We start from the raw sequence: 1,153,433 nt of genomic DNA on the forward strand, positions 1-1,153,433 counted from the left end.
GACTTTCAGGATCCGTTTTCATAAGGTGAGAAAGTCATGGCAGGGAACCATCTGTGGGGTCTTTATGAGCTTGAAAAAAGAAAATGCGACTCTATGTGTGAGGCTTGTTCTACCCTGGGCACGTGAAGTGCTTTATATGACACAAAAAATCCAAAGAAAACAGAATTGTTTGGAGCACACATGGTCACAGATGTATTTTAAATTGCTTTGGGAATGATGGATATTCATTTAAATGCAAATTCAAGAGCACATTTAAATTTAGTTTGAAATAGTGTCTCCACATTATTGTGAAAGCCCCCCTTTCACACTCATTTCATAGTTACCTTGCTAGAAAATTGTAGATTTTGACCTAATTTTTACTAACTCTTATTTCTGGAAAATAATCAAATATTACTCCTAATGTATACTATTTGACTGAAGGTATTCCTTCTAAACCACGAAAGTGAAAGTTCTGGGTTTTCTCATGTTCAGCCCCTACCCTCCCATCTGGGCTTCATTTAATAAATTCCAGATTCCCCAGTGTTGCAAGTTCAATAGGGGTCAATGGATTCTCATGTCACTGGTTTGTTTACTTTCTATCTCCACTTATCCTGGATTAAAAAGTCAAGATATTTGGCAGGAGTAATTGTTTGAAAAGGAACTGTAATGTTATGGGGATGGTTAAAATGGATCTGAAAATTCTGTCTATGAAGAGAGCTTGAGTTGAAGTCCAAATGATTAGTTTTTTCAATCACAGTTTTACCGTGTGGCTTCAATGGTGAAAAGGAAACAGATCTATAAGGGCTATGTTTCTTCCTACTCTGTGAATCACCGGCAATGTCAGTAACTGATTGTTTTGGTCTTACAGACCTGGCTAATGTTTTGGGTGCGACCTGACATAATATGCCATGTTGAAAAGCTGTAGAGATACATGTATCATACTTAAAGACAATTTTGGTTGTGATTTGTAGCAGAGAAGAAAAATGAGTAAAATCAAGAACATGTTTTAATTTCCTCCTTTTGTTCCGAAGGCTATCATTATCCCTTGAGTCAGAATTGTGAACAAATCAACGTGCTTCCTGGTGAAAAAAGCAAAACCTGTTAACCTTAAGCACATTAAAAAATGCAATCTGATTTTCACTTTCTAAAGTATTGGTGTCAAGATAGACTTCACACAACAATCAACCTTAGGAATGAATCTGATAACAGAAACTGATAGCAACTGATCAACTTGAGATCTCTGAGTTACACTTAGATATTCAATAGCATATACATAAAACCCTTCTATACTGAGTTTTATTTATGATGATTTATCTGAGGTAAGCACATGGCACGTTTTTGGTTTGTGATTACAAGCAGGTTAAAAAATACTCTTTAATTGTATTAAAAGTATAATTTAATGCAGGTGGTTTGTAGCATCTGTCTTCTTCATATGATAGCACGAGTATACTTTGATATAATAAAAAAAATTACCCCTAAAAAAATCCTTCATGCTCTAGTTAAAATTTCAAGTTTAATTTGAGAAATGTAAACACAATTATCCCTCAGATAACACAGAATCAGGGTTTTTCAACCTTAGCACTATTGACTTTTTGGGTCAGATAACTTGCTTTGGGAGCTGTCCTGGACACTTTGTTTAATAATGTCCCTGGTTTTTACCCGTAAAGATGCTGCTAGAACCACCAGTCTCTCCCCCTTCCCCATTTGTGACAACCAACAAAAGTCTTCAGATATTGCCCAGCAACTCAGGGGCAAGGGAAGGGGCAAACCACCTCTAGTAGAGAACGAGTACACTCATGATCCTCATGGGGTTTGTACCTAACTTCAGTATTACAAATTAAAAGCAAAATTTACCTATGTAGAATATTTGAAAGATAAATAATCTTTGCTAGGAAGGATTTTTTTTTTTAAAAAGGAACTGTATCATATATCTGGTAGACAATGGCAGAAAAAAGGGTCGTCTTGTGATCTTTCCGTGCTATGATTTAGTGATACGCTTAGAGAAATAGTGATTACAAGACCTTTGTGTTTTCAAGCCCACAGAATTCAATGGCATGTTTTAAAAATTATGGATAAAGTAACTGAAGTGTAAATTGTGTAATCCTCATATTGACTTCATTTCAAAAAAGAAAATAACATTTAGATTTAGAGAGAAACAAGTTGTCAACAGCTTTGGGAAATCTCTAGGTATGCCTAACTATGCCAACAACCATGGGAATATAGTTATGCGTTTTCTCAGTAACGCTACTAGGGAGAACAGTATTTTCATCCTTTGTCCACAAGATTTTCTTATTTACAGTATCCAAGTATAGGATTGAGAGTATTGGTATTTTTAATATGTTTCTGTCAACAAATCTTCATGTATAAGATTTTGTTTTTCCTTTTGTGTTTTAGTAAGTTTATTTATATTTCTCTAGAGTTAAATAAAAATAGATTCACAATATATTCGCTTTAGGATTTACAACAGTTGGCCTTACGATTGGAGTTTATTGCGTATATGAGAGTATGTGTGCCTTGTTCTTGGGAGGACACCCATTTGCCTTCATCTTTATGCTGACTTATACCCTGTCTACAAGCCTCTCCCTCACTGTGTCATCCACTTAGAGCAGGTACATTGTTTATTGCAAAGCAAAGGTTTTTTCCAAGATCTGCCCCGTTTAAAGTACATGTTAGAAATCAGAATATGTCCAAATTAAAATAGGCTACTTATCTTCCTTTCTCCTTTCAGTCTGGGGCCTAGGGTCAGCTGTAAATGCAGGGGTTTGCCTTGCTCTGGGACTGTGCGGGCCCAGCAAGACACTCATTTACTCTTCCAGCTGCTGATCTGCTGGGGGGCTCCTCACTGAGCTGCCCCACATGCAGTCTGGACATCCTCACAGACTCCCTATTCAATATGCTAGGTTGTACAGTTAATTTTCTCCCATCACTCTTACATCGCCCCCTTCTTAGTGTTAAAGACAATTCAAATTTTTCAAAGCTTAAAGGAAATAAAAAACACTCTGTAAGAATCTTGCATCCCACTGTTATCTCCCATCTGGTCATTTTCTATCTTCCCCCAGTCACTGTTAACCACTGTTGTCAATTTCTTATGTGTCCTTCAAGAATTTTAAAAAAAAATGTGCGCGCACACACACACACACACATAAGCAAAGTGTACTTTCTTCTATTTCTTACACAGAGAGGATATTGTATTTATTTTTATTTAACTATTTAACCATTCCTCTGTAGATGGATGTTTGAGGTTGTTCCATTCTTTGACTGTCTTAAGTAGTCAGCAATGAAAAACAATTAGTTATTATTTTTCCACAAAGTGAATCCACAAGTGAAATTGCAGGGCTAAGGAGAATCTGCATTTTTTTTTCTTTGAGAGATAGAGAGAAAGGGTACATGTGCATGCACCTGAACATGGAGGTGGGGGTTAGGGAATAGAGGGCAGAAAGAGAGATAGAGAGAGAGAGTGGGGGAGGGATGGGGGGAAAGAGAGAGAGTGAATCTTAAACAGCTTTCACATTCAGCTTAGAGCCTGAGTTGGGGCTCAATCTCAAGACCCTGAGATCATGACCTGAGCTGAAAGCAAGAGTCTGATGCTTAACCAACTGAGCCATCCAGGTGCCCCAGATTATCTAAAGTTCTAATTTTGATAGATACTGGAATACTCCTTCCATGTAGGTAATCTTAATAACAAAATAGGACTGTGTTTCTTTCCTCACAATGTGGTCAATGAGTGTTATCACAATGTGAATTTCTAATAATTATGGTAGGTAAAATTGTGTAGTTTTAGTTCTCATTTCTCTTTTTATGAATGAAGTTGAGATGTATCATTCAATCCTAATTGAGTCTTTTGAATTCCTGTTAGATTATGCCCCTTGAACTCTCATAATTTTAGGCAATATGAAGTCATCTGGAGGCTGTTCAGAAGATAAGACCCCATGTAGGACCTTCCAGCTACCAGTCATTGTGTCTGGATGTCGGAGTTGACACAGCTCACGTCATGTGTTTCTCTACTTTGAGCTCAATACTTATCTGTCAAATGACAATTTCATAATTACTAATTTGTGTTTTATCAGATAAGTTATATATTCCAAGACTACCAGTTTTATCAACTCATTTGTCTTCATTTATGATGCCACTTTCTCTTTCCTGTGTAAGTTCTTTGGAATTATGACTAAAGGATATATATATATATTTTTTTTTATGGCAAATTCTCCCCCCCGTTTCCATCAGAGAAAGAACAACAAAAAAAAATGAAGGGTTTTCTTGTCAAAAATTGTCTTCTGAATATCATCTTTTACATAGCATTCTCTTTTATATAGATGGATGTAGATGTCAACGGGTGACTGTATCCATATAGGCATTCAACATTCATCCAGTATCCACTGAGTGTCTACTATGTGCCAGGGACTGTTCTAGAACTTACCATTCTCTATTGCAACCCAGCAAAGATGGCCTTTGAGCATTCATCAGTCTTACCTACAATGTGTGTGGATAGAAAGGACTATGCAGGGACTCTACATACTGTACCATCTATCAAAAGATCAAGACTGGCAATTGGAACACTGAGTTCTATTCTTGGACTTGCCCTTATCTTGCTGTGAGTATTGAGCAAGTTCTTTCATCTCTATGGCCCTCAGCTTTCTCATCTGTGAAAAATGTGATGTTGACTAGAATAGATGATATTTACATCCCTTCTAGTTTTGACATTCTAAGATCATAATGCCCATATGCTACTTCTACAATTTAAAAAAAATACCCAAGAATCCACATTTATACACTAACAAAAATAATTGTCGCCCCCTTCCTTTTATGGATACCTCTCTAAGGATTCAAATTCTTTCTTTTTCCATCTGAAAGTAGCAGGACATGTATTTTCCACAGTGATATATTAGAATTTGTCATTATATGTTAACATTTGTATTTAAAAAATCCCCTAGGACATTAAATATTCAACATTTATGGGCTATTTTTGTTGAAGTATCTGTAAGTGAATAAAATATCACAAAATATAAATCTCAGCAGTAATCTTTAATAATAGACAGGTTCTGGAGAAGCCAAAAGTACCTGGGGAATGACAGAGCAGACATTGTGATTTCTTTAAGAATACTGAGGCCCTCGCTGTGGATGGATCAGCATCCTTCAGATGGAAGATACTAGAGTCTAACTCTTTTTCTGGAATGAGGCTACCTGCCTATGAACCTGGAGGCAGTGATTTGTTTTTTGAAAGATGCTTATGGACATCACACAATCTCATTTTACCAAGGCACTTGTACAGGTGCGTTCTCCAACTCCTCTTCTGATTTCTGCTACAATGACCCTGGGTTATCCTTTAGGTTAAGCAATTTCTTGTGCCATGGCAGCAGGTCAAATTGTAAACTCAGTTTTGAAAAAACTCAGTCAGAGAAAGATAAATGTCATGTGATTTCACTCATAAGCAGAATTTAAGAAACAAAACAAACACAGAAAAAAGAAAAACCACACTGTTAACTGTAGAGATCACACTGATGGTTACTAGAGGAGAGGTGGGGTGGGGAGTGGGTGAAATAGGTGATGGGAATTAAGGAGGGCACTTGTGATAAGCAGTGAGTGATATGTGGAATTGTTAAGTCAGTCTATTATACACCTGAAACTAATGTAACACTATGTTAATCTGAATGGAATTAAAAAAATAGAAAATTATAAACTTGGTTTAAAAATTTATCCTATTTCAATGACTTTCAATCAGATTTTGAATAAGTCAAATAATTTTATTAGTTATCTTTAGTGTAAAGTATTTAGATTAATGATACTAACTTATCACTTGTCACTCTGGATAAATAATGAATATCTCTATTATTTTCAAATTAACATGATTTAGTGGAAAAGAGTGTGTTTTTGGAGTCTTGTTTTAAATACCAGTTTCATCAATTGCCAGTTGTAACTCGCCATCCTTATGTTTATCTGAGTTTCAGCTTATTTCTCCGATGATGATGCTAATAACTGTCAAATTGCTGTGAGGTTAGAAATCATGTATGAATATATAAAACTATCTCAACACAGTAAGACCCAATAAATGTTAGTTGATTTTTCATTATCATTGTTACAATGCACGATCCAATAAAATAGCCACTAGCGACTTTTCCTCTGATCTTTTCAGGTAAGGCAAAGATTAGGAAATGAGGTGTTGTTTGTTTACTTTTTAATTACTTATGGGTGTTTGAGAAATATGTATTTCTTACCGCTATTTGAAAACATCCAGCAACTTATACAGTGAACATGCAAATATTGGATGAATTCAAAGAGGAATGAATCACACTGCTCGCACACTCTCCTAATTGATCACTTTGTATAGAAAGTAGCGCACATACTCGTATGCCAACCACCGAGCGCTTTAATGAGATAGTTTTCCCATGATTGCTGTTCTCAAATTCATTATCATGCAAAAACAACATCATATTTTATTTAGCACAATTGGCCTTTGTTAGTGTGAAGCTTGAAGACTTCTGAAGAAAGCAATTTTCTTTTTAAAGGTGGGGAGGAAAGAAGACCCAAATCTCGGAAGAGGGTAGTCTCAAAGAGGCACACGAGGGTGCATTTCGGAGCTCCGTCAGCCTGGCGGCGGGCCGCCGCGGCATCGCGGGCCGCAGAGCCTCTAGGTGGCGGAAGAGCACCGCTCTGGGACGGCCGCGGCCCCGCCGGCGGAAGTAGCCTCCCCGCCTGGCACGTTTGACCGCCGCGCTCCGAGTTAAGGCGGCAACACACACCCATTCGCCCAAGTGATTATGCGCTCCACCTACATGTCTAATTTATCCTTTTAGGCCAATGTGTACTCCTTAAAAATGCTTACTTAAATATAGGAGGGCAGGATGTGTAATATGGCACATCAATCTTGATAAAGAAAAACATTCTTGGGAGATTGGCCTTGCAGTATTTTAAAAGCAATAACTTTTTCTTGCCCGTGAAGAGACCTTCATTCAGAAGGAGGCCAGAGAGCAGAGCGGATAAGGTTCAGATTCAGAACTCGGAGTGGTCTGGATCCGAAAGCCTGCTCCCACACTTGCTGTGTGTCCTTGGGTAAGGTAGGTACACTCTCTGAGCTTCGGTTTGTAGTCTGGGCGGAATCCCGGCGCCTGTGTCGTCAGGCGGTTGTAGAGGTGCAAGGCGCCAATGAGGTAAAGCCCTGGGCACCGAGCTTGACACCGAGTAAGTGAGTGCTCCCTAATCGGCAGAAGGCGAGCCTGAGGCACTAATACAAATTCGATTGGTTTATTCAGGTTGGACAGCGCGTCATAGGAGCGTGTCATGTTCCTGGACCCTGGGGCAGTGGCCAGGCATCCTAACAACTTTTCATACGTTCTGTTTATATGATAGAATGTGTCTGATCTCCATTTCTCCCAGACAAAATGCGTTGGGGGAGGGACTGGTGGTCACAAAGTTCTGACAGATGGGAAACTCAGGGGGCACGTAGAAGCACATGGCTCTGACGTAACTTCTCAGTAGGAGAATTCTGGTACTTTCTTAAAAATGAGCACAAACGATCCTGTCAACAGTAGGGTTTCAAAGAGGAGAGGGAAGGGGGGTGTGCTTTCCCTGGTACCTGGCCGGAGCCTTATGATACCAGATTCTAGCGAACTTTGGTGCCCTAAAGAAGCACCTACCACAGGAATCACAGGGAAGTCACAGAAAGTGATATTTTGAATAATTTTTCTGGAACAAATTGAAAGAAAAGGTGTTATAGTTATGTAAATGGAGGCCTCTTGGAAGAACATGACAAGTTAAACCCGTATAATTGCAGCAAGGGGTGAGGGGCAAATCTTTATTTAAATCCCACTTGCCTCATTTCTATATTTTGGCCTAATTTTTTTCATTTCCAGTGAAATTTCACCCATGAATTACTTGGGAAGCACATGCATAGTGATATTAGGAAACAAAAGAGGTAGAGCTGTGAGTACTTTCCTAGATACCCACAAATATAGCTACTTGAAAATGAATGGGGAAAAAAAAATTTGGTTTTTACTTAGAAACAGCAACAGATCTAAATGCCGGTATTTAACTTACATCCTGTTCTCCATGCCCTGGGGAGTGATGGGGTGTGGAAATGTGGGCTTTCTTCTGTGCTCATCCCCCATATGGCCGAGTTAGCAGGCATCTTTGGGGGGTTGGGGAGCCTTTCTAGGACAGGAACGTTTTGTCTCACAGATCTGCTTTCCATGGCAGCCATGCTTGGTTGGCTGCTTGTCCATCTTTTTCCTCTCTGTGCTGCACTGCTAAGCTGGCCGGCATCTCTCCCTCCCCACCTCCATGATGAAAAGGTGGGGGTTCCCCGTGGACCTGAAGCAGGGACCACCACTCTGTGTGAAGCAAAAGTTGTACTTGTTGCCCAATCCAGTGAGGGCTTCTCAGTGCTCTTTGGCAAATTACTCATAAGGGAAATAGTCCCTTATGTACTTAGTGTACTTTGGTTTTGAAACTTCTGGAAATATTGCATGGGCTTCAGTAGATACTACTTCAAATAGTGGCTTTAGTTCATTCATTCAAATTGCAGTTATTTTGTGCCTATTACATGCCAGGCACTGTACTGCATAGTATTCGATACGAAATAGAGTCAAACATGGTGCCTGCCCTAGGATGTTCATGGAGGAGAGGTGTGCAAAGACAAAAGAGGTGATTACATTGCTCACACACCTGGTATATGGTTAGCCTGCTGTTTTCCTGGAGTCATTCTCTTTGAGAACTGTGGTGGTTGGTAATGAATTATGAAGGTAGGGTGCTGAGGTGAGGGAAGAAATAGGAAGAAAACTCAACTTCATACTTTTTTTCAAGATTATGGCAGTGTTACATAACCCAGAACAGTCTCTCCAGGTAAAAATGTAGGCAGTTGGGGGGTGCCTGGGTGGTTCAGTGGGTTAAGCCTCTGCCTTTGGCTCAGGTCATCGTCCCAGGGTCCTGGGATGGAGCCCTGCATGGGGGTGGAGGGTGTCTCTGCTCAGCAGGGAACCTGCTTCCCCCTCTCTCTCTGCCTGCCTCTCTGCCTACTTGTGACCTGTCAAATAAATAAAAATAAAATCTTAAAAAAAATGTAGGCAGTTGGACCCTGTATATTATAATCCACTTGATCAGGAAATTACAGGGGTATAGGGGGCAATCCGTGGTATCCATGATGGCTCAGAAAGACCACTTTTTCTTTGTCAATTGCTGTGTCTCTGTGTTGGGAACGTCCATTACTATGTTTACAGTGTACTCTTTGAACTCTGAGACAAGACCTTTAGGAAAGATACAAATTTTACTTTTAAAATTCAACTGGAAGGAGGAAGAAGGGAATTGGTTAGGATGTGGGGGTTTTAGGTCTCCTGAGTTAATTGTATGAAAACTTTTATATGTGATTATGGACAGAACTCTGGGATAGTTTGAATTTATAGTCTTGGAAGTAGCAGATATATGAATAGGTTTAATTGTCTTATAAAAGTGCAATCTTAAGATAAAGGTCAACATTGATACAATTCTTGGGAAATAGTCTTTTGGGACAATGACATTTTCAAATGTGAGTTGTTTGTGTTTTTGGTTTTTTTTTTGCCATCCCCTCTCTTATAGGTAATCATAATTTACTGTACATGTCCCTATTATTACAGTATGTTATTAATATTTTGAATGAGATATTAAATACCAGCAAGGTTCAAGCTACCATCTAGAACATACGGGAGAAATAGAATCATTAGGTTATCATAAGCACATGAATAAATGGGGCCAACCATCCTTCTTAGAGAAATTTGAGTGTTGACTCTTTGGATGTTGAAAACAGCTGAATGTAACTAATTGTGTGTGTATTTCTATAAGCCAAAATTTAAAATGTGCTTCTGTTATCTTTATTAAAAGTCTTTAAAATGTAAAAATATGAAGAAACATATTTATCTGAAGCATGAAACAACCCCATAGGTAAAGCTTTCAAAACTTCATTTTCACCCTAACACTCAGGAAGTGTCAAGTCATTCATCATGTATAATTAATACATCCCTTTTTCCCCTTTGCTCCCCAAACACAGGGACTGCAAAATGAGTCATGCAGTTTTTGTAGTAAATAACACTGTTTTCAACAATTTGTTTCCATGTCTGGACAGATGTATCACTTAATTTGTCAATTCTGAAAATTTATTCTGCTCAGTTTTTGTTCTTTAATGCAAACATACACATAACTGATACTGCAAATATGGAAGGAAAGTCTTCATTTTGTAATATTTAAAAAAGCATTGTTTGCTTACAGACCTTTAATTTCAGTATGACAGCACAATTTCTCAAAAGCATCACAGTATTTAAGGGAGGAGAGATACTTTTATGAAATACAGTAATGTCTTCTAATTGAAGAGAGGTCATGGAACTAATTATAAGCATTTAGTCTATTTAATTGTGTATTTGTTCAAGGCTAATCATCAACTGCCCTCCTCCAGAATGGTTTTTGAATTAGAAATAAACTTCAGTATACGTTGTGTTAGACTATCACGTAAAATATGTGCTCAATTAATACATGGTTATTTAAAGTCAATTTTGGATTGTCTTGCTTTAGTGAAAGTAACATTTGTGTAGGTAGCCCACTAGTATTTGTTCTAGCATCTTAGTGTGTGTTTAGCTTATTTATCAGTGATTTTACTGAAATGCATGTGAAACCAAAACTTCATATACAGTAAATCCAGTCATCTAAATGAAAACTAACTCAGTTGGTTTTTGGACTTCCCAATCCGTTTTGGAATTAGGGAGAGTCATTTAAGTCACCAATATAAAGTAAATAGCCTTTATCCCTTTCACTGGAAGGATAGGTGATAAAATATTTTGGTTTAAAGTGATAAGCAAAAGAACACAAATGCATATATGGCAGAAGAGTAATTGGCAAATGCTTTTCTTAATTTCTGTATTTAAGTGTGGCAACGAAAGTCTGAAACTAAAACAGATCCTCCTATTGTTAACATTTTTTTCCATGAACAGTTAACAGATAGCTCTATTAGTTTTAAAGCTCTTCCCAATCTTTTAGGGTAAATGGACAATAAAAGATAGTAGGTAACTGAAGCATTTATTTGAATTACTATCTTGAAAATTTGAACCAGTTATGTATGTGCTACATAATTGAAGCCAAGACAGGTATTTTAACCGAAATAGATCAATGATTCCTTTGGTTTGCTAGTATGATTCACATTTGTCTGCATCTGAAAAAGTGTTCTCTTTTTCAGTGTCGTATTTTCTGTGAACTTCAGAAGGAGCTCTCTTGTTTTTAGAGGAAAAAAATGTAAATTAAATTCAGGGTCTTTTTTTTATCCTTAAAACACATCTGTAGGCCATCTAGGTGACAAGCATTGTCAACTACGTGTTGCTGAAAGATGAAATTGGATTTTACAAGTTGCCTTGGAAATTTTGACATGTTGAGTTACTTGCAGTAGTGGAATGCTCAGCTCTCACACTACGGGGTTGAATGGATGTTTATTTCATCTGTTTGATGAGTAACTCCTTTCCCTTGAAACTCTTTTTGGTGTTCCAGAAATTACAAATCATGGGAGAGTTCTGTATGTGGCAGGTGAAGAGCTATATGGTAGAAGGCGCTAAATGAAATTCCTTTATACTCTTCACTGTTCTCTAGAATCCTCCATGCAGGGGAATTGCTCATACTCCCAGGATTCTACTGACACTTCCTATTAAATTCTTAGTTGAGGACAAAGATAAAGATGCAGAAGTCTCCTGGAATATACAGAAATTATGTTGGCATGCATCAAAACCGTACATATGATGGTACATAATTACTCAAAGGATGACGTTTTTGTCTCCGACCTGAATAGTCCTGCCCAGTCCTATACCCCTTGATGGAGAAGCCCTCTTCTCTTCCCTTTCTCATGGCCATGTTAGATTTTTCTGCAAGTAGAAAAATGCCACTTGTGTTCTGATTGGACATCTCAGTGGTTTATAAGACACTGGTTTTCTGACAATGAGTAAAGGAATGCGTGCAGTCTGGGTTTCCTCTTTTGAATTCATTACATTTGGAGGTTTTGCTTAGAGATTGCTTACTATTAATTTCAGCCGTGGCACTATGTAGAGCTCCTGGCCTGCAATGCCCATCAGGATTCCTTGCCCTTCGCACACGAAGAACCCCAGTTCGGCGATGATTTTTCCCTCTTCCCCCCTTTTGAATGTACACATGCTTCAATGTCCAAGTGTCCGCTCCGACATTTTCATAACTTCTGAACGAAAATATAGAGGATACAGGCCTGGCATGTCTCTGTGGCCCCAATTTACTTGTAGGTATTCTGTACTCATAATTTACTGATGAGAAAGAAAATAATGCTATGACTTGATAGCTCACTGCATTTAGGAATCTCAGATATATGGAAGAGCTAAGGTCCTAAGGAAAAGTTGCATAAACTGGAGTCATAAAAAAAGCATACTGCTGAGACTGTCTTTGAAAATATGTAGCTTGGAATAAAGGGGCTGATTTTGCCATGGTGGTAAAATTGCAGTAGGTCAGCTCCTGCAGCTCTGATTGCTGCTTAGAATTTCAGAATTCAGACGTTATGAAAATGCAGGAGCGGTCCACGTGTGCATTCAAAAGATATGTAGTTTAAAAGGCAAAAGCAAAAAAAAAAGTTCAGATTACCATGGAATATCTACTGGTAGAAAATGCAATAGTTTCTTATTTATTTATTTATATCTTAAGCCAGGTTTTCTAGAACCTTGGCACATAAGAAATTGAAAGGCCTGGAAATTGCATAATTTAATTAGGAAACTTTTTTACTTGCCAAGAATAGGAACAATTCTTATTAAACAGGACAGCTAAATATTACATTATATAATACCATAATTCACACAATAAACCAATTTCAACTTAAGGAATTAGTTTTGCTTAAGCTGGGCTATTAGTATCAGCTGCCAGGGGACTGACGTGTTCATTAGTTTTATTCTCCCTTGTTGGGGTTTTGCCGTAGTGGCATTTCTGTCTGTAAGTTCTTGAGAGAGTAGGTAAAACAGTAAAGGGCTGAACAGATTTCTTCAAGTGGTTCAAGACTCGCAGAATTCCACCTTGACCCAGTGGAATGCTCAGAGATCTTGTTGTTTCTCTGACAGTATAATGGGGGAACCAACATAGTTCCTCCCACACCAAAGGCAACTGCCGAAAAATCAGGAACTTTCCATGCTGAAAAATACATGGGAGGGAAATCAAAAGAAAACAAGCAGCTTATTTATCTTTAATGCTCCCCCTGGAGAATGGCTGCTTTAAAAAAAAAAAAATTGTGTGTCCAACAGTGGGGAATGACTTAGTAGTAATCTGATTCTTGACTGGGCTTTACTTATTTTGCTCACTATTTCATGTAAAACAAGCTTTTAATTTGCTGTTTTTTTTTTTTTTTTTTTAACTAATGTTATCTGGCGATGTTACCATGGCAACCAGGCCTTGGCAACCAACCACGGATGCTGCCCAAATAGTACTCAAAAATCAGAGAGCACAACAGTAATAACACAGTGAAACTGTCCTCATTCCCACCCATGGAAGTTCCAGACAGCTAGCTAGGAATGAAAAGGTGGAAAAGAGGAAGAAATGGAGGGCATAATCTGGAGTAGAGGCAGCTGAAAGGAAGAGGGATTTAAAAAATTATGGCCACTGTGGGTTCTTTTCTTTAAAGTTGTCATGGCATTTTTATTTTTATTTTATTTTTATTTATTTATTTATTTTTTTAAAAAGATTTTATTTATTTATTTGAGAGAGACAGTGAGAGAGAGCATGAGCGAGGAGAAGGTCAGAGAGCGAAGCAGACTCCCCATGGAGCTGGGAGCCTGATGTGGGACTCGATCCCGGGACTCCAGGATCACGCCCTGAGCCGAAGGCAGTCGTCCAACCAACTGCGCCACCCAGGCGTCCCTGTCATGGCATTTTTAAAAGTTAAACGGGAAGTAATCAAAATCAGTGTTTGACGTGGCAGGCAGAGCCAGCTGAGAAGCAAGTCCAGTAGACCACGTAAGCACTGGTTTGGTGAGGGACCAGGGAGGCTCAGGAAGAAAGAGAATGCCCAGACTGTGGTGTAGACAGACACCTCGCCCAACTCACTTTTAAGGCCATATTCTAATCTGGCGTGTGTGCATGTGTGTGTGTTGGGGGGAGGGGTGTGGTTTGTTTCTCTAGTTGAGTCAAAACTGGGCTTCAAAATCTGGTTGTGTTTGACAGAGGGTATCCCCTTTCCCTTCAAGCATGTATTTATATGTGAGTGTAACTGCGGGGTGAGTGACATTTAAAAAAAGATTTTAAACAGTTTTTTCAGTGCAGGGACTCCTGAGAGAAGGTTATGGGCATCTGGTTGTTGCTTCCTACATAGACTTCTCTAGCAGAAGGCTTGGTTCTTCTGCCTCTGTCTGTGCAACCCTTGAACTCATTTTCTCCTCTCTGTTCCCACTGACAGTGCTTTGTGGCTTTGGTTCTTATCACCTTTCTCCTGACGGCAGTTGCTCTTGAGTATTTTCTCCTTAGAATTTGTTCTTCTCTTACTTTGTGGGCAAAGTGATTGTACTATAATGCTCGATTGATCATTTCATTGTCTTAAGATTTTATAATGATGGGGCGCCTGGGTGGCTCAGTGGGTTAAAGCCTCTGCCTTTCGGGTCAGGTCATGATCTCAGGGTCCTGGGATTAAGCCCCCTGCATCGGGCTCTCTGCTCAGCAGGGAGTTAGCTTCCCCCTTTCTCTCTGCCTGCCTCTCTGCCTATTTGTGATTTCTGTCTGTCAAATAAATAAATAAAATCTTAAAAAAAAAAATCTTATAATGAATTTTGATCACCTTTTGGAACAAGGCCTCACTTCGTCCTTCCTGGTAAGTCCCTGCTGACTTCTGGCCTCATAGGTTGGTTGATCCCTTCTCATAATTTATCCCCCACCATTAACAGATGATATTCAAGTTCCTGAATCTCTCGGATTTCATGCCTCCCCTTCTCTGTGGGCCTGGAATCCTGTCTTTTTACCTCCCCCTCCATCCCATGCTTCTTTTCAACTCAAAAGTGGAGAGCTGTTAAGAAAGGGAACCATTTAGCTGGTTGGCTTTATAACCCGGAGTTTTTGTCACTTGCTGAAATGGCAACCTGTCAAAAAACCTTTTCTGACTCATTTCTAAGTTTATACAAAGAGCATTATGCCCTTTCTCAGTTTTGTTGGGAAAATCAGTTCCATTTATTAAAGTACATTGAAAAGCACCTGGGTGGCTCAGTGGGTTAAGCTGCTGCCTTCAGGGCTCGGGTCATGATCTCAGGGTCCTGGGATCGAGTCCCGCGTTGGGCTCTTGCTCAGCAGGGAGCCTGCTTCCCTCTCTCTCTGCCTGCCTCTCTGCCTACTTGTGACCTCTCTCTGTCAAATAAATAAATAAAATCTAAAAAAAAAAGTATATTGAAATTTATTGATGAAAATGTATTCTTCTAGTAATGCCAATATTATTTGCCTGAAGCAATGTAAATGACAATAATACACATATGATTTTCTCATACTTTAAAAAATCTGGTCAAACTTGGAAACTCAGGCAGGTTTCACTAGTTGGCAGCACCAGTAGCAATGCTAATCCTCATCTTGTGGTTCTGGCAGAAGCATCCACAGGGAGGTAGCTGGGAGGAAGATACCCGAGGGAGAATGACTGAATTGTCTCAGAGTTATTTGGTGAAATTCATATCATAAGAGAGGGTAGTCTGGATAATATCTCGATCTCCATTCCTTATGAATCTTGAGAAAACCAGATGGCTCTCAAACTTGAGTGTGCAACAGAATTACCCAAAGGGCTTAAACAATTGTTAGGTCCTCATTTCCAGAGTTTCTGAGTTCGTAGGTTTGGGATGGGGGCCTGAAAATGTGCATTTCTAACAAATTCTCAGCGAGGGCTGATGCTGCTGACCTGGGGCTAGACTTTGAGAATTATTGGGGTAAAGACTCTAAAATTGCCTGCATTCAACTTCATGAATTTAGGGGGTAATTATAAACATGGCACTGCCCTGAGTTATATGGTGACTTTTGTAAGATGTAAGTAGGAGATGGTTCTAACACACAATAGAAACAAGAGAACTAACATTTTTTGTTAGTTTCTTTTTTTTTTTTTTCAAGATTTTATTTATTTGACCCAGAGCATGCACAAGCACACATGGGGGAGTGGGGGAGGGGGAAACAGGATCCCCTCTGAACAAGGATCCTGATGGGGGAGATCCTATCTGAGGACCCTGGGATCATGACCTGAGCCAAAGGCAGCCGCTTAACCGACTGAGCCATCCAAGCATCCCTGTTTTTTAGTTTCAACATTGTTTAATAACTTTTCCTTAAAAAAAAAAAACAACAACAACAAAAAAACCCAGAAGGGTAAAACAAGAGACAGTTGTATCAAAAATCCCATTAAGACTTGAGTTTAGGTGGCACATGTGAGTTAGTTTAAAAATACAAATGCAGGGGTGCCTGGGTGGCTCAGTGGGTTAAAGCCTCTGCCTTCGGCTCAGGTCATGATCCCGGGGTCCTGGGATTGAGCCCCGCATTGGGCTCTCTGCTCAGCGGGGAGCCTGCTTCCTCCTCTCTCTCTGCCTGCTTCTCTGTCTACTTGTGATCTCCGTCTGTCAAATAAATAAATAAAATCTTAAAAAAAAAATACAAATGCATACACATACACCACTCTTTAACCTAGTATATTGCTTCTTCTTAATTGTCTGATAAATCAGCAATAATATGCTTAAGTGATATCAGAATGATATCAGAATTATGGTAGGGATTGTTGTATGATTTTCAAAATAGCTGAGAATTACATTTAATAATAGTTATAGAAAAGAAAGATTACTTTTCTTTGTGGTGGGAAATAAAAATATGGGAATTAAAATATCATATTCGTTTTTATCATCCTCAGTTATTCATCATGCAGTAACACTAGCAAGAATCAAGCTCATTTTCTTTTTGTAAATCATTTTTTCATAATGATAAGTGGTAATAGAATGAATCAACATTAGCATTTTTTTCAGAAGCAATTGTTAGGCTATGCCCAGAGATGAGTGCACATTCAGCTCAATTTTGTGCTGTCACTTCCATTTGCAGTATTGTAGAAATATTTTTTAATTTCCATGTGATCATCCTTTGTATTATCCATCCTCACACAAAGATTAAAATATTATTCATTAAGGCAAGAACATCTAACAGTATATTCTGTAAATGTTTTCAACTCTAAGGATAAGATGGTAAGGCTTTTCTAGGTAAGTCACAACTATCTAGAAAATATAATTAATAGGAGTAGCTCATTCTCTGAGATTTTAGTACCCATAAGGTACCTCATATATGAAATTTCCAAATCTGATAATAGATAATGTTGATTTACCGAAAGCAGGCGATGTTCAGTGAGCAAAATAACATGTGGATGAAATCCGTAAACATAGCTTTATTAGTCTAGTTTTCTAACCAACAGGTAATTATGTATATTGTAAATTCTGGAAAGAAGTATCATTTTTACAGGAAGTGAGTTAAAAAGTAAAGAAATTATTTTTATTATTCTACCTAGTAACATGTAGAATTCATATATTATATGGTCATGTAGAAATTAAACCAACTGTACCTCAAATAATAACAGCAATAAAAAGAATGTATTCAGTAGAATTTGAATCCTTTTTATCATCCTGAACCATTCTTAGATTTGTAAGAGTAACTGTGTCTTCATCACAGTGTATGACTTAAATCATTTAAGTTGTTGGAAATAATTTTAGCTAGAGGGTTCACTTCAGCTTCTTGCAAACATGTAATTTATAGGAACTAAATGAAAGCATTTATTTTAGCTCAGAACATATTAACTTATTAGCCTAGAAATTCTGTTAAACCTCCTGACTAATCAAAAATATGTATTAGAGTGAGTTGCTGTTGTGAATTCAGCCTTTTGGAACTTTCCACCTCTTTTCAATTTCAGTTTTAGACTGTTCTGTTGCTTAATTCCCATCATAATTAATTAATTTATAAATAATTTATGCCCCATCTCCTCCCAAGAAAGGATTTAAGGAGGCTGCATTTAACTAGGAAACTACCATAAATATATAATGAGGGGGATTTCAGTATTCTTTCTTTGGTGTCTGGAAGGTCACTCCTCCTCGACTAGGCAAATAATACCACACAGCCACCTTGGCCAGAAGCCCTCTTCCTCCTGCCTGGCTCACTTTGGGGGTGTTGGTGCTGAGATTTTGTCCTAGTCATTAGGGACACAGGCCACGTTCAAATTCTCTTTCTTTCACATACTAGCTTTGTGAGCTGGGGCAAGGTACTTAATCTCTCCCAACCCATGTTCTCTCTCTCTCTTTTTTTTTTTTTTTTTGAGAGGTAGGGGAGGGGCAGAGAGAGATGGAGGGAGAGACTCTTAACCAGGCTCCACGAGGCGGGGCTCAATCTCAAAAGCATGAGACTGAGATCCGGACCTAAGCCGAAATTAAAAGTCAGACTTGTCAGCCCATTGAGCCAACCAGGTGCCCCCCTCCCTGCCCCTGCAGTGTTTTATCTTTAATACAGGGATGATAATTATGCTTATCTCATGGGGTTGTTTGGAAGATTAAATGAGTGGGTTTTATATAGAATCTTAGAAAAATGCCTGGCAGGTAGTAAGCAATACTCAAATGCTAGCCATTGTTATTATATATCCTTCTGTTCTCAATTAAAATGTCATTTCCCCAAAATGTCTCACTGCGATACTATCTTAGACCAATTTACCACTATCCTAGGAGGCTGCACTTTCTCTTCATGATGTTTATCCCCGTTTGCCGGAGGTATTTACGGTGCTTAATCTTTCTCTCCCATAAAGCTGTAAGCTCAAGGAGGACCAGACTCTGTCTGTCTGGCTCAGCAGTCTGATATTTAGTACAGTGCCCAGCACAAAGCAGTCACTCTGTGACTGTTGAGTGAATGCATCCAGAGAGATCTGACTGTAAACAGGCTATCTGAGATGGGATTACACGTAACTATTTTGCTAGTTTTGCAAATTTTTATTTTTAAGCTTTTTTTTTTTTAAGATTTTATTTATTTGAGAGAGAGAGAGAGCACACATGTGCATGAATCAAGTGGAGGGGCACAGAGGCAGACTCCCCATTGAGCAGAGAGCCCCCGTGTGGGATTCGATCCCTGGACCCTGGGATCATAACCTGAGCCAAATGCAGATGCTTAACTGACTGAGCCACCCAGGCGCCCCTATTTTTAAACTTTCAACAGTTAATATGTGTTGTCTTTTTTTTTTTTTTAAGATTTTATTTCTTTATCAGAGAGTGCACGCACACACAAGCAGGCAGAGTGTCAGGCAGAGGCGGAGAGAGAAGCAGAACGGTTCCCCACTGAGCAAGGAGCCCAATGTGGGACTCGATCCCAGCACCCTGGGATCATGACCTGAGCTGAAGGCAGCGGCTTAACTGACTGAGCCACCCAGGCTTCCCAATACATGTTGTCTTTACACTATAAGAAAAGGAGGTAAAATCTTGTTATATCATCTTTATGTACTATTGTGGAGTCACTTTAGTGAGGCAACAATGGGGCCATAGAATGGAACTCATTTTAATTTTTTTGCACCATTGGAATAGATTAATGGTTCTCAACTGGGGGTAATTTTGTAGACCAGAAGCCATTTGGAAATGTTTGCAGACTTTTTTTTTTTTTTTTTTTTTGGTTGTTGCAACTGGGAAGTTGCTACTGGCATCAGGTGTGCAGAGGTCAGGGATGATAAATATTTTCTAATGCCCAGTCCTGTCCCCTCTCTCAACAGAACTCATCCAGCCTGCAGTACTGATAGTGTCAAGGTTAAAGAGCCCTAGTATAGATGGATGGAAACTTGTGAAAAATAGAAAGTTAATGCAATTGACAAAATTGATTTGTCAAATTTGTCAAATTGATTTGTTAAATAATAAGACATCAGAATTTTGAAAATCGGTAAAATTCACTCTGATTTAAAAAATTGCATTTGATGGTTTGTATTTGCTTTGTGGTATGGTTTGCTGGTAGTAAAGTAAAAATGAATGTTAAATGTAGTATATTGAACAAGATGATGGGTCAGTAGAGAACTTTGTAGTGTGCCATAGGTTGCTTCCCTTTATGACCAATGGGACTGGTTTTAACTGACTGCTTCTGGGATCAGGACCTTAGTCAAAGGCATACACGTAACCATCTGAGCCACCCAGGTGTCCCGGAAAATTTTTTCTAAGAACAGTTTATGAGTCAGTTTAACCAAAACTGTTAGGCAAGGAATACAAATATCCACACTGCTTATAGATTATTGATTTATAGCTCTAGAGTAATAAAACTGAAATACGGTTGGGCTATTTAATATTTAGGGGGTTCGGTCTGTTTGAATTTGAGTGCAACATGTGGGAGAGGAAGAGCTGGTACAAGTTAAGTGATCTACAGTAACAATACTTTTGTGGTTTAACTCAACAAAGCTTCTTGTTTTCTTCGGATTCCATGGTGCATCCAAGTGACTATCCCAGACAATTGCTTGTGTGTGACGATTCAGCCTTTGAGGCTGAGGAAGGAGCCATTGCCTCCTAGCAGCACCATGTGGATCTAAGGCCGTGTTAGATGGCATGGCAAGGAAGAGAGGACCTGGGAAATTAACTCCTTAATGCTTTCACCTGCAGGTGACATAGATGAATTCCAGTAACATTTCATTGGCCCAGCAAATTACATGGCCAAAGTGCATGTGTGAAGGGGACTGGCACGTTGCATAGGAGAAACAGAAATATTCCTGAGCATTAGCATTTTTTATCATAACTGGCTTCCGTGTTTGTGCACCTCTGTTTGTGGTCATTCGGGATAGTTATTAAGAAGGTAGCTGCTGGGGCACCTGGGTGGCTCAGTGGGTTAAGCCTCTGCCTTTGGCTCAGGTCATGATCTCAGGGTCCTGGGATCGAGCCAACATCTGGCTCTCTGCTCAGCGGGGAGCCTGCTTCCTCCTCTCTCTCTGCTTGCCTCTCTGCCTACTTGTGATCTCTCTCTCTCTGTCAAAGAAATAAATAAAATATTAAAAAAAAAAGAAGGTAGTTGCCAAGTGTGCAGATGCCATAGCTCACCCCAAAATATCCTAATTGCATTATATTTCTTTGGGTCTATATTTATATCTCCCTAAATGATTGGCCTTCAAAATGAGAATCTTTTTTTTTTTTTAAGATTTTATTTATTTATTTGACAGAGAGAGATTACAAGTAGGCAGAGAGGCAGGCAGAGAGAGAGAGAGAGAGGAGGAAGCAGGCTCCCTGCTGAGCAGAGAGCCAGATGCGGGACTCGATCCCAGGACCCTGAGATCATGACCTGAGCCAAAGGCAGCGGCTCAACCCACTGAGCCACCCAGGCGCCCTCAAAATGAGAATCTTTACCAGATGCTGTGGTCTCTGGTTTCTCAAAGGGGCTACCATATTCCACAGGGTACTGAATGCTAAGGGATAAGAATGGTGGCCTTTTACATTTTACATGATGGTAAATCATCGTAATATGATTTTTGTGGTAAAAGAAAAGCATGCCTCAGAATACAAAAAAAAAAAAAGAAAGAAAAAAGAAAATTGGTGAATTCTTAAAACATGAGCCCTAATTGAGTTTTGCCCTGAAGCTGGCTGTTTTTAGCTATGTGCCAGAAAGTATTTACTTTCCTCTGCTTACCAAGGTTAAACGTAACTGGATGGAGTTGAGAAGTACCTAATTTTTTATTCAATTTTGATTTGGGTATTACCTTAGTTGTTTTTGTTGTGGTGGAAAGGATCATGCCATCGTGGTTTTGAAGCAGGCACTCCCTCAGGGATCTGCTATTACTACATCACGAACATGGTGGTGAATTTTACAAAGAAGAATTCAGAATTTCTATTCTGTATCCACTAGCAGCTTGATACAGGAGAAACTAGATAATAAAATTGATCATTGGGTTCAGTATTCTGGCCCACCACGTGGAAGTGAGAGGATACAGACTAATCCCACTTTTCCCATGTTCCCATGTGATTCTGCATATTTGTGGTTCCTAGTATTTAGAGCTATTTGAGTCTGTATGCATTCATTCAGAAGACAGCTTCTGAGCCCCTACCTTGTGTGAGTGGCCTTATGTTAGGTGCTGGGAATTAGGACAAGATGAGAAAAGACAGCTCTTCATCTCAAGGACATTCTGTGTAGTAGATGATGGCCCACAGGGGTTGTAAAATCTGTCATTCATTTCACATGTATTTATTGAGCACTGATATGTGACAGGCACCCAGCGATGCTGCAATGAACAAGAGGCAGTAGAGGGTTGTGTTTTAAGAGTGGAGTCTTGGCAGCCAGGCAGTCTGGAATCATTGCATTTGGGGCTTCATGGAGCTCTTTGACCATCTCTTGCCATAGTTTCCTTGTATGGGAAATCAGGATGATGCAGGATTCATTCATGTTATGGGATTCATGGGAGAATCCTAAGAGTATATGTAAAGCACTATGTGGGTCACTTGGGTGGCTCAGTTGGATAAGCATCTGCCTTTGGCTCAGGTCATGATCTGGGGGTCCTGGGATTGAGCCCCGTGTCCGGCTCCCTGCTCAGTGGGAAGCCTGCTTCTCCATCTCCCTCCCCACTCATGTTCTCTCTCACTATCTCTGTCTCTCTCTCTCAAATAAATACAATCTTAAAAAAAAATAAAGCATTGTTTAAGTTTTAGCTCCTACTGTTATTCCTTATTTTGTTCTCATGCTGTACTCCCTCCTCAAATCTACATTGTTTCTCATCTCCCCTTTTTATCCTCTTAGACCGGAGCAGTCCCAGTAATCAATCATTAATTTGAATATTGTAGTTTATCCATAGCCTGTTAAAAGGACAACCTTGAGAAAACCCACTGGAAAAAAATAGAGCTCTATCATGTTCTGCCTTTTATGTAACCTTTTGTTTTGTTTTTGGGTTTTTGTATTTTCGCAGTCCTGGAGAAAAGCCATTGCAAATTACATTTTGCAAGGCACTTAATCAGGGAAGACACTTGATTCAAGGGCAAGACAAGCCCAATCAGAAGTCGTGCTTTGCAGGAGCCGCCTCCACTTCCCCAGGCTTGGAAATTCTGAAACGTCTCCTGTCCACCTCCATTACCAGGGCCTTATGCTTGCTTCACCAGCGGGCATTCATTGAGGGCACACACATGGTCCACAGCCTGCAGGGCTGAGCAGCACGTACCTGCTATGAAAGACTTTCCTTCTGCCCTGATGAAGGGCTTCACCGGTGCGATTTAACTTTGCGAAGGAAGACGTGTAAGGGGAACTCAGTGGAGACTCATTCTTTGGCAATATTTGCATTTTATAGGAAGCGTACATATAAATTTCCCATTTCTATAGTAATGTGGCTTTAATCTTAATGAATGCCATTTTGGTGGTGCTCTTCAGAGAGTGGAATTCACATTTACATGTGAACTGGAAATGGGAAAGTGTTATTAGTCTCATGAGGCTTTTGCCTCTGGCTGTGCAGCTTTAGTGATTTCATCACAGTGGAGGTATAGCAAAATACCACCATTTCTGCTTGTTAGAATGAAACTCTCCAAGGTTTCTGTCTACTTCTGACCAAGGTTTGATTTTTCAAAAGCAGGGAAGAAATGTTTTTTCCTGGACCCTGAATATAACCCCATGTCAAAAATCAATTGGAAAGCCAGCAAAAATTGGTCACACGTGCTGTTAGAAAGCTTTTTTGTAACAGGTTTCTTGTCATTCCTAACAAATTTCTTAATTAAACTGCCTAAGTTATTAATATGGTTCTGTGCAGTTTTAGAAATTCTGTTCATTTATATAGTGATTTACATCTTGTTTGGCTCCACGAAGAGTTTAAATTGACAACCCCCTTTTTAAGTTGGCAACTTCGTTCTCTAAGAATGGAAAGGTGAGAACTTGGATTGAAGAGTCATGTAGAATAATCCTAGATTTGAGAATGCTGTTGGCTTTCTTGCCTTTGCTGCCCATCTTTTCTCTCAAATATGGAGCCCTTCTTTCTTTTTTTTTCTTGTTAAATATTTTATTTATTTATTTGACAGACAGAGATCCCAAGTAGGCAGAGAGGCAGGCAGAGAGAGGAGGAAGCAGGCTCCCTGCTGAGCAGAGAGCCTGATGCGGGGCTCCATCCCAGGACCCTGAGATCAGGACCCTAGATGAAGGCAGAGGCTTTACCCACTGAGCCACCCAGGCGCCCCAGCAGCCCTTCTTTTTTAGTTACTCTCCAGGTCATGATCATATTATCTTACATAGAGATTCTTGGTTGCTAAATAAAAATGTGGATAGCACCCCAGGTTTTGGTTATAACAGTAATTGGTACGGGGGTGTGAAACTTTCAGCTTTTTAAAGTGTAATTTCACTTAAACACAAGTACACACATATCCGCCTTTCACTTGTAAAAGTTATTTGGTAGAATCTGGGTTTTCATCTTGCATATTTTCCTACTTAAACACAAAGTATAACATTCCAAATCCTAGGGTGATGATCTGTCATAACAAAGATAGTCTTCTCACTAAAAGAATATGTATTGGGGCCCTTACTTGGTTTATAACTTGCCACTTGTCCTTCCAAGGGCTATGCAAGGTAGATGTTGTTATGCCCACACAGGGTCTGAGCTGTTAAAGGATGTGGCCAGTGTCATGGCTTTCGAGTGGTAAATAGCTTTCAAGTGGTAAATCAGGGATTGGTTCAGTGTGGGCCTTGGATTGCTTGCTTCTGGATCTCCTTGGGAGTGTGTGAAAATGCAGGATTGTGGGCCTCAGTTTAAATGGGACCTGAATCTACATTTTCAGATAATCAGGTGACTTTTATCCACATGAAAATTTGAAGAGGGATGTATGGTTCTTCAAAAAATAGTTTCAGCCAGTGTAATACAAGACACTGAAAAAAAATTTCACTTGTGATACTTTTCATCTATGGGCCTTTATGATTTTTACCTAATTACAAGTTAGATTATAGTTCATTATCCTTCAGCTGTTCTGCTCCTGCACCTGGCTTTGAGCTAGTCTAACAGGGATTATGTGTCGTGCTGGCTTCTGTGACATTTCTTAGTGATCTGTTTTGTGGTATTATTGTTAGTTAAAATGGCCTTGTGGCTATAAAACAAGAAAAATTGATTCTGTCCTAACTGCTTGATCTTTCCACGTATCCAGGTAATTTTATTGTCACATTCCCCTCCAGACTTACCTTCGCTTGTTTAATTCTTTAAAAAATTTTGGCTTTTTCATTGTCCACTCCTTCAAACCATTAGAAGTGACTTACCATGATAAACTCCATTTAAAACAAGCAAGCTTTATCTTACATAGAAAAATGGGAAAATTATAGAAACCAGTTTAATAAGGAGAAACATGTTTCTGCCTTGCATATGAAATGATTAGTTGCTGCAGTTGAAAAGTGAATTTAATTCTCATCTTTTGGGCAGTGAAGTCAAACAGGGAAGTGTTAAGAAGCTGTTGAGTTCTCAAAGTAGGATGAAAACGATCATTCATGCTCATCTGGAGAGAAACACAATTTCCTGCTACTGAATACTAAGAGGACTGTATTGGTATCTCTTTGTATGAAAGTTCATAAGGCAACATAATATATAATGTCATATTTTGGAAAAGAAAAATGCAAAAAAAAAAGGAAATGCATTTAAAAATATACCTTTCTTAGGTTAGTTTTCAAAAAATTGCAAGGTCACAAAATTTAGATTTTGTGAAATGATTTTGGGGAGAGAATGAAAATAATATGATGGCAGTGTATTGTTTCTTAATGATCAAACAGCTAAATACAGGGATAACAGTTTGAGAGCCTTATTTAAATCTGCAATTTAATATGTCCCTTGGACCTGAGCCTCCGTCTTGTATTAGGTTTATCTGAAGTGGGCTTTTTGGCAAGTGTTAGGTCTCAATAGGTTTGAATTTTCAGAAGTGGGTAAGGTAGTACAATGTTGTACTGTTGGTTCATGGAGGCTTAGGTTGCCAGGCATGTTGCCATCCCATTGTGAAAAGCGTTGTTCACTTCTTCGTGGAAACTCTCATTGTTGCAGACCTCTTCCGATGAGATAATGGAAGAGGCTGTTTTCTGAGTGTATAGCTGAGTCTTAAACCCTGTAATGAAAGAAGCAAATCTCAAATATCTTTCCCAGAATTTTTATGGATGATTATTAAAGATGATGGCTACATAGTTGTATGTGTGTGTATATTTATTTATATATAATTCTTCCCCCTAAAAGCAGATTTTATAAATAAAAAAAACTCGTTGACCATGTTGAAGGTCATTCAGCATTAAACACTTTGAGGGTGTTTTGTTCCAGTTTCTTTATTAATGTGGAATAATTGTCAAATAAAGCATGGTCTCAAATCTCAAGGTATTTGAGACTGGTAAGGGAATAAAACCCTCCTAATTATTATTTAATTAGAAATAATGTTTTATAAGTTTATATTCTGAATAAGGGTACAACCCTAAGAAACTTGATGTTTTACCAAGAATCACTGGGACATGCTTGTTAAAAATGCAGAAAAATAATTCACCGGAGTACCGAAATCTCCATTTTAACAAAATCCCTGGGGGATTCAAAAGTAGGAGTCTTTGGTAGACACTCAGAGAGATAATGGATGACAATGATAACCTTATATTTAATGGACTGACTGGTCATTCTCACTGCATGGAGACCCAGTTAAAGTGTAATGACTAAGGTCATCTGTAAAGACTAATCTTAATAATCACCTTACAGTTTTACTTGATGCAAGCTATCCATGTTAATCTCCAGGCATGAAATGTAATGATCTGTTTTATTATTGTTAATTTATGCTCAAGCTTCCTTTTGCTCTTCTTTTTAACCAACATAACAATTATACAGGCTAACTATTTGCCTCAGGGAGATGCTGTAATAGGACTAATTAAATATTTAATATTTTAAAGGACTTAAACAACCTTGTAAGTAATATGTTAAGAGGAGATAAAATCATGATGTTCTCTTTAGTAGGGAATTTTAATGAAGCACTGGGATCAAGCATCCCTTTAATGCCCATATCCTTTGTCTGTCCAGAAGCAGAATAGCATAATGGTTAAATTTGTGGTTTTGGCGACCTATGGGCATTCTCCCACTTCTTAGCTGTGGGGCCTAGAACAAATGTCTTAGTCTTTCTAGTCCAGTTTCCCTTTTGTCACCTATAGGGTGGGGATACGAGGACCACCTACCTTTCTGAATTGTTGTGATACCATATAATATATGTATCTAATAAAGGAAAGTGGTTTTTATTAAAATGAGCTAATTGCATAGACTACAGATGTTACTGACTTTGTGACTTGTAGATTTTTCTTTTTAAACTAGAAATGTAGTTAAGATTTTGAAAATGCATAGGCACTTTCAGAACTAATCTCAGATCTGGAAAGAAGGAAGAGTAACAGGAGGAGAAAAAGAAGGTGGAGGAGAGTAGGAGAAAAATGCCTCCAAATGTCAGCCTACATGGGCTTGGGACAAAGAATAAGCAATTTCTGTTCAGAGGATGGAAACTTATTGTAGATATATACAATCAGTTTGTAAAAATGGCCTCACTGACGTGTACGAATCACAGGATCATCAGATGTCAGAGCATAGAGATCATATGGGAAATGCTTCATTTTCTAAGTGAGTGGCTAGTGAATGAATCTGAATTAGCCTAATGTTTTCACCATTTTTTAAAATGACATCTTATTTTATCAAAGTTCACATAGAATAAGGAACCAGACTAACAAAGATTCAGAAAAGTTGTTCCTTTGGCAACTGAGTCAGAATTAATTGAAGAAGCATTTTAAATACATAAACAGGTGTACACTGACAATATTTTTCAAAACTTGTCTTTCTATCTCCTAGGTGTTTTTTTTTTTTGAAGGTTTTTCCTTTATAAGTAAAGATACTTAAAAATTCCTTTCTAATATATAATCTATTTTTTTTTAATTTTTTATTTTTTATACACATATATTTTAATCCCCAGGGGTACAGGTCTGTGAATCGCCAGGTTTACACACTTCACAGTACTCACCAAAGCACATACCCTCCCCAATGTCCATAACCCCACTCCCCTTCTCCCAACCCCCCTTCCCCCCAGCAACCCTCAGTTTGTTTTTTGAGATTAAGAGTCACTTATGGTTTGTCTCCCTCCCAATCCCATCTTGTTTCATTTATTCTTCTCCTACCCACTTAAGCCCCCATGTTGCATCACCACTTCCTCATATCAGGGAGCTCATATGATAGTTGTCTTTCTCCGCTTGACTTATTTCGCTAAGCATGATACCCTCTAGTTCCATCCATGTTGTCCCAATTGGCAAGATTTCATTTCTTTTGATGGCTGCATAGTATTCCATTGTGTATATATACCACATCTTCTTGATCCATTTATCTGTTGATGGACATCTAGGTTCTTTCCATAGTTTGGCTATTGTGGACATTGCTGCTATAAACATTCGGGTGCACGTGCCCCTTTGGATCACTACGTTTGTATCTTTAGGGTAGATACCCAGTAGTGCAATTGCTGGGTCATAGGGCATTTTCAACATTTTGAGGAACCTCCATGCTGTTTTCCAGAGTGGTTGCACCAGCTTGCATTCTCACCAACAGTGTAGGAGGGTTTCCCCTTTCTCCGCATCCTTGCCAGCATCTGTCATTTCCTGACTTGTTGATTTTAGCCATTCTGACTGGTGTGAGGTGGTATCTCATTGTGGTTTTGATTTGTATTTCCCTGATGCCGAGTGATATGGAGTACTTTTTATGTGTCTGTTGGCCATCTGGATGTCTTCTTTGCAGAAATGTCTGTTCATGTCCTCTGCCCATTTCTTGATTGGATTATTTGTTCTTTGGGTGTTGAGTTTGCTAAGTTCTTTATAGATTCACATGTTTTTTCTGAAGACATGAACTACAAATTTTGGGGAGATCCAAGTAATGCAATTTTATTGTGCATTCCTAGTCCACCAGGCTGGCTATTGGCAAAGGAAACCATTTCTCAACTCCATTTGTTCAGCAAGTACTTAAGGATTGTTACTGTGTGCTGGGCCATTAGAAAAGAGAATCAGGTTTAAATTTTCTCAGAAGTTGTATATTTTTTCTTGTTTCCTTAATGTGCCATCACTAAAGTATTCTTGATTAGTTCTTAAAATTTATTAGGTATGTATTGGTTTTGAGAATTTACTAGAAAATCAGGGTGAGGTTCTACTTTTCTTTCAGGTATAGCTGATCCATATTATTTAGGGATTGCACTCTTGAGTTCTCCTACTCATTAGAATGTATGCATAACCCTCCCTAAAATCAATCCTCATGCCCCTGTTGAGGTCATTTATAGATCTTTGGGTGAAAAATTTGAGTCGGCCCATGTACATGTTTGGGAGATCAAGCAAGGCTGATACTTCAACTTCTTGACTTAGTTTTTATATTGTGACCACGGGTCCTTTACCTTGTCTGTTTAGAGCTGAATGTTTTGCATTTTTGTGGGTGATTTAAAAGTAACCTAAGCATAGTGCTGGATGGCTGCCTTGTGTTCCTATGCACAAGATGGCTATAATGAGCCTTATGGAGAGCATGTATGTGGTAAACTTCATTCAAGCATGTTGGCTGTGATTTCTACATTACTGAATCATTAATACATATTTGAAAAATATGTATTTTTTAATACATATTTAAACCACTGGGTGGCTACATTACTGAATCATTAATACATATTTAAAAAATATGTATTTTTTAATACATATTTAAACCACTGGGTGGCTCAGTGGGTTAAGCCTCTGCCTTCGGCTCAGGTCATGATCTCAGGGTCCTGGGATCAAGCCCCGCATCGGCTCTTTGCTCAGCAGAGAGATTTTAAAGAGAGATTTAAAATAAAATCTTAAAAAAATAAAAAAGCATTTTAAAACTGAAACATACATAAAATAACGTTATGTATTGATTGGCTGATGAAAATATGATCAGTGGGTTGCAAGACTCTATCCCTGTATTTTCCCAAGGAACATTCCATACTTTAGTATTCCCCGTGACTTTAAAGATTTTTTTTTTTTTAATTTATTTATTTGACAGACGGAGATCTCTAGACAGAGAGGCAGGCAGCGACAGAGGGAGAAGCAGGCTCCCCACTAAGCAGAGAGCCCGATGCGGGGCTCGATCCCAGGACCCCGAGATCACAACCTGAGCCAAAGGCAGAGTCTTTAACCCACTGAGCCATCCAGATGCTCCTCCTAGTGATTTTAGAGACGTAACTACCATGAATAAAGATAATCAATTGCATTTGCATTTTTGAGAAGTTTGCTAAATTCTTATTGCTTATTCTTGGTTATAGAGATTCTTTGGTAGGACTATTGTGTGGCAATGCCCGGGGAGTCATTCCTGCTCCTCTGATCCTTCCAACAATGTTGTAAGGCCCTGATTCTCAACATTACATCTGCTTCTAGATGGAATGGTGCTGGAATGTTTTCTGTAATCTGAGGTTGAGTCCTGGCTAAGGTGACTGCTTCTACCTCTTTTAGAATGTTCTCTCCATCCTCATAAGCTAGTAGATTTTAGATAATTTTGGTGTAAGTAGTTATTATCCTCAAAAAGGAGTCATGTACTAAAAATGACAGAAGTTTCCCTTTTGCTTTGGATCTACTCAAGATAGGAACAAATAAACTGCTCTCCTGAGGAAACAAACAAAAATTCACAGTATTGGAAGCCTTGGAGTTTAATTTCATAAATGCTTTCTCTTTTCCTAGCCCTCTGTGTTAAACCTGTGATATGTGTGTTTATGGCTGAACTCAAGTAATTTTGTAATGCCTTCTATTGGTTAGCAAAAATAAACAAAAGACTTTCATTTCTCATTAGATCATCAGCATTAAGTTACTAAAGAAACAGAGTAAAATATTTTAACTTCTTTAATGGGCTCAGGAATTATCTGGGTAGTTTAATAGAAGTGATTTTAAAAATTATTGGTTAGGGCGCCTGAGTGGCTCAGTCAGTTAAGCGGCTACCTTTGGCTCAGGTACTGATCCCAGGGTCGTGGGATCGAGTCTCACATCAGATTGGGTGCCGTACTCAGTGAGGGGGAGTCTGCTTCTCCCTCTCCCTCTGACCCTCTGCCCCTTCCACCCCCACTCATGCACATACTCTCTATCTCTCAAACAAATAAATGTATTAAAAAATTATTATTTAGCATATTATTGTGGAATTTTGACTGGTTAGTACCTGCCAAACAGTATAAAGAAATGTTTATGCTATTATTAATCCCTATATATCATATATAAACCTATTTTGATCAATTTCTCTTCTTTTAATATTCAAATGAACTAAAATATACAGAGTGACCATAAGAGGGCTAATAGTGTTGATGACACTTAGGGTCCCATTATTGTTAGACTCAAATACATTTATTATCTTAGTGTCAAAGATAACAAAAAATTCCATCTAAATTTGTACAGATACTGGGAATTATAGTAACATTATATCAGTTGAAAATTGGCTTCTAGCTCCATTGTTATACTTCAACACATCAATTGGTTGGGAAAAAAAAAAAAGAATCAACATCCTTTTTACATAGATCTCTGGTAACATTTAGCCGTGAGCATTTGCACCCTTATTATGTCTGCTCCCTAAATGCCTTCCTCTCAGCAACTGAGAGGTATTGCTTTATACAGCTCGAAGTTGAATTGTTGTCTTAGAAGGGAAATTCAGTAATGAGTTGATTGTGGATTATAGCTTCTAAGCAATCTCATTTTAGTTTTTCAGTTTGAATTTCCTTTTTCAACTCTCTAGAATTTCTTTACTTAGGTAGGGAATCAAAGGTAAGGACATCTTTATAATCTTCAGGGTAATGTGACTCATTTATTCATCTTTTTGCTTCTTCCTTCCATTCTGTCATCAGTGATTAGAAATTTTCTTTTTCATACATCAACATTTTTATATCCTATCTATCCTAGACTTCCTGAAGCCATTTTGGAATGTTTCAAATTTATTTCATTGGGTAATTTATATTTCTTATCAGGACACCCAAACCCTCCTTGGCTCTGTCCATTTTATACCCTCAGTCTCCCCAAGGACAACTCAATATTAAACCTATACTCACATTTTGTTGTTGTTTAAACATGGTCTATATACCATGCAACAGGTAACATTTAATCAGGCTTGCACATTCTCCTATTTTGGGGCATGTGGAATGTCTCCAATTTTTCACTACTACGGATAGCTGTAAGAAGTCTTAATTTGTCTTGTAGGTTAATTCTTTTGTCCGTATTCCCCAAAGTGGAATTAACAAGGCAATGGGCAGGAACCATTTTAGTCACTAATTCTTTTATCAAATATTTATTCATTTCCTGATATATATCAGAACTTGTGCTAGCTGCTGGGCATATGATGGTGATTATTTAAAATAAAAGAGATGTGGTTTCTGTCTTTAATTTTATAGGTCTCATCTCATGTGCCAAATTGCTCTTCAGAAAGAGAGAATAATTTTCAGAACCCCCAAACTTTTTCATTCCCTCTGTCCTTCCAGTGTTCTTAAATTTTGTTTTCCTTTTGCTAGCTTAATAACTATGTAATGGCATCTTAAAATTATTTTGATTTGTGTTTGTTTAGTTGTAAGTGAAGATGTGCATTTCTCCCAAAATGAGCAATTTATTCATCTTTTCACTTTGTTTATTTTAATGGGATAATTGGTAAATTATGTCCCCTTTTATTAAATAGGAATTCCTATTTTTCTCCATTTTCCTGGAATACTATTTTAAATTTGAATTGATAGTAATTAGACACAGAAGAATGATGTTTAGTAATTCTAATAAATGCTTATCTTGGAATAGAACATCTAATGAATTTAAAGATCATTAAAGTAATCCTAATACAATGGCTTAAATGATTTAAAAAATACCCATGAGATCAAATAGCATTTTTGCTTATCCATAAATATATTAACACTAATTATATGACACTATAGCTAGAAGAAAAAGAGGAAAATATGATAATTAATGAGTCCTTTAGGAAACAAAGCTAAACTAAACACATTTTAATTTATTAAAAAAACTCAAGGCAAAAATTACCTTTATCAAAGAATTGTTGAATAGTCTTCTTCAGGAGCCTACATACATTTTGAATTAAAAATCCTTAGTCTTATAGTAACTCATACAGGTTTTCTGACCCATTAACAGCCATTTCACAGTCACAGCATTCACCCAGCCACCAAAGAATTTTAACCCCTGTTCAGCAGAGACAGTCTGGCTTTGGACTATGTCTACCCTGGCTGGCTCTATGCTAATTCTGTGCCTTCCCTTTCTAGAGCTCCCACATCCTTCCTAGGCTTTCTCCCCACCAGAGTTTTGGACCCTAGACCTCCTCCTTCATGAATTCTCCTCACTAGGTTTTGACTTGTATCCTAAGGGAAAAGGCTGAATATGGAAATGTTTTGGGGGAGCAAAACTACACGTCAAAACAAGCAATAACAATAACACAGCTCAGGAAACAGACCATCACAGAAGTTCATCTGTTGGTTTAAAAAAAAAAGAATCAAAGTAGTATTTGGGCAGATCACTTACTTCATTTCATCTGGGAGTTTCTCTCTTTGCTAAGTCTGAGGTTTTCTCATCCAGTCTCCTGATCCCTAGGACACACACATACTCAGACACACCCCACAGCTGGTGTGATGGGTCCGAAACTGATAAAAATCTTAAAAAAGAAGTTCTTAGTTGAACCACATGGGATTCCTGTTATTTGATCATTGTCTAACCCAAAACAAAGGCCAACTGTGTATCTTCCTTCAGAAAGTTTCCTTAGGAAAATTCATAAGTATATAAATGCTAATGGGGACAGCAAAGCAAGGTGATAAGATCGAACAAAATCTATTGTTTGTCACCACCCAGGTTGATAGTATGAAACACACAAAAAGTCAAACTAATTAAAATGTATTATAAGGCAGCCTTTCTCAGTTGTACATTGTCCATGAGTAGGAGCAATATTTTTCCTTCAGGTTACTAGAATTCTGGGCTCAGAGTAGTGAATAGGTCCCTTTGTTCTGTTTGTTCATCCATTATTTCAGAAGCATGACTGCTGGTCCCAGATTCTGCTAGGATCTGTGAGGAATACAAAAGATATCACGATTTCTCTCTGCCCATGACATTCTAGTTGAGGAGCACAAGACAGAAAACCCTGGAGTGATTTGAGAACAAGTCCAAGGCAAGGACATGATAGTAAAGAGTGGGGTGAGTTCCTAAGGCGCAGTGGGAATTCAAAGCAAGAGAAAGTTCACCGTGAGTGTGTTTGATCCAGCCTGGGAAGACTTCTTGGGGAAGAAGAGCTTTAAGCTGGGAAGCTATGCCAGGTGTCATACACATGTTAGGAATTGTCTTAGAAAAGATAGCTTTATTTAGGATTGTCAAAAAGGGTGAGTCTACCCTTTAGTTAGTACAGTGACATTTCCATTTGTTGCCCAGTAGCCTAGATACTTTAACTGAATCCAGAACGCTTCCCTAGATGGCTGGCTTTTGACCTTAGGGGAGTTTAGGTATCCTGAGAAACTGGCTCACTAAATTCTTCCTGAAAATTGATCTGCTTAGTGTTGTCAATTTTTTTTTTTTTTTTTGTGGGTAAAGGACCAAAAAAAAAAAAAAAAAAAAAAGTTAATTGTATTTTTTAGGCCTTGTGCTATATTTTTCAGAATGTGTAGAAAAAAAGAATAGCTGAAACCGTAAATGTTTTCTTGACGCAGGCACTATTCATGGTTCTCCCAAAAGGAGACTGTTTTTTCTCATCTCAGCTATCCAGGAGAGAAATTATATGGCCTAGTCATTCAACCTTTGGGTAAGAGACTAACTCACAGAATATAATAAAATACCATTATAAATCAAGGAGATTTTTAGGGCTCTGCTTTGCATTGAAGAGAGAATACAAATAAGAAGAAGCAAGATTCTCCTTCTTTAGACTTAAAAAAGAAATGAGTAACTAGACTTCCTTATAGTTTGACATGAATACAAATTGGGTCAGAAGAGGGGAAAAGTAAGTATGTCATTCAAATTTTAGTATTGTCTTCTGAAGTATATGACCTGTCAGGATAGGAGAGAGCAAACTCCTTAATCAGCATTTCCGCAAAATGGGCGTACTATTGTTTTCTGATGTGTAAAACACCTCTAAATATTTATGGAAAGAGGAAAGAGATAATGATCCTTAGAAGTTTTTAAAAAATGGAATAGACTCATTTACCAGGATGATTAGGGGCAGTCAAGTAAGAAGCCCAAGTTTATTGCCTGCTGTCCCTGCCCCACATCCTTCCAGCTCTAGCATGCTTCCTTCTGAGCCCATGTATGAAGAATGCATTTTCACTTATGGTCTCCAACAGGGAAGGAATGGAAAGTTTTTAATCCAGGATCTGTGTATTACTTGCAAATCATTTGGTATGCTGACCAAAGATTCGCAGTCGGTGGGGGATAAAAGTTCCCAGAATTAGGATCACTCCTCTATACCCGACTCCAAGTCAGCCTCAATTCCTCCTGCCTTAAGCAGGCAACACACTCTTAACCTTGAAGCCGCTGATAGTTCAAGGAGGCCTATTTACAGATGTAGGCCCCCCTGAAAGAGCCACGTATTGCATAAATTGGCACTTGATATGCTCTCTTTTCTGTCCTTTTCAAAGGGTTTCGTGCATATTAATAGCCCCTCCAGAATGCAAGGCTTCTGGGGGCAGAGACTTTGTCTACATTTCTTTTTACTTACCTTCCCTCCTTGCCCCATCCTGTGGCCTTTGCTTCTCCCACCCTGCACCATAAAGACCTTCCTAGTTCAGAAGATGCAGATCGTTCCTAATATTTACTGCTAAATTCTTGGCAAATTTAATTCGAAATGACACAACTATAGAGAGACAAATCTTGGCCAAGACATTCACCAGTATGTCTGCACTCTGCTTTATTCATTGCGCATTTACATTTTGTGGACCTTCCCCCCACCCCCTTCAGGGGGGGAGAAAAACTACCTGCAGAAGGAGAAAGCTAAGGAATATTAGGACTTGTAGCTGTAGGCTGCCCTAAACCTTTGTGTGAAAGATTTTGTGGGAGAAGCCAGACAGGAACCTGAGGGAGCAATTTCGAGGCAGAGAGAGGCAAAATGAATCCTATTCAGGTGAAGAGAGAAACATTTATTCATTAAGACGTTAAGTTGAGGGGAAGAGGAAGCGAAAGGGGCTGTAGACCTCTGTAGGAAAGAAATAGTTATGGAGTCCTGGGAAGAGAGATGGTTGGAAATTTTGAAGTCTAAAGTACCAGCCGAGGGCATTGTATTGCTTTCTCTTGGGAACAAGAGGCCTCAGGGTTCAATTCATTTGTTTTGGACTAAAAGAAAAAAAAAAAAAAAAAAAAGCTCCCAGCTCTACCCTATGATTTTAAATATGAACAAAAAATATCCATGGAGGGAAAGCAGGCTACAGTATATGACCACCATTGTACCAAAGAACATGAAATTACAAATCAATGAGTGACTTGAAAGAAGATTAAAATTTATGTTTGTTAGTCTATTTTTAAGCCTTTCTTTCGTAAGGCTAGGAAAGAAGGTTATATAAAGTTTAGCCAGCTTTTTGTAAGATAATCTAAATGCACCTTTTCCACCTTCTGTTCTCAGATTTGGCAGCAAAAAAATTTGTTCTGATCACAGTTTCTTGAAGTATAATTACTTTGTCAAAAGAAAATATAATTAGAACTGATATTTTAAAATGCACCGTAATTGTATTTAAAGATTTGATAATTTGCTCACGTACGAAATGTTCTGTTAATTTAGCAACAACCAATAGCGCCGGAGTCAGGAAATGATCTGCTGGTTTTTCTCTTTCCTGTTTTAAAAATACCATCTATTTTGGCCTTTTGTCTATTCCAAGAGATATAGTCAATTTCAGCGGTAGATTGAATTAAACGCTTGGTGCAGCTTTATGAGCGTCAGGCCCATTTATTTGCTCTGTTGTACTGCACTTCTTCACACGTCTCATACCATTACTGCAGCCGTGTCACAACAAAAGTAACTCAGGATTGCAACAAGCCCTCTGAGGTCTCTTTGTTTATAATCTCGATCAGCATAAATCTGTTTCTTGTTCCTTATCCTTGCCCTGAAAACTCCGGAAATCCCCTCCTTCCTTCTACTAGTCTCAATTATCACTTAAAAAAAAAAAAAACTCTCCCATGTAGCAGCAGTTAGATCGATTGAATTTCCCCACGAATGGCAAGCTCTTGTCCTGTTGTCCACATGCAGATTTGGATCAATAAGTCACAGATTTTTGGAATAAAATATTTCTTATGAATAAAGGGGGATCTTTTTTCAGAAATCGTAGAACTGCACAGAACCCTGGGTTTCAGAAAGACCCATAGCCATCAAGTTCTAGATAGAAAACAAATTAAGTCAATTAATCTCGGTTCACCTCCTCTAAGGCTCACATTGTCAAAGTCCAAACAAGTGGAGGACATTCTCTTTTTCTGCAAAGGGCGTTTGCTGCTTTAGTTTCTGGGATGTTGGCATTGAGCTGCGGGGCAGGATCTAAATACGTGCTATTAGAAGTGATTGAAAGAGTGGACTTTGTGGAGGCAGGTGCTTTGACCATGAATCTCAGTTCTCCCATAGAACCCTTGGCAAGCTATTTAGCCTCTCTGAAGTTGTCCCCTTATGCGGAAATGCAAGAGTAGTAATAGTACATACCTTTTTCGGTTCTGTGAGGCATTTAGAGTGATTAGTTATTACTATTATCATGCTGGATTAAATACTGTCTAGACAACTATTTCAAACGAATTATGAGCTACGATGGCTCATTTAAGCCTGGAATATTTTCTCTAAGATTAATTGACAGTGATTCATATAATCACATACATTTCTAGTTAAAAATATTTTTTCTTCTCTCCCTTCAACCAATTTCTAATTGAAGTGAATACTGTAGTGCTCATTTTCCAGTTTCACATTTGAAGTGAAAATGTGTGTGGGAATTATATGGATAAAATATAATTTTCTCATTACTGAATTTTGTTGTGTGGTGTGAATTACTAGTTGAAGTTAGAGTTAATTGGAAGGGCACAAAAATATATTTGAAGGAATGTAAGTTTCCATCTCTCATTCTGTCTAGAACTTTTTTGTTTGTTTTTTTCACCATGATCTGATATTGATTTGCAGAAGTGGAATGGATGGAGAAAAGAATGTTAATCAATTTAGGTCATTAAAATAATTGAACAGAAGAAAGAAATTCAATGTTTGCTTCAGTCACAATGCAGTAATGAATTCTCGTTTGTGACATACATTGTTTAGGTGACATTGATAAAGATCAGGGCTTTCTTCTTATAGTAATGTTTTATTTTATCTGAAACATTGGCATTTTAGCCACTTATAGTGGTCATGTTCCTTATGTTCTTCAGGTTAAAACATTTTGATTGCAAAGTAAGTTTGTTTTATACCAAATTATAATGATGAAGTAAATGTATATATATCTAGTATCTGTTTAGCATTATTGGATGATACCAGATCTTTGACAGTCATTTGAATTGTTTTCATTTGCTGTTCTTCATATGAGCAATCTAACCAGGTAGAACTGTAGAAACTGGACTTTGGTTTCTTAAGTGAACACAGTACACTGACCTGGAGTTGAAATATGGGTTCTTGGAGACTCTATGAAGATGTTTTTTCTATAAAACTGTGTTAGTTTCAAAATAATAAAGGCCATTAAATTAGTCACGGAGATGTCTTTGAAATAGAACAGAGTAAAGGTGAATGTTTGGATGTAATCTTTTTTTTTTTTTTTTAAAGTTAAGGAATATTCTTAATTTTCTTTTCTTGGAAAAGTTAAAGAATGTTCACAGAAGTGGTTTGAACTAGCATCCTTAGTTTTGGCTCAAGAGACAGTTATAGGGTATGTAGGCTAGAATCATTAAGAGTTAAAAAAAAAAAAAAAAAAAGCCAAAGAAGCAAAGGATGGCTTCTCACTTGACCATTCTGGCCATCAACAGAGCTGTGATTGACTCTCTGATTGTCAGTTTTATGGGACCAGGTAAATATTTATTGTTGACTTAAGGGAAGTGACGCATCAGTAAATATTCCAGGACCAAAGGGTTATTAATAATGTTGACTTGGTTTGAATTCCTAGGGGGAGCATGGAACTGGTTTTCTTTATTTGAATCTGCAGCCTGAAGCTGAAAAGATGTGGCCGGCTGCAGTGTACGTGTTATTAAATGCTATATCTTGCCTCAGACCACAGTGTGACTATTGTTAAAAGCTAACTATATGCTACATCTCACTGGGAGAAGGAGTTGTGTAATTCCTTGAGTCTCTAAAAGCAGCATGTTGTGTATAGTGTATCGTGTAGATGTCTCGCTAATTGTATTGAACAGTAGCAATATTTACTAACACATCCTGTACTTTCGTCAAACACTGGGGGCAGATACTTTTTTTTTTTTCCTCCAGTAAGCAAGGATGCAAATGGGGGAGGGGCGGAGGGGGAAAGAGAGAAAATCTCAAGCAGGCTCCCTGCTCAGCGTGGAGCCTGACACAGGGCTCGATCTCAGGACCATGAGATCATGACCTGAGAAGAAATCAAGAGTCAGGTGCTTAACTGACTAAGCCACCAGGGCACCCTGGGGGGCATATACTTTTAAAAATGTTTGTCTTCTCTAACAGCATCTGCTCAATGACCTGAAAAATCTTTGTCTTAGTAATTCAGAATATTCCTTTCAGTTTGATTCAAAATCAGCAAACGTTTACTGTGTCCTGACACTGTGCCAAGAACTTTGCTAGGCACCTGAGGTTGTAAAGCTGAATATGACTGACTCTGCCCAGTCCCACAGGAGCTAATAACATATGGATAACATGTTCTCCTAAAGAACAAAAGCAATCAAACAAAATCAGCCCCCAAACTGGTAAGTGTAACTGGAATTACTGAAGGGTGCCTTCAGTAAGGAGACTTCACTTCAGTTGGGATTCATTTTGTCGAGAGAGAGAAGGGAAGGGGGATTCCTAGCTGAGGAATTTATCAACGAATAGGGGCATGACCATTCATATAGCTATTAGGAAACTGTAAGGTCCAGTGTGTGGTAAATTATAACATAGCTTGTTTATCACTTTTGATGAACTCCAAGGGCTTGGCCATCTTTTTTTTTTTTTTTTTTTAAAGATTTTATTTATTTATTTGACAGAGAGAGATCACAAGTAGGCAGAGAGGCAGGCAGAGAGAGAGGGGGAAGCAGGCTTCCAGCCGAGCAAAGAGCCCGATGTGGGGCTTGATCCCAGGACCCTTGGATCATGACCTGAGCTGAAGGCAGAGGCTTAACCCACTGAGCCACCCAGGTGCCCCTTGGCCATCTTCTTTAACTGCCGTTTCTACTTTCTCTCTTGAGTCTTGCAGTGTACCACTTACACCACTCCCTGAGTATCTGTTCACTATATCTAATCATAATCTAATATCTGAATAATTGGAGTATCTAATCATAATATCTAACCTGAATATCTAATCATAATCACTCAATAATGAATTAAAAATTGATCTATGGGGTCACCCAATTTTTTTTTAAGATTTTATTTATTTATTTGACAGACAGAGATCACAAGTAGGCAGAGAGGCGGGGTGGGGGAAGGAAGCAGGCTCCTTGCTGAGCAGAGAGCCCAACGCGGGGCATGATCCACTTGATCCCAGGACCCCAAGATCATGACCCGAGCTGAAGGCAGAGGCTTTATAACCCACTGAGCCACCCCGGTGCCCCATCACCCATTTTTTTTTTTTTTTTCTACTGGAATGCACCATTTGAGTTTATAACTGGCATAACATTCATTGAAGATCTTGGAGTCGGTTGTGCTGTTTATTATTATACAATCAAAGAACTTCACTTGAGGTTGGGTTAGAGATTAAGTCAGAGCTTTCCTTTGAAACGCATACTGGAAAGTGGATCTAATAGTCCTCTCGGATGGTTTCAGAGGCCAGACTTTTCCCCATACCTTTCGAAGACTGGTTCTCAGATCACAAATATACCCATACTATATTTTTCAGAGAGTAGATTTCAACAATGTTTGTGGAAATAATGAAGGGGCTTGCGGGATGCTCTATCTGCACTGGAACAGGTGAAGTCATTAATCTCTGCTTAGACTGTTTACATTTTACCCTGGAGATAGGTGTCACGCTTGTTAGGGTCCCTATTCCAGAATAATTAAATGACCTCCCTGGCAGAATGCAAAACCCAGTGCTAAACTCTGGTCTAGGGTGTGGGGTAGAGAGAGTTAATTGGTTAGAGAAGAAAGTTTCAAGAGTTGTTAGAATTAGTGTGTGGTGCAGTCCAAGAATTGTTGATTATAGAAGTCACCAGCTTTTAGTTCCTGCCTGTGGTTTTAATTAGTTTTAATGAATGTGAATCATGTGGTCCTCTACTGACCTGCTGGAGTTCATTACTCACTAGGTTGTCTGCAGCTGGTTGTTTCAGGATTAACTGTTATGCTTAGGGAGACGAGCTCTTGTCACTCACACAGTCTCAAGCAAGTGTGATTTTCTTCCCTGGGAATGAAATTCAGTCCATGCAGAGCGTTTGGCTTCAGTGCTCAGTCTGTGCTCAGTGACCCCTTGGGTTGTTTGAGAGGAAGACTCATGGATGCCAGGTGGGCGTAGACTCTGGATTTCATATACAAAGTGAAACCCCAGAAATGCCTAATCTGATTTTTGCCTTATTAGCATAATATGCCAATGTACAGTTACTGATTATAGTAATGACATTTGATCTTATTAAAAATGAGGGTGGGTAGATGAGTGCTTAAAGAGTAGATTTACTGCTTAAACTCAATGTAACATATTGTGGGACCATTTTCTAGGTGAGAGAAGGTCCCTTGAGTTGCGTGATTCTCAAGTCTGGCTATACTTTTGAATCACCTGGACAGCTTTAAAAAACTCCACATACAGGCCTCACCCCAAATCAATTAGGTAAGAACTCCTAGGGTTACTAATTCTATAGGCCTGGGATTGGGCTCTCTCCTTTTAACTTTTTGTATTGAAGTAATTTAAATCTTACAGAAAGGTTACAAAAACTCAATTATACTTTTTTATCTACATTCAACAATTTTTTACATTTTACAACATTTGCTTTCTCTTATCTACTGATGTTTGTTCTGAAATATTTAAAAGTATGTATTTTTTGTTTTTGACAATTTTTATTTTTAAAAAATTTCTATTTTCCTAGGTTTATTGATATATTCATTTTTTAAAAAGATTTTTATTTATTTTAGAGAAAGAGTAAGAGAGAGAGAGAGAGAGAGAGCGTGCACAGCAGGGAGGGGCAGGGAGAGAGGAAAAAGCAGACTCTTTGCTGAGCGGAGATCCCAATGTGGGGCTCCATCCTGGGACCCTGGGATCCTGGCCTGAACCAAAGGCAAATGCTTAAATGACTAAGCAACCCACATGCTCCTTTACTGATATATTCTTGACATGTTACATTTAAGGTGTACAATTTGATATATGCATATCTCAAATTTGATAGTTTGGTATATATATATTGTGAAATGATTACTACAATAAGGCTTTTTTAACACCTCCGTCCATTGACATAATTACCATTTTTTTGCTGTTGTGGTCATCATATTTAAGATCTACTCTCTTAACAACATTCAAATATGCACTGTAGTATTATTAATTATAATAATTACATTGTATATTAGATCCTATAACTTATTAATCTTATAGCTGGAAGACTATTTTTGGTGGAGTACTGCATATGAATTGCTTTTCCTTCTCACATTAAAAAAAAAAAACCACCTTAGCAGGTGATGTTACTTTTGATCACTTAGTTAAGGTGTTGCCTGTCTCCCCACTCTCCTCTTAATATAATTTTTTTTTCTTTTAAAGAAAAGTAGGTACTTTGTGGGATATTACTCTGAGACCATGTAAATACCCTCTTCCTTTTACATTTTTTTAAAGTATTTTTTTAAAAAGATTTTATTTATTTATTTGACAGACAGAGATCACAAGTAGGCAGAGAGGCAGACAGAGAGAGAGAGGAGGAAGCAGGCTCCCTGCTGAGCAGAGAGCCTGATGTGGGGCTCGATCCCAGGACCCTGGGATCATGACCTGAGCTGAAGACAGAGGCTTTAACCCACTGAGCCACCCAGGCGCCCCATTCCTTTTACATTTTTTTGCCAGCAGATTTGGTACCCATTGATGATTCTTGCCTGAGTCAGTTTTTATTAAGCTGGTTGTTAAAGTGGTGATTTTTTGAACTCTCTTCTTGCTTCTTTACTGGTTGGCATTTTACTGTAAGAAAAAGCTTCTGTTTCTGTTGTTTGTTTATTCCTTTGTTTATTATAAACAAGGGCCCACTGATTCTTATTGAATTCAATGGGTTATAATGTATTAGTCTCTGTATTTTTATTTTGAAATATTTTTTAAGGAGCTGTTTCCGGATAACAGAAACATTGAGAGGAAGGTACAGAGATACCCAAAATATTCCCTCTGCCCCAGAAAGCCCCCCATTATCAAAATCACTCCCCAGAGTGGGACACTTATTATAATTGATGGGCCTGCATTGACACATCATAATGACCCAGATTCCGTAGCTTACATTGGGGCTCACTCTTGATGATGTACATTCTATGGGTTTGGACAAATGTATGATGACATGTTTCTATTATGGTATTCTACAGAATATTTCCACTGCCCTAAAAATTCTCTCCACCTATTTATTCCTCCCTGCCCTCCAACCCCTGGCAACCACTGATCTTTTTGTTGTCTCCATAGTTAAGTTTTTTCCCAGAATGTCATAGAGTTGGAATCATATAGTGTGTAGCCTTTTTCTTTTGTTTTTCTTTTACTTAGTAATATGCACTTAAGGCTCTTTCATGTCTTTTCACGGCTCGAGTACTCATTTTTTTTAAAGCACTGAATGATACTGTATTGTCTGGATGGATCACGGTTTATTTATCCATTCACCCAATGAAAGACATCTTGGTTCCTTCCAAGTTTTGCCAGTTATGAATAAAGCTGCTCTAAACACATATGTGCTGGTTTTTGGTGTATTTATCTTGATGATAAAATCACTCTCGATTTTAACTATGAGAGTCTCATCAGACTGGCTTCTGTGTCTTGTGGTTCTTCCCTCATGGTTTTGGGAGTGCTTTACTTTTTTCTGGCACGAGATATTCTGAATGCATTTTGAATTCTAGTTGAGAGATTCAGCTGTTTCTGCAAGGATCTCTGTTTCTTTTTAGTTAAGAAAAGGTATTGGGAAAGCAAGATCTGGGTGACATTATATCCTCTTGGTAAAGTCAAGTATTACAATGAGCATGGTGATGTATGATTATGAGAAGAGATATTCCAAAAACTAGACTACCTCGGAGTACAGTTTGTTTACAGTTGCTGAATGCAAGAAGGAAAAATACATTTAATGAAGAAGATAAACAATTAAATCCTTTTTAAAAAATATTTAATTTATTTATTTGACAGACAGAGATCACAAGTAGGCAGAGAGAGAGCAGAAGCAGGCTCCCTGCTGAGCAGAAAACCCAATGCGGGGCTCTATCCCAGGACCCTGAGATTGTGACCTGAGCCGAAGGCAGAGGCTTAACCCACTGAGCCACCCAGGCGCCCCAACAATTGAATCTTATAGCTGATTTTTAGTTAAAGAAAAAGCATCCTTAGACTCAAGGAAGGGAAACTGCATTTCATAATCTGTGATTTTCTTACCAGGAAGCAGTGTTAGTTTTGTTACAAGAAACTGTCACAGCCCTGTACTTCTGCAAAATGAATGATACCATTTTGGTCTAAATCAGTTGCACAATGACCAAATTTTGGCTGTGACAAAATAGACTTGACATGTCACTATATTGCAGATAAATAGTTGAGGAATGGAATATTGATGCAGTTGATGAGTGGAAGAGATCGCAGTTACCTCAGAATAGACGGCATGAAAAATGGGCCGCTCAGCTCTGTGCTGTAGGTGGGTCTTAAGCAAGTAGCAAAATATTGCACCTCAAAGGAGGAAGAAACTTAAAGAGTTAGCCACCAAGGAGTGAAATGTAGAAATGAAAGCTCTGTCCAGAAAAATTCAGAAATAGTCTATTGAAATTTACAAAGAACCAAAAAGTTAAAACAAAAAACAACAAACAACAATAACAACAGTGACAAAAAACTCCCCAAAAGTTGCTCAACTACATGCAAAACCCTGCTGTTCATAGTCTAAGAATGAAATTATTCACCAGTTCTTAACAAATTATTTTCTTTGAGCTTAAGAACACATGTTATCATATTATGAAATATGAATATATATTAACATATATATGTTCTATATATATATAAATGAAACCTCACTGAGCCCTGTGAGGCCTGTTGGCAGATGTGGGGTGGGGCAGGGTGTTGTGGGCTGAGGGTTGATGAATGGGAAGACTCAGGCACTGCATTTCATCATGAGGAAGAAAGCATTTCAGTTTTGACATCAAACAGGAAGTAACATTTCCTGCAAAAAGGGTAAAAATACTTTGGTACTGTCAAAATATGAAGAAGGCTGATGCTGATCACAGCAGCAAGAACAAAGACCCAACGTACTGAGGCTGGTTGGAGAAAACAAAGTCACTGACACACGCAGCCTTTTCTTTTGGCTGGTAGAGGAAGAAGCCAGTGTTTTACAGAGCCCGTTAGTGGAAGGCCAAGTGGAAGTCCATGGATCATACCTGGTGCTCCCTGATTGTACCGTAAGCAGTGGGTCAGCATCGCAACAGTGAAACACTGTGTGTCATTTGCTAGCTAACTTAGCCTCAGACTTGCGCAGGGCACACAGAAAAGATCACCAGGACAGAAAGGAGAGTGTAGATCCAGACAGAGTGCCGTCTGCTCCGATCGCTGTGGCTCAGGGGCTACTTCAGCTCCTTCTCAAATGGAAGTTAGAAAAGGCCTTCAGAACTTTTTATGTCCCATTGGGATTTCTTCTTAAGGAAGTGTGTTTAAGTCATGTTATGTAGGGGGACCAAAGCTCTCTGCCATCCAACAGGTGGATTTCACCTATGATTGTTACCTGTTTGGAGACTGAAGAGTCAGTACCAGGGGGGGGTGGTACTGACCCACCTAGTACTGACTCTTCAGGTAGTGAACACTAGGGTTTTGCTAACACTGTGAAGCCAGAGATGTGCTTTTTGCCAGGTGAATGATTGGGCCTTGAGGTAGACTCACATTATGTGTTCAGTGCTGGTTAGAACGTAGATGCCTGTGTGGTAGTTTGCGCCAAGATTAATTAAAAAAAAAATTTTTTTTTTAAAGATTTTATTTATTTGTTTGACAGAGATCACAAGTAGGCAGAGAGGCAGGCAGAGAGAGAGGAAGGGAAGCAGGCGGCCCACTAAACAGAGAGCCCGATGCGGGGCTCGATTCCAGGACCCTAGGATCACGACACAAGCCAAAGGCAGAGGCTGTAACCCACTGAGACACCCAGTCACCCTTTTTAAAAATTTATTAAAGATTTATTCATTTTAGAGAGAGTGCACGCCTGTGAGAGTGCACCTGCAAGTGAAGGAAGGGGCAAAGGGAGAGAAACCCAAGCAGACTCCATGCTGAGCACAGAGCCCGAAGTGGGGCTTGATCTCAGGACCCTGAGATCATGATCTGACCTGAAACCAAGAGGCAGATGCTTAACTGACTGAGTCACCCAGGCACCCCCGTACTGAGACTATTATGGTCATGTGGGACACCCACATTTCTCCCTGATAGGGACTGAACTCTATTCACCTAAAATTTGTATGTTGAAGCCCTACCCCCACCGTGAAGGGGAGGAGATGGGCCTTGGGGAGGTATTTAGAGTTAGATTTGGTCTTGAGGGTGAGGCCCTCCTGATGGGATTAGTGGCTTGATTATCAAAAGGAGAGACGAGAGCTCTTTCTTGCTTACCCTGTGAGGACACAGAGTGGACACCGACTTCCCATAAACTGGGAGGAGACCTCTCATCAGGAACTGAATTGACCTTGATCTTGGACTTTTCTAGCCTCCAGGCCTGTGAGAAATAATACCTTCAAGCCACTCAATCTGTGGTATTTTATTATGGCAACCCAAGCAGATGAATAAAACACTCCTGCAATCACATATGGGAAGCACTCCTATTCGGAAACTGCTTTATTCATTTATTATAAAGTATCTTAGCAGAGGGACTAGGGGTAATTGAAGTCCTTGTACTTGATGAATTCTCCCTCTAACAGAAGTGTGGGGAAAATCAGTTGTTAATCAGCAAGTGATTGGATAACCATGGAATTAGCACGAGGGCCAGTAGACAAGTTGAATGTTAAATGGATGGCCTGCTGCTGGTGGTAAAAATCCAAGGGGTGCTTTTTTTCTCCCTCAGTTTTCAACTCAGTTGGTCATTTCCTTTCCTTCTTGAACCAGACCTCACTCTGCTCCGAAAACACCACACTCCCTGTTTTCTTCCCACCGCTTCACCGGCTTCCAGACTGCCTCCAGTCCCCTTGGCTTGCTGTCTTCCAGTGGCCTCAATATCCTGTTCCAAGCAAACGTGTGTATTCACTGGGATAGGTCTCTCCTGCCTTTTCCCTTTTCTCATACTTCTCTTTTTCTTTCTCAAATGTTCACCTTCTTCTCTTCCATTCAGGCAGATCAGCTCTTTTTAAAGAATCAGCTCAAGATATGCTTCCCTGGTAGAGTCTCTACAAAGGGGTTAACTTGTATTTAAATCTCTCATACTTTACTTTTCAGACTGGGGAAAGGTTATGGGAAGTCAGTAGATTGAATGTGTTACAAATACATGCAACAGTGTGGATGAAACTTGGAAATAAGTTGGAATGGAAAAGGAAAGAGAAGCATACACGCATTTTCTAAAGCTCAGAAATGTGTTTAAATGCTATGAAGTTTGTAAGCCTGATGATTCATAGACCTGTACCCCTGGGGCAAATAATACATTATATGTTAATTTTAAAAAGTGTGTGGTTACATGTAGATGTGTACACACATACACACATACCACAATATAAAAGATAGGAATTGTAAGCACAAAATTTGGCATAGTGATTTTTTCTATGTTGTGGAAATCAGGGTCCCCAAACACGGGACTAGAATCTAGACAGAGAACACAGGTGGGTATAGTGACGAGGATTGTGTTGTAGTTAAGCAGGGGTGATTCTGATTATAACTTATAATGCTAAATACATTTTTGTAAGTTTCAACTACTACTGAGAAAGCATGAGAAAAAGTTTTATTTATCTTGTGTCAGTTGTAACATTTACTCAAAATCTAATAAATTACTTCTTATTAAAAAAGATTCTACACAACTTAAGGGGGTGGCACTTGAATGGACTATCTAGAGGCCCAGATAAGGGCTGCCAAGGCACATGTCACTTTACCAGCTGCTTCGGGTGGGGCTGGAGGACACAGGATGGAGATCCACAGTGCCACTCTGTGTCATAAGCAAGCTATGTTGTCATAAGCAAGTTCCTCATTTTCCCCCATCTGTAAAATGGGGGTAATACTAAATCCTACTGTCTAGGGTGGTTGTGAGGGTAAAACATATTAATGTATATAAATTGCTTAGAGAATGTCTGGCATGTAGTAAGAAGGGGTTAAATCATAGCTATTTTTATTTGTGGAGGAAGTTATAGGGGTATGGTCTTCAGCTTCGAAATAGGAACAGAAATCAGAGTATCATTTTTTAAAATTAAATTTTACTTAGTTAACATACAGTGCAATATCGGTTTCAGGAGTAGAATTCGATGATTCATCACTTACATACAACACCCTGTGCTCATTACACAAGTGCTGTCCCTTAATGCCCATCACCACCCACCTAGCCCATCACCCATCCACCTCCTTCCAGCAACCTCCAGTTTGTTCTCTGTCGTTAAGAGTCTCTTATGGTTTGTTTCCCTCCCTCCTTTTTTTCCCCCTCCCTTCCCATATGTTCATCTGTTTTCTTTGTTAAATTCCACATATGAGTGAGATCATCTGGTACAAAATCAGAGTTTCATGATAAGAGACATAAATTAACCAAACTTGCATGAGAAGAATATAGACCCTATGGCTAACTTATTAGTACCCAAAGGGTGGTAACTTTTTCCAGTGATAGAATGCTTGTGTCTGTTATCCAGAGCATCTATTTCCCTGGTATTGAGGGACCTAGAAAATTCAATTCAATTTTATTGTCAAAATAAATGTTTGAGATCATGAACTCAGTGGGGGAAAAAAAAGAGAGAAAATATTTATTCTAGACCACTGTGAAGCTTGTCGAATTAGATTCCACTACCCAGATAAGCTCTTTTTAGTCACATTCAGTGTCCTCACCTGGAAAGTGCTGGAAAACTGTCACCTTAGGGTCTTGCGGTTTCTTCAGGTTTCATTGTTCTTCCATATTTATGTGACTAGCTGTCCTTTTTCCTGATAGGTCAGGGTGCAGTTGGTTAACATCAGTTTAGTGAAGCACGATTGCAGACTTCTTTTTCCCTGAGAGGATAACTACTTCTCTTTGAGTTTATGTTTCTGGTGTCTGCAGTTACACATTCACAGACATTCTTTTTAGAATTCTTCGAACTCTAGACAAAGCAAGGCTAACATGTTTTGTGGAAGGGGCACATATGTGGAGGTCTTGGGCCTGAGCACATATTCCGTGAAGGTCATGGTTGTCCCTCTCAGTCCCAGAAATCTGTTTCCCATCCAGCCTTTTCCAGAAGTTCTTTCTGAAAGCTGACATGAAGAAAGTAGAAGCTGTTGCAGAGAAGGAAGAGAAAAGATAGGTGATAATTAGATGACTTCAGAGAAGCAGGGCAGTGAGTAAGGTATAAATCCCTTTTGGAGGGATTTCAGGGAGGAAAAAAAAAAGATACTCTTCTTCTGAATTTGTTTTGTTTTGTTTTTCGATAACATTTTCCAAATAGTTATATTTGCTATAAATTCCCTCTGTTCCTCTGGGAAAAAGAATGAGTATGCATCCCTTGTCCCCAAGCCATTTCTGATGCTACTTTATGAAAACAGCAGCAATGAGTTATTACTTGTGAATTTTACTGGCTGACTCCTGGCAGTAATTTTATTAACAGGTTTTCAGGATCTTCCTCACTATTTCTTCATGAAGAGCTTAGAAGGATCATGGGATGAAAATAATAAAGAGACCCTTGGGATAAAGAGATGGGGGCCACCATCTTAGGGCCTCTCCCAAAGTGCTCCTGGAGAGTCATCAAGGCCTGAGAACCTTTGTCCTTCTGTTGGCTGATCAAGTAGTCTCCCCTGGGAGAAGGGAGACTGACAAGCAGTTTATGGTGTGACTAGGAGGTGCTAAAAGGACTTTCAGAAAATATCACCCTCACTGGCTTGACATGAAGCTGTCATTAGAATGATTCTAATGATGGTTTCCAGAAAAACCTTTAATCAAAATAAATGTTGCCTTTGAGGCTAGAGCACAGGAGCGAGTGCCTGCTTGATTATAATATGTCCAGTGGGGGGAGCTGTAAGTTGGAAGGGACTAGGGCATGGACCAAGAATGAGGTCAGTCTATTTTGTCAGAACGTCTAGGAAAAGAAGCGAAGTGCGAGAGGAGCGGAGTGGCTTTGCCATTGCCCTCCCCGGCGGAGGACTGTCCATCTGAGTGGCGGATGAAGGACGAGGTGGGAGAGCTGTGAACAGAAGGCCAGTCTTGTCTCTGTTGGATGGGGTGACTCTTTACTCTAAAACCATTGATTTTGCCTATATTAAAATGATATTGCAAATGAACTAGCCAAACCCTTCATATTTGTGCAAAGACCATCACTGAATTTCAAAGGGGGGAAAAGTGTTTTTTTTTGTTGTTGTTGTTTGTTTTGTTTTGTTTAAGTTTTCATATTTGTGCAAAGACCATCACTGAATTTCAAAGGGGGGAAAAGTGTTTTTTGTTTGTTTGTTTGTTTTGTTTAAGTTTTCTAAATCCTACTTGGCTTTTGTTTTCATCTCCTGGTAAGAAAACATGTTCTATAGCATGGCTACATTAAACTAACGCCTCTTGGGTGTCATTCCAGTCAATTAGGACACTTCGTTTCAACAAGCCCTTTCTCCAGTTCAAAGTTGTTTTCACATAGTCCAGTTTATGTATTTTTCTGATCCATGGCTTCCCATATCCTGAGTATTTCTCACTAGTTTCAGGAAAGGCAGGAGAGAATCTCATGAAGTCATCATAACAATCTGAGTGGTCTTCTGGTCTGCAATCTTTTTTAATTAAAATGGAACAAACCTATTCACAATGAACCATAGGTTTTTCAATCTCCTTTGGAAGAAATATCTTTCTTTTACTTAACATTGATAATTTTATGAGTATGTGCATTATTTAAGATTTTGTAAGTTCGTAGGAGTTTTTTGTTTGTTCGTTCATTTGTTTTTTAAGCAGCATAAAATCTGGCCATTACCAGGTGAACTGTTAATAATTTCATTTTCTATAATTCTGAGATTTAGTTCCTGTGGGAATGTTAGTATTATTTTTATAGTGTTACGCTACATACCGAAAAGTAATATATCTCCACATGACTTAAGGGACTTGATATTTGACATAAAATTATACTCATGTACAGCTCTGAAGCTGTGTACAAAAAAGATGAAACTGAATCATGTCATTGAATACAGTACATTTTCTCCCAAATAAATTGATTTTAGATGAATTCCCTTCATCTCTTCCACCCTGCTGGGCCTGGCTGCTTGCTGTGAGACACAGCTAAGTAGGAAGGAGGCTGTTGTTATTTGATGGCAAATTAATTCAACAATTTCAACAAACATTTATCGAATGTATACTATATGCCAAATATAATACTACATGCTAGGCATACAAAGAGGAATCAGGTATAGTCTTTGCTTCAAGAAGTTCACTACTGAATGAGGCTGAGAGATGTTTATAATGAACTACGATGTGATATCGTAAATGCTCTATTAGTGAAGATGCAAAAGGAACAAATAGAAGGAAGTGATCTGTTTTGTTGAGTGACATCTGCCCTGGTCTTTGGCTCTTAACAGGTGGGTATCACAGAAAGGATGCTTTAGGCAGAAAGCAACTAATAAGAGCAGCATTTTATAGACTTTGGGATAACTGCTGGGTTTCTGGCTACCTAGTCAGGTATCTGGGAAACCTAATCTGGGTTAGGAACAGAGATTGTGCTTTAAACCTTCATGTAAATTTGTAAAAATTAAATTTATATAATGTTTTATAATAGACACAATGCTTTCCCATGAATTTTATTATTTGTGCCTCACCAAAACTCTGTAGATAAAAGAATCACAGGAATTCCTCTGCTTACCAACTTTTAATTATAAACCTTCCCTAATCCAAACAGAGCTCCTCTGGAGAATAGAAGCATTTCAGTTCTGATTTCCACCACCAGATGGCGATGGTAGGTTTGCACGGTGTGGCTCTGCGGGTCCTCTGTAGTTGCTCAAAGTCAGACCTGGATGAGGTCTTTGTGCTGTTTTGAGTATATCACAAGTATGATTAACTAACTGCGTCATGTGCAGTAAGTACAGAGGCGGAGAGAATGGGCCAGATGCCTGTCAGATAAGTGTAGCAGATGCCTTTGGTGTCCCTGTCATGTCCCCACAGTCCAATTCCTGTTCCCACTGCAGCCATAGTGGACGGTTCAGTGCAGACATGGACTCCCCTCACATGCTAGTGTCACGCTCAAGGATGCCATGTGTTCTATCCCAGAGCTTCCCTGGACTGGCGGGAGCTTGCTAGGCAACACCCAAGTGCAGCCCCAAGTGCAAGGAAGTTCATATCTGGAAGACAACTCTCGCCTAATGGTGGAAAGGAGCCTGTGGTTAACCGGTCCAGCCGCCTGTCTTTCTAGTGGACAGTTAGGGGATGCATTCCTAATGGTCCTGGCAGAATGGAGCCCCCTCTTCTCCAGCAACTACTTCAGTAGTACATCCTTTTGTTGATTTTTCTTTGTTTTCTATCTTACTTGGTTGCACGAGAGCACATCTATTTAGAGACTGTCTTCTTTAGAATATAAACTCCATGAAGTCAGGAATCTTGCTTGGAGCTTCAGAGAGTCTGGCAAAGAGTAGGCAAAGAAGGAACTGTGGACTGAACGAATAAATTAACACATGCATGGCAGCATGGAGGAAAAGAATGTATTTGGAGGGGATTGTGTATAGTTGGCTCTGAAGGTACAAACTAACGGTCTTATGTTGTAGAAATGCTGCTCTTATTAGTTGCTTTCTGCCTAAAGCATCCTGGGGCCTGCAAAAGCAAATCTCCTTCTGGCCACTGTGAACTATGAGCAAGTGAACTTGGAGCCTAACTTGGTGAGCTGGGCCAAGTGACTTTTGTGAGATATGGGAGACTGGCCCAGGGTGCATAAATTCAATAATGCTCACCAAAGATACCAAGCCCTAGTTGCTGGAACTTCAAATGTTATCTTATTTGTAAAAAGTGTCCTTGTAGATGTCATTACCCTGAGGATCTTAAGATAACTCTGGAGCGTCTAGGGGGTCCTAAATGCCATTGCGTGTGTCTTTATGAGAGAGAAGCAGCAAAGAGAGAAGACACACAGATGCGCAGGGAAGGGAATGTGAGGTTGGAGCTTGGGGAGATGAGGCCACAGCCAAGGACTGACACAGATGCCAGAAGTGAGAAAAAACAGGGAGGGCTGCCCTGCTGACACATAGATTTTAGATTTCTAATCTCCAGAACTGCGAAAAAAGTAAGTATTTGTTGTTTTAAGGCATTTGGTGTGGGGTAATTTGTTTCAGCAGCCCTAGGAATTAGACGCAGAGGCCCAGGGAATTGACCATCACCTATTCTAAAGAGTCAGGAAAGGAAAAATGCCACATGGGTCAGCAGACAACCTTGTTCGCACCTTCAGATCCTTGGCAAAATTTATTCATGGAAAACTAACTCTTATTCCTTCTCAAATAGCCTTCCTGAAAGACCACAGGCAGGGTAGAGGTGACTGTCTCAGGAGGGCATCAGGGGTGATCACCCAACGATACCATGTTAGGACTTGGCGCCCTAAGCTTTCAGGTTAGCCTCCATCCGTGGCTGCTCTCCTGAGCCACCACTAGTAAAACTTTTAAAACAAAAGACTTCTGGGTTTACTGAAGTAAATTAAAGGTCAGAGAATTACTCAAGGAGTCGAATTTGGGGGGAAAACTCCACATTTAGAATAACTAGAAATATTCCTTTTTCTCTCTCACTCTCCTTCTAACCTATACATGACCCAAGACACTGCATTTCACACACTATCCCAAAACACCCCCTACACACACACATCCCTCACTTCACTACAACACACACATGCGTGTACACACAGGTGTAGTGAGAACACTGACCAGCGTGCCACTACAGAATATCTAACAACCAAAATGTCTATCGGCAGGTGAATGGCTAAACAAATTGTGGCATACTGTGTAACAGCTATCACTAGGCAATGAAAGAGAGTGAAGTACCAATTTGTGCAACAATATGGGTGAATCTCAACAGTATTATGTTGAGTAAAAGTAACCAGGCATAGAGCATACATGCCACATGACTCCACTTACATGGAGTTCTTGAGTAGGTGAAACCGATCTGTAGCAATAGTGGATTAGTGGTAGCCTGGGGCTGGGGGGTGAGGGCTCCAGTGCCAAGAAGTATAAGGGGCATTTGGTACGATGGAAATGTTCCATATCTGGACAGTGGTGTTGATTAACTGATCACACGGTCATACACAAGTATCAAAACACATGGGACTTGCACACATAATACAGTTGCATTTTATTTTATGTAAATTATAGGTTAATAAAGTTAATCTAAGAAATAAAGCAAAAATATCTTTTGTGCCACTTTTGGCACAGATGTTCTGGCAAAATTATATTGTATGAAAGCTCAGATATGTTTTTATGAAGTCCGATTTCCTTACATATTTTATGTTATCACCTATTCTAAAGAGTCAGGAAAGGAAAAATGCCACATGGGTCAGCAGACAACCTTGTTCGCACCTTTATGTTATTAGGATAATAACATAAAATGTCAGACTACAGTAACAATGGGCTTAACACTGCTCCCAAATTAGAAACATTTATACATGTAAATTCTGTTTGAATTGTAGATAAATTTTGAATATAGCACCTATTTTTATTCTCAAAGTAAAGTTTGTCATAGGCTTAAAAACATCCATGATTCTGGGAATATAAGTAAGTAGCCCACTCTTGATATTTTTAAGGCATTTCTAGTTATTTTGCCTGCAGGAGATACATACACAAATTCCCCATGTTTTTCATACGTTTTAACTTTTAATGTTGTTTGTTGTCATTAGGGGAAGGACAGTGGTTCTCAAACTATCCATTTCTCTGGGTACCATTATATTTTTAATAGCAAGTTAAATGAGTACAGATAATTCCCAAACAAAAGAGATTCATAAATTAGGCACAGGATGAACCTTCTATTATGTATAAAATTATCAGCTCAATTCAAGTAAGCATGAGGTATAAAATGGGACACACCATAAAAAAAAACAACCACCCAAATCCAGGCGCTCACTCATTATTTTTGTTTCAGATAGATTCCAGGATCGTGAAATAAATGTAAAACTGGATGAGTGCAAACCTTTTCTCAACTAAGCCCAATAAAAAATGTAATTAGTTAAGTGTATTGTATCCCTGGGGAGTGTGCCTGGGGAACTGAACGAGTTGTTTGGAAAGTTATAAAAGAAGTTGAAGACTCAGTTCCTTCTTGGGCCGTGGTTTAAAGATGAGGTTGAAAATAGAAGATGCTTGACATTTGTAATTTAGCATTATGGCTGGTGCTGGAAATCAGAGTGTAAGTGAGGGTGCTGATAAAGGCCATTTGCAGTGGGCGCTAGAGATCTGGCAGGCAGGATGAAAAGGACAGAGCTGGCCAAACAGCAGGAACAAGGGCTCCGCACATTCCACTGCTGCCTGTATTCTTCCCAGAGCCTGAGATGTGGGCTGGGGTTGTGGGTCCGTTCCTCACCCCCTGTCTTCTTCCTTTTCCTCCCCAGCCTTGCTGCCATGACAGCTGGTAGATTGGTGGCATTTCTAAGTGCCCTTAGAGCAAGTCAAGGTCTCTTGTTTACCTTTGTGTCTTCAGTGACAAGAAAAGTATCTGACCTGAAACAGCTGTGAAATATACATAGATGTTTAACAACTCAATGGTGAGAGCTACAGATAAGCAAAGGCTTCTGCTTCTGGATAATGATACATGAAAGGATCATGGCTGTGCTGTAGCTCATGCCGTGGGAAATAGGCTGCATGCGCAGGTGGGCAGTGGCAGAGATGAGGGCCATGTGGGGAACCTGGGGAGCCTCAGCTAGATATAAGACAGACTCTAATAGAGCTAAAGGTGGGCAATAGATGGGATGATTTCTAAAATTCTAAAATTTTATTTATTCATTAAAAATTTTTTTTACAGGATTGTTTTAAATTTATTCATTTGAGACAGGGAGAGCGTGAGCATACCAGCAGGGGGAGGGTCAGAGGGAGAGGGAGAAGCAGGCTTCCTGGTGAGCAGGGAGCCCAATGCGGGGCTCGATTCCAGGACCCTGGGATCATGATCCGAGCCAAAGGCAGACGCTTAACCAACTTAGTCATCCAGATGCCCCTTATTTTATTTTTTTAAAGACTATTTATTTGAGAGAGCGAGAGAGAGAATGAATGAGCAGGGCGGGGGAGTGGAAGGGTCAGAGAGAGAGAATCTTAAGCAGACTTCCCACTGAGTATGGAGCCTAGTGTGGGGCTCGATCTCATGACCCTGAGATCATGACCTGAGCTGAAAGTAAGAGTCAGACTTAACCAACTGAGCCATCCAGGTACCCTTAAAATTCTAAAATTTTAAACTTCTACCATAGAGAGAATAAATGATATTTAGACATATCTGTTCTGTTCTCTCACCATGTTCATACTTCACTTATAGAAGAGTTTTGCTTCATTTTTTAGGGAAGCATAGGTTAGAGGATTCAAATACTGGTTAGCAGAGTATCCTGATGTCCACTTCTATGAAGTATATAAAATATTTTTGTTTCATGATTTATCACCAAAATTTCTAAGTAAAAGTCTACATTTAAACAATGTTAGTTATACTGACAAGCTAATGTGAGGAAAGGTAACTATAATTCTTTAGATTACCTTCAACTATGTCCATGTATTTAATAATAAGTTCATTGTCGAATGCACAGTATTGGATAGAAAATTGGTGAGTTAAATCCCATCCATTCTGTAAATCTTTGTTCTCATAGAACTTCCATGTAGCAGACTCTGGTCAGTGACCATGGTGGAAAGGTGTGGTTCGATATGTACACATACCGAGCGTGCAGACATGCTCATCTGTTCTTGGCTCAATTTAAGTTGATCTGACATCAAGGAGATTCAAATCCATAGACTTGATATACCCATTTTGGTATGCATACATTTTCTTTAAATATAGAAATAGAGATTAGGTATACTTTCACTAGTGTTGTGCCCAACTGATACCAGTAACTTATTTTGAAATTATGTGATGAGAACCACACAGTTATAGAAACATAGCTATGTTTTAAAATCGAACAGCTGCCTGCAAATTAGAGACAGTGTTTCAGAAATAACTCACTGAAACTGAAGACATCGTATGCTTAATTATATGGTACATTGTGCACCTATCAATTGACAATTCAGCCAACTAGTACATTATATAGGACACAAGTACTGCATTTAGGAGAGATAATAATGAAGCAGAAGCCTTATAAAATATGGTATGCTTTCATTAATGTTTAAAATGAAACAGCCTTTCTAATAGGCTCACTGAAATCACACAAAAAATACTCACTGCAATCAATACAAAAAAGTTTTTCCCTTTGAACTAGTATGTTTAAGAATATTTTGTATTTGTAATTTTAATATTTCCTAAGAATCCAACTGTATAATAACCAATAGGATAGATCTGATGACTAATCACACGACTATTAAACAAACTTAGATAAATGATTCAGTGGCCTCAAAATGTTTTATTTCCTTCTGGAATATCCTTTTGTCCAGTAGTCAGACCCTTTCTTCTCCATGTGTTCTGTTATGAATTCACTTTACTGACATCAACACATTCTTGTCGATGACCAGCAAAATGACTAGTTTCTCTTAGAGGCGAATTGTAAGAAATCAAACTTGCCAATGTCCTTATCTTTCAGTTCTCTGGTTTTTCTCATTTTCTTCTTTGCTATTTATTAAATGCCTTCAGCAATCTATTTTTTGTATGGAATTTCTCTTTCAGAATGAGGGTTTTGTACTTGAAATCCTAGAATATTTTTTTAGATTACATTTAATACAGTACACACACACACACACACACGCACACAAACTCTTTCTTCCTTGAATTCTAGTGTCGGAATAACTAGAAATTGATTAAATATGTATGAATGTTAGAAAACTATAAGATGGTGCTAGGAAGATATATGTGTTAGAAGGCTGCGAACTAAAAAGCCCTAGACTCAAAATAAACTTGGATCTATTCTTAACTCACCTAAGTTCTTTCACCCATTAAAAGTAGCCCAGTGGACTGCAGGTAGCAGAGAAAAGAGGAGCATCAGGTATTTGATGAACCTGGCTAGCTCATCTACGTTGGAGAGTCAGCCCTTTCAGAGCCTGGATAAATCAGAATCTTCAAAGAACAGAGGCAATAGCATTTTATAGGTGCTAGGATCAAAAGCTTTCTCCTCCAGGGAAAAATTGCTCTATTATTTTCCATTTCTAGCCTTGGGGCTAGAATTCAGATTGATTCTCCCATGAGCATCGTCTGGCCAGAGCCTTCTGCAAAAAGGATTTCACTCACCTGATTCCTTTATGTAACTGGACCTCCAGTGGTGGCTTCAGATTTTAAGACCCTGGTCGAGCAATTGCAGAAGCATCCCTGGGATGTACTGTCTCTTAGAGTATTTTAGTTTTCAAATCCTTGTACATAGAGATTTATGGGCTGTTATGGAAAAATTTTTTAAATGAAAAGTGTGTGTGTGTGTGTGTGTGAGAGAGAGAGAGAGAAAGAGAGAGAGAGAGAAATATTGGTAAATAATTTTCTAGTTTGTTGATGAGATATGAAAAGATAAGTATTCACCATATATTGATTTATTTTAAAATATTTTATTTATTTCCTTGACAGACAGAGACCACAAGTAGACAGAGAGGCAGGCAGAGAGAGGAAGGTAAGCAGGCTCCCTGCCAAGCAGAGAGCCTGATGGGGGGCTCGATCCCAGGACCCTGAGATCATGACCTGAGTGGAAGGCAGAGGCTTTAACCCACTGAGCCACCCCCTAAGTATTCACCATTTAATTCTACAAGTGTCTATGTCTCCTTTTACCTGGAGTCAATCAGCAAAATTATGATTGAATTGATTTGCTATTAGATCCATATATCTTTACTCAGGAGAGACAAAGTGCATTTGCTACCTATCACATACCTTTGTGATTGTGACTTCATGTATGTCTTCTTATAATTAGCAAAATATGAACATAGTGATTGTCTCTTTGCCAAGGTCATGCTGTTAAATATTAGGCTCCTGTGTAAAAACTTGCAAGGGATTTTTTTTTCTCCTTCTCTCAATGACAAGCTATCAGACTCCAGAAAGGGAATTTCTTCATTTTAGAGTCTTCTGAACATACAATCCAGGGGATGATGAAATAGAGCTTTTTACTTGAGTATTCAGAGGAGGGTCCTGCAATTAACACAATTTGAATTTATTTATAATGGATGAGGAACTTGAAAAATGATGATTACTCATCTCAAGGTTTCAAAGTGGCAACATATTCTATAGCTCAGAAATGAAGGAATTGACTGGGTAAAAATGCTGGATGAGATCAAAATATATCTGGTAGGTATGTAGGAAGATGCCATTAATTTAGTTTTTTCCTCAAGCAGCAGGCTCTGTGCTATATCCTACAAAATAGCTATTGTGACCTCCATTTTATAGTGAAGGGAAGAGTCCTGGAGGTCTCAAGTGATCTGTCCAGCAATCACTAGCTCATAAATGACAGAGAAGTGGGTTTCAGTCTTGGTTTGCATGATTCCAGACTTGTGCTTAGTAAGTGCTTTACTCCAACAGACCATTATAGTTTCAAAGTTTGGCAGTAGCTTGCCGATGCAGAAATATCCCCCCTCTCTGAAAAAAATGACTCAGTTCTGTTAGGACCAAAGCAAGAATAGTGCTCATGAATAATCTATGTGGTTATTTTCATGGGCTTTATAATAATTTTGGATTAACCATATTATAGTTGCTTTAATTAATCAACTCCCTTGAGGAATCGGGAAATCAGCCTTTCAAGTAGGTTTCTTAGGAATTTATAAAATTTAAACCTAAAAAGAAGACCTTAAAGATTCTCTGAGTAGATCCTCCCATTTTATAGATTCAAAGCTTTAGGGGTTTCTGTTTGATCCTAACATAGGCGGCACTGCCTAACAGTCTGCTGCTGCGTGTTTGTCTATGTTGGAGGTGAAAAGGAGATCATTACATTCATTAGGAGAAAATACATAAAACTGTGTTGCATCTGAGAGACTCCCATCAAAAGGAAATGAAAACAGTCTGTGAGGGAATTAAGATGAGTCTGCTTCTCCACTTACTCTGAGTCTGTCAAATCAGAACTGAATTAGTTTTCTGTAAATTTCCTATGCATACTTACTAGGGTCGGTATATTCTCAGTCTCTATCACACATCTCTATATGTGAATTTAATTTCATTGTCTTTTTTAGATTTATTAGAGAGAGAGAGAGAGAAATTGAGCATGTATGATTGGGAGGAGGGGCAGAGGGAGAAAGAGAATCTCAAGCAGACTCCCCACTGAGTGCAGAGCCTGACATGGGGCTCGATCTCACAACCCTGAGATCATGACCTGAGCTGAAATCAAGAGTTGGAGGTCTTAACCAACTGATCTACCAGGCACGCCTAAATTTCATGGTCTTATTTTGGCTCACTAATTATGCAAGTTCTTAGAGTATAATAATCTTTTTCTAAAAAAATCAAAACATTCCTAGAATTCTCATAAGATAGTAGTGTTTTCAGCATTCACTAATTGAAGAAATAGAAAATTTCAGAAAGTTATTCCTAATTCAATAAATCTTTTAAATAAATTTGTGTTTCTTGAGTATCAAAAGCATCTCCAGACATTTGAATAACAGTAGCACAGTAAGAGAAATCTTCAGGATGTAGACAATGTCTGATGTACAATGGATTCTTTTAGGCTCTTAATCATTCATTCATTCATCACATTAAATTTTCACTTAATGTGTATTGACACAGCATGTGCTAAATGCCAGACCTTGTAAAGCAGCGGGTGTAGAGAGGAGGCTAACCAGGTTGGTTTCTGGCTTCTTGGAGCACCAAGTATGCATGTGCAATTGAGCAAGTTTATACGGTATAAGAACAGCCCGAGTCCTCGCACTTGACCTTCATTTAGGGTTCAGAGAATGCTTCTTGAATCAGTGACCCAGCTGAGATCTGGAAGATTTCAGGTTTTACGGAAGTTGTAGGAGAATGGGTGCAGTGCTAAGGGACCTATTGGCTACAGACCTAACTCTCCTCCAGAGCCATTTTCTATGGAGTAATAAAAACATATGCTGTAATGTCATTGTTCTCCATAGAATAGAGGGAATCATTGAAACCAGGTTAAATAGTTTAGCTAGGCCCCAGTGAGGGCAAGGGACTATCAGCATATAGAATTTACACTTCAGAAATTCTTAAAATGGGTTGCCCAGTGTAGACGCACTTCAGTCTATGAGTCCAAAACCCAAGGAATGTGCTTTTTCCAAATAGAAAAGGTCCTGCTGAGTCCCTCCCATGGGTTAAAAACTAGCCTTTGCTCCAGACACCTGGTAGAACTCTCATGTAGTCATTTGTTTAATCAACAGATACTTGATAAGTTCCTTCTACGTGCTAAGAAGTCTTCTAGGCACTGAGGATATATAAAACTCCTTGTGCTCAAGGTTTACATTCTAGTGGGTAGGAAGAAAGAGATAAATATGAAACATATAAACTGGTACTAAGTGTCATGAAGACAAGGTATATTAAGCAGAGGAAAGGTTGAGGGCATCATGGGAAGGGATGCTGTTGGGTATAAAGTGGGCCAGTGAGGTGTCTCTGACCAAATGGCATTTCCCCTGATGCCTGGAGTGAGCAAGAAAGTTCCATTGCTACATTGTGTTGGGGGTGGGTGGGGAGTCCACATTTCCCACATCCCGTTAAGTCAGAGAGAATAATATGACCGCCTGTTTCTATTCTAAGGCCTACTCTCTAAGGTCACATTTTCTTCCCATGATTTGCTGCTTCCTGGGATGACCAACAGTGTTAATATTTATTGCATTCAAGAGAAATCTGAAGGGAGGAACTAGTTTGTGAAGGTCTTTCGAACTTATCTAGCTTCTAACAAATCTCTCGGCCTGGTACACCAGTTGCAAATGTTTGCTGACACCTATAATAAATTCTTATAACCTTTGCTACTTTAAGGACAATTTTTTGACCTCACAGTGTGGTTTTATTTTATTTTTTTCAACGTTATGTTCCCCTAAGAAAAACATGGAGCAAATAGAACAGACAAGTTAGTCATTAGGGTCGTCTGCTCAAAAATGAAATTTCTCTCACTGTGTATTGTTTTTCTCTGCCTGCTTGAACTTAGCCTTGGTCCCGTGACTTCTTTTGGATACTAAAATGTGAGCAGAATGACTGATGTTTGCTGCTGCCGTATAGAAGTTTAAGGGCCATTTATAATTCACCATGTTTTTTTCCTGCCTCTGAGATCACAGAAAACACATGTTGAGAAAGAATCTTCTCTTAGCTGGGTTCCTGAGTGCTAACACTGAGCAGAGTTCCTTGGCTTATAGGTGATAGAGTGGGCAAGAAATAAACTTTGCTGTTTTAAAGCCATGGAAATTTTAGTGTTTGCGTTCACATCCTTTGACTTAGCTCATCCTGGCGGATTCAGCAGGGGAGGGAGTATTCTGGTCCCGTGCACAAGGCTTGAGTGCACAAGGCTGACCTGACCATAAGCATTTACCTGTAAAAGATTGCAACTGAGCTCGGAACAATATTTTCCCTGAAAGGAGGAACGACGAAAGTATGCCTGGGAAAGAACTGGAGGCCTAGGCCAGGAGTAACCAGATCTTACACCAAGCTAATGAGAATGAAATGATATCAGTGGTTTTTACTGCAAAGATGGAGAAAAAATGGGGTGACTATTAGGATGCCAGTAAGGTCCCTTAAGAAACACTAGGCACATGGCAGAGTATTTCTTTTCTATGTTATCTGATATAGCCTGCTAGGATTAGGGTGGTAACTAATACCGCTGCTGGGCGATGGACAAGTCCATTCCTTTCTAATGCACCCCATTCCCCAGTATGGGATACTTTGCTGAATATTTTATGTTTGCTGTACCAGAAGCGCTCTGTGTCCTTGTCTGTGCTACTTTCTGCACAGGGAATCTGACCTGTGTGGGTTGCCTTGATCTCTGGCATCTGATGAGCTTTGGGCAGTGGGAGGTGCCATCAGATGGTCAGTAACGACAGGAGAAGCTACAGCTGTACTTGGTCCAGTGTCTCTAAATCAATGGCAAGTTGTTGTGGGCTGGTTATAACCTTCTACCCAAAGCCACAGCCCCTGAATGTTGATCCCTTCCAGATGGCCATTTTCTTAGGGTGCTGGTAACTGCTCCGTCTTGTCCTGCATCTGGCTGAAGTGTCGTAGTAACACCGTGCTGTTGCTGGCCTCGACACTGCACCATTTCCTGTTGGTTTTCCTAAGCCTTGCCCACACTTTGGTAAACGATCGCTTTAACGAACTGTCCTTAATTACTCCATTTGATTGTGCCCTTTGTTCCCTACCAGGAGACTGACTGGTAGAGGCACCTGTTTTTGGATTCTCTTCTACTGCTTTCTTTTCCTCTACCTTCCCTAATGCAGTTGTCATTGTCCTTGACTTCATGCTTGAGAGACTCGAGATTACCCTAAATCAGAGTCATCATTTATTCGGTGGACTTTCGTGGTCTTCATGCACAAAGGACTCCCTATGTTCTACCAGGATATCAGAGTTTTTGAGGTGGGAATGCCAATTAGGCCCTTACTGGCATCCTTGCTGTTTTTTAAATTTCCATTTATAGTTTTAAAGGCCTAAATAAAAAATAGTCATTGTAGAAAAAATTTATAATTTTTCTACAGATGATCATAGCTAGTCATTGCCAACATTTGTGGGTAGCACTTGTTATATATTGGGTCCTATTTTAGGTGTTGTACATATATTAACTAAAAAAATCTGAAACACTGTGTACAGAGGCACAAGGCATTTTGTTGTACGTCTTTTGATTTTACTTACGCAGTATCACAGTTATTTTTAACAAAAATGAGATCCCATTACATATATGATTTTATAATCTGTTTTCACTTAAAATTTGTGTGAATGTTTCTGCAGGCTAATAAGATCTACATAATTACTTTTAATAGAAATAAAACATTGCATTTTCTACTGTTTTTATACATCCTGCTCTTGTTGGGAGTATTATTTCCAGCTTATTGCTGTTTTGAGCAAAGTGGTGATAACCATCCTTGTATATAAATCTTTGTCACATTTCTTATTATTTCTTAAGGATAAATGGCAATGCCTGGAATTATTGAGTGAAAGGGTATGAACATTCTAAGACTTATAAGTGTTGCTAAAGAACTCTGCTGAGAGCCACATCAATTTCTACTTGTATCAGTAGTGTAATAGTGTTTCTGTATACCCTATGCAAAGTGGCTATTTTCGATGTTGCTCTTTTTTAATATACTCATATGAAAAGTATCTTGTAGCATTTCTTCAATTGCTAGTGAGACTGAGAACATTTAAGAACGTTAGTGTTATTTATATGTTAGCTCTTATTTCGTGAAATGTCTCAATTTCCTTTACCTATCTTTCTGCTAGGATGTTTGTCTTCTTACTGAATTTTAATGTATTTTTAATCAAAGGTACATATGCACATAGTTTAAGGAGTCACTAAATGAATAGATGAATAGTTTGTTGAAGACCTTAGTATCCATTCTTCCTGTCCCTCCACTTCCTCTTCCTCAGAGGCAACCACTTTCAATACTTAGAGCTGATTTTTCTGGCATTTATTTCTGCATCTCTAAAACATACTAGCCAATTGATTTTCCGCTATAGAATACAAAGATGCAGCTCTTTCCCCCCATCATTTCCCCAGCACACATCTGCTCATCCCTCCATTCTCATACTGTATTTATACCATCATTTTGGTTAAATCAGTATTCACTGTTTGTGTTATGATTATGCATTTGATGTCAAACTATGATTAATTTCCTTTCTTGCACAATTTTTTATTTCTCTTGGTTGACATTTTTTCCCCCAAACTTGCCTTTATTCCTGATTTGCTTAGTTATCTATGTCTTTATCAATAACTCAACTTCAAATTGTTTTCCAGGTTTCTAATCTAATCTCATTCATATACTGTATTCTATCAAATTCATCTTCCCTTTTTTTTTTTTTTTTTTAACAGAGAGTTGTAACACCTCCAGTGTGGACTGATAGGTAGCCTTTATGCCTGGAGCACAGATGGTATCCTAGGATCTCATTTTGTTCTTATCTATGTGATTTCTATTCCCTTTGGTGTTGCCTTTCCAGTACCTGTACCTCAAATATTCCTCTTTTTAAATTTATTATCTCTTTACTTCTAATGAAGTACATCCTTGGCACTTTCCAGGGTACATAAAGTTAAAATCTTAGATTTTACAAGTTTGAGAATGTCTTTATTTCTGCCTACATCCTTGACTGGGTTTTTGGCTAGATAGCGAATTCTAGGTTGGAAAGAACTTCTCCTCTAGAATTTTGTAACATTGCTTCCAGTTACTCATCTGAAACTATTCTCCCTCCTATCATTTGAATGTGGTCTGTTTTTTTTGTTTTTTGCTTTTTTTTCACCCCTGTCTGGACATTTGGAGGATTTCTTCTTTGTTTCCAGTGTCAAAACTTGGCAATGCTATGTGTTGGTGGAAATCTATTTTCATGTAGTGCTGAGAACTTGATGGTCCCTTCTGATTAGGACATACCGTCTTTGGTTCTCAGCACTTCTTGAACACTTTCTTTAATGTTTTTTTCTTTTTCTGTTCTTTGCTTTTGATTCTCCTGTAATTTGATTCTTGGACTCTCTGTACTTCATCATTTTTGTGTTTGTTTTTTGTTTCCCATTTTCTATTCCTATGTCTTTTTCTTTTTTGTGAAAATCTCTTCTGGTTGTTTTTTTCAATTTATCTTCCTATTCTTCTGATAAATTTTTTAAGGAAAATCTGTTATTATGTTTGAAATTTAAAGATCTCTCTCTTTTGTTCTCTAAATTTTTTCTTTCTTTCTTTCTTTTTTTTTTTTAAGTTTTTACTTACTTATTTGATAGAGAGCAAGAAAGAGAGCAAGAAAGAGAGAGAGAGCACCAGCAGGAGGAGCAGTGGGCAGAGAGAGAGGGAGAAGCAGACTTCCTGCTTAGCAGGGACCCTGATGTGGGGCTCTATCCCAGCAATATCCCAGGACCTCGAGATCATGACCTGAGCTGGAGGCAGACGCTTAACTGACTGAACTACCTAGGAGTCCCTTCCTTAATTTGTTTATGTTGATAGCATCCTATTCTCATTTATGGCCCTAGTGATTGATTATCAGAGTAATATGGTTACTGGTTATTGCTAGAGAGACTTGGGTTTTCTTTGGGTGTTTGGATCCCCCAGAGACTTTGTAGGCTTCTAGTCTAGCCAATTCCAGTAGATTTAAGTGCAAGGAGCTAGAGTAAATTTGTTTACGTTTGAGGCTTGAGAATTTTGGGCTTCTAGTTTCTGTGTTTTGGACCCCCTCATTAGCTTAATGGCTGCTGCTTTGTAACAATTTGAAATAATATTTTCTTGGGTGGAATGACCACCTTTACTGTAGGCTTACTCTGCCCCCCTCCCCGCCCTTTTTCCTGCCAGAGAACTTTTAATGGAATGTGCTTAGTAAGCCCAGGGTCACCAACCTCATTTTCTGTCAAGGCTGCACTTCACAACTTGTAAGAGTTTCATTATGGGGTACAGAAGCAATTGGCCTTTTCACCCTGCAAGAATCCTAACTGGGGCCTCTTAGTCAGTCTAGATTGTTTGCCGACGGAAGAGTGTATCTCAGTAATGCTGTATTACTTTCCATTTTTGTGAGCTGAATGGCTTGCTCTAGTCTGAGTTTGCCCTTTTGTTGTTGCTGTGGGACTTGGCTGAAAATTGCAGGGACTAACCATCATGGTCTGAAATGTCCCTGCCATTTTTAAACTACATCCTGTGTTGAAATCTAGGGCTGTGTTCCAAAATTAGTCAAGATACTGTTTGGCCCCATGTTCTACCCCCACGTAACAGCATCCTCTACGCTGTAGCCTGGGTTTCTAGCATCCTTTAATACCCCCTCTCAGGCACTTCTCTATGTTAGGGTCTGTTACTTGCCGTACCCTGCTTTTGAACACCAACTTCTGTTGGTATCAGCTATTAATTCATTCAGCTGTTGAGTAACAGAGAAACAAACTAATACTGGCTTAAACAGGTCCAAGTTTTGTTTGTTTTTGGTGTCTGGTAATACATAGTCCAAGGGCTGAGGCAGCTGCTCAGAGATACTCTCAGTAATCTGGGCTCTGCCTGTCTTCATGATTTGCCATTCTTAACAGGTGCTTTTCACTTACATGGTGGTAAGATGGCTTTGGGGTTTTTTTTTTACTTTTAAGGGAGAAAGAGAAAGACAATGTACATACCATCTGCTTCTTTCCCTTTGAGAAAACTTTTCTGAAAGCCCTACCCAGCAACTTCTGCTTCTTGCTTACTGACTTGTCACATGATCACCACGAGCCTGGTGCCTGGGTAGGATAGAAGTTGAGTTAGTCACCCAGCAGTGTCAGCATGGACACTGTGCCCGAGGTACTGGGACATTTGTCCTGACCCTCAGCTTATCCATGCTGACCTTTTATTTCAGCTCTCTTGGAAGTGATCTCTCTCCTGATCAAGACCTAGTCTTATCCTCTATAGATTAGTGGGCTTTTCAGACCTTCAGTTCACTCGTGCAGAGCTGCCTGGCTCTCTCCCTACTGTGGGTGTGCTGCTACTCCCTCCTGTCCTGAATCAGCCTCATTTTCTCTCCACCCATTCTCTTCCTTCTCTGTTTTGTTCAGTCAGACCCTATTTATAGGGAATTTCTTATTCAGTGCTTTAAACTACAGTGCATTCATTTAAATGAACCCTGGAGATTTTACGGCTTGGTGAAGCTTTCTAACCTAAAGCAAAATATTCAATGTAAATTTTAAGTGCATTTAAAAATGTTTCAGAGCATGGAAGTAGATCTATATTTAATTTCTGGATCTATGAGAGGGAACATGGAGGATAAGAAAATCTCTTGCCAATTTTACCTAATCATATATACATTTGGCTTTCATAAGAACGTGACCTTCTCTATTTTCACTTTATTATTGTCATTTGCATATAGATCCTTCCTTATCTTCTAAATTCTGCATCTATTGGAGCTCAGAGTCAACTGGACACAGAATTCAGAACTTCTCCGGCTTTCTCTCAGTTATAAGAAATGCACAATTAAGCAAAGTAGATTTTACTGAAGGAGGAAAGAAGGAGAGGGTTTATGTCTCGCACCCCACAGAACGCAATTTAAAATCCATTTTAAACAAAGCATGTTCTTAGTAGTTCTGCCCATAGGAGTGACTCTTTCGCCATTTTCAAGTCAGTGCTGTGCCTCGCTGTTGCTGGAAACTGCCTTCTGCCATCCTCCTGCTGGCACCTTTTCCCTCTTCTAGAGAGTGGTTCAGTTTTGGCCTGACTCCCACATGTCAAGTTGTAGACCCAGGCTCAGAAAGGTGCTTATTAAAACAAAGCTTTGTACTCTCTCAGATGGCTTAGCAAGTTGTTTGTGGGAAAAATGGAAGTTTTCTGTTAACAATATACTTTCATAGTTCTCAGACTAGGCAGCAATCAAGAGAACTAAATATACATGTATTTTGTGGAATTGATTACTTCACAATTGGACTGTTGTATTTTTGAGAGACAACCTTGTTTATAGATCATTTTGGCTAGATAGTTTTTGCAGGCCATGATTTTTTTCAGATGGACCATAGTGGTAGGGGAGAAAGGTGATACTTTTAAAAGGTAGCTCTGTTTCTTTTTTTAAGATAAGTTATTATTTTTTATTTAAATATAGTTGATACAAAACAAAGTTACATTAGTTGGAAGTGTACAACACAGTGATTCAATATCTCTATACATTGTACCATGCTCATCACAAGCGTAGCTACTGTCTGTCATCATACAATGCTAGTATAATATCATTGACTATATCTGTATGCTGTACCTTTTATTTCTGTGATTTATGCATTTCCTAACTGGAAGTCTGTGTCTGCCACTCCCTTCATGCATTTTGCCCACCTGCTCTCCCTGCCCCTTAACAACCATCAGTTTGTTTTATGTATTTATAGCCTGAGTCTGATTTTTGTGTATTCATTTCTTTTGGTTTTTAGGTTCCACATATTAGTTACATCATATGGCATATGTGTTTTTCAGTTCAACTTATTTCATTTAGTAGAATACTCTTTAGGTTCATCCGTGTTGCTGCAAGGAGACCTCATCCTTTTTTATGGCTGCGTAGTATTCCTGTGTGTGCCCGCACACATGCACACCACTTACCACTTCTTCATCCATTTGTGTATCAACAGACACTTAGGTTGCTTCCATTATCTTCACTATTGTAAGTAATGGTACAACAAAAATAGGGATGCACATATCTTTCTGAATTAGTATTCTCATTTTTTAAAGGTAAATATCTAGTAGTATGATTATTGGATCATTCAGTTAATTCTTTCCTTAATTTTTTTAAGACCTCCAAAGTGTTTTCTACAGTGACTATACCAATTTACTTTCCAACCAACAGTGCATGAGGCTTTCCTTTCCTCCACATCCTTGCCAGTAATTGGTGTTTCTTGGGTTTTTTGCTTTTAGCCATTCTGACATGTGTGAGGTAATATTTCATCATAGTTTTGATTTGCATTTTTTCTGATGATGAGTGAGGGTGAGCATGTTTTCATGTGTCAATAGACTGTCTGTATGTCCTCTTTAGAAAAATGTGTATTCACGTCCTCTGCCCATTTTTTTGATTGGATTTTTTTTTTTTTTTTTTTTTTGGTGTGGAGTTACATGAGTTCTTTATATATTTTGGATATTAACCCCTTTTCAGCTGTATCATTTGCATATATCTTTTCCCATTCACTAGGATGCCCTTTTGTTTTCTTGATGGTTTCCTTTGCCTTGCAAAACCTTTTTATTTTGCTATAGTCTCAGTAGTTTATTTTTTATTTTGTTTCTCTTGCATTTGGGGACATAGCTAGAAAAATGTTGCTACAGCTAATGTCAGAGCTACGTTTGCTTCTAGGATTTTTATGGCCTTATGTCTTTAATTCATTTTGAGTTAATTTTTTTTTAAAAGATTTTTTTTTTTTTTAATTTATTTGAGAGAGAGACAGTGAGAGAGAGCATGAGCAAGGAGAAGGTCAGAGGGAGAAGCAGACTCCCCGTGGAGCTGGGAGCCCGATGCGGGACTCGATCCCGGGACTCCGGGATCATGACCTGAGCCGAAGGCAGTTGTCCAACCAACTGAGCCACCCAGGCGTCCTTTTTGTGTGCGGTGTAAGAAAGTGGCCCAGTTTCACTCTTTTGCATATGACTGTCTGGTTTTCCTAGCACTGTCTATTGAAGAGACTGTCTTTTCCCTATTGTATATCTTTGCCTTCTTTGTCATAGATTAATTGACCATACACATGTGGGTTTATTTCTCGATTCTCTATTCTGCTCCACTTATGTGTGTGTCTGTTTTGTGCCAGTACCATACTGTTTCAATTATGACAACTTTGAAGTGTAACCTAAAGTCCAGAATTGTGACACCTTTAGCTTTATTCTTTCTCAAGATTGTGTTGGCTATTGGGGTTTTGGGGGTTCCATACAAATTATACTATTATTTATTCTAGTTCTATGAAAAATGCTATGGTATTTTGATAAGTATAACATTAGGTCTATAGATTGCTTTGAACAATATAGACATTTTAACCATGCTAATTGTTCTAATCCATAAATGTAGAATATCTTTCCATTTGGTTGTGTCATCTTCAATTTCTTTCTTCATTGTTTTATAGTTTTCAGAATATAGGTCTTTTACCTTTTTGGTTAAATGTATTCCTGGGTATTATATATATATATTTTGTAATTGTAAGTGGAATTGTTTTCTTAATCTCTCTTTCTGCTACTTTGTTATTAGTATATAGAAATGCTACTGATTTCTGGGTATTAATTTTGTATCTTGCAATTTGTTTATTAGTTCAAATAGATTTTTGGTGGGGTTTTTAGGCTTTACTATATATAGTATTATGTCATCTGCAAATAGTGAGTTTTACTTCTTCCTTACCAATGGGAATGCCTTTTTATTTATTTATTTATTTATTTATTTATTTATTTTACTTTCCTGATTACTGTGGCTAGGACTGTAGTACTATGTTGAATAAAGTGGTGAGAATGGATACCCTTCTTTCCTTCCTGATCTTAGAGGAAAAGTCCTTAGTTTTCACCCTTGAGCATGATGTTAGCTGTGGTTTTGTCATATTTGGCCTTTATTATGTTAAGGTATGTTCCCTCCAAATACACTTTGTTGAGAGTTTTTATGATGAAGAAATGTTGAATTTTGTCAGATGCTTTTTCTGTATCTGTCGAGATGATCATGTGATTTTTATTCTTCATTTTCTTGATTTGTGAATATTGAACCATCTTTTCATTCCTGGAATATAGCCCACTTGATCATGGCAGATAGTCTTTTTAATGTATTTTTGATTGAAGTTTGCTTGTATTTTTTGAGGATTTTTGCATCTATATTCATCAGACTTATTGGTCTATAACTTTGGTTTCAATATCAGGGTAATTATAGCCTCATAGAATGTGTTTGGAAGCTTTCCTTCCTCCTGTATTTTTAAATATAGTTTAAGGAGAAAAGGTATAACTCTTTTTAAAATGTTTGGTAAATTTCACCTGTCAATCTGGTTCTGGACTTTTTATTTCTGGTTCAGTACTTTTTTGACTACTGATTCAATTTTGTTACTTGTAACTGGTCTCTTTGTATTTTTTTTTCTTTTTAATTAATAATTAAAGTTTTAATTTAAATTCTAGTTAGTTAACATACAGTATAATGTTGGTTTCAGGAATAGAATTTAGTGATTCATCACTTACATATAATACCCTGGGTTTTCTGTTTCCTTCCGATTCAGTTTTGGAAGATTGTGTGTTTCTAGCAATTTATCCATTTATTCTAGATTGTTCAATTTGTTGGCATTCAATTTTTGGTAGTATTCTCTTATAACTCTTCATATTTGTGGTGTCAGTTGTTATTTCTTTCTCATTTATGATTTTATTTATTTGGGTCATTTCTTTTTTTATCTTGGTGAGTCTGGCTAAGGATGTATTACTTTTGTTTGTCTTTTCAAAGAGCCAGTTCTTGGTTTCATTGATTTTTTTTCTCCATTGTTTTTTAGTCTTTATGTCATTTATTATTGCTCTGGTCATTATTATCTCCTTGCTTCTACACACCTTGAACTCACTTTTATTTTTTTCTCTAGTTCTGTTAAGTGTAAGTTTACTTTGGTTATTTGAGCTTTATTTTGTTGTATTTTGAGGAGGGCCTGTAAAACTATGTATTTTCCTCTTAGAACTGTTTTCATTGCATCCCAAAGATTTGGAGCACTATTTCCATTTTCATTTGTCTCCATGTATTTTTTTTTTACTTCTTTGTTGACTCATTGGCTGTTTTGTAGTATGTTGCTTAGCCTCCATGTATTAATGTTTTTTTCTAATTTGTTTTCTTGTGATTGATTTCTAGTTTTATATCATGTTGTCGGAAAGGATGTGTGGTATGATTTCAGTCTTCTTAAATTTATTGATACTTGTTCTGTGACCTAACATGCAATCTGATCTGCAGAATTTACCTTTGAAAAGAATGTATATTCAGTTGTTTATGGATGGAATGATCTGCATATATCTGTTATGTCCATCTTATCTAAAGTGTCTTTTAAGGACATTGTTTCCTTATTATTCCTGCTGTTTTTCTTCCTGAATGATCTATCCATTGATATAGTGGGGTGTTAAAGTTCCCTCCTTTTATTGTACTACTATCAGTTTCCTCTCTTTATGTTTGCTAATATTTGCTTTATGTATTTAGGTGCTCCAATGTTGGGTGCATTGATATTTACAACTGTTATATCTTGTGAATTGATCTCTTTATCATTATGCAGTACCCTTTGTCTTTGTTTTTAAGTCTGTTTTGTCTGATATAAGTATTGCCATCCTGGATTTTTTTTTTTTTGCTCCCATCTGTATGGCAAATGTTTTCCGTTTCTTCATTTTCAGTCTATGTGTCTTCAGATTTGAAGTGAGTCTTGTAGGCAGCATATGGAGGGATGTGCTTTTTGTTTTTGTCTTTTTAATTCATCCTGCATCCCTCTGTCTTTTGATTGAAACATTTAGACCATTTACATTTAAAATAATTATGGATATGTACTTATTGCCATTGTGTTAATTGTTTTCTTGTTGTTCGTGTAGTTATTCTCTGTTGCTTTTTTCTTGTGGTTGATGAATTTCTATAGTGTTATATTTGGCTTCCTTTCTCCTTATTTTTTTGTGTATCCATTATAGGTTTTGGGTTTGTGGTTACATATATATACCTGAGTTTTATATATAACTTTCTAAGTAATTAACAGTCTATATTAAATTGATGGTCATTTAAATTCCAACACATTCTAAATCAACTTCTTTTATGTATTTATTTTTACTCCCTCTTCCATGTTTTTTGTATATGCTGTCATATTTTACATCTTTTTATCCATAATTTTTTTAGTCTAATTATGGTCTTTTCTTTTATACTTCAAGAAGCCCTCTTAACATTTCTTCTAAGGCTGGTTTAGTGGTGATATATTCCTTTAACTTTTGTTTGTTGGGAAGCTCTTTTATCTCTTCTTCAGTTGTAAATGATTATCTTGCCAGGTGTAGTATTCGTCATTATAGGTTTTTTCCTTATGCACTTTGCATATATCATGCTACATTCTTCTGGTCTGCAAAGTTTCTGCTGAAAAATCTGCTCATAATCTTATGGTTGTTCCCTTGTACATAGAAAATTGTTTTTCTCTTGCTGCTTTTAGGGTTTTTTCCTTTGTTTTTAAGTTTTGACATTTTAATTTTAATGTGTCTTGGTATGGGTCTCTTTGAGTTCATTTTATTTGGAATTATTTGGGCTCTTTGGATCTGAATGTCTACTTTCATCCCCAGGTTAGAGAGATTTTTCAGCCATTATTTCTTTAAATCCATTTTCTGTCCTTTTCTCTCTCTTCTTCTTCTTTTCCTCCTCCTCCTCCTCCTCCTCCTCCTCCTCCTCCTCCTTCTTCTTCTTCTTCTTTTAGGACCCCTGTGATGTGAAGTTTTGTTCTCTTGATGTCCAAGAAATTCCTTTACCTATCCTCATTTTAAAAAATCCTTTCACACAGCATGGAGGTTCCTCAAAAAAGTTGAAAATAGAGCTATCCTACAACCCAGGAATCGCAGTACTGGGTATTTACCCTAAAGATACAAATGTAGTGATCTGAAGGGGAACGTGCACCTGAATGTTTATAGCCGCAATGTCCACAGTAGCCAAACTATGGAAAGAACCTAGATGTCCTTCAACAGATGAATGGATAAAGAAGATGTGGTGTGTGTGTGTGTGTGTGTGTGTGTGTATGAATACTATGCAGCCATTAAAAGAAACAAAATGTTGCCATTTGTAACAATGTGGATGGAACTAGAGGGTATTATGATGAATGAAATAAGTCAATCAGAGAAAAAATTATCATATGATCTCTCTGATATGAGAATTTGTGAGGCAGGGCAGGGGACTTGGGGGGTAGGGAAGGAAAAAATGAAACAAGATGGGATTGGGAGGGAGACAAACCTTAAGAGACTCTAGATCTCACACAAAGAACTGAGGGTTGCTGGGGGTTGGGGGTAGGGAGAGGGTGATTGGGTTATGGACATTGGAGAGGGTATGTGCTATGGTGAGTGCTGTGAAATGTGTAAATCTGATGATTCACAGACCTGTACCCCTGGGGCAAATAATACATTATATGTTAATAAAAATAATTAAAAAAATTCTTTTCTCTATCTCCTGTTCAGCTTGCATGCTTTCCCTTACCATGTCTTCCAGACTGATGATATGTTCTACTGCATCTGCTAATTTACTGTTGATTCCCTGTAGTTGTCATTTCATTTATTGTATTCTTCTACCCTGCCTGTTTTTCCCCCTATATTTTCTATTTCTTTCTTGAAGTTCTCACTGAATTCTTCCACTCTCCTCTCTCTGTCCTGATGAACATTTTTATCATCATTACTTTATATTTTTTATCACGCAGGTTGCTTATCTCCCTAACATTTAATTATTTTTCTGAGGTTTTATCTTATTCTTTCTTTTGGAGCATATTCTTTGGTCTCCCCAGTTTGCTTGACTTTCTGTGTTTGTTTCTATGGGTTAGGTGAAACAGCCACTTATCCTAAACTTGAAGGAATGGTCTTGTGTCTGGTTATCCCCTATGTAGACTGGGTGCTTGGTGACTTGCTGGCTGACTAAAGCTGTAGCTGGCATGGGCTAGGGGTCCCAGGGCTCTCCATGCCATGGGTGACTTGGCAGGACAGCTAAAGTTGAAGTGTGCCAAGATTGGTGTGTTCTCTGGATTCTCCCTGCATCAGGTACCCTACCAAGACAGAGAAAACTGAAGTGCATGTTAAGCTGGGATGTCTGGGATACTTCTGGTAGGTGCTCTGGCAAGATAGCTGAAGCTGAGGCTGTGTGTGCAGGCCAGGAGGTCCCTGGGCTTTCCCTGCAGTGGATGCCCTGGCAGGATAAATGAGGCTGAAATGGGGCAAGCTGGGGTAGCCTTGGGGTGCTTGGTGTAGGGGGTGTCCTGATCAAGTGACTGGAGCCAAGGTGTCATGGGTGGAGGTTCTAGGATACTCCATGTAGAGTGCCCTGGCAGAGTGGCTGAAACCAAAGCGGGCATGGGCTGAGGTTTCTAGGGTGCTGGATCTGAAGCAGGTGTCACCTGGGAGGCCCAGAGAGCTGTTTGCAGAGGTGCCCTTGCTAACTATCAGAAGCTGAAGTGCTATGGGCCAGGAGTGTTCTCGGGTGATCTGTACCTGTTACCTCGGTGGGACGTCTGGAGCTGTGGTGAGTGCTCCCCAGCCCTGTGGCCTCCTTAGTGGGATAATGAGAGCTGGTATAGGCGGGGTCCTGGAGCTCACTAAGGCTGAAGGCTGGTTAGGGTGGTGGACCCTGCTCTGGTCTGACTCTTGAAGGTGGGGGTAGGGGGGAGTGAAAGCCATATGGCTCGCCAGACTCTCTGACCCAGAGAGATTTGTAGATTTGCCTATACTCTTTGGCAGAGTTTTAGGGCTGGATCTTTTCTGCACTGGTGGTTCCTTTAAATGTGGCTTTTTTTTTTTTTTTTCCTGTGCCCAGGGACAGAGGAATGTGCTGCTGTTCCCTCAGTACTCTTTCCCCTGTAGTTTATAGCACTGGATAGTGGTATATAGTAGTTTATTCCCACTGTTACAGAGTCTCCTTCTTTCTTGCTGTTCTCTTTTGCTGCTCCATCTTTTGTTGTGTAGAAGCTGTTCAGTCAACCCACAGTTCTTCTTCAGAAGGAATCATGCTATAAATAAACGTAATTTGTTGGGTTTTGTGGAGAAGGTGAGTTCAGGGTCTTCCTAAGTTGCCTTCTTACACTGCAACCTTGTCAACATTTCTTCTCCTCTGTTTCTTTGTGTATGTGTCGATACATCTTTATGCATTGTGGCTGAGTATCTTGGATGTCTTCTTTCATAACAGAATCTCTGATTATCCCTTGTAGCTAGGTGTAGACTTTACAAGTAATTTCTCTCAAATGGGTTGTTGTCAGAGTATGGTGGGAAACTTATGAAAATTGTCTTCCTTTGTTCATTTCTCTGCACTGCTGATTGGAATTTAGTTGTGATGTCTGGGGCCCAAGCATCCATCTTGGACCTTGAAGGGAAGCATGTGTGGGAATGGAAGAGGAGCAAGACAGAAGATTGGCATCATGGAGGGCCAAGTTAGCTCTTGGCTACTTCAGACTTTGTTTATGTGAGAGGCTAATGAACTGTCTTATTTCAGCCACTCTATTTTGTGCATTTTGTAACATGCAGCAGAATCCATTTCTGATGACACTTGATTTATTCTAAAGATTTGATATGTATTCAAAGAGCTGTTACTTTGTAGCTGACCTCTAAAACTGTGGTTTCCAAAATGAATAAGCATATACCACAGTATGTGTAAGACACTTTGGGATATAGGAAGAAAATATTAGAACATTTCTTTTAGAAATTCTAATAATAATATAATAAGATAGAAGTTAAGATTTACTCACCTTTAATTAATGAATTGACTATGGTACCTTGTCTCTGTATGTTGAACTATCATGGTATCCTAAGGAAAATTTGACAGACCTTCCACTAATGGAAGGATTAGTGGTCACACCCTCCATTCTTGGCTTGTTTTTAGCATATTGCAACAATGAGTATATTGTTTGTGTTGGTTACAAAGAATTACACATTATGGTTTTAGCTAAACTAAACTTTGCAAGATGGCTAAATGACTTAATAATGTTTTAGGGAAGCAATTATGAAGTGAAGATAATCCCAACACAGAAGAAAAGCAAAAAAAAACAGAGCAGACACTTACCCTAGTCTGTGATTTGACTTGCCTTTAACCATGAAGTGATTACACCATTCTTATTTTACCTCACTAAAATGTTATTATTATTTTTAGTGTGAGGGAAGCAGTTTGGTACTATTAATAGATAAAAAATATTGTGTAGTCCATATTAATCTTTTCATTTACAATTTCTACTTTTGTATCTGTGGATAGTATACATAATATGAATAATTAACATATAATTTAGTAATAAATGTATTTATATATGTGGGATGAGGGATTATTTTTTTTTAAGTTGTTTTTTTTTTGTTTTTTTTTTTTTTGTTTTTTTTTTTTAAGTTTGGAGAAGTTGAAAAGGTAAAAAGTGGTATTTCCAAGCCCTCCTGGCCTGAGATTGGAAAAGATGAAGTGAGGGTTAGGCCTCCTTCCTGCAGTTAAGTTAGGCTACTGCTGAACTAAAATTGTGATAACTCCATGCCCAGCTTGAAAAGAGATTATGATAAACAAGTTTTGTTACTCCTCTCTTATAGTTTCCCAGCAGGTCTGGCCTGAGGCCCAGATGGAAGGAAATACAGAAACTAGGGATAATAGTGGTAATATCCAGTGTTATCCACTGAAACTCACCATAATTCATGAACATCTTTCCTGCGTCAAGCTTACACGCTGACTTCAAGCAGTTAAGTCAGCTCATTTTAACTCATTGGATATGTGGAATCACTGTTGGAACAGTATTTCCTGATATTAAAATAGAAAAAATTAGGTCCAGTGCCCTAAACTATCTAAAAGTGCAGCTATTCTTTTACAATAGCTAAGATTATAGGCAATACATCTTTTATTTTTGCTACTGTGACAATAATTTCTTGGTGTAAATTTCTTCTAGTTTAAGTCTAAGAATACTCATCTATAGAATTTCAGAAGATTTGGATCTGACCAGGATAAATGCCAAAAGTATCTGTTGTTATACTGAAATGTGGTAAATAATCATTTTCCAGAAGGGCTGAACACTCATTGTTTCTTTTCCACTGAGGATAAGATACAAAGTAGAATGCCAGGTATAAGAGTGATGTATAGTCAAACCAATATAATGGATGAATTTTCCATCACCCTTTTCATCCTTCCCATGTCGTTTCTGGTATTGACTAAATGGGATGATTACATTGGTTACTTCATGTTTTGGGATTTGTGTGCCACTCACTTCTGTAGGTCTGATCATCAGAAACAATAGTTTCAATGTATTTCAAACCCGAGTTTAATTATAGAGGGGAGGGAGCTGTGAGTATAATTAAATCACAGGCATATGGAAGAGAGGACAGTGAGGGGTGACATGTGGGCATGGTAAGGGGCTGGATGAGAGGATGTTGTCGTCTTTTAGTTTAAGGAGTATAAGGGACAACTAGGATTGTGTGTGGTGTGTTTGTTTCAAATTTCAGATGTCCTATATAATAGGTAACAGAAATACCCCAGAATTATGAGAAAACTAGAAGGTAGAGATGAATGATGTTGCAGAAACTTTCTCTGTTCTGGGCACTACTCTTTGAAGTAGTTGAAAATTACTCAGCAAGTGAAGAAAAAGATAAATGGAGAATCCAGTGGTGTTTTGTAAAAATGACCAGCAACCACAATTTATATAGGCTGTCATAGGTTAAAAATTATGCTGACCTCTATTTTTTAATAGCTTTATTAAGATATACTACACATTCCATATAACTCACCCATCTGAAGTGTAAAGTTCGATGACTTTTATTATATTCTCAGAGTTGTGTATGCATCAACACAAAACAATTTTAGAATATTTTCATTACCTCAGAAAGAGACCTCGTACCCCTTAACTATTCCCCATAATCCCTCCATTCCCATCAGTACCAGGCAACTACTAATCTGCTTTTTTTCTATATAGATTTGTTATTCTAGATCTCCACATAAATGGATCAAACAATATGTGGTCCTTTGTGACTGGCTTCTTTCACTTAATGTAATATTGCAGGGTTCATCTATGTTGTAGTATGTATTAGTATGTGTCAGTGCTTGATTTCTTCTTATTGCTGAGTGCTATTCTATTGTAAGGATATGCATTTGAGTTGTTTCTATCTTTTGGCTGTTACAAATAACGCTGCTATGAATATTGATGCACGTGTTTTTTGGTGGACATACGTTTTCATTTCTCTTGTACCCTTCCTAGGAGTGGATTGCTGGATCATATAGTAAATCTGCTTTTAAACTTTGAAGAGCTTCTAGACTATTTGCCCATGTGGTTGTGACATTTTATATTCCTATCGGCAGTGTCTGAGCATTCTGACTTCTCATCCTCATCAGTACTTAATTATTTGACTTTTTGATTATAGCCATTCTAATGGATATGAAATAGTATCTCATTGTGGACTTGATTTGCATTTTCCTGATGATTAATGATGTTAAGCATCCTTTCATTTGCTTCTTGACCATCTGTGTATCTTCTTTGGAAAGATGTCTAGGAGTTTTTTTTTTTTTACTTTATTTTTATCATTGTTATAAGAGTTCTTTGTATACTCTAAATACAAATCTGTCACCAGATCTATAATTCATAAAAATTTTCTCCCATTCTTTGGGTTAACTTTTCATTTTCTTGATGGAGTCCTTTGAAGGATAATTTCTATGTAAGAGCAGATTTTGGAGGGCATTCGAGCCTGGGCTTTCTTGAAAGCGAAGCCAGAGACAAAGCTTATGTACAGGTAATTTGTTTGGAAGTAATCTCAGGGAGCAAGAGTGAGGGACAGGGAGATGGGACAAGGATGGAAAGACAAAAGCCTGACCTGTAGTTGAGTTAGCCACTGGCCTGGGTGACTGGCACTTGATCGTTGCTGGGACTTTCTGAAGCACTTTATAGAATGTGTTCCAAGAGCTGTTCATCTGTGGGACAAAAGGGGGCAGTATTTAACTATCGGTTCCCAATCACCTGCTTGTTAAGATGGTCCCAAGGGTATTAACTTCTGGGATGTGCATGTGAGTGCCACGCTGGTTTCTGATGGCATCCCAGGGTGTGTATTGGAGGCGGTGGGAAACCGGAGGTGTGTCCCACAGATCCCAGGCGAAGAGCTCTCAGGTGGTACCTGTGCTAAGCTGCTGAAACCGCCATTGAACTTTCCCTGCAGGAGGGGCTGGGGCAAAAGGTAGACCAAGAGAATCCAAACTGGTGTGCAAGCAACATCTGTCCTACTAGGTAACAATACTGAGATTTACAAAGAAAGCCCACAGTCATCTGGTGAAGAAAGTATTCCTAAAAACCCATTATGATTGAGAGGAGTTAAACTAGCATTGTGGATCATTTCTGGTGATAATACGGTTCATTTGAATAGTAATTAGCACTTAAGTGTTTTTTTGAAAACAACTCACTTAACTCACAACTCGAGAAGTAGGTATTATTAGTTCCTTTCTTAGGATGAAGGAATGGAGGCCCAGAGACAATTAAATCACTTGCTCAAAGCCACATGGTGAATTTTGTTGCCGTTTGATACTTCCTAGAAGCTTGGTGAGCGAAATATTGAGGCCGCACTATCTGAGTGTGAATATACTCTACTCCCTCCTCCAGGTGAGGAGTTTCATATTCAGGTGAGTTCTGGGGGCCCAGGAGGCAGAGTTGATGACTGAGGGGGTCAGGGAGGGGATCGTGAGTGTGAGACAGATGCCCTCCATTTTCTGGGGACCCTCAGGTGGGGTTGAGGCTTGGCGGGGCAGATCTGCTACGTAAAATCAAGCATGCACTGGAGGCAGATCTTCCTTGGAGTTTTCAGTTTAAAGTGGGACCCATGAAGATCGCTGTGTGCGCAAGTTGTGGCCTATTTTCTGCCCGTCCGTGACTTCCACTCCAGGTGCTTGAAGCTGCCAGCGGGGAACTGTACCTAACACATCATTTAGTCTCTTGTGTAGAACTGGTTTTATAGCATTGTGCTTTTGGAACATTGTACTTTGGTTCACATCAAGGCACATGAGGTATGTGATAAGAAACTCATTCTTGTGTTTATTCTGAAGCTGTCTGGAGGACAATGTTCACTGCATTAGTCCTCATTATAAAAACCCAATGGGAGAAATTTCTCTCTGGATTCAGTGACAGTAATAGTTGCACTCCTAATGAAAAACTTTGTTTTAGTCTTATGGACGCTGTAAATTATGTGACTGGGCATGCATTTTTGCTTATCTGGCCTTCCAGAAGGTTCAGAACCAAAGTTGTGACCTATAATAACAAAATAATAAGGTAGTAATGACATTATTTGAGGGTTGATCTAACAGTGATTTTTCCCCCCCCCATTTTCTGTTCTTATTTGATCTTTGGTCCATTTCACTTATTATTGAAAATAATCTTGCACTGAATGCATTTTAAAGCTGCTGCACACAGGTAGTAGGGTACAAATGATACAGCTAGTGAAGGTAACAATCTGAATTTAAACTCAGAGCTTCCATTCTAAGTCCAGTCTCCTCTCCTTGATGATGCAATTTACTCAGGCTTTCAGTCTCTGAAACTAAAAGTAGCTGGGTTGGGAGGGACAGGTGATTGGCTGTTTTGGTCCACTGCAGTTACTTTTGTTTTTCAAAAAAATGTGTTTCTTAGTGTGCATGCGCGCGCGCGCGCGCGTTTGTGTGTGTACATGTGCACACATGGATGTCATAAAGTTTAGAAAGGAGCCAGAAGGTCCTTGAAACAAATCATCCCTTTATACAGTCACAGCAGGGCAGCAAAAAATTTGACTCTGAGCTTAATGAAAATGAACATCTTCCTTCTTTCAATTTTAGGCTCAGGCCAGGACAGGCTGTGCAGCTGGAAGGGAACACAGCTCATGTTCTGCCCACCTGCTTTCTCAGAGGGTCCCTCGAGAAGTTTCAGCTACCACCCTGGCTCTCACACAATTCTTTGGTCCTGAAATTTTTGAAAACTCAAAGGAGCACCAGAATTGTCCCTGACCTAGCCCATTATTGTATTATTAACTTATTGTCCCCAAACCTATTCAGTTTCATATTCTCCTTTACCTTTGGGCATTTAATTTTTATCTCCAACCTTAAAGGGCTATGAAAGCTTTTGGAGGTCTGGAGACTTCTGTTACTAAGCAAGACTGCCTTTTTCAGCATTTCCAGAACAGTAGATTTTATAACCTCCTTTGGAAACGCCTTTTCGCATTTAATCAGTTCTTGCCTTACACTTAGCCCTCATCCCTCCGGCTGTATCTTGAGCACAGTTCTTTCTGAGTGAGAAAAAAAAAAAAATCAATGATCTATACCAGCGTTTCTGAAACATTGTATTGGAATAACCCAGGGTACTTGCTAAAAAGCAGATTCTCAGGGCATTGGCATCAGAGGGATAGATGAGAAGAATCTTGGGTAGGATCAAAGAATCTGTAATGTTTTCAAGCACTGGAGGTGTACTGCTTTTCCCTATTTCAAGAAGCACTATTCTATACTTTTGACCCATGAGCCTCAGACTTTGGAATGGAGTTTGTTAATTTTAAATATATTGCCTACCCAGCTTTCTGGAGTACAGATTTTATAGATCAGATATTGGACCTTAGAATTCATAGAAACACTGTTGCTAATGTTCACCAATGTTTTTGAGATATGGAGCATTAGATCCTCTCTACTCCTCCAAGTTATTTGGTTTCCAAATTCTAAATTCCAAGTTATTTGGTTTCTCTTTGCTTGATTATACTTAAATGTGTTAAATGTTGTATTTAATATTTTGGAGCTATCTACACAATATTAAATAAGGTATAAACATGCATATATCATAGTTCTTGTCCTCCTAGAGTAAAATTTCTTACTGTATATACTAAAAAAGCTATGTTGTTCACTTGCATGGGTAAGTTTGAGTAATAGATTAGTACAGGGATGTAGGGAGAATAACATAACAAATACCCAGATACCTATTACTTGAATTTAACGAGTGTTGCCATGTTACAGTATTTAATTCATATTTCTTTTATTTTTAATATAATGTTATAGATAAAATTGAATTTTCATTTGGATCCTAACCTCTCCAATTTCCATTTCCCTTCTTGTGTTCACAGAAGCAAATCTTAATCTGTGTGCATATTTTTTCCCCGTTAGGTAAATTTCTAGAACCCTACTTGATGAGTAAAAAAGCATAAAGATTTAAAATCTAGGGACGCCTGGGTGGCTCAGTCATTAAGCATCTGCCTTTAGCTCAGGTCATGATTTCAGGGTCCTAGAATCTAGCCTCACATTGGGCTCCCTGCCGATCAGGGAGCCTGCTTTTCCCTCTCCTTCTCCCTCTGTATTGTTCCCTCTCTCGCTGTCTCTCTCTGTCAAATAAATATCCTAAAAAAACCAAATCTTGCCAAAACTGCTCCAAAGTATATCAGTTTGTATTATTGCCACTGTATATGAGCTGGCTCTTTTCTCTTAGGCCAATGCCAACAGAAATTAAGGATTTGTCATTAACAATAATTCCAGATTTTATAGGTATTGGTAGTGTATCACTGTTGGAATTTTAATTTTATTATCATTATTGAGTTTAAACATATTTTGAATACAGTAATACATTTACATTGTTCAAAAACCAGAAAGTATTAAAGACATTTTAATTATTTTAAAAGAAAATCACCTCCTGCATCCTTGAATTCCAGCCCCCTCAAATGTGACCACTATTTTAATGAATTTCTCTGCCTGGTATTTCTGTATGTATATTTGACTATCATACTAGTATTTCACTAGATTTCTATCCCTCCTTCCCTGACACACCAGTGTTAGCATATTTGTTCACTATTCCATACTTAGATTTTTTTCCACATAGCAGTATAGCTCAGAGATACTTTTATAATCTCTTTATAATTTTATCATATTTTTATGAAAGTTCCCTTTTTCTTTTCTTTGCTACGTAGTATTCCATGATACACCTGCACCATACTTTCTGTAACCAGTTCCAGCTGGCAGATACTTGGATTGTTTCCTTACTCTTGCTAAAATACCTGGTGTTGAGCCCTTTAAAATGTGTGGCAGTGAATTTTCTGGGTCAGAAAGTATATTCATTTATAATTTTGATAAATATTGTCAGATTGTCCTTTTTAGGTGCTGTACCAGCTTATTGAAGAGATACATGGAGTGTCTTGTTTCCCCCCAGTCTTACTAACTGAAGTTTGATCAGCCTTTTGAGAATTTGTCAGTCTGACAAGTAAAAAAGTTTCTAAGTGTATTTCTATCCTAATTTTCTGTTACTTGAAGAGAGTGGAGCATCTTTTCATATGTTTGAGAGTCATTATATTTATGTGAACTTCCTGTTCCTATCTTTTGGCCATTCATATATTGAATTTTTCTTTTCCTTATCAATTTCTAAGAACCTTTTGTGTATTAGGGATATTTGAGTCTATTTCCAGATTTCCTTTTCTTCGCTGCTGGTTTATTGATGTACCACTACAACACTGAGTTGATTAATGATATTGAATAACATGTTTTACTATCTGGTAGTAGTAATCCCCTCTTTGGTCTCTTTTTTCTTTTAGCTCTTTCCTCCTGACTACTCTATTTGATTATTTTTCTTTAACCCACTAAGCCACCCAGGTGTCCCTGATTATTTTTCTGTATGAAATTTAAGATTAACTCATCTAGTTAAGAAAATTAAATCTGGGGGCATTGTGTTAAGTTTACACATTTCTTTAGGGAGAAATAAAATTATGATATTGAGTTTTTCTTCTTAAGAACATGGTTTGTCTTTTCATTTGTTCCTGTTTTCTTCTGTGTCATTTAGTAGTGTTTCAAAGTTTTGCTCATCAGGGTTTTTTTGCAGTTTTTACATTTAATTGTAGGTATTTCATCTTTCTCAATGCTGTCATGTAGGACATCTCTTACTCTGGTCTTCTTTCCACCTTGCTGTTATATGTTTTCCTAATCTGTGATGCTTACAATCATCTATTGACTTTTCAATGATAATAACTCCATTTTTACGTTCACAGGAGTCCTCTTTCCTTATTAAAACTCAGCTGGAGCTGTTTTCTCTAGTGTTCTGGTCTTTCATCATCGTTTATTCTTTTGGCTCCTTAATATTTCTAAAAAGCTTATTTTATTGTCTTTTTCAGCTCTGAGGGCTCAACTTCACCTGTTTTTGGAGTCTAGTCTGTCCTTCATGGCACTTTCTTTCCTTAGGTGATTTCAAATTTTTGCCGTGAGGGCCTCTTCAGTGGGGCGAGTTTGCCCCCAGAGGAGTCTCTTAGGACCCTGGTTGTGAAAATATTCCCAGAGCAGATTATGGATACTTCTTGCAGATCCTTAACATTTTCAGTGGTTGTGGGGAGGGCTGTATCTTAACTTCTTGTCTTCAGGATGCCTTACCTTATCATTAGTGTAGACAGACACCCCACATTCCTGGGGTTTGATGTCTCATGAGTTTATTTTTATCCTCCCTTAGAGCCCTGGACAGATGGCAGACTTCTTGCTCTTCCCTCAGGCTTCTCGAATTCTTTTTACGCGGAAGTGACAGCTCTTCACCATTGTGTGTTACGCAGAGGGCTCCATTTCAGTTTCTCTGCTTACTGCAAGCGGAGCCCAATCTTCCATCCCTAGGGGGGTGTGAACATCCTGTGCTGTCATGTATCTTGGGCCCATGTCTTCTCTAAGGAGTCTTAGAATTGATAAGGCAACGTTGTCCAAACAAAAATGAAAATGAATAAGACTGTAACGCTGGGAAATACCCGAAAAGAATAATCATGTGGATGTGGAGAAATTTCTTCCCATTCTTGTAGGAAAACAATGGAGAGACAGACTACAGTGATTTTTTTCCTAAATGAATCCTCCAGGGTTTTTTTTGTTTTGTTTTCTGGGTTTTTTGTTTTTTGTTTTATTGGGGTTTTTTTTTTTTTTTTTGGTCAGTTTGTGCCCTTGCTTTAAGTAAAAGTTGGTAAGGTCTGCGTCGTCTTCTCTCACCTTCATTTCTTTTTATGTCAGGAGTTAATTATCCAGTTGGCGTAATTATTACCGGCACCTAGAGTCTCTGGGCCTGCAAGAAGTTTAGGATTACACATAGGCTTTTAGCAATTTACACAGTACAGGCTTTGAGCCAATTTGAGAAACAATGAAAGCCATTATCATCTATCTGTAAAATACCTTGCCCTGTGTTTGCTGCCCCCAGAACAGTGGGTTACAAGAAAGCTACAAAACATGGGTGAAATAATTGGGTGTGCAGTTCTGGCATTTTGTAAGCCCCCACACTCTGGCGGCTCATCCATCGTGGGCTTATTGGCTTTTTCTTTGGAAAAGTCAGGCAGGTTTTTCTGGAGAATCACCATCCTATTCCAGCTGCCCGTTGTCTTCAGAATATTTCTTTGCCATAATCCAGTCTTCTCTGAATATGATTTGATTTTAAGTCCATGAATGCCACATCCTTATTGGCTAAGACAATCATTTCTCTGTGATATTAAGGTATTTTTTCCCCCTTTTCTTATCTTTGAGTCCAGGAAATAAGGGGCTAGATTTTGTTCAACAGTTGACTTTCTTCAGCGTCCTTTCTCTACTATGATCTCAGCATTTTCCTCTTTCTTTTCAGTAGGTATGTTACACCAGGAGTTCAGCCACAACTATGGAAATACTTTTTCTTAAAAAAAAAAGAAAAATAATGAATGAATGAATGAATGAATTATTTCAGTAGTTTTTGGTAGCATGTTTCCATCTTTTATGTGAACTACTGTTTGGTTTTGAAGAAAAGTCTTTTAAATTATTGAAGTCTCTTGGTAGTGATGTAAGATTACTCTGTATCATCCGTTCACTAGGTAAAGAACAACTGCCCTGTGCCTTCTTAGAAAACAAACAGTGTCACACACAGCAGTCAACAGAACACCACAGGAAAGCTTCAGCTCACGAGTGTCCAGCATAATGAGCGGGGGCTGGGGTTTTGCTGTATGCCCAGACCTCATCGTTCTCCACTGCACGCCACGGCACCATCAGCTCTAGGTCCTGGGAATACCATACACCTGTGTGGGGGCGTGGACAGGAACGTGCGTAAACCTCAGGGACGCTCTGCTTGGAGCACCTGAGCCAGTTCTGTGGCCAGACCTGGCATGTGAACTGGGTCTTGCCCCTGGACCCAGAAAACAGCCTCTGCTGTTCTTTTTTTTTTTTTTTTAAAGATTTTATTTATTTATTTGACAGAGAGATCACAAGTAGCCAGAGAGGCAGGCAGAGAGAGAGAGAGAAGGAAGCAGGCTCCCTGCTGAGCAGAGAGCCCGATGCGGGACTCGATCCCAGGACCCTGAGATCATGACCTGAGCCGAAGGCAGTGGCTTAACCCACTGAGCCACCCAGGCGCCCAGCCTCTGCTGTTCTTATGTTTGACACTGTTTTCCTCTCGAGATAATAGACGTTCCACAGAGAATGGGACCTCAGATGCAGAGGAACTGGTAAGAGATGAGAACATCCTCCTCTTTAATGACAGGGACTCCACTGGCACAGCACACTGAATGCAGTAGCACTTTTGTGGGGCTCTCATACCTCACTAGGGATATATTTGGGGGAGAATGTGATGAGGATGGCAAAGCGATGCCTCGTGGCTCCCTGGGCTGCCTGCACTGATGTGCTGAGTTAATTCAAGGATGTGCTGAAAAGACACTTGTCGGCTTGGAGCACGAATTCCGGAGAGAAGCACCCTTGCATTTAATAAGAATGAGGAGACGGTGGTTTTGAACCCTGTGTTTATTCCTCACTGCGGGTTTTCTTAAGGGTTGATAATTATGCCAATGTGGTTGGGCTTAAAGCTGGGCTCTCTCTTTCCGGGCCGGCTGGGTAAAACGGTCTAGTTGGGCGATGTGAACTTTGCAAGTGGGTGTTTGCTGACAAAGCCAGTCCCCGTGCTATTCCCGGAGAGGCGGGCGCCATGTCTGGCCTGTGGGGTTGTGGGTATTTGTCTACATGGAGGGGCAGTGAAGCAACCACATAGTTTCAGCTCCCGCCTGGCCCGTCCCTTCCCCCCTGCAGAGAACTGTGGGATAATTTGCTCCACAGGACCTTTGAACAAAGAAGCCAAATAGATTCTCTTGGGAAAGAAAAAGACTGTAGTAAAGCCATGATTTTATGATTTTATATAGTACCTTTCCCAAGGAAATTCTCATTTTATAAAATGAATGTAACTGGAGCAACCTGGGAGTCCAAATCCTTTTAATTCTTCTCTTACCTTAATGCCCCAATAAGAAGCACTCAGACTGCTTTGGCTTTGTTCTGGGTTGGGTCTTCTGCTTCATTCAAAGAGAATCGACTTCTAAATCACTTTGTTATGAAGATAAATGCTGTATTTCTAGGGCAAAATATTTAGAAATTGACAGATACATGAAAGATGTATGACTGCTTTTGCTAGGGAGAGCTTGTTGCTTCAGGAAAGGAGTTTTGGTTTTCAAGCATTAGACACACTATTAAAGTACTTGTAAATTACTATGAAATACTATGCTGGGCTAAGCTACGTGATTGCCAGCCTCGCTTGGTTCAGCGAGGTTTCTCCCAGCTCTAAACACTTGACAATTTGGCTGCAGCTCTTCCGGAAACTGCTGGCCCTGAGCGTGGCATCTCCAGCCCCCCTTATTTACTAGTCTAGGATGCAGAGCCCTTGCCTTCAAGGACGTAAAGCATCCTTCAGAGACAACAGTTGAAAACAAAATCAAAATGGAATTCAGTTTGTGAAACATCCCAAATCACTGTCACAGGCTGAACCCATGTTTCCATTCACTTTTCACCAGTGTGACCAGTACATCCCCTCATGGAACAGATCCTTACTAAGCATGCAGTGCTAAGCGCTGGCCAGAGTCTAGACCTTTACCAGAATCTAGGTTTACTTCCCTGAGTGCGGCCCGACCGCCCTGAAATCCTCCAGTTTTCCATACTACTACTGGTCAGTACTTTTGTGAATTTCTTCCTGTGAGTATTTCCCTTTATTCTCATTTACAGGGAACCCTCTTCCTCTGTGATGAGGATATGGGTGGTACAGCCGGGTAGGGATGGGAGGAGAAAGAGACCATCAGAATTCATTCTGTGTGGGAACTTAATTTAAGCCTCCCTGAGTAGTATAGTAAGGGTTCTTCTGAATTCTCTGTTTCTGCATTTTGGGGGTGTTCTTTGTAAAGTGGAGCCACATTAACTTTAATCCATTTGATACATTATGAGTTGTATTGAAATAGGATGACATGAAAAGGTATGTAATTTGGAACCATGTATTACTACTGTTCAAATCTGGGCTCACTGCTTACAGTCTATGTGTCTTTGGACAAATTACTCTTTCTGAGCTTAGTTTTCTCAATGTAAAATGAGGCTGATAATAACAGTAAACCCAGTGCCATGGTTTGAACTTGAAAATGAATATTAAATGTGTACCTCACTTTTACTACTATTTCCCTTTTTTTGTTTTTTAATATAATAAATCTGGCAGGAAACTACTATGTTCTGACTTGATTCTTGGCTTCTCAGCATCAGCAAGATGTTAAATTGGCAAAAATGAAAGAAGTTTAAAGGAAAAGCGCTTGAAACAATTGATGTCAGTAGTAAGATTTATGTATACAAATAATAAAGATAAAGCATTTTTGTATAAACTGTGGAAACCATACTTTTGCAAAGAATGCAAATATAAAAGCATTTTGATTTAATTTAATTTCTCATAAAACTTATGCTTTCACTCAAGGATTGGAGTCTTTATGCATGTTTTCATTAAGTTCTCAGTACTCCATGAGGAAGGCATTATTTCTAATCGTAGACGGGAGGAACAGAGATGCATGGAGATAATGTGATTGGGGCAAAACTGCATAGTGGGTGAGAAGCAAGCTTGTGTGGGCTCAGTCCAGGCCTTCAGGGCTTTGGTCCCAGAGCGTAAAGGTACAGGGTCCCCAGTAACTACTCAGGAGTGTAACACATGGCCTCTTGGGTTTCCTTCTCAGAACCTGTTAATTAACCAGTGATCTGCTCCTTTGACTTGTCCCATGTCTAGCTGAACTTCATGTTCAGTAGCTGTCACCTCCCTTTTGTCCTGTCCCTTCATTTTACTCACTTCTCCAAACCAGGACTCTGGTTAAATTCAGCTCTGACTTTCTCCAGGCCAGCACCCAGATAGCTTAGGAAGAATACACAATCATGCTGACTAGTCTGTCTTTAAATTCATGACCTTGAATGTCCTATTCTCTCCTTGCCAAGTTTCATCACGTTCCTCCCCTCCTTCATTTTCAGAGAGACATTTGGAGTGTTGGAAGAGGATTGTTACAGCCTCTCACGACACCACTTTTCAAAGCCTTCCAGCATGCGTACGTGCACATTCTGTCATCCTAGCGGTGACTGGGGGTTAGTCTGTACCCTGAGCGGAGCCCCCAGGTCCCATCTTCTCTCACCTACTCACAGACATTCGTCCACAGCTTCTCTCGTCCTTCTCTGACATTTTTAGTTTGTTGTCATTGTTGTTTTACTGGTCTCTTGGGTCATTACCATCAGTGTTCAAACACATGGGCTTTTTTACCACATTAAATCCCAAATCCAAATCCAAACAAAAACAAGCAAAAAACAAAAAAAAAAACCAACAAAAACAGAAATTAAAAAACAAAACAAAACAAAACCCCTCTTCTTTTACTTTGCTTCTTCCAGCACCGATTGCCCATTTTCCTTGCAACAAAACTCTGACCCAGAGTTGTCTAAACTCAGCTTCCAATTTCTTTCCTCCCATCTCTTTTCATTCTGGCCTTTATCTTCGCTGCTGTCCCCCAACTGCCCTCGTCTGCGTTACCAATGTCTGCCTTGTTAAATACAGCTGTCAGCTCTCATATTAGTTCTGAAGCAGTTGACTCATTGATTCTTTCTTGTGAATAAACTTTCTTCTCTTGGCTCTAGGATACTGTGTTCTCTGTTCTCTTACTCTACCTCATGTCCTCTCCATTCCAGCGACATGGGTCTCCCTGCCTCTTCAGATACGTCAGGCATGCTTATGTCCTTTTGTACATCTCTTAGGAAGTCTCTTCCCCTGGGAGGTGCCCATGGCTAACCACTTCACTTAAGACTTTGCTCAAATATCAACTTCTCAATGGTTTCTACTTTGACTGTCCTATTTAAAATTGTGCTATTTAAAATTATAAACTATGCCACCCCTACATTCCCAAATCCTCTTGTAATACTGGATATTTCTCCCTGGCCCTTATCACTTTCTGATATATGATGCATAATATGTTTCTTTTTTGTATTTTATTGTTTCTTGTCTCTATCTTTTTTTTTTAATTTTTAAAATTTTTAATAAACATATAAGGTATTATTAGCCCCAGGGGTACAGGTCTACGAATCGCCAGGTTTACACACTTCACAGCACTCACCATAGCACATACCCTCCCCAATGTCCATAACCCCACCACCCTCTCCCAACCCCTCTCCCCCCGGCCCCCTCAGTTTGTTTTGTGACATTAAGAGTCTCTTATGGTTTGTCTCCCTCCTGATCCCATCTTGTTTCATTTATTCTTTTCCCAAACCCCCTCAGCCCTCCCAGGTTGCATCTCCACTTCCTCATATCAGGGAGATCATATGATAGTTGTCTTTTTCTGATTGTCTTGTCTCTATCTTGCCAGAGGTAAGCTCCTCCAGGGCTAGAATCTTCTTTTGCTTGGTTCGCTGACAGAATATCCAGAGTGACTACCATTGAACCAGGCATAAAGTGGATGCTCAAATGTTGAATGAATAAATGATTCTAGGAAACTTGTTGCCCTAGCTGTGCAGTTATAGACTTGGATGATATTGGGGCACTTGGGATTTGAGCCTACCTATTCCTGGTCTGAACTGATTCTTTGATGGAGAGAGTCATCAGATACTGTGGAGGGACTTTTAAGGATCCCTGGTCCATCATTTTTCATTTGGAAGACTGCAAGGTATTTTTTCAGAGATTTTACAAAAGTATACCACACTGTTAGCACCCTATCTGGTGTGTTAACAAATGAATAGAAAAAGTTCCAGACTTTATCTACACCTCGCATTCATGCAAAGCAACATGAGTTCTAGAATGTACTTATTAGGGAATGGGGGAACCACCTGGGTCTCCTTTGTGGCCAGATCTTTGGAACCTCATGGTCACATGGCCTAGACCGTGGCAATGGGAATCTATTGGGTTATGCAATGATTGCTAAATAGTCCATGTTGAGGTAGACAGACTATAGCCTGAAGTCAGATAGAGGAAGGATCAGGGCGGATCCTGGACTTAACACCTCCTGGCTTTCCTTTCTCTCCACTGTAAGTCGCTGTGGGGCTCCGTAGGAAATGTAAAATTGCCAGCCCAAGGTAGGTACAGAGCAGGACCACTAAGGGCGAACTTTCCTTCCCTGAGGAGGAACTCTCTGCATTACCCCTATTATATTATTTCCTGGGTATCACAAAGGAATTTAACTTGGCTGAATATCTGAACACACACTAAAGAGATTAATTTATGAACCAGAAGAAATGGAACAAAGAACTTCTTGCTTCTCTTTTATGAACTCTGAATGCCTCAGATTTACAGTAGAAATTACAAGACTGTAGCAACTTTCCAGGGAATATACATGAAAAGACTGCAAATCGTCAATTTTGGAGATGAAAAGAACTCAGTAGCCATTTAAATTTCCTCTCAGAATATGTGATTGTGCATATTTATTGAAAACCTACTGTGAGCAGGCTTGAGGTGATTTGTGGCATTGAGCATAGGAAAGATGGGACTTGTGGATTCCAGAAACACGAATGTGCTTTCATTGCACTGGGCAAAATATTTCTAGCAGGGTGACTGAAGAACTTCTAAGGGACTTTCTAAGAGATTGTTAGGGGCACTTCAGAGGATGCTGTTAGGAAGCTTTTAGGGAGTTGTGCAAATGCATAGTCAGTTTAAAGCCATTAAACACATTAATTAATGCCAAATATTCTCGTGTGGTGGCTATAGGTGCAATTGGGAATGACTGCACTTCATCTGTTTCCTTCAGGCACAACTTTAGTCTTCATTTGAGTGTGTAGGACATCTAGGATTAAAAACAAAGTAAAACAAAACACACAACCCTTAGCAGTGTCAAGAAAATCAATTCCTAGATAGTCCTATAAAGGTCACTTGTCATTTAGTGCTGTAATTAATTCACCTGTGAAGTAGAAATAGTAGCAATGAAATAAGACTTATTTTTCTGGAACTTCTAATGGAGTTTCCTCGCAATAGAAGTGGGTTGAAATTGGCTATGGAAATTATCGTGCAGCTGATGACTGAGGAAGCCCAATTTCATGGGAAGGGGAAGTAAGGACTGAGCCAGTGCTCATTCCTGTTTCTCTGACATGGCTCGCATGGAGAGTGTTTGTACCAAGCGTGACTAAGGCTGCGTTTGAGTTGAATTCACCTAGTTTTCCAAATTGAGTTAATTTCAGCTCTTCAGAAAAATAGACACATGCCATACTTCTAATGATGCAAAACCAGTTTAGACTATAGGAAAGATTTTTATTTATTTTCAAATAATTAGAACTAACAACGGCTTATTTTTAAGTATTAATTGGGCTGACATAAATGACTTTAAGATTCACTTTAAATATGCAGCAATAATTAAGTTATGTGAATGATTTGGTAGGTCCTCATCAACAGCTAAGTGAAAAACCAGAACAGAAAATTAAAAATAAAATATGATTTCAGTTAGGCAAACATATTTACATACTTCACATTTTCCTCACATATGTGAATAGGAAAATAGTGGAAGTAAACATAGCAAACATTAGCAGTGGTCATCTTTAGGAGATGGGATTATTGGTGCTCTTTTTCTGTTTTCTTTTCTGTATTTTCAATGCTTCTGAGGTTCCAGTGAAAGTCTGTTAGTCTTATAGTAATAGACCAAAGCCATTAAAATTGTGCTTAAAGGTACTTTGCACAGGGCAGGAACATAATACAGCAAATGCTGAGAGAATGAATGGGTCCATCAGGAAAGCTGACAAGCTTTACCAACTTTCTGGCAGCTTTGTCCATCTTTCTTGTAGGCTGATAGTAACATGTCACATCATGAAGGTTTCGTTATAAAATAAATGATAGCATATTATAAATCACTACCATAAATAATAAGCACAGACAAATCAAGTCCCTTTGTGATGAGACAGCTCTAATTGCTTTTAATTTCATGCTTTCACTTACTGTACTTGCTAAATCTTAAAGTTGTAATCTCCAGTGTTCTTTCAGTCATTAGTATAAATTAGCAATGTTGTACTATATGCAAATCAGTTGGCTGAAAAAGTCAGTTATGTGGAAAATACTGTAAATAACCTTTTTCAACTCAATTAAACAATTTCCGTGTGATGCCCCAGGCTTTGAGGAACAAGTAATTGACTAAAGCTGTTAAAAACCTCTGGGTCCAATTCAGAAAGCCTTACACAGACAAAATTCTTACTTTCTTCAGCACTAATGTTGTACGCCCAAGAGTATTGGGATAAGGCCAGGGATGAAATCCTAGGTGGACAAAAGAAGAAAGATAGGAGCTAATATTTACTGAATGCTACATGTACTATTGTCATTCTTTGTCCCAAAGTGAAAATGACAGTGAAATATAAAATGCAGTCAAAGATACACCCTTAAGTGTTTTCCAGGCTGTGTTCTGCTGGTATGTGCTCTCCCAAGATGCGTTGTTGTGTACAAAGGGAGGTTCATGGGGAACCTGGGTGGCTCAGTTGGTTAAGCGGTTGCCTTCAGCTCAGGTCATGATCCCAGAGTCCTGGGATTGAGTCCCGCATCAGGCTCCATGCTCTACTGGGAGTCTGCTTCTCCCTCTGATCTTCTCCCTTCCCATGCACTCTCTCACTGTCTCGCTCTCAAATAAATAAAAAACAACAACAACAACAACAAAGGGAGGTTCATGAGAAAATGATTTGGGGAATTTTTACATAACGTGTATTGCTTTTGAAGGGTCAAAAACAATGTTGAGATGCTAAAGGTCTGGAAACGTGTGCAGTAAAGAAATATGTTTAAATTGGTGAAAATAAATAAATTGAAAAAAAAAAAAAGAAATATGTTTAAATTGGTTTAATCCAATGGTTAATTCCATGGGAAAATAAAACTGTTTTATTTATTTTATCTACCTAATATCTGCTAACATCCCTTAGAACTATCATTCTGCGCTCAAAGACCAAAAAGCATTCAAGCAATATTCTATACACTGGACTTGTTGAATATGGTACATATGTAATTAGGAGGTAAATTCTATGGCTGCAACATCCCCTTTTGGTCTAGTAAGTAGTGTTACAAATAAATGCTACCACACACTGTCTGTTTTACCTGGGAAAAGCCATGTAGTGACCTGATGGCTGCTGGGAACCACTTAGGTCCAGGCCCATCTGATAAAACACCTGCTTAGATTTCTTGATTTTTAAAAAATAAAACGAGACACTTAAAAACAATTCAGTTGCACAGTATATATAAAGTGTCTTTTGCAGTTTGAAGACTGTTCCTCTTACCTTCCCACCTTTATTTCCACCTGCCACACTGCTAACCATTGTTCTGAGCCATAAATGTGAATATATTTTGACTATCAAACCCATATCCCTGGACTGTGAGTTAGGTGGGGTCCAAAGCCCAAGGCCCATTGAGGTCTGTGGATCCTTTCTTCTTATCCTTCCTCAAGGTTCTGACACATTTCTTCTGCATACTGCTCCCTCTTCTACTCTACCACTCTTTTTGGGCCTTGTGGCCAATCTGTATATACAGGGGGAAAAAATTAAAATTTGTCTCCCAAGTTCTCCTCTTTAAAATTCACCACATTACGTTTAGAGGTACACATCAAGTCTCTAGAGCATCTCTTGACACTTGGTTTCGGTATGTTTGCTGGACATTTCTATGTGGCTTGAATATGTTCATTTACACTGAGCAGACCAAAGAAATAATAGAAAATAGAGCAAACTATGAAATAGGAGTGCTCTGGAGTAAAGAAAAAAAGAGGTATGATTGGAAAGATATTGAATTAGAAATGGGATTCGTATTATAGCAGTTACCTATAGCATAATATGTATGCTAAGACCAGAACATAATGACAAACCTTATTAGTTCCTTCAACTGAACAAAATCAGAAGTTTGTGCTAGGAAGGATACAGTGATGGAGAGAAAATCTTGCTTGCCACTCAGTGGCTTGTGTGCTGTTGGAATGACTTTTGGTGTCCTTTTTAACCATAATCTTTTTAATCCTTGAAGTTAAATTTAATATTAAATGAACAACATTTATGTACACTCTAAAGAAGAAATACTTGCACACTGCATTACTCTAGGGCAGTTTATTTGGAGTTTTTTATGTGTTTAGTAGTGTCTACCCCAAAGACTTATGGTTACATTTGATTTATTTTTTTTAAGAGTTTTGTGTATGAACTATTGCATTATATTTGCTTTTTGTGTCAGTGTGCCTTATTTCTCTCCTAAACATTTAACCTGCCTTTGATATTCTTTCATTCTGGGATTTATTATTATTATTTTTTAAAATTTTTATTTATTTATTTGTCAGAGAGAGAGCAAGCGAGCGCACGAGCGCAAGCACAAGCAGGGGGAGCAGCAGCTTCCCCCTGGGCAAGGAGCCTGATGTAGGACTTGATTCCAGGACCCTGGGATCATGACCTGAGCTGAAGGCAGACACTTAACTGACTGAGCCATTCAGGTGTCCCTCTGGGACTTTTTTTAAAGTATGTGAATTCTCTTTTGTCATGATTGTGTTGAGCATCATTTTCCTGCTTCAGGGTAACTCCGGAATCTATTCTATAGTGATTACTCTAGGTTGGGTAAAATATTTGAATTTGAAAGCACCTTAAGGAATACACCTCAATCATATCCAAATATGAGATTTAGGGAAAGATCGTATGTCATAGAATGAGTAGCAAAAGGTTGCTTTGTATCCTCTGTAGCCTAATAAATCAGGCCTGAGACATCAATCTTTCTTTCTTAGTCTGAAAAATTTGTGCCATCTCCCCACCTGACCTTTAAGTAAAAGGATTATTTACAGTTACCAAATAGATTTTTAGAAAAATAAAAATTAGAGCAAGGTAAACCTCCTCACTTTAAAATAATTAGAAAAATTTGCATTCAGAGATTAAAAAAAGTTATTCTTATGTGATCCGTCTGGATCAGTGGTTCTCAATGGGCAGGTTTCCCCCTATGGGACATTTGACAATGTTTGGAGACATTTTGACTATCACGTGTGTGGGGGTTTCTACTAACAACTAGTGGGTAAAGACCAGAGATGCTGGTGAACATCCTTCAATGCACAGGACAGTCCCCCACAACAAGACTTATCTGGACCCCAAATGTCAGTAACGCTGAGACTGAGAAACCCTGATGTAGGTCAGTGGTTCTTTTTTTTTTTTTTTAAAGATTTTATTTATTTATTTGACAGAGAGAGATTACAAGTAGCCAGAGAGGCAGGCAGAGAGAGAGAGAGAGGAGGAAGCAGGCTCCCTGCAGAGCAGAGAGCCCGATGCGGGACTCGATCCCAGGACCCTGAGATCATGACCTGAGCCGAAGGCAGCGGCTTAACCCACTGAGCCACCCAGGCGCCCTAGGTCAGTGGTTCTCACAGAGTGTGGCTTTCAGACCAGTGGCTTCAGCATCACCTGGAAAATTGTTAGGTATGTGCACCCTTGAGCCTCCTCTTGGGCCTCCTAATAGTGGGGCCCAGAGATTCTGATGCATGTTCGTGTTTGAGAACCACTGAATGCATAGTCCAGTCTTCTTGTTTCTCAGTCACTTTGAAGGATATGGATTCTCGCTCTCCACTCAACCTTTCCCTTTAATCAGTACCTAAAGTTTAAAATCCAGACCTTTCACAAACTCCAATTTCTTCTCTCCTCAAGAACCTTTTTGTGTGGTGGCCTCTCTCCAGTTCTCTGTCCCAAAGAAATCCACTTGCCAGGAGCAAGCTGTGTCTTCTTTCCCTTTGTATCTTTCTAAAATATTGGCAGTAGCCAATATTTACTTTGGTTTACCACAACTGGTCTACCCCACACATTTGTGTCAGGCTGTGCCCTACTGAGTCAACGCTGGTGATGGATGTGCTCAGCATGCTGAACAGGATGCTGTTGCTCAGCATGTTTCATCAAAGAGCTTTCAAGATTAGCACTCGGAATTCTCTTTAGCTATGAACCTGTTAGGTCCATTTTGTTCTGGAGTTCGGGAAGTATCCCTTGTTCTCATCCTGTCATCTCCTAATTGATGAATCGCTTCCATTTGGGATGTCACTCAAACTAGAATCCATATCATAAAATGACTCAGTGCCTATTTCAAGTGATGGCAAGATAACATAGTTTCTGTATTCTTTGGGCAAATAGCTGGTAGTGGAATTGTTAGATCATAGGGTAGCTCTATTTTTAGTTTTTTGAGGACCCTCCATACTGTCTTCCACAGTGGCTGCACCAGTTAGTTTGCTTTTTCACCAACAGTGCATGAAGGTTCCTTTCTCTCCACAACCTGTCAATATTTGTTGTTTCTTGTGTTTTTGATTTTACCCATTCTGACATGTATGAGGTGATATCTCATTGTGATTTTGATTTCCCTGATGATGAGTAATGTTGAGCGTCTTTTCATGTGGGCTGTCTGGGTATGTTCTTTGGAGAAAAGTCTGTTCATGTCTTCTGTGCACATTTTAATTGGATTATTTGGTTTTTTGGTGTTGAGTTGTGTAAGTTCTTTATATATTTTGGATACTAACCCTTTATGGAATATGTCATTGGAAAATATCCTCTCCCATTCAATTGTTTGTCTTTTAGTTTTGTTGATTGTGTCCTTTGCTGTACAGAAGCTTTTTATTTTGGTGTAGTTCTCATAGTTTATTTTTGCTTTTGTTTCCTTGCCTCAGGTCACATATCTAGAAAAATGTTGCTGTGGCTGATATCAGAGACATTATTGCCTGTGCTCTCTTCTAGGATTTTTATGGTTTCCACTCTCAAATTTTTAAGTCCTTAATCCATTTTGAATTTATTTTTGTGTATGGTGTAAGAAAGTGGTCCAGTTTCATTCTTTCACATATAGCTGTCTGGTTTTCTCAACACCATTTGTTGAAGAGGCTGTTTTTTCCCCATTGCATATTCTTGCCTCCTTTGTTGAAGATTATTTGACCATATAATTGTGGGTTTATTTCTGAGTTTTCTAGTATGTTGATCTATGTGTTGATTTTTGTGCCCCAAACATATTGTTGTGGATACTACAGCTTTGCTGTATATCTTAAAATCTTGGGTTGTGATACCTCTACTTTTTTGTTCTTTTTCAAGACTACTTTGGCTATTTGGGTTGTTTCCTATTTCCAGGCAAACTTTTGGATTATTTGTTCTAAATTTATGAAAAAGGCTGTTGGTGTTTTGATAGGAATTGCATCAGATCTTTGGAAAGTGTGGACATGTTAACAATACTTGTTCTTCCAGTCCATCAGCATGGAATATCTTTCCATTTGTTTGTGTTATCTTCAGTTTCTTTCTTCGATGTTTTATAGTTTTCAGAGTACAGGTCTTTCACCTCCTTGGTAAGTTTATTCCTGGGTATTTTACTATTTTTGGTACAATTATAAGTGGGGCTGTTTTCTTAGTTTCTCTTTCTGCTACTAATTATTGGTGAATAAAAATGCAATGACTTGCTGTATATTGATTTTTGTATCCTGGGACCTCACTGAATTCATTCATTAGTTCTAGTAGGTTTTTGGTGGAGTCTGTAGTGTTTTCTTTCTTTTTTTTTTTTTTTTTACATTTTTTTCTTTTATTTATTTTCAGCATAACAGTATTCATTATTTTTGCACCACACCCAGTGCTCCATGCAATCCATGCCCTCTCTAATACCCACCACCTGGTTCCCCCAGCCTCCCATCCCCCGCCACTTCTATATAGAGTATCATGTAATATGCAAATAGTGGAAATTTTACTTCTTCCTTACCATTTTGGATGCTTTTTATTTCTTTTTGTTGTTAGAGCTGACAGGTTTTCCCCATTGAGTATGAGGTTAGCTGTAAGTTTCATATATGTTCCCTCAAAACCTGATTTGTTGAAGGTGAGTGGATATCGTACTTCATCACATCCTTTTTCGGCATCTTGAGATGATCATATGGTTGTTGCTCTTTCTCTTTTTGATGCAATATATCCTGTTAACTGATTTGCAAATACTGAACAAACGTTGCATCCCAGGAATAAACCTCACTTGATCTTCGTGAATGATGTTTTTGAATGTATTGTTCTGTTTGGTTTGCTAGTATTTTAATGAGGATTTTTATATCTATGTTCATCAGAGGGATTGGCCTACAGTGCTCTTTCTTTTTTTTTTGTCATAGTGTCTTTATGTAGTTTTGGTATCAGGGTAATGCTGGCCTTGTAAAATGATTTTGGAAGCTTTTTTCCCCTCTTCTATCTTTTTTAGAGGAGTTTGACAAGAATAGTTATTAACTCTTTAAATGTTTGGTGGAATTCACCTGAGAAGCCAGGGACTTTTTGTTGGGAGTTTTTTGATTAGTGGTTCAATTTTATTGCTGGTAATCAGTATTTTCAGATTTTCTATTTGTTTCTGACTCAGTTTTGGGAAGTTATATGTTTCTAGGAATTTATACTTTTCTTCTAGGTTGTACAATTTGTTGGCATATAATTTTTCACAATATTCTCTTACAATCTTTTGTATTTCTGTGGTGTTGGTTGTTTTTTCTCCCTCTTTCATTTCTGATTTTGTTTATTTGCATTGCCTTTCTCTTTTTGATGAATTTGGCTAAAAATTGATCAGGTTTTTTTTTTTTTTTTTTAAAGATCTTATTTATTTATTTGTCAGAGAGAGAGAGCACAGGCAAACAGAGAGGCAGGCAGAGGCAGAGGGAGAAGCAGGCTCCCTGCCGAGCAAGGAGCCCGATGTGGGACTCGATCCCAGGACGCTGGGATCATGACCTGAGCCGAAGGCAGCTGCTTAACCAACTGAGCCACCCAGGCGTCCCCAAATTGATCAGTTTTGTGGAACTTTTCAAAGAACCAGCACCCGGCTTCGTTGCATCTTTTTTTTTTTTTTTTTAATTTCCTATTTTGTTTATTTCCACTCTAATGTTTATTAGTTCCTTCCTTCTACTGGATTTGGGCTTATTTGTTGTTCTTTCTCTAGCTCCTTTAGGGTAAGGTTAAGTTGTTTATATGAGATTTTTCTTGCTTCTTCAGGGAGGCTGGTGTTGCCGTATACTTTCCTCTTAGAGCCACTTTTGCCGCATCACAGAGATGTTGGAGGAGTCAGGTGTGTGAGAGGAGGCTGAGGCTGGGCACAGGTGGTTAGCAAGGTTTGCACAGTTGTGCAGTGGGAGAGGAGCTGAGGTCTGGCTAGAGGGGGGCATGTCTGCTGGAGAATGTGTGGTGGGGTGTGCTGTTAGCAAGTTAAGTAGTGAAGGTTGGCCCTGTCCTGGTTCCTGAAGGTGCGTCCATGTGTCCAGGCTGGGGGCTGGGAGAGGGAAATGGCACCCGCCAGCTCTTTTGTTCCTGGAGAACTTTCCCAGGGATCCCTGCCCCTCCAGCACAGACTCTGAGATTGGTAAACAAATCTCCTTTTGAGGCACCTCAGGCATTTTTCAAACCGCTGCTTGTCTGCAGGACTGCCTTTTTAAGGGCAAGGACTCAGTTTCCTGTCACTCTCCTGGCTTTCCCAGAACCAAACCTGCTGATTTATAAAGTTCCAGGTGTGTAGACCTGCTGACTGTAAGAACTCTTGAAGTTATGCCCCACGGGTTTTCAAAGCCAAATGTAGAGATTCCCCATGCCTTGCATACGTGGCATTAATGTCTGTTTCTTTTCTTTCTTGACTCCTGTGGTGTCCCTCCCTCCCATGGATGATCCCACAGGTCCCTTTATGTCCTGACCTTGTTTGCCCTTCCTACCTTCTTGGATGTGGCCTCTTCTCTCCATTTAGCTGCAGAGAGTCTGTTCTGGTAGTCTTTGGGTTCTTTTCTGGGTTATTTATACTGATGTGGCTGTTATCTAGTTGAATCAAAGGGACACGGTGAGCTTAGGGTCCTCCTACTCCATCATCTTCCAACATGGGTTTCTTCATATACTAAAAAAAAAAAAAAGTATACCACATTTTCTTTCCTGCCCATAGTGCAAAAAATGAAATGTCTAGAATTGTGAGACCAGGAGCTGAATTTTATTACTGATCATTTTGGTAACTTAAGATGGACCTCTAGACCTTAAATTCTAGCTAGGAAATCTTTAGCTTTGACAACCTCATCCCTTCCCCATCATGCATTCAAATCCTCATTTCATTAAAGGAAAAAACGGCTTTTGTATGAGCCTTTATGATGGAGTGGAGGAATGCAAATCTTATAATTAAGAACTCAGTCTTCATTATTAGCCTGCAAATCATACAATAAAATAAACCTGGCAGACATGGCCAACTGTTCATACTCAATTAATTTGGAAATATATTATTCATCTGTTGTGGCCTTCTATTGCAGCTGACAGTTTTGCTTCTCTTCAGCTTTATTAAGGATTTCTGGCAAGTGGCAGTGCCAAAGGGGTTGAAAGCCTAAACACAAAGCAATTGTTGTAAATCTGGAGGAGAGGTGAACCGTGTAACCACCTATAGCTTTCTTCCTGAATTGCCTCCTTCATTTCCATGAGGGATGGAGAGAATCTAATGAGTTGATATAAAAAACAGTTTACATTGTCATTTCGGAAAGTGATCCCTGATCGTGAAGCTTTCCGACCAAGTAAGGGTCACAGAGCTGCGGTGAAGACAACGTCCACATCCATCCCAGATTAAAGATAAACTAATGTTCTGACTTGCCAAATGGTCTCTTCACATTTCATTTTGTGTCGTCCTTCCAGGCTAGGGAGGTAATTGTGCTCTTCGTGGCCCTAGACTCCTTTCCTTTTCTTGATATCAAAGAAAGGAGGGTAGGCTGCCTGGGTGGCTCAGGAGGTTAAGCGTCTACCTTTGACTCAGGTCACGATCAAGGGATCATGGGATCATGGCATTAAGGTCTATTTTGTGGGTTCCTGTTCAACGGGGAGTCTGCTTCTCCCTCTCTCTCTGCCACCCTTCCTGCTTGTCCTCTCTCTCTTTTAAAAAAGGTAATCTGAGTTTCATTTCTCTGTTTTTATCTAGTTTAAATGTAACCTTGGATGGTGTCTCCCTTTTTAAAAGGTATGCAATGTGGTTTTTTTTCCCCTTAAAAATAGCCCTCATGTGGCCTTTTATAATTTGCAAAATTAGGACCTATTTCTGTTCCTGAAAAAGTAGCTAAATTCTGTAGGTTCCTGGGCTCCTTTAAGATGATCAATAAAATACAGACAGACCGTTTCCTTCAGAACAATTACCACCCATCAAAACAGGCAATTTTGTGATGATGTGAATTCAGCAGACTAGTTTTGTGTGTGTATGTGAGGAGAAAAGAGTTTTTCATTTTCTAAATCTACGTTTTTTAGGGAAAGGGTGAGGATGGATGGTGACAGTTCTTGTTTGAAGGTGTGTGTGTGTGTGTGTGTGTGTGTGTGTGTCCATCCATCCCTGGGGGGCAGTAGACTGTCTTAGGATGGCATGGAATCATGGAAGGAATAGATGTTTTAGAATAACAAAGAATGGATCTGTGAGGTAAAATCTTTCAGGCATTTATCAAATGCTTTAAAAGTCAGGCTTCCTTTTTTGGAACCCCTGCCTTAAACATTTTATTGTCCTTAGTCATCAATCATTTCTCAATTCAAATGCTAATCACTTTCCAAATAGACCCTCTCCAGAAGAGCTGCCTATCTGTACTCTGCCACCATCATGCTTATCAGAATTCAAGGTTCTGTTTCATGGGTACAGGCAAATAAAAGATACATGAATGTACCAGCATAAAATATAGTTTCCACTCCTAAAACCTCTAGAAAGAAATAGAAGGGATATGGGGCACATCTCTTGCTTTGTTAATATGATTTTGCATTTTGCCTGTCACATTGCAAGTGCGCAGTCATTTGTATCCTAAACAAATGAGTACATAAGCAAACATGAATTCGGGTTCTATAAGAAATGTGACAGTAGAAACAGAACCAGTAGAAACAGAAGGTGCTTTTACTGGTCATTTAAACTATTTCTTTCTCTTAAAATGAAATTATACATAATGCACTTCAGGTATGATATGAAAAGAAAATGTTACAGTTGTCTTGTTCAGCTGAGTTAGTCACCCCAAACAGGACAGTTTAGCTCAAAACAAAGCATTGTGTCTCTGCTTCCCTGTAATAGGCCTTTGTCAAATTACACAAGCTTTAGATCACCCTTCCTCGAGACTGTTGCTTTAGCAGCACGAGGGCAGTTCCCCAGGTTAGGTGCTGAGATGATGTGTGGATTATTATGCTGGACAAATGTCAGCTTGGTGTCGGGGTCAAGGGAGAAGGGAGAGTACCTGCTACATCCTGACCCCCTGAGCGCTGATATAGGAGGGGATTAATGGCCTCCTACCAATGAAATTCTGGATTGCTACATTTATAGCTCTCTTCTGGGACTTCCTCTCCCCTTAGGTTCATCTCTTCATTAGAGCTTTATAAAGATGATTTGGCAAAATAAGAGATGGGTGTTCTCCAAAGGTCTGACAGATCAGTTCACCAGAACCTTCTAACTCCTTACCTTGCTGAACCTCAGGCTTATTGCCACCTCAGAGGTAGAGGTGCTAACATGTACTGCTTAAATATTACTGGAGTCTGGATCCTGGTTCCATCATCTTTTGGCTGGGGTCCCTTAGGCACGTCGCTCAACTCTTCTGTGCCTCAGTGTGTCCATTTTCTAAAATGAGATTTAATAATCGCACTGATGTCAGTGGATAATTATGTTAGGTGAGTCAATATGTATAACAGTCTTAGAACAGTCCCTTGCATATGGTAAGTACTCGAAAAGTGTCAGCTACTTTTTATTGTCCTTGTGTCTGTCTCCCAGGAGCATTAGATGGTTTCAGTCAGAGGGAAGTGTGGCTACTTGTGTTATCCATGATGACCTCTCCATGGCATTGTAGATTGCTAATGGAGTAGGAGAGGATCAGGGCTTAGACAAATCCCCTAGGAGGTAATTGCAAGGGACAGAAACCCTACTTGACACTTTCTACTTCTTTTCCCGTTTCCATATGGTGACTGACAGATTTCTAGGGAAATTTAAAAAAAAATAATCAGTGCACTTTGGGTACCTTTATTTTATCTAATCCATTTTTAAGAATGGGTGAACGTTAGAAGATGCCTAATAGGTAGGGTTTATTTTTCTCACAGCATGGGGAGTCTGGAATATTGATTATTGGTCTAGTGACTGGGGGGGGGGGTGTTACTGTGGTGGCTCTGAAATTCTTGTGGCCTTTTCTTCATATGTGTTACTTCATTCATGCCCCTCTCCATCTGAGAAAACCAAAGCTTTCCCAGACCTATCCCATCCTTCATCCGGGCACTTTTTAGTAAGCTCTCATTGGCTAGAATTGGAATGGACACCTGACAAGCCCTACTGCAAGGGGGGCTAGGAAAGTGGGGCACAAGGGTGTCAAATTGGATTTAAACAGATCATGACCTATTGCTTAGAATTAGACGGTGACCAAATATTCTCAGGAATCTGGCAAGAGGGTGGTGGCAGTGATTGGCATTGGCTAGGCCATTAGCGATATCTTCCAAATAAGCATCCATATTTACTGCTCTTGCCTATTTCAGTGGTAAGCACTTTCACTTGGACTATATCTTGGTTATTCATCCAAACAAATTCATAAATAGGTATCTCATTTTACAATTGAGATAAATGAGGCCGCTACTAAGTGGCGGGGACAGGATTCAAATTCAGGTCATCTGATGTCATGCTGGTGCTCTAACCCACTTTCCCATAGTGATTATATTAGAGCCGGAGGCAAAATGATTACCTGGCACCTCCTTGAGAAAATGAAATGTGATTTGTCAGGCTCATTATTAGAGAGAAGAATCTCTGGGGTCTCCTATTGTGAGTCCTGAGTTGAGAATTACTTGTCACAGCAAGTGACCCAGAATTTCCGTGAAGCTCAGCCTTTCTTCTGAGCCCCTGGACACTTTCATATCTGTACCCATTTCAGGAATTGTGTCTTGATCTCTTGTATTCTTCTGCCTGGGATTCTTTTTCTTCTGTCAATTTATGGCAAGGCCCAGTGAAGTAGAACTCATACAAGGTGCATGACCCTGGACATTTCTTGACTTGTGATTACCCTGATGTAATGACATCTTTTCAAGAAACACTCACACATAACTGGTGTGCCTCCTTTCGGTGTAGGGAGGAGTTCACAGTTCACCAAGGATGCTGTGGTGTATTTTCCACCCTGATTGCACTTACATCTGGTTTGAAGCCCAATTATGCCCATCAGCTCTGGCCTGCATGTCTAGCTGTGAGGCTGCGGGGAAAGTTGGTGCTGTGTTCACTTAAAGGGGACTTAGCAGGATTCTCATAAGGGAGATCTAGTAGCCCCTGGTTTAGATCAGGGAAAAGGGAGGGCTCCTTTTTTTTTTTCCCATTCCTTTTTAGACAGTGGGGGGCTTGGATACACTGAAGGAAGTGCAGTAATATGATGATGCTCTAGCACCTGTCGATATTGGGGAAGAAGACACTTTTCCCTTTTATTCCCTCCAACACCACTTTTTAACAGTTGTTTTTCTCCTTTCAGGTCTCAATCACAGTTATGAAAAACCTTCCCACAGATCTGAAAGTTGTTAGCACGCCAGTGTAAGTACTATGTGGTTGTTTCGTAAATTCTCAGAATGCTTTGAGACCTTAGCGCGTCTGTCTAGAGCAGGAGTTAGCAAACTTTTTCTATAAAGGACAAGATAATAAATATTTTAGACTTTGCTGGTCATCTCATCTCTGTTGCACACACTTAATTCTGTCACTGTAGCATGAAGACAGCCATCTGTAATATGTAAATGAATGTGCATGGCTCTGTTTCAATAAAACTGCTTGTGAACTCTGATATTTGAATTTCACATAATTTTCACATGTCTGAAAATATTCTTATAAAATTTTTTTTAACCATTTTAAAATTAAAAAAAACCCTTCTTATCTCATGGTTTATACAAAAAGATTTGGTCTGTGAGATGGTCTTTGTTGAGTCTTCTTCTAGAGTAAATCTGTCTAATAGAATTGTCTGTGATGGAGATGGCCTATAATACTGAGCACTTGAAATGTGGTTAACGCAACTAAGGAAATGAATTCTTGATTTTAATTAATTGCAATTGAATTTTAATTTTAAGTAACAACTTGCAGCTAGTGGCTCCTATATTGGACAGAAGTAGAACTCCACTGTTTATCTTACAATATTCAGAACTCTCAGGTTTTTTAACTTTTGGATTAGAAATTTAAGTACCTGGAAGAAGCCTGACTGGCCTAGTTAGGGCAAAATCACATAGACAGTTAGCTTCAGGAGCCCCATTATTGGTGGGGTCAAGTTGGGGGTGGATTTCTTGCCCAAGAGAGCCTGAATACATAACCCAGTGGGGATTTGCTACAATCTCCTGAAGTTCTTGCCTTTTAGGAAGAGCTCCCTAATGAAAAAGGAAAGGAATGACTTCAAAATGACTTACTCTTGGTAGCAGTGGAGTGGGAGAGAGATTCTGTCGCTGTACCTCATTTCCGCAGTCCTCAATTCATACCACAGTGTTGACTTGTATAACCTGTCAGAGAATGTCATTGTCATTTTTAAATATGCTGCATGTGTAATCAGTCAGCAAGTATTATTAAGCATTTTCTGTGTCCTTATTAGCACAGGGCAAGGTGTCTTCGCAAATCGTTTCAGATTTCTTCTTCATCTCCTGCAAGTTCTCATATAGAGTGCTGTTTTGCAAACAATTAAAATGAAACCAAATGGCCTCTTCATGAAAATAGTATGGATTATCATTCTGTTACAGAAGGCACTTCAGAACTATATCATTCAAAAGCTAAGACTTTAACTTTATATCAACTTCTGAAACTCTGAAAAAGTTTAACTTTCAGAGCTTTGGCCCTACAAATAATGGCCTGTTTATCTGCTTAGGCTGCTAGCCATTCTTTTTTTTTTTAAGATTTTATTTTATTTATTTGAGAGAGAGCATGAGCGAGGAGAAGGTCAGAGGGAGAAGCAGACTCCCCATGGAGCTGGGAGCCTGATGTGGGACTCGATCCCGGGACTCCAGGATCACGCCCTGAGCCAGAGGCAGTCGTTTAACCAACTGCGCCACCCAGGCGTCCCAGCTGCTAGCTATTCTTGCCTCCTACTTGGGAACCACCTGGAAACTTCCTTGTTTGTGTGGTGTGTGTGCAGAGATAGGGATACTCATTCTGAATGATAAATCAGGTAAGGCACCATTGACATTTCATATGAGGCTGAAACTGTAGGATGGTGCAAGTCAGGAAAATTTTGGAGCAGAGATTTCTAGAAACAGCAGCTGCAGGCACTCTAGAGCAAGAATGAAATTTCTTTGTTAAAGGAAAGAAAAGTGTCTACAGAGATTTGGAGCATAACACAGTAGGAAGGCACTGAGGGGTGGATTCTGGAGATGGTCTATGATCAGATCATATAATGAGGTGTGTTAAGCACTCAGCACAGATCTGGAAAGTGCTTCATTTTAACACACTGTACACAAAAATTGCATCACTGACTGTGGAGGCAGGACTGTTAATTTATGGCTAAGTTGAAGGTAAAGAATCAGTCAATGAACATGCATCCAGTTGAGAAAATAAGTTGGTAAAATTATGGTCCTAGTTTCCCTCAAGATATTGTAGACCAAGTAGTTCAGAAGGAAATGCCTAATGTTGAGCTGAGCAGAGGGATGTAATCCAGAAACCTCTAATAACGGATGAGTTGGATCTCTTTTGGTCCTTTTGGGATTAAAAAAAAAAAAAGCCTCAAAATGCTGATAAATTGCAGGGCTCAGACAACCAAGAGAAACTAGTATATTAAATCATAGAAGATGTAGAGCTAAGATATCTAACAAAAATCCGTGGGCGCCTGGGTGGCTCAGTGGGTTAAGCCGCTGCCATCGGCTCAGGATCTCAGGGTCCTGGGATCAAGTCCCGCATCGGGCTCTCTGCTCAGCAGGGAGCCTGCTTCCTCCTCTCTTTCTCTGCCTGCCTCTCTGCCTATTTGTGATCTCTCTCTGTCAAATAAATAAATAAAATCTTTAAAAAAAAAAAAACAACCGTTTGCTCTGAGCAGAAATCAACAAAAAGTCCATAGAACTAGAAGGTAAAACAGCAACAAAACAAATCAGAACAAATTATCAAAATTATTAAATCCATGGAGCCCCAGAAAACCTGTATATGCGATATATATTAACATATTTATTTATTTATTTGTCAGGGGAGGGGCTGACGGGTAGAGGGAGAAGCAGGCTCCTGCTGAGCAAAGAGCCCTGATGCGGGGCTTGATCCCAGGCTCTGGGATCATGACCTGAGCCGAAAGCAGATGCTTAACCGACTGAACCACCCAGGTGTCCCTGTATATGCATCATCGCCTGTAGTCTGAATGCTTGATTGCTAGATCTTGGCATGGCTGCCAAGGTTTCAAGTCAAACTTGTAGAAGAGGTGCTGCAACGACAGTATTTTAAATGTCTATGAATAAAGGTAAAAGCAGGATTCTCTGAGAGAGATCATTCATTTACCTTGATAATAATGTTTGGAAATATACCTATGAACAGGGACTTTGCAAAGTAGTATACTCCATGGTTGATTTCAAAACCATTTTGAACACACTTTTTTTTTTTTTTTAAGATTTTATTTATTTATTTGACAGACAGAGATCACAAGTAGGCAGAGAGGCAGGCGGAGAGAGAACAGGAAGCAGGCTCCCTGCTGAGCAGAGAGCCTGATTCAGGGCTCGATCCCAGGACCCTGGGATCATGACCTGAGTTGAAGGCAGAGGCTTTAACCCACTGAGCTATCCAGGCGACCCTTCTTCTTCTTCTTCTTCTTTTTTTTTTAATTAACTTAAAAATTTTTTATTTATTTATGTGACACAGAGAGAGCACACAAGTAGGCAGAAAGGCAGGCAGAGAGAAGGGGGGAAGCAGGCTCTCTGTTGAGCAGAGAGCCCAATATGGGGCTTGATCCCAGGACCCTGAGATCGTGACCTGAGCCTAAGGCAGAGCCGTCAACCCACTGAACCACCCAGGTGCCCCATTTTGAACACATTTCTTTACGATGGTAAAGTGGGGAGGGCAATTGCTATGACAAATGCAGGTTGCGTTGCTGGTACAGGTAGAACGAAACTCTGATGATCCTCTTCAGAGCACCACCAGTCACACAGGCCATTGGCTTGAGGTCTTCACCCAGCTTTTGAGCATGTGCACCAAGGGGTTGGGATACCATTATCAGGTGTAATTTATTTCATTACAGGTATCAGTTTCTAGAAATCAAACATGACTGTGGGGAGTAAGGACTTGCTGTTATGAAAATATTTTTTATGGAAATGCAAAATTTCCATTGCTACCAATAGCAGTGGCTTAATAGTATGCAATACTGGTGTTAGGGTACGGAGTCGACCACCCCTCAATCAGACAGAGAACGCTTTCGGTAATGCAAGTCACATAGCGAGGTTTATTTCCAGCTAGCTGGGGTCCAAGTATCTGCCCGGCGCAGCGGGTTTCAACAAGGACCCCAAGTTCTCAGAGCTAAGGGTTTATATAGCATTTTCAAGGCACTTTTTCATAGCTACCTATATATCTTGCGCTACACTTTGACAGTTTAATTTTGTTTAACTTTTTGCCCCCCCCCACCCCCGGCGTCACCCTGGTGCCATTCTGGCGGTTAAGTGAGATTTAGGTTTAGAAGAAATTTAACTTTATTTACATTTCCTTCTGCCTCAGCCTCCTTCAGTTTTATGGTGGGGAAGGCGACACCAGGCCTCAAGGAACTGAGTCATTTGTCCCTGGAAACTGAGCTATTGAGAAGACAGCTTCTTTGTTGTAAATCACTAGGACATTTGGAAACCAAGGGAGACTCCTGTCTTGCAGGATTGTGATCTCTGCAAGTTAACCATTTGTTTTTCTTTAACATCTGGTCCCTGTGGCACCACCACCTAACTGCCCTGGTGGTATATGATTAAGTTGTTTTTTCAAGTTTTAGCTAGTTCCTCTTATTTCAAGTCACGCACCCAGTGTCGGCCGGTTAGGGACGCTCAGTAAAATGGCTCCCCGGCCTTCAGGATGGCCATTCTTATGCTAACCCACTCTTACAGTGCAAGGTGCCAGCTTTTGCTCTGCCAAGATGGCTGTACTTATGTCAGGGCTAGACTTGAGGTGGATACAGCCTTGTTTTTCTTGGCCTCCACACCTGGAGCTGGTTTCTGGGTCTTGTTTTTAAGTCCTCTGGGGAAAGGGGAGCAGGGACAGTTTAAGGGTTAAACAACAAAGTTATTGTTTAACCTCAATGGAAGCCTCTGGCTAAAATAAAAATATAAAATAGGTCCTTACAACTGGAAAGTGTTATAATTCCCAGAAAATGTTATCAGGATTTTAAGATTTCTTATGGTTATTCAAGGAAAGGTAAGCTAATAAACGTGTGTTTGCCAAGAACACGGGGTAGATATAAAGCCTAGAAGCACCAGGTTTCGAGTTGTTCACGAGGGTCTAAGGTAGCTAGTTTTTGTATCTTGATTCATTGCAACTATTCCGTTTTATTTTTAACCATTGAAGAGGCTCCTTGACAGCACTGAGAGCACAGCAGGAAGGAGTTGTGGCTGTGAATGCACACTGAGGTGTGGGTATGGGGGGGGCATCCATGTTGCACAGCCTTTTGTATCTTTCTATTTCAGTTACAGAATCAGAAATAAACAAATAAGCCACCACACTTACCTCAAGCACCAAGGAGGACTGCGGCCAAAGAACAATATGTGATTTGTGTGAACAGTAGTTATCATTTTCTTTCTAGTGCAACTATTTTACTGTACCTGCTTGGCTTTCTAATTTCTTGGAAGCTTCCACATAAAACAGACAAAAAAATCTGTGTCTCTTGATAGCCAAGTGGTTGGTTCTCACCCACTTTAGTTTCTGCTGCTTCTGATGAACCTCTATCTCCATGCTTTACAGCTGACTCGTCTCCAGCTCATCCCTCCTTCTTGAGGGGGTGTCACTGTCCAGGCTTACTTTTCCTGGCATTGCAACTTGATCAGCCTTAATGACTTCATGGCAGATACACTTGGCCTTTTTAACCTGAAGGGGCAAACCCAATTCTTAAGTACCTTTGAACTAGAGGGTACTATGCTAAGCGAAATAAGTAAATCAGAGAAAGTCAATTATCATATGATCTTGCTGCTATGAGGAATTTGAGAAACAAAACAGAGGATCATAGGGAAAGGGAGGGACAAGTGAAACAAGATGAAACCAGAGAGGGACATAAGCCATAAAAGACTCTTAATCTCAGGAAACAAACTGAGGGTTGCTGGAGGGGAAGGGGGAAGAGAGATGGGGTAACTGAGGGATAGACACTGGGAGGGTATGTGCTATGGTGAGCGCTGTGATTTGTGTAACACTGATGATTCACAGACCTGTACCCCTGAAACAAGTAATACATTATATGTTAATGAAACAAAACAAAACAAACAAACAAATCAAATACCTGTGAATCCCAACGGCAGTCCAGGGCTAAAAAAAAAAAAAAAAATCCTTTACTGCAATATGGAAAGATGAAGCTCTGAATAGAAATACCTATCCTTAATGTTAAAAAAAAATTCCATATTTGACCCTAAAATAATTCGATTTTAGAAAATGCTCTTCTCTGTCGGGTGGTTTAGTCAGTTAAGCATCTGCCTTCGGTTCAGCTCGTGACCCGCTCCTGCATGGAGCTCCTTGCTCAGCGAGGCGCCTGCTTCTCCCTCTGCCTGCTGCTCCCCCTGCTTGCGTGCTCTCTCTGACAAATCAATAAATAAGATCTTTAAAAAAAAGAGAGAGAGAAGAAAATGCTCTTCTCGTTTTCACACAATTTTAGCCACTTTCTTTTAACACCATGCACATAAAGCTAGAAGTAAAGTATTAAGGTTGAGGACACCACCTGAGAGATGAATTATGGTGAAAATAACTGTTCAAGGAGAAAGAAGGTAGTTTGAAGTCCACACATTTATAATCCTCTATTTCCTGCCAAAGGAGGATTCTGCCAGGAATATCGTATGATATAAACAGGGGAAGGAAGGCTTTCCATGGACCACTGAGCAGTCATTTTCTGGTAACCAGTTCCTGTCCTCTGCTATTCCTGTAATCTTTTTTTGACAAATCAGAACAAGTTTTTTTCACTTTTTCGACATCAGAGAAATTTGATGCCCCCAATATTGACTTTTTGATGTAATTGCAGTTTTATTTGATGGGATTTCAAAGAATCAGGAATAATAGTTCTGTATGTCAATTCAAATGTATGCCCGTTAATAGACGTGGGGATGCATATACACGTACACATGCACAAATACTATTTTGGAATGGAATGAAGTGATTCTGATGGTTTTAGATTTCATCTTTAGAAAGATCATCAATTATTTAAGTTTGGAATGCAGCCCTCCAGGAGACAATCTAATCTATAAGTGGCTGAGATTTTCATTTATACCTGGTAATTTGTCAAATGTTCACTTCACTTAGCATTAGTGTTTATTGATAATTTTTATAATCTCTAGGTTACTCTGTCTGATCCTTTTGATCCCATTTTTCTTTTAATATTTATACCTTTAAATATAATTAGAGATTGTTCATCAATTTAAAAGCTATTTAATAGCCTTTAAATATTCATTTTTAAATGCCCTTGGCTGACTTGAATGTCTGTGTGTGTGTGTGTGTGTGAAATTCTTCCTAAATAGCCACAATACAAGAGTAAAGCATTTAATACTGACTTAAATACACAAGCTATTCAATTCAAACCTATGTAAATCATCTTGGGTTCAATTATGTTTATTCCATCTGTTTTTATCATCTGCTGTTAGGATAATTTATCATTTCTACATGGTATTAAAATGTAAATGAATCAAGAGAGGAAACACATCTGTGGACTGTTAGTTAATAAAAGTACATTGGGCAAGTGAGCTAAGTCATAATAATTAATTAAATTTCACTGCCCATATATGCTTGTAATTGTATATTTAGTGTACATTTGCATAATCACGTAATGGGATCTATATGATTCATGCTTTGCTGAGCGTAAGCTGGATGCACAAATTACTAGTTCAAAATGAGAGTTACTTATAAAGGTATCACAGAGATATTTTACTTTTATCAAGAAATGATATATAGGAAGTAAATTAAAAAAAAATTTAACAAGAGAACAAGTCTACCCCTCTATTTATTTACTTTTCAGTAAGTTTAAATCCTTGAGGGGTACAACATCACATGGATTCTGTGACCAGTGGCTCTAGCTGGAAGGTTTCTTTGGAATTCGGCATGAACCATGCCGGAATTCACCATTTCCATGAGCATGAGTTCTTTTCCCCCAGTTTACTCTAGCTCTGTTCTGTTGCCACCAGGAGTCACTGTGTTGTTCTTTACTTTGTACACATAAGCACATCTCTTGCCTAGATAGAATTCAGTTTCATCTAGAGCATAAACCCCTTCGGTCTTGCAAAGAGTTGTGTGCTCCTCTGGTTCCAGACACCCTGTTTATAACTAGCAAAAATGGCCTTGGACCACAGCCTTCCAGACACAGTTGTCTTTACAGGAGTCCTGTTCCCAGCAGGCCTCCACAGGTTCCACGATGGTGGAAAGAGAAAGGCCAAAAAAAGGGGGGTAAAAAATCTTCGAATGTGAGTTACACATTCTTTTTCTTTTTCTTTTTTTAAAGAGATTTATTTATTTATTTATTGAGAGAGAGAAAGAGAGTGCAAGTGGTGGGGAGGGGCAGAGGGAGAGAGAGAATCTCAAACAGACTCCCTGCCTCGTGTGGCACCCAGTGCAGGGCTCAGTGTCTCAACCCATGAATCATGACCTGAGCCAAAATCAAGAGTCGGATCCTCAACTGACTGAGCCACCCAGGCGCCCTTGTCAGTAATGCATTATTAAAGTTTAGAAAAGTAACTGATTGAAAAGATGTCAGCCCTGGCTTGGACAAATTCTGGCTTTGTTCTTTGAAAGCCTGCTTTTTAAGGTACGATGGTAGTATATTTAGTAGCTTTCTATCAGGGAAGGGTTTACTTTTTTGAAGACCTGGTGTGAGCTGGTCGGATTAGGTATTGTCCTGAGCTAGCTTGTATGTCTAGGGCCCCTCACTCATAATATTTTGTGATTGAATCACATTCCGATCAGTCTAATCCCCAAATTTATTTAATTAAAAAAATTGAAGCCTTGTTTTAGGACCATATCCTGGGGCAACATTGTGCATACTGGCCTTAAACTCATAGATACATACGACTTCTAGCATTTGTTCCAGGTGACTGGGGACAATTTCCGCAGTGATGTGCTGTAGACAGCAGTCCCTAGACAAAATCTATTCTTGGTACTGTCCATCTCCACCTCCTTAAAACCTAGTCCTCTCCAGCTGCCCGCTGATTAGCAGATCAAAATAGCTCACTGCAAGTTTGAGTGACAGAGACTTAACTTCTAAAGTATATTTGCATATTGAAAAGAACCTTGTCATTTTGAATAAATTTTGAAAATGCCAGTCTGTCCAAACCAGTCCCCTACCTGATGTCCTTTCCTGGCTCCTCAGTGCATCAAGTTCAAGTCTAAATTCCTCAAGGCATTTAGCATTGTCTCCTGACTTTTTTATCTAGAGGTCACCTCTGCTTTCTTGTTCTGCCTTCCTTGTAACTCACCAGTGATCCTTCTTCAGCTTAAGAATTGGATTGCCAAGAAACCTCAAGTGAACACAGTTGAGCATTGCATTATTTAAAAAAAAATAATGGACAAGTGGTGTCAGGCACTACACTATCTCAGTCTCATAATTAGATTCCTTCTTCACTAATGCTAAATTAAAGAGCAGTTCAGTTGGGTGGCTATTCCAGATACCAGTCATTTGAAGATGCTAAAATGTGATTAGAATAAATTGGAAATAGAGAACCAGTTAATTCAGGTATCTAAGTGTAATTCCTTTTGTAAGTGGGCAAAAACTGAAAAAAAAAAAAGTCTCTCCTTCTGCCAAAAGAGATGGTACATTCTTGTGAAAATAAAAGTATAACAGAGCACCAGTACTACACACTGGTTCATCTGCTGAGCACTTTATCATGGGTAGAGCAGGTTCAAGTTGCAAGTTGAAGGGATAGGGCTGATTGCCAGCCTAGAGAACAATCAGACAAGCAGTTAGTGAAAATAGAGCAAACTGAAAAAAAAAATTATAAAAGCGAAAAGAATACAAGTTCCTTATGAATTCATTAAGAATGAGTGAATTTGTTTTGTTATATAAATTTTATTCTTTTTGGAAAATGAATGCCCCTGTCAAAAATAATTCTCCTCAAAAGTTTAAGAAAAACCTGCATACAGAACTGAATCTATAGAGAAGATGTTTCCCTGGTAATAAGAGAATAAACCAAATAAGTAAAAGAAAAAACAAAGAAATACTTGAAATAGTATTTTGAGTAGGCCTGATTGGGAAAAGAAAAGTCTATAATTCAAGACAATTTCAAATAAGTTAAAATGCTATATTACATCCGTGTGTTTAATAATTACTTATTTTGAACATAAAGAAGGTATGCAGTTTTGATCAATATAACACATTTCTCCCTGAATCTGTTAAACATTGAATTCTATTTTCTCCTGAGTCTTCTTGTTGGCAGGAACAGCTCTTCTTCTCCTACCTAGCTTTCTTTACTTTTAAACTTTTTATTCCTAATTAATTTCAGACCTACTGAAGATTACAAAAATAGTTCAAAGAGTTCCTTGTGCATGTCATCCAGCCTCTCTGTGAAAAATGCTTCTGACAGTGTACCATTGGTAGACTCATGGAATGACTTATTCAGAATAAAGTTATCCCACACAATTGTGTATGGGACCAAGGAAATAATTCATAGCAGAAGTGAGCCAGAGGACCACAGTATCCTCTTGTCATACATTTACCTTGTCACCTAGAAAAAGTTGTCTTCATAGAACTATGAACTGGCCTATTGAAAACCCAGTGTGTCTCCAGGTGCCTATGATACACCATGTGTTGGTGAGGCTTTCCTATAAGATGCTATACGTGCTTTGAATTGATTGCTAATATCCAGTGCTCTTTCTCCCATAACCAAAGAGGGAGGTATAGGAATGGTTCCTTTCACTATTAAATCTAAGAACTACTCCCTCCCTCACAGTTTTTGTTTCTAGTGACTTTTGCTCTCATTTCCACAACCTGAGTTTTAGATGTCTCAGAGGATTTTGTTACCAAGAGAGTAGGCTTCTACTGGAGCTGTGGGAAGTGGTGTGAAGATGGTTTCCTTGAGTTGAAATGGAGTTGAGACTAACATCTGGCCACTTGGGGCTCCTCATACCACTGAACCAATACAGTACATAGAGAAAGAGGTTGCTAACCTGGGTGAGATGACTTAGTCCATTTGATGAGGAAAAGTTGGATTGCTTTTGCAATGGAGACAAATGGATCTTAGAGGATTCACTGGGGACTTAGGATGTTAACATACAATAGTGGGGTTAATGGGAGATTAGGACAAGCCAATAAAGGCTGGACTGTCAAAGGCAGTCAAAGGCTTACCTTTGTGTGGGTCACTGTACCAGGTAGAGAATCTCTACTGTCAAAGTGGTAGCTAAGGTCAAGAGGAACAAACATGGAATGTGTGTTAGAAGACGGATGTACATCCCTGAGCTGAATGGGAAGCTCACTGGCATGGCCTTCCGTGTCCCCACCCCCAATGTGTCTGTTGTGGATCTGACCTGCCGCCTGGAGAAAGCTGCCAAATACGATGACATCAAGAAGGTGGTGAAGCAGGCATCAGAGGGCCCCCTTAAGGGCATCCTGGGGTATACTGAGGACCAGGTTGTCTCCTGCGACTTCAACAGTGACACCCACTCCTCTACCTTCGATGCTGGGGCTGGCATTGCTCTCAATGACCACTTTGTCAAGCTCATTTCCTGGCATGACAATGAATTTGGCTACAGCAACCGGGTGGTGGAACTTATGGTCCACATGGCCTCCAAGGAATAAGAGCCCCCTGAACCACCAGCCCCAGCCAGAGCAAGAGGAAGAAAGAGGCCCTCAGCTGCTGGGGAATCCCTGCCCCAACTTATCCCCTAAAACACTGAGAATCTCCCAACCTCCACTGTTTCCATCCCAGACCCCCTGAAGAAGGGGAGGGGCTTGGGGAGCCCTACCTTGTCATGTACCATCAATAAAGTATACTGTACCCAGCCAAAAAAAAAAAAAAAAAAAAAAAAATTAATTACTTCTCATGACCACATACAGAAAAGAGATGCATATTATATGTATTTGGTATAAATATATATATATATATTTATATATATCTTTAAAAATATGAATATAAGTTTTGTGTATATTGAGAAAGGAAAAAAGTAGCTTCTGATGTCTGGTAATTGGTTTGATACTCACAGTGAAGCCATGTTGTTCTCTTGTTGGATATAATCTCACAGAAAGTTTATGTCAGATTATGGTCACTCTGAGACCATAATCAATGAAACAAAAGCAAGGACAGTCATCAGGCCACAAACCACCACACAGCCCTCTCTCCCAGATAAGAGTGACTACTATGCTTTTTCTGTTACAGATTTATCCTCCTCCTAGTTTGTTCTCCCTATAGATACTATTCATTGAGACACCTGGTCATGGAGTTGCCCCTGTTTTCGAACAGCACTCCACCTAAGTTAAATCCCTGTTTCCTCCGACCCTCCCCAAATTACCCAGTAAAAACCCAAATCCTGTTTGATGATGGGTTTTTTTTAAACATCTTCTTGACTCAGGCATCTCTTGGTTCCCTATACTTCGTGTTCTCCCTCAATGAAGGGAGTAATAAACCCAACTTGTTTAACTTGTTTTGCTGGTGCTGTTTGGCTGAAGGACATGGACAATATTAACCATTCATTTCTTTTTTCCTCTTTTCCCTTCTTCTATTTCACGCAAGGAGTGCTGCCCTTGGGGCGCCTGATGAACGCTGATGGAGACCTTCTCCCTTTCTGGAGAGGGTGAGCGTATTTTCGTTTGTATGAAGGGTGATTGCACCATGATAGGCAGCAATGAGCAGCTGCTGTTGTAGGAAACAGGAAACCTCAGTACAAGTGCGAGGATGGTTGCTGCAGAGCAGACAGGATACAAGGTGCTAAACATTTGCCTGTCACTCTCGGATCCATTCCCCTTTCTTCCTCTACCTACACTGCTCTGGTTCACAGGGGAGCCTGATTTCTGGAAACCACACTGCCCACTGCTTTCCGATTAGGTTTGGCCAAAGGGAGGAACTGCCAGAACTTTGGCAGGTGGTGTTGGGAAGAAGCCTGAGGTGCTTCTCGTGGTGCTTCAGACCAAGGCTTCACCTCATCCGATGTTCTAGATCCAGTCACAAAGTCACTCCCTCCTAGTTGCTTCTGCCTGGTTCCTGCTCACATGTGCAGGCTTTCTCTCCCTGCCTTCTATAATACCATGTGCTCTCTTTGCTCACCTGCCCAAAAATGATAGCAACTCCCTGTTTTCTGGTTGCCTTAATTTTTCTTGTCTTCAGCTCTTCCCACATCTCTGTAAGTGCTTACCCTTTCTTGGGCTTTCCTCATCTTAACCTAATGATATACTGGATCAGCCTAATTTGTAGATGCCCTTTAAACACCTTTATAGAATATATAAGTCTTGTCACTGGTTATTTTGATAAAATTTTATTTTCCAAAATGGAACAGCTTAATGGTAAGAAAATCCTCTGGAGTCACAAATCACAAAAAGTTGGTGCGAACCCATCATTTTCTCCATATTCTTGCCTTTCTCTCCCTAGGTACATGCAGTTTCACCAATGCTTATAAATATTTGAAGCAATTAAGTGAAAAAAATTCTAAACAGTCATTTTCTAATGATTGGAGATTTAAAAATAGACTTGACAAGACAAGAGTAGGGGGCTAGGCGGAAGCATAAATCTTAATGTTTGTTCAGCCCCCGGAAACTAGTTGAAGGACATGATCTTCTCATTTTGATTCAGATTTGCCCTGGCTTTAGCAGGAGTTATGCACAAATCCAGCTGGAGAAGAGGATCTTAATTTTTTAGCCTCTCAGTGGGTACTTGTCTGGATCTGCTTTCTCAAGGCTAAATGATACTCCAAGGTGCTTTCAAAATCAGAATTGAATAAGTCTGTAAACCCTTGACATGTCTGTAGGAGGCCTTTGGGGCAGGTCGTCGTCTTTGCAAACTGCCTCATATTTAAACAAGGCAAAATAAAAATCTATGTGTAGGAACAATACAATTAACCAAAAATTGATATCTCTAAGCTTCAAACACAGTTGAAATTGAAATTGTTGTGTTGATTCATCTTTATTGTCAATGTTTTTGAAACATTGTTTTTGAAAGGCTGCTACGGTTATAGCTGGAAGTTTTTCTTACACAAGATTTAAATAGTGAAGAAATGATTTCAGAATAAGAGTGTCAGTCATTGATGGACATGCTCCTTGGGTTTTCTAAAACCAAAAGGCAAAATTCTACTTCCTCTGTGCTAATCAGCATGCTGGAGGGAGCGTGATGTGGCCCAAAGGCCCAGGGAAGAGTTCTCACCTATTGTTGGGGCACAGCGGAATTTTGTTTCCCTTTTGCTTTTTCACTATATACTCAGTAAATGGGCCCCTTGTGGCCTGAAAGAATTCACGTGCCTCCTTAACCACCCAAATTACCTCTAGGGAATGATTTAGAACTGTGGAAAGTCTGGCTCCCTGTCTTTGAAGAGCTTTGAACAAGTTGGGTGAAAGCAATTGCCAAGAAGCAAATAGAAATATATGCTATTTATGGAGTTGTTGAGTATGTTTATTAGATGAGCCTATTAGCTGCAGCGGATGTTTAAACTTTTCAGCAAATAAGCATTTGAACCAGATTATTTTTGAGGGTCCATCTCTCTTCACATAGTCCATGAACACACACACACGGGTCATTTACAGGGTGCATCTTCTCTTAATTCAAGAAAGGTTTCTTCTGTCCCTTTTCTTTTGTTAGGAAGGCAAGAAGGTGGGTAGAATTAGAGAGCGCAGTAATGTTGAAGAATCAGTGTTAAGCATGAAGTAATGGTGAGTTGCACAGGGTATAGAATCACGAGTCTGGGACTTGACACACAGCAAACCCAAGCCATTATAGACTTGGAATAAAAATTAAAAATAGGAACTCGTACTGTGTTTTGATTCACACCCATTTTCCTACTTTGTGGCCATTTTCCTTTTTTTTTTTTTTTTTTCCTCTGCAAATCTAAATATTACCTACTTCTGAATACTCAGTTTGAATCTCTCCCTGGAGTTTTCTATGACAGATGCACATTTGGACATCTCTTTCCTCTGAAATCTCATTGTTCCTAAGGTCTGTAACACTCTGAGACAAAGAATTAGGTATTCAGTTACACTCAATCAATGCTGGCGGAAAAATCAAGCAGAAATGTAATCTTTTGTCACCTTGCATTGTGTTCGAAAAGCACATCATTGTGTGTCATTTGATTTTCTCTGTTTAAGCCTTATTTCCCTTTCCAGACTATAAACTCATTGAAAGCAAGAATTAGGTTTTATAGCCCTTGAGCATTATTCATGAGACCTTCATTCTGCAGTCCCTCAGCATATGTATACAAACACCTTTATATTGGTTATCGATGATTCTTGTTACAATACATCAACTCATGGTTGGCCTGGGACATTTTAAGACAATTCACTTTTCTTTGCTAGGATTGGCCCTCCATCAGGTACCAAGTGATTCAACACCGAGAAGCCTGGGTGATTACCTTGTTAATTTTCCGTGAACAAGACTCACTGCTCAGCATTGCTTTGATCTGCATTTCTTCAGATATTATGTTGCTCCTTTGAGTTTGGTGGGTCATAATTTGCCATTATGTTGTCACTTTGAAGGATGTAGTATCTTAGAAATTCCATTCTTGGTAAAAACGTTTTGTTTCAGTATGATTTTTTGCCCCATAGAGCAGAGCTTCAAAGTGATTTAAAGCAGGCTCACAACCTTTATCTGAAGAAGCATTTGTATTTCTCTCCTTGTATCTGCCCTTAGAAATTATGAAAGTCCGGAAGGGGAAATAGGTTTGTGTGATTTGGTCAGAGGCCGCCGGTAGGCTTGCTATTGGGAGTTTCTGGAAATTTAAGTAAGGGAAGATCGTTCTAATATTTTCAGAAGAGGTTCTTTGTTCAATGGCTCAGTATTGATAAAGGGCTTTCATCAATTACAGAACAACAGGGCTCAGAGTTCTTTTGTGACTTGGAAGCGGACAGAAGTTTCCTTTGTATCTAGCCAATCAAGCAGACCCATGATGGAGTGCCAGGTTCTGGGGTAAATACAAGTCAGGCAGGGGCTCTGCCTACAAGAAGCTCAGAATCTAATGCAGGAGAAGGAATATACTCATGAGCATGGGAAAAGTGCAATAAGGAGGACATCTAGAGCAAACAAAGTTCCACAGAGCAGAGAATGATGATTTCTCCTCTGAGATTCCAGAAGGGTAGGTGACAGTAAAGCCCTTTTGGAAGAAGGCAGCTCTTAAATTGGATTTTGAAATTGGAGAAGGAATGATCCACACAGAACACAGGTGTGTGCAGGAGGGTGGCTTGGGGCAAGAGTAAGAACAGGGGAGCACTCCTGGAGAGGGGACCTGATTTGTAAATGACAGGAGCTGCTGGATCATGTGGACCTGTAAACAGTACGGTACGCTTGAGATGCGCTAAGCTGCTCTAAATTGCTTGCGCAGGAAGTATGGGAAAGGAGGAGCAGAGCTAAGTTTGGAAAAATCAGTGCATCTGTCTGTGTCGTAGTGGGGACCGTGTGTAAGGCTGAAGGATTTGGATTTTAGTTTGCAGGGGATTGAAATCCAGGGACATACTTGAAATAGGAGAGACGTGATCAGACTATCATTTTAGACATTTTACCTGTGTGGCTAAGAGGTTTGTCAAGGGACACAAATAAGGGCCGGGAGCCTGTAAGAGGACTCTGCAGAAGTTTATGCCAGACGGTAGCACCACTGCCCCTCCAGTTGGAGAAAATTAAGAACTGTTTATTGGTTTTAGTGACATTCTTTTTGGTAGAAATGCATGTTTTCTGGGATGGAGGATAAAGTAATTTATCTTGGTTGCAAATGTTTCTTCATTCTCAAATCTATCTTACTAATTGTCATGTAGATTGGGCGCCTGGGTGGCTCAGATCTTGAGCATCTGCCTTTGGCTCAGGTCATGATCCCAGGGTCCTGGGATCGATTTCCACATCTGCCTCCCTGCTCAACCTGGAAGCCTACTTCTCCCACTCCTACTCCCCCTGCTTGTGTTCCTTCTCTCTCTCTGTCAAAAAATAAATAAAATCTTAAAAAAAACCCAACTAATTGTTATGTAGATATCCTTCTTTACCCTGTCTATAGACTTTAGTTTTAAGATCAACCTTACAAATTCATATAGAAGACAAGTTGTGGTAATAGCAAAAATATTTTTTAGTCGGTAAAAATAAAATTCTTTTTTTTTTTCCCCTGAAAATACTGAACCTTTCTTCTTGTATGTATGGCTATAGGAATCTCTAATGCTCCAGGACTATTATTATTATTTTTTAAAGATTTTACTTATTAATTTGACAGAGATCACAAGTAGGTAGAGAGGCAGGCAGAGAGAGGGGGAGAAGCAGGCTCCCAGCTGAGCAGGGAACCTGATGCAGGGCTCCATTCCAGGATGCTGGGATCATGACCTAAGGCTAAGGCAGAGGCTTTTTTTTTTTTTTTTAAATTAAATTAAATTAAATTTTTGAAGGCAGAGGCTTTAACTCGCTGAGCCACCCAGGCACCCCACTCTAGGATTATTTTTCTTAGGTTGGAGTAGCATTTCAAAATAACTTGAGCAGGCCTTATTTAAAATTATCAAACATTCAGAAACTTCTGAGAAATAATACTTTTCTGTCAATGGAAAACTATTTATTTATTTATTTATTTATTTTTAGATTTTATTTGTCTATTTGACAGACAGAGATCACAAGTAGACAGAGAAGCAGGCAGAGAGAGAGAGAGAGAGGGAAGCAGGCTCCCTGCTGAGCAGAGAGCCCGATGCGGGACTCGATCCCAGGACCCTGAGATCATGACCTGAGCCGAAGGCAGTGGCTTAACCCACTGAGCCACCCAGGCACCCAATGGAAAACTATTTAAAAACAAGGTCTGTGAATGACATTTTAGGACTTCAGTAAAGGATGAAACCTTTTACCTGGAACCACAGATGTTACATCCATTTAGGATTCTTACAGGAGTTTCTTATGTGTAATAGCCCAAAGATGACTTTATTTTTGGGGGGTAAGTTACCTAAAATTTATAAGAATCTTGCTTCTCACTTCTCTTACACATTTTTAGTGCCTTTTAAAAGCATAAGTAGCCTAGGTAATCGTTTGAAAATCTTCATCCTTTTTTCAATGCCTGTTATCAAATAGTTCATTGTATCACTCATAAAAATATTCACCAGCACATGTGAAGTAGGGTACAATGAATGAATGGTTTTCTATGACTTTCTATTTTAAAACACATCAAGGGCTTAATTGAGCATTGTGGGCATTTTTCTTCCAACCCATAGCAGCATGAGAAAACAAATGCAGCAAATAATAGCAAGCACTTATATTAAAGGACTAACTAGGTGCTGGCACATTTCCAGTCTTTACCAATATTGATTCATTTGAATCAACTGATGTATTATACTATAAATTATGTGATCGTGTATAGAATTCGTGTCCCAGTAGTTGTGAAAGCCAATAATTATAGTCAAGGATAGTGTCAGTCGTGTCCAAAAAATAATACTGAGGACTCCTGCATAGTCCTGAAGAGTCGAAATTATGTGTATGATCCGTGCTTCTCAAACTTATGAAACAAATACTGTCACTCCTCTTATTGTCACAGTGCTTCATTGACCCTTGACCTTTCTACTAGCTGGGTGTCTAGCACTGGCGTCAGGGCACACTCTCCTTTGCCATATTGTTCCAGGAAATTGAGAACTCACTTCGTCACAGTGTTACCATTGATGATAAGTTTCTGTGGTCCCATGGACACAGGTCCGGGTGTGGTTTTTTCTATGGGGAAAGCTTGAACTCCACCTGGGCCCTCCACCTGGACTCCCTCTCCCCCACACATGCTAAGCACTGCTTAAGGGACTTGTCACTCATTCCCCTAGGACCACAGTTCTTCAGTTTACTCACCATGTTTAGCCATTTTTCCTCATTGTTCCCTGTCACCGCGGCAGGCTGTTTGGCCCCTAAAGGTTTTCTAGCATTAGAGATGCACTGCTCAGAAGTCAGCTCTTCCCCTGTAATCTTAGTATGAAGGCAGTGTCACCAGCCTCCTGAAAAAACTGCCCTGCTTTAAAATTTTGAAGAGTAGGCATTAGGTTTTAAATACTTTTTAATTCTAAGGGGCGCCTGGGTGGCTCAGTGGGTTAAATACTTTTTAATTCTAAAAGATTCTTGGGTCCCACAGATTGGCCTTATTTTGCCTTATTGGTGATCTCTGAGTACATTGTACAGGTAGTAACATCCCTCAGGTACATCCTAATTCAGAGAAATGGATGTGTGTTTATTCTAAATTTGTATATAAACTCCTTCAGTGACCATTCCCAAGAAAAAGAATAAATCTCTTATTAAACATTATACAGTGTCACACCTGATGTAGGGAAATGTCAGGGTTTAGAGCTGACAGCCAATAAAGAATTCTTGAGACACCTTTGGTGCAAAAAGGTGGTTTTTTTTAAAAGGCAGAGGACCCTTGGTCAGAAAGAGTGGCACTGGGGTTGTGACAGGTGACTGATTATACACTTTCCGGTTGGGAAGGGCTTAGGAATAACATAAATCTCTAAGGAACTTTGGAAACAAGGTTTCTAGGATCCTGAAAGGGCTATCTATTGTTAGGAGAAGGTCGTTCATTACTGCCTAATAAAACCCTAGTCATGATACCCTTCAGATGTATATCAGTAAGCCCTATGCTTGAGGGATGATCGCCAACATAGATCTCTGGGGGTGGGGGTAGAGATAAAGAAAGTTTCCAAAGGACTCTTTATATGTTAAAAAAGACTTACAGGCACCTGGTGGTCTTGCTAAGATTGCCTCTCGTTCTTAGCAAAGCATAAACATTGAGGCTACTGTGTTCCTAGAGGAAGGTCACTCTGTTTGTTTCAAGGACTTGTCACTGGGTTGTAAGCAGTAAGGAGATTTGATTTTTTTCTTTTGCCTTTGTTTCCCGCATCAAACCAAAATAAAACCACAGACAGAAACTAAACAAAACATCCCAAACTCTATCAAAGTATCTACTTATAAGCAAGGTAGATGATTTCTTGGGTTGCTCATCTCTTTTAACTTAAAGATATTGTATGTCCTCCTGAACTGGATTTGAATTCAAAATCCATAATCCCAAATAGGGCATACAGTTTCCTTTCTAAATGATCCTTGGCTCCTCTACTACTTGGGAATGAAGATTCAGCCTCTTTAAACACCTTTAAGCCCTATAATATCTTCCTTCCATTCTTCTTTTTATAGAGAAGGGTAGTGAAAATAGGAAGGGGAAGGGCAAGATACCTGTGTGTGTTTTTCTTAATCTTGGGCTCAAAGGCTGCTGAAACTACAAAAATTGGAGAACAAATCTGAGATGGAAGGAGGCAGGTAAAAATGTCTCAAAACCATCTCACCGAGTTGAATCGCTTATGGTTTTTATATCCTGTGATATTGTGATTTATAATTAGAATTATATATCTGTTCTTTGTTCCCATTTCTGGCACAGGGTTTCTAAAACTCTATTGATGAGAGCAATAAAGCCTTGTGCTGGGTGAATGAGGTGATTTTTAGAATGCTCCTAGGAATGGGGCTGGTAGCCAGTGATTAGAAGGTTGGACTTCAGACCCACCCTGGACCTATAGGGAGTGGAGAGGGGCTGGAAGCTGGAAGCTGAGTTCTGTGTTCAATGGACAATGATTTAATCAATCAGACCTAGGTAATGGAGAACCCATCAGAACCCAAAAAGGCAGGTTTCAGAGAGCATCTGGGTGGCAAATAATAGTATAAATAAATAAATATATATATAAATATAAATAAATATATATAACATGTAACATATGTTCCTTAACATACACATATGTGTTATATATATAAATATTTTATAAATATTTAAGTATTATATAAATCAAATATTTTATATAAAAAGGTTTTCATATAAATATATATTTTATATAAAATTATATAATTATAAATATTTTGATTTATATATAAATATTACAAAATATTTATAAAGTATTTATGTATCTACAAATATATTTATATATAATATATATTATTAAATAACATTTTTATCATAGTATAATACTTTAGCAAATGCCTTAATATTTTAACCTTCTATTTTCATTAATGCTTTTCTATTCTCCACATCCTAGAAAGGAGAATTTATAGAAAGGAAAACTTATAGTATAGGTAAAACATGTATGTTTTGACTTACGTAGGCAATATCTGATTATAAATTTTCACATGCCCACTGCAGTCTACAGTCTGTTAAAGAACAGAAATTCAAATGAGTACATTTGAAGATCTAATTGTCTTTGATAAGTGATTCGCAAATTGGGCAGCATCTCATCTAGCAGTTAGAGAGATGCTCCAGTTGTGTCACATAAAATGGAAGGTGTTCATGGGAAAGAAGGTGGGGCAAGGAGGTTTTAAAAGAAAAGGATTCTTTTAAAAGAAAAGGATTTCTTTAAAAGAAAAGGATTGTTGCAGACCAGAAATTTTTTTGGCTAAGGGAAAGGCAGGGTTTTCCTCATGCAGATTCTCTCATTAGTGCTATCCCAACATTGCTGAAAGGTCTTCAGACAACTAAATGAAAGTGCTCCCTCCTGAGATGTATTTTGAATTTTAACTGATGTGGTTTCTTGATTAAGAAAAGTCGATCAGGAATGGATTTCTATCAAACCTCATATTTATTATCTTGACATAACATTTTAATTATGATGTATTAGTTATATAATTAGGTCTCAAAAGATAATACTGACTAAAAAAAATTATAGTTGACCCCTTTTGAATAATCTACTGTTAACTGAAAGCCTTACTGATAACATTAATAGCACATACTTTGTCTGTTACATGTGTTATATACTCTATTTTTACAATAAAGTAAGAGAAAAGAAATTTTATTAAGAAAATGATAAGAAAAAGAAAATATATATACTTATAGTACATATGGAAAAAATCAGGGTTTATTTTATTATAATTTTTTAAAAGATTTTATTTATTTGACAGAGAGAGAGATGAAGGAAGCATAAATAGAGGAGATCTGCAGGCAGAGGAAGGGGAGAAGCGGGCTCCCCACTGAGCAGAGGGCCTGATGTGGGGCTCAATCCCAGGACCCTGGGATCATGACCCAGTTTAAGCAACTAGGCAGGCAGGTGCCCCCAAAATCCGGCTTTAAGTGGACCTGTGCAGCTCAAACATGTATTCAAAGGTCAACCGTATTGTAATTTCAGTGTCTCAGATATTAGTGTATAGAAATCCTGGTTCAGTAGCTCAGTCACTTACTATGAAAAACTGCTTTGCTCTATGAAGTAATGGAAATGTGAGAGGAAATGAACAGGCAATCTTGAAGTTCAATATATTGAGTAAAGATTTTTAAAAGGTGCTTTGACTTGTAGCTGAGAAGTTAGAAAATCCTGTTCCAAAAAGGTCAGAGAAACACAAGTATTTTGCCTTGATGAGGAGACTCTTAATCTCACGAAGCAAACTGAGGGTTGGTGGGTGGTGTGGGGGCGGTTGGGGATGGGGTGGCTGGATGATGGACATTGGGGAGGGTATGTGCTATGGTGAGTGCTGTGAAATGTGTAAGCCTGATGATTCACAGACCTGTACCCCTGAAACAAAGAGTACATTATATGTTAATAAAAAATACATCGAATAAACACTTATTTATAAGAGGACAAAAAAAAAGTATATGGCTTTTGAGGGATAGGAAGTTCTAGAAATAAAATCCTGATTGGACAATCTTTGTTCATTCCAATGAGAAAAAAAAAAAAAAGGAGGATATTCTTAACAGTGTTTTCTTTTCTTTTCTTTTTTTTAAAGATCTTATTTATTTATTTGGCAGACAGAGATCACAAGTAGGCAAAGAGGCAGGGAAGGGCAGGGGTGCGGAGGAGGCTCCCTGCTGAGCAGAGAGCCTGATGCAGGACTTGATCCCAGGACCCTGAGATCGTGACCTGAGCCGAAAGCAGAGGCTTTAACGCACTGAGCCACCCAGGTGCCCCTTAAAAGTGTTTTCTGACGATCAAAGAAATTTGGAAATATGGAAACTATAGAGAATTATATAGAAAAGTAAAAAATGGTACTCAGTATCTTACCAAATGAAAGTAGAATACTTCTTAGATTTCTTTGTGGGCTCCCTTTTTTTTCCCTATGTGAATTTGTTTGTTAAATACATGAGAACATACTAAAATTTTGTTTTCAGCCTTTTTAAAAGGCATATCTTATAGAAAGCACATTTCGCCATATTATTAAAGTTGATAAAAATGCCATTTTGGGATAGCATATGAAGTTACCAAATTAAGGTGTCACTTTTAATTTTATTATTATTATATTAAGATACTATTTATTTATTTGAAAGAGAGTGAGAGAGAGCTAGAGAGCACAAGCAAGGGGAACAGCAGAGAGAAAGGGAGAAGCAGGCTCTCCCACTAAGTGGGGAGCCTAATGTGGGGGTGGGGGGACTCGATCCCAAAACCGTGGGAACATGACCTGAACTGAAGGCAGATACTTAACTGAATGAGCCACCCAGGCACCCTTTTGATTTTATTATTTAAAAACAAACAAACAAACAAAACTTGAAATGGTTGTTTTCCAACAAACATAGAAATAGAGGAAGCAGTATAACAAATGCGTAAATTTTGATACTAATCATAATATATATCAGATAAATGTTTTTTATGTAATTAAAATACCATTATCATATCTAAAAAAGGTAGCAGTAATTTCTTAATTTATGCAATACTCAGTTTATATTCTAATATCTCCAACTGTCTCAATAAATATCTTTTTTACAGTTGGTTTGTTAAAATAGAAGCCAACACTACATTTGGTTGTTACTTGTTAAATGTCATTTTATTTCTAACAAGCTCCCAACCCACCACTTCTTATGTCATTTACTTGGAAAGAGGTTATTTGTCCCATAGTGTGTTCCACATTCTTGATCTAACTGATTCATCATGATTTGTTTTTCTTCCTCTCATCCCCATATTTACTGTAAACTAATAGATTACTAAAAACTTGATTGGAATCAGGTTCAATTTCTTTTTATCAAGATTATGTCATAGTTCGTGGTGTTTCCTCTTTACTGCATTGCAGCCAGAAGCCCAGACCATCTGGTTGCCCACGTTTAGTGATATTAAGATAGATCAGGTGTTGGCAGCCCAATAGAGCTGCCCTTGATCTTTCTTTTTTAATCCTTTTAACATCCATTGATGAGGGTTAGCTAGATCTGTAACTTCATTAAGGGTTGCAAAATGTTAATTTTCTACGTCTACTTTCCCTTCTGCATTGGTGACCCACCAAAACTTTCCCTCACTAATAGTTTGGTTTCTCCAGACAATAGTTCATACAGATGAGATCTGATTCTTTCCCTTTATTTCTCACTTTTTCTGATGAGTTAATGCCTGAGTAATCTCTAATGGAGACCAAAGAGATATTTTGCTTTTTCTAATTTCACTATGGATGACTGTATTTTCATTCTACAATTTATAGTCTTTTTGATAATCCAGTTGCCTATCTTTGCTCAGTGATGTTCCTTTAAGTTAGCTCCCCTGTGTCTTTGCCATGACCCTGTTTATACTGGATGTCTTCCAGAAGGACCTTTGTGAACATTTCTCTGGAATTTTTGACTGTTGTATTTGCTGTAGTTACTTTAACTAAATAGAACCATAGAATTTATTTCTAAAAGGAATACAATAGGTTTTCTGTATACCTACATCTTCATCAACACTTGGTGTTCTAATTTTTCCAGGCTAAAATATGTATTGTCTCATTGATTTAATTTGCATTTATCTGAATATCAATGATTTTTAGCATCTTATGATATGCTTGCTAGCTTTTTGTATGCATGTGTGCATTTTTAATTACCTATTCATATCTATCAGAGTTTTTTGGACGATGCTTGTTATTTTCCCAATTATTCTCCAGCCCTATCTCAATCAATTTTGGGGGCATTATTTACATACTCTCTTTTCCTGTTCTTTGATCTTAGCTTTAAAAACATAGCAGTCGATTTATCAAGATATTGAAACTCTAATTTTCATACTTTTTGCAGCCTCTGTTGGATTTACTTATTTTTATATGTGTTTTGTTTGAATACTTTCTGCAAAAATATTTTCAGAGTGGGCTTTTAGTAGTCTGAGGGCATACACCTGAACTCATTTTTATTTTGCTCATACTGTTTTTTTTAAACCCTTGCATGTAAATGATATAATACATATAGAATTATAGATTTAAATTTCTCTTAATATTTAATAATTTATTTCTCAGTTGTATTCTTGCATCCAGAAAAGGTGGTTAAGAAGTCTGATGGCAAGGTGAATCTTGTTTCTTTGTAAAAGATATGCCCTTTCTGGAAGGGCTTAGAGTTGCCGCATTGACTTTGATATGTCTTTGTAAGCACTTTTGCTTCTCTCTCCCGGAGGGCCTTTCAATCCACGGTCTTTTATTTAAATTTGGGTGACTCTTTCTTTAGCTTCTCAATACATGTTCAAACTTATTTTAAGTTTTTGGCCTACTTTTTTGAAAAAGAAAGTAGTTGGCATATTTTATCAAGTTAAAAAAAAAATTCATTGAGATACTTATACTTCTTCCTTTGACCTGAGACTCCATCATCCCTTGGAAGATGAGTTATTATGTTTAGTAATATGAATTAAGAAAGGGCTGAAGACCGGCTTCCAGTGTTTGCTGGTTTGGTGAACTTGAGGAGGGTATGGGGGATGAACCCCAGGGCAGAGAACCTCAGTCACAGCATACCCAGTTGTGATGACTCCTGATTACTCCCATTTGCCTCCTGCAAAGCCTCAAGGAGAAACAGCGATAGGAGGCTGCCCCCTTCATTTGTAACTCATCTGCTCTGGGGGATCGGGCAGGGAAGGGGTCAAAGTGAATGTCTGGGGGTAGATAGCCACTTTGTGGCCTTTGTGGGTAACTGTTTTTGTGTGAGCACTTGCAATCTTTTTTTTTTTTTTTTTAAAGATTTTATTCATTTTACAGAGAGAGGCAGAGAGAGCACAAGTAGGCAGAGTGGCAGGCAGAGGGAGAGGGAGAAGCAGGCTCTCCGCTGAGCAGGGACCCCAATGCGGGGCTCGATCCCAGTACCCTGGGATCATGACCTGAACTGAAGACAGCTGCTTAACCAACTGAGCCACCCAGGCACCTGAGCATTTGCAATCTTGTGATAGATAATACCTTGGAACATGGGTACCAACATCTGAAAGATTGCTAATGATTTTTATGGTGCAGACATAGGAAGTGAGTATCCCAAACACAGCCCAGGAAAGGCCAAAGTAGTGCTTAGAGAGTTGTATTCTAACACACTCTCCCACGTCTCCTTCAGCTGTCCTCTGTCCGAAGCTGTAGACAGCTACTTCCCCTCAACACATCACTGAAATTAGCTTAGTATCACTATGGAAAGGTTAGTTTCTGAAATACACTTCTTACTCTTTCTTCTATAGTTATTCCAGGGTTAATTTTACAGAGGGAGCCAGAAGCCCCATGTTAAGTTGCCATATGGGCAGGAACCAGAAGTTCCTACTATGTTGAGTAAATATTTTTTTCACAAACCGATGTCCTATTTTATGAGGCATCTGTTCTTTCTTTTGCCCATTTATCCCGTGTGGTCTTTGTGTTTTTTAAATTGATTTTATGAGTTATTTGTCTTTTATGGATAATTCCATGTTTCCTGCTATATTAATGTAAATATTAAAATAAGGCTATTTTTCTTCTTGCTTTTCACATGTTATTAGTAAATAAAATAATTCTTTCTTTCAGTGTAGATAATTATATCTACCATTTCAATTTGATGTCTCTGTTACCTTTAAGCACAGAAAGTTCTAGGGTCAGGGCAGGTCATGGACAAGAAGAATTTAAATCACTTAAATATATAAGATATATATATGTATAGTGAGCCTTCTGATAAACAGAAAGTAAAGGTGTGCCTGGGTGGCTTAGTTGGTTAAGTGTCTAACTCTTGATTTTGGCTCAGGTCATTATCTGAGGGTCATGTGATCAAGTCCTGTTTTAGGCTTTGTTGTGGGTATGGAGTCTACTTAAGATTCTTTCTTTCCCTCTCCCTCTGTCCCTTCCGCCACTCCACTCTCTCTCTCACTCTGTCTCTCTCCTTCTCTCTCTCAAAAAACAAACAAAAAACCAGAAAGTAAAGAAAAATCATGTTCAATAAATGTAAAAGACCTATCCATCAATGACTAGTAATATGGGGGAAAATGATCAGACTGAACTGAGTCTCATACAAATTGTTTAAAATATATTTAAAAAAAAAATCTTCTAAGGCATGCTTTGGAATAAGGAAAACTTAGAATCCAGGAACCAGGATCCAAGAGTCTTGTTTTGAACACATTTGAACTTTTCTAAGGGATGAGCTTAGATATAATTTAGCTTCTCTGTGTCTCAATTAAAAAAAATCTGTTAAATGATGGTGATAATTGAAAGTACATAGTTTTAACATTTTAAACATACTAAATTTAATAAGAACTTTATATCAATAGTAATAATACTCATAATAATAGTAACAAGAAAGGAAATGACCAACTGCTCGGAGAAAGAGAGTTAGTGGACTGTTAAATGATTTTGCGTTCTTCTAAAGAATTGTGTAGCATCTAGAAAGAATATAAAAGCCCCTAAAATGATCTGGCCTCACTAATATGAGAAAATGATAGAATAAAACTCATTGTTCAGTGAGTTCAGGCTAGGACATTGTATTTAAATCCTTGTAAGTGGCTTTCTGTTGCACCATCCAGGACTGATAAAATCTGCACACACAAGACTGCCATGAATGCTTAATAACATTGATGAAACTCTTGGTTGGTTAAAAAAGTCAATGAGAAAGCGCAGGCATGAGAGGGGGTGGGGGGGGCGGGGCACCAGAGAGGGAGAAGCAGGCTCCTTGAGGACCCTGATGTGTGACTTCATCTCAGGACATTGGGATCATTACCTGAGCCTAAAGCAAAGGCTTTACTGTCTGAGCCACGCAGGCATCAAGGAGAGGTCAATGCTATTGTGCTGGTAAGACATGAGTTCACCTGCGGGTAACAGAGACTCAAATAGTGCTCAAAAGGAAAGAACTTCATTTCCTCAGACATGGAACAGGTTTTAGGTTTGGATGGCAGAGAGTGCAGCCTGATTACTGAGACCTACACTCCTAACATCTTTTAAGGTTATTTTTGTTTTGTTTTGTTCTTTTTTTTTAACTGAGTTATAATTATGTACATTCCTAAATTGAAGGTATATAATGTATTGATGTGATACATTTATATTTTACAATATAATCACCACCAAAGCATTAGCTAATACTTCTGTCCCCCGGCATAATTATCATTTCTTTTTTGTGGTTAGAACATTTATGTTCTAGTCTCTTAGCAACTTTGAAGTACATAATACAGTATTGTTGACTCTGATCACAGAGCTGTGTATTAGCTGTCCAGAGCTTGTTCATCTTCTCACTGCAAGTCTGTGCCCTTTGACCAACATCTCCCCACTTTCCCCACCCCCGGCCCTTCTTCCATCCTGTGTCCCTCCCTCCTTTCTTCTCTGTCTCCTCCTTCCACCCCCTTTCCCCTCTTCCCTGCTTCTTTCTTTCCTTCCCTCCTTTTTGTTCTTTTTTTAATATAATTTTTTAAGATTTATATACTTGTCTCAGAGAGAAAGAGAGAGAGAGAGAGAGTGCACAAGTAGGCAGAGAGGCAGGCAGAAGCAGAGAGAGAAGCAGACTCCCTGCGATCAAGAAGGCCGATGCGGGACTCGATCCTAGAACCCTGGGATCATGACCTGAGCTGAAGACCGTGGCTTAACCAACTGAGCCTCGCAGGTGTCCCCCTTTTTGTCTTTATAAAGAGTGTGCTTAATGTCTGCTTTTTATTTTTTTTAAACTGGGTCACCTCACTGTTCTGAAGATAGCTGGGTTCCCATGCCAGGTTTTGTGAATAGCCCATGTGCAAGTTAACATGTCCCACATAGATTTTTACAGAACTTGAATAAGGTTACCAGTAAGAGCTGGTCTGAAATTTACACATGAGGAATTCTTTGCCCCTTAGGTTTCCTTTCTTTCCCCTCACTGATTCTGACTTGTGTGTTAGCCGCTGTTAACAACAATGGAGAAAAACCTAGGTCTTGTCTCTGAACATGTTTGAGTCTCTTAAAGTTTAAAACTTAGCCTGTCTTTAATGAATTCAGTCTCTTGTGTCAATGATCTGTTTCTCAGCATCTTCCCCTTTGGCCTTTTTAAATCCCTCCCTCTACTTCCGGCCTGTGTCTTAAGCACCACCACCACCGCCACCAGAGCCCCATCTCATTCAGAATCTGGAGGAAGCTTATAGAACATGACAGCGATGGGGAGTGGGGCTCTCTGGCTCCTGCTGACCTCTGACCTCTTGTCAGCTCTCTGGACATGGCTCTCTGTCCTTGCTGCCTTTGGTGCTGACCTACTGAAGGTTGCTTTGACCTGTACTGTCCTCCCTTAGCACAGACAGTCACAGTGACTGCTCCTGGATAGACCAGCCACCACTTCTCCCTGATGCTGCACGCTCCCAGAGCTCTCCCTTTCAATTTCTGCTTTGGGGATCTGACCATGTGGGTCAAAGCATGGGGATCTGACCTTCTGCTAGACGGTCACAGCTTTTATGGTGAACTTGCGGCTCAGCTGTCTTCTGAATCCACCAGTAGGTCACAGAGGGATTTCTGGACCCCCTAAAAGCCATGCGTGGGCCCAGAGGAAGCACGAGTTATTTCAGGCCCATTTACCCAGCCCCTCCCCTCAGTCATTTCTGCTTTTATCATTCAGGCACCCTGTTCCATACGGTGGCCCCACGACAACTCAGCATTCCCTGAAAGGCATGTGTCTTCCGAGGCTGTGTCAGGGTATGCACACAAACCCCCTTATTCTAGAATTCTATTGAACTATTTGCATATTTCACAACCAGAACTTTTTCTCCCTCCTCCTTACCTCACCCCTATCTCCCCATTTGACTCTGGGGTTGTGTAGGGTTTTGCCTCTTCCCCTCAGACTTCTCTTTTCATTTTCCCTTCTTGTTAGGCAGGGATGATCCTAAATCATTTCCCTCTGATTCCCAGGAAGATATTTGCCCTCCGCTCCCAATAGAAACACATACTAAAATCATATTTGTCCTAATAACAGAAGCTGAAAAGAAAAATTCAAATTGTAGACAAGGAAAAATGCCATCAGGGAATATTTAAAAATATATCATGTTGCTACAGAGTGGAGGGGCAGACATTGCAGGCAGCTGGCACAGCATGTAGAGTCCCTGACGTGGGAAGGAGCGAGGCCAGAGTGGTGGCAGTGGAGAAGGGGACAGTGAGATTCCCAAGAGATTGGGCTGGAGCTGAAGCCGACCAGATGATGAATCCCCCTAGACCATGTGAAGGGGATTTTGTTGAAAATGTCTTCCATGTCCAGGTAAGGAATAAGGCTGTGCCTTCTTCTGGTTCCTCAAAATATACAAACAGTAACAAAAAACATCCTCCTCGGGCATCTGGGTGGCTCAGTGGGTTAAGCCCCTGACTTCGGCTCAGGTTATGATCTCAGGGTCCTGGGATCCAGCCCTATGTACGGCTCTCTGCTCAGCAGGGAGCCTGCCCCCCCCTCCCCGCCTGCCTCTCTGCCTACTTGTGATCTCTGTCTCTCTGTCAAATACATAAGTAAAATCTTAAAAACAAAAAACATCCTCCTCTCTTGGGCATCCTTTTGTACTTTATTTCATCCTGAGAGCTGATACCATTCAGGTTTCTATGCAGCAATCACAGAATGAATGCTGACATGGGAGCCCGTGCATGCTCAACCTGGGTGGACGCGAGGGAATTTATGGGGTGAGGGTTACTGGGTTAGAGATATGCTTACTCTTTTCTATTCGGTGTCACTGTAGCTAAGGGTGGCACATAGAATGGGGCAGTAGATCCCAGGTCCAGATTGCACAAAGGGCCTTTAGGCCTGCCAGTCATTTTTAGACAGTTTTAAGAACTGATGATGGTCTTCGTAGACAGCAGAAAGGAGAAGACTGAACACGTGAGGGTAAGATGTCAGCACGTGCCCTCTGAGCTGTGGGCCACTTCCTTCGTGTCAGCATGGCCGTGGCCTACCGCACCTCTCATAAGATAGCTCACTGTGATCGTCCAGGTAAGAGAAAGGACCAAGGCTTGGATAAAGACATTTGTTCACATGGGTTTGCATCATTTGTTTCTCGTCTGCAAAAGACAAATATTGAAATTGGTTTTCTGTCTCCTGTGAGCCTCTTGATCTTTTCGGAATAACAGACCACCTCAGACTAAACTCAAACATTTTTTATATGGAGTGTCAGAGAGTTCTTTATCTTTCTTAATGAAAGGAAATGTTTGGGAGCAGTCTAATGAGATTGTTCGTCAATAGTTTTTATCTTCTGAGTTTTAAAAGTGTGAATTTAGAAAGCAGATTAAAATTGTTTCAAATTGCTAGAGAAAGCATTCTGACGTTTAATGAGAACAATCAAGAAAGAAAGGAAAAAGAAAAAGGGAACATTTTGAGTTTTGAGTGTACTTTTTTTCTGAAAGCTTGTGTGTGGTAATTTCCATAATTCTATGAGTTGAGGCATATATGTGACTTGAGTTTAGGTTCAATCCTTTGATATGCTAGTGGCTCAGCTTTCAGAAATTAAAAAAAAAAGGGCTTGAATAACTGAGATGTCTTATTTTCTTCCTATGTCTTATCATGCTGTAATGGTTAATTTTATTTGTCAACTTGACTGGGCCATGGACTGGCCAGACATTTGGTCAGACATTATCCTGGGTAGGGTATTTTTGGATGATAGTAACATCTGAATCAGTAGACTGAGTAAAGAAGATTGCTCTCCCTAGTGTGGTGGGCCTCATCCAATCAGGTGAAGGCCAGGCTAGAACCAAAAAACCTGATTCTCCTACAATTAAGAAGGAATTTCCTTCTCCTGTCTTTATTGAGCTGGAACTCCCCCCTCCGCCACCACCTCTGGACTTGGACTAAACCAATGGCTCTTCCTGAGTCTCAAGTTTGCAGGTCAATGGAAAGGAACTCCATTATTGGCTCTCCTGGGTCTCCAGCTTGCTGACTGCACATCTTGAGACTTGTCAGCCTCCACAATTGTGTGGACCAATTCTTTATAATAAAGCTCTTTATGCATATGCATGTATATGTGTACCACTCTGTTTCTCTAGAGAACTCTAACTAATTTTCTGTTTCTCTGGAGAACTCTGATGATTTTTTAACAGCCATTTTGGAAAATGAAGGCAAACTCTTCTGGCACCATGGGTCTATTCCTATAAACCAGTTTTATGTTTGCTTCTCAGAATGAGTACCTTTCCATTTTGAGAGGAAAGGACGTTGAAGCGATGAAGAAAACTCATTGAGTTTTGCTGCATAACACACATTTCTCATTCCCTTGGACCACTTCTGAACATAAATACAACAAACACAATCAAAGGACCAGATTTTCATAATTAACAAGTCTTTGGTATAAAATCAGGGATCAAATATTATGTTTTCCCTTAATCTTCTGTCATTTTACTGCATTTTATTTATTTGCCATTCATGGTTCCTGCCTCTGGGCTATTCCTGGATGACTCAGCCTCATCTCAGGAAGAAACCACTCATCTGGAATCTGGCCAGCACCCAGCTTGGGCTCCAAAGCCTCCTTCATCTTTCCAGGAAGCTGCCAGCCCGTGTCTCAGTTTGTCTTTCTGAAGAACATCAGTAGGAATGTGGGTCTAAGTGTTCAGAAGATGTTGGGGAGTATATAATACGCTTTGGTGCTAAAATTATAAGGGAAAATATACCAGCATTATTTATTAAGATTCAGTTTTCTAAGGAAATTCTTCCAGATTTTAAATTCTGTACTAGTTTCTTAATGCCTAGTTAATAATTGAACATTTTTCTCTAAACAAGGTGTCACGTTATTAAAATATAACAATGTAAAATAAACCTCTTGTTTAATTGGACAACTTAGCTAATTTTTCCTTCTGAAATTCTAAAATTGAGGCTTTTCATTTTTACCTTTTGCTTAAAAATCTAAAAAATACACATAAATAATGAGAATTTTGTCTGTGATGTTTCATGAAAAGTCATATGAAATGATCTTACAGATATGGGGCAGGTCTGTGTTAGCAATGAAAACAAAGATTTGAAGCAATTAATTATCCAGAGTGTGCATTTTTTGTTTTGTTTAAGTATTTCTTCAAGACCCTTCTAGCACTTATATGCTATCCACTCCCTTTCCTTTTTTGAGTTTTACTAATTGATTTAGAACTATACCTTTCTTTGTTAGCATAGACCTGAATATAGACTCTTTACTTGATGCTGATATTTTTAATATAATTGAGATGGTATTACCATAGTCATAACACACTGGTGTTTTTGCAAATAAGTTTGCACAATTATTTAGAAAAGTGCTTGATCAGAAAAATAATGCAGTGTTCACTGATAGTAAAAAAACTAAAAAATGGAAGATCCTCATATTTGAAAATCTAAACCCAGAGGTGAGAAGCCTCAGAGCAAAGCTATGTCTCACTGCAAAGATAGGTGAATTACAGGCTCTTTCTTATAATTCATTTATAGGAGCCAGAAGCCATTTGGGACTGAGCATGTTGAAAATTAAAATGTTTTACATTAGGTTGTGATAAGAGAAATCCAAAGGAGTTTGTTGTTAGGATACATATTATCTTTCTAAAATATTGTTTGTCATTTTCCTTTTTAACACCTTAAAAAGCACGAAGTCCCTATACTTCTCTTTGGTGAAGTTAGTGCTTGGGAAAGACAATGAACACCATGACCAATTTTTTTTTTCTGACTTTTTTTTTTCCTATGGAATGCTGTGTAACTTTTGGCAAGTCACTTAACTTCTCTGTAGCTCAGGTCCTTATTTATAAAATGGGGATCATAGTGGTACTTACCTAATAGGGTGGTGGTGTAGATTAAAATAATAAACACAAGCTCTAGAACCAGATAGTGCCTCCCAAATACTTCTTATTTACTATTGAATTTTTTAAAAAGAGTCATCAGTAGCTTTAAAAACATATACACTACGTATTAAAGTAGACTTTTTAGCTGTAAAGTGAATCTAACATCTATGGGTGAGAAAATTGGAAAATGAGGAAATCAGTGATACTGCCAGCTCAGTTCCTGGCTTAAGATAGTTCAACACCAGTCACTACTCAACACAGTGATTCAGTGAATATGAAGAAGGAAAGGGGTATATATGTGTGTGTGCGTGTGTGTGTGTATCTATAATATGTGTGTTTTATACTATGCATTAAAGAGAGAGGGGGAAGGAGAGAAAGAAGGAGAAGGAGGGGAAGAGAAAAAGCACAGAATGTAGAATAAATATCCTCCTGTTGGGCTAACCTTTCTAGAAAAGTCCTTCCCAGAAACATGTGTTTCAGGTGAGAATGGGGCTATCTTTCCATTTGTCAGTGTAGTCATGATTATTTTTCCTCTTTGATGCCAATCAACTACATTTCCCTTCATTTGCAGATTATCTCAGGAAATCGATACTGCTAGCAAATTGAGTGTGATAGAGTCTTAGGTTCAGAATTGTCTATCCTCCAATGAACATATCATTGTCAGATGTCGCCTGGCTGGTGAATAGGGAAGACATGAATCACACTATGGGACTGTTATTGTACGTCGCTTTTCTGGTCTCATGCATTTAATCAACTCTTTTGTTCATTCCATAATTAACAATTCAATGCAGTGCTGCCAAGACTTTAATGATATTTTCCAACAATACAAACACACCAAGAAGCTAGGTTTCTTTTGTTTTAATTCTTTTTCTCTGCATATCAGCAACTACTTAAGCTTCAAGATGCAGACCAGGGTGGTGTTCTCTGGGGAACCTCCCTTGGTAACCTCCGCTGTTCTGTCCTGTCTCTTGTGCTTCCTTTTAAGATAGTAAGTATTTTATTATAATCATCATTTAAATTTTCTATGTGCCTGACTAGATTTTCAACAGGTCAGGACTTGTTGGTTCTCGTCTCGAAATGTTCAGTATATAAGTAAGGATTCATAAATATCTGCTGGGTGAATAAATCGTTGGGCAAATTTCTATAAATTTTCCCATCTATAGGTCCATTAGATTTCATTGCAGGAATTCACCAGGTAGACAAAGATGAGATATTTCTCATAAAGCACACAGTATGGGCCAAGAGAAAATAGGGTGAAGCATATGGTGTATTTTGGGGATTGTGAAGGGTTTAATAGGGGCATAGCACTGTATGCTCCAATGGTGGCAGAGAACTCAGTCTGTTTTAAAGCACAAAGTTCAAATATTGTCTCTTTGGGAAAGATCTAGCAGACCTTTATACTTTTCCTTTACCCCAAGCACGATTTACTACCCTATTTTTGCTATTACTTATATTGTACACATTTCCATTATACTATAAATTCTTTGTTACTAGTGTTTACTTTCCTATCTTCTCTCCTGAAACTCTTGGCAGTCTGGTGGAGACAGCTCGGAATTTGCAGTTTGACAGATCTTGGTTGAAATACTTTGCTACTTAAGTGGGTAATTACTAATAAACAAGCAGTTTCCTTAAACCTTAGTTTATTAGTAAAATGGGGAAAATAGTATGAACTTCACAACCGTGTTGCGATCATATACCTTGGGCCCATGACAGATGCTCAATAAATTATAGTTCCCTTTCTCTTTCACCTTCTCAGAAGACAAAAATCATGTTAATTTATTCCTAGCAAGTAATACTTCCTCTGACACCTAGGAGATATTTGGTAGTTGTTTATTGAATGAAGAAAGTATGTGTTTATCTAAATGTCTTATGTAAATGTGTGTGTGTGTGTGTGTGTGTATAAGTACATATTCAGAAAATTTATTTGGAAATATAACATTGCTAAATTTAGTATATCAGGGTCACTGTTGCAATAATTCCCATATGGCTTAATCTACTTTACTGTTCTTGCCAAATTTCAGGCTAGCCTGGATGCATATGAGTAAGATGGGAAGAACATTCTAGGCATTCCCCCTGCTTAGGGCGTTTCTGCCGGAATAGCTGAGGAAATAATGATGCACAACTTAACACAGCCTTCCAAGTAAGTACAAATCATTTATCAGCCTACCAAAATTTATAAGTCTTCCTCTCCCTGAGGAGGTGCACAGACAGTTAAACAAATTGAATTGGTGTTGTGTGTTACTGGTCTATTATAAATCATTGAGCCGAGTGCATGTTATTAGCTAGGTTGCTTTAACATACCCTCCTCTTTACGTTCCTGAGCATAATTGCTGATTAGAGATTGCTTCCGGGAGACTCAGTTTTGCCTCTTGGCAACCTACAAATGGGAACTCTATATATGTTAACCATAGCAAAGCTGGATAATGTACAAATCAAAGTCTGGGCATGACTCCATCGCTTTCAACATGTCATTTTGCTCTGGGTGTTTGGAGTTGACTGGCCTTACCTTTTCTCTCCTCTTCCTTCTGTTCCTCTCTTTATCTCCCACTCCATTTTCCTTTTCCATTTTCTACTGGCCCAATAGCTGGGTTGGTGAAACAAACAGCAAGACCACGTGTTTCCGTCAAGGACGTGACTGAGGCTGGTAAACTTTTATCTGGAAATCCCCTTTTGGCTGATTATTACCTGTCAGTAAAGGTGGCTTCTCCTGTTCCTCATTTGGGGAGTCCAATAACTTTGAAAAGCTTCAGTGCTTTAGTGAAAGGAAGTAGAGAGATGAGATAATATGGTTATGAGGGGCTGACTCTTCTCCTAAATAATTGATCTGTTTTGCTAATTGAGTTCTCAATACTCAATTATTATTCGGAGATATGTAGCCTGGTTGAATTTTCTCACTCGGTACAGTTGAATTTATAGGAGTAGCTTTTATTGCCGCACACTGTTCATTCCAGCTGAGCTTTATCTTAGGTCAGTTAATGTTATTCTTCCATTTTTTCACTTGAATGTAGAGTGATTTTACTTACGTGGGAAATGGATCAGATTAAGACCTTCCTACTTTTTAAAAAAGATTCTTGATGGATGTTCAAGTTTTTAAAAGGCCTACCATCAAGATATCATCTTTACACTTGCCTTTTTAAATTTGCTTTGTGCTGAATTTTCTTTTGTTGTTGTTGTGATTGTATGCCACATTCTCTTTTGACATTAATAAACAAGAGTAACATATTTTGTGATTTCTCCTTGTCCTCTGTGATATCCTGGCATTTGTTTTTCAGTTGTTCTTCAAAATATAGTACTAAATAGAGTCAAGGTATAATTTAAAGAAAGCTGTGAATTAAAAACTTAATTTTGATTAAATAATGGAAGAGTTTAAAGGTTGTATTGAAGATCTCTTTTCTCACATTCAGGTTAGAAGGATACCCCCCATCCCCTCCACTGACTTAATGCCTGGTCTTTACTAAAATACAAAGAACATTTATGAGATTCACAGGAATGTATTCATATATTAAAATAGTTTCTCTAGATGCACTGCAAAGCTGATAAGCATAAAGAAAAAGTCAAGTGCTTAAAGTGTTCATGAGTTTCAGGGATGAGGTATTTTTCTGGGCTCCTTGCCCTTCCCATTTGGAAGGCAGGCTTTACTTCAGCTGAGCTTGTCAAAGCCGATAGCCTGGCACTCTGCCTCTGGCACCGAACTTGAGTCAACGTTTTAAGAGAAACATGAAAAACATCAACATTCTGTGTTTACACTTTGCCAGTTGTTGTACATAAAAAAATCCTTTTTGATGCTTTATATTTAAGCAATGTATTTACATAGGCATTTTCTTTCCACTAATCAACAAAGAGGAGGAAGAGAGGAAGAGGGAGAGAGAATCTCAAGCAGACTCCCCACCAACTTGGAGACTGATCCAGGGCTCGATCCCAGGACCCTGAGATCATGGCCTGAGCCAAAATCAAGTTAGACACTCAACTGACTGAGCCACCCAACCACCTCTAACATTATTTCTTATAAGTGTCATTCTTCCTACCTAAGCTTGTTTAAGTAATATATGGATCTAAAGAATGGAAAATATTTGTTTCCTCTTTGTAATGGTTTTATTTGTGTGCCCCCCCATTCATATGTTAAAGTCTTAACTCCCAGTACTCAGAATGTGAGTATATTTAGAAATAGGGTCTTTAGAAAGGAGATGAAGGTTAAGTGAGGTCCTAGGAGTGGGTTCTAATTTAATATGATTAATGTCCTTCTAAGAAAGGGGAGAGACATGGGATGCATGCGGAAAGGGAAGGCCACATTTCTCTAAGGTCCAATGAGAAGATGTCATCTACAAGGCAAGGAGAGAGGCCTCAGAAGAAAACAAATCTGCCAACACCTTGGATTTCTTGGTTTTTTTATTTCTAGCCTTCAGAACAGTGAGAAAATGGATTTCTGATTGAAGCTATTGAGTCTGTGATTTTTTGGTTAGAGTAGTCTGAGCCAACAAATGCACTTTGTTTTATTCCTTTAACCAAACCATATGATATTCATTCCTTTTGAAAAATGGGGCTGGGAGTGTGGGGGAGAAAGAATGAAGGACAAGCGTGAAGAGGAGGAGGACAAGGAAGAAGAGGAGGAGCAGCAACAAGGAGAGGATAGAAGAAACCGTGATGAGGGCGCCTGGATGGCTCCTTTGGCTAAACGTCTCACTCTTAATTTGGGCTCAGGTCATCATCTTAAGGTCATGAGATTGAGCCCCAAATCAGGCTCAGTGCTCAGGGGCAGGGTTTTTTGGGGGAAGGTCTGCTTGAGATTCAATTCCTTTCCCTTTGCCCCTTCTCTGGTTCACGTATTCTCTCTCTCTCTCTTTCTCTCTCTCTCCCCCTCAATAAATGAATGCATGAATAAATAAATAAATACATAAAATCTTTAAAAAAAGAATAAGAAAACATGATGAGATGGTTCACTGAAGCCATGTGCAGGGTATGTTCCAGTATTACTCTTAGGACGAAGAGGAAAACATAGTAATGAACAGTGATAAGAGTTTAAAATGTGGGGGGGGGGGGGCGCCTGGGTGGCTCAGTGGGTTAAAGCCTCTGCCTTCGGCTCAGATCATGATCCCAGGGTCCTGGGATCGAGCCCCACATCGGGCTCTCTGCTCAGGAGGGAGCCTGCTTCCTTCTCTCTCTGACTGCCTCTCTGCCTACTTGTAATCTCTGTCTGTCAAATAAATAAATAAAATCTTAAAAATAAATAAATAAATAAATAAATAAAAAAATATGTGAGTGTCTTTGCTCAACACTATACATGACTACCTCATATAGTCCTCACAGAAGTCCTATGAAAAAGACATTATCATGAACTGTATTAGCCTTATTTTATAGATAAAGAAACTGGGGGCTTATTGAAATTTAATCACTTTTTCAGGGTTGCTTACACAGGCAAAAGAGGTGCGATTTGTGGCTAGGTCCTTCTGATGCTGTATCTGATACCCCTAAATGCTATACACTATCTTTTCTTTCCATGGGATAAAAGCCGTCAGCAGGGTGGGATTGTGGTTCTTCCATTTTCTAGCCCAAGCACTGAGCTGGTCTTTTCTAGTCTGTTAAAATTGGCACAATTCAATCTAGCAAATGTTCTTTAAGTATCTAAATGGGAATGAAGATATTTTTGCTTGAAGCAAGAATCTAATAGAAGTAGAATGGTTGGTGAGTGCAGTATTACAAGAATGTTGAAGGTGGAGAGGACAGATGACAGTTTCTGAGGTTGGTGGTGGGTGTGGTATTACTGATGACAGTACGATGATTTGCCATTTTAGTTTTGCTTCCTTAAATATTTTCATGTTCTGTTATAGTCCCTGATATCCTCTTTTGTGCGGAAACAATACTGATGGACCCAGAATTAAAATTCCTTTAGGGACTTTGCATTTAAGCAGTACATTAATATTGTCCTTACTTCATTGGTGGTTTGATTGAACAATTATTTAATTTTCTAGATATGTTAGGTTCTCTCTGAATTCATTCAGTGATTTGGGTACCTTCTTTAGGATTTATATTAATGCTAATAATTTATTTATTTATTATTTATTATTTATTATTTTTTAAATTTTTATTTATTTTTAAAAATATTTTATTTATTTATTTGACAGAGAGAGATCACAAGTAGGCAGAGAGGCAGGCAGAGAGAGAGAGGAGGAAGCAGGCTCCCTGCTGAGCAGAGAGCCCGATGTGTGGCTCGATCCCAGGACCCTGGAATCGTGACCTAAGCCGAAAGCAGAGGGTTTAACCCACTGAGCCACCCAGGCGCCCCTTAATGCTGATATTTTAAAAAATCACATGGCCAATATAGACATTTTTTGTCTACGGGTATGAATGGCTCTCAGCAGTTTCTCAAATCTCACTTAGTTCTCTGTGGCTCTCAAGTTATCAGTTCCTCCTTGTCTTTCCTGTATCACCACGGTGTCCAATATCACCATCTCCCTATCCCTTCTAAACAGTCCCTATCAGATTTCTGCCTCCATAGCTGTCCTATACCGACCTCTGCCCCATCAGAGGTCACCAGTGACTCCTAGTTACCACTCACATCACCTTTTCTCATTCTCCCCTTCTTTGTTTGGTCTCTGCTCAACACAAGACCTTTCTCAAAATGTTCTACTCCTGCATTCCATGACACCATACTTGCTTGGTTTCCCCGATTTTCTAAACGGGTCTCAGAATCTTTCATGACTTCATTTACGATTCACTCTTTAGTGGTAAGTTCTTTTCAGTTCTTTTTCCTTGAGGATTTCACTCATGCCTGGGACTTGAACCTCTCCAAGGTTGACTTCCAATGTTTATCTCTGCCACTTCCAGTGTATACTCTTCTTAAATCACTCTCTTACACTTAAGTCTTACATTTCTTTTTTTTTTTTAAATTAAAGATTTATTTCTTTATCTTAGAGAGAGCATGAGCACGGGAAGGGGCAGAGGTGAGAGAGAGAGAAACAGATGCCCTGCTGAGCACAGAGCCTGCCATGGGTGTCAGTCTCACAACCCTAAAATCACGACCCAAGTTACGATCAAGAGTCTGACACTTAACTGACCGAGCCACCCAGGCGCCCCAACTCTTATGTTTCTTAGCGCTTGCCTTTCTCCCTTGATCTCACACCAGCATGTAAAACTATACATATCTCAAATACTCTTTTAAGGACAATGCTATTTTCATTTTTAAAGAGATACTCTTTTTCCAGTCGTCCAGATTTGAACCTTTTATCATGCTTTTGAATCCTCCTCTTTCAACTCCCATAGAAGTAGCTAGTTCTGTCTGTGGACTGTATTCCATGGAGTTTCTCAAATCCATCAGTCTGGAAATTAGACTTCAGAGCCAGAATGCCAGGTTTGAATCCTGGGTCCTCCAATGAATCTCTGTCATTTTTGGCAGTCACTTTATTTCTTGTGATTATATTCCCCCTTCTATAAAATAGAGCAATAACAGCATCTACCTGTTGGGTTGTGATGAGAATGAAAAGTGTTAACATGTAACACATTTCAAATAGTGCCCAGTGATCACTGCTATCATCATCTTCAGTGTCATCTTCAGTGTCCTTTCTGTTTGCATGCATATCCTATTTCAGGGTCTCATTATGTCTTGTTTAGAGGCTGACAGATCTCTCTAACTGGTTTCTCCCATTCTCAGTCTCTCTCTATTCTACCTCATTCCATTATATGTTCTAGAAATAACATTCCAGTAACAGAACCAGATCATATGGCCTTGTACTAAAAAATGGTCAGTGGTTCCACTATTAATAATTTGTGTGAAGTCAGCCAGATCCCTTTCTGACTTTAGTTGTCCTCATCTCCATCACAAGGGGTAGGGCTGAAAGCTCCCAGCGAAGAGATTGATTCTAGCTTTGATTTCCTGGTGCCTGTACAGTGTAATACATATGCCTAAGCATGACATTCAAAGATTTTGCTGCTTTGCTTCCAAACTGCCTTCCCAGCATTATCTCATTCTTTTCTTGCTGCTAACCAGCCAGAAGGAAATATGGTATTTCTTATTCTCTGGAAACATCTGGTGCTGTCTTACCTCCACGAATCTAATTATGACATTCTGTTTGCCGGGAATGTCCTTCTTCATTTATTTAGCAAAATTCTGCCCTTTCTCTCATGTTCAGTTCAGTGCGGCTTTCATAACTCTTCCCCACAAATAAATCCCCACAAATTAATACAATACTTTCTCCTCTATAATCCCATAATGAATAGCTTGTATTACATAATTGTTTATCTGTCTCTCCCCTTTTAAATGTAACTCCCTTAGGATTTCGGCATTTCGGGTCTCACTTTTACTCCCGTTGCATCCCCTGTCCTCAGACCTGGCATATGCACTATGCTTTGCACATAGTTTCTCCATGGATATTTATAAAATGACTATGTGGAGAATCTCGTGTTAGCAGCACTGTATGTGGCTTGGAAGAAACATATTAAAATCACAGAGGACACAGTATCAATATTCAAGTATCCTATAATGTAATAGGTATCTTCAGTGCAATTTTGCCATGGAGAGCCCCAAGTTGTAGCATGACCCCATGGAAGGGGGGACCATACAGAGAGACCTTTTTATCAATGGTAGTGATTAGTGAGCCTACTTTGATTTAACTGTTTCAGATTATTTCATATCAGTCTACACTCAGCTATTAGACTAGCCTCTTCATGGCACTTCCCTGAGGGCAAGTACTGTCTTAAATAATACATAAGAAACTATTGAAGCGTGAGCTCCTTATTGACTATGGCGTCTCTAGGGCCTGGCGAATGGTAGGTTCTTAATTTGCATTTGGGTAGGGAGCCATAAGATCATGCCCTTATGAGTGGGGCTCATTCACACCAAGGCTGGGGACCTGGAGTCAGTAGAAACAGGGTCATTCCGAAAGACAGACTGCATAGTGTCTCTGAGTAAAGAACAACAAGGTAAGTAACTCTGAAGTCTAGTGTATTTTGAGATTTCCCAAAATATATAAATTTCAAACAAGTGTCTGGTATTTGTTTCTGGCCACATAATTTCCAGTGACTTTTTAATCTATCAGAATTAAAATAGTGCTTTCTTTTCATTTAACCTCTGTGTATTATTTAGGGCAGTCTGGTGTTATTTGTAATCTAATGCCATGTGTCTTTTGAAAGTTACTTGTTCTTCCTTATACTAACGCAAAATCTCCATACACAAAGATAGGGACATTGGATTATCTAGGATTAAAATTCCACTTATTAACCCAAATTCTCTTGCTGACCACATAATACTAGCTCACAGCGTAATTGCCAATTTTCTGTTTGGTGGAGAAAGAGCCAAAGTGAAAGGAACTTAAATAACTTGGCCAAGTTATATAGCAAACTAAGTACAAAGACGGAAATAGATGTTGAACAATGAGTGATTTTTACAAAATCCTGTTTCCTTTGACACCCTTAAACATCTCTTAAGGCCATGAGTAACTTTACTTCTGCTATTTTTGTGTTTGACAAAAATAAAATAATACATAAAGGTTTTGGCTCTCAAATTTACCATCTCAGTTGCATTCAAAATTCTGTTGTTTTAGTCTCATACCATGTCGGATTACTATATTTAAATTATAAGCAAATAATGAAGGAATTATGCTGTCATTATTAATTAGTATATGTATTTGGACATATGAGTTTCCTTACAAAATTTAGGGGATATAATTGGTATATAGACATATGAGTAGTCCTCAAAGCCAAATGCATTAACATGGAAGGAGGTTCTGAAGGTCTTTGGCTCAGGTCATTATGTAAGCAACACTTATTAACTATTTTACATGTTATTTTGAACTATACAACCAGAAAAAAAGTGCTCTCAATAATAGCTTTTTTCTTGGAATACTTTAAATGCTATTCTTCCTAGTGTGGAGAACCCTTCTATGTAAAATGTCTCAAATTTATGAGACTATATGATTTAGAAATACTTATTAACTGGGTGAATGTGTTTTTTCATATTGCTTCTCTAAGGACATGTCTCACATGTCCTTAGAGAAGCATTGATAGATAATTCTAGATAATTGATTATAAGAAGTACTTTGGCTGTATCTATGCTCTATAGGAAAATCTAGTTTCAGGTTGGAACTTGAAGTTTTCTTTTACAACACCAGGAAGTGCCTTAATATCTAGAATTTTTCCAAAGAATCTGGTTTGCATTTTTGTATCTAAAAAAGTCCCATGTGCAAACCTAATTTGTTACCTACTTGTACAGACGTGGTCCTCTCCTAAAATTTCCCCTGTAAACACTCCCAAACTAGAAAATGTGTGAGAGAGTTCAGCAGAAAAACACAACTATTAATAGAAAGATACAATTATTAATAGAAATATACAATGAATGAACGGTGGTAAAGTCCAGATGGCAGCACCCATCAATCATACCCACCAACAATGCCATGTTCTTCCTCCAGTAAGATGGATGGGGGTTTGTTCCAATCAGCCCAACATTCATCCAGTGTATGGATGCTGCTGCTGGAGGAATATAGTGCTTGCTGAGTATTAAGTACTCTAGGTATCTGGTAAGGTTGTCTGATCCTGTCACATCACCTTCCATGGTCCCTTATCATTTGTTCCTAAATAACGGCCCTGGTTTTAACCCTTTTGGCCAGCTACCTCATTCCAATATGATGTTTCACTCTTTCATAACTATATTCTCTTTCTCGTTACTTTTTCATTAGATGGTTTCCTCCTCTTTTTCACATTCTTGGCTTTCAGTTTCCTCTTCAGATGTTCAAAATTTATTGAAAGGTCATTTCTGCCAGGAAAGCAACCCCCAAGTCACCTTATAAAGTCAGAACTGATATTGGGTGAAATTCTCCAACAGATACAGCTGTGTGGAATCTTTTGAGAGATAATTCATTCGGCAACTATGCATTGAGCATATAACTATGCTTTGAGTATATGAAATATGCTGAAACTGTGCTCATTTCCATGGGGAATATGAATTTTCTAAGGCCTCCACTTTTAAATATTTCCATAATGAAGGGTGATAAGTATTCGGAGAGAAAACAAAAAATACATACTTATTTAGAAGACTGAAAAGGAGGAGTATTCCTGTAATATTTTCCTTGGCATTTACTCCCAAATACCTAAATATGGCTAATGACAACCAGAATGACAAGGAGTGAGGTATTAAAAAAAAAAAAATGAAATTCCTTTCCATTGATACTGAATTTACTAGTCACAAAGGAATGGATGCTTAAAAAATTTTGTTGTTGTGTCAGCCACCACAAAAAAAAAAAAAAAAAATCTTGCCATTTGCAACGACGTGGGTAGAACTAGAGGGTATTATGCCAAGTGAAATAAGTCAGTTAGAGAAAGACAAATACTAAATGATTTTACTCATATGTGGAATTTAGGAAACAAAACAGGTGAACATAGGCGGAGGGAAGGAAAAATAAAAGAAGACAAAATCAGAAAAGGAGGCGAACATAAGAGGACCTTAACTTTAGGAAACAAACTGAGGGCTGCTGGAAGGGAGGTAGGTGGGGGATGGGGTAACTGGGTGATGGTCATTAAGGAGGGCACTTGACGTAATGAGCACTTGGGTGTTGTATGCAACTGATGAATCACTGAATTCTACCCCTGAAACTAATAAGACAGTATACGTTAATTAAGTTGAATTTAAATAAAAAATTTTAAAAAAATTGTTGTGTTTTTCAGTATTTAAATTTAAAATACACTTTACCCCATACCAACAAATGAGATGAATGAAATAGGAGAAGAAATTAATGAAAATAACAAAATCAGGTAAAGAAATATTGTGCCAAGGAAAATAGTAAGAGCATAACCTTTTTTTTTTTTTTTAAGATTTTATTTATTTATTTGACAGAGAGAAAACACAAGTAGATGGAGAGGCAGGCGAGGCAGGCAGAGAGAGAGAGAGGGAAGCAGGCCCCCTGCTGAGCAGAGAGCCCGATGCGGGACTCGATCCCAGGACCCTGAGATCATGACCTGAGCCGAAGGCAGCGGCTTAACCCACTGAGCCACCCAGGCGCCCGAGCATAACCTTTTCTTAAGCTATCAAAGATGCAAATGATCACTGAAATCACAAGAGAGTTGTTTCCTGTCTCTAAATTCTAAAAAAAAAAAAACAATACAAATACCTGGAAGATGGAAGTAGACATTAGTAAATTTTTAAAAATCACGCATTATTTGCACAAAAGGGTGGTTGAGGGGAGGGAGTCTTTAAGTACATTACTAACATTTAAAAAATTTTTTTATTTCTACTACTTTATTTCTGAACATTTGAGGAAGATAAGGCAAGTAAATGTTCATTTATATTTGATTTTTTCTCAAAACTTGAAACACTAAAAACTTTTCAGTGGAAAGGTGATGCTTGCTTGTTAGTGCTTTAACTGAATTGTTAGGGTTTATAATACAGTATGGACAGTGGCTTTCTTGCACATCTTTTCATGCCAGCCCCCTGAATCATCACAATAGCTTCATGATCTGGTGAGGGGTTTGGATGTGGTTCTATTATATCAGAACAACTTCTTTCATTTTGTTTGAACTGTGACTTTGCCAGTTTCTATTCTGAAGAACTATAGAGAACGGAAGTGATTTCGTAAATATGACATACTTTTGTTAAAGATTCTCCAGTGAATCCAAGTTTAACCCTGAGATGTTAGCCAAAGGTGGTTCTTTCAGGTGACAGGGGGTTGAAACCTAAGAAATTGTTCATGGTTGGCCATTTTTGACTTGAAAAAGGCAAGTTTATATGGTTCAACTTACCAGTAGCCAGTAGGTACCAAGTGCCTACTCCTGTCAGACTCTTCTATGCATGTTATCTGTTATCTCTCATCTTCTTTATAACATCACCTGAAGGTAGATACTTACTGTTCTCCATTTCATAGATGAGAAAACGACACAGAGAGGTTAAGCAACTTGCCCAGGGTTCTCAGTGGTGAGGAGGGCAGGCATGAGAGTCATCCTCATATCTGCGAAGCAAAAGAACAAATTAATAACTGGAGAGCCTGTTGACTGGATTTTAGTAAAGTCACTTTTGTTTTTACAGTCTAGCATCTGACAGACATCTCTGTACCTCAGTTGTCCTTTTTATCATGGAAATAATATTATCCATGCCTCATATGTGTTAGCGAGTATTTTCCTGCCCTGCTGTTTCTTTCTGTATGAGCTCTGTTACGTGCCTATAGGCCATACTCTCACCCATTGGCCCTATCAACAGCAAAGGTAGTATTTGGATCACCCATCTCTCTTACTGTTCATTTTGCTTCATAACTTAGGCGTGGAAAAGGTTTTTCTTTCCCTTCAAGTCCCCTGACAAGTAGTGTTGCTAAGAAGGCTAAACAAGAAAAATGCATTTGGAAAGATTATAATATAGACTTTGGTAAATATGAAACACATCATATTTACTATTATTGCTTAAAAGTAATCCCTCTAGCAAATTCATACTTTAAAATTCCTCTAAGATTTGTAAGTCACAAACTGCCATTAGGGCTAGTTAAAAGTAATAAAACTGTGTTTTAAAAACACTCTACCATTCAGATTTTTTGCTTTCACTAATTCGAAATGATATTTATTACACTAGGAAATAGTGAGATGTAACCATATCATATTTCATCTAATCCAAAATGCCAACGGTAGTAGCATACACATTTATTTTATATGCCATTAAGAGAGAAAAATGTTTCTAATTAATTCTGAGATGCTATAAATTAAAGACACATCACAATTTCAGGAGGTTAAATATGTAAAAATGTCTTAGAATTGATGAAATATGGTAATAAAATCGATGAGTCTGATTTTTTCCTTCACCCATGAGTTGGGATAGTTTGAGATTAAACCAGAAAGGCAGCAGGCAAGACCATCCATATTTCTGAGCTGTATTAATGATTTCCCAGACCTACTTGGCAGTACCAATAGGCTTCTGCTTCAAATCAGCCAAATCTGGAAAATTAGTATGGACTGTATATTCCACACAAATGTTCCTTGATCAGGGACATGTACTATATCCTGAAACTAAACCAATATAGTACTGAATTTCAATCCAAATTCAGATTCTGATGTTTTTCTAAGGAACCAGCAGTCAGAACTGAACTTTTTTTTTTTAAATATTCAAAACATGTGCTCATGGGTAAGTATACACGATTGTTTACTGAATTGGCTTCAAACAGAACATGAAGTTTATAGAAACTACTTAATTAATTTAAAGCTAAAATATTAAAATAAGCTCTGCAAAACACTTCAAATGGCTCAGTATTTCCTTTGATTTGAGCCAGTGTTTATAAGAATAAGAGATTGAAGGGAACCAAAATGAATAGATACAATTTATGCAAAACATCACACAGGAATATTTACTATTTTGGTAATGTGTCATATCTTTCTGCTTTCAATTTTCAAAACCATTAAAGAGAAGAAGATTGAATATAAATTCTCGTAAGCAGAGATATTTTTTCTTCTTCAACTACTGTTTCCTTTTCTTTTAACAGTAGTCTCCTGCCACATGGACATGTTTATTCATGTGTCTCGTTGATTCATGTGCTTACTGTACTTGTTTATATCTGGTGCACAGCTGGTATTGTGAAATATGGGCTCATGGAGTGCGACTCTTGATTTGAAATAGCTGGCCCATAAAACTAGGCTATTAGATTAACAAGTCAGCGCATTAAAGCGAGGAATCAACACAAGGTTGATTTTTAGTCTGTTTATCACTTCCACACCAGATGAGAGAAAAGAATGACTTGACGTTTGCATAGTTCTTTAGTCTGTCTGGAAAGATTTGTGTACTTTACTAACACTGTGTTGGCAACAGCTCAATCTTATAGTCTTCTGCCAGATCCATTCCATGTCCTTTAAATATTTTCTAGGCTATTTGTGATGAGGCTGACTTAGAATGGCAGTAAACAAGTGTAGATTGGTAGCAATCCGTGGAGTACTTTAGTTTTCTCATAACTTCCATCCTTCAAGGTCAACAACCAAGGTACAGGGTATTATCTGCTTCTGCATGCAAAATGTATTCTGGACCTAGGTTGCCTAAGGGTCATAGTTTTCTGGAGCCACATAGGTGACACAGTATTTCAGGGTATTTAGGACAAAGCAGTATTGTGGAGTCATTGTCAAAGTGTGGCCTATGTTTAAAAGGACACCATTTAGTGGACTCTTTTACATTGGGGCTATAAAAAACAATGTCACTGATTGAAGCTGATGAGGAGAGAGCTCAGACCTGGTCCGTATTATCCCACCTCTTGGGCCGTACCATGGACCAACCACGGATTTGGAATATAACTCATTCCCTTATGTCTTTTGATTATTCAGAGCCTTCATTTTCTGTATAACTTGCCTACTGACAGCCTCGTAGCAAGGGTCCTGATTTTGATTTTGGTTTTTGTTTTACCTCCTTTGCTGCACTTACTATGAGCTGCCAGCGAGCCATCTGGAACGGGGTTGAGACTCAGAATTGTAAATGGTAGTTGTTGGCTTAAACCTAGGCACCATGGGTTCTATTTGTGAGAACCAGCACTTAACACTGCTGTTTCTAAAGCACATTTCTCACCAGTTCTCTGTGCTGAGGATCGCAGGGCATGCTGAGGGCGTGCTAAAGTAGCTGGCAACCTTGGTGGGCACCTGCTAAAGCTCGGATTATACCACAGTCCATCCACTTCCTCTTCCTGATTCAGAGACCTTGGTTTTGACTCTCTCACTCTTCACTTACGTTTGCACAGCCAGCCCGTACTGAGCTAAGGCTTCTGAAGTTTGCTGCTAACCTACTGCTTTGACTGAATGAACACTTCAACATGGAAGAAAAACTTCCCTGAAACAAATATTTTGCTATGAATCTCTTGTTAGAGAAACAAATATCTGGACCAAATGTGAACATTTTTTGTATAATTGTCCACCTCTTAAAAAAAAAAGAGAGAGAGAAAAATGACTTAAGTCATAGGCTCACTCAAATCCAAACAAATGATTAAAGTATTTTAACCATGCTGTAAGTTTAGCACACTTTGAGTTATGACCTATCAGACACATAAACTGCTCCCCAGATGGATTGTTTCAGAATTCATAAGAAAGAATACCTGCTTTGGAATCATTCCAATGTGGATTTAAGCCCCAGCTCTGCCCCTTGTTTGCTGTGTGAAATTGGGTAAATTCCAACCCATCTCTGAACTTCAGGTTTCTCTTTTATAAGACTGGCATCCATCTTATTACCTTGGAGGGCTGTGGTGAGGGAAAAGTAACATCCTGTTGAACACTCAGAGTTGTTCCTGGGACATAATGGGTATATCGGGAATTCTCTTCTGCCCTGACTCCCTATGGATGTGTACAAGGTCCTGAGAATTTCCTTGCTGAGGGTATATTCACATGAGGCAGGCAGGTGTTTCTTACTGTGTTGTACTCTTTCCCCATTCCCTATCATTTTCTTCCACTGTTCTCTTTTTTGAACAGCCTTAGTTAGCTTCATGGCTCAGATGAGCATATCTGTGCAGAAGATCCTTGATTATCTGTCTTCAGCTCTGATCTTTCTCTAGAGCTCTGGGACCTCATTCCTAATTGCCTGTGGCTGTCTTACTTCTGAGAGACTGTCACTATTTCTAAATAGGAGTGCCAAACTGAAGTCATAACTTTTCCTTCCTGACCTATGCCACTTTCTCCTTGGTTTTATGTCAGTTTAACCAACTATCCTGGGAAGCTTGGGATTCTGTCTGAATCTTCTGTCTACTCCTGGCCTTGATAGTCCATCAGTCATAAAGTCACAGGGAGCTCACTACTGGAAATTTCTCGCTTCTGTTCTTCCCTCTCAATTCCCTCTGCCCTCTCTCCATGCCTCACATTGTCACCTTTTTTCATGACTGTGCTGGTGGCTTTGGTCACTTATTTCCCTGACCCTCATCTTTCCCCTTTTCAATACATTCTTCACTCAGCTGTGAGAGAGATCAGAGTCCCAAGACTGTCATTTCCTTCTAAGAAAACTTCAGTGATTACCTCTTTTAGACCACAGTCTAAATCATCAGTGCAGTGTTAACATTTTGGTTCCAATTTAGCAAATAAAAGTTTTCTAAAATTTAATATAAAACATTTTAAACATATAGACAGGTACAAAGATTATATAACAGAAACCAATATGCCACCTATTTAGAAGTAGCATTTGTTAATGTTTTCCATATTTGCTTCATATCTTTATTTTATGTACATATTTTTAAGTAAAACCTAATGTCCTACTCCCTCATCTCCTTTCTGCTGTCCTTGGTATCCATCAATCTTTTTTTCCCTATTATTTCTCATATTTTATGTTCCTGAAGATTATAATATAAAAGAGGGATGATACTTAGGGATGAGAGAAGATCTTTTTTTTTTTTTTTAAGAAAATCTCTTTCTAAAGTGGGTTTCTAAGGCAACAATCTGTGGAGATGTGACTCCTCTCAGGAAGATAAAAGTCCTCCATATTATGTCACTGATCATAGTGATTACATCACCAATGTGTGAGGAGTTGGCAATATAACAAAATGATTTTTTTCTTTTTTTAAGTATTTATTTATTTATTTATTTTAAAGATTTTATTCATTTATTTGACACAGAGAGATTACAAGCAGGTAGAGAGGCAGGGAGAGAGAGAGAGAGAGGAGGAAGCAGGCTCCCTGCTGAGCAGAGAACCCGATGCGGGACTCGATCCCGGGACCCTGAGATCATGACCTGAGCCGAAGGCAGCGGCTTAACCCACTGAGCCACCCAGGTGCTCTATTTATTTGTTTTTTTAAGAGATGGAGAGAGAAGGAGGGATGGGGCAGTGGGAGAGAGGGGGAGAGAGAGAGAGTGAAAAAAAGAGGAAGAGAGAGAGGGGGAGAGAGAGAGAGAGAGAGAATGAATCTTAGGTAGGCTCCACGCCCAGCATGGAGTCCGACACAGTACTCAGTCTCACAACCCTGAGATCATGACCTGAGCCTAAATCAAGAGGCAGATGTTTAAACTGAATGAACCACCCAGGCACCCTACAAAGTGGTTTCTGATCTTGGCTCTGACACTTACAAGCAAGGTACTCAACTCTACAAAACTGATTTTTCTTACACATAGAGTGAGTATCATAGTACCTACCTCAAATATTTTTGTATTACTTGAGATAATGTATGTGAAGTGCCCAGATCAGAGCCTGGTGTTGATACATCGGTTGAGGAATCGAAGTGGATCATAATGGACTAAACAATACAGTGTTTGCTTTCTTGGTGGGATACTGTATCATGAATGTACAAGAGCAGTAAATGTGGCCCCAGGGATTTTTAGGGGAGTATCATGAAATGTGGCTTGTTTGGATTTGGTTTGAACTTGAACTTGGTTTGAACTTGGACAAGCACCACAGTTACCACCCCCCCATTTTGTCCCCTCCCATCTCCACCAGCATCCCTGTTACCATTAGGAGTTAAAGTACATAACCCCATGTTAGAGTATTCATTGACAGTACTTGCCCCCAGGGAAACCATGATGTCGCTGCTTCATTAAAGACTTTACCACCTGCTACAAAAGACATCTTACATGCCCCATTTCACTCAGCGTGTTTTTTGTACTTGGGCTAAGAAATAGTTAAATATGTTTCTTACTTATACCTTTGACTTCAAACATGTTTAAGTGACTTCCTGAAATAAAAATTCAATGTTACATCTGCCACAGAGGGAGAAAAAGAAACCCTACACATATGAAGGATTATAATCCTTGGCCAGGACATGAATCCCCCAGTCCTCCAGAAAAGACAATAAATCCATGCAATATCCCTGACTCGTGCATTTTACATTCGGGTCTTAGAGTTATGGAAAGATATGTAAAATTAGAGGCAGGCAGAAAGTGGGTTGACTATACATCTGGGAAAGTTCTTATGCATTGCTTATTCCTGGCTGTTCATCTTCTGCTCATGAAGTCTGCCACGGTCAGACTCCTACCTGATGCCACGGAACTGAATAACTTGTGTACGGTCTCTTAAGAAACCTCTCATCTTTTGACTCTTGGTTAAAACCCTTCATAGAGGACATGATACTTGATTTGTATGGGAATTAGGAACCATCCCTTTCTTGTTCTGATATTGACATTTTTTTTTATGAAGGGAGATAGAACTTTGCCAAACATCAAAAAAATGTTTACATTTAAAGAAGGACTGATGTAGGTTTTTCTCACAACTTAGGAAATTATGAAAAATGTGTTATCAAGGCCAACTCCCAAATCACATTATACTAACTCTGAAAAGTCAGATGGCAGAGAGCTTAGGAAAGGGCAGAAATCGTGGCAGGATTCTCCATATTTGACTAGGACTGAGACTAATTTAGGTTGAAGAAATACATTTCATAATTCAAATATATTAATGATGAATAAATTCAATTAAATCACTTTCATTGCGGATGTAGGCTCATAAAATTTGGGTTGGAAAGTTTGGGTTGAATTAACCATTGCATGTCCTGAAGGGCAGAAAGGTGGTAGCATAGGCTGAAGGCAGTGAGAGGCTGAGACAGTTTAGTCCTATACCAACAGTACATTAAACAGATTATCCACCATGACCAGGTGGGATTTATCCTTGGGATGATAGGGTGGTTCAACATTCGCAAATCAATCAGTGTGATAGAACAAATCAGTAAGAGGAGAAGAACGAAATGGTCCTTTCAGTTGATGCAGAAAAAGCATTTGACAAGATACGGCATCCATTCCTAATTAAATGACTCAAAGTGTAGGGATAGAGGGAACATTCCTCAACTTCTTAAAACCTATGTATGAAAACCCACAGTGAATATCATCCTCAATGGGGAAAAGCTAACAGTCTTCCCTTTGAGATCAGGAACATGACAAGGATGCCCACCCTCACCACTCTTGTTCAGCATAGTACTAGAAGTCCTAGCAACAGCAATCAGACAACAAAAAGAAATAAAAAGTATTCAAATTGGCAGTGAAGACGTCAAACTCTCTCTCTTCACAGATGACATGATAATTTATATGGAAAACCCAAAAGACTCCACCCCCAGACTACTAGAACTCATATAGCATTTCAGTAATGTGGCAGGCTACAAAATAAATGTAAAGAAATCAGTTTATTTCTTTTTTTTTTTTTAAAGATTTTATTTATTTATTTGACAGAGAGAAATCACAAGTAGATGGAGAGGCAGGCAGAGAGAGAGAGGGAAGCAGGCTCCCTGCTGAGCAGAGAGCCCGATGCGGGACTCGATCCCAGGACCCTGAGATCATGACCTGAGCCGAAGGCAGCGGCTTAACCCACTGAGCCACCCATAAAGTGTACTTCTATACATCATTTTTGTCATCTCCATGTTGGTAATTTCTGTAGATTGTTTTGATCCTTGCCTTTTGTGGTAGGGACATTTATTAAATCTGGTTTTGCTTACCAGTTGTATTCATATTGTTTGTTTGTTTGTTTGTTTGTTTGTTTTTAATAAAAATATAATGTATTTTTATCCCCAGGGGTACAGGACTATGAATTTCCAGGTTTACACACTTCACAGCACTCACCATAGCACATACCCTCCCCAATGTCCATAACCCCATCCCCGTCTCCCAATCCCCCTACCCCCAGCAACCCTCAGTTTGTTTTGTGAGATTAAAAGTCACTTATGGTTTATCTCCCTCCCAATCCCATCTTGTTTCATTTATTCTTCTCCTACCCCTCCTTAACCCCCCATGTTGCATCTCCACTTCCTCATATCAGGGAGATCATATGATAGTTGTCTTTCTCCAATTGACTTATTTCGCTAAGCGTGATACCCTCTAGTTCCATCCACGTCGTTGCAAATGGCAAGATTTCATTTCTTTTGATGGCTGCATAGTATTCCATTGTGTATATATACTACCTCTTCTTTATCCATTCATCTGTTGATGGACATCTAGGTACTTTCAATAGTTTGGCTATTGTAGACATTGCTGCTATAAACATCCAGGTGCATGTGCCCCTTCAGATCACTACCTTTGTATCTTTAGGGTAAATACCCAGTAGTGCAATTGCTGGGTCATAGGGTCGTTCTATTTTCAACATTTTGAGGAACCTTCATGCTGTTTTCCAGAGTGGTTGCACTAGCTTGCATTCCCACCAACAGTGTAGGAAGGTTCCCCTTTCTTCGCATCCTTGCCAGCATCTGTCATTTCCTGACTTGTTAATTATAGCCATTCTGACTGGTGTGAGGTGGTATCTCATTGTGGTTTTGATTTGTATTTCCCTGATGCCGAGTGATGTGGAGCACTTTTTCATGTGTCTATTGGCCATCTGGATGTCTTCTTTGCAGAGATGTCTGTTCATGTCTTCTGCCCATTTCTTGATTGGATTATTTGTTCTTTGGGTGTTGAGTTTGCTAAGTTCTTTATAGATTTTGGACACTAGCCCTTTATCTGATATGTCATTTGCAAATATCTTCTCCCATTCTGTCAGTTGTCTTTTGGTTTTGTTAACTGTTTCCTTTGCTGTGCAAAAGCTTTTGATCTTGATGAAGTCCCAAAAGTTCATATTTGCTTTTGCTTCCCTTGCCTTTGGCTATGTTCCTAGGAAGATGTTACTGCGGCTGAGGCCGAAGAGGTTGCTGCCTGTGTTCTCCTCAGGGATTTTGATGGCTTCCTTTCTCACTTTGAGGTCCTTCATCCATTTTGAATCTATTTTTGTGTGTGGTGTAAGGAAATGGTCCAATTTCATTTTTATGCATGTGGCTGTCCAATTTTCTCAACACCATTTATTGAAGAGGCTGTCTTTTTTATATTGAACATTATTTCTTGCTTTGTCAAAGATTAGTTGACCATAGAGTTGAGGGTCTATTTCTGGACTCTCTATTCTGTTCCATTGATCTATGTGTCTGTTTTTGTGCCAGTACCGCGCTGTCTTGATGATGACAGCCTTGTAATAGAGCTTGAAGTCTGGAATTGTGATGCCACCAACTTGGCTTTCTTTTTCAATATTCCTTTGGCTATTCGAGGTCTTTTCTGGTTCCATATAAATTTTAGGATTATTTGTTCCATTGCTTTGAAAAAAATGGATGGGATTTTGATAGGAATTGCATTAAATGTGTAGATTGCTTTAGGTAGCATAGACATTTTCACAATATTTATTCTTCCAATCCAGGAGCATGAAATATTTTTCCATTTCTTTGTGTCTTCCTCAGTGTCTTTCATGAGTACTTTATAGTTTTTTGAGTATAGATTCTTAGCCTCTTTGGTTAGGTTTATTCCTAGGTATCTTATGGTTTTGGGTGCAACTGTAAATGTGATTGACTCCTTAATTTCTCTTTCTTCTGTCTTGTTGTTGGTGTAGAGAAATGCAACTGATTTCTGTGCATTCACTTTATATCCTGACACTTTACTGAATTCCTGTACAAGTTCTAGCAGCTTTGGAGTGGAGTCTTTTGGGTTTTCCACATATAGTATCATATCATCTGCAAAGAGTGATAGTTTGACTTCTTCTTTGCAGATTTGGATGACTTTAATTTCCTTTTTTGTCTGATTGTTGAGGCTAGGTCTTCTAGTACTATGTTGAATAGCAGTGGTGATAATGGACATCCCTGCCGTGTTCCTGACCTTAGCGGAAAAGCTTTCAGTTTTTCTCCATGGAGAATGATATTTGCGGTGGGTTTTTCATAGATGGCTTTGATAATATTGAGGTATGTGCCCTCTATTCCTACACTTTGAAGAGTTTTGATCAGGAATGGATGCTCTACTTTGTCAAATGCTTTTTCAGCATCTATTGAGAGTATCATATGGTTCTTGTTCTTTCTTTTATTAATGTGTTGTATCACATTGACTGATTTGCGGATGTTGAACCAACCTTGCAGCTCTGGAATAAATCCCACTTGGTCGTGGTGTATAATCCTTTTAATGTACTGTTGAATCCTATTGGCTAGTATTTTGGTGAGAATTTTCTCATCTGTGTTCATCAAGGATATTGGTCTGTAGTTCTCTTTTTTTTTTTAATTTTTTAAATTTATTTTCAGCGTAACAGTATTCATTGTTTTTGCACCACACCCAGTGCTCCGTGCAATCCGTGCCCTCTCTAATACCCACCACCTGGTTCCCCCAACCTCCCACCCCCTGCCCCTTCAAAACCCTCCGATTGTTTTTCAGAGTCCATAGTCTCTCATGGTTCACCTCTCCTTCCAATTTCCCTCAAGTCCCTTCTCCTCTATAACTCCCCTTGTAGTTCTCTTTTTTGATGGGATCCTTCTCTGGTTTTGGGATCAAGGTGATGCAGGCCTCATAAAATGAGTTTGGAAGTTTTCCTTCCATTTCTATTTTTTGGAACAGTTTCAGGAGAATAGGAATTAGTTCTTCTTTAAATGTTTGGTAGAATTCCCCCAGGAAGCTGTCTGGCCCTGGGCTTTTGTTTGTTTGGAGATTTTGGATGACTGTTTCAATCTCCTTACTGGTTATGGGTCTATTCAGGTTTTCTATTTCTTCCTGGTTCAGTTGTGGTAGTTTATATGTCTCTAGGAATGCATCCATTTCTTCCAGATTGTCAAATTTGTTGGCATAGAGTTGCTCATAGTATGTTCTTATAATTGTCTGTATTTCTTTGATGTTAGTTGTGATCTCTCCTCTTTCATTCATGATTTTATTTATTTGGGTCCTTTCTCTTTTTTTTTGATAAGTCTGGCCAGGTGTTTATCAATCTTATTAATTCTTTCAAAGAACCAGCTCCTAGTTTCGTTTATTTGTTCTTTTTTTTTTTTTTTTGGTTTCTATTTCATTGATTTCTGCTCTGATCTTTATGATTTCTCTTCTCCTGCTGGGTTTAGGGTTTCTTTTTTATTCTTTTTCCAGCTCTTTTAGGTGTAGGGTTAGGTTGTATACTTGAGACCTCTCTTATTTCTTGAGAAAGGCTTGTACCGCTGTATATTTTCCTCTCAGGACTGCCTTTGTTGTGTCCCACAGATTTTGAACCATTGTGTTTTCATTATCACTTGTTTCCATGAATTTTTTCAATTCTTCTTTAATTTCCTGGTTGACCCATTCATTCTTTAGAAGGATGTTGTTTAGTCTCCATATATTTTGGTTCTTTTCAAATTTCCTCTTGTGATTGAGTTCTAGCTTCAGAGCATTGCAGTCTGAAAATATGCAGGGAATGATCCCAATCTTTTGACACCAGTTGAGACCTGATTTAGGACCCAGGATGTGATCTTTCATGTGCATTAGAGAAGAATGTGTATTCTGTTGCTTTGGGTTGAAATGTTCTGAATATATCTGTGATATCCATTTGGTCCAGTGTGTCATTTAAGGCCTTTATTTCCTTGTTGATCTTTTGCTTGGATGATCTGTCCATTTCAGTGAGGGGAGTGTTAAACTCCCCTACTATTATTGTATTATTGTTGATGTGTTTCTTTGATTTTGTTATTAATTGGTTTATATAGTTGGCTGCTCCCATGTTAGGGGCATAGATATTTAAAATTGTTAGATCTTCTTGTTGGGCAGACCCTTTGAGTATTATGTAGTGTCCTTCCTCATCTCTTATTATAGTCTTTGGCTTAAAATCTAATTGATCTGATATAAGGATTGCCACCCCTGCTTTCTTCTGATGCCCATTAGCGTTGTAGATTGTTTTCCACCCCCTGACATTAAATCTGGAGGTGTCTTCGGGTCTAAAATGAGTTTCTTATAGGCAACATATAGATGGGTTTTGTTTTTTTATCCATTCTGATACCCTGTGTCTTTTGATTGGGGGCATTTAGCCCATTAACATTCAGGGTAACTATTGAGAGATATGAATTTAGTGCCATTGTATTGCCTGTAAGGTGACTGTTACTGTATATTGTCTCTGTTCCTTTCTGATCTACTACTTTTAGGCTCTCTCTTTGCTTAGAGGACCCCTTTCAATATTTCCGGTAGAGCTGGTTTGGTGTTTGCAGATTCTTTCAGTTTTGGTTTGTCCTGGAAGCTTTTTATCTCTCTTTCTATTTTCAATGATAGCCTAGCTGGATATAGTATTCTTGGCTACATGTTTTTCTCATTTAGTGCTGTGAATGTATCATGCCAGCTCTTTCTGGCATGCCAGGTCTCTGTGGATAAGTCTGCTGCCAATCTAATATTTTAACCATTGTATGCTACAGACTTCTTTTCCCGGGCTGCTTTCAGGATTTTCTCTTTGTCACTAAGACTTGTAAATTTTACTATTAGGTGATGGGGTGTGGACCTATTCTTGTTGATTTTGAGGGAGGGTTCTCTGCACCTCCTGGATTTTGATGCTTGTTCCCTTTTCCATATTAGGGAAATTCTCTCCAATAATTCTCTCCAATATACCTTCTGCTCCCCTCTTTCTTCTTCTTCTGGAATCCCAATTATTCTAATGTTGTTTCATCTTATGGTGTCACTTATCTCTCAAATTCTCCCCTCGTGGTTCAGTAGTTGTTTGTCTCTCTTTTGCTCAGCTTCTTTATTCTCTGTCATTTGGTCTTCTATATCATTAATTCTTTCTTCTGCCTCATTTATCCTAGCAGTGAGAGCCTCCATTTTTGATTGCACCTCATTAATAGCTTTTTTGATTTCAACTTGGTTAGATTTTAGTTCTTTTATTTCTCCAGAAAGGGCTTTTATATCTCCTGAAAGAGTTTCTCTAATATCTTCCATGCCCTTTTTGAGCCCAGCTAGAACCTTGAGAATCGTCATTCTGAACTCTAGATCTGACATATTACCATTATCTGTGTTGATTAGGTCCCTAGCCTTTGGTACTGCCTCTTGTTTTTTTTTGTTTGTTTGTTTGTTTTTGTTTTTTTGTGGTGAATTTTTCCGCCTTTTCATTTTGTCCAGATAAGAGTATATGAAGGAGCAAATAAAATACTAAAAGGGTGGCAACGTTCCCAGGAAAATGTGCTTTAACCAAATCAGAAGAGACTCCAAATCAAGGGGTGGAGAAAGGGGATAAAAAGAGGTTTAGAGGGGCGCCTGGGTGGCTCAGTAGGTTGGGCCTCTGCCTTCGGCTCAGGTCATGATCCCAGGGTCTTGGGATCGAGCCCCGCATCGGGCTTTCTGCTCTGCGGGGAGCCTGCTTCCGCCTCTCTCTCTGCCTGCCTCTCTGCCTACTTGTGATCTCTGTCAGATAAATAAAGAAAAAATCTTTAAAAAAAAAAGAGGTTTAGAAAAAAAAAAGAAACAATTAAAAAAAGATAACAAATAAAGAAAAATATATATATTAGATAAACTAGTTAAAAAAACATTAAAAAAGAAAAGTGTAAAAGTTAAAAGAAATTTAGCGGAAGAAGAAAAAAAAATTAAATTAACTGCAAGACTAAAGAATCATGGGGAGAAAGCCATGAGTTCTGTGCTTTGCTTTCTCCTCTTCTGGAATTCCACTGCTCTCCTTGGTATTGAACCTGCAATCCTTGGTAGGTGAACTTGGTCCTGGTTGGATTTCTTGTTGATTTTCTGGGGGAGGGGCCTGTTGTAGTGATTCTCAAGTGTCTTTGCCCCAGGCAGAATTGCACCACCCTTACCAGGGGCTGGGCTGAGTAATTGGCTCAGGTTTGCTTTTGGGAGTTTTTGTTCCCTGAACGCTTTCCATAGAGTTCCGGAGGAAGGGAATGAAAATGGCGGCCTCTCAGTCTCCAGCCTAGACGGTCCGAGAGCTCGGGGCCCCACTCCTCAGTGCGCCCTCAGAGAACAGCGCCTAATTACTCCTGTCTCCCTGGCCTTCAACTGCGCTCCGAGCTCACCAAGCCTGTGATCAGTTCAAGGTAACCCCGAGCTGAGAGCTCACTCCTCAGCTCTGTCTCTGTAGCCGGCTTTCCTGCTCTAATACCTGCAAGCTCTGTGACACTCTGATACTCCCGATCCTTCTGTGACCCTGTGGGACCTGGGGCCACGCTGACCCCCTGTGGGCTTCACCCTGGTTAAGCCTCTGGAGCGATGTCCCTCAGCGGAACAGACTTTTAAAGTCCCGATTTTGTTCTCCATTGCTCCGCTGCTTGCCGGGAGCCAGCCCCTCCCCCCGCAGTCCATCTTCCCGTTGCTTTGGATTCACTTCTCCTCCAGTCCTACCTTTCAGAAAGTGGTTGATTTTCTGTTTCTAGAATTGCTGTTCTTCTTCTCTTTGATCTCCTGTTGGATTTGTAGGTGTTTGCAATGTTTAGATAAGCTATCTAGCTGATCTCCTGCTACCTGAGGTAGTCTCAGCCTGCTACTTCTCTGCCATCTTGACTCCTCCCCTCTGTATTCATATTTAATAGTGGGATATTATTAAAAAAATTCGTAGCTCTGTTCTCATGGATGGGACTTGGCAATCATGGAATTCTCTATAGGATAATTTTAAAAAATTAATTAATTTAAATAATTATTATTTAAATTAATTAAATTTTAAAAATTGAAAAAAAAAATTAAAGAAATTCTTGCTTTCAGTGTCTTTGTGTGTCTATGTCTAGAGCTTTTTGGATTCTCTTGATGATTTTCCAAACTCTTGCCTGAAGGGTTTGGTATGCAAATTGGAGAAGAAATACCTTAATTATTCAGGGTATTAATCTTTCCTTAATTCTTATGTTTAGTGTAAAGTGCTACATGCTTTTAAGTGAGACTCTGTGATCTCCATAAACCCCTAGTCTGCTGGGCTGAGGAATGGTCACCAGGCACCAGGGAGAGGGAGGACTGGATCTGGCAGTCTAATAGCTTCTTTCACAAATTTGTCCATTTTTCTCCCTAGTTTTGGTCATCTTTACATCTACATTTCAAGATTCTGCTATGCCAATTTTTTTTTCATTTATTCAACTGGCAGCTCATAATTCAGTTTTCTTAACTTTCCTAAATGAGTAACCATTCTTCCTCTAGTTTTTCAGCATATATATCTTGTTAGATTGATTACAGCATATAGTCCTGGTTCCAACAGGGATTGGATGAGATACTCAAATTAGGATATTTTGAATAGAGTTTAATAAAGGGCTGTTTTCTCTATTTTAAAAGATTTATTTATTTATCTTAGAGCACACAGCTTCAAGTGAGGGGAGTGGCAGAGGGCAAGGAGAGAGAGAATCTCAGGCAGACTCCCTGCTCAGCAGGGCTGGTCAAGGGGCTTGATCCCATAACCATAAGATCATAACCTGAGCTGAAATTTGGAGTTGGAAACTGAAGTGACTGAGCCACCCAGGTGCCTCATAAAAGCTATTTTCAAAATATGGAAGGGATGTAGGTACACCACAAGGATGAGGACAGCATGCTGGAGCTAGGAACAAGAAGAATCTTTAGTAATCCTAGACCTGCAAGTGTGTAGAGAGGGTATGAATACCAGCACCTGGAAAGAAAGATAGTTGTACATGTGTGGAGGGAGCTGCTTGACTGCAACTGGGTTTTTGTTGGACAGACACTGCCAGCCCTTGGCAACTGTGTTGGAGGGAACTAGGGGGATAAGTACTGCAACTGGTTCCACTGCCATCTCCTGATGGTGCCTAATGTTGCCCAAGTCCATGAGAAGATGCTAACGCAGCAATTCAGGGCAGTGACCTCTCTTCCAAACCTCTACCTGCACAAGCAGAGTGAAAATGAATAGACAGTGAATCTGGAGAGGAAGATGAAACTTAAAATATTTACTCCGTGTTTATGTTGTCAACCTTATTTATTTTAAGAAAAGGTAAATTTGAAAGCATTTAAATCCTATACAATTGAACAGCAAAGAATAAGGAAAATTATTCAAGACACTTTGAAAAACATAAAATGAAGTAGGTAATAGGTTTAAATATATACGTTACCTCTCTGTGACCTCACAAAAATGAAGTATTTGATTAACCAAATTATATACATATATTTATGTGATTTAATTCTTACTGCCTCTGGATGAAATTATTGCCAGTTTGAGGTGACCCCAATATCTTTCATGTTTGTGTTTGACAAGGATGACTTACAATTACTGTCCCTTAAATGACACCTGTAGAATATATGCTATTTCATAGACTTTTCCATTTTAGAGTAATTTGGTAGAACTTTTCCCATTTGAAAACTCTAGTGAATATAGCAATTAATCCCGCAGTTTTATTTTAAAACTAATCAGAAGCAGTCTTCCTGATTTCAAATTCAGCTACAAAGCCAAAGCAATGATCTTTTCAAGTAATCCGAGTTTTAGTGCAAGTGTTTCCCTGGGATCTAATTAGTAGAATATTTCCTTCGTTGTGTTTCTCCTTTTTTTTCCTAATACTGGAAGAGGCCACACAAATTTTGAACATAATATTAATTACACACAAAGGAGTTCAAAAGTGATTTTATAAGATTAAGTTTAAAAAATTGGAGGGAAAAGTTCTCCTGGAAGATATTCAGTACATCAAAATAGAAATAAAATTTTTTTTCCCAATATGATTGGTCACTGAAACCATGTCTACACAACTAGAATAAATTAGACAATATTATTAGAGATGCCATCTCAATACTAGTACAGAGATTCACATGTTATGAAGCAGAGATTAGATAAAGAACTAAGTAAAGAAATTAAACAGCCAAGTATGTACTTCTGAAGAATTTTCTCTGCAGTAAAGTCAATATCAATAAAAAGGGAATATACTTTGGTCTGTGTTCATGATGTTCTTCTATATTAATGTGCTGTTTTCTAGAGAAGCTACTCTAATAGTTTATAGATCTGGCATGAAGGCCTTGTAATTTTTAAAACCCTGAACAGCCCTGTGAGATTATGAAGTCTGTGACAGCATCAGCTATGACAGGGAAACAGGGCATTTCTCAGCAGAGATGGCCTGTAGTTTTCGTACATGAATAGAGGAGTGAACACCTGATGTCTATGTGTGTGAGACTGTGGAGAATTAGACATTTTTTGTATGCAAGACGTCAGATCTCTCTCAGCATCACTTAAGAATTTGAATACTTTTCCCTGAGTCTAGTCCTAACCCTTCTCTTTGCTTTTAACTGGTGCAGTTAAAGGGTACCAGTGTATGTGCACCAACAAAGCATTGTGGGAGACTCGTTATTTTTGTAATGTGGGAATGCTAGAAGGAGTAAAATGTTTATACGTGGCTCCTGCCCCGTCAAAAATACAGGGAATAGGATGCCACAGATTATCTGCTGTCAGAATAGGTTAGTTGCTACATGTTGGATAATGAGCAAAATAAGTTCTGGTACATCACGAGGCCAGTATCTTGCTGTTCTAGGTTCAAATGTGACCCCCCCCCCCAACTTCATATGTTGAAGTCCTAACTACTGGTTTTTTATTTATTTATCTTAATGATCTCTTTATTTATTATTTGAGGAAGGGAGAAGCAGAAGGTGAGGAAGAGATAGAATCTCAAGCAGACTCCCCGCTGAGCATGGAGCCCGACTTGGGGCCTCATTCCATGATCCTGAGGTCATGATCCGTACCAAAATCAAGAGTTGGGCGCTTAATGGACTGAACCACTCAGGTGCCCCTAACTCTCAGGTTTTTAGAATGTGATCTTGCTTGGGAATAGGATCATTGCCAGTAAACTAAGGTGCTTCCTCAGCTGGGATCCCAGAGTCTACTAGATAAACAGACCCAATGAAAAGAAACCTTTATTACCCATCACATCTTTTGTTCACATTTTAAGGAATTCTAAAGGTGGAATCTTATTGGGCAGGTATGTGTGAAAATGAGCCTGCTCTGTACCTGAACCCTATCTGTTATCTTGTCTTATTTTTCAAAACTTTGCGCTATCTCAGAGGGATTTAGATGGGAACATAAATAGAGCCCCCATCTTTCAGCTTTTAACTCTAAAACAGCTGGACATCTGATTTTTGAATTCTCAGCATCCATCCGTCTTATTTTGCTAATAGCATGCCAATTGTCCCCTGAAAAAGGATCACCTGCACCCCCTGACTCCCATCTCATCCTGCTTGGTCTTGATAGGACAGTCAGTGGAGGAGGCATACTCCATTCCCTGATCAGAGTTTGTGCATGTGATTGAGGCTAGAAGAATTAGATTTTTCCTTGTAAGAATCTTGACCTTGTCACAAAGAAGCAAACATTTTGAACTAATTCATTCACAAACTCCTTTTGTTATTGGCTAGAAGCACCCCAGACCACCAGTTCTTGTTTTTCCTGAGACCTTAACTTGTCCTTGGGATTCTGTGAGATACTCTGTATCTTTACAATGCATTCAGTTTGCTTAAGTTAACAAGGGTTGTTTTCTGTTATATTCAGTCACAGATCCTTAACTGATTCAGCCTGCCATCCTTTATACTTTTCTAGCATTCTGACATTGGTATAACTGGGGATGATTATTGTAGGAGGGAGTATAAATTACTTACTTGTTAATTACTGTTTTGTAGATTTTTTTCTCTCTCAAGTATCTGAACAGGTACTTTGTCAGTTGATCCTAGGTCAGTAAGTGGTGAGATTTTTCAGGGCAATCACCATTCAGGGGTTCAGGTTTTGTGTATGGATATATTTGAATTGAAATGATTTCTCAATGATGGTCATTGCTCCCCAGTCAATTTGTATAATGTTCTTGAAGAATAAGATGAAAACTAGAGGAAATGTTTTAAGTTGCCTAAACATAGAAATTGCTGGTGGAAAAAGGAAGGACATTCATGGTAGCCTATGCAGCACAATACTAATGATATTTAATTAGCATTCTTGAAAAATACTTTTTATTGTTCAAGAGAAAGATTAGTTTGCTTATATACTATTTATTACAGTTAATGAGTAAGAAAATCATAATGAATTTCAGCAACAGAAATGCAAATTCTAAGATTATGTATTAAAACCAGAAAGTATATTTTAGTTCATAATCCATATAATACTCACTTTAATAATTATAAATCTATAAATTTTTTTATTCTGGTAATAATTCTAAAAGATGCAAGCAATGTTGACAAGAATATATAATTATAATGTATCTACTGAAAGTATCTGAAGATAGCTTAATTAGAAATCAAGTTTATTTTTCAAACAAACAAAAAAATCTTTTTTTTTAAACTCAAGAGAGTTGGTATTTACCCACAGTTCTAAAATTTCAGTCTTTTTTGTAAATTAAAATTGTAAACAATTTTAAGTTTAAAAAGCCCACCACCTGGTACCCCAACCTCCCACCCCCCCGCCACTTCAAACCCCTCAGATTGTTTTTCAGAGTCCATAGTCTCTCATGGTTCACCTCCCCTTCCAATTTAGCCAAATTCCCTACTCCTCTCTGGCGCCCCTTGTCCTCCATGCTGTTTGTTATGCTCCACAGATAAGTGAAACCATATGATGATTGACTCTCTCTGCTTGGAAAGTCTTCCTTTTTAACAACACCCTTTTAAAAGAAAAACAAAAAGGGCAGCAAGTAAGAAAAATAAAATGAGGAATCAATGATTTGAAGTTTCTGGCTTCTGGTATGAGAAAATGTGATTTTCCATAATAGAGAAGGCTAGTAAGAAAGTAGATTCTTTGAGGTGGAAGAGAGAGTTTGGTTTTGAACATCTTAACTTTGAGATAACATGTAGGTAAAGACATCAAATAATGGGATGTTTCAATATGGAGCTTAAAAGAGATAGTACAAATTTTGTGCATCAGATCTATAGCCTGGAAATGATCACCAGTAATGGCAAATTCATAGATAAGTTTGTAAAATTATATTTTATTAATTTCTCTAAAAGCTGTTCTTCTTTAAAACAAAAATTATAGGGGCACCTGGGTGGCTCAGTGGGTTAAGCCTCTGCCTTTGGCTCAGGTCATGATCCCAGGGTCCTGGAATGGAGTCCCGTATCGGGCTCTCTGCTTGGCAGGGAGCCTGCTTCCTCCTCTCTCTCTCTCTGCCTGCTTGTGATCTCTCTCTGTCAAATAAATAAAGAAAATCTAAAAAAAATAAATAAATAAAAATAAATTTATAAGTTTTCACTGAAGAAGACTAAAATTAAACAATATTTTAATGTAATTATTCTAGAATTTATTATTTTGATTACTTTTTAAAAAAGATTTTATTTATTTGAGAGAGAGAGGAGGAGATAGAGGCAGAGATACTGAGAGAGAGCATGAACAGGGAGGAGAGGGAGAAGCAGGTTCCCAGTTGTTCAGGGAGCCTGACTTGGGGCTGAGATCCTGAGATCATGATGGGAGCCAAAGTTAGAGGCTTAATGACTGAGCCTCCCAGGTGCCCCGATTACTTCTATCTTATCTTACATCTGTTCTAAAAGTATATACACGAGTGTTTATATATGTAACACACACACACATACACACATACACAATTATGTTCAATTAAATAAATACATTAAACATTTTTTCCCTTAAAACTGGTATACAAATGCCTTACCTACATTTATAGGTAATGAATTCTATTTGTGCTTGTAATGAATTCTATTTCTGTTAATTACTACGCTTCTAGCTATTAACTAATGCAATTAAAAAATGTCCCTTGGTTTCTCTGCAACTCGGTTTTGTTGTTTATTACATGTGGAGACCAGTGATTGTTTTGTGTGCCTGGATCAGTCAGATAGTGCATGTTTTGTTGTGCCAAGAAATGACCTACAAATCTCAGTAGCTTTTGAGAACCTTTTTAAAATTTTTGCTCACCTAAGCAACATGTTCTTTAAAGACTGGCAGGAGAGGATGGGATTGTTTTTGTCATAATCACTCAGGGACCCGAGCTGACAGAGCACATGGAATGCTACCTGTTTCTCTGCCAGAAGAAAAAAAGAGGGTTCAGGAATCTTGCATTGTGAACTAAGTGCTCTAGTGTGGAGATGACAAATGTCACTTGTGTACTCAACTCATTGGCCCATCATATGGTCCCACCCAACACAGTGGTTGCCACGATATGCAATTCTATTATAAATATAGGAGAGAGAAATACCTTACCAACAATACTAATGGCTATGCTTCTCACTTCATAAGATTCTTGGGCTTTGTATATAAAAATGCTTTGTAAACTATGAAGTAATATTTATACTCAAGTCTTTAGACTCAAAGACCCTTTTTTATCCATGATGTCAGATTGCTATTCAACCTTATTGTCATCATTTTGTTCTTCCATTTAATTAGCACTTATATTTGTTGAGTGCTTATAAAATGCTAATCACTGAGCTAAGGTGCAAATGTGAATAGGGATGTCTTTGTCCTCAAGGCATCCAAAATTCAGTAGAAAAAAAGAACAGACAACTCTACTGTGATGAGATTAGTTCTATGCTTGTGACAGAAGATAGGGCTGGGATAGAATGAAAATGGCACATATGAAATGGGCTGTAGATCATGAGAATTTTGGAGTTCTAAAGTCATTGGTTTTTTAATCACAAAATCTTTGCCTCATTCACTTAACAGGTAACACCAATGTCAGCCATTAAAAAAAGAAGAAATGAAAGAAGGCTATGTGTTGATTCTCTTAAGGGAAAGAAATTGTTTTGCTGTGCAATTAGAGTTATGGGATTTTTTTTTAAAGATTTTATTTATTTGACAGTAAGAGAGATCACAAGTAGGCAGAGAGGCAGGCAGAGAGAGAGGGGGAAGCAGGCTCCCTGCTGAGCAGAGGGCCCAATGCGGGGCTCAATTTCGGGACCCTGAGATCATGACCTGAGCCGAAGGCAGAGGCCTAACCCACTGAGCCACCCAGGTGCCCCTATGGGATTCTTTAAAACCAAGTTTAGATCATTTATTTTGAAGGTGCTTTTTCTTAAGAACAGACCTTTGTTTCAAATAGAGAAGCATGTCGCTGTTCTTAGAAAGTCATCTATTTACCGTTAGCAGTACTTGAATTAAAACAGGTACATTTAAAAAAATTGTTTCACCTCCATGTGTTAAAAAAAAAACAAAACACAAACAAACAAACAAACAAAACTAGTCCTGAGCTTTTTACAAAAGGAATGTATTGCTTCTTCTAGGTCATTTTTGCTGGAACAGGAAGGACCAGTAGATAATAAAATCTGAGAATGGTATATTCTAGAAAAACTAAAAGTGTGGAGGAAACTACTTTTGTCTGTGGCATTTAATTCAGTTCACCAAATATTTATTGATTGTTGTATGTAAGCCATCAAGAGATTTTCTAAATGGTGGGGGAGACAGACAAAAAGATCTATATTATAAGCTAGAGTGAAAACAAGTGGCACAAATAAGTGTAGTTTAAAAAAAAGTAGCTGGGGCACAGAAGAAGGAGGGCTCATTCTGACTGGGAGGCCGGATGATGCTTCACTAGCCCTACCATAAGCTAGACCCAGAACAATGGGTATGGTTTCACAAGCTGGAGAGGAAGAGAGGGGAAGGCGGGGCTGGGGAAAGAGTATTTGGGATTGAAATAAAAATATGAAAAGAAGGATAGTGACAAGAAAATCTATGAACTATTTGGGCCATGGTAAACAGTCCAGAATGATAGGGCATCGCAATGTGTGTGTGTGTGTGTGTGTGTGTGTGTGTGTGTGTGTGTGTAAAATAGGAGATGAGTATAGCAGAGGAGATTGAGGCTACATGATGGAGAGCCCTGAATGTCATGCTTAGGTGTTTAGATTTTTTTTCTCCAAAATAAATGCCTCCAAAAGTTGTCAAATTGGAGAGTTGCAGATGGTATGTTCAGACTTGTGCTTTAAGAGTATAGCTCTTTTATTTTTTTTTAGTAAAATTGTATATATGTATGGTGTACATGATGTTTTGATATACATAGTGAAATGGCTACTACAGTCAAGCTGATCATCATTTCTTTTTTTTTTTTTTAAGATTTTATTTATTTATTTGAGAGAGAGAGAAAGATTAAGACCTGGAGATCATGACCTGAGCTGTGGGCGGAAGCTTAACTGACTGAGCCACCCAGGTGCCTCACTAATTAGCATTTCATTTGCTCACATTTTTGAGTGTGTGTGGTGAGAGCACCTGAAATCTACTCTATTAGCAAATTTCCAGTGCAATCCGTATTATATGCTGTAGTCATCATACTGTATATTAGATCTCTAGACTTACTCATCCTACATAACGGCAACTTTGGATACTTTGACTGGCATTTTCCCATTTCCTCTGTCTCCCAGCCTTCCTGGTAACCATATTTCTACTCTTTTGAATCTGACTCAAGAATGACTGTGGTTAGAGCCTATGGAAGAGAGAACAGCTTGGAGATCCAGGAATGAGAACTTGAGAAGTGAAATGAGCATAGTGGAAATGGAGGGAAGTGGTTGTCGAATATTGGGGGAGGTAGATTTGATTGGTGGGTGATACAGATGGAGTGTGAGGGGGAGACTGGGCGATTTAACTTGGGTGATGTCTAAATCTTTGCATTTTAAGGTTACACTCACTCATCTAGTAGTTGTTCAGTGACCCCCATAAATACAGGGAGTGACCCTGATCCCTTCTTTAGTTTTCTCCTTGCAAATGCATCCGTATTGTTAGACTGACTGGTGCTGGATACTTCAGGTAAATCTAGATTTTCTCTCACTGTCCATACCTCAGAACTGATTTATGTGCAGAAACTGTGATCATAAAAGTAACCCCACTAAATGACTGTCCCACTGATCTTTTTTATTGTTCAGTAGGGATAGCATTTTCCCTGTTTCTGGATACAAACATGGACAGATAGCATAACTTCTCTGTTCATTCTTAGGTAAGAGGAAACAATTATAGTTCCTTTAAATAATTTGTCTCAATTCAATATGGAGCATGTGCAATAAAATGATGATGAAACTCAGAAAATTATTTACAGTGAAAACCTCCCACTATCCCTTGCCAAGCTGGGGGCCTGCTTTGCAATGGCTGCTGGTAGCTTCACCCCTGGCTTTTCTTTCCCTTCCTTTAATTTGTTAAGACCCATGGAGAGGGAGGTGATATAAGGGAGATGCAAAAGTTGTTGCTTCTTGCTACCATTATAATATGACTCTGCCTTTTCAGCCTGTCAGATGATTAAGGTTGATTCTCTTGTAAACACTTTTGTGGGGTCTTTGGAGACTATTGCGTGTCTTGGAGTGTCTCACCTATAATTCCTCTTATGCAGATGCAAGTTTCCCTATTCCAGCTAGCGACTTCCTTTGTCTACAACTCTTAGCAATTCCTTGGTGCATCTTGAGCATGTGTCTGCTGAGAGCTCATCACAGGAAGTCTTTACAGGACATGCTGTACTAGAGCTGGCTGACCTTCATCTGGTCACTGGGAAGCATGAACCCATTCTTGGCCCAGAAAGGCTCTGGGAGAACAAATTTATCCTAACTCAGCAGTGTGCTGCTTCTAAAACTGCTGTCCAGCCCATTTCAGCCTCTTGATTGCCCAAGTAGGAGTCAAAGAGTAAGCTCCTGCTTCTCCACAAATGCAGAAGACAGATTGAACTCTAAGTGATCCCTGTGAACTCCCTTCTCACCATTGGATTTGAACCCACCTTCACTTGCTCCTCAAGAGTGGGACCCAGGTACAAACGTAGCACCCTAAGGTATCTTCCACACCAAAATGCTATTTTCACTCTCGTGCTTATTTTTAACCTTCAGAATGGCTGAGATATTTTGAAAGAATCATGGGATCAATAATTAACTCAATTTTTGGAAAAACGTAGTATGGTCTAGCATCCCGTTTCCAATGCAGCATTTATTAGATGTTGCTATTTCAAATGAACTTTCCAACTTAACCCTGCTTTCAGTTACCGTCGGCTCCATATTTGAGCCCAGCTTCAACTTAGAGACCATCCTGCTGTCTTCAGGCCCCTTTTTGCCCCATGACCTCCAGCTGCTTCAGTTTCAAATTCAGCTATGAGGCTCCTGGTGGCTGCATCTGTGCCAGAGCCACGGGTCGACTTGCTTGGCTGGAGGGAAGATGGACAAGTGATGGAAATAGAGCAGTATGTCTCAACTTAAGCTCTATTAACATTCGGGGCCAGAAAGTCCTTTTCGTGGGTGCTGTCCTCTGCATTGTAAGGTGCTAATGTAGTAATGCCAGTGACCCTATCCACTAGATGCAAGTAGAACCCCTTCCCCAGTTGTGACAACCAAAAAATGTCTCCGGACATCTGTAAATGGTTCTTAGAGGGGAAAAATCACCTGTGGCTGTGAACTAGTAAAACAGGGAGAGGAGCAATTTTAAGTGTTGTTGTTTGCTGGGGAAAATAATGAGTTGGGTTTTGCATGTTAGAGGGGAGCTAGCAAAACATCCATCTGGAGTTATTTCATAGTCTGTAGGAACTAAGGCTTTGCAGTCATGAGCAAAGTCAAGGTTAGACTTGTGATCTGAGGGTCACTTGTATATAGCTGATACCTGCACACTTGAGTATGGAAGTTCTCATCCTGTGAGATGAGGTGAAAAAGCTAAGGAGAAATCACCATGAAAGACTTTTGTTTAGAGCATGGACAATTATAATTTGTGACAGGAGTAGAACCAGGCGGGTAATCATAAAGGGAGAGAATGTTTCAAAATGGAGAGACTGGCAAAAAGTATTCAGAGCTGCTGAGAGGTGTTCCTTTACTGATCTGAGCCACTCAGGCCAGGTTCCAAGTAGAGCATATGGATGGTCTAGGGTCATCCTTAGCCCCTATTGGACCTGTGGAAGACCCAGTATGGTCTGATATGCTGAGGGTCTACAATTATAATTTTAATAGATTTTATCACCTTACACAATAGCAACATGAAAAATATCAGGCATCAAGAAGTTTAGCAATAAAGTTTAATCAATTTCTCTTAATAAGTTCCCAGACTTCCATGATGTTGTGGTATGTTCCAGATAAAACATGTCGTGGTTCAGAAGAGATTCTGTCAAGTCTGTCTGTGGAATAGCACCATCTGATGATGTATTGTAACCTCAGATGGAGTTACTGACTGAGACTAATTTGTCCGTTCAGAAGGAGGAATCAGAAGACTTTGTACTGTCTTAGATTTTGTAAGGTAACAGACAACAACAACAAAAAAACAGGCAACACACCAGGGATGATCATAGTCAATAAGCTAAACTCAGAGAATATAAAGAGTAAGGAATTAGAATAGGACAACTGATGGATGCTTTATGGGTACTTTAGATCAGTGGTTCTCAGACCCCCTTTAGCAATTATTAAAGATCTCAAAGAGTTTTTATTTATAATATCTATCTATGTTTGCTGTATTATAATGGAAACAAAATTTCACATATATTTATATGTTCATTGATTTAATATTTATTTATTTATTTATTTATTTATTTATGAGAAAGAGAGAGAGAAAGAGTGAGGGAGCATGCTAGCAGGGGGAGATAGGCATAGAGGGAGAGGTAGAGAATGAATCTTAAGCAGGCTCCATGCCCAGCATGGAACATGATGTGGGCTCAATCTCACAACCCTGAGATCTTGACCTGAGCCAAAATCAAGAGTTGGATCCTGAACTGACTAAACCACCCAGGAGCCCCTGTTTATTAATTTTACAATGATATATATTCATTGCTTGTTAATGTCAATAACATTTTTATTAAAAAGAAATATAGCATTCAAAACAATAAACAGTCGTAATAGAGGTATTGTTTTAGATTTTTGTAGCTCTGCTTAATGTCTCTGGCTAACAGAAGATAGTTGAATTTTCACATTACCTTCTGCACTAGTTTGTCGTGGTAACACACATTGTGTCGCCCTCTGGAAAACTCCATTATACACTTGGAAGAAAATGAGAATGAAAAATGCAAAACATGTTTTAGTATTATGTTGAAAATAGTTTTGAGCTCTCAGACCACCATATATAGTCATGGGATTCTCAAGGGCATACTTTGAGAGTTGGTGTTTTAGATGATGGCTGTGAGGTTTAGAAGGGCTATTGTTAATTTCAGCAATGGCAGCAGAGTTTTGAAAAAGGACTCTAAGAAATAGAACAAAATTTCAGTTGTTCTAGTAGGTTCTTAAAGAAATTTGAGGCATTGTAAGAGCGAGAAAAAACTCACATTGACTAACATTTCTATTTGCAATATTAATTTCAGTCAGGGGAACAATACATGGAACAAAACATCTTTGGATGTCTTGGCAACTCAGTGTATGAGATAGAAATTTATAAATAAATTTAAAGGCCTGGAAGTCATGTTTGTCTGTTTGTCTATCTGTCTATCATATAACTCATTCATTCTATATATTCTTCATTTGGCTGTTGAATTGCTCTTAGAATAATATATTGATTAACAGCATGGGCTTTGAGATTCCTGCAAATTTTCAAAAGAATTTTGAGATTTCTTGTGTTCAAATTTTAAACCATTTTTGTGCCATTTGATTCAGTTGCCTTATCTGCAAAATTAGTATTGTACTTGTATCAATTCATATGGTTCTTATAGGATTTCAAAGATGCAGTTACAGCTAAAGCTCATAGCATAGTGCTGGAAACAGAATAAATATTCTTTACATTTTTTTAAAGTTGTGGTTAAGAATTTGTATGCACTGGGTGTGGTGCATAAACAATGAATTTTGGAACACTGAAAAAATTAAATTTAAAAAATAAAGAGAAATGATCTATCAAATTAGAAAAAGACATGGAGGAAACATAAATGAATATTACAAAGTGAAAGGAGCCAGTATGAAAAGGCTACATATTATATGATGCCAAATGTATGACATTCTAGAAAAAGCAAAGCCATGGAGATGGTAAAAACAAAAACAAAAAAACAGTGACCGCCAAGAGTTACAAGGGAGGGAGGCATGAATAGGCAGAGCACAGAAAAATTTTAGGGAAATGAAAATATTCTGTATGGTACAATTATGGTAGATACATACCATTTTATATTTGCCCAAATCTATTGAATGTACAACACTAAGTGTAGACCCTAATATAAATTATGGGTTGGGCCAAATTATGTTTACAAGTCATAACAAATGTCCTATTTTGGTGGGACATATTGATAATAGGAGGCAGTGTGGGATAGTGCATGTGTGGGAGCAGAGAGTATATGAGAAATTTCTGTACATTGCTCAATATTGCCGTGTGTCCCAAGTGACTTTAAAAATAAAGCCCATTAAAAAAAAAGAGAATTTGTATGAACTGTATGTATGTTAGTTGATGGATTTGAGACTTAAAAATAATTTGTTTAGGCATGTGTGAAATAATAAGAAATGGGTGTACATGGTGATCCTTGCCCCTGGTTCCTGACACAGAACTCCTACATCCCTTGGAATTTCCTGGGTGATAGCAATGTCTTTTGTTCTGATGAGGAAACTTTTGGTGGGTTCCTGGATGTGAGTTCATCCCCAGAAAGACCAAATTTCCTGGGTGATAGCAATGTCTTTTGCTCTGATGAGGAAACTTTTGGTGGGTTCCTGGTTGTCAGTTCATCTCTAGAAAGACCAAATTTCCTGGGTGATAGCAGTGTCTTTTGTTCTAATGAGGTAACTTTTGGTGGGCTCCTGGATGTGAGTTCATCCCTGGAAAGACGGAGCCAAATCAGAAGCTGTCACAGAGAATGGGGGTGAAAACCCCACGCATCTGGTGTCAGAAGTGTTTTGAGTGTGTTCATAGTTTGAAAAAAAAAGAGCAACACATAGGAGAAGTAAAATGTTTTCTACTCAGCATGAAAAATACTTTCTTAAAATTAGATCACTTAAAAAGTAGAATTTTTTAATACCATGCACTGAGAAAGTTCTTCTAGAATTCTTGATCTGTAAATGATTTGATGGTAGATGCTGAATGAAACTCATGAAATAGACTACTGTAAAAAGACTATAATTGTGGCTTTTAAAATTATTTTATTTCATATTTTTCCGTTCCTTTTTTTTTTTTAAAGATTTTATTTATTTGTCAAAGAGAGAGAGAGCGAGAGAGAGAGAGCACAGGCAGACAGAATTGCAGGCAGAGGCAGAGGGAGTAGCAGGCTCCCTGCTACTGTGGGCTGAGCAAGGAGCCTGATGTGGGACTCGATCCCAGGACACTGGGATCATGACCTGAGCCAAAAGCAGCTGCTTAACCAACTGAGCCACCCAGACGTCCCTCATATTTTTCTTATTACAGTTCAGAATTTCTTGCTCAGTTAAATTGATGACTGATGATTCTAGAGGACCCCAGCAGCATCTGGATTGCTTCTTGCTTCCATTATCCCTTATTTCTCCATGCCCACAACACTAAAGGCTCTGGGATAGTAGGTTTATAATATTTAGTGCCTTTAGTCCATGCACAGGGGTTGATCAAAGCAGGATAATTTGACCCCAGTGTTTTAGCTGCAAGGGGCTTTTGGCTATGAGATGACAATCTATGGAGACGACATTCTATTGAGATGACATTCTATCAACATCAAAGAAAATTAGAAGTTGACGTCAAGTCATTGGAAATACACAGAAACATTGGTTTAGATATTCCAGACGCTTAGGCATTCAGTAGTCATTGTTGTGGGTAACGTATTGAATAAGTCAAACATATATAAGAAACTATTCAGTGAATGTGGAAGCCATTTTTTTAAGGATAAGGAATTTTTAATGATTTCTTTGGATCCAGTAATGGAAAACAGATTATTCTGGCAGTGTCTATTGTCTCTCCAGAGCCTGAGGCTAAGAGGTTACATACAAACAACTTACTGTTACATGTAACGTACGTAACATATAAATGACGATTGTTGTGTAAGGATTGACCAGAACCACTGTCTTCACACACAACCTAGTTAACTTCTCTTATGAATAAAAGAAGAGTTGTTAATTTCTTTTTAATTTTATATTTAAAAGAAAAGTACTTCATTTTATATTTATTAATAAAGTGGATTGTTTTCATGCCCAACTCAGTATATTTTCCACTTAGATATTAATTGGTGTTCTCTTTGCACACTGATGTTATGCATTATTGGAAATGGGTGATTCTTTTGTAATTCCCATTTGCAAATATAAATACTTTCTCTTTAAAAAAATAATTTATTATATATTTATGTTTTTATTTATTTTTAGACAGAATCAGGGGAGGTGCAGAGGGAGAGATATAATCTCAAGCAGACTCCACGCTGAATGCAGAGTTGAGCATGGAGCTGAACTTAGGTCTTGATCTCACGAACCTGAGATCATGACCCGAGCTGAACTCAAGAGTCAGATGCTTAACCCAGATGCCCCTAAAAATAATTTCTTCATTTTTTTTTTTGGTAGCATAAATGTAAATACATTCAGTGTCCATGCTGGAGTATCACAGTCTAATGTGGAAGTGTGCATGTATAGACAATAGTATGAATGATTTAAATGGCATAAAAAGAATGATGAGATAATATATAATTTTAGAAAAATTATACTGAGTAAACATCAGTAAATGATGAAGTTTGTGAGGAGAGGTTTCTATGGTTTCAGTTACTCTGCATCCCATAGGACAGAATAAATAGTAATAGTATCAAATGCTAAGTCAGAGCTATTTTGTGGGAGAAGAAACGGTGCTGGTGCTGTCATACTTGAACTCTGGCTCCCCTTTTTGCTAGCTGTGTAACTTCGGTGGAGTTATATAGATTATATAATCCCTCAGCTTTAAATTCTATAGAGATGGGGTTATTGTGAATATTAGAAGGGATAATGAATATAAAATGTCTAGAATAATATCTAAACCATTCTAGATGCCCAATAAATAGTCTCCATTATGAGAAAGATGAACACAGTATCCTTAAAACAATTTATTAGTGATACAGCAACAACTCAGCCTCAGTCTTTTCCTTTAAGGAGCTTATAATTCATTAGGTATGGATAGGCTTAAAAATGTTTGAAAAATATAAGAAACTGCAAAAAAGAACGGCTAGTTTTTCTTGAGGGTTTGGGGAAGAGGAAGCATTCCTCAACATGGTGATGCTTAAACCGATTGTTGAAAGATATGTTGTCTCACACAGGCTGTAGAGCTAAGGGAAGATATGATCGTGGCCATCCAGGTAGAAGGAACAAGTTCAAAGAACTGTAGTTTCATCTTCTGGATCATGAGTTATGAGAGGATGGCTTGGTGAAAGCTAAGGATGACAAGCTGGTTGGAGGCCGGATCGCATATGATCTGACATTTTGCGTTGGGAAGTATGGACTTCATCCTGCGGGTACCAGGAAGTCAGTGGAACACTTCAGTTGGAGAAGTGACATGATCCTATTTCATTGGAAAAATATTGTGTTCGTGGCAGTATGAAGTATATATTAGAGAGGGACAGGCAGGGAGACGAGTGAGAAGTTGAAAGTAGCTGTCCAACTGAGATACTATGACTGCCTGAACTAACCTCTTAGAATACGGTGTGTAAGAGGAATAGTCAGTGGTGGCATTGGCAGATTTTGGTCAGTGTTTGAAATGTGGGGCTAAAAGCAAGAAGGAGTTTAAGAGTTTAAAATCAATTCCATTGAATAAGAGAAGTGAGTGTGGCGAGAAAAGAGAAGGAATCAATTGTGTCAGGTGTTAAGAAGATGGTAGATAAAATGAGACCCAAAAAGAATTAAAATTTTTAACCAGGTTATGCATGCCTACATATACATGTATTCTTTATAGATGAAGGTCTAGGTGGCTTAGTGGCAGCTATAATAAGGGCTGTTTTGGGGAGGTAAGAGTATGGAAAGGCTTTTACTTCCAGCATTTATGAATTGTAATTATTACTGAAAAAAAACCCAGAAAAATGAAGAATTCAAAAAAGGAGAAAATAAACCAGTATGTTTTGTTTGCTTTGTGTTTGAAACATTGGTGTTATGAGTGACTGACTGTCTCTTATGGTAAAACTAATGTGGCCCAAATTTGGGTCAACTTAGACCCCAACTTCTCTTAAACACATGGAAATGGACTTACTGCATTCTCACTGGATAACATTTTAAGAGACGTTTTATAAGGACCCCCTGAAAATGAAATTTTCAGTTAGAAATTATTTCATGAGAACCTAAAAGTAGTATAACTAAACCTAAGAATTAAAAATGCAGGGGATTGGGGCACCTGGGTGGCTCAGTGGGTTAAAGCCTCTGCCTTCAGCTCAGGTCATGATCCCAGGGTCCTGGGTTCGAGCCCCACATCGGGCTCTCTGCTCAGTGGGAAGCCTCTTCCTCCTCTCTCTGCCTGCCTCTCTGCATACTTGTGATCTCTGTCTGTCAAATAAATAAATAAAATCTTTAAAAAAATGCAGGAGATTATGTTAACAGTTTTCCTTGAACATAGCTATGAAATTACACATTTAATGTAGTGGAGGAAAGGTTCTTGGAGATATTTACCCAAGGTGTTTCCATGCAATGGTGGGCCTGGACTGTGGGGGTTTGGTGAGGGAATGGGAGGTGAGCATGTGGACAGAAGGTTGAATGTTCTGAGGGACTGGATGTGAAAGCTACGTGAGGTAAGAGAGGAGCTAGAGGCCAACACCAGGTGGAGAGGATCCGGGTTCATGAATTTGTTTACAACCTGAGAGAGAGCCAGGTGTGTTTATAGACTGTGCAGAAGGAGCAGGGAAAGAGGGGACACTTGCAAATACAGAAGACAGGGTAAGAAAGATGGAACAAAGTTCTCCTTCCAGATGAGATGGGGTGGGAAAGGTGGGTGGGTGGAGGTCCCAGGGAAACAAGGCAAAGGAACATTTCAGCTTCTTTCAGCTTCTGATACTTGAAAGGAGGAGTGAGCAGTAGATCCTGAGGTTGAAGGCTCTTGCTCCTGACACCTTTAGTTTCTCTGTGAAATAGCAATTAAGGTTATCAGCAGAGAGGAAAGCTGGAGGGAAGGAGAGGGTTGGTTAGCACTTGAGAAAGGTGAAGAACTCAGTTAGCTTTTATGAGGACAGGAAGAAGGATCTGCTGGGGTGGGCCCCCATGGTGGATGAAGGGTTGAGGGGTTGGGATAGAGTAAAAGGTTTTTCCTTGTCGTACTTGTGGTGGGGGTAGGGCAAGGGCGGTTTCCTCATCCCAGTCAGCCATCGGGGCTGAGTGCAGAAATTCTTTTGAAAGGACGGGGAGAAAAATCTGGCTTGACAGAAATGGAGGCTTCTGCAGTCTTCTGACATAGATGGAATATAGACCCAGATTTTAGTCTTTCTTTTTGTATACATTTTAACTACTGAGGTACATTTTAACGACCAAGCATGAAAAATTTGAATTAGCTCATTTAAAAAGGATTCTTTAATTGCCATCTTGACTGAAGGTTTTAGGTTTTAGGTGACTGATGTTATCTTTCTGACTTGTCTGTTTCTGAATGTGTCTGGTGCTTAAAATAAGTGTCCTTTTGTCTCTCTCATTATCTTATAAATGACATAATTCCTGCTAGTTCACTGGATACCGGAATTCTTCCTTTCATTTTTACTACTTCATTGCTCTTTGCCTTGTTCATCTGTCACAACTCTGAGGTTTAAATGGCTCTGAGGTTCTGCATATCTTCCCCCCAAACCCTGCAACAACACGCATGTTTGGGTGAGTCTCATTGTATTCAGAATCACAACTCCCTTGTCTTTCAAAATCTCACTATTTATAAGGAGACTGCAAAAGTTATTTAAAATAGGGGCCAGCCAACTCTAGCCCGTGTGCTAACTCCAGACTGCTGCCTGGCTTGTGTATACAGGGCCCATGAGCTGAGGATGAATTTTCCATGACTTAATGGTGGAAAAAAAAAAATCAAAAGTAGGAGAATATTTCATGACCTGTGGAAGTTTTATGAAATTCAAATTTTAGTGTCCATAAATAAAATTTTATTGTGGCATACCGTCTCGTTAATTTATGTATTGTTCCTTGCTGGCTTCTCCTTACAGTGTCAGAATTGAGTGCTACAGAGATCTGTATTGCCAGCAAACCTGTAGCACTTACTCTTTGGCCTTTTGTGGAAAAAGTTTGCCAGCCCCTGGTCTAGAGGTGGTCCCTGGGTATATTATGTTAGTATATGTTTAGCTGCCTTCTTCTTGCTTGTTAGTGGAGTTAAGTTGTTTAAGGGAATGAAGGTTTGACACTTTACATGTTATTATGGTCCAGATATTACCTCTGTCATTTATGTGTTCAGTTGGTTGTTCTTGAATCCTTACTAGGCTTGTTGTCAGATGCTGTGAATCTAGTGATGGGAATGAATAAGGATAGTATACTCTCATGTAGTATATTATTCAGCTCTGGAGTCAGACAGCCTCATTTCAAAGTCTGCCTCTATTACTTTCTCGCTTTATAAACTTAGACAAGCTCTTTTGGTTTCTTCATCTGTAAAATGAGATGTTACCCATATTTCGCTCAGAGCTCTGTTGTGACCCTCTAGTGAGAGAATTCATGTCAAGTATCTGGCACATTGTAAGTATTTCATGTTGTTGTTGTTGTTAGATTGTAATACTTTCTGTGATGAGGAAGAACTTCCTTCTATAAAAACCATGAGACAAGACCCAGCATCTTGGGATGCTTCACCTTGTACCCATGCAGTTGATTGGAGACACTATGCTTTGATTGGAGACACTATACTTCTTTGAACACTATCAGAATACTGGTTTCCTGGCCACCACCTTGGGGTCCAACTCTTTAGCCGGGTCACAGTTCTTTCTGTTTTGAATCTGGCTTCCTCCTTCAACACCTCAGCATTCTTTGTGATTAAAGCTTCCCAGAGCTCAGTGACAATCATATAGCAATCTCTGTGGTTGATAGAAATCCTTAAGAAGGATTTTTGTCTTTCTGGTATAAATTCTTACTCTTCCAAACCTGTGTTGTTAGTAAGAACTGGGTCTTTAATTTATGGGCCCACATGCAGGTGAGATTTGTACTGCCAAACAAAATGACTACCTGCTTCTTTCTGTCATTCCGTTACTTTCAACTAATAACCACATGATGGGAAAAATTAGTCCCACTTTAAATATGCTTTCAAAACTGCAATTCTTTGTTGCTATTCCAACTGACTCTGGCTTCATAAACATTAAAATGAGAAAGAAATAGATGAGAAAAGTACCAAGGAAGATACTACTAGGAAGTTGAATAAATGGGAGATTTGGATGGAATTCAGATAGGATCAGTGGGAGAATTCAGTTAGAGGATCTGACAGCCTCATGGTAATGACATTGTCAATACAAACGGAGAGCCTCTCTGTATTTTGAAAATACCAAACTAGTTGATTTGAAACAGTTCCCAAGTTCAAGGCTGATTTTGCTTGGATTGTGGCACCTTCAATTATGCAGAGACTCAAAATCTCTTAATTAGTGGGGAACTTTTTGGTCTAAATCATTCTAATAACAGCACAGTCATACATTTTATTTTGAGTAAACAAGTCTTTCATTAGCTGTTTTTGAAATATTTGTATTTTGACAATGAAATTAACATAATGTCTAAAGGTAAGCAGTTGGGAAAGAAAACTTGTTGGAATCTTGACTTCATATAGGTTGTGTGATCTTGGCAAGCCTTTTGTTTTGTTTTGTTTTGTTTTGTTGTGGTTATAAGGGAGGATAATGAGACCCATCTCATAGAATATTGTGTGGGATATATGAGTAAATATATATGAAGTTCCTGATATATATGTAGCATTACCTGAATTATAACCATTATAATATTATAAATGAGAGTTCTCTTTGTCTGTTTGCAAAGATGCAATCACTCCATCAACCTCTTTTATTCAGAATAATTTATCTTGGGAAAATTTTCTCTAACCTATCATTGCAAATTACCACTTAACTGTGAGTTAAAATAGATCTTTGACAATAACATTATATCACAAAATTTGCTTTTCAGATGAAAAAGGTATTATGTTCTTATTAAACATTAATCTACAGAATGAGAAATACCATTTAAATGAATAAGAAACAGATCCCCCTGACTTAGCTGATAGTTGGTAGAAGTTTAATTAGTTAATTTTTAAAGATTATAACCTTGAAGAATAGCAGTGGGTTTCTAGGTGATGGCTTAGTTACTTGGAGTACAACCATATCAGGTTGAAAAATGATGTTACTGACAAGTAAGGAACCCAAAAGAACCCAAAAGAATCAATGGTCATTAATAATAAAGTATGTGGCTGTTATCGTTTTTCTTTACTGTATGAAAACATGTATTTCACAAGACAGGAATGGGAAGCTGGTTGTAATTACACATTTATATAGATTTATTTTAATGCCCATCTCCATGGATGACCCTAGCAATGTAAATTGTGGCAGAAGACTATAATAAGGAACACCTTTGAGAATGAGAAGTTGTCCACAAAATCTATGACCACAGTCTGAAATGAAAAGCTTAATAAAAATTTGTGAGTGATTTTGAGTAAAATGTAATAAAATGTATCTCTAAATTCTAAAATACCTTTACCCCTAAAGTTTGTGTAATTGTCATTCTTTAGGGTAATGGTAAAATTATGTTTATCACATTTTTTTCCTGAAGCAAACAAGATTTATCACTAAAAATACAGCAAATACTAATAAAGTACTTAGTGTATGTCAAGGACTATTCTGGTGAGCAAAACAGACAGTGAAAAAGCAGACAGAAATCTCTTATCTTAAGGACTTTACATTCTCATGGACAGAGGCAGACAATATTGATGTATGTGTCTCTATGTGTGTTGTAAGGGAGCAAAATCTGCTACCCCAAAATGTCCCTCTTTGGCTTGTGGCTTATTTGGGGCTGATTATTTTTAAGAAACAGAAGACTCAAGAATTTTTTTTTTTTTTGGTACCTTCCACCTAACTGCCTAAAAGTATTTACGCAGGAGCTCACCATAGATTACAACAGTACAATGTGATCTAGTTGTGATAGATAGGAAGGAATGCGGCAAGACCTGTTTGATCAAAGTCCTGTGTTCCCTTGTTTCTGGATGACCCAATGAACATTTTTCTCCCCAAATGTTTACTTTCATCTTCCTGTGAATTTCCTTTCTTCTCTTTGAAGCCCCAGACCCCCACCCTGTACCCCTTAGTCCAGAATAACATACATACCTCATTTTGCATGTCTTTGAAATTTCTCCTGTTTATGTGGATTCCCCATTTGTATGTAATTAAATGTGATTTTCTCCAGTTAATCTGTCTTGTATCAGTTTAAGTTTTATTCCAGACAAAAGAACCTGCAAGGGTAAAGAAAATTATTTCTCCCCAACAGTGTTTATACATATATATGCACACAAGTGTGTGGGTTTATATGTGTGTGTGCATGTTTAAATAGTGATAAGAACTATTAAGAAAAAGCAAATACGAAAGGATCATATGGGCGGGTTTTGCAGTTTTAAATAGGGTTTGTGAAGGCATCACCAAGAAGAGGACACTTGAGCAAAGATTAGAAGACAATAAGGAAATGCCCACACAGAGTTCTGAAGGGTGAGTTTCAGGCAGTTTAACTGTAGAATGCAAAGACTATGAGGTGGCAGTAACCCTGGAGTGTGTGGTAAATGTCAGGTTGACCACTGTGGCTGGAATTATGTAATAGAACATGAAGTCAGGGAGGTCACAGTTGGGAAGAGTAGATATTATAGATATCATAGTTTCTTATACCTCACTGTAATGAGTTTGACTTATTCTTAGTGAGAGTGGAAACCATTGATCTCATAAGTAAAATGATTTAACATATTGTAAAAAGATTGCTCTGGTTGTAGAATGGATCATAGAATGTAAAGAGAAATAAAGGAAACAATGGAGGCATTTAAGAGGCTTTTGCTGTATATCAAATGATATATAATAATGGCTTGGACCTGGGTGGTAGTAGCAGAGGTGACAAGAGAAGGTTAAATTCTGGATATATTTAAAAAATAGAACCTATACTGGAGTCCCTGGGTGGCTCAGTCAGTTAAGCCTTTAACTCTTGATTTCAGCTCTGGTCATGGTCTCAGGGTTGTGAGATCAAGCTATGTGTTGGGCACTGTGCTGGGCATGGAACCTGCTTAAGATTTAAGATTCTCTCTCTGTGCCCTCTCTCTTACTTCCTCTCTCCCTAAAAAAAAAAACAAAACAAAACAAAACAAAAGAACCTGCAGGTACACATATTTTCCCCCTTGAGTATTTGAAGGGTGGGATTGTTGATTATTGAGAGGAGGAAAATGGAGGAACAATTGGAGGTGAAGTCAAGAGCACAGTTTTAAAATGCTTATTTAGAATGGTATTCAATTGAGTTGGTAGCTGAGTATAGGAGTCTGGATTTCAAGGGAGAAATCCATGTTGGATATAGATGTATAGAATATGAGTTTTAGGCACCTATGTGGTTCTTGAAGTAGTGAGATCACCAAAGGAATAATGGTTGATAGAGAAAAGAGAAGGCTCAGGGGCCATTCCTTGGCACAGTCCTAAATTTCAGGTAGTGTTTCTCACTTTGGCTGCAAGTAGAATTACCGAGAAACCTTAAAAAGAAGTATTCATGCCTGGGTCCCACCCTTAAAGGTTCAGGTTTAACTGTGCCAGTCAAGGTTCAGCCTGGGTGTCATGGAAGTGATATCATATCACTTTGCTGTATTCTGTTCATTAGTAGCAAATCACTAGGTCCAATCCATACTCAGGAGGAGGGGATTATACAAGGGCTTGAACGTCAGGAGCTAGGGATCAATGAGGGCCATCTTTTTTTTTTTTTTTTCTGTTTTTGAAGATTTTATTTATTTATTTGACAGAGAGAGAGAGAGTGATCACAAGTAGGAAGAGAGGCAGACATAGAGGGGAGGAAGCAGGCTTCCCACTAGCAGAGAGCCCGATGTGGGGCTCGATCCATGGACCCTGAGATCATGACCTGAGCCGAAGACAGAGCCACCCAGGCTCCCCAGGGCCATCTTTAAAGGCAGTCTAACACAAGTAGGTATAAATTTATTTTAGTACTTATTTGAAAAAAACTCATGTTTTCATTTAAGCTATAGTGATATAATTTTCTTTATAAATAAATATATTGAACTAGATATCTTAAGTCAAAGAAACATTAATAAGAAAGGTATACATGAATATTGCAAAAAAACAAGACAATGGTATAAATTATATACACTTGGAAAATAATGAGTCTGTATCGATGATGCTGTGTGTGTTAACATTATGTCCTGTTTTCCACTACTGGTATTAATGCTCTCTTGGCTGTTACAGAAAAGAGAATCATAAACCACCAGGTTCTGCCTGTTAACAACTTCTTAAAAGTATAATTCAAAAATATTCTCTAGATACCATCAAAAGGGACATTTGAAAACTAAGAGACAATGATCTATGTATTGAATCTTTATTTTGCTGAAAATCAGGAATAGTAAACTGCTGTAGCAGCAATTATAACAGCTGTCGAATTATAGAGTAAAATCATCCTTCCTTCCACAGCAGCTGGAAAGTTTGAATATTAATTATCATATTATGCATGGCCCAAATAAAGGATGTAGTAAGAGAATGGAATTGAAGAAAAATGTTCATGAGGAATTTTATGGAGAAATTCTAAAATAGAAACTTAGGGCTTTTGGCAGTATTATCATTATTGTGAGATTTTTCCTATTTTTTTGAGTCTCAGAGGGCCAACCTTCTTATTCCTCTTGCATATTCCTCAACAGAACATCATCCCATGAAAACAGATTTGAGATTATGAACTGACGTCTGAAACATGTAGGCTGAGGTGTGTGGAAAAAAATGCAAGCATCAATAAGTGCCTGTTGTTAGTGAAATTTTAATCCCGTTTCTTTCATGACAGGCTGGGAGTGAGGTTATGTCAGATTCAAAGAACGTACTCAGCACGAGAGGATGGCTGAGGTGTAGAGAGAATCTAGATTGAGATCAGGAACCATGTGTCTAGGGTTCTGATCATGGATCTTTGACATGTATATGTGATCTGTACTTATCTGTATAATCATGTCTATAGATAGAGCAGAAAGGACGAAGACACCTTTTCTTTCTTATTTCATAAGTCCCCTTACTGCTCTATTCCTGCAGATTTTTGTGCAAGTTTATTTTCTCATAAGACCTGCTGTTCTCTCACTGTGAAGGACCAGTATTTGTATTAGATGCAAATTTTTAACTATGAAATTGAAAAGTAGGTCTATACTAAATGCTCTTGTCCCTTTACCAAATACTCTTGGCCAACTATGAATCACACTACATCAGCCTTTTATAAAAGTAAGAAACCCACGGGTCTTCCTCCCATTTTTCTCTTGCTATATTATAGCCATCTGTAACTGAAATCTGTAGAATTATTTTTCCTGAATATCTTTCAAATTACTCTTCTCCATCTTCCCTATAAACAATCGGTTTTGAACTACTATTACTTATTTGCTTGGGTCATTGCCATAAGGAAGTGATTTATACAGTTTCTTTTTTAAAAGATTTTATTTATTTATTTGAGAGAGAAAGAGAGAACAAGCAGGGGGAGGGAGAGGGACAAGCTTAGTGTGGAGCTTTACATGAGGTTTGATCCCATGACCCTGAGGTTATGACCTGAGCTGAAATCAAGAATTAGAAGCTTAATTGATGGAGCCACCCATGTGCCCTGAATTATGAAACTTCTTAAGTAATGTTTTTATGGGCATCAGAGAAGGACTTGAAATTAGACATGGTAGGCAAAGATTGCCATGGAATAAGAAATCTTCTAAGCCATCTCGTCGAGTCCATCACTTAAACATTAGAAAACTGGGGCCCCAGTGGAAAAGTCTTATTGTTTATTTAAATATTTAGTGTCAAAGCAACAGAGAGCTGTTCTTTGGAATCCCAGCTGGAGGTTGGAGAGCAGGATATCATATTGATTAGTAATATGTGCTGTGGAATTGAGAGACCTGGCCTTGACCCTTGGTTCTCCCGCTTCCTAATTATATGGTCTTGGATGATTTTCTAAATATCTTTGTTCTATTTTGTTCTTCAGCATCTTATCCTTTGGTATGCCATTCCCCCTCAGCTTCTTCACAGGGCTAATTTAAACATCAAATGCTGCAGCATAAGAAAATACTTACATAGTGTTTGGTCACACTGAGCATTCAGTATGTCCTAAAGTTATATTTACTTTTTTTGTTGTTTAGGATTCAAAAGGCTTTTTTCAAATTGTGATCCAAATATTATACTGTTTCACAGCTGGGAAGGTCTTAACGCCAGCCTCTTAATTCTACAAATAAGGGAACTGAGGTCTAGAGACATGAGGTGATATGTTCATGGTTATATAGTTAGTTGATGCTGTGATGTATACAGGAGAGGAGCCCCAGCTCCTACTAAGATTCCTTAGGAGGAGACACACCCATGTTTCCTTCCTTCATCTATCAATCTTATCAGTGACACAGCATGCACAATCCAAATTTATTTTGAACTCTGCCAGAGGAATCCTTTTGCATGATGCAGATAACACACATCTTTGCAGCAACTGGACAAAGTATAAAAGGCTTATAATAAACTCTCACTATGTAATAGCTCAACAAACTTAGAAATGTTATCTAGCTTTTGCAGGGAGTTAAATGAGATTTCCTTCAGTCCATTTCATCTTTGACACATCGTGACTATTTATTTCACCACATATATAAAATAAGACTAAGTACAAAGTAAATTGGGGACTAAAACTTAAGAACCAGAGATGATGGTTTCCCATTCTTTAAACAGATTTCATATCATATTTGAAAGCATAAATGAAAATTCATATTGAACATGAAATAGACATTTATGTAATAATATAAGTATGATAGATGGGAAAAATTACCTGGGAATCTGGGCAATATGCCTAGACCAGAGAAACCACTTTTTGAAAGAAGAGTAACAGAATTTCTGTGAACTCAAAGCTTCTGCATAAAACGTCATCCGAATTGGATTGATTCTCTCTAAGAGGTAATAAGCCCGTGAGTCAACAGTGGGGTTACTAGAAAGGTAGCTACACAAAATACTTTCGGCTATAATTTAATTATAATCACATTCAACTTAAAAAAGTCCCCTTTCTAAAAAAAAAAAAAAAAAAAAGGCCCCTTCTCATAAGACACGTTTTGTTTTGGTTTTTTTTTCCCTAATGAATCACTTCTCAGTATAAATCTCTGCTTTCTAAAGAAGGCGTCTGAAATTTACAATTCACAGAACAAAAGGAACAAACCAGGACAAACCCAGACAAACCGTGGAATATGGTAACCCCATCTCTGCTGTGGAAATAACCAGTTAGAATAATGTGTAACTGGTGAATGGGTGACGTAGATTTTTGATGCCTTTCTCTTTTCCTGTTTATGGTCTTGAGACCTTTTCTGATGTTTTCTTTCTCATTGTTCTCCCAGCTCTCCGGACACTCCATCTGGTCCTGCCATCTCCAGGCAGGGCTTCACGTTCCAATATTGTTTTCTTTTCAGAGGAAGGCTGCTCTTGTCCTCAGGGCTCATTTTCAGCAACGTATCTAGAAACTGCTCTAGTAAACCAGTTTACACTATATAGCTCCTGACTCGGTGTAGAGGAAAACCATTCAGTATTTGACCTGCAGTTCCCTACGCTAGCTCATAAGCTCTCTAAACTACAATTTCTTTGTAAATTTTTGTGTGAAACCTGTTTATGGGCTTATGGTGGAAGAGGGTAAACCCTTCTAGAGACCCAGCTTGGAGAGCTCTGAACTTCAGGATCTATCCTCTACCCCAGGTTTAATAGCTTAAGCCAAGAATGTGACATTTTACCTCCCAAACCAATTTGTTTTTTCCACAGAACATCACTTCTTCCATTCCCTTTTCTCCTTTGCTTGGAGCCAGTTGTGATTCTCCAGTGTCTAAGTTTGGGACAGTGGAAAGACATTGTACAATTGCAGTTCTTGTATCTTAAAGATCAGTACCTGACTTGACTAGGGTCATCAAGCACCAAGATGTTGGCTTAAATGTTATACACTGCCGAGGCTCATCAAAAGGCAGAAAATTTTCTCCTACTATGTTCCCTATCAAAGAGAAGGGATTGATCATGATGGAAAGATGGGGGAGGTGTTTTACTCTTTTTAAAATGGTTCTTTAGAATGTCTGTTTGGGAGATTTTTAATTTTTTTTTTTTTTTTGCCTCCATTGCCCCCAAAGCCATCAAGACATTAATAAAATCTAGAGTGCTGTGTGAAACACTAATTTCTGGGTTTTTTTAAGTGACTGTAGAACTTAAGTGGCTATTGTCACAAAAAAACATGATCTTGGCACCCAAAACAATACCTAATTTAAGTTCTCTCAAGAATTAAATGAGATATTGCCAGTACCAGTTATATGAATAGTTGTTTAATTGTGGGGTTTTTTCTTCTCAGTATTTTTTTTTTTTAACATCCCATTTGAGTTTTCACTTCAAGATCTGGGAAAATGATCTAACAAGTCTTATAGTACTTAATGGGGGCCATTTCAGAGGAACTGACAGAATTTTGGGGAGATACATTTGGACTCAGAGAGGAAAAAACTATTTTTCTCCCAACAAACATTTTATTAGGAAAAAATTCAAACATACAGAAGGGTTGAAAGGATTGTATGGTGAATACCCATAGTTCTCATTGATGTTATGATTGATATTTTCTATATTTGCTTAATGATATTATCTATCCATCTGTACCTATCTCTGTCTTGCCATCAGTCTATCTCAGTTTTTGAATGAAATTTCAAAGGGAGATATTTGTATACTTAATTCTAGACACTTCAACATGCATATAATTAAAGGGTTTTGTAGTTGTTCTGTTTCTATTTTTAAGGTACATTTTGTACACAGGGAAATGCATACATTTCAAGCATACCATTTGATGAGGTTTGACAAATGCATACACATGTGTGATCCAAACTCCTGTGAAGATATTGAATATTACCGTGATTCCAGAGAGTTCTGTTCTAAGTCAGTACCTACTTCTACCCCTTACATTCAGGATGTACTCATTATGGTGATATGTTTCACTACTGAGATCAGTTTTGTTTCTGTTTTTGTTTTTGTTTTTTGGGTAGATCTTCATATAAATGAATTCAGTCTATGTATGCTCTTTTGTGTCTCCTTCCTTCATTGATGTAATGTTTCTGAAATTCATCCGTGTTATTGTATCAGTAGTTCATTCTTTATTGCCAATACTAAAGAATTGCCTTTTGAAAGCCCCTGTAATTCTTTCTCTGCTCAAGAACAAAGCCAACAATTTAAGAAACAAAACAAAAAAGGAAAGGGGAAAAAAAAAGAGAGCCAACTCAAGAATTGTAGAGAATAAACTGATGGTTCCCAGAGGGAGGTGGGGCAGGTGATGGGATTTAAGGAGGGCCCTTGTTGTGATGAGCAGTGGGTGATATATGGAATTTTTGAATCACTATATTGCACAGCTGGACTAACATTATACTGTATGTTAACTAACTGGAATTAAAACAAAAACTTGAAAAAATACATAAAAAATAAAAAACAGAAATAGGTCGTAAAACAGGAAAAAAAATGTAAAGCCAACCTAGAGCATGTTTTAGACAAAGTGGGAAAAAATTATAGGTAGATTTTTTTCCCCTGAGTTTTCATCTATTAGGATCTGCTGTCTCAGGGTGTTTTTCTTAGTTGTTCTTCAGAAGCTTAATTTCTGCTTGTCCTCTCTACAACGGGAATTTGCTCATTAGGTAAAGAACTTGATTATTTCATGGGGTGGAAAATATTTAGCTTTCCCTACTTGTTGTTTTTCTTTGCTCCCTGAATATGCTGACCACGTCCAGACAGCTGCAGCAATACACACAATGGAGAAGAGGCGGGAACAACATGTATGACTGTCTGCCTCTGTCATGAAGCCGATGTGATCATGGTGGGAGGATGGTCCCTTGACTGTAAGACATTTTCCATTAGTTCCAATGCTAATCCACAGAAAGCCTATGAAAAGAAAGCTTGACAAAGAGCAGCCATATTTTGGAACTGACACTCACTGAGTAGGGATAAATCTATGGCAGGAGTGAAAAAGAGAGATAAGCAACCAATTACCTACTGTAATACCAAGGATATGAAATTGGCTCTAGTTAAGTCTGAAACTTCTATTAGAAATATGTGGCTGTGTGAAAAAAATTAAGGGGAAGTTGTTGAGATTATTAACAAATGAAATAAAATGAAAAAAAAAATCTGCTTTATTGAAGCTGATGGAAGCAATATATTTGACCCAGTCAAATCAATGCCAGAGCAAGTTGCCCATACTCTAAAGGAAATCAGGGACTTGAGAGGAGGAAATTTAAAAAAAAAAAAAAAAAAAGCCTCCAAGAAGTTGTCTTAACCTCTGTGGCAGAATTTTTGTCAAAAAAAATTTCCTTTACAGGGGCACCTGGGTGGCTCCATCTGTTGAGCATCTACCTTTGACTTGAGTCATGATCCTACGGTCCTGGGATCCAGTCTCGCATCAGGCTCCCTGCTCAGTGGGGAGTCTACTTCTCCCTCTGCCTACAGCGTTCCCTGCTTGTGCTCACTCTTTCTCTCTCTCTGTCAAATAAATAAATAAAACATTTTTGAAAAAGAAAGATACTAGTCATTGCAGGTAGTGGCAGAGGAAATAAGCATTATCTTATGTTAAAAAAATAATTTCCCTTACAAATTAAAGGAAACAAAGCCAAAACTCCATTATCTCAGTTACTCTTTTTGTTTCTTTACTGTTTTTCTGTTTGTTTTCTAACTTCGGTGAAGGTGTGTCCTTTCTCTTCATTTTCTTTATTTTTAATTTCTGTATGTTTCAGAGAGATACTTTTGTAAAATAAATTAATAGAAAAATGAAATGTACAAAATAAATAATACAAATCCATAGATTTTATTAGGTTAAACAGATATAAAGTTACTCTCCCAAATAACTTTAGAAACTTAGAAACACATCATCTCAGTTCCTCTTCTATCCTTTTATGGACCTGTAGCTCTTAGTCATGGGCAGTGGGGGGGGGGAGTGCTGACTTATACCAACTTTTAATGTGTTTTGAAAGTTTGTGTCCCAGAAGAGAAAGATAATTTTGAACAAATTCATTCTTCTTCTTCTTCTTCCTTTTTTTTTTTTTTTAAAAGGTTGTATTTATTTGTTAGAGAGGGAAAGAGAGAGATCATGAGCAGGGGAGTAGGTCAGTGGGAGAAACAGACTCCCCACTGAGCAGGGAGCCCAACTTGGGGCTCCATGCCAGGACCCTGAAATCATGACCTGAGCCAAAGGCAGACACTCAACCAACTGAGCCACGCAGGTACCCCCAAATTCATTCTTTAGAATGACATTTACTCTCCCATTTCCAACTCCTAAATAGTTAATTGGTTATTGGTAGCTTCTCTATCATAAATCAGTAACATGCTTAATTTTATAGTCAGGATAAATTTACAGTTAACATTTTATGACAAGTTCATATTTTCAGTAAAGCAGAGTTCTTAGTACAGAATTATAATCTGAAAAATTGTTGCCCTTCGTGCTAGAACTATAAAAAGTACCATAATCAATGAATCTTTTAAATAGACATTGTCTTACATGTATGGTTATTTTGATTTCCCTAAATATGTCATCTATTTGGAAAAGATAAATGGAGGACATGTCATCTCCCTTCTGCTCCCTCCTTGCCCTACTCTCTGTTTCTCAACTCAATAGACATTGTCCAGTTCCTCTTTTTTCAGGCTTCAGCTGCCATAACTCCATGCCTTTCATGAAATATCAAAGCAGTAACGGCCTTCATAATATTTTCACTACTACCTGACAGAAATAAATCTCTTTATTGTTCTTAAAAGACACTCATCAGAGAGATAAAGTGCAAATACTTCCAAAGCACGTTCACTTGTCTCTAAATCTGTGAAGACTTATCTTCACACCAGACGTGTTAAAATAGACAGGAGCTCCATCACTTCAAAAAAAGCCAAATTAGAAATTTAACTTTGGAGTTCAGAGCTTAGAGCCTTCACCCCCACCAAATTTATTTGCAGAGCCCAATAAAGTTTTTTTAACTTTCCTTCCTAACAAAGTTGTTTCAAAAATAGGTGTTATTTTTTTACATCTTGAATGTATGATTTTTTGTATTTAACTAGCTATATAATGAGATCTGGCATGAAGATTGACTAGCATATTACTAGGTCAAGCAGTATCATAAAAGGTTAAAGAGTGAAAAACTGTGGGCACCTGGGTGGCTCAGTGGGTTAAAGCCTCTGCCTTTGGCTCGGGTCATGATCCCAGGGTTCTGGGTTTGAGCCCTGCATCGGGCTCTCTGATCAGTGGGGAGCCTGCTTCCTCCTCTCTCTGCCTGCCTCTCTGCCTACTTGTGATCTCTGTCTGTAAAATAAAAAAAATAATAATATCTTTAAAAAAAATAAAAGAGTGAAAAACTGAAAACCCGAACTGTCAATTAAAAGACTTGAACAGGGGCGCCTGGGTGGCTCAGTCGGTTGAGCGACTGCCTTTGGCTCAGGTCATGATCGTGGAGTCCCAGGACTCAGTCCTTTGTTGGGTTCCCTGCTCAGTAGGGAGTCTGCTTTTCCCTCTGACCCTCCCCCGCCATATTCTCTCTTTCTCATTCTCTCCCTCTCTCAAATAAATAAATAAAATCTTAAAAAAAAGACTTGAACAGTGAAGTGGTTGAGGGAAGAGCTGCTGTGTTTATTATGTTTTCTCAGTCTGTGTTTATGTTAGTGTTGGATGACATAAACATTTCATAAATAATGTACGACCCCAGCTTTTTTCTTCTTAAAATGTAATAAACAGTGGTTCTTTTCCAGTCACTGCATCTCTGTGTTTAATGGGCCTTGCTGGGGGTAGTAATGTTTTTAGCAGAAACTCATTAAATTGCAGGCATTGGATTGGAGGTAGTAGTCCATTGGATTGGAAGTAGTAGCAAAGGAAACCCTTGGAGTGGAGATAACCAGCAAGAAAGAAAAGTAGCAGAGAAATGACTAGAAACAAGATTCCAACCAGCCAAAAGTCAGTTGACACCACAATCTTTGTGGCCTCAAAGAACAATGTGGTTGAAACAGGCTAATATTGAGCCTGAAAGGGGGCTATTATTTATTTTGTTTATTGGCTGTCTCTCTGCACTGGGATATAAAAGTCCATGGACATGAATTTTTGTCTTTTATTTTTTTATCACTCCTGAGTCCACAGTGTTTGGCATTAGTACTTTTTTAGTACATACTTGTTGGATGAGTGAATGAATGCCTTGTCTTTCTGAATGGGTGAGTGGGTGGCAGCACGTCCTTTCTATATGAGGGCCTGCTTTGACCACTATGAAATACTGGAAAGGGACTTGGCTCTGGTAACTTTTTACATTATATTCTCTTTCAGATCAAACCAAAGGAGATTTAATGTTCTTAGTTAATGTAGGAAATATCGTTTCGGTCAGGGATTTACCAGGAAGGACCTGGTAAGTAACCAGTGGATCCACTTGAGTCTTTCTGTATATGAGGGGAAGATGTTTGGGTGAATAACATTCCCATTTTATTTGTTTGTCTTTTTCTTTCTTCCTTCCTTCCTTCCTTCTTTTCTTTCTTTCTTTTTTTTTTTTTTTTTTGTAAACAAATCCACACCTCACTTCTTCAAGATAAAAAGTGACTAGTGAGAGCACACTGACATATTCTTCTTCAGAACACATGACTGTGGACTACTGAGGTGGAACAAGTTAGGTAGCCTCCCCCAGTGGCTCTAGACCAAGCGGACAATGGGTGGAGATTTGGAGGTAGAACAAAAGCACTTGACAATAGGAACATTGATACCAGGCAGGGCTTCAGCATTTTATTTTGTTACACAGGACTTCTGATCTTCTGATATTCTCCAGTCACAGGAGTTGGTAAAGGAACCTGTTAGGATCAGGGGAGTAAAAAACAAGTCTTGTTCTGGATATCCACTGAATAGAATACTCTGTATTGGCCAACAATTTGATGATAGTTCCCTGAGTGTTCTCAGCTTTATTTATTTTTTCTCTAATTTCCAACCCTCATCAAATCTCCATCAGTAATGACATTGTGTCTGGAGTATAACCTGATAATTAGACGGGAGACTCTGTAAAATGAGTTTTAACAATCTTAGATCCTATCTTCTCATCTGTTCAGACTCCTAATAGCAGGACAAAGGAACATAAAAAAACTAAGAATAATCTAACCTTCTAGTTTCTGAACTAGATGGAGGATACAATGGAATCTGTCCATGAATAAGTGACCATGTTTAATGCTTGACAGGTTGGAAGATAAGCTAAAAGTTAACATGATTTCCTTAGTGGGATTTCAGATTTGAAATATGAACACTTCTTTGGGTAGAAATGTGGATGCTGTGACTCTACCACGAACTTAGACACTTTTTTCTGTTTAATTACTCATGTTTAATATCAAGCATATTAACCTAAGTATCTATAAATTATCTATAGGCCAATTTCAAATCATTTCCAGAACACACACACAAACACACACCCACACACACAACACACCCCCACACACACACACCGCTCCTTCCCCACATAAAAGATAAATAGGTTCAATCAAATTAATTAAATCTAACACTAAATTTAACACTAAATTCCTATTGTTAAGTAAGGAGGGATATGGCTACAAATCTTAGTCCAGATTCATCTTGGAGTATAAATAAAGCTACCTTAAAATACTCAGTCTCTCCACCCAAAAATAATGAATGTTTTTATTTATTCAATTCTTCCATTATACATCTGAAATAGTGTTTATTGTTTTTTTTTTTTAGAGATTTATTGAACACTACATCTGAAACTAAGGATGTACTGTATATTGGCTAATTGAATTTAAATTTAAAAAGATTTCTTTTTTTATTTGAGAGAGAGAGATATAATGTGCATGAGTTGGGGGGTTCAGAGAGAGAAAGGGAACCCTCATGGTGACTCCCCACTGAGCATGGAGCCCTACGCAGGGCTCAATTCCAGGACCCTGAAATCATGACCTAAACCAAAATCAAGAGTTGAATGCTTAACTGACTGAACCACTCAGGTACCCCTATAGTTTTCTTCATAAGGGTCTATATTTTGTTTTTCCCTTTTAAGTGTTAGATGTCTTTGGCATTGCGGTTTTCTTTGTTTTTGTGTAAGGGAGACATTGAGTTTTTGCGTATATGTCTGTGCCTAATTGCTTTGTGGATATCTCCCTTGAGTTCAAATTATTTTTAATATATTCTCTTGGGATTTTATAAAAACAATGATATGTGCCCCACATCATATATTTGACTAATCTTCCATGCTAAGTAACTTTCCCTTGCCCCGTGGTTTTGAGTTGTGGACGTGTGAGTCAGCCATGACTAACTGTGTGTTCTTGCTTCGAACTTTAAATCTTGTGGAAATAAAGCAAAGGGAAAGACCAGGGAGAGAGAGCATTTGCTGTGATTGCAGAAGACTGGAGGGCCCAGTGGTGTAATGATGATTGATAACGTTGAGGGTCTCCCCAACAGATCATTCCTATGAAATAATCTTGGGTTCTTTCTTTCTCTCCCTCCATCCCTCCCTCCCTCCTTCCCCCCATCCCTTCCTTCCTTGGATTAACCGTGTTTATTACTTGGAGGAAACAAGCACCTTCTCAGTCTTGATTATTAGCTCGTACCAGTCTACTCTTTCAGTGTTAAAAGGGGGCCATGCAGATCATGACTCCAGGCATGATACCAAGTAGGCAGATCAGCTTAGGGGCAATTTGTATCCAGTCACAAATTCATCTCACATTAGCAGTGAAGATTCTGGCATCACCTCAAATTGTTATTTTCCTTGCTCATAAGTTTAAGACATAGATTTCTTCCTTTCTCAATTTCCTTCCACATAGAGTTCTCTGGCTTTCCAGGTGATTATGTGAACTCTCTACTATCCCTTCAGTTAGTTCCTTTACTGTGTGAATTAATCAAATTCACAGTTTCATTGAAAATAAAGATTGAAAAAGAGTCTGTGGGTGGAGAGTGGAGGAAAGGCTGGAGGTACAAAAAGGCCAGAACTCAGAAAGCAGTGATTAGATCTGGAGCAGCACAGGACTTCTGGATTGGCTTAGTTGTAGGGAATAGATTAGAATGCCCAGTCAGAGAAGATTAGAGAGAGCTTTAATTTAAGAATCTTAGCCTAAGGAAAATAGCCTTATGGGCCTTGTGAGCATATGATGACTTTTCATAGAAGTGTGAGTTAAAAACATTGTTGTTTTTTTTTTTTTATATTATTTATTTATTTATTTGAAAGAGAGAGAGTGAGAGCGAGCACAAGCAGGTAGAAGAGCAGAGGGAGAGGGAGAAGCAAACTCCCTGCTGAGCAGAGAGCCCAACGTGGGGCTCGACCCCAGGACCCTGGGATCACGATTCGAGCCGAAGGCAGATGCTTAACCGACTGAACCACCCAGGCGTCCCGAAAACATTAGTTTTAACAGTAAAAGAATTCTTCTTACGAAATTTCAGTAGAAATTGAGAATAATAGGGGTTGAATATGTACGTTGAATCCTGTAGGACTATGGAAAGCATGCTAGCAGATTGGAAAACTTTGGTTTTAGTGTCGTTAATGCTCACTTCTATCCTAAATGCATGGGGGGTGAACAGATCAGAGGGAGCTTCTCTGGACAGGGGCACCTTTAGGTCTATATCGCCCTTGCAGGGGATCACTATGGACCGTGTCCTGATAACTGCAGTCAGCAGTCCTAAGAGACACACTTTGGAAAGCCCACGAAAATGCTCCCCAAATGAGGGGTGCCTGGGTGGCTCTGTCAGCTAAGTGTCAGACTCTTGATTTAGGCTCAGGTCATGATTTCAGGGTTGTGAGAGCGAGCCCTGCATTGAGATCCATGCAGGACGTGAAGCCTGCTTAAGATTCTTTCTCGCCTTCTCCCTTTGTCCCTTGCTGCTTGCATGCTCTGTCTTAGGAAAAAAAAAAAGTGCTCCCCAGATGAGAATGAATGGAAATGAAACAGTATTTGAGCCTTCATCACATCTGGAAGGATGAATGCCTTTAGTTAACCACCTGTCACAACTCTGTTTATCTCTCATCACCTTTTTCCTGTGTCCTGGCTCTTGAGGTGTCTGTTAGAACAGCCAATAGTGGAGGAGAACGTGACAGAGGAACAGAGGAGAAATAAAATAAGTCCCCACTGTTCATTGCAGGCTTACATCTGATACAGACTCTGTCAGGGCTAGTAGGGAGGTTGGAGAAGGGAGGGGAAGACTTTTAAATTGTTTTGGACCAGATTGAGACTGTGACCAAAAGGGCCTAGAAAATTTGCTTTCTTTTTCCAGTTTTTATTTAAATTCTAGTTAGTTAGTATATAGTGTAATATTAGTTTCAGGAGTAGAATTTGGTGATTTATCACTTACAGACAACACCCAGTGCTCATCACAAGTGCCCCTCTTAATACCCATCCCCCATGTAAACCCCCCACCTTACCTCCATCACCCTCGGTTCTCTATAGTTAAGAGTCTGGTTTATGGTCTGCCTCTCTCTCTCTTTTTTCCCCCTATGTTCATTTGTTTCATAAATTCCACGTATGAGTGAAGTCATTTGGTATTTGTCTTTCTCTGACTGACTTATTTTGCTTGGAATAATATACTCTAGCTCCATCCACATTGTTGCAAATGGAAAGATTTTGTTCTTTCATTCCATTGTATATCTGCCTGTGACTCGTGGCAGATGCAGGGAGAGAATTAGTGCACGAGCACGTTTGAATATAGAAGAAAGAATAATGCTGTTTACCACTTGCATCCTATTGAGTCCCACTCGCTGAATACAGTACTTACATATTGTTGTGCAAAGGGGAAGGCTTACTATGAGGAGACATGGGGAATCAAATCAGATGCGATGTAATAACAGCTAGCTAGCTATGATCTCCTAAAACCTTAAAGCTGGTGATGATGATGGAAAGAAATGGACAGATGTGAGCGAGAATTAAAGGACACATTTCTTCTTCTTCTTCTTCTCCTTCTCCTTCTTCTTCTTCTTTTTTCCAGATGATAGCTAATTGAATTGAATAAGAAGATAGAAGATTGAAAGATTAGTTTGAGGTTTTAAGCCTGGAATAATGGTGATACTATTTACAGAAACAGAGTAATCAAAGAGGTTTCCATGATTGGGAAAATAAGAGATCAAGGAAAAAAAGGAAAGTGTTTTTGGAAAGGAAAACTAAATAATGAATAAGGAACTATTCAGAGGTCTTTGGAAATCAGATCAAAGGAAGAGCTGGTAGGTCTTCATTGAAAGGAGAGAAAGGGGAAATAGTTTACAACTTGTATCATCTCTAACACTATCTGAGAGTGCCAAATGATGATGATAACAATACTAGTAATAAGTTATATCATTGATGCTTTGGGGAATAATAATGGACTTACTGAGGGCTTACTGTATGCCAGACAAAATGGAATATTTTAAATGACCCTATAACAGCATTATTATGTTCATGGAACTAAACTTTCTTCAAGAGAAGGGATAGGAGACTTATTGCTGAAGTCATTTATTTATGATCAGCTAGATATCCTGGTACCAATGGTTTCTTAAAAGAATGATCACATATGGAAACGGCCACTTTCCCAAAGAAATAAACAGACAGAGTATGACCGCTCACATATGTGGCTAGCATTTCCTACCCGGGTGTTCTATTTGCTTTTGTCAAGTGTTGTGTTGTTCAAAATTTGAAAATGCCAATTTCGTAACTGGATTTGCTTTTCTTACCTACCTCATTGTTTTTTTAAGAACAGAAACAACTATTTTAAAATGAAAATTGAAAATGTCTTCTTTCATTTCTTATTTTTAAAAATGCATCTTGTGATTTTGGTTCCCATGTTCTGATTTATTGTTTTCTCTTAGGTTCATTTTCCTATATCCTTTTTTTTAAAATATAAATTTTGTATTTTAGAAAACATTTTTTAAAAGAAAAGCTTTTAGGTCTTCATTCTGCTTCACAGACATCTTAACTTATATTCAAGTTAGCTATGTGCTTCTGGTTTCACTTTTAATATTTTATCAATTACTATTTTGTTTCAAGCATATGGGTTTTTAAAAGCATGAATTTATGGTGCCTTGTTGACTGCAAGTTTTTGTGTCATATCCACAGCAGAGGAACTAAGCAGAGTTTCAACTGTTTTTCACAAGTCAGCTATTAGTGTTTGAAAATTAATTATTGTATCATGTCATAGTAGAGTGATAATCCAAAGATATATTTTTTTTCTGCTAGGTTATTTCCCTCTGCACTCAATGGCCTCAAGTCAGGTTCACTAAATACTACTTATTTTACTTCCTTTGTAATTCTCAAATTTATGTTCCTTTCTCCCTATGTACCATTTCTGCCTCATTCACAGCATTGCAAAAAGTTCCTAATTTGTCTCCCTACTTTCAGCTCTGCCTCCAAAAATGCATGCTGTTGCAGATCTGATGATATTACTCACCATAACCCCCAGGTAGAGTTCCCGGTCCTAAGCTCGGCACGTGAGCCTGGCACAGTTGGATCTGGTCCCATCTCTAGTCTTATCCTTTGCCCTTCCAAATTATCTGTTGGTTCGCCATACATCTCATGCCTTTCCTCCTACCTATAATTCTGGCCAACATTTCCTTTTCCTGCCAGGCCTTTAGAATCGATCTCAGGTACTCTCATTAAACTCTAGTGTGGATGAGGAGCTCTGTGGCTCCGATGCACCATTGAGCCTTGGGAATTTTTTGTTGTTGTTGTTAAATCATTTAGTGTTAGAATGGAGTTGTTCTCTTTACTATAATATCTTTCCCATTATGCTCTACTGCAGGATAAGAATCTTGTCTTACTCATTTTTAAATTTTTTATTTTGAAATAATGTTAGATTTACAGAAAAGTTGCAGACAACATAGATAATCCCTGTAAAGTTCCCAAGCTCCCACCCATTTTAGTCACCCTAATGGTACCATCTTCCATTACTACAGTGTATTTGTCAGAGCTAAGAAACCAACAATGATGCATTACTGTGAACTAAACTTCAAACTTCATTCAGATTTCGCCAATTTTCCCATGAATTTCCTTCTGTTCCAGAATCCAACCCAAGATACCACATTGCATTTAGTTCTTTGTCTCCTTAGTCTCTGCTGAGCTGGGACAAGTTACCAGTTTTCCTTATGCAGTTTTGTGACCCAGCAACTAAATGCACTACATTTGACATAGCTTAGAAATTAGGCAATGAATTAATCGGGCTTTGATAGTTCTGATCCCACACTTTGCTATTTTCCCAGCTGGATGTTCTAATTGTTGCTAAAACTTTGTTTCCTTGCAGAGCACTGTTATCGGCCACTAATCCCAACTAGCTTTCACTTTGGACTTCATGTTAGCTACTTCTGGCTCATAGGCTTTTTGCATTTCTCTTGGATCCATAAAAATTAACTAGATGGTTAAGATGGAAAGGTTCCAGACATATGATTAAAGGTTACAGAACTAAGGAACTGAAATGTTCCATACTCACTGACTGCTCAACCTAACACCAAGAAGTCAGGTGAGATTCCAAAATTCTTTGGCGCTGTGGCATTGTGAATAGAGTAGGACTTCATCTTCACAAGAGCAGAGGAGGTCAGACCCTCCTTAGCATTTTGTACTGTCAGCTCCTTTCAGCCACAGAAGGGCATAGCAGTGCTCAGGAGAACCCATTATATAAGACAGACTTCTCTTTGGAGTCAAGCCCTGTGTAGGGACTGCTGCCTTGGTTGCATCAGGCAGCCATGAGAATGTGCTCCTGTAGTAGGTATATGGCACTGAGACCAGTAACTCACTCCTACATCTGAAGGAGCAGTACAAAGTGGGCAAGAGGAAGAATTCTGGAAATATCTGTGTACAGTTTTGTAGCTTTGGGCTCAGGTAGCTCACTCATCTGAAGACTATGTTTGAGCTTCATAAATGATGAACTTGTCCTAACAGACATGGTTTTAGACAAAGAATCTTTAGTTTGGGTGCTTAACTTTTATTCCCTTGACGTCTTCGATGATACATAAGCCTGCCCTAAAAGCAGCGAGTGAAAAAATTACTTGCTCTAACTGGATACAGAAAGTAATTTTATAAATTTACTAACAATATCCCAATAGACTTTTCACATTATCCCCTTTATAACCCTTTCACAAAAATACAATTTAGATAAATCACAGCTTTGGAAGTACCTGCAGCTGAGAAACACAATAACAAAGATTATAGGGTTTTTCATGAATGTCATCCCCAAAGAGTTACAGCCAAATTATTTAGAACCTATGGGGGGAAATAAAAGTCAGGGTGCATTTATATGTAATTTTATTTGTCCTGAGGCCAGCCTGACTATGAGAAACAAAGGTTGATGTAGGGCACAAAGTTTTCTCTCAAGATAGATGTTGGACTTTCGGACTATACCTGTCAACACAGTAATTGGTACATGCATGATACCCTAAAAATTATATGCATAATTATATAGGGCACAAATTAAAAGCCAAACCTGGAAACCTTGGGTCTTAACACCAGGCCAGTAAGTCACTTCTGGCTCTGAAAGGCAATCGTTTAATTGTCATTCATCTTGCTAAATATATTGGTAATCCCAGGTGTATGTGTGGAGCTCCCTGTATCTTGGTGACTAATCAAGAGCCTTGCACCGACTTAGAAGGTGATCAAAAGATACTTGTTGCTTGAATACATGGTAGCAAATATAATTAATATGGTGAAGCTTATGTAGTATTCCTCTGCCTTTCTGGACTCTGAGAACAGTCTTAATCTTGAGACTGAACTTGAAGGAGAGAAATCGTTATGCTTCATAAGACTACAGTGGGCTTTTGGAGGCCAAATAATTTTCAGCTTCTGTTTTTGGAGTAAGGGAATACCATCACAGATGAGCCAACAGTACTTACTCATTCATTCTTCTCCATTCCCACACAATTTATTCAGCCGTCTCTTAATAACTCTCATTATCACTATTACAGATACCTCCTTGTGGAAGTCCTAACCTAAGCCTTTCTTTCATCTTAGAGAATGTTGCCTTATAGTCAACCTTTCGAAGTGCAACTCAGATCCCTTCAGAGCTGCACAAGGAACATTTTTAACAGCTTTGTAAATTGTAATTGATAAACAACACACTAAACATACTTGAAGTGTGAGATTTGATGAGTTTTGACATATGTATACTTCTGCAAATTCTTCTAGAATGTGGACAATGAACATAACCACTACCTCCAATAACCCTTGGACAAAGCATTCCCCTATGTCCCCCCTTATCATCACTTATTCTAGCCCTTCTTACCCCAGTGCACACCACCCCCATTCCCAGGCAACCACTGCTCTGCTTCCTAGATTAGTTGGTATTCCATAGAGTTTTATACAAATTGAATCATACAGTATATAGTCTTTTTTTTTTTTTAAAGATTCTATTTATTTGACAGAGAGAAATCACAAGTAGGCAGAGAGGCAGGCAGAGAGAGAGAGGGGAGAAAGCAGGCTCCCTGCGGAGCAGAGAGCCCGACGCGGGGCTCGATCCCAGAACCCTGGGACCATGACCCGAGCCGAAGGCAGAGGCTTTAACCCACTGAGCCACCCAGGCGCCCCAGTATATAGTCTTTTTTATTCTGACTTCTTTCACTCACAGTAATTTTATCAAGATTCATCTAGGTGTCTATTCTTTATTATCGCTGAGTAATATTCCATTCTATGAATATACCCAGTTTTGTTTATCCATTGACCTGCTGATGGACATTTGGGATGTTTTAAGTTTTGACTTAACAAAACTTCTCTGAATGAGAAGATACTAATCTTTGTTTTTTCTTTTTACCTTTATTAAATTTAAAAAATTTTTTAATAAAAATATAATGCATTTTTATCCCCAGGGGTACAGGTCTGTGAATCATTAGGTTTACACACTTCACAGCACTCACCATAGCACATACCCTACCAAATGTCCATAACCCCACCCCCCCTCCCGACCCCCCTCCCCCCAGCAACCCTCAGTCTGTTTTGTGAGATTAAGAGTCACTTATGGTTTGTCTCCCTCCTGATCCCATCTTGTTTCATTTATTCTTTTCCTACCCCCTAACCCCCCCATGTTGCATCTCCCTTCCTCATATCAGGGAGATTATATGACAGTTGTCTTTCTCCGATTGACTTATTTTGCTCAGCATAATACCCTCTAGTCTCATCCACATCGTCGCAAATGGCAAGATTTCATTTCTTTTGATAGCTGCATAGTATTCCATTGTATATATATATATATGTATATATATATATACACACACCACATCATCTTTATCCATTCATCTGTTGATGGACATCTAGGTTCGTTCTGTAGTTTGGCTATTGTGGACATTGCTGCTTTAAACATTTGGGTGCGCATGCCCCTTCAGATCACTACATTTGAAAAGATACAAATCTTTATATGAACATTTTTTTTTAATTTCTCTTAGGTGATACAAGGACTGGAATAGCTAAGTCATGTGGTGTGTGTATATATTTAATGGTTTAAAAAACTAACTGTTTTCAAAAGTGTTTGTGACATTTTACATCCTCACCAGCAGCCTATGAGAGTTCTAGTTACTCCTCTAGTTACTATACAGCCTCACTGTTACTTTATAGAGTGGGAATTTTTAATTTAAGATATTCTAGTAAGTATATAGTGTTGTTTCATGGCTTTGGAGTATTTATTTATGTGCTTATTTTGCCTGTGTGTATGTACATATATCCACACACAGATGGATATATATATATATATAAAAAAAATCATATATAACAACATATATATAACAACATATATATATATGGTTATATATGTGTGTGTATGTATATATGATGCACTTTCCATTTAAACCTGTGTATTTTCTTTAGTACACTGTCTGTTCAAACCATTCCCTCATTTTTTCTTATGTTTTCAGAATCCCTTATATATTCAAGATACAAGTCTTACATTAGATTTGCAAATACTTTCTCTCAGTTGGCAGCCTGTCTATTAATCCCCTTAACTGTCTCTGAAAGAGTCAAAGTACATAATTTTGATGGAATTCAATGATCAATTTTTTGTTTTATGGATCATACTTTTAGTGTTGTATCTAAGAAATATTTTCTTAATTCTTGGTCACAAAGATTTTCTGTTATGCTTTCCCTCTAGAAGTTTTGTAGTTCAATTTTTTTATTGTGGTAAAAAACACATGAGATCTCACCTCTCAAATCTTTGAATGTCCAATACAGTATTGTTAACTATGAGCACAGTGTTATATAGCTAGTGTCTAGAGATTTTCCATCTTGCTTGACTAAAAATCCATACCTATTTAACAACACCTTGTTTCTCCTCCCTTTAGTCTCTGATGACCATCATTCTGCTCTGCTTCTATGAATTTGACTCTTACAGATAACTTGTATAAGTGGAGTCATACAGTATTTGTCCTCCTTTGACTAATTTATTTCACTTAGCATAATGTCCTGAAGGTTCTTCCATGTTTACGCATATGATAGGGTTTCCTTCTTTTTTAGGGCTTGATAATATTTCATTGTTTGTGTTCACCGCATTTTTATCATCCACTCATCTGTTGATGGATATTTAGGTTATTTACATTTTGGCTATTGTGAATAACGCCTCACTGAGCATGGGAGTGCAAATATCTCTTCAAAGTCCTATTTTCAATTCTTTTAGCTCTCTATTCAGAAGTGGGATTGCTAGATAATGTGGTAGTTAAGTTCTGTTGTTAAGTTTTGGAGGAAACTTCATACTGTTTTCCATAGTACCTGCACCATTTCACATTCCTATTAACAGTGCATATATTTCCATTTCTCCCATCCTTACCAATACTTGCAATTTTCTGCCTTTTGGGGGTAGTAGAAGTCATAACGGGTGTGAGGTGATATTTCATTGTGGTTTTGACTTGTATTTCCCTATGGATGTTTTCTTGTTTTTTCCCCAGATTATTTATTGTTAGTGTAGAGAAATACAACTAATTTTTATATTGATTTTGTATCCTATGACTTAGTGCTGAATTTATTAGTTTAAAACTATTTTAAAATTATAAGAGAGCAAATAGAATCAAGAGGAAACCTTTTTTTCCTTGCTTGGAATCTTGAGAAAAACATAAAATGGGAGTGTTCGTGTTGGGGTATTGAATAATATAATGGGCGGTGTCTTTAGTAGCAGTTTTATCAAAACTACAGAGAATTTCTTCATAGAGCCCTTTATTATATCAGCCCTCAATAAAAACTGAGGACATAATCCTAAATCATAGTGCTATAAAGATATTTCTATGATGGATTGATTTCTTTTTTTTTCCAATTTATTTATTTTCAGAAAAACAGTATTCATTATTTTTTCACCACACCCAGTGCTCCATGCAAGCCGTGCCCTCTATAATACCCACCACCTGGTACCCCAACCTCCCACCCCCCCCGCCACTTCAAACCCCTCAGACTGTTTTTCAGAGTCCATAATCTCTCATGGTTCACCTCCCCTTCCAATTGATGGATTGATTTCTAATTATGGCATGAATCTGAGGAAAACAGAATAGCGCAACTTCCATGTGTCAAGACTAATAGGCTTATTTCAGAAGGGCATACCACAGGGAAAGAAAAACCAGAAAAGAATGGCTTTAAATATATTAAGTTGTGAGATTATAGTCCTACATAAAAAATAACTGCCGTTCTCATTTTCTATCACAGAAAACTAAATATAATTGCTTTATTAACCTGTAAGAAGAAACCATAGTAACCTATAATATGAAACAGTTGGTTGACTTAACATGGATTATGAGGAACTTTATGTGCAAGTTCACCTCAGTTAACAGAGAAGCTCCTAATATTAAAAAAATTAATTATAACCACAAGAAAGCAAAAATCTTTAAACTACTTCCCATTTTGTAAACTCTGGTAACTTTAAATTGGGAAACTCATTGTTTCTACTTTATATAGTTTTAAAAGAAGACCTGATTAGGAATCTTTATATAGAACACTTTAGACAAAACTTCTTAATGGAGATGTAAACAGAAAAGTAACCAGAAAGGTAAACTGTCATTGCAATAAGAAAACAAAATGTGTGTAAATGTGTGTGTTAATAAGAACAAAACAGGCTTCTACAACTCCCAGGAGAGACATGGGGACTTATAGATAGTCTCTTTCTTTTTTAAGTAAGTGAAGAGGAGAATGGAATGTAGGATAATCAAAATGACTGAAGCACAGCTCTTTAAAAATAGGTTTTCAATTTGCACGACTGAAGGAATAACATTATTTTCTCTAAAGGCTCATGAGGAAACACAAGTAATGAAGCAGCAGGCAAAACAAAATAGAAAATGTGAATGGGACAGAAAGGTTTGTGTTTGGGGGTCCTAAAATCAACTAGCTTGATTTAATAAATTATTGTGGGGAAAACAGAACTTGAAATGAACAGTATTATTTGAAAAGATGGTCCATTTTCAAACTGAAAACCCAAATATTCAGGTAGCAGATTTTCCCTAACTCTGTATTACTGACCCAATCTGAATAAATAATAAACTTAAATGAAAGAGGGTAGGAACGCTGATGCTTTTAAGGGGAAATTTAAAAATGATAATGATTAGCAATGATTATTTGTCCCAGTTTTAAGCATGACTCATAATCATATGTGATTGGATGCACATATGTGGTCTGCAGTCTACAATATTTACTCCCTGGTTCTTATGGAAAAGGTTTTCCTCACTCTTAGACTGACAGATAGCATTTGAATTATCTTCCCATTAGTTGTTCCATCTGCAAGAGCAATGGAATAAAAACCATTAGAAGGAATGACTGTAAAGCACTTGACAATATTGGAGTCCAATATACACTTGTCATGACAGCAAAAAGCTCAGTTGTAGGAAAATTCCTTCTCCACTGGCTGGTTGCTACCGGAGTGTAGATTCTTCTTATTTTATAGTTTGGGTTCCAAAGTTCAATGTAGAGTAATAGTATTTTATTCTCTCCTTTTCCAGGGATCTCAAAAGCATTTTCAAGCATTAACTAAACCTCATGGCAAATATTATCTCCATTTTACAAATGCAAAAATTAAAGCAGTGAGAATTTAAGTGACTTCTTTAGGGTCGTGTGGTAAAATGATCGAGGAATGGGGAATGAAACTATTCTCATGAGTCAGTACATTATCCCTTTGGATGTTCTCCAACTCCAGCATACAGTTAAAATGCTTTTAGAATTGTTTCCATTTATTCTTTTGCCTTTTGGGATAAGAATAGGAAGGATACTTACTCAGGAAGTTGGGACTTATTTCAGCCATTGCAATCAATCAAATCTGCAAAGGAAAACTTGACCAACATCTCATTCACATTCTTGATCATCCCTACGATGTGAAAGTCAGGTTTAGGAGAAGATTTCAGGGGAAATTGAAATCATTTGAAATGGAACAAAGAAGGAATTTAATAAGGCTTAAAATGTGTTAAAATTATTCTTTCATTCCTTTCTGAAATGTCAGGAAGGCAAGAAAATATCATTGTTGAGTTGTTGGATGAAGAGAGATGGAGTCATCATTTTCATTCCATTCTGCAAGAGTAGAGTGAGGCCACCAAATCACTAAAATGAGAGAAGGATAAGTCTGAAGGATTATGCCTCCTTTTGAGATAGAAACACATTATCCTTCAATACCTGAAATTCTCCTCCTTTGTCGAAGCTCAGTACAAAGGCTAAGCTCTCTCGGCACCTAGGTGGTTCAGTCAGTTAAGAACTGGACTCTCAGTCTGGGCTCACATTGTGATCTCAGGGTCATGATCCCAAGGCTGTGAAACTGAGCCCGGAGTCCGGCTCTGCCCTCAGTGCAGAGTTTGCCTGAGATTCTCTCCCTTTTTCTTCTGTCCATCCCCGCACCCCACAAGCACAAGCATGTGCATGTGCACGCACTCTCTTCTCGCAAATAAATAAATAAGTATTGAAAACAAAAACAAAGGCTAAGCTCTCCATGAAATTTTTCCCCCTGCTTTGTAAGACTTACTACATCTTTCTCTGTGCTCTCAGAATTCTGCTGAAGCTCAGTCACAGTGGTTCTCAGAGTGTGGTCACTACACCAGCAACATCAGCATCACCTGGAATTTTGTTAGAAATGCAAATACTCACACCCCTCCCAGGCCTTCTGAACCAGAGAATCAGAAACTCAGGGGGGTGGTGTCCAAGACTCTACTTGGTAATATGTTCTCCCGGGGGTTCCAGTGCCCACTGAAGTTTGAGAACTGTGGCTCTCACTACTTGTATTTGATTTGCAGCTTGTTGTAAGTTGCAATGATTCCATCGAGGGCTTTCTAAGACTGCAGGTGTGTCTGTTCTTCCTATTTTTAAATTCCTGAATTCTGGGATGCTTGGCTGGCTCAGTCGGTTAGGTGTCTGCCTTCAGCTCAGGTCATGATCCCAGGGTCCTGGGATCTAGTCTGGCTTCGGGCTCTCTGCTCATCCAGGAGCCTGCTTCTCCCTCTCCCTCTGCCTGTTACTCCCCCTGCTTATGTTCTCTCCCTCTTCCCAGCAGATGAATAAATAAAAGCTTTTAAAAAATCCTGAATTCCTTGCACGGCTAAGACCACAGAGTTCAGAGTATTTTGCAGTCAATACTAACTCATTGAATGTTTGCTGTTAAATGGGTATCATGCTTGTATTTGTTCTCTGTGTTAGTATATCATAGTAATTGTGTTTGTAAAATATATACCCTTTGATAATTTTCCTGGAACGATAGTATAATACTTGAGAAAACAGTATTGTGTAGTATTTTTAGATCAAATGAACCCTAAAAAAGTCATGCAGGTTTTTTTTTTTTTTAAGATTTTATTTATTTATTTGACAAACAGAGATCACAAGTAGACAGAGAGGCAGGCAGAGAGAGAGCAAGGAGGCAGCAGGCTCCCCACTGAGCAGAGAGCCCGACGCGGGGCTTAATCTCAGGCCCCTGAGATCATGACCTGAGCTGAAGGCAGAGGCTTTAACCCACTGAGCCATCCAGGCACCCCAGTCACACAGGTTTTTGATGTCTGGTTTGTCTTGTACCTTCCTCTGATAAAGGTTCCTTAATGATTCTGCTGTGTGCTTCTTGTCCTCTTGGCAAAAGTGTAATTTGCGTGCATGCTTTGAGGCCAGATTGATAGGAATTGTATCCCAGGGGTTCCACTCTTTCTCTGGGTTTGTTCTCATTTCTTAACATTTTTATACCTGAGTTTCTATTTGAAAAATAGGGATTGGAGCACCTGGGTGGCTCAGTGGGTTAAAGCCTCTGCCTTCAGCTCAGGTCATGATCTCAGGGTCCTGGGATTGAGCCCCACATCTGGCTCTCTGCTCAGCAGGGAGCCTGCTTCCCTTCCCCTCTCTCTGCCTGCTTCTCTGCCTACTTGTGATCTCTGTCTGTCAAACAAATAAATAAAGTCTTAAAAAAAAATAGGGGTTAATGTTCATTTTGTTAAGTTGGTATGAGATTTAAGAAAAAGATTGTCACATGTCAGGTAATCAATAATTGTTGGCTTCTATTAAATTATTAGCTTTATTAATAACTTGAAGAGCAAAGAGTCTTCCACCGTGAATAATCTTAGCATGCTCAACTGATTCTTCTAAAAGTATCACATAATTGCTCTACTATGAAATAATATATTTCTACACCAGCAAAAAACATCTGGACCACCATTAATTTTCTAAATTGATCACTGAAATAAAATGACTTTATTCTAAAGAATTTAGTTGTTATGGAGACTCTTAAAAAGAGACCAGATGCTGTTGGAGAGATGATGGTAGACCTGAAATCCGAAAGCCCGGCTTAGAGTCCTTGTTCACTTCTATGGATGGTTAGGATTTGAGTTCCAGTGATAAATCAAGGTTTCAAGTTACTTAGCAAATCAGAACTTCAGTTTTCTGCCTAAAACAAAGTGGTGATACCTTGTAAATTAGTTCATTTCACAAAGTTGTTAAAAGAGATGAACAGTAGGGGCACCTGGGTGGCTCAGTGGGTTAAAGCCTCTGCCTTTGGCTCAGGTCATGTTCCCCCAGTGTCCAGGGATAGAGCCCCGCATTGTGCTCTCTGCTCAGCAGGGAGCCTGCTTCCTCCTCTCTCTCTCTGCCTGCCTCTCTGCCTACTTGTAATCTCTGTCTGTCAAATAAATAAATAAAACCTTAAAAAAAAAAAGAGTTGAATGGTAAACATAAAAGTGCTTTGTGAAATGTACAGTGCTATCCAAATACCAGGTGTTCGTGTTGCTGTTGCTGTGATAATTATTATAAAGTCGAGCTGCTCTGATACCTGTTATGTGCTCGTGTGTTCTCTTGTGTTGCATGGACATGGTTTATCACTGGAGGTAGCAGTTGGGAGCAAACTGAGTAATACGCTTGATAATGTAGTCATATCCCCTAAGAAAGAGGTTCAGAACTTTGAAACCTCTCACATGGGCTAATAAAATGCTATTAGGCACAAGTGACTTTTGCTTTGACAAATGACCTTGCTTGGATTTCACTTGGTGTCCCTGAGGTGTGTGGCATCGCGCTGTGTCATGCAGGCCATCAAGTGCTCTGCATTTGAAGGGAAAACGTATTTTCTAGCTTACTATCACCATGCTCCTAGTTAATCAGCTCCCTGGTGCTTCTCTTTATGATTCCAGGCTGCGCAGTACTTCTGCAGTAAAACTACATGCTCACAGGGCTTTTGATTGTATTTGAAGTTTTCATGCTTTTGCCTGAGTTTTCAATTTCTTCCTATTCATGAATGGCACCACAAAGCAATGACTTCTAGAATCAACTGAAAAATTCCCCAGGAGCTCTGATTTGGCTCTTTGTTTGTTAGTTTGTTTTCCCTTTAAAGAACAACTACTACCAAGTCCTTCCATTTGCTTACTCTGGAGTTTCCTTGAATATAACTATAAGATACATGCGTAAAGTTTGGAGATGCTTTTGCTTTTCTGAGGGAGATGTAGAGATACATCTGGTGTGGCCGCTGGGTGCTTGATGTGATTCAGACCTCAGGGGAAGGTTCTCGAGAAAGGCAGGCAGAAACATGTGCTTGGCCTTCTGAGTAGGAGACCTTGATGATGAAAGAATGATCTAAATATTGAGAAGCCAGCTTAGGGATGAACTAAATTCCAAAATGCAAAAGGGATGAAGTGTCCTGACCAGGATACTAATGAATAAAGAGAACATAGGTCTCCCACAGGAATAATACAGGAAGTAAAATACAGAAAAGCAAGAGAGGAAAATGAACAAAATATTAATAGAAGCTTGTAGTGTAGCACATTTCTTCTGTTTGTTTTTCTGTATTTGTCAAATTTTTTATGGTGAACATGTACTATTTGTGGCAACAGGAAAATTAAATGTTCATGTGCTGTGGGACATCCAAGGAAACAGGGTAACTTCTTACAGGATTTTTTTCTTCCCCATCCCCGTATCTCCAGAGGCCAGAATAACGTTTGGAATATTGTAGGCATTCAACAAATACTTGCTGAATGGATGAATTAATTAATCTGAAAAACCACTGAAGAGCAATATGTATCATAGGACCATGACTATAAAAAGAAAAAAATACAACTAAGTGGTTAACATTTCTACAAGTATGAAGTCATCGGATGATATGGCCATATGAGCGATAGAACTTGAATTACATTGTACAGAAAGATCCCTTTGGCTACTGTGCAGAAGTGACCTTTGGGAACAAAAGCAGAAAAGCTCGACCAGTTAGAAAGTTATTCTAGATGAAAATGATGATAAATGGAACTTAAGTGGTAGGTAAGGAGCAGCTGCTGTTAGACCATATTTTGCATAACTACACAGTTCTTGCTTGCAAATTGGACTTAGGCTTTGAGGAAAAGAAGATTGTAAAGAATGACTCCAGGTTTTTTAATGTGAATCCCAGGAACATTGGCAGTACCATCTTCTGACAAGAAGAAATAGTAATGGGGAGGATGTCTGGGGAGAAGTGGAGAATACATAATTCTTTTTTGGTTATAATACTTGAGAGTTGCCCATTGTATACAAAAGATGCTTAGTTAATGCAGTTAATATGACTCTTCCTTATTTTAGATAACTCTGTGTAGCTGAGGAGAGAAATCAGAGCTGGAGAAAAGAAATTGTGTAATTGTGTTTTGTATCCTCATTGAATAGACACACTGAAACCATGGGCTGGGTAATACAGAGATGGAGAAAGAGAGAAGGATGATGACAGAGGAGAAGTCAAATGCTGCAGCAAAGTCCTGGAATGAAAGAGGGAAGATAGGTGAGCCTGGGGCGGGTGATGCGTGTTTGGACTTACACAAGATGAATGACAGTAAGTTTTATTAGAATCAGAAAGGAGAGCGTTTGCATACACCTGCAGAGAGGCCCAGGGGGAGAATCTGATGGGAAGATGGTTTTATGTTTTTGTTTTGTTTTGTTTTGTTTTTGAGAGAGAAAGAGAGAGCGAGAGAGCGTGAGCTGGGGCAAGAGGGAGAGGAAGACTCCCTGCCGAGCAGAGATCCCAATGCGGGGCTCCATCCCAGGACCATGAGATCGTGACCTGAGCCGAAGGCAGACACTTAACAGACTTAGCCCTGGAAAGATGGCTTTAATTGAGAGGGAGGAAGGAATGGGGAGGGAATATTGGCAATTGGGATAACGAAATCTGAAGTAACATCTGGTTTGTAGGAAAACCAAATGACTGGAGACACGTTGAGGGTTTACTTGAGATTTGTGCTTAAAAATATTAGAGGAAATCTGTCAGCTGGGTTGAATGCTTCTTATTAGCAATTCTCTGATGCCCTGGGACAGGCATGGGTTAGTGGACAGGTGGATGTAAGCAGAGCTAACATCATGTTAAGTGGGTGTGACAGAGAATAAGAGAGTAGAGGGGGCATGAAAAGGAGTGATTAGCAATTACAGTGAACATTTTACTTTCTTGTGTAATGTGAAAATGTGGATGTCAATCAATATTCTTACACGACACAGTTCGTAATATATCCAAAGTATCCCATCAATGCATAATCATTTTTTGATGTGTATTGAAATCAGTGATGTCTCCTTTTCCTGGTTAAATGCATCCCACCTGCAAACGTATAAAATATGCTGTGAAGAATTGAGGGTTGCTTTTTCTGTGCTTCTTCCAGTTAAGTTTATGGACTATCTTAACTAGGTATCAGGAGACTCTTCTCTGCAATTTGACCAATGATTTTAGAAATTTGTTCTCGCTTTGTTCTTGAGCAGAAAGGTAATTCTCCCTCTTCTTCAGGCCAGAATTTGGCCCTGCCGACAATCTAGAAGGCATGCACGGAGAGGGAACACATGGAGGAAAATGTCTTTTGTGCCTTAGTAAGGATGACGGGTGTCCCATTGGACTCACCAGTGTTCCCTTTGCTTTCTGGCTGGTAGGTGGGCCTGCCTCCCAGCCTTCCCTTTTCAGCTGCATTGAATGCTCCCTCACAGCTGCCACAGGAAAGTGCATTTTACTAGAGGAAATCAAATCCTTAACAATAGACGAGAAGATTCACGTCCCTGGCAATTGACGACAGAATAATGTGTGGCTGACTTCATAACATGGTTGCATTCAGGCAGAATGTGCCAACTGCTCTGAAATGAAATGTCCCAAACCAACTACAGAAATAGATTTTGAACGCCACAATGTGAGGAGAAACAAGAAGCCAAGAAGGGAAAGTGGCAGAATCATTCAAAAGCTACACATTTGAGCTTTCATTAGACTTGGCTGACGATGGAGATACACTTGATGTTAGCTGGATGAACCGTTTAAGGACTGTTCAAGTTGACTTGGTTTTATTTAGATGCCCCTTCCCCCCCCACCCTTTTACCAGTATTGCATTGTAAATAAGGATTCTGACATTTTAGAAATGACTTTTTCCTTTATAGCCAGACTCTAAATCCTCTTAGTGTTGGTCTGAAGCTTTGGAAAGTACACTAAACCTTTTAGGCCACTGAACAAACATTTAATTAATTAACACTGTTGAGGTGGAGCGAAACAGCCATGGATATGTGTTGAATGGAGGGAGGAGGAAGGGCTACCGGGTTTTAGGATACCTCTAACATGGCCAGAGGTGCGGACAACTCATGCTTGTTTAACATTCATCCTGGACAACCAAGATGGCCCTGTTGGGACAAGTCAGCATTCTCTTTGCCTAATGCTGACACGTGATATTTCATGCTCTGAAGGAGGAGGAAAACCCTCCTGCATAAAGAAGGCAATGAACAGCCAAGGAATTAGGGGGCTCTCCTTAACTTCCCCCTGGCAGCCCCCGGGAAAGTGAATTGTAAAATCCTGACTTGGAGCCACTGTTTGAATATAAGACAAGGCCCCAATGTTCTTAATTCACTCCTAGGGAGCACTCAATCCAGCTGACTGTAACATAAGGAATTTAATAAAGTAAAAGCGAGTTATCTAGTCAAACCTCCTGCTGCTTTTTTATAATATCAAAATGAAAATAGGCTTAATTTGGTGGTAATGTAATCGAATTTATGGCAGGATCCAAACATGCTTTATGTTTCCCCCCCCCTTGGATAGTCTATTGCCACTGATTGTATGGATGAGAAGGGGGTAGAACGGCTCTCTTGTTGAATGCAGATTATCTCCTTCTCAGTGCTGAGATATCCTTGGCTGAACGTCACAGCTGGAAATATATAAAATGGCCATTTCAAATGGAAATATGGCTAACCTTAGTTATTATATATTGTTTATTTAAGAAAGAGAGTTTGCTGGATAATTTTACATGTGACCTTGTTATAAATCTAATATAAAGAGTTGTTTATCCATGAACTCACTGTAAGTACAAAGGGTTAAGTTTGTAACTATCAAATAATTACTGTGCGCCCTGGCCTGCTGGTTGCTGTCCAGGCGTACCCAGATGATAGATGCCTGCTCTCTGTCCATGAGGCTGGTAAATGAGACAAAGTAAGTACACAAGGAACTGAGCCTTGTGTCAAGAGAGTTCAGAGGTTGATTTCAAGCTCTACCCTAATACCTAATACCTGTTTTAGAGAACTTCAGTTTGCCTGCTTTCTCCATACTATACAACTATATAAAGCTACTCTAGCTTTGTAGTATATCTTGAAATCTGGGATTGTGATTCTTCTAGCTTTGTTTATCTTTCTCAAGATTACCTTGGCTATTCAGGGTCTTTGGTAGTTCCATACAAATTTAGGATCATTTGTTCTAGTTCTTTGAAAAATTGCTTTGGTTTGTACGGACCTTTTAACAGTATTTCTTCCTTCAACTCATGAGGACGGAATATTTTTCTATTTTTGTGTGTCATCTTCAACTTCTTTCATCACTGTTTTATGGTTTTCAGAGTACATGTCTTTCACGTCTTTGGTTAAATTTATTCCTAGGTTTTTATTATTTTTGGTGCAATTGTAAATGACACTGTTTTCTTAATTTCTCTTTCTGCCACCTTATTAGTGAATAGAAATGCAACAGATTTCTGTGGATTGATTTTGTATCCTGCAACCATATTGAATTCATTTAATAGTTCTTGTAGTTTTTGGTAGAATCATTGGGGTTTTTTGTCTATAGGATCATGTCATCTGCAAATAGTAAAAGCTTTACATCTGCCTTACCAATTCGGTTGCTTTTTATTTCTTTTTTTTCTTTTCTGATTGCTATGGCTAAAAGTGGTGAGAGTGGACATCTTTGTCTTTTTCCTGATTTTGGAGGAAAAACTCTCAGTTTTTCACCTTTGAGTATGATGCTCACTCACCTTTGAGTATATATGACTTTTATTATATTTATTTTCTTGAAACAAACTTTGTTGAGAGTTTTTGTTATGAATGGATATTGTGTTTTTTTTCTTAAAGATTTATTCATTTATTTGTCAGAGGGAGAGAGTGAGAGATACCATGAACCAGGAGAGCAGCAGGCAGAGGGAGAAGCAGACTCCCTGCTGAGCAGGGAGCCCAGTGCAGGACCTGATCCCAGGACCCTGAGAGCATGACCTGAGCTGAAGGCAGATGTTTAATTGACTGAGCCACCCAGGTGTTCCAGAATGGATATTGTATTTTTGTCAAAAGCTTTTTATCTATCTCTTGAGATGATCATATGTTTTCTATCTTTTTTCTTGTTACTGTCACATATTATATTATTTTGCAAAGACTGAACCACACTTGCATCCCAGGAATTAATCTCGTTTGATCCTCGTGAATGATATTTTAAAATGTGTTAGATTCCGTTTGCTAATAATTTGTTGAGGATTTTTGCATCTGTGTTCAACGGAGGAATTGGCTTGCAGATTTATTTGTAGTGTCTTTGTATCAAGGTAATGCTGTTCTTATAGAATGAATTTGGAAGCTTCCTTTCCTCTCTGTTTTTTGGAGTAGTTTGAGAAGAACAGGTACTAATTCCTCTTTATAGAATTCACTTGCAAAGCCATCTGGTCTGGGACTTTAGTTGGTTGGGAATCTTTTGATTACTGATTCAATTCCATTGCTAATAATTCATCCATTCAAAGTCCCTGTTTCTTCCTGATTCAGTTTGGGAGAGTTATGTTATTAGGAATTGATCCATTTCTTCTAGGTTGTCCAATTTGCTGACATAATGTTCTCTTATAATCTGTTGTATTTGTGGTGTTGTTATCTCCTCTCCTTTGTTTCTGATTTTAAGTCCTTTCTCTGTTTTTTTGATGATGAGTCTGATTGGAAGTTTATCACTTTTGTTTATCTTTTCAAAGAATGAGCTCTTGGTTTCATTGATCTCTCCTATTTTTTTTTTTTAGTCACTATTTTATTTTTTTCAGCTGTAGTCTTTATTATTTCATTTCTTCTACAAGCTTTAGAACAAAGCTTGAAGCTTTGTTTATTTGTTTTTCCTAGCTCCTTGAGGTATAAGTTTAGGTTGAACAACTTTGACATTTTTCTTGTTTCTTGAAGTAAGCCTTAATTGCTATAATCTTCCCTCTTAAAACTGCCTTTGCTGCATTCCAAAGACTTTGGACCATTGTGTTTTCATTTATCTCCCTATAATTTTTGATTTTCCCTTTGATTTCTTCACTCACCAATTCATTGCTAAGTAGCATGTTATTTATCCTTCATGTATTTGTGTCATAGGCTGATACAAATTAAAAGAACAATAAGATATCACTTGCACTTGGCAGAATGGCTAAAACAAAATTTTTTTAAAAACCACAAGAAGTAACAAGTGTTGGTGAGGATGTGGAGAAAAAGGAACTCTTATGCTTTCTTCTGAGAATGTAAATTGGTGTAGCCACTGTAGAAAATAGTATGGAGTTTCCTCAAAAAAATTAAAAATACGATTACCATATAATCCTGTAATTCTACTACTGGGTATTTACCCAATGAAAATGAAAACACTAAGTTGAAAAGATATATGCATCCCTATGTTTATTGCTGCATTATTTACAATAGCTAAGACACGGAAGCAACCCAAATGTCTGTCCATAGATGAATGGGTAAAGAAGATGTGGTGTGTTTGTGTTTGTATATGTATGTGTATGTGTATATGTATATGCATGTATATACACACATACGTAGGTACATGTATATATGTACATATATGTGCACGTGTATAGGTATACATGCATGTATGTATATATACATGTATATGCATGTATAACGGAAAATATTTATAATGGAATCTTGCCATTTGCAAAACTATGGATAGACCTGGAGGCTAATGTTAAATGAAATATCAGTCAGGGAAAGGGAGAGTGACCATATAATGTCACTCAAATGTGCAATTTAAGAAACAAAACAAATGAACAAACAAAGGAAAAGACAAGAAAGGGTTCATAAATACGGAGAACAAACTGGTGGTTATGGAAGAGGAGGTGGGTGGGGGAGATGGATGAAATAGATGAAAGGGATTAAGAGTATACTATTTTGATGAACACTGAGTAATGTATGGAATTGTTGAATCACTATATTGTATACCTGAAATTAATATAACGCTGTCTGTTAATTATATGTTATTGGAAAAAATAGCCCACCAGCTTTAGCAGCTCTAGGAGCATCCCCAAAGAGGACTTTACCCCAGTACTTGAGGTGGGAGATGTGAAGGATGCTGACAACTCCAAAATGGAGGAGAAGCACGGATCCTAGTCAGTTTGGAATTCTGTCAGGAGAGTTCTGAACTTCTGTGGTCAGCTGTCTGGGGGCCATAGGTTGTTGATTGTTTGGATTTACCATATTGTGTGTATGTGTGTGTGTTGGGAGTTAGGATGGACCATCTTTCCTCTGAGCCACGAATTATAAAACAATAGATGATATATCTTCTCTCTCTCCTTATAGCCTCTGTGTTGTGTTGGGGTATTGTTGTTCTGCTCAACAGGGTGTGATGCATTCCTTTTAGAGGGGCCCATCTTTGCCTTTGCTCTTGGCATTTAAGTAGTTTTTGGATAAAATTATTAGCTATTTATCCAAAATGGAATTTTTTGGCTTTTACAAATTTTTAAAATTATGTTCAATTAGCCAGTATATAGACAGCATTAGTTTTTGAGGTAGTGTTCAATGATTCATTAGTTGTGTATAACACCCAGTGCTCATCACAACACATGCCCTCCTTAATACCCATCACCCAGTTGCCCCACACCTCACACCCACCTCCCTTCTGTAACCCTCAGTTTGGTTCCTGGAGTCCAGAATCTCTCATGGTTTGTGTTCCTCTCTGATTTCTTCGCATTAAATTTTCCCTCCCTTCCCCTGTGGTGCCTGAGTGCTGCAAAAAAAAAAATTTAAAAATTCAAACCCTGCTGCCGATTTTAGGATTTGGAGAAAAAAGTGACCACAGAATTGATCCAAGGAGAGTGGAGGCGTCTCTCAGACAAGATAAAATTGGCCAAGTTATCAGCAACCCATAAGCTGAGTATGAAATAGAAATAACATATACTTTCCTTTACCCTCAGAGCAATGCTATCCACCTGTGAACCACAGCACACTGAAGGAAGGGATTGCTGGCAGAGTAGCCTCAAAAGCTCTATGGGAACATTTATTCAGTAGCTCCTAAGAAGAATAACAGTAACAACTTACATCTCAATGGAACTTTAAAATTTAAAGTGAGCTTCCATATATATTATTTAATTTGATGGTTAACACATCTCTTGAGCTGTGAAGTAAATATATATGGTAAGAAAAGTACACCTACTACTTATGGCCTGGTTACCCAAAACAGCACTTTATTAGCATGAGATGATACCAGTCCCTATTATATTGGATGTCAGTCACTCATCTTTTGCCTTTGTACATCAGGACCAGTATCGGCAGCACTGTATTTTATGTTAGATAAGAAATTCTACATGCATACTCTTCTAGAAAACCAAGCAGTTAGAAAGTGAGCTAAAATTAAATCTCAAAATTCTTTCTTTTATTCTAATAGTGATAAAGAAGATGGTCTCTTCTAATTTTATATTACAGAGGAAGTCTGAGCTTCTATATATAAGTGGTGGCCACATCTTTCTCAATTCAATATTTAACTACACATTAGCATACGATACTTAATTTGAAATTATCATTAACTTCCCATTCGGTATGTGGCATTCCTCTTTCTAACTTTAAACCATTTCATTCTGAAAGTATAAAAAAAGGCCCAAGGCAGCAGCAAGATTGAACTGGACGCATTTTCAACTCAATGATGCATTCGATTTTAACATTTTTGTCTTATAATCAAAACTCTGTACCGGCACTTTAAATGTAAAGATATTAGATGAATGGCATAGAAAAGATAAATTGTCCTCAGACGCCCTTTGTGGTATTACAAAGGAGTTATTTTAGAAAGAACTTTTTATATCAGAGCTCTTTCAAAGAGCTAGTTCGGGGGAAACATTTGGTATTTACAATAACTAGTATTTCTAAAACTGCAAAGCTCACATTCTATTAAAAAAATTCTCACTTCTCAGAAATTTAAAGAACCCCTAGATGCTAAATGCAAAGCTATTTTAAATAGAGGAAACAGACCAACAGTGAAAGAAAGCTGCAGCGTGATTCACTGGAAGCAGCCATCTGAAGTTCTGGCTCTGTTAAGTTGTGTGAACTTGAGAAGGGAGCAATGTCTCCACACCCCAGTTCCCTCAGCTGAAGTCAGATGGGGCTGGACTACGTGACAGGTAAATCCTGTTGCAGCTCTCAAAACCTGGTCATAAACCTGTATTTTTTTACTTTACTTGGATTTGACTCCTTCACCAGCCTCACCAGATGAGGTTGTTTTAGCATTTCTACCCAGATTTCACTGAACATATTTCTTCTGCTTTTCCATAACAGATCTCAGCTCTTTGAAGATTTTACCCATGTATTTCTGGAAGTTCCTGGGTCTTCCCCATGACCAGAGCTCCTCACCACACCTCTCTCACAGACACTCAGCTGTACCATATGCAACAGAGTTTTTGCTATTGCTGATGACCAGCTGCCTCCCCCCACCTACTGTCTCCTGCAACTCCAGAGCTCCCAAGCTGTAGACCTTTGATATGCAAAAATTGTGCTGTGTTTCCTGCAAGTTCCTGCATCAGAACTAGTTTATAAATGCCTTTTCCTCCTGAGACTTCAGACTCAGTCCATGGGACTGAACTCTGGATAGAGGCTGGGATGCCGTCTCCATTTCCCTTTTTTCTTCTCTGGACACAGAACCTGTGCAGTAACCTTCTCACTGATCCTTTTTCCTCTTAAGCAAATTGTTAGTGTTTCTGGATTCCTGAGAGGTGGTGGACTTCACAAAAACAATCTTAGCTTGGGCCCCAGTACACAGGCTTCTATTTGACTGTACTTTCACAAATACTTGTTGGTGGGACTTGGTATTTTAAAGCAGTGCATAGTACATCCTACAACAATTAGCTTTGGTCCTCTTGAATAAACAGAAGAGACAGCTAACATGAAAAAGGATGCCTTTGGATTAGAAGCATTTTTTTTTTTTAAAGATTTTATTTATTTATTTGACAGACAGAGATCACAAGTAGGCAGAGAAGCAGGCAGACAGAGAGGAAGGGAAGCAGGCCCCCTGCTGAGCAGAGAGCCCGATGTGGGACTCGATCCCAGGACCCTGAGATCATGACCTGAGCCGAAAGCAGCGGCTTAACCCACTGAGCCACCCAGGCGCCCCAGATTAGAAGCATCTTGATCTTAGGTCACATTGATTTTCCTGTTAGAGGTTCATTCTTGCAAGATCTACTCTTAGGTCATTCTGAATTTTCTAATCATGATCTGTGTGATATCAACCATCAAGTAGGTGTTTATAAGTATGACTTCAACTTAAAAAAGAGATAAACTAACAAATGTGATACATCAGAAGGGACTCTTCCATATGATTAGTTTCTTCTTGATTATCACTATGTCTTAGTATACAGGAAGCACAAAATGTTACTGTGTGTTCCGGTTAAAGTGAATTGTTTACCCCTCTGGTTTTTATCTCATTGAGAAAATAGGGACTAACTCCAAGTGATTTTTAAAGTCCTCCTGAGCTCTAAAACTCATGATTCTATAATTTTGAGATGTTTAATTCACTAATTAAATGATAATACCTTTTCTCTTTGATATCTGTCAAATTTACTTTAGAAACTATTATCACACTTCATTTATTTTCTAATAAATTTCTGACAGCACGAATTAAACATTCAAGGATCCCACTGATTATGTTAGATTAAGCCTACATCATGCTAAGTGGGGTCTGAAGAAAGAAAATGTATTATGGTTATCTCACATATTACTTAATAGGGGAATTGTAGGAGGTTTCTAGGTGCTATTTATTTTTAGTGGGAGGTGATAATTAGCATTATTATACCTATCAGGCCACCCTCTATATGTTGTTTCTTCATCTATTTTCATAGCTTTATATATTTAGATGTGAACTGACACTAAAATCAGTCACTTTCTATGTGTGCCATTTGGGTTTAGTTGTGCCAGAAGAGTTTAATTTTGGAAAGAAAAAGGTGATAAAACAACTTTGACAGCACAAGTTTAATAGATAGACATTTTTGTGGACTAGAGCCATAATTCACCCCCCTTGGAAACCTGTACTTGCTGTAAAACAAGCTAATGTTACGATCTTTCACTCCATTTGAACATGTTGGGGAAAATTAATTTCATCACTGTATTCCATTATTATATGAATAAATAATTTTGGAGTATCTTATACTCTCTGTTTACAAGAGAAAATGTTTAATTTTTGTTTAGGACCTTTTTTTTTCCCCCTCTAACTTTCTATTCTCTTTTAAAAACATAGTCTTCATACCCCTGTGGATTCTTTATGTTCTTTTCAGAGTTGATTGCTTTTAATGTTTTTTAGTTTCACCAATTTTTCTGAACTCCATGCTTGCTTTTGATTTTTCTGTTCAGAAACCAAGACCCATGGACTTCCCTTAAAATGTTACTTTCCTTTCTTAGTAATATCTTTAAATCCTTAACTATGTACATTTACATAAAGCCACTGATACCCAAGATTGAGGAATTGGTAATATGAACAATTAAAAAAAAGTTACAATTGCTTCAGTAACCCTTTATAGTTTATATGAGTTAAAATGATTAAAGTGGCCATAATGATCCCAACATTTCTCTAAACTGTTGAGACCTAGCATTTTGGCCACTTAATTGTCACCTTGACACATTTGCAAAGGACACTCACTTTGCACTTGAATATTCTTGAATATTGCTATTTTTTTTTTTACCAATAGATGGTTTTTTAGTACAAGTGTCTGTCACATGGTTTCTAGTGTCTCAGTGTATATAGTGTCAGTCAAAGTCATGATAAAGACTCCTGCCAATATTCCTATTGCAGATTTGAAATATGTCATCTCACTTATAAAAATTGGGCAGTAATCCCGTGTTTGCTTTTCGTCATCTAAATGCAAGAGATCATTGTTTAAAACATACATTTTCAAGTTTTCATTAAAGAATGAAATGAAATAATTTATTAAAGAGGAGAAATAATAAAAATGATGTAATTTTGATTAAAGAAAATGACAAAAATAAAAAAATAAAAAATAAAAGTTATCCCTAGCTTTCCTTCCCTGGGGAGCCACTAGTAGTATTTACACTAAGCAATGTAACAAAGTGATTTGTTAGCTTTTAATTAGTGAGGTCCTTTCTTCTCTTATTCTGGGGTAAATTGTTTAAAGCATTATGTGTGCTTTATGGCATTTCTCAATAACAAATTTCTAGACAGGCAAGAGTTAATCTTTGCCTAAATTTCATGTAAGAATCTGAGACTGAATCATAATCACTGGAATTTAAAATGATTGACAGCAATGTAACAGAATTTTATCTTGTAAAATTATGTAAAAGAAAAAGTATTATAGTATAAAAGCTTGAAACAGCTGATAATATTCTGACATTTGGGAGACATTCAAATCCCAGAATTTTATAACTCTTTCAAAGATGCATATTGACCTATTCAGAAAAAAGATGTCCTGATCCACAACCCAAATACCATAAATTCCATTTTCATGTCCTCAAGCACTAAAGAAGAGTAGTGCTCATGTTAATATATATTTCTTAGCCGTCTCCTAAACTTTATGACTATTCTATCCTTGACCTAATTATACAAGACAAACAGAAATTGTTTCCCCTGTGGTTATATTTATCCCCTAGTGTTGAACAGAGGGAATGAGCAATCATAAATGTAAGAATGGAGACTAGAAGTTCTATAAAAGAAACAGATTGGAGAGTAGTTAGTTAATTGGCTTCATAAAAACATTAATTTAATTTTGAAAAGCCCTTATTTTCTTTAACATACATGATTAAATTTAATCATAGGCATTTTTAAGAACTAATATATTAAATGGTATATATTGTTTGGAATTATAGTGCAATTCCTTTATAATCTATCTGGTAATTTACTCAGGTTTTACTCAAGAAAATTTATTGAGTGCATCTTTCATAATATACCTTTTGAGCAAATACACTTCTTCTATTTGGAGAGGCATAATTTAATACTAACCGTATCAACATTATTGACAAGGAGTTGTGGTGAGACTTGTTTTAACAATTGTTCAGAATGGTTTTCTTAGGGTGTGGGATTAAGCACTGATTCAAGAATCGTCTGGATGCCAAATTTATACTATTTTCCAGAAGGTATTAAGATTCTATCCACAGCTGAAGAAATTATCTAGGAAAGTAATGGTATCTAATATGTGTAGGGAAAATAATATTTCTGTGTATTTTGTTTTTGATAATCCTACTCTGGGGGTTACAGAGAAAAAGTTGACAGTGATTAGCCTGTGTAAGGCATTTCTTTCTGAAAGATAAGAAGGTAGAAGATAGAAAGGCAAGACAGAAGAAAAGATATTAACATTTAAGTAATAAGAATACCTTGACTAAATGTGTTCAGAAACTAAATATAGCTGTGCTGTTTCAAAAGATCGCAGCTGGAAGAATGTTCCCATTTTTTTTTTTTTTTTCCAAATCTGCCTCTCAGAGTCACTGATAAAGTTTTTGAACCAATAGATCTTAAAAGGAAATGCTTTAAAAAGTAATAAGCATCTCAGCTGCTACTTCTGGGGTAACTATTCGGTCAAGAGGCTGGTTGAGATTCTACTTTTTTTTTTAAAAAAAAAGATTTTATTTATTTGACAAAGAGAGATCACAAGTAGGCAGAGAGGCAGGCAGAGAGAGAGGAGGAAGCCGGCTGCCTGCTGAGCAGAGAGCCCGATGCAAGGCTCGATCTCAGGACCCTGAGATCATGACCCGAGCCGAAGGCAGAGGCTTTAACCCACTGAGCCACCCAGGCGCCCTGAGATTCTACTTTTATGTGTAAGAATTCTGAGGGGTCCTAAGAAAAGTCAGCTGCCTTTGGCATTACAAGTATTCCATTACGGTGATACTTCATGAAAGAACTTTACTTTCTTCACAGTTAGGAAGGTGGGTCCTTGCACCAAGAATGAGCCACTGAAGTCACTTCCACTCGTAGTTAGTTTTTCCTCAGAGAGCATGCTCAGGCTCATTAGAGACCAAGGATGAAAGAGGGTGAAATGGAGTTATGGGGGAAAAGCAAGTACTGAGGAATTGATGTGGTACCATTTCTTTCTTTCTCTTTTCATGCACATACCCAGTTAATGGACCTCTAAGTCTCCATTAAAAAAAATGCTTAGATAACTTGAACCCTGTAGATTGGTTATAAAGAGCTAAACAAGACAATGAATCATCAAAATAGGTCAAGACGTCATTCTGCAACAGCCAGGTGCCCCATAGGGCAAAGTAAAGTAAGATGCAAGCCCTTGACATAAGTCCTTGGATAGTTTAGTTCTGCAAAGGAGGACCACCCCCGCAACCCCACGCCAAAAATCAACTATTATGGTACTACATAGTACAAGTGGTATGATACATAAGACTGTTTGAAACCATAGACAGAATCCTTCTGTAGATGAAGTAAGTGGTGCATCAGGGACTTTTGAAGAAAGAAAGACCTTTGGGAAAAGAAAGACCTTTGGGAAAAGGTGACTCTGGTAAAGGGATGAGAATGACTTAGCTATATTAATAAGGGAGAAGTTTAGAATTTTTCGAATGTCCTAGAACATTTATCAGTACTCATCATGCACACTTGAAGGTATAAATAATACACCAAAGCAGGTACCCTAAGTGACTGTGGGAGAATATTGGAAGCTGCAACTAAGAGAGGTCAGTGGCTCAGTGGGTTGAGGCCTCTGCCTTTGGCTCGGGTCATGGTCCCGGGGTCCTGGGATCGAGCCCGCCTCGGGCTCTCTGCTCGGCGGGGAGCCTGCTTCCTCCTCTCTCTCTGCCTGCCTCTCTGCCTACTTGTGATCTCTGTCTGTCAAATAGATAAATAAACAAAATCTTAAAAAAAAAAAAAAAAAAAGAAGACCAAATCTTGGAGGGGTATTAGTTATAAGGATTACACAATTTATCTTGAAGGCTATAGGGAGACAGTGAATTCCTTTTTAGACCTCATCAAGTAAAGAGATAACCTCTCTTCTGTTCTGTAATAGTTGGTGTGCCTAGGAAATTACTATATTCCTTGCCTTAAATATGAAAAGTATCCTAAATGAAGAGACAAATTTTAGCTTTGTTAAGAATAAAACTTGAAAGTTAAAAGAGCAGACTGCTCCTTTTGGAGCTCTTGTTCAGAACTGATGAAGATAGCCAGGGTATTCATGAATATTTTCTGCATACTTTTATCTAATTGAGTTATGTCATTAAGTTGCTTTCTCTTAATGCTCTTAGTTTATGTGGTGGAAAATAACAAAATAGCACTTCAGAGGCAAGCATGCAAAACACTGTATATTATAGTGAATTTAAAATATGAAAGTTTACAGACCATAATGGACATATAGATTGCTGTGAATTTACACACACATGTACTTACCCATGTATATATAATATTGTATACATGTACATATAATATTAAATGTGTTCTTTCTTAAGACTTTGTTAATTTTCTCCTAACATGTGTTGCCTATAGTTTGTTTGAACTCTCAGTAATTTATTCAGCTGCATTTGATAAATGACTCATGAAATTACTCACTTTTTTTTTTTTTTTTACCATTTTGATACAGCAGTACAATACTGCCTTAGGTTAATTTACTATATCCAGTAATTTCAAGTAGAACAATGATTCCTGCCTAACAAATATTTTCGGCTGATTTCCATTTCTATGTAACCTGCTCTACCTTTGAATAGTCATTATATAAGAGATATATAATACACTAATCTCAGTGAAGAAAATGGAAAAAGTGCAATAAAAACATGATGAGTTTACAAAGTTTGTTTGATTTGAAAAGCTGTTGTACCCAGTGTTTTACAGAGCTTTTTAGTTTATTTTAAAGTATTTTAAGTAAAAAAAAACTTTGAATTTATTCAGTGTTGGAGTCCCTCATGCACCACTTACTAGCCAAATGGGTTTTGGGGAGAAACTTTTAATATCTGTATGTTGCAATTCTAGCATCTGCACAAAAGGGGTAATTATAACTAGAGCTTCACAGATTTCATGATTCATGCATGTAAATACCTTTAAAACAATCACTGGCAGGTAAAGAGCACTTAGTATTTATTAACCAGTATTATTATTGTTATGATTTTACATTGAGATTAAGTGCCTAGGTTCCTGTATTTTAGGGCAAAATTAGTTGCATCTGATTCCAAATCCATGAAAGTGTGATCTATAGTATCCTTTTTATTTTTCTCCAAGCTGTAATATTATGACCCTTTCCCTTTGCTTCACTGGTTTTAAATATCCTGCTGAGCTTTCAAGGATTAGTTCAATCTTATATATCTTGTTAATATTTGTCTAAAGACTTCATCCTACAGCGCTCCTTCTTTGTTAGAATCTTATCTTTCTGACATATCTTCTCAATAATATTGTATTAATGTCAGAGAGATTTGTAACTTACCCAGTGCCTTGCAGAGTACGTGCTTGGTTAATAATTCTTTCTCATTCCTTCTCTTCATCATCATTCCATAAATGAAAAACTGGATTACTTTGATCACAGTAGACTGGGTGAGTTATTATTCAAATTTTCAAACTCTTTCCAATGTGTCAGTTTGTTAGCTATAACTTACTCCTTCTCTGGGCTTATACAATCACCCCTTTTTATAACTTTTTTTTTTTAGACCCTTTGTGTACATTTACAGCTAAAGTTATATTGAGAAGACGACTGAAATAACATAATTTTTTTAAGTGCTACAAATGATACGCATTGGTCTTTTCCTAAATCACCTACTTGTTCTAGAAAAATTCAAATTTGATTGGCACAATTTTTCTCTCCAAGAAAAAGCAGCTTTCAGCTAGGGAAAGTGAAAGCTTCATCTACTGAGTGTCATTACAGAACTATGCCCCAGAACAGAAGCTTCCAAATTCTAAGAAAGCTTAATTGGATGTTCTACTCGACAATGATAATATGGTTCATTTCATGATCAGATGAGATCGAGAGAGTTGAGTCTTTTCTCATATTCAGAGTTACTTGGTTGTTTCCCTTTAATTTAGCATTTTGATAAAGCAAGATTTATACTTCAAGATCACTTCATACACTGAGACAAAGACTTTGATTCATAGATCAAAATATAAGAAAAAAAATTCATTTTATTTTGTTATTATCATTATTAGTGATGTTTTAGTATTAGATTATTCGTATTTCAAAAAATGATCTTGCTGAATAGAATTAGGTGATTCATTCTTCTATCTATTGTGGGGTATAAGTTTGGATTATGTAAAAGCAGTGCAGGCAGTAACAGAATAAAAAAATTTGCCTTTCACATATGTAGAATCTGCCTGCTTCTGTGAATGGTTTGTGACCCTCCAAACGGGCAATACCAAAATAACACAGTTTGGAGTGGCCATTCCCCACAGAATGTGCTGGAAGCCACATGGAGGGACATCATTTGTGTTTTGATAAAAGAATCTTTATGTCAACTTCTTCACTTTAAGGTCTGTTCAGAATAAGGAAGCTGAAAGCAATAATCCAAGAATTTTGAAAAATAACATGACTTTTATCCAATTGGGATGTGTAAGAAAATAATCCCTTCAGCTTCTCCTTGTCCTGTCTATACCTATCTGTATATCTCCATGGCAGTTGTCCATTTTTAAATCTCAATTTTATAGCCTTATAAAAGGCAGAATTATCTGCCTTTTATAATAATGATACCTATGTTCTAGGACTTATATTCTGACTTGGCAACTATAGATGGACTATCCACGAACAAATATTTTGATCTCTCCAGGATTGCATTTCTTAATCTCTAAATGAAGCTGCTGGATTAGATAACATCAGAAGCTTTTAAGGTTTAAATGATTCTATCACCTTAGATCTTCTTTTTACACTTTTCCCTCTCTTTTCCCTTTCTTTATACTTTGCTCCTCCCTTTTGATGCCAGAAACTATTCTTGGAACAAAACATACAACACCTCTGCCTTTATGGGGCTTATGTTATATTGATCATCAGCTGAAGCATATAGGTATATGGTTACATAACGGGGATGGAGAATAAGATCAGGACAATACTCCCAGAGTAGTGCGTGGTCTGACGAAAGATGTCTGCTGCAGTCAGTCAGTCATATGGTCAAAGGAAATAAAATTGACTATCCCTACTTGATTAAATTAATTAAGCTCTACTGGATTTTCAGAAAAACCCTTAAGAATTACAGTCTGACAGAGAGATCTGAGACTCAACCAGATACTCCTATATCACCTACGTTTCTGAACAGAGCAACCCCCTTCTTAAAGAAGAGGAAGATTAAGAAAATGATGCTATTATAACAGTAAATGTATATACTATGAAAATCATTCCAATATTTCTTCAAATGGAGTGGGTTAATTTAGTAAATATTATAGGGAAGGAAAGATAAAAAAGTTTGGGGGAGACTCTTGGATCCTGGCTTGATACTTGCACTAATTCCTGTTGTTACAGAACCTCAGTGAATTCTACCTGTGAGGGAGATTTTGACGGTAAGGGGGTAAATGAAAATGAGCTAAATATACCTAAGACAAGAATCAATAGGATATCAAACTCCAGGATCTCCTCAATTCCTGATTGTAAAGTTATAGAGGTGTGCTGGACCCATTTTGTATTTCCTTACAGAGTTGATGGTGTACATCCCTTTCTGCAGTTCAGTGACTTGGCTTTGGTAGCTCGGAGGTGGCCACGGTGGAAGTGTTTATGGAAATCAACAAACACTACAAATCAAGATATATTTTCCCCCAGAGCACTGTTGTTAATAATCTACCAGCCCAAGGAAAATGACAAATGCCTATACTGGCTCCCTTTAGTTTTTAGTACAAGTTATTACACTGGGAAGGTAAAGTGAAAGTTTTGGGTAAAGAATTCTGGTTGGGTTGCACGATGTAACTCGAAATTGTTCTCTGGTGGGAAGGAAGTACATATGCATGGGACAGTTTAAATCTTATTAGGTGGGGACATTTTTGGATTAAGGGAACAAGGGTGTGTGTGGGGGGGTGTTAAGAATCAAGTAAAGAGGGGCACCTGGGTGGCTCAGTGGGTTGGGCCGCTGCCTTCGGCTCAGGTCATGATCTCAGGGTCCTGGGATCGAGTCGTGCATTGGGCTCCCTGCTTGGGGGGAGCCTGCTTCCTCCTCTCTCTCTCTGCCTGCCTCTCTGCCTACTTGTGATCTCGGTCTGTCAAATAAATGAATAAAATCTTTAAAAAAAAAAAGAATCAAGTAAAGAAGAACAAAATAGATCAAAGTACAGTGATCCATCATGTTCAAAGTGATGCCCCAGTGACTGTAATCAAGCCCTGTTGCTAGCCATGACTGAATGATAAATTCTCAGGCAGATACAAGGGCCACATTTGAATAATCAAATTTACTGTCACTGGGATTTAATTTGAGCTGAGACATCTGGAAGATTGGAGGTCATAGGATCAGTGCAATATTATGGCAGGTGATATTTTGTTTCTGGAGGGAAATAACACAGACTTAGGCCTGCTGGGCATGGCTTATTTCATCCCTCATGAGACATGGATCACAGTTTTATTCTATCCTCGTTCCCTAGAATTCTCAGCACAGTAAAGCACTTTTCAGAGAAACTAGACTTCCATCATTAGTTATTTCCTAATTGGAAAGAATGGTTAAGAGTTGTCTGGACCCTGGCAATGAAAGTAGGGAGGAGATACGTGGGTGAAAAGTATAGGACGGATATAATCTAACATTACTTTCTCCTATAGTCTTTGACTTTCTTCTTTTATATCAGGGTTCTGACTTTTTGATATTACTTAGCATAAGTCACATTTTGATCTAGGTCTGCTTTGACTAAACCAATAAATTGTTAGAATTACAGTTAGTTATCTTCAAGCTGTTGAATTCCAAATTGTTGTGTGTTCACCTGTAGCAAAGACTTAAGCCTGATCCAAAATCACATTCTGCTCTTCATGATTGAGTGTTTGCAAAGTAATCCTCTACAGATTCTCATTTTTTATAATAAAAGCTTTTAAATCTACAAAATTTACTTTGGGTGTAGTGCTTTTATTCTTTATTCTGATTTTGTACTCCACTAATTGGAGCAGTTGAGAGGCTATAAATGTTATTGAATTGGGTAAATTTTTAGATCTGTACAGCAAGAAAGACACAGCAGAAACATTACAGAGTAGTTTGAGGAATTGGGAGGCTCCAGATCCTTTGAATGCTCCTGGATACCCTTATTTTAATGATCAGGGTTCCTTAATTTCCTCTCAGTATATCTTCCATATAAAAGAATTAGTGAGGTTGTGAATTTAACTGGTATTTTAGTTAAGCTCCCCTAGAATCAATTTCTTTTTTTTCTTTTTAAGATTTTATTTATTTATTTGGCAGACAGAGATCACAAGTAGGCAGAGAGGCAAGCAGAGAGAGAGCAGGGGGGTAGTAGGCTCCCTACTGAGCAGAGAGTCTGATGTGGGCTGGATTCAGTCCTGGGATCATGACCTGAGCCAAAGGCAGAAGCTTAACCCACTCAGCCACCCAGGCGCCCCCCCCCCAGAATCAATTTCTATATTTGATATTTAGTTAGCTTCAGCTATGTGGTGATGAAAGATAAGATTCTTTGTTTCAGCTTGGTAACATGTAGGAACTGAGGATCACATCTAAATCTTGTGGTAGGCTAGGGTTGTTTTTAGGGTTGTCTTACTTTAAATTACTCTGTACCATTAGATATAGTAAAGATACTGTCATATTCCTGGAATTTTTCATCCTTTGTGGTTTTTCTAGTAAATAAAATCAGTAACTTGATTGACTAATTCACTGTTCTGTACCATCATAAGCTAGAACTATTCTGTCCTTGGAAGATGGGAAAGTATCCTACTACTTTTGTTGCATGTTAACCATGTAACACATTGAAAAAAAGATAAATTTCTCTAAGGATCTGTGGCCCTTGCCCTACTCCTATTATTTAATTCTGTGTTTTTTAAGGTGTCTATGGATGAAAGCAGTTGACACAGTTCTGATGGTACCTGACTAGACCTTCTGATGCTACATTCCCACACACTGGCCATTATGAGGTGGCTCTGCTGTATATAATGTAAACAAAATAATATGCATTTTAGGGCCCCTGGGTGGCTCAGTGGGTTAAGCTGCTGCCTTCGGCTCAGGTCATGATCTCAGGGTCCTGGGATCAAGTCCTGCATCGGGCTCTCTGCTCGGCAGGGAGCCTGCTTCCTCCTCTCTCTCTCTGCCTGCCTCTCTGCCTACTTGTGATCTCTCTCTGTCAAATAAATAAATAAAATCTTTAAAAAAAATATGCATTTTAATTATTTTATAATCTGCAGACAGTGGCATAATTAAAAATTGTATATGAAACATAGGTGTTAGATACAGGTGACCTGCCTTGCTAAGTGACTTCACAATCATAAAATATTATTATGCTATAATTTCAGAGACATAAAGTTGATGGTATAAAAGGCTAGGAAGGCTAGAAAGCCTTCCTATTGGGATCTAGGGCCCGAGTACAAGAATACAATCTCTACCAATTTAAGTATATTGTCCACAAGAACCTGGAGACTCTTGAAACGCAGGACTTGCTCCAAATCCTTGACCCTTGTGCCTCCCAGTCCATTCTCTTGAGAGTGTACTTCTGTGTATTTCAGGATAGTTTGTACCTTCTATGAGAACAATATATCACAATTCTTTCCTTCTCTAAAACTCCTGCCTACTCTTTTAGAAGATTGAGTCACAAACTTCGGTTAAAAAAATTTTTTTTCGTTAAAAAAAAAAAATGAAGGAAAAATAGGAATGTTTCTTGAAAGGAAAATGAGATTATTTACAAAGTTAAATAGCTAGATAATTAGGTCTCAGGAAGGATAAATTCCAACTCAAACTGCTGTAAACCAAGAGGAAACTCATTGACTAATATGGCTGCTACAGTGTTGGTTTGATCCAGCACCTCAAAACTTTCGCTAAGAAATTAGCTTCTTTCTGTTTTTCTCCTGCCTTTGCACTACTCTAAAGTTGACTCCTTCTGTTGTGTCATAGGACTGCAGCCATGGGCTTCTGAGGTTCATTCTTCCTGGCTTATATTAAGAGTGTGTGTGTGTGTGTGTGTGTGTTTGAGGGAGGGAGGGAGGGAGGCAGAGAGAGAGAGAGGGAGAGAGAGATACTTGTCTATTTTAATCACTGAATAAAAGTCCCAAGCTTCCCTGTGATTGGACTAATTTTAGCACTTGTTCATTCATGGAAAATCATACACTAACTACTTGGCTTAGGCATTGGTTTGCTGCTAAATGATTAAAATCAGCTCTCTGAAAACATATAACCATGTATCTATGTACATAAGATCATTATGAATTTTGCTCATGGAAAAGATGTCTGGCCCACAATTCACAAATAAGAAAATACACAGCACTCTTCAATGTAAATTCCATATGACCAATTAATTCTCAGAATTACTAACTTTTGCCAAACTCTCATATCTGTAGCCAACCTATGGGTGCAATCCAGTAATGATTTGAAAACATCCTAGCTGTTGGGAAACCTCACCAATTCATTCATTGGTGATGGGAGTGAATTACTTGCTCATTTGGACAATAGTTTTACAGTGTTGGAAAAATATATATTATTTAGCTATCAGCATGATGTCGCTGACCAGAGTTGAGAAAAGGTATGTAGTAGCACAACATTACATAGAATTCCCACCATACAGATTCAATAAATGTCAAAATCTGAAGAACATCAATTCTAATAAAGTACAATAAGGTAATATAAAGTGATTAGGAATTGGTGTATTTTAAGTATTTTCATATAACTTATGTATGAGTTCATAATTTAGTTTTTAATAATGACTCAACTCTCTGTATTAGTCCTGACTACTAACTTGCAGACTTTGAAGAAATTTAGCAGTTGGCTCCAGAGAGTTGCTGTGAGCTGGGTCTAGCCCACCTAGCCTGGGGTCTAGGTTACATACCCACCCCTAATTCTGAAACTGTGCATGGAGATGAATTATGTTGTTGGCTTCAGCAAATTAGGACACGTCTTGAACTGGAGATTGGATAATACCATCCCAGTTATATAAATGGGGCATTAAGATACTGTTAGCACTTGGGAAGGGAAGATGAATCTAGAAAGGCTACTAAAAATTTCTGCTGCCAGCAGGAGCATGAGTATCCTGGGATCTTAGCAGCAGGATCTTGGGGTCATTTGCTGCAGTGCTGACCTGGCATGACTCAGCTACCACTTTCTAACTTTGTGCACCTTTGCTCAGCCTTCTGGTTGCTGGGAAAAGACTGATTGATCCAGCTTAGATCACCAGGAGTCAATATTTCTTCCAAATAAAATTGCTAAATGCCACTGAAATAGGCAAAATACATTTAATGTATACTAAATAAAATGCAAAGTAATCTCATTTTAATTCAAAGGTTGATAATATATTCCATGTTTAAAACAAATGGAATCTTGGGGCACCTGGCTTGCTCAGTGGATTAAAGCCTCTGCCTTTGGCTCAGGTCATGATCCCAGGGTCCTGGGATTGAGCCCCGCGTTGGACTCTATGCTCAGCGGGGAACCTGCTTCCTCCTCTCTCTCTGCCTGTCTCTCTGCCTACTTGTGATCTCTCTGTCAAATAAATAAATAAAACCTTAAAAAAAAATAAAACAAATGGAATCTTAAAATACAGTGGACCTTGAATAACATGTATTTGAACTGCATGGGACCACTGATACGTGGTTTTTGTTTGTTTGTTTGTTTGTTTGTTTGTTTTAGGTAAATTCAGTATAGTCTTCTAAATGTATGTTCTCTTCCTTAAGATTTTCTGTATTTTATTGTAAGAACACAGTAAAAAATGCATTTAACTCAGAAGATTTGTGTTAATTGACTCTATGTTATGGTAAGGCTTCCAATCAACACTAGGCTATTTTGGAAGGGTCAGAAAGTTCTATGCAGATTTTTCAACTGTGCAAGGAATTGGCACCTTGAATCTCCACATTTTTTAAGGGTCAACTGTCTTATATTTTGGGATTTTGTATAGTAACTGCATCATGAGTAAGAATCTAGGGGACTTTTTAGTCTCTCTTGATCTTAGATTTACAAAGCTCTAAGTAAAATAAAATAATCTGATTGATTATGAATTGAATGTGCGTTAATTGAATTAGGTTTGATTACAAGTAGCAGAAGGTCCCACAGAGCCTTGGTTTTCTTTTTTCTTTTTTAATTTTCTTTTTTTAATTTAAATTCAATTAGCCCACATATAGTCGATCCTTAGTTTCAGATGTAGTGTTCAATGATTCCTCAGTTGCTTCTAACAACCAGTGCTCATCACATCACGTGCCCTCCTTAAATAGCCTGGGTTTATTTTTATTTTTTTTATTTCTGAATTTTTATTTATTTATTTGACAGAATAAGAGGGAGAGCGCACAAGCAGGCAGAACAGCAGATAAAGGGAGAGGGAGAAGCAGGCCGCTTACTGAGTAAGGAGCCTAGGACTCTGGGATCTTGACCTAAGCCAAAGGCAGTCACTCAACCAACTGAGCCACCCAGGTGCCCCATAGCCTTGGTTTTAATAAGAATAAGAAATTTCTTTCTTTCTTGAAGTCTGGAATTAGTCACTTGAAACACTATGATACTCCACAGAATCTGAAAACCACATGAAAACCTCAATTCCCAGAATAATCTCATGGAAGGAGATGATTGCTCCAGTTCTAATACTGAATCCCCATTTCATCCAGCAGAAAGGGCATGTTCTAGAAACTTTACACTTGATTCTGTTCACATTCCATTGACCAGAAGGCACAAGGCTACTTTGGTATTTCTGTAAGATAGCTATGTGCAAGTATGTGCAAGGGGAACAAAACACACCCAAAGATTTCTGGAATTTTAATAATATACCAATAATACAATTATAGTTAGCCAACAAGGAAATATTTGCTTATAAATTATGATTAGAGCTGTGAAGAAAATAAACATAACACTACAAGGGGGGAAAATGATCAGTAAAATGATTGGTAGAAATTAATTCCCCCTAAGAGGCGAAAGAAAGAAATATGGGAAAGCTTCATGGAGAGGCTTTTGATAAGCGGATATAATTTGCAAAGATTTGGGCTGGAGATAAGCTTAGAAAGGGAATTTAAATACAGGGAAAACATAAGCATCACAGACATCCAAAAATGTGGGCTTTGTTCAGAGGCCATCATGCAGTTTTGTTTGTTGAAATTAAGTGTGTATGAGCAGTAAAATGAATAATCTAACACTTAGACAAAATTTATTCTGTGCCAAGCACTGTTTTAAGTACTTGCCTTTACTCATTTACTCTCCACAATCACAATCTCAGGAACATTGTGTTGTTTTTCCCATTTTCAAATGAGGAATTTGAGGCATGGAAAGGATAGATAACTTGCTTAAATTCACAAAGCTCTGATTTTAGGCAGTGTAACTCTGAGTCTGCTCTTAACAGTTGGACTATATTGCTTTAAAACAAGGAGATCTCTAACGGAGGGCCAATGATGTTGTACTCAAAAATTTGGACTTAATTCTATAGACAGTGGGGAGCTACTAAAGTCTTTGGAGTAGAGGTAGATGATATATTTGAATTTGTGTTTTGGGGATATTGGTTTAATATTTGTGGGATGGACATAATTAAATAGACTAAGAATGGGGTGTCATTTGGGAGATGCTAGAAATGACCCAACAAGAATCAACATAAACCTTTACTGAATAATGAATGAAGTGTTGGGGAGACTTTCTGAGACAATTTTTTCTAATCTGTAGTGCCTATTTAAGGTAGAATAAAATTGAAAGAAATATTGGCAATCCTTTGATATGAGGGGTAAATATTAATTATTGATCCTCTCTGCAATGGCAAGGTTAACTCAGAAGGAAGGTGGTAACGTTTATGAAGCATCTAGTTTGTGCCTAGAGCTAACATGGGCTCGTTTCATTTTTAATTCTCACAACAGAAGTAGGGGAAGTAGAGCTTCTCACTGGATTCTATTCATTCTCAGATGAAGGCAGCATGACTAATTTTTTACCAGTTTTGTCAGCAAATGACAGAACTGGAATTGGGTTTCAAGTCTTCTGTCCCTTACACTACACAGCACCGGTAGCAGTGCCCGTTACCAGTTCACAAGGTAAGTTGGACAGTCACAAAGCCTCAGAATATGTGGCCACATGCACAACTTGAGACCTGTTTTGAAATAAACATTCCTTTTATTTTTTTTTAAGATTTTACTTATTTAATTGACAGAGAGAGAGAGAGAGATCACAAGTAGGTAGAGAGATAGGCAGAGAGAGAGGAGGAAGCAGGCTCCCTGCTGAGTAGAGAGCCTGATGTGGGGCTTGATCCCAGGATCCTGAGATCATGATCTGGATCCTGAGATCATGATCTGAGTCAAAGGCAGAGGGTTAACCCACCGAGCCACCCAGGCGCTCCTAAATACTCCTGTGAAATGCAGTCTTCTCTGAGATTACCTTGACGTTAGCTCTAAAATAAGACAGATGAGCGTGAGTAGAAAAATCTTTATTGATTTCTGTCTTATTCACATCATTAAGTGATATGTACAAGACCTCTTTATTACAGAGGAATAAGATATTAAACGTTTTCTGAGATTCCCAGACTTTCTTGTTTCCTGGGGTCCTTCATCCTCACTCATGTTGTCACAGTCCTCAGACCAAAAGAAATACTTAAAAGTTCCATTTATTACACAGAGAAATCCAAATAACTCAGTCAGTACTTATGTCCTAACAACTTATTAGATGTCTGAAGAAAATAATATGAATAAATTACTTAAAAATCAGTTAGTTTTTATGTAAGCACAGTTACCAATGGGATTTGAGTATGGCACACCTCCAAGATATTAGCACTGCCTGAGACATCACTGGGACCCCCATTTCACCTGTATTGCACATCGGGTTTTCTGCTTAGTACTTGGTTTTCTTCTGATCGGTCACTGAAAATCCAGCTATGCTGGACCAAGAGATGCCATTGAAAGGATTTTAGCACAATGTACTTCCGAAACTCAACTACTTCAAACTAGTAGTTTGCGGCAATCTGATAATCACTGTGTTTCTCTTAAAAATTTAAGGTATTCCCTAGTGCCTGGTGACTAGTTTGGGAAACATGCATATACATTATTTGACACATACCAAGAGTTTTGACCTAGACACATTACAATTTGCATCCAAGCATATTTAATTTAAAACATATTTTTCAACTCTGATGTTTTTATTCCAAATACAGATGATTTTATAGATGCATCCTGATGCTGATTTGAAGTCATGTTTAAATCCTTGTTTCATTATTCACTGGCAATTGGTCTCTGGGCAAGTTACCCAACATCTGTGAGCCTTAGAGTCTTCCTGTTTTTTAATCTGTTCCATGGAAATAGTCATAAGCACTTCTCATGGTGCCTGTCAGAATTAGTGTAAATATTGTATTGGAACTACCTAGGACAACAGTTGGTGCCTTTGGGGCTTCATCTAATATTGGTGGTTTTTTTTTTTTTTTCCTCTTTCCTCTCTGAAGAGAGACTATCTCATGGAATTGACTGTGCTTTTTTTCTGAATAACACATACTTGAAATGAGAGAGCCTTCTGTAAAGGCTGTGAAGGGCAATGACTTTTAAATTAGCAGAAGGAGGCTAATGCAGTTGAGATGAGATGTTTAATTCTGGAGAATTTATGTCGCCAGAACCATTAACAATCTCCTTTCCAGGAGCAATTATCTCAGCAGCAAAGTAAGCACTGAGGGACACACACGCAAGAAGTAGACAAGCAAAAGACAGATGAATTTAGAAAATACAAACTAAGGGGCGTTCTGTAGTAGAGTATATCCCGTGGGCTCCTAAAAAAATAAATTCTAGGGAATATTATTCTTTATAGGTTTTTTTTTTTTTCCTATATATTATGAGGGTTACCGATCAGGATTCTCACAAAGATGAATAATTCCTAATTATTTTCAGCGTGTGGGTCATGTGTGACTGGATGGCTGAGAGAAATTGAACCGCTGATTCCATGACCCCTTCTGTTCCTCTCTCTCCAGGTCAGCCATACGCAGTTGGGAAAATTATGCCTACTGGAGAACAATTTCTCACTCATTCAGCATTCCCTCAGAGCTACATCAGATCATTAACAAGGATTTTCTCAATTAACTACTAAATCAGCAATTAAGGCTTAAGAGATATCTACTGCAAATAAAGGGGTTATTGATTTTAATTCAGTCATATCTTATAATTATGGATATTAATCACACATAGTCCTTAATGGCAAACTAGGACTCTCTGTAGCAGTCAGACATGACAGAAGGAGGCAAAGTTAAATGACTTTCAAGTGGACAAACTGCCATTACTTCGTAATGAGATTGAACAGTATGGCACTAATTTAAAAAACAGGATAGATGCTTTACAGGGTAATTTAAAAATGACTTGAGATTTATATTTAGGCTTGCTTAAAACTCATCAGCCATGTAATACATGAATACATTCATTGAAGGATCATCTACAATTGCCTTAATGGAAAGGCAACATGCTACAAGAAACAGTTACAGCTACACTCTGTGCTCACACAGACCAGTGCATATGCCAAATCATGTCTTCATTAACATATCACATGGAAATGTAACTTGTTAAAAATAGTAATGGAAGAGTGGTGAGAGCGTAGTAACCTAATGAAGTCCTTCATATTTAAATTTATTAAAATAAAAAAATAAGCTTTTTTTTTTTTTTCTATCTGGATATGCTCATTTTGGTCTAGCAAAATATGTAAAGTCTCATAAAAAAAAAATAGAAAAAGACTGCAGCCCACCACCTTTCTCTCTTTTACCAGATGGCAACATTTTCTTTAGCATTCTTTCATGTTTGCCAAAGCCCCAGCTATCAACCATGTGTTGAATGAGTTTCGGCAATCTGGAATACACAGTTGTATTAGACAGTGTTGTAATTTTGCACAAAAATTTTCCTTGCCCAAGACCAATTATCTTTAGACCTTGTTTAAATGTATTGATTCCAAGCTTTGTGCAAATTCCTATGACTGACAGCAACCTTTTCATAAAGTAGAGTTTGTTTACATTATATCTTTATCAAGTGCTACCATTCCTGGTCTGCTGTTTCCGTGATTGCAAATTGCAAGTCTTTCTTTTCTGTCCTAAACAGGTTCCTGAGTGTCGAAGCAAAAACTGCCTCTGACGAAGTTAAAGAGGTAAGGAAGTTTTTATTCAAGGTTTTATTTATTGTAGTCAAGAGGGAGATCAGACTAAACTCTGAACTCATTTCCTCTGAAACAAAGGGTAAGGAGATTTGTAAGCACTGGGGTGAGAGAAAACACAGGCCATCTGTGTTTGCTAATTTGCTTTTTCCAAAAGAAAAGTAAATTTTCTCCAGTTTTTGTGATGGGAGGTAATTTTACAAGCTGGAGTAAAATTTACACTGAAGTTCGGCTCCTGTCCTCGCACAGAGATTGGGAGATAGGACAACTCTCTTCCTTGATGTTGAAATGTCAAGAGGGATGGCTGTCAGATCCCCTAGACAGGTAGTCCTGGTTTGTAACACTGACAGTAGCTTTTTTTTTTTTTTTTTGTAAATTTACATTTCAAAGGGGGCAGAGAAGGAATTTGCAGTTTCAAAGTTTTTAAAGTAAATGCTCCAAGAAAAGGAAGATCTTAGCTAGGTATTAGGGTCAGGAATAAGCCTGTCTAAAGTTGAATTAAGCTGAGAACTTTAAGGCTGTGTTCACCACCTGAATTACTAGGACTCTGTGGTGAGAACTGATAAGAATAATGAGAACCTCATAATAATGGCAGATGGTTGGGATACATTTCAGAATTTAGCAGCCAAGGTGTCCCAGTGTTTGTTCCCAGAGTCAGTTATGGTTATGATAGACTCATTAACTACACTTGAGAAGTCATAACAAAACCCAGAAGGTGAAAATTTATTTTGTGCCTGTATATCTTAAGTCATACTTCTCAATGGTTCCCACCCCTCTTACAGAAATGTTTGAGATTAAAGGTGTCTCCAAAACCTGCCATTATTTCTCCCAAAGCCATTGCCTTTCTGTGGATTTAACTGTTCTTAAATCTGAATATACCCATATACCATCTACATGGTAGTGTTTCTACATTTCCAAAGTACACTTATTTTTCATTTGATCCATACAACAGCATCTTGAAGCAGAAAAGGACAGAAACTATGATTCTCTTTTTACAAGACAAGAAAATTGAGGTTCCTGGGATCTACGCAACTTGCCCACGGTCACATAGATAGCAAATAGTAGTACTAACTTCTAATACATCCAGACTTTGATATAAAGTTTTCCCAAGTAGTACTACTTGTAATTTAGCCAAAGTGTGATTTTTGAAGCACATGGATTGTTTTTGTTTTTTGAGGGCCTTTGAGAAAAATCTGTCGTATTATTGAAGTAATACTGTCCAAGTAAGTGAGCCAGCATTAGCCTTCTTCCTCTCTTTTGGATGTTCCTCCCAATTGCTTGTGTACTTGGCTTTTCAAATCCCTGTCAAGTGTTAAGATAATTAAAGGGATATTTGATCTCTTTATGTATTTTTATAATCTGTAAATGGATAGACAATCTTATATTTCTTTATATTCTTATACATCCATATGTGTAAATTTATTCTTATCAATAGACTTTTATGTTTCCCAAATTGCTTCTCTCTTTTTAAAAAAGATCTATTTATTTATTTGGGGGAGGGGGAGAAAGTATGAACAAGTGGCAGGAGGGGCAGAGGACAAGAATCTTTAAGCAGACTCCCCACTGAGCTTGGAGCCCACCAGGGCTCAATCTCAGTATCATGACATGAGCTAAAAGTAAGAGTCAGATACAACTGACTGAACCACCTGGGCATCCTTTCCTCCTCTATTTCTAGAGTTTACAAAATAATATTCATCATTAACATTTCAATATTAACATTTTTGTTTTATGTTAGACTTAGACTCTTATTTTAGAGCCAAACCTATGATTTCCAAAATGTGGACTTTTACTGCAAATAAAATATAAAAATACATATTAATGAATGAGGGTCAGTCAGGGGTGGGGGGGTGCAAAGAATGTGCATTTAAAGTGTTAGCTCCCCCAATAATGGGTCTGTGATTAAAGGAGCGAGACTGATACAAAGCGAAGGTCAAGCAAAGCTTTATTTCACGCCAAGCATCAAGAAACAAACTGAACATTTGGGGCCACGCCTCTTACAGAGAGGGTGACCTCTCTCTGCTTCACAGATTAGCTTTTAAGGGCAAAGGCCATGTGGTTGGGCCTGGCCATGCACAGGTGGCCAATGAAATTGTAACACACAGAGAAAGTCGCACAGTCATGCTAGGTCACACATAAGTGACCAACTGAATTACAATTTACCCTAGTAGATATTTGAACTAGCCTATCACTTTGGTCAGAATTGGTGCCCAAAAGGCTCCCAAAGGGTGGGGCCCATACTCCTTGGTAACTAGGGAGACAGTATGCACCCCCCCCCCCGCCCCCACTGATTGGATGTCTCCACTAGGCCTGACCCACCCTTGTATTTGGGCTTTGTTACCTGAGACTGGTTTCTGGGACTTGTTTTTAAGTAAGTCCCCTGGGGGAAGAGGGGCAGGGACAGTTTAAGGGTTAAACAACAAAGTTATTGTTTAACCAGATGGAAGCCTCTGGCTAAATAGGTCCTTACAAAAGAAGGTCCCCAATAATTCTGTGTACTTTATGATCTAAGATGCACTGGTCCTAGGTTTTTTTTTTTTTTTTTTTTTTTTTTTTTTTCCCAATTTATTTATTTTCAGAAAAACAGTATTCATTATTTTTTCACCACACCCAGTGCTCCATGCATTCTGTGCCCTCTATAATACCCACCACCTGGTACCCCAACCTCCCACCCCCCCGCCACTTCAAACCCCTCAGACTGTTTTTCAGAGTCCATAGTCTCTCATGGTTCACCTCCCCTTCCAATTTACCCAAATTCCCTACTACTCTCTAACGCCCCTTGTCCTCCATGCTATTGGTTATGCTCCACAAATGAGTGAAACCATATGATAATTGACTCTCTCTGCTTGACTGATTTCACTCAGCATAATCTCTTCCAGTCCCGTCCATGTTGCTACAAAAGTTGGATATTCGTCCTTTCTGATGGAGGCATAATACTCCATAGTGTATATGGACCACATCTTCCTTATCCATTCATCCGTTGAAGGGCATCTTGGTTCTTTCCATAGTTTGGCGACTGTGGCCATTGCTGCTATAAACATTGGGGTACAGATGGCCCTTCTTTTCACGACATCTGTATCTTTGGGGTAAATACCCAGGAGTGCAATTGCAGGGTCGTAGGGAAGCTCTATTTTTAATTTCTTGAGGAATCTCCACACTGTTCTCCAAAGAGGCTGCACCAACTTGCATTCCCACCAACAGTGTAAGAGGGTTCCCCTTTCTCCACATCCTCTCCAACACATGTTGTTTCCTGTTTTGTTAATTTTGGCCATTCTAACTGGTGTAAGGTGATATCTCAATGTGGTTTTAATTTGAATCTCCCTGAGGGCTAATGATGATGAGCATTTTTTCATGTGTCTGATAGCCATTTGTATGTCTTGATTGGAGAAGTGTCTGTTCATATCTTCTGCCCATTTTTTGATGTGTTTGTCTGTTTGTGTGGGTTGAGTTTGAGGAGTTCATTATAGATCCTGGATATCAACCTTTTGTCTGTACTGTCATTTGCAAATATCTTCTCCCATTCCGTGGGTTGCCTCTTTGTTTTTTTGACTGTTTCCTTTGCTGTGCAGAAGCTTTTGATTTTGATGAAGTCCCAGAAGTCTATTTTCGCTTTTGTTTCCTTTGCCTTTGGAGACGTATCTTGAAAGAAGTTGCTGTGGCTGATATCGAAGAGATTACTGCCTATGTTCTCCTCTAAGATTCTGATAGATTCCTGTCTCACGTTGAGGTCTTTTATCCATTTTGAGTTGATCTTTGTGTACGGTGTAAGAGAATGGTCGAGTTTCATTCTTCTACATATAGCTGTCCAGTTTTCCCAGCACCATTTATTGAAGAGACTGTCTTTTTTCCACTGTATATTTTTTCCTGTTTTGTCGAAGATTAATTGACCATAGAGTTGAGGGTCCATATCAGGGCTCTCTACTCTGTTCCACTGGTCTATGTGTCTGTTTTTATGCCAGTACCATGCTGTCTTGGTGATCACAGCTTTGTAATAAAGCTTGAAATCAGGTAAGGTGATGCCGCCAGCTTTATTTTTGTTTTTCAACGTTTCCTTAGCGATTCGGGGTCTCTTCTGATTCCATACAAATTTTTGGATTATTTGCTCCAGCTCTTTGAAGAATGCCGGTGGAATTTTGATCGGAATGGCATTAAAAGTATAGATTGCTCTAGGCAGTATAGACATTTTAACGATGTTTATTCTTCCGATCCAAGAGCATGGAATGGTCTTCCATCTTTTTGTGTCTTCTTCAATTTCTTTCATGAGTGTTCTATAGTTCCTCAAGTATAGATCCTTTACCTCTTTAGTTAGGTTTATTCCCAGGTATCTTATGGTTCTTGGTGCTATAGTAAATGGAATCGATTCTCTAATTTCCCTTTCTGTATTTTCCTTGTTAGTGTATAAGAAAGCCACTGATTTCTGCACATTGACTTTGTATCCTGCCACGCTGCTGAATTGCTGTATGAGTTCTAGTAGTTTGGGGGTGGAGTCTTTTGGGTTTTCCATATAAAGAATCATGTCATCTGCGAAGAGAGAGAGTTTGACTTCTTCATTACCAATTTGGATACCTTTTATTTCTCTCTGTTGTCTGATTGCTGTTGCTAGGACTTCTAATACTATGTTGAACAAGAGTGGTGAAAGTGGGCATCCTTGTCTTGTTCCTGATCTCAACGGGAAGGCTGCAAGCTTTTTCCCATTGAGGATGATATTTGCTGTGGGTCTTTCATAGATAGATTGGATGAGGTTCAGGAATGTTCCCTCTATCCCTATACTTTGAAGCGTTTTAATCAGGAACGGATGTTGGATTTTGTCAAATGCTTTTTCTGCATCAATTGAGAGGACCATGTGGTTCTTCTCTCTTCTCCTATTAATTTGTTGTATCACATTGATTGATTTACGAATGTTGAACCATCCTTGTAGCCCAGGGATGAATCCCACCTGATCATGGTGGATAATCTTTTTAATGTGTTGTTGGATCCTGTTGGCTAGGATCTTGTTGAGAATCTTAGCATCCATATTCATCAGTGATATTGGTCTGAAATTCTCCTTTTTGGTATGGTCCTTGCCTGGTTTGGGGATCAGGGTAATGCTGGCTTCATAGAAAGAGTCTGGAAGTTTTCCTTCTGCTTCAATTTTTTGAAACAGCTTCAGGAGAATAGGTGTTATTTCTTCTTGGAAGGTTTGGTAGAATTCCCCAGGGAATCCGTCAGGTCCTGGGCTCTTGTTTTTTGGGAGATTTTTGATCACTGCTTCAATCTCGTTATTAGATGTCGGTCTATTCAGGTTGTCGATTTCTTCCTGGTTCAATTTTGGTAGTTTATATTTTTCCAGGAATGCATCCATTTCATCAAGGTTGCTAAGCTTATTGGCATATAACTGTTCGTAGTAACTTCTGATGATTGTTTCTACTTCCTTGGTGTTAGTTGTGATCTCTCCCCTTTCATTCATAATTTTATGAATTTGGGATTTCTCTCTTTTCTTTTGGATTAGTGTAGCCAGTGGCTTATCGATCTTATTGATTCTTTCAAAAAACCAGCTTCTAGTTTCATTGATACGTTCTACTGTATCTCTGGTTTCTCCCTCATTGATCTCAGCTCTAATCTTGATGATTTCCCTTCTTATGTGTGGAGTTGGTTTGATTTGTTGTTGATCCTCCAGTTCTTTAAGGTGTAGAGACAGCTGGTGTGTTCTGGATTTTTCAATTTTTTTGAGCAAGGCTTGGATGGCTATATATTTTCCCCTTAGGACCGCCTTTGCTGTATCCCATAGGTTTTGGACCGAAGTGTCTTCATTCTCATTGGTTTCCATGAATTGTTTCAGTTCTTCTTTGATCTCCTGGTTGATCCAAGCATTCTTAAGCAAGGTGGTCTTTAGCTTCCAGGTGTTTGAGTTCCTTCGGAACTTTTCCTTGTGATTGAGCTCCAGTTTCAAAGCATTGTGATCTGAGAATATGCAGGGAATAATCTCAGTCTTTTGGTATCGGCTGAGTCCTGATTTGTGACCCAGTATGTGGTCTATTCTGGAGAAGGTTCCGTGTGCACTTGAGAAGAATGAGTATTCTGCTGTTTTAGGGTGGAATGTTCTGTATATATCTATGAGGTCCATCTGGTCCAATGTGTCGTTCAATGCTCTTGTTTCTTTATTGATTTTCTGCTTCGATGATCTGTCTAATTCTGAAAGAGGCGTGTTAAGATCACCTACGATTAGTGTATTCATATCAATATGACTCTTTATCTTGATTAACAGTTTTCTTAAGTAATTGGCTGCTCCCATATTGGGAGCATAGATATTTACAATTGTTAGATCATCTTGGTGGATAGTCCCTTTAAGGATGATGTAGTGTCCTTCTGTATCTCTGACTACAGTCTTTAGTTTGAAGTCTAATTTATCTGATATGAGAATCGCTACCCCAGCCTTCTTTTGAGTCCCATTGGCATGAAAGATGCTTCTCCACCCCTTCACTTTCAGTCTGCGTGTATCTTTAGGTTCAAAATGGGTCTCTTGTAGACAGCATATGGATGGGTCCTGTCGTTTTATCCAATCTGCAACCCTGTGCCGTTTTATGGGTGCATTGAGGCCATTCACATTGAGAGTGATTATTGATAGATACGTTTTTATTGACATCGAGTTACCTTTGAAGTTTTTCTTTCTGTAGACTGTCTCTATATTTCTGTTCAATGCTATTCTTGGGATTTTTCCTCTTTTATAGAACCCCCCTTAATATTTCCTGCAGTATCGGCTTGGTGGTTGCATAGTCTTTTAAGTCTTGCCGGTCTTGGAAACTCTTTATCTCTCCATCCATTTTGAATGTCAGTCTTGCTGGATAAAGTATTCTTGGCTGCATGTTCTTCTCATTTAGTGCCCTGAATATATCTTGCCAGCCTCTTCTGGCTTGCCAGGTCTCTGTGGACAGGTCTGACGTTATTCTGATGGGCTTCCCTCTGTAAGTAAGGAGCCTCTTTGCCCTGGCAGCTTTCAAGAGATTATACCTACAATTATAATTTCTCAATTTGACTATCAGGTGTCGTGATGTTTTTTTGGAGTGTATAATCTTGGGTGGAGACCGTTCAGCCTCTAGTACATGAACGCTGGTTTCATTCGCGAGATTCGGAAAGTTTTCATGAAGGACTTGTTCCACGACATCTTCTAGACTTCTTTCTTTCTCCTCCCCTTCGGGAATTCCAATAATTCTGACGTTGGAACGCTTCATGGCATCACTTATTTCCCTAATTCTGCTTTCGTGGGATCTAAGCTGTTTGTTCCAGGCTTCCTCCTGATCCTTTCTCTCTATCTGTTTGTCTTCCAGATCACTAATTCTATCTTCTGTCTCAGTTACCCTAGCTTTGAGAGAGTTTAGATTGGATTGGAACTCATTGAGAGCATTGTGGACCTCCTCCCTGGTAGCTTTAAGCTCCGCCCTAACATTGTGAACATCCTGTCTGGTCGCTTTCAGTTCGGCTCTAATCAATTCTGTTTGGTCATCCATGGCTTTCTCCAACCTAGCTATTGCCTGGATAATTGTTAGCCTGAATTCTCTTTCCGACATATTGTCTATGTTGATAGCCGTTAGCTCTGTTGCGGAAGGTCCATCCTCTGTATTTTTCTTCTGTTGGGCATTCCTCCTCCTAGTCATTTTGGTGGGAGAGGACTGAACAGATGTAGCTGGATGTATCAACTCTGGTGCAGTCAAGGTGCACCCTGGAACACTTCCTGATCTCCGTCTCAGAAGCCTCAGTCTGGGTGCAGAAGCTGAATAAATTCCCCCTTGGATGCTGGCAGTGCAGGTTCCAAGTTAAAGACCCTGGGGGCGCAGGATCTTTTGCTCGTCCCCAAAGCCAAGGCAGTGGCGGCTGTCTGGGAGCTCCTGACCGCCAGAGAGGTTCCAAGCAGCGATCGCACACTGAGATTTTGCCGCTGGCCGGGGCTGGGAGTGCCCGGCTTGCGCGCACCTCTTTTCAGAGGCGGCTGTGGGTCTGGCGCGCGTCTGGGGCGCTGAGAACGGGGCGCTGGTCCGTAAGCCGCAGGCTGGGCTTTTGCGCGCCTCTGTCCGGGGAAGAGTTTCGCGGGCGCGAGGCTTAGACTTTGAAACAATGGCCCGGGTCTAGAAGCGCCCCAGGGCCTTAGAAACCCAGGAGAGCTGGAGCGACGTGCACGCGCATCTCAAGCTTTGTGGTAGGGCGAGCGCGCGTTCTGCAGACCGGCTCCCATCCCCTCACAGGAGCCGGAACCCCGCGCTCTGGGGCACGCTGGCGGCTTAGGGACCAGGAGCCGGTTTCTCCGCCGCACTCTCTCTGCCTCCGCGCCGGGGAGGCCGTCTGGGACCGGGGACTCAAGCCCCTGTCCCTAGCCGCCCCGATTCCCACAGTTTGCCCCCCGCGATCCTTTGCTCTTTTGGAGTGCTTTCAACCAGTCTCCGAGTTAATGCTGGTCCCCAGACGCAGGGCACTCTCGCTCGTATCGGGGTATTACTTTCCCACCGGTCGCCTCTGGTGGCTCCCTCCCCCTTTTGTTTATCTTCCGATCTCAGTCCGCTGTTCCCATTCCGCTTTACCTGCTCACTGGCGTCTTCTGCCCCTGTAGAGATCCAGATGTGTATAATTCTGATCTCAGGCTGATTTCATGGGTGATCAGAGTTCTTTGGTAGGTAATCAGCTCACTTTGGGGTACCAGCTGAAAAGACGCCTCTTCCTACTACCCCGCCATCTTGTCCCCCCCCTGGTCCTAGGTTTTTTATTCTTCCAACCCCTCATCTTGATTAATGCATTTCCTATTCCTGAAAATCTTCATTTTAAAAAGCAAAGCCATCACTGCCACTACCACTATAACTTAGTGAATAACAATGTCATTGGTTTTATAGTACCTATTTTCAAAATAATTTTAATTTTCTCAAATTCATGTAATAGTATGGTGTGAAGGAAGAGAAAATCTTCCTCAGAAAACTTTGTAAATGAAAATTAAAGTCAAAACAGAATTATAGACACAGAAGAAATTTTATCCATTGAATGTGTTTTCATACTCTTTAATGGGTTAATCTATCATGAAATGGACCGTATTTGTATCCCCAGTCCTCAGAACCCATCATTTTCATGGTGGACTTTTAGGCCTCTTAGTAGATCTATATGACACTCCATTTCAGCCTTCAGGTTAATTCTTTGAATTACTACTGCCACCTGATAGAGCTGAACCAGAATTTAAAGAGAGAAACATTAGGAGAAAACTATGGATAGTTTATAATTTTGCCAAAAAGACTTTTCTAACATTTAGAAAATTCCAAAGGTAGAATTGACTGACTTAGGAGGTAGAGAATTACTTAGAAGGTAGGAAGTGAATTTGTATGTAAGATATAATGGAAGAAATGAATGTACTTGTGTAAAACAAAAACAGACTATTTGATCTCTGAGGTCCTTTTTAATTCTCTTCTTAATCTCAGAGTATTTAGATTTGCCATCTGTCCAACCAAAGTTATTAGAGCTTTCCCACTCAGTTATTATTCCTTGAATGCTAGTTATAATTCATTTGAATTTCTCATTTTTATAGAACAAAATCTGTGAGAGAATATTAAATGAAGTATTATGCCTTGAATTTCCTTGTCCAGAGCACATGCAAAACAAAAATAAGAATTCTTCTATTCACCCAAATAATAAACAGTTTAATGAAATCTCTTAAATGTCAGGTAATGTAAAACCGTGGGAACTTTGAAGGACCTTAGGTTCCTCAAGAAAATTTAATTTAATTTAAAGATTTTGTTTATTTACTTGACAGAGAGAGAGCACATAGCAAAGGGAGAGGGAGAAGCAGACTCTGGGCTGAGCAGGGAGCAGTCCACCCAGGTGCCCCGGTACATTGTTTTTCTAATGAAAAAGACTCTGGAGTTCCCATTCATATAAGTACACATTTCATTTTCCCATATAATTGGACAGCACGAAAACCTCTCATTTAAGGGATTATGTGGGGGGCACCTGGGTAGCTCAGTAGGTTAAGCCTCTGCCTTTGGCTCAGGTCATGATCTCAAGGTCCTGGGATCCAGCCCCGCATCGGGCTCTCTGCTCATCACAGACCCTGCTTTCCCCTCTCTCTCTGCCTGCCTCTCTGCCTACTTGAGATATCTCTCTCTGTCAAATAAATAAATAAAATCTTAAAAAAAAATAAAATAAAGGATTATGTGGAATAGGTCTTCTCACCTCCAACAGAAATTATTCTTTCCCTTTACTAGCCATTTTTGACAGATAAAAATCATTTGGCGTATTTTTATGATGCTTGCTATCATAGACATAGCCATGTCCCCTTGAGAAGCTTTTTAAAGAGAGCATTTGACAGCTACTTAAAAAAAAGATTGAATGATATCCTCAAAATTTGTCTATTGCCCACTTTATGTTTTTGCCTAACAAAGAAGTGCACTGTAGATAGGCTAACTTACAATTCAAAATAAAATCTAACAAAAACACTTACTCCGACACAAGAATTAATTTTCACTTTCTGAATTAATTGATTTGGGAATCAGCAAACTGGAACTGTAATTCTAAAATCTAAGAACTAAGGTGCCTCCGTAGCACAGTAGGCAGCGCATTAGTCTCATAAAATCTAAGAACTAATGCACATTTATTACACAGAGAATCTTGTCCTGAACCTTGTAATTAATAAAGTAAAATATTAAAAAGAATGCAGCTTTGGAAAATGTTTTAAGGGTACTATTATGTTCCAGTTCTTTTTGAAATAAATGTTATTACCTGTTGGGCTGAGGAGGATTTGTTTGATTTTGGAAATGTCACTCTGATAGAATAAAACTGCCTGGTATAGAGGAGATTGTCAAGGGCAAGCAAGTACTAAGGCACTAGGTAGTTCTAAATGCAGAGTATATGTATTATATATGAAGTTGTGTAAAAATTTCCATAGGATTTAAGTAAATACTCTTCATGACTCATAGAAATGTGTAACTGGTAAGTGATTTTTACTGTTACATTATACACAATTTATTCCTGATTTGTCATAAAGTTTGCAGTAAATTTCCAGATCAGGTATTTAGAACTCAGAATCAGATTTTCCAAAGGAATTACATTATATGTGGTGGTTGGGTCTTTAGGCCAGTTAACATTGTGTCTGTCAAATCTGTATCATTCAACCAAGTATAAAAAACAAAAACAAAAACAAAAAACTAACCTTCATCTACTATACTCTTTTAAGGGCAATGATTTTGAGTTTTGACTTAGACTTATAGAAGTATATCTGGCTTTTGAAGTAGGATCCTGGGTGGTTCTTGTGTTCTGTTTTCCAATTTAAAACAAGAAAATGGGATAGCAAGGTGGCCAGAGATGCACTAGAAGGAATTAGGTGAGATGCAATAATCAAAGGTATGAAATGGAAGGAAAGGAAAATATTTTGGGAGGAGTGAGATTATCTAAATAACTAAATACTGATCATCTGATCAGGTAATAGTGGCTTGGATTCTATTCCATTCATTGGGGCACCTGGGTGGCGCAGTGGGTTGAGCCTCTGCCTTCGGCTTGGGTCATGATCCCAGAGTCCTGGGATTGACCCCGTGTTGGGCTCTCTGCTTGGCAGAGAGCTCGGCAGGGAGCCTGCTTCCACCTCTCTCTCTGCCTGCCTTTTTGTCTACTTGTGATCTGTCAAATAAATAAATAAAATCTTAAAAAAAAAAAAAAAAAGATTCTCTCTATTCCATTCATTGTTCATGGCATGGAAGGCTCAAAACTATTGGAACAGGAAGATGTGTGCTCTAGAGCTATGCTGTCCATTGAGGTAACCCCCAGACAGATATGGCTCTAATGACATTTCAAGTATTCATCAGCTCTATGAGTTTTGTGACTACCATATTGGGAGAGCAAACATATAGAGCATAACCACCATCACAGGAAGTTTTATTAGACACTGTTGTTCAAAAGGAAGGGTTGGAAACTTTTTTCATAGGGCCACATAGTAAATATTCAAGGCTTAGTGGACCATGTGCGGTCTATGTCTTAAACTCTCTTCCTCTCCCTCCTCCCCTCCTTTTCCTCTTACTGTTTTTTTTTTTTTCCTTAGTTTTACAAACTTTTAAAAAGGTAAAAGCATTCTTAGCTCATGCATTCTTATACAGTAATAGGCTACGGGCTGGACATAATTGGTTTTCCTCTACTCTCACTGATCTAGAGTATCTCATTCCTTTTTTTCTGATGAATGGCAAGACTGGAGGTTAGAATTAGTTTAAGGGTAAAATTTTTTGTTTGGTTCTAAAATAGGTACTTATGTCTCATGTTGAAACTTCAGGAAGAACAATGAGTGGCATGGTCTTCTTCTGCTTCTACTAAAGAATGTGATTTGGTCTGTAGAGTTTCCTCTACAGTGCACTGGTGAGCAGTGCCATATCCTTTATTTCAGTGATGGCAGAAATTGAGAAAAAATGTATTATAATATAATATGACTGCTCTGTAAGCATCTATTTTTTCATCCATAACATTTATCAATATATTACTGAAAATATGTATGAATGAAGTTTCTATGCTCTGTTACAGTCTCACTGTAATTAATCTAAAGAGTCATCCTCAACATCTTTGATGTGGTAAAGTAGAATCAATTATAGGGTCTTTATGTTCCTTTAAAAAATGTATCTTATTTGATGTTTAACAGTGACAGTTGAAATTCATGTACATAGTTTGCTTTATGAAAATGTGATCATCTCTTTCTTTAATATAATTGATTTTTTATTTCTCTTTTGGCCATCTCCATTTATAATAGTAATAGTTAATTTTTAAATCTCAACTTCCTCTAAAAACAGGAAAATAAAATTTAAGAGTATTATTTATAATATTTATGCATTCAATTTAACAAGATTTGTTGAGTCTCATCTATGTGCCAAGAACTATGCTAAGCACTGTGGATACAAAAATTGTTTATGTAATTCCTGATATCAAGGAACTCATGTGTAACAGGAAGATAGGCACATAAACCTGTAAAGCAGAGTATTAAATGCTATATTGTTCAAGAAAAAATTTAGCAAAAGAGCAAAGAGCTGTATTAGAGTAATGTCTATTAAATCTTTAGGAAAGAAGAGACATCTCTTTCAGGCTTTTATAGATGAATGGGATTATTTTATTTATTTATTTATTTATGAAGATATATTTCTTTATTTTAGAGAAGGAGGGGAGGGTCAGAGAGACAGGGAGAGAGAGTCTTAAGCAGACTCTGTACTGAGCTCAGGGCTTGGCATGAGGCTTGATCCCATGATGCTGAGTTCACAACTTGAGCTGAAATCAAGAGTTGGAAGCTGAACCAATTCCATGACCCAGGTGCCCCTGAATAGGCTATTTTAAAAGCGAGAGAGAAAGCAAAGCCATGCTGTATAAAATAAGTAGCATGAATATATATATGGAGTATATACTAGGAATGAGAAAGTTGGATATTATAGTTTGGTTTGAGTAGAAGGTATGAAGGTAAGAAGATAAGTGGCTATATATTTGGCCAGGCTATGTAGCTTGCTAAAGCTGTTGAATGCTATAATTAAAATAGATGATGAGATGACCTATTAAATTAATATACTACTGAAGTATAGTCTTGACCTTAGTCAGAAATATAATTCTGGCAGCAGTGTATAATACCGGTTGAGTGAAAAAATGAAAGTAGTGAGATGCCCTAGGTAGCTCTTTCCATAGTTAAGGGAAACAGTGTGGAGAATTAAAATTTAATTAAATCAAAATAGATGAAGCAAATTAATTAAAACAAATGGCACCACAATAGAGGATATGAGTAGGGTTCTAGAAAATTGGGGAAGAAACTAAGGCAGGATTTCCTCAATTGGTTTTGAGTAAAGGAAAAATAAAGAAAGTAACTATGAAGTTACTTTCTTTATAGATTGATGTCTAGGTCAGCTTATAAACTTTTAAAAGAGAATGGTAATATGGAAGAAAAAGGTATCAAGGTTTTAGGAATGGAAATAGAGATTTAACTTTAGAAAAGACAGATTCTGAAGAACTAATCCATCATCTAAGCAGAAATGTCTAATAGTATAGATACTGATTTAGAGCACAAAAGAATTAAATTGTGACATTACAATCACCTTAAAACACATTTATGTGAGGCATTTAAGTACTTTAAGTGTTTATCATTCATCACATGTTTATTCCTCATAAAAAAACTCATGAGATGGATATTATTGTTATTATACTCATTTTAGAATTAAGATAAATTTTCTTATTTATGTTGGGATTATCTTTTCTCCTCTTATGTGATTCAACAAAATGTGACAATATATGTGAAAATACTTAATAATACCTTGTTCATGATAGAAAGTTGAGTTAAAACTCAACCCATATTTGCAAACAACATATCAGATAAAGGGCTAGTATCCAAAATCTATAAAGAGTTTAGCAAACTCAACACCCAAAGAACAAATAATCCAATCAAGAAATGGGGAGAGGATGTGAACAGACATTTCTGCAAAGAAGACATCCAGATGGCCAACAGACACATGAAAAAATGCTCCACATCACACGGCATCAGGGAAATACAAATCAAAACCACAATGAGATACCACCTCACACCAGTCAGCATGGCTAAAATTAACAAATCAGGAAATGACAGATGCTGGCTAGGATGCGGAGAAAGGGGAACCCTCCTACACTGTTGGTGGGAATGCAAGCTGGTGCAACCACTCTGGAAAACAGCATGGAAGTTCCTCAAAAAGTTGAAAATAGAGCTACCCTATGACCCAGCAATTGAACTACTGGGTATTTACCCTACAGATACAAACACAGTGATCTGAAGGGGCACGTGCACCCGAATGTTTATAGCAGCAATGTCCACAATGGGCAAACTATGGAAAGAACCTAGATACCCATCAACAGATGAATGGATAAAGAAGATGTGGTATATATATAGAATGGAATACTATGCAGTCATCAAAAGAAATGAAATCTTGCCATTTGCAATGATGTGGATGGAACTAGAGGGTATTATGCTTAGCAAAATAAGTCAAGCGGAGAAAGACAACTATCATATGATTTCCCTGATATGAGGAAGTGGAGATGCAACGTGGGGGATTTGGGAAAATAATAAATGAAACAAGATGGGATCAGGAGGGAGACAAACCATAAGAGACTCTTAATCTTACAAAACAAACTGAGGGGGTTCGGGAGGAGGGGAGAAGGGAGAGGGTGGTGAGGTTATAGATATTGAGGAGGGTATGTGCTATGGTGAGTGCTGTGAAGTGTGTAAACCTGGCGATTCACAGAACTGTACCCCTAGGACTAAAAATACATTATATGTTTACAAAAAATAAAAAATAAAAAAACTCAACCCATTCAGATGGTATAGTACTTAAATTTGAATTGATTAAAATTAAATGCAATTAAAATCCATTTCCTTAGTGGGATAGTAGAATATAGTAGCAGCCCCATTTACGCGTAGAATATAGTAGTTAAAACCATGGATTCTGAAATCAGATTATGATTTTAAGATACACTTCAGTACCAAAACCAAACAAACATATTAAAAGGGAGGAACACTCTAGACCAATATGTTTTATGAACTTTATGTGCAAATATTCTGAACAAAATATTAGCAAATTAAACCCAATAATGTATAAAAAGAATTATCTAACATGATCAAGTGGGATTTATCATAGGTATACAAAATTCCAAAATTGATTAATATTAACTTACAATAAGCTAGAAGAGAAAAATCATATATCAATAGATGCAGAGAAAGTATTTGAAAAATATAACATCACTTTATGATGAAACCTGAGAAAACTAGGAAGATAGAGGAAATTTTTCAACTTGATAAACAACATCTCAAAAAAACCTATAGCTAGCACCACATTTAATGACTAGAAACTAGAAACTTCCCCAAGAATAGGAAAAGGCAAAATGTTTCCTCTCACTACTCCTATTCAACATTAACTAGGAAGTTTTAGTTAATGCAATAAGACAAGAAAATGAAATAAAAAGTATACAGATTGGGAGAGAGGAAATAAAATTATCTTTGTTCATAGATGACATAATTGGTTATGTATAAAATCCCAGAGAATCAAAAAAACAACCCCTAGACATAATAAGTGATTAAAGTTGCAGGACACAAGGTTAATATAAAAAAGTCATTTGCTTTCCTGTATATCAGCAATGAACAAACTGTATTTGAAATTAAAAAGAAAAAAATTGTTTATATGGAAATGAAAAATAAACACTAATTGTAGTTCAAAAATGAGATACTTAGATATAAATCTAACAAAATTCATACCAGATTTATAAGAGAAAAACTAGAAAACTCTGTTATAGAATATCAAAGATCTAAGGAAATGTAAAGATACTCTATGTTCATAGGTAGAAAATTCAGTACTGTTGTCAGTTCTTCCTAACTTTATGTATAGATTCAATACAATCCCAATTAAAACCCCAGCAAATTATTTTATGGATATTGACAAATTGATTTGAAATTTAGTATGTAAATGTAAAAACCTAGAATAGCCAGACAATATTGAAGAAGAATTAAGTCAAAGAGACTGACACTACCCGACTTCAAGACTTATTGTAGAGCCATTGTCAATGAAGTCATATGGTACTGGTGGAAGAACAAATAGAATAATGAAACAGAATAGACAGCCACAGAAATTAGTCAACTTATTTTTGACAGAGGAACTAAGACAATGAACTAAGACAATTCATGACAAAAATTTGATGGAGAAATATTAGTCTTTAGTAATTGGTGCTGGAACTACTGGACATTCTCATGTAAGCAAGCACAGCAGAATCTTAAACTTTCATAAAGTTTACTAAAAATTAATCATAAACCTAGATATACAATGCAAACTATAACACTTAAAGAAAATACAAAGAAAGTGACCTTGGATTTAGTAATGCCTTTTTATATACAAACCAAAGTCAAGAAAGAAAAAAATGGTAAGTTGGAGTTCATTAAAATTAAAATCTTCTCCTCTGTGAAAGACCCTTTTAAGAAAATGAGAATATAAGCCACAGATGTGGAGAAAATCTTCACAATACTCATATGTAATAAAGGAGTTGTCTCCAAAGTATATCAGAAACACTTAAAAACTCAATATTAAGAAAATGAACAACCCAAAATAAAAACTGGCAAACCACGTGAACAGACACTTCAGCAAAGAAGATATACAGATGGCAAATAGGCTTATAAAGAGATGGTCAAGGGGTCCCTGGGTGGCTCAGTTGTTTAAGCGTCTGCCTTCAGCTCAGGTCATGATTCCAGGGTTCTGGGATTGAGCCCCACATCAGGCTCCCTGCTCGGCAGGGGAGTCTGCTTCTCCCTGTCCCTCTGCCCCTGATCCTTAACTCTCTGTCTTGCTCCCTCTGTCTCTCAAATAAATGAATAAAATCTTTTGAGAGACAGAGTGAGCAAGACAGAGAGTTAAGGATCAGGGGCAGAGGGACAGGGAGAAGCAGACTCCCCTGAGGTGCTCAACTTCATATTTCATTGGGAAATTGAAAATTAAAACAGCAATAAGATTCTATGATACACCTAATAGAATGAATGAAATCTAAGACAACACCAAATGCTGGTGAGTATGTGGAACAAAAGAACCTCTAATTCTTTGCTAGTAGGAATAAAAAATGGTACAGCCATTTTTTAAATAGTTTTTATTTAAATTCCAGTTAGTTAACACACATTGTAATATTAGTTTCATGTACAATATAGTGATTCATTACTTCCATATGACATCCAGTGCTCATCACAAGTGCACTCCTTAATCCCCATCATCTATTTAACCCACTCTCCCCTCCGCTCTGGTAATCAGTTTGTTTTCTTTGCTTAAGAATCAGTTTCCTGCCTTTAAAAGTAAAAAAAAAAAAAAAAAAGAATCAGTTTCCTGGTTTGCTTCTCTCTCTCTCTTTTTTCACTTTACTCATCTGTTTTGTGTCTTAAATTCCACATATGAGTGAAATCATGTTTATCTTTTTCTGTCTGACTTATTACACTTTGCGTAACCTCATGTACCCTCAGGTTCCATCCATGTGATAGCAAATGACAGGACTCCATCTTTTTTTATGGCTGAGTTGTTTTCCATTATATATATATATAATCATATATATAATCTTTATTTTCCATTATACATGTATATATGATACACACACACATATCTCACATCTTTATCCATTCATCCATTTATGGACAATTACATTGTTTCCATATCTTATATATTGTAAATAATGTTACAATGAAAATAGGAGTGCCAATCTTTTTGAATTCGTGTTTTCAATTTCTTTGGATAAATATCCAGAAGTAGAATTGCTGGATCATATGGTAGTGCTATTTTTAATTTTTGAAGTAATCCATACTGTTTTTCATAGTGTGCACCAATTTACATTCCCACCCATAGTGCATGAAGTTTCCCCTTTCTCCACATCCTCACAAACACTTGTTATAGCTTCTCTTCTTTTTTTTTTCCAATTTATTTATTTTCAGAAAAACAGTATTCATTATTTTTTCACCACACCCAGTGCTCCATGCTATATCTTCTCTTCTTAATGATAGACATTTTAGTAGATGTGGGATAGAACCTCATTGTGCTTTAATTTATATTTTTCTGGTAATAATTAGTGAAACTGAGATTTTTTGTTGTCATCTGTATGGTTTCTTTGGAAAAATGTCTATTCAGATCCTCTGGCCATTTAAAATAGAGATTGTTTTGGTGTTGAGTTGTATGAGTTCTTTATATATTTTGGATATTAACCCTTCATCAGATATATGATTTGCAAATATTTTCTCCCATTCAAGTAGGTTGCTTTTTAACTTTAGTGATGGCTTACTTTGTTTTGTAGAAAGTTTTAGTTTGATGTAGTCCCATTTGTTCATTTTTGCTTTGATTGTCTTTAATTTTGGAGTCAGATTATTAAAAAATTGCCAATATTGATGTCAAGAAACTTACTGCTTATGTTTTCTTTTAGGATTCTTTCAGTTTCAGGTCTTAAATTCAAGTTGTGATCCATTTTGAGTTAATTTTTGTGTGTGGTGTAAGATGTTAGTCTAATTTTATTCTTTTGCATGTGGCTGCCCAGTTTTTAAAATACTGTTTTTTTAAAAAAATACTGTTTTGTTTGTTTGTTTGTTTTTAAATACTGATTATTAAAGAAACTGCCCTTTCCCCATTATATATTCTTGGCTACCATGTTGTAAATTAATTGGCCATTATATATTCTTGGCTACCATGTTGTATATATATTCTTGGCTACCATGTTGTAAATTAATTGGCCATATATGGATTTACCTCTAGGCTCTAGGCTCTCTATTCTGTCCCATAGATCTTGTGTGTGTGTGTGTGTGTGTGTGTGTGCCATATTGTTTTGATACCAATATGCCAATACCATATTGTTTTGATTACTATAGGTTTATAATACAGTTTGAAATCAAGGAGCATGCTGCTTTCAGCTTTTGTTCTTACTCAGAATTGCTTTGGCTATTTGAGATCTTTTTGGCTCCATACAAATTTTATGGTTGTTGTATTTCTGTAAAAAATGTCTTTGGGATTTTGATAGAGATTGCATTTAATCTGAATATCGTTTTGGGTAATATGAATATTTTAACAATATGAATTCTTCCAGTCAATGAGCACAGAATATATTTCCATTTATTTCTTTCATCAGTGTCTTACAGTTTTCAGTGTATAGGTCTTTCAACTTTATGGTTAAATTTATTCCAAGGTATTTTATTCTTTTTGATGCATTTGTAAACAGAATTTTTTTCTTAATTTCTCTTTGTGATAGTTTGTTGCTAGTGTATAGAAATGCAACAGATTATTGCATGTTGATCTTATACTCTGTAGTTTTACCTAATTTGTTTCTTCATTTGAACAGGTTTTTGGCAGTCTTGAGGCTTTTTTACATATAAAATCATGTTGTCCACAAACAGTTTATAAATTTGGATGACTTCTATTTATTTTTCTTACCTAATTGCCCTGGCTAATACTTACAGTACTTTGTTGAATAAAAGTAGCAAGAGTGGGTATCCTTGTCTTTTTCCTTTTTTTAAGAGTAAAATGTTTCAGCTTTTCACCTTTGAGTATGATGTTAGCTGTGGGCTTGTCATATATTGCCTTTATTTTGTTGAGGTACATTTACCCACTTTGTTGAGAGTTTTAAATCATAAATGTTGTTAACTTTATCAAATTCTTTTTCTGCATCTATCGAGATGATCATATAATTTTTATCCTTCATTTGTTAATGTGGTAAATCAGTAGACAGATTAACAGAAGTGAATTCATCTTTATATCACTATAGTAAATTCCCATTTACTATCATTGTATGTTACTTTAATGTATGATTAAATTGGTTTGCTAATATTTTGTTGGGGATATTTGCATCTATGTTCACGAGGGGTATTGGCCTATAAATTTTTTTTTTCTTCTGTGATGTCCTTGTCTGGTTTTTGTATTAGGGTAATGTTGACCTCATAAAATGAGTTTAGAAGTATTCTCTCCTCTCATTTTCTGGGAGATTTGGAGAAAATGAGTATATTAAGTCATCTTTAAATCCTTAGTAGAAATCACTAGTAAAACTGTCTGGTCTGGGAGTTTCATTTTTTGTTGGGAGGCTTTGATTACTGATTCAATCTCCTTAATAATAATCAGTTTATTCAGATTTTCTACTTCTTCATAATTCAGTCTTGGAAGATTTTATGTTTTAGGTATTTGTCCATTTCTTCTAGGTTTTCCAATTTGTTGGTATAACTGTTCATATTAATCTTATAATGCTTTGTATTTCTTGTTTTTAAGATTTATTTTATTTTTTTATTTTAGAGAGATTGAGCATGCACGGAGGGGAGGGGCAGAGGGAGAGGGAGAGAGTCCCAAGCAGACTCTGAAGTGAATGTGGAGTCTGATGCAAGGCTTGATCTTACCACCCTGAGATCATGACTTGAGCCAAAATCAAGAGTTGGACTCTCAACAGACTGCACCCCTCAGGGACCCCTAATCCTTTGTATTTCTGTAGTATTAGTTGTAACTTGTCTTCCATTTCTGATTTATTTATTAAAGTTTTCTTTCTTTTTTTGTGGTGAGTGTAGATGAAAGTTTGTCAATTTTGCTTAAATTTTCAAAGAAGCAGTTCTTTGTTTCACTGATTTTTCTATTGTCTTTTTGGCCTCATTTTCATTTATTTCTGCTCTGATATTTATTACTTTTTTCCTTCTAAAAATTTTGGACTTCATTTGTTCTTTTGATTGTCCTTTAGATTGCTTATTGAGATGGTTCTTGTCCCCTGAGATAAGCCTATATTGCTATGGACTTCTGTATTAGCACTGCTTTTGCTACATCTCATAGATTCTGGTAAGTTGTATTTCCATTTTCATTTATCTCAGAGTATTTCTCTTGATCTCCCCTTTAATTTTTTTTGACCCATTGGTTGTTCAGTAGCATGCAGTTTAATCTCTACATAATTTTAATTTTTCCTGTATTTCTTATAATTGATTTCTAGCTTCATGCCATTGTGGTCAGAAAAGATGCTTTATTTCATTCTTAAATTTATTGAAACTTAACTTAGTGGCCTAATATATGATCTATCTTGAATAATGTTCCATGTGCACTTGAGAGAAATGTATATTCTGCTGCTTTTAGAGGAAGTGTTTTGTATATACCTATCAAGTTCATCTGGTCTTATGTGTCATTTAATTTGATATTTCCTTATTGATTTTCTGTATGGATACTCTAGCCTTTGATGTAAGTGGTATATTAAAGTCCCCTAATATTACTGTATTGCTTTCAATTTCTCTGTTTATGTCTCTTAATGTTTGCTTTATATTTCAGGTGCTTCTTTTTTGGGTGCATAATTATTTATAAATACAAGCTTTTGTTGGATTGATACCCTTATCATTATTAATGCTTTTCTTTTTTTTTTTTTGTCTCTTATCACAGTCTTTGTTTCAGAGTCTGTTTTGTATGATGTATGTTTAGCCACCCCAGCACTCCTTTGGTTTCCATTTGTGTGGAATATCTTTCTCTATTCCTTCATTTTTAGTTTCTATGTGTCCTTATGTCTGAAATTAGTTTCTTTCGGGCATTACATAGATGAATCTTATTGTTGTTGCTGTTGTTTAATCCATTAAGCCATTCTGTATCTTTTGAGAAATCGGTTCTTTTACATTTAAAATAATTGTTAATAGTTATGTACTTGTTACCATTTGTTAATTGTTTTCTGGCTGTTTTTCAGTTTCTGTGTTCCTTATTTTCTTGCTCTCTCCCTTTGTGATATGATGGCTTTCTTTAGTGTTCTGCTTAGATTACTTTCTTACTATCTTTTGTTTAGTTATTATAGGTTTTTGCCATGTAAATATAATGAAGCTCGCATGTATATATATGAATAAAACAGTCTTTTTAAAGTTGATAGCAACTTAAGTTTGAACACATTCTAAACTCAGCATTTTTACTCCTGCTCCATCTGTTTTTGACGTCATATTTTACATTTTTAAAAAAATTTTGGATTTTTTTTAACTGAGTATTATAGTTACATTTGTTTTTACTTTTGACTTTTAACCTTTATCCTAGCCTTATAAGTTCTTATCTACTACCTTTACTTTTTTGACCAGTGAGATCTACACTTAATATGTTTATTATTAATTAATGCCTTTTCAACCCAAAGAAGGTCCTTTAATATTTCTTGTAAGGCTAGTTTAGAGGTGATGAACAGCTTTAGTTTTTGCTTGTCTGGAGAATTCTATTTCTCTTTCAATTCTGAATGGTAACTTGCTAGGTATAGTATTCTTAGTTGGAACTTTTGTTTTGTTTTGTTTTGTTTTTTCTTTCAGCACTTTGAATATATCATTCCACTCCCTTCTGGCCTGCAAAGTTTCTTCTAAAAACTCTCTTCACTGTCTTATGGTGTTTTCTCATAGGTAACACATTGTTTTTCTCTTGTTACTTTAAAAATTCTCTTTGTTTTTAACTTTTGACATTTTAATTCTAATGTGTCATGGTGTGGCTCACTCTTAGGTTCATTTTATTTGGAACTCCCTGAAATTCTTGGATCTGGGTATCTGTTTCCTTCCCCAAATTAGAGAAGTTTTCAGGCAGTATTTTGTTGTTGTTGTTGTTTTTTAAAGATTTTGTTTATTTATTTGATGGACAGAGATCACAAGTAGGCAGAGGTAGGCAGAGAGAGAGGGGAAAGCAGGCTCCCTGCTGAGCAGAGAGCCCGATGCAGGGCCTGATCCCAGGACCCTGGGATCATGACCTGAGCCGAAGGCAGAGGCTTTAACCCACTGAGCCACCCAGGCACCCCGGCAGTATTCTTTTTAAATAAGTTTCTTTTCTCCTTTTCTCTCTGTTCTCCTTGCATGATCCCTATAATGCAAGTATTATTCTTCTTCTGTCCCATAAGTCCTTTAAACTACCTTTACAAATTTAATTCTTTTTTCTTTTTGCTACTCTGTTTGGGTAAGGTTCACTGCCTTGTATTCTAGGTCACTGATCCTTTTTTCTACTTTATCTAGTCTGCTGTTGAACTCCCCTCCCCCTTTTTTCCAATTCAGTTCAGTTACTATACTCTTAAGGTCTGTAACTTTCTTAGATTTTTTAGCTCTTCATTGAAGTTCCCACTATGTTCATCCATTCTTCTCCAAAGTTCTGTAAGCATCTTCATAACAATTACTTTGAACTCTTTATCAGGTAAGTTACTTACCTCTGTTTCTTTGAGGTTTTTTTCTGAGGTTTTATCTTGTTCTTTTGTTTGGGATGTATTCCTTGGTTTTTTCATTTTGCTTGACTCTGTGTGTTTCTATATATTGGGCAAAATAGCTTTCTCTCCTAGTCTTGAAGGAGTGGCCTTGTGTCGGAGATGAGCCTTATCTTTTACCTTTTCTGTAGTTCTTGGTTGTCACTCAAACCTTTGTGATTATCTAGGCATTCTGATTTATTCTGGACAGGTCCCAGTTGTTGATAGTGTGCTGAGATCTGTCAGTGTTACAAAAGGAGGTTCTCAGTCAGTTCCTAATTTTAGGCTGATTGGAAAGCAGACCCTCAAGCAGCAGCTTTTAAAGTATGCAAATATATATGTTCCTGTGGGACCATGTCATAACCCAGGTGTTATCTGGGGGTACCACTGGGTGATATAGCAATAATTAGAGCTTTGAAAGAGAGTATAAGCTCCTTTCTGGGAGGTACTAGTGAGCTACAGTGGGACTGAGAGAGTACAAAGATAATGTCTCCCTCTCTGTATTCCATGAGAGTTTCTCTTTAGATGTGTGACAGATGTGAAATGTGACCGTCAGGCTGAAGATCTAGGAAAAAAGTAAATGGGCCTTTCTTTTCCACTGAAAAAACAGGATGTGTTTTATTCTGTTGTTTGTGCATTGCCTTGTTGGAGATTGACTACCAATAACTGTCTGTAATTGTTATAGCCCTGGGGGACCCAGGAATTCAAGTCCTTCTGTTCATTAAAGCCAGATTATTAAGGAGCATCTTCTGTGCAGATTGCATATGGCTGCTGGTTTTAGCAAAGTAGTGGAAGAGCATAGGCCTGAGGTGTGCCTGCCAGCTTTAATGTGTCAGTGTAGAGCTCAGACAGGGCCAGTATGTTCCCACCAGCACCATCAAGGTAGGGCAAGAATGCAGAAATGATTCTCACCCCCACATCCATCTCTACAATCTCTCAACAAATCCCTGCTCTTTCCCCTCCACAGGTGCTTTGAGGTTAGCAAATGAATCTCCACATAGAATCTGGGTGCCTTTTTTTTTTTTCCTCAAATATTTTATTTATTTATTTGAGAGATAGGGAGCATGAGAAGGGAGGGGTTAGAGTGAGAAGCAGATTCCCTTCTGAGCAGGGAGCCTGATGTGGGACTTGATCGCAGGACTCCAGGATCATGACTTAGGCCAAGGCAGTCGTTTAACCAACTGAGCCACCCAGGTGCCCCAGAATCTAGATACTTTAAAGCTGTTGCTTTTGTGCTGGTCCTTGGGGCAAGTGCATTTGTATATAAGATCTTCAAGAGAAGTGTCTCAGTTTCTTACAGCCTTTTGGGTTTCCTGGTTGTGATCCCCATTGGTTTTCAAAACCAGACATTTTGGGGACTCATCTCTCTGATATAGGTCCTAAAGGTTGGGTAGGTCCCTGATATGGGACACAACCCCTTATTCTTCAGGGAGAAGCTCCAGATTTGTGAGATTCCTCCTTGATTAGAGTTACCATGCCAGGAATTGGATTTTTGGTGAGACCATACCAAAAGTCTCCTAGTCCTTTTGATATGGGCCTTTTACTATTTATTGTGAAGGAGCTGTTCAACTACTTTTTAGGTCTATTTTAGAGAAAGTTATTTCATGAGTATCTATGGAATTGATATGTCTGTGGTAGGAGATGAGTTCAGGATCTTCCTATGCTGTCATCTTGAACTATTTTTCTGCATTTGTTTTTGAAATGAAAGTTTTTGATGTAGCTAGATCCTAGCCTGCTGGAAATTTGATATTATTTTTAATTATATTTTACACCGGGCTTGTAACTAATATATACTGCTGAACCAACATTTTAGATGAGAGAGTCTTTTGGTAATATGTGTAAAAGACCTTATGTAAGTCCTTGACTTTATGCAGCAGATGTAAACATTATGTGAAATTCACCATGTGGAATTACTCTGACAGATAACTGTGGACACATCTTAAATGCCTTATCCCTAGTGCTCTATTAAAACAATCCTGTTCAGACAAATGAGAGTTTAGAACCATATTAGTGCACATATGGTATCTTTTAGGGACAATTAATAGTGGCTTATCTCTTCTTATTTTATTAGATATCTTGCCTTTACTAGCAGGTGAGGTTGAAAATCAGTTTTATGTTGTCTAACTCAATTTTCAAAACCCAGCAACATAAAGCTCATAGGCTTATGGCAGTATTTGTAAATTAAAGATTACTTTAATCTTCAGTGACAGAGATTTATGAAATATTGCTTTAAATTTGTGCTTCATGTGGTAAAGCAAATTGAGTTTATTTTATAGACAAAAGCAATTTGAAGAGACCCATAGATTACTCTGGCCACTGAAGGGTATAAATTATCTCTAACTAAATTTTGTCAGTACTGTATGTTGAGCTATTTAGATAAAACATGTTTTTGACATTTATTGCAAAATGATACCTTCTAGACTTCTGCATTCTCTGGAGTTGAGTATAGAATGAATCATTAAGGGAATTAGTAATCCTTTTCTTGACACAAATCGCATTATCCAAGAATGTGAAAATTTGAATGTATTTTTCTAAGTAAATTATTGTGAAAAGGTATCCAAACCTATTATGATGAATTTGAGGCATACCAAAACATTATACAACCCACATGCATAATTTCTAGGCAAATTTGCTGCCATTATTTAGGATTTTAAATGCATATTTATTCCCACAGGGTATAGTCCCATGTAGAGGCAAGGTAAGTAAATCATTGTGGTGGTGATACTTGCTCATAAAAGTAAGGCAATTTTTACAGAACATGAAGCTTTCTAGTGGACACCCACCACAAATGTTAGTTTTGCTCTTATTACTCACCTCTAGAAGCAGCAAAAAGGCATCCATTACAAACAAAGCTCTGCACTAGAAAGGAAAAAAAAACACAACAGTGTACGTTTTATGACTCCAAGAAATATAACATATAATGGGTAAAAGAGGCTAATGTGTAGATGTTGATAAACATTAAAACACAGACAGCCAACCACATGGCTTAACAACTGGTGAGGTATAAAAGATAAAGAATGGGTGGATGGTTTAAAGAAAAAACAAACACTATAACTGGATTCAGGAAATTATTATTTTGCTAAGATTTCTAATCAAATTAGTACAACACTCAAATATAGAAGTAACTGCCATTAAATAGCATTTCTATTTAATAATTTAATTATGAATTATATTGACTGCCACTAATTGGGAAGGATATAATGAGCCTTTGATTAATGATTCTCCTCTTCCTCCCTTCCTCTCCTCTTCTTCTTTTACTTCCCAAAAATGTTTTTCTAGGCAAACCTAACTTTGGACATTGCAGCTTATATTTGTTATTTATATTTAACCCTAATAGCAATGACATGAACAGCACATAGCCTCCCTCCTAGCTGATATAATTTAAATGAATGTCATGTCTCTGTTTTAAGATCTCCTGGTAGAGATGTCACAAAAGAATAGATTTCATTAATTCAATTACCAAATAATTTTCTACTCTACTGATTTTTGTTCTTTCATAACTAGTATTAGTTCATTTATATTCATCTTTATTATAGTCATACCACATTTCATTGTGCTTGGCAGATACTGTGTTTTTTTACAGATTGAAGGTTGTGGCAACCCTGTGTCATGCAACTCTGCCAGCGCTGTTTTTCCAACAGCATTTGCTCACTTCATGTGTATGCCACATTTTAAAATTCTTGGACTATTTCAAATGCCTTTATTTTATTTGTAATGGTCATATGTCAACTGTGATTATGACATGAAAGCTCAAATGCTGGTTAGCATTTTTTTAGCAATAGCTTTTTTGACAAAATACTATTGCATACTTAATAGATAACAGTATAATGTAAACGTAACTTTTATATGCTCAGAGAAACCAAAGAAATCATTTGACTTTGTTTATTGCAATATTAGCTTTTATTATGGTGGTTTGGAACTGAACTAACAGTATCTCCAAGGGATGACTATACTTACATACATGGACTTATATCTACCATGTTTTTTTTTCTTGTTTACCATGCTCTCTTAAGTTGTTTTCATCTTTCCTAAATTCTGTTACGTGAATCTAGTGATCTTTTTCTTATTTAAACTCTTTGTTTCCTCTGCTGGTTTAGAAGCTATAGATTGTATTTTTTGGTAGCCATCCTTACATTCTTTTAACACTCAGATTTAAAAATAATTTCTTCTCTTAAGTTCTTCATTTGCCTAATATCACCATTCCCCCCAAGAAAATGAGAATTTATATATACTTTAATTTTTCAGTAAGCCATTTCCTTTTTCTTATTTATTTCTAAAATATTAGCCCTACTTCCATTTAGTACAATTTTACAGTCAAATAGTTATTTGATTTAACAAAAAGTTATTTGTTCCTTATTTTGTTTTTTAAATTTCATTCCTTAGTGGGCCAATAGCAAGTATTTGATACCACTGTATCTCACAGGAATAATTATAAAGCCCACTCCTATGTGTCCTGCGTATCAATGGAATTATAGATTCCTGCCAACAATATTGTAACTCAGGAACACATATGGAGACAGATTTTAATAGTCTTATACAAAGACTAATGAGTATAAAACATGTACTTGTATCTGAAAGGGCTTCCTTTATATATTTTAGAGGACCAAGTCCCAGAGATTAGTGAAATAGAAATATTGGAGTACACATATTTGTATACAACTTGTTCAGTCATTCCCTAACTACATATCTGGGAAGGTCTGGCAGACATGCCCTTCACTAAGGAATTAAAAAATATATTGGTGAATGGAGCACCATACTCCTTGAAATATTTTGTACTGATTACTCACCACAGGGGGTAAATAAAAATATGGTGAAACATACTACCATGAATTGAGTTCCTGATTTCAGTAGGGATAATGGGCTTAATACTTGAAAGATGCAGATATGGTCAATTTTAAAACATCTGTATTTATGTCTGTTTGGTTGTTGAAAAACCACATATGTCCTATAGAATGTCTGTATTTTATCGATCCAGTGGTGACTCCAATCACAATTATAGTTTCTTATATTTATTGTATCAAATTAATACAGCCCAAGGCAGATTTACGCAAAGATTACCTTAGTAAAACAAGAGTCCCATTTTGAACCTAAAGATACACGCAGACTGAAAGTGAAGGGGTGGAGAAGCATCTTTCATGCCAATGGGACTCAAAAGAAGGCTGGGGTAGCGATTCTCATATCAGATAAATTAGACTTCAAACTAAAGACTGTAGTCAGAGATACAGAAGGACACTACATAATCCTTAGAGGGACTATCCACCAAGATGATCTAACAATTGTAAATATCTATGCTCCCAATATGGGAGCAGCCAATTACTTAAGAAAACTGTTAATCAAGATAAAGAGTCATATTGATATGAATACACTAATCGTAGGAGATCTTAACACGCCTCTTTCAGAATTAGACAGATCATCGAAGCAGAAAATCAATAAAGAAACAAGAGCATTGAATGACACATTGGACCAGATGGACCTCATAGATATATACAGAACATTCCACCCTAAAACAGCAGAATACTCATTCTTCTCAAGTGCACACGGAACCTTCTCCAGAATAGACCACATACTGGGTCACAAATCAGGACTCAGCCAATACCAAAAGACTGAGATTATTCCCGCATATTCTCAGATCACAATGCTTTGAAACTGGAGCTCAATCACAAGGAAAAGTTCCGAAGGAACTCAAACACCTGGAAGCTAAAGACCACCTTGCTTAAGAATGCTTGGATCAACCAGGAGATCAAAGAAGAACTGAAACAATTCATGGAAACCAATGAGAATGAAGACACTTTGGCCCAAAACCTATGGGATACAGCAAAGGCGGTCCTAAGGGGAAAATATATAGCCATCCAAGCCTTGCTCAAAAAAATTGAAAAATCCAGAACACACCAGCTGTCTCTACACCTTAAAGAACTGGAGGATCAATAACAAATCAAACCAACTCCACACATAAGCAGGGAAATCATCAAGATTAGAGCTGAAATCAATGAGGGAGAAACCAGAGATACAGTAGAACGTATCAATGAAACTAGAAGCTGGTTTTTTAAAAGAATCAATAAGATCGATAAGCCACTGGCTACACTAATCCGAAAGAAAAGAGAGAAATCCCAAATTCATAAAATTATGAATGAAAAGGGAGAGATCACAACTAACGCCAAGGAAGTAGAAACAATCATCAGAAGTTATTACGAACAGTTATATGCCAATAAGCTTAGCAACCTAGATGAAATGGATGCATTCCTGGAAAAATATAAACTACCAAAATTGAACCAGGAAGAAATCGACAACCTGAATAGACCGATATCTAATAACGAGATTGAAGCAGAGATCAAAAACCTCCCAAAAAACAAGAGCCCAAGACCTGACGGATTCCCTGGGGAATTCTACCAAACCTTCAAAGAAGAAATAACACCTATTTTCTTGAAGCTGTTTCAAAAAATTGAAGCAGAAGGAAATCTTCCAGACTCTTTCTATGAAGCCAGCATTACCCTGATCCCCAAACCAGGCAAGGACCCTACCAAAAAGGAGAATTTCAGACCAATATCACTGATGAATATGGATGCTAAGATTCTCAACAAGATCCTAGCCAACAGGATCCAACAGCACATTAAAAAGATTATCCACCATGATCAGGTGGGATTCATCCCTGGGCTACAAGGATGGTTCAACATTCGCAAATCAATCAATGTGATACAACAAATTAATATGAGAAGAGAGAAGAACCACATGGTCCTCTCAATTGATGCAGAAAAAGAATTTGACAAAATCCAACATCTGTTCCTGATTAAAACGCTTCAAAGTATAGGGATAGAGGGAACATTCCTGAACCTCATCAAATCTATCTATGAAAGACCCACAGCAAATATCATCCTCAATGGGAAAAAGCTTGCAGCCTTCCCATTGAGATCAGGAACAAGACAAGGATGCCCACTTTCACCACTCTTGTTCAACATAGTATTAGAAGTCCTAGCAACAGCAATCAGACAACAGAGAGAAATAAAAGGTATCCAAATTGGTAATGAAGAAGTCAAACTCTCTCTCTTTGCAGATGACATGATTCTTTATATGGAAAACCCAAAAGACTCCACCCCCAAACTACTAGAACTCATACAGCAATTCAGCAGCGTGGCAGGATACAAAGTCAATGTGCAGAAATCAGTGGCTTTCTTATACACTAACAATGAAAATACAGAAAAGGAAATTAGAGAATCCATTCCATTTACTATAGCACCAAGAACCATAAGATACCTGGGAATAAACCTAACTAAAGAGGTAAAGGATCTATACTTGAGGAACTATAGAACACTCATGAAAGAAATTGAAGAAGACACAAAAAGATGGAAGACCATTCCATGCTCTTGGATCGGAAGAATAAACATTGTTAAAATGTCTATACTGCCTAGAGCAATCTATACTTTTAATGCCATTCAGATCAAAATTCCACCGGCATTCTTCAAAGAGCTGGCGCAAATAATCCTAAAATTTGTATGGAATCAGAAGAGACCCCGAATCGCTAAGGAAATGTTGAAAAACAAAAATAAAGCTGGCAGCATCATCTTACCTGATTTCAAGCTTTATTACAAAGCTGTGATCACCAAGACAGCATGGTACTGGCATAAGAACAGACACATAGACCAGTGGAACAGAGTAGAGAGCCCTGATATGGACCCTCAACTCTATGGTCAATTAATCTTCGACAAAACAGGAAAAAATATACAGTGGAAAAAAGACAGTCTCTTCAATAAATGGTGCTGGGAAAACTGGACAGTTATATGTAGAAGAATGAAACTCGACCATTCTCTTACACCATACACAAAGATAAACTCAAAATGGATAAAAGACCTCAACGTGAGACAGGAATCCATCAGAATCTTAGAGGAGAACATAGGCAGTACTCTCTTTGATATCAGCCACAGCAACTTCTTTCAAGAAGTTCTCCTTTAGAAGTTCCTTTCTCCAAAGGCAAAGGAAACAAAAGCGAAAATAAACTTCTGGGACTTCATCAAAATCAAAAGCTTCTGCACAGCAAAGGAAACAGTCAAAAAAACAAAGAGGCAACCCACGGAATGGGAGAAGATATTTGCAAATGACAGTACAGACAAAAGGTTGATATCCAGGATCTATAATGAACTCCTCAAACTCAACCCACACAAAACAGACAATCATATCAAAAAATGGGCAGAAGATATGAACAGACACTTCTCCAATCAAGACATACAAATGGGTATCAGACACATGAAAAAATGCTCATCATCATTAGCCCTCAGGGAGATTCAAATTAAAACCACATTGAGATATCACCTTACACCAGTTAGAATGGCCAAAATTAACAAAACAGGAAACAACATGTGTTGGAGAGGATGTGGAGAAAGGGGAACCCTCTTACACTGTTGGTGGGAATGCAAGTTGGTGCAGCCTCTTTGGAGAACAGTGTGGAGATTCCTCAAGAAATTAAAAATAGAGCTTCCCTACGACCCTGCAATTGCACTCCTGGGTATTTACCTCAAAGACACAGATGTCGTGAAAAGAAGGGCCATCTGTACCCCAATGTTTATAGCAGCAATGGCCACAGTCGCCAAACTATGGAAAGAACCAAGATGCCCTTCAACGGATGAATGGATAAGGAAGATGTGGTCCCTATACACTATGGAGTATTATGCCTCCATCAGAAAGGATGAATACCCAACTTTTGTAGCAACATGGACGGGACTGGAAGAGATTATGCTGAGTGAAATAAGTCAAGCAGAGAGAGTCAATTATCATATGGTTTCACTTATTTGTGGAGCATAACCAATAGCATGGAGGACAAGGGGCGTTAGAGAGGAGTAGGGAATTTGGATAAATTGGAAGGGGAGGTGAACCATGAGAGACTATGGACTCTGAAAAACAGTCTGAGGGGTTTGAAGTGGCGGGGGTGGGTGGGAGGTTGGGGTACCAGGTGGTGGGTATTATAGAGGGCACGGCTTGCATGGAGCACTGGGTGTGGTGAAAAAATAATGAATACTGTTTTTCTGAAAATAAATAAATTGGAAAAAAAAAAGATTACCTTAGTAAAAAAAAAAATTTTTTTTTTTTTTTTTTTTTTGCTGTTTCATACCAACTAGTGAGGATAATCAGGAACAATTTGCTTTTGTCAACCTAAATCAATAGTATACATTTATTATTTTGGCCCCAAGTAACCACTGCTCCTAATTTTGGTCATAATATAATCATAAAGGGACCTTAATCATCCTTTAGATCTTCACTATGGTCCATTACATGTATGACATTATGCCAATGGGATTTGGTGACCAGGAAATGAACAAGTACTTAGATGTCTCAGTAAGAAATATCTAAGCCAGAGGATGGGAAATAAAACTGCAGAGGCAGCCACATTGGTAAAGTCTGTGAGCATTGAATGGTCTCAGAAATGTCAGGATAGTTCCTTAAGTGAAAAAGGTTGTTCTACCCAGTAGTTCTCCATAAAAAGAAAGAATTACAGTTGGTGCACTTCCTTGAATATCAGAGTCAGCGTACTTCATATTTGGAGATGCTCTTTCTTTCTTTCTTTCTTTTTTTTTTTTTAAAGATTTTATTTATTTACTTGACAGAGATCACCAGCAGGCAGAGAGAGAGGAGGAAGAGGCTCCCCGCAGAGCAGAGAGCCCGATGTGGGGCCCGATCCCAGGACCCTGGGATCACGACCTGAGTCGAAGGCAGAGGCTTTAACCCACTGAGCCACCCAGGCGCCCCTGGAGATGCTCTTTCAATTCATTTACTGTGTAAATTGCAGATTTTGGAAGGGGCCTAGAATAAGGGAACTGCAATGGGTCGAGGCTTCAGAGCTTTGACTGAGTAGATCCAACAGCACTTAAAGGGTAGAAGGGAATGCTGCATGGAGCCTCTCTTTAATCCCAAAGAGAACATAATACAGACTTCTAGGATTTTGGAGTAAGTTCCTCCTTTGTGCTGCACTCTGACTAAAACAGAGCATGATACTAGATCCCGTGCTAGAACTAGACTCTTCTGTTTCCTGGTCATTGAAGAGGGTTTTGTTGTTTGTTTGGATGATATCAGGCTAGGCCAATGTTAAATAGAACAGTATCTCAAGTGCTTGAACTATATGGGTGTATCCACAGTTGGACAGGCAATGCTTTTACAGATCAGAGGCCCTGACTAGTGACTTCAGGCGACACTCTGTTGGACCAATCATTGTGTAAGCTTAATCTCATAGAGAGAAGCTACAGTTTTTTGTAGTCTCTTTTGTCTCCATTTTTGGGAGGTTTTGAGTCCTCTCTTTAGATATCCTGCATCTAAGGGGTTAAGCCGTTAGTGGAGTTCCAACAGTTCTCTTGTCAGTTGCAGGAAGCCTCTATTCTCACCTCCCATTATTTAATTTTATGTAAAATCCTGATGTTGGGAACATCAAACATCAGTCTCATTATATTTTGTTTCTTGATCTGAAAGTTATTTTATACCTTTACAACTGGGAGACTCCTTAAGAAAGTGTATCTAGAGACTCTGTCAGGTTTACTTGGTACCTTTGGGTAGTACCTATTTTTCAAGTGAGAGAGATATGCAGGCTATGTGTGTTAGGCCTTTTAAATTTTCATTTCTACTTATACAGAACATGTAGTGCCTGAGCAGTACTATCCTGTCTTGGACTAATGTACTTAGTTTTAGAAGAAAACGAAGGATGAAATCAGAAGAGATCATTTCTCCCAGTGGATTAGCAAATTGTATCTCTAATCTCTCTCTCCCCTTCATAGAGCTTCTTCCTTTCTTGGAAAATCCCTTCAAGATTATTAATAATAACAAAAGAATGTTATTTTTTTTTCCAATTTATTTATTTTCAGAAAAACAGTATTCATTATTTTTTCACCACACCCAGTGCTCCATGCAAGCTGTGCCCTCTATAATACCCACCACCTGGTACCCCAACCTCCCACCCCCCCGCCACTTCAAACCCCTCAGATTTTTTTTCAGAGTCCATAGTCTCTCATGGTTCACCTCCCCTTCCAATTTACCCCAAAGCACATACCCTCCCCAATGTCCATAACCCTACCCCCCTTCTCCCAACCCCCCTCCCCCCAGAATGTTATCTTTGATCCCTGGTTTGTGATACAGTCAGTACAAGAGATAAGTACCAAATTAGTAACCTGCAATTCAAATCCCTTTCATTGATGGACTCCATTATCCCTAGAACTCTACTTTCTTACCCTTCCTTGGGTATGTTCTTGATCTCTAATGATTTCTAGCTTTCTGCACCAGGTTGTCAAACAAATGAGGATAAATGACCCAATAGCATACACATCAGACCTGGATGATGTTTATAGACAGAAACTTCTGATATAGGAGGCTTAGTAGATTTGCAGTTTCTCTTGGAAGGGTGCTCTAGAGAAGCCCACAGGAATATAAGACAGCTAGATACCAGGCTCTAAGTGCTAGCCCCCTAGCAGAAGAAGCACCATCACATGAGCTAGACTGTGGGCAAGTACTGTAATCACAATTTGATGATGTGATAGAACTTTAGCCATCAGCGCTGATTTGCTATAGTATATTTATTTAGGAGAGTATAAGCCTCTCTGCTATGATCAGGAACATGGGTCCAGGCCTTGCCCTTGTAGATCTGTGACCGAACAAATCCTTGTCTTCCAATCTTGCTCCACTACTGACTTAGCATTCTTACAGAATTAAATATCTTAGTACTTGTTTCTGTCTCTTTTCTGTGGAGTGGTTTACATTTCCAATCTGTCCCTCTGTTGGCAGCCACCACCCTGTCAGAAAGCCCAGTCTGGAGTAGATCAGCCTTGAAAAAGTTAACTCTTCTTACCTCTCATTTAGACTCTCCTAAGAGAAATGCTGAGAAACATTAAGTGATTTGAAAGAAAGAACAAAACAAACTTCGGAGATGGCATATTCACACAGGAGATGAACCCTTTGTATAAAATAAAATCATATTGAAACACAGTAGAGGTTTATATATTGATGGTGTTGCAGCAATGATAGGAAGGTGTAAAAGCTTCGCACATTAAGTTCAATTTGAAAACTCTGAAATTGAAGTAATACATTTTTCTATTCACACAGAATCTCTTATATGTAAAGGTTTACGTGGCGTTCTGGAATCCACATTAATAATGTTGTCAAAATGATAAATCTATTAAAATTCAAGCTTCAATATTTCAATTCTATTTTCGGCATTATTTAAAGAAATGAGATCAGAACACCATACTCTATTGTTTCCTACTGAAATATTGCTGATTATAAAAAAGAAAGAAATTAAAAAAAAAAAAGAAATTCATCAAGAGTTTGTAAATTAGAAGAAGAACTGTTGTGAGTGTGTGTTGGGGGGCAGGGAGCAAATGTATCTATGTGATTCTGACTTTAAGAGGTGTTAGTGAAAGAGATCTATTGGCTTCTAAAAATGACTGACCTAATGGAAATTTAGGAACATCCAACTTAACAGAAAAGTGCAAACAGTGTGTATGTGTGTGTGTGTGTACAAACACACACACACACACACATACTGAAAAGGTTTGTGTTTTCATAGCCAAAATTAAACTATAGAAAAATGAAGTTAAAATGATTTCTAATAATATTTGAGTTGGAATTTGAATCCTGAAGACTAATTATGAAAATTTATAGGAAAAAAAAAACCTATGTAAGCTACATGGAAAGTTTCAGTATTGTCTGCATTTTATTAATACCTTTTTACTGACATAGAATTGTGTAAATGTAAGGTGTGTGATGTGTTGATTGCAGTGTGATTGCCACCATTGCATTAGCTTACACCTCGATCATGTCACATAAATATCACTTGTTTTTTGTGATTAGAACATTTAGATCTGTTAGCAAATTTGAAGTAAATAATACAGTATTATTGACTATAATCACTGTGCTTGCTATGCCTTAGCTCTCTAGAACTGATTCATTTACTACTTGCAAGTTTAAAATCTTGGACCAACATCTTCTCAATTCCTTATTCCCCCAGTCCCTGGTAACCACCATTCTAATCTCAGTTTCTATGAGCTCAGATTTTTTCGATTCCTCATGTAAGTGATTTTGTACAGTATTTGTCTTTCTCTGTCTGACTTATTTTACTGAGCATAACGCCCTCAAGATCCACCTCTGTTATTACAGATGGTAGGATTTACTTCTTTTTCATGTGATATACCTGTGTATCACAATATACATCACAATATCATGCATCTTCTTGATGTATGCACTTGTTGATGGATAATTAGGTTGTTTCCATATCCTGCCTATTGCAAGTATGTTGCAGTGAACATGGGAGAGCAGGTTTTTTTTTAATAATTCAGTTTTTATTTCTTTTGAATATATACCAGAAACAAGATTCTGACATCAATGGTGTTTTTTTTTCCCCCATTAAGCCTTATTTTAAAATAGGATTGCTTCTACGAGCTTTCTTAGTATCAGAGAGTGATTATTGCCTCATATGGAATGATTTTAAACTGTGTATAGATTATAGTCTAAGCCATTGGCAGTAATCAACTTAATTAACAGAATTAAAAGAGGGATTACTCATAAAAATAATAATATTCCTATTCTCAATTTCTGAGGGGTAGAGAGTTGTATTCATTCATGAACTATGTTTAGAGGAGATAACAGAGAACTTGATAGATGATTTCTTCAAATTCAGAGAAAAATAGTTGAGCTTTTCCCTCTGATCATGACCATCACCCTGTCTGTAATCCATAAAAAGAAAAGGAAGTGACCAAAGAAATGTCTGTGAACCAGAAAGTGACCTTCACTGAACATATCAGTCTGCAGGCACCTTGATCTTTGACTTTTCAACCTCCAGAACACGTCATTCATGTAGGTTTTGAATCTTTGTTTGTAATGTTTCTGATCCATTTAATGTCCTCCCACTTGATACACCTGGGAGATCTGTACATGTGCTTTTGTTTTGGATTCTCTCATTTTGTAAGCTGCATTGTTAGCACTAATATTTCTTGCTGAGAGGGATGGCCAATACCAAGCATGGGACAAGACTCACATGCTTCTATTCAACACCAATGAAGTAGCTGCTGTTCTAGACTTAAGTTAGAAACTGAGAGAGTTGAGAAACACATTTAAAACACAGGGACCGGTTGAGGTTTGGTACTTAGGCCATTGTTCCCTCCAAACCATATGAAATCTTGAAAGCCTTCAATATGAAGGGTTTCATACCATGAAACCAGGCTTTCAAACCATGAAAGCCTTCAATAGTTCCATTTAAAATTTTTTGAGAAACCTACATACTGTCTTCCTTAGTGGCTACATCAATTTGCATTCCCATCAGAAGTGCATGAGGGTTTCCTATTTCCACATTCTTTTTTTTTTTTTTAAAGGTGTCTTTTTTTTTTTTTCTTTTTTAAGATTTTATTTATTTATTTGACAGACGGAGATCACAAGTAGGCAGAGAGGCAGGCAGAGAGAGAGGAAGGGAAGCAGGCTCCCTGCCGAGCAGAGAGCCTGATGTGATGCTGGGCTGGATCCCAGGACCCTGGGATCATGACCCGAGTTTAGGCAGAGGCCTTAACCCACTGAGCCACCCAGGCACCCCCTATTTCCACATTCTTTTTTTTTTTTAAGATTTTATTTATTTATTTGACAAAGATCACAAGTAGGCAGAGAGGCAGACAGAGAGAGAGAGGAGGAAGCAAGCTCCCTGCTGGCAGAGAGCCCGATGTGGGGCTTGATCCCAGGACTCTGAGATCATGACCTGAGCCGAAGGCAGAAGCTTTGACCCACTGAGCCACCCAGGTGCCCCCTATTTCTACATTCTTGCCAACATTTGTTATCTTTTGTCTTCTTGATGATAGCCATTCTAACAGGTATGACATGGTATTGTGGTTTTGATCTGTGTTTCCCTGATTAGTAATGTGGAGCAGCTTTTCATATATCTGCTGGGCATTTGAATATATTCTTTGAAAAATATCTATTCACTTCCTCTATTCACTTTATAATCACATTGTTATTTTTTTATTATTGAGTTGCATGAAATCTTTTTTTTTTTTTTTAAGATTTTATTTATTGATTTGACAGAGATCACAAGTAGGCAGAGAGTCAGGCAGAGAAAGAGGAGGAAGCAGGCTCCCCGCTGAGCAGAGAGCCCGATGCGGGACTTGATCCCAGGGTCCTGCATGAAATCTTTTTATGACTTAAATATATGACCTTATACTGTAAAACTCCTAGAAGAAAACATAGGGAAGAAACTCCTTGATATTTGTCTTGGCAATGATTTTTTTGGATATGACACCAAGAGCACAAGCAACGAAGGCAAAAATCAGCAAGTGGCATTACATTAAACTGAGAATCTTCTACACAGAAAGAAAAACCAGTCAACAAAAAACCAAAACAAAAAAAGGCAGTGTATGGAATGGGAGAAAATATTTGCAAATCATAAATTGAGTAAGAGCTTAATCTTAAATCTAAAATATATTAATACTTTATAAATTTTAAAAGAGCTATAGATTTATAGAAAACTTGTTAAATAGCATAGAGAATTCTCATATACCTCATACCTGGTTCCTCTGTTAATAACATCTTTAATTAGTATGGTATATTTACCACAGTTAATGAACCAGGATTGTCCCTTATTATTTTTTAGAAATTCATTAATTTTTGTTGTACATTCATATGTGTTTTTCTATTTTAAATATATTTGAGTTTTTTTATTGAAATATAGTTGGCATACATTGTTACACTAGTTTTAGATGTACAACATAGAGATTTGACAATTTTGTATATTACGCTATGCTCACCACAATAAATGTAGTTACCATCTGTCACCATATTGTACATTATTATTGACTAAAGTCGACATTTATTCACATTTCCTTACCTTTTATTTCATATCCTCTTTCTGTTCCAGGATCTCAGCCAGAATACCACATTATATTGGGTTATGTCTCCTTAGTGCCTTTTGGCTGCGACAATTTCTTAAGCTTGACTTATTTTTGAAGACCTTGACAGTTCTAAGGATTACTAGTCAGTTCTAAGGATTCTAAAAATTTAAGAAAGTTTGTAGAAACTTTCTTAATCAACATCGATTAGACTGGGGTATGGGTTTTTAGGAGGAAGACCACAGAGGTAAAGCGCTGTTGCCATTACATCATTTCAAGGATACATACAATCATGATGATTTTTTACTCTTAGTGTTACCTTTGATCACCCCGTTGAGGTGGTGATTGTCAAATTTCTCTGCAGTAAATTTTCCCTCCTTTTTCATACTTCAGTCTTTGGAAAGAAGTCACTGTACCACCCACACTTAAGGTTAAGGATTAGGAAGTTAAGCTCCAGCTTCTTGGATATAACACAAGTTATTTGGATTTATCTATAGAAACTATTCTTTCCTTTTTTTTTTTTTTTTTTAGATTTTATTTATTTATTTGACAGAGAGTGAGAGAGTACAAGCAGGGGCAGCAGCAGGCAGAAGGAGAAGCACCTTATTCTTCCCATTTTAGTTCTTTAGTCAATAGTTTATTTTTATTAGTATGGGTTTATAGATACTTATTTTATAGTTAAGAGTTACAATTTAACAGTATGAATATCACATTATTTATTTGAGCAAAAAATGTTCCCTTGGGGTGCCCGGGTGGCTCAGTTAGTTAAGCATCTGCCTTCTGTTCAGGTCATGATCCCAGGGTCTTGGGATCGAGCCCCGCATGCTCCCTGCTCAGCAGGAAGCCTGCTTTTCTCTCTCCCACTCCCCTGATTGTATTCCCTCTCTCTCTTTCTCTCTCTCTCTGTCAGAAAAAAAAAAAAAGAAATATTCCCTCTTTGGATATGAGGAGCTCTTTTACTTGGCTCCCATGTACATTGACTTGCCTTCATTGTATTTTTCTTCCTAGCCCATGTATTTACATTATTGTATTGTATTGTATTTTTCTTCCTAGCCCATGTATTTACAAGTATCTACATTTCTGTATTTCTATGTGTATCTTATCTGTATCTTTATGAAGTTAGACATGAGTTTTACTGATGTCTCCAACTCTAATCCATTATAACTTGGATCATTCTAGTCTTCATTCTTGCTTATTTGTAATGGTCCATTTCAGCCTTGAGAAACCTGTCTCCCACCACCTGACATCTATTTACATTATTATTAAAGTGAAGTATATATTTATAGTAGTTTTAAAATTGTTACTCTATATTCCTGTGGAGGGAAAAAAAAAACTATCAATTATAGCACAATACTTATGTACTATCTCTTTTGACTTTAGTCTTTCAGTCTTCACTCATTTCCAGAATTACTTCAGTGGACATCCTTTTTTGCCATCAACTTCAGGGACATTATTTCACACACTTGTGATACAGTTAGATTATTTTGTCAGCAGATGCATTCCATCCCGATATCCCTTTTAAATGACTTTTAAAAAGATATATACTTGTTAGGGGTCAGTCTTCAGACTGTGAAATTCTATGAGTTTGACGAATCCATAGTGTAGCTACTACTAAAAAAACACAGAAGAGGTTCATCATCCTAAAAGATCTCCTGTGTTCCACCTATTCAGCATCCCTGTCCACTAAACCTTTGTAAACAGTGATTTACCAATGCTATTGTTTTATCTTTTTCAGAACATTGTGTAAATGAAATCTTACAGAGTATAGCCTTTTCAGACTGGTTTTTTGTACTAGAAATATGCAGATAAGTTTCATCCTTGTTATTTACATTGCTTGAGAGTTCATTTATTTTAACACTGACTAATATTCCATTATATGGATGTAACAGTTTATTTATCCATTCATCTATTGAAGAATATCTTGACTGTTCCTAATTTTTGACAACTGTGAATAAAGCGGTTATAAATATTCTAGTACAGATTTTTATGTGGAAAAAACTTTTCAAACTATTTGGGTAAATAAGTAGGAGCACAACTGCTTGATTGTATGGTAAACAGTATATTTAATTTGATAGGAAGCTCTTAAATAGTCTTACAAAGTAGCTGTACCATTTTGCATTCCACCAACAAGGAATGAGAGTTCTTGTTTCTCTACATTCTCTTCAGCAATTGGTATTGTCAAAATACATATTTTAGCTAGTTGAATAGTTAGTTGTTCAGTGACCTCTTGCTATTTTGGTTTGCATTTCTTTAATGACAAATGATCTTTTGTTGTTTGTGTTTCTTCTTTGATGATGTGTCTGTTCAGATCTGTGGCTTTTTTTTTAATTGAGTAGCTTGCTTTCTTATTGTCGAGTTTTAGGCGTTCTTTTGTATTTTGCATAAAAGTCTTTTATCAAATATGTGTTTTGCAGGTATTTTCTCTGTGAGTTGCTTTTTCTTTTCTTTTTTTTTGTTATGCTAAGTTAGTTACCATAGAGTACATCGTTAGTTTTTGATGTAGTGTTCCATGATTCATTGTTTGTATAAAACACCCAGTGCTCCATGCAATCTGTGCCCTCCTTAATACCCATCACCAGGCTAACCCATCCGCCCCCTAATCCTTCCCTTCTGAAACCCTCAGTTTGTTTCCTGGAGTCCACAGTCTCTCATGGCTTGTCTCTCCCTCCAATTTCCTCCCCTTCATTTTTCCCTTCCTTCTAATGTCCTCCCCTCCCCACTATTCCTTATATTCCACAAATAAGTGAAACCATATGATAATTGCCTTTCTTTGCTTGACATATTTCACTTAGTATAATCCCATCCAGTTCCATCCATGTTGATGCAGTATTCATCTTTTCCGATGTCTGAGTAATATTCTCTTGTGTATATGGACCACATCTGCTTTATGCATTTGTCTGTTGAAGGGCATCTTGGCCCCTTTCATAGTTTGGCGACTGTGGCCATTGCAGCTATGAACATTGGGGTGCATGTGGCCTTTCTTTTCACTACATCTGTATCTTTGGGGTAAATACCCAGTAGTATATATGCTGGGTCATAGGGTATCTCTATTTTTAACTTGTTGACTCTATGAATTTCTCTTTCATTCTCTGACTAGTGTCTTTCATAGTTCAGATACTTTAGTTTTAATAAAGTCCAGCTTATCAAGTTTTACTTAATTGGATTGTGCTTTTGGTATTTTATCTACAAACCCACTACCATGGCACCTGGATTGCTCAGTCGGTTAAGCATCTGTCTTTGGCTCGGGATCTGATCCCAGGGTCTTGGGATTGAGTCCTGCATTTGGCTCTCTGGTCAGTGGGGGAGTCTGCTTCTCTGTCTACTCCTACCCCCACTTGTGACCTCTCTCTCTCACTCTTTCTCAAATAAATCAATAAAATCTTAAAAAAAATTTACTATCAAACCTGAGGTAATAGATTTTCTCTTATGTTTCTTCTAGAATTTTTATAATTTTGGTTTGACTTTTAGGTTTTTTTTTTTTTGACTTTTAGTTTTTGTTTTTTTTTTTTTAAAGATTTTATTCATTTATTTGACAGACAGAGATCACAAGTAGGCAGAGAGGCAGGCAGAGAGAGAGAGAGAGAGGAGGAAGCAGACTCCCCGCCAAGCAGGGAGCCCGATGCAGGGCTCGATCCCAGGACCCCGAGATCATGACCTGAGCCGAAGGCAGCGGCTTAACCCACTGAGCCACCCAGGCACCCCGACTTTTAGTTTTAAAAGTTATTTTGAGTTACTGTTTGTGTGTGTGTGTGTGTGTGTGTGTGTGTGTGTGTGTGTGTTTGTATAAGATGTAAGGTCTAGGTCTAGGGATTTATACAATCTTAAAAATTATTTGTTTATTTATGAATGTCCAACTGTTCCAGCAACTTTGTTAGAGAGACTGTCTTTTCTCTATTGAATTGCTGTTTTATTTCTGGGCTTCTCTTCTCTTCCATTGATGTATATCTATTGTTTCTCCAGTTATGTTCTATCTTGATTCCTATAGCTTTATAGTAAGTATTGAAATCAAGTAGTGTAAGTTTTCCAACCGTGTTCTTCATTTTTGTGTTGGTTATTCTAGACCTTTCAATTTCTTAAGTTTTTTTTTTTTGTTGTTGTTGTTTTGTTTTATTCTATTTGTTTTAGTTTCCTCTATATATCCTGTATATACGATATTAGATTTATACTGAAGTACTTCAGTTTTTGGATGCTATCATAAAACGGATTACTCTTCAACTTAATCCTGATATATAGGAAAGCAACTGATTTATGTATTTTGACTTTGTATTCTTTGCATTCTTGCTTATTAGTTCCACGAGTTTCTTTGGGGATTTTTGGGATGTTCTACATAAAGTATCACAGTGTCTTTGAATAAAAATGGGTTTATTTCTTCATTTCCAAACTAAAATTTTATTTTAGTTTTTACTGTTATCTTAATGGACAAACTAGGATAATGAACAAACGAGGACTATTTGGCCTCTAGCGAGTCATCAAAATTATTGAGATAAGTCTCCAGAGGCTTCTGCTTGATTTAAACAGATGTAGTTTGTGGCTCTGAGTGTTTATATCTCTTGACATGATGGGGTATTTGTTTGTATTGTGATTTTCAGTTTGTCCAGCTTTTTCTTATTAAGGATGAGAGTGATAACTTCTAATCTCTTTGCATGTCATAGCTGATCCTCTTCATTGTTGTTTTAAATATTTAATATAGAAAACTTCTTTTGAAATTTAAGTCCTTTTAATTGTCTCAAGGTTTTTTTTTAACATTTATAAATAAATAAAAAAAAAAAGAAAGAACTCCTTTTCTCCCCCCATTTTATTTTTTATTTTTTTATTTTTTCAGTGTTTCAGCATTCTTTGTCTATGCATCACACCCAGTGCTCCATGCAATACGTGCCCTCCATAATACCGACCACCAGGCTCACACAACCTCTCACCCCTCTCCCCTCTAAAACCCTCAGTTTGTTTCTCAGAGTCCACAATCTCTCATGGTTCATCTCCCCCTCCAATTTCCCCCAACTCACTTCTCTTCTCCATCTCCCAATGTCTTCCGTTATTCCTTATGCTCCACAAGTAAGTGAAACCATAGGATAATTGACTCTCTCTGCTTAACTTATTTCACTCAGCATAATCTCCTCGAGTTCCATCCATGTTGATACAAAAGTTGGGTAGTCATCCTTCCTGATGGATGCATAGTATTCCATTGTATATATGGACCATATCTTTTTTTAACCATTCGTCCATTGAAGGGCATCTTGGTTCTTTCAGTTTGGCGACTGTGGCCATTGCTGCTATAAACATTGGGGTACAGATGGCCCTTCTTTTCACTACATCAGTATCTTTTGGATAAATACCCAGTGGTGAAATTGCAGGGTCATAGGGAAGCTCTACCTTAATTTCTTAAGGAATCTCCAGACTGTTTTCCAAAGGGGCTGCACCAACTTGCATTCCCACCAACAGTGTAAGAGGGTTTCTCTTTCTCCACATCCTCTCCAACACATGATGTTTACTGTCTTGTTAATTTTGGCCATTCTAATTGGTGTAATGTGGTGTCTCAATGTAGTTTTGATTTGAATCTCCCTGGTGGCTAGTGATGATGAACATTTTTTCATGTGTCTGATAGCCATTTGTATGTCTTCATTGGAGAAGTGTCTGTTCATGTCTTCTGCCCATTTTTTGACATGATTATCTGTTTTGTGTGTGTTGAGTTTGAGGAGTTCTTTACAGATCTTAGATACCAGCCCTTCGTCTGTACTGTCATTTGCAAGTATCTTCTCCCATTCTGTGGGTTGCCTCTTTGTTTTGTTGACTGTTTCCTTTGCTGTGCAGAAGCTTTTGATCTTGATGAAGTCCCAAAAGTTCATTTTTGTTTTTGTTTCCTTTGCCTTTGGAGACATATCTTGAAAGAATTTGCCAGGGCCAATGTCAAAGAGGTTACTGCCTATGTTCTCCTCTAGGATTCTGATGGATTCCCGCCTCACGTTGAGGTCTTTTATCCATTTTGAGTTTATCTTTGTGTATGGTGTAAGAGAATGGTTGAGTTTCATTCTTCTACATATAGCTGTCCAATTTTTCCCAGCACCATTTATTGAAGAGACTGTCTTTTCTCCATTGTATATTTTTTCCTGCTTTGTCGAAGATTAGTTGACCATAGAATTGAGGGTCCAGGGGCGCCTGGGCGGCTCAGTGGGTGAAACCTCTGCCTTCAGCTCAGGTCATGTTCTCAGGGTCCTGGGATCGAGCCCCGCATCGGGCTCTCTGCTCAGCAGGAAGCCTGCTTCCCCGCCCCCGCCTGCCTCTCTGCCTACTTGTGATCTCTCTCTATATATCAAATAAAAAAAAAAAAAAAAAAGAATTGAGGGTCCATATCTGGGCTCTCTACTCTGTTCTACTGGTCTATGTGTCTGTTTTTGTACCAGTACCATGCTGTCCTGGTGATCACAGCTTTGTAGTAAAGTTTGAAATCAGGCAATGTGATGCCCCCAGTTTTGTTTATCTTTTTCAACATTTCCTTAGCAATTCGGGGTCTCTTCTGGCTGCATATAAATTTTAGGATTGTTTGTTCCTGCTCTTTGAAAAATGCCAGTGGAATTTTGATCAGGATGGCATTGAAAGTATAGATGACTTCAGGCAGTACAGACATTTTAACAATGTTTATTCTTACAATCCATGACCATGGAATGCTCTTCCACCTTTTAGGCTCTTCTTCAATTTCTTCCATGAGTGTTCTGTAGTTCTGTGAGTACAGATCCTTTACCTGTTTGGTTAGGTTTATTCCCAGGTATCTTATCATTCTTGGTGCTATAGTAAATGGAATTGATTCTCTAATTTCCCTTTCTATATTTTCATTGTTAGTGTATAAGAAATCAACTGATTTCTGTACATTGATTGCCACATTACTAAGTTGCTAATGAGTTCGAGTATTTTGGGGGTGGAGTCTTTTGGGTTTTCCATGTAAAGTATCATGTCATCTGCAAAGAGAGAGAGTCTGACTTCTTCTTTCCCAATTTGAATATTTTTATTTCTTTTTGTTGTCTGATTGCTGTTGCTAGGACTTCTAGTACTATGTTGAACAACAGTCATGAGAGTGGACATCCTTGTTGTGTTCCTGACCTTAAAGGAAAAGCTCTCAGTTTTTCTCCATTGAGAATGATATTTGCTGTGGGTTTTTCATAGATAGATTTTATGAAGTTGAGGAATGTTCCCTCTATCCCTATACTTTGAATCATTTTAATCAGGAACGGATGTTATATCTTTTGAAAGGCTTTTTCTGCATCAATCAAGAGGACCATGTGTTTCTTCTCTCTTCTCTTATTAATTTGTTCTATCACATTGATTGATTTGCAAATGTTGAACCATCCTTGCATCCCAAGGATAAATCCCACCTGGTCATGGTGGATAGTCTTTTTTTTTTTTTAAAGATTTTTTTATTTTATTTATTTGACAGAGAGAAATCACAAGTAGACAGAGAGGCAAGAAGAGAGAGAGAGAGGGAAGCAGACTCCCCGCCGAGCAGAGAGCCTGATGCGGGACTCGATCCCAGGACCCCGAGATCATGACCTGAGCCGAAGGCAGCAGCTTAACCCACTGAGCCACCCAGGCGCCCCGTGGATAGTCTTTTTAATGTACATTGGATACTGTTGGATCCTATTAGCTAGGATCTTGTTGAGAATCTTAGCATCCATATTCATCAAGGATATTGGTCTGAAATTCTTTTCGGTGGGATCTTTGCCTGGTTTGGGAATCAGGATGATGCTGACTTCATAAAAAGAGTCTGGAAGTTTCCCTTATGTTTCTATTTTTTTAAAAGAGCTTCAGGAGAATAGATATTTCTTCTTTGAATGTTTGGTAGAATTTTCCAGGGAATCCATCAGGTCCTGGGCTCTTGTTTTTTGGGAGGTTTTTGATCACTGCTTCAATCTCATTACTAGATATTGGTCTATTCATGTTGTCAGTTTCCTCCTGATTCAGTTTTGGAAGTGTATAGGTTTCCAGGAATGCATACATTTCATCTAGGTTGCTTAACCTATTGGCATATAACTGTTGATAATAATTTCTGATGATTGTTTCTATTTCCTTTGTGTTAGTCGTGATCTCCCCCTTTTCATTCATAACTTTATTAATTTGGGTCCTCTTTTTTAAATTTTGGATTAGTTTGGCCAATGGTTTATCCATTTTATTGATTCTTTAAAAAAACCAATTTATATTTTTATTGACGTGTTCTACTCTATCTCTAGTTTCTATTTCATTGATCTCTGCTCTAATCTTGATTATTTCCCTTCTTGTGTGCGGGGTTGGCCTAATTTGTTGTTGATTCTCCCATTCTTTAAGGTGTAAAGAGAGCTGCTGTTTCCTGGATTTTTCAATTTTTTGAGGGAGACTTGGATGGCTATGCATTTCCCCCTTAGGACCGCCTTTGCCGTATCTCATAGGTTTTGAACCGAAGTATCTTCATTCTCACTGATTTCCATGAGTTGTTTAAGTTTTTCTTTGATTTCCTGGTTAATCCAAACATTACTTAGCAGGGTGGTCTTTAGTTTTCAAGTGTTTGAATTCCTTCCAAACTTTTTCTTGTGGTTGAGTTCCAGTTTCAAAGCATTGTGGTCTGAGAATATGCAGGGAATAATCTCAATCTTTTGGTATCAGTTGAGCCCTGATTTGTGACCCAGTATGTGGTCTGTTCTGGAGGAAATTCCATGTGTGCGCGAGAAGAATGAGTATTCTGTTATTTTAGGGTGGAATGTTCTGTATATATCTATGAGGTCCATCTGGTCCAAAGTGTCATTCAATGCTCTTGGTTTTCTTTTTTTTTTTTTGATTTTCTGTTTGGATGATCTGTCTGTTACTGAGAGTGGTGTGTTAAGATCCCCTACTATTAATGTATTCATATCAATATAACTCTTTATCTTGATTAACAGTTGTATTATGTAGTTGGTGATCCCATATTGGGGACATAAATATTTACAATTGTTAGATCTTCTTAGTGGATAGACCATTTAAGAATGATGTAGTGTCCTTTTTTTTTAATTATTTTTTTTTATTTATTTCTTTTTAGCATAACAGAATTCATTGTTTATGCACCATACCCAGTGCTCCATGCAATACGTGCCCTCCATAATACCCACCACCTGACTCCTCCAACCTCCCACCCCCCATTCCTTCAAAACCCTCAGATTGTTTTTCAGAGTCCATAGTCTTTCATGGTTCATCTCCCCTTCCAGTTTCCTTCAACTCCCTTCTCCTCTCCATCTCCCTATGTCCTCCATGTTATTTTTTATGCTCCATAAATAAGTGAAACCATATGATAATTGACTCTCTCTGCTTGACTGATTTCACTCAGCATAATCTCTTCCAGTCCCATCTATGTTGATACAAAAGTTGGGTATTTATCCTTTCTGATGGAGGCATAATACTCCATAGTTTATATGGACCATATCTTCCTTATCCATTTATCCATTGAAGGGCATCTTGGTTTTTTCCACAGTTTGGCGACCATGGCCATTGCTGCTATAAACATTGGGGTACAGATGGCCCTTCTTTTCATTACATCTGTATCTTTGGGGTAAATACCCAGTAGTGCAATTGCAGGGTCATAGGGAAGCTCTATTTTTAATTTCTTAAGGAATCTCCAGACTGTTTTCCAAAGGGGCTGCACCAACTTGCATTCCCACCAACAGTGTAAGAGAGTTCCCCTTTCTCCACATCCCCTCCAACACATGTTGTTTCCTGTCTTGCTAATTTTGGCCGTTCTAATTGGTGTAAGGTGGTATCTCAATGTGGTTTTGATTTGAATCTCCCTGATGGCTAATGATGATGAACATTTTTTCATGTGTCTGATAGCCATTTGTATGTCTTCATTGGAGAAGTGTCTGTTCATGTCTTCTGCCCATTTTTTGACATGATTATCTGTTTTGTGTGTGTTGAGTTTGAGGAGTTCTTTACAGATCTTGGATACCAGCTCTTCATCTGTACTGTCATTTGCAGGTATCTTCTCCCATTCTGTGGGTTGCCTCTTTGTTTTGTTGACTGTTTCCTTTGCTGTGCAGAAGCTTTTGATCTTGATTAAGTCCCAAAAGTTCATTTTTGCTCTTGTTTCCTTTGCCTTTGGAGACATATCTTGAAAGAAGTTGCTGTGGCTGATATTGAAGAGGTTACTGCCTATGTTCTCCTCTAGGATTCTGATGGATTCCTGCCTCATGTTGAGTCTATTATCCATTTCAAGTTTATCAATAATCACTCTCAATGTGAATGGCCTAAATGCGCCCATAAAACGACACAGGGTTGCAGATTGGATAAAACGACAGGACCCATGCTATGTTGTCTACAAGAGACCCATTTTGAACCTAAGGATACACCCAGACTGAAAGTGAAGGGATGGAGAAGCATCTGTCATGCCAATGGACCTCAAAAGAAGGCCGGGGTAGCAAATCTCATATCAGATAAATTAGATTTTAAACTAAAGACTGTAGTCAGAGATACAGAAGGACACTACATAATTCTTAAAGGGACTATCCACCAAGATGATCTAACAATTGTAAATATCTATGCACCCAATATTGGAGGAGCCAATTATATAAGAAAACTATTAATCAAGATAAAGAGTCATATTGATATGAATACATTAATAGCAGGAGATCTTAACACACCCCTCTCAGTAATAGACAGATCATCCAAGCAGAAAATCAATAAAGAAACAAGAGCATTGAATGACACTTTGGACCAAATGGGCCTCATAGATATATACAGAACATTCCACCCTAAAACAACAGAATACTCATTCTTCTCAAGTGCATATGGAACCTTCTCCAGAATAGACCACATACTAGGTCACAAATGATGGCTCAACTGATACCAAAAGACTGAGATTATTCCCTGTAGTGTTCTTCTTTATCTCTGACTACAGTCTTTAGATTAAAGTCTAATTCATGGGTGGCTCAGTGGGTTAAATCCTCTGCCTTCAGTTCAGGTCATGATCTCAGGGTCCTGGGATTGAGCCCCATATCAGGCTCTCTGCTCAGCAGGGAGCCTGCTTCCCCGTCTTTCTCTGCCTGCCTCTCTGCCTACTTGTGTCCTCTCTCTTTCTCTGTCAAAGAAATAAATAAAATCTTAAAAAAATAAAGTCCAATTTATCTGATATGAGAATCACTACCCTAGCTTTCTTTTGAGTCCCATTGGCATGAAAGATGCTTCTCTATCCCTTCACTTTCAGTCTGGATGTATCCTTAGGTTCAAATGTGTCTTGTGTAGATGGGTCCTGTGGTTTTATCCAATCTGCAACCCTGTGCCATTTTATGGGAGCATTTAGGCCATTCATGTTGAGAGTGATTATTGAAAGAAACGTTTTTATTGACATCATGTTTCCTGTGAAGTCCTTGTTTCTATAGATTGTCTCTGTAAATTTCTGTTCTATGACACTTTGGGGTTCTATAACTTCACCCCCCCCCCCCCCCCCCGCTTAGTATTTCTTTTAGTGCCAGCTTGGTGGTAACATACTTTTTTAAACCTTGCTGGTCATGGGCGCCTGGGAGGCTCAGTTGGTTGAGCGACTGCCTTCAGCTCAGGTCATGATCCTGGACTTCCAGGATCAAGTACCGCATCAGGCTCCCAGCTCCTTGGGGAGTCTGCTTCTCCCTTTGACCTTCTCCTCTCTCATGCTCTCACTCATTCTCTCTCAAATAAATAAATAAAATCTTAAAAAAAAAAAAAAAAACCTTGCCGGTCTTGGAAGCTCTTTAACTCTCCACCCATTTTGAAAGTCAGCCTTGCTGGATAAAGTATTCTTGGCTGTATTTTCTTCTCATTTAGTGCCCTGAAAATGTCTTGTCAGCCCTTTCTGGCTTGCCAGCTTTCTGTGGACAGGTCTGACATTATTCTGATGGACCTTCCTCTTTATGTCAGGAATCTCTTCCCCCAGCTGCTCTCAAAAGCTCTTGTCTAAAATTATGATTCTTCAGTCTTACAATCAACTGCCTTAAGGTCTTTCTAGATTTTTTGATTTGGGGGAGGTGTTCTTTCTACCTCTAGGACACAAACCTTGGTTCTATTCCCTGGATTGGGAAAATTTTCATGGAGAATTTGTTCAGCTATATCTTCTAGTCTTCTTTCTTCCTCCTCCCCCTCAGGGATGCTAATAATTCTGACTTTGGAACATTTCATTCATTTATTTCCCTAATTTCCTAATGGCTTCTAAGCTATTTGTTCCAGGCCTTCTCCTGATTCTTTTTCTCTATCAGTTTGTCCTCTAGATCACTATTTCTGTCTTCTGTCTCAGTTACCCTAGCTCTTAGAGTATTTAGATTAAGTTGGATCTCATTGATAGCATTTTTAGATTCTTCCCTGGGCGGCTTTCACTTCTGCCCTAATTGATCCCATGTCGTCACTAATGGTTTTCTCCAATCTAGGCATTGCCTGGAAAATTGTTATGCTGAATTCTCTTTCCAACATACTGTTTATGTCCATATCCATAGCTCTGATGGATAGCTTTATGTATGTTTCCAACATACTGTTTATGTCCACATCCATAGCTCTGATGGAGAGGGCACAGTCTCTGAATTTTTCCTCTGTTGAGTGTTCCTCCTCTTAGTCATTTTGGTGAGAGGTGGTTGAGGGGATGTGTAGCTGAATATATCAACCGTGATCCAGGCAAGGTGCACCCTGGAATGCTTCTAAGCAATCAGAAGTCACCAGCAAAAAGAATGAAAAAAGAAAAAAAAACAGAGAGAAAGGGATAGGAAAGAAAGAGAAGACCCAGCCATAATGGGCCTCAAAGGTAAGATTTATAAGGTGTACAAACAAAAATGGACAAACAAAAAGACTGACAAAAGTAAATGACAAAAAAAAAAAAAGTAAAAAAAAAAAAAAGTAAAAAAAAAAAAAAAAAGAACCCAGCCAAAATGAACTCCAAGGATAAGATTTATATACTACAAAAACAAAAACAAATACACAGAAACACTGACAGAAGAAAAAGATGGGAGGGTGGTTATAAATCCTTAGTGTGGGCGAGGCAGGTTATTTTGATTCTTCCTGGGTGTATCTTGATATCTTTGTTAAAGGACTCAACTTTCTGGAGATAAAGGGAGATTAAGACTGGTATATATAGGGGTAGTATTGATTAGGGAAAGAGGATTACCTTGAAGCTTATATCTATATGTATGTTAAAAAAATAGAAAAGAAAAAATACAGGCATATGTATGGAAAAAAATCAAGTTAAAAGGTAATTATGGAATATGTTGTATTAAACCTCTAGTTGTAATGGTAAGTAGGTTAAAAATGATTAAAAATAGGGACGCTTGGGTGGCTCAGTTGGCTAAGCTGCTGCCTTCGGCTCAGGTCATGATCCCAGCGTCCTGGGATCGAGTCCCACATTGGGCTCCTTGCTCAGCAGGGAGCCTGCTTCTCCCTCTGCCTGCCATTCTGTCTGCCTGTGCTCACTCTCTCTCCCTCTCTCTCTCTCATAAATAAATAAAATCTTTAAAAAAAATGATTAAAAATAACAAGAATAGTGAGAATGAATTAAAAATAAAAGTTGTATCTATGAAATATATAGGTTTTAGGCCAATATTAGGAGCTTAATATATTGCTTTCCCCTGATAATGGGGTTTTACATTTTTATGGGAATCCTGGGGTGGTTGTCTTCTCATTCTTTTGCCTGGCTTTCTGGGGGAGGAGCCTGCTGCAGTGTTTTTCAGACAGTCTTGCTTGAATTGCTTGCAGAAGTCCTCCTGCCCCCTATCAAGGGGCTGGGCTCTGTGGAAACTGGTTTCTCAAGCTTTTGTTCTCTGGGAGTTTTTGTTCTTTGGTGGCTTTTTGCAACTTTTTGGAGATTTAGTGGGAAGCAAACTGCACCCAGACCTCCATCTCAGAGAGAAGCCTCAGTCTGCTTCTCTCTGGGTGGTCCAGAGCACACAGACTCTGCAAAATCTGCTGAGACTCCCACAGGCAGTGTGCGCCCCCAGCCACCAACTCAGAGGTCGCACAAAGCACCTCCAACTGTCTCTGTACCCTGTGCTACTAAAACCGGGAGCGACGTTTTTCCAGGGAGCCCGCCTCTGGTGGCTGCCTTTGCTGGGACTACGGTAGACCAGAGCTAGTGCGCTGAAATTTTCAAGCTGGAGCTGGGAGTGTTCAGACTCTCAGTCCGTCCTAGTGCCTACCTGCTAGAGCCCACACAGAGCACTCTCAGGCGCTGGCAGGGAGCAGGCATGGTTCAGTCCCAGGTTGTGCAGTGCACGTGGAGAGTGCAAAAGGCTGTGGTTCTAGAGAGCGCCGGCTGGCCCACACATCAGACTCCCTTATGTGTGGAGGGCGCCTGACCCAGCGCTGGTGCAAGCAGCAGAAAGCCGGCTGCTCAGGGACCAGGTCCTGGACACTTTGCCGCACTCTCTCTGGCATGGGTGATCTCCGGCGGTGGCTGTCCTGGGTCCGTGTGCTTAAACCCATGCCTGTGACTACCCGATTCCACCAGTTACCCCTTAAGCTCTTTTGCTCTTTTTGAGAGCTTTTAACCAGACTGCAAGTTAATGCTGGTCCCTTATCACAGGGCCCTCTCGTATTGGGGTAGTGCTTTCCAATGGGTCATTTCTGGTGGCTCCCTCTCCCTTCTGTTTATCCTACTATATCAGTCCAATTCCGACTTGCTTTACCTCTCAACTGGCATCTTCTGCCCCCGTAGAGATCCAGAAGTGTATAATCGTACATCTCAGGCTGATTTCATGGGTGTGCAGCGCATTCTGGTAGATAAGTAGCTCACTTTAGGGGACCGGTTGAAACAGGGTCTCCTACTTATCCACCATCTTGCGCTTAGTCCCAAAAGGAAGAACTCTTAAAGTTGGAAGAATGGTCATACTCTAAAGTAAAATAAGAATTGGGATTATCCAAAATCATGTTAATGGAAAAAAAAGAAGTATACAGCAACAAAACAGTAAAGCAATAAATATACTTCTGCAGTTTGTATCATGTATGCAAAAAAGTTTCTCACCAGTCCTTACTACCAAGAACTTAAAGGTATTGTTATTAAAATATTTAATTAGGAATTGCATGTAGGCATTCCAAGCATTAAAATAGTTATTAACATGAAAACAACCTCACATTTCTCATTAAATTTGAATTTAAAATTTTCTTTGCAAGTTTTATATTAATTCAAAGCTTAACTTCTTTGTTAATTCCTTATAATGTATTTTTGTTATAATTATATAATATAAAGAAAATATAATTATTTTCTTACACCAAGCTCCCTCTACTTATTCCAAAATTTATTCCAGTTTGGTCTAGTGTATACTGTATTATGTATATGTATTATGATTTTCTCTGTGTGTCACAAAGCAAAATTGTTTGTGGTTGTTATATATTGTAGTATGCATAGACTGAAAAGTTCATAACCTCTTGGTGTTTTTTTTTTTTTAAGGATTTTTATTTATTTGTGAGAAAGAGAGAGTATGAGCAGGAGGAGGGGCAGAGGGAGAAGCCAACTTCCTGCTGAGCAGGGAGTCCTACCCGGAGCTCAATGCCAGGAACCTGGGATTATGACCTGACCTGGAGGCAGACACTTAACCGACTAACCTACCCTGGTGCCCTAACCTCTTGGCATTCTGAAAAACTGTTTTTCTTTATGAGAGACCAATATCAAGAAATAACTTTTGGGGAGGTCATTAAAGCAGTGCATCATTGTTGGAACTGAGGATCCTGAGCACTGTGTGTGTTTGTGTGTGTGTGTGTGTGTGTATGTTTGTTTTAACTGGGATAGGAAAGTTATGGATATGCATTTTTAAGTTCCTGTGGTGAGAGTCATTCTTGATCTCATTGGCCATGAGTCCCCTTCCCATCATTTCATCGTATTGGCTTGACAGTAGTGTTTAGGAAGGAAAGCAAGGCTTATGACTAATGTTAGCAGTGTAGACATCCATGATATCTTGAGTACCTTAAAGCCACCTCCTGTGCCAGGAGATAAGAGCTCTACTGTTACATAGAAAATTGGATGTTCTCTTCCCAATCCTGACCTAGCCCATTAACATGAAAAGTGGAATGGAGCTGTGTTCCTTCCACCAGCAAGTCTATCTCTGTAGTCCAAGCACCTCTGTCTAAGGAATATGAGTGAAGGACAGGGGATCCTTGTGTGTGGTCTTGAGTTGGTAGTGAATTTTTTGACAGCTAACCCTATGTGTTGTTAGTAATATATGTATTAGTTAACAAGTTAAGACTGTTAAACCTCTAGAGAGTCATCAGAATTACTGACATATGGCTCCAGAGGCTTCTGCTTAAATTAAGCAGATTTAGCATGTGTCTTTAGGTGTATATATCTCTTTAGAAGATGGGGTTTTAGTTTATATTGTGATATGAGTTCTCTGATGGGTCCAAAATAAGTCATTGATTTTCACTTTGCCCAGCTTTATCTTGTTAAGGATGAGTGTGATAACTTTTAACCTCTTTGCATGTCATAGCTGGTCCTGGAAGTCTCTTCATCATTGTTTTAAATATTTAATATGGAAAACATGTTAAAGAAACTGTGTATCTTCCACATTTCTGAACCACAGCAGCACTGATGAGGTTAATTAAAAAGATTCTCTTGAAAGGTCTGATTTCCTCTTTCTCTTTTCTCACTTGGATTTCTAATATAGTAAAGTGAAAAAGATTCTGTGAATGATGCTCTCTTACATTCCTTATTTTTGTTACCCTGATGATTAGCACCACTAAAACAATCAATCATATTCAGAATCCTAGAAAGCCTTGATGACAAATCAGAACATGCAAAAGATAACAGATACTCAGATGTAAGGTACTTAAATTTGGAATATTCCTTGGTGAGAGATAATTTAGTATCTGTAGAAGCTCTCCTGATGACCAGTCCTTCATAGGTTGGGCATGGTTAATAATTTAAATACATTTCTCCTGGGAAAATGGAATACTTGATTGATTATAGCCTGTGGACATGATTGATATGTAAGAGCCTTACTTGAAGTTCACTCCAAGCCTTCCCAATATTCTCACATTGTAGCTATGATATGATTGTACTTGGAAGGGACACAGGATTGGAAGTCTCCACAACCTTGAAAGACTTTGATCTTTTACTCCTAGCCATTTGACACATTTGCTAATGTCCCAGTTTTCCATCATAACTTGCTATGGACCCTTTGAATATAATGCAGCAATATTACAGACCTCCCTCTGTTGTCTATAGACTTCATCATCTGATGATTAAATGTGGTACAATGCTATGGCAGTTTCTTTATTTTGTAGGGAGTTTTGAATGACAGGTGTTTCTCTGAGTTGACTATTGAGACTCTGTATTCCTGATTAGCAAGTTAGATGTTAGCATTGGTTTATATAGTATATGCTTATTTTCTAAAACTAAATCTCTGTTTTTCCCTAATCAGATGATGTTATGTTGAATTAAACAAAAAATATAGCCCAAGAAGATTTTAACAAAGTAAAGTCCTTTATTGTTACAACATTTCTTTTGGACAAATTGGTCACAAACCTTTGCAAATAAACAAGTGAAACTAACCAACCGAACATTAATGCCTATCAACATGCTTAAATCTACTGAAAACATTAAGGACATTTTGCCACAAAATAAAAACTAGCGTTAGGTTGGCTTTTATACTTCAAAAGTCATGCAGGAGCCAGGCTTATCTTACTATAGCCACACTGACCAGGAAAGACTGGCCAAAAATAAATCGAAAAGGATAAAGTGATTTGGATGCCAGTATCTCACTGAGGTCTCCATTGTGATCCCAAAACATTGTAACCTTCGTCCTAGCATCTGTCCTTCTGTGTACCCTAAGAAAGGCTGTACCTCCTTCCAAGTGGAGGGGCCTCAAACAGTTACTCGCAGCCATCTAGTCTGACAGCAGAAGGCAGGCAATGGAAGGCTTTTTAATTGATTGATTGAGATTGATGGATGGATTAATCCATTCAGTCATTCGTTTATCTGTTTCTAATAACTGAAGGACTAGAAATGAGATCTGCATAGTCATTTTGAAATGAGGTCAAACACTGCACTTAAACTTCATTTAGTCTCAGATGCTCAAGCTCGTTAAAAATATGAGGGCCAGTGAACAGCAGCAGGCCTACATAACTCTTGAAAGCCTCTGTTCTTTTCAGTGTTAATGAGAGTGTGAGCTTTAGAAACAACAGCAGGGAAACAAGCCCAAATGGTTAGAAACAAAGATTAGAATTTCAAAAAATGCTTCGGTTGACACTGTGACATTTCTAATTGTTCTATTTATTGTGTTATACATTAGCCAGCTTATTTGAGTGGGCATATTAGTAACAGGCTCATGCACAATCACATTGAGTATAGGAAGCTATTCGCGTTACACAGGTATCTACATACAGCAAATGTTGCAGGAGGTTCTCACACATTGCTTTTTTTTTTTTTTAAATATTTTTATTGTAAAATTAAATACAGACATAGGAAACCAAACCAAACAAATATGTGGCTTAGTGAATTATTATACAGTGAACACCCTTATAACTGCCACCAAAATCAAGAAATAGAATTGCCAGCCAGCCCTATAACCCTTCCACATGCCTCATCCTAACACAATCCTTTTCTACCTCCTAAGGCTCACCATTGTGACATTTATAATAACCACTTCTGTGCATTTATTTATGGTTTTATCACTCACCTGTGTACCCCTAAACCCCATAGTTTAGTCCTGCCCATATGGATTTTTAAAAGTTGTTTAATTTTTTAATAAACATATAATGTATTATTAGCCCCGGGGGTACAGGTCTGTGAATCGCCAGGTTTACACACTTCACAGCACTCACCATAGCACATACCCTCCCCAATGTCCATAACCCCATCACCCTCTCCCTACCCTCCTCCTCCCAGCAACCCTCAGTTTGTTTTGTGAGATTAAGAGTCTCTTATGGTTTCACACATTGCTTTGTACCTTTATGAAAAGTTCTCTGTGAAGGAAATATTTAGCCCTCCTTGGACAGACAAAAGAAAACTCTGCCAATGCAATTTTTGTCCGTACTAGCCACTCAACTCACCTTCATTTATTTATTCTATAAATACTGACATAAAATGTAGAATAATCTCAAGGACATAGAATTTAATTTTGAGATGATGTATATATATAGGTGTGTATGTGTGTGTGTGTGTGTGTATCATACATATAAACTTAATATGAAAGAATATTATAAAAGAGTAAATATAGATGAATTTTTTAATAAATCATATTGAGAAAATTTACTCCATAGAAACTTTAAGGTAAATTCTCACATTCTACCATACACTAAGTTCCAGATAAATTAAAGAGCTAAATATAAGATTTTGTCATGAAATATTTCTTTATTTATAGAAGCATAAATACAAATTTAAAGCATTGGGACATCTGGGTGACTCAGTTGGTTAAGCCACTGCCTTCAACTCAGGTCATGATCCCAGGGTCCTGGGATTGAGTCCCACATCAGGCTTCTTGCTCAGTGGGGAGCCTGCTTCTCTCTCTGCCTCTGCCTGCCACTCTGCCTCCTTGTATGCTCTCTCTCTCTCACAAATAAATAAATAAAATCTTTTAAAAAAATTTAAAGCATAAACTGATAGGCTTGACAATATAAATGAAAGATTTTCTATACATTACAAATATAATGCACAATATTAATGAACCAGTGATAAAACTCATTAGAGGGATATTTTCAGTAAATATGTAAAGACAATCTCAATATGTAGATAGCCCTTACAAATGAATAAATTATGAGAAAAGGACAAGTAGATGAATTACAAAAAGAAAGAAAATGGCCAAGAAGTCAAAAATTAGTCAATATATTTGTAATCAAATATACATGGGATATTATCACTTTTCCCTAACATTTAAAATGTTAATATACAATATTGAATTTTTCTTTCTTCACATTGCTGCTAACATTCATATATGCTAAGTATTTGATAGATAACTCTTTTAATCTCTTTGCATATGTTTATTCAACTTAATTCTCATGATAAACCTATGAGCTTGGTATCATTGTTATCTCCTCTTTATAGATAGGAAAACTGTGACAATGAGAGGTGATACAGGTTTCCCAAAGTCACAGAGCTAGCAAATGGTGAAGCTGGTATTGGAACTTGGGTAGTCTGGCTTTGTTTTTTGTTTTTTATTTTTTTCCCAGATTTTATTTACTTAACTGTAGAGGAAGAGGTGGGGAGGGGCAGAGGGAGAGAAAGAATCTCAAGCAGACTTCACATTAAGCATGGACTCCAAGGTGGGGCTCCATCCTGGTACTCTGAGATTGTGACCTGTGCCAGAATCAAGAGTTGGGTCCTCAACTGACTGAGTCACCCAGATTCCCCTGGCTTTTGAGTTCTCACCCTTGCTATTGCATTTCCTCTGAGTTCTCCAGCTGGGTAAGGAGAGATAGACATCAAGCGTGCTCATTGAGGTGTATACTTATACATCCTTTTTGGAGAGCAATTTGTTTGTAAACACACATATCATAGTTTCAAAGAACTTTAATTGCTTAACACTATGAAAAACCTAAATATCAGATAATGAAAATCAGAGCATAAAATTGTCCATTCCATATGAGACCCACATGAAGATGTCAGTCATGGGTAACACAGGGAAATGAGTTTCTAGGTGATTTTTTTTTAAAGCATAATTTTCTATTTTTAAAAATTTCCTAAAATGACTTGTATAACCTTTTAGTCCCAAATCTCTGTAAAATCCTATCTAAATGTTAAAATAAAAAAAAAAATAGTAACCTCTGGACTCCTTAAACCTTACAGGGGTTATAGGTTAAAGATTCACTGACTATAAAAGAGGGTTAGCCCTTCAATACTTATCCTTCATTTATTTGGCCACTTAAGTAGTCTGAAAATAGGAAAAAGCCCTAAGCCATGTCAGTTACATCTGACTCACTAATTCAACAAATATTGTCTGTGGGTATTCTTTGTGCTATACGTTACTTTAGGGATACTGCAGCAAACAAAAATATATCAACTATTCTGCTTGTGGCGTTTTCATTTCACCAGGGAGGGATGAAAAATAAATACGTGATAAACAAGAAGAATGAAACAGTAATAGTACTAAAGATTTATGGAAGATGCTACATTAAGTGGTATTTATGCAAAGACAAAAAGAAGTACAAGAAGTTATCTAAGGAAGAGCATTTTGTGCAGAGGGAATAGTTAGCATTAGAGGCTGGGAGTGCACTTGGTTTGCTGGAGAGCAGCAAAGAGGCCATATAACACATGGGAAGTAGAGCTGGAGAATGGGGAGGAGGTTGAAGACAAATGCAATCTGTGTGGGGCTCTATGGGGGCACTGTTGGAAGTTTGCATTATACTCTAAATGAATGTAGGTTTAACCAATGGAGTGACATGATCTGACTTAACTTCAAAAGGCTCACTGTGAATGTTGTGGGAAGAGATGCTAGGCGCCAAGATAGAGGCACGAAGACCAATGAGAAGACTACGGCAGTCATCCACATGTGAGATAACTGGAACCTGAACTAGTTGGGTACATAGCAGTGGATTGTATGTGGAACAATCAAACTTGGGATATGTTGTGAAGGTAGACCTAATAAAATTTGCCAATGGATTAGATGTTGAGTATAAAGAAAGAGGGACTCTTTCAAGAATGACCTTAGGAGGAAAAAATAAAGACTCTTCAAGTAAAAGACAAAAGCTAATTTCACTTAAAAGATGCAACACTTCTTGCCCTTCCACAGCAGTCCTGCCCATTTTTAGTCCTGTCATTTTCTGAGGTGACATGGGAAACGGCCACCCCTTTGTGATTCCCCAACAACCTGAGTTATTTTTTTGGCCAATCTGTGAGACTCTTGGGGAAGGATATTATCCTACTATTATTTCTATTTCCAATACCTAGTATGGTGCCTGGCATGTTGAAGGTGCTCCATGTATATTTGTTGAATGGATAGATTATTTGCTTAATTGAATGATTAATTAAATGAGTAAATAATTATTGGATTTTCTGTGTAGTCATGACAATTTACTCTCTTTCCTTTTCAGGGTAGAATAAAATTAATAAATTAAATGTGTTTATGTATGTAATAAGGTTTCTTTTATTCCAGACAGTCTTGGGTTTCATTTTTCAAGTTGTTTTCATAAATTATATATTCTAATCAACATGTAATTATTAAGCTGGTCACCAGATCCTCTGGCAAGTGTCCCAGAACCACCAGCTGGGCCCTAATCAAAAATACTACTTCAGTTCAGAGGGGCAGGGAGCCTGTTCAGTGGGAATGACCAAGATGTTATATATCCTGAGTGTTGGGAGCTTCATAAGTATTTCTGATAACTGGATCGGAAAACCTGAACACTATTTTTTAACTTTTTGTTCTTTTTTTTTTTTTTTACTAGCCATGACACCTGATAATTCTTCCCTATAGATAAGTAGGCCACCACTTTGCATTTCTTCATTCTCGTGTGTCTAAGCAATTATAACCTCAAGCCCAGATTTCTGTGGTTTCCTTCTAACTGATAATCTTATCAGCCATGAGAGGCTCCTGCCCTTCTTCCTCTTTCCATCTTATTTATGACTTTGATGATTCTTCCTAAGGATTCATTATGTCATTCTTCTTAGAAAGAACTTAAGAAATCTCCCCTTTAGCCAAAAGCTACTGCCCAGATTCCTCAGCCCCATTTGCCAGGTGTCTTCCATTCTGACTGGTATTTATGGAATGGCCCCCTGTGCGAGACATGACACTATATCACCTTGCCTTTGTTCTCCCATTGTATTGCTCACACTCCCCTCCCTAGGTAATGAATTCTCTGTGCTATTTCCTGCAGTTGCACTGCAACTCTTTATATAATTCTCATTTCTGCCTTTCACTTGATGATGAGCAAACCTTGTAACTCCTTATTGTCCATGGGAAAGCTGCATGACCCACCCATCCCTACCTGAGAACTGCCTCCTGCACGCCACGTCAGCTCCAGCTGTTCCCTGCTGAACGCTCTCTTCTGAAGTAACACTATACTGCATGTTTTTCAAGTCTTTCTTTAAGAAGTCTTCTTGTAAAATTCTTCACATTTGCATATGAATTTTATATTTCCAGCTAGACTGTAATGCCCTTGTAGGCAGAGAGTGTATATATCTTCTTTTCTTTATATCTCTAATTTTTCAGTTATCTGTGAACTGTTACTAAGTGCATATTGCCTTGATATAAGAAGTATCATGGTGGATGTTAAACATATTTTTAAATGAATTTTAAAATATTTTTTAAAAGATTTTATTTGAGAGAGAACAGAGTGGGGGGATGGGCTGAGGTGGAAAGAGAAGCAGACTCCCCATTGAACAGGGATCCTGATGCAATGCCGGGCTTAATCCTGGGACCTGATCCTTGATCATGACTTGAGTCAAAGGCGGACGCTTACCCGACTGAGTCACCCAGGTGCCCCATACATCTTTTATAACAAATTCTACATAACACTCGGGAGCCACTTTGTGATGTGACTTCCAGGGTTGGGGACTCTCAGCCACTACATATGCATTCACCTGTGCCTACAATGTCTACTTCATTGAGCTGCTTGTCCTTAATGCCCTTGATTAGCCTGCAATGTAAACTTGATAAATTATATAAAAATGCCTTTGTGATATCTATTGTCCATTTGTGACGTCTTTTATGTTGCTTTGCCGAGTTGGTATAACATGGTAATGGGAAAACAGAGAACTCGGAATCAGTCAGACTGGAAGTAAAATCCCAGACTGACATTTTTTTCACTTTAGGAATGGACAGTATCATTTCTCTAGTCCTTTGTTTTCTTTTCAGTACAATAGTGCAGATCATACTAATGCTTTGTAAGATTGTAATGAGACATGTATATAAGGCATTTAAAATAGTACTTGAAAATAAGTCCTTGATAAGTATTAGAAATTATTATTATTACTAGCATTGTCATCATCATCATCTTCATTATTGTTACTAAGGTACAATAAGGCCTCATTTATTCAAAGACTTCATAATAATACCAGTCATATTAAAAATGTAAGCAAGAGAGGAAAAATTGAGGGCTAGGATCTGCAACAAAGTACCTGTCAAAAACTTTTTTTTAAAAATACTTCATGCCTTTGTAAAGTAGAACCACTCTAGCTGTCCGTATTGTGTGTAAAAGAAGTAGAATAGAAATTATTATTTCATCCTGTCAATACTGAGATACAAAGATTGGTTGAAAATAAACCAGAGAATTATAGAATAAAAGTATAAAACCTAAGAAAAAATAGAAAAATTTGGGACTACTTAATTTAAGTGGTCTCATATATTACAAAATACAATCTTGAGGATCTCATTTATTGTGCCAAAATCATATACTTGATAAATCACATTGCCAGAAATTAGCAGAAAAGGTAACATTATTTATCATTAACCTTGTTTAAGAAAATAAAAAAAAAGAATAGATATTTCTGTATAAGAACATTTTATTAATTTCAAGAACCTATAGCTTGTCCTATTGAAACTAACATTTTGCACACAATTGCATATCACCGCATCCTAAAGCAGTGGCAGTAATACAATGGCAGTAATAAAATGGCAGTAATACAACTTTTAAAATGGTGTGAGGTGGTACATGGACAAAGAATTTGGAGAGGAGAGAGGAGAAAGTATTAAAAGCTTATTAACTGGAAAGCAGATAAAGTGGCAAATGACGCAGCAGATGCAAGAATGCTGAATTCTATTTCAGCAGTGATGAAGTCACTAACTTAAAACTAAAGTTTTTCAAGAGGCTCAGACTTTGGTTATTTCTTGTTACTGATAGAGTTGGAGATAAAGGAGGAGCTAAAATGATTAGTGGAAAGATTCTGTAACAGTTGGGTGCACAAGATCCCTTCTCCCATTCCACTGACGGGCTCACTACTCCTCTCCCATTCTGGGAGAACGGAGTAGTTTTAGTCTCTTGAGATAGTCAAACAAAGAAATTCTGCATTGTCTGAGACCTGTAGTTTTCTTCTTCTATTCTAGTCCAGAACATTGGCAGACAGACTTAGCCTTCCAGGTAAAAGAGGGTCCATACTCCAGTGCTGGCGTGGGTCACAAAAAATAACCACTTACAAAATAACCAACCTGGTTACCTTACAGAAAATTTAGTGAACAACAAAGAGAAGGACCCAGTCAGCTTTCCAGTGCTTCAAAATTGCATATGAAAGAGAGAGAAAGTAAAAAACAGTAGCTTTAAGCAAGCAATAACAGGGAGGAAAATAAACCATTCTGCCCCCATTCTTATTTCATGCAATGATTAAAAGATGACATGGAGCCCATAAATAAGACATTTCTTCATGAAGAAATAAAGAAGGATAATTCAGGGAGTGAAAAGAGCTCTAGAAATTTTAAATATGCAGTAAAAACTAAAACTTCAATGAAGGAATTGGAAAAGTTGAAGAATTCTCCAGAATGTAATTTTTTTTAAAGATATGAAAAATAGAAGAGCACTGTAAAGAGAACTGTAAAGAAACTAGAAGACTATTCCAGGAAGCCCACCATTTGTGAGACTGGGTTTCTAGAAAGGGGGAAAAAGAAATGGAAGAAAGGAAATCATTAACAAATGCAAGTAAATTTTCTAGAATAGGAGTATGGGATTGCAGAATATCCTATTAGTTTACTAATTGAATGAATGACAGCCACAACCACATAACTGACATTCCAGCACCTTGAGGGGGAAAAATAAGAAAAGGAAGAGCCAGCAACTTACCAGAGAGCAAAATAAATTTAACACAATAACTAATATAAAGTATTCAATGTGTTGGTAGCGTGATTTGAAGCCAGAAAACTCTGGAGAATGTCTTCAAAATTCTCAGGAAAATACTTTCTTAGGAGAAGATTGAAGGACAAAAAAAGAGGGTAAGAGAAAGAGAAGGATCCATAGAGCTGGAATGCCAACCCAAGGGAAAGGAGGAGAAAATTGCCAGGATGGTAAAGGGATATCCTGTTTTATATTGGGTTCCCTCAGAATAAGAATTTGGTAATGGTTTTTTCCCTTCCTTCTTGTAATGTCCTCCATGCTAGTCCTTATGTTCCACAAATAAGTGAAACCATATGATAATTGTTTTTCTCTGCTTGACTTATTTCACTTAGCATAATCTCCTCCAATTCTATCCATGTTAATATAAATGGTAGGTATTCATATTTTCTGATGGTTGATAATATTCCATTGTATGTATGGACCACATTTTCTTTATCCATTCATTCTTCTGTTGAAGGGCATCTCAGCTCTTTCCACAATTTGGCTATTGTGGACATTGTTGCTATGGATACCTGAGTGCATATGGCTCTTCTTTTCACTACATCTGTATCTTTGGGGTAAAAGCCCAGTAGGGCAGTTGCTGGGAACAATGGAAATCAATACACTATAAAGAGAGAGAATGTCTCTTCGTCCCCCCACCCAGGCTCATTTGTTTTTTATACCCCTAAGTCTACTTTAAGGAGCCATCTGCTCCCATTCAAAGGTTAATAAAACCTTTCTTATCTTCCCTGGAATCAGTACTTATACTTGAGAGTAGATGCCTTCCTTTATTCCTCTAAGAAAGGCTTCTTGTCTCTATCTCTGTCTTAGTGCAGGGGAGAGGGACAGATGTCACAGCAACTGTATTATCTCCCAATTTCATAATTTCTGAAATGAGAAATACAGACCCCTTGCATGTGAAGTGAAGGATACCATGTTTTATACTAGGTTTCCTCAAAACAGCCTACAACAAAAACTTGGGAAATGATTGGTCTATAGATAAAATGGAGCATGGAGAACTGAGGCAGGGTATTCTGTGAGCAAACAGATAAAGAAACCTGCCTCTGATAAAGAAACCTAATGTTACCGTTAAGATAAAACAAATGCAAAAAGATATAAAACCTTACCAGATTATATACTAATGAATCATCTGAAAAAAAATTATTTTGGTTATTCCAAGATTGGGTTGGAGTCAAGCAGGAACCTGTTTTTCTTAAAAGCAGGCTTAGATAATCTGTTTGGCTCTTGAAACTATGTGCATGTGTAAGGTTGATATTGGTAAACTTTGAATTAAAATTTTAAATGATCACCTGTAAATGCCATTATCTCACAAGAAGGGAAACTATATTGCATTATCTAAATAATTATACTGACCTTAAAACTTGCATTAGTACAGGATCTTTACATAACAGTTTCATTTTCATTTCCTTAATTGTTTGCTATACTCAAGTAAAAGATGTATTAACCTATGTTACACACCTGTGGTTCGACTCACTAATTCGAGAGGTACATGGTTAAAAAGCCTAGGCTCATACTGTAATTATTTAAGTATGGCTACAAATGGCCTTCAAAGAGTGCCTTGGGATTTTTTTCATTTTCCCTGGGTCAATACCTTTCCTCTCCAGGACCTTTTGCTACAAATGTAATTGCAGTTTATCAGAGCAGTTAGTCATGCACAAAGGATTTCTGAGATGCCAGTTGGAGAAGGTCTGCACAGTATTTTTCTATCTGCTATCAGCTATAAAACTTGGTGACACAAAGGTTTTATCCTCATCCTACATTTTTTCTTCTTAACCTTGAACAGTACTTCTTTGTGTATTACAGTTATCTCAACAGCTTTTGTTGAAATATAGATGAAAATGGTCTAAGGAACTGTTCCTACATTTTGATATTAGCAGGATATTTGCCATTTCAAAGAGGGAAAATGTTAAGTAAGAATTGGCCATTTCAAAGAGGGAGAATGTTAAGTAATGTGAATTTCCTGTACGTGGTACAGGGTTGAATTTACCTAAACAGAACATATTGCTTCTTGTATGAATGATTTTTTTCTATAATCAGGAATTTGTTAGACTTTATTTAAGGGGTCATAGAAACTAAAATTTTGGATATTTTTTTTTAGTGATATATTATCTTTTCTGCATAATTTAATAGTGTCTTTATATATTTATAATTTATATTCCTATTTGGTAGCTTACTTGCCATTAAAATTCTTCTGAGAAAAGTTCATTTTTTTAAAATTAAATTTATTTATTTTCAGCATAACAGTATTCATTATTTTTTCACCACACCCAGTGCTCCATGCAATCTGTGCCCTCTATAATACGCACCACCTGGTACCCCAACCTCCCATCCTCCCGCCACTTCAAACCCCTCAGATTGTTTTTCAGAGTCCATAGTCTCTCATGATTCACCTCCCCTTCCAATTTCCCCCAACTCCCTTCTCCTCTCTAACTCCCCATGACCTCCATGCTATTTGTTGTGCTCCACAAATAAGTGAAACCATATGATAATTGACTCTCTCTGCTTGACTTATTTCACTCAGCATAATCTCTTCCAGTCCCGTCCATGTTGCTACAAAAGTTGGGTATTCATCCTTTCTGATGGAGGCATAATACTCCATAGTGTATATGGACCACAACTTCCTATCCATTCGTCCATTGAAGGGCATCTTGGTTCTTTCCATAGTTTGGCGACCGTGACCATTGCTGCTATAAACATTGGGGTACAGATGGCCCTTCTTTTCACGACATCTATATCATTGGGGTAAATACCCAGGAGTGCAATGGCAGGATGATAGGGAAGTTCTATTTTTAATTTCTTGAGGAATCTCCACACTGTTCTCCAAAGAGGCTGCACCAACTTACATTCCCACCAACCGTGTAGGAGGGTTCCCCTTTCTCCACATCCTCTCCAACACATGTTGTTTCCTGTCTTGCTAATTTTGGCCATTCTAACTGGTGTAAGGTGATATCTTAATGTAGTTTTAATTTGAATCTCCCTGATGGCTAGTGATGATGAACATTTTTTCATGTGTCTGATAGCCGTTTGTATGTCTTTATTGGAGAAGTGTCTGTCCATATCTTCTGCCCATTTTTTGATATGATTGTCTGTTTAGTGTGTGTTGAGTTTGAGGAGTTCATTATAGATCTTGGATATCAACCTTTTGTCTGTACTGTCATTTGAAAATATCTTCTCCCATTCCATGGGTTGCCTCTTTGTTTTGTTGACTGTTTCCTTTGCTGTGCAGAAGCTTTTGATTTTGATGAAGTCCCAAAAGTTTATTTTCGCTTTTGTTTCCTTTGCCTTTGGAGACATATCTTGAAAGAAGTTGCTGTGGCTGATATCAAAGAGATTACTGCCTATGTTCTCCTCTAGGATTCTGATGGGTTCCTGTCTCACGTTGAGGTCTTTTATCCATTTTGAGTTTATCTTTGTGTATGGTGTAAGAGAATGGTCGAGTTTCATTCTTCTACATATAGCTGCCCAGTTTTCCCAGCACCATTTATTGAAGAGACTGTCTTTTTTCCACTGTATATTTTTTCCTGTTTTGTCGAAGATTATTTGACCATAGAGTTGAGGGTCCATATCTGGGCTACTCTGTTCCACTGGTCTATGTGTCTGTTCTTATGCCAGTACCATGCTGTTTGGTGATCACAGCTTTGTAGTAAAGCTTGAAATCAGGTAAGGTGATTCCGCCAGCTTTATTTTTGTTTTTCAACATTTCATTAGCGATTCGGGGTCTCTTCTGATTCCATACAAATTTTAGGATTATTTGCTCCAGCTCTTTGAAGAATACTGGTGGAATTTTGATCGGAATAGCTTTAAAGGTATAGATTGCTCTAGGCAGTATAGACATTATAACAATGAATATGGATGCTAAGATTCTCAACAAGATCCTAGCAAACAGGATCCAACAGCACATTAAAAAGATTATCCACCATGACCAGGTGGGATTCATCCCTGGGCTACAAGGATGGTTCAACATTTGCAAGTCAATCAATGTGATAGAACAAATTAATAAGAGAAGAGAGAAGAACCACATGGTCCTCTCAATTGATGCAGAAAAAGCATTTGACAAAATCCAGCATCCGTTCCTGATTAAAACGCTTCAAAGTATAAGGATAGAGGGAACATTCCTGAACTTCATCAAATCTATCTATGAAAGACCCACAGCAAATATCATCCTCAATGGGAAAAAGCTTGCAGCCTTCCCATTGAGATCAGGAACACGACAAGGATGCCCACTCTCACCACTCTTGTTCAACATAATATTACAAGTCCTAGCAACAACAATTAGACAACAAAGGGAAATAAAAGGTATCCAAATTGGTAATGAAGAAGTCAAACTCTCTCTCTTTGCAGATGACATTATTCTTTATATGGAAAGGAAAACCCAAAAGACTCCACCTTCAAACTACTAGAACTCATACAACAATTCAGCAACATGGCAGGATACAAAGTCAATGTACAGAAATCAATGGCTTTCTTATACAATAACAATGAAAATACAGAAAGGGAAATTAGAGAATCGATTCCATTTACTATAGCACCAAGAACCATAAGATACCTGGGAATAAACCTAACCAAAGAGGTAAAGGATCTGTACTCGAGGAACTACAGAACACTCATGAAAGAAATTGAAGAAGATACAAAAAGATGGAGGACCATTCCATGCTCTTGGATCGGAAGAGAAAAGTTCATTTTAAAACATAATATTATCATCATCATTTGACAAATATATGACAAATATATTTGTCAGAGGAAGAGGGAGGATAATGGCTAGCAAGGAAGTTGGGATAAAGTAACTTTTAAAAATAAACTTCTTCTTTGGGGATAATTTAAGATTTATAGAGAGTCGTTAAAAACCGTCACCTAGTTTCAGCTTCCCCCAGTGTTATCAGCTTTCATTGTCACCTGTATTTGTCAAAACTAAGAAACTAGCATTGGGACATTATTTTTAATTAAATATTTCACTTTATTTGGATTTTACCAGTTTTTTGATGAATGCCTTTTTTTCTCTTCCACAATTTAATCTAATCTGTCATATCCCATTTAGTCATCTTATCTCTTCTCATCTTGTCAAATATCATGTGATCTTTAATAGTTTTTCAGCTTTTTCTTGTATTCAATGACCCTGACAGTTTTGACAGTGCCAGTCAAGTATTTTGTGAGTTTCCTTCAATGTGAGTTTGTATGATATATTTTTCACCATTAGACTGGGATTATGACCTTTTAGAAAATATACAGATGATGTGCCTTTTTCATCACTTTAGCTCCCTGCTGAGCAGAGAGCCCGATGCGGGACTCGATCCCAGGACCCTGAGATCATGTCCTGAGCCGAAGGCAGCGGCTTAACCCACTGAGCCACCCAGGCGCCCCCATCTTGACATTCTTAATTTTATCATGTATTTGTGATTTTTAAGAGAATGATGGGAGCATGCACACAAGATAATATCTGTGCAGGGTTCCTTGCTTCTCCATTCTCATATAGTGTTCACTATGCCCCATGAATACATAATTGCAATGGATAAATGATTCATGGGAGTTCAGTAAGACTCAGAGTACATGCAAGTGTGTTTCTTTGGCAATTAAGTGGGGTTGCTTATAACTGGAGAGGCCACATGTTCTGTTTATACCAGGACTTGCTTCATAGATAGCAGAAGCATAATAAAATGACTAAAAGACCCCACTCTATCCTTCCTTACTTCTGTTACTTCCATATAATAATCAACCACTTCAACTGAAGGAACCTCAGAACCAACGCTTACACACATATGTAACTTTTGAGACAGCAAGAGGGTATTTTGGAGAAAGTGAAATATATAATGATCATAAGGTAATTAATTTGCACCCTGAATCTTCACCTACACTAGAAACAGTGGCCTGGAGAAATATATATTACAGAGAACTAAGACAGAATATTATATTTCATGACAGATGTTGACTCTTCCTTGACAGAGGAATGCATTTTGGACATTTCTACCTACATTTTTCATCAATCACTTGGAGAAACCTCAGCTAATCCTATTGATTCCCAGACCCCCCTCTCTATTTATGGGCAATATAGAGTTGTATAAATATTTCTAATATTAATTTATAACCTGTTAATTAGTATTTAAGTACTTACCAAAAATTTAAATTAATTTGATTTAATTGTATGTACAATGATTTGCTTAATGTTTATATAAAATTCATTTTTATATTTCAATTAATTTAAATGTATTTAATATAATTTATTTAATATTTATTTTTAACTCTGGATGCCTGGTCAGTTATTATGCATATTGTTTCTTAGGCTATACTTTAGGCAAAACTTCCTTAAGCTTTATATCAGTATCTCCGAGGTCATGAGTACAAATCAACATTGCATTATGAAGTTAATGATCAGCTTCATCATTTAATTTAGGATTTGACTATTTTTGGGAAAAAAAAAGATAGCAGACTGCATCTCAAGATGAAATTGGTGCTTAATAAAGAACTAAATCAGCTCCTCAAATTTATAGCCATCACTTAGCAATCACCCTGAAAGTAATATATTTGGTAAAACTTCAAAAAATGGACTGCATCTGAAACAAAAGATTCCGCCATCATTTGTTCAGTGGTGCCTCCTCCCCCACACCTCAGTTCATAGGTTGAAGTCGTAACCCTCCATACCTCAGAATGTGAACTTCTTTGAAAATGAAGACTTTGCAGATATAACTACTTAAGTTAGGATGAGGGCATAGTGAAGTAAGGTAGGACCTTACATGATTTCTGTGTGTTTTGTTTTTGGAAAAAACAGATGGCCTCATTCTAATCATGAGAAAATATTACATAAAATTGAGATGAATTTTACAAAATAAGTGGTCAGTACTTTGCAATAGGGTCAGTGTCACACAGAAAAAAGAAAAGCTAAGCAAGGCCACAATTGACAAATAATGAAGCAGCATTTAACTGAAATCTAGATCCTGAATTGAATCCTATGCCACAAAAAAGAACATTAGTAAGAAAAATGAAAGAGCTGTGTAGTTAGTTTGTGTGTTAGTTTAGTCTAACATTAATTTCTTGTTCTTTCATAAAGATTCTATGGTTTTACATAGTATTAACATTATGGATGGGGAAAGAAACTGTACTCTTTTTACATTTGTTTCCTGTAAATCTGAAAATATTTCAAAATAAAAATTTTTGAAAGGTATGAAAAAGATGTACTATGCAAACTCTAATAAAAAGAAAGCTGGGGGCTGTATTTATATAAGACTAAGTACACTTCAGAATAAGGAATATTACTAGAGATAAAGGGGGAATAATTCACCAAGTGGACTAATTCACCAAAAACACATAATAACATTACATATGTTTGTACCTAACAATAATGCTTCAAACTATATGAAGCAACAACTGATAGCACTGCCCAGAGAAAACAAATCCACAATTATACTTGGAGGATGTATTATTTCTTTACCTGTAACCAGTAGACCAAATAGACAGAAAATCACTAAGAATGTAGAAAAATACTATGAATCAACTTAACCTAGTCATTATTTATAGAATAACAAGTATCAACAGAACAGAGACACTTTTCAAATACATGATGGAATCTTAAACAAGATGGACCATATTATGAACTGCTAAAAATAGTTATGAAGGGATTATAATCCCACAAAATATGACCTGTGACCATAATGGAATTATCCTGGGAGAAAAGGAGCTTTTTCAACCCGAGAAAGAGCCTCTACAAAAGGCTTATAGCTAACATCATATTTGGTTGTGGGTGTTTTACACTCAAGATTGAGAATAAAGCAGAAAGATCTTCTTTCACAATTTCTATTCAGATCCCATAGTGCTCTTAGCAGTGTCATAAAGCAAGAAGGAGAAACAAAGGACATACCAATTGGAAAGGAAGAAATCAAACTATCTTTGCAGACAATGTGATCATTGAGTAAGAAAACTCCAAAGGATGTTGAAAAAGATGCTACAACTAGTTAGTGATTTGGGCAGGGTCACAGGATAAAAGCACAATATGCAAAAATCAGATCTATACACTAGCAATGAACAATGAAAAAATGAAATAGAAAGTACCAAGTGTAAGTCAATCAGAGAAAGACAATTATATGATCTCACTGATATGAGGAATTTGAGAGGTAGGGAGGGGGAGGTCATGGGGGAAGGGAGGGAAAAATGAAACAAGATGAAAGGGATACAAGATGAGAGGGATACAAGCCATAAGAGACTCTTAATGTCAGGAAACAAAACTGAGGGTTGCTGGAGGGGAAGAGAGTGGTATGGATGGGATGGCGGGGGATGGACATTGGGGAGGGTATGTGCTATGGTGGGTTCTGTGATTTGTGTAAGACTGATGAGTCACAGACCTGTACCCCTGAAACAAATAATATACTACATGTTAATTTTTCAAAACGTACAATTTATAACTGCACCAAAAACATAAAGTAGGGATAAATCTGTCAAAATATGTGAAATATTTTATACTAATAGATATAAAGCTTTGATCATAGCTATTAAAGAAAACTTGAATAAATGAACACATTATTGTGCTCCTGAATTCAAAAATTCATTATTATTAATATATCAATTGTCCCCAAACTGATCTGTAGATTCAATGTAATCCCAATCCCAAAGAAGAACAAATTTGGAGGATGCAAACCGCTTGATTTCACTACTTGGTAGAAAACAACAGTAATCAAGAGAATGTGATATTAGTGAAAAGATAGACACAATGGAAGAGATTAGAGTATCCAGAAATAGACTCACACAAATATGGTCAATTACCTTTGGCAGATTTCTAAGACAATTCTGTGGAGAAGGAATGGTCTTTTTAATAAGTTGTGTTGGAGCAACCTGACATCCATATGCAAAAAAATCGAACCTTGACCTATGCTTCACACCCATACACAAAAAGTAATTCAAAATGAATCAAAAACTATGTGTAAACATTAAGATATAAAATTTCCAGAAGAAAATATGAGAAAATCTTTGTGATTTTAGATTTGGCAAAGAGTTTTTAGATAGAACACACATACGCAAAACCATAAAATAAAATGACAAACTGGACACCAAAATTAAAAACATCTACTGTTCTAATTTCTTTTTTAAGAAATTAAGACAAGCCACAGACTGGATGAAAATATTTTCAAAACACACATCTAAGATCTGATACCTGAAATACATGAAGAACTCTCACAATTCTATATAAAGTAAATGACACAGGACCTCAAATTTGAACATATATTTACCAGAGAAGAATTACAGATGGCCAATCAGTACATGAAAAGATCAGCAACATTATTAATCAATAGGAAATGCCAATTAAAGCCATCATTCAATAACACCATACACCCATTTCTATAATAACACTATTCACCTATTGTGAAAGGAAGGGAAGGAGGAAAGGGCAAGGAAGGGAAATAAAGAAAAGCAAAGAAAAAGAGGGAAAAAATACAACTGAGAGCAGCTGAAACTCTGATACATTGCTAATAAGAATGCAAAGTAATGCAGTGACTCTACAAAACAGTCTGGCAGTTTCTCTACAACTGAATATACACTTACCATATGATCCAGCTATTTCACTCCTGGGTAATTACTAAAGGAAAATGAAGATATTAACACAAAAACTTTTGTGTGAGTATTTATAGGAGCTTTATTCACTATTTGCCCAATTATGGAAACAGCACAAATGTCCTTCCACTGGTGAATGTATATGCCATAAAACAGATAACAACACCAGAAATGAATGAACTCGTGATCCATATAACAACATGGATGGGCTTCAAAAGCTTTATGAGATATTATAGAATCAAGGGTAAAGCTAAGTGAAATAAGTCAGTCATAGAAAGATACATACCATATGATTTCACTCATATGTGGAATTTAAGAAGCAAAACAAATGGGTATAAAGGTGGGAAAAAGAGAGAGAGGCAGAAGCAAAGCAAGAAACAGAGTCTTAACTCTTGAGAACAAACTGATGGTTACCATGGGGGAGGTGGGTCGGGGGTTGGGTGCGGTAGGTGATGGGGATTCAGAACTGCACTTGCTGTGATGAGCACAGGGTGATGTGTGGAAGTGTTGAATCTCTATATTATACTCCTGGAACTAATGTAACACTGTATGTTAACTAACATACTAACTAACCGGAATTTAAATAAAAACCAAAAAAAAAAAAAAAACGTTAAAGAAAATTTGGTAGGGGTAAAATCAGGTCGGTAATGGGCAGAAGATGGAGGTTGGTTAATAATTAACTAAAAACAGCAACTTTTTGTGGTGATAGAACTATTTTATGTTTGCATTATGGTGGTAGCAACACGACTATTTATGGTTGTCCAAATTCATAGAACTGTACACCTAAAAGGATGGATTTTACTCTATGTAAATTATCTTTCAGCAAACCTTAAAAATTATAATAGATGGGCAAAGATATACTAGGTGAATACAAATCAAAAGAAAGCAGAACTCACGATCTCATACTTTTTGAGGCAGAAGTCAAACCAAAATCATCAGAGATAGATAAATGCATTTTATAATCTTAAAGGTTATAGATCACAATAAATTTAAGAGTTATTAATATTTATATGTACACTAACACAGCAATAACTCAAAAAGCATAGAATGCAAGAGATTCAAAGAAAAATATACAGGGACACACTTATAAAACAAAAGACTAATGGCAAAAAATAACCCATCCAGAAAATGAAAACCAAGTAGGTGTTTCAACTTTGAAAGGAAAGGAAAAAGAATGTGAAGAAACTTCTGGGTCAAATTTAAAAAATAAAATTACAAACTTTTTCACAGAGATGGACTATAACATACAAAAATCTATGGGACAACAGTAGAGTAACTGTCGAAGAAAAAAGTAGAGTACAAATGCCTATATAAATAAACTGAAAAGGAAATAGATTAAACTCAGCTCAATAAACTAGAAAAAGAGTAAACTAAAAGAAAGTAGAATTAACAAAGATAAAACAGAAGTTAATGAGTTGAAAAACATAAAAACAATGGAACTAATGAATAAAGGTAAAAGCTAATTTCCTTGGGAGAAAAATATACAAAATAAACCACTAGCTAATCCGGGGGTGGGGGGGGTGGGGAAGACACCAAGGGAAGGCAAGCATTAAAATTCATACTGTGGTAAAATTTTTAAGACCACTCCATTTCTAAATTTTTTAAAAAATGAGTTTCAAGGAAAAAAATGAAAAAACAGGATGGGGTGACTGGAGATCTAATGGGACATATTAACCATTTAAAAACACATGGACTTTGCTTGAATGATGCTTTAAGCAACTAACCAGACAAACAAATGAGAAAAATGGGGAAAATGAGAAAATTGGATGAATGCTAACCAAAAAAATGAGGAAGAAATTATTTTAGGTATGATAATAGTATTTAAACTAAATATTAAAATGAGTCCTGGCTTTCCAAGTTGTACATTTCAATGTTTATAGATGAAGTGATACTGGGTATATTGTGAATTGAAGAGGGGGAGCAAGTGGAATTGCAGAAGAAACAAGAATTTCTAGGGACACCTGGGTGGTACAGTTGATACCACCATCTCTAGGTTTCATCAGCTCAGGTTGCGAGATTAAGCCCTGCATGCAGCCCCCAGTGCAGCTCAGCGCTCAGCATGGAGTTTGTATAAGACTTTCTCAGCTGCTTCCTCTGACCTTCCTCCTCCATGCTCTTTTTCTCTCTCTCAAATAAATAAATAAATCTTAAAAAAAAAAAAAAAAAAAAAATTCTTGAGTTGATGAAGTGGTTGACACTAGATGATTGCTACATGTGGGTTCATTTTGTTCTATTTTTGTATATGCTTTATAATGTAAGTCAACAGTTTCACAGAATTTAAAACTATTACTACGGGTTTAAGAATTCTATGTGAACATGGCAGGTTAGGAATGTCCACCAACTGGGAGGCAGAATATACAGATTTGTCCACATCTAGTCTCATGCCTAAAAGGTGGGTTGGCCTTATTCAATGACATGGATAGATCTCATAAACCTAATATGGAGCAAAGTAAATGACACACAAGAACATATAATCTGCAATAACATTTATATAAACTTCAAAACAGCAAAATCTATGGTTTAAAAGTTTGAGGAGTGGTTCTTCTTTTGGGGGGAGTAGTGACCAGAACAGTAATTCACAAGAGGCTATTTATTGCACAGGCAGATTAAATTTATGACATTTCTTTGATATACTAATAATTTGTGTATTTCTCTGTATACATGTTATATTTCAATAAAAACGTAAAAAAAAATGCCTGAGGTGGGAGCAGATGTTGTAAGATCTTTCATGGCTTCCCTTGACATTGATTTCATCTGACCATAGTTTTATTATAATTACATAATTTTATTACTTCATTTGAAGCAGGTTCAATGGACAGGTCCTCCTCTGCTCTTTAATCACAGCATTTAAAAGCATCCTAATGCCATTTGTGGCAAATTGTTTCTAAGTAGAACTTTGCAAGCTTATTAAAAAATGCAAAATTTATTTTTTTTGAGGAATTTATGCAAACTGGTAAATATACTTGAGAAAGTAATTAACACAATGAATTTATTATTTCTATTTTTTCAAGATAGAGGGAAGGAATGGATGCATTCCAGATATTAAGGGGACTTGAAGTCCTAGACGGGAAATTGACCAAGAATCTTATTGAATTGAAATGTATGGTACATAGGGGAAAATTGTGAGCCATGAAATTCCTGTCCTCAATGGGTGAAGCTGTCATCAGATGAGAAAAAAGAAGCTTCAGAATTACCTATTTAGAAAGCAAAATCTTGGCATTAAATTAGTAAAATCAACGTATTTTTAGAAGAAACCTATATAAAACAAACTCAGACAGCAATAGTTTCTCTTGAAAAACAAAAGCACATATTCAGGCCAAATTAGATATTTGCCTTCTCCAAACTTTAAGATTAGTAAAGTGAGCCTGTGCCTGATATCATCTCAGATTTGAAGCCAGGTAGCACCACAAAAACACACTGACTTACTCCAGTTAAAAATTTCTCTTTATCAAATGATGGCAATGATCACACACTGAAAAGTAAAAGACACAAAGGAGTATTATCAGAAAATATTATTGGCCCAGAAGCAGTCATTCAAGAAACTAGACAGTGGGTCAACTTCCCTGAGTTTCCAACACATTTTCAGATTCATTGCTATTATTCAACTAAATGTAATTTTCACTTTTTGATATCTGATTAATTTCTATTCTTTGTTTTTTCCCCCTGAGAAAAACCTTGCAATTTATTACAAATCTGAGCCAATTACATTATTAAAAATTTCAAAAATAGATCATGAATTTATTCCCAATTTTTTTGTCCTTTAACTTAGAAACATTTTTGATCACACTCTGTGATGATGTACTTTTCCTATAACTGAATACAATCCTGTTTGTTTACATAATTTAAAAATTCATTTGGATCCATGTTTTTCCCCACTTGTATGTTTGTCATTGCTATTGTTTTTTCATTGAGCAGAAGAAATTCTAACACTTGCTTTTCATGTATTCCCTGATTTTACAGCTTGCAATACCACAGGGAACTTGCTCTTAATATTTTTCCTATGTCTGTTACCTTTCATATTTGTGACTAAAGTTGAAAATCATAAGTAAGTTTATGTCCTTATATACTGCTGACTGTCCACCTCTGCCCAACACAATGACATCCCTGTTGTCTCACATTTCACCTGAAAGCCATTTCTAGAAACAAGGATATCTGGGAGGAGTGGCTTCTGGACAGCAGAGAACAATTTTTATTGAGTGTCTATGTGTCAGATGATATGATGATCATTTTGTACCTGGCATCTCATTTTATCTACATGGCCTCTTTATTTTACAGAAGAGAAACTCTGTATCTCGGAGAGGTTAAATAAACTGTCCAAGATCAAACTCAAACTTATCTCACACCCAAGCCAAGAGGTACAAAGATCTTGAATGAGAAAACTTAAGCGATTTCTAGATGTTCTTATAAATGATTTCTGAATCTGGTCAACCCAGGGTTTCCTATCCTTATCTTCATTGACATCTGGTGCTTTGGGAAAATATGGAGGCTTGCAGGCAGGTAGGTATAGAATTATCAGTTCCATTTGGGGAACCACAATATAAGGAAATGACTCATTATGAAGTAGGGAAGGAAGAGTCTTTCTGAACACACCTCCTTCAGAAATATGGTCTCCTAACTGCATTGAGTTCTTCTTTCCTAAACATTTTTAGCAGCTACTGTCTAAACTAAAAATCTTAGCACTGGTCTAGTTCAAGTGTGTATTTGTCTTGTCTCACAAGAAAAAAAGTCAGTTCTTTGAAGGAAGCCATCTTGAAAAATATCTTTTTTTAGTATCTTCAAATTCCCAAGAGGAGAGTTAACTAAATAGAAATGAGTTTTGTTGAACTAAATTGTTTTAGGCTGCAACTGCTGTTTTGATTTTCACCTGTCTCCACATTCTCTGTTGTGAGCTGAAGCGACCTTTTATAACATCACTGAAATGATGTTATGCCGGAAGCAGTCGTAATGTCTGTGGGGATAAGGCACCACTTTCCTACAGTTTTTGGAAGGTGTTCCCTGCAGTTCAAAAGGAAGCATTTTAAAATTAAAACTTTTGGCTTGCCAGTGAATGCTCTTCATGATCTGACTTTGTTTTGCACAAAAAAACTATGAAGGTTCTGAGATATTCTCCCTTGTGTGTGTGTCTACATGAGTACTGCATATCTGTGTATATGTGTGTGTGTGTGTAGACATATATACATGTATGCATGTGGATATATATGTTATTACAGAAACACAAGGCCTCTGGGTGAGGGAAGAGAGTTCTGTATTGATACTCTCAACCAGATCAAAAGCAACATTGTGACATTGCTTCCCCTCGGCTAGACTGTAGGCAACTTAAGCTCCTCTGGACACTTTACAAGGCAAGTGATGTTTCACGCTCTAGAGGAGACTAGAGAAAAATGGATTTATTCTGGGGAAAGACAGCTTCTCCTTACCCCTTTCTGAAAGGAGGGGAAAACAAGCAAACAAACCCTTCTTCTTCTTTTTTTTTTTTTTTGAACAACTGAAGATTATTTTATTCAATAATTTTATACTTCTTGGACCCTTAACTAGACTGGTAGAAACTGCAATGGAAAGGAAATAATTAAATGAAAGAAAAATACATTTCAAGTTATTATGGAATTACCTGTCCATTTATATGTTTATTTATTGTACTTTTTGCTTACTTGTACTTTTTGCTTATTGTACTTTGCTTACATATCCATTTATATGTTTATTTATTGTACTTTTGCTTACTTGTTTTCACATATCTTGAGGAAGGTATTATATGCTTCCACAGTTTGAATTTGTGTCAAGGATGTCGTTTGTTGGTTGACTTGGAGTTCTCTTTTTTTCTTCCTTTCTTTTTTTAAAAAATTTAAAAAATTTCAGTGTAACAGAAATCATTGCTTATGTACCACACCCAGAGCTCCATACAATACATGCCCTCCATAATACCCACCAACAGACTCCCCCACCCCTTCAAAACCCTCAGATTGTTTTTCAGACTCCATAGTCTTTCATGGTTCATCTCCCCCTCCAATTTCCCTCAACTCCCTTCACCTCTCCATCTCCCCATGAATGAAACTCGACCATTCTCTTACACCATACACAAAGATAAACTTGAAATAGATAAAAGACCTCAACATGAGGCAGGAATCCATCAGAATCCTAGAGAGGAATATAGGCAGTAACCTCTTCGATATCAGCCACAGCAACTTCTTTCAAGATATGTCTCCAAAGGCAAAGGAAACAAAACGAAAATGAACTTTTGGGACTTCATCAAGATCAAAAGCTTCTGGACAGCCAAGGAAGGAGTCAACAAAACAAAGAGGCAACCCACAGAATGGGAGAAGATACTTGCAAATGACAGTATAGACAGAAGGCTGATATCCAGGATCTATAAAGAACTTCTCAAACTCAATACACACAAAACAGATAATCACGTCAAAAAATGGGCAGAAGACATGAACAGACACTTCTCCAACGAAGACATACAAACAGTTAACAGACACATGAAAAAATGTTCATCATCACTAGCCATCAGGGAGATTCAAATTAAAACCACATTGAGATACCACATTACACCAGTTAGAATGGCCAAAATTAGCAAGACAGGAAACAACGTGTGTTGGAGGGGATGTGGAGAAAGGGGAAACCTCTTACACTGTTGGTGGGAATGCAAGTTGGTGCAGCCACTTGGAAGAACAGTGTGGAGATTTCTTAAGAAATTAAAAATAGAGCTTCCCTATGACCCTGCAATTGCCCTACTAGGTATTTACCCCAAAGATACCCCCAAAGATGTAGTGAAAAGAAGGGCCATCTGTACCCCAATGTTTATAGCAGCAATGGCCACGGTTGCCAAACTGTGGAAAGAACCAAGATGCTCTTCAGCGGATGAATGGATGAGGAAGATGTGGTCCATATACACTATGGAGTATTATACCTCCATCAGAAAGGATGAATACCCAACTTTTGTAGCAACATGGACGGGACTGGAAGAGATTATGCTGAGTGAAATCAGTCAAGCAAAGAGAGTCAATTATCATATCGTTTCACTTATTCATGGAGCATAACAAATAACAAACCCTTATTCTTTATATAGGATGGAAAGTATTCTGGATTGTCACAACCTTTTAGAAACCAAATACATCTTTCTAAGGAAACCAAATACATCTTTTCTAAGGAAATACATCTTTCTAAGCTGGACTCCACAGCTTTTATGACCTAAAGATGTATGCAATTCTGAACTTCATCCCTTTTGAATTATAAATTCCTAGGGAAGCAGTCTTCTTGATACCTCGATTATTTAATGTAGGGTCCTAATCCACAGTGTTACCATTTGACTCTCTAGGGGAGATAAGGGAAGTTCTATCATAATTATGGATCAGAGCAATTAACTGTACAAATAACTGCTGATATAATCTTAATGGTATATGGAATGTAGCATGTTTCTAGGGAAAGTGAAAACAAACTTTTTTTTTTTTTAATTTCTATGTCTTAGGAGGGTAGGCTTTTTATAGAAACACTGATAAATCAGGGAAATTTTATTTTCCTAGATGTTCTCACTATTTCCCTACTATTTTTAGTCTTATTTCCCCTTTATAAATAGCATGTTTTGCCAATAGAACACTTCTCTGGACCTGGATCTCAGAATTTCTCACTTCTGCAGCTTTGCTTACAGCATCCCCTGTATGTAGGACTCCCTCAGCCCAGTGGATCCTAACCCTCCTGAAGACTTCAACATATACCCAGATACTTTCTCTCCATGCAATATGACACATTTCCCAACTGGATACCTTCGCTCCCTTCTTTGAACTACCATCTCATACTCTGGTCCACTTTTATGGCATTTAATCATGTTCTAGCTTGTATTATAGGTTTTTAGATACCAGTCATTTACCCTGGTGAACTGTACAGTCATTTAAAGCAATACCTATGATTCTGATTTCAGGTATATGGAATATTAGCTTTTTCCCTTTTTCAAACTGAAATGTCTCATTTTTTAAGTTATTTTTTCCTGTGACTTATTATGTTTGTCCTTCAAATCATAAGAACCTAATAGAAATTGGAAAATAAATTGTTCAATTTGGGAAGATACATTAAGTTAGGTAACTAATGCTGATGTTTTCACAGGCTAAGAATTAATCTTTGTTAAGTACGTAGCATCTGCACTCATGATGTCAGAACCATGAACACCATTGTGTGTGTACTTCTTATTTTTTAAATTTTTTTAAGAAAGGGAGAGAAAAGGGGAGAGGGGCAGAAGGAGAGGGAGAGAGAGAATTCCAAGCAGACTCCATGCCAAGCATGTAGCCTGACCTGGGGCTCCATCTCACAACCCTGAGATCATGATCTGAGCCGAAATCAAGAGTCAGTCGCTTAACCAACTGAGGCACCCAGGCACCTCTCATGTGTGTATTTCTAACTAGTTTTTTATGTTAATAGCTTCTCGAAACCACATTAGGACTTATTTATGCACCAGACTTAATGTAATATATTAATTAATATACTTCTATTTATATACTTAATATATTCTTAACACATTGAAATATGGTTTAATAAATATTGAGTTAATAAAAAACAAAGTTTGGTTTATTATTATTACTGCTTCCTGACTCTTGTAAGAATATTATCAGTCCCTTTTGAGGGAACTCAGCATTTTGTGGGGTCTAATTAAGTGTGAGATTGTAAGACTAAGGATTTGAAAGAAATTATTTTCTTTGCATTCTTTTGATTAGCTCCTCATTTTGAGTATTGCTAATGTTAGGTGGCTGATATTAGCATCCACTACTTAATGTCTTCATAGAACTCGAACGTTCCACTTTCTTGTCACTGCTAGAGACTTAATTGGTCCCTGCTTTTGAGGGAGAAATAGTGGTGGAAATACTCTTGTCGGTGTTTCCTTTGGGTTCTCTGCTCTAATTCTGTTCTGTCCTTGCTGCACTTGTACTCCTAAATTGCTGGATTATAAAATACTCAGAAAATATGAAACTGGATTTCTAAATATGTGACAGTGAGAGAACAACATCCTTTGGCAAAACTGTGAGGGGGATGAAAGTGGGACAGTGTGAATGTCAAGCCTGATCATTTTGAGGATTGTAGCAATACTTTCATGCCATCCAACTAAATGTGTGGTATCAGACAACCTGCTTTTCTGTTAGAAGTTCCACAGAGAAAATTTCAAAGTTCAACCCTATAACTATTTGGGGGTTTTTGGAAAGGCTTTTGTCCCCCTCTGAGTTAAAAGTAAAGAATCTGCTCTAATGAGACCAATTAGTATTCAAAAATTTGAGCTAGGGTTAATTGCATCAGAAACATGATTACATTTTTTTAAATAAATGAATTTGAAGAGTATAGAACAATGCTTTTAAGAACTGTTTTGTGATATACCAAAAACCATCAAATATTTTTTAAAAACCACTGTAATTTCTTTATAAATTCTAAAACACTCAATCCTATTAATGATAATACTTCTTTTTACTAAATATAAAAATTATTCCTGCTGCACAATTTCCATAGCTGTCAAGTTTGAAGAAATGTCAACTAATTTCTGACCAATCTGAAGAATTCAACACCTCTCTGCTAAGGAGAGACATACTTTGCTTATATAAAGAAGCCTTATAATGACTTTACTTTCTTTCAGTTCTTTTTATTCCTTTGTTGGTTTGTGCATCAGCAGTTTTGATGATACAGCATCAATAAGCACTAAATGTGGGCATGTTAGAAGAGAAAACCCTTGGGGCGCCTGGGTGGCTCAATGGGTTAAAACCTCTGTCTTCAGCTCAGGTCATGATCCCAGAGTCCTGGGATCATGCCCCACATAGGGCTCTCTGTTCATCAGGGAGTCTGCTTCCCGCCCCCACCCCACCTGCCTCTCTGCCTACTTGTGATCTCTGTCTGTCAAATAAATAAATAAAAATCTTCAAAAAAAAAGAAGAGAAAATCCTTTGTGATTTGCCATTTTGTATAGGTTAAATTATATTTTTCTATTGTATTATATTCAAGAGAAGAGAGTGTTTGGAAGTGTCTGGTATGAGTACAGATCAGAATAGTGGAACAATGGTCTTAGATGAAGCTTATTTACATCGGGACTCTCAAATGCGAAGGTACACACATCTACCTTTACTTTTAGAAGTCCTCTTAGAGACAGTGTGACTCTTCAGTGTCTGATGAATATTTACTTTTGGTTATGATTAAACTTCTCTTCTGCTTAAAAAAAGCAAACAACAACAGCAACAACTTTTGTTTTGTTTGTTTTGTTTTGATTTGTTATTGTTCTCCTCCCAGAATCCTTGGAATGAAAAATCTTGTGGGATTCACATGAAATTTTTTTCCCACTAGAATGTATCTTATACACAGTCTGAGGAAACTGAACCAACACATTTCTGAGGAGAGTATTCACCGTTGGATCACGATAATAAAGCTTGTGCATAGTTCCCCTGTCCTGTGACTTTTATCTTGAAATGTTTTTAGCATCTTTTTTCTCCATTTCAACTCCACCTATTCTAGATTGTTCTTCATGCCCTCCAGCTAGATTCCCACTCCTGACTTATTTCACTGAATCCATGGTTCCTTTCACTTACTCTATACTTTCTAATTCAGACTCCTCATCTATTTCATTTACTCAAGTATTTGCTCTTTATTTGTTTAATCATTCACTAATATTTCATGCTTTTAATGAATGTCTTCTAAATGCATAACTTCTACTGGAGAACTGAAATAATAATTCAGTGGCTACTTTCATGATGCTTAGTTAATTCATTTTTCTCCTCGACTCTTAAGTAATTACTCAGTTTTCCTGATGCATCATCAATCCAAATGCTCTGTTTCTATCACAGCTTCTCTAAATGACAGCCCCTTGGCTCTACTAAATCATTCAGGCAGCCCTAAGGCATGTGTGTTTTAAACAACTATGACATTCAAGGTATTGTGCTTTTTGATGTCCTTTTCCATGTCACTCAGTATGTTTCCTTTAGGGTTCCTGATAAAAAATACAAGATGCCCAGTTAGTTGGAATTTCAGGTAAACGACAAGCAAATGGTTTTAAGAGTGTCCCTGCAATATTTGGGACATGCTTATTCTAAAAATAGTCATTATTTTATGACAATAAATTTTCACTGGGCATCCAGTATTTTTATTTGCTGTATCCAACAATGAACATTTTGGAGCTCTTCCCTCCTTTAGTGAGATGAGGTTCTTCACTCTGGATTTCTTGGTAATGAAATATTCTTAGCACTTTGCACATTTTAACTTACGTAATTCTGAGGCTATACCCAGTGATGAAAGAATTAGTATTATTCCCGTTTTAGATATGAAGGTGTTGGGAAGCGGTGGTCAAGGAATTTGCCCAAAGCCACCCAGTAGTAAGTATCATTTCTGACGCTGCACCAGCAGTTTCTGAGCAAGAGCCTGGAGTGTTAACCATTACGTATTACAGCATCTGTGTAAGACCACCATGTTGCTGGTGCCTAAGGTTACTCCGGAAAATAGCACTTGACGGTGACACCTGCAGTGACACTTTCATAATTGTGCATTCTTAGAAACATAAGTATATTTTAAAAGTCTTGGCATACTCTAAATGCCTTGGGCATTTCTAGACACTGAGAGCATGGACACCACAAATGCCGTTTGGCACCCTCTTCTCTGTTGCCTGGTGGCTCTGAAAGAAAGCAATGCTGGCCTTTAAGAAGGAGATGGCTTGTTCCAATGATCATCTCTCCAGACACTGAGGTATGAGGACATGTTCTCATTCTGTGCCCTGCAGTTACACCTACTGAGACCTTATGAGGGAAATTCCATTCCTCCTTCCTCGTAGAATGGGACTAAATCTCCTAAGATCCATACACACAATGTCAGTGTTCTTTTTCTTACTTTAGGTGTGTGCCACATTCTTTGACAATGGTCAGAGACTTTCCCCATATCTCCCTTATGCTTTCTTTTCCACTGGGGTTCTTTGATAAGGCAATAATAATGCTTGTTGTGCATAAGCCATCTCTGCGAAGCTGTTCTACCTTGCAAAGGAATTATGGTCTGAATTTTGTCCTCCCCACATTCATGTATTGAAGACCTTTCCCCTAGTATCTCAGAATGTAACCATATTTGAAGGTAAATTCTTTCAAGAGGTGATTAGATTTCAGTGAGGTCTTGAGGGTGAGCCATAATCCAATACTCCTTATAAGAAGAAATTTGGACACACAGAGACATCAGAAGCATGCATGCACAGAGAGACAACCAAGAGGCCTCAGAAGAAATCAAATCAAAACTTTGACTCCCAGTCCCCAGAACTGCGACAAAGTAGATTTCTATTGTTTAAACCACTCAGTCTCTGGTATTTTGTTATGGTGGCCCTAAAAAGGAATACAGAAGGCTCTTTCAGGAAAATAAAAATCTGATACTAGCTCTTCCTCTGAAAATCGACATCATACTAATGCACATTAATCTTCCATGAGCATGTCAGTAGAATTCGAACCCACAGGCTTAAACTATTCAAAATTTAACTGCCCATTATTACAGGTACCCCCATTACCCATAGCACTAGCTACTATTTCCTAAGCTCCTGTTATGTACTAGACAATGCTGTAGTGACTTTCCTATAGTAACTCTACTGATCCTCATAACAAGTTATGATATTACTACAGATAAGGAACTTGAATCCAAAACCACCAAGTAGAAAAACTATTATTCATCCAAATAATACTCACTGTTCCATAGGAAGAGTTTTGGTATTCAGTTAAATTGCAGGTAAATTAAGATCAGGTTCAATATCCTGGATTACCTACAGAATGAGTATATTTTTGGTGCTTAATACATGCTGCTGATTGATTGCCTGATTGGAAAAGGAGTCAGAAAAGAGTAGCACATCATCCTTTGTGGATGGTGTGGATCAGTTCCCACATCATCCCCTCCTGTGGAACTTTGTGTTGTGTTGATGGAGAGGCTGTACATCTGTGCACTCATGTAAGTGGTACCACAGTGACCAATATCTAGATCATTTTTGTAGATTTCATTCATTTATTTGTCAGAGAAAGAGAGAGCACAAGCAGGGGGAATGGCAGGCAGAGGGAGAAGAAGGCTCCCTGCAGAGCAAGGACTCTATCCCAGGACTGGAATCATGACCTGAGCTGAAGGCAGACGCTTAACCGACTGACCCACCCAAGCATCCCACCAACTAGATCATCTAAGTTTGACCCAGGAAAGAACCTTTTAAAGCTTTGATTTAAAATCCAGCATGTGCATAAGAACTTTGGATAGTAGAACATTTGACGAGAAGCTATACATTCTGGTTTCTAGTACTGGTTTATATCCATAATAAAAGAAAACTATGAAACCAGTGTAATGTCTCCAACTCTTGGGTCTTCAGAGTTCCAATGAGGAACTCTGCTTGCTTTGCTTGCTTCACAGAAGTGATGAAAGAAGAAATTAAAGCAACATGGATATGCTTTGAAAGACTTGCTTCCTTAAATCTAGAACAATGTGGGTTCTCTTCCTTTGTTCCTTTCCAAATTTTGCTGTTTTTCCCACTGTTTCCATAACATTGTAGTGATTCCTGGATAATATGTTAGGCTAGCTTGATTATTAATGATCTGTTGTACATACTAGATAATTTTTAATTTTTTCATTATAAAACAATTTTTTTGTAAAAAATAGTTAAAGATTTGTTGGTGATCTAAAGGTCACTGTACTTTGGCAGCCGCTGATATATCTTAGAATTCGTTATCAGTGTTCAACTTTTTCTAGCAATAGGGCACAGTAATATTGGCAATAATGGCTAACACCTATTAAACAATTAGGAACTAGGAACTAACCTGAGACCTTTACATACATTACATCACTTAATCCTTTCAGCAACTATAAGAAGTAAATATAATATGGATGAAGTAGATAGAATTATTACCCATTTTTTAAATACAAAAAAATTGCAGACTTAGAGGTTATGGAAGTTGCTCAAAATCACATAACTAGTAACTGTGGAACAAGGCTTTGAATGCTGGTGGTCTGAATCCATGCTTTTAATGACCACTTTATGTTGGAAGAATAAAAATTTGCCAGATAATCAAACCATAAAGTATTTCAGGCAGAAGGGAGAGAGTGAAAAATGAGATGCTTTTCAAGCATTGCTCCTTCTACCGCACCAACATTATTATATCCTCAACACCAGCACCTGATATACAGCCTGGCCCAGAGTAGCTATTTAATAAGTACTCATGGATTTAATGATTGAGAAGCCGAGATCTGTAGTGTGTAGGAGCTGCAAGGAGATTGACATACCTAGAACTCAGAATGTCATGAGTAACATAGCAAGAAGTCAGTATATGCTAATAGTTGTATAATGATTTCTGGATGAAATATTATATGAAGCAAGTCCATTCATTCTTTCACTCATGCTTTAAAAATTTATTGGTCATCTGCCTTATATGAAATATTTAGGAATCAGATACATAAATAATGGAGCTACAATCTTTGCCTTGCAGAGAGAGACACTGCAAAAAAGGATTTACTATCATTTGGTGGTAAAGCTACATACATACATATGAATTAATAGATTTCATAACTGAAATGTGTTTTTTGTTCAATCAGAAATAATATCTTGTCATGAGGAAAAGTATTGATGAAATTAAAGTGCATAATAGAAAGGAAATGCACAGTAATAAAAAAAACTAGTGATATTTACAGTGTATCCAAAGTAATACTCCAGTTTTATATTTGGGGTTAGATATTAGGTAAAAAGTAGTCCATCCTTGACAAAAATACAAAAGAGAACAAAGTGAAATAAAACAAAGAGAAACTTATTAAAGTGAAGGCAAATTCTGTTGTCACAAATAATCTGTTTTACTGGTTAATTATTCATTTGTTGTACAATACAGTGAATAAGCCATCACTGGTAGCCTGCTGGTATTTAAAGTTGTATTTATCAATATAATACCTCTACCAAATGGTTGTCATAGAGATGGGTTTCCTGGGAAGCAGGTTCTGAGACAGGGGTAGTGTATAGATTATCACTGAACCCCGTTGGGATTAATCCTTGTGGAAGGGAATGAAGGGAAGCAGAAACATGTAGAAGCGAAGGCCCAATGACAGTATCCCTGACTCTCAGGGGCTAGAGAGGCTCTGAATTGTTATCAGTTCCAAGCTGGGATGAGATGGCCAAGCCAAACTTCAGCATCAGTCGGTCATTGAGTATGGCTATCTGGGAAGCTGTATTACTCTGGGAAGATTGGCTTTTTGCAGCTGAGACAGTTGCTGAAGGGGCTGATGGCAGAAGGCAGTCTGTGAGCAGCACTCCCAGCAGTCAGGGCACACATCTGTCACTGAAGGGGCCACATGGCAGTTTCAGACACAGTAGCCTCTTAGATGGTATACAGAGCATTTCGGGGAAAGAAAAAGCCTCCTTCTCCACACACCCCCCACCTCAGTTGTTAATACCGTGACCCATAGTCAACTTCATTCTACTACGCTTGTTTTGGTATTTCTTAATGGTTACTTCTGTAGCCCTAGTTTTACCTCCATTTCTTCAGTCATGGTCACAGTCCCTTTTCCTGCTCCTGTGTGCATTACTGTGTCCTCAGCACCTGGCCTACTGCCTGACACAGAATGGTATTTTTTTCAAGTTTATTTTTAGTAGTTTCTACACCCAACATGGGGCTCAAACTCAATGAACCCCAAGATCAGGAGTCATATGCTCTTTTTTTAAATTTTAAGATTTTATTTATTTGACGGAGAGAGAGAGAGTGCACAAGTAAGCAGAGTGGCAGGCAGAGGGAGAGGAAGCGTAGGCTCTCTGCCAAACATGGAGCCCGATATGGGGCTTGGTCCCAGGACCTTGAGATCATGACCTGAGCTGAAGGTAGCTGCTTAACCAACTGAGCTACCCAAGTGCCCCAAGAGTCATATGCTCTTTTGACTGAGTCCTCCAGAAGCCCCACAGAGTAGGTATTTAATATGCATCTGTTGACACCTTTTCTGAAAAATGAGGATTTGGCTCACATTTTGTCCTCTTCCTTTCAAATATTTATAGTTTAATTATTTTAAATTCTTCTGTTGATCTTTTCTGCAATTCTAAAGCTATGTTTATGCTTGCATTTTTTTGTGTGTATGCTCTCAACTTACCAACAGCATCTCCTGGCTTTCCACTCACAAGACAAGGACACCAGTGTTCCTACCCTTTCTTTCACCTTTCCCAGCTTCTATCTTCCATGATCAATCAAATATAGGCTTACTTTTATTTTGTTCAATGTGTTGATAATCACATTTTTTTTTTCTGGAACCACAACCATATTTTCTATGCTTTTCCTCCCTCACCTTGCTTTCTGGATCAAACATAGTAATGGCTACAAAATTCTGAAATAAAACTTCAAAAAACTTTTGGCTAAAGACCACCATTTTGAAGGTTCTCTTGGCTGATGGCTATAATGGTTGCTGGCTGGGACCTGGGACCCAGAATCATCCCCTATGTGTGTTTCATTTGGCCCATGTGTATACTATTTTTATACATCTGAGGGGACATTTAAAAACTGGGTAATTTGGGGTTGACTCTTAAAGTGAGGTATCAGTGAGGAACATTTATATTGTTGTTTATTGTTGAATAGTATGCTGGGATGAGATTTCTATTTCTATAGGAACAATGTTACTAAAATCGTATTGCTCTTAGAGGTGTTTCTAGCTTCTCTAGTTTTACATTATACTATCTAGCACGAGGAGTTCTCCTTTTCCAGAATTTTCTCCTCCCAAAGACAGTCTATCATCTTGCTATATAGTCTGGCCTAGATGCTTTCTGGGTAGGTTACATTTGAGGGTGTTCTCTAATTCTGGAACCCCTCCTTAGAGGCTGTATCTTTCGGATTGGCCTTTTATTTACCTCTTTTCTTTTATATTTTTTGTCCATATTTTCCTCTGTACACTTTAAAATATTTTCTGTTTACTTTTAGCAGTTTTGACATAAATCTCTAAGAATGGGTTCATGTTCTCTGCTTCACACTTTTCTCAAGAATTTTAGCTTTAGTTGATCTCCCTGATCGTGCTAGAGCTGTTTCATTCTTCCTGACTGATGTTAAATTTCCTATTTTCTTATTTTGGTCATCATTCTCTTTTACAGTGTTGGTTCTCCTCTTAGGTCTCATGAACTTTGGTTGTCCTGAACGCTGATTCCATGAAGGAAGGGGTAGGTGTTGGGGGGTTTCTTTAGCATTGTGTTAGTAGGTGTGGTTTCCTTTCACTTCTCTGCTGTGATTGATATTATGACTGGGAGCTCACGGTGGGATAAGGCATGGAGTGCCAATGTTCACAAGTTCTTCCTGGGGGTGAGTTTAGGGGATATGGTCTAGTTGCACCTTCTTCTAGTGAGTCTTAGTTCTGGAAAACAAGAAACTGTCTCTTCCCTGAGACTCCCCAGTAGCCAGGATTCTGAGAGCAAAGTTGGTTCTGCACATTAGATAAAAAACCTTCCTGCTGTTTTTAGCTATTTTCTGCAGGCAGTAGAGGTGCTGGAGGAGCACCTCTGCAGGAATGGTCCAGGCTCTCATCTGCAGCTTTTTGGAGTTTGTCGGAATAGGCAGCAGCTCTTTCCTGATTCCTGCTTCCTTCCTCCCTCCCTCCCCTTCCTTCTTTCTTTCCTACTTTCCTTCCTTCTCTCCTTCCTTCCTTCTTCTTGAAGATTTTATTTATTCATTTGACAGAGAGACAGTGAGAGAGGGAATAGAAGCAGGGGGAGTGGGAGAGGGAGAAGCAGGCTTCCCGCTGAGCAGGGAGCTGGTTGTGGGGCTCTGTCCCAGGACCTTGGGATTGTGACCTGAGCTGAAGGCAGACACTTAACCACTCCCAAGGTGCCCCCTGATTTCTCTTTTCTGATCTGTACATTGAGAGGCTCAATAGTTTTCATAGTTCTGCTTTTTGAGGAGGAGCAGCTGTTCTTATATATCAGTTCTGCACTGTTCTGAGAGTTCGATTTGAAAACCGATTGTGGATCTTGCTCCTCCATCACTTCCATAGATTTTATAATCACCAAATTTCCTTTATTGACTCCCCCCTCCCAAAGAAAAGCCAATCCAGAATGCTTTCTGTTTCCTATACTGACTCCAGACAGACAGAATGAACAAGTGACAGGCTTTAGGCTCTTAGATGTCAGAATGTGGAGAATATTATTCTAGGGAGCTGACACATACATTAGCTTTTATGATCATTTCTTTAATGAGGAGCCATTTAGGATTAGGATAAGACAGGAATAAATGTCAGATGCTTGTGTGTTGAGTTGAGATAGAGGAGAAGGATGAGGGGATATCTGTCCCAGCTGTTCTGTGCATATACCTTCACTTGATTTCACTGTTTTCAGACCCGTATCTCTCCCCACCCATCCACTGCCTGTGGTCACTATATAGTGTATTCTAGCTCCTGTTTTTATCTAGAGAAATGTTTCAGTGTGCTTTCTATCTTCCAGAAAAGTGTTAAATTTCTTGACTTACTGGTGATACCCCATAGCCATATTCCTGATTACTATATCCATACTTACATTTCATTAGAATCTCTGGAGAAGATGCTTGTTCTCCATCTGGATCTTTAGCCAGGGTCTTATCTGAATTACCTGGTTCACCAGTTTTAGAAGCAGAAGTTGAAACAAATGCATTCTATCACAAAAGTGATATATCTGGCCATTTAATATTATTAAGGACCTTTCTACACTTTAACAATAGTTTAAAGTTTTTCAAGCTATTTTTAAATCTTTCACCTTTTTTCCCATTAGAGGGAGAGTGTCTTGAATATTTGAACTCTCTATTAGTGAAAGCCAAGGAAACATCATCATACTCCATTTAAATCTACTCATCAAAACTGGAAAAGCATAAGAATTTGAGTTAAAAGAAAACTTGCATGCAAATTTTAGTGTTTACCACTTATAACTTTGGAATGTGGGTCATGTTACCTAATCTCCCTGAGCTTCAGTTTTTTGAATTTGTCAAAATGTGAATAAAAATATTTGCTGTGCGGTAGTCAAGTGAGAACTAAATATTATGAGTTGGACAAATGAAGATGACTTCTCTTGTATGCCAACTGTGTATTATTTGTTCAACTTAAAAAAAAAGAAAAAAGCTCTTCTTTCTTCGGATAATTAGAAAAACTCCCCAGATTAGTTCCTTTACTGTTACATCATGAACATAAAGACTGCAGTGAAGCATAAAGAAAACCAAGTATATAGAAAGTTCTGCAAAACAGTGTGAAGCGAGCAAGGTTCGTTGTCTTGCTTCCAAGATCGACATGATAATATGTACAGAAGATAAAATGGTTTAATATCTTTAAATTATGCTAAATAGTCAAAACACTGGATTAAGAGTTCTGAGGTATGTATCTCAGACCTCTCATCTTGAATTTTTAAAAAGAATATTGTCAATAAAGCAAATGAAACATATTGACTCTCAAAGGCATGCCTGGTTTATCTTCTGATTCATTATCCTGAACATTGATTTATTTTTTGCAGTTTCTGAAACCATGTAAGAAATCCATAAGTTTGGAAATAAAATGGAGAAAAGGCTAACATAAACTAATATCCTGGGCCTTCATCTAGGTGTTATTCTTTATAATTACTCTATGTATGTGTTTTTTAAAATCTTTTTGATAATATATAATGATATGTAACAACTTTGTACGGTAACAGATGGTAGCTAGATTTATCATGGGGATCACTTCATAATGTTTATAAATGTTGAATCACCATGTTGTACATTTGAAACTAATATAATATTGTATGTCAGTGACTCTTCAATGAAACATAATGTGCAAAGTGAAAGAAAAATCTTTCTGAATGTTTCTCTGTGAGAAAAGGGGCCCTGCAAGTCTTCATCAGCGTATGGTTATTAGAGTGATTTAGAGATTATTTTTAGTTGGTCACCATGACCTGGCCACTGAAATAAAATGTTGACTTTCTGTGTTATTAAGCTTTGTGCTTCTAAGCACAGTGAAATGCTCATTACTCCCGAAATAGACCTCTGTTCCTCTGATTGGATTTTAGGATTAAATAAGCCAATGAGTTTGAAGCCCTAAAGTAACAACCTAGTGGGGGTTTTCCTGCCCCATGCAGAATAGTCCCTGGTTTTGATGGTGAGAATTGGGACAAATACTAGTTAGAGCCTTAGCCAGGATGTGTTCCTTCTGAGATCATTTCTTTTTTGATTTAGGAGATATTTAAGACATGAATTAACTCCTTTGTCTTCTCCCTTTAAGTACACAAGCAATTTGAGAGAGCCAAAACAGATAAATCATAGGCTAGAGAGACAACTGATCACAATATGCTTTTTGTTTTTTCTGTTCAAGGGAAAGCACCTGATCCATGAAGAGAACTGTACAAATTTTCAGAGAGAGAAAGAATATGTGTTTCCTTAAGAGTTTAAGGAGCTGAGTGGTATTAGACTTCTCCACAATGCTGGAAGCTAGAAGACGGTCTTGGAAATTTACAATAAAAATTATTTCCAAGCTAGAATTCTATATTATCAATCAGATGTAAAGATAAAATAGGACATTTCAGACATACAAGATATGTTAAAAAATATCTTACATTCATCCTTTTCTAGAAAACTACTGAAGTATGTGCTCAGCCTCAAGCAGGGAGTAAACTAAGGAAAAGAAAATATGCAGGACCCAGTAAATGGGGGACCTAAGTAAAGGAAAAGTGAAGGGAATCTCAGGATGGGAGAGAAGAAATATATGAGGAGAAAAACTGCCAAGCATCTTACCAATTGGAGCAAGTCAGTGGTGTCTGGCAGAGATGACTCCATGAAGACGGGAGTGTTAGGATTCCTGATGTATTTAGATATATTGGGTAAAGATTTATAAAACTGAGCATTGTTTAGGAATTAAGGGTGATAAGTACATAGATTATTAGGCCAAAAAATAATATATTGTGCAAGAAAGGAAAAAATAGGTATACTATGTAGATCAGTCATGAATAGCATTTACCTAATTTGAAATGAAATAAATACCAAATGACTCAAGAAATGATGATATACATTGAACTGTCAGATTTTGATTTCTTAGTAGGTCTAACTTTACTACTAATGGTTTGCAAAGTGCTAATCATATGTCCATCATCTTTGTGTGTAAAATAATGTCTTCATCAATAATTATTTGCTGTTTATTTTTCAAGATTTAAACATAATTCGTAGAGATATCAAGTATAGGACAAATTTTTCAAGAATCTGGGTTACCAATACAAAAAAAAAAAAGAATCTGGGTTACATGTTCAACCTGGAAATTATAATTACAAATATAGATATATAATAAATAATTCCTGATAATTGTGAAAACCTATTTTAAGTGGCTAGTCAGAAATTTTAAAAAACTAATGCATGCTTATATTAAGTCCCTTTATCAAAATGATTTTCTTTGAAAACAGTCAGTTGATTTCCATTTTGCATATATATAAATGTAGTTCTTTGCTCCATCAGGTAGGACAAAAAGTTGGAAATAATTTTCATTAAGGTACTAGTTTAAGGAAGAAGTAGTATAATAGGATGCTTTACTGGCTAGTAAATTAAAGAATAGCAACTATTTTATATATATTTATAGTTTATATATATATATAAATAATGAATATGTAATGTTTATAGTTTAGATGGAAGGTAAAGGTTATAAAGTCTCATTTTTATGCCTAAAATCATCTACTCACTAAACACAATGCTGCTAGTATAATAAGAAAGTTGCTTTTTCCCTTTCTTTTCTTTCTTTCTTTTTTTTTTAAGATTTTTTATTTATTTAACAGAGAGAGAAGTCACAAGTAGGCAGAGAGGCAGACAGGGTGGGGGGGAGAAGCAGGCTCCCTGCTGAGCAAAGACCCGGATGTGGAGCTCCATCCCAGGATCCTGAGATCATGACCTGAGGCGTAACCCACTGAACCACCCAGGCACCTGTTTCCCTTTATTTTCTAACTATATTTCTTTTGTCTACTCTACCAATTTTTTAAAAAGATTTTATTTATTTATTTGACAGACATAGATCACAAGTAGGCAAAAAGGCAGGCAGAGAGAGAGAGAAGAGCAAGCAGGCTCTCCACTGAGCAAAGAGCCCAATGCAGGGCTCCATCCCAGGACCCTGAGATCATGACCTGAGTTGAAGGCAGAGGCTTAACCCACTGAGCCCCTCAGGTGCCCCAACTCTACCAAATTTTAAAATGTAGTGAATTAAAGCAACATAAAAAATGAGTTCAGGGGCGCCTGGGTGGCTCAGTTGGTTGGACGACTGCTTTTGGCTCAGGTCATGATCCTGGAGTCCTGGGATCGAGTCCCGCATCGGGCTCCCAGCTCCATAGGGAGTCTTCTTCTCCCTCTGACCTTCTCCTTGCTCATGTTCTCTCTCACTGTCTCTCACTCAAATAAATAAATAAAATCTTAAAAAAAATGAGTTCAGAGTGTCAGAGTACCATAATTCAGTTCTAAATCTAAGTAATTTTCCCACTGCCGTTGTAGGTAAAAGACTATTAGTTGACTTCTTAAAAACAAACAAACAAACAAAAAAAACTTTCATTTTTGAAATATGAATGCTACATGGATGCTACATAGATTTTTTTCAGGAAGATTTTAAGAGAACATTTCCTGGAATATGTGCAAAAACAAGAATTATGTACCTAATGCTAATTGAACTAAAATATCGAAGGAAAATTTGTGCATTTCCTTCATTTAAGGGTTTGTCTATGATAAAATGTAGAGCTTTAGCAAAACAAAAACAGTGGGAACATGGAAGAAAAGTAGCACATTTATTGCTAAAATAAATATTTCCAATGATTATGCCTTAAGAAAATCCAAAGGTGATCATACATTTGCTGGAGGTTTGTGAGATGTTTTGTTTTGTTTTGCTTTTTTAATTTTTTTTTTAAGATTTTATTTATTTATTTGTCATAGAGAGAGAAGCGAGAGCAAGCACAGAGTGGCAGGCAGAGGCAGAGGGAGAAGCAGGCTCCCTGCCAAGCAAGGAGCCCGATGTGGGACTTGATCCCAGGACGCTGGGATCATGATCTGAGCCAAAGGCAGCCGCTTAACCAACTGAGCCACCCAGGCATCCCTGCTTTTTTAATTTTTATTTATTTTTTACTCTCCTATGGTAAAGAACCAATAGTAGCTCAGCAAGAAGCAACAACTTATCTAGTTGTTATGTACTTACATGTATATATGTTATATAACTTACATGCCACATCAGATATATTTTAGGTGTTTGAAAGCTGTAAATTTTCTCTCCTGTTGGCTAGATTCAACTTCATAACTGCCTTGCTCTGTGAAATTGGACAGTCATTTATTTCTTGTTGACCTTATTCCTCCATGTTGTAAATGGCAGTTATAAAACTCTATAGCATTTTAACTATGCATACACTCTGCTAGGCCATATGGAAATACCCCTGTTGTTGATACTTCCTGCAGGTTGGCCTAAAGTGTTCAGTAAGTTATGTTATCACCTAGCACATTGCTTACCGACTCTCACTCGCACCTGTGGAGTTCCTACTAACATGCTACTGATTCTGCTCCTTAGGTTGCCTGATATTTAGACTCAAACAGAACCACCATGTCTGTGGTTCTTATTTGCCAGTATGCTCTATTAGTACCACTTTTACAAAATGTCTAGCAACCATGTTAATGAGATTGGATGATTCATTTGTGGGCTTTAGGCTCAAGGAAAAATACAAATTTTCTTTGTTGGCTGCATTTAGGATATCCTCTTTAGTTCATCACTCAGCAGGTGAGTGCCATCATATTACGTTCCTTTTGTCTTACCTTAATATCTCTAAAGGATTTTGTAATTTTGGATCTATATCTGATTTAGAAAATCACAGTGGCCTATGTGTGTATTAGACAGAAATACACTATTTTCAGACAATTTTAAATTTACTGACATATAGAAGATACACAATACCAACATGAATGACAGAATTACGTGGTTCACTATTCACTTAAAGCATGTTTTTCTTAACTACCAGGAAACGAATCATTAATATTAATATATACTGTATATAAATTATTATGGCAGAATTATAATTTTCCCATTGAATTAGTAACTCAGATTCATGAAAAAGTTGTCATGGGCTTGATTTCCTATAAAGTCATAGGTAGAGCCAGAGTTATTACTGAAGCTAATGTTATTTTACACTTATATATCAAGTGGTAATATGCTCAGCACTTGTCAAGCCATTGGGAGTGAAATTTGACCTATCAAGAAATCATAGTAAGACAGGTTGATGTATGTGTTTTTTTCCCCAAGGTCTTTCAGAGGTTACATCTATGTCAGGTAATTATCTTTTCCACAGAAAAGTAGAGATTGCCTTATAACAACTTTTAAGTTTCTAGAAACACTAGGAACATTTGGTTAATGCGTAAGCCTTAGTGTCTTGTCGTGAATGCTGAATTTTCATCATTTACCAGTATAGGAACTATCCCACATGACTGTGGAACAGGAATATACTATCTTGTGTTAAAAAGATCCTTTTAGGGGGAAATTCATGTGTAGTACCCCCAGAAAAAGCAAGCACTGTGAAAATACTCTGATCACTCTGAGCATCAGACTTCTACCTACTGTTTTCAGGTAGCGGGTTTTCCAGATACATCAATAATAGACTCAGTTATCTATCTTGGGAAGTTATTTATTTTTTACTTTTTTTAAATTTCAAAGCAACATACAAGGTATTATTTGTTTCAGAGTTACAGGTCTGTAAATCATCAGTCTTACACAATCCACAGCACTCACCATAGCACATATCCTCCCAATGTTCATAACCCAGCCACCCTATCCTTCTTCCCACCAACTCCCCAGCAACCCTCAGTTTGTATCCTGAGATACAATGAGCCTGAGAGTCTCATAGTTTATCTCCCTCCCTGGTCCCATTTGTTTCATTTATTCCCCTTCCTTTTCCCTCATGACCCCCTGTCCTGCCTCTCAAAGTCCCCATATCAGAAAGATCATATGATAATTGTCTTTCTCTGATTGATTTATTTCACTTAGCATAATACCCTCTAGTTTCGTCTACATCATTGCAAGTGGCAAGATTTCAGGGTTTTTTTTAATGGCTGCATAGTATTCCATTGTGTATGTCTTGGGAATTTATTTAGAAAACAAAAACAGTGGTTGAGAGTGAACATGTATTTAGGAATAAACCCATGTAATCTTTCATTTCATTGATATATATGAAAACATATGCAATAAACTGAAAATATGAGGCACTTTCTGACATCAGTACCCATGTATCCTCTTAGCTTTTAAATACGTTACTGCTAGAGTGGCAAGTTTTTTTTTTTTAACTTTATTTTTTTAAGTGGCATTTCTCGTTGTGAAATTCTGTCTTTGCCTTCCACTTATATGTGTCCCATGTCATTCTTGTACTCCATTTCGATGCTGTGATTGTCATTATTTATAGTTAGTTATCAAAAATTCTCATTTTTTATTAACAAGAACTCAAAATTGACTCCAAATACTATAACTTTGATAAATTCTAAAGTGATTTTGGTTCCTGATAATATGCTCTAGAAAAGGCTGGCTGCTGGTTTATTAACCCCCTTGTTTGTTTATTAACCTCCTAACTGTCTTCTGTCAGGCCCTGCAGCTTTCACTTTATTTGAAATGTGCACTCTTTTGTTAGCTTCTGACAGACAGATGTGACAAGGAAAATCTTTTCTTGGGAAAAGTCCCTTTCAGGTCAGGATAGCTGAGAAATAGGTCCTGTTGCATCCACAATAATACTATTAAAGCCCATTATCTCTCTACCCTGGAAAAAGTGTTTCAGCAGTGTTACTGTTTAATATGTTACTAACTCCTTATTCATTCTTCATTTCTTACCTTGATTAAGGCAGTGGTGTGGATAGAAAATAATTCTGATTCTGATTCAAGACATGTGATAAGCATTTCGTAGTTTCCAGTTGATTGCCGGATGCTATCCTAGGTCATTCACTTACATTATTTTTAAACCCCCAAACAAATCTTGAGGATAGGTGTTATTATTATCTCTAAGATAATTAAACAATGTCTCAGAGAAATAATATGAATTGCCCAAGGTCGGTCACCTAATACATGGCTAAATTCTGGTGTCTTGACTGTTTAATGGTACCTTATTTCGCAAAACATGAGATTTGTTTTTTGGCTTTTTCATCATGTATTTTGAAGCTTTGTTTTTAGGCCCATACATATTTTTGATTGTTATGTCTTCACAATGAGTTATCTTTCTATTGTTATGAAATGTGATTCTGTGTCTGGTAATACTATTGTGGTTTATTTTGTCTGATATTAATATAGCTGCATCAGCTTTCTTATGTTTATTTTTTACACTCTATGTCTTTTCTACCTATTTATCTTCATCTTATCTATGTTTTTATATTAAAGTGGATCTCTTAGAGATAATGAATACTTTAGTCTTGCTCTTCTAAAAAATTTATTCTGCTACCTGTCTTTTAATGGCGTATTTAGTCCATTTATTTCTTTTTTTGTCCCTCACTTTTTTGTTTCTCTATTCTGTTTCCTGACTTCTCTTAGATTATTTGGACAATTTTTGCATACTATTTTAATTTGACTATTGACTTTTTAGCTATCCTTCTTGCATTATTTTTCTGAAGTCTCTCTAGAGGTTAACATACACATTTTTTTGGGTAAATAATGTATTATTTAATGTCAAATGTAGTGAACTTGTAACTGTGTAGGTCTCCCTTTCCTATCCATCAACTGTGCTATTATCTATTACATGTATTACATTTACACTCATGATAACCCCACAAGATAAGGTGATATTTGCTTTATACCATCCTTTGGATTTTAATGAAATTAAGAGGAAATACAGCCTTTTATGTTTGCTTCCTTTGCTTTTTCTTAAAATTCAAGGTTTTACATTCCTTCTCAAAGATCTGAGTTTTCATATAGTGTTGTTTTCATTCAGTCTGAAGGAATCTCTTTAATATTTCTGAGAGCAGTGAATTTCTCTTGGCAATGAATTATCTTAGTTTTATTTTATCTTTGATTATTTTTATTGTACTTTTATATTCTTGAAGAATATTTTTACTGAACATAGAATTCTGGGTTGGTAGTTCACTCTTTCAGTACTTTTTAAGGTTTTTTTGCCTCAATGGTTTCTGATGAATTATTGGCCATTCTGAGTTGTTGATCTTCTGTAAGTTTTTTCTGACTGCTTTTAAGCCTTTCTCTTTCAGAAGTTTGGCTATGAGGTGCTTGGGCATGGTTCTCTTCATATTTATGCTACTTATGCTTCACTGAAATTTTTGAAGCTGTAAATTTATCTTTTACTAAATTTGGGAAATTGTTAGCAAATATTTCTTTAAATATTGCTTCATTTTTTATCACCTTTTCTTCTAGGATTCAATTACATGTATGGTTTACCTTTAGCTTTTGTCCCAGAATTGGACAATTGAATATGAGAGGCACGGTGGGGGTGGGGGGAGGGGAAGCAAGGGGAAACAAGATGGGACTGGGGAGGGAGACAAACCATAAGAGTCTCTTAATCTCAGGAAACAAACTGAGGGTTGCTATAGGGGAGGGGAGTAGGAGGGATGGGGGCTGGGTTATGGACATTAGGGAGGGTATGTGCTATGGTGAGTGCTGTGAATTGTGTAAGACTGATGAGTCACAGACCTGTACTCCTGAAACAAATAATACATTATATGTTAATACATCTTTTAAAAAGTTCCCTAAGTTACTGTTAATTTTTAAAAATACTTTTTATTTCTGTTCTTCACATTTGATAGTTAGATCATAATCACTGATGTAGCTTGTCTATAAGTTCAGTGATTTTTATGTCCTTTCTACTCTGCTTTTAGGCAAATCCAGTTCTTAAGAAAATCTCAGATGTTGTACTTCTCAGTTCTAGAATTTTCATTTGATTCTTTAATTTTTTTTTTTTTTTGGTATGGTACAATATACCTAACATGAAATCTATCATCATAATCATTTTTAAGTGTATATTAATACATTCATAATGTTGGGCAAGAGTCACCAACAATCACCATCCATCTACAGCTCTTTTTATCTGGTAAAAGTGAAACTCTGTACCCATTAAATAATACTTTACCATTCCCTTCTGCTACTTGTTCCTGGCAACTACAGTTCTACTTTCTATCTCTGTGATTTTAACTACTCTAAGAAATTCGTATGAATGGAATCATATATTTGTCTTTTTATGACTGGCTTATTTCACTCAGCATTATTTTCTCAAGGTTCATCCATGTTACAACATGCCAGAATTTTTAAGGCTGAAAGATATTGCATTGTATGTATATACTGCACTTACTTATTTTTATCTGTCAGTGACATCTGGGTTACTTCCATGTTTAGCTGTTATGAATAATGCGGCTATGAACATGAGTGTACAAATATATCTTTGAGACCCTGCTTTCATTTCTTTTGAATATATGTCCTGAAGTGGAATTGCTGCATCATATGGCAATTCTATTTTTACTTTTTTGAGGAATTACTATATTATTTTCCACAACATCTGTATCATTTTACATTCCTACCAACAGGGGATCTAATTGCCAACATTTGTTATTTTAGGAATTTTTGTTTGTTTGTTTATTTTGATAATAGCCATCCTAACTGGTATGAGGTGGTACTTCATTGTAATTCAGATTTGCATTTCCTGAATGATTAGTGTATTCAATGGCCCATTTGTGTATCTTTTAAGAAATGTCTATTCAGTTCCTTTCCCTATATTTGAATTGGGTTTTTTGTTGTCATTGTTATTGAGTTTTAGGAATTATCTATATATTCTGGATATTAATCCTTTATCAGGCATATGATTTGCAAATAATTTCTCCCATTCTGTGGATTGTCAAAATTTACTTTGTTGATCATGTCTTTGGATGTACAAATTTCAAAAGTTTGGGGGCACCTGGGTGGCTTGGTTAATCATCTGCCTTCAACTCAGGTCATGATCTTAGGGTCCTGGGACTGAGCCCTGCATCAGGCTCCCTGCTCAGCAAGGAGTCTGCTTCTCCCTCTCCCTCTGCCCCTCTGCCCACCACTCATGTGTTTGCTTTTTCTTTCTCAAATAAATATAAAATCTTAAAAAAAAAAAGAAAGTTTACACGAAGTCCAATTTGCTTGTTTTTTCTTTTGTTGCCTGTGCCTTTGGTGTCATACCCAAAACAAATCGGTGCCAAATCCAGTGTTATGAAGATTTTTGCCCAGTTTTCTCCTAGGAATTTTATAGTTTTAGGTCTTATATTTAAGTCTGATCCATTTTTAGTCAATTTTTGTATGTGGTATTAGATAAGGGTCCACTTTCTTTATTTTGCATGTAGATTTCTAGTTTTTCCAGCACCATTTTTGAAAAGACTATGTTTCTTTACTGACTGGGCTTGGCAAACTTGACAAAAATCATTTGAACATATATGTGGTTTATTTCTGGGTTCTCTGTTCTATTTCATTAGTATATTTATCTGTCTTTATGCCACTACCACACTCTTGATTACTACAGCCTTGTAGTAAGATCTTAAATCAGAAAATATGAGTCACCCAGCTTTGTTTGTCTTTTCCAAAATTGTTTTGCCTATTTGGGATCCCTTGAGATTCCATATGAATTTTAGGATGGGTTTTTCTATTTCTGCAAAAGATGTCATTGGGATTTTGATAGCAGTTGCACTGAATCTGTAGATTGCTGTGGGTGGTATGCACATCTTAATATGCAATGCAATATCTAATATTGTCTTCCAATCCATGAATGTGGAGTATATTTTCATTTATTTATGTCTTCTTTAATTTCTTTAATCAGTGTTTTATAGTTTTCATTGTAAAAGTCTTTCACCTCCTTGATTAATTACTAAGCATTTTACTCTTTTTGATGCTATATAAATGGAATTGTTTTTGTAATCTCCTTTTCAGATTTTTTATTGTTAGTGCATAGAAATGCAACTGATATTTTTGTGTTAACTTGTATCCTGCGACTTTGCTGAATTTATTTATTCTAACAGTTTTTGTTTATGTATGGAATTTTTAGGGTTTTCTGCATATAAGATCATATTATCTGTGAATAGAGGTAATTTTATCTCTTCCTTTTCAATTTAGATGCCTTTTCTTTCTCTTTCTTGCCTAATTATTTGGGCCAGAACTTCCAGTGCTATGTTGAATAGAAGTGATAAAATTGGGCATTCTTGCCTTTTCCTGATATTAGAGGTAAAGTTTCAGTCTTTCACCATTTAGTATGATGTTTGCTGTGGATTTTAAATATATTGCTTTTTATGTAGGAATAGTTCCTTTCTTTCTTTGGGTCGTTGAGTGTTTCTATCATGAAAAGGGATTGAATTTTGTCAAATTCTTTTCCTGCATCAGATGATTATGTGTTGTCTCACCTTCATCCTGTTAATGTGGTATATTACACTGATAGATTTTCATTTGTTGAACCATTCTTAACATTCCAGAACACAGTCCACTTGATTGTTGTGTATAATCTTTTTATTATGCTGCTGAATTTGGTTTTCCATACTATATTGTTTAAGATTTTCATATCCATGTTCAGAAGGAATATTGGTCTGTAGTTTTCTTGGATTGTCTTTATCTGGCTTTGATATCAGAGTAATGCTAGCCCTCACAGAATGAGTTAGAAAGTGTTCCCTCATTTTCAGTTTTTGGAAAAAGTTTTAAAAGAACTGGTATTATTATTATTATTATTATTATTTTAAAGTTTGATAGAATTCACCAGTGCAGCTATCTAGCTGAGGGCTTTTCTTGGTCAGATTTCAATTGCTGATTAAGCTCCTTGCTAATTATAGGTCTATTCATATTTTCTATTTCCCCATGATTTGGTCTTGATAAGTTTTATATTCCTAAGAATTTGTCTATTACATCACATTTATCTAATTTTTTGGCATATATGTGTTCATAATACTCTCTCATAATTCTTTTCATTTCTGTAGAATCAGTAAAAATATACACTTTCAATTCTGATTTTAGTTATTTGAATCTTCTCTCTTCTTTTTCCCTTGGTCTATCTAGCTAAAGGTTTGTCAATTTTACTGATCTTTTTAAAGATAAAACTTCTTGTTCCATTGATTTTCCCTATATTTCTATTCTCTATTTTGTTTAATTCTGCTTTAGTTCTTATTATTTCCTTAATTATGATAGCTTTGGGTTTAGTTTTTTCTTCTTTACCTAGTTTCTTAAGTTGTAAAGTCAGGTTGTTGATTTGAGATCTTTCTTGTTTTGTAATGTCTACCTTTTTTCAAATTTTTTGAGATCAACTCACATACAAAATTATATTACTTTGGGTATACAACATAATAACTTGATATTTGTATATATTGTTAATTTTGTATTCTTCTACCTTTGTTTGTTGGGAAGTTTTTGATTAATAAAATTCATTTATTTATCTTAGAGAGAGAGAGAAGGAGAGGGGGAGAGAGAATTTATCCATTTCTTCTAGGTCGTTCAGTTTGCTGATCTATAACTGTTTATATTAGTCTTTTATGATACTTTGTATTTCTGTACTTTTAGTTGTAACAATTCCTTTTTTATTTCTGATTTGATTGGTTAATGTCCTCTTTCTTTCTTTCTTTATCTCTTTCTGTCTTTCTTTTTTGATGAATCTAATTAAAGTTTGTAATTTTGTTTATCTTTTAAAAATCAGCTCTTGGTTTTATCGGTCTTTTCTATTGTCTTTGTAGTCTTTATTTCGTTTATTTCTGCTATGATTTTTGTTATTTCTTTACTCCTACTAACTTTGGGATTCACTTCTCTTCTTCTTTTTCTATTATCTGATAGTGCAAAGTTAGGTTTTTATTTGAGATTTTGTTTTGTTTTGTTTTGTGTTTTCTTGAGATAGACATTTATCACTATGAACTTTCCTCTTAGAACTGCTTTTGATGCATCCCATGACTTTTGGTATGTTTTATTTTTATTCTCATTGTCTGATGGTATTTTTTGATTTCTGGTTTGGATTTGTCAACCTTTTGGTTGTTTAGTCGCATGTTGTTTAATCTCTACCTACTTGTGATTTTTTTCCATTTTCTTTTTTAAATTGACTTCTAGTTTCATACCTTTATGGTCAGAAAAGATGCTGAAATGATTTCTTCTGTCTGAAGTGAGTCTCTTGTAGGCAGCATGTAGATGTGTCTTATTTTTTTTTTTAATCTATTCAGCTACTCTATGTCTTTTGATTGGATAATTTAGTTCATTTACATTTAAAGTAATTTTTAACAGGTATGTACTGATTGCCATTTTGTTAATTGTTTTCTTGCTCTTTTGTATTCTCCTGTTTCTCTTTTCTTTTTTATATTTATCTTGCTCACTTTTGTGGTTTGATGGGTTTCTTTAGTGGTATGCTTAGATTCCTTTCTTGTTATCTTTCATGTAACTACTATAGATTTTTGCTTTGTGGTTACCATGAGGCTTACATATAATAACTTATATTTATGGTAGTTTATTTTAGTTGATAACAGCTTAAGTTTGCACACATTCTAAAGCTCTACATTTTTACCCTCTTCCTGTGTTTTATGTTTTTTATATCACATTTTGGATAACTTTACCTTGAACATCCTTCAATTTTGTAGTTACAGTTATTTTTTTTATCACTTCTATCTTTAAATTTCAGAATTGATTTGTAGGTGACTAATCCACTAACTTTAATATATATATACATATATATATATATATTTCTCTACCAATCAGATTTATACTTTCACATATTTTCTTGTTACTAATTATCACCCTTATTTGTCAGCCTGAGAAGTCCCTTTAGCCTTTCTTATGGGGCTCTCCATGAACTCCTTTAGCTTTTGCTTGTCTGGAAAACTTTCTCGTCTTTCAAGTCTGAATGATAACTTTGGTAGATAGAAATATTCTTGATTGGAAGTTTTTCTTTTCAGCACTTTAACTATATCATGCCACTGTGTTCGGCCTGCAAATTTCTCCTTTGATGCTTTCCTTCCCTAACTTAGGAAAAGTTTTGGCCATTTTTTCCTCAAATAAATTTTGTTACCCTTTTGCTCTCTTTTTTCTTTTTGGGATTCTTATAATGTGAATGTTATTCCCCTTGATGTTGTGCTACAAGTCCCTTAAAATAGCTTCACTGTTTTCATTCTTTTTTGTTTTTCTTGCTCTGATTGGTTGAGTTCTTCTGCCTTGTCTTTGCGTTCACTGATTCTTTATTCTGCTTCATCTAGTCTGCTGCTGAAATGCTCTAGTGTGTTTTTCAGTTCATTTGTTGTATTCAGCTCTGTTACTTCTGTTTGATACTTACTTATATTTTATATCTCTTTGTTGACATTCTCACTATGTTCACCTATTCTTCTGAGTTTGGTGAGCATCTTTATGACCATATTTTGAACACTTTAATAGGTAAATAACTCATCTCTGTTTCATTAAGATTTTTTTTTCCCTGAGCTTTTGTTTTTTTCTTTCATTTGGAATGTATTCCTCTGTTTTCATCATTTTTCTTGATTCTCGTTGGTTTCTATGTATTAGATGAAGCACCCGTCTCTGAGTCTTGATGGTATGGCCTCATGTAGGAGATGAAACTTATTGTTCAACCCTGTCTTGGATCTTGATTGCCTTTCTAACCTTTTTGATTGTCCAGGCAGCCTGTTTTATTTTTAATAGCTCCCAGTAGCTGAGGGTGTGCAAGGCCAGTCATTGTTCCAAAGTGGTAGATTTCTGCCAGCACCTAGATGCAGGTTGATTGGAGGCCAAACTTGGCAAGAGCTTTTAAAGAATGATAATAGGGGCACCTGGGTGGCTCAGTCATTAAGCGTCTGCCTTCAGCTCAGGTCATGATCCTGGGGTCCTGGGATGGAGCCCTGTATTGGGCTCTCTGCTTGGGGGAAAGCCTGCTTTTCCCTCTCCCACTCCTCCTGCTTGTGTTCCATCTCTCCCTATGTCTTTCTCTGTCAAATAAATAAATAATCTAAAGAATGATAATATATTTTGTCCTGTGAGATCACAGTGTAAGCCCCACCAGACATCAGAGCGAAGCAATCTCGAAGTATCCCCTGAACACCAGTTGCAAAATCAGAACTCCAGATGAGTGCATAAGCTTTTCTGTGGGAGATACTTGTAGCAAAAGAGATGCAAAGGGAGAGTACAATGATGGCATTCCTTAACCTTTGGTCCCTTAGAGCACCTCCATAACCCCTAATGTGTTCCATCCCTGAAGCCTGTCTCTGTAGCTAAAGCTCTAGGACTATCAGGTAGATGGCTTTTATAGAAAGACTGAAGATATGTTTCAGTCTGCTGTCTGTGCCATACCCTGAGGTTGGTAGTCTGTGACAACTCTTTCTAATTGTTATAATTCCATGGGTTCCAGCAACACAAACCCTTTTGGCCACCAGATCCAGGTGATCAAAAGGTATCTCTTGGGTGGCAACTTCAAAATTCAAGGCACCAGATGTAAAGACTGGTGCACCAGACATCTGTAAGAGGTGTCTTCCAAGAGATGCTGGTGTTCTGTAGTGCACTGGAGGGAAAAGGCAAAATAGCACTTGCCCTCTGAGGTCTCAGGAAGGATTTACAGTCAGTTCTTAGATGTATATTTAATTAGAAGCCTGCCCCTCAGGTGGTAGCTATGATGATAAGCTAATATGCCTCTTTTACATAAAGACTGAGCTCCAGGATCTGTTGCTTTTTGCTGTGTCCTTGGGGTTATAGCTGTTCAAAAGATCTTTTTTCATTGGTTGCATTACTGTGGGACCAGTGAGTGTAAGCCCTGTTTTCCACCAGAACCAGGCAATGGAGATGCATCTCCTGGATGCAGCCATAAAAATCATGGCATGAGTTAAGAGTATAAGCTCCTCTCTGGAAGATACCAGTGAGTTGGAAAAAGGCAGAGGAACAATAAAAATATAGTGTGGGCCACCTTCATTCCCTGAGAGCACCTCCATTAGCCCCTGTAAGTGTGCCAAAGCAGAATTCTGCCCCTCAGAAGCTAAAGCTTCTGCACAAGAAAATAGATCCTTTTCCCAGAAAGACAGGGGTATGTTTCAGTCTGCTTTCTGTGCAATGCCTGGAACCTGCAGTCTTCCAAGAACTACCTCTGCAATTGTTATAGTCCCATGGGACCTGGAAACACAGGTCCCCCACCTTGTCTTTGGAACCAGACAATTAAGAGGTATCCCCTGAATGGAATCCACAAATACTGGCTTTATGTTACCAGACATAAAAATAGAAAGTCAGGCATGTGTAGAAGCTCCCCGCACCCCCACCAGGAGATACTGGCAATCTAGGATGTGACAGAGGGAGGATGTGAGGGTGGTATCCACTGGCTGGAGTAAGGCAGAAGGGGAATACAAAGATGATGCTGCCCCAAAAAATAAAAATAAAAATGTAATAATAATAATAATAATAATAAAGAAATAAAATGAAAGGGAAAAAAGATGGGGCCCCTGCTGGCTTTAGCAAGCTGAGAACAGGAATATAGTGTCCACCAGCCTCTGTCCCTGGAGAGTATCCCAGCAGGCCTCTTCCCCTCAGGCCCACGTTTTAAAATTAGCAAATGAGCCTTTCCTGTTAAGTCTGGGCAGTTTTCAAAAGCTGCTTATGTGCTGGGCTCTAAGGTGCTGAACCTGTGGACGAGTCCTTCAAGAGGTATTTCTCAGTTTACCATAGTCCTCCATGTCTCATGAGTGTGGGTTCCATTGGTCCTCAAAAGCTATTGTTTTGGGGCTTGTCTCTCATATGCTGGTCTTATAAGTTGGGGTGCCCAGTGTGGGGTATGAATCCTTCACTCCTCAGGGAGAAGCTCTAGGCTTTGTGTTCTCTCCTGATTGTGAGCTGCTGCACTGTGAGTAGGGTTTCTGGTGAGATTGTGTCTTAGCTTTTCCTACTCACTTTGATGTGGTTTCTTTTTTGTTTGTTTGATATAAAGGGGTTTCTTCACAAGCTTTTAGTTTAGTCCCCCCCCCCCCAGCAGAAGCTGTTGCATATATAACTGTAGATGCTGTATGTCCATGTGAAGAGGAACTTTCAGGATCTTCCTATATTAACATCTTAACCTGGAACTCTCTTAATGTCTGCATTTAAAGCTTTAAACGTCTCCCTTACACCATTTTCACTACATCCCTTGTGTTTTGGTATGTTGTGTTTTCATTTTCATTTTTCTCTAAGTATTTTCTAATTTCTCTTGTGATTTCTTCTTTGATCCACTGGTTGTTTAATAGTATGCCATTTAATTTCTAGAATTTGTGTATTTTCCAGTTTTACTTTTGTTACTAATTTCTAAATTCATCCCACTATATTCAGAGGAGATAGTTTCTATGATATATATCTTTTAAAATCTATTGAGATTTAATTTGTGGCCTAACATATGGGCTGTCCTGGAAAATGTCCCATGTGTACTTGGGAAGAATGTGTATGCGGTTGTTGTTTGGTAGAGTTCACTATCGTCTATTAGATCTAGTTGTCTTATTGTATTTTTAAGTCCTCTGTTTCCTGTGTTATGTCTGGTTGTTATACCCATTTTTGAGATTAAGTTATTGACATCTCCAATTATCCTCATAAAATTTTCTAATTCTTCCTTCTGTTCTGTCCATTTTTGCTTTATATATTTTGTTGGCCTGTTAATAGGTGTGTAAATGTTTATAACTGTTATAACTTTTTGTTATATTTAACATTTTATTAGTATATAATGTCTTCTTTGTCTCTTGTAAACTTTTTTTATTTAAAGTCTATTTGTCTGATATTAGTATGACTACCCCATTCCCCTTTGGTTATTATTTTCATGCAATACCATTTTCCATTTTTCTACTTTCAATCTATTTGTGTCTTTAGATGTAGAGTGATAGCATATAGTTGTATCATGATTTTATCCATTCTGCCAGTCTCTTTTTTTTGACTGGAGAGTATACTCCATTTCATTTAAAGTAATTACTGATATGGAGAGATATATGCCATTTTTCTAGTTGGCTTTTATATGCCTCATATTTTTGTTCCTCATTTCTTGTATTACTGTATTTTTGTGTGTTTAGTTTATTTTTTCTGTGGTTGAATGTTTAAATAACTTTCTCATTTCCTTTTGTGTATATTCTATAGCTGTTCTCTTTGCGATTATCGTGGGAATTACATTTAGCAGTCTAAAGTTTTAACATCTTAAATTGAATTATACCATCTAGATTTCAATAACATACAAAACCTCTCTTCCTTTCCAGCTCTATCCCTACCTCTTGCAGTTGTTTATGTCACAAAATTGCATCTTTATATATTGCGTGTCCCAAAACAAAACTAATAATTCCTTTAAGTGCATTAGTCTTAGAAACTACATGTGGAATTGCAAACCAAAGTTAACAATAATACTACCTTTTCAAACTTAGTAATTAAAAATATTTTCATCTCTTAAATCATGTAGAAAACAAAAAGTAGAGCTACAAACCATTGTTATAATAATACTGGCTTATATAATTGCCTGCTTACTTGCTTTTGTTTATATCTTTATTTTTTTATATAACTTTGAGTTACTGTCCTTTCATGTCACCCTGGAGGACTTCCTTGAATATTTCTTGTAGGTCAGATTTACTGATAATGGATTCCCTCGGCTTTTGTTTATCTGGGAATGTCTTAATGTCTCCCTCTCTCTTGAAGGACGGTTTTGTTGGATATAGAATTCTTGGTTGCCTTTTTTTTTTTTCTTTTAGCAATTTAATTGTCCAGTGCTTTCAGTCTCCAAAGTTGCTGATGAGAAATCTGGTGATAAACTCACTAAAGATCCCATGTATATACTCACTCTGGATCCTACAAGCTGTGTGCTGGCTGCTTTAGGAACATGTGTTCCTTCCATGGGGCTAAGGGTGTGGAATGGGTACCTACTATTGTTCAAAGAACTAAAACCAATTGAAATTTAGTATTCTAGCCTTTTGAAAGTTACAACCTCTAGAGTTCCTAAGTAGTAATATTAGACAGATTCTGCCAGTTTAAGTATTGTCTAATTGGGGAAGACATATTCCTGGTACTTCCTGTCTAACCTTCTTTGCAGAATCTTGTCCCACTTAGTTCTCTTTTATAGGTTTTTATTTCATCTTCAAGATGTGATTTCTTTTTTTCATTGTGATCATATTTTTATTGAGTATAATTATAACAGCTATTTTAAAATCCTTTCTGATAATTTCAAGACCAGGTACTTTTTTGAGTTGAGTCTCAGGTGATTTTGTTTGCTTTTGGGTTCCTGATTCTTTATGAGTCAAGTAAGTTTTAATTTTGTCCTGAGCATCATGAATTTCATGTTACAGAATCTCTAGATTTTGTTATATTTCTCAGAAGTGTGTGGATGACTTGTTTTTAGCAGATCATTAATTTGGTTGGAGTCAAGTTGCAAAGTCTGCCTCTTGGCTGGCAGTTTAGTTCATTTGTATTAAGCACACCTCTTTGAGTTTTCCCAGTACATGTGTAGTTCAGGGGGTCAGCAAAACATAAGGACAAGGTATATGAGAAGATTCTATGGCTCATATCTCTGGCTTCCTTATTTACTTGATTTCATCTTCACTTTTAAATATCTGTGGTTTCCTTGAACTTTCTCTGATCTCCTAGTGTAGAAAGACTGTGGGTTTTCTCTTGATATTTTAGTACTTTTATGATGCCATCTCCAGTCTGCACTCAGAAAAAAAGCCATAATAAATGAAAATTTACTCCTTTCTAGTCCCTTCTGGTTCTGTAGAAACTTAGCCACTCTGGAAGCCTTATTTTAATGTGTGATCTAAAATTTGCAGAACTTTAAAAATATTTTAATATCATAGTTCAGAATTTTATAATATCATTTCATTTTGTATTCAAATGCTGAGTATTTAATGATGATTAAGTCTTTCCAAAGACTCCTTCAAACACTTTCCAAAATTGGATTTTTCCAAATTATATTCAGATACTGTTAGAGTGATTTTACAACTACCAAAATAGAAAGTGTTTCACTTTGGGCATTTAAATTAACTAACTTTATGATTAACCTCTATTATGATGCTAAATATTATAAAGAAAACTAAAATTTTATGAAGCAGGTATATCACTATTCAGAAGACCTCAATGGGAATTTTGTCTTTGTAAAGACCAAAGATTTGTGATCGATGCTGGTGGTGACCTTAGAAGAAAAATCAAGGGAATAAATTATTGTGTCAAAATTACCTTTATAGGCAATGTTTTTGCTGTCATAGGGCAATCTATGCTTCCCTTTCTTCTTATAATTGTATCAGTTCCTCATTGTTAAAGAATTCCTCATCCCAAGCTACTCTATTATTTCTGGAATTTGTAGAAAGGTCAGTGAGTCTCAGGAGTTGTGATTACTTTTTCTAGCTGACATTTATTGATCTCATTACCTTCATGCTCATATTTCAAAAACTTTTTTTCATTCTGTTACCATTTCAAAGATGACAGAAATGCTGCAGTGCTCACTGTATTAGAACTGTATGTAATTAAAATTTGTACTCTGTGTTTCATCACAGTCTTACTGTCAGAATCACAATATGTATTGTTTATAAATCAGATTGCTATAATTAGAACACATCATGTGCATAAAATCAAGTCTGAATATATATTCTAACATGTATTTTACTTATTTTCATAGAAATGAATGCTGTAAAATCTTTGGGCATAAACCTTTGCTTGTACTGAATGGTTCGCTTGACTCTTTCGATTTCCAGTGCTTAGTTTTAAATGACTGCTTTCAAAAAAGTTTTATATTTTTGCATAAGCAGTTAGTTCTCATAAAAATACTAAAGACAAAGAATAATAAAGAGATGTATTCATGAATAAAAGTGATTAAATAAAATTAGACATAAGCAGAGTATAAATCTCCTTACTAAGATTGAATCATAATTAATCAGATTCATCAAGGAAATATGTATCTGTTTCCAAATATTTAACTCCACAGTCCTAGGACAATTTTACTTGTCTACATTAAAGAAAAACTTCAGGAGGATGGTGGAAATTATTTTTTATTAAAGTTCTGTTTGTGTGGGGGTAGCTATAGGGATAGTCTTCTTTTGTCTTTTGTCTGTTTAAGCCATAATTGTACTTAGAAATCTTTTATTTCTATTTGCCAAAAGTTTATTTAACCAGAAGTATTTAAGGATTCTAAGAAAATCAAAAACAGACCCAGGCATGCAGTTGTCATATTGAATCAGAAATCTAATGTATGAACCACTTTACAGAGGATATGTTTTAGCTTGATTGATTTACCAAGGGCCCTAATTTACAGAAGCTAATACATTAGAGTTGATTGTTATGACCAAAATCACTATTGGATAAATCTCCCAGTTTATGTATATGATTTTAGTCTTTTTTGCCACAGATTTGACTCCTACTAATTCATTCCTCAGGGTTACTAATTTCTTTATTCTTCTTCCTAACATGAGAGATAAGGTATAAGGAAACATGTGGTCTGTCTCTCGTTGCCATTCTTGGGTTGGAAAGACCTACTGAAACCCTTAATTTAAAATTTTAGCCATGGGGCGCCTGGGTGGCTCAGTGGGTTAAGCCGCTGCCTTCGGCTCAGGTCATGATCTCAGGGTCCTGGGATCGAGGCCCACATCGGGCTTTCTGCTCAGCAGGGAGCCTGCTTCCACCTCTCTCTCTCTGCCTGCCTCTCTGCCTACTTGTAATCTCTCTCTCTGTCAAATAAATAAATAAAATCTTTAAAAAAAATAAATAAAATAAAATAAAATTTTAGCCATGTTTCTGAAATTTGCAATATCTTGCTTTACTCATATCTGTTTAAAGATCACTGATACACTCTATTTATCAGACAAACCACAGTCTTATAATTTGTGAAATACAAAGAAACATTGATCATTTTCATTTCCCCATTAGACACACAAAAAAATATTCTGCATTGAAATCTCTGGTAGCTATAATAGAATATACTAACCTGAGGGAATAAGAGTTTTCGTGGACCATTTTTTTAATGAAAAGTCTAGTATTTCCTGAAGAAAACATCATTATTTCTTTCCTAGAAAATATGAGTTTTTATTATTTTTAATGATAAGCATATTTGATAGTTTATGGATACTATGTATAAAGTTGAAAGATTCTCTTTATCATATTTGAATTCATCTCGGTGGTACATAATCTAGTAAAAAACAGAAAAGACAGTCTCTTCAATAAATGGTGCTGGGAAAACTGGACAGCTATATGTAGAAGAATGAAACTCGACCATTCTCTTACACCGTACACAAAGATCAACTTAAAATGGATAAAAGACCTCAACGTGAGACAGGAATCCATCAGAATCCTAGAGGAGAACATAGGCAGTAATCTCTTTGATATCAGCCACAGCAACTTCTTTCAAGATATGTCTCCAAAGGCAAAGGAAACAAAAGCGAAAATAAACTTCTGGGACTTCATCAAAATCAAAAGCTTCTGCACAGCAAAGGAAACAGTCAAAAAAACAAAGAGGCAACCCACGGAATGGGAGAAGATATTTGCAAATGACAGTACAGACGAAAGGTTGATATCCAGGATCTATAATGAACTCCTCAAACTCAACACACATGAAACAGGCAAACATATCAAAAAATGGGAAGAAGCTATGAACAGACACTTCTCCAATGAAGACATACAAATGGCTATCAGACACATGAAAAAATGTTCATCATCACTAGCCCTCAAGGAGATTCAAATTAAAACCACAATGAGATAGCACCTTACACCAGTTAGAATGGCCAAAATTAACAAAACAGGAAACAACATGTGTTGGAGAGGATGTGGAGAAAGGGGAACCCTCCTACACTGTTGGTGGGAATGCAAGTTGGTGCAGCCTCTTTGGAGAACAGTGTGGAGATTCCTCAAGAAATTAAAAAAATAGAACTTCCCTATCACCCTGCCATTGCACTCCTGGGTATTTACCCCAAAGATACAGATGTAGTGAAAAGAAGGGCCATCTGTATGTACCCCATTGTTTATAGCAGCAATGGTCACGGTCGCCAAACTATGGAAAGAACCAAGATGCCCTTCAATGGACGAATGGATAAGGAAGATGTGGTCCATATATACTATGGAGTATTATGCCTCCATCAGAAAGGACGAATACCCAACTTTTGTAGCAACATGGATGGGACTGGAAGAGATTATGCTGAGTGTAATCAGTCAAGCAGAGAGAGTCAATTATCATATAGTTTCACTTATTTGTGGAGCATAACAAATATCATGGAGGACAAGGGGTGTTAGAGAGGAGAAGGGAGTTGGGGTAAATTGGAAGGGGAGGTGAATCATGAGAGACTATGGACTCTGAAAAACAATCTGAGGGGTTTGAAGTGGCAGGGGGGTGGGAGGTTGGGGTACCAGGTGGTGGGTATTATAGAGGGCACGGATTGCATGGAGCACTGGGTGTGGTGAAAAAATAATGAATACTGTTTTTCTGAAAATAAATAAATTAATAAAAAAAAACAGAAAAGCAGAAAATCTAGTTGATCAATCTAGTTAAAAACAGAAGAAGTCTGGTTTTGTTTGTTTTTCCAATTTATTTATTTTCAGAAAAACAGTATTCATTATTTTTTCACCACACCCAGTGCTCCATGCAAGCCATGCCCTCTATAATACCCACCACCTGGTACCCCAACCTCCCACCCCCCCCGCCATTTCAAACCCCTCAGATTGTTTTTCAGAGTCCATAGTCTCTCATGGTTCACCTCCCCTTCCAATTTACCCAAAAGCACATACCCTCCCCAATGTCCATAACCCTACCTCCCTTCTCCCAACCCCCCTCCCCCCAGCAACCCAAAGTTTGTTTCGTGAGATTAAGAGTCACTTATGGTTTGTCTCCCTCCCTATCCCATCTTGTTTCAAGGATTCTTCTCCTACCCACTTAAGCCCCCATGTTGCATCACCACTTCCTCATATCAGGGAGATCATACGATAATTGTCTTTCTCCGCTTGACTTATTTCGCTAAGCATGATATGCTCTAGTTCCATCCATGTTGTCGCAAATGGCAAGATTTCGTTTCTTTTGATGGCTGCATAGTATTCCATTGTGTATATATACCACATCTTCTTTATCCATTCATCTGTTGATGGGCATCTAGGTTCTTTCCATAGTTTGGCTATTGTGGACATTGCTGCTATAAACATTCGGGTGCACGTGCCCCTTTGGATCATTACGTTTGTATCTTTAGGGTAAATACCCAGTAGAGCAATTGCTGGGTCATAGGGCAGTTCTATTTTCAACATTTTGAGGAAACTCCATGCTGTTTTCCAGAGTGGTTGCACCAGCTTGCCTTCCCACCAACAGTGTAGGAGGGTTCCCCTTTCTCCGCATCCTTGCCAGCATCTGTCATTTCCTGACTTGTTGATTTTAGCCATTCTGACTGGTGTGAGGTGATATCTCATTGTGGTTTTGATTTGTATTTCCCTGATACCGAGTGATATGGAGCACTTTTTCATGTGTCTGTTGGCCATCTGGATGTCTTCTTTGCAGAAATGTCTGTTCATGTCCTCTGCCCATTTCTTGATAGGGTTATTTGTTCTTTGGGTGTTGAGTTTGTTAAGTTATTTATAGATTTTGGACACTACTCCTTTATCTGATATGTTGTTTGCAAATATCTTCTCCCATTCTGTCAGTTGTCTTTTGATTTTGTTAACTGTTTCCTTTGCTGTGCAAAAGCTTTTGATCTTGATGAAATCCCAATAGTTCATTTTTGCCTTTGCTTCCCTTGCCTTTGGCAATGTTCCTAGGAAGATGTTGCTGCGGCTGAGGTCGAAGAGGTTGCTGCCTGTGTTCTCCTCAAGGATTTTGATGGATTCCTTTCTCACATTGAGGTCCTTAATCCATTTTGAATCTATTTTTGTGTGTGGTGTAAGGAAATGGTCCAATTTCATTTTTCTGCACGTGGCTGTCCAATTTTCCCAACACCATTTATTAAAGAGACTGTCTTTTTTCCATTGGACATTCTTTCCTGCTTTGTCAAAGATTAGTTGACCATAGAGTTGAGAGTCTATTTCTGGGCTCTCTATTCTGTTCCATTGGTCTATGTGTCTGTTTTTGTGCCAGTACCATGCTGTCTTGATGATGACAGCTTTGTAATAAAGCTTGAAGTCCGGAATTGTGATGCCACCAACTTTGGCTTTCTTTTTCAATATCCCTTTGGCTATTCGAGGTCTTTTCTGGTTCCATATAAATTTTAGGATTATTTGTTCCATTTCTTTGAAAAATATGGATGGTACACTGATAGGAATTGCATTAAATGTATAGATTGCTTTAGGTAGCATAGACATTTTCACAACATTTATTCTTCCAATCCAGGACCATGGAACATTTTTCCATTGCTTTGTGTCTTCCTCAATTTCTTTCATGAGTACTTTATAGTTTTCTGAGTATAGATTCTGTGCCTCTTTGGTTAGGTTTATTCCTAGGTATCTTATGGTTTGGGGTGCAATTGTAAATGGGATTGACTCCTTAATTTCTCTTTCTTCTGTCTTGTAGTTGGTGTAGAGAAATGCAACTGATTTCTGTGCATTGATTTTATATCCTGAAACTTTACTGAATTCCTGTACAAGTTCTAGCAGTTTTGGAGTGGAGTCTTTTGGGTTTTCCACATATAGTATCATATCATCTGCGAAGAGTGATAGTTTGACTTCTTCTTTGCCGATTTGGATGCCTTTAATTTCCTTTTGTTGTCTGATTGCTGAGGCTAGGACTTCTAGTACTATGTTGAGTAGCAGTGGTGATAATGGACATCCTTGCTGTGTTCCTGACCTTAGCGGAAAAGCTTTCAGTTTTTCTCCCTTGAGAATGATATTTGCGGTGGGTTTTTCATAGATGGCTTTGATGATATTGAGGTATGTGCCCTCTATCCCTACACTTTGAAGAGTTTTGATCAGGAAGGGATGCTGTACTTTGTCAAATGCTTTTTCAGCATCTATTGAGAGTATCATATGGTTCTTGTTCTTTCTTTTATTGATGTGTTGTATCACATTGACAGATTTGCAGATGTTGAACCAACCTTGCAGCCCTGGGATAAATCCCACTTGGTCGTGGTGACTAATCCTTTTAATGTACTGTTGAATCCTATTGGCTAGTATTTTGGTGAGAATTTTCACATCTGTGTTCATCAAGGATATTGGTCTATAGCTCTCTTTTTTGATGGGATCCTTGTCTGGTTTTGGGATCAAGGTGATGTTGGCCTCATAAAATGAGTTTGGAAGTTTTCCTCCCATTTCTATTTTTTGGAATAGTTTCAGGAGAATTGGAATTAGTTCTTCTTTAAATGTTTGGTAGAATTCCCCCAGGAAGCTGTCTGGCCCTGGGCTTTTGTTTGTTTAGGGATTTTTAATGACTCTTTCAATCTCCTTACTGGTTATGGTTCTGTTCAGGCTTTCTATTTCTTCCTGGTTCAATTTTGGTAGTTTATATGTTTCTAGGAATGCATCCATTAGAAGAAGTCTGTTTTAATGGCACCCATCTCTTCAACTGTTGGTCAGAGACCAGAGTTCTTTTTATCACAGGAAGCTTTCTCTATGGATATTGTTGTGGCTAAAAGTGATTATTTGAAATTAAATCAACACATTTGCTGAATAGTATCATAGGTTAGATACCATATTATCTGTAGTGGAAGATATGAGGGAGGTACTGGTACTGAGTTAGTCAGTTATAAATATAATTTTATTTATTACCAGCAGTATTGAAAGGGATATTAATCCTTTTTTTATTACTGATGAAAACAGACTCCTGATTAGAAAGCAGTACAAAAAATTATTATATCCCAGGAATGACCAAATCCAAAATCTCTTGCTCTGTGGTAATGCTTTCAAACTTCTTTGCTCTATTCTTTTTACTGAATTGTGAAAAATATGCTCCTTATCATTCATGTTTAAGCTGATAACTAATTTCTTTTGATAGCTAAAATTTTTAGTCAAAATTTTAAATAGTCATAGAGATGTAATTTGACATACTACAAATGTTTTCATTAAATAATTAATATTCCATAACTCTTAAAAATGCTCAGTAGAACCTAAAGATCACAGTGATTTGATGCTCACAATCATTTATTTTTTAAAAAGTACTTAGACATTCTTGTTATGTTTAGGAATTGTATATAACACATTTTTTATCCTAGATCTCTGAGCTTTACTATACAACTTTTGTAAAATTTTATCTTATTATAGTATTTTTATATTTGATATCTTTTATTGATCACCCTATTATAGTTCTCTACAACAAATGTGTATATAATTCATAATTAATTTTTGTATTTCCTAGAAAAATGTTCTAAGTACTAGGGCATATCTTCATAATTAATTTGTCAATGCAATTTTTATTCTTATGTGATCAGAACAATATAAATATGTTAAGAGGCTGATAAATAATCATTAAATATGACAAAATTGATCAATCTTACATTTCTAAATAAGATATTAAACTTTAATTCATCTCTGGGTAAATAATAAGAATTGTTAGAGAATTAGAGTTCAGTCAAGTCTCTTGGGTTTTGTTTTCATGAATGTAAAATTCTTGCCACATTTTTAAGTGCATGGGAATGGGAGTATTAGTATTACTCAATTTCCCTGAAGTTTTTACAGAAATATGCCAAAAAATCACAAAAATTATTTCTAATAATATGTTCTTAATTTTATTTGGTATTCCATCAATTTATTGAAAACAAAGAATTTAAATCCAGCTGACTTTCAAAACAAGTTTAAACAGTCACTAAAGTCCTTCCTGTTTTCAACATCCACACCACTGTTTCTATCAAACTGAGTCTTCACTGATGCCTGAGATAGTTTTACTGGCTAGGGACACACTGCATAGCATGATTCTGGATAATGTGAGAGAATAATTTCCTGTGTGAAGTAGGCCAAAGGGTTATGAAAGGGGAGTTGGGAATAAAGAATCAGCAAAACCTATTCTTTCTCAGATAAGTGTTAGAAAAGAAGCCACATAGAAGTTAAGGGTCTAGAAAGCAGCAGTGTCTTTTGGAAACTTTAACCCTTTGGAACGTCTTTGTGTACTCTCTGCTGTATTTATACTCAGCCTAGTGTGGAGATCACAGCTCCACGCCACACTGTGGAATTTGAAGTCCAGTTAAAATGAGTTAACAGGTGAGGTACTTAACTTCAGGACAAGAATACAAATTTTAATAAAAGTAGATCAAGTCCAAAATAAACCAAGTGTCACAAGACCATTTCGTATTAATAGTGATCACACTGTATGTATTTTTCTTTCAATATTTTGTCAGTCATGTTTTTCCTCCAAACACTGACAAAGCTGTATGTTAGCCAGGAAGAGTATACAATTAAGTCAAAGAAATGTAAGATTCTGAATATAGTTTAAACAAGTTTTTCAATATATTTTAACTAGACATGGGGAAAAGATCAAGAAGTTGGTGTCCCTTCAGGCTCTCACCCCAAGGTTGGCCTTAAATGAAGGGCATGACTGTAATTAAGCAAAAATTATCAGCAGTAATCCCTACCCATGCTGCTTCTCATCTGTTCTTACTGCCACCAACCTCCATGATCCTTTAAGCACAGAAATTCTATGAACCTTGTCTGAGCTTGACAAAGAAGTATTGAAAACTCTCTCAAACATCTTTCTGTCAAATTCATCTTGTACTTCTCGTGCTTCATTTTGGTATTTTACGTAGCAAATACTTTGAAGTATATGGCTGTTATAATTATTAATGGAGATTATAACCCTTTGGTCAATATAAACAGTCCTATTAACTCTGGATTTTTTTTCTATTATTCTGTTAATGTTGGCACTTTTTAATTATTTCTTTAATTTGGGACATTTTTATTTTTTGTTTTATTTTAAAAATTTTTATAGCATTTTGTTTTAGATTTATTTCTTTGAAGCAAAAATATATTTCCTTTTTTTCTTTTCTTTTTTTTTAATTTAAATTCTATTAGCCAACATATAGTACATCATTAGTTTCAAATGTAGTGTTCAATAATTCATCAGTTGTGTATAACATCTAGCGCTCATCATATCACTTGCCCTCTTTATTTCTTTAAACCGAATTGGAGAAATTAGTTTCTTTTTCTGATTGAATTTGAATGAATTATATTCACTGATATAACTGAGATGCCTGTTGTGTTAGTTTTCTATTGAGATACTGCAAACATGATGGCTTCAAATAATACCAATATATGATCTTGCAATTCTGTAGGTCATAAATCTAAGCACAGAGAGCCTAGGCTCTCCCTTGTGCTTTCATCTGAAGCTCAGAGTTCGCCTCCAAGATGATTCAAGTTGTTGGCAGAATTCAGGTCCTTGGTAGAAACCTGCTGGAGGGTCAGTCTCATACTCTCAGGCCCATGCCATGTAATCCTCTCCATCTTCAAAACCACAATGGAAAACTTCCTACACATCAAGTCTGTGTTCTAGAATTTGAATCTCATTTCTAGCGAGAGGGCTCACCTGACTTATTCTCACTTATGCTCAGGCCCATTGAGGATCATCTTTCTTTCTTAAGGTCATCTCTGCATCTTTCTTTCTTAGGTCATCTCTGCATCTAGCATTACCCAGTCCTGGGAGTGACTATCTCATCATATTCACAAAGTTTCCCTACCCTCAACAGAGAGGGTTCTGCAGAAGTGTAAATCGAGGGGCAGTGATCTTGGTGCTGTATTAGATTTATGTCTATCATACTTTTTTTTTTTTTACTTTTGTAATCTTATTTTACAATCTATTTAGGCTTTTTAACTTTTTTTTCTAAAGAATTTCTAAAAAAGTTATTTTAGAGCAGTTTGAGATTTGCAGCAAAATTGAGGGGAAGGTACAGTGACTTCTCATAAAACTCCTACCCCCACACAAGTATGGCCTCCCTTATTATAACATCACTCTTCTGGATGGTACTTTTTAATTTGTTTGTTTGTTTGACCAAGGATGCACCTAAGGAATTTTACTTTGTAAATAAACCTGAAATTATGGAAGAGGTTTGGAAAATGGCTGAGACTGTGGTGGTGAAGGGCTAGTTCTGAAGGTACCACTTAGAACCCAAAGCTCCTGTTCTATGTGCTCAACTATGTGATTTGGGACAAGTTACTTCTTTCTGCTGTGTCTCATCTGTAAAATGGAAATAATATTACCCATTCTCCAGGGTAGTTTTAATGATTAAGTGATTTGATATGCATAATGAACACGATGCTGCAAAGAAGAGCATTCAGTAAGTGTTAAGTATTAATATTTCTCTCACTGTTACATGGTAGATATTTATTCTGTTTTAAATCTTCTTGATTTCAATCATACGTTGAAACTATATTTCTCTAGTTATATATAACATCTGATTCCATAGAATATCTAGTGATGGATTTAGCAAGCATTTAGTATTATGCATGGTCTAGTCTTTATTAATGTTCTATTTTTATATCAGACCCCTATGATAAATTAACAGAAAATTGAAGAAAGTAAGGTAACCTGCATTGTTGATCTACGTGGAAAGGAGATTCACAGGTGAAGGGAACATAGGCTCTTAGCACAAGTGAGGACCAGATATGTTCTAGAAAATAGAAATATTCCAATGTGAACAGAAGCAAACAAGGTAGAGAATGGCAAGAAATGAGATTGGAGAGAGAGTTTATTGGTCTAGATCACATAGGGCCTTGTAAACTATGGCAAGGACTTTGGCTTTTACTCCAAGGAGGCTGGAAAGCCAGGGGATATTCCTAAGGAAGGAATGTCATGTCCTGTCTGTGGCTACTGTGTGAAGAACAGACTGCATGGAAACAAAGGTAGAAGGATAGAGTTTATATAGTTGAAGTGAACCGCAAAAGTGGTTTCAACTAGAGTTGTAGCCATGGCAATAATGAGAATTACATTTCCAGAATTATTAGATATGGATATATTTTGAAGAAAAAGTTGAGACTATTTGTTGTTGGTTATATGTACTTACAAGGAAAAGGGAAAACTCAGTTGTGCCTTCAGTGTTTTGATCTGAGCACGTAGGAACAATGGAATTGCCATTTTCAGTGATGTGGAACCATGAGAGGGAAAGATAAATGGGAGGTCAAAAGCTCGGTTTTAAAATATGTTAAAGTGCCTCTTCGTTATGTGGCTGGAGATGTTAAGTAAGCAACCTGAATATATTTAGAGTTTAGGAGTGTGGTTTGGCTTTGAGACATAAGTAAGGAATCTTTCAAGAGGTTAAGAGAATTTGAAGTCATGAGTTTGTATGAAAACATTTAGGGCTCGGATGTAGATCATCATGCCGAGATTATAAGGGCAGAGCCCTGGGCATGGTAACATTGCTTACAGTGATACAATCGGGAGAGAAAGAGAATGACTACAGAAGTTATTTTTTTGAGTAGACAACAGTAACTGGCCTCCAGGGAAAGTGTGCAACACCTGATTTTAGGTAAGAGCATGGACAGTTCACTCATTCTAACAAGAGAGAAGACAGAGTATAATATTTGGGTGTAAGAGGTTTGCCTGAGTTGGTATAATATGGACAGAGAACTTTTTTCTAGTGTAAAATAATATCTTTTTATGCATATAATAATTAGGAAAATAATAGGCCCCTATTTTTTGACAGAAATAGGGAGGAAATACAAAGCTTTCTCTTTGAGTGGAGAGGGCTGAGCCCTGGCTAGAATCTAAGGGGGAGGGTCATGGGGGAAGAAACCGGGGCGAGAGCTGTACCACTGCCCAAAAGTAGGAAGGTAGTTTAGGTAGTATTTTAAAATTTAAAAACAGCTCAACACTCTCCCCATGAAAGTCAAATGTCTAAAAGGGTTTCAAGATTATCGTATATTTGTTGAAGGTTGTCATTTCCTAATAAACTATACACCTATGAAATTAGATTAGAAATTTTCTATCTTATTATTAAGCCTTATGGATGGTCATGCATGGGTCTACCCTATCCTCATTCATAAGTCAAAGAAAAGAAGTATGGCTTCCTGGAAAGGACACATGTCTTTGGAAAATTTCATATCCATATTAGAGTAAAATGACTGACATTACAAGCCAAACAAAAATATTTTTTCTAAACAAAAATATTGATGAGTATTTCTTATTGACAAGAATAGAAATAATTTATTGAGAAGCCTGTGAAAGATTTTAAATGTAACAAGACAGAAATGTCCAAACACATTTAAATAATGAGGCTAAATAATCAGTCTTAGCAAGACTGACCCAATTCAGCAAGCTGTGCCATTTTAACACACTCTACTTGAATATATTAAACTTTATTTGTGTTTATAAGACTATCTTTATGAGCAGTCCCTTTAACTGAACATGAATTACACAGCATTATATACTGAAGAGCATTTTCAGAGAAAAAAAATTTTAAAAATGCTTGATAATTTATGAAGTAATACAATTTGAAATAAAACGAGATATCACATTTGTGTTAAAAATTGGCAGAAATTACAAACACTGATTTTATTCTGTATTGGAGAGGGTATGGATTTATTCATAGTATTCCACTATTCTTGGATAAAGTTTAAATTGACAGAATTTTTGAAGAGTGATGTGACAATTATGTTAAAATTTTAAATGTGTCATTAACTTACTTGCTGGGAATTTATTCAAACCAAACACTCTCACAAGTGTGCAAAGATGAGTGTTCAGATATATGCAGTGAAACATTATTTGTACCAGGGAACATTGGAAATAGCTTAAATATGTATCAATATAGGCTTTATTAAGTAAGTTATGATGCATCCTATTACCTCAAGACAAGAGTTAAGGAATATTTATTAATTCAGAAAGAAGTCCAACATATGCAGTTGTATTTTTCATTTAAGATACAGAAGAACACCGGGTATGGTGGCAGCAGACTGCCTCCAGTACAGGCAACATGGATAGTAAAAATGATAGAGAATTTCAGTGCAATAGTAAAATCAACTAAGAAACTCTTACCTATAGGAAACAAACCAAGGGTTGCTAGAGGGGAGGTGGGGGGATGGGGTAATTGGGTGATGAGCATTAAGGAGAGCACATCATGTAATGAACAGTGGGTGTTCTATGCAAATGATAAATCACTGAACTCTACCTCTGAAACTAATAATACACTATATGTTAATTAATTGAATTTAAATAAAATGAATTTAAGAAATAAGATCAACTAACAGTCTGCTTTTTATTATTACCATGGGCTGGCTGTTTAAACAATAGCAATCAAAAAATATCCTACCCTTCGAGTAAGGAGGTACAAAGGGAGAAACCTTTGTACACCATGACCCCTGCCCTTGATTAACTACAGCAGAAGGCGAAGGGAATGAAAACTAAGAAAGGGGGAAGGAACAGGAAGAGGAAGAGAGAATATGAACAAGTAGTATATTTGGCAGTGACCCCATGTGTTTCAAATGTGGAATCTTAGTATAAGTTTTTGCTCTATTTTGAAGAATCTTATATGCCAGATTATGGAATTTGGGCACATAGTGATATATTGGCCAAATCTGGACTGTCGATTGCCTTTGTAGATAAAGTTTTATTGGAAACGCGGCTACACTCATTCTTTTATGCATGGCTGTGGCTGTTTTCACCTGACAAGGACAGAGTTAACAACAGAACATATAAGATGCAAAAAGCCTAAAATATTACCTATCTAATCATTTATAGAAAAAGTTTATGGACTTCTGCTGTAAGTATTAGAATATTTTAATTATATTTGAGAACAATTATTTCCTATTGGGTTGAATTACCTTACTCAATTGTTGAATTATACTAATGGTTATTTTGGTCACTAGCATTTTCTCTCATATTTAATGAAAGTCATTGATCAATTCTTAGTTCTCATATTATAGCATTTTTGTGTGATTTGCAAGAAACCCATGGGAAAGTTATCAGCCTTTCAACTAAGGAGTTGAGATTTTTCTATTCAGTAAGTTGACCTTGTTTACAAAGCCATGTTTGAGTGCTTGGGGCTTTCATCTCCTGATTCTCTAGAAGTAATATAAGATGTAAAAAAGTAAGATAAAAAGTATTTTGCTGCTGCCCATTTCTATAAATATACATAGAATTCATGGTGACCAGGTTGCTTTCCTAGTTTTGGAGAAGGTCTTACCTGTCTCTGCAATAGAGTGCTCATTTAAGTTCTAGAAATAGAACTACCGAGTTTACTAAAAAAATACATGACTTAATTGAAATTATAGAATCGTCCTGTGAAAGAGGCCCAAGTGATTTACAGAAGACCACATGTGTAACACATAGTTTAGGTTGTGCACTTGCTTTAAAAGTCTATTATTTTTATGAATTGTTCCCCCTCCAGCCACAATAGTTCAAAGGCATATCACACATATTTCTTAACAGAAAGTCTGTCAGAAATAGGCATTTTATAAACTTTAATTAATTTAATTGAGTGTTTTCTTGTGATCTCACATTGAAGTGTTTGGTGAATAGACTGACAGGAAACCAAAGCTCCCTGACTACAAGGAAAAGGAGATTGTTGTTGCTTGGTAGCATATTCACAGAGAAGACCAAGCCTCTGGAGTTTTACCAAACCTGCCTTGGAGTTAGGCTTGTTGAATCCCGGTCTACTTTATCCATTAGTGATACATTTTATTATTGGATCTTAAAAATGGTATATTACAGAACTGTTCTTTTTTCCCCCTTTAAAAATGATGATCATCTTCCTCTAATTCATTTATTTTACCATTAACTACTAAACATTTAGCATGTCTGAGGCTCATTTCTAACCACAGAGGAATAGTAAATTAGACAAAATCTTTGTCTTCAGAGAAGCTTATGTTCTACATTCCAATGTAGATATTTTTGTCAGTTTTCTCTCTCCCTTCCTTCTTGCCTCCCCTGTTCATATCTTCAAATATTACAATGAATAAGCTTAACTAGGGGATTCTGAGCAAAATGGCAGGCTGAATGTTCTTCAGTTCTCCACCTCTCAGTTGTTTCTTTGTTGGAAGAGACAGCAAGGATGCTCTGTCACTAGGAGGGTCTCAGCCTTATAGACAAGTGAATTAATTCCCCAGAGGGAAGGTAGAGTCCTGGGAGGGTTGGCTGTGTCTTGCTGACCTTTAGGACTTGAAGAAAACTTGAACGATGAGAGAGAGCTGCCTCTTAAACTGAAGAACACTTGGACAGATGCTCAGTAGTTGTTATCTGGTCTGTAGTTTTGTTGTACACACCTTTTTAGTATTGTTTCAAAATTATATACCCCAGTAGAATATGTGTGGAGAAAAAAGAAACAAGAATAGCAGCACCATGGAATAAAGTATGGAGTCTTATGAAGCAGCAGCTATATGGCCTCAAAAAGTACATGTAAAGAAATAAACTAACTCATGCGAGGTGTTGTCGAGGGGACCTTTCTTGTGGTAATCAGGCATATATACGATTAGAGAAGGCACATCGGAAAAGAACTGAATGTGAATGAGATTTAGAGAGATTGGTTTAATGAGGAATTGTGTGTAGCTGAACAGACCTTAAACAGATAATAATTTGAATGGAGCTATACTAAATTTCATGAGAAAAGTTTGTGTGTTTTATACAGGTATCTCGAACTTGGACAGAATTGTGGTATCAGCATTTACCAGAAACTTTCTGACTTCAGACTCAGAATTAAAATAATTTCAACATATTTTCTTCATTTTAAATCCTTGATTCAAATTGTGTTCTGCATACTTTTTATAATATAAATCCACAGAAGCAGATTTTACTCTTATAAATCACATATGCATATATATATATTATATGTGTGTGTGTATATATATATATATATATATAATAATGATTTCGCTTCAAGTACAAACAAAAATCAAATTTTCCTGCATACTCAAAAAACAGGGAGAATTGATCATTGTCTTGGAAATGTCCACCAAATAATAGAGTTTTCTCTGGGGACTTTAGAAATAGGTCAATCTAATGAAAAAGAAAAGACACATTGAAATGCAGAACATGTTCTTCTTGAAAAGATTGATGTATTAAATATTTATGCAAACACATTAAATTGGCAAGTGTATGAAAACATTATTACATATTTATCACCTTCACATCTCATCATTTTGAAAAGAACTTCTTTCCTATAAAACTAAAATGGATGACTATAAGTTTTCCAAAGTCACATTTTTCAAACTTTATAACATGGAATAGTTTGTTTTTCAGAGTTTATATTAATTCTCATAAATAACAAAATTAATGCTGAAACTAGAAAAGACTAATAATTTATTCAAGATAGGAGCAGCCAAGTCCTGTTTCATCATTAGCCTTCCTCCCCAAACCTGAGCTGGAACTTCCTAATATGAAAGATGCTCCCTAAGAGTGAATATTCACTGTGAGAAATAAATGAGCTCTTTTAGGTCACAGAGTCATTTAGCCAGCAACTGGTTCTGTGGCAAAAGCCAAATGTCGTAAGGGAATTAATGCATTTCTAAAGTACCTAACTTCTCCTACAGGGTAATAAATCCTGATGGAGTCCAAAATTTTATGGTCTTTGGAAAGTGTTATTTAAATTAAAATTTAAATTGACTACACCTCTCATTAAAAGCCAGAAAGTTGAAATGATTTTATATAAGCTCTAAAAATATTCCTGTTTAATATAAACTGCCTTATTATGATGATATGGTGTTCTGTATTCAAAGCTCTCTTTCTGCTTCTTCACTTCTACTTCTTATTCCTGCTGAGCTCCTTTCCCTGTCTCTTATGACTTTTCCTTACCTCATTGTTGGTTTGATTTTTACCACACTTCTATTTACTGTTTTACTCCTAAATCCTACTACTTTTTCATCCCTTCGCCCATTTCCAGAAGCTCCTGTTACTTAACTGTTCTCTTCTGCTTGCCTGTTTTTCGTTTTTCATGTTTTCCTCCTCTCTTTGCTGTTTTGAAGACCACCATTTCAACTCATTACTCTTCCTCATGTGGAGTCCTCACAGTCTCTCTGTGCTTTGTTCACGGTATCAGTCCATGGTGGGGAAGCACATCTTTGCTGTTGATTCTATTGAATTGAACCTGACTATTCCTACCATACACCATAGTAAGAAAAATCTGTATCATAACATGGGAAGAGACGGAGGAGGAAGAGAGAGAAAGAAAAGGTTAGATCTGGGGCTGCCAAGTGGTTGGTTTTGAAAGAAACTTGGAAATGAACTCTGGCTGAAACTGACCTCGACCTTGCCTTCTGTCTATATGTGGCTGTTCTGTACTCCTCCAGCTCCCAGCAGTTCCGCGGTCATTTCTACTTGACTGTCTAAATACACTCCCTGGATCCAGTGCCTTGCTATGAAAGGTCCCCTGCCTCCTCGAGGTCCCCGCAGGTTGTCGAGTTTTTGTGTCCCAGCGCACGACTCATTATCACCTCAGGCTGCTGCTGAATTCTGGGGTCCTTCTTTGTTTCTCCCCTTCCTTGCACTGGTCTCTCCTCACCCTGCCTCTCCATGGCCTACAAGACAAGCCCTGCTCGCTCAGTCCCCAAAGCACCATTCTTTTAAGAGAACACTTTCACTGAAGAAGGAGAGATGATGAAGGATAGAGATTAAGCTAGAGAACAGCACAGTATAGATAATAACATCACAGTGAAATGAAATTCTTTAGTTTGACAGCTTCGTGGTCGTACCCACCTCAGTCCTGCTGGCTGCTTTGTGCCAGATTATTTTCTATCTGGAGATTTTCTCCCATATTTCCCCATATTCTCCTCGTCTCCCCACCCAGGGACCCCCAAGTTCTCCCAGGATCAGGAGAATATTCTATGTTCTTGCTACTTTATTACCCAGAGTGGTTGATTTCATTTTGTCTAACTCTGGATTAGTTCCCCATCGCTGCTTTAATAATGCCATAAACTGTGTGGCTTGAAGCAACAGAAATTTGTTCTCTCACGGGTCTTGAGACCCGTAGTCTGAAATCAGGGTGTCAGCAAGGCCCCCCTCCCTCCAAGGTGCCAGGGGAAATTCCTCTCCTTGCCTCTCCCGGGCTTCTGATGGTTCTGGATATTTCTTGGTTTGTGCTGCAGCACTGCAATCTCTGCCTCCTCCGTCACGCAGCCGTCTCTTCTCTGCATCTTCTGTCTCTTATAAGGAGTCTGTCATGGGATATAGGACTCACTAGGTGATCCGGGATGATGACCTCATCTCAAGATTCTTAACTTAATTACATCTGCAGAGATGCTTCCAAAAAGGAACATTCAGAGCTTCCAGGAATTAAGATACAGTCTTATTATTATTATTATTGTTATTGTTATTATTATTTTGCAGGGGTGGGTCTGTCATTCACCCAGATGCACAGGCTCTATCTAAGCAAACTCCTGGTTTTCTTTACTTTCACAGTGAGAAACAATGAAAGTATTTTCCCAGTTTAGTTTAAAAGACAAAAGTGATTCTGTCCCCCTAAATTAATTCTGTAGTACTTCTAGGGCCTTTAGAGCAAACAGATAGAGATCACAAGTAGGCAGAGAGGCAGGCAGAGAGATTGTGGGGAGCAGGCTCCCTGCTGAGCAGAGAGCCCAATGGGGTACTGGATACCGGGTCCCTGAGATCATGACCTGAGCCAAAGGCAGAGACTTAACCCACTGAGCCACGCAGACACCCCTAATAGTTGGTTTTTAAGTGATATTTTTCTTCTTATTAAGAGACCCAACCTATTAAAAATGGTTAAAATAACGTAACATTTTAAATATGGGAAAATTAGGGGCATCTGGGTGACTCAATCGGTCAAATTTCTGACTTTGGCTCACGTCCTGATCTCAGGTCCTGGGATACAGCTCCCTGCTCAGTGGAGAGTCCACTTCTCCCTCTGCCTCTGTGCCCCTGCCCCCTTGCTCTCTCTCTCAAATAAATAAATACAATATTTAAAAATAAATAAATATATCAATAAATAAAATATAAATAAATAAAGGAAAATTATAACAGAAATTTAAATTAAAACTTGTATCTACTTATATGAATGCCTTTATGTCTTGGTGTATATAGGTGACTATGTAAAAATACATACTTATAATCATGATGGATTTACAACTGTCTATACTGTGCTTAGTCTTTGTTTTTTTAAAGATTTTATTTATTTATTTGTCAGAGAGAGAGAGCGAGCGAGAGCGAGCACAGGCAGGCAGAATGGCGGGCAGAGGCAGGGGGAGAAGCAGGCTCCCTGCCGAGCAAGGAGCCCGATGTGGGATTCGATCCCAGGATGTTGGGATCATGACCTGAACCAAAGGCAGCCACTTAACCAACTGAACCACCCAGGTGTCCCTATACTGTGCTTAGTCTTAACATCTAATAAACCTGTTTAATTTTATAGCATAGTTTTTAAATTTATAATTTTTTGGTTTTTATTTTAATTATTTAAGAAATGCTTCATTATTGTAGAAACACAAACTTTTTTTTACAAAAAGAAAAATTAATTGCCCGATTTTACAGACCAAAAAAAAAAAAAAAACCAGTTTGAGGACACATTCTTCTTTTTCTCATGTGACTGTCTATCTATATCTTTGAATCCATATTCCTGTAACTACATCCACATTTATTTCTAGTTTTGATTATAATAAATCTCGAGCCGTACATACTGCTCTATACTTGACTTTTTCATTTCTCTAATTAATATTATGTTGCACTTGTCATTTTCCATTACTTTATACTAGAGTCATTATTGTATATATACTACATGTGTCTAGTCCATCATTGTTTTGATGGTCTATAAATTATTACTGGAGATTATTTTCACTATTAAAATGAGTACTGCTAATGAACATACTTTGTCATCCATCATTATAAATGTGTGTATCATTATTTCTTCAGGATTAATTCTCAAGGGGGAATTTGCAGGCTTATGAAATGTATATGCTGTGGCAGAGACTGCCAGTCATTGCCTAGATCTCTGTTCCCTGTGCCCTAGGATCCAGGAAGCTCATTTCCCAGCCTCACCTGCTGCCGCATGTGGCCATGGAACTGAGCTCTAGAAGTGGCATAGAAGAGTGTGACTCATTTGTGCCATCTCTGGGATAAGATCTGTAACAGGCAAATCTAAGTCATCCAGATCCTCTTTCCTCTGGGCTCCCAGAGAGGAGGAGGTCTGGAGGACAGAGGAAACGGATGCCCCTTAGCCACCCTGTCCATTGACTGGACCAGGAATGATCATCTCAGGCATTAGTAGAGGGGAAAATACTGGTTTTGAGCAATGATGTATTTTAGGGTCTTTTAATAAATGCAGTTTTATGCTAAGTAATACACTTGTTTTTAGAAGCATTGATACATACTGTTAAAGCACATTTCTCAGAGTCTAAGCAATGAGGTTATTCCTGATGCTTTCTTTCTCTTTTGTTTTTAGAGAACATTTTTTATTTGAGTGTAGTTGACATACAATGTTACATTAGTTTCAGGTGTATAGCATCGTGATTTGACAAGTTTTTGCATTATGCTATGCTCACCACAAATGTAGCTACTATCTGTCACCATGAGACCCTATTACGGTATCATTGATTGTGTTCCTTACGCTGGGCCTTTTATCCCCATGACTTATTCATTCTATTACGGGAAGCCTGTATCTCCCACTGCCCTTCACCCATGTTGTCCACCACACACCTCTTCCTGGCAACCATTTGTTTGTACTTACAGGACTGATTCTGCTTTTTGTGTGTTTGTTTATTTGTGAGTTCTTGTTTGTTTTAGAGTCCACATATGCTTTCTAAACAAAACTATACTCAAATGTTTACAGTCAGTTTTGATATTTACTAGAAAATACTTCCCAGAGATTCTCCTACATGACCATTTCAATCATGTTGCCGATTTTCCTAAAAAGTTTTAAGGGAGATGGTTAAGGCTGCAGCATTCTTTCATCATTAAACCTTATGTATACTTCTCATTATGTATCTGTTTTATGTTGCTGTTATAAACTGTTTTGTACATTGAGATTTCCTAAGTTAAATTATTTTCTTACAGGAATTTCTTGGAAATGTGGGAATTCAGAGGAATAAATCTACAGTTGTTCTTACAGACTATAGTTTGCTTCTTGTAAAGAATTTGTATTCATCTCATCAGAATAAGCCAGTTTCACCCCAAAGTCACTATCATTATTTTTTTATTAACATTAGTTTTTTCATTAGTTTGATATTAACATTAGTTTTTTTCGTTATAAAGAAAATAAGATCTTACCTTAATTTTAATTTAATTGCACTTCTTCTGTATCAGAATTGAAGTTTATATGAGCATCTAAGTGGTTTCAAATTCCTTTAATGTAAATTATTTATTATCTTTGTTCACTTATCTGTCAGGGTCTTGATTTGAATAAATTGTATATATTATAGGCAGATCATCTTTCTAGTGATCTGTACTTAATTAAATTTTTCAAGATTTGTTTTTACTTAATTCAACAATCCATCAGGAGCGAGATTGATGTAGACTGTGTGAGCTGTGTATCTAGATAATTTTTCCACAAATTCTAATTATTCTCACTTATTTATTAATGAATATTCTCTTCTCTGTAATTTCCAGATGTTGCCTATGTCAAATACAAATGTTTGTTAAAGCTTTTTTCAGACATTTTCACTATGTTCTGTTTATCTTCATATTTATTTTTGTTCTAGTAGCATGTTGTTTTGATTATGACTGTTTTAAAATGTGACTTGGTACTTGATGGGGTTGGCAGTTCTGCCTCACAGTTTTTCTACTAGAAATATTTTTGATACTCTCTCTTTTTTTTTCATTTAAAAAAAGTTTTGTTAAATGGCAAGAAAACAATCGGGTACTATTTTATTTAGTGAGCATTGTACCAACTCCACAGAAAAACTTCTGTAAAAGCACTTTTTAAAAAATATTAGTCAATAGATCCACTATTTCCATTATAAAGGACTCCATTAAAAGGAAATTATATTTCCAAATTATTCAAGGAATATTTTGCTTAAAAACAGTATTTTTTACTGACATATAATTGACATGACATTATATGTTTCAGATGTACAACCCAATGATTTTATATTCGTACATATTGCAAAATGATCCCAGTAAGTCCAGTTAATATCCATCAACATACATAGTTAAAAATTATTTTTTTGTCATGAGAACTTCCAAGATCTGCTCCCCTTACTACTTTCAAATATGCAATATAGTATTATTAACTATAGTCCCTCCGCATAGCTTATTTTAGAACTGAAAATTTGTACTTTTGACCCCCTTCTCCCATTTTGCCCACCCTTCCATCCTCCACTTCAAGCAAACACCATTTTGTTCTCTGTACCCATGAGCTTGATATTCTTTGTTTTGTTTTTGAAAAATAGGTATTTTTTTTAAGATTTTATTTATTTATTTGACAGAGAGAGATCACAAGTAGACGGAGAGAGAGGCAGTCAGAGAGAGAGAGAGAGAGGGAAGCAGGCTCCCTGCTGAGCAGAGAGCCCGATGAGGGACTCGATCCCAGGACCCTGAGATCATGACCTGAGCCGAAGGCAGCGGCTTAACCCACTGAGCCACCCAGGTGCCCCTGAAAAATAGGTATTTTTTTTAAAAAACCAAGAAACATGATTATTTATTGCTTTAAATAAAATTAAAATAAATAGTACTATAGGAAAGGCTCTCCTTTATTTTTAAATTCAAATATACACTCTTACTTGAAATATCACCAGATATGTGCCCATTATCCCTGATAACTGCATTTTCTTATATTCTGCAGTTCCTTTAATATGGAAGTCCAGAAACCTTCAAAATTTGATACAATGTCTTACAAAGCTCAAGGGTTAACGTGAAATGTTTGATATTGTAAGAAGTCAGGAAATGCAGCTTTTTTTTTGGAGGAGTGAAACTATATTTATATCTGGAAGTTAATTAGATATTATGCCTTATAACCAATATGGTCTAATTCATAATGAAAGTATTTTATGAAAAATAAAGATTAAAATTTTCATTAAGACCTTTTTGTGTTGGCAGTTTGCCTGTGCCATTGATTTGCATAAAGCATGATTAATGATAACTAAAAAAACAGTCTAACAGGTAGAAGAAGATGAAAAATTATCCTAATGAAAGAACATTTTATGGGGTAAGCATTTCAACATCAGAAACCCCAATTCACTCGAAGTCTGTGACATGGCATAACTATGTGAAATGGTAATAAGCTAAACTTATTAGCCAGTGTTCATTAGTTTGATTTGTTTACCTCTGGCATGAGTTTTCTAAGACAAAAACTTGCAGTTCTGTTTCTTTCTAAAAACTGCACAAAATCACAGGCCATTAACCAGTTCAGCACAATTTTACAGCACAAATGCAAACATTATTAACCAGTTCATCTCTGAATAACTGAAAATGTGAAAATAAACATAGTAAAAACTTATATCTTCTGGTATATTTATTATTCAGTTGCTAGATTACATTTTGATGGACACATTTGAGAAGACCAGAACCATTTTACAACTCTCACAGGAGTTTTTCTTTTCCTTTTTTTTAAAGATTTTTATTTATTTATTTGAGAGAGAGAGAGAAAAAACACAGGAGAGTAAGAACAAGAAGCAGACTCCCTGATGAGCAGAGAGTGGGGCTCGATCCCAGGACCCTGAGATCATGACCCGAGCCAAAAGCAGACGATTAACTGACTGAGCCACCCAGGCATCCTAACAGTGGACTTTTTATGTGGCTTATGTTATGTAACTGCATTCATATAGCCTCCATGTAGGACACAGAAGCCCCAGGTCATGTGATATGAATGATAACATGTGAGTTTATACTTGGAACACAAAATATACAAAATACTATTAATGAAAAATAATATTAATAAAATATGGAACTTATATGTGGGATGAATGCATTGTAGAGCTGATTTATTTCAACTATAGTTCTTGACACAAGGTATAGTGGTTCAATACAATCTTTATTCTGGGTTGAGTGACTATGGATTTTTTATAATTATGGGAAGAAAGCTGTGACATATATAATATTTTTTTACTGTTAATAAGGGTGGGCTTCATGGACAAGAGATCTGTGTGGTCACACAGGATTCCCCACTGTGAAGGGCCCCACACTTGGTTTAATGTTCTGGTATTAGTAATCCTAGAATATCAATGATATTTCAACAAGAGATATTTCCCTTATTTTCATTTTGCCCTCGGCGCTGCAAATGATGGAGCTGTCCTGCCTGTAATCAAATACTGTATCCAAAACTCTCTTGTATTAAGATTATCAGTTACCTTTAATCCAAAAGCTTCAGTCCTCTGCAAAAATATATGATTTATTATTCCTTCTCTCCTTTCTTATCCTTAAGCCTCACAAACAGAAATGATTAAAGGTGAGACTGGCTTTGTTTTCTATGGGTCCTATAACTTTTAATTTAATTTTCTTTTCTTGGTGAAATACAATTTTTTTACAGGTTTTTATTTGAACTCCCGTTAGAGGCATTTGGGTGGCTCAGTCAGTTAAGCGTCTGCCTTCAACTTAGGTCATGATCTCAGGGTCCTGGGATCGAGCCCCACATTGGACTCCCCTCTCAGCAGGAAGCCTCTCACTCTCCCTCTGTGCTCTCTCTCTCTCAAATAAATAAAATCTTTTAAAAAAAGAAAGAAAGAAAGAAAATAAACTCCAGTTAGTTAACATACAGTGTAATATTGGTTTCAGGTGTACAATTTAGCGATTCTTAAATACAACACTAGCTCCTCATTACAACTAGTGCATTCCTTAATGCATCCCCATAACTTATTTTAGATTAAATTCGTGCAACTTTTTTCCTTTTAGAAACTATATGAATGCTGTTGCAACTGCAAGCATAATCTCATATTACATAATCTCATATTACCCCACAAACAGAAAAGAATACAGTAAGTAGGGACACCTGGGTGGCTCAGTTGGTTGAGCAGCTGCCTTCGGCTCAGGTCATGATCCCACCGTCCTGGGATCCAGTCCCACATTGGGCTCCTTGCCCCGCAGGGAGCCTGCCTCTCCCTCTGACTCTGCCTGCCACTCTGCCTGTGCTCTCTCTCACTCTCTCTCTGACAAATAAATAAATAAAATCTTAAAAAAAAAAAAAGAATACAGTAAGTACTCTTATAGACTTCACCTAGATTTAGTGACCATTACCATTATACACCATTTGCTTTGTCTCTATATATTATACATGCACATACATTTTTCTTATGAATTATTTGAAAATAAGTCACAGATATTTAAGCCTGAAATGATTCAGCTCGAAGGTCCTAAAAACATTGCCCTCTATAACCTGGGTACCATCCAAGATATTTTAACTTGATACAATAATATTATCTGATATTATTCCAATTGAAATTTCTCTAAGTATTCTGGAGGGCATTTTACAGATTTTTAAAAACATAGCATCCAGTCCAGAATCATGCATTACATTTGGTTCTCATGCTTCTAATTTAGCAAAAACATCTGTATTTGCTGTTTTTCCTCCAGAGGATTTCAAGCTTGATGAAAGCAGGAGCCCCTGTGGCTTATCCTTCTTTGATCCTCCAAGGAGGCCGAGTGATACAGGATAAAAGGCAATGTGGTGTAAAGAGTCTAGACTTAGAGTCATGTGCGTGAATCCCAGCTCTACCACTTCATTCTGTGACCTTAAATATTCTCTTGAAATTTTCTGAGTCTCACTTTCCTTTTCTCTTAAAAAAAAAAAAAAAACTATATTACCTACATTAAAGCAATTGTTGTAGAGGTGAAATGATAGAACAAGCGTAAAGTACCTGGCATGTGGATGGCACTCCACAAATATTTTCTCTTTCCATCCACCCTTCAATTTGTGCTGATAGTGAGTTTTTGCAATTTTTTTTTCAAGATGCAGAATGAAATTGAGAGGAAGAAAAAAAAAAAGGGAAAAGTTTTGTCTGCTAGTCTTAAGAACCTTTTTGTCTAGTATCATCTCCAAAGTGATAAGAACAGATTTTATAGCATTTCAAGTGTACTGAGATTCATTTTCAATTTGAAGGGTTACACACAATAAGATTGTATTTTAAAAGTGTGGCACTTAGAAATCAGAAAGAACAAAGTTTAGAAAAGACACCTTATGTTAAAATAAATGATTCCTGCCCTTGAATGTGACATGGAAAAATTCCAGAAAAAGCTGGAAGAGGGTCTCAGCTACAGTGAATTGCCCTACCATCCTTCCAGACTCTTCTGGGATTCTGAATGTCAACAGACATGATGATGACCACATTTCTTGCCATTTGCTTGCAACAAATGGCAAATGGAAAATGGCAATGGTTCTCCTCTCTCTCCTAAGCTTTGTCAAACTGGAACATAGTTTTGGAACTAGGGAAATGAGGACACCCAAATGCTATGGAAACAGCAGGGACTCTGATTTCCCTTTCTTTGGGATTTTATCATCTGAAGTCTTCTTTCTCTACCTCCTGGGCTTCTGGGACTCTTCCTTGAAGATGAGGGTTGAACAGGAACTGGAGACTTTATAATGAGAGATTTATGGATAGGTCTCCTTCCATTGGTTATGAATTTCAGAATTATCATGGGAATGCTGTGTCTTTCTTTTGATGACTCAGGGCCACAAAAGTCAATATCAGTGGTTTCTCTATGCTGTGGTATTCATTAATCCAAGCTACTGGACTGACACTTTTTTTTTTTTTTCCATCTGAAGGGATATCTTAGCAATGCTTTTTAAATAAATCTGTGGGTCACTTTGATTTCTTATCATTTGCCCTGTATTCTCATAGTTCACAGGATAAACTTAGCTCTCTGACTTACTGGTGTCTTTTTGCAAAATTAGTTATCGAATCTAAGTCTGAGGGAAGCTTCCCCTAAATTGTTTTCTTGACTTTGATTAAATAATCACCCCTGTCTGTGTTATTTGATCTGCTAGGAGGCAGTCCTAAAAACGGTACACCTTCTGTTTCAGGGACCATAATATCCTTTACCTTGTTGGGTTCACCTTTTTTTTTTTTTTTTTATTGTGTGGTTCACTTTAAGTAGGGGCTTAGCACTCTCATAAGGATTTTCAAGATGTTGCTAGGGAAAGAATGCTTTCTTCCTCTCCCTTCACCTCCTTCCCTCCCTCTTTCCTTTCCTCCTAATCTTTCTTTTTTTTTGGTATGCTTTAAACACAAATAGAACTTCACATCTGAACATTTGTATTTACTGTCAGATTTACCACTATGAAAATACTAAATGTCATCTTCTGTTTACTGTGACTCCCTATGGCTGTGCAGGTAAACTATGCTTTGCAAGAAACTAGTTTGAAGCAGTTACCCTTAGTAGAAAATGTCACTAACAGGTAAGACCTAGGAAAAGAGAGACTGATAAAAGAGGTCCTTGTAGTTGGGGTAGCTTAGAGTCAGGCACTCGGTGATTCTCAAACTTCTCATTGGAGCTCTTCAGCGAGCTTGGCTGGGCCATGGCTAAGCCAGTTCCCTGTGCTTGTGGTTGGAATTAGAATTCCGTACAGATCAGAGGCAAACACAAAGAATAACTAGCTGTATTTGGAGACATAAGCCGAGTTAGATAGTAGCTGGTTGAAAAATGTTGCTTTTCTCTTTTTTACATTTCAAAACTCTAAACCTCCATTAAGCTAAATATTAGGGTAAAATCGACCAGACCTATAAAAGTGAAAAAAGACCAGTGAGAGAGAAGTGATGCAATTAGCAAACCAAATAAGGCAATTTAGAATGAAAGAAATAAGTCGACGACATGTTTGGGAAACAAAAGGCTATATTACAATTTGTACTTTCTGAAGACTTTCTCAAAAAGTGTTTTGCTTGAGGAATTTATTTCAAAGATTTATAGCTTCTCATAGTCCTAGTACCATGATCATTTATTTTAATGAAAGACAGAATCACAATATAGCTGTAGTCTCTTCAACGTACACATAGGATGAAATCAGAAAATGCAGAACTGCTCTACTTTTTGGCTCTGTGATGGTCCGGGGTCAGCATGGCGCCAGTGCCTCGATCCCGGGTTTCTGGGCTGCTAGCTTGGTCTGGTCACAGCGGAGACAGCCCCTACTGAGTGGTGCCTACAGTGAGGAGGAGGGCCCAGCTCTCAGGAGGAAAGCCTTCACCTACTACATCATGCTTTTCAGGCAGGGACTGAGCATAAAGAATGCTTCCCTGAAGAGCACGAGACATCCAAGTTCATCACCTCTCCAAACTTTTCACATCAGATCTAGCCCCTTTGCTGGGGAGATGGTAACCATATTCTATTCAGAACCCTCATGTGAATCCACTTCCCAATCCACTTCCCATCCCAGAGAGAAGATCTGGGATGGGGGCCCAGGCACAGCGACCAAGGCACTGGTCTGCACATGGATCGTGAAAGCATATGGGACTTGAAGCTCACCTGTGTTTCTCATATCAAACCATGACCAGTGTGCTGATCTTCCATCCCTTTGCTTGTGGTAGAAGAATGCAGAAATAAATAGACTAACTAACTAACTTAGTCACAGGAGAGGGAACCCCAAGAAACAAGCAAAAAACCCACCAGGCAGCTAGGCAGTGGGAGACTAGTTCTCTTTCTAATTTGTGTGACTTGGCTATTTTTAAGTTTCCCTGGGCCCTAGTATCTTCATCTGTACAATGAGGGGGTTAATTTTTTAGATACATTTTAAAGATTGACTTGTAACGTACATTGAGACAGTGGCAAATCACATGATAAACATTAGCTGCCCCCCAGGATCCACCTTTGTTCCCCTTCCCTTATGAATCCCCAAAGGTAACCACTAAGCTGACTTCCAACATTATAAATTAGTTTTTGCTAGTTTTTGAACTTATATAAACAGCATCAAATGTTAGATACTTCTTTGGTTTGACTGCTTTTGTTCAACTGGAGGTCCATGAGATTCACTTATTTTCTTTTGTCTAACAGTTTGCTTGTTTTTACTCCTATGTTATATTCTACAGTATGAACATACTGCAATTTTTATCTATTCCACTGTTGGTGAACACTTGGGGTGTTTCCTTTTGGGGACTATACTGAATAATTCTTCAGTAAACATCTTTGTGTATTTTGGTGATATATGTATATGTGCCATGGAATTTTGCTAGTCATAGGTTATATGAACACTCAACTCTAGGAGATGTTACCAACAGTTTTCCAGAGTTGTTATATTATTTTAGCATATACTATGTTAAAGTTACACTTATTCCTTATCCTTGCCAATTCTTGGTAAGAGGAGTCTCTTTAATTTTAGCCATTCGGGTGGACGTGTTCTAGTATCCCACTGAATCTTCAGTATACAACTCAAAGCTTTTTTACACACACATTTACACACACATAATCACTTCCCAGATCAAGACAACTTTGGCAAGACTCAAGAAGGCACTTTCGTATCCATTCTCAGTGAATACAGTCCATCCAAGAAACGACCACTATCTAATTTTCATGATAGACTATTTCTGCCAGTTCCTGATTTTATGTAAATAGAATCATACAATTTCTAGTCATTTGTCTCTCAATTCATTTGTTCATTTTTTATGCTTGTAATACTAATTGGTATTCTTACTGAGAGCAATCACTTTTCCTTTATGCTGCAGTGTAGTACTCCTTTTAATGAATATGTTTCTTTTTTTAATCTGTTCTCTTGCTGATGAATATTTGCATTGTTCTATTTTTTTTTTTTTTTTGGCTATTAGGAATAAAGCAGCTGTAAATATTCCTGTATGTGTCTTCAGTGAATGTAAGTACTCATTTGTCTTTGATGATTACCTAGGAATAAGATTGCTGGGTCCCATAGAATAAGTTTAGCTTTAGTAAATATTTCCAAATCGTTTCCCACATGGGTTTTTCCAATTTTAACTCCTACCAGGAATGTAAGAGAACTCCAGATCCTTGCCACCATTGTATGCTTTATATTTGTTAAATGTTAGTCATTCTGGAGGGTTTATAGTGATATGTCATTGCTATTTTAATTTGAATTTCTCTGATGAGTAATTATATCTTGCATTTTTTTCTTAGGTTTATTGCCTGTATCAATACCTTTTTTAGTGAAATGTCTCTGAAGTCCCTCTCTTACTTTTTAATTCTTTATTATTGATTTATATGAGTTATTTATATACTGTAGATGGGAGTTCTTTATTGTATCTCTGTATTATCTATATCTTCTCCTATTTGCCATTCACTCATAATATGGTGCTCTTGTTGAAAATTCTCATAGTATAGAAAAAAATACATTCTTTTTTTTAAATTTATTTTTTATTTATTTTCAGCATAACAGTATTCATTATTTTTTCACCACACCCAGTGCTCCATGCATTCTGTGCCCTCTATAATACCCAACACCTGGTACCCCAACCTCCCACCCCCCCGCCACTTCAAACCCCTCAGATTGTTTTTTAGAGTCCATAGTCTGTCATGGTTCACCTCCCCTTCCAATTTCCCCCAACTCCCTTCTCCTCTCTAACTCCCCATGTCCTCCATGCTATTTGTTATACTCCACAAATAAGTGAAACTATATGATAATTGACTCTCTTTGCTTGACTGATTTCACTCAGCATAATCTCTTCCAGTCCCGTCCATGTTGCTACAAAAGTTGGGTATTCATCCTTTCTGATGGAGGCATAATTCTCCATAGTGTATATGGACCACATCTTCCTATCCATTCATCCGTTGAAGGGCATCTTGGTTCCTTCCACAGTTTGGCGACCATGGCCATTGCTGCTATAAACATTGGGGTACAGATGGCCCTTCTTTTCACTACATCTGTATCTTTGGGGTAAATACCCAGGAGTGCAATTGCAGGGTCATAGGGAAGTTCTATTTTTAATTTCTTGAGGAATCGCCACACTGTTCTCCAAAGAGGCTGCACCAACTTGCATTCCCCCCAACAGTGGAAGAGGATTCCCCTTTCTCCATATCCCCTCCAAGACATCTTGTTTCCTGTCTTGTTAATTTTGGCCATTCTAACTGGTGTAAGGTGATATCTCAATGTGATAGAACAAATTAATATGAGAAGAGAGAAGAACCACATGGTCCTCTCAATTGATGCAGAAAAAGCATTTGACAAAATCCAGCATCCGTTCTTCATTAAAACACTTCAAAGTATAGGGATAGAGGGAACATTCCTGAACTTCATAAAATCTATCTATGAAAGACCCACAGCAAATATCATCCTCCAATGGGGAAAAGCTTGAAGCCTTCCCGTTGAGATCAGGAACACGACAAGGATGCCCACTCTCACCACTCTTCTTCAACATAGTATTAGAAGTCCTAGCAACAGCAATCAGAAAACAAAGAGAAATAAAAGGTATCCAAATTGGCAATGAAGAAGTCAAACTCTCTCTCTTCGCAGAAGACATGATTCTTTTTATGGAAAACCCAAAAGACTCCACCCCCAAACTACTAGAACTCATACAGCAATTCAACAACGTGGCAGGATACAAAGTCAATTACAGAAATCAGTGGCTTTCTTATACACTAACAATGAAAATACAGAAAGGGAAATTAGAGAATTGATTCCATTTACTATAGCACCAAGAACCATAAGATACCTGAGAAATAAACCTAACCAAAGAGGTAAAGGATCTGTACTTGAGGAACTACAGAACACTCATGAAAGAAATTGAAGACACAAAAAGATGGAAGACCATTCCATGCTCTTGGATCGGAAGAATAAACATTGTTAAAATGTCTATACTGCCTAGAGCAGTCTATACTTTTAATGCCATTCTGATCAAAATTCCACCGGTATTCTTCAAAGAGCTGGAGCAAATAATCCTAAAATTTGTATGGAATCAGAAGAGACCCCGAATCGCTAAGGAAATGTTGAAAAACAAAAATAAAATGGGGGACATCACATTACCTGATTTCAAGCTTTATTACAAAGCTGTGATCACCAAGACAGCATGGTACTGGCATAAAAACAGAACACAGACCGGTGGAACAGAGTAGAGAGCCCAGATATGGACCCTCAACTCTATGGTCAGTTAATCTTCGACAAAGCAGGAAAAAATATACAGTGGAGAAAAGACAGTCTCTTCAATAAATGGTGCTGGGAAAACTGGGCAGCTATATGTAGAAGAATGAAACTCGACCATTCTCTTACACCATACACAAAGATAAACTCAAAATGGATAAAAGACCTCAACGTGAGACAGGATCCATCAGAATCCTAGAGGAGAACTTAGGCAGTAATCTCTTCGATATCAGCCACAGCAACTTCCTTCAAGATATGTCTCCAAAGGCAAAGGAAACAAAAGCGAAAATAAACTTTTGGGACTTCATCAAAATCAAAAGCTTCTGCACAGCAAAGGAAACAGTCAAAAAAACAAAGAGGCAACCCATGGAATGGGATAAGATATTTGCAAATGACAGTATAGACAAAAGGTTGATATTCAGGATCTATAATGAACTCCTCAAACTCAACACACACAAAACAGACAATCATATCAAAAAATGGACAGAAGATATGAACAGAGACTTCTCCAATGAAGATATACAAATGGCTATCAGACACATGAAAAAATGTTCATCATCACTAGCCATCAGGGAGATTCAAATTAAAAAATACATTCTCTTAGTTGCCAATATTTAAATACTAGGAGATTTTATATAAAAATAGAGATTCAGATTTTTTTAAAATACTACAAGGATTAAGTGAGGGGGGGTAAGTCAGGGGAAGAAGAACCATGAGAAACTGTGGACTGCAAGACACAAACTAAGGGTTTTAGATGGGAGAGGGGTGGGGGGTTGGAGGAGCCTGGGTGGTGGGTATTAAGGAGGGCATGTATTGCATGGAGCACTGAGTGTTATATGTAAACAATGAATCTTGGAACACTACATCAAAAACTAATGTATTGTTTGGTTACTAACATAACATAATAAAAATTAAAAACATAAACAAAAAAAAAAACCAAACTACAATGATTCTATAGCATCCTGCTTCAGATTTCATATACCTAAGGTTCTATAGGAGCTCCCCATATGAGATGCCTGCCATGGTCCCTGTTGTTTTATTCTTCACCAACACAATTCACCATTTCACATTACCAGCCTGGTCCTATAGGCACCCAATATGGGATCGTGCTCTAAGATATTCTTCATTTTCAAAGCCTGGGTTCTGCTAACCAGACCTCTTTTGGCTTGATAGACTTAATCAGTGTGAGGCATAACAAATGTCTTTTGAGGGTCCCATCCTTAAGAACGCCAAATCTCTGGCCACCAAATAATAAATACTTTAGTGCAATTAAGTCCATAGTTTCTATAATCACTAGTTTTTTGAGAATCAGAATACAATGCATGGAATTTGGGAGAAGCTCTGAGTTTAAATAGTATTTAATAATAGTGGCATTATTTTAGTTTAAGTAGAATAATTAGTGGAATTTTGCCAAATGTGTCTTAGACCTAAAAAAACCCAAAAATACTGCAACCAAATTTCAGAATTTCTCATGTATACGTATGTGTGTGTGTGTACACACACAATACACCATTATGGAAATAACTGTGGTAATTAGTAGGTTAAAATAGAAAACACTTATTCATTTACTTCCCACATACCAGTTAAGAGCTTCTGTATTCTCAAGGCATTGCTTTAAGTGTTAGAACCACAGAGCAGACAAAATAGAGGAGTTCCCTGCTTTCATAGTTGTCATTCAAGAATGAGAAATAATCAATATCTAGATACACAATAAAGTATTAAAATATATAAAAGCTTAACATGTTGAAAATAGGCTCTTACAGTAATCAAAACAGTGTGGTATTGGTGAAAGGGTAGACAAATAGATCAGTCAGTGGAACAGACTAGAAAACCCAGAAATAGACCTGTGCAAAAACAGCCAACTAATCTTTGAAAAAGGAGCAAAAATAATTCAGTTCTTTTCAATAACTGGTGCTGGAACAACTGGACATTGACATCCAAAAAAGAGAAAAAATGAATCTAGACAAAGACCTTACCTCTTCCACAAAAATTCACTTAAGATGGACCATGGACCTAAATGTAAAGTCTAAAACTGTAACACTCCTGGAAGATAACATGGAGGAAAATCTAGGTGACTTCAGGTTTGGTGGTGACTTTTTAGGTACAACACTGGAAGCACAATCCATGAAAGAAAAAAAAAATAAATAAATTGGACAATATTAAAATTAAAAGCTTCTGGGACGGCTGGGTGGCTCAGTGGGTTAAGCCTCTGCCTTCAGCTCGGGTCATGATCTCGGGGTCCCGGGATCGAGTCCCGCATCAGGCTCTCTGCTCGATGGAGAGCCTGCTTTCCCCTCTCTCTCTGCCTGCCTCTCTGCCTACTTGTGATTTCTCTCTGTGTGTCAAATAAATGAATAAAATCTTAAAAAAAAAATTAAAAGCTTCTGCTCTGCCAAAGACACTGGTAGGAAATGACAAGATATGCCACATATTGGGGGAAAACATTTGCAAATATCTTATCTGATAACAAAGTGGTACCCAAAATATACAAAGAGCTCTTAAAACTTAAGAAAAGGAAAATAAGTAAACCAATTAAAAAATGAGCAAATGATATGAACAGACACCTAACCAAAGAAGATACAGAGATGGCAAAGCAGCATAATGAAAAGACCTTCAACATTATATGTCATTAGAGAATTGCAAATTAAAACAGCAGTGAGATGCCACTATACACCTATTAGAGTGGCTAAAAATCCAAAACACTTGACCACACCAGATGTTGGTGATGACACCGCGCACCAGAAACCATCACCCATTGTTGGCAGCAATGCCAGGGGTACAGTTTGGCAGTTTCTTACAAAACTCAATATAAGACGGTTTGGAAATTTCTTACAAAACTCAATATAAGATCCAGTGGTTGCATTTCTTGGCATTTACCCAAAGGAGCTGAAAGCTTAGGTCCACACAAAAACCTTCTCATGAAGGTTTATGGCAGCTTTTTTCATACTTGCCCAAACTTGGGAGCCCCCATGATGTCCTTCAACAGGTGAATGGATAAACAAACTGAGGCACATTTCTACAATGCGTGTTAGTTTCCTAAAGCTGCTCGATCAGAGTACAACAGGTGGGGTTGTTGTACTTCTGAAGGTAGAGGTTTGAAATCAAGATGCTGGCCGGATTGGTTCCTTCTGTGTGCCATGAGGGGGAATCTGTTTCATGTCACTCTCCTTGCTGGCGATCTTCATTTTTTGGCCTGTGGAAGGGTAATTCCAGTCTTCACATGGCCATCTCCCTGTGCCTCCATATCCGTGTCCAAATTGTACCTTTAAAAAAGAAAAAAAAAAAGAGCACAGTCATATTGTAGTAGGACCCGCCCTAATGATCTCATGTTAACTTGATCATCAGTGAAGACCCTTTTGCCACATAAGGTCATGTTCACAGGGCATCGGGACTTCAATATTTGGGGGGAGATGTACCATTCGACTCAGAATATAATGGAATATTGTTCAAATATTCCAGTTGTCCAGCAATACAAAAAAAGGTGAAATTAAGCCACTGAAAGATGTGGAAGAAACTTAAAATGTGTATTTCTAAATGAAAGAGGCCAATCTGAAAAAGCTATACACCATATAATTCCAGCTCTATGACATTCTTGAAAAGGCAAAAATGGGGAGAGAGTAAAAAGATTGGTGGGTTTCCAGGGATTCAAGGGGATGGAGGGATGACTAAGTGGAGCACAGTGGTTTTTAGAGCAGCGAAACTATCCTGAATGACACTTAAATGGCTGATACACTTCATTCTACATTTGTTAAAAACCCATAGAATATAGAACCCAAAGAGTGATTCCTAATGTAAACTATGGACTTTTGTTAATAATATTGTATCAATATTGGCTTGTCAATTCTAACACATGTACCACAACAAAAGCAAGATGTTAATAATGGGAAAAACTGTGTGTGCTGGGGGTGCTGAGAGACATATGGGAATTCTCTATACTTTTTGCTCAAGTTTTCTGTAAACCTAAAACTTCTCTAAAAATTAAATTTTATTAATACTTAAAAAAAAAAGCCACACACACCATTTTCTGTGGTAGAGAAATCCAGATATCTCTTAGCTTGGGTGGTCACAAAGGGTCTCTCTGAGCACCATGAGGAGCAGAGGGAGACAGGCACACAGTAGGAGAAAATGGGCAGGGACTGGAGTAAGAAGGGCTTTTTAAACAGAGTATCATTTGGACTTTATTCTGGGTATGATAAGGTTTAATAGGAAAGTATTAGGATATGATCCTGTGTTTCCAAAATATCACTTTGGGGGCGCCTGGGTGGCTCAGTTGCTTAAGTGCTGACTCTTGATTTCTGCTGAGGTCATGATCTCGGGTTGTGAGATGGAGCTCTAAGCAGCTCCTTGCTGGGTGTGGAGGCTGTTGAGAGTCTCTCTCCTCCTCCTCCTCACTCTCTCTCTAAAAGTATACACACACACACACACACACACACACACACACACATTATGTGTAAAAATATAAAAATATTACCCTGACTGTTGGGTGGAGAAAATATGTCACGTATGGAGGCAACTCTGGAAGCAGTGAGATGGGTTAGGAGGATACTGCAGTAGTCCAAGCAGGAGGTGATGATGGTTTGGACTAAGATTGGGCAGCAGATGTGAAAATAAGGGGATTCACCTAGGATGTGTTTGAGAAAGGTAATGGATGAGAGGATGTCTCACTCTGTCAATCATCCATGACATAGCCATGAATCTGGAAATACGTGGAAATATTAATTTTGTTATAGGCTGCAACCCATGCCCTTTGCCATCCACATCTCCTTCCATGGAATGAAAACTCATCAGATCAAATATTACTTTAATATAAAAGGGCCTTGCAAAATTGCACATGATGTTTGCTTTTCATAATGTTTGTTGTAATAGAATTTGACCTGTAGCTAAGATTCATTTAATATAGGCTTAAAGTGTTTTGCTTTCCTTTCACTTTCTCTAAAAATTTTTAATTACTGAAGTTAGAAAGTGTCTTGTTTAGCAAAGAGAGGAGTTAATACAACTGAGCAACTTTGTCTCTATAGCAACTCTGCAAATAAAAACACTTAGGTTTCTGTTATTTAGGTTGGGTACACAACATCTGAAATATAGGCCAACAATGATGAGAAGTTGTTGACTATGATGAAATCACACTTAGCCAGGAGAAGAAAGGAATTGTTTCTGTTATTGTTATGTATTTTAAAAACTATTCTTAAAATTGGCTGAGAGTACAAATGTGTCAGTTTTTGCCTTGATATTTTAAGACGGATGACAAAGAAAGCAAAGGACAACCAAAACTGACTTAAAATATGGCAAGTTAGCAGAAGAATTGGTATTGTTCATTTTAAAGAAGAAAGACCACAAAAATTAAATGATTTTAAAGAAATTTAGAAATACTACTACAGTCTTTGAAACATTACCATAAAAAGGGATTACTTTGTTTCCTGTGGGGAAATTCAAATGCACATAGGATAATAGTCAAGTGAACAAGAATGTCATACTTTGAATAAATGTAATACTTTGAATAAGAAAATAATACAATAGGATGGTATGTGTGAATTGTACACTTTTTGATTACTTGTCAGTTTTTTCATTTTAGAAGAGTATACTTGATTCTTAATAATTAAACATTATTAGGAATTACATTTGCCTAATAAGGAAGGGTTAGTGTCCTTGAGGCTGTTAGTCACAGTATGTGACATTATTGATCTTTCCAGTCCATCCGATGGTATTTACACTTATGTCCTTGATGCTCACATTTATGAAGAGCGAAACAGGCTGAGGTGCACTATCTCCTTTTAAAAATTCTACTTCAGGGGCACCTGGGTGGCTCAGTGGGTTAGGCCGCTGCCTTCGGCTCGGGTCATGATCTCAGGGTCCTGGGATCGAGTCCCGCGTCGGGCTCTCTGCTCGGCAGGGAGCCTGCTTCCCTCTCTCACTCTCTCTCTCTGCCTGCCTCTCTGCCTACTTGTGATCTCTGTCAAATAAATAAATAAAATCTTTAAAAAAAAATTCTACTTCATTTTTTTGGCAAAGCTTTTTCCTGATTTTGAAATTTCACTGCTTGTAAATACCTTTTTTTTTTTAGGATCTTATTTATTTATTTGACAGACAGAGATCACAAGTAGGCAGAGCAGCAGGCGGGGGTGGGGGTGTGGGGGTGTGGGGAAGCAGGCTCCCTGCTGAGCAGAGAGCCTGACGTGGGACTCGATCCCAGGACTCTGGGATCATAACCCGAGCCAAAGGTAGAGGCTTTAACCCACTAAGCCACCCAGGTGCCCTCCCCCCTTTTTTTGTATAGAATGTATCTAATGTCTATACATGGGTAATATTACTTACTCTCAGCTTTGGGAAATATTTCACAGTTCTAAGTTCAATAAACATAACATTGTTAACCATATCAGTCTTAATAAAAAGGAGAACGTGGATGTGTTGTATCTATTGTCACTGCTCTATAATTTTTTTATTACAGAAGTTCTTAACCAACAAGATAATTACAAAATAAACCATCCTACAAGATTCACATCCCCTGGGTGCCTTGGTGGCTCAGTGGGTTAAAGTCAGCCTCTGCCTTCTGCTCAGGTCATGATCTCAGGGTCGTAGGATTGAGCCCCACATCAGGCTCTCTGCTCAGCAGGGAGCCTGCTTCCTCCTCTCTGCCTGCCACTCTGCCTACTTGTGATCTTTCTGTGTGTGTCAAAAAGTAAATAAAATCTTAAAAAAAAAAAAAAGATTTACATACCCGCAAGTCAGTTTCAGCAGTTTTGAATTCAAAGTTTTCAAGTAGTTGGCATTTTGCCTTATATAAACACTCTAAAAAGACTATCTGAAACCTTTAAAGTGAGAACTACATCTATGTGTTTAATAAAATATTAAGGATATAAACTATTGTAATCCTGTAAATAAAAAGTCAGGTCTTTATTGGATAGTTTTAAAAATTATGTTAATCGGATTTTTTTTTTTTTTTTGAAGAGTTTTATGAGTTGCCTGAAGAGGAAAAACCAAATGACCTGTTTTTCTTTGACCTGTTTCTATCATTTGTGAAGGTCCTCAGGCTCAACCAGGATGCCATGGAGCATTGTGGGGGACAGAAGGGGAGAAAACTGGGGAGGGGACAGGGAGCACTAGCTTTAACCTGGCATTAAGTCCAGTGGTAAGGCAAGGGGGAAAGGAGGCCACCCTTCCTGTTCTCCCCAGCACAGACCTTGCCAGGTGGGACCAGAGGGGTCGCAGAACACCGCCAGGTCAGCGCGGGGTGGAGAGCGCCCACTTGTCTCCGGACTCCAGAAAGCCTTCCTTCTCTTTTCAGAACACATTGCTGCACAGGTCATTTATTCTTGGTGCGGCTCGCTCCCTGGTGGCTTTATTTACGGTAAATGATCTAGCGTCGGTCAAGAAGCACCATTGAGGGATGATTGTTGAGGGTTGTGGAGACACAAACGTCCTCTACAAACCCCAAAAACCTGCCTCTTTATAGGTACTTAAAGACTCGTAAGTGACCGTTTCTAACTCTGGACACACACACACACACACACACACGTATGCATGTTTCGTTTCCTTATGCAAGTTTCCTATCTAAAACTTCTTTCCTCCTGCATCCATTACCTATCATAGCGCATCTAACCCGTCTGCCTTATTTGGGGTGCACAGCTCGTCGGTCCACCCGGCTGCGGAGCTGTTGCTTCTGCGAACGCCGCCGGCAGCCCGAGCGCTGAAACATGCTGAAGGCGAGCAGGCAGCGAAAGAGTGAAGAAAACGCTCTCCTCCCGCTCCGCTCCTCCACCGCCGCCCTCCCCAGTCGCCCCGGGCCCCCGCCCCCAAACCCCGCGCAAAGTTGGCCCGGAGACGGGGCAGAGGGACCAGGGGGCCCGGGCGGCGGAAGGCAGGATGCCGGCGCGGCGCGTCCCGCAGCCGCCAGAGCCTCCGGCCGCCGCCGCCGCAGCTGTCACCTCCTCGCGCGGCCGCCCGGCGCGCCCCTCGCCTTCAGCCGACAGCTCGGAGCGGCGGAGCTAACCGCTCCCGCTCCCAGGTCGCCGCGTCCCCAACTCCCGGTCCTCACCCCAGCCCACGCGCTGCCTCCTGCGCCCCCGCCCCCGCCACTGCAGCGGGGGCAGCGGAGTGGCGCTCCCCAGGACCGTCGGCCACTTTCCCGGGCACACCGCTGCTGCTGCGGCTGCCGCCCAGCGCCGCAGCCCGCAGCCCAGCCCGCGGACGCCCCCGGCCAGGTGACGGGGACCCGCGCCTGAGCATCCCGGGGCGTGCGCTGGGTGCGAAAGCGGGGGGAGGGAGGAAAGGGGGCGGAGGAGTTCCTGATTCCCCGGCGGACCCAGGAAGTTGTCCTCTGGAAAAAAAAAAAAAAAAAAATTATATCGCCGGCCCGCGGTTGAGCAGCCACCTCGTCAGAGCAGCATGTGGACTGGCTCGCCGGGTCCCCTAAGTGCTGTGTGGCTGCCGCTGCCGCCGCCGCCGCCGTCAGAGCAGCCGCTGCTGCCGGCAGCAGGAGCCCCGCGCGGGGCGAGGAGAGGGGACGCGCCGCCGCCGCCGCGTCCCCTGCTTGCCGCTGGCCGCTTCTTCTCGGGAGGTGGCAGTCACTGTCGCTGCTGAGAAACCAGCCCGCTTTTCCGCGCCCGGTCGTCTGGTGAGGAGTTGAGACTCTGCGCCTCCTGCTTGGACCCACATGGCTTGTTACCTGGTCATCAGTTCGAGACATCTCAGCAATGGGCACTATCGGGGCATTAAAGGAGTCTTCAGAGGGCCCCTCTGCAAGAACGGATCTCCCTCTCCGGTAACCTGCGCGCGCGCACACACACACGTTCAAAATCAAGATAAACAAAAAGAGATATTGTCCTGTTACAATGAGTGGGTGGTGGATATCCACCTTACCCATGAGTATATTGTGTCTGTTTTTACAATTTATTGACAGGCTGTTACACAGCGAGGGGTGTGTGTTTACATGTGTATGTTCAACACAGTCATTAGCATCTGTAGTACCATGGATGCAAATATTTACCGAATGCAGTTAACTGCAGGGCTGTGAGGGTAGCTCCTGTGTGCTATGTCAAGTTATGAATCTACTGATTTGGGCAGTGTAGAAAGTTTGAGTGGCACTTTATAGCCATGCTTTGGGAAGTCATCAGTTGAGATTAGTTAAAAAATGCTGCCGTTACTTTATAAGAAAATAAACTTCTTCAAGATTTTGCATCAAGGTACTGGCAGATGGAAAGGTGTTGGACACCAACACTTGATTAAACCTAAAGCTTAACTGTGCATGTTCTTTAAAGAATGCCAGAGTCTTTTGTGGAAATATGAAGCGGATGGTTTGTGGTATTAGGACAAATGTATTTACATACAATTGGAGTGATCACTCAATTTAGTGCACTATTCAATTTAGTTTACTATTTGATTTATTCAAGTATTTTTTTTTTTGTAAAATAATTTTGACCACACTCTAGGACTTCGATATATCATTAATTTATTAGTTGGTTCATGCTATGGGCTAATGTACAGATTCAAATATCTTTCAAAAAAATGTCATGATATATTAGGGGAAAAGTTTTGGATTAATAAGTGACTAGGGACAAGTTTTCTAGTTTAATAGAAAAACGAGTATTTTTCGTCTGGATGATATAAAGAAGGAGAAATTAAGTTGCCTGGTTTTTATTTATTTTTTGCACTTTGCATCATGTTTTAATGCTTCATTAGCATGAATTATTCAAAACTGCAATATATCTTTAAAACTTTTGATTAAGTGCTATATGTGATTTGCAAGAGAAATTTTAAATCAGAAAGTCCAAGTATCCAGAGATACCACTAGGACTCCTAATTATGACAAGCTAGTGCCTCACATGTTTTTATGCGCTGTGAATGTGGGTCGCCGCGATCCCTCCCACCCCCTCAACTACGTGGTACTGAGCAGAAGTGTTAGAATGGAATATACTGTTTATATTGGCACTTACAATTAGACTCTGAGGGCTAGAGGGGTCTTGGAGAGTTTTAGTTGAAGAAAGCCCACATTCAATCCTTCTGAGCAGCTGGTCTGAATCCTTTCTATTTTTAAAGATTCTCAGGATTGGAGTTTCTGCAGTCTCAGCAAACCACCTCAATGTTTAAGAACCCACAGTGTCAGAATCTTCCTTCTAGCCAACTTAAATCTATTGAGTTTTTCCTTGAGCTCATTTCATCTTGAAAATCTAGAATATTCCTCCTTTCTCCAAGGTATTAATGTTCAACACTTTGATAATCTCTGTGGCTGTGTTCCGAAGTCTCTTTGGTTATGGAAATCTGAACTGGGCAAGGTGTTATAGTCTATATGCCTTAATCATTCCCAGGATAAAGGAAGAATTACTTCGTAGTTCCTATATTGTTCAGTTCTATTTAAGTTTGTTAGAATATAGAATTAATCTTCCAAAATCTAAAGGATTTGTAGAGACAATTTCTGTCACATGGTCAGAAGGGGTCCTTCCTTCTCCACTGTGGTCACTTATCTCCCAGAAGCCTGATGGATTCCCCAGGGAAGGACACATGAACATGGTTATGACAGGACAGCCCGTAATCCACATGGCTCTGCGGGCTGAGCAGGGGCTCACACCCACAGGACACTATTCCCATTCACTGTTGGGCTCATTTTTATAAAATACTTATTCATTTACTTTTACCTAGTTGTTATACTTTGACTCATGGGATTGTTCTCTCCAATATTTACACATTTGAGTGTACTTAAATTACATTGGCAGCATTCAAAAAATAGCCTAGTTCATCTGTATATGGACTTCCTACACCTGATTTATTTTGTCTTCCTTTACATTTTACTATGAAATTTGAATGGCTTTTTCAAGGTTTCAGTAGTTTCTCACATGAGATAGGCAGTTTGTGAAAAATTGATGATCATTCATTCTCTGTCACAGGTAGGTTTTTGAGACAAGTCATGGCCTTCACGTTACATGACACTTGGTCTTTCTTCCTAGATTAGATTAGGTCTCTACCTTCTGGAGCCTAGACTCTTGAGCATTTAAATAATAGTTTCCTAGTTTTTAAATAATAGTTTTCCTAAATAATAGTTTCCTAGATGACTGTATGTTTACCTTCTTTATTAATGGGTTGTAAAGCATGAAGCTAAAAACGGGGGTGATGTATCATTTCTTTTTTATATTGAGCAATACACACCCCTCGTTACTTTCAGGTTTATAGACATTTATTGATTTTTTTCATCAACATAAATATTAAACTCACAGATCCATAAGATAGTCATTTATTTTTTTCTTAAAGCACATATCTACTTTGGCAATACCTTTTGATTATGTTTTCCCAAATTTTGTGCTCAGAGTGTCTCAAATCAACCTCTACATCATTGACTTGGATTATTTCCACTCACTGAGACTCAGTTTATCTGGGACTCTGAAGTGGGATACAATCATTAGTTGATTTAACTCAGTCTTATTAAGGTCTGCAATACTTCAACTTTGGTTCTTACTCTTTTAATCCACATGTTCTTCTATTTTAATCCATACTTTCCTGTTTTAATAGAGCTGTATAAAGGTAGCACTTAACACAATTATTGAATGAGACTATTTTGTAACTTCATTATAGAAAGGAGACAAGCTACAATTCCATTTTGATGTAAAGAGAATTTCTTTATATATATATATACACACACACACACATATGTATACATACATATATATATATATATATATATACGTATATATATAGCCCCTTCCATTATATATATATATATATTATATATATATTCCCCTTCCATTATATATATATATATATATTAATATATATATATATACATATCCTTACAAGAAATATATATCTTCTGATATCTATCTGGGTAATATGAATTTAGTATTTCAGTATCTCCTGGATATAATTCTTCACTTATATATTGAAAGTAGTTATATATATTTACCATGTTCCAATTACATGCCTGTAGTCTCTAGAGTCTGGACACGTGGTATTAAACTGACAGCACAAAGGAAATGGTTATATATATATATATATATACATTTTTATTTCAAAGGATTTCATTTAGAAAACATTGAATCATTGCATGGAGTTCTTCTAATAGATACTTAGTGGGATACTTGAGAAATAAATAGAGCATTTTACCCCCAAACAATTTTCACAGATCAGCAAACTGGAAATCCTGGAGTCAATTTCAGCTTCTGTCTTCAAAGTGAACATGTGCAAGTGTCTTGTCTGTGGGATCTCTTTTCTTTTGGGAACTTGATATGAACAAAATAACATACTGCTTTTCATCCTAATTAGAATATGAACAATTGATGATATAGTTTATGTTACTTTAAATCCGGGAATAGATAAAAGAAAAAAAAAGAAAAGTGACAGAGTAAATTACATTGTACTTTGTACACCATTGAGTACTACATAGTACTTAATGGTAAAAGTCTCTAATTTTAGAAAGTAAATTTTCACCCTCTCACATGTTAGGATATTTATCTCCCACCCTATCACAACTCTGAAATAAAATGACTGAGTGATGACTTTAGAAATCCGTATCATGTGCACATACACATGTACTCATTCTCAGTACCTACACATACGCATACAGATACAGAGTTATCAGTGCTCAAACCTGAGAGGTTACCTATGTATTACATTCAGCTTTTACCATCAAATATGTTAACCACGAAACTTTGTTACCGTAATTGAAGTATTCCTTAAGAGAATAGTCTATAGGTGCATTCATTTGTGTGTGTGTGGACTTCTAAGTTCTTCTATCACCATGTTTGACTTCAGTAAAACAAATAATATCCTCTACATAGTGCCAAAAATATGTTTGAATTTATTTAGTTATTTTTTGTAATGACAAATACTGTTTCAAATTTGGATTCATGTATGGTTTGTTACTTAATTTGTGTGTGGTTAATAATATGACTATCATTCAGGTTTCCAATTGATGAAATATTAATAATAATCATAGTTGTATATTTTATCCGTGGTGCACATTTAGCTTATTACCAGTTTTTGAAGCTTATGTAGGGTGGTACAGCTTAAGAAGTGCTTATTCTGAAAGTGTCATAGTTAGATATCTAGAACTATCTGTTTCTGGATTTGCCTCTTACCACCACCCCAAAACATTGGATATGAAGAAATTTGGGGGGTTTTCACCTGAGCAACAGATCAGGATCCTTGGATTTTGTTGTTGTTTTTATTTTGTTCTGTTCAGTGATCTTATTCTGAATTATGTATCTGACTAAACTGCCTAGTGGAAGGAGGTGGCATACAATGAAACCAGCATTTTAAATGGACTAAAAAATCATAGAAAGTTCCCTTTTAAAAATTAAAAATGCATTTCATTTAAGCAGTAGAAACAAATTGCCTTGAGGTACATCTCTTCAGAGAACTCCTTATGAAGCAATGAGTGCAGACCCAACCTTGTTGTTTCTTATGCCTATACTCTTCTATGTGCGTTTTCATTATGTTCACTAAGTACATGTTAAACACATCTAAAAATGATCTCAAACTGATATGCTTTTCATGTGCCAAATATAATTATGAAGATGTAGTCTCCCATAGAGAAGTCACCTGTGTCCTCTTTTGGAATTCATGAATAGGCTAATACTGCCTTTTATGCTGAAACTTGTAGATATTTCCAATAAAGATGACTGAGGTATGATTCTTATAATACATGTTTTCTTTGTTATGACAAATATTGAATTAAGCAACCCCCTTTCTTCTCACTTTTCAAACCCTTTCTTCTTTTCCCCAACTAACTGATTTCAGAAACTTGTAGTTGGCATTTATGCTTTCAAAAAGAATTGTCAAATTTTTAGGTCTTTAATTTGTGTTTCTGTGCCATTGGAAGGTTCCCGTGGTAAGAGGAATCAAATGAGTATTTGAATGGTATAGTTTATGACTTTTGTTAGGTTGTCCTACACTTATTTCATGATTAAAATTTGATAGATAAAATCCTTTGGTTTGTTTCTTTTAGACATACAGTAAAGATAACCTATCTTTTAAATTTCTGCTCCATAATTTGGAAACTAACTAAAAATAAAACATATTGGCATCATGGAGATTAAATGACGATGGCATTTGACATATAACTTGATCATTTGTAGTTGAACGAGTAGCTATGGTATCTTTGTTGTCTAATGCATATGCACTGTGATACATACTTTTCATGTGGTATTGACAGAGCTTGAAGTATCAGTAGGTTTTAGGCTATGTAGGGAGCAAGGAACAGGAAGAGTAATACATATTTCAAATAACTATAGGAAGTGTCTTTCAGTGTGAATTTGGTTTGCTCAAAATACACATCATCAGAATACTTCTTTAATACACACATACATATTCTGTAGAAAGTAATTCGAATCAAAATTGAAGTAAAAGTGCTACTTTGCTTGAAAATATCTTGGTTTTAAAAAGTATAGTTTTTCAGGTAATCCTTATAAACTGACAGGTGACAGCCTTTGGTAGACAGATTTTGTGAGTCAGGTTTACTTAGTGGATAAGGTGTGGAGTGAGAAATTAAATATTTGATATGTTTTCATGACAAACGGTAGTTTTGGTGATGGTAGGAATAGACCAGTCACCAAGTTCCACAGTCTCTCTTAATTTGGAAGTATTTACCGAACCTCAGAAGAAATTCTGGGAAGATGAATCACATTATATCTTAGACAATATTCTCACTTGTTACTAAGACATTGTTGGGTTACTGAAGACAAAAAAATGCAAAAGAATATTATATAGCATACAAAATGAAAAAGGACTTTTAGAAATATTTACCCATGTATGATGTTTCATTCCCCTGATAACATGTATTGAACTAATCCCTTCTTTCATTAAAATTTGATACCTAAAATCTAAACGTATACTCTGAAAAATTGTTAAAAGACTTTCCTCATAGATAAAAAGAGCTATTGAATTAGATATATTTTTTTTTTCTTTCCTTCCTTGGCTGGTAGGAAACTCAGAGACAAATGTGTGGCTTAGCAAAGCCGGAGGGATTGATGTTGGCATCCCAAACAACACGATGTCCCCACCCCTATTCATCTCCTATTCCCAGTTCAGCTTTTATTTTAATTTTATTTTCCACTGCTCTCATTCTCTTAAATGTATGTTTTATTGTTTCAATGTATAATATTTCTTTCAGATGACTTAGTTCTGTTGTGAACTTGTAAGCCAGGCTATAAATAAATAATGAAATATGGACTATCTAAATATAAGGATGCCGCTCAGGATTGTACTGGACAGCTTTGACAATGATTCATGGAATTGGGAGTATTCATTTTGTTCATTTGTCTCAAGTATAATTAGGGCTGCCAATTTTTTGCTTTGACAATTGGCAAATTCCTTTTGGCAAATTTTACTTCACTTCAGTGTGGGTGTGGGTGGCAGGATATAGTTTATTTTGAAACGGATACTGCCAGTTTGTTTTTTTTCTAAACAATCCTTTCCCTCCCTGTTTGTTATTCTTCTTGCCATTGATCCTTTCATTAGAATGATCATCATTTTTTTTCCTTATCTTTTTTTGCCTTATGTGTAAAGCTTGGCATGTATGTCTAGCTCTAGAGGTACAGACCCCCACAAATGGTGAGAACCACGCTGTTCTGTCTGCTTTCCAACCGAAGCGTACAAGTTTCTTCTCTGTTCACCATCCACATTTAACGTTCATCTCCAGCTCAGAATTTAGTGCTTCCCCCATATCTCCATTCAGAACCTACCTACCAGTGTTCTTCCCCTGCCCACCTTCCCACAGCTATGACTCAGCACTACACTTGTCCCATCTACCTCCTGAGCAACAGATCCAGTCAGTACCTCCCCCCACACACAGATGTCCTTTCCAGAACTCCATTTTGCAATGAATAATTATATTCCCTAACATTTTTCTTGGCAAGCAAAGGCTAGATGCGTTTCCTCTTTGTGAATGAAATAAATATCATATTCTAAACAGAAAATAACCCCTGAGCCCCTTTTTTTGGAACGTGGATGGAAGGGATGGAAGCTCCACTGAGTTCTGTCCCTTCCTATTAATTGGCTTCATCTAAACGTGAAGTCGAGAGATACCCTGATGGCCATATGAATTCCACTCACATTATCTTTAAAATGATCAGAGTCCCTGGGTGGTATCAAGAGTCTTCATGGTCCAGCTCCTATCGGTGCCTTTAACTCTTGTTTTCCACCTGATCCTATGCTGTAGCCAGTCCAAACTACTCAGAGTTCTTGACTATGATGGGTATTTCTAGACTTTTATTCCATTGCACATGCTGTTCCTCTGGCACAAATCCTCTCACTGTCTTCATTGCTTGCATCGTGTTTTATATATTCTTTCTGACCTCACTGAAGAGTTGAGTCCTCATGTGATTTGACCCTGAGTTCCCTATCGTGAGTCAGGCACTTCTCTTGTAGGCTGCCACCACACCCATTGCTTACCTTGATTATTGCTGAACTGGAGTTGTTTCTTGGTCTCCATTTCAGTCATAGGATGTGAGATCCTTGAGGTCCTGTCTGCTTTTACCCGTATGTCCCCAGAGCTGAGCATAGCTTGTGGTTCATTATTGATTTCAACAGGGAGGGGGGAAAAAGGGCTTTGATGGAATTTAACTGGCATAAATGTGTTCCCTTTGGTCCCGCCAGTATCTCCATGAAGACATCTTTTCCTTAGAGACTGTTTTCCCAATTTAGTTCACCAGAATCTTTGAGAAAGTATACTGTTCTACTGATGGATTAAGTGGTCACTGTTTTCATAGTAATGCCTCTTGCTTTAATATCTACCAAGATCATCTGGTCAATTGCTTCAAGTATAATTTAATACTTCCTATTAACCCAAATTGCAGAGTGCTTTATTCCATGTAACCACTTCAGAATATTTTTGTTAAAGGCCACAAGAGACTGAAGATTGGCTATGTATGAATAGATGAAATTTGTACAGAAGTTGATTAAGCCATACTTTTCATTGGCACATATTTAATAGCTTCTGAGAAATGAATTATGAGTTAGGAATTTGATTATTCCCTTCCTATTTAGGAGTGTATAATAATAAGAAAAAACAGTGGTTCTTCTACCTTTTCTTTATTTCTCTGTCTCTCACTCTTCCTCTCTCCTTCCTTCCTTCTTTTCTGCTTCCTCCATTTTTCCCCTCCTCCTCATCCTCTCTCTGTCATTTTTTTTTCTTTCCTTTGAAAGAGAGAGTAATTCCCTGATCAGCGGTCACTATAGTCCTTGAGAAAACACCATCCTAGAGCAGCCATGGGTGGTTTTTGCATAATGGTCAATACTTCCCTATTGCTTAAACTTTAGTTAGTTACATACATTCCCACAACATTTAGTTAGCACTTGTTCTTTCTTGGATCAGTCAAGATGTGGCCACTATAGGTAAAAGCAGCTTGGTCTCCTTCTGAAAAACGAATTTTTGTTTCATCAGCACATCAAGCCAGTTTTATTTTAAGAGTGCAAGAGTAGTAAAAATTTGGGAAATTTGGTCTTGTAATTTATGACATTAATAGGATAAAAGTAATGGCCCCTGGGTGGCTCAGTGGGTTAAGCCTCTGCCTTCTACTCAGGTCATGATCTCAGGGTCCTGGGATCGAGCTCTGCATCAGGATCTCTGTGCAGCAGGGAACCTGCTTCCCCCTCCCCCTCTGCCTGCTTCTCTGCTTACTTGTGATCTCTCTCTTTCTGTGTCAAATAAAAAAATAAAATTAAAAAAAAAAAGATTAAAAAAAAAACCTTATACGTACTTATCTTCAGTGCCTCTCAAACTTTTTTTCAGACTTTTTAATGCATGGTGCTCGTTTCGGCAGCACATATACTAAAATCAGACTTTTTAATGCATCTAAGAATTACCTAGGGCTCCTATAAACTTGCAGATTCTGAATCAGAATAAACAATGAATTTTAGCTAAAATAACCAGCCCTCTAAGGTAGAGATAAAGAGAGATAGTAATATTATCTGGGATGGAGAAATCAGGTGTATTGTATGGTCAGTTTCTTAATACAAATAAACTTTTCTTTTTTTAAAAGATTTTATTTATTTATTTGACAGACAGGGATCACAAGTATGCAGAGAGGCAGGCTGGGGGCGGGGCGGTAAGTAGGCTCCCTGCTGAGCAGAGAGCCTGATGGATATGGGGCTCAATCCCAGGACTCTGGACTCATGACCTGAGCCGAAGGCAGAGGCTTTAACCTACTGAGCCACCCAGGCGCCCCCAAATAAACTTTTTTTAACAATTGCTAACAGATATTTGATTACTTTGCCTTATTCATAGGATATAAATATTGAAAGAGTGCTTAGCAATCTAGTTCAGGCTCCCACTATCTATTTTTAAAATATATCACTATGATAGACAATAACAACTCTTCAAAGATGTTCATGTTATAATCCTCAAAACCTTCTAATCTTTACACACATGGTAAAGGGGCTTTGCAGATGTGACTAAATTAAGAACGTTGAGAAGATTGTCCTGGATTATGCAGGTGGGTCAAGTATAATCACAAGGACCCTGTAAGAGGGAGACAGAAGTGTCAGAGTCAGAGAGAGAGCTTTGAAAATGCTATGCTGCTGGTGTCAAAGGCAGAGGAAGTGGCCACAAGTCAAGGAATGCTGGCAACCTCTTGAAGTTCAATAAGGCAAGTAAATGGATTCTCCCATGAAGCATCCCAAAAGATCATAGCCCTGTTAGTACCTTGATTTGACTTAATGGATTGAAAGTTGACACATTTGTGTCCCTGGAAGCCAGTATATTTGTGTTCATTTGTTAGAGCAGCCAGAGGAAATGAATACAACCACTCTTAATCTGTGTGAACATTCCCAGGGGTGGGAAGCCTCTGTTCCCCAAAGTGACTGATCCTCTTGAGAAAATAATGTAATTAAGGCTGAGTCTCCTGCCCCTGCCTGGATGTCTCTGCCTCCCTCTAGCTTCTACTCACTGTTCCTCATTCTGCCCTTTAGAAAAAGAGGATAGATCTACCCCTGGGACATGACACCCCTTCAACTATTCAGAGACAGCTGGTGGATGGATTTTCATTGTTAAATCATGTGAAGAACTGAAAAATTTGTGAGAACTCATCTTCTCTGTACAACACTTGCATTGTTTTCTTATACATTAATTGAATTTTCTGCAACTCAAAGTGGCTTATTTATTACACTTTTTATGTAAATCAAGTTTTGAAAGATACTTGTAGTTTTTATATTCTTGAAAGATGGTAAACTCAGTAAAACGTTATCATACATTTAGAAAAATACTGTCCACACTTTCAACTACTTCCCCCAGATAGTTCCCTTTTATACTATATCCATCATCTTTATGAAAGATGAATTTAAGAACACAAAAATCACATCATTTCAAAGGCACATCTTAAGGCTTTCTTTCTTCATTTCTTTAGTCTTTTATTTAGACATTTGCAAATTTCTGGAGGATGGGAAGCATTACTTTTAAATAAAAAGTGATGGGACCAATTAAAATAATGATTATAATTTCATGAAGTCGCCAACATTTTCTATGCTAGAAGTAGTGGTAGTTAAATGGAAAGTTATTTTTTAACTTTAGTGTTGACGAGTAACATAGATTGTAAATTGTTACAAATTATAAGCATACAGATTTTTAATGCCTCAGATGTGGATAGAGAACACTACAGTTCCCTAGGAGCCCCAGATATGCCCCTTACCAAGTATCACCTACCCCAAAGGCAGTGAAATGTCCTTATATCAGATTATAAACTGCCTTATTTTTTGAAATGATAGCAAAGTGAGCTTTAGTAAAGAATGCATATGTTTGCAGCTCAGCTGCCAGCAAGTGTTGAATGAAGGCCCACTTTTTGTGTCGGGGTAGGTAACAGCAGAGTATTTCAGCTGCTTCATTTGTCTACTACAAGTGATGGAAGCAAACTTGTTAACTACTTGAAACAAGTGAACAAAAGAATCCTGATTAGGTAAGAATGAATGGATTTATGCTAATAAAACACATGGATTATATCCAGGGTGACATCTGTGAAGCATTTCATTATCTTTTCCTTAATATTACATGTTGGAATTCAAAGATCCGACCATCATATAGATTTAGTAATCTCTTGAAAATGGTTAGGAATGGCTCTGTTGAGTTTTCATTATTTGAGAGGAGATGTGAATTATGTATTTAGTGGCAAGATAATAATAAATGATTCAAGAAAAGAAACCTCTAGCTTGGACTTCTCATAAAAATGAAATTTATGTGCAAATGATGTGTAAACTTTATTACAAAAGTTGTTATAATTTCACATGCATGCATGAGGATAAAATATAAGTTTGTGTTACCATGGAAACAGGATTATTGCCAAGAGGATTACAGATAATACCCAAACAATGCTTATTTATATTAATCAATCCTAATTTAAGTGGATTTAAATATATTTAAAGAACTGACCATATATTTTCAATAAAATTTATACTCCTCCTCCAATACCCCTGTGCTGTATGGTATGAGATCAAGAGTTGTCTGATGTTACTAGAAAATCTTTCGTGATAGACACTGATGATTTGTTGTTTATCATCAAAGAAGGGAGATCTGTGGACTGTGTTATAAAGGAAAAGTTGTAAAGAGTGATAAGCCTTCCTTATGTGTTCCTTCCAATTGTACATCACTTTGCTGTGATTTTTTTTTTTTTTTAAAGTCATACTCAGTTCCATACTCTGGGATCATCAGGGTGGACTCTACCTCTGAAAGTGATAGAGAAAACCAGTTCTTCCCAGGGAACTTCTGTTTCCTGGGAGGTGAGAAGGTATAACTACTGAGAAATCACAATTGGTACAAAGATACTTAGAGAGAGTGGCCTTGGGTGAATTTATGTAGTATATAAGCATCACTTAATCTGAAAATCTTAGAATTAGACTCAGTACACACTAACTCGAATATAGTGTGTGATTTGCTTCCGCAACACAAATTTAGGCATGTAAAGTTTTAAATTCTTCCCTCAGTTGTGAATACAGGGCTGACCCTAGGATTCCGTTTCTGATCTCGATGAGGGCCGTGCTGGGTGAAATGGGGAAAGAAGCTGCAACCTCCAAATATCTTGCCTCCCTTCCTGTTGGAAACAACTCATTAATGTTTGACCAGTGGCTTTCAGGTGGTTTTTTTTTTTTTTTTTTTTTTTTTTTTAAGTACTGACGTATATGCTCTGTTCAAACAAAATCCTAGGAGCAAGGCACAATCCACACAACTAGGACTGCTTCTGGGAAGGTGGGGAGTGAGTGTTGGATGGTTAAAGTCCTGTCTTTTCCTCTGGATCTGGGCAGAGGAGCTGGCGGGGGTGTAAGATGATACAGATAAGGGCCAACCGGGTAGGATCCCATGCGCCATGTAACAAGGAAAACATCTGAGGTAAGAATGTGACTTTTAATCTCACTACAGAATTTAATCCTCTGGAGTAGTTCTGTCCTGAGAACTTATACCTACTTTCTATGGGTTGTGCCAGACGAGATAGGTGACCATCGCTTCTGTTGTTTTTGTTACACACAAAACCAGAAATGGTTTATAAACAAGAAAATAAAAGAGTACCAAATTTGAGTCATCATTAATTCAGTTACTTGTGGAGTAAATGCATTATAATTAGGCCATTTCTTATATGGAGAGAAGAACTGAGAATTAACTTCATAGATGTATAGACAGGAATGATACGATTTAAAGTTCACCCCAAATATTCCTCTTTGCTCTCTTAGGGTAATTTGGGGTAGTCTGGCCAGATGAGAGCTTTGTTGCTTTAAGGGTATATAACAGTTCCATTGAGAAAACAAAGAAAATGGAAGTTTTAAAGAATGTTTTGAATCAGGGGCACCTGGATGGCTCAGTTGGTTGAGTATCTGCCTTTGGCTCAGGTCCTGAACCCAGGGTCCTGAGATTGAGCCCCGCATCAGGCTTTCTGCTCAGCTAGGAGCCTGCTTCTCCCTCTCCCTCTGCTTGTTGCTGTGCCTACTGTGATCCCTCTTTCTGTCAAATAAATAAAACATTTAAAAAAATTATTTAAAAAAACAGAATATTTTGAACCAATTGTAGAAACTCCTGTCAAGGAAGTTTGGTCAAAGGTGTTAGAGACAATTCATATGATAACTTTGAAGACCCAATGCAATGATGATCACTTTAGATCTCTGAAATGCATCTGTGCTCGCTAGAGGATAAGTCCCTCCCAGTGCTGGTTGGTGACAAAAGTTGCATGTTTTTATTTATTTCACATTTTAAGATAGAAACTGTGTTGTGTATAGGGTTTTGTTGTGTTCTTTATGCATGTATTTTGTCTTATTTTATGCATTTAACCCTCCCACTCTTGCAGTTTTAAGGACATTTTCCCCTTCTTGTATTCAGTGTAGAGGAGTAGCTAAGCCACATTGGTTTGACCTTCCTCTCTGGCTTTAACTAGCTGCGTGACTGCTCTGCCACTTCGATGCTCAGCTTGCTCACTGGGGATATTACTGGTCTTCTAGGGCCATTGTAAGATGTGAGCGAGCCAAGGAATATTACCTGCTTAGCACAGTGTTTGACACTTAGCAGGTGCATGGTGAAAGGCAGCTGATGGTTACTCCTCGAGCCGTTGGCTTGTTCTGTCATAGACAGGTGTCCTTGACCTCTTAGCATGTCTCCACACTGACTGGGAAGTTGGCACTTTCGTACCACCTTGTCGAAACTGTTGTCCTTTTGGATGACTCTGTCAGATGGCTCTTTCTTTACTCCAGTTGTGTCTTCGTGGGAAAGGAAGCATAGGCATGGAGGCCAGATAGCTTTGTGGCTAACAAAGCCATTGCAAGTAGCAGCCCCATGTTTTCACAACTTCCGTAATGAAAATGCTCAGTTGCCCTACTTTCCTGATGCGACTTTAATTCATGACAATGATACATTTTCCTGTTGTTTTTGTCAAAGCAAATCGAGTTAAGTGGATGACTTGTTGTTATGATCTTGCTGCCTTGTGGAAGGAATTTTTTTCTCCTCTTTTCTGTTAGGGACAGGTATTTAATCTAAAGCTGCTGTCTCTGTGCTGATTAGCATCCAGCCTCATTATTGAGTTTAAATATCTGTCTCTGACTTTGGAAATTCTAATGAACCAATCAGGTGTTTTTTCATCCATCACTTTCTTTTCCCAATAAAAACCTACTACAGTGAAATATCTGGAAGAAGGAAATACTGTGTGACTAAGGATGGCATGTGGTATATGTAGATTCACATTATGGGCAAATATTAAGGCCCGTGTGTAGAACAAATTCTTATACACATACATTCTGCTTTTGGCACACATAGAAAATATTCAGTCCATGTATATCATTGTTGCAAAAAGCGTTTGTGTCAGTGTCTAGTCAGGATAACAGAAACCATTTGTAGCTTTTCAGAGGGTGCACAATGCAAGGAATTCTTTACAAATGTGTTGAATAGCCTGTGGAAGAGAATAGGGGAAGGTGCTGTTTACCTAGAGATTAGTAATTGTAGGAAGTCGCTCTCAGGAGCAAAGGGAAAATGGTATTACCTAAACCGGGAGACCTTACTCTGCTGGTCCTGACACCACTGCTGCTTCTGAAGGTGTCGGAGGGGTCTACACTGTGGTCATCTAAGAGTTTGCAGGCCCTCTCTCTGCAGGCCTCCCTGCCCATGTGGCCGGTGCCCGCCCTGGCCAGCAGCTGACTGGTGCCTGTTGCCACCGCCACCGGAACCTAGGAGTGCCAAGATGCCCATGTGGCTTCAGGCAGAAGCAGAAGAAAGAGAATCATAGCTTCTTTCCTTATTCTAACTTCCATTTTGCTGCCAGTGCTTTCCCTTGGCAGACTGAACCAGAAACTGGCTGGTGAGGAATTCTGTGGATATGCCATAGACACATCTCCAGAGAGTACTAGTGACCCTCAGAGAGCACAGATTTGAATAGCCTGGTCCACGTATACATGGATTTGCTTTGTGTAGTGAGTGTGAACCTTTAATTAATAAATGCAATAAATAAATAAATAAAAATGGAGTAGGTCTCCCCTACTCCAACTAAACGTAAACAGGTAAACAACATTCATAGCAAGTAAACAAGCATGGCAGGTACGCCTAGACCAATGTGTATGTAGTGATAAGACTAATTAATGTGTGTGCAGTAATAAAGATTAACGTAGAGCAATAAGTTGTAAATATTTTGACCAGTGAAATGATGTTGCAAAAATGTTGCAAAAACATGTTTACGTGTGTGTGTGTTTGTGGAGTGTAAGCATATGAAAAACAAGTGATGTAATATGTTTATGAAGGAGACTTAGCACAGTATATAAAGAGGCATCGGGTTGGACTGAGAACCAGTGAGTGGTCGTCAACGAGACTGTCGGACGTCGGTACCACCGGTGATGATGTTCTCTGACAGGGAACTCGCTTCACCTCAGTCCATCCCATTGCTATGAATGTTGTTTACCTGTTTATGTTTAGTTGGAGTAGGGGAGACCTACTCCATTTTTATTTATTTATTTATTGCACTTATTAATTAAAGGTTCACACTCACTACACTTTGCTAAGTGCAGTACAGTGCTTTAAATGTCCGTTCTCTTCCTTATGATTTTCCTAATATTTTCTTCTCTCTGGATTACTTTATTGTGAGAATACAGTATATAATATGCATACAAAATATGTGTTAATTGACTTTCTGTTATCAGTGAGGCTTCTGCTCAACAGTAGATTAAGAGTCATTATGGTTTGAGGGAGTCAAAAGTTAGATTTTCTCTTTATTTATTTATTATGTTCAGTTAGCCACTGTATAGTACATAATTAGTTTTTGATGTGGTGTTCAAGGATTCATTAGTTAAATGTAACACCCAGTGCTCATCACATTCTGTGCCCTACTTAATCCCATCACCCTGTTATCACCTCTTCCCCCCACTCCCCTCTGAAACCCCCAGATTGTTTCTCAGGTGCATAGTCTTTCATGGTTCATCTCCCTCTCTGATTTCTCCGCCTTTGGATTTCTGTCCCTTCCCCTATTGCCCTCCATGCTCTTGCTATTATGTTCCACAGATGAGTGAAACCATATAATAATTGGTCTTTCTCTGCTTGTCTAACTTCACTTAACATAATCCCCTCCAGTTCCATCCATGTCATGTCAATGCAAATGTTGGGTATTCACTGTTTCTGATGGCTGAATAATGTTCCATTGTATTTATGTACCACATTACCACATCTATCGTTCATCTGTTGAAGGGCATCTCGGCTCCTTCCACAGTCAACTGCTTGGGGTTGGCACCCGTAAGCCCTGCCTTGTGCAAGGGTCCGCTGTAGCTTTCAGCTTCCAGTCCCAGAAAAGAGAAGGAGTGGTGAGGGTAGAACTGATCAACAGCAGAGAAATACCCAGCGCTGCATTTACACCACATGCCCTGAGACTGCAGAAACTAGGAGGGAGGAGCATTAACTCGTGAAGGAAATTATTTTATATCTGTTATACAGACATCCAAAGAATGGGTCCAAATGTTGTGTTCCACCCAGATCTCAGGTATATAGTTTCCTATCACCCTAACAAATTACCATCAACTTAATGGTTTAAAATAATACATTTATTAATCTTTAGTTCTGTAAGTCCCATAGGGATCTCACTGGACTAAAATCAAGGTATAGGCAGGGCCACCTTCCTATTTGGAGGCTTTAAGGCAAAATCCACTTCCTTGCCTTCCTTTTACAATTTGCCTGTGTTCCTTGGCTCCAGGCTACCCATTTCCATTTCTTTCTTTTTTTTTTTTTTTTACCCATTTCCATTTCTAAAGCCAGCTAGCTCTTCTCCTCTCATCCTTTCTCTGACTCTCCAGAGCTGGAAAAAAACTCTTTGTTTTGAAGGATTCCTATGGTTGGATTGGGCCTATCTATCCCGGATCCTTTCCTCCCCTCAAGGTTCTTAGTTTTAATCATATCTGATAAGACCCTTTTGTCATGTAAGATAGAGTTTAGGTTCTGAGAATTTGCTCACAGGCATCCACGGGAGTCATTATTCTGCTTCTGGAATGTTATGTTCTTACATACCCGTAGTTACTCACTGGTTCTTCTCTCTCATAGACCTCTCAAACCCATAATCTGTAAAACTAAATTAATCTCCCATCCAGGGGGTTCTTCCTTGGTTAAGGACATCATCTTCACCCAACCCTGGAGGCTTCAAACTTGAGTGTTTTCCATTAATCCCTCAACAGACTGGTACTTCCGCTCATTTTACTTCCTAAATATTTCTCCAGTCTACCCCTGAGCTACACCTCTTTCACCACCTCTGCCTCCTGCCCAGGAAGGCAAGCATTTTCCATTTTTCTGAAAACAAAATGCTTCTTGATTAACTGTGTCTGGTGTTAGAGCTGGTGAAGCTACCGATGCAAATAAGGGGCCCATGTTGTCTAGAATGGAGACACACACTGTACAAATAAACGTGCGTGACAAATGTCCTAGAAGAGGACAGTTCAGATCTTTGTGATTATGGCTCATTTTTTTTTTTAAAAACGGGGGTTCAGAATTTTGAGTGTATTAGAAAAGGCCATCAACGTGGCTCATTTCAAAGCAATCAGTACAAAGTACTTTCGTGTGTGTGTATGTGTCACTTTCTCTTGATTCCAGAATATAAAGATGAACAATAAGACTGTGAAATTCTAAGTCAAATATGGCAATTCACTTACGTGTAGTAAAATTGAACTAGAATGGCCTGGAGAGCTCATCTTCATCAGTTATTTCTAAATAGGGTTACGCTACAGATTTTGAGGTCCCCGGACTAGACTTGACGGAATCAGAATGCTGACTGGTGGGTGGGAAGGCGGGGATGCCCTTTAATTAAACATGGTGCCTGTGAGTGTGTTTTACACATTAACAGTGTGAAATTGTTGAACCAATGGCCACTCACCAATACTGCCTTGATTTGTAACTCAGAGGCCAGAGGCTGAGGAAGGTTTTGTGATTTGCGCGCTCTCTGTCCTCTCCTTTTTCCCCTGATCACTGCTGTAGGTATCTTCCATGACGCTTCCCTGCTGTTCTAAATACCCCCCTAATTCTCAGTTCGCTGTCATAGTAACAGGTTAAAAGCACTCATTTCATGTCAGACATACTAGGCCGAAACAAGCCTTTCATACATTGTCTTATTTAATCTTTAGAACAATTGTAAGAGTAGGCACTGCTGTCTTCCACTTTGCAGGTGGGATGAGGCTCCCCATTTCACAACCACTGAATTGCAGAGATGGGCTTGGATCCTTAGACCAAGGATCCTTGGGCTTGGATCCAGGACCTTCAGATTCTAGGGCTCAGGTGTGAGACCACTTCATAGAGAATTGATGATAATCTCTCTGTGCCACCATGATGATCACATTCTTTTATTACAACCTAATGGCATTTCATTTGTTGGTTCGCGTATCTGTTTCTCCTTCTTTGAGTCTCTTGGCCATAGGCTCTGTGTCTTCTTCATCCAGGTAAACGATAGCACCTGGGTGCTGTCTGGGTCTGTAGTGTGGTAGACACTCAAACTCAGTCCCGTTGGTCATTCTTTTATTCATCCACTGAATCTTAGTTACTTACATGGGTCAAAACAAAAATATAAAGTTCAAGTAAACATAAAATGTGTGTTTCTGCACACACGATGTGATTAACAGGTAGAAGTTTGGCAAAATATTCATGTGTACAGCAGCCGATGTATAGGTACAATCAATGTTCAGATTTTAGTAAAAAGCTAACAGTGAAAACTCTTGTTATTGGCAATTATGCAAAACTGTAAAGGGATTTTTCCAAGAGCCCAAAGATGCTACGAATGCATAACACCTCCAAAGTGAAGCAGGTAATTTAAATTTTTTTTTATTTCATGCAAATGGTAAATAATGTAATTCTTCAAGGTGAAAACCCCAAATTATCTCTCTTCATAGGAGGAAATAAAAATGTTTATTTGCTTCCTTTATTATTATGTACTTTTTCTTATTTTATCTTACACTAATTCTGCTCGTAAGTATGAATATTAAAAATCAATTTATGTATGTCAGGTGATAAGGCATAATGGTGTTATTACTTTATTCCTTCAGGTACGTGTGATTAAGCAACCAACTTCTTCTTAGAAACATATAATCGAAAGAAAACTCATAAAACCGGCATAGTCCATTTTCATCTTATTAGAATTGGAGTTTTTAAAAATAATAATAAATAAATCCCTTCATAAGTATATTAAACCATTTAATTACAGTGGTGAGTGATTTTCTAATGTTCACATTATTATTGAGGAATATAAGCAGGGTATTCATAACACATATTAATAAAAGTTAATTAAGTGATTGGAGTCCAGTTGTCTGAATCAGCGTTTAAGTATTTATCAAAGTATAGCTCAGATTCTTCCAGAGAATATTAAGAGCAGGAGCAAGAGCCAGCTAAAGGACTTTCTCTATGTTGTATCCTGCTGGGGGATTTTCTAGAAGATCTCTGGACTACTGGATCCTTCCTACAGAATATCAGCAGCTTGACTAATTGGCCTGACACCTCCGAGGTCTCCCTAGGCTGCTGGTCAGAATTCAAACCATCTTATGTCCTTGTCGCAAAGCTTCTTGTCATAACTGCATTATGACAACTGCAAACTTGCAGCGCATACTCTAAACTCCGAGGAATTCAGTAAGTGCTTACTGAGTTACTGGTTATTTTCATGTATGATTTACCTCATTTCGTATTGGATGTTCCTTCAGTTTACAGGCAATGAAACTGGGGCTCAGAGAGGTTTATAACTTCACTAATTCACAGCGAGCAGAAAGTAAGAGATTGGAACATGACTCTTCTAATATGAAATCTAGAACTCTGTACTACGTGTGAGTAGGTTGCTTTGAAAGCCAGTTTTCAGGCTGCTAAGAAACTGTTTGCGTCAAGGGAAACAAAGCAAAACAAAAAACCCAAAAGCACTCTCACTGACTTAAGCAAAAGAGAAGCATTGGTTAGCGGAAAGATTCATGCATGGAAAACGTTAGGACCTCAGTCAGGGCTGAGAAATGCAATCTGGGGTTGAGGTGACTGTCTCTTGTATTTCCAGATAGTTATCTCTGTTTCTTATTTCAGCGTCACTAAATATTTGCTGCCTTACAAATGGGCTCTCACTGCCTCTGGGTAGTGATAATGACTAGTCCACCCAATGTGTGTGTGTGTGTGTGTGTGTGTGTGTATGCACACATGTGCACACATGTAATGGAACGGGTGGAGAGAGAGAGATTGGGTAGTAGGGAGGGCAACAGGACCACTCAGTCTGTGGCCCACACCAGAAGCTATGGGAGGAGACACTCTGGGAGAGATTCATGGGCAGCTTCTCAGATGGGAGTCAAAAGAGGAGGTGGGGAGGACATAACTGGTAGAGAAATGATCTAATTTATACAAAAGGATTTCCTTGTATTGCTATGCTAAACTTTGATAGTTAAATCCCTGGTTCTCCCACTTGACTGGGAGCAGTTTTATGAATTTTATTTATTTATTTTTTTAAAAGATTATATTTATTTATTTGACAGAGATCGCAAGTAGGCAGAGAGGCAGGCAGAGAGAGAGGGGGAGGCAGGCTCCCTGTTGAGCAGAGAACCCGATGCAGGGCTCGATCCCAGGACCCTGAGATCATGACCTGAGCCAAAGGCAGAGGCTTAACCCACTGAGCCACCCAGGTGCCCCAGTTTTATGAATTTTAATTGGTTTCTCTAATTTGGGTTAAGAGAGTTGTTTATGTACTCATGTACGTGTGTTTGTGTGTGTGTATACTAATATGTCTAGCCTATAATTCTATTCTAGATATGCACATATAGTTCTATTTATGCAAGCACTTTGTTCCTGTTAACTATCTGGAAGTTATTGTCACCAAAGAGGTATTTTATTATCTCTCCTATGATAAGAAAGGGGAAACGTTGTCTTCTTGTCATTTGTAAACCAGTTGTTTGTGCTTACACAACTATCATTTGATTAATATTAGCAAAAAGAACCAGGTAGTGCCAGAGAGAAGAAATGGTAGTTCTCTTAGTAGAATGTGCCTGCCTAGAAACTATGGGTTTCTAATTTCTCTGACATGGTACACTACCCTGAGCCAACATCTTTAGCAGCAGACACGAGTTAGTGGCCCTCAGAAGAATGATCCCACAAAGCAGTTTTCACAGGCAAGAGGACTCTTCAGGAAAACATTACACACATTTCCACTTAATATTATCTGAAAGCCCTGAACATCTTTCGGTCTCCAAAAACATTTGCTGCTTGTGCAAGAAGATCAAAAGTGAAAATGTCAAACTGGTAATTACCTCCCCTTGTGTGTAGTGAAAGGAATACAGGAATTCCTGAAATCATCTCATAAAAAAGATAAATATGGAGCACATTCACAGATGACGTCCTGGTTGAAAAACAACCAAGGTGAGAACTTTCTTTGCTTCTTACAACCCATCAGTCATCTGTTTAGCCCTACAAAAAACCCAATAACCGTGTGCCTAATACGCCAGACTTTAAAGCACTTCAAGTTCTTGCTTATAGTTTGTGTACTGTGGGATGGTGGAAAATAGGATTTAGTAACATGTGGATTTTTGGAAATATTCTGTACCAAGAATCAGGCAGTAGAGATGTAGTCTTGATTTAATCTGAGGGGATAAGCAAGACATGGATGATGTCTAGTTCTTGCCTAACCATCATTCAGTGCTGTGCTTTGAGCCTCAACTTGTCCAAGGGACAAGACTGCAGTAGACAATGTCTGACACTCCTTCTAGTCTCATATTTGTGTCCTTTCTTGATCTGTAATATCTCAGAGAGATCATAGTCATGTCACTTAACAAAGAACAAATTTTAAAAAGAGATGCTAATCTTTGTTATAGGTTAGGCGATGGATATCCAGGTTCATTATGCTAGTCTCTTTATTTTTGTGAGTGAAACTTTTCAGAGAGACAGAGACAGAGAAATATAGCTATACAGAATGATGGCAACTGGGTGCCTGGGTGGCTCAGTGGGTTAAGCGGCTCAGGTCATATCTCAGGTCTTGGGATTGAGCCGCGCATCAGGCTCTCTGCTCAGTGGGGAGCCTGCTCTTTTCCCCCCTGCCCACCTCTCTGCCTACTTGTGATCTCTCTCTCTCTCTGCCAAATAAATAAAATCTTAAAAAAAAATGATCGCAACAATAAGGAAATGCTGCTACTAGATTATCTCCTCCAATCTAAAAAAAAAAAAAAAAAAAGGTATGTTAGATTATTTTAATGAGTCACCTAAACATGAAAGGTGATAGAAACAACAGGCTGTAGTAGGAAGCAGGACTAGAGGAACTAGAAAAGCTTGCAAGTTCTCTTGAGCCATTTCAGTTGAAGTGCTTTATCATTTTGGTATGAATGACATATAAGATGTACTTATAGTCAAATTTAATGAATATACATTACAGAGATAAATGGTTCATGAATTCACTATCATTTTGGATTATGCATTATTGCTCTTTAAAATCATTACTTTGGAAAATTGAGATTTGATTCCAATTTGCAATTTCCTAGCGTGCCCTGACTGGGCAAAGGAGGAAGCAGTCTGTCTGGATAATGGCCAGAGCAAAATTTACAAATGTGATGGGGTTGATCCATAAAGTAGATAAAAGACACAGCATAATTTGCAATCAACTATAAAAGTTTGGTCATGGGAAATACCAATGGAATAACCCAAAGTTTGAGGTGTAACATCAGAGTTCCTAGATATTCTTTTAAAGATTTGGGTGGCTCCGAGTCAGATGGTTAAGAGTAAGCCTTCAGCTCAGGTCATGATCTCAGGGTCTTGGGATTGAGCTCCACGTCAGCCTCTCTGCTCATCGGGAAGTCGGCTTCTCCTTCCCTCTCTGCCTGCCTCTCTGCCTACTTCTGCTCTCTATCTCTCTGTCAAATAAATAAATAAATATATATATATATTTTTAAAGATTTACTTATTTTAGGGAGAGAGGGAGAGAGAGCATGTGCAGGGTGAAGGGATGGAGCGAGACTCTTGAAGCAGACTCCCCACTGAGGTTGGAGCCCGATGCAGGGCTCAATGCCAGGACCCCGAGATCATGACCGGAGCTGAAATCAAGAGCCAGCCTCTCAGCCAGCTGAGCCCCCCAAGTGCCCCAGAGCTCATGGATATTCTAAATTTACTTTCTGCAAAGCTAGGTTTCTCCCAGAGATTAGTGCATTTATCTAAACAAATGTTTATTGAGCAATCATTCTTTTCCAGAACGGTACAAATTGTCACTTGAGGACCTTTCAGGTCCAAGACCAGATCTTTGCCATTCACAACTGGGTAGAGCTCTTTTCCCCTTGGGCTGTCATTGGATGTTAATCTCACATAAGAGAATAAATTCCTTTCTTGAAATCAGAATAAACTTCTGGTCTTCCTCTTAGTAAAAATTCTAACATCTCCGGAGGGCCCTTTGCATTCCCAAACAGTCTGAAAATTCACTAACAGCTAACTCAGCCGAGCTTGTTGAAAAGTTTATACTATGTTCTCTTTCCTCACTCAGCCCTTTCTCCTCAATCTACTGTATCCTGCTTCTTTCTCCAGTATGTTACATAGGTCCCTCTTTCCAAGTCACCAATGATCTTTTTGTCATTCGGTCTACTTTTTATTCTTCTTCTTACCTGACTTTAAGACAACAATTGATACCGTTGAGTCCTCTCTTTTAAAACAAATGTTCTGGGGCACCTGGGTGGCTCAGTGGGTTAAGCCTCTGCCTTCGGCTCGGGTTATGATCCCATGGTCCAGGGATCAAGCCCCACATCGGGCTCTCTGCTCAGCAGGGTGCCTGCTTCCTCCTTTCTGTCTGCCTCTCTGCCTACTTGTGATCTCTGTCTATTGAATAAATAAATAAAATCTTTAAAAAAATAAAAAGAAAATTTAAAAAATGTTCCTTTCCTTTGGCTTTCATGTCACTGCCTGATCTGCTTCTCCTTCTCTGCTTCTGGGCAATTTAAATAATGTCTTCTTTGACTGCTTTGAGGGCCCCTGTTCTTCCCTAAGCATCCCTCAGGGTAGTAGACTATCTTCTCTCTTCACTATTGTCCTGTGCTGGGTGACAGGATTATTCCTGTCATCAGATGATCCTCAGTCATCATCTCTGATGATGCCCAGTCTCTATCTCTACCAGACCCATCTCCAATGCTTCAGAGAATATGTCCAAAACTCTACTGGATGGTTTCACATTGATGCTTTGAAGACACCTCAGATTTCTCATGTTCAAAATGGAAAACTACCTCTTACTCCCTGCACATCCCCAAGTTACTGTTCTTCCAGTATTGCCAGTCTTCAGGAATGGCACATGCCTATTCTGGTTATTATCTTTGTACGGACATCCTATCATCTCATTCCCTGATTATTGTAATAACTTCCTAACTGGTGTGTCTATCCGGTCTTGTTACCAAGTATACTTCTCATCTCTTCTCCCAATTCAGAGTGTTTATACTGTGTTCTCTTTCCTTACTCAGCCCTCACTCCTCAACATACTATATCCTGCCCTGTCTCCATTATATTACATAGGTAAATCTTTCCAAGTCACCAATGATCTTTCTGTCATTCGATCTACTTTTTCTTCTATAGTGCATAAGCTAATCATGGCATTTCTCTGATTAAAACAACACTGTGTCCCATTTCACTTGGGATGAAGTCATGGTACTTATGTAGCTCTAAGTGTCCACGTAATCTGGTCCCATGCCTAGCTATCCAATCTCATCTCTCATGATTCCATTTGTATTTCAAGTCCTGCCTTATTGATATTCTCTCACATCTCTCAGCACAGTATGGTTCTTCTTGTCTTTGGGTGTTAGCACATCCCTCTGATCAAGTGTACATAAATATATCCTCCACCAGGAACACTCCCCTCCTACTCCCTGCCTTTTATTTGGCTCAGTTCTATGCAGCTTCCAGAAATCCTTGTATCTTTCTTCCTTCAGAGGCATCCCCTAATCCTCTACACTAGGGAAAGTTAAGAAACCATTGCCAAGATGATAACAGTAATTATAAATATATATTATTATATATTAATTAATATAATTACTATAGTTATAACTGTTTAGTTTTGTGTGTGTCTAGGGTAGAGGGAGATAGAGACTGCATACTCTCTAAGGTAGAAATTATGCTTATTTGCTCATGATTGCCTTACACCTCCAAACCCCCATGCCTGATAAAGTGTTGGCCACAGTTTTTCAGTTCACACCTGCTGAATGATTGAATTCAGAGAGAGAATAAAATTTGGGGTGTGTCATGTTGTCCTACAACCAATTGAGAGAAACAGAGGGCAAAACATTTTCATAGAATGCCAAAGGACACCTTTTGACCTCAATTTTTCTTGCAAGTGAAATAAATACTATACCAATTAATTTGGGAAAGACTCTATGGAGGCTTTTATGTATTTGTGCCCTTCACACATAACTATGAATCAATAAATGATAATGGCATGGCCTTCAATAAATGTATGTGGCAATCAGTAAACAATTAGTAATGTTTTGAATGACTTTTATTTGGCTAAGGGAAGGAATGGAGCTCAATAAGTGCTACTGGTATTATATTTGGCTCCACTGAATGCAGATACAATAATATTGGTAGCTGTGATGGTGAGTGTCAGACTCGACTATTGTTGGGACAATTTTTCCTTTAGCTTAATTTATTTTAACTTATCACAGTGTTTTGACTTTCTTGGAAGTTACTTACTTATATCAGAAAATGCATATTAGGGGGCACCTGGGTGGCTCAGTGGGTTAAAGCCTCTGCCTTCGGCTCAGGTCATGATCCCAGGGTCCTGGGATCGGTCCTGGGATCGACCCTGGGATCGAGCCCCACATTGGGCTCTCTGCTCCGCAGGGAGCCTGTTTCCCTTCCTCTCTCTGCCTGCCTCTCTGCCTACTTGTGATCTCTGTCTGTCAAATGAATAAATAAAAATCTTAAAAAAAAGGAAAAAAATGCATATATGGACTCTGAAAAACAATCTGAGGGGGTTAAAGTGGCGGGGGGGTGGGAGGTTGGGGTACCAGGTGGTGGGTATTATAGAGGGCATGGCTTGCATGGAGCACTGGGTGTGGTGAAAAAATAATGAATAATGTTTTTCTGAAAATCAATAAATTGGAAAAAAATGAAAAAAAAAAGCATATTAGTAATTAGCCACTTTAACAAAGTATGAGATTTAATATGATGCATGTTCTATCTCATCAAAAGATGTTAGTAACAGAAGTATAAAAAATTATTCCAAACTGATGTAGCTGTCACATGTCAGTAATTAAAAGCCCAGTTTCCTTTACAAACTCTATACTCCTTATATATTCCCTACCTCAGGATTGGTAACCTCTTGTTGTAAAAACGAGAAATTTAAAATATTTGACACTTTTCTCTCCTTCAGAACCTATGTTTATTTACCTCCTGATTATCTTTCAGATCAGTCCCCTTAGATCCATTTCTGCGGTCTTTAATCTGGTTCTATCCATTATCATCCTTTGCCAGGAGCCTTGTAACAACTTCCTAAGGAGCCTATCTGTACCAACATGTCCCCTGCCAGTCCATTCTACACTCAGTAGCCAAACCAGTCTGATTATGCACTACTTAAAATTGTCAACAGCTTCCCATCAGCCTTAAAGAAAAATGTCCCTCTCTTCTCCGTTTCCCCTGACTTTACATGGCTACCAAACATGCTATTTAGATGTCATAATCTAATATACAGATATCTGGCTTTTCAGTTTCCCATTCATCTTTGCACTAAAATGAATGCATCCATCGTGGACTTTTTAAAGGGAAATATTGATATTGCCCACAGAGAGGGTAGGTGAATTCAGACATTCATTCATTCAGACATCAGGCTTCAACATTTTATTTTTTTAAAAGATTTTATTTATGTATTTGGTAGGGGGGGAGAGAGAGAGAGAGAGTACAAGTAGGCAGAGTGGCAGGCATAGGGAGAGGGAGAAGCAGGCTTGCCACTGAGCAGAGAGCCCGATGTGGGGCTTGATCCCAGAACCCTGGAATCATGACCTGAGCCGGAGGCAGACACTCAAGCTACTGACCCACCCAGGCGCCTCTCAACATTTTAATACGTACATCTGAATCCTCTCCTCCTGCCTGATTCTAAGACAACAAGTCATTCTTTTGAGACACATTTTTGGATACAGTTCAAGAGCTTGGTGGACTTTATAATGCTCAGAGGTTCTATGATGTAGATGAATGCAGACTCCAAAAGAAAAAAATTGCTTGCTTTGGGCCACATAATGAGTTGGTAATGGAGTACATAACAAAAGTCAGTCATGTCACTTCCGTGGTCTTTCATTTTGTCATTTTGATTTTGGCTGGAACAGAGTATGTGCTCAGGAATTATCCCTATAGAGGACAGAAAGTGAGGAATTGATGAATCAAAATACTACAAGGTGTGTAGTTTTATCTATGATGAAATAAACCTTGTTGTAGTTTATGATTTGTCTTTTCAAAAAGTGAAGTCTAGTATAAACTGAGTTTAGTAAAAACAATAGAGGAGGAAGGTGAGATGTGAGTGAGAGAGATCCCTGAGGAGGTCATTACCTCAAATGGAACGCATTTTGGTAAAATGTAAATGTGTTCGGTATTCAGACATTTATTTCTTCCTCAATAAATCAAGGCTTTACATTTAATGCACTCTTTTATAAATAGTATTTTAAAAAATGGCTTAGTATTTTAGAACGAGATTAGAACTGTGAAGTGCAAATTAAAATGGAAACAAATTTTCACTATTATATTAACTTAAGAAAAGATACATAATATTAGCCTTATTGAGCACATCTCTCTCAAAGAACAGGTAAGTGTGGCCGGTAAAAAAAAAAAATTCAAAGAAAATAAAGGAAACATCTTTAAAATATGGAATAAAGGTTGTATACTTTACTAGTAGCTTGCTCAGACACTCCAATAGGAAAGGGGATTTTTATTTTTAATCCAGTGAATTTGGAATGAGTTTCTATACTTGGCTCAGTGAATAGTAATACATAAATACTAAAGTTCTGCTGAATCACTTCCAGAAGGTATTCTTAGTATCCTTCCAAATTAAAGTGAAAGAAATTAATATGTGGGTAAAACTGAAAACTTCAGATAAGGCACAACTACTATATTTTTCACTTGCTATTTTAAAGAGCTTCCTGGACAATGACAAAACCCGATCAATTACATAGGAACATTTTAATATATGGATATTTCACAATCATTTTGGTGAAAGTAAAGTTAACTTTATGGAAAAATTCTTACAGATATTTTAATAGCCTCTTTTTAAACATGATACACTAAAGATCTGAATACCCCCAAATCCCAGGGTAATAGCTTACAAGTCGCTGGTGGGAAGAAAAGTGTGAAAATAGACAACATCCCTGCGACAGGAGAATTGCTAGAATGTGGTTGAGTACCATGTACAGTGTGGGTTTCTCGAGTTTGCCAGGCTTCAAAGAGGAAATAGAATTTGATTGATAAGCAGAATTTTGGTAAGAGAAGTAAGGAAAGAGAATAGAGACAGAGAGGAGGAATATTGGGAATCAAAGCTTTGCAGATCATGATAGATTTTTCTTTTTTTATCCTGGAGGTGGAATGGAAGCCATTAAAGAATTTTGATGGGAGGAATGACATTTATTGAGTTCTTATATGCCAGGATTATTATACCATTATTTCATGCAGCACACCCCTAATCAATCTTATAATGTAGATACTGTTATCACACTCCCTTTGTAGGTGAGGAGTCCGAGGTGTTGAGAGGTGAAGAAATGAAATACGACTCTCCAGGTTCTTGAGCCTGGTATCCAACACAAGAGTTGGATACCAGAGGTGATTCTCTTTTTAAATTAAAGATTTATTTATTTGAGAGAGAGAGCAAGTGAGGGAGGTTGCAAAGGGAGAGGAGAGAGAGTCCCAAGTGGGCTCCAGCTGAGCACACAGAGCCCAGGGCTGGGATTGATCTCAAGACCCTGAGATCAAGACCTGAGTGGAAACCACTAGTCAGCATCTTAGTTCACTGCACCACCCAGGGTGTCCCCAGAGGCCGGGCTCTTAACTCTTATGCTACAGTACTTTCAACACTGATAGAAATACCATATAGATTAGCAGGAGGAAGAGGAGATTGGAGTGAGGGAGAGATCCCTAAAGAGAGCACTAAAACAAAGCCAGACAGAAATCCTGTCTGCAGAAAATGGGTGGTCCGATTGGCTGTCAGTGATAGCAAGGAAGAAGGGAAACTGGGGCAATATTCAGATTTCTGACTTGGCAACTGGGTGGAGAGTGGTCTGTTTTCTAGCACCAGGGAGTGCTGGTCGGGGAGCAGATCAATGGAAGAGTGTCAACTGGTACAGGATGCATTCTCTCAAGCCTAGGGAGATGCCTGTGGAAATGCAGGGGGACTTCAGGAGAAGGCACTGATCGAGGGCTGGAGCGCGGGAGGGATATAGTGCCACAGTGAAGAGACCACTCATAATTATATCCAGACTCCTTACCCATGACCACAACTAATTATGTAAAATAGGTTGCAATAGGAAACTTCCATTATCAATTCCTGCTTTCACTGTTGGCAAAAACATTTCAGGTCTTTGGGTCTCAGAATCCTTATCTGCCAAACAGGGAGATTAGAGCAGACATTTGAAAAGTACCTTTGGGGGTTCTCTTTATATTCTTTTAAAAACTATGCACTGTGTTTACTTTGTAGGTCCTATCAGCAGGTAATCTGGAAATTTACATAATTGACCACAAGGGGGAGAACTCTAATTCTACATTAAATCATTTTCTACAGTATGAAATAGTCTCAAAGTTGGTGAGAGGCTGTCTCATTCCTATTTCCTCATGGAAGCTGGGGGAATTCTACTGCTCGAGATAGGTTTAACTGAATTGAAATGTGGTTTTGTGTCGCTAAAGTTGTGATAAAGTCACTGAATGTAAAAATCTATTTGTATTAAGTAGTAATTCTCCATGAAGGAATCCAGATGCCTCTTTAATTAAAATGAAGACAGTAAAGATTTTAAATTCACCCTGGGAGGATTTTTCCCTCCAGATAACATTATTTTAGTTAACCTTCATGAAAACTATAACCTTCCTGAAAGCCCTTGGTTACTCTGAAATGAACAGAAGAGCCTTGGCATGTCAGTCTACTGCAAAGATATCCATATCGAAATAAGAGAATTAGCATGGCACTGGCCTCACCTGTTTAAATGTTACACATTCATTGGATTTGTATGTGTTATATGTTCCATGTTCAAACATTGAATGTTACATGTTCAGTATTAAAATACTCATTTTCTGCTTGGGTTAACGTCTGTACTTTAGCTTAATGGAAAGTTTTACTGTAAGGAAACTAACTCTCATTGGGTTGAGAACTACCTGATGAGGCTTCCTAAGGTTTAAGAAGTCACAGTTTTTGACTTAATCAAATTAAATTACGCTTGTAAGGTCTATATATAACATTTCTGTATTTTATCAAATACCTAAACATATACCATGTGTCTTCCTTTTTAAAGACATGATATTAGTGAGCTTTATAGGAACCTCAATAATGCAAGGACTACTGAAAACATATTGCTGCTCCCCCTTAGAGACAGTGTCACATTCTTTTAATATGTTTGATGACAGCAGATACTCCTTTGAGAGTGACTGCAATAGTAAAAAAAAATAACAACAGATGTTTTTATGAATGTAGAGTGAATATCAAGGTCACCAATCAAGTTGGGAGTATATATTATCTGGGAATCAAAAAACTAGATGTGGCCAAAATATTCAAACTCCTTTTGATTTATAAACCTTCATTCATCTGTCATAAAAGTCACAAAATGTTTTCAGCAGTGATGGTGTATCTGAAAAATAAGTACAAACCTGCCCAACATGACTTCTAGGAAGGCTAACTTTCATTTGAATAAACTCATTCTCCTGTGCTCACTAAAATAGATAAATAACTATATAAGTAGTTTAATTTATTTAGAGTCTCTTTGAGCTTCTCTTCCAGTTATTTTCATAATAGACACTTCAAGAATCCTGCAAATGTAAATTAACAGTATACTATGTAAATCAGTAATATTAGCATTGAGATCTTTTCTATATCTTCCTCCAAAAATGATTCTGATTTTTTAATGTTTTTCTTTGGCTTAGTGAATTAATTTTCAATCAGTACTTTTCATATCTGAAAGTATTATAGACCAATAAAAGATGGATCATAAGCAGTGTGCTAGGTCTATGCTAGGAAGCTACATACCTTTCTACCACTACTTGTATTTCCAGTGACAAGCATGGTGCTTGGCCCCCTAGTAAATATTTACCGGTAGATATTTAGTAAATATTAGTGGCATAGATGAATGAAAACTAAACGATATGAAATTCTATGCACACACACATATATATGTATGTGTTATATTTACATATATATATAACTTTATATAATAAATATAATATATATAATAACTTTATATATCTGTATATAAAGTTATTCCCAATACATATATATTATTGTTCCAGATTGTTACATAATCATTCATCCAAAACACAGGAGATTAAATCCATGACAGTCATTTATCTCATTCACAGATCTGCAATTTGGACAGGGCTCAGGGGGAACACACCATCTTTGCTACTCCACATAGTGTTGGTTGTCCTGGCTTGAAATCCAGGGTTGACTGGAAGACTAAAGTCTGGAAACACCTGAAGGTTCACCCACTCACATGTCTAGTGGTGATTGTGGCTCTTGGCTGGGACCTCTGTTGGGGATGTCCTCTGGAAAACCATGATAGATTGCTCACAGTGTATTTTTAGGTTCTAAGAACTAGCATTGAAATGATCATATATTATGACCTAGCCTCGGGGGGGTCACATGGGATCACTTCTGTTGTACTCTCTTGGTTAAAGAAATTACAAAGTTCTGCTTGATTTCAAGGGGAGGGGATTTAGAAGCCACCATGACATGTAGGAATATTAAGGTCACATTTTAAGAAGAGCATGTGGGATGCAATATATTGCCATAGCCATTTTTGGAAAATATGCAGTACTTTTATACAGATAAATGTACAATTTTATTTGTAGACTGCACTTCTCTTCATTTGCTAACTTTAGAAAATACTCTTCCAAAACAACAAAATTTACCTTGCTAAAGGGATTCTATCTGATTCAATGACCATTTATGGTTCATTTTCTTCTTCCTGTTTCTGCTTGTTCTCTGTTCTCCTAAATATGGTCATCTGCTCTCCCCAGCCTCTCTTCACATCCACAAGCCTAGATCAAGGCTTATTTCCTCAAGTCTTTTCTCTATGGCTTTCCCCGCCCCCCACTTTGGCCTGGAAAGCATTTACTTTTACTTCTACTCATTTTGTTGTTGAACGTTTATTCTCAATGGGTGGATGCCTGTGTCTTTTCACATTTCAGAGTAAATAGTAAATAGCACATTGCTGATGAATATGAGGTATTTAGTATTTGCTAAATTGATAAAAACATTTGTAAGTTATATACTCTTTTTTAACCAGAAGAATTACTTCATGTTTAATCTAAAATTGTACCCTTTCTGTTACTAAATTTAAATGAACAGAACTTCAAGTGCAGCTAAGAGTGAAAAATGCCGTTCTGTCTCTAAATCTATATTACAAAATTTAAAAATAGAAGCAATCTTTCCCAAAATTTGATTCTGATATGGAACAAGTGATGACAAATTATCTGCATGTAACAAATTTGAGTTGTATACTGATATTGCTTTTTTTTTCTCCCAAAGAGACTGAAAAATCAAATAGTAATAATAATAAAATGTAAAATGATACACAGTGTTTCTTCTAGGAAATCTGTTTCATGAGATATTGAAATAATTTTGGATAAATATCACTGAAGTCATCAAGATATTAATACCATTTAATAGTTTAAACAAATTACATTATTCTAAATAATTCAAAAGGTAATTGATCCCATGAAAGAAGGGAGAGAACAACTTAAAATAGGTCATGCAGAAATTGCAGGTCATTGTTTTAGAGGAAGTAAATTGAAAAAAAAAATAACCAATCTGTATATCTTATGTGGGAGCATTTATAAATATTTTACAAGTGAGCAAGAATCACGTTTTCTGTGTACCCTACTGTATCCCTAACATCTGGCAAATATATGTCATGTGAAGGGTGCTCAAAAAATGATTTTGCATTGAAAGAATACGGTGCCTTCTGACAACATATTTTCTGGCTGTTTCAGAAAGCTACAGTGTTCTTCAGCTTTATAATAGCCTCAAAATTCTTAATTATATAGCTCAGAATATATGGGCTTTTCTCTTTTCAAAGTTTAGGTTTTGTGTTCTGAATTCTGGAATCACGTAGAGATTATTCCTTCAAGTCTTTCCTATATATTGCTAACTATAATAATGATCATACCATATCATATTTACTTTTACATATACTTGCCTCTAAACTTAGCTTGCAAGCAACTCAATGATGGTATTTTCCCCCCAAATTTTATATTCTGAGAACAAAATGGTTTTTCCTGAAATTTGATTCTATGTGGTGGCTGCTGATCATTTACTGTGGAAAGAATGAATGAGGGTGCCTGGGTAGCTCAGTTGGTTAGGTGTCTGCCTTCAGCTCAGGTCATGATCCCAGGGTCCTGGGATGGAGCCCTGCATTGGGTTCCCTGCTTAGAGGGGAGCCTGCTTCTCCCTCTCCTACTCCCCTGCTTGTGCGTGCACTCTCTCTCTCTGTCAAATAAATTAGTAAAATCTCAAAGAATGAATGAGAATCTGAATTTGCCCTTTATTATCTACACTTTTCTTAAAAAATTAAGCCATTTCATCAAAATGATGTTAACATTTGAAAAATTATGAGGTAATTAAAACTCTCCACCTATTAAAATAACATGTTGAACTTAATATCAGAACAAACATTAATTTTAAAGTTCAGCTCAACATGCTCTGCGAAGATTAATATATTACCTTTGTGTATATTGTGGCATTCTGGTCCTTTCTTTTTTCAAGAGGAGAGTAACTTTAGAAATTCCTTCCTTTTATTTAAGTAGCATCAATTCCTTGAGAGATCAGACCCCATCCACCACACCTCTCTCAATCTTAGAAATACGTTGGAGCAGGCCATATCACCTCAGAATCCAAAGTGACATGTACGGGTTTGTTATATGTGTTTATGAAAGTTTCTGGTTCCATGAATTCTTCACATTTGTATAAGTACTTTATTATTTGTTCTGGGATGAGCAGTTCAGGTGCAAGTTGGTGCAGATTATCTCCTGGTCCTTTAGCACCCACTTTAACCGTCTTTAAAAGATGGAGTGCCAGTTTATGAGTCTGAGTGAGAAACTCTGTGACAACCTCTTCCACAGATTGTGTCTGTGTCACATCATCGAGATACATGACTGGAACTTTTATTACTGAAATATGCCATTGCATGAAGAGCCTGGTTGGGATGTTATGGGACACAACGATAATTCTCATCTCTCGGATAAAGAATTCTGTTTCACTCTTTTGATGACTCAGATAATCTAAAAGAATTCGGTAAAGTGTACCGCTGGAGCTCTCAAGGATATGCAGAATAGAAGTAGGATATACCAGCAAAAACCCTGTCACTGTTTCTTCTAGGTGATGTTTTAAAATTGACTGGAACACTTGTTCATAGTAGTCAGCGATATCTTTTTTTTCTGTGTTTGCTGTTAGCTCGGCCACTAGAAACATCCTATGAAGAAGGAATTTCTTTAGCTGTAGTCTTTGTTTCTCCTCCTGAAGATGTAAGAAATTGCCACGTGGAATTTGTGGCATTAGAGGAGATTCCACTGGAAAAGCCCTTTTGTTGGGCTTTCTGATATGGCCTGGGAAAGTCATGATGGACCCTATTTGTTCTTCCAGATGATTCCAGGTTTTAGCCTACCACGATGTTTACATTATCAGGATACCTCTTCAGTGAAGAGGTGAACTGTTTTATTTCTTCTTACCCAAAAAAAAAAAAAAAAAGTCTTATTATTTGTCAAATGCTAGTGAATAGCAGAATCCCTTCCCAGTATTATCAACAATACCATCTTTGAAATAAAAAATAACGTTAAAACCAGATGCAAATTATAGAGATTGTTTAAAAGTTTACAATGAAATAACATTCGCATCGTAGGAAAAAACTCTAATACACTGGTGATGAGGAGAAGGAAGCACGTATTCTAGAGCAAGTTAACTCTGTTTTTGTTTGCATTATTATTTTCTCCTTCAACTTATGCAAAATTTTCTCTCAGCACCCTTTTCCTGAATCACACATGTGCTCTTATGCACATACGTGCACATGCACACAAGAGTGAATCGCTGACAGTCACGTACCCTAGTTTTGGTTTCACATTAAAATGTATTTTCATATATGTAATGGTAATTACAGATTGTCCTTGATTTGTCACTTTAAAAAAAGTGATATTTTATGGTAATTTTTTTTTTTTAATTTAACTGGTCGGTAAAAAAAACAAAAACAAAAACTGGGGAATTCTTACGTCCTAATTGGCTTCCTTCATCTTTACTCAGGATACTAGAAGTTAATACTGTGGCTTGTCTAGTAACAGTCGATTATGGGAGTACCTAATTTTGATTCTTTGAGTTTTTTTCCTATCAACAAATGTCAGAAATGACCCTTTGCCTTCCTTTTGTTGTCATTGTGGGTATCAAATAATAAATTCTGTTACTTTGCACTTACTCTTCTTATGAATCTCTTTTTCTTTTCTCCAGGTCATCTTAACCTTTCTTTTCTTCTTCAAGTGCTTCTTGCTTTTTTACCTGTCCTTGAAGTCCCATTTGTCCTCCATCACTTTTCCAACTGCCAGTGTCTTGGGTGCTGCCAGCTGCCTGAGTATTCTCTTCTCGTTTCCATGGTGCCTAGTGAATCAGGCTGTCTGTGGTCTTAAAGGGCCAGAGTGCACTGGCAAGTGTCCTTTCTTCATTTAATAAGGATATCTCAACAGCCATCTCAAACTCTTGGTAGAGGAAATGAGGGCTTCTTTTCTGGAATGGCTTCTTCTTAGCCAGATGCCATTATAAGTCAGTCAGACCATGGACCTGGATATCTTCCTAGACATCTTTTATTTATTTATATATTTTTGTCTATAATTTATGGAAGAGGAAACCAAAGCATGCACACAATTCAAACATGCTTTCAGCAATCCCTACTCTGTCCACCTAAGGTAGAGGGGTATTGATGCATTAATTAAGTTCTTTAAGGGATGCCTGGGTGGCTCAGTCATTGGGTGTCTGCCTCTGGCTCAGGTCGTGGTCCCAGGGTCCTGGGATCGAGTCCCCCGTACAGCTCCTTACTCGGCGGGGAGCCTGCTTCTCCCTTTCCCCCTCCTCCTGCTAGTGTTCCCTTTCTCACTGTGTTTCTCTCTGTCAAATAAATAAAATCTTTTAAAAAAATAAATAAATACTTTAAGAATGCATGGCAGATTCTGTGTAATGATGACTGTTTTAAGAAAATTCTTTTGTAAGGTTTTCCTAATTTAATGTGAATTTAAGTTAGTTTTTACAATAAAAATTAAAATACCATATCTTAAAATTGCATTCATATGAGTTGTAACCATCACTTAAAAACAAGATGAGAAAACACTCTTATTCAATTTTTTAAAAAGTATACCTTACAGTACTTACCCCCACCAAGGTTTGTGTTATCTGAACTTAGGATGTGGTTTTAATTATATACATTGATGAGTTATCCCAAAAAGTGGAGGCTGAGAAGTGACTTAATGATTCTTTAATTCTGTGGTACATAAAAACTGACTAATTCCTCATGGGATTCACTTCATCACTCCCTGAAATGATATGGTCCTTCCCAAGGCACACAGGAACTTGTCCCTGCCCAGTCCAGTGGTTGTTCTTGGCCTCATTCTCCTTACTGCTTTGCAGACCGTGATAGTGTTGATCATACTTCTATGGCATTCTCTTCTCCCTTGCTTTCTGTGACTCTGGATCTGCCTGAATTTCTTCCAAATCTCTACTGATGGCCTTGGTCAGTTCCCTCTCAAAGCTGAGGCTCTGTGCTCATTGTGCAGATTGCTCATTCTGTCTCTGTGCCCAAGTAGCTTGGTGCCATCTTCTGTGAGGGCAGGTGGCTGGTCCTTGGTGTCAATTGGCCATGGAGACCTCCCTGTTGATGCTAGCCATGGACTTGGACTCCTTCTCAATCTAAGACTCAAGGTGGATACCATCAGTTTATTGGTGTTGACAAAGAAGAAAAAGATTAACATTCCAGCTTATTATTTTTTCTGTACAGAAGACTTCCTGTTATAATTGTAATCCTGTTTATAACTCTTCTCCTTGGATGTACCTCTACCCTTTTCTTAAAATGCCACCATTTTAACTATTATTTTCTGTATATTTCCCTTTACAAATATGCCATTTGTATCTCAGTTACACATTTTTTGCTCATCTCCTAGGCCAACACCCTTGGTCTTATCTTTTCATGTTATCTGCCAACTGTATTCTGTTACTAAGTCTTTTTCCTTTGAAATGTAGCATAGGTTCTTCGTTTCATTTTAGTCCTTGCTCTTTATTTGGATTATAATTAGAATCTTCTATCTTCAGTGTTTTTCCACCTCACCTATTCAGCTGAGAGCATGAAACCGTAGGACCTGTGACGCGTCTGTTTCATAAAGTTTAGGAGATACTTATTTTATGAAGTCTTTTTTGTTTACTTCCCCTCCATAGAATGCTAGGGGAAGGCTCTTCTTTCCTTCCCAAGTCCACGAGATTCCTGGAACTTACTTCCAGTGCACAATGATGGATTGTAACAGAGAAAATGGGGACATGCAGCTGTAAGGTTTGGTAACCTAACAAGGGCTTTGCTCAAAGTTAGTGGAAGACTTTATAGGGCATATCCAGAAGTCTTTTTTAAATGCAAAATTAAATTAACCTTTTATACAGGGATAAGATTTTCTCCTTTATGAAACCACTCTTACCTAGAGTACAATTTTTCTACGTTTTTGCCTCTACAAAAGGGAGCTCAGCTGTGATTTTTTGCTGCATGTGCACTTATTTCCCTTCTCTTTCATGTATCTTGGTTTCTCCATTATAAACCCAATAGAAAAATGGCAGTCTTTCATCATTGTAATTCCCCATGTAAACTGTGCAAAAATCAGTCATTTCTTTTTCAAAAGAGTGATTATCTTTCTTTTTTTTTAATGATCTCTTAGTTGGCATTGCCTTGAAAGATTTGAAATTGTCATTTCTGTAAGTTAAAAACTGATATTGAGAAGTTTTAAGTTTTAATTTTTTTATTCAAGTATAATTTACACTGTTAAACTAGTTTGTTGTGTAACATAATGATTCAACAATTCTATACGTTTCGCAGTTTCATGCGGTCCCACTGACTACATTTAAAATCAGTAGTTTCTACCACCATAGATAATAGTCCGACCTCTATCTTCCCCACTATCTTACCATCTCTTGATGCATGTTTTGTTGTTGGATTCTTGCTTCCACATTTTCATTGCATTGTCACATTACATTTAAAAGCAACTTACTTTTTTTTTCTTGCCTTTTATCAACCAGGCTCTTAAGTCAGGAGTCAAGTTTCAAGCAGGTAGGAATAGAAACAATGCAGAGTTTGGACAACTTTTTTTATTGGCTGATGTATATAATTATAATTGCGTGAGCTCCTATCCATGGACACTCGGCATTTGAGCTCTCAGGTGCCCCAGTCCAGTGTTCCATTGATTATGGGTTAGTTATTTATCTTCAGGTGTCAACTCAAACAGACCTCCTCTATCAGTCCAACGGGATAAAAAGACTGGGGTTTGTTCTCCATGAGTGATCTGTTAGAGTAGATATCTAAGTTCCAACAACTGACAAGTGGCAGAACCCAAGTGGAAACCTATAATGCTAATGAGTCTTCTTCCCTATATTCTACCTATCTGCTCTTATTATCCAACTTATCTCACGTAAGTACACAACATGTATTTGGAACTTGTGTCAGACATGCCCCTTAATATTTACCGCATACTTCCTGCCCTGGTTTGATTTTCTGGAATCAAGTGTTTCTAAAAAACGAACTCCCAGTGTCCTTTGTCTTTGTAAGGCAAAAAGAAAGGATTAAAAAGATTAAATACCATTAATTGATTATTTACCATGTGCCCTACCCTAGATGCTTATACACATATTAATTAATTTAAGATTCATAATAGCCCTATAAAGTTTACAGAGATTTGGGCATGATTATAGAAGGGGAAACTAAGGCACAAGGTATATAAGTGCTTTACATGGTTCATACATGCTCTCAGCAACCTTCCTACTCTGTTTACCTAGGGTAAAGAAGAGATAAATTATTCCCTCTCAGTATCCATGCCCACAGGGCCATTCTTTGCTTCTCTATGACAGGACAATTTTTCTGGAAATAGAGGCTACCTTGTGGTTTGGATAAAGGAAATTGAAAAGTCTTACCTCATACCTACAATTCAACAAAATTGATTTACTGTCTTTATTCTCTCATTCATCTCAGGTTTATCTACACCTTTGGTGTGCCAGGTAATATCAGGGGCATTGTATGAAACACAAAATGAAAAACAGATGGTCTCTAATTTTAGGAGTTTAGGGTCCAGTGAGGGGTGTTGAGATGTCCATGGAAGACTACAGGGCAGGGGAAAACTTAATAAATAAAATGTGAATGATAATCAGTGCTTTAGAAGCCCTGAGGTGGAAAGGGTGGCTTTTTCAGGAAGCTTAATGAAAGAGCTTTTATTTGGGCATGGTCTTTAGGGGAACAGAGCTAGAAAGTGGTTTTATGAATGTTTCTTGAATTCATTTCTCTAGAATGGGAGGATGTGCACTAACTGACTATTTTCTACTTGGAATACCAGATCCCACTTTAATATTCCATTTGTGCTCATATGCTGGAAAGACAGAATTCTAACTCTAAATCGTTTCCACTAACTTTTTCTGTGATTTGATATATCTAAATAATTTGTGTAAGAGAATTCATGTTCTAAATAAATGACAACTTGGGTAGAGACTTTTACTAGGATCACACACTTAAACTATTAGGTAGAGAAAATATACTTGATTTAGCAGAGAGAAAAAAATGGTTAGTTGTCAAATCACTAGATATTTAATGATTTATTTAAAAAAAGAAAACTAGATTACCTTCTTCAACACTGCTTCTCTTTGTCAGAAACATTATGGAGCAGTGTTAGATAATTAGTTATCAAGGAGAGCACAGGCTAAAAATACTTCTTATTCAATTCAAACATTTAACATATGTGGACTATTTGTAGAAAAACGTGCCAGACACTGTGGGGATATTCTTATAAATCAGATATTGTACCTACATTTTAAAAAAGTCAATTCTATTAGTAAATCATAATGTCTATACAATTATGTTTAGTACAGAGCTGAAGAGCAGAAATATAAGGGCATAAACAATGAACAAGGAAAACAAAAATTGCTGTAACAATTAAACCTGATGAAAAGATTGGGCATTTTTAAGTTGGCATTTAAGTTGGGCATAACAAAAGCTATGATTTGAGGTGGGCCAGGGAAGAGATGGGGATTAGGGAAGATACACAACAGACTTTGTAAACGAGAAGCATAAAGAGCAGAAGGCATATATGGCAGAGCTGGGAAACACGCACTTGAGGAAATAGCAGTGGTCTTGTTGAAGTAGATATAGTTCTCAAACTACAGAATCCACAGGTTTATTAAATTAGAGATTCCTGGTCTCTAGCCCCACAAAGTCTGAGTTAGTATGCTTCAAGTGTGGTCCAAGAATTCGCTTTTTTGACAACTGGTCTTCCAATATCTCCACCCATTTCATTTTAAGGAAGAACGGGCTGGCGGTGGTGATTCAAACGCTGGCTGTCTATTAGGATCATCTGGTGGAGATGAAGCCAGCCCCTGGTTCTTACTTAATTAACATGGAAAAGAACTCTAGCCTATATGTTTGTGAAAGCTTCTCCAGGTGATTATAAGTATAGCCCAGAGTAGAAGTGATGGCTCAGGCTGGAGGGTGAGCCGGGGAGAGACAAGAGGAAGGAGAAACAGGAAGTTGGAGCTAGTTTGTGGAGAACTTGGATGCTGTGCTCAGAGGTATGAGTTTTACTCTGTGGGTGGTAGGGAATCACTGGGATTGTCTGAGTGCCTGTAATCATAACTGTGTTTTCGAAAGTTGCCTGTGATGGGCAGAGGAGTTAGGGATGGACAATCCTGGAGGTAACCAGAACACTCTGAAGAATTCTGCCACTGGGGAATGAGTGCTCTTATCTTACTGGTCGAGGAGCAAACTGATTCAGCTTTTCTAGAAAGTAATTTGGTGATCTGGATCATGAACTTACAAATTTCATACTGTAAGTAATACCTCTTCAGAAATGAAAGAAATAAAGAAACAAAATAACTGACAAACATTTTATTATAAAGATCGTTATAGGGATTAAAGGAGAATTTGGAAAAATTGAATAGGTATATTAATTATGGAATACTGTGATGTCCTAAAATCATTTTTGAAGGATATTTTAAATGCACAGAAAACAGTTATTCTCAAAGTAAGTAATAAAATAAACAAAGTTATGTATAATATGTGGCTCCCATTTTACTTTAAAAATGATAATACAAACCAGAGAGAAATCTAGCCAAATGTTAAAATTGGTGGAATTTAGGGGGTGCTTTGAGTGGTTCTGTCAGTTAAGCATTAGACTCCTGGTTTCTGCTCAGGTCATGACCTCAGGGTTGTGAGATTGAGCCCCAAATTAGGCTTTGTGCCAGGCATGGAGCTTACTTAAGATTCTCTCCCTCTCCATCTTCTCCACCCTGCACAACCACCCCCCACCCCACTAATGCTCTCTTTTTCTCTTTCTTTCAAAAAAAAAATGGTAAAATTTGGTGTTGATACTCATTTTGCCTTTTTAAAACATTTCTAAGCATGTCTACATTATTTTTCTATTCAGAAAAAAAAAATTTTAAAAACCCAACAGGTTTTGGGTTTGGTAAAAGGTAATACATGTGTTGCTCTGTTTGTGGTCTGGGCTAGTCTAGTTTGTGAGCCTCCCAATGGGTAGACTCATAAAATGGCAGCTGTTGGACCAAGGTGAACAAAGGAGGATTAGGGATGTCTAGGTTTAGTGATTGAGAGCAAGAATGGAAGACCTAGAGTTGGAAAATGGAGCTGTTATCGAGACATGGTTTAGGAGCTTCAGTTCAGAAAAACCCTTCATGATGTAAGACCATCTTTGCATGACTAGCCTAAATCCTACCACTGAGAAAAAGGTGGGTCTTTGAAGAGTCTGGCAGTTGCTAAGACTGAGAAATATATGCGAGTCATCACGAAGGTAGATAGAATTTGGTTAACTGGATGTGTGAGGTGAGCTGTGGAAAGACTGAAAGATGACTTGTGGATTTGAGCATCACTACTTGGGAGGACTTAGATTTTTAAACTACAGAAGGAGGATGGAGGGAAAAGCCCAGATTTGGAAAGAAAAACGAGACAGGGGCGCATGGGTGGCTCAATGGGTTAAGCCTCTGCCTTCGGCTCAGGTCATGGTCTCAGGGTCCTGGGATCAAGCCCCACATTGGAGTCGCTGCTCATCAGGGAGCCTGCCTCTCTCTCTCTCTCTCTCTCTCTCCCCCTCTCTGCCTCTCTGCCTACTCGTGATCCCTGTCTGTCAAATAAATAAACAAATAAACAAATAAATAAATCTTAAACTAACAAACAAACAAAAAAAACCCCTTGAGAACAGAGCTGACGTTCTAGTATTGGCAATTACAAGTTTCCCGGAGACTTAAAAAAAAAAAAAAGATTCGGGAAAATGATCGAGGGAAGCCAGGGAGCATTCATTGAGTTGAGTCAATATGGAATAAGTGGTTAAGGAGTAGACTCCCTCCTCCAAAACATTTGGCAGTAAGAAGAAAGAAAGCACTCTGATAGTAAATTATAGAGGAGGAAGATTATAGGGCAATTATCCTATAGCGATCCTAGGTTTTTCTCTATTAAAAACTAGCATACTATGTTGTTGTTCTTGTTGTTGTTTTTGTTGTTTTCTCTCAACTGCCATTGTGTCCAGCCAGGAAGGTGGAGTCTGAAAATGGAATGCTCTATTACAAGCTTTGAAAATATTTTTAAGATCGTCAGTTCTCAACAGAGATTTTGGAGACAACAAATAACACTGAAGTCTGAGTTGTGTTTATTTTTCCTCTTGTATCAGATGTATTTTGTGCTGCCTTGGCACACAGAGGAGCTCTAAAGACACATCAGTTACGAATGCCCTGCTTACACATTATGTCATGTGATACAAACACAACTCAATCTTAATTTAGTTTTTCATGACTTTAAACGTTTTTGAGTTATAATAGCAAAGTTGCCTTACACATACGCCAGTAATTACGGCTAGAGTAGTAGCTTCCTAATGTCAGTGCAGGCGTCTGCTTTGGTTCACATAATCTGTTGTGCTAAAGCACATCAGTAAGCTAGGATCTATTTGAGTGCTTGCTTTTGGTTTAATTTTGATCAATGCACTGTGCGGAATGGAGAAAATTGAACTCAAGGAAGTTTAGAGTTGGAAGGAAACTGGACACTACTGACAAACATAACATACTCCTTTTTCTGTTAAGGAGAACCTGGCACCGAGAGGCCAGTTTCTGTTGCAGCCCTCAAGTTGCTTACCTGATATCAAGGTTGATAAAAACACGTCCATGAAATACTGAAACAATGAGATGATATTTCTTATGAGATTACTTTTCAGGAAAGGTGTTGGATGTTTCAATAAGTAAAGTGGGGCTAGAAGTATTCAAAAAACAGTTACAGGAACCTGAATTTGGGGATGCTTGAGCTATTTTTACACAGGGAAGTAATAGGATGGGTGCCAGGTTGAGTGGTTTTAATAACTATATTCAGGATGTTTGGGAAGGCACAATTTTAGAGTCAGAAGTGCTGACTAAAATATGGTTGCATCCCATATATGCAAGAATATTTAGGCTAAAATTTAAAACTTTGGAACCTTTATTTCTTTTTGAATCAAGAGTAATGTTAATCCAAGTGTAAGTAACTATATCATTGTTACTTCATATATCCAGAGCAGCAATAGGTAAGAACAAGATAGTGAATTTTTTTTTAAAGATTGGCTATGTCCTGAGTATCTAAAACAGATTTTCCTTTATTTATCCAAGTCTTTATTATCCTGCAACCTTTCCAGACTATATTACATTTAAAGCCCCTTTGCCTATTTTCATTCAGGGCAATTCCGTATGTCTTCAGAAGCCACACCCACTAACAGTAGTAGTTGTGGACATGTGATTCTAAATACCATTGTTGGAATATATGTCACTTTTTTGTGAAGTGAATTATAGAGAATGAGCATATATTGGGGTACCTGTGTCATTTGGGAGGATAAATTTCCAGGGTCTACAGTAGCATCACAGTGGGGAAGTGTTGACATTTGGTCCTCCTGCATCAGTCTTCAGTGCTGGCATCTGCTGGAGATGCATGAATGCCTTTCTGGTCCATGCCTCTCTCTCACCCTAGTTCCTTGTCTCTTTGACAGGCACCTCTCAGCTACATACCTACTACCGTCAGCCTCATCGAAAAATCTTTTTGCCATGAATACTTATTCCAGGAGAGTTCCTAGGCAAAGCTATCTTGGACTCTGTGCCTTCGTGTGCTGAAATATGGACAAATGATCATTTTGTCCCCTTTAAAACTTGAGAGGTTCTATGCATTACATTTGATGAGATTACAGATGAAGAAAGAAGGTCTTAACTTCTAACCCAATGATCTAGTTAGTAGAATTATGATTTCTGTGTGAATATTTTATATTCATGTAAAACTTTTCACTTTTCCATGGGCTAAACCATTTCTATTCTTTAGTTGTGTTATACTCAGAAAAATTCAACTATTGATAACACAAGGTGAATAAAAGCATAACTATAAATAAGGCAAAATTCTCCAACACAAATAGAAAGCTTCGGGGTCAAAAATTAAGGTCATTTGGGTCACCCATTCCTTAGAATTATCAACTTTGATAGGAGAAGAATAAATGAAACAAGATGGGATTGGGAGGGAGACAAACCATAAGTGACTCTTAATCTCACAAAACAAACTGAGGGTTGCTGGGGGGAGGGGGGTTGAGAGAAGGCGGGTGGGGTTATGGAATTGGGGAGGGTATGTGCTTTGGTGAGTGCTGTGAAGTGTGTAAACCTGGCGATTCACAGACCTGTACCCCTGGGGATAAAAATTTATGTTTATAAAAAATAAAAAATTAAAAAAAAAAAGAATTATCAACTTTTAGCCAAACAACTTGAGTATTGATTATATTTATTGTAATACATTCATTTGTTATTATAATTTTTTTATAAGGACAAACTGAGAGAGGCCACACTTTTTTTAGTTATGGTTTGATGGGAAGGATAATCTTGTTTTTATCATAAACAGAGCAGAAAGTATAATATAGCTTTCATATCTTTTTTGGAAAGAAATTTTAGGAAATCCTTTTTATAAGGTAGAGAAATGGCATGGCCTAACCATTGCTTGATGGTTAAAATCTCTAATATACTTCACAAAATATTGTACTTAACTACCATGTACCCATATTCAGAATCTCTCATTTGTGTTTCTGTGTGCATGTGTCTGTGTATGTGTAACTTTTCAATGATAAGACAGTGCAGCAGTTAAAAAAAGGGGGGGTGGGTGTACTTAGAAGCTTCAGCTCTTGATTAAAGACTTATTTTGGGTCCAGGCTCACAGGATTTACCAGAGGTGGAGGCCAATGGTGTGACTTGGGTTCAATAACTCATTTTTGATTGTTAGAAATTTGCTTCCAGTGATGTATTTGAGAACCAGGCTAGTCTTACATGTTTTATAAGGTCATTCTCTAAGACCTATGCCTCATTAAAGGAGGAAAATTCTTCTTGGTCATGATGTTATTAGAACCCAAGTGCTGGTCTCTGGCTTAGTGCATATCCTCTTTGCCTTCAATGAGCGTTTTCTTTGTGAATTAGAAAATTAAAAATCTGTAGTTTTTTTTTGAAGACAACTTTACACTTATAACCTGTACTTGAAAAAGCTGATCTCTGGAATGAATAAAATCTTTTCAGGGAAAACTAAAGCATAGTCATGCTGTGCAACATTTAAAGAATTATCAGGTTGTGATTGCAAGACTCTTTAACTACTTAATTTGTCTTAAGTGGCATAAATTTACTATTATATTTTACAGTTAAGCCATTTATTTTTTTATAAAGATTTTATTTATTTATTTATTTATTTGACACACAGAGAGAGAGAGAGAGATCACAAGTAGGCAGAGAGGCAGGTAGAGAGAGAGGGGAGGAAGCAGGCTCCCCGCCGAGGAGAGAGCCCGATGCAGGGCTCGATCCCAGGACTCCGAGATCCTGACCCGAGCTGAAGGCAGAGGCTTAACCCACTGAGCCACCCAGGCGCCCCAAGCCATTTCTATTTAATGAAATATAAAGGAAGGCAATGAAAGGAACAAAAAAAAGTTTATCTTATGAAAAGTAAAGGAAGAAGAGATTTCTATTGGCAGGGTGATGGTAAAGTGTAATAAAATTCAACACAACAGTCCAGGGAGCTGGACTACATCTTGAAGGCTCTGTGTTACGTGAGTAGAACAGAGGGATCCCTCTGAATACTTCATCACATCTGAGGTGAGTGAGTGTTGCTGCAATAGTATCTGGGAAATGCATTCAGTGCTTCTGAAGCCAGCGTCTATTCATCTTAAATTAATCATTCTTCTGAGTGGGTAGATGATAATCCCAGTGCTGGATGCCAGTGTCTTGTTATTCATGGTTCAGATAAAACCAGAGCCCTCCTAGATTGGTGAGAGCTCTATGATGTGAATGCTCTCCAGCTGCAACTCTTTGGTAGGATGGTGGACTGCTTCTTAGATTTTTCAGCATTATTTTGGGATGGAGAAACAGTAAATACTTGTTTTTAAAATAAATCCTTGACCACATTTAAGTCTATTTCACCTTTTTTTGTTCTTGGCTGGGGAAAAGTAAGGCATGCTAATTATTAGGCAACATTTTTTTCCTCCATCACTACTCTATTCTCTCGTCAATAGCGTTCCAATAACTTAAATGAAAAAGGCCCTGTGAAAGTGCTCAACTCTCTGCATGTTGGGACCCTGCCGTCAAGGCAAGCAACAGGGTGCAGGGAACCATCACAGCTCTGATGGAGCTGACCCCAGATGCCCATGACAACACGTTGCAGACTGAGCAACTGAGCTTGTGCTTAAATACATGCTCTTAATTTTATTCTAAAAGGTGGGCTGGAGAAGTGTTCTGGTTCTTTCTGAACGAATGAATGGAGGAATGGAAGACTGGAAGGAAGGGAAGGAGGAGGGGAAGAAAGAAAGAAGGAAATAAATAAATAAATAAAGAGTATATATAATATAATATTCTTAAAGTAGAACTCATTTCCTAGGTTTTATCAGTAAATGTTATATTAACAACTTGCCTGGGGTAGAAGGTAGAGTTGCAAGAAGATGATGAGGTCTCTGTGTCCCAGAACTGAATGGTTTACCAATAATTTAACCATCTTTTCATTCCTGCTTTGTGTCTCCAAGACACATGTGCATTCGTACACAGTTGTCAGAAGAAAGACTTCAGACATTGTCACCACTAGCTGTGAGAGACGCAAAACCCAATCAAATGTTGCGTAATATAAATAAGAATTGTGGCCCTAATGGAAGGAAAGAAAGTAAAAAAAAAAAAAAATCAGGACTGAATGAAGCAGTGACTGAACATGTTGAATTTATCATTATGGGATCTAGTTAGTGGGATGAAAGTTACTCAACTTAAAAATTAGGTAAGGAGGGATGCCTGGGTGGCTCAGTTGGTTAAGCGGCTGCCTTCTGCTCAGGTCATGATCCCAGCGTCCTGGGATCGAGTCCCACATCAAGCTCCTTGCTAGGGAGGGAGCCTGCTTCTCCCTCTGCCTCTGCCTGTGCTCGCTCGCTCTCTCTCCCTCTGTCCCTGACAAATAAATAAATAAAAATCTTAAAAAAAAAATTAGGTAAGGATACAAATAAATTTGGAATATGGGCTATGGACTTTCAAAAGTTTTGAATTAAACCCTCATTAAGTTATGAAGTCCCTGTTATAGAGTATGAGTAGGGCTCATGGTGACCCTTAGTGGCACCAAAAAATCCAGTCAGCAACTTGGTTGAAATCCTCCATCAGCCTTTAACTTCAACTGCCTGAGAAGGGAACATCAAAGCTATTTATAGGGCTATCTTTGAACTCTTCATGGATAAAGATCTTTTAACCTTGGGAGATTTATAATTTACAGTGAAAATGTTTAAGAAAATTAAATGTTTAGTAGTAATACTTTTGGTGTTAAGGGATCTGTGCATACTTAGGATTTTAAGGATTTCTAATATCTAAGAGAATATGTCCTACCAAGTAATAAGATGGCCTTTTAATTCCATCTTAAGATGTATAATTGAGTAATTAATTTAGATTTCTATATTGATTTACTTTAAGATAAAGTCTTACCAAGTTGTGTATAATACAGGAACATTACGATTTTATGCATGCATCAGCAATCTACTATTATCTTTCTACCTACCTACCCAACATAATTCAGTTTGTTGGATAAGCATTTTTTCAAGGAACTGCCTTTAAAAGAAAGAATTTTTAAATTGGGTCAGTGATCAGTTAAAATCTCCCCCTAAGGTACTATTAAAATACCCTAGACTAATAATTTATAAACTGATGATAAGAACTTAAGGCTGGGTTAGGTTTCTTGAATTTGCAACTTCATTAATTTAATACTAAGCTTTAAAACCAAAGTAAACCTATGAATGGTCTTTTCAATGTGTAAAAGCTTCTCTCTCAAGGGCACAGAAATACTTTTTAGTGACATTGATTTATCTTGCACCTTATCTAAATGTGAGGAGATAGCTAGTCAACACTCAGTTGAGAACAAATGCCTCCTATACAGGTTTCTCAGCCTCTCAGCCCATTGCTCCCTCTGGCAGTGGAAGGTTGTGGTCTTTAATAGTGGTGGTCAGCCCTGCATCTCAGAGACCAAGGCTAAACCAGTCTGCATCAACCTGAGAAATGGCTTACATGCAGCCCAGGTATCCATTCCTTTTTTTATTTTATATAATGCTGGTGTATACATTTTTTAGTAGAAAATTTAGAAGGCAAAAATAACTTCAACGTTAATCCAGAAAAATTAATAACGAGGTATACTTGTGACTCTCTTCTGTAATTGCAGTTGCATGTAGGTATGTGCTTAGTTTAACATGTAATGAGTTTTGTTTAATATACCTCAATGACGGTGTTCACATACCCTCATACACACACACACTTTTTTCACCTTGTACTTTCCACCTTGATTTTACCTCTTAATGATATTTTATGAAAACCTTTTGGTGTTAATAACATATAAAAGTACTAAACACATAAGTACTAAAAGTACATAAAATGTAGACCACAAATTTTGTATAAAAGTATATAAAAACCATAAAATAGTGTAAATAAAACATAAAGCTACAGAAGTATGTTTAATGGCTGCATAGATTCTAATGTTCAGATGCATTTAAAAATTTTTTTTTAAATTTTTATTTATTTATTTGACAGAGAGATCACAAGTAGACAGAGAGGCAGGCAGAGAGAAGGGAGAAGCAGGCCCCCTGCCGAGCAGAGAGCCCGATATGGGGCTGGATCCCAGGACCCTGAGATCATGACCTGAGCTGAAGGCAGAGGCTTAACCCACTGAGCCACCCAGGTGCCCCCAGATGCATTTTTTAACCAGTCCCTACTCTTGAGTGTCCTTAAACATCTTTGAATTTCCATTTTTGTATTAATTCATTGCACATTTTCATTAAGATAATTCTAGGTGTGAAATATCAAGTAAACTGATTATGTGTTTTGTAAGGGGTGAGACACATATTGTCAAGTGTGCCCCAGTTGATGACCAGGAGTTCCTTAATAGTTAAATTTTGAATTGACTCAAAACCAAATATAAGAAAGAAATCAGTAACTTTTGAGATAAATGACAAACCTATCAAAATTAGAATGCCACATATCAGAAGATTTAAAAAAAATACCTAGTATTAATTTATTACCAGAAACAGTTGAGTTTAAGGTGTAAGATGCTTTTGTATTGAATTCTGAGCAAATTCAGCACAAGCGCTGATATTAGGTAAGGGATTTGCATTGGGGTTGTCAGAAATACCAGGCTGAAAATTTTTGATGACTGTATCAGGGAACAATATCTTTTGGTGATCCATTCTTGTGTCCTGGGAAGATGTCTCACTCGTTCTTCACTGCTGACATTATAATAGCCTCTTCCAGAGTAACTGAAATCAGGTAGGAGTGATACAGATAAGGAGTGATTTCCTTAATGAAAATAGATTTCATAGCCAATAATCTATCCCTATGAATCTAAGGAAAAATGACTTTCATTCATTTTAAGGAATCAATGAAATTTATCCATTCCAAAATTTTAGTTTTTCCCACACAATTTCCAGTAATATTGTATCCACTGCCCACATTAAAAATAATTGTGTACCTCACACCCATTAGGATGGCTACTATTAAAAAAAAAAAAAGCGAAAAAACAAACAACCTATTCAGATACTCATTTTTTTAATTAGATTGTTTGCTGTTTTCATGTTGAGTTGTAGGAGTTCTTTATATATTTTGAATATTAACCCTTTATTGGTATATAATTTCCAAATATCTTCTTCCATCTAGAAGGTTGCCTTTTTTGTTTCCTGTTTTGTTAATGGTTTCCTTTGCTGTGCAAAAGTTTTTCAGTTCGATGTAGTTATTCAGTTGTTCAGTTTTCCTTTGTGTTGTCTTTGCATGACAGATTCCTCCTCCCAAAAATGGTGCTAAGATGTCCAAGAATTTACTGTCTGTAATTTTTGAAGGAGTTTTATGGTTTCAGGTCTTACATTCAGCTCTTTTATCTATCTTGAGTTTACTTTTGTGTATGGTCTAAGAAAGTTGTCTAGTTTCATTCTTTTTCATGGAGCTGTCTGGTTTTTCCAGCACTACTTATTGAAGAGGTTGTATTTTCCTTAATGTATATTCTCACCTCTTCTGTCCTAGATTAATTGGGTGAGTTTATTTCTGGACTTTCTATTCTCTTTCATTGATCTATGTTACTGTTTTTGTGCCAGTACCATCCTGTTTTGATTACTGTAGCTTTGTGGTTTAGTTTGAAATCTGAGAGTGATATTTCCAGCTTTTGTTTTATTTCTTTTTTTTTTTTTTAAGATTTTATTTACTTATTTAACAGATAGAGATCACAAGTAGACAGAGAGGCAGGCAGAGAGAGAGGAAGAAGCAGGTTCCCCGCTGAGCAGACGGTCCAATGCGGGGCTCGATCCCAGGACCCTGGGATCATGACCTGAGCTGAAGGCAGAGGCTTTAACCCACTGAGCCACCCAGGCGCCCCTGTCTTATTTCTTAAGATTGCTTTGGTTATTTGGAATTGGAATCTTTTGGGGTTGAATACAAATTTTGGAATTATTTGTTTCACTTCTGTATAAAATTGTGGGCTTGCAATTAATATGTAGATTGCTTTGGATATCTTTCCAAAGAATACATACAGATGGCAAACAGATTCTTAAAAAGGTGTTGAACAACATTAATCATCAAACCAAAACCACAATAAGATGTCACTTCACACTTGTCACAATAACTAGTATCAAAAAGACAACAAATAACAAGTATTGGCAAGGATAGAGCGAAAAGGGAAGCCTTGTGCACTGTTGGTGGGAATGTAAACTGGGGCAACCATTATGGAAAGCAGTATAGAGCTTAAATTAAAAATAGAAATACCATATGATCCAGTAATTCCATTTCTGAGTATTCTCAGTGAAGAGGAGTTTAGGAGAATGAGTAAAAGAGTGAAGGGGAATTAAGAGGTATAAACTTCCAGGGGCGCCTGGGTGGCTCAGTGGGTTAAGCCGCTGCCTTCGGCTCAGGTCATGGTCTCAGGGTCCTGGGATCGAGTCCCGCAACGGGCTATCTGCTCAGCAGAGAGCCTGCTTCCCTCTCTCTCTCTCTGCCTGCCTCTCCGACTACTTATGATTTCTCTCTGTCAAATAAATAAATAAAATCTTTAAAAAAAAAAAAGAGGTATAAACTTCCAGTTATAAAATAAATAAGTCATGGAGATATAAAGTACAGCATAGAGAATATAGCCAATAATATTATAATAACTTTGCTAACAGTTGGTAACTACACTTAGTGGTAAACATTTTGTAATAACATATAAATATTAAGGCACTTTTTTGTACACCTGAAACTTTTATTATATGTCACCTACAAATACAATTTTTTGTAAAAATTTTGTAAAAAATTAGAACAACCAACAAACAAAAAAAGCAGCAATGTATTTGGCAAAGATGTAGAGAAACTTGAACACTTGTGCACTGTTTCTGGAATCATAAAATGATGCAACCATTATAGAAAACAGTATGAAGTTTCCTCAAAATTAAAAATACAACTGTCGTATGAACCAGCAATCCCACTTCTGAAAGCAACAAAATAATTGAAAGCAAGTTCTCAAAGAGATATTTTCCCACCCATGTTCATAATAACGTTATTCACAACACTCAAGATGTAAAAGCAATACAAATGTACATATACAGATGAAATGATAAACAAAATGTGGTTTATACATATAATGGAATGTTACTGTGTCTTGAAAAAGAAGACAATCCTGACAGTGTGGCAACAGGGGTGAGTCTTGAGGGCTTTATGCTAAGTGAAAGAAGCTGGTCACAAAGGACATATACTATATGATTCGACTTGTGACTTATCTAAAGTAGTAAATTCAGAGAAACACAATGTCAGTTACCAAGGGCTCAGGGGAGGGAGGAGCTGAAGGGGAGTTGTTGTTTAATGGGTATAGCACTTCAGTTTTGCAGGATGAAAATCCTGGATATTGGTTGCACAACAATGGGAATATAGGTAATAATGAAAAATGGTTAGAATGATAAATTTTATGTTATGTGTTTCTTAACACAATACAAGGAATGGTGAATTATAGGTAATGTGAATTATATCTCAATTTAAAAAACCTGAACATAAGTCTCCCACAACTGTTATCATGGAGAAATTTTTAAAGTGTATCTAATTCCCCATGTGCAAAGTTTAAAAATATTTTTTAAATGTCATTTTAAAAATTTATTTTATTTCCTGAACTAGACTAAGTGAAGTCCCTAACACAGCCTTTTACACAAGGTCAATTTTTAAAGTGTTTTTGATATAAAAATTTTCCCCTTTATCAATGCCATCTATATTACTTTGTAGAAATTCAATACACCAAAAATATATCTTGGACAAAAGGTACGCATAGGAAATAAGCTTATTGTGTTAAATACCAGAAACCCAATACAGTTTTCTAAGTGAAAAGCTTTCCTTTTTTAGACTACAGATTAGACATATTCTCAGGAACCACATGAACTTATGCACTTTCTTGTTTACACAACACTTCATCTTTAAAAGATGCTAAAAGAGTTGTATAATTTTTATGACTATGTTCTTTAAGACCCTGAGCAAAAGTCCTACATGTATCCTTATGTGGGTTTCTATATGCCAAATAGAGATAGTGAACTGGCACGGGTTTTACACTGTATACTCCTTGACATGCATGGCTAATGGGTGGATAATACTAAAAAAGAAGAGAAAAAAAAAAGAAAGATAGGAGACTTTTTTTTGCATCTGTGAAGATTTTCATTTGATGGAAAGGTGTGCAGAATTGATATTTATAGTTCTTGCGTTTGGTACTAATATTTTACATACTCTGCTCTTGGATATTGGCTAATACCATAGAGCTAAGTTTTGTATTTGGGAAACTTTGTCAAAAGAGTATATCATGTTTCTTTTAAAAAATAGTGTCTATACTCTTAGAGAGGTTTACTAAAATCAGTTTTTATATAAAATATACACTGTTATTATCTAACCAGATTGAATAATACATGGAAGAATATAGAATTCATAGAACAATATGTTATTTTAATTCTTTCATGACTCTGTTACAGAAAAAATTTTATTCTGAAGTGCCGAGTTTGTTGTGTGACCTTCCTGGTTGTGCATGTTTTTTAATGTTTCTATATGTGTAAGTGTGTGTGTGAGCATGTGTAGGTGTGTCTGTGTGTATAATGTGTTTGTTTTTGTATGTATTTTTATGTTTTTAGAGGTAATCAGTCTTTTATTGCTCTCTCTCTCACATACACGTTAATGACAATTGCACTTGCTTCTTTCCTCCCTATGAGGTTACGACAAGGTGAAATCCAAGAAGCTTCATTCATTGAAAGTGAAAGGATTTCATGTGAATATAATTTTGGATTCAGATATTGTCTCTATTTTTTATTAAAACTAGATCCTTAAGCTATAGTTAAATCTCTTAGACAATTTTCCACTTTTTAAAATGGCAATAGGTGGCCATGTCTACTTAGAATTGTTGTATGGAGCAAAACATAATGTTAAGTGCCTAGTGTTATATCGGATATCCAATAAAAGCTATGTTTTTGTTGGAGAGTTACAGATTTCAGTTTTATTTCCCCTTGCTTTCCTTCATGTTGCAAAACAAGACTGTCTGGTTCTTAAATGTAGAAAGATGAGGAAAAAATTTGGATAATTACCTCTTTTTCAGCCTCTATTTTTAGCAGAATGCATTCTGGTTATCTAGTTGGAAATTAAACTTGTCCTGAAAGTTTCTGGGTTAAATATATAAATATAAATATAAATATAAATATAAATATAAATATAAATATAAATAAATACATACATAGAAACATACATGTAACATTTAAAATGTTATTTTACTGTATTCCCTTACCTAAATAAAATCCCTTAATGTAGCCATTTTAACACAGGACAATTTCTTCCTATTTTAATATAAACTCATTTTTCTTTATCAGTTTATGCTACCACATTATTCTGTAGAAATTCAGCATAACAGAATATAACTTGGATAAAATCTAAGCATAGAAAATTCATTTACTGTATTAAATACCAGAAAACCCAGTACAGGAAAGAGTACAGTATAAACTCTTTCCTTTTTAGACTGTAAGTGAAAAATATTGTCAGGATACATTATTAATATAGATATTAATAAAATTGATTCATTATATGGTCATACATTTATAATTTATATATAAATATGTAAATTACTGGTATTTATGTATACTGTATAACAGTGTATTATCATATTACATGTTATATGTATTTTATGTCATACATGGTATATGTTATACACAACGCATATATTGTATGTTATACCCAGTTATATTCATTAAATTATATAATAATATATAACCATACAGATATAATGTATTTATATTTGTGTGTGTGTGTGTATATATATATATATTTTTTTTTTTAACAATCTGAAATTTACAGATAACTCCTAGAGGCCACTGCTCAGTACATGAGAATGTGAGCTTCTGCATCTAGAGCTAGCAACTGTGAGTTACATCTCTTACATATTTAGAATTTCCCTGACTTTCTCATCCAGGGAATCCAAGATAATCTATTTTAAGGTCTATTAATGGGTAAATTTAATTACATCTGTGGAGCACCTGGGTGGCTCAGTTGGTTAGGCCTCTGACTCTTTTTTTTTTTAAGATTTTATTTATCTATTTGACAGACAGAGATCACAAGTAGGCAGAGAGGCAGAGAGAGAAGAGGAAGCAGGCTCCCCGCTGAGCAGAGAGCCCAATGTGGGGCTGGATCCCAGGACCCCGGGATCATGACCTGAGCTGAAAGCAGAGGCTTTAACCCACTGAACCACCCAGGTGCCCCGGCCTCTGACTCTTGATTTCAGCTCAGGTCATGATCTCGGGCTCATGAGATTGAGCCCTGTGGTTAGGCTCCATGCTCAGCATGGGGTCTTCTTGAGATTCTGTCCTTCCCTCTGCCTCTTACCCCACTTACACTCACTCACTTGCTCTCTCAAAATAAACTATTTTTTAAAAAAATAATTACATCTATGAAGTTCCTTTTGCCATACAGTGTAACATAGACACAAATATGACACAAGTCATAGGGCATGGTCATTTGGCGAGGAGTGTTGGGAAGAGGCTCATTTTGCCTATCCTGGAAGATAATTTGAAGCTTTTTAAATGTCTTAAATCTTCATCAAATTTTAGTTTATTCAATTTTTTGATTTATCTCAGTATGGACTCTTAGATTCCTCTCTTATTCTTTATTACTTTATTATCTGTTACCATCCTACATGTGACTATAGGAACCTTGCAAGCTGGCTATTGGATACTTTTGACATTTTCCCCTCCTTCTTTGTACACTTTCTTGCTTTCTGGCAAAATAGATGTTTCATCTTGTGCTTTGCCTGCCCGCCGCCCCCACTATTTGTTCTTTCTCCGAAGAGCCCTAATTTCTTTTAGTTGAGAATGATATTTAGAAGTTAGTATCTGGCTACTAGGTTGCTGTTAAGGTGGATCTGATCCAAGTTCCTTCTCAGTGGACAATTTATACAACATACATACACACATACATGCCGTGATATCTCTGTATTTCTGTAAACTAAAAACCATCAATTCCCGCTGATACCTCCATTTCTAGCTAAAAGTATTTAGTTTTTTCTCTTTCCATGTTTGTAACCCATTTAACAGCAAGAAACCTGGTGCCTTCTTCCATGCAGATCGCTTCTTCACCATGCTTGAGTTTCATTATTCCCTACAGAGCTACCTTCTTCATAGGTGACTAGTGCTACCCCACCTTATGTCTTGATGACTGAATTATCTCCATAAAGGGAGTGTGAGGAGAAGATTATTAGGGACATTTTTGTTGTTGTTGTTATTAAAAACGCTTTTTTTAATTATAATTGCTTTTCCAAAAAGAAACCTTTGTTTTAGAGGTTTACAGAAAAATTACAGAGGTAGTGCAGAGAGTTCTGGTATATCCCACACCCAATTTACATGTTGCTAAGATCTTGCATGAGTATGATGTCTTTGTCACACCTAATGAGCCAACTTTGACACACTTTTATCTAATAAAGTCCACCCTTGATTAACATTTCTAGTAACATTTTTAAAGGGGAGAAAAGGATTTTACCCATGTATCTTCAATTTACCCTATATCTTCACAGCAATTTCTCCCACAGGATTCAATTGTTATTCAACTAGAAGAACACTAAAATTGCTGGTGTGTTAGGAATTCCCTTGAAGATCATCCTCCTTATTTATAGATTTTCTGGTGTTTTACTGTAGCAACCTATTATCTGTACCCAGCATGCTGTTTTAACTTACTTTTTTACATAAGGTAATCAAATGAGATAAGGTCTGTAAAGTGCCTGGCACAGAGCCCACACTACTTTATCTATCAGGCATCAGAGGCACAGTTCGAGAGGGCTATGAGTTTTTCAGTGGGCTGAAACAAACAAACAAACAAAAAAAGTGGAGACCAAGAAAAGAATCATTTCTCTGGAAACTATGAAAAGAAAATGGCAAAATTCAAATGAATAAATGTTTTATTAAATATCTAGGAAGCATAATATTATGTCAACTTCATGAGTTATAAATTTGGTATTCATAAAAATGTCATTATATTTGACAACAATCTGTAGGTTAGATTTTCTACAAAATGATTGCTGAGAAATCAGATCTCATCCTAATTAAAGGAATAAGTTATAGCCAATCATTTCAAAAGCAAAGTAATAACAGTAATTAGGTCTTTTTTTTCCCAGCCAAAATTATTTTCATGTGGGATGGGAAAGAATTTTAATGCACTCATTAGGATACCTATGACAATCATAAAAATTTCCCCCCTAGCATGTAGTTAGTGATTGGCCAATATTACTTCTCTTTCCTTCTTCATATTTGAACAGACATTTTGCATCAGAGCAGATAATGGGTTGATAATGTAGAAAATACACTTGTTGGCAAATTCTAACAGGTGATTAAGTGATTTTCATTCATTTTGTTGGGATGCTGCAGTACAGGGTAGAGAAGAAATCTGGACTTTTAGTCAGAAACATTGGCTGACTCTCTTCTCAGTGAGTTTGTTTCTCCTAAGTATCTACATGGTGTGCTCTGTCTCTGACTTTCTACTGCATCATCTGTAAAATGGAAATAGTTATTGTATTTGTCACCTGCATTAGAGTAATGCTTGGGAAATCATTTAGTGATTGTTAGAGCTATAACATTTTAAATAAAATTGCCAATCATTACACTGTTGTTGGTACCAACATGTTGTTTATTTAGGTATATGTCAGAAGCAATGAGGTTGACATAATCGAACACTTCAGGCACTTCATGGAGTTTTAAATATTAGTACTTACAAAAACAAAGCGATGTAAGTAAAGAGCAGCAGGGGATACTAGAGGGCTTGGCTATATTCTCTCTACTGCCCCCTGTGGTAGCCTATGAAAGTGTGTCCCCACTTTCTAGGTCTCCTTTGTTTAGTCCTGGTTCCCCTAAAGACTGGGGCACCTGAGACATTTTAGGGCTGACCCTGTATGATAGATCCCACCAAATTCTGCTGCTATATTAGAAGTTACGCACAGCTAGAATATTACATCCTTACTAGCTTGTCCCAGAGGCACGAAATTGCTTTGTCTATACACTTTCTCGTAAGTTTTAAAAATCTATAAAGATGGAAAAAAAAACCCTTTAAAGAATTTCCCCCTGAACAATTATATGAAGAACATGAGATTCTAGATAGAAAGTCATTATAAAAATCCATAAATAAATTTAAAAAAAAGTTCTGTCCTCCAATAAGTTTAGCAAAGTTGTTCTGAATACTAGAAGAAACCGGGACTCTCCTGCTTAACTGACAGTCTGGCATTTATTTATGATTGCTCAAAATGGTTAACTCATATGATCTGGCAAGTTCAAGAAACCGGTAAGAGTTTTGTTCAGGAAGTAGTTTGTCCTGTTTGGCTTTTTAAAGGTAACCTTTGAAGGTTCTCCAGATGTTTTTAATCCGTTTTCTGAACTTAGTGCTATTTGAAGTTGTAATGAAAGCTCTCCTGAATGTATGGAAGGGCGGAGTAATACATAAACAGATTTTTTTCTAATTATTTTTTTAGCAGAATAGGTAAGACCTGAAGTGAAAGAAGTTTTTAGTTACCAAATGATTTACGAACTCTAAGGTGAGCCTAAAGATTGATAATTGGTAACAACTTTTGCAGTATAGCAGTCCATACATCATTATATGATACATTCCTGAGAGGCACCTGGTTGGCTCAGCCAGTTAAGCATCTGCCTGCAGCTCCGGTCATGATTTCAGGGTAGTGGGTTGGAGTTCTGCACTGGGCTTCCTGCTCAGCAGGGAGGCAGCATCCCGTCGCCACCCCTCCCCGGAACTGATGTGCTCTCTCTCTCTCCCCTCTCAAATAAATAAATAAAATTGTATATATTTTTGAGAAATCCAGAGACTGAAAAAAAAAATGAAATACTTGATTTTTTTTTTTAGATTTTATTTATTTATTTGATAGACAGAGATCACAAGCAGGCAGAGAGTCAGGCAGAGAGAGATGGGGAAGCAGGCTCCCCACCCAGCAGAGAGCCCAAGGCGGGGCTCAATCCCAGGACCCTGAGATCATGACCTGAGCTTAACCCACTGAGCCACCCAGGTGCCCCTTGATTTTTTTTTTTTTTTTTTTTAATGGAGTAGATGTGGTGTTCCACTTCTGGAAGGCTGAAAATTAGTACTATATTGTTCCTTACCATCCCTGCAGGCATTGGGTGCATGGGTGTGAATCTTTGCAGGCACATGGGGAGGCGACTGCAGGACAGAATCTGTCAGCTCCCTTCTGGGAATCAGAGACATCAAGCTATGAGCCTCCATCTCACATGACTCCTGCCTCTGTCTGATCTCTTCGTCAGAGCCTTGATCTGAACATTGAGTGGCTTTCAGTCTTTAAATTACCTATGCTTGATGCATATAGTGTTTTGGAGCATGGTGATGACAGAAGAAATTTCGGCATGTGTCCCACACATGCATGTGGGGCCACCTGGATGAGAAGATGGCCCAACTGCCCAGACAGGAGCACTGTCAGTTGCCTTCTTTTCTTATTGCTGCTCTCGTAGCCCAGGATTGAGTTAACATGGAGGGGGAAGATGAGGTTCGGAAAGGAAGGGAACGTAAGTAGGCTAAGAGGACACTAGCATGTGCTGATCCATGGGGTATCCTGGAGTCCTAAGAATCTGCAGAGGACCCATTAGCTTAGAAGAGACTGTGGGTATGCTTTCATGAACATGGTCAGAGAGCATTCTAATTTTATGGCTTTGCTGGTGCTGCAAATAATAGTCCACAAATGCCACAGTCACATCATGGAGGCTGACCTCCCTTCCCTTGCCCGAATCTCTGTGGATTTCCCTAAATCACTCTTAGTCAATGCTAGTGTGAAATTCTGAATTTGGCCCCTGAAAGGTGGTTTAGGACATGGATTTATAATACACACAGAAAATGTCTATTTTGTAAATGTCAAGAACCACCTTTGCATTATGAGTTTATAAAGAAACTACAGCAAACCGTAATTCCCTGGTTACAATAGCTCCCAGCCAAGTCAGATCGCCAGTAAGTCCAGCTCCAGTGGGCCTGGTTGGTGCTCATAGTAATTCCAAGGCTACATTTTATATTTGCTGAAATCTTACTTCACATGAAAGAATTATTTAAAGAAATGACCAGATGGGACGCCTGGGTGGCTCAGTTGGTTAAGCAGCTGCCCTCGGCTCAGGCCATGATCCCAGCGTCCTGGGATCGAGTCCCGCATCAGACTCCTTGCTTGGCAGGGAGCCTGCTTCTCCCTCTGCCTTTGCCTTCCATTCTGTCTGCCTGTGCTTGCTTTCTCTCCCCCTCTCTCTAATAAATAAATAAAATCTTAAAAAAAAAAAAAAAGAAAAGAAATGACCAGATAAAAAGGATCTCTGTGACTGCCTACAGTATTCTCAGTTGTTTTTCTGTGTTTTCAACAACCACAAATGGTATTCATAAATCCCCGATGTTTCCAACTTTAAATTTTCAAATGTGTCTCTTGTATATGTAGCACTGTGGAGTGAGAAAAATATAGTGTTGGCAAATCTGATCCTGTTAAGAGGCTGCAGTTCCAAGCACAATGACAATGACTCAATTAGTAGTAATTCGTCTCTAAACAATATCCTTGGGTTACCATGTGCTTGCACAAATTTAGAAATATAGCCTCATAACCAAACCTCACAGGTGATTCAGAAGGAGAAGTGCCAAGACCAAATAGAAAGCCATTCTTCCTGGAAAATGTTGGTTTCTTTTCTTTCAAAATTTTATTTCTAACCAGTAATATTATTTTTATAAAAATCAAGAAAAAAATACTACAATTCTTAAAGAAAACATCTATTTTTTTTTTTTTTTTGGCCACTTGGGGAAACGGCTCTTCTACTGAGTTTAGTCTGCCATAAATTTATACTAATTGGCTTTATTTAGGCTCTTTTTATTATGAGAAGAAATGCTGGAGTACCATTGGGTTTTGGAAACATTCTGTTCTTTTTTTTTTAAGATTTTATTTACTTATTTGTCAGAGAGAGAGAGAGCACAAGCAAGCAGAGTGGCAGGCAGAGGCAGAGAGAGAAGGCGGGCTCCCTGCTGAGAAAGGAGGAGCCCTCCCCAATGAGGGCTCAGTCCCAGGACCCTGAGATCATAATTGGAGCCAAAGGCAGCCACTTAACTGACCCAGCCAACCAGGCATCCCTCTATTCTGTTATTATAATGCAATAGTTTGTTCTAGATGGAATTCCAAAATTATCCCCATGGTATATTGTTGGTATGAACTGTCATTGACTCATATCCAAATCAAGCTGCAATACTATTTAGCAAGACTATGTGAGTATAAGACTGACTAAAGGTACTATTTTTATTCATTTTGTTTTACTATGGTGATATTTTAATCCAAGTTCTCAAGGCAATGGAACCATGCAGAAAGGTCTTTTACTGGTATTATTAGAGACTTTTGAAAAATCCTCAGTTTTATGAAGAATTTTTTTTTTTTTTACAAATGTAAAACAGTAAGAACAATCTTTATTTTTATGGGAACGATAACAAAAAAGACTCTAAACCTGGCTTCAATAGCCTGTTGATAGTCTGTCTATAAGCAATCCTTATTTGTTTATCCAGTCATTTTCTCTGCTTAAAGTTTATTAACATTGTTGCCACCCTGGTTGTAGTTATAGCTAAAGGCAGCCCACAGGCCAGCTGGTGCTCAAAGTGAAGACCTCTTATTCTAGAATGTTTAATTACCTCTTTCAGCCTGGAAAATTATGGGCAAAAAAATAGTGAGCTTTAGCTTAGGAAAAATTGAACACACTTCTATTTAGTCTGATACTTTCTGTCATTTGTAAAATTGATCTTCTTAATCAATACGGTGGAGAGAAAAAGAGGTAATCCTACAGAGAAGCGGGGTGGAAAATGACTCAATGAGGCTTGACAGTAGCACCACAATTTTGAAGTGGCATGGATTCAAAGAAGAGCTCTGTCCATGGCCACTTGTAAATATAAAATAAGAAAACACAGTATAAATGATTTTCCATTTTGGTTTAGTCACAGCATTGGTTCTGTCTGTTATCTTGATAATCAAGAGGTATTTAATTGAGCATTTACTTGATAGAATTGTGTAAGAGATGGGAAGGTACAGAATCGCCTGTGTCAGTCTAATCATCAAAGTTTAAATAAAGACATAGTGCATGAGCACATTGGAGGTGGACTCTGAGTGCAAAATATTCAAAATGAAACACTCCGAGCCATTGCCATGACTGTTACCCTGCTCAGTGGTCCTTCCTGGAACCTAGAGGAATATGGAGTCTCTTCACACTTGGGGTTCAGATATTGTTAATGTGTCCAAATCATTATCTCCTGACTAAACCCAAAATTTAAGATGGAACGAAGACATTTTTAAGAACAAAAGGTCTCTATGACCATTTCTGAAGTTTGGAAAGAGGCACCAGACTCAGGGTCAAGGGCTGAATGATGGGTGGGAAGGGACCAGGGGGGAGATTCTCAAAGGAATGGCAGTGGTTTCCAATGCAGCGAGTGGAATACACTTGGCCATGACCCCCTCAGCCCCTTAGAAACCATAATCTTGTGGCAAATTGAAAAGAACTAAGTGGACAAGAATAGTTTCTGGTATTGGGGCTGATACACTTGTTGGTGGCTGGACACTGATAGAGGAAGATGTTTCCCTTCTGGTTTGAAATAAAGCTGAGAAGAGAAGTTTGGTAGACAAGAAAACTACTGATAGAGGTCGCCAAGTCCCCAGTGGCAACAGAAGCACACAGGGTTCCCACAGTGCTGACTTCAAAAAAAATGAGCAGTCTTGAAGGGAGAGGAAAGAGATAGAGCTACAGTTGGGGGACCATTGTGCTGACTCTGACTCCGACTCTAGTTCAGTTTATGCATGGTAAAATTCTCCACAAACCCCATTTTCTGAGAGGATTTGAAAAGACAATGGGAAGGTTGAATATCCAGTACATGAAGACTACTAATTCAGGGGATGTAGGAACCTCATCTTCTCTATTAATACGCTTTCAAATTAGTATTTTTTGGTCACTTCTTGACCCCTTCCTTGCCTCTTGCTTTATCTTTTGTCTGCCTCTTTGCTCTCCTGTATAAGCTGGATGCTGAACACACCCTGCTTCATGTTATCTTTGGGGGTAACACAAAGATACCTCCCCCAGACCCTGGAACTCTAACCCATCTGACCTCTCCCAGACCCTGGAACCCTATCCCACAATTTGAGTGAGGTTTATCCCTTCTTTAGGTGAGTGGATTTGCCAAAATAATAAAAGCTGAGATTTACAATCAGCAGTAATGTTCAAATAAATCTAGGAAGGAAGTTTAGGACAAATGGCCCATTCTTAGACGACAAGGCAAGATCAATCATGTATAGCAATATCCCTGAAAGAATGTCCAGTGGTTGTGGTTTTGACAAATGCTTTAGAAATGCCCAAGCCCAAAAAGCAACGACAGAGTTTTTTTCTGGTAAATTTTTGTCCTCATCTAGTTCTGTGTTCAAAGGATCACCATTTTGAAAAGGCAGATGGAAGGTTGGACTCGGGAGAGTGGGATGAGCTGAGTAGAGTCCTGTGAGAGATGATCATGGCATAGAAGCAAAGACTGTGATCTCATTTGGTAGAATCACAATTCTCAGGATGTCAGGTACTTTTCAGGCAGAGCTACAGGTCCTGGCACAGGAGACAGAGATAATACCACAGCTTATGCAGTGTGAACCCTCTCTCAGTCATCTTCAACAATCCACTAAGGAAGACAAGAGTGAGAGAGAAAGAAATGAATTTCACTTCTGGAATAGAAAAATCCAAGGCACTAGCTTCTGGGCATCTAATATACAGAGAACCAGATGTACCAACCAGATACTCTGGTTGGGACCCCAGAGACCCTCTCAGATTGCAGCCCAGATCCTCCCTGGCTTCTACTTTATCCTTGACTTCTCTACACAAGTATTAATTTGCAGATACATGTGTTCCCTAGTCTCCACTGTGTGGTGAGGTCAAACTATTAGAACCCGGGAGACTTGACCTCTAGTTCGAACTTGTCTACTGACTAGCCCAAAACTCAAGTAAGCCACTTTTCCTCTCTGCACCACAGTCTTCTCATCATTTTTAGAATAAGTCAAGTCTAAATGATTTTTCCCATTTCTTCCAATACTATGCATCATTGACTTTATGGATTTTTGAACAAATCTTGCTCAGTCCCATTTTGTACCAATACAATGATGCCTCTCAGTTAAGGCCTTCCTGTGTCTCAACCAATATCCACCAAATTCTGTTTGACCCATTTTTCTTTTGAATCAGCACTGCCCTGGCCCATTCCTGCTTCATCTAAAGCAAAGCAACATAGAATGAAGAGCACTTATTTTATTTGCTTATCTCCTTTTTGAAAACTCAGTTTTGAACTGCAAGCTCAGCAAATAGTTTGTTGAGGACAGGCCAGATTGCTTTTTAATAAAACAGGAAGATATCTCATAACATAGGTGATTCCACTTTCTTGCAAGATTTAGTGAGCTGTGCACTTAAAGTCATCACAAATGAACTTTGCGGAAAAAGAAAATACTGGAAATGAACATAGTCGTCCCAGCCGAAATACTTATATCTAACAAGTGTGGTACTTGTTTCTTCTTTTTCTTTTGTACAGCTGATTTTATGTATTTGGTTAGGGGAAATATTTTGTGGCATTTGAAAACCTTCTGATGGTTCACACAATATACTCTAAATTCATGTAACAAATTTTGATTTTGAAAACTGCTTTTAAGCAATTCACTTAACCTCATCGCACCTCCTTTTTCTCGCCTATAAATTGAAGAGTTTGAAACAGCTAATCTCAAAGGAACCTTCTAGTCCAAAAATGTTATGTTTAGATGTTTTCCTCATTTATTGTACACAGTGAGAACAGCTCTTCTAGCGGCCAAGCACAATAGAAAGCCTAATGATAATGGCTTCAACAGGGGTCTAATTAGGGCTTTTAGATATAAATTGAATTTATGCTAAGGGCTTTCTCATGAGTCTTAGTTGGATGGTGGCTTTAAGGAACATTATCAAGCTTGGGTGAATTCCGAAGCATCTTTATTTCATGGCTCCAATATTTTTGCTTTACAATAGAGTCATACCAATTTATTGTTATAAGTTCATAGTATAGAAGGACTCTGGCAATGAGGAATTTTTTAAAAGGGAGAAAGATGAATATATTTTGCATGAGGTTACATAATTTTAAAGCCAGAGGGGATCCTGGAAAATTTATGCAGACTTACTGGTACAGGAACAATGCTAAAAATACAGCAATATAAGGACCTGATTCATTAATTGGAGGGTTTTACATGAAGAATTTCTGGCAGAAAGAAATACTTGGGGATTAAATAATAAAACTGAATCTATTTTCAGGACAAAAGAGTTGTTCCCATTATTCCTGCCAGATAGCATGTAGAGAAATAAGCAGCAAAACAGAAGGCAATTTGAAAATTGTATAGATTACTATAAAAATTATATTCTGTCAACTTAGAAAAATGGGCATTGTTTTCAAATAAATTTGAGGAACACTGATTTCAATAAAATTGTCATATTTTACGTAGAGAACTTTTAGGAGCCATATTCTAGTATATGGTAGATACTGAACTGTTAGTCGCCAAGAGAAGAATGAAGCACACAGCTTTTACAATAAAATTATTGACCAGGGAAACTTAAAGAAATTTGATCAGATTAAAATATCATTTAGTAATTATAAAGAAGAATGTTAACATACATTTTAAAATTCTGGTCTATGTTATCTTATAAAACGACTTCCGGTTTAAATATATTTGTGATTTGAGTTGCTTGGGCGTGTGTGTGTGCGTGTGTATGTGTGTGTGTTTATGCATTAACAATCATTTGGGAAAATAGAAGAACTTTGGTGATGATGCGTTAACCTTTTATGTTCTGGTCTATCTCTCTAAATCCATTTTTAATTTTTTTATGTTTTATATTTTTTAAAGATTTTGTTTGAGAGAGAGTGAGGGAGCACAAGCAGGGGGAGTGGAGAGGAAAAGGGAGAAGCAGACTCCCTGCTGAGCAGGGAGCCTGATGCAGGGCTTGATCCCAGGACCCTGGGATCATGACCTGAGCTGAAGGCAGATGCTTAACTGACTGAGCGACCCAGGTGTCCCTGTAGGTCCATTTTTTACCTGTGTCACTATCTAAAAATGAATGTGACCCCCTCTAATGTCTTTATCCATGGCCCATCTTCTCCATTCCACTCTCAAAATGTCCAAGACCTAGGATTGCTCCTTCTTTAGCCTGCCTCATTTTAGCAAACACAAAGTATCTTACTCTTCATGTCAGAAAATTGGGGACTATTCTTCCCACTGATTATTGCCAAATAATTAGTATATCCTGCTGATTTTACCTTCTAAGCATCTCTTGAATCCACCCCTTTCTTTCCATCTCTGCTGCCAACAAACATAGGTTAAGTTACTAACCTTCTACCTATGCCTTGTTGTAAGAGTCTCCTAATCCTCTCTCAAGCGTACTTTTCCAAGTTATTTTACTCCTTGTCACAACAGAAATTAAAAACAAAAATGCTATCATATCTCTTCATCACTCAGTACCCTCTCATAGCTTTATCCTTAAAAGGAAAATAACATAATCCTTAATATGGCCTATAACTCCTTAAAGCCTTAGCACTCTAGGCTTTTCAGGTGTCAAATTCCATTTTTATTTTTAAATCAATTTTATTGGTATATAATCAACACACAGTAAAATACAGCCATTTTAAAGGCACATTTTACTAAATTTTGACAAATTTATGTATCTGCCTAATCAGAATATAGTTGATTTTCTATCACTCTCAAAATTCCTATGAGCACCCTCCCAGACAACCTAAAACACCACCCCACTCCTTTCGATTTCCATGATTCAGAGTGTTTTTCGGTTCAATGGAAGATTCCCTGACCTATTTATGAAAGATTCAGGATGTTCCTCAATGTTGTTTCCTCTGCCTGTGACACTCTTCCTCACCCAAAACCCCAAATGCCTGCCAACTCTTATTCACCCATCCATTTTTAAAGATTTATTTACTTACCTGAGAGAGAGAGAAAGAGAGAGAGCAGGAGGAAGGGCTGAAGGAGAGAAACCCAAGCAGACTCTGTGCTGAGCAGAGAGCCCGATGCAGGCCTCCATCTCAGGATCCTGAGATCATGACCTGAGCCAAAATCAAGAGTCTGACGCTTAATTGACTGAGCCACCCAGGTGCGCACACATCCATTTTTAGTTCAAACACCATTTCTTTAGTCATTTAAAAGTATGCCTAGCCAGATAGCTACTGATTAATATTAGTTATTATTTTAATGAATAGTAAGTTTGTTTGAAGGGTAGGACTTTTGTTAACAAAATCATAGAAAGTAGATCAAGAGCTCTGGCCTGATTTAAAAAAATATCAATCCAGCATAAGACCGTTTTGAAGATGTTCATTCTAACCATTTCCTGAAAGCACACCAAAAAAGCAATAGTTCGTTTATGTTTGTTTCTTTCCTTTGAGTTTATTGTTCATCAGTGAATTTCCCAAGATGTTGTCAAAGGTAGGATTTAGGAAAAAAAGCAAATTAGATTATCTGACAGATAAAATCATTAGCAGTTGTAGGGGGGCCTGTGTCCCCATTACTGTCCTACTGTCTTTCTTTACTCAGCTACTAAACTGTCCTGAGGATAAGGAGAAGAGAAAGGGGTGGTAATTATTTTGCTGGGGCTTATCCATTATCCATTATCGTTTATCAGCAATCTATTGTTGAGTATTGAGATTAGATGTCCATTCTTTTTTTTTTTTTTTTTTTTCTTTTAAACAGTCTCTGAGGTCATTGTGAGGGTTAGGTCTGCCAGACCCAAGTACAGAATCCATTCTGCGGAAGTCACAGGAACAGGGATTTAAACCTCTTCTCTAATTAAATATCAATCATTTCAGGAATGCTTCCTTGGTTAAGACATCCCTTCTGGTGGTAATGAATCCTAAAACTCAAAGAAGACAGTTGAAGGAGTAACTAGTGAACCAATATGGTCCTATTAAAGGGAAAGTAAAAAATAAAATTATTGAGCCTGAATTTGAGATTCAATTTTGCAGTCGATCATTTAAATAACTTCCTTTTCTGAGGAAACCTAAGAAAGTTTCATGTAATAAAAATAGCTAAGATCCACAATTGCTTTTAAGTCAGTAAAAATAAAGAGAAGTTGGTCATGTGTTATTACAATGGCTTACATGACTTACTCACAAGCTCCCCAAAAGATCTTGCATATTCTGGAAACAGTCATTTGTTTAATAAAATGCTGAAGAGTTAAGATGTTTATTGTTTTATAGAAAATCCTCTTTGAGATGGAGATAAAAAGTTGTGTTAGTTATTTTAATCATAAGTTGAGCTATAACATTTTATTCTGAATTTGTTATGGCACGAATGATTTTTAATAGTATCGTCAATTACTCCGCTGGTTCTAACCATCTTACTTGGCCTTACATATTGAAGTTTTTTTCACATATTTAAATGCATTGGTAAACCATATATTTCAGTTGTTGAAAAAAGTTAGGTAAGCTGCTATTTCATCACTGAATTACGATTTTGTCATTTCTCATGTGCCCACTGACATGTGGGCTCAGTGCTGCACTGGCATGCTTTGAGTGTGCTCTAATGCAGCTGATGGGGAGGAAAAAAATGCTACAGGTCCTTCTGGAGCTTTTTTTAGAGACCAGATCAGATTCGCTTACTAAAAAGAAATTAGGCTGAGGTTTGTGTTGCCAAAGGGCACTGGGGAACTCAGATTATGTAATTAAAGTGTTGATGCTGATCAAATTAACCAGAGCATGGAGTGATCTATCATAGGGATGAAAAGTTATATTTTTATAAAAGCTTGTCAAATTGAATGATGCATAACAGGTTTTCTCTGAAGTAGTGTGTTGGACGTAAAATGTCAAAGTTGGTTATGTTATTTTATATGTAAATATAATATCCTTCTGGAAATCCTAACAGCAACTACAAACTCTGATTTGTCTAGAAAATAAGATGTATCAGTTGATTCATTATGGAATTGTAGAAATATAAGTAGAATAAATGCAAAGATCTTGTCCAGTTTACTTACTGTTCTCATGTAGGTTAACTTACAGACAGAGAACTTACTAGATAATTTTAAATGTTATTTTAATAGAAATTTCCCCCATTATAGAAACAGTCAAGGTAGTACCTGGCTGGCTCAGTTGGTGGTGCCTGGGACTCTTGATCTTGGAGTTATGAGTTTGGGCCCCATGTTGGTGGTGGAACCTACTTAAAAAATAATCAAGTTAAAATTTTAGAAAATACAAACCTATTTTCTGTCACTAAAGATTTGTCTATTCTGGAAGTTTCTCTTCATATCTTTAATTGGCCTTATATAGTGTATTTTTCAATGTCTACATAGTACTCTATGGTTTTAATGCTTCAATATTTATTTAAGCAATAAGTGTTCATTAAATATTTCGATTATATGCAGATTTTCACATTGTGAGTGCTATAGTTGATTAACATTCTAATGAATTTCTGTTCATGTCTGAAAGATAAATTTTAAGAAATTAAATTATTTGTAGTGTAGGCACATTTTTTTTTCAAAGTAAGAAGTATTTATTTATTATTTTATTTGATTATTATGTGTAGGCACATTTTTAAAGCTTTTGTCGCATGTTGTCAAAACAAATTTCAAAGGTGTTTCTAATTTGAGCTTTGACCAAAAACTGGAATTAGAAATACAGAAAAATAGTATCTTGTTTGAAAGGTGCTTCCAACTCTTTGAATAATAGGGGTTCTAAATGTTTCTTTTCCACATTTATTGGATATTTGTATTTTTCTTACGATAGACTGCCTTTAACATGTTTTCCTTGGGAATAGATCTGGTAGCCAGAACGAAGAGGCAGAACTGCTCTATAACTGGTTAAACATTTCTTTTCCTTTAAAAATATATACATGTATCCTAATAAGAACACTTCCCATGAGATTACCATCTTAAGAAATTTTTAACTGTACAACCGTAAATTCTGAGGGATTAAGGCTGTACTGTCAGTTTGAAAATGTATCAGTGTTATTAATATGGTGAGACTGGACCAATTCAAATAATTTAGTACTAATGTCAGGTTATTTTTTAACCTGATGTGAATTTATACTCAAGAAACACAAATTGGCAAATTTAAAATTCCTATCCTCTTTCAGTGTTTCCTTTCTGCTTTCTTTTGCTCTATCTTCCTCTTTTTTAAAAACTTATTTTAATGGTAATACTACATAAGTCAGTTTGCCTCTGTAATTACCCACCTTTTCTAACTTTAGAAGATTTGAGGATGCAGTCTTACCTCTGTCATTTACATACCATGGATTATGAGGAAATTACTTAACATTTCTTATCCTTTTCTCCTAATCAATAAAATGGGTCGGAAACAGCTTGTCTTTTAAGGTGGTAATGGAGATTAAAGGAGGTATTTGAGTTCGAGTATGAAAAATTAGGTGATTACAGGTGCCTTGCCTGTTGCTAGGGTACTACAGTATTAAGATGAAGACGGTAGGAACTCAGTGCTCAAGAAATTTCAGGACCAATAAAAGATAGGAAATTTAGAATCTGAGGGTTTGAAAAAGACTGGTTCTAGGAAAGCATTATAATTTTGTTGCAGGGTCATTGAGTACAATAGCCTAGAATGAACTAAGATTTCTTGAGATGTTGTATGAAGCAACTTAGTTAAGTTTTTTTTAAGTAGCATGGGGACGGGACCGTGGGCAGAAAGAGCTGCACTTTTGCTCTATAAAGCTGGTGGTTATATGCTTAGTGCTCGAGGAGGTGGGGACATGCAGGGAGTATTAGATCATAAATGTTTTCTTCTAATTTCTCCTTGTAAAACTACTTTCCCAAGAATTCTCTGATGCTTCTTGTTCAGTTGGATAGAACGATAAGTGAGGTACACAGGCAGTCTTGAGATGCTGAAACAATGTTGCAACCAGCACGCATTTGATCCTTATCCAAACTATGCAGACTATAGATCAGCCTTCTAGGCTAAAGGTGAATATGTTTCTGCCTCTAGCCCCTCATCAGAGTCAATTTCATTATTTCTGCTAATAATATAATGGAAAAGAAAATCCATTGTCGTCCTATTTGAATGTTTGTTTCATTGTTAGGTTAATGGAAAGCCTTAATTCTATTGACCTAGTGTGAGAAGGCCAAGGTCCTGGAATTGTCTGTGCTATTTGTAAAACAAAACCAAAATGGAAAAAAAAGTTAAAGGGTGATTGATTCTGTATTTGTAAAACATCACTAGGGTGGAAATTGAGAACCAGAGATGTGAGGTGATTTCCTTAGGGTTTTAGTGACAGGAACAGGGCTAGATGTAAGTTCCTAGTTGTTTTATGTACTATTTATTATACATTTCCAAACGAAAGCCAAAATCACTGATTTTTTCCCTCAGAAACACTATTAAGAAAATGAGATCAGAAGCTTTTCAGGTAAATGATACAATCTTAAAAAATTACAGAGAAAGAGCTCTCCTTCAAAATGGGGCTGGTTTTAGCATCTATTTAGTTTTGAATACAAAGCAATCAGTTCTAGCCACTCTGAAGTATAGGTTCAATTGGGAGGCTATAATCAGAAATAATTTGAATTCCATAAATTAAAGATACTTTGAGGGTAAGTGGTAGTTCTATGTAAAAAAAATGTATTTCTAAGAAAAAATGTATATAAAAATCTCTTTATAAATGCTATTATTTTAACCAACTGTTAATAGTAATATAAAATAATAATATAAAAACAATGGAGGAATATAGGCTATATTGTGTATTACTTTTGAGTTTGACTATTATAGCTATTATACCTGATGACTTAGCTAAAGAGGAAAACTATATTCAGACAATAAGTCAACACACACGAACACACACTTAACTTGAGGTTCTAGAATCCCAATGTTTATACATAAGGAAATGAACTAGTTCTTCTCAATTGATTAAGAGACAAGTAATTCTAATAATCTTAAGAATGTAGCATTGAGAAGATACATGACAGTAGAGTTAAAATAATAGAAATTTCTTAAAGAGAATTATAATCCCCGTAGTGACATTTACTTTATAATGGTAGGTGGATAGATTCTCATGATTGTAATTGTAGTATTATGGGCTTTCTTATTTGTCAAAGCTTATTGAACTGTACATTGAAAATGTATGCATTTTATGTAAGTTATAACTTACGTATGTATTTATGTAAGTTATAACTTAAGTAGATTTAAATGTTAGTTTAAGTTGAAATTTGACGTGGTATTGATGTCAGATGCTCTGGTTACCAAATAATTTATTGTTCCTCATTCAGTCTCCTAGCTCCTGATACTTTGGTTTCTAGAAATACAGTCTTTAGGAAATAAATACAAATAATAAATTCTTCATAAAGAGGGCGATGCAATACTAGCATTGTATCTTAGAATACCATATGATAACATTTGGTATCTGTGGAAGGCACAGCTCACCACAGAGTTCAGCAGCAGTGTTCTGGACAAGGTCCTGCCCAGAGAGGGGCCTGTATGACCCTGCTCTGGGTTCCTGTCATCACTTAAAGGGAAACTTCCACATTGTCCTGAGTCCTTGATGTCCTGCAGGGGGAGAGGATGTCCTCAAAGTCTTTGCAGCAGGAGTTCACTTGGCTGGCATACAGCCTCGACTTTCAGATGGAACAGTACAGCTACATTGGGAAAATGATATGGACACGATAAATCTGAAGAGAATCTGGGAGGAGCTTCTGCTGGTAGCTCGTGTCCTCAGTCTCTTGGCAAACCTGGCCCATAGCCCTGTTCTGCCCTCCACCACTACTGGCCAGCAAGCGGTGCTGGAGTTCACTCTTGCCGCTGGAGTCACTCCTGTCATAGGCCACTTTGCTCCTGGAACCCTCACTAACCAGATCCCAGGCGGCCCTCAGTGAGCCTCGACTTGTTGTGATTCCTGATCCCCCCGCAGACCACCAGCCTCTCCCAGCCCTGGCTTCTCTTCCCCTGCTTGCCACAGCAGACTCCTCTGCGCTGTGGAGACACTGCCTTCTAGCGCTACAAGAGCTCACTCTTGTGAGGATCTGATATGGATGTTGGCTTAGGAGGTTGTCCCCGGGCCTGGCACCAAGTAAAGGCCAGTGGGTGTTCACGGGGGATCTCTCCTTCCCCAGAGATCCTGAAGAGATTGAAAGAGAACAGCAGGCTGCTGCTGAAAAGGCTGTGACCAGGAATATTTCAGGGTGGATAGACAATTCCTGCTCCCAAATTTGCTTCTGCTCAGCCTGAGGTCACAGACTGGTGTGAGGGGGATGGGTGTCCCCTCTGCTTATTCAGTTGTTCTCTCTGCAGACGGGCACACCCAGCCTGCCACAGGGGACTGGTCAGCAGCCACCACTGCTCAGGCCACTGAATGGGTAAGAGCAACCATTGCATGGTTTTACCCTCTTCTTCCATAGGCTCTCAAGCAGGAAACGGAAACCAAGTTGGTAGAAGGTAAACAGTTATTAAAAAACAAAACAAAACAAAAAAAACAGAGAGAGAGAGAAAGAAAGACTGCCCATGTAGAAATAGCCCTGGACTCTTAGCTGTACCTTCACTCCTGAATGGAACTGTAGGTTCTGTTTAAAAACAAAACAAAACAAAACTCATTTTTTTAAAGCAACTAATTTTTCTATTACTTTAAAATGGGAGATGACAGGGTGCCTGGGTGGCTCAGTGGTTAAGCTCAGTGGTTTGGCTCAGGTCTGATCTCGGGGTCCTGGGATCGAGTCCCATATCAGGCTCTCTGCTCAGCAGGGAGCCTGCTCCCTCCTCTCTCTCTCTGCCTACTTGTGATCTCTCTCTCTCAAATAAATAAATAAAATCTTTAAAAATAAAATAAAATAAAATGGGAGATGACAGAAGCAGACCTCTAGTACTCACGCGTGCCCCCTTAGGCGAAGAATTTTAGTTTTAATCTCAGTTACAAAAAAAGAATCAGAACTTCCTAGAGAAGATGTGATTATATTCTGGGACAGAGATAATTCAGAATGAGCATAAAGCTTTCTATTATTACCAAAAAGCAAGAAAGCTTTTTAAAAATATCAGGACTATTACTAAATGGATAAATAATCCAGCTGAAGGAGGCTGTCACTGACTAAGAGATGAAAATGTAAGCTTGAAATTGTAAGTAATGGAAATAATTCGAGTTTGAGATGGCCGTGAGTTCAAAATGAAACTCAAAGAAAAAGTGCAATAACCAGTGCAGTGAGGTAGTTGTGATATGAAAAAAAGGGTAACTTTGAAAGTAGCTGACTAGTATTCTCATTACTGATTTTAATTAGTAAAACAGAATGCATACGTACGTGGTTTTTTTTTTTCTTTTTAAAGGTTTTATTTATTTATTTGACAGAGACAGATCACAAGTAGGCAAAGAGAGAGGCAGAAGCAGGCTCCCTGCTGAGCAGAGAGCCTGATGCGGGGCTCGATCCTAGGACCCTAAGATCATGATCTGGACTGACGGCAAAGGCTTTAACCCACTGAGCCCCCAGGCGCCCCTTGTATGTGTTTTTTAACATATATATATCTTTGTTTCAGTGTTTAAGTGTCTATAGAGGGTTATGACTGATAAGATAAGCAAGATGGCAACACAGGCCTAAAAAAGGAAGCGACTCCAAATACTATGATCCTGTTTCTTTCGTGCATGTGGAAGCTATATATGTATGCATCTGTGTGTAGTCATCATCTATATATATGACAGAGTGAAGAGGACTAATTTTGAGTAAGCCAAATATTTTCTGTAAAGGTAATAATTCTTCTGAGAACTCTGCAAGACAAGACATTAGCAGATGTGTAATTACAAAATAATTCCAGTGTATGATAATGAGGTAGAAAAATTGTCAACTAGTTGATCAACTCTGGTAGTCCAATAAATTAACTGATTAACATCACACTTTGGGAGAATTTAGGCAACTGTTCCAAAGGGAAGAATTACCGGGTTAGATTTGAACCTTCATTTGCTAGAAGATAAAATGGCTAGACTTTCTAATGGTTTTGAGTTATAGATACAGCCAACAGAAATTTTTAATCATAATAAAGACTTGTGTAGGTAATTGAACAAGGATGATGACGTAGGTGGTATTGGCCACTTGAAAAGTAAATAACACATTCGTTCTGGTAATGATGTGAAAAGATTAGACTAGTCCCATGATGTAGCAAATCAAATCATCTGAGTTAGGAGAAGAATCACTTGGTCCTTAAGCCAGAACCTGGAAGGACATTAAAATCTGAGCAAGGTAGGGTTCTTCCTCTTTTTAAAAGGAGATATTACTGTTGTTCTAGGAAGTTTCCACAAAATTTTTTAGTTAAAATGCTAACCCTCCAGACAGCATAAGACTAGGAATAATAACATAATAACAATATGAGTGGATAAATACATAAACAAAAAAATAAATTGCTGATCAATACTCTATTGAACATTGGAGGGAGTCCCTCTGAATATTTCCAGGGCTGTTTCTTTGTGCAGTTCGTGCTTCTTTCCTGTGAACATCAGCTACTTGGAGTCTCAGACACCTCAGCTCAGGGAGTCCATCAGCCCTGCCTCATTTCATGACCTGGACATTCTCTGAAGAGTGAAGTAGAGTTGGGGCGCCTGGGTGGCTCAGTGGGTTAAAGCCTCTGCCTTCAGCTCAGGTCATGATCTCAGGGTCCTGGGATCCCAGGCATTGGGCTCTCTGCTGGGCAGGGAGCCTGCTTCCTCCTCTGTCTCTGCCTGCCTCTCTGCCTACCTGTGATCTCTGTCTGTCCAATAAATAAAATCTTTAAAAAAAAAAAAAGAATGAAGTAGGGCACTTGTAGGGCTGGCTTCATTTGTTTCCCATCTGTCAGGGATGAATGGTCTTTATTGGCTGATCTCCAGTGGTTTTGAAAACTTTTGATTCCTATATTTTGTCTGTTGTGCTTTTTGTTGTTGTTGCTGCTGCTGTTACATGGGGGAAGATAAATCCTGCCCCACTGGTCCAGTTTTTCCACAAGCAGGAGAGCACCTGTCTGCTTAATATTTCTTGGGACCAAAAAGAAGTACACAAGCAGCATTTCTGCTGTATACTGAGATATGATGGTTTTCTTAAGAAAAAGCATTTGTCGGGGCTCAGTGGGTTAAAGCCTCTGCCTTCAGCTCGGGTCATGATCCCAGGGTTCTGGGAACGAGCCCCGCATCGGGCTCTCTCCTCGGTGGGGAGCCTGCTTCCTCCTCTCTCTCTCTGCCTGCCTACTTGTGATTTCTGTCTGTCAAATAAATAAGTAAAATCTTTAAAAAAAAAAAAAGAAAAAGAAAAAAAGAAAAAGCATTTGTCCACTTGACTTGAGAGCTGAACAGTCCCCTTCTTTTCATGAAACACGATTTTTCTCTGAAAGATTAACTGACAAACTACATTTTTAAAAATACTTAGGCATTAGCAAATACTTAAAAATGAAAGAAGAAGTCTTGTCACTTCAAAGGAAATCATCTGATATTTGTTGCCAATGATACAGTTCAAGCTTTTAAGAGAAAATTCAAATTTTGGAAAACTTGTGGCAGCTACTGTGAGCTTGAAAGCTTCCCAATCATTACAAATTTTTCTGATAAAGATGGTGGTGGTATCAACATGTATTTTGACTTGGTTTAATAAACTATATTAATATTTGAAATAAGTGCACAACTCAGTGAACCAATATTTTCAAGAGATCAATATAAGAGTAAAACAATAAAGCACAAAAGAGAGCATTTAATGTAACAGTAAAAGGTAACAAACAGTTAAGCAGTGTTCACTGTTTTGATTAGATTACACATTGCAACAAAGCTTTCGTAGACTACCACTTACTGAGTTTTGGTGTAATATCAAGAAAAATATCCAAAGTTTTATGGAAAGCCTATTAAATAAAATGCTCCTTTTACTTCCAACTATATATCCATGTGAGTCTGGCCTTTTCACATACTTTAAACAAAAGAGCATGTTGCATTACATTGAATTCAGAAGCAAATACAAGAATTTCTATCTTCTATGAAACCAGGCACTCAAAAGATATGCAGAAATATAAAATAGGAGGCGCCTGGGTGACTCAGTGGGTTAAAGCCTCTGCCTTCAGCTCAGGTCATGATCCCAGGGTCCTGGGATGGAGCCCCACATCGGGCTCACTGCTCAGCAGGGAGTCTGCTTCCTCCTCTCTCTCTGCCTGCCTCTCTGCCTACCTGTGATCTCTGTCTGTCAAATAAATAAATAAAATCTTAAAAAAAATGTAAAATAACACCACTCTTTTCATTATTTCACTGGGGGGGGCAGAATACAGCCCGTTTCCTTCTAAAATATATTATTTACTTTAACATATAATGTAATTACTAACGTGAAATGTAGTTATTGTCAGTTTTAAATGGGTTGATGTTTTGTTTTCTTCAACTTTAATTTCTTATGTGGTAAAAAATTCTTACATGGCAAATATTGACAAATATAACCAACGTAAAACAAAAGTTCTGTGAAATTCTCAGTAAAGAGATTCAGAGACTGGGAAGTTATAGAATTACTTTTCTAATCATTGTGGCTTTATGGGTATAGCCAACATTTTCAAGCACTTCCATATGCCTGGCGTTATCAGACTCTGTTATTCTCAATGATCACATTCTCACAATAGAATAATAAGGTAAATCTTATAGCCTTCTTTTTATAGATATAGAAAATGAGGCACAATTCCCCCAAAGCCGCACAGTTATTAAGAGAAAAAAGTCAGAATCTGGAACATAGGCAGTACAGTACGGCTGCACAGGCTGCATTCTGAAACCCCATTCTAGATTTCTGTGCTGTTGGGTCTAAATCTTACAGTGGTTTCAATAGTAAAAAGAAAAAAAAAATTCTCTTAGAATTACTTTAAATCTCTTATCTATGGTGTTTTGTGAAGTTTATAGTCAATTTTTGAATATTGGGGGTGATGTGTCCAATTGACATGTCTGTATTTTTCTTTAGTGAATACGTATTGAGGGGTATTGGTAGTTCACTGCTTAAGGAACACTGTTAGTGCAGTTTGAAGACTAACATGTTGAATATCAAAGTGGAGGGAGTGGTGAGTGTTCTTCTCCTTACACAAAAGCTGAAATGCTGAGGACGAGTACCATCTGGATACCAGACATAATTGTAGAAATGATGGCAAATCACACGAGAGCTTCGAGCTGTACTTGAATTGAGCAGACACCAACCCTGTGATTTGTACATCTTTTTTATTTGAGGATAATGATAGCACTTGACTGTGACAGGAAGACTCACTAAAGACTCACAGACACTTCGGCTAGCAACTGCGTGCAAGGGCCATTCTCTTCGTCTTCTAACTTTCTGAATCAGTGAAGATTTATACGTCTGGGGTATCTCTTGATTCAGACTCATAAAACTGAGATACAGAAAATCAAATTAACAATATTTCCAATGAAGTATGGAATGATTTTTTTTTATTCTTAAGGGATTCATAAGCAAGTATTTTGAAGTGAAATAGCACTGTCAACAACTTATCTTCAGATGGTAGAGAAGATGAAACAAAAAAGAAAACACCAGTCCACCCTTATGTGTGTGTGCGTGTGTGTGTGTGCAGAAAAATAAAAATGTAGTAAAAATGGCAAAATGCTACCATTGATGAATCTAGATTCATTATGTATAGATATACCCATACTTATGGTACTATCATTTCAATATACTTTTCAATATGCTTTTCTGAATGTGTAAAGTTTTCACAATAAAAGTTCACAGACAATAAAAAGGACCCTGTGAAAAATAGGATTTAAAAAAGAAAGCGCATGTAGATTTTGAATTTCGCTTGCTTGTGTTAGCAAATTTTTTGGCTCCTTAAATGTGCAAGGCTAGACCGAGACATGTGGGAACTCCTTGTCCCAGTGATTTTTAATATTAATTTTATGTTTCTTTGGAAAGGCGTTGAAAGTCATTTTTTCTAAATAAAAAGTTTATATTTACTTCTCAAGTTTGAAAGAGGTATTTGTTACCAATACTATTAAGTAGGTTAATAGACTTAAGTGTCTCTTGTTTTACATTTTTCAGCCACTCCTAACTTAGGGAGACAATATGATGTAGTAGTTAAGAGCAAGGTTGCAAATTTTCTTGGTTCTGTTGTTGTAGATCCTTGGGCAAGTCATCTACACTCTATGTGCCTATTTCCTATTTTATAAATCTGAAATAATAATAGAAGCTAGCTTTTAAGAAATTTGTGAGAACTCCTTGAATGACACACAGAACATTCTTAGAAGCCTGTTGGCATATGGTAAGCCTTCAGTACATATTAGCTATTTTATTATAGTATCCAAATAGTTTAGGCAATCAGAGCTGAAAAGTCTTAGAACCAGACCTTACATATCTTGAGTTCAGTATTTCAGTTGAATGTAACTAGGTCTTGTACCATTTCAAGTGTGTAGTCAACTGTGTCTTCCATCTTCAATATCTGATGGTTGGGTGATTTTAAAGTTGTTGCAATTGTACTCTCAACTTTCTTGTTAGCCTTAAAAAAAGTTGGGGCACCTGGGTGGCTCAGTTGGTTAAGTGCTTGCCCTTGGCTCAGGTAATGATCCCAGGGTCCTGGGATTGAGTCTGCATTGGGCTACCTGCTCAGCAGGGAGACTGCTTCTCTCTCTCTCTCTCTCTCTCTCTGTCTGTCTCTCCTCTCCACTTGTGTTCTCTTTCACTTGCTCAGCTCTCTCTCTCTCTCTCTGTCTCTCGCTCTCTCTCAAATAAATACAAAATTAAAACAAACAAACATCGAACAGATAGATGAAACTAAACACGGCTTATCTCCACTCTCTTTTTAGCAGAACGGTGCCCATTTTGTTTGACTGTTATTTAAGCACTTTTATAGAAAACCTTGAGTTCCTAGCAACTGACCAACTTTCTGATCAATTTTAGTAAGAAGATCCTCCCATATTTGGCACCCTGAAAGCCTGCTATGCTGTCCCATACCATAACATCAGGTACTGTTCTAAGAGCTTTGCTTATGTTTTGTTATGAAATCTGTAGAGTAAACTTCTGAAGCTGGTTACGTTATGCCTGGTTCACTTAACAGGAAAACTGTAGTTCTCAATGTTGAGTGATATTTAAGGTTGTGGAGCTAGTAAGTGGCAAATCAGAAGCTTGAACCATCTCATCCTTGAATGAGGGGCTGATCATATCAATCCCTGAAAGCTATGAGCATCTTCACCTTTCTTAGCCTCAAGGAAAAAATATTGAAATAATGAGTTCCATCAATAAGGCTGTCCACAGTTCTAGATGCAATGCAGCTGGGCCATCTGGGATGGTTCTGCAACAGCTGAGATGAGAGTATGGGGACGAACACAGTCTTTGGATTATTATAAAGTGGAATTGAATCCTTTACCTGCCGCTTGAGCAGATGAAGCTGAGTTAGGCTCTTCAACCTTTGCACACCTCACTTCTTCATCTGAAAAGTAAAAATCAATGTAATAATCTCCAATTTATAGGATAGTCAGGAGGATTGAATTAAGCAGTTTATACATAGCACACAGCATACAATGAATGTTCAACCTTTGTCATCTTACCCCTTAGAGTGGGACTTGAGTCTGGCTGCTTGGGTCATAGCTGTTCCCCATTAAGAGAGAGTTCCCAAAGAAGCCATTTGTCCTCAAGATTTCTGAAAGCACTCATTCCTTCATGTGTTGCCCCTCTGTGGTGAATACCAAAGCATTTTAAGTTATCCTATAGGGAAGTATTTTAATATCCACTTAGGAGATGCACTTAAGAGAAGAATACACCTACAGGCGAGTCCTAAATTTGGTCATGGAAGCAGCATCCTTGCAGTCTTCCGCAGACCCCAGGTGTTTCTCAGCCCCCTTCATGGCAAAGCTAGACTCTAGTCCCAATCCTGCAATCAGTTGTTCATCCACAGCATTTTCTTCCTCTCATCATTGTCCTGATTGGCAGCTTATTTCTTCCTGTTGCTGGGTCCTCTGCTGAGTATTCCGCATCTGGATAAATATATTCTAAATGGAACTTTTCATGGAAGAGTAATAATATACAGGTTTATTTATGCAACACTTATAACATCATATTGCTTTGTATTGTATTTCTTTTCAGAGCGGCTCTAGATAATCTTATTGTTTTGAAAATGTTAATCCTTTTTAGACATGCTTCTTAAAAAGGGGAGAGTAAGTAATCATGTGTTCAAACTGATCAGATTCAGTAACCAGGATTACTAAAATACTTAGCCCATTTTTATTTGATGGACATTAACTTATTTTCCATCAGATTAAATTATCTTCCTAGGGATAGTTTTAAATTGAAATGAGACCGAACCAAATAAATTAACTGAGAAGTCACTTGATTGGACAGAGCGAGAACCAAGAGTTTGAATTGTTACAATTTGTGTTTGGGGAGGTGGAGGGGAATGATGAAAAGCTTTCTTAATGAATTAAAAAACAGCTCAGAAAAGACATGGATATATAAACAAAATTTATTGACTGAAATAAAATGCCTTGAGATTAAGATTCATGAATCCCAAATATGGAAGGATTATGCATCAGACTACATAAGCAAAATAGTCATTGACAGCTAGGGAATAGAATATTTAATAGTGAAAGATTATGCTGTCTTAGTTTTTAAAAAAATCACAGAAGATAAAACTGTAGCTATCACAATACACTTATCTATTACATATTTTCTTTAATGCACTCTTAGATGTAAAATGATCATTAATATTCACTGTGTGATAAAGCATTTGGCCTTATCCAAAGAAAGATCTGGTCTTTGCCATAGCCTTCTGGAAGGTAATCTCTTTCATACTTGATAGGAGTGTCTTTGTTTAGGGTATAGGGATGACTACACTGGATCTTATGATGGGGTCAACCACACTCAGTAGTTTAGGGTGGGGGCTGATCCCACCAGAAAGGCCAACAGTGTGATGTAGCATGGGGGTTTGAGTCAAGTGGTATAAGTTGACCTAAAAACAGAGATCAACCATGTAGGTAATCAATCAGTCAGTCAGATAATGAAGCCTCAGGAGAAACTCTGGATGCAGAAACTTGGCTGAGTTTTCTGTTTTGGCAATACTCTGTGCAAATTTTACCCATCAACAGCAAGAGTGGACTATGGAAGCCTCATGTTTGGAATCCTAGACTCTGCCCCATGCTTCTCTTGTTTGGGCTTATTTTACTTTGTATTCTTTCCCTATAATAAACAGTAACTACAAGTATAACAGTTTTCAGGAAGTTTTGTGAGTCCTTCTAGAAACGGAATATGGTTTTAGGAACGCCCTTGAATTTGCAGTTGGTGTTAGAAGTTAGGGTGGCACTGGGGACCATTTCCTCCAACGTCAAACAGTTTGACTAACTCTGGGTACTTTTAGTAAACATTATAAGCATTTTTAAATCCTGAATTGCCTTCTGAATTTTCTCAGCCTAAATTATAGTTAGTAAAGGTTTGGGGTGTCTCTAGTTTCTCAGGAAAAGACAATCTCAAACTCAAGTAAAATTTCTTAGTTGATTACCTATGATACATATCTAGCTGAAATATGATTATTTTATTACTCCAGATATTTCATTGATAGGAATATGTCATAGTTTTAGTCATGCTCTGCATTCCGATTAGACTATACGATAGCAATAACTCACTTTTTCAGTAAGTGACAAAATAGAAATATTTTGGTAGAATAGTCATATCCTATTCTAAATTCATCTCAATTTTTAAAGTTTTTATCATTTTTGGAAATTTTGCTCTGTCTGAATTTCCCTAAGGTTGTCTTAATGACCTGAGAATAGCAAGACTAATTATTTTGTTGTGTCCTCATCAATTGTACAAATGAATTGAACCAGCCAAGTAAGTGGGTTCCATCTGATTAGTTCCCACTCATTCCACTGCAGCTGTTGTCATTTGTGGAGAAGGAAGCTTACAGAGACTAGTTCTCCTATGAAGTGGAACACTGCCAACTCTGTTGGGAGAACATAAATTCTATGACAGTTATATCTCAAATCCATTATTAATAAAACCTTGTGCTGTGGGCCTCCGCCTACAGCAGATATTTATGAACAGGTCAGGAAATGAAGAGTAGAAATTGAAATACTAGGCCTTCAATTAAAGCTGCACAAATGGCAGGGATAGAGTCACAGAATTGTTAAAAATCAATTGAGAAAGGTTGCCGCCTGATCTCCCTGCACATAATCTGTTTAATTAGGTAGTCTGTTTCTGAAATCAAATGTTTCTGGAAACTGAGACTTTCTAAAAACAGCATGGCATTTTACTTAGAAAGTATAGAGATTTCTTGGGCCCCGTTATTTAAAAGACTACATGTAAGAAATAATTGCATTGTGTTGTACTGATTAACCCAAGCTTGTTGTGGGAACTCATCAGGTACCCTTTGAAAATGTAATAAAATTTTTGCAAATTGCTTCTACAAACTCCTGAGCATTTTATAATTTTTATTATACAAGCTCAGTAACATAAATAATCTTAAGGCTTCTATAATATAGAAAAAAGGCCTTACACTGAAATCTGCCCATACTCCTAAATTCTATAAACTTAAATTACAAGAAGGAATTAAGGCTTTTGTGTCTGCTTTCTATGAAATAAGTAATCTAGCATATGCTGTAAAGTTTGCTGTGGTTCTTCAATGGGAAGCTGTTTGAACAGGCTTTAGGGAACGCTCTGAAGCAGAAAGAATGTTTTCGAAAGTGGTAAGAAACCCTTTATATCACCGATGTTAGTGACACTCTGTGATTCCACCAATCCCTTAGATGACATTGAATTCTAGCACCTAATCCTTATTATCTTATTTATCCCTCCCATAATTATGAGAAGTTCATCAGTGTTCTTATTTTACAGATGACAAAAATTGAACCTCAGATGATTTTGATAATTTAACCCAGTAGGTCTATGGGGCATCAAAATGAAAAATCCAGTGAGTGCTGGAGAATGCTTTTTCTGGGACACCACTATAACTCACTTAAGTGAGGAGGATAAATGAGAAAATGAATGAACAAATGAGGTCAAATGTCAAACACATTATCTTGTCATTTATCTGAATCACAATAAGCAATGATAAAATTCTGTTTTAGCTATCTTAGAAACACTTTTATATGAAAAGCATGCTACTGATGCTATTTGTTCATTTAGGTTTAAAAAAGCAAATAAAGTGTTTAAGAATAAAAGTTAACATCAGAAGTTAATATCACATTTATTATTGCATCAACTAAAAAACTTCATTTTTATGAAAGCTTTCAAATACGTGGGAAAATACAGTTTGTAAAATGCCTCATACATTCATTAGCTAGATTCAACAAAAGCTGATGTTTTGCCACATGGATTTTCTTCATTTTTTTTCTACCAGATAATTTTCCAGTAAATTGCAGATATGACATCTCAAACCTAAGTATTTTTGTACTAACTCCAAAATGAGATTTTTTTTTCTTGCCATGATAGTCCTGGGTAGTATCATTATTGCCACCAACAAGTTAACCAAAGTTCCTTAATATCAATTGTATTTTAAAATTTTGCCAATTAAACAAAAAATATCTTTTAAAGTTCATTTGTTTAAACCAAAGATCCAATTAAGGTAAGAGACTCTTTTTAGTTTGCATGTTTCTTTGATTTCTTTAGTTCCTGTAACCCGCTTCCTTACCCCGACTCATCTATTTTTTTTTTTTTTTTAACATTGACTTGTTGAAAGCTGGTCCTAGTAACTGCATGTTTAATGGCTTCCTCTGCCTCATAGTATCATGTGACTCTACTCCCTTTATTACTTACTGAGAAATGAGAAGTTAGATTTAGCAGCTTGGTTTAAATCAGGTTAAAGGATCTTGGGAAGAGTCCCTTATAAGTGATCCCATCTGGATATACACAAAGTCTAATCATTCCATTATTCCTTTTCCTGAGTGATCTGTGGATTCAGATGGTGACAAGCTTGGATTCTCCATGGTAGAGTGTGTTTTCCCTTTCCTATCTGGATCTTGCTGTGGAAAATGCAACTAGAGTCTATACATTTTTAACTTTGAGTTTCAGGCTAATCTCTGCCAGTCACACTATATTCATTCTATTTATATTTTCCCTAGCTTGACGATGCATAATTCTGAGATTTATAACAGGAGACATGGAAGTTAATTCTCGATTGTTTTTGGCCATATTCTAATTTAGACTTCTAAAAAATGCAAAACTGCTCATAATGTTTGTGGCTTGCAAGCTGCACGCTCCCTCCATAAAGCACGAGCATCATAGAAATCCTTTTCTGTAGGTTTATTTTTGAAAGAACTTAGTTTCTCCCCCCCCCCCTTTTTTTTTTCTAATTCCAGAGAGCAGGCAGATCTGGGTTTGCTTCTGGAAAACTTACAAGGGGAGATGTCAGTGCTTTGATGAGGCAAGTTGTGGATCACGAAGAAGCATCTAGCGGGCGGTCCTTTCCTATTTTATTAGAGTCAGATCTGTTTTATGTCAAACTTGTAATTCTATGTAAAATTTTATTTAAAATATTGAATGATAGTGACAGAATAAACGCACACAGATTCATGAAGCACAAATAACAATGTGTGCTCACAGAAGTGTCACCTTTTATCCGTGTGGATTTGGTACATGTTGTAGGAGCCAGGGAATGACTTGGATGACATCACTCCTGAGGAGGAAGCTGGCAATCCTGCTCACAGCAACTCTCTCAAAATGAGGGGCGATAGGCAGCCATGGGAAGTTCGCTAGTGTAAGCTCCAGCCCTGGTCCACAGAATGTTTTCATCACTTTCAAATGGACTGGTGATTTCAGCTTCTTGGCTTTTGCTCAGGCTTTTGCTTTTCTCTCTCGGGACTTCTCTTCTTCCTTTTTCTGCCAGGAAATGTCTTAATTATCCTTCAAAACCAGTACACAAGTCATCTTATTTTGAAAGGCTTCCCTGAGACTTCTTTTGTCTTCTTACTGTAGAGCTTTCCAGTTCACAGTTGACCTTGGGTGTAACTGTTTTCTCTCTAAACTGAAAGGCCCTCAGAGTCAAGTATCATGTTTTTTTCATCTCTGTTAGTTAGTTCTTAGAATCCTGTAAGCAATGAATATATGTGTCATGCATGCATTAAAAAAAGTTGTAAGCCTCTGTAACATTGGAAAAGAGGTGAGGAGGAGAAAAGAGGGAAAATGGAGAAACATAATCGATATAGGGGTCTGAGATCAGATTTAAGCCTCTGGCTTTGGAATGTCACCGATTTCTGGTGTTTAAGTGCCCTGGTAGTCAAAGATGCCACTGACCCTGGCATCACATTTTCCATGAAGTTGAACAACGTAATTTAACAATTTATGACATGAAATTCATAATGCCCATAACTCTTGAAGTCTAAGAAATATCTTATTGTTTTAAATTCTCAAACAAGCAGCCTTTGGGGTGTGATATACTGGAGCTGAGTCTAAGGTATTTTGTATTCATAAAACCTCCCAGAGTCACTAGTAAGTACTGGATATGCTTAATGAGCTGAGCAGAAATAACTGTCTGCCAAAATCATATTTATGAAAGATTTCAAGGAGAGACCAGAAAGTCTCCAGCTTTCTGAAAATTTACAGAGCTCCTACGAAGAAGAGGGACCAAGAGTGAAGGATGCGAGGCTCCAAAAGACAAATGTTGTCTGGTATTCCCTCAGGGTGTTTAGGGATGTGCTGGTCAGAATCTGTAAGTAAGCATTTCTCACTTGGGATTCCTTGGGACTTGGCATTATCTGGTATGAACTCGTGGCAAGATGACCAGGGTTAGAGCTCAGCTACTCACAACACCTCTATTCCAAGGCATAAGGAGGAACAGGAAGGATAGAGATCATTTCTTCCTTGGCTTCACATTCTTTTCAGTGGGATGATGACAAAGAATAAGCAGTAGTCTATAGGTGGAACTACTACTACTACACACACACACACACACACACACACTCGTATCATTATGTAAGGGGGCCCCTGGGTGGCACAGTCAGTTGAGCGTCTGACTTGTGATTTTGGCTCAGGTCATGATCTCAGGGTTGTGAGATCAAGCCCCAAGAGGGACTCCATGCTCAGCGGGGAGTCCTTTGCCTTTCTCTCTGCTCCTGAAGACTCTCTCTCTCTCAGTAAATAAATAAATATTTTTTAAAAATTATGTAAGGACAACAGCTAATAAATATTGCCCCAGACACTTAGAAGAAAATAGAAAATGACAATAAAGAAACTGAAAACAATCCTTTGATTTTTGGCAAAGATTGTAACAAAAGTAACATTTTCAGTTTGACAGTGGATCTGGAATACTTTAAGATGCCTTTAGCCTAAAGTAGCTTATTTGATTTAGCAAAGTGACCTGTATTTTAGAAAATATAATAAAATGGTATTGATATATATAAGTGAAGTAAAAAATGAAGCATAGAAAACTCTTCAGCAAAATTATATTCACTTCAATATTATTCAATCTAATTATTATTAGTATAATATTTTTTCTCAATTATGTCAGTATCCAACCAAAAACCGTTTGAACCAAAACTGGGCTTACAATTTTGTGTTAAGAAATAACAAGATTCCTTCCTTCATACAGGTTTTAAGAAAATGTATTTAACACTTGACAATTAGTTATTAAACCATTACTCTTCTTAGAGATACTGATTTTTGAAGCTTAATTATTAAATTAAATTAAAATTATAAATAGTGAGGGTTTTTAATAAGCTTGGAATAATGTGTGTATAATGGCTTGATTAGGATAAACAGTGTAAAAGGTAATATTTGGTGTTTTCTTCAATAACTCTTACATATGTGCTTGACATGGGGCCACATATGGTCTGGGTTCATGTTATTTTACAGGGCTTATATTCTATTAGGTGAGATGGATTTTCATTAAATTATGAGGAAATGTGATGAATGTAGCAGTAGGAAAATGCTTGTGTGCTAAACGTATAATAGCAAGGAGAAGAGGAAGATAAATTCTACCTAGGAACCTGGTTATGTTTCCTCAAGGTGGTGACACCCAAACTATTGTTACTATGTGTATTTTTTCTCCTGATTGCTGCTTTGTTTATTGTTGGCTTATCTTCTAAGTGTGAATAAAGTTCTGAGTTTTCATGGTCAGGAGGAACATAAAAGGGAGAAGGATTCATGTGGACAGCGGCGCAGACACGTGAATCAGGGTATAGTGTTTGGGGAATTATTACTCATTTGGTATGGATAGCAATCAGGAGTGATTTTTCCCCATGGCAGTGGCTGGAGACATTTTTGGCTCTGAAAAAGGGGTGCTACAGCATCTCGTGGGGTAGAGGTCAGGGATGCTACTAAACACCCTAAAATCCACGCAGAACATCTCCCACATCAAAGAATTACCAGAAGGCAAAATGTCAGTAATGCTAAGCTTGGGAAGGTCTCAGCTGAAGCCAGGAAGTTGAGGTGATAAGAGAGGGAGAAATAAAAAGGGAGGGGTCCACATTATAGAGCACTGGAGCAGCTCTGCATACCAGCCTCAGGAACAAATGAATACATGAGTATCATCGGCGATGAAAGGTTAAAGGAAGGAGGGAGGCACAAAGGTGCAATGGCTCCAGTGTGCAGTGTACATGGCCCAAGTCTAGGGAGGGCATCCACCCAGGTCACAGTGCACGCAGTCTCGCCTGGAGTTACTTGTACAAGGCGGTGACCTCCACGACCAGTTGCAGTAAAGAAATCTGTTCACAGCTATGAAGTATGAAGACGCTTAAGAAATCACAAGCTGAAATGACATTAAAGTAGATTTAGGTTAAATGATATTTAATGTGAAAAAAAGTTTTAAAAAAAGAAGATTGTGTCTAATTTGGAGATTATAGGCATGATTACCAGAAAGGATTGGGAAGCGCAGATAGATAGATAAAAATTGGGAAATAATCTGGAGACAAGAGAGGTCAAGAGTAAGGCCATTGAAATGTCTGGCTTAAACGGAGGGGCTGGTGTGGGAAGTGTTGAGGCAGGAGGTAGAGAAGAATAGCAATACTTGATGGAAGGCTTTGGATGCTAATTTTTAGAAGTTTAGATTTGACGTAGTGAGTTAGAAGGAGTCGTTGTAAGTTCCCGAATAGGGGAGAAATGAATGGAAATAGCCTTCGAGTAATACTGTGTTTCCAGCCTTGTGTTAGATAGATCATAGCATGAAGAAAATGAGGCATGTGGCAGGGCGATCATCCAGGAGACCATTGAAGTTCTGCCCTCGATTTACAAACAAAATAGCTGCTCACTGCCACCCATAAAATATTCCTTTATATACATGAAACATGCTATTAAGTTTCCTTTCAATTTTCTTAGGTGCATATACTTAGTTGTTTGGCCTTTCCTCATTGGACACATTTCCTGACACTTCAGTGATTTATTTTGCTCTTGGCTCTGTACTCTCTCCAACTTTGTTGTTTCATATCTCACTTCATTTACCCTGGTTCAGATTGACCTAAGTATAGGGATACCTTGGAGAAACTGCATTTTGATTGCAGACTGCCACGATAAAGTGAATCAAATGAATTTATGTTGTCTCAGTGCATATAAAAATTATATTTACACTGTATCCTAGTCTATGAATTTGCAATAGCATTTTATCTAAAAAATCCAGTGTATATTCCTTACTTAAAGAATTCCATATTGCTAAAAAATGCTAACTGTCCTCTGAGGTTTTCAGTGAGTTGTAATCTTTTTGCTGGTGGAGGGTCCTGCCTCTGTGTTGTTGGCTGTTGCCTCATCAGAGTGGTGGTTACTGAATGTTGGGGTAGTTGTGAGAGTTCTTAAAATCATCAGTAAAGACAAAACTGAAGTTTGCCACATTGAGTGACTTCTCCTTTCATAAGCAATTTCTCTGTAATGTCCAATGCTATTTGATAACATTTGACTCACAGTATAACTTCTTTCAAAATTGGAGTCATTCCTTTCAAACCCTGCCACTGCTTTATCAACTAAGTTTATGTAAGATTCTAACTCCTTTGTTGTCACTGCAACAAACTTCATAGCATCTACAGCACGAGTAGATTTCATCTCAAGAAACCACTTTCTTTGTTCATCCCTGAGAAGGAAGTCCTTATGTCTTAAAGTCTTATCGTGAGATTATAGCAATTCAGTTACCTCTTCAGGCTCTACTTCTCCTTCTAGTTTTTGACTATTTCCAGCACATCTGCAGTTACTTCCTCCACTTAAGGCTTGATCCTTTCAAAGTCATGCATGACGGTTAGAATCAACACCTTCCAAACTCCTGTTCATGTTGATATTTTGATGTCCTCTCAGGTATCTAGAATGGTGACTCCTCTACAGAAGGTTTTCAATTTACTTTGCCCAGATCCTTCAGAAAAATCACTGTCTAGGACAGCTACAGGCTTATGAAATGTATTTCTTAATTAACAGGACTACAAATCAAAAGGACTCCTTGATTGATGGGTTGCAGAATGGACATTGTGTTAGTGGTTATGAAAGCAACATTAATCCCACTATAAATTTCCATCAGAGCCCTTGGGTGACTAGGTGAATTATCAATAAACAGTAATATTTTGAAAGGAATCTTATTTTTGGGCAGAATGTCCCATCCATGGGTTTAAAATATTTAGTGAACCATGTGTTAAACAGATGTGTTGTCATCCAGGTTTTATTGTATGGAGCACAGGCAGAATGCATTTAGCATAATTTTTAAGGGTCCTAAGATTTTCAGAATGGTAACTGAACACTAGCTTCAACCTAAAGTCACCAGCTACAGTAGCTCCTAACAAGAGAATCAACCCATCTTTTAAAGCTTTGAAGCCAGGCATTGACTTCTCTTTAGCCATAAAAATGATAGATGACATCTTCTTCCAATATAAGGTTGTTTCATTTGCATTTAAAATCCATTGTTAGTTTAGCCACATTCATTCATTATCCTAGCTAGATTTTCTGGAAAACTGACTGTAACTTCTGCATTAGCATTTGCTGTCTCACCTTGTACTTCTATGTTATGGAGATGGCTTCTTTCCTTAAACGTCTTGAACCAACCACCAGCAGCTTCAGACTTTTCTTCTGCATCTTCTTCACCACCCTTAGCCTTCACAGAGGTGAAGAAAGTTGGCGCCTTGCTCTGGATTGGTTTTAGCTTAAGGGAAAGTTATGGCTGGTTTGATCTACCCAGATCACTAAAATGTTTTCCATATCAGCAATAATGCTGTTTCACTTTCTTATCATTTGTGTATTCACTGGAATAATAACTTTGATTTTCTTCAAGTAGTTTTTGTTTGCATTCATAATTTGGCTCACTGCTTGGTGAAAGAGACCCAGCTTTCAGGCTTTCTCAGCTTTTGACATGCCTTTTTTACTAAACTTAATCATTTCTAGCTTTGGTTTTAAATGAGATGCGTGACTTTTAGCTGAACAATTAGAGATCATTGGAGCATTACTTTTAAAAATATTTTTATACATTTGATAGAGCATACATGTATGGAGAGGGGTTGTAGAGAAGGGAAAGGGACAAGCAGACTCTGACGAGTGGAGAGCCTGAAGTGAGGCTTGATCTCAGAACCCTGAGATCGTAACCTGAGCAGTAGGAAGCTCAATGGACTGGGACAGCCGGGCACCCCCATTGGAGCATTATTAACTGGCCTATTTTCAATATTGTTGTATCTCAAAGAATAGAGAGGTCTGACGAGAGGAGAGAGATGGAGGAATGGCTCATTGATAGAGCAGTAAGAGCACACACAAACATTTAACATTTAAGTTTGCCATCTTATATGAGCACAGTCTTGGTGTCCTAAAGCAACTATAATAGCAACGTGAATGATCACTGTTACAGACCACCATAACAAACATAATAATAATGAAAACTTTGAAACATTGTGAGAATTATCAAAATGTGACACAGAGACATGAAGTGATCAAATGCTTTTTGGAAAAATGGCACAGATAAACATGCTCAACACAGTGTTGCCACAAATCACCAATTTGTGAAAAATATCTTATCTGTAAAGTGCAATCAAACAAGGTATGCCCGCCTTCTAATAAAGCTCAGATTGAACTTATCAACAAGAAGGGATATTGTCTATTTAATAAGAATATTTGATACAATTCCAATTTTGTAGGGAATTCAAGATTTAAAAAAATAAGAGTAGATTTAATCTAACATTTTATATTATTATCACAAATACTGAACAGGTAGGTAACAAGATGTGACTAATTAATGAATAAGAGAACAAGAAAAATATTACGTTAAAAATCTTATCTTAAAAATGTAAGGTTCAAAGCCATTTCAGCTAAAGTCTCACTTAAATCTATCAAAATATTTTGAAAGGATGATTAGAATTAAGCAACTTTATTTTATACTTGTGGTGTCAAGTTCTCATATTTTACCTAAAAAAAAAATTGGACATCCTCTTGCCTTCTGTCACAAGTATAATAAAAATGCATCAGCAAAATACCTGAGTGTGAACCAATGCTAATTTTCTTCCTAAACCCAAGGCAGATTAAATTATAAAGAAAGGAAGAGACTTGCTCTTCAGAGAATAGACTAGATTTACTCTCCTGTCTGAAACAAGGTGTTTTTTTAAAAAAATTTTTAAATTTTTAAAAGATTTTTGTTTATTTATTTGACACACACAGAGAGAGAGAGATCACAAGTAGGCAGAGAAGCAGGGGAGAGGTAAGGGGAAGCAGGCTCCCTGCTGAGCAGAGAGCCTGATTTGGGGCTCAATCCCAGGACCCTGGGATCATGACCTGAGCTGAAGTCAGAGGCTTAATCCACTGAGCCACTTGGGCACCCCTGAAACAAGTTTCTTAAAAGAATAGTCCAGTTGCCCAATAGTACAAATTGTTTAATATTTAAAACAATTACTTCCAAGATATTTTATGTCAGGCAATGAAGACAAAGGTCCCTAAGAAATAGGAAGCAAACAAGGTTAGTATGTGCCCCATGAGTGCCTCAGTACTATCTGGAGAAAGTTTCTAGGCGTAACCCAAGAAGAGGGAGCCCAAGAAGAGCCTGGCAGTTTTCCTGACTTAAGGAGATAGAGCTGGATGTTCAGGAAACCCAAGGTGGCTAATGAAACTTTATAAGAGAGAAAGTACCAGAGAAAAGAGAGCTTTTGGACAGAGACATAGACAGCTTTGGATTTCTGCATAGGGTCCCTTGTGATTTTTTAGTGGAGTTCTGATTAGCTTATGTGTGTGGAAACAACCAGAGATGCAGGAAAGAATCGCCCAAAATGATGACAAAGAATATTTGGTAATAGTGCTTATTTGCACCAGACAGAGTGAATAATTCTGTATTTCCCATGAGACTCAGAACGTTTTTCCCTCAGTCACAATTTACCCAAGACAAAAGTCTAAGAAGTCTAAAAGCAAGACCCCAACAAATCAAACTGTTTCTAAGAAACTCAGCTATGCCACAGAACAAGGATCAAGAATATTTATAGGAATAAAGACTGTGTTCAGTAAATTAAAATTCACAATGAACAGCATCCAAGCAAAAACTGTAAAGCATATAAAAAAGCAGGAAAATAGGAGAAAAATCAATCAATCAAAACTAACCCAGAAATGGCACAGATGATAGAATTAGTAAAATGTTATTTAAAAACTTATTATAACTTTATTCCATATGTTCAAAAAGCTAGAGGAAAAGTTGAGCATGCTAAGTAGAGTCATGAAAGATACAAACTGAACTTTTAGAGATAAAAAACTTCAATGTCTGAGATTTTTAAAAAAGTTGAAATTAGCAGCAGATTAAACATTGCAGGAAAGGTTAGTGAACGTGAAAGCAGCAATAGAAAATATCCAGTGGGAAACACGGAGAGGAGAAAAAAAAAGGGAAAAAATGTAAATACAGTATTAATAAGTTGTGATACCACTTGAAGTATCCTAATATATGCCTAATTGAAGTTCCCAAAGTTGGGGCATGGCCATAAAAATATTTCAGGAAATAGGGGCTGAATATTTTCTAAGTTCGGTGAAAACTATAGACCTCTCCATACACAGGAACCTCAACAAACACAAGAAACATTACCCTAAAGCATATTACAGTCCAGCTGCTTTATTAAAACCCACAATAAAAAGGAAAATCTTAAAAGTGCCTAAAAAACTAAAAAAGAAAATAGCTTTTCTTTTCTCTAAAAAGAAAAAAAGACACATTATGAAAGAGAGCAACAAAGGTAATGTGCACAGCAGATTTCTTTGGAAACAATACAGGCTGAAACCCACCGGAGCAACATCTTTAAAATATCAAAATCATGAAGTCATAACCTAGAATTCTTCACCTGGCAAAAATATCTTTTAAAAACAAAGGCGAAACAAAGACTTTCAGATATAGAAAGAATTCATCACCTGCAGACCCACACTGCAAGAATGGAAAATATTACCAAAGGGAAATCTGCATCTCCATGAAGAAGTTAAAATCCCTGGAATGGTAACGTGGTGAGTAAGTATTAATAATTTTTTTTAATCATTTATAACTTACTAGAAATAGTTGTTGAGGGTGGCTCAGTGGTTTAAGCTCTGCCTTCGGCTCAGGTCATGATCTCAGGGTCCTGGGATCGAGCCCCACATCAGGCTCTCTGCTCAGCAGGGAGCCTGCTTCCCCCTCTCTCTCTGCCTGCCTCTCTGCCTACTTGTACTCTCTCTCTCTGTCAAGTAAATGAATAAAATCTTTAAAATAATTAAAAAATTAATAAAAACAGAAATAATTGTTGAGGTATTTGGGTGGCTCAGCTGGTTGAGTGTCTGACTTGGTTTCAGCTCAGGTGGTACCCTCATGGGTAGTGGGATCGAGCCCTGTGTCAGGCTCCATGCACAGCAGGATGTCTGCTTGAAGATTCTCTCCCTCTGCCACTCCCTCCATTCTGGCCCTGACCCACGTAAGCACTTGCTCTCTCCTTCTCTTTCTCTTTCTAAATATAAGTAAATCTTAGAAAAAGAAATAATTGTTTAAGAAAATACTGATGGTAACACATCATGGAATTCATTGCATACGTAGAAGTAAAATGTGTGAAAACCATAGTGCAAAGCTTTGCAGGGAAAAAATGGGGGCAGACATAGCATCTTACACCATCTGTGAAGTACTATAATGCCAGTTGATGGTACACTGTGTAAAAGGAAGGATCTATCCTATAAAACTCAAAGTAACCAGTAGAATGACAGAGCAAAGAATTGTCACTAGGAAGAGAAAATGAAATTAGAAGAAATACTCCATCCAAAAGGGAGAAAAGGAAAAAGGAATGAAGGAAAGTTGGGACAAGTAGAAAAGATATATCAAGATGGTATTTTCAAATTCATTCATATCAATTATCATATTAAATATTAAGTTAAAAAGATATAAGGCATGTGGTGTCAGGTTGGATAAAAAATAATTAAATGTTGTTTATAGAAAACCCACTTTAAAAGTAAAGGCACAAATAGGTTGAAAGGAAAGGATGAATAAAAAAGTAAAAGGATGGTAATAAATGTACTATGTTTCATAATAATTTACATGAAGCTCTGTGGGGTGCGTGGGCTGTGGGAAGGCCTGGAGCTCCTATGGGCTCTCCTTGTCCAAATCTCGTAACCGGCCTGGATTCCCCATCTCATCACAGTGCATCTTTCAATAGTTGCCGAGGTGCCAAAGAGAGGCATATTCAGGGAGGAGCGAGACCAGGGTACAGAAGCCACCACGTCATTTCTGCATAACTTTATGTCCCATTTGCCTTAGAAACTGGATAACAGTGAAGAATACAGGGATTAAAAGTCTAGAAAGAAAGATTCTTTTTCATACCTTTTCAGAACACATTTGACTCTACAAAATGTGAAAGGAAGGACACAGAGGTCAAATGATAGGAAAAAACATGCCTGAGGTATCTTCCTTCTCACCCTTAAGTATTGAAAGAAGGGTGAGCTGCTATGTCTTTTTAACCAGTCAGTATTCCATTCTCTCTAGGAATTGGGTTATATTAAAAACATGGAAGAAAGGAGAACACAACCAGAGAGGCAGCATCCGCAAGTGACCAGTCCTGTGTCATCATTCTTCAGAATGAGCGCCATCCAGTAGGAAAGTCCTCAGAGATGCAAATGGCTGCTCTAAATAAAGGATCCTCTCTGTTCTCCACTGATGAGTGTCTTCAAGTCTAATTAACATGTGCTGGTGGAGGGAGGGCAGGGAGTTCATTATGGTAAACATTGTGGGAGATAGGAGACCCAAGGTGAAAGAGACATTTGAAAAATTCTATCTTAAGGAAGGAACTCAAAACTCAAACTATCAACTCCATGCATGGCTCTCCTTGGAAAGGCAACAGTGAAGCACGACACCCCAAGAGGGTGCATATGATGTAATAAGATCTGGAGACCAGGAAAGTGCCATTTGATCTCTGGCCTTCCACCTAGCACATATATCCTTGCTGTAATATAAAATATATTCCTCATTGTGAGTCATGGTCACAAGTTTGAAGGCCACCACAGGGAGGAGAGGTCAAGTCCTTGACCTCAGCTATTAAAAATAGAATGATGCAAGGTCATTGCAGCCTAGCTGTTTGAATTTAGGCGACTTAAGCTATTTGAAATCCTTAAAAAAAAACTTAAGCTGTTTGAAAATAAGTAGGCAATCAACTTAAAGCTATCTTTTAATGTTTTTAACTTATGTCCTGTGTTGGCAGCAAATTCTCAAGGTCTAAAAATTGGAATTCCAAAGGATATACAGTAAAGATGTTTTCTCTCATTTCTTTCCCCTTGACTTTTAATTTCCCTTCCTACAAGTGACCAATAAACCGTTTTAAATGTATTCTTTTGGAGATATTATACTCATTTGCTGTGTGTCTCAAGGCAAGTCGAGGGAAACTTTTGCCTCCGTTGATGTTCCTGAATGGCTAACTACCTGTATTTGGCTCAGGTAGCCTGACCTCAACACTCACACTGCAATTCTGCCCGACTCTTGTTACCTTCCCACTCCCAGGAGTTAACTTTCCACTGCTAGGGAAATTCAGATTAAACCCAGAAGATCGTCTGCAAAAATAGGGCTCCCTGACCAACTCTCCAGGTGGCACACCTGATGTGCATCATGTTCTCATTGGGAACCACAGGCAGCTTCCGATAGCAAAGGCTAACACTTACTGTTTGCTCTGTTTCATCCCAAGTGTAAGCAGTTTGCATATAATACATCACTTAATTCTCTCACACACACTAAATAATCTGTGTGAGGCCAAATGTCATTATTTTACAGCTGAGATGACTGAAATGATTAAGTGTCTGTGTAGATCCCCTGAGCTGGCAACTGATGGCTCTTGGATTCAAACCAGGCAATTGGGTTTCAAGGTTATCCTCTTCATCCTTACACTATACATCTTATCTGCACAGATCCAAATGTTGTCTTTCCTCACTGGAATAGAAGGGATACAGTTTTTTAGAACCCATGGCTATCATTGAACAATGGTTCCCTTCTCCTCCAACCCCCTTCTAGGCCATAGGTGTTACCATAGCCTGCTGGAATGGTAAGAGGCTGCACCCTGCCCCTCTCTGTAACTGAATCTCAGCAGGAATGAAACAACATTGAAAGGGTGTGTGTGTGTGTGTGTGTGTGTTTTACCAATTCACATACTCTGTGAATTGGTATCTCTTAAGAGACTCTGTTATCAGGATAAAAGATAACCTGCTTTACCCTCTGCCAGAATTAAGAAATTAGTTTTTCATCATTCAGACCAACATAGACTAGAACAAGCTAAAATAGTTGCCCCTGAGACTATTTTAGATTCACTAAAACAAGAGAAGGGTGAACAAGAAGGAATGCAATTAGAAGCAGAGCCAACAGAGTTGGCAGAAAAGATACATAAAAAATTGATTTTGTTAGGTGGGGAGGGTTGTGTGATGTCAAGCCTTTATAGAATCTTAAGCAAAATCTGCATTGCTCTCCAAGAGTTCTTGGTAAAGTCGATTTATTCTGGGGAATGAAGAAGTGCCAGTTTCAAAGAATTGGTGGCTGAGAGATATTTGGGTTATGTTCACATTAATTTTCACATTCTATCTAAACATTTACTTTGCTGAACAGAGTGAGTATCTATTTCTAAAACGCTTAATTTAAAACGTAGGATAAGTGGTATTATATCAGATTGAAATGCAATAACCCAAAAGATATAGAAATTTAATACTTTCAAATATTTTATAAACATGTACATGTACTTTTAATAAACTAGCAATATATCAAAAATTTCAAATTTTTTAGTGTAATTTTTGGCCAAGAATTTCACCAGTGTAAAGTAACAGACAAAGAGCCATAGATGTTAAGATGGTATGACTTCCTTGAAAATACATGGTGTATATTTAATTTTAACTTTCAGAACTTGAAACCTACATGGGGACTTAATGTGTGCTTAATGATGATCATGATTAAGAGATTAAAGTTTTTTTGAAGGCTATTGCAATTAGACCTAGCACACTTTTTTAAAACATAAAATCCCATGAAAAATATTTAGGGCACATAGCTAATAATAATAATTTATTTTATTCAATTGCTTTTATTTTTAAACTAAATGTGGGATTTAATTTTTGAGCATCTTGATAAGCCTTGCAAATTTTCAACCACAGAATTTGATCCCATACATGGGCAGCTAAAGTTGCAGGAGAAAAATTTTTTAATTGTGCAAGAAATTTATGGTTTCTACAATTCATGGGTCCTCTAACCTAATAATAAGAGTAGCTAGTATTTATGTTTCCTATAAGTGAGGCAATGTGCTTGACACATAGCAAAAGTTATCTTATATAAGCCTCAACTAATTCTATGATGAATTAAATATTTTATCTCCATTTTTATATAAGCAAAATAGATGTTTAAGCGAAGTTGTCATTTGTCCACTTAGAAATGTACTGTACCGGGAACGAGGCCTTAATTTTTTTAAAAAAGATTTTACTTATTATCTGACAGAGACACAAGGAGAGTGGGAACACAAGCAGGGGGAGTGGGAGAAGGAGAAGCAGGCTCCCTGCTGAGCAGGGAGCTGGGGGCTTGGCTGGATCCTAGGACCCTGGGATCATGACCTGAGAAGAAGGGAGAGGCTTAACTGACCAAGCCACCTAGGGGCTCCCACGGCTTTCTACATTTACAAAATATGGGAACTAAGCTTAAAATCAGGAAGTTTGAGACTTAAGAGACTTAAGAGACTCTGCTCTTAAGTACTGCATTTCTCTAAATGTAACTAATCTCTTTCTCCTGACCTCTAATAACTCTAATTCATAAATAGCAAGGAGAACTAAATACACCTTCTTCCTCCCATTCACTGATCTCTGGCCTTTTCTAGGTGGGTATTACCCACTTCAGTTTCCTTCTTCAAAGTTCTTCCTTAAGCATAAAGCCTCTTTGGGCAGCTGGGTGGCTCAGTTGGTTAATCAACCGCCTTCGGCTCAGGTCACGGTCCCAGAGTTCTGAGATCGAGTCCCGCATCAGGCTCCCAGCTCCATGGGGAGTCTGCTTCTCCCTCTGACCTTCTCCCCTCCCGTGCTCTCTCTCACTGTCTCTCTCTCAAATAAATAAATAAAAATCTTTATAAAAAAAGTCAGAAACATAAAGCCTGGGGGTAGGAGTTAAATTTGATAAACTTTGTATCCTTCTGGGGGTAGGAGTTAAATTTGATAAACTTTGTATCCTTTCTTGCAAAGGATAGAAAGTTACTTTTTAAAAAAGTAAAATAAAGCACTCACATAATTAGAAGTCAAGGAACAGAGATGAGGGTGAGGTTATAATTCCTTCTCTGGGAAAAGTTGCCCACTTTTTGTATAGTTGGTGATATTTCAGATGGGACAGAGAGAATAAGACATGCAAATATCTTGCTGAGTATTTGATAGTAGAAGAAAAAGAGAGAAAAGTGGAGTCCTAGGATGCCACGAACACAATGAAGGACTTTGAGGCAGTTATAGACGTGATCGAGAAAACTTTAAGCATAAGACCGTAATGAATTCTATTTATACTGAAATAAAATACACAATGTGTCCTCTGAAAGTCTTTAGAAATGTTACAGCATAGAAAAATACAGTGATACTCCAAAGAAGAATGATTTTGGAAATAACTGTTAGCGTCACTCATTTGAGATAACACAATAATAGTGACAGTGGACTTCACGGTGCCAGTATTTTCCAGATCTATTTTGTTCTTCTGGTTCTACATCTGTATGGTAGACATTCTGTCAATGGTGCTTTAGGGGAATAAAACAACTTGAGACAGAGATTATTAATGGGAGACTTAAAAATATTTCCCGAATGTCTAGGGATAGATATATAAATGAACAGCTTTGTGAAAGCATTAAATATTGTCACATTAGTATATATTTACTTATTTTGGGCCACTTTGTCCAGTGAGCAGATAAACTTGATCGGGTTTATTTTCAGCCAACACTCTTCTGTCAGTAAGATGTAGGGGAATGTGGGGATGTTATATCAGGAGCTCGCTTGCTCGCGCGCATGCGTATATACCTGTGAGATATGTTTCTGTTTAGGTCATATTTAGGAGTGGTGTTTTATCTGTACATATTGCATAACAACGCGATGATTTACCAAAATCAATGAATTAAGCACAAAAAACTGGGTCAGACCATCTTTATACTTTACACTAACTTTAAGTTAGTATAAGGCATATTTTAAATAAAAGGGCTAGGGTTAGGGTTATCTAACTGGTGATATCATCTGGCATTAATATTGTAGTTAGTTGAGTCCACTTTTGTGAGAGGACATGACCTACCAATATTTTGGTTGAGGAATAAAAATAAACATACTCTTTCCTTTAATGTTCTCTCTCATTAGTTTGAATAACATGTTGGCACCATGATTTATAGACGTATAAATAATATATTTTCATTTACATTTGATAACTTTGATTTAACAGTTTATAAAATGATTTATAAATCATCAGATCCACTAAGACACAAATATCTTTATAAGCAGCTGTGTGCGACTAAGATCCCAAGGAGACATTTACATGTGTATCCATATGTGCATGTGCAAATATGGTTTTATTTAGATTTGAAATAGTATGTAGTAAGTAAATAATATTACATAAGATATTTGAATGATCAGATAAAAATGTGCTTATAGTCAAAAGAATATTTTCTAGAATTCATTGCATTCATTTTTATTTATTTATTTTTCATTGCATTCATTTTTAAATAGCAAACTAAACTTTCTAGTCTACCTCAAAAAAATAAAGTTATAGGTGTGTAAATTTCTCTATTGAAAAAATAAGTAGCTTATAAATATGTAGAACTATAGAAGAAGTAATATTAATGTTTGATGTTTTACATACAAACTCTCTATAGTGTTATGTCCATATTTTTTTTAAAAATCTGATTACACTGATTTCTTCAGATAGTTATTTATTCTACTTTGTTATTATTTGGAAAATTAAAGTTTGTCAGATTTGATCTGACAGAAAATTCTCTTGCTCAGTGAGATTTGGCTTTAGATTGTTACAATATAAACTACTCTAGAGGATAATTGTACATTTGACAATTTTAGCTTTGAACAAATACAGCAATAGATGTAGAATTGAGCGCTCAATGTGTATATGTGAATTCAGCAGATTTAATGTTTTTTGTTTTGTTTTGTTTTTTTTTTAAAGATTTATTTGACATAGAGAGAGAGAGATCACAGGTAGGCAGAGAGGCAGGCACAGAGAGAGGGGGAAGCAGGCTCCCCGCTGAGCAGAGAGCCCGACATGGGGCTCGATCCCAGGACCCTGAGATCACAACCTGAGCCGAAGGCAGAGGCTTAACCCACTGAGCCACCCAGGCGCCCCCAGCAGATTTAATGTTTTAATTTTTTTTTATTTGCTTAATACTGGAATACTTCCTACTTCCCATAAAGTACTGCAAGTGATATATTTATTGCTTTATAAAAAGTGAATTAAAGTGAACTTTATTTCAATATATTTATGCATACCACGATGAGTAGAAAAACCATGTTTGGAATTCCTTGGCTTCAAATATTTTTTATTTTCCATGTTCAGAAATAAATAATCTCCTTAATTGGATAAGAGAAAATTACCCAAAGTTCATGTGAACCCTTTCTCAGTAGAATTATTGAGTTATGAGAATCTACGTTTCATATTTATAGGCCTGTGTCTGAAATAATTGGATTGCTTTTGGAAAGAATTATGTTAACAAAAGAAAAATGAAAAGGGAGGGAGAAAAGAAACCTGATGCATATAAATAGGAAGACACAAATGAAGAAATATCTGAGTGACTGTATTAACTAATAGGAGATGTAAAGGAATCAGAATATTTAATTTGTATAAAACAATGGGCCTTCAGAAAATTTCCTGGTCTTTAGTTGACATTTTCCCAACTGCCTGCTTAAAAAAATAGCGTCGGAATACTGATTATAAAATGTTGTTTTGGGTTACACACGTTTATGCTTCTCATTCCATATTCAAAGTAAATTGTTTATTCCAGGCAGAAATAAAAGTTGGTCAGAGTTGATCATAGAGTCACACTAGTCATTCACACTAAATCCCTATCTAGAATGCTGACTGCCTTGGTTTAAAGTATGAGTCTTTACCTTATTTACAGCTTCTTTCTTAAAAAAAAAAAAAAAAAAATTATTAAAGCACCAGAGTGTTGCAGACACTGTTTTAAGTGTCAGGGAACACACAGATGAGCGAGATGCCACCCATCCCTATGGGAATCTCAGTCTACTGAAGGATAAATTCTGTACCTGAAAAACAACAGATTTTAACATGAATAGTTTCTGTGTTAAGCACTAGTTATAGGACAGACACTAGTAAATAATCTCATGAACTTTAATATTCTCATAGTGTGTGGGGGTTGGATACAGAAACCCCCTGAAATTAAAGAAAAAGGTGGGAACAGAAGGCTTTAAAAAAAAAAGAAAAGAAAAGAAGAAGAGTGCACTTGACGGAGGAATTGGCTGCTGAAGATGTGTTTTTGTTTTGTTGTTGTTGTTGTTGTTTTGTGTGTGTGTGTGTGTGTGTGTGTTTTACTTAGTAAAGTCATTTAAGTCAGATTGCAGAAGGGCGTGGAGACCGGAAGCTGAATAGTGCAGATACAAGTTAATATCAAACTGTAAATTACTTAGTATATGATGCTAAGAATATTACACTTTATTCTTAACAGAGATGGGAAGCCACTACATATTTTTCTTTGTATGGGTGTTGTCAATCTCTCATGTGTATCTGTCAAATTTCTTAGAGTGTTCCTAAAATCTCTGATATCCATAGTCTCTAGGATATTTTCACTACAATAGCAATCCTTCTTATATCTTAACTCTTTACTCATTCTTTACATATTCAGTATGCTTTGGAATAAAAAAAATCTCATTTTATTCTCAGCAAAATCTGAGTTGGGTAGAGTATACTTTATTACCATTTCATAAAGTGCAGAACAGAAGCAAGTGTCCCGGTGGCCAACATGATGTCCCCTAGGTATTTTCAGTAGGAAAGACTAGAATCGGAGGTACAAGAAAAAGACACAGCATGGTGATTTGGGGGACAGCCAGCGGTGTGCTGGGGAGGAGAAATATTAAGAAACGACTGTGTCCCCTCACTTCCTCATCTCCTTAGCCAACCTCACTCACACACTTATACTGTTGATTTTATAGTAGACTTCTATCTGGCATAATTGGCAAATGGAGTGTTTTACAGAATCAAATATTCTGTTTCATATAACATTTATATTGAATTATGCACTTTCAGAGAAATGGATAAAAAGACGTGTAATAAAAAATTATGTGGTATTTTAAATATTTTTGGTCTTTCATAATCTTCTTCAGGATTACCCAGTCCCTCCAGATCTTCATAAATTTGAAAAATACAAAACCCAAAAGTCTTCATAGATTCAAGGCACCATGTCTGACATTAGTAATGCAAAGTATGCAAAAAATGAAAGGCCCTTGAGGACCTCACCATTGAGCCAGAGATACAATTGTCCCACTGATTGTAGAGCATCTAATTACTCACAACAAGGCCAAAGACCCAAGATTAATGATGGAAAACACAGAAGATAGAATGGAAACTTAAGCCCAGCAAACACAGAAACCAACACTATGAATGGTAGATATGCAGAAACTGAAAGTCATAGAATGTTCTGGGTGACAAGTTGCTCCATGGGTCTGAAAGTCCTTCTCCTACATTTCTCGTTATATTGCTTGTATTATTTTTATAAACTACATAATCACCTTGTAATCTCCTTGTGGCATTGGGTAGGACAAAATAATAATTTCCTAGTCAGAGAAATTTTTGTTTTAGTCTTTATCCATTTATTGTTGTAAACTGGCCTAGCCTCTCCCCTCGTACTCAGCAGATGCCAACTACAAAATGAGACTGTGATTTTCTTTATTCCTGGATGTATACACTTGGCATATTTTTTTTAATCCTTTCCTCCTTAATACTGCTAATTGTATCATCCCTACCCCACACCACTTTTCACTTTGCAGTTGCTTCTGTGTCATTCTGACCATCTCATACCTGAACCAATGGAGTGCTCTCACTCATCACCCTACAGCTCATGGCAGTCAGAGTATGAGTTCATAGGAAAAAAGTCTGTAACATCTTACAAGATCCTTCAGCAGCCTGATCGCTATCTCTCCCTCCAGATTCATCTCGCCCTACCTCTCCCTTGCTTATTGCACCCCAACCAAACCTATCTTCTTTCACATTCTGGAATGCATTATGCTACCTCCCAACTGTGGCTTTTTTTGCATGTTGTTTCCTCTCCCTAGAATGCTCTGATACTCCTGCCCCTCCGCTCTCCACTTCTTGGCTTCATTAATGCTTATTTTTCCTGATCTTAGCTCAAGAAACCCTTCCTCAGAGAATCCTTCCCTTGTCTTTCAGAAAACACTATTGTCTTTCTAGCTTTTGCTGTGCCCATTCATAGCTTGAATCTCAATTCGTAATTAAATTTTGTCATTTTAAAAGACTTTCATTCATTCAGCAGGTAATTACTGACCACTATGTGTCAAGCACTGGAGTTACATTGAGGAGTAAGGAGAACAAGTTCTCATTTTTCATGGAGCTTATATTTTAATGGTTGGAAACAGGAAATAAGTCAAATAATAAAAAAGGCAATTTCACATTGTCGTTGTTGCCATATAGCTCTACAACAATAAAACAAGGTGATTTGCTAGAAAGTGAGTTGAGGTAGCTTAGGGAGCAAATCATACTGGGATTAGGCTCAAGAATTTGCAAGCAGAGGGAAAAGCCAGTGCACATCTGGAGGCAGCCTCAGGCTTGGTGGTTGGAAGAAGAGGAAGACAAGTGTTGCAGGGTTCATGAAAAATTACCACCATCTGCCTGTCTCCATCACTAGACTACAGGTGTCTGAAGGGTAAGACTACATCTCCTTTATCTCCGAGGCTTCTTGTACTGAATCACATTTTCTTTTTCTTTCTTTTTTTTTTTTTCCAACTAGAGTATAGTTGACACATAGTGTTGCATTAGTTTCAGGTGTACAACATAATGATTGAATCGTGGGTTTGGGGTTTTTTTGGGTTTTTTTTGCCCTTTTTTTCTTTTTTTTTTAAAGATTTAATTCATTTATTAGAGAGAGAGAGAAAAAAAACAAAAAACAAAAAACAAAACACGGTCCCTGGATCCTTTATTCTTGGACAGATCTCAGTTCATGAACTGAGCCAAAGGCAGGTGCTTAACTAACTGAGCCACCCAGGTGCCTCTCTTATTTTTTTTTCAAGCTTTTTTTTTTTTTAATCTTGATTCCAGTAGAGTTAACATACAGTGTTATGTTAGTTTTAGGTGATGTAGTGATTTCACAATTTTATATGTTACTCCGTGCTCATAATGATAAGCGTACTCTTAATTCCCATCACCAATTTCATGCAACCTTCTTCATCACCTCTCCTCTGATATGCTTTATTTTAAATGAGTACCTGCAGTTGATATTGTTATTATTATTATTGTTTTTAAGAGAACATTTTTTACTTGAAGTATACTTCATAATACATGGTTCTAACAGATACATAAAACATTCCATCCAAGAAAAATAGAATACAAATTATCTTCAAGTACACACAGAGGAATCTTCTGGTTAAATCACATAAAAAGAGACATAACAAATATAAATTTAAGAAGACTGAAATCATACCAACTATATTTTCCAATGACAACAATAGAAAACTAAAGATCAACAATGAAAGCAAGCTAGAAAATCTACCATGTAAATATTACATATTTAATATATAAATATTAAACAACATACTACTGCACAAGCAATGGACCAAAGAGGAAATCAAATGGCAAATCAAAATATGTCTCAAAAGGTAAAACACAATATTCCAAAACCTATCTTCTTTCACATTCTGGAGGCAGTATATGCCTCCGAGATGTTAGAGTAACATTTACACTATACAGTGAAATTTATGCTATAAATGCTTGTATTAAGACAAAAAGTTCAAATAAAAAACTTAACATTACACCACAGGAAACTTAGCTGAAATTCAGTAGAGGAAGGAAATTACACAAGAAAGTCAGAAATAAAATAGAGACCAGAATAAACAAGTATAAATAAACTTGGCAGTGCTTTAACTACACCAAGAAAAAAGAGGGAAGACTCAAAAACCAAAATGAGAAATGGAAGAGAAAACAGTACAACAGACACCACAGAAGTAGACAGTGTGATAACAGATATGTAAATAATTATATACTGACAAATCAGACAATTTAGAAAAAACACAAAACAGATAAATTCCTAAAAACTCATAACTCACCAAGGTTGAATCATGAATCCTGAATTCAAGAGATAGGAAATCTTAGAAGAGTAACAAGAGTGAAAGTTGAATTAGGAATCAAATCTCCCCCAGCACAGAAAAGCCCAAGACCACCTGGTATCATTGGTGACTTCTACCAAACATTTAAATAAATAATTAATGACAATCTTAATCAAAATTTTACAAATAATGGGAGAAGACACATTCAAAATCATTTCATGAAGCCAACACTACCCTGATACAAAGCAGGATAAAAACAAAAATATCTAGTTTGTCCAACATTAAGTATCCTTACTCTCTCTTCTGACGTCCATCTGCATGATAATGTTTCTCCACCCCCTCACTTTCAATCTGCAGGTGGCTTTAGGCCTAAAATGAGTCTCTTGTCTTGGTTGCTTTTTGTTTTTGTTTTGTTTTTGCTTTAAACCCATTCTGATACCCTGCATCTTTTGATTGGAATGTTTAGTTCATTTACATTCAAAGTAATTATTGTAGATAGGCATTCGTTGCCTTTTTATTCCTTGTTTTGTCATTATTTCTGGAGATTTTCTCTGATCCTTTCTTTGTCAGATTTGGTCTCTCCTTTGTGCTCAAAGAGTCCCCTTTAGTAAACTCTTGCATGACTGTTCGAATGGTCACAAACTTCTTTAGTTTTTGGCTGGCACACACACACACACACACACACACACACACACACACCCCACTCCTGAATCACATTTTAAAACTTGGCTCAGCAGTTATCTTGTTTGGGCAAATATTGATATCTCCCCTCTTGTTTTCTGACCTTCCCCACCACATACACACACCCCCGCACTCCCCCTGAATTGAACTGACCACTCTACCTTTGCAAGTCCATGCTCCTGCATTCATATTTTTTCTTTTTTTTTTTTTTAAAGATTTTATTTATTTATTTGACACAGAGAGATTACAAGCAGGCAGAGAGGCAGGCAGAGAGAGAGAGGAGGAAGCAGGCTCCCTGCCGAGCAGAGAGCCCGACGCGGGACTCGATCCCAGGACCCTGAGATCATGACCCGAGCCGAAGGCAGCGGCCCAACCCACTGAGCCACCCAGGCGCCCCCATATTTTTTTCTTAACATGAAGAATACTCTTTTTTTCCTACTTGTTTTTATACCTGTCTCCCTTCTAACAGTGTCTTGAGGGTAGGGACTCTTTCTGATTCAATTACATAATTCAAATGGCTAGTTTAAAAGCCTGACCTAATAGCTAATCAGTATTCAATAAACATTTGTTGCAATGAATGAGACAAGGAATGTGTACATGCCTTATCTCTGCTATGGATTCTGTTTTTGTCTTAGTTGAGGTTTACTAGGAAACACACCCTTAAGTAAGACTTTTGTGGTAGTGTGGTTATAGAGATGTGCAATCTCAGAACCAAGGAAGTGGAAAGTGAGGCCAGGCAGAATGAGATGATATTACACAGTTGGCTCCCAGACCGACACGCTAGATCATAGCCAAATGAGACCTCTCCAGAGAGGATGTACAGAAAATGTAGACCTGGGGAATATTCATCACAGAGCCTGCAGAAAGAACTTACCTGTTGGTGTCTTCCTTCCTCCCAGTTCCCATCAGTGTACTGATATTAACACACCTGGGTCACCTGTTCTTCTAGGTAGCCTCCGGGGAAGTGAAATCCCATGCTTGGGCTTCATCTGAGATGCAGTGGGAGTACCCAGAGATCTGGTGTAGGTCTCAGGCACAAGGCCTCTGTGAGCCCACTTGGGGTCAGTCATTGCATTTGTCCCCAAGCAGGGGACCAAGGGCCTGAGATACAGATGAGGCTGAGGGGGTTCAGAAGGTTCATAAGAAGGGATTAATGAAAATCCTCAAACTTTATTTCCTTCTGGCTCCCTTCTTCTCAGCCCAGCAGAATATTTAATTCAACTAAAAAAAAAAAAAAATCACTACCACTAACCACCAGCAGGAACAAAAATAAAAATAAGAAACTCCTGGGACCTTAAATTCTTCGATTTTCTACCCTGTTTTTCTCTTTTTTGCCAGAACTTAGGTCTAGCTTCTCTGTGTCTCATATTTTGACACTGCCCCCCCAACCCCCCCATGCAGGCCTCACCCTGGGCCCCTTCTAGAGCTTTGTGTCCCCTCTGCTCTCACAGAGTTTTAGTCTTTGATCTTGCTCTCACCACTATCTTGAAGGATCTTTTCTTCTTCTTTCTGTCTTCATGACACAGTCCAAATGGCATCTAGGGTAGAGAACTTTCACTGGCCCTTTTTCCAGCTCAGTCTGGGTGTTGTGCTTCCCCTCTCAGTTATGGTGGTGTTTAGTCCTTAACACATTGTTCCAAAATGAAATGTTTTATACATTCCCCTAAAAATATTATAAGAGTGAATTCTCTCAGTTCTTTCATTCACCTTTATATGCCAATGATTTGGTTCAATGTCTGGTTTGTAATGAGCAGTTGGTTAAACAAAGTTCTACTAGTTAGACTGAATGGTTCCAAATCTTGCTGATGAGTCTTTTTATCTTACCTGCTTTTAACCTGGAAATATTTCTAATTGCACCATATCACTCATAAAGTAAACTCTATCTTTAATTGTTATAATTAAAAATAATATTCTAAAACTCTATTAAAGCAAAGACTGTCTATGATAGAGTCTTTAAAGATGAGCCCAATCGATGATTTTCCTTCCTGTCTATGTTGCTTTCCCAACAAGGCGTGGTGTCTGTTTACCTTCCTCTTAAGTTTACAATGGGCTTATGACTCATTTTGGTCAACAAAGTGTGGACGAGGCACCTGCAAGAAAGAAGCTTTCAGTTTCATCATGTGGGTATTTGGCTGCAGCATAAGTGGTATCTCAGCCCTGATACCACCATGCTGCCAGAAGACCAAACTAGTCATGTGGAGAAAAAGAGGGCACATGAAGGAATTAGGAGGACCCCAGATATGTGCATGAAGCCCTTTTATGCTTTGCAGCCCATCCCTGCAGGCAAGTAAAATGCATCCAAGTGTGTAATTCCAGCCAGTGCCACCTGGCATAGAACAGCCCCTCAGCTGAACTCACCTAATGCACAGAACCATAGGAAATAACAAATCATGGCTTTAATTCACAAAGTTTGGGGTGTTTGGTTGCATAATAATGAATTACTGAATTACCATATTTAGCTTTAACTTTCCTTTAGAAATCTATCTTAACTTTACAACTTAGCCAAAAAGTTGGTTTGTTGGCTAAGTTGGTTTCTGATAATGGGCTTAGTTTTGATTATAGCAAGGCATGTTCATTCTGTTTACAAGAGACTCTGGAGTGTTTCTGTGAGTAGAACATGAGAGAGTGCACCGTGAGATGAGCATAGCAGAACTGTGTACTTTCCCAAGGGTGTTATATACACAAAGGAGACCTCCATGAGTTGAATAATGAGTACAGAAGAAATATGAGAAAAGAGCAACTGGTTGAAGAGACTCGAAGCAAAGGAATAACATTGACATAATGAAGAATAAATTTACTCTAATCTGAAATCATACAACTCTAATAAGTTGTACAATGCAATAATAGCAAAGATGACAACCATAAGAAAACACATTTGTGTTGTCTTTGTATGTGCCTAACTAATGGCATCTCATTTAATTCTTAGAACAATCAAATGAGATAGTTACTATTATTAAATTCACTTTATGCTCAATCAAATTGAAGTATAGACAAGTTAAGTAACCCATACCAAGCCACATAGTAAGAGGTACAGTCTGACTGAAACTAAGTTTTCAGAGCTCTCACTGTTAACTACTAGCTGTACAATATGTACTTTTTGTTTGTATACGTAACCTATACTATATATAACATATATATAATGTATACATGATATCCATATACATGTAAATATATATGAGACCCTCCCCCCCCCCTTAGCAGTGTATAGCTGCCATTCCAGGGTGTTTTGGGATGTTGAGGTAGTAATTAGCTTTTGTAAATGGCATCCCTCTCCTGACAGCCTGACTACATCTACCTTCTCCTTCTTCCATCCCTTATCTGGGCACTCTAATTATAATGAACTTGTCCAGTCCCCCTCACTGCTCATTGATCAGCCCATGAACCAATTTGGCAATGTATTATCTATCAGTGGAAAGCAAGAATTGGTGTTAGGATAGAATAAGGGCATTTTGAGTGCAGTGAAATCTATTATTTGTTCATTGCTACTATGTCAGCTAGTAATTATTATCTCCTAGTTTTCTAAGTAGGAGAAATTCTTTTTATATCTTTTCTCATCATTTTTAGAAGATATGCAGAGAGCAGAATAGGAGGGGTTGGAGAAGTGGATCTTAACCATTCAGGCACATACCCATATGCCAAACATATTCCATCAGCTCTTTGCCATTGGCAATTTATTTGACTAACACCATGGCCAACCACTGCCAGCTTCAATTGGCTGACTGCCCTTATTGATGTTTTCAGGACCCAAGACCTTTTTATTCATGTTTCCCACTAATCTTAGATGCTTTACAGCTTATCTAAAGACAGGAAAACATATTGGGTCAAATTTAGAGCTATCTTTGATGTCAGTGGTTGAATCCGTGAAGCCAAATCTAGATTTCAGCTAGCAAAGTAGCTTTTGAAATACTGGTTTGAAAAAGAACTCAAAGCTTTCTTACATGTCAATTCCTTGTGGGAGAAAAAAAAGAAAGAAGCCTCATTTTAATGATTTAAGTCTAGGTATATCACAAGTACAACACATTTATTTTCTTAGTGAAGTGAGAAGAATCACTTATTGAAGATGCTTTGCTATATATACATCTTTAGTCTGTTTTTCTTCTTTAAGCTCAACCCTATAATATACTATAGAAACACGATGTTTGTAGAAATCATATGCTTTCATCTTAGAGAACATCTTGATAACAAAATAATTCTTAATCAGAATTATGGAACAGAAACTTATGAAGGTACTCAGACAAGCTTATGGATATTTTTGAGGTTTCACTGTAATTCCTTGGAGAGTAGTGCTGGCATCAGCCCAACAGTAAAATAGGACATTAATTTTTGATGCTTTTTCACCTTTCCTTCAGTCCCTTTTATTTCCTACCAGGCAAGCCTATCCTGGGACTCATTCCTCAGTCTTTCAGCTTACAGCAATAACCCATCACTTTTAAACTGAATGATATTTCCTGTAGGCAAAACTAACAAGTTATTAATCAGCCCTCCATTGATCTTTATGGCACTTTTCAACATCCTGCATCTCTGGTGACTTCTTCCTTTGGGTTTTAGAGGAACCCCCCCCCCCGCTTTTTTTTTTTTTTTTTTTGGAATACCTCTTCTCACCCCATAAAGGAAGGAAAATAAATATTGACAATCATTTGTTTTTCCTTCGTGTAATCATAAGCCAAAACAAATAGCTTATAAACCAAATACATACTTTACCAAGTTCGGTTTTTAAGTTTTAATTGTGGCAATGTGAAGTTTTAGCCTCTCTTAAATATATTTTTTGGTATTAGGAAGTGTGTAGTGAAGGGTTTTGAAGATAAAGGACCCCTGAATTTGCACATATAATCCAAAGACAGGTCTGAAGATAACACTGATGTGGTGACCAGAGGGGTGCTGTGGAGAAGGCAAGATCTCTCCGTGCTTTTTTGAGGAGAAGAAGCAAGTCACAGGGTCAGCCAATGCTTGTCTTGTTATCTAGGCTCCTCCTGGGTTTGGTGAATTCATCAGGTGTAAGTCAACTTCAGATCATTGAAACCAGCCTAGCAATTTTAAGAAGAAATGGTTTTAAAATAAGGAAATACACAATTATAAAGTATCTGGAAGGGCTGAAGGACTAGGCTCTGGGTTGGTACTGGAGTGATTAGTATAGAGCGGGTTCTCCAAGTATTCTGTCAATTATCATCGGAAAGCTAAGAAACTGGAATATGGTCACTTCCTATTGGACTTAGCTGAGATTCAGAGATCAGGAAACTGTCCTGTCATACTTTTCGAACTATATCAGCTGAAAATATCTGTCCAAGCCATTGCCTCCATCTTTAACCTTAATTCAAATCCAAATAAAAATGTTGCAAATGACTGTCGATCCTAAGTCATTCTCAGGGATGTATCTGCAAGGGAGTCTCGATGGGGTAGATTTTAGCCTTTTGTATCCTATAGTACACAAAAGTATTGGATGAGATGCCAGAAGGAGTTAAATTTGATGTTTTGTTCAAAGTGCAAGTGATCATATACTAAGTAAAACATTATTTTTAGACATTTACCTTGTTTCTTTTTAACATTTTTTCTGTTTATAATTGTTACTTATGATGGTGACTAGATATTAATACATTTGCCATAAGGAAGGATATTAACTGTTAGTAAGTTTTAGTGATGAGATCATGATTTAATGTCATGCTTCTTATTTTATTAAATTCCATATTAATTTCAAATAATTTCTGATGAGAGGATTGATAATTCTAGATCAGATCTTAAGATTGGGAGAATAATATAAACTTATTTTTAAATAAACTCAGGAGTCATTGAGCAATAATTAATTGATATATGGAATTGGCTTCTGCAGTGAAGTATAGATACTTGGAAAACAAAACATGCTGTCTTTCATTCTCACTGAGTTGATTAAGTAAAATCAAGTAGGGTAATTTGAACCATTTCTGTGAGCTCTAATGCAAATTCAACAGAATCTTAACTGAGGCCTAAGGCAGGCATATGAAAAGCCTCTTACATCCAGTATAACTATTGGGGAAAGGGTGAGGAAGCATATTGTTATTATATTAGTAAAGAATTAAGTGCAATTTACCTAAGGAATAGAGGGCAATATCAAAGCCCTGAAAACAAGGGCTTTGTTTTCCACAATTAATTAAACAATTAATTAAAATTTCCAATTAATCAGTAAAAATTAAAAGGTAATATGAAATGTGTGAATTATATGTAACAGAAAAATTACACTAAACTCTAGAGAATCTGAGGAAAATACAAACACAATAAGAAACAAGTAAGTAAAACATATATTTAGTCTTCATTAAACAATATGATCCTACTTTAAGGATTTTTCATTTTTCAATTTCAAAATTACCATCTGAGAATGCCCTATCTGATTGAGAACTATATGAAAGTGAAAACTAAAGTAAAGTAAATAATATGTAGGGAATTTTGCAGTTTACAGAAGGTATGTAATTGATTTCCATGGTGAAAAATGTTCATAGTCAAAAATAATTTTTTGGGGGTGCCTGGGTGGCTCAGTGGATTAAAGCCTCTGCCTTTGGCTCAGGTCATGGTCCCAGGGTCCTGGGATCGAGTCCCGCATCGGGCTCTCTGCTCAGCAGGGAGCCTGCTTCCTCCTCTCTCTCTCTGCCTGCCTCTCTGCCTACTTGTGATCTCTGTCTGTCAAATAAATAAATAAAAAGTCTTTTAAAAAAATAATAATTTTTTAAATTAGGAAAACAAAACATTTCTTGTGTCTTATGGAAACTCAACTAGAAATTTTACATCCTATTTTATTTTTACTGGAATACTATAAAATAGGTAAACACATTTATTTAAGATTCAGGGAGTTTAAATGGCAGAGGCAAGTATTATCCAGATAACAAGTAGTAGATCTAGGAAAGGTTCAAACAGTGCTTTAGAATCTATGACTTTTCTACCATGCTAACCTCTAATTCCTATTAGCAAGAATTGATTTGCATGTCTGCGGATGAAAATCACTTCTTATTTTTCTCAAGTCCATTTCTTTTTCTTCTTTCCTAGCTACAATGACCTAGCTATGGTTTATCATAACAACGTCTTGGACTCAAGGCTTTCTTACTCTGTTCAGTCTTTTGAGCCTGCCAGATTACTGCTTTCTCTTGTACATGTCTCCTGAGTGACTCTTTTCTGTATATCAGATCTAAACTTCTCTTTCCAAACCCTCTACAATATGGTTGCATCTAGTTTAGCTGAATTTATTTCTTTTCCTCTAAATGCACTCCTGTTCCTGCTAATGAGCCTAAGATTCTGAAATTCAGATGAAATAATGATGCTCATTCTATCATCTATGCCTTTGTTTATAATTATCCTTTAACCAAAATGTCTGTCTCTCTGTCATTTATCCAGCGCCCAAATCCAGGCAATTTTGGTGACCCCAAGCCAAGCCTTATCTTCTCTATCATCTTGTTTCTGATCACCAGTTCCCTTATAATCTACTGGCTTCCTCACTGTTTTACTCTCTTGTTGTACTTAGAATTCTCTCTTATATTGTTTGCTGTTAAGTCTATGTTTTTAATCATCTCTCCTGCAAGAAAGTTATAAACTCCTTGAAAATATGGACCATGGTGTCTTTTTTGTTAATTACATGCAATGTCTAGCACATAAGCCAATTTCCAGGAGATGTCAATATGGCACTTTAGCTCGAATTATATCGTTATATAAGTAATCTAGAATTGGTAGTAAAAGATACAACACTTTCAAAGTATTTGAGATGATACGTGGAATAAATGTTGATTACACTGGAATGTTAGCAATATGAATTAAAAATAAATAATTTACACAGAAAATAACATGGTGAGTTTTGCCTTGAAAACATCATCTGAGGTAGTACAGAGAATTATAAAGAGAATATTTGAGAAAATATAATAGTCAAACAAAACAAAATGACTAATAGGATTGTATGTAGATATAGACTGATAAGAACTAGAAAAAATTAAATGTTATCTAAATGTGGTGACTTAATTTACCCTCTTTCTCATTTATCTTTTGTCTGCACCATCTCCTAATAGACCACTTAAATTCCTGTCTCTATATCTGAACATGTGCAGTTGTATCCAAATACTATACGTTTCTCTGCCAGTCTGAATCATACTCCTTCTTCAATATATCAAGGCCAAAAATCACTCCGTTGACTGTACGCAGGCAGTGGTATGTTAGGATGGTGGAAAGAGAGGTGATGAAATGTTGGCAGATTCCCAAGAAATTCAGGAAAATAGGACAAAAAGGATTATGTGGTTTGGCATAAGAATCTGGGGAGCAGGAGATGGCAAGCAGGCAAACAAGATGGCATGATGTTTGGCTTTTGTAGCTAATTGGATGTTAGTGACATGTACTGATATGTAAAAATTCTTAGAGGGATCTTATTTGAGAAGAAACAGTGATATTTGCACAATTTAAAATTCCCATGATCCATTTTACCCATAGATTCTCAGTGGGGGTGATATCAACCCCAAAGGAGAGAAAACTATTTCTTAGGTAATGAAGAATATCTTACTCTTTTTATATGCAAAACACAGAAATGCATAGAGTGCATAAATAGGATATATAGTACTAAAATTTGAGGGAGGCAAATGGGAAAAAAATGTCTATGAGGCTCCTTGGGAAAGATGGGTAATGGAAAAAAATAAAATAAAAGAGTGAAGGTCTTAAAGAGGACAGAGCTCTGAGAATGGGTCTGGGATAGATAATCTAGATCCAGAGATGTAACTAAACCCATTTTATTTGCCCAACATACCCCAAAGCCAATGACTGAGACCTCAGGAGTACAGCTAGGAAAAAGTTTATTGGTGAGTCAGCCAAAGGAGGAGACAGGAGGTCAAGCCTCAGATTTGCCTCTGCCTCCCCAAAGAGTGAGGGATCAAGGGGTTTTGTTTGTTATTTTTTTTAATTTTTTATTCTTATAATTGTAGGGCTTGAGATTGAATACATATTGATGAAAAGGGTGGGAAAACTGATGACTATTCATGAGGAGAGACAGAGCATGTGCACTGAGCAAACATATGTAACGTATATCTCATATTCATTTTGCGTGGAGGCTTAAACATCAGAACCAGGCAAAATTCAGCCCCTGACGTCAGGAGGTTATCTTAGGACAAGGAGAAGGGGCTGTGGGCTTGCTCTGAGAGTCAGTACAAACTGGATGGGGTCTTGGGCTCATTATCTCTGATAAGGAATGTAGGGCCTTGCTTGTTCTTGGGCTGGAACCCTATCAGTTGACCTTGAGTCCATGCTCGTGTGGGGACAGCTAGTGGGTTTGTTAGTAGGGCTTGAAGAGACACAGTAGTTGATTAGGGTGAAATACTTCTCTGAAAAATAAACTTTAAATTCGCTGCTAATTTTAACTTCATTAACCCTATGGGGCATGGTTTCAGGAATAGATAATCTGAGGAAAGTGTATCTGTCAGGATACAAATCTGTCAGGATACACTCTCCTCAGATTTTGTCTGTCTCTCTCTCCCTCTCTCTCAATCACTCTCTCTCTCTTTTTCTCTTCCTTTCTCTCTTTCTTTCATCATCTATCTATCTTTCTATGTTTCTATCAATTACTTATCCTCTAGGAGTCGGTGTAAAATAGAAATTGAAGTCATACAAATAGATGAGTTCACCAGCTCCTGTGATTTCCAAATCTTGCTGTACATTAAGATCATTTGGGGAAGTTTAAAACACTTGCTGGGACCCATTCTCTGGAAATCTCATTTTTAAATTTTCCCAAGTTAAATCTAGAGGGCAACCAGGGTTAAAAGCTACTGACCTGGGGAGAGAGATATATATAATGAACAAGGATTCTGTGACTAAGCTATGTGGAATTAGCTCCCAAAGAAACTGGTATAGAAGATAATTCAGAACATCAGCACACAGGGTGTGTTCCTGGCAGACACAAGAAAAAATTCCAATTAGAGGCTGAATTTTATAGTTACTGATTATGCTGAGAAGTTGAAGAATATCATAACATTTATTGTATTTAATAAAATAGAAATCATTAGTTTTCCATAAAGCTGTTTTGGTGAAGCAAATTGGGGGGGGGCAGTTGTTGAAAACAGATTAGAGTCTATTGAGGAGGAAATTGAACTTAAAAACTGGAGACAATGAATTTAGGCAACTCTTGTGAATTGAGATATTCTTTGTAAAGTAATAAATTATAGAGAATATCTGAATAGAAGATTCACGTTTACTTAGCTTTAGGCAGCACCATTAGGAAAGCTCTGTTTTTCCTCTCTTACACCTTCTAGATGTCCGCTCCTAGACAGAAAGGGAAGTAATTGACTGATACACCCTTTAATACCTCAAAGAATATAATACAGGAAGAGGTGGGACTTTGGAAGAGGAGGGGCCCTGAGGAGCCAAAGGGTTAACATACTTTAGAAGAAAATGAAAATAAAGTTGTAGATTCCGGAGCCGTGATCTCTTCCTATGAGCTCATGGCTATCCTTCAGGAGGTAGTATCTGCCTAAGTTCCATTAAAGTTAATGACCAAATCTCAGTGATGGGCTACCTGCTTAAGTAAAGTCTTTCTCATCCTTTGTTATAAAAATAGCTTTTCCTCAAATATTTTTACATATCGGAAGTAACTCCAAACCCCATGAGGAAGTAAAATCACTGTAGAAGTTGCTGTAATTCCACTGGGTTGATCATCTACATCTACTTAGGAACATGATCTCACCCTTGAATGTATCTTAGTGATACAATTTTTCCCTTAGAAGGACAAAACAAAGATGTTTCCACATATGCTAGGAACTAGGAAATTTTTTCCCACACACCTATTTCAAGAAAGCTATTTGGAAATGTACCCTGGCAGAGTAAGGAAAGAGAGAAAGAAAAAAAAAAAAAAAGAAGAAGAAGAAGGAAAAACAAGCAAACGGACCCAGGAAGACAAGATTTAGTGAGGTTCCTTGACTAAATGCAAAAAGTATATCCCAGAATGGAATTACAAATATGAAGGTAAATGTGAACTTTTGGTAGATGTTTTTAGTTATCTTTCAAGACAATTGTATATATTTTCACACTCACCAATATTTTATGAGACTATCACATTTTAATATGCTAAGCAAACCTAAATATTAGGGAGATTTTTATATGTGCAAATACATTAGATAATTTTTTGTTTTGTTTTAAATTATCTTTGAAAAAAAAATTAACTTTGAGAGAGGTTGAGCATTTTATTCTGTATAAGTTGTCTGATTTGTATTTTTTTTCCTGAAATACTGTAGCATAATTCTTTTCCTGACAACATCTGTTGGATTGTCATTTTCTTGAAAGGTAAAAGCACGTGTAAACAAAGAAAGCATCACTTGGTCTAATATGTATTTCAAACTGTTTTGAACAATTAGTTTTATTATTTTCATTTTGTTTCCTTTAATTTTATGTTATTTTTGTTTTTGCTATTTTGAAATTTAAAATATTATGCAGCCAAATTTACCAAATGTGATAGAATAACCTAAGAGTAGACACCAGGTAGGAGCAACTTACATACAATGGGCCAAATGAAGGAGGGCAATTTTAATTAAATTTTTGTTATATGTGATGGAGAACCTTGAATAAAAATGGATGACTTTCCATTTTTAATATGGTAATTAGGAGTTTGCTTCTTTTGTGATCCTTACATGTATTAATACTTGTAGAGTTCCAGTATTAATTGCATGAATTAATGGCCAGTGAGCATTACTTTAATTAAAAATTCCTTGAACATTAAAGCACTTAGTGAGATAGATTAATAGAAGCAAATTAATACTATTTGGTTAAAGAATTGTATCATCATTATTTAGCCACTGAACAAAGAACATCCCATAACTTTTTTCTTTCATTATATATTTAGTGTATTGATCTCCCCACTTTTCAAATAGTGTTTTAAAGATAAAATAAAAATATATTTATAGTTATTAAAGTATTATAGATATACTGTAAATTATGACAGCTGGCAAGAAAATGATTCTTAATGGAATATGGGTAATTTATAAAAGGGTATAAATGGATTATGTTTGGAAGAAAATTTAGAATATGATATTTTTCATACAATTGCTTTTGTCATACAAATAATATTTTTTAAACAAAACTAGATCCGAATAAGGGTTTCAGCCTGTAATTATGAATGCACCATAGAAATATATTGCTTATTTAGGCCCATGGGAGCTATGGACCTGCATATTTTCTCTGACAGGTACCTGGCAACTAGTAGATTCTCCATCAATATTTTTAGAACTTGAATTTAGTTTATCTTACTACTTTCACAAAGAAATTTTAGAGTTTAAGGCACCTGAACATGTTTCTGAGCATTCATGGATTATTGAAACATATTGAAATGATTTAGGTTACAAATGCTTTCCTAATTAATTCACGGTATTGCTTGCATAACCTGCTTACACTGCACTTCATATCAGGTTGAAGAAGGGAGAAGAAGAATTAGTGAGCTTGGAGATTTCTTTTTCCAAAAATGTCATCTGAGATTTATAATTTTTCATTATATGTTTGATCTAGTCATTTTTGAAGATACTGGTCTTGATGAGAGGTAATTGAAATTATTAGACTCTGTATCCATCTTACATTGTAGGAACTATCTGCTTACCAAATGTCTGTGGAATGGCCAAGTAAACAATTGTGAGGTACCTTATCTTAGAAAGAAAGAGTCATAGAACTATCCCTCAGCAAAAAACAAAAACAAAAACAAACAAAAGAACATTAGCATTTGAATGAACACTGGTACAACTCTTCATTAAAAGTGTACTCAAAATAATGTTTAAAATAGCTGTTTTTTTTCTAGAAAAGCAGAAGGAAATTTTTTTAAAATCACCCTTGGGAGAAAACATGGGAGACAATAAGAGTTAGAGAGAGTGAGAAAGAAGCGTTGCCTAAGGGCCACTGTCAAATTGTAGGATGTCTGAGAATATTATGACAAAGTTTGTTTTTTGTTTGTGTTGTTGTTTTTTTTAAGTTGGCTCCGTGCCCAGCATGGAGCCCAACACAGGGATTGAACTCATGACATCAAAACCTGAGCTGAGATCAAGAGTTAGACACTTAACTGACTAAGGCACCCAGGTGCCGCATGAGAAAGCTGATGATACAGCCCACTGCTACGGGTTCTATTCCAGTCAGGGTGGATTGAGGAAACTCCAGGAATTACATCAACCACGTTCTGTGAAACATTGGAAAAGAACTTTTTTCTCTATCTTCCATGTAGTTAGAATTACGCAGAGACTTGCCATCTCCTCTTCTTGAGTATATAACTAACTAGATTTCTCAGACACCCTTAAGTAGGGCGTGGCCATAGACCAGAACTGTAGCCAATAGAGTGTGAGCAGAAGGCAATTATCAATCCTGGTTCATAACTGCCCCGGTTCAGATGTATCTTCTCTCTATTTCCCAAGTCTATACACTTATATACGTTTACATGACCAATCAGTGAGCAAGGTGACCAATAAGGGGCCAAACAATGGGGAGAGCCAATGAGAGTCCCGTTACTATGCTGATTAAATTTGAAACAGCCAATGACTATGTCCTCCTTTAGCTGAGCTTCACCAGAACGTTCGTTGTTTACTTGTAGCGTATTTTGCTGGCAGTGAGCCAAGCGCCATCTTGTAATGGCAGGGACTTGCCTGGCGGGAGACAGTCCCCGACAATAACTCTTCCACGCACTTGTCCAAGTTCTTTTTCCTTTTCAGACTAGTGATGAGTACTGTGACCTTTTTAAAAGTCAACAAAAAATATGCAGATATCTTCCTATAAGTTAGTGGTTTTCCAGTTTCAGTACATATATCCATTATCGTGTATGCTTATTATACCTACAGATTCTCAAATCTTACCACCAAAGATTCGATTCATTAGATTGAAGGGAAGTATTCAGGAATCTGTATTTTAAAAAGTAACCAGATGATTCTGATTTGTGTGATCGTGGGTCTACACTTTGAGAAACAGTGAATGTGTGTATGTATGTAAGTGATATGCAATGTTATTAATGCTAATGTTTATTATCAATTATATATCACCTATCAAACTATATATATGTGTGTCCATATATATAATACATACTTATATATATATATGTGTGTGTGTGTATACACATACACACACACACACACACACACACATACTTACTTATATTTACTTCAGAAGGAAGTAGCTTTATAGATCACAGAAAAAGGAAACTGGATCTCAAGAAATCATCTAGTTCAGTTCAGATCCTAAAGAAAACAGATGTCTAATCTTACTTTTATTTAGCTACTTTATCTCAAGCTCAAATAATACCAGCCATTCCTTAAGGTACCATTCTATATCTCTAAAGAATTTTTCTGATTTTTTTTTCTGAGTCTTCTCCCTATTTTTTTATCTCCTTTAAAAATCAAAGAGAACAAAATACAACCCTGGTAAATGTTAACAGTCCAGAGTATTATGGAAAAATAATTCCTGGCTTTTATTTCTAGAGATATACTTTATTTATATATTTAAACACAGAACTTATTATTCAACTTCCTAAACATATCAGACTTTCAAATGTGAAATGCATGTACCTTATTCATTTACATTCCTGACTTAAGTGAGTTAGTATTGCATCTTTTAAAAAATAACCTTCCAGTTTTTTTCTCTTTAAAGTTTAAAAAAAGGCACAATATTATATACAATTCTCTGACCTTGATTTCCCCTAGCAGTTTCCTCTTTGCATGTTGAGGAATTATTATATATTCAGGCAAATAGCTTGGTATTTTATGGAAACTCAATATTTGAAATGGCCATTTATGTTCCATACCATATGACAGATGAAGTGAAGGTGTTTGGGTGTAATAATCTACTTGCCCAGTATCATTCACCCAGTAAACTGCATTGCAATTTAGAATTCTTCCATATTCTTTTGTCTATAAAATATTAAAGCTTGTGAGAAAGTCATTTATAATTAACAGCTTTCTATAGATACTTATTTTACTGTGGAATGAATTTTCATCAGAATGCTACCGCCGTGGAGCGGAAGTTGCTGTGGTGGCAATCTACAATTATGTGAATTAGTCTTAGCCCTTGAATCAGGGTGTGTATATTTCTTATCTAGAAGGTTACTACTAATAATTTTCTCTTAATTCTTTTCCATTTTGAGCTCAAAGTGTTCCTGAATACATTACCACACCAAATCCTCCCATCAACCAATACAGAAGAGAAGGCATTTCAGTGCATATATAATTGCATCCCAACATCAAAAGCAGTGTTTCATTTCTAGTTACCCCATATTTGGTAATTCTTATTTTTGAGTGAAATCCCAAGTTTATGTTTATGTACTTAGGCTCCTACCATCAATGTGAAAATAGCTGGGGATCACGTTACAGTACCTGCCATCTTTATCAGGGCCAGAATTTTCGATGTGGGATAGAAATTGTCTTTTGTTTTTCTTCAATGAAGTATTGAACTGCTTAAAGCTTAAAGTCCAGATCTATAAATGAGAATGCTAGTTTGTATTTATATACTAATTTGTCTTTTCTCATAAAATAATGTAGGTGTTTCTCTGTGACTGCAGATCTTTTAGTGAGGTATTGATCTGATTTTGGTTGAACAATACAATATTGCTAAAATCTGGTTAAAAGGAGAATCATAGCAGATACTTTGTTACAACTGTGTACCATTTCCAACTAGAGATTTAGTCTGAAATAGTCTATCTTTCCTAAGCAGTACTATTTTACAAATGCAACAGTAAAAGGCAAACGTGAGCAGTTTTATAACATACCAGATATGGGCAACCTATTGAAAAGAATAAGTCTATTAAAAATCATGTCTCTTGTCTGCCTCTTTCAGAAATTAAATTTTTACTTTCCATAAGCTTTCAATAAGATTACTTACCAGAATACCTAAATTATTTTTTCATAGTTAAATCTGTAACATCTAAAAGCCATCTAATCTGCATCTGTTTACACCTGATGAAACATTATAATGAAATTGGGAGTTAATTCCCATATATTGTGTGAAATAAAATGATGCATTATTAATTATATTAACACTCAGGTCACTGAGAAAATAGAATGTTCTTTATTGAATTATCAAGTTAACCTTTTGCTCTGGAATTTATTTGCTGGAGAAAATATTTAAATGGAAAGTTTAAATGTAATGTCCTTGTATCTATCTTTCCTTTTCAGGAGTTTGAGGCACTTCATTAACTTTCCATTAACCACAAATATATGCAGATCTTAGATTTAACCGCAAAGTATTAAATGAATTTAGAGGCTGGGTTAGTCCAAAACACTAGGATGTATATTTATAGGATTGTTAACACAAATCAAGGAACAGATATAACATGCATTTATTTCAAAAGTGTAGGTAAGATTTGGTGGGTTTTGCGGCAAAGGTAGAAAGATCAGGGATGACACTTTCCTACGGAGTTTCCGTGTTTTGAGGGAAACGGGATTTGTTAGCCTGGATAGCTGTCCATGTTATTCAAAGGCCCTGCTTTTAACAAGTGTCTGGTGCTCTGGTCCATTTGGTAAATTAACCAGGATATTCGCCATTGTTTTCCTTATAAAAACCCAGACATTAATGGGAATTCCCTTCTACTTTGATCGTTGAAAAAACCCTGCTCAAACTACATTTAGTGGAGGCCCCCCTGCCCTCCTGCTATCCCTGAGAGCTCTTGAAAATCTCAAATTCCTCCACATCTCTGACCGGAACTTTCTCCTTATTCTTATCTCATCTACCTTGTTTCTTCTATGACTCTTTGCTTATTTCTACTCCATGTACATTCAGGAAAAGAATATGACTGTGACTCACATAAGACATGCTTTTGTATGGCAATTTATTAATTATTCTTGTTTTTAGATTTGGGGGCCACCACCATCTTTTCAACGATTATTTTTTTGTTTTGTTTTGTTTCTGTTTTTTTAGCATCAGTTGCCTTCCTTCCCCAACACATGCCTTTGAAGTCACCCCTTCCCCTTTCTTTTGCCTTGCTGCACTTGGTCACCTAGCAATCAGAGATGTTAGCGCTTTATTTTCCTTCAAACTCTATTCTATGATCCATAACCTTTGAACTGAGTTAAAGATAGTTTGCTGGGCAGAAGTCCATCGGCTGCTCTGGAAAGAAATATTGCCTATCCCTTAACAGAAGGAGTCACTTTCATTAGTTGTGCCCAGTAGCAGCCTGTGAATTACCCAGGTATGGCTTTCAGTTCTATTACCTGAAAACTAATAGATAAAATGGACATTATATCTGCGCCCATGGGTTTATTGTGCAGGTTCGAAGAGCATATACTCAAACAAAGCCTAGCACAGTCCCTGGCACATAAGCAGGGTTTACATGAGTTTCCTTCCCTTTATCCTTAAGTAAGTGACTTCTCTGCCTTCTGCTTCTCTGCTTTCCACCCCTGGCGCCCATTTAGCTGCTAAGTGGAGTTTTCACGTGGTTCTCTGACTCATAAAAGCACAGATGTTATACATGATGATGTTTTGCCTCTTTGCCTATGGATTTCCACTGATTACTTACAAATATGTTGTCTAAATTTCTTAGTATGGACTTGAAGATCTCTCAGACATAGATTCCGTTTTATTTACCTCTTTACCTTTTCTCTTCCCCTTCACGCAACTTACTGTGTAGCCGCAATGTACTCAGCAGTGCTGGGAAGGTGTTACTCATTCTTGTGTCCACGGGCTGCTGTTCATGCCTTTCTTGCCTTTTCCCTCAGTTACCTACTTGTCACCAAGAATGGCACTTTCCAACTAGCTTTCCTTAATGCCCAGGAGGGTTTTAATTGGTTCTTTAGCTGGGTTTCCAGAATATGTCTTTCCTTATAGCCCTTAACCATCTTGGCTTATTATTTGCATGGCTGTCTGTCTTTCTACATGCGCTCTTTCCGTACCATCTATGCTAAGCCATGAAATATGTCTTAGTCATCCCTCTACCTTAGCATTGAATGTGGTTGAAAAATATAGTAGTGTCACTGTTATTATATTATTATTATTGTCACTATTATTATAACCTGGGACAAAAAGTAAACCATGATTTAATAATGTTGCTGATAGGAATTCCCGGGGGGACCCATGATTCCCTCTACAGCACAGGTCTGATATTAATGATAATCCTATTTCTGGTGACTCTAATTCCCTCTGGTCACCGCTTTCCCACCCCAGGCAGTATTGAAAGCTTCTGCTCATCTGGGCTCATTGGGAAAGAAGCATCTCTAATTATGTCCCACAAAATGAAAGACACTCAAAGTATAATGTATTTCTGTATTATATATATATCCACATGCCATGTAATTGAAGGATCCAACCACTGATAGTACCCAATCAGCCTTTAAATCCAACTACTTTTTTGAGTGGTTTATAATATTGCTGATAGTATCTAAATATTATGATGCCAGACAGAATACTCCCAACTTTCCTTACTGTTGCCATTTCACTTCCACCTAGACACTGAAACTAAAATATATAAAAGGTCAGCCCATACACAGATTCTAAATCTGTCTCGCCCTCTTATCTTCTTGCACACAGAATCAGCTCTAGACCCCACCTTGTTCCTTGGACCCCTATTTTTGTTTCTTGTCACTAAAATGAAGCACTGCCATGATACTGCTTCTTAGGAAACATGAGCTCTTGCTGAAAACCCCAGTGGTGAATATTGATCATACTTCTATCATGCCCAGTTTATATTTTAAAGAATATTAAAATAAACTCTGTATAAATTCATTGCAAAAGAAAAGGTACAAATTTATTTTTTACCATATACATATCTTCTTCTTTCTCCTCACACACATACAACATTGATATTGTTAAGTTTTATATATACATATATATGCATCTATTTAAAAAACACAGGAAAATATTATATACAGGAACATATATATCTGAGATATGCTCTATTAATATAATTAGGAAAATTTTGGTACTGATGTATACTCATTGTCACATTTTCTTTATCAGTTTGATCGCAGCCCTTTTGAAGAATACCATATTATATAAATAACATTTTATTTTTTGGCCATACTACATTTTTTTACTTATGAATAAGTGTTATGGAGAGGTTGGGTATTGATTCCTGTTCCTTCCTTTAAATAGAGAAAAAGAATGCTACTCATAAAAGAAACTATTCCTTATAACTTTTTATTATGAACTATCCAAAAAAATCAAATTTTACAGTGACAATAGGTTATTTTGTAATATATTTTGAATTAAGAGTTATTTTAGAAATTTTGCAATAACACTCATACTGATAGAAAGATACTCTTCAGAAATAATTATATATTTTTGTCTCAACTTTTCTCAGTATTATTTTCTTTATTTTAACATATAATTATAAAATCATTGGTGTGTATGATAGTAAGTAAATTATTTTTTTGTAGTTTTATAACTGACAAGTTTAAATTCTGTATTTCTCAAGTAATAACATTTGCAAGTAAAATGTACATGACTGTATTTCATTTTTTATGTTACAATAAGCACAATTAATTGAGGGAATGAACTTTCCTAGGTTTATGACAGCTCTTTGTCAACTAATAGATTTTACCTTCTAATAATTTAGAAATGTGTTAAATATTTCAGTGATCTGTACAAAATGGATAATTTAGCATAGTTTTTTAGTTGAATATTTCACAGATACGAAGAAGCTATGGAGAACTTAAAGGAACTCCTGAGAACAAGTGTCTGATTTATAGAATCTTATAATCCAGAAGGGGAGAAAAGAACTTACACAAGAAAAGTCACAAAAAATAGTGTTATTTGAAGATTTCTCTTAATGTTTTCCAATTACAATAAGGACATTAATAACATTTTACTGCTGAAAGTTTTTCCATTTAACTTATATGTACACAACTGAGAAACTCACTGTAATAGTCAATTTAAAATTAGCAATATTTCAATACCTGTGAAAGGTCCACTTGAAGAATAGGTGAAAAGGTAGGTAGGTAGATAGATCGATCAATATAGATCCTGCTTATTTTAAGGACTTGCTAACAATGAATGTATTCTAATTTTTTATGTTCTTTCCTTATTTTAAGGCAGTTATCAGAAGGTTCCATCCCTTGTCCACACTGAGTTAACTCCTTGTAAGAATACCTTCAATGAATGTCAATTTTAAAGATATGATGGAAATGGAGAATGTAAATTAGAATTAGCCATGTATTACTGTTTCTGCCATTTAAGAAGGCTATTGGAAACTCTTGTCCATTGTTCTCCAAAGGGTCTCATCACATAAAGATCCATAATACACACAGATTTTCAGGCCAGATGCTAACAGTATTTAACTTATATTCTATGAGTTGGGTTCTTTTAAGTTGGGTCCTTTTAATTTGAACACATTATTTAACTTACATTCTTTGTGTCAGTTGCTAGTGTGTTAATTTACCTTCTAGTAGGTGGTTTTGATATTTTAGAGCTATTTTAAGAATCCTATAGTTTATATACTTTTTTGAAAACTAATAGCAGGAAAGTATGTATTTAACAAATACAGACATCAAATTATTTAAAAATTAGTTTTTTTTTTTAAAGATTTTATTTATTTATTTGAGAGAGAGACAGTGAGAGAGAACATGAGCAAGGAGAAGGTCAGAGGGAGAAGCAGACTTCCCGTGGAGCTGGGAGCCTGATGTGGGACTCAATCCCGGGACTCCAGGATCACGCCCTGAGCCGAAGGCAGTCGTCCAACCAACTGAGTCACCCAGGCGCCCCTAAAAATTAGTTTTAAACAGATTTTTATACCATAGCATATTCATCATTTCAAAAATTAAATTTAAGGAGAAAATAATAAGGCAATATGGATGACGAATGTCGGGTTAATCCATTTCCTATAAACATATCCTGAAATGGTAGAGGCTATATTTTGAAACAGCCTTTTAAATTCTTGGCTTAGGTGGTAGAAAAGCAGTTATATTTCTCAGAGGTCAGACACTATCATAAAATAGTAATCCATATGGTAAGCAAGTGCTGGCACTGGCATTTACCCTGTAGCTTAACTTTTGCTAGTTACTGACCTCGATTCTAGAATGTAATGACCAAAGTGCTCGAGAAATATGAAGTAAAACCTGGAACCTGAGCAAATAGGTCAAAACTGAAATCACCACCAAAACCTCATATAAAGGGCAACATATCTGCAAACAAACTAGTTTTTAAAAACTGCTCTGATGAAGAAAATAATGAGAGAAATAGAAAAAGTTTCCTTTAAGACTTTCTGATCATAATCCTGTATCTAAACAAGTTGGGGGCTAAAAGTAACAATACCTACATATTCAAAGAAACTGTTCTATTTTAATTGATCTCAAATTCATGTTCCCACTAATGTGTGTTGCCAGGAACAAAGTGACAGAGAGATAGAAGATATGAAAGTTAAAGAGACTAACATTTCAGAGGGAGACTAGATTAAAAAGTTAATACTGAAAAAAATAATGTCTTGGACTTCATGGAATTGATGAATGGTGTTAATTTACATTCACAGGAAGTCCAGTGAACTCCGACAAGGATAAATTTTTTTAAGAAGTATACAGCAAGACAAAAGGCAATGAAGCTATAGAGCTTATAAAAGGAACCAGGGAAAAAAGACGTTACATATAAATAATTGACACTTAGAATGACAGTGACTTTCTAACAAAAATATTTGAGGGCAGAAGATAATAGAAGGTGGAAAAATTGCTAGTAAGCTAGAGGTATTACTCCCCACAAAACTATTTTTTCATGAATGAAAGTAAAATTAAGATCTTTGGATACAGGTGCAAACTATAAATAAATCTAAAAAAAAAGCATTTCCTAAAGCACCACATGAATGTCTGTACTTTAAGAATGAAGAAAATTACTTGTGAAGAAAGCATTAAGATGCTAGAAAAAAACAGAGATCAAAGAAATTTTGTAAAAAAAAAAAGTAAAGTCTAAATAAATACTAACTGTATCAAACAATAACAACTCTGAGAGCATTGAAATTATAATAATAAGATGGTTGGATGTAACACGTTAGGATGCTTTGTTGTTAGGAAAGATAGTAAAGATATGATTTAGACTTTGGTGTGTTAAATTTACATATTAAAATACTCAGGGTAAATACCAAAAACAGTAAATGATTGAATAACTAAAAAACTATTTGAAGGGGGACGCCTGGGTGGCTCAGTTGGTTAAGCAGCTGCCTTCGGCTCAGGTCATGATCCCAGCGTCCTGGGATCGAGTCCCGCATCGGGCTCCTTGCTCTGCGGGGAGCCTGCTTCTCCCTCTGACTCTGCCTGCCTCTCTGTCTGCCTGTGCTCGCTCTCGCTCACTCTCTCTGACAAATAAATAAATAAAATCTTAAAAAAAAAACTATTTGAAGGAAGAAATGGAATAGAAAGAAGATTAAAACCTCAACTAACCAAAATAGGCCAAAAGTTAAATAAAACAACAACAAAGAATACTTAGATAAATGAGGACAATTATAAAGCTCATGAAGATAACATAATTGCCCTCAACTAGATCAGGGATTTCAAGAAAGGTGAAAGTAATGCATTTTTCAAGTAAAAGTCAGGGTACCAGATTGGATTAAAAAGACAAATGAATGTCATAATAGACCCAAAATAATGCATAAGGACATGTAAAGTTTAAATCAACATGTGGAAAATGATATGATAGACAAATAATCAACAAAATCAAATGGTACAGCTATTATTAATATCAGGCAAAATCGGCTTCAACTAAAACCTTTGTTTGGAATAAATATGTAGTGATTAAAATTTCATTTCTCTGGGAAGAGACAATTACAAATGTGCATACCTTATAAAGCAGCCTCAACAGAGTAAAGCAAGATAGATATAGTCATCATCAGTGGGAAGAATAGAGTTAATAAATATTATCTAGGTTATTACATGGAAGGACAACATGAAAAAGTCATTTACATTTTTATACCAGTCAATATTAAATAGTAGATATTGAAGGTGCCATTGCAGATGGTAGGGATACAATGGCAAATCTCATAGACCACAGTGCCTGACTTTGAGTAGCCTGTATTCTATCCAGGGGTGGGGAGATAAATAAATACCTTTGTTAATGAGAATTGAAAAGTTGAAAAGTCACAATGCACAGTGACTTCAAAAGGTCATTCTATCCAGAAATAAATCTACCTTTGTTTAGAACACCTAAGCAGGACTTGTATGGAAATATTACGTGTTGTAAGTGGAGAACTAGAAACAACACCAGTCTCCTCAATAACAATAGGAATAGATAAATCTTGTGCATGGTAACAGGATAGTAGAGAGTAATGAAAAGGAAGGACCTCTAATTTAGTGTAGCAACTTAGATGACTCGCAAAATATATTCAAATAAAAATAAAGTTACAGAGGTTATATAAAACATGGTACCATTTATAAAATTTTAAAAGAAGCAAGTAAATAAAAACCATTAATTATAAATCCTGCAAATGTATACACTTACATTTTGCAAAATGGTACAAAAATTGACTATATTCCTATTAGAAATGTTGAAATAGAAGAATCTGGCAATACTGCTTGCTAGTGAGGATATGGAATAGTATGAACTGACGTTCACAGCTGGTGGAAATACAAAAAAAAATGCTAAAGTCGATTTGGAAGATAGTTTGGCATTTTCTTACAACTTTAAACATAGTCTGACCATATGATCAACTACCATGTTCCTAAAAAGTCACCTGAATGAATTGAAAACTTTGGTTCATACAAAATCTACAGGCAGATACTTATGGCAATCTTTTTTTTTTTTTTTAAATAATCACCCCAAACTGGAGGCATCCAAGATATCTTTGTAAAAGGAAATGAATAAGCAAACTATGGTATATCCATATAATAAGATATTATTCAGTGATAACAAGAAATGAGCTATCAAGCCACAAAAAGCCATGGAGAAACCTTAAATGCACATTGCTAAGTGGAAGTGGCCAGTCTGGTGAGGCTTCCCACTGTGTGATTCCACTCTCTGACATTCTGGAAAAGGCAAAATTGTAGAGATGAAAAACAGATCAGGGGTTGTCAAGATTTGGGAAGAGGAGAGAGATGAATAAGTGAAGTACAAGAAAGTTTTTTAAGGACTGGGAAACTGTTCTGTATGATACTGAACTGCTATTTTGGGCCACTGATACATTTTTTTTTTAATTTTTAAAAGATTTTATTTATTTATTTGGCAGACAGAGATCACAAGTAGGTCTTGCTCTCTTTTTAGATGATGCTCTACCTTTTCTTTATTTTTTTTTCTTCAATTTATTTATTTTCAGAAAAACAGTATTCATTATTTTTTCACCACACCCAGTGCTCCTTGCAAGCCATGCCCTCTATAATACCCACCACCTGGTACCCCAATCTCCCACCCCTCCGCCACTTCAAACCCCTCAGATTGTTTTTCAGAGTCCATAGTCTCTCATGGTTCACCACCCCTTCCAATTTACCCAAAAGCACATACCCTCCCCAATGTCCATAACCCTACCCCCCTTCTCCCAACCCCCCTCCCCCCAGCAACCCACAGTTTGTTTCGTGAGATTAAGAGTCACTTATGGTTTCCTCTAAAGCTATGGAGCACAGTGACCCTTAATGTGTGCACGTTTAAAAATCAATTAGGAGGGTGCCTGTGTGTCTCAGTCTGTTAAGCATCTGCCTTTGGCTCAGATCATGATCCTAGGGTCCTGGGATCAAGCCCCACATCAGGCTCCCCGCTTAGCGGCAAGCCTGCTTCTCCCTCTCCCAATCCCCCTGCTTGTCTTCCCTTTCTCGCTGTGTTTCTCACTATATAAAGAAATTTTTATATAAATTTTATAAATTTTGTATAACATTTTGTAAATAAAATTTCTTAAAAAATCAATTAGAGATCGCGGTACCAGTGATGGACTATAGAATAACAAAAGAATCTAATGGTATTAAAATTTCTAAAACAACTTCATTGAAATAGGAGTTGTGGTGTTAAGGTTTCTTTAACTTTTTTAAAATTCATGTAAGTAATATAGATTACTTACAGTAAAATTGGTGAAGATTTAATACTCAAGATTTAAAAAAAAACTATACAGAAAATACTATACTATAGTTGATGAAGTTGTTTCCTGAGGGAGTTAAGATTAGCAATTCTGGAACCACTCTACTTTTGTGTGGGGATCCACAGTTAAATAAATGAATAGCAGATGGTGGGAGCCAGATTCCTCACTAGGGAAAGTGAGGTGTAAAGTCCCAGATGAGAAAGGCGGAAGGCTAGAATGAACACTGCTAATGGATTAGAGTTGGAGACAACAGTATGACGTCATGTTTAGCTGAATATGGTTACAGATGCATATTTATGGAAATATTTGTAGATATGCGTTAGTGTACACCTGGGTTAGCGTACATATATAATTTTCTAGCTCTGTCCTCTGAAATGACCTAGAAGCAATGATATCCCGTTAGTAAAGAACATACTCAGCACCAAAATCCTGTTTTCTATTATCATTCTCCAGTTAAAGAAACTAGAGCTCCTTGAAGAAACGCCTGATTCTAGGACTACTAGGGCTGGGAATGTACAAGATGAGCCTAGAGCATCTTGTAAGTGCTAGAAAGTAAGGAAGTGCTCAAGGAACAAAACAATGGGGTGTGTTAAAGAGATATAGGAACCAACTGGGGTTAAAGCAGAAATAATTTGAGCAATAAAATATGTTGGATTATAATAAAAATTATAAAATGATTATCTTGATTCTATACTAATACAAATAAATGATTGAATAAATAAATGGGGAGAACAGACCAATTTCCCATGCTGCACAATTCCAGATAATTTTGGTAGACACTTTTCTGTTGAAAAGATGGATCATAACTCCTTATATGTGACGTGCATTTAGCAATTCCACTCTAAATAGTTGAGTATTTGAAGAGCAGAGGGTAGAGAGAGTAAATGCAGTGGAGAAAGCTGACAGACTCGGCCTCAGACAGGTGATTAATAATGTCAGAGAGCTAGGTCATGTTGAAAGAATGTATCTTTCTTATAAAGTGCTGAGATGGTAATGTTTCTGTGGTCTTCTTACCCAAAATCCACTACTCTGGTCGCACTGTGAGAAAAACACCTGAGGAGATCCAATTACAATATGGAGTTTAGTTTAACATAATTATCAAGATCGATTTCTTAGTTGTGTCTAATAGATTATTCTAATGTAAGATGCTGATAGTATGAGAAAGTGGGTGAGGGATGTATGGGAACAGTGTACTTACTGGCTCTGCAACTTTTCTGTAAATTTAAACTATTCCGTGAGGCTCCTGGGTGGTTCAGTTGGTTAAATGTTCCACTCTTGATTTCCGCTCAGGTCATGATGTCAGGTTGGTGAGATCCAGCCCTGCACCACTTAAGATTCCCTCTCTTCCTCTGTGCCTCCCTCACTGTGCTTGTGCTCTCTCATGTGCTAGCTCTCTAGCAAAAGAAACAAACAAAAAACTATCCTAAACTAAAAAGCTTATTAAAACTGCACATAAAAATCAAAGAAATATAGAAACCATAATCCAGGTTAGGGATTCCCTGAGGAATGTGGCACCTTGGGAACCTCACAAAGATCAGCAGTATTTTATTTTGTGGATGATATTTATATTTTTATTATTTTTTAATATTCACATATACTTCATATACCATATGTATGTGTATATTGCTTTTTATTATTTTTTTATTTTTTAAAGATTTTTTTATTTCTTTGAGAGAGAGAGGGAAAGGGAGATGCAGGCTCCCAGAAGCCAGAAGCGGGATTTGATTCCAGGACCCCGGGATCATGACCTGAACCAAAGGCAGCCGCTTAACCGACTGAGCCACCCAGGCTCCCTGTATGTGTATCTTACAACTTTTTTTTTAAGTCACTATTATCTGAAGAGAAATGGCACAGAGATTGAAGAATTTTCAAGGAGTAGTTTAGTCAGAGAGGTTTTTCTGGAAGGGAACACTTACTTACTCAGTTGGCCAATACATTTAACTGGAACGTTAAAGCTGTAATCAATTTGGATTTGAAGGTAGAGTATAAAACTGGAATTGTGTGTTTTGCCCAGTACTTTCTAAGGGAAAGTTAGAAAGGTCAGCCTTCAGATATGAGAAATTTATTTGGCAAGGCATTTAAAATGGTACACTCTGAGAATTGTGCATATTAATTCACTTCATAAAATCAAATAATGCTTAACAGTGGTTATAATAGCTACATTTTATTTATTCCTATTATCGATTTAGTTACAAGTTGACTGCTTTCTTAGTCTTGTCAAAGGCCAAGCATAGAGAATTGATAATCAAGGGAGATGTTCAATAAACTCTCATTGCTATCGTTAGTATCATTATTACTCTTATATGTGCTCAGCCACCATACAAATATTGTGGTAGGCTGGACAGTGCCCCTTGAAGGTTTTCCAGTACTGATTCTCAGAGCCTTATATGGCATAGGGGACTTCCCAGATGAGATAAGTTTCAGGATCTTAAAATGCATACATTGTCCTGGATTATATGGGCGGGCCAAATGTAATCAGCCGGGTTCTCATAGGAGGGATGTGTAATGAGACAAAGTCAGAAGAAAGAGGTGACAATAGAATCAGAGGTTAAAATGATGTGCTTTGAAGATTGAGGAAGGGTCTATGAATGCAGGGATATAGGCAGCTTCTATAAGGTGAAAAAGACAAGGTAACTGATTATCTCTTACAGCTTCCTGAAGGAACACAACTCTGCTGACACTGATTTGGGGCTTCTGACATAGACAAATTTAAGGGAATATATTTGTGCTGTTTTATACCAGTAATTTCTGGTAATTTGTTACAAGGACAATAGGAAACTGATACATTATATCATGAAGCCCCACCAGAGCACTCTAGTTTCTAAAATTTATTTTATTTTCTATGTATTTATTTTTCTATGTATTTATGTATTGAGATATAATTGACATACATTATATTAGTTTCAGGTGTAGAGCATAATGATTTGATGCTTGTATACCCTGCAATATGATCGTTGCAATAAATCTAGTTACAATCGATCCCAGGGTCCTGGGATCGAGCCCCACATTGGGCTCTCTCCTCCACAGGGAGCCTGCTTCCATCTCTCTCTCTCTCTGCCTGCCTCTCTGCCTACTTGTGATCTCTGTCAAATAAATGAATAAAATCTTTAAAAAAAAATCAAGTTACCATCTATCTCGTAAAAAGTTACCCCAATTTTTTATTGTGCTGGGAACTTTCAAGATCCACTACCCTGGTCACCTTCAAAAACACACAGTACCGTTGACTGTAGTCACCGTACTGCACCGCACCTCCCCCAGAACCTATTCACTTCGCTGCTGGAAGTTTGTGCCTCCTGACCCCCTTCACCCACTCCTCCTCCTCCTACTCAGGCAACCACGACTGTGTTCTCCATATCCATACATTTTGTTGTGTTGTATTTCTTGGTTTGTTTTGTTAGATTTTGCATGTAAGCAAGATCACATGGTATTTCTCTTTCTCTGACTTATATCACTTAGCATAATACCCTCAAGGGCCATCCCACATTATTTAATTGGTTGAGTACTATTCCATCGCATGTGTACGTGTATGTGTATATTTATATAGATAGATAAAATAATATATAAATATGTATAAATACAATATAAATATAGAAAATAATGTAATGCTCCATATACAATATAATGATTCAACAATTCTATACATTTCTCAGTACTCATCAAAGTGAGTGTACTCTTAATTCCCTTCATCTACTTTTCTCATCCTCCCACACCTCCCTTTTGGCAACTACCCATTTGTTCTCTGTATTTAAGAGTCTTTTTGTTTGTTTGTTTGTTTCTTTCTTCGTTCATTTGTTTTGTTTCTTAAATTCAACATATGAATGAAATTATATGGTATTTGTCTTTCTCTGACTGACTTATTTCACTTGGCATAAGTCCATCTAGATCTATCCATGTTGTTGGAAGTGACAAGATTTCATTCTCTTTTATGACTGGCTAATATTTCTGTGTGTGTGTGTGTGTGTGTATCACATCTTTTTTATTCATCCACTGGTGGACACTTAGGTTGTTTCCATGTCTTGGCTATTGTAAAAAATGGTGCAGTGAACATGGAGATGCCTGTATCATTTCAAATCAGTGTTTCCTTTTTTGTAAATAAATATTCCTATGAGGAATTGATGGATCATGTGGTAGTTCTATTTTTAATTTTTTTTTGAGGAATCTCCATATTGCTTTTCACAGTGGCTGTATCAGTTTACATTTCACAAACAGTAAGCAAGAGTTCTTTACTTCGCATCCTTGCCAACACTTGTTATCTCTTGTCTTTTTGATAATAGCATCCTGACTTATGTAAGGTGATATTGTAACTTTTGTTTTTCATCTCCCTGGTAATTAATGATGTTGAGCATCTTTTTATATTCCTGTTGACCCCCTGTATGTCCTCTCTCAAAAGATGGTTGCTCAGAGTCGCTGCTTATTTTTTTCTGCGTATTTTTTAGTCAGATTTTTGTTGTTATTGAATTGTATGAGTTCTTTATATACTTTGAATATTATCTTCTTATTGGATATATGATTTGCAAAAATTCTCTCCCATTCAGTAAATTGCCTTTTCATATGTTATAAATTAATTGACTACATATATGTGGGTTGATTTCTGGGCTCTCTAGTCTGTTCCTTTCATCTGTGCATTTGTATCTATGCTCACACCATACTGTTTTGATTACTGCACCTTTGTAATATAGTTTGAAGTCAGGGAGTGTGATGCCTCCAGCTTTGTTCTTCTTTGTCAAGACCAGTTAGGCTATAGGGGTCTTTTGTGGTTCCATACAAATTTTAGGGTTGTTTTTACTATTTCTATGAAAAACACTGTTGAGATTTTGATAGGTAATACATTGAATTTGTAGATGACTTTCAGTAGTATGGACATTGTAACAATATTAATTTCTTTTTTTTTTTTTACAATTTTATTTATTTATTTGACAGAGATCACAAGTAGGCAGAGAGGTAGGCCAAGAGAGAAAGGGCAAAGCAGGCTCTTAATTTCTTGACTCCACTGATATGGAGTCTCTTTCCATTTTTTGTGTCTTCTCCAATTTCTTTTATCAACACCTTATAGCTTTCAGTGTACAGAAAAAAAAAAGAAATTAAAAAAAATATCCCACTTGCAGTTGCATCAAAAAGAATAAAATACCTAGGGACAAATTTAACTAAGGAGGTGAAAGAATTCTTTAAATTGGGACTCAGATTCCTCAATTTATAGATTTAGATATAGAGTCATAGCAAAATTAAAGAATGTGTTAGGTTTCTCTTAGATAGTGAGTGTTGAAGCTGAAGTTGAATCCTGGTCCCCCTTCCTCTGAAGTCTAGACTCATTCAGCTCTACCATCCTTCTCTAGTGTAGCCAGTGGCCCGGGAGCTAAGCTGTAATCCTCCTTTATCACTTCTTAGACAAAGTTACTTAACATCTTGGGAAGGAATCATATTCCATTTTGCCTGGGATTCCTATCCCTACAAAAGGGATAGAGTAATAGTATTTAACCTACAGTTTCATCTTGGGAAGTGAATGAAATAATTTAAGTTTTTGGCAATACATCTTCATACCCACCTCAGTAGCCTACAGGCCTTTTAAAGAAAACCAAAAATGTTTAAAATTTTGAACTCAACTTCAGTTGAACTTTTTAAAAAAAATATTTATTTATTTGGTAGACAGAGATTACAAGTAGGCAGAGAGAGAGGAGGAAGCAGGCTCTCCGCAGAGCAGAGAACCCAGTGCGGGCCTCTATCCCAGGACCCTAGAATCATTACCTGAGCTGAAGGCAGAGGCTTTAAACCCACTGAGCCACCCAGGCACCCCTCAACTGTACTTTTGAATTCAAATTTAATGTGTTCTCCAAACTCTCAAATCTACCCCTCCTCCTATACGGCCTGTATCCTTAGAGCTTCAGCATCCACTTATATTCTCTGCACCTTCAACCCCCAGCCAGAAACCCTGTTGTTCATGACTTCCCCTTCTGTTGAGCATGTATCCTGGAAATCTGATTATTCCCATGTAAAATTCTTCACTCGGAATCCAAATACAGGCATCCCATCTCTTTTATATTGTCCCTTCACTGCCCCACTCCCTTCTCTCACAATCTAGAAGCTGCTTCTACTATTATTAAAACTCTTTGCAATGATATCCTTCTTCAGACCTTCCCCTTTCCTTAGAAATTGTTTAAAAAAACAAAAAACAAAAAACCCCCAAAACTCTGAAAACTGCTTCAGTTCAAAGACAGTCTCTTTTTCTTATAAATGCTAGATGTGGCTTCTCACTGCCTGTGATAATGCTGCTGAGAGGCCTGGTGCTTGTTGACTTGGCTACTCTGTGCTTGTTTATATCCATGGCACTGCTCATCCGGGTCTCAGCACAGGCCACAAAGGTGTCCATGGGTTCCTGTTCCATGATTGTAGCTCCCTTGGTTCACTCATTTTGCTTAGATGTTGTTTCCTAGAACTGTACACACAGGTTAAGGTGCTGAGTTCTGAATGCATACAATCTTAACCATAGTCTTTTCCAGAAACAAGGAAACCCCAACTCTCAAGTTCCAGTTCTGACCCCAAGTCCACAACTCAGATACACATCCGTACCTACTACCCCAGCTCGTGGTGAATTCTATTTTGGGGCCCCTTTCTTTTCTTCAGACACCAACCTGGTCCACAGTGACATAGCTTCTGATATTTGAGCAGTGTGAGAGGAAGAGATCAATATTTTGTTCTGAAAACATTGAAAGTTTTATTCCTGGGAAGTTTGGGTTCTTCACATATAGTATCATAAATGCTTTTACATACTTCCATGTATACCAAGAAACACTGGAAAGGAGCAGCTAAAATAGATCAAGTAATGGATCCTAGTAGAACTTTCTGGGGACAAGGATTATCTTACACCATATATAACTTCTGAGAGTAAGAAAAATCTGCTTCCAGGTTACATTCATATCCATATATGGACAAGACAGGTGACATGACTTCTAAAACTGTACTTCACGTGGCATCCTATCTTACCTTGTGTCTTGGTTATATAGATTACTTGATTATTATAGATCACATAAATTACTTAGACCTCTCTCTCTCTCAGCTAGCTTCCACTGTGGCTCTTCAGTGTGGGGTTTCACCCAAGTCTACACTGCCTTTCATCTAAGACACTGCTTCAGCTGATAACCAGTCTTCTTGCCTCTCGACTCTCCTTTTTCCTCTTTTTCCATCGGTCCACTGCTTTGACAGTTCTCTTTAAAACAAACAGAAAGAACACTGGCTCTTTTGCCTAAACTTTAATTTTAATTTTTGTTTTTAAAGATTTTATTTATTTATTTGACAGACAGAGATCACAAGTAGGCAGAGAGGCAGGCAGAGAGAGAGGAGGAAGAAGGCTCCCTGTTGAGCAGAGAGCCTGATGTGAGGCTTGATCCCAGGACCCTGGGATCATGACCTGAGCTGAAGGCAGAGGCTTTAACCCACTGAGCCACCCAGGTGCCCCTACACTTTAATTTTTTAAAAATATTTTATTTATTTATTTGACAGAGAGAGAGAGAGAGAGCACAAGCAGGGAGAGCAGCAGGCAGAGGGAGATGGAGAAGCAGCTGAGCAGGGAGCCTGACACAGGATTGGATCCCAGGACCCCAGAATCATGGCCTCAGCCAAAGGCAGACGTATAACCAAGTGAGCCATGCAGGTGCCCCTTGCTTTAATTTTTAAAAAATGTTTCATTACTAATGGGATCAATTTCATGTAATTCAACAAATATAAAGTCCTCTAGAAATGGGCTACAAGCTGCTTTCCAGTGTGCATTTCCAGTATTAATAGCCTATATATTCAAATCTACTTCTATATATATATATAAGATATATTGGTCCAAAGCAGGTGCATTCTAATAAACATCTATTTATTAAAAAAGGGAAAACATGCAAGTCCTCACCTTTTACATCACTAGCTTGCATAGTTTATGTGATTTAATTAACATATGGCTTTCATATGTAGAATAAAATGGACTTAGAATGAAACACTGAGTCTTCTGGGGCAAAAAGAATTATGAATCTGGTTTTTCTCAAAAATTCAAATTTCATGAATAGTTGAATGAAGCAACAAGCTTATTTTCTAAAGCAGTTTTTAACATTGTAGGCTGGGCATTCCAGTTTCTTTTGAGATCACAACAAGATACAGGTCTTAAAAATCGATTTGAGAGCAACGCGATTAGCTGGTGCACTCCCTTGACGTATAAAGGTTTGGATTCCTTCTTGATATATGAGATACAACAACAAGATTGTGAATAAACAAAGATGTATGCTGAATAGATTTATTATATGATAGAAGGTAGTTTAGGAAATAATGCAGAGTGTCTTCCCTGTGGATTTATTCATCCAAATAGTAATACACGGACTTTAAAGAACTGGTTGTTCAATTCTTCATTGAGAAGAGAATTTATCCAAAGCATTCATTAAAAATAGCTTAAAATAGAATATATTCTCAGAGTAAATTTGGCACTAATTAATTGAGCTTTGTCTCTCTTAAGAAACATTTATGTCCATTATAAACTAAATATCTCAGACAGAAAACTTTGTTTTCCTGTAAAATGTAAGCTATTTAAATGCCGTGACTTAAATAAGAAAAATAGATAAAATCATTTGTGCTAAGATTAATGAATGTGTAGACTTATTTACGTGTAGTGAAAAAGTATTGTGTTGTTTAATGTGGAGGAGGCTTTGTTGGAATAACCAATGGGAAAATATAGGTATTAATACTTTTGTTGCCAGCAGGAATAATATCAGAAATTAGTATTTTTTTTCTTTTTAAAGTCTTTATTTGTTAGAGAGAGAGAAAGCACCAGGCAGAGGGAGAAGCAGACTCCCTGCTAAGCAAGGAGCTATGCCCTATGCCTGACTCAGTCCCAGGACGCTGGGACCATGACCTGAGATGAAGCAGATGCTTAACTAACTGAGACACCCGGGAATCCCAAAAATTATTATTCTTAAGTGAAAAATTGAGATACACCAAAACTCTTTTAACTTTAAGCTTCAGTCATTCCCTCTTCCCCAGACTTTTTAGGTGACCAACAAAGAAGTAGAAAATTATCCAACCACAAATGACAATTTATCCATCTAGGCTGCCTTGCTTACCTTCTGATGGCAGTATTCATAGACAGGAAACAGCCAAGTAATTGGCAATAGTGAGAAGGAAAACCAGAAGCAAAGAAGCTGGCTGGATAATCAAACCTGAACTCTAGTTACAGTAGGCTGGGATGCCCAATAAAAATGCAAATAAATATGTGAAGAATATGGAATTTTGATATTTCAGTTTTATTTGAGGACTACAGCCAAGAAAACTGGTATAGAAAATACTGTGGAATTTGATCAGTTAAAATAGTATGCGTGGGGGAAAATAGAACCAGTAGTGAGGACCTTGTGGCTTTTACATTCTCAGGTCATTTGTGTATGTTTTGTGCCTTTGCTCTCCTCTTATCTGCTTGCTTTGGTCCAATTCTGCTCCTTGATTGCTAAAATACTCATCCTGCCTCCCATTTCCCAGCACAGCCCAGCAAAGCCCGTTTGGAATTTTCTGTGTGCAGTTGTTAGCTCACTAGTGCGTAACTTAACCTATCCTGTTGGATTTTTGAGCTCATCTTTAGATCCCTACTGCCTTTTATACAGTCTGGACATTGAAACTTTCAAGAAATGTGTTAAGGATTTGTCGAATCAGTGAATGCAGGATTCAATGAATATTCTTACAGATTTAAACAAGGGGAGAAAACGTGTGCTCTTAGTGGCATTCCAAGACGGACATGAAGAAGCTTATCGGGCATAGGAGAAAAAGGGTTTCACTCCGTGTATCACACCCTCTGAGCAGGCAGGGTACTCCCTGGGGGCCACAGGAAGCAGGAAGAATGACAGATTGCGGCCACCATCACGAGCAACACAAACCAGCAGACAGAAACCATCTAGAATGAACCTTGCTGTCTCTCAGCCCAGGGGTTTCTTGACACAGGTGTCTGGACAAGGACAGTGCCATTGATGTGGATCTGTGAGCCCCTGGTTTATTCACTGTAGTCATCACTGTGTCGCAGGAGAAATGACAAACCAAGTAGTGCAGAAACTCAAGGCTCCGTGCAGGCCTTCCCCACAGAATCCTAATTACTGCTTTTTCTAGAAGTTCTTCCCAAACTCCACTCTCTTTTCCCTTCTGGTAAACAAATAGCTCTGAAAGCTATCTCGTTTTATGGGCTCAGTGCCGTATCTTTCTGCCAACAAAACACAGAAATAAACATACTAGTTAATAACAACCACGAAAACAGAGCTCCTCTTGCCAGGTCCATTCTTACACGTATTAGCTTAAGAAAGTATTTCAATTATATTTTTAGTCCTACATATTACTGTCTCCCACATGTGGGTTTAATCCTCAGAATTTAATGCTTTCTCTAATTTGGTGATTTTGTGGTAAACTACAAAGAATTATTAACATATTCTGTAAGAAATTATATAAATTCATATAAGTTCACTACATATTTAGTGCATAGTATATAGTATAGTATAATATAGTATACAGTGCATAGTTTACTTTGTTTGAGACTTCTAGTAAGACTACATTTTCTATTTCAAATGATGCATATTCCTACCTTTATGTATAATATATATACAATGTAATTGAAATGATTTTCAAGTAGTATTTAATTTATGTATAATAAGATCAAGCCAAACTTAATATAAAAATGTTTTATTACCATTTAACTACAATACAGAAAATATACCAATTTAAATAATTAAAAATACTTGCTATGTGCCACTAAATTGATTTTGTAACCGTCTAGTAGGTGATGGATTATAGTTTAAAAAAAAAAACAGCAGTACATTAAAATGGAAATACTACACCTTGCTACTCAGTTTTTTAAGAAACCAATTAAGGGCAGTTATTTCTCCCCTTTTACGATATGTTCATTTAATAATAAGTGAACTGGAAAGAATTAAATGATATTGGACCTGTTTATTATGTTAATTGTGTTTTTGTGATTTAACTAGGCCTTGGTTCAGCAAATACCCATATATTCAGTAAAAAAAACCCAAATTAACACATGTATTAAACATTCTCGAAATTAATTTTATTATGAGACCATTCATGTTTGAAGTTTGGTTGATTTTACACATAGGTTTCAATTGTTACAACTTGATTTGAAGTAATAGATATAACCTCAGTTATCCTAGTCTAATGACTAAGCTCACTTAGATCTACAGATAAGAAAAATTCTTCTCCATCAAGAGATTTGATAAATTTTCTCCACATTTGTAGGTATTGGCTGGCAATGACTCTTACATCCCTATTTAGGAATTGGTATGACTAATATGTACTTCTACCTGAAGAATAAGAGAGATTTTATCTTAACAGTAAAGAACTGAAAAATTGTTGTTGTTTTTAAGATTTATTTATTTATTTGAAAGAGAGAGAGAGAGAGAGAGAGGGAGGGCATGGACATGCATGGATATGCATGGACAAGCAGGTGGGGTGACGGGGAGGGTCCCAGGGAGAGAATCTCAAGCAGATTCTCTGCTGAGCCTGGAGCCCCATATAGGCACAATCTCATGACCCATGAGACCATGAACTGAGCAGAAACTAAGTCAGGAGCTTAATTGACTGAACCACCCAGGTGGCCCTAAAATTAAAAAAAAAAAAAAACAAAAAAACAGGTAAAAGGAGAGAAACCTGGAAGGCAATGTATTACCTGCAAGAGGACATCAAAGACAGAGATTAAGAACAGGTGGAAGGAGGGGAGAGAAAAGAATTTAGAAAGGTTTTCTGGTTCTGAGGGCCATCTAGAATTTCTTGCTCTTTTTAAAAAAATTCTATTTATTTTTTTATCTTTTGAGTTTCTTTTTTTTTTTAATTTAATTTCTTTTCAGTGTAACAGAATTCATTGTTTATGTACCACACCCAGTGCTCCATGCAATATGTGCCCTCCATAATACCCACCACCAGGCTCCCCCAACCTCGCACCCCCCACCCTTTCAAAACCCTCAGATTGTTTTTCAGAGTCCATAGTCTCTCATGGTTCATCTCCCCTTCCAGTTTCCCTCAACTCACTTCTCTCCATCTCCCAATGTCCTCCATGTTATTTCTTATGCTCCACAAATAAGTGAAACCATATGATAATTGACTCTCTCTGCTTGCTCTTTGAGAGGTTTGCTGTTACTGGTTGAGTCAGCTAGTGCTTTTTATTTTTTTTTAAATAGACATATTGTATTTTTATCCGCAGGGGTACAGGTCTGTGAATCGCCAGGTTTACACACTTCACAGCATTCACCATAGCACATACCCTCCCCAATGTCCGTAACCCCACCCCTCTCTCCCAAACCCCCTCCCCCCAGCAACCCTCAGTTTGTTTTGTGAGATTAAGAGTCACTTATGGTTTGTCTCCCTCCCAATCCCATCTTGTTTCATTTATTCTTCTCCTACCCCCTTAACCCCCCATGTTGCATCTCCACTTCTTCATATCAGAGAAATCATATGATAGTTGTCTTTCTCCAATTGACTTATTTCGCTAAGCATGATACCCTCTAGTTCCATCCACATTGTTGCAAATGGCAAGATTTCATTTCTTTTGATGGCTGCATAGTATTCCATTGTGTATATATACCACTTCTTCTTGATCCATTCATCTGTTGATGGACATGTAGGTTCTTTCCATAGTTTGGCTATTGTGGACATTGCTGCTATAAACATTCGGGTGCATGTGCCCCTTCGGAGCACCACATTTGTATCTTTAGGGTAAATACCCAGTAGTGCAATTGCTGGGTCGTAGGGTAGTTCTATTTTCAACATTTTGAGGAACCTCCAAGCTGTTTTCCGGAGTGGTTGCACCAGCTTGCATTCCCACCAACAGTGTAGGAGGGTTCCCCTTTCTCCACATCCTCACTAGCATCTGTCATTTCCTGACTTGTTAATTTTAGATATTCTGACTGGTGTGAGGTGATATTTCATTGTGGTTTTGATTTGTATTTCCCTGATGCCAAGTGATGTGGAGCACTTTTTCATGCGTCTGTTGGCCATCTGGATGTCTTCTTTGCAGAAACGTCTGTTCATGTCTTCTGCCCATTTCTTGATTGGATTATTTGTTCTTTGGGTGTTGTGTGTGCTAAGTTCTTTATAGATTTTGGACACTCAGCTAGTGCTTTTTTATCTGTAGGAAGGAAAGGGAAAAGTAAAAGGGAACTTTTGGATAGAGAGGAAAAAGACCCATGGGAAGCAAGAAACCAAATGGGGAAAAGCAGAAAGATAGATGGTGTAAGTTGAGACACAGAAGGCAGAAAACAAAAAGGGCATTTGACTTAGAATTTCAAAGCAATTAAAGTATTTGAGCAAAATCTATTCACATTCTAGAAATTGTTGTGCAAATTGGCTCCCCTTGGGATGCAGAGGAAACTGTCCTGGAGTTAGTAATTGTCTTGGAATTGGATCTAGAGGTGTAACCTGAAATAAGTTAACCAATTCTGAATTACAGTAGGCTCCTGTAAGGAGAGGTTAAAAATACTCAGCTTATGACTTTGATGCAGATTCCATGCAGATATATATCACTTGGTATAACACGCCCTCATAAGGAGTCCCCCTCTTCCTTTTGGGGGAATTTTTTAAAATTTCCTGACATACTGGAATGGACTCATAAATTACCACTTTTATAGCCTGATAATAGAACTCATCCCGGTATGTATGGCTGATGGAATTTTCTAGTTAAATGTTACTTGGATAACACGGGTACACAGCAGTTGTCTAAATTATGGGCTCAACCTTGAGTATTTATTTTTACCCCAATAGAGCATAGTTTTGCAAGTTGGTTAGAATTCTTTTCAAATTCAAAACTAAATAAGAACAGACAGAGTAATTTTCCTCTTAATCATTACTGGTTAACCTTTTAACTCTTCCTCTGCTGAGTTGAAAAGTTTTGTATTGCTGCTTTGGTGCATGGAGTGAAATTTGCTATCAGACAACCTGCTAGCTGGCAATAATATAATTTTGTAACTTCTTGAAAACTGTAAAGTAGACATGGAACTGCAGAACCGGGAGACTTTTGTTCAACTTAATACTGTGTAACTAGGAGGATGTGTATATGGAGAAGGCAGTGATATCTGGGATTGGCAGGAGAAGGATTTAAAAAAAAAAAAAAAAGATCTTGGAAGAGTTAAATTCCTTCAAACAGTTTTGACCTCATATTTCCTCCATTTCTCCTATTCAGCCAGAACATCCATTCCAATTTGTGTGCTGAAACTGTTTTTTTCTTATGTCACAAATGGATTTTGTCCATTATATAAATAAGGTAAACAAAAAAATGTCCTGTGGGAAGGTAGCATTTTAAATCATATTAGTCATTTACTCCTCAGAGTAAAGGTCAATACGCTCAATGCCTTTGTGAGAGCCAAGCCCAAAGGTGAAACGGTAAGAGGGTAAGAAGGTAGAGCCCTAGTAGGACCAGGTATGACTAAGAGAGGAAAATGGTGCTGAACAGGGAGACCTGATGGGAGTTGGGGGGTATTGTGTTATTGAGACAAATTTAAAGAAGTATGGTTTATTGATAAAAATATACCACTCTAATAATGAGTGTCTGTTTCACAAATGAAATATATGTGTAATCTCTGTGTATTTCATATACAGTTGACCCTTGAGCAACATGGGGATTAGGGATGTCAATTCCCCATACTCCAGCCACAGTAAAAATTTCATGTAGAACTTTTGATTCTCCATAATCTTGAATTTGGTTCTCCATAAACTTGAATAATAGGCTACTGTTGACTGCAAGCCTTACCAAGAACATAAACAGTCAACCCGTATTCTATATGTTATGTGTATTATATGTGGTATTGTTACCATAAAGTAAGCTAGAGAAAAGAAAATAGTATTAAAATTAAAAGGAGAATATGTTTACCATATTGCATAGTATTTATAAAAAATATTCATGTGTATGTAGAGCTGCTCACTTCATACCGTGTTATTCAAGGGTCAACTGTCTGTGAAATATACGTAATCTAAATTCTAGAATAAGAGAGATTAATAATTATTACATTGCATCATATAGGGATTTGATAAGAAAACTTGCATGTGGCAAACAAAATTTACAAGTGATGAGAATGTAGGAAAAACAAATATTTAAGATGCTAATAGCATCCATGTGTGACTCTGCTGTTGGTTCCACTGTAGTCTATTCACACAGAAGCTGATTAGAACTTAAAAATGAATGTCAACTCCTGTCTCTCCTCGGGGGCTTATCATTTCTCTGAGAGGAAAAGTGCACATGCTTCTGTTGTTTTGCCAGGACTGATGCAGTCTGGCCCTTATGATCCCTCCACCTTAATTTTCCATCCCCTTCCTTCACTCTGCTTCTGCCACTCTGGCTTTTCCAGGATTTTGGAGACACACACCAGACCCAATCCTTTCTCTTTGCTATGTCTCTTACCTGAAATGCCCTCCCCCCATATATTCTCACAGCGCACATTTTCATCTCCTACCTGTCTGTGCTTCAGTGAGGTGATCCCTGAAGAAGCAATGTCAATAGAAACTCCTTTTGCTTTATTCATTCTCATAACTTTCATTTCCATAACGTTTCTCCTCTGACGTGCACTATACCTTCCTGCCTGTTCTTGCTAGAATGCAAAGTAAGTAAGCTCTGTTTTGTTCAGGGCTGTATACATGTCATTTAGAAGAGGCCTGGCACACAGTAGGAATTTCATAAATATTGGGTAATATTTGGAATGAATGAAAGAGTGAGTGTGGTGTTCTAGATTTCTATTTTTCATGCTTCCTCTGAAGACATAAGGCTCATCTGTATGCTATAAATATTTATGTCCATCCAATCACCATGAATGTACAAACTTACAACACATAGGGCAATGTTTCTTAAAGCTTAACTATAAAAAAAGGCCTTTCACTGACATTAAACTAGTACATTTAGTCATAATGAAATATTTGCAAAGTGATCCATGATATGTTTGAAACTTACACAGTGATAAATACTCAGGCAACTTGATAACTTTCCTTACCTTTAGTTTTGTCTACATTTTAATTAAGATTGTTTTATTTGATGGTTAGGTTAAAAGTCATTATACATGATGAATCATTCTGATACCTTAAAATATATTTAAATGGAAATGAGTAAAGAAGTAGATATTGCATTTCTACTAGATTTTACTGAGATTAGCTGTGTTATCAGATTGGCCCATGGAGAAAAAGACTTCATATAAAATTGTTCTACTTTGGGGGTGCCTGGGTGGCTTAGTGGGTTAAAGCCTCTGCCTTCGGCTCAGATCATGATTCCAGAGTCCTGGAATCCAGCCCCACATGGGACTCTCTGCTCAGTAGGGAGCCTGCTTCCCCCTTTCTCTCTGCCTGCCTCTCTGCCTATTTGTGATCTCTGTCTGTCAAATGAATAAATAAAATCTTAAAAAAATAATAAAACAATAAAATAAAAGTGTTCTGCTTTGTATTTATGTTCACGGCAAACAAAGTTAAATAGTTGTTTAAAACAGTCATTCTAAAAGATCACTCATTTAATGATAAATATTTGTAGTGGTCTATGACCTCGTATTTTTAATATAGCATCTATATACTCCATTTTCAGTTGCTTCTTTCAATTTGTTAGTGGCTTTTTAAGGCTTTTTCCAGACTGGTCTCTAGTACTTAAAACATGTAATCATATTGACTTAATGATTTTTTTTTCAACAGGAAAATATTGAAATTTTATGAGCGAGCTATTTTTTAAAGTAATTCATTAGAATTAGAGGTCAGCATTTTTATCCCTTTTCAGTTTTCTTTTTCCAAACTTAGCATTTCAATCTGAAGTAAAAAAACTGATCATTTAGGACCAAGTACATTTATCCCATTTTACTAGTCTGAAATGAAGTTGTGTAAACCCAAGGCTTTAACAGATTTATTTTTCCCTCAGTGTATTAATGATTCATTTCCTTATTTCATTTAATTACTGATAAATTTCCACAATTTTAAAATAATCAGTTCTTAAAGAATTCACCAGATCTTAGAATGAATATTTGTTCTTTATCCTGTAGAATATATAACATTACCAGTATAAAGCAAGTCTCCCTGTTCACATTCCACTCTCCTTATACACAGCTTGAAGCCCAACTAGAAGATCCTTGCAATTCCCTTGATAATAGCATTTTCTGAACTATCACCCATCCAGATATTTATTTGGTGTTTAAAGTGGTTATATAGCCTGGGTGGGGGTGAGTGGATAGGAGAGGCAGCTGTTCTGGGTAAGACTTGGTTCAAAAGCAAATTTTTAGGAGTTGAAACCAGAAATTATGGGTCTTCAGTAAATTGGCCCCTCAGTATATGTTTGTTGAGTTAGTTCATAAATATTTAAACTGAATTCACATAGTGTGTCAAGTATTGATGTAGTAATAATAATAATGAATATGTAGAGATATGTTTTATTCTGCTAAACTTTTCCCATCTAGCCTAAATAATGACAGGTTAAAATGATACTAATGCCTAAAATATGCCTAATGTTTTTGAGCTTATGTCCTTATTGCAGTTCAGGAGGAAGACTTATAAAATGTGGCTAAAACACAAAATCATTTAACCAAGGGGCCAAACCACCCAAAGCAGAGGATCATAAAAAGATATATGCATTACTTAGATATTTTCATATCAGTCATAACTGAGTATCTCTATCATTCTGATAGAGTATGACTGAGAATATCCATCATTCTTTTGATTTAGATCTAGGGTCTAAGGTCTTTCTCTTGACTTTGGGAGGGCTACATAGACTCTCATGGTTGTCCACATTCCTCATACGTTATTTGTTATATGTAAGTTTTTAGTTTTGATTTATTTAAAGTGGGGAGGGATAAAGGTCTTTGAGAAGCAACTTTAAGATCTAAGTTTTTATTTTCTAAAAGATTTTATAATTGTCACACCCACATCTCTTCTGACAAAAATTTTATAAAGCAACTCACCTTTATAGAGTCTTCCCAAAGCATTCAAATTAATACCATACCTTTTCTTAAGAAGTCCTTTTCTTAATCAAGCACAAATTTTTACTTTTTAATTTAACTATAGTAGGACAATAATAGGATAAAAGATAAATTACTTGGAGAAACAGAGGCTAGTGATTCTGGATGTACGTAACTCACACAGAGCAGAAGTGATGGCATTAGTCAATAAAAATACAGTTTTGTCTTTTTTGCCTTAAATAAAGACATTCTGATGTTGAGTAGAAGTTAATGTGGTGAGTCCGTTAAGGGGAGGGTGATTAATATTTTCAAGAGCTTAAATTTTTAAAAAATTTCTATTTACTAGAGAAAAATAATTTCCTACTTCTTTTCTACTTTCAATGTCAACTGTTTTTAAAGTAAATTTAAGTACTCCGTTGTAAATGAAAATGTGTTTTAAGGCATAGGAGTGTGGCTACATTTTTTTAAAATATGGGTATGTTTTCATTTCTGAGTCTCAGTCAAAAGGAAAAACAACAGCAGTAAATTCTAAGGTGACATTTGCTATCTTTCCACACAAATAGTACAATGTGAATCTTCTGTTCCAAATGTGGAATGTCAATTTGTGATTTTTAAGAGTCTTTTATTTTTTGTATATTAATAAACTAGTGATACTACTATTATAAAAGGAATAACAACACAAGTTAACACTACTGTAGCATTATTATGACCTAGGGAATCATTTACATCTGAAAATCACTCTGTGAGTGAGTTGCTATTCCTGATTTTCATTTTCTAGAGGATGAAGTTGAGGCACAGGCAGATTAACTAATTTAGCCTGAGGTGGTAAGGCCTTTAGCCTTGTAAATTTTAGCATTTAAAACTAGGCAGTCAAGGGGCGCCTGGAAGGCTCAGTGGATTAAAGCTTCTACCTTCAGCTCAGGTCATGATCCCAGGGTCCTAGGATTGAGCCCAGCATCCAGCTCTCTGCTCCGCGGGGAGCCTGCTTCCTCCTCTCTCTCTCTCTGCCTACTTCTGATCTCTGTCTGTCAAATAAATAGATAAAAAAAAATCTTAAACAAACAAACAAATAAATAAATAAATAAAACTAGGCAGTCTAGCCTCAGAGTTCATGCTCTAAGCCAATACCTATACCACATTTCTTTTTTTTTCCCCTAAAAAAACGTGAAACCAAATCCCATGTGCTTCAGTTTTAGCCTTCATTTATCCTCTGTCAAACCCATGCACTAACAAAGAGGTAAATTTTATTCACCTATTAAATAAGTCCTTGTTAACTGATTTCATTGATGAAGTCAGAAAAATCGATCCGTTCAATCAAAGAGCTGTTTTAACTTTAGGGTTTTGTTTGTTTGTTTGTTTGTTTTTAAATGTATTGACCATTTGACTACACTGGCTGGGACTACTACATGCAAAATCAGTTTTATTATGAATTAGAAACTTGGAAACAAGCTATCTTGGTAAGATTCCTTTATCAGCCAACCAATAATATTTTTTTTTAAAGATTTTATTTATTTATTTGACGGACAGAGATCACAAGTATGCAGAGAGGCAGGCAGAGAGAGAGGGAGGAAAGCAGGCTCCCTGCTGAGCAGAGAGCCCGATATTTACCCAAGTGCCCTCTGAGGTGTAGGTGCAGAAAATTTTCCCTTCTTCCCTTCTAGGTTCTTTGGCTGCCTTGTAATTAAGTTAACATAAAAGGATTAACAGGAGGAAAATAAACTAGTATGATAACATATATACCTCCTGCATACCATCTGCAGCTTAAATACCATCTTTAGCTAAAGACAAAAGATGTTGCAGGTATGGAGTCTGTTGTAGGTGGTTACTAAGAAAGCACAGTGAGGTTGTTATGTGGGTTTGAGTCTTGTGCTCTCCACTGGTAGAGAATTTCTAGGGATTGAGTTATCTGCCTCTTCTTGGTACAGAGAAGGAGACACCCACACAAAAGGAGATTTCCCTTGTATATATAAATAACTCTTACAAAAGTGTAACTACTACTTAGTTTTCACAGCTTCTCCGGTATCTGCTTCCTTAAAAATAGGCAGCTTAAATTAAGCAATATGCCTAAAAGGGCATATTTTGGGGTAGTATATTTTGCTCCTGCAGAGAGGCTGGAAAGGTAAAAGAAAGTATATAAGACATTTGGTCTTGCATGCTAAAGTAACTGCAATCCAGTGGGAAACTTAAAATCTTCATCTCTAAACTTTGAAACTGATGCTTAATTGATGGTATTATTCTGAGAATTTTATGGTACCTAAGCTATATTTTTCAAAATAGTTTGCATATTCTAATAATAATTGATACATGTGAGAGACTCTGGTTCATGTTCTAGATTTTTGTTTCCTATTATTCTTATGAATGATACCTCAAGGAAAATAATTGATGCCTGCATGTTATCACTTGAAAACAACAACATACATATCACAGCTTTTCCTTCACATCTGGCTAAAAACAGTAAAATTAAGCTTAGGTGAGCACATCTATTATTATCTATAATGTTAACTTTATACAAAGCAAAGAGCAATTTTACTGAAGTAAAACAAAATGAGTTTATTTGGAATAGCAGACACATTATAAATCAGGACAAACAAGCTAGGGGAATGATAGGCAAGTCCAAAGAGACAAAGGGAAGATCAGTTTTTATTAAGTTTTAGGAGGAAATAGGAGAGGATTTTTCTGGACAACAGGAGTTTGAGGTTAGGAACATCTCTCATTGGCTGCGGGTGGTGGTTAGTTGTTGCTGGGGCTGACAGGGTCTTTCTTCCTTTTCTTAAAGGTGGGAGATAAATCCCCTCATGAAAAGTGTCCAGTTTTGTCAAAGTAACTATTTTCCTTCATCCCCCTGGTTACATAGGCTGCTGTGAGTAGTCCTGAGAGAGCTCCCCCTTCGTTTTAAGTGACTCCATTTTAAATGAGGTTTCCTTTATTGTCACAGAATCAAGCTTATTGAAATGTGTGTCAAACTGACGAAAACCATTTCTACCTTTGTTCATGTATTCAGCCATTAGTTTTCAAAGAGCTATCTAGAGCTATCTCAAGAAAGTTTTCCAGACTTTTATCTTTATTTTTTAAAATTTTTTCTGTTGAACAATGTTTTGTTTAAATGCTGTCTTCACCAATTCTCCCTTCCACCCTCTGCCACCAACCCAGTGACTTTACAGAAGACTTTTGAGAAGAAGGGAAGCATTTTCACTTACTATAAATATGTGATTACTTGTAAAAAAAAAAAAATATTTACCATTCACTCTCTGAAACTGGAATAGCATAATGCGAATAATACGGCCTTGGAAATAGGGAATCTGTCCCATCCTCCATCTGTCACTCTCTTATACTTGGGTAAGGAGCAATTCTGCTTCTCCCTGAACACTTCAATTTATTTATCTAATAAGTGATTGGAGGGAGCAGATAAAGTATTAAAATTTTATTGTTCTTTGAACTATTTATTAAGATTGTAGGGGCCAAACACAGGCGGCCCCAGGATGGCCCACTATGTTGTGTGGAACTATTTTGAGCTGAAGGCGGTCAAGACCCTGCAGGTTCAAGAGTAAGTTTTACCCCTCCTTCAACTATATAGAATAATCTAATAGGGGGTCTTCCCCAGAATACGGTTATCTAGAGCAAACACCTAATTACCAAATATCTATTTTTTTTTAAGATTTTATTTATTTATTTGACAGAGAGAGATCACAAGTAGGCAGAGAGGCAGGCAGAGAGAGAGAGGAGGAAGCAGGCTCCCTGCCTAGCAGAGAGCCCGATGCGGGACTTGATCCCAGGACCCTGAGATCATGACCTGAGCTGAAGGCAGCGGCGTAACCCACTGAGCTACCCAGGCGCCCCCAAATATCTATTTTTCTTCTTAGTGCTCTGTGAATTGCATTCTTTCCTTTTGAAATCTCAGACCCTACATACTTCCCCTTGGTTCACAATGATATATATACCTTATTTTGCCTGTCTTAGAAATTACCATGTCTGTGTGGATGTCCTGTATGTGCAGAAGTAAATTTGATTTTCTCCTGCTAAACTTTCTTATGTCAATTTGATTCTTAGTCTGGGTAGAAGGATCTAGAAGAGGACAGGGAATTCTTGGTCCCTGACAAGATTTATACTACCACTGAGACAGGAAATTCAAAGATTTATAAAAGTATCCTGACCTTGAAAGGATAACCATTCAGTGAAAGTAGATGAGAAAAAATAATCAGCATTTATTTTTGAGAAGTTACTAATTGAAAGAAATTAGATGGCCAAGTCCACGGCAGATATTGGTTGCAAAATAAAGCCAGACCCTCCTAAAACAGAGACTCCCAAACTAAACTCCAGTTCTTCAGTTGGAGTTTTTGCTCTTAGTTAGGAAGGTGACCGTGATTTAAAACATGCTCACTGAGGGGTGCCTGGATGGCTCAGTGGGTTAAACTTCTGCCTTCGGCTCAGGTCATGATCTCAGGGTCCTGGGATTGAGCCCCACATTGGGCTCTCTGCTCAACGGGGAGCCTGCTTCCCCCCATCCCCTGCCTGCCTCTCTGCCAAATTGTGATGTCTCTGTCAAATAAACGAAATCTTAAAAAAAAAAAAAAAGAAAGAAAGAAAGAAAGAAAAAAATGCTCATCGAAGGAGAAAGTATCTTTCTTCCTCTGCATGAGAAGATTAACAAGGGTCAAGAATCCTATTTCTTTGCCGTTTGTGGATTATTATTATAGTTAAATTGGAAATTGTTTTCCAAACCTGATGAAAAGAATATTGGTAACATCCTGAATTACTAGAGTGTATTTCATTTTGCTTCAGTAAGCACTGAAAAGGCAGAAAATGGCAGTGCAGGCGATGAAGTAGGTAATTTTTTTGCGTCCCCCTCTTCTTCCTCCCTCTTCTAAAATTACAGAATACACTTCATTTTACTTCCAAGTAAATATTCTAATGCCACAGTTAGTTGGTATTTTGTTATTAACTCCAGTCATTCACCAATTCTCTTGTTCAACTTTCTCTAATTCAGGAGATTTAATGTTGCACCGGCTTGGAGTTCGCTTGATTGCCTTGTTAATGCTCTTATTCCCTAGCAATCAATTTAGTTTGATTGATATTTGTTATGTAGCCTAGTAAGTTCTCTTCACTTGAATTTCATTTAGAGTTCTTTTTTTCTCCACTTCCTAGCAATCAATTTGACTTGATTGCTATTTACTTCCTGACCTGTTGATATTGCAAGATTGCGTAAGTGTGTTAATTACCTCCAAGGCCACATGCAAGTTTGGTTTCATTCACGTATTTCACATTTCTACTGTTAAATGACTTCAGATAAATAACTTTAATACAGTTTTTATAGATTTATAGATTTGCTGTCAGTGTACACAATAGTTTGAATTTATCTTTGCTTATTTCTTTATTTTTATTTTTTAAGATTTTGTTTATTTGACAGATCACAAGCAGGCAGAGAGGCAGGCAGAGAGAGGGGGGAAGCAGGCTCCCTGCTGAGCAGAGAGCCCCATGAGGGGCTTAATCCCAGGACCCCGAGATCATGACCTGAGCTGAAGGCAGAGGCCTAATCCACTGAGCCACCCAGGTGCCCCATCTTTGTTTATTTCTAATGTGGGATGTAAAAATATATTATTGTAAGATACATTATAATTTATGAGGAAAAAAAATCCCCGTCAGATTAAAAACATAAGCAAGGGAAGGCCGGAGTTGGTAGATACAGATGACTGTGGAGACAGCCTGAGGCGGTTTTAGAACACAGCAGGCGGAAACAGCACATCAGGTTTATCTCTCACCATTGTGAATTTTCTTTCTTTCTTTCTTAATAAAACTAGGTCACTAAAACTGTTCTCTATTTCTGAAAGTAATTTCAGACAGCACTGATAAACTGAATAAACTCTTCATGTTTCAAAGCGTCTGAAGGGTCCCTCAATTTAAATTGCATCAGAAGTAGAAGCTTCTTTGGAATATCATATTCCTAGTAGTTCTCTGAGGAATTTGATTGGATGTCTGTCTATTAGATTAAAGGAAAGCTTTGCTTAATTCCGTAAACTGTCATGCTTTAATAAATATTTTAACAGTCAAATAACCCTACAATATTTAAAAAACATGGAAAATTAATTCTTCAAAGGGTCTCATTCCGTGGCTGGTAAATAATAGATGCTCTTTCAATGTAGGTAAACTGTCCTTGGATCTGTTTTACAGTTTAAGAGACTCAAACTGTGAGTCTTTACACTTTCCTTCTCTGAATTTAGGTGAGGGTATGCTTCAGCTGCTCACTACCTTAAGCAGACTGTCCTATAATCCTCCCTTTTGCTCAATATTTATGGAGACTAGATCCAATGCAAGTGTGATCAAAGAATCCGAAGATGTTCTACAAAATGAGATTAGTGTCTTTCTCCATTTGGTAATCTCATCAACCATGAAAACTCACAGTTTTCCCTCCGCAGCATCGTTTCTTCTTGCCTGAGTGTTTGTTCCAGGTGCCATAAGCAGTAAAAAATTTCAAATCTGAAAGAGTAATAAATACTGGTGTCACTGAAATAACTCTGGAATAGAAGCAGTATTTTAGCTGGTATTTTTATGACAAGATAGGAGAGTAGTCAGCATGCAGCTCATATAATTACGGGAAATTTAGAGGATGTAATTTGTGGTCTTATTCCTGGTCTTGAAGAAATGTATGGAGGCCTTGGTATAAAAGAAGGAACCAGCAAAATCATGTCTGGTTAGCCATTTATCCAGAAGCAGAAAGGTGAAAATGGGTACTAGAGCCTAAAACAGTGGAATATATACATCAGTGTGAAAGGACACTTGCAGGAGGGTTCAGAATCAGCCTAAGTGGAATTTTACTTAAGAGGCAATAAGAAGTTTTTCATTTTTTTAAAAAAATATTTTATTTATTTATTTGACAGACAGAGATTACAAGTAGGCTGAAGCAGGCAGAGAGAGACTGGGAAGCAGGCTCCCTGCTGAGCAGAGAGCCCGATACGGGGCTCGATCCCAGGACTCTGGGATCATGACCTGAGCTGAAGGCAGAGGCTTTAACCCACTGAGCCACCCAGGCGCCCCTTTTTGTTTTTTTTTTAATGGCACAATTAGGCTGTTAAGTTTTTGATATTTCTTCTTTGAAGAAGGCCTTCTGTCTGTGTCCTACCATTCAAATTCTATTTCTTCTTTAAGATCCAACACAAATGTATATCTCATTTTATATATATATCTCATTATATAAATGCTTTGTTATATATACATATATACATACATCATTATCTATATTTCATTATATATTTGGCTTTTTTTAACTTAATAAATTATAAGTCTACACTACCCCCAGTGTATCTCTCTTCTGATCCACTCATTTAACAATTAATCCTGTAATATTTTGAGGCAGACTTTTGTTTTTGCTGCTATTTTTAATTAAAGTATGATTTACATACAAAAGAAAAAAAGTCTTAATTGTTCAGTTTGATTACTTTTGACAATTATGCACACATCCATGAAAACGCACCCAGTCCTAGAAAGGGCCTAGGAAGTACCCTTTCCTAGAGAATTCTCCACTTTTTCTGAATTCTTGTGCTATAGATTAGATTTTTCTGGTTATAAGTGTACATTGTGTGTCATAAATATTTCATTATATGTACATGTATTTTGTGTGCCTGTCTTAAAGCACATGATACGTATTTTTAAAAAATTTAATTCCAGTAGTTACCATACAATGTTATATTAGTTTCAGGTGTACTATATAGTAGTAATTCATCAATCCCATACATCACTCAGTGCTCATCATGGTAAGTCACTCTTAATACCCTTCACCTATTTCACCCATCCCTCCACCCAATTTCCCTTTGGTAACCATGTGTTTGTTCTCTGCAGTTAATAGTGTTTTTTGAGGGGGCACCTGGGTGGCTCAGTGGGTTAAAGCCTCTGCCTTCAGCTCAGGTCATGATCCCAGGTCCTGGGATCAAGCCCCACATCCAGCTCTCTGCTTGGCCAGGAACCTGTTTCCTCCTCTCTCTTGGCCTGCCTCTCTGCCTACTTGTGATCTCTCTCTGTCAAATGAATAAATAAAATCTTTAAAAAAAAAAAGATTGCTTTAAAAAAAATAGTGTTCGGGGCACCTGGGTGGCTCAGTGGGTTAAAGCCTCTGCCTACGGCTCAGGTCATGATCTCAGGGTCCTGGGATCGAATCCCGCATCGGGCTCTCTGCTCGGCAGTGAGCCTGCTTCCCCCTCCCTCTCTCTCTCTCTCTCTGTCTACTTGTAATCTCTGTCTGTCAAATAAATAAATAAAATCTTAAAAAAAAAATAGTGTTCTTTTTGGCTTGTCTCTTTTTTAAATTGTGCACTTATTTTGTTTCTGAGTGAAGTCATATGGTATTTGCCCTTCTCTGACTTATTTTGCTCAGCATTATATTCTCTAGATCAATCCGTGGTGTTGTAAATGGCAAGATTTCATTCTTTTTTATGGCTGAGTTGTATTTAATATATAATATATTTACTATATTATATATATTTAATATATCATTATATATTATAATGATATATTAAATATATTTAATTATATATCAAATAAATAATAATTATATATTAAATGAATATATTTAATATATAATTTTAATATATATTATATAATAGAATTATATAATATATATCATATAATGGAATATTATGTATGTGTATATATGTGTATATAAATACACATACTCTATCTTCTTTCTGTTCATCTACTGATGGACATTTAAGTTGCTTCCATATCTTGGTTATTATAAATAATGCTGCAATTAACATAAGGGTGCATATAGTTTTCTAATTAGTGCTTGAACACGTTATATTTTTGATGTTCATCTTTATTGTTGTGTTTCATAATTTGTTCCTTTCTCTTACCAAGTAGTATTCTCTTGTGTGAATATACAAAAATTTACTTATTCATTTTCCTGTCATGTGTTTGTGTTGTTTCCAGTGACAAAATGGTTTATGTGTGTTAACTTTATTAGAAACCATAAAAATGTTACATGTAAAGTGATGATTCACTAAGTTCTACTCCTAAAACCAGTATTATACTCTATGTTAATTAACTAAAATTTAAATAAAAACTTGAAACAAACACACAAAAAGAAACCACAAAAATAGTTCTCCAAAGTGGTTGTACTATTTTGCACTTCCACCAGAAATGTATGAGAATTACAGTTGCTCTACATCTTTGCTAATATTTACTGTTGCTAGGCTTTTTCATTTTAGCCAAATTAATGGTTGTGAAATGTTGAATACTTCCACATGTGCTTCCTGTCATTGGTGTATCTTCTTTTGTGGAGTGTCTATTCAAATCTTAAGTCCAGTAGTGCCTGAGTGGCTCAGTTAGTTCGGTGTCCAACTCTTGATTTCAAGTCAGGGCATGATCTCAGCGGGAAATCTGCTTAAGGTTCTCTATCCCCTCTACCCCTCCCCCGCTCGCCCACACTCTCTCTCTCAAATAAACAAATGAATCTTTAAAATCAATCTTAAGTGTATCTTCAAGCAAGTTGCTTGTTTTTCCATCACTTTTAAAAGCTTTCTGTACATTCAGTATATGACCCAGAATGTTGGATATGTACTGAATATATTTTTTCCCATCTGGGGCATGCCTCTTCATTTTATTACTTTCTCAAGTTTTTTAATGTTCTTTGGTAAATAGAAATTTTTAATGTTGACAAAATATAATTTATGTTTTCCCTTTTATGGGCTAGTGCTTTATGTGTCCTGTTTAAGGGAACTTTGCTGACACTAAGAGCACAAATACATTCTTCTATGTATTCTTCTGGAAGCTTTACAGTTTTGAACCTCCTGTTTTGTCTATGCCCATCTCAAATTAATTTTTATATATGGGATGAGATAAAGATCAAAGTTTATTTGTCTTCACTGAAAGCCTTGTGGGTTTTTTTTAAAGCATATTTGTTAATTTGCTTTATTCTTTGTCTTAGTCAACTTTTCATATGCAGCCTTATCTTCTCAACATAGTTGTAAGTCTGTTGAGGACCGGGGCTGGATTTTCATATTTATTTGTATCTTCATGGTGTAGATTTATGTAGAAATGTTTTCCTTTATGTTTTTATGAATGTTGTATTTAAAATGATGATTCCAAATGCTATGTGCATTAATATTATTATTATTACTCCCAGGCTTAAAGTGCTTAGTTTCACTCACCTAGATTTTACTTATCTTGATTTATTTGTTAACACAAGTCATATATTTTAATAGAGTTGTAGATGGCACAAAAGAAGAAAATTATAAGAGGAAAGCTCAGTATTTACTAGAAGTGGCCAGAAGTGACCCCTGGGATTTGGGTTGGCATTGATGTTTTCAAAACATTAGATCATGCTGTTTGCAATATCAACTGAGGTGGTTTTGTTGTCAGTGAAGACGCAGTCCTCCTCTAGTAACACAAGAGAAGTAGGTTAAGAAGCAAGACATTGGTATCTGGTGGGGTTATCTGAGGGCTTTGGTGGCATGCATTTTCATTTCATTTCATTAACGTTGACTTTGCTATATGATTCCTGGAAAGGTGAAATTGGAATGTAAAGAGTTAATGAAATCATTGAAATATTTTAAAAACACTATACCTCTTTTATGAAAAAAAAGTGCAGATATAATGTATTTAGGAAAATTCATTACTTGAATTCATTTCTTCCGCCAGTTTCTGGAAATGGAACAAAGAACAGTATCATTTTTATTCCTAAGGAGCTTAGAATCCGATGGAATTTTAAGCATGATCTGCGCTCTTAAGAAGTCCATTGTCCTGCTGTCTATATGCCACAAATGGATTTACTGATGAAATCATTTAGCTAACTGTCAAAATGGTAATTAATTCTAACAAAAATAGTTAAAGATAACCTGCTTTCCAAGAAGCTCAACTTCACTTCGTGAGTGCCTGAGGATTTCTAAGAGGCTATGACATTATAGTATTGCTAAAGGGGCAGGCTGTACATAGAGCTGACTGAGCAAAGTTGCCATGGGAAACTTGCAGACTTTTCCAAAAAGAGAAACTATACCAAAAACACTGATTGTATTTGAAATCTGGGTTCTAGGAAGAAGACTTACCCACTCCCACTGAAAGTGCCTAAGGGCTTGGTAGATATTGGGTGGCTTTGTGGGCAGGTGTTCTGCCCTGTTTCTCTTTCTACCATTTCTCTTACACCAGTTCCTCTTTAAATTCAGAACTGCAGCTAACTGTGGGTAACAAATTCAACAAAAGTTTGAAAATGGAAATGAAGTTCCTCTCATGCAAACTTTATCTTTCATTGTATTCCATTCAAGGACAATCTAAAATCTCTTAGAGAGAGGACTTTATTGGACATTTGACTACTGAAAAGGCACAACCTCAGCATTCTCTCTCTCTCTCTCTTTTTTTTCTCCCTCTTTTTCACTAATACCCTTGCTAACCACCCCCCTCTTCCCCCACCTATAAAATGCACACTTTATAAATCAAATGTATGGTTAATTTTTTCAGAAGACTTTGTTGACAAATGGATCGTGTTTTAACTTAAATGCGATTTTTATTTTGGTTTGTGTCTTTGGTTTATTAAGCAATTTGAGGAAAAAACTATAAATCTAGGAACTTTAATATTAGAGTGTATAATAATACATTCTCATACTAAAAATTCTGTACTCTTAAGTTAGAATTTAAAATGTTCCCAACTGGGAACCTTATTTTTGATCGTATATTGATTTAGATTTAACCCAATCTATATTTTAAAAACTAGAACTATAGCACATGATCTCTCCCCATCCTCTTCTAGCAAGCAATTATTTTTTATTGATCTACTAACAAGAGTTGAATTAGAAAATCTCTATGCATAGTTTTAGGTAGCTGGGTACCATTTTGATTATATCAACCAAGCATTAAGAGAAAATAACTTGCTTATCTTTAATGGAAGTTTCTGTTACCACTGATATTTCTTTTAATAGCATAACTTCTTGACAATACAAACATTTTCCAGATACATGTCCTTAGGTTAGATACTGCCAATATACCTGCTCTGATTAGCAATGTTGGTTTGTGAATTCTAAATTCCCACATTGCATATTGTCACAAACAGAATCAGTGACATATTAATACTCTCTTGGTTATGCATGAAATGCTCTTGGACTAATGTTCCCAGTAGAGATTCTATTCTACCCTGACCAGAAAATTAAAAATGAGTACACATTATGAGCAAATTACATAGCTGAATTTAATGGCTGAGATGGCCTATGCTTTTATAAATAAAGGAAGAGTAATGGAAGAAAATTATATTAGGTGTCTATTTATGAATTATCCAATTTCCAGAAATAGATTTTTGTTTCAAATTTGCCCTTTATGTTTTAGAAACTTGCAGAAGTTGAATCATGAAGTATAAGATAATGGAGACTGAATTGTTTTCAATAGCTGGGACTTAGTGACACGATCTAGAAAAGAAAATCTGGAAAAAATTTAAATAGTGTTATATTGAAAATACAGAAGAGGTAAAAGAACGGGAATCTAGTTACTTATTCAATGGTGGTAGCTAAGTGCATTACCAAAATTAAATAGACATTTGTTGAAATTATAGGTTCATCACAGAAATGTGAGTATTGCAACAAGGCTATGATGTAATGTATTTAAAATAATATGTCCCAAAATGTTGTAAAGAAATTTGGGTCCTATAGTGTAAAAAAAAAAAAAAAAAAAAGTTGATTACTGGTATCAAAATAATTCACATGGCTCCAATAGCATATGTTTGGAATACATGTATTTAAGCTTATAAATCATCTTAAACTTATTTTATAATGAATGAAAAATATTTTTCTTGGCTTAAAAAATAGATGGGTCATTTAAAATGAAAGGTCTTTTTTGGGAAGAGCTAATGACCTATATTGACTTCAAAAACCCTTTTGGCTTTGGTATGAAATATATATATGAGAGGCGATTTGAGTTTGTGTGTTCTGTTATTTATATCAAAATTAATGTATAGAACTAGATCCCAGATTCTCCTGGGTAGGTTTTATCAAATAATTGAGTCAGGATACAGCTCAGATTTGAACAATCAAACCTCACCTATGTAACTATGAATGAATTATATGAATATATAATATTCATAATATAATATATTATGAATGAATGAATTGTAACTATGAATGAATTATAATCATTAACTCTCACAAATACTCAAGGATTTTTCAAGTAAGTGTCAGGTATAAAGTATTTCCTGAGCATCTTGTACATTATAATCTGTCATAATGATATCAGTAGTGAAAGCAATGCCTGGGGCCCAGTTGACTATCACTGTCTCACTGTGCTTTGTTGTTACTGAACTGCTTAGGAGAACCCATGCACCTTGTGAGCCTTTCCTTTGACAAAGCAAAACTAAAGGTCGGTGGTATTTATGTCTTTGACTCCATAGAACAAAATGTAAATCTCATGTGCTACTGATTATTTCTCTCTTGCTATTTAGAAATCTAGAGGAATACCTACTTAATATATATATTAAAATGATATATATATATCATCTAATATATACATCATCTAATACATCTAATATATATATTAGATGATATATTATTCTGTGCCTTTTATTTTTGCCCTAATAACATTGGAATGTTATGAAGTCCTTTATCTGTAACACTTTAGTCTGTTACATCATAAAACAGAGTACTTTATATTTTAAGACACATGTTATATTATGAATCACCAACTTCTCAAAATTTAAGAAAATGATGCAGTATCGTTTTGGAAGAAATATGGTATGACTCATATTATGGGTATATGTATATTTATGAGTTTCATTGTATTGTTTTTAGTGTTTTTAGTGGGCAATTCTTTGCCTTGAAAAACTAGCTGAAATACTATGTGCTTTAAAGAAATTAATATTTAAATGATCTGAGCACATTGAATACCATAGTGATGGGGCACCTGGGTGGCTCAGTAGGTTAAGCCTCTGCCTTTGGCTCAGGTCATGATCTCAGTGTCCTAGGATCGAGCCCCACATCAGGCTCTCTACTCGGCATGGAGACTGCTTCCCCCCATCTCTCCGCCTGCCTCTCTGCCTACTTGTGATCTCTCTCTCTGTCAAATTAAAAAAAAAAGATCTTTGAATATCATAGTGACATTGATGTTGGAACATGTTAAAATGCTAGTATTTGTACAAAGACCACAACTGCCCATGTTCAAACTAATGAGGAATATAATGATTCTAGCAGAAAATACAGCTGGACATTTCTGGTTCTTCAGCTGAACATTATAGTTCTTCCACAGTTGTGTACGGCACTTTAGTCTGGTATAATATGTGATTCAAATGGGAATAAGCAATTGAGCAGCTTGCTCTTTTTAAGGGTATCTTGGAATTCAGGAGACCAGGTTGTGTTCTCAGAATAGAGTAACACTCATGAGAGTGACAACTCTCATAAATACTCAACTATTTCTTTAGTAAAATGACGATTATATGATATTTTCTGAGGATCTCATAAATTGCATCAAGATTGCCAAGCTAACTATAATCACTAAGTACTAACTTTTGGTGAGAGAACACACATGAAAAATGTGGGTGGTGGGTAGATCCTTGCCACAGGATTTGGGGATATTGCTCTGAAAACCTGCTGCCAGTTCTTCCGCCCTCTTTTATTTTTTAATTGGAAGAAATTCATAAGCAAATTGAAAGAAATCCAGAGATGATTTGAAGATGAGACTTGTTCAGAATGCATGGGTCAGGAAATGGGTAGGAGAATTCAAAATGAGTCAATATCTGATTGAGAGGAAAGTACCATTTAAGGAAAGGAATGATTAATTTGAGATTTACCTCAAAATAATAAAAATAAATTAAGGTAAGAAATACATTGGCATTATTATCAGCAAAAACTACCGTGGTAATGAAACTTGAGTAATAAAAGAGAATAATTTCTCTCGGAAAGATAATAGAATTTCTCTTCACTTAGTGCATTTTGAAACTCAGCAAGATAAGCCATCAACTGTGGTAATAATGTGGTGCAGAAAGGACAAGATAAGCATTTAGGGAACCTTAGTTCGGGTTTCATAGTCCAGTAAATCCTTTTAAAGAAACATGAGAATCCATTGGCGTGTGCTTTTAAAGAAGTATAGAATATTAGAATTACTGGCAGTGTTTGAATTATATAAGCAATTATATTTTTGGTTTTTTTTTTTTGCTCTGTTATGTTATAATGAGGAGATTTCAGAATCTCTTACTATCAATCAAAATTCGAGAGCACTGCTGGCTCAATCATTCAAGGGGTATCTGTTACATTACATTTCATAATGATTCTTTCAATGAGTTATTGCTGTATTTGCTGAGCAGAGTTGGGAAAAAAGAGTGTTTGGTTTCACTGGAGTCTTAGTTCAGTTTTCAGCAATTAAAGAAAATGTTTACATTGCAGTAAAATGGTGCAATAAGATTTAAAATCTCATTATGAAAAATGAATTGTACAGTGTCATTCCTGTCTCTTCACATCCAAAAGTCAATGTAATTAATGAGATCATGCTCCTGACATTGCGTTTCCAGAGTGGGAGTTAGACTGGTTATACATATATTGATAAATCAAGATGAATTTTTATATCAGTAAAATGCTTCATGGCTTCAGTGTCTAAGGTCTAAGGAGAAAATATAGATTCCTCCTGATTCAGTAGTAAAACAAGTGTTTCTCCATGAGCTTGGATGATATACATCTATTTTTATAGTGAATGCTCTGACTATATTTCTTATGGAAAGCAATTGAAACACATCAAAGGAATATATGAGACTCAGCAAAAGGCAAACATAGGAATGGAAATTTTCAGTTGACTTGGGTTGTGAAAATCAAGTTAGTTAAAATAATGCTTAATGTTGGGGGGTACTTAATATTGCTCAGCTTTCAAATCTCAGTGATATCTATGATCTATGGATGGATGTGTTATCTTTCACTTTAGTGCTTCATGTTGAATTAAACTGTGGCGTTCTCATCGTAAGGGTATTTCTAGATCCTTCTTTCTGTGCTTTAAGAATCTTGGAAAAGATATTACTCTTACAAACTGTTGATATTTTTAAACCATAATTGCTCATAAAGAAGTGTAATGAAATAAAAATCTTTAAACAATTAGGATTTACTTATTGGTAACATGAAACAGATTCATTCATTGAAATAGAGAGGAAAAGACATTTTAATGATGCATGAGAAAATGGAAGTTAGGGGTGCCTGGGTGGCTCAGTGGGTTAAAGCCTCTGCCTTCGGCTCGGGTCATGATCCCAGGGTCCTGGGATAGAGCTCCACGTCGGGCTCTCTGCTCAGCAGGGAACCTGCTTCCTCCTCTCTCTCTTCCTGCCTCTCTGCCTACTTGTAATCTCTGTCTGTCAAATAAATAAATAAAATCTTAAAAAAAAAAAAAAAAAAAAAGAAAGAAAGAAAATGGAAGTTAGTTTCAGTCGTTAACCAGAGAAGAATGTTGTACTCTGGAACAAAGGAATGCTGATATCTTATATACTGAAAAGGACAGTATTCTTTTTTTTTTTTTTTTTTAAAGATTTTATTCATTTATTTGAGAGAGAGACAGTGAGAGAGAGCATGAGCGAGGAGAAGGTCAGAGAGTGAAGCAGACTCCCCATGGAGCCGGGAGACTGATGTGGGACTCGATCCCGGGACTCCGGGATCATGACCTGAGCCAAAGGCAGTCGTCCAACCAACTGAGCCACCCAGGCGTCAGTATTCTTAAAGCAGGATGTGTTAGCACCCATTTGGTTCCCTTCAAACACAACACTCTCTGTTAGTCTAAAATTTAAGAATATGTTAAGTCTATACAAGGCAGGAGAATGAGTTACATTTTTTTAAAGACTTGTTATATTGGATCACAAGTAGCTCTATTTTGTTCCTGTGACTCCAAAATTTGAAAATTGAATGTAAGTGGTTTTAGGATAGTCCGCCTCTTGTGTCACGTAAATCTGGTCCTAAACTGACTGAAAATCTGTGATCCAGATACATTTCTACCGTGGCATTACTTAAACTGTAAAAGTAATAGATTTCCCTAGTGTAATAATTCTGATTAACAGCCTAAATTCTGAGACAAGCCTGATTCTAAATGTGAGTCATGACCTCCTATATCCTAATCATTATACAGATCAGTAGAGAAGAAAAGTAGTTGAATCTGTACTCAGACATGTGTTAAGTACAGAACCCACCAGAGGTGAAGGTCTATCCTTAAAAGCAGTTCAAAAAAGAAAACATCCAAGAGCTCTGAGCCTGCATGTTATGAGGCAAGCCTGCCAGATGTAGAAAGAACTTTAGATAAATACAATCCAAGCATCATAAAGGATAGCATTACTTCTTAACACTAAAAGACAACTATCATGAGTACTGAAGTTAACATGGAAGGCTTTTTTTTTTAAAGATTTTATTATTTATTTATTTGACAGAGTGAGATCACAAGCAGTCAGAGAGAGAGGAGGAAGCAGGCTCCCTGCTGAGCAGAGAGCCCGATGCGGGCCTCGATCCCAGGATCCTGAGATCATGACCTGAGCCGAAGGCAGCGGCTTAACCCACTGAGCCACCCAGGCGCCCAACATGGAAGGCTTTTAAAAGAACTTTAAAATATAGAACTATTTAAAAAATAATCATACATCAGGACCTTCCTTAATCATTGTACTGGAATTTAGAAAGTACCGTCTATAAAAGTGTATTAATAATACTTCAGAAGGAATAATAGTAATTTGGGTGGAAATTAGTTCCTGGTTTTATGGTATTAATTGTACGTACTGGAATCACATTAAGGATTGTTACTGCAATGTAACATTACTACTGATATTCACCTAGTAACTTTCAAGATTGTGTGCCATATGGCTATAGCCTCATTTTGATCTGGTAAGGGAGGTCAGTGTTCTGACATACAAATGAGCCAGACTGCAGTCCACTGTGACCACTGACCCACATGTTTGTTTTCAGATACGGTATCCAATAGCCTCTTGCAATAAATGCATCCATGTAACTATGAAATTATTTGTCCTTGTACTATTCTAAAAAGTATTCAAGGCAGTATGCAAAACTATATCTACTATATGAGAAAAGTACCTGAGGAAATCTAGGGGAGACAAGGATGTGGTTACAAGACTTAAAACTGAAGCAAGGAGGGAAGTGGGCAAAAGAAATGCATGTTGTAAAGAGCTTACTTTTGCTGGAGGTGAGCCTTAAATTTGACTTTCAGCTCTCTAGGGAGCAATGTGAATAAGAAACAAGAAGTGTTTTACTCTACTCACTAGATAAAAACAAACCAGTTATCCAGAAATATTGAAACATAAGAAATATTTCTCTTATGGGCCTAATAAAGAGGAAACTATAATTTTAATAAATGTTGAACAACATTCTTACAGGAAATATATCTCGTATGTCGTGATAGGCCAAAGATCAGACTCCCTCCGACCCTACATACAGCTGATTAAGTAAGAGGGAACAAACATAACACACATCCTTTAGGAAAAATATTTAATTCTTCCCCTGAATACAATGTAACAGTGATTTATATTACATCTTTTACTGTAAATCCTAAAGCAAATATCTTATATAGATGAGGCATCTAATCATTTCCAGTGGGACATGCACATTTAAGTTTCATTTGTAATCAAAAATTTTTATACCAACTTGTCTGAGAGCCTCATGAGTGAAACACATTTTACAAATACATGTAGTGTAGAATAAAGCCTACATTAGAGAATAATTTCTTCTATAAGTAGATTAGTTAAATCTTAAATTTAGACTTAGAAGTCAACTTATTGAATCATCCCATTCATTTGCTTTTAAACCTAGTTCAGCATCAGAATATCCTGAGGTATTATAAGATAAAAGAGTTTCAGGTTCTACCGTAAATCTGTTGAATCTGTATCTACTTGGAGGACGTGGGTATGGATGTTACAAGTAGGAGAAGGAAGCTGGAAAGGAAAAACTGGAAAGTTGAACTTTAATTGACATTACTAGGGGATTTTGACAATGATTTAAATATATAGGCAATAGTCTAGCACAAAACTCATAGATACAGCAAATTACTTATTCATTCATGTCTGTTTATTGAGCATTTTATTATAGATATGAAATTGTGAGAACAATTAAAGTAAAATAGATGTAGTCCTCATATGATAAGACTCCATAGCGTAAAGACATGAGACATGTAACTATTTGGATACCAACCAAATCAACGGAGAATAAATCCTCACAGTTCGTGGTTAACAAGAGCTACAGTATCACCTGAGAAGCCCTGAACTTGAAATTATCATCATAGTTCACATAACTTTTCTGGGGATCAGTATCCTCATCAATAAAAAAAAGGAAACTGCATAGGATTGTCACCAAGACCATTTTGGCTATACAATGTTAAGAATCTCTTATATTGGAGAAGGGTGAGTATGAGGTGGGGTGATGGAGGGATAGGGGATAAGTGATGCTTAAGACCTGGTAGATAGATAAGGTAGGGATAGATGGAGAAGGAAATATAAAGCTGGTGGAAGAGGAAGAATAATTTAACACAGGACTGGATGGTCAAGTCAAATATTAAGGTTTACTAATAATTTATATCATATAAACAACGAAGAGAAATGGGCAAATTCTGGAGGTCTCTAAGACTCCTTGATTAGCTCTTAAGGTTCTTCCTTCTCCCATGAGGCGCACCTTTGAGCCCATAATAATAGAAGATCTATCTATGCAAGGCATGTAGGTTACTTCATTCATCAGAGAACCTTTTAAACAATGAAATATCTCACTTTTATATGTAAATAATTGTATAGCTTGTGTGACATTTATAAGGAACCCTACTCCATAAATCCACAGATACTAGGTTTGTTTCCTAGAAGGAATCTAGATATCCCAAACCATGGACCACATACCAAAAGACTTTAATGGATCAAGAATCTCTAACAAAGGTTGTTTATTTGTTTCTGGGGAGGATGGTTACCAGCCTGTTTACTAGAGAATTAGACCAGGTCAACCTGCCTTCTCTCATTCTATTCACCCTGTCTGTTCTTCTATACTGTGACTGTCTATTTGGATGTTAAGATTACTATTGGAAGCATAGCACGAGATGTGCATTTAGAACTCACTATTTTTTTTTTGCCCCTGGAAGAGTTTATCAGCACTTGTTCCTAGACACTGTCCTATTTCTCAGTTAGATGGGATGATCTGAAAGTGGTTCTCCCTTGGATTTTAGCTACGAGAAACCCTTCCCTTTCACTTCATGCTGTGGTCATCACAACTCTCAATTCTGAAGTCAGTCTAGCCCTCGAACCTTTACTTTTTATAAGGACAGTCAGGGTCAGTGTTCACTAGACTGTCGCATTTCTAGAATTATTATGAGAAGATGCTGAGAGAGTTAGCTGTGTAATTCATAGGTATACATATATATTGTAAAATGACATTTAGGTACCAAAAGTAGTATTTCTTAAATCTTGCAAAAAATTAGCCCTTATTTTAATTTTGATTAATATTTTTTTCTGATTTGCCTCATAGGTATATATATTGTATCGTTTGTGAAGGATGTACAGTGTGATCCTATGACCACGAATGTGACATCAATCAGTGTTACACAATTGCGATTTTCATGTAGGAGTGGATTGATTAGAAAGGCCAAAATTAAATGCTGCATTTCTTTTGTTTTCAATTATACTTTGAGGAAAAAAAATATTTCAATTTATGGCCTTCTAATAAATAAGATGTAAATTATCCATCTTATGGTTCTGAAATTGGAAAGAAAAAATATTTGAGTATCAATAAAGGACATATAAAATTGCATGATTTTAAACCACATCCAATTCTAATAGATAAAGTACTTACTGAAGACAAAATAACGAACAGAGATGCACTTTATATTTCATAGTTTTCCTGTCCATCATCATCTTATACTCTAATTTATTTAGAAAGATTCTATTTATTTATTTAAGAGAGAAAAGAGAGCCTGGGGCTCAATCCCTGGACCTGGAGATCATGACCTGAGCCGAAGGCAGATGCTCAACCAACTGAGCCACAAGGTGCCCCTATATTCTCATTTAATTATAAGGTTCAGCATATTAGAAATCTCATTACTGTTATCTGAAAACAAAGATAAGATGGATATAGACTTTCTGTTAAAGGACCATGGATGACCTGAGTTGCCTTACATCATACAGAGATCTGAGAGAGAGAATGTGTTCATTACTATGTTTGTGTGTAAGAGACCATATAGACTTCTATAATGCTGCCTTGGCTCTATGCCACAGGACTGCCTGATAATAATTTCCCACTAGTGGATCGAGATACCATTAAGTCCATTTTCATGTTAAACTCTGCTAATTGATGGATTTTATTTAAAAAACTAGATTCACAGTGGCCCATTAGGGACAATTGTCTTGTAATTTTTCTGCTGTCAGAATAAGTAGAAAAATTTTCCATGTAACCCTCTTTTATATTTACATAATTATGGTTGCATTTGTCTAAGACAAAATAGCTCATTTAACTTGTTCAAAAGGATCAATTTGCTGCAAAGTTCAATCAGTTATATGGTGCTATGGAGACAAAAATGCAGTTGAAATGTTTCCTTTCTTAAGTGTCTTTAAAGGGTACGATTTAGTGCAAATGTCTTGGGAATATGTATTTTTCTCTTATATAAAAATAATAGTGATTATCATAATACTCTGTAGCTCCATCCAAGTCATTGACTATGGCAAGCTTTCATTCTTTTTTGTGGCTGAGTAGTATTCTTTTGTGTATACATACCATATCTTCTTTATCCATTCATCAGTCTATGGACACTTGGACTGTTTCCATATATTGGCTATTATAGATAGTGTTGTTATAAACTTCGGGATGCACGTCTCCCTTTGAATTAGTACTTTCGTATTCTTTGGGCAAATACTTAGTAGTTCAATTGTTGGATCATAGTCTAGTTCTATCTTTAACTTTTTGAGAAACCTCCATACTGTTTTCCAGAGTGGCTAAAAAAAAAAAAAAAAAGCAGTTTGCTTTCCCACTAAGACTGGAAGAGGGTGCCCCTTTCTCTGCATCCTCACCAACACCTGTTTCTTCTGATGCTGATTTTAGCCTTTCTGACAGGTGTGAGGAGATCTCTCATTGCACTTCTGATTTGCATTTCCCTGATGACCAGTGATGTTGAGCATCTTTTCATGCGTCTGTTGGCCAACTGTATGTCTTCTTTGGAAAAATGTCTAGTCATGTCTTCTGCCCATTTTTAAATTAGATTATTCATTTTTTGGTGTTGAGTTTTATGTGAAGTGAAATAAGTCAGCCAAAGAAAGACAAATACCATATGATTTCACTCATGTGGCATTTAAGAACCAAAACATATGAGCATAGTGGGGGATAAAAGAGAGAGGCAAATAGAGAAACAAACTCTTAAGTATAGAGAACAAACTGATGGAGGGGAGATGGATGAGAGTTGAGCTAAATAGGTGATGGGGAATAAGGAGGGCACTTGTGATGAACACAGGGCTGTATAAGGAAATGCTGAATCACCACATCATACTCCTGAAACTAATGTAACACTATATGTTAGCTAGCTGGAATTTAAATAAAAACTTAAAAAATAATAGTGATAAATGTTATCATCTTCCTCATTTTCCTTTTGAGGCAATAAGTATTATCAGTATGGTGTGCGTCCTTCAACCTTAGTCTATCCTCATACAAGCATACAGAAATAAGAGAGACAAATACAAAATGGAAGTATCATACGCTTTTTCCTCTAGCATAAATTCTCAAGAATTGATTGCTGGATTGTCTTCAAAAATGGCTAAAGTGATTTGTAAACCCAGCAGTCATTCATGAGTTTGTCTATTACATGCATTCTTGCCATTCTGAATATTGTCATTTCTTATCTGTTCTTCCCTCCTCATTTTCTAAAATAATCTGATTTGTGAAAAACTATCATATCCAGTTACTGTTGGAATTTGCAGTTTTTTATCTGCTTGATATCTTAGAGATATTTTCATTGACCTATGAGATTTCCCAGTCTCTGACTTGCCCTATTCTTATGCCTTTGTTTGTATTTTTCTCATCATCTTATAGGGGCTCTTTAGGTACTATAAACACCAACCATTTATTTGTTACATGTTTGGCAAAGATCTTTTCCCCCTGTATATCCTTATATCATAAGGCATCATCTACCTCTGCTTGGTTGTGTCTTCCCGACTTCCAGGTCACACTTGTGTCATTTCCTGGCTGTTCCTCAAACAACCAAGCCTTGGCACCCACTAAACCCTCTACCCAGAAGACTCTTCTATAGAGGTGCACAGTGCTCCCTCATTTATTCGGGACAAAAGTAAAACTGTTGTAACTCTATCTCCACATTCAGCTTTATTTTTATTCATAGAAATAATATTTCTCATTACTTTGAATCCATACCTACCTTTCTGCTCATGATCTCTTCTGTTACCCAACAATCTCCCTGAGAACAAGAATGTCTTTGTTTTGTCCACTGCTATGCAACCAGCATCTGAAACCCCGACTTGCACAATAAATACTTTGGATTTTTTTTTTAAGATTTTATTTATTTATTTGACAGAGAGAAATCACAAGTAGATGGAGAGGCAGGCAGAGAGAGAGAGAGGGAAGCAGGCTCCCTGCTGAGCAGAGAGCCCAACGCGGGACTCGATCCCAGGACCCTGAGATCATGACCTGAGCCGAAGGCAGCAGCTTAACCCACTGAGCCACCCAGGCGCCCAATACTTTGGATTTGATGAGTAAATTATTTTTTTTTATCTTGATTGATGATCCCTATGATTTTAAACAATGTCTAGGAGTCACTGAATCTTTCAAGTAACTTGTAATAAAACTGATCTGGGACTACGCTTTAGGTCTGCATTTGGTTAAAACACTTCTTTTCCCCAAATCCTGTGTATTGTGATATAGGTACTACTTAACATTAGTTACCTATGTTCTGCCTGTGAATTATTGTTTATTTATGATTCTTAGGTTTCACATAAGTAACGTTTTTAGCAATAGATAGGTAAGCACGAGTAACTTGGTCACTGCTCTTTTCTGACATCATCATCACTTACATGTGACTCACACATGGATCCTGCCATACCAGGGTCTGTGCTATCCGTGAGGAGACTGGTACATCCTATCTGTGGTGGGCTGAATTATGTCCCCCTAAATCCATGTGTTCAAGTCCTAACCCCCGGCACCTCAGCACGTAACCCTATTTAGAGATAAAATCGTTAAGCAGGTGATTACATTAAAAGGAGGTCACAAGGTTGTGCCCTATTCCAGCCTGACTGGTGACCTTCTAAGAAGTGGAAATTTGTACATATGAAAGGACACCAGGGAATTGTGCTCACAGAGGAAGGACCATGTGAGGACACAACAAGAAAATGACCCTCTATAAGCCTAGGAGAGGGGCTTCGGGAAAAACCAAACCTGTTGGCACCTTGATCTTGGGACCTCTAGCCTCCAGAACTATAAGAACGTGAATTTCTGTAGCTCCAACCACTTGGGCTGTGCCATTCTGTTATAGCTGCGTGGGCAGACTGATACACTACCACATGCCTGCTCTTTTGTTGCATGTAAACCACGGGCCTGCAACTCTATATGAACCTCATTCTCGGTGACTCCGATTTTTCTCTCGTGGATGGCCAAGGAGGCTTTGTCACTCTTACACATACCATGTTGTAGGGGCAGCTCTAGCACCTGAGCACAGCATAGCTTCCAAGGGGTTATGAATAAAAGGAAAAATATATGGCCACTTGGGACACTAATGATACAACCAGGAATCTTCTGCAGTATCCCTTGATACCTACAGTTTAGTTTCCTGAGGGGTTAAATGTTTTGGTTAGTACATAATAAATTGAAAATATGATATAATTACCAATTAAAGCATTGTTTCTGAGAGAAAAATGCATTCCTGACCATTCTACGAACAACCCATATTCGAGTTAAGAATGGCCTCTATGTTATTATCATCGGAGACAAGAGGTACTCAGAACGTAAAAATAAATAAAATAGTTAATTAAAACCCACAAGGATAATAGAAAAGAGAAAAAAAAAATCATTGCTGGATGCCCTTCTTAGAGCTGAGGAATTCCATCTGGCTGCAGCAAGTAGTCCTACAGGAGCAGCTGTGCCATTGAACGCCTAGAGAAGAAGGGATGGGCTAAGTGAGCTGAGAACGGTCATGTGTCAACGTCAAGGATTCCGATCCAGCAGGCAAGGCAAAGCATGGTATAGAGAAGGGAAAGACTTGCATATAGAAAAGACTAAAATCAGAATAAGACCGTGATTGTTAAGTGACCTTCACAATCATGGCAGGATCCCTATCAGGCAGAGTGAAAGAGAAAGCATGATATGGGAAATCGAAGCAGGTGAAGGGACCTGGCTTATAGACTGGAGTCAGATCCTGGCAAGAAAGGGGTTTCCTGGGCCAACAACTTAAAGCAGAAACCCCATTCTATAGAGAGAGCAAGTAGGAATTACTGCGACAGTGGCACTGTGGGACGGTGTCAAACTCTTCACTGCATTCCCGAGAGCTAGCAGAAGTCCCCTTTAAGCCGATGAAGGCACGGCTTGAGGAAAAGGGTGGAGACCATCTGGGATTTCAGTCACCAAGTTCAAGGGAAACTGAGGCAGATGTATTTGCTCCATTCTTTTATTCAAAGCCAAAGAAAGTATCCACATCTTATGAGTTCTTTTTTTTTTTTTAAAGATTTTATTTATTTATTTGACAGAGAGAGATCACAAGTAGGCAGAGAGGCAGGCAGAGAGAGAGAGGAGGAAGCGGGCTCTCTGCTCAGCAGGGAGCAGAGAGCCTGATGCAGGACTTGATCCCAGGACCCTGAGATCATGACCTGAGCCGAAAGCAGCGGCTTAACCCACTGAGCCACCCAGGCGCCCTTATGAGTTCTTTACAAAGTCCTCATTGGAGGTGGGAGGAGAGTAATCGTGTGCACCATTCTTCATTAGCTGACATTTCCTCATTCATCTCCCTGCCTGTCCAACATTAAAATGTCCATGATACCACCGCTGGGTGATTTTCTTATTTCTGCTTCAGAATTCCCTGTGACACCAATCGAAGATAACACGAACTCGCATTTATATAGAACTTGCATTGTTGCTAAACTTTTCTGTCTCTGATTTCATAAAAAAGAAAAAATGAATACATTCGGTTTTATTCTCATGTCTTAGTTTCTACTAAATTACAGATCCAGGCTTGATGGCTGCCAAGAAAAAGAAAGGGAAGAAACAGCTGCTTTGTGATTTGTTACCCAAGTGCAGGTCTCCCCAAAAGAATGAAAAAGCAAGTGGCAGCTCACATATCCTGGCGGCTGACTGAAGAGGAGCTAGGTCCTTCAAGATCCTGTTGGATATGTTCCTGTATTCCCAGGTGTGCCCCAATCATGAAAGCTATGTCCACATTGACAGATTTGTTATTCAGAATTATGAGAATTTATCATCTGGATGTGGTCAGTCAGAGCTAGCTTTCGAAACTATCCTATTCAAAGCAAACATCCGACAGCTGCCAGTGAATACTCGTTCTGTAGATTCAAGTGCTGTTAATGACTTTGATTAAATTCCATATAGAAATAAACATATTTGGTCAAAACAGGGTTGTGAAACTCAAATGTATTTCTGAGAAAATCTGACTCACCTTATTAAAGGAACAAATGGCAGTGCTTGTACTAGAAAATGATATTGTGGTTTAAACCCAGAGAGGATTTTCTTCAATCCTTCCTATATGTGGAGAGGAGCATCACCTTTTTGATGGGCCAAGGTGCCATGCTCACTGGAGTCTTAAGCAAAGCATATGTGGACAACTGCTGGAATCTTTCTCATCTCATAGGCAGCCTGATAATCAGACTTACCTTGTCCCTGGCCTTGACACAAGTCCTGTTATAGAATGCAAGTTCCCTGACTGCAGAATTTCTCCATCTCCTCCTCTTTCCCTGGTTGTTTCTGTGATCTGGATATTACAGTTTCCCGTAATTGGTTTCTAGTCTTTTCCCAAGTGATCACCATTTCTCTCTCAAGCACATATATTTCCTGGGGACTTTTGCCCCCTTTGATGGCTTCACAATCAGACCTTCGTTACCTCCACATTTATAGTATTAGAAATGGTACCTTGTCCCAAAGTTGTCCTTAAATGACCATGCATTTACGTTCTTGCTGTACTTGTGTTATTCTTCTCATAATGGAATTATGTCAGGGACCAGTCTCCCACGAGCTTGTATTTCCCCTCCCCAAACCCTGCTTTAATCCATTACTGTGTCCCCCATAGCTCCTACCAAACCTCATCCCTATCACCATTACCCATCTGTAGATCTCCAAGCTGCTGGGTCAGCTCTAGCTGCACTCGGCTGCCCAGTCATTAGGATTCATTTGAAAAGGTAGCTAAATGAGTCCTGTCCACCTAATCATTCCTGTAGAATGGTCTCTACTGTACTTGGCCTCCTTGTTCTGACCCTCTCCATTCTCAGCTAAACTGCTTCTACCTGAGCTCCCATTATGAGAACATATTCTGCATAAATGATACTTAGAAAAATAATCTTTGACTTTTTAAGTAGCATTATACAGTGTATTTTTAGCTTCCAGCTGTGCCAGCAATAAGTAAGAGACTTTGAAGTGCTAAAAATATTTGGGATGTGTCAAGTAGGAGTTGGCAAATACCCCGGGGTGAGAAAAGCCCTAGATATGATACATCTGGCACACATTTTTAGGATGTCCTATTTTTAGTCTGTATTTTGATTTCTGTAGAGATCCAGGGGTGTTTCCCTAAAAAAGAAGCGAAATGACAGAGATGCTTTTAGTTGAACAAGGTAATCTCTGAAGTTTTTTCTCTTTTCCTTCCCTCTGCCCTTCAAATTAAAATTGTCAGCATGCCTGACATTAGTTTTGAATCACAGATAGTTGGAAACCTTTGGAAGAGAAGTAGTATATAACATCCAAGAATGAATGATAAAACACAGATAGTAACATTAAAATGTTTTGTTTCTTGGTTACAGCTTTGAGTGGGATTGCCACCATTGTTGTTTCCCGATTATTTTTATTGGATGATCATTGCCAACATTCTGGCAAATTCTTTTGTCTGGCTCCTATCTGACACACGTTTTTTGTGTAGTATATTCACTTACATTCTTGTCTTAAGTAGTTCAGTGAGTAAAGAATGAAAAACGAGGAGAATTAAGATGTTGTGATGTATTTTTCATTTGGTGCTAGTCCCGATATTACCAATTCTCAGAATGTTTCCTGATTTTTGTACTAAACTAGAATGTAGTACTGCGCTCCTAGATAATGTCCCTTTATCATACGCAAAGCTTAGGCTGAAAATTTTCAGTGGCCCTTGTAGAAATTAATCCTCCCCTGAGATGTGGAAACAGGGGTGGTTTTGAGGTGGATGGGAGTGTGCTCCTGTATAAAGATGAAGTGACCAGTCAAGAAATCTTAGTGAATTCCACTTTTGACTCTATCCTTAGGGTTTCCCCCCAAAAATTAACTTATAGGTCAGGAAGAATCTCAGACTTACACATTTACCAAAGGTTTATTCATTAATAGAGATTTCCAGCTAAAAGGTAAGTATTAATCATCAACAGATCTTGGTATGTTATCACCTGTGACTTCCGATGGTACCATGGATTATGAAACCACTGTATTCATGGCAGCTCCATGCCATATCTTTTACAGTTTGTGGTAGGACAACTGACATCTAGGACTTCCTTGAGGAATCTACTTCTCTCTCTTCATGTGCATGAAATCTGTGTTCCTTTCTCAGGATAGCGCTAGATTGCTGTAAACATTTCCTGATTCTAGCTGGCAAGAGAGGGTTGTTTTTTGTTTGTTTGTCTGTTTGTTTGTTTGTTTTTTAAGGAGAGGGTGTGATTTGACAACAAAAAATATTTCTGTTTTGGCAACAATATGATGGATTCTGTTGCGATTCTATCAGAACTGTAATGGTGATTTTAAAGTATTTTCAAGAGATTGCAATTTTGTGATTTGTCTTTTCTAGTGATTTAAGTATACAAAGATCTATTCTTATTATGTTAATGAGTCCAAAATTATTTCAAGCTTTTGATGATCTGAGATTTGTTCTAATTTCGCAAAATGGATTTAGTTTAGACTCTCTTTAAAAAAAGATGACTCAGGAAAATGTACGTCTGGCTTGTACAGATTGTAGCTGTGGAGTGTCCATGTAAAAATGTGCAGAAATCTTTAAAATTTTATGTATTTAATATTCTCTACAGAACTTATTGAAAGGTTCATAAAACCAAAGGGTCAGGTTTCAGAAGTCACTACGACATGAATTGTGGTTGTAGCAACATTTAATATTACATACCTTTCTTAGTTTTCACTTTGATATTTTGTGACACACGTCTCAAGTTTTAACCAATGTTTAAAAATGCATTAGTAGGAGAAATTTACTTGATTGCCTGCTGGATACAGTTGCAGCAGTTAAGATCTTAGGAATATTAATAATTGGTAAGTTGTCTGTAACATCTTTGAGGAGAGATGGAAAGTGTTTCTATGTCAGATTTTATCACAAATAGCCAACTAACCCTTTGACAATTTAAAAGGCAACTTGCCGGCTGATCCGTAATACAGAGAGATAGTTGGCAAGAAAAACATATTTTTAAAAATCTGCCACATTTTCTAGTTGAACAGGTATCTGAATGTAAATCTAGACTTATGTTGCAAAAAAATGTCCCAGATTGATTTAAAAAGTGCTTCGACTCATGTCTCTTGAATTATCTTTATGATTAATGTATTGAACTTTCATTACCATTAAAGAGAATTGTTGGATGTGTATGCACGGTGAGTTAAGACACTTATGTTGTGTGATAATTGATAAGGGAGAAAGGGAGAGTTAATGGCCTAGCATGCTGACCTTTCGTGGATTATTCAAGGGAACATTCGCTAGGAAAGAGAAAAACTTTTGATGGTTCTGGCATTATGATTCATCAAATAAGTTAAGGACTCTAGGTAAACTTCCTCTTATAACCACCGAACATCATAGAGGTGCTCCTTTATGTTGTAACCATACCTATGAGATGATGCTACAAGTGTTGAGGTAATAGAGAGGGTTATCAGAGGCTTTTTCCCTATGAGAAAATGTCCTTCCTACCATCAGTAGGTAATACAATTCAGCCGTCACTAGCCAGTACACTGGCCTTCTCCTTTTGGTCAATAGCTTAGGAATTGAACCATAACATTTATAATTCAGTAGTTTCTGCTTACCTGTCTACTTTGTCACCAGCTCAGGGGAATTTGATGTGCGTGTTTTGCCTCAGTGAGTCAGTTTTATTGATGTGCTTGCTGTAGGAGTTGCATATACAGTATAAACTTTCCTGGGAAAAGCTGCTTCTTTGCCATAAGACTTAGAATTATTCATAAAATATTGTGTGTTTTAGTTAGCACGGAAGATCTAAATCAAATCTATGGTTAATTCATGCCTGATAATTCAGAGAGGTAAATAATTGGCATTTATATTTGAGACAAGTTCAGTGTTTCGGCACAGAGATTTTATGCCTGTGTCTCTAAAACAGTGGGATTGCTCTTACTGTTTCTTGAACTCACCAGAGTCTGCAGTTTAACTGAAGTGTGAAGGCTGCTTACTTTATTATTTAGATGATTATCTAGGGGGTGTAAGGAAGATAGTCTCACCATCATAGAAAGAAATTTTATGAGTTTCTAATATTCTGTTAATTGCCAATGTATTTTTTCTTCTTGAAAAAATGATAAAAGAAAGGACAGGTCTCTCTCATGTAATCTGGCATAAACTTTTTAATAGCTCTGATTGCAATTACAATCTTACATGTATTTATTATGTTTGTCCATCTTCTACATCTGATTATAAGCCCCACATAATCAAGTGTTGAGTTGAATTTTGCACATCGTCCTCCCTGACCCTACCACCTTGTCTGTAATCTAGTAAATATTTGTTAAAAGAATTAGTGAGTGAATAAAAGAAAGAGTAATCCAATATTTAAACAATTTCAAAACACTATATTGACTATATTTGATCAATGGAAACATGTTAAGAGATCATTAGGCTGTGATAAACTTTATTCCCAGAACCATTGGTGCTTTCTAGATGGAAAAGAAAAAAATTAAATATATGTTTGTTTGCTCTTACACTCCATTTTTTAATAGGTGCTGTGTGTTTTTATGAAAATTATCTTAAAATTCATTCTAGTTATAGAATGAATAAGTCACAGAAATAAAAGGTACAGCATAGACAGTATTGTCAATGGTGTTATAACAGTGCTGTGTGGTGACAACAGATGGTAGTTACCCTTGTGATGAGCACCTGAAACTAATGTTACAATGTGTGTCAGCTATAGTTCAATTAAAATAACAATAATTGGAAAAAATAAGTAAAATTTATTCTTTTCATTGTATTTGGAAGTTATACTAATAATGGTTTCAGAACTTCAATCCTCCCTAGGATTTGGAGTATTTAATTCCTTTCTCCCTCTTTCTTGCCTACCCTCCTTCCTCCTTCCTTCTTTCCTTCTACCCATCCATCCATCCTTCATAACAAAGTACACAGGTCTCCTAGAACACTACTGTTAAAACAACCTTGGTGCTTGGTAAAAAGTGGCACAAATTAACCAATGGTGCTCTGACATGTCTTTCCTAGTATATGTAAGACCATGTAGGAGTCTCCTTTAAAATTAGTAACTGGATTTCATTCTAGAATATGTGTTAATGAAAAGGGTGTGTTTAGTAGAAACTGAAGCCGAGTGGTAGAATGGAAAGAGATTGTGTTTTGGGATAGTATTCTGCTTTGGCTTTTTGTTTTTGCATTGAACTATTATAGGGTCTTTGTCTTTGATATTTCTCTTCATCCTAGGGTTAAAAAAAAAAGCCCAACATATTCTAGATGCCCATTTAACAATTTTAAATAAATATATGAAAGAACAAAGAAATACATGAGACAAAAGACCAAAGGTATTTAGATCAGACAATGTGTTATCATCAAGTAAAGATAAACATTAAGAGGTCTTTTCTAGTCTTGAGTTCTTATATACTATGTGTATTGGATCTTCTTGACACGTCTTTCTTAAGTATTTCCATTCTCCTTCAGGTGCGTTTTCCACTGCCTCTTTTATATTCACTACTAAGAATCTTATGGCAGGGACTACAGCAGACCTTATTTTTAGGGGCAATATCTCCCTGAATTGATTTGTAGTCCTATAACATTTAAATGCAATAAGGTTCATTAATGGCATTCTTTCCCCAAGACCAGAATGACAGTTGTGTACATAAATGTATGGGTGTGACTTGTCCTGCATACTGATGAATTCTACCATCATGTTTGCCAGCGGTAAACAGAATCACAGACGCTACCCAATAATTCTCCTAGCGCAAGTTATAAACAGGAAAGAGTGTCTTTCTCTCTGCTTTCACTTAGCTTTATTAAATGCTGAATATCAAAAACAATTTATCAGGATTTAATAGATCTTTGCTATTTCAGAAAAGATGTTTCTCTATGTTATATAATTGAAGTTGGAATCTTATCTCTGTTGGAGCTCATTACCCAGCAGCAGTCCCTCCACTCCTCCCCAGCCCCGAAAGTGGTGGTGTAGAAACTACAGGAGTGTGATTACCAGCACAGGTATTGGAGGAGCAAGAAATAATGAGATTTCCTCCCTGAAATGTGTCTCTTCACACTGAGTCAAGTGGATTCATTTCCATGTTTTCAAAGTCAAACAGTGCTGAGAACGCAGACGGTTTATATAACAGCAAGCATGTTTTGGGAAAGTTAGCAAGAACAGTGCATTCTATACCACACGATCTTTCAATACAACTTTGTTTCAGTGTTTGGTTTGTTTACATATTGTTGGAACTTTTATTCATTTCTAAGTCAGTCAATATTTACTGCTTTTTATTGTGTCATAAGAAACAGGAAAGAAATAGAACCTTTGTCCCTGCCACTGTGGATGCTACAAGTCCTTGCTATTAAGAATTTATATTTCTGATGATTATTTGTAAGCACAGCCTCAGATGTTGAATACTTTCTTTTTTTTAACGTGAAGAGTCTTAGCATTAGAAGAGAACCTTAAAGGACATTTAATCTCACAGCCATCCAGAACATCACCTTGGCACTACATGGCAATATTACAATTCCTTTCAGGGATCCCTCGTTGTACATATTAAACGCTCTAGTAGAATCTGCAAAATATATACATGTATTTAGTACTGTTTAAACCAAGGCTTTTTGACCGTGGGATTTTTTTTCTTTGTTATAGTTATTAAAATACTTGTTAAGAAACACATCACTAAATCCTCTTCAGGAAATGTGCTCCATTTGGGGTGTTAGCAAATACTTCCTTATATTGAGATCCTTTTCTTTGTAACTCCCAACTGTGTATAACCCCAAGCTGTAAACAGCACAATGGAGATGAACTGAAAATGTTTTGAGCTTTAATTTCTCCTACATCTGGATTCTAAAACCAACACTTCTTTTTTGTTTGCTTCCTTAGTCTAGGTTACTCAGTTAACATAAAATTTACCCTTTTTAGAGTACATTTCAGTGAGTTTTGACAAATGTATACAGGGTCCCCATCACAATGAATATATGGAATATTCCCATGACCCCAAAATGGTTCTATGGGCCCCTATGTTCTTAATCCCCTCCCTGCCACAAAATACAAAATTTTGTTTGTATTTCTCTAATGACTAGTTATGTTGAGTGTCTTTTTGTATGTTTATTTGACAGATATGTCTTTATTTATGAAATGTTTGAATATTTTGCCTATTTTTATTATATTTTTTGTCTTGTATTAAGTTATAAGATTAATTTATCTACTTTGGATACAAGTGGTAAATGATAAATCATATAGGTGTTTATGTATATTTTGTTACTGTTTATAGCTAGTCTTAGTTTTCTTGAGAGTGTCTTACAAAGAGCATAGGTTATTTTTTCATTTTCTTTTTAATTTTGGTGAAGTTGTATTTCTTAATTTTTATTTTAGGTTTGTGCTTTCTGAATCCTATTTTAGAAATTTTGCCTAAATGAAGATCACAGAGGTTTTTTCCTATCTTTTCTTTAGAATTTTATAGATTTAGAATTTATATTTTGATCTAAGATCTGTTTAAAGTTTATTTTGTAAATCATGTGAAGTGTAAGTCAAGAAGGCCTGGGTACCCTTTCCAAAAATTAATTAGTCATATACAAGGATTAGTTTTTGGATTTTTTTGTTCTGTTCTATTGATCTCTACATCAAAGCTTTCTTTATGAGAAGATTTTCAACTTTTAAAATTTTCTATGGGGATTTTCAGCTTATTTATTTGTTCCTAGATGAGCTTTTTTCATTTTGTTTTTCAAATGATTTGTTCATTTCGCTTAAGTTGTCAAAATTATTGGTATCAGTTTACTTATGATACGTTTTTATTATCATTTTCCTTATCATTAGTAATGAATCTCTTATTCTTGATATTGGTAATTTTTTGTTCAGTGTGACTATAAATTTGTCAATTTTATTGATAATTTTTAAAGAACAAGGTTTTTGTTTCATTGATTTTTCTCTATTACAGTTTCACTGATTTCTACCCATATCTTTATTGTTGCCTTCCTTCTGTTTGCTTTGGATTTAATTTCCTCTTTGTCTAATTTCTTTCTCTTTCTTCCTTTGGTCTATTTTCTTAAGGTGGAATCCTTTGATTATTAATTTAACATGGATTTATTTTTCCAAGATAAAAATTTAATGCTATAAATGTTTCTCTAAGAACTGCATCTCACAAGTTTTGATAGGTTGTACTTTAATGTTCATTTGATTAAAGATGTTCCAATTTCACCTTTGACTTCCATTTTGACTTATGGCTATTTAGAACTGTGTTATTGATAGCTAAATTAATTTATTTCCAGCATGAGGAAACATACTTTGTGTAATTGTAATTATTTTAAATTGTTTAGTAAGCTTAGCTTTCTTAGGACCTCAAGAATAATCATGATGTTGCAAATTACCCAGCTTTTAGGATAGAAGGTTTTCTCACTCATAAGCAGAAGTCCTCACACATTTTTAAGATAATTACCAATAGGGGCGCCTGGGTGGCTCAGTGGGTTAAAGCCTCTGCCTTCAGCTCAAGTCATGATCCCACGATCCTGGGATGGAACCCCACATCGGGCTCTCTGCTCTGCAGGCAGCCTGCTTCCTTCCCTCTCTCTCTCTGCCTGCCTCTCTGCCTACTTGTGATCTCTCTCTCTCTGTCAAATAAATAAAATCTTTAAAAATAAAATAATTACCAAAAAACATATTTCTATAACTGGAGGAAATATATCTGTCTATAACTAGTGGGGAATAATTTTCCCATGGAGTGGACTTACGTTGTATCTACTGTCATAGAAATATTTCCATACTGTCTGTTGAATCCTTGACTATGAATTATCTCCTCCATCAAGTAACTTGCAATAAGGCATTTTGAAAAATATGTCATCCAGTAAGAAAGCTAACTTAAGTCTCTTTTAAGTTATGAGGTTTAAAATGTTTTCTGTCCAACCATTTATTATCTCATTTGGTATTGGGAGTCTAAATAACAATTACTTAACTTTGAGTCTGTGAAAACCCAGGCAGGGCTCTTCAGCTCTTTTCAGTGGCTTATGCATAGACTGCAGCTCTTAGAACATGTAGGACTCAATGCATTCTCCTCCCATTTATAAATCTCCGTGCTATTTGTCAGTCTTTATATAGCAACAGACGTTCAACCTAAGTAGTAAGAGAATTGTGTTATATGTGTGTGAATAAACACATTTTTTTCCTCTTCATGTCTTTACAGTTTTCAAGAAATCCAGCCATATTTGAAGCCTTATATTTCTTACAAGGGTCAAATTGGATTATGTATATGAAATCATATTTTGAGCTGTAAGATGAGAGACAAATGCTAGTAATATGGTTTATGTATGCAGTATATACTCCATAAATACTTTTTGAATTGGCAGTGCTTCTTGGGATGCGGAAAATTTCCATAGAACCTTCAAAGCTTCAGGAAGAAAGGAAAGTGAGCTATGCTGCTCACATAGCTATGCTGCTATGATTTCATTCTAGTTACTGTTACATAAAGTACCTTTGAAAATATTACCAAGCAATTATGGAAGTGTTGCTCCTAGGAGATTAAGAGTGTCATCTTTTAAACGCCATTCATCCAAATGTATATAATGCTTAAGGAATGTTTATGCTTTGTAAGAACCTGTGCAAGTTTTGTTGAATAGGAAATATTCAGAGGAGTCTAATGAGCAAAAAGACTGCAGTGGGCCCAAAGTGTCTAGGACCATATCCAGGAAGGATGATGCTTCTTTCCTCTGTTAGTGCTCCGTCGTTGCTCTGACAGATTTAATCCTTCCTCTGTCTCCTCTCAAACCCTTTTGAAAAGAAAATTAAAGAAAAAAATGTACAGCTGTGGACTTGTAGTTGTTTCAGCATTTACTATTAAGATGGAAACTTTTGTTAATAACAAGCTAATTTTGATTTGAACTAGAAAATGAATTTGGAGCCCACCTATTACAGCACTGCTTCACAGGACAATAGATTTTATAAACATAAACACACTATCTGTATCTCTATACTGACATTGTATATATTTATAACATCTCTTAACGTCTTTGTCATTGATTCTCTCATGATAGCGATAGTACCTTTTATTGACCATCTTGTTAAAAACATTTGAAAATTTTAAGATGCACTTACTTCGTGAGACTGAAAATATTTTTACATAAAATGCAGCATATATTTTTTATTACAAAAGTTTTCTGGGAAAATAAGGAACAAGATATACAGGGACACAAGAGATTGGCATTTTGAGATGAGCTGATTGACCAATGGCCACTCACCAACTTGACTGAACTTAAACATTTTTTAAAAATCCTAATTAATGCAAACATAGGCAAGTCATTCACTCTTTAACATATTTCTGAATAACTTCTAAAAGGACAACTTAAAAAAAAAAACAAACGATGAAACTCCAAGTTTAAAATACATAAACACACAAAAAAATTTGGTTCCTTATCCTTTTTATTTATATCCATATCCAGCTGGCAGTGGGTGGTGTCTCATTCCTGGAAACTCATATCTTGAAAAGCAAATGCTTAAGGGAATATTCATTTAGCTACGAGCAATGGCGTTTCCAGCTCGGAAATGTCATTTTGAGGAGTCCCTGAGTGCAGGGCAGAGAAATGTGACTGTGATTTGGCAGACTTTGTAAAGCTCAGTTCTCAAATTAATGGGTCTTATAAAGTCCTGATGGTTTTGTTGACCAGGCTCTCCGCATAATTTGACTGGGCTTGTGCCGTAGCCACACTGAGGGAATGATCGTCATTAGTATCATTAATATGTACGTATTCTCCTTGTTCTCTGGATTCATTTGGAGGTTTTAGAGGAGCAGACGATTGGTAAGGCTTCAAACTGATGACCATGTCCATTTTTGTTTTTAAGACAAGTATTTTATTAGTAACCACACTTGGGACCAAGTTAGAGAACTAGGAAGGACATATTATAATGTTGTGGTTCAGAACACAATGGATTTGGTTTTTGCATGTGCAGTCTTGGTTTATGATGTTCTTTACCTTATTTGTTAACATCTCTTCTGTGTTTCAGTATTTTGATACAACTGATTATAATGGCATGTCCAGGCTTTTATAATAATAGACCAGGTTAAAGAAGTAGAAAGGCTTCCTTTATTGATTGATTTTTGAATAGCTTTTACACATAATTACCAAAATAAAACGTTATGTCAGAAAACTCAGAAAACACTAGAGCGATATAATATCAGAACTACCTATCACTACTCATTCCATATTTTTGATACTTTGTATCTGTTTGTCTTTCCCAGCCTAAGTAACATGGTGGCAATAAAGTGGGATCTGTAAAGTATAAGGACTGGGAGCCTATCTCTAGACTTTTGTTGGATTGAGTCCTCACATCCTGATTGGATAAATGAAAGAATGGCATATACATTAAGAATATCATTTATGGTTGATTTGTAGGTGATAGCTTTGAATATAGGTGAAGAAAGGAATTCTGCTATAAAGTCATCTGCACTGGTACATCACCCCCGGACCTTGGGTCCTGGATGGATCTTCTTGCTTCTGCATGCTTCTGATGTTCCTGGCAACACTTGTCCCTTGTTTTCCTGGACCCCTGGTCCATACCTTGCCCCTGACATACATCAGTGCTACACTGGGGGCAGGATTGAACCGCATTCCCCGTCTCCTAGACGTAGAACTTTTCTGATCTTTCCTCTCCTTTGTTTTCTTATCTTGCACCTTAAATAACTTATAAGACCCTACATGATTTGGCTCCAAGCTTCCACTCCAAATCCGCCTCCTATCATTTTACCTTTCTGCTCAGTAAGAGTCGGTTATATATTCCTTCTTTCTGTTTTGTAGAGTTTTGTTCTTGAACATGTCCAACTCATTATTGACCCAGGGCTTATTGACTGTGTTAACATCTCTGGAATGCTCATTTCTTTGATCTTTACCAGTTCTCAACCCAAATGTCATCCCTCAAGTGGTTTTCCCTGATTACTCCCTTTGAATACCTGTCTAGTCCTCACCTTCCCTTTCTTTGACTCATTTTTCTTTCAAACGGCACACGTTGTTGAAAAGTGTCTTGGGGTTTTACTTACGTATTTATTGTCTGTCTTGATTCTCTCTCACCACTCCCTTATTTTACACTCTAACTTAAGCTCCCTATAAGTAGGGAGCTTGTTTGTTTTCTTTACTCACTTGTGTGTTGTTTTTATTGTTTAGATGAATCCAGCACAGAGAAAGTGCCTGGTAAGTAAATGCTAAATGAATGTTGGATAATAGCACTTGGTTATCCATTAGAATGTGATTATTTGCCAAGTTCCAGATCAAAGAGCCTCAGGAGTCCTTTTACATCTCCTTGGAACACTGAGAGAATCTTAACCCTAACAAACAGAAAGACTGCCCACGTTCCCTAGAGAATAAGGAACAATGATTTTCATCTCAACCTGATTTTTAATGATGGCATGGATATAACATATTTTAATCACCAACCCCTTATTTTTGATCATTTGGATTTTTCTATCTCATCTGTATTTGTGAGTGCACCTCTGTGGATATTTCTGTACACATATCTTGTGTACAATTCTGAATATTATCTTGGGCTACATTCCTTAGAATAAAATTTCTATGTTATGATATATGCCCTTTTTGAATATTTTGCATATTATTATTTGAAAGTCAGACTGCCAAAATACCTATGTTTTAGACACTTACAGAAAAAAATCTCTAAAGAAAAGGTTAGAAGTTTTGGATCTGCTGTTTTAATTTCGATTTAACTGCATTATTAAAGTGAATAAAGATTGATTTTTTTCCAGAGGAAGAGCCAGAGAAAATTAATTTGTCTGTCTTAACATTATAGCCATTTCAGCCAAAATAGGGATGTGAATTGCTTCAAGTTGTCACTCTTTCTTGTTCTTGTTTGCTATGTTACTCTTAAAATAAATGAAATTCAGTAAAAACTAGGTTCACAACAGACCACTAAAGAACAATATCCATGTTGCTCATAAATTCGATGAATTTAATACTTGAAGCTTACTTAGAGAGATGTGCATCTCTTTTCTTCAAAGCTAAACTTTGTTTTCTCTGAAAAGGATGGCTATTCCATGATACCTTTCTAAAGCAGGGTTCTGTGTGTGTGTTTTTTAACCTTTTGTCATGAACAAAGAAACTTAATGCATTTCCTGCCCTGCAAAAACCTCAATCCTATTGTACGATAGAAATGCCTAAGTTAAAAAAGAAGGAAGGCTTAAAATGTTTGGCCTTTGTGATCATAGTCTTACTGTACAATCCAGCAACCACGCTCCTAGGTATTTATCCAATTGAGTCGAACCCTTGTGTACACACAGAAATTTGCACAAGAATATTAATAGCAGTTTTATCATAATTGTCAAAACATGGAAATAATCAAGATGCCCTTCAAGAGGTGAATGCATTAACAAACTGTGTTGCAGCCAGAAAATGGGAGTAGTACCCCACCAAAACCCATGGAACTGTGCAAGACAAAGAATGAGCCTTAATGTGAGCTATGGACTTTAGTTATAATAAGTGCTCAATATTGGTTTGTTAATTGTAACAAATGTATTGCAGTAAAGCAGTTATGTTACTAACAGGGGAAACCGTGTGCAGGAGAAGCATCTTTTGGGGAACTTTCAGTGCCCCCTGAGCCATATGCCTGCAAATCTACAGCTGTTCTAAAAAGTCAAAGTCTGGGGCATGTGGGTGGTTCAGTAGGTTAGGCATCTGCCTTCGGCTCAGGTCGTGATATCAGGGTCCTGGGGTGGAGCCCCACGTGGGGCCCCTAGTTGGGCTCCCTGTGTCAGGTTCTCAGCTCAGGCAGGAGTTTAGGAGGTAGGCATCTGCCTTCGGCTCAGGTCATTGATATCAGGGTCCTGATATCAGGTGGAACCCCGTGTGGGGTCCCTAGTTGGGCTCCCTGTGTCAGGCTCTCAGTTCAGGCAGGAGTCTGCTTCTCCCTCTCCTACCACCCCTCCCCCAGCTCTCTCTTTCGTTCTCACCCTCAAACAAATAAATAAATAAAAATCTTTAAAAAAAAAAAAAAAGAAAGTCTATTAATTAGAAAAATAAACAAGGAATCAAATGTGTCATTTTCCTCTTACATCTATCTGTTTAGTACTGATGACGGGCTATTCCTAATCATTTTTTGGTCCAAATAAAACAATTTCATCACTGTGATATTACAAATCTTCTGACATTGACTTTCTCAAGTAGACAATTGTATCAGTCAGTCATTCTCTCATTGTGAAGCTGTTTCTTGGTGTTCTGGAACCCTGGATTAGAGTGCCGAAATGATTGTCTGAGTCAGTATTTTTGTTTGTTTGTTAGTTTGGACTTCTATTTCTGTGGCAAAGCTACACTGGTTATTGTCCTGTCTGGAAAATGATAGAGAGCATGTTGAGTTTTTAGATTCTTTCATGTTTTTAGGTCCTACAGTGCTTGATAGTCTGTATTATTTGATCCAACCTTTAGGGGAAAAATAATAGGAATGTTTGTAAGTCGGTGTTCTAGATATCTTCCATATCAATCAAATTAAAACTTAGGTGTTATCATCTTGCCTATAACTTTTAAATTAGTAATGAAACAATAATAATTACAGGATATTTTTTATTTCTGTATTATAGAATTTTTAACTTTATATTTCAAAGTTTAAAAAGTGATAATATCTTAAGTTTTAGAGAAATTCCTACCACCCAATTTTTTTAACTTCCTAAGTTCAATCTGAAAGCCAAGAAAATGGCTCTCAATTGGTCTACATCTAACTTGAATATAGTTTTTTAATGTGATAGAGGACGAGGAGAAATATTCAATGTAGTTGATTTCACTTCCTCTGGAATTCATTATGAGCGTGTAGTCTAAAATTATTGTGACTCTCTACAAGTTATCTCATACTACACAAATCATACAGTGAGACTCTATGCCACGCAGAGTTTCTCAAGTAACTATAAATGCTAATGACACTGTATTCCCTTTGTTGTACCTGCTCCTCTCCTGGTGTAAAAGTTCAATTTCAGATGCAGCCAAGTACCCCCATTGTCTTACTCATGCTGTACCTGGACACCTTCTTTCTTTCTTAGCAGATGCTTCTTGCCTAAAAAATGAGAGTTTTAATACTCTCCCATGTTGATGAATAAATTCCTTTGAAACACTTTGAATTGTCAGTGAGTGGAAAGGTCAGTAATTGGATTTTGGACATGTTACGTTGTCTCTTCTCAGTCTGTGACCCAGCATTAATATTGCCAGTGTGTGGAAGAAAGCCCACTTCAAGTAGGAAGCTTCTGGCTTCTTTGGAACATGTTTCCTTTCTCTTCAGTGAGGATGGTGTCTGTCAGAGGACCTAGTCTGTGGTTTAATAAGAGTGTATACTCAAAGCTTGTATTCAATGGGATATCTTCAACTTTGCTCTCTTGCCAATTTAATAGCTAAGAAATTTTGATTAACAACCACTGCATTATGATTTTCTCTAAGAACAATACTTTGTGTATCAATGTGTACATATTTATAAGCAGAATAAAGAGGCTAAAGTAAATTAATGTACATTACCTCAAGCACAATTATGCACTCATATAATATTATTGTAGAAATATTACCTAGGGGGTAATATTTGTGTGTGTGTGTGTGTGTTTCTTTAATGCAGAAGTTACGAACTATATGAATTAAGTAAAGAAGTATTCAAGGTTTGTAGCAACTAAAAAATTTTATTTTCTTGTATTCTAAAATAATATATGAAAGAGAGTTGTGCTTAAATTTTTCAAGATTTTTAGATCATTCTCATTATTTGAAGGAATTTGGCTTTTAGTCAGATAAGATTTTGAGAAAAAAATCTGTTTATTATTTTGAACTAAATATCTTCCTAGCTTAATATAGATGGAGAAACACAATTCTTAACTGATTTTGTTGAGTTATTTAATTGTTCTTCCTTCTCCTGGTCTCTAAGTTTTATTTTCAGGCTTGACTCTTTAAAGATAATTTCTCTAAGTACAGAAATATACCTAAAAGGAAATTATAATTGGTATCTTACTTTGAAAATATTGAGCTAGTCTCTACCTTCATGTAAATACATATATGAATGTGTGTGCATATATATATATATATATATATATGCACACACATAAGTGCGTATATCCTGAGATAGAGTACTAATATTTCTGTAGCTATAGATGTACTCAGCTTCACATAGAAAAACAACTGACAATATTTTCTTAGAGGCAGATGATATCCCACAACAGTGAATCTGACAATAGTTCATTCCATTGTAGATTTCTTAGTAACAAAAGTAAGTGACCAACTCGGAGGTACAGAACATGAATATTTATCATGGAAAACACCAGCTAAACAATTGAAACCCGTTGGATCTAGAATTTTCCTGGCAAGTTCAATTGATGATGACAGTTGGTAATTTGTCTTCATATGTTTTCATTTCTTTCAAATGAATATTTTATTTTGTAAATTCAATAGATCAAATGCATAGAAATATAACCAAAGGTTTATCATCTTGAAACTTATTCATAAAAATGAATACTTCCTCATAGATAGGACAAAATATACATTTAAATGATAATTCCAATGCTCATGGAATATCTTTTATTCAAAGACCAAAACTTTTCATATATCTGATTTTATTTATACAACTATTATTTTGGCTTTTGCAAGAAAAAATAGCCAGGTATGAGATACACAGAGTCATCCACAGATGTCACCATGAAATATTGCTGGCTTCATAGCATTTGCTCTCTTCTGTTCACTCTGGTCGTTGTAAAGTATGTGTAATAGTCTTCAAATGGATGGCTACCTTGTAGCTTACCATATATCTAATCATAGTTTTTTTTTTTAAGATTTTATTTATTTATTTGACAGATAGAGATCACAAGTAGGCAGAGAGGCAGGCAGAGAGAGAGGGGAAGCAGGCTCCCTGCTGAGCAGAGAGCCCGATAGGGGGCTCGATCCCAGGACGCTGGGATCATGACCTGAGCTGAAGCCAGAGGCTTTAACCCACTGAGCCACCCAGGCGCCCCCTAATCATAGTTTTGACTCTGAGACACAGAATGGCCTTCAGTTCACCTCTGAAGACTTTCAGATTTAACGTCACACTCAACAGTAACTTTTTGCATTTCAGATGCAGGTTCTCATGATGTAAGATGCCAATGTTATTCATTATCATTCCCTTGCCTAAGACAAATACAGATTAAAGATGGTGTTGGAAGGAATTTCGTTGCACCCCTTCCATTCTGCCTTAATCTTAAAAAATGGAGAGGCAGACATGTTTCTCTTTTATATTGTCTGCTCACAGAGGAATTATGATTCCAACCAAATCCCTGAAAGTGAAATCGTGGTTCCTAGATAGAGATGCAGTATCCTCTCAGAGCCCAATTCATCTAAGACTCCAAAAAAAAGAGTTCAATCTCTTTTGTACTGAGAGTTGTTCACCTGCCTGATGTGTTCAGCTTTGTTCACTGTTTCATGTACTCCATCACTCTAGAGGTTGCCTGGTCCCTGACTTCTCATTTGCATACCAAGATCGTTCTCTCTGAAGTATTTTCCTTCAATCTGAGTAAGAGTCCTATATTTTTCTTGTTACCTGGCACACAATGTTTCATGTATTGTCACTGTTCATGGCAAGTTTACCCTTTCAAGTGTGCTTGAAGAAAAGGACAATTCAACTTTGTTACAATACCTTATAAATACATTTTATATATCAGTTTAGCTACTACTTTAACAAATATATGGGTTCAATTGTTTGTAGGAATGTTTCGTTAATCAGAAAGTACCCTCTAAGACATTTAAAGTTCTCTCGGGCTCCAAGCTTCTATGTACTTACAAGTCAGCCTTGCTGTCTTCAAATCTTTTAGCCTTCTGGAAACTCTTATTTCTACTATTAATTTTTTAAAACATTAGATCTCTATCCTGCTTGTTGATAATACTTTAAGAATTTCTTCACATGTTCACTGAGAGCTGTCATTTCTCTTCTTCAGCTCTTGCTCTGATATCCTATCCCCAGTCTCTCAGTGCTCACACTGAGGCTCTTTTTCCTCCACTTCTCTGATCATTTTAAGCCACATCTCACTCGTAGATGCATTAATTTCCTCTCACCTCCCATAACACACCTCATGATCATTGTATATAGTCAAAATTTTATTCAATATTTGGGGTAAAGTGAATGGTTTTCAACTCTACACAGTCTGGGAAGCAACTCAGAATTTAATACTAACTATCACTTAAAAATTCATCCTTTTCATGCTGGGGCAAACCTCTTCTAGGCAGGCTCCCCTTCCAGCCTTCTTTTCTTCTTTCTTCTCTAGTTCCAAGTTCTAACCCCAAACTTCCTGATAGCTTATTGTATGCAAAAATTAGCTGAACCCCTCCTCTATAATGGAAAACTTGACTTTTGACTTATTAGTTCAAAATAAAACAAAAAAATGGAAGTATTTTCTTGAACAAAGGGCCATTTATTCTCTTTTTTAAAGAGTGTCCTTTATACAAATTTTTATATAACCCTCTTGTGTTTAGTTCTTGTTGTTACACAGTCATTCTTGTAGTAGTTTATTTGTTCATCGATTACTTTAAAAATATATTTGTTGGTTGTCCGTAGGATTTGGGGGGGGTGATCAGCTAGGTTCTGGGAGACAGCACCAACAATAAGACTCAACCATGCTCTCAAAATGAGCTAAGTCTACCATGGGGCAGGAAGCAGCCAACTGACATGATGTACTGTACTTGAGCGATATGAGCAATATATACCAAAAGATAGTGTGTGAGTGCCAGTGGGTTATCTCACTTGAGAAGGAAGTGGAGGGAGGGGTCCCAGAAACTTCTTAGAGAAGGAGATAATCTGAGATATTGGGACATGAAAGAGAATGAAAATAAGAGAAGGATACAAGGAAGGAGTATAGAAATGGAGAATGACGAGAAATGAGATGAAGCACTCTCTTAGGTGACATTTAGGTAAATACTCTGTCAAAAAATATATAAAGCATCATTAGCCTTTAGAGATCGTTGTACTTACATACGATCTTTGTGATTTTTTTAAAGTTGAATTTCTTCTATTTCTCTCATGAAGTCAAGATGTCATTGTCCTTTCCACAATGGAGTATTGAATCCTATAAAGTTTGTGAAAGTATATTCAGTTGAGTTATCTGTACAATATAATTTTTTATTTCTGTGTAGAAATTTATCCCTCCAACAGGGTGTAGTTGATTTTTAACAATAAATATACATCAGAAAAAAAATGTTCATAAAAAAATCATTGTTTTCTGCTTGGATAAGAGCAAACAAATAGTTTGATACTTTTTTCCTTTTGAATGCACCAATAATTTTGTCATTTACAAATGGCCTAAGAAGATTAAGATTTATTCAATATAATAACTCTGAATAGTTACTTATGAGAGTTTTAGTGTAGTTTAGAGTTTTAGTTTTCAATATATTGAAACATATTTTAGACTTTAAATAACTGAGTGTTGTTATGCCCAAGTTTTCATGTCTAAGAGACCACCAAGGAGCCAACACTGATGCAGTCGCACAAGGGTTTATTTGACAAGCTTAAACGTGGACCCAAGTGTACCCAACACAGCGGAGTAGGGACTTGGACCCCGAACCAGAGTACAGTCAGAGTTTTTAAAGACAGAATAGGGGTGGACTTGGCAGTAGGTGATTGGGCCATGATTGCATCCCTATGTCCTTGTGATTTATTACAGTGTTAAGCTATCCTATTTCTGACATGATTTATTACAACGTGGAGCTGTCCTACTCCTGACATGATCATTACCTTGTTAAGCTATTCTATTCTTAATTGGTTTTTGGTATGGCATTTTGTTTTCAAAACCTTTGGTCAGTCTTCCTGGAACCAGGGGTCATTTACTGGTCATGGAGACCTAAGATGGCTGCCAGGGCCAAGATGGCTGCACTTATGTCAAGGCTAGATCTGGCTAGATATGTCAAGGCTAGACCTGGCTAGACCTGAGGTGGGTTCAGCTTTGTTTTTCTTGGCCTCCACAAGTGTGAGTCTACCATGTCCCCCTTCAAACAGTTCTATCACATATGCTCTGAGACATGCTTAAATAATAAGAAAAGGCCCAGACATTTTTGTAGGAAATTGAACATATTTATTTCAGTTCAAAGAGAAGTTTTCTATGTGCAGAATTATTATGTTTAAATATTTATCCACATACTTAAAAATTTACTGTTAGAATGCTTAGTCATACCTTCTTTGATGTGTGAGAACATCCTTCTCTGATTTATAAGGTGGATGGTTGCTGGTCTTCTCCAGATGTGTCTCATGGATTGCATGGTCTATGAATGTTTATATGCTAAATGAAAATTGATTTTGTCCCTGAACTTAACTTTAAGGTACCCACAAATGAAGCACCTTTGGGATGTCTTTTTTTTTCCTTCTTCTTCTATATGACTATTCTGTTTTTGAAGTTTTCAACAATAGGTACCCCTGAATGGAGCAGTGACCTCTTCACAACTTTTACAATGGGGGAAAAAAATCAAGCACTGGTTTGTAAAATACTGAGCTGAAATAAAATTGTTCACAAAGAGCACAAGTATTCAGTGTATCCCATATCTCCTCACAGTATTTGCCCGCATGGGCATAAGGTAAAAACGTAGATCTTGGTGGTTCATAATTATGTCAGGGAACTATGATCCTGGCATGACACCAACTATATTACCAAACACAAAAGGTAAAAGAAAAATGATGATTGCTCAGCAATTTACACCAGAGGATGCGAGAGAAAGGCATTTTTAAATTAAAGCTCCCAAAGCCTTGATGTTGCCCTGTCACATGTCATCAGTCTTTTCTGGGTACTCTCTCCTATGGAAAGGCGACTTTGCTGTCACTTGGGGAATACCAAACAGTAAATTGTTCGAAGGAACTTGGCTTTTAAATTTTACTTCAGAATTTTTTTTATAGTACATAAGCTTTTAGTGGGGAATTTGATTAAGACATACTCTGTTGCCTGGAAAAGCTTCTCCTAGTAAAAGCTGTCTAGTTTTATTGTCAGAACGGTATCCGACTGCAATATCTTTAATTGCATTGAAGAAACTTGTAGTTACAATTCATTTTTATAGACCTGAGATACATTGTCTCCATACTCACTTCCTTAAGGACCAGGAAGTTGCCTTTTGTAACATTTATATAGAACATGGTTGGGATGGAATGTTGTATTTCTTCTGCATGCAGCATCTATAGAGCTCTTCTCTCTGCTCAGTATACCTTCCACTGTTTCAGTTTATGTAGCAGGCTGAAGGCCTGGTGAGGAAATGGAGCTGTATGAAGAGAAGAGTCATATATCACTATCCAGGCTCCTGCAAAGGAATAGTTAGTTTGGGCTGTGATCAGCTTTGAACTTCCTCATCACGGAACTCAGTATTGGCTCCATTTTAGGTCGGTTTTCAAAAGGCTCAGAAGGAACAATGCCTGGGAGAGAGGCCATGAATTAATATTTAGGAGGAAGCATTATTCATGTAGGAAGTATGCCTGAGTATATAAATTCATGTTTATATATATATATAAACTATTTTTTTGAAATTTTCTTTCTTTTGTAGATGTGTGCAGTTAGGAAAAGTGCCTCTGTGGCCTTACCTGCTTTTCAGAGATTGAGTTGGGTGCTCCTGAAAATATATTTTAATATTTAATTTTATATATAAATGACACATATGATTAAATACATAAAACTTATTTTTAAATTAAATTTAATTTTTTTCAGTGTTCCAAAATTCATTATTTATGCACCAAACCAAGTGCTCCATGCAATACATGACCTCCATAATACCCACCACCAGCTTCACCCCACTCCCCCACCACCTCCAAAACCCTCAGTTTGTTTCTCAGAGTCCACAGTCTCTCATGGTTTGTTTCCCCCAAATCACTTCTCCTCTCCATCTCCCAATGTCTTCTGTGTTATTCCTTATGCTCCACAATTAAGTGAAACCATACGATAATTGACTCTCTCTGCTTGACTTATTTCACTCAGCATAATCTCTTCCAGTCCCATCCATGCTGATAAAAACGTTAGGTATTCATCCTTTCTGATGGAGACATAATACTCTGTTGTATATATGGACCATCTTCTTTATCCATTCATCTGTTGAAGGGCACCTTGGTTCTTTCCACAGTTTGGCAGCTGTGGCCATTGCTGCTAAGAACATTGGTGGTACAGATGGCCCTTCTTTTTACTACATCTGTATCTTTGGGGTAAATACCCAGTAGTGCAATTGCAGGGTCATAGGGTAGCTCTAGTTTTAATTTTGACTTCTTAAGGAATCTCCACACTGTTTTCCAAAGTGCCTGCACCAACTTGCATTCCCACCAACAGTGTAAGAGGCTTCCCCTTTCTCCACATCCTCTCCAAAACTTGTTTCACACTGGTGAAAGGTGATATCTCAGTGTGGTTTTGATTTGAATCTCCCTGATGGCTAATGATGATGAACATTTTTTCATGTGTCTATTAGCCATTTGTATGTCTTCTTTGGAGAAGTGTCTGTTCATGTCTTCTGCCCATTTTTTGATGTGATTATCTGTTTTGTGTGTGTTGAGTTTGAGGAGTTCTTTATAGATCTTTGATATCAGCCCTTTGTCTACAGTGTCATTTATGAATATCTTCTCCCATTCTGTGGGTTTTTTCTTTGTTTTGTTGACTGCTTCCTTTGCTGTGCAGAAGCTTTTGATCTTGATGAAGAGCTGAAACAAAAAGTCCTAAATACATAAAACTTTAAAATATATCACAGAACAGGAATTCCTATCCCATCAAAGTCCTTCTAGCTTGAGTAAGCATCAAATTGACATGAGACAGATTAACAGGAGAAAATAAAATTTAATTGGTGTCCATAAGGGAAGCCCACATAGACATGGAGATTCCAAAGACAGTCGGGCAAATGAAGTATATATGTCATTCTGAACTAAAGAGAAGGGATCTGGGATTTCAGAGGAAAGGAATGCACTTCGCAGGACAATAAGAAAAGCAGATGTTTGGTAATTAGATATTTGCCCTACTGTAGAAATGGGTCACTAAGATAAAATTTATCTCTGTTAATAACTCTTTATCTGGGAAAGACCCCCAATTTAGATTCTTCTAAAGTGACTAAAGACAGGAGAAAAGTTTCTCTTTAGCCTGCAGGGTCTCAAGTGACTTGAGCTCAAAATAATCCACATGCCAAAGTGGCACATTGGGGGGTGGGGGGGTACTCCTAAACCCCTTCAAATATGAAATTGAGATATAGATATAGATATAGATATAATTTATATATCTATCTATAGTTAAAATACATATATAGTATTTATATAGCTACATATAGTTAAAAAGCAAAATTCAGCTGAGTAGATTTAAAGATAAATTTGGCTTTATTCAATGATTTATGAATCAGGCAGCATCCATCTAGCAAATAGAAAGGAGCTCCAAAGAGCTATATGAAAATGGAAGGCTTTGTAGGCAGAAAGGTGTGGCCAAAGAAAGTTTCTAATAGAGTGGATTGTTTCAGGCAAGGTCACCTTCCTTTGAGGGAAGGGCAGGGGTTGGGTAGGGGATGTCTATTAGGCAGATGACTTCACTGGGCTGATCAGGTAATTCCAGTTTATTTGGTTAAAGATCACATTGCTGGGAGAGGCTGAAATTACAATAAGGTTAGATAAGTCATGGTTTATTGATGTGGGGCTTAGCACACGTGATTCCATTTGGGGCCCATTTTCTTTCTTTTTTGTTTAAACTTGCATTTACATATATATGTTATACAATATCACATACATGTGAGTAGTTCACACAGAGAAATCTCAGCTTGTCTTGATAATACATCACTTTTTCTGCAGAATTTTGTCATTTATTATATATATCAATATCCCAGTGTCTTAAATAGAGAGAAAGCATGCCATCTGAGCATTCACTAAGTAGTTTTCTCTGAACCAGAAAAAAATTGTGGAGTGCTAATATAAAAGTATGCACCCAGCAAGTATAGCTATTACTATGATCATTTTTTTTAATGTCACAGGAAAAAGCAACAAAAAACAATAATCATGTTGGGTTTGGGGAATTACTGGAATATATTTCAACTAAAAAGGTAATGTCTAGTCTCAAAACGAAGAGGGCTAGTGGGAAACATCCCATTATCATGGATCAGAAGACTTAATATTAAGATGTCAGTGCCTCCCAAGGAGATGTACCAATCCAATGCAATCTTTATCAAAATTCCAAAGGTCCTTTTTTTCAGGACTAGAAAAAGCTATTCTAAAGGTCATAGGAAATCTCAGTGGACTCTGAATAGCCAATGCAATCTTGGAAAAGAACAAAGTTGGAGGGACTTATTATTTTCTGATTGTAAAGCTTATTACCAGGATACAGTGGTTCAGACACTGTGGGACTGGCATAAAGACACATGTACAGATGAATAGAGCATCCAGAAATAAACTCTGTCATAAATATGGTCAGATGATTTTTGAGAAGTGTCAAGACCACTCAAAGAGGAAAAGTCATCTTTTTGACAAATGGTGCTGGGAAAATAGATCTGCACACGCCGAAGAATCAAGTTAGGCCCTTAGCTTACACCATATACATAAATTAACTCAAAGTGGATGAAAGACCTAAATACAAAAATGAAAACAATAAAACTCTTAGAACGGAGCTTAGGAGAAGTCTGCATGACATTGGTTTGCCAGTGATTTCTTGGATTTGACACCAAAAACACAGCCAAAGGAAAAAAATGAGTAAGTTGGGTTTCAGCAGAACTAGAAAGTTTTTTGCATCAAAGGACACCATTAATGGCCACTGGTTTCATTAATCAGGCCTTATACTGAGGCCTCCAGGAAAACCCGGCTTCGAGGTTGGTGAACATGTTCACAGTCTGCCCCAGGAAAGTGACCCTCCACCACCTCACCATGTGTGCCTCTCTGTCTGGTGCTCGTGTCTATCCTTTATCACCTCCTTTAACAGACTGGTCAGCTGTGGGAGGCTGGGTGCCTGGTCAGTGAGGTGTCCCTCTTGGTTTTGGCTCAGGTTAGGATCTCAGGGTTCTGGGATCGAACTGTTGTCGGATTCCATTCTCTGCTTGGTGGGGAGTCAGCTGAGATTCTCTCTCTCTCTGCCTCTGCCCCTCCCGCTCCACTGTACACACTCTCAAATAAATAAATTAGTCTTTATGGGGAAAAAAAAAAGGACGCCATTAAGGGATTGGAAATACAACCTCTGGAGAGGGAGAAATGTTTATACATCATCTATCTGACAAGGGACTAATATCCAGATTATATAATGGACTCTTATAACTCAAAACAAAACAAAAAATACCTTAGTTAAAATATGGACAAAGAACTTGAAAAGATTTTCTCCAAAGAAAGAAATGGCCACTAAAAACATGAAAAGACATTCAGCATCATTTTTAGAAAAATGGGACCCCAAGCCACAGTGAGATACCATGCCACACCTAATAGGATGGGTAGTATATACTAAAACCAAACAAAAAATAAGTATCGTGAAAATGTGGAAAAATTGAAACACTTGTGCATTGCTGGCAGGAGTGTAAATTTGTGCAGCCACTGAGGAAGACAGCAGGGCAGTTTCTTAAAAACTTAAAGATATAAATACCATGTGACTCCTTGAGTCCACTTTTATAAGGATATACCCAAAATGTGAAAAACCGGGAACTTGAACAGATATTTGTACACCCATGTTCACAGCCACATTATATATAATAGCCAGAAGGTGGAAATAGCCCAGATGTCTTTCAACAGATTAGGTAAACAAAATGTAGGTATACAAACAATGGAATATTATTCACTCTTAAAAAGGAATGCAATTTTGATATATGCTACAGCATGAATAAAATGTAAAAACGTCACACTAAGTGAAAAAAACCAGACACAAAATGAGAAATATTATATGCCTTAAATTAAATGAAGTACTCAGCATTGGCAAATTCATGAGACAGAAAGAAGGGCAGCAGTGATCAGGTGCTGGACAGGGAAAGAGCGAAAGGAGAGTAAATGTTGGATATTTTATTGTTTTTGTTTAGGAAAAAGGAAAAGTTTCTGGAGATGGCTAGTGGTGATAGTTGCCCCAAAATGTGAATGTACTTAATTCCATTGAATTGTACACATACGCATGCTTAAAATGGTAAATTTTATGCATACTTTACCACAGGGAAAAAAAAAAAAAACTACGAGGAACAAAACAAAAGAGACATGCCTGAAACAACATTTCTGGTATTAACACAGCCAGTGCTGTGACCTCTCATCTTTGAGGTATGGCTCTTTGCTTTCTGTACCACCGTGGGGAAGATAAAGTTTCTCAAAAAGGTTCTCCGGAAGTTGAGGGCAGAGCTCCATAGATGCAAGAAAATTCTGCATATAGAACAGACACTTGTATAAAGCTTCTTAACAAATTTACCACTGGGATTTGCCCAAGGATTCATTGCAGTTCAAAAAGAACTCTTGGGTAAGATTTTTCTGTTTGAGAAATGATTTTATAGGATATGAAGATTTGTAATCTGCAGAGTGTCAATATCTCAATAGAATCTTGTCTTAATAACCCAAGGAGAAATTTAAACACGAACTTTTAACTGTTTAAGGACGGAAACAATTTAACTAATAGAGATGATTTTCTTGATGAGACCATATTGTCATTGTCATCAAGGTGTCATCACAGATTTCCCCCGACTTAGCACTTTTGTCCTTACAAGAATGACTCAACCCCTGCTGCATCCCAACCTGTATCGTAATGGACGAAATGTGTTCAGAGGACTTGGAGACACTAGAGACCAACGGCATTCTCTGGTTTCTCTGTTGTGGAAGTTTGAATCAATGGAATTTCCTAACACTCTTGTGTGAAATAGCCCAACGTAAATCTGCATAAATCCACACATAGAGTAGAAAGTATAGATAGGAGCTCTGCTCTGCTCTTAGAAGTTGGAATATTCGTTCATAAAAAAGTTTGACCTTGAAAGGGAGACAATAAGAGATGGCAAACCATATATGGGGATTGCCATTTTCCCCGTTTATGTTTGGCTATCACAAATATGTCTGAGCTATAAAGAGATGAAAAACTTGAAAACAGATGGCCCATCTGTTTCTGTCTGTATGAATTGTGGAACATTTGAAAGAAGCGTCAATCATGTAAATTGAAATCTAAGAGCACTCTACCATTCCGTAACTTTTGTCCTTATAAGCCATTTGTGAATTGCTGCCACAGCTTTCCCTTATTGAAGTGAATTGAGAGTGTTTGCTACTTTATTAGGATAATTTTCAGATCTAAGAGTGTTTATTTATCTTCAAGTAATACAGAGCAAACAGTGATCGCTTTGATATGGCCATCAACCAGAATCCTTTGACCTTTTTCAAATGTCCATAATAAGTGCATAATCCCTAATGAAGCACAATTCTGAAAGAGTTATTAACTAAAGTGATTCTAAGGTTCATTTATAATTTTTTGCAAACCAAGTATATCAGAATCAAAAGGGGATGGTGGTGCCTGGGTGGTGCTGTTGGTTAAGTGTCAGACCCTTGGTTTCCACTTGGGTCTTGAGTTCATTGTCGTAAGATTGAGCCCCACACTAGGGTCCATTCTAGGTGCAGAGTCTGCTTGGGATTCTTTCTCTCCCTCTGCCCCATCTCTCTCTCTCTCTGAAATCAATCAATCAATCTTTAAAACAAAAATCACAACCATGGTTTCTCAAAGTCCAAGATGCCAGACTTTACATTTTTTTCCCAACGATTTTATTTATTTGTGTGTGTGTGCACGTGTATGTTTATGTGTGTGCGTGAGAGAGAGAAAAAGGGAGAGAGAGAGAGAAAAAAAAAACAAGCAGGGGAACAGCAGGCAAAGGAAGAAGCAAGCTCCCTGCTGAGCAAGGAGTCTGATTCAGGACTTGATCCCAGAACCCTGGGATCATGGCCTGAGTCAAAGACAGATGCTTAACAGACTGAGAGACCCAGGTGTCCCCAGACTTTACTTTTTAAAGCTGGTTAAGTAGGTTTGAGGTGAAGGTAAGCATCATCCGTGGTTTTAAAAAGATTTCTTAGAAATTTTCTTTTTCTTTCTTCAGTTAATATTTATTTACATACAAGTGATACTTCAGCATTTCTGTATTAGATAATTACTACTAAAATATGTGTTACTATTGTAACTATAGGTAGAATAAATGAGACAAAATAGGTTTCGTTATTTCTTTTCTCACCGAGGGGCAGTTCTTTCCTTGGTGTGAGTTTTGGGTAGTCTCTGTGACTCTGAGTCATTTTCAAATAATAAAAATCATCTGGTTACATACCCACACATACACTTAAACCCAGAATATTCTTTTTTTCTCTTTGTTTAGAGAGAACGAGAGAGAGAACAATGAGTATGAATGCGGGGGAGTGGGGAGGGGCAAAGTGAGAGGGAAAGAGAGAATCTTAAACAGGGTCTATGCCCAGTGCACAGCCTGACTCAGGACTTAATCTCATGACCAGAGATCATGATCTGAGCTGAAATCAGAAGTTGGAGTGTTTAACCGACTAAGCAACCCAGGTGCCCCCCTACACAGAATATTTTTATTAATATTTCCAGACAAGTATAATATTGTAAATATCTCTGAGTCGGCTTTGGCCAAAGTTCAAGCTCTCCTTGCCACAACACAGGTTTAAAGACTGAATGGTTGTTGCGTATCAGAGAAGGTTGCTATCCACAGAATCCGGCATTCTAGATTTTTCAGGTATGGATCAGACAGCAGTTCATGGTGTCCTTTAAAGTCTAGGGGACACTTACCAAGCTTCTAAGTGGTTACTTTAGACCCTCTTCAATTTGACTGACATATAATTTAGAGATTAAAATGTAAAATTTTCAGCTTCAATAATGTAAAAGGAAAAGCGTAACAAATAGATTTTGGTGCAGAATGAAGGAGCTGATTGACTAGGGAAAACGACTTCATGTTAATGTCTGAGGCTGGTGATATAAGAAACAGATTTAAAGATACAATTTAAATTGTACTTAATAATATTGCCAATGAAAGGATAATAAAAACAATGAGAAGTCAGGAGAAAGCTGTTGATGAGTGATGTAAATGGAATGTGTTTTTATCTTTCAGGGTGGGGATTCATCAACGATATGTAGAATTGTTAAGCCAAAAGAACTATGTGTAAAAATGGGATTATAGATAGACAAGTTAACAACAGAAGTTCTTTTTTTTCCCAGAATCCCCCCACTCACCTCCATTTTGGTAGGATTCAGAGTCTGTTTCTTTGCCTCTTTCTCTCTCTTTTTTTTTTTTCATTTGCTGATTTGTTTTGTTTCTTAAATTCCACATGTGAGTGAAATCACATAGTATTTGTTTTTCTCTGACTGAATTATTTTGCTTAGCATAATAGTCCCTAGATCTATCCTGTCATTGCAAATGTCAAGATATTGCTTTTTTATGGCTAACTAATATTCCATATTCCATTCTTTATCCATTCATCAGTTAATGGACATTTGGGCTGTTTCTATGTTTTGGCTATAGTAGATAATGCTGCCATAAACATTGAGTGCATGTATACTTTTGAATTGCATTTTTGTATGACTTTGGTAAATACCTAGTAGTATAGTTGCTGGATCATAGGGTAGTTTTATTTTTAGCTTTTTGAGAAACCTCCATACTGTTTTCCAGAGTGGCTGTACTGGTTTGCATTCCCAATGTAAGTGCAAGAAGGTTCCCCTTCCTTCATATCCTCACCAACACCTGATTCTTTGTGTTGCTGATTTTAGCTATTCTAACAGGTGTCAGGTAATATCTCTTTGCAGTTTTGATTTGCATTTCCCTGCTGACCCGTGTTCTTGAAAACTTTTCATGTGTCTATTGGCCATATGTATGCACTCTTTTGAAAAATGTCTATTCATGTCTTCTGCCCATTTTTTAATTGGATTATTCACTTTGGAATGTTGAGTCTTAGAAGTCTTTTTTTATTTTTTTAAGATTTTATTTATCCATTTATTTGACAGAGAGATAGAGGGCACAAGCAGGGGGAGAAGCAGAGGGAGAGGAAGAAGCAGGCTCCCCACTGAGCAGGGAACCCAATTTTGGGCTTGATCCCAGGACACAGGATCATGACCTGAGCCAAAGGCTGACACTTAACTGACTGAGCCACCCAGACACCCCTGTAAGTCTTTTCTGTATTTTAGAGATTAATCTTTTATCACATATGTCATTTGCAAATATCTTGTCCCATTCAGAAGTTTGCCTTTTAGGTACGCTGATTGTTTCTTTTGTTGTGCAGTAGCTTTTTATCTTGATGAGGTTCTGATAGTTTATTTTTGCTTTTGTTTTCTTTGCCTTAGAAAATGTACCCAGTAAGAAATTGCTCTGGCTGATGTCATAGAAGTAACAGCCTATATTCTCTTCTAGGATTTTTATGATTTCAGATGTCACATTTAGGTCTTCAATCGAGTTTGAATTTATTTTTGTGTGTGGTGTAAGAAAGTGGTCCAGTTTCATTCTTTTGCATGTGGCTGTCCAGTTTTCTCAGCACCATTTGTTGAAGAGACTGTCTTTTTCCCACTGGATACTCTTTTCTGCTTTGTTGAAGATTAATTGATTGTGGGTCTATTTCTGGGCTCTCTATTCTGTTCCATTGATCTATGCGTCTTTGTGCCAGTACCATACTGTCTTGATAATTACAGCTTTGTAATAGAGCTTAAAGTCTGAAATTGTAAAGCCTTAAGCTTTGCTTTTCTTTTATAATGTTGTTTTGGCTATTCAGGGTCTTTTCTGGCTCCATATAAGTATCAGGATTGTTTGTTCTCACCCTGTGGAAAAAAAAATGCTATTGGTATTTTGATAGGGATTACATTAAATGTATAGACTGCTTTGGGTAATATAGACATTTGAGCAATAGTAGTTCTTCCAGTTATGAACATGAAATGTCTTTCCATTTCTTTGTTTTATCTTCAGTTTTTTTCATCAGTGTTTTATGGTTTTCAGTATATAGATTTTTCACCTCTGGTTAGGTTTATTCCTTGATATCTTACTGTTTTTGGTTAACAGTAGAAGTTTTGAATTGTTCTTCAACCACTTTCATTCTAGAATGTTTCTGAAGCTGGGGGAGAGTGTGGCAGAAGTTTATAGCCCTCCTCTAATACTAACTTTATTAGCATTAATAAAAACATTTTCATAATAATAATATGACCTTAGTCTTCTACCCTTTCTAAGACAAGTTCATTGGAGTGTCCTCTCTAGAGACATTGGAAACTTCAGAATAAAAATTAGGCCAATGTTAACATTTTTTTTCTACCAGTAATAATTACCAAAAAATAATGTTAGATTTTATTCATGCTAATGATATTTAATAAGGCAATAGTTATGTTGTCAGAGACCATGCATTATGTTGAAATTTACTAACAGCATTAAGCTTTGTTAAGCAGTACACTTTGGTAAAGCAGCAATGAGGCTCTGAATGGTTGGAAGTCTGTGCCAGAACTGTACCTTCCTTGATGCAATTGATTCATAATCTCTGTTTGTAGTTGTATCCTGATCCTGTCACTAATTCGTATTCTTTTTTTATTTCCGTAAGTGTGAGTGTTTCCCATTATTTTCAACTCCTTGCTCTCCTATTATCCAGCTTGTTTTACTCACGTTCACATTTTCATATAATTTGATATATTGTCATTTTTGATCTTTGCTTATTTACAAACTTGTTTAGTTTAGATTGATATGCTAAGTGCCTGAAACATGGTGCCTAGGGTGAATGGGGTTCCACAAAATGAACTATGTTATGAATAAATGAAGGAATTTAAAGAAAGGAAACATTTAAGTTACAAATGTAAGAAGATTCTTCAAATAGGAAATGTTGCTCCATAACATTTAATCATAGCAGTAGGACTGGACTAATAAAGGTTAAACTGTTCCCTACTCAAAGGTGATAATCAGAAGAAGCGCTGTGCTACCTTGGGTGGTTGACTAGTTCCTGTATGCATGCTCAATCCATATCACATGGGTTAGATTTTATCTGAGTATACAGAATTTTTCTTGGAGATGTATCTTTTTATATTTTAAGTTTTACAATGATATTATACAGTTATCCAATGTATTGTCTTACATACACTATGTTTATATTAACCCTTTATCAGATCAAGTGTTTTCTTTCTCATTGTCCCATGAAAGGAGGGTTTTTGTTAAAGCAGCTGATCTTTCTCTAACTTTCTTTAGTTAGGTTTAACAGTCCCTATCTCTGGGTTTTATGGATCAGAGCCTATAACCCCATCAAAACAAAGCCTATTTGCTACTAATTACATCTGGTATACAGCGACATGAAATTCATTTTCCATGAGGATGCTATTGCCGAAGCTTCATTTAGATTCTGGCTCTGAAGATTCTGGTAGTCTTCATCAGCCTCTTAGTATTACAGCTTGTGCAGCTTTTAAAAGTGAATGCCTTGATGTTAAATTCAGTTTTATAAAGCATCAAGGTACATTTACTTTGCCCTGTATTAGAAACTGATGAGTATGCAAGATGAGGTTAATGCAATGGGTAAAATAAATCAATTCCATGTCTCGACTAATAGCCTTAATAGTTTAGCAAACCGCATAAAAGTTTGCTTTTTAAATGGACACTTAGGCTAATTTGACAGCATGCTTGCCATTAGGCAACAATTAGTGTCATTAGAGTGCCATTTTTTCCTTCTATCCCTAGTCAAATCTAAGAAAAACAAGAAGCAGGAAGAAAAGAGGACAAACTGTTTACTTCTAACATTCAATTGCAGTGCCTGTGAGTCAAGCTCATTATGCTTATGTAGCTGAGGCAACCAATAAATTTTCACAGCCAGTACTCTGCACCTGTAACACTTTGCGTTTATTAGTTAAAATTATATGCCGTAGACATGATTGCTCCGAGAGAAGGGAAAGCTGCGTTTTGTATCATAGCATTAGTAACTTTCTTCCAATTTTTGAAACAAGATAGAAACTTCCTGTATAAATTGCATAAATATCAGGGTTGTAAAAATCTTCTAGCTTTACTATTGTCATAGAACATTAAATAGAGTTATTTCTGAAAGTGTGAATCTCGACAGGCCAATACAGTGGAGCGCAGATATAAAACCTGATGTGATTATCATTCAATGGGGCTCTTCTTCCTCTTGTTCTTCCCTCTTTTGGCTCCCGTGGCCCTCTCCCCCCTCCTCTCTTTCCTTCCTTGTTGCTGTGCTTCTTTCAGCTTTCTTCCACAGTGCAGCAATTCATGATGCAGAGCCTGCGTTTGTTTTCAGTGAAAATAGATAATTGAAGCAACATATTTCAGTGCTAGGTTGCATCATGCTTTTCTTATGTATGCCTCTACATCAAGGAAGCAGGAGAATAAAAAGTTTATGCTCCAAACATCTCATACTAATCAAATCAATTTTTCTGAAATTTTCTTCTGTGATTTTATAGATCTAAACGGGACTGTTTTGTTCTTTCAAAATCAGGACAGATTTTAGGGATACAAAGATGAGTATTTTAAAGCTTTATTTCTTACCCATATCTTTAAATAAATGACCAGATGAGTTGGGGTGTGAATCCTTCCCACTGCCTGTTTTTGTAAATAAAGTTTTATTGAAACACAGACCCATCTATTTCTTTAGCCATTGCTTGTGGCTCTTGTCGCACTCTAGTGGCAGAGTCGGGTGGTTGTAATGGTTACTGTTTGGCTTTAAAAGCCTATAATGTTGGGCACCTGGGTGTCTCAGTGGGTTAAGCCGCTGCCTTCGGCTCAGGTCATGATCTCAGGGTCCTGGGATTGAGTCCCACATCGGGCTCTCTGCTCAGTGGGGAGCCTGCGTCCTCCTCTCTCTCTCTACCTGCCTCTCTGCCTACTTGTGATCTCTCTCTGTCAAATAAATAAATAAAAAATCTTAAAAAAAAAAAAAAAGCCTATAATGTTTACTACCTAGCTCATAATAGCAGAAGTTTGCCAGTCACTATAGTAGAGCATACATTTGTCTTGATATTTTGGCTTTCTCCTCAAAGACTGAACTGTCATATATTGTTAGTTGGAAGGTTACCATCTCATAATATATGATAGTTCATTATTTAGGCAATTTTTCCTTTATTAGCCATTCTTAGATATATCCAGTGTGCCAGGTACTTATCCAGGTGATGAGAAAACTAAACTTGGTAAGATAGCCCTTGATGATAAAGAAGTGTATGGATATGAATTCTAATATAATATGCCAAACTCTAATAGAGATGTGACCGTTCTGTCACTCATACAGTTTGCAAGGTATACTATGAAAGTCAGACTTGTACCCTTCGATCTTCTGGCTCTTCAAAGTAATAATTCTCTGAAGAGTGAAGCAATAGACTTGAACTTTATCACTGTTCTTTAAACCTTTTGAGATATGTAGAGAAAATGCATAGCTACTGGGACATACAGCTGTAAGTTAAGAATAGTGTTATTGGCTTTATTAGAATAATTATTCTCATTTTTGTCTTTGCATTCTCTACCTATATTTTTTCACACCTATTTTTAGAATTAAACTCAAGATAAATGCTTCTCTTGCTTAAAAAACTTACCGTTTTGATCTGCTTTTTTAAAAGATTTCATTAAAAAATCAAAAAAAGATTTAATTCATTCATTCATGCATTCATTGAGAAAGAGAGTACATGTGCACTTGCATGAATAGGGGAGGGACCAGAAGGAGACTCTCCAGCAAAGTCCATGCTGAGTGTGGAGCCCAATATGAGGCTTGATCTCACAATCTTGAGATCATGACCAGAGCCAAAATCAAGATCAAGAGTTCCAGGCTTAACCAACTGAGCCACTAGGGAGGCCTTACTCTGCTCTAAACAGAATTCTGTTGTATTAGAATTTTTTTTTTATTTTTTATTTTTTTTAGCATGAGCTTTGACTCTGTGAGGACCCACTGGGCATTAATTAAAGTAAAGAGATACTCTAGGGCCTGGAGGGTGATTAAATAAAAGTCTTTTCATTCTCTCATGGGTTTTTTGTTTAATTAATTAATTAATTAATTAATATTTATCTTTTTTTTTAAACTTCTTCCTAGTTCACCAGGGCTGTGGATTCAGAGCTGTACGTTTTTCTAACAGAGGTCAAATTTGGTGAACAGATGGAAGTACAGGATGAGAAATCAGTGTTTCCTTATCCTCCTGCCCCTCAACTCACGTCCTCATCCAGTATTTATTGAGAAGCTCTTCTATGTCTAGGACTGTGCTGAGTGACAACACCAAGCCTGGAGCTTCATTAAACAAAGAGTTTGAATTGTGTGTCTTTGCTCCATTTTTCAGTCATTCTACACCACAAATGTGCTCTCATCTGCCTGTACAGCCTCTTTTCTCCCCAACTTTTTAAAAAATGCTTTTTTAAAAAACTATTTCCACCTTCTCCAGGCAGTGCTAATTGTTCCAATCTCTGCATTAAAATAGCCCATTATTCATCTCTTGGTAGCAATACCTAACTTACTTTATTGTGAAATATGTATTTACTTGTCAGACTCTTTTCCTAGATTGTTGGCTTTTTGAGTCGAGGAGGCTGAACTTCACTCTTTTTTTTTCAACCCCTTCTCTTCCCACCCCACTATACTCCAACATAGTGCCTGTCTGGCATAGCATAGGCACTTAGGAAATACTAATGGAAGAGTATGATTGAGAAAAACATCTGCTGTTCATTATCAGTTTTTCATAAATACACATTCAACCAGAAAATACAGCATCCTTCTGAAAAATAAGATACTAATCTAAGAGTATGCTTTTAGTTCAAAATTTAATCATCTTTGGAATTTATTGTAATTTAAAAAATATTTGGTTAAGATTGATAATGTCAATAATATTTGAAGACTGCGGAGTCTTCTGTTATTCACTTTACTACTAATATACCTATCTTAAACTAAAAAGGGAAGATATGTTGGAGATAGGAGATTATTTCAGTAATATAGTGTTATGAGTGATAGACTTATAGATTGATTTCTATAAACTGCTAAGATAACCAGACCTTATTATGGGATATAAGATGGTCTTACTAGACTTACTTAATAACTTCTAAAAGGTAAATATTCATACCTTCCAAAGACAATGCCTGACATATAAATATCCTCTAGCAAGAGATTAATGCAAATTATTGATTGAATATTGAAATAGTTATCAGTATTTTAAGGTTTTTCTCTTGAAGAGCATTCTGCCATTCTGTACTCCCAGAGTACTTGTTTCTCAGATGGTGTCAGTTTCAAGTATTCACTGAAATAGTGTGGCGGGTTTTTCTATACATATTGTAATCCATCATGTCTTTTAGCAAAGTAAAGTTATCTTCTCTAGGGAGGGACCTTGGACCCTTGTGAATAAAGTTTAGTACATGATAGATGACACCACACAGGCTTGCTTCAGAGCTTGCAAGACATGGAATAGTAGCAATTAAAAACCACAAGAAATATGTTCGGGGAAAACAGGTCATTCCTGATATATTTACTTGTGTGTCTTTTTTTTTTTTTTTTTAAATCTGGAGGGTGATGTGTTATGATCAAAAACCAGCATTCATCTGTAAGACCTGCAAACCTTTTTAATTGTGCTATTAATTTCCTAGCAGACAATGTTTTCTACTAAAGCACTCTGAAATGGCTTTTTTTTTCTTTTTTAAGGAAGTAGTTATTGACTCAAAGCTACAAAATGTAGATGTGCTATTAACAGGAGACTTCAAAGGAAATAATTTGCACAGCCTTTCATGCTATAGTGACCTACTCTCTTGATCTTGGGAGAAAATGTGTATTTTATTGACTATTCATGATGCCATGATAAAGCTCAATGTTACTTCTAGGATCTGACTTGTGTTTGTAATTGACTTAATGATCATCGGCTTCCTTTTTCATCTAGCATTTGCTTATTTGAGGGAAAGGAATGTGAAGATAGTGCATATAGGACTTTACACAATACATAGTCTTTATATCAAACAAGCAAGACTCATAAAATGTCATCAGGATATGGACACAATTATTTCATTCCTCATTGCCCCTTCTCTGGTTCGTGTAAGAAAATACTGTCAAGTGTATGACTTTTCTTGAATTTCTTAGAAATTATAAAGCCCTGAATTTACTTTAAATCACAATTGTGGGACTATTCTGAGTTCAAATGTCTAATTTCTAACAATAGTTCAAAGACAAAGGATTAACATCACATAGTCTTCCCTCCCATCCAGGGCTTCCTGCAGTGGGAGTGGGTACATGGTTCTTTCTTCCTGTTCTTTGTCCCCACTGGCTAACTGCCATGATAGACCCTTCCCAGTATGCATTGCAGGGGCTGAAGGGAAAGGGTTCAGGCTTTTTCTTCATTGAACTCTCTAGGCCTGTAAAAAATATTAAACATACTAAACAAATGTATAATAATACATATTACATAATACATATGTCCTATATGAATAAAGTAAGATATTCAAGATGATTCTTTCTCTCATATGTGCTATTATGGACTTCCAGAGCTGGGCTGGGTCTCCTCATGGACCAGCCACCCTTCAGTAGCCTATAGTTTTGGCTGCTCCACGAAAACCAGGATCTGCTGTGAAATCCTCTTGCATTTTTTATATTTACCCTTTGGGGGAGGACTTAAAAAGTTTGGAGGTTGGGCTTCTTTCCTCCGGGTTCACACTGGACAACAGGAAACACACAGGCATCCATCTACCATCTTTTTCTTAAGAGAAAGCTTATTCCCAAGCACAACACAATCTACCTCGGCTTTCCTACCCGAGTAACTCCTTGCTATTACTTCTACTGTCTAGAATGGGAATCTGATGCCAGATTGGTGGGAGTATCCAAACTCTAAGTGGAGTATCCCGAAGTCTTCATGTGTTCTTTAAAGTCTCTCTCTTTTTTTTCTTTTTAACATTTTTTTTTTCTTTTGTCAGAGAGAGTGAGCACAGGCAGACAGAGTGGCAGGCAGAGGCAGAAGCAGGCTTCCTGCTGAGCAAGGAGCCTGACATGGGACTCGATCCCAGGATGCTGGGATCATGACCTGAGCTGAAGGCAGCCACTTAACCAACTGAGTCACCCAGGCGTCCCCTTTAAAGTCTCTCTTGATAGGCTTTAGGTAAAAGAAGTAACACGCTCACTTGCCTTCAGGGAAAGGATGGGATTTGTAGCTCTCCACTCTAGTAACCTGTCTCATAAATCTCTCCCCACCCTCTTTCTAGACCTGTGGTTCTCAACCTTGGGAGTTGCACCAGAGTTGAACACCACTGTTCAATCCCTTACCTTTCTGGCTGTCATCTGGGTCAACAGAAGTCACATTATTGGAAGCTTGTTAGAGGTGGAGTCGCTCTGGTCCCATAGGAGACCCACTGAATCAAATTCTACACTTAACAAGATCCTCAAATGAGGTGTGTCCAAATTAACATTTGGGAAGCATGTGCTCTTCTAAACTAGTGGTGTTCCAACTTTAGTGGGCATCGTCATCATCTAGAGAGCTTGTTAAAACACAAAAGTCTAGGCCCCAGCTCCAGACTTTCTGGTTCAGCAGTTCTGAGATGAAGTCTGAGAATTTGCACTTCTAACCATTCTGTGGCGATGCTTATGCTGCTAGTCCAGGAATCCCACTTGAGAATCAAGTGCTACACATACACTGTCTGATACTCCAGCCGTAGTCACATGGTGTTCTCAAACACTTGAACTGTGCCCTGCACTGAGATGTGCTGTGTAGCTATAGAATACACACCAGATTCCAAAGACATAGTATAAACAAACACAGCATATCACATTTATAATGTTTATGTTCAGCTTTGCGCAGTGGCAGTATCGTAGCCAATGAGGTTTATCCGAGGCGTGATTATTGCTATAATGTTTATGTTCATTGTATATTGAAATACTAGTATCTTACTATAATAGAGTTAAGATATACTAAAATTACTTCCACTTTTTTGTTTTTACTATTTTTATTTTTTTTATTTATTTATTTTTTAAAGATTTTTATTTATTTATTTGACAGAGAGAGATTACAGGTAGGCAGAGAGGCAGGCAGTCAGAGAGAGGGGAAGCAGGCTCCCTGCTGAGCAGAGAGCCTGATGCGGTCCTCGATCCCAGGATCCTGAGATCATGATCTGATCCCAAGGCAAAAGCGTAACACAGTCAGCCACCCAGGTGCCCTATTTTTTCTATTTTTAATGTGACTACTAGAAAATTTAAAATTATATATATGGCTCATACTATGTTTTTATCGGCCAGCATGCTTTTTTTTTTTTCTTAAGATTTGTTTATTTGTTTCAGAGAGAGTGTGAACATGAGCATGGGGGACAGGGCGGGGCAGAGGAAGAGGGAGAAAATCTCAAGCAGACTCCCTGGTGAGTGCAGAGCCCAATGTGGGGCTTGATCTCACAACCCTGAGATCATGACCTGAGTTGAAATCAGGAGGCAGATGCTTAACCAAGAGATCCACCAGGGATCCCAAGCCAACACTCTTTTTATTTTAATCTCCATCTGGCTCAGAGAGTTCTGAGGGGCTTCTCAAGCTGATTCTTGGTCACCTACCTTGCAAATTTATTCTTCCGTCATGCATCTTATTTTGGTGTGCTGAATCTCACAGATCTTGGCACCTCAGGCAAAACTGCAATTTTATTGTTCTGGGTTACACATACACTGGCTTGTTTGATCACAAAAATACTGTGAAGTGGGTATTATTATCTATATTTTCCAAATGAGAAACATAAAGAGAAATAGCTTACCCAAGTACTGTAACTAGCAAGCTAAATGCAGGGACAACTTGGTCTGACTTTCAAGTCCACGCTTTTCCACCTCACTATGTAGCCTCCCCTCTAGCACGATGATGTGCAGAATTTGTTCTTACTGATTATTTGGAAACTGTCTGCTCGAATTTTTTAGATTTTATTTATTTGACAGACCAAGATCACAAGCAGGCAGAGAGGCAGGCAGAGAGAGAGGGGGGAGGAAGCAGGCTCCCTGTAGAGCAGAGAGCCGGACGTGGGGCTCCATCCCAGGATCCTGGGATCATGACCTGAGCCGAAGGCAGAGGCTTTAACCCACTGAGTCACCCAGGTGTCCCTTATTTATTTATTTATTTATATTTTAACAAAGCAGTCATTTTTTCTTAATGGAGAAGTCTAATACTTCATGCTGCAAATATTAGTATTTTTAAATGCATTGTAATACTATTATTGTCCTTTCCTGATATGCCAACTCAGTTGTGTTCTCAGACCTGGGATATAATTGGCTATGTTGTATCATTATTATTTTTATGGTTAATATTTAATAGAGACACATTCATTCGTCCCATCGGGACTCTAACTTTGGCTCCTTCTTCTATATTTGTACCAGACTTCTGAGTCGCTGTTTTCCCCTCTGACTTCCTTAGTGGCCAAGATGCATGTAATGGTACAAAGCAATAGATAATGTCAATGGAAAGAAAAAAATCCTTGACTATTACATTCCAAATCATCTCTCTGGAGCTAAATGACTCAAGCTTTCTGTGATGCTTCCCATATACAAGTAGGCAGTATTTTCCTCTTCTAAATTCCTATGAACCTTTAAGAAATGCTTCTAAATATATCACTTGAACTTTATTGTAATTATCCACTTCCTGTCCATCTCTCTGGTTAGAAGGTAACCCTTTTGAGAACAGGGAATATATGTATAGTCTCAGGATTACTTAAGCATGCATAAATGGTCTGCTTTGAACTTAACCCTAATGTTGAAATGGTCTTAAATTTATCAGAGGCACTCTTTGCCTTCATTCAGTTTTCATTTGACTGTCAAGATGTGAACTTTAAGTTTATAATATTTTATGTTTACTTATATGTATTTATTTACATTTATTATTATTACTTATGTTTATATTTTACTGTTCCTTGAGATGTCTGAATATCTTTATAAGTCCTATAGTCTGCAGTAGTGTTTTACTGGTATATGGATTAGTGGACTAACATGTTTCCAAAAAATATTGGAAATTGGATATTTTTGTGTCACTATGCAAGGTCATTCAATATTTGTATTTGTTTAACCAGCAAAAATAAAAGGGGGGGGCACCCAATAGTTCTAACATTTTATGAAGGATTATTTTTCAAATAAAGTGTAGAATGGATGTCATCTCAGAATAAGCACCAACTTTTCAAAATAGAAATTTATTTTTTATTTAAAAATTCAAGATACCCCCTCACCATACGTTTTCTCCCCATGGACTCTCCTTGGCAGCAGTCTGTGGCCTAGAGGAGAGAATTGCTTGCCTGAGATGCCAGGCCACAGCAAAGAGGACATGAAGGGCAGAGAGGTGACCTGATGACCCCCCATTGCTCACGGGGCTTTCAGCATGTAACACATAGCAGAAACTCCTGCATGGTTAGTTCATGTGTAGAAGGTAGTTATCCTTACTTCTTTGGTTTAGGAAAATTACCGATACAGAAAAGGAAGAAGCACAAAATTCAAACTAAAAAGTTAGAACCTCCTTCAATGGAAAGATATGAATTGACATGTCTTCCCCATGGGGCAAGAATCAGAAGAGCTACAGGATTTTTATGGGTATGGGGACCACATAGCTTCTGGCATTAAAAAAATATTCTGAGCTCCATGGGTGATCTATTGACTCTTCCTCATTGACAAACTGATTGCCTACTTGCCAAGATTAAGAGAGTGGAAGTAGAAGTAAATTCAGATGTAAACCATATCATTATGGGAGCATACACTTTCTTCTAATAGGAGCCAATAAACCTACATATTCCTTCAAAATGATGCATCCTGTGCCTCAAATATTCACATGTAACTGGTAATATAATTTCCAATAATTTATTTCTTTGGCTGAGTCCTCCATTTATAAAATGTGGCAGGGCATATGCAAGTTCTGGCAAACATAAAGGCTCTGATAGTCATAAAATACATTAATGCAATATTCAAAGCGACAGAGCCAAGACAGACGGCCTAATTGCTTAAATTCCTTCTGCCTTTACTAGTCCTACTGCAACAGTAATTACTTTCTAACACCCTCAGTCAATTTATTCCTTCTCATACCTCCAAACCTCTTTAGAGCAAAATGGAGCTAGTCACTACTGATGATTTGTGCTTCCCCTTCTTTTTAGTAATTCTGAAACTTCCTTCCTGCCCACCAAAACAAGTAATTTTTGGTTTATTTTCTTGCTTTTGCTGTGTGTAGCTTTTCATCCAAGGAAGTTAAATGGAACACCTTCCCAAAGTGCTGAATGCTCACTGCCTACACAAATGCTGGACATTTCCTTCCACCTAATATGCGGAGAACCATGTATCCAATAAGAGAAGATTCCAGGGATCTTAATACATAAACAGAGTCCATTGTTCACCTTGCTTTGTTCTGTAGCTTGCTTTCTTCCCCATTGTTATCTTCCATATCAGTTTCTGTTTTGTCTGCCCCCTGCCCCTAGATTCCCTTTAACTTGCTGTACATCCTCTACTATTCATTTCTGACTCACCATAGATACCAATCTGTTTTTGCCCTCATCTCAGTCAGTGTCTGGATCTTTAATTATCTCTCATTTCTTCTACCCCCAACCTTATTCTGGATCTTGGGGAATTCCATGAAGCCCATTTCCTCCCCCCAAAGAAAAGTGGACCCAGAGCAGAACAGAGTTGGACAAAGTGGAATACTTACTAAATATTTAGACCTAAAAAAGAAATAGGGCACCTGGGTGGTTCCTTCGGTTCAGCATCTGACTCTTGGTTTCGTCTCAGGTCATAATACTGCAATCGTGGATTGAGCCCCTTGTCGGGCTCTGAGCTCAGGGTGGAGTCTGCTTCAGATTTTCCCTCCTGCTCACTTTCTCTCTCTGTCTTTCTCAAATGAATAAAATCTTTAAAAAAAATTGTCTCATTTCCAAGTAAATCAATTTTTGAAATTATAGTGATAATACCTTAACTTGAAGAAACTGAAGTCATTCCTTTCTTTGGGTCTATTATTCAAAATCTTTTTTCAAAAAGCTCTAGGTAATATAATCCCCCACCCACCATGCTTTTCCTCTAAGGTGGTTACTTACATGACTTCAACTGCTTGACTGTTAAACTTGTATGACATTTTCTTCCTTACCAGTACATTTTATAATTCCTCCCAAGTATCCTTCAGCTCTAGCTCCCTTCAAAGAGCAATCAAAGCACACCCTGATGACAACAGCCACTATTTTAGAATGAATATGCTAAAAGCCTGATTCATGTAGAATTTATATTACATTGTTCTTAGAATGTTCAAGTGTACAATTTTCAAATGTAATTTCCTGAACTGGACTGCAAGCACATAAATAAAACAACTATGTCCATATGTCTTTGTGTTGCTTAAAAAACCCAACATTTCTGGATGCCCCCTGATAGGAATATAGTAAACATCAACAGTCTAGCTTTGTAAAGAATCATTAGTCTCCCTTTTCATGCTTAAATTTCATTATGAGAACACATTTTTTATTGCTTTGTCAAACAAAATTCGTTTGTAGCCTAAAAAGTAAGGACATACCAAAAACCTTATCATTCATAAAAAAAAGAACAGAAAAGATCACTGTATCATGAGAGGATGCATTCTAATGACAAACAAATGAGATGAGGAATGAAAATAAAGTATCACCAGGGATAGATCAAAGCTTTGTTTGTTCCTTTGAAAGTGTGGGGACTTGGTTAGAGTCATTGTCTGAATTGTTTGTCAACAAGAGAGAGATTTGCTACTCTCTTTTGCATATAATGATACTTGATAAGGGAGAACACAGTTTAAACACCATTGTCAAATAGTCAAAGAGCATTCTGCATTCACGGATGTGTATACAGCATAAATACTTAATTATAACAATAGCTACTGCTGAGCTTTAATAGAATAACAAAAGAAGCAGAGATCAGAAAAAGGGAGTAGGAAGTCCATAGCTAATCTGCTAAAAGGAATTACGTCAATTACAAGGAATTATTTTAATAATACTTTTAGTATTCTTGATAAACAACAACAAGATGATGTGGAGCTTTAGAATTTGATTGACTATTGATGAAATCTCCTTGAAAATGTTATTTTTGCAACTGTAGAAAATAAGAATGGCATGAGATAAAGGAGGTATCTCTGTAGCAAGAAGAAAAATTGATATGGGTATGACTAAAGGAAACCTGGGGAGGAGAGAGAAGAAATCTTTTAACATTGGTTCATACAATAAGAATTAAGACTGCTCTCTGTGTATATACATGTGAGCTGAGCTCCCATTAAGTTATTGATTTCCAACTTTAGGTGTATCTTAAAATATCCTGGGGGACTTTTACAAAATACTAATGTGTAGGTCTTGCCTTCAGAGATTCTGAGTCAGTTTTAAGTTCCCTAGGTTGTACTGTATCTCTAGGGTAGCCAATCATTGCACCCAGTAATTTCAAAGGAAACATGACTTTGACCATATCAAGAGTGAGTCAACCTCCACCTGAATTGCCCGTAAATGAGAGCACTAAACATTGGACTCATCATGGCCTTTTTACATTAGTGTCCCTCCATTAGGGACACAGAAAACTGTGAAAATTCTCCCAAAACTAAACTCTCAGGTAATAGTCTGAGCTGTAGCTCCTGTTGTTTCACTCAAGAGCCACAGTATATGCAGGCTTAGAAAGGCTATGAAAGAAAGACGATCAAGAATATGGTTTGACCTCTAACCTGATGTTTTTAGAACACGGACATAACTGTAGTCTGATGTCTCTAGTGGTCATTTGATGAGTGATACCTAGTGATATCTAAAAATAATCTATATTTTGCTCTTTTGTGGGGAGAAATCAAAGAAGAGCTAACATTAACCATTGGAGAAAACCTGGAATAGTTTAATGAAGTAGCAGCATGGATATTTTCAGCACAGATATTTTCAGAATGGAGGCCTGATAAAGGAATCTCTGGAAAACCTGAAACTGGTCACTTGAACCTTCATTCTTCCTCATTCTTCCCTCTCCCTGATCTTGGGATGATAATACAAGAAATTTTGTAATTATTTCTATCTCTCTCTATATAGCTCTCTCTTCTATTTCTAATTTTTATTATGAATTAATAGCAAATTTGGAAAATTCAGAGAAATGGAAAGAATGATTTATATTCTGAAAGAATGATTTATATCACCATCTGTAATGGTTCCAGCCAGTTACAACTGATATTATTTGGTTGTTCACCTTTCTAGTATTTAAAAAGAATATTAGTATGGTATTATGTATATAGATATATAAGATATTCTTTTCATTTAACAAATATGTAGCCAATAATTTCAATGTTACCAAGTCTTGATATTTATTAGAATATCTCTTGTAGAAGTATGAGCTCCTTGAATACATCATGGGAACCATAAGATTTGATTCAATAATTATTGTGAGTTATTTTCATATATTTTTGAAAAAAGTATGCTATGTTCCTTTCCAAACTTTGTTTGGAAGCAAATTATGATGACTTTATATGTGTTCATAAAAGTATCTCTTCCTTAAGACACTTGATTTCTGTTCTGTCAGAAAATCATCATAGTAAATGTACAGATTTACCATGTGAATGGATCCCCTTGGATGTGGTCTCCTTGTGCAGTATACAACCATTGTTACTGAAGTCAGTCATCTTCTGGGAGCTTCCTTGAGCAGACTCAATGGATGATGTGGACGCTCCCATGGGCATGACTCTATGACCTTTGGTAGGAAATCCATGCCACAGCCTCTGTGCTGGGGTACCTGACTCTGCCCTGGCAGTCTATCTGGTAGGTCCCTAAGCCACAATCTTCAGCCAGCCTCTCCGAGGATCTAGGATCCCATTCTACCATGTGGGAATCAAGAATCGGTCAAGAGTGCTAAATATCAGGGCTTTTTGCTTTAACATTTCACACTTACAAGTTCACATATGATTTGGCCACAACCCATGAGGGTCTATCATCTAATAGCATGAAATAAAGAGCTAGACATAAAGAATCCTTGAAGTGAGGTCTCTAAAATGAGAAAGAAAATGAGAATCCTAATGTTTATCTCCCACTTCTGCTTCATTCTCCCATAATCCTCAGGGATCATAAAACCCTGGCTATTCTCTTACTTTCTCTATTTAGGCTCCTCCTTCTTTCTGATTCCAATTTTAGGAACAGACTCTATGTGGAAAAGTTCAACATAAGACCTAGCCTTTGGGGCACCTGGGTGGCTCAGTCAGTTGGATTGCTGCCTTCCGCTCAGGTCATGATCCCAAAGTAGGATGGAGTCCCGCATCAGGCTCCCTTCTTGGTGGAGAGCCTGCTTCTCCCTCTCCCTTTGCCTGCCACTCTGCCTACTTGTGCTCTCTATCTTTCTGTCAGATAAATAAATAAAATCTTAATAATAATAAAAAAATACCTAGCCATTGATGTGTTAAATGATACTAAAGAATCTTAGTAAATCCTAAATTCCTATCCTTCTTCCAAAAACTTGGTTTTACATATATTACTTTAAGACAGTATTTTTCATATCAGTGGCTAAATAATAACTTTTTTCCCCATTTTATAATGCTCTGTTAACTGTCCTAATCAGAGGTCACCTCCCTCCTACCAGTTTTTCTTTTTACTTTTCTTTCTTTTCTCTTCTCTTCTCTCTCTTTTTTTTAAAAGATTTTATTTATTTGAGTGCTTTGGTGGTGCAGTCAATTAAGCCTGCAACTCTTGGTTTCATCTCAGGTCATGATCTTAGAGTTGTGGGATCCAGCTCTGCGTGGGGCTTTGAGCTTAGCACGGAGTCTGCTTGAGATTCTCTCTCCCTCTCCCACCACATCCCCCCATGCTCATTCTTTCTCTCAAATAAATAAAGTCTTTTAGGGGCGCCTGGGTAGCTCAGTGGGTTGAGCCTCTGTCTTCCGATCAGGTTGTGGTCCCAGGGTCCTGGAATCGAGCCCCGTGTCGGGCTCTCTGCTGGGCAGGGAGCCTGCTTCCCCCTCTCTCTCTCTGCCTGCCTCTCTGCCTGCTTGTGTCTGTTAAATAAATACCTTTTTAAAAAATAAAGTCTTTTATGTTAAACTGGAGGGGCAGAGGGAGAGGACAAGCAGATTCCCTGCTGAGCAGGGAGCTGATGTTGGACTCTATCCCAGGATCTTAGATTGTGACCTGAGCCCAAGTTGGACACTTAACCAACTGAGCTACGCGGTGCCCCACCTACCAGTCTTTCCTTACCTTTTAGATGGAGGAGAGAATCACGTGTTTGTTTAAGGTCCCATCCTGGTTTAAATAATTTAAATGTCTGTATTACCTTCCTATGGTGTCTTAACAGGTTAACACAAGTTTAGTGACATAAAGCAACATCTAATTATCTCTTAAATTTGTACATGAGAAATCAGGGTGAGCTCTCCTGGGTACTCTGCTCAGGGTCTCGCAAAGTGTCATCCTGGCTGGACTCTTACCAAGAGGCTCAGGGAGAGAATCTGCTTCTAGGCTCATTTAAATTGCTCATTAAGTTGTTGACAGCATTCAGTTCCTTGTGGTTGCTACCTGCTGTCTAGGAGCTGCTCTCAGACCTCTAGCTTATGGTCCCACCTGTCTCAGCAGTGGGTAAGTTTTCTGACTCCCTCTTCTGCCGCCACTAGGAGAGGAACTCTCTTTTTTGAGATGGCATATGTGGTTATTTCAGGCACAACTGTGTAATCTTCTTTTTCACTAACTCAAAGTCAATTGATTAGTACATTGTTTTATTTTTTTTAAAGATTTTATTTATTTATTTGACAGACAGAGATCACAAGTAGGCAAAGAGGCAGGCAGAGAGAGAGAGGAAGGAAAGCAGGCTCCCTGCTGAGCAGAGAGCCCGATGTGGGGCTCGATCCCAGGACCCCAGGATCATGACCTGAGCTGAAGGCAGAGGCTTTAACCCACTGAGCCACCCAGGTGCCCCAAGTACATTGTTTTAAAAAGGTTTATTTATTTATTTGAGAGAGAAAGCTTGAGAGAGCATGAGCGCGGTGCGGGGAGGGGCAGAGGCAGAGGGAAAGAGAGAATCTCAGACTCCCACTTACCAAGAACCCTGAGCAGGGCTCCATCTTACAACTGTGAGATCATGACGTTGAGATCATGACCTGCGCCGAAATCAAGATCTGGCCGCTTAACCAAGGAGCCACCCAGGTGCCCCAACAATTCTTATTTTTAATCAGAAAACCAACCACTGGGGCTTGTATAACTGTTTTGTTTATAATAAGCCATAGAGTACTTCTCAGAGTTCATAGAAATTTGTGAAGGGATTATTCTAGTCATAAAATAATAACTTCTTAAACTTCTAGAGTGAAAATTAAGATAATTTTCTTTGTTGTATTTTTAAGCATTTTTTTAAAGATTTATTTATTTATTTATTTGACAGAGAGAGAGAGATCACAAGTAGGCAGAGAAGTAGGCAGAGAGAGAGAGAGGAAGGGAAGCAGGCTCCCTGCTGAGCAGAGAGCCTGATGTGGGACTCGATCCCAGGACCCTGAGATCATGACCTGAGCTGAAGGCAGCGGCTTAACCCACTGAGCCACTCAGGTACCCCTCTTTGTTGTATTTAATTGTTGGTATTGTTATAAAGGACCCACGATTTTCCTAAAAAGAAATAGCACAGCATAAGGAATGCCTGAATTACTTACAAAATGCTAATTTATAAATATTTAGGGTTTTGGTGTTCTTTACACATGGTTTTTGCATTATGAAATCTGACATTTAATTCCAATGCTTTCAAAACACAGGAAACATTGCTTTTAGTTTTTCTAAATGTTTTTATTACCACGAGGAAGAAGGTATGACATAACTACACTAGCTTCTTTGTGTAAATTTGTTTATTCCTTAGTCTACAGATCATTTGAATCAGCTTTCCCTCCTAAGAATGTTGAAGTGAAGAAAATTTTAAGCCAGATTGCTAAACTTACCAAATCCTTAAAGATCAGATTAGAGTTTGGGAAAGTCAGGATGAAGCTAGGCTGACCTTTGACAACAACAGAGTAAAAAAGTTAAGAAGAAGAAAAGAACAGTTGATTAAATTCAGAACTAGTAAAATGAAATATTACCTTTGTATTAGCTACTTGGCCTGCATAATTCAATGAGCAAGAAAAAGGTCAGTGATCCAAAAAGAGTTATTCCTTCCTGCACTAAAGATAATGTGGAATTGCTGTCACCTCCCAACTATTCACACAAAGCTTACCATCCAGCTTCCCCAAAAAGTGCTAATAAAGCAACCAGAACAAGCATCTGCTCCTTTCAAGCATATGGAAATTCACGTACATGCTGGAACATCTCTGTAATGTATAAATAGAAATATAAGGTCTTATGGAAGGTTTTGAGAAAAGCAATGGCATTATAAGAGCAAAGCTCTTTTTTATTCATTTTAAAAATTCATTTACTTATCTTATTCTTATTATGAAATGAATTAGGATTTATTCTGAGCAATGAAGGTAAAAAAATTTGTAAGGAAACAGTGATCTGGCTCTCTTTCAAAAGCTTTCACTGTCAATATAATATTAGATGTGTTTGTTCTAGGCTTTTTTCCCTCAGCAGATTTTTCAGTTTTGATTATATAATATATGTATAAGCTGATTTATTCACTTAATATTATAACAAGCATTTTTCTATGCTATTATGGTTTCTTGATAAAATCCGCTGTGCCTCATTGATTCATCTTACATGAAATTCATCATAAATAATATTATCTCACACTTAATTTTTGCTATGCTTGAGTTAATGTCTTTAAATCTGAGTGATTTAATTCTTTCATCAGATGCTAACTCTTCCTGATTAATTTATTTTATTTAACTGTCTTCTGCCAAATGAACTCAATTCCAGAAAAATTTGAAATATAATATGACACAGGGTATTTATATAAAATGAAATGGCAGTATTATTATAATTTTTCCCCATTTTCATAGCAGCTCTTTCATATTCACTAAATGTGCAAAGATGATGGTTATGCATTTATTTTATGACTTTTGACACATGAAAACATGCAAGTAAAATTGTTTTTTAAACTATTTCATGACATTTACAATCATTTTGATTCTAAATACTTAATTCCAAAAATTGACCAATTTTTAAGAAAATTTAGGATAGCAATTTTGCTAACATTTTCAAAACCTTAGAAAATTATGAAGTGGCTAAAAGCTCACAGACCTTCTGTCTTCCTATCCAAAGTTACTGTTTCTAAATACTTAATTTAGTGATGGTACAGAATACTTCAAAGCAGAATTTGAATGCAAACCCATCATACACTACAGCAGAGAAAAAAAATTAAAAAGCAGGTATGTTACTGTTACATGATGACCTGCACTGCAAGGGCATGTCTCCAAAGATACTATGTAGCAGGATTTCCAAAATCTTTTAAAATAATTTAAGTTGTCAGAGAGGGAGAAAAACCATGAGAGACTCTTAACTATAGGAAACAAACAAGGTTGCTGGAGGGGAGGTGACTGGAGTGGTGGGGTTAACTGGATGAGGGACATTAAGGAGGGCATGTGATGTGATGTGATGAGCACTAAGTGTTATCACCAACTGATAAATTATTGAATACTACATCTGAAACTAATGATGTACTATTTGTTGACTAATTGAATTAAATAAAGTGTTTTAAAAAATAATTTGAGTTTTACCAAAGTGTCTTGAAGAACTAGGAAAGGGAGCATTCCACCATATTGTACACAGCCATGCTTTTCAAAAACCCTCTAGATTTTGGCCCCAAATTTCCATTCATCTAGGCAATTGCCTGGTCTCCTCTTTTAAAAGCCTGTCCCCTGAGAGCCTGAGTGGCTCAGCTGGTTAGGTGTCTAACGCATGATTTCAGCTCAGGTCACAGTCTCATGGTTTTGAGATTGGGCCAGCTTTGGGCTCCATACTCAGCAGGGAGTCTGCCTTAGGTACTCTCTCCCACTGTCCCCATGCCCCTGAGAAAATAATCATAAATTTAAAACAACAACAACCAAGACCTGTCTCCTTGCTTTCCCAGACTTTGTAGTTTATTTTCAAGTTCCAGGAGTATCAATACACAGTACATTGAAAGGACACTTGAATTAGTTTCGGTTCACTAGAATAAGAATTCATTCATTCATTCATTCATTCATCCATTCATTCATTCAACAAATGTTCACTGAGTACCTATTATTTTCCAGGCACTCTTTTAAATGCTAGAAATACTGCAACAAACAAAACAGATGAAACTCTACTCTCGGGGAGCATACATTACAGTAGGGAGAGACAAGCAATAAGCAAATAAACAACTTGCCAGATGGCATACTAGTCTGAGCAGATGCTGATAAGGAAAGCCCAAAAACTGGCTCTATTTCCTAATAAGACCCAAGGCTTATATTAATGCCCATAATAATAGCAAACAATAACATAGCTCCTACCCAGAAGATGTACTGCTCCCAATACTCAGTTCCAGCTCTCACTCTAAGTAGGAGATACTATTATTACCCACATTTTGGAGGTAGGACAACTGCAGTGACACAGAGATAAATTAACGTATCCCAAAATTTTGCCAGCAGAAAGGCAAAGCCACAGTTTTAACCTGAGAACACTATTTCCCAAAAAAGCTCCTGAAAACACCTTGACATTGAAGGCAGTGTACTCCAAACATCTGACCTTCACTGTTGGGATGTGCCGTAAATATCACATTGGGTATTCTATATGTTTTGCTTATCCTAAAGCTCTCATTTCAGTGGTTGTCCACAGACCTGTTATGGTTTGGGAAAAATCTTCATGGTAAAATGAGAAAACTGAAGACAATTCACAAGTGTTTCCAAAAGCTACTTTAGATAATAATAAACGAATATCTTTGGATCAAGAATGCATTAGGAATTACATATAAAGGAAATTTTTTTAAAAATCAGCTTTGGAAAACAGGGGCCTTGCACACCATTGACTTTCAATGCTTTTTTTTTTTTTTAACTTTATTTATTTGACAGAGAGAGAGAGCACAAGCAGACACAATAGCAGGCAGAGGGAGAGGGAGAAGCAGGCTCTCCACTGACCAAAGAGCCTGACACTGGACTCCATCCCAGCATCCTAGCATCATGACCTGAGCCAAAGGCAGTTGCTTAACCAACTGAGCCACCCAGGCTCCCCTCAAAGTTGTTTTTTAACCATGAAAATATTTCTTTCTAAGTCTTCACATGCCTCATTGGTCAGAGAGTTACAATTTTTCAAAACACATAATGTTTTGCTCTACGTTCAATTCCACCAGTCTGATGGAAGTTTCAACACCCAAGTGTGTGCACTGTTTAACCTGACAGGACGGGGCCCTGCCAATTTCTCGCACTGTTGGGAACGTCTGATCTCCTCAGTTTTCCTGCTTGTCCCAGCCTCAGAGAAACAGGTCATTGGCTCTGGCTGCATCGTTTCCTTTTTTAAATTCTTCTCTTTCCCACGCATTTCTCCATATTTAGTATTAGTTCATTTTCCACATTAATCACACAGTTACCTACTCCCCAAAAAGTGACCTTGTGAAATAATTATGTATAAAATCATTTCCCAAGTGCTTAGAGCTTGGGCAAAGACTATACTCCTTAATTTGATGTTCGGGATCTTGTACAGTCCATCTCAACCCACATTACTGGACTCATTTTCTGCCATTCTGTCTCACCTGTATCCTGTGCCTGCTCTTTAGTACTTTTCTCACTAGCCCCACGCATGTCGAGCTCCCTCAGGCCAGGCCTTCATGCCATCACAGTTTCTTGAAAACACTCATTCCATTAAGTTGAGGGTTTTTTTTTTTTTTTGTCTTTCTGTAATCACATTCATTTTTATCATATTCACAAGAGTAATAAAGTTAACATAGGAGAAGTGTATAAAAACTTACCCTATTCATCAATTTCCTCTGGATCCCTTTTGCACAGAGAAGAAACAAAGTATGAAAGTTATTTTCAGGCTCTGTGTCGCCTTCTGGACTTGAACCAATCAACATAAACATGAAGAAACAACTGATGGTTTGAACTTGATGGTTTGATTTTGTTGCTGATAATGTCATTTGTTTTATTTTGTTTCTTGGCAGAAAAATAGGTACTAAGTGATGACTAGTCCTTCAAGAGATGCAGATTTACAGAGATCTTGGCACATTACTTGTTTTTCTATTGCTTGGTTCTATTCACTCTGTACCCACAGGTGTGGGAAGCAATAGGAGAATGAAATAGAGAGGGAGGGTGGAGATGTCATAAACATCTTTGATTGCCAAGTAGGAAAATAAATAGATCAAAGATGAGATTAAGTGGTTAGACAATTGAACCATTGTTACAAAAATAATTATTACACATCATGATGAAGTCTAAATCACAAATCGAATACACTGCAGGAGAGAGCATATAATAGACATACTACCTACCTAGTGAGGAAGACTTTAATTTTATCAAATTATAACACAAGGAGATCCCTAGGAAACCCTTATGAGTAGAAATCACAACTAAAATGATCAACGGTGTTATTCTACGATGCTAACAATACGCCGCTGACTCAAGTTTGATTTTGTATGAGGCAACAACCCCCTGTACATTTCTTCCCCTGGGCAATACTCTCTCTAAATCCCACTATGGTCTACTTGTACTGAAGTGCCACCTCCTGCCTAGAACCTGGTCTGCTGACTCAACGGGTGTCTGTCCCACCTTCTTACTCCCTTACAAGGATATCCAGTGTCTGCTATCTTTACCTCACTTCTTCTGTGTAGCACTGCTTATAGTTATAAAGGTAAATCTTTGATAATCTTTTCTTATAAATACATATGAATTCTCCATAATACTTCTATACTCTTCTCTCCTTTCCATTTTCCTTCAGATATCTTAGGAAATCACTGCCACTAGTAATTACCACAAAAATACTTGAGTTATGACTGAAAGGTAAGATTACTTTTGGTGGAAATCATGTTTTTAAAGTACTTGTTCCATTTCCCTCCAAACTGCTCTGCCAGCCAGATTCTCCTTCTGGATTAATGGCACCAACTGTTGCCCACTCCAACTTCTTCATCTCTCAAATCAGTGAAAGGGAAGCCATAAAGGTTCATTCCCCCTTCCCTGTAGTAACAGCAACTAGTCATTAGTACAAGTGTCTGTCATCTCTCACGTCTAACCACTCTTCCTCAAGGCCCTTGGATTTTTGAATTATTTGAGGCTTTCATCCAGGGTTTTCATCATTTCAGTATTTTCCTAATTTATCCTGCATCCATTTCCACCCTTCTCCTCTCCACCTCAAGATTATCATCAGAGTGATGTTCTTAAGACACAAACTAGATCATTCCATTCCTTTGCACACAATTGTTCATTAGCTTCTCATTCTTCTAAACATGAAGCCAATCTTCTTCCCATGGCATATAAAGCCTCCAATAATTAAGTCGCTGCTTGCCTGTCCAGGCTCATTAAAATCCACCACAAAACACCCTGTGTGTTCCAGCAATTTCAGAAGTGACCATGCTGCTTCTCCCCTGTACAGATGTTTCTCTGCATCTAATATACTTGCTACTTTCAGCCTCTCTCAACTTTGCCTAAGCATCTATATCTAAGATTAATACAACACTACTTCTTACTTAAATGTTTTAATGTGTTATCTTTTTACTTACTAATATTACTTTCTATTATTTTTATTTGAAAATATATACTCTTACAACCATCTTCGGGGCTAAATAGGCCTTCGTGGCCTAGCCTAGAAACCTTACCATTATATAAAGTTGTTTTAACTAAAAGAAAAGCCACAAGTTCTAAATGACTAACTGGAAGGCAAACACTTAGAACACAACCTGTTTGTGATTTTGGACCCACTGATTATATAACTAAATGAGGGCAATAGCAAACTCCAGAGCAGAACTTGCTTGGTTTTTAAAACATATGTTGCTGGTGATATGGACTTGAGAGAATGAAGGAGATATATCTCTATTTAGCTTCTTAAATTATATGTTAATGTTATTTAAACATAATAAAACTTTGAGAAACAATAGGGTCTGGCTCTAAACTTAAAAGTGAATCATTGGAGAATTGAATAATTAAGTAAATAATGGGTGGCAAATGGTGGAGCCAGGTTTCTTACTGTTAGAGTAGGAAACTCCAGGTGAGCAAGGAAAGATATATATATATATATATATATATATATCTCATACATTCACATATTAGCATACACACATATTATCTTGTTTTTTCAGTTGAAGGGGCTTTCAGAGCAGTGGCAATGAGCACACTTTGCACCTGTATCTTGATTTCTAATATCATTCCCCAATAAAAGAAACCAAGGCTCATTAGAGAAATGCATGATTGCCTCATTCTAGGGCTGGTGAGGGAATATATGAGATTATCCTGGGGTGCCTGCCTTGTTATGCCAGAAAGGAAGTGTCCCAAAATACCACATTGGCAGGTGTATGTCAAAGAGACACAGGAGTCAGTTGAAATGGCTCCCAAGTTTTAAAACTGAAATAATTTGAGAAACAAAATGTATCCAATAGTATTGGGTTCTAACCCAAAGTAAACATCCATGAGTCCATAATGATACAAATCAATGACTGAATGAAGAAATAAATGAGAGAATAGACATATCTCCTTGTGCAGGAGAATCCCAAATAATCAATGCAGATATTCAGCCCCCTGAGAGGGGAGACACACCTACCCACTCCTGAAGTCTGGGCTGTGTGTAGTGGCTTCCTTCCAAAGAATAGAAAACATGGACAAGAGGAAAGAAGAGTCACTTTACAGTACAGACACCAGACCAACAGCCTCTCTGTTACTAGTGTTCATACCCAGAGTGTTCTCTTCTGTTGTTCTTGTTTACTGGCTCCTGATTGCAATCGCTCCTCATATATAATCCTCCTTGAATATTCTTCCAACACAATTTAGTGAACACAGTCATCCATTCCCCTCAAGTGCACTTTTTTCCTTAATCATCTGTTAACATCACCTTTACCATGCCTACTTGAACCACTCTGCTGTATTTGTGGATGATAACTCTGGATAGGAAGTTTTGAAGTATACCATTTAAATATAACAATTTACATATGGCAGCACCTCAAACTCTGGGATCTATGCAAAGAGTCCACTATCACATTTTTTATTTACTTTATAACTATAAAGTACATTTTTTATTAAATGATTTTAAATATTCACCACATAGAATGACAAGGAATAAAATGCATCAGCACTCTAGTAGGTAGAAGACATGTGAAGGACCTCAAGAGGAATTTGAAAATCTTGACATAGTGAGATATGAAGCACAGAGGGGATTGAGACTTAGCCAGATTGAAGGCCCTTGCCACCATGACATTTGGGATGGAAGACACCCACATCTGTAGTTCCCTTCCTTCTGACTTAACAGATAGGTATGGTAGACAGTGTGTGTGTGTGTGTGTGTGTAAACTGAACATGCTATAGTACACTGAATACAATTCTTTCTTTAAAATGTTCTGCATGAGGAATATTACTTAGCCATAAAAAAGAATGAAATCTTGCCATTTGCAAAGATATGGATAGAGCTAGAGAGTATAATGCTAAGCAAAATAAGTTAGTCAGAGAAAGACAAATACCATATGCTGTCACTCATCTGTGAAATTCGAGAAACAAAAATAAACGAGCAAAGAGAGACAAATTAAGAAACAGACTCTTAACTTGAGAGAACAAATGGATGGTTACCAGAGGGCAAGGGGGATGGGGATGGGTGAAAAAGGAGGGCACTTGTGAAGAGTACCAGGTGATGTATGGAAGTGTTGAATCACTATTTGGCACATCTAAAACTAATATTACACTGTATGTTAACAAACTGGAACTAAAGCAGAAACTTTAGCCAAAAAAAAGTTCTGCATAACTTTTCTTTAGTCTTTAAAAAAATTGTTTTATTTATTGTTTTATAAAAGATTTATTTAGTTATGAGAGGGGAAGAGAGAAAGAGAGAGAGAGAGAGAGCAAGCTAGTGCATGGAGGGGAGAAGGGCCAGAGGGAGAAGGAGACAGAGAATCTTAAGCAGACTCCCCACTGAGGGTGGAGCCTGATGTGGAGCTTGATCTCATGACCCTGAGATCATCACCTGAACCAAAATCAAGAGTCAGAGGCTTAACCAACTGACTCATCCAGGCACCCCAACTCTTTTTAAAATGTTTTTAAAAAATGGAAGTATAGTTGACACATAATGTGACATTAGTTTCAAGTGTGTAACATTGTGATTCAACAAGTCTATTCCACTGTGCTCACCAAAAGAATAGCTACCATCTCAACATATAACACTAATTCAGTACCACTGGCTGTATTTCCTATATTGTACCTGCGTTACTTTTTAAAAGCAATGTGTTTTACTGATACACATACACATTTGGAATGCTTAAAGTGTGAGCTGGGGGCCACTATCCAAAATGATTAATAATATGGTTGCTTCACTAAGAACTAGAACTAGATTTGGAATGCGCTTGAAGGATAATCTAATCAACCATTAAACTGATATATATATATGTGTGTGTGTGTATATATACATATATATATATATATACTTTTTTTTTTTACTGTTTATCATCATGTACATGTTTAAAGTGGTCACCTGATTTTGTAGTTATCATTACATTTGGTTAATAAGGGATGTGATTGATTTCACAACTAGGTTAATTTCCCAAGTCTTATTTTCCTAGCTGCGGCTCAGCCTCATTTAGGGCTTCAAAGAAAATGATAATATTTCTTTAAAAGACAAGGAGTTTTATTTAAATTACTATATAACCTTTTATTTTTTTAATGATAGAACCACAGAATCTTATCGAAGAGGTTCCTGGAAGTTATTCCCTGTTTGTGGATAGGAACTAAAGTTTTATTTCTAATCGGAATGATGTTTCCAAATGCTCACATGTGACATATATTCCTAAAAATTTTGTGGAAAATATCTGGGTGATGCCAGCATCTGTATTGCCTTCAGAAGTGTCATTTTCATGGGTAGGAGCAGCCACCCAGAAACCTGAAAAAAAAATCGCTTATCTAGAAATGATAAGCTCTATTTGTGTTACTAATTTTTGCTTTAATTCCTTTCATTTGTTCACTGATTAATTCATGCAGCCATTGATTAATTAATTCCCTCTCACAAAACAATTTGCTCCCCTATTGCACCTTTCATAATTTGACACATCTCAGATTAAATGTCCCTTGGCCATTAATTTGATTCTTACCCTCTCAAATATTTGTGATCTCTCCCTCTTCAGAATGGTAGTACCTTAACTTTTTTTTTTTTTTTTTGAGATTTTCGTATGCTCTGCCTTGAATGACAGTTGTTTGTGTACCTGTCTTAGTGCCCTGTTAGCCTATCCCTCTTGGAACAGACTGTCTGCCCTTTATCATCCTTACCTGGCACAGGGCACTGTGCTGTCCATGTAATGTCACCGGCCACTACCTTATGTCTCCACCTGTTTTGTAAACTTGTGTCTTCCTGCTGAGGTCCCCGCTCTATTCCCTGTCTTTGTCCTCTTGTCCTGCTTTGAGCATCTATTATTTCTAGTACGCTTCTTGTCCATATAATCTTAGCCAGTCCTCCCCTCATTTCCTATCTATAATCCTCATAGCTTTGGGGGAAGATACTCAAATCCCACAGGGTTTGAAAGAAAGTGGAGAAGTGAGATTGCCCTGCAGAAAAGGATGGAGGTGCAGACCCAAGCAAGCAGGAGGGGAAAGAAAGATGGAAGAAAAGTTGCATGGGGATGTGCCCAGGAAAGAATGCTCAGTGGACTGGAATCACAAAGGGCTGAGAGATCATCCTCAGGAGATAAGAGCAGATGAGTGGATATTATTTCCAAATTCACCTGATCATAAAATGGACCTCACCAACTTGTTAAAATGTAGACTTAGGAGACCTACCCTAACAATTTCAGTCATAGTACCCTGAGGAAGGAAACTAGAAATCTGATTTTAGGAAGCTCCAGAATAACCCTTATGGTTGGTTAATTTTTGAGAATCCCTGGATAGATTGATGGTAATATCATAGAGACATGAAAAAAAAAAAAATCAAGAGAATCAGGGACTGGGAACAATGTCCTTCGTCATCCCCCAATATGGGATAATTGGGCTAAAAGCCAGGGCCCGGAGAAGAGCCCTAATGCAGGAAGCACTGTGGCTTCTTTAATGAGCCTGCATTAACTCTGCTAGCTGCAAATACTTCTCAGTCAGAGTAAAAAGGCTTTTACAGTGAGATTACCAAGATTTGGTTAAATATGTTTAACCATTAAGGAAAACACGTTGGAAACTGTGAGATGTTTTCTTCCGAAGCAATCATTTGTTATTAGTACTTAGCTGTCCGTTTACTTTATTCTCTCTTCTGTTCTTAGTGTTTCAACCTACCACAGAGGCCTTGAAAATAGCATTTGAGTAATGTGAAATGCAAAAATCATAAGACTGCAATTAGTTGTACAAGAAAGCAGATAGTTTATGTTTTAGGGACTTGCAATTTATTTTTAGAGAATCAGACTACAGCATACCAGATAACATTTAAACACAATACAACTTAACTAACATTCTTTTTATTTGAGAGAAAGAGAGAGAGAGAGAGAGAGAGAGAGAAAGCACAAACAGAGGGAGTGGGAGAGGGAGAGGGAGAATCAGACTCCCTGCTGGGCAGGAAGACCCACCCCCTGGGCTCCATCCAAGGACCCTGAGATCATGATCTGAGCTGAAAGCAGACACTTAACAGACTCAGCCCCCCAGGGCCTTTAACTAACAGTCTTATAAAAATAATACATATTCTATATCAGTACTAAAATGTCCCATGCCCATGGTATGCAAAGTTGCTGTCCCTATTAGACTAGCATATTTAATGGGAATGTTAGAACTTGAGGGAAATAATATAATTCATTTATTCATTACTTTTGATTGTTTTTCTTTTTTCAATTGGATTTATAACCTGGACTATTGAAAAAGAAAACTGTGGAAATGGGCAATTCATGTTTAAAGAACTTTTCATAACCTATTTTGTATTATCTACTGCTTTGATTATTATTTTCCTAATAGAGAATTCTAGTTCTCATTCATTGCACACAACAATTAATTGTAATCAAAGCATTTTTATTGCCTTATGCCTCATATAGTTGATATTTTCCATAAGTAAAAAATGAATAGCTGTTTGGAATGAAAAATAGCACATTATAGAGAATAGGGAATGAATGAATCAGTGTATCAAAATGTTTTTCCTTTTCATAAAAAGCTTATTTAATTTTTAACATTCAATTAAAAAATTACAAAGGGATAAGCAGAGGAGAAGTTTGGCTGTGTATATTCTGATAGTCACTTACTAAATAAAACATTTATTTCCAGATATTTTCTGTAGGCACATAATTAATATTCTACTTAATCCAGTCCCTTTGAAAAATTGTTAACAACTAGATTCTTTGTTTCATCTCTCAGTGATATGTAACATTAAAATATCTTTTTTATTCAATGCATAAATGAGAAATCCCCTGTTTATTCAATATTCTCATCATTTCCTTGAGTAGGGGTGAGAAATAGGTTATTTGCTAAGAGAGACTCCAAGGTTCTGAAACTCTCTTGTCATGACATTGTCTATTTAACACAATCCGGTTGTCCCAAGAGGACCCCAAAGGGCATCAGGGTCTGCAACAATTGTTGCTACACATTTTTTAACTGTTTCTGTCCTAATTCAAAATATTTTCATATGTATGACACAGATAAAAAAGTAGGAGAGTTTTCTGGGTAGTGGTTATCTGGATTTAAAATATACTTGTCTTAAAATATACCATGATTATCAGTATCTGACTTGAGGAAAGACGCATTGTTAACATGTATTTTACCTTTAGGCAAGACTATCATTTGCTAATTTTGAGATTCACTGATTCTTCAAAGTCTTTTTATCAATAGTGGCCATATCAAATTTTCTCATGTTTAGTCACAGTTACCTATTTTGGGGGAGTGGGGAGAGGCAGAGGGAGGTGGGGAGAGAATCTTGCAGGCTTCATGCCCAGCATGGAGCCCAATGTGGGGCTATCTCATGACCTGTGCTGAAATCAACAGTCAGATACTAATTGGCTGAGCCACCCAGGTGCCCCCCAGTTACCTTTTTTTCTACTATTTGTAACATAAACTGAGTATACCACTTGGTGTTATATTAGTTCCATATATCATAACAAATGGTTATGTCTCGATAAAGAAAACTTTAGTGGAAATATGGTTGTCACCATATAGGGGACTACAACTTTCTGTTCAGAGCAGGCTGTTAGCTCTGTAATGCTAAGGGTACAAACACATTTACTCAGTCATTTGATAAGTATTTACTGAGAACCTAAAACAGCTCTAAAATACACAATATACATTGGAGAAAGCTACACATATATCTTGTAAAAGACCTTTCCTAATTTTTAGTTATTAAGTCCTATGGAGGAAGTGATCTTCTACTGACATAGTAACTGAGTGAGTGGAAGGCAAGTGAGTGGAAAGCAAGGCTCCATAGATACTAGCTCCTGGAAGACTTTACAGGACCCTATGGCCAATTCTGTTCTCTTCTAGTCCTCTCAAGACCCTGTCTGTGAACTGAGTTAACTGCTTCCATCTAGCTCTATAGCAGTCCTGGGAAGGGAGAGAACAGGGGATACATGTCCTTCTAACAGAACCTCATACATTCTAGAGACACCCAAGACAGAAAAGAAGAGATAATTGCTTACTTCTCTGTTCTATCCAGGCTCATTTAGATGAAATGAAAAGGGAACACCATTACTACTTCATACTCTGCAAGGATGCATCGTTTTCCACTTTCCACTAAGTGTGAAGGGAGCAGCAAGAGGCTAATGTGATGGGAAGGATGGCTGGTCCAGGACCCAGATGATCTCAGTTCTAGCAGAGCCCACTGTGGCCTTGGCCAAGTCATTTCTCTTCCCTTGGACTCTGTAGGTTCTCACAAGTGTCTTCACATAATGGTACAATACACATGATATCCCAGGAAGCACATTGCTACCCTTGTGAATTCCATTTGCCTGCTAATTTCAGCAAAGATTAGCAGGGTATACCATCAAATGTCAGGAGACCGTATCTACGCTGACATGAAGCAGTGGCAGTTCGGGAACAAGTGATTTCATTTGCAGACCAAGAGACGATGAAAGCTTTCTACCCAAAAGTAATGTTGCAAACTGTCTTGCTATAGATAAAGGGATTGTTATGTCACTGGGCACAATAGCCAAATTCTCTGAATTCAAACTAGCATTTGGAAATGTACAAATTTAATTATATATTTAAATTTAAAGTGCTTTTAAGCCACTCACATATATGAGCATTTTGAGTGTGAAGTATAGATAGGGTTGTGATGTTTGAGTGTGGTGCTTACTTTAGTTAAGCTATAAAGCAAACAGGAAAATTTAATGAGCTTCACGGTGAACAAGTTTACAAATCTTCTGAAATTCATATACACACTATAACTCAATTTTTCCTTCAGGAATGTGTGTGCATTTCTCTTTATTTATTATTGAGAACTTACTATGTTTAGGTCCTATGTTAAGCACTTTACATGTGTTGTAAATTATCTCATTTGGTTATAACATAAACTGATAGAGTAGGTACAGGTTTTGTGGAAACACTTAGTAGATGAGAAAAAGTGATAATACCAAAAATGAAGTCCTTTTCTATAACCCACTACAGAGGGGGCTGGAATCCAGGGTTATATATCTTCAAGTACCATTTTCTTAACCTGGATTGACTCAGTTCTAGCCTTCTCATCTCATGTTGGAAGATATTGTCAGGCTAGATACAAATATTTGGCTGAAGTTAAAAAAAAAAATCCAAATGTGTTATTGGGAACAATATAATAAAAAAGGTAAAGGTAACTAAAAAAGGTAGAGATTAAAAACCAATCAAACTGCTTTCCAGAGGCACAGCATGAGTCGCTGCTGGTGCAGAAGTCAACTCGGTTCTTGAACGAGAATACAGCAGAACTCTGAAGGAGTCTGCAATAGCGATCTGAGGTGGTTATTGTGCAAGGTCACCAGTGAGAACTGTTCTCACGTGGCCAGCATGCACCATCTTCTGAATCCTTACCAGTTTTCAGAGACCAGGGTGATGGGAAGCAGATACTCCATGACACGCATTTCAGTTTCATTTGCAGATTGATGGTTAACTCTTTCCAATCGGAATGTTTTCCTAAACCATAAAAAGCTCGGAAAGGGTGTATATGTTTGAATCATCAGTTGGTTAGCTTTTTTAGGAAGCGGCAATGCATGTAGTTCTCTAAAGGGGAAAGATCTATGATTGAAGATGGGATTAAGTGTCCGTAGACTGACTCCAGAGGTCTGATGGTGGAAAGCCCAAACAATACCTCTTCGTTGTTTTGCGGGACTCTGTCCAGATACTTTGAAAAGTATGCTGCTCTTTTCCAGGCTCACAAATGGGATCATTTGTGATCTGAAACTCGCCTGATGCATGTGAGAGCGGAGATAAATTGGCCGAGAGAAAATAGTCACACAACTTTTATAGGCAATGCCTAGAAACTGAAGAGCTATATAACTAGTAGTCAGAACTATGTTCAATCATCATGTTTTAGTGCCAGAAGGAGTCATGGAACATCAACTCCTCAATTTACTGATGAAGAAACTAGGCTCAAATAAGTTAAGTGACTTGCCTGAAGTCACATGAGTGTCAGACTCAGAATGGAATCCCAATTTTCAAATTCATAGTCCAGTACTCTATTGAGTACCTCCTGCTGCCTCTTATATTAAAGCTTCACAAATTCAATACAATTATTCACCTTATAAATAGTGTTCTGTTTTCATAGGCATGGGATCAATCATGTAGATGAAAACCATCTCTTTATGGTACCAATTCAATTATATCAGTTATGTTTAAAGATGTAAGGGAGTCCACTCTGACCGCCTGTGAACACCATAGTCTCAGGAGGAGCCATTGTGCAGAAATGTATATGTTCAGCTTGTCAAGTAACTAAAACCATGAGAGGTTTTGATATGATATAAATGATATGATATAAATATGATATATTGATATGATATAAAAATGCAGTACTGAATAACCTAAAATAAAGGACATTAAAACAAATCAAAATTTATTTTCATGGTAGGCAAGGATTGGTGGACTTGGTGTTGGTAAATGTTTAGAGATTTTAAAACGTATGAGGGAAAGGAAATCAATAAAAATGAAAGGATCCATAAATAACACTTGCCCATCATTAATGAAAACAAATGGTGTTATAACACTGATCTATTTAGGAAAGGGGGAATTTTTTGTTTCTCTTCTGAATTTGGTTATCTTTCAGAAAAAATACTTTCTCTACCTTGGGCTCCCATAAATAATGTAGTCATTATTTATATGAACTGTGATCATAAAATTAAGGGGATGCATATAAACAGTTGAATTACTCACACAGAGAATGCAAGTTTATATTAAGAAGCTGTGGGCCTTGTTGATTTAAATAGTTTCTGGTTTTTTTTTTTTGTACCTTTGTTGCCAGATTATTTTGTATTATGTTAGAATATAATTATGTTATCCTTAGAAATGAATTTTATAATCATAGTGTGGTGATGGGATGCAGGTAACCATGACTACTACTATTGTTCAATCAATTTTTGCTTCTTTATGCAGTAGTGAATATTTTTAGTTGTTCTATTATTTGCTCTTTTAAAATTTGGAACTGAAATTATAAGTCATTTCTATTAAAAAAAAGAGTTGCATAATTTTATAGTGTTCTTCCTTTTGGATATTTAGATATGGAAAACCAAAAAGGAAGCTTGTGGCAAGAGTTTTCTGATTTAAACAAAAAATGTCTCTCAATGGACTGCCATTTTCCTCACTTTTCAAGCTATAATATTTGCATTTCTTAATTTTTTTTTAGGCTTTCACTGTAATCATCAGTTACTTGCTAATCTTTACCATGCGATTTCTAAAAACTTCCCCTTCTAGCCCATCTACACAAACGCCATTCTTACAGAGGTCTTTACCTCTCATGTCTGGATTATTGAAATAACCTGATTGGCATTCATGTCTGTCTGTCTTTCTTTCTTTTTTTAAATTAACATATAATGTATTATTTGTTTCAGGGGCACAGGTCTGTGATTCGTCAGTCTTATATGCTTCACAGCACTCACCATAGCACATACCCTCCCCAGTGTCCATCACGCAGCCACCCCATCCCTCCCACCATCCCCCCCTCCAGCAACCTTGTTTGTTTCTTGAGATTAAGAGTCTCTTATGGTTTGTCTCCCTCTTTGGTTTCTTCTTATTTCATTTTTCCCTCCCTTCCCCTATGATCCTCTCTCTTGTTTTTCAAATTCCTCATAGCAGTGAGATCCTATAACAATTGTCTTTCTCTGATTGACTTATTTCGCTCAGCATAATAAGGCCTTTCTTACTGTTATTCTCAACTTCATGTCTTCTTAGTAACCCTTTTGGCCTGACTCCATTCTCAAAGCAAACATTTTTCTTGAATATCACAAAATCTTTTCTAAAACTAGGCATTTCTCCTCATGCCAGATATTGTAGGACTCAATGTAAATCTTAAATGATTTACTTCTTACATTGGGAGCATTATTGGCTTTCTGGGGACTCCCACTGCCTGCATGCCGGGCGCTGAGTGACAGGATACGCAGAGGCTTTATAGTGTACATCACAGATTTTGTTTCTGTGTTTTGATAGTTATGAACTCTGCTGTAAGGAAAACTCCAAAGTCAAAGTCAAAGGTGACAGTACAGTTGAAATGCTTCTAAAAGTAGAGATTGAAGTGCAAATAAATTATTGCCATTCATTTGGGTGAGCCAATTTATTCGCTGGTAAAATTAAGAAAATACTCAAGGTTTAATAAATAAAACCTTCATTAGTGAGACTTCATGTTGAGGAAAATCTACTGAGTTACTGCAGATGTTAAAATACTCCTTATATGAACACTACTCTTATAAATCCTAGAGCCACCGGTTCTATCTGAAAGCAGCATTATGATCAAAGGAATAGAATCCAAAAATCAGGTTGCATCAAATAGGTTAAAATCTTTACTTACATGTCTTCAAAAAGAGTGAATTGTTTCCAGAGACAACACTAAGAAAATTCTTCTTCCAACACAGCAGACCTACAGTAGTCCTCAGAAACTTGCTCCATCAGCTCTGAGTTTTTGTTTTTGGTTTGTATTCTTCTCTGCTCCAGATTCTTTATTATGTAAACGTACCTGGCAGTTCTCCAGAGGCATAATTCTTCTTCTTTTATTTAGGGAAGGAAAGAGAAAATTGGACTAGATATTCTCTTTGGCAGGATGGAGGAAGGGGACAACAATGAGCAATCTTGAGTTGTTTTCAGCCATTAGATAACTGGTTTTGTACGTAGAGTTCTGAAAACAGATGATTTTAGAAGAACATATATATCATGCCATAGTAGAACAGACAGTGCTGGAATTTGGCAGTAAATCCAGCCAAGAGCACTTGGTTCCAGATAAAATAATGATTTTTATTACTATATGGTCTTTTCCTAATCTCCCAGATTATAGTCCAGGTAGGTCTCAATTTCTTTCTTCTCTTCTTTTTTCATCTATTGAACCAATATTTCTCTTTTGCTTAATTCCTTATATTTGAGATATAACTGCAGTATAAAATGGTAATGCCTTTTGGCATAAAATGGTAAAATGCCTTTTACCATTGATGGGAGAATCATACAGGTCATTCCTAAAACTCCTTGTATTTTATCCAGCCACACATAAAAAGTTGTCCAGAAGAAGATATGAAAACCTTATGGAAGATAAATCAGGTTGAAACCTCATTCATCTCCAGGGTTGTGAAGGACCAGTACTTTATCTGATTTTCAATCTTGTATGGAATGACACTTTGAAAAATAGGACAAAAATCAATTAATTTTTATAAACATTATAACCAATTAGTTATATTATTTAAAAACAATGTAATAAAATTATATGGGGCTGAATGCCATGGCCGTATCAAAGTTTCCAAATAATTACTGTCAATGTCTGTACATCTTGTATGAGAGAAAAGTGAGATAAGAGGCCTCAGTTTTAATAAACACTTCTCTGACTGGCTAGTACTGTTAACATTGACAATGAAAGGAGGCACATATTCATAAGACTTCAAAAAAAAGGCACATATTCAAGACTTCAAAAAAAAGATAAAAGCCATGTAAGTTACCTTAGTTCCTACATAAAAGCTATCCATGGTACAATTATATGTATGTACAATTATGTCTTCAATATATATCTCTGCAATTTTTAAATATTTTAAAGCATTGTAATATTTAGAAAGCGTGACTGATAGTAACAAATACATTAATGAGAGACTCAGTAAGATGTTAAAATAACTCAAAGGAAAAGTTAAAGAATGTAAGTAGCTGAAAATGCTAAAATAAGCCCGCTAATAAATGTGAAACTAATTAATAAGCTATAAAGCAATAAAATATCATGTTTTCTACAACCCAGAAATCAATTGTATCAGACAAATATATTTGCATTTTTATGGACAAGAATTATTTACATGACAATCAGCTTTGTACAAGTTGACTTCAACTTCTGGAATAGTCTGGTTAATAGGATATGAACTAGGAGCACCTGGGTGGCTCATTAGGTTAAGTGTGAGACTGGTTTCTGCTCAGGTTGAGATCTCATGGGTCTTGAGATTGAGCCCCTGGGTGGGGCTCCTTCTGTGCCTGTGGGGAGTCTGCCTAAAGATTCTCTAACTCTGCCTCCCCGTGACACACACACACATACACACACACACACACACACACACACGTAAGGGCTCTCTTTCTCTTTTTAATAAATAAATCTTTAAAAAAAGAAAGAGAAGAAAAGAAAGAAAATGAATTAAAGGTACTCACTTCTATTGAATGAAATAACCCCCAGAAAATCCACTGGACAACTTCTACCACTCCACTAAAGTGATACCCAGTGATCTCTTTTGCTAAATTACACGTCATAGGCAATCGTTCCTGATTGCATGTACTACATCAAACGACCAGTCACTAAAAAAGAAAGAAAAAGAATGAACCTTGGTGTTTTTATACATAAAGTTTTTCTATATAATTCTTTATTTTGGCAAAAAAAAAAAAAAAAAGGATCTTGATAGACCACCCCTAAATCAGTATAAAATCCACCTATGAGAGCTCAAAAGTGACAAAATACAGTATGTTAGCCATTCTGCAAGCCACAGACTCTATCTGCTCATGTTAGTCTCAGATCAACCCTAAGAAAAACAAAGAGCTGTGCTGACCTGAAAAAAACACATCATTGACATGTATTTCTCACCAAGTCTTCACTGATGTTCATAATTTTTTTTTGTTTGTTTGTTTTCATCATTTATTGATTACAGCAGAACCTGTGCAGCTGATGGGTGGGATTTGAGTCTCTGTTATTAACTTGCAGTCTCTCTTGTTTACCCCATTCTCACCTGTACCTAATGACGTAATCCCTAGCTGAGAAATACTGGAACCAACTAGTTTGATTCCCTCTTACATTCCCAGCATGCGTTCAGACCACTCCCCACAGAATTCTACGCAGCCTGAGAGGAAAAGATTTTCTTCTCTTTCATGTAAAACCCTCTGCTTTTTCCATTCCCACCTCACTGAGTACGCCTCAGGTTTAAGTATTTCCAGTCTTTGTCTCCCAAAGTCTGTTTCCTTTTTACTTTTGAACCTGGTCAAATTTCTCTCATTGCCCATTTTTACTTCGCTCAGCTACGTTTCTCACTATGAAGATTTGTTTTCCCTTCATTTATCTGCTGAACTCCTGGATTATGAGAACCCATCCTGCTGCTTCTACGAGGTATACGCTTATTATTAAATAAGTCAGAAGTTTGATGATGTTTCCCCTTTGAAAGGTTTGCTGTGTTACCCAAATTCCTTTCTCAAACATTGTCCTTTAGTGTCAAAATTTTTTTCCCAACTCTTAACAGTATTGGCATTTTGGTTTTTGGTTTTCTTTTCTCTGTCTGAAGTACAGTCTTCTCTTTACCACTCCCTTCATCCAGTTAATTAACATAGCATTTATCTTAAAGCCTTTACTCTTGTTTCTTGATTATTCTTTAAACATAAGCCGTACTCAATTGCATTGTTCTAAATCTTGAACCAAAAATTTGTCTCCAGGGTGAACCTCTCAAATTCCAGTTCCGTAATTCCGGTTGCTCACAAGATAAATATTTTCTTATGGCAAACTTGATAAACCTCAAACCAAAAACACTGTTATCTCTTTACAAATGTAGAGTTCCTTTTGGGTCAGTCTAGTTTCAGTCGATGTTAACACATTTTTCCATATCTCAGGGGAAGGAAGACTTTCATTTAATTTCCCATACACAATTTCTTGAGTTTCATTTCCCAAATTTGTTTTCAGCATCATCACCAAATCCTTAGATTGGGATTATAGTTATTGTTTTAAATTTATTTTCTGTATATATATGTTTTTCTCCCCAACTAGGTTATAGGCCACCTAAATAAAATTAATTTCTAACTGAATCTCATGATTGAAGCTCAGAGAGGTTAAGGGGCATTGCTCAAGGTTATATAGCTTTTAACAAACAGAACAGGAGACTGTTGTCGGACTTTGTCTTTAATGCTTCATTATAGTACTCATCAACTGCTCAGTCATCATGATGTTATTACCTGCAAAAAAAATGTAAACCCATATTTTAATGCTGAGCCAAAACTGGTAGTTACTAATTCTTCCTTAGTATGGGAATTCTCTCTCTCTTTTTGTAGTATTCAGGCAACAGAAAAATTCCTGAGGGAAACAAAAGGATTCTTAGAGTTAAAAAAAAGATAAAAGAAAAATCTGGATAGCTTAAGAAATTTCTACATTGACTGGGAAATGCTTACTGAAAATTTAGTCTCCACAAAACCATTTACTAGCATTTAAAGCATTTAATTTAATAATACCCACAATAGCATTTCTCACTATGCTCCTGAAAAACAAAATTTTCATTAGTATTACTTTATTTTTTTCACCCAAAACAGAGCAGATCTCTCGGCCATGAAGAGTTACATCTTATAACACTCTCTCTTTTAAGGGCTGCATTTCTTGTCCACCATTAGGGAGCTAAAATTATTATGTGTTCCAAACTAGAGTCTAAGATTGTGGAAAGGTCATGTAAAACTTAGAGCTTTTTAAATTCCATTTTGGAACATGTTTCTTCCATAAAATGTTAGATTTTGATTGCTATGCTTCTGCACAGGATGTTCTGTTGTATAGGAATAATTTATTATTGCACAAAATTTTGATAAAAATATAGTTATTTCAGTATTTCATCCTGGGAGTAATAAGATTTTATCAAAGAAAGGTAATTTTAAATTAGTCGTGCTCCTGAGAGCAATTAAGAGAGAAGAAACATGGGAATTAGAAAGCTAGTATTCAGTACCAAAAAAAAAAAAAAAAAGTCTCTGGTGAATTGTATGCTTGAATATAAAGCATTGAATCTACCAGTGTGATCTTTGATTTTTGCATGATTGGTGGACAGCTAGCATCTGTACAGTATGAGGGACCCATTGATGTAGAAAATACTTTTCCTTCTGTATTGAAATTGAGATACCTGAGACTCTCAATTGTCAGGCCATATTTTAGATAGTTTTTTTTTTTTTCCTAGAAATTCCAAATTGTTTATGAAAATCAAATTTAAATATGTCTGCTTACTTTTCTTCTGAATGATTTCTGAAGGGCACATGGATCTGTAAATCAGTATTTTCTCTAGTTTCCTAAAGGGAAGGTTGCTGGATCAAAAGTGTCTCCTTTGGAAGGAAGCTTATAGGTTGCTTTTCTTAATTCTTGGATAAGGGCGAGTATCAAAGAAATACTTAACTCCTGTCTTCACTTTTCCTTTTTTTTTTTTTTTTGCTTGTCAGTGACAAAGAACCTGGGGTACCGCGTGTAGGTAAAGAAGACAAAATAAGAAGAAGTAAACAGTAGTTGGAGAAAGAAACTGGAAGGGGAACCTAGTGTTTTAAATAATAGCCCACCTTAATCCATGTTAATGCTAAGACAAATATCACATACTCTAAGAGGAAAAATAACTAGACAGATAAGTAAACATACACACTCAAAGAATTGACGTCCCCAGAATTTTGTCATCAGTGATACTGAGAGAAGTTAGCCTTATCTGCACATCTCACTTCCGATTCCATAAATATTAAAGGGGTATCATGAAACAAAGCCCTATAATAATTTGATGGGAATATTTGTTCCTTCAGTTACTGCAACTCCTCTGCTGATGCTACCACCTAAGTGGATCTTGAATATTTGTATAGGTGAGGGGTGGCCCCTTAGATACTGTTGCAAATGCAATCTCAACAGTGAACAATGTAGTATGAGTCTTTCCTGTGGTTCTTTCTCACCAGTGAGCTTGATTGGCTCAATTTGTTCAAATACCCAACTGAAGAAACTAAAGCCTTGTATTTAAGTCCCTAGTGAGAAAATGTGATAAGATGATAGATGTCTTCCCCCCTGACACACACTTGCAGGTTACCCTTTCTCCACCTCAGAGTAAAATACCTTGAAAATTCTGCTCTATTGAGGATGTGGATATAAAATAATATCATTCACGAAGTTCAACTAAATAAATACTTATTGAAAAATAACATTTTGATCTTTACATTGATTGATACATTTCTATGAACCATTTCAATGCACTTGAACAGTGGACCAAAATTCAGTAGTTTCCTACAAGGCATGCAATGCGCTCTAGTCTAAGTCTTCCCAATTTACTAAATCCAACACTTCTTACACAAAACATTCAAAATTCACATAGATTTGCATGAGAAATACACAGGAAATCCATGGAGAGGTAATGTCCTCTTTCCCATGAAATCTCTTGTCTGACCATATCTGATTGCCATTCTAGCTGCCTCTTCCTTTCAGATCTCAGCTCATGTACACAGGGTTCTCTCGGCTGTAGCACAGCACCATTCTTGCCTCCTTCTTCCTGTCACTTTCTTTTTCCCTGTGGAATAGGACATTTTGTTGTTGTTGTTGTTGTTGTTTTAGATTTTATTTATTTGACAGAGAGAGATCACAAGTAAGCAGAGAAGTAGGCAGAGAGAGAGAGAGAGGAAAGCAGGCTCTCCGCCCAGCGGAGAGCCCGATGTGGGACTCGATCCCAGGACCCTGGGATCATGATCTGAGCCGAAGGCAGCGGCTTAACTCACTGAGCCACCCAGGCGCCCCTGGAATAGGACGTTTTAAACTGAGAATAAATTGTAATGAAACCAAGTTGCCGTAGGATTCCTAACTGCCAAACTGTGGGCAGCAGCCTGCCAAGCGGAAGGTGTTTGGAGCTGCACTTTGACCCGCACTGTATGTCTTCTCACGCCCCATGACTCCGCCTGTAGATGCTTCACATTTTACATTAAAATAGTGAGGACTTCTTTGCCAAGCAGCTGTGATTTTGCAGAGCTCTCAAGTCTAATAATATGCTATTGAATTGATGAGATGGAACTTAGACCCTATGAAACTAGACTATGAATAACCATTTATTTGTGGTTGAAAGAAAGCAGACATGATTTCTCCTCTTGGTGGACTTTACCCCATATCCTTATTTATAATATTAGAGGACCATTTATTTTTCAGGCTAATATTTCAGAGAGGAGTATGTTTCCTTGCTTAGCTCTTGCCAATTTATTATTACAGACTGTGATAGCATTTGTCTATTGAACTAACAATTCAGCCCACTAACTCAGGGCTTCTCTTCCTTTTACGTTTCATGATGCATGCAAATGATACTTGTTTGACACATTGCGGTAAAAATGTGACTGCCAGTAGGGCTCTGTCCCTTCCACTGTCTGGACAATCACTATCACCACACAGCCTTGGCTGTTCATTTATAACCAGTGGCATAGCCCTTGGAAGTCTCGGTAACACCTCTTCTCTGGGACTCACTAAGAAAGCTGTTAACCTCTTTACAGTTTCCAGGGTCTTCTCACAGAAGTCTCCCTCTTAAAGAGTGTCTAGGAGTGTCTTTTTTTCCAGGCAGGGTGTACAATCCTTCCAGGGGTCTGAAGTCCTGACTGAGAACACTTTCCATAAAGCTGTATGACCTACACAGCCATCAACTCTCCCTCATTCCAGTTAGATGTCCTGATATTAAACAGTCTCCCATGTTAATATTTATGGGGAGTATCTTTGGAGCTACTCCTCCAGTGCAATCATAATTACTCCAGAATAGAACAAAGAAAACCCAAAGTAGCAGGTAGACTAGGAAGAGGACTCATCCTATTCTATTCTACTCTATCTTCTTCCTTGTTTTCCCTTGCAAACTAATCTCCCCATCAAGTTCACAGCAGGAGTTCAGAGATAACTATGAGTTTGTCAGAGCACAGGAAGGAGCCTGGTGCCATCCCTTTAATAGTAGCTTGGAGAATGATGGCATGGCCAAATGGATTTCTGCGAAAGATACAATGGTTATCCCCCCCACCCCGCCCCAAATTAACTCATACTAACTGAAATTTCTTTCTAGTTTCTGATTCAAATATGCAGTGTTAGTACCTTTTCAAGTCAGTTTTTAGCATAGCCTTTTTTTGCATTCCGGTCATTATCAACCTTGGGAAAAGAAACAGAAACCTACTGAATGACGTCTGAAATTGTTACTGCTTCTTATAACATAAATACAAAACCAGTCCCAGAGAAATGCTGAGAATTGGAACACCCTGACAAGCACTAAGAACCAGAAGGGTAGCCCTAGGCAGAATTATGAAAACAGTACATTTGCTTTAGCTTGAATCTTCAAATATCCACTCATCTTTATGTTTCTTTGGTCTCTGCCCTGCACAGTCTTTTGGAGTTCTCGTTCAAAGAAAGCCCTCAAGGATTGGTGGCAGGGGGACTTAGGTTCTGAGGTTATCTTTGCAATTATCTCTTTTGGGGGGGGTGTATTTCAGATCCTGCCCCATCCCCAGGTGTTGCTATCCAACACCAAAATGCTTTGGTGATTAATGTTAAGAGGTCATAAAAGTATGTACCTGTATTAGCCTTACCAATTAAGAAGTGCATCTTAACAGAAACCTACAGTTCTGTTCCCCATTTCTGGCCTGTAAGAAAGTCCAGATGAAGAGATGAAGGCTTTCAAGTAGCAAGTTACACCATGCCTCTTGAGGTAGTCACACAGCCCACTCTAATAGTATGTGATTTGCCCACTTAACTACTTCTCAACTCTTCAATTTTCTTCTCAGTGCTTACTATACAATTTGAAAAAGCGATCTAATGATTAGTCTTAAACCTTTTTATTGACTCTCAAGGACTCATAAATCAGGTTTGAACTACTAGAACCGAGAGATGTTTTAAACCTACAAAGTCAACTCAGTCATGGCAACTTTTAGATTTCAAAGGGAATTTAAGTGTGTGAGTGTTGTACTCCCTGAGTGGCGTAGGCCTGGTTGATTATAATTAGTTAAAGTCTAAATATAAATTAAGCATGTTTTAATTTGAGCTCTTAGCTTGTTATTTGCTATGAAACTATTATCTACTTGGAAACTGATAGGCTACAAAGCAGTTAAGGCAAACTCTACTAGTTTATATTATACTACAGGTACTTGTGTTAGTCCTTGGATTTTCAAGATCTTCAAGATACCACATAGAGGGGACTGTTCCAGAATTGAATATAGTTTTCTTTAATGCATTATGTGTCAAATCAAGCTGCACTGACTTGATTCACATTAATGTGTCTTTAGTAAGACACATTTTTTTTTTTAAGTTACATGTGTTCTCTCTTGGAGCAATTTCAAACTACTGTTACAAGGTTGGAAAGAGGGATTACTCTTTCCTCACTTTTAATCAAAATGAAACTCATTATTTTTTATCCTTCAAAAGCAATTGTATACATACCCCATTTTTTTCTTTCATCTGTTGATTAACATTTAGATAGTTTCCATAGCTTAGCCGTTACAAATAATGTGCAATGAGCATGGAAGGGCAGGTATTTCTTAGAGATCCTGATCTAAATTCTTGTGGATGTGTACCTAGAAGCATGGTTACTGAATGATAGGGTAGTTCTGTTTTTAATTTTTTTGAGGAACCTCCATACTGTTTTTTCCTAGAGGCTGTATGATTTGCATTCCCACCAACACAAGGGTCCTGGTTTCTCCACATCTTGATCAACATGGTTTACTTTCTGTTTTCTGTGTTTGTTTGTTTGTGTGTGTGTGTGTGTGTTGTTGTTTTTATTGTTGTTGTTATGGCTCTCCTAATGTGTGAGGAGATAACACACTGTGGTTTGATTTGCATCTCCCTGATGATTAGTGATTCTGAATAAGGTTTCTTATATCTATTGGCCATTTGTATATCTTCTTTGGAGAAATGTCTGTTAAAGTCCTTGGCCCATTTTAAAGTCAAGTTATTTGGGTTTTTTTGCTATGAGTTAGAGGAGTTTTGTGTATATTTCTATTATTAATTATTTATCAGATATATGGTTTACAAATTCTTTCCCCATTCATTAGGTTATCTTTTCATTCTGTTGATTATTTCCTTTGCTAGTATTTCCTTTTCATTCTGTTGATTATTTCCCTTTTGGCTTGATATTGTCCCATTTGTCCACTTTTACATTTGTTGTTTGGGCTTTTGATGTCATATCCAAGAAAAATAGTTGCCAAGTCCAAGGTCATAAAGACTTTCACCTATGTTTTGTAAGAGTTTTATAATTCCAGGTCTTATATTTAAATTGTTAATCAATTTTGAATTTATTCTTGTAGATAGTATAGCATAAAAATCAAATTTTTTTTTTCTTTTGCCTGTGGATATCTAGTTTTCCCAGAACCATTTTTTGTTTTTATTTTTTTTTTAATTTTATTTATTTAATCTCTACACCCAAGTGGGGCTCGAACCCATGACCCCAAGATCAAGAGTCCTGTGTTCTTCCAAATGAGCCAGCTGGGTGCCCCCCTGCCCCCACACCAGGACCATTTCTTGATGAGAACTGCCTTCTCTTTCCTATTGTGTATTCTTGACACTCTTAATCGTGATAAATCAGTTGACTATATATGCATGGGTTTGTTTTGGGGTTCTCTATTCTATTCCATTCAACTATATATCTGTTTTTATGCCAATATAATACTATTTTCATTACTGTTGCCTTGAAATATGTTTTAAAATCAGGAAGCCTAATGCCTTCGGCTTTGTTTTTCTTTCTTAAGATTTCTTTGGCTATTCATGGTCTTTTGTGGTTCCATTTGAATTTTAGGATTGTTTTAGCTATTTCTGGGAACAATGCCATTGAGATTTTGATTGGATTACATTGAACCTGCATATCACTTTGGGTCATGTGGACTATGAGTAGGAGATGTCTTTCTGTTTTTTGGTGTCTTTTTAAATTTCTTTCATCTGTAATTTATAGTTTTCAGTGTACCATTGTTTCACCTCCTTGGTTAAGTTTATTCCTAAGCATAATATCTTTTGATATTATTGTAAATGGGACTCTTTTCTTAATTTCTTTCTCAGATAGTCCATCGTTAGTGTATAAAAACACAATTTTGTATCCTGCAATTTTACTGTATTCATTTATTCTAATAGTTCTATATCCTAACAGGATATTCTAATTCCTAGGTATAGGATTATGCCATCCAAAATATTATTATTTAGGCATCAATAAGGAGTAAAGAGTTCACATATAAAGGGCAACTATAAAGGCAGGAAGAGGGTGATAAGAAATCAACAAAGTCCATGGGACAGAGTTTCAAAGAGCAAGAGATCAAGTAAGGTGATGAAAACATTGACTGAAAAGCGTCCACTGGCTTATATAAAAAGCAAATCACTGTTAGCTAGTAAGCTGATGATAGAATTAACATGTCTAAAGGCTGGAGGAAGGAAGCCAAAAGAGAAGGAATATTTAGAAAATTAAGAGGAGTCTTCAGTGTTAGCACTCTCAGGATGCTGGATGGGACAACTTCTGCAAAAAGGAGAAAGACTGACCTAAAAATAGGAGAGAGATTTCATCCATCATAGTAGAGCAAGAGAGAAGTAAAGATGCAGTTAGGGTTGTAGGTTCAGAGCCTATAATTAGGGGGGGCGGAAACACTGAAAACTTAGATTTCCCACCACTTTTTCCTGACCTGCATAAGGCTAATTAAATTTTATAATGATGACATCCAGTCACTAGAACCACAGACCCATTAACTGGACACAGTGGCCAAAATACAGAATATTATATGTATGGATTTTTCCTCCCCTTTTTGGTTGGATTTAGGAAGAGAGGACCTTTCCCAGATGGATCTGTATTGGTGTGTATGGACTTTGAGTGCAAAAAAGAGAGAATATCCTGAAAGAATCTGTTTTGACAAGGCAGTTTTTTTGTTTGTGTGACAAGACCCTAAAATCATTTTTATAGAGATCAGTTCAAGGCAGATGCAAATGTTGGTCTCCTCTCTGGGAGAGTCCAATTATTCACCTGCCCATGGCCTTACTTACCTTACTTGGCATAAGTGTTTGTATCCCATGTGCTCTGTACTTGGGAAGACCCATCAATTGGTTCCTTGTCTGGCTTCTCTGCAGACATAGACGTCTATTCCAACTTGGTGAAATTGTTAATCCTCCAACCTTGTATTTCAAATTTGTTTGTTCTTGGGTGTCTAACAAAGCTCTTCTTAAAAAAAACAAACAAAAATATCAGAGTGCCTGGGTGGCTCAGTTGGTTAAGCACTGGGTTTGATTTTGGCTCAGGTCATGATCTCAGGGTCATGAGATCGAGTCCACCAGTTGGGCTCTGTGCTCAGTGGGGAGTCCCCTTGAGATTCTGTCTTTCCCTTTTCCTTTGCCCCTCCTCCTGCTCATGCTCTCTCTCTAAAATAAATAAATAAAATCTTTAAAAACATTTATTCAACCCATGATTACTGGGTTCATCATATTTATCTAGCATGGGACTTTTGAAATTCGTAGGAGGCACAAAATTGTACAATGGTTCGGTACGATATGTGATTTATTTAGAATATACTGATGTATAGCATAAATAACACAGGTAGTAAAGAATGCCTGGAAGTGAGTATTTTATGCAATAACCTTACCCCATTTATTTGCAGGAAAATGAGGTGCTTACAAACAATAGCCTAGCTCCTGTGACATGGAAAACAAAATTGCGTCCTAAGAGTGAGCTGACGGTAGGGGATTTGGAGGTCTGCAGGTGAGGGGAAAGCATGAAATGACACTAGGAAGAAAGCATGGGCAAGGGAAATAGGATTGCTGGGCAGCTTGCAAAGCCAGTGGAGCTTGGAAACCAGTGTGATAGACTGACAGGTTGCATGCATTGTTAAATGTGCAATGCTGATGGTGTATTTTTAGTGGTATCCGCATGGCTCCGAATGCCCTTTACTGAGTCATCTTATTCATTACCTGAAATGTGATCTCTTAATAATCAACTCATATGCTTTATTTATCGTGAAGCCTTTTTAATTATCAAACAAGGTTTGCCACCGAGGAGGCATGCTATAAATGTTTGTTGAAAGGATTAAAACTGCTTCCCTTGTGCTGACACTTTCACACTGATTTTCTTATGTTCTTTGTGCTTCAATTTCCCTACCTGTCAAACATGGAAAATAACATAAGGCTTATTTCATAGGGCTGTTTTGTGGATTAAATGAGTTCACACATAAAGAACCTAAAGTAGTGCCTGGTGCCATTTAAGTGCTCAGTTAAAATTTGTCATAATAATTAAGATTATCAGTGTTATTGTTATAATTGTTACACTTAATTGTATTTCCATCATTTATTTACATGAGTCGCTCTCCTACAAGACTGCATATTACTTATCAAGGCTGTCTTCTTATTTTCAAGAGCTTAGTGTGGGTTGGATACAGAACTGTCACACTTGTTAAGTGTTGAACAAATGAATGACAGTGTGGGTAAGCTAGTGTGTGTGTGTGTATAAAATTAATATTAATAGGTGAGTGACACTTTGAGATGTAATGTGGGATAAAATGGGGAAAAAAATAAATAAACACACAGGCTTTGGATTCAGACTGAGTTTCTAGCTGGCTGATCTGAGCAAGTTGCTGAATTTCCCTGAGCTTCCAATTGTTTGGAAACCAGTTATGAGGGCACTCAGCTCATGGAGTTGGCGTGACCATGGCATATATTTTTCAGTGAAGAGGTAGGTGTTTGGTGATGATTCTCCCCACTTCCACCAGCTCTATCACACAGGCCACTGTTGTCACCCTCACGGTCACTTTTTCCCTTTCACTGATTAGACTTAAAAGAAGACAGAGCACCTCAGGAACAGCAATCCTTCGACTTCCTAAAATGTAACTTTCATTTTAATTAGATTCTCCATCCAATAATGCAATTATTCTGAGCAGTAGACATTAGAGTAAATCATCCTGCTTAGCAATTTTACGTGGTAGGATGCTAGTAATACTCTGATTTTTGCCCGAGTAACAGGAGCAGGAATTCTGTACAAAAACACCAGGCTTGATTTTGATAGAAAAATCAGCTCGATAAAGAGACTTATTTTGGGAACAAAACAACTAAAAATATCTGGATTATGCTTAAGTTCCCAGCTGCAAGCATTAGTCATGACTGCTTCAAAAGAGTTAATTAAGTTCTTTGGGTGAAGGAGGCGCAGAAGGAAGTCAAGCACAGTCTTCTGAGGAGGTGAGTCACTGTGACCGTATCAGCAGACAGCAGAAAGGTTGAAAAACGTTCTGACTCCTGGTTGGATGTTACCTGCAAGACCAGCCTCTCTCAAAACCCTCGGACCAGTAGGAAGCCCAGAGAAAAACAGCTGACTGCTCTCTTAGGCCTCTTGAATAAAGACTTAAGCAGTTTGGATTTTCCTGTTTAATTTTATCCATCCTGTATCAAATTATTAGATGAGAGAATATTTTGATTTATTAATTAATGTGTCCAGTTGGTTGTAACAAAGAAAACAAAATGAAATATAGTAGATCCATGAATACTTACTTTTTAGCCTCATGGTTTCCTGCCTTGATCTCATTTTTCTGCTTCCCCTCATTCATCAGTCTTGGGTTCTATGAGTCTCACCTTAAATATGCCAGCCCATCTGGTCCTGCCTCATTTTGCAATTAAATTTTAGGGGGAAAAAAGTGGCTTCCATTTCTCTTGTCTTTTCCCTAAATTATTTTAAACAATATAGGAAAGATATCATTCTCAAGCCCAAATTAGTCACACCAGTCCTGTTCAGTTGCTCTGGGGGCTCCCAAGCTCACTCACTAAACATTAATGACCCTTAATAAAGGGCCATTTGGGATCAGACCTTGACTCTGGTCTTATTGACTTGTGGTTTCTGCTTCCAACACTTTGCTCAGCTACAGTTGTAGCTGTTAAATGTATCATTCCGTTTCCTGCTGATGTTCCTTTGTGTATACTGTGAGCCTTTCCTGCAATGCCCTTCCTTTGGCCTTCGTCACTTGTCAAATGCTGTTTAGTCTTCAGAACGCTGCTTACACATTTCCTCCCTGACTTTGTGTCCTCAGACCCAGTTACTCATACTTGTCCCCCATGTGCCACCATGCACAGTTCTGTTAGAGGAGTCGCCCTCTCTTACCATCAAGTATTAATGTAACCACCTTCACCAATGGACCTTGAGCCGCTTAAAACCACAGTACCTTGAACTCCCTCTCTTTCATCTCCAAAAGACTTGACCCAGGGTAGAAGATAAATATAATTTTGTTGAACTGAATTTACACATTATACAAAACAATAATGAAAAACTTTATCAACATAGTCATATAAATGGGAGCATAAATAATACATACAATTTCTTTCTTTGCTCTGCTGTTAAAATTTATAGGGTATGGAAAAGGCAAATATTCTCTGCGGGCTTCCGTTTTCCCCAGATTTACAGGAAGACTGAATTAGATAATATCCAAGTCCCTTTTCAGCAAAAATATCTTTTAATTTTAAGACTATATTGAGACCACTGGAATAAACTGAATAAGCTTTTTATGTCTCTTAAAATAGAGGCATGATCTTTTTTCAAATTTATATCCTGTCATGCAAATTTCAGATTTCAGACTAGTCAGTTACTTCCTAGAAGGACTATTGAAGGTGAATTTGTATCTTTCGGTAAAAAGCAACCTTTGTAAAAATCAATGTGGTTCCAAGGCTGAGATACATAAAGGGAATGGGTTTGTCTGGCATAGGTATATTTTATTTCATACTAACAAATGCTTATAATATTTCTATACTAGCTTTTTGTTTGTTTGTTTGTTTGTTTGTTTTGGTTTTATTTTTTTTCCCTGGTACAACCTATTCAGTGGCTATGAGGCAAACACTGTGTCCCTCATTTGTTTGCAAGCTTCCCTTTCTAGAGTATGAATAATATATTAGCTAAGTATTAGACCAAGATCACACAAGGCATTTTATTTTAAGTAGAAATAAACTCCATCTTATTAAATATTATAGGACTAGCTAATCTTCTGCAACATTTTTAGGAGACTGATTTTTTTTTTTCCTAAGGTTTTATGTCCTAGTGATGTTAAGTATTTCAAAGAAGGCCAGAAAGGATTTTAGATCTTTGTGGCTTCAGTTGTGAGGATTTTATATCCTGATTTTTTTTTTTTTTAATAATCTATTCTGGAGAACTGAAGATCATGTTTTTGAGTGTATGTATTTGTGTGAGTGTGAGTGAGGGGAGAGGAGAGAGAGAGACAGGGAGAGAGAGAGAATAGAGAGAATGTATTAAGGAAAAAAAAATCTCAGACTCAATAAATATATAAATTTTGAAATATTTCTGGAAATAATCTACTAGGTTTGAAAGTAAATACTGTATGTCAGGAACTAATGGGAAATAACAGTAATGAGTTTCTTTTTATATAAGGCAGACAATATAGATTTACTTGCTTTCATTTCTTTATCTTAGCTTTGAAACATTTGAAGAGTATGGGATCACCCTTACTTTAATAAGGGTGTTTGTACCTAAAAAGGTGTCACATTCAGAAAGGGAACCATATACATAAAGCTGGGTGTCAGAAGCAGAGCTGATACACAGTCAAAGAGGAGGCCTGAGACTTCGCTTAATTAGCAGCCTTTAGGAGAAAAGTCAGTTTGAAAACAGGATGGTAGAAGAGTAGAAGAAAGATGTGAAATTGTTAGAATTCTCCAACGTGACCTACCTGGGGATGCAGAATCCTTTTCCTTAGTAGAAAACAAATATATTTCCTTTTAGGTTTATGATGAAACTTAAAACATGAATTTAAAAAAAAACATGAATTTTTGAAAAATGTATTTGAGTATTTTCTCAGTGGAAAAAAATGAAAACAAAAACAACTGCCTTGGCCTTTTTAGCTGAATGACATAATGAAAGAGATCTAAAAAAGAAATACTGTTCCCAAAAGTAGTTAGGGTTAAGGTTAAGAATATAGATTGAGGAAGTAAAGAGAAATTTATTAATGAATGGTGAGAAGCCCTTCTGTTCTGAACCTCCAAAGTTTTCAGTAATATCAGTTATGACATTAACCACTAGCTAGATAAGGAATTAATTATGAACATTGATTGCATCATTTTAAGTATTACTGATCACTAGTATAGCATCAACAGCTGCAAATACATGTTTATTATTCTTTTTAAACCACATACAAAGTACATAAAATATGCTAAAATGCATAATTTTTGAAGTATGATTGATCTCTTCCTACATATTCATATCTCTGGTATTTGACATTGGCTCCCAGCCAAATAATTTCAAAATTATTTTTTGCTTAATAGATTTAAGAAGTATTTATTGAGTACCACATGCACTAAGTTCGGTGGAGATTAGAAATAATAGATTAGTAGCATGCAGTTTCTGCCCCATAATCAGATAGAAAAATTTGTAGAAAAATACAACTACATCAAATCATATCCAATGAATATAATGCAACATCCTTGAATGCATCGTTTCTTCTTCTGTTCTATATCATTTATCAGAAAAATGAAATTAAGAAACCCTTGCGTAATTTACTGATGATTCAACCACCTACCTGCTCTCATGATATACAAAATTCTGATCTGATAGTTTATCCCTTATACATTTTCAATTCAGAGAACTGTAGGGACTGAATCTCACCAACAGCACCTTGTCCATTCACAGAATCACCATAGATAATTATCATATTTTGAGGGTGAGATTAGATGTGCATGAGCATTCTGGGGAAATAGGATGATGAAAGCAGTATTTTAGAAGACAGGATTTTAGCCAGATTTTCAACAAGTGTTCTAAACCAGGTATTTCTTATTTTTTTATTGCACAGTCTATTTGGAAAAGACCCACCTGCTCAGAAAGAAAAAGCAAACATGATTGCTGTTGTAATTATCCATTCAGAGGGGATGTTATGTGAGCAGGAATATCACAAGCAATTCAATAAAGAACTTCTGGTAGGTTCCATCACTAGTAATGAATAGAGTTTAATTTCATTTCATTATAGTTCAAAAGCCTCCCCAGGGTATAATTCTGATTTCTTGCCATGGGAGCCAATTGTGTTATTAGAATAACAAGATGGTGTATTTTTTTAATCACCTTCATTGGCTTTTTATCTTGACGATAGTAGAGAATTTGCGTGTGTATGTATCACACGTTATGGAATAGAGGATTTGAGTGAGACATAAATCTTTAGAATTAAAGCCTAGGAGCAAAGTGTGTGTTCTGGGTGAGGTTTTAAGTGACAAGCTTCTGATTAGTGTTTCTTATCCCGAGGCAGTTTCTTGATCAATTAACAATCAATTAGGCTTCTAGACATTGCTTAGTTGGCGTGGTCCTATTTCAAAATGCAATGAGTGAAAAAGAAGTTTTGGCAGATTCCAGAATCTATGAATATATGATTCCAGCATACTGGACACATTCAAATACTGTATTTTGTTAGTACATTAGGCCTACAGTATATGGAAAAAAATGATAGGCTGAGATCTTTGCAGTCATTCCAAATGTGTATGACTCATTTGTTATTTAGTGTTTGAAACTGGTCTTTTCTCTACAATTTTTGGTGTGGACTGTAAAACTAAATACAGGATTTCAGTTAAAAACAACAGAACAAAACATGGTATGAGGCACCCGCAATGCTCACTACTGTTGAATGCTGGATTTTAACTTTGAATTTCCTGGAAATCAAAGCAAAATGAGACCTATATTGGGATGTATAGTTCTTAGATTTCCTGGACTGAAATTTTGACTTGTCCACTTCTATTCTTCTTGAACGCTCAAGCGTAAAAAGGGATAACAAGATCCCTTTTTAATATTTATATATAATTTAAATAAATTTAATATTTAGTAATGTAGTTTATATACTGGAATAGAATGTTTAATAATATGGTTTTATAGTATATGATATATTTAACAATTCCATAATATCATGGGACCACTGTGAGAATTGTAGGTTTTACTACATGTAAGACATTTAAGTACTACACACATTCTAAATACTCATTATAAGCTCAGTGAATATGAGCAATGCATAATAATCATAACAATATTGTCCAACAAGGAATGTACAGTCATTTATATAGCGAGTTTCTTTGTCCCTCTCCCTCCCCTAACAGCAAAATTTGAAAAAAGATTTATGGCCAGGGAAAATTCAAGGGAACTCTTTTACTGTAACATGTTCCTTATTTAAGTGTGACATTCAAAAAAGGCACATGAATATATTCTACATGAGTATGTTTCTTTTACCAACTCTCTACAGAAATTGAGACCCTTAGCATTTACACATACATAACACAGAAAAGCCTTTTCCATGGCAACATGTTGGCACCTGATTGCCACCAAAGACACTGGATTGTCTGTTAATCTCCTGCAGTAGGTGTAAGAAGAGGAAGCCGTGAGAACTTGGCTGTGCCGAGTGCGTTATGCTGCCCCTTCCCATCACTGAGTCTGACATAGCCTCTGTCTGGCCCTATGGAGTCACTTCCAAGCTATTAAACGAAGAGGTATTATACTGTTTGTTGACTACCATGACCTCAGTATGCTTTGTTATCAGACATGAATTAGTCAGAGTTGGCTTTCTATTGCAAAGACGTGGAAACCAAAATCGTTTTCCTGCTACGAGGCTTCATCTACATTCTCACATCAGTCAGTCTCTGAAATGCCTGTGGGTACAGTTGGTATTTTCCCACAAAATGAGCTTTAAACATATTTAATTATTTACTGTATGACATGGATGAGAAGATTTTAACCTCAAGAAAATTTAAGGACAGATGGTATCAATAAATCATCCTAACACTGTCCCCCCAAAAGAAAAAGAAACAATATCTGTGTCAGTCCTATGGACAAGGTCCAAATTTCAATAGAATTATGTTTAAGCTGGCCTGCCAGCATTTGCTCCTAAAAATAACAGTAGGAATAAAATAAACTGCCCATTTAATATTCCTAGTACAGACCCCCCCCCCCAGTATGTTGACATTGTCCTATGATGCTAGATTTTTCCTTTCAGTTGTGTTTTACCAGCACATAATAAATGTCATCACACTAGAGAAAGCTGTTGATTCTGATCTCTTTCGTATTTGAACCAAATCATTTTAATGCATGTATCAAATTATTTAAATATGAATTTTATAATATTGTTATTTAAGACAAAATTAAATTCAAAAACTTCTTTATTTTTATTATTATTATTAGTGTTTTATTTATTTTATTTATTTCTCTTAAGTGTTCCAGATTTTATTGTTTATGCACCACACCCAGTGCCCCATGCAATATGTATCCTCCATAATACCCACCACCAGGCTCACCCTCCCCACCCCCATCCCCTCCAAAACCCTCAGTTTGTTTCTCAGAGTCCACAGTCTCTCATGGTTCATCTCCTCCTCCAATTTACTTGGTTATTTTAGAGAGAGAGAGAGCCCGAGTGGGGGAGGGGGCAGAAGGAGAGAATAGCCATGCAGACCCCCACTGAGCAAGGAGACTGTCCTGGGGCTCAATCTCCGGGGCCCTTAGATCAGGACCTGAGCCTCAACAAAGAGGCCAATGCTTAATGGACTGAGCCATCCAGTGGCCAAAGTTATTTTTTCAATAAACATTTCCTGCCAGTGCAGTCGACGTGTGATAAAAGATCACAGAAGGCTGTGAAAGGTGTTACACTTTTTCTAGTTTAGCTCTCAGCTATAGATAATAGCCAGTTTAGGCAAAGAACACAGATTTTGGCCCTAGATTCAGGAAAAGTAGGAGCGGGACGTTAGGCTCAGCTGTAATATGTACTTGCTTGTGCTTGCTTAGTAGAGCAATATTACAACATTTCTTAAAGTTTTCTCTGAAAACCTCTAACTTTGGGAGACGGAAGAAATCTGTTTGAGGAGTTTCTGGAAAGATTTTTTTATAGAGAAGATTGCTAAGGTTTTCTCACTTAGGAGAAGGTGTAGGACATTCCTACTTGATATTGATTCAGATTGTGAGACTAATTTGTCTTAAAATGTTTACCAAATGAGATTTTTCACTACTGACACTGAGCGATATTTAAGGGTTTGATTTGTTAATGATTTATAAACTTTGTTTTTCCACATTTATAAGTTGCAATCTCTCAGTCTTAGGGAGAAGAAAGACTCCGAAGTGAAATGAGCTCTGATTTCAGTTATAATAATTTGGGACCCGTGTAGAGCTGGCCCTACTCCTAGGGATAGGATAGGAATGTGTTCTCTTCAGTCCCTCACAGATTCCCCAATTGAATCAATGATGACATTGAAATCTAGAGTTTCTGAATGAGTTTAATCATCTCCTGGTTCTCAGGCGAAAAATAGCTCAAAACCACTGTTTCTTAGATGGAAATATATTTGTATTGGATATGAGATGGGAGCTGGTTTTTAAAATCTTAATAAGAGGTAGCAAACTACTGCATGCAATATATACACAAGACAGTTTCAATTCAATTGTTTCTAAAAAATGTGATAGCATATTCATTTCTATACTCCATTATATAAAATGTGCCCTTTTAATAAATTTTTTCACGCAGAAATTGGATGTGTGAAACAGTAGGGGCGCCTGGGTGGCTCAGTGGGTTAAAGCCTCTGCTTTTGGCTCAGGTCATTGTCTTAGGGTCTTGGGATTGAGCCCCGCATCGGGCTCTCTGCTCAGCAGGGAGCCTGCTTCCTCCTCTCTCTCTCTTTGCCTGCCTCTCTGCCTACTTGTGATCTCTGTCTGTCAAATAAATAAATAAAATCTTAAAAAAAAAAAAAAAAAAGAAAAACCAAGGGAGCTGTAAAGTAAATTCAAGTCAGAATGCTGAAGGAAGAAACTTGTGATTCTTCTTCAACAACAAAATTACTTCTAAGTTAACTCATAGTTGTCTGACATTCCTCTCAATTAATGCCAGAGTTCTCTGTGGCATACTAACAGGATAAACAATAAAAAAAAATGTTAATTTCTTGACATACAATGAGGGTCATTTTAAAGATCTGCGTGCTCCAACTTTATTGTTTAATCACAAATACTTTGTAGCCTGAGGTGGAAATTCCTTCAGCGTGAATTTTACACAGTTACTCGCTATAGTGTTTATATCATTGTACATCATCAACTTTTATTGTTTCAAATACAACAAAATAAAACTGACTTCTACTTTTAATTACAAATACCGAATTATTTTTATGTTTAATTAAATTTTAAGGAATAATTTCGGCATGGGTTACAGAGTATATTTAGTTATGAAAGTGCCTGAAATGATTTCATTGAGAAACATAATATAGCATCAGCCATAAAGTGTCATGGTTGGTAAGAAACTCACTGAAAGCCGTTCAGAAGATTTCTGTATTAACTTTTGCAAATGCACTCTTTAAATCCATAAATCTTTATGGGAACACATTTTAACAAATGTACTGTGGTTTATATTTAAAAGCACTGTGCGGTTTATAGTTAAAAGCAATTATGATTCCATGTCTCTGCTGATCCGGCTAAGGGGAAGGTGCTCACTGAACACAAAGCTACAACATTTAAGAACGGGAAGGATTGTTGTTTAAATTCAGGACATTAACCACCCTCCAAACTGGGTCAGCGACCTCCTTGTAATAAGACCAGCTTCACTGAATACATATAAAGGGACTATTAGGAGCTAAAATAAGCTAATAGAAAAGAAGACATCAAAAGTGGGTAGCAAGGATGACTTTTGCCTGTATCTCCTGGATATTTCTTACCGGTGCCTCCGACTTAGAAGAAACACATGTGTCACCCCTCTATAACTCTGCAGGTTATTTCTTCTTTTTCTTATGCTGTGTGTGTTCATGGTATTACCTGGTGTCCAGCCATCCAGACTTCAGAGTCATCCTGAAGTCCATTCTCATCTGCCTTCTTCCAGACCCAGACAAATCTCAATCTTGAATTTGTCTTGTCCTTTCTGCTCTTGTCCCTCCTCGTGCTTTTTCTGCCTTCAACTCCTGTCTCTCTCGTCAGCCCATCTTCCACACTATAGCCAGAGTGAATTTTTTAAAACCACAGACACCGATGTGTTTCTTGAAGCATTTGATCATTTTCCCCTTTCACAGAATTAAATCCAAGTCCCTTGGCATTCTTAAGTGTCTGTTCCTTAAAGAGCATTTAAGGTTCCATAGAGCGCATTCTTGAATGTTTGTTCTAGCCCTGTAACCTGTCTCTCATAGACCCTTCTCTGATGTTCTTGTCGTATCTCAGCTACCTCTTACTCTTGTTCTCTGATCTTTGTACATCCTGAATGTCCCCTGTCTTCGCTGCTTGATAATATATCCATCATTTAATTTACTTCAGATGATACTTCTTGTCTTCAGCTATTTATAGCTATATTTTGTACCTCCTTTTATGTAACAGGTTTGTATTAATTATTGCACTATATTATCACCTCATGATTTGCCCTTCTGACTCTCCTATATTCAAACAAAAAAAGTGTCTTATTCAAGTTTGTATTTCATAGGCTAACTCTGACTTTGTCCTGTTTAACCCATATTTATTGATTGAGAGATTAACTGGCAATTGGGAGGCCTAGATTTTAATTCTGAATTTTTGCCAATTTACTACTGGAATCTAAACACGACACTTAATTTTAAGTATCTTTAGGATGAATGGTGTGGCAAGACAAGTGACTCTTGAACTTGAGGTCTTTAACACATCCTAAAAGCAGTGTACAAAGAGAATCTAAGCCTTATTATAATGACTCATATTAAGGACAGTGGCAATTGAGTGGGTTTTCTGCAAAGTTTGAATGTCTTATTGCTTAATCCCATCTCATTTCATTTCATTTCAAGGATTGAGGATGAGTAAGATCAGGGTCTAATTGGGAAGCCAACATGTTGCAATCTATTTTATACTAACTGTGATCAATATAAATAGGTTTTTAAATATTTTGTTTCTGAGAGTGAGTTCTGGTACATTTTGGAAAACAGGATAATTCAACAAAATAATTTTGGTCTGAGTTCTTAAAATATCCCCACTTGTAATTTAATTGCTTGTCACCTTCCATAGGAAAATTAAGTTATGGTTACATCCACTGCTATGAAATGCAAGGTTTAGTTATTAAAGGTTGGTCCCCTAAAACTTTTGCCTAACTACTGCATTACCTTAAAAACATGTTTACTTTTGCTTTCTGAAGAATGATTATCTGAGCAGATTTTACAAGATATAGATGACATATACATATTTAAAACCAAATTAACACATCAACAGGAAGATATCAAATAAACAACTTAACTTTACACCTTAAGGACCTAGGGAAACAATGAACTAAGCCCAAAGACAGTAGAAGTAAGGAAATAATGATGACTAGAGTAGAAGTAATTGAAATGGAGACTAAAGTAACAAATGAAAAGATATATGAAACTAGGAGCTGGGCATTTAAAAAGATAAAAAATCAACCAACCTTTAGCTAAGCTAACTAAGAAAAAAAGAAGAATCAAAAGCGAAATGAAAGAGGGGACAGTACAACAGATAACACAGAAATAGAATGATCATAAAAGAATACATTGAACAATTATATTCTAAAATAATAATGTACAAGAAATGGAGAAATTCTTGGGAACTTATCTACCAAAACTGAAATATGAAGAAATAGAAATAGAAGAAATAGAAAACTTGAATTGACCAAAAGAAATTGAATCGATAATCAAAAACTTCCCAACAAAGAAACTATCAGGACCAGATAGCTTTGCTGGTGAATTCTACCAAACAAGAAGGAACACCAATCCTCATCAAATTCTTCCATAAATCAAAGAGGAAGGAACAATTTGAAATTCATTTTAGGAAGCCAGCATTAGTATTCTGATGATACCAGAGCCAAACAAAGATACTACAAGAAAATAAAGTTATAGGCCAATACCCCTAATCAATTTAAATGCAAAAATCCTCAATGAAATATTAGCAAACTGAATTCAATAGCACATTTAAAGAATCATATACCATGATTAAGTGGGATTTATCCCTAGGATAGTTCAACATATGCAAATTGATAAATGTGAAACACCACATTAACAGAATGAAGCATAAAAACCATATGATGACCTCAGTACATGAAGAAAAAGCATTTGTCAAAATTAGACATCCTTGCATGATAAAGCTCTCAACAGATTAGGTATAGAAGAATGTACTCAATGTAATAAATGCCATATAGGATACACATGCTGCTAATGTCATGCTTCATGGTAAAAAGCTGAACAATGGTTTTTTAAAAAATATTTTATTTACTTGAGAGAGAGAAGGGAGAGCAAGCACGAGAGAGAGAAAGAAAGGAAGAGAGAGGGAGAAGGAGAAGCAGAGGGAGAAGCAGGTTCAATGCCCATCAGGGAGCCCGACACGGGGCTTGATCCTAGAACGCTGGGATCATGACCTGAGCTGAAGGCAGATGCTCAACTGGCTGAGCCACCCAGGTGCCCCTAAATAATAGGTTTTTCATAACTGAATAAAGGCCTCTCTCCTGTGGTTGTTGGAAACAATGTCTAGATAAGTGGATGTTGGTATGGATAGGTGGCTAGATAAATGCATCTCCCTAAAGTGTTAGATTTGTTAGAATGATAAAGTATTGTTATTGCTAATGATTTAGAAGAAATGTTTTTGATCTTGTAAATTTCAGTTTGGACTTTGTGTTTTGACCAATTAAAAAAAGACTAGGATGTTTGAGATAATTTGAAGTAGTCCCCCAGATGTTGGAAATATCCTGCTACATTTTATTTTTTAGTCTCCATAAGGAATGATTATAATGCAAATATGTCCGCAAGTTAGAATGTGATTGATTAGAACAGTACTATAGTCTGGTTATTATGATCAATTATAATACACTTACTATAACTTTTATTCCTTGACTTGCTTCAGTAGTTTCATATATTCAGACATAGTCACATATTCTTGAGACTATACCCTGAATAACTTAATGAATTTAAATTTGCACCTTTACTTGCCTATTTTCTGACTATTCCTTAGGGCAGGTAACTTTGATACACAGCTAATTTTATCCTTTATTTTGGGATTTAAAGTTGTGTTCAATTTCTGTGGTTAACTCCAAGTTTTAGACTGTACTCACATTACTGACTTCACTCCTTTGTGCAGACAAGCATCAGCCTCCCCAGATCATTCCATGACAACAGTAAACATCATTGTTGTAGAATTTCATGTCTTGGACATTAAGGTGCTTTGGAAATGTGACTTTTGGGTGATTTAGACAACCAAATGCCATTAAGCAAAGGCATATTTCCATAATAAAGAAAAGAAGTTCTCTTGTTAAAAAATTATGGAAAAGATAGCATAGGCTATTGAAAAAGGCAGATCCGAATTTAGATCCCAGCAGTGATACTGGTTAGTTGTGTGATTTTAAATGTTACTTGATTCTCCAAATTGAGATATCTTCCACTTATTCAGCAGGGAAATAATAATATCCTAGTAGGTTTACCATAAATATTAGAGGTAATGTATATTAAAAGAACAAGAATAGTAATTGGCACTTGCAACATACTATTGTTGTTATTGTTGTTGTTAAAATGAGTGATAATATAATAAAAAGTCCTTAATTTGTGTTCTTAATTTAATTTCATAAGGTAACTTAATTAGAATATAAGCCCAAGTAGTGTTAGAATATAAGCCCATTACTTAGATTGAAAGGTGATCTTGAAATAAGAGATTATGTAAAGATGATGGACAAAATTCTAAGTTTCTTTTTTAATTCCAGAAATCTCCTTTGCTTAACTGGTTATAGTACCTTTCTCACCATTCCCTAACAACTGCTTTTAATTACATCCTTTCTTTGGATTAGCTAATGGTTTTGCTTGACCTCTTCTTGTGGATTTCATCAGATAAATCAAGGCCAGGTTCAAGCTGGAATGATAGCAAAGTAGGGTCTTTTTTTTTTTTAATTTAATTTTATTTTTTTATTTTTTATTTTTTCCAATTTATTTATTTTCAGAAAAACAGTATTCATTATTTTTTCACCACACCCAGTGCTCCATGCAAGCTGTGCCCTCTATAATACCCACCACCTGGTACCCCAACCTCCCACCCCCCCGCCACTTCAAACCCCTCAGATTGTTTTTCAGAGTCCATAGTCTCTCATGGTTCATCTCCCCTTCCAATTTACCCAAAAGCACATACCCTCCCCAATGTCCATAAACCTACCCCCCTTCTCCCAACCCCCCTCCCCCCAGCTTAATCTCACGAAACAAACTGTGGGTTGCTGGGGCAAAGTAGGGTCTTAAATAAGGAATTTGTATGATGAATTGCCTTGCCCTTTGCTTCGATTTCAGGGGTATGCTTCTGTATAAGATACTTGCTGACAGAGTAGAAATGCATTTTTAGTTTATCAGTAAATAGTCAAATGTACTTGTAGTCAGATTTCTCAGTGGGAATCACTTCTATGGATTGTAAAAGTATTCATTATCATGTCATTAATAATTATGTTATGTGAACACTTAATAATTAACCATGTTCTGGGACTCTTTGAAGTACCATGTAGAGTACAATAAGAATGTGCAGTCAACTTGGTTAGTACAAGTAAATGAGCAGGTTCTGTGGGACACACTGGTAAGAATCCAGTTTTCTCACTCAGCTCAATGATTCACCAAACGGAGATGGCCATTTTGCTTCTTATTAGCATGATTCAGTTGAAATGTGGGGATTATTTTACAACTCACTTCAGTGATATGCTGGAGCTGGCCTGTATTGGTTTCTAAAAGCTGACTTAAATTTGGAGGGAATTTGCCTCCTGGTCTTTAAATATTTGGTAGCTTGAACTTGGCCATGTTGTGCATATATACCACACAAATTAGAAAATCTTTCTGCCCCTTATCCCCCAAATTGCTTATTGTTCAGCATTTATTAGCTGATACTCTATCTGAATCATTTTCACACCTTCACTACCACAAGGTGATTGTTACTTAACCCTAAATTTAATCACTGTGAGGTAGGGATACAGACATCAGGAGTTGATTGAGAAAATCTGGCTTCTGTTTCATTTAAATATTACTGGAAGAAGTAATAATGCTGATGAATGTATTCTTTCTTCAGTATCAATTTTCTAGAAATTTAAAAATGTACTACAGAAACTACACTATTCTGGATAGAATTCCTTTTGAGCAGTTGACAGGTTCCCACTAAATCCAGAAATGAGTATATTATGGAAAAATAGTGTTTTCCAGTAATGAACAATGCTGCCACAACTTGGCTGTTCTGGTTCAGAGTGCTGATACTTTGAATTTAAAGTGATATTTTAAAAAATAGATTAAAATTTTAGAAAAAAATAATTTAACGGAGATGACCAAAAAAGTTTTATAGTCATTACCAAATGACTCACATATGAAATTTTATCCATTAATGCAGCATCTGAACTTTCTGTAAAACTTCCTTTCCCATCCTGGTTGAAATTGGGGTTATAGTTTATTATTGCATAAGAAATCATAGAATCAGAGTCTTAAATCAATACTCAAGTGGTCTAAAATAATTGCTCCTGTAAAACAGAGTCAGACTATTTTCAATTTCAAATGGGAAACTGGCAAGATTCTAGTGCCTGCTCTATGGATAATGGTTTTACAACTAATTCCTTATAAGTGTATAAGCCTTAGAGTCATGTCTCTGATGATCAGAGAGGGTCACCTTATTAATCCATCAGGACTCATTTTTGACACCATATTCTTCCTTGTGATTTAAAGGTGTTTTTTAAAGATTTATTTATTTGTAAAAAAGAGAAAAGATTTATTTATTTGAGAGAGAGAAATAAATTTTTTTTTAAAGATTTTATTTATTTATTTGACAGAGAGAGATCACAAGTAGGCAGAGAGAGAGCAGATGTCAGAGTGCATGAATTGGGTGAGGGGCAGAGGGAGAGACTCTTCTAGCGCTGGGCTCAATCCCAGGACTCTGAGATTATGACCTGAACCAAAACCAAGAGTCCTATACCCATTAGACTGAGCTACCCAGGTATCCCTGATTTCAAGTTTAATAGTGAATACAGTGCTGATGTTTTAAAGGTACCATCTTTTATTAATAAATAAATAAATAAATAAATAAATAAATAAATGTACTATCTTTACCTATCCAGATATTACTTATCAAAATCTTGCAATAAGATACTTTTTCCCTTTTCTCTTTTTCAAAATAGGGTTTGTTTATCATTTAAAAAGACTTGTTTATTATAATAGAAGAAGAATTATTAATTCCCTACTCCAGCCTCTCTTAATTCTTTCTGTGGGAACAACTGTTGACAGAGTATATATCACTTTACATCATTCTCCAAGCTCATAAATAAGTACACAAATAGATACATTTTATTATTTTGTTTGAGGCTTTCTTAAAGCGGAAGAAGAGCATACACTTTATTCTCCAACTTCAGTTTTTTACTTAGAAGTATGAGGATCACTCCTGGTCAGTAGACACAGATTCTCCCCACTCTTCCTGATGGCTCCATAGTGGTCCATAACATACATGTATCAGTTTTTTTCAACCATTCATGTACTCATAGACCCTCAGATTGTTTTTGTGTTTTTTTTTCTCCTCTTTGAGCAATGCTGCTTTTGTGTGTGTTGATGTGTGTGTGTGTGTGTGTGTGTGTGTGTACTCACACACATGTATGTATGTGTTTTTAATGAAAAAAAAAATTCCAAGAGAGTTATTGCTACTAAATTTAAACTAGAATAGATATTGCCAAGTTGTGGGCACCTGGGTGGCTCAGTGAGTTAAGTGTCTGCCTTTGGCTTAGGTCACAATCCCAGAGTTCTCAGATTAAGCTCTGCATTGGCCTCCCTGCTCAATGAGGAGCCTGCTTCTCCCTCTCCTGCTCTCCCTGCTTGTGTTCTCTTTATCTGTCAAATAAATAAATAAAATCTTAAAAAAAGATATTACCAAATTGTTTTTCAAGTATATTTTCATTAAAATCAACTATACTTAACAAAATTGTGGGGTTTTATTGTAGCATTAAAACATATTTTTTAAATTCCCAAAAGGAAAAATTTATGTCTATTTATACAAACCATTAAATTTTGGTATAAATATAACAGCATTATAATATATTGGTTTTATAAATTTGAATAGAATCTGTTCCTTGAGGGAAAATTGTGTAAAAGACATTTTGGATTGTGAGATCTACAATGCTAGCTGTCAAAAGGGAATCCTGTCAAATGAATGAATGAATAAGTGACATTACTTACTCAAAACCATGCCCTTCCTGCATTTACTTCCTCATTGTCTTTATAGCATATAGTCATAAATTCTACTTTGACAGACACTTGGAGTCTTGTTGCTGAACTTGGAGGTGTTTCTTGTCATTTTTCCTTTCCCTCAGATGCTCTTGGTTCTGTGTTTAACTCCAGAGTTTAGCAGATAAGATGTAATGGTGACTTATGTTGAATAATAAAGTTGGTTTGGGTGAATTTTTTTCTTGATATATTCAGTTTGAACTTCTACAGAAGAAGTCAATATTGAGAATAATATTAATATGAAAAGTAAACTAATTTGTATTTGAACTTTCCAACAGGGATCAAAGAAGAGTTTTGTGCAGATGTTATTATTTTTGACAGAGGCTTATACCTTTTGGATTTTTTTCCCTCTGTATTCATTGTCATTTTTTTCTCTCTTAGAACAATCATTGCTTTAAATTTCTTTCCTCCCTTTCTCCCTTCCCTTCCTTCCGTACTTTTCTCTCACTCTTTTTCTTTCTTTTGTTGAATATAACAAATCTGACATTCTTATTGATTCAGGAAGAAATACCAAGACCTGTGAACAGAACCTGTTGTATTAAAGAGAGTAATATGAGAGTAATATGAGAATTGATGTCAGGAATTGGAGCTTCAAGATAATTGGATGTTGCTGGTTCCTGGTCCTCTCTCAATGGCACTGTTGTAGGTGGGGGGAACATAGGGAAGAGGCTCTATGCTGAAGTGTTACTTGTCACTTACTGTCCCAATTTCAGCACTCGTGTGGTATAACCTCTTTTTACCTTGTTCACTTACATGTTCACAACTGTAGCCCTTGCTGCTACCCATGGTGTTAGTCCTAAATCTATTCTTTTCACCAAGTTTCATGTAGAATTCTGAGCTGTGTCTCCTAAGAGATCAGACTCTCCTGGCGGTTGGAGGCTTCCTTAGGAAGCAGTCCTTATTAGCCTGGTCCTCTTAATGTTTTTCCTCCTCCCTGTCATGTATGTTGTTTTTTAGTAAATTAATTGCTACCTTGTATATGTTTACTATGTAACAATACAACCATCTAGACCTTGGGGGGGGAAAAAAACCAGTACAGTATGTAGTATAGAGTACAAGGTTGATAAATCTTTGATGAATGCACAAGTCATGGCAAGATTAGTTTTATTTTGGAGCACCTGGGTGGCTCAGTATGGCTCAGCAGTATGCTTCTGCCTTGGTATCCTTCTGTCATGATCCTAGGGTCCTAGGATCGAGTCCGGTATTGGGCTCCCTACTCACTTGGGAGTCTGCTGCTCCCCCACCTTGTGCTCTCTCTCTCTCTTTGTCAATAAATAAATAAATAAATAAAATCTTAAAAATGTGAGTTTTCTTTTAAAGGCTAGTGTTTTGGAGAAATTCCTGGACCATATTGCTGCTAAGGAAGTGGTTGTGACAAGGAAGCGAAATGATGGAAATGAGAATGAGAAGCAGGCAAGGAGGACCAAGCACTGAGTAAATCCTTTTTCATGTTTGTTATTTCTCAGTTAACATAGTTTACTAGGAAAAGGCAACTCTTGTTTCCAGATGTTCCAGTCTTCCAAGAGACAAATGTCCTGCCTCGTTGAACAGTTTAGCCGATTTTATTCATTGACGGTTGCAGTGGAGAATGAGGAGGCAGTTAGTTGTCTCTAGCGGACAATCTTTTCCTCTCTGAGATTACAGACCCTCCGAGAGCCCTCCCTGCCAGTCCCTATCCTTCTTCCACCTCTTCTCTCTTCTCTTTCTTCCTGTCTCCTCTTTCATTTCACTGTTATGTATTGAATTGCTACCATGCTTCAGCCTTCATTCAAAGCAATAACCACAATGGATAAGGCTGTCATTGCTGTGCAGCCAGCCTTCCCTTTGATAGTAGGGAGACAGAAAATTAAAATGAACACTTAAATGTGAAAAATTAATACAGTGATTGATTGTTGCTATAAAATATAAGGGTGATGAGTCGTAGAGTGATGGAGGTGTTGTTGATGTTGTATGGCCATGGAAGGCCTCCCTGAGTCAGGACTTAAACAAGACTGAGGAACCACCTGTGTAAAGATCTAGGTCAGAGGGAGGAATATTTCTGATGAAGGACTGAGCTGGGGGAGAAAGGCCTTGGGGATGGAGCCTGGAAAGTTAAAGGAGAGAGGGGTGGACGATGAGCAGTGGGGCAGGCAGATCTTGCAGATCTTGGAGGCCACTGCGAGTTCATGGAAGAAAATAGATTACTATAAGCAGCCAATTGCTAAGATCTGTTGTGCAGGTTGGCTGCTGTGTGGAAAAGGGCTGTTGTGGAGAAGCAGTGGAAGCAGAGGGATCAATGAGGGCTTGGGGTGAATGCACGAGATTAAGCTGGGATTAAGATGATCAGGCCCTCCTCTCCTGTATTTGGGCCTGAAGCAAGTGAAAAACGGAGGATTCTGGGTGATGAACCTCCTTCGCCTTGTGTTTTGTCCCTTGTATGAAGAACCTCACACATGCCAGTGAACAATCCAGCCATCTGGGCAAGAAATCTATAGGGTGGTGGTAGGTGGTGGTAGGATTACTTGGTCCCACAGATTCCTTGTTTTGTAAGAAAGGGTGAAGATGAAGGTGGACAGAAGTGGGCCCAGTTAAGCTGGAAGCCCAGACCCTGGCACCCTGGTTGCTCAGCTATAAGAGAATTGCTGATGTTAACATGAAATACAGAGAAAAGTAGAGGGGTACTGTGCATGTTTTGAAAGTAAAACCAGAATGGTAGGAGTGGGGCATTTGAGGAAAATAGACACCATGTGTCTTCCTAGAGCTTATGATGTAGACATTAGGTCTTTGTCAACATGTATATGTACATTAGGTCAGGGGGAAGCTATGATAAAAATTAGTAGCCCATTTAGACAGATAAAAAATTTCCTCTCACTTCCAGTCCCAGATGTGTTTCGTGTGACATCTTTGTTGTTGTAACACGGGAATTGATAGGACTGACCCTCAGCAAGAAGAGCACAACACCATCCAAATATCAGAGAATCAATCCATAAAATAAAATAACTTTTCTTTAACTGAAATGGCATGGAAGGTTAATTAGCTGTCAAGAAGAGGTTGGGTCTGACCAGATTTGCCTAATTCCCTGAACCCAACCAGGCATCTAAGCAGAGGGTAATAGGGAAAAGAGTAAATTTAAAAAAAAAAAAAAAAAAAAAAAGGCCAAGAAAGGTTGTACAGACCTAACCAAGGATGGGCCAGAATGAGGGTCAGTTTCTTCAAGGACTAAGATGGTCATGCAGAATCCTCTTCAGTTAATTAATTTTTGTTTGCTTGTTTAAATATTTTATTTATTTATTTGAGAGAGACAGAGATAAAGCACAGTAGGGAGGAGAGAGAGAAGCAGGCTCTCTGATGAGCAGAGAGCCCAACATCGGGCTGCATCCGAGAATCCTGGGATCATGACTGGAGCTGAAGGCAGATGCTTAACTGACTGAGCCACCCAGGCATCCTAATTTTTTTTTTAATTATTAATCAAAAATATTTACTGCCAGGTCTGCTTTTGGTCACAGAGGAGTATAAATAGAATTTGTGTTATTATGTAAATTACATTTGTGTCCCTGAATTCATGTACATCAGGTTTAATAATAGGGCATTGAAATAGGGGGTTGAGGGATGGACCGGTGAACTTGGATGGAGACAGAAAGGAGTCAGATAATAAATAGCCACTGAGGGAAACTGTGTGATTCTGTCTGTGGAGGGAGCTTGGGATGGGGGCAGCGATGACTTCTTATCAAATGAATGAATGATTCTGTGATTTGATCTTGTGCTGTTGACTCATGAGTCTGAAACTTCTTGATTCCCTCCCCAGATTGAAGAGTTTAGTGCCTGCCTTTGAGAGAAAACTGTACTTGGAGAATGAGGCCATGGGATCCGCATTTCAAGTAAAAGAAATGCCAAGATTGGGTAGAGAAGTACATCGTTACAAAAAGTAATCTCGTAGGTGATGTAAACTAAGTGTGCATGTGCAGGTGAATAACTTTTATCAATAATTGAATTTATAAATAGAGACATTTATCAATGCTCAGTCCAGGAAAGGAGAGAAGTATTGCAGAGTTTCTGGAAGGAGGTCAATATTCAGGCTTTATATTTTCTAAACAGCGTTGATTACTATCCCATATCACGGACTTCATTGCATTCTTCAGGATGCTTACTGACCCTTATTAACTGGTCATAAGATGGTTTCCTTCTATTTACTAGAGAAACAACCTTTATATTAAAGATCTGCAAATAAAATAATGTGTTGAAATATGGGGACATTTTGAAACTGCTTAGGTATGGTAGAGGTTAACGATTCCAGTTATATCTTAATAATTACTGTCATCAGGTTTCTACCTTTATAGCTTTTTAATTGTTTCAAGATCATAAAACAGCAAATTTAGCACAAGCTTGAGAAAGATCCTTTATAGTATAACATAATTTTATATTGATATTATCACTATAAAATGATTCACAAAAAAAAGCATCTCAATGGATTTTACTTTCCACACATCTGATTAGTATTTCTGCTACAATATATTATCCACTCAGTAGTATGTTACAGCATTCCTGCTACATATGCATTCTGCTTGTATTTAAAGCAAGCATTTTAAGGTCTTGGTGTTTACTAGGTTTACCTTGAGGATGCAAAACGACAAAAAGGAGGTCTGGCAGGATCAAGGAACACAGGAAGATTGTGCTCCCCTAGGAGAAGTCAGAATTATCCCTCAGAACTCTTAGAATGTTTTGTTTTTAGTTTTTGTTTTATTTTGTTTTTTTTTTTTCTGGCCAAATAATTCCATTTTGGGCAAATTGTTTTACTCCATGCAAATATATTGAGACTGTGCTATGAAACCTTCCGTGTGTGTGTGTGCGCGCGTGTGCGCGTGGGTGGGTGTGTTAGTATCGGGAAAGGTCACATCAGAGAATGTGAATTTAAGCTCCTTAGTGTTCTAAGGTTCACCGGCTACCTATGTGCTTTAAAATCTGAAATGTACGTAGCCAAATGAGTCCATCCTCTTTCCTGAGCCAAACATTTCTGAGAGCTGGCACTCTACGGCATACAAACAGGGACTTTTTTCCCCTTCTTCTTTTAAACAAGGCAAGAGAAAAGAAGGAAATTGGAAATGGATGGGGAGAAACTAAGATGTATTGTGTGTATACATGGAGCCAGACGTTGTGTTTGGCTCCGTGTCAAGTTCACCTCATCCCCTTGTACCAAATCGTACGAGATGCGCGTCAGGCCAGTCCTGCAGATTTATAGTTGTGTTAACTTTTAGATGAAGATGCACAGCTACTCCTTTCAGTATTGCCCATGTAGCCATTTCCTTACACAGCGGGCAGAGAGATCTTTCCTGAAAGCGATCTGAATCTGATACCCCTACTGAAAAGGGTTCCAGATCTCCCAAAGCCCTTCATGCAGTATAAGTTCTGGAACATAGTTCTAGCCTCCACATTGCAAATGGGCCAGCACCTATGAGTCACTTCCTTCTTTGTGCTTCAGGTCCCTACAGGTTGTGTGAGGATTAGAAGGATTAATATATCTGAAATGCTGGGAACAATGCTACATAAATGATTACAGTTATCATTAATATTAGTTCTCCATTGGGCTATTCCACAAACACCTAAACACATTCTGCATCATCATTTCCCCTTTCCTCTCTATACCAAGTGTCAACTGCTCTCCATGTCAGAAACCTCTCTACCTCTAAATACCCACCCACCCACTTAGTTCTTCCAGAGTCCAGCAGCTCTGCCTTCTGTTTAGCCCATCTGCCAAGGCCCAAGCTGGACACGTGCCCTGTCCAAGCTGGGCCACCGTAATAACCTCCAGATGAACTCTGCTTCCCACCTGAGGGCCCTTCTGTTCCATGCTTCATGATGTCACAGAGCAATCTTTCAGAAAGACTTACCAGAAAAAAATCAATCCTGTCATCACTTGCCTACTTAGAAATCCTTTGCTGGGTCTCCATTCTTGACAAGAGTGTTTGAACTTCTTAATGTCAACCACAAGGCATTCATGGTCAACCCTATAACTACTCATCCAACACCCTCTTGCCTTTGGCCCCTTACCTCCTGCCAGACCCTGTCATCTCCCCTCCCATGCACCCTTTCCTTAAGCACTATTTAAATGAATACTTATATTACTAAAAATGTTGTGCTGCATCAAGCTTCTGTGCCTTTGTCTCTAGCGACCCACTCCCAGAATCCACTTCCTCGCTCTTCCCATACCCACCTATTTCCTATTTATGCCTCAGACATAATTAAAGTGGAGCCCTATCTGAAGGGTTCTCTGACTTCAATCCACCTTCCATCCCCAAATAGACTTAGATGTGCTTTTGTAGCAGTCAAGGCTTAGGATCTGGCATTTGCCCTATGGTATTTTTTTTTTTTTTTTGTGATTTCTTATTTATGTGTTGATTTTAGTCTCTAACTGAATACACACTCCTTGATGGTGAAGTCATATCTTATTTTGTTTCCTGGTACATAGGGTAGAGCTGAACACAGTAGGCATTCATAAATGTCTGTGGAATTGTGAATAAAAGAACCTGTGATAAGGCAGGGCAATTGATTGGTGATAATTAAGATGGTTAAAAAAATCATCATCGGGGCACCTGGGTGGCTCAGTGGGTTAAGCCGCTGCCTTCGGCTCAGGTCATGATCTCAGGGTCCTGGGATCAAGTCCCGCGTCGGGCTCCCTGCTCAGCAGGGAGCCTGCTTCCCTCTCTCTCTCTCTCTGCCTGCCTCTCTGTCTACGGTGATCTCTCTCTGTCAAATAAATAAATTAAAAAAAAATCTTTAAAAAAAAAAATCATCATCACCTGATTGAACAGTAGCTCCTACTGGGTAGACATAATGAAGCCAACTCTTTATTTTCCAGATTAACTGAAGTGAGTAAAATCAATAATAATTCAACCTGACATGTAATTCCTAATGCAATTGACCCTTGAGCAACATGGGGTTAGGATCACCAGCCTCCCACACAGTTGAAAATCTGTGTATAACTATTGACTTTCCCAAAGTTCTGGGCATAGTTCTAGTTTAACTAATAGATATTAGTTTAACTAATATCTAGTTTAAGCTAGATATTAGTTTAACTAACATAGATATTAGTTTAACTAATATCCTTCTGACTGGAAGTCTTACTAATAACAAACTGTCAATTGACACATACTTCATATGTTATATGTATTATATGTTATAGTCTTATAAAGTATAAGACTTAAGTATGTCTTATAAAGTATATAGAGAAAAGACATCGTGAAGAAAATCATAAGGAAAAAAAAATTTACCATGCTGTGTTGCATTATTGAGAAAAAAATCCACCTGTAAGTGGTCCAGTGTAGTTCAAGACTGTGTTGTCCAAAGGTCAGTTGTATATATGTATATTCAAAATTAACATTTTTTCCTACTTTTTGATAGTCTAAGGATTCACTTATTGAACAGCAGTACATTTACATCATCTAAAGAAACTTGCTATGATTGAAAATTAAGGATGGCCTGAAGACAGACTATTTTGAACCTGTACTTTGCTCTGACTAGCTATTTGATTTTAGGCAAGATGCTTTAACTTTCTAAGATACATCTGAAATGTGAACATGACAGTAAACTTTATTTCATATGGTCATTGTGAGAAGGTAATCTATGGTACTTAGTACAGTGTTGGATGCAAATACAATGAATTTGTAACTGTTAGCAATTAATATTATTTGCTTAACTGCAGAAGACATGCTCCTCCCTACCAGGAACAAACAATTCAAAAGTGCCCATTCAAGCAAAGTAACATTCTCTATTCCCTACCATCATAAGAAGGATTGAATCTGGGAACATTTGGGGAATCTATTTTGTCTCAGATGCTGTGCTAGACTCTGAGACTATAAAGATACGTAAGACTGAATCCCTAGTCCAGGAACTCATAGTTGATGGTTTAGTCCTCTTCAAAACGTTCATCCTGGAATGAAGATTGGAAGCAAAAGGAAAATAGAGAACAACCATGCATATAAATTGAACCGAAATGTCAGCAGAACAAATGATCAATCAACAAATACTTATTAGGTATCACACCATATGGGATGTACAAGGGGATATTTCATACTATTCAGAAAATTATTATGGAGGAACACTGGTAGTGAATAAGGTGGGCAGTCCGGAGAGTTTATGTAGAGCACCCTAAACTCTACAATTTATAGGAAATGAAAAGAAAAGAGAAACCCTCAAGTGGAGAAAGGGGAGGGCCATGATGAAGTTTAAAATATTATATTTGCTTTCATATGATTTGACTAAAATTTTTTACATCTGTGGTCTCAGTATTTCGGGAAGCCATCCATTCATTTGGTTCTTCACTCACTTAGTATGTCCAAAGTACCCAGGCATGTAAATGGCTTCGCATCACAACTGACTGAATGAGTGTGAGGAGTGAGATACTCTTCTTGGTGCTGGTTATAGCTAATAAACAACCCAAAGTCTCTGCCCTCAGGAAGATGATATTTTAGGATGGTTGACATCGTGTGTTACTCTCAGTAAACTACCAGCTAATATTTATGGGACAGTTTATAGAGCTGGCAATGTATCAGTAATACAGATTGGGTCCTTCAGGAAATAAACCCTGAGAGAGAGTATAGTGTTCAGAGTGTTAGGGAAGGAGGGAAAGCAGAATTGAGCTGCATTGAAGGCCCAAAGAACAGCTCATGGTGTGCAGTTGCCACAGACAGAAATGGCTAGAATGGAAATTTATTCTCTTTAGAGTTCTGGAGGTTAAGAGCTTGAAACAATGGGCAGAATTGTGTTCCTTCTAGAGAATTCTTAGTGGACTCTGTTTCTTTGCTTTTTCTAACTTCTAAAGGCTGCTTATGTCCCTCAGAGTTCCTGCAGGGAACTCTGGCTCTTGAATGATCACTCGGAGTTGTCCTACATTGGGTCCAAATGGCTGAGCTTTTATATGCATGCCTCAACCAGTCACTGGATACTGTATGCTTCAGAAGAGCATGATGTTGGATGAAGGGAGCCTGCTCAGGCCAGCACTGAGCTTTCTTCTCACAGGAATATTGAACAAAATGTACAATTTAAAGGGGTCCCATGTTTCCAGATGGCTCAGAGCACTCTTCCACCTTGACTGTCTCTCAGTGGGATTCTCCATGGGATTATCTACAGGTTTTGTTTCATTTGGTTTGGTTTGGTTTTGTATCTGGATCATCTATAAAGCTGAGACCATCTCACCAGCACAGTCTCCTTGGAAAGCCTTGGAAGGGACCCAGCAATGTATACACGTGTATTAGTTTCCTGTTGCTGCTATACCAAGTTACCACAGACCAAAATGGCTAGAGCATAAATTTATTTTCTTTAGGGTTCTGGCGTTTAAGACCTGAAACAACTGTGGTCAGGGTTGTGTTCCTTCTAGAGAATTCTTAGTGGACTCTGATTCTTTGCTTTATCTAACCTCTAAAGGCCGCTTGTGTCCCTTGGCTCATTTTTCCCCTCCCATCATTATAACCTTTGGCTTTCATCTTCACGCTACTTTCAGTCCCTTGGATCTTCTGTCTCACTTTTATGAGGACAATTACAACTTCATTGTGCCCACCTCTGTTAAGCAGGAGAATCTCCTCATCTCAAAAGTCTAATCGCATCTGTCGATCTCCCCAGGCCGAGATGCACAGCCTGGGGAATTAAGTGGTGAACATCTTGGGCAGCCATTTCTCAGTGTACCACAGAACAATCATATGTTTATGTATGTTTATTAGAAGTAAGATACACAGTTAAGATGACCATCTCTTTGTGTTTTTTTTTTTTTAAGATTTTATTTTATTTATTTGAGAGAGAGAGACAGTGAGAGAGAGAATGAGCGAGGAGAAGGTCAGAGAGCGAAGCAGACTCCCCATGGAGCTGGGAGCCTGATGTGGGACTCGATCCCGGGACTCCAGGATCACGCCCTGAGCCGGAGGCAGTCGTCCAACCAACTGAGCCACCCAGGCGTCCCATGATGACCATCTCTTTGATCTACTGCTTTTATACTTCACCTTGAAGGGACATGTTGGAGTAGCTTCAGACATTTTGGTTTCAAAGGGGAATTTCACTTGAAGGTACATTTGGTTTTGTTTTAATGAGATGCATCTATGTTGTTTACAGTGACAACCATGTATTTATAAGGTGTCACTGACTGCTGGGTGTGGGAATGACTTCCACGAGTAGTCCTGTTGCCTCTTGGGCCAACTCACTCAACACTGTGCCTTGAAGGTTCTGTGCCAAAGGTCATATTGCGGTAAAAATACATCCTATCCTGCCCAGAACTCTATGTATACAGACAGTGGAAAAGAATCTGGGCTTGAGATACATGAAGCCTGAAGCCATTTGGTAGAAAATGATTGGGGGAGGAAAAAAAAAGAAGAAAAAAGAGAAAAAAATATATCATTAATAAAAGATTTCAATCAACCATGCTAGAGGATAGACTTTTTTTAAAATTCTCTTTATAGGAAAGGGTGGTACTGAGTTTTTGTCATATGGAAGTCAGTTAAGTCATGTGCAGTTAAAAATTGTACATGAAGTATTTTAAAGTATGCCAAGCAGTTCATCATAAAAATATTATTATTCTGTGTTGTTTGTGATATTTGTCAGCTTTTAAGAATTTATGATTCTTTTATCATAAATACTTTCATACCTAACTGTCTAATTTTTTGTAATAATTTCTTTTTTCTCAAAGAAGATCCACCCATGCACAAAACCATGTAAGCTTCAGGCCCCACAGAATCAAGATAGGACACTGACAAAACTTGTATCAGTCAGGCTTCAATTAGAGAAGCAAATTATCTTCCTATTTATCTATCTACCTACCTACATACATTTAGGGAGGTATGTATTACAAGCAATTAGCTTATATAAGCATGTGCCAGAGGGTGGTGGGGGCACAGGTTAAACAAGTGAAATCTATAGGGAAGATACAGGGAAGGGGCAGCAGTTCTAGACCAAGCTGTTGTTTGGGTCTCTCTCACCAGGAAGAGTCTCACCCCTTCTAAGGGCTTACCTAGGTCAATCCCATCCAGGAAAAACTCTGTTTAAAATCAGTTGCTCATGGATTTTAATTATATCTGCAGAAATCCCTTCACAGCAGCACCTATATTAGTGTTAGATTGAATAACTGAATTAAAGAGTGTGTATACTACAAACTGACTGCCAGCCTCCCTTCCTTCTTCATAGCTTAGTCAAGTCCACACATCAGAAATCCATAGTACTATTCCTGGTGTTAGTGGCTACAATCATCCCTTTTGGAAACAATAAGAAAGACTGCTATCCTCATAATTCATGCTTATTACCTAACAACTCATAGCTTCATGTGTATCCTAACAAGTAAATTCTTACAAATTTAAGAAGTTTAATAGCAGTGGTTAACCACAGGGGCTCTGAAGTCACACAGTCTGGATCCTCAGCTGGGCTACATCATATCACGTCCCTGTGACCTTAGACAGGGTACGAAACATGGTAACTCCTTACTGAGTTTATGTTAAAAATCAAAAAGCTTAGCTGAGATAATCTGTGCAAAATATTTAGCAGGGCGTGGATGGCAAAGTACTTAAATGTCAGTCCTTAAAAATAAAAAAAAAAAAAGATTTTATTTATTTGAGAGAGAGTGTGCACATGAGCAGGGGAGGGGCAGAGAGAGGGGGAGAAGCGGACTCCCTGCTGAGCAGGAAGCCTAATGCTGCCTCCACCCCAGGACCTGAGATCATGACCTGAGCCAAAGGCAGAACTTAACCAAGTGAGCCACCCAGGAGCCCCTTCAAAGCATTTTAAATATCAACTGTTTTGAACCAGATAGCATTAAAAAAATTCATACTATTTAATTAATTTTTATAATTGTCGGAAAATTTTGACCGGTTAGGGTGAATGGGAACAACACTGTGATCTTTATCCTTTTAAAGTTGTAGCAACATGCTCAATTTTGTAACTTTCTGTATATTACAGAAATATGACACCTAGCATACTTTATATATTACTTCAGCCTGATACTATTTATATTATACTCTACCTAATGAAGTACCCTGTTGTGTTAGATGAATATTTTATGAAGTAGAAACAATGTCACTAAAACCCAAATGTTTGCCTGGGGTTATTACTGATTTATAGATACTTCTATTCACTGATCTCTCTGCAAGGAGAGTGAATGTGATCAGAAGCTTTAGTATATTACTAAAAGGAAACACTTGGGTTAAAAAAAACAACAACAACAACAACTTACCCTTACATTTTTCTAAATGCTGTGTTATGTGAAGCTTGAGTTTGCACTGGAGGGAGACTAGACAGAAAAGTACTGGACGAGGACAAAAGAAAGGCATGGACTAGATGTGTTAGGGTACTGGGGGTTAAAGGGTGGATCTGGGATCTTTAAAAATTTGTGATTTTCCATTTAAATGTCTGCTAGGTGACTAAGAGTCTCGCTATTAAACTCTATATAAACAGAGTAATTTCACAGTCATCCAAGAAAGTATCATTGAGAAAAGAGTCAATATTGTATCCAACTAGTCTAGAAACCTTGTGAGGACGGAGATATTTAGAGACACTGAGAAGATGTGGTCTGGCCTGGAAGCTGAGCTGAGTTTTGAGAGAGGCTCGTACCTCTGAAATAAAGGACCGAAATCTGCTGCTCAAGGCTGGTGACTGGATTTGAATTCACTGAGCATAATTGTGACGGGACAATACAGTGGATAGGCAGGCGCTTTCCGATACCAACAAAACCACGGCGACTTGGGCACCTGGGTGGCTCAGTCAGTTAAGGGTCTGCCTTTGGCTCAGGTCCTGGGGTCCTGGGATGGTGTCAGAACCCAGTAGGCAGAAGACAAAAGAAAGCGGGTCTCCAGGGTTGGCCTGCTGATTAATCATGAGACCCTGTTTATGCAAGAAGGAAAGGTGTATGGGGCCTGCCTGTCATGTCTGTGGGCAATTTAAAAGAGAAAACCTCTTAGGCCTCTTTATCCAGAAGGATTCTTTTAAATAGAGAATGAAGCCCCTCAAAGGCTTAAAGGGCTGGGCTCTCCCACAGGGAGGAAAACTCCTGTATCATTAAAATCTAAATGTCTCCGATGAGACTGTGTATGTGAAATTAAAAATTCACTCCATTACTATTATGAGCTCATTAATGATAATTAGGGAATTTTAAAAAGTAGAAAAAAGAAATACCATGCATAATCCAGCCACCCAAACACAATCACTATTTGATTCATTTCCTTCAATATTTTTTAATGCAGAATTAATTTTTTTTTCATTTATGTAATTGCAGCACATATAAGATTCTGTACCTTTTAAACATTGGTATTGAATAAGCATTTTGAGTATTATTTCGGGATCTTTATAAACATTATTTTAATGACTGCACAATATTCCATTTTGTGATTATATTTGGATCTGTATGCTGTGGTCTAGCTTTCCGCTATTGGAAATAATTTCTATATATATCTTTTTTATAGCATTTTCTTCAGTATTTAGCATTATGCTTAAAGGCACAGATAGTAGGATTGGATAAACTCCATTTTGAGCCAGCTTATTTTTTGAATGACCTTGGACATTATTGGACATTATTTCTCACAGAGTTTCAGTAGCCTCTGAAAATGAGGGTAATAATAGTTCCTGCTTTCCTGCTAGCTGGGTGGAGTGGGAGGTAAATGAAAGGACAGGCTTAAAACCATAAGCAGGATGCCTACCACCAACTCAGGGTTTGATAAATGTTAACTATTATTACTGAATGTGTTTCCCTAGGGTGGAAGCACAAAGTTGCTTCTAAAGAGTATGAATGTTTCATTTCTCAGTACCTACTGCCTAAGTATGTTTCCAAACACACAGATAATTAAAGGTGACCAAGATCTTTTAGATCGTGTTTTGTGTTATGAAGAAAGTAAAATGATGAAGTGTACTGGAGATTAACCTGAGTTGTGGGAATGGATGAGGGTAGAGTTATTTTAGTACTATGGTCCCAAATATTGAGGAAAAATATTATTCTGAGGGAAGAAGCAGTGCAAAAATCTCTCATTCGTGAAAGACCTTGGCAAATTTGAGAGTGAGTCAGTGAGTGGTTGGGACACACTAAGTGCAGTTGATCCAGTGTGGGACAGAAGGACCCCTGACAGACCTCCACCGAGATGCCCCCCCCCAACCTCATGTCAGGTCTGATAAGGAGCTTCACATCTGGTCCTGAGTGCTGTGTAATATCACTGGAGGGCTGAAGTGAGGCTAGTTAAATATTAGAATTAGACTTTTGACTACTAATCCCATCTCAATAACTTCTTAGCTGTGTGAGCTGGGAACAAGTTAATTTCTCTCCTCCATGGTTTCTTCATCTATAAATTGATGAGAGGATTTCCCTCCTTGTTTGTTGTGAGACCTAAATGAGATACAACATGTGACAATTCTTAGTGTGCATATGACCTCTAGTAAGAATTTAGTAAAATTTAACCTGTATGGCTAATTGTAGAGGCAACTTTTATAAAGCCAAATAGCCTGTGAATGATTTGGGGTTTTTTTTGTTTGTTTTTTTCTCAAACTAAAGAAGATGGTACTCCCAAATGGGTCTTTATGTCTCTACTTGTAGAGAGAGAAAAAAATGCTCACTGTCTTTCATAGCATTATTCCAATTCCTACTCATCAAGATTTCAAAATAATGTGAATACTGGTTTAGTCAGGAAACTATAGTACACAAATAATGCTTTGAGAAAAATGTTAATTATTACATTTTTGTCGTTGACTTATACATGTTTTTAAGTTAAGAATGCTTGTACAGGGTCGTGTCATGTGATGATAGGGTCAGGGGACTCAGGCAAAGACATAATTATCTAAGGAAACATATAAATGAAACTCTGCTGTCAGAAAGCAGTACTTCGCACTGAACATTAGTCACAGCAATAATCAGTAAATGGCCAGTTCAGTCACTAGCTTGTAGCCTGTTTTCTGTCTCATTAGATCACAATTTTCTCATTCGCAAATTCAGGTTCATTTTGTTACAGTTCCAATTTAAAATGTTTGACATTACTGCATTTTAACAAAAGGAAATATGCTTCTCTATCAACAGAAATATTTTCAATTCTTTTTAAATAGAGGATATCAAGTATGCCAAAGAGAATCCATACTGACACACATACATTTAATTTCTCTGCCAAAAACATCCTTTGAAAAGCTTCTTACTTTCACCTAATCGTGTAGTCCTTGTTACTGTGGTGATTTTCTTATAAGGCCTACTTGTTTAGGCCAGTTTATCGGTGTTGAGACTTGTCCCATTTTGGGTCAAAGACCGTAATCCTTTGGCTGCAGGTGATGAGAATAGGGAAGAGAAGTTGCCATAGGCTGGACAGATCAAAGACCTTCCTCCAGAGTCTGAACTTGGAAAGAGAAGGGTGGAGTTTCAGCTCCTCTGTAGGTGGATCTGAGACTTGAAAGAAATTGTTTCCATGGCCCAGCCTTTAAAATGCTTCGGTCTGAAATAGGAAGAGATGAGATCATGAGCAGAGAGAAAGTCCACGACGGTAAATTATAGAAGGATAGAAGGATAAGGGGCATCTTACATTCTCTATTCCAGTTTTTTCAGAGGCCCTGGTAACATTTCCTTTTCCGTGGTTAGAATGACTTGGGTTGCTATCATTCAAACTTCAGGAGTCAAGAGGAGTAGAAAGTACTACCGTGACTTTCCTGTTCCTTTTAAAATTTCTCCTGCCCAACAGATTGTATAAGTACTCAACAAATGCATTTGCATTAAAAGATTGAGTCCTGGACTATCCTTGAAATACTCTTTCAGTAATGTTTAGACATGTGGGTATCTGATAGAATGTGAACCTGTGTTAACTCATTCAAACTGAGCCTCTCTTCAGGGCTGATACCTGAAATTTGGGTCACTGCCTCATAGGGGACTGGATCATATACTCTCTCTTTGGGGGTCTGGGTAAGTGATTTATTATACCAGTATGAGTAGACTCTACACGAAATGAATGAAAAGGATGAGTTCAGAAGAATAGCCTGAGCCTATATGCATAGAAGCAGAAAGCCAATACATAATCATCTGTTATTTAGGAAGAAATCTAGAAATTCTTTTTTGTTTTATTTATTTTTTGTTGTCTCAACTATATTCAGAAAATTCAAAGCACTGCTTGGGAACCACAGGCATGAGCTCTTTTATTTTTATCTTCTTCTCATATGTATCCTGAAGAGGATACTTGAGCCTCAGAAGTGCCCTTGGGTGACAGATTCTTCAAAGGTGTTCAGAGATCTTGTTAAAGAAATTAGGAGGCAGTTAAAAATCTTTGATCAGAGATCATGAAGAGTCAAAGTTAGAAGTCATGTCTACTGACCCACTCTTAAAAATTGATAAAATAATTAATTGCAGAAAATTTTATCATAATTTGTCAAAACACACTGAATGAATTTTTAAAAGATTAACTGTTAACTACAATAAAAGAGTGACCACGAGAAATCAGGAAGGAAAAAAAAGGAACTCAAGAGCACTTTTGATTGAATTCTTTATTGATTTGTGAAAATCATGCATGTATATATTCTGCAAAATAGCTTTAGTAAGTAAAGCTTACTGTCTTCAGCTTACACCTTGGAAAGAGGCATGACTTCTTAAGAGAAGTCATTTCCTATGTAGGGAAAGTGTGTTCACATGTAATGGGTGACCAGAAAGATGCTTGCTAAAATAGATTTCCAGTAGGAAAAAAAAAATTGTTCTGTCCTCTTTTACTTAAAGTTTTTATAGTAATACACTTCTTATTTTTATCTGATGGGTTTTCTTTTCCTTTTTTTTCTCCCTAAGTCCTCATTATTTTAGGTCTTATTGACGGTCAGGTTTATGAAAGAGTCTAGGACACACATAAACACAGTGACATGTAACAAAATGAAGAGAAAGCGGTTGTCTGAATCACCTTCTTACTCCAAGCCAATGTCATCTCTTGCCTAAACTACAAGAAGAGCCTCCAACTAGTCTCCCCATAACCTCTCTGTCCCCCATATGTTCAGACTGAACTTGGAACTACCATTTTTGTAATTTAAAAAAATTTAAATCCAATTAATTAGCATGTATTATATTATTAGTTTCAGAGGTAGAGGTCAGTGATTCATAAGTCTTATATAATACCCAGTGCTCATTATATCACATGCCCTCCTTAATGCCCATCACCCAGTTACCCCATCCCCTCACCTCCCTCCCCTCCAGCAACCCTCAGTGTGTTTCTTATGATTAAGAAGAGTCTCTTATGGTTTGTCTCCCTGTCTGATTTCCTCTTGTTTTATTTTTCCCTTGCTTCCCCCGATCCTGTTTTGTTTCTTAAATGCCACATGTGAGTGAAATCATATGATAATTGTCTTTCTCTGACTGACTGGCTTTGCTTAGCATAATACCCTCTAGTTCCATCCACATTGTTGTAAATGGTTATTTTCATTCTTTTGGTGGCTGAGTAGTATTCCATTGTGTGTTTGTGTGTGTGTGTATCATATGACACACACACACACACACACACACACACACACACATATATATATCTTTTTTATCCATTTCTAATGTGTTTTCTGAATATGCTGACATCATTACATGATCATTCTCTTCATTTTGCTACATTTTCTATTCAACCATTCTTGCATTTCTGCATTTGATATGTGCTAGATTCCTAGTTTTTTTTAGAATTTTTGCTATATTCATAATTAGCAATTCATTTTTTTTTGTTTTACACTCTCATCTTCAGTTTTGTTGTATTAATTTGGTTGGACTCATAATAAAATTGGGTATTTGGATAGTATCGGGAATACTTCTCATTAGAAAGTATATAGAGCTCAGCTATAAATTAACCATTGTCTTAGATCTTTGAATACTTTCGATCAGTTGATTTATCATTAATTATTTGTCATGTAGTTGTTGTTAGAAAATCTTCTTCTCCCTGAATTTTTGACTTTATTGGTAGAGGTTCAAATAATATCAAATCTGGTGCCATTCTTAGAATTCCTTCTCTCAGATGACAGAGACTGATTCTGAGATGATCACATATTCTCCTTCAAGCACTTAGAATCGGCTCTTCTGCTGGTATTAACAGTATTATTCAGTTTGTAGGACTGCCAGTGGACACCACAGAGCAGATACCAGTCTTTAGGAAGCACACAACACAAAATACTGAAGAAAGTAAAGATGAGAAAGAGAGAAAGGACTGATGATATTATTTAAGTGCATGGACATAACCATGTTTATTTATGCGAGCCAATAAATTCCAATTATTTTAGGGTTTAATATATATATAGTCAACCAAGCTGTAGGTTAGATCCTCAGAACATCTTCATTATATAACTGAAAGTTTGTACCCTTTTATCAATCTTTCCTCATTTCCCCCCATTCTGGCATTCTATAGCTCCTGGCAATAACTATTCTACTCTGTTTCTATGAGTTCCAACTTTTTTTCCCCCACATGGAAGTGATGCCACGTGGTATTTGCCTCTTTCTGTCTAACTTATTTCCCTTAGCACAACACTTTCCAAGTTCATCCCTGTTGTCATAAGTGGCAGGATTTGCTTTCTTTTGAGGTTGAAGAGTGTTCCATTATTTACATGTGGATATAAATGTGTATCATATTTTCTTGATCTGTGTATCTGTTGATGGTTATTCTCATGTCTTAGCTATTGTGAGTAATGCCGCAATGTTCATGGGACTGCAGATATCTATTTGAGATGATAATTTGGTTTCCTTTGCATTTATATCCAGAAATGGGATTGCTGAAGCATATTAGAGTTCTATTTTTAATTTCTTGAGGAGCCTCCATACTGTTTTCCATAGTGACTGTACCAGTTTACATTCCCACAGCAGTGCATGAGGAAGGGTTCCCTTTTCTCCACATTCTTGCCAGCACTTCTCTCTTGTCTCTTTGATAATAGCCATCTCAAGAGAAGTGAGTTGATCTCTCATTCTGGTTTTGATTTTGTTTAATGTAGAAGCTTATACGATTTGTAAGATATAACATCTCTTAGAAAATTACACATTTAATAATTAGATCAACCTATATTTTAATTGGGTATTATCTTGAGAAAGGTGATTTGATGAAATGGATTAATCTCAGTAATGTTTTGAAATAACAGAAAGTACTATATGATACCATAACAATTTATGTTTTGCTTGAGGTCAAAAAATAATCTTAAAAATCATGAATTTGAAAATATTGTGTGGTACTTAAATTTTTTTTAAATTTTCAATTATATTAGAAACGATGCTTCTTCCAAAAAACATGTATTTTTTTTTTAAATGACAGATGTTATATTAGCATTCCCAATGTTTTCCTTAAGTTCATCAAGGGAATTCAAGTGAAATTAGGTAAATAAACATTGAAAAATATTTAACCATATCAATATAAATAAAAGGAATTAGAGTGCTATTTGCCTTACAGATATTTATAGAAAATCCATTGGGGAAGCTTTATTATATGACATCTAGTTGAACTGTTGTCCTCACATTTATTAAGGCTAATTAAGTAGAGATTCTGAGAATGATTTTTGTCTCAAAATGGTTTCTCTATCAAATAAATAAGGTTAGTAGGATATTATTCAGAAGGCATTATTTTTTTTCTAATGACTAATGAGGTTGAATACCTTTAGTTTTTTTAATTCAATTTTATATTTTCAGTGTTCCAAGATTCATTATTTATGCACCACACCCAGTGCTCCATGCAATACGTGCCCTCCTTAAAACCCACCACCAGGCTCCCCCATTCTCCCACCACCCTCCCTTCCAAAACCCTCGGTTTGTTTTTCAGAGTCCACAGTCTCTCATGCTTCATCTCTGCCTCTGATTTCCCCCAATTCACTTTTCCTTCCCTTCTCCTAATATCCTCCATGTTATTTCTTATGCTCCACGAGTAAGTAAAACCATATGATACTTGACTCTCTGTGCTTAACTTATTTCACTCAGCGTAATCTCCTCCAGTCTAGTCCATGTTGATACAAAAGTTGGGTATTCGTCCTTTCTGATGGAGGCATAATACTCCATTGTATATATGGACCACATCTTCTTTATCCATTCATCCTTTGAAGGGCATCTTGGCTCTCTCCACAATTTGGCGATTATGGCCATTGCTGCTATGAACATTGGGGTACAGATGGCCGTTCTTTTCACTGCCTCTCTAAAAGCAAAGGAAACAAAAGCGAAAATGAACTTTTAGGACCTCATCAAGATCAAAAGCTTCTGCACAGCAAAGGAAACAGTCAGCAAAACAAAGAGGCAACCCATGGAATGGGAGAACATATTCGCAAGTGACACTACGGACAAAGGGCTGATGTCCCAGATATGTAAAGAACTCCTCAAACTCAATACCCAAAAAACAGATAATCACATCAAAAAATGGGCAGAAGACATGAACTGAAGGCATTATTCTTTAATAGAAGCTTTCCGTAGTTATTGGAGTCCTGAGGACATGATTTTATCAGTTACCACTGTTTACAAGCTTACTAATGAGAGAATGAACTAGAACCTCTTAGGTGTCCAAATAATCTCTCATTAGTAAGGTGGATCTTTCCATGAAGACAAACCAACTTTCCCAGACTTCCACGGTACCTCAGTAGATATTATTGCTTCACTGACTTGAGTGCTGAGGGGAATGAAGTTTAATCAGTACATTGTGTACTAAGAAAAACAAATCGCAAGTTTTATCTCCCTTTAGTGTAGCATCAACTCACTGGAAATACTCAATTAAGAATTTTAGAAATTTTTGGTCTTGCTTCTAACTTGCTCTATCCTCTGAAGACCAGTACACACAGTCTTTGAAATTAATTGTTGAGAAAATGTAATCTTTTTTTTTTTAAATCTTGGCTAGAAATGTGTTCTATTTGTTCTCTTATACTCCAGCAGTACACAAGTTTTCCTGATATTTTATTCCCATCAATGAGGGATATTTAGTATGACAGGAGAACCTAAGGGCTTTCTTCCTTCTTATAATATTATCTAAATATTTTGTCATCATATGAGTGAAAGAAAATGTGAGTATAATACAAAACAAAAGTACTGTAGTTTAGCTAAAGCTATGTTTTAACATTTCATTACTTATCTTAGATATTTTCTAACTAGAACTTTTTCAGTTGGCACAAAAGCTATGCCCAGTTTTATTCGTTCCTCAATAAGCAGATAAAATGACAACTGAAGGAAGAAGAAGAGGGAGTTAGGGAGTCTAAGATATAAAATTGGTCCTTAACCACTTTCATTTCCCTTCCACCATTGTGCGCCTACGGAAAAAAATTTTTTTTAACTTTTCAAAATGTCCATTGGATTTAAACCAATTGAATTTTGTGAGCTAGTGCTACTTGATACATTCAGGAGATGGGAGGAGATGGAATATGGGACCAACAGTTTATTAAGGCAATTTTGGACTAGTGATTGTGGCTCTTGTGACTTTTCATCTGCTTGAATTATTTATTTGTATCTGTTTTATCCATGACTCTTCCAAGTTTTGAAAGGCTCAAAGCCTAACTGCCACTTTCATGTTAAAGTGTATCAAATCTCCATTGATTTTTCCAAACTCTGCATACTTGTTGAGCAAAGAACACATTTGTGTCAAATCCCAGAAGATGTAGGACTCCATTTGGGAGTGGAGGAGAAAGGGATCAAGGTGCAAGCCTGGTGTTGCTTCTTGAAGAGAGTTGTTAGATGTTCTCACTGGAACCGAGGATTAAATGTTACCCTGTCATTTCTCTACCCACCATCAGGCTCCAGGGTAAATGTTTTGTATTTGAACATTCCCTCTGAAGTCCTATATTTAGAAGACTGCAAGTGCCACTTAAGAAAGTTAAGCAGATGCCACAAATTAATAAATAAAACACCAGTAAATAAGAAAGACCTAATTTGAATGCAGTGTCCTCCACTGTTAGCCATAGGGCCTTCCTCAGTTGTTTAACATGTGTGAGCTTCCCTTACTTACTCAACAGATAGTGATGAATCGCTCCCTCTCTGCCCCACACTCAGTAGGTGGGTGGATACTGTAGTGAGTTCAATGGATAAAGTCCCCGCCCATATGGGACTTACATTCTAGTTGGAGCAGACAGGTAACTTTTAAAAGTGACGCAGTAAAATATGTAACATTTGGATATTAGAATGCAAGGGAAAAACACATAGAAAGTGGACAAGAACTGATGTAGGAGAACAAATGTTTTAGGTAACGTGACCAGTGAAGACCCCTTTGCAAAGTGATGTTTGAGTGAACTAACCATGCAAGTATGTAGGGGGAAAGCTTTCCAAAAGAGGAAAAGTTCTATCCACCAGCTTTGAGATGAGATCATGGAGATCGATGGTAGTGTGTACAAGAGGCCCTAAGAGCTCACTTCAGCCGATGTAGGGTGAACAAGTTTAGGGGTGGTAGCAGAAGGTGAGAAGACGGGAACGGACGCATTTGGGTGCTAGATTATGGAGTACTTTCCAAATTGTAGGAAACCAGTGAAGGCTTTGAGCATTGGCATGAAGAGATTTGACTCCTGTTTTTACAGGATTGCTCTGGCTGCTGGGTTGAGGCTAAATTGAAGGTCAACAGGTCCAGAAACAAGAAAGACACTTACGGAATATTGTGACAATCGAGGAGAAATATGGTGGCTCGGATCATTGTGGTGGCAGTGGTGGTGGTGAGAAGTAGTCAAAATGTGGGAGTATTTTGAAGGGACTTCAATCAAATACTACTGAAATTAACTAATTTTCAAAAAGAATCATTGCAGAACATGAGCAAAGAAGAAGAATCCTGCTGTTTCCACTCATTTATCCACCTGGAAAAAATGAGCATCTCATTTGCTCTGTTGCCTTGTGGGATTTCTGTGAAATGCATGTTGTAAGAATCAAATCAATACCAGTTATTGTTATTTGGATTGTGTAGTCTATCTAGTTAAAATCATACCATATCAAAGACCAAATGTGCAGGATTACATCACTTTTAGAACATAATCCTTCCTTTTCAGGTATAGGCAAACCTATAATAAGCTTTTTATGTCCAAAGAGCAGTTCTTTCATTTATATTTGTTAGGATTTTGATTAATAAGGAAAACAATCTTCAGAGATCCAAGTCCTATGAAGTGACCATGACACTTCATGGTCAGATCCTTCATCTGTGGACATCATGACATTTAGCTACTTGGCAGTTAATCATGTGTCCTGGGAAGATTTCCTTGACAAGCGGGCCAGTTCACCTCTATTCAACATGTATTATCTAGAAATCTTCAGGAATAGGAGAGGAGACCACTGAGGAAGAGCTGTTTTCTTCCTATACATTTTAAGTGAGTTGTGTAACATGTCTAAATCATGGTGTTGGGTTATTTTATTTTTGTTTTTTATAATGAAGAATTCCCACGTATATACCCTAGACTTCTTGGGGCAAAAGTGTCTAAATCCAAAGGCTGTATTAAAATCCATCCACAGGTAGAAATCTGTCAAAAATTAACAAACTGGTGTTTTTCAGTGCAATGTAACATGAAGAGTTTGCTGTATCCTTAGTGTTTTTGTTTGATACATCAAGTTTAGCAAGGAGATGGACAATCGCTTAGAGCAAAGTTAGAGTTTCAGAGGTGAGGAACAGTCGACCAATAAATGTTGGATCCATGGAGATGAGCTGGGATTTGCTCTTGTGTAACTAATAGAGCTAAGATTGTTCTTCATCTCTGGGGAAAAAAATCAGCCTTCCTCAAGGATGCTAGTCAATTTCAGGTCAGAAATTTGAAACTTAGTGTCGGGAAAACAGAAAAAAAAAATAAACAAAATTGAAGGTAGTGTTGAGTCCAGTTAGCAATTAGGCAGTGAAGGAACCCAGCAAGATCATGTGAGCTTCAGAAATGCCTTCCCAACCCCTGCTACTTGGCACTCCTTCCATTGGCTCTTCTCATTACTCGTTATATGTTTCCTTATCAGAGTAAGGCATTTACATTTATCTAGTTATTTGATCTGTATTGCTTACTTCCAACCCACTATACATTTATAAGTTCCTCTAAGGTTGGTTTTCTTCACCATTATGCACATCATATAGAAGTGCAGCACACAGTATATATATGAACTTAATCAATGGTTGAAGGAAATGAGGCAGCAATGAAGGAAAATAGGTCATCAGAGAATCAAGATTTGATTTAATTTAAATTAAATGCAGACCATTCTAAGGTACAGCTACAGATCTGGATGATGTCTCACATGGACATCTTTGGAAAATGGATTCTTCTTATATTCCTTCGCCACTTAAAAATATCTAACTACATTCATTCTTTTCGCTCTCCTATCTCTACTGAGCAAATTTTTCATCTCACTTTATTTTAGTGTTATGGGTCATTCTGTCAATGACTTTTCAAAAGCAAATGACACAACGCTCAACTTACTATACTTCAGTGTCTTCCCTGATACATACCTCATACCTGAATCTCTTTCTTCCTTTTTCCACATCTGAAAGACTATTTTCACTTCCTCCAAATTCCATGAATTTACCTGAATGATTTCTAAGTTTCCTGGAAACTTTAACATTATCCAATTCTAAGAATTGTTTCTTAATGGAATGTGGAGTGAACCTCTCCTCTATCTTTCCGTCAGTCAATTTGAGGACATAAAATGCACCAGTCATTGAAGAACTGTATAGTGCCTCTTTCTCACAAGCAATCAAGATCTTACCCCCAAATTGGAAAAAAAAAAAAAAAAAGATCTTAACCCATGTCACATGAAGGGATATTGGTAAATACTCCCTGTAGATTATTAATAAATGTTAACTAAAAATACTGAGCTGGTGAAATGGAATGAGTACAAATTGACAACTGTCAAGTCCTCCAAATTGTTTTAAGACTTAAATATAAATGCATGTTCAAATGCAAGAGAGATCATTTAAATAATGAAAGATCCAGAGTGCCTCTTCTTTTGTGCACATGTTTCTTGGTTAGACTTTCTCCAAGTGAGAATTGTGAAGCAGGCAAAGTTGGTCTCAAGCATTCCTTTATTTTTCTCACAACCACCTTTTATTCTCAAGTTCTCTTCATACTTTTTTTTTCATTCAAACCCAGAATTCAAGATAAAATACTTTTAATCTTTTTGCACTAAGAGTGGATGACTGTTACACAGTTTGTTGTATGACCCATGTGCAGTAACAAAAGAAGAAAAACCTCTCTTCGTCTGAAATGCCTTCATCATCAGGTTGTGGCTGGAGGCAGGAGAGAGAGGGGTTAAAGTTCCTAGATCTGGAATCACACGATTACTTTCCTTCTCATGAAGTTAACCTGTAGGGCTGAGCTAAAGTGATTAAAAATAAAATTAATCATAATTCATATGCAATTCTTATTTGGAAAAATATGATACCTAAGGATCTTGCACTATTTAATGGAGAATAGTCATAGAGATCATAGAGCTCTAAATATAAAAACAGAATCCCCATAGAGTGTAAAGGAAATTTAACTCCCAAAGGTAATTTCATTAGGAAGAAGCTAAATTTGGGCAGTGGAAGGAATGCCCTAAGGAGACATCCTCGCTTGACCTGAAAGATTACAGAGTCCCAAGTCCTTGATGGGGGAATGATAGAGTAGACAATTAGGTAGACATGAGCTGGGGATAAGAACGGTGATACATAGGTACATGTTAGAAGCCGAGTACTTCTAAACCCTGGGGCTCATAGAGCAAGAGCCACAGGTGCAGAGCATGTGCTCTCCTCTTCCACTTGTGCTGTGGGGTAACCCCTACAGTCCTTATAATGCATTTGCATTGCAGTTACAACCTGCTCCCTCCCCTCTACTCCACCCTCCAGGGAGAAAGGCTACCATGAAGGTTAAGGTATAAAACCTGTAGGAGGAGTCCCCCAACTGTTTGGAGGCAGCTTCCATTAGACCACCCTTTCCATGATACAAGATCCCATTGACACAAAAGGAAAGGGCCCCTGTAGCCTCAGGGCAGGTATGACCTCTCTGTGTGCTCTTCCACCTTGAGCTACTCTCCTTCATGAACTGCTTTGTACTTGTTACTTTCCTCCTGGCTGTCTTTATTTAGAGCTCCAATCCTTATGACCCTTCTGTAAATCTTTCCTGGGGAATCCAAAGAACAATGCAGACTCTCCCAGCAGTACCATCCTCACTTCTGCCACTAAAGGAGCAGCCCCTGACAACTCCCTTACTTTTCGATTTGTAGCTAACCATGTTTATTGGCAGTTTAAGGACTAATAGCTACCATTAACAGGAGAAGTATTTTCATAACAACTGTGGTCTGTTGGAAATGTTCCTGTTCAGTGTTTATTTAGAGTCAGGAGTTTCCGAGGGGATTGTGTTTTTGGAAACTCTTGACATGAAGATCCTCTTTACAACAAAAAAAGATTTTAATGAGAAACTTTTTTAGCCTACTCCATAATTGGAAATTCTGCTAATTGGCCTTGCAAGGGCAAAAAGGGCATTATACACACACACTCCACAATAAAAATATATATATAATATCATGAGGTTTTCCTGAATGAATATGTACAATTATTTCGACCTAGTGACGGAGTGTGAACTCTGAAAGAAATAGTAGGTGTTCATAAACAAATTCTTTAAGAAATTTAGTTCGCTGACTGTGTCTTTTCCAAAGGAGCTCTCTGGATTTCTAATTATGTGGGGAAGAACACTATAATGTTATAGACTCAGCAGTGTTATAAAGTAATAAAAGACCCAACCAAGAACAAAAGGTACTGCTTGTTACTATACACTTACTATTTTCCACTTCTTCCCAAATTGGTCATTATAATACCTACTCAGAAATGTATTTGATGCTAAATGTGTCTAACTTTGTATGGCTGAATAAGATCTGTTCACATTCCAAGCTTAGCAAAACCCATACACCTTGCAAAGAAGTGCAACCAATGTAAATACTAAATTTCCTCTAGCTTAATCTAAGCATAATAATGAAATGACACGTGTGGAGAGATTTAATCATTGAAGGTATTTTTGTTTTCAGAAATTCAAAGCAGTAACCTATGGATTAAGTTGATACCTCAGAGAGGAACTGACTTCTCTTATTTGTCTGTGTTTTGAATCTCAGAGAAAGGGAAAGTATGGTGGTGGAAGAGCTCAAAATGTATTTCATAGGTGGGTAGAGCCTATGCAGTGGTGCTTAAGGCTCAGAGTCAGTATAGGACCATGATTGCTGCCATACTGTGTGTTCAGTAGGTCTGATTATAAAGCCTTGTGAGAACAGCTGGGAAAACGGCAGAAGCTGGGGATAGATGGACCGAAACAAGGATACCTAGATCATCTGTAGGCTCGTTGGTCTGGGTGAACTGTGCAAGTATTCAAAACCTGCGTGGGCACATAGAGAAACTTGATGTAAAGGTAGAGCTCAGAAGACGGAGTAACTCCATTGTGGCAATGCCCTAAATTAAGTAAGGAACGCGATTGTAGGAGATTTTCACAGCCAGGGGAGAACCTCTTATTGCCAGTCTCCAAAGTGGGAGTGGATGCATGGACAAGGTTGAGGAGTGGGAGACAGAATGATGGAAGCCTAGGATGCTGATTAGATTTCAAGAGAAAGCTCAGGCCCCCAGAGAATCAGCAGTTGTGAAACTGAGATACCGAGAGATACAGCGTAAACGGTGGTCTAGGGGTCAGCAGGATCCTGAGAATGCGGGCCCTCCCCTTGGCACGTGGGATACCAGACTGCTACATCTCCCAAGTGACAGCTCCTCATCGTATTTTCTGGCATAGCAAGGGTTAACAGTGCTGAGTACGAGAACTTAGTGACACTAGCACGTAGGCTTTATTCCGTCAGAATTGGGACTCTAACCCTTTATTCTTGCACTGCTGCAACTGACAAAAATTTTTGTATCAAAAGATCAGATAAGCAGAAGGCATGACTGAGACTGACTTCATGAAGTCTCCATAAATGCCTTGAAATGCTTCGATAATCACAAGTAGTTATATTTAACAACGTCATTTCTCTAAATTAAATGAGTTGTCTAATAGAATGACTCATTTTTCTGACTTCCATTTTACATATTCTTATTTTTCTTTGTCAAATCAGATTTTAAAAACTTCTTCAATAAACTACTGTTTGCTAGTGATTTAAAATAAGAATCCCATGGTGAAACCTGGAGTATGCCAATTTCTGTAAATAATCATTTATACTATCAATTTATTATAGTGGAAAAGACAAATATGGGCTTTGGAAAAAAATTTACTATGGCTTTTTTTTTTTTTTCATTTCAGGGGGCTGAACTGATTTTGTCCTTGATTTCATTCTCCTTGAACTCTCCTTAGGTTAATCTTCCCAGATCAAGTAACCCTGTTCAGCTTTTATTCTTTGGGTTTAGGATATGCTCGCCCAAATCAAAGTTCTCTGGAAAAAGCAGGGAACATTTACAAATTGAGCTGTTTTCTGTGTTCAAGGAGTTCCACTTTCTTCCCCTTTCTTCTTTAAGGTTTATAGTAGTTTGCCAAAGAAAATGATTGGATTTTTAGTTTCTGAGCACACCAAATAGGGGATCTCATTTATTCTTTCTCTTGGATACATAGTGCAAGTTTCTGAATAGTTTTGGGCAGGAACTTTTTCTCCTCCACTTATAGAGCTTTTCTAGCTGGTGAGAAACATTCTTAGAGTTGATGAATTGAAATGTAATTATTTTGCAGCTTTTAATTACTTCCCAAATCTGCTATGTTCACTCGGTAAGAGTGACTGTTAACCCATTGAAGCATAGTTAATTGTGGGCTTAGTAGATTCAATGATGTTTGGATGTTTCACTTGGAAGCATGCATACCCTGACTACCACTCAAATGACTGCATTTTGTATATTTTACAAGTGTCTCTGTGACACTTTGCAGGATCTTTTGTCTATGTGCAAAGGAGGCACACAGCTGTTAATTGACAAGGTAAGTAATCGTCTTCTGATTACAGTAGTTAAAGGCTGTTCTTTAATGGATTTTACTTGTCACTTTTAATTCTTTTTCATCTTTGTCTGCATTTCATTAGAATGGCTCTATCATTTGGATTGCCCTCCTGTCGGTTACTTTGATAGATTTCCTGGGTTATCTTCAAACTGTGGCAGTCCCGCAAAAATATAATAGAGTGATATTTAGATTCTTCGGGGACTTTTTAAACTTGATTGCTTTTCCAACCCATTTTTCCTCTTTTACACTTTACATTTTTGCAAATCAAGTATTTTGCATTTCCTACATGCCCTGAGCAAGCTTCTGCTTTAATCTTCCATGACTTAATCTACTGACTAAATATGAGATAGTTGGTGAGGCAGTGAGGAAAGAGTCTGTTATCATTTCCTGTTCTGCTTGCCTGCTGCGATTTGATTTTTTTTTTTTTTTTTAATTTACAAGCAATAGGCTTTCTCTGTGCAGTTTCCTAAAGAGATGATTCAGGTACTGACAAAGTAAGGCTTTTTAGGGTCTGCTGATAGCACAAAAGTGAATTTATAAAAATGGTTTATTACACATTTCATGATGTAGAAAGGTAATGTTCAGCCATTATTTATTCTATAAGAGAGTAATTTTAGATCTTGCATATGCTCTTCTACATGGGAAGATGACAATTTACATACAAATGTATATCCTGAGATCATATCTCATTCCTCTATAGTTTCTGCATTTACCAAACAGCTCTTTTATAAGGTGTAATGTAATTACTAAATTATGCCAACCAAGGTGTGTGGATGCTGAGAATAATGTATTGATGTAAAAACTATATCAAAAATATAAGGATGTAAAAAAATAGGGGGGATGGAGAGAAAATAGAGTTTCTGGAACTTTGTATATTTAATAAATTAGGATTAAATTCCCCTATCTTAGTTTCAAATACAATTGAGTCATTTGATAATCCTATCTGGCAAAGGTTATATAATATTGAATCATGCAGCAGATGGTGGAATTCTAGGATGCAAAATTTTATGGGTGATTTTTCAAAGTTTGATAAAGTGAGATCTAGTACAGGGCTTTTATTACAAGTTAATTCTGCCTGGAAGCTTATATGTAAGTAATTTGTCAATATTGTTATAATAGAAATATGTCTTTGTATAAAATGGAATCTATGCCAAATTACTCTTTTTAGTTCATAGCATAGATTCTCAAAAGTGAAAGGAAGCCCAATTTTGAAAAGAACTTAGTGTATATTGATTTTTAGAATGCACCAGTGAAGTGGAAGACAAAATTGATGTATACTCAGAAGTTTAAATGGATTTCATCTTCGGTAATGTAAGTAAGAGGCTTAAAGTATAAGTATGAAAATGGATAACACAAACAGTGATCATTTTCAGTTCTTGATTGGCCCTTATTTAAATTATAATTGTGCCAAAATGACATTATGACACTAACCTCAATTATTCTATATTTTCTGCTTATAAAAATGGGTCCGGGGTGCCTGGGTGACTCAGTTGGTTAAGCAACCAACTCTTGATTTCAGCTCAGGTCATGATTCAGGGTTGTGGGATCCAGCCAGGCAGAAGGCTCTGCACTGGGTGTGGAGCCTGCTTAAAATTCCTTTTCTCCCTCTCCATGTCCCTCTCTCAAATAAATAAATAAAATGTTTTTTAAAAAAGGGTCCATATTTTAAATAAATATGACTATAAGGTTTCAAAATCCCAAAAGTCAAAATCCCCAAATCCTTTGATTAATTAAGTAGAGAAGAAACAAATATGTCAACATGAATAAAACCTCCATAATATCAAAGCCAAATAAATATTATTTGAATATACAAGTACAGTATCACTGAACTAGTTCTGATATGTATTTAAATGGATTTTATTCATAGGTTTCACCACAAAATTTTAGTGTCTCCTGATCTTCAAATGTTAAACTAAACTTCACTACAATTGTGTTAAGATGCAAGCCCCGTAAGTAGTGGGCATTTCCTCTCAAGGGTTCCATTTAGATTGGCCTTTCATATGCAACACACACAACTTTGTGATCAGTTCCACTTTCCATGTGTTTCCTTTTCTAAATCTTTTATTGCTTTCTTCTTCTTACCAATGCCAGAAATAAATATTGTATGCTGGGCAGAGTCCTCTCTCCTTGACTAAACCCAAATTAAAAGAGATTGTAGAGGAGATGGCCATGTTTGATTAGAGAATCTTCAGCAGTACAGGGCTCTCAGCAAATATGAAGTAGAGATTGATACAGCAAATACATTGTGCCCAGTTCTGCCCTAAGTGCTTTTTGTGTGTGAATGTATTGAGTTCCAACCATGAGTCTTCAAGATCGACAAGTTTGATATTATAGACAAGGAAGAATAATTTTCCTCAGGATTATACAACTTTCAAGAGATGGAGCCAGCATTCCAAGTCAGTCAGGATGACTTGAGAATTTGCATTCCCACCAGTGTTCTGGGCTGATTCTCTACTTTAAGTTCTATAGTTTGGTGATTATTAATGTTAAGGCATGAGAAAGAAGGTCATATAGGCAGGGGAAAATATCTAGAAACAAGAGCAGACAATCAAACACTGGAAGGGAAATGACAAATAAATAAATCCCTACCCATGAAGACCTGGGAAATAAAGGCCGTAGAAATAGGAGACATTAATGGATCTTAGACCACTAAGAAGTTTAAATATAGGATGATCACTTAAAAATAAAAATAAAATATTAAATAAATAAATATAAACTATTGCTTATCTACTGACATGCTTTTACTTGCTTTTAAGAATGGTTTGTAGTTAATTCCCAAGAAGATTGAAGAGAGGTATTATGAATTAGATCTACAGGCAGAGACCCCATATCATGCACACTGGACTCAGCTTATACTTTCTGCACCCCCGGGTCCTTGTACTCGCTTTACTCTCTGCTCATATTATCCTTGGTAATGACTTACACCATCCCTGCATCCTGGAGAAAGGTCATGGTTGCTGCCTCTAATGTTTTTTTTTTTTGTTTTGGGGAGCAAAACTCAACAGTGGCCCACGACTTCTACCTCATCTCTCCTTGTTGCTTTGGATCAGCTCCATGTCACCTGAACACACGGGAAATTAACACCTTGTGGAGGCAAAGTTTGCACAATGACGCCTCTCTTCTTTCTTCTTCTTCCCCTAGCTAGACTTTTCAGAGATGCAGTCGCTATATAATGCCTCTCTGAAGATGTGTGGTGAGACGGATTCACCAGCCCCTTACAGAGCTGTGGTCATGTCAGAAATGCTCTCCTTTATACTGGCTGTCCCTTGCCCCTGGCTGCCTCCTCACTCCCTCTGGTCTAGATCTTCCTTCCCTATGCTCCTGCACAAAGTGTTGTCACATAAGCATTGGTCTCATCTTCTCTTTCCTAGGGAAATAAAGTTAAAGCATAACATGATAGCTGAATACACTTTGAGTCCTACAAAGATTGCATGCAATGACCTTCAAGAATTGTCGTTAATAACTGATTTTTTATTGGTACTGTATATAGTAAACTGTGTTTCTCAGCTTAGTGCTAATTCTTGAACAAGAAATTCTACACTGTTCAGGTTACTGTCCTCTTATAACAACACATGATGGCTTATATTTGTTGCCTAAAAATGTTCTGTGTTTAGATATAGATTGCTGTGTCTTGGGAAACATTTTCCATTTCTCTAAATAGGCATATATAGAATCATGCATCTAAGTATATAATGTTCTTACTTGAATTCTGCTGTGACAGCAAATAAGGCCTGAAAAATTTCCTGATAACTTTTTTTGTGAAGTGAAAATGAAGGGTAGTCTAAATTAAGTATTTTTATTTAAAAGTGATTCATAAGCGATAGGGGAAAATATGTTTTGTATACAGACATACATAATACACATGTACACATGTACCAGTACACACACATACACACACACACCCTAGTACACTCACCTATCTCGAAGGCAGAAACACTTTCCAAAAAACATCTAAATATGTTAGAATATAAATATTCAAACACAATTAAAATGGAATTAAATTCATTCTCAGGTCAATGTTGTTTTAATTTGATACTACTTGCAAATGTGCAGGTGGCGAGTGAATATTCAAAGTGCAGATGTATTTTCTACTAACAGTACTTTCTAAAGATGTTGCATATACTGATTTTTATGGAAATTTATACTGAATAATCCTCAGCCAGATAGTATTTACTTAAGAATGGATTCTAGCCTGTGCTGTCTGAAATTTAGTGGGAGAAACTTCCAGAGTTCTGTGTATGTAAATTGTTGAGGAAAAAAAATTAAGCCTGAATTCTTTCTCAGATTTTAAAAAGTAGTTGTTAAATTTAGAGAATGCAAAACAAATGTACCTGATCATCACAACTGTGAAACATAAAAAGAAATCAAACTCAAAGAATATTCTGAGATTTCAACATATAGTGGGCAATTGGGCTTTCTCTTCTTACTATTGTTAATTAGTTATGGGTGAGTGATTACAATTCTACTTTACTGAACTTTTCTCATCATAATTTCAATATTGAAATTGGAAGAGAATGATAGATCCACGTGAACAGAATTTTTGTTTGTTCATTGCTAATTCTCCAGCTTATAGAAGAGTTCCTGGCATATAGTAGATGTTCAATAAGTATTTGTAGTCTGAATAAATATGAGAAATTTTTAAATGTTGAAAAAGAAATATAAGAAGAGAGAAGAGGTGTCAGGAGAGAATGCCAGATACTCAGGATGTTTTCAGGATATGATCACTTAGTTTATTTCCTAAATGAATTGTACAGTACTTAGCCCATAGGAAAACAACATTACCAATGTAATTTTTAGATATTTGATAAAATACATTTAAGCCAAAACACTGTATATAGGTAGAGTTTTAGTTCTTGACTGGTCTAAATATTCACTTGCCTTGTGATGATTATTAGATTACAGAGGTGGAAAAATAGAAAACTAACATTGCTGTCTACTTTATCAAGATGAGAATTACCTGATTGGTAATTTGAGTACTTTAGGTTGCACAGTCCCCTGTAATATAAGAATACAGCATTCAAAAGGCTTTTTCTTATCCCATTCCCCCATCAAAAAAAATCAAAGATGCTATTCTGGTCTTGAGAATTTTGTGATCTGTTTTGGTAGAATGAATACAAATACACCCGCATGCCTTTGTGTACACATACACACAAACACATACACAAAGTATAAATGGACCAGAAACATTTAAAAAGCAATTAAGAAACACAGACTGATACAGACTGAGTCAAATGCAAAAATGGTGAGGGATCCCGTATATAATTCAAGCTAAAGGGGTGATCAAAATTAGGCAGCAGGTAACACAAATTTGGGGAAAGAGAGAAGAAAAATTTTACTGCCGAGGAGGAAAAATTTTACTCTACTCTTTAAGGTTCTTCTGGCTGATTTAAGAATTAAATTGACATAAGACATTAACAGGAGAAAATCAAATTTAACTAAATCTGTGCAGTGGCTCCATAAAATATGAAGCCCACAGGCAGGAAGTTGAGGCTTATGTAGCCACCTAGAGCTAAGAAGAAGGAAATAGGAGTGTGGAATTTGGAAGGAATTCAGTTCATAGGAATATGAAAAAAGAGAAAATATCCAGTAAACAAATGTTTTATGGGCCACACAGAAACAATGGGACATAGAGATGAATTTTAACAATAGACTTTGCTGGGTTCCTCCCTACCACAGCTAGTTCATGTTATAACTATAGTATAATAGTATATAGCTGTAGTGATAACTCACTTCTGGGAACAGGGCCTCTATCTAAATTCTCTTAGGCAGTTAGAGGGGAGATAAAAAAGAAAAACAACAACAAAACTCCTTGCGTCTTTTTATTGAGTCTTTAATCTTCTTCTTAAAAATAATCAGCCTAAAACAATCCACACACCAAGGAACACATTTTGGAGTGGCAAATTTTCACCCTACAAGATCTTACATATTACTTTGTCTTATTTTCATTCTCTCTCTCATTTCCTCTTCTTTTGAATTCTATGTTATTTTTACCAGAACAATTTGATGATAGCTTTATCATTAGATAATATAAAGAATTGATGTTAGCAATTTGTAGCATGTCTTATGGAATTAGGGATGCCAATCACCTAAGAATAATATCAATTAGAAAAAAGTAATTAAAGTCTTTCAAATGAGCTAGCTTAATATAAATTAGATGTAAATCACACACAATTTTAAAGAGTGATGAAAAATTTCCTTTAAAACATGATAAGAGCTAGCTAGAACAGCAACAGAAGCAACTGTGTAATGATAGGTGTCATCTTTCTGTACAAGAAAATGGTTTATTTTATAGTGCTGTTTACAGGATTTGCCTGCTTCTTGGGTTGAGAAATCTGAGAGCTTTGAGTACATTTTGGAGTTTAGGCTAGTTTTCACAGTAAAAAATGGAGTGTAGATCACTAGCCTCCCTCAAACTAAGGTATGTTTAAAAAAAAAAAAAAAGAAAGAAAATGTAGTACAATCTTGGTCCTAATTGAAAGAGTAAATAAGCATGTGATTCATGGGAATTTTGAATTTATTTTGCAAGGACAGATGATACATAGCACTGATGGGCTTGCTTTTATCTTTTCACCTCCCTCTGGGGCCCACTCTATTCACCAAAACCACCTATAAGGATCCATTGCCTTCCTATGGCTCATTGTCTGATTGGGCATTCCCTTTAGGGTTTCAGTAACTGAATGAGACTATAAGTTTAGACATTTTTTTCTTTGCTTTTCTTCATCAATCTATTCCTGTTTAGTATTATGCTCCACTTCCTGGAGGGCATAGTATCTGTATAAATTGTGTGCAATTCTAAGTACTGGAAAATTTTCTCTTCTTTCTATTTTTATCTATACAGACTTATGATAGATATTGTCTACTTTGGGAATGTATTTACTATGTTCATTTTGTTCCTCCAATTATTGCAACTTTGGCTGTTGGAAATCTTTTAGTTGGCTCTTGGGCCCATCCATCGTTGTTTATACCATTATTATATTTTAAGCACTTCCTTACTTGCTTGCATTACAACATATTTCAGGTCATTTTTTATATTCCCATATTTTCCTTATCTCTGTTATTAGAAATGACATTAGAAGTGAAGATCTGAGTGTTAGGTGTCCTCATTGCTACTGTTTAGTGTACTAATTTCCAGTTCAACTGAAAGTACAAAGGAATATATATGTGTATACTAACCCATGCCATATACATATATCTATAAATCTGTATGTAACCATCCAAAGCTCTATTAGACTAACAATGAGTCCATTCTGTTATCTCTGTTAACTGATTACCACATGGATCATTCCAGCCTTCCCCCACCCTTACTTATGTATGAACTCCCATTCCAATTGTGAGAAAACTAGCTCTCACCATCTTCCATCCATTTATTTAATTTTTTAATTGTAGTATACACAAAAAATGGTTTCAGAACTGTTATCATTGCCTCTGTGAGAAACAGCATCAGCTTGAGTACAGTGCTATGTCCATTCTTTTTGCCTTTAATCTTGAAGTCTCCTCTTATTTCCCAAGTTAATTAGGTAGCACACTTTTCTTCTACTCATTAGTGAAATTGTTCCATGATTTGTAATAAAGTGGGTTTCTTTTGTCTTTTCTTGGATTCCCTGAACTTTCTAAGTGATTTTTAAAAAATTTGTATACAGTAAAGTTGACTTTTTGTGTTTTAAGGGTCTGTGGGCATTGACAAATGCATAGCTTCATGTATCCACGACCACAATGTCAGAATAGTTGCACTGCCTTAAAAAATTCCCTGTTTATATTCACATTGTCCTGCCTTAGGGACTGGTATTTGGTAATTGGATCCCATTATTGGCCAAGAACATGTTCTTTCTCGAGAGACAGAAGGGGAATTTGACCTCTATACTTGTATGCATAGGAGTAACAGATATCTGAAGGAGTCACTGAATTGTTTAACTGGTCTCCTGGGGAGGATACTCATCAGTGGGTAGAGAAAGTCCACCCTGTCCAAAGTTGGCCTTTCAGTATTTCAGGTACCAAAACATCTTTTCGTTCAGGACCTGAGCACTCAACCAAAATGGTCTCACTTTGTCTAGCACTGAGTTAGATCTTTGAGAAACCACTCAAATTATTGTGGGGCAGCTCCATTCATTACTGTTGGCAGCTTCCTCTAGTGCAGAAGGCTCAGAAGCCCTCCTGATAGATGGCTTACTATTTGCTAGCTTTTCTCAGTCAGAGAAAGACAAACACTGTGTTATTTCACTTTTATGTGCAATCTAAAAAAAAAAAAAAGGCAAACTCACAGAAGGAGTAGAATGATAGCTACCAGAAGTGGGAGGGTAAGGGAAATGGGGAGATGTTGGTCAAAGGGTACAAACTTATGGGTGAATAAGATAAATAAGTTTTGGTGATCTAATGCACAACATGGTGACTATAGTTAACTCTGCCAAATACTTGAACGTTAAGAGAGTAGATCTTTAGTGTTCTCACCACACAGAATACTTGTAATTATGTGAAGTAATGCATGGGTTAATTAACCAATGTGGTAATCCTTTCACAGAACACACATGTATCAAGTTATCGTGTTGAATACCTTATACTTACACAGTATTTTGTGTCATTTAGATGTTTGGCCTCATTTAAAGTATGTCATTCAGTCCCTCTTTCCAATGACTTCTTTCAAGTTTTCTAATGATTAGATTGACCTTTTGAATCTTTTCTGAGGATTGAGGGGCCCTCTTTCTCCTGTGTTAGTGTCCCCAGAGACCATACCTCCACTGCTGTCCTACTGTCCATAAAACAACTCTTGGAGGATATTTTGGGTATGCCCAGATATTTTTTGATAAAGCCTGAAATTTTAATGCTTTCGTAATTGAGGTGCAAAAGTTTTCTGACCCTGACTTGTGAACCCACCTCCCTTCCTACAAGGTAGCCCTTGTTAATAGCAAAGCTTTGCTTATCCATTTTGAGTCTGTGCTCCTTTTCCAAGACACAAGGGATGATTGGATGTTTGTATCAGTTTTAGTATCAGTTGAGTTCTTCGTTTTTCTTATCAAGTATTGATAACAATATTCACATTAAAAAGTCATTGCATACAATAACAGATCTAAAAAGATAGTTTGCCTTGACATCTCAGGATATGATTCGATTTAAGCTGATAGAGTAGCTTTAAAGGGGAACAACAAAAAATAATATTTGTTTAAAAGTTAAGTCTCTAGCGATATCTATCATGGACCAATATTTTTCATAAATGTAAAAGTTAAAAAATTTGTTTCCCCCCAAAACATAAACATTAAAATTCTTACAATGTACTACTGTCACAATGTACTACTGTCACCATTGTGTTCTGTTGTACATACTCGTACAAGAGATAGTTATTCCCAAATGAGACTGTGTTCAAAGATCTATCTCAGCCTTGCCTGGTATTAGATAAAGAATTCTATAGGCATGCACAAGTGTGGAAGAAAACAAAGATCAGTGTAAATCATCAGTCTTCTTAATGACTAATTTACAAAAGCTTCAAACTATGTGATGAGAAAGCAGGAAAAACTCTGTTACGAGTTTTTCATGAAACTGAAGTATCAGGTAACTGCAAAAGCTAACAAATGAGAATACTGACATGTTAAAAATTTGGTAACCAAAACATTTCCATTTGTTTCCTTTCAAAATGTTGAACTCTTTGAAACTATATACAAAAATATTCTTTGGCCGAAACTTGACAGCTATGCCTTCGAGCTTCTCTGTAGGACTTAAACAGACTCATGTCTGCAGAGCCCCGTTTGAAAACCAGTATCTCAGCAAATAACAAATGGATTCAGCTAAGGCTTAACCAGTGTCAAAACTGAACCCTGGAAAGAAGTATGATGGGTCTGGTGATACAGGAAGGAATAGAATTTATGTTGGGAAATGCATAATGTCACCAGGCCAGGATGAGACAGGAGAGGAAGTCTGCTAGGCAGAAAAGATCCATGAAGGTAACAATTATCTAAAGACTGGAAAGGCACTTGGTGGGAGAACGGATCCCGAGGTAGATGTCACACAGCACTTTTTATGAAATGCTCTTTATGCTGGCCTTTCTTAGAATTTTCTTTGGTTGTCTTTTGGATTCTTTTTGGCCCCATCATGATCTCTGTATTGTGGAATGAGAATCCTATATTCACTGACATGACTTCCCTAATTATTCCTTAAAGGGGATAATTTCCAGTTCCAGATTTTAAGATAATCCAGTTTCAAAGAAAGTGTGGAATTTCAGAAAGACGTCTTATTCTTTTCTTTATCCTTTAAAAAATTGAGATGATCTGTTCTATTTATATTTTTGAATACAGGCTTCCTGTTGCACTCCTCTTCAAAATAGCTTTCATTATTTTATTTGAATGTTTACATTTTTTTTTAGAGATTTTATTTATTTATTTGACAGAGATCACAAGTAGGCAGAGAGGCAGGCAGAGAGAGAGGAGAAAGCAGACTCCCCGCTGAGCAGAGAGCCTGATGCGTGGCTCTATCCCAGGACCCTGGGATCATGATCGGAGCCAAAGGCAGAGGCTTTAACCCACTGAGCCACCCAGGCACCCCAATGTTTACTTTTTTAAAAGTTGATAAATTTATTAGTTAATTTACTCAAAATGGCTGACAGGTCCTTTCCAGGGAACAATGCCTATATATGAAATGAAATTAAGTTGAAATTATGCCATGAAGCTAGTAGTTCGGTCAGCTGGAGAGCTTCCCAGCAGACGCCGCTCTCATCCTCCTCCGATCATCCTCACACCTGCAATGTTGAATTATTCACTCCCTAGATTTCATCCCTCGCATTGTTGATCCTTAATCTTTGCTTGTCATGAAAGTCATTCAGTTGCAAGGACTAACTTTCAGAAAGCCTCGCAGATTGCTTCAGGCTAAATCCTGTATTCAGGTTCATGCAGAGTCCCCAGGTGAAATTAATGGGAAGTGTGCAGCTGCATCTCTGGGTGGACCTCGCCTTCCCTGGCTTCCTTCAGTTCTCCCCACTTGCCTTCTAAGCACTTTGAAGACTGTTGTGCTTGCTTCGGAGAAAAGCAGACGCCCTGTTTCTGTGATTCTTGATGGCTCATTTCGCTCCAAGGCTGAATATTCTTGTATGTGGGCCATAGATTAATTTCAACAGCATGGATGTTTGTAATATACATAAATGAGTTGGATGAAGGCATTGAAACAAAATTTCTGAGTCTGCAAATGAAGCTGGAACTGGAAGCACAGAAAATAACGAAGGGCAATGAAACCCAATTCAAGGAGAAGAGGGTTTGAGTAAAAGTGCCAACAAACACCAATCAATGTAAATGAAGACAAATATTAAATTATTTAGGAGCAGAGAGCCAACCTGAAGATGTCTGCTAAACAGAATCATGAATCAGCAGACTAATCAGCGTATGGTTTGAAAGTTATCATAGAAAATCACAAAAGCTATCAGCTCAGATAGAACCTAACCAAAAATTAATAGAAACACAAGGACAGGTCTGTGTGTTGAAAGAGCATACATATCACAACAGGGCAAAAATTGCAACACAGAACCCAGATAATATCACTGCAGAAATAGTCTCATTTTCTTAAATTCGTAAGAGGTTTATTGAAGTGAAATTCCCACAAAGGTGCAAACTCTTATTTATTTTATGTATCTTCTTGAAGGAAATTTGTTTTGTTACAAACCCACCACCTGATTTTTGTGTCAACTGTTCATGAAAACTTCCAGTAAAATTACCTACTTTGATAAGATTGTGCTTCCTCATATCACTGAGCTGCCATGTACTTAGCATTCAAGACACGTTTGGCAGTTATATAACAGTGTAATAATCATAACAAATGCATTTAGGCAGTAGCTTGGACACTGATGCAAGCACTAATATTACTTAGTTCAAACTTTTATAAAAATCCTTTGAGGGAGGGAAAAGGAACAATTTATATTTCAGTTTTAAAGGGGAGAGAGAGGAACTGTGACATTAACTTGTCTAAGGTCACACACAGTAGGAAATGGAGCCTAGACTCAAACTTTGGGTTACCTTCAGAATCCAGGTTCTTAATTACCATGTAATTCTTACAAATTCTGTGCAGAGCAAAAAAATATAACTCTTACTAATGAAGAAAATGAGGAACAGAGCAGGTAAATAACATATTAATGTTAAATGGATGCTTATCAAATGGCTTCAGATTCTCATTCTAGTTTGTCAAACTTGAAACTCCTGTTCTTTCTATACGACATATATCTCATATGATCCCCAAACTCTTACCTTTCTCCCTTTGTGTGCAAAATGGAATGGAGACAAATCAATGATTCTAGCCTGTAAACCGCTAGAATAAATGATTTAATGTGCATTTGTTTGCTAGCACAGATACCTGCCCAAACTCCAATGAAGATTGTATTTTTATACTTTGTCGTAATGAACGTTGACAAATCAATCTCTCCAAAATCTTTTGTCATAAATCAATCAACTTTTCATTACAGTAAGACATAGATGTAGCTGACACAGTCAAGTGAGCTGCCTTAATTCTATCAGCACATTTAGGAACAAGTGAGGGAGAATAGACCCTAAGATCATTTAATAATAAACAGCCTGTGATTCCATTAAAATATTTTCTCAACTGAGTACTTTGTTCAGAAATGTCCTAAGAAAAGAGCAATAGATTGTGCTATAATTTGTATTAAAACTTAACTTGAGATTTTTTTAAAAAAATGTTAAGACCTTTTGATTGAAGGATAGTTGACATATTAGTTTCAGGTGCACAACATAGTGACTTGATAATTATATATGTTGTGAAATGTTCACCATGTTAAGCGTAGTTACAGTCTATTACCTAGTATGGTATTAGTCACTATATTCCCTTTGCTATACTTTCATCCCCATGGGTTATTTATTTTATAAGGAAACTTTGTTAACTTGTGATGTTTTAATAAGCAAACTTAACTGAAGTCTTGATTAAAAAATATAATTCAAAAGTTCAGTACCATTATATATATTTGAATATTTATATCACATAAGCTTCTGTTAAAGGTGGCATGGAGGAATCCTATTTAAGAAAAATCGACAGGCTAGTGAAAAGGCTCATTTTGGTTGTGACAGTTCCTCCTTGAGGATACCCCCAAAAGGTGAGATCATAGAGCTAAGACCTGTTAACTGACCACTCTGCTGCTGTGTCATAACTTACAGCCTAGAACCCTTTCTTTGAAATGATGATCAAAATACTGCTAAGTAAAAAACAAATTGTAAAAAGGGAAGAGAAAATGCAAAACATTTTCCAAAAAAAGTTAAATTACATTTCAAGCATGTCTAACATGTGTGCAGACATGTTTTGAGGCCCACCTGTTCACGGGGAAATAGCAGCCAGTAGGAAACACACCCAGGTCTAAGGACTGGGGAAAGGTACAGTTCAGTGAAAGGAAAATAGTGTTCAGATGTGGCAGTCAAGAGGAGCTGGCAGTTTGGGTAGACAATAGGCATCATGGGTATCAAACTATTACAACAGAAAGTTTGCAATTGATGGGTGGGCATGGCTTTCAGTGGCTCAGGCAAAAGATACGCTCATGATTTTCTGATTGAAAGATCTCTGCATGGGGGAAAGTCTCACTGGGGTTTGGGCTGGGATTTTGAGGTAAGACATCATCTCCCCCAGGGGAATAGTCAGAAATAAGGCAGACTCTTAGTTTTAGAAGTGTTAGACAAGTTATGAAGACAAAGGTCAGGGTTGGAGATGCAAAGCAGAAGTAGCATGGATATGTTAACTGCGTAGCTGTGACGTCCAGACTGGACTAACTGCAAGGATGATCTCTTGCTGATCCCCAGAGGGTTACACAAAACCATCTTTACCCCCTTCATCTGGAAAAGGCTGCAGTCTTTAAGTGCTGGTTCCTACAGTTGATCTGAAAGAAGGGGTAAATTCTGAAGGCTGAAATCCAGGTAGAGGTGAACAATGCACATTGAGATAACCTCAGATTAATTAAACCAATGTTTCAAAACAGATATTTTATTAATAGATTTTTCCCTTAGGAAAATGACAAGAAGCCATATTATCAAGGTAGTTTCAAGGGTCTATATCATAGCTATGGTGCATATATCAGATTTATATTGATATTAGATACATATTTTACCTCTGTTCCATCAGAAAACTTCAAATATAATTCATATCAAACCACCCCCAGAAATAAATGACTGTGTTCTTTCTATTTTAATGATTTTTCTTCAAACCAGAATTCATTAATGGAATACAAAAAGCAATGCAATTTCAGAATGAAATCCCTTAATGTAGCACTTTTAGTACACACAAACTGATTCAAAAGCATTTCATTTCCTCACAGTCACTATAGAAAAACTCAATAATCTGTATTCATTATATACACCAGCTCCTCTAGCAGGCATTCTTAGCTCTGAGCTATTTGCATGGTGTGTGTATCACCAATTTGGCAAGGCTGGCATTCAAACAGACATGTCAGAAGTGAATATTTTGCATTATTATCAGATATATTGCATTTTTGACAGTATTCCTCTACTTTTGTATTTTATTTTTTTAAAAGATTTTGTTTATTTTGTCAGAGAGAGAGAGAGAGAGAGCTCACAAGCAGAGGGAGCAGCAGGCAGAGGGAGAAGCAAGCTCTCTGTTGAGCAGGGAGCCTGATGAGGGACCCAATCCCAGGACCCTGGGATCATGACCTGAGCCAAAGGCAGGGATCCTAATATTACTCTACTTTTAAAACTCTCTTTATGATATTCTTTATTTGATAAACTTCATGTGGTTTTAAGGGTGAACATAAATAACCATTTCCCTGAAATTATAAAATTTGATTTCTTTACGATAATCAAATATCTTATTTTTCACTTTTAAGACTGTAAAGAAGTTTAAGTCACATTTTTATAAGGAGTGAAGGTTCACTTTCCCACAACAGAAAAAGATATATAAAAATTTCATTTTTATATATTTATTATATATATTATATATATATATTATTACATTTTTTAATGTAAAACCAGAAGGAATTAATTTTAAGTAGCTAGTATAAATCCAATGTGAAAATTATTTTGATTTTCACATGTTGATTGTATATAATATTACAAATTTACTTAAAAGGCTTTCTAAAGGAAATATAAGTTCTACGAGGGCGGAGAGAGTGATGGTCTTACTCACCTAGTTCCTAGTGTGGAGCTGGAATATATAGGTGCTCAAGAAAAGCTTGCTGAATGCATGAATTCAAAAATAACAATATACTTAAGATATATAATTTAATGTTACATATTTTTGTTTCCTCAGTGAACACATGTTAGAAACAAAACCATTTATCCTGAGGTATTCTTTGAAAAAGTATTAAGAACTATTGTTTGTTATAGTACAGCATTACTTGTGATCTTTAGTATTATGTGCTACATCCTCAGTGTTTTAGTCAGATGATACAGCAAGACACAGTGTATAGGCTCTGTATAACTCAGTTTAGCATTTAGAATTCAAAGAAGTGATATTCAGTCTTTCAGAATACATAGGAATATAATGAAGAAAAATGAAAGCTCTCTCTCTCTCTCTCTTTCTCTCTCTCTCTCTCTATATATATGGGCAAGATATATAACACGCTAGGGGCTGGGGGTTGGGAAATGATCATGGATGCTTCTGGAGGCTAGTCAGAGCTGGAGGGTTCCTACAGAGAGGAACTGGAGAGTTAGAAGAGAGAAGTGGGTCCTCATTCTTGAGAAGCTGAAACTATCAGACTTCTGAAAGAGTAATTGGTAATACAGTTGAAAGCTGTTTTAAATCCCAGTGAAGGGAAACAAAATTAGAAAAAAATATATATATATATTTTGTGAAAGTCCATTACGTCCACCAAGAGGGACTGGGGGGGGAAGGAAGGCAAAGTAGAAGGTTACAGTAACGCTACAGTCATGAGGTTTAACAAAGGCTGTACTGGGATGGGATGAGAGACATCTTTGAGTGAAGAGATGGTTCACAGCAGATTTACAAGGTGAAAAAAGGACCAAGAGAATGTGAAAGAAGGACTAGAATAGGGGAATGAAGGATGTCTTGGGTTTTCAAACAGGAGATAGGTGGTATCGTTGACTATAGTGGAGACATCAGGCTTTTTATGGAAGGAAGATGATTACTTTGGTTTGAAGCTGCATGAATTTGATGACTGTGTGACTGATTCCTACTGGAAATGTTCAGCAGAGGTTGTAAATGCAGTAATGGAATTCAGACCAAGAACTAAAGTGGACATGGAGCTCTAGTTGTTCAAGGCCTAGTTATTAAAAGGAAAATAAAATGAAGAAAATGCGTTTTCAAGAACGCAATCCAAATGGAAATGAACCTGCTAGTTTTAAATGTTAGTAAGAAAACCACTTTTTTATTAATAATTGATATCATAAGTATGTACTCACTAGCACAATGATTTCCAATCCTTTTGATATCAAGAATCACTTTTTAACATAATGGTGATTATTCTCTTTTTTATGATTGTTGTCTTCATGTGTGTTTATTTGAGACTATACTATTGAGGTGTAAAGGTTAAGTGGTCCTCTTAAACGAATTTATATTGGTCCCTGACATTAAATACATTGGTAATATTTTTCATATGTGTGAGTCGTCTATGATGGAATGTTCTAGGAAATATAAGCTGGTTAGATTTATTTTCCTGTTAGAGTCACTGATGCTCCCTCTACCAAAGAACTCCTAGTGCCTTAGGAGGTATCCATAGCTGGGAAGAAACACTTCACATTTTTAGGATTCTAAGTTTAAAAGGCACAAGTTACAAAATGATTAGGGGATGCATTTGAAGACACAAAAATCATCATTTTCCTTGCTCTCACACAAGATGGTTGACCCTCTGAACTGGAGAAGAGTGAGGGGTTAGGGGGTAGTGTGGAGAAAGAAGAAAGATGCAGTGTGGTCACAAGCATTCTGTTCCCCTTGCTGTGAATCTGGGTGATTGGAACACATTTAAACTCTCTTGGAAGTGTGAGAGAATGGTAGAGGTGCATTCTATGTCTCAGACTTGATTTATACAAAAGGAAGAAGCAGAGAGGGCCAGAGACAACTTCTCAAAGCTCTCAACTACTATTAAGTGGCATGGGACTTAATTTGTAAATTTTCTGTGAGCCCCATATGGGATAGCAAATGAGATAGAAGAGAGTGGTCCCTTCCCAGCAGGTGTCCTGGTGAGACTGGAGAGAAAGCAAGGGATGGTTGTAGAATGGGTCCCATGTCTGGAGCTAGAGAAGGAGACCTCCCAATTTCCACCAACCATCACAGCCAGGAAGTCAAAGAGGGGGCTGAGTCAGGGAAGAGAAGACCGTTTTAATGCAAGTGAACTGATACACATAATTGATAATAGAATGCAACATTGCTATATGAAAAATAGGGAAGGTAGACATAAAGAATTCGAGATTAAAAATTCTTGAATATTTTCTCTCCTTCACCTATTAGTGGGCATTAGTTATGATATTATGAAGTTAAGTAGTTGTGTTTTTCCTTTGCTTCCTGCCTGTAGAGAGCCAGGATGGGTGGCTTATATTTCAGAAAATACACACAGAGGAAAATCACAGGCTTAAATGCCGATTGTTCAGGAGATTCCCAGAGAGAGGAGGAAGAAAAGTTGTAATGGGGTTAGTGGCTTCTAAAGAAGGATGAGCTATGAGGTAAGAGAATAAGGAAAGAATTTTAAGAAAGAGATATCTTAAGCACTTTGAATATTATATCATTATTTCTACATCTTGGCTTACAAGGGCCTCACTTTTAGAAATCTTTCCCCATTCTAGAATAATTTCACTCTCTTTAAGCAATCTCACAGTTCATCTCTGGAAAGAGGATAATATTTATTTGGAAACAGTAACACAGCAGACACTTTGAATGCTGTTTGATGCCACAGAAGGTCAAGGAGAATGATTCTATGGGATGTGGCAAGATCAGTCATCAGTCAGTGATGACCTTTTAGAGAACCATTTCCATGGAGAGCCTGCAGAAGATAAATTGTAAGGGGTTAAGTAAAAATAAATGAGGAAGGAGAGGAAGAAATGGCTAAAGAGAAAAAAAAATGTGCCCCAAAATAAGTGATTAGCAAAAGGGCAAGAGTTAGAAAGAATAACCTACTTAAAATGTAGGCTAGAAAGGAAGAAGCCACTAGAGAGAGATTCCTTGAAAATCCTAGAGGGAGAGGAGAAAAATAGTTTAGGAATTGCTGTTAAGTTAAACCACAGTTATATTTAATAAATAAAGTCTTTCCTGCAGAGTCGTGTCATTGGTATTGGAGAAAAAATGTCCAACAAATAGTTATAATCTATTCATAAGCATGAAGTAAATCACGTTTGGGTATAATTAGTAGGAGAACATCAATAAAGGAGAAAAATATTTTTAATCTACTAATAGACCTGGAATAAATCATGCATTAGGTGTAATTACTGGGAGAATACTTGGATCATTGCAAATAATTTGACAACATGATTCTATTTAATGTACCTCCTTATTTTAAATGCAAACATGATGCTTGTGATGTATTTTATTGTCTGCTTGTTGTATCAGCACATTGAAGGAAAAATAAGAATCCTGTCAGGTAGTAAAGAAGAGAACTCTCCTAGAGTTGTAAAAATAGCCCAAACCTCCTATCTTCACATTAAATTTTCTTTGATGACGTTAATTTCTTTTAAATTAAATCTCTCGCTCCAAATGGAATTGCTGTCCACAGTCCCAGTGCTGACTGCTGTCTCCCTGGCAGAATCTGGACCATATGACTCAGTCCCTGGGCCCAGTCCCCGGGAACTGCTGAACTTCTCAGTCTTTGACCTTCTGATTTCATTTTCTCTGTCACTTCTCTTCCACAGAACCTGTTGCCCCACTTCTGCATTATTGCTGAAGTCAGGGAACGTGTCTTCCATCCCGTGTCTTTCTCTTATCCTCCTCCCTTTTACTCCAACACTTAGCTCCTCTTCTTCAAGCACACCTTTCTTCATTTTCCAAAAATCCTTAGCACCTCTGAGCATCTCCTTTGTTATCCCTCATTGTTTTTTTTTTCTCTTTGAGCAAAGGAAAAACAACATTTTGCCTCTCTGCACATAAAGGGAATCTATATATCTTACTTGAAGTTGCTTGTCTCATGTGGTATATATTGAATACATTCACATGTCAAAACTGAGTGTATTACATGCATTCTTCGGCTAAACTCTGCTCTGGGTCTTACTGGTATAAAGACACATGTGCAGTAGTAAAAGGGCGAACACCCATGTTTTGCCCTTGACTACACTAGTCTGGTGTGCAAGCAGATGAGAAAACTAGTGATTTCAACTTAGAATTCAGAAGAAGAGGACAGAGATGAGAGGACAAGTTAATGTTTTAGAGAAATTTAGCTGGTAGGTAGGGTGTGAGGCACAGGTGGGTGGTTGAGCTTTGGGGGGGCTCACAAACAAATAGGATAGCACAGCACAACTGTAATTAGTTTGCTTATGTCAAATGATTGATGAAAGAGCGTGCTGGTTAAATAGTGAGCAGATGGAGAGATCCTACAAGATTTGAAACAGGGAAGTACCATAATAACACTTTCAGCTGAGAAGGAAACAGTTTGGAAGCATTGTGGAAGATGGATTTAAGTTGAAGGAACTAAAGGCAAATTCACTAGCTAGAGGGCTATTACAGTGGTAGAAGGGAGCTACTCTGAGTCTGAACAAAGGGAGTGCCAGCATGATGGAGTGAAGGGAACAGATTTAAGTAACACTTCTGTGTGTGTGTGTGTGTCTCTATGTGTGTGTGTGTGTGTTAAATTAATAGATTTTGTATATTTTATAGTAGTTGTCAGTTTACAGAGAAATTGAACAGAAAGTGGGGCACCAGGGTGGCTCAGTCAGTTAAGCATTTTTTTTTAAGATTTTATATATTTATTGGAGGGAGAGAGAGATCACAAGTAGGCAGAGAGCCAGGCAGAGAGAGAGGGAGAAGCAGGCTCCGTGCTGAGCAGAGAGCCCAATGTGGGGCTCGATCCCAGGACTCTGAGATCATGACCCGAGCTGAAGGCAGAGGCTTAACCCACTGAGCCACCCAGGCACCCCTAAGCATTTATCTTCACCTCAGGTCCTGATCTTCAGGTCCTGGGATCCAGACATGCATCAGGCTCCCTGCTTGCTCACTGGGAGTCTGCTTCTCTCTCTTTCTTTTTCTCTCTCCCCCTGCCCCTCCCCACTGCCCATTATATCTCTCAAAAAATAAATAAAATCTTAAAGAAAAAAAAAAAGAAATTGATCAGAGAGTACTAAGCATTCTCTATGCCTTCTCAACTGCTATCCTGGTTTTCTGTATTATAAACGTCCTGCATTAGGGTGGACGCTTGTTACTGTTGATGAACCCAAACCCAAAATGATACATTATTATTAACAAGAGTCCACATTTGGATTTACATTTGGGTTCATTCCTTGTCTTGTATAGTTTTATGGGCTGTGGATCCACAGGAATGTACAGTGGAATGTATCCACCAATATAGTATCATACAGGAGAGTTTCTCTGCCCTAATGCAAGCTGTGCTTTATAGTTTCATCCCCCCATCTCTCTGAGTCAAAAGAAATTGTTGCTCTTTTATTGTCTCTACAGTTTTGCCTTTTGTTATGCAGTTGGATTCATACAGCTTGTGGTCTTTTTAGGTTGCCTTCTTTCGTGTAGCAATGCGCTTTTAAAGTTTCCTCATGTCTTTAAAGTTTCCTCGTGTCTTTTAATGATTTGAGAGTCCTTTTCTTGTTACTTTTGAATGATAGTCCATTGTCTGGATATACCACAGGTTATCTCTTCACCTACTAAAGGTCATCCTGGTTGCTTCCAAATTTTGACATTTAAAAACAAAGCTGCTATAAACATCTATGTACAGTTTTTCTGGGCATGTAGGTTTTTAATGGTTTTGGTAAGCACTAAGAAGTTTGATTGCTGTATTGTTTGGTAAGAATAGATTTAGCTTTGTAAAAAAAACAAAAACAAACAAACCACCAGGTGCCTTCCAAAGTGGCTGCACCAATTTCCCTTCCCACTGGCAGTAAGTGAGAGTTCTTGCTACTCCACAACCTCGCCAGCTTTTGGGGTCGTCAGTGTTCTGGATTTGAGCTGTTCTGATAAATGCGGTGTCTCATTGTTTTCATTTGCAAATCCCTCTGGCTATACAATGTTGAGCATTTCTTCATGTGTTTATTTGCTGTCTGTATTTTTTTTTAAGATTTTATTTATTTTTTTGACAGAGAGGGATCACAAGCAGGCAGAGAGGCAGGCAGAGAGAGAGGAGGAAGCAGGCTCCCCTCCCCGCTGAGCAGAGAGCCCGATGTGGGGCTCGATCCCAGGACCCTGGGATTAACCCACTGAGCCAACCAGGTGCCCTGTATGTCCTCTTTGAGAAGGTGTTTGTTCAGATCTTTTGCTCACTTTTTAATTGCACTGTTTGTTTTGTATTGTTTAATTTTAAGATACTTTGTTTGTTTAATTTAGATACTTTGGATAGAAGTCTTCCTGCAGATAGGTGTCTTGCAAAATATTTCCCCAGTGTGGTGTGTGTGTGTGTGTGTGTGTGTGTAACACTTGTCTTAGAGTAGAGGTTTTTAATTTTGACTGAGATTGTGCTGAATACATCAAGGTGGAAAGCATGGACATCCTGACAGTATTAACAGTTTTGTTGGTTGTTATTAACATTACAAGTATTAGTTACAGTGATATGCATTGCTCAATGCTTATTTTAAATGGGCAGTAAAGACACAGGAACTAGGAATTACTTCTAGACATCTGATAAGGGCAACTAGAAGAGTATTGTCACTCAGTTGGGCATAAGGTTTTGAGGTGATAGTGATAAATTAGATACTGGATATTTGGAATTTGAATTTCCACATGGGAACCAGATAAATACAACCAACATACAATTAAATAAATGGATCAGAAATATAGGGAACTAGGCAGGATATAAATATTTGGAAATCTTCAACATACATATAATTGAGTCTCTGGGTATATAAGATGTTGCTTAGGGAGAACATATGATATGACAAGATGTTAGAAAATATAAAAATTTCAGGTGGATATTGGAAAAGTTGCCCAGGAAGGAACCATAGTGAAAATGGCAGAGGTGAAATAAAAATAGAGAAATAAACAGTAGAGGAGTTGGGAGTTAAGATGGCGGAGAAGTAGGAGGACCTTGAACTTGTCTTATTCCTCGAGCATGCCTACATAGTTATCAAGTTATTCTGAACACCCAGGAAGTCAGTTGGAAGTCTGAAAGAACAAAAACTGTGGTCTACAAGTAGAAAAGTGACCACCTTTTGGAAGGTAAAAGGTGCAGAAGTTCACTTGGAGGAGACATAGCAATGGGTGTGGTGGCAGGGAGGGAGCCTGCTTATGGAGGCTGCCTCGAAGTATTAGAAAATTATTTTGGAAGCCACAAAGGAAAAGAATGTCAAGAAGGAAATTTATCAGCAGTGCCAAATGTAGTAAAAATAATATGAAGGGTAAAAGTGCAAAGGAAAATAGTAATTCATGGACATGAATTGGTAAAGCCAGAATGTAGACAACTCATAAAATAAAATGCTTACCTTGGGAGAGGGGACAATATAATTAAAGAGAAATGATAGAGGGGTTATGGAGAGTTTTCACATTATCATTACAATTGCCACCATTAGAATAATTGTCATTATCATCATTATGATCATCATTACTTAACTGTAATAAATTGGAGTCTGTTTATATATTAAGGGCAAAGAATGAGTAGAAGGATGGAAGGTGAGAAACAGAGGTCTTAACCCAGAGTCGTGTGAAGGAATGTGAGTCCAAGCACAAGTACAAAGAATTAACCTGGACAAAACTTCTCCCAAGCCATTAATAAATGAATAGAGAATTTGTTGAAAAGTAACAGCAAGCTTGGTATTTGGGCTCTGGTTTTAAAAAAATGAATATAAATTCTTAGTATCTAATAAATATCTAACAAAAGTTAATATAAATATTTCTGCTCTGATCCTGAATAAATGTTCAGAAAATATTCGACTAGCTTATTTCCAATATTTTACTTTCAAACTTAGCCCTGATTTATTGGAGGAAAAGTATGGAAATTTGTAAGTCCTTCTCCCTGAAATCATGCAAAATATGTGCAGATAAAATTGAGACATGGTCAGTGAGGCATCTCACCAAGCTTTTTCCCCTTACTGTGAGTAATGACAATGCAGTGATGTCAGATATTGTCATAAATTCATATTTCTCAGCAGGCTATTTTCTCGTGTCTCAGCAGCTTTCTCGTGTCTCTAGAGGTTGGTAGCAAGGGACTCTATTTTCCTATCTTACCCTCTTCCTTTTTCCTGTGAGTTCCTCTAATGAAAGGAATTTGGCTAAGAAATTTGCAAAATATGGTTTGTGGGGTTGGGGGACAGCTGCCTCCCTTAAGATGCACAGCTGAACACAAAGGAATAGGAAAGTCAGCTATGGGCAAACAAAATGATGACTGGTAAAATGAACTTTCCACTAAGACCATTCTTTGAAAAGATTCTAGGATAAAAGAGGGTTTTAAATAAAAGATATGACATCCACTCAACAGTACACTTGAATTCAGGACATTCCAAACAGGAACCCAAAGATCTGATTTCTAATGCTAGAGTTTTCACTCTTAACAGAAAGCTAAGGAAGGCATCTACCACAAACTTACATTCTTGGGAAGATTTGAGGAGACTCATGTTTTGAGCTGGCCTGCTGTCTCTTGTCCTGGAGATTTTCCCACCCCAGGGAGATGCACCACGTTAAGATAACACATAGGTGAGTTTATGAGTGTAATTGTGCAGTAGGAAACAAGGCAGTGTGGGAGAAAAGAGCAAGACATCTTAAACCCAGATATATGGTCAAGGAGATACACTTTAGAAAGATTGGCACCTGAAACTTGATTCCTGTAAAATATCATAACCTTCTATCTCTTGGGAAGTCTTACACATGTGCAAGCTTCACCTTGCAGATTGCTCCTATAGATAACTTTTTTAAAAAACATGCATAAGGAAGTGAAAAGTTACACTTGAAAGCAGGAAAACGAGGGAAAAGGAATTATCTTTCATGTTTTCATTTTGCTCTGAATTCCTCTATGAATTCATATTAATGTCAGTGTGGGTAGCTTGGAGCTGAAGTGCTGGATTTACAGATCGTCAGCTTGAAATTTGAAGTGATCAAATTTAATTCAGTTTTAATGAGGTCTTTCTCTTGCAACGTTTCCTATCACACTCCTCCTTCCATGGGTGCTATGGTGAAGATGGGTGTTCAGTGGCTGTCCTCAGATCTATGGCTAGCTTCCCTTAAGAAGTCCATCCTCCTATCTGAGGGTGTCCTGGAGGTTCCTTATCACTAGTCATGTCTTCAGGCAGGTTCCAAGCTGCTAAAGTTGGGACGGTTTTCTCTTCTGGGCATGCCTTGTACCTGAGGTCTGCTCCTCTCAACCTCTGGTCTTTTTCCAAGTTTCAGATCCTCTCTTCTGTGTCTCTAGCTAGAAGCTTCTGGTAAATTAAGGCGCATAACAAAAAGCATGGAGGACATGGGGAGTTAGAGAGAAGGGGGTTGGGGTAAATTGGAAGGAGAGGTGAATCATGAGAGACTATGGACTCTGAAAAACAATCTGAGGGGTTTGAAGTGGTGGGGGGGTGGGAGGTCGGGCTACCAGGTGGTAGGTATTATAGAGGGCATGGATTGCATGGAGCACTGGGTGTGGTGAAAAAATAATGATACTGTTATGCTGAAAATAAATAAGTGAAAAAAAAATAAAAATAAATTAAGGCATTATTTGGCGCAAGCCAAGAGCAAGTGCAAGCACTATCTTAAACCTTCTCTCTGCCCCACCCCGCCACACTCTAATGGCCCCATCACAGGAGTGGAGGGCACTGTCTCTCCAAATATACCAGTGGGAGATAGACAGGGCACCATCCTTCTCTCCTTAAATTCAGTACCTCTCGCTAGGCTTAGGTCCATAAATGAGAGGTAGTTTGGTCTCACTCCTAGTATCAATTCTTAATAATCACATTTAATGATAATTTATTAATAAATTAATTTGAAGCTCAAAACAAGCATTGATCCTTTTGTCCTAGCCTTAATGCATTTTATTCCTGAAATTTTAATGCCATGTGTTTAGTGGATAAAACATCCAGTCAACTAGTGAAAAACATACTGTCTCAAAAACATTATTATCTTTACATTTGCTTTACGGGCAGAATGGACACACATATTTTTCACATAATTGGCTTTCCAAATAGCACCATTCTACTTTACCTAAGGTCAAACATCCATAAAATATATCATGCTATTTGAGAAAATAAATTATATTGCAAGTGTAAAATTGCATTAAACTACTGTTATAAATTTGTTAAGTACTCAATGGGCATAATGACAAGGAAAAACTAAATGATCTGGAAGGCATTATATGTTATAATTTTTTGATAGAGATGTTTTCAATAAACTTATTTATTGAAGTGTAACATGAAGACAGACATGCACAAATCCTAAGGCTATAGAAAGCCTTACCATTAATACGGATGCATTGTTCAAATTCTCAGGAATAGTCTAAAAACAGCATTTCTATTTAACCTGAACTGCTCTATTCCCATTTGACCCCTGTCCAGAACTACAACTGCGAACTTAAAATGGATTAAAAGAATAAATCTCCATTTTTGAGTGTAGGTACAATTCCCCCTCCATTTAGGTTAATAGCTACCAACAGTGATATATTCTTATCATGGCCAAATTTTCTTTCTCTGTTAGAGGTTTTCAACTGTTCTAATATGCTTTTTATCCTAGGGAGTAATAGGTAAAGGATTTCTGAAATATGTTTCTTTATTTTTATAAACTGCTAGTGTTGTCACTCTTCCAAGCCCAGTAGACTTGATGGTATTAATGTATCCTAGAATATTTGTGATTTTTCTCCCTTAGCTTTTTCATGGTTCTCTGATAAGACAGGCATTTGATTACATTAAGAAATTATGCATATTTAAATAATGATAGACCCCTAAGAAAATTGTATTGTGACCTTAAGAAATAATAGTTCTTTGCAGGGTGTTACCTATTGTAACCTTGTCAATTTCTAAATGGACAATCAAGCTTTTGGCTAATTGCAGTCATCCTTATTAGTGAGTATTAATTAAGCAATTATTAAAAGGTTAACAAAAAGGATTTTTTAAATTGAAAGTAGACCAGACTTATAAATAAAGCATTTGTGCTATCTGTGGGTTTAATATGTATATGATTTATGACAAGCATGGTTATTAAAAACCTTATGCTTCTGTCTTACTTACTTATTGGGAAACAGTAGTTTCATTTTAACTGTGTGTTGCCTCTTCTGCTCCACATGGAAAGTCCTCAGAAGAGTGAGTCTCCATTTCTATATGTGGTCCTCAAAGCCCAAATGGGGTATTTTGAGTGTTTATAAACTCTGCGATTAAAATAAAATTACCTATAACTATTTCTTGTATAACTTTGAAGAAAAGTGAAGTAAATTGGACCTAAAATTATGTTTAAGTGTTCAAAGATTAAGCTTCATTTCTAGAGGTAATAAAGCCTCCTTACCAATTACTCTGGTTAACAGTGCAGTGACTTCATTTTTGTGAAAGCAACTTACACCCATGATCTTCACTCCTATTTTACTTACTAGCATAGTTCTTTACATGTCCTTGTAATGACAAAATTAAAAGCTAGTATTTGGAAGATCTCTCTTTCTCTCTCTCTTTTAACAAGAACAGACTTTTAAATGGACTGGATTCTACTAGAGCATGGTACTAGGTTGCATAATGGCTCCAAAGATATTGTATCCTAAAGCCTAGAATTTGTGAATGTTGCCATAGGTGGCCAAGACTTTACAGATATAATTAAGATATTGAGAGAGTTATATCCTAGGTTATCACAATAGACCCTAAATGTAATCACATGTGTCTTTTTAAGAGGGAGAAATAGTCAAATTGGACTACACAGAGAGGATAAGATGATGCGAAGATGAGAGTGAGAGAGATGTAAAGATGCTGGCCCTGAAGATTGGAATAATGTGCCACAAATGGAGGAATTCTGGTAGCCATCAGAAGCTGGGCGAGGCAAGGGGCAGATTCTCCACTAGAGGGAGTGTGTTCCTGTTGACAACTTGATTTTGGCCCAGGGATACGGATCTCCGACCTCTAACCCCGGAAAGTGTGGCAGAGTAAGTTTCTGTGGTTCTAAGCTACATGTTTGAGGCGATGGTTTATAGAAACCATAAGAATCTCACAAAGGCCCCATGCATCATCTACAGACAAGATGTATGACAGCTACTGCGTTATGTTATGCTAGAATGAATCTCTGTTTCTTTCAACTAAAATATTAACCAGATAAGGAAATTTTCCAAGTTTATCTTTCTTTAAAAACTACATTCTGTGTTCTTATAGCTTATTTACCACAGCTGATTAACTCCCTAGCTACCTTTAAAAATAATTAAGATTGGGGTGCCTGGGTGGCTCAGTGGGTTAAAGCCACTGAGGGTCCTGGGATCAAGCCCCACATCGGCCTCTCTGCTCAGCGAGGAGCCCACTTCCCCTTTTCTCTCTCTCTCTGCCTGCCTCTCTGCCTACTTGTGATCTCTGTCTGTCAAATAAATAAATAAATAAAATAATTGCAATTGTATTGTAAGAAACAAGAAAAAAGACTTTCTCCAATCATGACTCAAAATATAGCCATTACCCAGTATGATACCCAGTTGGATAAGTCCAAGTAATTTGCTCAATGGGGTGAAGTCTGAAAAGGTTCAAATTGTGATACTTTTCAGCCATATTGTTGACGCTGTCTTGACTGAATTGTAGGTATATTAAACTTACGGTATTTTTGGAAGTGAGAAAATTTCGTATTCAAATTCCCATAATTGTAAACCATGTGACTATTGAAAAACAAGCTTTGAAAGGTTGTAATCATGATGCTTTCTTTCATAGTTTGCACATAAATATATAATCATACTTTGAAATTTAAAAAAATATTCCAGTAAAGTTTTTGGAGTTTGAGTTTTGTGACATATTCTCAGGATTGTTCATGAATACTTTTTCTTCTGTTCAACTATCTTTAAAAGTGATGGAAAATGTACCATTTGTCAGCAGACTTTGATTGTGTTGTAGACTTGATGTACAATAGGAGAAATCCTTTTGTGCCTGGAAGAAAGGTTTTGCATTTGAGAACAGCAAAGTGCAATCAAGGAACAACTCATCTTAGCCCAGAAAGGAACTGGATGTACTTTCTTTCACATGTAAAGTAAAAACTTCTTTTTTTAAGTTTGATGTAAGTACTTTCTTCAAAGTACTACCACATACTCAGCTCTCAATCTTACAATTATTTTATGAAGCATCATATTCCCACTTTATAGCTGAAATAACTAAGGCTCAGAGCAATTAAATATCTTCTCCTTGGACTAGTAAGTCAGAACTGGGAGGCAGGTCCAGCTGGGTCCTTCCTACCTCTGTTCAGGACTGCCTTAATAATACAGTCATTTCATTACTGCAATAATCTCATAGTTTAACTTTATATAAAGGAAATAAGGTTTTGAATATTTTTACATTTTGTTAAATCGATCTTCTCTGAAATTACAGGAAAAAATGTCATGTGGCAAATAATGAAATAGGGCCCTGCATTGAGGAAATAAAAGCAAAATGTTACCTCCTCAGTTTTACAGTGCGGTGTAATGAGTTCTTCAAAAGAAAGAAAAAAAAAAAGCCATTACCTAAAGTGCCTCTGATTCTCATACTTTTAATGTGATGAAATTAAGTTCCATCTTAAAGTGCAAGAACAAGCTATTTATTATCTTTTGCTTATTTTCGTTGTTAGCTAAAATGTAAGCAGGCTTGAACTTGTTTGGGCAGAACATGGTAAAATCCCAAGTCCTCATTAATATGTTTCTTTGTCATACTTTAGTCCAAGTCCCACCCTCTTCCCAGTCATCACGCTAGAGTTTTGTTGCAGGAAGGAGTCCACAGAGGTTAGATAACATCTGTGGTAATGCTGATGACGATGATGATGACAATGACAAATCTGACCCAAAAGGGAGTCCAGCTGTGGGGAATTCTATGGTTCAGTCACGTCTATGTCAAAGTCAGAATTCTTTCAACATACACACTCTTCTTAAATTTTATAAGCTACTGCCTCAATGAGGACATTATCTTTAGGCTCACTTCAATGAAAGAGTAAAGGAATCTAACATTTTGAGTACTTCCCATGTTCCAGGCACTGGACTGAGTTCTTGGCATATATGATCTCATGTGGCCATTGCAGTCATTAGTGTCATTCACAGTTATTCCATCCTGACTACACAACAGGATTATCCAGAGACTGAACATTAGCGATGCTTAGCCTACCCACCCCTGCCCCCAGAAAAATCACATCAGAATCTCTCAAGAGCCCTGAAGCAGATATTGATATATTTTCTTCTTCTTCTTTTTCTAAGTTTCCCAAGTGGATTAAAATATGAAGCTAGTGTAGGGAAGGATTATCAGCTTTAAGGTAAAAATGTTGTTTTGTTTAATCTCTGTTTGGTCAGTTTATAAAAATCAGGAGGACTTTTTTTGCTGAACCACCTTTTTAGCTAAAAATACATCTATGAAGTATGAGGTATTGAAATATTAACTCAGTGTGCTTTTCCTCATTCTTCCTCATAATCAAAATAAATCAATAATCATAAAACTACTTACCCAAAAGACTCTCACCTAATTCTTATACACTTTTTTTCTCTGTACTCATTTTACTATTCCCTTCTGTAAGTCAAAAGCATGTATCTGATCTAGGGAATTCCAGTGAAGAGAGTTAGAAGTTAGAATAAGAAACATGAAACATACATAGCATCTGGCCATGCCTACTGACTCCCATCATGCAAGCTAATTCCTCAGGACCCACCCTATTTGATAATCCCAACATGGGAAACTACTGAGGCATAAAAACCAATTAAAATTGCATAATTTAAAAATTTAATAGTTTAAAAAAATTTTGGTAGTTTTTGATCTTCTCTCTTTATTTTTTATTTGTTCACTTACCATGTTCAATTTTGCCTCCAAAGTTTATTCCCACATGAGTTGGGTTGCTTTGACCTGCTAGCAACTTTTCCCATCTAATGGACTGAAAAAAAAGTTGGAACAGGTATACAGATACTAGTAAAATTCAGCTAATGGCCCCCATGAGACACATAAGAGATAGCACAGAGAATTACTTTCTTAAAATAATACTGTTCCAGGTGCACCTTTTTCTATTCTTTTAAAAACAAAGATTTAAAAAAAAAAAAAAAACTCTTCCCCAAATTAAAAAACAAAAACAAAAACAAACTTCCAAACTACCTTTAATCTTAGCCTAAGTTCAATGAGTTGAATTTTAATTTAGGGCTTTTTAAAAAAATTTTTTTAATAATTTTATTTATTTATTTGACAGACAGAGATCACAAGTAGGCAGAGAGGCAGACAGAGAAAGAGAGAGGAAGAAGCAGGCTCCCCGCTGAGCAGAGAGTCTGATGCAGGACTCGATCCCAGGACCCTGAGATCATGACCTGAGCCGAAGGCAGAGGCTTAACCCACTGAGCCAGCCAGGTGCCCCCAATCTTTTTTTTAACTTCCATTTTTTTGCTATGTCCAAAGATTGCATTTTTTTATAACACTTCAAATATTTTGCAAAGGAAAATAATAATAATAATAGTAAAAAGATTACAATTTTAAAATGGACTTCTCAGTAAAGGAAGATGTTTGAGTATATTAATGATCAGTGTGTTGAATTGCTTATATTGGGAATCTGCATTGCTTTTTCTAATAAGAATAGAGCCACTACTTATGTTGCACCTACTGTCTAAGATATTGTGCATATAATCTGATTTAGTCATCACAAAACATGCTTGTTATTTTCCCATCTTAAGAGGGCAGCAGCTGAGATCCAGAAAGTTTAAGGAACTTGCCTAAGAGGTAGCAAAGCCCAGTGTGAATTCTCAGTGTGTGCTCTATGTCATACCAGTATGCCATGTGTTTCTCAAGACAATGACAGACCAGTTGGGAGTTAACTGGTTTGTGCTTAGGGCAAGAGTTTGCTTTATAGGTTAGAAGTCATGGAAGTCTCCAGTTTCCCGTAGGCCTCAGATTCATATGTACGGATAATATGAGTTCTTCCTATAATTTTACCTGGTCAGACTTCTCTTCTGTCAAGAATTCTCTTCTGTCAAGACTTTTCTTCTCTTCTATGTGTAAGTTGTGAGGAAGACCCCAGTATAGACGGTGTACCTAGCAGACTTGACAAATCATTTTAAACAGTTTCCTCTCTATTACAGAATTATTTTTAGTAATAATCATGAGATGAAACAAATGATGAAAATGACCAGAAAAGTAATGCAGTTAAGAATTGTTATTGAACTTTTACATAAATGTATATGATAAAGAAATAAATGTTTTAGTCAAAGAGTAATATATTTTATTTTTAAATTATATTAATGTGTTTTTATGTTAAAAAAAGAATTGCATATTGATCTATCATCATAGTGGATTATAACCCTACATGTTCTTTCTCCAGTCTTCTGCAAATATCTAAAGTTTTCATACATAGACTCCAAAAAGTATACAAAGATAAAATTAAAGTAAATCAACTTCTCATCCTTTATTTTTATAGTCATTATGCTATTGATGTCTTTTTATAAATCGCTGTTTGAATTCAGATCTAGATAGTGCCACAGAGACATAAATCGCTTAGGAACAAACTTTAATGATCCTAAACTGCTATGAACTTATTTACAAAAGAGATAGTACATGCCTGGGTCTCTGTGTGTTCGAGTAGAACTAGGAATTGTCTGAATTAACTTCCATGCACCATAGTGTTTATTAAAATGTAAGTAATAAAATGCTAACTAAAATGATATATATATGCATATGTATAAAGTATTTTATTATAAAAATTTTAATACATTTATTATATATTATAAGTTTGTATTTAATATATTAATATTACATATTAAATAGATCCTAAATTATTTTATTATCTGTTAAATAGAGGTATATTTATTTATTTATGTCATTGAAACAGCAGTAACCATAGTAGTTTTTAGAACTGTGATGTCCACTGGCCACACAGTTATTTATATTAAATTTAAATTTATTAAAGTTAAAGAAACTAAAATTTTAGTTCCTTAGCCACATTAACCACATTTACAATTCTGAATAGCCACAGGTAGCTAATGACTCCAGTGCTCGAAAACACGGATATAGAAAATTGACATCATTTCATAACATTTTGTTGAGCAGCATTGATTTGAAACTTTGGGTCAAAGTTTTATTGAGGAGAACTTCTTTATTACTAACATTGGTGAGAATTGACAATGCAAGAAACTCATAAAAATCAGACTAACTTTTAGTAGCTATCATTATTATATAAAAATTCTCTGTAGACAATGCACCCCTTATTGCCATCGTGGGAACAGTTATTCCCACTGGGCTGCCCTAGGTTTGCCTCTGCTCCGGGAATCCATTAATACTTCTATAGCTCTCATCTAATCTCTTCCATGTGGGTGGTGGGATGTAAAGTTTCTTTACTCCACCCATCAGGCTTTATCATGATTAGTGTGGTTTGGATGGCAGGTTCACCCCCTCAGGGAAGATGCTCCATCAACCGTTATCCATTTTTCTCTATTACTGGCAATTCATCATAAACCTGAGCAAACCTGTGTCTGACCCTTATGAAAATTCCCATTCTTGTACCTTGGCTTTGTCTTAAATCTCTAGTCAACTCTGAAGCATTACATTTTGTGTCACATTCTACTTTCCTGGAATAGTATTCTGTGGTCCTATTTGTCTCTTAGCCATTCTTCATTCCATTGCAATATATCTTACACAAAATCTGCTCTGGTCCTAGCCACCCAAGGTCTACAGGAGTCATCCCTGACCCACCTCTGTGCTCCTGTAGCATCCGGTGTATACTGTGTTCACACTATTCACAGTAGTGTGAGAGGTAGATTTGCTTGTCTCCTGTGCTCAAGAGAATATAAACTCCTAGAAGATACTAGAAATATCTTATTCAATTCTGAGCCCCCTGGACTCAGTTCAGTGCTTGTGAGTAGTCACTAACTAAATATCTGTGGAAGAAAGAAGGGAAAGAAGAGAAGAAGAGAGAGAGTTTTACTATGATTTTGAATAACTTAGTTGCGAGTTAGGGGTCAGGGCAAGAGGACCAACAATTAAGATGAAGTGTATGCATGTCAGTTACATGTTCAAGACTACAGAGCACTTAAGAAGATGTATTACTACAGCAAGTAAATTATTCTAATGCTTAGATAATTGCAGATGTTTGATCTCTTAGAAATTGATACCCAAAACTCTTCATGGCTCTATTCAGTTCAGTGTAAAAAGTAGATGAAAGGTCTTGCTTTGTGTTAAGCACATGCTCAAAATAGAGGATAGTAAGATGACTAATACATTTTATCTGCGCTTAAAAGATAAATTTGTTAGGAACAAAGAACACAAAAAATGAAAGATAACTGTGATGATAATGAGAGTTAGTGTTCATTTAACACCTACAATTTGCCACTATGAAGTACAGCAGATCTTGGGTTGGGGAGAGCTAAGGTAGAAGTTACCAACTGGGTGCCTTTGCTCCTCTTACCGCCAATCAAGCCAGGCTCTTTAACAGGTTATGCTGGGTGAAAAGCATCAGTAAACACATTGGTTCTGGGAGTTAAATAGTACATCACAAGTCCCACTGTTGTTTTTCTCTTAAACAGTCAAAGCCAGGTATCCAAGCATCCCCAGAAATAAGGAGACACCTTCCCAATATAGCTGTAAATTAACTCTGTCTGCACAGAAAGACAGGTTGGCCATGGTGATGAGGACATAGGAAAGGAGTTTTGGTTGGAAGACTTGAGGGGAAGGATACTGATGAACCACAGGTGAACCACATAGCAAAGTAACAGGAGTGAGAGATGTTTTCCTAGAGCTCTGCATGGGAAACAGGTAGACTCGAATGCCAGTAATACAGCAATATTAGTCACTATGAAGCACTTGCTATAAATCAGTAATTGTGGTAAGCACTTCATATATATAACCTTTAACCACATAAAAACTCTGTGAAAGACAGTGGTCCCTCATTTATAGTTGAGAAGACTGAACCTTAGTGAGAATAAGCCATTTGTGTAAGGTTAGATAAAAAGAAAATAATGAAGCTCCATCAGCCTATCTCAAAAATCAGTGATTATAATTTTACAGCGCAGTCTATAGGCAAAGGTCAGTAGAGATTTGTGTTTTTATTTAGGACCAAATGCACAAAGGGATCTGATTGGTAATTCTGAAGTACAGTTTTCTGGGTTTTGATAATTTCAAGGTCCTCGAAAAAAATGTGAAGAGTGATCTCAACCCAGAAAGACTTGTTTTCATTTAAGCCCCCTTCCCCACTTGGTCCACATTTGTAGGGAATTCCAGGACTAGTTGGGTAGTAATATATATATATATATATATATATATATATATATATATTTATTAAATTACTCCCATGATCAATACTTGGCATCATGATTGACCTTCACTCTTCTCAAGAAGAAAACTCTAGAGACAAGATTGCCTCATTCTTTTCAGCTGTACTTAATTTTGGCCTGTCAATATGACAGATGTTAGGGAAACTACTTGGCTTTCTTCTTAATCTCTTAGGCTTAGGGGCTGTCTAACAGCAGGCTGATTCCAGTGATGAGCTGGCTGTCACATCTGCGAATAGCACCAAGGAGAAGAGCTAAATAGATGTTTGGAACTTAATGGTATACTAATAAAATCATTGTAAACAGAAGTAATCAATTTCATGAAGTGGCCATATGAATATACTCTACTGCATCATACAGATGTAGATACTGATGTGAATATATATGTATGATATTTGTATATACATTCAAACTCATGAACCACAATTTTATATAGAGAGAAATAGAAATTACCAAAAGAAGTTGTACTTGCATTGACTTCTAAACCACTTGTTTTTGTCATTCCCCTTAATACTTTAGTTCAAAGAAACCAATTTCTACTAAGGTAAATCTCTGTTTTTTCTCGGTCTTATTTAAAAAAAAAATCTTAATAGTCTTAGTTAATCAATAGTGGTTATTACCAAGTATTCACAAGTGTTTCATTAAGGGGGGAAGAAACCTGGCCATAGGTTTTAGTTTAATTTTTTTTATTACAAAATAAAATTTAAAAATTGAGCACACTATTTTTTGAATGATTTAAGACTAAATTTTTGTTATTTCTAGAGTAATGAGTGATACCTATTTTTCCTACAGTGTATGTCTCTAGGTCTTGATATATTTGCTAAAAAACAGAGTCAGTAAATGACAACAATCAGTATATGTGTATTCTTCCCTTGTTCCCAAGTAACTGCAACTGGTAATTTTAGAGCACTATGCTGAAATTCCAATAAGATGATTTAAAATGAGTAACATACAATGCTTATGAGAGACCAAAATGTATTTTTACAGCACATATTTTTCTCTGATTATTGTTTCAAAATTGGTTTGTTTCTTGGCTAAAAGGACTCACATAACATATTGGTATTCTGGGTCCATGAAATTTTAATAGGTATTATTTAAAAAAATAGATTTTATGAGAAGGAATTGAAACAGTTGGGACAGAGCAAACTGCATAAGCTTCTTTATATGTAGTCTACAATATACCAATTTTCCTTATGAGAATCTAAAAGGGTAGTGTCATATACTAGATTTTCTAAAAATATTCGACTCTAAATCTCTTTTCAAGAGGAACTTCTTGATGATTCCATGGTCATAAAATATCCTTTGGGGAATATTAGATTAGATGCTCTTGAAGCTTCTTAGAAGTTCAGGCAATGCTAGTTTTGGATTGAAACCAATCTCTAGTTAATACACAAAGTAATTCCTACACAGATTGCTGAACTTCTGCTTAATTAATAATCTCTACTCATTTTGTAAATAAATTTTGGAACTTATTCATGTCTAGAAACAAGAATATCAGTCAAGAGTATATCATTAGTTATTATAAAAGAAGCATCAAAATTTTATATCTCATTGTTAGAATTTAAAGGCTTTTACTTCTTAAAATAATAAGTTTGATTTCCTTTTGGGGACCCTATAGTTTTTGGAAGGCAGCTATGCTCACCACTATACCACCAACGCTAGTTTTTGGAACACACAGAGGCTCAGTTGTTCATCTCCTTCTACAGTTTCGAAGTTCATAGATTTTTTTTACTTACCAAGATTACTAGATCTTCTTCTCTTCTGTAAATGATATACCATGTGATCCCCCATGAAGACCTTTAGGTCAGTAAGGCACCACTAGTATACTGAGATAGTGACATGGTACATAGATCTTACATAAATAGCTTTACGTTTGTAACTCACATTTCTCTGAAGAAGATGCTACCTGCTCTGCCTACCTCACAAGGATGTCAGAAAATAAAAATGAAAGTAATGCATTGTGTATGAAAATGTTTTGTAAGTTGCAAAACAGTCTATAAAGACAAGGAGCTTCAATAATGATAATGATCTTAGGTCCCAACTGTACCTGATGGATTCTGAAAAATAGAGCAGCTGATAAGTTAACCAAAGACAATACATTCTCTGGCTCAAATACAAATTGTGTCAAGGCAAATGTTTACTTCAGAACTTTATTCATTTTGGGAAAACACTAGCAGAGATAAACAAATTTTGATACTGATTTTCAGGAGCTCTCTAAAAATTCAGAAATGAACTCTTCAAGAAACTATGAGAGTAAAACAATTGAGTTTTGTTTTTGTTTTTGTTTTTGTTTGCCTTGGGTTTATTTTTTGGGACTATTTTTCTTCTCACAACATTGGAAGAGCACAATTCCCAAAACAGTTTTTTCCCCCCAAGTTATGTTATTGTTCAAGGTAGAGTTATTTTGAGTGAACATCTCTGAGGCACTGAAGGAAAAATACTGAAACTGTCTCAATGATCAGAATGTTTCTTTCTGGGGAAAGTTCTATAGTACTTTTAAAAGTACAGGTCAGAATGTGTCTTTGCACTCAATTTTGATTTTTATACAACTCCCAGATATTTCTACAACAGCTAGATATCTAAGGAAGTAGTTCAGAGAAGGAAATGTAAACCTAGCTAAGATGCCATTCTTTTTAGTGCCAGGAAAAAGCCATAGTGGTATGCTACTGAATAATATATTTTGAGGTTCATATAAATCACATATTTTATGTGATCAAATCACATATTTTTAAATATAATTAACATATTTTAAGGAAAAAGATCTAATTGTACTTTCCGTTGGTCAATTCAGGCTATTAGAAGTTAAAGATAAAACAAAAATCATCTGAAATGCATTTTTACTTTATCTAAAAGTATTTGTAGTTTACTCCTGTGATGTGGAGCCCTCAGGATTTTTTCTACCACATTCAATCATTTTTTCTTTAGAAAAATTCATCATGCTGTGCCTGATCTTTCATAATGTTTTGGCACTTAAATATTTTCATGGGTGTTTTTGTGGACATCATAATACACATTTAGTATTTAGTATTTTCCTTGTATTGGATTATAATGAATATTATAATTTTTAAGATTTTTTAAATTTTTAAATTTTTTATTATGTTCAGTTAGCCAACATATAGTACATAATTACTTATTGAAATAGTGTTCAATGATTCATTAGTTGCATGTAACACCCAGTGTGAATATTATAATTTTTAACCAGTTCCAATTGTTGGGCATTTAAGATCTTTAATATTTTTTCCTAGGATAAAAAGTACTTTGATGTACATTGCTAAACTAACATTTTTGTACAGTAGACAATTATTTTTTTCAGGTTCAAGCCCTTAGATGTGTAAATGTTAAGCTCTGTCAAAATTTAGCACTTATAAAATTTTAAACATATTCTAGATCTCCTTTAAGAAAATGTAGCAGTTTTCTCTCCAACTAAGTGTACAGAAATGTCCTTTTGCCCATCTTCCTGTCATTATGAAAGTGTTAGCAGAAATCTTTTTTCCTTTCCCAGTCTGTTAGATAAAAAGTGATGTTTCCTTATTTCAGTATGAATTTATTTTATTAATAATGAGGTCAAACATCTTTTCGTATGTATATTAACCATCCCTTCTCTCTTGTGGAATACGTTAATGCTCCCTCTCTTCTGTACTTTGTTTATATTTTTCTTTTCTCTTTTTTTTTTTTTTGCAATTTCTCTTCCAGTTTTATTGAGATATAATGGACATACATCATTGTATAAGTGTAGGATATACAGTATAATAGGTTCAATTTACATCTATAGACTTTGTTTATATTTTTCTAATGGACATTAGCATTTTGTAATTAAAGATATTTTCTCATTATCTGTATTTTCTATTCTAAATAACTAAATTGTTGTCTTTGCATTTGATGCATCTTTAAACAGTTCCCATTTCATTCTGAAACTAACAGGAGAGCCTATAGGCATGGTATCTGATCCAAAGAGAGCCTGGTGCACTCAAATAGAACTTCATAACCATGTCTTATCTGTGGTTCTTAAGTGGTTGGGGCCAAGTGAGAGAAACTCTGCCCACATTTGTCTGAGTGTTTCTGGGTGTGGTCTGAGCCCTCCTTGCAAGAAACTACAGCTGATTCTTGGTCACTCTGTACTCCGGCTACTTCCAGGGGCCGACCTAGGAACCTGCATTTAATCTCTAGCTGATTTTTTTTATGTGCTGAAGTTTGAGAACCCTTGGTTTCATTAATATTAGAATATTAATCCCCACATATATTCAAGACAGTAGTCTCAAAAATGACTTTTTAAAGGCTATTATTTTTATCCTTAGTACTCCTTCCTTTATACATGAAGCATTATAGAAAAAGACTCTCCTACATATTCAAAACTTTAAGAAGTTCAGGTAACTCAACAAAGTGCTATTACTTTGTTAGATGAGTGTCGTATTTTCTTTGGTCATTATGGCTTCCATTATGTCTGAACTTAAACACTCAATTTTAGAAAACTCCATTGGTTGGCATTGCTGTTATAATTATCTAGCTTATTGAGATACATGACATTATGGCCTTTATCCTTATTTTGATGTTGTTATTGCATATTTATTATTTATTTTAAACTGCCACAAATCATCTGGGAAGCAGGGGAAGAATGAAAATAAATGTGCTATCTTCAAGAAAACAAATGTAACAGTATCTTCTCAGGAACAGATTAGAAACATTTCTTTCTAGTTGGCCTTGAGGTCTCCAAGGCAGAGAATAATATAGTAGGTGCCAGACTCTTATGTAAGTGACAATTAACACTTTTTGAGTGCCTATTATATGCTAGGAACTGTGATAAGACAGTTATATTTATTAAATTCCCATATTATTTGGTGAGGTTAAATACTAGTACTTATTAGTACCCCCTTTCACAGATTAGGATAGCAGGTAAAGAGAGATTAACTTCCTCGTGGTTACTTAACCGGTTGGTGACAGAGCAGTGATTTTCTTTCCTTTTTTAAAAAAAAATATTTATTTATTTATTTTGGGGGGCAGTGTCCATGAGCAATGGGGAGGGGCAGAGGGAGAGGGAGAAAGAGAATTTCAAGCAGACTCCTCATGGAGAGTGGAGCTGGACATGAAGCTTAATCCCACAGCCCCCAAATCACAACCTGTGCTGAAACCAAGAGTCAGATGCTCAACTGACTGAGCCACCTAGGTGCCGCATGGCTGTAGTGATTTTCTTAAACACCAGCTGGCCTTTTCAGTCATTTCCTTCAGCTGGCTTCTCTGAAGTTATTATTGAGAAGCTTTGCCTTGACTTTCCTCTCATAGTTCATTAATAATAGTAAAACACTCTTCTAGAAATCAGAACCTGCTACATCCTATAATACCTCCCCTTTCCCCCCTCCCATTCCACCTGTTCCAGGGTCCTTCTCTTCTTTAGGAATTCTAGTGGCTACAACTTCTGCAGTAGTTAACAGAGAGCCCACTCCAGTAGCATCCAATAAAGCAGTTCTTACAGCCTTAGTTGGATCACTGATTCCTTTTTCCACCACATTCACAAAATCTCCAAGCATAGTGTCATTATCAGCTTCTGAGGACCTTGACATAATTTTTTTTAACTATCATTGATCCCTCAACACCTGCATTCTTAGCAATGGTCACTGCAGGAATTTTGAGTGTTCTCTTAATAATTTCTATACCAATTTTTTGGATCTTCATTAGCTGGATTCATTGAATCCAAGGCTGAAATGCACCAAAGCAGGGCTCAACTCCCTCCCAGAAAAATGCCATCTTTAATAGCAGCTCACATAGCCCTGAGGGCATCTCCGACTCTTTCTTTTCATTCATTCAAATCACCTGCCCCACTAACTGCTGCCCCACAGCTACTTCATCTGAGAGATGTGCCAAATAGTCATTCAACTTCTCCTTTTTATATCTACTAATTGTGATGCCTAACTGCTCAGTGATTTCTTGAATATGTTTTTCATTTTGAGCCTTGTCACCTTTTCCTTTTAAGAGCATGGCATCATCTTTAGCCACAAGGACCTCTCCAACTTCTTCTTAAGTCATAAGGCTGAACATCTTCAAGATTTAGAATCAGTCCTCCTCCAACCACTGTACTGGTGCACCAGTAGCAATAGCTATGTTTAAGCTGGTCCTGTTGTCACCAAAATCTGGAGCTTTGACTGCTACAACTTCAAGACCAACTTTCAGCCTATTCAAAATGAGCATTCTCAGAGATTCTCCATTAGTATCTCCAGCAATTATAACAAAGGGCTTGCAGAGAGCTTTGGCAAATGTGAAGAGCATATACAATGGACTGGACACTGGGAATTTCCTTTTCATTCAGTAGAACATAAGCATCTTGGAATTCAGATTTCTGATTTTTTGATATATTAACAAAGTATGAAGAAATAAAATATACTAGCTGCCATATATCTTGAAATGTTATAAAATCAGTTCTGGTGGCATGGTATCTCATTGTCACCAAGAGAACTCAAAAAGCAAAAGATATACTGGAATGGTGTACCTGGCCATAGAGTAAAGAGAGTGAGGTTGCATCTCACTGGAAAGGCAGCTGAAGGGCCCTTTATCCTGGGAGAAGCCTGAGGGACTTGTGTTAGAAAGCTGTGGCCTGTCTGCCATTCCGAAGGGACATGTCCCAGGAGGATGACCTGAACGCAAGCGCCTCAGGAGAGGAGGTGGCAGTCCAGGTGGAACAAAGCAGCTAGGCTGGAGGAGGCAGTGGCTGCATCAAGGGGACTGTAATACAGAAGACTTAGAGAAAGTATCTCTAAGAAAATCACAAATGTATCCGAGAAGGAAGTAGAGACTTGGCACCTGCCATGAAGAACGCTCAGATGCAGCTTCTAACTACCCCAGCTGTGTCAGGCTTTGCTGTTCTTCATGAATCTTCTCTTCACCAGGTCTGACCTTGAGAGTCGGCGATAACACTGTGAGGGAGGAAGGAGGTGAAATGAGTCGCAGAGAAGAAGCATCTTCATCTACAGGTTTATAGACTGGGACTGGCCCAAGCTGGGAGGGGGGTGGATACTTTAAACATTGAACATTTTTAATAACAAAGAAGCAGATTCCTTCTTTCTCTCTCTCTCTCTCTCTCTCTCTCTCTCATAAGTAAATCCTAAAGGAATATTTATTTATTTCCTTTGAGTAATGAGAAAAACTGAGAAACCTGAGGAGATTCTCATCCTGGTTTGGGAGGAGTGGGCAGGAGATCTTCACCTACAGAGCAGGTAGAATGGGACAGTGAGAAGACAGGCCCCTTTCTGAGCTTCCCTGACCTAATTCAACAACTACAGCAACTGAGTGAACCTGATGTTTCACAGTGAAAATGTATATATTTTTGAAGGCCCTCTGGGGGAAAACTGATATTAAAAATTGTGATTCCAGTGATGTCACAGGGAAAGATGATCACCTATTTCACTAAACCATGGAATAGGCTTAAAATGTCTCCAGAACTATCTAAGGTAAAGTTAATTAATATCTGTGAGAAATGTGTAGCTTACTGCTTGGCACCAAAGCATTCATGAATAGTTTGTCTTTTCCCTTAGGAAATCGGGTGTTTTGGATGTGAGGGCGATCTGGCTGCGACATCTGTCACCCCATTGATCACCAGTGTTGATTTCGGCTGATCTGGCTGGCTGGGCGGGTGTCCCCTTCCTCCCTCACCGCTCCATGTGCGTCCCTCCCGAAGCTGCGCGCTCGGTCGGAGAGGACGACCTTCCCCGATAGAGGAGGGGACCATTCTTCGGTCAAGGGTATACGAGTAGCTGCGCTCCCCTGCTAGAACCTCCAAACAAGCTCTCAAGGAAATAGGGTGTTTTATTAGTAGAGAAAAAAATGAAAGAAATTTTGTTATGCCAGTTTCCTGTATTTTCAGAAAGGAGGGATTAAGCGTTATAAAACCCTTTTATGAGCCCAAGTATGAATTCTGATAAAGCCTATAGTTTAAAGAACTGTTACATCAACTACTTTTAATCTGACTCATTTATATTTTCTATATAGAAGCATAAGAACACATTTCATAAAGTTCCCCTTCTTTGGACTGTTACAGACTCGGTCCAGAAGCCTGAAGTGGTATGGCTTTGGAATCATGTCTGCCCTCCTTAGAAAGGATAAAGGCAAGTTTACCTATCTGTAAAGATCTTTAATTTGAGAGAACATAGAACTGAAATTGACTTTATGCATCGCTTTTTACAGAGAATTAGATTAAAAGGCCCAATATGTAAGTCTGCTTTGTTCTAATTTAAAAGATAATCATAATATCTTCAACACTGTGGGAGGTCTCTCAGTAAACATGGATTTATATTTAGCACAATTTATTTGAAAATCAGAAAGGCTGCCAAAATGGTCCAAACATTCAATTATTTCAGTTTTAGAGGGCAGAAGTAATAAAATATTGCCAGCCTGCATAGGCAGCTCGTCATCACTAGTAACTTGAAAAGACCAATTACGCCTCACACGGACAAATGTTGATTAAAGGGTGGACTTCATAACTGCCTGGCCATGTTTGAGTCTGTAATCACAGAGGAGGGGGAAGGAAGTACCCAGCACACCACCAAAAGCTGCAAGGAGTCATCATCTGATGAAGGGGAAAAGATGGGAAATTTTTAAGAAAATGTCAGAGGAAATTGCCTGGTGGTAAGAGCTCTACTTATGTATGACTCTGAAGGAAATTGTCTTCTTAGAAAATTATAAGTTCTCAAAATGTCTTAAATAAAAAAAAATGGACCTATCTAAGCATTCTGGAGATCAAGCTTGGTATTCTCAGACTTCAGAGAAGTTGTTTTTACTTGTCACAGGTCTTCATTCTTCTGAGGAAGACTCAGGAACTGTGTGAGTTTGGATTTGCGTAGGGGATCCGGAGAGATACTCAGTTTGCTTTCCATACAAGTTTGATAACATTAAGGTGAAACTAAGACCCCCAACTAACTAATAACTAAATACTTATTGAGGAATTTTGTATGTGAATAATTATGTGCAATTTCAACCAAGATAGCATATATAAAATGCATAATACAGCCCTAGACAGACAAGGTGATATTATGCCTACAATTTTGATATGTAACAATTGGTACATATTCATTGAAAACATAGTGAAATGTATTCAGTACTATACTGTGCATAGGAAGGATAAAGGAGTTGTGGCTAGGCTATTAGGGAGGTAATAGAAGGTACTAAGAGAAAAAAAACAACATGCATGATAAAATTTTTAAAAATAATATGATGCAGTTTGTAATTAAGTACCATGTTATATAACACAGGATTATTAAAGTACAGGAAAAAAAATAATGCAGTTAAAACTTGCAGGGGTTTTTAGAATGGGGGGAACTTAAAGTGGGGCTTGAAAAATCCATAAGTATGGGAATCTAGAGGTTGAAAGGGAAGAAATTTCAAGAAAGAGAAACAGCAGCCCACAGGTTCAAGGGAGGGAATGGCCAAGAGATTGGATTAGGGAACCAGTGTAGTGGAGCCAGATTTACTAGAATGGAGTCCCAGCTCCCTGACTTAACTGGTGTCACCTAAGTGTGATGTGATCCTTCTGTGCCTCACTCCCATCATCAGTAAAATGGAAGTAACTCTTGTATTTATTTGAAGATATTTTGAGAATTAATGAATTTACATATATAAAGCTCTTCTACTAGGACCCAACACCTAGGAGGTATTCAACAAATGTTAGCTACTGTTACTATTATCAGGTTGTTGTACACTGTTAAAGGATGTGATTTTCATGCATAGAATGAAGCCAGATTATACAACAACAGCAACTACCGCTTGTTACAGATGGAGTGATGGACACCATCCGCTACACTTGGCCTACATTTTTTTCTTATTCCTAACAACCAGCTCTTGGAGAAAAGGAGGCCTAAGTATCATTTCTCTCACTTTACATCTGAGGGAGCTAAGAATTACAGAAGCAATTTTCTCAAGCATTCTGCAGCTAGTAAAGAAAAGCCAAGAGTTGGAAGAGCCATCTTCTGGCCATCACTCCCATGTTTGAAACTGCTGCATTATGATGCTTGAATTTATAAATGATAGAGGATCTTGAGATTGAGGCAGGAGTCAGACACAAGTTTACTAGATAGGTTGAAAGTAGAAAAGAGTTCAGATTCAAGAAAATCAGCCCGGTGGTAGCTGGTGGCCGCTAAAGTACTCTACGAAAGGTGAGGTAAATAACCTTTTAGGATGGCAGCCCTGAGACCTGAGAAGGAAAAAGGAAAAAAAAAAAAAAAATGGAAAAGACTTTATCCTGGGCCCTGAAAGTGAGAGACAGTACTTTTGGCTCTTGGTAATGGAGCCCAAATGACTAGGAGAATGGTAGCTTCAGGAGGGCTGGCTTGGAGAGAGGGTGCAAAAAGGACCTTGGTTCCTTGCATTCAAGGCCAGGGCTAAGAGAGTCTCTTTGTCTCCGTGTGTTTTGCGATGATAGCTGGGCCCATCTTCCAGTCCCTTCATGAGATTGGAAATTAGCTTTCTTGTTACTGGGTTGCATTTCACTTGTCCCTTGGGAGCTCTTGCTCACATTTTCTAAGCTGCTTGCTGTAGAGACGTCATTTAAGGAAGGACAAATTAGTCCGGGAAGACAAGAGTTGCTCCTAATGCAGTTGAGAGTTCTCTGTTTTGTAGCCTCAGACCCTTTACGAGCAAGGAGTAGAAATAAACATCATGGCTAATGCACTTCAGCAATATAAAAGGTTTCTACAAGGAAAACGCAGCTAACAGTAAACAGTTTATATAAAGCAAAGATAAATCATAATGGAGTGGTAATTTAAGTTTGTATTGTACATCTCCTCAGGGAATTCCTAGTGCTCTAAAGACACTATCTCATTACTACCTGGAGTAACTCTGAGAAATATGCAAAAAGCATCATTTTCTTCAATTTTTGTAGAAGAACCTAAGTCACAGGGAATTGGTGTGGCTTATCATTATATGGAAGTGGATTACTCATTTCCATGGAAAGGATTGTCTCAGGGAATGGGCTGATTTTCTCATGAAATTAGTCACTCAACCTGAGGGGAAAAAAGACTACTGAAGCCCCCCAGAAAATAAGCAAGCAAAATACCCTTTAGCAGATTTCATTACCTATTTTAGGAACCCTCTGGACTTGTTTGAACCTAAGTAATGCAACTAGAATCAGAATAGCTTTTATAGACTTTATCCGTTAGAATAACTCATCACATATTTATTTGAAAGTTTTTGATGGGAAAGATCAAATTTTTAAGGGAAACTGTAAGAAATGTGCAGCTTCTAGGCAAGTGTATGACATAGTGGAAATAGAGCCGCCCTTGTCGCTGCCCTTGTTGCTCTTCGCCATCTCAGGCCAACCTAAATGACAAATGGACGTGCTCACCAGAGCATGATCTCTGCACCCAGAAATGACAAATAAAGATTGAGCACTTCCTTAATATTTCAGAGGAAATTGCAACGGAGCCCCCTAACTTTTTAGGCATGCTGCTCAACAGAGTACCTACCACTACTGCACAACGATAGAGTGTGACCTAACTGCTGCTCAGCGCACTTTTCCCATAATCCTCCAACTCCCTGTCTCGCCTTCGGTGTATAGATTTAGAAATCACTCAAGCCAGAATACAGTTCTGGAAGATTCTAATGCTTGTCTTCCTTGATGATCATTTTGGGTAAGGTTGCATAGAGCAACTTAGCTCAGTATGTTTGGTTTTTTCATTCCTACATGTAATATCCCACATTTTGTTGCTCTTCATTGTGTGTTGCTAAACATCCTATTCTCCTGTTAATTCACTCATGGAGGAAAATGTGTTTTTTAACTACTGATAATGGCCTTCTTTATGGATACAGATCTCTGGCCAATGATTAAGATTTGTTATAAATTTTTTGAGTTTTTATTTAATTTTTTAATAGATTGAGAGAGAGAGAGAGTGTGCACAAGTGGGGGTGTGGGGCAAGGGTGGGGGCAGAGGGAGAGGGAGAATTTAATCAGACTCCATGCTCAATACAGAGCCTTACACAAGTTTTGGTCTCAGGACCCTGAGATCATGACCTCAGCCAAAAAAGAAGTCAGACACTTAAGAGGCTGAGTCACTCAGGTGCCCCGAGATCTGTTATTTTCAAACAGTTTCATTACCTTGACCTTATTTCTTTAAATACATATTTCAATGTTAGGAAATGACATTTGGAGTATAAATCCTGCATTTATGGTCTGTTAAATCATTCAACATGAACCCTTGTTTTCAGCCACAGAGTGTTTAGGAAACACTGATTATAACTGCTAATTAACAAACTGTTCTAAAGTAAATAAGGACCCCGACACCTGGGTGGCTCAGTCAAGCATCTGCCTTCATCTCAAGTCCTGATCCCAGGGTCCTGCAATGGAGCCCTCCCTCTTCCTCTGCCTGCCGCTCCCCCTGCTTGTGCTCACTCTCTCTCTCAAATAAATCAATATAATCTTTAAAAAAAAAATAAGCACTGGGTGTGATGCATAAACAATGAATCTTGCAACACTGAAAAAATAAAATAGTCTAATAAATAAATAAGGGCCAAATTATTTATCATCATTCTTTTTCATGCCTGACCTTCAATAAATATCTGCATGTGTTAATCTACAAGGTACTTTTTCTGACTTGAAAAGTCTGAGAAAGTTGGGCATTTTGGTGTATATTTATGTGAGATGTGGAGCCATATATAAGCCAAGAAAAGTAGCTGAGGTATTTGCTGATCTTGGATTTTGTCCAAATATTGCATAAAGGTGCTTGTGTAAGTGCTTTTTCTCTAAGTGAGCACTCAGCTAGTCTGTTCCTGTACTCCCCCTCAGCATCCTTGAGAGTTACATTTTCTTCTGTCTTTCTCAGAGTTTAATTTGATTTGATACCTTTTAAGTTTAAAACCTTATAATTAACATTTGCTTTAGCTCATCTAGCTCTTTCCTATCGGAACTCATATCACAAAAGTGTTAGTTGTAAATTCTTTAAATATACAAATCATTAGATATGTAGATATTATTACATCTTTTTGATACATTCCACAAAACATGTACTTCATCTGATGCACAGAGAGATGGCATTAAGATAAAGGCTTTTTATTAGTTCATTGCCATTTTACTCTCATTACCAAACTTGATATTTTAAAATATATTTTTGTGGGGGCATCTGGATGGCTCAGTTATTTCACTGGGGGTGCCTGTGTGGCTCAGTTGGTTATACCTCCCACTCTTGGTTTCAGCTCAGGTCATGATCTCAGGGTCATGCAATTAAGCCATGTCAGGCTTCATACTGAGCATGGGGTCTTTCTTAAGATTCTCTCTGTCCCTCTCCCTCTCCCCCTCCTCTCTCTCTCTCTAAATATGTGTATAATATATATGTATATTTTAGTTATGAGAAAAGGTATCAGGTATCTCCTATCTATATCTTTCTACTTTTTTTTGTCTGACAGGAAATATGAATGGGCCCCTCTCTAGCTCAAATGTGTTTACCACAAGAGAAAAGAAAAAAAATCAGTGATATACTGATCACTGATCAGTGTTATATATGTTCTAAACACATTTAAAACTGGCATAAATTAACAATATGAAGCTCTCATTTGGTTTAATTTTTTTATTGATCATATCACAGTAAAAATACAACTGAGAAATATCAAGTGCATTTTTGTCTTGGAATTATTTTTCACTTTGAAAAATTGTCTAAAATATATGAACTTTGAACTTATTTGTGGAATGCATGAGGGCTCCAGTTTCTCCACATTCTATCACTTGTTAGTTTCTTGGTTTTTATTTCTTTTCTTCCTTTCTTCCTTCCTTCTTCCTCTCTTCCTTCCTTTCTTTTTCTTTTTACATAACAGCTATCTTTATGAGAATAAAGTTTTCTTTTGGTTTTGAAATCAAAGATTTTAAGTATCAAAATAATTTTTGAGAGATTTGCCAGAGCAATTTTTTCCTATAAATTTTAACCCAGTGAATTTATGTCATTTCTTTCCATTATTCTAATATGAGCTGGTAGCAATTGCCTTAAATTAATTCAAGTATAGAAGTCATACCATGTAGAAATAGTCTCTCTAATAACACTAGATAGACACAGTCTATTCAACTCATCCTCTTGTATGAAGAATATCTATTTGTAATTACTCCTGGTAAATGAAAAAAAAGTATAGATAATTATCTTCCTAAAGCCTTAGTACGGTTTCTGAAAACTTCACAATTTCCCAAGAACAGGGAAAATGCATTTGAATTAGTTTAGAGAAACACAAAAACTTTGATTTGATTCAGAGATGTCACATGAACTTAATTTTGTCTTTATGTTTTTCCGTATTTTCCATGAATAAATGCATGTCATTTTATTTTGTGGAAAAAATGTCATACAAATAGTGGTAAGGTTTAGGATCTGGGCTAATATGCATTCTTTTCTTTTTAAATAATGAATAGATCAAAGTGAATAATATCTAATAAGATGTTTGCTATTCTGTTGTTCTAAAAAAAGAACTATTTCTTTCCTTAGGCTGCTATCAGCCTTACATTTTATTTTTCAAGAAGACTCTGAAATCTAAAATGACAATAGACCTTCAAAAAATCAAACCAAATTTTACATGATTAAATATTTCATATTTCAAAAAATGCCACCAAAGAACAATGTTTCACAGAGAACTGAAAAAACAAAAAAGAGCTAGTATTCATATGTAATAAGTGAATATCTTTCAGGATTCAGGAGTGAAACTATGGTTATTCCTTGATAAGAATCATTTGAGCAATAAAGATGTGATATTTTGACCAAAAAGTGTGATAGTTTAAGCACTGAGTTATATTTGCTTTGATGACTTCACTAATGAATTCATACATTAAGTATTTACTTTACACATATGGTGTGTCCAGTATGGAGTAAGGTAAGCACATATAACCAATTCTTTGGTTTTTCTAATTGTAGTATTATTCAGCCTTTAAAACCATCAGGTTTTGATTTAAAAAGTGGTTTATACCCTACAAACTGATTATAATCATAAATAAAATCATAAAGTCAACTTAATATATTAACTGATTAATTCCACAAAGGTATACTTATTTCCTACTGTGGACCAGACCCTATGCTCCATATTAGTGAGCAGAAATGATGAATACAATGTGTTTCCTTCCCTAGATTGTTCAGAGACACTCATTATAACTGATTTGGGATCAGTGCACTAATTCAGAGAATAAATCCTCTTTTTTTTTTTTTTTCATTTTCAGTTCTGTGAAGCTTAAGGAATTCAAAGAAATAAAATCTGTTCCTTCACCTTTAAATTTAAAGTCACAAAAATTAGACATATTTTCCATTAACTTCCTGAATTCTGTGCTGCATTTACCACTCAGAAAGTTTTTGGCATGAAATCAAAATGAACTAGGATCTTCAGCATACTCTGAATCAGTCTCCAAATAAAGAGATCATTGAGCTTCCAAATGATGTTTAAACTCATTATCCTCCAACAGGGAACCATTAAACTATCATCCCCTAGAAACATTATTACCATGGAACATCTGTAAACATCAGTACGTGGTCAGGGATATTGATGGGATCCACTTTTTTGGTAAATTTAAACATACTCAAAAGATGATGAAGAAAATCAATGAACATTTATCAGTAATGAGACAGAAAGAAGATCTTATATCGTAAGCCCATTTTGTAGGAGGCAATAATGTAGCCATAAAACTACAGAATTACTTATAAACATATTAGGATGTGACATTAATCTAAATGTGGGGATAATGAACATGACAATAGAAACTGCCAGTCAAGTACTTCTAAGAGTGCTTGTGTTGAAATTAGGAGGCATCTAAATTGCAATACATTTAAAATGCAACAACGGGGTGTGAATGGTAAGCTGGAGGTAGTTTTCCCTATAGATGTCCTGTAGACTCCTAGAAGTAAAGTAAAGCCATGCAGACATTGACAATTTTTCTTCCTAAAGTTTGCCATATAAATATACCATCCTCAAAATGGTACATCTTGAAATATTTCTGAAATAATTCTGCATATTTTTGGAATTAAGGAAATCAGAATAGTCAAGGTAACTAATGGGGAGAGACATGTCCCATTGTGCATTCTGGAGCTCAGTTGAAAGAAGATAAAATGAACTCTATAAATTAAGTTAAAAGTGTTAAATATAAATAGTATAATTAAATTGTTTATACATGAAAAGAATTGAAAAAAAAAAAAAATGACCACAAAGTGGTTCTATGTGCGGCCCTGAAAAAAAAAATTCAAATTAAAGGAATGCCATATGTATGTATGTTTCCAACCACTGATCAATCATCATTTGAATTTCTAACCCACATATTGGAGAGCAAAGCCCAGATTCCTAACAGTTTCATTGTCAATGAGATGATGACAAGGATCCCATCCTTATCTTGCACCTATGTTTGTTTTCCTATTAGCAAGTACTAGCAGATGATATAAAAAGTGCTAATACTCAGGGAGGAAATGTCAAAATTTTAGTCATACTGAATTAAATAGCTTCACTTTTTAACTTCTTGAATACAGTAGTGATTATTATATAATTTTACATACATACAACCAGAGGAAATGTAGAGTAGAGAGGATATGCTCGGCAGTCAAGCTAACATGGATGCATAGTCCAACCCTGCTATCTTTGATGCCTGTAATCTTGGGCAAATTATTTAATCTCTGTAAATTTTAATTTTCCTGGCTGCACCTGATATAAGATCTGTATCTTTAACTAGAGAGAGCAAAGTGAAGGTTGCTGGAGTGTGGGTGGGTGGGGGCATGGTTCAAATGGGTGTTGAGGATTAGGGAAGGCCCTTGTGCTGAGCACTGGGTTTTGTGTGTAAGTGATGAATCACTAAATTCCACACCTGAAACTAATCTTACACTGTATGCTCACTAACTGGAATTTAAACTAAAACTTGGGGAAAAAAGACCTATATCTTAGGATTGTGATAAATAGTTAAGTAACTTCTTTTGAAACGCTTAATAGGGCACCTCACACGTAATACTTTTCCCGCAAATGTTAGCTATTGTTACTGATTATTATTCAATCATATCAGTAGCTAATAGAAGTGTTCCCAATGTATATGTATAACTAAATACAGTGTGGCTTCCAGATGCTTCTAACATTCAGCCAATAAGAGTATATGAGAAAAAAGAGAACAGAAATAGGAAAGTTGTTCATTCTCCTGTAAAATTCAATCTTATTTGTATTTTACTTTTACCTTTCTCTCCTATAAACAAGGAAAAATGTAAATTATATTACTGAAGCAATTCCAAAACAATGGGATCTATTTTAAAATATTAATGTCAGTAGTCTGCTGAATGAAATAAACACTAATGTGAAAATTAAATCAGTATTTTCTCCAAAGAAATTGAAAGACTCTGATTTTCCTAAGAAAATTTCTGCCGTTGAAATGCAGGCAGTTTTAAGAGTTTTGTGAATAGAACTTTTAATAATCACATACCATAGACCATCGTGTCAGATAGGTAATACCTGGAAGAATTGAGTAAATGATATATTGACTACATCTCTTGAAATGTCCCTTATGTGAACTCTTCGATCTTTTCTATTCTCTGATGAATAACTCTGTTTAAAGAAGTTTCGAGTTTCTCTCTGTTTTCCTCTTTCTGCATTAAAAAAAGGAACAAGCTAGCCATAAACAATCAAGTCGACAGATGCCTATGAGAATTATGTTGCCTTTTGAGTCACTCCTGGGGCTTCTTTGGAAACTTCTGACTTTCTGCCTGGGAGACCTAGGCTGATTTTCTGCTTTTGGCTTCTTATCCTGTCACTCAGTGGAAGAAGGTATTAGAAGGTTACCACTAAGCTGAAATTGAAGTCAGAGCTACTGACCCTACTGCACGAAACTTTCATTTTGTTCTTTGGGCTAGGTCACATCTTATTTGTCCATCGTAAATTTTTAGTGTCTATTCACTGAATTCCCATTCAGTATTTCAAATCGATTTCCCAAGGGTTTCCTAGGAAAATAAGCCCAAAAGGACAAAATTTGAGCTCCAGTCATGAACTTACATGGCTTACCTTTGCAAATGGAATCCCTTCAAAATAAAGTTACAAAAGCTTGATGAAGGATTTTAGTTTTTTAGAATACTGTATAAATAAAATCAAAATCTTTTATTCCATTAAAAGTAATTATAGTTACTTTTAATTCCTACAGTTACCCTGTGATGGTTAGTATTGGTAATAAATCAGTAGTGACAATGGAGTTACTATTTTTCATGGTAAATAAATGCCCAGTGAATGAATATTCAGAGGCAGTATTTTATGTAGTTTCTCAACTGTTCTGTTGTAGAAATGTCAAGGCACTTTTCAAATCTTAATGTCAAATAGTCATTATCTAAAACTGGACATATGAGTTTTATCACTTAACACGTGGGGGGAAAAACTTCAAATCTGTTTTCATTGTAAGTGCTTAATCTCAGAGATTTCATACATCCAAAAATTCATGCAGTCCTGGAATAAGGGAGCAACTCGTAGATCCCCATTTTGGAGCACCAAATCAGCAGGAATGAGGGGCTTCTACAGGGTTCTCAGTATTGGATGAAGTCAGCCATGATCCTTGTCTGATAAATATTACTACCAAACATCTGTGGTTGATAGCTGGTATCCTTTATGACTAGATTTGATTCCATTCTGAGTGGTCCCTATCTGTACCATAATTATTATTAAATACTTTGATGGATGGCTCTCTTACTGAAAAACCCAATTCTTTGTGTGGTGAGACCAGGAAGTTACAAGTATATAAGCACATGCATTGGTTCTAATTAAGATGATCCAGTGAACATAGAAAGCAACTGTTTTGTTAGAGGGCTAGCAATCTGCTGGCCTGAACTCCAGTCCTATTTTTGCATTAGATGAATCTTTGTCCTTAGGTAGATCACTCAATGCTTGCTCTCCATGTGTCACATTATCTGCAAAGTGTGGGGATTTAGAAGTGTTTGTTTAGAAGATTTAGGAGATAAGGAAGATGTGGTCCATATACACTATGGAGTATTATGCCTCCATCAGAAAGGATGAATACCCAACTTTTGTAGCAACATGGACGGGACTGGAAGAGATTATGCTGAGTGAAATAAGTCAAGCAGAGAGAGTCAATTATCATATGGTTTCACTTATTTGTGGAGCATAACAAATAGCATGAAGGACAAGGGGTGTTAGAGAGGAGTAGGGAATTTGGGTAAATTGGAAGGGGAGGTGAACCATAAGAGACTATGGACTCTGAAAAACAGTCTGAGGGGTTTGAAGTGACGGGGGGGGGGGTGGGAGGTTGGGGTACCAGGTGGTGGGTATTATAGAGGGCACGGCTTGCATGGAGCACTGGGTGTGGTGAAAAAATAATGAATACTGTTTTTCTGAAAATAAATAAATCGGAAAAAAAAAAGATTTAGGAGAACTAGAGAGGTCATAGATCCTTCTAATATCCCTTTCATTTCTCAAGTTATATTTTTCTATTTGCTCATTGTTAAGTTATCAGTCAAGAAATGGAGTTGGGGGGCACCTGGGTGGCTCAGTGGGTTAAGCCTCTGCCTTCGGCTCAGGTCGTGATCTCTGGGTCCTGGGATCGAGCTCCACATCGGGCTCTCTGCACAGCAGGGAGCCTGCTTCCCCCTCTCTCTGCTTGCTTCTCTGCCTACTTGTGATCTCTCTTTCAAAAAAAAAAGAGATGGAGTTGGGATATTAAGTGTTTCCTCCATAGACAAAATGGGAAAGCTTAAAAAAGATAAAACTAGATTGGTGTTTTAGAGAAGGAGCCGGAAGGAGTGCCTGGCTCAAGCTTTCTGAGGGAAATGATCTTTATTAGGGTACATAGTATCCTCTTTGGATGGTGTCTGAATATTGTGAGACCCTTAAATATTATTTGGTGATTTTCTACTTGTGAAGCTAGTATACACTCTAAGTTTTTGAAAAATTAGGATGTATGCTTAGGATGTGTTAGTCTAAAGAAAGGTCAAGTTATTAAATATTCAGTTGAAATGGGTATGTCAGAACTAGTATAACTGTTATAAAGTACATTAGAATAGACATTTTAGAGAGGAAGAAAAGTTTACATGAAAGAGATCAGAAAATCAAATATTAGATTGTGGAAAAAATTTACCTTTATTTTGATCAATTTTTCAAAGTAATTAAAAAGTAGAAGACTCAAATGAACCTCTCCCTTCTCAGTCACCACCAAATCTGAAATTTGGAATATGACATTTGATGTTCAGGTGAGAATTAAAGGAAAACAAAATGTGCTATTTTGTTTGTCAATCCAATGACCCTTGAAATTTCTTCATTACTAGTAAAGGCTGCACCGGGATTTTCCTGCTTTTATTTTATTAGAAACTCCTTGATCCAATTAATTAATTAGTTTACTTAATCTGATCTGTCACTGGTGCTATCATCCATCTGTTCCCATGTGATTGCATTTATACATACTCTCATTTAGAAATACAGTTGTACACATTAAAAGCACTTGTAGTCTCTCCTCAAAAAATAATTTAATCACCAATGTAGAGTTGAACTCATGGAAAATAATTTGTTCTCTTGAGTAGAGAGATGACAGGTGTTTTTCATGAGAATTAAGTTTTATCATCTATAATGAGTTTCTGGCCAGAAGATGGTAAATGAACTTACTTACTATGAAACGTAAAACTATTACATATTCAGGAATATAGAACAAGATGTGCTAGAGAATAAACATTTAAGTAAAACTATTCTGACCTTCCGTGGAAAGCAGTTTCCCTGAAAATAGTCCCAAGAACCTATCTGAAGAGCCTGTGAATAGAGCTCTAAACCCACCCCACCCGAACCCCTGGGGCACTGGTATAAGAAGGAGATGCAAGGGCCATCTTTATTGTTAAAGATCTACCCTTTGGGAGGAACACTGTGTAAGGATCATACCCCAGGACACAGATTTGGTTTTGTTCATTGATTAAGTTGCCTGTTTGTCATATAAGGGTGTTGACTGTTAAAATTTGTGTGTCAATTTTGATAATCCTTTGCTGTTTTCTCTTTTTTAAATTATTAGCATATGATTATACTAGTAGAAGTATTAATGTTAAACCTTGGTGGTTTTGGGATTCACTCAACTTGTACAGTATGCACTATTATTTATATTGACTTACAAATACTTTACATCCTTTATATTTTTATGGATTTGGCTTGCCATATTTTGTTTAGAGTTTTGCTGGATATTTTTAAGTAACATAAAGGAGCTAATTATCTTTCGTAGCAAAGAGTCAATTAATGCTGATCCAAACTACAGCACATTTTTCTTCAAACTACCAATTTGCTTTTCACATTTCTTTCCTTTCTTCTGCTATATTCAAATAAAATTAAAGTATTTTTTGTTTAAACATTGTATATGGTTATGATCCTATTTTTCAATCCCTTGAACACTCTATCTGTACACATGCATAAAGAACTATTCAAAATAATGTTCACACAATTTTAAATGATAGTTAATTTCTCAGTTTTAGGTGATTTAGAATTTTAGTATCTCAGTCTTCTCTGTTGCTTGAATTTTTTCATAAATATGCATCATTCTTTCACCAAAAATGTCACTATTTATAAAAAATACAAGGCATGATTATTCATTTTCTTGCTGCTAATAGTAACTAAACTAAATTTGCCTTGATATTTTCTTATTCCAAATGTAGTCTAAATCACTACTGTTGTTGATTGACATTTTTGTGTAAATTCTGAGTTTTTGCATGCTGACGTCCAGGTGGCAAACACCTGTAGAATATGAAGCCTAGAGTCTGTTCTAGGTCATTGGCCATATGTTCTGACTGGCCTTTGCCCATGTCCCTTAGTTTTTAAGCCTTTTGCATATCATTCATGACTGTATGCATAGATTTTAACAACAAAAACTAGGATATCATATCACTTTTTCTAAGTGAAGATTATAAACTATTTTTAGTATTAGGCAACTGCCATTCTGTTATATTATTATGAGTTTGACTTTATGTTTTTCTATATCTCCCACATATAAATTAGATCATGCAGTATTTGTCTTTCTTTGTCTGGCTTATTTCACTTAGTATAATGTCCTCCAGGTTCAATGATGATTACTAGAGACTGGGGTGTGGAAGAAAAAGGGGATGAAAGAAAGAGAGAGAATGAAAGAGAGGAAGGAAGGAAGAAGGGGAGAGAAAGAAGAGAGGAAGGAAAGAAGGAAAGAAAGAAAAAGGGAAAGGAAAGGAAAAGGAAGGACGTGAAGGAAAAGGAAGGGAGGAAAGAAGGAAGGTTGGTGGTTACCAGGGGTCATGGGGAGTTATTGTTTAATGGATACAGGGTTCTGCAAGATGAGAAGAGCTCTGAAGATAGATGGGGAGAGTTGCACAACAATACGAATGAACTAATACCACGGAACTGTACACTTAAAAATGATTAAGGTCATAAATTTTAGTTTGTTTTTATTTACCACGATAGAAGAAGATGTGATAAGAGAAAAATTTTAGAAACTAAGACTCAAAAGCGTATTATTTTGTAAATTTCATCTCTTTTTATAATTTACCATAACATAAAAATAACATGTGCTCAAAAAGTTTGTTCATCCTATGGTTTGTGAAACTTGGGGAGGATGCCAGTCAGATGCCCTGCCTCACCAGCTTCGTGGAATGAGTACTTGAGAGGTGAGGACAGAAGAGTGAGGGTAGGAGGCTGGACTTCCAGAAGCTTTGATATCAACAGGGATCACATTCATTAGGTTTGCTATCTCCAACTGGCTGGTCCGTGTTTTTTCACACTGGTTAAATCCACCACATCCATTTGATCCTCCAACCAGAAAGTAGAGAGTAAGCCCAGATTTCCCCCTTTGCTGAATGCCCCATGTTTAAATAGCTGCTAGTTCTGTAAATGCTACCACCGACTTCCCTAAAATATCACGTCTCACCTCAAAACTCATGCTGCTGTCTTTGCTGAACATCTCGCCATGTCTCACTTGGGTTTTCACAATAGATGCCTACCTGGTCTCCCAGCTTCCAATCTCACATCCCAGAACTGTCTTCCATTCTGCTGTCAGCAAGGCTGCAAAAATGCAAACCTTTTCCCATTGAGGATGATATTTGCTGTGGGTCTTTCATAGATAGATTTGATGAGGTTCAGGAATGTTCCCTCTATCCCTATACTTTGAAGTGTTTTAATCAAGAATGGATGCTGGATTTTGTCAAATGCTTTTTCTGCATCAATTGAGAGGACCATGTGGTTCTTCTCTCTTCTCATATTAATTTGTTGTATCACATTGATTGATTTGCGAATGTTGAACCATCCTTGTAGCCCAGGGATGAATCCCACCTGATCATGGTGGATAATCTTTTTAATGTGCTGTTGGATACTGTTGGCTAGGATCTTGTTGAGAATCTTAGCATCCATATTCATCAGTGATATTGGTCTAAAATTCTCCTTTTTGGTAGGGTCCTTGCCTGGTTTGGGGATCAGGGTAATGCTGGCTTCATAGAAAGAGTCTGGAAGTTTTCCTTCTGCTTCAATTTTTTGAAACAGCTTCAGGAGAATAGGTGTTATTTCTTCTTTGAAGGTTTGGTAGAATTCCCCAGGGAATCCGTCAGGTCCTGGGCTCTTGTTTATTGGGAGGTTTTTGATCACTGATTCAATCTCGTTATTAGATATCGGTCTATTCAGGTTGTCAATTTCTTCCTGGTTCAATTTTGGTAGTTTATATTTTTCCAGGAATGCATCCATTTCATCTAGGTTGCTAAGCTTATTGGCATATAGCTGTTGATAATAACTTCTGATGATTGTTTCTACTTCCTTGGTGTTAGTTGTGATCTCTCCCTTTCCATTCATAATTTTATGAATTTGGGCTTTCTCTCTTTTCTTTTGGATTAGTGTGGCCAGTGGCTTATCGATCTCATTGATTCTTTCAAAAAACCAGCTTCTAGTTTCATTGATACGTTCTACTGTATCTCTGGTTTCTACCTCATTGATCTCAGTTCTAATCTTGATGATTTCCCTTCTTATGTGTGGAGTTGGTTTGATTTGTTGTTGATTCTCCAGTTCTTTAAGGTGTAGAGACAGCTGGTGTATTCTAGATTTTTCAATTTTTTTGAGAGAGGCTTGGATGGCTATGTATTTTCCCCTTAGGACCGCCTTCGCTGTATCCCATAGGTTTTGGACAGGAAAAAGCTTGCAGCTTTCCCATTGAGATCAGGAACAAGACAAGGATGCCCACTTTCACCACTCTTGTTCAACATAGTATTAGAAGTCCTAGCAACAGCAATCAGACAACAGAGAGAAATAAAAGGTATCCAAATTGGTAATGAAGAAGTCAAACTCTCTCTCTTTGCAGATGACATGATTCTTTATATGGAAAACCCAAAAGACTCCACCCCCAAACTACTAGAACTCATACAGCAATTCAGCACGTGGCAGGATACAAAGTCAATGTGTAGAAATCAGTGGCTTTCTTATACACTAACAATGAAAATACAGAAAGGGAAATTAGAGAATCGATTCCATTTACTATAGCACCAAGAACCATAAGATACCTGGGAATAAACCTAACCAAAGAGGTAAAGGATCTGTACTCAAGGAACTACAGAACACTCATGAAAGAAATTGAAGAAGACACAAATAGATGGAAGACCATTCCATGCTCTTGGAAGAATAAACATTGTTAAAATGTCTATACTGCCTAGAGCAATCTATACTTTTAATGTCATTCCGATCAAAATTCCACCGGCATTCTTCAAAGAGCTGGAGCAAATAATCCTAAAATTTATATGGAATCAGAAGAGACCCCGAATCGCTAAGGAAATGTTGAAAAACAAAAATAAAGCTGGCGGCATCACGTTACCTGATTTCAAGCTTTATTACAAAGCTGTGATCACCAAGACAGCATGGTATTGGCATAAAAACAGACACATAGACCAATGGAACAGAGTAGAGAGCCCAGATATGGAACCTCAACTCTATGGTCAATTAATCTTCGACAAAACAGGAAAAAATATACAGTGGAAAAAAGACAGTCTCTTCAATAAATGGTGCTGGGAAAACTGGACCGCTATATGTAGAAGAATGAAACTCGACCATTCTCTTACACCGTACACAAAGATAAACTCAAAATGGATAAAGGACCTCAACGTGAGGCAGGAATCCATCAGAGGAGAACATAGGCAGTAATCTCTTCGATATCAGCTACAGCAACTTCTTTCAAGATACACCTCCAAAGGCAAAGGAAACAAAAGTGAAAATAAACTTTTGGGACTTCATCAAAATCAAAAGCTTCTGCACAGCAAAGGAAACAGTCAAAAAAACAAAGAGGCAACCCACGGAATGGGAGAAGATATTTGCAAATGACAGTACAGACAAAAGGTTGATATCCAGGATCTATAATGAACTCCTCAAACTCAACCCACACGAAACAGACAAACACATCAAAAAATGGGCAGAAGATATGAACAGACACTTCTCCAATCAAGACATACAAATGGCTATCAGACACATGAAAAAATGTTCATCATCATTAGCCATCAGGGAGATTCAAATTAAAACCACATTGAGATATCACCTTACACCAGTTAGAATGGCCAAAATTAACAAAACAGGAAGCAACATGTGTTGGAGAGGATGTGGAGAAAGGGGAACCCTCTTCCACTGTTGGTGGGAATGCAAGTTGGTGCAGCCTCTTTGGAGAACAGTGTGAAGATTCCTCAAGAAATTAAAAATAGAGCTTCCCTATGACCCTGCAGTTGCACTCCTGGGTATTTACCCCAAAGACACAGATGTGAAAAAAAGGGCCATCTGTACCCCAATGTTTATAGCAGCAATGGCCACGGTCGCCAAACTATGGAAAGAACCAAGATGCCCTTCAACGGACGAATGGATAAGGAAGATGTGGTCCATATACACTATGGAGTATTATGCCTCCATCAGAAAGGATGAATACCCAACTTTTGTAGCAACATGGACGGGACTGGAAGAGATTATGCTGAGTGAAATAAGTCAAGCAGAGAGAGTCAATTATCATATGGTTTCACTTATTTGTGGAGCATAACATATAGCATGGAGGACAAGGGGCGTTAGAGAGGAGAAGGGATTTTGGGTAAATTGGAAGGGGAGGTGAACCATGAGAGACTGTAGACTCTGAAAAACAATCTGAGGGGTTTGAAGTGGCGGGGGGGTGGGAGGGTGGGGTACCAGGTGGTGGGTATTATAGAGGGCACGGCTTGCATGGAGCACTGGGTATGGTGAAAAAATAATGAATACTGTTTTTCTGAAAATAAATAAATTGAAAAAAAATGGAAACCTGATTATTTGGTTCTCTGCCCAATTTTTGCATGTTTTGCATGCATGTTCTGCTGACCAAGTCTGTCTCGCAGAACAGGCGGCCCTGCATTATGTGACTGCTTTACTTACCAGCCTTCTCCCCCTCAGCCCCGCTGTGCAGGTGTTGCTTCAACCACCCTGAACGTCTCACAGTTGCTGAACATACCAATCTCCTGTCTTTATGTCATCTCTTATTCTATCATCTTTGCCTAGAAGGCCTGCCTCTGAATACCAACACTTGCTTTTCCCCCCAGCACTTCCCTTTCAACATCCCCTTTTCTAAGACGTTTCCTGACCTTCTGTTTCTTTGGAGGAATTTATTTTCCAGTATGTGTTCCCCCTCTGTGTGCTAGTGTTACTTCCTTTGTGGCAGTTATGATGTTATTCACTTGTTTGCTCATTCAATGCCTGATGCTCTCTTCTAGTCCCTTATAGACAGAAATTGAGTTTTTTCATTTCTGTTAACCCTTGTTTGCCCTCATGCAGGAGGTATTTAAAATATCTTTCCAGAATGAGTAAATGAATAAAAGAGATTGGGAAAGCAGTCTTGACAAGAAGAACAAAGCTGAAGGCATCATATTCCCTCATTTCAAACACTATTATAAAGCTGTAGTAATTTAAACAGTATGGAATTGGCATAAAAATAGACACAAAGACTAGAACAGAATGGAGGCCAGAAATAAATACATAAATATACTGCCCATTTAACTTAAGAAGAGGGAATCAACAATGTTTTCTCAGTACCATTTATTGAACAGATTGTCATTTCACTGGACCACTATCTTATACCATGAACAAAAATCTACTCCAAATGGATTAATGACTTGAACATAAGACCATAAACCATGGAACTCCTGGAAGATAATATAGGCAATAAACACCTTGGTTCTTTTAAACTGATACCGAAACTAAAAGCAGAACAAAACAAATCAAGGCACCTGGGTGGCTCAGTGGGTTAAAGCCTGTGCCCGGCCAAGAGAATCCTTGTGCGTTGTTGGTGGGAATGTAAATCTGTGTAGCCACTGTGGAAAACAGTATGGAGATTCCTCAAATTGGAACTGCCAAATGATCCAGCAACCACCAATCAATTTCTGTATCTATGACTTTGGTTTTATGTTTGTTTTTTAGATTCCATGAATAAGAGAGTTCATACAGTATTTATCTTTCTCCATATGATTTATTTCACTTCACATAATGTCCTTGAGCTCCCTCCATGTTCTTCCAGGTAGCAAGATTGCATTCTTTTTTATGTGTGAATAATATTCCACTGTGTATGTATCACAAATTTACTTATCCATTCATCTATTGGTGGTATTTTATCATATTGTACAAGTACTTTATCATATTGTACACATATAACTTATGAATGAACAAACATGAAGCTAGACAAATTGAGAGAGAATTATAAATTCTTTCTACATTTTTCTTTTGAGTACAAGATCAGCTTTGATATTCAGCAGTTGAAATACAGTTTCTTTCAATTATCTTTCTCTATTTTTAATAAATTAACATAAAATCACTTGGTTATTGTGTAATTCTCTGACAGGGCCAAAAAATAAACACATTACTCATTGGGGAGGGTATGTGCTTTTGGGTAAATTGGAAGGGGAGATGAACCATGAGAGACTATGGACTCTGAAAAACAGTCTGAGGGGTTTGAAGTGGCGGGGGGGTGGGAGGTTGGGGTACCAGGTGGTGGGTATTATAGAGGGCACAGCTTGCATGGAGCACTGGGTGTGGTGAAAAAATAATGAATACTGTTTTTCTGAAAATAAATAAATTGGAAAAAAAAATAAACACATTACTAAAAAATAATGAACGGAACCTATATTGTTAATACTATATTTTTTTCAGAATTTAAAAAAGAAAGAAAATACCTATATGGAGAAAGTACATTTTTTGTTTTCCAAAGAATTCTCTGGAATTAGCAAAGTTAGATCAATACTTGGTGATTTTACATGGAATACATTATATTTGAGAATTTGAACTCATAATGAAAACAGATGATCTAGGAAAATGGAAAAAATATTAGCTTAAAATATTGAGTTAAATTCCTTGAATTTGCAGTGGATTCTTGTAATTTCTAAGCAGCATTTGAGGACCTGTTGTAAGCCAGACAGGTTAATGGGCAGTAAGAAAAAACTAAGAGGCAAAAGAGGTATTTCTTTCAGGCTTAAATTGCTTTCCTGACCACCCAGCATAATGGTTAGTTCTTGTTTCACTGGCCACACCTTACTGCAAAGGAGACTGGAAGAATGTAGTGTTTTGGCTGGGCAAAGAAAAACAGAACTAGCAAAGCAAACCCCATCTTCAGGGCTCATCTGTTCCCCCTCTTCATGCCAGGGATGGACCAAGTGAATGACTAACTCTCAGCTGCCCAGCACAGCTCCCTAATGTCAGGCGTTTTCCAGTTGTTTGTGCAAACTTACCATATTACAGTCCTCTGTGATAATCTATTTCACAGCCATAAAATGGGAGTAATAGGACAGACCTCTGAACATTTCTGTTAAGAGTGACTCAAGATGAGGTATGTGAAAATGCTGGGAAAGTGGTAGGCATTCAAACAGCATGGACTCTTTTTCCTTATGTCTGTATCTTTGTAGAAGCCAGCCTCTGCTGGAGGGATAATGGCAATGATGATGACGATGATGATGAATTTCTTTAATCAAAGGATTGCTTTTGTGCTGCTTATCTTAGACAACATAAAAACATATTTCCCCTTAAAGTTTCTCTAAGTGTCTAGAATATGAGAGTTGGAAATGGTACCTGCATACATAAAGACTGAAGTTTTACACCTGTCAAAGATAAAATAGGCTCAAGTAATTGTGTCTTACCTTTCTTTTCCAAGGGCAGTCATTGCTGGGCATTTAATTGTTACAGTGAGAACCATTCAGAACATGATACCCAGTGATGGAGGAGGGAGGGAGAGGTGGGGGGAGGGAGAACCCATCGTGGGATTTCCCGTCCTCTTGTCCCGTTCAGTCTCACACACCTGGCTCTCCAACCACGCTCATTACTTGAAACTGACTAGCACAGATGCAAGAGGAGAGGCAGGAGCAAAACTTCAGTGAGATAGGCTCTCTGCTAGTCCTGCTGTTTATATTTAGGCCAAAGATGCAAATAAAATATGATTTGCTGAAAACAAGTACCTGGGGTAGCTCCCTGTAAAAATGGGATTCGCTGAGGTTGGGCATAGTTAGGATCGAAATTTCTCTTAATCTTTCACATCATTTTCAACCACAATTATGGTATCTGAAATACAAATTAATTAACACATCCTCTTTAATAAAAAGGAAATGTCAAGATTTCCTAAGCTAATTAGTGATTCGTCTTTCTCAACTATCACTTTTCTTCCACAATTAGTGAGAAAAGCTTTTGATTTTTGTAGCTGTCATTTTTCTTTTTATAAGCTGTAAAACATGTACTAAAACACTTCTTTGATGAACATATTGTCACCTCCTAAAATGTAATGGGACATCGTTTTTTTCTCAACAAAATGAAAAAGAATAAAGTCTTTTGATAATAGTATTCTTTGATGTTATAAAAGTTATCTGACTTCCAATCTGGTGACTACAATTTTAAAAAGGATTCATTAATCACAATGGAGTAATTATCTTTGGCAGTCATCTTTCTCTGAGTCACCAAGAGCCAATCCAAAACCGAATGTGATTATAAAGTTAAGGGGAATAGAATATCCATGATGTTGGGGGAAGAAAGATTTTGAAATACAAAAAGCTGTCCTTGTAGTGAAAAAAGTATAGTCTTATACTCATGTTACAACCTCCAAAGTTTAATCCTGGATCTGGTACTGAATTAACACTGACCTTTCATCATGAATAGGTGTCATAGTGTCACACAACAGATCACCAACAGATGAACATCATGATTTCCTAGACTTAACCATACTGTGCGTCACTCAACACCCCAGGTGTGCCTCACTTTGAAAATAAACTTATAAACTAAGTCGATCGGAGGCACATCAGTCTGAATGTTTCTCTAGTGTCTGGTTCAAATGTTCATCTTTTCTTTTGTTTGTGCATGCTTATCTAGAGAAAGTGAAAGACAGGTCAGGTGTGAACCTGACTCTGACCCAGAAAACAGGTTTGACTTGAAAAATTCCTTTCAAAAAAGGCTGAGAATAAATGATGGAAATTGAAGTGGAAAATGTACTGCAGGTTGATACTGTGAGTTGGATGAACTTGCCAAATATACTTAGCTTCATGACTAATAGCATAAAATATAATTAAAAGAAATTAATAACCTGTTCTACTCTTTTAGAATATAGTGTTCATTTCAGAAACATCGTAGGGATGTTCTTCTTATGATGACAAGCCTAACTTAACCTTATCTTAACTTCTGGGGCTTAACAAAGGAGCAGGTCTCAACAAACTCAGAGTATGAATCTAGTTTAAATTAGTTTCTTGCCTCAAGCCTCAAACTCTTCTGAGCTCCAGACTCTGATACAAACATCTACTAAATGTTCCACAGAGTACTTCAATTCAAAATGTTTGTCACTGAATTTTATCTTCCTAAAACAAATCATCACACAGTATCCTTTTTAAAGGGACTGCCCTCCATATAACCTCCTCAGCTAAAACTCTCCGTTGCTTTTCCTCCTGATTCCCTCTTAAGCCCTCCACACTCATTCTATTGCCAAGTTCTGTCAGGTTCATCTTTGAAACATCTCTGAGAATTTTTCTCTTTGCTCTTCTCAGGACCATCATGTCAGTGTCTGCTCTCATCTTCTCAAAGTTTGATTATTGCTAAGACTTCATTGGTGTCTTTGTCCTGCTCTCCCCTACTCAGATTCTCCTTCTACCTGCTGCCAAAATAACAACCTTCTCCCCTTGCTTAAAATGCTTACCTGTTCCTCAATGAATTATAGTTTCTACTCAGTGAAACATATAAATCATCTTATAATACAACCCAAACTACTTTCCTAAGTTCGTCTCCTACACTTCTTGGGATTTCTCTCTAGTAAAAATTTTCCCTTATGTTCTTACATATGTCTTTCTCCACCAGGAAAATGATTAATCATTCTTCAAGATCCTGTTCACGTGTCCCTTTTCTGCGATGCATTTCCTAAAAAAAAAAAAAAAAACAAAGATCAACCACCTGCTGCTGTGAACAACTACATCAGTGCTTTCAGAAAACATTAATCTTATCATATAATATATAGCTCATCCCTAAAGTTACTGATTACCAGCATCACTTATAACTTCTAAACAAAAATGCATTTCATAACTCACTATAAATGTTTAAGTTATTATCCTGGGTATAGGGTCCCAGAAGTTCCCAGTAACTTTGAGTGTCATAGATTTATTTGCTTTGTCATCTCTTTTTCCCAATCTTCAAGGTGGTGACTTACACAAGCATTAGTGAGTTTTGACCAAATAAAAGTTGAACCCCATTAATCTTTCAATTCTTCACTCATGTCCACAAGCTCACTCTGACACAATCTTCATCCTAAATCTAGAGACAGCTTGGACTGAGTCATACTGAAGCCAAGAGTAGATGAGCAGTTGGAAATCCCATGACCTACAGATCTTTGTGTTATCAGAAAGCCCATGCTACAAATTGGATTGCACAAGGGCCTTGGAGCTTGGTAGAGCCTGACATTCCCATTTTCTAGTTCTGTGATCTTGAGCATATTACATGATCAGCTTAAGCCCTAGTTTCTTCACATGTATGAGTGCTTATTAGATTACATTGCCATAGAGAGCTGGGAGAATTAAAGGCGATGGTGATAGTAAAGCACAGAACGTAGTGGATATATATTAAGTATTGGCTACTATTATTACAGACCCTTAATGATCTTCATTAACTTCATGAGTTAATATCTGGTAATATTCCATAAATGAGAACTTCCTTACCTGTAGTATTTATTCACGAAACCTTTAATTATGGCATAGAATAAGCTCACTGACTTGAAATAAAGTATTTACATATCTCCTGCTCAATAATTCTTTAAGAGGATAGAATTCAAGGAAGAATAAGAACTTTCCATTCATGGTTTATAATCCTGCATGATTTTAGGGAAGTCTTAAAATGAGAACCAACTTAAGGAATATGAAATATTTGAAAGTTCCCAGATAGCCAGTTTTTCTATAGGGCCATGGAACATTTTCTGAGCACTCAAAACAAAAACAAAAAAAAGTCCCAATCAAGCTAGTGTCTGATATAAAGACTTAGCTACTCAGCTGAGTGATGACATAAGAGTGTGTGGCCGAATGATGCCGTGACATTCATACCTAGTCATCACTCTCTCTTCTCCTTGATACCATTAAACAGTGGTATTTCTAGAGCGGATGCTATCCTTTAGGGGATTTCATTGTTAAACATATTTCTGAAGGAGTTTTTAACTGATAATTAGTTATTCTAGTGTAATTTAGCTTAGAAAAATCGGTAATTTTGGCAACTGCACCTTGAGACAGCTCTTCGTGTGACATCTTTGTTTACACTTTGTATGTGTGCATTTGTGCAATAAATCAGGCTCAATAGTATCTTTTCTGTCACATTCCATCATGTCACACTAATAAAATTTGACATGCTCTGGGATGTGGTGATGAATAACCATATGTGGTGACATCTTGGAGAATGCTTAAAAATTATGCTCTGCAGTGATTCCAAAACCTTATGTGTACTTCCCCATTGTTGAAGTAAACCTTGCAAAATAAAATTCTCCAGCCATGAAAAAAACAATTTAGAACTTTAGTACCAAAATCACTGAGAGAAATTCACATTAAACTTATCAGTAGCCATTAAATAACACAGGGTTGCAAAATGGAACTTAATATTGCAAACAAGATGAGCCTATTTTACATGAATGAGTACACCAGAGCTGTGAGACACTGATCAGAAAGAATAAAGACATTTACCAGAGATTAGAACACCTTAGTTTGGGGGCGCCTGGGTGGCTCACCCACTTGTGATCTCTGTCTGTCAAATAAATAAATAAAATCTTTAAACAAAATTTTTTTTAAAAAAGATCACCTTAGTTTGTATGGGATTTTTTTGGGGGGGAGGGGAAAGGGTTGACTTTTTGGTTACCCTTTCTCCTGAAATAGTTGTTATTTATATAGCTATTAAACTGAGTTCTGAACTGAATGCCCTCTTCATCCTAAGACATTCTAGTACAGAGTCCTTGCTGCCATCCTGTGTGATTATTCCCTTTTGCTGGTTAAAGAAACTGAGGCCGAGGGAGTAGAATTGACAGGCCCGAAGTCACAGAGCTGGAAGCAATGTGGCTTAGTAGCAGAACTAAGACTAAAACCTCAATATGGGGTGTTATTTACAAACACTGCAGTTTTCAGGCCCTGCTATTCACTCGTTCCCCTTAGACGAAGCTGACCATCCTGCCAGGACACTTACTCTGCCATATTCAAATCACTTTTCCTAGAGAGACTGTCCCATGGTGAGGATTGCAGTCAGCAGGAGGGGAAGGACTGGTGGCTTCTGCCTGAGAGCCGAGGCCTGGATGTCACAGCTGTGTGGAGAGACCTTTGTAGCATGTGAAAACATATTGTGCAATTCTGCTCTGATTAGTGGCACAGCATGACTTCTGAAATCAAGCAGTTTCTAAAACCCAGCAGGATTCATCTAGAGAAAGGCCTGTCAACACTTCTTGAACCTATACATACTAAATTTGGTGCTAAGCTTTGAAATGGAAGCCCACAGAACATTCCCTAGGTGACAAGAACTCAATGCTTTGCAGTTTTATATTAAAAACAATTCTATTGGAATTAACCAATGTACATGAAACAATGGCTAGCACAATGAAAAGCATGCATGATTTTATTAGTATTTAATTTAGAGATGGTAAAAGCAGAATTATAATTGTTGAAGAAATGGAAGTTTTATTGCTTTTGCTTAAAAGTGTCATTAGGATGAATAGAAAGATGAATAGGAAACTTGGGTTTTTTGTTTTGGGTTTTTTTCTTCTTTTTTATAAAGAATTTCTTGCCTTTTTGTGAAAAACTGGTAAAAAATCTCAATATCTGGGTGAAAGTGAACATTATTAATTCTAGTTTGAAGAGATATTAACTTATGAAAGCATTCAGTCATATATTTATCACATTTCAGACCCTCTTCTGATCTAGGAAATGCATTAGATTAGTAATATGCAAATGGTTAATGTCTATACCAATATGAGATTGTGAATTTTATCCACACGTATTACATGTAATAAAATTTCTGATAGATACCATGTTGATAGTGGCCTATGTAGATAACAACTGCATAATGCAATGGATAAAAAGAACATATTTAAGATTTGTTACATGATATATTATTTTTGACATTCTAATAGTATCTATTATTATGGAATCAGCTTAGTGTCTGTGTACTGTAGTCTGAACAACATCTCTATCAGGGGAAAAGGGAGACATTTTATTAAATGTGAATGTAATTTGCTACAACTGGTCCCCATTTTGAAATAAGAAATATAGATATATATCTCCCTAGTCCATTTCCTATTTTTCTCAGACATTTAACTCTGCAATTAGTTCTGAAGCTTTATTATGGATTTATTTTATAAACATAGGCAGCACTTCAAATTTGGGATCTGAGGTGGGTGCAGAGATATCATTTAACCCAATAGTTTTTCAAATGCATTTTAGCTCTATGACTCAAGTCAAGGTCCTCAGTGGCTTTTGAGTCAAATATAGATTCTAGGAAAATATAGTGCAATTGTTGATTGAGTGTAATGAATCAATGTAATGATCCAATTTAAATGGATCTTAAGTTAAATTTCCCTGAAGTTTGGGGGAAAAAAGTCCTACTTAATTCTTTGTACTTACTACCCCTGTATTTTTTCCTATAGTGAAATCACAGCAGCCAGCAGAGACCACTGGTGGTTTTAAGAACTTCTGCAGTTGAAGATGGACATAGGAGCTCAGTATTTAACTTAAGAGTTTTGATTAACATATGTCACTTTTTAAATTGAGAAACTCATTTTTCCTTTTTTTTTTTTCCTTTATTCCTTTCTTGGGGGGGTGGGGAGCGGTATTTTCAGTAAGGCACAGAAAATGGTAAAGAATCAGCTAATACAATGATGATATACCTTTCTGGCTAAGATTTTAAAAAGTGAGTTCCATATCGCTTAGTGTCATCTTTCTTTCCTTTGCTTATTTATTTTATTTCCATCACTCCTGAGCTATCAGTGGTAAATCTAATTTTAAAAGCAGCTATAGGGGCACCTGGGTGGCTCAGTGGGTTAAAGCCTCTGCCTTCGGCTCAGGTCATGATCTCAGGGTCCTGGGATCGAGCCCCGCATCGGGCTCTCTGCTCAGTGGGGAGCCTGCTTCCTCCTCTCTCTCTCTCTGCCTGCCTCTCTGCCTACTTGTGATCTCTGTCTGTCAAATGAATAAATAAAATCTTTAAAAAAATAAAAATAAAATAAAAATAAAAAGCAGCTATAACTGAAAGTGTCGTCCAGTTGTAAAGATATTTCTATGAAATATTTATGGATTTTCTATGTACAATCTAGAGTTCGGGTAGCCAGTAGAGCAGATGGTTGAATCTATAACTGCTTCATAAACCTTTTCCACGGAGACCTTCAAATAAGAAGAAAAAAAAGATGATCCTAAATGCAGACATTGTCTTTTTAATCACTTAAAACCAGTTTCTTCTTCCATTCCTTCCTTTTTGTTTGTTCATTTGTTTGTTTGAAGATTCTATTTATTTATTTATTTATTTGAGAGAGAGAGCATGAGCAGGGGGAAAGACAGAGGGAGAGTATCTTCAAGCAGACTCTCCGTACTGAGCTCAGAACTCAGTGAAATGTTTTATCTCACCGTCCTGAGATCATGACCTGAGCCTGACACTCAAAGGGCTAAGCCACCAAGAAACCCCATCCACTCCTTTCTTTGTCCTTGCCCTTCTTTCCTTCTTCCCTTCTTTCCTAACTTGCCTTCTCTCTATCTCTCCTTCCTTCCTCCTTTTTTCTCTTCCTGCCTTTCTCTTTTCCTTCCCCCTTCCTCCATTCCATCTTTTCTTTCTTCCTTTTTTCCTTCCTCCTTCCCTTCCTCCCCCTTTTCTTCTTCCTGGATATCTTGGCAAACATCAGCTGATATTTTTACACAAGAAAATAACAAATTCCTTTTTCTTTAGTTTGAAAGGATTTTTTTTTAATAACCAAACTAGTATCTTTCAATGCTTCCTCAAGAATTCTTCAAGAACATTAAAATATATCACTCAAAGGTAGTAATACTATATTATATATTTGAAAATTGCTAAATAGAGTAGATCTTAAAAGTTCTCATCACACGGAAAAAATTGTAACTATGTGAGGTGATGGATGGTAACTTATTGTAGGGCTCATTTATTTATTTACTTATTAATTAATTTATTTATATATATAGATAGATATAGTCATGTTGTTTGCCTAAAGCTAATATAATATTTTTTGTCAGTTTATGCCTCAATAAAATGGAAAAAAAACCTATATTTTAAAAAATAAAATACTCAAAATTCTCATTTTGTTATTAAAGGAGTTTTGATAATATTGCATAACCTACTGTAGAGACTCTTCTACAGAGTCTCATTGATATTAGCTAAGAATAACTGCAAAAAGACCTTTTTTCCTTGCCCATTACTACCATGCGGCCCTGTGTTCCCAATGTCAGCAATTTGAGAAATTCTACACAGATCTGATTGTAGTTATATGCCAGGATTTATGTGATCTCACAAGTGCCCTACCATATGCCAGGATTTATGTGATCTCACAAGTGCCCTACCTCTTTGCATTTCTGAAGAAAGTATCATTGGGAATTAGGAAAAAATATGAACATATAAACTTTGATGGATTAGATATTTTATGAACTAGCAAAATGCTAAATCAATCCCATTTCTGTTGTCATAGACTGAAAGGTATGGTTTCAGGGAGAGGACTTCGGACCTTAGGTGATGCTCTTTGAGTGATGTGTCCATAGGGCCACAGTAGGTACGTGGCTGGTGGTTTTTGTCATTCTGGGTGTTCATGTTCCCGGTAACAATCTTCATCATGTTTTTAAACAATACTGAAAAGATATTGTTTTTAAACAATACTGAAAAGATATTTATGTGTTTATTCAATTCTGAACTTAGCCTTATCTTTATTATTTTGATGACAAACTTCCTAAAGTTTCTGACAGCATCTCTCTTTTCTTAAAGGCGGTAAGAATATGATTTGAATGGTTTAGATACACAGCACGATTCTCTTTTACTGTATTGGAATTGATATGTCTATAGCCTGTAGGTATTTAGGACCGTCTGTCTCTTTGCTAAATAATGAGAAGAAAAATTTAATAGTGACAGTTTATAAAGTGTTTTCAATGTGTCAGTCTCTATACCACCGAGTTTATATAAGTTATGTCATTTAAGCCTCATAGCACCCATTGCACATGTATTTCTACCTTACTTTTAAATATGATGAAATGAAGGGTGCCTGGGTGGCCTAGTCAATTAGGCCTCTGACTCTTGGTTTTGACTCAGGTTCTAATCGCAGGGTTGTGGGATTCAGCCCCACATGGGGCTCCAGGCCCTGGGTGGGATTTGCTTAAGACTCTCTCTCCCTCTGCCCCTCTCCCTCTGTGCTCATGCATTCTCTTTCTCTCAAATAAATAAATCTTTGAAAATATGAGGAAATGGTAGCTTATTACAATTAGATAACTTACCTGTTTTTATATACCTAATGGGTAGAATAATCAGGATTTAAATTCTGGTCTCTCAGATTCAAACTTGTGTTTCAAACAGATTATTCTGCCTATACTATAACTGGAAAATTAAAGAAAGAAAGAAAGAAAAAGTAGTTTTATTTTTATAGTGCTTTTCTGCCTTTTCTCCAGTATAGAATTGTATGCATAAGTAGGCCAGTCCTTTTGCCACTGAGCTACATCTGAATTTTATGTGTTATACTAATGTAACATGGGCTATACAGATAATGAAAAGTCTGAGGTCTGTACAGGGCATGAGGGATAAATAGGAAATAATTTGAGAATGTGTTAAATTGAATTGATAAAATAATTATAAGGGGAGGTGAATCACAAGAGACTATGGAGTTTGAAAAACAATCTGAGGGGTTTGAAGTGGCGGGGGGGTGGGAGGTCAGGGTACCAGGTGGTGGGTATTATAGAGGGCACAGATTGCATGGAGCACTGGGTGTGGTGAAAAAATAATGATACTGTTATGCTGAAAATAAATAAATAAATAAATCTGTATTTCACAAGAACAAAAAGTTGCAAAGGAAAATAGGGAAAATAATGAAAAGAAACGAGAGTCCTCTTTGGCACAGTTGTCCAATGATGGAGATTTTAATAATATTTTTGGAATTCAGAAAGGTGGAATGATTCAGGAAGATTTGTTTTCATATTTTAAAAAGCCAAAGAAGAGGTAATTTAACTAGGACTGAATGAAGATTCAAAAATACATCTGGAAACACGTCCAGGGACATGTTCAAATACTTTATGTGTTAACCTATGTCCAGTTGAAATTAATACAAAGACTGTAAGTGTAATCGTTTTTTTCTATATATAGCCTCTAAAGACATTGTGCACTCCAAACAGCAGATTCTTTTTAGAGAATTGTTTGTGAAAGTAGATTTAGAAAGAACTTGATTAACCTTCTCTAAGGAGCTATGAGGTAAAACAATCCAAATATACAATAATGTTGTTAGATGCTTTTAGAGGAGCAACAAGTGAGTTCCTAAATAGAATCACTGTAAGTCAGTGTCAACCTATGACATATCATCCCATGTATTCATCAGACTATGTTCTGGGTAGTGTTGCACAATTACATTGTGTTTGTTTATAAAATAACTTAGGTTATTGGTGGCTATTTTCTGTCAAAGAAGTGATTTCACAATGCCATCATAGTTTGCATAATTCTTCAGAAGATGTACTGAATGTCCACAATAGCCAAACTATGGGAAGAGGCCAGATATTCGTTGGTGGATGAATGGTTAAAGAAGATGTGATACACACACGAACACACACACACACAAACAATACTCACTATCCAAAAAATGACATCTTGCCATTTGCAACAATGTGGATGGAAATGGAGGGTATTATGCTAAGCGAAATAAGCCAATCAGAGAAAGACAATTGTCATATGATTTCACTCACATAGAATTTAGGAAATGAACAAAGCATAGGGAGCATAGGGAGATGGAGGAAAAAATAAAATAGGATGAAATCAGAGAGGGAGATAAACCATAAGAGACTCTTAACCAGAGGAAACAAAGTGAGGTTTGCTGGAGAGGAAGGGAGTGGGGGAATGGGGTAAGTATGTGATATGCATTAAGGAGGGCACTTGTTGTAATATGCACTGGGTGGTATATGTAACTGATGAATCACTAAATTCTACCCAGGAAACTAATAGTACGCTATATGTGAATTAATTTAAATTTAAATAAAATGTTAAAAAAAAAAAAGGAGAAGTGCTGGATGAATAGCCTATCCTCTGGTTCCCATAATTGCAAAGCTTTCAGGTTATACTGCCTAGTATGCCATTGTTTTTCATTGAATATTCATTTTTGTATATTGGGATTCCAATGTGAAATGAGTTTCTATGCATCAAGAAAGCATGAAACTTAATCACCAAGCTGTATTTTAAACAAAGCAACTCACTCCCAACAAAGGAAGTTCAAACATATGCAGAGTGTACTTGCTTCTACAATGCTTTTAAAAGATTGTGAGCAGTTGGGATAAGAGTTGCCAAAATTAAAGGATGACTTTTATGAGGAGGATAAAAGAAAAGTCCTGCTATAAAAATGCTTTAGAGTTCATCGAACACTGCATATTTCAGCTCAGGTAGAAGGCAAATTATGGTATTCATTATTAAAATAGGCTTGAATCTCAAACAGAAAAATGAGGGGCCCAAGTGGTGAGCATTAAATTATACAACTTGTCATAAAATCTCTTATTATTCTAAGTAGTCTCATGTTTTATTGCATCTTAAATACAAACTAAAAAAGCCACAAAAAAGACCTTTTCTAGCAATACTGGTAAAATAAAATGGTCATTAAAACACAGATACAGAGATTTGATAATAGCATACACTACATATTCAAACAAAACATGTATGTTATGCTTAACTTTGAGCACCAAAAGTCCATATTTCACATAGAATGAAACGATTAGGGAAATTAATGGTCTTAATAACAGAAACAGGCTTATACAATGAGAAAATAACTATCCCATTACCTTCTCACAAGATGGACATTTTTCTTTTATTTTGCCAGCCTGCTGTCTTCATAGACTTTATGCACGGGTTACCATACGCTTTTTCAGTAGTAAATCCTGTTAAGAAAACACAAACCAATGGCATGAAAACAAGTATTTGTTCACAGACCTTCTGAAGTTAAATGAAATTCGTGAGTGGTTATTTTTAGACATGGGAGCAAACTGTTCTACCACATTATTTTAGCAAATTTGAAAACTAAATTGAGGGAGGAAAAAAATAGAAAGGATTGAGTTATAGTTGTGCTAATATCTCTAAATTATTTTTTAATTTTATGCATTTAAGAGGGAGTTTGATGTTGTTTGCTCTGTGCTTCATGAGTTCTAAAGGGCAGCCATCTTAGCTAATGCCATTGGGACTTGTGGTTAGTTGGTTAGTTAATAAAAAGTTATCCATTAAATCCAGAAATTGTGAGACATGACACATATGGAGGTGAGGATTTTTAATTCAGAATATTCCTCCACCTTGTGTAGTAGAACTAAATACTTTCCTTTGAGCAAGGATCTATTTAATGGAATATATTTGCATATTTTTCTTATACAAAACATAAATCCTAATTCATCATCCTCAGTTTCTCTAGGTTCTCCAAAGTAGAGGAAGAATTTCATTGCTACTCGTGAAGCAATATGAATGACAAATCTTTCTAGATTTGTGCAGTTCCTCCCCAGTATTTTAATGTCATTTTCCTCACATGTAATTCAAGAACATCAATTATTGAACATTTCCAAAACATTAAACCTAGTTTTCCTGGAAATAGCTCCTTCATGTCAAACTTATATTTTGTCAATATAACATATTCGATTAAACAATGTAATTACAGAGCAAGAATAAGTGCAAACACAGGTTGAGAAGAAATGTGAATAATTTATGTAAGCATATGGCTTGGGTAGTGAGAGGTCAAGTATTCAAATGCCAGAGGATGGTGTGGTAGGACCACACATCCTAGGCTTCAGAACCTGTGGTCTGGAAGGGACAAGAAGCCACTGGCAAGCCTTCAAGTTAGTTCTTTAAAGATCTGTGTTTTTAAGGGTGTTTTTGCTGAGCAACTTTAAAGGCCTCAGGATAAAATGAGAAGCCAAATTTCAGTGACCTTCAAATACATGTCCTTCAACTTTCTGTATGTACACTTAGAACCCAGACTGAAAAAATCTGTGACATAGTTAGTTGGAAGACATCGTGTTTACTGACTTTGAAATGAAGTCACAAAGTTTTTTATTTTCTTCGTGTTAAGTGTTGTATGAAAACACATTTGGAGTTGAAATAGGTATGATTAGTAACAGAATTTTACTCTTCATTTCAAAGTGGGGGAAAATGGATATTTTATCTTTTTCAGGTTGTAGTGATACCTTTAATTTGATGTGATGGCCGAGAATGATTTGCCTAATTGAGGAACATGTTCATCAATTTCCTTCGGTAATAGACATCTTGTTGCAGAAACTATGGCTTTTCCAATGTCTAAATGTCTTTGTCCTTGTTCTTTGCAGTAGTGAACAAAAATGTCAGGTAACTTTATCTCTAGCCACCCCCCTGAGCACAGGTTGGTCACTTTTTTTAAGATTATGACTTCAGAAACAGTAGAGGTGTATTTCTTCCAGTTTATAATGGGAATGAACTGGGGATGGAGAGCGTGAGGGAATTGGGGGATGGAAGTGTTTACACCTCTCTCTCAGTCAGTCTTCTCTTATTCAAGAGCCCAGCAATTTTTAACTCACCTTTTAACAATTAGCCCACAGTCCAGCATCTCTAGGGTGTCTTTTTTACTTAGCCTGGAAAATCTGACATGATCAAATTCTGGGTTTATTCATAATAAGGTTAACACTATAGGACATACCAGAAAAGGTGTTTATATGAATGATCAATAAGTTCTGATTCTAGCCTGCATTGAACTCTGGTTTCTGGTTAGTTTACTAAATGTATTTATACTCTCCCCATTTCTACCTAAAAACAAACAAAACAACAAAACAAAAAATAGTAAAAATAACAAAAATAATAGATTATTTGGGGATTAAAGAGTATGAGTCATGTGGGGTTTTATATCTATTATCTAATTTTTCCTTCTAATAACTCTGTGTGGTAGGAGTTATTAATAGCACCATAATTCACGGATGGAGAGGTAGGTCTCATTAGGATCAATTTGCTCCAAGTAAAATAGGTAGTACTGGCAAAAACGGGATTTAAACTTGGGTCATCTGATTTCAAAGTCTAGATCTTAATCCTAAAATGCACTGCTCCCCCCAGTTAATAATTGAGTTATTTCAGACTTGAAGGAATTCTGGGATGTCATGCAGTCGGGTTTTGACATCAGAGGAATGACTATTTAGAGGATTAAATCCTGGCACTTTCAGAACTGGACTTGTGCAATTGACTTATGGTATGGGATAATTGTCAAAAGACTTCATGGCCTCATCAAACCCTGTAGCTGAAGGGGCACTTTGATTTTGTGGTGCTGTATTTTAAATAAAACTAGTCAAAAGACGGAAGCATGATAGGTTAGAAACGAGTAACCAAGATGCTCACAGACCAAATGAAGAAATGGAGGACACGAGAATACCTAAACGAGGATTTGGAAGATGCTTTTGGTTTGGAAAATATAATTTTTTTATGTCTTTTGAGAGAATCCTTTCAGCAGAAAATAGAAAAGGGTACCACTTTGCAGCAAGAGTATGCAGGAAGTGACAAAGTGATAGCAGTTGGTATAGTCAGTCTTTCAAAATGTCTAGGTAGATATCCTCATCAAACTCTTAAGCAAAAAGTGGGGTGCCTGGGTGGCTCAGTGGGTTAAGCCTCTGCCTTCAGTTTAGGTCATGATCTTGGGGTCCTGAGATCGAGCCCCGTGTTGGGCTCTCTGCTCAGCAGGGAGCCTACTTCCCCCCCGCCACCCCCTGCCTGCCTCTCTGCCTACTTGTGATCTCTCTCAGTCAAATAAATAAATAAAATCTTAAAAAAAAAAAAAAGTTAAGCAAAAAGTATGTCTAGAGTGCTTGTACCAGCGTCAGTCAATTCAGTCTGTAAATAGAAGGTCCCCTGGCATACTCCTTGTTGATTTATTTCCCTCTAATGTATCTTTTTTTCTTTCACCTTGTCAGCTTTTTATTAACTAGAGTCACTTTTTATTTTTTTTAAGATTTTATTTATTTATTTATTTATTTGACAGAGAGAGAGAGAGATCACAAGCAGGCAGAAAGACAGGCAGAGAGAGAGAGGGAAGCAGGCTCCCCACTGAGTAGAGAGCCTGATGCAGAGCTGGATCCTAGGACCCTGAGATCACGACCTAAGCCAAAGGCAGAGGCTTAACCCACTGAGCCACCCAGGCACCCCCACTTTTTATTTTATTATTTTGCCATCTAAATAGAGTAAACTTGGTGATTTTCTACCAGGTATGTTTTATAGCAGTTGTACCAAATTTAATGTACTTTATTTACATTTATAGAACATGGCATTTGAAATATGGGTGTTTATAAATAGAATTAATTGTGATTAAACAAAACTCAGGGGATGGTATCTCACTCATAATTTAACATTTAAAGCAGGCTTCTCCCCATCCTCACCCCTGCCCCTCCGTCCAATTTTGAAGTCATAAAATAACAATCTTAGCTTTGGAATTGGCCTTTGACTGGAATGAAAGTTTTAGCAAACATTTTGATGTACGGATACTGTATATTTCATCCTCATTTGCCCTCAAAATGAATAAACGTTGAATGGTAGAGCTAATCCTATCACAGTATTTGATGAAAATGCATTAAACAGAGGTAATAAGTGATTCCAGTGGTGCCACGGAGACCCAGGGTTTCTAGAAACAATTCAAGGCACTGATTACAATTGGAGGCTTCTGCATAAGTCCTCCTGGGGCATCAATTAATCCCCAAATTCTTTCTGTTCCATATTATTTAACAAAGGACATGAAATTAATGGTATTACTTCTTTGACTCAAAAAGCTAATCCCTGACTGGGTGACACATGTGTCTGGCTCTCTGTAAATGGTGATTCAAAGTTACAGAATTTTACTTTGCATCCCATCCCCAACAAATCAACAGTAGTCTCTCTTCACTGTATTTATTATTTACCCAAATTCTAATATTTGAGTAATTTAATGTAAGTTATAGGCTACTAAATATTATGTATTATAATAGTTACATTAAACCTATACATAAAATATTTCATGAAGCTGAACATATTTGTACCCTAAGACTCAATAATTTTGCCTCAGAAGATATGTTAATAATATTCATTACAGTTCTATCCAATGTAGTCCCAAACTAGAATCAACCCAATTGTATTTCAAAAATGGCATGGATAGGGCACCTGGGTGGCTCAGTGGGTTAAGCCTCTGCCTTCGGCTCAGCTCATGATCTCAGGGTCCTGGGATCGAGTCCTGTATAGGGCTCTCTGCTCAGCAGGGATCCTGCTTCCTCCTCTCTTTCTGCCTCTCTCTGCCTACTTGTGATTTTTCTCTGTCAAATAAATATATAATCTTAAAAAAATGGAATGGATAAATAAATGATGGTATATTCCTGTAATGGGATATCATACAGTAATGAAAACAAGTGAGATATCATCACAGGCAATAGTATACATGAATGTGATAACCATAATTTTGAGCAGAAGAAACCAGGTACAAAAGCACATATGCCAATGAGTCTGTCTGTCTTTCTATCTACCTATCTATCTATCTATCTGTCTATCATCTGTCTATCTGTTTTGGACTGAATATTTGCATCCCCCCAAAATTCATATGTTAAAATTCCTAGTGTGATGGTATTTGGAAGTAGGTCCTTTGGGAGGTGATTAGATCATGAGTGCTTAGAGCCTTCATGAATGGGATTAGAGCCCTAATGAAAGAGGGCTCTAACGCAGAAAATTCTCTTGCTCTTTTCCCCATGTGAGGACACAGCAAGAACTGCTCATTTACTGTGTTACGTATTTACACATATCTTCTGAAGTGGAATTGCCTTCCTTGAACCAGGAAGAGGGCTGTCAGCAGACGCTGATTTGTTGCTGCCTTGATCTTGGACTTCCCACCCTCCAGAAGTATGAGAAATAAATGCGTTTACATCACTCAGTGAATGATACTTGTTACAGCAGCTCAAATGCACTAAGATGGTATCTATCACTGGCAAAGCTGGACTGTACTAGAGGTAGATTGGTGATCTTTGCAGGAGAGGGGCCGTGGGAGGGCTTGATGGATATCCTGAAGCATGGATGATATTCTGCTTTGGGTCTGTATGCCTGCTAAAAGGTTGGGTCCACTTTGTAAAAACCAAGTTGATGATTTGTTTTCTGACTGTATGCAAGTTATGTTTTAATAAGGTACACTTTAATACATGTTCTTGTTAGGAGCAACTTCCTAAGAGACATGTTATATGCCAGTTTATTCTCAAGAAGCCACCAGATCAATAGAATACATTCTTACTATTTCAACCTGTAGGCTTTCTGAATTGAGGATAAATTCAAATAGAAATGCCAACAAATTAACTTTGAGCAGATGACATTTAATTCAAACAAGATCAAATAGGAAATTGCCCTTTCTTAAAGATGCTATTACACTGGTGTGCTGCCTAATTATAGGTACTAAATCACTCACTTTTATTCATTCTATTTTTAAGAAGCATAGTAGTGTGGGTAGCATTCATGAATCAAAACTTGTGATAACATGTGAAGAGACACTTACTTAGAGGTATTGTTAAAACACATTCTCCAAAGAAAGGCTAAGCTAATTTGAGCTTGACCTTATCAGCAATCCAAATTCAACAAGTACGACATACTATAATGTTCATGAGAATTAACATGTGGCTGTAGAAGAATTTAGTGTAATAGAAGTCAAGATGTGGTAAGAGAGGCTAGTATAGTTGTAACTACTGTCCGTGATAAACACGTGCCAGGGTAAAAACCCAAGAAATCATTTCTTCTTATTGTTGGCCAACACTCCTGGAGGAATGTTTTACAGTTAGCTCTTGGAAACACACTGTTTAATATAAAAGAGGGAATGTTAAATCCACTCTTTCTTGAAATCACTTACTTTGTAAATAAACAAGCTTGCCTCTTCCTCCTGAGAACTAAGAGAGGCAAAATCTCTCTTAGTCTTAGAAGGAGCCTGAGTCCTTCCCTGCCTCTGTTTCCATAAAGGCTAGTAGCAGAGAGAGTTATGTCATGATTATGGAAACTACCATTCAGTAGAAATAATCAGAGTTGAATGCAATATTTGCATTGCTGGTCCATATTCTTTGATTTGATCTACCAGTTATCTGATTCTGCTCAGGATTGTATTTTGGCTATCGGTAGAGTCTCTCCGCCCACATTTGTTCAAAAGCATATACTTTGAATGTCTACTCTGTGCTAGGAAAAGTATTAAATCCTACCAAACATAGATATGATCTGTGTTTGCAAGAAATAAACCTTAAACGCCAGGTATATATGCAATGAAGAATTGACACAGATCATTTGAAAAGAATATAAGGGCAATGGGGCTCATGGCAAAAGATTGCTTTTAGCAAGTATAACCATAATAGACTTTGTGGAATTGATTTTAGCAATTAGCCAATGATTTCAGTCTTGAATGTTGGCTGATTATAAGCATAAAGAGGCATTAAAACTGGCATTCGAGGAAGAAGAGTTGGAGCAAAGTTTCAGAGGAAAGGAAAGAATGGATATTGAGTGTTAAATAGTGAGTTATTTACCTTAATAGGAATATGTATAGAAGCACCATGAGGAACAAGACTGCAGGAGGTACCAGAATCAGTCATGGAGGACGTAGTGTTTGGTTCATGAAGCATGTGACCCAAATGAACTTATTTATTGGGCAACCCTACATAAGATATATTAGAGCATACACAGCACTCCTGAAAATCCCAAAGGAATAATCTAGCTTGGTCAGTCCATCCATGTAGGAGAAAAGTCTGGATGATACTGGTAGAAAGATATCTATAAAACTAATTCCCTGTTAAAATTTTGGGGAAGGAAGGATAGAGCAGGTTTTCCCCCTGCTCGCTCATTTTTTTTCTTTAGCTCCTAATCTTGTATTTCTAAGTACATCTGCAAGTTCAGAGAGAGCAAATTTCAGATGTGAATGAAAAATGGAATGCTTTTATTTTCAAATAATGCCTGCCTTAATGGTAAAATGGCTGTGACAAGATTAGCCAGAATCATAGCACTCATTTTATGAAGAAAAATAAGTCAGTGACAGTCATTTTATTTATATAGCCATCTGCACATTCGTGTCTAAATCCTTCTGGTATTTGAAAATGCAGCTTCCAAATTCGGGATCTTATTGGGAGGCCTGAGTCACTTGGAAGCCAGCAGGAGTGACAGGCAAAGACAAATTTTTTGTGGGCCCTTCATTCCAACCTTTCATACAGTTAGCCTTTTTATAAACTGCTATATCTGTGAAATCCAGCAAATTCCAATAAACAGGCAAACTACTGCCTGGCACTCCAATCCTGAAAAGGCTGATCTGGTTTAAGATTAGATGCAGAAAAGTAGTTTGGGATAAGATCAGAATGGGATGATGGAATCATTGGGTTTGTGAGGCAAAGGACCCTTAGAGATGGCCTAGCTGAGCATCCACATTGAGCAGAGATGCTCAGGAGTGCTCTGGACAAGCCCAGGGGTTGCAGGACTCCAACCCTTCCTGCACAGATGCACAGATACCCAAGCGTGCGCGCGTGCCTGCGCACATCCACACACATCATTTAAAGCAATATTCTTTGGTCTGCTTTTAATACACCGAATTTTCCTCTAATAGGAATGGAAACTGCAGACCTAGTAGAGCAACTTACAGAATCCAGTTCATAGATTCATTTCATGGGTGATGTAATGGTCTTTATAAGGTACATATTTTTTATAAGACATTTAACATAGGGTATGTCAACTTTAAATGTCAGTTCCTTTCCCTTGTTGTATTCTCTTTGAATTCTGTGTTCGTGTTATCTCATGATTTCTATATTTACAAATAACTCTCTTTTGGTGCTTGTTCTTCCCCCCTACCCCCCCACCCCCATATTTAAACAACACTCCAAACTCTTCCTTTGCTACAGACATGGATTTCGCCATCAGGGGCCTTAGCTTGCGTGACTTGTTATCCTTCTCCGCGTGACCTCCTCTACCCACTTGTTACCATGTTTGGAGTCTAAGACTCAAGTTGCTCTAGAGAATCATAGGAGACAATCCAAACATATCTGTTAATCTAGATGCTTATCTAGAAATATCTTAGAAATGGAAGTGGAGTTTTCTTAGAAATGTCATTATACACAGTACAATTAAAGTACTAATTTCTGTTTTTTTTTTTAAGGATGAACATTTATTTTTTAATTTATTTTTAAAAATATTTTATTTATTTATTTGCCCAGAGAGAGAGAGAAGGAGAGAGCACCCACAAGCAGGGGAAAAGCAGGCAGAGGGAGGGGCAGACCTCCCACTGAGCAGGGAGCCCAATATGGGACTCCATCCCAGTACCCTGATCATGACCTGAGCCAAAGGCAGGCACTTTACCTACTGAGCCACTCAGACATCTAAAGGATGAACTTTTTAAAAGCAAGTTTACTCTGTGCTACTTTAAAGTTAGTGTTTGAGTGCATAAGAAGATGTCTCACTGTAAATAACATTTTTATTCTTGTATAGAAAAAGTCTGCTTTTTTGATATAATAAGATTTGTATCATTCTCTTTTATAAGAACTAGCCCCAGAATCAGTGGCAAAATAAATAAATAAAGTAAAAACAGAAAGAAATTAAACTATTCTTATTATGTAGCCACATGCCTAAAACCAAACACCTGAGTATAAAAATTTTCAGAATCCATTGTTTTCCTCTATTTGTATTCCTTTTAAAGGTTACATTCCTTGCCCCAACTCTTTTTTTTTTTTTCTTATATAGAAAAGGGCACACAACTTTGTCCATATCTGAGCAGTAGTTCCTGGTAAGCCCTATGCCAGCCATATGATTTTTAAATAAATAACTCTTCCCCATAGTAATCTTTTCTTGATTAAAAAAGATGTTTAGAAGAAGAAAATGATAGATTTGTTCACCTACATGAGCCTCGAGTGATATGGCTTAGTAGTTGTGTTGCATCTATAAATACATCTTTTGGCAACTGAGAAAATCACTTTTCTTCTGTTCACTTTAGAAATAATAAGAGCCCTTTGCAATTTAAACTCCAAGGAAACAATCATTCTGAGGACCTTGATGGACAAACCAACTTCTCTAGCCCCCTCCTTTTTAATCTAAATCTTTCTGTCAAGATCTGATAGATTCTGTCAATCTTGATGACTGTCTTGGAATATAACTCCAAAGTTACTCTCAGCATTTTATTTGCAAAAGCACAAATTTCAAAGACTTTTGATTTTTTTGGAAAGTGGCTGAATTCTTCACTCTAGACTTGGAATGTTTGTTCTGTGGAGCTCCACATTGGATATGCAAAAGGCGTATCTCCTCTAATCACTGCCTTTACCACCATTGGCAGGGAATTAGCTTGAGCTCTTAGTGGTTGGGATTGATCCTTTCAATTTCTAAATCTTTTTCTTTTGCTTTCTGACTTAGAAGCTCATTTAACTGAAAGAATATTTTCCACCTTACAAATTTCAGTCCATCATATTCTTTCTCACTAGCGGATTGCAAACGTTAAGGTAGATGAATAAAAATGTTAAATTAATTTATTTCAGTTATTTATCTTGATAGAGTAGAAACTAAGGCAGTTCCAAACAAATTGAAAACAAAAACAAAGTAAAGAAAAGAGAAAAAAAAAACAGGATAATTAAGTGGATGTCAATACATTTAAACTGTAATTATATAATCAGATGCCTTATTTTGGCATGAATAACCAGACAAGATATTTGGAAGGTTTTGATATGTTATTAACTCTTAAGAATGTGTGACAGGTGGCATATGGTATAATGCCTTCTTGTGCCCTGGGCTTTGTCTACAGTGGCAGAAGGCTGGAGAAGTAAGCATTCATGGGTTCTATCAATGAGTAAATCATTGCAGAAACCTGTAAGCCTGAATAGTTCTGCCTCCTCTCCCCCAAAAGTCTTTCCTCATCTTCTTCACATTTTATTGTCAGAAATATTCTATTAACTGAATCTTTTTCTCCTCAAACTTACACCTTCATATTTAAGAAGTCTATTCTAAAAAGACAAAAACTAATGGTATAATCTCAGAGTTCAAAAGAAACGTGTCAATTAACCAAACCCCTTTTATCTATCTATCTATCTATTTAGTTATTTTTTAATTAACAGATAATGTATTATTTGCCCCCGGGTACAGGTCTGTGAATCATCAGCCTTACACAATTCACAGCACTTACCATAGCACATACCCTCCCCAGTGTCCATCACCCAGCCACCCTATCCCTCCCCACCAAAGTAGGAAAACTGAGAATGAGAGAAGTCTGACACATCTAGGTTGAAGGTTAGGCTCGATACAGACCTTAGGTCCCCCTCGTTCCCTACCTCAAAACCAGGCTCACATACCATTTATTGCATTTTCTTCATATGAATAACTTTTAAAAATTTTATGTCCAGTTTAGGTAAGATAAATGTTTGCTAAAGACAGATTTTTTTTTTTAAATCAACCTAAATAGAACCAAGTTCTCAAGAGTAACAATTAAAATGTACATGAAACCTTGAAAATGTTTGTTTTCTTTTTTTTTAAGAGTTAATTTATTTATTTGAGACAGACTGAGAGAGTTGGGGGGTGGGGGAGGGACAAGCAGACTGCACTCTGAACATGGAACCTGATATGAGGCTCAATCCCGTGACCCCGAGATCATGACTTGAGCTGAAATCAAAAGTCAGATGCTCTACTGGCTGAGCCACCCAAGTGTCCCTAAAATGTTCATTTTCTTTTTTTTTAAGATTTTTAAATTTATTGTTTTATTTATTTATTTGAGAGAGTGAGAGAGAGAATACCAGCAGGGAGGGGCAGAGGGAGAGGGAGAAGCAGACTCCCTACTGAGCAGGAAGCCCAATGCCAGGCTTGATCCCAGGAATCCAGGAACATGACCCATGACCTGAGCCAAAGGCAGATGTTTAACCAACTGAGCCACCCAAGCGACCCAAGTGTTCATTTTCAATACCAAAGAATTATATCTATTTCACAAAAGTCGGTTTAGGGAAATTTTAATATCAATATTTGCCAATATTTTAATTTTTAGTATTCTTTATGAATCTACAAAATATTCAAATGAGAAGTTAATTTCAATATATAATTCATTGCTGCTTTGCCATGATGTTCAGCATTTGCACTCAAGGGGCCATAAAGTACAGGAAGTTATCTTGTATCACACAAAAAATTGTGTTTTTTAACATTGAATGCTGTTAATGCCTCATAAATACTATTAGAGTACAAAAGAATTGCCTATCAGGTTATTGAATTTGCTTTCAACCAAATGCTGAATAACTCATCAGCTGCATGGCTATGCCTACAAGATATATGAATTAACTGTCTCCTCAACTGAACCACTTGTCACCACTTCAGTAATATTTTAATCTCTGTAATGAATCATGAAATCTATATTTTAAAAAATTATTTGAATGACTTTTGGCAGTATTCACATCATGAGCTTAAATTAAGCATTCTCCAACACATCCATAAGGTATAAGTAGGTATTTACCATGGAGGTAAAATATATCACCAGGACAAACAGGATACATGGAAAGAAGAAAAAATAATTGCCTGAGAGCATTATGTGAAGGAGCAGAATAAAAATGTTGTAGCCAAGTAGCAGGGAGAGAAATCTGGACTGGATTTTTAGAAGTACATCCATCCTCTAGGCATACTTTCCATAATAAGTTATACCTTACTCATGGAAAGGTAAATATATAAATGAAATTTTACCTGGCAACAAAATTATTTTTGACATTTATACAAACCTATAAAAATAAGTTTTATTTTTAGAATGGGATAAAGAAGAAATAATTATATACTGGGAGAAAACATTACTGCCATCTTTGAGACAATATCTACTCAGATCTTAACAATGGGATAATGAAGAATTCTTATTAGGAGTATGGAAATTAAAATAGAAAGACCAATCATTGATATTTTAACACTGCACATATTTAAAGTGTACAGTTTAATCAGTTATGACATACGTACTTGCCCATGAATTCATCACTACAATTAAGATCATCTCGTATATATTCAGTTATTTATATTATATATATATCACTAAATTTTTTCAGTGCCCCTTTATTGTTCCTTCTATCCCTACAACCCTTTCACCCCTTTCCCAGTTGAGAGTACCACCAGGAAGAATCCAAATGCCCATCAACAGGAATGGATAAACAATTATGATAACCATACAATAGAATGCCATCCTATGATAAAAATGAACAAGTGATAGACACATGGATTAAACTCAAAACAGTTATGCAGAGTGAAAATTCAAACAGAAAGAGTACACGCTGTATGATTCCACTTATATAAAATCTTAAGAAATGAAAACCCTTCTATAGAGACAAAAAATGAGATGATAATATTTAATTAGCTTTTTTGGTAAGGTTTGTGAGGTGTTTAAGAATTCAGCTTCAAATTCCTCCATTCCTAGTCCAGACAAAACAAAATAAAACAGAATGAAAAGTACCTGACTATAGCAAGTTTAATAATCCCTTTAGAGATAATATAGGTTCTTACAAAAATCTGACAGGGAGAAGATAAAATCAGAGGAACATATGTGCAAGTTTTAGTCACACACCGGCTCTCCATTTGTTGATGGCTTCTTTCTGCAAATCTGTCTTCTACCGAAGAACATATCTGCATCATAGCTCTTTCATTTCTTTTCCCTTTTTTCTCCCATTGGCTATATAATTACAATCATATTTTGCATATGGCATGAGTTTTCATGTTGTTTCTCCTGTTTCTAATTTCTGCAGTAAAATAAAAAGGGAGAAATGTTTTCAAAAATTTACTTATAAGGAAACAGGAATCTTAGCTCTTAATTTAATAATTTAATATACTTGTCACTTGATTACTCATTAGAATTCATAGTTAGCTCTTAAGAACACACTTAGGTTCTTGATTTTTTTCCTTCATATTAAAAAAGACAATTTATGCATAAGTTGGTGAAATTAAATTTGATTTAGTTAAATGGGGACACAAGAAAGTAGAAAATTTCCTACATTTAAATTTTGAGTATTGAAGAAACATGACCTGGTTTCTTTCTGAATCAATTGTTCTTCATTGATGAGCAAACTGAATGCTTAGACATTGCTAAACATCCTGAGAAATAATGATATCTTACTCGTGTGTTCAACATACAGATTTGGTCATTAAAGGCAGATGACTAGAGCATTGACCTTAGACTATCCAGGTTTTTATGAAAATATTAACTAAATGGACAACAGAAGAACTGACATAATCAACAAATAATTAAACCTTTACAAATTCATGTTTGGTTATATGACTGGCTTGATCAAATAATGAATTAATTTAAGGCAAGTAGGTTAAAAAGGAATATTTTCTGGAAATGTTATTGCACAAACATATATACACATAAATCTTTTAGAAGTTTTGTTAAAGAACCAAAATAGTTGGTGTGAGTCTGGATAGCCTTTTTAGTTTAGAACCTATAAAAACTGATCCTTGCCATTTCGTTATTAATAAAATGTATAATATTCAAAATCATTCCTAATCACATTCCAAGTTTGTGGTTACTTTGAGTGAATGATTTTTTTCTGTCCTATATTAATACTATTTGTAAGAATATTTTTTCAATGAAACATTATAGAATAAATAAGGTCACATTGCAATTAGTGAAAGGCACTAGGAGGTAGCACATGTTTTATATTAAATAAAAATTAAAGTGACCTTGAGACTATTTGTCATGATGCCTAAGGAATATTTTCATATAACTGTAGTGGAATTTAATTTAATTTACTCATTCGTAAAGACACTTATTTATCTGATAGGTCAATCCCTATATGTTAAAAATTGATAACCTTTCAAATTACACTTTTTATAGAGTAATAGAAATGTAACAGAAAACATCTAAAGCTTTTTTTCAATAACAAAAAAAAGTACATAAAATATTAGTCCATCTGTACTTGTGCCAAAGGCAGAAATCCAAAAGCCACGGTAGCAAAAGGCCAGGTCAGGAACCTACTCAGCTCACCATCTGTAGCAGAAAGCAGAGCCTATTTACAGAAAAGAAAATGTATGTTTAATGCAAAGAACATTATTTCCAACAAGTAACTTATCTGGAATATGGCACCATGGGGAGTTTGGAAATAAAAGAGTCAGCAATAAAGGGTACCAGTATCCTCATAGGAGCATGATTAAGTGTCTGACCGAAGCTTCCACTTGTTTCTGCATTGAGTTTTTTCCCTTTAGTTTGCAACACAAAGACAGGTCCCGTAGGAAGAAAAACCTGTCATCTACACAGTACATCACTCAGTCGGGTACAGATAACTACATCTCTTCCCTGTGGGAAGAAATTCTCTTTATTGGACTTTGTGGGCCCATTCTTTATTTACTGACATTGTTTGGGTGGCAGTTATGGGAGGCGTGGCTCCCCCTTCTTTATCAGAGCCAACGTTTTTTTGGTGCGGTCCTCAAGGACTCTCTCCCAGTCCTCTTCTCCATACAGCACAGACAGGTCTACTCTAACCAGCCTGTTGTTTGTCCTTGACTGTCACAATATATCACATTCAAATCCAGTGCTGTGTTCTTCGATTTGCTGTTAAACTCTGTAAAAAACAAAATGAAAAACAAACTCCCTAACCTAGGAAATAGCCCCAAAGCTACCAAACGAAAAGCAATATGAGGCTGGTGTTATGCCAGGTATTTCGTTGGGTGTGTTTCCATAATGAGTACAGTGGCCCTCTGGGTTAGTGGCTGTTGTCTTTTGCTCCTGTCTTATAGTTGAAGGCACACAGCCGTTTGGAGTTGCCGAGTGCCCTATGTACAGGAAGAACAGAGCTTGGGTTTATACTCAGGCTGCCTGACATGGAACTATGCTCCTAATCACAAGATCATATCGACTCCCCCATTTTTAATAATTAGTTTCAAAACGGAGGCCTTCCTAGACACCATTCCTGCTTTGCCATTCCATTTTGCCCATTTCATTAGTGGGCAAACTATTAGACTATATTTATTTTATACATTCCCATACATCTTTCTCTGTCTCTATCTATAATTACATGACTGCTGTGTGGTGCCTGGAGCTGTATGAGGTGCTTTTAATGTTTGAACTTATTTAATTAATACAATTATCCTACAAGAATGACATTTTTAACCTTGTTTTACAGAATTGAAGTGATGCAGTGAAGGGCCCTGGAGTTTACAAAAGGTTGGGTTAGGATTCACATTCCTAACCCCAACCTCTTTACCTCCTAAATGCTTTTACTCTTCATTATGTGAAGTGCTCCCTTCTTTCCCTCATGTTTTACCTCCAGTGGATAACTATACATTCTTTTAGTCTAAGGATAATACCCTTTGGGTCTTTTGCAGTTCCTTTGACACCTAATGCACCAGCAGCAACACAGTAAGAACTTAATAAATATTTATTTCTAATCTTTGAATTCCTGTCCTGGTCTTTAAATCTCCAGCTGAGACAAATTTACTACAAAATGTGTGGACTCCTGAAAAATATCGCATGACAAAAGATTTCCCATAGAGGAACACTGAGAAGAACTCCGTCAGTAGGAAATGTCAAGGTCAAGGTGATTCATATGCAATGTAAATATTGTTGACCTTTCTATACTTTCAAGTCTCCACAAATAAACTTCAAGTCATAGACAATCCTAAAAGGACTATTTTTTTTTTTACTCCCCACCCCCACAAAAGCCTTTAGCTAAAAGAAAAAATTGCCTAGGACTAAGGAAAATATTTATGACTTACCACTTTACTCCCCTTCAGTATATTATTTTAAAATTCTACTTCGCATTGCCACAAACTTAATTCATTCCTTCTCATTAGTCTTCTCTCTCACTCTTCCATGGGAGAACATGGGTTCTTCTATTTACCCCATGTATCTCTTTTCTCTTTCTTCTTCCTTGTCTTTGTCCATATTCCTCATCTAGGTTTTACCTATTTTTTTTTCCTGTCTCTTGGCATTCTTCCCTAAACGGAAATCCAAAGTAAAGCCATTGTGATATTTGGACATTCAGTAAATGACAAGGAATGCTCCTGTCTGAGTCTTTGCTGCTGTTCCGAGAGAATGCCTAATGTAGTTATTTCGAAGTTTAAGAGCATCATTTTTTTTTCTTTTTTAATCAGGGAAGGTTTCGTTTTCTCTTTATATTATAGAGAAGACTTGTTTCTGCTAAAAGGGATATAAATGTCCCCTGCCATCACCGCAGCTAATAAAAAATAGACATTTGCTGAAATGCAGTCATGAATAAGGATGAAGATTCCAGCCAGAGTGTTTAAGCAGATAGCAGTCAGTCAGAATTTTCTGTAGCATAATGGATGGAGGGAAAACAGTCTATAGGAATCCATTTTTTAAAAATCATTAAAAAAATGTGCCCTGCTTTAGAAGTTCAGTGAACTCAGACTTTGGATGAACACTCTGAAACAAGAAGCAGAAAGTCCAAGAGAGATGTTTTTAGGAAAATAATCCCAAGTAGTGTACAGAGGAACAACATAGACAGGAACATCATTCTGATTGTAGCTACTGATCAGAAATAATACCAGTTGGAAAAGAAGAGGAAATGGGGGGTAGGAGTCACATCCTCCTTAAAGTTTGGGAGGCTTCTTGTTTATTAGTATATAGGGTACAATCTGCATTTTTCACATCACAAAATGTAGGTTCATTCATTCTCAGCAATACTTTATGTACTTTCTTAAACTTTAGAATTAAAGATCCCATTGAACATTATTCATTTTTATATGTAAAAGTCAAATCCAAGATTATCAATTTAGACTGATTATAAAATTGTATCATAATAGGCTTATTCTGCTTAGGTATGTAAGCGTATTACAGAACAGCATGGATAGTTCCCTTCTCTAAATACACATAGCACTTTAAATCCCCACCAAATGATTATATATCCCTTTGGGTTGTGACTTGCAATTTATGAATTAATTCTATCCCCTCAGGTGGTCTGAAAGTCTTTGAAGACAAGAACTGTGTGTTACAAACAGGAATTGTGTGTTACATTATCTTGTACAGTGGGATAGCACAGAAACCAATACAAAGCTTCATAACACAACTAAATCCTTACCCTACACCAAACTCCTTCAAAGGTAGCACAGAAGAGTTAAAAAAAAAATCTGAGGTATGAATTCTTCTATTTTTTGCTTTTTCTTCCTTTCCATCTCAGATACTGCTCCAATATCAGAAAAGAAGGTAGCCTCTTCCTTTCTAGAGTCAGTCGTTAGCACTTGCTAAATTCAGTGCTCATTCCCAATAACTCTCTGTAACTAAGAATCTATAAACTAATAAAGCACAAAATGCTTTTCTTGAAGCCTAGGGGAATAAGATAATGAGGGGGTCCTGTATTTCAGGTGATTCTCTTTCTGTAGAAGATGATTTAAAACTGAAAATTTTCTATTTCTGGCATCACAAGAGCAAGAATATTATTTTCTAACTATATTGCTAAATAGATTTTGATTGTGTGGTTTAAGAAAGGGAATATCTATATCCATGTCTACATCTATATCAGCCTAAAGACTCTGAATATTCATTTATACTTTTTGAGTTTCAGAGACACAAAAATCTAGTCCCTTAGTTCTATCTCATTTTCCAAATGAAGAGATAGTATTAATTGCCCTACGACTGGTCTCAAAGATAGAAGCCAAGAACGATATTCATCCTAGGTCAGCTGCTTGTGCTATACCAGCCTGGGCAAACCATAAAAACCTCTGGATTCAGTTTCCTTATCTAGAGAAGAATTTCTCAAGTCCTTTCCAGTTACATGCTTCTATAATGATTCTCACTTTTGTATTCCAGGACTTATAATGGACCCACAACTTCTGTTTTACTGTAACTTGCTGTCTTTAGACCAGCATGTACACATATACACAAACACATACACGATTGGAACACTTCTGTATGGCTTATTAAATTGATCCTGGTGTGAACAGTACATATGGATCATCTACATGCTCAAGCAGCTGTGAAAATATGTAATGACTATAGTCTGTTGACCACATCTGGGTGGGATGTACCATTGGTACCACCACTATGACACAGACTGACTTTGGCCACACTTTCCAGTTCATCAGTCTTTCTGACTTCAACTGACAAGTGTTTTTAGGCATTTGTTTTGTTTTGTTTTGTTTTTAAAGCAAGTGTATACCCATTAAACTGGTGTACAGACTTTCTTTTTAGGGATTTCTGAAGTCGCTAAACCACACTTTGTAAAGTTCTATGAGAATAATAATGAATGGACAAAATGTAAGTGACAATATTCCTTCCAAATTATATGACAATGGAGCCAGGCACTTGTACATCACTTCATGAGCTGGAAATGAACATAATCTAGTTTACAGCATTTCCTTGAGCCCATGTGAATGTCTTTTTCCCAAACTAGCACTTTAATAGATTTTCCTTTCTTTGACACATTTTCCCAGGTTGCAGTTAATATTTCAAGATTTGAGTACAACTTCTGTACAGCATCCCTCTTTCACAGTTGATAGTTTTCTCAAAGTTTGAAAGTAAATTACTTATTAGAATTGCAATAGATAGAAGCTTGGAGCAGCCAGTTTGAAATAATGAAGTGTCTTTGTGAGTACAGTCACTTTTTAAACATCTCTGGATCTTAAAATAAGTAAACCAAATGCAGTAGACTTCTTAATCAGACACGATAGCAGACATTCAGGAAAACAGAGACAAACGCCCTTGGAATTTTGGCATTTATCTGGCTTGCATGTCCTTAAATCCATTTACATTATATTATTTCAGTCCACCACTTCAGGAGTTTCCAGGCCTGGTTTTGGTACATATAGAGTGTAACCACAATTTTTTAGAACCATACAGATTAGCCTCAGAACTGATAGAAAAGGCTGGGGAATGAAAACTTACTTGACAATCACCTGAATCTATTTAAGGGAACACACTTGCAGTCCGTTCCCAAGCAAAAGTGAAAGAATGTGTAGATCAGCATCTCTGAATGACCATTTCTCCCCTCAATAATGGTAAGAAATATTGAATTTTTAAAAATGGTTTGTAATTGAGCAGGTGTCACTTGCAACTTTCTAGAAAACTTAGTTACCTGACATTTTTCATCGATTTCTCTTATATTGGAAAATGAAATGTCAGACACTATTAATTGCATTTTTACAATAAGTACTTACAGCAGGAGTAATGGCTAAATGAAGGTACTTTCTGTCTAATGCACAATGGATGTATTCATTTAAATGTATTCAATTTAGATGAATGCAATATGTCTATATTCATTACAGTTATACATATCTGTGGGCTGAATGGATGGGGTGGTAATTACTACCTTTATAAATGGGACAGTATTGTCAGTCTGGAGGAAGAAAATTCCTTTCCTTATCATATTTTACACACCCACACAATAGATACGTCCGAGAATCTTTCCTTCAAATGTAGAAATTTTGCCCTTGAATTTCTAGAGGATCTAATGATTGTAGGTTAGGCTTTTCTGGGAGGGTGGAAAGGGCTGCTCTTTGTTGCTTGGAAAATGACAGAGGCGAACTGAGGGTCTCAAGATCTCTCCCTACCAAGAAGCTCATGTTTGCCATTTGGCCTTCCTCAAACTCAGGAATATGCATAACATAACATGGATTTGAATATTCTCACACCATCCATTATTTGTCTTTGAGTTCAGTGAAGGTAGGACTATTAAATTGTGACTTAGTTGTTTTTGTTTTTGTTTTTTTTTCCTAAATAAGGGACTATTTTTTCATGAGCAGTTTAGGTTTACAGAAAATTGGGCAGGAAGCCCAGAGAATTCCCATGTAACCTCAACTCTTAAACCTCATCTCCCTTGTTATTGACACTTTGCATGTGTGTGGTGGGTTAGTGTGTTCCAGCTGCTGAACTGATATTGATATGCTGTTATTGGCCAAAGTCTATAGTTTGTACTGGGGTTCACTCTTGAGTTGTATAGTTATGTGGGTTTTGAGACACCATGCCTATCTCAGGCGTTCCAATTCTCTCCCCGTTAGCACTATAAATAAAGAGGCAAAAAGTGAGAAAGAAATCTAATGTATTTATTCTTTCGCTCGCTATATTTAGTCACTCATGTTTTCACTAATGGGTGTTAGCAGGCCAAGAACTGCTATTTAATGGATTCGACCACTTCCCTGACCCTGGATTAATTTACATATCTTTTCATGCATCCTTTTTCTTTCCAACCCTGGTGTAGTGTTTGGTTTTATTGATGAGGGCTGGAATGTTCTCCACTAGAGATTGGTGGTCCTTGAACCTTGATGAGCTCGTATTACACTGGACCCAGCAAGGTTCATCAGTTTTTGTGCATTTTGCTGTTTCATTGGTGGTTAAAAACCTCCACGAACCAATTCATGACCTTTAAAACATGTGCATTGTAGCATTTCTACCCGATCAATAAGCAATCTGAAAATTATACCTGCCCCTTTTTGCCTCCATGGCAGACAAGCACACGTAAGCAATGAAGCAAAAGCTACTGTTATGATTATCTCAGGGTGCATCTGGAACTGCCTTATTCTCTTTCTAAATTGTTTTTCTGGTGGAAGAACTGTATACTAATTTATGCTGAGGAAGATATTGGTGGTGGTGTAGAATGCTGATGAACAGTGGTTCTAGTGGAAATACATGTGTTTTTCAAAAATAGTCTCTGTTCAAATGCAGCCAATTAGGAAGCTTTTCCAAAATAAGCAGTCATACAAGCAAACTTTAAGTATTTAATTATTACTTCATGAGCAGAAACGCAATCATCACTCTGCCATCTTGTCAGTAAGTCAGAAATCTGTCATTTCTGTCCAAATTAGAAATGATGCCTCATTGTCTCCAAACCATGCTACCCAGAGGCAAGCTCATATATTTAAGGTGGTTGTATTTAGGGGCGCCTGGGTGGCTCAGTGGGTTAAGCCACTGCCTTCGGCTCAGGTCATGATCTCAGGGTCCTGGGATCGAGTCCCACATTGGGCTCTCTGCTCAGTGGGGAGCCTGCTTCCCTCTCTCTCTCTGCCTGCCTCTCTGCCTACTTGTAATCTCTGTCTGTCAAATAAATAAATAAAATCTTTAAAAAAAAAAGGTGGTTGTATTTATTTTCTAATCTGAGCACCTTCAATGAATTGTTAAAAAGAGGGGGGAAGCTCTCTTTCCAATCTAGGAAGTGGCTGGCATCACACCTCCCTGGGCATTGATGGAAAGGTATAACTTTGGTCATGTTCTATTTCAAGTCTGGGAAACCAACACTTGATTCTTAATGAGCTGTAATGAGGAGAGTGGATGATGGCAAAATGGGAGAGTACTAAAAGTCAAGAATCTGTAGCTCTTTTTGTGAATCTGTCTGCAGGGCTCCCCTTCCTTGTTTAGGGTAGTTCTTTAAGAAGCTCCTTAGACCTCAGTATCTACATTTTTAAAAAAAATTCCAAAATCTTTAAGTTTCATGTGTTTAGGTTCATACTTATCTGCTTATTCTACTATGTTCTCAACAGTTTAATTCATGGTAGACGTACATTGCTTGGGCAGGCCACGCTATCTATTATGTAGTGGGAATAGCATTCTCTGCTTCTTAATTCATTCGTTTTACTTATTCAACAAGTATTTATTGAGTTTTTCAATGTAACAAGTACCATGGTAGAGGCTATATAATGCAAAGACCATTCTTTCTAGAAAAGAAGCCAGTCATGTCTCTAGGAAAATCAATATTAGTGATATTAATATTAACTGAGCACATATGAGGATCTCTTGACAGTGTGTGGTATTCCAAAAAAGTCCAAAAGTTAAGCAATTATCATGAGGTAAAGACATCTGAAAATCCTAATTATGTCAACCAAATTTGCATTTATGAGCAGGGATTGACTGGGCTTTCACATGAGATGGTGGGGTGAGAATGAGAAGCACTCCTCTCACTTGCTCAAATTTCCATCAGAAAATCAAAGTTGCTTTGAAGACTCATGGGAGAATAGTACTATTTTCTAAACAATTTTTTGGTGTCACATACGTATAGTAATGCACAGATGCACACATATACTCACACATGCGCACACAGAGTCTCTGGACATCAAGTTCCTACTTTTACCATGCACTGTACTATTTCCATAAAAATAAACTCATTTTATACTCACAACAATCCTGCAAGCCACTCATTATTCCTCTTAATTTATATTGGACTAACTGAAACTGCTAGAAGAGAGAGGCTGAGATTCAAGCTAATCAGTCTCCAAGGAATAATTTTTCCCTATCACAAAAATAAAATAAGTAAGTGAATGAAGCCCTCTAAAGTGAGTTTTCCATTACCCAGTCTATGGCAGAGATTCGGGAAGACAATGGGGACCAAAAAGACTTTTCTGGCTTCACTGCCACTTAATCAGGGGTGGGAAAGCATTCTCTTTGAAGCAGGATTTTATTTGGGACACTATAATAGAACAGGTTGGGGAATATTAGAATTCGTAAAGCAATCTCTTACACACAACAGTGAAAGGTCAAATGTGAGTTTTCATACAAAGAATATGAATTCAATCCTCAAAGCTCTGAGCTGGTATTACCATCAAGGAGATATGAAGAACAGCAATTGATTTTTTTTTTCTCTTCCTTTTTAATAATCAGGACACATATTCACAACCACTCGAAACAAGACGACCACCTTGTATTTTCCTAGTGCCTATCTCTCAGCTTCAAGAGCTTAATAGATTTTTTAAATTGTAATTGCTCCCCTTACTCTCTCTGGGAACTAGGGCCTCTGCATCATCCCAAATCTACAAAAAGTTAACAGTGGCAGCTTGAAATTTTGTGGCATCTGGATGAAGGCTAAGTAATTGGGGCAGCCTTTAGCGTGGTGATTAATAGCTCTGAAGTCAGGCAAATCTGATTCTTAATCCGGTTTCTGCCTTTCAATGTTGAGCGAGTTTCTAGACAAGCTTGTGCCTTGCCTTTCATATCTTTGTATGGAATAATAATAGGTAATACTTCATAAGGTTATTGTGAAGATTAAGGGAGTTAACAAGTGTGAAGTGCTTAGCAGATTTCTGGTTTACAGTGAAAGCTCAGTGGGTGTTACTGTGTAATCATCATTACAATAATAAAATAATTTGGGAGCAGAACACCCATATTTCTAATTAAATGCCTTACTCTAGGCAGCATTCTTGCCACATTAAAGACATGCCTGTTATTTGCATGAATGTAAAATTCTTGGTGTAAGAAAGTACATTTTTCTCTCCCTGCACCCAAAATATTAATTATTAAAAATAACTAATTGCTACAAAATTCTTACTGAACTGAAACATAAAATGCCCACTGGCAATACCTAATGTCTTAAAGATGACTCTTGTTAAGATAACTGTCATATTCAATTTATAATTCATTTTCAAACTTTTAATGAATCATTGAGAATAGTTAACATGAAGCTTTCTTTCACTTTATAAATGCTATTTTTTTCTATTAAATAAGCTTCTAAAACCCCCTCTTTTAGAGAAAGTATGAGAAAAGAAGTTTGAATAACTAGCAAGTCAATGATAGAATTGTATGTTAAGTCTTGTGTGTCAAGTGTATTATCGTGAATTTTATTCATTTTTTCATTTTTTGAAATTTATTGAGACTGAGAATAGGTAGGTATTTTTACTTCTTTCATATTTATTCTGTGTCTCTCTATATGTAAAGATTGTGTAATTATTTCAGGGAGCGAATGTCATCTTAAGTTGCCTTCCAAGTTATTTGAGCAGTGCCAAGTGTCCTGTCATTTAAGGAAAAGGCAAGGTATTCTGAGTGCTGACAATGTATCTAATGCTAAGTGATAAAGAGAAAAAAAAAAAAACCACCTCGACTTTTTTCTCTAATTCTTAACCAGTCAAACTAGGTAATGCTCCGTAGCAGTTTGTGATTATCACTGTATTGCACTTTATAGTTGTTTAGCATTTTACATGCAGTTGTCCCCTCTTAGACTGTTAATTTCTGAGGTCAAGACCCTTTAAGAAATTGACATTTAGAAGAGTTTCTCTTTTTGTTTTAAATAACAAACCTTCATTTATTTATTTAGTGAGTTAATTTTTTATTAACATATGATGTATTATATGCTTCAGGGGTACAGGTCTGTGAATCATCAGGCTTACAGAATTCACAGCACTCACCATAGCACATACCCTCCCCAGTGTCCATCACCCAGTCACTCTATCCCTCCTCATCATCCCCCAGCAAACCTCAGTTTGTTTCCTGAGATTAAGAGTCTCTTATGGTTTGGCTCCCTCCAGATCCTATCTTATTTCATTTTCTCCCTCCCTTCCCCCCATGACCCCCCACCCTCCGTCTCAAATTCCTCATATCAGAGAGATCACATGATAATTGTCTTTCTCTGATTGATTTATTTCACTCTAGTGAAATACCCTCTAGTTCCATCCACATTGCAAATGGCAAGATTTTGCTTAGTATGCCATTGTGTGTGTGTGTGTGTGTATCGCATCCTCTTTATCCATTCATCGGTTAATGGACATCTAGGCTCTTTTCCATAGTTTGGCTATTGTGGACATTGCTGCTATAAACATTGGGGTGCACAAGTCCCTTCGGATCACTACATACGTATCTTTAGGGTAAATACCTAGTAGTGCAATTGCTGAGTCGTAGGGTAGCTCTATTTTCAACTTTCTGAGGAACCTCCATACTGTTGTTCAGAATGGCTGCCCCAGGTTGCATTCCTACCAACAGTGTAGGAGGGTCACTTTCTCTGTGTCCTCAGCAACATCTGTCATTTCCTGACTGGTTAATTTTAGCCATTCATTGTGGTTTTGATTTGTATTTCCCTGATGCCGAGTGATGTTGAGCACTTTTTCTTGTGTCTGTTGGCCATTTGGATGTCTTCTTTTCAGAAATGTCTGTTCATGTTCTCTACCCATTTCTTGATTAGATTATTTGTCCTTTGGGTGTTGAGATTGATAAATTCTTTATAGATTTTGGATACTAGCCCTTTATTTGATACATCATTTGCAAATACCTTTTTCCATTCTGCCGGTTATCTCTTGGTTTTGTTGACTGTTTCCTTTGCTGTGCAAAAGCTTTTTATTTTTTATTAAGTTTTTAGTTTTAATTCCAGTATAGTTAACATTCAATGTTGTATTAGTTTCAGGTGTACAATATAGTGATTCAACAATTCTATATGTTACTTAGTGTTCATCATGATAAGTGTACTCTTAATCCCCTTCACCTCTTTTACCCATCCCTCCTCCACCTCCCCTTTGGTAACTATCAGTTTGTACTTGAGTCTGTTTCTTGGTTTGTCAATCTCTCTCTCTCTCTCTTTTTTAATTTGTTCACTTGTTTTTTTTTCTTAAATTCCACATATGAGTGAAATAATATGGGATTTGTTTTTCTTTGACTGACTTATTTTGCTTAACATTATACTCTCTAGCTCCATTCCATGTTGTTGCAAATGGCAAGATTTCATTTTTTAGGGCCAAGTAATATTCCATCGTATATATGTACCACTTCTTCTTTATCCATTCATTTGCCAATGGACACCTGGGCTGCTTCCATATTTTGGCTATTGTAGATAATGCTGCAATAATCATAGGGGTGCATATATCCTTTTGAATTAGTACTTCCATATTTTGGGGATAAACACCAAGTTGTGTGAATTACTAGATTGTAAGGTAGTTCTATTTTTAGCAGTTCTTGAATGTATCAGTACTTAATGGTTAGTTGGATGAGTATATGGTTAGATGGATGGTTGAAGCAGCATGACACAGTGGAAAGTATACCCTGCTTTACCATTGCTTGATTTGATAGAACTCACAAAATTACTAAACATAAATTGCCTCTTCTAAATGGTAGACTTAGACTATATGATACCATCCTTACTAGTCTACTAGACTGAGCCCTTACCTTCCAGCCTTCTGGTACATACAGACCAACTCAGCTCCAACTTCACACTTGAGAACAGGCCCACCTCACACTGGGTGACATTCTGGCCCACTGGGTCATGGTTCATTTAATGAAAGTCAACTATAGCTCCAACCTCAGTTTTCAATTTTGCCAAAGATGCTTAAGGAAGCTTTTTTTTTTTTTTTTTCTTTCCTCTTTGATTCCTCTTAGCCCTACCCAACTTGTAGCTTATATTCTCCTGTGCCCGAGATCTCTCTTCTCAGGTCTCAGCTACCCCATTTCTGACCCCCAGTCACCTGCTATTAAATTTATGCTTTTAACTTCTGGATTTGATAGACACACTGGATTGTGAATTCTGTATGTATGTTTTGCTAATGGCGTTTATATCCCATGTGTGTATTCCTCCTCTCTTAATAAGGGGACTAGAATATATCCTGGGGAATATCATTAATCCCTTAGAAGGAAGGAAAATGGAAATAGCAGCACCATTTCCTGGCAAGAAAAATGAAGTAAGAAATGGGGTATGTAATTTAGTCTGATGACTGTAAAATGTGAACATTCATGGGAGATGGCAAAGAAGTTGGTAGAGCTCTGTTATAATTACAAAATTTTATACTGAAATTCATTTAATGTCATAATTAAAGGGTGTTTTAGAGATAAATGCTGTTTAAATGAAGATACCAAGAGTAACTGAAGGAGCCTCACCCCTGGTCAGTGAGCTGTTGTTATAAATCCTCTACATAATCTGTAGTAATATGAAAGTATATTTTTAGACACACTGAATTCTTTATTGCCACCCCACCTCCAGTTAATGAAGCTGAGGCACTTTTGAACCTTGAGGCACAGGTGCTCAATGTCCAAGGCACGTGGTCGCTTTTCTAAGGCTGTTATTCTAGTGTTATAATAAAGGAAGAAAAACTATGGGTTAAGACGAGTAGTCCCGAGTTCCAATCCAGTCTTTGAAATTGCACACAATATGTAAAGGACATGTTAAAAAAATGCCTAGTGAGCAAGATGGGAAGAGAACTAATATTTTCCCCCGATTGTAAGCTTGTAGTTCCAAAGCTTTTGCTCTATCTTGATGTTGTACTTCTGCCTCAACTCTTAAGTGACGACATTGACAAGCCATTATTTCAATTATTTGAGCAACTGTGTTTTTGTCCTTATATTGAAGCCCACATTCTCATTACTGATTATATCCTGTCAGTAGTTTTTTATTCCACCATCAGCCAATAATATTACCAAATTCCTGCTTTAATTCTCTTAGATAGGCAATGTAGATGTTTGGTATAGTTTTGTTGTTTGCTAATGGTACTCATGTCCTTTCTGCCTTGATGCCATGTGTGTTAGCATTTTTCTTTCTTTTTTTTTTTTTAAGATTTTATTTATTTATTTGACAGAGAGAGATCACAAGTAGGCAGAGAGGCAGGCAGAGAGAGAGGAGGAAGCAGGCTCCCTGCTGAGCAGAGAGCCCGATGTGGGACTCGATCCCAGGACCCTGAGATCATGACCCGAGCTGAAGGCAGCAGCTTAACCCACTGAGCCACCCAGGTGCCCCGTGTTAGCATCTTATATTTGGGCTTGAATCATCATGTTCCCCTGTCCAAATTAATTGCTGCATCATTTCACCCAGCCCTGTGATAATCTGCCCCTCTTCCCTGTGCTTGCTTTCTTATCTGGTCTGCAGTGGCCCTGACATTTAAGTTTATGGCCTGATTTCTTTCTGTAGAGGGTTAGTCATTTTAGAGAAACAGAGTTAAAATCTATCCTTTATTTTGTCCATTCATTTTTTATGCATATTTACTTAATATTCTCTATGTGCCAGTCATTCTTATATTTAGATATGGGGATAATGGAGAACTTGCAGAATGATGGGAGACAGGAACATGTGAGCTACTGTTAACCATTAATTTTTGTAATACGTATTTGTAATATATATAGGTAACTCTGTGCTCGACAGTATTTTGACGTTGTGGACACAAAAATGGATAAAACAATTCCTGCCCTCAGAGGATCTATAGACATGAAAACAGATGAGTTAATATCATGAAACATGTCTAGTGATAGAAGTAGAGGAGATAATATGGGAGCATGGATTGATACAATATGACAGTGATGAGGTAGGAGGGAGTTTGTATAGTGCATCAGGAGGACTGACCTTAAGGCAGATGGTAAAGCACAGCTATTTCTTAACAAGGGAGCTAGGCATAGGTTATTTGAGTTCAAATTCCCTCTCCTATTAACTCAGTGACCACAACTGTGTGATTCTAAGTGCTGATTAGTAGATCTGTAAATTGTAAATTAAAAAAGAACTCTTTTTAAAGAACTTACAAGTTTTTTAAAGAAAGAACTTATTTTATAAGTTTCATGTGAGGAATAAATGAATAATAAATGAAATAATTTATAATAAATGAATAAATGAAATAATAAATGAAACAGTTCATCACATACTTAATACCTGACACATAGTTTATGCTTAGTAGTTCATCACTATTATTCTATAAGCAATGAGAGAATTCAAGAGGATTATATTATTATTTATTTTTTAATTGAAGTATAACTGATACCCAATGTTAGGTTAGTTTCAGTTGTACAACATAGCGATTCAACATCTCTATATATGTGCTCACCACAAGTATAGCTGCTATCTGCCACCATACAATGCTATTATAATACCTGTGATTATATTCTCTCCTGCTCAGGAGGAGTTTAAGCAGAGGAATGATGTGGCCAAAACTCTCTTTGAGATAGAGCATAGTCATAATTGTAAGGATAATAGTTTTGAAAAATATGTGGCAAACCCATTGGCAGCACTTAGCATGAACTGAAGCTTATAGAAGAAGCTTATCCTGGAGTTAGAGTCCACAGATAAATAAGAACCTAGCTGTAGTGTGAATGAGGGTCACCCATGGAGACTGTATGGAGTAAATAGATCAGTTGGCTGAAGACAGCATTGTGCAGAATACAGAAATATGTGGGGTATTATTAGAAGAAGAAATGTTTATGAATGGTCATAGATGTGTTTGGTAACAAGCAAAAAGCTTAAGGAAGCTTCGTCCTCCTGGTAAAATCATGGGAAAGCGTTCCAGAGGGAACAAAGAGCTGGTGTTGGCAAAGGAGTAAGAGCTCACTAATTTAACTAGGGGGAATAGACTTTGTATGCTGAGAATAGCAAGTCCCAACACTGAAAATTTCAGTGAGGCTAAAATACATGAAGCACTAGAGGAAGGATATAAAATAATGTACTCAATGTCACTACTAAATATTACAGTAAAGAGAGCTCATAGTAATAGGTGCTCCAAGGATATAGTGGCAGCCTGTGTTTGAGATTGGTCATTGGACTGGCAGAGGAAATGGTGGTGGGTCAGCAGAACCACAACCTGAAAATGGAAGAGAATGATCAGACTGCAGTTGTGGGGGTTTTTGTCTTTTTTTTTAAGATTTATTTATTTATTTGAGAGAGAGGTGAGGAGAGTGTACAAGTATGCAAGTTGGGAGAGTGGCAGAAGGAGAGAATTTTCAAGCACACTGTCCCTAAATGGGGAGCCCAAACGTGGGGCTCGATCCCATGACTCATGAGATCATGACCTGAGCCCAAAACAGCAGTCGCATAAGCGACTGAGCCATGCAGATGCCCCAGTGTTCTGCTTCTTTGAGAGAATTCATTATGTGTTTGTTGATAAGTTAGGAATAAGGCTGAACTGAAAGTTATTTCCAGAGTGCCATGAATTTCCAAACACTGATGAGCCTCACCGTATTCTTTTAGTCACAGAAAAATTGAATAACAACTTGATGAATATGAGATCTGGTTATGCTATTAGAGAGAAATATAACCAACCTGTTTGCCTTCTTTAAAGGATTTTCCAGAAAAGGAGAAGTCTACAGCAAAAGCCTTGGAAGATGTAAAGGCAAACTTTTACTGTGAATTATGTGACAAGCAGTATCACAAGCACCAGGAGTTTGACAATCATATTAATTCTTACGATCACGCTCATAAGCAGGTAAGCCAAAGTGGGGGGAAATCCTTCCCATTCCTAGATTTCTACCTGCAGAATAGAATGTACGTATTTTACTTATTTATTGTCTTATTTACTGTCTTCTAAGATACAGAGGTGAAACTATTTATTTATTTATTTATTATTTTTCTTGAAAGGTTGTTTTCTGTTTAAAGGTTAGGTGAAATATTTTTTCCTAGAACTATCATAAACCTGTAGGTGAATTTAAAGATGATCTAAAAGTAGACTGATACTTATTTGAGAATTATACATATGGGGAAAACTGAACCCCGTAAAAAGAGTGTCCTATTTAAAACCAACTTAGTAGTCAGTGGCATAACCAGAACACTGAGCAGAATCGATTACAGGACTCTTTCAAAACTTCTGAAGTTTAGGGAATCCTAGGACTGTGGAAAAAGTAATTAAGAATACCCTTCTAAGAGAGTCAAAATTGTTACTTTACAGATGAACCACTGCAAATGAACAAATGAACAAAATTTCAGAGAGGCTAAGTTGAGAGGTAATTCAGATAGCAATGCTTCATTCCTTCCTCTAAAGAGATCATATATATACATAATCAGTTTAGATATTTTATACATGGCTGCTAATATTCTCTATTTCCAACTCTCCATGAAAGAGGAGGCTGTTAATCTTATCCTGTTAGATTTTTAACCTTGTTGCATGAGGTGTGGAGATATTGGCCACTTATAAATTGGGAGTGTTAAATACACCTAAGACAGAAGTCCCACCTGGTCAGAGGATTATTGCTAACAGCTATGAGGAGGTGCACACTCCTGATGCTGAACGGACCTAATATCTTGGAATGTGTGGGTAAGTCTTGTATAATCTAGACCTAAAATATTTATTCAGAGTAAACAACAATAAATATTTTGACTAACATTGCCAGTATTTATGACTGCATCCAAAATATTTGGCCTTGAGAGATGCAAGAAATCGGTTTCTATCTTTAAAGACATAGCGTGTACCTATAACTGGTCATATTTCACAGACAAGAGGAAGGACATGGGATAAACTGTTTTAGGACTGTGGTTCCTAACTCTTACTGTGGATCGTAATCACTTTGGAACTTAATAACACAGATGCCCAGACTCTCATTTGGGAATTGTAATTCAATAGTTCTGTGGGGGCCCAAGGACTTGCATTTTAAAATCATACAACATGGAATTTTCCAAGGATATTTAAAACTGAAGTATGAGGCTATGATCCAACTCCAACTCCGATCTCTTTTCTGCCCCCACCCTGCACCCCCCCCACCACCATGTATTATTTTGAAGTAAATTCTAGATGTCATGTTATTTTGCCTAAACTTGTTTCAAGATGGACAATGGCGCTTACACAACATATCTGCTATCAGACCTAAAAAGTAACAGTAGTATCTTCATATCAGTTGGTGATTGTGTTTCTTTAGTTGTCTCATAAATTATTTTTAAATTTGGGTTTCTTAAAATCAGGCTCCAAAAACATCCACACTTTTGGTTGACATGTCTTTAAGTTTCTTTTAATATATGTTTAAACTATAGGTTTTCTAGTCCCTCTTTACATTTGACCTCTTGCAATTTATCTGCTGAAAAAACTGGGTTTTGCTGAATGTAAGCCAGTGTTGTCTTTTTTCATTTTCTCTGTCTTCTGTATTTCTTTTAAACTGATTGTTACACAGAGAGATCTGAACAAATTCCAGTTCATATTTTTTTCCTTGGCAAAAATATATCACAAGGCATTTTGTATCCTTCCATAAAGAGGCATATGATGTCTAGTTGTCTCTATTTTTAGGACTGTAAGTTTGGGAAATGGGTTTAGATGCTACCAGTGTGATCCACCCATCAAGTACATCACTTACATTTTTCCACTAATGGTTTCTGTAGTCATAGATGATCATTTGTTTAAATCCCTTACTTCATTTGGAGTTGTAAAATGATGATTCTAATTCTATCATCTTCTTGTCATCTATTAGATAAACTATATTTATAAAGAGAAATCCCTATAATTCCCTATAAGAATCACTCCCAGAGGATTTTATGTAGGTGGTCTTAGGCCGCATAAATACAAATTCTCCGTATATGTAGATATAGCATATAAATAACCAGAGAAGGTTCTCATGGGATAGCTACAGTTGATCTGTACATAAACATGCTTAAGTCTTTGGGATGGGATGGGATGGGATGGCATCCTTCATGTGGAAACACAAGACTTGAAGGCAAGGAAATAGAAGAGCACAGGGCATCTTTTCAAACTGCCGAAAGTATTTGGACTATGAAGGGGATAAATTCTCCACATCTGACCGATGTGCCATAGCCTCCCTTATACTCTGAAATTCTGCCTGATCACTTTCCCTTTTTATTAATTTCTTCGGTCTTATTTCCATTGGTTTTCCAACATGTTGAAAAAACCACCTTCCTCAATTCTTTTATTTTATCTGTGCCTGCCTGCTTGCTTGCTTGCTTGCTTGCTTTTTCTGTAGGTTTACCAGCATTTTAATATTCCTTGGTATGTTCCTTCACCAAACAGTGATTGAGTTTCATATGTGTGCTATTGTGCTACTTGTGAAAAATGGGCCAATTTGGTCTCTGACTTCCGGGAGCCTGCATTCTAACTGGGGAGACAGACCTGTCAACCCATCTTTAAAATACATTGATTTAAGTGTTCTAGAAATTACATACCTAAGATACCAAGAAAACCTACAAAACTGATTTAAGAAAGAAGAGAAGAGAAGTGAGCTGGAATTTTTAAAGAATGAATAGAAATCAACCACAGTCAAGGATGGTAGGGCCTCTCTGATAGAAAACCTCTATCAGGACATATGGCATTTATAAAGCATGACCCGAGCACAGAGAAACTGCCAAAGATTCACTATGACCACTAAAGTCACCGTCATTATCATGAGGAGCTCTTTAAAAATCTTTGAAACTGTATTTCATTTCTCTCATTCTTCTTTTGCAATAGATCTTGCTCTCATTCTTCATTTTGCAATCTCTTTTCACCATTCATGATTAATCTCACTGTTGAATCTGCTAGGACCTTTGAACTGGACTCCCCACCTCCAGTATTTTCCCTCCTCCAAACCAGGCTATCCACTTAATGGCTGAATTAATCTTCCTAAACTACCACATTCAATGTGTGATGATTGACTTTTTCAAAAGTCTGAGCTACTTAGTCTGTCAATTCAAAACGTCCATAGTCTGGCTCTTCCTTCCATTTCCAGATTTATTCCTGCAACTCCAGAATTTCCCTACAGTTTCTCAAAAGATGCCTTATGCTTTCCCACCTGCTCATCTTGGCTCATAATCTTCCCACTGCCTGGGATGCCCTCCCATTTCGTGGCTGTATTTCAACATATGCTCCTGCGTATTTAATGAATAGACTGACAATTTATATCTGGATATTCAAAGAGCTGAAGTCTCATGGTAAGCGGATTTAACAGCATTTTCCAAATTCTCTTTGATCAAAATCTATTAACATTGTGCAGAATTTTGTCCAAGCTGCCCACTTTGGAAAACAATGGAATAATTAAATTTGTGGTAGACCTTAGAAGACTGCTTTCTTCGGTAATGTTGAAACACTTTTATCTGAAGATTTCTTTTAGCCCAAAATTTTGACAATAACTTGAATTTTAAATGAAGCTGAGTTTACAATTTCCCTTTTAAATGAAACTGAATTTTATGTACAGAAAAAGGAAGTATGCACTAAAGTAAAACATGCAAGTCTCTCTCTTTTTTTTTTTTTTTAATTCCAAAGCTAAATATGTCTATTTGCTTCTTGCTTCAGTAAGGGCTCCTCTTGATTGTGAGGATGATTATAATGATAGTGGTGAGGATTTGGCTGAGAGTATTTTTTGGCCTGAGTAATATGAATAGCTTCTATAATTTTATTTTCCATGTGGATTCAGACAAAATATCTGGCCTCTTCTGTTGAACTTCCAACAAGAAGGTCTTTTGGGTATACTCTGAAGTGAATCTAAATTCACATGAAATTAATTCTGTCATTCATTAATAGAACAGCAGAGAGCTGGAAACAGGGGAATCTGAATTCTTATAATTATTTAGGATCTTTCAGTTTAGTAAGTGATTTCTAAAGCTTTTATATTGTCTTATATCTAAATAGCGGTATCATGTGTTATTTTATTATAAATATTATTATTATTCAGAGCTATATTGTAAGTCTAGAGAAGTAAGTCAATACATAATTTTAAAGAATAAAGTAAAATAGTCTGAGATTCGTAGCTTTTCATTAATTCCATTGGGCATCTTATATTATTTTTCTATAATTTGATCAAAAATTAAGATATTTCTTGGTATTATTGGTAGAGAAGGATAGCTCATCAGTAAAAAAGCTGATTTTTTATTATTTATTCAACAAGGGGAAAATTAGTTTCTAGCTTTGACAGCCCAACTCTCATAGAACTCACATTTTTGGAAATAACTCAGTTGTATTCACTATTGCTTTGAACTTCTTATAGCTCCATGTAAATATTGAACATTGCCACTAAACAATTTGAATATATATACAAATTACACTCACTTGGAGGAAGACAGTGATGTAACTATTAATATAACTAACATGTTAATAACAACTAATTCCTTGTGAGACTCTCTACAAGTCATAATTCCTTTCTCAAGATAGTGAGCTGCAAGTGTGTAATATGGAAATGAAAACCACATGTCTTCACATGCAGCAAAAATCTCTCCTGCCCCAGAGATATCCTGGCCCATCTCAATTTAGGAAAAAAAAAAAACAAAGAAGCCTGATCCCCATACAAATAACCCATAAAAATATCCTCAATAATAAAAAACAAATCCACTTTAGATCCTCCACATGTGACATTTAATCCTCCTAATCTTCGTTTGCTTCACAATTGGATTTATTTTCACTCAGGAGGAGCTGTTCACTTGTCAAACCTGAATTTGAACTCCAACTGATTCATTCTTAAAATATTGTTTTGGATTCTCCCCAGCTCTACCTGCACAGGATAAAATAACAGAACAGAGTCATCCTTGCTATCTTGTCTCCGAGAGGAAAAAACACCCACAACTGCTAGAGAAATTCAGTCCAATTATACCTTGCTTTGTTCTTACAATAAGATTTATATTTTCTCCAGATACTGCCCAAATTGGCCTGATAATATATTTCAGCATAGTATGTTTAAGTTACTAGCTCTCTTAATGTATCCACAAAACTTCAAGGTCTGGTTAATTTGTAGGATTGGCAAGATTGAAGAAATATAAACTCAACCAACTAGAATGGAAATTCTCAGAAACATATTTGTTGGTAAAATTAAATACTACTTACTTCCATTTATATTTTGCGTTCTATAAACCCAGGTTTCTGGTCTATATATTCCTTGCTGCCCCCCACTGCCCACCCCCTGGAAATCAGCCAGCAGCAACTGGAAACTCCATCAGCAAAAAAATTACAAAAGACCCAGAGCTGATCTTAGGTTCCGACTCATCAGTCAGTGTTGCTAAAATGCTGCTCTCACCCTGGCTAAGAGGCTTTTTGATGTTAAGGTTGTCTCCTGACGGAAACATAAATTAAAAATCTATATTTTGGCTCTTTCTGTATCCTAGGTGTGCCAAGTACTTTCCTGCCTTAAGGCATTTGGCATATATCTCTCTGCAGTACTCTTCCATCTGACCCTCAACTTCCTGGTTCTTCTTCTGTGTTTGTTGGTATCTCAGTGTCCCCTTCTCTGAGGGATCTCTCCTTCGTGCCCTACCTCAAGTGGTCAGTTGTCAGTTCTCCAAGTCTTAATACCTTGTCGGCACTCAGTGGTGGTCGGGCTGGACTTAGGCTGGGTCTCCAGAGTCACTTGTTCCACATATAAGAAGTCTGTGAGGTGGTCCTTAAAGCTTAGTAGCTTGAAATCAGCCATGGTGTGTGTTGGGAAATCTCCAGGCGCTACAAACAGCGCTTGTTGGGTTTTGTTTCATTTTTCCAGAGTGTTGGTATATCAGCACACCATTGCTTATTACTCTGTAAAAACAATTTTTTTTTCCTTTTGACTTTTTTAACCCTCTCCCCTCTTCCTTGCCATTAATTCCACAAAGAGATTAACAGAGGACTGTTGGTTCTATTGGCCACGTACCTCTGTCTCTCTCAAAAGTAGAGCTGTGTCTGGCACATAGTAATGATTTTTTTTTCCTAAGATTTTATTTATTTGACCAAAAGAGACACAGTGAGAGAGGGAGCACAAGTAGAAGGAGTGAGAGAGGGAGAAACAGGCTTCTCACTGAACAGGGAGCCCGACGTGGGGCTCAATCCAAGGATCCCAATGACCCCAAGGACCCCAAGGACCCTGGGATCATGACTTGAGCCAAAGGCAGACAATTAAAGGTAGAGCCACCCAGGCACCCCAATAGTAATGATTTTATAAATATGTTTTAAAAAGAATGAATAACAGAATAATTTCCTCTAATTGACCATGCCCCCTCACCTACGTTAGTATATTCATCCACCATTGATTAATTACTTCCTTTTTTCCAGTCTTATTGAGAAATAATTGACATATATTAATGTGTAAATTTATGGTATATAGCATGACGGTTTGATTTACATATATTGTGAAATGATTGCAGGAGGAAAAAATTTCTCTTTATGATGAGAACTCCTAGTATTTACTCTTTAAGCAGTTTTTCTTTCTTTCTTTTTTTTAAAGATTTTATTTATTTATTTGATAGAGATCACAAGTAGGCAGAGAGGCAGGAAGCAGTCTCCCTGCTGAGCAGAGACCCCCCCTGATGCGGGGCTCAATTCCAGGACCCTGGGATCATGACCTGAGTTGAAGGCAGAGTCTTTAACCCGCTGAGCCACCCAGATGCCCCTATTAACAGCTTTTCTATGTATTGTATAGCAGCGTTAGCTATAGTTATCATGTACATTACATCTCTAGTACCTATTTATCTTATAACTTTTATACCTCTCGACCATCTTCCTCCAATCTCCTCTCCCCCTGTTCCACATCTGGTAACTGCAACTCTGATCTATCTTTCTTAACTTCCTTCCTTTCTTCTATCTTTCTAGCTTCCAGATTTAACATGTAAGTGAGATCATACAATATTTGTCTTTTTCTGACTTATTTCACTTAGTGTAATACCTTCAAATTTCATCCACATCAGAAGTGGTAGGATTTTCTCATTTTTGTGCCAAAATAATATTCCATTACGTAATGTCCATGGATATTTAAGTTGTATCTGTGTCTTGACTATTATAAATAATACTTCTATGATCTTGGGAGTGCAGTTATCTTTTGATTTTGTGTTTTTTAATATATTGTTCCTGACCTGGCATTGCTGGGTCATATGGTAGTGTTATTTTTAACTTTTTAAGGATCCTCCACTCTGTTTTTCTTAGTGGCTATAACAATTTACAGTTCCACCAACTGTGTACAAAGGTTTGCTTTTCTCTACATCCATACCAGCATTTGTTACCTCTTGTCTTTTTGATGATGGACATTTTAACAGACATAAGATGGTATCTCACTGTGGTTTTAATCTACATTTCCCTACTATCTAAGGATGTTGAGACTTTTGCATACGTTCTTTGGAAAAAGGTCTAGTCAGGTCCTTGGTGCATTATTTTTTAAATTTATTTATTAGAGAGAGAGAGAGAAAGAGAATGAGTAGGGGAGAGGCAGAGGGAGAGAAAGAGAAGCAGGCTCCCTGCTGGGCAGGAAACCTGACTTGGGACTTGATCCCAGCACCCAGAGATCATGACCTGAGCTGAAGGCAGACACTCAATCAACGGAGCCACTAGGGTGCCCATTGGTGCACTTTTAAATTGAGTTATTTGGATTCTTTTGCTATTGAGTTGTATCAGTTCTTTATATATTTTGGATATTAACCTTTTATCAGATATATGGTTTGCAAATATTTTTTACCATTCCATAGGTTGTTTTTCACTTTGTTGATCGTTTCTTTTGCTGTGCAGAAGTACTTTAGTGTCATTTAGTCCCACTTACTTATTTACTTACATATTTATTTATTCATTTATTTTGCTGCATGTATTTTTGGTGTCATATCAAAGAAATCATTGCCAAAAGCCGTGTCAAGGAGCTTTCCTCCTGTTTTCTTCTAGCAGTAGAATTGTGTCACAGCGCCCTTCCCTGGGTGGGCAGGGAAGGGCTTGCTTCAGGCAACTCTAAATTTCTTGAACAAGCTTTCCCAATGAGAAGAGCAGGGAGCATCCTCAGCCTTGGCTATGAATTAATCCCTCTGCCTGTATGTCCTGATCTGGGGGCTATCCACTCTGGCCACACACCTCTGCTCAAGCATCACTGGGCTGTCCGTACAGTGTCAGGGAGTTGTGGCCATTCCCTGTGGTCGGGTGGAGCCTGGAGACACTCTGTACAAACAGTGAGGATGTGACTCAGTTCCCTGCCTGAATTGGGCAAACCAGGTCTAGGACCAGCAAAATTCTGCATTTTGAGGATGCACATCAGGGAGACTTGCACCCCGCAGAGTTCCCTGGCCACATTATACCCCTGAGCTCGTTCTATAAATGATCAAAGCCTCTAGTTTTGGGTATTTCAACTGGGTCCGCCAAGACTTATGTGCTGGTTGTTGCAAGCCCCTCCCACATTCCCAGTAGCTGACCCCACACATTCCCCTGCAGTACCTGCAGGGCCAGATTTGGGGCTCTCATTAGTGACCAGTAATGCTGTGGGTGCTGGTTGTCCCTCCCAGGTTCTCCTTCCCCCTTGGAGGAACCAGAGGCTCAGGGGAGATCTCTCCACGTGGTGCTACACTGGACTGGGGGAGGGGCATATAGTCAAGGTGTAGCTGCTTCTCTTCCTCTTCTAATGTGGTCAGCTTGGTCTCTGAGGTGTGGAGGGTGCTTCATCCTCACTCCTATTTTACAGGATTCTCTTTGTGGCATCTTGTTTTTAAATAGTTACTAACTGTTCTTCTTGTAAAGGGGAGGAAAATCAGGAACAACTTTAATTACCATCTTGGTGATGTCACTCCTTAATCACTTATTAAATAGAGAAAGGTAAATGTTGTAGTAAACAAGATGGGAACCCCCCCCCAGTCCCAAGTTATTTGTAATTACTGAAAAAATGTTGTCATGAAAAACCCTTTTTATAATTTAGAAAATATTTGAGCTCATATAAATGCTGATGTGGTGTGCCCCTTTAAGAATTTTAGATGTTATTCTGTAGAAAATTGCTAGTCTTCAAGGGCTTCTAAGCAAGCAAATGAAACGATCAGATTTGTGATTTAGCAAAATAAACCTAGAAGCAGTTTAAGGGATGGTACAGAAGGAGAGAGCTTAGCTCTGTGATCAGATATGAGGCTAAGACCCACGAGAGATGATCAGACCCACTGTACCAGTGACAATGAGAGAAAGTGTGAGAAAGGGTGCGTTCAAAAGATTGTCAGTGCCTTGAAACACATGAACACATGGTCTACATCACTAATAATCAACTAAACACAAACTTGGAGAGGTTTTTTTTTAAGGTTGTCAAATATGATAAAAGAATGTTACTACCCTCTGTTGACAAGATGTGAGAAAATAAATACTGTCAAACAATCCTTGTGAGGATATAGAGTGTTTTAGTCTTTTGAAGTTCAGTTCGGATTATTTATCAAAAGCTTTAAAATGGGAATTTTCTATCAACAATTCCATCTGGCATGTATTCTAGAAAAATAACCAAATGAATTTCAATATTTATGCATAAGGATGTTTAAAATAGAAAAATACTGGAAGCATTCTAAATATACAATGAAAAAAAATGGCTAAATTATGATACATACAGAGTGGACTACTATGTAAAAATTAAAATTGTGGTTTTGGATTTGTATTTCACACAAAATTTAATTTCTAAAGGGAATGCTTGAATACTTGTTTATTTATTTTTTTAAGAATTTTTTTTTTAATTTTACTTATTTATTTGAGAAAGAGAGAGAGAGCACAAGCAGGGAGGAGGGGCAGAGGAAGAGGAAAGAGCAGACTCCCTACTGAGCAGAAAGCCTGCAACAGGACTCAGTCTAAGGACCCTGAGATCATGACCTGAGCCAAAGGCAGGCATTTAACCAATTGAGTCTCACAGGTATCCATGAATATTTATTTATATCAAAAATTAAAAATGAAGGGGTGCCTGGGTGGCTCAGTGGGTTAAAGCCTCTGCCTTTAGCTTGGGTCATGATCCCAGAGACGTGGGATCGAGCCCCGCATCGGGCTCTTTGCTTAGTGGGGAGCCTGCTTCCTCCCTCTCTCTCTGCCTGCCTCTCTGCCTACTTGTGATCTCTCTGTCAAATAAATAAATAAAATTTAAAAAAAAAATAAAAAATGGGGGTCTGGATAGTAAAATTGGTTAAGCACCTGACTTTTGGTTTTGGCTCAGCTCGTGATCGCAGGGTCATAAGATCAAGCCCCATGTGGGGTTCGACACTCACCATGGAGTTTACATAAGACTCTCTCTCCCTTTGTCTCTGTCCCTCCCCCACCTACTCTCTCTAAAATAAATAAACAAACAAAAAAAAAACCCAAACAAACAAAAAAAAACAACAAAAATTAAAGATCACAGAAGTAGAAAACAGTAAGTTAAAGTATAAACAATTTGGTCCCTATCTTTTTAGATAAGTTTCTAAACATTTACATCGAATCATAAACTTTTGTATATAATGTAAACATAAAATGTGATTGTATTATACATATTATTCTGCCTTCACACATTTTCACTTATATCTTATCATTCCATAAAGATTTATATTTTATTGTGTTGTTAAGTCAATACTTAGAATTTATATCATTGTGACATGTAAATTGTTTTTCATTGGAGCTTCATAGGTGCTATGATTACCTTGTGATTATGTTTTCTTTCTTATACAGCTCTTTCCTCCTGGAGTTAGAAATTGCCTAAGTCTTATATTTGCTTAGTTTTATGTCAATGGCTATTACTAATTTATCTCTGAACTATCTACCATATGTAATAACAAAGTCTTGATTTAAAAAACATTAGATACATGGGGCAATAGATCAGTTGTTGTTTTTTTTTTTCCCCTTCTTATTGTAGAGAAATGTGCGGTAAACTCCTCTGTCTTTTGGCTGCCGTCCAAGTAGATTGCACTCCACTCCCGCTGCACAGCTATTGTGTTTTTTTATCTTCGTCCTGTGACTGCTTTTGCTTCTTTCCAAGATTGTATTTCTCATTTCCTTGATCTCATGACTTCCCATGTCTTATTTCCTCCTTTTTGTAGAGCCTAGTCTCTACAAGGTTTCTACATACACAAGGTAAAAACTGGGGGCCCATGTCTATCAGTAAATGTAAATGTGTTTATTCTGCTCTCATTCCTGACTTATTTTTCAATCAGGTTTCAGCTTTTAATGTTGTAGTTGAAAGTGATGTGCCATTTTCAGTCCCAATCCTTTCTTTCTGAAAACTTTCAGACATGTCTCTTCATCATTTCTTCTCATAGCAAACATGTATTTACCGCCAGCTGTGGGCCAAACACTATTCCATATACGGGGAGTAAAAAACCATGCAATCATCTCCATCCTAGTGGAGCTGACATCGTAGTGAGTGCAGAAAAACAGAAAAGGGAGATAGAAATAATAAGATATATAAAACACTGAATAGACCTATGTGCTCTGGAGGAAAATTAAAGAATGTAGTGTGTAAGGAGTGCTCTGGGCAAATAGAATTTTAATTAGAATAAATGTGTTTATTCTACTCTCATTCCTGATTTGTGATTTCACAAATCAGGAATTCAGTGATTCCTGATTTCAGTGAAGACCTTAAAGAAAAGACAATAATAAGCAAAACTTAGAAGATGTAGGAAGCCACTGATTTATCTGAGGGAGACTATTCTAGGCAGAGGGAATGCCACATGTGTAGTCTGGGAATTAGGGTCATACACAGTGTTCCAAAGACTCCTAATATGCTAACATCCTACAGTGACTTTGGTGTGAGTCATTTTCAATTACTGTGCAGGACATTCCATGGAATATTTCAATTAAGAAAGTCATATCATTTGTTTTGGGAATTTTTTAATAGTATATTTGATAATTTCCTCATGTGCTATATTTGATAATTTCCTCATGTGCTCTCTTTCTTCTTGTTCAAATTCTCTTGTTTGGATATTAGAATTCCCTAATGAATCTTCTAAATTCCTTATTTTTCTTACTATTTTCAGTGCCTTGCTGTTTATGTCAACATTCTGGGAGATTTGCAGAATTCTGTCTTCTAATTTTTTTTAAGATTTTATTTATTTATTTGACAGACAGAGATCACAAGTAGGTAGAGAGGCAGGCAGAGAGAGACGGAGAAGCAGGCTTCCTGCTGAGCAGAGAGCCCGATGCGGGACTCAATCCCAGGACCCTGGGATCATGACCTGAGCTGAAGGCGGGGGCTTTAACCCACTGAGCCACCCAGGTGCCCCATCTAATTTTTTTTCTATAAACATATAATGTATTATTAGCCCCAGGGGTACAGGTCTGTGAATCACCAGGTTTACACACTTCACAGCACTCACCATATTACATACCCTCCCTAATGTCCATAACCCTTCCACCCTCTCCCTAACCCTCTCCCCCAAGTCACCATCAGTTTGTTTTGTGACCGTAAGAGTCTCTTATGGTTTGTCTACCTCCCGATCCTATCTTGTTTCATTTATTCTTTTCCTACCCCCCGAACCCCCAACATTGCATCTCTACTTCCTCATATCAGGGAGATCACATGACAGTTGTCTTTCTCCTTGACTTATTTTGCTAAGACGCTTGACTTATTTTGCTAAGCATAATACCCTCTAGTTCCATCCACGTCGTCACAAAGTCAAGATTTCATTTCTTTTAATGGCTGCATAGTATGTGTACATATATATATATGTACACATACACACACACCACATCTTCTTTATCCATTCATCTGTTAATGGACATCTATGTTTTTCTACAGTTTGGCTATTATGGATGTTGCTGCTATAAACATTCAGGTGCACATGCCCCTTCTGATCACTACATTTGTATCTTTAGGGTAAATACCCAGTAGTGCAATTTCTGGGTTGTAATATTTTCAACTTTTTGAGGAACCTCCATGCTGTTTCCCAGAGTGGTTGCACCAGCTTGCATTCCCACCAACAGTGTAGGAGGGTTCCCCTTTCTCCGCATCCTCGCCAGTATCTGTCATTTCCTGACTTGTTAATTTTAGCCGTTCTGACTGGTGTGAAGTGGTAACTCATTGTGGTTTTGATTTGTATTTCCCTGATGCCGAGTGATGTGGAGCACTTTTTCATGTGTCCGTTGGCCATCTGGATGTCTTCTTTGCAGAAATGTCTGTTCATGTCTTCTGCCCATTTCTTGATTGGATTATTTGTTCTTTGGCTGTTGAGTTTGCTAAGCTCTTTATAGATTTTGGATACTAGCCCTTTATCTGATATGTCGTTTGCAAATATCTTTTCCCATTCTGTCAGTTGTCTTTTGGTTTTGATGACTCTTTTCTTTGCTGCGCAAAAGCTTTTGATCTTGATGAAGTCCCAATAGTTCATTTTTGCCCTTCCTTCCCTTGCCTTTGGTGATGTTCCTAGGAAGACATTGCTGTGGCTGAGGTCGAAGAGGTTGCTGCCTGTGTTCTCCTCAAGGATTTTGATGGATTCCTTTCTCACATTGAGGTCCTTCATCCATTTTGAGTCTATTTTCATGTGTGGTGTAAGGAAATGGTCCAATTTCATTTTTCTGCCTGTGGCTGTCCAATTTTCCCAGCACCATTTGTTGAAGAGGCAATCTTTTTTCCATTGGACATTCCTTCCTGCTTTGTCAGAGATTAGTTTACCATAGAGTTGAGGGTCTACTTCTGGGCTCTCTATTCTGTTCCATTGATCTATGTGTCTGTTTTTGTGCCAGTACCATACTGTCTTGATGATGACAGCTTTGTAATAGAGCTTGAAGTCCAAAATTGTGATGCCACCAACTTTGGCTTTCTTTTTCAATATTCTTTTGGCTATTCGAGGTCTTTTCTGGTACCATATAAATTTTAGGATTATTTTTTCCATTTCTTTGAAAAAAGTGGATGGGATTTTGATAGGGATTGCATTAAATGTGTAGGTTGCTTTGGATAGCATAGACATTTTCGCAATATTTGTTCTTCCAATCTATGAGCCTAGAACATTTTTCCATTTCTTTGTGTCTTCCTCAATGTCTTTCATGAGTACTTTATAGTTTTCTGAGTATAGATTCTTTGCCTCTTTGGTTAGGTTTATTCCTAGGTATCTTACGGGTTTGGGTGCAATTGTAAATGGGATTGACTCCTTAATTTCTCTTTCTTCTGTCTTGTTGTTGGTGTAAGGAAATGCAACTGATTTCTGTGCATTGATTTTATATTCTGACACTTGACTGAATTCCTGTACAAGTTCAAGCAGATTTGGAGTGGAGTCTTTTGGGTTTTCCACATATAGTATCATATCATCTGCAAAAAGTGATAGTTTGACTTCTTCTTTGCCAATTTGGATGCCTTTAATTTCTTTTTGTTGTCTGATTGCTGAGGCTAGGACTTCTAGTACTATGTTGAATTGCAGTGGTGATAACGGACATCCCTGCTGTGTTCCTGACCTTAGCAGAAAGGCTCTCAGTTTTTCTCCATTGAGAATGATATTTGCAGTGGGTTTTTCATAGATGTCTTTGATAATATTGAGGTATGTGCCCTCTATCCCTACACTTTGAAGAGTTTTGTTCAGGAAGGGATGCTGCACTTTGTCAAATGCTTTTTCAGCATCTATTGAGAGCATCATATGGTTCTTGTTCTTTCTTTCATTAATGTATCACATTGATTGATTTGTAGATGTTGAACCAACCTTGTAGCCCTGGAATAAATCCCACTTGGGGGATTTTTAATGTACTTTGTGTACTCTAATGTACTAACGTCATTTTAATGTACTGTTGGATCCTATTGGCTAGTATTTTGGTGAGAATTTTTGCATCTGTTTTCATCAAGGATATAGGTCTGTAATACTCTTTTTTGATGGGATCCTTGTCTGGTTTTGGGATCAAGGTGATGCAGGCCTTATAAAATGAGTTTGGAGGTTTTCCTTCTATTTCTAGTTTTTGGAACAGTTTCAGGAGAAAAGGAATTAGTTCTTCTTTAAATGTTTGGTAGAATTCCCCTGGGAAGCCATCTGGCCCTGGGCTTTTGTTTGTTTGGAGATTTTTGATGACTGTTTCAATCTTCTTACTGGTTATGGGTCTGTTCAGGTTTTCTATTTCTTCCTGGTTCAGTTGTGGTAGTTTATACATTTCTAGAATGCATCCATTTCTTCCAGATTATCAAATTTGTTGACATAGAGTTGCTCATAATATGATCTTATAACTGTTTGTATTTCTTTGGTGTTGGTTGTGATCTCTTCTCTTTCATTCATGATTTTATCTATTTGGGTCCTTTCTCTTTTCTTTTGGATAAGTCTGACCAGGGGTTTATCAATCATATTAATTCTTTCAAAGAACCAGCTCCTCGTTTCATTGATTTGTTCTATTAGTTTTTTTCTTGTTTTTTGTTTTTGTTTCTATTTCATTGATTTCTGCTCTGATCTTTATGATTTCTCTTCTCCTGCTGGGTTTAGGCTTTCTTTGTTGTTTTTTCTCCAGCTCCTTTAGGTGTCGGATTAGGTTGTGTATTTGAGACCTTTCTTGTTTCTTGAGAAAGGCTTGTATCGCTATATATTTTCCTCTCAGGACTGCCTTGCTGTGTCCCACAGATTTTGAACTGTTGTGTTTTCATTATCATTTGTTTCCATGAATTTTTTCAGTTCTTCTTTAATTTCCTGGTTGTCCCATTCATTCTTTAGAAGGATGCTGTTTAGTTCCATGTATTTGGGTTCTTTCCAAATTTCCTCTTATGATTAAGTTCTAGCTTCAGAGCATTGTATCTGAAAATATGCAGGGAATGATCCCAACCTTTTGATACCAGTTGAGACCTGATTTATGTGATCTATTCTGGAGAATGTTCCATGTGCCCTAGAGAAGAATGTGTATTCTGTTGCTTTGGGATGGAATGTTCTGAATATATCTGTGATGTCCATCTGGTCCAGTCTGTCATTTAAGGCCTTTATTTCCTTGTTGATTGTTGATCTTTTACTTGGATGGTCTGTCCATTTCAGTGAGGGGAGTGTTAAAGTCCCCTACTATTATTGTATTATTGTCAATATGTTTCTTTGATTTTATTATTAATTGGCTTATATAGTTGGCTGATCCCACATTAGGGACATAGATATTTAAAATTGTTAGATCTTCTTGTTGGGCAGACCCTTTCAGTATGATATAGTGTCCTTCCTCATCTCTTATTATAGTCTTTGGCTTAACATATAATTGATCTGATATAAGGATTGCCAACCCAGCTTTCCTTAGATGTCCATTAGCATGGTAAATTGTTTTCCACCCCTTTACTTTAAATCCAGAGGTGTCTTTGGGTCTAAAATGAGTATCTGGTAGGCAGCATATTGATGAGTTTTGGGTTTTCATCCATTCTGATACCCTGTGTCTTTTGATTGGGGCTTTAACCCATTTACATTCAGGGTAACTATTGAGTGATATGAATTTAGTGCCATTGTATTGCCTGTACAGTGACTGTTACTGTATATTGTCTCTGTTCCTTTCTGGTCTACTACTTTTAGGGTGTCTCTTTGCTTAGAGGGCCCCTTTCAATATTTCCTGTAGAGCTGGTTTGGTGTTTGCAAATTCTTTCAGTTTTTGTTTGTCCTGGAGGCTTTTTATCTCTCCTATTTTCAATGATAGCCTAGCTGGATATAGTATTCTTCGCTGCATGTTTTTCTTGTTTAGTGCTCTGAATATATCATGCCAGTTCTTTCTGGCCTGCCAGGTCTCTGTGGATAGGTCCGCTGCCAATCTAATGTTTTTACCCCCTTGTATGTTACAGACTTCTTTTCCCAGGATGCCTTCAGGATTTTCTCTTTGTCACTAAGACTTTTAAATTTTACTATTAGATGACGGGGTGTGAACCTATTCTTATTGATTTTGAGGGGGATTCTCTGCACCTGCTGGATTTTGATGCTTGTTCCCTTTGCCTTATTAGGGAAATTCTCTACAATAATTCTCTCCAATATACCTTCTGCTCCCCTCTCTCTTTCTTCTTCTTCTGGAATCCCAATTATTCTAATGTTGTTTTGTTTTATGGTATCACTTATCTCTTGAATTCTCCCCTGTGGTCCAGTAGTTGTTTGTCTCTCTTTTGCTCAGCTTCTTTATTCTCTGTCATTTGGTCTTCTATATCACTAATTCTTTCTTTGGCCTCATTTATCCTAGCAGTAAGAGACTCCACTTTTTACTGTACCTCATTAATAGATTTTTTTATTTCAACTTGGTTAGATTTTAGTTCTCTTATATCTCCAGAAAGGGCTTTTATTTCTCCCGACAGTATTTCTCTAATATCTTCCATGCCTTTTTCGAGCCCAGCTAGAAAATTGAGAATTGTCATTCTGAACTCTAGATCTGACATATTATCCATGTCTGTATTGATTAGGTCCCTAGCCTTTGGTACTACCTCTTGTTCTTTTTTTGTGTGTGGTGAGTTTTTCTGCCTTGTCATTTTGTCCAGATAAGAATATATGAAGGAGCAAATAAAATACTAAATGGATGGCAAAGACCCCAGGAAAAATGTGCTTTAACCAAATCAGAAGAGATTCTAAATGAGAAGAGACTCCAAATCGTGGGAGAAAGAGGGTGAAAAGAAGTTCAGAAAAAAAAAAAATTTAAAAAAGAAAACAAATAAAGAAAAAATATTTAAAAAAATATGTGTGTGTATGTATGTGTATGTATACACATACATATATGTATATATTAGAGTGGTGACTAGAACAGGGTCACCCACTTAATTTTGGGAGTATTTTGGTCTCTTAGAAGAAACTACCTCCCAAAATTTTAAAGAATGAAAAACATATATAAGGGTAAACGCAATGAAGGGATGGAATATGACTATAAAGATGAAAGAAAATTTTTTTTAATTTCTAAAAAAAAGAGTTGATAAAGTAAGTTGGTTGGGAGAATAAAGAAGAAGAAGGTGTAGAGAATTTGCTTGGGCTGGAGACTAGAACAAGCTGGTGCTAGATTTAGGGTGTATTTTGATCTATTAGAAGGAGCTGTACCCCAAATTTTTTAGAAGAAAAATCCCTATGTGTATACAAAAAATAAAGTTAGATACAATGAAGGATAAAAGATGACTATAATAATGAAGGTTCAAAAAAGATATTTTTTTATGAAAGGTATTTTTAAGATAAACTAGTTAAAAATCATTAAAAGAGGAAAGGGTAAAAGTTAAAAAAATTTAGCAGGAGAAAAAAAATAAAATTAAAAAGAATTAATTAACTTTGCAAGACTAAAGAATCATGGGGAGAAAGCCATGAATCCCATGCTATGCTTTCTCCTCCTCTGGAATTCCACTGTTCTCTTTGGCAAGTGAACTTGGTCTTGGCTGGATTTCTTGTTAATCTTCTGGGGGAGGGGCTTGTTGTAGTGATTCTGAAGTGTCTTTGCCCGAGGTGGAATTGCACCGCCCTTACCAGGGGCCAGGTTAAGTAATCCTCTTGGGTTCACTTTTGGGAGCTTTCATTCCCTGAATGCTTTCTGAAGAGTTCCAGAAGACAGGAATGAAAATGGCGGCCTCCCAATCTCCAGCCTGGAGGAGCTGAGAGCTCGGGGTCCCACTCCTCAGTGTGCCCTCAGAGAAAAGCGCTCAATCACTCCTGTCTCCCTGGCCTCCGGCTGTGCTCTGAGCTCACCCAGCCTGTGACCAAGCGTCTCTGTCTCTGGCGTGCAGCTCCGCCTGGAGTCTCTGAACCCCACAGATCCCTGAGCTCTTCCGGGGGGGGGGGTCTCCCCAGATCTTGTGCGGACCCCACTCACAGAGCAGTGACCTGTGCCATGAATTATGGTTCAGGGTGACCCCAAGCTGAGAGCTCATCCTCGGCTCTGTCTCTGTAGCCGGCTTCCCTGCTCTAATAACCTGCGAGCTCTGTGACACTCAGACACCCCCCATCCTTCTGTGACCCTGCGGGACCTGAGGCCACGCTGTCCCTGCGTGGGCTTCACCACGCTTTAGCCTTTAGAGCAATGTCCTTCAATGGAGCAGACTTTTAAAAGTTCTGATTTTGTGCTCCGTTGCCCCACCGCTTGCCTGGAGTCAATCTCTCCCCCCATGGTCTATCTTCCTGTCGCTTTGGATTCACTTCTCCACCAGTCCTACCTTTTAGAAAGTGGTCGATTTTCTGTTTCTAGGAATGCTTCTCTTCTCTTCACTCTCCTGTTGGATTTGTAGGTGTTGGGAATGGTTTGATAAGCTATCTAGCTGATCTCCTGCTGCCTGATGTCGTCTCAGCCTGCTACTTCTCTGCCATCTTGACTCCTCCTTCATCTTCTAATTTTTCTACTGAATATTATTTCATATTGTATTTGTGTGTATGTGTGTGGGGAAATAGAGACAGAGAGAATGAGAGAGAAAGCAAACAAGTGAACATCTGGTTTGATCTACAATTCACATGCTAGAGGCATTCCTCAAATATTTTATAATACTTGCCTATTTACCTGACATTCCTGTTTATAACTGAGGGACCAAAAATTTGATTGGAAATGTATGTGTATGGGCTGAGTATGGCAGATGGCAACCTTCAATATGATGTGACAGGGCAGTTTTTTTTTTTTTAATTATTTTTTTTTCATTGAGTGACCTCCAAGTGTCAATATCTATGAAGCTTCTGGAAGTCATGGACAGAAAAGAAATTTGAAATCTCACTTATATGCAAATTTCCACCTAATCTTCTTATTTTAAATGGTTTTATAGCTTAGCCCTAAGCTGTATCAGATGTTCCTAAGACTAAATCCTACCTGGTTCAGTATCTCCAGAGAGCAAGCCTCAATTTTCTGCCAGACTAGGCTAGGGGATATCCTGGTCTATCTGCTCTTTTGTAAATTTTAACTGGTTTTCTTATTTCAAGTCCCAACCTCCACTTCTCCAGTTTTACTTCTCTAGCAAAAGTTTGGTGGATTATTGTCAGCTGCCCTCCCTTTGGCAGTTAGTCTGCCTTGTCTGCTCCATTGCATATCCTCCCTCCCTCCCTCCCTATCTCTTCCTTCCTCCCTACCTCCCTCCTTTCTATCCGTCCTTCCTCCCTCCCTCCCTTCTTTCCTCCCTTCCCTCCTTCCTCTGTAGTCCAATATGTTTTTTGATTCTTAGTAATATAGAACCAAACTCTATTTTTCAGAGTGACAATTAATGAAAAAATACATGAAAATCTTAACCCAGGGCCTAGCATGCATTAAGTGCTCAGTAAGGCAGATTGAGGCATATTGTACAAGGTCTGCTTTCTAAGAGAAGCTAAAGGCTCATTTCTTAAGAATATTATTTGAGGGATAACTTCTTCAAATGGAGGCTAACCTGGAGGACCTCTAACAATAAATCTTTTTTATTTTTTTTTTAAGATTTTATTTATTTGAGATAGAGGATGAGAGAGAGAGAGAGAGAGCATGAGAGGAGAGAGGTCAGCAGGAGAACAGATTCTTGGCTGAGCAGGGAACCCAATGTGGGACTTGATCCCAGGTCTCTAGTGTTGTGACCTGAGCCAAAGGCAATCTCTTAACCAACTGAGCCACCCAGGAGCCCCAATAAATCCTTTTAAAAAAAGATATTTCATTTATTTAAGAGAGATAGTTTTTGAGGGGGCAGAGGGAGAAGGAGAGAGAGAGAGAGAGAGAGACTCTCAAGCTGACTCCCCTCTGAGTATGGATCCTGATATAGGTCTGGACACTCATGAGACCATGACCTGAGCTAAAAATCAAGAGTCAGATGCTCAATGAACCGAGCCACCCAGGCACCCCAAAACTTTTTTTAATAATAAATCTTATATCTCTGCAATTATGATTGTAAAAATTTGTAGTTAAATACAACTTTCTGTCATTTGATTTAATCTCAGGCTGAGACTTGCCAGTGAGAAAAGAAATAATAATAATTTGCTGCTAGTAATGGATCCTTAGAGCCACAACACCTATTGGACTTTTTTAACTTTCTGAACACAATTCAGCAACTTCACTTGATGTATTTCAGATGTCAGATATCATGAAAAACCATACAGCAGATCTTGGTTCTTTGCCACATGTATGCTTTTTGCATTTGCGGATCTATAGGTTTACTTTTCCTAGCCTTTTTTTTTTTTTTTTTTTTTTTAGTTTTTTTCAACTTACATTCTAGCTTCCTGACATAATATTTCAGCATATTATGACAACTCTATACTGAATGAATTTAATGATAGCTTATGTTATCACATTGTTCAAGATTTACAAGTGGCAATATTATTCTCCTTATCCATTAAATATTATCTGTTAAGTATCTGGTACAAGATGGAAATGCATACAAATTATGTGGTAATATGTGTATGTGTGTGTGTGTGTGTGTGTGTGTATAAATATAAATTAATCTGATAATGTAAGTGATAAATATCTAAATTAATATATAAATATATAAATTAATCTGATCATTTAAATGATAAAATTAAAATCCCTTTAAAATCAAATAGCTAAAAAAATGCACAGCTATAGGTTAGGCTGGAACTCACTGCCCACAAATGTTGATAAGGCCAGAGACTAGAAGGCAAAGCATGATCTATTAATCAGTTATAATTAATTATTTCTTTCTTATTTTCATGTAACTCTATTGGATATGGCATTCATTCAGTTATTCACTCTTTCAGTCATTTGTTCAAAAATCATTTGTACTAAGTACTGTGTATTTTATAGATGTATTTTATAGATGTGTATTTTATAGAACTTAGCAACAATGAAATGTGAGAATTTTGAGGGAATTTTGAGGGAACAATTAGGAGTGTCCAGAAACCTAATCTATAATCAGGAAATTGCTCAAGACTCAGTGTGGATAACTTTGAGGTAAAACTCATGTGGGGAAGGGCCATCTTAAGCAGGCCACTAGGCTTTTATAAATTTTACCTCTGGGAAGCCTATTTTGTTCTTAAAGTAAAGAAAGAAAAAAAATTCCTTTCTGCTTCAGGTAGGGGGAGAGGGAAAGTAGCCATTTAAAAATGGGTCAGAGCACTCTGGGCTTCCTAACAAGAATTTCCCTCAAGTTAAAAAACAAAAAAATCTGTTTGCCAACCTCAGGGGAGAGAAATGCCCATCTGCTCCTTCAGTCTTCCTGTCTCCACTAAGGATGGTGGGAAAGGAGGAGGCCAGCCCTGAGAAGCACTTGAGAAAGTTATAGCCCAACAGGTCACAAAAGACAGAGAGTCACAGGAGTATAGAACACTTCACCTCCTCCTGCCAACACCTTACCACCACATCAGTAGAGCACCTACAGAGTAGTGGAGGAATATAGCAGAAAGAATGGTGTATCTCCAATCTTATTTGAGAAGTCTCTAGAGAAACCCAAAGTCAATAGGGGAGATAAATACATAGACATCAGATGAAATTTTAGCGAAAGATGAAATTATAACTTCAAGAAAAGAAAATAGCCAAATCCCTAACAGGATATACATAAAAACTCACACTAACAGCATATTTGCCTCAGTTTCACATACCCAATACATCCTGTCTGGCTTTCAAGAAAATAATTGCAAGACCTATTACACCACAAAGAAACATAGTTTGAAGAGACAGAAAAAGAATTCAAGTAAGACTCAAATGTGGCAGAGATGTTGGCAGTATCAGACTGAGAATTTAAAACAACTATGATTACTATGCTTATAGCTCTAATGGAAAAAGTGGACAACATACTAGAACAGGTAGGTAATGTAAGCAGAGAGATGGAAACTAATAAAACAGCAAAGGAAATATTATAAATAGTAATAAATTTAAAACCTGCAGCAGAAAAGAAGAATGCCTTTGAGGAACTCATCAATAGATTGGACAGAGCTAAGGAGAGAATCAATGAACTTGAAAAAAAAAATGCCTATTAAAACTTCCAAAACTGGAAGGCAAAGAGAAAAAATAATGAAAAATACAGATAACCCCCAAATTGCAGAAAAGTTAAAAAGGATATAAAATACTTATAATGGTATTACCTAAATGAGAAGAGAGAGAGATAGACAGAGAGAGAGAGAAAGCAATCAAGCTAGCAGAAGAAATATTTGAAGTAATCATCACTAAGAATTTCTCAAAATTAACTATGGGCAATAAACAACAGATCAAGGAAGCTCTGAGACACTAATCAGAATCCTAGAGAAAATATAAAAATCTACACCTAGTTGTATCATATTCACACTGCAGAAAATCAGACAAAGAGAAAATAAATGAAGAAAGACTTTCTCAGACAAATACAAATTGAGGTAATTTGTCACCAGTAGACCTGCCTTAAAGGAACTGTTAAGAGATATTCTACAGAGGTGCCTGGGTGGCTCAGTCATTAAGCATCTGCTTTCCACTCAGGTGAGTCCTGCATCAGGCTTCCTGCTCTGTGGGAAGCCTGCTTCTCCCTCTCCCACTCCCCCTGCTTATGTTCCCTCTCTCACTATGTCTCTCTCTGTCAAATAAATAAATAAATAAATTTTAAAAAAAGATACTCTACAGAAGGAAAGAAAGTATGTTTGTCAGAAACTCCATCTACATAAGGAAAGGGAGAGTATTAGAGAAGGAAAAATGAAGGTGAAATAAAGTCATATATATATATATATGGTTTTTTTTTTTTTAAAGATTTTATTTATTTATTTGACAGAGAGAAATCACAAGTAGATGGAGAGGCAGGCAGAGAGAGAGAAGCAGGCTTCCTGCTGAGCAGAGAGCCCGATGCGGGCCTCGATCCCAGGACCCTGAGATCACGACCTGAGCCGAAGGCAGCGGCTTAACCCACTGAGCCACCCAGGCGCCCTATATATATGGTTTTTAATTGATGTAACAGATAACCATGTGTTTCAAATACTGTCAACAATGTATTCAGTGGTTATAGCTTATGGATAAGGGACATAAATGCCAGCAATTCTCTAAGAAGCAAGAAGGAGGGATTTGAAACACTGCATTATAGGATATGTGTACTCCCCATACAGTGTTAAGAGTGTTGTGTGATTATGCTGAGTGAAATAAGTCAAGCAGAGAGAGTCAATTATCATATGGTTTCACTTATTTGTGGAGCATAACAAATAGCATGGAGGACAAGGGGCGTTAGAGAGGAGTAAGGAATTTGGGTAAATTGGAAGGGGAGGTGAACCATGAGAGACTATGGACTCTGAAAAACAGTCTGAGGGGTTTGAAGTGGCGGGGGTGGGTGGGAGGTTGGGGTACCAGGTGGTGGGTATTATAGAGGGCACGGCTTGCATGGAGCACTGGGTGTGGTGAAAAAATAATGAATACTGTTTTTCTGAAAATAAATAAATTGGAAAAAAAAAGAGTGTTGTGTGAAAGAAGACTTGGATTAGTTGTGAATGTTTGTTTGTTTTTTCCCAAAATCAAGGGCAACTGCTAAAAGGAGCAAAAACAAAACAAAGTATAATTGATATGCAAAGAGAGAAGAAAAAAACAGAATTCTGTTGAATACCCAACTGAAACCAGTCAAGGCAGAAAAGAATGGAGACAAAAGCAAAGCATAAGCAAAGAGCAAGAGCAATGGCTAGAAAACAGTGACAAGTATGGCAGATATTAATCCAACTATATCAATAATCACTTTAAATGTTAATGGTCTAAATTTGCCAATTAAAAAACAGATTGTCAGGGTTCATTTAAAAAGGAAGAGAGACCCAGTTACATGTTGTTCAGAAGACTCACTTTTTAAATTTATTTTTATTAACACACAATGTATTATTTGTTTCAGGTACAGGTCTGTGATTCATCAGTCTTACACAATTCGCAGCACTCACATAGTAGTACCCTCCCCAATGTCTATCACCCAGCCACCCCATCCCTCCCACCCCACTTTATATATGAAGAGACATATAGTTTAAAAGTAAAGTAATGGAGAACTGTATCTTATGCTAATGCTAATCAAAAGAAACCTGGAGTAGGTATATTTATTTTAACAAAGCTGACTTCAAAGAGAGGGAAATTATCAAGGATAAAGACAGCATTACATAATGACAAAGAGGTTAAATCTCAAGAAGACATAGCAATACCTCATGTGTTTGTGCCCAACAATAGAGCATCAAAAGATGTGAGACAAATTTGAATGAAATGCAAGGAGAAATAGGTAAATCTTCTACTAACTTGAAGAGGCCAACACTTCTCTATCAGTAATTGATGCATCCAGCAGGCAGAAAAATCAATTAAAAAGATAGTTGAACTGGTGAGTGCTGTGAAGTGTGTAAACCTGGCAATTCACAGACCTGTACCCCCAGGGCTAATAATACGTTATATGTTAGAAAAAAAAAAAAGATAGTTGAACTGAAAAGTGCCATTAATCAATTTGATCAGTGGATATTCTTTTCAAGCTCGTGTGAAGCATTTACCTAAATAGACCATATTCTGGTCATTAAAAACATCCACATTTTAAAAATAGGAGTCATGCAAAATTTGTTCTCAGATCAAATGGAATTAAACCAGAATTTAATAATGGAAAGATAGTTGGGAATGTCCGCATAACAGGAGATTAAACAACACACTTCTAAATTATATGAGTCAAAGCAGAAAGGTTCAAAAAGAAATTTTAAAATATTTTGAGCTAAATGAAAATATAATACAGTTTATCAAAATTTGTGAGATGCAACCAAAGTGGAGCTTACAAAACATTTTTATGTTGTTGAATGTTATATTAGAAGAGAAGAAAGACTTGAAATTAATAACCCAAGCTTCCACCCTAGGAAGCTATAGAGAAAAGAACAAGATAAGTCCAAAACAAGCAGAAGAGAAGAAATAAAAATTAGAGCAAAAATCAATGAAATTGAAAATAGGGAGAGAGTAGAGAAAGTCAATAAAATCTAAAACTGGTTCTGGAAAAAGATCAATAAATTGATAGAATTTTAGATAGGCTAACTAAGAAAAGAAGAGAGTGAAGACACAAATTACTAATACTAAAAATGAAAAACACCCATTACTACTGATTCCATGGATAGTAAAAGGATTTAAAAAAAAAGGGGGGGTGCCTGAGTGGCTTAGTCAGTTAAGCTTCTGCCTTTGGCTCAGGTTCAGAGTCTGCTCCCACTCCCCCGAACTCATGCTCTCTCTCTCTCTCAAATAAGTAAATAAAATACTTATTTTAAAAAAGCATAAAAAGTTCATGAAAAAAGCTAAGCTCACAAATTTGATAATCTCTTTTTTCTAAAAGATTTTTCACTAATCCAGAATGCTTAGACCAACTATACTGATGGCTTTCTTAACGTTAATTCTATGGGATGACTGATAAAATTGTGCCAGAGTACAAAGACATGTAGTTGTATGATTTACAAAGTAATTCTGGGCAGAAAAATAAATGCAGAGTGAAATCCTCTTTTGGTAAGTATTGCACATCCAGGAATCTCAGGATTTCTCATTAAATATGAATATAGCCATTTACTAAGCGGAGCAAAGACATACCTCTGTGCTTTATTCTTATGAAAGAAGCAAAGCTGAAGTAAGCCTGTTGCATTGTGGAGATGGGCTTCTGTGGAAGGATAGGTTGGAAGAACACTTGAAAAAGAGGGCTAACATTTTTCATAAGAAGTAGTTTTGTATCTACTCCAGTGCAGAGAATAAAAACATTAATATTTTATCCTGGAATGTGACTCTATTAATTTTAGACAGAGAACTGTTAAAAATGAGTTTATATCTGTTTGGGGAAAGGCAGCTGTATCTTTGATGTAGCCTTAAAGTCATCTCAGTAAATAATCTTAAAATTTTTAAAACAAGTGATATAATGTTCTGACTTATATCCCCAAATAAACTACAAAATACATATTTAGATAACATAAAGAGCTTGCTCCCAAAATGGAATTATTAAAGGCAGGCATAATATGTTTTATTGGCTTCTCTTTATTTTCCTTCACAGAGGCTGCTTTTTTATTTTATTTTATTTTTAACAAATGAAGATTTGTGGCTACCCTGTGTTGAAAAGTTTACTGGTGTCATTTTTCCAACAGCATATGCATACCTTGTGTATCTATGTCACATGCTGGTAATTCTTGCAGTAGTTCAAGCTTTTCCATTATTAATGTATTTGTTGTGGTGACTGGTGATTAGTCATCGTTGAGGTTATCACTGTCACTGTATTGGGGCACCATGAACCACACCTAAGACAGTGAACTTAACCAAGAAATGTTGTGTGTGTGCTCTGACTGCTCCAGCCACTGGCCATTTCCCCATCTCTTCTCAGGCCTCCTTTATTCCCTGAGACACAACAATATTGGAGTTGGGCAATTAATAACACTACAATGGCCTCTAAGTGTTCAAGTGAAAGAAAGAGTCGCACATCTCTCATTTTAAATCAAAAGCTAGAAATGATTAAGCTCTGTAAGGAAGGCATGTCCAAAGCCAAGATGGGCTGAAAGCTACATCAAATAGTAAGCCAAGTTAGGGATGCAAAGGAAAAGTCCTTGGAGGAAATTAAAAATACTACTTCAGTGAACACACAAATGATGAGAAAACCAAAAGCCTAGTTGCTGGTATGAAGAAAGACTTAGTGGTGTGAATAGGAGACTGAACTGGCCACAACATTCTCAAATATTAAGCCAAATCCTAATCCAAAGCAAAGCCCTAACTCCCTTTGATTCTGTGAAAAGGGAAGGTGAGGAAGTTGCAGAAAGAAGTTAGAAGCTAGAAGATTTTGGTTCATGAGGTTTAAGGAAAGAAGTCAACTCCTTAAATGAAACTGTAAGGTGAGGCAGCAAGTGTTGATGTAGATGCCGCAACTAGTTATCCAGATGTAAGATAATTAAAGAAGGTGGCTACACTAAACATCAGATTTTCAATGGATACACAACAGTTTTCTATTGGAAGAGGATGCCATCTAGGATTTTCTTAGCTAAGGGGAGGAGTCAATGCCTGGCCTTACACTTCAAAGGACAAGATGACACTCTTGTGTAAGGGCTAATAATAAAGCTGGTGACTTTAAGCTGAAGCCAATTGAAGCCAATTACTGTTCTAAAAATCCTAGGGTCCTTAAGAATTATGCTAAATCTATTCCACCTGTGCTCTATACATAGAACAACAACAACAAAAAAAAACCCTGGAAGATAGCGTATCCATTCACAACATGGTTTACTGAATATCTTAAGCTCACTGTTGAGACATACTGCTCAGAAAACAAGATTCTTTCAAACTGTTATTGCTCCTTGACAATCCATCTGGTCACAGAGCTCTGATGGAGGCCGACAATGTCATGAATGTTGTTTTCTTGTTTCTTGAATTAACACCCGTTTTGCTAATACAGTCATCCACCCATGGATCAAGGACCCCTTTTGAGATTCCAGTCTTATTATTTAAGAAATACATTTCATAAGGCTAGAGCTGCTACAGCTAATGATTTATCTGACGGACCCAGACAAAGTAAGTTGAAAACCTTCTGGAAAGGGTTTTGAGTGGTGATTCTAGATGCCATGGAGAACATTTGTGATTTATGGGAAGAGGTCAACATATCAACATACCAACATGAACAGGAATGTGGGAGATGTTGAGTCCAACCATAAGGCATGACTTTGAGGGGATCAAGGCTTCCATGGAGGAAGTAATCACACGTGTGGTGGAAATAGCCAGAGGAAAAGAATGGGGGAGTGGAGCCGACTGTGACCGAACTGCAATGTCATGATCAAACTTCACCAGATGAGCAAAGAAAGCAGTTTCTTGAGATGAAATCTCCTCCTCATGAAGATGCTGTGCAGACTGTTGAAATGACAGCAAAGGCTTCAGAATATGACATAAACTTAGCTGATCAAGCAGTGGCAGGGCTTGTGAGGATCGACTCTGATTTTGAAAGAAGCTCTACTTTGGGTCAGACGCTATCAAACAGCATCTCATGCTACAGAGAAATCGTTCACGAAAGGAAGAGTCAGGCAATAGGGGAAATTTTCTGCTGTCTTATTCTGAGAAATTGCCACAGCCACTCCCATGTTCAGCAACCGTCAGCCTGAGCAGTCAGCAGCCATCAACATGAAGGCCAGACCCTCCACCAGCAAAAAAGAGTATGACTCACTGAAAGCTCAGTTGATGGCTATCATTTTTAGCACTGAAGCTTTTTTTTAATTGTGATATACTGTAAACATAACTTTTACGTGCACTGAGAAACCAAAAAATCCATTTGACACACTTTATGACAATGTTCACTTTATTGCCCTGGCCTGGAACCACTGGTAATATATGCAGGGGTCTGCCTATATAAGCTCATTAATGGTGGAAGTATATAAACTTAAAATTACTCTTTTTGTTTGGAATTATTGTTTGGTGATAGTTCTTTTTCTTCTTCTTTCTTCTTCTTTTTCTTCTTCTTCTTTTTTAATTTGGGTAAATCCCTTTTGTTTTATTACAATCAGCCTAATGAGGGAAAGTATATTAAATTTACTATGACCTCTGCCCAGAGTAATTAAGGATCTTATAATCAGAGTAGGCCCTAACCCTAGATCTAATAATCTACATAACCTCTTTGACCAGTAAATGATACCTACTTCATAGGATTTCCATAGAATTAATTAGCATCTTAAAGTTGCTCAGAGCACTGTTTGACCCAACAAATACTACCTTTAAAACAAAGCTTTTTAAAATATATGTATAATAGAATCCTTATCTTCCTATTTTCAATGAGTGGTTTCAGTTTTCTGGCTTATTAAGTATCATCAAATGACAAAGCTAAAAATTAAAAAGATAATCAAAATTTCCTTCACTATACTATAAATTGGCACCTGATCTGTCTAGAGAAATACAGAAAAGTCTGAATCTGAAAGACTCTTGAGATATAAAACTTGAGTGAGTACTAGCAGAGCAGTATACTGTGCTTTCATTCTTCCCTCATAGCCCAAGTCTTTGTGGATTCAAGCTAAAGGAACATAAACAAAAAGAGATTTTTCCCATAAAGTAATGGTGATAAATATGGGTTAATCTGTATTGAAATTTAGAATGATCCTCAGACCTTATGGAAGTCCATATGTTCTATGCATCATTAAGGAAACTGAAATGCATTTGAGATTCAATTCTGAATAAGCTGATGTGCATAATTTGAGCTCTGTAAAAGCTGCCCTTTACAAAGACATTCTGGATCAAGGCATATAATGGAAAAAATGACTTAATTGGCCATAATACCAACAGTGACAGCTACCTGTTCTTTACAACAGTCTTTTAAAAAGCAATTATGGCTATCAAATGTATTATTCTTGTGCAGGAAAATCCTGATGGAATTTTAACTTGGGCCAAAATAAGTATTTTGAGGAGTTAAACTATTGCCTGAACTGAAATGGAATGGTTTTCTTTTAACACTTTCCACAATGTCTTTGCACTCAGAACAAATGTACAGTAATAGGTACTAATTAAATATTTATTTAAAAAATAGAAATGTTAAATATCTGCAATTGAAACCACTCTGTAAAACCACTTTCTGAATCTTTATTTGGGAATCATATATCTATTTTTAGAAATATTTTGATTTGAATATAGATGACACACAGTATTACATTAGTTTCAGGTAAACAACACAGTGATTTGACAAGTTCATACATACGCTGTGCTCACCACAGGTGTAGCTCCCATCTGTTACCATACAACACTATTACAATATCATTGACTATATTCCTTATGCCGTGCCTTTTATTCCCATGATTTATTCATTCTATAACCACATGTCTACTTTTACAGCTGACTTCTAAGTTTTTGTACCTTCTCAAATACAAATCAAGTTATAGTGTGTAGTGAGTTTAATTACATTTGCTAAAGACCATGAGTAAATAATTATAGTTCAGCCTTCAAATTTCATTAAATTCAACCAATGTTTATTTAGCCTCTATCATTTGCAGAGATCTGCCCAGTGTGGTTCAAGAGGAAAATTGGAGTAAGATGTGTCTCTGGTCTTCAGGAAGCTTGTATATACACGATGACCAACTGTTCTGGTTTCATTTTTGAAACTGATGAAGTTTTGGGGTCATGTGGAGAGGCCTAGAGAAGTGAGGTGAGAAGAGCAGGAGAAGACAACTATACACATAATTCTAATATATTAAGCCAAATGTTACGAGAGTTACAAAATTTTCCATGGAGGTTGAAAGGAAGGAGAACAGGATCCATATGCAATTCATGAATATAGAGAAAAGTTCCATTCATACAGATAAAGAGAAAAATTGATTATTTCTTGAGATAACTTTTCAGTCTATCTGAAGTATATATGATGTTCAACTGGCCACTTAATATTATTAGAAATATACACTTTATTATGTTCATTTCTTGGTGAACTTTCAGGGTTCTAAATTGCAATGAGATTTAAAATTCCATTCATGGGCACCTGGGTGGATCAATTGCTTAAGCATCTGCTTTGATTCAAGTCATGATCCCAGTGTCCTGGGATCAAGCCCTACATCTGGCTCCCTACTCAGCTGGGAGCCTTCCTCTCCCCCCACAACCCTCCTTCTGCCTACTGCTTGCCCTGCTTCTGCTCTCTCCTTCTCTCTATCTCTGTCAAATAAATAAAATCTTTTAAAAAGCAAATAATAATAATAATAAAATTACATTTATGTGTAGGGGTGCATGTGTGACTTGGTTGGTTAAGTGTCCAACTCTTAATTTCAGCTCAGGTCATGAACTCAGTTCTTAAGATGGAGCCTCATGTTGGGCCCTGTGCTCAGTGGAAAGTCTGTTTAAATTTCTCTCTCTCTCCCTCTGCCTCTCCCACTCATGTTCTCTCTTTCTCCAATAAATAAATCTTTCAAAAATAAGTAAAATTATATTCATGTATATGAAAATAAAATATATATATAACCATATGTTATTTTAGTTTTATAAAATAATTTTCTTCAATTTTAGAGTTGGTGCTGTAAGAAAATGAATGAGGCTTATATTAGTAAATTCCATATCGTAGTATATTTTCGGCAGTTCCATTAAAATGTTCTGATTAGATTTTAGAATCTTGCAGTCTTGTTTTTAGGGTTAGAATGTTTTTCTTTAATTAATTTTTAAAATTCTAATCTACTTTTCAGACTTCATAGCCCAAACATTAAGAAGGATTTTAACATTGTAAAGGACATAAAGGTGATGTGGGAAAGTGGGTGGAATGCCAGATGTGAATCTAATACTATGACCCCACCACTAGTGAACAGTGAAAATTTGGAGAAGTCACATAATTTCTTTTAGTTTCAGTTCTTTATCTGAAAACTATAATAAGACCCACAGGGAAAGAATAATGGTGAAGAAACTTAGGAGAGACCTCAAAATATAAGTATTCATGAACAAGAATAGCCAGAACATTTATAGTTCATTATTTATATGGAAACTATCATTTTCAAAACACATACTTATATACATAGTTGATTAAAAGAAAATCTGTTTGTACTCGATTCTTGATTGTGGAAAAACTCAGATGTAGGACAGAGACCAAACTTTCACACTCAGAATTCCACTGGAGTCCTGACTCAATCACTTTGCATCTTTGTATTTTGAACCATATCTTTCTAGCTCAATGAATCCCTTCTGTTTTCTCAGATGTGAAGTGGGGCTCATAGATATGCCCCCTTCACTAGCAAGCCTGATGTCATGATGATGTCAAGATGACTCATGCTAAACTACTTTATACATTTCCAAACGAAATGTTATTTTTCTCACCTTGACTTTCTAACAAATCTCTGTGTTGTATCCTAGTTCTAGTCAGGAGGTGCAGGGATGAGAACAGTCCAGAAAAACTGGAGTGAGGTAGTCATTGGCTTCCATGCCCAAGACCTGTAGAATCTTGGGTTCAGAGTTGCATATGTTCCAGAGAATCTGGGGCCATGAGAACTGCTTGTCATGACATTTTCCAGCTATTCCAGTCATCTGGGGCTAATTGCTGCCCACACTCCCCCTTATGATTCATGGAAGTTACCACCAAAGAGCTATAATATCCTATTGCTGCTCTCAAGGCATTTCCAATCCAGGCACGGAAATCATAAGCACAAAAAGCTATAGCAAGAATAAAGGGTTTAAAACCACTTACCAAGTTTCAGCAAGAGTAATTAACGGAGAACTGATGAGTTAAGAAAATAGGTTCTTTTCACAGAAGGCTGACTCAAAGAAAGTTTTTGTTGCTGTTTTCATTATTTGTCAAAATATAATAGACGTGACCTGAACAAATCTTTCTATAGGGGGAAGAACAAAGTGGGGAAAAGAGATTCAAAATACGAGGGCAGCTGGAGACGGGGAGAATGGGAAAGATAGAACAAGATGTTTTCAGTAGGCCGAGTGGAATTAGATCAAAACAGAGCAGAGCAGATTTGGAGAGGAGGGAGTGGGGCAGAACCTTGAGAACAAAAGCATCAGTAAAAGTATGTTCATCAAATGAACAAAAAGTATGTTCATTAAAATACATATTTTGAAATGTAGAAGAAAAAGATGAACACACTTATGAATTATCTTGACTTTAGTAGGAGTCATTGACTGAACATACATGCCAAAGTCATGAAGCTAGTACTTTTCCAAACAAAATTATATGATCCATTAGTGGGTCGTGATTCATTATTGGGTCATATAATCACTTCAGTGGGTTGCAATTAGTATATTCAAAAATGAAATCAAATACAACAGAAAATATTGGAATGTAATACATTTTATAGGGGTAAACTTTGTTTCATAAAATTTTGTTGCAGTTAATAGATGTGAAGATCCTCGATCATGACATAGAATGGATTTCTTTCTGTGGAGTATAATTAAAAAAAAAAAAAATTCCAAAAGCCACTGAACTAGAGAATCTCTGTGAACTGAATAAAAATGTTGCCAGGAGGCAAATAGAGCTGGAATGCAGTTTGCTGACTGAGATTTGTATTGGGTTAGTCACTGCCCTGTCAATGCCCTGTCTTTCTCCAGTGGCTCCCAGGAAGCTCGAAGCACAGACAGAGAAAGGAGCTAGTGATGTTGATCAAAGGTGAGAAATGGGACCCAGTGGAGGCAACAGTGTTAGGGAAGTGAAGATGCCCTGGCAGTGGTTGAGGCTGGGACTAAGGAGACACACCCGAGTTTCCAGACTGGTGCAGGGTAACCGTCTATTTTTTAAGCAGCTGTGGCTGTTAGAAAAGATCTTTTTCACTGAGCCCCATGTTTACCTTCTGTGAATGTTTACCTGTAATAGCTGTGGTTCTCCCTTCCGCTGCCACACTATGGATCTACTCACTTCTGTACAATTAGGATTTTTATGTATCTGAAAACAGCTGTTGCCGCTTGGATCTATTTGGGTCTAAATGTAGAAGATGGAGCTCCTACCTTAAGGTCATCTGATGGCCTTCAAAGTCAAGTTGCTGGTAGAGGTAGGGACAAGAAATGAGCAGAAGCTCTAAGCGTGGTAAAGGGCTGGTTTGTGCAGGACAGAATTGAGTGAGTTTGGGGATGCCTGAAGTCTAGGCAGTGGGTATATGTGGATCACCAGAGGCCAAACACAAGCATAGCTGGAGATCATGCCACAAAGTGGAAACCACAATATTATTTATTATAAAACTACCTTTTCTCTTTGAAGAGGCTCTCTGCCTTAGGAGAGGGCTGGTCTGCCAGGGTTCAGGGGCAGGACTGGTTTATATCCTTATTCCTCCTTTTTCTTCAGCTTTTTGGCAAATTGTGGTTTTTCTGCCCTTCCCATGTCTTCAGAGGAGCATAACACTTCAACTTTTTAAAGTCCTGTTCTCAATCCTGTTCTTTTTAAAATGCCTCGGGTGTATGGGGCTGGCTGGTTTATGGTGCTTGTGAATACAGTAAGGTATGTATCACTTGAATTTCAAATTAAGCTCTTTAAAAGCATTCTGCTAGGTAAGCTGCTGCTTTTGAATCACCAATTCTGGGGTTGGTAATTAAGACAGACCAGAGGGGTTCCGACGCACAGATCAGTTTATTTATGCTAGAGAGATACACTGACATAGAGAATACAAGTTTTACTTATACTTTTACTAACCTTCTGACAGCATGGAGTTTCTTGATATATGTAGAATGTAGCAGATTGGCTTTTATTCTAGTGGTTTTGAAAATTGTATTGAAAATATTTGCTTTATTGAGACCATTTTCAAGACACATGTTCTCTTCATATTCACTGAGTGTTTAATTTGAGGCGAGCACAGTATCACATTTATAGATCATATCTAAATTCTAAGTTAAGATATATACTTCTCCATCTTTTTACCATAAACTTTTTATTTAATAGAGGTGAAGTAACAATTCATTAATTACAAATATATTGAATAAATGTTCCGGTTCTAACTACTAGTATGTTTAGAAAGCTTCCCTCTTAAACATTACCCTACAAATTACCACATGCAAACTATCATTTTGTAAATAGGAAACTAGGGTCTATAGGTGTGCAAGAATTTTCCAAAGTCATTTTTCTAGTTAGTACTGACAGAACCTAGCCTTTTTTTCTAGTTTGAAAAAAATATATATATAAAATATATATATTTAGTGTGTATATATATATAAAGTATATATAAAGATTTATACGTGAATCTTTATATATATATAAAGAATTTATATTTAGTGTAAATATATATATAAAGTACACACACACACACACACACACTTTATTTCCCTCCAATTTTTGCGAGTTAGTTCTGAAGTCTATTTTTAGAAGGGATATGTCTATAAATTCCCTTATGGTTATGTGAGCTTTGCCTATGATTATACAAAGCCCATAGTCAGCTGAAAGGCCTTTTCCCTCTGCTCTTTTTTTGTAAAAAGTATGTGTTTTGTGCCACTGGCATTAAGTCTTATGGGTACTTTTTTTTTTAAGTGAAAAATCATTATACATTGGCCATATATTTTGTCTCTCTTTAAATAAAGCCTGCTAATTTTTTAATTAAATAAACAAATAAATAATGTCTGCTATCTATAATTTAGAAGTGATTTTTTTCCTAACTGACCTCTTGCTTGATTTATAACTGAAATAGTTCTTATACTTTCTGCATATACCATTCATTTTATATTTGGCACATCTCTACTGCTTTTACTTTTTTTTCTAAACTTAGACTTCTTTTCTAATTTCACATTCATCTTATTCAACTCTCTACTCCAAGTTATTAATATTAGACCACAATCTCAAACCTTGGGGGCAGAGCGTAATTTCTTGCTCAGCACTTCAAAATTTTCCTATTTCATTGTAATGTGTAATTGCTTTAGCCACTGGTTTTAAGAAGATGGGTCTTTAGTGTTTCAAAATGTGCTTGGCATATTGTTTTAAAAGCACTATAGATTCACCTCATTTTAACTCATTCCTAGTCATGCTTTCTTTATTATTTAGTTTTTGGTTTTTTTTTTTTTTTTTTAAGAGTTTGCTTATTTATTTGGCAGAGATCACAAGTAGGCAGAGAGGCAGGCAGCGGGAGAGGGGGAAGCAAGCTCCCTGCGGAGCAGAGAGCCAGATGCAGATGTGGGGCTCTATCCCAGGACCCTGAGAACATGGCCTGAGCCAAAGGCAGAGGCTTAACCCACTGAGCCACCCAGGCACCCCTCTGCTTATTTAGTATTTAATGGCTATTCCACACTGTACCATATCTGTAGCAGATGGAATCAGTACCCCGTCCCCATGACCCAGAGCTTTCAGTGTTCTCAGGGTTTCTCCCAGCCCTCAGTGACTACATCTTTGTGCCTGAGTTGTTTGTTTTCATTTTTACACCTGAAACCACAGAAGGCTATGGGGCTTTTATGTATAAGAGGTAAGAGGCTGGACTAACACCATCCCAGACCCAGAGATCCCAAATGAAGGACTCTCCTGAAGTTAAATATCCCAGTCCCTATCTCTGTTAACAGGAGAATTCTGGAGACATGGGAGTCCTCCCTTCCGGAGGATCTTCTATGCAATGAAGCTTTACTTGTTCATGAGGGTAGTTTCTTAGCCTACCCTTTACTGGCCTTCATCCCTTTGCACCAGGGCCCCCGCTCCCCGCCAGCTTTTCCCAGCACTCCCAAATATGCTCTTTGCCCTCCAGCTCCTATCACAGAGTCTGTTTCACAAATATTCTTGCAACTATAGGTCTCTCATGTATTAAGGAGTAAAAACACCTAGATTTGGAGAGAATTGAATAACTACAGAGCCTGGCTTACAGTGTATACTCCATTAACATTGCATCTAATTAAAAGAAATGTTACCCAAAAAAAAGAAAGAAAGAAAGAAAAAGAAATGTTACCTTTTACTGCTAAGTACTCTCTCCCAGATATAATTTTGTTTCCTCTGCAGTTCAGTAAGAGGAGTTATTTCACACTAAATGGACAGAGCCATATGAGAGGTCCTCAGTGTGACAAAACATGAGGGTTGCTTATGAAGAGTTCACTTATTTCTCTGATGTCACTGTCTATGATTCTATCACCAGTCATTTATATTCCTCTAGTAGAAGTCTCTTTTTCCCACAGTTCTTTTGAATCACTACAAACACTGCAGAGAAGAAGGATTATATTCAGGGAAAGGCTGTGGAAGAACCCATCTTTCTCTTTTTCTTTTAAACTTTCCCCCTAGAAGAGTGATTCACTGTGATAGTTCACACTTTCCACCAAATTCTCTTCACCAGGCTGTTCCCTCCTCATCTTGTAGGTTCCCTACAAAGCTTGTCCTGATTGATCAAAGCATTCTGAATCCCTTTACTAGAAATTGTCATGGCGCCCAATACGTATTCCTCTCAGAGCATATAATCTACTTAACTCTTTTTTTTTAAGATTTTATTTATTTGACAGAGAGAGATCACAAGTAGGCAGAGAGGCAGGCAGAGAGAGAGGGGGGAAGGAGGCTTCCTGCTGAGCAGAGAGCCCGATGCGGGGCTCAATCCCAGGACCCTGAGATCATGACCTGAGCAGAAGGCAGAGGCTTTAACCCACTGAGCCACCCAGGCACCCCTCTACTTAACTCTTAACTTCATTTTTATCCAAAATTGGTGGGATTAGATTATTTATTATTGCATCTCCAGCACCTAGAAGAGTATTGAGTACATATAAACACTGAACTGTAAGATAATGGCTACATTTATGTGTATTGGTGGAAATAAGTAAGTTATCGCTGGATCTTCAAGTGGTTTGAATGAATCTGTATAGTTACAGAATATTTGGGTCTGCCACTGCTTCAAATGGATACAGATATTGCCTACCTTCTCCTTTATCATCCCTTTTATGTCACTAAGCAATTAATCATATTTCCCTCGTTTCCAATATATGACCAATATAGAACTTGCTGGTGGTAAACTTTGAATATTTTTTACTCTAAATACAAGAAGCCTTTAGCTCATCTCTTGCACTATAATAAAATAAAATAAAATTAGATAATTTAAAATTATACAATATTTGAATTTAATCTCTGCTTAAGTAAAAGCCAAAACCCCTAGTTATTAAGGTGCTTACTGTTTCTAAAGCATATATAACATGAAAATTCCATTTAATTATTTTTGTTATGTTTGTAATAAGTTATTACTTAATTATGCATTGATATTCTAAATGTTGAAATGTAGAGTTTAAGAGTTTGATGAAGGGTTAAATAATGTTCTTTATTTTCTTATTAAATAACTATGTATTATAGCAGTGCTGCAGGAGAAAAACTTAAATTATCAAATGCCACTGAACATAGGCCAATGATTGCTTTTGCATTACAGAAAAAAATTCCAGTTGTAAATGTCAGCTTGCATTATTCTTTATTTTAAACCTACACATTTGTAAAGACAGTTGGGTTTTATTGTGAAATTTTGTACCTGCCATCCTGGGGGGAAAAAAAACTTTATGTCAAGGAAAGGAAATACATCAGTAGTTTTAATATTTGGAGATAATATGAAATAATGAGCTTATTACCCCAAAATATGTAATAAACCAAGTAGTGATCCCTTTAAATTTAATGGTTAGATATGCTAAGTTTATCATTAAATGTTGGATGCAGAGGAATTGCACTTTTAAAGTGAATGCTAATCAACATGCAAATGAGCAATTTAACCCTCTTTAAATTGGAAAAGCCCTTGGGACAGTTAATTTCATAGTTGTTAGTAATGGCCAAATTATTGTAAGATGATTCTTTGTATTTCATTGTATAAGAAATTACAAAGACATACTATCAGAATTTTGTACTTAGAATGAATGACAACCCAGTTACTAGCAGAGAATAATTTATTTTGTTCATATACTTACATTTTCATTCTTCCAGAAGAGTCAAAACAAAAACATCCAGCTCTGAAAACCATGAATACGTGTTAGTTGGGAAAGTGGTACCAGAGCAAGGGCTGTGGAAATATTGTTCATCATTATCCCAGTGAACTGCTAAGATTTGGGGTAAATTCAGGTAACAGAGTTTACCTAAAGCACTGAGATTTTGACTCAGATCCTGTTCTAGTCCAAGAGATAGGCCTGCACTGTGCCTTGACCTTTTGAGTTTTTGCATTTATTAACAAAGCCTTTTGATGTTCCGATGTTGGCCAGCATCACATTTTTAGTACTAGAAAAAGCTAGAAGATCTGAGATGTCAGTGAGGTCCACCATGTCAGTCTGTCTCTCAGGTCTTGATGTGTCTATATTGCTGGTTCAAGAACCCCACTGTGTCAGTTTTTTTCATCTGTTGACTGTTTCTTTCAACACATACTTATTAAGCACTTGGAATATTCCAGATACTTTTTTTTATTTTCAGCATAACAGTATTCATTATTTTTGCACCACACCCAGTGCTCTATGCAATCCATACCCTCTATAATACCCACCACCTGGTACCCCAACCTCCCACCCCCCACCCCCCCGCCACTTCAAACCCCTCAGATTGTTTTTCAGAGTCCATAGTCTCTCATGGTTTACCTCCCCTTCCAATTTCCCCCAACTCCCTTCTCCTCTCTAACTCCCCAGGTCTTCCATGCTATTTGTTATGCTCCACAAATAAGTGAAACCATATGATAATTGACTCTCTCTGCTTGACTTATTTCACTCAGCATAATCTCTTCCAGTCCCGTCCATGTTGCTACAAAAGTTGGGTATTCATCCTTTCTGATGGAGACATAATACTCCATAGTGTATATGGACCACATCTTCCTTATCCATTCATCCGTTGAAGGGCATCTTGGTTCTTTCCACAGTTTGGCGAGCGTGGCCATTGCTGCTATAAACATTGGGGTACAGATGGCCCTTCTTTTCACAACATCTGTATCTTTGGGGTAAATACCCAGTAGTGCAATGGCAGGGTCATGGGGAAGTTCTATTTTTAATTTCTTGAGGAATCTCCACACTGTTCTCCAAAGAGGATGCACCGGCTTGCATTCCCACCAACAGTGTAAGAGGGTTAGGGTTAGATACTTTTGGTCTTCCTTGTAATTCCCAGAGAGAAAACCTACCTTACACTGATAACTGACAGAAACTTACGTACTGAGCAATCACAGTGTATTGAAACTAGGTTTTTTCCTTGAAAACTAAGTATATGCAGAACATGGTTGTAATTCACCAAGGTAACTAGAGAGAGCATGTGAGTAGGGAGCTGTATTTGTAAACTTTCACCAACATGACTCTCACTCTGAGATAAAGATCTAAAGATCTAAGTACCAATCAAGTGCCGGTGAGTCATTTCAAGTGGTTCTACTAAATTTGCACTTATATAGGGAATTCCAGATCTCAGAGGGGGCTTCCATGTACAGTTGCGTAGGTTGTACATCATAGACCAAAGGCAGCAAGCTGTGCAGCTCAGTGTCTGAGCGGATGTGTGCGATGACTCTTAGAATGAGTGGTCATGAGAGACTATGGACTCTGAAAAACAATCTGAGGGGTTTGAAGTGGCGGGGGGGGGGGCGGGGTGGGAGGTTGGGGGAACCAGGTGGTGGGTATTATAGAGGGCACAGATTGCATGGAGCACTGGGTGTGGTGAAAAAATAATGGATACTGTTATGCTGAAAATAAATAAATAAATTTAAAAAAAAAAAAAGAGAATGAGAGATCAGGATTCCAGGAAGTCACCAGCATTTAAATATAGCTTAAGTCAGAAGATCACCTGGGAGAAACTACTGAATCAAAAAAACAGCATAGCACCCAGCCCTGAGGCACTCCCAACAGTGTAAGTTTAGCTAAAGAAGGAAGCATCAGCATTTTTATATAGAGCCCCCAGAGTGAATGGAGAAATGCCAGCAGTGTATGAAGGCAGAGAGCTATTCTACACAAAGGGAAATGTCAGTAGTGCCAAATACTGAAAAAGAGAGAGCTGGGATTCAAACCCTGTTCCATCCATACAAAGTTCTATATGCTCTTAAGAAAACCATACCAACCCTCACTAAATGCATATATGTAAAACAAAACAATCAAGCAAAAAACACCCAAAAAACAAACCCTAAAAATAAATCCAGTGGTTTTTAATCTGGCACTCAGTGCTGTAACCTGGTTCGCTAACATTTAAAATCTTTCCAGTCTGTGAAATGTCGTGGTACCTTTTAACAGCCTGATAATACTTATTTTGTTCTCAAGTGAAAGCAGTGAACCAAACTGGAAACTAAAAGACAGTCTTTTCATATGAATGAAATAATTTGAAAAGTATATTTTCTTCTTATCTCACAAACCTTTCTACTTTAAGTGAACTAGTAGGAAATGTCAAAAAGTTTTATAAGAGGAAGACAACACCTGGGCGACTGCCAGGAGCCCAGGCTTGGGGGAATAGGGAACGAGCACCAGTAGACTGGTAACATCCCAGGGCTTCAGTCCTCCTAAGAACAGTGAGGGGGCTGTGCTGGATTTCTGAATCCCCTTCTAATAACAATCTTTACTTTTATAAGTGGCACTCAGATTTATGTTCCATAAATACTTTCATAATTGCATACCAAAGACAAATTAGCTGTGTTTTTCTGATGCCTAAACAATGGATTGATCGGCTCAAGCCTGTCTTAGAGAAATAAAGGGCTGTCATTGTATTCACACACACATGCACATACATATATACACACACCCATAAAATGCTTGTGAGACTTTTCAACGGTTCTCGGCGTGTGATTTTGATATTTAGGCATAATCTGAACGTTGAGAAGAGACACATAGTATGAAATTCAGGTTACCCATGTTTGTAGATGATATTCCTGCTATCATATATTTTATTTCTTGGATGATATATTCTTGGATCTTTATTGAACCTACTTGTGTAGGTATGATGAAGATCATAGGTGAAATCTGCCAGCTATATATTTTTGTATTAAGAATATAACAATAATTGTGTGAAAAAATCAAACTTTTCATATATATTAGGAGACTTGGCTATATATATATGAGATGAAATATATGGTATATCTGATTACATGGTATACAGATGTGTTATATGATATGCAATATATATAGTGGATATATGTGGTACATATAGTCTATATCGTATATATTTGAGATGATACACATGAAAGAAGTTTTTGTTTTCTTTTTAATAGGTGTGAATTGAGTGCTTGAGAATCCTACTTACTGACTCTGCAGAATTACAAAATGCAATCCGATTAATGCAATCATTAATCTTCTAATGTAAACACCTGGCCTTTTGTAAAATTCTTGTTAATTAATTAAAAGAAGCCCTCTCATTACTCTTGATATTGCAGAAATTGGCCTCTGTGAATAAACTTAAATGTATGACTAAAACATAAATGAGGTCAAGCTATTATAAATAAGAAAATTAATCACTTGGGGCCAGCTCAACATTTAAGAAAGGATATGGGAACATAATTTATTGGTACAGTAGAAAAAGTGTACATATATATTATGTAAGTATAGGACACTGCCATACTGGTAGAGTTGTTATTTTTAGCAAATAATAGCAACAACAACAAAGATAGAATGCTTAGCTATATTTAAATTTCATAGAAATAATAAATACTTTTTAGTATAGAATGCCCAAAATATCACATGGTTCGTAATTACACTAAAAAATAAAAAAAGCTCATTTTTCATCTAAAATTCAAATGTAATTGGGCATTCTGTTTTGCCAGGCAACCCTACATTTTGGGAAATGATATTGTATGGATTTTTAAAAAGCTGATTATTCTAAGAATTTTATTAATTTGCAATTAAGGAAACATAATGGAAGAAATATCTCTGAGATATTTTCAAGGGAAATTTGGAATGCAATCTTAGCCATTATGTTAAGCTTAACAGGAAAAAAATAGTAATTTGGCTTTTTTCTAACTTCAACTTCCTATTGCTATTGGACATACGATGTCAATTTATTCTGGAGCCAGAAATCCATGTGGTAATTGTACATATGAAATTGTTGTAATGTTGTATGTCAGTTATACCTAAGTTAGAAAAAAATTCACTTGCTAAATAAAAACTGGAGAGGCAAACTAAGGAACAATGCTTCAAGGCAAATTTATCTAGTGTAAAATGTCTGGGCAGCTTTTTATACTTCCAAATACATATGGTATCGATTAGAAAGTGTTTACATTTTAACTAGTTTTAACACATCTGTTGCATAGTAAACTCAGAGGGAAAGAGATTACAACTCCTCTTTTACTACACTTTTAAAATTATTTCATTATTTTCATTTGTATATAATATAATTGAAAGAAGGAAAGTCAGAACTGACAAAATAGGAAATCCACAAAGGCCAGCATGTGAAGAAAGCTAGAACTCTTGAGTGGAAAGTGAGGATCAAGCTAGTCTTCCCCTGAAGAATTTTGGGGAATTCTGGAGAACTGACCTTTTTAAAAATGGCTTTGTGGGGCCTGGGGACAAAAGATAAAGACTGGGGAGTGCCTAAGGCATGGAATTCAGAAGATAAATGTGGAATTTAACATTCCCATCCTCTGGTGGTGGTGAGGGGAAGGCAGCATGAGGGAAGGGGGCAGAATTCAAGTATATTGTAAAGTATGGGCCAAAAACAGTCCAAAGAAACTTGTCCATCACACCGTGGTACTAAGAGTAGGGAGAGGAAAAAAAAAAAAAAGTCCTTCTTGGATTGTAATTCACAGTTTTATGATATGAAGAATCTCGCATTTACTTATTTTAACATCATGCTAGGAAACTTACATAGGTAATGACTCTCTTTCCTTAGAGGAATGGCAACTTTAAACTTTGGTCTCACATAGTACCCAAGATAAAAGTCTGAGGAGAATGAAAATGTCATGGACAAAAGTCCTTATTACTATAGCAAAAGGTTGCCATGAATGAGAGTTGAACAAATATTAGGATCATACCCATCAAGACATAAAACTGGAAATACCACACACCAAATTATGAACTTAATTATGGCTAGGATTTTTGTAATGAAGGAAAAGTTTGAAAATACAAACAAGTAAAAAGAGATTCAGGAATAGTTGGAAAATAAACTTCTAGAAATAATAATAATAATTATTATTATTATTAGCCATGATCTGGCTAGATTTGGAAAGATGAACAGATTTGGAAAAATGAACTTGAAAAAAAAATACTCGGAATTTATCATAGAGACTTCTATCTGGAAAATATGAAAAAAGTGGGGCACCTGGGTGGCCCAGTAAGTTAAAGCCTCTGCCTTCGGCTCAGGTCATGATCCCAAGGTCCTCTGGGATCCACATCGGGCTCTCTGCTCAGTGGGGAGCCTGCTTCTCCCTGTCTCTGCCTGCTCTCTGCCTACTTGTGATCTCTATCAAATAACAAATAAAATCTTTAAAGAAAAAGAAAATATGAAAAAAGAAAGAAGAATGCAAGACAATGAGGAGACTGAGACAATCTAAGGTGTATCTAATTGGAATTTTAGAAAGAATACCATAGGTAATGGGGGGAAAAAATCTATATACAAAGAAATGATAAATAAGAATTTAGAAGGGAACAGCTATTTGACTAATATCTGGTTCTCAGAAACAAGAATAAAGGACAAAAGGCAATGAAATATTATTGCCTTATTGAAAAAATATAAATGTCAAATTAGAACTCTAGATGCAGTGAAACTATCTTTCAGAAATAAAGGACAAATGGGATGTCTGGGTGACTCAGTTGGTTAAGTAGCTGACTCTTGATTCTGGCTCAGGTCATGATCTTGGGGTCCCGGAATGGAGCCCATGGTGGATTCAGTTCTTAGTGGGGAGTCTGATTGAGATTCACTCCCTCTGCCCCTACCCCACCCTGCTCACTTTTTTTCTCTCTCTCAAATCAATAATAAATTTTTAAAAAAGAAAAGATGAATAATGGACAAATGAAGGCAATTTTCAGGGGAAAAAAATAAACATTGAGAGAATTTATTACCTATAGATTTTTTACTACATTAAATTTAAATTCCAATGAATGAATTTTAGATGTAAGAAAAGTGGTAAAAGAAGTAAAGTCTGAAATATAACAACAAATTAGGGAGAAAAGGTGTTGAAATATGTGCATAAATTCTAAGAAAAATCAATATCTAAAATTGTAATAATACCTTCCAAATGTGGGAATAAAATGATAGAACTAAAATACAAGGCAAAGGTATCATGTAAGGTAGGAGGGTATGATTAGAGTTAAAATATATAAAGTGTTTTGTTCAGTAGAAAAGTAAATACACTCATTGTAACGTTTCATTAGTTTAGAGTGCATGTTAAAATAGTTAAGGTAATCACTAAAACAATAAGATGTAAAGACTGGAACTGTTTAAACAACAGAAGGAATTAAAATGGCCAGTCTTCAATCACAATGGAATTAAATTAGGAATCAATAATAAGTTTCAACTATAAAACTTCACATATTTGGAGATTAAAAAACTATATCTAAAATCTCACAAATCAAAACATCAAAATTCAAAAAGAAATATTAAGTATTTAGTTGTAATTAAATAGACATAAAATTATTACATTTCAAAACTTCTGGCATGTACTTAAGGAAAATGTATAGTTTAAAGAGGTTGTTTTCTTTTTTTTTTTTTAATTTTACTAATTTATTGTGGAGAGTGAGAGTGAGAGCATGAGTTGAGGGAGGGGCAGAGGGAGAAGAAACAGAGGCTGTATTCCAGGACACTGAGATCATGACCTGAACTGAAATCAAGAGTGGGCTGCTTAACTGACTGAGCCACCCAGGCACCTGTTAAGGGTTTAATTTAGAACAGAAATAAAGCTAAAAGTTAATAAGCCAGGTATCCAACTTGAATTAAAAGCTAGATAATTTTAAAAGAGAATTCAAAAAATGGAAACATAAAATGTAGAAATTAATAAAAGTACAACAGAGAAGATCAACATAACCAAGAGTGCTATTTGAATACATTAATGAAATCTATCATCTCTGTATGATTAATAAAAAGGATACCCAAAATATACCACTTTGGAAAACAAAATAGATCCAACAAAAGATGCTATTAACACTATGCAACTAATAAAAGAATATTATAAAAACTTTATACATTTAAAAATTAGATGAAATCTGGGGCGCCTGGGTGGCTCAGTGGATTGAAGTCTCTCCCTTCAGCTCAGGTCATGATCCCAGGGTCCTGGGATCCAGCCCTGCATCGGGCTCTCTGCTCAGTGGGAAGCCTGCTTCCTCCTCTCTCTCTGCCTGCCTCTCTGCCTACTTGTGATCTCTATCAAATGAATAAATAAAATCTTTTTTAAAAAATTAGATGAAATCAGATTTAAAAATTAGATGAAATCTAATTATATATTTAAAAATCACAACTGCCTTCCGCTCGAGTTGTGATCCGAGGGTCCTGGGATTGAGCCCCGCATCAGGTTCTCTGCTGGGCGGGGAGTCTGCTTCCTCCTCTCTCTCTCTCTCTCTCTGCCTGCCTCTCTGCCTACTTGTGACCTTTGTCTGTCAAATAAATAAATAAAATCTTAAAAAAAAAAACAAAAAAAGACATAGTGGAGTTGATGAAGAGAGAGACAAGTAAATGAATGACTAACATTGCAAGCCCAGGAAGCCTTCTATCCATGAATGCAAATTTGATTTATAGAAGAGTAGGTGTTGCAAGTCAATGAAGAAAAGAGAGACCATTCAATAAATAATATTGGAAAACTTGGTCATGTATTAGAATAGCTAAATGAAATTTATTCCTACCTCACACTGTATCCAATAAATATTAGATGAATTCAAGACTTATCTGTGGGGCCCCTGGGTGGCTCAGATGGTTAAGCATCTACCTTCAGCTCAGGTCATTATCCTATCGTCCTGGGATCAAGTCCCATGTCAGGCTCCTGGCTCAGCAGGGAGTCTGCTTCTCCCTCTCCCTCTGCCTGCCCCCCTGTTCATGCTCTCTTTTTCTGTATCTCTCTGTTTCAAATAAATAAGTAAATAAATAAATAAATCCTTTTAAAAAATGAAGACTTAATCTGTATAGCTATAAGAAAATATCTTTATGATTGTGGTGGAAGAAAAACGTTTAACCAAATAATAGAAAGTACATGGCCTAAAAGATGATTGATAATGTTCATGACAGAAAAAAAAGGAAAGAGCCTATGTTTATCAAAAGACAACGACACAGAGAAGGAAAATAGAAATAATAATGTGTAAAAGATTTCTTGTATATAGGAATGGCACATAATTAGTATTCAGAATATAAACAGAATAGGTAATTCATAAAAAAATGAGTAAGACATAAATAGGCATTGTGCAGAGGAGGAAAAATGTTTCATAACTTTGTTTTCTTAAAGCTTTTAAAAGTGGGGAACTTGACATTAAAACACAACCCAATTCCAAATCAAACCCAAATTTCAAAAGTTAAAAACACACTCAATATTAATGATAGGATAAATATAAACTATAAAAAAATCCTTTGGTGATTTTTACTACCAGTCATTTGGCATAGGTATGTTTGTGACCAAGCAAATCCATCCCCATGCATACAGACTAGAGTAATTCTCATTATATTTGCCTCCAGAGATATTCATCAGGATAAATTCTTATAAAATTATTTTTAATAGCAAGAAATTGCAAACAATCTAAATATGCTATCAAAAGTGGCTGGCAAGGGGCACCTGGGTGGCTCAGTGGGTTAAAGCCTCCACCTTCAGCTCAGGTAATGATCCCAGGGTCCTGGGATTGAGCCCTGCATCAGGCTCTCTGCTCGGCAGGGAGCCTGCTTCCTCCTCTCTCTCTCTCTCTCTGCCTGCCTCTCTGACTACTTGTGATCTCTGTCTGTCAAATAAATAAATAAATAAATCTTTTTTAAAAAAGTGGCTGGCAAAATGTACTGAGGGTCCATTTACACTGTGACGTGCTATAAAGCATTGAAAATAAACATCCTATCTTTACTACAGCCAGATGTATGAGCCTCAAAAACATCAGAATAAGCAAATAAAGCCAACTTATGGGAGAATGCACACAGTATGAATTCCATTCACATAAATATCCGAATCCTGTGAGGCAGCCACATATTATCTGGGTTTACAGACGTAGATGGTCAAGTAATAATGAAAGTCAAGTGGACGGTTTATACACTTTTTAGGACAGTAGCATAGTTCATTCAAACAGAGGCTTTAGGTGGCTGGCAGCTGATAGGTAGTATTCACTTGCTTAAACCCAGTGGTAATTTTGCGCTGGGTGTTATAGGTAAACAATGAATTATGGAACACTACATCTAAAACTAATGACGTACTGTATGGTGACTAACATAACATAATAAAAAACTTTAAAATAAATCCAGTGATAATTTCATAAATGTTTTAAAATTAATATTCTCTGAACTGTGTACATTTAATTTTAGCTTACTTTTAATTGGTTAGATATCAGACTTAATTAAAAAAATAACGTATATGAAATTTCAGATGCCATTGTGGGCGAGATGGTTGAGTTAGAGAAGTTGCTATAGCCCCGACCGAGGGTGTTAGCGCTCCATAACATGGCTCATTAAAGAACAAATTTTAGGGTGTTTTCTTCTCATCAACTGTGCTGAGTTTAATTAAAAACACACATAATAACCTGAACTAAGAGGCTGGATTCTCTCCTGTAGCAGGAGAAATTTCCCTCAATTACACAGTGGCGTTAAGTACTGGAATTAATTCCTAAAGGAAATTATCAAATATCGTTCTATCAAGTCTTTTAAAATTTGCTTCAAAATTAGCATGTTGCATGTAAAGTTCTGCAGGGTTGTTCCAAAGTAAAATGCTGTATCTCATGGTGGAGTGGCAAGAACATGGGGGCAGGAAGCCTAATTCCAGTTCCTATTAGTTTTTATAAACCTGATCTCTCAATTCTAATTTCATCACGTATCTAATGCCCATAGCTTGTTGTGTAAACAGTCACATGTAATGATGCTAATAGCAATTTCCTTTATATGTGAAAAAAAATACTATATTCATTTTTAAGCACTTTTTTTTTAAATTGAGAAGCCCTGCATCTTTTTCAGGTGCATTATATAGACCTCAGTGCCTTATAAAGCGTGCTGTCCAAATATGTCAACCTTGAATAATACCACATCAGAATATGTCTTTTTTCCCCATAATTGTTCAGGATCCTGCTCTCTTGGGCTAACAGAAAATGAACATTTGCTCATGGCACCGATGCTCTGTATAATAATGACATGAGAGTATAATTAATTTTGGGTACATACACACATACCTCAGAGATACCCCAGGGTCAGTTCCAGACCAATGTAAGAAAGCAAATAGTGCAATAAAGTGAGTCAAAATAATTTTTGCTTTCCCAGTGCATATGAAAATTACGTTTGCACTACTCTATAGTCTGTTAAATGTGCAATAACTTTATGTTTAAAAAAGGACATACCTTAATTAAAAAGCAGTTTAGTGCTAAGAAATGAGAGCCATCATCCGAGCTTTCAGTGAGCTGTCATCTTTTTTGCTGGTGGAAGATCTGGCCTCCATGTTGATGGCTGCTGACTGATTGGGCTGACCCTTGCTGAACTCTGGAGTGGCTCTTTCTCAAAATAAGACAACAGGAAAGTTTCTCTAATTGCCTGACTCTTCCTTTCATGAACGATTTCTCTGTAACATGAGATGCTGTTTGATAGCGTCTGACCCAAAGTAGAGCTTCTTTCAATATCAGAGTCGATCCTCACAAGCCCTGCCACTGCTTGATCAGCTAAGGTTATGTCATATTCTGAAGCCTTTGCTGTCATTTCAATAGTCTGCACAGCATCTTCATAAGGAGATTTCATCTGAAGAAACTGCTTTCTTTGCTCATCTGGTGAAGTTTGATCATGACATTGCAGTTCGGTCACAATCGGCTCCACTCCCCATTCTTTTCCTCTGGCTATTTCCACCACATGTGTGTTTACTTACTCTGCTGAAACCTTGATCCCTTCAAAGTCATGTCTCATGGTTGGACTCAACTTCTCCCACATTCTGGTTCATGTTGAAATGTTGGCCTCTTCCCACAAATCACAAATGTTCTCCATGGCATCTAGAATGGTGAATATTTTCCAGAAGGTTTTCAATTTACTTTGCCCAGATCCATCAGAGAAGTCATTACCCATAGCAGCTGTAGCCTTATGAGGTGTATTTCTTAAATAATAAGACTGGAACCTCAAAAGGGCTCCTTGATTCATGGGTGGATGACTTTGTTGGCAGAATGTATGTTATGTCAAGAGGCAAGAAAACAACATTCATGACATTGTCTGCCTCCAGCAGAGCTCTGTGTGACCAGGTGGATTGTCAAGGAGCAATAACAGTTTGAAAGAATCTTGTTTTCTGAGCAGTACATTTTTTTTAATTTATTTATTTTCAGAAAAACATTATTCATTATTTTTTCACCACACCCAGTGCTCCATGCAAGCCGTGCCCTCTATAATACTCACCACCTGGTACCCCAACCTCCCACCCCCTGCCACTTCAAACCCCTCAGATTGTTTTTCAGAGTCCATAGTCTCTCATGGTTCACCTCCCCTTCCAATTACATCTTAACAGTGGGCTTAAGACATTCAGTAAACCTGTTGAGTGGATACGCTATCCTTCAGGGATTTTGTTCTGTGTATAGAGCACAGGTGGAATAGATTTAGCATAATTCTTAAGAATCCTAGGATTTTGGGAATAGTAACTAAGCAATAGTAACTGAGCTTCAAGTCACCAGCTGTATTATTACCCACTACACAAGAAGTGTAAGGTCAGGCATTGACTTCTCCCCTGTAGCTAAGAGTCCTAGATGGCATCTTCTTCCAATAGAAGAGTGTGTGTCCACAGAACATCTGTTGTTTCATGTAGCTACCTTCTTTATTTGTCTAGATAAACCTTCTAGATAACTTGTTGCAGTGTGTACTTCAATACTTGCTGCTTCACCTTACACTTTGGTGTTAACGAGACGGCCTCTTTCCTTAAACCTAACCTCATGAACCAAACTCTGTTAACTTCCAGCTTTTCTTCTGCATCTTTTTCATCTCCCTTTACTTTCATGGAATCGAAGAGACTTGGGGGTCTTGCTCTGGGTTAGTTTTTGGCTTAAGGGAATGTTGTCACTGCTTTGATCTTCTTTCCAGTCCACACACCCTGTCTCTATATCAGCAATAAGTCTGTCTCACTTTCTTAACATTGTGTGTTCACTGAGTTAGCGCTTTCAGTTTCCTTCAAGAATTTTTCCTTTGCATTCATGATTGGGCTTACTGTTTGGTGCAAGATGCCTATCTTTAAGCTTATTTTGGCTTCAGACACGCTTTCCTCATTAAGCTTAATCATCTGTAGCTTTTGATTTAGCATGAGAGATGTGTGACTCTCCCTTTCACTTGAACACTTAGGGGCCATTGTAGGGTTAATTGTTGGCCTACTTCAATATTGTTGTGGTTCATGGAGTTGAGAAGTCTGGGAAGAGGGAGCGACATGGGAAAATGGCTGGTAGTTGGAACAGTCAGAACATACACAATCTTTATTGATTAAATTTGTAGTCTTCTATGAGTTCATGGTGCCCCAAGACAATCATGGTTTACCAGAACAACTTTAATAATAATGACAAAGTTTGAAAATACAGTGCAGATTACCAAAATGTGACACAGAGACATGAAGTGAGTGAATGTTGGATAAATGGTATTGACAACCTTGCTCAATGCAGGGTTGCTGCAAACCTTCAATCTGTAAAAAATGCAGTTTATCTGTGAAATGCAGGAAAGTGAAGCACCATAAAAAGAGATGTGCCTGTAGTTGCACTGAAACAAAATAATTTCAGAAACATCAAATGGATTGAATAAATACCTATTCCATTGGCAACATGACACCCTTTGTAATTGGAGATTCAAGTACGGGTAAAGATAAAATTTATAGACTTCTTTATAGTGAGGGATAGTGTTTTACTCCTTAGTCATTGGAATCTTTCTTCTGACTCACTCTCATTGGGCTCATTATACTGCTTGTATTTATGTTTTCATGTTGAGTAACTAGAAATATTTTTGGAAAATACAGCGTTAGGACTTAGGTATACTCTGCTAATTAACCCTGATTTTAAAGAAGGTGGTTTTAGAAAATCTTTTAAAGCATGGAAATGCCTCATGAATTACCCAAACACACAACATTCTTCCTTCCCTGTCAACTTTGTTGATTAGTCTGGAATGCTGAGAAGAAAAGAAAATGGACTAGAGATGGGTTTGTTGTGGTCGTTTGTTTCTATTGTTTTTGTTTCTGTTTCTATTGTTTTTGTCCTCAGAGAAGCTCTGTAGGATACTCTACTATCACTTATTCACTTAGGTCTCCTGTCAATGTTTATTATTTTCATGGTCTGGCAGTGTAACCTGATGGTGACTGCTGCCATCTGGAGCCTAGTTGCAAAGGTTCATTTCCCATCTTGTCCATTTAGTAGCCATGTGACCTTAGGTAAGTCACTCACTTCTCTTCCTCAAAGGCTAGTTGTGAGGACTAAGTAAATTAGTATAAGGTCAATTGCTTAGATCAGTGCTTGGCACATTTTCAGTAGTAAAGAAGTGCTTGATTTCATTATGACTAAGATTACTTTTATAGACGTGCAAATTTTTCATTCATTCTCTATGTCTGTCTCGTGTCTTCCATCGATGTATTCTTTGGAGTTACCTGGACACTTATGCCTTGGCTTTGTGCTTCAGGGCATTTAGGTGTTTATCAGGTATATTCATTTTCCTTTCTAGTCTGGATAATCATGGTGGGTTCTTTTTTTTTTTTTTTTTTAATTTCAACAACTGTATTTCTATTTCTCAAAAATCTCTACTCATTTCTTATTTTACAATTACCTATTCTTGCAGTGGATGTGATATCTTCCTGTATCTCCCTGTAGATATTAATATTAAATATATATTAAATTTACTTTCTAGAACTCTATTCTGATGGCTGTTGACTCTTCTGACATGCATGACATGTAAGCTTTCCATTGACTAGCTTGTCCTTCTCTCTTTCAGGATTCTATTCAATATTTGCTTCTTATTGGTGCACTTGTCTTTGTAATTGAGATATCCTGTATGACTGTCATACAGGATATCTTATAGCTGACATATAAGCTAATTTGTGCCTCTTCTCTTTTTAGTGACTAAGAGAGCAGCATCCCTTAGCAATTAATTTTCTAAGGGGCACTCACAAGAAAATGTTAGCAGTTCAGAATATGTGTGTGCTTGCTTCTCTTTTCCTAAACTCCTTTGCTTACCGTTTCTACCCAGAGAACTTTCCATTGGTGGGGGTGACATATCTGACGGCTTATGACAACATAAGTGATAATTCTGCTGTCCCTCCTTGCTCCCCTCATGTTCACAGGCTCCATGCCCTCCCAGCACAGATCATCAAGATGTTGCTTTTATAGTTTGCCACTGTGGTTTGCTCTGTGGCTTTTTTTCTTTTTTTTATTTCTTGGGGATTTTCTAGAATTTCCAGTTCATCTAGACTGACTCCTTTCAGTTTTTGTATGGGGCTCTATTTTTTATATATGATAAAATCATGTCTATGAATTTGAAGTAGGAGGAAATTATAAAATGTATTCAAGTCTTCCTTCTTGAAACAGAATTCAGCAGATATTATAGTGGGTTGAAGTGGTGACCCCCAAAAAGATATTTCCCTCCACACCCCTTTCCTGTGATTGAGACATTTTATAATAAAAAGTTTTGGAAGCACCTGGGTGGCCTGGTAGGCTGGGCATCTGACTTGATTTCTGCTCGGGTCATGATCTCAGTGGCTCTCTAAGATCTAGCCCTGCATGGGGCTCTCCACTGAGCTTGGAACCTGCTTAGAATTCTCTCTCTCCTCCTCCCTTTACCCCTCCCTCACCCTGACTCTCCCTCATAAACAAACATACACACACACACACACACACACACACACACACAAACACACCTATGTGTGTGTGTATATATATATATATATATATATATATATATATATATAAAAGTTCTTTGTGGATTTCAGTAAATTAAGGATCTTGAGAACAGATCATCCTAGATTATGTAAATGGGCTCTAAATCTGGTTAATGTCCTTGTAAGAGGCACACAGTGAGAAGGAAGAAAAGGTCACATAAAGATGAAGGTAAAGATTAGAATTCTGCAGCCATAAGCCAGGGAACTGCCGGAGCTGGAAGAGGCAAGGAAGGAATCTTCCTAAACTGTCAGAAAAAGAGAGTCCTCGCTGACACCTAGGTTTTAGACTTCTGGCTACCAGACTTTGAGAGAATAAATATTCGTTGTTTAAAGGGACCAAATTTGGGGTAATTTGTTCGGAAAGCACCAGAAAACGAACACAGATACTCTCCTCCATCGATGCTCCATCAATACCCACAACATCCCTAGCACCAGAAAAATTGCCTCCTACCTAACAGAGAAAATTGTTTTTTCCCTCAATTTCTTCTTCATCCCTTACAAGTGTATTTTTATTTATAGCCACACCTTCCTCCTTTGTCCCTCTTACAGGGGGAGCTAGCTTTGTATTAGTGACCCTCTTTCACTCCTGCTTCTGCTTTACTAACTGATCCAGCCTTATAATCTAGTAGAGATTTTCCTTTTGCCTATGAACGTGGCCAAGCATCCTCCAAATAAAAAAACTTCCTTTGGGCTGAATACATCATCCTCCAACTTCTGCCCTCCACTCCATCTTGGTGTCAAAGCCGATCTCCGAGAGACAGTAGCCTGTAGTCACTGTCCTTTCTGCATCATATGCCTCCACTTGGTGCAGTCTCTCTCTGGACCCCGATGCACTTCTAAAAGCTAACAGTGCCAGTGCCCTTGACTTTCCCAAAGCCTAAATTGGCTTTCACTTTTGATTCTTACTTCAGTTGACCTCACTCTGGCATTAGACTCTGACCACTGCCCCTGGTGTGAAGATTCGATTTCTATTCAGTTTCCCCTCGTGTTTCTGCTGGTTGGCTAACTGTCCTCTCTTGATCACATAGAAGCTTCTTTCCCCCAGATCCTCCTTCAATATCAGGATTGTTATTTAAGTTTCCATCTTTGTTGATCTCTGGGTGACCTCATCCATACCTATGATTTTTCTGAAGTTTTCACACTGGGATTCTGAAGATTATCCTCCTAAGTAAGAACTCGTTTTGGGGCTTCAGTCTGGAACGTCTGACTGCCCCCCACATATCTGTATTAGGATGATCCAAGGACATCTCACACTTTGACCTTTATCTTTGACATTGACTTCTCTCTACTCTAAACCTGTTACTCTGTGTTACCTGGTTTAGTGAACGCACTGTCTATTCAAACAATGAAAAGAACAGAATATCTTCTGTGTCAAGAAGTTATTTGTGTGTCCTTCTATATCATATCATTGAACCTGATTAAGCAATTATTTTATTCTTGTGTGTGGGTTGTAAATTGTATCTAGAATGATAAATAGTTTTTATCTCAATCACCATGTCCTAGTGATTTGTAGGGGCTGCCTCAAGAATAGGACTGGGAAGCATAGGGAGGTCACCTCCAGTCAGAAGAAAGATTGCTGTGATTGATGCGGGACAAAATGGCCAGGCTGCAGGAGAACGGCAGCATCTGGCCTGAATCTGTTTTCCAGGAGCATAGAATAAAAGTCAGAGGGCAAGTGTGTATTTGTATGTTTGTGAATTTTGATAAATTATTATAGTAAATGAGGACAAAAAGAATGTTTCAAGCTGTGGAAAGAAAACCGTAAAGGAGAGCGGTGGAACTAAGGTGATAGGAAGGAGACAAATCCCGGGTTCCCATGCGGTCAAGCTGAAGCCCGTGTTCAAATACAGTTGTTGGAAGAAGCTTAGGTTGGACCCTAATCAGCGAAGGTTAGTAATGCCAGCTATACAGATTGTACTTCAAGTAACACAAACAGATAGAATCCTGTCCTTTCTTGTATTGCTAGAATTTATTTTTTATCCCATTTAAATTTATTTGAAACAGAAACTTCTCCTATAAGATAATTTGAAAGGATAAAATGATACAACATTAATGATTGTGCTAAGAAAACAGAAACATTTTGTGAAAATACAAATTGTTTTTCCACTTTAATTAAGAAATAGAAACAAGAGGAGTGACTGCAAAGTCACTCACCATCTATTTTTTCCTTGACCACCCCCCCCACCACCACCACAACTCCCAACAGTAGTTTCAGGTGGAGATGGAAACCAGCCTTCCAGTGGGTGCAGCTACATTAATTTCTAGTAGGGACTCAGACTAAGTGCCCATGTTGCCATCCATTTAGGAGAAGATCTCTGGTCACTCCATTCTACCTCACATGTCTTGGCTAATGGAAGAAGTGAGGGTCTTATGGATTCTATCCAGCCATGAGCACAAGTAATTGATGCAAGGGTCATACTATTGTCTATGCTCAGATACTTTTCCTCCCACTCTTTGTCAGAGGATTTGAGGTTTCCAAATAGATTCTTGAAGACATGAGTCAGGGCTTTCACCCACCTCTGGAATAGGGCCATTTCTATCCCTCTGCTGGGCAACTTGCCTATTTGTCTTTAACAAGCCACCAGAGTAGCTGGCCCAACACCTCTCTGTTGCTATTTCTGATATTACCAGTCCAGCAACCAGGTTGACTTATTTTTTTTCTCTTTTTCCCATCCTCAGACAGCTCATGATAAAGGTCATATTTTCATTTCAGAATTTTGAGTCTTTGCACTGCTGAAAGTTAATGTATATTATAAATAATATGACGCCCAAGTCTGAAAACAGCATTGACTGTAAATGTACCTCAGTAAGGAGGGCTACTTATCTTTGATCCTTTATAGTTACAAAGATGCAGGTAGAACAATTATAGCATTCTTTGCTCTAACATAGAGTTTCCATAGAGTTCCTCAAATCAGAGAATTCATATGAAATCGAAGTGGTAAGTATAGTCCAAGTAATTCTAAGTTCTCTCTTGCATGAACCGCCATCCCACAGATGTCTTGCTAATCTTGATCTTGTAGTTAATTTCAAGGTGAGATCGGTTTCCGCTATGGGGAATCAGATTTTGTACTTCATTTGTCACTTGACCCACACATCTTTTCTCATTATGTTTATTTGGTTCCAAAATTACTGTTGTGAAAAGCAGAGTTTTTATCAGATATATTATTAAAAAATATAGATCTCTCTCTCAGGAGAAAATGGCTCAAAACTTTGGTAATACGTGTGTGTGTATGTGTATGTGTGTTTGTGTGTGTGGTGGGAGAAGTGCAAATAATTTTACTGAAGTGTTATACTAAGATATTGCACCAACATCTTAAAAATCAATTGGAATGGAAGTATGCTCCTAAATTGGGCACATTATTTATTTGAAAGGGAATTTTCTTAGAATTGAGGTGTTGGCTACCTGGAATAATTTGGCCAACTTATTATCATTCCTCAAGTGTTTTAAGTCCTATTTTATATCCCTTCCTTTTGTTGCCAGAGATACTTTGTTCATCTTTTTGTCCCCTGAGACTATGAAATGCGCCCCCCTTCTATTTAAAAATATATTTCCCATGGGTGCCTGGGTGGCTCGGTCATTAAGCGTCTGCCTTTGGCTCAGGTCAAGATTCCAGTGTCCTGGGATCAAGTCCTACATCAGGCTCCCTGCTCAGCGGGAAGCCTGCTTCTCCCTCTCCCACTCTCCCTACTTGTTTGTGTTCCCTCTCTCACTCTCTCTCTGTCAAATAAATAAATAAATAAATAAATAAAAGATTCTATATCCCACTTGCTAGTGATTAGATTCTCACGTTCCTCCTCTGTGAAATTACTCCATCCATTGGAATTTCCTTGATTTGTGTATTCTACCTTATTTATGGTAGCTATTTGACATCCGACTAGAGTACCAGGATCCTGGTGGTTGCAAATGACAAATCAAACTAGTTTAAATACATGTGGAAATTTACTGGCTCACAAATTTGAAGACCAAAGAAAGAGCTAGTCTTTGACATAACTGTAACCAGGGGCTCAAATGAAAACATCTTTCTTTTATATCTTTATTTCCTTCTATGTGTTGGCCAAACTTACTTCCATCACATATGGTCTGTCCCACATGGGACCCAGTGTGGCTTCCGGCCTCCTTGCTCCAAGCCAGAAACTGCAGACAGGAGAGGACTTTGGGTGGCTAGAGCCAGCCAAAGTGCCCTGGGTTAGAACTGCTGCCAGATTCAAACAGAATGGTTGTGAGAAGGAATTTATTTCCCAATAGAAGGAGGTTTCTTTATTACAGGAAGAGAAGAAAGGATATGCAAGCAACAGGAGTCTTCTATATACCTCTGTTTCTTAACCTTCCTGTATTTCTCCCTATGAAATTAATCTCCTTTTCTACAGATGACCTCCTTTTTCTGGCCTACATTTCACCTACCTTTTGCTACTCATCTTGTCATCATGAACCTTTTGGCTCAACAGTCTACTGAAAGTCTTCCTCCTATGTTTATTAAAGACACCATCTTTTCTAAAATGAGTGGCCCCTTTTCTTTCTTCATAGTACTTGATCACACTGTCTTTGACATTATTTCAAGACTATTTCTTTCCTGGATCTGTTTCCTTCTTTAGTCTTTGTAACACGTATCTATCCTACATAACTTTGTAACTCATACCTGTTTTTGAATTAATTTCCTTTGCTCTTCTGTTATCTCTTCATTAAATAAGTGTTCTCCAGATTTCTATTATTTTATCCCAGTGTGCAATCTCCTTTTGTGCTTGATTTATTTCCTGTGGATTTGAATATATCTAAGTGACAATAAGAACAAATTCTGTATCTTTTGCCCAGAATAGTATCCTGAAGTACAAACCTGCATTTCCTCCTCCCTGTCAGCAGGAACATATATAAAAGAACAGTATATCAAAAATCAAACTTTTTATAATTACCTTTAAATCTCCTCCTCTTCTTATATTTCTGCCTAATCTCATGACTTTACCAAATTTTCATTTAAAACACCTAGGAAGAACAAAGCCAGTCTGACATCTCTCTTTCTCATGTGCACATGCAATATGTTGGCAAATCTTAGATGTCCCTAGAATGAATCCTCTATGTTCCATCAACATTGAAACAATTTTATCATCATACTTCCTTCAACTATTCCAATAACTTCCTGATGTGTCTGTAGTCTCCTGTCTCCCCCATTCTAGGCAGCAGACATGATGCTACCTGATTTAGTTTTCTGCCAGACCAAGCTGTCTTTTAGGAAACTGAAGATCCTTAAAAAACTTCAATGTGTCCCTTTTGCTTATAGGATAAGGTTTCAACACCTTAGCATTAAGTTCTTCAATTAACTGTCTTCATTAATTGTTTTTTTCTCCAACCATATGTTCATATTTCATTAATCCTTGAGGTATTTGCCATTTTTCCAACATGTCATTCTCCTTAGATCTCCCTATCTTTGCTCATATTGTTGCTTCTACCAGGAACATCATTTCCCACTGAATTCCTGCTCAGTCCTAGGTCATAAGACCTAGAAAGTACCTGACATAGAGTATATGTTCATATACATATATGAATGAATGAATTAGATAGTAATTTATTTTTTATTTCATATTTTCTTTTTTTTTTAAGTTTTTATTTATTTATTTGTCAGAGAGAGAGCACAAGCAGGGGGAGTGGCAGGCAGAGGGCAAAGTGGGCTCCCTGCGTAACAGGGCGCCCTACGCTGGACTCTATGCAAGAACCCTGGGATCCTGACCTGAGCCAAAGGCAGATGCTTAACTGACTGAGGCAACCAAGCATCCCGATTTCATATTTTCTAGGACGGGATAAGAATTTATGCCTTGAGTCCCTCTCAGGAAAAATGAAGAAGGTTTTATTTTATTTTATTTTTTGAAAATCAATTAACATTTATTAACTAAAATGTATAGTAGTACCCCCTTATTCATGCTTTTGCTTTCCATAGTTTTAATCACCCATAGTCAGTCACAGTTTGAAAGCAAATGATCCTCCTTCTGATGTATCATCAGTAGGTCAGTTGTAGCCCAACACTACATCACAATGCCTATCCTTCACTTTCCTTCCTCTCATCACCTCCCCATTTTATCCTCTCACATGATCGCAAGAAGAACATATTTTTTGAGAAAGAGAAGACATTCACATAGCTTTTAATACAGTTTGTTATTATAATTATAATATAAAAATTATAATTTTTAGTTACTGGTATTAATCTCTCACTATACCTAATTTATAAATTAAACTTTATCATAGCTATGTATGTGTAGAAAAAACCCATATATAGGTATATATACGTACTATGTACTATATATGTGTATATACATACATATACATACATACATACATATGTATATATACATACATATAAAAACATACAAAAAACCATATGTATATATACTATATACTATATATGTATATACATATATACATATATACATATGTATATATATACGTACATATATACATATATGTATGTATATATGTATACATAAATACATAAATACATACATATACATACATACATACATAATAAATACATACATACATAAATACATACATACATAATACATACATATATGTATATATACATACATATAAAACATACAAAAACCATATGTGTATATACTATATATGTATATACATATGTATATATACGTACATATATACATACATATATGTATATATACATACATATACAAAAACATATATATGGTTTTTTGTATATGTATGAAATTTATAAATTAGGTATAGTGAGAGAAACCCTATATATATATATATATATATATATATATATATATATATATATATATATATATATGGTTCAGCACTATCCACAGTTTTTGGCATCCTCTGGAAATACTGAAACAGTATTCTTCATGAACAAGGAGTGAGTACTGTACATTTTAATGATGTGATAACCTAATGTTACCACATGTAATTGTATGTAATTATAAACGTAATGTGTATAAATAACACAAATAAAGCAGGAGCCAAAAAAATACAAGCACACATATATGGTTTCATTATTGGAGTGGTGTTTAATTCCAAATAAAGGTAACTGAGTTTGAAGGCAGGGTTCAAAACAACAGATACCTTCTCAGAGTATGATTTTTTAGTATATTCCACAAAATAACTATTTTAGTTTTGTGGCTCTGTATTCCTCTACATCGAACCCTCTATCTCCCAGTCACTCTTAAAATGATCCTTTGAACTTTATTTTTAACACAACAACTCTTTGAGAATTGTACAAGGAAAAATTCTTTCATCTTCATCCTTCTCTGTCTCTCTTAGGTCATAGGTGGAAGGTGTTGTTGTTGTTGTTGTTGTTGTTGTGTTTTAAAGGAACAATATATATATGTATACCCCTCACCATCAGATCCAGAAAAACAAAAACGCATTTAATTAACTCAGAACTTTGGAAAGGCCAACTCCAATTCCACTTATCCACTCCCCAGTTTTTGAGAAAAGTTGCATTTACACTGCCTTCATGTTTTCTGACACTGTTTGTGAAGCAGAGAAAAACAAATACTGTTAAATTGCCTCTCAAAGGCGTGTATACCTTTCAGGTTTAAAAAATAAAACAGTCCTTTCTTATGATTCTAAACAATGTTTTGGCTGTTTAAAAGACAACTTCTCACATGTACCTAATTATAAAAACGTAATTAATCAGCTTTTAAAACAACCCTAAGCACTGTGTCTTCATAAGTAAGCAAAGCTCTGAAAGTAATTTTGAGGATATTTTACTAAAACTAGAGTTTAAAAGAAAAATTCAACTTCAAAGAACAGTCTAAAGCAGTGATCTCATGCTACTATCTACAAAGAGGCAACATGAGACAAAACAGCCATCAAAATGGAAATCGTGCCAAGTCTAAGGAAAGAAAGGCACTGTTTCTTTTCTTTCTTTAAAAGAATGCTTTCATCAGGATTTCTAATGACATCTCCTGGATTACAGATGAAAGGCAAGTGCAAATGGCTAGGTGGGGTTATTGATTAAATATTTTACTTTGTTACAATTAATTTCCAACCTCAAATTATTTAAGGTGGCCAGGTTCTAATTCAGTATTAGAATTTTGTCCACATTAGACAATTTACAAATATTTACGCCCAGAAACCCTCGGTTTGCTCAGTTTGATATTTCCCATTTGCCAAGTGTAACATGATTGGGGAATTGACAACTGAAAAATATAAATGGAACTTAATCTACTATTCTGGAATATTTTTCTTATTCACGAGACTCCCTTTGCAAATCTCACCTTGACATCTACCACATATTAAAAGCTCAAATAGTTAATGTTTTATTGATTTTCAGTTGCAGGGGGGTTGTCTTGGGTGGAAATTCACATTTTCCCCAGGCTCCCATTTAATTCTCACTTCTTTTTTTTTAGATTTTTTAAAAATATATTTATCAGAGAGAGGGAGAGAGAGGGAGCACAGGCAGACAGAAAGGCAGGCAGAGGCAGAGGGAGAGGCAGGCTCCCCGCTGAGCAAGGAGCCCGATGTGGGACTCGATCCCAGGACGCTGGGATCATGACCTGAGCTGAAGGCAGCTGCTTAACCAACTGAGCCACCCAGGCGTCCCTAATTCTCACTTCTTAGGTCATCAGTATTTCCAACCAACAAAACATGGAAGAAGAAACAAAACAAAATATTGGCATCTCTATGAAGAATGATAAAAATGCCTTTACAAATTTGAGGCAATTTCTTTTCCATATCAGCTATGGTGCTATATTAATCTCAAGGAAAGGCTTTCCTTTTTTTAAGCTCTCCACCACATTCTATACCTAATATCCCAAATGGGGATCTTCCAAATCTGTGTGTTGGTCAAAAAGAGCTGTCACATGAAGTCTATTCTTCATGTGCTGTTCCTCTCCAACAGATGACCTCTCCCTGCTGAATTCGCCAGCACTACTTCATTGTTAGTCTTCATTGTCCGCTGATGACATTTTTTTCTACTGAAGTAAGAAAATAGATACACTTAAAAGTGAAATTCCCTGAACTCCTAATACCTCACAACCTGGTAGGTTGTGATCACTTCTTCTGTGATCACTTCTGTTTTCACTCCAGTCAAGAATAAGTCTGTACCTCCATCCAAAGTTTTCTGTTAACTCCTCTATTCACCTTTCTTTCCTACTTATCTACTTACTTACTTACTTGAGTTTCCCTTCCAGGACTGGGCTTTACCCCAATTTTTCTCCATTCTCACTGACCATTCTTTTGTCAGTCTCACTTATGGATTCCTACTCATCTCCCAACTTCTAAATGTTGGAATGTTCTGACCCCCAAGCCATGGACCCTTCTCTCTTATCTATATGTGTAGTCCCTTGGTGATTTTTCCTGGTCTCCCTGAGACAGGGAATAGAAAACTTCCAAACTGATGCTTCTAGAATGAGCTCCTCTTCTGATTCTAGACTGCTATGTGAATTAATCGACTGGTATCTGCGCTTGGATCTCTAAGCGGCACCTCAAAATGTCCTTAAAAGAGATGAAAAGCTTTGTTTTGTTCTTTCTTCTCAGAAACCTGTTTTTCCTTGAGTCATTCCCTTCTCAGAAAGTAGAAAGTTCTGCTTCCAACTTTTAAGGTCCAAAACCTTAAAAAAGGTTCTCTCTTTCCTTCTCACTGGTCATGAAATCAGGAAAACACATCCACCTTGTTGGCTACCACCCTGTTCTGGTCTGAATATCTGCAGTAGCATTATAACCTGTCTGTCTACTTTGGCTCTTGCCCATCCTCCACTTTGGCTATTGTCAAAAGAATAGTAAAATCATACTTAATATTTGGATCAAAACCCTCTAGCTCTTTTGCATTGCTCTCAAAGTAGAAGCTGAAGCTGACAAGGATACACCCCCTTCTACTACTTTCTTCTCAGTCATTGATCTCTAGACACATCCCTGCTAGCTCACTGCCCTCAGGACTCTTGCCCTTGTAGTTCTCTCTGCCTGGAATGCTCTTGCCCCAGTATCCACATAGATAATTCCCTTATTTATTTCAGATTTGGGGTTGATTGCTTTCTTTCACAATAGGTCCTTTCTCCACTGCCCGTTAATTTCACAATTTACCTTTTTGTTACTTCACATCTCTTGTTTCCTACATTATTGCTTTTTTTACAGTTTTTATCACGTCATGCTATATATTTCAATGATTTCATTTTTTTTCTCTTCTTCCTGCAGAAAGTAGACTCTATGAGGATAGAAATTATTCTTCGTTCCTGTTGCTAATATATTCCCCACCATCTAAGAAGGCTTACCCGTACCTACTAGACATTCTAAAAGTGCTCTATTGGCTTTGCATAAATTACCCAATGTGCAGTTTTATAACTATATCTATATCTCTATATATCTCACCTGTTTACATAAAAGACTTTGGATAAACTCACATCTAGTAATTAGAAGTTGAGTATTACATTGGCCAAGAATACTAATTTCCAAAAGCTCTGTTGTATATTTATGGGGGAGAGTCACTAAACATAAATGCTAATTTCAAGTTCACAAAAAAATGTATGTTTATTTTTGAGAGTATGATACAATCAAAAACCCTGAGATAAATTTGAGATATTTTTTTTTTGTAGAAATACATATTTTATTTTATTTTATTTTATTTTATTTTATTTTATTTTTTGCAAAGGTTTAAATTTTAAACTTTTATTTATTTTTTTTTCCCAATTTATTTATTTTCAGAAAAACAGTATTCATTATTTTTTCACCACACCCAGTGCTCCATGCAAGCTGTGCCCTCTATAATACCCACCACCTGGTACCCCAACCTCCCACCCCCCCGCCACTTCAAACCCCTCAGACTGTTTTTCAGAGTCCATAGTCTCTCATGGTTCACCTCCCCTTCCAATTTACCCAAATTCCCTACTACTCTCTAACGCCCCTTGTCCTCCATGCTATTGGTTATGCTCCACAAATGAGTGAAACCATATGATAATTGACTCTCTCTGCTTGACTGATTTCACTCAGCATAATCTCTTCCAGTCCCGTCCATGTTGCTACAAAAGTTGGATATTCGTCCTTTCTGATGGAGGCATAATACTCCATAGTGTATATGGACCACATCTTCCTTATCCATTCATCCGTTGAAGGGCATCTTGGTTCTTTCCATAGTTTGGCGACTGTGGCCATTGCTGCTATAAACATTGGGGTACAGATGGCCCTTCTTTTCACGACATCTGTATCTTTGGGGTAAATACCCAGGAGTGCAATTGCAGGGTCGTAGGGAAGCTCTATTTTTAATTTCTTGAGGAATCTCCACACTGTTCTCCAAAGAGGCTGCACCAACTTGCATTCCCACCAACAGTGTAAGAGGGTTCCCCTTTCTCCACATCCTCTCCAACACATGTTGTTTCCTGTTTTGTTAATTTTGGCCATTCTAACTGGTGTAAGGTGATATCTCAATGTGGTTTTAATTTGAATCTCCCTGAGGGCTAATGATGATGAGCATTTTTTCATGTGTCTGATAGCCATTTGTATTTCTTGATTGGAGAAGTGTCTGTTCATATCTTCTGCCCATTTTTTGATGTGTTTGTCTGTTTCGTGTGGGTTGAGTTTGAGGAGTTCATTATAGATCCTGGATATCAACCTTTTGTCTGTACTGTCATTTGCAAATATCTTCTCCCATTCCGTGGGTTGCCTCTTTGTTTTTTTGACTGTTTCCTTTGCTGTGCAGAAGCTTTTGATTTTGATGAAGTCCCAGAAGTCTATTTTCGCTTTTGTTTCCTTTGCCTTTGGAGACGTATCTTGAAAGAAGTTGCTGTGGCTGATATCGAAGAGATTACTGCCTATGTTCTCCTCTAAGATTCTGATAGATTCCTGTCTCACGTTGAGGTCTTTTATCCATTTTGAGTTGATCTTTGTGTACGGTGTAAGAGAATGGTCGAGTTTCATTCTTCTACATATAGCTGTCCAGTTTTCCCAGCACCATTTATTGAAGAGACTGTCTTTTTTCCACTGTATATTTTTTCCTGTTTTGTCGAAGATTAATTGACCATAGAGTTGAGGGTCCATATCAGGGCTCTCTACTCTGTTCCACTGGTCTATGTGTCTGTTTTTATGCCAGTACCATGCTGTCTTGGTGATCACAGCTTTGTAATAAAGCTTGAAATCAGGTAAGGTGATGCCGCCAGCTTTATTTTTGTTTTTCAACGTTTCCTTAGCGATTCGGGGTCTCTTCTGATTCCATACAAATTTTTGGATTATTTGCTCCAGCTCTTTGAAGAATGCCGGTGGAATTTTGATCGGAATGGCATTAAAAGTATAGATTGCTCTAGGCAGTATAGACATTTTAACGATGTTTATTCTTCCGATCCAAGAGCATGGAATGGTCTTCCATCTTTTTGTGTCTTCTTCAATTTCTTTCATGAGTGTTCTATAGTTCCTCAAGTATAGATCCTTTACCTCTTTAGTTAGGTTTATTCCCAGGTATCTTATGGTTCTTGGTGCTATAGTAAATGGAATCGATTCTCTAATTTCCCTTTCTGTATTTTCCTTGTTAGTGTATAAGAAAGCCACTGATTTCTGCACATTGACTTTGTATCCTGCCATGCTGCTGAATTGCTGTATGAGTTCTAGTAGTTTGGGGGTGGAGTCTTTTGGGTTTTCCATATAAAGAATCATGTCATCTGCGAAGAGAGAGAGTTTGACTTCTTCATTACCAATTTGGATACCTTTTATTTCTCTCTGTTGTCTGATTGCTGTTGCTAGGACTTCTAATACTATGTTGAACAAGAGTGGTGAAAGTGGGCATCCTTGTCTTGTTCCTGATCTCAACGGGAAGGCTGCAAGCTTTTTCCCATTGAGGATGATATTTGCTGTGGGTCTTTCATAGATAGATTTGATGAGGTTCAGGAATGTTCCCTCTATCCCTATACTTTGAAGCGTTTTAATGGAACGGATGTTGGATTTTGTCAAATGCTTTTTCTGCATCAATTGAGAGGACCATGTGGTTCTTCTCTCTTCTCCTATTAATTTGTTGTATCACATTGATTGATTTACGAATGTTGAACCATCCTTGTAGCCCAGGGATGAATCCCACCTGATCATGGTGGATAATCTTTTTAATGTGTTGTTGGATCCTGTTGGCTAGGATCTTGTTGAGAATCTTAGCATCCATATTCATCAGTGATATTGGTCTGAAATTCTCCTTTTTGGTATGGTCCTTGCCTGGTTTGGGGATCAGGGTAATGCTGGCTTCATAGAAAGAGTCTGGAAGTTTTCCTTCTGCTTCAATTTTTTGAAACAGCTTCAGGAGAATAGGTGTTATTTCTTCTTGGAAGGTTTGGTAGAATTCCCCAGGGAATCCGTCAGGTCCTGGGCTCTTGTTTTTTGGGAGATTTTTGATTACTGCTTCAATCTCGTTATTAGATATCGGTCTATTCAGGTTGTCGATTTCTTCCTGGTTCAATTTTGGTAGTTTATATTTTTCCAGGAATGCATCCATTTCATCAAGGTTGCTAAGCTTATTGGCATATAACTGTTCGTAGTAACTTCTGATGATTGTTTCTACTTCCTTGGTGTTAGTTGTGATCTCTCCCCTTTCATTCATAATTTTATGAATTTGGGATTTCTCTCTTTTCTTTTGGATTAGTGTAGCCAGTGGCTTATCGATCTTATTGATTCTTTCAAAAAACCAGCTTCTAGTTTCATTGATACGTTCTACTGTATCTCTGGTTTCTCCCTCATTGATCTCAGCTCTAATCTTGATGATTTCCCTTCTTATGTGTGGAGTTGGTTTGATTTGTTGTTGATCCTCCAGTTCTTTAAGGTGTAGAGACAGCTGGTGTGTTCTGGATTTTTCAATTTTTTTGAGCAAGGCTTGGATGGCTATATATTTTCCCCTTAGGACCGCCTTTGCTGTATCCCATAGGTTTTGGACCGAAGTGTCTTCATTCTCATTGGTTTCCATGAATTGTTTCAGTTCTTCTTTGATCTCCTGGTTGATCCAAGCATTCTTAAGCAAGGTGGTCTTTAGCTTCCAGGTGTTTGAGTTCCTTCGGAACTTTTCCTTGTGATTGAGCTCCAGTTTCAAAGCATTGTGATCTGAGAATATGCAGGGAATAATCTCAGTCTTTTGGTATCGGCTGAGTCCTGATTTGTGACCCAGTATGTGGTCTATTCTGGAGAAGGTTCCGTGTGCACTTGAGAAGAATGAGTATTCTGCTGTTTTAGGGTGGAATGTTCTGTATATATCTATGAGGTCCATCTGGTCCAATGTGTCGTTCAATGCTCTTGTTTCTTTTTTGATTTTCTGCTTCGATTGAGATATATTTTAAAAGCTATTTTATGCATGTTTCAAGAGAAAAGATTTAAATACATTTTGACAGTCAAAATAAAATCTTAAGAATTTAACCCTGTAATTATAATAAAACTTGATTACAACATAGTACCCCTTTAACAGGACATTTGACTATATTTAAATTCATTTTGAAACTAGTATTAAAATATTTGGAGAACTTACTTTTGAACTTTATTGTGTATTTGTACTTCGTATGGAACTATGGGATGTTGCAATACCCCTCAGAGTCTTTTTATCACTTCACTCTGTTGAACAATGTAGATAGCATTTGCTAAGCCACAAAAGCAGTGTTTGTAAGTTGTTTATTTCCCTTCTGAAAAATATTATGTCTGTATTTTCGTGCATTTGTGTGTGTGTGTGTGTATGTATTTGGAATATATGTATAACCTTAATTTGCTTGCATAGAAACATAAAAATATATACTCAAATAATGTAAAACAATTTTCATTGGTCAACAAATGTAATTGACTTTTTCAGTGTAGTACTAATGTGTGCACTTGTGTTTGAATGGTATGTATGTATGCATTTCTTATCAGTCCTATATGAAACTAAGACCCAACATCAGAAATATACACAGGAGAATTTTTTCAAGATGCTTACATTTGAATATCTGTGATATAATATCTAACTTTTGTTCAACCATTACTATCTTGTAGTAAACTTCAAAAATATCGTGACAATCTGCATCTTTTGCTTCATGATTGATCTTGAGAAGGTAGTGGCAGAATTGTATACTGTGTAGCTAATCACATATCTTAGTGCCTATGGATTTATATTATAGAATATATTTGTTTAAGGGATACTTTAAGATCTGCATGCTATGAGAGGTTGGCATGATTATAAATTTATTATCCAAGTTGAATTTCAAATGTTAGTTCATAATCTTTTATTTGGCTTCCAGGGGAGAGAAAGCAATAGCTCTATGTTAAACTTTTTTATCTGAGAGCCTAAACAACTTCTGAAGAACTTGATTTTTACCACTGTTTTCTCAAATGCTATGATAACATTTTAAATGTCCATAACTAATGCTAAGTTATAATGAAACACTTAAGGAAATGCATACCTAACATCAACATGAATGTATTTCAAGCAGGATAATTTAGGACAATTTGTGAAAAATCCATATTAATTTTTTCCCCCAAGTTAAGACTATTAAAGACCACATGTGATAAAAATAACTAGAATCCTTTGTCTAGATGACATCATAGGTCTGGGTTATGACACCACACTCTGCTTCAAACAGATGGCAAAGCCAAGCACGATGTTCACATAGACAACATAACATGTGATGTAACAAGGTTCTAAATGAAATAAACATCTCTGTAGTCTGGAAATAGACCAGAAACACAAGGATGACATAGTCCTGATAGGCCATGGATGTTAAAGCAAGTAAAATTAGTTCCATAATTTTAAAGAGAATGCAGTACACTCAGATAGATTCTGAAACTCCCTTCTTGAAATATGGCGCTGGAGTAGGCTCCACACACAAGAAAATAAAGAACCTGAACAAGCATAATGCAAACAGTGGCAAAGCACAAACTGGGGCTATTGCTTTTACCAAGCTGTTAGCCAGGGAGACTACCAACCCACTCACTGGGAACTATGCAGGGGCCCTTAGTAATGCAAAGACTGCAGTGAGACTGAAAAGCCAGTCACCATCACAAGACCTGATTAGGATGGAAAACCCCAGCAGAGGTAACTTAAGAAGTGATGAACAGGAAGAGTTGACAAAGACAAAGAAGAAAGCAACAACATCAAACACAAAGACTTTTCTCTCCCAGTGAGCCTCAAGATAAAATACCCAAACAATGAAGAAATCAAATGATAAGTGTAGGAGACTGAATGATGGTATCCCAAAATGTCAGTATCGGGTCCTCATCCCCAAGTCCAGTAATTGTTACCTTATTTGGATAAAACAAACAAACAAAAAAACAAAACAGAACAGAACAACAACAACAACAACAACAAAAATATTTTGCAGATTTGATTAAGTATCTTGAAATGGGGACATTATTCTGCATTGTCAGGGTTGGTCCTTGATACATATAATTGTATGGGAATTATATAAGGGAAGACAGTGAGATTTAATGACATAGGAGAGGAAGATTCCTCTCTTGTGTCATCATAGAGCCAGAGATTGGAGTGATGTAGCCACAAACCAAGGCATGCTGGCAGCCACCGAAAGCTAGAAGAAGCAAGAAACATGTTCTCCCCTCAGCCCTGTGGAAGGATTTTGGCTCTGTCAACACCTTGATTTCAACCCAGTGAAACTGATTACAGACTTGTGGCTGCCGGAATTTTAAAAGAACAATTTAAGGGGGCGCCTGGGTGGCTCAGTGGGTTAAGCCGCTGCCTTCAGCTCAGGTCATGATCTCGGGGTCCCGGGATCGAGTCCCACATCAGGCTCTCTGCTCAGCAGGGAGCCTGCTTCCTCCTCTCTCTCTCTCTCTCTGCCTGCCTCTCTGCCTACTAGTGATCTCTGTCTGTCAAAAAAAAAAAAAAAAAAAAAAAAAAGAACAATTTATGACCTTGCCAGATTTCTACATTCTAAACAGAAGCTGGAAATTCATTTTAGATTTTATTATCAGATGCTTTTGAAAATAGTTGAATTTTGCCCTCACAAGTGAATGCTAATTTAACCAAGTACAAAATTTGAGATTTAAAATCGTTTCCCCTCAGACCTTTTATAAGGCTGCTCCATTGTAGCCTAGTAACCGATTTTGATAATGAGAAGTGTGTTTTCTCAGGTTCTTCTGTGTGAAGAGTTTCATGGTGCTAATTTTCCTCAACTATTTGACTGTTTTGGGAAGCATATAATTTCTGTATTTGGGAATTCCTGCTGACTGGTCTATGGTTTGTAGTTCAATGTGTCTTAGCCTGCCTCTGGCAATTTTGTAGATCACAATGTGTTACCATCAGAGAATTCTGATCATTTTTATTTGGGAAGTGAGAGCTTCTTGCCTCTTCTCAGATCCAGTAACATTCTGGGCTCATTTTTACATCTCTGTGGTCAGCGCCTGAACCCCATTCCTGATGCAGGAGCAAATATCACTCCTGCCCCCCATTCAGTATAAGATGTTGGGTAGAACATTTGCTGAAACTGCAGTTTGGCAGTGACTCACTTTTGAAATTCTCCTGTGGATTCTCACTTTGCATATGACCTAGAAATTTTCTCACCTTGGAGGTCATCTTTTTCTGCAATTTTTTTGTGCTCCCATCACCTGTGGAATGATTTCTCTCTGTTTCTCATCTTCCTGAGTTGGCCAGATGTTTTGTTTGTTTTCCACTGTTATCAATAACAGTGTTTTATAAAATCACAATTCTCTCATTTCATTGGATTTGGGGCAGAATGAAAAACAGATTATGTTAACAGTATACAAATTTGAATCAATCTCAAATTTTTTTTTAAGATTGTATTTATTTGTTAGAGAGAGAAAGAGAATGCATGAGTGGAAGAAGGGGCAGAGAGAGAAGCAGACTCCTCTCTGAGCAGGGAGCCCAATGTGGGACACCATCCCAGGACCATGGGATCATGACTTGAGCTGAAGGAAGTTGCTTGACGACTGAGCCACCCAGGCATCCTTCAAGGTTTTTAAAATATATGTTTTGTTTATAGTAAATATTGGCTTTTTTAGAACACTAAACTTTCCTGTTTATTAAATCAAGTAATATTTTAGAATTAGACTGTTTGGGATAAAACTAACAGGACTCTGGTCATATTACTGTCATCTCAATAGATTTCCATTATTTTTTCCTGATCTTTTTCTTTTCATCTAATTTTCGGTGTTAAAAGCTATATGCTTTGTACTAGTCAAGGGCTGAAAGAGACCTATTTTAAGATATTCCAGCTTAAGGGCTATCTTTAGGGAATGTTTGGATGCACAGAACTATCTTCCACTTTTTACAGCCACACAGCTTTGTCCTTAATGAGCTGTTATCCCAAGACTCCTCTCTCCTACCTTAAATGAGGAGAAATGTGGGTTTCTGCCTCAACTATTTTAATATTGATTTTTTTATATACTTACTTTGTTAAGAATTCAATTAAGAGTCAAATATGACTACTTATAGCTTTTACTACTTTGTATTAGCTAATAGCTATTTGTGTAGAATTGGGCTAAGATCCAAGCAAAAGACACTTAACATAGCTCTTAAGTTGTTAATATTTTCATGTATCTAAATCTTTTAATATCATTGTATTAGTATAGAAGCCAGTTGCTCTGCCTGACCAAGTCACAATTTCAAATAGTATAAACTAGAACTATGTTTAAATTCCCTTTTTCTATAACTCATTTTTAATGGCCTCATACTAAGTTCAACTAATTGGACACATGCTATTCTGGAGTAATAAAATTAGAAATACATGTGTTTCTCTGTGTTGTGTTGATGAAATGCTTTCTCTTTAGAGACTACAAATTACTTCCAGAGGCAACTGGTCTTCATATTTAAGTAGAAGGGAGTCACTTCCTATTAATTATACTGAGTTATAGTCATCACCGTTGAAATCTATTCTCCCAGATTAATTGTTCACTCCAGTTATATGTTAGTTCTGGAAACCTAACCATAAGATTAAGCTCACTCCACAGAAGCTTGTCCGAGATTTTGCTGTATCTATGATAGGTAAATCGTAAAATAGTTTCTAGAAGGGTTTAGGTTTACATTAACTCTGCCATATTTTATATACGATATAGAACTTTGAAATTGCAATTGCATATTTATTACTTATTTATAATAAGTAATATTTATTACTTATTTTCTTGGGGGTGTGTGTGGGGGAAGTTTATTTTAATATAATTTCAAATTTACAAGAATAGTACAAAGATCTCCCATATGTCCTAGATTCACCTTCTTTTTCTCTTTTCTCTATTATTTTTTCTCTGTAGAAATATAGATGTAATTTTTTCTAATCATTTGAGAATAGTTGGAGTTCCCATGCCCCTTTAGCTCTATATACTTCATTGTGCATTTTCTGAGAATAAAGACATTATCTCACATAAACATGAGTTATAAAGTCAGACTTTAGTTATAAAGTCAGAAATGAACACTAATTTCCATCCCCTCTTTAGTCTCCTCTGATCTGAAATACCTATAACCTCTGATCTGAAATACCTATAACCTATTTGTTCAGTTATTTTTTTAAGGCTACATTCTTATATACATATTTAATGAGTTTGACAAATACCCATACATCTATAATCAACACTGTTATAAAGATAGAGAACATTTCTATTGTCTCAACTATCCTTATAAGTGGAAACATACAGGATGTGTTATTTTGTGTTTGGTTTCTTGAGCTCAGAGCAACAACTTTGTAATGCATCTATGTTTTTGCAAGTACTCATTGTCTATAATTTATGTTACTGAAAAGTATTTCATTTTCTGTATATATCACAATTTATTCTCTCTTCTGTCAAGTACAGTTTAAACTGTTTGGAAACTGTCTGCTCCCTGCCCCTTGGGCCTTTTATGATAAAGCTGCTTTGAAACTTTTGGTGTAAGTTGTATCATATTTTATGTACATGTATTCTTATTTCTTTTGAGTAAATATTTAAGGATGGAATTGCTGTATCATATAGTACATATGTGCTTAATTTGCAAAAACCTGACAAAACTGTTTTCAAAATGGTTGGTTTATTTTACATTCCTACCAGCTATGTGTGAGAGTTGCCAGGTCTAGAACAGGTTAAAAAAAGAAATTCCAGAAGTGGTTTGTTTTAGAATTGGGGTAATTCCAGAGCAACTACTTAAGAAAATGAGGGATTAGACTTGGGTATCCTAATGACTCATTTTCACAGAAAACACACCTATACCTTGATAAGAGTACTAGTCAGATTTACTAGATTTCATAATAAACATTCACCCCTTCTTTCTACTTCTCTGTTTTTCCAAGCTTATGACCTACCAATTATATAAATTGCTGGCATTTTACATCCTTGCCTAAGATCTTTAAGAGTTAATTGTCTGCTCTCCAGTTTTCATGACAAGCTTAATGAGACAATTAATATTCAAGAAAGATTGTCTATTTGACCAACTATTCATGCCTTACTCTAGGGATTCTGTTATTTCATATTATCCAGTTAGACAGCCCAAATACCAGGTATCTCGAACATATTACTTTACCGCCATAAAATTGATTTGGTTTTTCATCTGCAATTTAAAATTAAGCCCTTATTTTTTTCTTCTTGTTGTTTCAAGATTGAAACTTTATTGATCTTTTCTTACCTAGCTTTATTGAAAGAGAATTGAAATATAGCATTGTGTAAGTTTAAGGCGTACAATGTAAATCTAATACATATATATGTGTGTGTATTTATTTACTTATTTATTTATAGTGAATGTTTACCACAACAAGGTTAGTTAATGGTCTTCACCTCACATAATTTTTGGTTTGTTGTTGTTATCGTGAGAACATGAAAGCTGTACTTAATGGCAACTTTCAAGTATGCGACATAGTATCACTAACTTTAATCACCATGCTATACGCTAGCTCTCCTGGAACATCTTATAATTGAAAGTTTGTACAATTGGATCAGTGACTTTCTAGATTTTCCACCCCTTAGCTCCCAGCAACAATAATTCTATTGTTTTTATAGGTTTAACAGTTTTAGATTTCATATATAAGTAGGACATACACTATTTGTCTTTCTCTGACTTATTTTACTTAGCATGATGCCCTCAGGGTATATCCATATTGTCACCATTGGCAGGATTTCCTTCTTCATTATGGATAAATAATATTCCATTGTAGATATACACCACATTTTCTTTATTCATCCATTCATCCATTCATCAATAGACATTTAGGTCAGTTTCATGTCTTGGCTATGATGAATACTACTGCAATGAACATGTGAGTACAGGTATCTCTTCAAGGTAATAATTTCATATCCTTCAGATATATATCAAGAAGTGATACTGCTGGATTATATGGAACCTTTATTTTTAATTTTTAAAGGAATCTCCATACTGTTTTCCATAGCAGCTACACCAATTTACATCCCCACCAACAATGCACATGAGTTCCTTTTTCTCCACATCCTAGCCAACACTTGTTCTCTCTTTTTGTTTCAGTAATAGCCATACTAACAGATGTGAAGAGATAGCTCATTGAAGTTTTGATTTGCATTTCCTTGACAATTACTGATTAACATCTATTGAGTTGTATGTGTTCTTTATATATTTTAGATATTAACCCCTTATCAGATGTATGGTTTACAAATATTTTCTGGCATTCTATAGATTGTCTTTTCATTTTGTTGATTTTTTTTTCTTTTCCTACCCAGAAGCTTTTTACTTGATGTGGTCCCACTTGATTTTTGCTTGTGTTGGTTGTGCTTTTGGTGCTAGATCCAAAAGATCATTGCCACACCAATGTTAAGGAATGTTCCCCTGTGTTTTCCTCTAGAAATTGTATCCTCAATCAATTTCAAGTTAATTTTTGTGAGTGGCATAAGATAGGAATCCAATTTTATTATTTCGCATGTGAATATATGCTTTTCCCAACACCATATGTCAAAGACACTATTCTTTCCCCACTGAGTACTTTTGGATACTTTGTCAAATACTAGCTGACCCTGTGTGCATGCATTTTTGTGGGGTTTTGATTCTTTTTTATTCATCTATGAGTCTCTTTTTATGCCAGTACTATAATTTTTTGATTATTATAGTGTCATAATACAGTTGAAATCAGGAAGTATGACATCTCCAACTTTGTTTATTTTCAAGAATGCTTTGACTATGTGTTTCTTTTTGTTGTTCCATATGAACTTTAAAACTACTTTTTTTCTATTTCTGTGAAAAATGCCCACTAGGCTTTTTTTTTTTTTTTTTAAGATTTTATTTATTTATTTGACAGAGAGAGAGATCACAAGTAGGCAGAGAGGCAGGCAGAGAGAGAGGAGGAAGCAGGCTCCCTGCTGAGCAGAGAGCCCGATGCGGGACTCGATCCCAGGACCCTGGGATCATGACCTGAGCCGAAGGCAGCGGCCTAACCCACTGAGCCACCCAGGCCCCCCGCCCCACTAGGCTTTTTATAGAATCACATTGACTCTGTAGATAGCTTTGGCTAGCACAGACTTTTTAATGATATTAACTCTTCTGATCTATGAACACAAAATATCTGTCTCTTTATTTGAGTCTTCTTCACTTCTTTCCTGATTGTCTTAGAGTTTTTGGTGTCTAAATCTTTCATGGCTATTATTGGTAAGCCCTGTTTTTTGTTTTTTTTTCTTTTCCTTATCACTAGCTCGTTCTATACATCTCAGCTATGATGGGGAAGTGACTCATTTACCACGCTCTCCTTTTCCCAGTGAGTGGGGGCTCTTCCTAGCTGGGGGTTTCCTTCTTGGCACTGAGCAATGACAGCTGGATAATGCAAATAAAATGAAGCTGTCTATCCTTCTTTTTTATGCAGCTTTTCTCAAGTATTTTGTTCTCTATGTTGAAGTTTCTTGGGTGGACTCGAGAGCTCTCCCAGAGCTATTTTTGTTCTTGGATAGCTATCTAATTGTTGATCTTTGCAGGGGGGTTAGAGGCTGAGGTCTCCCTGTTATCATCTGGGTGATGTCACTCTTGAAATCTGTAAAGATCTTTACAATGGAAATACTTGCTTCTTCTTCCTTTCTAGTATTCTAATTTCTGACTCTGCTTTAAATTTTATTTATATATGTTAACTGGAAGCATTTTCAGAAGTGAGATATCATGTTTTTGAAACTTCAAAATCAAATGTGAAAAAAATTCCAAAATAACAACAGTAACAAAAGGATTCAGCTGCATAATTTTGAGTAACTTTCAGCAATTTGCTCATCTGGGGACTATCTAGTTACCATTTTGGATTAAACACCTCTGATCCAACACACTGCTCTCAAGTCCCCAGTACCTGAAATAATGTCTTCTTTTAGCTTCCTTAAGGGTTAAGATGAGAGTTAACTGTTTCCTCCCTTTTAGCCCTTGATAATGAATGTATCAAACTCTTTACAATATCTCCTTCTCATTATGATAAGAGTAGAGCTACTCATTTAATTAAACCAATAATTGTCTTAACCAAAACAACAACAAAAAAACTCATTGAAATAAATGATTTGTTTTGGTAATAGTAGTGTCAAAAGTGCAAATAGATTTCTGATTGGTGAGTAATCTCCTAACAATTCATTCTGTAGCCAAAGTATTTCCCTCTGCTAGTCTCTCCCCATACTGCCTCTTATTCTTTTTTTAATTTTTTATTTTTTATAAACATATATTTTTATCCCCAGGGGTACAGGTCTGTGAATCGCCAGGTTTACACACTTCACAGCACTCACCAAAGCACATACCCTCCCCAATGTCCATAGCCCCACCCCCCTTCTCCCAACCCCCCTCCCCCCGGCCACCCTCAGTTCGTTTTGTGAGATTAAGAGTCTCTTATGGTTTGTCTCCCTCCCAATCCCATCTTGTTTCATTTATTCTTCTCCTACCCACTTAAGCCCCCATGTTGCATCACCACTTCCTCATATCAGGGAGATCATATGATAGTTGTCTTTCTCTGCTTGACTTATTTCGCTAAGCATGATATGCTCTAGTTCCATCCATGTTGTCACAAATGGCAAGATTTCATTTCTTTTGATGGCTGCATAATATTCCATTGTGTATATATACCACATCTTCTTTATCCATTCATCTGTTGATGGACATCTAGGTTCTTTCCATAGTTTGTACTGCCTCTTATTTTATAGCAGGACACCATCATCTCCTGCTTCATAGTTTCCTTGTCTCCAGTCTTTCTTACCCTTTCCCCCTTATTTACACTAGCACCCTTCATCTTTCTAAAATTCAATCATGACCACAGTCCTCTGCTTAAAACACTTCATTACCTTCTCATAAACCACTATATGGTTCAAAATAAAACCTAACTTCTTCTGATGGTTTATGAAGCTCTGCATATCCCAGTTATCACTCCTATCTCATCTCTTACTTTCTCCCACTTTTTATCTCTACTCAACTTGAATCTGTTTTCTAGCCTTATAGTTATTCTTTTCTTACCTATGGATCTTTGTGCATGTCCTTCCCTTGATCTTGAACACTGGGCAGCAGCTTTTGCTCTTTATAGGTTAATGAATACTCTTCCTCTGTGATGTATTAATAATTAGGGGAAGGAGTTGGAAATTTGGAAGTTGTTTTAAATTATTGGTTAGGTTAAACCTCTCTGACAGCATGGTCCTGATTTTAAAGATGAGAATACATTGGTCAACTAAGAAGAAATGAGAGGACTCCAGCAAGGGCATAATTCCTGATTTGGGAAAGTTTATGGAGTATTTAGATAATAGAAATTCAGTATAGCTAAAGAACAATAGAATGGGGGACCATGATAAGGAGAATGATAAAAAATGAAGCTAGGAAATTACAGAGTGTCTGAATCATGTAAAGTATTTTATTAGTGTTCTTTGACCCAATTTCAGTGTGGGGTAGAGAGGCTCTTGGACTTCCAACATTTCAATAATCAATGCTCCATACATCTACATTTTCTGACACTATCTATCCAGAGGTGGCATCTCGCAGATATCTCAGGTTAAGGGTTCAGTTCTACAAGACTCTCCCCACATACTTCAGACACCATTTGCAAGAGTAGGTTGTTACCTGCACTTCTAACTAGCTACACATTGGAAATTCCCATGACCCCTTCCTTAGACTTTAGACATTAACCCCAAATCCATATTGTTACCTGTTCTTCTGACCAGCTGACTTCAAATCAAAGTTTCCATAACTTCTTTGCTAGAGTAGCTCACAGAACTCAAAAACTTACTAGAAAACTAGTTTATTATAAAAGGATAGAACTCAGGGGGAGTCTGGGTGGCTCAGTCAGTAGGGCATCTGACTCTTGATTTTGGCTCAGGTCATTATCTCAGGGTCATGGGATTCAGTCCCACATCAAGCTCTGTGCTAAGTGTGAGTCTGCTTGGGATTCTCTCCCTCTCCCTCTACCCCACCTGCTCATGATCTCTCTCTCTCTCCCTCCCTCTCTAAAATTAAAAATAAAATAAACCTTAAAAAAAGGGATATAACTCAGGAGCAGATAGGGCAACATGTGGGGAAAGGGAGCAGAGCTTGCATGCCCCCTCCTGTGTCATTTTCCCTTAGCTCTTTATGTTCACCAACTCAGAATTTTCTCGAACCCTGTTCTCTTGGGGTTTTATGGAGGCTTCATTACATAGGCATGATTGATTAAATAATTAACCATTGGTAACTGATTCTATCTCCAGTCCCTCTCCCCTCCCCAGAAGTCAGGTGGGTGGGTCTGAAAGTTCCAACCTTCCAAACCTGTGTTTAGTTTTCCTGGCAACCAGCCCCCATCCATTGGTGAAGCCCAAAAGTAACTTCATTTATATAACAAAAGAGACCTTACTGCTCTCAACACTTAGGAAACTCCAAAGGTTTTGGGAGCTATGAGCCAGAAACTATGGATGAATACCAAATGTGTATTTCTTATAAATCACTGTATCACAGTATCACAGACCTGTCCAGTGATTTTGGATTTTAGTCTGAGATCACTTGTAAACTGCTGAGAAATTTTAATAAGGTAGGAGGCTTAATCTAAAAGATTTTTTTGAACTGATTGCTCTGTTGCTTTGTGAACCAGGGACATAAGGTGGAGGGGGTGTGAAATTGGCAGTTGTGGGACTAGCTAGAAAGTTATTATGGTATCCAGGGAGGATATGATGATGGTTGGGTTAAGGGGAAGCATTGGAGACAAAAAAAGCTATTAACATAGGCTATAATTTAGGAGTGAAGTCAAATAGGACTTGGTGATGGATAGGGAGTTGAGAAAAATTGCCTGGCATTTAGGCAGAGAATTTCAGAGCATGGTATTTTTCTGTTTTTTTTTTTTTCTTTTTTTCTGAAATAACTGAAAGAAAAGAAACAGTAATAGATACCCTAAGCTTTCTGCTCACTTATTTTGACAGTTTTTCACCTTATTAGTTTAGCTGATCTCTTGGCTATGTAGTTCATTCATTCCTGAATGGCTGCAAGATGCTTATTATTTACATCAACTAAACAAAGTGGACAGTAGTAGATGATTTTGACAGGATAGTACAATAGTTTCATCAGATCTCATGACTCGTTATTTTCTCCTCCTGGCCCACCCTATTCACACTTTAGGGGAAAGACACTTTCCTCAAGAATTTTTCAATTAATTTTTTCTGCTGTCTAACATGGTTTTCATTACCCATCATGCTCAGGACCAGATTTATCTTCCAGGATTAGTTTCTTTCTTCTTATACATCCCATATTTCAGCTAAAAATAGCTCCTCTGTGTTCCTTGAGTACTCCAGAATTTTACCATCCTCTTTCCTTTGCTCCTGTAGTCTTCCAAATGACATTTTTAGGATACCATCTCTCCAAAAACATCCTACCATCATCAGGGCTTGCAGTGACGGTAATGCATAGTGATTAAGAGAATTTGTTTAAGAAACATGGGTTATACTATAATCTTGCCTCTATTACTTATTAGATGTGTGATCTCCAAAGATTCTTATCTTCTTTAAGAGCTAATTGCTCTTCCTCTAGGATGGGGAAAAATAGTGTTGCTCTAAAAATGAAATGATATAATACATGAATGTATTTCATAACAGAGTTTCACATAAATTAGGTACTAAATTAATGATAGGTATCAATACCTTTATTAACCCTCACTTCAAATATTATAACTCTATCTGAAAAACTCATGACCTCAGTTTGTACTATCAGAATATGATGTCATGTGTTACAATTGTACATATATGTGTGTATACATATACATGCATACATACACGTATACATATAAATGACCACAAATAATCTTTTACATTTTCACTATCCTAACAGTGCATCTATGTCTCTTGAATACTTCTTAGCAAACCGCGTTGTCTGTTAAGATTGTGTATGTACCAAACGCACAGTAATTTCCTGGGCTGAACATTTTCTCCTCTGCCTTACATGCAATTCTTAGGGAACTTGCTTATGTCCTTTTTTATAACATTGTTCGTACCTGCAACTCCTGCTAAATGAGAGTTAAGCCAAAGCTCTCACCCACTCTGTCACAGGTAATTGGATTTGGATGAACCTTTGGCCCCCATTCTTTTAGGTACATTCTTGCCTTCCGTGACTTAGAAATCAGAGTCCAAGTACAGAGTACCAGGCTACTGGTAGAGCCAGTTGAGAGGGTCCATTCTCAGGTCTTATACAACCTGAAATAGAGAAAGGCATGCCGGACAGTGACAGAAGAATGTCCTTTGCATGCCCACGGAAGGGATGCAATTCTTTACTGACAGATAAAAATCATCTTTTTCATTGCTTTCTTGTTGATGTTGTCAGTCCATAATTCAGCTTACCTACACGTCTTGCCAGGTCTGTGAGTAAGATACCCTGTGCCTTTCCAAGAAATCATCCCTAGTTTTAGTAGCTTCCCTTGCTGCTAAATAAACCATTCCTGTCGAAGACCATGTGCAGCTCTCCTTTCTCTCTGCATGCTCTTTGCTGTGTGCTATATTTTCATCTTGTCTCATCCAAAGCACCTTGTTCGTTGCCTCACACGGGATAGCAGTAACAACCCAGATAGTGTTCAGTTATTTTTACCACTTCTTGATAATCTTGCATTTCACACCATATTGCTCTCAGTGCTGGATCAGACTTATTTAAAAGTGAATTAAACTCATTTCCTCTGAGAAACGTGGTAGCATCGAGAGCTTTCTCTTAAGGCCCCCTGGATCGCAGTACACCTGAGTTGGGAATCACTAAACTGGACTATGGTAAAGAGCATAATTGGTTTTTCTTACAGTAAGTCACATGCATGTGGGAAAAATAACAAAGATACTACCTGGACCGTAATCTTACTCTGGTAAATAATAATTCTTCTGAAGCTGATTTGTATTCCAGAGGTCTCGTTTATTAACCACGGAGAAAGCAGATGCTTCCATGTTGCTGGCACAGAAACATTCTAAATTTCAGACGCTGAATCCCAAATGAGTATTTCAAAACTTTCATGGATGTATGTTTTATAAACTATGGTTTATGTGGAGTAGGAAAATAAAACTTCTGAAATATAACTGAAAAGTCCCAGTCCTGTGAAGATGGCAATGTCATGATTCTAAGAAAGAGTTAATGAAAAGTTGCAAGGTAGATAAAAAAAATCTATCAGAGAAAATAGAGAATAGATGTTACCAGCTAGGGGTTAGGAATGAGGCAGCTAAATCCTATAAAAGCTAAATAAGTTCTGTAAAACTGATCATTAGTCATATAATTCTGAGCAAGTTACCTAGCATCTCTTAGACTCAATTTCCATGTAAAAAAGTAGGATATGGGTATGAATAGTACTTAAAAGCTTTTTGGGAAAACTAAATCAGATTATTTAAGTACTGAATTTACTACCATAATGCCTGGCATGTGAAAAATCTCATTATGCATGTGGGTGTATTGTTGCTGTTTTGTTGCAATCATTAAAGACAGATTTTCACCTGGGTTCCCTTTTTCCACGGCTCTCCTAAGAATTGGGTGGGAAAGACTATAAAATTGCATTTATGACAGAATTTATGTTTATAAATAAGCAATGCATAATCCCTGAAAGGGAAAACACCAAAATATTAATAGACATCTCTGTTAAGAAATAAGGGTAATACATTGCCTTAATTCTTCCTACATGCATTTTCCAAACTCTCTCCTGACCAGGATGGCCTTCAGGTTCTCCTCAGCTTGATTAAACTTTAGACTGTTTTTTCCTGACCATAGGGACCTGACTTTCGTTTTCTTAGAGCTCTTACTTTAGAAAATTTGCAACTGTACATTCTTCCTTTGTCACTTAGAAATGTAAATCTTCCACAATCCCAAATGTCTCTCTCAGGCCATGGGAGCATACCTTTGGAATGTATTTACTGAAGGGCATAAGCTCATATCTCCCAGTCTCTGTGGGAGGGTAGGAACCGAATATCAAGGGATAATTAGCAGACACAGATGGCCTAATGACATGGAGAGACCTCGTGGTATGTCCTGCGGGTCTTCTCCATGACCTCACCCCAGCCACGACAAATCCTCCTCCCTTTTGTTTCAGTGGGCTTGTGTTCAGCTTCTCTTCCCTGTTGTAATAGTTCTGAATAAAATCTTCCTCTTTGTGCAGCCTGTGCTGTAAAATTTCTGTCTTCTACATCACAAACATAATTATGGTAAGAATTAAAGTACAGGGTGGTATGTTTTGGAGTGTGAGTGTGTGCGTGCGCGCGTGTGTGGACATAAGAGAATGTTTGTTAGCTAAAAATTCTAAAGAGGAACTGAAGTTCAGTCTCTGTAAAGTCATTGCCCTCAAACTTGTTTCTTACTAGATTATAATGACTGTATTTCAGCAAAAGCTGCCACCTTCGAAAACTCAGCTGTGGGGATGCATTAAAGTGTCCACCCCAGAGTCTCGGCAGCTGATCGGTTTCTAAAGCATAGACCTCCGGTCTAAGTCCAAGTTCTTATTGGCCACTGACTTGCAGAATAGCATTCGGCAAAAGACATGGTCTGCATCCTGCCTAGATCTCATGTTCCTACATCTGAAGGGAAAGGAGAAAAAAGTTCTGAAAAGAAAGGCAGAATTAAAAATTCAAAAGAGCAGAACCTATTTTCCCCTAGAAAGAATTTCCCTCCATTGGTTTGCAAGAGAGATTTGCATTACGAGTCATAGTTTGGCTGGTTCAAGCCACACTCTAAACTGGTCTGCCTCTAGCTGTCTTTACCTCATCTGTGAAATGGGCATGATAATAACAACATTTACAGCACAGATTTGTTGTGCCAATAAAAGGAATTAATATACATAAAGTACTTGTGCTTTTTTTTAAAGCCCTTGTACTTTTAACTGAGTCTTATACATAGTACTTTGATGTCAGCCCTGCTTTAATATATTAAAATAATAATATAATAATAAGCAACAATAATATTATTAATATATTAAAACACTGCCACTATAGGAAGACTATAGAGGCCACTAGGCAACTTGATTTGAACATGATAAGTGAGTCTTTTATGAGTTTCTTATGGCCAAATCGTAGGAGTTAATTTATGATCATGGAAATACCAGCGTCGAGAAATTGAGGTCAAGAAATTGCAGGGGTGTCTGGGTAGCTCAGTCAGTTAAACATCTGCCTTCAGCTCAGGTCGAGATCCCAAGGTCCTGAGATCGAGCCCCTGCCTTGGGCTCCCTGCTCAGTGGGGAGTCAGCTTCTCCTTCTCCCTCTGCCCTTCCCCCAGCTCATGTTCTCTCTCTTTAGCTCTGGTCTCTCTCTCGAATAAAAAAGAAAGAAAAATTTCTATGTAATACCTCAAAAAATTAAAAAAAAAAATAATGTCAGCAAGGAAGGAAGGGAGCAGAATGTTATATTTGAGTAAATGGTCGATCTGTCACAATCTACGTTTTCAGTGTAATTAAAGTGTTCTCCCTCAGCGTACATGTTTTTGGTGGCATGTGTTCTGTCAACGGTTGGTATCATAACTTATTTGACCAATTTTCTATACTTGCACTTCTGGATTATTTTCAATTTTTCAACATGATAATAAGTTTGATAAACATAAATATTATCTAAACTCAAAGGAAATGAAGGCTTTGCTGATAAGGCTTGTCTTCAGCAGAATATTTGATATATTCACATTTTTTATTTCTGGTATTAATTTTTGAAAGGAGCTATTTTTTAGCCCACTTGCATTTATTTGAAGGTTCCTGCGAAACTTATTTATTTGACAGATAGAGATGACAAGTAGGCAAAGAGGCAGGCAGAGAGAGAGAGGAGGAAGCAGGCTCTCCGCTAAGCAGAGAGCCCGATGTGGGGCTCGATCCCAGGACCCTGGGATCATGACCTGAGCCGAAGGCAGAGGCTTTAACCCACTGAGCCACACTGGTGCCCCTGGTTCCTGCAAAACTTATGCATTCATGGTTTCATACCTATTTATTTGTACTCAATAACAATGTGTGCTTTTTAGTGATCTCTGTGTTATTCTAGTACTTTGTAGAACAGCTAATGGTTAGATGACTTTGTTTAGGAAAATTTAGGCCTTCTAAAATTACCACTTCTTGTAAATTTAATAATATTTTTGTCCAAATTTTGAATTACTATGTTTATTAAGGCTTAGGGAATTCAATTAAAACTAGGTTAAATGAAATAAGGGTTAAAGAAACAGTATCATTAAATAGCTGTTGAAATCTGAATGATGCAAACAGAGTTCATCTCCAGGCAAAATTGGTCCCCAAACAACAACTGATTCAGATGTCAAGTGGATGGTTTTCACCTGAATAACATATTTCAGTTAATTGCATAATCACATTAAATATTTTATTCCATTAAAATAGTATCTTTGTGATATTTTTTAGAGATCTGAATGTAACAGCCAGTTGGACACTTCAAAGGAAGAGAATAGAGAGAACCCCATGATATTTTGACCAAGGCCAAAATCCTACCCTTGACCTTACCATTTCTCTCCCTGCTCTTATTTGCCCAATTCTTATTTCCACTTTACTTTGACTCACTGTTGAAAATTTTAATTTTTAATTCCTGGAAACACCCTCATCTCAACTGATGCTTTATTTTATTTTATAGAAAAGTTAAAAGCTTCTGGAGTATAAAGACTGTGATATCATTTGACTCTGGTCTTAAGAAAGTAGAATTCAAGGCCACGGATTCTTTAGGCCCTGAATTGGATGAATTCTTTTCTATACTTAAATATTTCTTAAGGCAACAGAAAAGTAATATGGTAGACTTCTCTTTTTTTTTTTTAACTTCTTTTAAAACTTTAATTTGACTAATTTTAGGATCAAGTATAAGGAAGAGACTTCCATAAAAGAGAATAGAAAATAATCTTGCATACAGACATGGTTAAAACTGTGTATCATTCCCAAAAGGAAGCTACCACAGGTGATTTGAGTAGTGGTTAGGAACAAGAACTTAAGAATTATACAGCTTCTTTCTTTTTTTCTAAACATACTTCCATCAATATTACAAGAAACAGCCTTTGTTCAAATATGTAATTATATCTGAGGGATGCATTTCTAGGGAGAATTGCTGAGTCAGGGGGATGGTACAGGTAGAAATGCAATCTCTATTGCCAAATTACTTTCCAAAGGGATCGCTCCAGTCTGTAACTCACACCAAGAGTGAACGGATGATGTGTTTGTTTTCTCACATACCCAATGCTACCAGATATTATAAAACCTTATGACTTCATTAGTTTGATAATTGAAAAACTGTGATCTCTTTGATGGTTACATTACATTTCTTTATGATGAGATTATTTTCCTTTTAAAAGTCAAAGTAAAGGGGCGCCTGGGTGGCTCAGTGGGTAAAGCCTCTGCCTTCGGCTCAGGTCATGATCTCAGGTCCTGGGATCGAGCCCCGCGTCGGGCTCTCTGCTCCGCAGGGATCCTGCTTCCTCCCCTCCCTCTCTGCCTACTTGTGATTTCTCTCTCTCTGTCAAAAAAAAAAAAAAAGTCAAAGTAAATCTAAGCCGCCTTTCTTAGTGTGCCTGCATTCAACCTCAAAGTTTTGTGTAATAAATATATTTGAAGATTTAAAATACAAAATGAATAATGCCTACAGTCCTACAAAAAGCATTGACACAACTAAACATTTCCTCTGTTGTAGTAATATTTTGGAAATCATGAATAGCATTCATCAAATTTTAAGTCAGTTGAACCTGGCCAAATTTTACACAACTATTATAAATTTCCCTAAATGCACTTATGCTTATGCTCTGCTTAAATGTCATACTTTACTAAAATATCGGAAAGTAGCCAGTTTGTAAACAATGCAACTCTTTCCGTGTTTTGGAAGTTTGTGAAGTATCTTGTCACTTCAAATTAAAGTATAATTTTGATCTTAGTGGTGATAATACATTCCTGTGGAGTATTTTTCAAGAACATTTGCAATCACTAATAGAAAGAACATCTGATAGGCTTTTTTTCAGTGGTAGCAACTATGGATGTTGATCAAGTTTTGTTCAAATAATTTCAATTTTAAAAATACTACATTTCTGGGGCGCCTGGGTGGCTCAGTCTAAGAATCTACCTTAGGCTCTGGAGGACCGAGCCCCAGAGTTAGCGGTGTGTCTGCTTCTCCCTCTCCCTCTGCCCTTCCCTCCCTCGACCTCTGCCTCCCCTACCCTTGTGCGCTCTCTCTCAATAAATAAATAAAATCTCTAAAAGTAATACATTTCTAGTCAGAGTATTTGCTTATCAAAGAGTCACTAATTATTGTGAAAATAATTAAAGAAATACTTGTTTTTTATAGTCTAGGAAATGATAAGTTTTAAGATAAGTTGTGCTCCAAAAATAAATGAACACTTTGTTTATTTAAGAAGATAAAGAAATTGAGAGTCACATCAAAGGAGATGCTTCCACAGTCTTGCCTAAAATCTATTTTCTTTCTCAAGTACATACTCAGCTAAGACCTTCCTTAGTTTCCCAAGCCTTCTGCAGTTAGCAATGCAGCATTTACCGTGAGTTTCCCACAATGCACTTAATAAGTGGCATTATACTTTTGAAAAACAGGAACAGGATAAAAGAATTTTAAAAGACTACTTCTCAGTTTCGCTTACAAAACTCCCCTGCCCTAGAACCAGGGAGTCTTTTCAGTGTTATTCAAATATGATGCTCTTTATTCTTGGAGAATCCAAACACTCTTGACGGGACTATCCACATTTTCTTCATTTCTTTCCTCCGCAGTACCTCCATGCAAAGATAGGCAAAGTGTAGGAAAGACCACGAATCTCGTATCTGCCTAATGTTTTCTGGGAGTTCTATCAGGGAAATACTTGAAATTAAAAAAATGACTCAATCTGTTGAGTTCAGAAAATTAGTTGTGCATTTAATAGCTCTGCGGGATCCTAGTCAGTGAGAATATTCAGGACTTGATTTGTTAAGGAAGTTAGGCTCTATTCAGTGAGACTTCCCACAGGAAACTGGGAATGTTAAAGCTAAGTCAACATCTTCTTCGGAATGCTCGAAGTTATCCCGGAACCAGTGGTAGCTTTGCATTCAGTGTTGTATGTCTAGTATTGTCTATTAAATAAAGCTGGCATTTTCCTCCAAATACCATTTGTCTTTCTCCCAGTAGTACCTGTTTTCCCTGGATCTCGTTGTTTCTCTCTGTGAGAACATCCCATGCGGTGTGTAAATATGGAACGAACCACCTCCTTCATCTTGAACAGGAAGAGGGTAGTTTCTCTCACAGGGGTTGGCAAACTTTCTGGAAACGGTCACACAGCAAATGGTTTTTTTTGTTGTTTTTTGTTTGTCTGTTTTAAATATTTTATTTATTTATATGACAGAGAGAGAGCACAAGTAGACAGAGAGGCAGGCAGAGAGAGAGAGAGAGAGAGAGAGGGAAGCAGGCTCCCCGCTGAGCAGAGAGCCTGATGCGGGACTCGATCCCAGGACCCTGAGATCATGACCTGAGCTGAAGGCAGCGGCTTAACCCATTGAGCCACCCAGGCGCCCCCAGCAAACGGTTTTGACTTTGCAAGTCATCTGGTCTCTGTTGCAAAAACTTAACTCTGCCATTTTAGCATGAAATTAGCCAGAGACAAGATGTAAACAGAGGGGCATGGCTGTATTTCAATATCACTTTATTTATAGGAATAGGCAGAGAGCTGAGCCAGGTTTGACCCAGGGGTCTTGGCCTGCTGACCTCTGCTTTTAACTCAATACACTAAAGTGGTAAATCAATTTCAAATCTTTTAAGAGAATTGATGCCTTTAAATTTAGGCTTTCATGAGAATGGAGAGTAAAATGGTCTGGAAACTTCTCCGAATCCTGTTTCTCAGCCCAGTGGCTTAGAGCATGTAGAGATGAATTTTATATCTGAAAAGAAGCAATGCCCTTAGCTGAAAACTCACTGTGGCCGTGCTTTGTGCCAACATTTAGCAAATTTAGTAGAAGGGACACTGTGTTTACCTAGTCATTTTCCCTTCCACGCTCTCTCCTTGCTAACAGAGCCTGGGCTGATTCGAGGGGGTGCCCGTTTGCCTCGCTGAAAACCAGGATTCGCCATATTCCTGACGTAAATGCTAACAGCATGTGGCATTCTTCTAGCAAAATGATAAACAAGGGAAGTCTACTCAGAGCAGCTTCCAAAAAGCTATTGTTTATCAGACTTAAAAAAAAGTACGGAGTCAGCTTTTGCCCTTCGCTCTTCTTTTTTCCTACCTGGAATGTTTTTGATGTTTTCATGTCTGACATTTCTCGAGTATATTACAGCTGGGATGGTAAAGCCACATGTCTTGGTTGGAGGGAACTCCAAGCTGAAAGGAAATTGAGGTGTGGCCTTTCTAGAGAAAGTGTAAGGACTGTGCTAAATGCTTGAGTATAGATTCTTGAATGAGAATAAATTAACCTTATAAGATAAAGCCACTTCAGCCAAATGTCTGACACACACAGCCCAACTGAACCCTGTTATCTTTAGCTTCAAAATATCATCTCTATTTCTTGTGTAACATGCTCCAAAATTCAATTTTGCACCAGAGTCTAATTTCATCAATGTCTCATTTCTGTTTCTGTCTCTGTTTTAATAGTGTCTTCTCAAAGACAGTTCTATTTCAAAATAACATTCGATTAGGAAATTGAAGAGTTCTCGAAAACACTTTCCCTGTCCTAAGACAGTCTTCGTTAGCAGGTATGTTCAGAATTAAATAATTCTGCAGCAGGTGTCACTGACCCCAAACTCAGGTATGAAAGAGTAGGAGGATGCAGTAGAAATTGAAAGAGCTTTTGAAAATCAATATAATGTGAGGTTGTACAAGATGCCACAATATAAGGAGTTGCTCTTGGAAAAGCAGTAGGATGGCAGGGTCAGAGGGCAGTGGGTCAGGTTTTCCTTAGGATCTGAATGGGGAACAGGTAACCATGAAGGAGGCACCTAGCTGGGAAATACTGTTGCAGAGAAGATAACAATCTGCTAAATAAAGACGGCATCATGACAGCAAACCACACGGTCTGCAGGAGGAGAGAGATTTGCCATGAGATTCTCCTAAAATTTTTTTTTTTAGACTTTTAGGGCTCAGTGCAAATAATTTATTTCCTGAAACTTTCCCAGAAAGAATGTGTTTAATTCTGTTGGTCTTCAGAAATAAACAGATAAAATATTCCCTTAAGGAAATACAAATCAAAACCACAATGAGATACCACCTCACACCAGTCAGAATGGCTAAAATTAACAAGTCAGGAAATGACAGATGCTGGCGAGGATGCGGAGAAAGGGGAACCCTCCCACACCTTTGGTGGGAATGCAAGCTGGGGCAACCACTCTGGAAAATAGCATGGAGGTTCCTCAAAAAGTTGAAAATAGAGCTACTCTATGACCCAGCAATTGCACTACTGGGTATTTACCCTAAAGATACAAATGTTGGGATCTGAAAGGGCACATGCACCCGAATGTTTATAGCAGCAATGTCCACAATAGCCAAACTATGGAAAGAACCTAGATGTCCATCAACAGATGAATAGATAAAGAAGATTTGGTATATATACACAATGGAATACCACGCAGCCACCAAAAGAAATGAAATCTTGCCATTTGCAACAACATGGATGGAACTAGAGGGTATTATGCTGAGTGAAATAAGTCAATCGGAGAAAGACAATTATCATATGATCTCCCTGCTATGAGGAAGTGGAGAGGCAACGTAGGGGATTCGGGCGGTAGGAAAAGAATAAATGAAACAAGATGGGATTGGGAGGGAGACAAACCATAAGAGACTCTTAATCTCACAAAACAAACTGAGGGTGGCCGGGGGGAGGGGGCTAGGGAGAGGGTGGTTGGGTTATGGACATTGAGGAAGGTATGTGCTATGGTGAGTGCTGTGAAGGCTAGGGAGAGGGTGGTTGGGTTATGGACATTGAGGAAGGTATGTGCTATGGTGAGTGCTGTGAAGTATGTAAACCTGGCGATTCGTAGACATGTACACTTGGGGCTAATAATACACTATATGTTAATAAAAAGATTAAAAAAATTTTTTAAATTCCCTTAAGGCCTCATTCTGGTCCACGTGTGACTAGGGATCCCAAAAATATCCTTAACCTATTTGATACTTCAATGCGTTAACCTCTGAGAACCATTCTAACTCTACATTTTGATACTTGGAGGTGTTTCTCAACCACAGAGATTTGTAAACTTTATTTGAATGTTTTTATGGCATAAATAACACTTTTTAAAAGACAAATTTTACAAATAATTAAGTATAAATAGTTAAATTACAAATAATTGACATACTAGGCTATAAAAAAACTTCTGAAACATTCTGACACTCTCTACTTTTTCTCCATAGAAATAGTTGCAGTTTTGAGACACTTGGCATGAGGAAAAAGTGTCTGGATTTTCTTAATCTACATTTTGGAATGCAAAATTATCTTTTTCAGGTCTTATTAACTAAGCATTAATCTAATCAGATGTTTATACTAGTCATAACCTTTAATTAATGAATTTTTATTTGTTCATTCCAGAAATGCTGGCTTTCTCTATACCTAGACACTTCCTGCAGACACTTAATGGGAGTTAATACTATTCTAATATGTGTTCACGGAGAAGGGTGGGGATTAAAAGCTCCTTGAATTTTACTACTAAATCTGTTTGAAAAGCAATTTGTATTCACTCATCACCAAAGCGCTTCCTTTGTAATGCTGCTAATCATTTCACAACAGTCACTGGACGTATTGATGTTGCTACCTTATTGGCTATATTCTTGCCTGATATAATGTGGTTCACAAAAGCACTACAAACTTTATGCCATGGTACAGAAAATAAGTAAATCCTACCATTAAAAATGCAATAAATGTTTGCACCTTGTATCACAATTGATTTGAATCCTGACTCTAATAGCTTGAGGATGAACAGAACTTCTCAGAAGAAATGGGAACACCAGAGCTGTCTGTTTGCTGTTTGAGGACTTCTCAGGGGATCCTGGGCATTGGAAGGGGGCGGCATGGTGTCTTGTCAGGGGCATATACTTTACATACTGAGTATATTCCCCTCCTTAAGCCACAGAGGTACCTCAGGGTACTGGGGTTACAAAGAAATGTCCTTTTGTAGCCACATTTTTAGGTTATTTTAGAACCTACAAACATCCCCAAACTCACACTTCTAAGCAGTGTCTTCCTTCCTGGACATATCTCACCTAAATATTGGGCTTAGCCAGTGAAAGAGACCAGAAATGACCCAACAAGGAATCTCTAGGTCCTGTCTGTCACAGCACAGTTATATTTAGAGTCATCAACAATTATATTTAGAGTCCAACAATTTCTAGTTCAGCAAAATCCTCCAGATGTTGCTGGAAAGTATTTAGCTTCACGTTTGTGAAGAAATGAATTGGGGCGGAGTATCAGTTCCAGGTTCATTTCTTCTCCCCTATTTCTGGCTTGCTTGTGGCTCCGTTGGTCCTCAGCAGAATAAATTCTACCAGGGAATTCATTCTGGAACACAGGAGAGAACTCGTCCTGGTGAGTAGCCTGGACTGCATCTTCTAAGAAGATCGGTCTGAGACCTTCAAATATTTTAGTTCATTTCACTGTCTGTGTTTGTATAGCTACCAGATAACATAAAAGACAACATACAGGGGCACCTGGGTGGCTCAGTGGGTTAAAGCCTCTGCCTTCGGCTCGGATCATGATTCCAGGGTCCTGGGATCAAGCCCTGCATCGGGCTCTCTGTTCAGTGGGGAGCCTGCTTTCCCCTCTCTCTCTGTCTGCCTTTCTGCCTACTTGTGATCTCTATCTGTCAAATAAATGAATCTTTAAAAAAAAAAAAAAAAGAAAAGAAAAGAAAAAAAGACAACACAGAAAAAAAGCAAAAAATAAGGGAAGTCCCATTTCAACATGTAGAATTCTTCTGAGAAATAATAAAGACTTTTTGTATAATTTAATTCTTATGTCTTGATCATGTTATTGTTCAAATTATGCCCTCTCCTGTTTTAGATTATTCTTAATTATCTATAAATGTCTCCCACATCATTTTGATAAAAACATTTCCAAACAATGAACAATATCTAAGAACTGGATAGACTTTTAAGTTTCACAAAATGAAACTATTAGAAATGTCTAGAATTTTACATAAACTTTTCTAACTTTTCCTTACTTTCATGAGGATCAGACTTTGTTTTCGAGTCACAGTTGTTGGCTGGGTGTCTGCTTTGGTGTGGATCATGCCATTTAGCCTTCTATGTTTGTTTCTTCATCTCTAAACTGAGGTTAATAAATTTTGACCTTTTGCATTGGGGTTTTGCTCCTCTGTGAAGAAAATCATGAATGTCAGCAAAGTACCCTGAGATCTACAGATGAAAGTGCAGGGATGGAAGGAATTATTCTATTTAAGAGAGGAAAAAAGGTAGATACACATGAGTAAATCTATTTTACACGTGCCGTTCTGCTCCAGTGAAGGTGAATGGAGAGCGGTTCCCAGCGTGGGCAGAGGCTCACATGCGTGTTCTGACTGGTACGCAATAATATTGGGGATATTACCATTCCAAGCACACAGAGATTCACTGACCTGATCAATTTGCCTCTTCATTTATTTATTCACGGATGAATTCCACTTGCAACGCATGTGCCAAGCATTCATGTTGGCAGGTAGGGAAATAAAGATTGCTTAGTTTGTGCTTTTAAAATGAAGCTGAGAAAAAAATTAAATTCCAAATATTTCATAAGTTTGTTTTAGCAGCTGTATCTCCATAAGCCTTATGCTACTTTTTGTTCAGAGCAAGTGAAATACCTTGTGAAACTGGAGAAGATACGTGAGGACTGCTTTACTTCCTTCAACTTGACCCCTGCATCTGTCTTTTATTAAATTGCTTTTGATCTGGGCAAGGACGATGGCAGGTAGCCTCTCTTCAGGACCAGGAAGACCATCTGTTCTGCAATTTCGCTTTTAAATTCCTTTGCAAAATACAAGGAAATGAACTAGTTGTCTCCATTTCCCTCTAGGAAATACTTTTACCCTCTTTCCTGATTGAGATCCATTTTAGATAAAATAATACCCAAGTGCAAACTTCAAATAAGATCTGTCAAAGAAAAGTCTCCCAACAACTCATACTTGAATCCAAAATTTATAATTTTCTTCTGTAACAAAGATCATGGACTTACAGAAATTGCATGTTGCTTGTTCAATGAAACATAAATTGTTCAAGACAAGGGTAAGGAACATGCTTCCTTTTCCTGTCTTCTCCTGTAGAAAAGACTATACCTACCAGTTTTGTAAAACCCAGATGAAAACCACTCAAACACCCTGTTTTCAGTAAAAATATCAATCAGGTGTTCTTTCTCAATAGCTCCCCTTTGCCAGGTAAATCGAGGGCTTTTCATTTATGTTGCTTCACAAAGATCCATAAAATCTGACCATTCCTGACCTCTAGAAGTGATCACAGTTCATACTCATTGAGCATTTGTATGTATCAGGTGCTGTGCTAGTATCCAAACTGATACTAACTTTTACCTTTCCCAATTCAAATAATAATTCCAAGAACCACCATGGTAAATAGTGATAGTTTGCCATGTTACAAGTGTGTAAACTGGAGTGTGTGAAGACTGAGTAACTTTCTTAGAGACTCAAAGCTAGTGAGTGACAGAGACAAGATACAAAGTCAGGTCTGACTGATTTCAGAATCTTTCTCTTAACCCCTGTACTGTGCTGTCCACCATCAACACCTCTGGACATGAGACACTTTGTTTTATTGTCTCCCTATTGTTGGGTGCTACTCTCTATCTTCCTTACTCTCCATCCCAGTGAAGTTCAGACTCACCTGCTCTAACCTATTCACCCAGAGTCCCTGTTGATAAGCAACAATTGCTGAGCTTTCTGCTGTTCTTTATAAATGTGCGAGGTAGCAACATTTTTCTCTGAAATATGTTTGTCTTGTGCCGTTCTCGATAAGTACCGATCCACTATATACCCTCAAAGAACTTGTATTTATTCCCAACTGGTTTGTTTTCTGTTTAAACTGAGTAAGATTACTGACAATTCTAGTACCTGCCATTGTTTCAATAAGTGGGTTTTTATTAGAATGGAAGAAGAGAAAGTAGAGACTTAGGAAAACCCAAGCTAAACTATGCTGTTGGCAAAATGTGACCCCTTGAAAGTGGTGGGGGGGTGGGAGGTTGGGGTACCAGGTGGTGGGTATTATAGAGGGCACAGCTTGCATGGAGCACTGGGTGTGGTGAAAAAATAATGAATACTGTTTTTCTGAAAATAAATAAATTGGGAAAAAAAAAAAAAAGAAACTCCCCAAATAAAACAGAGAGGGAATGTGAAAAAAAAAAAAATGTGACCCCTTGATCCTTGGAAGTTTTCCTTATCTGTCCAGTTCTCTTTTCATTAGACAAGTCAATTGTTGGAAGGGTCTTTTGTAAAAGGCATGATCACCTTGGTGTAACCGTTTCCAGAAGTATGGTATTTGAGATTAACATTCTGTTGTTTGGTGTAAGGTCACTGAAAACTCCTAATGTAATTGTGGATTTAACTTTTTCTCTTTGCAGTTTTATCCATTCTTGCTTTGTGTATTTGGAAGCTTTGTTATTGGGTGTAGAAACATTTAGGCTTATTTTGCCATTCTGATTTATTTATTCCATATAATTATGAAATAACCCTTTTTTTTATTCCTGGTAATAAATCTGCTCTAAAATCTACTCTGCTTTTGAGTAATTGAGCCCTCCCATCTTTCTTTCAATGCTATTGACATAATATATCTTTTTATATTCTTTTAATCCATTGTATCTGTACTTTAAAAATTTGTTTTTGTAGTCAACACATAGTTGGAGCTTACTTTTTAATCCAAACTGATACTAACTTTTAATTCCACTGTTTAGACCATTTACATTTAATTTGATTAGCGATATATTTAGATTTTAGTTGTTACCCTGCTATTTGTTTTGAAACTGTCCCATCTATTTTACCTTCCTTTTTTACTTTCTTTCTGCCTTCTTTTGGACTGAATAAATGTAGTGATTTCCTTTTATCTTCTGTGTTATCCTATTGGCTAAAACACATTGTTTTCTTAATACTCATGGTTGCCATAGAGCATATCGTGCACTTCTTTACTGATCACAGTCTACTTTCAATTGTTATTCCACCATTTCATGTATTTAATAAGATCTTTCAAAAAATTTGTTATTTCTCCCCCTTGGGTTTTGTGCTATTGTTGTCAAACATTTTAATTATAAATTTGTTATAAATTCCCTAAAACATAGCTATTATTTTTGCTTACATGGTCTAAATACATTCAAATTCTAAGACATATGTCTTATTTATCCTGTAGTTACTATTTCTGGTATTTATTCTTTAGTGTAGATGTGCATTTCTATCTGGTATTATTTTCCTTTTGCCCAGTGATATTCTTTAACATACTCTGTGGTTGTGTTCCTGAATTTTTCCAGTTTTTCTTGTCTTAAAATATTTTTATTTCATCTTCTTTTAAAAAAAAAAAAAGATAGTTTGGGGGGCATCTGGGTGACTCAGTTGGCTAAGCATCGGACTTTTGGTTTCAGTTCAGGTCATGATCTCAGGGTCGTGAGATTGAGCCCTGCATCGGGCTCCCTGCTCATCACAGAGTCTTTTTGAAATTCTCTCACTCATCTCTCTGCCCCTGCTCACGCTCTCTCTCTATCTCTAAAATAAAATAAATAAAATCTCTAAAAAAAGATATCTTCACTAAGTATAAAATTTTATTTGGAGAAATTTTTAATTTTCTTCGCAAAATTTAAATATGTTGCTCTACCACTTTCTCACTTGTATTGTTTCCAATAAGAACTCTTTTGCCATCCTACTCTTTGTGCTGTGTAAGAATATGTCATTTCTCTTTAGATGTTTGGAAAAAATTCCACTTTTTTACTGATTTAGAAGGGACGGGGCAGGGAATGGGTAAGCCTGGTGACGGGTATTAAGGAATGCACAGATTACATGGAGCACTGAGTGTTATACGCAAACAGTGAGTCATGGAACACTACACCAAAAACTAATGATGTACTATATGGTGACTAACATAACACAGTAAAAAAAAATAATAATAAAATAAATGACCCTTAAAAATAAAAATAAAAATTTGATAATAACAAGGGTTGGTAGAGTTTTCTTGTGCTTGAGATTTTGAGGACAATCTGTGGGTTTTTAGTTTGCAGGAAATTTGGAAAACTTTCACCCATTATATTTGCAAATGTTCCCTCTCCCTTTTTCAGAGACTCAGGTTGTGCAATTGTCCAGTTGATCACCATCTTTTATCTAATTTATCTAATTTTTGAGCTCACAGGATATAGTTATGTTTCCTAATGTATGCTTTTGCCAGTTCTAACATGTGTCAATTCTTTATTGTTCTCAACTGATTATTTTCCACGTCTTAGGCTGTGCTTTCATGATAATCTTTGCATGCCTGATAGTCTTTGATTGGATATTAGATGTTATTAAATTCTCCTTGCTCTTGCTGAGTATTTTTGTATTCATATAAATTTCTTTAAATTTGGTTCTGAAATGCAACTAAGTTACTTGTAGTCAGATTTATACTTGGATTTCTTGCTTTTATGATTTGCCAGGCAAATCCAAATTAGTGTTCAATCCATAGCAAATTATTGTCTACTGAAGCAAGGTTTTCCTGAATTTTTTTTTTTTTTACATAAGCTTCATGCCCAGCATGGAGCTCAACACTGAGCTTGTACTCAACGACCTTGAGATCAAAACCTGATCTGAGATCAAGGGTCAGATGCTTAACTGACTGAGCCACCCAGATGCCCCAGGATTTCTCTGAATTCTAAACTCACTGTTCCATGAATTTTTCCAGTTTCATTGGTGAGAACAAGTGCTGTTCCTGATCCTGTATGAATGCTAGGCACTGGGGCCATCAATTCTTTCAGGTGGCCCTTTTCCGGGCTCTGAGTAGTCTTTTCACTGCAATTCAGACTGCTGAAAATTTGAGGGGTTCCCTCCATAGATCTTTAGGGTTTTTCTCTGTGCAGCCGTGAGCACCCAGCATTTGCTAAGCCAAATCTGTGGCTAGATGTCTTTAAACAAAATCTCTTTCAGTTTTCTATGTTCCTTAAACACAGTTTAACTTTGCTGACTTCCTTAACACAACAAATCTCTACCTCTCCAGTCTGTCTTAACTTTTCCTCTGTGCTTCGAATGCATTTTGTGTCTACCCTCATTGAGAAACTCAATACCATCTTATAAAAATATCTCTTTACTTGTCTGTCTTCCTTGAAGGGAAAATTATTGATTTGACAATTTGATGTCCCTATTATATAGTAGTAGTTGACAATATGTGTTGTTGGGTAAATAAGACAGAATTCTCAGTCATTTCTGTAACTCCGAGACAGGGCCATCCGGGTATCTGAGATGCTCGTGAAAGAAACAGAGTCATACCTGAAAGCTTCAAACAAGATTCCAATCAAGTGTCAGTTGTTGTGAGCAAATTAATACATTTCCTCTTCTAGGCTATCCAGGTTTTACATATGGGTAATATCAAATATTAAATAAATACAACGTATTTATGTGGGCTTTTAAATTGTGTAGAACAATTTCCAGAAGATCTTTGTTCATACGGTAAGCTTTCACTTCAAAAACCAGATTATTAGGATGCCTGGGTGGCTCAGTTGGTTAAGCCGCTCGCTGCCTTTGGTCATGATCCCAGGGTCCTGGGATTGGGTCCCTCATCCGGCTCCTTGCTTGGCGGGGAGCCTGCTTCTCTCTCCGCCTCTGCCTGCCACTCTGCCTGCTTGTGCACACACACACACATTCATTCTCTCTCTCTCTCTCTCTCTCTTTGGCAAATAAATAATTAAATAAAATCTTAAAACAACAACAACAACAGCAACTAGGTTATTATGTATAGGGAGGCTAGGGAAGAGTGAGCAGGAGGGCAGATAGGATTGGAGATTTTAAAAGCCTTTCTCCCTTCTGACCATGGCTATCTCTTAAGGCTTAGACACTCTGCTATTTACCAGCTCTAGAGAATTGTCGATGGTTTTTTCTTTTGTTTTGTTTTGCTTTGCTTTGTTTTTTTCTACATATGGGCCATTCTTTTATTTCTTGTAATTCTCTCTTATTTAAAAGCCTCCAATGTTCCCTCTGTGTCTCTTTCTAGTTCTGTGAAACACTTTTATGCTTTTTAAATATTTATTTATTTATTTATTTATTTGAGAGAGAGAGAGCTAGAGGGCTGGGAGGGGTAGGCAGAGGGAAAGAGACACTCAAGCAGAGCCCAACACAGGGTTCAATCTCACAACCCGAGATCATGACCTGAGCTGGAGCCAAGAGTCGGACGCTTAACAGACTATGCCACCCAGGCACCCCTTGTTCTTTGTGCTTGGGAATATCCTCTCTTTGTAAGGTTGGTCTTGCCTCCTTCTTCAGATACTTAGCCCAGATGTGGTTATCTGATCACCTTTTCTCATAAGCATGTCCCCTTTTAGGAAAGAGCTGATGGTCATTGAAGTTTAGGTCTCTCGGTTTAGGGGTGGGCAATAGTCCATTCCCGCATTAAGTCCATTCCCACAATGGAGAGGTATGTGATTTTTACCGTTCCTGGGAGCTATCTTCTCTACCTGATTCAGAAAATGAAAACAAATTGAATGGATATAGATTTCAGACAGTTTAAAATCACTTTGCATGGGTTAAGAGAGACTAATCTTCAAATATCTTCTTAATTCAGGATTAAGTGCCAAACTTCAAGAGGCTCATTTGATTGTGGCTGTTTCTCAATTTGTTCAATTTCATTAGGTGTGCTTAGTGGCCAGTTCGGAAGTGGAAATCCAAACAGGTAATGAGCAACGTCCAATTTGCATGTAAGCCAATTGTTTTTGAGAAAAGATTAATTAAAAGAGTGGTAGGTTAATTTAAATCAAGCAAGGCCAAGCATCTATCTTGAGTGTAAATCCCTGACCCATTTTTCTCCTCCTGGATAGGATGTAGAAATCTGCATTGGATAAATATCTCCACCAGGAAAAAAGGAGTTGAGAATCTTATTAAGAGCTTTGAACTAAGTCTTTCACAATTTAACAGATGCTCTTAGGTGAAACAAGCTCATTTCACCAAGTGTATTAAATAGCATCGATTTTCATGAAAAAGAGTAGGTATGTTTTGCAAGTGAGGGTGGCCAGGGTCAGTGTGGAGAGGAAAGTGCACCCTATAACCTCGTCTCCCTTCCCCCATTCCCATATGACACATTTTTTGACTGACGTTTTCACAGGCCCATAAATGACTGCAGATAGGTAGCCAGGGTGGTTCCAGCAAGAACTGGGGTTCAGCTTGGCAGCACACTTCTGTAGTGATTGTGACAAGCTTTGATAAATAAGCTGACAACTACATTTATCCTGGAGAAGAGAATAACATCGATGGAAAAGGCACTCTTTTACTCTGTCTATCCAGAAAGTCACCTCTGCACCCAGGACAAAGTTGAAGAAGGAGGCTTATGGATGGAAAAGAAAAGTATATTACTTATAGCACACTTTCTTTTTGCTTCTCTGTCCATAGAGACTGAAGGAATTAAAGCAACGGGAATTTGCTCGAAACGTAGCTTCTAAGTCATGGAAAGATGAGAAGAAACAAGAAAAAGCACTTAAAAGGCTTCACCAGCTGGCCGAGTTAAGACAACAGTCTGAATGGTAAGAATTAGAGGTGTCCGGGATGGGATGGTTCAAAACTCCCTTCAATCATCAGGAAAATGTCGAAGATAAATTTGCTTGATTCACTGTTACAATGTGAACAAATTGTAATTAATCAAAAGATACATTTGAGGACAAATAGTTCTAGTAGTTAAAGGCTCATGAGTTAGTTCTTTCGGTATCTGACTTTTTTCTTTCCCAATATTATTAATTTTATGTGCACTTTAAGGAAATGATTTAAGGATAATTCTAATGTAGTGGTCTTTATTCTGTCCAGTTGATTTAAATGGGCCCATATAGCTCTTTAGTAATTATTTTAAGTTTTATAATAATAATTTTTAAAAAACATAAAGGACAGTGAATCTTTTGTGGAGGAAAGAAATCTGTACATTTCCCTGTACACACCTGAACTTGGAATCAATAGCACTACCATTGTCCGGATGACAAAAGAAGATGTAATTAATGTGGTTGAAAGTACCATACCGTGACATTTAAATTGATAATTATAACACACGTTATACTAATACATTCTTGTAGCTTAAAAATAGCTGTTTTGCAGAAGCTTGGAACTGCCGAATGTTTCAAAGTGAGGCAATTGTTACCTGGAACTCAATTAAATTTGCTGGTTGTGATTTGTGTTCCTATGAATCATAATGTTGAACACCTAATGTAAGTAATTAATGCAGTTGACAGCAGCCTAGTGAATTGTGAAATTTATAGCTCTGTGCCACAATGTAAACTGCTGTTTTTGAAATGAAAAACAATATATGAGAAATTTGGGAATGAATGACTCGAATTATTGAGTACTATAAAATATTAGAGCTCAAATTTGATTCTAAGAAAATATTTATTTGAAGGATCAATTTATGAGTAAAAACACAGTATTCACCTTAAATATATTCTTATATTTGTACTGCTATCTTAGAATAATTTAATTAACTTATCAAAATCCATAAAAGATGATCATGAAAAAAATTCAGTGAGAAATTTGGTTTTTAAAAAAATAAAGTTTGAAAAAATATGTGTCCAGAGGTGAGGTTAGTATAAAAATGCATGTTCTGAGGTCCTCTATAATCACAGAAACAGGACACACAACAGGTACTGAGCTTTCTACCTGCCAACAATGAACAACATTTCTCTGTCCATTATTCTCATAACAAAGGCTTCTAAGTAGGATGATGCAGATAACAAGAAAATTCTTCTATGATCCTATAGAGGAGGGAGGAGAATTTACTAGTAGTAAGAATATTCAAATCAGACAGATAAAAAATTGATGGCAGAAAACTGGTAATGGAGCTTATGAAGGACTGTCAACTTTGGCCATATCTTGTGTAATTCAACACAACCTGGTTCCTCAGCCAGCCTTGTTATCATATGGGGGTGGAGAGTCATTCTGTTTGTGAACTTCTACTATGTATAAATTTAAGTATAGTGCATATTGATATGGACATTTTTCCAAAATTCAAAAATTATAGGACCACTGACTCTGAAAAAAATGGAATTCCTTATATAAGAGCTAGATAATGTGGGACAATAGGATATTATATAATTTAAAGAAATTATGTTGTTTTGATATGGGAAAGCACACTTTTGCACAGAAGATAATTAAATTGTGCGTGTATTTAATTGCCAAGCGTTAGAATTTTGGGAGAGCTATTAGAATGGACAATCAATTAATAAGAATGAAGGGGTACCTGTATAGTCATTTTTTTTATTGTAAATGAAAACAATTATGTAAAAAATATAGAAGGAAACTAGAGGAAGTTCTAGGAAAGGAAGTAAAATCATAAATAAGAATATGACTATAAAAATTAAACCATTAGTTATGTTAAAAGGCATAAACTTCTATTAAAATAATAGAATTGAAAACCACAAAGATAGAAAAGTGGGGTTATTCCAAAGTAATAAAAATAAACCAGATTTAAGATAAAGGAATTTAAACTGTAGAAAGCAATGGGATAAAGAATTTAAAGCACATACCTTAGTGGATAGAAAAGATTAATAATGAGGGTAAAATGCTAACGCTTGTAAAAATATAATCATAAATGTAGATTGGATTATAAAGTGAGAACAAGAAATAGGGACAAGAAGAACAAAATATATTACAAAAACAATAAGAGGACTAAAAATATTTAAAAGAATATAAAAGAGAGAGGCTTACACATTAGAGAGATAAACGGTAAAATAAAACAGCAATACAGAAAAGAACATTTAAGCTTACATAAATCAAAGCAAGAAAACACGCAAAAGTGCCACAATAATAAGCAAAAATATTATTAAGGGAAAAATAGAAGTAATATAAAAATAGTAAAATATCTGAGTCATGATGGAATCATGAGAAGTAGAATGATAATATTCAGACACCAGACCTTTGAAATAATTTCTGCTACATGCTGATGTTATCAGACTAACTGACATTCCTAAAGAAGATAACTTAGCAGAAGTATAGCTGCAACTTAATCTAAAGGGTCTCTTCGGCCCTGAGGCAAAATCCAGAGCTGTGGCTCTCTCCGGTCCTCATCCTTCTAGCCCCAGACTTGCAGGCACTTTAGAAGACCAATAACTGTGATTAATCTCTGTGCTAGCTATTTCCCTTTATGTTTGAAAGAAATATTTAACAAGCCATACACTATCTCAGAGTGTTCCTTTCCTTTCTTTTCTGAAGTTTTTACTTAAATTCTAGTTAGTTAACATATTGTATATAGTATTGGTTTCAGGAGTAGAATTTAGCAACTTGCATGCAACACGCAGTACACATCATAACAGGTGCCCTATGTTAGGGTGTTCCTTTCCATTCCTCATGCTGAATATGCCTAAACCCCCTCTCTAAAAAAGCATTTTAAAAATGATCCAAAAAAAGAAGATTAATGTGATGAGTAAGAAGAAAGTTTTCGTTATCAAAGAGTTACTGGAAATTTTCAAAAATTTATTTTCCACCAGAGTCAAGGGAACACTGTAATTCTAAAGCTACAGCCATTAGTTTATGAAGAGGGAACAATCTGAAAGTATTAAAGAATGAATGGTGGCCGAAACTATTGTAAATTAAAATCCATATGGGCATAGTAAGTGATAGATTGGATATTGTAAAAAATTGAACTGGTAAAATAGAAATTAAAAGCAAGAAGTTCTTTCTGAACAAGAGAAATACACTAAAGACACTAAAGTACTGAGATAAATAATAAGACCTAACAGATATCAGGAGAGCCAGTACACTTAACATGTAAATTCCAGGATGAAAAGCTAAGCAGGGAAGAAGCAGTAATCAGAGAAATCAGAAGAAAATAAAACCGAACTGAAGAAGTTGAATTGAAAGTACCCAGCAGTACTAGCAAATATTAACCCAAAGAAATCAATCTGTAACTATGGTCTGGCAAAATGTGATATATAAATATATATATATATATATATATATATATATATACACACATACACATACATATATGTATAGGTATATATACACACAGTAAAATAATAATAATAATAAATAATAAAAATAGATCCTCAATAGTAAATGATATATATCAATATATATAAATATAATTAAAATAATAATAATAAATAGTAATAAAAATAGATCCTCAATAGCAAATGTAATAAAAATACATTATAGATTGGAAATATAATAAATATATATACATAAGTGAAAAGGAAAATTGCAAAATCATACAACTGCCCCAGTGGATTCATTTCAAAAGTGAATAAAAGGAGGCTAAGTATTTTTCTATAATATTAAACATGTAAACATGAGGAAGCAAAGTGTATGGAATTTGGTGGACAAAAGGAATGTTCTTCCAGAGTTTTATAGTAATTGGCCAAATAGTCATAACTGAAGGCAACAAGAAATAGTTTCTAAGAGAAAGGCTCAGAACACTTCTCCATTAGAATCAAAGCTACATATGGAAAAGATATCATTCGTTTTAGTATTGTATATTCAGGTAACAAATGACTGAATAAAAAATAAATAAATAAGAACCTAAACTAGGAAAAGGCAAACAGACATACATCAAAGCCAAGTCAAAGAAAAAACATGTGATTTGTGTTGTTCTCCCCCCAGGAAGGCCTTGTTTGTAGTTTTAAGGCAGAACATTAAAGAGACAATTTTAACCTAAAGACTTTCATCTCTTATGCTACTGTTTCCAGTTTTCTGACTAAATTACTAATTTAAACTCAGTGGAATGAATAATGTCTACAAAGCTGTTAAAAGATAAAACAGATACATGCATAAAATGTAGAAAATATTTAGATGAGGAAGATGCAAAAGAAAAGATTTCTAAATAATTGAAGCTATGGAGATGGCATGTAGACATGCATTACTTTATTATGGATTCGGTATAATTGGTCAGAATAGTGAGCAGTCATGGAGGAAGAACTAGCCACACTGTTTCAAAGGGAAGCAAACAGGAAGGATTTTAAAACTGAGGCAACAAAAAATTATAAACTAGTAGCCGTTACACGAAAAGGCAAAAGTCACTTTGGAAGTGACTTATCATATCGTTCCCTTTCATTTCTTATTTAATGTGAAGTCACTGATGGAAAAACTCTTTGTGAAACAATGTTAAATCTATATTCCAAAAAAAAAAACCCAAAAAAACAAAACCCCATAGGTTCTGCAGAACATCTATTGGGATGTAAATGCAGCACTTTATTTTCTTCTGCAGCACAAGCATAAGATAGTCACCCGCTATTGCTTCTTGCTAATTTCAAAAGAACACACTTAAGTGACGCATTTTAGAAACAGCCACTATGAAACATGGGTGTTGTGAGTTGTATAAACACGGTGAAATAGTTATCTTTCGTAAATAAAGTAACTCATCATAAAAATGTTAACAAATGTTCACATATAGATAAAATTTCAAATCTAATGTTTTAGTCATGTAAATATTTATTGTATTTACAGTGTTTCTGGAAATGGACCAGCATACAAAGCTCCCAGGATAGCCATAGAAAAGCAACTCCAGCAAGGAATTTTCCCAGTTAAGAATGGCAGGAAGGTATCGTGCATGAAAAGCACTCTTCTCCTTAAAGGAAAGAATCTGCCCAGAAGCATTGCCGATAAACAGCGGTCTGCCATGCAAAACCGACACCAGTTGCAAGCGGACAGACGTTATTTGTTCGGAAATCGGGTACCACAAACGTCTTTGGATCTCAGCAATGCAAACCACAGGACAGGAGTATCGTTTTCTTTTTCCAAAAAAGTGCATTTGAAATTAGAATCTTCAGCCTCTGTTTTCAGTGAGAACACAGAGGAAAGCCACGATTGTAACAAGTCACCCACCTACAAAGCAAAACAAACTGCGGAGAAATGCAAGTGCCACAGGTTTGCAAATGAGAATACGCAGCTCGCTAAGGAAAAAGATATAAACATCACACCACGCCATCTGGAGAGTGTCTTACACAATACCTTCTCCATAAGCTCTCAAATTCTGCAAGACAAAAATAACTCTATTGATGAAACGGTAGAAGATTCGATTGGCATTCATGCTTCATTCTCTAAATCGGATGTTCATCTTTCGGATGTGGATTTGACTCCTTGCAGCGGAGAAAAAGAAACTAGAAGTACACTGAAGAACTCTTTAGAAAACCGCATTCATCACTCATGCCAAGCAAGAGCTTCCTCCAGCCCACCAAACATTTACAAGCCCAGTGATGCCAGGATATTTGAGTGTCTGGATGAGTTTCCATCGCTGGAGCCAAGTAAGCAAAACAGTACAGTGCATCTGAATCCCGACTCCGGAATGGAGATGAGAGAAGCATCTTTAGATGAAACAGAAGGAGTTAGCGAAAATGTACAGAGCCTTGTAAGAGACGCGTGTCCCCACGACACGAAGTCGAAACCATTGCCTTTTCTCCACGTACAAAGTAAGGATGGCCACACCACTCTCCAGTGGCCTACGGAACTTCTGCTCTTCACAAAAACAGAGCCCTGCATCTCTTATGGATGCAACCCCTTGTATTTTGATTTTAAGCTTTCTCGGAACGCCAAGAGTGACCATGATTCAGAGGACCTAAAAACGGAACTGATGAAGGAGCCCTCGGAAATGAAGACAACAATACAGAGCCAAGTCTCAGGTTTAACCGAAGACCAACAAAAATTGATCCAGGAAGATGATCGGTCTCCAAAACCAAAGATGATGATGATAGCTAATCCAGATTGGGAAAATTTCCAGAGAAAATATAATTTGAGCTGCAATGATTCTAAGCCAAATATGAATCAACATAATTTTAGCGCAAGTGATTTGGAAATGAAAAATCCTGAAGTGCCTGCTTACCTTGATATCTCTCTGAAGAACCGTGTAGAAAACAACAATAATAGTGATAAGGAACTTAAGGAACCTTCCAGGGCCCACTGGCAAAGCTGTCAAAGGGTCATCCTAAATGAAGCAAGTGAGGGCCTAGCTTTATCTCCTTACATCTCAAGGACTAAGAAACCGAAACTGATTCCTCGCAATCCTTATTCAGATTTTGAAGATGCAAATCAGTTCACCCGGAATTCTAGTTCTTACCCAGTGAGGGGTCACGGTGGTCACGAGAAGGACTTCAGTGTAATTTTGAATAGTAACCACACGGCCATGACCCACAGGACTTCCGGATGTAGAAACCAAACTTGCAGGAGAGATTCCCCAAACCTGACTCTGACTAGGCTTTCTAGCCCTTCAGACACATGCTCCGGCAGCATATCCAGCCTGAGAAGTGGTTGTTCAAGTCCTAAGTCTAGGGGGAATGGCCAAGGTAATTTGCTCTTCTTTTGCAAAAGGGAACACAACTCCTCTGAAAGGCGCAAAAGGAGACACCAAAAACACAGCTGCCTCTGCCCATCTGAGGAGATGGTCAAGGGCACCTGCCTGCCATCTGAAATACAGAGAGATCGGAATTGCAGATCGTGGGAATCGGCTAAGAATGAAAAATACTCCACACATACATACGGTCGCTGTAGACAAAGACCTAAACTGGGCAAAAATCAGCAGCAGTTTTCAGGGACCAAATCCAGGAGAATCCCCCACTGTGATTCTAGCTCACAGCTGTCCTGTCCTGGGAACAGTGAAAAGCCACCACATTGCCAGGGACCTCGGCACGGCAGATGGGGCTCTCACTCAGGAGAGAGTGTTTATTGCTTAAATAAAAGCAAGAGAAGTCAAGAGTCTTCGGACAGCCCTCATATTTGTGACCTGGGAAAAGTAAATTCCATGCAGTGTCACTCTGGGAACATCAGCTGCCTTCTAAGAAACTGTTCCAGCAGCCCTTCGGAAACCACAGAGTTGACGGAAGGAGAGAGGACCCCCCTAACAGCCAAAAGTCTTTTAGAAAGAGTGCAAGCCAAGCGATGTCAGGAACAATCAACTAATTTTGAGATCTCTTCAAAGAATCACAAAAACGAATCAGAGACTCATTCACAAATTCAACGCACAATTCAATTCACACCACTGGGCTGTCACCCACCAGCACTGCCTTTGTCTGAAAAAACACAGAATGCAAGGAAAAAAACGAATGATCAAGGCGGTGCGATTCAAAGGACTCTAGAGAAAGACCAAGTCAGAAGTTCACCGACAAATAATGTCGCTGTTTTAGGAGATCCTCATTGTGATAACCATCTTTCTAAAGGTCTAATTCATGTGGTAGCAGATTCTCAGTCACCAAACATGAAAAAGAACCCAACAACAAAAGAACAAGTAAAACCTTTAATTAGTGAAGTCCAACATTTTATTCAGCGCCGTGACCCAGTACCAAATGATTTCCCTGGTGCTTTTCCATCTAACAGATATACTGGTGTTACAGATTCAACAGAGACCAAAGAGGACCAGATTAAACTAGGCTTGGAGGATATGAGCCTGCCTATGAATCATGGAGAGGGAAATATAAACCCCTACTGTGACAGAACTATGCAGAAGCATGACAAAGTAGAAGATGAATCAGAAGTGTGCCATAAATCCAGCTCGCCCCCTTTAATTCAACAGCCAATCACATTTTCTCCGGAAGAAATAGATAAATACAAGCTCCTCCAGCTACAAGCCCAGCAACACATGCAGAAACAGCTCCTATCGAAGCATCTTCGAGTTTTGCCTGCTTCAGGGCCGGCTGCCTTCTCCCCGACCTCGGCCGTCCAGACGGTCCCGGTTCACCAGCACGCCTCCATCACCACCATCCACCACACCTTCCTGCAGCATTTTGCTGTTTCTGCTTCCTTAAATTCCCATGGCGGCCCCCTCCCCATAGCTCATCTGCATCCTCTTTCCCAGCCACATTTCACTCCGTTCACATTTTCGCCTCTGACTCCCACGATCATCCCAGCACACCCCACTTTCTTAGCGGGCCACCCCCTACATGTGGTCACCGCTGCTCCCTTCCACCCGCCCCACATCACACTTCAGCCCCTGCCCTCGGCCGCTCTGATCCCCACGTTGTTTGGCCCTCACTTAAACCCCGCCACTGCTTCCATCATCCACTTGAACCCTTTAATCCAACCGGTGTTTCAAGGTCAAGATCTTTGCCATCATTCTTGCTCCAGTCAGATGCAACCGTTAAACGGAGTGAAAGAGGCCTTAAATGTATCAGCGCACTTGAACTAACAGGTGTCCAAGCCCCTCTTGCAGATAAATAAAACACATTTTCACTACCTACAGAAAGGGTATATTTAAAGTGATCTATCTATCTGATTATTATTAAGATTTTAAAGATTGGTGCCAATTCAAAATGTGACCAGTATACAAATCTGAACTGAATTGCCAGTATCAAAACAGGAGCATTTTAAGAATTTATTTTAACTTGAATAAATAACAGAGCAAATTTAAAGTAACTCTGTGGAAGGGTAGAGGGAAATGTGTTAAAGGTATGTTTGGCTGAATTATCACATAATATTATAAAATGATAACAAAACATTCAGGCAGGTCATTGATATTACAAAGAAAATAAACTGGAACATAATATTGTATGTTCTAGGTGTTTGCTGCGCGAGTGAATGAATGGATCACACATTTGGTGTTATGCATCAGGTAATAATAAAAGGTCAGTGAACTAAAGTATTTATCAAAAATAATTCCTATGGTTAACTACTGACCAAGCTTTCAATCAATACAATCTGTTTCAATTAAAATAATTTATATTTTCATAGGAAATAAGAGATGGCAAGAAATTTTCTGATTAATTCAAGTTGAAAATTACTCTTCAGTGAAAAACAATCTTTACACAGATTGTATCATTGAGTTTCTGTGAAAAGTTGGGTTATCTTCGTTTCACATACATCTGTGTTAAGAGAATTTTGTAACCGTAAGAATCATCAACATCTAAAATCAAGAATGTTTAATTTTTGTATAAGAAAACATATATAAGCTATCACTAGTATTTGATAATGCAAAATAAAAAATAAAATACACTCAATACCATTTTGAATATATTGCTTAATCTTTCAAACATTACAGGGATTAAAATATTAAGTTTTCTTTATTCTTCTACTTAACAAATCTTACTGTGTTCACCCCAAATTATGTATAAGTAGAGAGATGAACATTTGGAAGTGTCAGAATTTTTACATGATCTTTATCAAGAAAGTCTTATAAATTACTTTGTGTATTTTACTCAATTGTAGTAGATATCAGGAAAACACAGTGAATGGTGCTGAATAAAATCACCATTCACATAGTTTTGCAAGTGATCTTAAATATTTATTCAAAATGTTTCCTAGCCCACAGAATCACCTTTGTTACATCAGTATTCTGAATGGCTCTCCAGTTAGAGTTATTATTTTATATTCATAAAATGAAACAAAAACTGGTATGAATGCACATTTCTTATAATACAAGTTTCAGAGAAAATCAACTAAACAGAAATGGAGTGATCGGCCCCCTACTGCATGTAGGATGATGGCAGTGTTTCTTTTACATGAGATGGGTGTCTTCTTCAGCCTTGTTTCATAGGGAAGACAGCCATCTTCACTGAAATTCTCCAGTGCATCAGGCAGAGTCTGGCTAAACACCTGTTCTGTTATTTCACTTAATTTTCACAAATGTATTTTGAGATGAATGTTATCATTCCTCTGTACAGATGAGGAAAATGAAGTTGAAAGCATAAATTCTTAGTAAATGTAGGAAAGGATATCTTTGATCCTGGGGGGAGAGAGGGAGAGAGACAGATAGGCAGAGATAGAAAAAGAAGATAACGTGATTTTGAAATTTTAATGTAAAGAATTTATGTAGTTTCCTAGATATCATCAGAAAGTTGCAGGATGGGGATTTTGACTGAGATATGGCAGTAGGAATGTCTAACTTACCTGAAAAGAATATAAAGGAAAGGCATCGAATAGCAAAAAAAGCCCTCTGTATTTGCATAGAACGTCATAAAAATCATTATAAAAAAACATTAAGAAACATTGGATGAATGTAATGGAAGTAAAATAAATAGAATATTTATTATAAAAATAAACAATTGGACCAGCAGATTAAAAAATAATAATGTGGATGACAATTTCTTAAAACAGATTATAAAGTTGACATAGCCAAGACAGAGTAATTATGGAAACACACTGAAAGTTTTATTAGGAAAAAGAAAGTACCTGATTAATTTTTGTAATTGTCTTTGTGACAATTTCATCTCTCCAAAGGTTAGACCAGAAAATCTCTATTGAGCACTTCATTTTGACTAACAAGAACAGATTGATATGAGTTGATGGCATGGAAATGACTGTCTTGTATCATCAGTGATGACAATGTTCTCCAGCTATGCTGTCTTGGGCTTTGGGAAAGAAACTTCACCATTTAAATAAGAGATAACTTATACCACAGAGTGAGAAATTTTAAGTTGTGACATCACATGTGGAAATCTACAATTACAAAATATTCCAATAAGGAGAAAAACAGTTAGTCCTTTAAACATTCCAATATAAACTGAATGGGGGAAACATTAGAATAATTTTTAAAGTGCCGTATATCCATCAGTCAAAATGAACAGAGATTAGGTTAATGTCTTTTTAATATCTCATTTATGGGAAATATCAAAATAAGTTAATATTTTGCTTCTGCTTGCTGCTTGCTGCTGGGGAAAATAATCTAGTAGGATATTTTCCACGATTAGAATGACTGGCTTTTACTGAGAGATGAGAAGCTACTGGAGAATTTTGCCACAGGGGAGACATGATTGCTTCATCTTGGATTTTTACCAGGGTCATTCGGCTATTGCACTGTAAATAATCTCCAGGAGAGTCAAGGTGGGGATGGGGAGACTGATTACAAGATTGGAGGCAGACAAGAGAACAAAGTAATGTGCTCAGCCACAGTCTGGTGGGGATGTTGAGAAGTGCTGAGATTCTAGATTTATTGTGACACTAGACCTGGGAAAGTGTGCTTCATATTGAGTATAGGGTGTAAGACAAAGAGAGGAATTAGAAATGACATAATAGTCTTTGCACCAGGATGGATTTACTGTGGACGGAAATGGGAGGCACTGTGGGAGGGGCAGGGTAGGAGAGGGTCAGTTTAAATACTCTGTTGGGAGATTCCTAAAATTACAGAAGTGGAGATATGAGTTGGTAATTGGAAATATGGATACGAAGTTTGAGTAGAAGTGTGAAAATGAAATACACTTTTGGGAATCGTCCACATATAGTAAGTATACAGAAGCCATTGGCTTGCATACTATCATCAGTGGTAGGTAGGGTAGATGAAGTTTTCCAGACTGAGCCCCTTAGAATTTACATCTAAGAAGGGATGTGAAGAAAGAACTAAGAAATGAGGACATGATAAAATTTCAAGTGATGTTGGAAAAAATCAGGACAATGAAACCGTGGTGAAACTTCAAGTTACATAGGAAAACGTCAGGACTACATAAGGCAAATTACAAAAATGATTCAAAGAAGCAAGGATAATCGATTTTGTCACATGTTGCTGACTTAAGAAGAGGACAGAAAATTAAGGATTCCTTCAATTATGTAGTTCTCCCCTGTTGCCTTGACTGGAGACATTGTGGTGGAATGGTTGGGGCAAAAAATAGTAAAATACATGGGAAGTTTCACACAGAGACATTTTCTGATTCTTAAAACTATCCTTACGGATAATAGCACTGTGTGATAAATGTGTCCTACAGTTAAACAACTATATCCAGAGAGTAGTAAAACTTAGATTGATTCCAAACTGGAGAGGGGTTGTAGGGATTGATTATAAGTCTTTGTATTTATACTCTGTCATATAAACTTTCATAAAACATGGACAAAATCATGGAAGAATATGCACCAAAGAGGAGGAAAACACAAACACAAGAGGACTAGCAAATGTAGTGAATTGAAAAATACAATGTGAAAACTTTTTAAAAACATAAAATAGGGCAAAATTTGAAAGGTTCAATTTAGCATGAATAGATGTTAGATCCTACATTTATTTTCAATTTAAAAAAATCTTATACACATAGAGCCTAATTCCACTTCATCAATAATATGAAGGGCATAGTAGATTATAAATGCCATATAACCCAATGATGTGGAAACTCTGGTGAAAAAGCTCTGAGGCATTAGGTTGCATTAAAGGAATTATACAGAATTGGAAAAGGGGTTCTTTTAGCACTTGGGGAAAAAATACACCACTTGTGGAAAACCCAGTGTTGTTCTGGGCCACAATTTAAGGGAGCTATTGGTAAACTGAACTGTGTCCATAAATGGAAGTTTTGACTAATTAGAACACCAAATCAATCTTAAGTTTTTAGATTCACAAATAACATGACTTTTGTGAATAAACAAAAATTAACTGACATAAATCCATTTTCATATATTTCAGGGGGGTGTTGGTTTACTTGGCTTATTTTATTACTTCAACATATCTCAGACCATTTGACAGGCAATATTTACTGGACTTTTCCAGGAGGAGGATAGACTATATTGAATTTCCAAAAATAATAATGTCAGAGACATTTTTTACCCCCTGTGGACCATCTCATGGAACTAATGTTCTATAGAACAGAACCTGGTAGATGCCATGTGAAAAACAAAGACTAATAGGTATTTTCCAAGGAAAAGAAAACTTGGTGAGGGAAGAAAATGAGAATTAACCTTCTTAATTTTAGATATCCGGATAGCAGCATGGAGCTGTGTTTATGGAAAATCATCTCTATTCTCTTTAGGGTGGAGAAGGTACACACTACAAATAGGTAGTTTTTGACTCAACATGAAGAAAATCTTGACAAATTATTTGTATAAAGTTGTAAAATTTCCATCACTGAAATATTCAAGAACGTTTGCGAATTTGGTTTAGTAAAATGCTTAAGGATTTTTGGAATAGGATTGCTAGAATTTTGTTTGTGAACAATGACCTATTCAATTATCCTCTAGGATAATTTCCAAATTTCAGGTGACTGATTTATAGTGCTTAGTTTAGGACTATTTTTTTTTTTCTTCTGATAATACTCAAAATGCCTTTGCTGCTATGGAGAATATTCTGAGCCAACCTCTTACTTTCTTATAATTAGTGAGCATGGGCCTGAACGATTTATTTTTTACTTAAGTGAAACACACTCTAGAAGAAAATGAAATAGAATTCTAAATATACATTAAATTCTACAATGGATCCTATTTTTAAAAAAGTGTCACTGTGATGGATGATATTTTCAGGATTATTTCCTTTCATTTATACAATTATTTGGCAGTTGATTTTCAGCATTCAATGGCTGTTATGGCCATAGTCTGATATTTATGGAGCAATTCCCTTTATGGGATTATTTTTCCACCCTTGACTCGTTGAAGTACTTTTTGGTATCTGTCTTAAATGATAAATGCTTAATTAAAAACTGAAAATGTTTTAAAAGAGTCTGTGAGATCTTTACACACACATGTATAGACACATATGGGCATGCACACTCTATATTTTTCTGAGACACTAAGAACCAGTCCACCGATAGATAGCCTTCCTGAATGCAGGGTATGGGTAAACAAAACAAATCTTTGTACAAAGAACAGGAAATTCAGGGAAGTTCATGTTCTTAATTCCCTATCAAATTCAGCAAGCAAGAAGACAGTGGGATTCTCTATGAGTTCGTATGTTTTTTTTTAATATTTATAATACATATGTTCTATGTATGTTTATATATGTTATGTTACAAAACATAAGAAATGATTAGAATATAGGAAGTCATTTGGAAAGTTCCCAGTCCCCAAGGTTGTTCTTTTTTTCCTTAGACAGACATTTCTCAGAGAGATCCCCTAAACTTTTGATTTCATTTATAGAACATGGATTTAACAGTTTATATTTTCGCTCAGTTTCTGCCAGGATTTAGAATCTCCCCGTTCTCTCTGAATAGAAATATCTTCAAAGAAATTAATCCTGTAAAGCTTTTGCATCGAATGGAGTATTTAATCAATGAAAGTACTTGGGATCGCATTGCTGGATTGGGCTATTTATTTCATTAGTGCACGAAGTTGCTGCTTCCCTGCACAGTTTCCAGTGAAGGCAGCAACGTGCCTTCTAACCTTGAGCATAATACTTTTAAATGATCCAAAGACATCACGCTTTTCAAGCATTTGGAACGCTAATGGGAGATATGAATATGGTCCAGCCTTTAGGGGACTGCTTCTTCTCCCAGCATTTTAGATACATATGAGGGAAACATTCACATGCCCTCCAGGCTGTGTGGGGAGTTCGCTGACTCCTTGTTTGTGAAATAACATTGCTGGTCATCTTGAACAAGTAGCACATTTTTCAATTTTCCCTAAAAATTTCCCCACAAGTTTTCAAAAAGATGGTCAAGCAGTCTGAAGAAAAATTATGTAAATGTCAAATCCAATTTCCTAAAAGCACAATAGAAAGAACCCGAATCTCACACATCAGTGTATGTAGCTAATGTACTTAGGGGCAAAATTGGCCTAGTGCTTATCTCTGGCTTGGCAGGACTCATGAAGAGATTTAATGCTGAATCTTTAAATGAGTGAACTCCTGAAGAGACATGTGCTGTCACTGGAAAATAGAAAAATTATTAAAAAGCAAGTGAGTGACCACTTCCATAGAGTAGTAGAGAAAAGAGTTTACTTCCCTTTGTGTCTCAGACTGAAACTACTTCAATAAGATAGGAGTTTCCTACTAAAATATGAGTTTCCCAGCCAATAAACCTGGGTCTAGAGGATTTTCAAAGGTTATCATTTCATTCCAGCAAAAATATTATCCACTGCTTCTATTAGGTAGACATTTGAAGGTGATTGTTGTATTGCTTTGGATTAAGCTATATTAAAATGGAAGCAGTGGCTGAATCGGTAGGGTTTAGAATAAACCAATATTGGAGAGATAAGCCAAAGGGTCCTTTTTTGATTTTATGCAGCTTTGTATTGGAGGGCAACCTCCCAATCCACTTTCTTAATTCCTTTCCTTTTGTACCTCACCGCCCTTCTTAAATAGCAAGATGATTTTGGCAGAAACACAAAGCAGGAAAACTGGAAATACAAAATACATGTGTGTATATGTGTATACACGTGTATGCCACTGTGTGTTCTTAATGAATATACTCTAATTGTTAGTTGTAGACATTTATCTTTGTTCAAAAGATGGGTTCAAAATCGTGTGTTTCAAAACATATTCACTTATGGAAACAATAAGTTTCAAGAAAGATTTCCTTCCTACCATGCTCAAAATTGTCAGTTTCTTCTATTTGTGGGAAATTATAAAATAGTTGATAAAGTAAATTGGTTATGTGGCCATTTAAAAAAAAATTCCTACCTTATTCAATTCTATTTAAAATATTTACTTTGTAATTAAATGATGATAGTCTGGCAATATGAAACATAATCCAATAATTTTATTTTGTATTCTCCGTACAAAATGTTTTTTTTTAATTATAGTGTGGCTAAGTAAATTGCACTATTGTACATGCAAAGTAGCTTTTTTAGGTTATTAGATAAATACTTGGACTGTAGTTCAATGCAATAATATTTTTTCAATAAAATGCTTAATGGTATAAGAGTATTAGTCATGCATTTCTAACAAAAACATATATACCAAATATAAAAACTAAATCAAAAGCAAAATGGTATGGAAATATTCTGTATTTTACACTACTGAATTTAAAATGCATTTAACATTTTATTTATTATTGTATATATTTATATTATATATTTAAAGGCTGGGATTTCTTAGACTATTTCTTAAAATTTTAGTGTTATAAAATAAAGCTGTTTCCTCAAACTAAAAATAAATATGATTTTAAAAGTTCTTTAGATGTATTCTTTGTTGAAACCTATTATGCAAATACTATGTGAAGTTCTTCTGTTTCTTGTAGCTTCAAAAACAAACTATTTTGAAATGCTCTAACAAAGTTTAGCTTTTGAAATGCATTCTGTAAGTGATAAGACAGACATGATGGTATTCTTCACACTTACAATATTAATGTAGACTCTGAAAATACCTTAATTAATAACCCCAATAAGTTCTTGTTCCAGAAGGACTCAACTCACTAGGAAATCTTTTTTTTTTTTTTTTTTTTTTTTTTTTTTATTTGACAGAGAGAGAGAAATTACAAGTAGGCAGAGAGGCAGGCAGAGAGAGAGGAGGAAGCAGGCTCCCTGCAGAGCAGAGAGCCTGATGTGGGGCTCGATCCCAGGACCCTGGGATCACGACCTGAGCCGAAGGCAGAGGCTTTAACCCACTGAGCCACCCAGGCGCCCCTCACTAGGAAATCTTTTTAATCATGCATGACCAATAGTGCGGGAACATGATTTAACTTCTTACTTTATTTTCTTTATCATTGCCCTCATTTGCTGGATCTTAGTAGGATATTATGTGTTGTTTCACCTCATTTACTGGATGTTAGTAGGGTATCATGGATTGTTTCATTCATCATCAAGACATTCTTGTAAACTCTTGTCCTTTGTCATTACTTATTGTTTGGAGGTTAATAGATTTCTTCCACATTTCCAAGTCTTCAAAAGAGAAAAATTTTTCATAGAAATAATTCATTAGGAAATAACTGGGATATGATATTTCCCTCTTTAAATTACTCACTCCTTGGGTAGTTAGGGGGATTATTCATCTGGACCTCTATCCTTATTGTATCTTTATCTCATGCACTAATGTTGACTACCAAACTCTCAATTTAGGACAATGAATTGATTTCATCCAGTCAAAGCTCAAAGTTCCTTTACCTAACTTACTCTACTTAACTCTTACCTAATTAGGTAATTAACTCTACCTAATTTGGGTGCCTGGGTGGTTCACTGGATTAAGCATCTGCCTTCAGCTCAGGTCATGATCTCAGGGGACTAGGATCAAGCCCCTGTGGGGCTTCCTGTTCATCTGGAAATCTGCTTCTCCCTTTCCCTCTGCCCCTCCCTCTCTGCTCATGCTCTCTCTCTCAAATGGATAAGTAAAATCTTTTTAAAAAAAAATAACTTGACCTAATTATGATCTTGATTTAAGTATGTAAATGAATTTTCAGATTATACAAATTCTTTAAAGTCTATTGATTTCCATTATTCCAATCCAAAGCCAATAGTGTTGACAGAACTGAAGTTTCAGTGTGCTGAATAGCTGAAGTAAAGTAATATTAGAAAGTTTGCCATAAGTGAATTTCAAGAAATGAGCTCAAATACATTATATTTCAAGTATTGAGAACATGAGACAAAAATATATATCATAATCTAACCAGCGAGGACGTTCCTAAGAATGGTCCCTTTCAAATCCCATAATAATTAATCTATTCTCAATAGTATTTGTTACTATTTCTATTTGAAGTAACTTCTTCATTTGACTATAGGATACTATGTACTTTGATTTTCCTTGAGTCTGTTTTTTGGTTTGTTTTTGGTTTTCTTTGTTTTTTGTTTGTTTTGTCTTCGCAGACCGTTTTCTTCCCAGAGGCTCCCAAACTTTAAATGTTGGAGTAACCCAAAGGCTTAGTTCTAGACATTGTCTTGTCTCTACTACACACATCTTATTTAGTATCAGGCCTTAAAGAACATTTTATACCCTGATGATTCTCAACTTTATATTTTCAGGTATGACTTTCCCTTAACTCACTCAAAACCTCCACTGAATGTTGACTAGTCGTCAAGAGCTCAGTGTCCAAAAAGGATCTCTTTGTTTCCTCAAATCCTTTCCTTCCTCAGGGCCCCACATATCAGTAAAGAGCTCTATCAGTCTCCCAAGAGCTCATATTAAACTCTTGAGCGTCCTCTTGGATCTGTCTCACATCCCACATCTTATTACCAACCTATCAGCATGACCTGTCAGTTTTACCTACACAATATATCCCCAATCTGACCTCATCATGTCCATGGCTACCTTCTCAGTGTACTCCATCTTCTCCCACCTGTAATAGAGCAACAGCCTCCTGCTTGGTCTCCCTGGATCTCTGGTTTCTAGGAAGCAATCCACAGAGTGGAGACAGAGTGCTATCCTGAAGGGAAAAAAATCTCTTAAATAGTTTTACATTATTTTTAGAATAAAATCCAATGTTTTGACAACAGCCTTGAAGATCCAATTTCATCTGACCTCTGATAATCTCTACAACTTCATCTTCTCCCATTTTAAAAGTTCTTTAGATGTATTCTTTGTTGAAACCTATTATGCTATGTTGAAACCTATATTCATCTTCTCCCATTGCCTCTATCTGTCTCTGATCTTATAGTTCCTCAAACAAAGCAAACAGTTCCCACGCAGAGCCTTTGCATTTGTTGTCTTCTCTTACAAGAATGTTCTTTCCAAAGCTACTTTCATAACTCCTTCCCTTTTTTCATTTAGGTGTTTAAAAAAAAAAAAAAAAAAACACAACAACTCCTCAAAGAGGCTTTTCTTATCCAATCTAAAAAGAATATCTAATATCACCATACCTGGGCGGCTCAGTTAAGTTTCTGACTCTTGATTTTAGCTTGGGCCATGATCTCAAGGTTATGAGATCAAGCCCCTTGTCGCACTCCTTCCTGTTCATGGAGCCTGCTTGGGATTCTCTCTCTCCCTCTCTGTTCCTCCCCTCAAACGTGTGTGCATGCATGCTCTCTCTCTCTCTCTCTTAAAAAAAAAAAAAAACTACCTTACTTTTTCATACCATTCACTTTGAATTCGTTCTTACAATTAATACCATACTAATCTATTATGCATTTACTGTATGTTTTTGTTTACATGTTTTAAAATTTCATCTTAAATAAAATTTTGAAAGGAGAAATTTTATGGGAGAAGGATATTTTCCTCTTTTGTTCAATACATTTTTTTTCGTTTGCTTCTGAGACTCATACTGAGAACATACTAGGCACTCAATAAATAATTGTTGAGTAATATAATGAATGCAGAACTTGAAGAAGATTCTCAGCTTTCTGGTTGATTTGAGACAATGTTATTTAGTGTGCCAAGTTTGATGTGATTTATTAAATAGGTTATGATTTCAAAATTAAAGCCTATAGTTTCAACTAAAGGGTAAACGTGAAAAAAAAAAAGAAACCTTCTTGATTGGATTGACAAAATTCTTCTCAAACTTGAGAGGTTGTTATTTTGTTATTTTAATTTTTAGATCACGCATAGGTCATGATGTATTTCCTTAAAGACGTGAAATTTACAGACATGCATGAAGTGTTAAAACGTTCTTTAAATTTTACATTGATTTGTAAAAGTGCTTACCATATAACTTCTATAAATTCAAGAATTATGTTTGATCCTGTCAAGGGCCGTATTACCAATATCTTTTGGGTGCATATTTTACTTCCTCATACATAATGTTCCTACCCCTCTCTCCACATGGTAGGGCAAGCTGGAATTCTCTGGAGAGTGACTTACTCATTCCACTAATATGCATAAAATAGCCACTAGATGTAAGACACAGATACCCCAGTGCAGAAACAGACAAAAAGCTCTGTTGTTATGGAGCTTACATTTTAGTAGGGAGAGAAAAATAAAAATCAAACTGTGTGTTAGGATAAATACTATTCAGTGCTAAAGAAGTTAATGGCCCTCTGTGCATAATGGGAGAGCTAGTATTTGTACTGAAGTCTTGTTCCCAAAACCACATTTGGTCTATTTCATGAAACAGTGTAAGATAAGATATTACTGTCTGGTTAATTAAAGATAATTGCCGGCTTGGTTAGTTCCTTCAAAGAAAGATGATGGGTTGAGAAAAACACAACTCTTTTCAATGGGTTTCAGAGAATCTTTTTAAATTTTTCGAGTGTCCCTCCTGTTAAGCATATCTTGACTTTGAGACTGGAATCTTGTGACTACACTAGTGCGAAGTCTGTTGCTATTGAATAATTTAAGACGTGATGGATATGCACAGAAGAGACAATAATGGCATATGGTCTGATGACGTAGTTACAGAGATACCTAGTTACAGTTAGAGTCCTCCTGCTGTTGGCAACAATCAGTGGGGGTCCAGAAGGTGGGAAAAAAAAAATCTGATTTCAGAGAAAAGAATTGAAGTTGGTCTTTTGAGATCTCAGTTTTAGAAAAGCGGTTTTGTATGAGGCAAACTTCTGGCTTTTGGCAAACTCTCCAGAGAAATTTCATTGCATTAAGAGGATAGACGTTCCAGGATTGCTGCTATTCAGTTTAACTAGCTTCTGTTATTATGCGGGCATGACTGTTTCATAAGCCCTTAATGAGCAGTCCCTTCTCTTACATATCTGATAGCTGGCAACCTGTTAGTCAGCTTTTTTTTTTTTAAAGATTTCTTTATTAGAGTGTGTGGTGGTGGGGACAAAGGGAGAGAGAGAACATCTTAAGCTGGCTCCATGCCCAGCGCAGAGCCCGATTGCAGGGTTTGATCTCACAACCCTGAGATCATAACCTGAGCCAAAAGCAAGAATCAGATGCTCAACTGACTTGAGCTACCCAGCCGCCCCAAGGAATTTATTATCAATAAACCGTAGCTGATAAATGAGACGTTTTGGCATCCTTGTTTCACTGGCAAAGGTGTCTTTTGGGTCCATATCCAGTGTTTCTCCTTGGAAGGTCATACTTTGAATTGCAGCACCAGCCTTGGTTTCTTCGTTTCAAATTAAGCTGTCCTACCTTGAAGGCAGCAAGGGGTTGGTTCTGTCATTACTGATAGAGATGTTTCAGGGCTTCGGGCTGAGTTCTGGCATGTCCTTGAAGCACCCATCCTGGGCATGCCTCTTCTCCTTCTGTTTCTTAGATGTTCTGCCCTCATCAATTTTCCTCACTTGCCAATCCTGTCAGAGTTGAGTTCTCACAATCATTGTGTCAAATTCGAAGAAGCAAATGATTTCCGAACCCTGACCTATGGGGATTTAATCTGCCTGCTGAGGTTGTGGGGGTCATATTTGCATTAGAATTCAGTAACCCACTGTGACAGGGAGAAAAATTCTCAAAGATTGAATGTTTGGGACCACGCTATGACTTTGTCCATTTGGGTCTCGATGTGGGATCCTGTGCCCGGGATAGGGTTCATTACAAGGTGATGAGGTCAGGCGGCAATTTGAGGAACTTGTCATTAATCAAGATTTTAGAGAGAAGAGAATTTAAATATTTTCACAGAGTTAGCTAATTCAAAAGTTGCCAGCGTTACTCACGTTTCCTCAATCAGGATGTGTGGATAGATAGCAGGAAAGAGTGTAGCAAACCATAGCCAGCCAGCAGGTTAAAAGACAATGGTCACAATCTATTTGTCCCACCTGCACCCACGAGAATGATAGAAACGTTACTTGGCAATGCCAAGATTGTCAAGCTCTAGAATAATGGTATAACTCTTGATTTTGTATCCTACTTTTTGTTTGACTTACTATTATAACTCTTTCATGCTACGTTGTTTCTTAATCAGCATTGTAAATTACACAGAAAATTGCGTGGAGTGAATATACCATAACTTGTACAGCCATGCTCCATTTTACTGTTATTTAGACTGTCCCCAGCTTTATGCTAATGTAAATGATGCATTTCAATGAACATTTTCATAAATGTAGTTTTTTTTCCCATCATTACCTGTATAAGTTCAGTTCTTTGAAATGGGCATTAAACCCCTCATATACTACTGGATTTTTTGTTTGTTTTTGTACACACCCTAATTGCATTCCAGTGAGTTTTTTCAAGGTCTGAAACACATTAACATTTTTGACACTAATGTGCTATAATTTATTCAACTCTTTCTTCTTCTGCCAATTGTTATTGTTACTATTACTATCATTATTCCACCTATACTATTATTATGCCATAATGATATGGTAACTTAAGACTAAAAAATGTTGGTGTGTAGATTTTTCCTTATAAATTTTAATTTTAATTTTTGTTTTTTTTTCCATTTTTATTGAGATGTAAATGACTTAAAGTAGCATATAAACTTAAGGTATACAGCATAATGATTTAAATTACATATATTTTAAAATGATTACCACAATAAGTTTAGTCAACATTCATCATCTTGTGTAGATAGAAAAGAAAAAAAAAAAGAATGCTTTTTTTTTCCTTGTGATGAGAACTCTTAGGATTTATTATCTCAACTTCCATGTCCTCATATAACAGGCATAAATGTAGTCATTCTGTTGTACATTACATCCCTAGAATGTATTTATCTTATAATTGAAACTTTGGTCTATCTAATTCTTCCTCCTCCCACCTCTGACATCTGGGAACAAATATGATCTCTTATTTTATGAGTTTGGTTTTTCTTTTTCTTTCTTTCTTTCTTTTTTTCTTTTAAGATTCCACATCAAAAAGATTAAAAAAAAATTCAGATTATTTCCACATCTTGGCTACTCTGTAAATAATGCTGCAATTTACACGGTAGTACAGATACCTTTTGACATAGTGTTTTCATTTCCTTCAGATATATTCCTGGAATTGAAATTGCTGGATCATATGGTAATTCTATTTTTAACTTTTTGAGGAATCTCCCTCCTGTTTTCCAGAATAGCTGTACCAATTTGCAATCCAAATAATAGTGCACAAAGATCTCCTTTTCTCCACATCCACACCAGCACTTGTTGCCTCTAGTGTTTTTGATGGTGGCCATGCTACCAGGTTCCTGGTGGTATCTCCTTGTGGTTTTGATTTGCACTTCCCTTGTGACTCGTGTTGTTGAGCATCTTTTCCCTTGTTTATTGGTGATTAGTGTAACTTCTGTGGAACAGTGCCTATGGGGTCCTTTACATATTTTTAGCTGGATTATTTTGTTTTTTTGCTATTGAGTTATAGGAGTTATATTTTTGATAGTAACCCCTTATTAGATACATGGGTTGCAAAAATTTTTTTCCCATTCCATGGGTTGTCTTTTTATTTAGTTTCATTTGTTATGCAGAAGCTTTTGAGTTTCGCTTAGCCCCACTTGTTTATGTTTTATTTTACTGCTTGTGGCTTAAGAATCATCTAAAAAATCATTGCCAAAATTCATGTTAAGGAGATTTTTTTCCTGTGTTTCCCTTTAAGAGTTTTATAGTTTTCCGGTCTCACATTGACCTTGTTAATCCATTTTGAGTTTATTTTTTTGTGAATGGTTTAAGATAGGGGAATAGTTTCATTCTTTTATATGAGAATATCCAATATTCCCAGCACCAAGTATTGAAAAGACATCTTTTCTCCACTGACTATTCTTGGATCCCTTGTTAAATATTAGCTGACCATACTTGCATGGTTTAATTTCTAAATTTTTGACTCTGTGCCATCAATGTGTCTGCTTTTATGTTTTAGATGCTATTACCATACTGTTTGGTTACTATAGCTACATAATATAGCTTGAAATCAGTAAGTGTGATGCCTCCTAATTTCTCAGGCTTGCTTTGGCAATTAAGGGTCTCTTGTGCACCAATGTAATTTTTAGGATTTTTTTCTACTTCTGGCCTTCATAAAAAAGGCCATTAAGATCTTGATAAAATTGAATTGAATCTATGGAGGTCTGTGTAATATGGACATCTTTTTTTTTTTTTTTAAGATTTTATTTACTTATTTGACAGAGAGAGACACAGTGAGAGAAGGAACACAAGGAAGGGGAGTGAGAGAGGGAGAAACAGGTTTCCCAAGGAGCAAGAAACTGGATGTGGGGCTGGGATCATGCCCTGAGCCAAAGGTAGACGCTTAACAACACCCCATAGTCTGGACATTTTAACAGTATTAATTTTCCCAATCCATGAACACCTTTCCATTTATTTGTTTTTTTTTTATTTCTTTCATCAATGTCTACGGTTTTCAGTAGAGACATCTTTTACATCCTTGGTTAAATTAATTCCAGGGATTTTTTTTTTATTCTAAATATTAAATTCTAAGTATATAATTATTTTTAATGCTACTACAAATTGGATCATTTTATTTCTTTTTCAGGTAATTCATTGTTGGATAGAAACAATTTTTTGTATGCTGATTTTTGTATGCTAATTTTGTACCCTGCAACCTGACTGAATTTGTTAATTAGATCTGACAGTGTTTTGATGGGGTCAGGACTTGGAGGTCAGCCCGGAGCAGCCTCTCAGGTGTTTCCAGTCAGGCTTTCTGGTCAGGAGAGGCTGGGAGCTCTTCAGTTGCAGTCCAGGCTAGGATTTAGCTCCCTAGCCACGTTGAGGCCGGCTAGGGAGGTCTCCAAGCCCAGCAAAGCTTTTAGATTGTGCTCTTGACTCAAGCTGACCCAGTCTCCAAGTTCCCTGGCCGCATGATGCCACTGCATTTTTTTCTGTGCATGCTCAGCTCTGCTTGCCTCCGCACAAGCACTGCTAGGCTATTCAGCCTCCAGCTGTTCCCCATCAGCTTTCTGAGAAGTTACCCTCAGCCTTGGGCCAGACTATGACTCAGCAACACTGCCTGGGCAGGGAAATGGCTGACAGGGCTCCAGAGCTGGCAAAGTTCTTTGTTTGAAGACCTCACTCAGGCAAGCCTGTTTCCCACCACGTTTCCTGGTCAGATTGCACCATAGTCTTGGTTCTGCAGATGAGAAGCTGCCGGTTGGGAATTGTACGTGAGCACGGCAGGTAGGAACCCAGTCTGCCCAAATCTGAGGACTGGTCATTTCAAGTCTCTCCCCGACTTCTATATCCCAGCCAGATTCCCTATGGTCAAGTTGCATGGATTTATTTTCCTGCAGTCCCCACGGGGTGAGACCAAAGTGGGTGTTCCCAAGAAGCAACCCACAGTGTGGGGACCAGGAGCTGAATGTCTATCTTGTGCTCTCTTTCTCCACTGGAGGAACCATAGTCTGAGGGGAGAACCATGCATGGTACTCTTCGTGACTGTAGGAAGGGCAGTTGAATCAGAATGGAGCTCCTCGTCTTACCCTTCTAATGCCTTTGTCTTGGTCTTGCTGGAGCAGGGGGTGTGCTTCAGCCTCAACTCTGTGTCCTCCTAGTGGTATGTTGTGCATGAATAGTTTTTCTGCTGGGGAGCAAAGTCAGGAATGAATTATCATTTACCTCATATTTCTTTTTTTAATTCTCTTAACTATAGTTCCTACGTTTTGTATGTGACTATACAGTTGTATTATACATTTGGAAATTTACATGAAATGAGTACATTTATGAGAGCCTATAGTTCTTTTTCTTCAATAGGCTATGGAGAGCGTCATGCCTTAGTCACCATGCTTCATGTTTTTATTGTTGCCTTGCATAGTTATACTTTATACCCTACCCAAATGTCTAATTAACTGACTAGTAATCAAATACCATCTAGAATCTTGTCTCTTGCCATTGTATTCCTCATATTCTTGCAATTTATTCAACTTGAGGAGGTAGTAGGAATTTCTGAATTTGTGGTGGGTCAGAAGTAAGAATGGTCTAGGGCTCCCCCCCCCGCCACCCCGGGACTGATGCCTGAAGGGAGGACAGTGTTGGGGAAGACTGTGCCCTTCCTCTGTGATGTCTCTCGCCATTGTCGGTGGTTGGTGTCAAAAGTCTTTGCAATATCTCAAAATTATTATGAGAATTAAATGGTTCAGTGTAAGTAAAAATGCTTCCAAAGTAACTGGTGTGCAATAAATGTTCTGCAAGTGTTAGCTACACTTACAATTACTAAAGGTTCTCATTCTCCATGACATAAATATACTAGCAAGAATAATAACGAGTTTTTGTTTACATGCTGTTTTATTTAAGCAGTAGCCTATTCCATATGATGCTTTTTATAAGTTTATTTTCCCAAATTGTTTGTTTAAGGAAATATAGTAAATGGTAAAATAGACACACTCAAACTATAATGCAATAAGCTTAAGTCTGGAAACTCTTTTTCCAGAAGAAACTGTGACAGCTATAGGCACTTAAAACATAGGTCTGACATTCTATTGGTAAAAGAGGAGGAATAAAACGTTTACTTCTAAGTTTTATTTTTTAATTGAGCTGACTCAAAATAAATAAATAATAATAATTGTGCTGACTCAGTACCACACTCCACAGAATGCTGGGCTATCATAACAATTAGACTCCAGAAATTACAATGATGCAAATTTAACAGAAGTTTTTTAATAAACTATAAAGCTTCTTTTTTAATTGAAGTATAATTGACATAAAATGTCACATTAGTTTCAGGTATACAATATAGAGTTTCAGCAATTCTCGACAGTGTGCTGTGCTCCCCAAAATAAGTATAGTCAATATCTGTCACCATATAGTTATTACAATATTACTGACTCTACTTCTTATGCTATACTTTTCAGCCTCATGACTTTATTTAAAACTAGAAGTTTGTACCTTTTAATGCTCTTCACATTTTTCGCCTATCTCTCCTTCTCCTTTCCCCTGTGGCCAACACTGGTTTGTTCTCTGTATTTATTATTCTATTTCTATTTTTTGTTTGTTTTTATTGTTGTTGTTGTTCATTTGTTTTGTTTTTTAAATGCTTCATATAAATGAAATCACATGCGTTTGTTTTTCTCTTCATATTTATTTCACTTAGCATAATACTCTCTATGTCCATCCATGTTGCCAAAAATGGCAAGATCTCATTATTTTCTAGGGATGAATAATATTCCATTGTTATACATGTCATCTCTTCTTTATCGTTCATATACCAGTGGACACTAGGTTGCATCCATAACTTGGCTATTCTAAATAATTCTGCAATGAACATCGGGTACACATGTCTTTCTGAATTAGTGTAGTCATTGTCTTTGGATAAATAGCCAGTAGTGGAATTATTGGATTGGATGGTATTTCTGTTTTTAACTTTTTGAGGAACTTATATACTGTTTTCCACAATGGTTGCATCAATTCACATTCCCACTAACAATGTATAAGGGTTCCTTCTCTCCATATCCTCACCAACATTTGTTATTTCCTGTCTTTTTTGATCTAACCATTTTGTCTGGTATGAGGCGATATCTCATTGTGGTTCTGATTTGCATTTCCTTGATGATTAATGATGTTGAAAATTTTTTCATGTATCCATTGGCCATCTGTATGTCTTTCCTGTTCTCTATCCATTATTTAATTGGACTTATTATTTTTGGTGTTGAGTTGTATAAGTTCTTTATATTTTGAATATTGACCCTTTATTGGATATATTATTTGCAAATATCAATATCTTCTCCCATTCAGTAGCGTGCCTTTTAGTTTTGTTGATGGTTTCCTCTGCTGTGCAAAAGCTTTTTATTTTGGTGTAGTCTCAGTAATTTTTGTTTGTTTCTTTTGTTTGGGTTTGGGTTTTTTTGTGTTTTTGTTTTTGTTTTGTTTTGTTTGTTTGCTCTTACTACCCTTGCCTGAAGAGACATGTCTAGAAAAATGTTGGTAAGGCCAATGTCCAAGAGACTATTGCCTATATTTTCTTTAAGGAGTTATGATTTAAGGCCTCAAATTTAGGACCTTAATGTTTGTGTATGGTTTAAAAAGTTAATCCAGTTTCATTCTTTTGCATATAGCTGTCCATTTTTACCAGCACCATTTATTAAAAGGATTGTCTTTTTTCTATTGTATATTCTTGCCTCCTTTGTCATTGATTAATTGACCATATAAATACAGGTTTATTTCTGAGCTCTCTATTCTTTTCCATCAATGGGTCTGTTTTGTGCTAATATCATACTATTTTGATTATTATAGCTTTGCAGCATATCTTGAACTCTGGGACTATGATACTTCCAGCTTTGTTCTTCTCAAGATTGCTTTGGGTATTTGGGGTCTTTTTTGATTGAATACAAATTTTCAGGTTCTTTGTTATTCTGTAAAAAATACTTGTGTTTTTTTTTAAAGATTTTGTTTATTTATTTGACAGACAGAGATCACAGGTAGGCAGAGAGACAGGCAGAGAGAGAGAGGAGGAAGCAGGCTCCCTGCTGAGCAGAGAGCCCGATACGGGACTCGATCCCAGAACCCTGGGATCACGACCTGAGCCAAAGACAGAGGCTTGAACCCACTGAGCCACCCAGGCACCCCAGCACTTGGTATTTTGATAGGCATTGCATTGAATCTGTAGATTGCTTTGGGTAAACTTTACTTTTAATAGAAGTACTATATGAATAAATACACCATGGGGCTGCCTTCTTGTGGTACTCAAGAAACCAAGCTATAAAGGCTATTTGGTATTCTTCACCTGATGGCTCCCAATGCTTCCTTGGATATCATCTGCAGTTCAAGTGGATAGGGAGGGGAGAAAAGATGAGGCGAAACTACAGGTTAGGCCTAGGAGTAATTTTAATTCACATTCTATTGCCTTGATCTCAGTCATGTGGACACATCTAACTTCAAGGGAGGCTGGGAAGTGTAGCACAGCTGTAGAAGAAAAGAGAAAGTGCAAGTATTTCTTTGTTAATTTTTCATATACTATATTTGAAGGCCCAGTAAGCTGTGCAGAAAGTAGTCAATAACAATTAAATGACCATTATTATTTCATTAAAGTTCCTTCTTGCCTACCATGACAGGGGTGGGAGACAACTTTCTGTTTCTTTCTTTTCTTCCTCTTTTTACATTAAAAAAAAAGGAAAAGAAAAAGAAAACTTTCTTCTTCACTGACCAGTCCCTTTTGCCTAAAATTCCACCATATAAATTTCAAGCTGTTGGTATTCACTGAAGAAATTCATGATAGGCATTTCTGCCTATTTCAGGCTTAATTCCCTATCAAAATGCAAAATTGCCACAGCCATTTATACCTTGGAAAAGATGAGTTTGTGGGATACTTTAATGGACTTCTAGTCCATTAAATGAGTATTTTCACTGGTGGGAAAGGGAAGAAACCTAAGTAGCCAGATCACAAAGTGAACTGAGCAAATACAGAAGCTCCCTCACAGAGCAAGCTGACTCCTTTACAAATAGATGGTCCATCATGACCTGACTTCTTAAAGGGCTGTGAAATAGTAGCTCTGATTCTGACAAATTTAAATATTCACTTCTTCTTCCGAGTGAATAAAAACCAAAAGATCGAAGATTCCACTTGCCTTTTACCTTCCTTGTCTTTTTCACTTTTGCTCCTAAACCCAAATACATGGGATTCTTTCTTTCTCCTTCCCTTGGGCCAGTTCCTGTGACAAGAAGAAAAGGGTAAAAGGATGGGAAATCTCATGGAAATAGACAATTGCAAAGCCCTGGGGTTGGGGATGGAAATCCGTGCCGTTCTAATAGTGTGATATCATCCAGGCATCAAATTTATAGCAGGGCGGGGAGGTGGCCTCTGAGTCCCACCACCTTTTCTTCTCACATTTGTCATTTTGTAGTTCCAAAATATTATTTAAAAATTTTTTCTTTTTCCTTAGAAGACCCAGCCTTGCTCTGTTGCAGAATAGAATTTTCTCAAACCTTGCACTCATTACTAAATGACCCATACCACATTTCCCAGTTCATTAAGGAATACAGTATTTCATTACAAAATTCCTGGTTTTTCAGATTTACTTCAAGAGCCTCTGCAGTAGACAACCATAGGCTTTATTAAATTTTTTACCTGGAAGAATTTGTCTGGTGATGTCCAATTGACCTATGAGATTGCATACTTATCATTGACAAACATTGCTTATGGTTATAATACTTCTTTTTATTTTAAATAAAGTCCCTGGCAAAGGAAGGGATATGATCAGGCCAAGTTCCCTTTCAATGAGAATTTCATCTCTCTTGTATTGCGGAAGGAAAGAATCACCATAATGAGAACTTAGGATGTCATGGCTACATTGGACTCCTCATGGCACGTGACCTGACTTAGGAGTAAGCACCTTAGAGGCTGAATGTTACTCAGAATCATCATTTCTGATCTCATGCCTGAAGACAAAGCCTACTGATGTGGAATAAAGGTGAAGACCAGAGGCTGGGAGGAAGGGGGGAGAGTTGTTTCCTGCCAGTGCTTTCTAGGAAGGTGGTATATTTGTAGATGATAAATGTAGACATTGCCACCACTTTTCCAGAATATACTTTAAATAATGTCTTAGAATTATCATTAAAACAAAAATTAATAAAAGGGCAGATAAATATACAATTACATGGTATGAACTTAAGGCAATGAAATTTTACATTTATAATTTTTCTCAAAGAAAAACTATGCATTTTAAGTGTCTTGGTCTGTTAATAATAATAATCCCAAAATATTTATTTTATTCCTTATCCATTTAGTTTCCTTTCTCAATTAGGATTTTTTATATACAGAAACAAATACACACAAAGATATACTATAAAGTGTATTTTCTTTTATAACAGCCTGTTTTCAAGCAGAATAAAGATGGAGGGAAAGTTGAAGACCAGTGAGGGGAAAACTGAGATTTTCTTTTTAAAAAATTTGAACTGAAGAGATTCAGATCATTTGAGAGAATATTTTCATATTTTGTCATTTCTCAACTTCACACTTTCATAAAACATATAACTTTGTTTCCTCTTCACTCTAGTTAATTTGAGCATTATTCAAAAAACAAAACAAAAAATAACATTGGGTTACCTGTCAGAAAAAAAAAAAAACCTGTTCATAAACCATGCAAATTTGCATAATATGTTAATAACATAAAAGTAAGTTAAAAAGATACATTCAGGTCAAGTCCTGGCTGATTTCAAGGCTGAGTGGTCTGTGCCAAACAGGAGTTTGCCTTCAGGAATGTGTCACTGCAATATTTCTAGAAACATTGGGACTGTAGGCACTACAGAAAGTTCCAGATAATGATTATCTTGGACATTTCATATATAGTGGGACTACAACAAACTGGTATGTGATAGTTGAAAATCCTAATTGTTTGCCCCCACAATTTATATTCGGGAGATATAACTTCTGAGACACATGCCTTAGTGATAAATTAGCAAGAACTTTGGGCTCCAACTGTCTAAGTTTGGATTTCATCTCTGTATTTTAGTAGCTATGGAAACTTGCCAAAGTGTTTAACCTCTGTGCATCTCAGTTCCTATCCGAGAGCAGTAAGGATAATTTCTGCCTCATGAGGTTGTAGTTGAACTCATTTAGTGAAAGTGTCTGGCAAATACAAGGGCTTAGTAAGGTTGACTATTGATGGGACTGCTTACCTTTCATTTATAAAAACAAAATATTCTACAAGGTAATGAGACTGGAGAGAAAAACCCTAAGTTTGAGTCTGGCATTTGAAAAAAATGACAATGAGGGGCTCCTGGGTGACTCAGTCAGTTAAGTGGCTGACTCATGATTTTGGCTCAGGTCATGATCTAAGTGTCCTGGGATCAAGCTGCACCCCCCACCCCCGGCTCAGCTCAGCTCAATGAGGAGTCTGCTTGAGGATTTTCTCTCTCTCCCTCTTTGCCTCCCCCCGCTCATAAGCTCTCTCTCTCTCTCAAATAAATCTTAAGAAGAAAAAACAAAGGCAATGAGCCTTTCTTCCCTCTTAGATGGACTCTGCTGCTCATTTCTTCCCTGTCTCTTGGCTTATCTATGGATGTTACTGTAGGGTCAGAATGGACCCTACAGTATGCTTTCCTCAACTGCCTTGATTGCCCAGGCTCCAAACATACCTGCTTCTTTAGGCCCGCATCACACTGGGGTTAATATGCAAAATAGCATCCCAACACATGCTGGAGATTCAGCTTTAATTATCTCGTAGAAAATTCCTATATGGGCAGCTGGTATCCTTGCTAACAGGGAGGATCACAGAATCTTATTATGAAACACTATTTTATTATCTCCAGCTTCCCGCCTGTGTGAAACAGGGTCTTCTGAGAAGCACGTATCATACTTGTGTTAGCTGTGTAAGAAATTTATTGGAGAAAATACCTATGAGGAAAAATCAGGAGGGAGTCAGAAGAGATGAAGAGAATTGTCAAACGAAGATAGAGGTCTAATTCCTACAAAAGAGAGAAAGAAGTAAGGAAATTTGAGTAGGAAAAGTCTTAGACCATAATGCAGTTCAAAGATGGTTTTAGCAAAGCCAACAAGGAGCCCTTAAGCCAAAGTCACCAGTCATAGGAGCCTCACAACTCACAGGAGGAGACAGGGCCTGGCTAAGTGCCCTATCACTGTCTGGGAGCACCTGGTGGGAAGCATGGCCCCAAAGCAGACACATCAATGGATTTCTGAGTATGTCACCTGAGTCCATGGGTCCATCGTGCTTCCTGCCATGAGATATATGGGACCATAGTTCATGGCCATCAAATCACTTGGGGCTTGAAATCTTCCTCTACAAATCTCCTTTCTGCAATTCTGGAACTCCCTCACCCCCTTACCTAGGCACCTGTTTGTCTCCGCCCCCTTGCCCTGCTTTGCTCTCTCTTTGCCTTTTCTTTCATCTCAGATTATTCCCACGACACTCTTATGACCCTGATTGCAAGTATCACAATAAACTCCAAAGACAACTGTGAGGTTTAAATTATTTTTCAGTTAGGGCTAACGATTAGCCAAACACTAGAGATATAGAATGTAAATAACAATTCCCAGGGCGAGCATGAGATCTCTGGTTGTCATTAGTCTTTGCCAAGACTGATAAATTACAGTAGAGGACTAATCACGTGAAACGCTGAGGACTCGGAAGGGCAGATGGAAGTGTGAAAACAGGGTGTAGGCGACACTCTGTTTTACTCTTGTGCTTTGCTCATTTATGCTGCTTGTGATCTGATTGTAAGACTGAATGAACATTCAGATATCCCAAAGTCTCTCCAAATCTGTAAACAATACTCTTACCCCTGCGTTTTGTTTTCATATTCGTCAGGTTTGCTAATTTAAGCAATGATGAAAAATGATGAACAATGATAATAAAGTCAATTACAACACTGACTTTACAGAAAAAGAGCATTAAACTTTAAATCAGTGAAAATAATCAATTTACCAAGCTTCCAAATGTGCATAGGCCAAACTTTTTGCCTTAACATTTTAAAAACATTCCGATGTGGTACAATTATGTAGCAAATTGTAAATGATGTATGAAAAGAAGAATTTGTATCCGTCTCTGGCTAGAGAAGCAGGAAGAGACAAACTCAGAGCTAATTTCACAGTGCTTTGCAATTAGTGTGATTAATTCTATTTGCCCAAATAAGGTAAAGAATCACAATTTTTTTTTCCTGTAGCATCTTAGCACCGGTCGCTATAACAAAGTAGTACGGATTGGGTGGAACGAACACAACAGAAATTTCTTGGCATTCTAGACGGTAGGAAGTCTGCCATCAACGTGGCAGCAAAATGGGCTTCATTCTGAGGTGATGGCTTTTGTGCTCGTAGGTAACCATCATCCCATCCTGCTCAGACACCCCCTTTTTGTGCACAGGTGGAGAGAAGAAAGGAACAAGCCCTTTGATGTCTCTTCCTATAAAGCACTAATCCCATGGTGGATTAGCCCCACTCTCATGACCTCGTCCAACCCTAATTACCTTCCAAGGCCCCATCTCTAAATACCATCACAGGAAGTCAAGGCTGCGGTATATGAATTTGGGGGGTGAGGTACAAACATTCAGTCCATAACATAGAGTAATTGTTATATCCTCAGATCAAAGCCTAAATTTACAGCACAGTCAAATTCCAATACCTTACAGGTTAGCCACAGGTATGTTCTTTTCCTTCTGCGTTCTCTTTGCTGATTCTTCCATGGATTCCCCCAGGTTCTGTACAGAGATCAGCATTTCCTTTCTTCTTTGCACTGAAACATCCAGGCTGTGAAACTGGGGTTACAGGAATGTTCCTGAAAGCCAGTTGCTACAGAGGTGACCTCCTGGTCTGCTGGTCTTGGTTGTTTCCAGGGCCACCATAGCCAAAATAGGACCTTAGGACTACCGATTAAAACGCATCGCCATGAAACAATGGCCTGTATGCTGTATAGCTTCGCTGCTGTCCCAGGACCTTCTTGCCACATCTGGTGCTAACATTAAGTCTCTGTTGATTCTCCCAGCACTTGGAGAGTGGCCCCAGGGTCCAGCTCAGTCAGTGCAATCTTGAGCCCCAACTCTTATACCTCTTTGCCTTTAAGCTTATCACACCATCACAACACAGGGCACACAAGGGCACATGCACACACACACACACACAGTTGTTCTTCCTAAGGTGGTGTCAACCGGCACTTGCGATACAGAGCTCAGACTGCCTCTGCCCCAATGCTCAGCGGGTGTGGGGTCCCGCGTCCAAGTACAGACTCTTCCTCCCTTGGCTTTAATTTCATCTTGGAGGTCTCACTGGCCTTGGATCTCTGTATTGCTTGGTCAGGCTTCTCCTGTTTAATTCCATACGTGTTAGCCCACATACAATTTCAGATGGAAAGGTCAGACTCTGTCGGCAGAGCTGCTCTGACGTCGCACGTCATGGAAAGTTCCTGCACTACCCCCTTTGTAGTAATAGTAATGAGTACTTGCCTTATACCAAGATCAGTCTGTGGGCAGCCAGACAGACACATGCTGGTTTTTACTCTGAAATTTTAATATAAGAAAAACGTGTCTTAGGAACTAACAGTGAAAGTTCCCCTTGGTAGGCATCTATGCCCTCGGGAAATAGCCTGGATACTTTGGGCTTTACCTCTGACCATGTTCATGCTACATTCTGAGGCTGAAGGGCAATGGAATAAAAATCATGACACTTATTTATTTATTTATTTATTTATTTATTTATTTAACAGATGGAGTAGGCAGAGAGGCAGACAGAGAGAAAGAGGGGGAAGCAAGCTCCCCACTGAGCCTGCTGCAGAGCTTGATCCCAGGATGCTGAGATAATGACCTAAGCCCAAGGCAGAAGCTTAACCCGCTGAGCCACCCAAGTGCCCCCAAATCATGACACTTCTAATAGGTCCTTTCCCCCAATTTGCCTGGATACTTCAGTTTCCACTGATTTGCTACAACTCCTTATCCCTTAATGTCAATAGGTTGGGCTTTTAAGGAAAGCTCCCCATGTCAAAAATACTCACGGGCAGGTACCTGAGCTCCAGAGAAATCCAATGTTCTGGTTCAAGTTGCAACCAGGTTCAAGAATGCCCCAGCCCTGCTCAGTGCCCTGGTCTGAGGTTCCCTCATGACCCAAAGCCCAAAAGGGAGCCAAGAAATGTGCACTTGAGTGCAAACTGAGGTCTGGTGATAAGGGGGATAGTAAGGCAGTGAACCACAGAAGCCCTCAGCCCCTTTGGTCCCTGCCCCAGGGGACACAGTAGTCAGAAAGAAGGGTCTAGTTAGAGTACAGTCGCCAGTGCTTACTGCTTGAGATGAAACATGGCCAGTCTCACCAGGCTCTTGTTGTAAAGCCTAATGTTGCATTTCCATCTTCAGTTTCATTTCTACTTCCTGGGCCGTTGGCATTTCTTTTAACATCAATCAGAAGGTTGCTGTGAACTTTCCCCGTTTGAACTCAGTCGATGCCAAATTTGTTTTCTAGGTAGTCTAATTTTATCATAAAATCTCAGCTCTGCCATAGAAGCTGGGTTATATCACGTCTTTCGGGAATCTGAAGTTTGTGTCATATTGGCTTCCGTGAGTTTTATTTCTTCACATGAAAATTAAAAAAATAGATTCTCCCGTTCAAGTCCTCAGGAAAGAGGGCACAGACAGGATGGAACATGGCATCACGATGGCGGTACTCAAAGTAGCAAATCCAAACAGAGAAATCCTGACTCTGCCCCTCTTCCTGTCTCTCTGCTGCACCCTGCTAGGAAACCATGACATAATTAACGTGTTGGTCTTGTTTCTTAAATTATAGTTTTTTCTAGGGCCAAGACCACAGCCTCTTATTCAGAGCCTCTAGCAAGTTCTGGGACGTGGCAGGTGTGCCATCAGTATTTGGTTTTTAGAGAGAACTAAAAGGGCCTGCCGAATCTGCATTCCAGCTGCTTCAGAGAGGTCTTGATCTGGAGCTACCTTTCCTGAGCATCTGTCCTTACCTGGGGCTGCTCCGAGATGACATGTCCGCTGTTTCTGTGCCTCCTGTCCCAGAGGAAAGCCGGCCGGGTGCACTCCTACAGGTGGTCAGGGGTATAAGCCTGGATGACTCCCTTTTGCTCTGAAAAGGAAGAAGTGCACTGCTTGTTAGAGTATAAGTAGGGGTCTGCTGGGGCTCTACCCATATCGCAAAGAAGGTCTAGCACAGGTAAAAAGAGGGACGTCCAACCCTCTCAGCCTGGATTTGAGTCCTTTTCGATTCTAATTGTATTACTGTGAACATATAGCATTCCTGAACCTTAGCCTCTTACTGGCAAAATGGAAAAAGTGTCTTCTTTTTTCTGGGTTGTCACATGTATGATCTGAAATAACACATTTACTCTCTTAACTGTAACAAGTTTATCAGTGGTAAGACAACTGGAATCTCCCATCAGCAAAGTAGGTAACCAAGCCTAAGTTATGCAAGAACTGGATAATTTTGTAGTAAATTGTGCAATAAACACACCCTCCCCCCAGGGCCTAGTTTGCATTGGGCTGCACCCTGACAGAGATTCCAGGACTCCCAGCATGTGAGGCTGCAAGTAAGACCAAAATCCACACTCTCTGATGCCCAGAAGAACCCCTTCTTCACCTGGGGCCGGGCTCTAGGCTCTGCTGCTGCTCTGGACCAGCCTCAGGCGGCTCTCCTACTCCCTCCACTCCTTGCCCTCAAGACACTGCTCAGCCTGACCCTTTAGCACATGTTTTTTTGTTTGTTTGTTTTGTTTTGTTTTTGTTTTTGTTTTTTTCCCATGAACAAAATTCTCTACTTGGGGATCAGGGAATTATCCTTTCTAGCAAAGCATTCTCTGCATTTTCAAATTGATGTAGTGGGTCAATAGTATTAAAGGGGCTCCTGGGTGGCTCAGTTGGTTCAGCATCTGCCTTCAGCTCAGGTCATGATCTGGGTTCCTGGGATCGAGCCCTGTGTCCAGTGGTGGGGAGCCTGCTTCCCGCTTCGCCCCTCCCCTGCTCCTGCTTCCTCTCTCTCTGTGAAATAAATAAAATCTTTTAATATATATATGTATATATATATGTATATATACATATTCATACATATACATATACGTATGTCATGTGGAGTATCTCAGTTGTGTTGACAATGGGTACCACAAACTGTTCAGTCATAGTGAGATTTAGCTTTTTAGTTTAGGAGCAGTATAACGTGGGAGGGGCGTGGTTTTACTTAAAATGACAGTGAAACTATTTTAACTGCCCAGGACTAGGAACCTGGAGGAAGAGCAAGACTCTATAACTTGATTGGAAGGCATCTTTCTGAAAATAAGACCCATGACACCCACGGTTCTTTCTTTGATTATGAACATATTCTTCCTAAGTAAATTTTTTCAGAGAGTCAGAATATCCAGCTCAGCAAGAGTATCAGTAAGGCATCTAAGAATCTTGGTTTCAAAGTGAGATTAGTTTTCTCTCCTACTGTGGACTGGCCGAGCAGTAAGTTTAGAAGCACCGTCCCTGTCCTGCCTTCCAAATCCCACTGCATTTGTTAAAGAAAGGCCCGGGCTTTTCCACAGCAGATTCTAAGCCTGCAGCTTTCCCTAGGATTTCTATGTAGCATTTGAGCCCAGGTATACATTCATTCTCGTTCTTTCCACCCACCACCTTTTTGTTTTTTTAATTCAGGTATTCTCCAAGTATTTATTAGGTTCTTGCCAACCGAATGTGTGGACAGGTAATACAGGGAATTATAATGAGGAATGAAATTGGATTCTTAAAGTTAAGGCCTTTTTCATCCGGAAGACGACAGGCCACCGTTTCTTTTCCTCACCATCATATCCCCAGACAATGTTATAGATTGTGGCACATGGTGAATACTCAATATTTATTTGAATTAATGAGTAAATAAGTAAATAATTTAATCATAATATTAGAAAATGGGGGCGCCTGGGTGGCTCAGTGGGTTAAAATCCCCTGCCTTCCGCTTAGGTCATGATCTCAAGGTCCTGGGATGGAGCCCCGCATCGAGCTCTCTGCTCAGCAGGGAGCCTGCTTCCTCCTCTCTCTCTCTGCCTGCCTCTCTGCCTGCTTGTGATCTCTGTCTTTCAAATAAATAAATAAATATATTAAAAAAATATTATTAGAAAATGGTATATGAAATGTCTTGAGAGGAAAAAAAATCCATTTTTTAGGATAGTTGCCTGCCCTGAATCATAGAGCCATAGATGACATGTTGGGTGAACTCTCTTCAATTAATAATCTTCAAACACATCTGGGAAATACCACAACCCAGCACTCCCTTATTTTATGTATTTCCAAGATAAAGTTACATAAGATAAATGTACTGGAATGCACAAGAAGCGTCACATCATGAGCAGAATACGAATATGAAGGGCGCCTGAGTGGCTCAGTGGGTTAAGCCTCTGCCTTTGGCTCAGGTCATGATCTCAGGGTCCTGGGATCGAGCCCCGCATCAGGCTCTCTGCTCAGCCGGGAGCCTGCTTCCACCCTCTCTCTGCCTGCCTCTCTGCCTACTTGTGATCTCTCTGTCAAATAAATAAATAACATCTTTAAAAAAAAAAAAAAAAAGAATGAGTATGAAGATTCTTGACACACCACAGTCTCTAAAACACAGTACTCATCACTCAGCCTCTTGAGAATCATGGCAATGAGGATATATTTTTTTCCTTCCGACGTGCCCCATGTTAAGCTCTGCTCAATCCCTCGCTTCCTCCACACTTGGCTTGGCACTTCCTCTTCTGTGTGCTCTGCTTCCTAAGCTCCCTCTAATGGACTGGGTACAAGACTAGCCTTGGAAGATCCTAGAAGAATCCTCTTTGGTATTCCTCTACGGCTACGCTTCTTTTTCCCCTTTTGTCAACTTTTCAAGAAAAGTGAGAACCATATTTCAGTTTGGGGTTTGGGTTTTCAGTGAAGGAAGAATTGATATGTGAAAGGATAGGTTTGGCCAAACCACTCTTTTCTTTCTACCTTAATTTTAGTGAGGTTGTTCCGTATCAAAAGCTTCGGAACTACTTCCATTTGGAATAAATGATAAATATCATTTATTTATCTATATGATTTCATGTATTTTTTCCTTCACAACCTTCAGACAGAACTCGTATGTCCTCTCCGCAAGATTTTTCCTTGACTACCTAACCAAAGGTACCTCCTGCGTCATTATATACCATTATCCTGTTTCATAGTCTTCAAGGGTCTGAACAATATTTCACGTTTCTTCATTTTGCTATCCATTTCTACCATGGTATACACAGTCTTTCAGGGCAGCCCTCTTCACTGCTATATCTACTTCACCTGGAAGAGTTCCTGGCAGATGGTAACTGTGTGGCCACCTGACAATAAAGGGCTTTGAATGCCAGACTTTTTCACCTGCACGAAGGGGATCTATCGGAACTGCTCCAGCTGTGGGAGGGTACGTGTCCAGAACTGTGTTTCAGAAAAATTACATTCATTGGTGACAACGTGCAGTCTAGATTGGAAAGCGGAGATTCTGGCACAGAGAGTTCAATAAGAACATTGGATTATTTTTTCCTGTATGATGTGAATAATACAGGTTTAAGTTGTATATATATATATATATATATATATATAGAGAGAGAGAGAGAGAGAGAACAATATAGTAGCTTCTTAGACTGGAATCAGATTTTAAGCTAAAGGAAATCTATACCTTGAAACTTGTTAAGCATCGTACATTATACATATTTCTACAGCAGCTATTAGTTGTATGTGTGTGTGCATGTGCGTTTACAAAGTCTTATCTATCTGGTCGCTTAAGGCTATCAACACATCTCTGCAAAAATGAAGACAACTATTAACCAAAGGACCTAAGGATTTTAACCCAGACCATATAAAGAGTCTTGGAATTCAGAATTTGCTGTAATTATTGCAGTAAAAAAAAAAATGGTGAAGGCTATTTAAAAAGCTTCCTGTCTTGAGATGGTATGTCCTTGTATTCCAGGAGCTTAATAAGGGATAATAATAATGATTATGATAATGATAATCTCATCAAAATCATGGAAGTATGCTTAAAAAGCCTAAAATGAGTTTCCTACTGAGACGATGAAAAGAGGGTTTTTTTTTTTTTAAGGCCAAGTTTGAGAATTGAATTTCTACATAGTCCAATTAACTTCACACAGAGGAAACAAAAAACAACTATTACAGGGCTCCATGCCTTATTCTCAACCCTGTGTAGCAACCACAACAAATCAACAGTGTAATTATTGAGCACCTAATGTGTTCAGTGCTGATAGTTTAAAGCTATTTGCAAATATATGTCACAGGCAAAACGGGAAACTGGATGAAGTGTGGGTAAGTTATTGCAAACATCATAACTACTGCTCAGTGTTAGAAAAAAAAAATTGTTCAAAGAAAACCATCTTTTTGGGTATTCAAGAGCCAGATGTTGTTTGTATCTCTTGGTCTCTTATGACTTCTCTCTTTCAGCTTGTAAGAAAGCTTAAGAAAAAGAAAATAATTTATACCCATATTCTGTTTTTATCACACGGCTCCCACACGTCCCTTTTAATTCTGTAGTGTTTATTTAAAAGGCAGATCTGCTCATGACTCTTCTCTGCTTATAACCTTTTAATAGCTACTCAGAATCAATAGAAAAAGATCAACCCTCTAAACATGGGATACGTAAGGTCCTCCATTATTGACGCCTTACCTAGTTCTCCAGCTCTATTTCTCAACCCCTACACTTGACACGTCACCAGTGGTTGAATCCTAGCCTGCTCTGCTTGGGCTGCCTACATGCCCACCTCTCCTTCTGTACCTTGTTTTTTCCTCAGTTGATTCTTACGTAACCTTCAAGACTAAGTTTTGTTTTGTTTTGTTTAAGACTAAGTTTAAACACTGTATCCACAAGGCTTTCCCTGTGTCTTGAGCCTTCCTATATATGTGATATTAACTCCGTATCTGGTACATAGTTTGCAAATATTTTCTCCCATTCCATGCATCCTGTGGCTTGTTACTTTTGCTGGGAAGTGATTTTTTAGTTCCATACAGTCCCACTTGATTATTTTTTATTTTCTTGTTGGCATTTGGATGTCATATTCCAAAACCCATAGCCAAGACCTGTGTCAAGAACTTTTCCTCTATTTTTTGCAGGTCTTACAGTTAACTTTTTAATCCAATTTGAATTAATTTTTAAGATTTTATTTATCTTTTTGTGAGAGAGAGAGAGAGAGAGTAGAAGCAGGGGGAGCAGAAGGCAGAGAAGATGCAGGATCCTGCTGAGCAGGGTGATCCACGCAGGACTCCAAACCAGGACCTGGGATCATGACCTAAGCTGAAGGCAGATGCTTAACCGACTGAGCCACCCAGGTGCCCCTAAATTTTATGAATGGTTTAAGCTATGGATCCAATTAAATTATTTTGCCTGTAACTATCCAGTTTTCCCAGCACCATTTACAGAAAAAACTCTCTAACCCCTAGTGAGTGTTCTTGACTCCCTTGTCAAATATCAATTGACTATATATACCTGGCCTTAGTTTGGGATTTCTACTTTACTCAACTGGTCTACATATCTGGTTTTCTGTTTTTGTTTGTTTTGTTTTGGCTAATACCATACTATTTTGATTACTGTAAGTTTTGTGCTTTGTAGTATACTTTGAATTTAGTAAGTGTGAGTCCTCAGCTTTCTTCTTCTTCCTCAAGATTGTTTTGGATATTCAGCGTCTTCAGGGGTTCTATACAAATTTTAAGATTCTTTGTATTTCTGTGAAAAATGCCACTGAAATTTTTAAAGGGATTGCATTGAATTTACAGATGGCTTTGGTGCTATGGATTTTTTAAACAATATTAATTCTCCAAATCCACAAGCAGAAATATCTTTTATTTGCATCCTCAGGTTTCTTTCATTAGTGCCATGGTTTTTAGTGTAGAGATCTTTGACCTCTTGGTTGAATTTATTCCTAAGTATTTGTTTTTGATGTTGTTATAAAAAGGATTGTTTCAAATATTTGTTATTGTATAGAAATGTGACTTATGGGGCACCTGGGTGGCTAAGTGGGTTAAGCCTCTGCCTTCAGCTCAAGTCATGATCCCAGGGTCTTGGGATCCAGCCCCGCATCAGACTCTCTGCTCAGCGGGGAGCCTGCTCCCCACCCCCACCCACCGCCTGCCTCTCTGCTTACTTGTGATCTCTCTTTGTCAAATAAATAAATAAAATATTTTTTAAAAAAGTGACTTATTTTGTATGTTGTGTATCCTGTCGCTTCACTGAATCCATTTGTTAGTTCTGACACTGTTTCGATGGAGTCTCTAGTGTTTTCTATATAAATCACCATCTCATCTGCAGAGACAATTTTATTTTCTGATTTGAGTGGCCTTTGTCTTGCCTAATGACTCTGTCTAGAACTTCAGTAGAAGTGGTAAGAATGGGCATCTTGTCTTGTTCCTGATTTTAGAGGAAAAGCTTTCAGTTTCTGTTGTTGTTGTCGTTAAGGCTTACTTTATGGCCAAAGGTGTGATCTACTCTGGAGAATGTTATGTATGTGCTTGAGAAGAATGTATTTCATTCTGCTGTTCGATAAAATGTTCTGTATATGTCTTTTAGGTTCATTTGGCTATAATATTATTCAGGTTTGCTGTTTCCTTATTAAATTTCTTTCTGGATGATCCACCCAATGTTGAAATGGAATACTGAAGTCACCTACTATTATTGTACTGCCGTTTGGTTTTCCCTTCAGTTCTTTCAATATTTTCTTTAAATATTTAGTTACTCCAATGTTGGACATACATATTTATAATTGTTCACCCTTTTCACTGTAGAGTTCTAATCAGTTTCTTGTAACTGATTTTGACTGAAAGTCTGGTTTTTTCTGATATAAATATAGCTACCCCAGGGGCACCTGGGTGGCTCAATGGTTAAAGCCTCTGCCTTCAGCTTAGGTCATGATCTCAGGGTCAAGTAATCGAGCCCCGCATCGGGCTCTCTGCTCAGCGGGGAGTCTGCTTCCCCCCTCTCTCTGCCTGCTTCTCTGCCTACTTGTGATCTCTGTCTGCCAAATAAATAAATAAAATCTTTAAAATATATATGTATAGCCGCCCCAGGTCTCTTACTTACCATTTACATGGACTGTCTTTTTCCATCCCTTCACTTTTGGCCTTTGTGTGTCCTTAAAGTTAAAGTGTATCTCTTGTAGGTAGAATATCCTTGGATCTTATTTTTAATCCCTTTAGCCACTCTGTGTCTTTTGATTGGATAATTTAGGCCATTTACATGTACATTAATCATTTATACATAAGGACTTTAAATTGCCATTTTGTTTCCATTTTCTGATTGTATTCTTGTTTTGTTCCTTTTTTCCTCTCTTGCTGTCTTGTAGAATATACTTTAATTCCTTTCTCTCAATCTTTTGTGTAATTATTGTCAGTTTTTTTTCTTTGTAATTATCATGAGGTTTCCATGAAACATGGATCTCACAGTCTATTTGAGGCCAAGAGCTTATTTTCAGTTGTATACAAGAACTACAGTTTTCCTTCTCTATTTCCCATATATTATGCTATTGAGGTCATATTTTATCTATTTCTTTAAATACTGTGACTCTCTTAACAGATTATGGAGTGACTAAAACTGAGTATAGAACCCTTTCAGGATTTCCTGAGGTGCAGATGTGAATGTTTTCCACCAGGCCCCTGGGCCAGCAGGACTGGTTGTGGACTTTGCCTGGGAGGGGCTAAAATCAATTTTATGACCCTTGCAGGCTCTCCTGAGGTACAGAGCCTGCCACTGGTTCTCCGGAGTAGTGGTATTGTGCATAGTGAGCGGTGATAATCACATTTTGGAAACAAACCTGATGATTTGCTTCTCTGAGTTTTGATTCTACAGGAAAAGAATGAGGATGTCAAAGCCCTATTTGATGAGGTAGGCTGTGACAAAGCAAAATGTTCTTATTTTAAAACTACAAGAAAGGTAATAATTATCCCAAATTATCCTGAAGCTATAAATGAAGGAAAATGAATGGAATATCAGTTGTAGGGCAATGATTGTGTAATGTTAACAGATAAGAGGATAGCTTTGGGCTGCCAACTGACCTGGTCCTAAAGCTTAGAGCAGAGCAGAATTGGTGATAGACCCCATCATAGAATTTGCCAGAACTCTCCCAAAGACAGCTGTTGCACAGACAACGTATAGAGGCCTCCTTTCTGATTCACCCATCATCCTAAACATAAGCACCAAATAGTATAATCATCTTCACTTTCACACAGGAAGAGCAAGTCCTTTGGCTTTCTGCCCACACTTGAGTTAAATACCAAACGTTCTCAAAATACTTTTTAGTACAATGGTTTCCATTGCTGTATTCAGCGTGCCCCAAATGGAAGCAAACCTTTTCTTTTAGAAAGGAAATTAAGAAGAAAAAAATTGAGTTTAAAATGGAGTCAAAATTGAGACATCTCAGAGATGTTTGTTATTTCAACTCTATGGTATACAAAAGCTGAAAAAAATCAATAAAATTTAAGAGTGCTCTGAAATTGATTTGATTTGATATGATTTGATACAGTTCTAAGTGGTAGCTTTAAGTAAGCCTTCCCCCTTTCTTGTAAATTACCTTGAGTAGAGCTCTTTATGAAATAACGTGCCATTTACCAAAAATCCTGCTTGGTGTTCTGCTTTGTTAGCGAATGCCTTCCATTAAGGTTGGGCCAATTACAGAGTACAAATGCTGTTTAATTTTTTTTTCCCTTTCTGCCAACACAAAGGTCAAATGTTTGAGAAATCTATGTTTGCATGAAATGAGTTTTCTTCTTTTTCCAAATGAGATTCTGTACCTGTATTTCTTACTATGCTCCCAATTCTTGGAGAAGGGTATTAGAGCTCATAACATCACTGTTATAGTCCTATTCAGGCTACCATTGAGCAAGTAATGGATTAAGCTACAAGGATTTCTGTGTGGTACAGCAATCCTCTACCTAGTGGTACAGTGGGTAGTAAAGGAGGGATTTCTCAACACAAACTGTTGGTTTTCTTCAGTTTGCAAAATTAATTGAGGAGAAGGATAGCTAGTGAAGGTTATTTTTTTAATCTTATTACAGAGCTGACACATTAATTTTATTAATAGAAATTCATGCAGTTTTATACTTAAGTGCATAAGATTCTATTGCTATTGACATCTCTTCAGCTAGAGGCTTTCCAACCAGAATATATTACAGTATTCTGATAATATTTTTACATGGTGATTTTATTCATTCCAATGAATACCAGATTTCTGTGACGATCTGGATACATCTTGAAGTGATCAACTCTTTATATAATCCTATCTGAGAGGATTCAAAGGAAACAATGAATAACAGGGTCAATACGTTTAATATGTGTGATTAGAGGTTAGCATTTATATTGGGATGTGATCCCCAGTAGGTTAACCTTTCCATGTCCATAAAAATAAGCTAGAACAGAAAGTATAGGGAAACATTTAGTAAGCTACTCCTGCTGGCTACTTCCCCTTACTGTCTGTTTCCTTATTCACTTGTGTACATACAAATTCAATGTTTCTGCCAGCAGTGGTTAGATACTTAATTATTCAATACAGCTTTACATTTGAGTGTAAATAACATGCCTGCCAATTTCTAAAGATAACTTTGTGAAAGCCCTTGAAAAACGATCATGAAAATAGGGTCTACGGAAAAGATGCGGTTTCAACGAACCCTCCCTTCCTATTGCCAAAGGAGGACAGTGATAGCAGAGATAATCCAGAGCACGGGGATAATTCTATGTCATATAGATTTGACTTGAAGAACATTGTATTTTCTAAAGCAGGCTTACTTTTCTGGTTCTGCTGGGCTGAGGCTAACAGCTGTGTCAGAGTCCCCTTGGAGAGTGAAAGCTGAAATGTGGGGTGCTAGAGTAAATGAACTTGTCACTGTTATGTCTGTGGTTCCCTGTCTACAGGACTGATGGGTTTTATTTGTTCATAAATGAGAGCAAACGATAGGATAGATAGATGTTTTATATATATGTGTGTGTGTGTGTACACATATATACACACACATATATGTGTGTATATATATCATATATAACATATATAGAGATGTTCTTAATATATTAGATAAATTTATAGATATATATAATTATTATAAATTATAATTTATATAAAAAATTATAAATTATAAATTTATAGATAAATATATAGATAAATCTCATTAATCCCATTGTCCTTAATTCATTTTCAAGCACTTTCAAAACGATCTCCTTTGAACCTTTCAGTAAATTGGTGAGGCTTCAGATTTGACCATTAAAAATAGAAACAATTTGAGAAAAACTTAGTTTATATTAGTGCTTATAAAACAGCATCTTTTTGTATATAACAAATGTTACTTTTTTTCCCCTAAAGAGTTACTCCAAAAATGATACCTGTAATGATCACCAGATTATATGGCATTTTTAACATTTCATGTACTCATAGGGTTTTATCTGTATATGTACCTTGCTTCCACTCTATTGATGGACATACATAGAATTTATTTTTAAATAAGGAAATGTGTTCTACTATTTTGTGAGCCTGTACATTTTCAGTTCCTTCATGTCAGAACTGATTGCTGTTTTCTTGATGTCTTTTTTAAGGCCTGCCTTCAGCTTTTCCTTTTTGAGAAAGTAACCCTGAAAAGGATTAAGCAGGACTTGAAATTAAAGGAAACACTGTGGAAAAATGTTTTTAGAACTATGGCAAATAGTGGAACAGTTTTTTTCCATGTCATACGTATGCAATAATATAAGGAGAGTAGAATTGTATTTTAGTTACCTTCAAACTCTCACTTAGACTTTCAGGATTATTTTCTCATTTTTTATGATTGCATTTTCCAGTGTGAGTATTTGCTTTATATACTGAAGTGTTTAAAGGTGGTAACATATGTGTTCACGACTTTTATATTATCTTGATGATATCATTATATAGTTATCTTCTTTGTCTCTTGTGGGGTCTGGGGTTTATAGACCTGATTCCAGGGCCATCGATCCTGTCTGGTCTCTGGATCTGCATCTGTGGCCTTGGCCAGTAGGGCTGGCACAGGGACAAGGGTCTGCTTCATTGTCTACTGTTGGATCCACAGACAGTGGACCTGTTACTGATGGGTTCGTGGTCAAAGGAGCGAGACTGATACAAAGTGAAAGTCAAGCAAAGCTTTATTTCGTGCCAAGCATCGAGAATCAAACCGGACTGTTCTAGGCCGCCTCTTACAGAGGGGGCGACCACCCCCAGCCTCACAGATTAACTTTTATAGAGCAAAGGCCATGTGGTTGAGCCTGGCCACACACAGGTGGCCAATGAGGTTGCAACACACAGAGAAAGCTGCACAGTCATGCTAGGTCACACACGGGTGGCCAATTGAATTACAATTTACCCCATAGTAGCTATCTGAACTCCTCTATCTCCTTGGTCAGAATTGGTGCCCAAAAGGCGGGGCCCACACTCCTTGGTAGCTAGGGAGACCATATGCGTACTTCACTGATTGGAGGTCTCCACCTGACCCGACTCATCCCTGCATTCGGGCTCTGTTATCTCCACCTGACCCACCCTTGTATTTGGACTCTGTTATCAGGGACTGGTTCACCACATTCTACTGGTTTCCGGGACTTGGGGGGCAGGATCAGTTTAAGTTTTACTGCATAAACAACAAAATGATTGTTTAATGTAAGATGGAATTGCTCTGGCTAAATAGGCCCTTAGGGTTACCAGGTGTGCAAATGCAGGTGGCTTCTGCCCGGTCTGGAAGAAGGGTGGGCCCACGGGTAGACCCATAATGGGAGAACTCTGCTGAGAACAGCTGGGGAAGAATCCCAGGGCTGCTTCTGGATTCAGAGCTGGGACTGTGGCATGTAGGTCTGCCTCCAAGGCACAGATTAGAGCACCTGCTGCCAGGCTTCCCACCTTATCTCTAAAAAGACAGTGTTCCTCCCAGACGGTGGCTGAGAGCCGAGAGCCGCTGAGATGGGCTAAGCATGCATAGAACCTTTCCAGGATGCTGCTTGTCTAATGAGATCAACAGGTCGGCTTCCCTGGGTGTGGGTGGTGTGTGTCGGGCACAGCTCCTGAGGAGTCAGCACCAGCCCCAGACTCCAGATGAGAGGGGCGAGAGCCGAGTGTAAGAGCAGTTTCAGGATACGTAGTCAGGCGAAATAGGACGGGCCTGCCTCAGGAGTATGGGTGTTCTATCTTCCGTGTAGTCCCTGTGAGGACAGTCCTGCTTCTGGACCATGACTGAGAGGAGCTAGGGCCAGGTCCCTGGATGCCTCGGGGCCTGAAACCAAGGACAGAGGTTGGAGGGCCTGTTAGCTGAGGCACAAGGACACAAGACTCTTCCCAGGTAGGTCCTTGGCAGACGGCACTGGTGGCAGGACCAATGTTGAACAGACTGTAGCGGAACCCAACAGGGGTCAGCCCTGTTTCTTGGTCTCCAGCCAGGACCCTAATCTGTGAGCCTGCCATCCTGGCCTGGGCCTGCCGTCTCTGAAATCTGGATGCCAGAGCTCTCCCAAATGTGCTTTTGTCCACGAATAGCTGCCAAATTATTATGGCTGAGGGGGGATACAAATGAGGGGGTCTTTCTTCTGCCATCTTGCGGCTGTGACTGCATGAATGTGTTTTAATGTGTTTAATCAAGTTATTCCATCTTTTCCTTTGTTGTTAGTGGTGTGTGTGTGTGTGTGTGTGTGTTATTCTGGAACTATTTTATAATCATTTTATCAAGGTAAAAATTACCTATTAGCTCATTGATTGGAAGTGGAAATGAATTTATCAAGAGCTTTATAAATAAGTGACACAGTACTACTGTTCTAAGAAAAACATGGCTTTGCATTTCCTTACATTGTCTTTAATGTACTTTAGTAGAGTTTTAAGTTTTTTCTAACATAGGTTTTGAAATTTTTGTTCAGTTTATTCTGAGGCATATTTTTAACAATGGATATAACATTTATTTATAATCTATAAATTAGCATTTTTAAGAAAATAAAACTATGGATTTATAAGTATTTTAAAATGCCAAAGATACTCTAAAAAAATCTGATTATGAGTGTGGAAATGGAAAGGATATTGTAGCCCTACCTGTTATTAAAATATATTAAATGAAACCTCACCATATAAAGGAGTTTGTACCAGAAAACTAGGCAGATATATGATATAGCTCAAGATTTCAAGCCTCTTTAGCTAGAAGACTGGTAATATTTCATGCTAGTAGAAAAATGAACCACCAATCAACAAACTTCTTTTTAAGAACTATCCAGCTGTATGGGAAAAAAATAATATAAGGCTATATTCTTATCACCCTCAAGAATTAAATTGTAGATATTTTAAATAAAACATATGGAGGAATCTAACATTAGAGTGGGGAAAGAGTTTCTCAGTGTAGCTGAACACGGAGAAGCCAAATGAAGGCTTGTGTTGAATAGACGGCATTCTAGGCACAGCTGGTGGGAGCGTAAATGTGATCTTCAGCAAAGAAAATGGGATAGTCTTTTGTATAACTTAAAATTTGTGTATCATTGTTTCCGAAGTGGAAATTTGGGGGGGGTTCCACTCAGGGGGATGTTCCTTGTTTATATCCTAATATTAGGTAGAAAGATTATGGACAAAGTCTGCTTACTGAAAATAATGTAATGGTAAGCAAATAGTGAGATTATTTAATGTAAAGCTGTACCCATGGAATAGAATATTATACTGTCATCAGAAGGTATGCAGTAGAGTTGTGGCTGTAGAAAAGAGTGCTGCAGGGATGCCTGGGTAGCTCAGTTGTTAAATGTCTGCCTTCAGCTCAGGTCATGATCCCAGGGTCCTGGGATTGAGCCCCACATCAGGCTCCCTGCTCAGCAGGAAGCCTGCTTCTCCCTCTCCCACTCCCCCTGCTTGTGTTCCCTCTCTCACTGTCTCTCTCTCTCACCATCAAATAAATAAATAGAATCTTAAAAAAAGAAAAGAGTGCTGCAGTATGTTTTTAAAGGGGCAAAACAAGGCAACTACTTGTCAAACTATAAAACAGATACGTATAGATTGCCAATATGCCCACATGTGATTGTTTATGACTATGCATCAATTCTATATCCTATATTGATAATAATAGCAATCTCAGAAATATTTATTCTTTTCCTCTTGTTCTAATGCTATGGCTTAATTTGTATAGTTTCATATCTTGATTTTTTCTTTAAATGATTTCATGTCAACCCATCCTCATGCTTTAAAAAAATACTTGATTCATTTTTTGCATGCTCTTTTTTTTTTTAAGATTTTATTTATTTATTTGACAGAGAGAGAGAGAGAGAATGAGAGAGAGAACACAAGCAGGAGGAGTGGGAGAGGGAGAAGCAGGATCCCCCCCTGAGCACGGAACCCTATACAGGGCTGGATCCCAGGATGCTGGGGTCATGACCTGAGCTGAAGGCAGAGGCTTAACAACTGAACCACCCAGGTGCCCCATAATTACTCTTTCAATTAATTTTACAACTAGGTTGTGAGGTTCCATAAAACTCTGATGGGAATTTGAAAGTTATTTATTTGGCATTATAGAGCTAGTGACAGAGGATTGACATCTACATAGACATGACATATCCCCATACATAATTCTATAATTCTGGAATTGAAGACTCTTTTGTCTTTTTATAAATTTTCTGGATTGTCTTCATAAAATGCTTGTACAACTTACTAAAAATTATAAAATTTTTAATTTGCCTTTTATAAATGTATGATACATTAATTTTGTTGCTATGATGACATACTTCGTTTTCTACTATAAGTTTTATGTGGTTGTTGCTCTTGTGTAGAGACAATTGAATTTGTATGTTGAACTTGCATACAGCAGTATTGTTGAATTTTATTAGTTCTTTGAATTTTAAATTTGTTGATTCATTTCACTTATGTTTGTAGAAAAAGCTATATATTTTCTTTTATTCAGTTTTTTGTCTATTTTTGATATTGGTAATATGCCTTAAGTCAGGCCTTGTAAAATAGAGCTAGTTCTTTGTTCAAAATCATTTGTGTAAGGTGATAATTATGTTTTCTTTGAAAATTTTATAGAGATGTCTACACTTTGGGTAATTTTGTGTATGTGTGTATGTTTTAATATTTCAAATTTGTTTTTAATATTGGTATTCTCTAGAAATGTATTTATCTTCTTAACTAGGTTTTCAATTCTACTGGTATGACTTGAGCAACTTTGCTTTTATAATTTTTAGTTCTTTTTTCTACGGGTACTTAATTACTGTTTTGGGTTTTGTTTTTTTTTTTTTTTACCTCTTTGTAATTGTTCCTAGTGTCTTTTCTCTCCCTTAGTGACTAAACTGCAAATTTCTAAATTATTGTTCTTTTCAAATCCAACCTTTAATTTTCTCCATAATTTTCTGCTTTTTTGTTTTTTATCAATTCTAATGTATTTGTTTTTTAGGTTTTTGTTTGATTCTGGAAGAATTTCTAGGTTTGATCTTTGGTTCATTAATTTTTCAACTATGTATAATGTGCTCTTTACCTTTTGTTTTTGCCTTCATATCAATTAAATTCTTCATTAGAGCTCTCATTTGATTTTTTTCTTGTCATCTATTTGTGCTTTATAGCATCCTGTTTTAATTTTAGTGATGATTCCTTTCATAGTCTCATATAGTCATTTTTTTTTTTTTTTTTAAGATCTTATTTGACAGCAGGAGCGAGCACAAGCTGGGGAAGTAACAGGCAGAGAGAGAAGCAGAAGCAGGCTCCCCCCTGATCAGGGAGCCAGACTTGGGGCTTGATTTCAGAACCCTGGGATCATGGCTTGAGCTGAAGGCAGATACTAAACTGACTGAGCCACCCAGGTGCCCCTCAAGTAGTCAGTTTAAATCCCCCTTCTGATTCATCAAATAGCTCTAATTTCTTTCAGCTTAAGGTCTTTCTCTATTGTTGTGCCTCTGTGATAATACTGGCCTTCTTTAGATTTTTTTTTTTCTCAGTTTCTGTGAATCCTTAACATCCTGTCTTGTAGAGCTATGGCTATTTCCTCTGTGACTATAATGGGCGATCTCATGGGAAGACTTCCCACCTGGGACTGGGACCTGGGACCTGGGACCTGGGACCCTGCCACCTACAGGGATGGCTTGCCTAAGGCAAGGGCGGGGCCTACCCTGCAGTATCACTGGTCAGGCATGCCCTATGGCTGCGAGCTCCTGTGAATCAAATCCCTTATTTTTTAAGAGTTTGCGGTTGTATCACTAAGCTTAATTTTCAAAGATTTTCTGTCATTTTTCAGGTTGCATGTAGGCTGAGGGAGATTGGAACATGAGTTTACTTCCCCAAAATACAAAATTACTGTATTACTTTTATAATGAAAAAAAAAAAAGTTTTTAGGTTTAAAGGGTCTACATGGTGCATGAAATGTATTAACTTCCTTGTATGTCCTTTGCCATGAATCGAACTTTATTGTTTCAGACAATTATATTAAAGAAGCATAGATCTTGATACTTAATCACATTCATCATTTTCAAAATCAGACATTCCTTTATTACTATTCATTTCCAGTTCAGATTCAATCTTATAATGAAACACAGCCCTTTATTTACTTTAGTGAGGGATAGTCCAACACTCCAGGCATAGCCTCTAGATCGGTGATATGCATGCCCTTAACTAGCATTCATTTGTTACTGTTTTCACAAGTCATCTGTCCTTTACTCTGAGAAATGGGTAACTTTTTAGTATGTCTTTTTTCATTGACTTCTTCAAAAATCACAATTAGATAATATGAATCAAAACTGGCATTTACTTCGGAGAGGGGAGGAACAGTCTCTTCTAATAGTATTTGAGGTATCACCTGCAGTGTTATACGTGCCCACGCTTGGAAACCCATCTAACCCGGTGCTTTTTCTGCTGATCGCACTTGACTCGTCTCTTGATCCTTAAATTCTGGGAGGGACTTTGACCCTCCTCATAGGATTGGTCCTGATGATAAACCAGAGAAGTTTGCCTTTGAGATGAACCCTGAAGTTAGCCTTGTCGAAAGGTAATCTTTTCTTCAAGTGTCTGAGTGGCGTAGTAGTTTTACAGATTGGGCTTCCTCAGCAAAGGGCAGATGATTAATATACCTCCCATATGCAGAACGTTCTTTCCTCTAGTTTGAACCACAGAGAGACGATATGGTAAGAAAAATGTTAATCTAGTTTGAGAAACTTGCAGTAATCTTTTACAGACCAGGTCAAGTAGTTCTTCTAGCTCAGGCCAATGTATTCTCTAAGTTTCTGAGCTCATTCTTTCTCTCAATACTGTGCATTCTGCATAATACTGGCCACAGGCCAATGACCAGTATGCTCACAGATGGATTCTGGATGATCTACCTTCTCAAAAGTACATCTTACTGAAATATGAGATAGAGCAGCTTGGAGAAATTGAGTAATACTGCAGTTAAATGTTAAAATAATGGGTCTTTTTTATACCAGATAAATCACATCAGAGTGATTTCAGACTTACATCTGCAATTTTAGACTTAACATCTCTTTTCCTTTCCTCCACTTGCTTGGTTTCTGTGGCGAATGTATTGATTACGTGAGGCTTTTCACAACCGCTAAGAAGCTTTTGCTTAGTTATTTTTTTCCTTTGGTTTTATTTTGAAATAACTGGGACCAGGTTGGCTGGAATGCAGATTGATGAATCTAGTGTTATAATAGATGATAAACTCACTGGTGTTCATTACTGGGGATATTTTGTTGCTTTAAGTCCCCATTGTCAGTAAGGGAGGTGATTTGAGAGCCAGCACAGAATTTTTTGCAGGGAAAAAGGTAGTATTTTACTGAAAGGTTGTTTTTTTTTCTTTCTAGTTTCATTTTGGTGGAGTTTGTGAAAAAAAAAATATTCAGAAGCAATTGTCTTGTTCTAGTTTGTAGTTTAATTACATGGCGTTACACTATTATGAAATTAATTTGAGGAAAAGAGGTACCTTTTTCTTGCCTGAATCTCACACTGAGGCTGAAGTTTGCTTTCGTTGTAATGAGTAGTCAACTCAGAGATCACATCCACACAACTTTCTTCTAAGGCAAGATCTGAAAGTCAAGTTCTGAAGGGGGGAAATTGCTAGGAGTTTGGGCTAACTCATACTTTATACTTTTCACTAGGATACTGCTTAAGTTTGTCAGATATTTAAATGTAGACAAACCATAAAAATCACTGAATAAAGCATTGATTTTTTAAAATAATCCTGGAATAAGGGAGAATGTTTCCAAGAATGTTAAAAATTGATGAAAGTCATTTAAGAAAGGTGAGATATTTGGTCATCACACAGAAAATTAAAAGAAAATTGGCAAACAGGAAAAAAAATTGCTGTGACATAAACAATGTCTAAATATATATATGATTGTATATTATATATGTAACAATATTTAATCATATGTAGATATTCTTTATAGAAACAGAAGCAGATAACTCTTATCAAAAGTTGATTAAAAATGAAAATGGTCTTTTTTAAAAAACAAGATTTCAATCTCATTTAAATAGAAATTATTCTGAAACTTCAAAAAAAAACCTAAAAATACAGATTTGATATATTTAACAAATGGAATTCTATACCCAATGTAAAATAATGAATTTCCAACATTTGTAGGAATGTTGTGTTGCATAAAAAAGTCAGAAATAAAAATCTTCATATTACATGATTTTGTTTATATTCAATAATTTATATTAAAAAATAAACAAAACTCTATTGTGGTTAATGTCAGAATATGTTTTTCTCTGGGGAGGTTGGATATTGAAAATGAGCAAGAGAGATTCTGGGATACTGGTTAAGTTGTATGTAATGATTTCAATGGTGCTTACATGGGTGTATACATATAAAAATTCATTGAGTTGGACACTTTTATTATATACAAAGTAAGACAATTAAAAAACAAAAATTCAGAGATATATTTTACCTCTCAGATGACCAAAGGTAATATAATATTGAAGTATATATCAATTTCATGTCTAATAATATATCTTAGGATCATATAATTATATGACATATAATATGATTAATACATAGTACATAAATAGAAAAATAATGTGGTATTGCATTAGGGACTATGAGGAAACAAACTCACACTCACGGTTAGAGAGCAAATTGGTATAGCTTTTGTAGAGTACAATTTAGTAGTATCTATCAATATTGCAAATGACCATAACATTAATGTAAAGTAAACATTTGAAACACTGCTAATAATTCCTAAGTAATGAAAGAAATCTAAAAGTCAGTCACCAGGCTATTTAAGTAATCCATAACATGGGAACGCCAACCATAAAAATGAATGGGGAAGCTCTTTATAATAAATGCCGTCATGGAATAACTCCAAAGATATATTAAGTAGAAAAAGCAAAGGACACATAAATGTGCATTATATATTACTACTTCATGTTAATGGTAGGTAAGCTAAGAGACAATCTGTTTGTATATACATAAAATATTTCCATAGCTAAACCCCATACAATCCTGCCTGTAAGAAAATCACTTTAGCCTTAAAGGCACACATAGACCAAGAGTGAAGGGATGGAAAAAAAAAAATTAAATAAATGGTAAGTGAAAAAAAGCAGGGGTAGCTACACTTAGAAAAAAACAAAAAACCTTAAAACTAAACATGGCAAAAATAGAAAAGGTAATTATATAGTGATAAAGGGGTCAATCCACCAAGAAGATAATCATTGTAAGTATCTACCTAACATTGGAACAAATAAACATATTCACCTTTAAATTTAAAAAATATATATATTTAAAGCTAGAACAGAGTTAAAGGGAGAGATAAACTAATGCAATGATAGTTAGGGATTTTAATACCTCACTCTCAATGATAGATAGATCACTGAGAGAAAGAATCATAAGGAAACAGCAGATTTGAACAACACCATAGACCAAATGGACTTAACAGATATAAAGGGACATTCTAACCAACAACAGCAGCATACACATTCTTCTCAAGAGTACAAGGAACATTTTCCGAGGGCTGTAGACCATACATTAGGCCACAAAACATGTCTTAGTAAAGTCAAGAAGACTGAAATCATGGTAGGTATCTTCTCTGACTACAGTGGCCACAATAGAAATCAACAACAAAAGAAAACTGGAAAATTCATGAACACATGAAAGTAAACAGCACTCTCTTTAGCAACCAACAGATCGCAGAAAAGAGGAGGGTGAAATCGAAAAAGTTTTCTTGAGAAGAAAATACAACATACCAGAACATGTGGAATGCAGCAGAAGCAGTTCTAAGAAGGACATCCGTGGCAATAAATGCCTACATTAACAAGCAAAAAATGCCTCAAGTAAACAACATAACTCTTCACCTTAAGGAAATGGAAAAAGAACAAACTAAGCCTAAAGTTAGCAGAAGATAATAAATAATAAAAATTAGAGCAGAAAAAAGTAAAAGAGACAACAAAAACAAAAACAATAGAAAAGTTTAACCAAACTAAGAGTTGGTTCTTTGAAAAGATCTACAAAATTGACAAACACTTAGCCAGACTAACCAGGAAAAAATAAGAGGACGCAAATCAAAATTGTAAAATGAAAAATGAGACATTATAACTAATGTCAGAGAATCATAAAGGTTTTTAAGCGCCTACTATGAACCCACAAACAGGACCATCTAGAAGAAATGGGAAACATCTTAGAAACATAGCACCTACCAAGACTGAATAAGGAACAAAAAGAACATCTGCATAGAGCAATTACTAGAAAGGAGATTGAATCAGTGATCAAAAATTTCCCAGTGAAGAAAAGCCCACGATGGATCAGATGGCTTCCCAGGTGAATTTAACCAAAAATTTAATGAAGAATTAATACCAATCCTTCTCAAACTCTTCCAGAAAATTGAAGAGGAAGGAACACTCCCAAATACATTTTATGAGACCAGCATTATCCCAGTACCAAAACCAGGAAAGCACACTGCTAGAGAAGAAAACTATAGGACATTATCTTTGATGGATATAGATGCAGAAATTCTCAAAAAAAACTAGCCATCTGTATTCAGCAGTACATTAAAAGGATCATTCATGATGATCAAGTGGAATTGATCCCTGGCATGCATATCCTTGGGTTCAACATATGCAAATCAACCAGCATGATACATTACATTAATAGAATGTAACAAAAGAATTATATAACAATCTTAATGGATGTAGGAAAAGTATTTGACAAAATTGACCCATCCATCCAAGATAAAAACTCACAACAAATTAGTCATGGAAGGAATTAGGCATCTCAGTATCTGGGAGGCATTATACTAAGTGAAATAATTTAAGAGAAAGACTAGTACTATATGATCTCACTTATATGTAGAAACTGAAAAACAAGACAAACAGAACACCAAACATAGAAAAAGAGATCAGATGTGGTTATTCGAAGAGGGGACTTGGAAGGTGGCCCACAGGTATAAATTTCTGGTGATGAGATAAGTAATAGGGTTTTATTATACATGATGACTATAGCTACCTCCAACGTATGATGTGTAGGAAAGATGTTAAGAAAGTAAACCTTAAGAGTTCTCATGCAAGAATTTTTTTTTCCTTTTTTTTCTTTCTTTCTGTTTCCTTTTTTCTTTTTGTTGTATCTATTTGAGAAGGTAGATGTTAGTTATACCTTTTGGGGGAACCATTTTATAGTGTATGTAAATCAAAGTGTATGTATGTACACCTTAAACTTATACAGTGATGTATATCAATTATTTCTCAAAACTGGTAAAACATTCTTAAATAAGAATTCCAGAAGATTACACAAAAAATGGTAAGATTAATTCTCCCCAGGGAGAGAAAGTTATGTAACTGCTGGGGAAGGGTAAGAGAAAAAAAAGTTCTGTATTTTTTGTAACTACATTTTTGAACCACCGTGCAGTGCCTGCTCAAAATATAAAAATTAACCAACTGTGAAAGCTGAAAACATTGTTAGTTTGGCAGTGGATAAGAATCTGAGAGCCGTAGTGGCCTCTGGAGTAAGGTGTGAGTGGGGATAGCACAGAGGTGTGAACGAAGACTTTTTTTACGCTATATAGTTTCATAGGTTTTGAGATTTGTTTCTGTGTATATCATAAATTAATTTTTTTATAAATAGTCAATTTCAGATGTTTTGCAGGACACTGGAAAATGGTAAATGACTTTGGATACACAAGTAATTAAGATCATAATCCCTAAGTGAATTTATTTTATTTTAGTTATTTTTTCCTAAATGGATTTAAAGCAAGTTGCCGTGGAGGAATAGATAAGGACCTCAGCTTGCCTAAGAGTGTTACTTCTCATGAGAAACAAGAATGATGCAAGAGGGCGCCGGGGTGGCTCAGCTGGTTAAGCATCTGCCTTTGGCTCAGGTCATGATCTCAGGGTCCTGGGATTGAGTCCTGCATGGGCCTCCCTGCTCAGCTGGAAGCCTTATTCTCCCTCTTCTTTTGTCCCTCCCCCTGCTTGTGCTCTCTCTCTGTTAAATAGATGATAGAAAAGTAGATAGATATATTAAAAAAAAAAAAAGAATGACACAAGAACTATACATAGATCACTTAGAAGAAAATGAAGGCACATCAGACAAGAAGATGAGGAACTGAGACTTTCAGACCCCTGTCTCATGCAAATAAACTTTATTTCATCGTAAAAAGATACTAGGATATCAAATCAGTCCCTCCCAATAGCAACTCAGTTTGTTTCTTTTAAACAAGATTTTTAAATTCAAGGGACAAATTCTTACAAACCCTTGATTAAGCAAAGAAGAAGTAAAAGAAATACGAAATGTATAAATTTATGGATGGGGCTGGCATTCTGTTCCTCTCTGACTGACTCCGGAAGGATTGTTTTCACAGCTTCTCTGATATTTCTTCCCTTCTCTTTTCCGTCCAAGCCTGCCTTCTGTCACATATAGCACGCTGGGCGTCCTCATGGTCACCACGGAACCATTGCCAGGCGGTGCGTCTATATGAGCTTCATTGCTTAGTCCTGCTGCCCATAGAAACCCAGCTGAAATTCTAGGTGGTCTAATTTAAGGATCGTGGAGGGGAAAGAATCATAGTAACTCAGTCCATTTCAGGCACTGGTTGCCCTGAATCCGGGGTATATCCAAATCCTTATAGCAGTGACCACCAAGGAGGGAGATGCAGATTACTTTGTGTGGTTACTTCAGAAAGTGCTATGAGCAAAGGACAATGACTTTGTAATGGCAATGGCTTGTGCCCCAATAGCATTGTACATTGTGGTCATCCAGCTGACTGTATGTTTACATGGAGACAATTCTCACTTCCGTAGGTCATTTATTTCTTTTGTAGCTGAGCATTTTGTTTTGTTTCATTTTATAAAATTCTGAATTTTAAAAACAACAGCAATAAAGCCAACTCTTCTAAATACTGGTAAAGAGATCTCGGGTCTGGGTGGACTCTGTCTTGTAGCCAAGATGTCCATGCTTCAAATGACTAAGTCATTAACCACCTCTCACACCACACAAAATGATGAACAGGTGCTGTTCTAGGAAAAATGTGATAGGCAGGAAATGTACACATGTAGCTTTGCAAATAGGGAATACAGATTCTCCAGAGCTCTTCCTGCTGGTGTTTTATATTCAGAATGTCTAATGTAGGATGCTTCAGGAAACTACAATATTTGCAACAGTCTTTTCAATGGCCGTGAGTGCTAGGTGAGAGTTAACAACGTAGCAGGATTTCAAAGGTTAATAGAGATTTTACTTTTCTTAGTTCTTTTGTTTTCAAGGCTTACTTTTTTTTTCCAGTTCTGAAAACCACACATGCATGTGGCAACACAGAGAACATGCATTCAATACCCGATATAACACATGATAACGGGCACGATGGCTAAGTAGAAATGTGTCTAGACTACTGTTTGCTGAGGGAACACTTACCGATGCTATGTCAGAAGTGTTCAGTGGTGGGCAGTGGACTGTTTGCATTCAAGTGAAATACAGACCCCCCCCCCATATGGCTCTTCCCAAAGGAAGCAGGACACATGGAATGGGGAGAGGGGATGCAGCCATCAGTGTAAGCACTGAAAGCAGAAGGCAATGAAGATGGAAAGAAGAAAATGCAGGAAAGCAATTCCAGGTGACCATGTATATGACAAAGATTTTTTAGCAAGTATTAGCAGGTAGCATACTCTTACATAAGTTGATGAAAAATTGTTAAAGACAAAACTTTACAGAAAGGACCCCTGGATCTTAATCTTTCCATTGGTTAGGGATAACTGCCTGGCCCACACAGGAGCATATCATGGTCATGGTAACACCAGGAATCCAGCTGAGCTATCCATTTGGGAACACGGACCAAGCATGGACTGGATTTCAAGAAGACTGTAAATGCATATTAACTTGGTAGAATCATACTGCACCTGGCAATACACACCCACTTTCCCATGGAACAAGACTATGAAACTAGTTAGGCTTTCCTATTGATCTTTCAAAAACAGAAAGTGCCATTTTTCTTTCTCAAAAAATCTTAATTTTTCTCTCTCATTCTCATAAGACACTGATAACATGAACAGTCATCACTAAGTACTCTATTTGCCTTTGATATTGAGAATTGAGTTTTTGAGTTTATTTGTTGGGCAAAGATCACAAGTGAGATATTTAATAAATTATCATACTGAAAGGGCTATGCAGGTTTCCCAACAAAATTTCCCATAGCTAAACTATTCCCTGTAAACGCTTCTTGATGTAACAACACTAATACTATACGTATCTCACAAGGATTATGCAATCAGTAGGTTCTATGTATATGTTCATATTATTTCACTATCCCTCAGGGCGATGCTATAAAGTAAGTACTGCTGTTATGTGATTTTACAGATGGGAAGACTGCGGCTTAGAGAAGTCACCAGCCAGGACCCTGTTAGGAAACTAACAATAGTGAAAGAGGTAGCCGAATGAACTCTTTATGGAGGCATGGGGAGGATGAAGGAAACCCACAAAGCAACAAAGTACAAGATGAGTGACAGAGAAGAGCCATTGTACCTCCGGGCTTGGGTGGCAAGACCAAGAGAGGGAATAATGTCACTGCAAATAAGACTTCAAGCGGCATTAAGAAGGGCCACACTGCTGTCAAACCAGAACTGAGTTCTTGATTCCCACACAGTTATCTTTCACTATAGCATACAGTTAAGCAGATGGCAGTCTTAAGAAGAGCCTACTATAGAGCTCTAACAAACAAGTAAAAGGAAATACCAAGTTCAGTTATGGTTCATTTTCTCTGGGGGCAGTGCCTTGTTGCTCCTGCAGCAAGCAGGGTCTGGAACACTAAATGCAGCTAGGATGTGTCCGCTAAGCCCTGTGTGGTGGGAGTGTCATTCACTCATGGAAATGAGAGCGGGGATCCCAGTGGATCCGTGGATGGGGTTCAGCCAGAGGCAATGGGAAAGCAAAACAAGGAGAAATACCAGATACTGTGGTATGGGGAATAGAGACAAAGCCTGGTGAATGTTTAAGATAATCTTATAATAATTATTTAATACATTTTAACTTAAATTCATTTAAAAAGAAAATCATACTCTACCCATTGCTGATCTCTTTGGGTTTATTTCCAGGGGCTCTACTTTTTAAGGGATGGTTGGCTAACACATGTGTCCAGAGAGAGCTAGGTAGAAATGTTAAGGACCTGGAAAGACGGCACACCACTGAAAGAAATAGACAAATTTATCTAGGAAGAGAAGAAAAAAATTCAGTGGAATTAAATATCAGAATAAAACTTATCCTGCCTACTTGTAATGGGCAAAACTAGAGCCAGGAAGGAAAAAAAGATCAAAAGCAAAGTTTTGAAGGAAAGAAAGTGGCTCTAATTTTAGGTTTTAATTGCTGAATTCTGTCTAAAAATAAACTGGGTTGTCCTGCAAGGTGATGAGTCCTCTGTCACATGAGGTATTCCAGCAGGATGTCATAAAAGAAATTCCTAAACAGGAAGATCAAACAAGATGGAATCAAAGATGCTTTTGAAGTTTAACATTCTGCACAGTGTCGTTCAACTGAAACATTGAATTTCAGTAACATTTCTGGCCTCTCTATGGTCTCTTACCTTACAGAGAGACATTTGTCCAGATGGTTCAGCCAGCTGAAAATGAGTTCCCAGAAGTTTCCAGAAAGCAATTTTTAAAATATGCTTTCTTCTCTTAAATTACATTTTTATGGATGCTATGTAAATAATTTAAAAAAACAACTCAGTAGCATATTGCCAAAATTTTCATAGCTTTTATTGTTCTATTTTCATTTGATTAGTTCTCCACAGTATACATCAACTCTTTATCCAGCATTCAAAGAGAGTGAGAAGTGAATCTTTATGTAGCATTCTACATTAGCAGGGCTGGGCAGGTTAAATTTTGGCTGGTGAATGGTGCTTTGCATAGGATACTAGAAATCTTCTGCCTTGAAGAAGTTCTTCAGGGTGTCAGGATGTCACATCATTCATGTATCACCTTGTCACTGGAGACTCATTTTAGATCTAATGAGAAAATCAACAGTTACGTGAGCTTAGAGCAGGTGATACATGAGATTTCACTTGAACCAAAGGAAATACACAATCACCTAGTGAATGGCAGCGGTTCTAAAAACAGCAGATCCGATATATCTTTTTGAAAGATGAAATTGCTATATCCAGATAGCCTAGTATAGCTCAGTAAATTTCAGTGAGTCACAAGATGCTATCTTTTTTCCTTGAATGAGTTAGTAGCTCCCACTCGTGATTCTAACAGGAGGCTTGCTCTCCTGCCTCCTCATCAGAGAATGTCATAGCCTGTATTGTGGCTCTTTAGGGGTCAAGGGCAGCAGATCTATAGCCAGAGGCAATAGCCCCGTCTGGCTAAGGTTCAGCACACCCTTCCTCTCTATGAAGATCCTGACACCAATCACATGAGGAGAAAGATTTCCTCCCACCTGTCTTCCTGGTTAGACTCATCTCTCGTTCTTACCCCCGTACAATCCTTAAGCATCCAGAATCTTGAAAATCTCTTCACTACTCTCCATGTATCAGAATCTTTCTGGAGAAGAAAGCCGACATATTCATACACATACTAATACTGTTCTCAGGGATATTCATATTTTAAAAGCACTCAAAGACTTAAAGAATACAAACGGACTCTCAGATAGACGCATTAGGTCCTTTTTAGGACACAGACTGTGCGGTATTCCTAAGATCAGCCCTGCTAGTGTTTCTGTGTCAGCTATGGTATTTTCCAGATTATCCAGGAGTTACTGGGCTGCTCGGTTCTGGTCCCAGATAAACTAAAGAACTGGAGACTTGAGACTGGAAGGCAGAGATAGACTTTATTGAGCAGATAAGTCAAGTACGCTTTCAAGCAAAAAAGTGGACCACTCTAAGAGGAAGAGTGGCAGTGGCACCAAGAAACTCTAGCTGCATCTTTTTAGACCTGCTTTGGGTGCATGCAAATTTGGCTTTGAATGACATTTTTGATGGACAGTTGGTGGTTATAGACATTTTGGCTTCTGCGCATGTGCCAACCCACGAAGCATTGCTGTCATTGAATTTATTTATGTCTTGTGTATGGGTTTCTAATGAGCTTCTGCTGCGACCTTAAGGGCAATTTGCATCTTTTAGTGCATGCTCTGCTCTGGCAAGTCCCCTTGTGTTTTGCGCGCCCCTTCTGTAGCCAGGCTTTCCCTGCTGTGTTAGCCCTTAGAAGTGGCTCTGAGGGTGTGGCCCGCGTCCGCTGACCGCTCCTCGCTTACGCCTAACCCTCTGCCTAACAGAAGTACAGAATATTAGTGCTGGAGGGGATCAAAACCAATTTAGGCAAGTCTCTCAGATTGTGGATTACAATGCGAAACAGAACAGCAGCAGCAACTGAAAATCTGAAGATCAAATGCATAAAGGCACTTGATGGGCACAAACCACAACAGTCCAGTGTTAAAACCAAAATGAACACTCAAGTCTTCTTATTTGTATTCTGGGGCCCATTTCCCCACCTCATCAGTCTTCTTTGACATCCTATGTATCTTTGTATCTGGATATTCTTTGCATGTGGAGAATTTTAAAGCAGAGAATGTGATTTTTTTAAGGGACACTTTTGGCCATGTGATATCTAAAAGTTTAGTATTTTTGAGAAAATATTTTGATGATTATGTACATGTATTGGTAAAAGCAGTAAATTAATGTCTGATGGTCAAGATGTGTCTTATTTATGCTCTTAAGTAAAGCTCTACTTAAAAATTAGTATTTATCTGACTGTAGTAGATACGTCATGGAAATAAGTGAACATCTTTGTGTTACTGAGCTATGTATATGGTAACAAAATGATTAAGATTGGGTAAATATAAGTTTTAATGGTACCTGCTATACTCTAGTAGGCTTGCATGGATACACACACACATATATACACATTTGACCAAAGAGAATCCAGAAAGCAACTGTGGAGCTATAACAAGACCAGAATATAAAAGCATGATCGAACATTAGAGAAGTGTTTTCAGTATTCCAACCCACACTTACCAACTTTGTGTAATACTGCCCATCTTGCATCAGTTTTACATATTCAACAATAGATAACATTGTCATTCCCCCAGATTGTATGAGTACTTCTATAAAACATCAGTCAGTAAGCATTCGCCTTTAAAAGCATTTTAGGGGCACCTGCGTGGCTCACCTGGTTAAACATTTACCTTTGGTTCAGGACATGATTACAGGGTCCTGGGATGGAGCCCCATATTGAACTTCTGCTCAGTGGCCACCTGCTTCTGTCTCTGTCCACTCTCCCCCCACACACTAATACTCTCTCTGTCACTTGCTCTCTTTCTCGTTCTCAATAAAAAATCTTTAAAAAGTAAATAAATTAAAAAATAAAAACTATTTTAAATGAACTCTCAAAGGCTTAAAATGGAGCTATTAACTGATAGGAAATTAATTTTATTTCCTCCAAAGATTCCAATGCAAATAAATCGATCTTGATAACTCCACTGTCAGCAGAGATGACATATTCGTTGTGACTCCAAATCAGAAGCTTCCGTGTTGCTCTCACTTGGGAATTCTATTGAGATCAGGAAATAAACTCTCAGTTATTTGTTCACCATTTCTCTTCATGGGGAAAATAACAACTGGGTTTGAAAGTTAAAATGAAAAAGTGCCCATTAAATAATAATTGTCTTAGAGGAAGCCATTAAAGCAGCTGCTTATGATCAGTTCCTTTCCTGTCACTGGAGATAAGTTCTCCGGGGAAGGCAAGAAGTTGTCCCAGTCTAGTCCCTTTTAAATTCGATGTTAACTGAACCTCCTGACATACCACTGCTTTTGTTTGCTAAGAGGAGCGTCCTCATCCATGAGTGCTTTTAGTGGGCTGCTCCTGGTTCAGGATTCCTTACAGTTAACAAATCTGAAATCTGAAATCTGGAGACATGGCTCCATGGAAAATTCCACATAGCTACCTGGATATAAAAAGTATGTCTTATAACTTAAACACTCCCTGCTTCATTACATAACTTGTGCACACCATGAGAGATCAAATCTGTTATTCTTGGCCAGAGTATAGGTCTGTTATGAGAAGGATTTGGGGCGCTGTACTTGACAGATAGTCCAAACTTCCCCTTGCATTGCCTGTGGGTCTTTACTGAATGTATCCTTGATTTAATTAGCAAATTGTGTTTCTGGGTAATACCTGCTGTTTACCAGTCTAATTTGATTTGATCTTTGTGATGGTTTGAGCATTCATTCATATCCTTCCTGTTGGAACATTGCCAGTACCAAAACTTCTTCCAAACCCAGAGTCTCTCCATAACAGTCACCTTTGGTGAATTTTATCATGGCATCACAGGAAGTGCAATAAAAAAAAAAAAAAATGCCATGCCATGCTTCTCTAATCAGACTCTCCCTCCCATAAAGCTCTGATGCTACCTGATATTATCCTGTCCCTCAGGAAGTACCTAACACCTCTACTGTTTCTCATAGCATTCAGAGATTATAATCTACACAATACTGTGTTTGTTCAATATTTTTTTCTGAATATTTCTTAAAGTATATTGTTTTAACTGCAACCTGGTTTCCTTCTTAGAGTAATACTTCATGAGAGTTCTTTCTCGTGGAGGTTATTTTGTCTTTCACATCTCTTGTCACTGAGTATGAAGATGGATGTCTACCTTGCTACCCACTGCCTTCTTCCCCTCTGTTGCTCTGCAACCTGTTAACTCTATACTGACTACCCTCCTCATGGCAGTCTTCTAAAACCTCTGATGACTCATTTCTTGGTGACTTTAGTTCTTGGCTCAATATAATATAATTCATTGAGTTTAGTTGTTGCCAACAGATACACATGGCTATGAGAAGTCCTATTTATTCACCAAGCAAATTTTTGAATGGCATGAGTTCCAAAGAATGCCTTCTTCTTTAGAATCTGAACTCCCTATCATCAAAGAGAATGGTATCTTCCGATCCAAATCTTCTTCACATTAATTTAGAAAATATTTTTTTTAATAACTTGGTCTCTCAGTTCTTTGGTCTTTTCTGCTTCAAATACTTTGACTTCCAGTTCATCTCAGGTGCTCATTTTTGTGTTTATACCTTCGGTATTTAATTCCTAATAATTTTTCTAAACTCTGAAATTTCTTTCTTTATACAACTTTATATAAATAAAACAAATAGAGATATGCATATAGACATAGGTCAAAAGAAATTTAGAAGAAACCTTTTGAGGACTTCCTCTCTGGTCCATAATCAAGGAAATTGAGCATTTCCAGGGATGGGTGGTTGTGTTTATTTAGCTTTTCATACCTAACAAACGAGAGTTTTTCCCTGTGCCACTTTCCACTTCCATACTCAATGATACTCCTGTGGTATCATAAAATGTATTTTGACTCCTCAATAATAAAATTTTGTCTTCAGATGTCTGATCCCTGCCAGTTACTTTTAAATTATCTACTTATTATTTCTTATATTTGTCACATATTAAATGTGTGTCTGGAGGAAGCGGAGACCAAAAATGTGTTTCAAAAATAGACACCTGAAGAAGTGCCTGTATCAGCTAAATAGCCAGAAGTTAATAGGCAGAATGATGAACAGGAAAAATAATTTAAATTTATTTTTATTTTATTTTTATATTCTTTTTACTCTTTTTATTCCTTTTCTTTACCTACATTAAAATGTGCAAGTATTCATTGTTAGGCTCAGGTAAGTCTTACAATCCTATGTATCTATGAAGTCACTACCCAAAACAGAGAGAGAACATGTCCATCATTTCAGAAGAATTCTCATTCTCTTTTCCAGACAACCCCCATACCTTATCCCTTCCCCTACCAGGGAATCCACTTATTGACTTGTATCACCATTGCTGTGTTTTTGTTTTGTCTGGACTACACTGAAACAGGACTTATATTATTTTACTCAGGAGAGATTGAGAGGAAATCTAATATTATATGGGGAAAAGTGATTACTTCTTGCTTAGATAATAAGAAAGACACTTTAAGTCAGTAAGGATTAGTGTTAAAATAGAAATTTTGCATAAGTGGTTACACATGAAGGATATATGATGGGAAAACAGTCTCTCTCTCTCTCTCACTCTCTCTCTCACACAGACACACACACAGTGCAAGTACAATGAAAATGAATACAGCCCTAGTCTATAGTAGAAAATGGATGTGCAAAAAAGTAAGGAACCTCAGGTAGCCATCAAGGAATTTCAGGAAAGTAGAGTCATCAGAGATTTGTAAAAAAACAAAAACAAGAACAAGAACAGATTTGAAGGGCGCCTGGGTAATTCAGTTAGTTAAGCATCAAACTCCTGATATTGGCTCAGGTCATGATCTCAGGGTCCTGAGATGGAGCCCTGTGTTGAGCTTTGCACTAGGCATGGAGCCTGCTTAAGATTCTTTCTCTCTCTGGGGGATCTGGGTGGCTTAGTAAAGCATCTGACTCTTGGTTCCTGCTCAGGTCATGATCTCAGGCTCAGGATCTCAGGGTGGTGAGATCGAGCCCATGACAGGTTTGATGCTTGGTGTAAAGTCTGCTTGAGATTCTCTCTCTCCCTCTGGCCACCACCCTCCACTCCCTGCAAAAAAAAAAAGAGACTTCAAGTACGAAAGACCTGAAAGCTTTTTTTTTTTTTTTTTTAAATGAGCCATGTAATAGCTTTAATCAGTGGTGATGACTTGGGAAAGTGTTGCTGCCAAAACCTGCTACACTCACAGTACGGTCCCATGTCTAAAAATTGATTTCACATTTATTCAAAAGATTCTATTTTTATAAAAGAAAATATCAGGCACTCCACTCTGATGCACTTTGCTAGTACATGGATCAGGGAAAAAGTGCCTACATTAAAAATAGTGAAACAACCTCAAACAATTCAATCACATTATCTCATTTATCCTTGACTCTAATCCTTTTCTCCCCTGAAACACACCCTTTAGAGACAAAAAATACTGTCCCAAGTTGCCATCTTCTGTCTTGAGTTCATGCCCTATGTTGGTCTTAATGTTTTGGCATAAAAATGATAGCAAGATACCCAATGGGAATGTGGACTTTTCTACAGAACAGTCACTTTCTCTCCTAATTATATTAGTTGCCATGCAGTGTCTTGTCTGTAGTCTCTTGACCTTTTTGAAACAAGTGAAGGAAATCACTGTTGCCTGAAGCAGCTGACACCAGCAATGCCCAGAGATTGGTCCTTCCCTTTCAATAAGACGCATTTCTTTATGAAATCTTGCCATATGTGATGTGGATGGAACTAGAGGGTATTAATGCTTAGTGAAATAAGTCAACCGGAGAAAGACAACTATCATATGATCTCCCTGATATGAGGAAGTGGAGATGCAACGTGGGGGGCTTGGGGGGTAGGAAAGGAATAAATGAAACAAGATGGGATCGGGAGGGAGACAAACCATAAGAGACTCTTAATCTCACAAAACAAACTGAGCATGGCCGGGGTGGGGGTAGGGAAAGGGTGGTGGGGTTATGGACATTGGAGAGGGTATGTGCTATGGTGAGCGCTGTGAAGTGTGTAAAACCTGGTGATTTGCAGACCTGTACCCCTGGGGTTAATAATACACTATATGTTTATTTAAAAAAAAAAAAAAGACATTTCTTTTAAAGGGAGATCTCAAAGCAAAGGTGAACACGACATATTTCTTTTTTCATGCTTAACTCTGCTTGGTGTATCTTCAAGGTCAGAAAAGGTTTAGTGGCAATGTTAGTAGTGGATAGGTATAATTCCACATACTCACATATTTAGAGAAATGTTAAAATTTAATTGCCAATGTCATTAAAGTGAACATTAAAATGATGTGCTGATCTCTATTACTGAATAAACCTAGGGAAATGGGTTCTCACCAGCCTAGTAGACAATATGGAAGAGAATGCTAAAGGAAAATGTGTGATTTGCATCAAGTAGCCAGTTTATCTTCTAGTTGTTCTAGCAAAAACCGCGGAGTTATTCTTAACTCCTCTTTGCCTTAAATACCAGATTCGATGTTTAAGCGTTGGACCTCCTTCACTATTTCCATGGCTACAACATTAATGCCAGGCATTTCCCAGCTAATTGTAGCATCTCTGCCTGACTCTTCTAGAATATGCGGTCTAAAGAGTAGACAGCCTGCCTGTGCCTATCTATAAAGCACGTGCCAGATCACACCACTCCTCGGTTCCTATCTTCAAGTGGGTAAAGCTAAAGTCTGCCTGGTGTCTTTCTTCTCCTCCTCCTTCTCCTCCTCCTCTTCCACTTCTTCCACTTCTTCTTCTTCTTTTAAGGTTTTATCTATTTATTTTACAGAGAGAGAAAGACAACAAGCCAGGGGAGCAACAGAGGGAAAGGGAGAAGCAGACTCCCCGCTGAGCATGGAGCCTGATGCAGGGCCCCATCCCAGGAACCTGGGATCATGATCTGAGCCAAAGACAGACGCCTAACTGACTGAGCCACTCAGGCACCCCAAAGGCTGCCTTATGTCTTAAAAGCCCTGCCTAATATTTGATTTTTCACTATGAAAAATGATATATCTGAGAGAGGACATAGATAATTTTCTAAAATGATTGTACCAATATTCACTCCTACTAAGAGTCTGTTTAAAGTTTCCAGTATTTCATAACCTGACCACAATGTTGTATAGACAGTTATTTACGTTTTCCACTTTAGTCAGTATAGAAGGGCATCTCATTATAAATTTTTTTAAAGATTTTATTTATTTATTTGACAGACAAGAGATCACAAGTAGGCAGAGAGGAAGACAGAGAGAGAGGGGGAAGCAGGCTCCTTCTGAGCAGAGAGATGGATGGGGGCTTGATCCAAGGACCCTGGGATCACGACCTGAGCTGAAAGCAGAGGCTTTAACCCACTGAGCCACCCAGGCACCCCAGAGCATCTCATTATAAATTAAATTTACTTTCCCTCATTACAGTTGAGCTCGTGCATCTTTTCATTTTTTGAATAACCATTCATATTCCTTCTCTTGTTCCTGCCTGTTCATGCCTGTTTTTTTTTTCTTTCTCTCTTTGAGTGGCTTACCTTTTCCTTATTACAGTTTCTGTTTAATGTTAGTTCCTTATTAATTTGTAAGACTTTTTATATGTTTAGGATACTGATTCCTTTTTGATTGAAAGTGTTTTGATTGAAACTCTTTTATTTTTAAATTTTTTATTTTTTATACACATATATTTTTATCCCCAGGGGTACAGGTCTGTGAATCGCCAGGTTTACACACTTCACAGCACTCACCAAAGCACATACGCTCCCCAATGTCCATAATCCCACCCCCCTTCTCCCAACCCCCCTCCCCCTAGCAACACTCAGTTTGTTTTGTGAGATTAAGAGTCACTTATGGTTTGACTCCCTCCCTATCCCATCTTCTTTCATTTATTCTTCTCCTACCCACTTAAGCCCCCATGTTGCATCACCACTTCCTCATATCAGGGAGATCATATGATAGTTGTCTTTCTCTGCTTGACTTATTTCGCTAAGCATGATACGCTCTAGTTCCATCCATGTTGTTGCAAATGGCAAGATTTCATTTCTTTTGATGGCTGCATAGTATTCCATTGTGTATATATACCACTTCTTCTTGATCCATTCAACTGTTGATGGACATCTAGGTTCTTTCCATTGTTTGGCTATTGTGGACATTGCTGCTATAAACATTCAGGTGCACGTGCCCCTTTGGATCACTACGTTTGTATCTTTAGGGTAAATACCCAGTAGTGCAATTGCTGGGTCATAGGGCAGTTCTATTTTCAACATTTTGAGGAACCTCCATGCTGTTTTCCAAAGTGGCTGCACCAGCTTGCATTCCCACCAACAGTGTAGGAGGGTTCCCCTTTCTCCGCATCCTCGCCAGCATCTGTCATTTCCTGACTTGTTGATTTTAGCCATTCTGACTGGTGTGATATCTCATTGTGGTTTTGATTTGTATTTCCCTGATGCCGAGTGATATGGAGCACTTTTTCATTTGTCTGTTGGCCATCTGGATGTCTTCTTTGCAGAAATGTCTGTTCATGTCCTCTGCCCATTTCTTGATTGGATTATTTGTTCTTTGGGTGTTGAGTTTGCTAAGTTCTTTATAGATTTTGGACACTATCCCTTTATCTGATATGTCGTTTGCAAATATCTTCTCCCATTCTGTCAGTTGTCTTTTGATTTTGTTCACTGTTTCCTTTGCTGTGCAAAAGCTTTTGATCTTGATAAAATCCCAATAGTTCATTTTTACCCTTGCTTCCCTTGCCTTTGGCGATGTTCCTAGGAAGATGTTGCTGCGGCTGAGGTCGAAGAGGTTGCTGCCTGTGTTCTCCTCAAGGATTTTGATGGATTCCTTTCTCACATTGAGGTCCTTCATCCATTTTGAGTCTATTTTTGTGTGTGGTGTAAGGAAATGGTCCAATTTCATTTTTCTGCACGTGGCTGTCCAATTTTCCCAACACCATTTATTGAAGAGGCTGTCTTTTTTCCATTGGACATTCTTTCCTGCTTTGTCGAAGATTAGTTGACCATAGAGTTGAGGGTCTATTTCTGGGCTCTCTATTCTGTTCCATTGATCTATGTGCTGTTTTTGTGCCAGTACCATGCTGTCTTGATGATGACAGCTTTGTAATAGAGCTTGAAGTCCGGAATTGTGATGCCACCTACTTTGGCTTTCTTTTTCAATATCCCTTTGGCTATTCGAGGTCTTTTCTGGTTCCGTATAAATTTTAGAATTATTTGTTCCATTTCTTTGAAAAAGATGGATGGTACTTTGATAGGAATTGCATTAAATGTGTAGATTGCTTTAGGTAGCGTAGACATTTTCACAATATTTATTCTTTCAGTCCAGGAGCATAGAACATTTTTCCATTTCTTTGTGTCTTCCTCAATTTCTTTCATGAGTACTTTATAGTTTTCTGAGTATAGATTCTGTGCCTCTTTGGTTAGGTTTATTCCTAGGTATCTTATGGTTTGGGGTGCAATTGTAAATGGGATTGACTCCTTAGTTTCTCTTTCTTCTGTCTCGTTGTTGGTGTAGAGAAATGCAACTGATTTCTGTGCATTGATTTTATATCCTTACACTTTACTGAATTCCTGGACAAGTTCTAGCAGTTTTGGAGTGGAGTCTTTTGGGTTTTCCACATATAGTATCATATCATCTGTGAAGGGTGATAATTTGCCTTCTTCTTTGCCGATTTGGATGCCTTTAATTTCCTTTTGTTGTCTTCTGAGGCTAGGACTTCTAGTAATATGTTGAATAGCAGTGGTGATAATGGACATCCCTGCCATGTTCCTAACCTTAGCAGAAAAGCTTTCAGTTTTTCTCCATTGACAATGATATTTGCGGTGGGTTTTTCATAGATGGCTTTGATGATATTGGGGTATGTGCCCTCTATCCCTACACTTTGAAGAGTTTTGATCAGGAAGGGATGCTGTACTTTGTCAAATGCTTTTTCAGCATCTATTGAGAGTATCATATGGTTCTTGTTCTTTCTTTTATTGATGTGTTGTATCACGTTGACTGATTTGCGGATGTTGAACCAACCTTGCAGCCCTGGAATAAATCCCACTTGGTCATGGTGAATAATCCTTTTAATGTACTGTTGAATCCTATTGGCTAGTATTTTGGTGAGAATTTTCGCATCTGTGTTCAAGGATATTGGTCTATAGCTCTCTTTTTTGATGGGATCCTTGTCTGGTTTTGGGATCAAGGTGATGCTGGCCTCATAAAATGAGTTTGGAAGTTTTCCTTCCATTTCTATTTTTTGGAATAGTTTCAGGAGAATAGGAATTAGTTCTTCTTTAAATGTTTGGTAGAATTCCCCCGGGAAGCCGTCTGGCCCTGGGATTTTGTTTTTTGGAGATTTTTAATGACTGTTTCAATCTCCTTACTGGTTATGGGTCTCTTCAGGCTTTCTATTTCTTCCTGGTTCAGTTGTGGTAGTTTATATGTTTCTAGGAATGCATCCATTTCTTCCAGATTGTCAAATTTGTTGGCGTAGAGTTGCTCATAGTACGTTCTTATAATAGTTTATATTTCTTTGGTGTTAGTTGTGATCTCTCCTCTTTCATTCATGATTTTATTTATTTGGGTCCTTTCTCTTTTCTTCTTGATAAGTCTGGCCAGGGGTTTATCAATTTTATTAATTCTTTCAAAGAACCAGCTCCTAGTTTCGTTGATTTGCTCTATTGATTTTTTGGTTTCTATTTAATTGATTTCTGCTATGAACTTTATGATTTCTCTTCTCCTGCTGGGATTAGGGTCTCTTTCTTGTTCTTTCTCCAGCTCCTTTAGTGTAGGGTTAGGTTGTGTACCTGAGACCTTTCTTGTTTCTTGAGAAAGGCTTGTACCACTATATATTTCCCTCTCAGGACTGCCTTTGTTGTGTCCCACAAATTTTGAACCGTTGTATTTTCATTATCATTTGTTTCCATGATTTTTTTCAATTCTTCTTTAATTTCCTGATTGACCCATTCATTCTTTAGAAGGATGCTGTTTAGTCTCTGTGTATTTGGGTTCTTTCCAAATTTCCTCTTGTGGTTGAGTTCTAGCTTCAGAGCGTTGTGGTCTGAAAATATGCAGGGAATGATCCCAATCTTTTGATACCGGTTTAGTCCTGATTTAGGACCGAGGATGTGATCTATTCTGGAGAATGTTCCATGTGCACTAGAGAAGAATGTGTATTCTGTTGCTTTGGGATGAAATGTTCTGAATATATCTGTGATGTCCATCTCATCCAGTGTATCATTTAAGGCCTTTATCTCCCTGATGATCTTTTGCTTGGATGATCTGTCCATTTCAGTGAGGGGAGTGTTAAAGTCCCCTACTATTATTGTATTACTGTTGATGTGTTTCTTTGATTTTGTTATTAATTGGTTTATATAGTTGGCTGCTCCCACGTTGGGGGCATAGATATTTAAAATTGTTAGATCTTCTTGTTGGACAGACCCTTTGAATATGATATAGTGTCCTTCCTCATCTCTTATTATAGTCTTTGGCTTAAAATCTAATTGATCTGATATAAGGATTGCCACTCCTGCTTTCTTCTGATGTCCATTAGCATGGTAAATTCTTTTCCACCCCCTCCTTTAAATCTGGAGGTGTCTTCGGGCTTAAAATGAGTTTCTTGGAGGCAACATATAGATGGGTTTTGTTTTTTTATCCATTCTGATACCCTGTGTCTTTTGATTGGGGCATTTAGCCCATTAACATTCAGGGTAACTATTGAGAGATATGAGTTTAGTGACATTGTATTGACTTTAAGGTGATTGTTATTGTATATTGTCTCTGTTCCTTACTGATCTACCACTTGTAGGCTCTCTCTTTCCTTAGAGGACCCCTTTCAATATTTCCTGTAGAGCTGGTTTGGTGTTTGCAAATTCTTTCAGTTTTTGTTCGTCCTGGAAGCTTTTAATCTCTCCTTCTATTTTCATTGATAACCTAGCTGGATATAGTATTCTTGGCTGCATGTTTTTCTCATTTAGTGCTCTGAAAATAACATGCCAGCTCTTTCTGGCCTGCCAGGTCTCTGTGGATAAGTCAGCTGCCAATCTAATATTTTTACCATTGTATGTTACAGACTTCTTTTCCCGGGCTGCTTTCAGGATTTTCTCTTTGTCACTAAGACTTGTAAATTTTACTATTAGGTGACGGGGTGTGGGCCTATTCTTATTGATTTTGAGGGGCGTTCTCTGAACCTCCTGAATTTTGATGCTCGTTCCCTTTGCCATATTGGGGAAATTCTCCCCAATAATTCTCTCCAGTATACCTTCTGCTCCCCTCTCCCTTTCTTCTTCTTCTGGAATCCCAATTATTCTAATGTTGTTTCGTCTTATGGTGTCCCTTATCTCTCGAATTCTCCCCTCATGGTCCAGTAGCTGTTTGTCCCTCTTTAGCTCAGCTTCTTTATTCTCTGTCATTTGGTATTCTATATTGCTAATTCTTTCTTCTGCCTCATTTATCCTAGCAGTGAGAGCCTCCATTTTTTATTGCACCTCATTAATAGCTTTTTTGATTTCAACTTGGTTAGAGTTTAGTTATTTTATTTCTCCAGAAAGGGCTTTTATATCTCCCGAGAGGGTTTCTCTAATATCTTCCATGCCTTTTTCGAGCCTGGCTAGAACCTTGAGAATTGTCATTCTGAACTCTAAATCTGACATATTACCAATGTCCGTATTGATTAGGTCCCTAGCCTTCGGTACTGCCTCTTGTTCTTTTTTTGTGTGGTGAATTTTTCCACCTTGTCATTTTGTCCAGATAAGAGTATATGAAGGAGCAAGTAAAATACTAAAAGGGTGGCAACAACCCCAGGAAAATATGCTTTAACCAAATCAGAAGAGATCCCAAATCGTGAGGGGGGAGAAAGGGGATAAAAAGAGGTTCAAAAAGAAAGAAAAAAAAATAAAAGAATTAAAAAAAAAAGAAAACGAATAAAGAAAAATATAAAAAAGAAAAAATATATATATTAGATAAACTAGTTAAAAAACGTTAAAAAAGAAAATGGTAAAAGTTTAAAAAAATTTTTTAGCAGAAGAAGAGAAAAAAAATGAAAAAGAAAAAAATTAAATTAACTGCATGACTAAAAAAATATCACAGGGAGAAAGCCATGAGTTCCGTGCTTTGCTTTCTCCTCCTCTGGAATTCTGCGGCTCTCCTTGGTATTGAAACTGCACTCCTTGGTAGTAAACTTGGTCTTGGCTGGATTTCTTGTTGATCTTCTGGGGGAGGGGCCTGGTGTAGTGATTCTCAAGTGTCTTTGCCCCAGGCGGAATTTCACCGCCCTTACCAGGGGCCTGGCTGAGTAATCTGCTAGGGTTTGCTTTCTGGAGCTTTTGTTCCCTGAGTGCTTTCCGTAGAGTTCCAGAGGACGGGAATACAAATGGCGGCCTCCTGGTCTCCGGCCCAGAGGAGCTGAGAGCCCGGGGCCCCACTCCTCAGTGCGCCCTCAGAGAACAGCGCCCAGTAACTCCCGTCTGCCTGACCTCCGGCCGTGCTCCGAGCTCACCGAGCCTGCGGCCAGTTCAAGGTAACCCCGAGCTGCGAGCTTACTGTCGGCTCTGTCTCTGTAGTCGGCTTTCCCATTCCAATACCCGCAAGCTCTGTGACACTCAGGCACCCATGATCCTTCTGTGACCCTGCGAGACCTGAGGCCACGCTGACCCTGCATGGGCTTCACCCTGGTTTAGCCTCTGGAGCGATGCCGCTCAGCGGAACAGACTTTTCAAAGTCCCGATTTTGTCGTCCGTTGCTCCGCCGCTTGCCGGGACCCGGCCCCTCCCTCCGGGGTCTATCTTCCCATTGCTTTGGATTCACTTCTCCGCCAGTCCTACCTTTCAGAAAGTGGTTGTTTTTCTGTTTTCAGAATGGCTGTTCTTCTCTTTGATCTGCCGATGGATTTGCAGGTGTTTGCAATCTTTAGATAAGTTTTCTAGCTGATCTCCTGCTAGCTGAAGTAGTCTCAGCCTGCTACTTCTCTGCCATCTTGACTCCTCCCCCTTGATTGAAATTCTTCTCCAAGTTTAGAGTGCCCTTTTTTCTTAAATGGAAGTACAGTTGGCATACGGTGTTAGATTAGGCGTATAACATAGCGATTGGACAATTCTCTACATGAAGCAGGGGTCACCATAGTTAAGTGTCGTCACTGTACAAAGTTACTAGAGTACTACTGACCATATTCCCTCTGCTGTACTTACCATCCCTGTGATTTATTTATTTAATAACTGGAAGTTTGTATCTCTAAATCCCCTTTACCTGATAGTATCTTCGAGTCATTTTAAAGTCATCCAATATGTGAATCATTACCCTTATGGTATGATGGTTTTAGGGTCTTATTTTAAAAACCCTTCCCTATTCCAGTTTTTAAGTATATATTTTAATATTGTTTTCTTGTATTTTTGAGGTGTTGTCGTTCATACTTGCCAATTCAATTGGTTTTTTTTTATTTAAATTTCCAAAAATGTGAGACAGAAGACAAATTTCACCTTTTAAGTGTTTTTAAAAATACGTGAAAAAAATGTTCCATATCACTTGCTATCAGGAAAATGTAAATCAAAAGCACAATGAGATACCACTTTGCATCAGTTTGAATGGCCAAAACTAACAAGACAGGACAACAAATGTTGGCGAGGGTGCTGAGAAAGGCAAATATTGGTAGGAATGCAAACTGGCACAGCCACTCTGGAAAACAGTATGGAGGTTCCTCAAGAAGTTAAAAGTAGAACTACCCTACAATCTAACGCACTATTCCGTTTTTATTCCAAAGATAGAAATGTATCTTTTCACTAGAAAAGAAGGGGTACCTGCACCCCAGTGTTCATAGCAACAATGTCCACAATAGCCATACTGTGGAAAAGGCTGAGATGACCTTCAACAGATGAATGGATAAAGAAGATACGGTTCATATATACAATGGAATATTACTCAACCATCAGAAAGGATGAAAACTTACCATTTACATCAGCATAGATGGAACTGGAGGATATTATGCTAAGTAAAATAAATCAATTAGAGAAAGACAATTTTCATATGGTCTCACTTATATGTGGAATATAAGGAACAGCCTAGAGAACTGTAGGGGAAGGGAGGGAAAATTGAATGGGAAAAAAATCAGAGAGGGAGACAAACTACGAGAGACTCTGGACTCTGGGAAAAAAAACCTGAGGGTTGAAGAAGGGAGGGTCTGGGGTGACAGGGTAATTGGGTGATGGGCATTAAGGAGATGAGCACTGGATGTTAAAGGCAACTAATGAATCATTGAACAGTACATCATAAACTAATGTACTATATGTTGGCTAATTGAACTTAATAAAAAATATAAAGAAAAACATAAAAATATTGTCTCAGAATCATTTATTTAATAATCATTTCCCTACTGATGTCCATTGAGATACATCAGATTTCTCTCAGTCATTGATCATTTCTACTGGTTTTTGATCCCAGTGGCACCTTCCCTGTGAGGACTTCACTAGTCTCCCTATCTAAAATTGAATCTCACTTACCCCTTCAACAAAAACACATGTACTTTCTAACCACATTCCTTACTCAGTGTCTCTCCAGAGCACCTACTTCCAGCTAATATAAGTTTTACTTAACATCTCATGTATTGCTTTCTATTGCTTTCCCCTCACATACACCTAAACTCCACAGGGTCAGAGTTTTGTTTGTTCTGTTATTGTGATATCACCAAACCTTAGAACAAAATCAGAATTCAGTAGGTGTTAGATTGCATTGAATTGATAGTCTACATGCCTGTTAGTATTGTGATACAAACTGTCTTTGTTACTCTTTATAATCAATCGATATTTCATATCTCAATCCCTTTACCTGGTCTTCATTAGAGTATGTTAGACTTGAGTGATCTTCCAGATACGTTTGAGAATTAGCCTTCCAAACTTGAAAACACACACACAAACCCTGTTTGGTAGGTTGGTGTTTAAACAGCACACCAACTTGGAAGAAACTGAAATCTTTAATATTGAGCCTTCTTCTCCACAAATATTGTTAGATCTTATTTAATTGCCTTCAAAAACATTTTGTGATTTTGTGCATAAGGTTCTCTCATTTAATTATTTCCTGAGCTCATTATATAGTCAGTGCTATTGTGAAATGATCATTTTTAAGATTAAAAGCTGCCATGATGGGGGAAAAATGGAAAAATACCCTCACTTTAGAACAGTTATTTCCAACCCTCCTGCACATTAGAAATGCCTAATATGTTAAAAGTGAACGACAACAAACAAAAACAAAAATTAAAAACCTGCAAAAAACCAGCCCTTATCCCACACCAATTAACTCAGAATCTCTGGGGGGTAGTTTCAGGTATTTGTTTCTTTTAATATTCCCCTAAGTGTTTCTAATATGCAGCCAGTCTTGAAATAACACTGTTTTAGAAGAGCGCAATCCAGGAAAGCAAAGACACTTAAGAGAACATATTAAGGGGCAAAACTCTAAGATGATAATTAACATATCAAAGGTTTAGACTTTAATTTTTATATATTCTCAGATTTAGATCTTCCACATTTCACAGCGAATTAAAAGATCAAACATTATATTTCAATATTAACTTCCCATAAGAGATCTTTAAGTGTGTACAAACCTAACGTCACTTTAATTTTCAATTTTTTTTAAAGGAGAAGAAGTATTTTGAGGATGTGTAAACCAAAGTCACTTGCTAGTATACAATGGGAAACAAAACTAAGTGTTCCAAATGACACCATAAAAAGACAACTCTGCAAGGGCTTAATGATTTAAAAAACATCCAAATTTTTAGAAAGCCCATTAATATAATCCACATAAGGCCAAGTTTATATTATTCAAAATACTGTGATAATGAAAGATCCTCTGGATAATAGGGTATGCATCATTTCAGCTAAAAAACAAAATAAGAACAAAATAAGAGTCATGAAAGAGAAAAAAAAGAAAAAATAGCAGACCCATACCGAGCATAGGCATAACAGAATATGTATATGTCAGAATTCCTCTTAGGAAGACAACTCTTTTTTCCTTAGGAAAATTTGTGGAGAATTTTTTTGGCTGTAAAATGTGATCTGTGCCCCTCTCCATAGCCACAATGAGGATTAAAAGATCTTTGAATTACTATGATTAAAGTTGAGGAATTTTTAGTTTCTTGGGACAACTTGATGAATCATGGAGAGGAGAACCCCATAGTAGCAGGCCTGAAGGAGCCCAGGGAAGGAGGCTGACAAGATGTGATCTGCCTTGCAAGAAAAATAAGGGAATGACCACACAATAGAAAGAAAGAGTGAGAGTTACACAAACCTACAGTGTGGAGTCCTTATCTATTTTATTACATTTTGATATTTAAAGAGAATATGACCAACATTTGGGCAGGAACACTTAGGGCTTTCTATGCAAACGACTTCTGGGTTCTGCACATGTGACAAGCCCTGCTAGGTAGTCTGGAAATGAATTTCCACTAATGTCAAAAATTTAAATCCAAGGTTCTTTTTTTCTTTTTTAAAAAAGATTTACTTATTTATTCTAGAAAGCAAGAAAGAGTGGAGGGAGGGGCAGAGGTGGTGGGAAAGAGTAAATCATGAGCAGAGTCCCTGGTGAGCGGGGACCTGGGCCCAGAACTCAATCTCGTGACCCTGAGATAATGACCTGAACTGGAAACAAGAATCCAGTGCTTAACGAACTGTGCCACCCAAATGCCCCTAAGTCTAGGATTCTTAAATCAAGGAGCTTCAGAGTTGGCTTTTGTTGGGGAGAGAATAGATTATTAAAGATGCAGGATAAGGGTTATCCTAGAGCATAGTCTTCAAATTAGAATATGCATGCTGCGGGTTACAGAAAACATTTACAGTGTTAAATTTATTTTTCACATTTACTCCTTTTTTTCAATTTCTCGTATTTACTCCTCCTTAACAAACAATGTAACTGCCATCTAGGTCTCTTCTTGGTTCTCTCTTCCCCTTTTTCCTTTCACAATTTCTCTTCTCTTAGTCTACAAAAGAAAAGCATTTCCCTCCCAGCCTGTCAAACCATTTCCATGTTGCATGGTGGTGGAGTGAAAAAACTTCTAAGGAACAAAGTGACAATTCCAATTATGAGTGTTGAGAGGCTTTAATCAAGACATCAAAAACCCATGGCCAGTTTTGTGTCTCTCCGTACTGCTTACATATTAATGTTCAGGACAATGGATGGTATTCGAAATAAGATATTTTGGTCTATGTTGAGATATTACGAATTCAAGAGAATTCTGAGAATCCAGGTGGGATTTATGACAATTTCCCCTTAACCACTTTCCCTTTACTTTCCAATGACTGTGGTCAAAGAATTAATTACTCTTGAAAGAGAATTCGTTGAGATTTTTGGCAAAAAAGATAAATTATATCTATATAATGATGGAATTCATCTGTCCTCTAGAAATATAATTTGCAATTATAAATTATATTGTATATTGTATATTGTAAATTATAAAATTTCTGGACTCTATAAAACTACTGTAAATAAACAAATTCAGTAAAATATAAATAAAACTAAAAATATCATGTAGGCAACATTCCCTTGGAAGCTCTTCCAAAGGAGCTTTGTTCAATGTGAAAGTTAGAAATTACCTATGATGGGAAAGACTTTAATATCTGTTACACTACTTATACTTTATAAATATTAGATGCCAAGGCTATTGTTACAATTAAATTGGTTTTTCATATTCAAACAGCATTATACCTTGTAAAGAACAGTAATAGCAGGGAACATTGTTTAATACATAATGATAAGAATTGCTAGAAATAAAAGATATATACCTTGGGTACCAAGGATCAAGAGATATTTCTAATCATTATCAGTTAATAATGTAGAGGGGAAAAAAAGTAGAGGGAAGAAAATCAGAATTAATAATTATGGTGTGGTACGTAATTCTTGCCAAATAATATCCTACTAAAGAGATTTTCAGAACATTAAACAGTGTTATTTGAGTTGTTTCTGACTAGATGGGCAATGAACAGGTGCAAAAATGGTTTATTGCTCATTCTTGCACTTTAAACCTTATTTTGTTTTGGAAATGTTACTTTTTTAAATAATCTCTTGATGTCATTTGGGAACTTTAGTAAGTATTGAAAAACAATAAATTCAAAATAATCTTAAGTTAATAAATCGAGTAAGGTAAGGGAAGAATCTAAGTAGATCTGAAAAAAAAAATCAATGCTAATAATGGTGTTAAGTAGGCACTCAAATGAGCTAGTGAAGTAAAGCAGAATTAGCCAATCTGAAAACTGCTGAAAGCAGTTAGAAGCTTTAGTAAGACTTAAATTTAATATTCAAGGGGAGGAAAATGCATGTTGGAAATAGAAATTTAATGGTTTTTTTCTAAGCTGAATATTCTCAGTCAAAAGAAAAAAAAAAAAGAATGTGTTCAATTTCCATGTCCAATCAGAGCACTAAAAATAAGTCGACTAGTTGAAGAATGTTGATCATAGCAACAGTGAGCATGTGAGTGTCTTCATTCACTGACACACCTGGTACACTTACAGGTAGGTCTGCATACTTTGCTCAATTCCAAAATCCCAAGTTTTCTGAAAATCAAAACAGTCGTATCCCTTATTTGGGAACAAAACCTGATGTGAACAGATGTAAGGCTATTTAGAGTCCATATCTTACTACATAGGATATGTTATTTCACTGCAGAAATAACAGCAGCTTGATTATAGGCTGCTGCCCTACACGCAGCTGAGAATGTTACCGAATACATTGGTGTATGTACTCAAAAATATTCTGATATCTATAAATTCTGAATATCCAAGCGTGTCTGCGCCACAAATTTGGAAAAGAAATTGTTGACCTATCTGACGATTAATGTACAATAAGTTGCAGGAATCATTAGCTATTCTTCTATGCTGTGGAAGATCTTTGGACGGGGCTTCCCTAAGGGGATAAGGGAGCCCCACAGGCCAGCCCAGGCTCCCCTGAGCAGTTCTGAAGGTGCGGTTCATTCGAACTCAGCAAGGTGGCGCCTACAAGTGTTCCAAAAAGAAGCCTGAAAACTTCACTTTTCTATTTACTTGGCAGTACTCTGGATCTCCAGAATATACGGATACAAACCCGTGTAAATTCAGCTTTCAAAATACTTAGATGCCACTGTGAGAAAAATACATTACCTGGAACGTCAAAATGATGTGTTCCTTCATTCACTTCACAACCATGATGAAAAATTTCAAGTGTGTCCCACACGTCTAGGTGCTGGGAAGGCGCTGGCAACAGTAGCATGTGCCTCTTGTTCTGGCCCATACCACTGTTTTGAGCAGCTTTCTTCTATGGAAAGGATTCTCTATGTTAAGAAACACTTAGAAACCTGAGACACTTTTCTTGACCCCCTTGATCTGGGGCTCAGCTACATGACCTGGAGTGTGCTAATCAGCTGTGCTCGCTCAGAACTTCGGTATTGAAAGAACGACTAGAGGAAGCAAGAGTCAAAGGGAAACCTATGGGAATGTCTTACCTGTTAAGTCAGAGCGCACAGCTGAGGAGTTGGGCTTCCAGGAATAGAATGTGATGGGCTTAGAAACTGGCAGTTTATAAACTGACTCAGGCAGTAGTGGGGGGAGGGGGCTGTGTTGGAACATTCCCGGGGTGACATAGTGGCAGTATTGTTCCTGGTGGCTTAGCCTCTGAGTCTGATAATCTTGTTTTCTGGAGAGTTTATAAGCAACCTATAAGCTTTTAATAAATGTATTATTTCTTTTTTCTTTTCTTTCTTTTTTTTTTTGAAGATTTTATTTATTTGAGAGAGAGAGAGCGAGCTAGCTCAAGCAGGTGAGGGCGGGGAAAGGCAGAGGGAATGGGAGAAGCAGATTCCTCACAGAGTGTAGAGCCCAACACGGGACATCTTCCAAGACCCTGAGATCATGACATGAGCCGAAGTCTGTCACTTAACTGACTGAGCCACTCAGGACCCCCTAAATTTATTATTTCTTACAATAACTATGGATTAGGTTCTCTTGCAATTAACAACCATGATTTATATAAATAATGAAAAAACATTCCTGACTTCATGGGGCTGGTTTCCTAGGAGGGGACAGAGACAAACTAATGAACTGATCAACATAGACAGTAGTATGTAGCTCTTTTTAAAAAAAAAAAACAGCATGGATAGAGAAAGAAAGGATACTATTATATAAGGCATGATGATAGCAGAAATCCCAGAGAAGATAGCATTTAAACCTAAGTAAAATCTAGGAAGAGAAGAAGTGAACTGTGTGAATATCAAGTGGAGAAACTATACACGCAGAAGTGGGGCATTGGAAGGTTGCCTAAAGTACTTGAAGAAGAGCAAAATCATAATGTGGCTGAACTGAGTCAAGAGAAATTTAGAGGAAATGAGGTCTGAAGAATAGCCCGGGGCTGGCACGTCTGAGTTTATAGACCATACTAAGGACTCAAGTATATGGGATGCTATTTGAGCCTTTGCTTAGCCCATTTTATAAAATCTTTAGGATAAATCTAACAACATAATACCTGTTAGTCAACGTAACAAGTTAGAAAGTTAGGTTTTTGTGTCTTTATGAGTTAGTAGAACTTTAAAACACATTAACATTAAAATAAAGAGATATATCATAGGATGCACATTTTGCATAACTTTTGAAGTTATTACAGGAGGCGCTAAAGATAGTTTAAGTTTGTAGACAATTAGAGTTAAGTCTCCCAACTTCCTTTTGGTACAGGTTTCATGTTAGTATCTTCTGCATTTAGGTAATGCTTAGCGAAATTTGAGATCTACTCTGATAAGCAATGTACAATCACAAGAGTGAATAAAAATCTGAATTCACTGGACATTTACAAAGATTCACTCCTCTATTTAAAATAATATGGTTTCATGAAAGACAATGAAATTTCAGATCTCTCAGACATGGTTTCAGCTTTTGTTTTGCCCTCTACTACCCACGTGACCATGAAAAAGATACTTTAATGCTTAGCCCTAATTCCCTTATCTGTAAAAGTAGAGAAAATAAAACATACTATACAAAATGGTTATAAATATTAAATTAGGCATTACCTCTAAGGAACAAATTAGTGCATTTTCATAAATTACCCAATTATATAAGTTGATTTTATTTTTTAAAAATTTTTAAGTTTTTGTTTGTTTCATAGCACAGCCTAAGAGCTGCTGGAGAAAAGGATGCTTAGAATAATATTTAATCTTAACTGTAACAATAAAAACAAAGTTGCCTAATAAGAAACCTTTTTGTGAGTTTCCCTATTATATCTTGAGAGCTTCATGCCTGTTGATAAAATCCATAGGTTTTGAATGTGTGTTGAACTTGGCATCATCTCAGTGCTTCCTGTCTCTCCAAAGCACCTGGAGATACAAAAGCTGATAGGAACAAATCAACACATGTCCTTCATCTGAATGTAGTGTGGGAATGAACTTGAGATAATGGCTTTTAATACAATTCATAGGTAAATTTAGTAGACGTTGTAAATTTTTGGAAAATACTGGTAAGGAAAAGCTCAGAATCTAACACATAGCACTCCAGAACAAATTAGGATTTACATATTTGGATACATGTTCAGTCATCCAGAGTTGGAGTCAACTAGAAGCCTATATAAAGATACAAGTATTAGGAATAGAAGGGATCCACAAAGATATTCGTAGAGAAGAGGTCACCTTCAGAAGTGTTAAAATTTAATTGCACACTCAAACGATGACAAATATGTAAAACATTTCAGCACTATAGGAAAAAATGTCAGGGACTATAAATAAAAGGGATGTTGGATAAAATACTGTGATCATCACTTCTCGGCCTTTTGGCTAAGATCAAGTGTAAAATACTGTGATCAGTAGGCTTTTCCCATCACATGGAGAATACTACCAACACAACAAAAACTTGGGGGAAAGACATGGATTTCATTAGTGGACCGAAAAGGCTAATAGTACAAGCAGTTCCTTAGCACAGCACAGCATGAGGGAGTTATTGGTGGTGGGCTTTGGGCATGCATATATAAGTATTCAGTCGGCGTAGTAAATTTGTATTGCACTAAGTTAATAAAGTATAAATAGTCAGCTTACGTTGCAGGACAGGATTTATAGTATATTGACATCATTACATGTAGAGTTTCAAATTCTGCATCTTTCTCTTAACTGTTAGTGTAGCCTCAGGGAAAGACTCTTCAGCTATTAAATGGAAATAATAATTCCTATCTCATAGAACATATGAAACAATGAATACATCTCTTGGTATGTAATAGGTATTTATTTATTTGTTTGTTTGTTTATTTTTTTTAAGATTTTATTTATTTATTTGACAGAGAGAGAGATCACAAGTAGGCAGAGAGTCAGGCAGAGATAGAAGGGGAAGCAGGCTCCCTGCTGAGCAGAGAGCCCAATGCAGGGCTCAATCCCAGGACACTGGGATCATGACCTGAGCCGAAGGCAGCGGCTTAATCCACTGAGCCACCCAGGCGCCCCTGTCATAGGTATTTAAAGTAACATTGTTAGTATTACTATTTTGTTAATGAGATTTTTTAAAAGTCAATGTGAACTTCTCTGTTCATAATCCCACCATGCAATTAAATTTATTTATTTATTTTTTTTTTTGGTGCTCTTTTTTTTTTTTTCCCAATTTATTTATTTTCAGAAAAACAGTATTCATTATTTTTTCACCACACCCAGTGCTCCATGCAAGCTGTGCCCTCTATAATACCCACCACCTGGTACCCCAACCTCCCACCCCCCCGCCACTTCAAACCCCTCAGACTGTTTTTCAGAGTCCATAGTCTCTCATGGTTCACCTCCCCTTCCAATTTACCCAAATTCCCTACTACTCTCTAACGCCCCTTGTCCTCCATGCTATTGGTTATGCTCCACAAATGAGTGAAACCATATGATAATTGACTCTCTCTGCTTGACTGATTTCACTCAGCATAATCTCTTCCAGTCCCGTCCATGTTGCTACAAAAGTTGGATATTCGTCCTTTCTGATGGAGGCATAATACTCCATAGTGTATATGGACCACATCTTCCTTATCCATTCATCCGTTGAAGGGCATCTTGGTTCTTTCCATAGTTTGGCGACTGTGGCCATTGCTGTTATAAACATTGGGGTACAGATGGCCCTTCTTTTCACGACATCTGTATCTTTGGGGTAAATACCCAGGAGTGCAATTGCAGGGTCGTAGGGAAGCTCTATTTTTAATTTCTTGAGGAATCTCCACACTGTTCTCCAAAGAGGCTGCACCAACTTGCATTCCCACCAACAGTGTAAGAGGGTTCCCCTTTCTCCACATCCTCTCCAACACATGTTGTTTCCTGTTTTGTTAATTTTGGCCATTCTAACTGGTGTAAGGTGATATCTCAATGTGGTTTTAATTTGAATCTCCCTGAGGGCTAATGATGATGAGCATTTTTTCATGTGTCTGATAGCCATTTGTATTTCTTGATTGGAGAAGTGTCTGTTCATATCTTCTGCCCATTTTTTGATGTGTTTGTCTGTTTCGTGTGGGTTGAGTTTGAGGAGTTCATTATAGATCCTGGATATCAACCTTTTGTCTGTACTGTCATTTGCAAATATCTTCTCCCATTCCGTGGGTTGCCTCTTTGTTTTTTTGACTGTTTCCTTTGCTGTGCAGAAGCTTTTGATTTTGATGAAGTCCCAGAAGTCTATTTTCGCTTTTGTTTCCTTTGCCCTTGGAGACGTATCTTGAAAGAAGTTGCTGTGGCTGATATCGAAGAGATTACTGCCTATGTTCTCCTCTAAGATTCTGATAGATTCCTGTCTCACGTTGAGGTCTTTTATCCATTTTGAGTTGATCTTTGTGTACGGTGTAAGAGAATGGTCGAGTTTCATTCTTCTACATATAGCTGTCCAGCTTTCCCAGCACCATTTATTGAAGAGACTGTCTTTTTTCCACTGTATATTTTTTCCTGTTTTGTCGAAGATTAATTGACCATAGAGTTGAGGGTCCATATCAGGGCTCTCTACTCTGTTCCACTGGTCTATGTGTCTGTTTTTATGCCAGTACCATGCTGTCTTGGTGATCACAGCTTTGTAATAAAGCTTGAAATCAGGTAACGTGATGCCGCCAGCTTTATTTTTGTTTTTCAACGTTTCCTTAGCGATTCGGGGTCTCTTCTGATTCCATACAAATTTTAGGATTATTTGCTCCAGCTCTTTGAAGAATGCCGGTGGAATTTTGATCGGAATGGCATTAAAAGTATAGATTGCTCTAGGCAGTATAGACATTTTAACGATGTTTATTCTTCCGATCCAAGAGCATGGAATGGTCTTCCATCTTTTTGTGTCTTCTTCAATTTCTTTCATGAGTGTTCTATAGTTCCTCAAGTATAGATCCTTTACCTCTTTAGTTAGGTTTATTCCCAGGTATCTTATGGTTCTTGGTGCTATAGTAAATGGAATCGATTCTCTAATTTCCCTTTCTGTATTTTCATTGTTAGTGTATAAGAAAGCCACTGATTTCTGCACATTGACTTTGTATCCTGCCACGCTGCTGAATTGCTGTATGAGTTCTAGTAGTTTGGGGGTGGAGTCTTTTGGGTTTTCCATATAAAGAATCATGTCATCTGCGAAGAGAGAGAGTTTGACTTCTTCATTACCAATTTGGATACCTTTTATTTCTCTCTGTTGTCTGATTGCTGTTGCTAGGACTTCTAATACTATGTTGTACAAGAGTGGTGAAAGTGGGCATCCTTGTCTTGTTCCTGATCTCAGTGGGAAGGCTGCAAGCTTTTTCCCATTGAGGATGATATTTGCTGTGGGTCTTTCATAGATAGATTTGATGAGGTTCAGGAATGTTCCCTCTATCCCTATACTTTGAAGCGTTTTAGTCAGGAACGGATGTTGGATTTTGTCAAATGCTTTTTCTGCATCAATTGAGAGGACCATGTGGTTCTTCTCTCTTCTCATATTAATTTGTTGTATCACATTGATTGATTTACGAATGTTGAACCATCCTTGTAGCCCAGGGATGAATCCCACCTGATCATGGTGGATAATCTTTTTAATGTGTTGTTGGATCCTGTTGGCTAGGATCTTGTTGAGAATCTTAGCATCCATATTCATCAGTGATATTGGTCTGAAATTCTCCTTTTTGGTATGGTCCTTGCCTGGTTTGGGGATCAGGGTAATGCTGGCTTCATAGAAAGAGTCTGGAAGTTTTCCTTCTGCTTCAATTTTTTGAAACAGCTTCAGGAGAATAGGTGTTATTTCTTCTTGGAAGGTTTGGTAGAATTCCCCAGGGAATCCGTCAGGTCCTGGGCTCTTGTTTTTTGGGAGATTTTTGATCACTGCTTCAATCTCGTTATTAGATATCGGTCTATTCAGGTTGTCGATTTCTTCCTGGTTCAATTTTGGTAGTTTATATTTTTCCAGGAATGCATCCATTTCATCTAGGTTGCTAAGCTTATTGGCATATAACTGTTCGTAGTAACTTCTGATGATTGTTTCTACTTCCTTGGTGTTAGTTGTGATCTCTCCCCTTTCATTCATAATTTTATGAATTTGGGATTTCTCTCTTTTCTTTTGGATTAGTGTAGCCAGTGGCTTATCGATCTTATTGATTCTTTCAAAAAACCAGCTTCTAGTTTCATTGATACGTTCTACTGTATCTCTGGTTTCTCCCTCATTGATCTCAGCTCTAATCTTGATGATTTCCCTTCTTATGTGTGGAGTTGGTTTGATTTGTTGTTGATCCTCCAGTTCTTTAAGGTGTAGAGACAGCTGGTGTGTTCTGGATTTTTCAATTTTTTTGAGCAAGGCTTGGATGGCTATATATTTTCCCCTTAGGACTGCCTTTGCTGTATCCCATAGGTTTTGGACCGAAGTGTCTTCATTCTCATTGGTTTCCATGAATTGTTTCAGTTCTTCTTTGATCTCCTGGTTGATCCAAGCATTCTTAAGCAAGGTGGTCTTTAGCTTCCAGGTGTTTGAGTTCCTTCGGAACTTTTCCTTGTGATTGAGCTCCAGTTTCAAAGCATTGTGATCTGAGAATATGCAGGGAATAATCTCAGTCTTTTGGTATCGGCTGAGTCCTGATTTGTGACCCAGTATGTGGTCTATTCTGGAGAAGGTTCCGTGTGCATTTGAGAAGAATGAGTATTCTGCTGTTTTAGGGTGGAATGTTCTGTATATATCTATGAGGTCCATCTGGTCCAATGTGTCGTTCAATGCTCTTGTTTCTTTATTGATTTTCTGCTTCGATGATCTGTCTAATTCTGAAAGAGGCGTGTTAAGATCACCTACGATTAGTGTATTCATATCAATATGACTCTTTATCTTGATTAACAGTTTTCTTAAGTAATTGGCTGCTCCCATATTGGGAGCATAGATATTTACAATTGTTAGATCATCTTGGTGGATAGTCCCTTTAAGGATTATGTAGTGTCCTTCTGTATCTCTGAGTACAGTCTTTAGTTTGAAGTCTAATTTATCTGATATGAGAATCGCTACCCCAGCCTTCTTTTGAGTCCCATTGGCATGAAAGATGCTTCTCCACCCCTTCACTTTCAGTCTGCGTGTATCTTTAGGTTCAAAATGGGTCTCTTGTAGACAGCATATGGATGGGTCCTGTCGTTTTATCCAATCTGCAACCCTGTGCCGTTTTATGGGTGCATTTAGGCCATTCACATTGAGAGTGATTATTGATAGATACGTTTTTATTGACATCGAGTTACCTTTGAAGTCTTTCTTTCTGTAGACTGTCTCTATATTTCTGTTCAATGCTATTCTTGGGATTTTTCCTCTTTTATAGAACCCCCCTTAATATTTCCTGCAGTATCGGCTTGGTGGTTGCATAGTCTTTTAAGTCTTGCCGGTCTTGGAAACTCTTTATCTCTCCATCCATTTTGAATGTCAGTCTTGCTGGATAAAGTATTCTTGGCTGCATGTTCTTCTCATTTAGTGCCCTGAATATATCTTGCCAGCCTCTTCTGGCTTGCCAGGTCTCTGTGGACAGGTCTGACGTTATTCTGATGGGCTTCCCTCTGTAAGTAAGGAGCCTCTTTGCCCTGGCAGCTTTCAAGAGATTATACCTACAATTATAATTTCTCAATTTGACTATCAGGTGTCGTGATGTTTTTTTGGAGTGTATAATCTTGGGTGGAGACCGTTCAGCCTCTAGTACATGAACGCTGGTTTCATTCGCGAGATTCGGAAAGTTTTCATGAAGGACTTGTTCCACGACATCTTCTAGACTTCTTTCTTTCTCCTCCCCTTCAGGAATTCCAATAATTCTGACGTTGGAACGCTTCATGGCATCATTTATTTCCCTAATTCTGCTTTCGTGGGATCTAAGTTGTTTGTTCCAGGCTTCCTCCTGATCCTTTCTCTCTATCTGTTTGTCTTCCAGATCACTAATTCTATCTTCTGTCTCAGTTACCCTAGCTTTGAGAGAGTTTAGATTGGATTGGAACTCATTGAGAGCATTGTGGACCTCCTCCCTGGTAGCTTTAAGCTCCGCCCTAACATTGTGAACATCCTGTCTGGTCGCTTTCAGTTCGGCCCTAATCAATTCTGTTTGGTCATCCATGGCTTTCTCCAACCTAGCTATTGCCTGGATAATTGTTAGCCTGAATTCTCTTTCCGACATATTGTCTATGTTGATAGCCGTTAGCTCTGTTGCGGAAGGTCCATCCTCTGTATTTTTCTTCTGTTGGGCATTCCTCCTCCTAGTCATTTTGGTGGGAGAAGACTGAACAGATGTAGCTGGATGTATCAACTCTGGTGCAGTCAAGGTGCACCCTGGAACACTTCCTGATCTCCGTCTCAGAAGCCTCAGTCTGGGTGCAGAAGCTGAATAAATTCCCCCTTGGACGCTGGCAGTGCAGGTTCCAAGTTAAAGACCCTGGGGGCGCAGGATCTTTTGCTCGTCCCCAAAGCCAAGGCAGTGGCAGCTGTCTGGGAGCTCCTGACCGCCAGAGAGGTTCCAAGCAGCGATCGCACACTGAGATTTTGCCGCTGGCCGGGGCTGGGAGTGCCCGGCTTGTGCGCACCTCTTTTCAGAGGCGGCTGTGGGTCGGGCGCGCGTCTGGGGCACTGAGAACGGGGCGCTGGTCCGTAAGCCGCAGGCTGGGCTTTTGCGTGCCTCTGTCCGGGGAAGAGTTTCGCGCACGCGCGGCTTAGACTTTGAAACAATGGCCCGGGTCAAGAAGCGCCCCAGGGCCTTAGAAACCCAGGAGAGCTGGAGCGACGTGCACGCGCATCTCAAGCTTTGTGGTAGGGCTAGCGCGCGTTCTGCAGACCGGCTCCCATCCCCTCACAGGAGCCGGAACCCCGCGCTCTGGGGCACGCTGGCGGCTTAGGGACCAGGAGTCGGTTTCTCCGCCGCACTCTCTCTGCCTCCGCGCCGGGGAGGCCGTCTGGGACCGGGGACTTAAGCCCTTGTCCCTAGCCGCCCCGATTCCCCACAATTTGCCCCCGCGATCCTTTGCTCTTTTGGAGTGCTTTCAACCAGTCTCCGAGTTAATGCTGGTCCCCAGACGCAGGGCACTCTCGCTCGTATCGGGGTATTACTTTTGCACCGGTCGCCTCTGGTGGCTCCCTCCCCCTTTTGTTTATCTTCCGATATCAGTCCGCTGTTCCCATTCCGCTTTACCTGCTCACTGGCGTCTTCTGCCCCTGTAGAGATCCAGACGTGTATAATTCTGATCTCAGGCTGATTTCATGGGTGATCAGAGTTCTTTGGTAGGTAATCAGCTCACTTTGGGGTACCAGCTGAAAAGACGCCTCTTCCTAGTACCCCGCCATCTTGTCCCCTGCAATTAAATTTAGATGCCTCTGTATCTCTTTCTGAAACTTCAAAATAATATACAATGTTTAATGATTTTGTTTCTTCTGTCCATTTTTCTGGAATAAGGAAGATACTCAAGATGAAGGTAACCTATTACCATATTATTAGCTGTTTTTACTTCTAACTAGATCGTGAAGCCTCATGAACATCAATTTTGTAAGGCATAGGAAAAGAATGTGGTCTTTAGCCAAAAGAAAGAAGATGATACTAATATTTCCTCAAGAAATGAGTAAGACTTTAATCTCTTGTTTCAAATTATTTCCATTCAAGTTTTAAGGTAAATATTATTTGTGTTCTCCATGAGCAGATTTGTACTATCTTGTATCATAATTCCCTACCAGTGCCCAGACATTTCAGGACCTATTCTAGGCATTAAAGCTCTTCCCAGAGGTTTAACAAGTCCCAGTTAAAGGAATTGTTTCAAAAACGTCAAGTTCAGAGGAGTCTTTCCCTCTGGAGAATTTAAAGGATAGTGGTGTTAAAATATGCAGTGTCTGCAAATTTTTCATCAGCTTCTCAGAGCGTGGTATGATTTTATCATTTCATATCTCTAGCTCAAGTTCTCTCTAGAATAAGTACTGTGAGTGCTATTTCAATCAATCAAGCTCCTTCGTGGTCCGCGGTCACATACTGTGAGTAGGTGCTAGACTGACCAATGTTCTTGGGATTTAAATTTGTTGAATACATACTCTCTTATAGAGAGAACAACACAAGTGTTAGACCTGCCTCCCATTTTCTGCTCTTGATCAAATGCTAGGAAATAATTTTTCACTTCTTAGTTGATATAGTGAATTCAATATTTTTCTGCCCCAGGTGACTGACATTGGGGGAAAAGCTTATTTTGTGTTTGATTTTTGGCTACCTGTGAGTCTGGATATCTTCCACACCAGTTTATTGACTGTGCCGCAGGAGTGGCAGCCCTGTAAAAACTGAACCATGAACAGTCCAGTTGGTGAAGATGATATCAATGCTCACAGCCAATAATGTAAGAGAAAGAAAGGAATTTATTTTGCCAAGACCGAGGCAACAATGGGACCTCCCGAATACTCTTGATGTGAAAATAGAGTCAGTATCCTGGCATTGGAAAGATTACTGGCATTTAGACATTTTTTTAAACAGTTCTACTTTTTCATCAACAAGAAATTTCTTGGGGAGCCTGGGTGGCTTAGTCGGTTGAGCGTCTGCCTTCAGCTCAGGACATGATTCCAGGGTCCTGCTCTGCGGAGAGCCTGCTCTCCTTCTGCTTCTCTCCTGCTTGTACTCTCTCTCTGTCAAATATATAAAATCTTAAAAGAAAAAAAAAATAAATTTCTTTGTGTAGCTGCAAATGGCCCAAGATGAGACAAAGTCTTTTGTCCTGAAGTGTTATTGCCCCAAAGTGGAGAAATAACTGTCATTTCCAGGGTTGGTGCCATAGTGGTAGAATTCCTTTCCTGGGGAAGAAATTGAGAACAGCCTTAGGTGAAGAAATAGGAAAGGCTTGGGCCACACTATTTGGCTTTGTCAACCCAACTAGCACAAAGCAATCATTTTAAAGGTGTTTTCTAAACATATTCAAGTAATCATCTCAGTTCGTTCATTTTGCAGAATGGATAGATTTCATAACAAATTGCCATTTAGATAGCACTGCTCATGGGAAGAACACAGTCTAGATGCCAAGGAAAGGGTAGAAAGCCAACTGTTAGAATTATGACTTTGCCTGCCTTTCTTGGGGCCTGTATCACCATGCCTTCTGCATTTTGAAAGCTGCCAAGCTGGTCAAAAGCCCCAGTGTACGCGACATGCATTTCAAATTAGGATAAAATGTTAGAAGGTTCTTCAGCTTCATGGCCAGGTGAAATGAACTTGCCTATCCTGGACAGAGATGGCATAGTTAGAATAAACAGCTTTAAGGAGTTATGTAAAGTATCCAAAATTCATGAACCACTGAACTCAAGGGGATTACCTTAACTGCGCCCATGAAAAGAATGAATCTGATGTGAAATATTCCAAAGCGTCTCGCTGTGCTTTGACATTATTGTTCATTCCCTGATCTACTTTGAGAAACAAACTCTGGGGGGAAAAAGAGAGAAAGAGAGAGAGAGAGAACTTGAAGAAACAGTCTAGAACATGTTGTGAAAAGCCTGCTTAAAGAGTCGACACACTTGAAAGATCTAAAGATTCTTGGCTTTAACATTGGGCAATGCTCCTGTCTAATAAACAGAGAGAAGCATGTTGATATCCCTAAGGGCTGAAAACTTTATGTCACTCAGCAAATAATCTTTAGTGCACCGTAGATGGGAGGACCGTGTTTGATATTAGACAGAAGCACTGTTTACTTCATGTATTTCCAAGAATTCTCCATTACCTTGCCCCTTGAATTTCTCTCTTATTTAAATATTCTTAATAAACTCTGCCACAAAAGAAAAGCTCATCTTTCTATTTTACCCTAATGGCGGCTGTCCAGAGAGAATGGAGCAGAACAATTTTTTAGTATCGGACTTCTGTGAAGCTTTCTTTCTGTGAAATAAACCTCTTGGTCTTTCCTATTTTATTATTTTTTTAAAAGATTTTATATTTATTTGACAGAGAGAGTGAGAGAGCACAAGCAGGCAGAGCGGCAGAGGGAGAGAGAGCAGCAGCCTTCCCCCTGATCAGGGAGCCTGATGCGGGGCTCGATCCCACGACCCTGGAATCATGACTGAGCTGAAGGCAGACGCTTAACTGACTGAGCCACCCAGGCATCCCCAAATAAGTTAACGTTAAAGATCTTATTTATTTATTTGAGAGAGAGAGAGAGACAGATCTCAAGTAGGCAGAGAGGCAGGCAGACAGAGAAGGGGAAGCAGACTCCCTGCTGAGCAGAGAGCCCGATGTGGGGCTCTTGATCCCAGGACCCTGAGATCATGACCTGAGCCAAAGGCAGAGGCTTAACCCACTGAGCCACCCAGGTGCCCCCCCCCTTTTTTAAATTAAAAAATGGCAACAGAAATGTATGAGTGTAAGCCAGAGCCAGGCAATAAGTAGGAAAACAAACTGGCAATGTTGGGCTGTTGTCCTGACTTCTAGTCCTGTTTCTGGACCTCATTATCCTTTTATATAAAATAAGATAAATTTATGTGACATAAATTTAATACTAGATTAAAATGATATCCAAAATCCTTTTTGGTCATAAAATCTCACAAGTCTTTCATTATGCTTTCATCTCACCTGTGTATTCACAATAAACCATTTCTTGCATTTTGGAAGTTTTATAGTTTTCAAAATTTTATTAATGATCCCCCTGACTATAGCTTAATAAACAAACATTTGAAAACTACCATGGATTAATTTCTCACTTACACTCTAGTGACAGAAAAAAAAATCATAAAAACTTTCTTTAAAATTAAGAGAAATGCCTATATATGTATATAAGCAAGAAATATATAGAAATGATATAGTTCTGTACATCTCTATCTACAGAGATAGCTAAATCAGGACATACCACTGACCAGAACCTGGAATGAAAATATATTTATATTATATATTATAATTATAAAATGTACTAAACAGCATAATATAAAGAAGTCCTAACTTTTAAGAAATAAAAGGAAAAAAGTATTATGAGTGAATTTGCATTGCTCTGGCTATATCACCAATTTTCATGAAAAAAACAAACAAACAAAAAAATCCAAAAACCTGACATTGATTTATTATTGGCTTGGCCAGGACCGAAAGAAGACTGTGTTAATCTAAGTTTCCTAGAAAATAGAACCCAAGGCAAATACTGAAACACTTCCAATTTAATGGGGGTAACTGAGGGGGCAATCCCTGGTAACGGAAGTGAGTGAAAAAAGGAAGAGAGACCATAATGGAAGTAGAGCAAATACAAGTTGCTTATTAGGATACCAGCCATAGTGGCAAGAGCAGAACCATTGATGGCTCTGTTCCCTGAGTTGTTGAACTCAGGGTTTGGATTGATCTGTTGGGGGTTGAAGCAGGAAGGAAAGGCTTGTGAATTGACTCCTGACTCCTCTTTGGAATCTGCTTCCTATTTCCAAAGCATGACTCACGAGTTCTTTCTCCTCTATTTCTAGGTTGTGTTACATGGGCTTTGGGGGAAGTATGAGAAAATGAGGGCTTCCAGAAGGTCCAGCCCAGCCAGTGCTTGGTGCCATGGATTCCTCCAAGAGTGTGTGTATATGTGTGTCTGGAGCACGAGGGTTACTTGGTTTGTGGTGCTTGTGGTGGTACTGATGGCTGCGGCAATGACCTTGGCTTTATGATTGAGGTAACAGCGTGAGTCATTCCTAAGCCATTCAGGCCAGAATGCAGAGTAAACTGTCAAGACTTGAGGGTCAGGTGAGGTCAAACAGATTCAGAAGGCAGAAACCCCTCTTATTTACTCAGACTTTAATGATCTTCAGATTTCACGTGAGAACACTACATGTAGTTCTTCCCTGGGAAGGGCAGGGTAAATCTCATCCTGCAAGGTCAGCGCAGTCTCCCAAAAAGACTTCAAGAGATTTGAAAAACAAAGCCACATTCAAACCACCATGGATGGTACAGAATTGGTATTTCCCATCATGCTTCTTCACCCAAACTTTCTGATCTCGCCCTTACCCTCTCCCAGCACTTGCACACATCAGTGTTGCCTATCTCAGGAAGTGACACAGCATTCGTTTTTCACGGGTTGGAGATCTTCACTTGCCTTTTTGGGGTCATAGTTGCTGAAAATGTTCATTCACAATTCTCGGTGGGCTTAGAAGCATCAAAATACACCCCAGGGTGGGGCGCCTGGGTGGCTTGGTGGGTTAAAGCCTCTGCCTTCGGCTCGGGTCATGATCCCAGGGTTCTGAGATCGAGCCCCACATCGGGCTCTCTGCTCAGCAGGGAGCCTGCTTCCTCCTTTCTCTCTCTGCCTGCCTCTCTGCCTGCTTGTGATCTCTGTCAAATAAATAAATAAAATCTTAAAAAAAAAAAAATAATAACACCCCAGTGACTCTCCTAGGATGCAGACATACTCCCTTCTTTTTCCATGGCATATCTATCCTTACGTTTCTGGTCTGTAGCCTTTAGTTAGGATCCACTCCCATAGTTGGTTCCCTGGCTTCTGTTGGCTTGCATTAACCTGGACTTTCATTTCTTTGACATTTAGGCCTTTTCTTCCCAGGGCAGGACCTGTTCTCCTCTGTTTGGACTGTGATGAGACTTGATTGGCATGGAGCCAGTGAAGCATATTAGGGACAGATTTTTATAGAAAACAGACATTATCTTTTGAGACCTCTGCTTTAGGTCAAGTTAGTACATAGTTCTTAGGAAAGGGCAGGATTGTTCTCTTCTGTCAAGGTCTATTAGGATTGTCTCTCCAGACCAAGAATATTATAGGAAATTCAGCAAGTTGACCTTCTCAGGCTCATTTACCCAAATAGAACCATCTCGGCTTTTAGGGGCCTACTCTTTCCCAACTAGCACCCTGGTTTAACATGTGAGACTTATTAAGATGACACATTTGGTCTGCTTTCCAGATTTGCCAGTTTATATTCAGATCTTAGCCTTAATTTTCAGCACACTCCACTGGAGGACCATCTGCAGGAGACTTTCTGAAAGTTTCCATGAAGATACTTTGGTTCACATGGGAAATAACTGCTGTAAGCTTGTCATTTTTATTTTTCTCAAAGTTTCCAATACTACCAAAAGATCAGTTATCACTGTCCCCGTAATGATAAATGCAAGCAGCCCCTTAATCGTCCAATGCCTCATCTTTTACTTGTACTCAACTTCAATTAACTGAATGTCAAAACATTAATAATTATATTACCTCTGAATATCAATTGTTATTACCCTCTTCCACTAACCATGAGCTCTGCGGTCACTGTTGTCTTCAAACAGGTAGAGAATCCAAATCCAAAATCCCATCCTAAAGGGTATGGGCTATCTGAGGCCACAGTCTAAGATTTCATCAAAAACAGAGCCTGAGGAAAGGAGTGAGAGGGAAAAAAAAGGAAGTGAAACAGTTGGGCATATTTTACAATCATCAATTTTCCTTCCCCCACTGCCAGAGCCTGGCAGGAATTTATGCTTCCTGGAGCTAATATCCCTTAAGCCCAGACCTCAAGAGTTTCTTACTCTGAGGGTAGTCCACCTTCAGGCTTCAAAAGTCCCTCAGGATTACCACTTAACTTACTTCTACCACATTATGATACCAGGGGCTTCTGCTCCTGGGAAGCAGTTCTCTCCTGTGATTCTGAATTGTCTGTCTTTCTGAATATGGCAGTGATGATTTTCCCTTCAACATCGTCTCTGATGAGTCCAAGAAAATTCAATGATTTTGTTCTGTCAACTCTTTCTTGTTGTAAGGACAAGAGTGACAGATTATAAGTTCTATACTTGTTTGGACCAAAACTGAAAGTAGAGCTCTTATTCTGTTTTTATTCCGTTGACTGTTGAAAACATAGTTTGTCATTGATATTCCTACAAGAGAAAGTAATAATCATTGGTCTGTCATTCGTTTTTAGATATTGTGATCAAACTGAGGAAAAATTGTATTGAGGCTTTCTTTCTTGTCCTTTTTTTCCACCCTGTGTGGTGGACAAAAGAATGATCAGGTGCACATCGTGGAAGTGTCTGGAGTTGACTCCAGATGACTCACAATTTGGCTTTCGCTCACTCCCAGCACAGATTTCTTTCCTCTGTAAGAAGTAGTATCAGGGCTCCTAGGCGGCTCAGCCAGTTAAGCGTCTGACTCTTGATTTCGGCTCAGGGTTCTCAGACTCTGTGCTCAGTGTGGAGTCAGCTTGAGATCCTCTCTCTCATTCTGCCCCAGCCCCTGCTTGCTTATTCTCTCATGCGCGTGCTCTCTCTCTCAAATAAATCTTAAAAAAAAAGAAGTAGTATCAATTCTTACAAATAAGCCAAAGTTAAATATGGTGCCAGAGTCAGCACCTTCTCAATGAACCTCAGACCTGAAAAATGGGAAAATACTCAATATTATTAAAGAAGATAACCATGGCTGCTTCTTTCCCTCCCCCCCTTCTTTTTTTAAAAAGATTTTATTTATTTATTTGAGAGACACAGAGAGAGCATGAGAGATAGAGAAAGCACCAGCCAGGGAAGGGGCAGAGAAGCAGACTCCTGCTGTGCAGGGAGCCCGGCGTGGGACTTGATCCCAGGAGTCTAGGATCATGACTCAAGCCAAAGGCATAGGCTTAGCTGACTGAGCCACCCAGGTGCCCAGGCACTTCTTTTTCTTTTTCATGATCCTTGCTCCTTCCTCCTTTTTCTCTCCTTTTTCATGTCAGGCTTTCTTCTAACCTAGGATAATTAGAGGGAAACATAATAGTAACACATTTTATCAAGAGTACAATTATTTCTACTTTAAAATATAAAGCTGGCCAAATGAAATTGATCATATTAATCTCAGTTAAGTTACTTATTTTAATATAGGCAGATGGAAAAAGGACTCATTATTCATCATTTTAGTAAGTTTCACACACCACCTGTTCCAACCAGAGAAGAATGGTCTCTTAAGTAAAACATTCATTTCTTGAAGAACTCTGAGTTTTTCATCTGTAATGCTTCAGTATCCTCATTTACCTCTATCTGGGTTACACAATCCATTGACATTCAAGCATAATAAAAGAAAACACTAAATGTGGTCGTGAATATTAAAATTTTAGGGTATCCTATGAATGGGGAGAGAATTTTCTAGAGAGTATCACTTGCCCATGCTAATCCCAACAGAATGACAAAATGAAAGTACCAACACCTTATTTCCTGGTAAAATGTGTACTTTCAGTATAAAACAAAACCAAACAAAACCAGACTTGTCTCCTCCTCATTGAGAAAAAGTAACTAAAATTCATAAGTGGAAAAGCATGACTTTTAGACCCAAAGGCACCTGACTGAATTTGAATATTGCACTAGCTAGGTGGCCTCAGTTAGTTATATAGTCTCACTAGGCCTCAGTTGCCTTACCTGTAAAATGGATCTACTAATATCTGACTGGCAGGGCTGTTGAGGTATTTAATTTGATTCATCAATATAAAGAATGTAGAATGGCAATATTCAAGTAAGTGATAACTACAATTATTACTAAAACATTGAAATCTTCTCACAGGCATTTTTTTTTTTTTCGAAAAATAACCATCACAACTTGCAATTTGAAATGGATAGAGAGATCTGTTACTTTATTACTGATTTTATACCTCTAGATAGCATGATCCTTCTCCTAGAATAAAAGTAAAAAGAGAGAAAAAGATCAGGAGGATGATAAAGAGTAGAACAAAGAGAAGATGAAGATGGTTCTACTCCAGAATATTTTATATTTTATATATATATTTTTTTAAGATTTATTTTATTTATTTATTTGACAGACAGAGATCAGAAGTTGGCGAGAGGCAGGCAGAGAGAGAGGAGGAAGCAGGCTTCCCACAGAGCAGAGAGCCCGATGCGGCGCTTGATCCCAGGACCCTGGGATCATGACCCGAGCTGAAGGCAGCGGCTTAATCCACTGAGCCACCCAGGCGCCCCTTATATTTTATATTTATATTTATATTTATATTTATATTTAAGTACTTGCACCCTTTCAAGAGAGAGTAAGTAGCCTCTCTTACTTTGATTCATGCCTTGGCAAGGCTGTATCTTGACCAAATTTGATAATAAGTAACAATTGTTTTCAGACTTCTTAAGACTCTACTTAGTGCTATTTCTCAGTACAGTTGAGACCCTCTCTACTACTCTGAGAAATCTTGGGTCTTTACACTCAAATTCTACTCTCTTAAAAACATTGATAGCCTTTACATGTTACCATTCTCAGATATATTGATATTAAGGTTTTATTTCTAATTAGGGAATTGTCAGTTAGGGATTATGTAAGGAATAGGATAAGGATATGACTATAGGTATATCTTAAAGGATATCTAGGTAATGGTTGTCAAGCATCAGTCAGAAGAGAAAAATCCAGTATGTTTGTATGTGTGTGTGTGTGTGTGTCCCAACTTGTGGCTCTTAGGGAACTCTCATAGAACATGATAGGGATCTAAGCAGACTGAGAATATAGCCATTGTTATATTTGGTTATGTAAGAGGATATCTTTTTGTTGAATACTTGTTTTCAGATATCCTTACAAAATTAGATATAAAGAAAATTCAACAGAAAAATAAATAATACTGCTTCCCCAGTTTGTTTATTTCGTAAGTTGGCAGCAATTTGTGAATGTTTGGAAAGAGTTTTTAAATGTGTTATTTATTCCAAAGAAACTCATAAAACACTGAGAACAGGAAAGGGGGGGAAAAAAACCTGTGTGCTTAAAATATCTTCATAAAAACAAACTGTAAATATTGAATAAGCAAATCCATTTCAGCGCTGAAACCCCAAGTTTTTGGTTGTTGCTTGTGAGGGTGCCAATGGTGGTGATGTGTGTCTACGTGTACATGCGTGGGTAGGTTAAATTATAAATGCCTCTGAAATCCTTGCTCCTTAATTATTGGAACTGTGGCGTTTTCACGTTGAGTTCTCCTAGTCTATGTGTGAAAGACTAATGAGAGGGGAAGAAGACTTCACAGGCTCTCAAGAAAAGGAAATCATGAAATAAATCCACTATTTGATTCTCAGTGGTACTGTGACCACACGGAAATAACAAGAAATTATAACTTTTGCAAAGAATTAAAAGTTTAAGGCAGCTTAAAAATAGCCCCGAGTGAACACATGGCAACCCAAACAAAGGTGAAGGAAAGGCAGCGGGGAATTTTAAGTATTCCATCCGTCTCCATATGCTTTGTATCTCCGGTAGCTCTACGGAATCTAAAGATAGTCTGCAGAATGCCTGCAGTTTTCACATACAATCAAGCCTCCATCTAAAAGAAACAATCATTTTCCTTTCTGAGCAAACATCATGAGGGCTCTCATGAATGTAAGCAATCATTTGATGGGGACAAGAATGGCTTTCAATTTGCCACGGGTGAGTTGAGCTAGAAGTTGCTGGACCTCCCAGTCCATTAAGCTGATGTCTGTAGACTTAGCAGGGTGAAAACCAAACAAACCCCCCACCCCACCGTATGCAAACAGTTTTTTTAAAAAAGAGATTAAACTGTTAAGGGCTGGTTGAGAGAAATTTTTAAAAGGTAACTTCTTCTTGGTCCTTTGGGAGAAGCAGAAAAGGCAACCAAGCGTTTGGAAAGAATATTCTGTATCAGAGAATAGGGAAAACTGCATAACATCTAGTTAATGGTAATATGTGCAATAAAACAGTGTCCAAGGCAGGTAGTTTCCAGGCTCTGCTTCTGCCAGAAGCCCACAAACATATCCACATTCTCTCTCAATCTCTTTCTCCATGTCACTGCATGTATGAAGCTTTCTCCTTATTGCTAAGTCATGTTTCCATTGTACATCTGTATAATTTACCAGTTGATAAAGATTGTTTTTTTTTCCTTCATTTGTTGCTATAATAAAGCTGCTATGAATACTATGAACAACACCTCAGTACACATCTTTGTGTAAACATGTATTTTCATTTATTTATGATAAATAGTTTCTCTGGTGATGTATGTTGTAACCTTGTCAAACATATGAAGATGTTCCAGATATCTTTCTGGGTTTTATTTATAGTTAAATTCTATTGTATTAATAGGGCATACTTTGTACGATTTCAATTTTTTTTTTATTTTCAGCATAACAGTATTCATTATTTTTGTACCACACCCAGTGCTCCATGCAATGATTTCAATTTTTAATATTTTTTGAAATTTATTTAGTGGCACAGAAGATGCTCTTTCTTTTTGAATGTTCCATGTGCATTTGGGAAGGATGGATATTCTGGTTTTTTCGATAGGATTTTCTGTAAATCTCAATTTGAGCACATTAGTTGATAGTCTTGTTTAAGGCTTCTACACTCAGATTTTTGTTTACTTTTTCTATGCTATCAGTTACTGAAAAAGGAGCGTTCAGTTCTGCAAATACAGCTCTAGGTTTACCAATTTCTCTTTTTAGTTTCATCAGATTTTTAATATATATTTGACCCTTGAACAACATGGGTGTAAACTGTCTGGGTCCCCTTATATGTGTTCTTTTCTTCAATAAATATAGTATGCTACTGGAAAACTACTTTATCCTCCTTATGATTTTCTTAAAAAAATTTCTTTTTTCCATCTTTCTTTAGTGTAGAATACAATTTAAAATACATATATAAAATATTTGTTAATTGATTGTTTATGTTATTGGCAAAGGTTTAAGTCAACAGTAGGCTACTGTTAATTACATTTTGGGAGTCAGAAGTTATACATAGATTTTTGTTGGGGGGAGGTCAGCACCGCTAACCCTGACATTGCTCAAAGGTCAGCTCTGCTTTGAAGCTCTGTTATTGCATACATATTTGATATTCTTATGTCTTCTCTTAATATACCTTTTATCATTATGAAATTTCTTCTTATCCCTAGTAATAGTCTATTTTGAAGTATGCTTTACCTGATACTAATACAGTCTTCTAGCTCTTTTTAGTCCATAGTTTAGTCCATGCAAGTTTTATTGTTTTGTATTATTTTACTTTGAACCTTTCCATGTTTTATACTTAAAGTAGACTCCTTTCAGATAGGATATCTTTAGTCTTGCTTATTTTTATCCAACATGGCTGTCTCTACCCTTTAATTGGAATATATACTATATAAATTTAAGATAAAATGATAATGTGTGTGGTGGGGGGAGGCCCTCCAAAGATGGCTACCTCCTAATCCATAGGATTTGTGAATCTGTTAGGTTACATGGAATAGGAAATTAGGATTGCAGATGGAATTAGTTGATTTAATTAACTGATCTTAAAATAAGGAAGTTAACCTAGATTATCTGGGTGAGCTCATTGTAACCACAGAATCCTTAAAACTAGAAGAGGGAGGCAGTTGAGAGAGATGGTACCATGAGGCCTTGACTCGATGTGGATGGAGGAGAGAGCCCACAATCCAATGACTGTGGGTAGCCTCCATCAGCTGGGAAAGGAAGGATACGGGTTCTTCTCTAAGGTATCTAGAAGGAATGCCATCCTACTGACCCCTTTATTCTAGTCCATTGAAACCCATTTCAGAGATTTGATATCTGGAATTATATAATAATAAATTCATATTATTTAAACCACTAAGTTTATGATAATGTATTACAGAAGTAGTAAGAAACTAATATAATGTGTCATAGAGAGTCCTCATCAGATAAAAATTTCTTGGGGCCACACTTCATAACCAAAGGTATGTGGGAGAAAGTAACATAAGCTCTTACCAAATCTGGCCATCTAAAACACCCCGTGGCCTCTGCCACCTCTCTCTTTCTCTGTTGCTCTGACTTTTATGGCCCTGTGTTCCAGGTAGTGTAGCTACAGATGGGAGAGGCTTGGCTTCATGAACAACCCCTTGTAGGAGAACCCTTTAGGAGAGCTGCTTGATCCACAATTAAACATAACATGAGCAAGAAGTAAACCTGTGTTTATTAAGACACTGACATTTTAGGGTATAATTGTTGCCAAATCATAACCTACCTTATTTATAAGAAACTGAAATAGGTTCTTGATAATATTTAAATGATGTAAGTGTTGGTAATATACTTGGCGCTAATAAATCATTTTTAGACTGGGAACCAGGGGAACTAGATTCTTTTTTTTTTTTTTTAAGATTTTATTTATTTATTTGTCAGAGAAAGAGAGAGAGAGTGAGTACAAGCAGGGAGAGCAGCAGGCAGAGGGGGAAGCAGGTTTCCCAGTGAGCAAGGAGTCAGATGTAGGACTCGATCCCAGGACCCTGGGAACCATGGCCTAAGCTGAAGGCAAACATTTAATTGACTGAGCCACCCAGGTGCCCCAACAATTACATCTTTTAACCATCTGTATTTAAATGGTTGTGTGTCCATAATGTAAATGGTTGTGTAACCAAAAGTAAAAATTTAACTAGTTTTTTTTTTTTTTTTTTAAACTGTGCAATATCCCTTTTGTTATTTGCTTAGGGCAGCTAGACTCCAAAAGAATTTGTAATTCATTTTGGGAACTCAAATTACACAACCAATTTGTGTAAAATTACACAAAATAATTAGCATTCAAATTTAAAGGAGGGATAAAAAATGAACAGTAGTTAGATATAGGTTTTATAGTCAGATAAGAAATAGTGTCTGTTGGTGAAGCAAACACTTTTAAAAAAGTCACTTTCAGCCTCAGTTTTCTTATCTGCAAACTGAAATATTTGCATTATCCCCCAAATTCTAAGAAATGGTTAAAATATAACAGATAATGGTCAATATATAATGGGTATAAAATTCTGAACACATAGTAAGCACTCAACGAATAGTGTGAAGGCACAGTAGCCATCATTTCCACCATTATGTGCACTGAGAGAATCAGCGAAAGTTTCTGTAAAAGATGGGTCTTGATAAACGACTTAGCCGCTAGCAATGAAATTCAAAGTAGTGTCAATAGAATGGGAAAATGTAGAAAACTGAAAATAAAAGGGAAGGAGGAGAGTAGAAGTAGCAGAAAATCACAAAAAGAGAATTTATGCATCGTGTAGAAACATAAAAACTTTGAAGCCAGAAAAAGGGAGGTGCAAATTCCATTTCTGTGATGAGGGGCAATTATTTCTAAACTTCAGTTCTGGGGTACCTGAGTGGCTCACTCAGTTAAGCATCAAACCCTTGATTTCAGTTCAGGTCATGATCTCAGGATTATGAGAATGAGCTCAGTATGAACCCTGCTTAAGATTCCCTTTCCTTCTCCCTCTTCCCTTTCCCATTCACTCTCTCTCTCTCTCTCCCTGTAAAACAAAACAAATCAAAACAAAAAACCAGCCCCTTCAATTTTACTATCTACAAATGAGAATGATACCTGTTATGAGATTGTTGGGATAAATAAAGTTATAAATAAATGCATGTGTATATGTATATATAATCTAATAAAATGACTGGTATATGTTAGAAACTCAGTGCTTGATCTAGAAAAATAAAGACATTCATAAAAAAATAGTGAGTAGGGCCTTAAAAACTAGATATAGAAATTAAATCATATCATTTTGGTAGGCAGTTCCTACTTGTACAAATTATAACGTTACCATGGGGAACAACCTCATCATAAGTAACCAAAAAAGAAGAGATTTTTAGGCAGTTATATAAACAAAACATGAACATTTCTGGGAAATGGTATCAAAAGTGAAAGTTACAAAGATGAAACTTCACACCTCATCAGTTGGGATACATGAGTGCATGTACACACACACACACACACACACGCAATTTTAAGCATATTTTAGTGCCTTCAATATGTAATTTGGCAGATTGAGCAGGTTGATTGGCAGATTGAATAGGTTATATTTAGTGGGCATGGTATATAATAACAGAAGTGATTACAATACAGGTTCCTATGGCATTTCACAAAAGGAAATCCTAAATTGAATCAAAATATTAAATAAGCAATCAAATTAATAACTTACTGTAACATATGGAGACTGCAGAAGTCTTTATGGAAAAGTTTGCCTATGAAGGAGATACTCCAAAGAGTCAAACTTTACTAAGTTTGGACTTGAGTCAACAGCTAACGAGGAAGATGAGAAGAAAGGTCTGTTTTGTTTTGTTTTTAAGTAGAGAAGTCATCTGACATCTATTGTAGAAAGATTATGTTGATCATGATAAAGGAAAAAGATTAGACTATAAGAAAATAGAGGAAATGTATCTAGTTAAAAAGCCACTACACTGATTTGTCCCTGAAAGGTAAAGGAATGAGCTTTGTAGTGGTGAAAGTACAGAGAGGAAATGGATATGAACATTACAGAGGTAGAATGAATGGAGTTTGAAGACAGAAAAATCATGAATGGCCGTTTCCTAAGGAGGGGGTAAAATTTATCAGAGAAGTATACGTCAATCCAAAGATCTCCCAGGCTCTTTTGTCTTGGCAAAATACCTATGTCTTTGAGAAAAATTAAATCATGGTTTACCATGCAGTAATCTGTTAGGTGACAGCTAGAAATATTATCATAAAAGAGAGCTTTTTCAAAAGTTAAAAAAATTCATAAATTGTATCTCTTGGGTTTTGTTTTCAGTGATTAAATTCCATATAATTCAATTAATGTATTATTGTTTACTAGTATTCATCTCCTGCTGCCAGTGTCTTAATAATTCAATTAATAATGAGTATGTCAACCATAAGGAAAAAGAAAAAGTAGTAAAATGAAAAATTAGTTACCTTGCTAACAATATTCCGAAAATAAGTTAATAAGGTATAAGTAATTTTATAAATAGGGCTTAAGTATACCCCCCCCATTAATAGATAATTCAGAGATGAATGCCAGTAGGAGGCTTACTGTATTGGATCCTGGGAAACCTTCACAACCAAGACTTTCATTCATTTGAACTTAAAATGTCAACATTAACAAACATGAGAACTTAGAAAATGGTCATCGTTCATCTACGTACTTGTAACAATATAATTCTTATACATGTAAAAATGTGAAATTCTTCTTTAAAGCCTGCCTCTTTGTAGTAAATCTCACCTGAAAATTATGTCCCAAACTCAAGAAAATCTCAAAGAGAAATACTAGAATATTCATAGGCATGTATATATTTTTAAATATTATATTAATGTTTATGACACACAATTTTACTTTATAAATCAATTAAGTATTGCTTACTTATATATACTATAGATAGAGTCTTTATTTTTCCCAGTGGATTATTTGTAATAAAAATAATAAAATTTTGTTTGATAAACACTGTTATGTCTAGAAATAATATAAAAAAAGAAGTAGGGTATAAGTTAAGCACTTACTTGCCACCACACTTCTTAGAGATCATTCTACCTAACTTGTAGAATTCTTGGTCCTTTGGGATGAACAGCAAAGAGACCTTCATGAAGGATGATTCCATTAGTTCTCTGGGTTATGACAATGTTAATGGGGCAGGGGATATAATACCGACTTCATAAGCTGTTCCTTCACGGATTTTTACCGTTGCCTCACAAACCACCACCTATTGAATTAGAAGTTTTTATTACTTTAGGAAGCACGTATTTGCCCCAGGGGTAGGGAGATATAAAATAATCCAGTAAAAATAAGAAAGTTAGCGGAGAATCTAAGTGTATTTCTTATAACTCATAGCAAGTTATCACTTTCAAAATCTTTTTTTTTTTTAATTTTCCATCATATACATTTTTGAAAGGCAAAAAAGAATTTCTGGAGTTCAAAAAGCTTAGCTTGGAATATCAAAAGATGTGGGCCATCACGAAATGCTTAGATGACAGAATAAAGACGTGTAATGTTACAAAATCTGGCTCTCCTTCCTCCGAAACCATGAAGTAGACTGATTGGTGGGATGAGAGACAGCTGGGCGCCGAGGAATGAGAGTGAATGATTATATTTTAAAATTTGAGAAATGACCTCACTGAGAAATGCTCCCCCCACTTCTGTCTGTGACAAAACTGTTTATAAGCTCATGTTCCAAAAATGTGGAGGAAACAGAGCTACCTGCATCGCATGCCATGAAAGATCATAAATTTCGAAAATCTTGTTCTAATAACAAATAGACATGAGGTTTAAAAACAGAGCGTTGTTCAGACTCCTACGCTGATGGGCTAACGTCCCCTCTTACTCATCAAATTATTACTGAATTTTAAAAAGATGAGAAAATGACCTAACGGATGACTTTCTGGGTAGAAGCATTGCAAGTCTGGGGGGGGGGGCAGAAACCACTTCTCAACTATTTTGGTAATGTATGCCAGTTCAGACCGTCTTTTCCTAAGGAGAGACTGAACAAAGAGAGACAGGCTGCCTATTAGGTAACAAGAGGACAGACAAGAAGCAGGTGGGGGTTTTAAATTTTTCTTCTGACTTTTAAAAATTTTTTATGAGAGTGTGAGTGCAAGTGCAGGGTCAAGTGCAAGAGCAGAGGTGGAGGAACAAGCAGACTCACACTAAGCAAGGGAGCCCACCCAGGGGCTCCATCCCAGGACCCCAGACCATGACCCCAGTTGAAACCAAAAGACAAATGCCTAACTGACTGAGCCACCCAGGCACCTGTCAAGAAGCAGTTTTAACACAGAGATGCAGTTTCCTCCTGCTGAAACTCATCTCCTGGTATTGTTTCCACATGTGGGTTTCCTGCTGCAGCAGGATGGTAAACATTCTGAGGATAGAAACATAGTTGCAAAATCACTCCCAGCGACTCAGAACTTCCAAGTCAGGTTGGAGAATGGAGCAAATACTTATCGTCCCCCCAACCTCCTAATAACACACACATTCTTTAGTTTGAGGAAGAAGATGGGAAGGTGGAAGGAAGTCCCAGAAAGAGAAAGAGGACCAAAGAGGAAAAAAGGAAAAGGAACTGGGGCACAAACGAGGAACTGGGAATAGGAGGCCACATTTTGTGGCTGCAACCTCTTCACCCTTCTGCCTGCGTGCACCTGTCTCTTTCCTGGTCTCAAGGGCTCTTATGGATGGTATATACAAACAGCAATACAGTAATGCTAGATAATTTCAGTAATTTATGAGGTCTATAACAATTCACATTTTCATTAGCAACGTATTACCTCTTCCACTCACTGTTCCCGACTTGGAGTGCAAAACGCAGATGGCAAGTTCCTTTGAGAAGGCGCATTGTTTTGTTGCCTAATGTTGCGAAATGAAGATGTGTAGTGAATTGTGCATAACACATAATTACAGCTTATTTACTGTATTTAGCATTGAACAGTGTACAACAGATGGGAGCATCTGAAGAAAACCAGGAGAGTCTTTTATGAGGCATGTGCCACATGTGTCGACCTATATTTATAAACCAGAGGCATAAGCACTTTGGAATGGAAGTACTAATAGATATTTGACTACAGTAACAAAAATAATCTTTGCTTTAATGAAAATTTCCAAAAGTTCCGTCAGGCCAAAAGTAGATAAGAATAAGGGATATGGAATTTCGCAGTCCCTGCTGTTTGTTTTATTTGTTTGTTTGTTTGTTTATTTTTCATTGGGGGGGAAAAGGGGGTAGAAACCATGGTATCTAGCCTCAGGGAACACATTTTTTGGAAGCTGTTTACAAAGGATACATCAGCAGAAGCACTAACAAATTCTAGCTACATTGTAAGACATCAGAGGTTTATATTTTGTTCACCCATTATTCAATATAAACCATTGTTCATAGTCAAAAGATAAGTCACTTAAGCCTTTTATCAGAATTTCTCATAATGTTATTTAGACACAGGGCGAGCCTGCCTTTTTAAGATTGCCTTTTACAAGGTAGATGTAAAATTCTATGCTGCCTTTGAAACGGGGTTAAAAGTGATTTAGGTTTTATTCCAGTATGTATACCTCATGGAAATGGACCCCTGTGTTTCGCCTGTGTGTTTAAAAATAACTGAACATGAGAATAATCCCATCACTTTCATCCACCTCACGTTCATAGGGGAAAGAACAAATATTTCTAATTATTTGATGTTTGGGAAGTGTGTACAGTGGACCTTTTCATTTTGTGGATATGACATTTGAGTAATTTTGCAGATATGGCATTTGAACAGATTTGCTACGTGTAAAGAAATGCTTTAAATGGAGTTTAGAGCATTCCCATTGCCATATAGCTACTAAAAAAAAAAAAGGAAGTCTCATTACTAACTTTGTTTCCATTCTCCTCCGTGGACACGTGAGTTACACACATACACACACTCACAAACCCTTAATTCTTTAGAGTGATAGAAGAAAAAAGTCATAAAAGATTAAATCCTTTATTTCATTTTATGGAAAAAACCATAGGGGATATAACAACCATTCATGAAAACTTTGTTTCCAAGGGTCCATTGAACAAATCGAACTGTGTTAACTGCAGCCTTAAGTCACATTTCCTCTGAGTTCTAACCTTGAGTAATTCTTAGACAGTGTGCCTATGGAGGTGATGAATGGACATGTCAAACTTTAACATGCCCTGCCCGGAATTACTGACGGCCATCTTCTTCCTCCCCAAATTTACTTTGCTTTGAACCCTCACCACTTTTTTGGTTCATGATTCCTTCCTTCCTTCCTTCTGCCCTTCTTACCTTCTGTCTCCTTTCTTTCCATTCTTATTTATTTTTGTGTAATTACAAGCCGAGACACAGTGTAAAACATTATATATTGATACTCTCAGTATACATGTATCAGAGTTCCTTCTGGGTCTTTCTGGGGCTGTGCAACGAGAACTTCCTGTGTAATCGAGCTGTTCTATAAATCGTGCTTCAGATAAGGTGGCTACTAGCACTTGAAGTATATCTAGTGAGACTATGGAATGGAATTTTTTTGGTTAAGATTTTTTAATTTATGTGTTTGAGAGAGGGAGCGAGTGCAAGCAGGAGCAGAGTGGGAAGGACAGAGGAAGAGGGAGAATCAGACCCCCCGCGGAGCAGGATGCCTGACAAGGGTGTTTTGATTCCAGGACCCCAGGATCATGACCTGAGCAGAAGGCAGATGCTTAATGAACTAAGCCACGCAGGCGCCCCTATGGAATGGAGTTTTCAATTTTATTTTTTTTTTTTAAATTTAAATTCAGCTAGCCAACTCATTGGTTTCAGATGTAGTGTTTAATAGTTTATTAGTTGTATATAACACACAGTGCACATCACATCACATGCCCGTCTTAATGCCTATCAATTTTAAATGTAAATAATTTTAAGTAGTCACATGAACTAGTAGCTACTGTCTTAGAGAGTGCCAGTACATCCCCCAAAAATGTAATTGTTAGGTAATCATTTATGCACATGTAAATATTAGCTAACGTTGAGTTACTCTCCAGAATAGACTTCAGTGTTTGTACACAAGTATACATGCAATTATCTCTTTCCCCACCTCCTTGACTAATACTTAGTATTATTAGGCTTTTACACTTTCTAGATACTTCAGTGGGTGTAAAATATTGTCTCATTAATGGTTTAATTTCTATTTCCCCTTGTGCATATAATTACTCATAACTTTATTGGCCATTCTTCTTTCCTCTTCTTTTTATTACCTGCTTATTTTTCTGTTGAAATATTGAACAGTTTGCCATTAAAAGGTATGCTTATATTATGTTCTTCCAAAAAGGAGGTAGGGATCTGTTAGTTTGAGTCTGGTCTTTAATGATGTTTGAACTCCAATTCTCTAAATGCATGTTAAAATAATTTTTTCATGTTCCATGAGAAACTAAGAATTTGATCCTACTTTCATAAAATATATCAATAATTTGAGACCAGTTTAGTCTTCTTATCAACAGAAATGATATATGCCCCAAGTTATAGATTTTTCATGTTTATAAATACCATTTTGAATATTTCCCCATGTTTTATTTATTTCTGTTAATATGTATATATTAATATATATTTGTGTGTTTATTATATATAATGTTCAGTGTGATATATAATAAGATATCATTATATTATTAAATAATTATTAATAATTATACACACATTTACTGGAAAATAAAACATGAAGAAATTATGAAAATGCTATTTATGAACATTAAAAAATAGAATAATGTAAATAGATATATAAAATATATGTATACTCTTACAGATTATAACTTTTTCACTTACTATATTTTTAATTGAGTATTACTCTTGGGTAGAATGATGTTCATTTTAAAATATAGATCTTTAATATACATGATGAGTTACACAACTGTGAGCTAGGAAAGGGGTATTGTTTTAAGCCATTGAGGTTATGACAATTTGTTATATAGCAACAGAAAACTAATACAATTACTCATTTTTAACTTTAATGCACATATGTCTAAAACTCTACAATTGTGTAAGATGTTTTCTTTATGGTCTTAGCAAATATATTTTATTAAATAGGAAGTTCTTTTTCTGTTTCTCATTTATGATTGTTAATTAAAAATCAATGTAGAAATATATTTACTGCTTTTTTTTCCCCTGCAACTGTAGTATAATCATATACTGTTTATTAATATATAGCTCTGGATATTAGTAGTATTACATTTTCTAATACTGAATCTTTCTTGCATTTCTGAATCATAATTACTTGTTTTATTATTTTATACTAAGCTAGCAATTTTTGCTTGCTGCTGATCTTTGGAATCTAGCTATGAGGCATATTTATTCTTATCTTTTTTATTCTACTGAACATTATTTGAATCATTTTAAGGAGATGGGCAGAGATGCTTAGACAGACATGCTTAGGTTGCTCTCTTTTCCAGAAACTCTATTTGCTTTTAAAAGTAGATCCTAGCTGAGGGACGTCGAGGTAGACAAAAAATGGTGAGATACTGTCACAGGTATGTTCACCAGGAGGATCTGGAGAGAGATGACCTTGCAGTTGAGTATCCACTACCACCTGTGGAAGGGCAGGGACGTAAGCAGAATTGAGCAGTGAGAGAGGGGAAGGTAGTATGTGGTTTCAATCACAGGATCAACTGGGGGAGTTCTAGACTTACAGGGATCCCTCAGAGTTGGCCTGAGGAGGCGTAAGATAACCAGGCTTGACATACCTATGTTGTGTAGTCATTGTACATGGGTCATCCTGAGAAGGGACATGATCTTGGGTAGGGCAGCTCTCTGCAGCTAAGACAGTCCCTGAAGGATCTGATGGGGGGATGCTGTCCACTGTCAATACTTCCAGCAGTGGGAGAAGCAGGTACTTCCCTAAAGAGAGAGGTGGGTTGTACCCGCAGTATCTCCCAAGGAAGTGTATGTAGAGATAAAGAGAACACGTCTTCATTCCTGAAGGACCTGTTTAGACAGGGGCAACAATGATTTTGGCTGATTTATGTGGGATGACCAGATACTGCAGAACTATCTCAGGTACATAAAGAGAGAGCTTGCATATGACTGTGGATATTTAAAAAATTGTATGTGTTGCTTTGTAGATAACATGTCTAAACTAATTAGTGGAAGTACTTGCAAAATAACCATTAGACATGTCCAGTGTTTAGAGTTCCTCTCCTCTCTGAAGCCTGCTAAGCCCATCACTGGAAAATAACCTAGCCAGTAAGAAGTAGGAAATGAACAGATATCTGGACCCAGAATTACTCTAACTGTAAATCTGGTAGAGGGTGAACATCTTCTGGTACCTGAGGTTTCTGTTTCAACAGTGCCTTCCCTCTTCCACCTGGAAGGTGTAGTGCGAGAATGCCAAGGGTAGCCCCTCACTTGTTTCCTAATCTTAACTTTCCTTTGATCCAGCCCCACGTGTTTAGTGGATAAGGAATTTAACCTAAGATTTTATTCAAAAAGAGGAACAGAAACCAGGGAAAATTTGATTTATACTGGCCCTATATCCAAGGACTCTGTGGAAGAATAATCTACTTTCTTTTTTTAGGGGGTAGCAGTGATTTAAGTGGGAGTACAACCTGAGTTGGGGTCTAGTTTAGCCACAGGCTCATGGTCCACAACCAAAGCCTTAAGTTCTCCTCTAATTTGTTAGCAGACTTGAGACCACTTCATTTCATCTGTAACTTCATTAATTTTTCTAGTCCTCTAAAATAGAGATATGAACCATATTGCTGAGATTTATATAAAAATTTTAATGGTTTCTTCCATTCATTTGATGCAAAGAACTTTTCATATACTATCTCACTTATTTTTATATCTATAAAAGTCGCATCTCTTTCATTAAGCCCCCTTGTTGATGGATACATGTGAGGGACAAGGAAGTAAACGAACGACCTCGGCTCAGCATTTTAATGGGGAATATAACCTAGATTGAAAGCCCGAGCGTTTTGGAGGAAGGTACACATATTTGCCACAACACTAACATTTACATATTCTTTACCTGACTGGCAAAAGAAAAAAGTTGGTTCATAAGCCTTGTTCTGTCTCTTTTGCTTTCATAATTTTCTTGTTAGTAGAATATATTTTTGATTTGATGACTGACAGATACTTCCCTTCACAAACATTTTAACCCTTCTTGCTTAGCTCTCAAATTCCAGTATAAACACATCAAATACAAATATGACTGGAAGCCAATATTGCTGAAAAGTAAGGACATTCTCTTTACTCATGTAAAATAAACATCTGAAATCATCAGGAGTCCCATAAATTTTACCTTTCAAATAGAAGGACTTTACATGAATTGGATTGCAAAAAGTATAAAGAGGCAATAAGTCTAAGTAATTTACTGGTATCCCTAACTTGATTTACAATATGACAACAATGAATTCTATTTCTTTTTTTTTAATTTTTTAATTTTTTTTGGAAGAGAAATCAGATATAGAGAAGATTCAGTATTTTTAGGAATTATAACAACCTTGGGTAAGGTTTCATAAAAGATAAAAATAAGACCGTTAAAAATACCATTGCCCTAGAAGCCTCCAGAATAAGAATGTAGGTCATGGCATTTTCCTTTCGGTTGGTGCACTGGTATACTGTATATTGGGGTACACTCTGATACGGTGAGGTTTAGAGGTCAAATGCTCCCAGTCCTCGGTATTTAGAAGAGATTAGATTCTCGGTTTCTGTGTAAACTTAAGGAATCATCTAAATGTCTGAAAAGACATTTGCAAAAACACAGAAATAGTCAATTTAGTTTTATTCTGAAGATTTATTTCACAGCAGACACTCAAGATTAATTCAAACCTAAGACGATTGCCACCTATATTCACGTCTTTTGGTTTTTACCGCTGTGCTCATGACTAGTCCCCCATTTGTTTTACTCAACTTGGCACTTTCCCTTATTGCACTATAGGATTTATTTCTACTTTGGAATTTTCTAAGTGATATGGAGAAAGCATCTTTTGGGGCTTCATCAAAATCTCTCTAAGACTATCAGAATGGATTAAAACTGGAGTTTGGAATTGAAAGACCCCGCGTATAGACACCCTTCCCCCCAGCCATTGATTAACTAACTGCTTTCTTGCTTTTCTGTAATCGCTTGGTTTCACCCTTCCCCTGTTAGACCCTTCCCCCAGCTGTTAATTATTTAACCGCTCTTTTGCCTTTCTGTAACCGCTTGGCTTTTAGGGTGTGACACTGGTCTCCTGTTTGAACAAGATACCTTCTGCTAATAGCCGAGGCATAGGCAGGGGGCCACATAGTCACGTAGGCAGGATGCATCTCTGCTGAGTAAGAAGGTCCAACTCCCCCTCCTCACTCCCTCTTCCCGCCTTTTTCTTGGCGCGCGCGGGTCCTCCAAAGCCAATCCGCAAACACCAAGTATGCCTTTTTCAAATGTTCAAATTGTCAGCCAATCAGCTCCGCCCCATCCAAAACTTGTTTGTATCTGTCTATAAAAATCCTGCACCACCCCAGCCTGGTGTGCTCAGCTAGCAGGAGCTGCTGACCACCCGCAGGCACCTGCGTTACAATAAAGAACCTCTTGCGGCTTGCATCCTGTGGCAGTGTTGAATTCTTGGGTAAGGGGATCCACGGGTCTTTCAGAATCTCTGCCTGTGGGTATCGGCCGTCCAAATTTCACAGTGTAATCCAATATTAATAAAACTAATTGCTAAGCTTGAGTACATTCCAGCCCACATCCAAAGCCTCTAGCCTATATCCTTCCAAGTATAAACTTCCAGCGTGGCTCACTGGTCTATAGGCCCTCAATATCGACTAAGTCCATCACCATTTCTTTCTCCAACAACTAAATTCTGATAGTAGGTCTTGTTTTTGTTGGTGTGCTTCATTTTTATTTCTCTATGTTTATTCTTCACACCCCTCACCTCTAATTTACCAATTATTATAATTTAACAGTCCAGTTTTAAATATTCAAAGGGCATATATCTTAGAAATTAATGAAGCAACTTTTTTCATTCCAAAAATATAAGCCTACACTTAAGAAGCTAAAAACATGGCCCTGATCCCAGTTTAAACCATCAGACTTCAGGGACATAATTACAGGCAGAAACTGTGACTTAGGTCCAATTACACGCTGGGCCTGAGCTGGGTGCCTCCTGTTTCTTCAAAGATGAATAGCCAGAATTAGAATTTAAATTGTCAGCTCAAAGAAACCCAGGGTATATTTCGTTTCTGCTAGTTAAAGAGTCATAAGGGAGCCCCGAGGGGCAGACTCCCATGTCATTCACATTTCCCTGAGATAAACCCAAGCTTAGGTTCCTGAGAAACTGAAACCATACCTCTTCTCAATTACTTATCTTCATACCTTATAAAAACAACTTATTGTCACAACGTGTTTCTATTCAGTATGAATACCCGTAACTCTCTTCTCCTGTATTACATGTACGGGGTGGGATGTCGAGAGCAGGGAAGGAAGGGAGGGGAAAATGAAAACCTCTTGAAATTATACAGTAATTAGTTTCTTTATTTGAAAGCCCTTTCATTAAACAGCAATGATAACCAGCAGTAAACTGCCACCCACGGGAGAAGGGAATAGTGTCAAATTCTATTCTGAAAAGACATTTGCAAAAACACAGACACAGTCAGTTCAGTTTTATTCTGAAGATTTATTTCATAGCAGTCAAGCAACTCAAGATTAATTCAAACCTGTCTCCCAGATGCAATGAGTGTGAAGAACTTGAACCTACTGTCATCTGAATTTGCAACATCTCACCATCTCTAAATATTGTATACAAATGGCAGAGATGGTATAACCCCAAATCTGTGTTAGGAAAGCTTTAGCTCAAAAAAATCATGCTGGTATAGCATTATATGTGGTGTGTGTGTGTGTGTGTGTGAGTGTGTGTGCGTGCAAGCGTACGCGCGTGCATGTGTGTGATTTTCATTTTGGGTGATCCATTTGTGTATAAATACATCTCCTCTTTATCACATCAATGTAATAAAATGAGAAAAAATTATCTTAGCCTTCCTAAAAGGATGATATTCTTGCCAAACGCTATGTGAAATTATTTCACTCACCACTAGAGGATAAGCGACATGTTTGAGAGACAATATAGCCATCTTTTGAAACTACGCTAAGTAGTTCCAGAATTAAATCAATGGATAATTAACTGTTCAAGGAGCCAAATCACAACATGCATGTTGCAATTAAGATAGTAAACAATCATTTTACTCGCTGTCTGACTTTTCCTTGTGAACTGACAAAAATCCTTTGTAGGATATGGAATTAGAGAACTTAGAACATAAGACTTACAAATATTTATAGTACCTCTAATTCCTTTCAAGGCGGATTTGAATAAATTGAGTTTAAACAAATGTCAATGCCCCCCTGGGGGGTGGTAAAAAAAAAATACGTGCATGACAAATATAGAAAGAAAAGCTTCACAACAAATGTCATCAGGGAAATGCAAATTAAAACAGTAAAAAGACAGCAACACCAAATTCCCATGGCATGGGGAGCAACAGGAACTTTTATTCATTGTTGGTGGGAATGCAAAATGCAAAATCCAAAAAACTCTGGAAGACATTTCAGTGATTTCTTACAAAATCAAATGTACTGTTACTATAAGATCCAGAAATCATGCTCCTTGGTATTTACCCAAAGGAGCTAAAAACTTCTGTCCACACAAAATCTGCACATGGATGATCGTAGCAGCTTTATTCATAAGTGTCCAAACTTGGAAACAACCAAATGCCCTCAGTAGGTGAATCAATAAATCAATGACGATCCACCCAGACAATAGAATGCTATCCAGTGCTGAGCACAAATGAGCTATCAGATTATGAAAAGACACGGAGGAGTCTTAAATGCACATCACTAAGTGAAAGGAGCCAATCTGAATAAACTACATACTGTATGATCCCAGCCACATGATTTTCTAGAAAGGGCAAAACTGTGAAGACAGTAAAATGATCAGAGATTGTGGGGCAAGGTGGCAAAGATGAAGAATGAATGGCTGGAGCACAGAGGATTTTTAAAGCACTAAAAATACTATGATGATGGATCAATGATCAGTGTCCTTTTATATTTGTTCAAACCCACAGAACATACAACACCAAGAATGAACTATAATGTAAGCTATAAACTTTGGGCAATTATCATGTACTAAGGCAGGCTTATTTTTGATTAAAAAAAAAATAATAACATACCACTCTGGTGACTGATATTGATAATGGGGGAAGCTATGCATATGTAGGGGCTTCAGGTATAAGGGAAATCTCTATACTTGTCCCTCAATTTCGCTGTGAACCTAAAACCTTGCTAAATGAATTAGAATTTGGGGTTCCTGGGTGGCACAGTTGGTTAAACGACTGCCTTGGCTCAGGTCATGATCTCAGAGTCCTGGGATCCAACCACACACTGGGCTCCCTGCTAGGCAGGGAGCCTGCTTCTTCCTCTCCTTCTGCCCCTCCTCCCTGTTACTGTCTCTCTCTCTCTCTCTTAAATGAATAATTTTTTTTAAAAAAAATCTTAAAAATATAATCTTTGAGAAAAGAATAATATTCTTTCCTTGGTAAAGCAGATACCTCTGACTTTGCCACATGAAGTTGATGGAATAGTAGCAAACATCAAAATCATGGGATGATACGGTTTACATAATATTATAATAGCTAATAATGTTCGTTAATAGCTAAAACGTGTGCCTACTAAACATTTAAATTTATTTCCATCTCTTGTCTCCCACCCACCTAATAACAACAACCAAAATTAGTGAACTTTTATTAGTGTTAAGCATTGCACTAAATGATGTCTGGTAGATACCCATAGAGAAGTGCTTTCAAGTGCATGTGAAGTGAGTGTTGGGGCCCCATGATGTCCAAATAGCAAGTTGGTACATACTTGGCCTTTAAAATTTCATTAAAATGGGGGCGCCTGGGTGGCTCAGTGGGTTAGGCCTCTGCCTTCGGCTCAGGTCATGATCCCAGGGTCCTCGGATCGAGCCCCGCATCAGGCTCTCTGCTCAGCGGGGAGCCTGCTTCCTCCTCTCTCTCTGCCTGCCTCTCTGCCTACTTGTGATCTCTCTGTCCAATAAATAAATAAAAATCTTTAAAAAATTCATTAAAATGTTAATTTCTTCTTACTCATTTGTACGGCAGCCACTTCTTTCTACCCTGTTTTGCCGCAAGTGAGACATTTGGCAAGCCCTGTCTCTCCTTGGAAAGACTTGTCCAGCTTTGGAATCTGAACCTTGAAAGTTATGATTCTACATATTATCTGTATTTTTCTTACTGCAAGTGAAGAAGAGACCATTTTTACAGTTTTCTACTTCCCACAGATGGATGGAAGTGAGCTCATAAACATTTGTCCCATTTATAATAGTTGTAAACGTTATCTTCAGTAGGTGTGTAATATTCCGTTGTAAATATTCAGCATAAATACTTGACTATTCCACTGTTGCTGAATATTTTTCCGTTTTTTTTTTTTTATCTTTAAGAAAGAATATTGCAATACAAATATTTATGTGCATAGCTTCCTTTTTTTAAAATTCAGGATTATTTCCTGAGGACATATTCATAAGTAACAAAATTACTTCATTAAAAGAAAATAGGGTTAAAATGTAGGCTAATGGGTTTGAATCAAGTTCTGTCATTGATTGCCTATATTATTTTCAGGTAGCTGATTAAACCTTTCAAGTATTTTTTGTAAAACATTTTCTTTTATTTTTTTGCAAAATAGGAATAATAATAGCATCTATATTATAAAGTTCCTATGATAAATAAATGAGGTAATCCAAATGCAGTTCCTAGGAATGGATCATCGAAGAGTAAGCATGCAATCATTGTTAGTTATTATAAAAACAACTATGAATATTTTCACAGATTTTGCAAGCGACTTTCCAAAATGACTATAGCAATCCACACTGTACTAGCAATGCATAACAATAAAGTCCTGCCTTTTAAATGCTTGATTCTTTGTTTTATCCAGGAAATATTTCTCATATATATTTTGTCTTATAATTGCATAGGTAGTATGACAGAATCAAAATGGCAGGGTTAAGTGTGAGGACAAAGAAAACTTGGGCTCAAATCCAGTCTCTATATTTGCTATCCATGTGGACTTGGAAATGTATCTTAACTTCTCTGATTTTCAGTTTCTTCATTGTAAAAAATGGGAATAATTGTGACTTTTAGTCTTTAAAGATATTAGAAATAATATAGGCAAATTATATAGTCTCTATTATACACTCAAAATGAAGCTTTTAATCTTGAGCACATATTAGAATTATCGAGGAGATCTGATGTCCGGCTGCATTCCAGACTAATTCATCAGAATATCTGGGGGTAGACCCCACATAGCAATATTTATTTTAGCTTCCTTGGTGATGTGTGGAGCTAAGCGTGTCAGCCATTGGGTGTTATATCCTTATCCATGTTATATGGCTTACCAACAACTAAAATTTATAAATGACCTCGCAATTTACAAATCACTTTCATAGCTAAAATTTGATTTGATTTAAAAAACTTTGAAGCATCATACATATTTTTCTAAGTGAGTAAAGCTATGATCATTAGGAACGTTGACCCAGAGTTTACTGCTCTAGCTCAGGTTTACAATATTTCATCTGTTGGCGATACAGTTGTTATTGAATCTGTTTACACATCTCTTATTCCATTTATATTGTGTATGGTAGCACCTCTAGCATCAATTATTCATATCAGACCTAGTCAAATCCTTTCACAAAACCAAGGAAGGTAATGCTCAGGATTTTCTTTAGCTTCCTAGTTGGTAACATGATCTTACATACAGCATATCGGCATTTTTTGCATAACCCTGTTTTATCTGTAAAACCTTTCGATTCTTTGCTCATGAGCATCAGGGACCCAGATCTATGGACATTATAAATACTTTAGAATCTTGCAATGAGGAAAATACCTGGATGAGATTTTGGGAAAGGAGCCTTGGCACAGAATCCAGACAGTAATCTGTGTTGATGGCTTTCTGGATTCGGCCTTAATGCAGGGACCAAACTTCCAGACATTTTGACATAATTCCAAAATCAGGGGAATATTTTCTCTGCACCAGCAAGTAAGCTAAATCTTTTTTCCCCGCTATATTGTGATGTGCTATTCTTTGCATCATGAAGGTAGCCATAAGGAAGAATTTCTATAAAACTGTGTCATGTACCACTTTCCCACATTACCTAAAAAGCTATAATATGTTTTATAATGGCCCATCCATATAGGACTGCTTGCTTTAGACTTCTTAAGATTGTCTTTAAGTTTTTGTAGCTTAGTTCTGAAATGGATTTTTCTTATTATAACCTCTCTAAAATTTAAAAACACCCTATTTTTTCCTGGACTGCTGAAAGAATACATGTTTGGGGCTCTTTCAAAGATATATGGGTTTCAAATGTACTTATTAACATGAGAGTATTGGTAATGTAATAATATAACTTGAAAGGAAAACAATATACTGTTAAAAGAAATAATACATCTTTAACAGAAAGTAATACATCAATACCCTTGGCCAATTTTCAAGCATATTTGATGCAAAATTTCTGGCTGCATTTTGCCAATAGGTGTAACTGTTTTGATTGGTCCCAATTATTCCTATCCCTAAGTGTCCTTGCCTCCTATTTTTAGACTTGATAATTTTATGAAACATACCCCAGGACACATGCAGAATACAGTTCTGCTTCTGATTCAGGCTCCTTTACATCTTAACCAATAGTGGTTAACATGCACTTATTAACATGCACTTATTATAGAGCTACAATATGAAAAGTCTATTATGTTAAGGGACACATTATAGGAAATGTAATTGATGTAACAAAACCAGGAACTCGTCTGTGAAACCCGGAAAACCAATTTAAATGCTAGGTAGATTTATGAGCAGTTCTTCTTTTCCTAGGCTGAGAAGTTGGAAGAAGTAAACATTTTATAAGATGGTAATGTTAATAAATGTACAGTGATTCCACTTCCCGCACCCTGAATCGCTCCTACTCACAGTTCACTTAAGGAAAAGTGTGTTGATTGTTTTATTTATTTCAATATTTAGTTCTCATTCAATTTGTATCTCAAATGTACCTCGTTAGTATTGGCTCTGGTGTTTCATGCTGGCACATTGTGGCGCGATTATTGCAGTAGCCTTAAGAAAAAAACGAAACAAAAAAACTACTGACAATATAACATGGTACTCCATGTTGTCACTTCCCTAAACATAAATTTTCCTTTAGCAGGAGCACAGAATTCTTGCTATTGTGGCTAACTTCTTATTGATTAAAATAAGAACTTAGTCCGCATTCAATACCATATGCAATTAGTTATTTAAGCTGTATCCATATGCGATAGATACTCTAATTTTAACACTGGTACTAACAGAAAGATTGCTTTAGTTCTTTTTTTCTTTTGCTCTATCATTAAAAATTCACAGAAGACTTAATTGTTCCTTAGCAAAAGCATTCTTAACAAATCAGGTACTTTTGGTCAAAACAAAATTTTTGATGAAATGTGTAGTACAATTCAATAATACTAATAATACTATCTAAAGTGTATATAGAGTTCTGTTTTTCTTAGAAAAAAAAAAAGTGTGAACAGGGATGACTGGGTGGCTCAGTCGGTTAACTTCTGCCTTTGGCTCAGGTCATAATCTCAGGGTCCTGGAATCGAGCCCCACATTGGGTTTCTTGCTCATTGGGGGGGCCTGGTTCTCCCCCAGCCTGCCGCTCTCCCTGCTTGTGCTCTCTCTCAATCTTTCTCTCTCTCTCTCTCTCTCTGGCAAATAAATAAAATCTTTAAAACCAAGCAAAACTAAAAAATTTTATGGGCCCTTGGGTGGCTCAGTCCTTAAGCGTCTGCCTTCAGCTCAGGTCATAATCCCAGGGTTCTAGGAAGGAGCCCCAAATCTGGCTCCCTGCTTGGCAGGAAGCCTGCTACTCCCTCTCCCGCTCTCCCTGCTTGTGTTCCCTCTTTCACTGTGTCTCTGTCAAATAAATAAATAAAATCTTTAAAAAAAAAAATCTTCAAAAGTGTGAACAGTCGTACAAAAATTGGATCAGCTATTTTCAATACAGAAATAAAGCAAGATGAAGCTAATTCTATGCTTATAATGGGTTATGCTTAAAAGAGGTTAGGTTGCTCAGGAGAGGTAACAGTTGTTTTCTGAATTACAACATCTAAACCTGTAAATTATCTTAGCTGTGTAAATATATCAATCAAATAGGCTGCCTGTATTTTTTAACATAGATATGATAGGTCATACTTGACACTTTCCATTTAGTATCAGCAAAACCTTGTTGGTCAGAAGTCTCTAGGAATAATTGATTGCAAGCTTTTATTTTTCTTTCTCTTACCTGACAATTTACAATCCCAGCGTTTTCCCCAGGAAATCTCTGCCTTAGGTCTGGAATGCCTGCCTCAAGGCACATGGAGTGACTAACTTGGTTTGCCCTCAGGAAACAACGGTGAGGTGATTGTTTTCAGAAAAATGGCCGATAACAATGGGCTAATGGATAGTTTGGCCATGGGTCCCAAAATAGATACTGTAATCTCAAGGAATGCTTGCCATGATAGGAGAGCCTGGCCATCTTTGAAGAGGGAGCAAAAAAAGAAAGAGAAGGGGGTGGTTGAGGTCTCAGTGGTGAGTTGATAATCCCTGGGGACTCCTCAGGATGTTTTCTTTTCCCTTCAGAGAACTGCTGGCGAACAAAGAGTATTGTTTGTAGAAATTATCTGTTTGTCCTCAGTCAAGGTCATAAGCATTTCAGCAAGGAATGCATGCAATGGATGTACAGCATTCTTAACATTTTCATGTGCTAGAGACACAGACATAATTTACTTGGCAATAACAGCGAGCTATCACGGGGCAGAGGTACTTTCAAGGAGATTGATTCCATGCTCTGGACAATTAAGCTGTGCTACCCACCCAATAAGGGTGCTTTATAGTATCTCATATTTTCATAACAGCCTGACTGTTTCGTAAATTTCAGTGAAAGGCCTAGTGGGTAAAACAGCGACTGACCTGACTAATGAGATGTTAAATTAAAGCAAAAAAGTAAAGAAGTAAGAAAAAAGAAAGAAAATTATTTAAACACAAATTACAATTCCAACAAGATATATAGAGTACATAATCGTTTAGACTCATGCAAACTATGCTTTGACTATTAAAAAAAAAAAAGGAAATAAGTCTATACGATAACCACAGTAATTGTGTCCTACACCTTTTAGGATATAACGTTGCAGGAACTTTGCTATCACTTCAAACTCAAAATGCATAGGATTAAGTTTTTTAACTTATTCCATTTTATCAAAACAAACAAACAAAAACAAATTGAAATATGTAGTAGTAACAGTTGGAATTACTGTCATGAACCTGAATTTGAAAACCATGGCACAATATTAGCATAATCTAACCTTTTAATATTATTGTTAAGTCTCTTTCTTTTGTCAAAAAAGCATTTTCTGTTGTAGATCTATTTTTAAATTAGAAAGTAGTAAGAAGGGAGGGAAGACAATAGTATTTTTTGAGTGCCTACTATGTGTTATAGGGTGTTCTGTATGGTAGCTCCTTTAAATAGCACAGGGATTTTGCAAGGCTGGAATTACATTCAGCTGATGCACACTGAGATTCAGAGAAGTTGACTTTGCTACTAAGTGGAAGACAGGTGGCTTGTCCTATAAACTTGTTTTTCCCAGGTATGCTGAATTACAAAACTGCCACCTGTCTGGTCACCAAACTACGATAAAACATAAATACATTAACTTATGCAGAGTGTTTATTGTGACACCTAATTCAAAGTGAGCTCTCTATCATTTTTTTATGATGCTGATCATCATCCTATCAGAACTCCCCTTTGTGTCCAAGGAGTGCTCTGCTTCTCTCTCTATTGCCTGCCTACCATCCCTGCAGCTCCTTTCTCCAACACTCCATCTAACCTTAATTCAAGCTCCTATCATCTCTCTTGACTTGATTATCATAACAATGTCCAAATGATTTCTTACCCCTACTTTTGCCACCTCTTCCCAAAGCCATTTCCATTCTTCACATTACTGTCACTGGGATTTTTCTAAAGTGAAATTTATGTTAGATCCCTTAAGACCCCTCAGTGATTCCCAGTAGGAAGGTACAGATCCTTTCATGGTGAAACCAATCCTGTACTATCTGCCCTATCTTTCCGTGTTAAACATCCTCTCCCATTGCTCTCATTTCCCAAGGAGAAAGTTTAAATTCTGACGTGGTGTCAATGGTTTTTTGCTGTCTGGCAATCTGCCCTACGTTAACCTATTAAACATTCTTTCTCCACACTGCCATTCAACTGGTATTCCGGGACCCCACTGTCCATCTTTCAGTTCCTCAGATCTCCCAGAATGTTTCACGGTTTCATGCCTCACACTAATCCTTTTGCCAGGAAAATAAAAAGTGTGTGTACAATCTATGTCCCTGGGTGTACATTTCTTTTTTTCAAATTTCATTGTAGAGTTCACATAATTCATGAAGGTTTTTTTGTTTTTGTTTTTCTTTTTTTTCCTGCTATCCTCATGCAGAACTAACTAATCCATTCACTGTATCCCCCCAAAACTCCTTGGCATTCTTGAGTTAGAAACTATGCTATTCTACTTTATACAGGTACACACACGTATCCATTGGTTTATAAGAGTTCTTGAAATCAGAAATACTTGTTTCAACAGAACCTAGTATGTACTATAGCACCTAATACAAAACAAAAATTTGAGGGGGAAATTTTTTTTTTTTTTTTGAAACTTCTTTTTCTTTTACACACAAAATGCTGTCTGGATTATTTTCCAATCTCCATGAAAATAACTGGTAACTCTCAGGGATACCACTAAATGGTATTAGTTTTCACAAATTTAAACAAATAGAAGAAGACAATGTACCTAGAATTGTCCAATGTTACTCACTTTCCAGACTAAAGTTAATTCCTGATTACTGTGTTTTTTATTACCTTATGATGTAATTAGGCAAGGATTTTGTTTCTTTATGTTGACTTCTAGAAAGCATATTTTCAGTGTTTTTGTGGAATGTAAGATGTGTATTTTGTTTGATAAAATCATTATTTTACTTTTTTGCATACTTTACATTGACTTTATTTCTGTCATTTTACTTTTTATCAAGTGTTCTCTGGAAAACAAGGCATAAGGAAAAGCTTGTGTGCTAAGGTTTTATTGCAAGGGGCAGTTCCAGGCAGAGGATTAGCAGGGGAAAGGAATTGAGGCAGGAAGGTGGGAAACCAAACAGCTGGTTGTCTGTCATGAAAAATGCCATCCAGAAAAGCCATGTGGAATCCCATTGCCTTAATAAGTCCACTGGGAGGAGGAAGGGAAAGATATTCACCTGCCAGATCCTCATAATTTTTTGTCCCTTATTTTATTTTTTTTAAAATATTTTATTTATTTGTTTGACAGACAGAGATCACAAGTAGGCAGAGAGGCAGGCAGAGAGAGAGAGGAGGAAGCAAACTTCCTGCTGAGCAGAGAACCAGATGTTGGCTCTGTCCCAGGACCCTCAGGTCATGACCTGAGCTGAAGGCAGAGGCTTTAACTCACTGAGCCACCCAGGTGCCCAATGTCCCTTATTTTAAAAAAGATTCTCTCCATGGACATTAAATTCCCTGGCCTTCTGGGTTGCCTTTCCCAGCCTGTCCAAGCAATTGTTGGACAAGCTAGATATTACAGCATGAGTCTTAGTCCTACAGCTAAGTCAGACAGAGATGGAAGGGAACAGAGTCTCTGTGGGTCCAGTTCATGAGCCTTACTACTAGAATTGCTACAGCCTACTCTGTCCTGATAGCAACAGAGCAATACTAAATTTCAGTTCTTCTCCCAAGTCAAGCTGCCACAGTGGGTAGTGTCAGAAGAGGAAATGAAGGCAATGGCATCCAGTAGGCACAAGACTGAGATTGAAGAGGCAGAAATACAGAGTCTGGTAAGCTCCACCTTTGTGCATTTCAGATCTGCCTGCAGCCTTTTATGATATCTAGATCTCACAGGAGAACAGGATACCATCATATCTTCTCTAACAGGGAATGCACAGGTCTTGTCTCTTTAAAAGTATTAACAAATCTCAGAAAATTAAAACTGTGGTGTCTAATGCTGCAGCTAGCCCCACAGCCAGCACTTAAGACTTATCAAATCCCTCTTCCACTACCATTCACGATTGCTCTCTTCCTTGGCCATTACTTTCTCTCGACTGGATTGCTTGCTCTCTGGAATGACCTAGATGTTAAATTCAAACTCAGAGGAGTCTGGTTTCTTAGTTGTACAGAGATCTATTCACAGTTTTTACTGGTCATGGAAGCACCAAAAGATATCCTAATGAATCACCTGGGATGAGGATGACTTTAATCCCATTGTATAGTTCTAACTGTAGGCCTTTCTAATGATTGGAGTCAATTTCCCTGTCCAGTCAAGCAACTCCATTCTTAGCATGCTATTCTTTTGGCATGTGAATTAAAAAGTAATCAGGTGATAATTTCAGGTATCAACAGATTGAAACCTTTATTGTGTTCCATGGTGAAAGTGTTCGCCTGTGTCTGACAAAGAATCAAACTTCTATTGGACCTTAAAAATTACAACTTTGGGGAGAGAAAGTTTAAATTCCATGAGAAAGGCACTAGCTATTATAATGAGATCATTCCTATATATACTCATAGGTTTTTAGCTCATCTTTTCTAATTGGCCCAGACACAGGGCATAGTATTGACCATTGATTATAGATCCTATCCCGCATCTTGGAAGATAATATTCAAAACCAATGTGTTTAAGCGAAGGTGATATAAGATATGAGTCTTCAACAGGTAGTTCTATGCATCTATCCAGATGGCTGCTTCTCCAATAAACCCTTTGGTCATATATGTATCAATATAACTACTTGGTCATGAAATGAGCCCTTGAGCTGAAGCATTATTATAGGCTATTATGACTTCCCCACAAATCTGGTATTTTACATAATCTCAATTTTTGGTACTGGTAAAGGCACTGATAATGGAGCAGGTGTCAATTACAGTAAAGGAAAAGTATCTCTTCTGCCATGGTGGAAATGATCCAGGGCAATTAGCCTCCCACCCTGTGAGCTATTTGGTCTCCAGAGGAATTGAGGAGTTGTATTACATCAGAAATTAAGTATCAGTCTGGGTTACTGATAGTCATTAGTAGCAGTAGTTAGATCAGTGGAAGTATGGGAATTCATGTCACTTGGGCCAGGTACAGGCATACCTTGGATATACTATAGGCTTGGTTCCAGAGTATATAAGTAAAGTAAATATCACGGTAAAGTGAGACAAATGAATTTGTTGATTCCCCAGTGCATATAAAATTTATGTTTTCCTTATATGGCAGTCTAAAAATATACATACCTTAATTACAAAATACTTTGTTGCTAAAAATTGGTAACCATCACCTGAGTTTTCAGTGGATTATAATCTTTTTTTGGGAGAGGGTCTTGTCTTGATGTTGATGGCTGCTGACGAATCAGCGTGTTGGTTGTTGAATGATGAGGTGACCATGGCAATTTCTCCAAATAAGATAGCAGTAAAGTTTCCCACATCAGTGGATTCTTCCTTTCATGAATAATTTTTCTGTAGCATGTGATGCTATTTGATGGCATTTGACCCGCAGTAGGACTTCTTTCAATCTTGGAGCCAATCGTGTCAAACCCTGCAATACTTTACGTCTAAGTTTATGTGAATATTCTAAATCCTTTGTTGGCCTTTCAGCAACCTTGACATCTTCATCAGGAGAAGATTTCATTTCAAGAAACCACTTTCTTTGCTCATCCATAAGAAGCAAAAAATTCACCCTTTGAAGTTTTATCATGAGACTGCAGCAATTCAGTCCTCCACTTCTCATTCTAGTTCCCTTGCTATTTCTACCACACCTGCAGTTACTGCCTCCACTGAAGTCTTGAATCCCTCAAAGTCATCCATGAAGGCTGGAATCAACATCTTCCAAACTCCTGTTCATGTTGGTATTTTGACCTCTTCTCATGAATCATGAATCACGATGATCTTTATGGCATCTCACACGGTGAATCTTTTATTTTGCCCGGGTCCAGTGGAGGGAGTCACTATCAACGGCAGCTATATACTTACAGAATGTATTTCTTAAATAATAAGACATGAAGTGTGAAATGACTCTTCAATTCATGGGCGGCAGGATGAATCTTGTGTTAGGAGACAAGAAAACAACATTAATCTTATTGTACATCTCCATCATAGTTCTTGAAGGACCAGGGGCATTATCAGTGAACAGTAATATTTTGAAAGAAATCTTCATTTTCTGAGTAGTAGTTCTCACAGAGGGCTTAAAATAATCAGTAAACCATGTTGTAAATAGATGGGCTATCATCCAGGCTTTGTTATTCCAGTTATAGAGCACAGACAGACTAGATTTCAAATAATTCTCAACGGTCCTCGGGTTTTTGGCAAAGAAGCACTGGTTTCAACTTAAAGTCACCAGCTGCATTAGTCCTTAATAAGAGAGTCACCCTGTCCTTTGAAGCTTTGAAGCCAGGCACTGACTTTTTCTCTCTAGCTATGAAAATCCTAAATGACATCTTCTTCCAGGAAAAGGCTGTTTTATTTTCACTGAAAATGTTGTTTAGTGTAGCTACTGTCATTACTTAGCTAGACATTCTGGATAACTCACTGCATATTCTAAATCAGCATTTGCTTCTTTATCATATACTTTTGTGTTATGGAAATGGCTTCTTTCTTTACATTTTGTGAACCAACCTCTGCTAACTTCTAGCTTTTCTTCTGCAGCTTCCTTATGTCTCTCAGCCCTCATAGAATTAAGGAGGGTCTTGCTCTGGATTAGTATTTGGCTTAAAGGACTATTGTGGCTAGTTTGGTCTTCTCTCCAGACCCCTAAAGCTTTTTCCCTATCAGCCATAAGACTGTTTTGCATTTTGTTATTTGTGTGTTCACTGGAGTAGCAGTTTTAATATCCTTCAAGAACTTTTCTTTTGCATTCATAAATTGGCTAACTGACATAAGAGGCCTAGCTTTCCTTCTAAGATAAATCATGTCTAGTTTTTTATTTAAAAGGAGAGTGGGGGGCCTGTGTGGCTCGGTTGGTTAAGTATCTGACTCTTAATTTTGGCTCAGGTCATGATCTCAGGATTGTGGGATCGAGTTCCATGTTGGGCTCTGCACTTAGTAGGGAGTCTGCTTTAGATTCTCACTCCCCTTCTGCCCCTCCCCACCCCCTACTTGTGCATGCATGCCCTCTCTCAAAATAAATAAATAAATAGATAAAAATTTAAAAAAAAGGAAAAGACAAGACACGTGACTCTTCCTTTTACTTAAACACTTAGAGGCTGTTATCAGGCTATTGATTGGCTTGACTTTAATATTGTTGTGTCTCCCAGGGAATAGGGAGGTCTCAGAGGAGACAGAAAAAGAGGGGAATAGTCAGGTAATAGAATAGTCAGGACACACACAGTATTTATCAGTGAGGTTTGCTGTTCTGGTTTTTTATTTTGTTTGCATTTTTAAGATTTTATTTATTTATTTGAGATAGAGGGTGAGACAGCATAAGCAGGATAAGTGGGAGAGGGAGGGGAGAAGCTTGCTCCTGATGAGCAGGAGCCTGATGTGGGGCTCAATCCCAGGACCCTGGGATCAGGACCTGAGCCAAAGACAGAGGCTCAACCGACTGGGCCACCAAGAAGCCCTGAGGGTTGCTTTCTTGTATAGGCACATCTCATAGTGCCCTGAAAAATTAAAATAGTAACAAATCACTGTAACAAATAATAATGAAAAAATTTGAAATATTATGAAAATGTGGCACAGAGAGTCATGATGTGAGCAGATGCTGTCATAAAAGTGGCCCTGATAGACTTACTCACACAGGATTATCACAAATCTTCAATTTGTTAAAAAGAAAATACTGAATATCTGTGCAATAAGTGAAACACAATAAAACGAGGCACGCCTGTACAGCTTCCAACCATGCCACTATGATACTTCTGTTCATAGAGCCATTGCAAAGGCACTAACTTGCCAAAGAGCAAGTTCCAGAGGACAGGTCATTCTGTCTACCCAGCTGAGAGTTCCTTCTATGGTGACTGACTTCTGGGAGTCATCTATAAAGGATGTAAAGAACAGAAGACATTGTGCCTATTTATGTCAGTCTATTCACTTCCTTTTTCCTGCTTTAAGATTTCATTGTTTTTTCAGGCTCCTAGCCTGTTCATTATTTCCCACAAGTGTATGTGTATATGTATCTATTATGGTTTCTCCCGTCATATGAAGTGGATGTTCAAGTGTACTGCTCACGAATTTAGCCACTGGAAGAATGTTTCTTTACACTGTTTTTAAAAATAACCCTTTAATGGAATGTAATGTAGTAACAGATAAATTCTAGCTAGTGTCATCATATCATGCATAATTACTTGATGTCCCATAATCAGGTACAGAGCACAGTAGCTACAGGTTAATACATTAATTTAATGAACACATTTAGCTGAACAACATACTAAATAACTCATGATTAAAAGACAACTTCTCAGGGGAAATATTAAAAATACATTGAACTGAATATAAAGGAACATACAATATATCAAAATCTACATGACATCACAAGTAGTGTTGAAAGGGAAATCTATAGTACTGAATACACAAATTAGAAAAGAGAAAGTGTTCTAAGCTCTTATCTCAAAAATGTAGAAAAGAAAAGCAAAATATATCTAAATCAAGTAGCAGGAGAAAAATAATATATATAAGAGTATTAATCAATGAATTTGAAAACCAGAACAATAGAGAATAAACAATAAAGCAAAGATATGACTCTTTGGGAAAGATCAATGAAATTGGCAAACCTCTAGTAAGACTAAGCAAAAGAGAGAAGGCAAATCTGACAACCTAGATGAAATGGATCCTTTCTTGAAAAATACAAGTTACTACAAATCACTTAATATAAAATAGATCATTTGTATAGACCAGAGCTGTTAAGTAAATCTAGTTCATATAACTACTCTTCTTTGGTTCCCCACCAAAAACAATCTCTAGGCTCCAGATGGTTTTGCTGAAGAATACCAAACTGTCATAGAATGCTTAATAGGAGTCCTACCATACAAATATTGTATGTACTCTTTCAGAAAATAAAAGAGGTAAAGCATTCCATTTTATTTTATGAAGCTAGCATTATACTAAAACTAAAACCAGAAGAAGACTGTATGAAATAAAAAATAAAAGTACAGACCAATATGCCTCATGAATATAGATGCAAAAATCCTCAACAAAATAGTAATATATTGAATTCAGCAATATATAAAAAGAATTATATATCATGATCAATTGACCCAGTACTTGGGATGCTAGAAATGTAAGATGAGGCATGTAAGACTAGGTCAATAGTCAACTTGGGGATAAAGACTAGGTTGATATTCAATAATCAGTCAACTACATTAGCTAAGTAAGAAATACATAATTATATCAATTGTAGAAAAATCACTTGACACAATTCAACATCTATTCTTGATAAAGAATGCTCAGAAAAATAGGAATGGGGGGACTTCCTCAGTTTGGTAAAAAGCATCCACAGAAGTCCTACAGCTAACATTTTTCTCTGGTTTGAATCCTTTCCCGCTAAGATCTGAAGGCAAGTATATTTGTTTTCCTCACTCTTATTCAATACAGTGCTACAAATTGTAGCTAGCAGAATATGGCAAGAAAAAATTAAAGGCATGCTGATAAGGAAAAATAATCTTTATTTGCAGATAACATGACTAGCTATGCAAAGATTCCAAAGGAATCTTAAAAAAAAAAAAGAATTCCTAGAACAAATCAGTAAGTTTAGCAAGGTCGCATGATATAAGTTAAACTACAAAAGTCAATTATATTTTTACATATGAGGAATAAATGGATGAATGCCAAAATTGAAAATGCAATACCATGTACAATCTACAAAAGGGGAAGACTTTGGTGTAAGTGTAACAAATCATTTACAGTGCCTACATGCTGAAAACTAAACAACACCAATAAAAGAAATCAAAGATCTAAATAAAATGAGTGCATGAAAAAGTCATTCGTTAACATTAGCCATTAAGGAAATGCAAATTAAAATCATTATTAGATATCACTACATATCAATCAGAATGGCTAAAAGAAAAATGTGACAACACCAAATGCTAGTGAGGTAACAGAGAACCAGTTCATCCCTATATAAACATATAAATGGTCCAGCTACTCTAAAACAACATTTTGCCATTTCCTTAAAAATAGAAACAGGGGATTACCATATAGCCCAGAAATTGTACTCTTGAGCATTTATCCCACAGAAATGAAAACTCATGTTCATGCAAAAATATGTGCATGACTGTTTATAACAGCCTAGTTCAAAATAGTCAAAAACAGGTAGCAACCCTGATGGTCTTCAAGGCGTGAATGAATAAAGAAACTTGTATATGCATACCATGAGATATTGCTTAACAATAAAAGGAACAAACTGTTTAACACACAACAACCTGAATAGATCTACAGAGAATTACACCGAGGGGAAAAAAAAAATAGCCAATCCAAACAGCCTGAACTGTTTCCCAGCCAAAGTCTGTCTGTTGAGGTCCTGACCCTTAGCACCTTAGAATGTCACTGTATTTGGAAAAAGAGTTTATAAAGAGGTAACTTAAGTAAAGTGAGGTCATTAGAATGGACCCTAGGCCAATATAACTGCTATCCTTACAGGAAGAGGACATTAGGACACAAATACACAAGGAAGAACATGTTAAGGCACAAGGAGAAGAGGCCATCTACAAGTCAAGAAGAGAAAATGTCAGTAGTAACTACCCTGCTAACTCTTTGTTCTTGGACTTCTAGCCTCTAGAAACATGAGAAAATAAGTTGTTTTTTAACCACCCAGTCTGTGATGCTTGGTTATGGTAGCCCTGGCCAACAGCAGAATAACCAAAATGAAAAAAAATTTCAGGATGGAAATTCAGAAATGGAAAACACATCAGTGGTTGCAGAGTTAAGGAATGAGTGGGAGTGAAAGAAAAGGGTATAATTATGAAAAAGAAAAATGAGAGATTCCCGTAATGAGTCTGGCTCACTAAACACTGAGTCAATGAATTCAGTCACCATAATTATTTTCAAATCTCCAGATCTCAGCATTTATGTTAGACTTCACAGTCTTATCACCAGGACAATCATCTCTAGCATAGCTGTGTCTTTTCAACTTTAAGTCAGTATAACTAACTGGTGAAACGTAGTATATATCCAGTAGTCAAGATTAAGGAAAACTTGAAAATTAGTTTTTTGGTTTCTAACCTCTCTGCCTAGAAGGCAGTGGAATGGATATTTTCACACGCAGTACACAGTACTTATCTAAAAAACTTATTTTTTAGATATGTGGTAATAAGTAATAAAATAATACATGAGCTAATGTTTCCTTAACTATTATTCACAAGTTAGTTTTACAGCAAATCTTTAGACCTATGTAAGCTTGCAGAAGCACTTAGGCAAATCCATATATCCGAAAACACTAAAATATACAGTTTCAGCCTTTGGCAGTTTTCTTCTCTCTTTCTGTGATATCTCTTTCATCAACTTCATTCAGATTCACATCTTCAACTTCTGACTCTCAAATCTATATCTCCTGCTCTGATCTCAGGCTTTGATTTTTCATCTTTTATATCAGAAATCTTCAACTAGATGTTCTATCCGTACTTCATAATTAATTTAATTCAAATTTTAGACATCTCAAATTTGTGCTATATGTTGTTTCATTAAAACTGATTCAATGATTTGCATAATAGAAGATGGTATAAGAAGTTAAAAAACAATGTAAGGAGTTTTGGAAAAATTAATAATGAACCCAAATAAATTTATATGTCTCTCCAGATAGGTCATCCCTGTCTCTTCAAGATCTTGAGTAAATGAAATTCCCTTGTTATTACTGTCTTCATCTCCTAATACCTGTGACTATAAAGTACAACTTGGCCATATAATCCAATCTCTGGCTCCCTGTAGCTCTTCCTGACTTAACTGAAAACCACCAGCTTATGGGAACCAGTTTTCCTAACTCAGTTCCCCAGAGGCTAGAGTAACATAACCCAGAAGTCTGGCAAAGATGAACCATTTTGGGGAATCAAAGGCAGAATGATCAATTTCTCTTATCTTCTTCCTGGAAAACTGTTCAAGCCAAGTTGGATTCACACATCCTATCTTGAAGATGACCCTCATGGCCTAGAAACTGTGTTGTACTTTTCAAGCTGTGATCAGGGGGGTAATGCAACCATTTGTATTTTTTGTTTCTCTTCCTCCCTGACTCATTCTTTCATTTCCTCACTCTTACACTTTGCTCTTGCAACCCCAGGATTGCTTTTCCAAATAAAGCCACAGCTCACGATCTTAACCGCAGGCTCTGTACTTTAAGGAATCTGTGCTAAGACAATTTGTACTAGTATTAGCTCACAAATGCAGATATTGGAGTGAGATTTTAGTGTTGGATCACTCACCTGTCTTTGGAAAGTGAGATGATTGTAACCCCTGACATTAAGGGACACCACAATTACTGGAATTTTGACCTGTGGGTTAATTTTGATGAGGTGCAAGTGGAATCTAAAGCTTAAGGAGATCAGACAGGCACATCATTTAATCACTATGAAGACAATGCTAATTGTGAAGATTGTGGTTGCAGATATCCATTTTAATGATATCAGACAGTTTGCAAAATAAAATTATAGGATCAATGCAGCTAACATAAGGGATTCTATGAAAGCTAGAAAACTTCTATGGTTTAAAGGAGATTCCAATGTATTGTGGACACATTGCAGATCATGATTAAAGTCAGGCCTAGGTTATGATCATATGGCTGTGGATCAGAGCCTACACACAAAATAAAAGAGCAGCCTCCAAAGGTATTTTTGACATAAAAGGTATTTTTTGTCAATGCCAGCATCATAATAGCAAAGTTGGTTAGAATGAGAAAATTTGGAGAGGAGGGGCACGATGGTGGAGAAGAAGGAGACCCTGTTTCACCCAGTCCCCTAAATTGAACTAATTATCTACCAGAACACTCTGAACAACCATGTAATAAGCCTGGGATGTATGATTATACACTTCTGGATCCGTACAGGGGAAGAAGACGACAGTGGAGAGGTAAAGTGGAGTGGGAATGATCGGACTGATATAGTAGGATAAACAGAAGGGGGAGGGAGCCACCAGAAGCAACCCATTGGAAAGTAATACTCCAATACAAAAGTGCACTGTGATTAGGGACCAGCATTAACTTGGAGTCTAGCTAAGAGCACTCAAAAAGAGCAAAAGATCTTAAGGGACAACTGGTAGAATCGGGCGGTCATCGGCACAGGCCTAAGCCCATGGACCCAGGTTGGCCACTGCTGGCAACCACCTGTGCCAGAGAAAGAGTAGTGGCGGAGCCTCCAGTTCGTGGTCCCAGAGCCCCCAGGATTGCATGGCTTGCACCACCACTTGGCTGGGGCACACCCCAGCCCCTGCATGAGGGAGTCTGGTGGGCGTTCTCTAGACCCACAGCCATTTGCACTCTGTGCTCACTGTGCAACCAGGGTCTGAACTGTGCTCCCCACCCATGCCTGAGAGAATTCTGCGTGGGTGCTAGCTTGTGGCCTCTAGGATGGGCCAATAGTCTGAACACTCCCAGCCAGGCCTGAAGGAACTCAGTGAGATCTCTGGTTGGGATATCAGCAGGCAGTGACCTGCAAAACCCTGAGGTCTAAATCCCAGGCAGGAGTTCTGCCAAAGGCAGCCACTGGAAGTGGTCTCCCTAGACCAATATTGTTCATGGTTTTGGCACAGAGTTGCAGAGAGAAGTGGGCACTTTGGACAATCCCTGAGACGGTAGCTGGGGATGTGCACTGCCTGTGGAAGTTTGCATGGCTCAGATGAGTTTGCAGAGGGGAGTCTGTGTATTCTGGACCACCCACAGGGGAGCGGACTGAGGCTTCTCTCTGAGACAGAGGTCTAGTTGCAGTTTGCTTCCCACTAAATCTCTGAAAAGCCACAAAACAAACAAACAAACACCCACCAAAGAACAAAAACCTCCAGAGAACAAAAGCCTGAAAAACCGGTTTTCACAGAGTAGAAACCTTGATAGGGGGCAGGAGGACTCAGCCCAAGCAAGACTGCCTGAAAAACAATGCAGCAGGCCCCTCCCCCAGAAAACCAGTCAAAAGAAGGACAGGACAACCACCCAGGATCCCCATAAAACTATAAAACCCCCAAATCAGGGGAAAACAATATATTAAGCTCCTGCTGTTGCCCTAAAACCTGTATATTTCATAGATACAACTTTTATTTTTAATTCGTTCTCACTATTCTTGTTCTTTGTAATCTTTTTTAACCTATTTACCATTACAACTAGAGGTCTAATACAATATATTCCATAATAACTTTTTAACTTGATTTTTTTTTCATACATATGCCTGTATTTTTCTTTTTCTTTTCTATTTTTTTAAATACACATATAGATATAAGCTTCAAGATATCCTCTTTCCCTAATCAGTACTACCCTATATATATACCAGTTTTAATTTCCCTTTCTCTCCAGGAAGCTGAGTCCTTTAACAAAGATATCAAGATGCACCCAGGAAGAATCAAAACATCCTTCCTTGCCCACATTGAGGATTTATAACCACCCTCCCATCTTTTTCTTCTGTCAGTGTTTCTGTGTATTATTTTTGTTCTGGTATTATATAAATCTTGGGGTTCATTTTGGCTGGGTTATTTATTTATTTATTTATTGTCATTTACTTTTGTCAGTCTTTTTATTAGTCCATTTTTTGTTTGTAGACCTTGTAAATCTTACCTTTGGGGCCCATTCTGGCTGAATCTTCTCTTTTTTTTCCTGTCTCTCTCTTTCTCTCTCTTTTTTTCTTTTTTCATTCTTTTTGCTGGTGACTTCCGATTGCTTAGAAGCATTCCAGGGTGCACCTTGCCTGGATCATGGTTGATATATTCAGCTACACATCCCCTCAATCACCTCGCAGTAAAATTAGGAGGAGGAACACCCAACAGAGGAAAAATTTAGAGATTGTGCCCTCTCCATCAGAGCTATCAGATACGGACATAAATAGTATGTCAGATAGAGAATTCAGCATAACAATTATCCAGGCAATGGCTAGGTTGGAGAAAACCATTACTGACAACATAAAATCAATTAGGGCAGAAGTGAAAGCCACCCAGGGAAGAGGTTAAAAATGCTATCAGTGAGATCCAATGTAATCTAAACACTCTAACTGCTTCAGTAACCAAGGCAGAAGACAGAATTAGTGATCTAGAGGACAAACTGATAGAGATAAAGGATGAGGAGGAGGTCTGGAACAAATAGCTTAGAAGCCATGAAAACAGAATTAGGGAAATAAATGAAATGTTCCAACATCAGAATTATTGGGAACCCTGGGGGTGGGGGGTGGTAGAGAAAGAAAGAAGACTAGAATATATAGTTGAAGAAATTCTCCATGAAATTTTTCCCAATCTGGGGAATGGAGCCAGCATTTGTGTCCTAGAGGTAGAAAGAACCACCCTACCCCCGCTCCCGCCAAAGATCAATGAATCTAGAAAGACCTTAAGGCAGTTGATTGTAAGACTGACAAATCATAATTTTAGACAAGAGCTTTTGAGAGCAGCTAGGGGGAAGAGATTCCTTACATACAGAGGAAGGTCCATCAGAATAACATCAGACCTGTCCACAGAAATATGGCAATCCAGAAAGGGCTGGCAAGGCATTTTCAGGGCACTAAATGAGAAGAACATGCAGCCAAGAATACTTTATCCAGCAGGGTTGACATTCAAAATGGATGGAGAGATAAAGAGTTTCCAAGACTGGCAAGGTTTAAAAGAGTATGTGACCACCAAGATGGCACTACAAGAAATACTAAGGAGGGTTCCATAAAAGAAGGAACAACCCAAGAATGTCACAGAACAGAAATTTACAGAGACAATCTATAGAAACAAGGACTTCATAGGCACCATGAAGTCAATAAAAATGTTTCTTTCAATAATCACTCTCAACATGAACAGTCTAAACGTTCCCATAAAACAGCACAGGGTTGCAGATTGGATAAAATGACAGGACCTGTCCATATGTTGTCTACAAGAGACCCACTTGAACCTAAGGATATATCCAGACTGAAAATGAAGGGATGGAGAAGCATCTTTCATGGGGGTGGGACTCAAAAGAAAGCTGGGGTAGCGATTCTCGTATCAGATAATCATTAAAGGGTCTATCCACCAAGGAAATCTAACAATTGTAAATATTTTTGCCCCCAATATGGGGGTATACATAACTACATAAGACAACTGTTAATCAAGATAAAGAGTCATATTGATATGAATGCATTAATAGTAGGGGATCTTAACACACCATTCTCAGTAACAGACAGATCATTCAAGCAGAAAATCAATAAAGAAACAAGAGCACTGAATGACACATTGGACCAGATGGACCTCATAGATATATACAGAACATTCCACCCTAAAACAACAGAATACTCATTCTTCTCAAGCACACATGGAACTTTCTCCAGAATAGACCACATACTGGTTCACAAATCAGGGTTCAACCAATACCAAAAGACTGAGATTATTCCCTGCATATTCTCAGACCATAATGCTTTGAAACTGGAACTCAACTACAAGAAAAAGTTTGGGAGGAATTCATACACTTGGAAACTAAAGACCACCCTGCTAAGGAATGTTTGGATTAACCAGGAAATCAAAGAAGAACTTAAACAGTTCGTGGAAACCAGTGAGAATGAAGACACTTCTGTCCAAAACCTATGGGATATGGCAAAGGTGGTCCTAAGGTGGAAATACATAGCCATTCAAGCCTCCCTCAAAAAAGTTGAAAAATTCAGAATACACCAGCTCTCTTTACACCTTAAAGAACTCAAGAATGAGCAACAGATTAAGCCAACCCCACACACAAGAAGGGAAATGATCAAGATTGGAGCAGAGATCAATGAAATAGAAACTAGAGATATAGTAGAAAACATCAATGAAACTAGAAGCTGGTTTTTTTTTTTAAAGAATCAATAAGATTGATAAACCATTGGCCAAACTATGCCAAAAGAAAAGAAAGAATATTCAAATTTATAAAATTATGAATGAAAAGGGAGATATCATGACTAACACCAAGGAAATAGAAACAAACATCAGAAATTATGGTCAACAGTTATATGCCAATAAGTTAAGCAACCTAGACGAAATGGATGCATTCCTGGAAACCTAAAAACTTCCAAAACTGAATCAGGAAGAAATTGACAACCTGAATAGACCAATATCTAGTATGAGATTGAAGCAGTGATCAAAAATCTCCCAAAAAACAAGAGCCCAGGACCTGACAGATTCCCTGGAAAATTCTACCAAACGGTCAAAAAAGAAATAATACCTATTCTCCTGAAGCTGTTTCCAAAAATTGAAACAGAAGGAAAACTTCCATACTCTTTTTATGAAGCCAGCAATACCCTGATCCCCAAACCAGTCAAAGATCCACCAAAAAGGAGAATTTTAGACCACTATCCCTGATGAATATGGATACCAAGATTCTCAAAAAGATCCTAGCTAATAGGATTCAACAGTACATTAAAAAGATTATCCACCATGACCAGGTGGGATTTATCCATGGGATCCAGGGGTGGTTCAACATTTGCAAATCAATCAATATGATAGGACAAACCCATAAGAGAAGAGAGAAGAACCACATGGTTCTCTCAATTGATGCAGAAAAAGCATTTGACAAGATATAGCATCTACTCCTGATTAAAATGATTCAAAGTATAGGGATAGAAGGAACATTCCTCAACTTCATAAAATCTATCTATGAAAACCCACAGCAAATATCATCCTCAATGGGGAAAAGCTGACAGCCTTCCCTTTGAGATCAGGAACACGACAAGGATGTTTACACTCACCACTCTTGTTCAACATAGTATTAGAAGTCCTAGCAACAGCAATGAGACAACAAAAAGAAATAAAAGTTATTCAGATTGGCAAAGAAGAAGTCAAACTTTCTCTCTTTGCAGATGACATGATACTTTATATGGAAAACCCAAAAGACTCCACCCCCAAAACACTATATGGCAATTCAGTAATGTGGTGGGATATAAAATCAATGCACAGAAATCAGTTGATTTCTTATACACTAACAATGAAAGTATAGAAAGGGTAATTAGAGAATTGATTCATTTACTATAGGACCAAGATCCATAAGATACCTGGGAATAAACCTAACCAAAGAGGTGAAGGATCTGTACAGAACACTCATGAAAGAAATTGAAGAAGGCACAAAAAGATGGAAGAGCATTCCATGCTCATGGATCAGAAGAGTAACAATTGTTAAAATGTCTAGGGCTGCCTGGGTGGCTCAGTGGGTTAAAGCCTCTGTCTTCGGCTCAGGTCATGATTTCAGGTCCTGGGATTAAGCCCCACATCAGGCTCTCTGCTCAGCAGGGAGCCTGCTTCCGCCCCCCCAACCCCCACCTGCCTCTCTGCCTGCTTGTGATCTCTCTCTCTGCCAAATAAATAAAAACAAAAATAAATCTTAAAAATGTCTATACTTCCTAGAGCCATCTATACTTTCAATACCATCCTGATCAAAATTCCACAGGCATTTTTCAAACAAACCATCCTAAAAATTTGTATGGAACCAGAAGAGACCCTGAATTGCTAAGGAAGTGTTGAAAAAGAAAAACAAAACTGGGGGCATCATGTCACCTGATTTCAAGATTTACTACAAAGCTGTGATCACCAAGACAGCGTGGTACTGGCACAAAACCAGACATATAGACTAGTGGAACAGAGTAGAGAGCCCAGAAATGGACCCTCAACTCCATGGTCAGAAAAATGTTTGACAACACAGGGAAAAATAAACAGTGGAAAAAAGACAGTATCTTCAATAAATGGTGCTGTGAATATTGGACAGCTACATGTAAAAGAATGAAACCATTCTCTTACACCGTACACAAAGATAAACTCGAATAAAAGACCTCAAGGAATCTATCAAAATCCTAGAGGACAACATAGGCAGTAACCTCTTTGACACTGGCCACAGCAACTTCTTTTAAGACAGGTCTCCAAAGGCAAAGGAAACAAAAACGAAAATGAACTCAAGATCACAAGCTTCTGCACAGCAAAGGAAACAGTCAACAAAACAAAGAGGCAACCCATGGAATGGGAAAAGATATTTGCAAATGACGCTACAGACAAAGGGCTGATGTCTAAGATCTATAAAGAACTCCTCAAACTCAACATACATGAAACATATAATCACATCAAAAAATGGGCAGAAGACATGAACAGACACTTCTCCAAAGAAGACATACAAATGGCTAACAGACACATCAAAAAATGTTCATCATTAGCCATTAAGGAGATTCAAATCAACACCACATTAAGATACCACCTTACACTAGTTAGAATGGCCAAAATTAACAATACAGTAAACAACACATGTTGGAGAGGATGTGGGGAAAGGGGAACCCTCTTACACTGCTGACGGGAATGCAGGTTGGTGCAGTCACTTTGGAGAACAGTGTGGAGATTCCTTAAGAAATTAAAATTAAAAATAGAGCTTCCCTATGACCTGCAATTGCACTACTGGGTATTTACCCCAAAGATACTGATGTAGTGAAGAGAAGGGCCATTTGTACCACAATGTTCATAGCAACAATGGCCACAGTCACCAAACTGTGGAAAGAACCAAGATGCCCTTCAACAGATGAATGGATAAAAAAGGTATGGTCCATATATACAATGGAGTATTATGCCTCTATCAGAAAGGATGAATACCCAACTTTTGTATCAACATGGACGGCGCTGGAAGAGATTATGCTTAGTGAAATAAGTCAAGCAGGGAGAGTCAAGTATCATACGGTTTCACTTACTTGTGGAACATAAGGAATAACATGGAAGACATTCAGAGAGGAGAAGTGAGTTGGGGGGAATCAGAGGGGGAGACAAACCATGACTGTCGACTCTGAGAAACAAACTGAGGTTTTTGGAGGGGAAGGATTGTAGGAGGTTAGGTGAGCCTGGTGGTGGGTATTATGAAGAACACGTATTGCATGGAGTACTGTGTTTGGTGCATAAACAGTGAATTTTGGAACACTTAAAAAATTAAATTAAAAAAAGGAAATGATAAGATGAAAATACAAATAAGGAAAACAGAAAAACAAAAAAGAATGAGAAAATTTGAGTGGATGAGCCCAAGACTATCGATTCTCTGAATTTAATATGAATACCAAGAGAAGACCTCCAGCGTCTAGTAAAATGTTGCCTTACTCTCAAAATTCATCATTTATTGGCTCCAGGCCAATAATCAGATAATTTTAGCATATCCCAAGTGGGCGGGAAAGCAATTCTATAAGTGTGTGAAAGGAAGAGAACACCTGGAAGATATGAACCAGCAGCTCCAAGTGAATATGCTTGATATGGACTGTGAAGGTGTTAGAGCAGAAGATACAAAAGATAAAGCTAAATAGAAGACAATTCATTCATATAAGATTACCTGTCCATGATTCTGGACTCAAAATGTTGGCATATATACGAATAGCAGGACCTAATAATTTTATGGAACGATTTCTTGAAACCTAAGCATGGAAACAGCCTACAGCAAATGAGGTAGAGTTGTTGTACGTTTTTTGACATGTATTGAAGGACTCAGAGCCTTCAGGAACTGGGAAAGTAAAAATGGATTTACCTTGTAATGCCAAAGAATGACAAATCTTTCTCTTTTTACAAAGTCTGCCTAGAAGAATCTCTTAAATTGCTATAAGGTGGTAAGGACTGCTTTAATAAAGGAGGCATATGAACTTTGGTAAGTTCAGTGATGGATGTCCTCTATTCCCCCAGAGGCTATGAGAGACTTTTCTGGGGAATCAAGGTACTTAATGGGTGATGGGATTCCAGATGGCACAGCACAGCACAGGGAGAAGAACTTACCTCTGAGAAACATGGGAGGCATGATTATTGGAGTAAGCAATAATGCTTTTTCATATAGGAGACTAAATCATGATGTTCCTAGGAGTTTGACAAATGGGCATCTGACAAGGATATTACTCTTTTTGTGTAATAAAATGACTGAGTGCTGACAAGCAGAAAGTTGACAGTCCTGCAGTAGAAATGACCAAATTCTCAGAGTACATGAAATGTTAAAAATACCATGTAATTTGGTGATCATTGCTAAGATCATCCTTGGAATAACTCTCTAGAAGAAAAAAGTGGCATTACTACATACAAAAAGGTGATCTTCTTATGGCCATTACATATGCTAAAATTTTTCTCTAATTATTTCTTTTTTAATGCAAAATTTAAATCCTCACTAATTAAATGAAAGTTTCAAATGAGATCATTTTGGAAGTGCCTTGAAATGAATTAAGAACAATGAAGTTAATGAAAATTATTATCCCCTAATATACCTTGAATGGCATTTGTGAACAAATACAACCCATCACTTCCGTGGACAGGGAACCACAGACAAAGCAGGAACAAGCTCATTTACTCTGGCACCGAAGAGTTCAGTTTTCACTCTTCAAGGAAAAACCAACACATCTGATTGTTAGCCTCGACCCAGCTGAAACAGAAAAGTAAGTCTGCTTTAGAAAATATGATGTTCTTCAAGTCAAATCTATATGACATAGGATTATCCCCGTGTCCTGGATTATCTTTACTATCACTATTCTCCATTAGCCATGGGAAGGGAGGGTTCGCTGAAATCACATCTTGCCCATACACAGTGTTTTCATCGCATTTCTCAAAGACCTTCACAAAGTTATCTCCAGAAATTGACAGGAATGTTTATTGACCTTCAAATGTGAAACTGCATTGAATAATTAAGTATCTAACTCTCCATGGCTGACAGAAACATTGAATTTGTAGGTACACAAATTAATAAGGAAATACACCAGTAATGGGAAAGAGTCAGCTACAGAAATTTACTACATGTGTCCCTACACTTGCTTTGCTGTTCCAGTTTGTTTTTATGGACATGGAAATGTCTATTGGGAATCACATCCCAGTAGAAATGATAACCTATCATCAAGCATATTAAACATTGTGTCTTTTATTTATTATTTCCCTCATCTCTTCTTAGATACAATTTATAAAAGGTTGATCATTTCAAGTAGTTGAAGTTAGTATCTGTGAGAAAATAGAAAAATATATGTCTCTATTGGTCTCTGCCCCAGATCCTGGCAGAGATCCTAAAGCCCTTGTAATTTCCTAAGTGATACAACACCACCCAGTGCATCTGCTCTTCCTATATTTGTCTCTGACTCCATTCCTGACATGGGGCTCCTTAAACCCCTTTAAATTCCCAACAGCACTAGGAGCATCTTTTTGTCTATTGAGGTAACTCTTGGTGGGCTCCTAGAAGGAGGGTGGTCTGCAGAAAGACCAAGCCATGATTAGAAACTTGGAATTTTCAGCCTTGCCATCCATCCTCCAGGGAGGTGACAGAGGCTGGAAATGGAGCTCATGGTTGATTGTGTCTACAGAAGGAAGCCTCTGTAAAATCAAAATAGTCGGGGTTTGGAAAGCTTCCAGCATGGCCAGCACATCCACACTGGTAGGGTGCTACTCCCCAACTCCACAGGGACAAAAGCTCCTGCACTCAGGACCCTTACAGACCTTACCCTATGTAGCTCTCTGTCTCTAACCGTTATCATTTCCTTTAATGAACTGATAAACATTAAGTGTGTGCTTCCCTGAGTTCTGTGAGCTGATCTGGCAAAGTCATCAAAGCTGAATAGGTGGTTGGAGGCTCCAATCTAAAGCCAGTTGGTCAGAAACCTGGGGGTAACTGGCATGTGAAGTGGGTGTAGGGGCCAGTCTTGTGCAACAGAGCCCCTACTCATGAGATCTGATGGTATCTCCAGGTAGTGTCAGAATTGAAAACTAGGATGCCCACCTATACTGGAGAGTTGCTCACTGCAGGGGAAAAAAGACCCACACATTTGGTGACCAGAAGTGTCAGAAGTATTCTGTGTGAGGAGAAGAGGAGATTCTCAGGGAAGAAAGACCTAGTAGGGAAGAACTGGGTTTTCTTTACATAGGAAAGAAAAATCTAAGTTTTTTCTTTGCAGTATCCAAAGAGGAAATATATATCTGCTGTTCACTGAAATGCATGAAATTACCACATAAAAATATGATCAGAATACTAGAAAATATTCTGGTCAGAAGGATTCTAGCCAAAGAGATATCAACCACAATAGAATCTCAAGCAAGTATACAATTGCATGAAATTCTACTAATAAAAATTAACCCATCATATCTTTACTAAGAGAGTGATCTTAGCTAGCTACAGCTTCCTTTCAAATGATTTTGCAAATTGAAGGAAAGCCAACAATTTGTGCTGGGAAATACCTTTGTTACTACCCACTGTACCACTAGATAGAGGAGTTGCTACATCATGCAAAAAATCCTTGTAGCTAATCTACCCCTTGCTCAGCTATAGCCTGAAGAAGGATGTCACCATGATGTCATGGGCTTTAGAAGCCTTCTTCAAGAATTGGGAGCATCCTGGAACACCTGGGTGGCTCAGTCGTTTAAGTGTCTGCCATTGGCTCAGGTCATGATTCCAGGGTCCTGGACTGGAGTCCAGCATCAGGCTCCAGCTCAGCGAGACGCCTGTTTCTCCCTCTGTCTGCTACTGCCCTGCTTGTGTTCTCGTTCTCTCTCTCTCTCTCTCTGTGTGTCTCTCTGACAAATAAATAAATAAGATCTTAAAAAAAAAAAAAAGAATTGGGAACATCCCAAGAAATACAGGTACACAGTCTCATTTGGAACAAGAAGAAAATTCATTCAACCCAAAGAATTGTCAGACATTTGGCCTTTGTGTTGACAAGAAGAAGAAAAAAAAAAAAACAAACAACCAACTAAACATCTGTACTCTGTAATTGGCAAAAGCTTAATGGAAGGTATTCACTAGATAGCAGAACACAAAGATAGGATTTTGGCAAATGATACATTATTTCATAAAGAGCTCTGCTCAAGGTACTTTACAAGAAAGGGGGAAGGCTTACTTAAAGCTATCACTTAGGATTGTATCAAATGAAATCAATTTCATAGTTCCTTTAAATTTATTGATGTCTTTTCAGCTTTTATATGCCATAGAGTTGATATAACAAAAACAACCTTGAGATGTCTCAATTTTAGCTCCATTTTAAGCTCAATTTTTATCTTCTTAATTTCTTTTCTTCAAGAAAAAAGTTTGCTTCCATTTCAGGCACTCTGAATATAGCAATAGAAACCATTGTACTAAAGAGTATTCTGAACGTTTGGTATTTAACGCCGAGTGTGGGCAGAAAACCAAGGGACTTGTTCTTCCTGTGTGAAGGTGAAGATGATTATAAAATTTGGTGCTTGTATTTAGGATGGTGAGCAAAGCAGAAAGGAGGCCTTTACGTGTTGTCTGTGCAACAGCGGTTTGGGAGATTTCTGGCAAATTCTACAATGGGGTCTATCACCAATTCTGGTCTGCTCTAGACCTTGGGACCAAGTCAGTTTGCAGCCCAAAGTTGTCCTCATATCTATTAACATTACACAATCATTGCCCTGCAACTGACATTCCATTCATTTTCCTTCACTAATAGCTTTAGGGTGTTTTCAGGTAATAATTACATTTCTTATAGCTATAAAATAACATTTCGCTTTGTCACAGCCTACCTCATTAAACCATAGCTGATGAGGGCTTTGGCATCCTCATTTATTTCCTTATAGAATCAAAACTCAGAGAAGCAAAGCATTCATTTCTAAAGTTTGTCAATGTTCAGAGCAAAGACCATGTTACCTTGTAATATTGATATTTTCATCTGCTTTTACCATGTGTATCTACATTCTAATTTCCCCACTCCCTTCAGTGTTAATGTTTATATTTTATCTCCTTATTTTTTCCTAATTAAAGCACAATCTTTGTTTCATTTTTCCTACATGGATTTATAGTTTCATATAATTGCAATAATACAATATCAACAATGTTGTGCTTTTCGCTTATTAAGATTGTATGTCAAATATTTTCCAGTGTTTTACATTGCTTTAATAAAACAAAGTGCCCAATGGTCCATTGGCTTTTTATATCATAACTTACTTGACTAGTCCTCTATTTTGGAACATACAGATGATTTATAAACTATGCTGTTACATTGAGATTTTCAGGAAATACATATATTCTCTTCAGAGATTTTGTTCCTTTTCTTTTAATGAGAAATTTTCTTAGAATACATTGTCAAGGGGCACCTGGGTGCCCCAGTGGGTTAAAGCCTCTGCCTTCAGCTCAGGTCATGATCCCAGGGTCCTGGGATTGAGCCCCATATCGGGCTCTTTGCTCAGCAGAGAACCTGCTTCCCCTTCTCTCTTTGCCTGCCTCTCTGCCTACTTGTGATAGCTGTCTGTCAAATAAATAAATAAAATCTTAAAAAGAAAATAGAATACATTGTCAAGAATGGAATTATTGGATTAATAATATGAACATTTAAATAACTTTTGATATATATTTTTATCATTATTAAAACTAATATTTTAATTTTCACTTAATATATAGAAGTATGAAAATAATAAAACTGATACCTAATGTACATCACTGATATTTAATAAATTATAACATTTTGCATATTTAATTCAAAAATCCTTTTCTCTTTTAAAATAAAATGTTAGAGACCTTAGGTTCATGCTTTCAAACACTCCATCTTCTTACTCTTTCCTTGAGCTCTACCCTATAAATGGTGTGTATCATTCTCAGGCAAGCTTATGAGTTTTACTGCATTTGTATGTGTCCATAAATAATATGAATTTCTGCTTAAAGAGTGTAAATGTGCATAAATGGTATCATGGTATCATATATTCCCTGTATCTTTTAGCAACTTGCTTCATTTCTTCTTTCTATATAAAATTGTTTTTTCATTATTTTCTATTCATTTTGCTCTTATTTTTTATTTTGTTTTATTTACCTTCTTTAGGTTTACTCTATTCTCTTTTTCCTAATTTCTTGGTTAAGATTAATCCTCCATGGTGCCTGGGTGGCTCAGTCAGTTGGATGGTTGCCTTGGGGTCAGGTCACCATCTCAGGGTCCTGGGGTCAAGCCCCACGTGGGGCTCCCGGCTTATCAGGGAGTCTGCTTTTCCCTCTCCCTCTGTTCCTCCCTCTTCTCATGGGCTCTCTCTCTCTCTCTCAAATAAATAAGTAAAGTCTTTTTTTAAAAAGATTAATTCTTCATATTTATTATTCTCTTTTTTTTCATATTTATTATTTTCTGATATATATTTATAAGACCAAAGAGTTTTGTGAAACTGCCACTTTATCCACATATAACAGGTCTGGACACACTGCATTTTCATTGTTAATTTAGTTCTAAATATGTTTCAGTCTCTATTATACCTTCTTCTTTGGTCCATTATTTATTTGGAAGATTGTGCATGATTATCTTTATTCCAAATTTCTTGGGTGAGTAGATGTTCACTTTCTGTTGTTGACCTCCTACTTTTAACTTTAAGTGACTTTTGGTCCATTCTATATGATTCGGATCCTTGGATATTTCTAATGATACATTATGTAATCTATTACTTGATGAATTTTTCATGTATCCTTAGTATGCAGTAGTCAGTAGAGCTATTTCAGAAAATATTTCCAGTTCTTTCCAGTTGGCATGAAGCTTATATTGTACTGTGTTCCCATGTGTCTTTGATGACCAGGACTCTCTGTTTAATTGCATTGTTACATAGCACTAGCATGAAAAACATTTTTGTTGTGTTAACCCATGGAGATTTTTGTGTTTTTTTGTGTTACTGTAGGATGATAACTCAAATCCGATGTCGTAGATATGGGGTGATACTGGTAGCATCCTGGCAGTGGAGAAGGTGGCAATTACATTTGCAAAACACTTAATAAAATTATCACCTGCTAGGACTTGGATTTTAGTCATGTCTCCAGGGGATGTGTAGCACTAGGAGACGTGATTGAAAACCTAAATTTATTGACATGTATTAGTTGGTATTAGCCAGCCATCATGGAAGAGACCCAAAGAATGTGTATTGAAAATATTTTTTTCCTTCATTCTTTGGCACATGTCCATCATATCCACTTATTTGTTGGGTTGTTAAAAGCTTCTGTATCCTTACTAAGTTTTGTTATTGAGATGATCATTTTAACATCTCTCACTGTACATATAAGTAAATATTTCTTGAACAGAACCTAAAAAAAAAAAAAGCAACAAACATACATGACAAATAGGATGTTACTAAAATTACCAACTTCTGTTGATCAGCAGACACCACTGAAAGTAAAAAAAGCAAGCCAAAGAGCAGGAAAAGATCTTTGCAATACAAGGAACACATCATTCAGATGTAGAGCACACAAAAATTCCTACAAATCACTTAGGAAAAGAATCATTCAAACCCATAGAAAAAAAAAACATATATATATATGAGTTAGAGATGTTGTACCAAAAAAAAAGATAGCCAAATAGCCAACAAATATTTGAAAAAAATCTGAATGAAAAAAAAAAATCTGAATGATATTAGTCATTAGGGAAATGCAAATCAAAATCATGATAGGAAAAAAAAATGCTCTCATGCACTGACAGTAATGCTGGGAGTATGAATTTGTACAACCTGTTTTCTGCAGTATAAACTGAAGCTCAAATTATGATACCCTGCAGCCTGGCTATCCCAGTCACACTCTAGAGATCTTTGAGGATCCCAGCATTATGTAAAGGGAAGTCTCCCAAGGCCATAAACTAGGCAGTCCTAGGGCTTATTTCTTTTGTTCGCCCGCTCTTAGGAATAACTGTTCTGCGCCACCTACTGTCCAATACCTTAAAATCTCTGTTTTCAGATATTTAGCTGGCTTTGTTTATGGCCCGAGGTTAAATTGGTCTGTATCATTCATCCGTCTTGGCTAAAAGCTGGTGCATGTCACGTTCTGTTGACTGACTGCTGTGGCCCTTCCATCTTCCTGCTGAGTCACAGCACATGCAGCTGCTGTCACCCAAATGGCACTCCTGGGGGATGACATGTGTCTCAATTCTAGGAATTCTTGCCAATCATCTAAAACTGCTAATCCATAAGTTGGTTTGTTATTTTGACTTTTGATTTGTCTTTCCTTTTTCTGGGAGGCACACAAGAACATGAAGAAGGCATTCCTTCTATGTATTTGGAAAAAAAAAATAACTCTGGTGATAGACACAGGCTTATAGTTCCCCTGAAAGGAGACAGAAATTTCCAACTCTTAACTGGATTTTAGTCTGGGGGTTTACAAGGAGACTACATATCTGAACTTGTTTCCCTTAGGTTTTTACATGTTGATGACATCAGAAAATGCTATTCTTATGGATTATTAAATGTTATGATAAAACTCTAGAAAGTGCTTCCAATGGCTTATTAAGATGCTATAAAACTAAAGCTGTTCTTTAACTTGAAGTTTTATGACATTGAGTAAGCTAATAAGATGCGATGCCCAAATGTAAAACAATGATAGTTTAACTTTCTTAATCATTTTTTTAAAATTTTGCAATGTATTTCATTCAGCAGAGAACCAAATGGTTTCATTCTGTTGCTACACTGTTGTTGTTTCTCATGTGGAATTGTATGTGTGTCATCAAGGTATCATTAAATAGCCATAGTGGTCAAAAGTGACTCAGTTAAGACACTTACTAAAGACCTTGCGTCATTGCTGTTGTTAATTTTACCCCTTTGTTTTGCAAGACCCTGACTGGCAAAGTGATTGTGGCCGAAGCTGATTTTTGGTGCACTCCCATTGATTTCAAGTCCCCTTCCTCATTAACCCCCTGAGATCACCCGTACCTCGTGTGCCTCCCCAGGATTCGCAGTTGTCATGCCCAGCACTGCGTTATATACTCTCACTTGTCCTCTAGGATGCAGAATATATGGAATCTCAGAAGCACAGTTAAGTGTCAGGTTAGCTGTCCCTAATGGTTTAAAACAGGGTCAGCAACTTTCTCTGTGAGGGCCAGATTATAAATATTTTTAGTTTTGGGCCATAAGATCTCAGTTGAACATATTCAGCACTGTCCTCATGACACAAAGGCTTGTAAATGAACAGGCATGGCTGTGTTCCATTAAAATTTTATGTATGAAAATAGACAGTAGGACACATTTGCCTGATGGGCCAGAATTTGCTGAACATGTTTAATGGATTATCCTTCCCAAAGTGGTCTGTTGGGATTTTAACACAGACCTTTCTGGACAATGCTATAATTCAAGTTTTAAAGGTGGGGCTTTAATGTGACATTAATAGAACCATAGGTCAGATTGTTAAGCCATTCAGCATCCAGAACAAAACTTTTGTCAGTTGAGAAATGTTTAAAAAATAACAGAAAGTGTATAATGGTCAGATACGAGAACTTGGTAAATTATTTACCCTCCCATTTAAAAGATTATTTTAAATTATTAAAATTATTTTCTAATACACACTTGTAGTATTCATGTTGCCTGAGGGGAGAAATGGTCTACCTGGAAGTATCTGCATGAAGATCTACATATGAACCATACATCTCGATGGGATGTAGGGACACAGGAATGATTTTCTGGTAACTAACTTTGAAGAAAAATTGTAATTTTCTCCCCAACAACAGAGTGATTCTCTATGGGTTAATATTTTTGTGTCTGTGGCTATATGTAGACCGAAGAATTGCATTTTTTTACAATTCTAGCTTGAATAGATATATATTTTTCCCCCTTTGGAACTTGTCAGAAGTGCCATGAATTTTCAAAAAAGGCTAAAACTCTTTTACTATGAAGTTGTATGATGGATTTGAAGACTACATTCAAAGGACAGATACATGGTTTCAGGTGAATTTGGGGGAAAAGATCAATCAACCAGTGTTTTCTGCTACCTTGTCACTTTTCATTCAAGTCTCTTTGTGTATGTAGCTTTGCAGTAAAGTATTCCAGCTGAGATAGATTTGGCCATTGTAACAACATTCTTTTGACTAAGTCCAGGTAACTTAACAAGTTTCTTAAAACTACATGCAAGAATTGAAAGTATTATTAAGCCATTTAGAACGTTTTTTGAAAAGTGTATTCAGAGATTACAGTGGTCACTCGGCGGGAACATTCCATTTCTTACGCCACTAAGGATTCTGCGAGTTTCTATAATACCAGGTAGGTCATGGTTTTCAAGTAATTTTTCAAGTCATTTCACAGTAATTCCAAAGTTATACATTTATTCCTGAAATTAATAGCTTGTCATAAATTCTGACTTTCATTTTTGTTTAATAACCCATGCCTTCACTTATTCAATAAATGCATCATGAACCTACTACGTGTTAAGATTTGGAAAGTCAAGGATGAACAAAGCAGATGTAATCTCTGCCTTGATAAAATTAACATTCAAGTTGGAAGCAGGAGATAATAAACAGGTAGAAAAATATATGCAATAAAACCTGAGAATATGATGAAGGCCTTGAAGGAAATGAACATATGTCATGAAAGTATGTGGCAGGTATGGGACCCAGTACCACCCAATAAATGAGGAGTCCAATTCCAACAATCCCTTTAAGGGAAATTGTAAAACATGAAACAGTGAGTGGATATTTATCTTCTAAGAAGTTTTCCTAATGAATAGGAATTTCCTAAGAAAATGGGGGTATTTCATGACAGCAGTAATCTATGAGAGAACAAAAGACCATTTCAAGATTTAAGAGTCAGAATAGAATGCTTTATAATTTCCTTTAACTTGGGTTCTATAGTTCTGCAGCCCTCTGATCTTATGGACAGTCCGACAATAATCCTTTATTCATTTTTCAAACTTAAAGGAACTTTTAGGTCCTTCCGCCCCATGCTGCTCTGAGCGAAAGACTGGGAATTAGAGTTAGGCTATACAATGTCTTCTTCACTGAACACTCTGGTTTTGTTCAGACTGACAAATATCAACTTCGTCAGTCAATCTGATCTCAAGAGATGAAGCCTAAGCCTTCACAGAATTGTTTCTTTTCAAGTCAGACATCCATGTTACTCTTCTAAAATGGAGCCCAGATTCAGATATTTCATCTCACTTCTGCTTTAACTATACCCCATCTTAGTCCATGTGTGGAAAATCATGGTCACTCCAGAAAGCTTGTTCATACTGTTCCTTTGTGTATCTAAATACCTTCAGGGTCCTTTCAAATCTAATTTACTGCCTTAATTTAATATCTCAGGGAAACACTGGGAATAAGCCATACTTCTTCAAGGGCGAAGAACACAGAATAGCAAGTGTATCTACCAGGATGGCATTTGTCTTAGCATGACAGACAATCTCTACAATGGTGGCTGAAGTTACTCATTAATTTACTCTCTTCTCATCAACAAGAAGTTGGCAAGCCACTGTTGTCCTTATGGAACCTTCAAAATCCGGTTTCCTTCAAGCTTTCTGTTTAGTCTTCCTTAGTAAATGGCTCTCATTCTCAAGTTTTCCCCTCAGTATTTTTTAAAAATTTACATTAAATGAAACACAACCAACATTTGAGAAGACTCATTCTCGAAAAAAGTAAAATGCTACAGCAAGCTCTACAGTCACAGAACTTTCTAAAATCCGGGTAACAGTAGGCAGCCAAGAGAGAAAGCACGTACTGTTACAGTTGACACCAGTGTTGTATGAAACTTGACAAAGCAAAGCACTGGCTGCTGAGGAGCTAGAAGGCAGAATGTTGAGAGCTTGCAGGACTAGAGATGCAGGAGATGAAGGCCTCTTGAGAGAGGAGGGATCCCTTAGAAGCTTGCTATGGCAAAGAAGGAGGGGAAATCGTGGGAGTTAAAGGGGTCCATCAGGCCTCTTCTTCACATCATCCCATGTGTAAAGGAGAGGGACAGACACCTCCTTACTGCCAGATGGTGGTGACATTATGGTATCCACATGGTCAACACTGATGTCATAAGTAGGGGGGAGCCTTCTTACCAGCTGACAGGAATGGAAGCCAGGGCTCCTGTCTTAACCTTTTCTGATACTAACCCAGTGGTTATTGGGCCACCTTCTGCAACTCAATGAGGGTAGAAGTCTAGGCTAACCACTTAGCCATTGCTAAGTTGGGTGAGCCAGCGTGGGGAGCCCCTGTTCTTTTCTGTAGTGTATGGCTGGAGTAGAGAGGTTATTTTCTAAAAGCCTGTCCTTTGGCTAAACAAAGCAGAATTTTCTGGTCCATTTTTGTTTTGTTTCTTCTATGCAACTGTTGGCATTTCCAGATTGTCAGTGTCTTCTGCACCCACTGTGGGATATATGAAGCCAAAAGAAAATCCAGCGAACACACCACCGCCTCATTCCTCAGGTTGCAAGTTTCCTAGTCAATCTGCCTTGTTTTTTCCACCTTTTAGCCTCTTTGAATGGTTGTTTTATATATAATGTCCAGCATTTTCTGTTGCATTTAGTGAGAGGAATAGGAAAAAGTACATCTACTCTAACCTCTTGAAAACAGAAGTTGCCTAGAATTACGCACATTTTTATTTCTGGGAAGTAGATCTATTGAATGTTGAGAATAATTTTAACTTTTTCTTTGGAGTCCCTTTTATTTAACCCACTATATGCAGAAAGGATATGGAAATTCAAAATTTAATTCCACTTTTACCAATATAACTTGCATTCTGTATAAGTTAAACAATGTGTCATTATTAAACAAATAATACATCAGGTCTTTAAAAAAAAATAGCCCCCCCCCCCCTTAAGCTATTGGCAAGTCCTGGAGATAAGTATTGAGAATATCTTAAATAAACACTCACATTTAAATACAGGAAAGAAGTTACAATATTTCTTACAGGGCATCTCTTGCTTTGCTCTCATGTTGACTCCCTGCAGAGGACTCCTCTGTCATTGGGTAGAGGATAGGAGTGTTGAGGTCAAGTTCACTGAAGGAAATTTGCATTCATTCCTTGCACATGCAATTTCAGAATGTTTCATCCAGGACTGAAACCTCCCCATTCATATGCCATGCTTGACCTTTAAAAGGAATGAGGGGCATGACTACTTTTGCCATGCATTTCAGCCCACATATTACCATTTTGAAATCAAATGCATCTTCAGTTGTGGTGGGGTGATGAGTGTTACTGCCAGCCATGTGCAGTGCATGATCAGACTGGGGAGGCTGGGTGCCCAGTGCCTTAGAAGAGAATCTCCCAGATATTACCATGACCTTCAAAAGGCTGTGAGTTGAGGTGGAACATGTGGCCAAGCAGAGGGCTTATGCTTTATTCCCAAAGCAAGCAGGCTAACTTTATTCAGGGGCAAAGCCACCTCAGGAATCATCTCTAAGGACTTCTAGTGCTTCTAGATTATTTTAAGAAGTTGTGTGCCACCAATGCTTGTGATGCAACATAGGCCAGTATTTTGTGAAAAACGTGGACATTCATGACTCTAGATAGAAAAGGAATCCAAATTTCGAACTCTATGAAAAAATTTTTAGAAAAAAATTAATTTTTTTCACATGTTTTTATGCATGTATAGAAGTAATATGTAATAAAATTCTATAAAATATATATCTTTCAATTAGTATAAAGTGAAATTTTGTCATAAGAAAACACGTTATATTTCAGTTGACAGTATGGATTTTTTTTTAATATCTTTTTTTTTCAATTTATTTATTTTGAGAAAAACAGTATTCATTATTTTTTCACCACACCCAGTGCTCCATGCAATCTGTGCCCTCTATAATACCCACGACCTGGTACCCCAACCTCCCACCCCCCCGCCACTTCAAACCCCTCAGATTGTTTTTCAGAGTCCATAGTCTCTCGTGATTTCAACTTAGTTCTTAACAATAGACATTTTCCTTGATAGCATTTAAAAATATATATAAACCCCTATCTTGAGCTTATGGAATCTTGATTAATGATTGGCTTCCCAGAAAAAAATAGATCACTTTGTTTGGGGTCCTAGATTTATTTTGGATTTGCGGCAATATGATATATATTTATGTTATCATATATCATATCATATGATCCATATATCATATCATATATATATCATATTGCCTGGAATGCAAAATAAATCTAGGATTTATATAAAAATCTAATATATATAAAATAAATCTATATATATATACACACATACATATATACATACATACATATATATAAAACATGTTATACGATATATAGGTAATATATATCTGATATATTATTTACATAATATATATTATATATATATATAATATAATGCAAGCATATGCCATTTTAGATACTAGCAATTCAAGTCACAAATATTAAAAGATTATCTCTCTGGAGCAATTCTCAAGGGCATGTATTGAATTTCCAAAACAGTGTTATAGCATTCCAATTTCCCATATGTATTTGATCTTGGAATTTTTGTTTTTTAGATTTTCTTACTGAGACTCCTTAGAAAATGGTCTGGATAATATTTCTCTAGCTTCTTTCATGTCACAGCACTCCGATGTATTTTCTAATTTTCTACCCACTGTAGTATTTGATGTGATGACAGAGATCATATTATTTGTTAATAGTTTTATAGATGTATGCCATTTCCCTCAACAGCTATTACAGATTGTCACATAAATTAGAAAGTTTTCAAGATATATTTTTATTCCTCTGTTAGACTTAACTAAGCCAAAACACATGGTGGTTGTTTAATAAACCTCATTGAATGGAAGCCACAGGGTAGCTCCATTTCCACAATGCTCGAGAGATGCAACCCAACAACGGTGTTGTGGGGGGAGGGGTGGTCATTTCTGGGGGTGTTACACACACATGACACTACATACGTATCAATCACTCTTCTAGATTTATCATTTCATGAAGTCTGTGAAATACCATGCTTCTATCTAAAATAACTAGTAGAACAAGAATTCACATTGAGGCCCTTTAAGTGCTTATCTGATTCAGTTGCCTATTCCATTTTGCACACAGGCAAAAATCTTTTTTTTTTACAAATTGTATTGATTGTCATGATCTTAATCTAGCATGATTTTCTTTCTTTTTTTCTTTTTTTTCTTAAAAATTTTATTTATTTATCTAAGAGAGAGAGTGCCCGTGCACAAGCATGGGAGAGGGGCAGCCAGAGTGGGAGAAACAGACTCCCAGCTGAGCAGAAAGCAGGACTGGGACCCAACGCTCCATCCCAGGACCCAGGGATCATGACCAGAGCTGAAGGCAGATGCTTAACCCTCAGCCACCCAGGCGCCCCAATCCAGTATTAGTTTCATGTTGCCAAAATATTCTGAATCATGTAGGAGATTTATTTTCTTTTGACATTGTTGTTGTTATTGCTTCATATATTAAGCAATAAGAAGTGTATCTAAAGGGGCATCTGGATGGCACAGCCAATTGAGTGGTCAACCCTTGATTTTGGCTCAGGACCTAACTGGCTGACTTTTGGTTTGGACTCAGGTCATGAACTCAGGGTCCTAGGATCAGAGCCACTGTTGGGCTCCCCGCTCAGAGGGGAGCCTGCGTATCTCCTTCTCCTTTTGCTCCTCCCCCTGCTCATTCCCTCTCTGTCTCTCTCTCTCTCTGTCCCCTAAATGGATAAATCTTAAAAAAAAAAAAAAAAAAAAAAAAGGCTGTCTAAAGAAGTAAGCTGAAGTATCATCCTCCAGTGAACTCTTACCACGTGTGTATTTCCCTTGAGCCCAAATTCCCAGACAGTGAAACCTGTCTGTGGTTTACTCTTAGAGCAGTTATCACAGACTCACTCAAATGCCTGTTTCATGCATGCTGAACAGTGAAATACAAATCTGACAGTTTTATCAGAGAATCAGGAGGAGAGAAGGTGAACACAAAAAGAAAACTTACATAGGATGATGTCTGCCACATGCTCTCCAGCATCATAATTAAATCTGTCAGGTTCAAAGTTGGCTGGAAAGGACTAGACTGATTTATACGAGGAGATGGTCACCTCTTTAAAGTACTTTTAAAACGTTCCATAAGTATCATAAACATTACACAGAAAATACAAAATTATAAGTGATTTACCTTTTGCTATTATAAAAAGGTACAGTTAGGTCAACAGAAAAAGTATTAGTCTTTTTCTGCCTCAAATCAGAGTTTATTCACCATATAAAGTATTTGGATTATTCACCGTAGCTCAGTAAGAAATTCAAGTTATCAGCTATTTCTCCAGAAAACAGGGAGTGGAGCAGATTGAATATAAACAAGAAGAAAAAAAACATAGGCAGTGAAGTCCTCAACTTTTAAGGCCCTGTGTGGTTTTTTGTTTTTTGTTTTCCTTCTCTCTCTCTCATTTCCTCTCTCTTTTTTTCTTTCCCTCCCTCCCTCTCCCTGGGTATTTCTATGCCCCACCTTTCATTCAGGACTACTCATTATTCTTTTTTAAATGACCAAGGCCATTCCAGCCTTATTAAGTGGAAACTTGACCTAGAGCAATGAAAAGGTCACCTGTAATTCAAGCTACAAGTGATAAAAATTTAGGGGTTAAGATCAACAGAGACTGGGAGGAAAATGGAAAAAAGTAGAGCAAAAGATTTATGACATGAGGCTATTCAAAAAAGACCAAGTGCTACCAGTTGCTGAGAAATCAAATTGATGGCCAGAAAATAAGATCAGATTAAGAAATATGAGGTTGGTAGGGCTCCTGAGGCACAGGCAAGGGACACTAAGATATATTTTTAGCCGATTATGAAGGGTCTGGCAACGGAGAGCTCTAAAATCCTTTTACACTACATCACAATGTGTCACATATTCCTTGAGAAACTCAATTACCAAACATCCCAGACAACATGAGTGTCTCTTGTTGAAGTGAGAAAAACTTTGAAAGTGACATGAAATGCTAAATTGGCTTTCAGGGTTCAGGAAAGTATTTTATAAGTAGGCATAAACCCGGATTTTCTTCAGCACCAGAAGCTCATATCTACTGACAGTTACCTGTTACCCGTGAAAGGTAACTAAGTAGATTTAAAAAAATGGTTTAAGATGGTTCTGAGCCCTTAGAATGAACACAGACATGCATTTTTATTTATAATTATTTAAGGTCTCTCTTCTTTAGTGTATCTTTCCTTAGTTGTAAGTTACTGGAGAGAGGTGCTTAGAAGCTAATCAAAAGTAAACAAGTCTGGGAGGTGTATATATATTGAAAAATCTTTCATGAAGGGGAGCAGAGTAGAATTTTTTTAAGAGTTAGAACAAAGTAGAATTATCTAAATAAGTGTTAGAGGGAAGAAACTAATTGATCTTAAGAGCAATAATGTATTGGAATAAATTAAGGCAACAACAAAATTGCCTAAGAGTCCCCTTTGCCTTCAAATATCCTTTCTCTCCAGATTTGATTTAGGTACCTGACTGTCCATAATTAACACTGGAATTTGAATTCCCCTGTTCCCTTGCATTTAGATGTGGGATCAAGTCTAAGTTCTGATCAATGGGGTAGAAGCAGAAATAATGTGTGCAGTGTCAAGAATCAGTCTTTAGAGGAGATGATTTGCTCATTCTTTCCCCTTCTTATCTTCAATAGCATCTTCATCCCTTCCAGACTTTGGCATCTGCCAGTCGACACTTCTGTCATGCTCCAGCTCCCATGGGGGCTCCAGCTGCTCTGGTACCATCAGTTATCTTCCTTCCTTAGTCCCTTTGGCTCTCGGGGTGAGATATCTCACCATCTCAAGATGACCTGGGTATCTCAGTGTTCTTTCTTTGTCAGAGCTCCGCATTAAAATATCTCAGTTTGAGCCATCCTTTTCCTGCACAGACCCTGACGGACCAAATAAAATCTGCTTCCTGTGTTTTTTGGTAAGGTTTAAATAAGATATATGAAAGGTGTGGAAGTGTGCCTTGCTTATAGTAAACCTTCAACAAATGTTAGTGATTTCTCCATACGAAACATGTAAACAGGAAACAATAATGCATCCCTCACAAGGATCTTATGTGGGTAATACTTTATAATATTAAAGAGGTAATATTTATAAACTGTGACTCACAGAATTTATATATAGTTATTACATATTATTACATATAGTTGGCACTTCTTGCTATTACTTACTGAGGGGTTTATTTAATTAAGTGTACACAGGGTCAGTTTGTGTGAGCTTCAGCAAGATGAGAAATTCAAAGCAGAAGACTGAGGGAAAGAAAGTGTTTGTTTCATCAAGCAAATATATGTTGGTTTCTGTCAGTAGGATGTGAATGGCAATTAAAGCAGATAGACTTGGTTTTGCTCCCAGAGTACCCAAAGGTGATCAGAAGGGAGGGGAAATGAGAGTTTGAAATAAAAAGCCTTCCTTGGCAGGTAGGATCGGTTTCATAGAAAGTCTATACTCACCTGATTCCAAGGCAGTTGCTGGGTCCCAGCACAGAGCAGCTGCCCGAGAAGGACCAGCAGCTGAAGTTCACTGAGCAGCAGGGCCCAAGAGTCCTGCAACTGGAACTGAAGACGTCAGAACGGAATCTCTGTGGCAAGAATGAGAAATGAGAAGGCAAAAGAAAAGCCAAGGAAGGAGTCCTTAGGAGAATAGTCAACGACTTTCAAAACTGCATCCCAGCAACAAGGAATCATCTCTGACATTCAGATTTTGAGAGGCTCTGGACTTCATTTCTCCAAAGATAAGAAGTACAAAAGGCACAGCCCAGTTGGATCTTAAGGCAGAAGATATTGTGGGTTGAATCACATCTTTCAAAATTTTATATATTGAAATCCTATCACCCCCTCCCACCAGGATCTCACAGTGTAACATGAATGTGATATGGTCCTTATAGAGGTAATCACGTTGAAATGAAATCAAGTTGAAATTAGCGTGGACCATGCATCATCCAATATGACCAGAATCCTGATAAAAAGGGGAAGGTGTCATCATCAAGACAGTATAGCACTGGCACAAAAACAGACACATAGTTCAATGGAACAGAATAGAGAAACCAGAAACAGAACCTCAACTCTACGGTCAACTAATCTTCAACAAAGAAGGAAAGAATGTCCAATGAAAAAAAGGCAGTCTCTTCAACAAATGGTGTTGGGAAAATTGGACAGCCACAGGCAGAAAAATGAAACTGGACCATTTCCTTACACCACACATGAAAATATGAAAATAGACTCAAAATGGATGAAGGACCTCAATGTGAGAAAGGAACCCATCAAAATCCTTGAGAACAGAGACAGCAACCTCTTCGACCTCAGCCGCAGCAACGTCTTCCTAGGAACATCGCCAAAGGCAAGGGAAGCAAGGGCAAAAATGAACTATTGGGACTTCATCAAGATCAAAAGCTTCTGCACAGCAAAGGAAACAGCCATCAAAACCAAAAGACAACTGACAGAATGGGAGAAGATATTTGCAAATGACATATCAGATAAAAGGCTGGTATTCAAAATCTATAAAGAACTTATCAAACTCAACACCCAAAGAACAAATACTCCAATCAAGAAATGGGCAGAGGACATGAACAGACATTTCTGCAAAGAAGACATCCAGATGGCCAACAGACACATGAAAAAGTGCTCCATATCACTCGGCATCAGGGAAATACAAATCCAGACCACAATGAGATACCACCTCATGCCAGTCAGAATGGCTAAAATTAACAACTCAGGAAACGACAGGTGTTGGCGAGGATGCAGAGAAAGGGGAACCCTCCTACACTGTTCGAGGGTTGCAGTGGAAGCTGGTGCAATGCAAGCTGGTACAACCACTCTGAAAAAAAGCATGAAGTTCCTCAAAAAGTTGAAAATAGAGCTACCCTACAACCTAGCAATCACACTGCTGGGTATTTACCCTAAAGATACAAATGTAGTGATCCGAAGGGGCACGTGCACCCGAACGTTTACAGCAGCAATGTCCACAATAGCCAAACTATGGAAAGAACCTAGATGTCCATTAACAGATGAATGGATAAAGAAGATGGATTATATATAAATAAATGGTGGAATACTATGCAGCCATCAAAAGAAACGAAATCTTGCCATTTGCAATGACGTGGATGGAACTAGAAGGTATTAATCTTAGCGAAATAAGTCAGTCAGAGAAAGACAATTATCATATGATCTCCCTGATATGAGGAAGGTGCGAGGCAACATGGAGGGTCTGGGGGGTAGGAAAAGAATTAATTAAATAAAACGGGATCAGGAAGGAGACAAACCATAAGAGACTCTTAATCTCAAAAATCAAACTGAAGGTTGCTGGGGGGAGGGGGGTAGGGAGAGGGTGGTTGGGTTGTGGACATTGGGGAGGGTATGTGCTATGCTGAGTGCTGTGAAGTATGTAAACTTGGGGATTCACAGACCTGTACCCCTGGGGCTAATAATACATTATATGTTAATAAAAAATAATAGAAGATTTGTGATTTTTTTTTTAGAAAGGGGGGTGGAGAGAGATCCACACACAGGGAGAACTCTAAATGAAGAGGAAGGCAAAGATTCGTGGGAGATTTCTATAAGCCAAGGAACATGAACAATTGATAGCAAACCAGCAAATAAAGCAGGAAGTTTGGAGCAAATTCTTCCTCACAGCCCTCAGAAAGAAACAACTGCCAACACCATGATCTTGCCCTTCTCATTTCCAGAACCATGAGCCACAGATTCTATTATTTAAGCCATGAAGGTCATGGTACCTTGTTTTGGCAGACCTGGCAAACTAATACAGAAGCTACCAATAAGGTTGATGTATTTGTCAAGAATGTTTTATTTATTTTTTTTAGCAAAGAATATTTTAAATAAAAGTGGTCCACACAAAACAAAATCTCTTATTATCATACACCTAAGGAGGAAATCTATAAGATCAGGCAAATGAAAATCCAGGAATGTGCAGTTCCCAAGAACATCTTGATTCAGTCAGTTAAATGATGCTGTGGGGAGTGTGCTGCCATTTCCGTGCCGATCGCTTCCCTGGCAAGTTCTGCAGAAATGAGAGAGAAGATGGGATCTCACCAGTCTAGCCTTCACAGAGCTCTGGCCAGCAAGGAAAGTTAAATAACCTCTCTTTTCCAGGACTCATGTCAACACACATTTTATTTCTCATAGTATCCTGCATTATTTAATTATTACCCATTACTTTACTTATATTGACCCTTTGGGAAATTACTTAACAAAAGAGGTCAATGGATGAAAAGATGTGGAAAAGTTAAGGTTTATTAAGCACGATTTCCCAACTTACTATATTATCTGCTGTTATGGAGACAAATATGGATAGTTTTATTTGAGAATGAAAATGAGGATGCATAAGGAATAAAGGAATAACAGGTCAGGCATGAATATGAATTTTTTCTTTACTTCAGTTATCATATTCTTGAAAGTATTTCCCTCAACAAGAGGGTGCTTTAATTATGGAAAACCTCTTGTCAGAGGTTGGGAATCCTACATCCAGCCACTGAGCCATTGGAAAAAGAATGTAACTTTTTTTTTTTTAATCACCTATTCACTCTAATCAACTGAAAAAAAATTTTTAAAAGGTAGTTTCATGGTCTGATCTTAATATGCTAAGTTTTCTGTAATTTAAGTAGTAGAGGACCCCAAGGCTTGACAGCCATACTTTTTGTAGTGCTCATGTGAGCTTTCTTGTTTTCAAATAATTTCCTTATTTAAATTTTAAATAAAAAATTACTCATTTTCAAAATAGTGTCTGGAACTTAACAGTCTTGGATGTTCCTTGCTGCACATTTTTAAGGCAGCAGTCATAAAAAAGAAATGTTAAATTATTGACAGTACTATGATTCAGAGGTAACTATTATGAAGAGTTTCATGTATTCTATCCAAGTTGCTTTTTAAGAACATACCTGTGTGGGGCACCTGGGTGGCTCCATCAGTTAAGTGTCTGACACTTGATTTTGACTCAGGACATGATCTCAGGGTCATGAGATGGAACCTTACATTTTAAGATTCTCTCTCTGTGTCCCTCTCTCTCTGCCACCCCCCGTCCTTTGCAGGAGCATGCTCTCTCTCAGTGAAACAAGCAATAACAACAAAAAGAATATATCTGTGCAATTTAGGAAGTGGACATAATATTGGTTTATTCTTTAACCCGTGTCTTAGCATCTGTTTGTATGTCTTTTATTTTAAAGTTGCATCAGACTAGTTTGTAAGGACGCGGGGAACTAATAATATATACCTGAGAAGAATTCGGTTGAAAAATGTATTTTGCAATTACTTTATCAGATTCAATTAAATGTGCAAGTCACCTTCCTTTAAATTAGAGAGTTGCTGCTTATCTAATGTATTCCCATAAGAAATATATTCATGTGAATTAAATTATTTATTTCCAAAGGTCTTAAGGGTAAAAAAGTAACATACCTTATCAGGCGCACAAAGATAATGGGGAACTGATGAGGAGAGTATACTTACAAAGAAACATGGTAATCTTCAAACCAAAGTGACCACCAGAGCAGCCCAAGTGCGTCCACACACTCTGCACAAAGACAAGCAGATAGAATTGATACACATTTCAAAAGCACCTGATAAAATGAATGGCTGCTGATGCTACACAGTAACTTCTTCTGGGCAATACATTCTCTCTTAAATGAATAGCAATAGAGCCCTTTGAATATGACACATCTGTCCATTTATGAAAAGAACATAGCTGTAATATAGATTAATTTTTTAAACGATTTTATTTATTCATTGGAGAGACAGAGTGAATAAAAGAGAGAGAGCATGAGCCCTGGTGGGGGCAGCGGGGAGAGGGAAAAGCAGACTCCAGTGGAGCAGAGAGCCTGACACAGGACTCCCTTCAGAACTCCAGGATCATGACCTGAGCTGAAGGCAGACACTTGACTGAGGCACTCAGGTGTCCCTAGATGAATTTTTTAATGCAAAGAATATTACATTCCTATTTCTGTATTTGAAGGCAGAGATTAAATGATTCCTCTTTCGAAGGGCACTTACACACACCTACCTACCCACCCCCCTCAGGGATTGCTGAAACATAAAAGACAATTGAAATTTAATATAAGCTAATTGCAGAAATTATGTAGGTAGTCATAATTATATAGAAAATCACTTATATGCAGAAACCACGGATCGATATGGACGATCTATAATAGCTAATCCCTGCTCTGATTACTTGTCAACACATAATAGTTTATTTATATGTTCTACTCAGCCACCTGCTGGAATCTGCATTGTACTTGTAGACATCCAAAGGAAAAATGTTCAGTGGCCACTCACTATTCCTGTAAGGAAATTATGTTCTGATGACAAAGCAATATATCACCGGCACTCTTTCAATCAAAGGAATCCATCTGAAACTCTCATCCGTTCATAATCAAAAAGCAACTGGCATGGCCAAAGGGATGTGTACTGAAACACACCAATGTCCCTGCAAGTGAATAAGAATGGCAAGTTAGGGGGAAACAGCCGCTTCTAGGATAGTACTTATAGGAAGTGGATTAAAATTTCAATAAAAGTGATACATTCATGTGTTCTTACAGGAAAGAAAATGTAATGAGAGAAATTTCCCATCAGGCTTGAGTAAAGCAGGCTGGCACTTGTCCCTAAGAACTAGGATGTTTCAAGATTTTAAGATAAGGAAAAACAAGGATGCCTGGGTGGCTCAGTAGGTTAAATCCTCTGCCTTCAGCTCAGGTCATGGTCTCAGGGTCCTGGGATCAAGCCCCGCATCAGGCTCCCTGCTCACTGGAGAACCTGTTTCCCTTCCTCTCTCTCTGCCTGCTTGTGATCTCTGTCAAATAAATAAATAAAACCTTTAAAAAAAATAAGGAAAAACATTTTACTGTCCACTAAATAACCTGCATTGCTTCCAGAATATAGTGTGTGCTCCCAAACTGTCCCATATGTTTCATCGAGGTGAGACACCCCTTTCTCTCCGGCCACAGAATTACCTCAGGAGCCAAGAAAGTATTGTGTTTTCTTTACTTCATTGCAGAAACATGGGGAATATGGATTCAAAAGAGAGCAGGCAACTGTAGTATTTGTCCATTTTAACCTAAATTTTTTAACAAAAATCGAACTTTTCACTGATGCACAACATGGATAATGGATAATGAGCAGAGCAGTACAGAACACTCTGCATTCTCTCTTCAGTCCATAGTGCCCAGCCCATCAGGTTGGATCAGAAGACTTGCCATCTAAAGATCAGAATTTCAAAAGAAACCTCATATCCAAGAATGCTCTAGAAATAAAACAGTGATATTGAGGGAATGGCTTGTTTCTGAGTGAAAGTTATAAGAAACAGAGGTGAGAAACTTATTTTTAAATTATATTTAACAGTTATTAAAGCATTTTCAAACTAATGACTTCCTTATAACTATGTCAACAACACGGACTAGCCAGAACTGTTGACCCAAAAGACCAAAAATCTAAGAGGTAATTTAGGAAATAGAAGAGATTTGAAAAATCTCTTCCTTATAACTATGTCATGAGCTAGTGAAACAGGTGTCATCACCACTTCAAAAACAAGGGAACTAAGACAGTGAGTATAAGTGAAATAACAAAGGCTCCTTTTTAAAAAATAGTAATACAGGGCGTCTGGGTGGCTCATTGGGTTAAAGCCTCTCCCTTTGGCTCAGGTCATGATCTCAGGGTCCTGGGATCGAGCCCTGCATCGGGCTCTCTGCTTGGCGGGGAACCTGCTTTCTCCTCTCTCTCTGCCTACTCGTGATCTTATCTCTGTCAAATAAATAATAAAATCTTAAAAAAAAAAAAGTAATACAGTGAGGAGCACCTGGGTGGCTCAGTCAGTTGAGTGGCCGACTCATGATTTTAGCTCAGGTTATGATCTCAAGGTCTTGAGATTGAGCCGTAGGTGGGTTCCACACTTAGCATGGAGTCTACTTGTCCCTCTCCCTCTGCTCTTCCCCCTGCTCTCTCTCTGTCTCAAATAAAGAAGTCAAATCTTTAAAATAAATAGTAATACTGTGACACCAACCAAGATTCTCTTGAGTGTTTATATTATGTATTTTTACATATAATTATACAAACACCTTCTCTACCTCTTTTAAATGAAGTAACCCAGGTTGTATTGTATTGGTAAACAAATATTTTTTTAGAAATTTTTTAAAGTTTTAGAAAAAATTTTCTATTAAAAGTCAGAAGATATTACTCTGTTTTCCAATGTATCACATTCATGATCACAAAGTGTAGTACAAACCGATTACTTGTACATTTATTAGAGACATGGATTGTTTCTCTGGAAATTTTTTGTTATTTCTTATCTTTGCATTCTGAGAATCCGTGTTTTATCAACATGTGGTATTTTCTTCCTTTACCCGACAGACCCCTGGAGGACCGTACAATCTAAAGATTTTTGTCTGTCTTCAACTATGAACAGTTAATTCAGTTATTTCTTAGACAATATTCCCCTCATTTTTTTCTGATATTATTAGTTGGATATTCTACTTCCTGCATTAATCTCTATAACTAAGTCTTTATTCCCCTTTCATCAATCTTTGCATTCTGCATTCTACCACATTTCTCCCTCTGTCCCCCTCATCAATGTATGTGTGAGTGTGTGTGTGTGTGTGTATGTGCGCACACGTGCACACGTGTGTGTGCGCGTGTGTGTTTTAATTTCAAAGGACTCTTTCCTGGTCCCTGACTGTTACCTTGTTACTTTTTTTTTTTCCAATTTATTTATTTTCAGAAAAACAGTATTCTACCTTGTTACCTTTTGATAGCATTTGATCCTTATCTTATAAATTTGTCTGTGTATATGAGTTGGAATTTTTCAAATCTCTTCTATTTCTTGAATTACCTCTTAGATTTTTGGCCTTTTGGGTCAACAGTTCTGGCTGGTCTGTGTTGTTGATTTTTCCCACTTGTCTAATTATATTTGGCCATTTAGTTATATTTTAAGAATTAAAAATTGGACTAATCTAAATAGCAGGTATGTATTTCCTGCACAGTTATGTACATGTTTCCGTATTCAGCTGCACACCAAAATTAAGAGTTTGGCTGGACATGCTACGAAAATGAGTGTGGCCTATCAACATTTTATGCTTTGCTTCAGGTCTAAGTGGTCATGATAGTATTTGGAAAGCCACAGATGCCAGAATATCAAGGTTTTTTTTTTTTTTTTGGTTTAATTTTTTTTTCCAATTTATTTATTTTCAGAAAAACAGTATTCATTATTTTTTCACCACACCCAGTGCTCCATGCAAGCTGTGCCCTCTATAATACCCACCACCTGGTACCCCAACCTCCCACCCCCCCGCCACTTAAAACCCCTCAGATTGTTTTTCAGAGTCCATAGTCTCTCATGGTTCACCTCCCCTTCCAATTTACCCAAAAGCACATACCCTCCCCAATGTCCATAACCCTACCCCCCTTCTCCCAACCCCCCTCCCCCCAGAAACCCACAGTTTGTTTCATGAAAAAAGACAGCCTCTTCAATAAATGGTGTTGGGAAAATTGGACAGCCACGTGCAGAAAAATGAAATTGGACCATTTCCTTACACCACACACAAAAATAGATTCAAAATGTATTAAGGACCTCAATGTGAGAAAGGAATCCATCAAAATCCTTGAGGAGAACACAGGCAGCAACCTCTTCGACCTCAGCCGCAGCAACATCTTCCTAGGAACATCGCCAAAGGCAAGGGAAGCAAAGGCAAAAATGAACTTTTGGGATTTCATCAAAATCAAAAGCTTTTGTACAGCAAAGGAAACAGTTAACAAAACCAAAAGACAACTGACAGAATGGGAGAAGATATTTGCAAACGACATATCAGATAAAGGACTAGTGTCCAAAATCTATAAAGAACTTAACAAACTCAACACCCAAAAAACAAATAATCCAATCAAGAAATGGGCAGAGGACATGAACAGACGTTTCTGCAATCAAGGGTTTTATTTTAATTAAGGGTCTCAAAAACCACATCTACAGCCCTTTTAAATTGGAGTTGAAACTTTAGTTAACATTACAATTTTCAAGGATAAACAAATGCCTACAGCTCTAATACATGCCCCATGGCTATAATTCTAGAACTTTGAACATTGGTTGGTAAATATCTTAGAAATCAATCAAACTTTCAAAATTCTCTACAGTTCAGAAGTTCTCTAGAGTTTTGTGCATAATAATTATTCTCTCAATTGAAAAAAGGAATGGACTTCAGGAAAGTATCTGTGTTCAGGTGGGGTTTTTTCAATTATGTGTTAGATTTCTATTGAACTGTGTGTACTTACATGAAGATTATTGCTGGAAGCTCAAGCTAGTGAGACTCATAAAGAAGTAGCTCATCTCAGGACTGGTTTAGTGGTTAAAACCACAGATTGATATTTGGAAAGTGAGGCTGGTCTGTAGCCAAGAACAAAACTGAGACATAGGAAGAAGACCATTGAAATTTTGGGTAGTTAATGATACATGCATTGAAGGAGAACTGTAGCACCTTCTGTGAAGGAATGACAAGTGGATAGAATTGTCATTCTAACGGACTATGCACAGTTGGGGAGGATGTCATATGACAAGTCATTAGAAGTGAGCTGAAGGAAGGGGATGGTGGTAGGGAACCAGGGAAAAGAGAGGGAGTGAATGGGGTTGTCTGCAAGCTACTTCCACAGGACCACAGTTTGGGTACCCTCCTTAGTCAAGCCTAAAAGAGATTAGAATACATTCCCCCCCGCCCCAAACACTGGTATGAGTATTTCTGTTACTGACGTATCTTCAGGGGAGACCACAGCAACACAGGATAGGGATCGGAGTATTATGGCAGGAAGGGCACAGGAGATTCAACAGGCTTTTTCGTGACTAAAAATGTCTGTAATAGCTACATGATAGTAGTTGCTATGTGGAGATGAGTAAAAGAAATTTCTGACTAAAACAAATGTGAGGATTTTTCATAATGAAAGAACTGTCTCAAAATAGTTTAAAAAGAGAGGAGGTGAAGCTCATTTTTTATGAGATTTATGACACAAATGTGTGCAAAAACCTGGATTTTAACTTGACCCCTGTTTTGTGAAGAAGAGAGTTTACTTAATTCATAGCACAGAGCAAACATATGCTAAAGTCGATGCAAAATGGTAAGTAAATTAAAAGGACAGTATGAAAGAATCTTATTCAGAAGTGAAACCACAAGATAGGTTTTCATTGTGAATCCAGACAACAGTCTTCACAGTCCAAATAGTCCAGTAATGGCCAGAGCACATGATTGCCCGAGACTAAGCATGAGGTCCCAGGCACCCTTTCTGAACGGCAATCACAGGACCCAGATGCCAGCCTTTGAAAGACCTTTTGCTAGCAGCAGGATCTGACTCACTGGCAGGCTTTTCAAATTGTTTCCCTGGCAGCTTTGAACTTGCTTCTAAGTCAGTTATGTGATTAGACTCTTCAGGGAGCCTGGGTTTGCTTATCTTCCTCTATGCCATATCTTTGGACAATGCAGCTTCTCACAAAGGCAGGTAACTGTGTGGTTCCCATCAGTTTGGGTCACCAGTTTCCTCAGAGTGAATACCTATTTTGTTAAGCTAAATAAATAATCACAGTCATTTTTTCTGAATGTACTTGCCTAAGCAAATATCCTGAGGGGACAGAGAAAGCTGGTTTGTACTGTTTTGATTCTGGGTGCCTGGTTTTTCTTCCTTCCTGTTCCCCATTCCTCCTCATCTTCTCTTCTCCTAACCACTTCCTCTAGGATCCTTCTGAAAAGTATGTTTTATGGTGGAATTAGGAAAGAAACAGAAGTTCAGAAGAGAAGATATAAGAAGATTAAGAAGAGTCATTGGAAATGTCTTTCTAGTTTATATCATCATAGGTGTTTTCATCAGTGCATAGATCTTGAAGACAGATATGGTGTTAAAAAAAAAGTTTGAATTATGTGAAATTAAGAAAGTCACCAAGAAATAACCCTTCCCAGTAATTATGTCAACTGGTAAAATAACACCTCTAGGGATTGTATTGCTTTGGACTTATACCCACACATGAGGAAATAGATATGCTCATCTTTAGCAAGGTGCTGAGACATTCTCTCTATCAAACAAGAACATCTTCTCTCTACTTGTTAGAAGTATAAATGACAAAATTTGATTTATGCTGTAGTGACTTGGAAGGGAGATGCAAGAGCAACCTGAAAAAGATGGTCTGAGAGTTTGCCAAAGAAACAAAATCGCACTGGTCTCTGACTGAGTAATTGACAGCACATGTGTTTCCTATCCTGTCCTTGTAACATTTCCTAGCCCATTTTCTGTAATCCATAGTTTTCTTCCTTATATTTTGTGTGAATAGACATACACTATTCTAATTGTGTTACATGAAAGTATGATACACCTTATATTATAGAACCTAAGAGTGATGCCGTATCATATATTGGGGATATGGGTTGTATGGCTATTTTTCCCATTGTTACAAATTCAAAATAGTACACCAAGTCTGAACATGATAAAACACTTACTTAAAGTTTCATGTTGATGACATGATTAATTTATCATTGCTTTTATTAGTAAAAATGTTCTCTGCTTCCTCCAAAAAGGCTTTCTACATTTTAATGCCAGTGCATATTTGATTTATCCAAATATGATATATATAACTTCACTGTGAAGTTAGCAATGAAATAATAATACCATGTCCTCTCCCTTCAGCTCTCTCCACTGTGGCACTGTGTGGCTTTTAGTTTTTCCTGTATATTTTGCTTTCTCTTCTCATCAGGCAAGAGTGTCTGCCTGGTTAGAGGTTGCTGTCACCGGGACTAGGGGGAAGCAGGTGTGTTCAACCTCAGGATGCTTCTTCCTTAGCCAAGGATACTGAGAAAATTACAAATGAGACAAGACTTGATCTTCAGCCAAGGGAGATGGCGCTCATCAATCTTAACCATCAGGCCATCCACTGCTAGAGTTCTCAGGTGGGTCAGCTTGAGAGAAAGTCAAACAGATTTTTTCCCTTTTTTTCTCCCTCCTCCTTTATTATTTTTGCTGGTATTGTAAGAAAAATTGGGAAGAGAATGTAAATAATAGGTCCTCTATTCAACAAATCTACCTACTGACTCCCAGAGTCAAGCTTTCAGTGCTGTCACTGACTGGGAAAATTAATTGAGGGATTTTTAGTGTATGAAATACACAATAAGACTAATTTTTTTTTTTTTTTAAAGAAAACCTTACTTTATCCTCTGGCTTGAGAAGAGATCTGGCAATTGTCCTCTTGGAAAAAGAAGAGGGTTCAGACACTGACCCAACATTTCAACTTAGCATATTCTGAATTGACAGAGAATTAAATATTTAAATATAAGGTAGTAAATAAAAGCAGAAATTTTATGTTTTAGAAATATGGGAAAATATTGTTCTTTCATTTTCAAAAGAAAATTCCACCTCATTTCAGTGGTGACAACTTCAGCAACCAATTGTGTGAATAAAATCATGTTCCTTTTCCTCCATTTCTACCCTATCCAATATGCTTTAACCACTTTCCATTATAGAACTTCTTTATTTTTAAGTATAGTTACAGTGCCTAGTTGCTCAGTTGCATCCAAACCTTGATAAATAAGTGAAGAACTCAAATTATCTTTGGTATTAATATCAAAAATTTATACATTGCTTTGCTTTTTCATCTTTCACACACACCATGTCATTTGAACCTCACGTAGAGTACCCCGGGGAAGAGATTATCATTCAAGTCTCATAAATGTGGCAATACAGGTTGAGAGAGATTAGGTGACTTTCCCAAGGTGGTAAGTGATACTGCCGGCATCTAATGCTTTGTAGATCCAAAGTCAGAGGTCTCTAAACAGTGTGTTCCAGGATTTTGATCTCCTCAGATTTTAGGCTGCCTGGCAGAGTTTAGGGGCCCCTAATCACCTAACCAGTTGCCTCCAGCTGTGAGAAACCCCATTCTTTACAACTGTGGATGATACACATATTGTCACTTTTTATATGCCCCATGCTAGGAAGATAGATGGAGAGTATTGCTACAGGCCATCAATGTTTCCTAGAAACATTTACCTGCAGAGTTTAAATATTCTTCTAAATACATTCTAAGACTAAATTGTTAAATCTTATCATGTGGACTCACCCAAAGTAAATTTCCTTCTTCAGACCACATACCAATTATCTCTTACTACTTTTCCAGAAGAGAACAGAGAAAAATGTGTATATATGTATGTATTTGTCGGGAAAAGAGAGCAAGAGACTGAGAGATGTAGATAACAGATGTAAACTGAGTTTGATGCTCTAAACCTGAGTCTGTCCAATTAGCTGCTTCCTTCTTAAGTTGAAGTTCAGCATTTCTCTGGAGGCTGTGACAATTACTGAGGTTCATTCCCACTGAACACAAGTAACAAAAAAAGATACTTTGAAATATTGTTTTGCCATTCACAGTTTACCAGGTGCATTTATATGGTTTTTTTTTTTTCTTTTCAGTTCTCACAACAACTTTTGGAATTAGCTCTTATAATGCCAGAGTTTCACAAGAGAAAGTGTTTCTGATACACAATTCCTTCTCCAATTACTTTTTCTGACTTGCTATGTCATTTCGTCAGACTGATTATTCCACAAATATTTACCATTTGGTTGTCCTTGTAATAACCCATGAAATTCTCGAGATGCCTTTTGTTTTCTCTGTCTTTGAGGAGTATCCTGAGACCCTTAGATAGGATCACGAGTTCCCCGTCTCTCCAGACCTTCAGGTCCTCACACCCCACCTACAGTAAATGTTTTTAGAGTGTATTACAGTTACCAGCGTAAGGATAACTTATTATCGCTGAACCATTAAGAGACATAATTTCTACCAAGGGAAGAAGATGGTCATTTTCATTACAGAGTCTTCATAATTGGCGTCTCTTTACTTGCCATGAGTTGCTGGTGGTTGCCCTTAATGTTAGAAGCTACTAAGCTCACAACTATGCAGGAGGAGTCAACAGCATCGGGTGCGAGCTGTGAAGCCAGAAAATCACATGAACAGATTTAGAACCACAGACTGCTTTATCTACTGCCAGGACATTCTGACTTTCAGCAGAAAGAGTACCATCATTTGCTCCACGACCCCAAAGTCACATGCAATCCCCATTCTCACATAAATATTTCATATTAGAGAAACCCCTTCAGAGCCCCAGAGCTCACACAAGCTTCTTTCAAAGTGACAGATGACCCTCTGGCCCACAGAGACAGATTTCATGGACTGCCTCAGTGTTAAGTTTCAGACAGAGCATTCTGTGATGAATTTCACAATAGTTATTTTGCAGCTCACAAGGCTGATAGCCAGACAGCGGTGAGCAGCTTTGACATCAAATTCCTAGCCTTGGGTTCAGCACTCCGGACAGCAATCTAGTTGAATGTCTCGTAGATATCTTCCCCGCCTTAGTGGCTGATAGGTGGCAGATCATTAACTTGCCAGCCTGACAAACACGGGGAACGATCATCCGAGGATTGCCTGAGATTTGGAATAGAGTATTTTTAATTTAGTTAGGGACTTTTTTTTTTTTTTAAGAGCAACTATTGGAACTGACCATGATACTAAGACGTTAAGAGCGCTGACCTAGAAACAGCAACAGCCTCAAGTCAGTTCTCTAGCCCAAATGTCTCTATTCCCTGGGGCAAAAGTCAAGAGCCTTGGCTTTCATAAGTTTGTACCTTTGGCACTCCCAGCACACTCAGCGTCCAATAGGCACGCACACCGTACCCCACCAGACCCCAGGGAAGGGGAGCCGATGAATCAGTGTTCACTAAGCCTTTTCCTATTGTATTCATCTGTCGCCTCATTCTTTTTTTTTTTTTTTTTTTTCCATTCAGTCCTCAGTATTCATTTAGCCTCTACAATATGTCAGTGTCTCAAGCACTGGCTATCAAGGGGAAAATAATATAAAACCAAGTTCCAGCAGCAGTCACAGAATTGGGAATCCTACAGTCTAGTGGAACCCTGGTGAGTGTGTGTGCGCGCGCGCGTCTGCGTGTGTTTGTGCACATGAAAGTGTTTGAAAATGATACTAATAGGTCCCAACGGGCCAGATAATGTTGGGCTTTATATGCCATAGATGAGAAATGTCTGGACTTTTCTAAGTTTGGAAGCTAATGAAGGGATTTGAGCAGAAGTATAACATTACACTGATTTTGCAGAAATATCCCTTTGGCCACACTGGAGAAAGGGAAAGCATAGAGGGAGAAAAAGACCCATGGAGAGTTTGAGAGAGCTGAGAGTACTTAGGACTCAAGTGAGAGTGGCAGAGGTGACTGGAAGCTGACCAATTCTGAACCAATTTTGAAACGAGATCTGAGAGGAGCGAATAACGGGTTTGTTATTGCCTTGTGAAAGGCTCCTAAACTGTTGGTCTAAACTGCTGGATGGCTGGTGCCATTTTCTGAGATTAGGAGAACTGGAAGGAGCAGCAGCCAGGAATTCTGTGTTAGCTTCAGAATTATGGGCTGTCTTTTAGGTCTCCGGTGGAAGGATCACACTGGCAGTTGGTCAGAGAAATGTTGGGAATGATCTCACAATGAAAGATTGATTCTTCTGCCACACAGGTGATATTTAAAGGGAAGGGATTAGGTAAGATCACTTATGGAATGAAAAACAGTAGAAGAGAGGCCCGAGGCCTGAACTTTGGAGAACTCCAACCATGAGGAACAATGAAGAAGATGACATACCAGAGGAGACAGAGAGAGACAAAATAAAGTAGGAGGAGCACTAGGATAGTGTTTCTTATTCATACTCTTGTCAGTCACAGGAATCACTGTGGGAAGAACACGGCTGGATTATGGGCAGGACGAAGTTACCGTAGTTCATCTAGTCTAAAATGCACTTTCTTGGGAACATTTTACATCTCTGAAATCAAACGCATTTTGTAATTGATGGCAGCTCCATACTGTGTCACAGTTTAATTGGCTGATCTGATCTTTAGTATCAATAAATAGAATAATGCACCTTGCAATTAATTGATGCTGTTTTAGATTCAATGAAATTTATTCTGATGACTATACAACAGAGCACACACACACATCATTAAGTACATTAAGAATTTGAACACTCTTTCCTGGCAATTCTTGAGGATCTAATAAGGGAATTCTATTTTCTTAACATAAAATAATAGGAAATGAATGATATTATTTATTTTCAAATATCACATGTAGATCCCTACATGTGATATTTGAAAAGGAGGATACTCTGAAGTCACATTGTGCATTATCTACATGTTTCTTATTACATGCCAAATCTATAATTTGATGATGAATATATTACATTCAGGTTACAAATCCATCCAATGATAATTCATTACTCAATCCATCAAGCAAATGAATTTGAAATATTCTTATAAGTTTCACAATGAATAATAATTTGATAGAAAGCAATAGAATACTTTCAAATTGCTATAAATAAAGGAAAATTGTGGCCATGAAAGAACGCTAGCAATTAAGAATTGCTTCTTTTTTTTTTAAGAATTTGTTTATTTTACAGAGAGAGAGCACAAGTAGGGGGGCAGCAGAGAGAGAGGGAGAAGCAGGCCCCCACCTCGCTGAGCAGGGAGCCTGATGCAAGGCTCCATCCCAGGACCCTGGGATTATGACCCAAGCCTAAAGCAGACACTTAATGGGCTGAGCCAACCAGGTGCTTCAAGAATTGCTTTTTATAGTAAAAATTGACACCAAAGTTTATTTCAAATTATACAGCCATCCAAAGTTCTTGTGTAACTTGGAGGAGCAAACAACTCATTATTTTACCAAAGAGTATTGAGTTGTTACAGTGCATATAGTCATTGTACAGTAGCTATGCAGGAATTGTTTTTGTAGTCTAGCAAGCTGATGTTAAATATTGAAAAAAATATCGAGGTTAAATATTGAAAAAGTCATCAGCAAATATGCTAGGTGTATGGATATGGAGTGTACCAATGTATGCAGCCTATCACTGTTACTGATAATTTTTAAATCATGGTAATCAAATAGAGTATTGCTTGATCAGAACTGTTTTATAATTTTTGTATAGGTTGTTTTAATCACCTTATTAAGTTGTTATTCTGTTTTAAAGATGAAGATGAACTATTATTCTGACTTAACATTTTGTAAACAAGTATTCATGTCAGTGTCGCTAGGTTGTTCAGCTGCAGTAATGAGTCAAAGATCAATTAAACACAAACCCCATAATGGATTTTTCCCCCCCAATCCATTTGAATTTAGAAAGAGACAGCCTGTTTTAATCTGTCTTCTGAAACGCAAGGTCAGCAGACTGGAGGATATCGGCTGCCACTCTTTAGACATCTTCAATCAATCAACCTTGATTGGCCATGCAGTTGGATTTTAGAGTTAAGAAAATGGCGTTTCTCGCCTCCTCTGCTAATGCTTGAGATGAAAGTAAAATGCATCTTGATTTCAAGTTTTAAAACAAAAGGTGAAGTCAAGTTTTCATGTATTATTCAAGCCTTGTCTATAAGACACATAAACTCTTCATGTTAAAACATATTTCAATGAAGAACCAGGTTGCCTTATTTTCCTTTGAAAATGGAATTAAATTTTAAAATAACTGTAATGCAAATATAACTTAAAAATATGTATCCCACAGAATCCTTTATTTTTTGCCCAAACATCATATTTATATCTAAAGGGAAAATGAGTTCTTGCTAATGAGATGATATAGAAAAATAGCTTCTAGTTTGTGTTTCCCCAGTGATCATGAAGGTGATTTGCATTTCAGAGAGTGGAATGTTCTTGTTTATTAGAAGAGCTATAGGTTCAAATGAGACTCAGACAATCTGTCTACAAAGAGAAAGCTCAGCAGGACAATGCAAGTACAACCATTCGGAACTCTTGGAGTCATGCTTATACAATGCCCGAAATTGGAAATTGGTCACTTTGTTGAAGTTGGAGTGTGAGGGTATATAAGAGGGTTTTTGTTTGATTTGGTGATATTTTCTTCCATGCCCAGATTTAGTTTATGAAAAGGTTATGCAAGTTATCACTGAACATGATAGCATCATCTCCTTCTGCTCATTCCCTCTTTCCTTCTCTGGTGTTTTGTACACCCCTCCCGCCCCCACCTGCCATGGGTATGGTCTTGGTCTTGGCCTTCTTATACCTCAGGTTAATATAACCTACTAACATATTCTCTCTGAGTGGACTGATGTTCTTTTGATTGAAACAGTTGGCTTCCCTCACCTCTCCACTTACCCTTGTGAAGATTTTACTTCAGCATATTCCCCAGAAGTATAATACACAATCTTTTGTAGTCCACTTTTGTATTGAAAAATTTGATGTTTCATATTTCCCCCCCAAAAAATCAAACAAACATAGTTTCTGCTTCCAGACTTTGTTTCTGCCAAAGGTGGGTTCTATTATTTGTCCACACATGTTGACCACTTACTTCTAAGTGTTATTAAAGGTGCCATAATTATAGTTTTGGAAACCCTACTTGTTGGAGACAACTTTGCCCATGCCTTCTTTATGGGTAATTCCTAAAACACATAGCTGCAGTTTGCACGTCTTCAAAAATTTCTTCCAGATGTTTCTTCATAGCTTCTACACAGCAGATTCAGATTCAGATTTTTCCTATGAATCAGTTTCTAAAATTATAAGCTGTGAGGACCTGAGGAGGAATCTAGAGTCCTATTCCCTAAGATGCTATAGAAAAGCACACTTCTCTTTCCCAACATCACACACAAAATTAATAATCTGAAGTGGCAACATGATGACAAGGACCCAAATAAGTCAGCACAAGTTCTGTTATGTCTGGCAAAGTAAGGGAAATCTTCTATGTCCACAGTTTTACAGTGTTATTTTTATAGGAAAAAAAAAAGATCACTTTTCGTTGTAATGCTAAGAAGGATTGAGCAGTGAGACTATGATCAGTACTAAAAAAAGAAAAATGGAAAACAGTCTGGCATTAGGCATCAATATGGGGTCAAAATCAGACCAATCTCACTCTGGAAGAAAACGTAAAGCAATCAGGAGGGCCAAATGAGGATAACATGTAATAATGAAAAACACTGGGAAGTAGACTCAGATCCACTATGCAGAAGGCAGCAAGGATAGCTTCAAAGGTTGAAGAAAATCAGGAGGAAGATAGGACAGGCATCAGCTAGGAGAAGGGGGCCTAGGAGCTCTGACCCCAATGACCTACTTTTAACTCCACCTGATTGTAACTTACATGTTGCTTCTTGGAGGGTCCAGGTTGCTTGGGAATCTAATAGCTTATGGCCCCATAAAACTACGATTGTCTTATAGACAAAACCTGTTTTCTATAAGAAAACACTGAATGCAATAAGAGCTCTCCCATCATTTCCGAAGGTTTGCTGTCAAATGGCTCTCTTTCAGGTTACTGGCCACTGATTTTAGCCATTAAGTTATTAAATGTATTAAAACTTCCACTGAATTTGGCACAACAAAACATGGACTTGGATATATATGCTTCCACAATGGAACTTCCACATCATTGCAAAAGTGGGGGTACCAATGAAAGCACAGTGCTGAGGTGAAATACAGAGAAATAGACTATATAGAGGAATATGGAGAAAAATAGAAAACAGAGTGAGAAATATAAAAAGGGAATGCAGAGGCCTTTCCAAGAGCTTATGATATAGTGTGGGAGGCAAAGAAACAGACACCCACTAGTACAGTTACCATGTTATTTCATGTCATAATTTCAACTGAGACATATACCAAGGGCACCTGCTATAGGTAAAATGAAACACTGCACTCAATAACATTTTTTTTCCTTTAAAGATTGATTTTATTTATTTATTTATTTGACACACGGTGGGGAGGGGGAGAGTGCACAAGCAGGGGGAGTGGGAGAGAGAGAAGCGGTCTTCCAGCTAAGCAAAAAGCCCAATGTGGGGCTCGATCCCAGGACCCTGGCATCATGACCTGAGCCGCCCAGGCGCCTCTGCACTCAATAACATCTAAGAAATAATGTGTGTACAAGAATAATACATGGCAAAATGGGCCAAATGCCGTGAGAGATGTATCATTGGATATTCACAGGAGGAATAAACCACAGTGCATTAGAGAATCAAGGAAGCTAGTTCATAAAGGCTGGAAAAAAATAGAAAATCAATTAAGGTCAGGGGCATGAGGGGTAAAGGGGTATGAGGGCTAGCTAATACAGGAGACGTTTATATATGGTAGTAGTTTAGCTTGACTGGAGCACTTAATAGGTGCTGATTAAAAGAAGGAGATATAGATAGAATTAAAAGTGGGGAAAAGGAATATTTGCTATGAACTTGTAATATTTTGGCTATGGTGTATAGAAATTTAAATATATTACTTTGTCTTCACAGCATATGTCCAAGATGGGCATCATTATCACCCATTTAGAGTTAAAGAAGTTGAGACCCAGGCCAATTATAACTTGGTTTAGATCAAACAGAAATAGTACAAAAACCTGAATTTGAACACATGATATTGGAAGCATTCCACTACAATATCCTGCATCTTAAAATGGTCTGATGAGACCAAAACTATTTTTCTTAAACCATAGCCTGGGAGCATGGGTTGCATAAATTCCTTGCATGGATTGTTCTTAGCAGTAATTTAAGAAGCATCGACTCCGATTTTTTCATACTCTTCTTCCACTTCATCCATCACATGTTCTGGCTTCTGATAGGAAAGTGCACATCAAAAACACTTGTCCTTTTTCCCTCTGGGGTTGGAGTTAAATGTGATAAATTCTGTTCCAAAACTTGAAATAGGGTGAGGGAGAGGTAGTCCCATATTTTGCACTGTTTTGCCAAAATCATTGGTAGGCATGACATTAATTATTCATGTATTCATAACATTAATTATGACACTAATCATATATTAGTTCATTAAAATCACTTAACAGTATTAACAGTATTATATTATTGACAGGAAAATAGCAACAGTAAATAGGTTTGTGCTCTTTCTCTACTTTATCTTTTAAAAATACACCCAATTTCTTTGTTTTCTGAAAACTTGTTTAGAGTCCTTAATCATAAGGATGAAATAAATGGTATATGAAAAAGTGGCTAGCTTGATATCTGATATATTTAGATTATTAAATGCATATTAATTCATTTATTCATTCATGCATATAATTTAATTACATTTCATTAATTGAAACAAATCAGCTGTGGGGAGTTAGTTTAGATATCAAAATATTACCCCAAATACTCAATGCATGGATTCATCCCCTCCCGAAATGTAAATTCATTTTCAGGCAATACCTTATAGCGTGAAGTGCCAGAAGTTAGAATCATTTCTTTTTAACTTGCCTTATAAGAAAAATGCCATCAGTAAGTAGACCCTTGAGAAAGGATAGCTAACCAATCTCCCCTTTTGCCTCCCACTCTCCAAATAAATATCCCCAATGATCTTCAATTTTTCCACTGTTTATTTTGACTACTATCAACCACCCTCAAAAACCACTGCTTAAGGATCAATAAGAATATTGAAGATGAACTTTAAAATGCTGAAATAATTTGCAAAATTTTGGTAGTAGAGATATTTTGAGTAAAAGTCTGTTTTAAGTTGGGTTTCCTCAAGATAAAAACTGGGTGGTCTGTATTGTTTCCGTGGTTTACTAAGGAGAGACCCAAGGGACCGAGGGAGGCAGCTCTGGGGAGGGCAAGAAGCTTGGGGGAAATGTGGAGTCAGCCTCCACAGCCTGTTGTCTTGTGGAGATCTGGCGAATGGACCACAGCACAGAATGATCTTGATTTGAGGTATACCCGCTGTCAATCCGTCCTTGACTTGAAAGGTATCATCCCTGGGGGAGGGAACTCCTGCCAGTCTAGAGCAGTTCTCTGGGCAGGTACCGTTCCCAGACCATCACATGGGCATCATCAGGAAACTTGTTACAAAGGATAGCTTCTTGGACCTTAGCCCAGAACTGCTGAATCAGAAACTCGGGGGGTGGGGGGGGGGCAAGTGATCCAGTTTTTTTTCTTTTTTTGGTTTTTTTTTTTAAGTGATCCAGTTTTTAACAAGCTCTTCAGGTGATTCTGATACACAGTCAAGTCGAAGCACCACGGGCTGAGAGCAGATCTCCAGAGGAAAAAGCTGGGAGCCCTCAGCAGCTAATTCTCACAGTGGTGTCGGCTCAACAGCCTTGCCAAGGGAAGCAGATTGGTCTACCAACAGACCACACAAGGCGTGTTCCAGGCTTCAGTTGTATGGAGGAAGTCATCCCTTGGTATGTATCCTGTTTGTAGCTTTCCTACACGTACTCATTTAAGAGCTGCCTTGCATGCATGTGCTAGATTTGTCTCATTCTGGAAAACCGGATCATATGCTTCGATCACTTTGCCTTGTCCTCCTGCTGTCCCGCCCCCGCTGCCCCCCAGCCCCGCCCTTCTCGGGGAGGAGTCAGCCTACTGAGGATGGATGTATTTTTCAAATAAAACCAACCAATCCAGAGTCCATATGTCCAACCACTTGGGCTTTTATACTCCAGGCCATTACACACCTCCCTACTGAACCCCAAAGCTAGGCACCTGACAATCAGGGATAGCCCCTCTGCCCCAAAACCCACTGAAATTATTTAAACTAGCCAATACCAAATCTGCTTGCTCTGCCTCACCTGTTCCTACCTGAGGAAACCACAATAAATACCCCTACCCACAGTTCCTCTCCTTCCCTCCACCAGCTGAAAGACCTCACTTTCCACGCTTGTGGCTTCCTGTCCTGCGTCCTGCCTCCACCTTTGGGGAACCGTGAGTAATATTTTATTATTATTTCAATGGCAGTTGTTTTCCTGATCTGTTGGCCACACTCTACCTCAAAATTTTTGTGAACATGCATATTTTAAAAAACCTCTTCCTCAGAATCCACTCCATGGGATGAGAGAGGCATAAAAGATTGAAAAAGTAGATTAGTCTTGCGGCAGTGTTTGTGAGAGTGCTTGGTAGTTCACCTCCACTGATTTGAATGAAAATTTCAATTTGAGGTGGTTAAGGGGAAAAAGATTTCAAACAGATGCCGTATAAAATCTTTGCACAGTGTGAACCCCCTTTCCTCTTAAACAAACAGAATCTAAGTTCACTGCAGAGATAGGGCAGATATTTGTTTTCCACTTGAGGCATTGCTGAGAAAAGAAATTCAACTTGCCCTCTTGCCATAATTTAAATAATTTTTTGGGGGGAGGGGACATCATGCTTTGTTTGCACATCCCTTTTATGTTTACATGCAAAACACAGTTTTAATTTTTATTACAAAAGCTGTAGTACATTTATTTTTGGTCAGAACAAAAATAACAGCTCTCTGTTTTCACAGTAAGAGTGTATATGTCAAGGCTAAAACTTAAGGCAATAAAGCATCATAAACATTAAACAAAAACACTGAATGTCAGAGAATGCAATTATGTAACATGGCAATTTTCCAGCAATAAGTAATGTGACGTGTGTTCTTGGGTATTGATTTGCATTGAGGATTGTTAGGAATTGTTCAGTCAGAAGCAATACTTTATTTGTGGATTCTTGTTCATAAATGGATGTTTCGGTTTTGAGCGAAGATATTTTATTTATCAAGGACTTAAATTCTAAAGTGTGAACACAGTCCCAGCTCTGGTGACCTTGCCTCTCAGGTATTCTCTGGTGTGCCAAACTGTGAAACTTGAAGGAGATACATTTATCTTCATCATGTGCATTTGATAGCAGTTATTGAATTTCTAAAATTAAATAATTTGCAGGCTATTTTCGAGTCCAAATTTTTCTGCCAAATTTTCTATCTTCTGAGTGATTTATTTGTGGGTCCAAAGCACCAGAGGTTATAAAGCTGTGGCCAAAAAGATTCTTACTTTGTATGTAGATTAAAAGGTTTATCTCACCTGAGGTGCAGCTAACTCTTTGCCCGGGTGCCAAACTCAATGGTGTGTGACATGGACAGCAGCTTGTATAATTGCCAGTGGTCAAAGCTGGGCTGGACCTGGGTGTCTTTCCCCTTGGGGAGATAGTCCATGGGAAACAAGAATTTTGAGTTATTTGAGGATTATGAATCATTACCTGCATAATTCAAAACTACAGTTCTACTTCTGATTTTAGCATGACAATGGAAAAAAATGATGTTTGTTTACAGGGCCATTATCTTAGCTGTTAACCTGAGGGAATGTTTGGTAAGCTTATCATAACCAGTCAAGCTTATCCCACACTGTGATGCTAGAAAAGAAGCTGATGTTCCAATTCATATAGATTTGTTTTAGAAGATTTAGCTTATACTCGGAGGAGAAAGGATTATGAAAGAAAATTCAAAATCCACAGTATTTTAAGTGTACTATTCTTCCCAGCTTGTAAACTTCTTAAGCACAGAAAATTGCTTTCTGTATTAACATCTCCTGACTTACTGCTACCTCTTTCTCCTAAAACAAGCAACTGAACACGAGGCAAAACAAAGGTAATGGTAATTAATATATTGATAATGCTAACTGTCCTTTCCTACATGTTTTCATGTATCAGGTGTTGTTTTAGGTACTTTGGATATATATCACGTTAATTGTTAGAGTAACAGCATTAGGCTCATTTTCCAAATGAACGTGAGTTAAGCTCCTAATACTACATATGGGATTTTGGAATCAAGCTTGACTGGGTTTAAATCCCAGCTTTGCTGATGACAGAAGTTGGTGGCCATGGGTGCATTACACGCATTATTTGACCTTTAAATAGTTGACTGTTTAAAGGACCCTTAAGAGAAAGGCTGTTTATAATGTGAATAATACCTTTCACATGGACTGTTAGCTTTACTTCTGTAATGCCCCTGATGAGACCCCCTCCTGTGGGTAATGTTTGAGCTCCTATCCTTGTCTGTCCCACCTGGACAAAGGCCATTCTCTTGCCCTGACACCAGTGGTATTCCAACGCAAAGGTCACTGGCTCATGAGAACATAACTGTCACATACTCGGGAATTCTGAAATCTGGTTATTAAACCATTGGCAGCTTGACATCAGCTGGAGTGATAGTGTTTACACTGGAGAAGATACCTCTGTGTCCTCACTTTTTTTTTTTTTCCCCAATTTATTTATTTTCAGAAAAACAGTATTCATTATTTTTTCACCACACCCAGTGCTCCATGCAAGCTGTGCCCTCCACAATACCCACCACCTGGCACTCCAACCTCCCACCCCCCAGCCACTTCAAACCCCTCAGACTGTTTTTCAGAGTCCATAGTCTCTCATGGTTCATCTCCCCTTCCAATTTACCCAAAAGCACATACCCTCCCCAATGTCCATAACCCTACCCCCCTTCTCCCAACCCCCCTCCCCCCAGCAACCCACAGTTTGTTTCGTGAGATTAAGAGTCACTTATGGTTGGTCTCCCTCCCTATCCCATCTTGTTTCATGGATTCTTCTCCTACCCACTTAAGCCCCCATGTTGCATCACCACTTCCTCATATCAGGGAGATCATATGATAGTTGTCTTTCTCCGCTTGACTTATTTCGCTAAGCATGATACGCTCTAGTTCCATCCATGTTGTCGCAAATGGCAAGATTTCGTTTCTTTTGATGGCTGCATAGTATTCCATTGTGTATATATACCACATCTTCTTGATCCATTCATCTGTTGATGGACATCTAGGTTCTTTCCATAGTTTGGCTATTGTGGACATTGCTGCTATAAACATTCGGGTGCACGTGCCCCTTTGGATAACTACGTTTGTATCTTTAGGGTAAATTCCCAGTAGTGCAATTGCTGGGTCATAGGGCAGTTCTATTTTCAACATTTTGAGGAACCTCCATGCTGTTTTCCAGAGTGGTTGCACCAGCTTGCATTCCCACCAACAGTGTAGGAGGGTTCCCCTTTCTCCGCATCCTCGCCAGCATCTGTCATTTCCTGACTTGTTGATTTTAGCCATTCTGACTGGTGTGAGGTGATATCTCATTGTGGTTTTGATTTGTATTTCCCTGATGCCGAGTGATATGGAGCACTTTTTCATGTGTCTGTTGGCCATCTGGATGTCTTCTTTGCAGAAACGTCTGTTCATGTCCTCTGCCCATTTCTTGATTGGATTATTAGTTCTTTGGGTGTTGAGTTTGTTCTTTATAGATTTTGGACACTAGTCCTTTATCTGATATGTCGTTTGCAAATATCTTCTCCCATTCTGTCAGTTGTCTTTTGGTTTTGTTAACTGTTTCCTTTGCTGTGCAAAAGCTTTTGATTTTGATGAAATCCCAAAAGTTCATTTTTGCCTTTGTGTCCTCACTTTTAAGCTAGTTCTACTCTCTTTGCAATTCCTACAGTCCTAACTCCTCAGGATTACTTAGAATTCTCATAGATTGAACGTGGTCAGCCTACAACCTACCCCAATCTTGTTCTTTCGTTCTGGCAACATGGGGACACTACATTATAGCAACTCTTGACCTCTTCCTCCCCCAAACAGCATGACCTCTTTGCCCATGCCCATGTTGCCATTCATGGTATATTGTCTGCTTAGAATTCTCTTCCCAGGATGTATACTAGGCAAGCTTTTTTTTCCTCAGTCCTTCATGGTTCAGCTTTGTTTTCTAATCTGTAACTTCTTTAAAGCCTTTCATACTCTGGGATGTCCTGCTTTTTACAGGACATTTGTTAAGAGGGAGTATTTAGCACTTAGCACAGTCATTATTTGCTTATCTAACGGAGTAGATCCAAAGTCTGAGGTTATGGCTTATCACCTAGAATACAGGAGATGCTTAGCAAAGAAAAATTGCACCAGAGGGAATTAAACAGGCAAGAAAAACTTTCCTCAAGACTGTTGAAGTAGCAGGAAGAGAGAAAACTCAACTCCCCTGCAACAAAAGGCTAGAGTGTTTTTGAACCCTGGGGTGAGCTAGGGGAAAAGTAGTGGAGTAGGTGGGAGGAGCAGGGTTGGTGACATGGTGACTGACACCTGCATTAGCTAATTGGAAGTTATCAAAGTTGCATCTCCACCCTCCCACAGACACTGGGATACAGGGGCTCTGTCTTCGATGAATAGGTTTCCAAGAGATAGTTTCCCGGTCTTTTTAGATTTTTTTCCAGTTTTATTGAGATATAATTGACATAGTGGCTGCACCAATTGACCTTCCCACCAATAGTACATAATGGTTCCCTTTACTCCACATCTTCACTAGCATTTGTTACTTCTTATCTCTCTGATGCTAGACATTGTAATAGGTGTGAGGCGAGCACCCCTTATGGTTTTGATTTGCCTTTCCCTGAGGAGTGATGTTGAGTCCCTTTATGTACCTGTTGGCCATTTGAGTATATTCAGAGAACTGTCTATCCAGGTCTTTTGCACTTTTTTAAATTGGGTAATTTGTGGGTTTTGTTTTTTCTTTATTTTTTATCAATTTTTTGGCTATTGAGTTGTAGGAGTTCTTTCTATATCTTAAATATTAACACCTTATCAAATAGGCAGTTTGCAAGTATTTTCTCCCATTTTGTAGGTTGCTTTTTCATTTTGCTGATCATTTCTTTTGCTATGAAGAAGCTTTTTAGTTTGATACACTCCCACTTGTTTAATTTGGATGTTGTAGCTTGTGTTTTAGGTGTCCTATCTAACAACAACAACAACAAAATCATTGCCAAGACAGGTCAGAAAGTTTGTTTTGTTTTGTTTTGTTTTCCCCTCTTTTCTTTTAGAAGTTGTATAGATTCAGGTCTCCTGTTTAAGTCTTTGATTAATTTTGAGTTAGTTTTTGTTGATGGTATGAGAGAGACGTCTACTTTCATTCTTTCACATGTGGCTGTCCAGTTTTCACAAAACATTGAAGTTGCTGTCTTAACCCCACTGAATACTCTTGGTCCTCTGGCAAATATTAGCTGAACTTACATGAATGAGTTTATTTCTGGGCTTCTTTCCATAGTAAGGAAGACAGCTGTCTAAAGTCTAGTCAAGATGAAAGGTATATTAAACTCATCTTGGTCATGCTTGATAAATATCTTAAAAATTGTGTTTGACCGGTGAAGTGAATCCTGTAGTCAATGTGTTTTAACCATGCTTATCATTAAAAGCAATCAATATAACTTTTTAAATATACTCTCTTAGTAATTTTGTGAGTGGTGACTACCAACAGATACTATTTGGGAGCTGTTTTCCTATTGCTCTGCCTATATCTATGTTCCTAAAAGCCAATATGCAAACAAATAAATATTTATAAGGAATAAGTTGAAATATAGTAAAATAGTTGACTATTTAAAGAACACTTAAAAGGAAGGATATTTATATTGACAACAGCACTACAGAATTAAAATTCTACGAAACCTTCATTTCCTAAACTGATGCCCCTTAACAAGCTGAGGTACCGTTGGTATGCCAGGGATGTTCTTTTATTTGATCTCTGTTCTTGCTACATGGGTGTTTGTGAATATCCATTGAACTGTACATTTATCTGTGCATTTCTGTGAGGACATACTTGGTTTCACTATGTGTACCTTTCTGAATATTTTTCAATATAGAAAGATATAAAAAAGAAAAAGTCATAAGATTTGGAGCTACAAGTCTTGGTTTTATATGTGTTGCTGAATTGCTCTGTACATCAATTTCCAGGTCTGGAATGTAATGCTATTTACCTCAATTACTTCAATCAAAAGGGATCATATAAGTAAAATACAGTATATAAACTTGAAAGGAAATAAAAATAGGAATTTTTATGAATATACTAAGCTTCATAATATGGCATCTTATTTGGAGTCTGTTAATTGCTCCTGTGACCCTGAAGTGGAAAATGATAGACTTTGTAACTTGTTCATGCTAAGTCATTTTTAATTCTTTTGCCTTTTAACAATCTTTTTTTTCTCCTGGTCTCATCATACGGATTTTTCTTTTGGGGGAAAAACTTTGGTTTTCACTATTTTATATGAAAACTTCTGAGCATAGAACAAAGTAAAAAAATGTGCCATAAAACTTGTGTATCTACCATCTACATTTTCCCCATGTTCTCTTATTTTTTAAAAATTTACATAGTAAAACTGACCTGTAAGTGTACAATTTTGAGTGTTGACAAATACTTTGCATAACCACCACCATAATGAAAATAATATTTCCATTACATCAAAAGGTACCTGAGCTCCAGCCAGTGGTCATTCCTTTCATCCACTCACATTCCCTGGCAACCACTGATCAGAATTCTGCATCTATAGTTTTGCCTTTTACAGAGTGTTAGGTAAATGAAATCTTCAAGTACATAGACTTTTTTTTTTTTTAACAACACTGTACTATATTTATTGAAAAAAAAATCCACATATAAGTGGACCCATACAAGGGCTCCTGGGTTGCTCAGTGGGTTAAAGCCTCTGCCTTCGGCTTAGGTCATGATCCCAGGGTCCTAGGATCAAGTCGTGCATCAGGCTCTCTGCTCAGTGGGGAGCCGGCTTCCCTCTCTCTCTCTGCCTGCCTCTCTGCCTACTTGAGATCTCTGTCAAATAAATAAAATCTTAAAAAAAAAAAAAGTGGACCCATATAGTTCAAACCCATTTATTCAAGGATCAACTATGTATATCCAGTCTAAAGACAACAAGAACTGTAAACAAAGCTTGTCTATTGAGTAAGTTTTTCATAGTTATGTGGGTTAGTATATTTGACCTCACTTTATTTTTTTAACACCTAATGTATTATTTGTTTCATGAGTACAGTTCTGTGATTCATCAGTCTTAAACAATTCACAGCGCTTACCATAGCACATACCCTGCCCAGTGTCCATCACGCAGCCACCCCATCTCTCCCACCCCCTCCCCTCCAGCCACACTCAGTTTCCTGAGATTAAGAGTCTCTCATAGTTTTTCTCCCTCTCTGGTTTTGTCTTGTTTTCTTTTTCCCTCCCTTCCCCTCTGTTTTGTTTCTCAAATTCCTCCTATCAGTGAGATCATATGCTATTTGTCTTCCTCTGACTTACTTCGCTTAGCATAATACCCTCTAGTTCCATCCATGTCATTGCAAATGGCAAGATTTCAGCTTTTTGATGGCTGCATGGTATTCCATTGTGTGTGTGTGTGTGTGTACACACACCACATCTTCTTTATCCATTCCTCTGTTGATGGACATCTAGGCTCTTTCCATAGTTTGGCTATTGTGGATATTGCTGTCATAAACATTTGGGTGCATATGCCCCAAGTACATAGACTTTGAATGGATTTTTTCACTTAACATAATGTCACGGAGCTTCATCAATGTTACCGCATGTATTAGTAGTTACTTTGTTTCATTGGCAAAATGTCTGTCATACTGCAATTTGTTTCTCCATTCACCAGTTGGTAAGCATTTGGATTCTCTCCTGTTCTTGGCAATTATGAAGCTGCTAAAAACACTGATCAAAAGGCTTTTGTTTGCAAGTCTCACTTCATTTCTCTTGGAAAAATTTTCTCTTGGAGAAACAGGACATTCGTACAAGTGGGATTGCTGGATCACACACTAGTACGTGTTTCATTTCATATGATGCTGCAAAAATATTTTCTAAGGTGGTCTTTTTGCATCCTCACAACTATGTCTGAGAACCCTAACTGTACCTCATCCTCACCAGAAATTGGAATTGACAGGGCTTTTTGTTTGTTTGTTTGTGTGTGTTTTTGTTTTTGTTTTAGAGCCATTCTAATAGATGTGTGGTAATAACCTCATTATGGTTTTGTTTTTCATGTATGTAATGACTTAGATCCTGAGTACTTTGGTATTCAATAAGCCTATTTGCTGTCCATGTTTTTGACACATGTCTGCGCAAGTCTTTGTCCTTTTATAATTTTTTTGTTTTAATTGGAGGTTTATGTTCTTTGGAAAATTATGGGAGTTATTTTTTTGTATACAAGACACTTATCAATGTCTTTGGCTTATACTTGTCTATTTTTATAGCTGCATTTATATTCATGTTAGGTCCAAATTTAATTTTCATTTGACTTTAATATTCCTCTAACTAAAGTGCAGGATTGGATTTACTTTGAGATTTTTCTGGTTTTCTAATTTAAGCGTATGATGTATAAACTATAGACACTATAGCTCCATTGCACACATTTAAAAAAATTGTTATTTTTATTTATTGCAAATGTTAACTAATGTCCTTTGTGACTTTCTCTTTGACCCAACTTTATTTAGAAGTGTGCTTCTAATATTCAAGTGTCTGGGGAATGTCTCAGATAAGATACCTGTTTATTACTTATTCTAGTTAATTTGCTTTTTGCTTACAATGTTTTAAATCTATTTATTTATTTTAAGGTGCAAAATATGGTCACCTGGTGAGAGTTTCATGAGTGCTCGAATATGTGTTCCATTGCAGTTTGAAATGTTCAATTAGCTCATGATGACTGATGATATTCTTCATGTATTCCTGTCTCCGGCAGGGGATTAGGGTCTGTACCTGTGATTGCGAAACGATTTCTTTTCCATTTCTATGAGTTTCCTCATATAGTTTGAGGGAACTGTGAATATACATAGTTATACAAAGAGAATAAAATTAAATTGTCCTAATGATTTCTCTTTTTCATTATGAATTTCCCCTCCTTATCTCTGATAGTATGTTTTGTTTGGAAGTTTCTAAATTGTTTGATACGGACAAAGCCAACCCATCTTTTCTCTAATTACTGTTTATATTAAATATCTTTCTTAAGGTCACCTGGGTGGCTCAGTTAATTAAGCATCTTCCTTAGGCTCAGTTCATGATCCCAGGGTCTTGGGATCAAACCCTGCTTCAGGCTCCGCTCAGCGGGTAGCTCCCTCTCCCTTTGTGTGCTGCTCCCCCTGCCTGTGTGTGCCTCTCTCTCTCTTTCTGTCAAATAAATAAATAAATAAAAACTTAAAAAAATCTTTCCCATCAATTTTAACATCTCTATTTTTACATATATATTAAGTAGATTTATTTTAAACAGTGGATTTTTTTGTTTTTTTTTTTAAATTTAATTGAACAATTTGTTTAAAACTACAGATTTTAAATCAAATTTTAATTTATTTTGCTAGTTTTTAGGTGTCTTATCTGCCTTTTTTTCCTTTTATGTCTTGTTTTGAAAAACGATGATTATCATGATTCTGTTATTTCCACTATTGATTTTAGTTTTATCTTTTTAAGTTTTAATGCTATCATCAACACAAACCTAAAACATTCATATATCATAGTCGACTTTCAAACAATACTGTGTCATTTCACCTAGTGTTGAAGCCTTGGAACAATATACTTCACCTCTTCCATGTCCTTGTTCATGCCATGTCTGCCATAAATTTGAATTTTGCATATAAGTACAAGAAGACAGTATAATTTTTAAAATTTTTTTATAAACATATAATATATTTTTATCCCCAGGGGTACAGGTTTGTGAATCGCCAGGTTTACACACTTCACAGCACTCATCATAGCACATACACTCCCCAATGTCCATAACCCCACCCCCCTTCTCCCAACCCCCCTCCTCCCAGCAACCCTCAGTTTGTTTTGTGAGATTAAGAGTCACTTATGGTTTGTCTCCCACCCAATCCCATCTTGTTTCATTTCTTCTTCTCCTACCCACTTAACCCCCCATGTTGCATCTCCACTTCCTCATATGAGGGAGATCATATGATAGTTGTCTTTCTCCGCTTGACTTATTTCGCTAAGCATGATACCTTCTAGTTCCAGAAGACAGTATAATTTTTGTTTTAGATGGCCCATTATGTTTTCAAGTAAGTAAAAGTAGGGGGAAAATAATATTCTGTATTTGCTTTCTTTTTACCTTTACTGAGGACTCCTTTTCTCATTCTGTAGATTCAAGTTTTTAATCCAGGATCCTACTCTTTATGAAGGAAAAATGTCTCTTAACTTATCTTGTACCACAGTTTTGACAACACGTTTTCAAAGGTGTTTGTTTTTATGTTTTTGTCTTTATCTAACCAAGTCTTTTTATTCTTAAAGATATTTTTGCTAGAATAGAATTCTAGGATGAAAGTAGACATTTTTATCTTTTCTTCCATGCCTAATGCCTATTGTGCATCCTTTCTGATGAGAAGTCTAATGTTGTATATTCTTCTGTCTTCTTCTAATTATACATATGGTAGATTTAAATGGTTTGAATAATGTCTCGTGGATACTCACTTTATTTTCACTCTTTTCCTTCGTTTCACTTTGGATCACTTTTACTTTAATTCAAGTTTCCTGATTGTTAACTTTGTTCATTCTTCTCATCCTTTTGAAGGGATTTGCCATCCATCATCCCATGTCTTTATTTAAAGCACTTTCATTTGCCTTTTTTCGATGGTTTCAATCTCTTCACTGAAACTGCATCTCTGTTCATTGATGTTTTCCAATTTTTCCATGAAATCCTTTAACATCATTGATAGTTATTCCAAAATCCTAGATGAATAGCTTCACCATGTGGACCACTTTTATTTTGATCCTGGAGATTGTTTACTTATTGGCAATGGGTCAAGTTTTGTTGCTTACATTATGTGACTCCACTCCTAACGGAATGCCAGATACTCTGTAATGAACAGAAAAGGGTGAAGAAAATAATTTCTGCACATCAATGGGCACAGCTCTTCCGTCAGGCATCTGGAATAAGATTTGAGTCCAACTAGTCAGGTGAGTTTGGCTTAACTATTATTACTTATTGTGATTCCAATTGCTTCAGTGGTATACTGCCTCTTTCTTTGTTCTTAATGTGTGCTTGGGGTGCTGGAGGATTCTGTTTCAACATGCCTAATGGTGTTTGAGCTTTCGGAGATCCTTCAAACTTGGGACAATAGATAAGGATCTCTATACTCCTTCTCCTCCTTCAGGGGAAGACTGGGGATGTTTCTTACTGCTAGATTCTTGTTTTAAACAAGTTACTTTCTATTATCTTACTCTACCTTCTGACGCTCAGAGAAACAAAGAACCTGGACTCTAGGGGGAAAGCATTTTAAACATTTTTGGTCTGTCTCCTACTGTAACTGGAACTGAGCTTTGTATCTATGCTTACTCTTGGACAGGAGTTTGCTCTCTCTACTCCAGTACAGTATATATAACTTCCAAGGGTAAGGCTGGTTTCATACCTTTTCTGCCAAAGGATCTTTCATAGGTCTCTGTGAATAATGAATATTTTTACCTGTGTTCTGATGGTGAAAAGTTCTGCTTTTCAGTGGAGTGAGAGTTCTTTTGTTATTTTGCTTTGAAACGAAAGTCTAGGAAAAGAGAACAACTTGGAGTCTGTCTTTGCCACCCTTAATGACTGCTCCTGCATTGCTATGACTTTTTGACCTCCTGCTCTTCTCCCAGGTTTTAGCAGTACCTGATAGAGGCCACTAAAGAAGAGCTTGCAATCCAATGTAAAGGACGTTTTGTCTGGGTTCTTCAGGTGTTTCAAACTTGACCTTTAATAAATGCCCATGTGTGGCCTTGAAGATTGTCTTAAAATTCAACTGATTCCTTAATTGCTGTATACAATTTATATCTTACACCCATTTTGTGCCATGGGTGAAAGAATGGATTTTCCCTGTCTCTCCTTGGAGGATCTTGTTCTTTAAAAATTACTTATTTGCTTGAGTAAATTCAGAACAACCCATGATGGGCTCAAGAAAGTATGACCAATAACTTAGACTCCGAAAAGTATATTTACATGCTCCATTGATAATTAGGATTTTTAAATATAGGTTGACGTTACTGGATGTTATTTCTAATCAAAATACTGGTATACTAACTATTTCAGTTTCAAGATAAACAATTTCTGAGGCTCCCAGACATTATTCACAAGGAAAAAAAAAGTTGACCTCAGACTTTTCTATATAAGCATATGATGTCCAAAAATAACTGAACAATGTCCACTAAAATTATACAATCAAAAGTATTAAAGTATCTACATAATTAGGCATTCACAAACATGAAAGGACCCAAGGAATGTAGTAGCAATTATGAACTAAATTTTGAGAGAAATCTATTGAGCATTAAATCAATTAAATTATGGAATAATATGAACCTATAAAAAACTGCAAATGTTATTTAAAAAACTACACTAAAATTATTTATTCCTGGAGGGAGGTGGTATAGAGGAGTGTCTAAGAGCATGTGTTTACTATTTATTTCTTCATAGTTCATAGCAAGAAGTCCGTCAATTCTCTAAAAGCTGAAGGTTTAAAAATAATACTACAATATTTCAAAATTTTCTGTACTTAATTTTGGAGACATTGAAAAATGAGTCATTCTGGGAGCTTGGGAATATGGCAGAAGAGAACAATCCTGAGATAACATCCTCCCACAGACACATCAAGGCTGCAACTAAATAAATAGCATAACTCCCTCTGAAAATGACCTAAAAACTTGCAGAACAGCTCTACCACAGCTAAAGATAGAAGGGAAGAGCCACACGGAGAATGATAGAAGAGGCAGAGACCTAGTTGGGAACAGGTACAGAGGTCTTCCCTGAGGAGGGAGAGAATCAAGCCCCACATTGGGCACCATCTGTCCTGGGGATATTCATTGGGAAGATGAGCCCCCAAAACATCTGCCTTTGAGAATTAGTGGGGCTTACCTACGGAACTCAGTAAAAAAATTATGAAGAAGGGTGCCTGGGTGGGTCAGCCAGTTAGCATCTGCCTTCAGCTTGGGTCATGGTCTCAGAGTCAGGGGCTGGGGCCCGAGTCTGCTTCTCCCTCTCCTCCCTCCTTGTACTCTCCCTCTCATTACCTCTCTCTCTGTCTCTCTAATAAATAAATAAGTAAATAAAATCTTTTTAAAAATATGGAAGAAACTATCACTGGTAAAAACAAAGAGTAAAGGTGGTAAAGCAATTACTTAAAGCTGGCATATGAAGGTAAAAAGACAAAATTAGCAAACTCAGTTATATCTACAAAAATTAAAGGATACACAAATAAGACCTAACACACATGGAAAATTGGAGCGATATAATGAGGTACCTTGAAATGTGTTCAAATTTAGGTGATCAATTGAAAATAGGATAAATATATCCTAAATAAACATAGGCTGTTCTATATGAACCTCATGGTAACCATCAACCAAAAACCTGTAATAGACCCCCCCCAAAAAAAAAGTCCCAGGGAATCTAAGCAGAACACAAAAGTCCTCATTTTAGAGGGATTAGAGAGTAAGAGAAACAGAAAGGAACAGAGAAGAGCTACAAAAACAGCCAGAAAAATAATTGACAAAATGGCATTAAATACATACTTATCAATTACTTCTTTAAATGTAAATAAACTCCAATCCAATCCAAAAGACAGAGGGTGACTGAAAAGATTAAAAAAAAAACAAAACCTATTTATATGTTTCTTATAAGAGACACACTACATACCTGAAGACAAATAAAGACTAAAAGTAAAGGAATAGAACATATACCATTAAAATGGAAACAGAAAGCTAGGTAGGGTAGCAATGCTTAGTGCTTGTTTTAAAACCTATTTTGTGTGATCTAACAAGACAAATGGGCATGCATGGTGATAGAGATTGTTCAAATAAGTGTGTATAACAAGTGTAAATGTCTATGCATGCAACAGAGGAGTGACTAAATACATAAATAATTCCACAGATAAAGGGAGAAATTGACAGTAATACAATTTGATTGTAGGGGACTTTAACACCCAACTTACACCAATAGACAGATCAGACAGAAAATCAATAAGGAAATAGTGGCTTTGAATGATTCTTCAGACCAGATAAAGTTATATATATAAAACATTCTGCCCAAAACCAACAGAATACATATTTTTTCAAAGGTGCTTGGAAAATTCTCTAGGATAGATCACATATTAGGCTATAAAATAAGCCTCAATAAACTTCAGAAGATTGAAATCACTGAAGCGTCTTTTCTAACCACAATGGTATGATATTAGAAATCAACTACAAGAAAAAGGGGAAAAAACACAAACAGGTGGAGGCTAAATAACATACTTCTAAACATCCAGTGAGTTAATGAAATCAAAGACAAAATAAATACCTAGAGACAAATTAAAATGAAAAGAACAACAGTCTAAAATTTTGGGGGTGCAGCAAAAGCAGTTTTTTTTTTTCTCCCAATTTATTTATTTTCAGAAAAACAGTATTCATTATTTTTTCACCACACCCAGTGCTCCATGCAAGCTGTGCCCTCTATAATACCCACCACCTGGTACCCCAACTTCCCACCCCCCCGCCAGTTCAAACCCCTCAGACTGTTTTTCAGAGTCCATAGTCTCTCATGGTTCACCTCCCCTTCCAATTTACCCAAATTCCCTACTACTCTCTAACGCCCCTTGTCCTCCATGCTATTGGTTATGCTCCACAAATGAGTGAAACCATATGATAATTGACTCTCTCTGCTTGACTGATTTCACTCAGCATAATCTCTTCCAGTCCCGTCCATGTTGCTACAAAAGTTGGATATTCGTCCTTTCTGATGGAGGCATAATACTCCATAGTGTATATGGACCACATCTTCCTTATCCATTCATCCGTTGAAGGGCATCTTGGTTCTTTCCATAGTTTGGCGACCGTGGCCATTGCTGCTATAAACATTGGGGTACAGATGGCCCTTCTTTTCACGACATCTGTATCTTTGGGGTAAATACCCAGGAGTGCAATTGCAGGGTCATAGGGAAGCTCTATTTTTAATTTCTTGAGGAATCTCCACACTGTTCTCCAAAGAGGCTGCACCAACTTGCATTCCCACCAACAGTGTAAGAGGGTTCCCCTTTCTCCACATCCTCTCCAACACATGTTGTTTCCTGTTTTGTTAATTTTGGCCATTCTAACTGGTGTAAGGTGATATCTCAATGTGGTTTTAATTTGAATCTCCCTGAGGGCTAATGATGATGAGCATTTTTTCATGTGTCTGATAGCCATTTGTATTTCTTGATTGGAGAAGTGTCTGTTCATATCTTCTGCCCATTTTTTGATGTGTTTGCCTGTTTCGTGTGTGTTGAGTTTGAGGAGTTCATTATAGATCCTGGATATCAACCTTTTGTCTGTACTGTCATTTGCAAATATCTTCTCCCATTCCGTGGGTTGCCTCTTTGTTTTTTTGACTGTTTCCTTTGCTGTGCAGAAGCTTTTGATTTTGATGAAGTCCCAGAAGTTTATTTTCGCTTTTGTTTCCTTTGCCTTTGGAGACGTATCTTGAAAGAAGTTGCTGTGGCTGATATCGAAGAGATTATTGCCTATGTTCTCCTCTAAGATTCTGATAGATTCCTGTCTCACGTTGAGGTCTTTTATCCATTTTGAGTTGATCTTTGTGTACGGTGTAAGAGAATGGTCGAGTTTCATTCTTCTACATATAGCTGTCCAGTTTTCCCAGCACCATTTATTGAAGAGACTGTCTTTTTTCCACTGTATATTTTTTCCTGTTTTGTAGAAGATTAATTGACCATAGAGTTGAGGGTCCATATCAGGGCTCTCTACTCTGTTCCACTGGTCTATGTGTCTGTTTTTATGCCAGTACCATGCTGTCTTGGTGATCACAGCTTTGTAATAAAGCTTGAAATCAGGTAAGGTGATGCCGCCAGCTTTATTTTTGTTTTTCAACGTTTCCTTAGCGATTCGGGGTCTCTTCTGATTCCATACAAATTTTAGGATTATTTGCTCCAGCTCTTTGAAGAATGCCGGTGGAATTTTGATCGGAATGGCATTAAAAGTATAGATTGCTCTAGGCAGTATAGACATTTTAACAATGTTTATTCTTCCGATCCAAGAGCATGGAATGGTCTTCCATCTTTTTGTGTCTTCTTCAATTTCTTTCATGAGTGTTCTATAGTTCCTCAAGTATAGATCCTTTACCTCTTTAGTTAGGTTTATTCCCAGGTATCTTATGGTTCTTGGTGCTATAGTAAATGGAATCGATTCTCTAATTTCCCTTTCTGTATTTTCATTATTAGTGTATAAGAAAGCCACTGATTTCTGCACATTGACTTTGTATCCTGCCACGCTGCTGAATTGCTGTATGAGTTCTAGTAGTTTGGGGGTGGAGTCTTTTGGGTTTTCCATATAAAGAATCATGTCATCTGCGAAGAGAGAGAGTTTGACTTCTTCATTACCAATTTGGATACATTTTATTTCTCTCTGTTGTCTGATTGCTGTTGCTAGGACTTCTAATACTATGTTGAATAAGAGTGGTGAAAGTGGGCATCCTTGTCTTGTTCCTGATCTCAACGGGAAGGCTGCAAGCTTTTTCCCATTGAGGATGATATTTGCTGTGGGTCTTTCATAGATAGATTGGATGAGGTTCAGGAATGTTCCCTCTATCCCTATACTTTGAAGCGTTTTAATCAGGAACGGATGTTGGATTTTGTCAAATGCTTTTTCTGCATCAATTGAGAGGACCATGTGGTTCTTCTCTCTTCTCATATTAATTTGTTGTATCACATTGATTGATTTACGAATGTTGAACCATCCTTGTAGCCCAGGGATGAATCCCACCTGATCATGGTGGATAATCTTTTTAATGTGTTGTTGGATCCTGTTGGCTAGGATCTTGTTGAGAATCTTAGCATCCATATTCATCAGTGATATTGGTCTGAAATTCTCCTTTTTGGTATGGTCCTTGCCTGGTTTGGGGATCAGGGTAATGCTGGCTTCATAGAAAGAGTCTGGAAGTTTTCCTTCTGCTTCAATTTTTTGAAACAGCTTCAGGAGAATAGGTGTTATTTCTTCTTGGAAGGTTTGGTAGAATTCCCCAGGGAATCCGTCAGGTCCTGGGCTCTTGTTTTTTGGGAGATTTTTGATCACTGCTTCAATCTCGTTATTAGATATCGGTCTATTCAGGTTGTCGATTTCTTCCTGGTTCAATTTTGGTAGTTTATATTTTTCCAGGAATGCATCCATTTCATCTAGGTTGCTAAGCTTATTGGCATATAACTGTTCGTAATAACTTCTGATGATTGTTTCTACTTCCTTGGTGTTAGTTGTGATCTCTCCCTTTTCATTCATAATTTTATGAATTTGGGATTTCTCTCTTTTCTTTCGGATTAGTGTAGCCAGTGGCTTATCGATCTTATTGATTCTTTCAAAAAACCAGCTTCTAGTTTCATTGATACGTTCTACTGTATCTCTGGTTTCTCCCTCATTGATCTCAGCTCTAATCTTGATGATTTCCCTTCTTATGTGTGGAGTTGGTTTGATTTGTTGTTGATCCTCCAGTTCTTTAAGGTGTAGAGACAGCTGGTGTGTTCTGGATTTTTCAATTTTTTTGAGCAAGGCTTGGATGGCTATATATTTTCCCCTTAGGACTGCCTTTGCTGTATCCCATAGGTTTTGGACCGAAGTGTCTTCATTCTCATTGGTTTCCATGAATTGTTTCAGTTCTTCTTTGATCTCCTGGTTGATCCAAGCATTCTTAAGCAAGGTGGTCTTTAGCTTCCAGGTGTTTGAGTTCCTTCGGAACTTTTCCTTGTGATTGAGCTCCAGTTTCAAAGCATTGTGATCTGATAATATGCAGGGAATAATCTCAGTCTTTTGGTATCGGCTGAGTCCTGATTTGTGACCCAGTATGTGGTCTATTCTGGAGAAGGTTCCGTGTGCACTTGAGAAGAATGAGTATTCTGCTGTTTTAGGGTGGAATGTTCTGTATATATCTATGAGGTCCATCTGGTCCAATGTGTCATTCAATGCTCTTGTTTCTTTATTGATTTTCTGCTTCGATGATCTGTCTAATTCTGAAAGAGGCGTGTTAAGATCACCTACGATTAGTGTATTCATATCAATATGACTCTTTATCTTGATTAACAGTTTTCTTAAGTAATTGGCCGCTCCCATATTGGGAGCATAGATATTTACAATTGTTAGATCATCTTGGTGGATAGTCCCTTTAAGGATTATGTAGTGTCCTTCTGTATCTCTGAGTACAGTCTTTAGTTTGAAGTCTAATTTATCTGATATGAGAATCGCTACCCCAGCCTTCTTTTGAGTCCCATTGGCATGAAAGATGCTTCTCCACCCCTTCACTTTCAGTCTGCGTGTATCTTTAGGTTCAAAATGGGTCTCTTGTAGACAGCATATGGATGGGTCCTGTCGTTTTATCCAATCTGCAACCCTGTGCCGTTTTATGGGTGCATTTAGGCCATTCACATTGAGAGTGATTATTGATAGATACGTTTTTATTGACATCGAGTTACCTTTGAAGTCTTTCTTTCTGTAGACTGTCTCTATATTTCTGTTCAATGCTATTCTTTGGATTTTTCCTCTTTTATAGCACCCCCCTTAATATTTCCTGCAGTATCGGCTTGGTGGTTGCATAGTCTTTTAAGCCTTGCCGGTCTTAGAAACTCTTTATCTCTCCATCCATTTTGAATGTCAGTCTTGCTGGATAAAGTATTCTTGGCTGCATGTTCTTCTCATTTAGTGCCCTGAATATATCTTGCCAGCCTCTTCTGGCTTGCCAGGTCTCTGTGGACAGGTCTGACGTTATTCTGATGGGCTTCCCTCTGTAAGTAAGGAGCCTCTTTGCCCTGGCAGCTTTCAAGAGATTATACCTACCATTATAATTTCTCAATTTGACTATCAGGTGTCGTGATGTTTTTTTGGAGTGTATAATCTTGGGTGGAGACCGTTCAGCCTCTAGTACATGAACGCTGGTTTCATTCGCGAGATTCGGAAAGTTTTCATGAAGGACTTGCTCCACTATATCTTCTAGACTTCTTTCTTTCTCCTCCCCTTCAGGAATTCCAATAATTCTGACGTTGGAACGCTTCATGGCATCACTTATTTCCCTAATTCTGCTTTCGTGGGATCTAAGTTGTTTGTTCCAGGCTTCCTCCTGATCCTTTCTCTCTATCTGTTTGTCTTCCAGATCACTAATTCTATCTTCTGTCTCAGTTACCCTAGCTTTGAGAGAGTTTAGATTGGATTGGAACTCATTGAGAGCATTGTGGACCTCCTCCCTGGTAGCTTTAAGCTCCGCCCTAACATTGTGAACATCCTGTCTGGTCGCTTTCAGTTCGGCCCTAATCAATTCTGTTTGGTCATCCATGGCTTTCTCCAACCTAGCTATTGCCTGGATAATTGTTAGCCTGAATTCTCTTTCCGACATATTGTCTATGTTGATAGCCGTTAGCTCTGTTGCGGAAGGTCCATCCTCTGTATTTTTCTTCTGTTGGGCATTCCTCCTCCTAGTCATTTTGGTGGGAGAAGACTGAACAGATGTAGCTGGATGTATCAACTCTGGTGCAGTCAAGGTGCACCCTGGAACACTTCCTGATCTCCGTCTCAGAAGCCTCAGTCTGGGTGCAGAAGCTGAATAAATTCCCCCTTGGACGCTGGCAGTGCAGGTTCCAAGTTAAAGACCCTGGGGGCGCAGGATCTTTTGCTCGTCCCCAAAGCCAAGGCAGTGGCGGCTGTCTGGGAGCTCCTGACCGCCAGAGAGGTTCCAAGCAGCGATCGCACACTGAGATTTTGCCGCCGGCCCGGGCTGGGAGTGCCCGGCTTGCGCGCACCTCTTTTCAGAGGCGGCTGTGGGTCGGGCGCGCGTCTGGGGCACTGAGAACGGGGCGCTGGTCCGGAAACCGCAGGCTGGGCTTTTGCGCGCCTCTGTCCGGGGAAGAGTTTCGCGCACGCGCGGCTTAGACTTTGAAACAATGGTGCGGGTCAAGAAGCGCCCCCGGGCCTTAGAAACCCAGGAGAGCTGGAGGGACGTGCGCGCGCATCTCAAGCTTTGTGGTAGGGCTAGCGCGCGTTCTGCAGACCGGCGCGGCTCACATCCCCTCACAGGAGCCGGAACCCCCGCGCTCTGGGGCGTGCTGGCGGCTTAGGGACCAGAAGCCGGTTTCTCCGCCGCACTCTCTCTGCCTCCGCGCCGGGGAGGCCGTCTGGGACCGGGGACTTAAGCCCCTGTCCCTAGCCGCCCCGATTCCCACAATTTCCCCCCGAGATCCTTTGCTCTTTTGGAGTGCTTTCAACCAGTCTCCGAGTTAATGCTGGTCCCCAGACGCAGGGCACTCTCGCTCGTATCGGGGTATTACTTTCGCACCGGTCGCCTCTGGTGGCTCCCTCCCCCTTTTGTTTATCTTCCGATATCAGTCCGCTGTTCCCATTCCGCTTTACCTGCTCACTGGCGTCTTCTGCCCCTGTAGAGATCCAGACGTGTATAATTCTGATCTCAGGCTGATTTCATGGGTGATCGGAGTTCTTTGGTAGGTAATCAGCTCACTTTGGGGTACCAGCTGAAAAGACGCCTCTTCCTACTACCCCGCCATCTTGTCCCCCCGCCCCAGCAAAAGCAGTTTTAAGAAGGAATTTTATAGCAATACAAGCCTACATTAAGAAACATGAAAAATCCCGAGCAACCTAACCTTATGTCTAGAGGAACTAAAAAAGGAAGAACAAACCAACCCCAAAGTTAGTAGAAGAAAGGAAATTATAAATATAAGAGCAGAAATAAATGAAATAAAGACTAACAAAACAGAAAAGATCAGTAATACCAAGAACTTGTTCTTTGAAAAGAAAAAAAATTAGTAAGACTTTCATCAGACTCCTCAGGATTGAGAGTCCTCAAAACAGAAATGAAGGAAAGGTTACAATCAGCTTCACAGAAATAAAGTATTTTAAGAGATAATTAAAAAATTATATGCTAACAAATTGGACAACCTAGAAGAAATGGGTAATTTCCTAGAAACGCAAACTTCCAAGGCCAAATCAGGAAGAGATAGAAAATCTGAACAGCCTGATTAGTAGTAATGAAATTAAATTGGTGATCAAAACATTCCCAATAAATTTAAGTCCAGATGGCTTCATGGGTGAATTCTACCAAATTCTACCGAATTCTGCCAATTCTACCAAACATTTAAAAAAAAGTTAATACATATTTTTCTCAAACTATTCCAAAAAACTGAAGAAGTCATTCTTTGAAATTCATTCTTTAAGGCTAGCATTACCTTGATATCAAAATCACACCCACAACAAAAAAAACCTACTATTAAAAAAAAAGGAGGCCAATATCTTTGATAAACATAGTTGCAAAAATCCTTAACAAAACATTAGCAAACCAAATTTAGGAATACACTAAAATGGTCATTCCCCAGTCAAACACCATTTGAATGTTCAAAAGGGATTCATTCCAAGGATACAAGGATAGTCTAATATATGCAAATCAACCAGTATGACATAACAGGTTAGCAAAATGAAGTTTAAAAATCATTGCAGTATATGCAGAAAAAAAATTGACAATTCAACATCTGTTGATGATATAACATTCAATAAAGTGAGTATAGCGGGAACATACTTCTACATAATAAAGCCATATATGACAAACCCACAGATAACATCATACTCAATGGTTAAGAGCTGTAAGCTTTTTCTCTAAATTTCGGAAAAAGACAAGAATGCCCACTCCTGTCACTTTTATTTAATGCAGTACTGTAAGTACTAACTGCAGCCATCAGACTGGGGCAGGGGGCGGGGGACGTCTTACCAACTGGTAAGAAGTAAAACTCATGAGGTGTCTGGGTGGTTCCGTTGGTTAAACCACTGCCTTTGCCTTAGGTCATGACTTCAGAGTCCTGGGATTGAGCCCCACATCGGGCTTTCTGCTCAGTGTGGAATCTGCTTCTCCTTCTCCCTCTGCCCTGCCACCCTGCTCATGCTCTCTCTCTCACATTCTATCTCAAATACTATCTTATTTTTTTTAAAGATTTTATTTATTTATTTGACAGAGAGAGATCACAAGTAGATGGCAAGGCAGACAGAGAGAGAGAGAGAGAGAGAGAGAGAAGGAAGCAGGCTCCCTGCTGAGCAGAGAGCCCAATGCGGGACTCGATCCCAGGGCCCTGAGATCATGACCTGAACCGAAGGTAGTGGCTTAACCCACTGAGCCACCCAGGTGCCCCTCAAATGCTATCTAAAAAAAAATAAAACTCACTATTTGCAGATGAGATAATACTATATGTAAGTACTTATGAAGACTCCATTAAAAAGCTATTAGAAAAAATCAGTAAAGTTGCAAGATACAAACTTGATATACAGAAATGTTTGGCAGTTTTACACACTAATAGTTAAAAGAAAGAGAAATTGAGGAAACAATTCCATTTATACTTGTACTAAAGAGAACAAAATACCTAGGAATAAACTTAACCAAGAAGGTAAAAGACCTATACTTAGAAAATTCCAACATTGGTAAAAGAAATTGAAGAGGAAACAAATGGAAAGACCTACCATGCTCATGAGTTGCAAGAGTATTACTAAAATGCCCATATTATGCAAAGCAATCTACAGATTAAATGCAAGCCCTATCAAAATACCAACAGCATTTTTCAAACAACTCTAACAATACTAAAATTCCTGTGGAATTTTAAAAGCTCATGAACGGCCAAAGCAATTTTGAGAAAAAAAAAAAAAGCTAGAGGTATCATAATCCCAGATTTCAAGATATATTACAAAGCTATAGTCTTCAAAACAGTATGGTATTGGCATGACACATAGATCAACAGAACAGAATATAGCTCCAGAAATAAATCCATGCTTATATGATAAATTAACCTACACCAAAGGAGGAAAGAATATACAATAGGGAAAAGATGGTCTCTTCAGTCAGTGGTGACAGGAAAAATGGACAGCAACACACATAAGAATAGACCACTTTCTTAAGATATTTACAAAAGTAAACTCGAAATGGATTAAAAACCTAAATCATAAAAGTCCTAAAAGAAAACCTAGGCAATAAACTTTTAGGCATGAATCTTAGCAATATTTTTGTGGATTGGTGTGTCTTCATACAACGGAAACAAAAGCAAATACAGGTGGGACTACATCAAGCTAGCAAGCTTTTGCACAGCAAAGGAAACAATAAATGAAACAAAATGATAACTCACCAACTGGGAAAAGATATTTGCAAACAATATATCCAGTAAGGGGTTAATATCTAAAATGTATAAAGAATCTACACAACTCAACACCAACAATATCTGATTAAAAAATGGACAGCGGGCCTGAATAGATATTTTTCCAAAGAAGACCATAGTGGCCAAGAGATACATGAAAAGATGCACAACATCGTTAATCATTAGGAAAATGCAAATCAGAACCACAGTGAGATATTTCTTTATACCTTCCAGTATAGTTAGAATCAAAAAGACAAGAAATAACAAGTGTGGGCAAGGATGTGGAGAAAAGGAAACACTTAAACACACTATTCATGGGAATGTAAATTGGTGCTGCCCCTATGGAAAACAGTTTGAAAATTTCTCAAAAAATTAAAAATGGGAATATCCTATCCAATAATCCTTCTGACCTGAAAAACATGCAAATATTAATTTGAAAAGATATAGGCACCTGTTATGTTTACTGCAGAACTTTTGAATAGCCAAGATAAGGAAACTACCTAAACATAAGTGGATAAAAATGTGGTATGTACATATATAATGGCATATTAGTCAGTCATGAAAACTAATGGGATCTTGACATATGTGGTAACATAGATGTGGATCTAGAAGGTATTATATTAAGTGGAATAAGGCTGAGAAAGACAAGTGTCATATGAATTCACCTATATGTGGAATTTAAAAATAAAAAATAGGAACAGATTCATAAATACAGAAAACTAACTGATGGTTGCCAGAGGTGATGATGTAAAATAAAAAGGAATGAAGAGGTATAAACTTCCAGTTAAAAGTCATGGAAATGAAAAGTACAGTTTAGGGAACAGAGTATTGTACAAACTGTGTATTGTGACACACTGTTCACACTTGTGATCATTTTGTAATGTGTATAAATGTTGAGTCATTATGTTATATAACTGCACTTGAACTAAATTTAAAAATTAAATATTGTATATTTTTAACAAGAGTTCAGATATTCCCTATATCTATATATCAATTGTTACCAGTCTATAGTCAACTATATTTCTCTATTTTATCTTCATAAATGCATAGAGATGTCTGCATAAAGTTCAGTTGTTCATGGATAGTAGAAGTGGTATAAGTTTACTAATAAATATATACTTCCTAGTATTCCTATATATTTAAAAATGAACATGTATGGATTTTGCAAAATGTTATTTTTCTTTCAAAAGGAATTTTATCAATTATATGAAATTCTAATTTAAGAACTCTCTGCCTATTAGAATCCTTTTTATTTTTTTATTTATTTTTTACTTTCTTTTCGGCACAACAGTATTCATTGTTTTTGCACCACACCCAGTGCTCCATGCAATATGTGCCCTCCCCAATACCCACCACCTGTTTCCCCCAACTTCCCACCCCCACCCCTTCAAAACCCTTAGGTTGTTTTTCAGGGTTCATAGTCTCTCGTGGCTCACCTCCCCTTCCAATTTCCCCCAACTCCCTTCTCCTCTCCATCTCCCTATGTCCTCCATGCTATTTGTTATGCTCCACAAATAAGTGAAACCATATGATAATTGACTCTCTCTGCTTGACTTATTTCACTCAGCATAATCTCTTCCAGTCCTGTCCTTGTTGCTACAAAAGTTAGGGATTCATCCTTTCTGATGGAGGCATAATACTCCATAGTGTATATGGACCACATCTTCCTTATCCATTTGTCCGTTGAAGGGCATCTTGGTTCTTTCCACAGTTTGGCAACTGGCCATTGCTGCTGTGTCTCCTTTTTATTTTTTTTAAAGATTTTTATTTGTTATTTGACAGAGAGATCACTAGTAGGCAGAGAGGCAGGCAGAGAGGAGTAAGTAGGCTCCCTGCTGAGCAGAAAGCTTGATCCCAGGACCCTGAGACCATGACCTGAGCCTAAGGCAGAGGCCTAACCCACTGAGCCACCCAGGCACACCTAGAATCCTTTTTAGGTAATTTTTATGGTTGATGCGTTCTCAGAGATTTGTCTTCCCCATTCAGGAAGCGGTTCTAGATTCATAACTGGTCCATAACTGGCTTGGTCACAGAGGGTCTCTATTAAAAACAAGAATCTACACTTTTTGAAACAGAAAGGAAATTACAAATATTTTTCTCTTCTTTATTCTAAACTGAGTTACTTTGTTTCTAGTATTCTCTGTTTGATCTTGGCTGAGAAAGTTCTGGAAATGACTGATTTCCCTTCTTCTGCCTTGCTTTGCTTTCACACATTTCGTTACATCTACCTCCCTACTCGACTCCCCATGTGCTTAATTATTAGAAAGAGATATTACTCAGTTTACTCACACTTTTTATTTTTTAGTACACTTTGTAGTATCTTAAATTTTCCTGGATAAATTACTGTTTTTATACTTGATTACTACACTTTACCCCAGAGCATTTTTTTCTATGTGTCCTCTTTAGGATCCTGTCCCAAAAAGCTGAAAAGTCCTTTGATTTACCAACACAGTGATTTCTCATGAAACTATGAAGTACATGAATATGCATTTGTGTAATTAGTTCTTAAAATAAAATTTTAAGGAAATATTTTTATATCACTCGCAGTTCATTTTTATTTAGCAAACCAATTTACAAGATGAGATTTATCCCCAGAATATACAAACAGTAGCTAACTATTCTTTAATATCCATTATGTCCCAAGAACTATTTTAAGTGATTTACATATGGAAGCTCACTTAAAATAAACCCATGAAGCAGGCAGTACTATCTCCATTTTCAATGTAATCAAACTAAAGCATAGAAAGCTTAAGCAACTTACCTAAGGTCCTAAAGTATTAAGTGATACCACCAGGAACACAGGTTTTGGTAATACTTATTTTGTGGTCCTATTACATTATTTTCATGATTAAGTTTTATCTTTGTTTTTATAAATATGTAATATGACAAATTTGCATATAATACATTGAAAAATGGAAAACATCTTTTAATGCTTAATTATTAAATTTATGACATTCTGCTTTGCTGCAGTATTTTGACAAAATATATTTTAAAAAGAATTTGTATCTTAAAATGGTAGGAGGATTGTAAAAAGAGAATCTATGCTCCATACCATTGAAAATCAGTGAGACCTATTGGCATATATAGTTTTAAGAACTAAAATATGCATAGATTAAACAGTTTAATAGAAATAATAATAGTGCTGTGATTGTTGTGAGCTAGGAATACTTTCCTCATTTTTTCAACATATTTGAATATTTCTGGTTTAACAAATAATCAAGTATTTCCCTGATACTCTTTAACTACTAGTAACATATAAATATTGTTATATATGGATACTGAGAGAAAATTCTTTTCAAAATGCCTAACTACAGAAATGTGACAAGAATGATGTCATGTAATAGAATACATAATCATGATAATCATGACTAATTTATTATCTTGTCATAATTCTACATAAAGAAATAAAACCTATAATACACCTTCTCTTCCTTTAAAATCATAAGAATCTAAAAGATCAAATGAGCAAACATGTTTGAAAATGACATATTTATCAAATTTAAATCCTTGTATCCAAATAGCATCTACTATGTATTAATAGTGACAACTGCAAAATGCCATGTCATTTACTGTTCACATGTTTCATTTTAGATCAGTTCAACATAAAGCTGGAATGCAAAATCTATTTTAGATGTGATCTTTGAAGGGTTTAATCAGACCAGGAGAAATGAAGCCTTGGGGGAAGAGGTATCAACCTATTCTTAGAGGACATGAGAGATGGAATTTTTAATAATTCTTGAAGCCAAGTGAAGTATTATTCCTTGATGTGATAGAAATTTTGTCAGTCATTTGATTTTTTTTTTTGTATTATTATTCTTGTGCCATCAAGAATGTCAGGACAAGTCAAGACCATATTACTAGTCAGTCATTGTGTCCTATTGATTTCATCTCAGGGCTTCTCTCCCCTCTAATGACACTGCCTAAGTTCAAAATTTTGCCTTGATTTAAGTAGTCTCACTGTTATCTCTACTTTCATTCTTCCCTTCCATATCATAACCCCTCTCTCCCCAAACCAGACCATTTTTAGTGCTTTCATAAGGATTTTCTAAAACTCCTATCTGATGGAATCACTCTTAAAATTTTGAACACGGAGCCAGACTGCCGGATGTGAATCCTAGTTCCCTTACCTAGCAGCTTTGGAACCTTGACAAAGTCACTTAACCTACCAGAGATTTGAGGGTTTTCCCCCCCTTTGTATTAAATAGAAATAATAACATTAGCTAACCCAATAAGGTTATTAGAGGAATTCTGTGAGTTAATATACATGAATTGTTAAAAGTAGTACTTGGTACAGAGTAAGCAATATAGGCCTTATTTTACAAAAGAATAAAAGAAAAATTAATACTACGGCCTGCACAAGGGTAGGTGGCCTTATGTTTGATCATTTATGTAGGCACATTTGTGTATATATTGGTGTGTATTGGTGTGTATGTGTGTAGGGTATTTTACCTATATGTAAAATCAAGCAGCTGGTTTAACGGAAATCCTTATATGACATTAGACATTTTTACTCATTGCAAAAATCCAGGATTAGAAAAAAAATGTAAAATTGTCAGAGTGGGAGTCCAAGGAAACATTAATAACTGGTTCCAGAGAGATAGAGGAATGGGTAGAAAGCAGAACAGGCATAGACCAGGATTATTTCAGTGGTAGGAGTCCTCTTTCTCTGGGATACAGAGAAGGGAGACAAACTCTTTTGAAGGCACGAACCAATAACCACATTCAGATGAGTTTCAGGTTCTGAGCATCATCTAGAATATAGCACAGCAAAATGAGACAGAGTGGATCTTTGGACAAGGTAGATGGCAGAATACAGAGAGTCTGGCTAAGGTCAGGGAATTTCATAGGATCTAACAGTGAACAAGGATCAATGTCAGCATCTCTGGAACTTGATTATTGTGGCATGTACCACCTTTGATTTTATTTTATTTTTATTTTTATTTTTTTTAAAGATTTTATTTATTTATTTGAGAGAGAGAGACAGTGAGAGAGAGCATGAGCGAGGAGAAGGTCAGAGAGCGAAGCAGACTCCCCATGGAGCTGGGAGCCCGATGTGGGACTCGATCCTGGGACTCCAGGATCACGCCCTGAGCCGAAGGCAGTCGTCCAACCAACTGAGCCACCCAGGCGTCCCTCACCTTTGATTTTAAATTTCACTTCTGTACAACTGCAGCTGTTAGAACTTTTGCTTGGAAGACATTCGATTCTTTCTACACAATCATTCCCCAGTTGTTTGAAGTGATCAAAAGCAAACCTGACCACATTGTTTCAGAGCTAGTTGTCAGACGGATGAAAGATACAAGGCAGATGGGATCAAGCAGCAAATTTCCAGCCAGTACGGTAGCTCTCTGGCTGCTGAGACTATGCCCTAAACCCATCACCTTCTACCACTTCATCTGTAGTCAATTGACCACCATTCTGACTCAACTCTTTAAACTAATACATACTAGATAATTGCTGCCTACTGGTATGATGATAGAAATCTCAACTTGCTTTGATCTCTAGTTCTTGCCGTTTTGTTCCTAAGTTTTCCTGCATGTCCTTGCTACCCAGTTTTTGCTTTAAGCCATCTTCAGTCCTTTCTAAGCCCACACTGGAGCAGAAAAAACTCTTTTTCAGGGATGTGGGCTGGGCTGTACAGGTGTGAGCAAGTTCTGGGACACTACCCAGATTACTCTGAGTATATTAGGAGATCTTATCTTGTGCTCCTACTTTATGTATGTATGTATGTATATATATATATATATACACACACACACACACATATCCATACACACATGCGTGTGTACATATATTCACATATATGTATATATACGTGTATACATATATACATATGTACATTTATACATATGTACACATGTACATATACATATGCACATACACATACATATATGTGTGCATACGTGTACAAATTTGTACATGTGCATACATATATGTATATGCTGTGTAGCCTACATACTATATGCACGCATATGATAGTATTATCATGCAATGTTTGGTACATTTGTGACTCTCTACCAGATTTTAAACTACTAGATTTTAAACTACTTCTCCAGTAGAACAGTATTTTTCATTTATGTGTGTTTATCCCCAGTGCCTATATCAGTGCTAGTTTAAAATGAATAATATAGAATAAAAATAATTTAATAAAAAAAGGAACCAGGTGACAGGTATAATCTAGGGCTTGGCAGAGGAAGAGTTGTATGCATTGTTAGACAAATATTGGTAAGGAAGCTGTCCAAGTGTCTTTTACAAAATGAAGTACTTTCTTGAAATAGTCTAACTTTCTAAGATTTATTGGCTATGCTACTTGTTCACATCTCTTTGGATGGCAATATTATTTTTATCTTCATTGTTCTAAAGAAAAGAATCGAGCAAGTTACCAAAAAACACATCTTTAAATGTGTATTTACTGTCTTTAAAAAAAGTACTTCATATATCAAATTTTGAAGCTCAGAAAATTAAAAACTTTGTATCGCAAATATGCCTTATCCCATTTGTAGAAAAATATTTCCCATAGGTTGGAATTTTGTATCCTCTTGATAATTCCTATAGTCCCTATAAGGAGTTGAGCACTTTCAAATGCTAGAGATGGATGACATGACATGTAGGATTTTAAAAGGGGACATCCATGAGTAAGTATAATGTATGCTAAAAAGGAATGAAAACTATTTTAAAATTAATTGCTTACTGCCATATAGTATGGATATTAGATGTTATCTTGAATCTCTAAGTATCACTGTGACTTAATTTGTTGAACTTTGCCATTAAGAAATTTCAAAAATTTACATTGGATTATGTTGCATGATTGGCAGCTCTTGAGTCCCTCCCTTAAACTTGCCTTGAACAAGCATGTCTGTGCATGTTTCAAGATACTTCAATAAAAGTAGCTAAGGAAAATTTCCCTTTTTTCCCCCTCTACATTTTTTCTCCGGCTGGGTATGGCTATAACAGAAGTCGAACATTAAGTTGTTTGTACTAATCTCAAAAGTCTGTTTTTAAGCCTTTCACTTTTATTCATGAGTGGTAGCAAAGGAAATTACTTGAAATACTATGGAAATGTATCATAAAGGGAGAAATACCTGTAATATTTTTAATAATTACAAGTAAGATTTTTTTTGGAACTATTCTATCAAGAATAGTTACATAATATAAATGCAAGTACCCATGTGTATAAAATTTCTCAAAGATATTTTTATTTTTATTTATTTTTTTCAAAGATATTTTTACATAAGTGCCATACTTTCTAATAATAATATTACTCTTAGGAGTAAGCAGAACATCCCAACAACAAAATATCACTTTGAAATGGTTACCTCTGGTAGCTCAAAATTAAATTGTGAAATGCTTCAAAAATATGATTAATTGGTTATTGAAATGAACATCCAAATAAGAACCCTTTTTTCCATAGTTTTGCGTATTTTGTACTAATTCCTACAGTCCAACTAATTTTATTACTCTTGTTAGCACTCAAAATAGGATTAGAAAATAGGCAAGATCCTTGCTCTTGGGATATTTATATCTTGGAGGAAGTGGTGGCGAAGAAGGGAGAAAGATGTCAAATGAACAAATACACAAAAAGATGCTTTTAGATTTTGGAAAGCACTATGAAGAAACTAAAGCCAGGCAGTAAGAGGACAAGAGAAGGCACATTGTTTATGTTTGTTAGTCTGGGACACGAATGACAAGAAGGAGCAAACTAAAGAAAGTGTAATCTAGGCAGAAGGAAGAACAAATGCAAAGGTATGATGCTGCGCAAGAACATTGGCTTTAGAGGGACTGATTAGACACCAGCATACCTAAAGCAATGAGGAGGTGGTGGTTAAAGGAGCAAGTGGCAGAGCTTGGCAGGGGTGAAGTCTTCAAGCAAAGGCGTGAGTAAACCACAGTAATAATCTGGATTTTTTAAGTGCCAAAGGTTTTCAGCAAGGGCAGCAATTATCTAATACTTACCTGCATTGTAGAAGATTAATTTGGTTGCTATCGATGACTAAATTTTATCCAACAAAGTTTATTTACTTAAGTGGGAAACTCAGTTAAGATCCCAGTGCTAGGTCCCAGTGAGTAATGATGGGTGTCTTAGTCCACCGTGATGGCTGTAAAGAAGTCGTCAAATTTGGTGTGGATGTTAGAGGTAGATCTGACATGATTTCATACTGGTGTGTATATTTGTGTGTATTTCTCTGTGTGTGTGTGTCTGTCTGTGTGTGTGTCTGTGTCTGTGTGTAGGGAAGTGGTGGTAAGATTAAAAAAAGATACTAAGACTGACTGCAGGAATCTTTTGGTTTGAGGAACTGAAAAAGACTATTAACTAGGATAGGGAAGATTGATGGAAAATCACGTATGTATGTATGGGAAGGGAGGCATATATCACAAGCTTACATTTTTAGACATGTTTATTTTGAAATGCCTATTAGTCATTAACAGTTGAGTTTATGAATTTGAAGCTTAGGAGAAAATCTAGGTAGGAGGACATACGTTTGGCACTCACTGCCCAGTTCCTGGCATTTTAAGCAAGGCAATTGGGTGAGATTCTATAGGAAGACTTCTTAAGAGAAATAATAGGATAGAGCTTCGGTTTTCAAAGATTGGTTAGAAGAAGAAAATGATCCAAAAAAGTAAGGAAAAAGTAAAAAAAAGTGTAGTTTCACAAAAAAATGAATCAAAGCAGGAATGAGGTAGTTGTCAGTTGCATTCAGTTCTGGCTGAGAAGCATGGAGATCACTAGTGAATTTAATGAGAGCAATTTCAGCAAAGCAGAGAAGACAAAAGTTTGATAGAAACGGATTTGAAAGAAAATGGAAAATGGGGGTAGGGAAATAGCACCTATAGCTACTTTTACCTTATTCTGTGAAAGGAGAAAGAAAAGAGGCAAATGCTGTACTGTAGCATAAGAGGATTTTTAAATGAAAATACATTTTTTTCTTCAGGATTAGAAATAACAGGGAAACCTGGGTGGCTCATTCAGTGACATATCTGACTCTGGATTTTGAATCAGGTTGTGATCTCAAGCCCTCAGATGGAGTCCTGCATGGGGCTCCATGCTTGGTGCAAAGTCTGCCTAAGATTTTCTCCCTCTTCCTCTGTGCCTCTCCCCATTCCACCACCAACCACCACTTGTGCTCTCCCTCATTCTCTCTCTCTTAAAAAACAGAAATACCAGAACACAGTGGTATAATTATTTAGTAAGCAGAAGAAATTGTTGATGTGAGAGAAAAAGAAAAGATAAAGGAAGACTGAAATACTTAAGAAGGGAAAGGGTAGGGGCACCTGGGTGGCTCAGTGGGTTAGGCCTCTGCCTTTGGCTCAGGTCATGATCTCAGGGTCCTGGGATTGAGCCCCGCATCGGGCTCTCTGCTCACGGGGAGCCTGCTTCCCCCCCTCTCTCCTGTCTGCCTCTCTGCAAACTTGTGGTCTCTGTCAAATAAATAAAATCTTAAAAAAAAAAAAAAAAAAGTAAAGGGTAGGATCCAGGTCACAAGTACAGAATTGGCCTTTAGTAGGACCATAGACACTACAGACACATCTTCACAATGTCAGGAGGAGAAACAGGGAATAGAGAAACCTACCAAATTAAATAAGTATAGGTTTGTTTACAGAAAGATTAAGTCTTTCCCTTCTGTTTCTGTCTTGGTAAATAAACATCAGGTGAGATCACTATCTGAGAATTGCTAGAAGATATGATGGATTTGAGGAGAGAAAAAATACAAAATGGTTGTCCATGGGAATGGGAATTCTCACTTATTATGGAAATAGAATTGTCTGGATAGTGTTGAGTGCCAATTTGAGACTTGTGGTTATGAACTGAAAGTCCATTTAACATGATTGTATAATGATCTATAGCAAATTTCAGCTTCCTGGTTGCAGGTGTAATGTAAGAAAATTGTTAGATTATTTAGATTCACTGTTCAAGCAGGTGAACAAAAGAAGGGAAGACATCAAGAGATAAGGATTTTTGCAAGTAGAGGATTTTAATAATGAAACCTAGAATCTGGACTTGGCAGTTAATTTGGAAGCTAAGTCATGAAAAAAAAGTAGTGAATTAATCCAGCTGGAAGAGAGGAGGAAGAGGAGGGGAAAAAATAAGGTAAGGGCTTAGAATGGGAATTTTGAAGTTGTTCTGTTATTTTTGATGTCAACATAAAGGGGACAAACAATAGTGGATGGTTGAGGTATAACAGAGAAGAATTCCACTGGAGATGAGGTCAAATAGCTCAAAGCAATAAAAATTCAATTAGAATGACTATGAATCTTTTCCACATTTGTAACTCTAATAAAACTAACAAGGATTTTTACTTATTATGTATTTTACTTATTATAGTTTTGGATTATTTTTGTCAGGTCAGAATTGTACAAAGTGAACTCAATATTGCTCCCCAGAATAAGACTACTTAAAAAAAATTGAAATAATTCATTTTATGTTAATGTTGAAAAAATCCTTCTAGATGTGATTATTTATATTATAGATCTTTTAAAAAAAACCCACAGTGATACAATAGGAAAGAGGTTCATTTGCCTATATTGTACAGATAAAACTGAACATTTTTGTTTATTGAAAAGAGGGTTGCAAATTTTTTATAAGATGGTGGTATCTAAAATTGTGCTACTTTTCAGGTTTTTAAAAGCAATCACCAAATGCACTTAAAACCTATATTTAGAACTTTGATAATTCATTTGGAGGGTTTCAACATCAAAAGATTTTGAGTTATTGACTACTTTGTTAACTGAAATTGAATTTTTAGCCCTTTCCTCTGGGATCACTTTCACTAAGATCTTTTTGCACTTGACCTAAGTATCTCTGGGAAAATATTAAGAATAACAGTTTATTGGGACTAAAAGTCTATTCATGTTGCTACTGGAATGAGTCTTACTATATCCATTAGTTTATGCTATTGTGTTCCTATTTAACACTTATCATATCCCTAGGCACTATGAAATGTATCTGACAAAATAACTACATTGCTTTCACGGTTCTTGTCATTTTCTTAGTCCCCAAATTTTTAAATAAACCTTCACCATTAAAATCAGGAAACTATCTAATTACAACTTTGACCATATGAAATTGAAGAATGTAAAAGTCTTAAATGATTTAAATTTTCAATTTTGTCAACACAGAGACAATTAAAATAATTTTGGATAATTTCTTCTATTTAATAAAACAAAGACAAAAATATTTATTATATAGGCACCTGGGTGGCCAGTGAAGTGTACCACTCTTCATTTTGGCTCAGATCATGGGATCAGCCCTGTGTGGAGTCTGCTTCAGATTTTTCTCCCTCTCCCCCTCCCTGTTCACGCTTTCTCTATTGCTCTCTAAAATAAAATCTTGAAACAATGTCTACCATGCCCTGGACATTTTGTTAGGTGCATATATATATATATATCTGTGAATATACAGATGCACAGCCCCTGTCCTCATGGAACTCGCTCTTAAAGAGAAATGATATTTAATTTAAGCACAAGGAAATAGAGAGGGCTATAGAACAAAATTTTAGTGAGGAGACCTCACTAAAATAATGAAATCTAATAAGGCTGAATGGGAAAGAAAGAAACTTAATTTGATACGTGAATTATGATAAAGGTTTTCTAGGAAATACAATTGTTTCAGCAGAGAAATATCATATTCACTTATTTTTTTTAAGACAAAAAAAAATCAGGATCATTTAAGAATCTTAGATTTAGTAAGTACAGATGGCATAATGGAGAAGGCTCAAGATGATAAGACATGAAAGGAAATAATGTTCATCTAGGAACAACTAAGCATTCTGCCAGGAATGGGCAGGGAATTGGCAAGCCTTATAAAAAGGAGTGATCGACTTTGTTTTCATAAAATCACTCTGAAAAAAATATGGAATATCTATAAGAATAGAATAAGACTAGAAACAGGCAGAAAGAAAGTTGATAGGTTGTTGAAAGTAAGCTAGAGGAAATAGTCATCTGGAACATACATTCAGGAGATATTCACTGAAGAGTCATTATCTTATAGGTAATAAACTGTGCATACAATAGTGAATCACCACAGGAAATAGAAATATAAATTAAGAGTATTTATAATGCTCGGTGATTATTTGGGTTGCAGTATGAAAAAACAGGGTTGAATAGCTTGGTGGATTCAGTAACCATGATATTAGGAGTAGATGTTAGGCTGCATGATAGGGATAGATGATAAGTTGAGTTATAATCATGGTGCCCCTAAAGCAAGATGTGTAACAAGCAGGTGGCGTAACAAGAATAGAGCTCTAAGAGATACCTAAGGAAGAAACAGACTTATGGGTCACAAAGTTACACATAGCTATCAAAGATCAGAGACAGAAGAGGTTACACAAGTAAGAGGCGTACTGATAACTAAGGGGAACATAAAATTTCTGTACAAAAATAAACATACAGGGTATAAATGAGGGAAGATGATTATGAAGGAGACCACCAAGGAAAGGTCATGGATTTCATATAAATCTCTAGCTTTTTTTTCTGGTGAGCCTAGCAAAGCAAGTACTCCAAAGTGAGCAATGATTGGTCAACAGACATGAAGTCTCTTGACTTCTATCATTATCACCAAAAAAGACAAATGAAAAATAAAAGAGTAGTAATAGAAATAGCCTTACTCCTCCTCTGGAAGAATTTTTAATGCCCTTGACCCAACTCTTAACTTACTTTGAAAGCTCTTTTCCTTTCCACCATACCAGTCTTCATTATTTCCCTTAGAAATGTTTTGTTTTACTTTTCAAAATACTAAGGGAAACAAAGAGGTGTTTCAATCATATTGAATGGGAGACACTAAAATTAACACATTCCTCCCATTTTTTCCTTTTAACAATTTTTGTTGTTTTTCTGTTGTTTTCAAAAATTTCTTTGGGTAAATTACCATAAAAATAATCTATTATATTAGCAATTAACTCACAGAATTTAAAAAGAAAAAAAAAAGCTATAGAACCAGAAACAAAAGGAAAGAGAAAAGCTTCAGAGTTCTAGTTACAGAAATTTATCTGTACTTTGGTTTTGTTTCATTGTTTTTTGTTTTTGTTTTGTTTTTCAAGTCTCTACTGCCAAGATTAATGAATTCTAATGGTTTTCATCCTCTTACATTTCCTTAATATTTAATACCTAGAGAATTGAGGAATCCACTTATTCTGTTTGGGTTATATGCCTCCCCTCTAAGGAAGGGAGACTGTGGGACTGCAATAATGGAGAAGAGTCCATTACCCACACAGAATTCTGTATACTCTTACCAAAATGGAAGAATGGCCCTTTGGTTGCCACAAAACTGTATTTTGTTTTTATTCTTACTCTTTATTCTTAAATTTTCTTATATACTGTATTTTTTATTAAGATTTTTATTTTAATTCCAGTATACTTAACATTCAGTGTTCTAGTAGTTTCAGGTGAAACATATAGTGATTCAACAATTCCATACATTATTCTGTACTCATCATGATAATCTGCTTCACCTATTCGACCCATCCCCCACTTACCTCCCCTCTGGGAACCATCAGCTTGTTGTCTGTAGTTCAGTCTGTTTCTTTGTTAGTCTCTCTCTTTTTGTCCTTTGTTCCTTTGTTTTGTTTCTTAAACACCACATATAAGTGAGATGGTATGATATTTATCTTTCTCTGAGTGACTTATTTCACTTAGCATTATACTGTCTAGTTTCATCCATGTTGTTGAAAATGGCAAGATTTCATTTGTTTTTAGGGCCAAGTAAAATTCCATTGTATGTATGTACCACATCTTCTTTATCCATTCATTTGTCCATAGACACTTGGGCTATTTCCATAATTTGGCTATTGTAAATAATGCTGCAGTAAACATAGGGGTGCAATTATCCCTTTGAATTAGTGTTTTTGTATTCTTTGGGCAAATGCCTAGTAGCGTGATTACTGGATCATAGGGCAGTTCGATTTTTAATGTTTGGAGGAACTTCTGTACTGCTTTCCACAGTGTCTGTACCACTTTGCATTCCTACCAACAGTACAAGAGGATTCCTTTTTCTCCATATCCCCACCGACAACTGTTGTTTCTTTTTTTTTTTTTAAAGATTTTATTTATTTATTTATTTATTTATTTATTTATTTATTTAAGAGTGAGCTCACAAGGATGGGGAGCAGCAGAAAAGGAGGAAGTAGGCTCCCTGCTGAGCAAGGAGCCTGATGCAGGACTTGATCTTGGGACTGTGGGATCAGGACCTAAGTCTGAAGGCAGACCCACTGAGCCACCAAGGCGTCCCAACACTTGTTGTTTCTTGTGTTTTTGAATTTAGTGATTCTGACAGGTGTGAGGTGGTATCTCACTTTAATGTTGATTTGCATTTCCTTGATGATGAGTGAACCTGAGCATCTCTTTATGGGTCCGTTGGCTATCTTTGTATCTTATTTGGAGAAATATATTCATGTTTTCTGCCTATTTTTTAATTGAATTATTTGATTTTGGGGTGGTGAGCTGTGTAAATTCTTGATAATCTTCTACCATTTCATAGGTTGACTGTTAGTTTTGTTGATTGTTACCTTTACTATGTAGAAGCTTCTTATTTTGGTGTAGATCCAATAGATAATTTGTTTTTATTTCCCTTGCTGTACTTTTTTCTGGGATTTTTGTGTGTCTGGGATTTTTGTGAGTTTTCTCACAAAAAATGTGAGAAATTTATTCTTACAGTTAGGTCTTTGATCCATTTTGAGTTTATTTTTCTGTATGGTGTAGGAAAGTGGTTTGGTTTCATTCTTTTGTGCATGGCTGCCCACTTTTCACCACACCATTTGTTAAAGAGACTTTTTCCATTATCTATTTTTCTCTACTTTGTCAAAGATTGACATATAATTGTGGGTTTATTCCTAGGGTTTTTTTGTTTTTGTTTTTGTTTTGGTGCAATTGTAAATGGGATTGTTTTCTTAATTTCTATTTATGTTGATTCATTATAATGCCACAGATTTCTCTACCATGATTTTGTATCTTGTGACCTTATTAAATTCACTCATCAGTTCTAGCAGTTTTTGGGTGCAGTCTTTATGGTTTTCTATACATAGTATCATGTCATCTGCACATAGAGACTGTTTTATTCCTTCCTTACCAACCTGGATGTCTTTTATTCTTTTTTGTTGTCTGATTGCTGTGGCTAGAACTTACAGTATTCTGTTAAGTAACAGTGGTGAGAGTGGACATCTTTGGGGTTTTTTTTGTGTGGGTGATATCAGGGGGAAAGCTCTCAGTTTTTCCCCATTGAGTATGATGTTAGCTGTGGGTTTTTGTATAGGGTCTTTATTACATTCAGGTAAGTTCCCTCTAAGCCCACTTTATTGAAGACTTTCACCATGAATGGATATAATCGAAGTTGTACTTTGTCAGATGCTTTTTCTGCATCTATTGAAATGCTCGTATGGTTTTTATACTTTCTCTGATTGATGTGATATACCATGTTGCTTGATGTGTGAATACTGAATCACCCTTGCATCCTGGGAATAAATCCCACTTGATTGTGGTGAAAGAGTTTTTTTAATATATTGTTGCATTCAGTTTACTAATATTTTGTAGATTTTTGCATCTGTGTTCATCAGAATTTGTAGTAGTTCTCTTTTTTTGTGGTGTCTTTTTCTGGTTTTGGAATCAGGTAATGCTGCCCTCATAGAATGAATATGGAAGTGTTCCTTCTATTTTTTGGAGTAGTTTGGGAAGAATAGGTATAACTCTTCTTTAAATTTTTGATAAAATTCACCTGTGAAGCCATCTGGTCCTAGACTTCGTTTGCTGGGAGTTTTTGATTACTGATTCAACTTCATTGCTGGTAATCACTGTGTTCAAATTGTCTATTTCTTGCTTTTTCAGTTTTGGGAGGTTATATGTTTCTAGGAATTTGTTGATTTCTTCTAGGTTGTCCCATTTGTTGGCACATCATTTTTCATAATACTACAATTATTTGTATTTACATGGTGGTGGTGGTATTTTTCTTCTTTCATTTGTGATTTTTAAAATTTTAGTCTTATCTTTCTTCATGTGTCTTCTTAGAAGTTTATCAATTTTGCTGCTCTTAAAGAACGACCTCCTGGTTTCATTGATCTAGTCTATTGACTATACAATTTATTTCTGCTCTAATCTTTACTATTTACATCCTTCTGCTGGTTTTGGTTTCAGCCTGTTCTTTTTCTAGCTCCTTCAGTTGTAAGCTTAGGTTGTGTGAGATTTTTCTTGCTTCTTGCAATAGGCTTATATTGCTATGAACTTCTTTCTTAGAACCACTTTTACTGCATCCCAAAGATTTTGGAACATTCTCCTTTCATTTTGATTTTTTTCCACATTATTCTTGATTTTGTCTTTGATTTCTTGGTTGGCTCATCCATTCTTTAGTGGCATGTCATTTAATCTCCGTGTATTTGTACTCTTTCCAGATTTCTTCTTGTGATTGATTTCTGGTTTCATAGCCTTGTGGTCAGAAAATATGCCTGGCACGACTTTGATATTTTCAAATTTTTTGAGACTAGTTTTGTGGTCTAACATGTGCCCTATTCTGGAAAATATTCCATATGCACTTGAAAAGAATCTGTTTCCTGCTGTTTTAGGATAGAATGTTCTGAATATAACTGTTAAATCCATGTGATCCAGTGTGTCATTCAAGCCACTGCTTTTGTTGATTTCCTATTTCAGTGATCTGCCCATTGATGTAACTGCACTGTTAAAATCCCCTACTATAATTATATTATAATTGTATTAATTAGATTCTTTGTGCTTGTTATTAACTATTTTATGTATTTGGGGGCTCTTATGTTGAGTGCATAAATATTTACAATTGTCATATTTTTTTGTTCTTTTTGCCCCCTTTATTATTATATAGAATCCTTCTTTGTCTCTTGTTTCATTGTCCCATGCAGGGCTCGATCCCAGGACCCTGGGATCATGACTGGAACCAAAGGTAGCTGCTTAACCAACTGAGCCATCTAGGTGCCCCTACAGTCTTTGTTTTAAAGTCTATTTTCTCCAACATAAGTATTGCTACCTCAGCTTTCTTTTGACATGCATTTGCATGATAAATGTTTCCCCATTCCCTCACTTTCAATCTGCGGATGTATTTAGTTCTGAAATGAGTCTCTTACAGTCAGCATATAGATGGATCTTCTTTTTTTGTTTTGTTTTGTTTGTTTGTTTGTTTGTTTAAGATTTTATTTACTTATTTGACAGAGAGATAGCACAAGTAGGCAGAGTGGCAGGGAGAGGGAGAAGTAGGACCCTGATCAGGACCTGAGCCAAAGGCAGCCACTTAACTGACTGAGCCACCCAGGTGCCCCTGAATCTTGTTTTCTTATCCACTCTCTCACCCTTCGTCTTTTGATTGGAACATTTGTTTCATTTATATTCAAAGTAATTGTTGATAAGTATTGTTGCTATTTTGTCACTTGTTTTATGGCTTTTTGTAGTTTTTCCCTGATCATTTCCTGCTCACTTTCAGGGTTTGCTGGCTTTCTTTAGTGATATAGATTCCTTTCTCCTTATTTTTTGCATATCTATTAGTGGTTTTTGATTTGTGGTTACCATTAGATTTGTATATAACATATTCCCCAAAAGCAGTCTATACGAAGTTGATGGTCACTTAAGTTCGAACTGATTTTTTACTCCTCTCCCTGTGTTTTAAGCATACTACTTATATCTGTTTTGCATAAGGCTCTTGCTATGTTCCTTCATTTGGGATATATTTCTCTGTCTCCTCATTTTGTTTAACTCTCTGTGTCTGTTTCTCTGTGTTAGGAAAGTCAGTTACATCTCTTGCTCTTGAAGTAATGGCCTTATGAAGAAGAAAGCCTGTAGGGCCCTGCAGTGCAGGGTCCTTTGTTCCCCAGGAACCTAGTACTTCATGGAGTGTCTCCTATGTATGTTCCTTGTGCTCTGATGTTGAGTCCTGACTTCTTTTTCCTCAGCCCAGTTCTGTACAGAGGCTCTCTTTGCTTGTTGTAGGAAGTATTTGGTCCTTGGCTAAGTATGGCACATTTTACCAAGGTGTGTGCTGACCTGCTTGTGAAATATGACCGCCGCCAGTACCACTGGAACTGAGGCCCTGCAAATGGTGCAGGTCAGAGATGTTGTGCTAGTGAGATTTGCACCAGTTTTCTGGGGTGGGAGACCTGCAGCCCTGGAACTGAGGCAAATGTGACTGGGAAGGCAGATCCACCAAAGCAGCCTAGGGAGAGGGGGCTTGGTCTAAGCAAGTTAGGCAGCAAGTGTCCACACCATGCTTGTCACCACAGGTAATGCTGTGTTTATGCTGGGGAGCAGAGGAGGGAAATGGCATTTGCCAACTCCTTTGTTCTTGCAAGTTTCCTCATGATCTCTGTCTCTCTAGGCATGCTCTGAGATGAATAAATAACTCTTCCTCCCATCTGCCCACAAAGTTTTTTTCAAACTCCTGCCTCCACACACTCTGTTTGCCCTGTCTTGCTGTCTCTTTAAGGGTAATGACTCAGCTTCCTGACACTCTCTAGGGTCTCCCAGAGCCAAGCTGGCTGATATTTAAAATTCCAGGGTTTAAGTCTTGCTGGTTGAAAGAACTAATGAGATCAGCCCCTCTTATTTTCAAGGTCAGTGTTAGGAGAATTTGTCTTCCCCATGCAGGCTTCCCAGTGTGCTCATCTGTTTTCTGCCCTTCTCTGTGTCCCCAGTTCCCTCCCCAACATGAAAACCACTGTCTGTTTTGCTCTTAAACTAAGTCTTTGGCTTCCCTAACCTCTTCATTGTGATCTTCTCTATCTTTAGTGGTGGAGTTTGTTCTGCCAGACTTTGGGTCTTTTGGGGGGGTAGAGGGGCTCTTTACATTGATGTTAGTGATACCTAGTTGTATCCACAGGATGAGGCGAGTTTAGGTCCACCTAGTCTGCTATCTTTCCAGCCTCCATACAGGATTCTTAAAGTAAGAAAACTAGAAATAATATTTTGAAGTTCAAGTTTGCATAAATAGCATTTTTCCAGCTTTTCTTTTTATATCCTGTGACATTTTAAGTATATTTATTGAAATATATGGAAATAGAACAAACTAAATGTGTAAAACGTTAATAATTTTGTCTAAGTTTTACATTTGTACACACTCTGAAACCATCTTCACTATTAAGAAATATACACACCCCTGCAAAGTTTCCTCATGTCCATTTGCAAAGTTTCCTCATGTCCATTTGCAAGCCCTACCTCCTGCATCTCTCCATTCCATACCCTGTTATCTCAAGGCAACTGCTGATCTTCTGTTTGCTAATAAACATTCATTTCCATTTCCTAGAATTTTACAGAAGACTAATGCAATGTGTACTCTTTTGTCTGGACTTTCACTCAGCTTAATTCTTTTGAGATTCATCCATACAGTTGCTGGTATTAATAGTTAATTTTTCCACTGCTTTCCACTACTATTTTATCATGTGACTATACCACAACTTATTCATCCATTCACACATTTTTCAATTTTGTCTATTACAAATCTGTAAATATTCATGCACAATTTGTATGGATTTTTTTTTAAAGATTTCATTTATTTATTTGACAGAGATCACAAGCAGGCAGAGAGGCAGGCAGAGAGAGAGGAGGAAGCAGGCTCCCTGCTGAGCAGAGAGCCCGATGCGGGCCTCGATCCCAGGACCCTGAGATCATGACCTGAGCCGAAGGCAGCGGCTTAACCCACTAGGCCACCCAGGTGCCCTGTATTGATTTTTTTTAACTTCACTTGGGAAGTACCTAGGACTGGAATGGCAAGTGCTAAGCTAGGTACATATTTAAACATGGCAGAATTGTTTTCCAAAGAGCTGTTTCTTTCTTTCTTTTTTTTTTCTTTTTAAGATTTTATCTATTTATTTGATAGAGAGAGAGAGATCACAAGTAGGCAGAGATCACAAGTAGGCAGAGAGGCAGGCAGAGGGGGAGAAGGAAGCAGGCTCCCCGCAGAGCAGAGAACCCAATGAGGGACTCGATCCCAGGACCCTGGGATCATGACCTGAGCAAAAAGCAGAGGCTTAACCCACTAAGCCACCCAGGCACCCCAAGAGCTGTTTCATCTTAACATTCCCACCAACACTGTATATGAGTTCCAGCTTCACCACATTCCTGCAAATAGTTGGAGAGGACATTTTTTAAAATGCTAGGCATCCTATTTGGTGTATAATGAAGCATCATCATGGTTTTAATATCTCTTATAACTAATGTTGAACATCATTTCACTTTTGCCATTCATATAGATTCTTTGGTGAATATTCACTTCCTTGTGACTTTTTTTCCCCATTAGCTGTTGTCCTTAAATTTGGGGGACTTCATATTTTCTATATGCAAGTCCTTCATCAGATATATAATTAATTATTTTCTCCCAGTCTGTAGCTTGTGTTTTTATTCTTAGCACCATCACTCAAAGAACAAAAGTTCTATTTTGGTAAAGTCAAATGTTATTTTTTTCTTTTAAAGATCATACTTTTAGTGTTGTAGTTAAGAAACCTTGTATAAACCAACATCAAAAAGATTTTATCCCATCAAATTTTCATCTAAAAGTTTTGTAATTGTAGGTTTTACATTTGGAGTTTTCTGGCTCTGTCTTCTTTATTTACTTTTCAACAATCTTATTTTCTCCAACCGCTTTCTTATGGTCTTCTAACCTGAAAGGTGGTGAGTTTCCTCTCAGAATTTTGTATACTGCAACTCCACAACAACTGGAACTTACCCTAAGGGAAAATTACACCAATTGAAACTTTCCATTAATACCTAGGTAATTCATACATATACATCCATCACTTCACTTTTTTTTTTTTTTTTTTTTTTTGGTGAGAATAAAAACCCTTACTATATTGAAGTACATTCCTACATACCTAATTTGTTGTTTTTATCCTAAATGGATCTTGAATTTTATTTAATAGTGTTTCTGCATTTCTTGAGATGATCATGATTTTTTGCCAAATGGTATATCACATATATTAGGTATTAGATAGATAGATTGGATGATAGATGGTAGGATATGAGATAGATAGGTTATCAGATTTATTTGCCTATATTGAATCTTTTTTTTTTTTTTTTGAGAGAGAGAGTGTGTGTGTGAGTATGAATGTGTGTGAGAAGGGCACAGGGAAAGGGAGAAGCAGACTCCACTGAACAGAGAAGCTGACACAGAGCTCCATCCCAGGACCCTGGGATCATGACATGAGCCGAGGCAGGTGCTCAACAAACTGAGCCACCAAGGAGCCTCTATATTGAACCATTCTTATATCCAAGGAATGAACCCTACTTGATCATGGTGTACGATACTTTCAATGTTCTGCTGAATTTGGTTTGTTATTATTCTTTTGGGAATTTCTGCATTTGTATTTATCAGGTTTTTGGCCTATGGTTTTCTTGCAATGCCCTCTTACATCTTTGGTATTAGGATAATGCTGGCCCAATGAAATGAATTTGGAAGTATTCTCTCCTATTGAATTTTTCGGGAAAGGTTGAGAAGGATTGGTGTTAGTTCTTCAAATGTCTGGTAGAATTGACCAGTGAAAATTTATAGATTCACTTTGTTGGGATACTTATTGGCCTGTTGAAATGTTCTGCTTCTTCTTGATTCAGTCTTGGTAGGTTGTACGTTTCTAGGAAGTTGTCCCTTTCCTCTAGGTTATTCAGTTTGTTGGCATATAGTAGTTTGCAATAGTTTTTTATGATCCTCTTTCTGTGGTATTGGTTGTAATGTTTCCTCTTTCATTTATAACTTTGTGTCTCCCCCCCCCCCGTTGGTGAATCTACCTAAGGTTTATCAGCTTTATCTTTTCAAAAAACCAGTTCTTTGTTTTCATTGATGTTTTTATTATTTTCCTATACCCTATTTCATTTATTCCTGTTCTGGTTTTTTATTACTTTCTTCTTTCTGCTAACTATGGGCTTCATTTGCTCTTCTTTATCCACTTCCTTTAGGTATAAAGTTAGGTCATTTATTTAAGGTCTATTTTTTGATGTAAGCATTTATATCTATAAATTCCACTATTAGAGCTGTTTTCACTGCATACCATTAACTTGATATATTGTGTTTCCATTTTTATTTGTCTCAAGAAACTTTATGTCCCCTTTTATTTCTTTTTTGACCCAGTGGTTATTCAGAGGTATGTTGTTTAACTTCCATGTGCTTGTGAATTTTTCAGCTTTCCTCCTGATACTGATTTCTTGTTTCCTATTATAGTCAGAAAACCTACTTGATATGATTTCAGTCTTTTGAAATCTGCTAATGCTTGTTTTGTGGGATAGCATATGATCTGGCCTTAAAAATATTCTGTGTACACTTGAGAATTATATGAACTCTGCTGTTGTGTGGAATGTTTTGTATATGTCAATTGGGTCCTTTTGACCTGAGTGGTGTTCACATCTACTCTTTTGTTATTAATTCTCTGACTGGATAATCTACCCATTGTCAAAAATAAGGTTTATAATTCCCCAGTTCTTGGGGCACTTGGGTGGCTCTGTCAGTTAAGCCACCTACTCTTGATTTCAACTCAGGACATGATCTTGGGGTCCTGGGATCAACACCCCAGTTGGGCTTTTCACTCAGGAGAGAGTCTACTTGAAGGTTCTCATTCTCTCTCTCTCTCACCCTCTCTCACCCTTTCCCTTTGTCACTCCCCCCCCCATTTGTGTGCTTTCTCTCTCTCTCTAAGGTAAATACGTCATATTTTAAAAATTAAAAAGAAGTCTCCAACTCTTATTGCTTTGCTGTGTCTTTTTCCTTTTTGTTGTTAGTTTTTGCTGTACACACGTATGTTATCCAATGTTGTGTACATAAAAATATACATTTGTTACATTTTCTTGATGGATTAATCCCTTAATAATGACCATCTTTGTCTCTTTTGATCATTTTTAGGTTAAAGTATGCTTTGTCTGATGCATTATAGCTACACCAAATTTCTTTTGGGTATCACCTGCTTGAAATATCTTTTTCTACCCTTTTACTATGTGTCTTTAAAGTTCTAATAAGTCTTTGATAGGCAACGCATTGTTAGAAATATTTTTTAATCCATTCAGCCACGCTGTCTTTACAGAATGTATTTATGTTTAAAGTCATTGATAGGAAACAGCTGACTATTGTCATTTTTTCCCCTGTTTTGTAGATGCATGTTCCTTTGGATCTTGCTGTCGTCTTTTGTGAATTTAATGGCTTTTTGTAGAAATTTGCTCTGACTCCTTCATCATAATGTTTCACATAACTAGTACAGATTTTTCTTTTGTAGTTACCATGAGGCTTACATGAAATATATTTATTACACTCTGCTTTAAGACGTTAACAACTTAACTTGAATAGTATTCTTAAACTTCACACTTTTACTTCTCTTCTTTCACACACCTGTTAAGTTATTGATGTTACAATTTACCTAATTTTTTGAGTATAATAGACACAATATTACATTAATTTCAGGTGTACAACTTAGTGATTTGACAAGTTTATACATTATGCTATGTTCACCACAGGTGTAGCTACAATCTATCCCATGACATCACTATTAGAATATCATTGACTGTATTCCTTATGCTGTGACTTTTATACCAATCACTTAATCATTCCATAACTGGAAGCCTGTATCTCCCTTTCTCCTTCCCACATTTTTTCCAGCCACCCACCTCTCCTCTCTGGCATATCAGTTTGTACTCATCAGTATGATTCTGCTTTTTTTTTTTATTACTCTTACGAGTAAAATAAGGTATTTGTCATTCTCAGTATGACTTATTTCACTTAGCATCATACACTCTAAGTCAATCCATATTGTCTCAAGTGGGTGCAAATGCATTACTTTTTATGGCTGTGTAATATTCCATTGTATATACTACCCATTTTCCTTACTCATTTGTCTAGCAATGGATACTTATGTTGCTTAGATATTTTAGCTTTTGTAAACAGTGCTGCAATAAACATAGGGGTGCATATGTTTTAGCATTTGTCTTTTAATTTATTTGGGTAGATCTACCCAGTAGTGGAATTATTGGATCATATATAGATCCAATCTATCCAATAGATCAAATCTATTTCTATTTTTAGTTTTGTGAGGAATGTCCATGCCATTTTCCATAATGGCTGTACCTATTTATATTCCCACCAACAGTGCATGAAGGTTTTATTTTTCTCTCCATCCTCAGCAACACTTGTTATCTATTTATATATTGTATATCCACTAAGAAATTATTATAGTTATGGTTATTTTTAATACATTTGTTTTTTAACTTAAAGTTGTATTGAATCACATACCACCATTACAAAACTAGAGACTCTGACTTTGATTATATATTTACTATTACATGTAAGTTTTATAACTTCATATGTTTTTATGATGTTAATGAACATTATGTATGCTCAAAGAACTGCATTTAGTATTTCAGGTAAGGTAAGTCTAGTGGTGATGAACTCCCTCAGCTTTTGTGTGTTTAAGTATCTCTTCTTCATTTCTGAGGTTAGTTAGCTTTGCCAAGAATAATATTCTCAGTTAACAGGTTCCCCCCCCCATTATTATTAATATATCATCCCATTCTCTCCTGGTCTGTGTTCTTATAGTTCACTCAACTTTTTTATGAGAATTATTTTGATTTCTGTGAGACAGTTCATAGATGTCCATTTCCTTAGGGCCAATTATTGCAGCAAGCTGTAATAGTTTTGCTGGTATCATGTTTAGCTGATTCTTCGTGTTCCTTGATTCATTTGATTCCTTTTATCAGTATCTGCACATTTGAGTAAATGGTCTGCTTTTCCATACTTCACAGGTTTTCTTTTGCAGAATCTTACCAGTCAGCTCAGCTTGGGGTTCTGGATGGATAAGCTGGTAGCAACCTTGGTCAGGTACAGCTTGCTTTCAGGATCTATATTTGGTTGAGGCTACTGCTGAAGCTCGGAGGTCACGGAGCATGGTACCACTAAATGGTTAACAATTGGCTACTACTGCTGGCTTGGTTCTGTGCCTGAGGATGGCTTCCTGAGAATGGTATCTGAAGTTGCCTGGATTGTCAGGTCAGGCTCCTTACTCTAGTGATACTGAGTACTATACTCAATAGAAGGCAGGCTTGTGAATTAACTTCACTGTCCAGACAGGGTAGAAGATGAAGCCCAAGACTGACCTGGCTTGTTGTTTGGGGACCTAAATCACGCAGAACTCTGCCCTGTATTCTCTGGTCAAAGAGCCACTGACCTTTGTTCTACAGATTGGCAGAACTGCGGGCTGGCTTCTTTGTTCTCTTCTGGAGAAGAAGAATGGACCACACAACTATCTAGGTGATCTTGTTAGGTCTTCTGGTCAGGTGGGACTTGGTGGCATAACTTAGTGGCACTACAGATATCTTCCCGAAGTCTGGCAAAGCTCATTCTTCAGGATCCCAAGTCAGGCAGAATTGTGCACCAAGCTCCCCAGTCAGAGATGTCTGGCTTGGTTCTGCAAAAGGGCAGTGCTGCTGGCCAGTCTATTAGTTCAAGTTCTGGGCCATATAGCTTTCCAGGTGCTGTGGCCACAGGTTTCCTTGTCAGGTGGGGTTCCGGTGGCACGCAGCAACAGACAGGGCTAGTAATTAACTTCCTTGCCTGGGTGCAGTGGTGGAACAGGCTCCAAAGTCCGCAGAAACCGTACACCAATTTCCCTGTTCAGTGGGCTCACCATCTTAGCTCTACAGAGGAGGCATAAAGTCATTGTTAGGGATTTTTCTTTGGGTGCCTCTGCAAGTAGAAATTCATTCTGTCACAATTCAAGATTTGAGTGCTGGTCACAGCTAATTCCACCCCCTTCTCCATCAGAACCTGATCTCTAGTAGTCAAGCCCACAGATTACCTACTCTTTCCCTGTGAGGCAAGACTCTAATGGGCCTCGCAGAAAGTGACCCACAACTCTGGGGGACCTGTATATCCACCTTGAACTCTTCTTCCCACTTGGGAGACCATGGACCCAGGGAAGCCCTCTTGGTGTGGAACTGTGTCAGCCTGGGGGAGAGGCAACATGGCCAGAATATAGCCAGTCCTCTTACCCTTTATTTTGGTCTTTCTTGGTCTCTGTGGTCCATGGGGGTGCTTCCTTACCCCTCTGAGCCAAGAATTTTTACTTTGGTGTCTTGTTTATAGTTAGTTGCTAATTTGTCTAGTTGTATGGGGGACTGAAGTCAAGAATAATCTATATTGATCTCTTGATAAGGTGCCACCTCACATCTTTATCCATTCATGTGTTGATGGGCTTTTTTTCATATCTTGTTTACTGTGAATAATGCTACAATATACATAATAGTGTAGGTATCTCTTTGAGATCCTGTTTACATTTCTTTAGCAATATACCTAAAAGTGGAATTGCTGGATCATATGATACTACGTTTTTAATTTTTTGAGTAACGTCCCTACTTGTTTCCATAGCTGTATCAATTTACATTCCCATCCAACAGGGCATGACTGTTCCTTTTTCTCCACATCCTTGCCAACATTCATTACCTGTCTTTTTGATGATTATCATTCTAACAAGGGTGAGGTGATAGCTCATTGTGCTTTCAATTTGCATTTCCCTTATGCTTACAGATGTTGAGCACTTTTATGTACCTGTTGACCATTCATCTGGTGTCTTTAGAAAAATGTGTATTCAGTCTCTTTGCCCAATTACAAAGGACAAAACATTCCATTGCTTCCTGTAATTTTGACTCTTCTTTAAATCCACTCCTTGTGCTCACTTTTTGTATATTTTACAGTTTATTTGTAGTAGCATTGTTATCACTTCTCTATACTAGAAGGTGATTGGCTAGAACTTTAAAGATATGTAATGTGTAGCTGTTGTATTGGTTTCAGCCATGTTTATCGAAACAAAACAGACATTCAAAATTCATACCTAATGGATTAGACATCTTCCATTAGGCACATTGGTTTCCTTTCTTCCTCAAGCCATTGTTGGGGTTACTTATTTATTCACATGCTGCAACTTAATGTCTCTCTGGGTTGGACCCATGCTATGAACTTTACATGTTCTGCTCTGAGATTGTAGTTATAAGATGCCTTATGACTGATACATTTTAAAAATGTAATGCCCCAGAAACATTTCAAAAGGAGCCGGAAAAGGTCCCATTGGACTGTCTAATTAAGCCCCATTTTCATAGCAGTGGCCAGGTTAATGATATCTCTTTTTTATTTGTTTTACCCCATGCTCTGCTTCAGTATCCTGGTTGATCACTCCTCCTTGGAATCATTAACTTTGAAGTTAATTATACACATATAATTTTGTCTCCAGCTCTGGTTTCAGAGAATGCAAGCTTAGAATAATTCAGTTTATGCCCACCCCCACCCCCATCTTGGTCCTAATAATAAGACCTTTAGGTTGGGATTATAGAGTTGGATCACTCACTCACGGGTTACACAGCAATGTGACATGGTTCTTGATAACTGGGATGGTGAGATGCCCTGGCATGCAAGAGCATCACAGTTACCAAGATTCCCACCCACGGTGGATTGTGAAGTAATGCAAAGGAATGATGTGGTAGCTATAGTCCTTCAACAATATGGGAGAGGTGTTATTAGGAGTTGGCTTGATTTGTTAATACGGAAACAGTGAGTAGAGGAGTGTCGTGATCAAGTCAGCCATCAGTCAGCTCCATGAATTTCGAGATTCAGGTAGCTTCTATGCCATCTTGCAAGGAAACTCTCTTAGGTCTGCATTTAAGAATATATTGAGGTATATTCTATTCAAGTCAAGGATTTAATAAAAATAGTAATGTGAACTTTATTCTGGCAGCTTCCACATTGCTAAAGGCTTTCAGTGTCTCTGGCATAGCAAGATAGCTCCCTTAAGATAAAAGACAAACTGTTGCATCTGGTATCACATACCTTTCATAGCGAGACCCTTTATTTGATTTTAGCCCCCCAATTTTGGAAACACTACATCCTACACTTAGAAACATTCTTCCTCTTTTCAATTTATTCTAAAAGTTAACAAACATTTTCTATAAAGAGTAAGATAGTAAATATTTCAGAATTTTCAGACAAAATGGTTTCTGTTGAAACTATTCACGTCTGCTTTTGGGACCAAAAAAAAAATAACAAAAAACAAAAAACAGTCATAGACAACATATAAACAAATAGGTATATTTGCGTTGTAATATAATTTGATTTTTTAAAAAATGTAGAAGACTAGATTTGGCCTACAGGCTGTAGTTTGCAGAATCCTTATTAATGGGTGACTCAGAAAAGTTCTAGTTTAAGTGGGTCCTGAGGAAGAAGCTATTTTATAATTACTTCCAGATCCAAACTATGATGAAAGTTTCCCTGTCACTCAGGCCACGTGGCCTAACATCTGATGATTCTAGCTTTTTCTACAGTATATCAAATGGCAGGTGGAGCTTCTGACAAACATCAATAAAGGATGTATTGCATAGGCCGGTAAGCAGATCCTTACCCCAGAACATCTTGAATACTTCTTGTTTGATGCTGTGATCCTATGTTTGACACCCTGTGTATAGAATTCTACAGCATCTTGATCAGCACTCAAGCTGATGTTCCCAGGAAGTCCAGGGCATTTAACATTTCCAGGGCCAACCCAGTGATACAAACAAAATTTATTGTTAAATATGTTTGGTTTTCCTCAGCTGGGTAGACCATTCTGAGATCTACAAGACCTCCCAGGAGCAACTATGAGAGAGTACTACTTGCCATAGTGATGGCCAACTATTTAACACAGCCTTTTATTCGCGTTTCCTTCTGCATTTTACTCTCCTCATCTATCAATTTGGCTTTTTGGGATTACCTCCCTCCAAACACCACCTTATTCAAATGTATAATTCAGAGACTTTTTTAAGGAGAATCCAGTGTTAGACACTCTGTTAAATGCACCAGACAAAATTATATTATTATAATGTTCCAAGATAAAAATAAAGGATTTCTTTTTCTGTATTTATTTATTTTAAAGATTTTATTTATTTGACAGACAGTAGACAAGTAGGCAGAGACAGACATGTAGGCAGAGAGGCAGGCAGAGAAGAAGGTAAGCAGGTTCCCTGCTGAGCAGGGAGCCTGATGTGGGGCTCGATCCCAGGACCCTGGGATCATGACCTGAGCCAGAGGCAGAGGCTTTAACTCACTGAGCCACCCAGGCACCCTTGCATGCATTCATTTATGAGAAACATCCCCCTAAAAAATAATTTAAAATACACACACACACACAAAATAGGGAATGATAAATCCCCTTTCTTTCTCATAAGAATGAAGGGATGATGTATTTCAGTATACACTGGGAAATCAAATGTAATCAAACTAATCTGTAAACTGAGCATGTCAGCAGTATTTGATGTAATTTCAAGTTACTTAAATGATGCCTCTGTAGCTCTGTGTAAAGAAATTAAGTTCAAAGGCAATTTGGTTTTTACAGATGAAAACACAAATCAGATAATCCTTTGAGAATTTTTTTCAACTTTCTCCAATCTTGTTTGTGGCTTTTTTTTCTTTATTTTTGGTGGGGGAGAATTTAGAAAGAGTGAGATAGAATACTCAAGAAAGGGGCAAAAAGAATGCATACAGGGGTTCCTAACCCCATTCATTTATTTATTTTGAATCCTGTTTGTTGTCACAGCATGTAGGTTTACTTTTATTTAGACTTGGATGTAGAGAAAAAGAGATAAGATAATTGGCAGTCCACCCACCTCTGTCTGCATAGTATTTGTTCTTTAATTTCCTAAACTGGAGATGTGCTGAGTGTAACACAGTATGTCATTCTTAAACAAGTTGCTACTTCTAGCTGTCACTTTTGATCAGAAGGCACACAGGTTTGGGGCATACGACTTGGAAATAAAAATCAGAGAAATAAAAACAATTTCCATTTTTACTTAAAAATTCACAAACTGTGCAGCTCTGAGCAGCATGTGGTAGTTAAGAAACATGTCTTTCATTTTTCTTGCTTCTGTAGAAAAGACAATTTGGAGAAAGAGTGAATGTCGAAATGTATCTTTTAGCTTCCTGAGCATTTGGGAATGCTGTGAAGATAACACTTAATTAAATAAAGGCTGTAAAGTCTTGTTCCCCTCCTGTGTTAGGCCTAATGTGATGAAAGAGGTTCTATGTGACATTTTAACTCACTGGTTGATATGGATATTTTAAATTATTTGTCCAATTAGTTCAAAATTCTAAACCAAAATATGACTTTTAGGTTCTCCATTAGTACTTGACTTTCAACTGTTAAAGTGCTTTCTTAAAACCAATGGAATGGCACTTGACATATCAGAGGCTAAAACAATACTTAGAATAAACAAATTATCAACATCTAATTTCATGATCAGCCAAATCTCAGCTGCATTCTCTAACTGTAGAATCTTGTCTGCCACAGTGACTCTTGCTAGAAATCATCATATTTTTAATTTTCCATTTTTGTCCTCTATATTACAGCTTTTACCCCTCTTTCATAGTAAAATCTCACAGAGCAGAGATTTCCACTTCTTAGGATTACAAAGTCTCCTGAGATACTGCATATGAACGATCATGGACCTATTGATTCTACCTATTTGGGTGAAAAGGTCACAAACTTTATTTTTAAAAATCCTCTTAATGCTTTAACATTACTTGGATGATAACTTTTAGCTGACTTGCCAAATCTGGTCAACTGAACCCTACTAACAAGCTAAAATTATTTCTTAAGAAATGATTATATATCTATTAGAATGGCTAAAATTCAGAACACTGACAATACCAAATGATGTGAAAGGATGTGAAACAACAGAAACTCTCATTTATTGCTGGTGAGAATGCAAAATGGTACAGACACTTCGGAAGCCATTTGGGAGTTTCTTGAAAAAGTAAATGTATTCTACCTTATGATCCAACCATAGGACTCCTTGGTACTTAACCAAAGGAGTGAAAACTTGTGTCCAAACCTGCACCCAAAATAGCAGTTTTATTCATCCCTGACAAAATCTGGAAGCAACCAAAATGTTCTTCAGTGGATAAAAGGATGAATATACGGTGGTATATCCAATGGAATATCATTCAGTGCTACAAAAAAAAAAAACAAAAAACAAAAAACAAAAACAAAAAAAACCCACAAAAAACAAACAAACAAAAACACACACAAAAAACCAACGAACAAGCCATGAAAATACATAGAATAATTTTAAATGCACATTGCTAAATGAAAAAAAATCTGAGAAGGCTATGTATAGTTGACTCTTGTTTTTAAAAATTTTTATTTTTTTGAGAAAGTAAGTGACTCTATAGTCACTCTGTATAGTTAACTCTTGAAAAACACAGGATTGAACTCCATGGGTCCACTTACACATGGATTTCTTTAAACAAATACAGTACTGTTTATAGACTTCTAAGATTTTCAGAATATTTTCTTTAGCCTTATTATAAAATACAATACATAATAATATAATATGCCGAATATGTGTTAAACAATGGTTTGTGTTCAACTAAGGCATCTCATCAACAGTATTCTATTTGTAATGTTTGGGGGGAGTTAAAAAATTATACATGGATTTTCAGCTGCATGGGAGGTCAATGACCCTAACCCTAGCAAGGGTCAACTTTACTTTGATTCCAGTTGTATGAGGGTCTAGAAAAAAACAAAACTATGGAGAAAATTTAAAAGATGAGTGGTAGCCAAACCTATTAAATGTACAACACCAAGAATGAATCCTGAGGTAAGCTATGGACTGTGGGTGACTTTATTGTTATCAACGTAGGTGTGCCCTTGGTTAAAAAAAAAAAAATTCTTCAGAGTGTTCTAATAATATAGGAGGCTATGTATGGGTAGCAGCAAGGAGTATATGGGTAATCTATGTACTGTTTCAATCTTGTTGTAAACCTAATACTTATCTGAAAAAAAAAATCTTAAAACAGGTGTAGACTGGGAAAAGGTTAAAGTTGGGAAGCAATGTATAGAGGGAGGTATATATAGGAGAAGTAAAAATTGGAAGTAGAAGATGCTGCTTTTTTTTTTTTTTTAAGATTTATTTATTTATTATTTGACAGACAGAAATCACAAGGAGGCAGAGAGGCAGGCAGAGAGAGAGAGGAGAAAGCAGGCTCTCCGCCGAGCAGAGAGCCCGATGCGGGACCCGATCCCAGGACCCTGGGATCACGACCCGAGCCAAAGGCAGAGGCTTTAACCCACTGAGCCACCCAGGCGCCCCCCCCAAGTAGAAGATGCTGCTTTACCAACAGTAGTAATCATGGCCAATTCTCTTCAACTCTTAGAGATTCACTTCCACATCTGGGATATGAGATAAATAACATCTGTCTCACCAGGTTGCTCAGGGAGAATATGGAATACATGAGTATATATTTTAGCTACAGAAACCTTTATACGTTATCTATTAGTAAGACTGCAGATTTTTTTTTTTTTAAGGGAGATAGTTAGCATGCAGGTTCCACTCTCATTGTGGAGCCTGATATAGGGCTTGATCTCCTGACCCTTAGACCATGACCTGAGCTGAAATCAAGAATCAGATGCTTAACTGACGTGCCACCCAGGCACCCCCAGACTGCAGAATTTTTATATAAAATATATCTGATTATAGGATAACTTATAAAATAATAGTTCTATCTAGCAAATTTATTATACATCAGAGTCAGCTGCCTAACACCCAAGAGACATTTATTTTGTGGGGTGGGTGGGATTTGATAACACTATTTTTAGATAGCCAGTCAATAACTATTTCTCTATTCATAATTCAGGATGAGATTCTTTTTTAAACTGAGAATTTTTACTCAATGCCATTTATTGATTTTGTAGCAACTCACAAGAAAGGAAAATAAATACTACTTTTCAACCTTGTCTTCAATTGCCTTCAATTCTGCCTCAAAGTCATATTTAAAGACTCAATAGAAAACTGGTTTCTTTTGTTTGTATCAAAGAACAGGGCAATGACTAAATAGGTCTGTGCTCCATCTTCTCACTTTTGTGGGTCCTAATTTTATCTATGTATTTTAATCTATGGCTCTTAGGCCAACAGTTTTCCCTAAGGTCCTGAAATCTAAAATAGTAGCTACTATTGGTCAAGAGCCCTCAGACACCAAAAGTTTTGGTGATGACAAAGGTGAAAAAAACCAAAAGAACTTTACCAAAAGGGGTGCCTGAGAAGGACTTTAGAATTAATCTAAATTTAATTGTAGTCAATCTTGTTTAGATTTGTCTTTGAAAAATTATATGGGTATTATATCACCTCAGTTTTAAAATCCATCTAGAAGTTCATTCCACAATTTTATTAGGAAAAACCCATGTTTCTCACCTCAAAAGGAATTAATGCACATAGCACTTCTTCATAGAAAGGAACATTACTGTGGCAAGGGAAAGAAAAGATGAACAGAACATCTTGGGCTATAAAGTAAAGAAGTGCTCCAAAAATCATTGGGATGTGTCAAAAGGATACAGGGGCTACCCTGAGGTATCTACCACAAGTCACCTATGGAACAATTTGAAATCAAAATAATATCAATAAGTTAACTATTAAAATTAATTATAGCCCACTGAATACGAATCTCTAAGTCTATGATGTTATAAATAAGTGGAAAAATAGAAAGTTTAATGAGAAATGGGGTTATTTATATAGTTTCAAAACAGCTCCTCACTAAATGCTAATTAATTCCAAGGAGAAAAAGAGTACCTTGACAGTGAAAAAGCCTGAAAGACACTGTCTTAATCAAGTGGTCAAAGTTAACATCATCAATAAAAAGATAAATGGAAATAATTTGTCTCTTTAAAAGATACAGTAAGAAACCCCCTCTATCTCATGTACTTCTAGAGGAATGTGAGCCAATTCCAAGCAGAAGAAAATAATATAAAATAACTGGTCAGTAATCTTCAAGAGTATCAAAATCATAAAAGCCAAGGGAAGACTGAGAGACTGTTCAGTACAGAAAGAAACTGAAGACAAATACTATTCAGATGCATTACATGACTCTGGATTTGATTCTTCTTCTATGAAGGGTATTACTGGATAATGAAACCTGAGTAACTTTTTTTTTTTTTAACCTGAGTAACTTTTGATGCTTAATTGGCAGCAATTTACCAATGGTGACTGCTTGCTTTGCACAGTTATATTGTGGCTACATAGGATAATGTATTTTTTTTTTTATAAAAAGACACTAAAATAATGATGGCATCAGTTTTGCTACAATTCTCAGATAACATGGGGGAGAAAGTCTTTGTAGTGCATGTGTAACTTTTCTGTAGCTTTGTGATTGTCAGATATCCAGGATCCACTCTATCAAAACCAAATCATGGTCAATAAGAATTAAGACAGAAGGGGCACCTGGGTGGCTCAGTTGGTTGGGCGACTGCCTTCGGCTCAGGTCATGATCCTGGAGTCCCAGGATCGAGTCCCACATCCAGCTCCCTGCTCGGCAGGGAGTCTTCTTCTCCCACTGACCTTTCTCCACTCATTCTCTCCCTCTCTCATTCTTTCTCTCTCTCTCTCAAATAAATAAATTAAAAAAAAAAAAGAATTAAGACAGAAGCAAGTGGATGGCCCACAGTGCACATCTGCAGCTGCTGGATCTTTAGAATGAGCATCTTTAGAGAAAGCTGAGCTCCATAATTTCACTAGAAATCCCCGTCCTGGGTTCTAACTGGTCATTCCTGCTTTGGATAATGATAGCAGGGATAGGCTGCTCTCTACAAGCTAGAGCTGGGCCCAGCCCTTGGCATATAATATTCCATTTAAATCCTCACTACCACCTCACAGAGGCTTACTAGCAACTCTTCAAGAAGTCAAAGCTCTCTGCTTCTCTTTAGAAGGCATACTGTGAGGCTCAGCTCATAGCAGGATGTCCTGGGCTATGGACCACACTTTAAGTAGCCTGCTCAAAAGCCTTCTTCCCTGGCATTATGAGTGGGGATTATCACCTCCTGTTCTACTAAGAAATTCTTCTTTCCACTCAAGCTTAGTTTCTATTATTTGCAACCAAAAGAATATAATAATTATGTGGAATGTAAGCCCCCTCTTTGCTCTATTTTAAAGGACTCATAGAGGTAATTCACCTATCTGTTGCATTCCTGGAATTGTGGGCTCTCATCAGATGAAATATTTGCACATAATAATGCATGTTTTGTTTTCAGAGAGTTCAGGTATGTTATATCCTTAATTACACCTCATGTTTTAGGTATCATCTTCAACAAGGTATTTCTAGACACTATGTATATTTTTTAATTATATTCTGTTTTTTTAAATTGCCTATTTCATCAATAAGTTAAATCTTTGAGGATCTCATTGAAGGTGAGTATTTTCTGTTTTTGTGATAAAAACACTTTTTTAGCCTCATATCAACTGTATTAATTTCTGACACAGTATAAAAGCAGTGAGTGTACTTCCGTTTTCTGCATGCAATCATTCATCTTCAATGTTCATTCATCATACAAAGTATGAGAGTCCCATATGTGGTCACGTAGATATACAAATATGTACAAAAATAAATTTATATAATTAATGATTTGGATGTATCATGTTCAAAAAGTTACTCAAAAGCTGAATACGTGAAATTTCACAGTAATGTCTAATAAGAAAAGTAGGAAAGAAACCAGAAATATTTCAAGTAAAATAACTTAAGAATTATGCTGTAGCATAACTAAATATATGTTAAATATATACATAAATAAAGCTTTTTATTAAAGAAGATAAAGGAAGGACCTTCCTAATTTAAGACTTTTCTTACATCTTTCTTTAAGTAAATTATCAGTGAAAATAACATAGAATTAGATATAGTAAAAGTAAAGTCCTTCCCATATTTCCTCTACTTCCCAATCCATGTTCTAGTAACGTGCACAGTGCTTTGAAGCATATCTTTCTTGGCCTTTTCCTGTATTTACTAGCATGAGAATGACAATACAATGAGCAGTTAAGACCATATAATGTAGCCTGAATTCAAATCTCTCTGCTGTTTGGCAGTTCTGCAAATGTGAGTGTGAAATTGTTTCACACTTCTCTTTGAAATTGTTTCTTCATTTCTGAACTGGGCTGATAATCATGTCTATCTACGAGGTTAGTTACACAGACTAAATAATACATGTGGAAGCCCTAAAACAGTTTTTGGCTCTAACAATTTTGCTTGGCTCTGTACATAGACAAGCATGTCTAGTTCTACACAGAAAAAAAAAAAACAAACCCACAATGTCTATATAATCATAGGACTTTATTTTTTTCACTGTGAACATTTCACATTGTTTTTTTCTTATTTAAATAAAAATTAAGGTTTTCCTTACTGAAATTGCATCATAAACACATCTTTTCAACTATGATTATAGAAGAGAGCTGATTAGATTATATTTACTTCTAAAATTCTATAACTTTACTGGTTATTCATCTTTTCCAAGATACAAAGCTATTGTTTCTGAACTATATAGCAGCCTCATTCAGAATCAATTCTGAATCAATCCTGATGGTACCAGGATGTTTAACAATTTGATAGTACAATTGCCTGGTCTGTGCCAGACCATGGACAACAGCTGATGTACTCAGCAGGCAACAGTGGTTAACAGGAGAGTCACTGTTAGGAAAAGGCAACTGAAGAAGGGGGAAAGGCCGTCTTTGCGTCTGGAGGTTGGGGGTAGTTTTGAGTTGAGGATCCACTACCCAAGAAGATTTAGAACTTAAGTGTGAGAGTAGGTACTTAAAATACCAGAAGTCAATAATGTTGGGTAGCCTGACAGAACTAGCAAGAATAAGTTCATCTCAAAGGCCTAGTAAGAAACACTGCAGGGTTCAGGGACTCAACAATTGAGAGGACAGAATCTAGCCCAGGAAAGTGGGTCATGAAGACAAAGAGATGTGAACAGCAGTAAGGCAGTCTGCCCTCCTGGGATACTGCTCTAAAACTCTACTTCACTTAAAGGCATTTTTTGAAGGCAAGAACCAAGTACCAGCTTATGAGACCCGAGTGCAGCAAGGGAAAATGGCCACATTTGATGGGACTAGAGAAAAAAGCAAATCAGGCCCTGAACAGCAGGAAGCTTAGAGCATATCACAGCACACAGGCTGATTTTCAGGGGCCACATGCTAGCCATAACTATTATGAAGCTCAATGATTTTCAAATATAGATTTTACCAGGTTATATCCTGATAAACCCACTGTAAGTTGAAAATATCAAGAGTCAAAAAAAGCATTTAATACTCTTAGACTACTTTAAGTGTGCTCAGAACACTTACTCTATCCTACAGTTGGACAAAATCGTCTAATATAAAACCTATTTTATAATAAACGATTGAATAGCTCATGTGATTCATTGAACACAGAAACTGACAATCAGAATGGCTGTATGTG

The 1,153,433-nt window shown here is 37.3% G+C and overlaps 3 protein-coding genes, 1 non-coding gene and 2 pseudogenes across 4 annotated transcripts; 3 read left to right on the forward strand and 3 right to left on the reverse strand.

The window, feature by feature from the left end:
* The first annotated feature begins 118,117 nt into the window (after positions 1-118,117).
* LOC122904026 (glyceraldehyde-3-phosphate dehydrogenase-like) lies at positions 118,118-118,720 on the forward strand. The gene has a single exon (XM_044244522.1). The coding sequence runs from the start codon at positions 118,134-118,136 to the stop codon at positions 118,485-118,487; it is 354 nt and encodes a 117-aa protein (XP_044100457.1). The 5' UTR covers positions 118,118-118,133; the 3' UTR covers positions 118,488-118,720.
* An 84,917-nt stretch (positions 118,721-203,637) lies between these two features.
* LOC122905606 lies at positions 203,638-203,782 on the reverse strand. Its single transcript, XR_006384368.1, has one exon. It is a non-coding gene; the product is annotated as a U12 minor spliceosomal RNA (small nuclear RNA).
* Positions 203,783-401,735: 197,953 nt separating this feature from the next.
* On the forward strand, positions 401,736-917,822 carry ZNF804B (zinc finger protein 804B). Its single transcript, XM_044245978.1, has 4 exons — positions 401,736-401,866; positions 807,483-807,626; positions 908,469-908,599; positions 913,497-917,822. Exons 1-4 carry the CDS (start codon positions 401,759-401,761, stop codon positions 917,161-917,163), a joined length of 4,050 nt encoding a protein of 1,349 aa, XP_044101913.1. The 5' UTR covers positions 401,736-401,758; the 3' UTR covers positions 917,164-917,822.
* On the reverse strand, positions 435,996-436,757 carry TEX47 (testis expressed 47). Its single transcript, XM_044245979.1, has one exon. It carries the CDS (start codon positions 436,755-436,757, stop codon positions 435,996-435,998), a length of 762 nt encoding a protein of 253 aa, XP_044101914.1.
* Positions 617,539-617,671, forward strand: LOC122905680 (annotated as a pseudogene).
* LOC122905269 lies at positions 742,616-743,718 on the reverse strand (annotated as a pseudogene).
* Positions 917,823-1,153,433: the final 235,611 nt, after the last annotated feature.

Source organism: Neovison vison, chromosome 4 (assembly GCF_020171115.1).
Source record: "Neovison vison isolate M4711 chromosome 4, ASM_NN_V1, whole genome shotgun sequence".
Taxonomy (NCBI): Eukaryota; Metazoa; Chordata; class Mammalia; order Carnivora; family Mustelidae; genus Neogale; species Neogale vison.

What these genes read in the sequence shown, in the direction of transcription:
- ZNF804B (XM_044245978.1), top strand. Translation starts at nt 401,759, where the DNA reads ATGGCTTGTTACCTGGTCATCAGTTCGAGACATCTCAGCAATGGGCAC. An exon ending in AGAACGGATCTCCCTCTCCG is followed by an intron (nt 401,867 to 807,482) that starts GTAACCTGCGCG and finishes CCTTCTTTAAAG; the next exon opens with GATTTTCCAGAAAAGGAGAA. An exon ending in ACGATCACGCTCATAAGCAG is followed by an intron (nt 807,627 to 908,468) that starts GTAAGCCAAAGT and finishes CTCTGTCCATAG; the next exon opens with AGACTGAAGGAATTAAAGCA.
- LOC122904026 (XM_044244522.1), top strand. Translation starts at nt 118,134, where the DNA reads ATGTACATCCCTGAGCTGAATGGGAAGCTCACTGGCATGGCCTTCCGT.
- TEX47 (XM_044245979.1), bottom strand. Translation starts at nt 436,757, where the DNA reads ATGACTTTCCCAGGCCATATCAGAAAGCCCAACAAAAGGGCTTTTCCA.